Source organism: Heloderma suspectum, chromosome 3 (genome assembly GCF_057233095.1).
Source record: "Heloderma suspectum isolate Gila_16-S chromosome 3, 16-S_ref, whole genome shotgun sequence".
Lineage (NCBI taxonomy): Eukaryota > Metazoa > Chordata > Lepidosauria > Squamata > Helodermatidae > Heloderma > Heloderma suspectum.
In genome coordinates this window covers 78472526-79622500 of record NC_139460.1, presented here as the reverse complement: position 1 = coordinate 79622500, position 1149975 = coordinate 78472526, and the positions used below count along the sequence as shown (strand labels likewise).

The 1149975-nt window shown below is 45.1% G+C and overlaps 1 protein-coding gene across 1 annotated transcript; it reads right to left on the bottom strand.

The window, feature by feature from the left end:
• Nucleotides 1-187048: 187048 nt before the first annotated feature.
• Nucleotides 187049-659609, bottom strand: NCAM2 (neural cell adhesion molecule 2). Its single transcript, XM_084843540.1, has 18 exons — nt 659215-659609; nt 413545-413616; nt 405595-405801; nt 404434-404577; nt 400923-401060; nt 370193-370310; nt 367389-367549; nt 361758-361903; nt 338372-338522; nt 300117-300304; nt 299197-299293; nt 291571-291744; nt 265325-265444; nt 260067-260188; nt 253380-253560; nt 194817-195021; nt 191750-191869; nt 187049-187564 (listed from the first exon to the last, which is right to left on the bottom strand). Exons 1-18 carry the CDS (start codon nt 659264-659266, stop codon nt 187453-187455), a joined length of 2508 nt encoding a protein of 835 aa, XP_084699666.1. The 5' UTR covers nt 659267-659609; the 3' UTR covers nt 187049-187452.
• Between the last annotated feature and the right edge of the window lie 490366 nt (nt 659610-1149975).

The following is a 1149975-nucleotide window of genomic DNA, read 5'->3' as shown; positions in this document are numbered from 1 at the left end:
TTTCAGCACTGGGAGACAGAGGTGAAGATTAGGGGTGGCCGAGTCAGATCTGCAAGTGAACGGTTGCTGAGTGGACAGTGTTCTGGCATGGGCTGTGGCACCCACACACCCATCTCCACAGTGGTGTCAAAAGGTAAGGGTCAGAAGCCTGAGGGGAGGGTTGTTCTTTCTTCCTTTTTTTGATTCATTTACTGATCATCTAGTTCTTGGTGTACTTTATCAGGTAATTATCATCATATATTTGAATATATAGGATATATATAGGAGAATATATAGGAGTTCCCTTTATGTTCATGAGCAGGGCATACATGAATCACCATTAATTATCAAACAATCTAAATCTAAATACAGCAGCAATGTTTTTATTGTATGCAGTTGTATTTTAGATATACCTCCAGAAATATATCTCCACAATATGATATATTGCTATACAGTACATGGTTATGTCCTTTGATTTCAGTAGGACCTAAAAGCACTTAACTGTGCACTGGATTATGACTATTATTACATTTTTAGGCTGAACTGTCTGAAAAACAGCTTGGGCCCAGGATATCTGAAGAACTGCCTCCTCCCGTATGAGCCTGCCCATAATCTGAGATCTTCATCACAGGTCCTGCTGTGTGAGTCCCACCACCACGCAGTTAGATTGTCAGGAACACAAGACAGAGCTTTTTCTGTAGCAGCATCTCAATTCAATTGTGGAACTCCCTCCTATGGAAGGTCAGGCTCCATCCCTTTTAACATGTAGACGGGCAGTAAAAACTGCATTAATTTTCTAGGCCTTTGGCTTTGAAAATTGTTGGCTGATCTGTTTTTAAAGAATGCCCTAGGTTTTGTGTTTGCTTTCATGTTTATGTTGTTGTGTGATTTTATTGGATTTTGTTCATTGCTTTGAGGTCCTGGTGGGCAGAAAAGCAATACACAAATATTTTTAATAAATAAAAGTATATTCTATCCAAGTATAACTCTTTGGAAAGTTTTTTTTTAATTAAAACTTTAAGAATGGAAGCAGTTCACAGCAAGAACCAGCTGCACCACCATAACAATGCCTGAATGCACCTAAGGACAACTTAGACAAGTGAACCTTTTAACAAGTGAACCTACCTTTCCATCTTTCCACACTGTCCTAGGAAATGCCTAGAGTGGCCTACCTATTTCCATAACAACTATTTGTGATAGTGGAAACAGAGGATTACAGCAACAAATCTTCTTGGTACAAACCCACAGGAAGAGAAGATAGCTGTTGGGGAGAATGCTTAATGAACATTTATCTGCAGTAATTAGCCACTCTGGGAGAAAGATAGCCATGAACGCACAATAGGCAACTTGGCATGTATTTTAATAACATGAATCTACTAATGAATTTAGTTTGAAAAGGGTTCTGAAAATAAATCTAAACCACAAACTCCTCAGTGGAATCATATTTAAAAGAACAGCAACATGTAGACATAGTACAACAATCTGGATTAATCGATTGATGGAATCAGACATTAGAATGGGAATACTGGAATGCTGCTGTAATACAGGCAATGCCTGCATTGCACAACTTCCTATATTTCCCTGGCCTGGTATCATGAGAGATCCCACATAGATCTTTTGCCTTTCTTTTTGTAAAGTGGCACAACTGGCAATAATAAATCTGTTGAGGAATTCTCTTGAGAAAGTCAGGGTTTTATACTGATAATATGCAATATCTTTTCTTGAAATCTTGACCGATAAAATATGAGACCATCATATAGATTATTAATAGGTCTTTCCTATTTTCTGGACTGCTTTTATGTGTCTGCACATGTAATAAATATGTTCCCATTGAATAGGATGATTTAATATGTACTCACTGTAATGGTCAACCCTAGTTCATTAAAGAATTTTTAATTAAAGATTGTCTGTATCCCATGTAATGGACCGCCAGCCAAAAAGATTTTGGAGTAAGTTGATTAGCCCAAACCTCTTATGCAAAATATTAATTTTATATATATATATATATATATATATATATATGTTAAAAAACTTGAGTGGAACTCATATTTTTGGAATGCCTGAGAATAAATAATACTTCTGGTGGTAGAAGCAGCAAAAATCCATTCTGATCTTCAAGCCTTTGGGGGCCTTTGACACCACTGATCTTAATAAATCAAGATTTTCAACTAGTAAATTTTCTATTGCTCTTCACATTTCAAGTAGCCGGTAGCTGTTTAACCTTCAGACAGTAGAATGTACATATATTTCTGAAATCAAATTACAGCCCATAGGGCAGGTTGAAGCAGTTAATAAGAACATAAAATTGCCTTGCTGGATCAAACTAAAGGTCCATCTAGTCTAGTATTCTTTCATCTCTCTTGCCTCTAGGAAGCTCACAAGCAAGGCATGATGGCAGTAACCATCCTCTCTGTTTAGTTGTGCCCAGTGTCTGGTATTCAGAACATATGTAAGCTATGTACTTCTAGCTATTTAGGTCAGCCTTCCCCAACCTGGTGCCCTCCAGATGCTTTGAACTACAGTTCCCTCAGCCCTAACTAGGGATGTCCATCAGATTTGGCCAAAACCTGAAGCCTGAGTAGAATTAGGGCTCTTTGAACTATTTTTGGTGCTTCCGGAGGTGAATTAGTCTTCCCTCCAAAGTGTCCAGAGCCAAAGCTGGACGCTGCATGAGGTTTTGTTCACAATTTGGTTTCAGAAAGGCAGAAATCCTGTCTCCAAAAAATAGCATCTTTTGCTTTCATTTTGCTAAACACTGATGGGGAGAGGGAGGGAGGGAGGGAGGGAGGGAGGGAGGGAGGGAGGGGGGTTAAGTGACTGATAAGGTCCTCTTTCTAATCATAGGGCACTTTTTACCAGGGGATCTCCAATCACTGTGATTTAGGGGAGAGCAAGGACTGGATCATGGAGGAATTCCTCCAATGTTACCAGGCTTCATTATGAAAAAAAGCCTTAAACTGGTTTTCAAGCATCATAACTCCTTGGCCAGGAGTTATGAAGGCACCTAGCCTTCTGAAACTTTGCAGTCTCTTGCCTAGAGATGCCTCTATGATGTGTGCAATTTTCATATAAATGCCCAAAAGAACATCAGGGGGAGGGAAAGGGGAGCAAATCACTCACCCAAATTCTCAGGCAAAACTTCCAAGAAATTTCTAGGAAAGCCAAAAAAGTTTTTATTAAAACTAGTGACATTTCTTGGGAGGGGTTCTCACACTCCCAACATGTTAAGGGATATCACATAAAGTGAAATTTAAGGTGAAATTGGAGATTCCTCCTGAGGTGAATTGTCTTAGGAATTTCAAGTAATGCCAAAAGATTTTCAATAAGACAAGCAACATTTCCCAGAGAATGTTTGCACATTCATAGATTCAACTCATAATCATCATAAAACATCTCTATGGGATTTTGTTTGTTTCCTAGTTTAAATGATATTCCAAGATAATTTAAATAGTTCTGGAAAATGTTGGTGGTTTTTTCAAATGAACAAGTCAATTACTACATTTTCTCATCTACTAGTGGTGCTATTTACTGCATGCAAAATTTCTTCATCATAAACACTACTCTATTATCTATCACACATCTGAGAATGCATAATCCAACAGAATGATCACACATACGATGTCACAAAGATCAGATGTGTTTCATTAATAAAGCAGAAGCAAAAATGGAAATCAAAGTTACAAATCATTACATTTATGTTCAGTCTGGGTTTGATAGCCTTCTTGACACATTATCAGGAGAAGATGAATAACTAGCTGAGTTATATTTAGACAATGGGGACTTTAAAAAAAAATCCACTGGCCATCTAGTTGTGAAAATGGGTTCAACATTGAGGAAAATCAATGAGTAAACTAGAAGTTGGGGGTGGGGGAACAGCTGGTAACACATAGGCAGTTTTTAATAATGTATGATTGGTAATTGCACTGATGTGATACATCATTTGAGATTATGACCAGATTTTTTCTTAACTGTTCACAGCTAATTGCAACAACTGAATGAAAATTTAAAGCTCACAAGAAGACTGAAGAATGCATTGGCGCTGAATATTTGATGAGAAGAAAAGAGTATCGGCCTTCAGCATACATTTTATTGCTTAAGATGATAGCAGTTAAACAAATGGGAGTTGCAGTTATTTGACATTCTATTCCCCTTCAATTGACATACTATAGCTGTCATTTTTTCTTAACTATGAAATTCTGGAGCTGTCAAGTGTGATATCGGAAATACAGATCCAATTGGTTGTTCTTCATTACCAGTCTTGAGGGACTGATTTCCATATACAATTTGTGAAGGCAAAGGAAATATTTAGAAGAGAAATTTTAGATTATATAATGCCTCAATTCTTAATTGATGCCAGACTCATGCTTACTTACTCACCCCCTATTAAATCAATAGAATTGGTGGTCTTACAAAGCCACAATTAAATATTTTAATCAGGGAGTTAACAACACTGCACATTTTTACTCCAATGCATTTGGTGATAATGGCGTAAATATGCAATAAAACAAAGAGCTACTTTATAGTGCTAAATGTGTGAAATAACAACACACCGTTCTACAGTTCATTTTAATAAGGAGTTTTTCATTAAGGATAGGACAACCACAACATACAGAATTGCATACATAAAGCTACAGTAAAAATGGTAAAGAAATTCACAGAGCCAAGCACTAAAGGTAAAGATTTCTCAGTCTTAAGGTTGCTTATGCATTGTTGATCTGAGAATGAGTATTTCAGTTGGACTGAAACATTTTGGCCACCTAATGCGAAGAGAAAACTCTCTGGAAAAGACCCTGATGCTGGGAAAGACTGAAGGCAAAAGGAGAAGGGGACGGCAGAGGATGAGAAGGCTAGATAGCATCACCGATGCAATGAATATGAACTTGAGCACGCTCCGGGAGAGAGTGCAGGACAGGAAGGCCTGGCGTGCTATGGTCCATGGGGTCACGAAGAGTCGGACACGACTGAACGACTGAACAACAACAACAACAAATGCATGTTTGCATGTATTATGTATGCATGTTGTGTAATTTTCTCATTCATCAACAATACATTGCATAACATGAGAAACCATATTAGCATACTTGGAATCTTTAGGCAGAGAAGTTATCTTAGCACTACGCTAATGAAATAACTAGATCCTCTTTTCTGAGGATCTTTTACCTGAACAGCAGTGTGATGCTAGAAAGCTATTGATATTTTCTGAATGTTGAGATCAGAAAAGTCATTCTAGGGATTTCTCAGATTTTTATCCAGGAATCAACTGCCCATTCCTGCCCCCCCTCCGGATTTTATGTGTGTCTGCTGCATTTGGATAGGTCACCCCCACATGGATGCTGGAGGTGGGGCCAAGATGCCAGCTCCATGCATATGGATCTTTCAAGTATCTTCCAAAGTAGTCCCATTCCTTGACTTCATTCTTTGAAATTTAGCAAATATATTATCTTCTACCCACTGCTCTCAACGTTGATTTTCCTCAACATTGAACCCATTTTTACAACTAGATGGCCAGTGGATTTTTTTTTTTTAAGACCCCATTGTCTAAATATAACTCAGCTAGTTATTCATCTTCTCCTGATAATGTGTCAAGAAGGCTATCCTTCTTGGATCCATGTACCCAGGCTGAACATAAATGTAATGATTTGCAACTTTGATTTCCATTTTTGCTGGTTTGCTTGATCACAGGGTGCTGGTCACATGCCAGCCAGATTTCAATAATTACCTTCGCCAGTGCAACTTCTCATGTCATCTGAACCCTGTGAGGGTGGCTTGTTGGGGTGGGTAACAAATCACCCAGAAGGTTGTTGTAGGGTTGTGGGGTGGTTTGTTTCCCTCTCCAAGAAGCCATTCTCACTAGGTTCGGATGACACAAGAAACCTGCATGGGCAAGGTTAACTATGCAAATCCAGCCAGCACGCAACCAGCACATGCAGGATGGTTAACAAGCCATGGTGGCTTGTTAACCACCCTGCATCATGCAAACCAGTCCAGTATATACCAACTTACCTTCTGGATGGTAAACTAATGTATGGCACAATCCTATGCAAGTTTAGACAGAAAAAAGTCCTACAACTCCCAGCATTTCCCAACCTAGCATGGCTGACTGGGGAATGCTGGGAGTTGTAGGACGTTTTTCCTGCCTTGCATAGCATGGTGCCCTTAATGATTAAATCCTCCTAGCCATGTATTTAAGTTTAGTTTTTAATAACCAGACATCTATCTTAATAATAGGCCTCTAGCTTCTACTGGCCTATTCCAAATTGTCTTCTAATAGCCTTTTTCCTCATCAATGAATAAAGTGGTTTTGCCACCTTTTGGATTTTCATATTTGTATTGTCCAAATAAGGACAATAAGAACATTTACAAGATAATTTCCACTGAAATTATGGGAAGGGAAAGCTGAATTTGGATTGGAGTTCTGTTCTGTCACTTCCAAATTATAATCTGTATATGCTAGCAAAGATCCCAACAGTGACAGCTCAAGACACTTTGCTGCCAGAGGTGGAAAATTCAAAATCTAACTCTGTCACCACAGCATAAATGTAATGGACAATTTGCTATCATTTAATAGTTTCCAAAATCCTTCTGATATGATCACCTCACTCTTTACCTGGTAGTACTGAGTCCTGCATTCCAAAATCCATCATACTTTTGCTGAATTCACAAGTCATGCTTATATTAACGAGCATACAGATTTTCTAGAAAGGAAAACACATGTACAGCACAAGCTATCCGCATTTTCACACTGTAATCCCTGTGTACTAAATAATTTTTATTCTAACCCCCCAAAACACATGAATTTGCAAGAATAAAATTCTGAGCATGTAACCTTAAGTGAAGACTACAAACATCCATGATGGAGCATGACTATGAACAAAATATGAAGGTTTGGATCAAGAGTAGGAATTATGTTTCCACTGTCACGTTTCCACACACAAACAGAATTCTGCTAGCAAAATGGGACTTCCTCCCTCTCTTCTCCCCACTGCCACCAACTGTTAGGGATATATAAGAAATTCTAGGGATGGCGGAGAATTTCTCCCCGAAACTTCGGGGGGCCGAGCGCTAACGTGTTCGGCCCCCCGAACAAGTTTCGGGGAGAAATTCTCCGCACCCCCCCCGCACCCCGCACCCCCCCGGGATGGGACTTACCTTTGCCGAATGTCCCTCCTGGCAGCGGGTCCGCCCGGCGGTTCAGCGGGTGTTCATCCGGGGCAGGAGCGGCAGCCGGTCTTTCGACCGGCTGCCGCCACCGCCATTGCAATAAAAGAAAAAAAAACGCCCCCGTGATAGGCTACGTGACGATTAACGTAGCCTATCACGGCTAGATCTGCAAAGTCAGCCATGATAGGCTACGTAAATCGTCACGTAGCCGATCACGGGTGACTTTAAAAAAAAAAAAAGCACGTACGGATAATGGCGGCCACCATAGGGAGCCACCATTCCTGTTCCTTATTTGGTCGCTCTAGTCTACGTAAAGATTTACGTAGACTACAGTGACCAAATAAGGAATGCGAATGGCGGCTCCCTATGGGGGCCACCATTTGCGTATGCGCTTTTTTTTTTTTTTAAAGTCACCCGTGATAGGCTACGTGACGATTAACATAGCCTATCACAGCTGACTTTGCAGATCTAGCCGTGATAGGCTACGTTAATCGTCACATAGCCTATCACGGGGGCGTTTTTTTTTTAAAAAAAAAACTTTTGAGTTCGCGGCCAGGCCAGGCCAGGCACCTCCTCCCTGGCCTGAATTTCGGCCGGGCGAGGCGGGAAGCCTCCCCCCCGGCCTGAATTTCGGCCGGGCGAGGCGGGAAGCCTCCCCCCCGGCCTGAACTTCACGGGGGGAGCAGCGAAGCGCCTCCCCCCCACCGTGAACAAGCTTCGAAGACAGGTAAGTGACTTTCGTCCACCCCTAAGAAATTCATTACAGTTAGATTGAATATACCCAGTTCTTACCTCCCAGAACTGAACATGGATCCAAATACAATCTGCTGTCAAAGTCCATACATGTGATTTGCAGAACAAAGAAAAAATGTGTTTGACAAATGTATATATTTGAAAATGTGGAGGGAAAAATCCCTACTTTTGAAAAATGTGCACAGTCTTTAATCAACAGGACACACATGCAGACATTTCAGAAATGCGCACAGTGGATGCGTACATTTGGGGAAATATTTATTTTATTTACTTATTTTATTTGTACCCTGCCTTCCTACCAAGAAAATGGCAGTCAAGGCAGCTTACAACCATAGGAATTATTTAAAAAACAAAAGCTTCATTAAAACAATAATAAAAACAAATACATTAAAAACAAAATAATAACAGAATAAGAAGAGTACCCAACCCAACAGACCAGCTTACATGCCAGAGGCCTGCTTGAACAAAAATGTCTTTGCCGGCTAGCAGAAGGACAGCAGAGAGTCAGTGAACCTAGCCTCCCTTGGCAGGGAGTTCCATAGCCTAGGAGCAGCCACTGAAAAGGCCCTCTTTCTAGGGATGTCAGAGAATTCCACCACGGATCTCAGTGAAGCCAAATGCCAGTGCATTCGGCCCCCCTAAATCAGTGGCGGAATGGCCTGCCACCCCTCGCCCCCTGAGGATCCCCCCCAGGACGAGACGTACCTGGGGCAGATGTTCTGGGTGGCAGCAACTCCACTGGGTGGCAGCAACTCTTCCGACCGGCTGCCGCCACCGCCATTTGCAGTCTGGAGGTGTGTTTTTTTTTTTTTTTTTTACAGGGACATGATAGGCTACATAAAGATTTACGTAGCCTATCATGGCTGGGTTAAAAAAAAACACCGCATACGCAAATGGCGGCGGCTACGGCCGCCGCCATTTGTGTTCCTTATTTCTTGCCATCTCAATCTACATAAATATTTACGTAGACTTATGGCGAAAATAAAGGGGAACGCAAATAGCGTAGCGGGCGCTATTTGTATTCCTTTTTGATTCGCCGTTTTAGCCTACATAAATATTTACATAGGCTAAAACGGCGAATCAAAAAGGGACGCAAATAGCACCCGCTACGCTATTTGCGTTCCCCTTTATTTTCGCCGTAATAGTCTATGTAAATATTTACGTAGACTAAGACGGCGAAAAATAAGGAATGCAAATGGCGGCAGCCGTAGCCGCCGCCATTTGCGTACATGGTTTTTTGTTGTTGTTTTTTATCCAGAGCCCTCTGCGGCCGGAAATCCGGCTGCGGACAGCTCTGCCCTGGGCTGGGCCTGGCCGGCTGCTCCACGGAGCCACTGCGGAGCACAGCCGGCTGTCGAGGATTCCAGGGAGGAGGAACGGATCACCTCCCCCCTGTTGAGGATTCCGGTGGGAGGGATGGAACGCCTCCCCCCCACCATAAACATAATCCACAGAAAGGTAAGTGACTTTCGTACATCCCTACCTCTTTCACATCGCCACCAAAAGCACTTCTGAAGGCAGCAATACCCAAAGAAGGGCCTCTCCTGATGATCTTAAAACCTGGCAAGGCTTTAATAGTATGCATGAAATGAAAACAAACATCAAAGCTCACAATCTGATACAAACACAAGTCAAAACAACATTCAATATGGAATTCGGAGAACCTCAAAGAGTTCAAGCTTTGCTGATTCACACATCACTGCCCTCTGTGCCACCTGAAAATCTGGCCTGGTGGGTTTCCCAGCCTCATTTTGAGGTTGTGCTGGGGCTACAGAGAAAGATGGGGTATTGCTCCTCCCCTGGTTCCTCCGCTTCCATTAGCGGAATCGCAGAATTGGATACAACCCTAAGGGAGCAATCCTATGTGCACTAGACACTGTCTAGAGGGCCATAGGATGTTTTGGTTTCTGGGATCCAAGGCTGGAACCAAGGCTCTGACCTCGGAGATCAGAAACCATGCTCCCCCCACCCCCTCATAGCTGGCGCAATTCTCTCTGTGGCGGCTATGTCTCCATGCTCAGAAACGGAGCACAGAGATATGGAAAAAGGGGCGGTCCTGGGGCCAAGGAGGGGAGGAGACCAGAGAAGCCACGTTATACTTCTGTGGTCTCCTTCCCTCCCCCCTCCTTCCCTCTCCCTCTCTGAAGCCACAGCTAGACAGGCAAAATCACCTGTCTAGCCAAAAATGCAGGAAAGCCAGAGCATGGAGGTGAGGATCGCCTCCATGCTCCAGCCATCCTGCATGGATTCTTGGTAGGGATGTATGAAAGTCACTTACCTGGTCTCGCAGCTTGCTTCGCAGTGGGGGGGAGGCGCTTTGCTTCTTCCCCCGAAGTTCAGGCCAGGGGGGGAGGCTTCCCGCCTCGCCTGAACGAAATTCAGGCCGGGGAGAAGTGCCCCATCTCCCCGGCCATGAACTTCAAAAGAAAAAAAAAAAAGCCCCGTGATAGGCTACGTAACGATTTACATAGCCTATCACGGCTAGATCTGCAAAGTCAAAAAAAAAGCACGTACGCAAATGGCGGCCCCCATAGGGAGCCGCCATTCACGTTCCTTATTTGGTCCCTGTAGTCTACGTAAAGATTTACGTAGACTACGGCAAAAATAAGGGCAACGCTATTTGTGTTGCCCTTATTTTCTCCATAGTCTACGTAAATCTTTACGTAGACTAGACGTGCCAAAATAAGGAACGCAAATGGTGGTGCCTATGGGCCGCCGCCATTAGCGTACGTGCTTTTTTTTTTTTAAGTCACCCGTGATAGGCTACGTGACGATTAACGTAGCCTATCACGGCTGACTTTGCAGATCTAGCCGTGATAGGCTATGTTAATTGTTACGTAGCCTATCACAGGGGCATTTTTGTTTTTATTACTTTTCTTGTAATGGCGGTGGCGGCAGCCAGTCAAAAGACCGGCTGCCGCCCCCGCCCCTGACGAAGACCTGCCAAACTGCCGCCGGGACCCACCGCCGGGAGCGACATTCGTGAAAGGTAAGTCCCATCCCGGGGGGGGGGGTTGGCGGGGGGGTGGCGGAGAATTTCTCCCCGAACCTTCGGAGGACCGAATGCATTGGCACTCGGCCCCCCGAAGTTTCGGGGAGAAATTCTCCCCCATCCCTATTTCTTGGCAGCCTCTGACTCTGGAGGCTGCCTATCTCAATAGGATGGCCAGTTCCCTCTGAAAACAATGAGACTTGTCATGATTAATTCAGCCCAATAATTTCAATGGGATCTATGTTCATCTTAGTCTGGATCAATCCAAAATAACTAGGGGGTGTTAACTGAAGCAGACCATCAATCTTATTAAAGGAACGGTGGCATAAACAGCCTGGCCAAAATTCAAACAAGCAGATGGATTTTCAGCAGAAGTCTGCTGCTTGCCGCTTTCTACTTTTGGAACAGAACAGGGAATTCTGCATGAGGTTTGCACAAACCTACCAAAATATTTATGTAAATAATCTCAAATTCCATTTTGTTCTGTCCTTGCAGTTCCAGATTAAATTGAGATACAAAGATACTGGAACAGGAGACAACAGTCAGATACTTTCCATACTGATTATTTCTAATGCAATGTCACAGTGTAAGCAGGTTTGGTCTTACTAGACCAGAAAACTCCAATTTTCTCACTTTGAATTTGCTAGAGTGATGTTTAGCAGCACAGAAACTTTTTTTTTATTTATTTATTTTCAATCTGATATACTAGATTCAGGAAGCATATCCAGGATGAGAGATAATAGTTTAGAAAGCCAAATACATATCATTAAATATCACAAAATCCTTAACATAATCTTTAATTTAACCTTAATAGAATTGTATGTAGCTGTGATGCAAATAGTTCACTTACTAATAATGAATATTTCAGTTCTGCTTACTTGACAGTTGCCCATACTCTAGCATTCTTCCAGATTCCCACCCATCCACCCCAAACAAAGCAAAGCCCACAGCCAAAATGTCATCCTTACAGAACTGGCAATAATACTGTGACCCAATTAAAAATAATTCTGGTGAATTGCCCCTGCGTTTGTCAATTTTGTGGGCTCGGTATATTCTACCAAACCCCACTGCTTCTGTTTCAGCAAGACCCAAGTCTTCTGAAATAGCTTTGGCCTTTTCCCAGTCTTCTATTTGTATCTGTAAACATAAAATGCCTGTTTAGTCTATTTATTTAAAATATTTCAACTCTTCAAGGACAAAATAGGCCTGACAGCACTCCACTCTTAGTATTCCACAAACTGTACATGGAAATAAATTTCTCAAGTATGATAATAAAGAACAACCAGATGGATCTATATTTGATATCATGCTTTATGTCTCCAGAGTTCCAGAGCTAATAAGAACACAATTAAACTTGGTTGGAGTTGGGGCGTCAATGCAAAACATAGAGTTGTTTTTGTTTGGGAAGACATACTAAGCTTCGTTCTCCTCACCCCCTCCTATTATTTTGTATCTGGAGCCGCAGCGGCCACCACAAGGCTTTGCATACTCAGAAGCATTGACTGTAGCCTTTAACAACTCCACAGCAGTCATTCATTTATCTTACTCTCTGTCCCCTGCCATTCTCCACCCACTTCACTACTCAGCATCATGGCTGGCCTCTATCATTCTCATGTCCCTGTTGTATGTTTGCCAGTTCTTATTTCTTTTAATACAGCTACATTAACTTTCATAGACATAGGCATAGAACCATAGGGTTGGAAGGGGCCTACAAGACCATCGAGTCCAGCCCCCTGCTCAATGCAGGAAGCCTGTTTTCTCTTTGTTGATATCTTTGTCCTCCCCAATGCCTATAGATATAATTGGTGTCCAGTGCTTTAGAATCTTTTTAGTTAATAGAATCTGTCCTACTTTACAACTACGCTGCCAGACAATAGTGAGAACTTGAAGAGTACTATTAAGCTTCACTTTTAATGTTTTGCTTTTTATTTCTGTGAATGCCATTCAGGCCTTTAGAATGCTTTTTGAGGGTCATTTAACATAAGGAATGGACTGCAAGAAGATTAGAACACAAATTTCAGAATGGGGAAAAATGTGATTGTCATAGTTTTATGCAAAAATTGAAGACATTTAGTCTTCGGGGGGAAATAGTTCCCTTTATAAACTTCACACCACATCATTTTTCTCATAAACACAACATTAGAGTATGCGGTTAGTAAACCTTGTGGTATAATAAGGGGCAATAAAAAATATGGATGGCATTAAACATTTTAAAGGATTGGAATGCTCAGGTCAAAGAGCAAGATACTTTTTTCTCAATTTAAGCTGCAGGTCCCTGCCTTCTTTAAATTTATAGAGCTTAATGAAACCAAACACAATGCCTATGTCAGCCACAGTGTCATCAGTCAGAATAGTAGCCAGGAAGGAATAATATCTGAAGCTCCTCGATTCAGAATTCCTGTCATGTCCATTTTCCACAGTGTGCAATGCATGCTGATGCCTAGACGGATGAGAAAAATAACATGATAAACTGATGATTTATTTCCTTTGAGAGCAACAGAATGTAGAATACTGTGACAAATGGGGGATCTAGTGGGACTGGGAAACATTATATTAAAAAGTAGGAGACCTGATTACTGTATTGTCGGTAATTTATCACTCTTTTCCTCAGTGACTTACCCCTGCAAGGCTATTTATGTGTGAAAATTCCTGCAATTGCTCTTTGTAAAGCTGAAGTGGGCCATATCACATATAAGGACATTCCAGAATTTTAGGAAAGATAGTAGAAATGTTAAAAGCGATAATGACAACAGTTTTCCTTTAGATGCCTCTCCAAGTTCCAAGTACATAAGGCTTAGCACTAAGGGTGTGATGCAGTCAGGCCTTTGGGGACATTTCCAGAGCCTGACTGATATGCAGGGCTGGCTCTAGGATAAATATCACCCTGGGGGAGGAGTGCCTTTGGTCCCTCACACCTCCGTGGTCAGATTTACAATCCACCCAGAGGGTTTTTGCGGCTTGGTGCTGGTGTGTTGTTGGGAGTCCTGCTACCACCCCCTACAAGGACCCATGCATATGTATACAAAGCTGGGGGCCACATATGAGAGTTACTGCATGCATGAACTACACCGTAGCTCCTCCTTTTCCTGGGATCAATGATATATGTGCTTTGTTTTTCCTTACATAGAGATAAGGGAATAGGGATCGGGTTGTTCTTCTCCTCTAAATTCCAAACCCCTTCTGGAACAGCTTCTTTCTGCTTCCTGGGGCTCAGTCTCACAGGTCTTCTGGTTGTGCCTGCTGCTGGCCTTCTCCACTACTCCACTACTTAAGGGATTCCTCCCTTAAGGCCTGGCCTCACACCACTTCTATGTTTTTTGTTGTTGTTGTTGTTGTTGTTGTTGTTATTATTATTATTATTTAGTGCTTATAGTGTTTACAGTATTGAAATGGTAAGTGCTTGGTAACATTGCCTCAAAGTAAAGTAATGATTTCAGCTGTGGCACCCCAGCTGTGGAATTATGAGCTCCATAGTGAGGTTCGCCTGGCACCTACATTGTATTCTTTCCGGCGCCAGGTGAAGACCTTTTTATTTTCCCAGTCATTTTAGCATTTTAGCTCTTTAGACTTTTAGCTTTGCTGTTTTAAATCTGTATTTTAAATCCCTGCACTGCTGCTAGGTTTTATTCTGGTTTTATTCTGGTTGTATTGTTTACTGTGGTTTTAATGTTTTATATATTTTGTATTGTTTTATTGTGTGCTCTTTTGTTTCAATCTTTGTGAGGAGAGCTTTGGCTATTGGGTGGTATAGAAATGAAATAAAATTAATAAATAAAGCAATGTTCCACTAATTTTACCTAGTGCAAATGACATCAACAGGGAAATTGAAAAATAAACATACTTTAAAGTTAGTACCCAAACAACCTGTCGAACCTTGAAAAAAAAGTTTACAGACACTTGCTTTTTGCCACCCTAGCTCACTGCAGATAGCACATTCAAAAAACGGTGTCTAAGCTCAGCTTGGCACCCACCCATCTCAGCTCAGCTTGGTGCCCCCCTCAGCTTGGCACCCAGCTACCCTTAGACTGGCCCTTCAGATATGATCCTGCTTTCCATTGGGGTTTCAGATTCTGAAGCAACTTATTTTTGTCATCCCTGCCCCACCACCTAAAGACTATTACAGCAGTATCACTTCTTGGTTTGAATAGCAGCATGACTTCCTGGCATTTCTGCCACTTTCTCTTTCATAAGGGACAAAGGTCAAGCACAGGAAGAGAGGTTTGAGGAAATAGAGGTACACCTTTTCTTTGTTCAGCAAGGAAGGGGAAGAAAAAACACATCACATGTTTGTGGGCTAGCTTCAAAATTGGGCACCTATGGTCATATGCAGGCCTACGTTGTGCTTGTTCAACAGCTCTTGACTCCTTTCGTTGTTGTTGTTCAGTCGTTCAGTCGTGTCCGACTTTTCGTGACCCCATGGACCATAGCACGCCAGGCCTTCCTGTCCTGCGCTCTCTCCCGGAGCGTGCTCAAGTTCATATTCATTGCATCCGTGATGCTATCTAGCCATCTCATCCTCTGCCGTCCCCTTCTCCTTTTGCCTTCAGTCTTTCCCAGCATCAGGGTCTTTTCCAGGGAGTTTTCTCTTCGCATTAGGTGGCCAAAATATTGGAGCTTCAGCTTCATTATCTGTCCTTCCAATGAGCACTCAGGGTTGATTTCCTTTAGGATGGACTGATTTGACCTCCTTGCAGTCCAGGGCACTCGTAAGAGTCTTCTCCAGCACCACAGTTCGAAAGCATCAATTCTTCGGCGCTCAGCCTTCCTTATAGTCCAGCTCTCACAGCCATACATTACTACTGGGAAAACCATAGCTTTGATTAGACGGACCTTTGTCGGCAAGGTGATGTCTCTGCTTCTTACTATGCTGTCTAGGTTGGCCATAGCTTTCCTCCCAAGGAGCAAGCGTCTTTTAATTTCATGGCTACAGTCACCATCTGCGGTGATCTTGGAGCCCAAGAAAGTAAAATCTGTCACTGCTTCCATTTCTTCCCCTTCTATATGCCAGGAAGTGATGGGGCCAGATGCCATGATCTTAGTTTTTTTAATGTTGAGTTTCAAACCAGCTTTTGCACTCTCCGCTTTCACCCTCAACAAGAGGCTCTTTAGATCCTCTTCGCTTTATGCCATTAGGGTGGTATCGTCTGCATATCGGAGGTTGTTGATAATTCTCCCAGCAATCTTAATTCCGACCTCTAATTCATCCAACCCAGCATTTCTCATGATGTACTCTGCATATAAGTTAAATAAGCAGGGTGATAATATGCGGCCTTGTCGTACTTCTTTCCCAATTTTGAACCAATCGGTTGTTCCATGTCTGGTTCTTACTGTTGCTTCTTGACCCTCGTACAGGTTTCTCAGGAGACAGGTAAGGTGGTCTGGTACTCCCATCACTTTAAGAATTTGCCACAGTTTGTTGTGATCCACACAATCAAAGGCTTTAGCGTAGTCAATGAAGCAGAAATAGACGTTTTTCTGGAATTCGCTTGCTTTCTCCATGATGCAGCGAATGTTGGCGATTTGATCTCTAGTTCCTCTGCCTCTTCAAAATCCAGCTTGTACTTCCGGTAGTTCTCGGTTCGCATACTGCTGAAGCCTAGCTTGTAGGATTTTGAGCATCACCTTGCTGGCATGTGAAATGAGCGCAATGGTGCGGTAGTTTGAACACTCTTTGGCGTTGCCCTTCTTTGGAATTGGAATGTAAACTGACCTTTTCCAGTCTTGTGGCCACTGTTGAGTGTTCCAGATTTGTTGGCATATTGAATGCAGCACTTTAACAGCATCATCTTTTAGGATTTTAAATAGCTCGGCTGGAATACTGTCATCTCTGCTAGCTTTGTTGTTATTAATGCTTCCTAAGGCCCACTTGACTTCACTCTCTAGGATGTCCGGCTCAAGTTCAGTGAGCGCACTATCATGGCTATCAGGGACATTCAGATCTTTCCTGTATAGTTCTTCTGTGTATTCTTGCCACCTCTTCTTAATCTCATCTGCTTCTGTTAGGTCCCTGCCTTCTTTGTCCTTTATCATGCCCGTCTTTGCACAAAACGTTCCCTTGAGATCTCCAATTTCCTTGAAGAGATCTCTAGTCTTTCCCATTCTGTTGTTTTCCTCGATTTCTTTGCATTGTTCATTTAAGAAGGCCTTCTTGTCTCTCCTTGCTATTCTCTGGAACTCTGCATTCAGTTGGGTATATCTTTCCCTTTCTCCCTTGCTTTTCGCTTCCCTTCTTTCGTGAGCTACTTGTAAAGCCTCATCAGACAGCCACTTGGCTTTCTTGCATTTCTTTTTCTTTGGGATGGATTTCATTGCTGCCTCCTGAACAATGTTACGGACGTCCGTCCATAGTTCCTCAGGCACTCTGTCTATCAGGTCTAATCCCTGAAATCTATTCCTCACCTCCAGTGTATATTCATCAGGGATATGATTTAGGTCATACCTGAACGGTTTAGTGGTTTTCCCGACGTTCTTCAATTTAAGCCGAAATTTTGCAAGAAGCAGCTCATGATCTGAGCCACAGTCAGCTCCAGGTCTTGTTTTTACTGACTGTATGGAGCTTCTCCATCTTTGGCTGCAAAGGACATAATCAATCTGATTTCGATATTGACCATCTGGTGACGTCCATGTGTAGAGTCGCCTCTTGTGCTGTTGGAAAAGAGTGTTTGCTATGATCAGCGTGTTCTCTTGGCAAAACTCTATTAGCTTTTGTCCTGCTTCATTTTGTACACCAAGGCCATGCCTGCCTGTTATCCCGGTGATTTCTTGACTTCCTACTTTAGCATTCCAATCCCCTATGATGAAGAGGACATCTTTTTTTGGTGTTAGTTCTAGAAGGTGTTGTAGGTCTTCATAGAACCCATCAACCTCAGCTTCTTCGGCCTCAGTGGTTGGGGCATAGACTTGAATTACTGTGATGTTGAATGGTTTGCCTTGGATTCGTACTGAGATCATTCTATCATTTTTAAGATTGTACCCCAGTTTTCATCAGCCCTGAAAACAGTATACACTCATACCTGAAAGGATAGCAAAAGCTAGAATTATTGTGCTGTGAACTATAAGGGAGAAAGTTCTAGAAAAAATAATTATGGCTGTTATTGGTTAAAACTAGTTTATTGGTTTGTTTTTTTTTTACACAAATCTGGAGTATCACAAATTTATTCACTCAACATAATTCTCCATTCCTCTACATCAGATGTAAATTTGTTTTGCATCTATGTGCTTGGAATACAACTATCAACATTATATACCAAGTTTCATAAACTCTTCTTTATTCCATGCAATCTGGTGTAACACTGTTCAGTCATTATGCAATGGTAATTCAGGGCTAGAGGCGTATTCCTATGCAAATGAGTAGCAGGATGTATTATAACACCCATTAAATAATGTTTAAGACAGAAGACTGATTTGGAGTTCAGTGTTAAGGATAGGAATTCTGGATAAAGCCCCACTGAGTTTAATAGGATTAATTCCTAGTAAACATGTTTTATTTGGGATTGCAGCCTGAATCTTGAGGGCTACTTGTGTTGCACAACTGCAAAGTAGAATCATCATATCTGAAATGTAAGAAGCAGGCAACCCCCCTTTATGTTCTAGGACAAATGGCACAATGCGAGCAATACCAAACCAGCTGAAGAATGTGTTCTTAACATCAGACCTATTTTCCATTATAAGACTTAATGTATAGTCACTGGTGGTAACGTTACAAAAAGGTACTGTAGAAAAAACTACACTACCATACACATACACCCTCGTTTACACATTCCTTTCCCACCTTCACAACACCCATTCTCAGAGACTACCATGGGTTGTCCCAATGGGATGGGACCTAGGGAATATGAACACACAGGGAATAGTGCAGTGTATCCACTATTCTAATAGTGAGATTCTAATGCACATCAATGTTTAGCTACAAGACTAAGCACAAGCCCAACCCACTTTTCCATCATGCCCCACATAACTCCCAGGAGTGAGCAACTTGCAAACCTATGGCTGCATGTGGCCCTCAGTCCTCAACAAAATTTCAAAAGGCCTCTGCATGCAATCAGTTCAGCTGTAAGAGCAATATGTCCCTCTCCTGGCAGCCTGCTACATGGGAAGGAAGAGAGAGACAGAGAAGGGGAGGGGGAGAAACAGTGAGAGGAAGGGGAGTGGCAGAAAGAGAAAAGGGGTGATCCATCCACTTTTGACCCTGACCCTGCCAACCACTGGCTTTGGCCTTGCCCAGGGCTGACATGCAGCCTCCGACAGATTACCAATGAGGGAATGTGGCCCTTGACAGCAAAATGGCTGCCCATCCCTGCTGTGCTCCTAACTTCCTCCATGCCTTGCAGATGGGGCACAGACAAATATATGTTTGGCCAGTTAGACATGAGCCCCTTCAGAAATATGCAAATTTCTGTAAATATCTTTTTTCAAAACCTTCATTATACACACACGACCAGAACCTCAGGTGTATGCATTCGTACCAAATAAAATTATTTCAATTTAAAACAATCATAACTTTATTCAAATGTATTTATATTGCAGATATACAATATTGCAATCCTCCTGCTAAGTACACAGCAAAAGTTCAGATAGCTCTGGCCATTAGGATTTGTTCAAAATACTGCACTTTATTACAATACTAAAACTGTTTACATCATATTAAAGAATGTGGCTACTATTTTTTCCCTCTGGTGTGTATCTATCCATGTAGTCACATTTTTATGTCATCTCAGAGTAAAATACTTTTTCTAGTTACTGGCTTTTATAATGAGAAATTTTAAGGTTCAGTAGCAAGCATGCTTGATGAAGCAACTAGATTTCTTAATGTTTGCTTTTTATGCTAGCAAATAGATTGAATGAATTCCAGCTCACAATTCATAGCAGCAGATAAGAAGGTCTGATAGTCTCCCACAAATAACTCTAGAGGTCACAGCTCTAAAACTGTAAAGCTTCATCCAGAGTAATATAATACTCTCTAACCATTAATTTAGTGAACTAGCATATTTATGATTTTTATATTTCAATTTTTTATATTCTCCCCAAGAAAGTTTTAAATATTATCTTTATACCCCTTCTACTTGGTTTCCTCTCAACAGATAAACTTATTTAGATACTCTTTCAGTCATTCAACCTTCCAGTTTGCCTTTTAAGATTATTTCATCTTCATCTATAAAAGACCCTAAATGACCAAAACTATTGTACAGCTTCTCTCTCTCTAGGGTTGGATCCATATTTAGGTGCGTGCAGTGAGGCTGGTGGAAGCAGAATTCCCCACCCCTCCTAACCATGACAGCCCATCCATCCCCCTGAAAAAGGCTACACAGTGGGTCAGGGGACCCTGCTGTGTGGTGGACAGATTCCCAAAAATCAGGCACAGGCACCTTCCACAAGTAGAGCTCTACTCACTGAAGGGGCTTCCATTTAATATTCAGGGATCCTCTTTCCCCTCAGTAGATTGTTTTTTACCTAGTTCTTTGTAATAAGATTTGAGAAAAAAGTTGGGCAAATACGTTATTGAACTTTTAGGGCTATGTTAATCTTGGCCCATGTTCTTATTTGTTAGTTTATGTCAGGGGTGCACAATTTTTGCAGCCTTGAGGGTCTCATGCGATGCCAGCTCAGGGTTGAGGGACCATGCACAGAGAGAGAAAGAGAAGCTCACACACAGGTGCACACATCCCAGCTATCTGTATGAGGATCTCTGGGGGATGGAGTAAAGAGCCTTCTCTTCACCCCCGCTCCCAGTGATCCTGATACAGATCACTCTTTTCTCGCCGCTAGTAGCAGTGGTGGGAAAAGAGTGATCTATATGAGGATCTCTGAGGGAGGGAGTAGAGAGTACAGATGGTACAAGTAGTAGGGAATTTAGCAGTTGGACACCCTTAGGGAAGCAACATCTGCCACCTAGGCTGCAGATTGTGCACCCCTGATCTATCTGTTGCTCTTATTGTTCTATCTGGACTTCTTATAAAAGCTGAAGACAATATTGATGTTGATGTTATTATTATAACTAGAAATATCAATGAAACTCTTTAAGTCTGGGCTCAGCTGCATTAGGAGTCCAAAATCTTCTCTAGCTTGGATTAAAAGCCAAACAGCAGAAGAATTTCTGGTTTGGGCTGCAACTCACCAGCCTCAAACCTGCTCCCCACAGTCCTTTCCAGTTAGGCCACAGTGTTAGCAGCAGTGGGGCTCTGACCATGAGGAGAGGGATGGTAGAACTAAGGTCTCTCCTTCCCTCCCTGCTCTGATGCCTGGAGTGCTGATATTCAGAACATCAGGACCCAAGAGATCCCATTAGTAAAATAGTCCTTGTATGACTTTTCCAAGGGTCACTGGGACCTTGTGTCCTGACATGCAAGATTTTGACTGAGGGCAATGAAATAGCTTTTGTTGACCTCTCTCCATGGTATACAATTCACCAAGGAAACTACTGTTTTACAGATGTTGTCTATTATCTTCACATCCTTGCTTGAAGCTTAACTCTGTACAACAGCCCTTGGGTTAATAAAAACTAGTTTTCTCACGGGCTGGTGTCAGAAATCATTAGGAAATATGTTCATACTCTTTTTGTGAACACAGATACTCTTCTTTCCATGGATAGCAGTGGCCAGCTTCAAGGTTGTGCAAATCCTAAGAATATCACAACCAGTTTTGGGTGTTCAAGAGAGCTTTGAACTTGTGTTTCTCAGCAGCCCCTTCTTTGTGATATGGTATGGGGTGGATAGTCAGCTATTCAAAGGGAAGGGGAAATTAAAAAAAAATTGCACTGGTTCTGTCTACTCCATTGGCTCACTTAAAATAGCTCTTTGGATTCCAGCCATTGACTGCTGACTTTCCAATTTATTTCAACCTATTTTACAAATAACAAGGACAACAAAATGACTTCTTTTATCTCTACTTCTGAGAAATATTTATAGTTTGGGGTCTTTTACAGGACTATGCAAGTGATTTGGACCTCAGCTCTGTACACACTTACCTGGGAGTAAGTCTCAATGAACACAGGGAGACTTACTTTTGAGTAAACATGTATGGGAGTTCCCTTTTAATGTTCATTTTCTTAAAAATAATATCTTCATACTATTGTCAAACATTTCCAGTCCATTCCACTTGAGAGAACAAGTAAGAGTTTTTAACAGAATATGGATTGCAGTTTAATTTATATCAATGTAATGAGCAATTTCAAGAGACAATCTTTTTTTTTTCAAGGTATAGATATGATCCACTCAGGTACACACAGTGGTACATAACAGCACACAGTTTGGCTGCTCCAGTTCTAGTGACTTCACTGACATTTAAGCAACCTAACTCTGCATGGGATTGCAACTGTAAAAAATAAATGGCATTCTTAGAACCACCTTGCTGAGTAACAGAAGCAGAGCTGAGGAGCTCTTAGTGCCCACTCTGAAATGGCTTGCATTCATAGCCAACCCTGAGTCCCAGCTGTATACATGGAGGTTACTGAAACAGGTATGTTGTAAACATTTAAAACTACATTTTTTAAAAAAAAATGAAGCTTTCTCCAGGTTCTGAGCCACAAAGAAATCTTCTTTACAAATCAGTTTGTCTGTAGCCCAGGGCTGGGCAATATGTAACTCTGTAGGTAAAACTCCCATCAGCCAGAGTCAGTATAGCCAATGGTGGGATATGATGGGAGTTTTAGGCCATATACTTCTGAAGGGCCACAAATATCCCACCCCCATATAGGCCTATTCATTGATTCTCCCTCACACTTTCCACATTGGAAGAGATCTACTACTTTGCTGGCTGCACTCTTTCCAACCTGCTTTCAACAGTGTGTCCCTCCAGCCCTCCATACACTGGGGATGAATTTCCTGAGTGGGGTGTGTGTGTGTGCTATATTCATATAAGCTCTGTATGATTTAGAACCCTGTACGACAAAGCTTCTAAATTCCTCAGAGTCCCTGCTGAAGACATTCAGCACCAATGCTTGGAGGTCTGCAGGAACAGGCCACCGGGAAAATGAGGGAGGGGCCACTGTGAAGGGGAACAATTGAATAGGGCTTATATCTGCAAAAAAACCCATGCTTAACTTTAAAAAAAAACTTTGAGAGGCAGTAACTTATAAAATAAAAAGTATATCCACACTAAAATATTTGTGCTGCTCTATAATACCATCAAAACATGACTCCTGTAAGTGCTACGTCTGATAAAGTTTGACGTAGCTACGTCTCCCAACCGCTGGGACCCGCTGCCCAGAGGAACATTCGCTGAAGGTAAGTCCCATCCCGGGGGGGGGGCGGGGGGCCGGCGGAGAATTTCCCAAACAACTTCGGGGGGCCGAATGTGTCGGCGCTCGGCCTCCCGAAGATTCGGGGAGAAATTCGCCGCCATCCTTAGCTCTATCCAAAGTGTTTACTTGGTGCTGCAGCTAGTCTTAGGATTGAGGTGTTAGTTAATGATCAAATAATGAAATAATAATAGTGATGATTTTATTTATTTATTTTTAAAAACTCTTGGCCGCCTTTCAGGGCAGAAGCCCTCCCAACGTGGCTTACAGCAATAAAGTACGTAAAAACACTTAAAATATTAAAAACGATAAAAACATAAACACAGTAAAATAGCACTAGAAGCAACAATAAAAGCTGAGAATACAACCAGCAGAAGCAACAGCAGCAATAACAGCAACAACAGGAATATAGCTGAATTGATCACAATAACTGGGCAGCAGTTCACAACAACTCACAAAAAAATTCACAAGTCACAAAAAAAATACAAGACTACAACATTGTAAACATCATAATACATAATTTTGATAAAACATTGTCTAACAAATTAAGGTACAAAAATTAAAACAATTTGGAGTGCATTCCTATGCAATTTTATACAGAAAAAAGTCCCACAAATCCCAGCATTATCCAGTCAATATGGTTGGCTGGGGAATGCTAGGAATTGTAGGACCCCCCTCTGTCCAAACATGCATGGGACTGTGTCCTTAAATATCTAAAAATAGCTATTACTATTTATTATGTAATTTTTTCTTTATTACTTAATTAGTATTTAGTTATTATTTAACTATTATTTAGTTATTCTTATTTAGTTATCAGTTTATTAACAATATTTATATTGAATAAAAATGTAAACCACCGAGACAGCTTTGGCTAAGGAACAGTATAGCAATGTAATAAATTATTATTATTATTATTATTATTATTATTATTATAAACTGTATTTATACTGTATTTTCAGATTTGGAGCACAATCCAAACACCTGGCAGTGCTAGAGCTCCACATTTTCTTCTGCATGTGGCAATCTGAAGGCAAAGCAATTTGTTTTCAATAAATCAAAGGATGAGAGAACGTTTTTCTTGTAACACATATAGCAGCTTTCCATTTATTCAATTTATTCAATAGCAGCAAATTTATTCAAGAAAACAGAGTACAGAAAAGTGTTAAAGCCTCTCTCCCCAGTTTTATAGTTCTGATTCCGGGGCGGGGGGCTCATGCAGCACAGCAGCAGGCCTTCTAGAAACACTTTTAGAAACTATGTGATCTGCATCCTGTCTAGTTTTCCCTAATGTTAATGAGACCCCATGAATGATCTGTGCCACAGCATTACTGAAATGGGCTGATTTGAGCCTTCCCTGGTCAGTAATCTGGAGATGGAAGACTGAAGCACCATGTAAAAGCATGATAGACATATATTAAATAAACATTAATCTGGCATCCAAAGACTTCTACAACTAGATTTATGTACTCATGAGACTTTGTCCTTGCGTTTCTCAAACAGCAACACACACCCCAGCTGTAGCCCCCTTCATGCTGTCCCCACTAACACAGCCCCCCCTGGTCCCTGCTATGACATCCATACATTAGGTGTGAACATCTAGGGATGTCAGAGGATTCTGGTTGGGGTTTAGAGCTCGGTGAGTTTACACCAGCTCAGCCCCCTGGACTTTGACACTTTGTGTGCCAAGTCGGGCAAGCTCACAGTTTTCCGCCTTATTATTTGCGCAAATCGCAATTTGCGCAAAATTGTGGGTATGAATATTTATAGAAATTGTTATTTGCACAAAATCCCACCCATAAACAGCACAATTTGCACAACATTTCAGGCATAAATGGTCATTTACACCTGCAATTTTGTACAAAATGTGCTATTTATGGCCGCAATTTTGCACAAATCGAGATTTATGTAAATATCCATACCTGCAATTTTGCACGAATCACAACTCACAGATTTAAAAAGGGCAGAAATGTTCCCAAGTTTTGGGAACTAACCCTCTGCTCAGCTCACAAATGCTTGCTGAGTCGAGGACACAGCAGAATCCGTCAAGCCAAACGTGAACAGGATTTCCCTGCGACAGCTATCCCTGTAGACACCAGGAGTGGGGGTACCATGCACTATTGAGGGTGGCTTCAACAGACAGGCCCCATTGCCCCTTTAATTGCAGGAAGGGAGTCAGGTTGCAGCATAGCAAACTGTTTAATGAAACAGAGGGCATATTTCAAAAGCATTGTGATGTGAAGCAGGAGTCTGCCATTCAGGGGGGAAACAGTCAAAAATCCAAAGACAGCGGTGGACAACTTGTGGTCCTACCGATATTGTTGGACTCCAACACCCATCATCCTTCATGCTGGCTAGGGCTGATGGAAGCTGCAGCCCAACAATATTCGCAAGGCCACAAATTCCCCAGCTGTGTCCTAGGAAATATGTCCAAGCCTTTGGGTGTACCCTAAAGTAGCTCTTTTATTCCTGGCTAAAATGTAGATCACAGCTACTATATTGTCATATAGTTTAAATGGAAATGTAATAGAACCAGTCTTAAAATCAGCATTACCACTTTATTCATGACAAGAGTAATGCATCATAGATCTCACAGTTCTTTAGACTGAGGAGGATTAGCTGCTTCAGAAGCAATTTTCTTAAGAGCATTAGATCAGAAACAAAGGGGGAACACAAGACAGCATTTTTGTTTGCAGAAAATAAAATCTTGGTTCCAGTCACAACTAGCAAGTTAAAACAACTCTTAGTTTGATTGTTACAAGGCAAAACATTGCTTTGGTTTCTACACAAATCATTTCATATAGATGGATTTGAAATAAAGCTGTCCTCCTGTGCATACCCTGGTCAAAGAATGTTCTGGTAAATATAAATGATTGTTCTGATCTTTCTCAGAAGCTTTGATTCAATTCCTGAGGAATATTTTCCACATGTTAATTCTGAAATAACTTTGCATCTTACTATGCAAGATGACAGAAGAGCCTTATCTTCTGACATAAATAGAGTGGGTATGGGTAGTTATGATAGTGACATTGTTCCTACCTCACTCTGATATTTCATAGACCAAGAAAAAAAGGAAAAAAACACAAGCTAACTTGCTTGAGCACTCTTAAAAGTCAAGGAAGAGGAGAGAGTTTTGTGGAGAAAAATGTCTGTTTATTCTATTTTCCAAATTCCTCATTGCAGGCTCTTCCCCTAGTCCAGTGGTTATTAAACTTTGTTGTTAATGACTATCATGATGTTTGCTTTTTCTTTGCAGGCTGCTACATTTTTTTTTTTTTTACTCTTATAGCTAACACCTGAAAGGCTTCTGAATTACAATATATCCCCGGCACCAGCTTGTCTGGCCGAAAGGAGGGGGCCATTGTGGGCGGGTGGGGTGGCAAGACATAGGGGCCTCTGATTGGTGCATCCCTGTGGCACCACCATGCAAGGAGGGGCAGGGTGAGTTGCCTTAAACTCAGCCTCCCTCCCAATCTCAGCTCTCTGGCTCGACGCAGCTAGAGAGAACTACAGCTCCGCCGAGAAACAACTAGGGGTGCATGAAAGCCACTTACCTGGTCTCGCAGCTTTTCACGGTGGGGGGGAGGCGCTTTGCTGCTCTCCCCGCGAAGTTCAGGCCGGGGGGGAGGCTTCCCGCCTCGCCCGGCCAAAATTCAGGCCGGGGAGGAGGCTTTCCGCCTCACCCGGCCGCGAAATAAAAAGTTTTTTTAAAAATGCCCCCGTGATAGGCTATGTGACGATTAACGTAGCCTATCACGGCTAGATCTGCAAAGTCAGCCGTGATAGGCTACGTAAATCGTCACGTAGCCTATCACGGGTGACTTTGAAGAAAAAAAAAGCGCGTACGCAAATGGCGGCCCCCATAGGGAGCCGCCATTCGCGTTCCTTATTTGGTCTCTGTAGTCTATGTAAATCTTTACGTAGACTACGGCGAAAATAAAGGCAACGCAAATAGCATTGCCCTTATTTTCACCGTAGTCTACATAATCTTTACGTAGACTACAGCGACCAAATAAGGAAGGTGAATGGCGGCTCCCTATGGGGGCTGCCATTAGCCGTACGCGCTTTTTTTTTTAAAGTCACCCGTGATAGGCTACGTGACGATTTACGTACCCTATCACGGATGACTTTGCAAATCTAGCCGTGATAGGCTACGTTAATCGTCACGTAGCCTATCACGGGGGCGCTTTTTTTTTTTTTTTTACTTTTATTGGTATGGCAGCAGCGGCAGCCAGTCGAAAGACCGGCTGCCGCTCCCGCCCCTGACGAAGACCCGACGAACCACCGCCGGGAGGGACATTTGGGAAAGGTAAGTCCCGTCCCGGGGAGGGTGCGGGGGGCGGGGTGTGTGGAGAATTTCTCCCCGAAACTTCTTCGGGGGGCCGAACATGTTGGCGCTTGGCTCCCCGAAGTTTCGGGGAGAAATTCTCCGCCATCCCTAGAAACAACGAAGGACAACTGCCTGCTGGAAACCTGCATCGTCGTTGTTCCAGCCGCTTGAACTCCGCATGCTATCAGCGCGCAAGGCCTCACTGCCACACCGGTCCTTGCCGCGGCTCCGAGAGTGCTGGCGGTTGCGGCAGGCTGCGCGCGCTCCAGCGCGCCTCCCTCATGGCCGGTGCCTGCCCTGCCGGCGGGAACACCAGCGTTTCTGGCGGAGGACAGTGAGGGCTCTGACGCTTGCGGCGGCAGCGCGCCTGCCCCCTCCTTCTCCTCGGTTCCCACCGTGGCTCGGCGCACCTGCTGCGGCTCCGGGTTTCCCGGCGCTCGTGGCGCGGGTGCACGTGCTCGGACGCCGCCTCCTCCTCTACCCCCCTGCCCCCCTTCATCTTCCTCCCGGGGGTCAGCGTGCCCGCCGCGGCTCCGGCTTTGCTGGCGCCCACAGCGGAGGCGCACGTGTTCTATCGCTGCCCCCTCCACGGCCGGCGCTCATTGCGCTGGCAGTTGCACCGGTGCAGTCACCTGGGTGAGGCGCCTGTTGCCCCCTCCCCCCCGGCCAAGACTCACCCTCGGAGCGGCCGCCCCCGCTCTTTTCACCTCCTTGGGCGGTTGCCACGTGCCTGCGCCATCGCTGGGTTGGCAGCGGTCGCAGCAGGGGCGCATGTGTGTGGGCGCCGCCCCCGCGGCCAGCGCTTGCCGCCCGACGGGGGCGCCAGCAGCGGTGACGACGGGCGCCCAGGCGCGGCGCCTCCTAGTGCGCTCCCTGCTGTGGTGCCCGCGCTCCTGGCGGCCGTGCGCCCGCCCCCCGCTCGCTTCCTCGGGAGATCGGCGCACACCTACACCGCCGCAGCCCCGGGGTTGCTGGCACTCGAGGCAGGGGTGCGTGTGCGCGAGCACCACCCTGTCAGCCGGCCCTTGCCGCCCATCGGGAGCTCCAGTGGCTGTGCGGGTGCGCGCCCAGGCGCGGTGCCTCCTATTGTGCTCCCCTGTTGGGGTGCCTGCGCTCCTGGAGGCCATGCGCCCGCCCCCCCGCTCGCCTCCTTGGGAGGATTGCTGCGTGCCCCTGTTGGAGCACCTGCGTTATCGGCGGCCGGGTGCCTGCCCCCGCCACTGGGGGTCGCAGCTCTGTGTGGGGAGCACTGGCTTTGATCCCCGGCAGCTCCTGGCAGGGCTAGGAAAGAATCCTGCCAGGACTGCCATCGTTGATGTTCAGTATTGACACTTGAGCTGGATGGAGCAATGGGCTGTCCCAGCATAAGGCAGCTTCCAACGTTCAACCAAAAACAACAACAACAACAACAACAACAACAACTTTGAGAGGTGCCGGAGCTTGCGGTGGCGGCGACATGCCCCCCCCTGCTTTTGTCCTCGATGGCGGTCACATGGGCCTGGGCGCTGAGCAAATCGGCGCCGGCTCTCACTGCCTCCCGTGAGCGTGGGGCGCTCGCGGCGGCAGCAGCACGTGCATCCCCCCCTAAAAAATACACAAACAAACATGAAAATAAACAAAACAAAACCAAAACAAAATAACCACCTGGGGGTGCCTGCCCTCAGGAGCAGCTCCCGTGGCCGTGGGCTCTTGCTGCGCCTCTTGGGCGCCGGGCTCGCAGCAGGCGGCAACTGCGCCCCCTTCAAAGCCACTGTGTTGGAGTGGCTAGAGTGTTGGACTGGGACTTGAGACACCCAGGTTCTAGACTCCTTTCCAGGGGCATCATTTAATGGCTGGAGCCCCTGCTGGGCATGCAGATTGTCCCATGTCCAGTCCCTGGCATTTCCTGGTAGGGCTAGAAAACCCCTATCTGAACTCCTGCAGAGCCATTGGGAGAGCCACAGATTCTCGACCCTTGCCCTATAAGCTAATAAGGTTAATGGCTAGACACACGGTGTCTTAAATATGAACACATAGAGACATACAGAGAGAGGATCTATGTTTTTGAGCTCACCTCTCTAGCCACTGCCAGACACTGAGGGTGCCCCCCCCATCTGGCGGTAGCGGCGGTGCTGCTGCCTGTTGCCTAGGGGTGCCCAGTGACTAGCCCACTGGAACCTCCTGCTAGGTGCTCTGACCCCTGCCGCATTTACTTTTAGGGGTGGTGGTTGGTGTGTTGGTCTGGGTCCAGGCACCCGGACCCTTGTTTCTTCTTGCCAATGTCGTGCCAAGCTTACCTCACTTTCTACATCATGTCAAGACCTTCCCCCTTCCCCGGCCAGACCTAAGTAACCCCCGGTGGTCCAGCCTAAGCGAATGCGACAGCATACCCAATGCTTGCTACTTCTTTCTATTTCAGCTCGTCTCTGGGTTCAGGGCACCCGGACGCCATTGAGGCCTCCATCTCACCTTCGCAGGTTCACCATGGCAGCACCCCACCACTGCAGTCAGTCCACCTTCCTGCGGCATCTCCGTCAGCAGTGATCCAAGCAACATCCTCCTCTTTGGGGTTTCGCCCAGGTGACACACCACAGCTGGAGGCGGTCCGCCCTTATGTGGCATCTCCATCAGGAGCACTGCAAGTGGCATCGCCTTCTTTGCTCCCGGGGACCCGGACACGGCTGCCCTGGATATGGGTGAGATGACTGCACCTCACCCCAGTTGTCCAGACGGGTGACCTTCAGGGCCGTGGGGTTGCCGCCTTAGCTTACCTCCCTGGGGTGGCTGTCCCTCCCAATGTCATCTCCCTATATGACGCCCGGACCGCTTGCAGCTCCGTCAGTCACACCCCGGTAACCCCAGCCGCTTAACGCAGCATCTTACAGGGTTTTGCTGGATTAATTTAGGATCCCTCGCCTGCCCCCGCCCACTCGGGCATCCATGTAAGGGGCGTATCAGATCCCTACGCTAATCTGGCAAGTTGTACTGTCACCAGGGCTACTCTTTCTCGTAATGTCTTTCACTTGAGGAGGTGTGTGAATGGCTTATGTTGAGGCCTCTTGCAGGAGGGCCACCATTGCCCTTCTCTGCACAAGGACCTGTTGGACCAGGACCTTCCGCTCCAATTTTGACTCCTTCCCGGCCGGGTTCGGCAACAGATCTGGCAGTGGCCACATTCACCAGGCGGTCTCCCACACTGGCCCTCGGCCTATAGCGGGTCCGCTTCTTCAGCACTGCTATCTGTGCCAGGAATAAAGCCCCAAGGGCACATACTCCCAGGACACGTGCAGTTTCCGTCATGAGTGCTCCCTTGTAGCAGTCAGCACTCATGCACCTCTTGTCCAATGCCCGGTGATGGTAGGGTCCCCCTTGGAAAGCCGAGGCAGTAGGAAGCTCTGGATGGCCCATGCCTAGTAAGGTTGGCGCCGATACTCTGGCTTTAAGACACTACCCCAACTGGGGGAACGCGTCTTAACTTGGGACACGGTTTATGCTAGGTTCTAGCCCCCCCCTTTTTCTCTAGGTCAACATAGGCCATCCTTACATCGTAAGCAACATTTCTCCTCACCAGGCGTTGACAAGTTCAGGAGAGGTTAACAAGGCAATACTGGCAGAAGGGTTTTAGCCCCCCCTTTTTTCCACACCCCGTTAGCTACTCTAGGGATCTCCCTTCTCAAAATGGTGCCCAGGAAATCCTCTAGGGAGTTTATCCTGATTCGTAACCTCTCTTCCCTGAGGGCCAGTCAGTTAATCACGAGATCCCTGATCATGTCTGCTCAGTGCAACACACCTCTTCGATGAGGTAGCTGTCTTGGTCTGGGATTCCGGCCACGGGTCCCTGATGGGCATGTGCTACAAAGAGTCCAAAGACGGTAGTCAATGTTCTGACCTAACGCAAGTACTGCCCCCCTTTCCTGTTACTTCGGTGCCCCTTAGCTCACAAAGGCTGAGGGCCTGTCTCCCACAGCAACATTCGGGAAAGCCAATCCGATACCCTTAGGTGTTATTCTCGCCTCCCTCAGGACAATTTTCAGGTCCTTTAGGCACAGCTCCAAGCAGTTATGCATCAGGCATGGCTTCAACTAGGGATGGACAAAAGGGACTTACCTCATCCCACAGCTTGCTTCGCGGTGGGGGGGAGGTGCTTCGCTTCTCCCCCCGAAGTTCAGGTGAGGTGGGGAGGCGCCCCACCTCGCCCGGCCGAAATTCAGGCCGAGTAGGAGCGCCCCGTCTACCCGGCCGTGAAAAAAAAAGTAAAAACACACACACACACACGTGATAGGCTACGTAACGATTTACGTAGCCTATCACGGCTAGATTTCCAAAGTCAGCCGTGATAGGCTATGTAATCGTCACGTAGCCTATCACGGGTGACTTTGAAAAAAAAAAGCGCGTACACAAATGGCAGCTCCCATGGGGACCGCCATTTGTGTTCCTTATTTTGGCACGTCTAGTCTACATAAAGACTTACGTAGACAACGGCGAAAATAAGGGCAACGCAAGTAGCGTGCCCTTATTTTCGCCGTAGTCTACATAAATCTTTACGTAGACTCGACGTGCCAAAATAAGGAACGCAAATGGCGGTCCCCATGGGAGCCGCCATTTGCGTACACGCTTTTTTTTTGCCTATGCGCTTTTTTTTTCCCCGAAAGCCAGCTGTGATAGGCTACGTGATGATTTACGTAGCCTATCACGGCTGACTTTGGAAATCTAGCCGTGATAGGCTACGTAAATCGTTATGTAGCCTATCACGGGTGTGTTTTTTTTTTTTACTTTACTTTTTTCTTTTGCAATGGTGGCGGCGGCAGCCGGTCGGGAGACTGGTGCTGCCCCCGCCAAAACGCCGCCGAACCACCGCCGGGACCCGCCGCCGAGAGGGACATTCGCCGAAGGTAAGTCCCATCTCGGGGGGGCAGGGGGCCAGCGGAGAATTTCCCCAACACTTTCGGTGGGCCGAATGCGTCGGCACTTGGCCTCCCAAAGATTCGTGGAGAAATTCTCCACCAACCCTAGCTTCAACTTAATAGGGCTTTAATGGCACCTCCTTCCGGAAGTGTGAACCGCTCCTCAAAGCCGGACTGCGGACTCACATGGTTCCGCCGCTACCCCAAGGGGTTTCAGATTCTTAGGGCAGGTCCGATCGTGCTGTGAGTAGTGGCCTGTAGAGTGGAGGCTGCTGCCCCCGCCAAGCACATTGTGGGATAACTTTATAGCCAAGTCAGTAACCCCCCCCCATTCGGTATGACAACATGACCATGTTATTCATTCTCCATTCTCTTGAAATTGGAAGGTCATGTCATGTGTCAGTATGTTCACGCTCCAGAGTCAGTGTTACAACATCTGGTTCTGGGTCCACCATGTGCTGGGTTAGGCAAACCCAATTGTCGATGCCTTGTCATGAAATTAGGTCAACGTCTTCCGGGCCTTAGCCCCATGGGTGCTCCATTCCCAGATCCCATCCTTGCAGTACTATGGGCGACTGGGATACTGAAGCCAGGCATGCCAGCCTGCATTCCAGGGCTCTCCGTACAGGAGCCACCTGAGACAAAGCAGGTGGGGTGTGGCGCGCATTAGGCAAAGCTTCAGCATTAGGATTCATGACCCTTATCTATAGATCAGTAGCCACATTTCACTCCTCCTTAAGGAACAACAGACTATTTGGGACCATAAGTCGCAAGCTGGCCATTTAGCCTTCTGGCCCACAACGGTGGGATTCACTGACTCCATGTCAGATTTTAGGGTCCAGCGGGCAAGATAGTGTTGGGCACAGATGTTGCCTGCATTAGTAATTTAACACCCTCTCTCTCCGGATACCCCCTTTCAGGCTCCGGGGGTAATGGCCCTCCATTTGAGCTTTCCTATAAGACGTTTCCCTGTTCCACGTAGCAGCCTTAACGGAATGCAGGGTTGGTCTGGGCTCACAAGGCCGACTTGTCCCGGAAGGCCTTGATTTGCTTCAAGGTACAGGTCTGGCCCAATGTAACCCATTTACATATTTGGTGATCAAACTGATCGGTATGGTGGCAAGGGCACGGCAGTGGCCCATGGCCAAACGCAAGTCAACAGATTATGCTCTGTCGGCAGCTTATGGGTTTTATGGAATGTCACGGTTCTGAGGAGGGGCCTCTGCTTTTATCACTTCAATGGTTTACTGTTGACTTAAGGGCAATTGGGCAGTTTCTACATTAGCTTTACCCCGCTAGCCCTAGGTAATTTGCTGTTCAGAACCCACTGTTGTTACATTGAAGCAGTCGCCATGGTAGCCGCTGGAGGTTCCTCTCTCAGGCATGTTATGGCATTTTGAAAATGGGGCTTCACAGCGTTTCGACCTGTGTTCACGAGTTGTATGCTTCTTTCTGACACAATTTTCGCTTTGCTTGCCCTAATGTGCTTATTCCTGAGACCAGCAGACTCGTCGTACGCCGGTACGGGTGCTCTTACATGGGCACGTTATGATGTCTGGAGCTGCTTGAAGGGCTTGTATGTCATCTTCAGACTTCAGCTTCTGTCACCCTGTCACATTAAGATCCAGTGGTGCCATAGATGTGGCATACGGTGGGAGTCCCCTCCTCACTCTGTCCCACCAAACTTTGTCAGTCTTCCTCCGCAGGTCCAGGTGCTGCACATTGAAAGGAATGACTTCGGCTGTAAGCCAGGCAAGGACCTGATCAAACAGGCCTTGGTTGAGATGCAGGTGGTCTGACATGCCTGGCTGGAAGTAGCCTATTGCATCCCTCACTGCTCCCATGGATCAATGGGAAGGAATGGAATGGCATTGCCAGTAGCCGGGCACATCTGAAAGTGCATGGAGAAATGGCTTATGGCCATGTGAATGAGGTGATGGATGCACCACCCGCCAGGGAATTCTGTGGACATGGAAGGAGCGTTACAGGTAGGACAGTGTCCACCTGTCTCAATTAGTGAATAACATATGTCTGTCTGATCTGCAAAGGGGCCTGTGTGAAGTTCTTCTGCGCAGGTGGGGGGAGTTCACAAGCTCTAGGCTTGTGACTCCTGTGGCGGCTAGGACGGGCAAAACAGGAAAGTAGGGATGGTGTGCATGCAGAGGCACCTTATGGTGACAGGTGACGCCTGAGTCCCCCCGAACGGGTTGTGCAGCTCGGCGGGGGGATAAGGGTTTCCTGGGAGACCAACCCTACTCACTCACCCAGGTGTTGTGCAGCACCGGGTTGGGGGTGACACCAGAAGGTCTACCTCCCCCAGAAGGGGCAGTCCGGAGGGATGGCGAGATCACCGCCACCCCTCAGGCTGGGTAGGTTTTCACCCAAGAAGTGCCAGCTAGCCGCTGACACAGTTAGATGCCCGTCCTAGTTACCCCTTTGCAGCTATTTCAATAAATGTGGCCCAATTTTCAACCCAAGCTTGTTGTCTGCATCTTTAACCCATCTCCACTCGCAATTGTCCTTTCTAGCTCTAGTACAACAAAGGAATATGCAAGCATGAGAGAGAAAGTATATGCACCCAGCAGGGTGGGTTTGTCAGAGTTTCCATGACAGCAGCTTACACAGTAAGCAGCTTGCAATGGTCATGACCATTGGGACATTCTATAGGAGTGAAGGGCACTCATTGCAGCCCCGCTGCTACTCGATACAGCAGCAAAGCTTTGATTTTGTTTATTAAAAGAACTTCAAAACTATCTGCCGCATAGGGATGTGCGAATGTCACTTACCTTTGCGAAGGGGGTGATTCACGGTGGGAGGGAGGCGCTCTGCACCTCCCCTCAAAATCCTAATCCAGCCAGCTCTGCTCCTCGGCAACACCACGGAGCTGCTGGCCAGGTGCATTCGCAGTCATGTGGAACCTGTGGATGCAAATAGCGGTGGCTATGGCGGCCGCCATTTGCATTCCTGTTTTTTGCCATGATAGGCTACGTAAATATTTAAGTATATTTAATAAATATTTATTAAATATTTACGTGGCCTATCACGGCAAAAAAAAACAGGGGTGCAAATGTCGTAGTGGCCGCCATTTGCGCCCCTGTCTTTCGCTGTGATAGGCTATGTAAATACTTACGTAGCCTATTACAGCAAAAGACAGGAATGCAAATGGCGGCCGCTGTAGCTGCCGTAGGGATGGCGGAGAATTTCTCCCCGAATCTTTGGGAGGCCGAGCGCCAATGCATTCAGCCCCCCGAAGTTGTTTGGGAAATTCTTTGCTGGCCCCCCTGCCCCCCCCCGGGATGGGACTTACCTTCGGCGAATGTCCCTCTCGGCAGCGGGTCCCGGCGGTGGGTCCTGGCGGCGGTTCGGCGGCGGTTCGTTGCGGGCGGGGGTGGCGGCCGGTCTCCCGACCGGCTGCCGCCGCCACCACCATTGTAAAAAAAAAACACCCCTAAAGTAAAAAAAAAAAAAAACACCTGTGATAGGCTACGTAACGATTTATGTAGCCTATCACGGCTAGATTTCCAAAGTCAGCCGTGATTTACATGACGTAAATCGTCATGTAGCCTATCACGGGTGACTTTGAAAAAAAAAAAGCGTGTACGCTATTTGCGTTGCCCTTATTTTCGCCATAGTCTACGTAAATCTTTAGATAGACTAGACATGCCAAAATAAGGAACGCAAACTTTTTTCTTTTTTTTTACTTTTTGTTTCGCGGCCGGGGAGACGGGGCACTTCTCCCCAGCCTGAATTTCGGCAGGGCGAGGCGGGGCACCTCCCCCCCTTGCCTGAACTTCGGAGGGAGAAGCGAAGGGGGCACCTCCCCCCCACCATGAAGCCAAGCTGCGAAAAGGTAAGTGACTTTCGTACATCCCTAAGCCGCCGCCATTTGCGTTCCCTTTTTTTGCCATGATAGGCTACGTAAATATTTATGTAGCCTATCACTGCGAATGACAGGGGCACAAATGGCGTCCCTACATTAGCCATGATAGGCTACGTAAGTATTTACATAGCCTATCACGGCAAAAATGGGGAAGCGAATGGTGGCTGCAGACGCGGCTGCCATTCGCAAAGCAGTGCAAATGGCACCAGGTAAGTGCTCCGTTTTGCACACCTTTTGCAGGGTGGGGGGAGGGGGGCTTTGTTCAGCCACAGATTTCGGGGGGCCGAATGCACTGGCATTCGGCCTCACTGAGATCCGTGGCGGAATTCTCTGACATCCCTACTGCCACGTCATCTTAATGGTAAGCTCCCCAGCCGCCAGCAAAAGGTACTAGAATTTGGCATCCTTCTCATGAAAATCACTGAAAATACCTCCCACATCAGTGGTAGAGGGATAATTTCAGCCTGTCGCTTGCTCAAACCCCATCAGTGTCCAAACAAAGTTAGGATTGTCTGCCCCAGTGTGCATCACTTTGCATTTATTTACATTGAACCACACTTACCATTTTGTTGCCCATTCACCCAGTTTGGAGAGGTTCTTTTACAATCCATTTTAATTTTTATTACCCTAAATAATTTGTTGTCCTCTGAAAACATGGCCGCCTCACTGCTCACCCCTAACTCCACATCATTTAGGAAAAAGTTAATCCAGCATGAGTCTTCTTATGTTCTTCTGTCTCCTTTCCAGTCCTGAGGTACAAAGGCTGATCTTGGGGCTAAATTGCATTTGGGGGAGGGGGGACACTTTCACATTTGAGTTCATTAAGAACTTTTGTGTGGATATCACCAGATCTAGGGATTTGTACATTTTTAGTCACTCAGTAAGGCCTAGAACTTTATCTCTTATGAAAAATTTAGTTCAGGCATGGATGTCTGCCCTATACCTTCCACAGTGAAGACAGGTGTAAAGAATTAATTCAGCTTTTCTGTTATTCCTTTATTGACCTTTAGCATACATTTAACTCCCTTCCTTCCTAGCCAGTTTTCTGCTTCTGACATATTTAAGGAATAGTTTTATTGTTGGTCTTCATGTTTTTAACAATAAAATTATTTTTCTATTCCATTATTGGCTGCTTCCATTTCTTTTGCAAAGTTTGTGTTCCTTTTTATTCTTCTCATTTGGGCAATTCTGTATGTTTTCTGTATTCTTCTGTTTTCTGAGGGAAGCCTTCTTGTTTCTCATAGTTTTCTTTATTCTGTTCATTAACCATGCTAGCATTTTCTTGGGCTTGGTGGTACTTCCTAGCTGAACTATTATTGTAAGTTTTAATATCCCCCAAGTATTATCTCTTGATTTTTCCTTTACAATTCCTTTTTACAAGTCCCCTCATTTTTATAGGTTTCGTCTTTTGAAGTCAAATGTGACTGTACTGGAGTTTCTTGGCAATTTTCCACTTATATATATATGTTGAATTTGATAGCATTGTAGTCACTCTTTCCAATTGGTTCAGCAACACTTACCTCTCACACCAGGTCTTGGGCTCTGCTTAGGAGTAAGCTCAGGATCATGTCCAAAGGTCCATCTTCAACTGAACTTCATCTTGCTTCCACAGCTATTCATATAACAACAATGATCTCAAGAATGGAAAGGAACTTAAAATAAATGTTATGGCTTGGAGAGGTAAAGTAAAATGCTGATTACAGAATATCTATTGTCTGCTGCTCAACCTTTCAGCCAAGAATCAAGCAAGCAGCCTTTTCTCCTCAAAGCTCAAAGATGAAGACTGACTTTTACAAAGGTTAATAAATCCCAGAGGCACACCCTCTACTTCATTTACAGAAATGAGACTGAGTAGCTGTGAAGGAAAAAGAGTAGGGCAGGATATAGACACCCAGGGGTAATGTATGCTCTTCCATCACTTTGATGAAAACTTGCTTCTAGACTGTCTGAGCAAGTTTGACAGGTGTTTAATAATGGATTGAAGCACCACTGAAGCATTGTAACAAGAAGTATCCTGTAGCCTAGCCCCATGCATCTTTACTCAGATCCCTCAATATGTTCAATGAGTCTTAATCCCAAGTAGATGTGCACAGAACTGCAGTCTTAAGAGGCAGGCTGCTAGTTGAAAAGTTATTAATCTAATGTGGGAGGCTAAAGGGTCAGACCAAAGTAAAATCCACATTCTTCTCATCACTATGATATAGTTATGTTTTATGTCCTTCTGTTTCACTCCTTCAGAATTCCCACCAGTTCCTCTTTAAATACCTCAGTCTTGTGGATTGGCATAAGCTATGTCAGTACAAGTAGTGACTTGAACAGTTGTCACTCTATCAGCTTTATATGTTTGGGGAGTTGGCCTGGGCAAACTGCCTTTTTTTTCTGTTTTACAGAAATACAGTTTTGTTCACTTCCTTTTAAGAATGTCTAGCATGGACTTAATACTGGACTTATTTATTTATGATTAATTTTAAATATTTTTATACCACATTTCCACAGAACTTACTAAGGTGGTGTACAACAAATCAAAATAAATCAATAGTAATACCATGAACAGATAAAAATCAGCAATGAAATCATGCTGAAACATTACGACAACCTTAAAATCACTTATCTGCTGGACCACGAAAGAGGACAAGACGGGCTTTGCTATAATTGTGTCCTGTGGGGCCTGGGAGCAGGGGCCATACCAACCATCTAGGCCAAAGTGGTGGCAGGGCCCTCATGACATGCTGTATTCTCATTCCAGTGCTATATACAGTCTTTACACTCGATCCAGTGAGCCATTGCATCATCAGCATAGCAGCAAGTGGGACTGCATCGCTGATGCTAACTTGGTCAGTTATAGAAACTAAAGCCCTATACTTTCAGTCTGTGGCTCTATTGAAAGTAGAAGTCAGGAGGAGGTGGGAAAAACTGATGCATATCATCCCCATTGTTATACATGCAGTGTATTGCCTGAAGGCACAAATACCTTTCTAGGCCTAACCTTTACAATTTGAATAATTCACAAGTGTGGTCAACTGATCTATGGACATTACCAAAGCAAACTGTATTTCTAAGTCTTTCTTTACATGACTGTGTTTATACTTTATGTTCACAAACACTTAAGCATGATCACTGGCTACATTAAATGAGAAGCTACCTGTCTACATTCTCTCTCCTTGATTATTTTCTCTCTTCTTGATTCTTTCCTCACTCTTTCATTTTTGAAAATTTGGTGCCAGATTATAATTTGCAAACATGGCATCTAAATCAATACGCACCAAGGTTCTAATTCAATCAGTAATTTTTATAGGCAATAAAACTGCTTCACAGCGTTGCTATGACTGTAATTTTGGAGAACATTACAAAGATTAGTTTTCTCATAATAAGCCTCTTCAAATACCATTGCATTATGATATTGTCTTATCTCATCTGTTTAAACGGTGGCATATATATTGAGCCAAAACATACTCAAATATTCCCCATAGCGGCTACCATTCAATGTACCATTTTTCAGCAGCCAGCCTTTCCTGCAAAATGGGTTTGGGGCGGAGCAGAAACAGAAGGCTTCTCCACATGGTGATTTGCTGCAGATGAACTCCTCACTACAGGCAGCCAATTGTCCTGGGGAGAAATGTACAGCAGTATCTATGGGAATATTTGTTCGAGCGCATTAGCCCTGAATTTTCCATTGGATGTTAAACATTCACCAATGTTCGAAGAAAGAAGTCAAGATCTACTGTCAACAGACAGGACACAGTTGTTACTATCATGAATAGTAATTTTTATCACAATTTAATAGTAGTAGTAGTAGTAGTAGTAGTAGTGTACTGGTTAATATAATAAAATCTCTAAGCAGTTTACATACAAATGTTAAAAGTTGCTGTTAAAAATACATATATATGTATTTATACAATGTAACATGAAACAATTTCAACACGCAACAAAAAATAAGATAAAAGAAACAATAAAAAGAAAGAGTAAAATAGATGGCTGTGATGATTATCAATTATAAGCCAAGGGAAGCTTGTGGGAGCAAGTATGTTTTCAGGAGGCATTTAAAGCTGACCATATTTTCTGCCTCCCAAAACTTATGGGGGAGGGTGTCCCAGAGGATAGGCACTACTATTGAGAAGGTCCACTTTCGAGATGTTACATGGCACCATTCCATTGGTCACAGAAAGGCCATCAAGGTCTTCTCTGAAGATCTTAGACGTCAGCTGGATGTATACAGGGTAAGGCAGTCCACTATGTATCCTGGTTGTGAGTTATTTAGGGCATTGCATATGATATGAACAACAGAATCCTGAATATGGCACTGTACCTAATAGGCAGCCAGTACCGTTCTTTAACGCAGGTGAGATGGTGTCAGGATGAGAGAACCTTGGTGTTGCTCTTGCTCAGGCTAAATGTTAGAAAAAGTTACATACAACAACAACAATGGTTTCTCAGATTAAAAAAGTACAATGACTGTTACAACTCAAAGAGTAGCCTGAGATAGGGATGGCAGAGAATTCCGCTACAGATCTCGGGGAGGCCGAATGCCAGTGCATTCAGCCCCCTGAAATCTGTGGCAGAACAGCCTGCCACCCCCCCACGGATCCCCCCGGGACGAGACTTGCCTGGGGCAGATCTTCCAGGCGGTGGCAGCTCAGGTAGCGGCTGCGGCGGCAGCTGGTCTTCCGACCAGCTGCCACCACTGCCATTTGCAGTTTTTTGTGTGTTTTTTTTACACACAATTGATAGGCTACGTAAGTTTTTATGTAGCCTAAAATGTCTGGGTAAAAAAAAAAAAAAAGCGTACACAAATGGCGGTGGCTATGGTCGCTGCCATTTGCGTTCCTTATTTTGGGCCGTCTTAGTCTACGTAAATAATTTTGATGTCTTAATCTACATAAATATTTACATAGACTAAGACGGCAAAAATAAGGGAAACGCAAATAGCATCCGCTACACTATTTGTGTTCCCCCTATTTTCGCCGTCTTAGTCTACGTAAATATTTACGTAGATTAAGACATCAAAAATAAGGAACGCAAATGGCGGCGGCCATAGCCACTGCCATTTGCGTATGCGGGTTTGTTTGTTTGTTTTCCCAGAGCCCTCCGCGGCCGGAAATCCAGCTGCGGATGGCTCTGGCCTGGCTGGGCCTGGCCGGCTGCTCCGCGGAACTGCCATGGAGCACAGCCGGCCGCGGAGGATTCCGGGGGGGAGGAACAGAGTGCCTCCCCCCCCAACCAGGATTCCGGGGGGAGGGACAGAATGCCTCCCCCCCCCACCATAAACATAATCCATGAACAGGTAAGTGATTTTCGTACATCCCTATCCTGAGATTAACTTTTCAATATTAGCATTATTCTCAGCTAGTGACTGTTCAAAACAGTACATCTAGCTAGGGATGTATGAAATGACTTACCTGTTTCATTTCGTACATCCGTGGGGGGAGAGGTGCTTCATCCCTTCCCCTGAAATCCTCAACGGCCAGCTCCGCTCCGTGGCGACTCCATGGCTCTGCCGGCCGGGGCAGCCCGCAGCGACATCCGGCCACTGCTGGGCTGTGCAGGGACGCAAATGGCAGCCACCATAGCCACTGCCATTTGTGTCTCTCTTTTTTTGCCATGATAGGCTATGTAAATATTTACGTAGCCTATCATGGCGAAAAAGAGAACGCAAATGGTGGCCACCATAGCTGCCGCCATTTGCGTTCCTTTTTTTTTTTTTTTTTGCCGTGATAGGCTACATAAATATTTACGTAGGCTATCACCGCCTCCACAGGGATGTAAATGGCGTACCTGCGTTAGCCGTGATAGGCTACGTAAGTATTTATGTAGCCTATCGCGGCTAAAATGGTGAAGCGAATGGCGGCCGCAGATGCAGACGCCATTTGCAGAGTGGCACGAACGGCAGCAGGTGAGTGCTCCATTTCGCATGCCTTTCATGGGGTGGGGGGCAGGGGGCTTCCTTCCGCCATGGGTTTTGGGGGGCCAAATGCGCTGGCATTTGGCCTCACCAAGAACTGTGGTGGAATTCTCCGCAATCCCTACATCTAGGAGATGTACTAGATGATTCTTGAAGTGGGTATATGTATGTCATACTTCAGATAGACCCACCCTCTCTTCTGCAGCAGAATGCAACTGCGAGTATCTGGTCCGCAGGCCCGAGGTTCAACACCCCTGATGTAACACGTAATAAATCAAGTCAACAACAAATGCATTGATCAGATAATCTATCTAGCCAAGCTTTGAGTTAGGCCAACCTTCCCTGAAATGATGCCCTCCAGATGTGTTGGACTACAACTCCCGCCACCCTCAGCCCAATGGCCAAGCCAGTTGGGGATGATGGGCAGTGTAGTCCAACATAACTGGAGGCACTAGGTTGGAGAATGCTGTTCTAGGCCTTTGACAATTGCCACTGGCACTGAGGCCAACCCAATATTTAGAAAGTTCCAAGATCTGCTCAGGTTTGCACCAGTTCCTATGACAAGCTGTTGGGCTTGCTGCAGTATTCACCAATAAAGTGCACTGATGAATTACCAAGGGGGCCACCTGCTATAAGTAAATTTTAGTTCCCTGGCAACAAATATAAATTCTGTATTTTCAGTTTCCTTAGAATGCATTGCCCATCAAATAAAATGGCAAAGAATATTGCCATTGCAGTGTTTAGGTTATGCCAATGAGAAGATATCCAGATGACATGAACAATATCTTTAATCAACAAGTGAAAAACATTATGCTGAATGTAACATTTGTGAATAATTTTACATTAAATATTATTACTACTATTATTTCTAAGATCTGATAATGAGCACTGATTATATAGTGTACAATACAAGAACTATTTTCCTGGCCCCAAGTAATGTACTACCATGAATAGGGAAATGCACATTCAGGGCTGGGCTGGGGCACAACAATAATTTCTCACTATATATGCCCCTAGGGGAATCAGTTCTTATCTTCCTTACTAATGAAGAGTAGCAATAATATTAAAGCAGAAATTCATCTATATTTTCTCAAGGCTATTGCACTCATTGGTTGGAGAATTTTGCATTTAGAAATAACCTTTAGAGTTTTGGATTTGTTCCTGATTATAATTTATTACAGTCTATATTTTTCCATTTATTTTTCTTGATGATGTTTTATTTGGAAAAAACAAATAATTTAATAAGGTCACCCTACCAGCTCAGCATCCCCCCACCCCTTTCACAACATGTAAAGTGTCTTTAAAAATAAATGGCCAATCTGATCCTATAGTGTATTTTCAGCTGTTTTGGACAAGCAGGGCAGAACTATGAGGCCATTGTTGGTTCTTACTATAAATTAGCAGACTGGCATTACATCAGTACTGAAGGGTGCTTAAGGTTCAGTGGGTTAAACAAAGCACACAAAACTAGGGATGGCGGAGAATTTCTCCCCGAAACTTCGGGGGCCGAGCGCCAACGGGTTCGGCCCACCAAACAAGTTTTGGGGAGAAATCCTCCGAACCCCCCCACACCCCGCACCCCCCCCGGGACAGGACTTACCTTCACCGAATGTCCCTCCCGGTGGCGGGTCCGGCCGGCGGTTCGGCGGGTGTTCGAGCGGGACCAGCTGCCGCCACCGCCACTGCAATCAAAGGAAAAAAAAAACGCCCCCTGATAGGCTATGTGACGATTCACGTAGCCTATCACGGCTAGATTTGCAAAGTCAGCCGTGATAGGCTACGTCAATCGTCATGTAGCCTATCACGGGTGACTTTAAAAAAAAAGCGCGTATGGATAATGGCGGCCCCCATAGGGAGCCGCCATTCCCGTTCCTTATTTGGTCGCTGTAGTCTACGTAAATGTTTACGTAGACTACGGCGAAAATAAGGGCAACGCTATTTGCGTTGCCCTTATTTTTGCTGTAGTCTACGTAAACATTTACGTAGACTACAGCGACTAAATAAGGAACGCGAATGGCGGCTCCCTATGGGGGCCGCCATTAGCGTACACGTTTTTTGTTTTTTGTTTTAAAGTCACCCGTGATAGGCTACGTGACAATTGACGTAGCCTATCACGGCTGACTTTGCAGATCTAGCCGTGATAGGCTACGTGAATCGTCACGTAGCCTATCAGGGGACTTTTTTTTTTTTTTTTTACTTTCGCGTTCGCGGCCGGGCGAGGTGGGAAGCCTCCTCCCCGGCCTGAATTTCGGCCAGGGCGAGGTGGGAAGCCTCCCCCCCCGGCCTGAACTTCGCGGGTAGAGCAGCGAAGCGCCTCCCCCCCACCGCGAACGTCCTTCGACGACAGGTAAGGGACTTTCGTCCACCCCTACACAAAACCCCTATTCAGATGATCACAGAGAATGCATGAGTGGGGCTGTGGGGTCACATACAGGTATGTCCCCATCCCTGGTAGAGACCTTCACATGTTCAGCGTGAAGGTACCTTACATGGGATTCTAAGCACTTTCAGGTGAGCAACCTTAGAATCTTCCCTGTGATCAGGAACTCAGATAGCACAGGGTTTCCAGTTACAGGGAGGATTCTAAGCACATTCAACTGAGCACACTTGGAGCTTCTCCACTTGGGGCTTTTATCCTGCAGTTGAGATTGGTTACTCATGGGAATTTGCAGGTCCTTTACATGACATCATCAACCTCCAGGGCATCTCCTGCACTAAATGACCTTTATCCCATTTTTTTTAAGATTTTTTTTAAGATTTTTTAAGAGATAGTGAGCTATCAAATTACAGCGCATTAGGTTCCCTCATGAAAAGAGGAAATCTCGCAATAAGAGGAGGTAGATCACAGTTAGGGTTGGCGGAGAATTTCTCCCTGAAACTTCGGGGGGCCAAGGACCAACGTATTCGGCCCCCTGAAGAAGTTTCAGGGAGAAATTCTCTGCACCCCCCCACCCCCCGCACCCCGCCGGGACGGGACTTACCTTTCCCGAATGTCCCTCCCGGCGGCGGGTCCCGGCGGCGGTTCGTCGGGTCTTCATCAGGGGCAGGGGCAGCAGCCGATCTTTTGACCGGCTGCCGCCGCCGCCATTCCAAGAAAAGTTAAAAAAAAAACGCCCCCATGATAGGCTACATGATGATTAACGTAGCCTATCACGGCTAGATCTGCAAAGTCAGCCGTGATAGGCTACGTAAATCATCACGTGGCCTATCACGGGTGACTTAAAAAAAAAAAAAAAGCGCGTACGGATAATGGCGGCCCCCATAGGGAGCCGCGATTCACGTTCCTTATTTGGTCGCTGTAGTCTACGTAAAGATTACATAGACTACAGCAACCAAATAAGGAAGGCGAATGGTGACTCCCTATGGGGGCCGCCATTTGCATACGCGCTTTTTTTTTTTAAGTCACCCGTGATTGGCTATGTGATGATTTACGTAGCCTATCATGGCTGACTTTGCAGATCTAGCCGTGATAGGCTACATTAATTGTCACGTAGCCTATCACGGGGCGTGTTTTTTTTTAACTTTTTATTTCGCGGCCGGGCGAGGCGAGGCGCCTCCTCCCCGGCCTGAATTTTGGCCGGGCGAGGCGGGAAGCCTCCCCCCCCGGCCTGAACTTCAGGGGGAGAGCAGCGAAGCGCCTCCCCCCACCGCGAAAAGTTGCGAGACCAGGTAAGTGGCTTTCGTGCACTCCTAATCACAGTGCCATCTAGCAGCTGTATAATGAAACATATAGAACGACACAGATAAAGGAGGAAAAGGTTCCACATGTAAGGGAAGCAGATGTAAAGGGAAGCACATGTAAAGGGAACCCGCCATGATCCAGCATTTAAAATGGAAGCAGAAAGCCCCAGTAAAGTTGTGGGATTTTTGTAGGGATATCAGAGAATTCTGCCACAGACTGAAATGGGATCAAATTCCCTTCAGTCTGTGCCACGGAATCCTCTGCAGAACGGCACCACAAGGTCCTGCGGAGCCAGCAGTCATGCGGCTTTTTTTTGGTCATCCGCGCAGAGTCGCAAAATTTTCGTAAATAAAAACGCAAGGTAGTATATTTCAATAATAAATATGTAAGTTTTTTAAAAAAAGAATTGTGCTCACTGCCTTGTTTGTGGGTGTTCTTTTTCAATTGAAATCCTCCATCTCCGTTTACTTTCAGGCAAAACACTTCCTCCTCCTTGGGGCTTCCGAAAACAAGGCTGCCCTAGATGTGCCTGAGTGATACACTCTTTGTTTAAAGCAACACTGTTGAAAGAAAGAAAGAAAGAAAGAAAGAGAGAGAGAGAGAGAGAGAGAGAGAGAGAAAGAAAGAAAGAAAGAAAGAAAGAACCTTTTAAAATGACCATGCCGGTCCCTCCTCCCGAAATTGTCTCTGGCTGGCTCCACTCTGCAGACATTCTGCGTAGCCGCCTGCCGGGGCTGCCCGCAGCCAGACATCTGGCTGCTTGGGCAGCCTGCAGGGATGCAAATGGCGGCTGCCGTAGCCGCCGCCATTTGTGTCCCTGTATTTTGCCGTATTAGGGATGGGGGAGAATTTCTCCCCGAAACTTCGGGGGGTCGAGTGCCAACGCATTCGGTCCTCTGAAGGTTCGGGGAGAAATTCTCTGGCACCCCCCCGCCACCCCCCGGGATGGGACTTACCTTTTACAAATGTCGCTCCCAGCAGCGGGTCCCGGCGGCAGTTCAGCAGGTCTTCGTCAGGGGCAGGGGTGGCAGCCGGTCTTTTGACCGGCTGCCGCCGCCACCATTACAAGAAAAGTAAAAAAAAAAAACACGCCCCTGTGATAGGCTACGTAACGATTAACGTAGCCTATCATGGTTAGATTTGCAAAGTCAGCCGTGATAGGCTACATTAATCGTCACGTAGCCTATCACGGGTGCCTTAAAAAAAAAAAAAACCCATACGGCTAATGGTGGCCCCCATAGGGAGCCGCCATTCGTGTTCCTTATTTGGTCCCTGTAGTCTACATAAAGATTTATGTAGACTACAGGGACCAAATAAGGAACGCGAATGGCGGCTCCCTATGGGGGCCGCCATTTGCGTACGCGCTTTTTTTTTTTTTAAGTCACCCATGATAGGCTACATGACAATTAACGTAGCCTATCACGGCTGACTTTGCAGATCTAGCCGTGATAGGCTACGTAAATCGTTACGTAGCCTATCATGGGGCTTTTTTTTTTTTTTACTTTTCTTTTGAAGTTCGCAGCTGGGGAGACGGGGCACTTCTCCCCGGCCTGAATTTCGGCCGGGCGAGGCGGGAAGCCTCCCCCCCAGCTTGAATTTCGGCCGGGCGAGGTGGGAAGACACCCCCCCTCGCATGAACTTTGGGGGGAGAAGCGAAGCGCCTCCCCCCCACCGCAAAAAATGCTGCGAGACCAGGTGAGTGACTTTCGTACATCCCTAGCCATGATAGGCTACGTAAATATTTACGTAGGCTATTACGGCAAAAAAAAGGGGGGAATACAAATGGTGTAGTGGCTGCCATTTGCGTTCCTTTATTTTTTTTTGCCATAATAGCGTATGTAAATATTTGAGTAGGCTAAAACAGCCAAAAAAAAGGGAATGCAAATGGCGGCCGCCATAGCCACCGCCAGTTGCGTTCCCTTAGTTAAGCCATGATAGGCTACGTAAATACTTACGTAGCCTATCACAGCTTCCACAGGGATGGAAATGTCATCCCTGTGTTAGCTGTGATAGGCTACGTAAGTATTACGTAGCCTATTGTCACGGTGGACACTGAGCCCATAGAATCCCAGAGTAGTTCTGATTCAGAGGAAGAGCAGTCACTCCTGGGAGAGGAGCGCGCCCCTTTTTCCCAGGGCCCGCAGCTGACAGAGATTCCTCCCACCAACATTCCTAGATTAGAAAGCAGTCCAGGGACTGACCCAGCACCGATAGCAAACTGGTTGGATGCGCGGTGCAGATGCAGAGAGCGGCACCAAATGGAGAGCGCGGAAAGGAGGCGTAGCACCCGGTTGGCGCTCAAAGAACGGTTGCGCCCAGAGGATCCAAGGAAAAAGGGGAGGGATTCTCCCTAGTCCTTATATTCAGGGGTCTGCCAGTAATTGCCTTTCAAACGGGGACCAACTGTTCCAACTTAGGGAATAGGGATGCTGCTGCTCAGATCTAGTTGCTACTTGTAGAGTTATTAAGTTGTAAAAGAAGAATAAAGCTTTGAAAAGAATCCCTTTGTCTGTTTCTGGACTTGGCTACTGGATTAGACTGAGAGAGCCCTCTAAGGAGCCCTTGACACCTACCATGGCTATATGGAAGAAGTGAATGGCGGCCGCAGGCAGGGCTGCCATTCACAAGTCAGCATGGACGGCAGCAGGTAGGTGCTCCATTATGGGCCCATTTTGCGGGATGGGGGGTGGGGAGGCTTCATTCCGCCATGGATTTCGGGGGGTCGAATGCATTGGCATTCGGCCTCACGGAGATCCATGGTGGAATTCTCTGACATCCCTAATTCGAACTAGGGATGTACGAAAGTCACTTACCTGTTCATGGATTATATTGATGGTGGGGGGGAGGCATTCTGTCCCTCCCCCCGGAATCCTCGCCTGGGGGGTAGGCACTCCGTTCCTCCCCCCCCCCGGAATCCTGGCCGGCTGGCTGTGCTCCGCAGTGATTCTGTGGAGCCGCCGGCCGGCTCCGCCAGCAGCCGGACATCCGGCCGCTGGCTAGCAGGGACGCAAATGGTGGCGGCCATAGCTGACGTCGTTTGCATCCCTGCAGTCAGCCATGATAGGCTATGTAAACATTTACGTAGCCTATTACGGCTGATTTTTTAAAAAAACCATGCTCGTATGCAAATGGAAGCAGCCATGGCCGCCGCCATTTGTGTTCCTTATTTTGGCACGTCTTAGTCTACGTAAATATTTACGTAGGCTAAGAAGGCGAAAATAAGGGGAACGTGAATAGTGTAGCATCTACTCTATTTGCGTTCCCCTTATTTTCGCCATCTTAGTCTACGTAAATGGTTACATAGACTAAGATCTGCCAAAATAAGGAACGCAAATGGCGGCGGCCATGGCCGCCGCCATTTGCGTATGCGCGTTGTTTTGTTTTAAGTCGGCCGTGATAGGCTACGTAAACATTTATGTAGCCAATCACGGTGTTTTTTTAAAATTTAGCCATGATAGGCTACGTAAATCTTTACGTAGCCTATAACGTTTTTTTGTTTGTTTGTTTGTTTTAACCTGGAAATGGCGGCAGCGGCAGCTGGTCGGAAGACCAGCCGCTGGAGACGCTGCCGGAGCCGCCGCCACCAGGAAGATCCGCCCAAGGTAAGTCCCGTCCCGGGGGGGCAGGGGGCGGGCCGTTCCGCCACCAATTTTGGGGGGCTGAATGCACTGGCATTCAGCCTCCCCGAGATCCGTGGCGGAACTTTCGTACATCCCTAATTCGAACCCGATGAGGTACACAGTTGGGGTGGCTTCTGAACCATGCCACAACCCCTACAACAACCATGGGTTGTGGGGTGTTTTAGAAGTGACTCCTATTGCACACCTTGCTGGGTTCAGGCAGCACAACAACCCACATTGAGGGTAATTAATCAAATGGCGGGCACGTGAGCAGCACGGGCCACAGTGGCTTCTTTTCCATGGTGATCATCTGAACCCAGTCTTTGTGTATATGTGAATGAACCTTCACAGAACAATCACGATTGACTCACATACTTTTCAGTGGAGGCACTTCAACATTCAGCTAAGAATCATCAATTAGCCAAGTGATGATAAAGTTTATAAACTGATAAACTGATGCTTGTCTGAATCAGTCCTTTTCATTTGGCACTGAGTAATAAAAAGCAAAATAAAACACTGAGACACCCATTGATGTGTAAGCATTCATGAAGTAGTTGTTAGTTACTCATGAAAAGGCTGAAATAATTGTGGTCATAAGGTCTTGACTTTGTAGCCATTTCCACATTTTAACAGCCCATGGTCCCCAAAGCTTTTAGAGAAGAAAAGAGTTTCACATGCTCATTTGGATTTAATTCTAAGGAAGTCACACATTTGACTGTCGAACTACTTAATATAAAATATATTTGAAAGACTGAAGAAGACAGGCATAGTATATTTTAAATATGTACTGGCCAGCATTCAGCATGCTACGTTACTCAGTTTATTCACTCCAAGATTTAACTCGCATGACTACCTTCACGGAATATTTCTAAACTTGGCAGATTTCCCAGGACCTTATATTTTGGAAAGAGATTTAAGTTAAGTTGTTAATTCTGTGCTGTATAAATCCTCGTCCATCTCTAGAGACAGAAGAGTAGAAGATACTCTTATGGATAAGATCGGTAAAATAATCCATCCCTTTCTAGGAAAATTGAGGTTAATTGATCTATGGAGAGTCTTAAAGAATTTATCTTTTACTCTCTAATATAATCCACCAAAGGATAGCTCAGTTTGAGGGGGCCTCTGGTGCTATTTTTTTTCCTCCAGAGTCTCAAAGATAGATTCTTTAAGGATATTTATTCCAACTTTAAACATTTACAATGAAATAATTCTTTTGAAAAGGTCCAAGATTCAAGTACAACCTCCTTTCCCTTTCCTTTAGTAAAAGGAAGCATAGTAGCAGGTATAAAAGACCAAACTCATACAACTTACAAATGAGGATAGGGTTGAGCAAAAGCTAAGCAAGCATTTACAAGTCCTATTGATTTCATTGAGGGACAAATGTTTCCCATGAAATCAATGGAACTTAAAGTTGCTGAATTTTTGCTAGATTATGCTCTTAGTATCCTGTGGAAAGAAGCCCTTGAGGGGAACACACCAAAAGTAAAGTGAAGGGGTTGGGGGCAAGAACTTCTGAATCATTTCAATTGCTCACCAAACAATGCAAGCTAGAGATGGATCAATACTTTCTCCAGTATTCATTTCTTAAAAATCTTTAGTAAATCTTCCATATAAAGACATTTGAGCATTTTGATAAATTCTAATCAAACAATGAACAGAAACAAAACTCTTACCCATGTGTACTGGTCAATACTTCAGCTATTCCCAGCATGGAGAGGACCATGATACCTGCCTGTCATATAGCTTTTAGAGATGAGGATTCTGCCAGAAAAAAAGAGGTGACCACCACAAACATGATGGAATCCATGGAATTCAAACCCAGACTCTTTACAAGCTAAGCACTCAAAGCCCTGGACCAAGGTGGACAAATTTGGGTTCTCCTATATTCATTTCTTTTTTTTTTAGTCTCAAGTTTTTTCTGTCCATTATGAAATGTGTGAATTTTGGTGAGTTGTTATCAAACCCCAAACTTAATGAAATTCTCATCCATCCATCCCTAATATAAACTGGCGCTGACTAGCTGGGTGGAATCAGCCTTATAACAGCATCGAAAGTGATCAGATACTGTAAGCAGAAGATGTAGGTAAAAAAAGATTCTCTTCACTGCATTCTCTTTGTTCCAAGGTGAAGTTGTTATGGCACAATTGAGCAACCTTAGGAGAACCCTTATTTCTTTAGGAGTGCATAAACACACTTTCTGTCTGTAAAAAGTCATCAGATTAGAACATAAATATTCTAAATCAGTTTCTTATTGGTACTGTCAAAAAATCCAAGGGTCTGCCCACCATAAGAAAATGACTTAAAAAACAAACAAACAAACAAAACAATAATTCTCCAGAGAAAAGGGAACAAACAGCCAAACATAATGAAACTTAGTGCATATAAATATGAACTAAAATCTTAACCGACAAGGTTAATGCTTTGGGGCATCCAATCTATCTTTTAAATATGCATTGTCAGACAAGCCCGAGACAGTACCAAAATATGTTTCCTTCACAGTAAATCTCCATCAAAATTGCCATTATTGATCAGTAGAGTCAGTAACTGAATCTATCCATGGGATTCAACACCATCTGTCTTCGTATTATATAGCCCCTTCCTCCTGCCAGAGCCCATTAAACTGTCACCTCTGGACTTTACATCATTTTTATTTGAGGGTCCTAGTGAAAGTTTGCAGTCTTTACTTGTCATAGCATTGCTCTAAAGGATTGCATCCTGAAAATTCCATTTCACGTCCCTTGCTTTGTTCCTTGTTATCTTTTGTGGAGAAAGAAGGGCAAATTTAATAGGTTTTAAGCAGCAGGATATCACAAAGACCAAGCAATAGAAATATTTAAATTAGACATTTGATATATAATTCCTCAGACCCCACCAAATGTCGTTGAGCTTTTGTTGCACTCTTCTACTTACAGAAGTATGTGAGTCACGTTTGTTTTGTTAAGGTGCTCTCTTTGATGTGCAAATAAATGACAAAGTTCAGATAAGAAAATTCAATATGTTTGCTGTGTACTTTAAGCCTTTGAATGAAACAGATGAAGTTCAGTTATGTTGGGGGGATGGGGTTGGTTGGTTGTATAAAATGTCACCAGAAAAATGTTAAATTAAATTTAATAATTGCTGAAAAATGTATTTTAATGGGATATTTCAACAATCAAAGTATGCCTATGACGGAGTAAAAAACAAAACACGTCCCTATTTTCTCCACAGAAACAGTCATCATTCTGAAGTGGAACTGAAAGTCTGCATGTCTAGCACCTTAATATGAAACACATCACTAAACAGCCATTCCTCTTTATTTCAGCTGAACATACTTCCATGGAATATGTTTAAGATGGAAGTGTCAGGCTATCTTTCACATACTTATCAGTAAGGCACACTGAAGTCAATGGTATTTACATCCAAGTAAATGGCCCAAATCATAGCTCCCTCTCCTTTTAAAAAAAAAAGCTGACAATTGCTGAATGGCTCTTTGATGAGGGAAGGAATAGCTGACATGTTTAGGAATAATGATCTACATCATACATGCATGTATTCAGGCACATAAGCAGCTCAAACACTAAACTGCAATCCCGAAAGTCAGCAAAGTGGAATATATACGTATATTTCTTCCTTTCCTTCCCCTCCGCCCCCCCTCCAATATCCCACAGGACAACACTGCCACATATGGATAAGCACTCCTGCAATGCTGATTGCTATGTGTAATGTGGATGGGAATTAAAACCTAGGATAACACCAAGGGATATATTCAACACTGTAAGTAGACTGATATGTGTGTTTTAGATGGACATCAGGGTATTTTCAAAGCACCTCTAGCAAGCTTGTTGATCAGTGTGGAGTTCAACATTGCATGGTCAGATAGGGGTGTATGAACCCCACTTACCAGTCCACTTAGGGGTCCGCTGGGGGGAGGCGATCTGTCCCTCCCCCCAGAATCCTTCCCGGCCATTTCTGTTCCATGGCAAGTCTGTGGAGCCGCCAGCCAGGGCAGTCCGCAGCCGGACTTCCAGCCGCTGCCAGGCTGCAGCCACAAATGGTGTCCGACGTAGGGGACACCATTTGCGTCCCTGCCCTTTGCCGTGATTGGCTACATAAACAGGCCCGGCTGGCAGCTCTGCGGACTCACCACAGAGCAGAGCCAACTGGGGAGGATTCCGGGGGGAGAAACGGATCGCCTCCCCCCCACACGGACCCCTTCAGAGGACGGGTAAGTAGGTTTCATACACCCTTATTCCAGAGTTGGGTCCTTTCCCAGTTGCCACCCACCAATCCTTTGAAGGTAAGACTGCATTCCTATTTAAGACATAGCGGGAACATATAATTAAGGTTCAAAATCTAGGGTTGTATCAAATGGTGTTATTCCGCTAGCATAAATGACATTCCACTATTGGAAACCAAGTTCTAAACTATGCACAAGGGGAGAATCCAACTAATGTTCCACTTGTGCAACTGCTTGCACAATTGCTTGCAAATCTTAGGTTCACAAAGTGGTCCACTAGTGCTTGCACAACTGCTTGCACATGGGGAAATGCAGTGGATATCTGCTAGTGCAGCGATTTCTTCCACTAATGGTGCACTGGACCTAGGCCCTAATACCTACAATTATATATACATATAAGACCATAAGTAAAATCCTGCTGTATCAGACCAAAAGCCTGTGTAGTCCATCATCCTATTTCTTACTATGGCCAACCAATCATCTCTGAGAGGACCTCATTCTAGTGCTGTGCCAAAATCTGTCCTCCAGTTTCCAAAAAGTTTTCTGCCTCCACAAAAGAGGCCAACATTTTTCTGCATCACCCTTAGGGTGTTTTAGAATTGCTTTACACTTGGGGGGGGGGGTGAGCTTACCTTATTGTTGAAAGGTGGCCAAGGCAAGGGTGCTTTCTGTGTGCTGTTCTTTCTGTTACACATCTTTCCATCACTCCGCAGTTGTTGTTCAGAGATCAGGGGCAATGAGGCCAGGAGAAACAGTGTAGATCCTGGCATGGCTCATCTCATCCAAGTTTCTTGTTTTATACATTTGTTACATATTTTCCATAACCTAAAAGTTAAACACTATAAACCAGTGTGGTGAAGAGATTTCCCTGAAGCTGCATGTCACACAGAATCCAAGCCTGCACTGGATTCTTAATTCAGCATCTATTGTCCTCCCTAAACCTAGAAGGGGAATATTTGTCCTTTCCCCCAATCTACAGATGTGCTGGAGCTGAAATAATTCAAAACAGCTTGATCCACACACTTTGCCATGTACTGCAAGCCAATGGTGCATTTTCATTTTGTGGAAAGATGGTTGTTGTTGGCTAGTTGATGTTAAGCCTCCTTGGGCTAGCTAGCACAGCATCACTTTGAACAGTCACATCAAGCAAGGGAAGAAATTCTCTGTCCAATTTATCCTCATGTTTCCCCAAATGAAAAAAAGAAGAAGTGAAATTAGAGAGAGGCAATATAATCTTCAACCACATGCTGCTGTGTAATTTGCAAGGAGGCAACTGTCAGCTCAGGAACACATCAGCTGTTGTTTGTAATATAGAGCAGCAGTGAAAAATATGTGTGGAGGGTAAAGTGCCAACTATTATGATCAATTCTGCCTATTGTCATTCAAATGCACAATGCATTTTGACCCAGTACAACTGGGTCAGATCCAGATATACCAACCAAAATACTGCTCAGCATCAGAAAACAAATATACCTTTAAAATGAGATTGGCTCTGTAAATGGTGAAATAGTAATCTGTCTTGTACCTCACATATCCTAGCTTTTTAAACCTTACATTGCACATTTAGGTGACAATCCTATACATATTTATCTGGGAGTAAGTTCCCTTGAATTCAGTGGTCCCTACTTCTGAGTAGACATGCATAGGACTGTACAGTTAGGGTTCTATCAAACTCAAAGATTGCAATCTCAGTTGCTCATAATGAAGAGCTGGAAAAAAGGGGCCTTTTTCAGTGTGCATTTCTATGGCAAATAAAAGTGCATATGGTGCTACAATGCAATCACATTTTTAAGCAATAATTATCCAATCTGTTTTCAATTTGTTCAACTTTGTAAGACATCAAGACAAACCTTTTTGAATATTCCAAGTCCAATTATAGAAAAGCCTGAAGAGGTGTTGAGCAACATTGAAGAGCATAAAATGGCTGTAATAAAGAGAAAGGGAGGAGGGTGCCGGAAGATAATGGCCATCATACACGATATGCTCCCTTTCATTACAAACTGAAGCAGGATTCATAAAACTGTGGGTGAAGGCAGCCATTCTAGACTATGGAGCCAGTGGTTTGCACACACATTCTCTGCCCTGAACACAATTGCCTCAAGCCGCTTTGAAATGTTCAAATTGACATTTCTGTGTTGTGGGGGGGGGGGGATTGTTATGGTATGTTCCGCCCTGACACATATGAGCATTTGGCAGTTTGAAATGGCCTACATATGTAGAGTTCTACACACACATGAATAGCTCCCTCTGAACAATCCGGAATCTTAGGTAGGGTTCTGGATTCAAAAACAGTCATATATGCTGCTGGAGCTGTCTTTGGCTGTTCAATGAATGCATGTAGATCATGGTGGAGACTGCTGCACCTATTGCAATCCAATTCCCCCATCCACATGCATTCACTGGACACCTAACAGAAACAATGGGCACTATAAAGTGGAAAAGCAGGATATAAATTCCCCTATAAATAAATAGGGATTGAAGTGTTTCAAGAATGTGTATTTAACACTACCACCACATTTAATATGTATGTTATATCTGCTTTCACCCAATGTGACTCTTTCTTCTTAATTCTGTCATTAAGAATGAAACAACACATTATGCAAGTCATGTAGCTGAGGATTGTCTTTGGCTGGATCTACACTTACCACCTTTTTTCACTTCCAATGAGGTTTCACCACCCGCCTTTCACACTATGCAGTACCCGCCTCGAATTGGAACCGGAATTTCCCACTTCCATGCTCCCGCTTTCAATACCCTAATATCCCAGTATTTCCCCTTAATGTGCTCTGATTTTCTGCCTTTGCTACCATATCCAGTTGTAGTCCCCTCCCCCACCTGTCCATATGCGGTGGTGTTTGTATTTCCCTCCTGTCCAATACAGCTCTTGACAGCCCCATGTCTTCTTCCAGCTACTGATCGCATAGCTTACTCAGCAGCCCCCGTTTCCTCAGCAACAAGCAAAGGGCTGGATGTGTGCGCATTTGTCTGATCTTGGAAGCTAAGCGGGGTCAGCCCTGGTCAGTAGTTGGATGGGCAACCACCTGGGTAGCAGGCTTCCTGCACTGAGCAGGGCGTTGTTCTATCGCTTCAAATGAGACTAAGTTTTACCCCCTCTTATCCCCCGCTCCGGATTTTTTTAAAAAAATTAAGGCGTTATCCTCGCAGAATTGGGGCTTCTCTGCTATGTTTTCCCCTGCGAAGCTTCACAGCTTCAAATCTTCAAAGATCATGCCTGAATTAGAAAAAAAACCCATCGTGGAGAAGCCCCGATTCTGTGAGGATAACGCCTTAATTTTTTAAAAAAAACATTAGCATCCCGCTTAGCATCTGAGATCAGACAAGCGCGTGCAGGAAAACAACAGGAAAACAGCACAGCACTCAAGTGTGAACCGAGCTTGCGGATTCGATGAAGCACTGCAATGGGGAAAATGGGTGAGTGTGAATAATCACATTTTAATGTGATAGTATTTAACCCAACAGGACACCGAATTCATTGCGATGGTGGGCGCAATGTAGATCGGCCCTTTGTCTTTGTTTTTGTTTTATTCTAGTGTAAGCATGTGCAGCCCCAATTGAACTCAAGACCACTACAATCTGGGATGGCCTCCAGTGTAGGCCTTTGATGCCAGTAGAGACTTTCTTTCTTATTTTAAACCCACATGAGAGGTGGTGTTGGGGGGGGGGAAAGCAGGGAGAACATTTAACTCTCTCCTTCCAGAGTGTGGTGGTCCCAATAGAAATTATGGCTGCACACACATTAATGTGAAAAAAGAAGACAAGCCTCACCTACATGTTACATGATTAGGGTACTGTGTAATTTCGCTCTAAGAGCCAATCTGGATGTTATGGCAAAATGGGAAGAACAGCAAGAACAACTGCCTTGCATTTCTCTATGCATTTTAAATTCCATTTGGGATAAAAAAAAAATGGTTTGAATAGTTTTCCAAATGTTAACAAGGATGTGTAACTGTGAACCTCAAGTGAAACTGGGCATGGGAGGAGACAATGGAAGATTAGGAAACAAGGACAAAACAGATCCTCTTGATGGTTCTCTGAAGATGGCAAATGCATAGGAGAGCTGGTCCCTAAGCAGCACCTTCCCAAAGCTAACTGAAATCCACTGTAGTTTCCACAAATTGATGTGATTATATGGTCCCAATGGCCACACCTCTTAAGAGGTGGGCCTCTGTGTTCTGTACCAGGAGTGGCTTTGAAAAGAGTTTTTTAAATGGGCTTTTTCAGTTTGATGTCTAACAACAAGCAGTCTCATTCATTCTTTCATTTATTATATTTCTATACCACCCCATAGCTGAAGCTCTCTGGGTAGTTCACAAAGTCTACATATATAACTACATGGTAAAAACAAGTCACCATTTGAATCGCGCCTTGTTGTTGTTTTCCAGCGCAATTGTATTTTTCAAAAGCAAGTTCAGCAAATCAATGTTCTTTTGGGCAAGGCTCAGGAGACATTTTGGACTATCTAATACAGGTCATAATGGCGGACTGCATTGCAGGTTGACAGCAACATATATCACTGCAATGGCTGATGTAGTAATTTGGTTCACTTTGCAGGGCTGCATTGTTTGAGGAGCAGCAGCATTTGGGTAGAATCCTGATTAATTGTTCAACACATGCTGTTGTCCTATTGAGGTTAAGTCATTTTTCAATGGAAGTGTGTGGGTGAAAACTGAAGGAAGACCTTCCACATAATGGGATTTAGATTGGTCCATTAGATTTATTTCTCTGGGAAGGTTTTATTTCAACTCAATATACATCTTGTGTTGGATTTATCTGGCTTCAGAGTTAAATGTAAATTTCTGACATTTAGCTTGAGGAACTTCAACTTACAAGCAAGCATAAGGTTTCAGCCTGCTTTCTTTCAGGCTTATAAAAATATATGAAAATTCAGCATCTGTCCTGCATAGTCTCTGATGGAATCCACCCAAGGTCTAAAAATATCATTCAAGGAACAATATTTATTTTAAATTCGGTTGCCCAAGCTTCTGTGAGTTATTCTCAACAATGAAACTTAATTTGCTTTTATTTATTTTAGTACTTGAAGTAGTACATATTTAGGTCCTGTTGATACTACTTTCAAGTACAGAATAGTGGAAAAATATATATCATTAAAGCTGTGCTCATGAAACAACTTGCTCTGGACTAATGACATTGAACTCAGTGGAAATTTCCAGGATCTGTGTAGCTGGAAAGTTGCATTATACAATCTGATTAAATCAATATCACCAACAGGGTTTATGTCATGTTGAGGCTGCAATCCTACACTCACTTACTTGGGAGTAAGCTGCATTGCACTCAGTGGGTCTTAAGTCTGAGTAGACATGCAGAATATGGCAATGTGAATTGTTCAAATTAGGCATTCATTCTAATCTCCTGGCTGTCTCATTAAATGCTAACACTAATGCAACATTTATAGGGTTATTGTTTTCCTGGAACACCAGGTTCCTTTATAGTTCTCTTTTCACTTTACATTTATTCCAGTGCAAAATTTGCCATCACTCAACCCCCAACACAAAAAGAGAGATGACAAAGTTTCAAATAATATTTACAATTTTACTGAAGAAAATAGTTAATAGGAAAAGGCTTTAAAATCTAGGCATTGTGGAGAATTCTGCCACGGATCTCAGTGAGGCCGAATGCCAGTGCATTTGGCGCCCCGAAATCCATGGCGGAACAAAGCCCCCCCACCCCCCACCCCACGAAATGGGCCCGGAACGGAGCACCTATCTGCTGCCGTCCGTGCTGCATAGCAAATGGGGGCCACGGCCGCAGCCGCCATTCGCTTCTTCATATAGCCGTGATAGGCTACGTAAATACTTATGTAGCCTATCACGGCTAACGCAGGGACACCATTTGCGTCCCTGCGGAAGCCATGATAGGCTACGTAAGTATTTACATAGCCTATCATGGCAAAACTAAGGGAACACAAATGGCGGCGGCAATGGCGGCTGCCATTTGCGTTCCCTCTTTTTTCTGCCATGATAGGCTACGTAAATATTTAGATAGCCTATCATGGCAAAACAGAGGGGTGCAAATGGCATAGTGGCCGTCATTTGCACCCCTCTGTTTTGCCATGAGAGGCTATGTAAATATTTACGTAGCCTATCACGAAAAACAAAACAAAACAGTGAACGCAAATGGCGGCCGCCATAGCTGCTGCCATTTGCATTCGCTGTTTTGTTTTGTTTTTCATGATAGGCTACGTAAATATTTACATAGCCTATCACGGGCTGGCGTAGGGACGCAAATGGCGTCCCCTACACAGGATGCCATTTGCGTCTGCACCGGCCCGGCAGTGGCTGGAGGCCCCGCTATGGGTTGGCCTGGCCGGTGGCTCCACAGCCTGGCTGCGGAGCGGAGCCAGCCAGGCAGGATTCCAGGGGGGAGGAACGGATCACCTCCCCCCCATTGAGGATTCTGGGGGGAGGAATGGATCGCCTCCCCCCACCTGCAGAAACCAGCGGAGCCAAGTAAGTGGGGTTTCATACACCCCTATTAAAATCACACATTCCTGACTCATCCCCCCCCAAAAAAGAGCAATAGGGTAGTAAACAACCAGGGATATATATTAGGGATGTATGAAAGTAACTTACCTTTTCACAGGGGTGCTTCGCGGTGGGGGGGAGGCACTTCGCTTCTCCCCCCGAAGTTCAGGTGAGGGGGGGAGCCGTCCCGCCTCGCCCGGCCGAAATTCAGGCCGGGGGGGAGGCTTCCCACCTCGCCCGGCCGAAATTCAGGCCGGGAAGAAGCACCCCGTCTCCCCGGCCACGAAACAAAGTGTAAAAAAAAACAAAAACCCCATCATAGGCTACGTAACGATTGACGTAGCCTATCACGCCTAGATTTCCAAAGTCAGCCGTGATAGGCTACATTAATCATTACGTAGCCTATCACCGGTGACTTTGGAAAAAAAAAAAGCGCGTACACAAATGGCGGCGGCCTATGGGCACCGCCATTTGCGTTCCTTATTTGGTCCCGGTAGTCTACGTAAAGATTTATGTAGCCTATCACGGCTGACTTTGGAAATCTAGCCATGATAGGTTATGTTAATCGTTACGTAGCCTATCACGGGGTGTTTTTTTTTTTTTTTACACTTTGTAATGGCAGCGGCGGCAGCCGGTCAGAAGACCAGTTGCCGCCCCCGCCCCCGACGAAAGGCCGCCGACCCGCTGCCAGGACCCACCGCCGGGAGGGACATTCGCCAAAGGTAAGTCCCATCCCGGGGGGGGGAGAATTTCACCGCCGATTTCGGGGGGCCGAATGCGTTGGCGCTCGGCCCCCTGAAGATTCAGGGAGAAATTCTCCACCATCCCTAATATATATGCATCCAGATAATCTAACTAGACTGTGTCCCTGTTTTATACAGGTCCCTTATCCAAGCAATATTTATTGCCATTGATCCAGAACTCTCAACCACTTCTCCAGTTCCAGCATCTCCAACTCTTTCTTTCCTCTAGGACCCTGGCTTTCTTTCCTTCTCTCTCTCTCTCTCTCTGTCTCTGTCTCTCTCTTCTCTCTGCCTTGGCCTTTTACCTCTTCAAATTATTATTTTCTCTCCCCAACTCCAATCTGTCAGGAGGATAGTGTCTTGTTTATTTCTGCAAACTAAGTTTCTGTTTCCCAAGATGATTCTCTCTCTCTCTCTCTCTCTCTCTCTCAGTTCCTCTGACTTTCTGTTGAACATCTCCTGGCTTCCTGAGCAAACTTCCAGACCTCTACATTCTAAATAAACTTTTGACCTCTGACTATTAATCTTTTGGCTGAAATTGACTAGCTCACACACAACCAATTGAAGCCCATTATGTCCTAGAACCACATTAAACACAAATATTAAGGACAGTTCTGTTCCATCACAGGGGTAAATTCAGCAGGCAAAGCTTCGGCTATTGGGCACTATAGAAATGAAATAAATAAAATAAAATCCCACTCCCCACTCCCTGCATTTAACCTATATACAGAGGAAATGAACTTCCCAGGTCTCTGGACCCCAGCCCATATATATATATATATATAGAAGGAATAAACAATACCTTTCTAACTGATGCGATCTGTATACATAGATAAATGCATGTAGTTGCCCAAGACAGACGCAAGGAAAGAGAAAGAAATTCGAATGAGTGAGAAACGTATTCATTTCATGATGTTGAATACAGGCATGCTATAATAAAATCCTTGATGAAAGTGTGTAGTCTGTGTAAGTAGGGGTATGTCTGTTTTGAATCAAACAAAAGCAATGTTATAAAAATGTTATGCACCCATTTTATTAAATTGGAAAGCTTTTGACATTCTTTGGGGGGGCTGGAGTGAAATTTGGTGAAAATCTACCTATATCTGAATGAGAAAAATGTACCAATTTCTGTCACTCTAGGGCTGCAGTCTTATACACACTTACCTAAGAGTAAGTCCCATTAAATGCAATATAGCTTAGCTCTGGGTGTATAGAATTATGCTGTAGATTATTTAAAAGATGGTTAGGATATGGGTGTACCTTCATGTTTCATGCATGATTCATTTTCTATATAAGTTATACTCAGATACTCATAGGTGAAAAAATGTATCATTACATAGTCTAATACAATTTCAAAAATGAGGTATTTTAATTTTGTACACACTTTTCCAACATCCTTCAAGAAATAAATTGAAAGTTAAGTCAGATATTTCCTAAAGTAAATGGTTCCAGGGTTGTACAGTTCCAAATTCTGAAGTATCCTTCTAACATCAAATACATGTTCAAGAAGTTGCATGTATAATATCACTTCCTTTTAAAACTATTTGAAAGATTTATTGTAAAGTCATCATTAAAACACATCTCCAGAGAGCTATATAAAATAATCATAATATTAGCAATGGCTCAGTGTGAAGTCTCGCAAGTGAAATCTGCCAAGAGTCTCAAGAAATGTGACTCAAATTAATTTAGGGTTATCTTAAATATATTTCACAGCAGAAGTCACCGTTTAAGAGCTTGGCTGAAAAAGCTCTCTTAGTGTCAAATTATTAGAATTACCTTGCCTATAAAGTGAAAGCTACCTTCACAATGATACACATAGTGAATAGGTTTATTTGGCCATACCTTTGAATGACATCTGTTGTTGTTGTTGTTTTGAAGAATGCGAATAATCATCTTAACATCATTAGCAATATCATGGAGCCCTGTATTTAGCTAATAGCCATTTGTTGTTTCATTCAACAGTCTTAGACATTTTGACATCTAAAATTAACTTATACTGGAACTAGGGATGTCAGAGAATTTTGCCACTAATCTCGGGGAGGCTGAATGCCAGTGCATTCGGGCCCCCCGAAATTGGTGGCGAAATGGTCTTCCCCCCCGCCCCCACCCCAGGACGGGACTTACCTTGTGCGAATGTCCATGGCGGCTGTGGCTCCGGCAGCGGTTCGGCGGCGGTTTGGCAGCGGCGGCTGTGGCGGCTGTGGCGGCCGGTCTTTCAACCGGCTGCCACCATCGCCATTTCCAAGTTAAAAAAAAAAGTTATAGGCTACCTAAAGATTTACATATCATGGCTGAGTTAAAAAAAACCCAAAAAACGTGCGTACGCAAATAGAGGCACCCATGGGCGCCGCCATTTGCGTTCCTTATTTTGGCACGTGTAGTCTACGTAAACATTTATGTAGACTACGGTGAAAATAAGGGGAACGCAAATAATGTTCCCCTTATTTTCGCCGTAGTCTACGTAAATGTTTACATAGAGTACACGTGCCAAAATAAGGAACGCAAATGGCGGCACCCATGGGCGCCGCCATTTGCATACACGTGGGGTTTTTATTTCTTTCACTCAGCCATGATAGGCTACGTAAACATTTACGTAGCCTATCATGTCTGACTGCAGGGACGCAAACGGTGGCGGCTACGGCCGTCGCCCTTTGCGTCCCAGCCGGCCAGGATTCGCGGCGGGAGGGACAGGGTGCCTCCCCCCCAGCCAGAATTTGGGGGGGAGGGACGGGGTGCCTCCCCCCGGCCAGAATTTTGGGGGTTAGGGACGGGGCGCCTCCCTCCCAGCCAGAATTTCAGGGGGGGACAGAGCGCCTCCCCCCCACTGCAAATCAAGTTTTGTGAAAGGTAAAGGACTTTCTTACATCCCTAACTGGAACCCTTTCCAGTATCAAACCTTCCAGTAGATCTCTTTCTCTAGTGTAGGAGACATATTTATGGAGAACAAGACATAACCATTCATTTACCATGTCATAACTTTCCATGTTGGGCAAGTATCATCTTAGCATCAACCCACGTGGTGAGAATTTTACCATGCCCCTGCTTCTCTGAATGATAAGCTGCAAATGTGTGGTAAAATTATCATCATGTGAGCAGATACTAAAGATGAGCAGCTATCCATGTCATTTTATGCTCAGCATATTAATTTATATTTAGTTCATATCATATATTCATCTTTCCAGAGCTTTCTAGAATGTTCCAAAATTATTCTATGAAATGCCTCAGTCCCAAATGTGTCATTGCACAGAGAACCCCTGGAACAAGAACTGTTATATATGAGCAACCAAATTTTGAGGAAAATTCTGAGAGTGCCTTGGACTGCAAGAAGATCGAACCAGTCCATACTCCAGGAAATAAAGCCATACTGCTCACTTGAGGGAAGGATATTAAAGGCAAAACTGAAGTACTTTGGCCACATAATGAGAAGACAGGATACAAGGGATGTACGAAAGTCATTTACCTTTCCACAGATTATGTTTATGGTGGGGGCAGAGGCGTTCCATCCCTCCCCCCGGAATCCTCAATGAGGGGGAGGCGATCCATTCCTCCTCCCCGGTATCCTTGAATGGCTGGCTGTGCTCCGCGGCGGCTCCGCAGAGCAGCTGGCCAGGCCCAGGCCAGAGCCATCCGCAGCCGGATTTCTGGCCGCAGAGGGCTCTGGGTAAAAAAAACAAAAATAAACTGCTATGGCCGCCGCCATTTGCGTTCCTTATTCTTGGCCGTCTTAGTCTATGTAAATATTTATGTTTACGGCAAAAATAAAGGGGAACGCAAATAGCGCCCGCTACTGTACTTGCGTTCCCCTTTATTTTTGCCGTAATAGTCTACGTAAATATTTACGTAGACTAAGACAGCCAAAAATCAGGAACACAAATGGCGGCAGCCATAGCCGCCATTTGCGTATGTGTGGTTTTTTTTTTAACCCAGCCATGATAGGCTATGTAAATCTTTACATAGCCTATCACGTCTCCGTTAAAAAAAAAAAAACCTCCTGACTGCAAATGGCGGCGGCGGCAGCCAGTCAGAAGACCAGCCACCGCTGCCGGAGCCGCCGCCTGGAACATCCACCCCAGGGAAGTCTCGTCCCGGGGGGGATCCGCAGGGGGGTGGGGGGGCAGGCTGTTCCGCCACAGATTTCAGGGGGCCAAATGTACTGGCATTCGGCCTCACCAAGATCCGTGGAGGAATTCTCTGACATCCCTACAGGATACCCTGGAGAAGATGCTGATGCTAATGAAAGCAGAAGGCAAAAGGAAGAGGGGCCAACCAAGGGCAAAGTGGATGGATGATATTCTGGAGGTGACGGACTCAACCTTGGGGGAGTTGGAGGTGGCGACGGCCGACAGGAAACTCTGGCTGGTCCATGAAGTCACGAAGAGTCGGAAGCAACTGACTGAATAAACAACAAACAACAATTATCCATCCCTCTTGCTCCTTCTCTAAATCATTTGAACAGGGTTTCTTCTTTTACGTGGGCTGAGGGCTGGTAATGCTCTTAGAATATAAGTAAGTCTTGAAACTATAATCATTTTAGGGTGTTAAGTTTGCGGGGGCTCATATTTAAGGATATCCTGTAATCAAGATCAGCTGAATTTGATTAAGCATTTTTCCAAATTAAACTTAACTACAGTCCTGATTGCCCTAGGGCTTGCTAGTCCTTAATATTGAATGGAGGAGGAGATAAATTTAAACTGCCAGTCATATCACATTTTTATAGATATTTGTTTTTCTTTTATAAGTATAGCCTGTCTTGAACTTTAGCTAAAACAGGGAGTAAAAAGCTTAAAAAAAATTATACTGATGTGTTTTCACATGCCAGAGAAATTTGGCTGTCTTGCTTCATGTTTACTAACATAAAAAGAGCCCTACTGGATCACTCCAAAGACAGATCTAGTCCCCCAGTATCCTGTTCCCACAGTGGTCAACTAGCCACCTTTTGGATAGCCCACAAAGAGGACATGATAAGGAAATAGTGTTCTCCCACTATTGTTCTCCAGAAATTGGCATTCAGAGATTTGGCATACTTCTGATTCTGTTGCACAAAGAAACCTGTGTAGCTGGGACGTTTGCACTTTTGTTTTTGTTTGAATTTGCAGAAATTGCCTTGAAAAAAATGTGAAATTACTATCCTGATACAGTATCTGCCTGACTTCAACCAGAAAGTCATGCATCGGGGGGGGGGGGCTTTAAGAGTGGGTTGAAACATCAGTGCCTTGCAGCATTTCCCATCCCCTCAGCCAAGTTGATTCCTTTTCTAATGAGGCCTTGGAATACATGGAATGTGCCTTTTATTCACAGCAGCTGCACACTGGGTTGACTTGACATTATCATCAAACTGTCAACCATAAGCTCAAGATCTCTGTCTTGGTCAGTCACAAGCATATCAGTGAAGTTTGGATTTTCCTCCCCAATGTACAGCACTTTCCACTTGTTTATGTAGAACTGCATTTGCCATTTTGATGTCCATTTTTATACTATGGAGTGATCCTTTTGGAGCTCACCCACCTTGCTACTTAGTCCTAGTTCCAGATCATTTATTACTATTATTACTACTACTACTACTATTACATTTGTGATTATTACATTTATATCCTACCCCTTTTCCTCTTTCAGGTAACCCAAGGCAGCTTACATGGGCATTCTCCTCCATTTCATCCTTACAACAACCGTGTAAGGTAGGTTAGGCTCAGAGTCAATGAGTAGCCCAAAACCATCCAGTGACCTTTATGGGTGAGTGGGGACTAGAACTCAGATCTCCCAGGTTCGAGTCCAACACTCTAACCACTACACCACACTGTCTTTATGAACAAGTTGAAAAGCATTGGTCCCAATACAGATCCCTGCTACCTAAAAAGCTATCTAAATGCTCAATATGTCTGAAAATATATTTTAAAACTTAAGCAGAAAATCAGTGAATACCCTTTTAAGTTGTTAAACAAATGAAATCATGCCACATGAGTGTCAGGAGCACCCTAGCTGCCTCTTGCAGTCCCCACCAATAGACAACTCAGGACACAGACAACGAGGAATTCTTTCCGAGACTTTATTCCTTTATTACTTTATGACTCCTTCAGATACTAATCACTAGTGACAAAGCAAGGAACAGCACTGGGGAAAGACAGAGTAGCTGAGGCTCCAGGTAAGGCAGTTGGTCCCCGTTTGAAGGAGAACCACAGGAAGACCCTGAACTTATGGCTAGGGAGAGATCCTCCCTCTTTCCCTTGGGTCCTCGGGACGCGACCATTGTTTGAGCGCCGAACGAGTGCTACGCCTCCTTTCCGCGCCCTCCATCTGTCGTCACTCCCTGCGTCTGCGCCAAGTGTCTAGCAAGCCCCCCTCCAGTGCTCTCTCACTGCCAGGGTCACTATCTATCCCAGGAATGCTGGCAGGAGGAATCTCTGCCAGCTGCTGTGCTTGTGAGAGATGAGAGAGCTCCTCTCCCATGGATTGCTGTTCCTCCTCAGAATCAGAACTGCTCTGGGGCTCTATTGGCTCAGTTTCCACCCTGACAATGAGAAGTCTTAAGATTTGAATGGTTTATAAATAAAATTAAATGCAGAAGAACATCATATACAGAAGTAAAATGTGAAACATGCAATGATTACAAAAAAAATACATGTATACACTATGCAAAATACACTACAGTTTAATTCTCGCTAAGGCCTATTAAAAAAAATGTTAGTAAACCTAGTAGGCCCCATGTTATTAGGCCCCAAACACTGTTAGTAGGCCAAAATTAGCCCAGCAGCAGTTTCAATTGTACTTAGCTGTACTTAAAACTTCCACAAATCCAAACTAGTTAAATGCAGTGTTTGAAGTGTTCAGCTATATAACAGTATGGTCCAAGCTTTCAGAGAAAATGAAGAGAAGGGGGGGGGGTGTTTAAAAGGAATGTATAGCTACCTCTGCAAATCCCAAGCAGAGATCAGAAGACCAAGCTTTTGTGGATCCAGAGGAAGGTTGAAAGAGACCTCTCCTAGAATCCAGAGTTTAGAACTCAGCAAAGTTGAGGTAGGGAAAATTAATCCAGGTAGAGAGTGAAGACAATATTTTTGATTGAAAAGTACTGTGAAGCCCATGCTTCACCAGTGAGCAAAATAAAATAGCAGGCAAAAACTACACCAAGCTGCTCAGGCACCAGGTGCCTGGCTCAGAGAAATGGGCTTGGGTAAAGATAGCCCAAAATAGTCTCAAAGCCAAGAGAAAACATGTTCAAAAAGAGAAAAGAGGACGCCTCCCAAAAGGGAGGCAAGATCCAAAAAAAGCTCTCAAAACAAATAAAAATGTAGGGATGTACGAAACTCACTTTTTCATGGAATCTTTCGCAGTGGGGGGGAGGCTTTCTGCCCCTTCCCCCAGAATCCTCGATGTGGGGGGAGGCGATCCGGACCTTCCCCCCCGGAATCCTCGACGGCCGGCGCCAGGCCATCCACAGCCGGATTTCCGGCCACGGACGGGCTGCTGCGGACACAAATGGCAGCTGCCATAGCGGCCACCATTTGTGTCCAGCCAGGCAGCCGTGGTAGGCTCCATAAGAATTTACATAGCCTATCACAGCTAGCCCTCCCCCCAAAAACCAGCGCACACAAATGGTGGTGGCTACAGCGGTTGCCATTTGCATTCCCTATTTTTTGCCGATTTATCTTACGTAAATATTTACATAAGATAAAACGGCGAAAAAAGGGGAACGCAAATAGCGTAGTGAGTGCTATATGCGTTCCTTTATTTTTCGTCGTTCTAGACTTAGTTTTTGCTGATTTATCTTACGTAAATATTTACGTAGGCTAGAACGGCGAAAAATAAAGGAATGCAAAAAGCGCCTACTACGCTATTTGCATTCCCCTTTTTTTTGCCGTTTTATCTTTACTTACCTGCTTCACTTACCTGCTGCCATCCGCGCTGACTTGTGAATGGCAGCCACATCTGCGGCCGCCATTCGCTTCCTCTTTATAGCCATGGTAGGCTATGTAAATAATTATGTAGCCTATCACGGCTAACGCAGGGATGCCATTTGTGTCCCTGCGGAGGCCGTGATAGGCTACATAAGTATTTACTTAAGTAAGTATTTACGTAGCCTATCACGGCAAAACCCCCCCCACAAAAAAACAGCGTGGTGGCCGCCATTTGTGTTCCCTTTTTTTTCCCCACTGTAATAGCCTACGTAAATATTTATGTAGGCTAAAACGGCAAAAAAAAGGGAACGCAAATGGCGGCTGCCGTAGCCACCACCATTTGCATCTGCTGTTGTTGTTGGGTTTTTTGCGGTGATAGGCTACGTAAATATTTATGTAGCCTATCACGGCAAAATAAAGGGACGCAAATGGCAGCGGCTATGGCAGCTGCCATTTGCATCCCTGCAGGCTGCCCAGCGGTCAGATGTCCGGCTGCAGACGGCCCCAGCCTGCGACTCTGCAGCATCTCCGCGGAGCAGAGCTGGCCGGAGAGAAATAGAGCGCCTCCCCCCCACCACGAATGTCACCCTTCAAAAAGTTAAGTGACTTCCGTACATCCCTAGTGACACAAACGATTAAGGGGAAACTGGGGAGTAGAGGAAGAAGGGAAATGGCTGTGAGTGCAGACCAGTAAACACACATAAGCAGTGAGGTCTGTTCACGCTGAGGGAACTACTTGTCTGTGTACACGCACAGGACTAGGGATGGACGAAAGTCCCTACCTGGTCCTGCAGCTTGCTTCGCGGTGGGGGGGGGCGCTTCGGTTCTCCCCCCAAAGTTCAGGCCGGGGGGGAGGCGCCCCGCCTTGCCCGGCCGAAATTCAGGCCGGGGAGAAGCGCCCCATCTCCCTGGCTGCAGAATGCAGAAGTAAAGTTAAAAAAAAAACACAGATGTGATAGGCTACGTAGTACGTAACGATTTAAACACTAAAAAAACACTATTTGCGTTGCCCTTATTTTCGCCTTAGTCTACGTAAATCTTTACGTAGACTACCCGGGCCCAAATAAGGAACGCAAACGGCGGCGCCCATGGGCGCCGCCATTTGCGTACGCGCTTTTTTTTTTTTTTGCGTTGGCATTCGGCCTCCCCGAGATTTGTGGAGAAATTCTCCGCCATCCCTACACATGACCCAGAAACTCAGTTAGCTGCTGCTGCTGCTTTTTCTCTTCACAGCAGCTATTCCCCTTCTCCCCTCAACATCCTGAGTGCCGCCTTATGAAATCTCATAGGGATTCAATATACCAATAACAATTATTTAAAAAATAATAAATTGATTTTTTTTTAAAAGAAACCCCATTCTACCAACTACAATAATAGGAAAACATACATGGTTTTCATATATAGCTTCCATGTAGCTATACATATTATCCATGTACATATATATCCATGTAGCTATATTAGGGATGTCAGAGTATTCCGCCACGGATCTTGGCGAGGCCGAATGCCAGCGCATTCGGCCCCCTGAAACCTGTGGCAGAATGGCCTGCACCCTGCCCCCCCCCCGCGGATCCCCCTGGGATGAGACTTACCTGGGGTGGATCTTCTGGGTGGCGGCGGCTCCGGTGGCGGCTCTGGTGGCGGTTCGTCCGCTACGCTATTTGCGTTCCCCTTATTTTCGCCATCTTGGTCTATGTAAATATTTACGTAGACTAAGATGTGCCAAAATAAGGAACGTACGCACGTGTTGTTGTTTTTTTAAAAGTCAGACGTGATAGGCTACATAAAGATTTAAGTAGCCTATCACGGCTGACTACAGGGACTCAAACAGTGGTGGCTACAGCCGCCGCCATTTGCGTCCCTGCTAGCCAGCGGCTGGATGTCCGGCTGCTGGCGGAGCCGGCCGGCGGCTCCGCAGAATCCCTGCGGAGCACAGCCAGCCGACCAGGATTCCATGGGGGAGGCGCAGAGCGCCTCCCCCCTGGCAAGAATTCTGGGGGGAGGAATGGAGCACCTCCCCCCCACCATCAACATAATCCGCGAAAGATAAGTCATTTTCGTACGTCCCTACCGCCAAGCGGAGCTACGAAGAAATCACGTCAGACTTTGAAGCTTTGGGAAGGAAACTCAAGAACTTTGGGGCCCAGATAGTTTTCTCATCCATCCTTCCAGTAGTTTGAAGAGCGATAGAAAGGGAACGAAAAATACTGCGGGTGAATGACTGGCTACGAAGGTGGTGCCAATGAGAGAGATTTGGATTCTGGGACCATGGGCTATATTTCCTGGAAGATGGGCTGTTGGCAAGGGACGGGTTGCATCTCACAAAGAAAGGGAAAAATGTGTTTGGCCACAGCATGAAGAACTTCATCAGGAGGGCTTTAAACTGAATCCTACGGGGAAGGGAGATGTAATGTTGGGGTTAACAATGGACGCAGGCGCATACACTGCAATGGAGAGAACAGCTCTGATAGCGCCCAATAATAGTCTTCAGACACATGTAGGAAGAAAGCCAGACTATGAAGCACATGGTCTTTGATGTCTATATACCAACGCCCAGAGTATGGGAAACAAACAGAACGAATGTGAACTCTTAATACAGGAGGGAAATTATGACTTGATAGGTATAACTGAGACTTGGTGGGATGAGTCTCATGACTGGAATACAGCAATTGAAGGATATTTGTTCAAAAAGATTCATGGTGGGGGGAAGCACTCTGTCCCTCTCCCTGAAATTCTGGCCAGTGGGGGAGGCGCTCCGTTCCTCCCCCCTGAAATTCTGGCCGGGGGAGGGAGGCGTAAATGTTTAGGTAGCCTATCATGGCTGAGTGAAAAAAAAAACGCACATACACAAATGGCGGCGCCCATGGGCACCGCCATTTCCGTTCCTTATTTTGGCATGTCTAGTCTACGTAAACATTTACGTAGACTACGGCGAAAATAAGGGGAACGCAAATAACGTAGCGTCTACGCTAGTTGCGTTCCCCTTATTTTCGCCGTAGTCTACGTAAATGTTTACGTAGACTAGACATGCCAAAATAAGGAACGCAAATGGCGGTGCCCATGGGCGCCGCCATTTGCGTACGCATGATTTTTTTTTTTCACTCAGCTGTGATAGGCTACGTAAACATTTATGTAGCCTATCATGGTATTTTTTAAAAATCTAGCCGTGATAGGCTATGTAAATCTTTACGTAGCCCATCACTTTTTTTGTGTGTTTTTTTTTTTACTGGAAATGGTGGCGGCAACCGGTCGGAAGACTGGCCGCCGCCGCTGCCACGCCGCCGCCGGAGTCACCGCCGGAGCCGCCGCCGCCAGGAAGATCCACCTAAGGTAAGTCCCGTCCCGGGGGGGACAGGGGGGCAGACCGTTTCACCACCAATTTCGGGGGGCCAAATGCACTGACATTCGGCCTCCCTGAGATTCGTGGTGAAATTCTCTGACATCCCTAATGATAACAGATGACAAAGAAAAGGCAGAGGTGCTCAATTCCTACTTTGGCTCATTCTTCTCCCAAAAGGCCTACAGCCATGCAAAGGTGAGGGTGAAAAATTTAGTGGCATCCATGCAGGCTGGGGAGAAAGTCATTTGATTTTTAGCTATGGGGGTTGCTTAGTAAACTAAGCATACATTTATTAGATGGTCCATGGGCTTTTTTTGTTCAACTTTTTTTAAAGGTGAAGACCCGTGGTATACCTGATTGGGCAGCTGTAAATCAATAAACTGATTTGACCTGTCCCTTAGAAATTAGAAGCTTAAAATCTCCTTGAATCTGAGGTAGAAATGTATTCTGCTTTAAATTAAAGTATTCAACAAAAGAAATAAAAAGTGGGTTCTTTTTATTTTAAATATGCTGCTTTTATTATATATAAAAAGAGCAATTCATTATTAATAATCAGTGGTACCCCCTGGTAGTCCTTTACTTTAAACCCATTAGTCAATAGAAACACAAACAGTTTTAAAGCTGGCAAGAAGAAATTCATCTCGGAAGAATGCATACTGTTTTCTGTTGAATCATGTGGTGTGTGTGTCTTTTTAACACCCCTGTCACAGGTTAGCCCACCCTTTCAGTCTCCCAGGAAACTGGCTTATTAGGAAAGGAAGGTTCTGAGAGGCTCATCTCCTGTCATTTTTTTAAAGCACCCCTACACTTGCTGGAACCCAGGACTCTTCTCCAGCCAGGAGTTCTTCCTGAATGCCTCTTGAAGAGGCGAGGTCGCATGGTCTCCTGGGAGTTCAGAAATAACTGCCGGTGGGCTGGGGCTCCTGCAAGTTCAGGAGGTGTTTACAAAACAATAAAAATTGACAGAAGACCCCTCAAGAATTGCCTACACTTAAAAAGGTATGTGGAAACCCTGTCCCCTTCCCCAAGGAGAAAATTCTCACCTCTCCTAGTGTCTTTCACAAGAGTTTTCATTTTCCTCCCACCACTACATCCCACAAAATGGTGAAAATGGAAAAATCATTTTTTTTTTTGTCACAGGACTTGTTAAAATTATGCATCAGAAAGTGGAAGCAGATGGGAGCCAGTATGCTCGCACCTGCTCACAAACAACCCATAGTTTGTTAGCCATGGGCTTTTTGATAACGCAAACAGTAGGGATGTCAGAGAATTTCTCCATGAATCTCTAGGAGGCCGAATGCCAACGCATTCGGCCCCCAGAAATTGCTGGAGAAACGGTCCGCCACCCCCCCGCCACCGCCCCGGGATGGCACTTACCTTGGTCGAATGTCCCTGTTGGCGGCGGCTTCCGGCAGCCATTTGCAAGTGTAAAAAAACAAAACAACAACAAATGTGATAGGCTACGTAAAGATTTACATAGCCTATCATGGCTGACTTTGGGGGGGGAAGCGCGTATGCAAATGGTGGCGCCCATGGGTGCCGCCATTTGCATATGCGCTTTTATTTTGTTTTTTGTTTAATCAGCCGTGATAGGCTACGTAAACATTTACGTAGCCTATCACGGCTGACTGCAGGGACGCAAACGGTGGCAGCTACAGCCGCTGCCATTTGCGTCCCTGCTAGCCAGCAGCCGGATGTCCGGCTGCTGGCGGAGCCGGCCGGCGGCTCCGCAGAATCCCTGTGGAGCAGAGCCGGCCGGCCAGGATTCTGGGGGTGAGGAACGGAGCGCCTCCCCGCCCGGCCAGGATTCCGGGGGGAGGGATGGAATGCCTCCCCCCCAGCATCAGCATAATCTGCGGAAAGGTAAGTACTTTTCGTACTTCTCTAGTTAGGCCTCTTCTGGAGTACTGTGTCCAGTTTTGGGCACCACACTTTAAGAAGGATGCAGACAAACTGGAGAGGGTTCAGAGGAGGGCAACAAAGATGATCAGAGGACTGGAAACAAAGCCCTATGAGGAGAGACTGAAAGAATTGGGCATGTTTAGCCTTGAGAAGAGAAGACTGAGGGGAGATATGATAGCATTCTTCAAGTACTTGAAATGTTGTCACAGAGAGGAAGGCCAGGATGTCTTCTTGAACATCCCAGAGTGCAGGACATGGAATAATAGGCTCAAGTAAGAGGAAGCCAGATTCCGGCTGAACATCAGGAAAACTTCCTGACTAGTTTTAGAGCAATACGACAATGGAACCAATGACCTAGGGAGGTGGTGGGCTCTCCCACACTGGAGGCATTCAAGACGAGGCTGGACAGCCATCTGTCAGCAATGCTCTGTCTTGGATTCCTTCATTGAGCAGGGGGTTGGACTCGATGGCCTTGTAGGCCCCTTCCAACCCTACTATTCTATGACTCTATGATTCTATGACTCTATGTTCCATATATATTCTTCCATTATGTGTGTCTGTGTGGGTGGAATCTCCCTCAATCCAGCTGTTCCCTGGAACCCCCCCCCCATTCACCCAAGGGTCTTCTGAGATAACTAACAGGAGGTTTGATAATGAACTGGATGTGGAAATACAAAGCTGAGTGGAGAGGAGAACCAACTCTGTTCATGTCTACTCAGAAGTAAGTCTTACTGAGTTCAATGCAACTTACTCCTACACATGTTAGCACCCCACGTGCCCCCAGGTCAGCTTTGTATTTCGACATCCAGCTGGATTGAGGGAGATTCCCCACACACACACACACACACACATAATGGAAGAATACAGTTCTTTATATTCGCTGGTATGTTTATTCCTCATTTTGTCCATTCCCTGAGCATGTGCAGAGTGTGCTTTTTATTCAAACAAAGAGAAGGTTGCTGATCTTTCCCTTCATGCTGCATTTGTACAAGTGTGACCTCTTCTAGGGAGGTACGAAAGGGACTTAACTTTCCGCGGATTATGTTGATGGGGGGGGAGGCGTTCCGTCTCTCCCCCCGGAATCCTCGACTGGGGGGAGGCGATCCGTTCCTCCCCCCTGTAATCCTCGACGACCGGCTGTGCTCCCAGGCCCAGCCCAGCCTAGAGCCATCTGCAGCCGGATTTCCAGCCACGGAGGGTTCTGGGGGGGGGAAACAACTGCGTACACAAATGGTGGTGGCTACGGCCGTCGCCATTTTCGTTCCTTATTTTTGGCCATCTGAATCTACGTAAATATTTACATAGACTATGGCAGCGAAAACAAAGAGGAACGCAAATAGCATAGCGGGCGCTATTTGCATCCCTTTTTGATTCCCCGTTTTAGCCTACATAAATCTTTACGTAGGCTAAAACGCGGAATCAAAAAGGGACGCAAATAGCACCCACTACGCTATTTGCGTTCCCCTTTATTTTCGCCGTCATAGTCTACGTAAATATTTACGTAGACTAAGATGGCAAAAAATAAGGAATGCAAATGGCGGCGGCGGCAGCTGGTCAGAATACCAGCCGTCGGAGCCACCGCCGCCAAAGCCCCCTCCTGGAAGATCCGCCCCGGGAGGATCCGCAGGGGGGCGGGGGAGCAGGCCGTTCCGCCATGTAGTTCGGCCTCACCGAGATCCGTGGCGGAATTCTCTGCCATCCCTAACTGCTTCAGAAAGAACTTTCCATTATACTGTCTCTTTTTCTTCAAGAGTTTCATATAACAGAAGTATGATGTAGTGGTTAGAGTCCAGCCCAAAGTCACCCAGTGAGATAACTAACAGGTAGGGGTGTACATAACCACGCTTACCTGGCTCCGCCGGGTTCCGCTGGGGGGGAGGCGCTCCGTCCCTCCCCCCGGAATCCTTGATGGGGAGAGGCGCTCCATGCCTCCCCCGGAATCCTGGTTGGCTGGATCCGCTCTGCTGCCAAGCTGTGGAGCCGCCGGCCACTTCTGGCCACCCGTAGCTGTAGGGGTGTATGAAACCCCGCTTACCTGGCTCCGCCGGGTTCCACTGGGGGGGGGAGGCATTCCATCCCTCCCCCCGGAATCCTCACCAGGGGGGAGGCGATCCAGTCCTCCCCCCCGGAATCCTCGAAAGCCAGCTGTGCTCCATGGTGGCTCCACGGAGTAGCCGGCCAGGCCAAGGCCAGAGCCGTCCGCAGCCGGATTCCAGCTGCGGGGGGCTCTGGGTAAGGAAAAAAAAACGTGTTCGCAAATGGCGGCGGCTATGGCTGCCGCCATTTGCATTCCTTATTTTTCTTCGTCTTAGTCTATGTAAATATTATGTAGATTAAGATGAAGAAAAATAAGGAATGCAAATGGCAGCAGCTCTAACCGCCGCCATTTGCATACGCCTTTTTTTTTTTTTTTTTACCCAGACATTTTAGGCTACATAAAAACTTACGTAGCCTATCACATCTGGGTTAAAAAAAAAAAAAAAACCCATACGCAAATGGCCATTTGTGTTCCTTATTTTTCTTTGTCTTTTTTTTTTTACAGAGACATGATAGGCTATGTAAAAACTTACGTAGCCTATCACATCTATGTAAAAAAAAAAGACAAAAAAGACAAGACTGCAAATGGTGGTGGCAGAAGCCGGTCAGAAGACCAGCCGCCGGAGCCGCCGCCCGGAACAGCCGCCCCAGGTAAGTCTCGTCCCTGGGGGGATCCGCAGGGGGGCAGGCCATTCCACCACGGAGTTCGGGGGGCTGAATGCACTGGCATTCAGCCTCACCGAGATCTGTGGTGGAATTCTCTGACATCCCTACGGAGCCGGACATCTGGCCTCTGGGCAGCCCTGCAGGGACACAAATGGCAGCTGTTGTAGCCGCCGTCATTTGCATCCCTTTCTTTTGCCATGTTAGGCTATGTCAATACTTATGTAGCCTATCACGGCGGGGGGGGGGGAACCCAGCGTACGCAAATGGCAGTAGCTGCCGCCATTTGCGTATGCTGGGGTTCCCCCCCCCCGCCGTGACGCAGGGACTATTTAAGTATTTACGTAGCCTATCATGGCTGAAGAGGAGCAAGTGAATGGCAGCCGCAGGACGGCTGCCATTCGCACAGCAGCACTGACGGGAGCAGGTAAGTGCTCCATTTCGCGCGCCTTTCGTGGGGTGGGGGCGGCGGGCACTTCGTCCCGCAACGGTTTTTTGGGGGGCTGAATGCACTGGCATTCGGCCTCACCGAGATCCGTCGCAGAATTCTCTGACATCCCTACTAACAGGAGGTTTGCTAATGAGCTGGATGTGGAAATACAAAGCTGAGCTGGGGGCAAGTGGGGTGCTGACATGTGTAGGAGTAAGTCGCATTGAACTCAGTAAGACTTACTTCTGAGTAGACATGCACAGAGTTGGTTCTCCTCTCCATTTTAGCCTCACCATGTCACCAAAAAGGCTGGATGTGGAAATAGAAAGCCTAGCAGGGGGAATAATACTCGTGCAGGGCTCCAGACCGGCATGGTCATTTTAAAAGGTTCTTTCTTTCTTTCTTTCTTTCTTTCTTTCTTTCTTTCTTTCTTTCAACAGCATTGCTTTAAACAAAGAGTGCATCGCTAAGGCACAGCTAGGGCAGCCTTGTTTTGGGAAGCCCCAAGGAGGAGGAAGTGTTTTTGGTGAAAGTAATTACTGCACGTCTCAGGGCAGGGGAAAAAATACGTAAATATCTATGAAAAATAGCCTTTCTTACGGAAGTTATGCAGAATTACAGCTGTCGGTACGGATTTATCTTTGTAATTCTTGGAGTTGAAAAAAAAGGGGAGAATTCCGGGGGCTTGCGAACAACGTATGTAGCACTGACCGCAAACTGCGGAAGTCAAGCGGCACATTAAGGTACACAATTCATACATCCCTAATAATGAAGAACCTTTCTCTGTATACGAAATGGGTGAATGGGACAATTAAGTAGGTTCAGATGAATCTGTCAGTTTTGCTTTAAACTGCATATAAACGTTCTAAATCTTAAGTTCTTTCTGTCACAAATATGAAAGCATTTGCAAATTTTGTTAAATTCATATCAAAAATTAACTGAAACAAAAAAGAGATGGCTAGCAGCCAGGGTGTGCCCCGTGGCATCTGTCTTTGACAGCTGGCCAGGCAGGAGAAAGAGGAGGCGGAGCCTTGCCCACTACTATATCCCACTCATGAGCAAGAGACGGCCAGCGGCTGGGGTGTTCCCCACGCCTCTTCCTGCTGCTTCCCAGTTGGCTGTCTTTGACAGCCAACCAGGCAGGAAGAAGAGGAGGTGAGGTGGCAACCCATTGCAGGCACCCTCCTGGACACTCCCCACACTCACCCGGGCCCCATCCAGCGAGCACCAGCTGACTTGTTGTTTTTTTAATTTCAGTTCATTGTTGTTTTTTTTAATAAAAAGGGGAGCTCAAAGAAACTGCACATATTTAAATGTGTGCATTCTTTAAGCTCCGTTTTTTTCATAAAAAAGAAAAGGAGGCAAAATGGCAGGTGCTCACCAGATGGGCCTGGGGTGAGTGCAGGCAACTCGCTGAGCTCCTGGGGCCTCAAGTGCAGGTCCCGGGGGGGGGGGGTGGATGGAGGCGGCGCTTCAGCAGGTGTTGTTTGTTTCTTTACACATGAGAATTCATGCACATTTTCATGCACACATCAATTGTGAACATTTGTGAAATGTATGCATTTATTCTCCCATTGATTAAAATGCGTTCATATGGATTTTTCAAATATACACATCTTTCCATATGTCTTATTCAAATGTACACATTTTCGAGCACATTTTTTAAATTCTGCAAATTACATCACACCCTTGAAAATGTACGGGCCTCAACCACAGATTGTGTTTAGGTACACATTTGGTTACAAGTAGGGATGCTGGAGAAATTCGAGATGGATTAAAATGAGCTCAGATTTCTAAGAACCTGACCTGTGGAATCTGCTGCGGAGTGACCCCCTCAGGCTGCGCAGAGTCCGTGGACTTTCCCATGATTTTTTTTTACTTTTCCCAAAATTTACACATATACGTTCGTAGGAAAAGATGCAAGTTTCTGCTGAGGAAACATTGAATGGAAGGTGGGGGGTACACTAAATGTTACGTACTGAGATAAATTATCTAAATACTTATGTAAATACTTCCCTAAATATTTACATAATTTTTTCCGTATTTTTCCACACGATGAAAAAAAAATTCGCATCCATCTGAAGGCGGAAAACGGAACAAAAGGCATCTGACAATCTGCGAAACACAGATGGAGTGGATTTTACACAGTCCGTACATCCCCAGTTACAGGATGTGCAAACTAGGTAAATTCTGGTCAAAAGTGAACTGACATAAATTTCTCATCATCCCTATTAACCGCCCAGAGAGCTTTGACTATTAGGTGGTATAGAAATGTAATAAATAAATAAGTAAAATATTGGGAGCCAGTACATTTCTTTTAGTAAAGGTTAAGAGCTAGCTGTCAAGAGGAAGCCCCTCTTAGGAGCCTTGCATCTGTATTCAGTACCACATACAGCTTTTGGACCAAGTCCAAGGGTAGCCCTACATAGACCACATTAAAATAATCCAGGTTATCAATGCCTGAACCACTGGAGCCAAGCTTAGGGATGTCAGAAAATTCCGCCACAGACTCCAGTGGGGCCGGATTCTTTAGAATCTGCCCCCCCCGGAATCCGTGGTGGAGCAGCCTCTCCCCCCCGCCACCCTGCAGTATCCCCCCAGAACGGATCTTACCTGGCAGCAGATGCGGTGGCAGCGGAGGATGCGGCAGTGGCTCCGGCTGGTGTCCCAGCTGCTGCCGGGTTGCTGTGGCTGCAAATGGCGGCCGTCATAGCGGCTGCCATTTCCGTGGCTTCCTTTTGCCGTGATAGGCTATGTAAGTATTTACGTAGCCTATCACGGCTTGGCAGCAATGCAAATGTAGCCTATCATGGCAAATGTAGCCTATCACGTAGCCTATCACGGCAATGAGCAGGGGCGCAAATGGCATAGTGGCCGCCATTAGCATGGCTGCCTTTTGCCGTGATAGGCTACGTAAATACTTACATAGCCTAGGGATGTCAGAGAATTTCATCATGGATCTCGGTGAGGCCAAATGCCAGTGCGTTCGGCCCCCTGAAATCCGTGGCAGAATGAAGCCCCCCTGCCCCCCACCCCACGAAATGGGCCTGGAACAGAGCACCTACCTGCTGCTGTCCATGCTGACTTGTGAATGGCGGCCGCAGACGCTTCTTCCATGTAGCCGTGATAGGCTATGTAAATACGTAGCCCATCATGGCTAACGCAGGGACGCCATTTGCATCCCTGCAGAGGCCATGATAGGCTACGTAAGTACTTACGTTGCCTATCACTAAAAAAAACAAACAAACAAACAACAAACACAAATGGCGGCGGCTATGGTGGCCGCCATTTGCTTTCCCTTTTTTTGCCATTTTAGCCTATGTAAATATTTACGTAGGCTATTACGGCGGGGAAAAAAAGGGAACGCAAACGGCGGCTGCTACACCATTTGCATTCCTTTTTTTTTTTTTTGCTGTTTTAGCCTATGTAAATATTTACATAGGCTAAAACAGCAAAAAAAGGGGAACGCAAATGGCGGCCGCTGTAGCCGCCGCCATTTGCATCCGTTGTTGTTGTTGTTGTTTGCCATGATAGGCTACGTAAATATGCAAAATACAGGGACGCAAATGGCAGCGGCTACAGCAGCCGCCATTTGTGTCCCTGCAGGCTGCCCAGCAGCTGGATGTCCAGCTGTGGGTGGCCCCGGCCAGCGGCTCTGTGGAATCCCCGTGGAGCGGAGCCAGCTGAAGAGAATTTCCGGGGGAGGGACGGAGCGCCTCCCCCCCACCGCGAATGTCACCCTTCGAAAAGATAAGTGAGTTTCGTACATCCCTAATGTAGCCTATCACGGCTTGGCAGCCACACAAATGGTGGCTGGCATAGCGGCCGCCATTTGCGGCCAGAATTCAGGCTGTAGCTGGCCCTGGCTGGTGGCTCTGCAGAGTTGCCGTGGAGCAGAGCTGGCCAGGGAGGATTCTGGGGTGAGGGATGGAGCGCCTTCCCCGCCGATGCCCAGGAACGGATGTTTGAATGGGATTCGTACATCCCTAGCCAAGCTATCACAGGCTTTTAACTGGTTACCAGCTGAAGCTGGTAAAAGACACTCCTAGCCATTGTTTGCCACTAGGAATGTATGAAACTGACTTACATTTTTGCGGATTCTGTTCATGGTGTGGGGGGGAGGCGTTCCGTCCCTCCCCCTGGAATCCTCGATGGGGGGGGAGGCGATCCAGTCCTCCTCCCCCGAAATCCTCGACGGCCGGCTGTGCTCCACGGCGGCTCCGCGGAACAGCCGGCCAGGCCCAGGCCAGGGCCGTCCACAGCCAGATTTCCAGCCGCGGAGGACTCTGGGTAACAAAAAAAAAAGCGTATGCAAATGGTGGCGGCTATGGCCGCCGCCATTTGCATTCCTTATTTTTCGCCGTCTTAGTCTACATTAATATTTACATAGACTAAGATGAAGAAAAGAAAGGGGAATGCAAATAGCGCCCACTACGCTATTTGCGTTCCCCTTTCTTTTCTTCTTCTTAGTCTACGTAAATATTGACGTAGACTAAGACGGCGAAAAATAAGGAACACAAATGGCGGCAGCTGTAGCTGCCGCCATTTGCGTACACGTTGTTTTGTTTTTTAAACCCAGACATGATAGCCTATGTAAGTCTTTACGTAGCCTATCATGTCTATGGGGGGGGGGGAGACCCAGACTGCAAATGGCTGCGGAGGCAGCCATTTGGAAGACCAGCTGCTGCCGCCGCCGAAGCCGCCGCTGGAGCCGCCACCGTCCGGAACATCCGCCCCAGGTAAGTCTCATTCCGGGGGGGGGAACTGCGGGGGGTGGGGGGTGGCAGGCGTAGTCCCTGTAGTCAGCCATGATAGGCTACGTAAAGACTTACATAGCCTATCACGTCTGGCTTTTAAAAAAAAACGCGCATATGCAAATGGTGGTGGCTACAGCCGCCGCCATTTGCGTTCCTTATTTTTGGCCATCTTAGTCTACATAAATATTTATGTAGACTAAGACGGCGAAAATGAGGGGGAACACAAATAGCGTCCGCTACGCTATTTGGGTTCCCCTTATTTTTGCCGCCTCAGTCTACGTAAATATTTATGTAGACTAAGACGGCCAAAAATAAGGAACGCAAATGGTGGCAGCCGTAGCTGCCGCCATTTGCGTACAAGCGTTTTTGTTTTTGTTTAAGCCAGACGTGATAGGCTACGTAAGTCTTTACGTAGCCTATCACGTCTTGTAAAAAAAAAAAAAACGACAAGACTGCAAATGGCGGCGGCGGCAGCCGGTCGGAAGACCAGCCGCTGCAGCTGCCGCCGGAGCCACTGCCACCCAGAAGATCTGCCCCAGGTAAGTCTCGTCCCGGGGGGGGATCTGTGGGGGGGCGGGGGGGCAGGCCGTTCTGCCACAGATTTCGGGGGGCCGAATGCACTGGCATTCGGCCTCACCAAGATCCGTGGCGGAATTCTCTGCCATCCCTACCTATATGTCAATCACTTATTTTTTGTTCTATGTGACTCCGTTATTTTGTGTCCATATTAATACTGATCTGTAGCCATGTGTTTATAAGCATCTGGTGAAATGCCTACTCGCTTTCTCAGGCAGTCTCTGTAGGTCCAAAGGGCATAATATTGCAGGGGTACTCCAAAGATGTCCCGTGGCAAGGTGTCTGTTCTGAGATGTCCTGATTTTCAAGTATGAATGGGCTTTCCTCCAGGTACAGAATGAACAACGGATACATTCATCTCCCACAATCTTTTCAAAACCACCAGAGGTAAAGGAGCCTGTGATTCTTTTTCTTTGCAAAATTTTACAACTCCATTGTGCTCTTTATCAAGAACTCCAGCTAGCTCTGAAGAACACATTTCCCCATTTAAGTATCACTGAGGCTGCAATCGTATATCTACGTGCCTGGAAGGCCCCATTGAATTCATAGATCTGCACTATAAGAGTATTGCTTCTTTGAATGAATCTTCCCACACAAGCACATGGGTGATGCACTGCAGAGACTCTGGGCCTCTTCACATAAAGGTTTTTATCCTGCTACTGAGATCACAGACGTTTGCGGGTCCTTTTCATGATACCATCAACCTCCAGGGCACCTCCAGAGGTCCTGGTTATTCCATGTTAAATAGATCCAGAAATAACCAAGTATTAAAATATGTTGGATTGTTGTCCTATTAAAATAGCCACTAGATGATGCTGTTTCATTGAGTTCTATGGGAGGTTGAAAATTAAAACCTTCCCTTCTCAGCAATCATGTGGTCGCTGTCTGGGAGCCAGCTATAAACACAGAAAGGCTCCACAACGGTAGAACTGTGGGTTTTTTCTTTAATGTAAAGGCAGCCTCTAGATCCCTGATTTGCAATCGGTTTTGCCAAAAAGCCATGTTATTGAAAGGGCGAAGTCTCTTCCCCTTCACTAATGGCATGATGCCACAGATGCCTTTTAACACAAAGACCAGTCTTCCACACCCGCCTTTTCTTTTATAGTGATAAATGTGCAACAAGAACTGGCCTGGAACCTCCAGTTGCTTAACTGTACTCCAGGCTCTCTCGGGGTCAAACTACATGTTATGTTAATTGTAACCAAGACTCATCTCTTCCCTCCTTCCTTTTCTTTTAAACTTTAGAGTAAGTGTGTGCCGCCCCAATTTACATCAGAACCACTGCACACCAGAAGGGGAGGATTAAACCTTTCTCTCATAGTTTGCTTCCCAAAATACTGCCCCCCATGCTTGGGGGGGGGGGAGGCTTCCATTGACACCAATGCAGAGGGTATTTTTTTTTAACCCCTGCAGTGGTGGGTGTTCAGAAAGCAACCAGTGGGAAGGGGAAGAGGTACTCCTCCCCTCCTACTGCATGGAAGTCCCTCTGTGCACACTTGCTCTGGAGTTTGTTTGTTTTTTTTTAAAAAAAAAACCTCAGTTACATGCTATGCAATTAACATAACATGTAGTTTGACCCTGAGATACGTTGTCTTCCACCCTTAGTCTACAAACTCTGGGATACCAAGAGCCACAAATTGGCATCTGTCGATACACCAGGACATTTGGGGCTCCCCTTCACCTCAGCAGCAACCAGTGATGCCCAAAGCCACCTCTCTGGTACAGCATGAGAAGCAGAAACTGACAGAAGCAAAAAAAATGGCAAAGCCCTGCACATGCACTTGAAGTAGTAGTGCACAAGGACTCTTTGGGTACTAGTCACTACTTTCTAGAATTTCCACTGTGCATGGAGGACAAAACCCAATGTTGCCCATGAGCAACTGATTTATTATTTACATCAAAGAAACAGCATCCTATATAAGTCTACTCAGAAGTAGATCTCATTACATTCAATGGGAATTACTCTTAGGTAAGTAGGTATAGGATTACAGCCTATGGCTGCCATCCTGTACACAATTATTAGGGAATAACCCCTATTAAAATCAGTGGGACATGCTTCTGAGTAATCAGTAAGCAAATATTAATTAATGGCTCTTTTGCCATGTCAAAAAGAAACATAAGAATTGGGTTTTGGAAAGCAGAAGGCAGGGAGGGAGGAATTGGCAGCTTCATTTCAATTTGCATGTGCTAGAGCAAAAAGTTCCAGGTTCATTCCCAGACATCTCCAGGTAGGGCTGAGAAAACTCCAGGCTGAAACCTTGAAGAGCCCCTGACAGTCAGTGTAGACCAGGGTGGGCAGAAGGTAGATCTCCAGATGTTTGGGACTTCAATTGCCAGAAGCCTATGCCAGTATGGCTGATGGCCAAGAATGCTAGGAGTTGAAGTTCAAAACATCTGGAGATCTACTGTCTGCCCACCCCTGGTGTAACTGTAACTATACTGAGCTGGATGGACCAATGTTCCGCCTTGGTAACAGGCAGCTTCCTGTGTTCTAGTTAAAGATTATTAGGTTGCTACTGTACTAGTACAAGCAAACCTCCTCGCATGCAGCACAAACCAAAACAAACAAACACAAACAGCCCGATTTAAATTATTGTCAGGGCTGTCAGGTCTTCACCTCTAAATTTTCCAAAACTCAGAGACAGGATGCAGCCACTATTCCTCCTGCCCCATTACTTCATGGCCACTTGCCCACTTACTCCCCACACTTTCAATGTCACTCAGGACACAGCAGCGGGCAGCAAATGCGGTCACTAGAGGTTAAAGCATCACCTCCAGATTATGACACACAGCCCTACTCCCTTCTTAGTTGTGTACTCTCAAACCAGCTTAGTCTGCAATCAGGAATCAATCACATTCACAATTACCCCTGGCTTGGCAGTGTATATGTAGCAGGCGCAGCACCTTGCTGTAAAACAGATAAATTTCACTGAAGTTTTTGACCCCATTTTCCTGGCCAGCAGTCTTTGCTCTAAATCCTGATAGGGTTTTACACTAGAATTTTTGCTCTTCTGGGTAGCACTCTCCATCAGTGTTAATGAATATTTTTACAACATCACTTCCACAAAAGTGCTGCAATCCATTAAGTTAGACAAGCGAGACTTTTACCATCATCTTGAAGCAGAGATGCCTCAGCTGTTTCTAATCTCAAAATGGAACCTTTCAATGCATACAATTGAGAGAGATATAAATAAATAAATAAAATCACGGCTTCTTTTGAAGCCACTCTTCTACAAGTTGTGATTTACCTTCTGGAAAAAATGTTATCTTTACCAATGGAAGTAATTTTCCTTCTTTTACACAAATTGGCAGTCCTACCCCATGGTCAGAAGCCTGATAATCCCAAACACTACATAAAGAAAATCACAATTCTGCTATTTAAATATACATTATGTACACCTGTCTACACTTCACAATTTCATTCTTTATTCTGGACAAGCAATGTGGAGTTTGGAGGTAGGGGGTATGGCAGAAACTAGCGATGGGAGAACTCCCTCCAGTTTCATTTGGAATTGACTCCCTTTTTACAGAAACATTCACAGCAACCACTGGGCAATAGCTTTTCTTTCCCAAGAGTTCTCTTCTGGCTCTTAATGTTGCCGCCATCTTTTACTTTAGCATTCACTTCTGTTCTTGCCCCCCACACACACACACACAAAAGTTTCAACACTTGCGTGGGACACACATCTCTAGAAACCTCTGAAACCTGCTTTGCTGTGATTAAGTGATAAGTTCTTCTGGAATGCAAATGACAGGGAAGAAATTACTCTGGTGCTATGATAATCTGTTCTATCAAAACTGGCTTAGTCTGCCAGAGGACAGGCTGCTGTCAGTCAGACAGAGATGGCCCAGAAATTAACATGTTTAAATATACAGGAGCACAGCATAAATAACCTCAGGAATTTTAGTCTAGATAGCAGATAGCCCTCATGAGGTAGGTCTAGATAGCCCTCATGAGGTACCCAAGAGGGAGTAACAGGAAGGTCATAGCTTTTCCAAAACAGGTGGTTTTATTGAAAACAATTAAAATAAAAGGCAAAGCACAAGGCACCCATGCCAAGGCTTCCAGGAGTGGGTCAGGCAGTCTAGTTGCCTGCAAGACCATTGTCAGGAAACTGGTACATGTCCAGAGAAGGGGGCACAGCAGGCTACTTGGCTGGGACTGTGAGGGGAAAAGGAGAGAAAGAAAATGGCACTCAAGGGGGCTTACAAACATAATTAAAATTGATTAAAATAATAACATACATTAAAATACAATAAAAGCAACAGGTACAGAATAAAATATAAAAAACAAAAAAACAGTACCCAACCCAACAGACCCACTTACAGGCCAAAGGCCTTCTTGAATAAAGCAGTCTTTGCCTGCCTGCAGAAGGACAGCAGAGAGGGAGCAAACGTAGCCTCCCTTAGCAGAGAGTTCCACAGCAGAGACTCTCTTTTGGGGTCACTACCAAACGTGCATCTGAAGATGGCAGTCTTGGAAGAAGGGTTTCTCCAGAAGGTCTTAAGAACCAGGCAGGCTTGTATGGGAGAAGGCAGTCTTTCAGGTAGCCCAGTCACAAGCCGTTGGGGGCTTTAAAAGTTATAAACAGCACTTTGAATTCTTCTGGGAAACAAAGCAGTAGCCAGTGAAGCTGTAACAAGGGAGTATTCTGCTCCCTCTAACCAGCCTCAGTCAACAATCTGGCCATAGCATTCTGGACCAGCTAAAAAGAGTCAAAGGGCTTCCCCACATCAGGCTTTTTATCCAGCAACTTACCAGGGCTTCTGATTCTGATTCTTTGCAGGATTTAAATTGGTTCTTTACACAGCTGGTTTTTCTTTTACTGCATAATGCTACCTGCCATTTACACTGATGGGGGGACCCTGGCAGGATATTATCGGATGTCAGCAGCATTGTGCGCCCACTGTCCACTCCATTTGGGGTAGCCCCTCCCCCCGCTCAGCTTGAACTTTTCCATTTCAACTTCCTCGCCTCCCCTTTTCACTTCCGCTGCCTCTGATCCCTACGTCGGCAATGTCTATATTCAATCCACAGTATGTTCGCAACTTCAGAAGTCCGCTCTCCCCACTCCCCCCCCCACATGCGCAAGTCAGTATTACCCTTGTAAAAGCAAGCAGTAACACTTTTCTCATTTGTGTATACACTAGGAGAGGGGATTAAGTGAAATGGGATTGCAATATTGCCGGTGTTTGGAGGAGCAGTAGTCTCTGCCAAGCTGTACTAGTGAAATGCTGATATATACTGCACTTCCAAAGTTCCCAGTGTTGTTCCCAGGAGTGGAATGGCAAAGGGGCTGGAGGTCAAGGGAGGCGCAGGAGGGTGACACACCCACCTGATTGTCACCACTAGATGATGTCAACACCGCACTGTCCAACACCTGCCTGCACAAAGCATGTCATAGCACTATTTCAGCAATATATGGGCAGATGTATTGCATGGCTGCAATAATACCACATTTACCATGTACAGAACTATCATGGGGAAAACAGAGAAGGTGTGGGACAGCTGGTGGAGGAGAAAAACATCATGTATTGTACATGGAAAAAACTGTAAATGAAGATTGACAATCGCACACACACAAAAAACCACCCCATATGAAGGAGCCCAAAATTGGAGGGGGATCTCTATGCTTTTCTGAATAGAAGAATGACTTGACTCTAGATGGGTGCATTCTATACAAGATGGTTAGAAAGCAATCCTATGGTCCTTGGGACACTAACCCAGGGACCATAAGTTGGCTTAGAAAAGCCCTTCCGACGTCAGAGAAACTGCTCTGACCTCAGAAGGAGGAGTTGGAGATTCAACCCCCTGACCCTCACAGCCGATATGGAGAGAACCGTACCGGCTGCCTCTCCAACATCAGAAAATCAACGGGGGGGGGGAGGGATGGGATGTTCTGGTGAGTAGGGATAGCAGGAGACTGGAGAGGGCAGGATATGATTTATTCTGAACCTCCTCCAGCTACCTTCTCCCCACCCTGAAGTGCCCTTGCTAGAAAAGCCTGTCTAGCTTAATCAGCATAGAACAGAGGACAAGGAGTCTCTTCCGCTCCTCTTCCCCGCCAGCTTCAGCCCAGCAGGGCATAGGAATCTCAGAAGCCTCTGAGTTCAAGGGCTTCCAAGCAGCGAGGGCACAGTCCATAGGATTGCACCCTAAGTCCCACAAGAACTCAAGGCTGTCAATAGCCAATAAACAAATGGTAAGGGGTTGTCTTGATTGCACTAGGAAACAGGGCTTCTCCCCATCCTAGAGCTCCTTGACCTGAGCTGAGACACAGAGATCCAGAGATTCCAGAGTGTCCTTTTCACTTTATCAATAGAGGGTGCTCCTGCAAACACACACTGTTTTGGTTTGTCCATTCTTGCTAGCTAAAAATTATATTACAGACAGGATGAGCCTTCAGCAATTCATCTGGAGCCTTGGAAGGCAGTCTTAAACACAGTCTTTTGGGGGCTTTTGCATAGTTCTGTCTCAGCTGTAATTAATGTCAAGGACTTGGAGGAAAAAAAGATGAAAATGTGAGGGGCAGTTGAAAACATGGAGACTGCACATTTTATTATTATTCATTGCTTTTCTATACTGCCTTTCTGAGACCAACCAAGACTGTTTTAAAAACATTAATTGGTCATCATTTTACATTCTGAGCTGGAGAAAACTTTGAGAAAATGATCAGAGATTCATAACAAATAGCACATTGCATAATATATTTTGTATCTTAGTTACTGAAGCTCTGAAAACTATTCTGGATCATTTTTGCATTTCTCACTGATAAACTGTTCTAATACACATAACAAGAAAGTTATGAAAAACACATTCTCGGGAACTCAAGATTACTGTGAAATGTACATATTGTTGAATCATTTTCAAAACATCAGTAAAATACATGTCAATTATGACTGTGTGTTAATTTTTTCATTGTGCCCCCAAACCCCTTGGTACACTGTAGTGACACAATCAAGTTTGAATTAAGCATATATTTTCTGTGGTCCTGATTACTCAGCTGTTGCATTTTCAGTTGGTTAAATTAGGGATGTGGAAATCAGCAAAACCTGAGCTCATCAAGATTCTCTGATTTCCACCTCAAAGTTCATTCCAACTTGTGTCCATATCGAATTGCCAATGTATGCTTCAATTCTGTGCATTTCTGAAATGTATGCATTTTTCTCCCATTGATTAAAGTGTGTTTGTGCACATTTTTCAAATGTTTGCATTTTTGTTGTTGCGTGAATTGCCTTGCAAGCTCAGAAATATACAGACTTCGGGCCACAAATTGGGATCGGATCTGCGTCCGATTGCAAGAAGTGTGAATTGGGTAAATTGTGGTCAAAAAGAACAGAAACTAATATTTCTCCCATCCCTAGGTTAAATGGGAATAAAACAGAGAAACCATTTAGTATTATATCACTTGCTTTGGCTGAATGAATGTACTATACAGTGCATTTGCTCTACTGATGCTGAGAGTGATTTACCTTTATTTATTAAAAGATGTCCAGCTGAGCAGCAGCTGCTACAGCTCTCCAGACCCTTCAGTGGTCTCCAAGAAGATACTGTGAAATCAAGTTCATCAAGAAGTTGTAAACCTGTACATCAACAGGAAAATCATGGGACCAAATGAATAGCATAGCTAGAACAGTCTTCGTGGATCATCAAGTCTAATCTCCAGCCAGAATCGAACCTCACATAACACAACCCCATCAACCATTGATGGACATAGGAGGTAGACAAGATCTTAAAAAGTCTCCACACTCTTCTCTTCTCATGTCTCAAGCTCTGAAGATAATTCGACCAAAAACTGCCCTAAAAGATCTCCCCTCCCAGTTGAGTGTCAGTGTGGTGGCAAGGACCATCAGCATTGTCCCCATGCACAAGGTTTAGTATAGGTTTTAGCTTTCTATACTTTGCATGAGCATGGAAAAGCAGCACCTGCATTGCTGCTGCAGTAGCATATGGAAGGGCCCACAGCTGATATTGCATTCCAAAAGGCACTTGGTAAGTCTCTGAAAGTGCCAGTCACACTCGTGGCAGAACTCAACAGCTGTTTTGAAACCCACTAGAAAATGGTGATAGGAGGCAATTCACCATTCATGCTCAACTTTGAATGAATGTGAGTGTCCACATCATGTAACCAAAGAGAGCAATACTAGATGACAGTCAAAAGGGCGAGCCTTTGATCAGTGTGTTCTCGATATGTTCCCCATTACACTGATGTACAGCCACAGCACTGCCCTCACAATCATGTCATGCTTTCAGGCATAATTGGATACCATCTCAGTAAAACTACAGTCATCTTGCTAGGCAGAAGCAAAGGGTTGGATGCGCCTGATCTCGGCAGTTAAGCAAGGTCAACCCTGGTTAGTACTTGGATGGGAGACTGCCTGGGAATTAGGCTTCCTGCACTGGGCAGGGGGTTGGACTCGATGATCTTGTAAGCCCCTTCCAACCTGATTCTATGATTCAGATGAATAGCTGAGCTAGGGACAGATGTGGTAAGATGATCACAAGCTTTTTTGTTAAAGTGTCTGTAGTGTTAATCTGAATATCCCATCATTTCACAGATACATAGATCATAGATCTATCATAGATCTACCATAGATAGATGGATGGATGGAGGGATGGATGGATGGATGGATGGATGGATAGTGGGATCCTGGTTTGAGCCAACTGCAATTTTGCCAAATACCTTTGAGAGGTCAGACTATTATTTCCAAGCAAAAGCTTGTTTCCATGGGCACAAGATGATGCATCGTTGTAGTGTCTTTCATAAATTGAATTAAAGCACAGTGATTTTTAATCTGCTTGTTAGTCCCTTATGTGAGGAACGTTGCTCTTTTCATTGTTGTTAGACAAGCATACATTGCTTGCCTTTTTGAGAAAAGAAGACAAAGGCAAAAGTAGAAAAACAATGAAAACAACAGAGTACCTGTGGGAGACAAGACGTGATAAGATTGCTCAGCAATTTGCCCTTTCATTGCCTTCTCTCCTGGGTTTAGTAAGCATCAGAAATGAGGCTTGTAAGGAATGCAAGCAGTGAGAGGCGAGGCGTGTGCTATGATTTCCACTTTAAGGGCACAATCCTATGCATGTTTAGCCTAGGGATGTACGAAAGTCACTTACCTTTTTGCAGGGGTGATTTGCGGTGGGGGGGAGGTGCTTCGCTTCTCCCCCTGAAGTTCAGGCGAGGGGGGGAGGCGCCCCGCCTCGCCAGGCCGAAATTCAGGCCGGGGAGAAGTGCCCCGTCTCCCCGGCCGCGAAAGAAAAAGTAAAAAAAACACAAACAAAAAACCCTGTGATAGGCTATGTAACGATTAACGTAGCCTATCACAGCTAGATTTCCAAAGTCAGCCGTGATATTTGGAAATAGCCGTGATTTCCAAAGTCAGCTATTTGCGTTGCCCTTATTTTCACCATAGTCTACTTAAATTTTTACGTAGACTAGACGTGCCAAACTAAGGAATGCAAATGGCGGCGCCCATGGGCCGCCGCCATTTGCGTATGCGCTTTTTTTTTCCCCAAAAAGTCACCCGTGTTAGGCTACGTGATGAGTTACGTAGCCTATCATGGCTGACTTTGGAAATCTAGCCATGATAGGCTACGTAAATCGTCACGTAGCCTATCACGGGTGTGTGTGTGTGTGTTTTTACTTTTTAATTTTGTAATGGCGGCAGCGGCAGCCAGTCGGGAGACCGGCCGCCGCCCCCGCCCCCGACGAAACGCCGCCGAACCGCTGCCGGGACCCGCCGCCGGGAGGGACTAGGGATGGGGGAGAATTTCTCCCCGAAACTTCGGGGGGCCGAGCACCAACGTGTTCGGCCCCCCGAACAAGTTTCAGGGAGAAATCCTCCGAACCCCCCCCCCGCACCCCCCCCGGGACGGGACTTACCTTCGCCGAATGTCCCTCCTGGCGGCGGGTCCGGCCGGCGGTTTGGCGGGTGTTCGAGCGGGGCGGTAGCGGCAGCCGGTCTTTCGACTGGCTGCCGCCGCCGCCATTACAATAAAAGGAAAAAAAAGCCCCCTGATAGGCTACGTGATGATTAATGTAGCCTATCACGGCTAGATTTGCAAAGTTAGCCATGATAGGCTACGTCAATCGTCACGTAGCCTATCACGGGTGACTTTAAAAAAAAAAAAAAGCGCATATGCTAACGGCGGCCCCCATAGGGAGCCGCCATTCCCGTTCCTTATTTGGTCGCTGTAGTCTACGTAAAGATTTACGTAGACTACAGCGACCAAATAAGGAACGGGAATGGCGGCTCCCTATGGGGGCCGCCATTAGCGTACACGCTTTTTTTTTTAAAGTCACCCGCGATAGGCTACGTGACGATTGACGTAGCCTATCACGGCTGACTTTGCAGATCTAGCCGTGATAGGCTACGTTAATCGTCACGTAGCCTATCAGGGGGCGTTTTTTAAAAAAACAAAAACTTTTGCGTTCGCGGCCGGGCGAGGCGGGAAGCCTCCTCCCCGGCCTGAATTTCGGCCGGGGTGAGGCGGGAAGCCTCCCCCCTGGCCTGAATTTCGGCCGGGGTGAGGCGGGAAGCCTCCCCCCCGGCCTGAACTTCGCGGGGGGAGCAGCGAAGCGCCTCCCCCCCACCGCGAACGTCCTTCGAGGACAGGTAAGGGACTTTCGTCCACCCCTAGGAGGGACATTCGCTGAAGGTAAGTCCTATTCCAGGGAGGGCGGGGGGCCGGCAGAGAATTTCCCCAACACTTTCGGGGGGCTGAATGCCTTGGCGCTCGACCTCCTGAAGATTTGTGGAGAAATTCTCCACCATCCCTAGTTTAGCCAGAGCAATGCTGGCTGAGGCATGCTGGGAGCTGTAGGCCTTTTCTCTGGCTAAACATGCATAAGATTGTGCTGTAAGTGCACATTAATTCACTCTGGTTATTATTAAGAAATGACAGAATGAATAACTTAGTGAGCAAACTGTGCTTGACCACTGTGTACAGGCTGGGTAGCAATTTCCTCCCCTCTCCTAGCCCTTCAAGTCACCATCATCCTTTATGAAAATTGCAGCTCACTTGCAAAAGGAGGTGCCTTAACAGCAGCTCAACAGGAGCTCTAGACCAGGTGGAATACCACCCTCTCTATGCTTGAATAACTCTCTCTGTGAGAAAGTCATTAATCAGGATGGTGATGGGAGTTAAGGGGGCACTTAAATGTCTGACACCTGCTCAGATGAGTCTTGCGTTTAGAGTGTTTATATCCGGAGACCTTTTGAGGAGGTTAACAGAAGTAGCAAAAAGCAATTATGTTAATTTCAGCTTCAGCCGGGTGAAAAGTTTTGCTTGTCAAGTAGAAAGGCAAACAGTTCTTTGCGATAAACTGTTTGTGAAATAGAAAATTGGATAGACTAGCCATACTCTATGCAAACTCCTCATTGGTTCATTTAGAACATGGAGGGAAAGCTCACTGTTAAGCTACATATTCAGTTATATTCTATTAGTTTTAGCACTGTATTTATCAGTATAATTGGACCAAAAATTACAGCATAGGAATCTAACAGGACATGCCATAGCAGACCTTAAAGTTGCCATATGTGTTTTTGATTTTTAAGATATTCATTAGCAAAATGGACACGGCGGGAGTTGGTTTGATATATTTTTTATTTATTTACAATGTTTATTTTAGGGATGTATGAAAGCCACTTACCTGTTCAAGGATTATGTTGATGGGGGGGCGTTCCTTCCCTCCCCCCGGAATCCTCGCCGGGGGGAGGCACTCCGTTCCTCCCACCCGGAATTCTCCGAGGCTGGCTGTGCTCTGCGGCAGCTCTGCAGAGCAGCCGGCCAGGCCCGGCCAGGCCAGAGCAGTCTGCAGCCGGATTTCTGGCCGCGGAGGGCTCTGGGTAAACAAAAAACAAAAAAAATGCATACGCAAATGGTGGCGGCTATGGCCGCCGCCATTTGCGTTCCTTATTTTTGCCCTCTTAATCTACGTAAATATTTACGTAGACTATGACGGCGAAAGTCAAGGGGAACGCAAATAGCGTAGCGGGTGCTATTTGCATCCCTTTTTGATTCCCCGTTTTAGCCTATGTTAATATTTACGTAGGCTAAAACGGGGAATCAAAAAGGGACGCAAATAGCGCCCGCTATGCTATTTATTTATTTTATTTATTACATTTATATCCTGCCTTTTTTTTCCTCCAAGGAACTCAAGGCGGTGTACATACTCCTCCTCCTCTCCATTTTATCCTCACAACAACAACCCTGTGAGGTGGGTTGGGCTGAGAGTCTGTGACTGGCCCAAAGTCACCCAGTGAGCTTCCATGGCCGAGTGGGGACTAGAACCCGGATCTCCCAACTCCCAGTCCAGCACTCTAGCCACTGCATTCCCCTTGATTTTCGCCGTCATAGTCTACATAAATATTTACGTAGATTAAGAGGGCAAAAATAAGGAACGCAAATGGCAGTGGCCATAGCCACCGCCATTTGCGTACGCGTTTGTTTTTTTTTAACGCACCCAGCCATGATAGGCTATGTAAAGATTTACGTAGCCTATCATGTCTTTTTTTTTTTTTTTTTTTACACACAAGCCTGGAAATGGCAGAGGCGGCAGCCGGTTGGAAGACCGGCCACCGCCGGAGCCGCCGCCGGAGCTGCCGCCGCCCAGAAGATCCGCCCCAGTTGAGTCTTGTCCCGGGGGGGATCTGTGGGGGGTGGGGGGTGGCAGGCCGTTCCGCCACGGAGTGATCCATGGTGGAATTCTCTCCCATCCCTAGTTTATTTACTGCTCCACATCTAGTCACATTCCAGATTTAAAACCAATACTGGGAATGGCTGTCTCACTAAGGGCACAATCCTATGTCTGCTGGTCAGTGGCTAGACGGCCATAGGATTGTTCGGTTACCAGGAACTGACCCTGGATCAGCCCCATGCTCCACACTCAGAAGAGCAGTGCAGATCAGCGAAAACAGGGCATTTCCAGGGGCGGGGGGGGTGAGGTTGGAAATGCTGGTACGACACGTCTTATGTGTTGTCTGGCTGCCGCTTCCAATGCTACAAGGTCCTGCAGCTAGACAGCTGAAATCATCTGTCTAGCCATGAAAGCTGGTTGGGGGGGCGAGGAAGAGATCCGCTCCTCACCACTCCTCCTGCCCTGGTTGGAGGTGACCGTTGATCATGATAGGAGTGCTCCCTAAAGAAAGTGAAGTACTAGTTCCCCTCTACTCAGCACTGGTTAGGCCTCATCTGGAGTACTCTGTCCAGTTCTGGGCACCACACTTTAAGAAGGATGCAGACAACCTGGAGAGGTTCATAGGAGGGCAACAAAGATGATCAGGGGACTGGAAACAAAGCCCCATGAGGAGAGACTGAAAGAACTGGGCATTCTTTCAGAGATGAAGAGAAGACTGAGAGGAGATATGACACTGCTCTTCATGGACTTGAAAGGCTGTCACAGAGAGGAAAGCCAGGATCTCTTCTCGATCATCCCAGAGTGCAGGACATGGAATAATGGGCTCAAGTTACAGGAAGCCAGATTCTGGCTGAACATCAGGAAAAACTTCATGATTGTTAGAGCAATATGGCAATGGAACCAATTACCTAGCAAGGTAGTGGGCTCTCCCACACTGGAGGCATTCAAGATGAAGCTGGACAGCCATCTGTCAGGGATGCTCTGACTTGGATTCCTGCATTGAGCAGGGTGGTGGACTCGATAGTCTTATAGGCCCCTTCCAACCCTACTATTCTATGATTCTAAGTATTTGTCCCTAGGTGTCCCAAATGATGGATATTACTATAGCCTATTCATCCCTGATTGGGAGTAGCAATGGACAAGCTCTCCCTCGGCTCACTGTATGTAGAGTTCCACTTCTCTGAGAGTTCTCCGAGTATTATTGGTAATGAAACAAAAACCTCTTGCAGCCAGCCGCGGGGGGGGGGGGGTACAATAAGGATGGTTAATTGGATGGCTCCTGGGCAATTAGGCATAGCATGGGATAACTTTGATTACAGATTTAAAAGTGTTTTTCCTTAGGGTAAAAACAGTTCTGTATTCAAAAGACCCTGATGCTGGGAAAGACTGAAGGCAAAAGGAGAAGGGGACGGCAGAGGATGAGATGGCTAGATAGCATCACCGATGCAATGAATATGGACTTGACCATGCTCCGGGAGAGAGCGCAGGACAGGAAGGCCTGGCATGCTATGGTCCATGGGGTCATGAAGAGTTGGACACGACTGGATGACTGAACAACAACAACAACAACTCATATCACACACAGGAGATTTGGTCTGGGGCTCTGGCACTGGGGATGGGGAGCATAAAGCTTAAGGGAGCATAAATTCCCCAACTTAAATCCCACCCTGAAGCTGCTATTGAGTGTGGAAAAGTGTGTGTGTGTGTGGGGAGGTCAGGTACAATATACAAATAGCTGCTTGAGGAGGGACTTAAAACACCCTTTCCACAGTACCTCAGTCTTCATCAAAATTTTCCCCGCAGTGGCTGATTACAACCAAAGCACAGACCTCCCACTTCACATCTAGTTTGGCCATCATGTGGATTAAACCTGGATTCATACCATAATGCAAGTTCTGAAGCCAAATGAATTATCCTTTCCACTTAAGAAACTTCCTGTCTCAACAGCCTTTCCTAGCATTTCATGTATATCCCAGAGCTTAACTTTAGTAGCAAAATGTAGAAGTTTAACTTCCTTTGCAGCCCACAAACAGCTTCTAGTGATGACTCATTTGTCATTTCCCCATAAGGTATTAAATGAAGGAGCAGAGTCAAGCAGATTCTTGAGCAGAACCCTCCTGAGAAGCAGTTAGGGCAGCAAAACACACAGGAAATAAAACTTTCCGACATAAGAAGCCAAATGGGAAACTCTGGAAATTAAGTCAATAAGTCTGAATGGAACGGTTCCATTTTTCATACAGAAATTAATATAAGACTAGACTCTACTTTAAAGTGGTAGGTGCAGATTTGGACTCTGTTGGTGTCTGTTGATGTATTTTAGGTATTGCATTATTATTTCATGGGTTTTATTTTAATGTGTGGCCACAAATGACACCTAGCATTTTTTAAAAGGAGCCTACAATAGGGTTCTAAACTCTGCCATGGTTGGGCACTAGCGTTTCTAAGGTGGTGCTGGCCCGATGTCAGAATTAAAGCTATACAATGAGTAGGCAATGTGATCCTAAACTGTACCACTTCAGACTGTAGGTTAAGGGCAGAATGTTTGAATACTCTCCCTACATACTTTCAGCACATAAAAAAGTAATATGTCAGGCTGGGTTAGCCTAACTTTCTTCCTGGCATACTAGTTTTGAATGGGCAGAGAGTCTGATTTTCTTGATATGAGGAAATATTCAAATATTGGAATCCTGCTAGTACCTGCAGTCTGAAGTGATAAAGCCCAGCAACAAAGATATCCTATGTGTTTGTCTCAAAATAATGAAACGTTCCACAAGCTCCCCTCCATTTCTAGCCTCAGTTTCAGGTGTAAGTGAAGAACCTCTCTTAACTTATTTCACAGCACTGATTAGTTTTCATTTGCTCATATGAGGATGAAGTGTGTTTCCTCCTATAATTTATATCAATAGCTGTTTGTGGGCTTCTCATTTCATTTCCAGAATGCCATAACAGTATGTTATTTTCCAGCACTTTTCCTTTTTAAATTGCTGATGAATAGCCTGAACTACAATGCATACTAGACATACATACACTGTATTTTTGTAAATCCACTTGGTTACAACCATGGTTTTTATGCTTTCAACTGCATAGCTGTATCTGCTGTCCAAATATTAGTGCCTGCATTTCTTCTGCTGGGGGGGGGGGACACTTCTACAAGATTTTCTTGGTTAGGGGATTTGAAACGGAATAGAACTAAATCAATGTGATAATGACTCCTTTTACTGGACCAGTTTCAGAGCTCCTCTCTTATTGATAATCTGAATCAAAGTAATTTTAGCCTACATACAACATGAACAATGATAAATGTAAGTATTCACTAACTCAGGGGTGTTGAACCTCTTTCAACACAAGGATTGAATTCCATTTTGGAAAAACTCCCAGGGGCCACATTCCAGGGGTGGGCCAAAGTATCAAAAATACCATCTTAAAGCCCTTACTGCCACTAACTAAGCCTTAGGTGAGGCATTTCAATCTTTTAGAATTTTTTTTTTTGGTGGGAGGGCATAGAACAAAAGCCAGGAAACCACCAAACAAATGGTGATTGGGGAAAAGGGGATGGAGATAAAAGAAGGGTCTGTAGCTATTTGCAGAACCCTTGAGAGCTGCATTGGGGCCCTAGGCAGGCCAGATTTGGCCCCCAAGCTTCAGGTTGTGCACCCTACTCTAACCCTTTCAACCAATGTCATAATTCTGATATTCTAAGTATTTGACTATCCTATACACCAGCTATCCCAACCTGCCCCCAGATGTTTTGGACTTCAGCTCCCATCATCCCCAGCCAGCATGGCCAATGGTGAGAAATGCTGGGAGATGTAGTTCAAAATATCTGGAAGGCAGCAGGTTGAGCAAGGCTCCTAAACAGTAACAGCAAACAGAGTGCGGGTCCTTATGAATCCACACATCAGAGGGAAGGATCAGCAAGTTTGTGAGTTGGGACACCAAGGTTTGCACATGTTCACAAAATCTGGGGGGGGGAATGTAAATGGCTCGGTGGACAAAATAGCCTAATGAGGTATGAGAATGCTCAGTGGCCCTGGAATGATGGCTGAGTCTGTGAGTGGGAATGGAAAACAACAGAGAGAGAAAATGGAATGGTACATCCTAGAAAAGGGGCTGGCTGGCTGGCATCCTGAACAGGGGCATTTTGCCCCATTTTGTTACAGGTCTCACTTATAACATCATGCTGCTGGTGGAAAATGAATTCATTTTAATCATCTTATGTTGTGGCAACTTTTTATGAGACCTAGGAACTGAATTAATCTCTCTTGAATTGGAGTCCCAAAATATCTATCATTCAGTATCAATTTGATCCTGGACATGTGACAGATTATTCAGGTCCAAAAACCTCCTATTACATCCAGCACCAAGGATTACCCATGCATGACCCATACTGGATGGGATCCATGCGCAGGGATGTCAGAGAAATCCGCCACAGACCCCAGTGAGGCCAGGTTCAATAGAATCCAGCCTCCAGAGTCCATGGCGGAATGACACAACTCACCTCCGCCTCCCTCCAGAACTGTCCGGGGCTGGATCCTCCTCGTGGCGATTCCGCAGAGCCGTCAGCCAGCTCCATAGTGCCAGCAATACAGCTGCCATTGCCGTCCCGTATCACTGGCTGAGGGCTCACTCTGGACGCAAATGGCTAGCCTATCGCAGGAAAAAACACAGATGCAAATAGCGTAGTGCACGCCATTTGCGGCTGTAAAGCTCTTAGTTTAAGCTAAACGTAGCCATTTACGGCTGCATTTGGCTTAATCTAAGCCAAATCTAAGAGCTTTAATCTAAGAGCTTTACGGCCGCAAATGGTGTAGTGGACGCCATTTGTGTACGGAGTGAGCCCTCCGCCAGCGATACAGCATGGCAATGGTGGCCGTATTGCTGGCGCTACGGAGCCGGCTGGCAGCTCCGCAGAATCGCCACAAAGCGGAGCTGGCCAAAGAGGATCCCGGGGGGAGGACTGGATCACCTCCCCCCACAGGCAGATTCCCACCCGGAGCAGCAGGTAGGGAATCCACCCATCCCTATCCATGTGTATGAGAGCTGAACAGTTCATCAGCTTTGACTGTACGAAGGATGAGGAAGAAATTCATAATTTTCTATTTTCGAACAATATGCAAACTGAACCTCAATTTGCACTTCTCTAAGTTTTACAATGGAGCTCTCCCCGCCCCCGCCCCCCAATGCATACATTCATTTATTAGTAGCAAGTGCACACAGAAATGTGCATATTAGCGAAAATAACATAACATGCATTATATTAGGAAAAATGTGTACCTTAGGCAAAATTGCGTACAAAAATTGGTGTATTAGCAGAAATGTGTAGAAACAGGTATACAAATTTTCACGCATTTTTTTTAATAAAAAAAATCTCAAACTGAGAGAAAATGAGATTGACAATGGACAGATTTGTCCCTCCCTTCATCCCCTGATTGACGAGGGTGGAAGGAATGTAACCAGGTGCCTCATCTGCTTTATCTCCTCTCCCTCCAACACTGTTTGCCTGTCAGAGTTGACCACGTCAGCAGGTGCACATGCATAGTTGCTTGACATGCAGCCCGTTGCTTCACGGGCGTTTCTGGATTGAAGCCACTACATTTATTATTCAAACATCTGCTATAACAAGGAACTCCTTTGCAATGAACACAGCAAAGATAATTGGCAATAAACAGCCTCTGCATTATAGAAACAGAACAAATAGTTTGGGAGCACATAAAACATGATACAAAGATGTAGAGACTGAGAGTTAAATGAAGTGACTTTCCCAGAGCCACACAGAAGATAAATGGTGCAGCCAGGAACAGAACCCAGGTCTGCCCATTACTAGACAAATTCTGGCTTTATATCAGATAAACACTTCCAGATGTTAATTGGATACAAGCAAAATTCCTTTGAATTATCCTATAAAAACCTTCATTTGGGAGGACTCCATGCCAGATAAGTCAATTTCTCTGTAACAAGGTGGGACAGCCACATTAGAATCTCATTTAAACTTTTTTTTTCCTCCTTAAAACTGATCTTTCCATCAATCTGTTCATGGGTAAGTGGTAATTTTTAATTCATCTCAAGTAGATGGCAAGTGTGCAGGTGTTATTTTGCACGCATATCTCTGTTGCCTGCCAAAATGGGATCAGAAAAGCACAAATCATGTCTAATATCACCTAACAGGCCCTTATCTGAACTCATTTTTACATACCTTTGAAGTGTATGTGCTGAGCTTTGATGTCAACATAACAGCTGCTAGTTCACCCACATTCCAATTTCCCCCCCTAATTAAGCTTTGTATTGATTTTCAAGTTAAATTTGCAGCACTTCAGAGAGAGACAGAGAACATTTTTAATGTCTTGAAGGAATATTATTTACCAGTATGATATTGGAGAAGGGAATTTTTCCTGAAGCTTTAGCTTTACAAAAACTAACCCATGGACATGCACAGCTAAATAAGACCGGATTTGTGGGGGTGGGTGGGGAGGGAGTAAATCATTATATCAGAAATATTCCTATTCAGGAAGATTTTGATTTAGTGTGGCATTTTAAGGCTGGGGGAAAAAAAACCTGGTTGATAAAAATGGCTTAATAAACCTACAGTTCTTCCAGTGCTAAACTGTGGAAGATTATCAAAATAAGAGAAATGTTATAAGAGAAATGTTATATAAGAGAGAGAAATAAGAGAAATGTTATATTCCTTGTTTGGATATTGAATGTAACATGTAAATATATGTATTATTTAGGGAGCAATCCTAATTCCACTAGACAGCAGCTAGGCGGCCATAGGATATTTGGTTTTCCTGGAACCAACCTCCCCACACTTCCGTGCTGCCTCAGAGGCAGCGCGGAACAACCCCGTCCTCTGCACTCGCAAGAGGAGAGTGGAGCGGCTGGAAAGGGGAGTGTCTGGGGGCATTCCGGGGCAGGGAGCAAGGAAATGCCTGTACGACACATCCAGCCTCCTTCCCTGCTCCGCCCTCCCACAGCTAGACAGCCGTAATTGGCTGTCTAGCCAGAAGTGCAGGGCAGGAGAAGCACAGAGGGAATGATCCCCTCCGTACTTCTCCTGCCCTGCTTTGGATAGGCAGTTGCCTCTGAGTTCGGAGGCGGCCACCTATCTGAATAGGATTGCACCCTTATAAGCCATGCTGCTCCTGAATGGGCTCCATAAAATCAAAGCTCTTCCTACTTTATTATTAATTATTACATTTATGACTATTTATATTCTGCCTTTTTTCCTCTTGCAAGGAACCCAAGATGGCTCACGTGGTCCTCCTCCTCTCCATTTTATCCTCACAACAATTCTGTGAGGTAGGTTAGACTGAGAGTCATTGACTGGCTCAAACTTATCCAGTGAGCTTCATGACTCTCAGATGATCACTGTTAGAAAACTAGAGTGCCCTGGAGAATAAAGAAGTTAGCCATACCTACCAAAGATGAACGGACAGCACAAACCAATTCTATTGACCAAGGCTGCTTCTGGCATCAGGGTACCAGCCTCCCTCATTATCCCTAATAAAGAATCATACCAGGGTCAATTTCAGTTACCTAGTTATTCTGTTTCTTGCTCGTAATATAACAAGGAATCTTGTGGCACCTTAATGCTAACAAATTTATTGTGTTATAAGCTTTCATAGACTACAGTTTATTTTGTCAGATACATGAAGTGGTACAACAAATGAAGCAGACATGAAAGCGTATACCAAAACAAATCTCTTAGTCTTTAAGGTGTCACAAGAATCTCTACTTTTTTTTCTTCGAAAGGCTAATACAGCTTTCCCTTTGGAAGTCACTCATAAAAAGACACTTCAAAGTAATTATTTCACCATTTTTTTGACAAGATAAAGCAACCCATTTTAGGTACAAGATCACTAAGGGAGCAATCCTACCAGGATAGGCGTCCGCCTCCGAACTCAGAGGCGACCGCCTATCCAGTGCAGGGCAGGGGAAGCACAGAGGGGTTCGTCCCCTCCGCTCTTCAGTCACCCGGCATTTGTGGCTAGACAGCCAATTTCAGCTCTCTAGCCATGGGAAGGCAGAGCAGGGGAAGTGGCTGCCAGATGACACGTTGGATGTGTCGTACTGGCATTTCTGCCTTTCCCACCCCGGAATGCCCCATTTTCGCCACTCCACACTCCTCTTCTGAGCACAGAGCACAGGGCCATTCCACGCTGCCTATGAGGCAGCACAGGAGCGGGGAGGAAGGTTGGTTCTCAGGGAAATGACCTTGCAGAGTGGGCTCCGAGGTCGGTTCCTGGAAACCAACATATCCTATGGCCATCTAGCCGCTGACTAGCGGCCATAGGATTGCACCCTAAAGGTATAAAGGATTAGACTATCTTCTCTTCTGATACGTCTCATTCTCTTTAAAAGAAAGCAATGTTTTCTGAGCCATAATCACTCATGTGAAGCTCTTTAAGTAACACTGGAAGTTAATCATAGTTTTTGTCTACGAAGGTAGCCAGCACTAATCACATTTAGTTTTCCTTTGGGCTGCCACATGCAATACCTAATTGTTGTTCCTAAAAATGATTGACACTAATTCTATATCATCACTTCTGGGAGGAAGCATTCTTTTCAACCAACTCCTATTGGCACACACACAAAATTGTCCTTGCTCAGCCTTATTTGATGGCTGTAGTTTAGAGAATAGAAAACAAAGTAAATAATTAAGGATCAGGTGGGTGATCCTGGATGTTTTAAAACATCCACTTTGTTCTGAAAATTGCCAAAGCACACATGGCTTCTTTATCTGTTTTAGACATACATCTTCCTAAAATGTTTGCCTGTAACTATTTGGAAATCCCAGAGGCAAGTACATAGTCTCAATTAGGCAAAAGTCCAGAGTAACAAAGAATGGATGCGTAACCAGGTCAGGAAGAGTTCGATAGGGATGTATGAAAGTCACTTAACTTTTCGCGGATTGATTCACAGTGGGGGGGAGGTGCTCCGTCCCTCCCCCCAGAATCCTCGACGGGGGGTGAGGCGATCCAGTCCTCCCCCTCGGAATCCTGCTGTGCCGGCTCCACTCCATGGTGGCTCCTCAGAGCGGCCAGCCAGGGCTGTCCACAGCCGGAGTTCCGGCTGTGGACTGGCTGCTGTGGACGCAAATGGCGGCCACCGTACTGGCCACCATTTGCATCTGCTGTTTGCCATGATAGGCTACATAAGTATTTACATAGTCTATCGCAGCAGGCAAAAACAACAACAACAGTGTACGCAAATGGCGGCGGCTATGGCAGCCGCCATTTGCATTCCCTATTTTTAGCCGTTTTAGCCTATGTAAATATTTACGTAGGCTATTACGGCGAAAAAAAGGGGAATGCAAATAGCGTAGTGGGCGCTATTTGTGTTCCTTTTTTTTCTTGCCATAATAGCCTACATAAATATTTACGTAGGCTAAAATGGCGAAAAATAGGAAATGCAAATGGCGGCCACCGTAGCCACCACCATTTGCGTACACTGTTTGGTGTTTTTTTTACTTGCCGTGATAGGCTACGTAAATACGTACGTAGCCTATCACGGCAAACAGCAGATGCAAATGGCGGCTGCGGCAGCAGGTTGAAAGACCAGCTGCTGCTGCTGCCGCTGGAACATCCGCCCTAAGTAAGCTTCATCCCGGGGGGAATCCGCAGGGGGGCGGGGGGTGGGAGGCCGTTCCGCCACAGATTTCGGGGGACCGAATGCCAGTGCATTCGGCCTCACTGAAATCCGTGGCAGAATTCTCCGCCATCCCTAGAGTTCAAAGTCCAGAGCACCAAACAACCCAGTACTAGTCAAGATTAGGCAGATGATCAGATTCTAAGAGTGACAGTGCAGCAGAAGGGAAGCAAGGCCCAGCCATTTCTACAATACGTACTTTCTGTGGAAGCTACTCAGACTGAAGAAGCAAGCCAGAGGCAAAACTCATATAAGACCAACCAGACCACTATTGGCTCCACAAATCATGTGGTGCAGCTCAGCTAATGAACTTCAGTGCCCCCTTGTGTGGCACTGTGGCACCCATTATCTGGGTGGTGACAGTAGAGAACAGCAAAAATAAATAACTCCACCTGCCTGAGGCTACACTGGTAGTACAGAGCATAAGTTACCTGAGCTTCATGCTGTGCCAAAAATTTCACCTATTTTTTTAGTCAATATGATAGAAAATAGCTTTCTAAAAGAAATTTAAAGGAGAAGAAAACTCTGGAGAAATTCTCATGGGTTGAGTTTGGGGTTCTTGTGCTTACTTTACTTATGACGTCGCCAAGAAATGTGTGTGATTGTTCTGCCTTTTCATTCATCATCTCTCCCACAGCCTGCAGCTTCCTCAGCTTCCAACACTTCACTTAAAAGCTCAGGGGAAGACATCATGAGGTAATACCTCTCATAGGGCTTTTTTTTTTTCCAGATCAGAAACGTAGGCTGCCTTAAAGGCTGCAGAGAACAATGGAGAGATAGGAAGATGAAACACACACCTCAGCCAAGCTGCAGTGATTAGGTGAGCTCAAAAACATTACCAAAAGAAATAGAAGATAAATTATAAAATGCCTTGAGAATGAGGCAGAAAAATGGAGGACATTTTCATGGGGGAAGAAAATGTTCAGGAAATTGGAGGGCAGATTTTGGCACAACTCTTCCCTTGATCTAGACACAATACTGCCCCGTCACACCTGCTACAGGGCTTTCAGGGAAGTAGCAGTATTATAAACATCTGCATTAGAGACAAGATGTATCCATAATCACCCCAAAGAAACTTAATGTTTGGAAGGCCCTGGGGAAGCTGAACTCTGAAGAATTACAACCAGAGCTGACCTCAAATTGCTCAGGACACATTTTTCTCAGAAAAGTTCTGAGTTTTTCCTTTTCTTACTCCCCCCACCCCCTAGATATAAAAGACCACTTCACAGAATTGTCTTCAAATTTTCTTCACCTTTCTGGGGGTATGGTGGCTGCCTTCCTTTTCCTCCCCGCAATGACCTGGAATGATGCTAGTTATCGGGGCATTGTGGAGGATGCAGAACTGAGGCCAGGCTGCCAACCCAGCTGTTGCCACTTGCAGTGGCAGTACAAGAAACCAAAAACCCTTAGGAAAAAAGAAAGAAACTGTGCTACAACTTTGCCAACGGTGAGCCCTACTGCTGGAGAAATTCTCCTCCCCTTGGAGAAATTTGGTGAAATTGTTCCCCCAATTTCTCTGCTTACAAATAGGGTGGTGTATTTTGAGAGGCCATTTGCGCACAGCTCTACTGGCTTGAGTACCAGATTCCCTTGTCCGTGTTCCCCAGGACACGACACATATAGGATTGTATTGCTTTAAAGCCCTTGTCCAGAGTTACTCCCATACAGCAACCAAGGATAAGAAACACACAAGGGTTTAAGTACTGTGTACATACTGTGTACTATGTATGGGTACATTCAACTAGGGATGGCAGAGAAATCCACCACAGACTCCAATGAGGCCGGATTCTTTAGAATCCAACTCCTCGTAGTCTGTGGCAGAATGGACTGCTCCCCCCCGCCACCCCGCGAAGGCCCGTTGGGATGGACCCTACCTGGCACCGGCCGGTCCGGGTCTGTCGTCTTGGTTCTGCAGCCATCCACTGCTGGTCTGCGGCCACAAATGGTGTCCAGCGTAGCGGATGCCATTTGCGTCCCTACCCTTGGCTGTGATAGGCTACATAAATATTTACATAGCCTATCACGGCCAAGGGCAGGGAAGCAAATGGCAGCGGACTGAAGTCCGGCTGCGGATGGGCATGCCATGGAGTGGAGCCAGCTGGGGAGGATTCCGGGGGAAGGGACGGATTGCCTCTCCCCCCCACAGACCCCTTCAGCGGACTGGTAAGTGGGTTTCGTACACCCCTACATTCAACTTAAGTGTAATTCAAGAAATGATACTGGGGTAGAAGGGTACTTCCTGTCCTATGATCATACCATCAATTTGGCATTCTCAAAACAACACTGGCACCTTTTCTATAGCAATTGAATGGCTTTAAAAGGGGATTGGACTAGGGATGTCAGAGAATTCAGTGACGAATCTCAGTGAAGCCGAATGTCAGTGCATTTGGCCCCCCGAAACCCATCACAGAATGAAGCCCCTGCCCCCCCACCCCACGAAAGACACATGGGACGAAGTGCCCCCCACCCCCACCCCATGAAAGGCATGCGAAACGGAGCACTTACCTGCTCCCATCTGCGCTGCTGTGCGAATGGTGGCCGTCATGCAGCCGCCATTCACTTCCTCCTTCTTCAGCCGTGATAGGCTACATAAATACTTGTGTAGCCTATCATGGCTAATGCAGGGATGCCATTTGCGTCCCTGCAGAGGCCATGATAGGCTACGTAAGTATTTACGTAGCCTATCACGGCGGGGGGGGGAACCCCAGCATACACAAATGGCGGCAGCTACCACCATTTGCGTATGCTGGTGTTTCCCCCCCCCCGCCATGATAGGCTACGTAAATATTTACGTAGCCTATCACGGCAGGGGGGGAAAAAACCAGCATATGCAAATGGTGGCGGCTACCGCCATTTGCGTACGCTGGGGTTTTCCCCCTGCTGTGATAGGCTACGTAAATTTTTACATAGCCTATCATGGCGAAAGAAAGGGATGCAAATGACGGCGGCTATGACAGCCACCATTTGTGTCCCTGCAGGGCTGCCCAGTGGCCGGATGTTTGGCTGCGGGTGGCCGGAGCCGGCTGGCGGCGGCTCCGCGGCTTGGCCGCGGAGCGGAGCCAGCCGGCCAGGATTCCGGGGGGGAGGATTCCAGGGGGAGGGACGGAGTGCCTCCCCTCACCTGCGGAGCCCGGCAGAGCCAGGTAAGCGGGGTTTCGTACACCCCTAGATTGGACAAATTAATGGAGGATAGGGCTATCAATGGCTACTAGTCCTGATGGCTATGTGCTACCTCAGGTATCAGAATCAGTATGCCTGTGTGTACACCAGTCACTGGGGAACATGGGCGGGAGGGAGCTTTTGCACTCATGTCCTGCTTGTGTGTTTCCCATAGGCCTCTGTGTGAACAGAATGCTGGACTAGATTGACCCTTGGTCTGATCCAGCAGGGCTTTTCTTACGTTCTTATGAGGCACCATTGAGAGATTTCAATCTGAGCACAGCGGTTTCAACAAGTTTTGGTGGCAGATGGGAAGCGTTGTATTCCAATACATCCAGGGAACACCAGGTTGGGGAAAGCTGCTGTAAACAAACCAACATGTGTTCTAACTCCACAGTAACTTTGGAATTTTCATGTATTTAGCAACTGTGTACTTTCACTGAAATAGGGGTGTAAATTATTTTAATAACCAACAAAACATTGAACTAAATGGGGCTCACTGTTACATTTTCATTCATCATAACACAAATGCCAAGAGTAACAAATAGATACAAACCATGTCCATTTTATTCTCACACTCATCACTCATTTGGGGATGGTGAAGCTTACCTATCTGCAGAGGAAATTTCCCTGATGACTGCCATTTTATTTTACTAGAATACTCTAGAAGTTGCATCCTCCTGGGGCATCCTGGGAAAATAAAATAGCAGCCACTACAAAAAAGGCATCTGCAAACTCAATTCCACTGCTGCCCCGTAGGTGCCAGCAAAAACAAAAGTAGAAAACAAAGAAAACAAAAGCAAATGTGAGCAACAAAAAAGGAAAGTTATGAAGTTGAATGTGATTTAAGAAATGAATGATGAAACAAATTATGTCTTTAAAGGAATGAAATTATGTTGGGGTGGGGATTCTAGCACACCCCTGCTTTTCAGATTTCATTGCAATTGTCTCAAGTGATGAATCTCTAAGAAGATAGTCTGCATTTGATTTGTAGAAATGTTGCTAGTGGTAGTGATAAGGAAGATGCATCTTGTTTGGCTTCAATTATATGAACATATTTTTAAAAAAAGAATACAAGAGCTCAACGGTGCCTTGATTTTCAATTGATTTGTAGTTACTACTGCAATATAAATAATACATCATAATGTTAATTATTAATGTTAATTATTGTAGTTGATTGCAGCATATTGATATTCATTCAGAAAGAAGAGTAATCATGCCACTACAGTAGTTGAATGCTTTCCGAATGGCTTTCTTTCTGTCATCTTTTAATTCAAAGGGCACAGACATCACCTAATAGTTTGTGGGGTAGGATAGAATGGGGTGGGGGGAGAAACTAAAATGAATGACAAGAATGTCTATTGAAAACAATGGGAGCTGTCTGGAAATAATACAAGCCAATACCAATTGACATGGCAGAGCTCCATTCCATTCTTAGGTCAAACATTTCAGTTTCTCAAAGGCCCCATCTACACAAGCCTTTTACTCCAGGGCAGCTATGAGTCAAGGTCCCTCAGGATAGATGACACAATTGCCACTTTGTAGCTATCCATGGTTTTCTTCTGGAAAATGCAGATTTCCAAGGAGGCATTTTGCTGCATTTTTTGTTTGCTGCGGGTTTCCCTGTGGTTGCGAGCCATCTGTCCCTTCCCCAAACTGATGTCACATTTTGCAGTGGGTGTGTTGTAGGCGTGCGTACTGCTTGCATCACTCTGTGATGCCCCTTTACTCCCCCCATCCCTTTGCAGCTGCACAGTTACAGATGCACAGAGAAGCATTTTCATTTATTTAATCACGCTTTTGCACATTTTTTCAGCTTCATATCTTTGCAATGGTTGCTTTTAGACTCAGTGCCCAAGGGCTGGGGGGTCTTGGGAGAGGACCAGTTTTGCTCCGACCACCATTTTGGAGTGATGGGTAGGCATGTACCACTCATACTTGTGAGTGCGAACCATCGCGAGAGTCTCAGGCTGGGGAACTGACAAACAGATGGCATGGAAATGAAGGAGCACAGATCACCCACTTTTTACCTAACGAAGGATGGACAGACACAACAGAACCCCTAAAATACAAAACAGCCACTGAAGTGTCACACCCCCATGCTCATGGGACCGCATTAAAATACAATGGCAAAAAAACGGGCATGGAGTCTGTTAGGGAAGCCCACAGTAAATCGTGAGTGTATCCCAGCAGAAGCTAATTTGAAGCTGAAATGCTGTACAGTTGTGACGGAGTGAAGGGTGAAAGCAGTGCCATGTAGACAGGGCCAAAGTTGTCATTGCTATTCCCCACCACTTCTCCCTGTCTCCCTTGTTAATGTGGTTACTGTGATCTATCCCTGTGACCCTTATCAGGATCCATTCCTTTCTCTCTTTCTTTCTTTCTTTTTTTTTTTTAAGTCACCCGTGATAGGCTACGTGACGATTTACGTAGCCTATCACGGCTGACTTTGCAGATCTAGCCGTGATAGGCTACGTTAATCATCACGTAGCCTATCACGGGGGCGTTTTTTGTTTTTTTTACTTTTTAGTTCGCGGCCAGGCGAGGCGAGGCGTCTCCTCCCTGGCCTGAATTTCGGCCGGGGGAGGCGGGAAGCCTCCCCCCCGGCCTGAATTTCGGCCGGGCGAGGCGGGAAGCCTCCCCCCCCAGCCTGAACTTCATGGGGGGAGCAGCGAAGCGCCTCCCCCCCACCGCGAAAAGCTTCGAGGACAGGTAAGGGACTTTAGTGCACCCCTAATTTTACCCTTTATGTCTTCCAGAAAATGAGCATCTGGTAAAATCTTGCAAAGAGGTGAAACTAATAGTAGGGTGCTATGGCTCAATCCCCATAGATTTATACTTTAAATAAGTGTGCTCACCTTCCTTATATGGAAATCCTACCCAAGGGATGCAACTTCAAGCAAAGGAAATATGTATGATTGCACCAGTCTCAGTTTGCCCTAATGTCTAAAAATGCAGTGCTATTATGAGATTAAATGTATGAGAAAATATTTAATGCAAACAGATTGAATGACTTTTTAATGATTAGCTATTAAATATTTAAGCATAATCTTGTAGCATTTTGGATTGTTATTATTCTCAGTATGAAGTTCAAAACATAACAGAAATTTCCAGGTAAGAGGGTTATTATGCATAATAACCAGCAACTGTTTCTCTTCACAATGCTGCCAATAATTTTATTATTGCTAGGAACTTAATAAGTAAAATAGTAAGCTTAAGAAACGAATGTTTTCTTAGTGCTCCAACTCTGATTGTGATTTGGTTCTGCCACTTAATCTATTATCTTTCCCAGCAGCAATTACAACTGCCAAATTATAGGATGGTAGATGGATCCACCTATGCGATATGCCAACGTAGTTGTTTGCTTTATGTTAAAATAGCTTGCCATGTCTTGATCTTACATAAACTCTTTTAGCTTCCATGGATACTAGTGTGAGGTTTCATTTAAAGAGAAAACTCTAAATTATGTTCAGCTTTTTTCTTTAGGCAAAATCAGGAAGAATCTGTGCATTAACACAGTCAAAAATATATGAAGGTTTTCACAAACCTTACACAAACTCCCCAGATGTTTTCTCTGATGAGGAACTGCCCTTCCCAATTTTGCTTCAAATTTCATTTTAGGCAAAATGTGTAGCTATTTAAGTGATAGGCACACCCAAATATGAGAGTTAGTTGGAGTGAAGGAAGAAAGGGGGTTGCCCAAACTCCCTGGAGTGTAGTCAGGAACAATAAATTACCCAGTAGTCTCCCCACCCCCACTTACATTCACCTCAGCCTGATGCAGGGGATTTTTTCAGACCTTTCAGGACACACTTGGAAGGAAGAAAAAAGGGTCCATGCAAGTGCCCTCTACTTCAAGCCCCCGAGCCTGAAATATTGCACAGTAGCAATTAGGCGAAGCAGAAGGTTCTGAATTTAGTACTGAGGTTTACCTGGAAGGAAGCACTCACACAGCTCCAGAGGTAGAGATAAAGTTTATTTACATAAGGGATAGGGATTTTTAAAAGTATACAAGGATCAAATAGAACCTTCAGAACAATACTCCAGGCAAAATAACAAAGCAATACCTAAGCCTATCCTACACATCACCTAAGCATGGGTCTCCCAATAGGACAGGGCCCAATACAGGATCCAAGAACTCACAAGCCCCAAAACAAGTTGGCACAAGTAAGTGGAGACAACTGGGCAGCTCCCAGCCTCCTTCTTTTATGCTCAAAGCCTTGGCAACTCAAGGAAGATCTCATTAAGCCAGTCACAGACTCCAGCAACGTTCCCAAATCCTGTGAGGGAGGGGAGAATTTCCACAGAAATGCAGCTGAGATCATTCAGACCAATTAACTGAGTCTCACTCTGGCCTTGAAAGCCAGGGCTATCCCAAGATAACTGACCACAGGTGGTTGCATCACTATGTGCTGTTTCAGATTGGCCAGATGGAGTGGTAACATAGAGCACAGAAAGAAAATGAAGTTGCGAGCGGAGATGGGTTAAAGAAGATGCAGACAACAAGCTTGGGTTGAAAATTGGGCCACATTTATTGAAATACCTGCAAAGGGGTAACTAGGACGGGCATCTAACTGTGACAGCGGCTAGCTGGCACTTCTTGGGCGAAAACATACCCAGCCTGAGGGGTGGCGGTGATCTCGCCATCCCTCCGGACTGCCCCTTCTGGGGGAGGTAGACCTTCCAGTGTCATCCCCAACCCGGTGCCGCACAACACCTGGGTGAGTGAGTAGGGTTGGTCTCCCAGGCAACCCTTATCCCCCCGCTGAGCCGCACAACCCGTTTGGGGGGCCTCAGGCATCACCTGTCACCATAAGGTGCCTCTGCATGCACACTATCCCTACTTTCCTGTTTTGCCTGTCCTAGCCGCCACAGGAGTCACAAGCCTATTGCTTGTGAAACTCCCCCCACCTGCACAGAAGAACTTCCCGCAGGCCCCTTTGCAGATCAGACAGAAATACGTTATTCACTACATGAGACAGGCGGACATGGTCCTTCCTGTAACACTCCCTCCATGTCCACAGAATTTCCCGGCAGATGGTGCGTCCATCACCACATTCGCATAGGCCATAAGCCATTTCTCTGTGCACGTTTGGATGTGCCCTGCCACTGGCAACATTATTCCATGCCTTCCCATTGATCCATGGGAGCAGTGAGGACTGCAATAGGCTACTTCTGGCCAGGTATGCCGGACCACCTGCATCTCAACCAAGGCCTGTTCGATCAGGTCCTTGCCTGGCTTACAGCCGAAGTCATTCCTCTCAATGTGCAGCACCTGTACCTGCGGAGGAAGACTGACAAAGTTTGGTGGGACAGAGTGAGGAGGGGACTCCCTCCGTATGCCTCGTCTGTGAAGCCACTGGATCTCCATGTCGGAGTGACAGAAGCTGAAGCCCGATGACAACATACAATCCCTTCATGCAGCTCAAGACATCATAACGTGCCCATGTAAGAGCACCCGTTCCAGCGTACGACGAGTCTGCTGGTCTAAGGAGTAAACACATTAGGGCAAGCAAAGTGAGAATAGTGTCACGAAGAAGCAGACAACTCATGAACACAGTCCAGAACGCTGTGAAGCCCCATTTTCAAACTGCTGTAAAGTGCCTATGAGAGAAACCTCCAGTGGCATAACCCATTGACTTCTGTTTGGCCGTGGGCCCCTGCCGTGCCCTTGCCATACCGATCAGTTTGAACACCAAATACCTAAGTGTGTTACATTGGGCCAGACCTGTACCGTGAAGTATCTCAAGGCCCTCCAGAACAAACAGACTTGAGATCGTGAAGTATCTCAAGGCCCTCTGGAACAAAACGGACTTGAGATCCCAGACCAACCCTGAATTCCTAAGGGGGGGGGGGCTTGCAGACGGCCATTAAGGTTGCTGTGTGGAACAGGGAAACGTCTTACTGAAAAGGACAAATGGAGGGCCATGACCCCCGTAGCCCAAAAGGGAGGTATCTGGGGAGATAGGGTGGCTAAATTTACTAAAACAAGCGACAACTGTGCCCAACCATATTGCACTCCGAACCCTAAAATCTGACATGGGAGACAGTAATTCCCAGCGTTGTGGGCCAGAAGGCTAAATGGCCATCTTGCGATTTATGGTCCCAGATATTCTGTTGTTCCTTAAGGAGGCGCGAAATTGTGGCCAATGATCTATAGGTACGGGCCATGATTCCTGTTGCCGAAGCTTTTCCTATTGCGCGGCACGCCATACCTGCTCTGTCGCAGGCGGCTCGTGTACTGAGAGCCATGGAATGCAGGATGGCATGCTTGGCTTCTGTATCCCAGTCTCCCATAGTACTGTAGTATGGGATCTGGGAATGTACGCACCAGCGGGGCTAAGGCCTAGAAGTCATTGACCTAATTTCGTGACAAAGTATCGACAATTGGGTTTGCCTAACCCAGCAAATGGTGGACCCAGGACCAGATGTTGTAACACCGACGCTGGAGCGTGAACACACTGACGACTGACATGACCCTCTGGTTTCAGGAGGATGGGAAATAATGTCATCAGGTTGTCATACCAGGGGGGTGGGGTTACTGATTTGGCTATGAGGTCAAATCAGAATGTGTTTGGCGGCAGCAACCCCCACTCTACAGGGCAATACCCACAGAGCGATCGGACCTGCCCCATGAGTCTGAACCCCCCCCCCCGGAGTAGCAGCGGAATCCTGTGAATCTGCAGGCCGGCTTTGAGGGACAGCTCACGCCTCCGGAAGGAGGTGCCATTGAAGCCCTATTAAGTTGAATCCCTGCCCATGGATACGTGCACACAGCAGAAGTGACCCTGGGTCAATGATGCGGCAGCCACAGTCCCTGCACTGCCCAAACTGAGCCGGTGCGAGACAGTACGGCCAGGGGCCGCTACTCTAACTGTGAAAAGAAGATGCCCAACCGTATCTTTCATGGTCCACCATGGGAAACCCTAGGAAGATGTATAATTGCTTGGAGCTGTGCCCAAACGACCTGAATGTTGTCTTCAGGGAGACGAGAATAATGCCTCAGGGTATCAGATTGGCTTCACTGAATGTTGATGTGGGAGATGGGCCCTCAGCCTTTTGTGAGCTAAGGGACCCTGAGATACAAGGGGAAGCAATGTTTGCATTAGGTCAGAACATTGACCACCATCTTTGGACTCCATGTAGCATATGCCAACAGGAACCCGTGGCCGGGATCCCAAACCAAGACATCTGCCACATCGACGAGGTGTATCGCACTGAACACAGATGATCAGGGATCTTGTGCTTAACAAACAGGCCCTCAGGGAAGATAGGTTACAAATCGGGATAAACCCCTTAGAGGATTTCCTGGGCACCGTTTGGAGAAGGGAAATCCCTAGCGTAGATATCGGGGTGTTGAAAAACGGGGGGGGGGCTATAACCCTTCTGCCAGTATTGCCTTAAAACCTCTCACAAACATGTCGATGCCTGGCAAGGGGAAATGTTGCTTACTAAGTAAGGATGGCTTATGTTGACCTAGAAAAAAGGGGGAGGGGTCCTAGAACCTAGAATGAAATTGTGTTCCAAGTTAAAACGTGTTCCCCTAGTTGGGGTAGCATCTTAAAGCCGGAGTAGTGGGGCCAACCTGAAACAGGCCTGGGCCCACCGGAGGGAGCTGTAGCCCGCCTCCCCGGCTTTCTACTGCCTCGGCCTTTCCAAGGGGGACCCTACAGTCCCCAGGCATTGGACAAGAGGTGCACGAGTGCTGACTGCAACAAGGCAGCACTCATGACAGAAAGGCACAGGTTCTGTGGAGTATGTGCCCGGGGGCTGTATTCCCATTACAGACAGTGGTGCTGAAGCAGCGGACCTGACAAAGGCTGAGGGCCAGTGTAGGAGACAGTCTGGGGAATGTGGACTATGTCAGATCCGTCGCCAAAACACAGCCGGGAAGGAGTCAAAGTGGAGCGAAAAAGTCCTGGTCCATCAGGTCCCTGCGCAGAGAAGGGTCAATGGCGGCCCTCCTGTGGAAGGCCTCGACATAAGCCAGCCGCACACCTCCTCAGGTGAAAGCCATTACAAGAAGGAGTAGCGCCAGTGGCCTGTCAACTCGCCAGATTAGCATAGGGATCTGATATGCCACTTACATGGATGCCCGAGCAGGCGGGACTGAATCCATTGTGGCCATGTTCTGATCCCCGACTGGAAAATGGATGTTGCTTGTACTCGGGGAAGAGGAGGCCGAAGAATGGAGGAGCTCCACCGAAGGCGGTGAGCCATCTGGAAGCCGAGGAAGAGGAGATGGAGGCTTCAACTAGGGATGTACGAAAGTCACTTACCTTTTCGCAGCTTGGCTTCGCAGTGGGGGGGAGGCGCTTCGCTTTCCCCCTGAAGTTCAGGCGAAGGGGGGGAGGCTTTCCGTCTCCCCGGCCGCGAAACAAAAAGTAAAAAAAAAAAAAGTTGCCGTGATAGGCTACGTGACGATTTAAGTAGCCTATCACGGCTAGATTTCCAAAGTCAGCCGTGATAGGCTACATAAATCATCACGTAGCCTATCACGGGTGACTTTGAAAAAAAAAAAAAAGCGTGTACGCAAATGGCGGCGGCCCATGGGCAACGCCATTTGCGTTCCTTATTTTGGCACGTCTAGTCTACGTAAAGATTTACGTAGACTACGGCGAAAATAAGGGCAACGCAAATAGCGTGCCCTTATTTTCGCCGTACTCTATGTAAATCTTGACATAGACTAGACGTGCCAAAATAAGGAACGCAAATGGCGGCGCCCATGGCCGCCGCCATTTGCGTACGCGCTTTTTTTTTTCCTCAAAGTCACCCGTGATAGGCTATGTGACGATATAACGGCAAGTGCCGGCTGAGGGGGGGGGCCGGCGCCCACACACAAGTGGCCCACCACGAGGGCCAGCAAACCTGGGGCCACGGTGGCGCAGGCACGCTGCAGCCGGAGAGGGAGGGGCGGGCGCTCGGCCTCCGCGACTGCCGGCGTCCCCAACAGGGGAGGGAAAGACGGTGCGGCAACCGGGCACACGCCTGCACAGTCGCCGGCGCGCCCGCCCAGGCGGCAAGCGCCGGTTGAGGGGTGGTGGCGCCTACACACAAGCGCCCCGCCGGAAAGGGCCTGCAACCCTGGGGCTGCGGTGGCACAGGCACGCCACAGCCAGGGAGAGGGAGGGGCGGGCGAATGATAGCACGGCACACGGGCGCGCTGGCACAGCTGCCGGCTGAGGGCAAGCGCCGGTTGACGAAGGGCGGCGCCAACACACATGCGCCCCACCATGAGGGCCGGCAACCCAGGGGCCATGGCGGCACGGGCATGTCACAACCGGCGAGAGGGAGGGGCGGGCACTCGGCCTCCGTGAGTGCCTGCGCCCTTCAGGAGAGAGGAACGACGGCACTGCTCAGATGCACGCCGGCACAGCCGCAGGCGCTCCGACCAGGGTGGCAAGCGCTGGCCGAGGAAGGGGGGGCAGGCGCGCTGCAGCCTCAACCGCCGAGGCCCATAGGCGCAGCACCCCAACATGCTCCGTCACCAACGCCGGCGCCTCTGCTGGCAGGGGAGGCACTGGCCACGATGGAGCCGCGCCAGAGCACGCGCGCCCCGCCGCAATGTACTAGTACCCCTCTACTCAGCACTGGTTAGGCCTCAACGTCAGCGAGGCTTTGGGCGCACAGATTGCACGCTGAGTTCATGTGGCTGGGAAGACGACGAAGCCGGTCTCCAGCAGGCAGGTGTCCTTCGTTGTTTCTCGGCAAACTTGTAGTTCTCTCTAGTTGCATCGAGCCTGAGAACTGAGATTGGGAGGAGGGCTGAGTTTAAGGCAACTCAGCCTGACTCCTCCTTCATGGTGGTGCCACTGGGATGCACCAATCAGAGGCCCCTACGTGTTGTCACCCCACCCGCCCTCAATGCCCCCCCCTTTCAGCCAGACGAGCTGGCGTCGGGTAGGGCATTTCTTGACAGTTGGTGCATTTAGAATGTGGGTTATGCTATTCCCTTACATTAAGAGCCACCTTTCATTTTAAACTATTTCCCCTTATTGCAGATCATCACAGTAAAATACTACCAATGTCTGTCATTTGATGAACATGCTCCATACCACCAGTGTGTCCCTTATCTTTTTATTTTGACAAGTAAATCATAAATCTGAAAATTCATACCTAAGCCAAAAAATTATAGGCTTTATCAAGTTAGCCTTGTTCCAATAACCTATGAGTGTCTGGTGCACTTGGCACAATTATAGACTCAAAAGTAGCATGGATGCGCTGTGAAACTGGAATTCTACTAAATGGATTTGCATATCAAATACATCTTATTTGTATGGAGGGATGAAAGAACCCAGCAAAGAATGAAGAGATGGTTTATTTAGATCAGCATTCTTGACCTAAGACATGACCCAGCACTTTTAAGGCTTATTGCTTTAATGTGAGATATTTAAGCAGCCTGAAGTTGCAGTCCTATTCACACCCCTATTCACACTCTGCTAGGAGTAAGCTCCACTGAATGCAAGCCCTGTTCAGTCATTTTAAAACATACAGTTTTGACATGTGAGGAAGGGGAGCAGCGTTGTCCATGCTAGTCTCGCACCCTCTCTTGTCATTCTTGTTGCACTCTTCCACGTGGAGAGAGGGACTGGGCCAGTTTGCACTATCGAACAGGCCACTGTGGCTTAAATAAGTTGTGGTGGCTTGTCTGATCATGCGAACTAGCTGGCACACACCACCAATTTAAACTAGCCATGGTGGCTTCTTTAAATTGGCAACGAGTGCTGGTTGCCATTACCTGCCCAGGCACACTTGTCGTGTTATCCAAACCCAGACAGCATGGCTTGCTTGAAGGGGAAACAACCGCAAATAACCCAACAACAGGCCATGGGTTATTTGAGGGTTGTTCCCCCTCAAACATGCCATGCTGCCTAGGTTTGGATGACACAATAAACTGTGCCTGGGGAGGTAATTAGGCTAATTGTGCCTGGCACGCACCCCTGATTTAAACAAGGCACCGTGGCTTAAGTAAGCCAACTTGGCTTGTTTTGATCATGCAGACTGCGTCACAATCTTCCTCAATTGGTGTAGCCCCTCTAATGGATGTCCAACTGTGGAGAACTTCCACAGATAGAGGAAGCTCTCCACCACAGACAGTCACCCTCTACACATGGAGGGTGACCAGAATGATGACTGAAGGGGTGGGGATAACATGTTCATCCCCACTCCCCTTCCTTGTGTGCAGTCTAACAAGACTGAACAGGACTATAGTGAAACGTATTTCTGGGTAAACATGCATAGGATTATGCTGTAACTATGACATTGAAATCTATGGCCCATAGATTGTTCTGGGTAAGTGGTCATAAAATGTGCAAGTCTTACCTAGATGGAAACATGCTAGATAAATCATCCAATTTATGAAGGCAATGAAGACAGAAATAGTAACCCTTTACCTAAAATAACAATGATGATCATTTAAAAGTCAACAGTTTGTTAGTGAGCCCTGTCCCCGCCGCAGCAGCTGTTTGCTATGGGACTCCACAACTAGAACTCCATTTCAGTTCAGAAATCACCTGTGTTGAATTGTGGCAATAAATTACCTTTTTAGTAGAGAATTCGAGGGTATAGGATTTGTCTGAAAGCAGAGATCACCATAAAAGATTTTTTTAATATCATAAACATATCATTTACCAAATTCATATGTAAGCCAAGAACTTTCAAGTTAAATTTTAATTAGATGATCCGGTTGCCTAAGCCTACAGGAAACTAATTTGATAAAAGAAACATATTATCTCCGCTATGGCATGCCCTTATGAGTGATCTGGGCACATGAAACTATTTCTTGTCTCCAGAAAGTTCCAATTAATGTCTTACAACTTCCATAAACAATCATATTAAACTCTGCTTGACATGCTAAAATCACAATGTCTTTTTCTCACTCCTTTAGGCGATAGATGAACTTAGCACTTGTACCTGCCATATTTCTATTACACAAGAAATAAACCTCATGCAGAACTCAGTAGGAATTTTAATTGAATTTCTTTATTGAAATCAATATTGTACAGATGTTCTGTATCATCTTACTTTCTGTGAATGTGCCTTTTTGGCCACTTTTTGTGGCAAAAATGTGCCTTTTCCAATTTTATGCTATGCATAAAAACAACACACATCATTATGGAAGCTTTAAAGTAGTGAACATTCACCATCCTCACATATAAGGCAAAACTGACTACTGTGCTAAAGTTTTACCTTGAACATTGGGGTGAGGTAGGGGGACCAAAATGTGTGCTTTTGATGGGGCTGAAATGTTTTTCCCCAAATCTTCCTACCATAGCATTTTGGGAAGGAGTGTCCCACCCTGTTGCAGACTGATCTGCCATTTCTTCAGCGGAACAATTTTTCTCTTTTGTTTGACATTCGTCCTCATTAGCAACAAGATCCCAGCTAGGGATGGCCGAACATGTTATGTTCAAGTAGGGATGGGCAGATTCCAGTCCGGGGCGTCCGCAGTGGGGGGACAAATTCACATTATTGGAAGTACAAACTTGTGCACGTATGCATTTTTGAAATGGCCCCAACTGGAATGGAAGAATAGATCCCTTATTATTATTATTATTATTATTATTATTATTATTAATTTCATTTCTATACTGCCCAATAGCCGAAGCTCTCTGGGCGGTTCACAAAAATTAAAACCAAACAACACACAATAAAACAATTTAAAATATATAGAACATTAAAACCACAATATAACAATACAACCACAATAAAACCTAGCAGCAGTGCAGGAGTTTAAAATACAGATTTAAAACAGCAAAGATAAAAATTTAGAAAGCTAAAATGCTAAAATGCCTGGGAAAATAAAAAGGTGTTTACCTGGCGCCGAAAGGAATACAATGTAGGCGCCAGGTGAACCTCACTAGGGAGCTCATTCCAGAGCCGGGGTGCCACAGCAGAAAAAGCCCTCCTCCTAGTAGCCACCCGCCTTACTTCCTTTGGCAGGTGCTCACAGAGAAGGGTCGCTGATGATGATCTTAAGGTCCAGGCAGGCACATATGGGAGGAGGCGATCCTTCAGGTAACCTGGCCCCAAGCCGTTAAGGGCTTTGAATGTTAACACCAGCTACATCGGGCCCGGAAATGGACTGGCAGACAGTGCAGCTGGAAAAGTACTGGCGTAATATGAGCTCGCAGGCCAGTCCCTGTTAACAATCTTGCTGCCCTATTTTGGACCAGCTGAAGTTTCCGGACCATTTTCAAAGGCAGCCCCATGTATAACACATCACAATAATCCAGACGAGAAGTTATCAGAGCGTGGATAACTGTAGCTAGGCTATCTCTATCCAGATAAAGGCGTAGTTGGTATACCAGGCTAAGCTGATAAAAAGTGCTCTGTGCCACTGAGTTCACCTGTGCCTCAAGTGGTAGTTCTGGATCCAAGAGCACCCCCAAACTATGAACCATATCCTTTAGGGGGAGTGCAACCCCCTCCGGAAAAGGTTGAATATCACCTAGCCGGGCAGACGAACACCCACTAACAGTACCTCCGTCTTGTCTGGATTGAGTTTCAGTTTATTAGCCCTCATCCAGTCCATTACCATGCCCAGGCACTGATTCAGAACAGCCACTGCCTCACCTGGGTTTGATGATAAAGAGAGGTAGAGCTGGGTGTCATCTGCATATTGATGGCACCTCAGCCCACACCTCCGGATAACCTCCTCCAGTGGTTTCATGTAGATGTTAAACAGCATGGGGGATAAAATAGAGCCCTGTGGAACCCCATGGCACAATTGCCATGGCACAGAGCAATAATCCCCCAGCACCACCTTCTGAAATCGGCCATCCAAGTAGGAGCAGAACCACTGTAGTGCAGTGCCTCCAACTCCTAACCCAGACAACCTATCCAGAAGGATACCATGGTTGATGGTATCGAAAGCCACTGAGAGGTCTAGGAGAATCAACAGGGTCACACTCCCCCTGTCCCTCTCCCGGCAGAGGTCATCCCACGGGTAGGGATGGGGGAGAATTTATCCGCCCCCCCTGCCCCCCTCCCCCCCTGGGATGGGATTTACCTTCACGAATGTCACTTCCGGTGGCGGGTCCTGGCGGCGGTTCGGCAGGTCTTCGTCAGGGGCGGGAGTGGCAGCCGGTCTTTCGACCGGCTGCCGCCACCGCCATTACAAGAAAAGTTAAAAAAAAAAAGCCCCTGTGATAGGCTACGTAACGATTAACGTAGCCCATCACGGCTAGATTTGCAAAGTCAGCCGTGATAGGCTACGTTAATCGTCACGTAGCCTATCACGGGTGACTTTAAAAAAAAAAGCATGTACGCTAATGGCAGCCCCCATAGGGAGCCGCCATTTGCGTTCCTTATTTGGTCCCTGTAGTCTACGTAAAGATATATGGCGAAAATAAGGGCAACACAAATAACCGCCCTATGGGGGCCGCCATTTGCGTACACGCTTTTTTTTTTTTAAGTCACCCGTGATAGGCTACGTGACAATTAACGTAGCCTATCACGGCTGACTTTGCAGATCTAGCCGTGATAGGCTACGTAAATCATTACGTAGCCTATCACGGGGCTTTTTTTTTTACTTTTATTTTGAAGTTCGTGGCCGGGGAGACGGGGCGCTTCTCCCTGGCCTGAATTTCGACCAGGCGAGGCGGGAAGCCTCCCCCCCAGCCTGAATTTCGGCTGGGTGAGGCGGGAAGCCTCCCCCCCCGGCCTGAACTTCGGGGGGAGAAGCGAAGCGCCTCCCCCCCACCGCGAAGCAAGCTTCGAGACCAGGTAAGTGACTTTCGTACATCCCTACCCACAGGGCGACCAAGGCAGTTTCCATTCCAAAACCAGGCCTGGAGCCTGACTGAAATGGATCTAGATAATCTGTTTCATTCAACAGTGCCTGGAGCTGTCCTACAACCACCCGCTCAAGCACCTTGCCCAGGAAGGGGATGTTGGCCACTGGCCTATAATTGTTAACATCCTCTGGGTCCAGGTTAGGCTTTTTCAGGAGTGGTCTAATTACTGCCTCTTTTAAAGCAGCAGGCACCACTCCCTCTCTCAAGGAGGAATTTACAACCTCCTGGACCCAGCCGGACAACCCCTCCTTGTTTGATTTAATAAGCCATGGAGGGCAAGGGTGAAGCACACAAGTGGTCGATCGCACTTGGCCAAGCACCTTGTCCGCAATCCCTAATGTCATTCACCATCTTTAAAATCCCACTGGTACAGACTGTAGGGACAACTGTATCCCCCAACCAGAAACTATTATTTCACAGCACCACCTAGACGTTATGTAGTGAAAGGTACAGAAAGTTAGGAAAGGCAAACACCTGTGTGTAGAAATCTGATCTTAATCCTGCTAGGGATGGATGGACTCACCTGCACCCACCAAGCACAGGCACTCAACAAGTTGCTACTGCTGCCAGCCCCCACTTCATTCATTTCATTTCATTTATTACATTTCTATATCGCCCCATAGCCAAAGCTCTCTGGGTGGTTCACTTGCTGGGCTGTGTGAGCCCTGGAGGGTTTGGTGACCCTTTACACCTCTAATCTTGCGGAGATCCCCCTGTATGGCTGCCATTGTGTGTAATGTTAAATATACAAAAATTACGGAGCCCCCATCTTGTGTAAAAATGGCAGCTCAGAGAGAGGAGTGGGTGGCTGCAGAGTGCTCCTGGACCATGCAGCATTTGATGAGTGTGCACCTGAGTAGGGTCTGAGGGGCTGGGGACAGGGGACTCTGCCAAACTCCTGGACGCACTGAGGCACTTGCGACATCCCTAAGTCCTGCAAAGTATCCTGAAGCAGATGTTAAAAAGCCTTGTCTAGAAAAGCTCCCAATCAGGTTACCAACCAATGTTATTGTTAGCTAGAATCAATGGCAAGACAACACCTGGCTTTGGTGACAGAGGGACTAGAGCAAGTGCCCTTCTCTATGAATATAGTCTATCCAGTTGTTAAACTTCCTCTGAGGTACATAGATCAGGGATCAATGCTGAGAAATAAAATCCACATTCCAGGTATGCTGTAAAGAGAGAGAAACAAAACACTTTCCCAATGTACCTTCCCTAGTGCTTTTAAAAAATGTACTGAGAATTTTCTCCAAGGCTACTTTTTTGTTATGCTGGGAAAGACTGGAGGCAAAAGGAGAAGGGGACGGCAGAGGATGAGATGGCTAGATAGCATCACGGATGCAATGAATATGAACTTGAGCACGCTCCGGGAGAGAGCGCAGGACAGGAAGGCCTGGCGTGCTATGGTCCATGGGGTCACGAAGAGTCGGACACGACTGAACGACTGAACAACAACAACAACAACTTTTTTGTTAGCAGAAAAAATATTGCAAGTCTTAAAAGGAGGTTCAACATATGACCCAACAAGGCCTGTAAGCTTTGAAGCAAATAATCCCCTATCACTGCTCTAACTCTGAACTCTAACTTTATACGTTCTTTTCCATAGCGTCTATTGTTAATATTAATTATGTATATTATGCATATTAGGGTTTTTAAAATATGTGCTTCATATGAAACTATTTCAGCTGCCATACACCAGGGTGAGAAACCTGTAGTCCATGGGCCTAATCCAACCCTCTGAGGCTCCCCATCTGGCCCATGGAGGCTTAAGTGTGGGCCTCGCCGTCTGGTCTGGAAGCCACCTGGAGGTTGGGGATAAGGTGGGGAGGGGAATCTCCTTCTGTGATTGAAGATAACAAGGTGTTTCCAATTGAGAGGGGGTGGCACACTTGGTCAGGGCTTGTAGGAGCTCCTGCAAGTACCAGCTGAGCACTTCCTTCTGCAGGCCATTCTGATTGGGATGGCAAACAGCATGGAAAGGGACTTGGATGGCACTTGCAGGAGCTCCTTCAAGGGGTATGTGCCAGCTGAGTCCCTTCCCGTCATGTGCCATTTGCCTCTCCAATTGGGACAGCGAGTGGTGTGTGAAGGAGGTGCCTGGTTCTGGGTGGCTTGGCTTCTCCTGCCCTGCACCCTCACCCAGTGGGAGAAGGCATGGGGCAAGTTCTCATTCCTGTATTCCAATGTTTCCTCCTATCTACTGTCTTATCATGCTGTTTTGCAATGATAATGCTAAAAGTAAACAGTGATGCAAAACCAGGAGCATCAGCACAATTATCCTAGCAATGAGTTGAAATCTTCTCTCATTCCAGATTCTTTTTCAAGCCCTTTGAACCTCACCTTGTTCATGAAAATTGCCCACTCCATTTTGATTCAATTCTAGCAAAGTTATTAAACTTAAATTCAGCCTCTTTCCACTAGAAAATAAAATAGGTTCTCAAAATAATGGAACTGATCTTGCTCCAGTCAAAAGCAGGGAAGTAAATAGCATCCAGGATTGCTGAATCCAGCAATAATAATGCAGTAACAAATTACCACTGGATACTTCAAGTTCCTGATATGCTGGAAGGCTCTTGGTATATATATGTAAGTGGCTTTAGCTGCTGTTTGTCCTTTGAGTATCTACATTTCACAGCTCTGAGGACTGAAATACAAAATATAAGGAACTGAAGCTTGGTATTAGGTAACATTGTAAAGGAAGTAGCTATCACCTGGGTCTAACTTTTCTTTAATTCACGCAACAGATTCTTGTAGAATCTGGTTCTGGAGAATGGTAATTAGGGATGTGCAAACCCACTCCCATTCAGGTTCTCTGGCACCCACCCAGCCCCTGCACCCACTCACTAGTCCCTGGACCACACTCATGCCCCTCCTGTGCTCAGGGAGCAGTGTGCACTCACCTTGCCAGCCTTGGTGAGCTCCGCAGTTGCCATGGCCATTGCAAAGTGTGCGTATTTGCTAGGGATGGCAGAGAATTTCTCCCCGAAAATAGCGTTACCCTTATTTTCGCCGTAGTCTACGTAAACATTTACGTAGACTACAGCAACTAAATAAGGAACGTGAATGGCGGCTCCCTATGGGGGCCGCCATTCGCGTACGCGCTTTTTTTTTTTAAAGTTACCCGTGATAGGCTACGTGATGATTCACGTAGCCTATCACGGCTGACTTTCCAGATCTAGCCGTGATAGGCTACGTGAATCGTAACGTAGCCTATCAGGGGACTTTTTTTTTTTACTTTCGTGTTCGTGGCCGGGCAAGGTGGGAAGCCTCCCCCCCCGGCCTGAATTTCGGCCGGGCGAGGCGGGAAGCCTCCCCCCCCGGCCTGAATTTCGGCCGGGTGAGGCGGGAAGCCTCCCCCCCCTGGCCTGAACTTCGCGGGGGGAGCAGCGAAGCGCTCCCCCCCACGGCGAACAAGCTGCAAGAAAAGGTAAGTGACTTTTGTCCACCCCTAGTATTTGCGCATGTGTGAAAATGTGCATTTTGTGAGTATGCCCCCAAAATGTGCATTTCTGCAAATGTGCATATTCGCACATGCACAAAATGCACATTTTCACAAAAATGTGCATTTCATGCATATACGGATAAGTGCATTTGAAGAAATGCACATTTTTGTGCAAATGGAAATATGAGCATTTTTGCGACTGCTGTTTTATTTTTTAAAAAATGACAACCGCGGAGCTTGATGAGGTCACCAGGGTGAATGTGGGCCGCTCGCCGAGTGCAGACAGGGGGCAAGTAGGGGCAGGGGCTCAGCGAGTGGGGCTTGGGGGTGCAGGTGGGGGTTTCTGCCAGATTTCTGGATGGAATCAGGTGACCGCACCATTCCTAATGGTAATGTGCACAGCAACCTTAAGCATGTTTACTCAGACTTAGGGAGCAATGATAATTTTGTTTTTGCTTGCAAAACATGCAATCTTGCCCTGTTCAAAGCCCTGAATGTGAGTGCAAGCACGTCTCCACCAAACATGTTCGCAAATCATCAAACTCGTGCTCACGTTTGTCTCATTCCTGATTCCAAGTTCGAGTCACGCAAATTTCCTCATTTGCTGAAATTTCCCCAGTAGATTAAATCAGCCCCACTTTAGTCTATGGAAGAAATTTGTGCAATTTAGGAAATGTGTGCAGATTTTGAGAGATTTGCGTAAATGTCCTATTTGATTGCTGCTTGATTTGCACAAATCTCCCATTTGCACAAAATGAGCAGTGATAGCAAACATGGACAGGAATCAAGCATGAGGTGAGTGGGGAGATGATGTCTGGAGAATTCTAGCAATCTTGAACATTGCTCGTTCACCCATCCCTATTCAGACTTAAGCCCAGTGAGCTCAATGTGAATTACTACATAGTGATGCTGGGAAAGACTGAAGGCAAAAGGAGAAGGGGACGGCAGAGGATGAGATGGCTAGATAGCATCACCGATGTAATGAATATGAACTTGAGCACGCTCTGGGAGAGAGCGCAGGACAGGAAGGCCTGGCGTGCTATGGTCCATGGGGTCACGAAGAGTCGGACACAACTGAACGACTGAACAACAACAATTACATATAGAATTATAGTCATGCAGTACAATCTTATGTATATTTAGTTGATAGTTAGGGATGTCAGAGAATTCCACTACAGACTGAAATGGGATCGAATTCCCTTTAGTCCGTGCCACGAGGAACAGCACCACGAGGTCCTGCGGAACCAGCAGTCATGCGGCTTTTTTTGGTCATCTGCACAGGATTGCAAAATTTTCATAAATAAAAATTCAAGGTAGGATATTCCGATAATAAATACGTAACTTTTTAAAAAAAAAAAATGAATTCTGCTCACCGCCTTGTTTGTGGGTGTTCTTTTTCAATTGAAATCCTCCATCTCCGTTTACTTTCAGTCAAAACACTTCCTCCTCCTCGGGGCTTCCCAGAACAAGGCTGTCCTAGGTGTGCCTGAGCGATGCACTCTTTGTTTAAAGCAACGCTGTTTGAAAGAAAGAAAAAACCTGTTAAAATGACCATGCCGGTCTGGAGCCCTGCACGAGGTATTTTAGGGATGGCGGAGAATTTCTCCACGAATCTTCAGGAGGCCGAGTGCCAAGGCATTCGGCCCCCCGAAAGTGTTGGGGAAATTCTCCGCCGGCCCCCTGCCCCCCCCCGGGATGGGACATACCGTGGCCCTCTCGGCGGCGGGTCCCGGCAGCGTTTCGGCGGCGTTTCTGCGGGGGCGGCGGCCAGTCTCCTGACCAGCTGCCGCCGCCGCCATTACAAAATAAAAAAGTAAAACACACACACACACCCGTGATAGGCTACGTGATGATTTACGTAGCCTATCACGGCTAGATTTCCAAAATCAGCCGTGATAGGCTACGTAAATCATCATGTAGCCTATCACGGGTGACTTTGGGGGAAAAAAAAAAGCATGTACGCAAATGGCGGCGGCCCATGGGCGCCGCCATTTGCGTTCCTTATTTTGGCATGTCTAGTCTACGTAAAGATTTACATAGACTACGGCGAAAATAAGGGCAACGCAAATAGTGTGCCCTTATTTTCGCCATAATCTACATAAATCTTTATGTAGACTAGACGTGCCAAAATAAGGAACGCAAATGGCGGTGCCCCATGGGCGCCGCCATTTGCGTATGCACTTTTTTTTCCCCCAAAGTCACCCATGATAGGCTACGTGACGATTAACGTAGCCTATCACAGCTGACTTTGGAAATCTAGCCGTGATAGGCTACGTTAATCATTACGTAGCCTATCACGGTTTTTTTTCCCCCACTTTTTCTTTCGCGGCTGGGGAGATGGGGCGCTTCTCCCCGGCCTGAATTTCGGCCGGGCGAGGCAGAACGCCTCCCCCCCCGGCCTGAATTTCAGCCGGGCGAGGCGGGGTTTCTCCCCCCCTCTCCTGAACTTTGGGGGGAGAAGCGAAGCACCTCCCCCCCACCGCGAATCACCCCTGCGAAAAGGTAAGTGACTTTCGTACATCCCTAGGTATTATTCTCCCTGCTAAGCTTTATATTTCCACATCCAGCGTTGTTGTTGATGTTGTGAGGCTAAAATCCAGAGGAGAACCAACTCTGTTCATGTCTACTCAGAAGTAAGTCTTACTGAGTTCAATGCGACTTACTCCTACACATGTCAGCACCCCACTTGCCCCCAGCTCAGCTTTGTATTTCCACATCCAGCTCATTAGCAAACCTGTTAGTTATCTCACTGGGTGACTTTGGGTTGGACTCTAACCACTACACCATACTTCTGTTATGAAACTCATGAAGAAAAAGAGACAGTATAATGGAAAGTTCTTTCTGAAGTAGTCACACTTGTACAAATGCAGCATGAAGGGAAAGATCAGGAACCTTCTCTTTGTTTGAATAAAAAGCACACTCTGCACATGCTCAGGGAATGGACAAAATGAGGGATAAACATACCAGGGAATATAAAGAACTATATTCTTCCATTATGTGTGTGTGGGGGGAATCTCCTTCAATCCAGCTGTTCCCTGGAACCCCCCCCCCATTCACCCAAGGGTCTTCTGAGATAACTAACAGAAGGTTTGATAATGAACTGGATGTGGAAATACAAAGCTGAGTGGAGAGGAGAACCAACTCTGTGCATGTCTACTCAGAAGTAGGTCTTACTAATTCAATGCGACTTACTCCTACACATGTCAACACCCCACTTGCCGCCGGAGCCGCTGCCGCCGAAGCCCCAGGTAAGTTTTGTTCTGGAGGGATTCCGCAGGGTGGCGGGGGGTGGGAGGCCGTTCCGCCATGGATTTCGGGGGGCCGAATGCCAGTGCATTCAGCCTCACTGAAATCCGTGGCGGAATTCTCCGCCATCCCTACTTTAAACAAAGAGTGCATCGCTCAGGCACACCTAGGACAGCCTTCTTTTGGGAAGCCCCAAGGAGGAGGAAGTGTTTTGGCTGAAAGTAATTACTGCACGTCTCGGGACAGGGGAAAAAATACGTAAATATTTACGAAAAATAGGCTTTCTTACGGAAGTTATGCAGACTCACGGAGATGGCTGGGCACCGGAATTACAGCTCTCAGTACAGACTTATCATCGTAACTTTCGGAGCGGAAAAAAAAAGAGGATTCTGGGGGCTTGTGAACGACGGTATGGAGCAATGGCCGCAAACTGTGGGAGTCAAGTGGCACAGAAGGTACACAATTCGTACATCCCCATGATAGTAGGTTCCACTACTACCACCTAAATGGGGCTTACTACCTTGTAAATGGGTTTAGAACTGTAGAGTTTTACCCAGTTGTGTCCATCTGCCAGCAGAAGAGATATCACTGTATGCCCTGCTCTTCCCAGCACCTGCGCCTGCCAAAGCTGTTCCTGCCCATGGCAACCCCACCAGCCCCCTGAAAATGCTACCCAGAGAGTCAGGAGATCCTGTGAGGTGTGTGTGGGATCCCCCCAAAACAGGAGGAGGTACCTTCCACAAGCAGAGTCCTTGCTCTTGTGGGTTGCAGATCCTGGATCCAACCCAACGTATATATAGAGAGAAAAAACTGGGACTATAAATAAAAACAAATTGGTAAAACTTCACCTCCCATTTCTTGGGCTGGCTCACACATTGCTTTCTGCCACTTTCTTCATTGATGGAAGTGATCAGCTTGCAAGAGTAGTGGGCACTTTTGAGATTGCAAATATTTCAATGGCTTAGACCTGAAAGCTCCTGATTCACGTTACACTGCTCACACACGTAGCCCCAAACAGTGTCCTTGTTCTGCTACATCTGAAGGGTGATTCTTACATTACTGTTATGGCATGGTTTCTATTTCCATGGGTTCCATGCTCCATCAATAAAGTTTGGAATAAGGAACTATCTGTGGGATGCATGGATGACATAGTTACTCTCCATACCAGGAAGTGTAGCCTGGTGAGTTAAGTAACCACATCATGTACCCACCCATACCATATTTCCTATTTAAAATACTGCCAGTGCTGCACAGGAACTGACAGAACAGAAACAGCAACCACATACCACTGTAACAAAACAAAACAAAACAAAACATGAATTTATTTCATCATATACCCTCTCTTCCCCCCCCCCTTCAGATTAAACAGTAAATACCGGGTAAACACACTAAGGGTTGCAAATTTCTATGAATATTTCTGTTGTATTTGGCCAAATTGCAAAATGTGTTTACTTCACAGCCTGTCCCCTATAGTCTCTCCCTGAGATGTTTCCTCATAATTTAGATTCCTGGCTTTAGCCACTGACTGTAGTAGACATCAAAATTTACATATAAAGTGCAGCCCCCAGAGCTCTTACAGAGCATGTCCTGATCAAAGCATTTTATTTTGCTATTGATTCCCATGTGAAATGACTTGGCACCTCTGCTCTCAGTAGGTGAGCATTTGGTTCTGTTTCATATCACGTGCATTCAGTCCCCTCAAGCAATACTAGACTACTCACAAATTTCATTTGCCCAAGTCCTGATCTTATTGAGTGTGGCAGGTATAGAATAAGTGACCCAAGGTGGAATGATTGAAAATGAGGGAGGAAATTGTTTTGGTGTTTTTTCCCTGAAACACTTGCATACAATATTTTTGTAGGTAGTCCTATCAATCACAGCACAGTTCCCTATACAGTACTGGAAGGTTTTGTAGTGGAATGGATAATTTAGTTTGATTGGTATAACAACTTTGTAGTACAGTATTTATAAAATGCTGTATACAATTAATTAAAAAAAAACATTGTAAATATGCCATAAGAGTTTGTTAAGATAACTCTCAGAGAGGTAGCCATGCTAGTCTAGTTAGCAGCAAAAACAACAAAAAGACTAACACATTTAGGGTGCAATCCTATGGGGATAGGCAGCCGCTTCCGAACTCGGAGGAGACCGCCTAACCAATGCAGGGCAGGAGAAGCACCTAGGGGATCATCCCCTCTGTGCTTCTCCTGCCCTGCATTTGTGGCTGGATAGCTGACTTTGGCTGTCTAGCCATGGGAAGGCGGAGTGTGGGAGAAGGCTGCTGGACAACACATAGGATGTGTCGTATCAGCATTTCTGCCTTCCCCGCCCTGGAATGCCCCCCTGGAACACCCCATTTTGGCCACTCCACGCTCCTCTTCCAAGTACTGAGCACAGGGCAGTGGGGAAGGTAGGTTCTCCAGGAACTGACCTCGGAGCGCAGGCTCTGAGGTTGGTTCCCGGAAAACCACATATCCTATGGCTGTCTAGCTGCTGACTAGCAGCCATGGGATTGCTCCCTTACTGTTGTATAAGCTTTTGTGGACTAGACTCCACTTCATCAGATGTATGAATTGTTATCCTCACTTGACAGGTATACAAACATGTGAAGGAAATGTTAAAAAAAAAAAAAAGCAAAACCCAGAGGTAAACAGCAAGAAAATGTAAAAAGTATAGCTGCTAACAATTAAATTATAACTTCAGGCAGCAATCCAATACCCACTTATCTAGCAGAAACCAATGAATTGAATGGGTTTTTTTCCAAGTAGACATGGATAGGATTGCACTGTAAATATATGCAAAACAAGCACAGCTCATTCACAATAGGTGATAAGTTATCAGCATAGCTAATTAAATCAACATCTGTAGTGAGACAGGAAAGTATTGCTTCTATTCAGACCAAAATGAATAGAATCAAACTTCATTATGAATTCTAATTCATTTATGTCACACTGAAATAACTCTCCTTGAAATTCTTCTGACATAAGAAATGGCAACATTCAAAAGCTAGTAGAAGAACATGTCAGTCTTCCAGGACACTCCGGTGCTGACCTGCAACTTTACATTCTTCAGAAAGGGAATTTCACAGTTAGTTTCCTGACGTCTAGATTTTAATTTTTTTTAATGGTAATTCTAAATTATAGGTAGAAATGTGAATCAATATATTTCTTTATCAGTCACATTTGTATCCTACCTATCCTCTAAGGAGGCCGAGGCAACTGACAGGAGATTATCTCATAACAATTCTGGGAGGCAGGTTATTAGATTGCAACACTGTGAATTGTCCAAAGAACACCCAGTAAGTTACATGGATGAGTGGGGAGATGAACTGAAGTACTTCCTGGTCTATTGGTCTAGTCTCTTAGGACCAAAGCTGATAACATATCAGCCATGTGATGTGATCAGAGAGCCATGATCAGATCTTCCCTTTCTTTCTTTCTTTCTTTCTTTCTTTCTAAAGCAGTCAGAAGGAGGGAAAGTTGCATTCAGTAAGGATTGTTCACTGCAGGAAGGTGGGCATTAAACTTCCTCCCAAAACTGCTATTTGTTGCATTAAAGAAAACATACAGGTACCCTCCACACTTCCTTTGAAAAACAAATAAATAAGGAAATACACAGTCCCATCACAGATTTCCATTTTGTCTAGTTTGGCCCTTAAACAGCCGGAGAAGGAAGGAAGTATATAAGCCCAGCTGTAGCCCCTTGACTGAGGCTTCAGCAACTGGTTTGATTCACTGACATTCCCAATCACACATGCAAGCCCAAGATACAGTCATAGGCAACAGAAAGGCACTATAGCTAGCAGCATGAATCAGCAGATGAAGATTCACAATCCCGTCCACACATTGTAGTAGCATTTCCCCCGCCTCAATGCAAATGTGCATCCTCATTTGATCAATGTGTGCAGTTCCTAATCTAACAAGATGATCCATACGCAGAAGCCCAATAATCCTACACAGCCATTTCCTTGTCTGGATCTGGGCAACTGTATTTTAAGGGTTAAAAGATTCATATTGAACTTCACAAAATCAAGGAAACAAAACTGGAGTAAAAAATGTTTCTGGCATCTGCCTGGCTAATGCCAATGTTCATTTCATTTCAGAGTTTTAAGAGATGGTTGTAACCTTGCTACAAAATGCAGACTTCTACTTAAGAATGTGAAAAGTTTCAGGCAACCACATCAGATTTATAAGAGGTTTCTTTACAAACACTCTTGCCCACAGACTGATTGCGCTTTCAAATGTGAACACTGTCAGATCATCAACTTTATTTGCAATCTCCATAAAACTCACCTTGCAGGGTGCTACTGAAATCACACATCTGTGCCACCATTTATTTATTTGTTTGTTTGTTTGTTTATTTATTTTTGCAGGGGTGGGGTGGAGGATACTTCAGAGAGTTTTGAGATCTTCTATAGCTTATGGCAAGATGCCATCATACAAAATCTGCTTTATGAAGATTACAAAGTAAGGTGAGCAGCTTTTACAAGAAAAAAGTGTGTTGATTGGTGCTTACTTATTTATTTGCTTTATGCAGGCACTTTTTCATCTGCATGATAGAGGTGCTGCTGGGTCTTAAAGGGAAATGATGATGTGCCCTGCATTGTGCATTCAGTGAGATAAAATGAAAATGATAACCTTGGTTGGTTCTCTTAAAGTAATCTGAAACCTGCTATGTTAGTTTTAAAAGCTATTTGGATTGCCAGAGCAATTCTTCTCTTCTCCCATTTTGGGCTTTTCTAAAGCCTTGGAAACTCTGGCTATCAAAATGCTCCTGAGTATTAGTCCCACTTCCATCACCACTGAAGATGTGCTGGCTCTGTCACTACACCCACTGGAAACAATTTACAGGACAGAAGCTTCAGGCAGTGGGCATAATATGCCAGAGTTTTCCATTTTGGGCTGCCCATTTTCTAAAGAACCTCCATTGCAGTGGCCAAGAGCATGCATGGTCACCAGGTCTCCTTTTATCATATTTACAAAACCAAGGCAATCCACATGATGAATGATTTTCATATCACAACTGCTACATAGTTCAGTTCAGTTTGTGTGTTATGAAAACTAGAACCTTGTCTCACAGCAACAGGTACATGGAACCACCATGGGGAAATACTCTAGCAGCCTGGCAGCCATAACATGAGAATCAGGCTTAAACCTACTTTAGCACAAACATCAATATGTATTATGTATTCATAGTAGTATCCATATTTCCTTAATGGATTGGGACTCTCACTGTCCTGATAGATGTGTCATAGTGAATGGCTAACGATGTGGACCAGAGAATGGCCTGAAGAAACCTGATGACCTATAAACCTGAAATTAAGCATGTCTGGCCCACTAAACTGCCTGGATGAGACCATTCAGAATGATCTCCCAATCAGCTGGGTAAGGAGACAAGGCACACAATTTAAAGGTGAGGATGGCATGCAGGTATGACTCATTGTGTGCCATCCTCCCAATGAAAATTGCATTCTCCCAGTCTGCCACATGCCTGTGATCGTGATGGGGAGCACGGCATGTAGGAATGGCTCTCCCATGCTGTCCTCTTCATTTCAACCATAGGAACATAGGAAGCTGCCTTCTACTGAATCACACCATTGGCCCTTCTAGCCCAGTAGTGTCAACACTGGCTGGCAGCAGCTCTCCAGGTTTCAGGCAGGAGTCTTTCCAGCCCTACGTGGAGATGCTGAGGATTGATCCTGGGACCTTCGGCATGCAAAGCAGGTGCTGTGGCCCCTCCCCTGATTCTTTCCCAGCCAACCAAATAACCAGTTGGCAGGCAGGGGGAGTGTGATTTAAATGGCAAGGATGGCAATTGGGGAGAGTCATCCCCACCCACTATCTTCCCCATTTGCCTCCCCACCCCCCAGGTAATTGGTGATGGGAAAATTTGGGAACTGCAGTGATTGGCATCCTCCGCAGCTGCTCTCTGCACCAATCAGCTGGGCAGCAGGTAGGGGATAGGTGCAATGAGATTTCAGCCAGCAGGGAGGGGAAGTTTAAACCTTCCAATTCCCACACACTGAGATTAGAGGAGAGTGGGGAAAGGGACATGTGTGTGTTGAGGGGGAGGCTGTGTGCATGTTTGTGAGTGTGAGAAAGTGAGTGGGGGAAGATTCTCTGTATGTATTTGTGAGGGGGGAGGGGGATTGAAGGGGATGTGGGCCCTGGCCAGGCCCATGCCCACACCCACACCCATGGCCAGCCCAGGACCTACCTATCACAGCCTTCGACCTTGCCCACCACTGGCATGTAGCTGTCGACCCAGCACTCATTGATGCATGCAGCTCACAGGGGCAAAAATGTTGCCCACTGCTCTAGGCTTTTTTATACAGTGGGAGCCATTTCAGTATGGTGCAGTCCTGTGCTGCAGGGGCATGTATTTTCAGGGGGGGGCGCTTTTGTGCTATGTTCTGGGGTGTCCTGGGAAGCTTATCAAAGGTTCTTCAATGAGGGAAACCTCTCCTCCCATTTATGGCCATATAGTAGTAGGGGTGTACAGGCTGTGTGAAATCCATTCCATCTGTGTTTCATGGATTGTCAGGAGCCTTTTGTTCTGTTGTCCATTCACAGATGGATGTGAATATTTTTTTTCCTCATGCAGAAAAATATGCAAATAATTACATAAGAGCTTTCTTAAGAATTTACACAATGTACCTTAGTACGTAACATTGAGCACATTGTCCCCTATTCCATTCAACTTTTCCTCAGCAGAAACTTGAATATTTTCCTACTAATAAATATGTGTAAATTTCAGGAAAGTTTTAAAAAAGCACCTGAAAGTCCACAGACTCTACACAGGCTGAGGGCGTTGCTACGCAGCAGATTCCACAGGTCGGATTCTTAGAAATCTGAGCTCATTTTAGTTTGTCTCAAATTTCTCCAGCATCCCTATATAGTTAGGGATGTACGAATCCCACTCACCCGTCCATTCCGGGGCATCCGCAGTGGGGGGGAGGCCCCCCAGAATCCTCCCCGGCCAGCTCCGCTCCATGGTGACTCCATGGAGCCGCCAGCCAGGGCCGGCTGCAGCTGGATTTCCAGCTGCTGCCAGGCTGCTGCGGCCGCAAATGGCGGCCGCTATGCTGGCCGCCATTTGTGTAGCTGCCTTTTGCCATGATAGGCTACATAAATACTTAGGTAGCCTATCACAGCAAAGAGCAGGGGTGCAAAGGGCGGCCGCAGCAGCCAGACAGCGGCCAGGAGACCAGCCAGATCCACCGCCTCCACCACCGCCTCCGCCTCCACATCTGCCGCCGCCACATCTGCCGCCAGGTAAGCTCCGTCCCAGGAGGATTCCGCAGGGTGGCAGGGGGGGGGGAGGCCGTTCTGCCATGGATTCCGGGGGCTGGATTCTAAAGAATCTGGCCTCACTGGAGTCCATGGAGGAATTCTCTGACATCCCTATATATAGTACAGATGTACAAGCAACCAAAATAAACTTGCTGAGGCTGCAGTCCCATTCACATTGCTTTCTGCTTCTCATTGCCCTTTCTCAGTCAGAACCAGTCAGAACTCTAAAGGAATTCTAAAGGTGCTTCCACACCTTGGATAGCTCCTTTAGAGTTCTGACTCGTTGTGACTGAAACCCAGAGTGGATTCTCCACCCCACTGACATCAGAGCCACCAGCCTCCAATGGCATGGATCTTACATTGAAAAAAGAATGCACATTTTTAGAGATTTTAAGGGCTTTAAAGTTCAGCAGGTTCTTTAAAATACAGATAGCTGTATGCCATGCTAGGTCCTTGATATGTCAGGAATCTGATACTGCTTTCTACCACCCACAATACCACAGTACCATAAATGTCAATGGATTCAGGCTTTTACTGTCTTTGATTTAGCCCCAACCATTTGAGATTCAAACATCATCAATACAAATGTCCCATCAGCCAGGACAGCTAGACTGGTGGGGACGAGGGAGAGGGCCTTTTCTGTGGTGGCCCCCACTCTGTGGAACTCCCTCCCTAGGGAACTCCGTCATGCCCCCTCTTTAATGAGCTTCCGTCGTGCATTAAAAACGTGGTTGTTCAGGCAGGCATTTGGGGTGGGTTAGGGTATTTTAAAAAAAAAATTATGGTAGAATTTTATTGTTTTAAATTGTTTTATGGTGTGTTGTACATCACCCAGAGTGGCGATTAATAAATTTAATAAATAAATAAAAATGAGTTTTTCAACCCTTTCTTCTGCTGAAGCTCTTTCTTCTGATATTGCTCACGTTTACCAGATGACAGAGTGAGTGTGTCAAAAAGGGAAGTTTGCCAACAGATGTACAGAGTTTAGAAGGCAAACTTGCAAACAGTTAGCAGAAGGAGAATGTGACTGCCTGAGTATAATGAGGATTCAGGCAGGGAAATGTGACAGGATTGATGGATGGCAGATGGAGAGAGCTTTTCATATTTATGGCAAAAAATATTTCTAAATATTGATGTGTGTGAACTTCTAATATAACTTTCAGAGTTCTGTATAGGGATGAAGTCAGCCACTGTTTGTCTTTTCACAGTCTAAGGCTGCAAACTTAGTTTACACACTTAAATGTGAATAAGGCCCATTTAACTCAATTGAACTAATGTGAGTAACATATTGTAACATACAGTAAGGCCCTCGACAAGAATACACATATAATAATACCAGTACTCTCAATGGAATCTCCTCCTCAATATTTTTCCAGTTCTGTTCTGGGTGCTGTACTGTGTATTTCTGTGAGAGATGCATCTTGCCTTGGTGAGAGCTCCATGTGTTCATTTGGACAGCTCAGTCTGAACACATGTGTGCAGGAACATGACAGCCAGCAGATAAGATGTTTGACTTGATATAAAAGGCCCAGATTCAAATTTCTGCTCAACCATGAACTCACCAGATGGTCTTGAGACAGTCATGATAGTGACTGCATGACCATTTATTTATGATGTAGTTGCTTAGAAACACCATACTGGAGATGGACAAGCTCTACAGCTTGCCCTGAAAACCAACTGGGCCCCACAGATGTGAATGCTCACAATTCTGATGAGCATTTGCTCACAAGGCCCCCAAGGATAAAGCGTGCACACACACACACACACACACACACACCAGAAAAGTTAAGGTCGTGCATTCATTTTAGAACAAATGGAAAATGGAAAAGAATGGGCCCCAATTGTAATTCATTATATACCAAATGCAGTGAGCAATGGATAGAAATTGGCACATTTTTCATTACTCACATTCTTACATTAGAGGTGAGAGGTGGGCTCACCATTGTCGGGTAGCAGTGGCACTAATTTTGGCCACCACTCCTGGCAGCTGCCATTTTATTTCTTCAGAATGCGCTAGAACGATGCAGCAACTGGGATAATGAAAAAGTAAGCAGCCAAGAGCAGTTACCGAAATTAGTTCTGCTGCTGCCACCATAATGAATGGTGGGCAACAATGGTGTATTGGAGCCAGGGCTCACAGGGATGTAGCACCGGCACTTTTTTATTAGCAGGGGTGCGGTCATCATCTGCTACCCCCAATCCCTACCCACAGAATTCCCTGTTCCCTCTAAGCTTAGCTGCAATTTGGGAGAAATGAATTTTCCCAAGAGCCCTATATTGTTCTTTGTTGTAACGCAAAGTATTTTGTGGTGGCTTGGTCTTGGGTGGGTAATTAAGACCCATTAGCTTTACAAAACACCTGCTCCTGGTGGAGATAAAACTGCTAGAACTGGTGTGTTGATGTGGATCAAGTCAGCTGTCCAGTTTTGAACTCTGCCTGGGGACATGGCTATAGGACTGTCATGATGAGAGCTTGCATGTCAACATTTACCACTACACCACTGGTGAGCAAAACACACAGTTAAGAAAAGAAAATGGCCACAAGTAACAAAACCAGAATTAAATGCTGACTAACCAAATGAATGTCACTGTTATGAATGAATAGCAAAACCAATGACATTTTCAATCACAAAAACAAGTAAGAGTAATGAAATGGAAAAAAAGGAATCTTGCACAACCCAAGGAGAAGGCAGTAGCAAGCAGCATTTGCACTCCTCTGCAGAAAGGGAAAGCCTGGGGCAGAAAAGATCCACACACGTAGCATCTCTTCCTAACAGGAATGATGGGACTGAAATACAAGTGTAGTTATAATCAATGAGAAATTGCATTCTGAACTTGCAATTTCATTTTTTCCATAGCTCAGGTCTGCAAGTGAAAGGTACACTTGGATTGATCACAACAGGGTGTCTTTATATTTTTCTACTGCTGCAAAATGTTACATCTTTCTTCATCCAAAAATATTAACTGGCATGGCACTAGGTTTAATTCTAGCACACAGAACTATTTTTTTTAAAATAGTTATTTTTTCTGAGATCACACTTGCTAGCAATAATAGGCTTAAAAAATACATTAATCTACTCAGTGTTTCATTTGGATGTAAAATCTTAACTACTGTATAGAGTTTCATTACTACAGAGTAAAAAAAAAAGTGGAGGTGAGGGATATGTGCCATTTCCAAATGTTAAAAAGCCAAGTTATAAGAATGAAATTATTCCAAGCTTATCAGCAAGAAGAGATATTATCTTCATCATTTATGAGACCCAGAGAACCATCTGTGTCTTTGTTTCCAGTCATTAGCTATAATCGGAAAGGTGCAAAAAGCACTGCCCACAGGTGTCCTTCTAAGCCTTTTCAGCAGCCCCCCAAGACCTGCAGCATCTGCCACAACCAATATATAAAGGAGTAAGGGGCTAAGGGCCCATTTCCCAGTGTCTTTCTGCTTCCAGGGACACTCCAGGAATCAGACATCTATGGCCAGAGCTATTGAGCCCTCTTAGGCTGTCTTCCAGGTCATCTCCGAGAAGACAATATGCCTCATATGGACTTGTTGCTTGCTGCTGCCAGGGGACTGAGCCAAGCAGCCTTTTTCTACAAAAAAGTAAGAAATGGGAGTGGGGAGGGCATGAAGTGAAAAAATATAATTTTGTTTATAAAAAAGGATGGGATAAAATAAATAAAAGGAACAACAAATATATGAGAAAAATAGATGGGATGGGATGAAATTAAATTTATGTTGGGGGAAGAATGTGTATGTGGGGGTGAAGAGTATCTGTGCACGCAGGGGGAAGTGTGTGTGTGAGTGCATGTACATTAACGTGTGTGGCCCCGGTCCTACATCCAACACTGGATGCGGCCCTCGGGCCAAAAGGTTGTGTTCCCTGGTATTATGCATATGCTCTGCACTGCCGTTGGCAGTGAATCATACATTTTGTAATATCTTTTAAAATGGGTGGGCAGCTTGTGGCCCTCCAGATGTTTTGGCCTGCAATGCCCTTCAGCCGTACCCAGTATAGCCAATGTTAAGAGATAATGAGTAGGCCCAAATATCTGGAGGCCCCAAGTTTCTCATTTGTGGTTTAAAAAAACCTGCAGCACAGGTATCAGCACGAATGGTTAACAGAGGAAAATGCTGCTTTCATGGAAGGCTTGGTGGTCACAGTAGTCAGGAACTAGACAAGAGCTGTATTGTCCCAATCATGTGAAAGGAGCCCTAGGTGCATAAAGCTGCATGGGTGTAAGCTGCATGCCTAGACATAATAAAATACATGTTGAGCTGAATGTGCATAGGTCAGAGTCCTGCTGCTGTGATTCTCCATACACAATTTGAACATCTTCAAGGGTAGAGATGGTGTGGGCGCCTGATTCAGTCCAGGAATCCAGCAGAACCGCCCCTGCCCACACCCCCGAGCCCCACTCACTGAGCTTCTGCCCCTGATCGCTCCCTGCCCACACTCGGCAAATGGCCTGCACTCACCCTGGTGGCCTTGTCGAGCTTTGCTTTCACCATTGTTTTGAGAAATAAAATGGCAATTGCAAAAATGCGCATATTTGCGCATGTCCAAAAATGCACATTTTTGTGATCACCATTTTATTTTTCAAAACAATGGTGACTGTGGAGCTTGACAAGGCTGCTGGGGTGAATGTGGGCTGCTCGCCAAGTGTGGGAGGGGCTTGAGCACAGTCCAGGGACCAGCAGGGGCTGGGTGGGCATCCGGAGAACCAGACAGGGGTGAGTTTGCACATCCCTATATAGGGCTTTGAGACAAAGACAGATATATTGTTTTATTAAATGTTTAATAGAAGACAGTATCATACACTCTCTCTCTCTCTCTCTCTCACACACACACACACACACAGACACACACAGACAATGGTAAATAAATAGACTAAAACATACCCTGGTTAGTGTCTCTTTGCCAGGGCAGGCACATGCTACTTGCCTGGTTTTGTACCAAGGCTGACAGGAAGTACCAACAGAACAAGAGAAAGAAAGAAAGAAAGAAAGAAAGAAAGAAAGAAAGAAAGAAAGAAAGAAAACACGACATGCTTCTGTTTAGTGTTTATTAGAAAATCCCATGCAATTTGAACCAAAAAAAGAGAGAGGCTCTTCTTTTGAGGAATGACTTGAATACCATTAACTGTTAACTCAAGTGTTCTTCATCACAATCCAAAGTGAGCGGTGTGCAGATACACAGTCACACACACTGAAATCTCTCCTATTGAAATTCTGTTCACTTCACTCCATTCAAAAATCCTTGGATGCTTTGTCTAAGAAGGGACCCCCAATTATACCCTGGAATTTCAACTCTGCCGAGATACTCTCTTCAATACTACTTTTTAAACTTTTATATCTAGGTGTGCTTATACCCTAGAATTGGAAATCAGCCATTTTGCATTGCATCTTTTCTATTGCTCTGTGTCATTTAATAATTAGTAATATTAAGTACAGTGAAATCATAGGCTTTTTTTATTGTTCCAAACTGGATCAGGGCTAGGGTGCTGGTGGAAGGGGGGGGGGTTGATCCTGTTGTATAGGTAGAGCGAATGACTGTAAGAATCAGCAGGCCTCAGACACAACGGTTCTTTATTGATGATCACACACAGAAGTGTGTGTGCAATAAAGAAGCTCCACCCACTGTTGCTACTCCCAACTCTATAGGAGCTGCCAAGGTTCAAAACAATAACTAAGCCACAGTACCACCATCACCAGTATGCCCCAGCTGTGGGCAGCTGATACGCCAGATCCAGGTTAACTTACAAGGAGACTGTACTGAGTACTTAGAGTGCACAGGTGTATCCAATGGTTGGATCAGACAGTTTTTCTGAACCCAGAGCCAAGGGGTAAATAGGGATGTCAGAGAATTCCGCGATGGATCTCAGTGAGGCCGAATGCCAGTGCATTCGGCCCTCCGAAATCCATTGCGGAACGAAGCCCCTGTACCCCCAAACCAAGAAAGCGCACGGGACGAAGTCCCCGCCACCCCCACCCCACGAAAGGCACGTGAAACAGAGCACTTACCTGCTCCCGTCCGCACTGCTTTGCGAATGGCGGCCGTCCTGGCCACCATTCACTTCCTCCTCTTCCTAGCCATGATAGGCTACGTAAATACTTATGCAGCCTATCACGGCTAACGCAGGAACACCATTTGTGTCCCTGCGGAGGCCATGATAGGCCACGTAAGTATTTACGTAGCCTATCACGGCAGGGGGGAAAAAACCCAGCGTACGCAAATGGTGGTGGCTACCGCCTATGTAAATTAGGGATGTCAGAGAATTCCACCACAGATCTCGAGGAGGCCGAATGCCAGTGCATTTGGTCCCCGAAATTGGTGGCGGAACGGCCTGCCCCCCCCCCGGAAGAGACTTACCTGGGGCAGATCTTCTGGGCGGCGGCGGATCCGGCGGCGGATCCGGCGGCGGTTCGGCAGCGGCGGCAGCCGGTCTTCTGACCAGCTGCCGCCACCGCCATTTTCAGTTAAAAAAAAAAAAGACATGATAGGCTATGTAAAGATTTACGTAGCCTATCACGGCTAGGTTTTTTTTAAAAAAAACCGTGATAGGCTACTTAAATGTTTACGTAGCCTATCATGTCTGAGTTTAAAAAAAAAGACCGCATGTACACAAATGGCGGTGGCTACAGCCGCCACCATTTGCATTCCTTATTTTGGCACGTCTTAGTCTACGTCAAGATTTACATAGACTAAGACGGCGAAAATAAGGGGAACACAAATAGCGTAGCGTCTGCTATGCTATTTGCGTTCCCCTTATTTTCGCCGTCTTAGTCTACGTAAATCTTGACATAGACTAAGACGTGCCAAAATAAGGAACGCAAATGGTGGCAGCCGTGGCCACCACCATTTGCGTATGCACGTTTTGTTTTGTTTTTAAGTCAGACGTGATAGGCTACGTAAACATTTACGTAGCCTATCACGGCTGACTGCAGGGACGCAAACTGCGGAGGCTACAGCCAACGCCATTTGCGTCTCTGCTAGCCAGCGGCCGGATGTCCGGCTGCTGGCGGAGCTGGCTGGCAGCTCCGCAGAATCCCTGTGGAGCGGAGCCGGCCGGCCAGGATTCCAGGGGGAGGGTTGGAACACCTCCCCCCCACCATCAACATAATCCGCGAACAGGTAAGTGACTTTCGTACATCCCTAACGTAAATATTTACATAGCCTATCACGGCTCAATACAGGGACGCAAATGGTGGCAGCTACAACAGCCGCCATTTGCATCCCTGCAGGGCTGCCCAACGGCCGGATGTCTGGCTGTGGGCGGCCGGAGTTGGCCGGCGGCTCCGCAGCTTGGCTGCAGAGCAGAGCCGGCCAGGCAGGATTCCAGGGCGAGGGATGAAGCGCCTCTCCCCCCCGTCGAGGATTCCGGTGGGAGGGACGGAGCACCTCCCCCACACCGCGGATGCCCCTGCGTGGAGCCAGGTAAGGGATTCATACATCCCTAGGGATAAAATGTTATATGTTAGCAGTGAGGCTGCATGACAGCAGCAAATGCTAATTAGTGTTCATGTGCAACTTTCCCAGCATAGACTAACAGTGCTTGTTCAGGTGGAAAACAATCAGAACTTTCCCAACACAGACACCTGTAAACATAGCAAAAACAGAGCCTCACTTCTCAGGCACATCCTAAGATCTGATAAGATAAAAGGTAGCTCGTTAGTATGGCATGTGCTGAGGTGGCAATATCGACCTTTGATTCATCTCACAAGCCAAGGGGCCCACTAGCAAGAGAACTGCACTAATAATAATGCCTAAAGAGAGCATTATGGATCTCTAGACCCCTCTAAAACTACTGGTGACTTGGTTACAGGCCTGGGGCCATTACACCACCCCAGGTTACACAATAGATCCTGCCCCATTTTCCAGATCCAAATTCATCCCTATCCTCATGCTGCTATTTTCCCACAGAGGAAAATCATGCCATCACTCACGTATTTTACCCAGTGAAGCATGTAGCAGCAGGACAGGGACAATTTGCGTTGGAAAAACAGTATGAGAGCAAAAAGTTAAAACTCCTTCCCTCAGTTCTATTGTTCCACAATTCACTTTAAGTTACCCAACTTTTTCTTTTCAAAAAAGAAATAAGAGAAAGATTGGCAGATCCAACCATAGGTTTCCCATATCTTATCGAATTTGGCCCAAACTTTTTTCTTTCAAGGTGAGCAGTTTAAGTATATACCTGAACTCTCACCTTGAAATCAATGTGCATTGTTTAAAAAATACAATTACTGTGTCACTGTTAAAGGAGGAAAACATTTAGTATAATTTTAGAGATCGGTCCATTTTATACAAGCCAATAATAATTTTAACTTCTGTTCTGCCCTTTTCAAACACCCCCATCTTAGATAAGGTCTAATTAATTTTCTCAGGCTTTTATAATTGCTCTATTTTTACTATCTTCTCTGAGGGTGTATCATTCTGGAAATTAGAAATGTCTTCTTCATACTTCCTGCATTATCTCAAAAGATTTAATTTCATATAATTAGATTTTAAACACATCATGTCTTTAGTTACATTTCCACGACTCAGAAGGAGTCTCTTTTGTAATACAACCTGTGCTTCCAATTTAAGATTCTTGAAATTTATTCATCTTTGTGAGTTAACAAAACGTCACAGTGCATTATTCACATAGTAAAGTGCTGAGAATATACTGAAGAAGTTTATAGATTTGAAACTGAAGAACCTATAGAGCTGGATCCAGATTTAAGATGGATCAACTACAGATTTCCTTGCCTCCTCTTTCCCGCTGCAGCCTCTCAGGCCCCCTGAAAATGCGACACAGAGCATCAGGAAATCCTGCTGAATGGTGTGTATGTGGTGTGTATGTGGGAGGGGGGAATCCTCAAAATTCAGTTGGAGGGACCTTTTGAAAGCAGAGCCATTCCTCAAGAGGAAGTGAGATCCTGGATACAGCTCATATATTTGTTTTCCTAACAACCAAATATCTCCACAATTTGGTGCCAATATCTGATGGAAAGACAGAAAACTCCAAGAAACATTACTTACTTTCTTACAACATTTATATCCCACCCTATATCATTAAGATCTCAGGGTAGGGTACAGACATCCAAACATCCAAACTAAGATCCATGGCACACACTTAATCTCCAATCTCTACATGTCTCACAAGAGGATTTTTCAGTAAACAACATACTTTACTGAAAGCCTGTTAGTGCAAACTTTTATTTTCCTTTTCAAATATGTTTGCTTCTATAGCAGTGCTGGTATTGCCCCAACTTGTTTTTGATACAGTGAAAATTTTCATACTGTTGAGAGGACAAATATTGGCTAATCTAAACAGTTACTATGAGAACCATTCAGTCTCCACTCTAGCTTTATGATCTACAGGACTGCCTAGGCCGGTAAATTAGGGATGTCAGAGAATTTTGCCACGAATCTTGGGGAGGCCAAATGCCAGCGCATTCGGCCCCCTGAAATTGGTGGCGAAATGGTCTGCCCCCCCCACCCCCCCACCCCGGGATGGGACTTACCTTGGGCGAATCTCCCTGGTGGCGGTGGCTCCGGCGGCAGCTCCGGCAGTGGTTCGGCGGCGGTTCGGCAGCGGCAGCTGCGGCGGCCGGTCTTCTGACTGGCTGCCACCGCCGCCATTTCCAAGTTAAAAAAAAAAAATGTGACAGGCTATGTAAAGATTTACGTAGCCTATCACGGCTAGATTTTTAAAAAATACCGTGACAGGCTACGTAAATCTTTACGTAGCCTATCACGGCTGAGTTAGAAAAAAAAACCGTGCATACGCAAATGGCGGCGCCCATGGGCGCCACCATTTGCATATGCGCAGTTTTTTGTTTAACTCAGCCGTGATAGGCTATGTAAACATTTACGTAGCCTATCATGGCTGACTGCAGGGATGCAAACGGCAGCAGCTATGGCTGCTGCCATTTGCAGTCCCGGCCGGCCAGGATTTGCGGTGGGAGGGACGGGGCGCCTCCCCCCTGGCCAGAATTTCAGGGGGGAGGGATGGGGTGCCTCCCCCCTGGCCAGAATTTCAGGAGGGAGGGACAGAACACCTCCCCCCCACCGCGAATCAAATTTTGTCACAGGTAAGTGACTTTCGTACATCCCTACCGTAAATGCAAGGATCTCTCTCTCAACAAGTATTTAAGCTTGGTGTTTATGCATGATTAAATCACACTATGGCCCTTTAGCTCTACTGAGGAATTGGTCTCTCACATTCATCTGGAAGCAGAATTATAACTATTGTCCCATATGGCATTTAATATACTTCTGTCTTCTCTATTTCAGTCCCGTAATGCCCAATTCTATGGCAAAGACAAAAGTACATGGTCATTACTGGCCCCACAGGGAGACTGTAAGTTTTAAGTATGTTTATTCAGAAGTAATCCCATTCAGTGCAATGCGACTTAATTCTTGGAAAGTGTGTTTAGGATTGCAAACTTGTCTCGGCAACTGGAATTACTGAAACTAACCCCCCTTCCTTTTTTTACTCTTAATTGCTCCAGTCATTATTACTACTACTAGTAGTACTACGACGACGAATACTACTACTGTACAGCAACTGAAGATGATTTCAATAACTACTACCTGGAAAAACATTCTGAAATATGGTGTATAATTGACATAGATAGATAGATGGATGGATGGATGGATGGATGGATGGATGGATAGACAGACAGACAGACAGACAGACAGACAGACAGACAGACAGACAGTAGATAGATGATAGGACAACACAGAAGACACTGGAGTGTAACAGGCTGGCAGTGATGATGTCTGGATTCTCAGTAATAACCAAATGAGCAATGGAACGATACCATATCAGTGGGAGAAACATACAAACCAGCATTATATTAAGGAAACATTCTTGCAAAAATGTAGTATAATGAATTGTGAAAGCATCTGTGCAACAGTTTATACAATGGCTTGAGCAAGTGGAATAAAAGTATTGGATTGGATACGTATAGAAGGGTTTCCAGAAGTGGTAGAAGTTGCCAGAATAACACTGTTGGATACAGGCCTACAGCCATGCAAAGGTGAGGGTGGAAAATTTAGTGACATGCAGGCTGGGGAGAAAGTCATTTGATTTTCAGCTATGGGGGTTGCTTTGTAAAATAAGCATACATTTATTAGATGGTCCATGGGCTTTTTTTGTTCAACTTTTTTTAAAGGTGAAGACCCGTGGTATACCTGATTGGGCAGCTGTAAATCAATAAACTGATTTGACCTGTCCCTTAGAAATTAGAAGCTTAAAATCTCCTTGAATCTGAGGTAGAAATGTATTCTGCTTTAAATTATTCAACAAAAGAAATAAAAAGTGGGTTCTTTTTATTTTAAATATGCTGCTTTTATTATATATAAAAAGAGCAATTCATTATTAATAATCAGTGGTACCCCCTGGTAGTCCTTTACTTTAAACCCATTAGTCAATAGAAACACAAACAGTTTTAAAGCCGGCAAGAAGAAATTCATCTCGGAAAAATGCATACTGTTTTCTGTTGAATCATGTGGTGTGTGTGTCTTTTTAACACCCCTGTCACAGGTTAGCCCACCCTTTCAGTCTCCCAGGAAACTGGCTTATTAGGAAAGGAAGGTTCTGAGAGGCTCATCTCCTGTCAATTTTTTTAAAGCACCCCTACACTTGCTGGAACCCAGGACTCTTCTCCAGCCAGGAGTTCTTCCTGAATGCCTCTTGAAGAGGCGAGGTCGTATGGTCTCCTGGGAGTTCAGAAATAACTGCCGGTGGGCTGGGGCTCCTGCAAGTGCAGGAGGTGTTTACAAAACAATAAAAATTGAAAGAAGACCCCTCAAGAATTGCCTACACTTAAAAAGGTATGTGGAAACCCTGTCCCCTTCCCCAAGGAGAAAATTCTCACCTCTCCTAGTGTCTTTCTCAAGAGTTTTCATTTTGCCCCTACCACTACACCCCACAAAATGGCAAAAATGGAAAAATCATTTTTTTTTGTCACAGGACTTGTTAAAATTATGGATCAGAAAGTGGAAGCAGATGGGAGCCAGTAAGCTCGCACCTGCTCACAAACAACCCATAGTTTGTTAACCATGGGCTTTTTGATAATGCAAACAGTAGGGATGTCAGAGAATTTCTCCATGAATCTCCGGGAGGCCGAATGCCAACACATTCGGCCCCCCGAAATTGGTGGAGAAATGGTCCGCCACCCCCCCGCCACCCCCCCCCCGGGATGGGACTTACCTTGGTCGAATGTCCCTGGTGGTGGCGGCTCCCGGCGGTGGTTCGGCGGCGGTGGCCGGTCTTCCAACCGGCTGCCACCGCCGCCATTTCCAAGTGTAAAAAAACAAAACAACAACAAACGTGATAGGCTATGTAAAGATTTACATAGCCTATCATGGCTGACTTTGGGTGGGGGGGAAGCGCGTATGCAAATGGTGGCGCCCATTGGCGCCGCCATTTGCGTACGTGCTTTTTTCCCCCCCAAAGTCAGCCATGATAGGCTACGTAAACATTTACGTAGCCTATCACGGCTGACTGCAGGGACGCAAACGGCGGTAGCTACGGCCGCCGCCATTTGCGACCCGGCAGAAGAGGATTCACGGCCGGAGGGACGGGGCACCTCCCCCCCGCCCAGAATTTTAGGGGAAGGGACAGAGCGCCTCCCACGAAGCAAACTGCGGGACCAGGTAAGGGACTTCCGTCCATCCCTAGCAAACAGTGACCATATGTAGTCACAAGCATTGTTTCTGGAGACATTGCACAGAAAAAAAAGTTGGCTGCCTTTTCTCCTGCATAATTTCCTGGGAGGTGGGGTTGCACTGTATGTGAAAAATAAATATCGCTGCACAGAAATACAAGAGGATGAGCTTGGTAGCCCCATCGAGAGCATCTGGATCAAAATAAATGGAGCAAAGAATAAAAGGAACCTGGTGGTTGGAGTCTACTACCAGCCACCCAATCAAGGAGAAGATGAGGATGAAACTTTTGAAAAGCAAATAGCCAATGTTTCAAGGAAGCATGACATAGTAGTAATGGGGGGCTTCAATTTCCACAATATTTGTTGGGAGACAAATTCTGCAAAACATGGTCTCTCCAGGAAATTCCTGACTTGTGTGGTGGATAACTTCCTCCTACAGAAAGTAGAGGAAGGAACTAGAGGATTGGCTATCTTTGACTTGATCCTAACCAACAGGGATGACTTAGTGGATAAAGTAGCAGTTACAGGAACTCTGGGGGAAAGCGACCATGTTATACTTGAGTTCTTGGTTCTACGGGAAGCAAAAGCCGAGTGTAGTCAAACACGTATTTTAGGAAAGCTGATTTTAATAAACTCAGAACAATGATCAGTAAGGTCCCATGGCAAGCGACTCTAACGAGAAAAGGAGTCCAAGATGGGTGGGAGCTTTTAAAAAAGGAAATTCTCAAGGCACAATTACAAGCAATTCCAACAAGAGGAAAAGGTGAAAGACAACAGACGAAGACAATGTAGCTTCACAAAAAGCTTAGAGATGACCTGAAAAGAAAAAAGGACACATATATAGGAAGTGGAGAGAAGACCAAGCAACAAAGGAAGAGTACAGGCAGGTAGCACAGAATTGCAGGGATGGCGTCAGGAAAGGTAAAGCTGAGAACGAGCTGAGGTTAGCAAGGGATGCGAAAAGCAACAAAAAGGCTTTCTTCAGCTACGTGCATAGTAAAAGAAAGAGGAAAGAAATGGTGGTTCAGCTAATAAATAAGGATGACAAAATGATAACAGAGGACAAAGAAAAGGCAGAGGTGCTCAATTTCTACTTTGGCTCAGTCTTCTCCCAAAAGAGGTTTTATGACCCCCCCCCCCCGTGGCAAAGGTGAAGTACAGGCTGAAGAAGCAGGATTGCAGCTTGAGATCGATAGGCATATGGTCAAGGAACACCTAATTACTTTGAATGAGTTCAAATCTCCAGGGCCAGATGAACTGCATCCTAGAGTAATAAAGGAACTGGCAGAAGAACTCTCAGAACCACTGCCTATTCTCTTTGAGAAATCATGGAGGACGGACGGGTGAAGTGCTAGAAGACTGGAGGGGGGCTAATGTGGTCCCTATCTTCAAAAAGGGTAAAAAGGAGGAACCTGGGAACTACAGACCAGTCAGTCTGACATCAATCCTAGGGATGGACGAAAGTCCTTACCTGGTCCCGCAGCTTGCTTCGCAGTGGGGGGGAGGTGCTCCGTCCCTCCCCCCGAAATTCTGGCTGAGGGAGAGGCGCCCCATCCCTCCGGCCGAAATTCTGGCCGGGGGGAGGCGCCCCGTCCCTCCGGCCGCGAAACCTCTTCTCCTGCCGAGACGCAAATGGCGGCAACCATAGCCACCACCATTTGCGTCCCTGCAGTCAGCCGTGATAGGCTACGTAAATGTTTACGTAGCCTATCACGGCTGACTTTTGGGGGGGAAAAAAGGCACGTACGCAAATGGCGGCGCCCATGGGCGCCACCATTTGCGTTCCTTATTTGGGCACGTGTAGTCTACATAGACATTTATGTAGACTATGGTGAAAATAAGGGAAACGCAAATAGCCACCATTTGCATACGCGCTTTTCCCCCCCCCCAAAGTCAGCCGTGATAGGCTACGTAACGATTTACGTAGCCTATAACGTTTGTTGTTGTTGTTGTTGTTTTACTTGGAAATGGCGGCAGCAGCGGCCGGTCAGAACACCGGCCGCCGCCGAACCACCACCGGGAGCCGCCGCCACCAGGGACATTCGACCAAGGTAAGTCCCATCCCGGGTGGGGGGCAGACCGTTTCTCCACCAATTTTGGGGGGCTGAATGCATTGGAATTCAGCTTCCCGGAGATTCATGGAGAAATTCTCCAACATCCCTAACCCTGGGAAAATTCTGGAGAGGATGATAAAGCAATCAGTTGGTAAGTACCTTGAACACTATGCAGTGATTACTCAAAGCCAACATCGATTTGTCAAGAACAAATCCTGCCAGACGAATCTGATCTCATTTTTTGATCAAGTAACCTCCCTTGTGGACTGTGGGAATGCTGTAGACATAATATACCTTGACTTCAGCAAAGCTTTTGACAAAGTGCCCCATGATAACCTGATGAGCAAACTAGCTCAAAGTGGGCTAGATGAAACAATGATCCGGTGGATCCACATTTGGCTACAGAATTGGACTGACAGAGTGCTTATCAATGGGATCTTCTCAAACTGGGGAGAGGTAACGAGCGGGGCTCAGTCCTGGGCCCAGTGGTCTTCAACATTTTTATTAATGACTTGGAGGAGAAGGTGCAGGGAATGCTGATCAAATTTGCAGTTGACGCAAAATTGGCAGGATAGCTAATACTTTGGAAGACAGAAACAAAATTCAAAGTGATCTGGATAGACTGGAGCGCTGGGCAGAAAACAACAGAATGACATTTAATCGGGATACATGCCAAGTTCTGCGCCTAGGAAAAAGAAACCAAATGCACAGTTACAAGATGGGGGATATGTGGCTCAACAACACTACAAGCGAGAAGGATCTTGGAATTGTGGTAGATCACAAGCTGAATATGAGCCAAGAATGTGATGTGGCTGCAAAAAAGGCCAATGCTCTTTTGGGCTGCATAAATGGAAGCATAGCTTCCAAATCCCGGGAAGTACTAGTTCCCCTCTACTCAGCACTGGTTAGGCCTCATCTGGAGTACTGTGTCTAGTTCTGGGCACCACTAGGGATGGCGGAGAATTTCTCCCCGAAACTTCGGGGGGCCAAGCGCCAACGTGTTCGGCCCCCCAAACAAGTTTCGGGGAGAAATCCTCCGAACCCCCCCCGCCCCCCGCACCCCCCCCGGGACGGGACTTACCTTCACCGAATGTCCCTCCCGGTGGTGGGTCCGGCCTGCGGTTCGGCGGGTGTTCGAGCGGGGCGGGAGCGGCAGCCGGTCTTTCGACCGGCTGCCGCCGCTGCCATTGCAATCAAAGAAAAAAAAAAAGCGCCCCCTGATAGGCTACGTGACGATTGACGTAGCCTATCACGGCTAGATTTGCAAAGTCAGCCATGATAGGCTACGTCAATCGTCACGTAGCCTATCACGGGTGACTTTAAAAAAAAAAAAAAAGCGCATACGGATAATGGCGGCCCCCATAGGGAGCCGCCATTCCCATTCCTTATTTGGTCGCTGTAGTCTACGTAAATGTTTACGTAGACTATGGTGAAAATAAGGGCAACGCTATTTGCGTTGCCCTTATTTTCACCGTAATCTATGTAAACATTTACGTAGACTACAGCGACTAAATAAGGAACGTGAATGGCAGCTCCCTATGGGGGCCGCCATTAGCGTACGTGCTTTTTTTTTTTTTAAGTCACCCGTAATAGGCTACGTGACGATTGACGTAGCCTATCACGGCTGACTTTGCAGATCTAGCCGTGATAGGCTACGTCAATCGTCACGTAGCCTATCAGGGGGCATTTAAAAAAAAAAAAAAACTTTCGCGTTCGCGGCCAGGCGAGGCGGGAAGCCTCCTCCCCGGCCTGAATTTCGGCCGGGGCGAGGTGGAAAGCCTCCCCCCCGGCCTGAATTTCGGCCGGGGCGAGGCGGGAAGCCTCCCCCCCCACCCTGAACTTCGTTGGGGGAGCAACGAAGCGCCTCCCCCCCACCGCGAACGTCCTTCGACGACAGGTAAGGGACTTTCGTCCACCCCTAGGCACCACATTTTAAGAAGGATGCAGGCAAACTGGAGAGGGTTCAGAGGAGGGCAACAAAGATGATCAGGGGACTGGAAACAAAGCCCTGTGAAGAGAAATGGAAAGAACTGGGCATGTTTAGCCTTGAGAAGAAAAGACTGAGGGGAGATATGATAGTGCTCTTCAAGTACTTGCCAGGTTGTCACAGGGAGGGCAGTATCTCTTCTCGATCATGCCAGAGTGCAGGACATGGAATAATGGGTTCTAGTTACAGGAAGCCAGATTCCGGCTGAACATCAGGAAAAACTTCCTGACTGTTAGAGCAATACGACAATGGAACCAATTACCTAGGGAGGTGGTGGGCTCTCCCAGACTGGAGGCATTCAAGATGAGGCTGGACAGCCATCTGTCAGGGATAGTCTGACCTGGATTCCTGCATTGAGCAGGGGGTTGGGCTCAATGGTCTTGTAGGCCCCTTCCAACCCTACTATTCTATCATTCTATTCTATGAAACAATGTGATGTTCCTGGGGGCTGGAAATAATTTCCAGCTCCATAATTTCTGGCCACATTTAGAAAATGTGAGGCAGCAGGAGCCATACTTCCTGGCCATTTGATGTGGCTTTTACCTTTAAATATATATTTTAAAGAAAATATTGAGGAAGATACCTCAGAATACCTCATATTCATGTAAGCTTATGAGTACCCCTCACCCCAAAGTCCCCCCCCCACACACACACACACTCTTCTTTCTGAAACTGCCAAACATTCCACTGTGGGGACATCCAGATGAGCCCTAAAAGAAACACGGGATCAAAATTTGATAATAAAAAATAATTAAAGACCCTTCTGGCCTCAGGCATGTGGTGAGCTTGCACAATTAGCATTCATGGTTTTGTAATCCTGAGGTTAGGTTACTGAAATGAACTCTATATGGGACTTCTCTTGATGACTGTTCAGAAACTTTGACTCGTACAGAATGAATCAGTCTGCTTTTTACTGGCTGTAAGTCACCAGATGCTTATAAAACTAGCTCTCCTGTCTCTATAATATGTGTTCCACACACGATAGATGGTGGTGATTTTCGGACAATGTAACTAAGAGATCACTCCTAGCATTTTCTAAGGACTAAAGTGGTAGCGACTAAAACATCACGCCTGCAGGCACAAGCGTTTTCACCACTTCACCAGAACTGTGAAATTCCCTTTCCTTTCAGAGCTCCCAAATCCTTAGACAGAACACTTTTGAAGCATTGTTAAATAAATATGTTGGGCTGGCTTTTGGTGGCTTATGATTAAACTTGTTGGTATGTTTCTTGCTGTATTTTAAGCAATGTGCATGTGTGTTAAAAATTATTCCCCAATGCCCTAAGGTTTTGGGATAGAGAAGGCTAACACATTTAAATAAAGGGGGAAGGGGAAGTGATGACTGTTATGAAAGGTAGCTACAATCTCCTGGGAAGATTTGACACTGAAAGCTCAAGGCAAAGAATATATCAGTTTAGACTAATCCATTCTATCTGAAAAGAATTAGCTATGGAATATTTTCCCACAGCTATTTGCATGCAGTGTTTTGACACTCCACTTCCCTTCCCTCTTTGATAGAGAATGAATATCATAATACCTCAGTTCTAAGCCTCTTTAGTCGGAAAACAGACCTGCATATTTAAATGGGCTTACTTTTGGGTAAGAATGCCTAGGATTGTAATCTAAGGCTGCAATCTGACACACAGACTGCTTAAATCCTAGCATAGTCAATGGAATTTAAAATAAACACAACAAAGATAGTAACTTTGGTCCATGACTGAAAACTCCGAAATCCACAGCTAAGCAATACCTTTGTTAGGGCCAACCAAAATGCCACAAAAGAGGGTAGAAGCTTTCACGTTCTCCAGAACTCTTTATCAGGGCAGATGGCACAAGGTTCAGGGAAAAGGCTGTAGTTCAGTGGTTGGTAGATCATGTGCTTTGCATGTAGAAGGTTCCAGGTTCATTTTCTGGTATCTCCAGCTAGGGCTGGGGGGGGGGGAACTCCGCCTGAACCCTTGGAAAGCCGCTGCCCATTAGTGTTGACAATAATGGGCCAGCTGGACCAATGATGTGATTCAGTATAAAGCAGCTTCCTATGTTCCTACAAGAAGCAGCTGATAAGGGAAGAAAGAGAAAAATCTGAAAATTAGGCCAGATGCTTTAAGCATGAGGTCTACAGTTATAGTCTTAAAATGGAGATTGCGGAAGGAGTTTATTAGTCACTGGTAGGTGCTGCAAGAATCAGATGATACACCTACCATTCCCGGAGAAAATGTAATGTCAGGCTCCCTGCTTCTGAAAATATAAAGGCTGGCTGTAACAGGATTTAAGCATCTTAACTGTGTACAGGATTTAAGCCTCCATATTCTAAAAGTTAGAAAGACAAATCAGTAACTCCATGGATTAAAGCAGTCAGTGCCATACTATTACCATATGAATTTGTCGTTCAGAAATAAGGCAGGCACATTGTTGATTCTTTGGGGGGGAGAGAGAGAGAGAGAGAGAGAAGAGAGAAGACCATCTCTAGAATTTGGCAAATCTTGACTAACAGATGTGCATGGGATGCAGAGCTGTCTCGGGGACAATTGATAACATAAGGATAAACGGAGGGAAATGTGGATTAAAATATAAATAAATAATATGCAGAGTGGAGTGCAGTGACCCAGGAGAGATAAATGACAGAATATTCTATTTAGAAGGAGCATATGATCAGGATGGCTGATCAGACAATTAAGCTTTTGGGAATGATGGCTGGATTCCGAGTGCTTCTAGCCATGTCAACACATTGTTTCTGGTGTGGATGGGCTCAGAGCCAGATCTTGATCATTCCCCAGCACTTCTTCCTGTGAAAGGGCGCAAATCAGAGACATCTGCTAGGATCACTGAGTACCTTGTTTACTAAAGGCTTCAAGGGGCAAAGCTACGGTAGTTCATCTGTTCTTGTGCTATCATAATTGGGAAACAATATTTGATTTCACGGGACACAAAGAAAACACGAACAGCATGGAATATAAAAACAGAGCCCCCTTAATAAAGGCCAGTGTCTGTGCTGTTTAGCTTTGGAAAGGTAGAAAGTAATGCAAAGGCTTATCTGAAACCTTTTATTTAAATTACCGCTTGGTATGTCTGTACCTAAAAGGTGTAACGTTTTCTTGTAATATGCCTGTAAATTGCTTGCCCCCACTGTAGTGGGAGTTTTCTTTTGAATAGGGATGGGGGAGAATTTCTCCCCGAAACTTCGGGGGGCCGAGCGCCAACGCATTCGGGCCCCCGAAATTGGCGGTGAAATTCTCCGCCACCCCCCCACCACCCCCTGAGATGGGACTTACCTTTCACGAATGTCCCTCCTGGTGGCGGGTCCCGGCGGCGGTTCGTCGGGTCTTCGTCAGGGGCGGGGGTGGCAGCCGGTCTTTCGACCGGCTGCCACTGCCGCCATTACATGGAAAGTTAAAAAAAAAAAACCATCCCCATGATAGGCTACGTAACGATTAACGTGGCCTATCACGGCTAGATTTGCAAAGTCAGCCATGATAGGCTACGTTAATCGTTACGTTAGCCTATCACGGGGGTGGTTTTTTGTTTGTTTGTTTTTCGCAGCCGGGTAGACGGGGCACTTCTACCCGGCCTGACATTCGCCGGCGAGGGATGGGGTGCCTCCCACCCGGCCTGAATTTTGGCCGGGCGAGGCGGGAAGCCTCCCCCCCCCTCGCATGAACTTCGGGGGAGAAGCGAAGAGCCTCCCCCCCACCGCGAAAAAAGCTGCGGGACAAGGTAATTCCCTTTCGTACATCCCTACTTTTGAATTATTCTTAAACATACTGGTTTATTTGAACTTAAGTATTCAGACAGGGGTTAGATTGAGACTAGGTGGCAAGATCATATCGCCTACACTAAAATGTGGGTTCTGCCATATCAACCTACACATTGGCTGGGTTCACACAACACGCTAATCCACACTCAGTGGATGAGTGTGGGTTGTTCATTGAACTGTGGGTTAGTGTGTTGTCCAAACCCAAGGCATTTTCTGCAGGGTGGCTTGCAGTGTGGCTTATTTTTCTTGAACAAGCCTCCTTGAGAACCCATGGGATGTTGCTTAGTTGTTCAGGGTGGTTAACAAGTAGCGTTGGATAGGAGTCCCCCTGCCCGATTTTGTGGGTGTCTGCCCAGCCCCTGTCTCTGCTTGTGCACCCCACAGACCCACACTTGCCCCCCCACACACACTTGCTGAGCTGCCTGCACTCACCTGGGATCAGTCAGCAAGCACTGCAAGTGCCATTTTAAGTAAAAATGGCACTCATGAAATATGTGCATTTTTGCAATCACTTTAAACGGCAATCGCGAAAACGCATATTTGTATATATGCAAAAGGGGGCTATGAATAGCCCATATACACAAGATTACAGGCATTTACACCTGTAATCTTGTGTATATGGGCTACACAGCATCCAGCCATCCTGCTGGCTGCCGAGGACGATGGCAATCAAGCCCTTGCGCACACAAGGGTTTGACTGCTGGGGTTGGGGTGCATGACCCAGCCACTTGCTGTCTCCTCAACATGAGCAGGAGATGGCTAGCAGCTAGGGTGCCAGCCGAGGTCCTGTCCTGCCTGGTCAGCTGTCAAGGAAGCTTCCTTGACAGCTGACCGGGCAGGAGGACGAGGCGCCATGCACACCCTGGCTGCTCTTGCCATCGGAGCATGCATGGCGACAAGTTCGAGATGTTCCCAGCCACTCGCCGAGCTCCAGGGCACTCGTCGGCCTGGTTCGTCAGCAGCCTGGAACTTGGTGAGTGGGGTCGGGGGGGGGGCTGAGCATGGGGGATTTTGCCAGCCTCCCAGACTAAGTCGGGCACTCATGACATCCCTGTTAACAAGCCACAGTGCATGGTTAACAAGCCAACCTGTGGAAAACATCCTACGTTTGGACAACATGCTAATCCATGGTTCAACAAAAAACCCATTGTTCAACAACAATCCACACTCAACCACTGAGCATGGGTTAGCATGTGCTGTGAACCCACCCACCCACTGAGATCTACAGATCAGGGCCGTATGGTTGTCCCATCCCCTCCTCAGGTGCATCTGAACATAGGGATGGCACAGGAGTCCAAGGAGGGGAGGGGAGTCTGATGGACTCCCCTCCCACCCAGACTCCCAGACCCTAGTTGCCAGGCTACATGGGGATCACTTTCCCACTCGACCAGAGGGAAGCACTGTAGAGCCAGCTGGCCCCTTACCAAGCTGTGACTGTGTGCACAATTGCGGCTCGGTTACTTCCACATATGTAAAGTTGAGTCTATGGCTGCCTTAAAGGGGCAACAACTCAAGATTAAAACATAAAGGGCCCTTTACGCCTGTAATCTTGAGTCATTGCCCCTTTAAGGCAGCAATATACTCAAATTTACTTATGTAAATATGTAACCCGAGCTGTGATTTATGTGCACAGTAGGAGCTCCAAAAGGGGATGGATGGCCCTGCAGCACTTCTCGGGTGATCGCCAAGTCGTCCTGCAGTTCCCATAATGCAGCTCGCATGGGCGGACAGTGAGGACAGCTTATCTACTGCCCAAAGGAAGTGGATGGGGGTGCGTCCATCCATCTTTATCTGAAAGCAACCAAGGGGAGGGGGAGTTGTGTTCTTTTTCTGTAGTGGCACCTTGCCTTTAGAATTCTCTCTCCCTTGCAGAGTGACAGACACCATTCTTGATGCTGTTAAGGAGCCTGTTTGAAACTGAAAATATTATATTTTAAGGTTTTGATTTTTGTGAACCAGCCAGAGAACTTTGGCTATTGAGCAGTATAGAAATGTAATAAATAAATAAATGTTTGTATACCGAGCATCTGCTGATTTTAATACCTGGCTTGGTAGAGTATCTTTGTTGTTGCATTTATCTTTAGGGCCTATGTTGATGTTGTTTCTATGCCAGGAAAGTTCAGGTTTTTAAAATTTTCTAGACTTTTAAAGATTTTAAGCAGATGATGGTAGAATGTTTTATTTGCTGTGCTTTCAAGGGTAGGACTGCTAGGTTTTACTGCTGTTCTTAAGTTATTATTGTTGACAACTTTTTTTAATGTCAACCACCTTGAGATTACTTCTGTGTTGAAAGTATGGGATACAAACGAAAGTAAAAATAAATACATCAGTGTATTAAAACATACAAGGCAGTTCCCATGAAAAGCTACACTTGAGACAGGCTGAAAACCCTTAACATCACTTCTTTTTAAGGATGGATGAAAGTCCCTTACCGGGTCCCGCAGCTTGCTTCGCAGTGGGGGGGAGGCGCTCCGTTTCTCCCCCCGATATTCTTGGTGGGGGGGGAGGCGCCCCGCCCCTCCCGGCTGAAATTCAGGCCGAGGGGGAGGTGCCCCATCCCTCACTGCCAAAATTCAGGCCGGGGGGGAGCGCCCCATCTCCCCGGCTGCGAAATAAAAAAAGTAAATTGGAAAAAAAAAAGTGATAGGCTACGTAACGATTTACATAGCCTATCACGGCTAGATTTTCAAAGTCAGCCGTGATAGGCTACATAAAGCTTTACGTAGCCTATCTCGGCTGACTTTGAAAAAAAAAAAAGCGCGTATGCAAATGGCGGCGCCCATGGAAACCGCCATTCGTGTACGCGCTTTTTTTTTTTCAAAGTCAGCCGTGATAGGCTACGTAAAGATTTACGTAGCCTATCACTTTTTTTTTTTACTTTACGGGGAAATGGCGGCGGCGGTAGCCGGTCGGAAGACCGGCCGCCGCCACCGCCACCGCCGAACCGCCGCCGGGACCCGCCACCAAGAGTGACATTCGACAGAGGTAAGTCCCATCCCAGGGGGGGCGTAGGGGCGGAGAATTTCACCACCAATTTCAGGGGGCCGAATGCATTGGCATTCGGCCTCCCGGAGATTCGTGGAGAAATTCTCCGCCATCCCTACTTCTTTTACACAGGCCATATAAAATGTCTGAGACCACTGAGACCATCTCCCTTGGGGATGGGGCAAGCAGATACACAAGCACTTTCACCAGTGTTTCATAAAAGGAAATATTTTAGCTCCTTGTTATTGGGGAGGGAGGAAGACAACCATAGATGTTTTATACTACCCTTTGGTAAGCTAGGAGAAGCAAAACCTGGGATCTCAGTAACATCTCCAGCTCCACCATGAGTTAGCAAGAAAAATAGCTCTCATTCTAATACTTGTGGGCCTCACTTTCCTATCCTCTAAAATTTTCTCTGCTTATGTGTTCAAAGCTGATGCTATTCAGAGGATAGATTACAAGTGTTTGACCATATTTTCTACTCTTCCTCCTCTTTGTAGTTTGATTAATATACATATTAGCAAGGTTCCCTCTACCAGTAACAGAGACCATAAGGCCTTGAGAAGAGTACTTAAGATCAATGTGTTCTAGCTTCAGGCTATTGGAAAAGTCCTGATAGCTGATCCAGTCCCACATTCACTAGCGGTAGAGTTTGAGAGGATGCAGTGAAATCTGCTGGGCCCCTTTATATATTGTGTATCCCCTCTATTAGAACCCTGAGTTCTAAGGCCTAGAGGAGGGTTGGCAACTTGTGACCTTCCAGATGTTTTGGCCTACAAGTCCCAACAGTCCCTAGCCTGCATAGCCAGTGGTGAGAGATGATGGGAGTTTTAACCCAAAATATGTGGAAGCCTCAACATTTCCCACCTCTGGTCTTCTTTCTGCTAATTCTACTGGTTCAAACACCGATCTAGGAAATCTAGGACCCTAAGTTATGTGCCTGGGTAAATGTTTCCATAAGCATACACTGACAAAATAATTAAATCCATATACTTATTCAAATATAAAGAAAGAAACAATAACATGAGAAACCAGCTGTCCTTCTGAATGCAAAACAATGACGTTCCTAAAGTCCAATGAAACTTTTCTCAAATACCAGTGGTGGCAGCTTCTTTAGAAGTCAGCTCAGGTATTTGACCATTAAAGACGGCAGTGGCAGGTTCTATGAGTTAGCGTACCATCCTTTAGAAGATTTTCTGACCACAAGTCTTGCAAAACCTCCAAACAACAGATACAATTCTAGATAGCCGCATCTAAGACCATTCCTCCCTCCCTGTCACACAAATTATTTCCTTTCATCCCCAAATTTACACAATAAAATTCAAGGCAAAGGTGAGTCATGCCAGTACAATGGACATTTGCCTTTTCCAATCAGCCACAAGTATTAGAAAATAATTGTGGCCTTAATGATTTACTGGTTGTTCTTCTCTTTCTAAAATCTTTGCAAATATACATGTACATGAACCCTTTCATCTGGGAGTCTGGATGGAAGCCTAAGTGAACACAGTGGAACTCAGCTCTGAGTAAACCTGAACTGTAAGGCTGAATCTACACATAGCAGTTATACCGCTAACATTCTGCAGTGATAACTATTGGTGCCAATTGGTGTCATGTGCAACAATAGTTATCATTGCAGTATGATAATGATAAAACCGCTGTGCGTAGATTCAGCCTAAGTGTCCTTTCCGTCGGTCCTGTGGGCAGAGCTTGCTTCCCACAATTTAAATTGGATTATACAGTTTTAAGGCCTAGCCCGAGACTGAGAGGCAGGCTGGCAGCAGCAGGTGTAGGAATCTGACCTTTACAGAGAAAGGCTACTGCAGCAGCCACCGTCATCACTTAGCCCAAAATATTATACATCAGATGGCAGCATAGTGATGACGACCAAATAAAATGAGAGGAAGACATATGTCAGGGGGAAATGTAGGGAAAAGGAAGAGAAGGAGAGTCCTTCCTTTTTATGTCCTTCGGTTCCATCCATGAGTAGGGATCATGGTCCTACCCATACTTACTTGGAGTAAGCACCACTGAATTTAGTAGTACATAATTCTGTATAAACTTATTTGGGATTGCAGTGTAAAGTGTTTTTTTTTCTCCTTATAGCATTATAACACACTTTACATTTTGTTCCTTTATTAATAATGCACATAACAATAACCCCCTGTTCGAGAATCATCAAAGTGCCTCATCACTTTGAATGAATTAAACTTGGCAGTGTTCCTATAAAATTAATTAAGTAGAATTCACTTGTTACAGGCATTATTTATTCCCTCAGAACTGTCCAGGTGGATTGATTTAGATCAAGGTAATTTAAATCAGTGATTTAAATCAGCAAGAAAGAAGTCTATTGATTCAAATCAAGTATCACACGGATATTTTTTTCCATATATTTCCTATACAGTGGGACAAATCTGACACTTACCTGGCAGTAAGCCTCATTGATACCAATGGGACTTCCTTCTCAGTAGATATGAATAGGACTGTGCTGAAAATTTACACTGTTCTTTCGTTCTTACAACCAGAGTTCATGCTGTATACATTTTGCATGCAGTCCTTGTTTGTTTATTTTTACCTGTAGAGGGAATGTCCTTAAAATATTCCCATATTATAGGGTCTTCCTCATAATCAGGAGCTATGACAGATTGTGACATTTAATATGAGAATATAGTAATCTGCTCACTGGGTTCAGTCTGCCTTCACCCAGCCCCACCCTCACGGCCTCACCAAAAAAGTAGCAAACAAAAATGAAATGCCTGTGACCGATAGGTCGAAGCAAGGGCTTATAGTTGCTAGGCGGACAAGAGAGGTTTATTTTCATGAGGTGAAAATGAAATGCCTATTTGGCAGGTAACATAAATATTCGTATTTCAGGAATAATCAGACTGGCTATTTACATAAAAAGGCCTTGTTTAATTCAATGTATCTGTTTAGAGGCATAGATTCACTACAGAAATTAACCATAGGTCTAACATGCTTATATCCAGCTTATTTAATATTCATCTAGTTATTGTGTGAGAGAAATTTACTGTTTAGATTTTTTAAATTTTAAACAAATCCAGTTTAAATTTTAAAATATCTGATTTAAATTTTAAAATTCTGACCTTTTTTTAAAGTCTATTTTTATTCAGCCTAGAATTGTCATAGAAGTGCCTCTTCTTTAAACAATGTGCCCCTGGACATGTGCAGAGCATGTTTTCTTTATACAAGGAATGCTGCACATATGCTGTGGAATTTGGTATCATGCAGCTCACCCAGAACCTGCCAGTTGTTCTACTGGCTGTTAAACAGCTTAGGATGAGACACAGTCGCTCAACTCAAGGAAGAGGCTTGGCTTCTGCTCTGGGCTAGTTGCATGATTTATACAGTGGTCAGGAGCAGGGATGGGCAAACAAGCGATGTTTGTGATCGCTGGGATGCTCTGAACATTGTCTTGCTGCTCATCTTGTGCTCAGTTCCTGTTTGTGTTTGGGATTGCTGCTCACTGCATGAACAGGAAACTTCTCCCAAGATTTGCACAAATCTCTCCAAATTTGTGCACATTTCCTCCGCTAAAGTGGAGCTGATTCAGTCTAATGAGAAAGTTGAGCAAATCGAACTGGGAGTCAGGAACAAGACAAATGTGAGCACGTGTTCAACAATTTGTGAATATTTCCGGCAGACACATCCTTGCGCTCGTGTTCGGGGCTTCAAATGGGGCCTGCTCACATGTTTTGTGAGCAAAAATGAATTCCCACACAGCCCTAGCCCGAAGACTCTCATATGTTGACTGCAGTCTTCCCAAGTGCACCCTGAAAAATGGCACTAACTGTGTAATTCTTATTAATTTAAGGGTCACAACAGTGCATATGGCATTCACACGCATGCACCCTACTCTTAAAATGTAATAATGCTTCATGTAATCTCATTGCCCCTCATAATGTCTCATGTGTGCTAAGAAGCACATGTAGATCTAATCACAAAAAAAGGCTACCGGAACAATGTAGTCTTGAATCCTTCAATATGGATAAGCAACCAATATAACACAATTCAAACCCTGTCAAACTCTGGCTAGCTGGCAATTGCTGTGGCTAGTGTGGTGGGCCTTGACACAGAAAACCCAAGTTCAAAAGTCTCTCCTCAGTTGCAGTCATGAAGGAAACCAGCCCTAGGTATGCTTTCAATTTGCAAATTCAAGTATTGGTTCTAGAACTTTGACTTGATTTATGAAATACTCCATTTTCAGTTGTGGTGTCCCATCATTGAAATGCATTCCCAAAGGATATGAAACTGGCACCAAATATGATTAATTTTAAACACTGGCAGAAACTCAATTTAATTTCTTCAGACTTTTTAACATTTAATCTCGTGCTGCTGCTTTTCAAACTTTTAATGTTTATGTGCAAATTTTATCTGCTTCTTCTATTACTTTATTTGTGTTTTTGATATCATTTTACTACCTTATTCTGTTGTGATCTAACTTGAAAATTCTTAGTATTAAAAGGCAGAACAGACATGTAAAGAAAATAGATAGTTCTAAAATATATGCATCTGCAGCTGATTCTGTGATGTGCACAATCCAAAACAGCATTAGTCTCTGTTGCCGTGTATCCTTGTTCATACAAACATGTAATTGCCATGTATACATATGTAACAGCCAACTCAGATCTAAGGGGGCCTTTAATCAGAGAACTGATGCACGCACAGTGAGTGTATGCATTTTGCTTGTACAATGGGGAATGGCTACTTCTGAATGGGGAAATTAGCTCAAACACTCATTAAAGTCCAAAAGCATAGACTTGTGTTGTTGATGTTGTTTTACGGCTTTAGGTTCTCAAAGCACACATGCACATTAGTTAGAGAAGAAAAAATGGCTTGTTTATTATAAACACCCCCAGAGCATGGGCCAGTATACTAGTTTTGATTTGAAAAAAATAGAGAAAGACAAAGACTGGGTGAATTGGTGTTTGCCAAATAAGGTGGGGAAGGTGGTGATATGGAAATAGCAGAGGATTAGAAGTTTATGCTACCAAGAGATCTTGGATGGGGGTGAAATTGATATATTTAGGAGGAAAGGCAAAAAAAATTGCTTGAGCAACTATAATTGCTCAATTATACTCAAACTATAAGCTTGAACTTCAGAGGAAGGGGAACCCTTTCTGGGTGGTTGGCAAAAGTTAGGAAAATGATATGAGCACAGACTACCCTCAGGTTGCTCAGCTTAGTTCCAAATTTAAAAAATGGGGCAAATGCTTTAAGCCACTTTGGCCTCATTGACAATGAGTTGCAGCACATTGTCCACAGGAATCCAAAGGAAAGGCTTTAGGATGGGTGAAGATATAGACACCAGATGGAGATGAAGCCATTACTAGGGATCCAGAGCAATTTAGTTAAAAATAGATTTAGATGGAAAGAATTGCCAATGGGTCTTCTCCTTTTTGTTCCAAATAAAATTTAGAGAGTGTGCATTCTGCTCTAGTTTTTTTGATGGCCACTTCTCAATACCCTAAGTTCACTTCTTGATCACCACCACTGGACTCAAAGGCAGCAACTCACATGGAGGTTTCAGACTATCTATGCGGCCCATCAAGTCAAACTGTATTCCTGCACATATGGAACCTGGCTTTGGGACACTCAATGGGCACTTTACTAGGATTGGTAACACTTTCTGTGTACAATGTAAGCAGATCTATCTGGGCTATTAGGATGTACAGCTCAACAAAACGTGAGCTCATCAAGGTTCTTCTAATTCCACCTCGAAACTTATTCTGACTTATGTCCAAATTGGATTTCAAAGTTCGTGTGTGTGTGTGTGTGGGGGGGGTGTCTTATGACATTTGTGTACATTCTTGTACACATTTTCCAAAATGTATGTATCAATTGTGCACATTTTAAAATGTACGCAACTTCTCCCATTGACTACAGCATGTTTTTGCGAATTTTTTCAGATGTACAGTTTTTTATGTGTATTTTTTAAATGTATGCATTTTTGTCGCATTTTTCATTGTTGCATGAATCATGTTGCAAGCTTTGCAATGTATAGCCATCAGGCCACAGAGTGTGTATGGGTCTGCGTTTGATTCTGGAAGGTGCAAATTAAACAAATTCTGGTGAAAAACAAACTGAAACATGCCCTGTTCAATGTCCTAAATGTGATCGTTGCCAGGTCTGCCAAAAATATTTGCAAATTGCCTGACATGTGTTTGCATTCAATTTGCACAAATTTCCTAATTTGTACAAATTTCCCTGTAGACTGAATCAGCCTTGCTTTGGTCTATGGAGGAAATTTGAGGAAATTACGATAGTTGAGCAAATTTGGGGAGATGTGGGCAGATTTCATGCTTGATCGCTACTTAATTTGCACGATTTTCCTGTTCGATCACAAAGGCAAACAGGAAGCGGGCATGAGATGAGTGGTGAGCCTATGTTTAGAGAATACTAATTATCTCAAATAGTTCTGTGCCAAAAACTTTGACTCTTCCATTTTTGGCATGTTGTGGGGGGTGGGGAAATGAAAACTCTGCAGAAAGAGGCTGAGAGAGGTGAGAATTTTAGATAATTCCCTCTTGGGGAGGAGAACAGGGTTTCCACATACTTGTTTAATCATAGGCATTTCTTGAGGGGTCTTCCTTCTATTTTTTATTTTTGTAAAAACACCCCTGCACTTTCAGGAGCCCAGGCATCTTCTCCAGCCTGGCAGTTCGTTCTGAACTTCCAGGAGACCATGTGCCCTCTCCTTCTCCAATAGGCATTCACAAAGAACTCCCAGCTGGTGAAGAGGCCTCAGGTCCTGGAAGTGCAGGGGGCATTTTTTAAAAAGTAAAAAATAGACAGAAGACCCCTCAAGAATCACCTACACTTTAAAAAAAAGGTACAGTCAGGGCCAGAAATATAGGGGTGTATGAAACCCCACTTACCTGGCTCTGCTGGGGCCTGCAGGTGGGGGGAGGTGATCCATTCCTCCCCCCAGAATCCTCGACGGGGGGGAGAGGCGATCTGTTCCTCCCCCCCTGGAATCCTGCCCGGCCGGCTCTACTCCACGGCCAGTCCACGGAGCCGCCGGCCGGGCAAATCCGCAGCAGGGCCTCCACCCACTGCCGGGCTGCTGCAGATGCAAATGGCGTCCTGCGTAGGGGACGCCATTTGCATCCCTATGCTAGCCCGTGATAGGCTACGTAAATATTTACGTAGCCTATCACGGGCAAGTGTAGGGATGCAAATGGCAGCTGCTACAACGGCCACCATTTGCGGCCGCAGCAGCCTGGCAGCGGCTGGCTGGGAGACCAGCCAGAGCCTCTGCCGGAGCCGTTGCCACTGCCACATCCGCCACCAGGTAAGCTCCGTCCCAGGGGGATTCCAAGGAGGGGGGAGGCCATTCCGCCATGGATTCCAGGGGGGTGGATTCTTTAGAATATTCTAAATAATCTTTACAATCTGGCCTCACTGGAGTCCGTGGTGGAATTCTCTGACATCCCTATAGAAATATTGGAAAAAAGGATAACTGTTTTGGCAGTTATCTGTACACCACCACATTGGTAGTGTACACCACTCTGTGTACCACCACACTGAAATTGAAAGGAAGCACACCCAGATGGGATTGAAGTCAGGACTTTCAGCTGCATTATTTAAGGGGGTTGACAAAAGTGGGGCACTACCCATTTAGGAAGGACAGCCAGTGGCATACACACAACCCCATCGTTGGTGGCTCATAAGTAATGGAACAAACCAACATCATTTCAAACTTAAGGATTGCCTTTAATACCTGGATGAAAATCCTTTGCAGTCAATGACTGCCTGAAGTCTGGAACCCATGGACATGACCAAATGTTGAGTTTCCTCCCTCGAGACGCTTTGCCAGGCCTTTACTGTAACTGCCTTCAGCTGCTGCTTGTTTGTGGGTCTTTCTGTCTTCAGTCTTGTCTTCAGTAAGTGAAAAGAATGCTCTATTGGGTTGAGATCAGGTGACTGACTTGGCCATTGCAGAACATCCCACTTCTTTGCCTTGAGAAACTCTTGGGTAGCTTTGGCTGTATGTTTTGGGTCATTATCCATCTGCAATATGAAGTGGCATCTTATCAGTTTGGCAGCATTCAGCTGAATCTGAGCAGAAAGTATAGCCCTATACACTTCAGAATTCATCCTGCTGCTTTGATCAGCAGTGAGGTCATCAAGAAACACCAGGGACCCAGTTCCATTGGCGGCTATACATGCCCATGCCATAACGCTGCCTCCACCATGTTTGACAGATGATGTGGTATGCTTTGGATCATGAGCTGTTCCTTTCCTTCTCCATACTTTTCTCTTCCCATCATTCTGGTACAAGTTAATCTTGGTTTCATCAGTCCAAAGAATCTTATTCCAGAACTGGGCAGGCTTTTTTAGGTGTTTGCTTGCAAGGGCTAATCTGACCTATCTGTTCTTGAGCGTTACCAGTGGTTTGCACCTTGTTGTGAAGCCTCTGTCTTTACATTCATAAAGCCGTCTCTTGACTGCAGATATTGACAATGACATGCCTACCTCTTCAAGAGCATTCTTGACCTGGCAAGATGTTGTGAAAGGGTTCCTCTTCACCATGAGCGGAATTCTGCGGTCATCCACTTTAGTTGTCTTCCGTGGTCTGTCAGGCCTTTTGCTGTTGCTGACCTTAGGGATGTATGAAACCACTTACCTGTTTCATAAGTGGCATCCATGGTGGGGGGGGAGGCGCTCTGTCCCTCCCCCCAGAATTCTGCCCGGCTGGCTCTGCTCCGCGGCGACTCTGCCGAGCTGCCGGCCAGGTGCATCCGCAGCTGGACATCCGGCTGCAGCAGGTCTGCGGACGCAAATGGCAGCTCAAACATTTGTGTCCCTTTTCTGAGCCATGATAGGCTACGTAAATATTTACGTAGCCTATCATGGCAAAGAGCAGGGATGCAAATGTCTTTGCTCTCTCTCTGATGGGTTTATGTTGTTTCCTCAGCCTAACGATGGCCTCCTTCATTCGCATGGACACCTCTTTGGACCTCATGTTGGGAGTTCCAGTGAACAGCTACCAAATGCAAATGTAACATGCGGAACCACCTCCAGGCCTTTTATCTGCTTGATTGGTCATGAAACAGGTCACACCTGGCCATGCAGCTGCTTGTCAGCCATTCGTTCCATTCCTTATGAGCCACCAATGATGAGGGTGTGTGTATGCCACAGTTATCCTTGTTCCAATATTTTTGGCCCTGACTGTATGTGGAATCCCTGTCCCCCTCCCCAAGGTGAACATTCCCCAAAATTCTCCGCCTCCCTGAGAAAGAGTAAAAAAAACCACTTCTTTTGCAGGGAGAGAAAAAGTTCCCAAAAATAGGGGGCAGGTTTCGGCACAGCACTAATCTCAAACATTGCTCATTCGCCTATCCCTAACTGGCTGTGCAGAGCCATAGTGGCCCAGTGCTGAAAACAAAAGGTCTCATCAAGGGTGCTTAGGTAGTGTTTGATCATAGTGATGCATCTGGGAGATGGGGATGCTTCAGGATCTGGCTGATCTTCCTGTCAAGGGATTGGTCACTTTAAAGGCATCCTCATGGGTTAGTCAGCAGGGCTGTGGCATGGTAATCTGGCAGGAATTTGCATATTCCACACTTATAGGAAACAACTGCCTTCAATCTAATCAAGGAGAAAGCATACATACTCTATGGCTGGGGCATGTAATGTGGTACGCATGGACAGCAGTGCACCCTCAGACACCTTTCTTGGTGCTCCCCAAGGTATGATACCCCTCCCACTTTTTTAATTCACTTTTTAATTCAAAAATTTAATTAATTTTTAATTTAAAAAAAATGTAATTACTGACAGCTGGAATTGCTGTGAAATAGGTTTTGGCTGGTGCTGAAAACTGTGGATTCAAAGGAGTTGTTTAATGTGCTGGAGTTTAGACACCACCTCTGTACTCAGTCTTTTGGGTAGTTTACTTGACCTTGCCATACCTTGCAAAGCAGCCATTTTGTGGTGGTTGCCAGGACAGTTTCCTCAAATTGCTAAAAGTGCCCACACTCCAGAAAGGTTGCCTACCCATGCTCTTCTGTACCTCTGCAATGGTTCAGAGCTTTAATGGCATTCCTGGCAGGATTTTAGGCTGGACATCTAGAAACAAAAGTGATTCTTGAACCAATGTGTCAGAGTAATGTGCATCAAATACATAGCACATAATACACATGTCAGAGAGACAGTATTTCTGAAGGCCCCTGTAACAGCTACAGCTCCCATTTCAGCCAACTGCAATAAATAGAGTTTGAGACTGCAACAGTAAACACATACTCAGTGGGTTTTACTTCCAAGTAAGTATGCATAGGTTTTTGCCGCATGCATGCTTAAATCTATATTACACAGTGGCCAGAATGAAAAGTAAGTGAATGGTTGAACACTGCAAAAGTATTTTGACAGTTTGACACATGCATTACATTTGACAACAACTGAAAGCCTAACTGTTTAGCAGCGTGTGTGTGTGTGTGTGTGTGTGTGTGTGAAAGTAATCATATTAACCACTTAAGCACCAATACTGATTGCCCAGTGCAAGCACAAATCCCTAACCTTGCAATATTTGTCACATAATTTGTGAGCAAGTTACAAACCCAGTATTATTTTCAGAAGCAATTTGCTATAGGTTTTTGAATTCTAAACACTCAGTCATAAAACAGGAAGAGAACATTCACCAAATGAATTATTCATTGCTGTTTAGTCACCCAAACGCACTCTAAGAACAAATGGCATTTCACTCCTTTTTCATGTTTCTGCTATGTGTCCATGCAACATGTTAAGCATTGCTGAAGGCCTTTTTCATTTTATGCAAAAGTGCCAGATCCTGTGCCTCTCTGTGCTTGGATTTTTTTAAAGGCAAAAGCCACCCAAGAGGTAGAGAGGCCAGTAGATTATTTTCCATATTATTAAAATGGACTATATATTCCACACACACCCTCTCAAAAGAAAAGAATAAGAATGGCAGGATGGACTATAAACAGGTCTTGGTCCAGCTCTCATATATTACTGGTAGACCTGGGTGGGAATGTGCATCCTTATTCAAGCCAGTTCAGTGGGTTCTGGATAAGCATTGTAATGTGGATGCTCATTCAGATGCACATTTTCATCCACATTGCGCTGCAATGATCTCCTTGCGTGACTGGCCGAAAGGCCTATCTGTAATACACTTAGGGCACAATCCTATGAAGACAGTCGTCAGCCTATCCACTGACACCTTTCCAATTCAGTGTGGACAGAGCACCTAGGGGATCCTCTCCTCCATGTTCCAGCTGCACTTGTGGATAGATGCATGTTTTCGTGCGTCTAGCCCCGGCTTCGGGGGGGGGGGAAGGGGCCTGGAGAACCAATAGGAAGTTGTCTAAACCAGCTTCCCTGGTCTCATCCCCTCTGGTCTCATCCCCTCTTTTGCCGTAGGCAAAAGCACCCCCTTTTCACCTTCCCCACACTCCGTTTGCAAGCACGGAGACAGTGGTGAGGCAGGAAATAACCGTGCTGGCTACGAGGGGATGAGGGCGGGGAGTGTGGTTTCTGGAAACTGGGGTCAAATGATCTCAGTTCCCAGAAACTGAAACATCCTATGGCTGTCTAGACAGTGTCTAGTGGCCATAGGATTGCTCTCTTAGCTTTCTACTAATGAAATTGTTGTTGCTTACCCTAGAGTCTCCTGGGAATTATAGTTTGGTAGGAGTGCTATATCATCAGAACTCCCCACCATCCTACAGATAATTAGTTTCTTGTGTTCCTTGGGATAACACAAGGGAATTACTTTTATCCCATTGTAGTCTATAGTACTACTGGGAAATATTGGTTCATTTATTTGCCGTAGGCATAAGTGTGGTGGCTGTGTATATCAGCCTTCATATCAGCAGTCTAGTACATGTAGAGTTAAGTGAAACAAATGTTCTTAGTTTAAGCAGTGCATCACTGACACTTGTACACCTACCCTTAAACAATTATGTATGATCTATACATAGCACTGGCATTAGACATAATTAGAAATGTAGTAACATGCAGCTTGGATTACTGAAATGCAGTCTGTTCATGATGGCCTTTGAAGAGTGTTCTAAACCCTCAATTGGTCCAAAATGCAGCTGCCAGGATTTTTAGTGGCACAAGGAACACAGAATGTAAAACTCCAATCTTATTTCATCACATTGGTTGCTGATTTGTTTCCAAGTCCAGTTCAAACTACTGGCTTTTTAAATTCACTTTAAATCCCCAAATGGCTTGTGGGATAGGATATTTAAAGATTGTCTCTGTCCTACTGATAGACAGATCTGTGTCATTTTCACAACTGTTTATTTTTGAATTAATCTGTGGGTTTATTTCTTATGAATGTACAAACATTCATACATACATATTATATAAAAATGCATTTTTCAATGTATTCTCACAGAATATACATTTCTAATATTACTGTATCTCAAAGTACACATTTCTAGATGCACTTTTTCCTAAAATGCTCATTTTATTCATATTTTTATTTCAAGAATATCATCACATAATTCAGATAAGTCAAAGTCTGATGGAAAACTACGTTCTGATCCACACATTCATTGACAAACTGAGGATCTGTCTGACGGGTTCACTTTGAACTGTGAACTGAACAAAATCTTGGAGCATTAAAACAGCTCCCATACGTACCTACCTGTGTTCTCTTTTCAATATCAGAGCTCTGGTGGATTGGGACACAAGATAGTTATTTCAATTGCTCAAGTGTGGAACACCTTGCACAAGGAAACTCACCTGATACAAAACCTGGCTAAAACGTGGCTTTTGCGGATGCTGCTTTCTGGTGGTTGGGCAGGTGCAGAAAGACTTTCACCTTCTGAAATGTATTTTTGGGCCTGTTTCTTCTTTGTCTTTGATTTTTGTACTTGATTTTATGTGTGTGCTCTCATATTTGTTGTTAACTGCATGGAATACCAAAGCTGATAAATAATTTTCAATGAAGAAATCAATACCCCCTCAACCCCTACACAACAAACACAGAAAATCCACAAGATGTCATTCAGAGTCAGTAACCAGGGCTGTACTAACTGAGGCTGCAATCGTACACACACTTACCTGGGAAGAAGTCCCATTAGACTCAGTGGGCCTTACTTCTGAGAAGACTGGTATAAGGTTGAAGTTAAAGACACTTCCCAATGTATTTGTAAAGTTAAGAATAACGGAGCTCTCTCACATATTACTACAGGGTCAGATCTCTAATACAATTCTGTCTATTAATGGAAAGAAGCTGAATTATGTTGTACATGTTTATGTATTGACTCATTTCTCTTTGAAACCACAGAGCTATGTTTTAAATTTGTTTGGCAAAGATCTTCAAGAGGGCATAATATTCTGATGAACAACATTTGCTTCTAGGATATTATTATTTTCTAATTATGGCACATCTGTGTTTATTCATATCCAACTGTGGTTTTTCTGGCTGGAGAAATGAAACAGAAGATGCATTATGTCTTGCAAAACAATATTCAGGGAAATACATTTCATTTCAGTGGCATACTCGTTATTAAAACCTAAGTCTCCCAATAACACACCGCTATGCTGCCTAAGCACATATTAACACTGAACTGATACACATAAATGTATTAATTACCATGTCTTTGAGGCCAAAACCAGTGCTTTAATTATTGTGTCACTTTCATTTCAAACCAACCAGGAAGAATAATTACAATTCATACAATATGACATTCACTGACATACAAAGAAAAGCAATAAGTAAAAGTAAGGCCGTATCAAAGCTTTTACTATTTCAATTTAATTTCATTCTTTTTCCAACACTGCAATGTGTTTTCAATTATTTTTGCTTCAGATTTTTTTAAAAATATGGCAATGTTTTGCCATTTGAAAAATGTTACACTAGGAATATGTGAAACCCCCTTCTAAAAAGTCTTGGCCTTGGTGTTATATAGAGCTACCCTAGAAATTCTTGAGATGTTTCACCTGAGGATGAGCTTCTGAATTTGCCTCACGTTATTTTAAATAAAATCTGATGAACTGTATGGAAACTCTCCATCATCCCAAGAAATTTCATCAGACTTCTCAAAATGCTTTCAGTTTCCCCCCAAATTACTCTGAAGTTCTACAAGAAGAGGAATTTTCACATTTGCTTTAGGTTAGGTGAAATTTTAGTGGCATTTCTACTGTTCAAACAAATGCTATGTTGCCATTGTGCAATGGGATCTCTGGGCTTGCTTTATGTATTTATTTATAACATTTGTATCCCAACCTCTATCATAGTATCATTAAGATCTCATGATGGATGGATGGATGGATGGATGGATGGATGGATGGATAAGAAGGACCAATTTCTAGGGAAGTTGAAGCTAAACAGCTGCTGAATGTCAACAGAAAACAGCCCCATTCAGAAGTTATCCCTCCACATGTAAGGCTAATCCATGGAGGGGTGGAAAAGGGCTGTGTGCACAGGCCCACATCCAACTTCACCCATCCTGCTCCACCCCTCAGCTCTGCCCCTCCCAACCTTTGTTCTTACTCCATGTGTTGGCACTATGTGTATGTGGGAGCATCACTTCTGAATAGGGCTTATAAAACCCTGGAATTCTGCAGGACAGCCCAGGATTAAATAGAAAACAGAGAATGGAGCAGGAGAGGAATTATAGATTTTGTTAAGAAGTACTTACAGTGCAGTCTCTTAATGTGGAGGAGAACCAAGCTGTGAGGAAGAGCTAGACAATGGGGAATGACCATTTCTGTGGCAAGAATGGATCCAGAAATGACATAACATTTAACCAAATTAGGCTGCAATCCTATGAATGTTTAGACAGAAAAAATACGTACAACTCCCAGCATTCCCCAGCCAGCGTTGGGAGTTGTAGGGTGTTTTTCTGTCTAATCATGCATAGCACTGCACCCTTAGTTTCAAGGGAGCAATAAAAGAAGGCATATAATGTGCCAACCCTCTGAATCTAGGGAAATCTGGATGGGAGACCACCTCGAGAAACCTATCCATGCCATCTTGGGTTCTATCATGGAAAAAGGGTGGGCTATACATTTAATGAATACATTTTTAAAGTTGAATTTGGGAATATTAAGTAAAGGTTCCAGATTTGTCTTGTAAAGCTCCATATTTTGTATAACCTACAAATGTTACTTCCTTTACTTAACTAATCTTTGTTGAGAGCTGAAACAGCACCATCAATATTCTGTTTCTCATCTTCTTTAGTGATTCTGTGATGTTTTTATTTTGTTGATCTCCTCCTGCTCCTCCTCCTCGTGTTGGTTTACATGCTTTTGTTCTTAGTTTTCTTTAATATGTCTTCATTTTTCATCTTCCTAATGATACTTATTGTGCTTTCATTATTTTTTCTTCTTAACTCAGTCTATCGGAGTTCCTCAGGTTTCTGCTTTAGGCCCTTTGCTTTTATTCTTTACACTCATATGCTGGTTTTCCTTATTACAGATTAAGTCTGTGCTGAAGATAATTGCTGCCTATAAATACAGATGGATGTGTGAGATTGGGGTTAGGCCCAGAAAGTGTGATCCCATTCATCCCTCCTCCATGTGTCCATTCTACATAGATGAACATGTGAACAAGCCTTCCGGCACATGCGTATCTTGAATCTTTGATTTCTCTATATTGTCTTCACCAGTCTTTGCTGTCTCCCATTTCTGTTTTGGTTGTCAAACTCTCTTTTTCATCTTCTATACATGTTTTGGGGAAAGTGCTCGACACAATCTAGCCAAAAGTTCAATTAAAAGAATCCCATCTTACAGTTCATTTAAGCTTCCTTTTAAGAAAATTATGCTCAAAGGAGGCATACTAAAGGGTTCAATCCATCCCTGTTTACTTTAGCCTTTCTCATCATGTACATGTAATTATGGGCACTCTTTTTATAATGTACTATTCAGTGAGCTAGATTTATTTACCTTTGTTTTTGAGATGTGGTTCCACAGTTCTTTCACAAATATGTATACAGTTCTCCCAATATATGTAAGAAATATTTTATTGTCTTGGAGAATATATCAACCCAGTGTGCAGCAGCTGTGAAAAAGGCAAATTCCATGTTAGGGATTATTTATTTATTTATTTATTTATTTCTATACCGCCCAATAGCCGAAGCTCTCTTTTAAAAAAAGTGATTGACAGTAAAACTGCCAATATCATAATGCCTTTTTTCCAAACTGTGTGACCCCACCTGGAGTAAGTTGTACAGTTCTGGTTGCAAGATCTCAAAAAAGGTATTGTTCAGCTGGAAAAGGGGAGCAACTCTCCTACAAGGAAAGTTTACAGCATTGGGGGTTATTTAGTTTAGATAAAAGTCGAGTAAGGGCATCATAAAATTATGATAGAGGTGTATAAATTATGCATGGTGTGAGGAAAATGGTTGGAGAGTTTTTCTCCTTCTCTTATAATACAAGAATCCAAGATCCATGAAGATGAATGATGGGAAATTCAAGAAAGACAAATGGAAGTACTTCTTCACACAGCATATAGTTAAATTATGGAATATGCTTCCATAAGATGTGGTGATGGCACCAAACTAAATGGCTTTAAAAGGGGATTAGACAAATTCATGGAGGAAAAGGCTATCAAGGCTAATGGTCATGATGACAATATAATAAGACATCCTATCACTAGTGAACAATGCCAGGACAGGGCTATTGCTCTCATGTTCTATCTGTGGGCTCCCTTTAAGCAGCTGGTTGACCACTGAGGGAAACAAGATGCTGGATCAGATAGGCGGCCTATGGTCTGATCCAGCAGGCTCTTAAGTAATATTCTAAACCATATTTCTTTCAATTTAACATAATTAATGTCCAGAATAATTAAACTATATAAATTAGTATAGGTTGTTGTCCTTACCTGCCAGTGGAGATCTAAACTTGCATGTTCTTGTTTAACTAACCTCACTGAATTATCCATAATGTTAGCAACAATGTATTTGGAGAACTGAAGGCTTTGATTATATTTTTTAGGATCCCATCCCATATATCTTATTTATAATGGTAGTATATTTGAAGACTTGCCAGAAAGTGCTATATGTATGAATCACAATAGATTGGACTGTAGCGGGAATATACAGTTTTTCTCAGTTTTGATAGCATACAATGTTTTGAGAGTATTCTGAAAAATCTTCTAAGGAAACAACATTTGGAACAGTGAATGCTCTTAGGTTAATACCCTTCCCAAATCAGGCTATTCCTAGCAGACAGACAGTATATAAAACATAAATGTGAAATACAACATTTCGTTAAAGTAAAAGTCTCTTTACTATTAATATACAAATGGTGGAGAGTGACAAATAATTGATATAACTGTAATCCATACTTTCAATGTCTTCCATAAATACAAAACTTCAGCATTTGCAGTATCTTTTTTTTTTTTTTTTTTTTACAGTTCAGATATATATATATACAGCATTTCATAGGGACATAAAATTTTGAAACAATAAACAAATGCACTCTAGTTGTAGCTAACTCAGCAGTAGCTCACTCAGGTGGCAGATACCATATATGGACTGTTGAAACAACATGTTGATGAACAACAAATCGGCATGTCTTAATCATACTGTACATAGAATCCAAAATACATACCAAATGGTCATTGTAGCAGGAAAGCTATCTTTGTCTAAGTAGGCTATATATCTGGAGGGTTAAAAATGCTTTGTCTCTTTTATTATCCATTTATATACATTCAGAGGTTCTTGGGATTGTAACCTAATTAAGCTGCATGATTTAAAGTAAAGCTTCAGTGAATAAGTCTCCTTAAACTCTCTCTTCACAACATATACAGGGCTTTATTTTATTTATTTGTATTGTCTTCAATAAAATGTCTTCATGGCTTCATGTTAGCTGCTCTGCAGCTTATTCCCTTCATTTTTTGCTACCATGTCATCTGCTGTTCTCTTTGGCTTACACCTTAGTCTTTTACACCTATCTTAACATTTATTTTGCCAATTCTCTTTTTCACAGACTACAGTACTCTTAATTTCATTGGATAAATAGAATTTCACATTGCTGAGTTTTGGCTGGATTGTGACCATTTCATTTCCAGAAACTAGGAAGGGCCTATATCCAAATTTGAAATTTAAATAGAATAGGGCACACGATGACTTTTGAAAGGAGAACAGTAGCTGACAAAGTATAATTGATTCAATGACAGCTGTGAAGGTGGCCAGTTCACTCATTTGTACATGGATGTTGGAAATATTGCAATTCTGTAACCTACAGTTGTTTTACATTAGCAGCCTGTTTCATAATGTGACTTTTTACAGTTCAAATTGTTCGAAAGCAGTTTATGATGTATAAAGGAACCTAAAATGTTAAAGTATATAAATGTTGCTCTCAGCCATGACTTTTTCCCACTGTAGTCACTCACCTGCGCAAAAATGAACTTGAAGCAAGTTAATATTCAGACAAAAATACATATGTCTTGTATCTTTAAATAAAGGTCATAAAATTACCATGAGTTGTTCAGAGAAAAATCTCTATTGTAACTTGCAAAATATATCAAGATTTAGATTCAATCTGATAAGCATGGTAACACTTAACAATGACATTTTCTCATATGCAAAAGGATAGTGGCTAAAGAGTATGATTATGAAAGACAGCAATTCCTACCGAACTCCTAAAGACCTGCCGGGATTTATTGAAGTAAAATTGTTTTGTGAAAGATGCTACAGTTGTCTCATAAAGAGACTGTGTGACTGTGGTAGCCAGTGGTTTTAACTGATTCATAGATAGATCAAACTTGTGAATACTCCATGCATAGAAAGAATTGAACTGCATGCTGTAGTAAGAGCTCCAGGTAAATTCTTGTGACAACTAAAGCAGAGGCAGTGAATTCAGTACTAGCAACACTATTACTGGTTTTATTTTTCATTGAAAATTGAGGAGAAATATGCTGCAGCTCACTCGTTTAAAAAACAACTAAACACCCAGAATTAAATGTTAAGAGTTAGGGGGATTATTAATAACTTTGAAATCTGTTTACTCATAAGTTGAGGATTTAGTCAAATAAGGAAATCCTTTAAAAGCATATGAGTATGGGGCTTCTGTTTCTCTCACTAACTTCAAAAGAGTTATTCACTAAAAAAAACCCCTCTCCTGTCTGAAACTTGAACACAGAATTCTATACACATATAAGCACATTTAACAACAAATGCAAACAAAATGGCTGCTTTACCACATCTTAGGTAGGTTTGGGTTTTTAATGGTTAATGTGGCTGGATGACATGCTATTTGTATTTCGGAGAAGGAAATCTGAGGCTTTGTAGCTGTGTATTAATTGAAACTAACAGTAGTATCCCAGACAGTAATATTTCCCATACGCTAGTGGAACAGAGCTGTAGTGCAGCAGGAGCTAGCAGTTCTCAAAAAAGCCAGAAATGAGCAGCGACACTCGTTTCCAAAATGGGGCAGGTCAGTGGAGCTCACAGAAGGAAGTTCCACTGATCTGCCCTGTTCTAGAAATGAGTTTTTCCACTAGTTTCTGTGCATATTTTAGGAACTGCTGCTTACCATTGCCCTAGCAGCCCATTCCATTAGCACAACGGAACAAGCGGTGATGCAGTGGTAGCATCGGATAGGTTTTTGTTTTGCTTTACTAAAGCAGAGTGGCATGCTACCCAAAGGCACAAATACATTTTAATTAACTAAGGAAAAAATGACTCACTGTTTGGCAATTAAGGGAGCAATCCTATGTCCACTAGACACCGTCTAGAGGGCCATAGGATATGCTCATTTCCAGGAACCGACCTCAGAGCCCATGTTCCAAGGTCGATTCCCAGAAAATTGCCTGCCCCCCTCATCTGTGCTCCCTCAGAGGCAGCGCAGAGAAGCCCTGTCCTCCATGCTTGGAAGAGGAGTGCAGAGTGGGTGAAAAGGGGCGGGGATGGGGGCGTTCTGGGGTGGAGAGAGTGGAGCTGCGTGGATGACCCATCTAATGTGTCGTACGGCAGCTTCCTCTTCCAGAAAAATAGCAAGGCAGGAGAGGTACGGAGGGAACAATCCCTCCCCCATGCCTCTCCTGCCTTGCTTTGGATAGGCGATCACCTCCAAGGTTGGAGGTGGCCGCCTGTCTAGTTAGGATTGCGCTCTAAATGACTTATTTCACAGTCATAAGAAAAACAACTATTTTCTGATACACAGTCAATTCAAAACCTGGAAATATTCAGGGGAATTCATTGTACGGTTAGATGTTGTTGAAAAAGTCAATTGAAGTATTTTATTTTATTCAGAACTAAAGCTGTATATACCTATGGAATGATATAAACTAAACCCTATTCGTATGAATTGTTTTATGATGGATCCTTACATACTCTATATGATGAGATTTTTTTTTTGTTGGTTCAGCACTAAGCTTATTTAGTGCTATAAATATTTCTTACAGGCATTTCTTACATTTCGGGCATCCCATATACTAATAGCAATCTTATTCTCTGTGTATGGATCCTTATGTAGCAACATGGGAAGTATCAGCATGCTCAAAACCCCAAGGTTTCCAGAAGGAGAAAAATAACTGTTAAGCAGCAGGAAGGGGCAAAATAGCAGAATGAGGACTGAGGTCAGAGGGCATGAGATGTTAACTGCTGGGAGGGGGGGGAACAGAAAATCAGCAATGGAAATGGAGTGGCTATTCTGAAAAAGGGCAAGAATGGAACTCTGAACAAGAATACTCCACATTGCAATATTTGTTGGGGTCCTGCAGCTCCTAGCCTATAGAAAGCTAAAGTATTGTAATGATCTGTAAAAAGAATTATCCACTATCCTCTAAAAGGCATTTAGAAAAAGGGAAATTAATATTCAAGTAAGGAACATCTGGCCATCACACATCACACCCCGTTACCAAACTATACATAACATTACTTTTGTCACATCTAACACGAGTGTCAAAGATCAATCCACATTTCTGCCCCTATTATTTAAATTACCCTCCATCATATATTATATTGTAGGTTGTACATTAATATAACAGGAAGAAATCAAAGCTGTTATGGAAGATCCCAATTAAACTTCTAGAATATATTGCCTTTGTTATGTTGCTCCCATATCAGTAATTTCTATATCAGCTGTTGTGCATGACAGGGGAATGGAATGATTCATTTAGGCACTGCTGAATGGAAACCTCAGAGGAGCAGAGATGCAGGCCAAGAATACCATCAGCCCCTGCTGGATGCTACAAGAATGTCTCAAGGCACAGAGTTGATGTAATCCTATATAACCCCACCCCGCTCAGCCCTGTTCCATTCTGTTAATAGCCTTTTCCCCCTTGTGTTTACTCAACAGCAGCAGCTGGTAACGCATCCAATCTTTCCTCATGCAGTCCCACTCTTCCATATATTTTGTCAAAGAAATCAAATACTGAAGGGATTCGGAGGCCTCAAATTAATATACTTCAACTAATTTTACTTTTATTGATAGGTATACTCTCATTATTTTTCTGACATTTCCTGTGAACACAGTTAGATAGCAAAATGTGACATTTATATTGAAGAGGCATGGGATGTCATGATTTCTGTCTAAAAAGTAAAACAAAAATAAAGTAGCTATGTTATTCAAGACCCTTCATTTTTCTTATGGATTACTACATGCTGTCCTTCATTTGGAAACACTATTTTGCTATATAGACGTGTTCTGGGAAATTCTGTTTTGTATTTGCTTTACTGTTGCTCTGCCCAATTCCAAGTCATTATGCCTGTACAGACTAATTGAAATGTACCTGTCTGTAAGGCTGAAATCCTATACCCATCTACCAGGGAGTAATGGCCAATAGTTTGAATGGGTCTTTTGATTAGACATGCACAAGATCGCACTGTAAGAGCATGCTCTACTCTAAATTGCTCTACTACTGCTCTCCATTGCCACTGCCACTGAGGTATCTACACTCCAGCAAACCCCAGGCATGTCTAGGGTTGGGAGACTTCAATTCATCCTTATATCTTTAATTGGAGTTATATGCATCTGAAAGTCATATGGCGCATTCATCCAGAGATTAGAAAATGTATTGGTGTGGAAAATGTAGAATTGTATATAAACAGAAACAGCAGTGAAATAATCAACCAATTTCTTGGCTCTCCTACCTTCTATTATTTAAATATAGGTGACTGAACATTTATGTATTTACATATTTATTTATTTTTTCATTTTGTTTCATTTCTATACCACCCAATAGCTGAAGCTGTCTGGGCTGTTCAGTTCTGTCCCTCCCACAAGCAGTTGTTCATATAAAATTCCTCATAGTGGAACAGAAATAGTTATCAGAAAAGCCACAGATATTTTGAGCTTTTCTACATGAGGCTGTTATATCTACTGTATCTGCTTTTGGTTTCCTTGCAAAATTGAGCTCTGAGCTCTACACAAGCATTCAAAATGATGGGCTCAGAATATAGAAGTGACAGGGTAGTGCAGACATGTAACAGCTCCGAGCTGCAAACAAACAATTCAAACAACTCAAACAAGGCAACAGGGAAGAACTGCCAGGCTCCTAAGACAGCGACAAGCAGGAAGTGTGCAAATAAGTTAAAGAAGAGCAAAAATATTAAAACTGCAAAATAGTGTACGGTATTAAAAAAGGATTTTAACACACTTTTTAACCTCTCTGAGGATAGAGCTAATGTGAAATCTGTTTAGAAACCTTGAAAGAAGACTAAGAACAAAGATAAGAATGGTGCTAGTGTCAAGCCCCCAAAGAGGGCGAGTGTTTCATCTGGTCAATTACTATCCTTCTCTAATCAGATGCTAGTCTTGGATGTGGAGCCAAAAAAACACAGAGGACCTCTCTTCGGATCATCCATACCCGTCCATTGACCAGGTGCAAATTTTTGACAGTCAGGATCCTTGGACGATGGTACAATTCCATAGAACACCCCCCTCCCCCCAAGGAGTTTGGAAATGTGAATAGCTGGAACCTTGTTCTGATCTGACACAAGTTGGTCCTTTCTAACTATCCCAAACCTAAAGGAGTTCTACACCAAAATGACCACAAGTTTCATCTTATACAAATATTAGGTCAGGCCTATCCTAACCTTTTTACCATGAATGATATAATTTCACATCGAATATTTATATTTTAAACATAATAATGCTCAGGCTGTGATTACTTTTAAAGATTGGAGCTTGGCCACTTTGCTACTCAGCTGTAAGGCAGAACTTACATATTATGGAATAATAGTCCCAAGCTCTTTGAAAATCATGTGCCCCCATTGGTCATAAGGGGTCATGTGCTAAAACACCCAGAACTTTGTGAATGGAAAAGGGTTGACAGGTAGGGATATACCGACTGTGTAAAATCTGCTCCGTCATGTTTCATGGACTGTCAGGCACCTTTTGTTCCATCATCCGCCCACATACGGATACGAATATTTTTTTCATCATGCGGAAAAATACGGAAACAATTATGTAAATATTTATGTAAGTATTTACGTAAGTATTTAGATAATTTATCTCAGTACGTAACATTTAGTGTATTGTCCTCCATTTCATTCAATGTTTCCTTGGCAGAAACTTAAGTATTTTTCTACGGATTTATATGCGTAAATTTCGGGAAAGTAAAATAATCATCCAGAAGTCCTTGAAGTTCACACGGACTGAGGGGGTCATTCCGCAGCAGATTCTGCAGGTCAGATTCTTAGAAATCTGAGCTAATTTTAATCCATCTTGAATTTCTCCAGCATCCCTACTGACAGGTCATATAACCTGATTAATTTAACGGATGAAGAAGAGGACCATGAAATGCCCATCTCTGGCTTGACATATAGAATAGCTCCAACTGTAAAAGCCAACCTAATCAAAAGTCACCAGCTCTACATGAGGAGCTTTTCCTTTCCTGCTTTTCTGCTACATAACCTATGTGGCACTGCGGTATAACAGAATAACACAATTACACATAGGGGTGTATGAAACCCCACTTACCTGGCTCCGCTGGGGTCCGCAGGTGAGGGGAGGCGATCCGTTCTTCCCCTGTAATCCTCGACGAGGGGGGAGGTGATCCGTTCCTCCCCCCTGGAATCCTGCCTGGCCGGCTCTGCTCCATGGCCAGTCTGCAGAGCCGCTGGCCAGACTGATCCGCAGCGGGGTATCCACCTGCTGCCAGGCTGCTGCGGATGCAAATGGCATCCTGTGTAGGGGATGGAATTTGCGTAGGGATGGCGGAGAATTCCGCCACGGATTCCAGTGAGGCCGTATTCTTTAGAATCCAGCCCCCCGGAATCCGTGGTGGAACGGCCTCCTGCCCCCCCCACGGAATCCCCCCGGGACAGCACTTACCTGGGGAGGATGCGGCGGATGCGGCAGCGGCGGTTCCTGCGGTGGTGGCTCCGGCGGCTAGTCTCCTGGCCAGCCACGGCAGGGCTGCCGCCGCTGCCACCATTGCTGTCCTTGGACCATGATAGACTACATAAGAATTTACGTAGCCTATCACAGCTAACCTAAAACAAAAAACAGAAAACCACGCAGCGTACGCAAATGGTGGCGGCTACGGCGGCCGCCATTTGCGTTCCCTATTTTTCGCTGCTTTATCTTATGTAAATATTTACGTAAGATAAAATGGCGAAAAAAAAGGGGAATGCAAATAGCGTAGTGGATGCTATTTGCATTCCTTTATTTTTTGCCGTTCTAGCTTACGTAAATATTTACGTAAGATAAATTGGCGAAAAATAGGGAACGCAAATGGCAGCAGCCATAGCCGCCACCATTTGCATACGCTGCGTGTTTTGTTTTGTTTTTTGAGGTTAGCTGTGATAGGCTATGTAAATTCTTATGTAGCCTATCACGGCTATCAGGCTGGACACAAATGGCGGCTGCTATGGCGGCTGCCATTTGCATTCGCACCAGGCTGTCCACGGCCAGAAATCCAGCTGCGGACAGCCCTTCCCAGCTGCTCCGCGGCCTGGCCGCGGAGCGGAGCCAGCCGTCGGGGATTCCGGGGGGGAGGAGCAGATTGCCTCCCCCCCGTTGAGGATTCCAGGGGGAGGGACGGAGCGCCTCCCCCTCACCACGAAAGATTCCGTGAAAAGGTAAGTGACTTTCGTACATCCCTACATTTGAATCACTGTGCTAGCCCGTGATAGGCTACGTAAATATTTACGTAGCGTATCACAGCTAAAGCAGGGACACAAATGGTGTCCCCTACGCCATTTGCGTCCACGCTTTAGTCGTGATAGGCTATGTAAATATATACATAGCCTATCACGGGCAAGCCTACAAATGTATCAAATGGCGTGATACATAGCCTATCACGCCATTTGCAGCCGCAGCAGCCCGGCAGCGGCTGCTGCTTCATCTGCTGCAGCCGCTGGAGCTGCCACCGCATCCACCACCAGGTAGGTCCATCCTGGGGGGATTCTGCGGGGTGGCTGGAGTCCGTGGCAGAATTCTCTTACATCCCGAATTACACAAGTGGGGTAATGCATTTTGTTTCGCACATTCTCTTAAAATCAGAATTGACCCTGAAGTGTCACAACATCATCTAAAGAACCTGTAAACAACCATGAGTGAGGAATGACAGGTGCACAATAAATGCCTCATGTAGAAAAGCTCATGGACTTGGTATGAGTAGCTTTTTTATGAATATAGCCCATTACAACGCATCAAGGAGATTTCTGATAAATATTCAGTCCCAGAAATAAATACGTAAGGAAGTGGATAAACCTCGTGGTGGCTTGCTAATTATTGTGTTTGGGTCATTGAAGCAAAAGCTGAAACAAATTTGTTAAAAAGCCATTTTGGTCAGATCAAGAATCTCCACACTTAAGGGTGCAATCCCATGCATGTTTAGGCAGAAAAAAAGGTCCTACAACTTCCCAGCATTCTCCAGCCAGCAATTCTGGCTGGAGATGGCTGGGAGTTGTACGATATCTTTCTGTCTATACATGCATTGGATTGCACCTTAAGAGTTTTAAGTGACAGACCTTCAGAAAACCAATACATTCTGATTTCCTAAAGCACATACCTCTAGACCTGCCCCTTGATTTAGTTTTTGATATCCTAAATGCCCGTAACTTGCCCTCACTTTTTGTCAAGCTAATACTGCTGCTGTTTGGAAGAGTGAATATGCTAAATAAGTTGGGTACCTGTGAATTCACATGCTGAAGTTATTTATATCATTTTCCTAACAATTGAATTGAAGTCTATATTTTCCTGATAACTGTTTCCAATATCAATTATGTGTTATTGTTATTATTAATCCTAAAGTATAAACAGAGAAAAGTGTGGAGATTAGGAAAAAATGCTTCACAGTTTACTAACTCCCTGTACTGTAAGGCAAACATCTTCTAAAACTGAGTATTTTTAAAAATGCTTTGTGATATGTGGCGGAGGAGAGAGCCTACTGCCCACACAGGGAGGAAAAAAAAAAAAAATGAAAATCACATCGGGTATGACCAAGCCCAAAGTAGCTGTTTGGATCTTGGCCTTTGGGTTTAGAGAAATACTTTTTTGTTATATTAAAACAATGTGATTTATTTTTGTACTAAATGAATGAAAGCAAAGAATTCACAATATTTTGTTTTATAAATATATTGAGGCAACTCAGCTGAGCTTGTATTTATTGTTGTAAGATTTCCTTTGAAGCTGAGCGCTATGATCATAAGACAGGATTCTTATTTTTACACAAAATCAGTTTTGCCGTGTGTGACTTACACACAACCTTCCAAACATAAATACAAAACATCTGAAGCACTGAAATTTCTGTAGATTTTGATAGTTAGGATGTGATCAATATCTTCATCAAAATAGTTCACAACTTTGATAAAATCTGTACATCAAATCTATGAACCCGTGATTGTATTTAAGGACTGCTGTGAAGTGCAGGGCTATCATCATGAGGAAGTTCAGCCTATTCTTGTGTCAAAGGTCAACTGCAGCTGAGGTCACCGTTTAGCCTTTTCCAGCCACATATATCTAATTTCTAACTGAGACTGATATATTATATATATATATTTATATTTATATATATTTATATTTTTTTTCTTTTAAAGGCAACCAAAATCTTTTAAAATTGCAAATACAAACAAATATAAATGTATATGGCACTTTCTCTCATGGGTTTAATTTCCATTATAGGTGGTACAGCTGTCTCATTTACAGTCTGTGGCTAAGGGGGTATCTTGATGTTTTATAAATAGATTTCTTCAGCAATAAAATAAATTACAGTATTTATATTGGCTGATTTGCCAAACTGACACCGCGGGACTGATGTCAGACAGGACTACAGACTAAAACTATTGAAATAAAATGAAAACCGACAGTTGACAGAAGTAGTTTGAACTGCTTCTATGAATGATTCCATCTTAAGTTGCCCAGCGAAGGTCAGATGTAAAGTTTTGGTCACAGAATCCAAATGCCTTTTTTCCCCTCTAGACAGCTATAGTTGTTGTATTATGCTTTGCTATCATCTTCTTTTGACTGGATGATGTCATTAGAAACTTTGATTTCTATAGTATCTGAATTTAAAACTTCTTTTCCATTTTCTTCTTTTAATGGCAGTTTCCTATGAAAAAGTGAGAAGAACCAAAATGTTACAATTACAAACTGTGCTTTCAATCATCATCATCATCTTGGTTCTTTGAGAGCATTCTTTCTTGCAATATAAGTGTAGTTTTCATTTATTTGTTACATTTATATCTCCCTTTCCTCCAAATGCTCCCTATCTAAGTTTTTCTCTGGATTTTGGAGTTCCAAATTATCTGGTCTGGTTTCTAAAACTGAACTGACAAATTAGGAATCTTCCATTCTTCAATGTTTGTTTTCTAAATTTTGTGGAGACTGGAGACCATTGTGCATGTGTAGTTTGTAGTACAGCTTTAATTTGCATGTCTTCCTTTCTGTCCTTCCTGATACATTAATGATGTGCAGGCATATACTGATAAATAGGGATGTTCTGGGCGCTGAGCTCAGTCTTGGAGTCTGACAGACTCCTCCCACGCTCATGTCCCCCCATGCTCACCAAGGTGCCTTCACCTACCCTGAGCTGTCACCAAGTGCCATTCCCATGGTCGCCATTTTGTGGAAAAAAATGGCACCTCAGGAACTTCCCTAAATGTAATATTGTGCACATAGGACAGTAAAGATCCATCTGTGCAAAATTAAAGGCAGTGGAGGGGCTCCATTTCAAAGGGCTCCTTGCAAAAATTGGGGTTGGGTCCCTGGGTCCATTCACTTAGATTTTCAAGGTGCTCCTTGGGAAAATCGGGAGGGGGGGATTAGATCTCTCTCCCCAAAAGGCGTTTTCTGCCTGCCCAGCTCAAAGATCCCTCTCCCCCCACCTGCCTTTTAAAAGGCAAGTGGCTAGAAGGACCCTCCACCTGGCTGTGGGGGAAATGCCTTTTTTGGGGAGAAGGCAGTGTGTGGTGGGGGAGAGGATGCCCCAGTGGTAGGGGCCCCTTTGGGTGTCCCCCAAACCCACTCCACCCACCCCCTGCTTTTCATATTTTTTTAATGTCTTGGTTCTGTTCTTGCTCAAGAATGAAATGAAGACATTAAAAAATTGCTGCTCCCCAAGTCCCCATTTCTTCTGAGGAAGCAAGGGTGCCAGCCACAGGGAGAGGTGAGGGGTGTTACAATGAAATGGTGTTACATTTCGTCTGAGCCTTGAAAACATCCACATTCACATGTACACTCCTATACGTATTTTAGATGTTGTTCAAACCAGTCATTATGCCAGTGATACTTTCCACACAAAAGGCTGTTCGCATGTATCAGTCTTCTTAGCTAGATTAGGGCATAAAAAGTGAACAATTACTTGGCCATAAAGCATCCTAGATAGATTATGGCAACATTTCTTATGTACTGTACATTGTAGTTTAAAGTCTATATAAAGAAGATTTTCTCCTCAGTGAGATAAAAATGGTCACAACATAAAATTGTTTGTGTCATGTCTGAAAAATAATAAATGTTTTTCTATTGCTCTGTGTCATTTGGAGATGAAATCTTTGAGTTTCTGTGTAAACACTTCAATAAAATTTGTAGCAATCAATGCACCTTGAAAACCAGATATTCTCATAAATATTTGACAACAGTAATTTCACTGCACATTAAGTTGATCTATTCTAACTTTTCAAGCTCCAAAATAGAATTAGAAATTATCATTTATTTTTATTGTTATATTTTGAAATTCAATACATTTGACAGATTCAAATCATTTTATTGGCTGATGCTCCTGCTGCCTTCCAGGAGAGAGAATGGTTTCATAACTCAAATTATCTGGAACCAAGAGTTAAAGACCTGGTTTTCATGACACGACAACCCACCATGGGTATATCAGCCATGGTGGGTTGTTGTGTCATGCAGACCTGGCACAGTTCCTGCAGGGTGGCTTATATTTCACAAACAAGCCACCCTGAGAACCCATGGCTTGTTTTAGGGCTGTTGATATCCATGGTGGCTTGTCATGTTGTCTGAATCCAGTGGGACGCTTTAGCCGGGAATGGCTAGAGAGCCACCTGATCAGAGCAGCAAAAACCCTGCCGCTCCTCATGATCTCACTTGGGCCACTGCCATCCTATCTCATTCATTCTCAGCGCCCTCTGCCCTGTGCCCCTAAAAATCAGGAAGAAGGGTCAATTTTCCCCTCAGTATTACTGTTGCTATGACACTGTGTATGTTTACCAGTCCCACTCACTGTTCTGTAACCCATATCAAGATGTGACAGCTATGAAGCTATCACAGCTATGTAACATATCAAGATAGTGACAAGCTGGAAGGGGCAGTGGAGGGGGGAGCCGAACGTAGCTGGCAGCTGCAGGAGAAGGTGCTTTGGGAGTGGGTGTGCTTACTTTAGTGTAACTTGAAGCAGGGTTTGTTTTTTTAAAGGTTTTGCTAGCTAGTAATGGAAACACGGAAGTGGAAGAGGGGAATATGAGGATATTTGGCTAAATATCAGAGAGGTCGAGGCGCTCTTGGAGTGCATGTGCTTACTTTAGTGTAATGTGAGGCAGCCTTTAAAAAGTGTTCACTAGCTAGCAATGCAGGCACGGAAGTAGAAAATACAGGGATGCTTGGCTAAATATCAGAGAGGCGGAGTTGTGCTCTTGCGCAATAGCGAAAGTCCCTGAAAATTAAAATTAGAAAAGCTGCCAAACACATTCCCACATTTATAAGGCCTCATAAAATTAATTCCATTTGGCGAGCTGATGTGTGTGTGTGTGTGGGGGGGCGTCCCTCGGTAGTCAACAACCCTAGAGAACCAATGGCGAAAGGGGTGCTGACATAGGGACTGAGGTGATGAGCAGTTCTGCCACAAAGGATACGTACTTGAGCTGGCGGGAGGATGGAGGGGGAATGAAGTGGGGAAGAAGCTGATAGTTTGTTGGGAAGAGTACCGCGGGTTGCTCAGCAAGCAACCAACCCATGGTGGCTTATTTACAGGGTGGCTTAGCATGATGTGCAAACCTGCCCAAAGTTTCACATGGTTGTTCCTATTATCAATTTCACACTCAGATGCCCCTCACATGGAAGGTGTATGTACTACACTGTGGGTATAGTAATGCAGTAGTCAGTGAAGTATATTATGAAGGCTAGATGTCTGTACAGGAGCTGCTGTTATAACTCCCATTCTGAGTAGGGAGATAGTAAATACTAGAACAGCAACAGAATTGGTATATATTTCTCTATCTTTGATTTCCTTATTCAGTTAAATTAGTTGTGCTTATGTCACACTGAAATCAATGGAATAAGGGCACAATCCTATCCAGATAGACTGCTGCCCCCTATCTTGGAGGCGACCCCTATCCAATGCAGGGCAGGAGAAGCACAGAGGGGATCGTTCTGTCCACGCTTCTCTTGCCCTACATTTTTGGCTAGACAGTTGATTGAGGCTGCCTAGCCACAGGAGGGCTGAGTGGGGGAGGAGGCTGCTGTATGACACATTGGATGCTTCGTACAGACATTTCCGCCCTCCCCGCCCCAGACATGCCCATTTTTGGCCGCTCCGCACTCCTCGTGCGAGTGCAGAGGATGGGGCGGTTCCACATTGCCTCTGAGGCAGCGTGGAAGTCAGGGGAGGTCAGTTCTCTGGGCGGGAACTGACCTCAGAGTGTGGGCTCTGAGGTCGGTTCCTAGTGGAAAACAAGATATCCTATGGCCGTCTAGCTACTGTCTAGTGGCCATAGGATTGCTCCCTCTGTTAGTTTGACTAAATTCAGCTTTTTTTGGTTTCAAGGAAATGTAAGTTTAACTAACTTTACTTGGACTACAACAAATTTCTTTAAGAGCAGGCAAGAGCTAGAAAAGATGTTTTATATGTTGAAAGGAACAAATGAATTATATTAAACATGTAAATTATGTTGGAAGATGATGTGATCTCTTCCAAAAATTCAGGAGATATGTCATAATTATTTATTATTTATTTTGAGGTATTATGATCTACTCGAGTTTTACATACTTTTCAGTTCATACAGCCCATGTCATACACACAGTGGGAAAGGTAGGCCACTATCCACCTTTGAATATGTACAGTGTTCTCAGAGTTAAGATATTAAGTTAAGATATACGATGGCCTTGTAGGCCCCTTCCAACCCTACTATACTATTCTATGATATTACTGATATTAATTATAGTGATCTATCACATTGACTAATATATATCACATCTTCACTGTTGTAATTTTCCAACTGCAAATGAAACATACGTATTGTGATTAATAGCTGTAAGATTATTAAAATGTCAGGTTACATACTCTGGTTCTGTTAATGGTGTTGTTTCATTGGGCTCATTTACTGGGCTTCCATCTTCATGATTAGTAATTCTTTCATCCTCTGTTCTCATTTCAACTATTGGTTCTTTTGATCCATCTTTCCTAAAAAATATTAAAAGATACTTAACCTCACTTACACACTGATCAAAATACAGAGGGGTAGTTGTGTTACTGGACTCAAGTCCATGGAAACTTATGTCAGAATAAAATTGTTAGTCTTTAAGGTTCCACAAAAAATATTTGTTGTGTTTGGTCAAAATACATTAAACTTTATAATTGCCAGAACTTTGCTTTCAAAACACTGCAAAGAAGTTAAAGCCAATTATAAAGTGATAACAAATTTCACCATTATTACCACCTTCATTTTTCCCTTGTTCAAAGCATGTTGGAAGTACTCATATTGGAGAGATTTGTTCCATTAACATACATTTTAACAAAAAGTAATATTTAAAAATAAACGTTAAGGCTAAATAATAAGGTTACAGAATAATCCTATGGTCCCCAGACAGCATTAAGTGGGCCATAGGATTTTTGGGATTCCTGGATCCAAGGTTGGAGACAGTGCTCTGACCTCAGATCCAGGAGTCCCAGCTCCCTACCCACTCTCCCTCACCCTCGCAACTGGCACAGAGAGAACCGTGCCGGTTGCCTCTCAGAGGTTGCAAAAGCAACCTCTGAGAGAAGGAAAAGGGGTTCTGTGGGCAGGGAGGGGAGGGGACTGGGGAGGCTGGCTTACAAAGAAGCCTCTGGCCTCCCCAGCCTCCTTCCTTCCCATATGGAGAGCACCAGCTTGACAGACAAAAAAGCTTATCTAGCAAAAATTCAGAGCAGGAGGAATGTGGAGGTTGACAGGCAGCCCAAGAGAATTACACCCTCACTTTCTTGTCTGCCTCACTTTCCTGGTAGTAAGCCTCACTGAGTTCAATGGGACTTACTTCTGAGGAGATGTGTATAGTGTCAGTGGTGCAGCTAGATATGGACCACAGGGCAGAAGTCCAAGAACCCCGCACCCCAGGGGCCCCGAAATGCCAAGTGATAGGGACAGCAGCAAACAGGCCCAACATTAGTACCTGGACTGGCATGGGCATGCCAGAGCCCACTGGGGCTGAATACTGCTCTCCATAACATCCTTTCTCTCTTCTAATTTTTGAAAAACATTTTATGGTCAGGGGGCAGCTGGCCAGGCATGTACGTGGTTGCAGAGGGATGGCATAGAATTCTGCCGCGGACTCAAATGAGGCCAGATTCCAAAGAATCCATTTATAGCTGCAATGAGGTAAAAAACAGTGCTTTACAGCCACAAGTGGCATCCACTACGTCATTGGCAGCTGTATTCCTCACAGAGAAACGGTAATGGTGGCCGCCATAGCGGTATCACCAGTGCAACGGAGCCGGAGTGTGGCTCCGTGAAATCCTCCGGATGTGGAACGGCTCCGGAGGATTCCAGAGGTGGGGGGGGGGAGGAATGGATCACCTCCCCCTCCAGTGGAAGAGACCACAGAACGGGCGGTGAGTAATTTGTCCATCCCTAGCAGGTGCTCATTTTGTTATTCTACAACAAAATGATGCTTATTCCCAAATAGCAACATGGCAGCAGAAGCAAATCCAGTTTTATCCCTATATTCATAGTGCTATGACTTAACTGAGTTTAAAAAGTGAAATTGCTCATTCTCAGAGTATTTCTTCTTTTAATGGGGTGTGAAAACAGTCTTGTTTTGTTTTGCCTTGCTCTAACATAGCAGGGATATAGGATATAGATGGCAGTGGAATGGTGGGGGGAGAAGAGAAATGTTAGTTGTGTGTTTCACAACTGAAGTAATACAACATGGCCATCTAAAGTGGGGAGTATAAGACAATTCAGTCCAGAGTTTAAAAGTACCTAGCTGCATCATTGCAATATCACAACAGAACTGTGCTATTAGGAGTCTTAGTAAAAAGAAAAAAAGAAAAATCCAAGCTGACATTGAGGTAAACAAATGCAAACTTCATATCTGATCTGTTCAGCATGACAAATGACAGTACCCATATAGTTTCAACTTATATGGATAAATTAAGATGCTCTTCCCTAATACCTCATATATTTTCATATAAACTGATGGTAAGACCTTCAAAGCAGTAGCTAAATGCCTGAACAGACAAGACATTCCATTTCTATGATGTGTCAGGTTGGAAGGGCCTCCTCCTTTTGATTGTAGCAGCATCAAACAGGAAAATTTGGGCTGAGCCATAAGGCTAATTAGCCCCCTCCCTCCCTTGCTCCCCCCCCCAGGTGTCTGCCTTAGGAAGCTGCCTTATACCGAGTCAGACCAGTGGCCCATCTAACTTAATACTGTCTATGCTGATTGGTAGCAACTCTCCATAGTTTCAGAGAGGAGTCTTTCCCATTCCTACCTGGAGATGTCAGGAGATTGAACCTGGTACCTTTTGAATGCAAAGCATGTGTTCTATCACTGAGCTATGGCCCCTCCTCACACTGAAGCATCCATGCAAAAGAAAAGGAAAAGTCTGTAAAAAAGCACAGAACTAGATGTGATGCTTACTTCTGCTCTTACTTGGGAGCAGGCCCACGTATATTATTGACACTTAGACTGCAATTACCTACTTACCTGAGAGACAGCCCCATTGAATTTACTTCTGAGTAGACATGTATAGGATTGTGCCATTAGTTTACTATTAAACCCCCCTCCCCCCAGGAGCGGGCTCTATTGCTGCACTCTTAAGCATGTTTACTTGGGAATAAGTCCTATTGGGTTCTGTGGGATTTACTTCCAGGTTCTGAAGGGGATTTAACTGCAAAGATGACGAAGACATCAGTGGATGTTGCTGGAGACAATTTGTGCCAATTCCACCTGTTGACAGTTTACAAAAAACCCTGTCACCCCTTTAAATTATAACAATGCTGTAACTAAATGATCTAAAGATTTTTTCCCCTTCAATAAGAATTGTTGCATGGTAAACTCCACTTCATACTATTTAATGGCAGTTTCCTAAGGATTTGCAATTTACATATGCTTGCCATTTTTCTCTAAATATTGTGACTGATACTCACAGATAGGCAGCCTTTCCCTCCTCTAGCTCTTTACTCTTCCCACTGGAGCCACTCTTCTTTCCACAGATCCTTCTGGTGATGCACATTAGCAATCCACATTGCCGTACAAAGAAACAGCTGACATCAGTCACAACAAGGATTAATAAAAGAGCAGCAACACCCAGTCCAATGACTGCACCAAGTCCAAGACCATTAAAAAGTGTGTCTAGAAAACAAACAAAATAAACAAAGGTGATCCAGTGAATCCTCTGTGAAGAATTCACAAGAGCTTACATGAATTGATGACAGGTATAATTTTACACCATAAATGTTGGGGAGAGCAATCCTATGGTCCCTACTCCCTAGACAGCCTCTGGGGGGCGGCATTTCTATGATCAGCATAGAAATCTGCAGATCACCTCATCCCCACTCCTAGACAGAGCTATGGGGATGGGAGATCTGACTGTGGATCTTCCATCGCCCCATCACCTTCCCCTTCCGAGCTGCTGCAGAAAGCTTCTCTTAGGAGGTTGTAACTGTGACCTCATTCAAGAAGTTGGAGAGGGAGAAAAGGGTGTGTACTGGTGGATGGGGAGAGGCCATGATACACTATAGCCTATGGCCTCTCCAGTCCCCTCCCCACCTGCCAAAAGGTAAGTCAGCTAGGACAACCATCTAGCTGCTTTTTTGCATTTTAAATGAAGGAATGGAAACAAAATTGCCTCTGACCTCTTCTCTTCCTTCCTGGCTCTTGCCAGAAGGGCATATGATAGATGCAGGGCTCCAAACAAAGGAGCCCTCAGTCTGTTGGGTGCACAACCCATAGGATTGGACCCCTAAAGTACTTAAGATGTTTCTAGTGAAGTATTTCCCCCCCCCTACTGTATGCATTAGTACTGTTAACTTTAAAAAGTGGTGGTTACATGCAAATTAGAAAGAGTGGTTATTCCTATGGAACTGATCAGAAAACGTAGCTACAAAATTTAAATGTTTTTGTACAAACATTTGTACAAAAATGTTAGATGTTGTACATCTCATGTACAATAGAGATGAGGAAACATTATAGCTCAAACTTTTTTTTTAAATGTACTATTTGATTGATGGTTTGTCAGGTCCCATCATTCCACAGTTGAATGAAATGGGAAGATTATATGCATCTACTTTTTAAAATAGTACTGTAAATACAAATAGACACTTTTCAAAGTTTATTGTGAAGCTAGTAGTTCACACATTATGAATGCCAAATATATTTTATACTTTTTGCAACATAAATGCACAGAACTGCATTGTGTTTATTTTGAGTTAATGTAGAATACAAATTGGTTAAAAACTTTTCTTCAAAGTGCACATTCATACAATTTGCTTTCAGCAGAAAAAAAGCACAAGTGATGCATAGGGGGGTCCTGTTTGAAGGTATATATAAAAAAATTGTTTAAAAATCAATTCCTTTCAAAATTAAATTCTGTCAATCCCCATTCAGCTAAGGGTCCAACTGAGCAACAAAACACCTGGTGTGGTACAGTCACTGACTTCACTAAAACCAGAATCAGAATGAACACTAGTGTCAGGCTTTGTTTCCAGACACCCCAGTACTATTCTGCTGTTTTTGACATAGAGAAGGCGGCTTCATTCCTACTTAAGAAAGGACAGGAGATGTCTACAATCATAAAAGCCGGGCTTGACACGCAAAGCAGAACATGTACATGATACAAAGCCAACTTCTCTTTGGTATGACCATTGTTTTCCAAATTTAATCCCTTGATTTCTTCTTGTCCTTGGAATATCACTTCCAAATTTGCCATTAGCTTCTAGGTGCCAGCCCAGAAGGCTCAACAGATAGATGCATTCAGTAGCCTTTTAAAGTTTACCTTCCTGCTTAAGTTGGGGGGTGGGGGGAGAGGAAATATTGTCAATCTAGTTTATCCCCCAACTATCACACATTTTAGTTTTGATAGGCCAGTAGAGACAGGTGAGGGGGGGCATGGTTTGAGTTTTGATAATTAAACCCAAACTTGGGCAACATAGGCAGCATTCTGACAACCCAAAATCGAGGAATCTTTTGACACAAAAAGCCTCACTCTTGAGAAACTATACCTTTGCCTTCTCTTCCCCTTTCTCTCTGTTGCTGAATTGGCACCCCATTGCCTCCAACTTCATCACACCCCGTAAACCAGTGCAGATATGAAAAAATATCTGTGAAAAAATACTATGTATATAACTGTTGTTGTTCTCTAAATATCATGTGTGGCCTCTGAGAGGCTACAATGTATCTATGTAGGCCTAAGGCCTAGAATCAGACTAAAGAGAATAGGGAAGACCCACAGATCAGTTAAATATGAGCTCACTAATATTTCTAATGAATATGCAGTGGAGGTGAAGACTAGATTTAAGGGACTAAATTTAGTAGATAGGTCCCGGAAGAACTATGGACAGAAGCTCGCAACATTGTTCAGGAGGCAGCAACAACAAACGTCCCAAAGAAAAAGAAAACCAAGAAGGCAAGATGGCTGTCTGCTGAGACACTGGAAGTGTTGCAGAACCCAGAGTCAGAGAGACCACGGAGTGAAGGAAAAAGAGTTTCTTTATTTAACGCGCGGGCTTAAGGCTGGAATCATTTCCAAAGAGCCAGAAGCCCCGATTTACATCAGCACATTGTTTTTATAGATATTGTGACACATAGGAAACGGCTCCTCCTCTCCCTCCCATGTGGGGTTGCAGTCCTCAACATTTCTTCTCCTAGCACCATTGTTTATAATACAAGAACTGGGTTATAGGGTAGCCGTGATAAGCAGAGAACAGAAGAGAACAGCAGAGAACAAGATATACAATTGTATGACCTTTGACAAGATAAGGAATTCCTGTGTCTCGTCAGCTTACAACAATATATTCAAGGGAGAAAGAGCTCAGCAAGAACATGAAGCATGAGACTGCATGAGGCTACTTAGTCTGACCCCCAATATGGCTGCTACATTCCCCCCTTAAATGCATAATTTCATTACAATTATAGCATTTCATTACACAAATAGACATTCTGGTTTGTGAAGCATAACACAGGACTCTTATAGCAACCTTCTTACTTAATATCTTGTTGAGCTATTAGAGCATAGCGGGCGGCAGTTTTACTAGCCGAGACATAAAACAGATTGGTTAAACAGCGCTTAAGACAAGGAATGCAAAGGCATAACAGTATCTCTATGAACAACACTGGTAGAATTAGGATGAACAATGCTTTTAAGCTAGCTAAGATCTGGAAGCCAAGGGGTTAACCAATTTAGCCAATTGTTTTCTTATTGTTATGTCAGCCACTATATTATGCATGCAGATTATTGATTTGAACATCTACAGCATTACTATTATTAGTCAAATTAAATGATGGGGGAGAAAAAGATAAAAAAACCTGTTTGCAGGTATATCTCTTGGCAAACAAAAATGTTTTACTCTAGTGATGTTAGCCAGGTGAAGCCAGTAATTATCAGTGAATTGCTGGGACATACTTTCCTTTCTAGGGGCAAACCCCCCTTTTTCACACCTTATTAAGGAAACACAATGCAACACTACTAACACTACAACACGTATATTTGATCTTTTTTGGGATCTGACCATACGCTGGGCAGCTATTCACCTGGCAAGCTGCAGTAGGGTCTAGTCCCCTTCTTCAATTCTCTAGTTGCAGGTCTGACCATATGCAGGGTGGACAGTCTCCTGGGGTGCCCACAGTAAGGTCTAGCCTGAGTCTTCTTACTGCTTTTTCAGAATGATTTTTAAAGGATTTTCAGCTACAGTCCACTCCCCCCCTCTCACTTTCTTGACTCGTGTCCAATGTATCCAGGGTTTAACTCCAGCTACTTTTATAGCTGTGGGGGTGGAAAGTATAACAGTTTTCGGTCTTCTCCACTTGGGAGTTAAAGGGTTATTTTTCCTCTTTAACTCATACTTTAACTCTTGGTTGGAAAGGATGAACTTCTGTGATGGGAATTGGGGGCTTATTTTCTAAGACAAAGCGACGCTGGGCTTGAAGAACTTTGCTCAGTGTTTGGACTTCTTGTTTAAGGCTAACGTTTGCTTGCTCTTGATGCCACTCCAGTGTCAATCATGAAGTCAATGTCACGGCTCCTCACAGTCAATGTCACGGCCCCTCTCAAGCTGTCTTCTCTTTCGCCTGTTCTGGCTCCTTTGGTTTTCTCTTTTGTATTTGATTTATTTTCTTTGGGCATTCATGCCACTAATGTCCATCTTGTTTATACTGGGCACACTGGTTCTTTCTTAAGAATCTTTTGCCTCTGCTGGGTCTTCTTTTCCTCGCCCACGTCTTCTTGGGCCTTTGGGTCGAGGGGGATATACTGGCGATAGGCATCTAAAAGACGCTCCAAGTACACTCTGGGGCCTTGGTGGCACTTTGCAGCACTTTAGACACTTTGGTCATATTAACTGACTTCTTTATACCTGCCTTCATGGCTTCTAACAGCAGGGTTTGATACTGGGTGAGGCGCTCTAGCCCCACTTGTGTTTTGGGATTTCAGCGGGGGGGGGGAGTTTACTTACAAGGAGACTTTATTGGGTTACTTACAGCACACAGGCGTACCTAATGGTTGGATCAGACAGCTTCTCTGAACCACGAGCTATTGGGCTAAATGGATTTTATACCATACATGTTACCCATGAGGCAGCATAACACTAGCAAGCATTTTCAGCATAGGCTAGAAGTGTTTGGTTCTCAGGCACAGCTTCCTGTAAACAACTTCGCTTCCCAAAGTGCTTGATAACACTTTCATTTAATAGTATGGGAACAGAAATCTCTCTCTCTTTCTTTTGCTTTCTTTTTCTTGCTGATCTGCCTGTATTGCAGATCATGTTTCAAACTTTTTACATAAAACTTTCTGCTCCATGCACCAGCCTTGTCTCTTTGTCTTTTTCAAGTTAAACTCACTTACTTAAACCTTTCTGCCTTAAACTAGTCCCAATGACACACATTTGGGATAGGCTCTTCTTCTCCTTCTAGTTACATTTTTTCCTCTTAAAGTACTATTACATTATTGTGGCTACTTTACCCCAGGTAATAAGCTCCAGGCACAATCAGCTGCTTCTAATTCACCCTGGGGGCAACTATGGCCACGCTTCTTCTTTACAAATGTTTTTTCTTTTTGCTTCTTGCCTCTTCTTTCTTCTTTTTTCTCCCTTCTCTATCTGTCTGCCACTTTCTCTATTTCTGTCTTTTCTACTTGCCTCTGTCTTTCTCTACTTGACTTTGTCTTTTCTCCTTGTCATCCATTGGGAACCACACACTCGGTATCATTTGGAGTTGCAACTAACACTAATCTGCAAATATCACATATATTTTATGATATCTAAGAAATCATAAAATATACACAACAAACTTTTTCTGCAATTTAACACAATGAATGGAAAGCACTTCTAGCATGGTAAGGCATGATGGAGCAGATCCAGCAATTAGCGGGGAAAGCTCTCAGGGCTATCTATCACTAGGCAAGCTAGCCAGGGATTTACAATATCACACACACACACACACACACACACTTTTCTTCTCTTCCCCTTCAACTTGGTATACGAAAGCAAAGTGCCGAAACTCAGGACGCTGGGGGGTGATGGGCATCGCCTTATACTTGCATTTTTCAGGCAGCCATTAATCTTCGGGGAGGCGGAGGGGTGATTTGCAGGACTTCAAAGGCAAGCTTCTCAGTTTGTTTGTATTTGTAAATCCCAAGCTTAAAACAGGACACGATGAGGTACAGGGCAGCTAAATCTTTGCTTTGGCATGGGAAACAAATAACTCAGGTCAGCTTTCTTCGCTGGGGTCTCAAACAGGAAAACAGTCTTAATTTAAAAGTTGTAACATCACTGACAGCGTCAGCCAGCCAGCTACACAAATCTCACTGTTTTTTAAGACAGTTACTCCAATATCTTCTTTTCTTCTCAATCAGGTTGGGTCTTCCAGCTTACACAGTTTATTGCAGCTTCCAGGAGCATGGTAGTAGCGTGATTTTGGCTTGGCCAGGAACATGCTGTCTGGTTTCTCGGTCTCTTCAGCACACACACTTAGGCAGTCCAACACTGGACACTTAAATTAGTGAGATTTCTTCATTGCAGGGAATCCCACGGCAAAAGCTTAACGGTTACACTCTTCAGAAATCATATAGCTGATGGTCAGTAGCTACAGGCTCTATGCAATTTTAACACAGTTCAAAGCTAAACACAGTTACCTTGACAGAGATCTTCAACGTGGTCTCTCCGCTTCACTCTGCCTTGGGACCATCCTATGGCACACTTTCCATTCGAAGAGGGGTCTAGCTTGTGCTCTGGGGGCTGATTCTTCACCTTTATTCTCCATTTTGCTCCTTCATCTTCTGGGTCTTCATTTTCAGTTTCCATTTCTTAGGGATTTCATCCCAATTAGGCGAGGTGATGATGTTGCACAACTCAGAACGTTGTGGGCAATTTTCCTGCCCCCCTCTTGGCGCGCTAGGCTAACAGCTACTTCTTCGGCCTTACACTCTCACGCTCCTACGCTTTGTTAAAAGCCAGGCTGTCCTGCAACATTTCTCTAATTAACAGCCTCAGATCTTGTTCTTTTTTCTCTCTCAGCTCGACCTTGAGCTTTTTGCTGTTTTCTCTCTCTATTCTGAATCTTTAAAAAAAAACAAAAAAAACACCTTTTTCCTTTTTTTTTTTGGACATACATCTTAAGGAGGTGCAAGTCTTGAGCAGTAGACGATGACTGATGAGCAGTAGACGAACTCGCCTCCTCTTTTTTGTGAGAACACATCTTTTTAAGAGTCACTGCCAATTTTATTAAATCTTCTGCCCAACACTTCAATTCTTCAGTTTCTTTTATTAATGCTGATTGAGGTGTAAGAGGGGAACCTCCCGATCCCGTAGAGATGGAAGTCTCGGCAGACAATATCTGGGAGTTGAGGACCGTAGCTGAAATCGGCGAATTACTGCTGGTGGGGCTTGAAACTGATGGCGACAGTTTTAAGTTAAAGCGAGGGGCAATGCCTCTGCAGGGGGGATGGCGGGGGCTCAGGAGCCACCGGATCTGGATCTCGACGGGGCGGTCTTACAGTAACATGGGCCCATGGTGGAAGCGGGGCATAAGCAGGTGGAAACGCCGTTAGCTCTGCCAGATCTTCACACGGGGTTTCTAACACTGGTTGTAATTTTTTGGCCAATTTTTCTTTTCTGAGCACCAAAACTTTTGCCTGGGATTCTAGGCATTTCTTTAGCCATGGAGGAGAAGCACGGACTATGGAATCCCATGAGTTTATGTAGGGAAATTGGTCGGGGTGCCCAGGTCTCCCAACCACAATGGCATATACACGGCTGATTTTGCTGGGCTCCAAAGAGCCTTTAGTAGGCCATCCTGCACCAAAAGACGGCCACTCTATTTCACACAAAGTCTGCAGCCGTTGAGGATTCATGGGGGGGTCCCCATAATCTCTACTAAAACCTTTCTTAAAATTTGCTAGCATACATCCCAAGGGGGTGCAAGGTTTGCTTCCCCCACCACCCATAGCCTCCCTCCTAAATTGAAGACAGACACAATTAGGGAATGGGAATTGGTCAGTGAGTAAGGGGTCTCACTGGCCGACACAAGAGGATTTTACACACCACGCACTTTGCTACTGGCCTGGGCACCTGGATGGTCAACGGTATGCGTCAGAAACCGCAGTAGCCACTCACACAATCATCAATCTCTCCACTGCATCCATATATCCCTGCCACCCACTTTTCCCACTTTTTTTACCAGAGCGGAAAGCGGCTTCCCCAGCTTCCTCAGCTTCCTACTGAGTACTGGCCGTGCTGAGTACTGGCGCCCACTCGGGGGTGTGATCAGGCCCCCCTTCTACCCGCAAGGAGTAGATTCTTTTTGTATACATATACCAACACTGACCTTCTTCATAAGGCGGGGCCCTCTTTTTTTCTGCCCAGTGGCCTTTCTCCCTAAAGGCGGGGCCCTCTTTTTCCCATATACTTGCCTTTCTCCTGAAGGCTTCCAATGTGGGTTTCAACTCAATTGCAGCTGCGATACAGGCAGGGCTCAAGTTCCTTTCTCCACTTCCCAAGGTTCTCTTGCTGCTCACTGCCGTTTGGGTGATCCCGGTGCAGGCTTTCTCCCATTCACTCGACAAAAAGGTCAGTGGCACCAAGAAAGGGAGGCATGCGCCGAGCTCGTCTTCCCGGTGTGGCGATCAAGAGCAGGCAAATGCCACCTGTCTGGCTCAGAGCCTGCCACATCCGAGTCACGGCACCATTTATGTTGCAGAACCCAGAGTCAGAGAGACCACGGAGTGAAGGAAAAAGAGTTTCTTTATTTAACGCGCGGGCTTAAGGCTGGAATCATTTCCAAAGAGCCAGAAGCCCCGATTTACATCAGCACATTGTTTTTATAGATATTGTGACACATAGGAAACGGCTCCTCCTCTCCCTCCCATGTGAGGTTGCAGTCCTCAACATTTCTTCTCCTAGCACCATTGTTTATAATACAAGAACTGGGTTATAGGGTAGCCGTGATAAGCAGAGAACAGAAGAGAACAGCAGAGAACAAGATATACAATTGTATGACCTTTGACAAGATAAGGAATTCCTGTGTCTCGTCAGCTTACAACAATATATTCAAGGGAGAAAGAGCTCAGCAAGAACATGAAGCATGAGACTGCATGAGGCTACTTAGTCTGACCCCCGATATGGCTGCTACAGAAGCAGCCCAAGAAAGAAGGAAAGCAAAAGGCAACAGTGATAGGCGGAGATATGCCCAATTAAATGCAAAATTCCAGAGGTTAGCCAGAAGAGATAAGGAATTATTTTTAAACTAGCAATGTGCGGAAGCAGAAGAAGATAATAGAATAGGAAGGACAAGAGACTTCTTCCAGAAAATTAGAAACATCGGAGGTAAATTCCAGGCAAAAATGGGTATGATCAAAAACAAAGATGGCAAGGACCTAACAGAAGCAGAAGAGAGCAAGAAAAGGTGGCAAGAATATATGGAAGATCTGTATAGGAAGGATAATAATATCGGGGATAGATTTGACAGTGTGGTCAGTGAGTTAGAGCCAGACATCCTGAAGAGGGAGGTTGAATGGGCCTTAAGAAGCATTGCTAATAACAAGGCAGCAGGAGATGACGTATCCCAGCCGAACTGTTTAAAATCTTGCTGTCAAGGTGATGCATGCCATATGCCAGCAAATTTGGAAAACACAAGAATGGCCAACAGATTGGAAAAAAATCAACTTATATCCCCATACCAAAAAAGGGAAGCACCAAAGAATGTTCAAACTATCCAACAGTGGCAGTTATTTCACATGCCAGTAAGGTAATGCTCAAGATCTTGCAAGGTAGACTCCAGAAATTCATGGAACGAGAATTGCCAGATGTACAAGCTGGGTTTAGAAAAGGCAGAGAAACTAGAGACCAAATTGCCAATATCCGCTGGATAATGGAGAAAGCCAGGGAGTTTCAGAAAAACATCTATTTCTGTTTTATTGACTATTCTAAAGCCTTTGACTGTGTGGATCATCACAAATGTGGCAAGTTCTTGGTGGGATGGGGATACCAATTCATCTTGTCTGCCTCTTGAGGAATCTGTATAACGACCAAGGAGCAACGGTAAGAACAGACCATGGAACAACGGACTGGTTTAAGATTGGGAAAGGAGTACGGCAGGGTTGTATACTCTCACCCTACCTATTCAACCTGTATGCAGAACACATCATGCGACGTGCTGGGCTTGATGAAGCCAAGGCTGGAGTTAAAATTGCTGGAAGAAACATTAACAATCTCAGATATGCAGACCACTTTGATGGCTGAAAGTGAGGAGGAGCTGAGGAACCTTATGACGAAGGTGAAAGAAGAAAGCGCAAAAACTGGGTTGCAGTTAAACCTCAAAAAAAACCAAGATTATGGCAACCAGCTTGATTGATAACTCGCAAATAGAGGGAGAAAATGTGGAGGCAGTGACAGACTTCGTCTTTCTAGGTGCAAAGATTACTGCAGACGCTGACTGCAGCCAGGAAATCAGAAGACGTTTACTTCTTGGGAGGACAGCAATGACAAATCTTGATAAAATAGTGAAGAGCAGAGACATCACACTGACAACAAAGGTCCACACAGTTAAAGCAAAGGTCCGTCTAATCAAAGCTATGGTTTTCCCAGTAGTAATGTATGGCTGTGAGAGCTGGACTATAAGGAAGGCTGAGCGCCGAAGAATTGATGCTTTCGAACTGTGGTGCTGGAGAAGACTCTTACGAGTGCCCTGGACTGCAAGGAGGTCAAATCAGTCCATCCTAAAGGAAATCAACCCTGAGTGCTCATTGGAAGGACAGATACTGAAGCTGAAGCTCCAATATTTTGGCCACCTAATGCGAAGAGAAAACTCCCTGGAAAAGACCCTGATGCTGGGAAAGACTGAAGGCAAAAGGAGAAGGGGACGGCAGAGGATGAGATGGCTAGATAGCATCACGGATGCAATGAATATGAACTTGAGCACGCTCCGGGAGAGAGCGCAGGACAGGAAGGCCTGGCGTGCTATGGTCCATGGGGTCATGAAGAGTCGGACACGACTGAACGACTGAACAACAACAACATTCCACACAGTAACCTATGGCTGCGAGCGCTGGACCATAAGGAAGGCTGAGCGAAGGAAGATAGATGCTTTTGAACTGTGGTGCTGGAGGAAAATTCTGAGAGTGCCTTGGACTGCAAGAAGATCAAACCAGTCCATACTCCAGGAAATGAAGCCAGACTGCTCACTTGAAGGAAGGATATTCAAGGCAAAACTGAAGTACTTTGTAGGGATGGGGGAGAATTTCTCCCTGAAACTTCGGGGGGCCGAGTGCCAACGTATTCGGCCCCCCGAAGTAGTTTCGGGGAGAAATTGTCTGCCCCCCCTGCCCCCGCCCCCCCCCGGGATGGGACTTACCTTTCCCGAATGTCCCTCCCGGTGGCGGGTCCTGGCGGCAGTTCAGCAGGTCTTCGACAGGGGCAGAGGCGGCAGCCAGTCTTTCGACCGGCCGCCACCGCCGCCATTCCAATAAAAGTAAAAAAACAACAACATGCCCCCGTGATAGGCTACTTGACGATTAACGTAGCCTATCATGGCTAGATTTGCAAAGTCAGCCGTGATAGGCTACGTAAATCGTCACATAGCCTATCACGGGTGACTTAAAAAAAAAAAAAAGCACGTACGGCTAATGGCCCCCATAGGGAGCCGCCATTCACGTTCCTTATTTGGTCGCTGTAGTCTACGTAAAGATTTACGTAGACTACGGCGAAAATAAGGGCAACGCTATTTGCGTTGCCCTTATTTTCGCCGTAGTCTACGTAAATCTTTACGTAGACTACAGCGACCAAATAAGGAACGCGAATGGTGGCTTCCTATGGGGGCTGCCATTTGCGTACGCGCTTTTTTTTTTTTTTTTAAAGTCACCCATGATAGGCTATGTGACGATTAACGTAGCCTATCACGGCTGACTTTGCAGATCTAGCCGTGATAGGCTATGTTAATCGTCACGTAGCCTATCATGGGGGCGTTTTTTTTTTTAACTTTTTATTTCGCGGCCGGGTGAGGCGAGGCGCCTCCCCCCCGGCCTGAATTTCGGCTGGGCGAGGCAGGAAGCCTCCCCCCCAGCCTGAATTTCGGCCGGGCGAGGAGGGAAGCCTCCCCCCCCGGCCTGAACTTTGGGGGGAGCAGCGAAGCGCCTTCCCCCACTGCGAAGCAAGCTGCAAGACCAGGTAAGTGGCTTTCGTGCACCCCTAGTACTTTGCCCACATAATGAGAAGACAGGATACCCTGGAGAAGATGCTGATGCTAGGGAAAGTGGAAGGCAAAAGGAAGAGGGGCCGACCAAGGGCAAGATGGATGGATGATATTCTGGAGGTGATGGACTCGACCTTGGGGGAGCTGGGGGTGGCAATGGCTGGCAGGAAGCTCTGGCGTGGGCTGGTCCATGACGTCACGAAGAATCGGAAGTGACTGACTGAATAAACAACAACACAAGGCCTAAGGCCTAGTGTTGTTACTGTGTTGAAGGCCTGTTTTGGTATTAGCTGCTTGGTGATGTTCTGAAGGGGGAGAGAGAGGTGATGGCTTGTAATATTTTTAGATCGGGCCTGGATCAGGTAAATTCAATTTTGATTGGCTAGGGATTCCAGCTAGGTGGAAAAGAGTTGTTGGTAAATGACAGCTGATGGTCAACTGTTGGGGATTCAGTCAGTGTGCTGTTAGAATCAGGGAGAAGGTCAGTTGGCTGGTGTGTGGTGCTACTGAAGGACTAGGAAAAAGGTGAGGAGAAAGTGAATAGCTAAGGCCCAAAGATTAAGCTATTCCTTTTCTGTGAAATAACCCTATGTGGCTGGAAAAGATCAGAAGTTGGGAACAGGTGGCTGCATTATACCCTAAGTTCTTGCCAGAAGAAGGTTACATAAACAAGCATTAAAACCCAGATAAACAGCCCAAGCAGCCAGTAATACAATAGGAGAAGCTTTGGGAGTCAAAGGAAGACTGTACTCAAGAGCTGGATCTGGTTTTGAGTGTATTTGGCTGGAGTGGAGGTTTAGGAAATTTGGCCTGAGTTAAAAGAAGTCAGTAAGAGGCTTCTAACAGCAGCAGTGTCTCCTGAGTCCTTAAGAGATGTCAGCAAGCATTCTTTTGAAAACCCCAAAGTAAATAGTAGTATTCCTTAAGTAAAAATCCATTTAATAAGTATACTCAGAATAGAATCGAATCATAGGGTTGGAAGGGGCCTACAAGACCATCTACTCCAACTTGCTGCTCAGTGCAGCCAAGCCTGATTCCAGGTGGAATCCCATCCAAGTACTAACCAGGGCTGACCCTGCTTAGCTTCCGAGATCAGACGACAACAGGCACATCCAGCTCTTTTTTGCTCCTCTTGTCTGTAGTAGAATTGGTGGCAGTGGAAAAGGGTCAGTTTGTGGAACTCTTGAGTTATAGTAAAAGAGAGTTCCTGAGGTTCATTTGCTAAAATTAAGAAAGCCCATAGGTGGGATTGCCCAATGAAGGGGCAGTTTCCCCACAGGTGGTGGCAGCACAGGAGAGAAAATCCCCCATACCCTCCTTTATTAACATCTCCCCAGGAAGTCTATTAGCTTGTCAGACACCCTTCATTATGCCCATTTCCTTCATTATGCTCACTTTTCTGGGGAACCCAGCCAGCTTTTCCATGCAGCTTTTTCTAGCTCTTCCCCAGGCTTGTGTTGTTGTGTGTCTGCAGGGAGGTAAGCAGCTTGCTGGATACCTCTCTCTTTTGCCCACAAGTTCAGCTGGGCCCTTACCAGAATCGTTCTCCTTCCCTGCCATTCTCTATTTCCATTTCCCTCTTCCTTGTCACCATTGCCAGGACTTCTCCCCCTTCCCTCCCCTCACCCAAACTTCTAGTCAAGTACACTAAACCATTGCTTTTAATGTGTGTGTTTTAATAATTTGAACCATTTGACTCTGTGAATGAAATGTAACTACAAATGCCTATTGGCTTAATCTGATCTTTTAAAAGTATGTTTCAATTCTTATCAATAAATTCCCCCTTGGTTAAGCAACTGTGTCTTTAATCGCCAAATACCCTTAACCTTTAAGATGCAAAGCTTTGGGACTCAGTGTGTGATCTCAAAGGATCCCTCCAGGTATCAAGGTTGCATGTCTGAAGGTGTACACTCAGGCATACATCTGTGTAAAAAGGACACTTAGTAACAGCTTCTATATTCTGTTCTCTTCAAGGGACAGACCTGGAAAGCACTGGGCAGCAATTGGACTGGAAGCCTGCTTCACCTTCACCATGGGGGTCAACATACAAGTTTCATTAAGGAATATCAGGGGAATCCATTTCGGGGGTGGAACTCAATGAGCTTTCATTAGTTCAACCTCCCGGACTTCAGTCTGTTTCTACTAACTGGCCTGACTTGGTCTTGGGCCACTTAGCAGATTTTCCATGTTTTTTAATTTGTGCAAATTACAGCTGAATTTTGCGCATATTTGCATAATTTACACAAATTGTGCAAAATAAGAACTGCAAGAATTTAACGAGAGTAGGGGATTATCACTTATAATGTATACTGAGCACTGATACCATCTTGTTGTTCCCATTGTCTCCTGCAAAGTAAGTAGCATGGGTCCAAAAGGGCTAGGCATGTGAGTAGGGCTGATCTGTGGGCTAGGTAAAACACTAACTCAACTCCAGAATCCAGATTAAAAGAAAAGGTTTATTTAAATTAAGTATAATATAAGAGGATAAGATTAGCAAAATAAAATAAAACAGCTCTGTACAATACTACCCTTAGCTTAAATGGAGATAGATAGATAGATAGATAGAGCATTCAACATTGTATTGACCTGAAGCTAGGAACTCCTCTGGGTTTGCATTGAAGAACACAGTTATAACCCCCCCCCCATTTTTATGCTGTGGGGACAGTTGGGTCTTGACTGACAGATGGGGAAAAGCATCCAATCAGATAGGATCCTGGAACTTGCCAGGTTCAATGTGCATGCACGGATAATAATACTTAGCACCTTGCTTAGCCTGTGGAAATAGTTTTGGAAGGTGTAAAGCTGATGTGTTTCGCTTGCTTTCTTATAATTGAAGGAAGAGGGGGTGGGTTGGTGGGCAGATGGAAGTTGTTACGGAAACATGCAGAGTCTGCTTAATTCAGTGAGTCACCTCCATGTTTAAAGACAGTCTGGGGCTGTACACCATAATTTTGGTTACCACTATTGGTTGTAGGATGGTGGCATTTCCTCACAATTTTGCATATAGCAAAAATAAAGGTTGACTTGAAAGATCCTAATTAGGCAGAACATCTGTAGAAATCTTGAGGAAAGAATTTCTAGAAGAAATTTCTCAGGGTCAGGAAAGGTGCAGTTAACTTATTTCTGTTCCAGACAATAATTATATGAATCACAAGACAGAATAGAGGACTTTAATGAAATGGGGATGGTTTTGCTGCTTTCTTAATGCACAGTCTCAGAACAGTAAGGCACCACTGTCAAGTGAGCAATGGGGAACTACTGTAATTTTATAGAATTTTTCAATACTAGGACACTGTTCACTACCTTATACGTACATTTAGGAGATCTAAACACCTAAATGTATTACTTCTATATTTTGATTAATGACTCTGTCTAGTTGCCTAAATAACTGGAATGGCTACCTGTGAAACATTTGGGTTTTATTTGAGATAATTGGGTAACCTTATCCAGGTTTGAATTGCTCCTGTAATTCTCCGTATTCCACAAGGAAATATTAAGGTGATATTATCTTTACTTAGTGAAATTCAACCCTTTCTTACAGATGGTGCCCATTTTGCTAATTAACAAACATGATGCCAAAACTTAAGCTAACACAACACAGTATTTACGGTTTAAATAACAGTTCCCCAACATAACCTAATTTTATGTATTCGAATGTGTACTATTTTACACATTAGTACTGTGTTCCACTGGATAATCAGCCTTGCATAACTTGTTTGATTTAAGCTTTCTTAAAAGAAAACAACCACAGGTTTAGCTTTCTAAGGAAGACAGCACATTTAGGCTTCAATCCCATGTTGACTTACATGAGAGTAAGCTTCATTGCACACAGTGGGATTTCTTTCTGAGTAGACATGCATATGAATGGGCTGCATCATTATTCCAGTTCTGTTAAATCCATTGAATCAGGGATGACATCATTCAGGGATCCCTGCAAAGTCTAGTCACATATTCAAACATTGTGCTAAATCATAGTTTTTAGTGTGATGTGAACAAACCAAAATGAGCCGCGGCGAACCTCAGGCTCTTGCACTCCCCCGCTCCCCACTTTTGAAACTGGCTTGTTTTAAATAAACAACAGTTAACTTTAACTAAAGTTTGTCAGTTTGAATGAAACACAAAACACAGTTAAGCACAAGCAAAAGCTTTTGAACTACTCCTTTTGGACATGCAGGAGGAGAAAGGGGAGGGAGTGAGGGGGAACCTGTGAGCCTGACGCTTGTTTTACAGCTTATTCCAGCTCATTCACACATCTTGCTAAATTATGGTTTAGTTCTGAGGTCTCCAACATGGTGCCATGCATGGGTACCAATTCTCTTGAAGTCCACCAGGCTCCCTGTCCCTCCTGATTTTTATTTTATTTCTTAAGTGTTTTTTTTTTTTTTTTTAAACTGGGATGCTGGCATACTGCAAAGGAAAGTGCTGCCTTCCAGTGCCATCTTTATTTGGATTCAAAGGATTTTGTATTTTGGAGTTCAGACCCCACCTCTGCTTTATACATAGTTTCTTGGGCAAGTTACTTTTCTTTTAGACTCACAAGTTTGCCTTCTAGGAAATGAGCATTTTGTGACTGGCTATGCCCACCATGACAATTATTTTATTAATGGGCAGCCCCCCATGGCAGCCAGTTTGTGAGAGCACCCACAACACTCTCTCAAATTTCCAAATATGTCCACCAAACCCCAAAAGGTGGGTCCTGGTTTCGTTTAACACAATTTGTCCAATGGGGCTTCCAGATCCATTGCAAAAAATGTTTAGACTGATGATAGTGGGCACTACTAATCCCAGGCATTGAAAGACACCAAGGAAGAGGACAAGGTGGCAGGAGTGGAAGAGTCAAGATTATCATGAGGTGAAGGATAGCAGTAAGGCCACAGGGAAAAGCAATAAAAGGCAAATAGGGATACGATGAGAAGTTACCTGAAGAAAGCCAGTCATGGTGGGTAGAGAAAAATAACAGCCACTGCCCATTATACCATGCTTTCTACACTCAGGAAATCTCTCTCTCTCTCTCTCTCTCTCTCCATTATACCATGCTTTCTACACTCAGGAAATCTCTCTCTCTCTCTCTCATCTCTGACTCCATGCAACTTTGTATTCTCTCGCTCTGAAACGACGTATCATCATATTGTTTGTGGAATAGCATTATCTGGTATTTATTTTTGCTGCTATAAGCTAGTCCACACTAACAATTCTTCCAGTGAGCTGGTACATATCTCCGTGTTCATGACTTACTTCCAGCAGCCACAACCATATAGGTATTCTATTTCTGTTCTATGCATGCATTCATGAAGGTGTGTATCTGCTTATCTGATTAGAAGCATCTAGCAGTGTGAATTAGCATGAAATGTTTTAAGTATTATTGTTGCATGGCACTATGTCGCATTAGTGACATAGCTGCACAATGTCTTTAAGAGACATTGATTGTGTAGTGTTCATATGTCAAGCTACACCATGCACAAACCCTAACAACTCTTGGGCTCCTGCACTCCCCCATGCTCTCCTCCTTTGCATGGCTGGAAAAAGGAATTTGGAAGCTTTTGTTTCAACTTTTAGTTAACCACAGCTTCCTATGTTGTCCAAACCAGGAACTGTGGTTAGCACTAATAATAGTTTAAACAAACCAGTTTCCGAAACCACGGTTTGAAAGTGGCTTGTACATCCTATATTTTGTGTTAACAATACTTTGTTGCTCCAGATGACACAACAAGTCATTGTTAACTAAAAGTGGAAGAAAAGGCTTTTCACCTTGTCCTCTTGGCTGCACAGGAGAAGAGAGGAGTGCATGAGTCCAAGGTTCTCATTGTGCTAAACCATAGTTTAGTGTGATGTGAGAACATGGGCCATTGGGAATCATGAGCTATAATTAGTACAACATCTTATACCCATTTTCTTCAACTATATTATGGCATATTTACTTTGTGATAATGGATAGTGTGCTGGACTTGATTCTGGATATGTCAGTTTGAATTTCCATTCAGCCAAAAAAGCATACTTGGTCACATTTGGCCAGTTAGTATTTTGCAGCTAAAGCTAGCTAATGAAAACTGCACATTTCTTTCAGGAAAGGTAGGAAACAAATGCAATGAGAAAATCAGTGAACTATTTTATTACACCACTAAACATACAAAGAATGCCACTTTTAGTTCTGAAGAATGAAATTCCAGTATAGCACAGAACGCTAATTGAAATATGTATCTCTTGATTCTATTATTATTATTATTATTATTATTATTCCAAATAATGCATAAATATAATCCATAATGGTTGACTAGTTCACAAATACATGAAATTGCTTGATTACTTAATATGTCAAATGGTTCCATTGAAAAGCATGGTGCGTCAAGTGATACAAAGTTATGCGAAAGTTCTGACTGTGATGTTTGATTTGTGATGGTAGATTCACACATGTAAGTCATCACTTTATGGTGCAGTCATCCAGCGGTGAAGATGAATGTGTGCACTGGTGCTATGTGTAAGATATAAATTGCTGCATATGTCATCTATTGCTTCAAAGCTAGCATTTTTATTCATGCTATACCTTAAATGCTTGATAATTAGACATGATAATTGGAATTTTTTCTTGATACAGAACATGGTAAATTTAACTTTGTCTTGTCCTTTGTTTGCTATGTATTATGGTTGATTGACTAATAAATCTTGATTGAATGATGTATTGATATTTAAAAGCATATAAAAAGTTTGTACTGAGATGGTATTGCCAAACTGAGACCAAGGCTTCATTTTATTCAAGTCGGCCACCTCTTCTGCAGGACACTGGTGGCCTTGCTTAAAACCAAATGGCCAACCTTTATTAACACCAGCCCAGTAAGACTTTTCATGCTTAAAAAACACTTTGGAAGGGGAAAATAGAGTCATGAATTGGAGGGGGAAGGGAGCACTCCCCCCCTCCCCCGGCCATTATTTTTCTGTTTGATAGGGCTCCATCCCCAAGCTAATTTTCTGTCTGTGGTCTGGTGTCATCGATGCATGTTTGTATGTAATGTGTAGTTTGGCTTTAAGTTATATTCGATAGAGGATAGTGGTCAGTTATGATTGAGCATGTGGGAACTATAAGCCAAATGCATTTCATCCCATTCATATGAACAAGTTTCATGAGGATTTCACCAAGCTGGGTTTTCATTTCAGGGCATGTGAATTCACTCTTAGATCTATTATTTCACTCTCTTTGAGTCTAACCTATCTCACGGAGTTGCCTTGAGGAGAAAATGGGTAACAAACCACAAGTTCTTTGGAGGAAGAATGAGCTACAAATGTAGTAGGTAAATAGATAAAGTTCTGTTTATTAGTGTTGCTGGATCTCAGCCACAGTGTTTAAATTATAGTGAGTTATTTTGAAAGTGCAATGCTTATTGTTTCACACAGCCCTGTTTTAAAAAATTGGCCTGGTGGAAATCCAATATAAGCAGCGGAGTACAGAAGTGGAGTGGTATATATGTAAATTCTTACATGCTTAAATGTGACTCACATAATCCTTCCACCACACAACAGGTCAGACAACAATACATAAGTGACCAATGAAGGCTATCTATAACAATTATTACGTGATGTTGCATCTTCTAACTCACTTTGGAAAGCTACTAAAACTAGAAAGCCCAATTTAATTTTTTTAATACCTACTGAGATTACTGCATTCGTTTATAGTTTCATCATAACTGTTTTTTTAAAAAAATGTGATGAATTAATTTATTGAATTTCATGGTCAAGGCAAACAAGTATGCTCTGATTAATTAAGAGGAAGAAACAAGAGGGGTGACAACCTCAACAGGTGCTAAACTGAGTCTAAATTAGTCTAAGAAACAGCATAACTAATGTTATATTGCAGCCAATTTAAATAAATTGAATTGCTCCTAAAGAACAAGTTATAGCCAAAATATGCTGAGCTACATTTCTTTATCATAAATTGCTTCAAAGCACTTGCTGAAGTTCTTTTCTCTCCTGTTTCTGCTGCTCTAGTGTTGCTCTTAATTTCCTCTTTGTTCCGCCCACCCCTCCAATCCATCAAGGAAAATGTGCATACAAACATGTGGATTGCCCTTCTGGCTGCAATACCATATTCACAAACAATTGCTCTCCGGAGGAATAAATTCAGAACTCTCTACTCACTTGATTTGGAGACAAATTCCAAATACCAAGTTCTCAGCTAAAGTAACCAGCTTGCAAAGGGGAACACCCTCAAGAACTAGCACACCACACTATGCCCCACATCATGTGCACAACTGCGCAGACAGATGATGCCCGAGAGTTCTGAGAGTGTTAAACAACTGTTTTGGCAACAAGCAAACTGATTCCAGGCATCCCTTACAACCATCAGAGAGGTAGTCAATGCTGTTAGAGCTTAACAATATGATCGGTGGGGAAGATCCTCATGAGGAGTGTTGTGTGTAGCTTGCTGTTGGACAAGAGGATCATGGAACTTGAGTTATTGCAGTAAATGTTTCTATGTAAAAATATGCATATAAGAAAAGCTGATAACAGCTGGATAGTTATGCAAAGCTTGCCAATTTAATTAAAATAGACCTCAAATCCTAAGGAGGAAAAAAATGAAATATTATATTCGATTGGCAACTCTCTGCATACTTAATGAACATTTCAATATATCACATTTATATTTAATTTGCGTATATTGAGCGTGAGCATTTAGATTGAAAAGCTTATTTAATGTCATGCTTTGCAAGCTAACAACAGCTTTTAGAGTGGTGGGCTGTGTACAAATGTGCTAATTTTGGCTCTTCTGTGGAGTTTGATTGACATTTGTCAAATCCATACTAGTTTTACTATAGTATTATATGCTTTCAAGTATGAATATCTCATCATAAAATGCCTTATCTACATCACTGTCATATTAATGGAACAAACACCTGTCATGTCATCTCTATACCTGGTTACACAAATCAGTTCAATAAGAGTTTCTCAAATAAATTTCGAATGACTGACTAAACCCTAGCCTTTGAAGTACAGATATGTAGTTATTGGGTTGAATTCAGTATAGCAGTTAGTGGAGTTGCGCTTGCACCTTGCAGTGGAGGGAGGGAGGGAGGGAGGGAGGGAGGCAGTCTTTGTGAGTCTTCCTTTCTCCTGCATAATCCTTTGCCTCCTGAAAAGCTGCTCTAGAGGGAGGGCGAACCTTCTGGAGCAGGATGAGAGGCAACACAAGGGGCTGTAGGGCACGGGGAAATCAGTGAAGATCACCTCCCCACCCTCTTTCTCCAGATGGGAGCCTCCACCAGATCTTGGCTTGCTGCCTTCCATGAATGGAAGGAGCCCTTATGTTCCCAGAATGGCCAATCTGGACCTAACTCTATTAGAATTCAGTTCAGAAAGTATTGCACCAATGCAAGACCAGACAAAAGAGATATTAGATTATTAGTATTAGTAGTACCCAGCGGTAGACAGAATTTTAGAAAATCTATGGTTCTGACCTAGCACTTGGTGCAGGAAACTAGGTGTGCCTACTTGGAGTCCAAATGGAAATCTGCATCCAGCCAGTTCAACTGAGCCTCAGTGGGCATCATGGTATACATGGGAATACACACATGTCTCAACTATGCATGGAAATAGAAGTTCCAAATGCCAAGTACCATAGTTGGACTGGGGTATATGACTCTCACAATCGATATTTACTAGGTATTGCAACATATTTAATTAATGCAATGCATTTGAGACCCAGTGTAGTATACTGATCAGAGTGTAGGACTAGGACTAGAGAGGAGACCTGGGTTCAAATTCTCACAGCCTTGATGCTCACTGGGTGACTTTAGATCAGTCATGCTCTGTCAGCCAAAATTTAGTAATATTAGGGAGGCATATTTATATCCTGACAGAAACACCCAGGAAAGCTTAGCTTCCGAGATCAGGTGAGATCGGGTGCATCCAGCCCTTCTATTCTTAATATTACTTTTCTGATAAAACAATGTTGGCCTTTGGCATTTTTATGCTGCTATGAATTCTATACAATTATGCTGTGATGTGAAAAGTGTGGAAAAAAATACTGCTAAAGGAATGTTACATCACTTTTATTTATTACAAAAATGGAGCAAAGATTACATAAAATAAAACAGGCACTAAACAAGTAATGAAAGACGTGCATAAGGTTACATATGTTTTTGACGTTACACTCAGGAAGATATGTGGAACATTACATTTACAATGTGCACACTTGTTGTTTTGAGGAAAATATATGACACATGACACTAATCATCAGTGTGTACTAAAAGCCATTGAGACATAATGTCAATGGGACAAAGGTGGAATGGATAAAAAATTACACAATGCTTTGTGAGCTACTTTAAAACTATATATCTCATTATTTCTACATTTAGAGAGGGTTCCCCCTACCCTTAAATAGCATTTCAGAGAAGGTATTTCATGCGTACAGTATCTCTCTCTCTCTCTCTCTCTCTCTTTCTCTCTCTCTCTCTCTCACACACACACACACACACGGTGACCTGGTTCAAACTTCATCTAAACCATAGTTTATTGGGAACAAGCTGCAGCAAGTCTTGAGTATGCACAACTCCTCTCCTCTTTGTGCATGTGAGAGGACAATGAAAGCTCATGTTTCTTCTTTAAAACAAAGGCTTCCAGATTCCATCTGATCTTAGGGAATTATGATTTGTTCTAAGCAAAGTCAGTTAAAACAAAACAGGGTCAAACTGTGATTTAGGTGATCATTTTAACCAGGCCAGTAGATGCCCTTAAATGAACCGGACTTTCACTTCAACAGATTTACTTTGCTTGTGTTCCAATTTAAATAAGATAAATATCTAAAAATAAAAATAAGACCAACTTTATGCTAAAGCAAAGCAATTATTGTCCAACATCCAGAAATATCTTCCTATTAAAATAAATATTTTATATCAAGGGAGAGCAACACATTTTTGTATAAAGAATTCTTTAATTTTAGAAAATGGAAGGCTGTTAAGCAAATGCATTTTAAGGAGTGTTAAACATCATTATTTTTACTGGTGACTTGAAGTTTTTAACTTTGTGAGTTAGTGGATGTAAGAGTAGTGGTATTGCTTTCTAGATGATTCAGGTGTGCCTGGTGTGATACTTGTCACATTTTTCAATCCTCCAACAATTTGTACAGTTGAAATTAGGGGTGAACGAAAGTCACTTACCTTTTCTCGCAGCTTTTTCGCGGTGGGGGGGAGCGCTTCGCTGCTCCCCCCGCGAAGTTCAGGCCGGGGGGGGGAGGCTTCCCGCCTCACCTGGCCGAAATTCAGGCCGGGGGGGAGGCTTCCCGCCTCGCCCGGCCGAAATTCAGGACGGGGAGGAGGCTTCCCGCCTCGCCCGGCCGCGAACACGAAAGTAAAAAAAAAAAAGTCCCCTGATAGGCTACGTGACGATTCACGTAGCCTATCACGGCTAGATCTGGAAAGTCAGCCGTGATAGGCTACGTGAATCATCACGTAGCCTATCACGGGTGACTTAAAAAAAAAAAAAGCGCGTACGCGAATTGCGGCCCCCATAGGGAGCCGCCATTCGCGTTCCTTATTTAGTTGCTGTAGTCTACGTCAATGTTTACGTAGACTACGGCGAAAATAAGGGCAACGCAAATAGCGTTGCCCTTATTTTCGCCGTAGTCTATGTAAACATTGACGTAGACTACAGCGACCAAATAAGGAACGGGAATGGCGGCTCCCTATGGGGGCCGCCATTATCCGTACACACTTTTTTTTTTTTTTTAAAGTCACCCGTGATAGGCTACGTGACGATTCACGTAGCCTATCACGGCTGACTTTGCAAATCTTGCCGTGATAGGCTACGTGAATCGTCACGTAGCCTATCAGGGGACGTGTTTTTTTTTTCTTTCATTGCAATGGCGGGGGCGGCAGCCGCTCGAAAGACCGGCTGCCGCTCCCGCCCCGCTCGAACACCGGACGAGCCGCCAGCCGGACCCGCCGCCGGGAGGGACATTCAGGGAAGGTAAGTCCCATTCCGGGGGGGGGGGGGGCGGAGGGCGGGGGAGGATTTCTCCCCGAAACTTGTTCGGGGGGCCGAACACGTTGGCGCTCGGCCCCCCGAAGTTTCAGGGAGAAATTCTCCGCCATCCCTAGTTGAAATTAATGCACATTGCAACAGTTACATAAACCAGGCATAGCAATCTAGCCTACACTACATTTCAATCCTTTGCCTACCCTCATTCAATAAGTTAATACTATAAAAATATAGTGCAACAGCTAGGGATGTAAGAAACTCACTTACCTGTTCACAGATGTGATTCGTGGGGGGGGAGGCGCTCTGTCACATCCCCCGGAATCCTTGATGGGGGGAGGCAATCCGGTCCTCCCCCCCAGAATCCTGCCTGGCTGGCTCCGCTGTGCAGCAGCTCCGCGGAGCATCCGGCCAGGGCTGTCCGCAGCCAGATTTCCAGCCACAGACGGGCTGGTGCGGACGCAAATGGCGGCCGCCATAGCGGCCGCCATTTCCGTCCAGCCAGGCTGCCGTGATAGGCTATGTAAGAATTTATGTGGCCTATCACGGCTAATCCCCCCCCCAAAACCCAGCGTACGCAAATGGCAGCGGCTACGTAGTGGGCGCTATTTGCATTCCTTTTTTTCCCGTCGCAATAGCCTATGTAAATATTTATGTAGGCTAGAATGGCGAAAAATAGGGAATGCAAATGGCGGCCACCATAGCCGCCGCCATGTGCATACACTGGGTTTTTTTTGGGGGGGGGCGGAGGTTAGCTGTGATAGGCTATGTAAATTCTTACGTAGCCTATCACAGCTGCAAGAACAGCAATGGTGGCTGCAGCAGCCCAGCCACGGCCGGCTAGACCAGCCGCCGGAGCCGCCGCCGCCGCTGCTGCCGGAACCGCCACCGCATCCGATGCATCTGCCCCAGGTAAGTGCCTGTCAAGGGCTCCTTGGAGGCGTCTCTCAGTCTAATCCAGTAGCCAAGTCCAGACACAGACAAATGGATTCTTTTCAAAGCTTTATTCCTCTTTTACAACTTAACAATTCTACCGTTAGCAACTAGATATGAGCAGCAGAGTACCTATGCCCTAAGTTGGAACAGTTGGTCCCCATTTGAAAGGGAATTACTGGCAGAACCCTGAACTTAAGGACTAGGGAGAGTCCCTCCCCTTTTCCCTTGGATCCTCTGGGCGCAGCCGTTGTTTGCGTGCCTACCGGGCACTACGCCTCCTTTCTGCGCCCTCCATTTGGCGCCGCTCTCTGCATCGGCATCGCGCGTCCATCAAGTCTGCTTCCTGCGCTCTGTCACTCCCTGGACTGCTATCTAAGCTAGGAATGCTGGTGGGAGGAATCTTCATCAGCTGTTGGCCCTGGGAAAGAGGAGCGCTCTCCTCTCCCAGGAGCGACTTCCTCAGAATCAGAACTACTCTGGGATTTTATGGGCTCAGTGTCCACCCTGACAGTGCCGTCCCAGGGGATTCTGCAGGAGGCCGTTCCGCCACGGATTCTGGGGGGGCCAGATTCTAAAGAATCCAGCCTCACTGGAATCAGTGGCGGAATTCTCTGCCATCCCTAGGGATGTCCGAAAGTCACTTACCTTTCCGCAGATTCTGTTCATGGTGGGGAGGGAGGCGTTCTGTCCCTCCCCCCGGAATCCTCGATGGCCGGCTGTGCTCTGCGGCGGCTCCACAGAGTAGCCGTCCAGGCCCAGGCCAGGGCCGTCCACAGCCGGATTTCCGGCCACGGAGGGCTCTGGGTAAAAAAAAAAAAAGTGTACGCAAATGGCGGCGGCTACGGCCACCGCCATTTGTGCTCCTTATTTTTCGCCGTCTTAGTCTACGTAAATATTTACGTAGGCTAAAACGGCAAATCAAAAAGGGACGCAAATAGTGCCCACTACGCTATTTACGTTCCTCTTTATTTTCACCGTAATAGTCTATGTAAATATTTACGTAGACTAAGACGGCGAAAAATAAGGGACGCAAATGGCAGCCTTAGCCGCTGCCATTTGCGTATGCATTTGCTTTTTTTAAAACTGGGATGTGATAGGCTATGTAAGTCTTTATGTAGCTTATCATGTCTCTGTAAAAAAAAAACAAAAAAAACACCAGGCTGCAAATGGTGGCAGTGGCGGCAGCCGGTTGGAAGACAAGCCACTGCTGAAGCCACTGCCGCCGGAGCCGCCGCCAGAGCTGCCACCGGAGCCACCGCCAACCGGCCGGAATATCTGCCCAGGTAAGTCTCGTCCCTGGGGAGATCCGCGGGGGGACAGGGGGTGGCAAGCCGTTCCGCCACAGAATTTGGGGGGCCGAATGCACTGGCATTCGGCCTCACTGAGATCCGTGGCAGAATTCTCTGACATCCCTAGCCATCCCTAGCAACAGCAGAAATTAGATAATTACTCAGTCATATAGCACCTACTAGTTAAAAGCCCATGAAATTTCATTGGTGGCAGAGCTTTGGGAGGTAATATTAGGGAAAGAACTCCTACATTGGCACCTTCCATCTCTCTTCTCCAGTCCTCTCCCAACTCTCATGCTTTATCACCTCTGCATTCAGCCTCCCCACTCCACGTCGCTCCCTCTCCCATTCAGCACCCTCACTCCCAGGGATGTCTGAGAATTCCACCACGGATCTCGGTGAGGCCGAATGTCAGTGCATTCGGCCCCCCGAACTCTGTGGCGGAATGGCCTGCCACCCCCCGCCCCCCGCGGATCCCCCCCGGGACGAGACTTACCTGGGGTGGATGTTCTGGATGGCAGCGGCTCCAGCAGCGGCTTCGGCGGCTGGTCTTCCCGACCGGCTGCCACCGCCATTTGCAGTCTTCCCCCCCCCATTCTTGATAGGCTACGTAAAGACTTACGTAGCCTATCACGTCTGGGTTAAAAAAAAAATGCATATGCAAATGGCGGCGGCTATGGCCGCCACCATTTGCGTTCCCTATTTTTGGTTGTCTTAGTCTACGTAAATATTTACATAGACTAAGATGGCGAAACTAAGGGGGAACGCAAATAGCGTAGCTGAATACAGGGACACAAACGGCGGTGGCTATGGCTGCCGCCATTTGCGTCCCTGCTAGCCAGCGGCCGGATGTCCGGCTGCTGGCGGAGCCGGCCGGTGGCTCCGTGGAATCCCTGCAGAGTGGAGCCGGCTGGCCAGGATTCTGGGGGGAGGCGCGGAGTGCCTCCCCCCAGCGAGGATTCCGGGGGGAGGGACGGAGTGCCTCCCCCCTCAGCGGAACCCGGCGGAGCCAGGTAAGGGGGGTTTCGTACATCCCTACTCACTCCCTAACTTCACCCTCTCAGCCAATACAACATAGATATTTTTTGCCATAGATAATGCAAAGGCTGGTGCAGCCAATACTGCACCAGCCCATTGGAGCCTTCCTTTCCAAAGTAGCATGTGCGCGCACACACACACACAGAGGTTCCCAGTGTTGCCTCTTTGATAGGAAAAAGTCAGGCAGAAGCTATCCTGCTATCGGCTATTTCCCAATGAAGGAGGAAGCCATTTCATCCTTTGAGGACAATGGGGAGAAATTCAGACCTGAGCCCTATTGAAAACAAATGTGCAGTGGTAAAGACATGGTTGGAAAGCTACTTTACAACTTTGGTGGCAAGCAAATGTTTAAGATTGCTGTGCTGCTTCTAGCAGATGGGCTGAGAAACTAGGGAAGTACGAAAGTCACTTACCTTTTCGAAGGGTGACATTCGCGGTGGGGGGGAGGCGCTCCATCCCCCCCCCCGAAATTCTCTCCGGCCGGCTCTGCTCCGTGCAGATTCCGCAGAGCCGCTGGCCGGGGCTGCCTGCAGCCAGACATCCAGCCGCTGGGCCACCTGCAGGGATGCAAATGGTGGTGGCCATAGCCGCCATTTGCGTCCCTGTATTTTGCTGTGATAGGCTATGTAAATATTTACATAGCCTATCACGGCAAAAAAAAAAAGCGAACGCAGATGGCAGTGGCTACGGTGGCTGCCATTTGAGTTCCCTTTTGTTTTTTTTGCCATTTTAGCCTACGTAAATATTTATGTAGGCTATTATGGCAAAAAAAATAAGAAAAAAAGGGGAACGCAAATGGCGTAGTAGCTGCCATTTGTGTTCCCCCCCTTTTTTTGTCATAATAACCTACGTAAATATTTACGTAGGCTAAAACGGCAAAAAAAAAGGTAACGCAAATGGCGGCCGCCATAGCCGCCACCATCTGTGTTCGCTTTTTTTTTTTTTGCTGTGATAGGTGTCCCTGCATTAGCCATGATAGGCTACATAATTATTTACGTAGCCTATCATGGCTATAATGAGGAAGCAAATGGCTGCTGCAGATGTGGCCGCCATTTGCAAAGCAGCACAAACGGCAGCAGGTAAGTGCTCCATTTCACACGCCTTTCATGGGGTGGGGGGGCAGGGAGCTTCGTTCTGCCACGGATTTCGGGGGGCCAAATGCACTGGCATTTGGCCTCACCGAGATCCGTGGTGGAATTCTCTGACATCCTGAGAAACACTTGGGCAGATGAAAGATAAAAAAAACCTTTTATATGGGATCACATTATTGCTGTCGGAAGATAACATTCCCTCACTGCTGGAAGCCCAGCTAAGAGTCAAATCCAGTAGAGTGATCAGAAGTGGAAGCAGACAGGGCAGGGCACATTTTCAATAGGTGCACTTTTGTTCTATGTGTAGCGAGTGCCCACGTGCATTGACCCTATGCAGAGCCAAGCTGAGTGGAATCTTAAAGAAGGAAAGAAAGAGAAAGCAGCAAGTTCTGCCTCAAATCCCATGTCCTGCAGTCCAGCAACATGCAGTTGTTCCCACTCATTAATATTCATAGACAGATCATTAGCTGTAGCAAGGAGGGGACAATGAAGGTAAGGCACACTTGGTAGCAGACCCTCTCGTTCTTCTTATATATTCTAGATTAATATCATGATGGTAGCTCACTACTTCATTGGGCCTAGCTCTTTGTTGCTTGAATGAAGACATGTGGCTCCTAGATTCAACAGTGCTGTGGGAGCCATCTTGACTGTACAAATTATTTGGATGAAATGTAGACAACCGATATGTTTCTGAAAGTTTATATGTTCCATTTAAGCTATTAATACTATATTCTTTAGGATCCGTAATAGGTATGCATCTTAATGTTAGGCAGATCATATATGGAAAGAGGTAATGGAAATGTGAAGAAAACAGTACTAACTCCAAAGCCTGTCAACCTCAAATCTAAAGGATTATTACTGAATAGATATGATAAACCAATTAAACTGAAAGACTTCAGTCCATCAGTATATTTAGGCAAATGCGACTGAAACATGAGCACTAGCAGAGAGGGTATGTACATGGTTAAGATTAAGAATTTTCAGGATATCTGCTCGATTCTACTGTTCCTACCGTATTATTTTATACATCACTAAAGGTTTTAGAAAAGAAGAAAACTTATATATGATAGCAGATCAGCTGTAGCATATTATGTTTCAACATTGCAAATAATTCCTATTATGAATTATGTTTTATTAACCCTAAATTGGCAAGTGGGGCTTTGAGTCTGAAAAGACAGTTAAACAGGTAGATCTGCAGCCAGCATTCAATTCTCTTAAAGCAACAGTTACAAACCACAAAGTGCTCTAAGAGTCTTTATAATTTGCATAGAAACCATACTCCCTATTGAGTCCCTGATTAACAAATTCAAATGTCTTTATCATCTCTTGTTCTGCAATCTCACATTCCAAGTGAACCTCTGAATTCAATTTCAATTTAGGTAGAACTCTCAGAGATATAAAATGGAGCACCCCTATGCTAGCTTATAGGCAGCCTCCTAACCTGAAGCAATTGTTGACCAGGGACAAAACTTCATCACTGGACTCAGAGCAAGGTACCAGACCTTGCAATAAACCTAAATGCCAACTGTGCTAATTAATAAATACCAGTGATAATGTAAGTGGACCCAATGGGGCCATCATCCACTGCACCCAGAACAAATATGCCTATACATCATCAAATGTTGTGTATTTGATCTCCTGCATCAAGTGCTCAAAAAGCCACTGACATCAGCCAAACAGGACTAACTTTAAGACAAAGGTTAAATGGGCACAAATAAGACATCAAGCATAAGAATATCAATAAGCCTATCAGTGAACACTTTAACCTCCCTGGACCTACCATGAAGGACCTCAGGGTGATGGTTCAAAAGAAATTGAAATCAGAGGCTTTCTTGGAACATGAGGTTGCAGAAAAAGAGATAAGGAAATTTGATTGTGTTAATCAGGGACTCAGTAGGGACTATGGTTTCTATGCACATTATAAAGACTCTTAGGGCATTTTGTGGTTTGTAACTGTTGCTTTAAGAGAATGGAATGCTTGCTCAGATCTACCTGTTTAACTGTCTTTTCACTTCATCCACTTATAACATCTGATGAAGTGGGTTATAACCCATGAAAGTTAATGCTGATTTATTAAAATATCTGAACAACTGATCCAGTTAGTTTATATGTGTGCTACACTTAACATTTGATTTGTAAACAGAAGGCTAACACGGCTATACTATAATATGAAATAGTTACTTTGCTAAATACAAAGCAAAAGTTGATATCACTGACAAGTTTCAGTTTCATGCTCCATATTTGAAACACAGATTTAATGTCAAGTTCATTACAATCCCAGAATTACATGTATTTACTCTTCTAGTTCATCATGTAAATTAACCTATTTTTCTTCGTCTATTTAGAAAAAAACCCTTCTATAACCCCCCTCCAATCAGAAGACCCCCTACATCAGAATACACCTGCTTAATTATGAAACATAATTTCCTATTACATGTCCAAAGCTGACTAGTGAAAATAATCTGGCAACATAGTGAGAATGTAAAACTGATTACCTGAACAGTTTAATATTTAAAGTGATTGAAGAGATCACTTCTTCTCAAGATAGGGGCCTATGGCTGATGCAAGAAAGACTGAATAACTGGACAAATTTGTGAGCTGGCTAAGTATACTTGGAAACTTGCACAGGGAATTGAACAGAGATGTTATTTGTTGCACTAGCATCCTCCATTAGGTAGAAGATACAAGTGAAAGGAATGATAAATGGTCAGACCCATACGATATCAGTATTCTCATATGATATTGTGTTTTTCCTTTCAGAATGGGAAACGCCAATCCCAGTAGCCCTTTGGAAGATGGAAAACATTAGCAGAAACCTCTGGTTTTACTATTATTCATGATAATTCAGAACAATATGTTATCAATTTAATAACTGAGAACCAAGAGGAGATTAGATCAAAGAAAATGTTGGAGATACTTGAAAGTAGTCTTTCGTCTAATAAATCATTCCCCAACAAAGCATATCAAGAGATTTAAAAGAATAGATGAGATGTGGATTATTTTGGATGATAGCTCAGAATGGCAGTCCTTCAAAAAAAAAGTTCTTTCTTTCAATCATTGCCAATATTTAATTGTCCCACAAACATTAATGACAGACTAAAATAAATAGTTTTTAAAATAAGGCTTAACGAAAGAGTTATGGTTAAAAAAAAATCAGAGCTTATACTGCTACCTTAAGAAGGATGGATTGGAATCACCTCTTTCTTATTAGTTTTATTCTTGCCAGTTTAAGGATTTATCCAAAAGCATCATGAGAAGAAATGGAACAATGTGAGGCTATAATTTATTACAACCTTCAGAAATAACTCATACACAGTAATTATGCTCAGAGTAAGGTCAAAATAGAGGGAGGAGGAAATCTCCCCAATTTGTCCACTAGGTGCTTTCAGATTTTGTCCATTATAATTTCACCAAGTAATATTTTATGGGGTGGGATGTTCTAGCCATGAACCATTTTATTAATAGTGTTAAGAAGTTAGGATATGTCCGCTGGCTAATTCAGTTCTCCACCATATTGATTTCTATAATATTTGCAAACTATTACAAGGATTAAAATAATGTCTCTCTCAAGGTATATGGAGTCAGAAAATATGCTTTCCAAAGAAGCTTGGAGTTAACTGCTTTGATGAAGAGGAAGTCTAATTTTTTCCTAATCAATTTTGGACAAAAGGGAATGTAGCATACCATAATTACCAGCACATAATAAAAGTAAATACTTTCCAGAGCACTGGTATCCTCACGGGAGCATTAATAGACTACAAGATTGTAAAGTAACCTTTAAATTTTGTGAAGGCAATACAAACTCTCCTTCTTCCTTAATCTAGTATTTCAGAAGGGATGTAATGCAGGTAAAATGAAGCATATAGATATTTCAGTTCAATTCTGATGCTTTGTAGTGCATCAAGATTAGTGACACAACTGCACCTATATGCATCTTTGTGGCCTTACGTATACTTTTAGAATTAGGTTATTAATTTGAAATATAGTTAAAATTTTCTTTGGTAGTTTAAAAGCATGAGATATTCTAATTATTTCTGTTTCCAGAGGTAAAGTGCACTGTAGTCCATGAAAGCTTTGCCATAATAAATTTGTTAGTCTTTAAGGCACCACAAGACTCGTTGTTGTAATTACTTCTGATTTGTGATCTTTATTTCAATATGTCTACCTCTCTATCCATGTCTTGATATGAAATTAGCTGGGACAGAACATATTAACATTCCTATTTATTTATGCGAAATAACATATTTTATATTTAATTTGTAAAAAGAATGGTAGTTGCCATCTGAAGCATGAATAAGGTCAATGATATGAAATATTGCCTTTTGATTCCACTAATGGATTGCAAATCATTTCATCAATAACTAAATTAGCGGGCACCCTGAAAAGTAACATTTGGGGGTAAAATAAAAACAATAGTGTCTGTCTCATAGTGGCAGGGTGGGTGGAGATGTTTTTGTGAAAAGGGTTAAGGCAGGAATAGCTATATTTTACTTATAAGAAACAATACATATCAGTTTTGGGACAATATTCAGGGGGAGGTTTTAGTTAGCTGAAGAACTGTGGTAAAAAGGAAAAGCAAAAGAGGAATCACTAGGGGAATTTACAAAATCTGCAGAGGTCCGAAATGGTTGCTTGCTTAAAAAATACATAAATCTAAACTACTTTATATATATATATACACACACACACACACACACACACACACACACACATATATACACAGTACTGTGCAAAAGTCTTAGGCCACCACCAGCTTTGTTTTAGTAAAGTTTTAATGACCATCCATAATTATTTTTCGGTCTCTGTATTAAGATACAAACAGAAAATACAGGAAATAAGTACAGGCAAAAGTCAGTATCGAGTCAATGTGACTTCCCTTGGCTCTAAGCACATCTTGAACTCTTTTGGGGAGACTATCCTGAAGTTTTCTGAAGTAATCTTCTGGTATATTATACCAGGCTACTTTCAGCACTTCCCAGAGTTCTTCTTTAGATGTAGGTAGGGATGCACGAATCCCTTACCTTGCTCTGCTGAGGGGTATCCGCGGTGGGGGGGAGGTGCTCTGTCCCTCACCCCAGAATCCTCAAAGCGGGGGGAGACACTCCGTCCCTCCCCCCGGAATCCTGCCCGGCCAGCTCCGCTCCGTGGCCAAGCCGCAGAGCCACCAGCCGGCTCCAGCTGCTCGCAGCCGGACATCTGGCCCCTAGCCAGCCCTGCAGGGATGCAAATGGCGGCTGTCATAGCTGCCACCATTTGCATCACTGTATTGAGCCGTGATAGGCTATGTAAATATTTACGTAGCCTATCACAACAGGGGGAAAAACCCCAGCGTATGCAAATGGTGGCGGCTACCGCCATTTGCGTACGCTGGCTTTTCCCCCCCTCTGCCATGATCGGCTGCGTAAATATTTATGTAGCCTATCACGGCTCAATACAGGGACGCAAATGGCGGTGACTACGACAGCCGCCATTTGCATCCCTGCAGGGCTGCCCAGCGGCCGGATGTCCCCAGCAGATGCCCCCAGGATGGGATGTCCCCATCCCCAGTGGCCGGATGGCATCCCTGCATTAGCCGTGATAGGCTACATAAATATTTACGTAGCCTATCATGGCTTGAAGAGGAGGAAGAGAATGGCGGCCGCAGGACGGCTGCCATTTGTAAAGCAGCACGGACGGGAGCAGGTAAGTGTTCTGTTTCGCGTGCCTTTCGTGGGGTGGGAGCAGCGGGAACTTCGTCCCGCGTGCCTTTCGTGGGGTGGGGGGGTGGAGGCTTCGTTCCGCGATAGATTTTGGGGGGCCGAATGCACTGGCATTCGGCCTCACTGAGATCTGTCGCGGAATTCTCTGACATCCCTAGATGTAAGTTGTCTTTTATTTCTTTCTCTGTCCAGGTGATCCCATACTGCCTCTATAATATTCAGGTCTGGACTCTGTGGAGGCCAGTCCATGACTGTCAGTGTTTTATTAGCTGTTTTCCTCGCTAAATATGATTTCATTGCATTAGCAGTGTGCTTGGGATCGTTATCGTGCTGAAAAATGAAACCATTCCCAATCAGGCGCTTTCCAGAACGAATGGCATGATGAATTAAAACCTGTCCGTACTTTTCAGCATTCATGATCCCAGCAATACAGGCAAGATCGTCAACACCACTGGCAGAAATGCAGCCCCAAACCAGACAGACCCTCCACCATGTTTCATTGAAGGTAGGCTGCAAGCACTCATTCGTCCATCTCTCTCTTCTCACATATTGTCAAGCATTGGACCCCAAAATTTCAAACTTGGATTCATCACTCCATAATACTCTTTTCCACTGATCCTCATTCCAATCTTTGTGAGCTTCAGCATATCTTAGCCTTTTCACCCTGTTCCCCCCTTCCGCAAAAGTGGTTTCTTGGTTGCTACCCTTCCACGAAGACCATTCCTGGCCAGGCGCCTGTTGTTACTCTAGTGTAAGGGGAGGTCACACTAAATACTTGCCACTTTAGCCTATGGAAAGTTTTTTTCTGTTTTTTTTTTCTATTGTTGATGCAAGTTTCCTGTATTTTCTGGTTGTATTCTAATGAAGAGACTGAGAGATAATTATATATGGTCATTATACCATTGCTAAAACAACAAATCTAATGGTCGCCTAAGACTTTTGCACAGTACTGTATATATAATGCTAAAATGGTCCAGTCCAAGTGCAGGCTACCCCACTGACTTTAATGTCAGAGAAAACTTTATATATGTTACAGGGATGCACATATAGGCTCTCCCTGACACCACGATGAACAAAGAAACCCTTGTGGGACCATAAAAGCAATTTTTATGGGTATTAGAATTCCCATCATATTTAAGGGCCCCTTAGAGTAGGCTGAACTTCCATAGTTTGTAAAAAAAAATATATAACACCATAAGAACAAAGACCATATGTACATCTCAATAAAGGCACAGTAATATGCATAGTGGTATATATGGAACTAAAATGTTCTAATAAGATGGCTCAAGTCAGATACTAAAAATGATCTACAGGTGAACCCAGAAACCCATGAATAACTATGCAATTATCTGCAAAGAAACATAGTTTAGACAGGATGACAACATTTTACTCCAAACCATGCTACAAGCAGCTAATCATAAGTTGTATGTTTGCCAAGATCAACATTGTTTCCACAAGTGACACTAAGAAAGCATTTTAGTCCGGAAGGTATGACTTCTATGTTGTAAACTGAATCCACTTCTAGACAATGAAGCTTTTACAAAAAATTCAAATTACAGATGCAGGAAATGCAAAACATGGTTTAAGCCTCACTTGTGAAAACGGTCTTAAGATTTCTTCAATAAAAAAACCACTTGTAAGGAATATTCATGCATAGTTTCTTCAGTTGCTTTCATGTTGGTGTAATATAACAAATGCTTTAAAGGAGCTCCAGAAAGTCCAATATTATCCAAGTCTGTTATTTTCCCTTTAATAAAAACTTTACAGAAAAAACAACGCACCACATTCTGTTTGGTTCACCACCAATATCAAAACGCACACAATAGACTCATGATTATAAGGAAAACAAAACCAGCAGCATTCAGCTGCCGTGACTGGCTTCCATTTCCACCTTTACGGGCTTCGCAGCAGGTATCTGCTTTGATGAAGATTGATTTAAATCAGGTGTAAGAAAAAATTGACAAAAAATGAAAAAAATATTTTAAGGTATGTGGAAAAAATTAAAAAGAAATAGTGAGAGTGAGAAAGAAAAAAAAGAGAAAAAATAATTAATGCAATATTTACACAATGCCAAAGTCAATTACTTAAACCAATCACTTCAATACAAAATGTTGAAAATGTAGATAAATGAAGGGCTTTTTAAAGAGGTGAAACAAACATCATTTGAAGTAGCAGGAATTACCAAGTTAAGACACTTTGAGACATGTCAAAAGTAACCTAACTTCAGTCCATGAGCCATAGGCCCAGCAAATATGCATGTAAGATGGGAACAGACCACTAACAGACCAGTGTCTGGTGCCTTCTAGTTTCATTGTTAGACTAGCCAGGACATCATGTTAACACAGCACTGTGGGTCAGCGTTGCTCAACTTTGCAACTCAGATGTAATTGAACCTGGTCACAACTTCACATGCTTGGCACAGAGCATGATGGTAAAACTGCAAAATGGTCTCCAAGTCACTTGCAATCTTGCACTGAATACCTTGCCAACTGGAGGCTAGTGTCAGGGTGGACACTGAGCCCATAGAATCCCAGAGTAGTTCTGATTCGGAGGAAGAGCAGTCGCTCCTGGGAGAGGAGCGCGCCCCTATTTCCCAGGGCCCGCAGCTGACAGAAATTCCTCCCACCAACATTCCTAGATTAGAAAGCAGTCCAGGGAGTGACCCAGCACCGATAGCAGACTGGTTGGATGCGCGGCGCAGACGCAGAGAGCGGCGCCAAATGGACAGCGCGGAAAGGAGGCGTAGCGCCCGGTTGGCGCTCAAAGAACGGTTGCGCCCAGAGGATCCAAGGGAAAAGGGGAGGGATTCTCCCTAGTCCTTATATTCAGGGGTCTGCCAGTAATTGCTTTTCAAACGGGGACCAACTGTTCCAACTTAGGGCATAGGGATGCTGCTGCTCAGATCTGGTTGCTACCTGTAGAGTTGTAAGTTGTAAAAGAAGAATAAAGCTTTGAAAAGAATCCCTTTGTCTGCATCTGGACTTGGCTACTGGATTAGACTGAGAGAGCCCTCCAAGGAGCCCTTGAAAGCTAGGGCTGAATCTACACATAGCAGTTATACCGTTATCATAACTATTGGTACCCATGACATCAATGGGCACCAATACAGTCAGGGCCAGAAATATTGGAACAAGGATAACTGTTTTGGCAGTTGGCCTCTGTACACCACCACATTGAAGTTGAAAGGAAACACACCCAGATGGCAGCGAAGTCAGGACTTTCAGCTGTAATTCAAGAGGTTTGACAATAGTGGGGCACTACCCATTCAGGAAGGACAGCCAGTGGCATACACATGCACCCATCGTTGGTGGCTCATAAGTAATAGAACAAACCAACATCATCTCAAACTTAAGGATCGCCTTTAATACCTGGATGAAAATCCTTTGCAGTCAATGACTGTTCCAAAGTCTGGAACCCATGGACATGACCAAATGTTGAGTTTCCTCCCTCGAGATGCATTGCCAGGTCTTTACTGCAACTGCCTTCAGCTGCTGCTTGTTTGTGGGTCTTTCTGCCTTCAGTTCTGTCTTCAGGAAGTGAAAAGCATGCTCTATTGGGTTGAGATCAGGTGACTGACTTGGCCATTGAAGAACATCCCACTTTGTTGCCTTGAGAAACTCTTGGGTAGCTTTGGCTGTATGTTCTGGGTCATTATCCATCTGCAATATGAAGCGGGGTCCTATCAGTTTGGCAGCATTCAGCTGAATCTGAGCAGAAAGGATAACTCTATACACTTCAGAATTCATCCTGCTGCTTTTATCAGCAGTCAGATCATCAATAAACACCAGTGACCTGGTTCCATTGGCAGCCATACATACCCATGCCATAACACTGCCTCCACCATGTTTGACAGATGATGTGGTATGCGTTGGATCATGAGCTGTTCCTTTCCTTCTCCATACTTTTCTCTTCCCATCATTCTGGTACAAGTTAATCTTGATTTCATCACTCCAAACAATCTTATTCCAGAACTGGGCAGGCGTTTTTAGGTGTTTGCTGGCAAAGGCTAATCTGGCCTTTCGGTTCTTGAACGTTACCAGTGGTTTGCACCTTGTTGTGAAGCCTCTGTATTTACATTCATAAAGCCGTCTCTTGACTGTAGATTTTGACAATGACATGCCTACCTCCGCAAGAGCGTTCTTGACCTGGCTAGATGTTGTGAAAGGGTTCCTCTTCACCATGAGCAGAATTCTGTGGTCATCCACTTTTAAGGATGTACGAAAGTCACTTACCTTTTCGAAGGGTGACATTTGCGGTGGGGGGGAGGTGCTCCGTCCCTCCCCCCCAAATTCTCTCCGGCCGGCTACGCTCCATGGAGATTCCGCGGAGCCACCAGCCGGGGCCGCCTGCAGCCAGACATCTGGCCGCTGGGCAGCCTGCAGGGATGCAAATGGCAGCTGCCGTAGCCGCCGCCATTTGTGTCCCTGTATTTTGCCGTGATAGGCTACGTAAATATTTATGTAGCCTATCACGGCAAAACAAAAACAAAAAACAGCGAACGCAAATGGAGGCAGCTATGGTGGCCGCCATTTGCGTTCCCTTTTTTTCCCGTTTTAGCCTACATAAATATTTACATAGGCTATTACGGCAGGAAAAAAAAAGGAACCCAAATGGTGGCTGTTTCGCCATTTGTGTTCCTTTTTTTCCCCCCCCATAATAGCCTACGTAAATATTTACGTAGGCTAAAATGGCCAAAAAAAAGGGAGCACAAATGGCGGCCGCCGTAGCCGCCGCCATTTGCGTTCCCTTAGTTTTGCTGTGATAGGCTATGTAAATACTTACGTAGCCTATCACAGCTTCCACAGGGACGCAAATGGCGTCCCTGCATTAGCCGTGATAGGCTATGCAAGTATTTACGTAGCCTGTCACGGCTACATGGAAGAAGCGAATGGCGGCCGCAGATGTGGCCGCCATTCGCAAGTCAGCATGGATGGCAGCAGGTAGGTGCTCTGTTCTGGGCCCATTTCGTGGGGGGGAGCTTCATTCTGCCACGGATTTCACGGGGCCGAATGCACTAGCATTCAGCCTCACTGAGATCTGTGGTGGAATTCTCTGACATCCCTATCCACTTTAGTTGTCTTCCATGGTCTTCTAGGTCTTTTGCTGTTGCTTAGCTTGCCATTAATTCCTTCTTTTCAGAATGTTCCAAACTGCGGTATTGGCCACTCCCAATGTTTTTGCTATCTATCGGGTTTATTTTGTTTCCTCAGCCTAATGATGGCCTCCCTCACTTGCATGGACACCTCTTTGGACCTCATGTTGGGAGTTCCAGTGAACAGCTACCAAATGCAAATGTAACACTCAGAACCACCTCCAGGCCTTTTATCTGCTTGATTGGTCATGGGGTACCCAGGAAACAGGCCACACCTGGCCATGCAGCTGCTTGTCAGCCATTCGTTCCATTACTTATGAGCCACCAAGGATGGGTGTGTATGTATGCCACTGGCTGTACTTCCTGAATGGTTAGTGCCCCACTTTTGTCAAACCCCTTGAATTACAGCTGGAAGTCCTGACTTCGCTGCCATCTGGGTGTGTTTCCTTTCAACTTCAATGTGGTGGTGTACAGAGGCCAACTGCCAAAACAGTTATCCTTGTTCCAATATTTCTGGCCCTGACTGTAGTTATGATAACAGTATGATAACGGTATAACTGCTATGTGTAGATTCAGCCAAGAATGTTGTGATTTATTATGTTGCCTCCAGTTAATCTGTTGTACAAACTAATTAGTATGAGTGCTTTCTGATCACCTGCTTGGAATTACTGTGGGACACTTCAGAAATCATTCTGCTGGTACAAACTAGTGAAGAAGTAAGTGATCTATGAATCAGTTTGGCATATCTGTCTATATGTGTATGCCATATGTATGGGTGGTTGTGACATGTATACAATCCAACACGACACGAGTGGAATTACCGAAGGGTAACAGCCCAATCCTATGCATATTGACTCAGAAACAAATTGCACTGGATTTAGAGGAGCTTTCTTCTAAGACATGTACACAGGATTTCAGCCTAAATGTGTGCTCTGGCAATTCTCTGACTGCTACTAAATAACTTCTTTGAGATACACTACTGCATCTAGCGGACTTCCCCAACCTGGTGCTGTCCAGATGATTTGGATGACAACTCTCATATCCTTGATCATTGGCTATGCTGGCTGGGCGTGGGACTTATGGGAGTTAAAGTCCAAAACATCTGGAGGGCAGCAAGTTTGAGTGGAAGAAAACATCTGGCAGACTGGCTTTTCTTTCTATTGTATACAGAAGAGTGAAGCTTTCAGCTAATAAACCATATTATCTCTCTTCTAAATATTGTCTCTCTTTTAAAATACATCAATACATAGGGAATACAAATAATAGAATTGTGTAAACTACTATCATAAGAAATGTCAAGATTTCTAAGCAATTCACGTTGGAATTCAGAGTTGGTTTTGCTGTTGCAAGAGTGTCTCGCTTGGAAAACAGTTTTTCATGGGCCAATGGCTGTGTGTGATCATCACTTCAGCCCTCCCACAGCTCCTTGGAGAGACACCCCAGATGCCTCTGTGTCAGTAAGAATGACATGCTGCCAGCAGTTCAGAAGTGGAAATTCCCAGCAGGTACACTCCATTTCACTTGAGCTATGCTGCTTCTCATGAATAGCTTTTTCCAGCACCAGAATGGAAATAAGTCCCAGAGGCTGCTATGCTGATACAGAAGCTTCTGCAGCATCTCTCCAAGAAACACTGGGAGGGGTGAGATTAGGGATGGCAGAGAATTTCTCCCTGAAACTTCGGGGGGCCGAGCGCCAATGTGTTCGGCCCCCCGAACAAGTTTTGGGGAGAAATCCTCTGCACCCCCCCGCACCCCGCAACCCCCCCCCCCGGGATGGGACTTACCTTTGCCGAATGTCCCTCCCAGCGGCGGGTCCGGCTGGCGGTTCGTCAGGTGTTCGTGCGGGGCGGGAGCGGCAGCCGGTCTTTTGACCGGCTGCCGCCGCCGCCATTCCAATGAAAGAAAAAAAAAAAAAACCCTGATAGGCTACGTGACGATTAACGTAGCCTATCATGGCTAGATTTGCAAAGTCAGCCGTGATAGGCTACGTCAATCGTCATGTAGCCTATCACGGGTGACTTAAAAAAAAAAAAAAGCGGGTACGGATAATGGCGGCCCCCATAGGGAGCCGCCATTCCCATTCCTTATTTGGTCGCTGTAGTCTACGTAAAGGTTTACGTAGACTACGGTGAAAATAAGGGCAACGCAAATTGACGGCTGACTTTGCAAATCTAGCCATGATAGGCTACGTTAATCGTCACGTAGCCTATCAGGGGGCGTTTTTTTTTTTTTTTTAACTTTCGAGTTCGCGGCCGGGCGAGGCGGGAAGCCTTCCCCCTGGCCTGAATTTCGGCCGGGGCGAGGCGGGAAGCCTCCTCCCCCGGCCTGAACTTCGTGGGGGGAGCAGTGAAGCGCCTCCCGCCCACCGTGAACAACCTTCGAGGACAGGTAAGGGACTTTCGTCCACCCCTAGGTGAGATACTAGCAGTTGGTTCTACAATGGCACTTCATGGACACCTGTTGGCCCAAGTCAGCTCGAAACAGTGCTAGTGAAGGCTAACAATAGATACTCCTGAGGTGGCAGATACTCCTTTCTGAGGAAGAGGGAGGATTCCCCAGAGCATGCGTCCTTTGGGACATGCCCTATCTTTGCATTGAGAGAGGTGCTTTCCGACTTCATCAGTAGGGGATATCCTCCCTGGCCAGGCTGCTCCAGACAGGGTGGGGGTGGGGCTTGTTCCCAGCCCATGAACAGCTTACTAGGGAGGGTCTGATCTCTTCAGCCAAGGAAGTCTGCATCAGCAACATTTGCATGGGAAGAAAGTTAGAAACCATGTAATTTGCCTCACCTATGTCATTCTCACATTCAGATGATAGCAGAGTGAAGCTGGAAGCAGCCCACAGCAATGTGGTTTCCACACTGAGGATGTCATAATGGGTTGGTTTGCATGATCGCCACAGTTCACCATGGAATATTTAAGCCACAGTGGGTTGTGGTGTATGCTGGCTGCCCTTTTGAATATTGAAGCCGCAGCACACGTTTGGTGTGGCGAGGGTGGTTTATGTGAGGCTTTAAAAACCCTTGCATTCCCCATGGACTATTTTAGGGTTATGCCAGGGTTGTTTAACCCTCACATAAGCCACCCTTGCAGGTTCACATGACACAATAAACCACTCGCCACTGTGGCTTGAATGTTAAAAATGGCCGCCGGCATGCACCCCAACCCACCTTGGCTTAAGCCATGGCGGGCTGTAGTGATTGTGCGAACCCAGTCAGTGTGTTAGGGAGCCTTAGGAGTGGGGAGAAAGGAGCAGGGCTGACAGTGAGGTGAGTGAAAACAGGCTGCAACTTTATCAAGCAAGTTTTTGTTGTCTCAATGCTACTTATGTGTCTTTTGTTGACACATGATATGAGCTTCTCACCCCAGGCTTGTGGCCTGCTGAGGTTATTAGATGGAGAGGAAGCAGCAATTAGGCACCATTCACCATGCCTGGATATAGCTCCAGCTGAGAGCCACGCTTGCGTCCTGCAACCAGCTGCCACTTCTGAGGCCATCGGAAGGGAGGAAACAGCAGCCCTTCTATTGTACTTAGCTCCAACTCCATGACCTGCTGAACTTTGTCAATAAGGATCTAAGAGCCTGAAAGTTCTTTTTTCCTCCTCTCTCTCAATCCCTTTTCTCTTTTGTTCCATGCTTTGTAAGCTGCTCCTTTTTGCCTGAAGAGCAGGGGTAAAAATGTTCTAAAATAAATAAATACATACAGTTTGGATTCATTTATCTCATAGACAACTATCACCTCTACTATGTTCTTGTTGGACAAAAAAAAGTGGGGGAGTGAGGGAGCGTGACTGAGGGATAGCAGAAAAAACAGATAAAACAAAGTCAGGAACACATGCTTAAGATAATATGCTGGTTGACATTGCTGCATTATTGGAGATCAGGACAAACATGGCAACAAATAATAAAATATTTTAGAAGCTAAGTATAGTGGCGACTCAAGGCGACTTACAACAAAATTAAAAAAGGAGAACATACAAAAATTTAAAGCCATTTAAAACTGCTAAAAACAATTATCAGTAAAATACCACAATCCCATACCCAAGGGAATGGACATGCCCAAACTGACATTTTCATTTGAATACCAGTCTCCCACACCATACTATCAACAGCTTTTGGAACACCCCTTGGATTCCAAACACAGTAGCATGCAACATGGAAAGCTTTTGTTTGTGAGAGACAAGGTCAGGGCACACCCAACACTATTTAGTTTGCATGGATCTTTTCTTTTTTTAATTTAGGTCATAGGACTAATGGGTTCCTCTTTGTCAGTGTATTTGCATGGGACAAGTCATACCCTGACAAGAAACTTCAGTTTGTTTTGAGTCAAAACTGGAAAGATTTCTCAATGTATCCAGTAAATGCACTGGATAGAGAGAAATTCAGGGAAGGAGTGGACTGCAGGTAATTTCGAGGAGAAGAGTGAATTCTAAAGTGAGAACTTTTGCCAGGGCTGAATGCTACTTTTTCTCCACAGAATGCTCTGGAACAATGCTACATCTAGGGCATTTGGTGGTCATGGGAAAGACATGAGGGAGGATGCTGTTACTGTGCTCTAGGGTTGGTGGAGAATTTCTCCACGAATCTTCGGGAGAAGATTTTTAAAAAGTTTTAAAAGTCTAATTTTAAACTACAACCCAGCAAAGTTAGGATTGCTTTACACCCATTTGGTTGGATTGTGAACTGTGTAGTTACACTTTTTTTGTTAAAAATGCGTGTGTGGGGTGGTGGTGGTATTGTTTTGCAAATTTTGGTGCTATTTTTCAATGGGATATTTTTAACAGTACCTATAAAAAATGTAGCACACAAGGAAAAAAATGCCACTATAAGATGAGGAAACATGCAATGCAGGGAAAAGCACTTTGGAAATTGTAAAAATGTCCTGGGAGCTAAAAATGCAAATAAACCATCAATATATGAGTTATATTTTGTGAACCGCTTAGAGGGCTTCGGCTATTGGGCAGTATAGAAATGTTTATATGTTCAATGAACAAAGCAAAGGCACATTCTTGACATGATGTTATAGTCTCAATATTTGCAAAAAGCTACGGAATATGTAGATCTGAACCAAATAGTCATACATTAATCAATTGTTCAAATAATTAAATTCACAAATTAAAATATTCATAAACTTCACAGTTATAACCATTTTATTATTGTTCTATAGTGTAGAAAAAAAAGTGGCAAATGCAGTTCCTTTTGTTACTGGTTATATTTCTATTTCAGGATTGGGGCTTATTTTTTTCTGTTTATTTCAGCCTACATTTGAAAACAATGTGCACAATATTTTAATTCCACAAAGGTCAATTATTTAGGGCAATATTTTACTTAAATATAAAATTATATATTCACTTACTTTGTTCCTAAGGAGCTAATTAATGTTCAAAAAGCGCTCAGTTGTTAAAAATAGTGCTCAGTTGATCCAGAAACTTCAGTTAGTTAGTCTGGAAACTTCAGTTAGTACAAAATACGGTAGCGAGGGTACTTACTGGAACTGGCCATTATGACCATATTATGCCAGTACTGTACTATCACCCCTGGCCTCCTGTTTGTTTTCAGGCACAGTAAAGTCTTGGTGTTCACCTATAAACTCTTTCACAGCTTCAGGCCACAGAATCTGAAGGACCACCACTTATCATGTGTTCCTTCTGCCTGTGCCCTGAAATCTCCATCTGAGGCCCTGGTCTGAGCACCTCCACATACTAGGGATGGCAGAGAATTCCACCACGAATTCCAGTGAGTCCAGATTCTTTAGAATCCGCCCCCCAGAATCCGTGGCAGAACGGCCTCCTGTCCCCCCGCCCCCCCGTGGAATCCCCCGGGATGGAACTTACCTGGGGCAGATGCAGCGGATTTGGCGGCTCTGGCTGGTCTCCTGGCCGGCCGCAGCTGGGCTGTTGCGGCCGCCATTGCCGTCCTTCAAGCTGTGATAAGCTACGTAAGAATTTATGCAGCCTATGGCTAACCCCTAACCCCCCCCAAACCCCAGCGTAAGCAAATGGTGGCGGGCCGGCGGCTACAGCAGCCGCCATTTGTGTTCTCTATTTTTCGCTGTTCTAGCCTACGTAAATATTTACGTAGGCAATTACGGTGAAAACAAGGGAACCGCAAATAGCTTAGTGGGCGCTATTTGCGTTCTTTTTTTCCCGCCGTTCTAGCCTACGTAAATATTTTTTACGCCGCCATTTGCGTACGCTGGTGTGTTTTTTTTAAAGGGGTGGCTACGTAAATTCTTATGTAGCCTATCACGGCTGCCTGGCTGGATGCAAATGGCGGCCACTGTGGTGGCCACCATTTGCATCCGCAGCAGCCCGTCCGTGGCTGGAAATCCAGCTGTGGACAGCCCTGGCCAGCTGCTCCGCGGCCTGGCCACAGAGCGGAGCCGGCCGTCGAGGATCCCAGGGGGAAGACCGGATCGCCTCCCCCCCCATTGAGGATTCTGGGGGGAAGGATGGAGCGCCCCCCCATGAACAGAATCCACAAACAGGTAAGTCACTTTCGTACATAGCCCCCAAATTGTGGAATGCCTTCCCCTACTTCATTGGCTTTGGGATTCCAGGTGAACCACTTCTTATTCATCCAGGCCTTTAAAAAGAATTGTTAACTGCTGTTTGTTTTATTTTTAGTGATATGTTTAAATCTGCAGTTTAAAATTGTCCTTTTCCATGCTTTATTGCTTTAATATTTATCTTTCCTTTTTGAAATTATATTTACATTATTGCTGTTGTTGTTCTTAAATTTCTTTTACATTCTTTTTGTTATGTGTTTTATTTTTTGTTTTTATTCTGTATGCCGCCCTAAGAGATTTGGCTATAGGTCAACTCATAAAATGAAATATTAATATTAATATCAATATTAATATTCTTATTAATAATAACAGTTTAGCTTTAATATGGATAACATGACCTAGAGTGGAATCCTGTGCATATTTACTCTGAAGTAAATCTCTCTGTGTTCAAACAAGCCTTACTCGTATGAAAATGTGCCTAGGGCTGATGGCTTATTAACCTCTTTTCTTGGGGGAAGGGGCAGCAGGCCTAGAGGAGGGACTTGCAAAGAATTGGTGCAGAATGCTGTCTGGCCCTCTGCGTGAAGTTCCCAAGTTTCAACCAGCCAGCCTTCACACAATCATGAAATACAAAAACTGCACAAACCCCAAACTTGTTTTTTGGCTGGGTCCTCGAGGCAGTCACACACAAGGCACTATGCATATGCATCTCACAGCTTCTAGAGCTCTAAGCAGGACCAGAGGTGCTTCTTTGACTGAAGGGTTTCTGCCTAGTGAATATGTGCTGAAAGGCAAGATGGGTACCTTTCTGCTCATTGCTCAGTTCTTCCTAACCCTCACCAAGGAAGAAGCTACCTCTCTCCTGAAGTATTGCATTGTTTGTTTTATTTTTAGTGATATGTTGAAATCTGCAGTTTAAAATCATCCTTTTCCATGCTTTATTGCTTTAAAAAAGCAACAAAGGCTAGGCCTTGCACATGTCTACTGCATCCAAGCTCCGTCTTTTAGGTGTTGTAATGTTGTGAAAAAAAAGTTAGGAGGATGTGATTATGGAATAAATGGAAGTTGGACACCATCTTCAGGTAGTGGTCCATGTCTGGCTGAAGCACCAAAAAAGGGAGGATCATGCCATAATACCCCACTAAACCTTGGATTATGATTATGATTTATATCTGCTGGATTTGCCCTTTCTGAAAGTATCTTCAACAAATTGCCTTTCAGATTGAGCATCAGATGTTTCACCAAGCCTAGGGGTCAGAATACAAGGGACTAGCAGAACTGGTCTAATGCCTCTAGAATGGGCTTCATCATCAATACTGAATTACCTGTGCTCTGCTAGGTCTCAGAGGAGGAGTTCTGTCTTATCTTGCAAAGTTAAAACCAGAACAGAAGGGAGCAGGAGATTCAGGGTCATTCATTTAAAAGTTTAGAGCTCAAATGTTTATCAGAGTTTGATTCTTTCCCGCTTCTTTCATCCTAAGCTGGCATTCTTTTCTTCAGATCTGTAGCTGTTGAGCAGTAAGTTGGGTTGTTCTTGGAGCACCTGCTGATCCTGAAGCCATTTCTGAACTAATTTGCCCTTTGTCTTTAGCTAAAGTGACATGAGATTCTGGGAGGCATTCAGAAGCCAGGCAGGAACTACCATTTGCCTGTTCTCTCCTTCTGTCATAATTACTGAATTCAGTAAGTACAAAAGCACATAAATGAGAAATGAATAACTTTTAATTAAAAAAAAAGACAGGAGGTTGTGTCATTGCAATTGGCTTGGCTTCAGTTTCCAGTGAAAGCTCAACTTGTAATTCCTGTTTACCTGCCACAAGCTCTGTGTAAACTATCATATCATCTTCCCTCTTAACAAATAATTAGCTACAGAGGAGAGGTCACTAGTACGTCACTCTGGAGTGAGTCTTTACCACTCACTTCCCTAATTGCCATTTACCCTCTGCTGGTTAATAGGCAGAGTCCTTCAGAGATTTCATTTGCTCTGTAGGGCATTATGGGGTCATCCCCTCAGTGGAATCCGTACAGTTCACTGGTAGATGGTGCAACTGCTCCTATGCAGTGGGAAGACCAGCTGGCTCAGGGAAGTCCAGTTCAGCATCTCTTGTTGAACTATGAAATTGTTCTAGGCATGAGTGTAGATCTTGTTGATCTGTGTATATAACCTAGTCTATGGGTGCACCATTTGCTTGACTGTACCTCTTTCAGCCCATGTATCTGAAGTGTAATTTCTCCAGCAGAGTGGGCCATGTGATCTCAGCAATGGATGGTCCCAGGCCCATTTGCCAAAAGGATTTTTTTTTGCTTCTCCCTTTGTTTCTTTTACTTTCCTTATGGACACATTTCTACAGATTTTCAGGAGGATGTCATTAATTGGTATAATATGATCCCTCATTCCATTAGCAACAGCACTGGGGATAAATCACATTCCAGGGGTGTACTTCAATAAGACAGTAATGTTCATATGTATCTTCCCCACAATAATAGATTTTTTCATCAGATTTTTAACTGTTTCTATGCATCTTTCAACTACACACAATTGTGGGTAATGTAACTATTAGTGCTGTCATTAAAGCATCAGTCCACAACAAACTGTCAAACTCAGCACTGGAAAGCTGAAGCTGACCATTGCCGACTGATCATTCATTTGGAATGCCATGCGTTGAGAAGACTAACTTCAGTCCAGCCATCACTGATATGCTATGCACAGATATATGGATACAGAAGGAGGAAACAGCAACATTAAATATATCTTATAATTCCAAGTAAATAAATCCATGTGTACCTTTGAATATGGCATTTGTGGCACTTGGTGAGAATTTAGTGCTCTTCTTGTGGCTTTGCTTGTAATTTCAAGCAGGTATAAATAGCTCCCTACTGTATCAGCAATGTCCTGATTGATCTGTAACCATGTTGTTGTTGTTCAGTCGTTAGATCGTGTCTGACTCTTCGTGACCCCATGGACCATAGCACACCAGGCCTTCCTGTCCTCCGCTCTCTCCCGGAGCGTGCTCAAGTTCATCTTCATTGCATTGGTGATGCTATCCAGCCATCTCATCCTCTGCCATCCCCTTCTCCTTTTGCCTTCAATCTTTCCCAGCATCAGGGTCTTTTCCAGGGAGTTTTCTCTTCGCATTAGGTGGCCAAAATATTTGAGCTTCAGCTTCAGTATCTGTCCTTCCAATGAGCACTCAGGGTTGATTTCCTTTAGGATTGACTGATTTGACCTCCTTGCAGTTGATCTTTTACACCTGAATTCCTGCAATCCTCATGATTTTGTTTTTGCATATCCTTTCTGAAGATCCTTGTACTATAATTGCACTGGCTTACAAAATTATCCCATCAATTACTAAAACCTCTTCTCTGTAATCCTAGTAGTCTATTACACAGAGGCCACTGCTGTCTTTGTTTTGTGGCCATTCTTAAATGATTACTTTCGTTAGAATTCTCGATAAGGAATCTTTTTTTTCTGTTTCCACTTGAATGTCTTCTGTTGTGTTGTCTGTTACACGCAATGATTTGACAAGTAGGTCTACATGGGCCTGCACCTCAAGCTCAGAGGTCATTTCTGCTTTCAAAGTAGAGTTTGTAATTCTGGAAACAGCATACACAGTAAACACACATTTACATGGAGTATAGGCAACAACCATATCTTGGCAGCTTTCATTTGTTGAAACCTATATGTAGTATAAGGAGCTTGTCTATTTCCTCCTGAACTGCATGGCCAAATATATATTTAATACAATAAACAAACAAGGTTCCAAACTACTATTTATTGATTTGTGCATGACTTCTTTGTGTAGTAGTCACTGATTTATTATTTATTTTTAAGAAGATTTATACACCATCTTTTGATCAAATGATTTCCGAGGCAGCTTATAAGTGATTGCAATACAAAATAAAAATAAAAAATCCTTCCACTAGTTCTGCAGTACCCAGGTGACAGTTGAAGCCGAGTTCTTTCTGGCAGGGTAGAGGGAAGTAATATCCCTGCAGCTGCTTCTTTTCAGGTGATGGACAGAGCCAGGATATTTCCTTTGTTGCGATGTTCTTCCTGGAAGGTAGTCTCCCAGTAGTTCTTGTTCCTCTGGTTGGTGGTAGAAGCTAGAATGTCCTTCTCCTTGGTTCTGCACTCCCAGTTCTAGATTTGTATGTCACATGTTGTGAGCAGAGAGCGTATTTCTGCCAACTGTGCTTCTAATCCAGACTGCGCTGTATCCAATTAACATTTTGATGGACCTACTTTGTGCATAAAATGCCATTACTATCTCTTGAAGAAGCAGGCTTTGACAGCAACTCAGTGCCACCGGCTGCATATCCCACAACCATTAATTCTATGAAGTGCCGCTTTTGTGGATACGTTGTGTGTACATTTCCCCAAGTAATTTTAACATTCCCAGAAAATCCTGAATTTCTTTGTTTAACTTGGGCCATGGCATCATTTCAATAGCCTGAGCTTCCTTCTTGCCAGGCTTACCTCCTTTAGTAGAGATATCTTCCATAAAAGTCAACTCAGTAATGCCCAACACACTTTTGTTCATTAAGATTTATATCTTCAGTCTCTCTCTTTACATAAAAATATAAAAAGAACCATGCTGGATCAGGCCAAGGGTCCATCTAGTCCGGCATTTTGTTCACACAGTGGCCAACCACAGTGGTAAACCAGTAGGAGTTCCTTGCAGTTGAAACAATAGGGGATTTCATGGTTTGGGTCAACTTTATTCAGCCCTTCCTTCCTGTATAGTTAATTATTCAGACTTGCCAGTGAATTCAGCTCCTGGGCCTGTGCCTTTACTGTTTTTGTCATCCTGCAGATCACAGTGCTTTTTCCAGCTTCAAGTCTTCTTCATGAGGCAGCTTCTTGCATTTGCACATAATGCTAAAGTATGGTTTAGCATGACAAGGATGAACCACAGCAGACCTCAAGCTCATGTGCTTCCCTCACCAGTACAGCCATGAGGAGGAGCTCAGAAGCTTTTGCTTCCATTTTAGATTAACCTCAGTTTAGTATTGCATTTGAACCCTAAATCGTGGTTAACCTTAAGTATAGTTTGTTAAAACAACCCAGCTTTATAAAGCATGGTTTTTTGAAGTTGGTGTGTTTCAACCATCAATAAGATTATGTCTGGGTTGGGACATAATTGCAAGATGTGATTAATCTAAAACAGAAGCAAAAGCTTCCAAAAGCCTCCTTGCAGCCATGCTGGATAGAGAAGGGAGGTGCATGAATCCAAGGCTCCCTGTGGCTCCTCCATGTAAAGCATTAGGCATGAACAAGGCCATTGTCTATAATACCATAAATAAATCTATTACTAAGTAGGGATGCTGTAAATGGATTCAGCACCTTTTTTGATGCTTGTAAAAATTGTCTTCTCCCCCTCTCCCGCCACCAGACTTGGACTTACATAAGGCTCCCCAGTCTCACACCAGACACAGACACATGTCCTGGTCACCCTGGCAACCAGACAAACAGGTCCCTCCCAGCTGAAATGATCAGCAATACTATAGCTTGTTCTAGTTACCACAGCAACCAAGCAGCAAACTTTGACCTTCAGCCAACTTGAAATTGCTATAAACATCCAAAACCTCTTCCCCCACAACATGCAAGAAAACTGATGATTCTTTACTTTTCTCCTCTGTCCCTGTTGCTGCTAGATACAATTCAAACTTTTCCCTGAGTGTTTGCCAGTTCTTTGCAATGTTTCCTGACAACAGCAAGCTAGATGAAAGCCATGGCACATCTGTATTTAACTCTCCAGGCCTCTAAACTAGTCAAACAATGACCGTAAATCTAGAGCACTGTAGGCTTGATTAGAGATTATGGGGGATATTGCTGATGAATCTCCCAGTATCATCATCTTATTTTGAAAGCAGCCATGACCAACACAATTTGGATAGAAGGGTTTAAACCTTTGCCTCAGGATCCACAGTCCAGGTCAAAATTGTTGTTTCCTGGTATTGTGCCTGAATGTTTCCCCCTCTGTGGCTAATGGTGGCTTGGGGATGGGGGTGGGGGTGCGGTTGTACTGGATCCAGTGTGTGTGTGTGTGAAGAATTAGAGCCCTCTCACCCTTAACCAAATTGGGGGCTCCCACAGCTGCTTTTAGAAGAAGAAAATTATGTTGGGAGACCCAGTTATGTATTTTCCACATAAAGTCTAGTTAGCCCCTTACGGAGGCTATTGTCCTGTGTGTAGGCAACATGAACTTCTAATTTCCAGGTTCTTGTCCAAAAGAAGATTTACAGACTCAGGTCAGACTAGTTTACTCATTTTGCACTTCTGACACTATAACATAATTGTTGTGTTCAGTAAGAACAAACACATTAATAATATAAGAAAATAACATTTTTAATAAAAAGAGGAGGTTCTAACATAGCTCAGCTACTCTCAGTTCCCAGTGAGGGCTCATCTTTTAATTACTATTTACAGTCTTCCTGCCACAAAACTCTATAAATGGAGTTTCTCTAAATTGTAGTTATTGTCACACCACCCACAATAGAGCTCTTTGCTCTCAAAAGGGCCAGTCCTGGAAGAGATCAGTCCTTATAGGCCTGATTTAATAGCTTCCAGTTCACCTCTCAGAGAAGAGGAATTGTTTCTACATGTGGTCTGGACCTGCAACAAAATGTTGCAGTGTGGAATGATCTTAGTGTTCCAGCCTATCAGCCATGCCTTCTTTCAGGATACACCACTGCCCCTCTCCAGTTTTCAACCCCCTCTCCCCACCAATAGATAGCATTCTTTGCCCACTGAGCATGCTCAGTACTCATTGGGTTGTTTGCGGGTTGTTGTTTTGCCCCCTTAGGATTTTTCCTCCCCTAAGGATTTTGTGTACTTCTGCAACCCTCAGAGTTTCCCTGAGCATGCTGATAGTCCCTCTTGTTCATGGGTGGGGCCATTTTGGCTACATAAGTATAGGCATTCGGAGAATTGAGATCGCAATACATGTAGATGATGAATTGTAATTGTTGCTGTTTTAGGTGTTTTAAACTCTTTTTACATTTTGTATGTTAAAGTTTTTTTATATTATATTTTGAGATTTTTGTGAACCACCCAGATCGCTTTGGTTATTGGGCAGTATAGAAATGAAATAAAATGAATTAATGAATTGTTGGCTTTAGAGTGAACACTAATGTAAACAAGGGAGCCATGGTGCACCTCTCATCATCATATTGACCTCCTCAGCACTATCACTTTTTGAAGGTTCCTTCCATGTCATGCTCCACCACAGTCTGTGTGGATGAGAAAGAAGAGAAAATAATATGGAAATAAAATGAAATGCTGAGAGGCTTAAACACAATATAGTGGAAAGACCTGCATGCAAACAGGCATTCAATTAGTGGAAAGGTGAATCCACATGGTGGTGGAAAGATAAATTTATGTGAGGCACTCACTCTATCATTCAACATCTGTTCGGAAAACAGGCGGAAAACTCAGTAAATAATTTTCTCTTTCTCCAAGCCCTGGCCATGCTTTGAAAATGCAGGTCAGATCTGTTCATTCAAAGTGCTCTGCAGTCCATCCTCAGCTGGTGGGCAGCGCAGGCCATGTGTTCCCTACCACTGCTGTAACTTTAGACATTTTAGAAATAATTTAGAAACTGTTTTAGAAATAACCCAGCTCTTTATGCTTAGAATTGGCATGCACTGGCTGAGAAGTTATACTTATACCTAATATTAAATGGGGGCTTTTGTTCTGCTTACATCTTGCAAATAGCCATAAACACTGAGCCCTGAAGTCTGCCATGGGCTCAACTCCATTGTAGGAACGTTAACTCTTCCCCCTCCAGTTACTGGCAAGATGTGTGGTGTAGCAAGTAGCTTAGTAATTTTGAAAATTGTTAGAAAAAGTTAGTTCCAGCCACTCATTCATTCATTCCATTTCTATATTGCCCCATAGCTGAAGCTCTCTAGGCGGTTTACAAAGGTTAAAACATTAAAAGTACAGTATGCAAAATTTAAAATATAAAAACCCCACATAGACAGTATACACAAAGACAACATATACCTTAATCAAATCCGTGCTAAGCTATAAAGTTGATTGGTGACTTTGGGAGAGTCACTCTCTTTCTTAGCCAAATATATTGCAAAGGTTTGTTGAGAGGTTAAATCAGGGGGAGGGCATGTATACACTTACACTGAGGTCTTTGGATGAAATGTGGAAAAAGCATATAACCAACTGATGAATAAATACACTTACATATTGTCTGTATGCTGTGTTGCTGTACTGGCAAGTTGGGAAGTAGATCTTTCCCCTGATTCTATTCCACATCCCGACTGCAGTAACCTCCTATCCACCCACTTCCACAATGGTGCAGAGCATCTCAGGTTTAATTTCAGCCAGCGCACAAACCTGTTTTCATTTTCAGTTCTTAGCCCTGGGACATGTGGCCAATTGAGTGCCCCTCTGAGCATAAGCAGAATAAATTTCTTGCTAAAGTGAGAACAACCAGTCCACACACACCAGGTGTTAAAGAGACTGGCTTTCAGGGCACTTCCTTTAACTTTCCGGAGTGTCTGAGATCCAACTTTCTTTTTCTCTTTTACGTTTAATTTGAATTCAGGAAAACTTATAAGGGTGAGTTCAAAGCACCTTACTATAGCTATGGAATCAGATAGTAGAGTACTTTGACATAAGAAAATGTGACTCTAGAGAGGCTTGGACCTCAGAATATCTTCATCTTGAAATTAATGCACCTCACCATTACAGGAAACAATGAAACAAGAAAGAAACTGTATTTGCAAAACAAAACAAGGCAGTTCTGTACACCCCAGTGCGTACGCACTCCTGTATGTCGGGTTCAACATAGCACTGTTGCATTCATCATTAAAGCTTCTAACATGAAAGTATTGTTATACTTAAATAAAAATAAATGTTTCTAGTTTATTTTGCAGGAAACCTTCTCCAGATGAACATTTAACCCTCACAATGCTGTCGTTTTGAGTCAATACTGAAAATATAAATGACCCGTTTAGCCTGATGAACACTGACATTTTTGCAAATATATGGCACAACATGATCAGAGAAAATATCACATTAAATAGATTATCCATCATCTCTGCCTATGACTAAATAGGTTTCGTCAGGAAGAGTGATGATGCTTTAGTACAAGTGACAGCACTTTGTTCAAAAGGGTATGCAAGACATACCAGTCAGGGACAGCAAAGGTCATGATGTTTGTGGAATCTGAACAGTCCTAAGTGTAATGACTGATAGCTGTGTTCCCGTGGTATCATTGTATTAAGAACACAAGAAAACATTGCTGTTTAAGCTGAAGTATTCTGTCTGGAAACAGTGGCATCCATCCAAAACATCAACAAATAAATACTCCCTGCAGATAAACACTGCCAGTTAAAGCATTTTAAAGAAATTGAAAAAAAAGACTTAAGTTCTGAATTACTGTATAAAAGTCAAAATCAAGGAAGGGCAGGAGGGTTCCTGGCAGCCTCCAACCGCATCCAGAGTTCCCAAAGCTAGCTACCATCCTGATGAAGATGGCTGAAACAAGTTATCATCCTCTACCTTTAGATCACCTTGATACTAAGAGGTTTCTAGATTCCTGTTAGTTTGGTCTGGATACTAAATTGATCATGAAGTATTCATGATCCAACTGTGAGGCCTAGACTGTGTCTCCACGACAAAGGAAGGAGAAGTGAATGGAGGAGTACTGGATTTTTTTTTAAAGGAATCAACTTTGCTGCACTTTGGTCCATGCAGGGCTCCATGAGCAAGTGCTCCATACCAGTAAAAATGGGTTCACAGAACATACTTCCTGGTGAGGGTGGGAGTTGGAGTGTATTCATCTGACTGGCAGGGGCTGCTCAACCAATAAGAGAGGCTCCCCCCCTCTCTCCCTCCCCCTTTATCCTTTCCCCTGAAACTCCAGATGCAGCTGCATTTCAGGAGCGTCACTGAGCTCAATGGGAGTTACTTCTGAGTAGATACACATATGCTTGTGCTAGGAAAGGGGGGGACACAGGGATGGGAAACCAGCCCCCTTTCTAACTGCAGGATCTCTATAATGAAGGGGTGAAGTAGTTACTTCCTAAGGCAACAAACCAAGCCACGCGGGTTCAGTAAAGCACTTTACAGGCTTCAGGGAACTGGTGCTCTAAACTGTCAACTGGGGAGGATATCTGTAAATTCTGATGTGGGCATTTAGGGCACAAGCCTCATTCAGCACAATAGGAGTTACTTCTGAGGAGACACTAATGGGTTCATTCTGGGAAAGAGAGCATTAAACACAGGGATGGAGAACCAGCCCCCCACTGTTACCCAATGCATTATCACATTGTGGCTTATTTTCCTGGACCTTAACTGACAATAAGCCAGGTTTCTTTAGTTCAGGTGTAACTCTGGCTCACACAATGATCTTGGACACACACCAACACTGGCACATAACAGGAGGAGAAGTGGTATGGGGAAGTAGTGTCGAGTCACGGCTATATGAAGCCTTGGATGATCAGCTGAACACAGCAAATATCTATCTTTCCAACAATTGTCCCATCCCTTCTCCTTTCATTTTACCTTATTTTTTCTTTCAATAAAAGATTTTTAAATGATTTTGTGGAAATAATCTATTAATCATAGACACCTCTCCAATTTCTGTTTGTAATGTATTTTACCTAGGGTGGTTGTTTCTGATCGTATATAGCTTCTTTGCGATTCTGCCTCAAAATTTCCCTGCCTTTTTTTTTTTTTCTGTTGATCGGGTGTGGGAAATACCATATTGAAGTTATTTATGTGTGTATAGGTGTATGCAAACTTGCACACCAATTCAAATGTGGGTATTAATTTAGCATTATCTTAGTGGGGAATTACAAACCTAAGGCTCAAATCCCAACAGGAGGAAGTGCATATGTACGGCAAACATACCAAGTTGAATGGAACAACAATGGGAGACAAATATTTCTGGCACTACTTTCCTCCTCTGTCAGGGGCTGTCTTACCCCTCAATACATCTGACACTATGTGGGAAAGTGCTGCCAAAAAACTGTTTAAAGGAACCATCCTCTGCATATTGGCTCAGGAATGGTGCGAATTGTAGGACTTTTTCAGTCTAAACATGCATAGGATTGTGCCCTTAAACAAGCAAGAAAGGGAGGAAAGTTTTAAAAAGAAAAATCCTCTGACAGACTGTGCTACTGTTTGAGTGCTAAAAATGTAAGTCCCACAACTGAGAAAGTCATCTGAATTTATTTAGCCCATCCTCAAACATACAGAAAGTAGAAAAGAGGACAGGACTTAAATAGTTGTACAGAAGAGGGAATGGGGCTGAGAAGGTGGGGAGGCACTTTCTGAGCAGTGCTTTTTTTGGTACTATCACTTCTCTAGCAGTGATAAGCATGAGCATCATCAGCAACATCCCAACGTGAACTGTGTTAGATGCACTGATTCAGTTTTCCAATATCATTGCAGAAGTCTTGATCTGAAAGTGGTCTTCAAAATCACTTCCTTCCATATGTTCTATTAAGACCTTTTAAGCTCAAACAAAAGTAATCACTACAAACACATACAGAATGTTCTCAGTGGCTGCCCTACACCTATAATGTGGGATTCCCTTGCCTTAAATGCTGAGAGTTCATTGAGCATTTTCCAATTGCATGGTAAGATTCATATTTTTTCATTCATGTTTGGTTTTTCATGGCCAGGGTTAAGCAGATACAGACACATTTTATAAAGAGTACTTTATACTGTAGCTTTTACTAAAGTGATACTTTAATATTATCTGATCCCTGAGACCTTGGCTTGCAGTGGGATAGAAGATGAAAGGATTAGATCAATGTTTTCTTCCAGTGTCTAAACAAGGGATAGGCAATGTGGTACTCACAGGCACCAATGTGCCCCCGAAACCTTTGGTGCCCACTGAGACACCTTACTCCTCTCAACTTTTTTTTTTTTTTTTAATGGCTTACTGGCAGCTGGGATTGCTTCAAAGTGAAATGGGAACCTCTAGCTGCTGCCATCTTAATTTCCCATGAATGCCTCTGGGCAGGTTACTTGTTCTTTGTGACTAGCCATGCCCACCCATGGCAGCCATTTTATGGTTGTGCCCAGGAAAGTTTCTCAAATTTCCAATTATGCCCATAGGCCTATATGGTTGCCTACCCCTGATCCAGACTGATGGCATTCATTATGCAGTATCATTAAAACAGCTTTGGGGCTCTTGCGAATGTTGCCAAACGGTAGTGTGTGGAACCTGTCCCTTTATTTACATGGGCTTTTCCACAGTTCTACCCTATAGTGTTGGCTGTTGGTGGAAATTCCTGACATAATAATAGGATACTGAAAACTAACCATTTAAACTATTCTCCCAAAGCAGGGGTCAATATATGTTGAAGTTGAGTTGCAATGTATGTGGCTGAATATAAAAAAGGGCCTAAATATCTAGGCCACTATAGCTGTTAGCTGAAAGTAACTTTTGACAAAACTTCACAGTGAATGTAACATACCCAAGCCTTTTTTTTTTTTTTTTTACAAGCTGGTAAGTAGGCAAAAAAGACACAAATACTATTTGGCAGATTTCTAATGAAACCTCATGTCAGTCACTGTTGGACAGCCTAATCCTACGCTACTGTTTCATGCAATCATGGTACAGAAGCTTATGCCAAAGTGGCTGCAACTAGACCAGCATCCTATGCAATGCAAGTGGGACAGAGCATGTCTGACCCACATGCATTCAGAAAAACCTAGTGCACTCTTCTTTTCTACAGTACTTGTGATCTAAGGCAGACATTGTTTCTCCACAAAACTGTAATATTCTTTGTGATGTGCTGTTGGCAACTGCACTTCCATCTCCTTCAGTCTCACCCTCTGGTCTTATCCTATACATTTGTACCATGCAGAATGTTCTAAGTGTGGATGCAACAAGACTGATCGCTATTGATTGGATAATATAACTACCTAACTGTAGACTGTTTAAACCTTGATGTTGCAGAAGTATGGCAAATGCTTTCTTTTCATTATTTATCTCTCAGTACAAGCCAGCACATAAAATGCAATAAAGAATTGTAAGCCTTATGTCTGGTAATTCTACTAATCATAAGGAAGTAATCCTACCAATCATAGGTAACTAAGTTTTATAGTGAGGGTAGTGATTTTTTTTAAAGATATTGAGACAATTTAGCAAGTCTTTGAGCCCTACTAATATCAAAATAAGAGCAGATATCATTGCTAGATAGGATATTAGAATTATCTTACCTGTAATAATATTGGGCTTTGGTGGCATAATGAACTCATATGAAGTTGGTTCTGAATATCCCAGCCTGTTGACAGCAGTAATTTGCACTTCGTAGCCCATTGTCCACTGCAAATGTTCTAGAATAATGTGGTCTTTATTGCCTTGAACCTTTTTCTCTTGCCATTGTTCTTCCTTATCTTTCTGTAAAAAAAATGCAAATAATAGTTTAAATTGTGATGAATTGAGTCCTTAAGCTGAGTATTGTCAGAAATGAGTCCCAACTGATCTGAAGAGCTTTTCTAAATGAGGCATTTATTGTGCACTCGTGATTCCTTACTTATGGTTGTTTATGGGCTCTTTAAATGACATCATGATCCTCCAGTTTCATTTCTGTTTTTTCAGAGCACTTTCCCGGGTTTTCTTAGAATGGGGAAAATTGGGTATTATTTTTGACTTCACTGTTTTTCTTGTGTATTTGAACTATTCTGCTATAGCACACCTCCACCTAGAGGTTACGTAGTGAAAAAGCAGGAAAGGAAAAGCTCTTGGTGTAGAGCTCAGAGCTCAATTCTGCAACAAAACTGAAAGTAGATCCAGTGATTAACAGCCTTGTGTAGAAAAGCTCAGAGTTAGGCATCTAATATATGATTGTACTTTCCTACTGAGCATACAAGATGCTACTGGTTTGAAATCCTCACCAACTTCAGTCAGATTTGCGATAAAAACGTATAAAATTCTTGTATTAACTATTTAATTTAGGAGCATAATGTGGCTGGGGTAGCATAGTGTGATCCAGGAATGCTGTGAGCCAGGAAATTCCTGATTCAAATATTACCTCAGCTACAAACTCACCAGGTTGCCTTTGTAGGCTGCTATTCTCTCAGCCTTAGCCCTCCATATGGAATGTGGGGATAATACTGGTTTATATTACAGAGCTGAATGTGGAGATAATGTATGTGAAGTGTTAATGCACCATATGAATGCTATCCTATAATCCTACAGAAGGATCTGATACCTAATACCTTTTTCCATTTTCGGAATGCTTCAACACTGAATCCAGCAGCTGACTACTATTCCCTCATGTCTGGCTATTTAAATTTTAGTTGCCATCTGTAGTTCAATGTCATCATTATGTTAATGTCAGAATCTACTACCTTCCTTCAGATAACTCTTTAAATTCAAGTAGGATGTGACCTGTCTTTACTGCAGTTTCCTCTATACTCAACTGGAAATTAATATGAAATGCAGTTATAGTCTTCATTAATATGATCAAAATGTGCTACTGGAGTCCAGTTTTACCTCTTATTACTACAAGCTCTGATTCATATAAATAGGCATTTAAAATTTGAGGAACACCAGCACATCATAAACTAAAAAAGAATACATTCAAATTATATTCAGGAACAGTAGTAACATTGTACAAACCACTGTGATTGCAGTGGGATTGCAGGGGGATCTAGACAGCCTCTTGTACAAGTAGAAGGCTGTCACCAGGCTTCCACCAGGGAGGGAGGTTCTATGGTTTACACTCATTCTTCCATGGCGCTGTAGCCCCTCCCCCCATGCAGCATCCCATGCCATTCTGGTGGATCCCCCAACCCCGAAGAATAGCCTGTAGTGGGTAGGGTGCAGGTACAAAAACGGTGTAGTGACAAAGAGAAGGCAGGAAAGCAATTCTCTGGATCCCTTTCATAAAATGGAAGGAGGTGGGGAACTATGAAAGCACACCATGCAAGAGCACCATGCATTTGTGAGGGTGGCTGTGAATTAGAGAAGAAGCATTAAAGGAGTTAGTAAAATACCACAAATTAACAGAGAAATTAATTTAAACTGACAATACTCAATTAAAGATACTCTCATATGGTGATGCCATCATGGATAATTATTTGTGGAAGATTCTAAGTGATTTTTAAAAAATAATATAACGACCATGAACCAATGGATGAGATGAGTGTAGACAAAACAGGGTTCTTGCTGATGGCTGTGGTCAGGGAAAGAGTATAGGAGGTTCAGCCCTACTATGCATGGTAAAGAGATCTCTTTGTATACACAGGGTTCTTGACTGTTGTCGTGGTGTAGTGGCTAGAGTGTTGGACTGGGAGCCGGGAGATCTGGGTTCCAGTCCCCACTTGGCCATGGAAGCTCACTGGGTGACTTTGGGCCAGTCACAGACTCTCAGCCCAACCTACCTCACAGGGTTGTTGTTGTGAGGATAAAATGGAGAGGAGGAGGATAATGTATGCCACCTTGGGCTCCTTAAAGAGGAAAAAAGGCGGAATATAAATGTAATAAATAAATAAAAATAAAATAAATAAATGTTCCTGCTCTAAAAATCCTTGAATGCAGTAGTGGGCTGCACACTCATAGCTATGCACAAAGATCTGCCATACTGAATAAAGCACTACACTCACGTTGTTGGGTAGTAGATAGTAGTTGGATGTTTTGTTTTTGTTTTTAATCCCCATGCAGAACACTTGCGTGTTCAGGACTACATTATGCACAGACGCTCATTTCTATGTGTGGATCATCCTGCCTAGATCAGGGAGCAGATACATTTCACAATGATGTAAATCCCATGGTTATCATTTTAAGTCTGAAGGGAAATGTTTATTTAGGATAAATTTTCTTTGAAGAAAAGGAGATGCACCTTTGTGTAATCAAGAATTAGTAGGCTAAAATTACAAGAGTTGGGTTTATTGCTTCTTCAGAAGCACATATATGCTATGGGAAGTTTTTGTATCTGGTAGGGGTCTGCATAACGCATGGCAAATTGAAATGAGTGGGGCACGTTTGTTTCATTTGCCACTATTGAAGCAACAAATCCCAGAATTCCAAAATTGTTCTGAATGTCATATATTAATTCAGAAATCATTTATAGCCATTTTAGCATCCATTTTCTGCTAGCAGCCAGAATATAACAGATGGACAATACAAGGAGGGGGAGAGAACGGAAAGGATGTTTGACTTTGTAATAAGCTGTGCAATTTTCAACTTAAAACACATTTTGGCAAAAGTGACTGAAAACCTGATAGGTCTTCTTTCCACACAGAATGTGGCAAGGAAAATGGTTTGTGGAAAACTATAAAAGGAGATGAAAGCTTCTTTTTTGCCTGAATTCTTTTTCCTTGTAACCTGAATTCCTTAAAATGAATTATTTCTCCTTGTAAACTGAGGATTTATAGGTTCCTTCTTTGGTCTGTTCTTTGCTTTTATGAAAAAAACAAAAACAAAACAGCCCTCTGTCATGTTTCAAGTTTTATTTACTATTAGTTTAGATAGTTCTAATTACATAGCAGTTAGTTTCTACTAATTAATTACTATTAGTTAGGCTGTGTTTGTGTGCTCTCTTTAAAAATGCCTATAACAGAGGAACCCCATCTGAATTTCGATAGGGCTAATTCCTTCAAGGGGTAATGGAATGTAATGCCCAGAATTGGTTGAAAAATACAATATTTGCAGGCAGGAAAATAGCAGTTGGGTCTCCCACTGAAAGCAAATAAAAATGAGTGGGGATACTGGAAACAAATTAAATATTATAGTATGACTGATATTAAATAAATAAACAAAAACATTTTCTTTCACTTTCCTAGTATCTAAAGTCCACCGGTCCAATATTCTGAGGAAATATAAAGTGTGCAAAAGACTTGGGAAGAGTAGTAACTGTTATTCTTTCTGTATGATCAAGAGCCACCAAATAAAGAAATGTAATGATTAGTCCCAACAAAGCATTTTAAACTAAACCATAGTTTCTTTCTAAAGTAATATTATATTGGATAAAATAGTATCTGCTATTTGTACTGTATAGCTGTTTACTAAACGTTTCATGGAGAGAAAGCAAAACAAGTCTATATCCACTGTGTTGTTTTGCTTTCTCTCTTTGAACATCTAGTAAACAGCTATACTGGATATAAAAAAAAAGTAATTTGAGAAAGCAATGATAACTGTAAAGTCCAAGAAGGGAGAAATATAACGATATAAGGCTTATTAGTGGACCCTGGTCATCTTTATTTTTGAAAGGCAAAAAATGGGAAGTAATGGAAGATAGTCACTAAGTTAATAGCATTTTTTGAGAGAAGAACAGAACACTCTCTAGATTCACAATGACAGATGGAGATTGCATTATACATCAACAGGTTGCCAATAGTGATCTACAATTGAATATTGTTGCTTAAAATATCCCCATCTTTTTGAGATTCTCTCACATATTCCAAGATCTAGAAAGATGGTGTGAAACAAAAAGGAAGTGGGATACTTAAAAATATATATATATTAAGGAATGTAATACTAATTTAATACTAAGGAATAAGGATCTGGAAATTTAGGTAAGGAAAAATATCTGAAGCTCAGTCACTCAAGTTCCTATGGATTTATTCCTATTAGAAAGGTAATGTTATAATGGCCTATCTAGATCTATGCACCCTCTTTCCTCTTGATTTTTATATATGGAGAGGTGGAGATATGGAAAGTGAGGAAAATTCATAGGTAAAGCCCAGAGCTGGGTAACTACAAAAATGCATTTCAAAATTACCAGAAAGCAACAGTTTGTATATACTTTCTCCTATGGAAATTGTGGTGATGGATTGACCCAACTCAGAGGATTACTATAATGGTTGAAATTAACATTTTCTATGTGGGGAGCATTGTCTCTTTAAGAAAATACAATTGTCAAAATGTGGGTGTTAGCAATTAGCATGACTTCTTTATAACACAGATGAAGAGTAGGACTGGGCAAAAAAGACTTTGACTTTTATTGACTTTTATTATTCTATTCTTTGTCATATTTCTCCTGTAAAATTTCCTGAGGAGATTTGAGACAAAAAGCACTCTGAAATCAATAATGAAAGGCAGTATAAAAATGTGTCAAAGAACTGTGCATACAACCTGTGCACAGTGATAAAAATAAGTAGAACATAGAAAGGTTTGTTCAATTCATGACAGAATTAATTTTAAACATGTTATACAATAATTTCTGGCACAGAATAGAAAAAAGCTCTTACTTGATGTTGCAACATTGTTCTTAAATGAAACATGATTAAAGTTCCTGTATGTTCTTTTCATGCTCCGGTCACATTGGACCAAAGTGTTAATTTTTAATGGGATTATTTTCACAATGTCCATTTTTTACTTACCTTGCCACCAATGCTGCTATAACAGTTAGCTGGAAATTTTGTCCTGAAATGCCATCTGCTTATTTTTAGTTTCTCAACCCTTGACTATTGCTTGCCTCTTCTATGTCCATTGCAATTCTTTATAATGTGGTGGAATAATTTATCACCCACCTGTTTGTTTGAGATGAGATGCAAAACCCCTCAGGAAACAAAGTATGAAGCAACACCTGTTTCTCCCCTACCAAACCCTATATGCTACCAATGCAACATTCTTTAGTAGAGTCAGAAATACCAATATGAAGCTAGCAAAACTGCATATTCTGATCTCATGAGAGATGCAGCTCCACTAGAACTTTAGTTGTCTTCAATCTCAGCTGCACCATGGAACTATCTCAGTTTTCGCAGCTTCACATGGACAGAGGAGGTAGCTGTGACAGCTCCGAAACACTCTTTCGGGCACTAAAAATAGCACTGTATTTTTGGCGGGATACAACTGTAATAAATAAATAAGTAAGTAAGTAAGTAAGTAAATAAATAAATAAAATGTTATATGAGAGAGAAGGAGGAGAATGGGACTGAATCTATAGGCAGTAGTGGTGGGAAACCAGTGAAAGGGAAAGGCCAATGGACAGGGAGGAGGGTAATTTCCAGACAGCTTCGGCTATTGGACAGTATAGAAATGAAATAAATAAATAAAATAAATAACTTCTCAGCCACTTTTTGCAAGATTGAAAAATGCTTAAATGAAGACCTGGAGGGAGGCACAGTTTGGCCTCTGGTACTGGCCGGATGCTTAAGGTCACTGGGAGCCTATACCCTCTGCCTCACAGGAAGAAAATCAGGACAAGGGGGAGACAAGCTCCCTGCAGGAGCAGGGGCAGGGAGCTTGTTTCCCCCGTCCCTCCCTGCCAGAAAGTATACTGGGCACCTCCAACTGCCAGTTGCCCTGAGACTGCAGAGCTTAAAGGAGTAATATTCTGGCCTCTGTCACCAGCCAGGAGACACCGGGTAAAATATTTTGGCAAATGAAATCATTAGCTATTAAATATGAATACCATAACGTATGTTGTTTGTCAGTATGTTTTATATAAATGGTTTTTAAACTTTGTACATTGTATTTTAATGTTTTAACTTTTGTAAACCGTCCAGAAAGCTTTGGCAACAACAACAACAACAACAACAACAACTGCATCAAGCAGGGAGCTGAACATTATGGCGTACAAGGCCCCCTCCAGCTCTATGAGTTGTCCAGATTTAGTCATGGAATTATGGGAGTTGTGGTCCAACAAATCTGCAGGGCACCAGCCAGGTTGGGAAAGGCTAACATAGAAATGCTAACTATCCCTTTATCACACCAGTAACTCCCCCAATATCAGATCTGATGAGAAAATCTGAATTCCTTATTTGTAGACACTTATTTTAGACGGGCAATTTTCTTAGTGTGTTGCAGAAAATACAACAAACAACTTCTGGCACCTTAAACACTAACACAGCTATTGTGGCACAAGCTTTCCTATGATTTTCCATAATCCTATCTGTAAGTTCAAACTGCAAAAACACATAACAAAGGCATCTTATTGTAATCAATGAAATACTTACACTTCTGTATTTTATGATATATTCCAAAATAGGTGCTCCTCCATCATCTTGTTTTGTTATGCTAAGTTTAAAGCTTTTCCCACTACCTGGCTGTCCATGAATAGATGGGGGACTTGGTTCACCTAAAATGTGAAACGAAGAGATATGCAGTAATTCTATGATTTATTCTACATATGGGAATTGATGTCAATCAAAATAACAAAATTATGCATTACTTTCTAAGAGTGCTGGTCTTAAGCACCATTTACTTGGAAATGGATATGATTGAAATCCAATTATGAATTTTGGAGTGGGAGACTCAAGACAGCTTTCAGGAAGAAACTGAGGCCAGAGTGACAGTGGGCCACAGTGGACTTGAAGCAGTAACAGTTGCTGGACCAGACTGAAGACTGCAGGTGAAGTCCTGGGAGAAGCTGGAGAAGTACCTGAGTGCAGTGAAGTCTAACCAGACTAGAGAGATCTGCAATGAGAGACCTCTGAACCAGTCAGTGAGTTAAACTAGGGTGGAATTTGGTAGAGAAAGGTTTTGGGTAGTGAGTGCAAGTACAGCCATCATATAGCTAGCTTTTTAAAGTGACAGTAATACTATTATTATTTATGTTTATGAAACATTTCTTTAAAGGAATAGTAACAAATGGTAACTAATAGTAATATTAAACTTTATAATAGACCTTGCTAAGAAGACATACTCTGATTATATATTCTATCTTTGTTTTACTTAAATACAAAAATCTAGTCTGTTTTGTCCTATGCCTATTCCCAGCTATTGCAAGGATTAAGGACAACAAGTAAAACAAAAAGGTTCATATTTTATTGTGGCAGCAGAAATAGACAAAGAATAAATGACACATATTTTTACAATCACATTTTTTATTTGATTTATTTATTTGATTTATTAGCCACCCATTTGGCCAGCTACCCAGCCACTCTAGGCAGCATACAATAGTAACAATACTAATAATAAATTTACATAATCAACTGAACAAACAAACATAACAAAAGAACACTGCTCTAAAAAAACCTAACCCACTTCAAATCCCTGCCGGAACAGCATTTTTAAATCCCAGTGGAAGCTCATCAAATAATTTTTTAAGAATGGTGGTTGGATAGTAAACACACCCTCAGGAGTTGAGTCTCCACATGGCTAATAGTTTGTAACACAGCCTCTTTCCCTTCTCTATAACAATAGGCCTTGGACGAACCAGGTGATAGGACTGTCTCGGAAAGGGGCTGCTCTTAGAGATGGTGCGGGCGCCCGATTCAGTCTAGGAATCCGGCAGAACCACCCCTGCCCACACCTCTGAGCCCCGCTTGCCAAGCCCTTGCCCTTGCTTGCCCATTGCCCATGCTCGGCAAATGGCCTGCACTCTCCACAGTGGCCTCGTCGAGCTTCGTGGTTGAGAAATAAAATGGCCATCGCAAAAATGCCCGTATTTGCGCACATTTGCAAAATGCGCATTTTGCGAATGCGCATATTCACATATGCGTGAAAATGCGCATTTTTTTAAAATGCACTTTTGCACACACACAATTATGCACCTTCACAAAAATGAGCATTTCACACATGACAATATGCACATTCGCAAAATGCACATTTCTGTGCATACAAAGATATGCACACTTTTGCAATCGCCATTTTATTTTATTTTTAAAATGGTGACTGTGGAACTTGATGAGGCTGCTGGGGTGAGTGCGGGCTGCTTGCTGAGTATAGGAGGAGCTCAAGTGTGGCCTGGGGACTGGCGAGCAGGGGCAGGGGCTGGGCGGGCATCAGGAGAACCTAGATGGGGGTGAGTCTTTGCACATCCCTAGCTCTAGATGGCTGTTGTGGATTTGGGAGAGGGTCATAGATGGCTGAGGGAAACATGCCTGTCAGAATCAAAGGCTAGGAAGGAGATTAGCTCCCTCCCTGACTCAAGACAGGTTGTGGTTGTGTTTGGGCTTTTTTTTCTCATGGGAAGCTATCTTATAACCATTACTAGGGATGTCACAGGCATCCGGTTGGGGCTCAAGGCTTGGCACTTCCTCACTGGCTGTTGGCCCCCTGGATGCCAGTCTGTAGACCCCTGCACTTCCCCAATTCGGCCCAGACTGAGTTGGGCAAATGCGGCGGTCCCTGCTGCTCCGCCAAGTCACCATTTTGCAGAAAATGGAAGCTTGCCCTTTTATGTAAAGGGCTGTTTTTGGCAAACAGCGGCCATAAACAGGTCCATTTACACAAAATTACAGTCGTAAATTGTCTAAATAAACCATTTACACCTGTAATTTTGCTTAGTTATGGCCACTGTATGTGCAAAAGAGCCCTTTACATAAAAGGACGAGCCGCCATTTCCCACAAAATGGCACCTCAGTGGAGCAGGACACCTCTCACCACTTGCCAGGCACCCGAAGACCACCTGGTGGCTTGCCACACATGGCAAACAGGGTCAGGCAGCCAGCAGGGGTCTGGTGAGTGGTGCAGGCAGGGGTGAGTTCAGCCATCCCTACTATTTACACTATTTAACCATTTTGCCTAGTATTGCTCTCCAGTACTGCTCAGGCAGAAAGGGATCTTTACCATTACCTGATCCTTCTAGTTGAACCTAATATATGCAAAGCATGTGCACTATCTAGTAGCGATGTGTGAGGAATTAGTTCACACCTCCTGGAACCAAACATGTACATGAGCGCAATCTGAGGTCAAAGTCCATACATTTCTGAGCTTATGAAGAACAAAAAAATGCATTTGAAAAATGCATATGAAAATATGTCTACTTTTGAAAAAAGCACACAAATGCTTAAAAAAATGTACATTTTAAAAATGCGCACAATTGATGTGGACATTTCAAAAAATGAACGCAATACACATGAATTTTTGTACAGAAAGAAAAAAAAAGCTAAGGTTATAATTGGATGCAGACATGAGTTGGGATGAGCTTCATGGTAGAATTTGGAGACCCTTGATGAACTTGGGTTTTGCTGATTCACATATCTCTAATCACAAGCTGTGATCCCTCCTGGTTATATAATAATTTATGAAAATAAACCATGTATTCAAATTACTTAAATGCTAGATTCTGCTGTTTGTAATTAATTATATGGAGGATTTAGCAATAATCGATACATAATAACTAATGATTGCTGAACTTACCCCAATATAAATTGTAATTTGCTTGCCAGGTTCTGAATCCCTCTGTCCAGTCTCAGATGTAAGTTCTCCATCATTCCGAGTTTTCATTTTGTATATATGAACTGCTACATAAGCACAAATCTCCTCTTCCCTGCCAGCCACCCACCCCAGGCTGCATTACTCCCCTCCTGACCTCCTCTTCCTTGAAACGGTGTATGCACATGCTCATACTAAGCATGGCTGTCTTCAGAGAAGCATTTCATCCAGACAGCACTTCCTGGAATGCCCATGTGATTCCCGCCCCCATGATGCATCCTGGCGTGGTCACAAGGCCATTCCAGGAAGTTTCTGTTAGGCTGAAATGTTACCTATGAAGAAAACTGTGCTTCTGCAAGCACGAAAAGTGGCTTTCTGAAGTATTAAGAACTTTATAAAAGCTTCTGGCTGAAAGGACTGCAGAACATGCAGGTGCTTGCAGTCAATCTCGCGTTGAATAACAAAGTTCATTGGATAGCCATCCAAGCTCAGTACACCTACGGGCATTACAACCATAGCAGATTTGACTTACAACCCACCTAATTCTGAATTTCACTAGCATCTCTAATAATACCACTACGATATCAGTCTTTGAAAAGAAATCCATACTATTTCTCATAGTGTTCTATGCTGGAAGAAATTAATCAGGTCATATTTCCTCAGTCAGGAGCTTAACGTTATATCTATATAGCCTTAATTTAGTAGGCACTATACTTTCATTCCTTCTTCCATTAAATGTGAACATATTGTTTCTGAGTGACTTTCTCCTGCAATCAGCAAGCATAGAACTAAATTGTTCTAAAATTGTTAGAGATTGCATACTTGGTAACAGTTGACTTTTATTGGAGAGATTTGTCAACTCTAATATATTTTGAGATTACTACTGATGCCTTGTGACCCTTGTTAAAGACATAATATTCATATTTGATAATATTCATATTTGAGAGCCAGTGTAGTGTAGTGGTGAGAGTGACGGACTGGGAGCCGGGAGATCCGGGTTCTAGTCCCCACTTGGCCATGGAAGCTCACCGGGTGACTTTGGGCCAGTCACAGACTCTCAGCCCAACCTACCTCACAGGGTTGTTGTTGTGAGGATACAACGGTGAGGAGGAGGATAATGTAAGCCGCCTTGAGTTCCTTGCGAGAGGGAGAAAGGCGGGGTATAAATGCAATAAATAATAATAATAAATAATTTCATGTCAGCAACTACAATAATAAGGGGTGGGAACTAAGATCCAGAACATAATAAATAACCTGAAATTCTCAACAGATGTTATAAGAGATAACCTGGGGATGCCTTCTGATGTACCCAGGAATCCTGTCTTCACAATTGTTCCTGACTTGGGAAAAATGCACCATACGCTTACAGTGATGGTTTTGCAAGGGGCTCAGTCACAGTGTAACACCTGTAATGTGTGCAGTCCCTCATTACATATGCTTCAAAAGACTGTTTTGAGCTGATTACAGTGTTAGCTCTTTACAGAGTGTAAAAGAAGTGCATGTGGTTTATGGCAAGAAAATATTCCTTGACAAAATGTAGCTACTTCTTTCTAAAATTGATTGTTCCATAATTTTACTCTTTACTATTTCAGGGTGAAGTACCTGCAATAACCATTACAATGTGCATACTTTATTGTTACTTGGAAGTTCCAATATGTGTAGAATGCCTTAGTCCTACCAAATTAACTGTCTAGGTAAGGTATTAGTATCTCCAGAGTGGGATCCATTTCTTAAATTTGTAAGGTTTAGTATTTGAAGAGGATAAATCCAAGGATCTATTCTCAAAATTAGGGATGGGTGAGATGGCTAGGTTCTCCTCCAAAATGTTTTTGGCTTTCAAAACCCTGGGTTGGATTACAGAATCTAGAATAGAGCCCTTCAGAGCAGTGAGGGGGTCAATGCTATCACTGACCCTCTTTGTGCTGGAGGGCTACCACCAGTAATGCAAGAGGGAGACTCAGAGGTGTCCCTGGGCTGTGCTAGGCCTTGCTTCTTATACCTGAAGACCACTGGTATGCCAAAGGATAGGAGTGTCATCAGCAAACAAACCCCACACTTAACACCTACAGTTGATTTTTCAACAAATATACAAAAGAGCCATGAGATTACTTACGGACTGGTAAAGTCTGAAATATCTCTATTTTGCTGTATTCTCCTTGCCCTTTTCCATTTACAGCAGCAACCTTGAGTTCATATGTCATATTTGGTTCCAGATTGCTGAGAACAACCATTGCTAAAAGGGAAAAAGAAAAAAATGTGTTTAAAAACAATAGCTGACAATATAGTACAGGAATGCCCCAGTCTTTATGTTCTGAGGGTGAGGCTTCCCTTACCATACCACAGCCTACTGATGTTTGCTTGGCCATTATGTGGAGGGCCTTCTCCACTGTGGCACCCACTATGTGAAATGATCTCCCCACTGAGATCAGGAGAGGTCCTACTGTGGAGTGTTTCTGCCAAGAACTTAAAACACATGTGCTTGCCTGGGCAGTTTCTTGACTGCTAGCATTGCCAGATTTCCTTGGTTATTTTCATGAGATATTGTATTGCTTAATTGATTGGTTTAAAAACTATTTTATCATTATTTTATTTTGTGAACTGCTTTAGGATTTTTTTTTTTAAAAAAAGCAGTATAAAAATATTCTGAAATAAATATTTACAGCACACTTGCATACATGTTCAGTCAGAATAAGTCTCACTGAGTGAAATGTACTTTAGTCCAGGCAAGAACCCAGCCTTCATCAACAGGTGAATTTGGGTGAAATTCAACATCATGAGAATGGACTTAGAATTGCACAATGGGACGTTTCCCTTGTTGTCTCCTCCTTATAGTTCCCTGCATCCCCCCTAAAATCTGATCTAGAGGTCCTCCCACCCTCCAGAGTAGTTTTTGAGAGTTTCTGGGGGCTGCAAGAGGGAGGGGAAATTGGTCTGTTCCCTTTTCCACTGATGGAAGCTGTTCTATCAGTGGGTGGGGTTAACTGGATATAACCATTGGTATTTTGCTTGTGCAAGAATGTTGTTATGACAGTAAAAACAATGTTGTCTGTAGTTATTAATGAAAACATAGAAACATGTAAAAGTGAACATGACAGTATCTCTGTGTTTTTAGATTTGTGCACACATAGATGCTGCAAAATGGGGAGGGGGGAACCATACAGGAAAAAATGAAAAGTACATGAAATTGTCTTGATATTACCCTCATTAGTGTTCACTATTTAAGGAATGTGAAGCTGTGCTGGAAAACTGTGTATGCCCATATCCAGTGTAGAGATATATGTTAATATGTTTGGTTTCTAGAACAAAAAAACACAGCAATGTAGAAGAAAATTTCCCGGCTTCTATGAATTCAGTAGAAAGAATAGATATACTTCAAAAGGTTACAAAGAAAAGTGTCTTTACAAATCAAATTCCTTTCATTCGGCCAACCATCATTATCATCGTCATCTTTGTCATCTTGGGCAAGTGTTTTCTGTCCATTGAACTACTGTTGTCTAATGTCTATGAGGCATTTATTTGTGTTACAACAGCTTCACTGGCTACCAGTCTGTTTCCAGACACAGTTCAAAGTGTTGGTTATGACCGACAAAGCCTTACATAACTTGGAACCAGTCTATCTGGAAGACTGCATTCTCCCATATAAATCTTCCCCAGTTTTAAGATTTATTTTATTTATTAGTATTTATTTATTATTAAATTTATTAATCGCCCATCTGGCTGGTCACCCAGCCACTCTGGGCGATGTACAGCATACAATAAAACAGTTTAAAACAATAAAATTCTACAATAAAAACATTTTCTAAAATACCCTAACCCACCCCAAATGCCTGCCTGAACAGCCACGTTTTTAATGCACGACGGAAGCTCATTAAAGAGGGGGCATGACAGAGTTCCCTAGGGAGGGAGTTCCACAGAGTGGAGGCCACCACAGAAAAAGCCCTCCCCCTCGTCCCCACCAGTCTAGCTGTCCTGGCTGATGGGACAGAGAGAAGGCCATCCGAGGCTGATCTTGTTAAGCGGCCTGTCTGGTGCTGCTGGAGGCGCTCCTTAAGATAGGCTGGGCCGGAACCATATAGGGTTTTAAAGGTCAAAACCAACACCTTGAATTTGGCCCGGAAAACAACTGGTAACCAGTGCAACTCCTTCAGCACTGGAGTGATGTGATCTCGCCGGCGGCTGCCTTTAATCAGGCGAGCCGCCGCGTTCTGTACCAGCTGCAGCTTCCGAACCGTCTTCAAGGGTAGGGATGTACGAAAGGGACTTACCTTGTCCCGCAGCTTTTTTCGCGGTGGGGGGGAGGCGCTTCGCTTCTCCTCCCGAAGTTCATGCAAGGGGGGGTGTCTTCCCGCCTTGCCCAGCCGAAATTCAGGCCGGGGAGAAGCGCCCCGTCTCCCCGGCCGCGAACTTCAAAAGAAAAGTAAAAAAAAAAGCCCCATGATAGGCTACGTAATGATTTACGTAGCCTATCATGGCTAGATCTGCAAAGTCAGCCGTAATAGGCTACGTTAATCGTCACGTAGCCTATCACGGGTGACTTAAAAAAAAAAAAAAGCGCGTACGCAAATGGCGGCCCCCATAGGGAGTTGCCATTCGCGTTCCTTATTTGGTCCCTGTAGTCTACATAAAGATTTACGTAGACTACGGCGAAAATAAGGGCAACGCAAATAGCGGGATAGCTATTTAGCTATTTCCGCCGTAGTCTACGTAAATCTTTACGTAGACTACAGGGACCAAATAAGGAATGCAAATGGCGGCTCCCTATGGGGGCCGCCATTTGCGTACGTGTTTTTTTTTTTTTCAAAGTCACCCGTGATAGGCTACGTGATGATTAACGTAGCCTATCACGGCAGACTTTGCAAATCTAGCCGTGATAGGCCACGTTAATCATTACATAGCCTATCACGGGGGTGGGTTTTTTTTAAACTTTCCTTGTAATGGCGGCGGTGGCAGCCGGTCAAAAGACCGGCTGCCGCCCCTGCCCCTGACGAAGACCCGACGAACCGCCACCGGGACCCGCCACTGGGAGGGACATTCGTGAAAGGTAAGTCCCATCTTGGGGGGTGGCGGGGGGGTGGCAGAGAATTTCACCGCCGATTTCGGGGGGCCAAATGCGTTGGCGCTCGGCCCCCCGAAGTTTCGGGGAGAAATTCTCCCCCATCCCTAGATGCACTTGAGAAGTGAGGCTATGTTTATGCTAAGGTACAGGTTTCTGCGCTGGGAAAGTTCTGATTGTTTTCCTTCTGACCAAGCAACTGTTTAGCCTATGCTGGGAATGAACGCTAATTAACACTTGCTGCTGTCATGCTGCCTCACTGCTGACATGTATGGTATAAAACCCATTACCCCATGGCTCTAGGTTCAGAGAAGCTGTCTGATCCAACCATTGGGTACACCTGTGTGCTGTAAGTACTCAATAAAGTCTCCTTGTAAGCAAACCTGGATCTGGCTTATCATTATCTCAGCACCTCCAAACCTTAGCAGCTCATGACCAGGGCATACAAACCCATGGCCTGTTTTAGGGTTGCTGGGTGGTTTGTTAACTATCCCAACCACGCACTCACCAGGTTTGGATGTAACAACAAGCTGCATCATTGAAGGGTAATTATGTAAATCCAGACATGTGCAAGGTGGTTATGTTATGTAACCACCAGCATGTGTAGGATGGTTAGCAAGCCGCGGCTTGTTAACCACCCTGTGGTTATACGAACCAGGTCTATGTGTGCTACCAATTACCACCTACTACCAGACAGCTGAAAGAAGAGAACCCTACCCTTACACAGCCTCTCAGTTACAAATGAACAAGCCTCCCTATTTTCTTCAGGTAAGAATGAAGTATGTAAAGGTATGATCAGAGGCTAAAGAAGTACCATGTCTGGTGCCTTTTCTAATCGTTATTTTACTCAAGTACTTAAATTTTGGAAATAAATTATGGGCCCATCATTGGGCAACAGCTTGGACCTATATTTTGTGGAATGGGAAGAGCCAAACTACACTGGCTTTAGTCATGTGTTTAAACGAATATGCTTATCCTGACCAGGTGCTAGGGTTTTTTCAGGGGGAAAAGCAGTGGTGGGACACCGATCTGGATTGTGCTCCCAATCTAGATTGGAACCCTACCCTATTTTTCTGCTGAAAATCACCTCCTGCCTGGCTGCTATTTGTTTCTGAGCATGCTGTTTGAAGTAAATAGCACATTCAGGGGCAAAAATTAGCCAGGAATGAATGATATTCAGCAGGAAACCAGCACAGAGCACAATCTGGATTGAGTGAGAAGTGAGAACACAAAATTCGGGTCTACCTAAGGATATTTTTTTCTCCATACTGAAAGCAGCCAGGTTAAATACACATGTTTAAACAAATGATTAACATCACGTTTAGTTTTGTCCTACGGTTGGCTCTTAAAGACAGCATAAAAACTCATAAACTGATTAATGCCACAATTGTTAGTCTCAAGTAAGTTTTCCTGTGTTTAATGGGGCTTGCTCCCTAGTAAATGTGTTCAGAATGCAACCCAAATCTTTATCTTATATATGAATAATTTCATGATCTTCATAATAATGGCAATGATTTTTTGCTATAGCAAATCAACATCCTCACTTCATAGTTTTTATTCCGAAAGTACTAACAACGTCTTGGATCCGAGTTTAAATAGAGCCCTACAAGTAGAGAATCATTTATTTCTGTTGCTTTCCAATACATACATCACACTCAGTTAGGGAGAGGGAATGCAATGGGAAGGAGGTGGAAAAATCCTCTTAAGTGAGTGCAATGTTGCTTGCGGCACTTAGGATGCAAGCTGTTGACTTGAATTTCTGGCAATTTTATTTTCAGTCTTCAACAAAGCCTAGATAGGGATGTCAGAGAATTTCTCCATGAATCTCGGGGATGCCGAATGCCAGCGCATTCAGCCCCCCGAAATTGGTGGAGAAATGGTCTGCCCCCCCGCCCCCCCGGATGGGACTTACCTTGTGCGAATGTCCCTGGTGGCGGTGGCTCCAGCGGCGGTGCGGCAGCGGCGGCTGCGGCAGCCGGTGTTCCGACCGGCTGCCGCCACCGCCATTTCCAAGTTAAAAAAAACAAAAACAAATGCAAAAGGCTACGTAAAGATTTACGTAGCCTATCACAGCTAGATTTTTAAAAAACACTGTGATAGGCTACGTAAATGTTTACGTAGCCTATCACGGCTGAGTGAAAAGAAAAAAAAAACTGCGCGTACGCAAATGGCGGCGCCCATGGACGCCGCCATTTCTGTTCCTTATTTCGGCACATGTAGTCTAAGTAAACATTTACGTAGACTACGGCGAAAATAAGGAGAACGCAAATAGCGTTCCCCTTATTTTCGCCGTACTCTACGTAAATGTTTACGTAGACTACACGTGCCCAAATAAGGAACTCAAATGGTGGCGCCCATGGGTGCCACCATTTGCGTACACACAGTTGTTGTTTTTTTTTCAGTCAGCCATGATAGGCTACGTAAACATTTATGTAGCCAATCACGGCTGACTGAAGGGACGCAAACGGCGGCGGCTATGGCCGCCGCCATTTGCGTCCCGGCAGGAAAGGATTCGCGGCCGGAGGGATGGGGCGCCTCCCCCCCGGCCAGAATGTTGGGGGGGAGGGATGGGGCACCTCCCCCCGGCCAGAATTTCAGGGGGGGATGGAGTTCCTCCCCCCCAGCCAGAATTTCGGGGGGAGGGACGGAGCGCCTCCCCCCCACCGCGAATCAACTTTCGGGTTCAGGTAAGTGACTTTTGTACATCCCTACTAGCAGACATATAAAAGGTATGTAACTCAGAAATATTTTGATTAATTCACCCTGGTGGTTTTATTTTATAACAGAGTATCACATTGCTTTGAAATACCATACCATTCATGTCTATGCTGTATCATGTTTTACTTTGGATTTCTTTGCATCATCATAACTTTGGATAACTGTTTCATTAAAAGTATAATTAAATAACCCCCACTACCAACTTAACAATTTTATACCCTGAAATATGTATATTAATAGAAATTGCAAAAGAAGTCAATTTTTACAATTCAAAATGGAAGAAAATAAACCATGAACTAATTAGCTGCAATGTTTTATTTCTTTTCAGTCACTATTCATATTCACTCTGAATTTTACTGCACTTAAAATGAAGACATAAAAGATAATCCTGCATGTGTTCTGAAAATTAAAACCAGTGATTAAGACCCTTGCATACAGCACTTCCATACCAGTAGAAGTAGTTTCATGATGTGAAAACTAAAGGAATGTAAGTCCCTACACAATGATACTATATTAGTTGTTGATTAACACAGACTTTTTAACATTGGAGAAGTTGGTCACTAAAACACTACTGAGAAAAAAGAAGTGCGTGGATTTGATATCTACAGAAACACTACTGCGATAAGAAATTTATTAGTACAGCCATCGTTCTTCCAATTTCTATGGAATGAAATAGTAGAATCCTTCAGTTGTATCCAAAAGTTCCCATCCTCTGGCACAATTCCTTCCATGGAAGAACGCTCCTTCTGTCCGAGGCAGGTACCTCTGAATACAACCTGAAGTCTACAAAATGTAAAATATGTACTAAGCCATGGTCTAATTCAAATTATATCTTACATATGATCTCACATATAACCCAGTATGGTAACAAGGTTTTAGAAGTCTCATCATACTATAGTGTCTTAGTTTGCTGTCTAATTGATGAATAGGTTGATCGCTGTGGTAAAGCAGAGGTGGGCAATGTGTGGCCCTCCAGAAGTTGTTGAATTGCAACTCTCATCAGCCCCAGTCAGCATAATAAATTATGAGGAATGATGGGAGTTGTACTCCAATAGCATCTGGAGAGCCACAAGTTGTCCACCTTTGTCTTAAAGCAATGGCTGATCAAAGTCTAGGATATGAAGAAGAATGTTAGTTGATGGCTCTAGATAAGAGCTGATTATTTGGAAATAGTTGGCAGTCTGTCTGACAGTACAATGCTATACCCGTCTACCCAGAAGTACCACTGAGTTCAGTGTAAGGATGGACAGACTAAGTTCATTCCCTGCCCCATTTCCTTGCAGATTAAGAGGCAGGCTACCAGGACATTGTATGGGGGAAAAGATGGCTGACCCCATAGGTACATGGTAACAAGCCATCATATTTCCCATACACTTACCCAGGAAGCAACAGCATGTCATAACACCTTTTCCTAGTCATTTTTTTAGAAATATATATTTATCCTGTCTGGCAGCTACCATGCTTTGTAGCAGCTGTAAGCTGCTTTTAGCCGCAAGAAAGGGGCGATGGTGGTGGTGGGGTTACAGGAAAGAAGCACAGAGCTATTGGACCAACTTGTAAACTGCAATAGAAGTTCTGTGGCATGGTGGAATATGGTGCAGAACAGTTCATAAAAATACAGAATAATCCATATATCTACTTTCTGTTCCAAAGACAGGACAGGAGGGGATAATTTTCAAAGGATCACATAAAGGGTCTCCACCATACTAATTCAATGGGATTTACTCCCAGCTAAGTGTGTACAGGATTACAAGATGGTTTAAATGAGATTATCTGACCTTGAAAAGTGACATATCTCATCCCACCGAATGGAAGAGGGTTTATGTAAACTGTGTGTGTGTGTGTTTGTAACCAGAGTCACATGTAACCAGACATGATTTTCTGACCACTCAAGATAATGCCACAATGTAAGAAAAGCTCGGGACAAAAACGACATGGCCCACTGCTGAAAGTGGTTGTGCACAAACAGAACTTACTTTAGCTGGATTATCCCCTTGTGCATAGACTGGAATACACAGTTTGGAACATTGCAGTAGCGTAACTACTCAGTTGGATACTGCCCAATGAAAACAACCTATTAAGCAGCACTTCCTATTTCTTGCAGGGGACACTGTCAATTGCCAGACATGACATGTTTTGACTGTACAGTCTTCTTTTTCAGTGGTAGGTTATTTAAGTCCTCAGAAGTTGCTATGTTTAGCGACTGAAAAATACTTGGTTGTATATTGTATTTTCTTATGAGTCTGTATATATTTTATATTATTATTGTGTTTATTCTTTATTGGTATAAGATTTTTGAGTGAAAATGTGTAGTTTTTCTCTGAGCTTTTTAACAGTGTGTATGTATATGTGTGTGTGTGCTTGTGTGTGCGTGTGCATATGTGTATATATATGTATTTGTTATATTTATCCTACCTTTTCCTCTAAGGTGCCCAAGGTATCCAATCTCCTCCTCTCAAGTTTATCCTCACAATAACCCTGTGAAGTAGGTCATGCTGAGAGCCAGTTACTGGTCCAAAGTCACCCAGTGAGCCTCATAGATAAGTGGGGACTAAAACCCAGGTCTCGCCAGTCCTAGTTCAACCCTCTAACTACTACACCACACAAAGATGGGGAGAAGGGAACGCTGAAATCAAGAGGTCTGAGCTGAAGGCTGAAAAATGTTGGGATTCAGGGTGCCTCTCTCTGGAGATCTGATGTAAGATAGTGGATCTGCAGCCTGGTAGAACCAGAAGATATTTCTTCCCTCCGTTTATGGTCTACTTATATACTTTTAAATACATACTAAATATTACAAAAACACCACAAGCATCCAGTGCTCTCACATTCTCCAAAACCAAAACCTGGGTAGCACTGTCCCTCGAATTTCTCAGTGCTTGGGGAACTGAAGAACATGCAAATATATTTTTGCTTCATGCCATAAGCAAAAATTGAATACTTAAATATTTTTAAAAAATAGAATGCAAATATTAATTTTTTCTATTGTTGGTGCTAAAACACTCTCTCCCACACCCTTTTTCTTTAAAGGCACTATATTGACTTGATTTTTATGCAGGAACTGTCTCACTGACCCAATTACATCTGTGTGCAATAGCCAAATAACAACTCAATTCATAAATGGCAAATCAAGCATCTGGTTATAAATGTCACAAACAGCTAAATGCCAATTTGCTTTACACAATAAAGATATTTCAGTCTGAATGCTGCTAGAAGGTAATACATAAATGCTAACATAAATAAGCATTGTATTCTACTTTCTTTTAAATCAACTATAAAGCTCAGAAGGTACAGGAACAAAAAATGCTGGGGAGCATTATTAGCCCACCACCCCCGCTTTTTTTCTAAAAAATACTAAGAAATTCTGAAATTAAGCAATGACATTTAAAAGTTGGGATGATGCAATCTAAATTCAATTTTGTAACAATGCATAACTCTGACCTTTCCAGAATTGTCAGGCAAGCTTCTTTTAGAGAAGGGGTGGGGAATCTGTAGCCCTCCACATGTTGTTGGACTCAAACTCCCATCAGCCCCAGCCAGAATAGCCCACCCCTGTTTTAGAGGGAACCACAAAGGTGGGGAGAGAAGGCAACAAAACAATCTCAGTAGCAATTAAAATGAATGTTCAATTCTGGTCCCTCTTTGAATTAAGCATCTCTTTTATGCCACTCTTACTGTCCAGTTCCCATCCCCACCCTTTTAAAAGACAAAGTGAAAACACACACATATACAATTAGAAAAGGATAGGGCAAACAGGAAATGGGAAAAGAGGCTAGGGAGTGGGAGAGGGAAATGAGAGAGGGTATGAAGAGGACAAGGTTTTGCCTTAATGCCAATGTGCATACTAACCACCAGTTGTTCAATTTAGTGTTACATCCATATAATCCTGCACTGAAACTCCATTTCTTTGGAATAACAACTTTCCAATCGCAAAGCCAACACTTAGACCATTTCCTTGAGCTCAGAACCATTCAGAGAAAACCTTTCCAGCTCTGCTTAAGCAATAGAACATCCACCTCTGTGGGAAACATCAAGTGGAAGGAAATCAAGTGTAGATTTCATATGGTCCTATTATGGTCTCTGCTGCAATAAACCCATTTTTAACTCTTTCTTACCAGACCCATTCTCTAGTCAAGCTGCAAAATGGTGGCTGTAATGAATGCACAACCCAGAGTTTGACCATAAAATATGCAAGATATCCCTTCTCCTCATTAAATGACAGCTCTCAGCTTCAGACTGTTCAGAGTTGAAGGAGAAATATAACTATTTTGCTGGAGAAATACGAAAGCCAAAATAAGATAATATAAAGTGCTCAAAAACTCAAACTGTTGCCCATCCTATGCTATCAGATGAGGGATCAGGAGCCTCTCTGAAATGTTACTGTTCATAGTTCCAGGACTCACAGTACTGTTTCAAATGTTGTAGTCATGTGATAACAAGAGATATTGAGTTGATGTTGTTATAGCAATTGTGTTTCAATGCACATTTTCTATGTTCTTCCCATTGTTCAATGGAAGTCTTTCAAACCAGTTAAATGCACCATCCTAAATTTTACACAATTAATCTTACAAGACGTATACTATACAAAAACACATTTTTCATTCTGAAGCTAAACACTATGTAGGATGGACTTCTATTAATAAGATTTAAATAATTCATTCTGCTTCTTCTATTATTTTCTTCTGTAGCTTTCATCCGTTCAGTAAAAAAGAAAAAGTTATAATTATCAAGTGAAGGACCAGCTCCAAAAAAGTACTAGACATTGCAGTTATAATTAAATGCATGTTATATAAATAGGTGTGCAACTAGCATAAAGTTTAAAATTTTACATCTGTTCTCGGAAATTTAGCCTCTGGGTGTAGAAAATGAGATTATTCATTACAATGATTCAGCGAATGTTTCTGCCAGATAACCATTAGAAATCATATTATTAATTTCTTCATTTTACTATTTCTTTTAGGGATATGCATTTTATTTCTGATACTACTCATTCTTCAAAGCACTTCAGTGTCACATATTCCATTTAATGCTCCTATATTGTAATAAATCAAGCCAAAACCTAGCACCACACAGTTACAGTATAACATAAGAATGTATAAGAATCTCCTAAAATGTCTCAGGGATGACAGGCTAAACTGAGATACTGATTAAAAACAAATACCTTGCCTTCGTGTAACCTTCCTTTGTACATAAACAATCTATCACATCCTATGGGATAGCCCCCATGTTCAAAATGAACTGGCCTCATATAAACACGATACACGAGTGTTTCCCCTGGGCACCTAGTATCACCTTTATTTTCTTTTTAATTTTCAAGAACAGTTTCAATAATAAAATATGAAATAAATAACTAAATTGCAATATGTAACTATAAATGTCCCCCTTCATGGATCACTGCCTTGTTGTGGCGAAGGGGCTTGCGTAACTCAGTGAAGCCATAAGCTATGCCGTGCAGGGCCACCCAAGATGGACAGGTCATGGTGGAGAGTTCTGACAAAATGTGGTCCACTAGAGAAGGAAATGGCAACCCACTCCAGTATTCTTGCCAAGAAAACCCCATGGAACATATCACAAGGCTAAAAGATATGACGCTGGAAGATGAGCCCCTCAGGTCGGAAGGTGTCCAATATACTACTGGGGAAGAGCAGAGGGTATTTCCAAGTAGCGCCAGAAAGAGTGAAGCGGCTGGGCCAAACCCGAAAGGACACTCAGCTGTGCATGTGTCTGGTGGTGAAAAGGAAGTCCAATGCTGTAAAGAACTATATTGTTTAGGAACCTGGAACGCAAGATCAATGAATCAAGGTAAGCTGGAGGTGGTCAAACATGAGATAGCAACATTGAACATCGACATCTTGGGAATCAGCGAAATAAAATGGACAAGCATGGGCGAATTTAATTCAGGTGACCATCATATCTACTACTGTGGGCAAGAATCTCTTAGAAGAAATGGAGTAGCACATAGTCAACAAAAGGGTGGGAAAAACAGTACTGGGGTACAATCTCAAAAATGATAGAATGATCTCAGTACGAATCCAAGGCAAACCATTCAACATCACAGTAATTCAAGTCTATGCCCTAACCACTGATGCCAAAGCAGCTGAGGTTGATTGGTTCTATGAAGACCTACAACAGCTTCTAGAACTAACACCAAAAAAAGATGTCCTCTTCATCATAGGGGATTGGAATGCTAAAGTAGGAAGTCAAGAAATAACCAGGATAACAGGCAAGCATGGCCTTGGTGTACAAAATGAAGAAGGACAAAGGCTAATACAGTTTTGTCAAGAGAACACGCTGATCACAGCAAACACTCTTCTTGGAATTGTTGTCGATCACAAGCTGAATATGAATTAATCTTGGAATTGTTGTCGATCACAATTCCAAGAATTAATCTTGGAATTGTTGTTGATCACAAGCTGAATATGAGCCAACAATGTGATGTGGCTGCAAAAAAGGCAAATGCTATTTTGGGCTGCATTCATAGAAGCATCGCTTCCAAATCCCAGGAAGTACTAGTTCCCCTCTACTCAGCACTGGTTAGGCCTCATCTGGAGTACTGTGTCCAGTTCTGGGCACCATACTTTAAGAAGGATGCAGACAAACTGGAGAGGGTTCAGAGGAGGGCAACAAAGATGATCAGGGGACTGGAAACAAAGCCCTATGAAGAGAGACTGAAAGAACTGGGCATGTTTAGCCTTGAGAAGAGAAGACTGAGGGGAGATATGATCGCGCTCTTCAAGTACTTGAAAGGTTGTCACAGAGAAGAAGGCCAGGATCTCTTCTTGATCATCCCAGAGTGCAGGACACAGAATAATGGGCTCAAGTTACAGGAAGCCAGATTCCGGCTGAACATCAGGAAAAACGTCCTGACTGTAAGAGCAATACGACAATGGAACCAATTACCTGGGGAGGTAGTGGGCTCTCCCACACTGGAGGCCTTCAAGACAAGGCTGGACAGCCATTTGTCAGGGATGCTCTGACTTGGATTCCTGCATTGAGCAGGGGGTTGGACTCGATGGCCTTGTAGGCCCCTTCCAACCCTACTATTCTATGATTCTATGATTCTTTTCCACCAGCACAAGAGGCGACTCTACACATGGACATCACCAGATGGTCAATATCGAAATCAGATTGATTATGTACTTTGCAGTCAAAGATGGAGAAGCTCTATACAGTCAGTCAAAACAAGACCTGGAGCTGACTGTGGCTCAGATCATGAGCTTCTTGTTGCAAAATTTCGGCTTAAATTGAAGAACATAGGGAAAACCACTAAACCATTCAGGTATGACCTAAATCATATCCCTTATGAATATACAGTGGAGGTGAGGAATAGATTTCAGGGATTAGACCTGATAAACAGAGCGCCTGAGGAACTATGGACGGAGGTCTGTAACATTGTTCAGGAGGCAGCAACTCAATCCATCCCCAAGAAAAAGAAATGCAAGAAAGCAAAGTGGCTGTCTGATGAGGCTTTACAAGTAGCTGAGGAAAGAAGGGAAGCGGGAAAAAAAAGCAAGGGAAAAAGGGGAAGATATACCCAACTGAATGCAGATTTCCAGAGAATAGCAAGGGGAGACAAGAAGGCCTTCTTAATTGAACAATGCAAAGAAATCGAGGAAAACAATAGAATGGGAAAGACTAGAGATATCTTCAAGAAAATTGGAGATCTCAAGGGAATGTTTTGTGCAAAGACAGGCATGATAAAGGACAAAGAAGGCAGGGACCTAACAGAAGCAGATGAGATTAAGAAGAGGTGGGAAGTATACACAGAAGAACTATACAAGAAAGATCTTAATGTCCCTGATAGCCCTGATAGTGCTAGGGATGTACGAAAGTCACTTACCTTTTCACGGAACTGATTTGTGGTGTGGGGGGAGGTGCTCTGTCCCTCCCCCCAGAATCCTCGATGGGGGGAGGCAATCCGGTCCTCCCCCCCAGAATCCTGCCTGGCCAGCTCCGTTCTGTGGCAGGTCCACAGAGCAGCTAGCCAGGGCTGTCTGCAGCTGCAGTTCTGGCCACGGATGGGCTCCTGTGGCCGCCACAGTGGCCACCATTTGCATCCAGCCAGGCTGCTGTGATAGGCTACGTAAGTATTTACGTAGCCTAGCACGGCAAGCCAAGCCAAGCCAAGCCAAGCCAAACCAAAAAAAACCACAGCGTACGCAAATGGCAGCAGCTGCGGCAGCCGCCATTTGCGTTCCCTATTTTTCACCGTTTTATCTTAGGTAAATATTTATGTAGGCTATTATGGCAAAAAAAAGGGGAACGCAAATAGCATAGTGGGTGCTATATGCGTTCCTTTGTTTTTCGCCGTAATAGCTTCCGTAAATATTTACGTAGGCTAAAACTGCGGGGTGTGTGTGTGTGTGTGTGTGAAAGGAACACAAATAGTGCCCACTACGCTATTTGCGTTCCCTTTTTTTTTTGCCGTAATAGCCTACGCAAATATTTACGTAGGCTAAAACAGTGAAAAATACGGAACGCAAATGGCGGCCGCCGTAGCTGCCACCATTTGCGTACACTGTTTTATTTTTTGCTTTGGCTTGGCTTGTCGTGATAGGTACGTAAATACTTACATAGCCTATCACAGCAGCCTGGCTGGACGCAAATGGTGGCCACTACGGCGGCCATTATTTGTGTCCGCAGGAGCCCGTCCGTGGCCAGAACTCCGGCTGCAGATGGCCCTGGCCAGCTGCTCCGTGGAGCTGCCGCAGAGCGGAGCCGGCTGGGCAAGATTCCGGGGGGGGGGGGCTGGATCGCCTCCCCCCATCAAGGATTCCGGGGGGAGGGACACAGCGCCTCCCTCCCACCTTGAATCAATTCTGCGAAACGGTAAGTGACTTTTGTACATCCCTAGCACTATCAGGGCTGTCAGGGACATTAAGATGCTGCCATTTGCGTACGCCGTTTTTTTTTTTTTTTGCTTGGCTTGCCATGTAAATTTGCTACGTAAATACTTACGTAGCCTATCACAGCAAAGACCAGGATGCAAATGGCAGCCACAGCAGCCAGTCGAAAAACCAGCCGCCGCTGCTGCCGGAGCTGCAGCCGTCCGGAACAACCACCCCAGGTAAGCCTCGCCCCAGGGGGAATCCGCGGGGGGGGGCAGGCTGTTCCGCCATGGATTTCAGGGGGCCGAATGCCCAGCCTGAATCTATTTACGTAGATTAAGATGGTAAAAAGAAGGAACGCAAATGCCGCCATTTGCGTACGCGTTTTTTAAAAAAAAAAAACCCACCCCCAACCATGATAGGCTGCGTAAAGATTTACGTAGCCTATCACGTCTTTTTTGTCTTTATTTCAATTCACATAATCAAGTCTCCACCCTAGTTTACACATAATAAAATGCCTAATCTGTTAGTATCAATTAAATCTATGTTACTGATGTGTACTTTTACATTAAAACAACAACAAAGCAATCTTGATATGAATGTATATATAGTTCATCAAGATTGGTAAAACACCATCCAGAAACAGTGAGCAGGAATAAATGTGATATTGATAAAACAATGCAAAAATAAGAAAATAGAAATGTGTACACACACTCCTGGGGCCTGTTTCCACGAGCAATTTACTCTGAACTGGCTGCATGTGGAGGTTGTTAGGGATACATGATGTTGTGGCCATCCAGCAGCCATATTGGAGCTTATCACGGAAAAACTGGATTCCCTGAGACTGCTTATAGTTAGATTCTTTTCCTTAATTCACCTCGTCTGTGCTTCTGTTGTGGTGTACACCAACTAGGGATGTCAGAGAATTCCGCCACGGATCTCGGGGAGGCCGAATGCCAGCGCATTTGGCCCCCCTGAAATTGGTGGCAGAACGGTCTGCCCCCCGCCCCCCCGGGATGGGACTTACCTTGGGTGGATCTTCCTGGCGGCGGCGGCTGCGGCCGGTCTTCTGACTGGCCGCCGCAATTTCCAGTTAAAAAAACAAAAAACAAAAAAAGTGATAGGCTACATAAAGATTTACGTAGGGATGGGGGAGAATTTCTCCCTGAAACTTCGGGGGACCGAGTGCCAATGCATTCAGTCCTCCGATGGTTCGAGGAGAAATTCTCCCCCCCGCCCGCCTGGGATGGGACTTACCTTTTACGAATGTCGCTCCCGGCGGCGGGTCCCGGCGGCGGTTCGGCAGGTCTTCGTCAGGGGCGGGGGCAGCAGCCGGTCTTTCGACTGGCTGCCGCCGCCGCTATTACAAGAAAAGTAAAAAAAAACCCAAAACCCCCCTGTGATAGGCTACATAACGATTAACATAGCCTATCACGTCTAGATTTGCAAAGTCAGCCGTGATAGGCTATGTTAATCGTCACGTAGCCTATCAAGGGTGACTTTGAACAAAAAAAAAAAGCGCGTATGCAAATGGCGGCCCCCATAGGTAGCCGCCATTCGCGTTCCTTATTTGGACCCTGTTGTCTACGTAAAGATTTACGTAGACTACAGCGAAAATAAGGGCAACGCAAATAGCGTTGCCCTTATTTTCACCATAGTCTACGTAAATCTTTACGTAGACTACAGGGACCAAATAAGGAACGCGAATGGCGGCTACCTATGGGGGCCGCCATTAGCGTACGCGCTTTTTTTTAAAAAAAGTCACCCATGATAGGCTATGTGACGATTAACAGAGCCTATCACGGTTGACTTTGCAGATCTAGCCGTGATAGGCTACGTAAATCGTTACGTAGCCTATCACGGGGCTTTTTTTTTTTAACTTTTCTTTTGAAGTTCGTGGCCGGGGAGATGGGGCGCTTCTCCCCGGCCTGAATTTCAGCTGGGCAAGGCGGGAAGACACCCCCCCTTGCATGAACTTCGGGGGGAGAAGTGAAGCGCCTCCCCCCCACCACAAAAAAAGCTGCAGGACAAGGTTAACTCCCTTTCGTACATCCCTAGATTTACGTAGCCTATCACGGCTAGATTTTTTAAAAACACCATGATAGGCTACGTAAATGTTTACGTAGCCTATCACAGCTGATTTAAAAGAAAAAAAACCCCGCACATACGCAAATAGCAGCGCCCATGGGCGCTGCCATTTGTGTTACTTATTTTGGCACGTCTTAGTCTACATAAACATTTACGTAGACTAAGACGGCGAAAATAAGGGGAATGCAAACATCATAGACGCTACGCTATTTGCGTTCCCCTTATTTTCGCCATCTTAGTCTACGTAAATGTTTACCTAGACTAAGATGTGCCAAAATAAGGAATGCAAATGGCGGCACCCATGGGCGCCGCCATTTGCATATGTGCGTTTTTTTCTTTTAAATCAGCCATGATAGGCTACGTAAACATTTACATAGCCGATCATGGCTGACTGCAAGGACGCAAACGGCGGTGGCTACGGCCGCAGCCATTTGCATCTCTGCTAGCCAGCGACTGGATGTCTGGCCAGTGGTGGAGCCGGCCGGTGGCTCCGCAGAATCCCTGCGGAGCGGAGCCAGCCGGCCAGGATTCGGGGGGGGAGGGACGGAGCGCCTCCCCACCCGGCCAGAATTTCAGAGGGAGGGACGGAGCGCCTCTCCCCCACCGCAAATGTCACCCTTTGAAAAGGTAAGTGACTTTCGTACATCCCTAACACCAACCCTCCTCATTTACTCCAGTATGGAGTCCTGCCCAGAGGTGTGCCTTTCACAGTGCCCTTGGTCAAGTGGTGTTTCCCCAGTGTTTTCCCTGCCTGTGTTTTTCTGATGTTTCCACCATTTCCTGGCCGATGACCAGACTTTTTTTTTTTTTAAGTAAAGAATTAAACCAAAACAGCGCTCTAGCATAACATCGGAAACCTGAAGCACTCCACATTCACCAGCAGTAGCTGTGTGTGGACTGTGAACTGTACATGTAAAGTCATTACTCTGTCAGGGGCTAAGGCTTACAACACTACTAAAAGCACTGTGGGGTGGCATGTACATGTATAAGTTCCCAGCCAGACAGCAGTTCCAGAAGTAGTTACTGCAGAATCCTCAGTTGCGCATTTAGAAAGCATCACCATAATGCGATAGTGAAAAAGCCCCAGTCTCCACTCCAGCGCACTTCTACCCCCCCTTCTCGCTATCTCATTATGACACTATTTCACATTTCTGCTGGAATACGCATACCCCCTATGTCAGTATCTCGCTTTTACTGTATAACTCCATCTCGAAAGAACACTATCATGTATTTGCGCTATCACGATAGCACATTAGTTCAGGGGTTCTTGCTAACTCCCGCTGTGGTCAATGAGGCTTGTTCCTGAAATTGCACTGGCACACATTTATGTTATTGCGTGACAGCCCTATTGCACAATAGCACATTTATTCAGGGGTGCCTGCAAATGCAGAAGCCCCATTTTTGGAGGGAACAGGGAAAAAAAGAGTGGAATGGAGCATAGGTCAGGGAGGTCTACTCCTGTTGCGGTTGATGAGGCTTGTTCCTGAAGTTACTGAGATTGCCATTAAGCCAAAAACACTAAGTAGACCCAGGGTATATCATGTATTCATTGGGTGAAAGGCATAGTAACTCTCCTAAAGGCTGTGAAGTGCTATTTCCAAAGCTGTGTATCTCTGCTGTTTGGTTCAAGGCTTTTGGGGAGTAATTAATGCCAGCTTCAATCCTTTGCATCATCACCTAACCGGAGCTTCAGGGGGCAGGAGAAAGGGGAGTAGAGCCTGGAGCAGAGAGCCTCTCTTATTGGTTGAGCAGCCCTGCCAGTTTGATGATGTTCACTTCCAATCCCCCCACCCCACCTGGAAGTAAGGATGGACGAAAGTCCCTTACCTGGTCCCGCAGCTGTGTTCGGGGGGGAGGCGCTCCGTTTCTCCCCCCAAAATTCTTGGTGGGGGGGAGGCGCCCCGCCCCTCCCAGCCAAAATGCAGGCCGGGGGGAGGCGCCCCATCTCCCCAGCCGCGAAATAAAAAAGTAAGTTGAAAAAAAAAAAACACGTGATAGGCTACGTAACGATTTATGTAGCCTATCATGGCTAGATTTTCAAAGTCAGCCATGATAGGCTACGTAAATCTTTATGTAGCCTATCATGGCTGACTTTGAAAAAAAAAAAAGCGTGTACTCAAATGGCGGCGCCCATGGGCGCCGCCATTTGCGTTCCTTATTTGGGCATGGTTAGTCTACGTAAAGATTTACGTAGACTACGGAGAAAATAAGGGCAACGCTATTTTATTAATAGCTATTTGTGTTGCCCTTATTTTCGCCGTAGTCTACGTAAATCTTTGCGTAGACTACCCGTACCCAAATAAGGAACACAAATGGCAGCGCCCATGGGCGCTGCCATTTGTGTACATGCTTTTTTTTCCCCAAAGTCAGCCATGATAGGCTACGTAAAGATTTACGTAGCCTATCACGGCTGACTTTGAAAATCTAGCCGTGATAGGCTACGTAAATCATTACGTAGCCTATCACTTTTTTTCTTTTTTTTTTTACTTTACGGGGTAATGGCGGCGGCGGCAGCCGGTCGAAGACCGGCTGCCGCCCCCGAAATGCCGCCGGGACCCGCCGTCGAGAGGGACATTCAACAGAGGTAAGTCTCATCCCGGGGGGGCGGGGGTGTCGGAGAATTTCACCACCAATTTCGGGGGGCCGAATGCATTGGCATTCGGCCTCCCGGAGATTCGTAGAGAAATTCTCCGCCATCGAAGTATGTTTCTGTCAGCAACTTATAATGGTGCAGTGCACTCCTTCGTGGAGTCCTGTGCAGAGCTGTGCTGATTCCATGAAAAATCCAGTATTCCTCCATTTGCTTCACCCTTCCATTGTCATGGAAACATGGCCCTGAACATTGGTAAAACACTTCTTGTGGTGTTTTATCATTGTGCACATGGGTGTCAGTAATGTGACAGGTAGTTAGACATGAAAGGAAGGAACTGAAAGTTGCATCAAAATGCACATGCACGGTGCCCAGAACAAAATTCAGAAATAGAGACCATAACAAGCTTAATGCAATTTCTAATGCATTAGGTGATTTCGAATACATCTGTTTCACTTTAGAAAAAAGACCAGGTAACTGAAGCAAAAAGAAAATCCAATGAGAAATTTGGATTAGAGAATTTTGGGAGCAGCCCTAAGTAATTGCTTTTTGCTTTGGACAGATAATTGGGCAGAATGTCATTTTCATAGGCAACATCCCTCATACTGTATCTCCACTACAATTCTTTATATATCATTAGTTTATTCCCATCTGAAATGGAAGTGAAATCCATACAAAACTGATTTTGCTACTGAGCTGAATACAGTAAGTGGCTGGGGCAAAAATCGAGGTTAGAAAGTTATAGTATAAAGGACTGTTATAACACGCCCCACCCCCCACCCCCACTCCAGTGGATGGTGAAATATATGTGAGCAGGGGACTGAGTGTGTTGGGTCCGTAGGAGATCTACTACGTTGTATGAGTGAATGAATATGGAACTGGTCAAACTGTAGAGCCTTTGGGGACAGCAATCTTTAATATTAATATTTAATCACTAAAAATGTGCAGGCCCTGGCTTGAACCCTGCTCACTGCTGACATGCAGCCCCTGAGAGATTACCCATGATAGGAACCTAGCCCACGGTAGAAAAAAGGTTGCCTCCCTCCTGCAGGAGAACAATGCTCAAAAGAACTATCACACCTTTTGAAAAACACTTTAAATCTCTGTTAATGGGATTTGGTGGAACAAAATTACAAATAATATAAAATTATCTTGCCAGACAATTGCTTAGTTTTTAGTTTCTTAAGCTGCATAAATGGTTTATTGTTTATCTTTCTTTTTTTAGGTGTGTTGAAAAGAATTCCTCTTTGTCAGTGTCATATGATTCACAGTAGCAGAGAAGATACTATTTCACACTTAAAACTCATATTTGCTCTCTAAGAGTCTCGTGAAGTGTTCTGTTTAGTTGTAACTTGTCATATAATGTGTAGTATAAATTAGCTCATGGCTCTAATAAGAAAGACCAGATAATGTTCACACATTTATTTATTTATTTAACAAAGAACCTCTCCTCGTCACCACCAAAATGTGTGGTACATGCAGGACTTAAAGCCCTGTTCAGGTATTTATTTATTTTATTGCATTTATATCTCACCTTTTCCCCTCTTGCAAGGAGCCCAAGGTGGCTTACATTATCCTCCTCCTCCTCTCCATTATCCTCACAACAACAACCCTGTGAGGTAGGTTGGGCTGGGAGTCTGTGACTGGCATTATTAATTTGAAACCATGGAGGGCATATGGGAACACATATACTGGCCCCACCCTTCCCATGTTGACGGGAAATGACTGAGGAGAGGCTGTAACCATGTTCGGCAGAAAATGGTTACGACCCTCCATGTGACCAGGAACCCTGTGCAATCAACGATCCCAGCCGTACAAATCACTGCAACCGCATTCATTTCTACGCGGTTGCAGCCTCTCTTCAGATCTTCCTCATCAACATGGGGTGGGGCAGGGTGGAGACGGGAGCTGGCACAGGGGTTCCCATGTCCCGTCCATATTTTCAATTTCCAAACACCTGAATTGGGCTTTAGTTTATGACAGATCCGATGTGTATTTACAGAGAAGTCACAGAGTTCAATGTAACTAAGCTTACCTCATGCTCTCCTCTCACTAGAAGGAAAAATGAGGAGGAGGAGGAGGAGGAACTACTGTGTCTTCTCATCTCTCATCAATCTGTTGTCTTCAGTGACTGTGGTTTTCTTTGCGATTAAGCTATTCGTTGTTTGCTTGGCTACACCTGTTCTCAAGGAGGCTGCTGGTGGTGCAAACAACAAACAGCTGCAGGTTTCAATCCGTATCACTGTTTAAATGCTCTGAGACATTGAATCATTACTTACCTTTTGTTAGATGATATTTTAATTTTTATGCATAATACTATTGAATTTAAAGTGATGATTTCATAACTACAAACTGAAGTAGATAACAAAAATGGGGATTTATTGACTGGACTTATTTGAAAAAGAAGGAATGCTGTTATGGATGGATTTGCCCCCCTGAGGTCTATATTTAAAACTGGAGTTAATGACTTAGGTTTGAAGGTGGAATGTGGCACATCTTCCAGGGTACTGAACAACTCAACTATTGTAAGAAAATCCTTTAAAAACCTTATCAATCAGGTCGGGCCCCTGAAAACCATGTTAATCAAAATTATGAGATACTTTCCCAAATGTAGTTGACTTTTATCACATTGAAATATATTTGTGAATAAACTCTACTGCAGTCACTCTGATACTGTGCTGTTGCTGCAATCCTAAACACACTGAACGTAGTGGGACTTACTTCTGAGTAAACATGTATAGGCTCCAGCTGTGAGACAAAGACTTGTATTCTCAGGGTACCAGAACTGTCTTGCAGACTGTGACGCTGTTATGAATAGGGATCAGAGAATTGTCAAGGTGCTCCAGTTTGAAGTTCCTTCTGCCTAGTTCCCATACCCAATTGTGAGCTTGTTGTTTGAATGACAAAAGTGAGCACTTAAGTGCTTTTTTTTTTAAGCGCACACTGACATGTAGACTTTCTCCCTATTGACTGAAGTGTGAAGCTTTTTTTTTTCTACTTGCATTTTTCTAATGAATGCATTTTGCAAATGTGACTGCAAGTTCAGGAATATGCAACCTTTGCCCAAAAAATGCACTCGTGTTCTCCTTTGAGGATGGAAATAGGGCAAGTTCTACTCTTAAACAATGCATACGAAATTGTCATACATCCCTATCTATGAACTCCCTAATGAACGTGGAGTGGTATGCCGTTATGCGTACTTGTCCAAGTTTTGCCACTTTGACCATGATAATGTAGCTTAAGGCTCTGTAGAGCAGTCCCAGGAAGAGAGGGTTTGTCAGGAAGTTACTGATACCAGAACAAGCAAGGGGGGCATGTTGACATCAGCAAGCCAGAGCAGGTTGAGTGAAGGCAACAGCCTACAAGGCCTGGAACTGGAGAAGAATGTGAACCAGGTCCTGTTTGACCTGTACAAGCTGGAAACAGAGAAGGGAGTTCCTCATCTTTGTGACTTCCTGGAGTCTAAATTCCTGGAGTAATAATTCAGTGCCATTCAGACTAAATATCCTGAAGTACCTGGAAGTGCCCCGAATGTCATAAGAAAGTATCTGTTCGCAGGTGAATTACACACTGAAAACTTGTGCAGTGTGTGTTGATGGAGAAATGTTAAAATATTGTCATTTTCTAGGGTGTTTCCTTGATAGCTGTTGTTGATGAGTTGTTTTGCTGTCTGATTTAGTTTGGATATTTGATTCTAAATTATTAAAATGCATGAATACATACATTAGAGGCCCCTCCTATTTAAATTCACTCCTATTTAAAAACACACACACAAAACCATGGAAAAAGCAGGGTTCTAAATCTCTTGGGGAGAGTCACAAGTTGAAAAGGCTTCTTGCTGCAGACTTTTGCATCCAACTCATGAAAGGTGATGGGGTGGTGATGGAGCGGGTGAGGCTAGAGTGCATATCTTCACTCTCCCAACCCCCGTGTGTGTTGATTGTAAGCTTTTCTACACAAGGCTGTTCATCTGCTGTATCTACTTCGGTTTTGTCACAAAATCCGAGCTCTACACGAACAGCTTTTCCTTTCTTCCTTTTCCTCTATATAAACTCTAGGTAGTCTGTGCTATAGCAGAATAGTGCAAATGCACAAATAGGAAACTACCTTTTCTTTCACTTTCAGAAATAATACCCCATTTTTCCTACTCTAAAAAGACGGAGGGAAGTGCCCTTAAAAAACAGAAGTGAAACTGGAGGATCACAACATCATCTAAAGAACCTGTAAACAACCATGAGTAAGGAATCACAAGTGCACAATAAATGCCTCATGTAGGAAAGCTATGGATGGATGGACTCGCCCAAGTCCATGGTCAGCAGGCACTCGAGGAGCCATCGCTGCCACCCACCCGTGCACGTCCCTAGAGGGCGCAGCAAGCAGTCCCGCTCCTCCACATGAGCTGCCATTTTAATGCAGGATGGGAGCTCTAGAGTTTCACATATCTAATGTTGCACACAATGGTGGCCATAAAGGGCCATTTCTGCAACATTAGAAGCTTCTAATGTTGTGGAAATGGCCCTTTACAGCCACCGTTGTGTGTAACATTAGATATATGAAAAACTAGACCCCCCATCTTGTGTTAAAATGGAGGCTTGCATGGAGGACGGGTGGCTCCTGGGCATGAGCAGACAGGTCTGGAAAGTCCCAGCTGCTTGCACAGCTCAGTGGGGACAGGTGGCGGCTTGCCAAGCCAGGTTCGGGGGGGGTGAGCGGGGAGAATCTGATGTACCCCTCGATGCAGTCAGGCACCCGCAACATCCATAAGAAAAGCTCTGTATTCAGAGGAATGCCTGAATAGAAATAACAACAAAGAGCCTTGTGGCATTTTAAAGGTTAACAAATTTATTATGGCATAAGCTTTCCTGGACTGTAGACCACTTCATCAGGCTCATGGAGTGTTTCAGGTTTATATACAGTACATATGTTGTGCAGGGATGTTAGAAGGAAATCAAATGCAAAATGTGACAAAGGATAAAGGATTTTTAAAATCACACTGTGTATGTTAATTGGCTTACCTAATTCCAGAGTGTTTGTGTTATCAGCAACAACTGCACTGTGAATGACCACTGTTAATAATATAATATGATTGTCACTGTTTGCATTTAATTTCCTTCTGACCTCACTGTTTACAATTCTTCCCACCACCACATGTACTGCATATAAACCTGAAACTCTCCATAATACTCCATGTATCTGATGAAGTGGGCTATATTCCACAAAGCTTATGCCATAATAAATTTGTTAGGTGCCACAATACTCTTTGTCATTTTTGCTGTAATAGACTAACATGGCTACCATCTAGATATAAATAGGGATAGTGTGTGATACTTTATGGACTTTTTTCAAAGGAAATCATTCCTTTGAAAAGGAATCACATGGGAGCAGCTAAATATAGTGATTCCATGTATGCTGCTTTTTATACAGGCCAATAGTAATACAGACTAACAATGAATAATAATTAGATAAGAAATGACATCATCATAAAAAACAATGATTAAACATCAAAACATAAAATAAAATTTAGAGCATGGTTTAAACATTTGTTTAAAACAGAAACATAAGATCATATACTATAAATGTATGAAATGTATTGAGGGTCTCTATTTAAATTAAAAGATGTGTGTCAGAGAGTTGAACATCTTGCTTTTTGACAGCACAGTAAAACTCACTGACGTCGAGCTTTTCCTGTGCTCTAAAATTACCAGGGTTCCATTTGTTGTTTTTTGTTGTTTTTGCAGTGCCTATGAAATGCATTATAACTGCAACAGAAACCATTACAAAAGCCTGGTCCTACCACGTTGCCAGAATGAAATCATATTAAGTGGATTTACTACCAGGTAAACACAGAAACATAAGTTCTGTGGATTAGTGAAATAAATGATTAAAGAAATGGGATATTCAGAATACAATCTCCCCCAAGTTGGAAATCCCATGGTCATTACAAGAGAAGCCAAGGCAGCCAGCTCCCATCATTTCTTAAATGAGACATAAACTCTAATTAAATGTAAATTAATATACCTTCCTTCATTTTCAAACATGATCCTAAAAACACAGAGAAATAATATATACTTCAGTCCTGAGAGCTGCCTGTGTTTCCAGCCTAACATCACATTGTGTGTAATACAGTTTTCTATCCCAAGTATACTGTACCAGTTTTCTTGTTAGCCTTTCTACCTAGATTAGGTATAGATTACCATCTGTGATTTCAATGGACATTGAAGTTTGTCCACAAATAGATAAGAGGGTATACAGTGGTCACATATAGCTTTAAGTAGGATCTCTGCTTCTGGGATGGCATTGTAAGTTGTTGCACAATACTGCAAAGCCCTTGTCTTATATTTGCTAATGCTGTGAAAAGGGATGTTGGAGGAATCCATCGGGGGGGGGTCAAGACTGCTGACCTTTGGGTGGCTCAGCCCCCCCCCACATCTGCTCACTTGTCCACGAGTTGGCCCAACTTGACCTGCTCTGAGTCAGGCCAGCTTGTGGACTTTCGCTACAGCCAGCACCATTGCTGGCTGCTCTGCACAATTCTCTCACTCGAGTTGTGCAGAGTGGCCAGCAGGTGACAGCGGCAGCAACGACAGGCAGCAGGCAATTCCAGCACTGGTCGTTGTGAACAAAAGTCTCCCTTCTTCCTGCTCGTTGCCCCAGCAGGGAGAAGGGAGACTTACTGGAGAGTCCGCAAGTTCCGGTGGGGAGCCCGTGGCTCAGCTTGTGAACACAAGCTGAGCCGGGGACTCCGCAGAAATCTGTTATGAAGTACCATGTAATTGATGGTACTGTATTAGTAACAATGGCTGTGATTTTAGTATGAATACTTTTGATTAATTATGATTTTGTTGAGAATCTGATATTATTCTATCTATGAGATCAAGACTATTAGAACTGATTGTTGACCTTTGTAATTATTACAGAGAGACTGAAAATTAGGTATTTTATATTTGTACATTCTCTGAAATATCTTTTTTCACCTTTAGAGAATGTGGCCTTACTGACATAAATAGTAAATGGCAAGTTAACAAATATTTCTCCTGTTACGTTCTTTCTATGAATTATCCTTATTTTTCTCTTTGCAGACTCACTCTGAACTCCATGGGAAAGAACAACTTTCCATGTTTCTGAAGTGACTTCTTTCACATCCACTTGGTAATGATGAATTGGGACACCTCCGTGTGAATCTGGTTTATTGAATGATACCGAAGCAATAGTCTGTGATATCTCTATAACTTTCACGCCATGTGGACTGGATGGTACATCTAGAGAAGAGCAATGAAGAACTGAATTAGAAAACAGTATCCAGACAATATTCTACTTAACAATAAACTCATATTTTGTTTAGCCTCTTGGGAGGAAAACCTTAATAAGATATGGAAATGCTGCTGAATTTATGTGTGTTAAACAGTTGAAACTGCACTGCAGTAACACAACGTTATACTATATTGGCAATGTAACAGCAAACGTATGCTACGAAGTTTAAATTTTCACTCAACTCTTTTTCCTCCATCATCTGGCTGGCCAAGCAACTTTACTAACTATCTAGGTCCACACCAATTCTAACAAGCTCAGGAACCTATGTTGCTGAGGCTATACTAAACCATCTTCTCATTCATATTCCACTCAGAATATTGCCTCCTTCTTCAACAGGAAAATCACAAACCTGTCCTTCCTTTTCCTAAACTTCCTCTTCCAATCTTTTCATCTTGTTGTAATATCTTTTGGTGAAATGATCAAGTCAATGTCTTTGTTTGACCCCTTAATCCTATCCCCCCTAAACTGCTATCCCACGATTCAGTAAAAAGTTGTTCCTATGGGTGTATATACGCTTTGCATAAATCCTGAATATCAAACCAAAGTGGCCAGCTTCAGAGGTATTCGAACTGATTCCAATGCAAAGTGGCTCTTGTCCAAAAGCATTCCAAAATGAAGAGGGCTATATTCCAGAAGCTTTTGACCTACTCAGAAGGTGGTTAGTTTCCATTTGGTGTAAGCCCAAAACTGATGCAATCTTCAGCCTCCCACAGGGTCCTTTCTCCATAAAAAAAAAGATGTCAGGAAGGGGAGGGAGAGGTGGATGTGTAATTTTGTGGCTGACAGATCTAGGTTCCAGTTGGGAAATGACATTACCAGGACTCTTCAAGTACAATGCTTTTTGGAAGAATACTGAAGTATCATATCAGAAGTTCTTCCAGTGTTTCCAGTGCTCTTCACAAGTTGAACCCCTGCACCTATTCTTCTGAAGGTCACAGAGAACTTACCTGGGACACCTCTACATTGTTTCTCACATACATGCAACATGTTCACAAAATAGAGCATCCTTTTTTTTTCTTTTTTAATATAAAAATCAACACAAATGTTAAAGGCTCCTTGAAGAAAATCCCCTGCATGTAATTGTCTGAACTCTGTCAGGCTTCATCCCTTAAAAGGGGCTATTACGCCTGCTAATTCCAGTCAATCCTGCCAAAAAATAAGTTATTATAGCAACTTGTTGAATTCCCCATTCTAAACAATGGGGAAGATGTCCAAAGCTTTGGAAAAGGAATTGAAATAAGGCTCTGCTTCAAATCCGAACTGAAGTCAGATGTCAGTGAAGCAACACACTATCTGAATTTAGGGATGTACAAAAGTCACTTACCTGTTCATGGATTATGTTGATGGTGGTGGGGGCATTCCGTCCCTCCCCCCGGAATCCTCGCCGGGGGGGGAGGCACTCCGTACCTCCCCCCCGGAATTCTCTGAGGCCGGCTGTGCTCTGTGGAGCAGCCGGCCAGGCCAGGCCCGGCCAGGCCAGAGCCGTCCGCAGCCGGATTTCCGGCCGCGGAGGCCTCTGGGTAAAAAAAAACAAAAAACCCCGTGTACACAAATGGCGACGGCTATGGCTGCCGCCACTTGCGTTCCTTATTTTTGCCCTCTTAATCTACGTAAATATTTACGTAGACTATGACAGCGAAAATCAAGGGGAACGCAAATAGCGTAGCGGGCGCTATTTGCGTCCCTTTTTGATTTGCCGTTTTAGCCTACGTAAATATTTACATAGGCTAAGACGGGGAATCAAAAAGGGACGCAAATAGCGCCCGCTATGCTATTTGCATTCCCCTTGATTTTCGCCGTCATAGTCTACATAAATATTTACGTAGATTAAGAGGGCAAAAATAAGGAACGCAAATGGCGGCGGCCGTAGCCACCGCCATTTGCATACACTTTTTTTTTTTTTAACCCACCCAGCCATGATAGGCTACGTAAAGATTTATGTAGCCTATCACGTCGTGGTTTTTTTTTTTTTGAAACCTAGTCATGATAGGCTACGTAAATCTTTACGTAGCCTATCATGTCTTTCTTTTTCTTTCTTTTTTTTTTCTTTTACAAGAGTGGAAATGGCAGCGTCGCCAGCCGGTCAGCCGTTCTGCCACGGAAGCCGGCCATTCCGCCACGGAGTTCAGGGGGCCAAATGCACCGGCATTCGGCCTCACCGTGATCCGTGGCGGAATTCTCTGCCATCCCTATCTGAATTGCTGAAGCAATCCAAATTGCTGAACTGACTTCTGAACCAATTTTTTGGTGCACATCCCTGTTACCAGTTACCTTTTACAATGAGGATTAGTACTCATCCAGTATTTAATTCTTTCCATCTTATAAATGTGTGAGTTGTTGTGAATGGCACATGGAAAAATATTACAAGCATAGAGAGAACACGAAACCAGGAAACAGGGATGTGCATTGCATTTAAGCAAAGTCTGAGCAGAATTGGGGCACTTTCGTCAGTATCTCTGGGTCCCAAGGCAAAGTGGGCTTTTCTCTGAAGGCACCACACAGAATGAGGCTTTGTTACTGATTCATGTTTCAGATACATGCCTGCAGACATTATGTCTCCAAATAGTGCTTTTTCATTTTGTTTCTCTAAATCAGAGTTGGGGAGCCCCATTGGCCACATATGTGGTCGTAGCAGACTCCCAATGTGTCCCCCATTGTGCCACTGAATGTGATGGTAGCAACAACAAAAAAAGAAAGAAAAAATGTTGTCTCTAGTGCTACAGAGCATTCTGGATGATTTTTTTCTATGTTTGTTTGTTTGTTTGTTTGTTTGTAAGCTAAATTTGACTATTTTAGTGCTCAGTAGCCACTACAGAGAGCTACTAGGGTCAGGTTTAGCTTGCAAAGAAGCTAAATCTAATCCTTGTAGTGCTGCAGAGCAATTTCCTATCAAATTTGAGTGGCAAACTACCAACCTTTTGAAGTTAAAAATGGGGGGAGGTGACCCCCAGATCTCCTGCAGTTACCCCTACTTTAAATGCTACGGGGGGAGGGAAGGTAGGCAGGCCTATCTTCTAATCCTAGGGGATGTTTTACCATAGGCTCCAATCACTGTTTTGCCGGACAGCAAGGATGGGATTGTGACATGGTCCTTTCTTCCAATACTACCACGCTTCACAATGAAAAAGTGTTAAACTGGTTTTCAAGTATCATAGCTCCCTAGCCCCTGCACCAATCCTTCTGAAACTTTGCAGGTTTCTTACTTAGGGTCACCTCTAGGCTGCCTGTAATTTTCAGAAAAATGGTCCACGGGGATCAGAGGGGGATAAGTGTGTCTACTTTTGGATACCCTCAAAATGTCAAGGCTGCTCTTGCACAAACCCTCCTGTGGCTATCATTCTGATATTCCGCAGGCTTGATCCCCTCAAAAGGGGCAACTATCTTGGCAATTTTCATCTAATTCTGCCAATATTTTTTTTAAGTATCAACAGAAGAGGCTCTAACACTTGTGAAATATTTGGTTGACAAACAGTTTTTACTTTTTGCTTTGAGAAAATCTATTGAGCTGCATATCCTGGTACTTCTTCAAACAAAAATGATTGCTCTGCAACAAAAACACTCCTTTTCTTCCCTTTTTAAACTCCTATTTTAAAGAATGTATTCAGGGTCATTCTCATAAAACTGATAAAGAAAATGTTAATTGCTTATAAAGGAGCCACAGTGACATTTGACCAGCATAATCAACCTTTAAGAATTGCAAAATAATTGGAGTAAATGAAGTCAGAGAGCAAAGCTGCGTAACCATTACTTTGCAACAGCTCAGCTTTCTAACAGAACTTATGCCTTTGATTCACATCCTCAGCTGGTGCAAATTAATACAGTTCCACTACTACCCAGTTTACACCAGCTGAAAACTGGATTTATGTGCTGTTGTAGAACACATGGCTAAAATAAGCCATTACACAAGTAGTAGCTTTTGCCAATGCTGGCATATTGTTGATCATGGTTGGGAATAGAAAACTGTATTTTAAGTATGTCATTTGCTAGTTAACCACTTTGATTTCTCTTTGACAAAGAAGAACAACACAAATGTAATAACCTAAAATAAATAGCTAATCTAAAGAGGTAGTACTTTAAGACAGGATTAAATAGGTTATAAGAAGGGGGCCTTTGGGACATCCCCCTCATTCTGCAATTCACTTTCTAGAGAAGCCTATCAGCCTCGCCTCCCCTCTTCCATAGGGCTCCTTCTCACTGGGCATTTATCCTGCGGTTGAGATTGCTCCTTCACGGGAATTTGCAGGCTCTTTACATGACGCTCTGACCCTGCTGTGACCCTCCTGCACTAAATGCCCTTTGTTCCATTTTTAAATAGATCATAGATAATGAGCTATCAAATCACCCCCTTGTGTTCTGCTTCAGTTTCCTCTGTGAAAAGAGTTAAAGTGGAAAACTCAGATATGGGGTGCGGGGGGGGGGCATGTAAAGGCAGTCAGTGGTGATCCTGCATTTAAAATGGAAGCAGAAAGCCCCACTTTAAATAAATGCAGGATTCTTGGCTGGTGTAGAAATGCCCATGATGTTCAGAAAGCAGAATACTTCTTTTTTTAATAGGTATGCATCACCAGCTTAATTGTCCTATGCTTGTGATAAAAAACATTTCAGTAATCAGATACTGATGTCAAATAAGATCCTATTCGTCATTATTTAAAACAAACTTAAGGCTGTAACCCTGGGAGTAAGGATAATTGAACTCAATGGGACTTACTTCTGGGTGGACACGCACAGGATTGCACTGTACCAGCATGGTTATATGCTCATCCATTGAGAAGTAAGCCCCATTGAGTTCTATGGTACATACTCACAGTTGAGTGTGTATACAACTGCATTCTACATGTGTTTGACAAAGACTTAACATGGAGGGAGCAGTCCTATGGCTACCAGACACTGTCAGTTTTTCAGTTTCTGAGAGAACTTAGGTCAGAAACAGGACTCCGACTTTGGTTCCCAGAAACTGCGCTCCCCAACCCCTCATAGCCAGTGTGGTTCTCTCCGTGCTAGCTATGTCTCTGCACTCAGAAATGATGTGCAGAGATGGGGAAAAGGGGGATTCTCAGAGGGGAGGGGAGGGGAGGGGAGGGGAGGGGAGAAGACTGTGGAAGTCACATTAAGCAGCTTCCTATACACTGCGTGGCCTTCTTTCCTCTCCCTCCCTGAAGCCATGGCTAGACAGCCAAAATTGGCCATCTAGCTAGGGATGTATGAAACACTTACCTGGTTTCGTCCAGGGACACCCGCGGTAGGGAGGAGGTGCTCCGTCCCTCCCCACAAAACTCTCCCCGGTCAGCTCCGTGGTGACTCTGCGGAGCTGCCAGCCGGGGCCGCCCGCAGCCGGACATCTGGCCGCTGGGCTGTGCAGGGCCGCAAATGGTGGTCGCCATAGCGGCCACCATTTGCGTCCCTGTCTTTTGCCATGATAGGCTATGTATATATTTACGTAGCCTATCACGGCAAAAAAAAAAAAAAAAAGGAATCCAAATGGCGGCAGCTATGGTGGCCGCCATTTGCGTTACAGTTTTTTTGCCATGATAGGCTATGTAAATATTGACGTAGCCTATCACGGCGAAAGACAGGGGCACAAATGGCGTAGCAGCCGCCATTTGCATTACATTTTTTTTTGCCGTGATAGGCTATGTAAATATATACGTAGCCTATCATGGCCTCCTCAGGGACGCAAATGGTATCCCTGCATTAGCTGTGATAGGCTATGTAAGTATTTACATAGCCTATCACGGCAATAATGAAGAAGCGAATGGCGGCTGCAGACGCAGCTGCCATTCGCAAAGCAGTGCGAACGGCACCAGGTAAATGCTCCATTTCGCGCGCCTTTCGTGGGGTGGTGGGGCGGGGGGCTTCTTTCCGCCACGGATTTTGGGGGGCCGAATGCACTGGCATTCGGCCTCACTGAGATCCGTGGCGGAATTCTCTGACATCCCTACATCTAGCCAAAAAATGCAGGGCGGCTGGAGCACAAAGGTGAGGATCGCCTTCACCTCCATGCTCTGGCTACCATGCACTGGATACTCGGCAGCCTCTGACTTTGGAGGATTGTGTCCTTAATAAAGGGAATTTTCCATCAGCTCAAAGCCTCTTGGTGGTATTAAAAATACTAAATAATTACACCTCCCTATTTTGGGGCTACCCTGCCCCTCAATTTTACATCCCCCATTTGCTGGCCATGAAAGAGGAGTGATTGTGGGTTTTAGGGGCAGGATATGAAATTCAGCGTGTGGTTTGTGAAACTAACCACTGACGTTCCTCCTATCATACCTCTTGGTGGTCAGTTATGACCTCAAAACACAAGAAGGTTACAGTGATCTTGCTAAAGCTGTTGGTGTGTACTAGGGATGGCAGAGAATTCCGCCACCGATTCCAGTGAGGCCGTATTCTAAAGAATCCCCAGAATCCGTGGTGGAATGGCCTCCTGCCCCCCGCCCCCCCACGGAATCCCCCCAGGACGGCACTTACCTGGGGCGGATGCGGCGGATTCGGCGGTGGCAGTTCTGGCGGCGGCGGCTGGTCTCCTGGCCGGCTGTGGCAGGACTGCTGCTGCCGCCATTGCCATCCTTGCAGCCGTGATAGGCTACGTAAGAATTTACGTAGCCTATCATGGCTAACCTCAAAAAACAAAAACAAAAAACCGCAACGTACACAAATGGCGGCGGCTACGGTGGCCACCATTTGCGTTCCCTATTTTTCGCTGATTTATCTTACGTAAATATTTATGTAAGATAAAATGGTGAAAAGAAAGGGGAATGCAAATAGCGTAGTGGACGCTATTTGCATTCCTTTATTTTTCGCTGTTCTAGCCTATGTAAATATTTACGTAAGATAAATCGGCGAAAAATAGGGAATGCAAATGGCGGCCGCCGTAGCCGCCGCCATTTGCGTACGCTGCATTTTTTTTTTTTTGAGGTTAGCCGTGATAGGCTATGTAAATTCTTACATAGCCTATCACGGCTGTCTGGCTGGACACAAATGGTGGCCGCTATGGCGGCCGCCATTTGCATCCGCACCAGCCCGTCTGCGGCTGGAAATCCGTCTGCGGACAGCCCTGGCCAGCTGCTCTGTGGCCTGGCTGCGGAGCGGAGCCGGCCATCGAGGATTCCGGGGGGGAGGACCGGATCGCCTTCCCCCCGTCAAGGATTCTGGGGGGAGGGACGGAGCGCCTCCCCTCCCACCGCGAAAAATTCCGCAAAAAGGTAAGTGAGTTTTGTACATCCCTAGTGTGTACGATCTTAGCTATGTGCTTTATATGATGTGTCTTTTTGTTCTTATAGTTTTTCCATTATTCTTGGATTTCTTGAGATTTTCTTGAGATTTTGTACATTAACTTGTGATATACATTAAGAAAGAAAGAAAGAAAGAAAGAAAGAAAGAAAGAAAACATATTTACTTACCTGCCAAGGCAAGGATATATTCTTGATATCGTGTTCCTATTCTGTTTGTGGCTGTGCAGTTGTACCGTCCAAAATCATTGTCAGATGTAGGAGCAATCTGTGGGGAGGTGGAGAGAGAGAGATACAAATTTGTATCAGTCTGTATATGAAAACAAAAACATACAGCCAACCCAACTGCAGGCACAGTGCCTAGATGTAAAAGATGTTGTATGTATTCCTGCTAATCTATGGTTTTTGGTACACATTTCACATACAGTATGCATTAGACAATGTCTCTCAGCCTTGTGACCTCCAGATGCTTTGGACCACACTCCCAGCATTCCTGACCATTGGTCATGCTGGCTGGGTGTGTTGGGAGTTGAAGTGCAAAACATCTGGAGGGCAACAGGTTGGGGAAGGCTGTATTGGAAGTACTGCTAACAAAAACGCACACATTCGCTAACAAAAATACACACATCTGCAAAGATACATACAAAAACGCACACAGAAATGTAGGCATTTATATATGTATGCATGTTAGATCAGAGAACACCAATGCAAAAGTCAGAGAGGTGTGAAAAAACAACAACAAAAGAATAATTGCACTCCACGTCTTAGTTCAGGAAGTGCAAATTAGGTCAGTTCATACTAAAGGCAGACCAAATTAATTTATTCCCCATGAAGTCTTATAGGAATCTCTGCCACCCACTCTGAGTCTGCACTCACAGAGGATTATTCATACTGTGAAAGACTTGACAAATATAAGCAAAAGAATGGTTAATTATAAATTTATCTCAAATTAATGGCAATTCAGAAAAATAATCCCAGAATTTGTTAGTACATACTCTTAGTCAGATTTGCTATGCATTTGTAGTGGTGAAGAAATTATAGCTCTCTAATAAAGGAATATATACGTTGCTAACCTTCCTTCAAAATCTTACCTCCAATATGAGTTTGCTTCCATAACTGTGAGCCTTTAAATGAGTTGTGTTTCTCACAGGTAAAACCAATTTTCCTCGTCTCCACTGAATAGATGCTGATGGATTAGATAGAACATCACAGCTTATATTGATGGGATTTCCTTCCCAAGAATAATATATTGTTTGATTTGACACAAAGATTGGGGCATCTGCAAAACAAGGACGTATTATAAAAGCATGCTATTGCTTTTTCTTCATTCAGCCCTATGCTACACAAGTTATTATAGAAATTTCAATGTACAGGTCTATCAGAGCATAATATTTTATTATATTAAGTATTCTATTGAAATGCTTGAAATATTATTACTGTCCCTGCTTTATTTCACTACTAAATACATTCTGCTACTAAATGCACTGTGAAAATGTGATCCTGGTTACAACAGAAATTAACTTCACATGCTGGCCAAAATCCTACACATAATTAAAGATACTTATTGAAATCAATGGTAATTAGAGCACTTAATTATGCACTGGACTGAGGCCAATTCCTATGATTCAGAGAACCATGTAACTAATTCCATGTGCACAGCAGCACCTCAGATTTAAAAACACAGACAAAAACATCCATCCCCATCCCAGTCCCACACTTGCTGCATAAGCATAACTACAGCTTGCAATGTGGGTTTTTCAGTTCCTGTAGTTTAGTTCATGGGTCTGCCATTTTATATTCAAAGAGTTTCACTAGACATAGAAAGTTTGCCAAAGGTGTCCCAGTCCAATATTCAGGGATCCCCACTTCCCGCTCAGCCTCCCACGCCACAGCCCACCCCATTCAGCAGAGGCTTTTCAGGGGATTCGAGAGGCCACCAGGGGGAAGAGGGGGCACATCTAGCGGAAATGCAGAAGACCATTGTATATTGAGGAGTTAGTGGTGCACAGAATTCCCCAGCCCATATCTAGAGTGCCATTTGGGCCTGTTTATGGAGCTGGGTAGTTATGTTGGTTCCCTGGACTAATTCTGTTGATGCTGTAACAGCTCGAGGCTGGTAGATAAACCTTTGGCATAACCTCAAGGTTAACTGCTTGTTGTCAGCCAGGGTAACAGAGATGAGAGTTATCTTCTGGGCTGGCTGGCTGCCAATTTTCTTTGAGGCCAGTGTTTTTCCAGTCTGAAACACTCTTGAAGGATTAGACTGTGTCAGAAAGGGAGGGATAAAGTATACGATTCCATGGGACTCTTGCAACGGGCTCACCACAGGCCAGGCTGGGGAGGTGCTGCAGAACCAGGCTGTTTTGAGGTCATGTTCGCTGCTGTTCTTGATAAGATGCTGGGATTCCAAGTAGCAGAAGGGATGTACACTTCATGATTTTGCTTTATAATTTCTTTTTGTGCTATTTTACATTATTTTGTTTAATTCCTTAATTAGCTTGCTCTTGCTAATAAATCACTCACTGCACTGGTGTGCTTATGCCTCTGAATATCCTAAAAAGAACCATTGCCTATTGGCAAAACAGCACAAAAGTCAGCTTCTACCAGCTTCCTTTGAAAGCTGAGAATGGATGCACTGAAAGCTGAGAAGTCTCAAAACTATGTAACTAAGGTATTTAAAAAGCCTAAAGGTAATTGGGTGTAACATGAGATAAATTCAGATTCTGGCTGATTTCAAGTAGTAAAACCAAAAGATGCTGAAATCATTGAACCAACAGCTAAAGTGACAGTGTGCAATTAACTGGAAGGTCTAAGCCAAGCAACAAATTGAATTACTACAATTTTGGCATGTAAAACATTATTATGACAGTTAAATTGCAGTGTTGTCAATAGCGTCTTATATGACAGCTAGTTCAAAATGGAGCCAATACACAAGTTCAATGTTTCATACATTTCAGAATTATAGCCACATCAATACTATTTCATCATATTTATTTTTATTCCACATTTTCAAATTAAGTTCAAAGTGACTCACAAGAAGAAGCCTCAATTTTGATAAAATCTTAGTAAGATTTACTTGGATTATAATTTTCTAGTCGTAGCATCATTAAGAACCTTTGCACAGTATCCAACAGGACGTTGTGCCCCCACCGATTCCATTCTGCAAGCAAGACCCACCGCTTGTGCAACAAAGATCTTGCACTTCCGGGAGCAACCGGAAATGAGTGGAAATGCTAGTTTCTGGTATGGGGCAGGTCAGCAGAGCTTGCATAAAGGAGCTCTGCCAACCTGTCCTGATCCAGAAATAACTACTTCTGCTCATTTCAGGGCTTCCTATAAGAAGCATGAAATCTCCATTGGGCAAGTGGTGAGCCCCTTTATGCAATGGAAGTAGTGGGAAGGGCTGCTTGCGCAATGGCTGCCCTTTAGGTTCTAAGGGGTGTGTTGTTGTAGAGCTTCTGATGAAAGATATTTGAAGGACCACATGGTCTTGCTGTACAAATATCTATTCCCTTAATAATATTTAATGCTTAGGTAGTGCATCTTTGCAGAGATACTATAAGAACAGAAAGGGCACAGGGAACAGTGCAATTCAGCCATTTGAACCTGCAGTCATCTCGAGCAGACACTGGAGGTTGTAGGGGGCTCGAGGGGAAAATGGGATTGCTTCCCTTCCTGAGCTGCTAATAGAAGGCATTCTGTTGGTAAGAGGAGCTAATGGGGCACAATTTTATTTATTATATATATTCTTAAGTCACACAAAAACAAAATGTTGGGTGGATAACAACACTTTGCTTCAAACAATATTTTGCCATGGTGTTTAGCTGTTGCATGTTGAGTTCAAATAAAGCTATGGCGTGTTTTAGACCTTAACCCAAGTTCAACAATACATAACACTTTTGTGCATTCTCAGAAGTTGTCTGTACATCTTTGATGAAACATTGCAACATGAAATGTTTAGGGGTGAAGACATATTTATCTATATTTATTTATTAAACTTATTTATAATCCCACCCCCAAGTGCCAAATGCTATAGAAAACAACATGAAAACAGTGTTTAAAAATACAACAATAATTTAAAAAAAAACCAGAATAAAAGCAGCAATTAAAACAATTCTACCACAATTTCAAAACTAAAAGACTGGAAATCAAGAAGACCTTTGTGCCAGAAAAACAACAGAATTCTTGGGAAGAGCATTCTATAAACAGGGCCCCACAACGGACACTATCTCTATGTGCCACCTGCTTCACCTCAGACAGCAGGCTCACTCATGGGAGGCGGAGATGCCTTGAACAAGCTCATGCTGGAGCAGGCAACCCAGGTCCAAGCCATGTAGGGATGTAAAGGTAAATAGGGATGTACGAAAGTCACTTACTTTTCGCGGATTATGTTGATGGTGGGGGGGGGAGGTGCTCCGTCCCTCCCCCCGGAATCCTGGATGGGAGGGGAGGCACTCCGTAACTCCCCCCCTGGAATCCAGGCCGGCCGGCTATGCTCTGCAGGGATTCTGCGGAGCTGCCGGCCGGCTCTGCCAGCAGCCGGACATCCGGCCGCTGGGCATCAGGGACGCAAATGGTGGCGGCAGTAGCCGCTGCCGTTTGCGTCCCTGCAGTCAGCCATGATAGGCTACGTAAATGTTTACGTAGCCTATCATGGCTGACTTAAAAAACAACAAGTGTACGCAAATGGCGGCGGCCACGGCCGCCGCCATTTGTGTTCCTTATTTTGGCACGTCTTAGTCTATGTCAAGATTTACGTAGACTAAGATGGCAAAAAAAAGGGGAACGCAAATAGCGTAGCACCCATGGGTGCCGCCATTTGCGTACGTGCTTTTTTTTTTTTCAAAGTCATCCGTGATAGGCTACATAAAGATTTACATAGCCTATCATGGCTGACTTTGAAAATCTAGCCGTGACAGGCTACGTAAATCTTTACGTAGCCTATCATGTTTTTGTTTTGTTTTTTTGTTTTACTTGGAAATGGTGGCGGCAGGAGCTGCCGCCGCACTGCCGCCAGGACCCGCCGCCACGAGGGACATTCGCACGAGGTAAGTCCCATCTGGGGGGGGCGGGGGGGTGTCGGAGAGTTTCCCACCAATTTCAGGCCGAATGCGTTGGTATTCAGCGTCCTGGAGATTCGTGGAGAAATTCTCTGACATCCCTAATTGGAAACACAGAATTGTTGCATGTGTATATTGGTTAAATAGTTGTCCAAGGTGGAACTTCAGCATGGTATTTGCTGTGGTTATCAGGTAGTTCGAGAAAATGTTTTGAAAATCCAAAATGAGGTGTACAATCATGTGAAGGTGAAAACAAAACACCAGAAAGAGAAAGAAGGAATGTGCACAACGAAAACACTGGGAAATTCAGTCGTACTGATTTTGGGGGGATTTTTTTTAATGATACTCAGTGTTTTGGAACTTCTCTATTCATCAGAATTTTATATTTCCCGACTTTTGCAGTGAAACTAATTATATTCTCTCTCAGCTTCTTTTTCTTTTCTAAATTAGACATGGCGAGCTTTTAATCTCCACCTATAAGATAAATTCCTACTTTTTGTAATAATTGTTTTTTAACTTAATGCAGTAATAAATAATACAGTTTATTATACATAAACATACATATTATTATAAAATAATTCACTTGCAAAAAAATGACTCGGTATCCAGATGCAGCTCCATTAATTTATTGCACAAAGCTATCAAACTTTTCTCATATCTACAAACCTCACCTTAAAGTATTCAAAAACAGAATTTACCTTCTTTGCACTTCCTTCGCTGTTAGTTTGTATAATTTTGAGTTCTGATATTCTTGGAATTAAAAAAAAAGGAAAAACTATATCCTGCTTTTAAAAAAAGAGAGAACTCAAAGCAGGTTTCGTTATCACTCTTACCTACAACCTGTCCTCACTAGACTGAAGCAATAGTGTTCTCAATAAATTGCACTAGGATGCATTACTTATTGTAAGTTGTTTTGTGAGGAAAAACAGGTTAAAATTATTCTAATAAACATGATAATGTACTGTCCAGCCCCTCTTAATCCTGAAAATATATTGGATGTTAATCAGGGTGAAGTTTCTCTTCAGGAAGAATAAAAAAAACATCTTCAAAGCTGTTAAGGAGAGTAACTTCAAGACAGACATAGATGAAATTCTTTGAGACTAAAACGGTGCATTGAGGAGTTTCTTTTGGAGGTAATTTGGCATGCAGAAGGAAGAATACTGAGAAGAAACATATGACAATTGCTAAGAATGTAATTAAAGAGAAGGCATATATCATAGCTGGGCCTTTAAATAAAGCTACCTGGATGTTAGGAAAATGTTCGGAACTGAATATAAAATAACTCATTCTTCTTGTTCCTTTCAGAGGAAAAAAAAAACCCTCTTAGGTCATCATTACAACTATAAGAAGTGGCTGTGCATAAAATCAATAAAGAAATTATGCAAAGCAGCAAACCCTTGGCTGGAACTGTCTCCATACATTTGAATATTTCCATTATGTGTAATGCCTCAGAAACGGTTAGGAACATAATGGATAATACATCACTTGTCACATCCAGCAGGTAATTCGATTAATGATTTCCTAGATCCAATTCTAGTATACGTTCATAGTTGTATGCAAAATAGGATATGGACATTTACTTGATTCAGCATATGTGCCTATGGAGCTATAATGGCAAAGTAGTAAACTGAAGCTTTAGTTTGTCTGTTTTTCCTTGCTAACCCAATAGCCAAAGGTTTTCAAACTTTACAGTGCAATTTTATGCATGTCTTCTCAGATGTAAGCCCCACTGAGTTGAATGGGACTTTCTCCCAGATAGGTGCACAAAGTATTACAGCTTAAGCCTACAATCATTAGCACAATTATTTGGGGATAAGTCTCAAGGATCTTGATGGGATTTACTTCTGAGTAGATATAGGATTGCACTGTTAGAAAATTATTTTTCCCACGAAGAAGAAAAAAGATGTGGTGTGGCTTATACAAAGTTCACATTCATACTCAAACAGCTTCTCTCTTAACTTCTATAATGCTGGTGCCTTCTTTACTGACTTTCCACCAAATGAGGAGAACTTCCTTTGAGAAAGGACCTTGGCCTTTGCTCTTGCATTTTTCTGGTCCTCTTTAACATAATATATATTTAACATGAAATATGAAACCACTCCCCTTCATGGATCACTGCCTTGTTGTGGCGAAGGGGCTTGCGTAACTCAGTGAAGCCATAAGCTATGCCGTGCAGGGCCACCCAAGATGGACAGTCATGGCGGAGAGTTCTGACAAAATGTGGTCCACTGGAGAAGGAAATGGCAACCCACTCCAGTATTCTTGCCAAGAAAACCCCATGGAACGTATCACAAGGCTAAAAGATATGATGCCGGAAGATGAGCCCCACAGGTTGGAAGGTGTCCAATATATTACTGGGGAAGAGCTAGGGATGTATGAAAGTCATTTACCTTTTTGCAGAATTGATTCACAGTGGGGGGGGAGGTGCTCCGTCCCTCCCCCTGGAATTCTCAATGGGGGGGAGGCGATCCGGTCCTCCCCCTCGGAATCCTGCCCGCCCGGCTCTGCTCTGCAGCAGCTTCGCGGAGCAGCCGGCCAGGGCCGTCCGCAGCCGGACTTCCAGCCGGGGAAGGGCTGCTGCGGCCGCTATTTGCGTCCAGTCAGGCTGCCATGATAGGCTACGTAAGTATTTACGTAGCCTATCACGGCTGGGCAAAAAAACAACAACAACAACAAAAGGTGTACGCAAATGGCGGCAAAGAAATCGAGGAAAACAATAGAATGGGAAAGACTAGAGATCTTTTCAACAAAATCGGAGATATCAAGGGAATGTTTTGTGGAAAGATGGGCATGATAAAGGACAAAGAAGGCAGGGACCTAACAGAAGCAGATGAGATTAAGAAGAGGTGGAAAGAATACACAGAAGAACTATACAGGAAAGATATGAATGTCCCTGATAGCCATGATAGTGCCGTCACTGAATTTGAGCTGGACATCCTAGACAGTGAAGTCAAGTGGGCCTTAGGAAGCATTACTAACAACAAAGCTAGAGGAGATGACAGTATTCCAGCTGAGATCCTAAAAGATGATGCTGTTAAAGTGCTGCACTCAATATGCCAACAAATTTGGCACACTCAACAGTGGCCACAAGTCTGGAAACGATCAGTTTACATTCCAATTAGGGGTGTACGAAAGTCACTTAACTGTCGTCGAAGGCCGTTCGCGGTGGGGGGGAGGCGCTTCGCTGCTCCCCCTGTGAAGTTCAGGCCGGGGGGGGAGGCTTCCCGCCTCGCCCGGCCGAAATTCAGGCCGGGGGGAGGCGCCTCGCCTCGCCCTGCCGCGAACGCGAAAGTTAAAAAAAACCCAAAAAACTCCCCCTGATAGGCTACGTGACGATTCACGTAGCCTATCACGGCTAGATCTGCAAAGTCAGCCGTGATAGGCTACGTGAATCGTCACGTAGCCTATCACGGGTGACTTTAAAAAAAAAAAAAGCGCGTACGCGAATGGCGGCCCCCATAGGGAGCCGCCATTCGCGTTCCTTATTTAGTCGCTGTAGTCTACGTAAATGTTTGCGTAGACTACGGCGAAAATAAGGGCAACGCAAATAGCGTTGCCCTTATTTTCGCCATAGTCTACGTAAACATTTACGTAGACTACAGCGACCAAATAAGGAACGGGAATGGCGGCTCCCTATGCGGGCCGCCATTATCCGTACACTCTTTTTTTTTAAAGTCACCCGTCATAGGCTACATGACGATTGACGTAGCCTATCACGGCTGACTTTGCAGATCTAGCCGTGATAGGCTATGTGAATCGTCACGTAGCCTATCAGGGGGCGTTTTTTTTTTCCTTTCATTGCAATGGCGGCAGTGGCAGCCGGTCGAAAGACCGGCTGCCACTTCCGCCTCGCTCGAACACCCGCCGAACCGCCGGCCGGACCCGCCGCCGGGAGGGACGTTCGGTGAAGGTAAGTCCCGTCCCGGGGGGGGGGTGCGGGGGGCGGGGGGGGCAGAGGATTTCTCCCCGAAACTTGTTTGAACAAAACAACGAAACTTGTTTGAAACTTGAACAATTTTCGGGGAGAAATTCTCCGCCATCCCTAATTCCAATTCCAAAGAAGGGCAATGCCAAAGAGTGTTCAAACTATCGTACAATTGCACTCATTTCACATGCCAGCAAGGTTATGCTCAAAATCCTACAAGCTAGGCTTCAGCAGTATGCGAACCGAGAACTACCAGAAGTACAAGCTGGGTTTCGAAGAGGCTAGGGATGGCGGAGAATTTCTCCCCGAAACTTCAGGGGGCCGAGCACCAACGTGTTCGGCCCCCCGAACAAGTTTTGGGGAGAAATTCTCCACGCCCCCCCGCACCCCCCCTGGACGGGACTTACCTTTGCCGAATGTCCCTCCCGGCGGCGGGTCCGGCCGGAGGTTCGGCGGGTGTTTGTGCGGGGCGGGAGCGGTGGCCGGTCTTTCGACCGGCTGCCGCCGCCGCCATTCCAATCAAAGAAAACAAAAAACGCCCCCGTGATAGGCTATGTGACGATTAACGTAGCCTATCACGGCTAGATTTGCAAAGTCAGCCGTGATAGGCTACGTAAATCATCACGTAGCCTATCACGGGTGACTTAAAAAAAAAAAAAGTGCGTACGCAAATGGCGGCCCCCATAGGGAGCCGCCATTCGCGTTCCTTATTTGGTCGCCGTAGTCTACGTAAATCTTTACGTAGACTACAGCGACCAAATAAGGAACGGGAATGGCAGCTCCCTATAGGGGCCTCCATTATCCGTACGCGCTTTTTTTTTTTTAAAGTCACCCGTGATAGGCTACGTGATGATTTACGTAGCCTATCACGGCTGACTTTGCAAATCTAGCCGTGATAGGCTACGTTAATCATCACGTAGCCTACCACGGGGGCGTTTTTTTTTTCTTTGATTGGAATGGCGGCGGCGGCAGCCGGTCGAAAGACCGGCCGCCGCTTCTGCCCCGGATGAACACCCGCCGAACCGCTGGCCGGACCCGCCGCCGGGAGGGACATTCGGCAAAGGTAAGTCCCGTCCCGGGGGGGGTGCGGAGAATTTCTCCCCGAAACTTGTTCGGGGGGCTGAACGCGTTGGCGCTCAGCCCCCCGAAGTTTCGGGGAGAAATTCTCCGCCATCCCTATTTCTGCTTCACTGACTATGCTAAAGCCTTTGATTGTGTGGATCACAACAAACTGTGGCAAATTCTTAAAGAGATGGGAGTACCAGACCACCTTACCTGTCTCCTGAGAAACCTGTACGAGGGTCAAGAAGCAACAGGAAGAACCGGACATGGAACAACCGAGTGGTTCAAAATTGGGAAAGGAGTACGACAAGGCTGTATATTGTTGCCCTGCTTATTTAATTTATATGCAGAGTACATCATGAGAAACACCGGGTTGGATGAATCACAGGTCGGAATTAAGATTGCTGGGAGAATTATCAACAACCTCAGATACGCAGATGATACCACCCTAATGGCAGAACGTGAAGCGCATCTAAAGAGCCTCTTGTTGAGGGTGAAAGTGGAGAGTGCAAAAGCTGGTTTGAAACTCAACATTAAAAAAACGAAGATCATGGCATCTGGCCCCATCACTTTCTGGCATATAGAAGGGGAAGAAATGGAAGCAGTGACAGATTTTATTTTCTTGGGCTCCAAGATCACTGCAGATGGTGACTGCACCCATGAAATTAAAAGATGCTTGCTCCTTGGGAGAAAAGCTATGGCAAACCTAGACAGCATAGTAAGAAGCAGAGACATCACCTTGCCGACAAAGATTCATATAATCAAAGCTATGGTTTTCCCAGTAGCAACGTATGGCTGTGAGAGCTGGACTATAAGGAAGGCTGAGAGCTGAAGAATCAATGCTTTCAAACTGTGGTGCTGGAGAAGACTCTTACGAGACCCCTGGACTGCAAGGAGGTCAATCAGTCCATCCTAAAGGAAATCAACCCTGACTGCTCATTGGAAGGACAGATACTGAAGCTGAAGCTCAAATATTTTGGCCACCTAATGCAAAGAGAAAACAACTCGCTGGAAAAGACTCCGATCTGATGCTGGGAAAGATTGAAGGCAAAAGGAGAAGGGGACGGCAGAGGATTAGATGGCTAGATAGCATCACGATGCAACAAATATGAATTTGAGCAAACTCCAGGAGAGAGCACAGGACAGGAAGGCCTGGCGTGCTATGTTCCATGGGGTCACAAACAGTCGGACACGACTTAACGACTAAATAACAACAACAACATGAAACCACTGGGAGAGATTATCTGGAACTTGGGATTTCAGTGACACCAGTGCACTGATGACATCCAACTCTCTCTCTCCTTTCCATCTAAATCCAGGGAAGCTGTTCTGGTTCTAAATCAGTGCCTGATGTTGGTAATGCCTTGGATGAGGGTGAACAAAGTAAACCTTAATCCAAACAAGACAGAAGTGCTCTGGTTAGTTGAAAGGCAGGTCAGAGCATGTGAGTGTCCAACTATAAATGGAATACAATGAGGCTATGCAGATAGGAGCAGACTCCATTCTCTCATGACTTCCATTAAGTCATATAAGACAAAATAAAGTGGTTAGATATGGAAAGAAACTGTTGGAAAAGGGGCAAAGCTCTCCTCCAAATTCTACAAGATAAGAAACAAGGCCATTTCATTGCTGGAAGACTAGCTCCATTTTGCTGCTCTCTCCCTCAACTGTCACCTGGCAGCAGCCATTCCATTAGGTTGCAGCAGATGGAGAGCTGGGAAACACGGTTACACCATTAGCTCTGCTATGAGACAGGTTGGCTGGTGTTCATCCTCAACCATTTCCATTCCAGTTGGTCATCATAAGAACAACTATTTAACTTAAGAATGGCTGCCTGGGTTTTAGGGTAGCCATGTGTCCTCTTTTACACAGGACAGTCCTCTATTTGAAGGGCTGCAGAAGGACTGTCCTCTATTTTGAGGCATCTTGTATTTGAAGGGCTGCTGAGTCCAAGTCTGGTTTGAACATAAAGAACCATCAGAAGGAAGAGCTGGACCTTGAAGTTGCACATCAATGGCACTTGGGTAGCAGAGTTAGCAAGGCACACAGGTCACTATCTTCCACATTATAGTGACATGTACTGTATTTGTATTTAAATTAAATTATTTATAAATTTACATATACACACATAAAGGTAAAGGTAAAGGTGTCCCCAAACAGTCGTGTCCGACTCTAGGGTGCGGTGCTCATCCCCGTTTCTAAGCCGAAGAGCCAGCGCTGTCCGAAGACGCTTCCGTGGTCATGTGGCCGGCATGACTGAACACCGAGGTGCACGGAACGCTGTTACCTTTCCCGCCGAGGCGGTACCTATTTATCTACTTGCAATTTCTTGCTTTCGAACTGCTAGGTTGGCAGAAGCTGGGACTGAAGACAGGAGCTCACTCCGTCACGCAGCACTCGGGTCTCAAACTGCTGACCTGCCAACCTTCCAGTCTGCAGTTCAGCGTCTTAACCACTAAGCCACCACGGCCCCTATACACACATACATATATGTAAATTTTATGCAGATCAGTATTATCTTTTGTGCTCTTCTTTCTTGTTTTCTTCTTTCTTCCTCATGCTTCCTTGTCCCCTTTTGTGCCATGTCTGTTAGATTGTAAGCCTGCAGGCAGAGACTATTTTGCTTTCATTAATCATATATAAGCCCATCTTTTTTGGAAGTATTTTTTTGCTGAAGAGCAGGGCAAAAATGCTGTAAATAAATAGACAAATAAACTGATTTAGCCACCATCCCAATGGTATATCCAAGTAACCCCTTACGTCTTTGATATAGGTGAAGGTTGTCATTCATTTCTATGGAAAATGTAAAGAACTGCACATGGGAACACTGCAGCACTGAAAGCAAACCTGACTTTTTCCCTGACATTGGATGGTCAGCCTCCCTCCACCCCTTGAGGGATGCAGTATACGTGTACGCACTCACTGTGCCTACCTTGGTTAGAATGATTTGTATTAGCCATTACCATGGGCATTTTGGTAGTATTGAACAAGAATGATTGCATACCTGTTTATTCTGCTGTTAAAATCCTAAACAAGATATATACTTCCAGGTTTTTTATTCTCCTTTGATTTAGACAAGGGAGAAGGACCCTACAGACTCCTGGGAACTCTAACAGCCCTTGATAGAATAGCTAACAAGATATTGCTTTCATCTTATCTTGAAAAACTGCAATGGAACTCTTTAAGGGGACTCGTGTGAAACCTCTTAAAGCATTACTTTGATCTGAAAACAGTCAGTTTAAGCCTTTACATGCTGTTAAACATTCATGAGGTGGAAGCAGAGTTCAAAGAACTTGAATTTATTTTAAAACACTACTGTTAAATGCTTGTGTACTTTCAATAAGTATTTTGTATTTTTAGACGCGGTGGCTTAGTGGTTAAGACGCTGAACTGCAGACTGGAAGGTCGGCAGGTCAGCAGTTCGAGACCCGAGTGCTGCGTGACGGAGTGAGCTCCCGTCTTCAGTCCCAGCTCCTGCCAACCTAGCAGTTCGAAAGCAAGAAATTGCAAGTAGATAAATAGGTACCGCCTCGGCGGGAAAGGTAACAGCGTTCCGTGCGCCTTGGTGTTCAGTCATGCCGGCCACATGACCACGGAAGTGTCTTCGGACAGTGCTGGCTCTTTGGCTTAGAAATGGGGATGAGCACTGCACCCTAGAGTCGGACACGACTGGTTGGGGACACCTTTACCTTTACCTTTTATTTTTAGACTACAACCCTAGGTATTTTGAGAATATATATTTCCACAACTTTGGAAAGTCTGGGGGAATCTGGATAATAATTAACTTACAAAGACAAATTCAAAAGGGGTAGTTGCATTGGTTTGTTGTAGCAGAAACAACAGATAGTCTTGTGGCACTTTAAAGACTAACAGATTTATTGTGGCATAAACATATGCTACAATAAATCTGTTTGTTGTTAAGGTGCCACAAGAGTCTTTGCTGTTTATACAGATAGTGAGATTTCTTAGAAAGTGAACATACCTCACACATCTAAACTTTCCTAATCTCTGCAGCAGAAGTTACCTCTAGCTTCAGTGTTCAAGATGCCAAATGCATGCTGTCCACTATTTTCACTATAATATAGAAGGAGATACTTTCTCATTTTCTAAATGTATTCTGTTCTTAAAATGGAATATCATTGAGCAAAATATGATTTATGAAAGGATGATGAAGTTGATATTTGTTTATTTTACCTGGTAAATGTAATTCTAGCCAAGTCTATTTGCAAACACTAATTTTCAGAGTAACTAGGAAAAAATATCTGTAGATTTCAACAAGATGTTCATAACCCTACTCTGGAGAGTAATGTGTTTCTGTTTGGGTTAGCTTACTGAGTATGTATAGAGCCATAACAACTTCATTTAATCCTAAATGGAAGATCTATCATCAAGACCTTTCTGTCTAGCTTCCCAGCTGGATATGATGCCAAGAATATGTAGGTCACCTTAGTGGGTTGTTTGTATCTAGAATATATTGGTTGGTTTTGACACTCTCTACCAATAAATATTGTTACAGTATCTAGAACATCTTGTTCTAGTGAAAAGTCCCAGTTTAGCCTGGCTCGGCTTATTTCCTTCTAAGTGTTTGCAAAGAGTCTTGGGTAAAAGTTGCTTAGCTGGTAGCTATCTTTTGGGATTCCATGAGGTCAGTTATTAATATTATCCATGAGGCCCAGTCTTATTAATATCTATATGAAGTTGCTCTAGGCACTCCAAAGGTCATCAATATGCTAACGACACCCTTTAATTTATTGTATTTATATACTACCCTTCAGTACCTAAGTGCTCTCAGCATAGCTCATAACTGCTGAGACACAATACAATAGCATAAAATATTATAAGACAATAAAAACAGATGAGATAAAAACAGCAGATAAAAACACAGCAGACAAAAAAAATCAACAACAGAAGAGCTTAAAATGTCTGGGGGGGGGAAATGTCTTTGGTGCTTAAACAACATCAGAACAGGTGCCAGAAACATCTTCCTGGAGAGTGCATTCCACAAGTCAGCCACCATAAATCTCAGAAGGTCAGGTCACCTAGATGTCAGCCACAGGGCTAAACTAGAGTAGGGGTGGACGAAAGTCCCTTACCTTTCGCCGAAGCTTGTTCGCGGTGGGGGGGAGGCGCTTCGCTGCTCCCCCCGCCAAGTTCAGACCGGGGGGGAGGCTTCCTGCCTCGCCCCGGCTGAAATTCAGGCCGGGGGGGAGGCTTCCCGCCTCGCCCGGCTGCGAACTCGAAAGTTAAAAAAAAAACAAAAAACGCCCCCGTGATAGGCTACGTGACGATTAACGTAGCCTATCACGGCTAGATCTGCAAAGTCAGCCATGATAGGCTACGTAAATCGTCACGTAGCCTATCACGGGTGACTTAAAAAAAAAAAAAAGCACGTACGCAAATGGCGGCCCCCATAGGGAGCCGCCATTCGCGTTCCTTATTTGGTCGCCGTAGTATACGTAAATCTTTACGTAGACTACAGCAACCAAATAAGGAACGGGAATGGCAGCTCCCTATGGGGGCCGCCATTATCCGTACGCAATTTTTTTTTTTTTAAAGTCACCCGTGATAGGCTACGTGACGATTGACGTAGCCTATCATGGCTGACTTTGCAAATCTAGCCATGATAGGCTACGTTAATTGTCACATAGCCTATCAGGGGGCGTTTTTTTCTTTTCCTTTCTTGGAATGGTGGCGGCGGCAGCCGGTCTAAAGACCGGCTGCCGCTCCCGCCCCGCACGAACAGCCGCCGAACCGCCGGCCGGACCCGCCGCCAGGAGGGACATTCGGTGAAGGTAAGTCCCGTCCCGGTGGGTGTGGGGGGCGGGGGTGTGTGCAGAAGATTTCTCTCCGAAACTTTCGAAAGTTTCGGGGAGAAATTCTCCGCCATCCCTAAACTAGAGGAGACACAATTCACACAACTAGCAATTGTGTGAGTGGTATCTCATCTAGTTTGGCCTTCATATGATGACCTCAGTGTTCAGACAGACTCTTGTCAGGGAGACATTCCAACAAGCACCTGAGTCCTAAGTCATGCAGGGGCTTTAAAGGAGAGCAACAGCACTTTGGATTTGGCTCAGGAAAAGAAAACTTTAAATATAGCTGAGATGTGATCCCAACACCTTGTCCAAGTTAGCATCCTAGCAGCTGCATTTCTGGACTAACTACAATTACTGAGCTATCTTCAAAGGCAGCCTTATATGCAACATATTACATTAGTCCGACCCAGAAGTAGGGATGGAGGTGAAATTCATTTGATAGGAATTTTTGTATGAACATACCCAATTCACACCTCACAAACTTATATGTGAATTGGAATGCGTTTACACATCAAAATCACTTTCAGAATTTTGTGATGCAATTCACAACTCAAAAAATGTACACAGGAATGCATATATTAAGGAAAAGTGTGAAGAAAATGCATATATTCAGGAAAATATGCACAAAACATATTAATTGGGGGAAAAACTGGTTGCAAAAAGTGTAAGAGTACAAATTTTCATAGACTTTTTTTTGCCAAATTTGCAAACTAATGTGGAAACAGACTGAAATGAACTTACACCAGGAAATGAGAAACTAATGAACTTCCATCAGGAAATGAGAAATGAGAAACCAAGTGACACTGGAATTGATAGATTTGCCGATTCCTAACTTGAGGTTACCAGAGCATGGATAACCATAGTCAGGCTCTTCCTTTCTAAAATTAACCATTGAGAAGCAGTGTTTGGAACAAATTGTTAAGCGGATATGGAGAAATAGATAGAATTGAATCTAGACAGGATGGAAATATTGTTAGTGAAGAATTCAGACATTCTAAAAAAAAGAACATCTGTGGTTGATGGAGTCTCTCCTGCTTTGCCAAATCAGGTGCACAGATGGGGCTGGAGGTCCTCCTTTACCTGACACTGCTACTGGAAAAGGAGGGAGTGGCTGTGGGCCAAGGTTTGTTTTATCAGTTATGTATAATAAGCTGGCTGTGTCTTCTCATACATAGTAAGGATTTAGTCCCATTGACCGCCTTGTGTGAGCAGCTTCACACTGCCACAGCCCACCTCTCCGCATGTGCAAAGGTGGAAATATGTTCAAGTGGTATTGTAAGAAAAGGGGCTTACAGGTTTAAACTACTGACCCACAGTAGTTGTGGTGGCAGAAGCAGTGGTTTAAAAGCATTGCATAAAATTATGTGCTTCATAGTGTTTTCTCAACATTAGCAAGCCCATTGCCATGTCTCCTTTGGGGACTAATTTCTGACCCTGAGCTTCTTTTGAAAAAACAACAACCCTGGTTTGCTGTTCTGATATTTTGAGCTGACAGAATTATATTAATTATTAATTGTGGGAATACATGCTGATTGTGGGGATACATATGGAGAGTTACTCTGTGAGGTATGAAGGTCTCAGATTGTGAAGGCTTTTCAAGATCAGCAGCACCAACACTTTGAATAAATCTGGAAAATAACCAGCAGCTAAAGCAATTTTCCTTTTCTTGTTCATCATTCCTTCATGCACTTTTCTGTTTCACTGTCTTCCTTGCTTTTCTAAGAAGTTTATCTGTAATTTCCTTCCTTTCATTTTTCAAAACTTTCCACAAAGTATTTATACATAGCTCTTTATTTATGTTCTCCAGATCTTAAACTGATTCTGACACTCGATATAACAATTATTGCTTTCTCGATTAGACTCAGAAATTCATAGTGTTTGAGGATTGCTAGTATTGGCTTGCATGTATATTATTTTTTTCTATTTTAAAGTTTTTGTTTTTGCAACAACCAGATCTGTCCCCGATTTTCTTGCCTGTAGATATGAACACCTAATACATATTACATGACATGTCATTTCACTTGTATGAATAATGTATTTAATTTTAAACATCTAAGATATCAGTCTTCCTCAGATATACCAGTACTCACCATCATCATTTTCACTTTTGGTTTTCTAAACTTTTTCCATATGGTTTCTCACTATCTTTGCAATCCAATCACTTTTGCCATGATTGTGCCTGTTTATCAAATCACTGGATTTCAGATTCTCCGTTCCTGCTCCAAAGGCTCATGTATGTCACAGCTTTTATATGCTTTTTGCTACTCATACGGAAGTAGTTTATTGTATACTGACATCAGTAGCTCACATGCTGATAGCAAAATTAGTTTGAAAAGATTAAATGCTAAAACCATTTTAAGTTTAAACAATTTTCAGCCAGCTTTAAGTACCTCTATTTGGAAGCTGTTTATAGCTCATGCTAAAACAGTTTCAAGTCAAATTTGAAAAGTTAAAGTAGCCTACTATTAGACAAAGCTAAATAAAACCAGTTAAAATCACTGACAACCAGGAAATAATATTCAAAACACTCTTCCAATAGATAATGTGTCCTGCTTCTTTCCAAAAATTATTTTATTCTTGATTAGAGAAAATCACCAAACACAAACCATTCAATATTACTATCAAACAAAACAAAGCAACTCTGTGAACACAATCCAGCCAGTTTTGAGCAGTTTTAACCCCCACTGAAATTTATAGAAATTCAAATTGTTCATATTTTTGCAGCATGGGGACTTGGGACAGCCCCAGAAACAAGTACTAAAATGAGTTATTCCAAGCTTTAGTCCACAAATATTGCAGGAAAATTGTTACTGATAATTAATAACACATCTGAAGAGCTTGATCATGCGATTATCAAGCACACAAACTTGTACTTTTATTTAGACTTCCACGATGCAGATCCCCTGTTCTATGTTTATGAAAGGAAACACCTACAACAATCAGCACAGCAGCATGGTTGTTTGTTTTACTGAACAACCACGCTGTTCTCAAATTAGGGTTGTTCGGATGAAGCAGCCTGCTTCAGAAATATTCGGAATGCTTCTGATCCAAATTGATTCAGGTCTGAGCCAATCTAAACTGACATGGGCAGGTCCTGATGCTTCAGAACCACTTCAGAGCCCTGGAATGTTGTCCAGAGGAAAGGAGAAGTACAGGCCATGACATGTAAGAAGCCTAATAGGGGAGGTGAATGGAATTCAGTCATGTAATTGTACTGTACAATGGCTAGGACCCATTTGTCCATTGTGATGTATTACCATGCATCAAAGAACCTGCTTAAACAGGTGCCATTGACGGGTTAGTCAGTACCCTCAGGTCCTGTAGGTCAAAGACAATGCCTCTGTCCATCACCCAGTTTCCAATGCATTTGTGGTCTGTATCAAGTGGAAGGGAAGGATCGTTTGGACTGCTGGGATCCACCCTTTTGAAAGGAGAGATCAGTAGAAAAATAGGCTGGTTGATGCCAGCATTGAGCCCTATTCCAGGTCCTAGCATGCAAATTGCAAGGTTGTTGTGCTACACCAACACCCATCTTCTTCAATGAGATCTTTATATTATAGATGTCATGTAAAGTATCATCTGCCATTGAGCTAAACAGACCCTGTTCATCAAAGGGCATATCTTCTTCTATACGGGATCACGTTTCCTTGGTGAGGCCTGCCAATCATAGCCACGTGTGTCTCCACAGAGTGATGAGTCCCGCCATAGGTTTCATCCCACAATCTACTATTTGCTTAGCTGTGTTAGCCCGTTGTTTGGCTAAAACGATGGCTTCATTCTTAAAGAGACAAGCAATTTCTTTCTTGTCTTCTGGTAGATATTCAAATAAAGAGGCCATCTTCTGCCAGAAGAAGAACTGGTATCAGGCCATGCAAACTTGGTAGTTTGCAATGTGGAAAGTCAGGTTGCTTACCTGTAACTGGAGTAGGGATGGGAGAGAATTTCTCCCCGAAACTTCGGGGGGCCGAGCGCCAACGCATTCGGCCCTCTGAAGGTTGTTCGGGGAGAACTTCTCCGCCCCCCCGCCGCCCGCCCCCCCCCCCGGGATGGGACTTACCTTTCACGAATGTCCCTCCCGGCGGCGGGTCCCGGCGGCGGTTCGGCAGGTCTTCATCAGGGGTGGGGGCGGCAGCCGGTCTTTCGACTGGCTGCCACCGCCTAGGGGTGCACGAAAGTCACTTACCTGGTTTCGCAGCTTGCTTCGCGGTGGGGGAGAGGCGCTTCGCTGCTCCCCCTGAAATTCAGGCCGAGGGGGGGAAGCTTCCCTCCTCGCCTGGCCAAAATTCAGGCCAGGGGGGAGGCTTCCCGCCTCGCCTGGCCGAAATTCAGGCCAGGGAGGAAGCGCCTTGCCGCGAAATAAAAAGTTAAAAAAAAACTCCCCCGTGATAGGCTACGTGACGAATAACGTAGCCTATCACGGCTGACTTTGCAGATCTAGCCGTGATAGGCTACGTAAATCGTCATGTAGCCCATCACGGGGGCGTTTTTTTTTTTTACTTTTCTTGGAATGGCGGTGGTGGCAGCCGGTCAAAAGACCGGCTGCCGCCCCTGCCGAAGCCCTGCCGAACCACCGCTGCGACCCGCCACCAGGAGCGACATTCGGGTAAGGTAAGTCCCATCCCGGGGGGGGGGCGGGGGGGTACGGACAATTTCTCCCCGAAACTACTTCGGGGGGCCGAATACGTTGGCACTCGGCCCCCCGAAGTTTCAGGGAGAAATTCTCCCCCATCCCTACTGCTGCCGCCATTACAAGCAAAGTAAAAAACAACAACACGCCCCTGTGATAGGCTACGTAACGATTAACGTAGCCTATCACGGCTAGATTTGCAAAGTCAGCCGTGATAGGCTACGTTAATTGTAACGTAGCCTATCACGGGTGACTTTGAAAAAAAAACTTCGGGGGGAGAAACGAAGCGCCTCCCCCCTACCGCGAAGCAGGCTTCGAGAACAGGTAAGGGACTTTCGTCCATCCCTAGGCTATCATCAGGAGGTTTGGGGTGCAGTGACACCAATAGGCAGATGACATACAACTGTACCTCTCATTTAAATCCTCACCAGAGTTGGCTGTAGAAACCCTGTCCAAGTGCCTCGGTGAGTAGCTTGATGGGAAGGAATAAGCTGAAACTGAACCCTGACAAAACCGAAGCACTTTTGGTGGGAGACAAGGGGAGGTTGGGGGAGGTTGACCTGGTGCTGAATGGGGTGCAGCTGCCTCTGAAGGGCCAGGTCCACAGTCTGGGGGTCATTGTAGACTACCAGCTGTCCATGGAGGCTCAGGTGTCAGCCGTGAGCCAGGCGATGCTGTACCAACTCCATCTGATAGAGCGGCTGCACCCCTATCTCCCTAACCATCTGTTCCCATCAATAGTTCATGCCCTGTTCTCCTCTAGGGATGGCAGAGAATTCTGCCACGGATTTTACTGAGGCCGAATGCCCCCCGAAATCCATGGCGGAACAGCCTGCCCCCCCGTGGATTCCCCCCAGGACGAGGCTTACCTGAGGGGGATGTTGTAGACGGCAGCGGCTCCAGTGGCTGGTCTTTCGACCAGCTGCCACGGCCGCCATTGCCATCTGCCCTTTGCCGTGATAGGCTATGTAATTATTTATGTAGCCTATCACGGCAAGCCAAGAAAAAACAAACAAACCTGCTTACGCAAATGGCGGTGGCTATGGTGGCCGCCATTTGCGTTCCCTTTTTTTCGCAGTTTTAGCCTACATAAATATTTGCCTAAGCTATTACGGCGAAAAAAAGGGCAACGCAAATAGCATAGTGGGCACTATTTGCGTTCCTTTCCCCCCCCCGCCGTAATAGCTTACGTAAATATTTACATAGGCTAAAATGGCAGGGAAAAAAGGAGCGCAAATGGTGCCCACTACGCCATTTGCGTTGTCCTTTTTTCCGCCATAATAGCTTATGTAAATATTTACGTAGGCTAAAACTGCGAAAAAAAGGGAATGCAAATGGCGGCCGCTGTAGCCACTGCCATTTGTGTATGCGGGTGTTTTTTTTTTCTTCAGGAAGGAAGGCTGCCCAGCGGCCGGATTTCCGGCTGTGGGCAGCCCCGGCCGGCGGCTCCACAGAATCTCCGTGGAGCGGATCCGGCCGGAGAAGGATTTCGGGGGAAAGTGCGGAGCACCTCCCCCCCACCGCAAATCGCCTCGTCGATAAGGTAAGTGACTTCCGTACATCCCTAGTTTCCTCTTGCCTTGTAATGTGCTCTGTGTGGGGTTACCCCTTCAAGACATTTGCGAAGCTGCAGCTGGTGCAGAAGAACACGGTGGCTTGCCTGATTAAATTTATTGTGGTTGTATTGTTATATTGTGGTTTTAATGTTCTATATATTTTAAATTGTTTTATTGTGTGTTTGGTTTTAATTTTTGTGAACTGCCCAGAGAGCTTCGGCTATTGGGCAGTATAGAAATGAAATAAATAAATAAATAAATAAATAAAAGGCAGCCGTTGGCGAGTCCGCATCACTCCTGTGCTGAAGGAGATGCACTGGTTACCAGTTTGTTTTCCAGGCCCAATTTAAGGTGTTGGTAGCGACCTTTAAAACCCTATACATTTCCAGCCCAGTCAAACTTAAGGAGTGCCTCCAGCAATACCAGGGATGCCGCTCAATGAGATTGGCTTCATCTGTCCCATCAGCCAGGACAGCTAGGCTGGTGAGGACTAGGGAGAGGGCCTTCTCTGTAGTGGCCCCCACTCTGTGGAATTCCCTCCCTAGTGAACGCTGCCATGCCCCCTCTTTGATGACCTTCTGCTGGGCTTTGAAAACCTGGCTGATCAGGTGGGTGTTTGGGGTGGGTTAGGGTTTTTTAGAGCAATGTTGTTTTGTTTAGTTGATCATGCAAATTTGTTGTATTTTGTGTTGTTATTTGTACTGCACGCCACCTAGAGTGGCTGAGTAGCTGGCAGATGGTCAGCTAATAAATCTAATAAATAATACATACATACATGACATTGAGACCAAAGTGGGGATGGTGGGTGGGTTGTGTGAATTCATAGGTGACCACTTGAAGAACTCCAGTTACAGGTAAGCAACCTGACTTTCTTCTTTGTGGTCCCTGTGCATCATACATATGGACGAATAACAAGCTTACGTACCAGGAGGTGGGTTGGTGTCATCATCAAAGAACCTCAGACAACACTGTCCAGCCAAATGAGCAGTCTCTCCTGGCTTGAACATCGATAATGCATTAATTTTTGTGAACTGCCCAGAGAGTTTCAGCTATTGGGCAGTATAGATATTAAATAAATAAATAAATAAATAAATAATTATTGATGAAGGTGGAAGGGGTCGACCAACTTGCAACCCAACAGACATCTGGTGTCGACACCCCCCTTTCAAATGCCACTGACGTTGCTATCACTCTGGTTAGTGGCATAGTGCACTTCCAGTGAACCACACAACTCCAAGCCCTGTAGTTCATAAGACAGTTTAAATTGCTTGGACTACCCAAGATATTAGGCACTGGGAGGAGATGGGAAGACCTTTCTTGGATCTCCCATGACAGATAAACAAATGCCGGGATTGATAAAATGATTCCGTCCTAGCTTTGTAGAACGCCAAAACCCTGCAAACGTCTAAGGTGTACGGTGTCTTTTCAATTACTGTCGAGGGTGAGGCGAAAAAGGCACGAAGAACAATATCCTGACCCAATGAAAACTCAAAATCACCTTGGGCCGGAAAGCGATGTCAGGACGAAGTACAACTTTGTCCCTATGAAAGTGTAAGTATGGATTGTCCACTCGAAGGGCACATAACTCTCCATTGTGTTGTGCCGATGTAATGGCTACTAAAAACACTACTTTTAGTGAGAGAAGATGAAAATCCATTGTAGCAAGTGTAGGGATGGACGAAAGGGACTTACCTTGTCCCGCAGCTTTTTTCGCGGTGGGGGGGAGGCGCTTCGGTTCTCCCCCCGAAGTTCAGGCGAGGGGGGGGAGGTGCCCTGCCTCACCCAGCCGAAATTCAGGCCGGGGGGGTAGGCGCCCCATCCCTCGCCAGCGAAATTCAGGCCGGGGAGGAGCGCCCCGTCTCCCCGGCCGTGAAAAAAAAAGTAAACAAACAAACAAACACACACACCTATGATAGGCTACGTAACGATTTGCGTAGCCTATCACGGCTAGATTTCCAAAGTCAGCTGTGATAAGCTACGTAAATCGTCACATAGCCTATCACGGGTGACTTTGGAAAAAAAAAAAAAAAGCACGTACGCAAATGGTGGCGCCCCATGGGCACGTCCCATGGACAGGGGTAGTCTACGTAAAGATTTACGTAGACTACGGCGAAAATAAGGGCAACGCAAATAGCGTTCCCTTATTTTCGCCATAGTCTACGTAAATCTTTATGTAGACTACACCTGTCCAAATAAGGAATGCAAATGGTGGTGCCCATGGGGCGCCGCCATTTGCATACGCGTTTTTTTTTCCAAAGTCACCCGTGATAGGCTATGTGACGATTTATGTAGCCTATCATGGCTGACTTTGGAAATCTAGCCGTGATAGGCTACGTAAATCGTCACGTAGCCTATCACGGGTGTGTGTTGTTGTTTTTTACTGTACTTTTTTATTTTGTAATGGCGGCAGTGGCGGCCGGTCGGGAGACCGGCCGCCACCCCCGCCCCCGCCGAACTGCCGCTGAACCACCACTGGGACCCGCCGCTGAGAGGGACATTCGCCAAAGGTAAGTCCCATACCGGGGGGGGGGCGGGGGGCCGGCGGAGAATTTCCCCAACACTTTCGGGGGGCTGAATGCGTCGGCACTCGGCCTCCCGAAGATTCGTGGAGAAATTCTCTGCCATCCCTAAGTGGCTCAATTTTTTTTGGTAAGCACATGCAGCACTACAGATTTGCTCCATGGAGGACGAGCAAGATTTCTAACTCCCCTCAAAAACTGATGGATCAGAGGATGTGAGGAAACTAGGGATGTACGAATCCCTTACCTGGCTCCGTGCAGGGGCATCCACGGTGGGGGGGCAGGCACTCCGTCCCTCCCCCCAGAATCCTCCCTGGCCAGCTTCACTCCATGGTGGCTCCACAGAGCCACCAGCCAGGGCTGGCCACAGCCAGAGTTCCGGCCATGGCCGGGCTGCTGCAGCTGCAAATGACGGCTGTCGTAGCAGCTGCCATTTGCATCCTTGCTAGCAGCCATAATAGGCTACGTAAGTATTTACGTAGCCTATCACAGTAAAGGCAGCCACGCAAATGGCGGCCGCTACGTGTTGCTATTTGCATCCCTGTTCTTTGCCATGATAGGCTACGTAAATACTTACATAGCCTATCACGGCTGCAAGGTCGCAAATAGCAGCCACAGCAGCCCGGCCATGGCCGGCCAGGAGACCAGCCGCCGCCGCATCTGCCCCAGGTAAGTTCTGGATTCCAGGGGGCCGGATTCTAAAGAATCACTGGAATCCGTGGCGGAATTCTCTGCCATCCCTAGAGGAACCTGAGGAGACAACGACTCCATTATAAGCAGGACGGTCTTCTTCAGATGTATTTTTGATTGAGCAACTAGAAGCCAGTCATCGATGTAAGGATAGATCTGGACTCCTCAAAGTCTGAGATGGACACACACCATGGCCATGCATTTTGTGAAGACTCATGAAGCTGGAGCAAGCCCGAAAGGCAGCACCTTGAACTGGTAAGCAAAACTGTTGATCGTGCATCGGAGAAAATGTTGGCTGAACTCCTCTATTGCAATATGGAAATATGCATCCCTCAGATCGATGGTTGCAAACCAATCTCCTCTCTGCAGTTAAGGGTGGGGTCAAAGTCAAAGTAGTCATTCTGAACTTTTGGGGTGGAATGAACACATTGACCCCTCTGAGATCCAGGATTGGTTGAAGTCTGCTGTCCTTTTTGGCCATCACGAAATAATGGGAATACCCCCTCCCCGGTGCATCTCCAAGGGAAAAACCTGTCTTATTGCACCCTTTCAAAGAAGCTTGTCCACTTCTTGTAGGAGCAGTGGGGGGATGAAGTCGACTCTGCGATGCCTGAAAAAGGTGGAAGAGTGTTGAACTCAATTTTGTAATCCGGACGAACAATAGCAAGACCCAGGAGTCCGTTGTTATTTACTGCCAAGCTGGAAAAAAAGGCTGCGAGACAGGAACCAAAAAGAGGAAAGTGGTCCAGGAGATGAGGTACTGTACTGAAAACAGACAGTCAAAGGCGTTGTTTCTTCATATAGTCCATTCTCCTGCACGATGATCGAATGTGTGACAGTGAGGGAAATTGATGTTTTTGTTGAAAGGCTGGCTGCTGGCATGTCTGCCGATCTGGTTGAGGTCAAGGCTGGTTGAAAGATGATTGATGGTACCAGTGGCATTGTCGAAAGACTGCTTGAGCCTGTGACAGTCCCATTTTGTGTGCTGTGGTCTTTGTCTTATGGATAATATCCATGGCCTTATTGGTCCTGGGGTTAAAAAAACCTCTGCTGTCAAATGGAAGGTCTTCAATTCAGGAGCACACCTCTTCTGTGAGGCCTGCCAACTGCAACCACGTGTGCCATCGAAGCGCTGCAGCTCCCACCATCACCTTGGCATCACAATCAAGTTGGTCCCAAGCAGTGTTAAGCTGTTGCCTGGCACTGAAGCTCAGACTTTTCAGCTCAGACTGAAAAACACATGCCAACTCACACTGATCATCTGGAACATAGTCACACAGGGAGCCAAACTTCTCCCACAAAAAGAGCTGGTACCTCACCATGGCTGCTTGGTAGTTTGTGACCCTCAAACCAAGGGAAGCAGAAGAATATATACACCTCCCCATTAAGGCCAATCTCCTATCCTCCTTGTCTACTGGAGAAAAATGGACTCGATTAGTTCTTCCCTGGATGACTCTACAATAGGGACGTTAAGAGAATTCTGCCACGGATCCCAGGGAGGCCGAATTCCATTGAATTCACCCCCCCAGAATCTGTGGCAGAACAGAGCAACCCACCCCACCACCCTGCGAAAGCCCCGCGAAACGGAGCCTACCTGGCTGTGGCTCCGGCAGCAGTGGTGGCTCCAGCGGCAGTGGCAGCTCCAGCCACTAAGTCGGCTGCCATTTGCATCCCTGGCAAGCCATGATAGGCTATGTAAGTATCTATGTAGCCTATCACGATTCAGGGCAGGGATGCAAATGGCGTAGCTGCCGCCATTTGTGTTCGTGTCTTTAGCCATGACAGGCTACATATATATTTACGTAGCCTATCACGGCAAAAGACAGGGGCACAAATGGCATAGCCCACTTGTGCCTGTCTTTTGCTGTGATAGGCTATGTAAATATATACATAGCCTATCACGGCAATAGGAAGGAACGCAAATGGCAGCTGCCGTAGCCACCACCATATGCGTCTGTGTCTTTAGCTGTGATAGGCTACGTATATATTTACGTAGCCTATCACAGCTAAAGATACGGATGCAAATGGTGGTGGCTACGGCAGCCACCATTTGCGTCCCTGTGCAGCCCAGCAGCTGGATGTCCAGCTGTGGGTGGCCCTGGCCGGCGGCTCTGCGGAGTCGCCGTGGAGCGGAGCTGGCTGGGGAGGATTCTGGGGGGAGGGATGGAATGCCTCCCCCCCACTGCGGATTGCCCGGTACGGAGCCAAGTAGGTGTTCTACAATAACCAAGTTGGGTGGACGATGAGTAAATAAAAATCTCACATCTTCCTCCTGAATCCTATACATGGTCTCTAGTCTTTCTGAGGTCAGAGTCATGCAGGAGGGTGCTTTCCAGGAAAGCTGCACTGTCTGGAGTAAGGTCGGCAAAAAGGGAATTTCCACCGGAGCACTAGAGTTAGTGTTAGGGACATCGAATACCAGATCTTTGACTCTCTCCACCAGTTGTTGGGTTTCACGGCCTAGTGATTGGGCCATTTGGGAGACCTGTTCAGAAAAATGTCCCATGTCCTCTGAAGGAGAGGATGGGTCCTGGGAGCCCACTGCACCATCAGGCGATAGAAGTGATAATGGAATGGACGAAACTGGGTCAGAGTCAGATTGGTAATCCTCCCTTGGGGAACAAGAGGAGCCCCTCTGAACCTATCTCTCATCATCCCTAGAAGATTCTGCTTGAGGAAGCAGAGAAGCTACTCTGAGCTCATCAGCTTTGAGCATCTTGGACGGCCTGGGAGCCAATGACTGAGGAGGGAGTGGAGGAAACTGAGGAACAGGTAGCTGCAATACAGGAGAAGGTGCCCTCACCACTGGAGGAGTAGGTGGTGGTGGCATAAAAACTTCTGCACCTGATGGTCGAGCTGGAGAAGAGTGCTCCTGGTGCTGCCATGACGCTCCCTGATAGGGATAATGACCATATGGATGGGGAAGGTGATGTTAGTAATTCCAGTCATCCCATTCATGGTGATGTCTCCGGAGAAAGGACCAATCCGATCCTCGATCCCAGCTGGAGTGAGGAGATCATGATCTCTCTCTAAAATACATTCGTTTGGGGGCAGGTGCACCTTCGCTTTCATGAGAATAAGCTGAGCAGACCAACTATGGGGATAACCCATGGTTCTGCTCCCATACTGGAGCCCTCTCAACATCCCCTCGATCCTGAGTCAGTGTTGAATCTCTTATGGAAACCATAAGCATGGGTACCGATGTTGACACCGAAGGCACTGAAACCAGTGGAATTGGCAAATAGGGATGGCGGAGAATTCCGCCACGGATTCCAGTGAGGCCGGATTCTTTAGAAACCGCCTCCCCGGAATCCATGGCGGAACGGCCTCCTGCCCCCCTCCCCCCCGTGGAATCCCCCCAGGATGGCACTTACCTGGGGTGGATGCGGTGGATTCGGCAGTGGCAGCGGTGGTTCCGGTGGCGGGGGCTCCGGCGGTGGGGTCTCTGGCAGCTGGTCTCCTGGCCGGCCATGGCAGGGCTGCTGCCGCCGCCATTGCCATCCTTGCAGCTGTGATAGGCTACATAAGAATTTACGTAGCCTATCACGGCTAACCTCAAAAAAAACCAAAAAAAACCCGCAGCGTACGCAAATGGAGGCGGCTACGGCGGCCACCATTTGCGTTCCCTATTTTTCGCCGATTTATCTTACGTAAATATTTACGTAGGCTAGAATGGAGAAAAATAAAGGAACGCAAATAGCGTCCACTACGCTATTTGTGTTTCCCTTTTTTTCGCTGTTTTATCTTATGTAAATATTTACGTAAGATAAATCAGCAAAAAATAGGGAATGCAAATGGCAGCCACCGTAGCCGCCGCCATTTGCGTATGCTGCGTTGTTGTTGTTGTTGTTGTTGTTGTTTTTGAGGTTAGCTGTGATAGGCTACATAAATTCTCATGTAGCCTATCACGGCTGTCTGGCTGGACGCAAATGGTGGCTGCTATGGAAATCCGGCTGCGGAAGGCCCTGGCTGGCTGCTCCACGGCCCGGCCGTGGAGCGCAGCCAGCCATCAAGGATTCCGGGGGGAGGGACGGAGCGCCTCCCCCCCCACCGCGAAAGATTCCACAAAAAGGTAAGTGAGTTTCATACATCCCTACTGGCAAATCCAATATTGGAGGAGGAGTGGGCAAACAAACTGGCGACTGAGCTGGAGAGGTGACTTTTTTAGACTCTTTCCTCTTTTTCTTTTTTGCTTCTGAAGAATGGGAAGACCTTGCCTTTTTGATATTTTCTTTGCTAGAGAGACTGCCAAAGATCGACCCGGGGCTGGCGGTCAGAGTGGCCCATGGCTAGAGCGGAGGTGACTGAGAATGTGAAGTTGCTGACTTCTCACCAAGTTTATCTGTGGTCTTAGTCACGCTTAATGACCAATCTGTCCCTGAAGTCATAGGTTTCTTAGGGGCATCTGCTGCTTTTAAAGCCCTCTCCCAAAGAATCGCCTTGAGCCTGTTGGCACAGTTTTTTCTAGACTGCTTGCTAAATAACGTGCAATGGTGACAGGCCTCCACAATATGCCCTTCACCTAGACAAAGTAGGCACAGTGAGTTGTCTCCATGGGAGACAGTTTAGCCCCACAACGAACGCACTTTCAAAAAGGGGCCTTAACGGCCATACTCCCGAAGGCGATGAATGATCAAACCATCGCTTATAAACGAAACAAAATTAGATTAACTTCAAATGGATAATTGTAAAGACAGAGGTAACTAGGAGAGAAAGGAGAGAAAGTAGGAAACATTTTTTTAAAAAAAATACTGAAATCCTCTCACAGTCCAACGACCATGAAGGCCCTTTAGTCAAGTACTAACACAATGGTGGTCGACAAAGAACTGAAGGTTTGACTGGGAAGTAGGGATGGGAGGATTCCCCACCTTCCGTCCTGGTGGGGAATCTGCCTGGGGGGGAGGCAATCCATCCCTCCCCCTGGAATCCTCTTCTGCCGGATCTGCTCCTTGCTGATCCCAGCGCGGAGATTGTCCATGCTTTTGGACATTGGCCAGGCAGAGGAAGGCTTCTTAGGATTCCTTTGCTGCTCTGGTAATGTGACAAGTAGAGTAATTTTGGTCTGGATAAAATCCATTACTGGGTTGTTGACTGGGGTATCCATTCATTGGATGTCCAGTCCTAAAGATGTAGCCATATGGATTAGTTATTACATATAGGGGCAATTATCCTCTGTGGCTGATGGTGGTGTGTGTTCTCCAACTACTTTGTCCAAAGATGATTCTAAGGGAGGAGCTGACTCTGATTCAGATAAATCCAACGGATAGTCATTGATTCTAGTTGTGTTGGTGGAACTAGTGGAGGAGTCATGGCTGGAGGGGCAGGAGCTGTTTGAGGAACAGGCGTTGAGCCAGGAATAGTTATGCTCCAAGTGGCAGGAACTGAAGTTTGTGATCCCTCAAGAACTGCATGTACTAGCAGTCCAGTCAGGAGTGCAGTGGTTGAAACTGCTGGGGCCTAAGGACTGACAATATTGTTTCTGATATCAGAGGCCTGGATAGAGTTGCCATGATGGAGTGGGGTCATGTGCAACTGCTGGTCTATGTCATGGAGGCAAAACCCATCAGGCCCAAAGGGGCAGGGGTACTACAGGTGCTCTGTACATTGTCTCAGTGGGGAATCTCTCCTTGGTGACCCCCTATCCCAAGTGCGGGTTGGAGAGCAAGAGTATCGATTGTCATAAGACTCTCACCAGAAAGACACCCATCCCCTTCTTTCCAAGTAGAATTGGTCAGAAAGCCTTGGGCAGTATGAGTCCAGCAGCAAGTCCCTTCTGGAGTCTGGCAAGCTACTGTACCATGGTGACTGTAATCTCCCTTTCTGATGTAGAACCAGCAATGTGAATCAACACCACTGGACAAAATCACTGTGGGGGATTTTGCAGGATGAGGATGGGAGAAAGCAAAAAGCAGTAGTGGGTGTGGCTGAAGTGGTTCCTGCTGGAGAATGGTAGCATCACCCTGTGAAACAGGGGAAGGCATGGGTGTCAGTTACCATACATCCCTGTCTATCACCTTTGACTTCTTCTTCGGCTCAGCTGCTGAATCAATGGCTAAGGACTTCTTCAGTATAGAGCAGCCCAGAACTGGTGTTGGGTCTTGAGGAGCAGGTACTGATTGTGATATGGCTGATGGGGCAGTCAGAACGGGAATAAGGAGGATGGTACTGAGGCAGATGCCAGAACCTCATGAGAGATGGCTTAGATCCAGGTTGTATTGAGTGTTATCTGAACTGCCTTACGGGGTCCACTGTTTGTTGAGCACTTTCCCATAAGACTGCACACAGAGAAGGGAAGAGCAGTTCCAGCATGCTTGTTCAGTAAATACTTGGCAATGTGTTCTGCATGAACTTCACTCAAGCAGAACAGGTAAGACTGTGGCCATCTGTTGGTGGTAGCTTACTTCCATAGTCCACACATTTACAGAAATGGGCCTGAAGGGCCACAGGCTATTGAGAGTGGAGACAGCAGGGGTGGTAACATGCTATGAGAAAGAAAAACACTAAAAGGTTGTAAAGAGAGAAGATAACAAAATAAAGAGAGAGAAAGGAAGAAGAAAAAACAATGCAGTAGTAGAACAAGCTCTGTTCAGTCTCCAGAAGATAGGCAAGTTAGTTGAAGAAGGCCCTCAATGATGCTGCTCCTGTGGCAGTTGAAGAGAAACTGAGGGGAAAGGCAGGAGCACTGCCCCTAGGCATGCGCTGGAGGGAGGGCAGGACTCCACCTAAAAGTCTTAGCTCTAGAAAGTTCTGCACAGGCACAGAACCCATATGTGTGCTACACAGAGACCACAAAGAACAATAAAGAGTCCCAGGACCTTTTTAAAAACCTATCATATGATGCAGGAGGGCCTCAGATGATGGGCATAGTACTATACCAATACTGTACAATGTAGTAACTGCATTGAGGAATCAGGTTGCGAGTGCAATTTTATGGCTCCCTAGACAACATTCAAAGAGCCATAGGATGCAGTAGATCTCCCAATCTGAGGCTGGAGACAGAGCTTCAGCCTTGGAGGAGATATGACTGTGGCTCTTGTCCGCTGCCTGATACTACGAAAAATTCTGTGATGACCCCTTCTCCTGAGGTGAGAACTCCAACCTCAGGAAGGAAAGACATGGGAGTATCTGGGGTATGCCAGTGGGTGAGGAAGGGAGACGATGTCAATCCACTGGAACCAATGGCCTCTCAGCCCATCACTGCCTCCAGCACAGAGGAAGACTTAGATGGGCTCTGAGGTCTGTCTAACAAAAATTATCATCTTGGGGGAATGGGAGGCAAAAAAAAGTCTCTGCCATTCCTCTCATTCTTCCAGCAAGAGCCAGGCAGGGCTTTGGATGTAAGGACAGCTCTGACATCGGGGTGCTCCATCACTTGGTCTCGCAGCCATGGGACTCTAAACCTACTACAGAAGTTGAGAAACCATCCTTGAATAACAGTGTTTTGTTATTATAAATAAAAGAGTACCAAAACCAGACTATAGTAGGAAAACAAATGATTTCATATAATAAAAAGAAATGCATGCATATGACTACATTGTTTTGAATAGTAGTGAACTGAAACTGGAGTGAAGAGGGGTGTCTCCTTGAAATATGAACCTTCAGGCCTTTGGGGTGATTTCTGGTACCACTTTTGGAAAGTCTGTAAAACTGTATCCAAGAAGGCAGGTGCTGGGGGAAAGAGAAATGTATCCTGCCCAGTTACTAAGACAATGATCCATCTTTTTCCACTTACAGTTAATTTACTAAGGCTGCAATCCTATACACACTTACCTGCGAGTACATTCCACTGAACTCAAGGGCTTTATTTCTGAGTAGACACATATTAGGGATGCACGAAAGTCACTTACCTGGTCTTGCAGCTTGCTTCGCGGTGGGGGGGAGGCGCTTCGCTGCTCCCTCCGAAGTTCAGGCCGGGGGGGAGGCTTCCCGCCTTGCCCGGCCGAAATTCAGGCCGGGGAGAAGCGCCCCGTCTCCCCGGCTGCGAACTTCAAAAACAAAACAAAACAAAACAAAACAACGCCCCTGTGATAGGCTACGTAACGATTTACGTAGCCTATTATGGCTAGATCTGCAAAGTCAGCCATGATAGGCTACGTTAATCGTCACGTAGCCTATCACGGGTGACTTTGAAAAAAAAAAAAAAGCGCGTACGCAAATGGTGGCCCCCATAGGGAGTCGCCATTCGCGTTCCTTATTTGGTCGCCGTAGTCTACGTAAAGATTACGTAGACTACGGCGAAAATAAGGGCAATGCTATTTGCGTTGCCCTTATTTTCGCCGTAGTCTACGTAAAGATTTACGTAGACTACAGCGACCAAATAAGGAACGCGAATGGCGGCTCCCAATGGGGGCCGCCATTTGCGTACGCGTTTTTTTTTTTTAAGTCACCCGTGATAGGCTACATGATGATTTACGTAGCCTATCATGGCTGACTTTGCAGATCTAGCCGTGATAGGCTACGTTAATCGTCACGTAGCCTATCACGGGGGCGTTTTTTTTTTAACTTTTTATTTCGCGGCCGGGCGAGGCGCCTCCTCCCCGGCCTGAATTTCGGCCGGGTGAGGCAGGAAGCCTCCCCCCCGGCCTGAATTTCGGCCGGGCGAGGCGGGAAGCCTCCCCCCCCGGCTTGAACTTTGCGGGGGGAGCAGCGAAGCACCTCCCCCCCACCGCAAAAAGCTGCGAGACCAGGTAAGTGACTTTCGTGCACCCCTAGCTGAGCAGCAGGTCAGTTCCCGAAACTCAGGAACTTTGCCAGCTTTTTTAAAAAAATGGTGAATCTTGATTTGTGCAAGATCACAGCTGTAAATATTTACAGAAATCGCGATTTGAGCAAAATCGCAGCCGTACGTAGTGAAAATTGCACAAATTACACAATTTATGGCCATGAAATCAGGGTTTCCGTAAATATTTACAGCTGCCATTTTGCATAAATTGTGATTTGCGCAAATAAAAGCCCCCCAAACCCACAAGCTAGCCCAACTTGTCATGTGACAAGTCAGGCCAGCTTGCAAATGAGTGAGAGGGAATCTGGGGGGCCAAGCTGGCAAAAACTCACTGAGCTCTACCCCCCGCCCAACAGATTCCTCTGACATGACATCCCTAATTCATGGTGGGCAGTGAAACTACCAGTGAAGTGTGGCAAAACATAAAACATCAATCCAGTTGCCTGGGCAATGGGGATATGTTCCCTCTCCCTCCCTTCCTTAAGCAGCATAGACTAGAGACAATGGCTGAGAACAGGCACAGAAAATGTGCAAAAGCATAGAAGGTAGGGAGGGTTTGCAAACTTTCCCACTCACTAAAATGGCAACTTTCACAGCAGCAATAAAATCTCCCCCCAAACTGAGACTGGACTAGGGACATACAAGAGATTTATTTCACTTTGTTTTAGACCAGAATTTACCCACCTGAACTTGAACTAGAATGCAAACCGCAGTCAAAGTCTGTACATTTCCAAGCTGTACACAGCCCTCCCCATGTGTTCGAAAATGCATACATTTGAAAAATACACATGGAGAAATGTGTACTTTTGAAAATGCACACTAATACGCTTTCTCAATGGGAGAAACTCTCTCAATGGGAGAAAAAAACATTACTTTTCTGTGAGCACTGAAACATGCATGAATGTTTGTGTGAACACCCCTACCCCAAGCTCTCAGTCTCATATGGACATGAGTCAGAACAAACTTCCAGGTGGTATTTGAAGAATCCTGACAAGCTCATGTTTTGCTGATTTGTATATCCCTACAAAGGGCTAGTGTTTAATTCAGTTTTCTGGGCTGGACACCATCTCAACTATACCAAACTAAACACCTTTGAAAGACTTTGAGATAAAATATCATAAAGCCAAAATATTTGCATAATCTCCAACAGAATGCAGTTTACTAACATTAAAAAAACCTCAAAAGAGTTTAAAGTCTACCCTGCCTTGAATCTGAAGTCCTTAATTACATTTATATTGGCACTTTGAGAGACAGAAAAATGTAATATTTTCAAATAAATAAAACCTTAAACCTTTACAAAAATCTTAGGCTGCAATCCTACATACACTTACCTGGGAGTAAATCCCATTGAATTCAATAGGGCTTACTTCTGGGTAGACATGCAAAAGCTTGTACCATTGAGAAACAATAGAACTTCCAATAAGGTGCATACGGAGCACATCATATGGAAGCTCTACAGATGCTGAAGAATCCCAGCTGTAGGTAATATTTTATTTATTTATTTATTATTAAATTTATTAATCGCCCATCTGGCTGGTCACCCAGCCACTCTGGGCGATGTACAGCATACAATAAAACAGTTTAAAACAATAAAATTCTACAATAAAAACATTTTCTAAAATACCCTAACCCACCCCAAATGCCTGCCTGAAGAACCACGTTTTTAATGCATGATGGAAGCTCATTAAAGAGGGGGCATGGCAGAGTTCCCTAGGGAGGGAGTTCCACAGAGTGGGGGCCACCACAGAAAAGGCTCTCTCCCTCATCCCCACCAGTCTAGCTGTCCTGGCTGATGGGACAGAGAGAAGGCCATCCGAGGCTGATCTTGTTAAGCGGCCTGTCTGGTGCTGCTGGACGTGCTCCTTAAGATAGGCTGGGCCAGAACCATATAGGGTTTTAAAGGTCAAAACCAACACCTTGAATTTGGCCCGGAAAACAACTGGTAACCAGTGCAACTCCTTCAGCACTGGAGTGATGTGATCTCGCCGGAGGCTGCCTTTAATCAGGCGAGCCGCCGCATTCTGTACCAGCTGCAGCTTCCGAACTGTCTTCAAGGGTAACCCCAGGTAGAGCGCATTATAGTAGTCTAAACAAGAGGAGACCAGGGCATGTACTACCGATGGGAGCAGTTGGTCAGGAAGGAAGGGACGCAGCCGCCGTATCAGATGGAGTTGATACAGCGCTGTACGGCTCACAGCTGACACCTGAGCCTCCATGGACATCTGGGAGTCCAAAATGACCCCAGGCTGCAGACCTGGTCTTTCAAGGGTAGCCATACCCCATTCAACACCAGGTCAACATCCCCCAGCCTCCTCTTGTCTCCCACCAAAAGTACCTCGGTCTTGTCAGGGTTCAGCTTCAGCTTATTCCTCCCCATCCAGACACTCACGGTCTCCAGACATTTGGACAGGGATTCTACGGCCAACCTTGGTGAAGATTTGAATGAGAGGTAGAGCTGCGTGTCATCCGCATATTGATGACACTGCACCCCAAACCTCCTGATGATAGCCCCCAGCGGCTTCACATAGATATTAAATAGGATCGGGGAGAGGATGGAACCCTGTGGCACCCCACAAGTGAGTGGCCATGGGTCCGAAACCTCCTCTCCCAGTGCTACCCTCTGGTACCTGATGGAGAGGAAGGACCGGAACCACTGCAATACGATGACTCCAATGCCCAACCCCTCCAGGTGGTCCAGGAGGATACCGTGGTCAATGGTATCAAAAGCCGCTGAGAGGTCGAGGAGAACAAGGAAGAAGCATTCACCCCTATCCAGAGCCCTCCTCATATCATCTACCAAGGCGACCAAGGCCGTTTCTGTCCCATGCCCAAGCCTGAAGCCCAACTGAAATGGGTCTAGATAATCAGTTTCTTCCAAGTGTGCCTTCAACTGCATCGCCACCGCCCGCTCAATCACCTTGCCCCAAAATGGCAGATTTGAGACTGGGCGAAAGTTGTTTAGAACTTGAGGATCCAAGGAGGGCTTCTTTAAGAGCGGTCTTATCACTGCCTCCTTGAGGGCTGATGGCATCACTCCCTCCTCAAGGGAGGCGTTCACCACCGCCCTGATCCCCTCACCCAGTCTCTAGGGGTGGACGAAAGTCACTTACCTGTTGTCGAAGCTTGTTCGCGGTGGGGGGGAGGCGCTTTGCTGCTCCCCCCGTGAAGTTCAGGCCGAGAGGGGAGGCTTCCCGCCTCGCCCGGCCGAAATTCAGGCCGGGGGGGAAGCTTCCCGCCTCGCCCGGCCGAAATTCAGGCCGGAGAGGAGGCTTCCCGCCTTGCCAGGCCGCGAACTCCAAAGTTTTTTTTTTTTAAAAAAAAAACGCCCCCGTGATAGGCTACGTGATGATTAACATAGCCTATCACAGCTAGATCTGCAAAGTCAGCCGTGATAGGCTACGTTAATCGTCACGTAGCCTATCACGGGTGACTTAAAAAAAAAAAAAAGCGCGTACACTAATGGCGGCCCCCATAGGGATCCGCCATTCGCGTTCCTTATTTGGTCACTGTAGTCTACGTAAATCTTTACGTAGACTACAGCGACCAAATAAGGAACGGGAATGGCAGCTCCCTATGGGGGCCGCCATTACCCGTACGCGCTTTTTTTTTTTAAAGTCACCCGTGATAGGCTACGTGTCGATTACGTAGCCTATCACGGCTGACTTTGCAAATCTAGCCGTGATAGGCTACGTTAATCGTCACGTAGCCTATCACGGGGGCGTTTTTTTTTTTTCTTTGATTGGAATGGCGGCGGCAGCAGCCGGTCAAAAGACCGGCTGCCGCTCCCGCCCTGCACTAACACCCGCCGAACCGCCGGCTGGACCCGCCGCCGGGAGGGACATTCGCCAAAGGTAAGTCCCGTCCCGGGGGGGGGTGCGGAGAATTTCTCCCCGAAACTTGTCCGGGGGGCCGAACACGTTGGCGCCCGGCCCCCCGAAGTTTCGGGGAGAAATTCTCTGCCATCCCTACCAGTCTCTCTCTGCAGCCCATAATGAGCCAAGATGGGCAAGGATCAAGTAAGCGGGTGGTCGGCCTTACAGATGAAAGCACCTTGTCCACTTCATCAGGAGGAAGAAGCTGGAACCGATCCCACAAAACCGGTTTGCCACAGGCCGCCTCTTGCTCACTAACTGTATCCACAGCGTGCAGAGTAACACACCTAATCTAATCAATTTTATCTGCAAAGTGCCTTGCCAAGGCCTCACAGGAGGCCTTAGAATGCTCCAGTGGTTCAGGAGCCACAGGACTGACCAGGCTCCGGACCACTTGGATTAATATTAGCCATATATGTCTACTGTAATGCAGAACCTGGATGTATCGGGACAGCATTTCTTCCCCTCCTGCATTAAGAACCCAACCAGCTTTTGGATCTGCTTTTGTTGGGGAGGGGGAATCCTTGGCAGGGGAGCATGCACTGAGAGAGAACAAACTGCTCACTGGGGGTCTTCAGTATACCATGTTGTATATCATGACCCTGAGGGAGAAGGAAAGAGTCAGGAGCTAGAAGTAAATGGTTAAAGTAGATAGGACTCCTGGAGACTGCTTGCAAATTATGACTATTTCTTTATTATTCCTACTTCCATAGTGGGATGCATTACATTCAAATCTTATTTTTGTTCTGGCAACACTAATTTGGTTAACCCCTGTCCCATTGTAGATTGAAATGTGGTACCGTACTTTAAAAAATATTGAGCCATTGTTGTCCCCAAACTCTCATTGTTCATCCTTGCCATCACTTCGAAATTTCACATTGCTTTGTTTATGAAGTGTATATATTGCTTCAAGTGAGCATGTAATAACTAGAAGTAAAAAACAAACTATGCCATTTAAGTTTCTAAAAATCTAGTTATAAGTCCCTGGCTGCCTTATCCACTCGAGTAAGGTAGAGCATTTCCAGTACTGTCAGCTGTAGTTCCGAAGTTCTCATCCATGATTGGTCACCATACCTATCTTCCTGTGTGAAATTCCAGTTTTGTTTGTGTGTCTATAGTTCTGCCACAGGTTGTTCTTGTTCAGAATATAAGACCAATATGCATCAATTTCTGTGCATATATTACATTTTATGGCATCCGGTGACATGAGTTTTGGTTATATTTTCATTTTTGTCTGCTAAAAGCAACAGTAAGATTTTGGCTTTATCTACTCATAAACAGTTTTTCAACATCTGTCTTCTGGCTGCCTGGGCAAAACAACATATGATTTTAAAATGACTCTCTTCAGCAAAATATCCATCTGAAGTGAATCATTCTGGATTAAAATATATAGTTGATAGAGTGGAAAGTTATATATTTAGCAATTGAAATTATAACAACAAATAAAACATACTTTTCACAATGCATTTAAAGAAAAGGGAACAAAGAAGAACTCACATTCAATATCAAGGTACATGCTCTTTTGGTGCCCACCAATTCTACTTGCAGCTTCACAGTCATATCTCCCTGAATCTGACAATTTCACATCCTTAATGTGCAGTGTTGACCTTCCATGCTGCCCTTTGACTTCTATACGACCATCTGGACTCTGTTTGTAGACATTCAGGGGGGGAGAAGTATTTATTTAATTTATTTTGACTTAATTTCTTTTGTATTACATGCTAATTGCATCTGAATGCATGGTACCTGTTTTGAAAACATCATTTAATTTCAAAACATATTGGAGATATTGGTAAAGCATATTAGGTGTTTTTTTAAAAAAAATAATATAATGATATTACAGGAATTTAAAACCAGGATACATAAAAATAGAATAACGCAGATTGTTCCTCTGACATAAATATCACAAATATATTACGAAATAAAAAACCTCGAGATTATTTGCATTCTGGTAAGAACACCAGATTATGTTGAAGATGTCCATGAAAAAGCAGATGCCACACGTATAGAAGAATCATGTCAACCTGTGTGGACCAAAAGCCAGTGCAAACTACAAAAGCCAGTGCAAAGTCCATTAACACTACAAAATCTAGAGCGGGGGGGGGGGGCGGCAATTTGGCCCCGAGATTTTTTTATCTACACCTCCTATCAGCCCTAGACAGCAAAACCAATAGTGAGGGATCATGGAAGTTGTAGGCCAAAACATCTGAAGGGCCAGAAGTTGCCCACCCCTACTCTAGATTTTGTAGTGTTACTGGACTTGCATCAAAAAAGTTTGGAATAAAGGAAAGGGAACATGCACACATTTCATTTTATCTTGCAAGCGCAGGATGTTGTAAATTAAAATGGTTGCTGTAATTAAATAATTGGCAATGAATAAAATCTAGAGAAAGGCACACTAAGGTCCCACTGAAACTAATGGTACTATTAAGCTCTTAAATCAGCTGATTTCAACTGTATTTAAACATGCCATTTTTTTTCCAATTTGTACCCACTGACAATTCTATATTCGCAGATAAATGTAGTATATAGGCATCCATACAAGTTTGGAAATATGAGCTCCTCAGTTGACAACCCCATCTCAGCAGTGGCATTCACATGACCTTCTGTTCTGTTTCAAGAGTCAATTCCCCTCCAAGACTTACTTCTTATACTACAAAACATACACCATGCAAAACAGAGACAGAAGAGCTTGGAGTATTGTTTGCAATTCTTTAAATTGCAATAAATAATCAATGATTCTGAACAATTGCTGATAGCAATCTTGTCTTCTGCTTTTGTTCAAACAAGTGTTTGAAGAATTGTGCCTAAAAATTTAACACAATCCTCACATGCTAGAAACTGATACATAAAGCACAAGCAAACTATATAACAGTATGTCAAAAATCTTTACATGGTCATACTAATACAACAGAAAAAAAACATGTATCAAGACTATATATTACAAGCACATATTGTAATATTATGCATCATAGACACATATGTATAATATTATAAACACATGGACAAGACATAATAATCAATAAATATTTAAGTCTGCAATCCTATGCACACTAACCTGGCAGAAAGCCCTACTGAATTCAGTGGGCCTTACTTCTGAGTAAACATACAAAGGACAGGGCTGTTAGTTGATAGTGTAATTGTTTTTTCTAACCAAATTCAACCAACTAGAAACATAATTCTACAGCCATCAAAAGCACCATAATACACAACTAGCTGTACTACGGTATAGTACCTTTTAACACTTTCAGTATCAAATACACCCAACAAATAGTGAACTTTTAATTACAGCTGTGCAAAAATGGCCTTTCAAAATTCTCCGCCTTATTTGTGGGCAGAGAAATTTGGAAGACATTTTCGCTGAATTTCTCCAGGGAAAGGAGAAATTCTCAACAGTTTCTCACAGGTAGGGCTCCCCATTGGCAGGGCTTGTAGCACAGCATCTTTCATTTTTGGTAAGGGTTTGGGGTTTTTCGTGTTGCAACAACATCAACTGTATTGGCAGGATGGCCCCTATTATGCATCAACCACAAAGCAGGTGTACATGTGGGGGGTGGGGGCAGTGTCTAGCTCCAGGGATGAGGTGGAGTTAATTGCTCTGCCAAAATTGGTCCTCCAATTTCCTGAAAGTTTCTTCCCCATGAAGGGGGCTTCCATTGTTCTGCCTCAATCTTGGGGTGTTTTTTTATCATTTATTTTTGTGGTGTTCTTGAGCTTACATAATCACAGCTAGCCTCCCAGGCTGCCTGCACTTCATGATCTGAAGAAGCACCATGGGAGGAATAACCTCATGGTGCCTTAAACTGGGCTTGAACTGAAGTGTAGGAAACTGAGGAGGCTACAGGCTGCCAGAGAGATGACTGAACAATGAAAAACAGGACATTTGTGCTCATTCCTTGGCCACCTCCTAAATACAGTAAGCCCAAGAAACCCAAACCCAACCCATGATAATTTCTCTGAAATTTCTTCACCACTGAATTTCTTTTAAAAAACAATTGAATGAGAATGGTTGAAAGCTGAATGAGAATGGTTGAAAAAAAATGAGAGACATTTTCCACACAACACTACTTTTAAAACAACAATGTCTTACTTCAGGTATTGGCATGGTTGCTCTTTAAGAAAAAATAAGGTATGTTAAGTGCACAGGATAGGAGAGCTGAATTTAAAAACCTGACTGCCTGTCAAAAATAGAAAAATAGAAAAAGCCTCACACTATTTTCACTTAAACCAGTCTATTTATACCAGTACTTGACATGAAGTTTTATGAAATTCTAAATAATAATCTCAACAGAAGATTTTTTTTTTTTTAAATGAGTGGGGTAAGACTTTAGAGCAGAATTGTGGAACATCTTTCAGCCTGAGAGCCAAATACAATTTCTGAGAGCTCTCAGGGGCTGTGTTCCAGTGGGGGAAGACCAAAGCTAAAAGGTCTGGGCTCAAAATATCAGCATATTTTAGCTTAAAGCTCTTCCTACCAGTAACTGACCATTTTTAGAATGGGAAAAAAATGAGAGAAAGCCAGGAAACTGCCAAACAATCATTAATTGGGGGTAAGGAGGCATGGCCAGGGGAAGGGTGTGTGGTCACATACCAGATTGGGACCAAATGCAGGCCACATTTGGCCTGTAGGCATGAAGTTCAACATCCCTGGTCTAGAGTGAAACTCATAAACTAAAATGAAAAGCTCAAATGTTATCTTTGTATGAATTTAAAACAAAAACCAAAAAACCAAAACAGAACAGTTGGTTCCCTACTCCCTCAGAAATGTAGTTGGAGGAAAACCATTGGTTCAGAGTGCAATTTCAAAACCTATTGAAGAAGGGATGATATGTATGGTTCAAGTCAGAGATGGGTGAGTTCTAATAAACTCCTCTTGGAAACTCTAGTAAACTGGGGACCCAAAGAGCTGGGCTCTCCACTCCTTCACTGGGAATTTGCCCCTCCAGCACTTTCTGCTTCTTCCATAGGACTCAAGGGAAAATGAAGGGCATTCTCATCAGGGTCAAATCGAGATCCAAGCCAGAAGAAAACTTGGGGGCTTGTTATGGTATAGCCAGAAGGGCAAGTGCCAGACCTCAGTGGGCTCTTGGCAAAGTGCTCCCAATGGACTCCTGGCTTGCACACCAGACCAGGCCCACCACTACCATGCCAGCCAACCCCCTCCCTCCTTTTTTAAAACCTGGTGGCAGCTATGTAACACCAGCTCCTTCAGTCCTCCTCCTCCTCCTCTTCCTAGGCCAGCCAGCAATGCTGACAAAAGGAGGCACTCCTGCTGGCTGGGTGGGCCTGCTGGCCCCCTAGCATACCATTTAAAAATAACTTTTCCTGTTACATTTTGCGCAGCAGTGATCTGAAGGGCATGGTTCCAGGGCATTGCCTGGAAGCCCACCTTGCTGAAGTTAAGCAGATCTGGGTCTGGTCAGTGCTTAGAGGGGAGACCACCTAGGAACCACATGTAGCCACCTTGAGTTCCATGATGGAAGAAAGGTGGGGTATAAATGTAATAAATAATAATAAATCTGAACCAACCAGACACTGCATTTGGGGGGACATGGCCAATGAGTGTACCGGAGTGACAAAGATACGGTCTTTACATCACTCCTTTGCCTTCATTGGCTGTGTCTCCCTGCCCAAGGCTAGCCAGGCTTGGAGGAGAAGAAAGAGGAATGGAAAAGAGGAAGAGGGGAAAGAGTTGCTGCCAGTATTGCTCAGCCGCCACTAGGTTAAAAAAGAGAAAAGAAAAAAGGAGGTCTGGCTGGGTGGCAGGGAAGCAGGGTCAGGGCACTCAGCAGCTACCTGACCATACCAACCCCTGATGCAGGCCTGATAACTAGTCTCAGTTTCATTCTTGAGCCTGGCCCAGGGGAACTTCCCCTACATCCCTATGCCAGGTTTCCCCTTATGACCTGGACCCCCTGAACAACTTCTTAAAGATCTCTTGCCTCCTTAAGAGTCCCACTTTCCTTCTTTTACCTTCCCCTTTCCAATAACATGAGGTTTAGGCTGTAGGTGTGGGGTAATTGATACTCTATACACAGGACATAACCACAACAGTTCACTGGTAAATTAAAGCAAGAAAATCACAACTAAAGATATTTACACAATAGAGCTGAGTGATACAAAATGAATTTAAGAGAAAATAAAAGTTGCAAAACACAAGTTCCTTTACCCTAGCCGTACTTAGACTTCTCCGGGCTACTTCTTCCCTGCCGACCTGCTTCCTCTTCAGGCTCTGGTCTCCCCGACTCTTCTCTCACTGCTCTGGTCTTTCTGACTCTCTCTTTATATACCCTCCTCCCTCAAAACCAAAAGTACTGCTTCAGCCCTGAAGATATGAAACTTAAATGGGGAAATGAAACGAAACCTTAACCGGAGAAATGAAACTACTCCTTTTAGGGATACCCCCTCCCAACAATTATTATTATTAATTATTATTATTAAATTTATTAATTGCCCATCTGGCTGGTCACCCAGCCACTCTGGGCGATGTACAACATACAATAAAACAGTTTAAAACAATAAAATTCTACAATAAAAACATTTTCTAAAATACCCTAACCCACCCCAAATGCCTGCCTGAACAACCATGTTTTTAATGCACGACGGAAGCTCATTAAAGAGGGGGCATGACGGAGTTCCCTAGGGAGGGAGTTCCACAGAGTAGGGGCCACCACAGAAAAGGCCCTCTCCCTCGTCCCCACCAGTCTAGCTGTCCTGGCTGATGGGACAGAGGGAAGGCCATCCGAGGCTGATCTTGTTAAGCGGCCTGTCTGGTGCTGCTGGAGGCGCTCCTTAAGATAGGCTGGGCCGGAACCATATAGGGTTTTAAAGGTCAAAACCAACACCTTAAATTTGGCCCAGAAAACAACTAGTAACCAGTGCAACTCCTTCAGCACTGGAGTGATGTGATCTCGCCGGAGGCTGCCTTTAATCAGGCGAGCCGCCACGTTCTGTACCAGCTGCAGTTTCCGAACCATCTTCAAGGGTAACCCCAGGTAGAGCGCATTACAGTAGTCTAAACGAGAGGAGACCAGGGCATGTACTACCGATGGGAGCAGATGGTCGGGAAGGAAGGGGCGCATACAGTGTTGATACAGTGCTGTCCGGCTCACAGCTGACACCTGAGCCTCCATGGACAGCTGGGAGTCCAAAATGAACCCCAGGCTGCGGACCTGGTCCTTCAAGGGTAGCCATACCCCATTCAACACCAGGTCAACATCCCCCAACCTCCTCTTGTCTCCCACCAAAAGTACCTCGGTCTTGTCAGGGTTCAGCTTATTCCTCCCCATCCAGCCACTCACCATCTCCAGACATTTGGACAGGGATTCTACAGCCAACCTTGGTGAAGATTTGAATGAGAGGTAGAGCTGCGTGTCATCCGCATATTGATGACACTGCACCCCAAACCTCCTGATGATAGCCCCCAGGGGCTTCACATAGATGTTAAATAGCATCGGGGAGAGGATGGAACCCTGTGGCACCCCACAAGTAAGTGGCCATGGGTCTGAAACCTCCTCTCCCAGTGCTACCCTCTGGTACCTGCCGGAGAGGAAGGACCGGAACCACCGTAATACGGTGTCTCCAATGTCCAACCCCTCCAGGCGGTCCAGGAGGATACCGTGGTCAACGGTATCAAAAGCCGCTGAGAGGTCGAGGAGAACAAGGAAGGAGCATTCACCCCTATCCAACAAAAAACTCCAGGCCTCTAAGCCTGACTCCCCCCCCCCCCCGCCTTTGCCTCTGTAGGCATCAAACCTTCACACCCTACTTCCTGTTTCTTCGCATTCAGAAATAATTCAGGGTTATCCCACTCTTCAGAGGTTTTCCACTGTTGAAGATTTGGTAGATCTACATTCCAGTCCAAATATATTATTTTATAATAAGTTTTACAGATTTCAAATGGGAGTTACTTCCATATGAATTGATTAGGATCAGGTGTTTTTTCCCCCTTCTTGCTGCCCAAAACATTATAATAAAATGGCAAATTAGTAAAATATCTGGTAAGTCACTACTTGGCAAGAACTGTCACACACTTCACAGATATCTTGAGCGTAATGAGGAAAATTGGGAATAATTCTCATTGACTTCAGTAGGGGATTGCTAAGGCTTCTGACTCTTGAAAGACAACATTCTGATACAAAGGGGTGATGGGATGGGCTACAGCTGGGGATGGATGGACACCCCACACCCGCTCACTGAGCCACCCGCACTTACCCGGGTCCTGTCCTCCTCTTCTGCGATCACCATGTTGATCTCCACCAAAAACATGGTGATCACAAAAATACGCTCATAGACTTATACACAAAATGGTGCTGTGTATCGCCCATATATGCAAGATTGCATAAATGGGCTATTTATGGATCAGATCCCAGTGATAAAAGGGCAGGGCCTGGTGCATCAAAGAATAAAGACAGTAAAGAGTGGAATTCAAGGTACCGGGGGTAGAACCATCAGTAGGAATGCATGGATCAGTCTATTTCCAGTCCTTCTCACTTTGGCACAATCATTAAGTCCACATTTAATATGCAATTTCCCCTAACTTACACATTTTTGTATGCATCTTTGAGTTGAGAACTGCATATCAAAATTCAGAGACATGCAGTCTAAAGGATAACTGCTTTCTGATCTGCATCTTAGTCTGAAGTGCAAATTAGGTTGACTTGGTTAAAAGATATGGACCAAACAAAAAACTCCCTCATTCCTAGCCATCATTAAAGTGCATAGGCACAGCTCATTATATTTTGGGGCAGACTAAATACTGAAGGGGTGGAGACACAGAAAATGCTCTGTTCATCTACATATAGCTACTGCATATGCCTAGAAATCCCCTGCTACCAAGCAGTAGAGTTCTAATGTATGATGAGGATACAGCAGATCAACCTCACATAATCCATCCTATGGAACTATGTGTCACAACACACACAAGCACAAAACTAGAACTAAATGAGCATGAAGAGGAGATATGCCCAACTGCAGACTATAATCTGCATCTAGTCACACACATATACCCATTTTACAGATGGGTAGCATTGAGACTGAAAGTGTCTTGAGTCCAAGGACAAAGTGAATCTATGGCAACAATGTAAAAACACACAGACAACAGATCACTCAAGGGCAAGAGCAAACCTTAGAGATTAACTAAAAAAAAGAATATATAACCAATTCCACATTTAGCCAGGCATATTCACACAGCTCTCTTTCATATACCCTCACAGTACACTGACAGCACCCCCCTGCCCAATTTAAAATCTTGTGGTGACCCATTGGGGTGTTCCCCTTCTAGTACATCCCATCCCAAGTCAGCAGGACCACATTTTCATAGAAATGTGAAATCCCCCCCCTTCCCCCTTTTAACTGGTGTTCTATTAAAGCCAGGATTTTCTCTATGACAAGCAGAGTCTTTTCCAGCTAGATCCAGTTGTTTTCCGCTCTTCCCCCTTTTCCAGTAGCCAAGCTGGATTTTGACAGCTCCTCTGACAGCTGTGAAAATCCTGCACAGCTAATAGAACACCAGTGAAAAAAAAAAAGGGGGGGATGTACTTTTCTATGAAAATGTTGTCCTGCCAACTCGGGTAGCCTTGAGAGTTGCCTTGTATAAGGGAGCAGGCAAGGCAAGCCCCTATACTTTTGGATATCCGAAGCTGTGGAAGTGTGCAACTGTGAACAACCAAAAGTGCACACCCTCCCCCCACAAAGGAAGTAAAAGAGCCACTTGCATACATACTCTGGGGCTGGGAAAATGTGAAAAAAAATACCCAGCCCCATTTTTGCACAAAAAAACTAAAAAGAAATTAAAAACGAGGGCTCCAACTGCAATTGGGATCATGGTTGGAGCGGGGACAGGGGCTTTGCAGCAGACCACATGGGTTCTGCCGCCAAGTCCCCTGGGATGCCAGGCAGAGCTGGCTGGAGGACAGAGGGGGAAAAAAACAATGCATTGTGGGTGGTGTGCCCAATTGTGTGGCAGGTGCACCATCCACGCACTATGGGTTGTTCACAAAACAACCCATAGTGCATAGCTAGTTACCCACAATGGGTTGGCGTGTTGTGCAAATGCGCCCAGTATTTGCTTTCCAAGGTTCTGCAAATATAAATGAGCAAGTCCGTAAGAAATAATTAATGAAAACAAAATAAATTCAGTATTTATTTAAAAAAAAATGTATTAGGATAATCAGAAAGTACCTTACTATGTCTGAAATCATGTTTTCTACATTGATAATGCCTATAGAGTAAAGACGTGAAACTGAAAATGTCACAGAAGGAGAGGAGAATGAAATTATCAAGCTAGCAATGAGAGTACATATTCACAGACTGTCCCATAACAAAAGTATCTCTGGGTAGCCAGGATCTCTGGGTAGCCAGGATCTCTGGCTTTGATGGGAAAAGGATGTGGAAGTACTGAGAATTTTCTTGCATCTAAAACTGCGAAGACATTTCAAATCCTATTTTTAATAATCTGATAAATCTTTTTTCTGGTTCAAAGCTGCTTAACCACACTTGACTCCACAATCCTAACACTTTTTTCCCCATGAAGCATCTCTAATGTAGTTGACAATTTCATTTTATTTATTTTCATTTCAATAAAAGGTGTAAATTACATTTAAAAACCTCCCATTATTCATTATTAATATTAGGTTTAGTCCCCTTTTCAGGACGTGTAGATTGAAAGAGCAGAGCATCCAATGTCATCCTAGCAGGACCAGGAGTCCGCTAGTGCAATGGGCATTCCCTCTCTTCTCTCTCCCTGCAGCCCTTGATGCCACTTAAAAATCTGCTCTGGAGGGTTTCCCAACTGGGGGCATGGGAGAGGGGAAGAGAGGGAATCTGCTCATCCTGGTTCCACTGATGGACCTGCTTCAATCAGTAGATTGAAATCTTGTGTAAATGGCCACTTTACAGCCACCATTTGCATAAAAGGCCTTTTACATAAAACGAGCCACCCTTTTTATGCAAAACAGAGGCTTGCCAAGGGGTCAGATGGCTGCTTGCCACTTGCTGGGCACCTGCAGACTGCCCAGCAGCTCCTCCAGGATGTCAAACGGGGGGGGGGGGTAAGTGGCGATGATCTGCAGACTGGAGTCTGGGAGGACAGGAGCAGTGGGGGGGGAGTCTGACAGATTCCACACACACCCCTCGGACACCTGCAACATCTCAAAGTACAAATTAAATCAAATCAGTCAATAAACTCAATAAGAACATAAGAAAATAAGAACCACCACCATGCTGGATCAGACCAAAGGCCTATCTAGTCCAGTATTCTGTTCACACAGTAGCCCAACAGTTGCCTGTGGGTAGGGATGTTGGAGGGATCCATTCAGGGGGGTGGAGCTTGCTGAACTTTCATCAGCTCAGCCCCCTCCCCACTCATTTCCCTGCAAGCTGGCCTGACTTTTCCGGGGGGTGGGGGGTCTTCATAAAAAGAAATTTGCACAAATTGCAATTGCAATTTGCATAACTTATGTAATTTTGGCCGCAATTTGCACAGATTTCTTTTTATGCAAATAATTCCTGGTTTTTGGGGAAAGCTGTGCGGCTTGGCACACAAATGCAAGCCAAGTCTGGTGCTCAGTGGGAGTTCACTCACCCCCCCACCCACCCAAGACCAGATTTCACAGCAATGGACATCCTTACTAGAGATGGGTGAACTCACCATAGTCCAGGTCCACTCGTCGGACCCCCACTAACTGCCTGCCAGCCCCTGCTTGCCATGCAGGGCTAGCTGCTGGGTGGTCTGCCGGCACCCGGCACATGGCCACTAGGGATAGGCGGATTCCCTACCTGTCATTCCGGCTGGGAATCTGCCCTTGGGGGGAGGCGACCTGTCCCTCCCCCCAGAATCCTAGCTGGCCGGTTCTACTCCACGGCTAGCCTATCGCGTGAAAAACCACAGACGCAAATGGCATCCGCTACACCATTTGCAGCCATAAAGCCCTTAGTTTAAGCTAAATGCAGCCAATTACAGCTGCATTTAGCTTAATCTAAGACCTTTACAGCCACAGATGGTGTAGCATTTGCATCCGGAGACAGTCAGCCTCAGCCAGTGATATGGCAATGGCGGCCGTATCGCTGGTGCTCTGGAGCCGGCAGCGGGGAGGATCCGGCTGGTGAGGACTTCGTGGGTTGGTGGAGGTAAGCGATCCATTCATCCATGGACTCTGGAGGCTGGATTCTTTTGAATCCAGCCTCACTGGGGTCCGTGGAGGAATTCTCTGATGTCCTTAATGGCCACCCAATCCTTTGGCAAGCGCCATTTTATGTAAAAATGGAGGCTTGGCCTTTTTTATACATGCCCATGTGTGCAAAAGCAGCCATTTGCGCAAAATTACAGGCATAAATGGTCCAGTCAGGCATGTGCGGGGGTCTGTAGACCGCAGTCTGGGGGGCTGAGCGGGGGGATGTCCACTGGACTCCACTCCTTTCCCAGACTCCTGTGACATCCCTAATCCCTACCTGTGGGAAACCCACAAGTAGGACATGAGTGCAATTGCACCCTCCTGGTTGTGTTCCCCAGCAACTGGTGTACATAGGCATACTGCCTCTGATACTGGAAGCAGCATATAGTCACCAGGAATAGTAGCCACTGATAGCCTTGTCCTCCATGAATTTTGTCTAATCCTCTTTTAAAGCTCTCCAAATTGGTGGCCACCACTGTGTCTTAATTTCGTAGTTTAACTATGTGCTGTGTGATGAAGTAATTCCTTTTATCTGTCCTAAATCTACCACTGATCAGCTTTATGGGATGGCCCTGGGTTCTAGTATTATGAGAGAGGGAGAAAAATGTCTCCTTTGCCACTTTTTCCACACCATGTAGTGACACATCTGAGCTGATATGCATAAAATTGCATTTTAATGCGTTAAAGAAAATGAACACTGATGATGTGTACAGGAGTCAGTAAAACAGCATTATATGCATAGCAACAGCAGCATAGTCAGTCAGCTCTACATCACTTGCCATAACCCCACCTCACAAATTTACTGCCAAATGTCCAACCAAAGGGCTGCATTATAATCTGTGGCAGCTTCAAAAGGCTCTTGGGACATTATGTAAGAGGTTATTATTGCTCTGCCCTCTCCACATTTCCTTATTAAAAATGCATACATCCTTTACACCGGGGTGGGCAGAAGGAAAAAGTTTTCCCCATGTTTTGGTTTTCAACTCCCATAATCCCTGGTGGCATAGCCAATGGGCAGGAATGCTGGGAGTTGAGATCTGGAGATCTACTTTCTGCCCTCCTTTACACAGGGTGCAATCAGAAACTGTGGAACAGGTTCTGATCAGATCCCAGCTTCTAAGTGAGATGATCGTGTTATCCTCTTATGGATTCCTTATTATATCCAGTCCTAAGAGCTTAGTGTTGCCACTGCAGCTCATAAAATTGGGTTATAATAAACAAGTGATATTCATTATACAGTTAAGACCAGAATTAATAGTTAACTGAATTTAAAATAAAAATAATGTTCAATAGCAAGCAAAGTCAGATTCCATTCTTATATCCTACACTTCAGTGTAGTATTTAATATTGTAATTAATGTGTAATATTTAAAACAACTGAGGACATGGGGTTGGATTCAGTTTAGGTGTGCACAACTGGGCTGGAGGAAGCAGACTTCCCCACCCTGTCCCCCCAACAGCAGTCGCTCTAGTCCCCTGCAAATGCTACACAGAGGATCAGGGTCCCTGCTGAATGGGGTGAGCTGTGGTATGGGGGATCTCTAAAAATCAGGCAGAGACACCTTCCATGAGCGGAACCGTTCCATTCTACGGATGTCAGAGAATTCCGCCACGGATCTCGGTGAGGCCGAATGCCAGTGCATTCGGCCCCCCGAAATCTGTGGTGGAACGAAGCCCCCCGCCCCCCCACCCCACGCAAGGCACGCGCAACGGAGCACTTACCTGCTGCCGTCCGTGCTGACTTGCGAATGGCGTCTGCGTCTACGGCCACCATTCGCTTCCTCATTATAGCTGTGATAGGCTACGTAAATAATTATGTAGCCTATCACGGCTAACGCAGGGATGCCATTTGCGTCCCTGAGGAGGCCGTGATAGGCTACGTAAGTATTTAAGTAGCCTATCACGGCAAAAAAAGAGAAAAAAACAGCGGATGCAAATGGCAGCAGCTATGGCGGCTGCCATTTGCATTCCCCCCTTTTTTTGCCGTTTTAGCCTACATAAATATTTACGTAGGCTAAAATGGCAAAAAAAGGGAACGCAAATGGCGGCCGCCGTAGCCGCCGCCATTTGCGTCCACTGTTTTTTTCTCTTTTTTTTGCCATGATAGGCTATGTAAATATTTACGTAGCCTATCACAGCAAAATACAGGGACGAAAATGGCGGCGGCTAGGGCGGCCGCCATTTGCATCCTTGCAGGCTGCCCAGCGGCCAGATGTCCGGCTGCTGGTGGCCCCAGCTGGTGGCTCCGCGGAATTTCTGCGGAGCAGAGCTGGCCGGAGAGAATTTCGGGGGGAGGGACGGAGCGCCTCCCCCCCACCGCGAATGTCACCCTTCGAAAAGGTAAGTGACTTTCGTACATCCCTATTCCATTCATGGAAGGCAGATCCTAGATCCAGCACTTGATAATTTGGTCTTTACGATTGCGGAACCAATTACTTCTGTTGAAATCTGCTTACAATAATATTGTTTAAGGAACTTTAGATTTGATTACCTGATATTTTTCTGTTGTTCTCAGCAAATACTTTCCTGATAGGTTTTTGCAATTAAAAAATGTCTGCCTGTTGCAATTTGTTAGTGTTTCCACAATAATTTCCACTTATCCTCAAAGCATAGTGGGTTTGATGAATAAATAACACAAATATTTCCAAGAGCAGAAAGATCCTGTGGGATAGTCAGAAACCAACTTGGAATTTATTAATCAGAACTTTCTGACACTGATATGAGAAAAAGTGGCCCCATTCCAGTATAGGTGTATGGCTTCTTGTTTTAGTTTTTGTGGGTCGCCTGTATGTAATGAGGTCCTACACTGGTATAACTGTTCATAGCCATGATGCAGTTTCAAATGCATTTCTCTGTTCTTACATCATGTTCACTTGGTTTAGATCTAAAGAATGCCATGTGTCACCAGCTATAATGACAGGAAACGAAGCTCCAGTTTGTATAATACTGCCATTTCTCAAATGTATGATGCATGCTGTAGTATTGGTTCCTTGACAACCCACCCCACACAAAAAAGGCAGTGTTTCTTGTTGACAGTAATCAAAGAATTGAGCAGCTAAATAATTGCCATAAGTATAGATGGTAGGAGAGCCAAAGCAAGATGATGCCTTAACTATATACTTAGTTCTTCACTGCTACTATTTATTTCAGTTGCTGTTTAGTTCAGCAGGCAAAAGGTAACTAGCTGTGGAAGTCAAGTATGTGGTCTATTCATGTTTTCAGGATGACATCTCAGTGAATTTCAAAAGGATCCAGACTCCTGATTAAACACCATTGTCTTTGAAGTTCATGAAATATATCAATTTGTCAAGAAATATACTGCATGATGGATGGTTTTCGAACTAGCATCCACAGGAGAGATAAACAAATCAGCACAGACACTTGCAAGTCAGCGAGGCTTCAATGTCAGACATCAGGCAGATCAACTTGAGCAGTTAGCTAGTTCCTCAAGTAGCAGAAAAACAATGTAGATAAAAAGTGCTATCTGAATCGAAGGCATTATGAAAATTCCAGAAGATGAAACTGATGGCCAAGACTTCCTAGGCTGAAAAGCTACCTTTGATGAGCAAGGGCTGTTATTCACAACAGCCACCAATGTGAAGAAGCTGATGGAAGCTCCCTTCTGGGTTATGGATGCAACATTCAAAACATTCCCCACATTCTTCAGGTAAATGTACTCTATCCATGCACCTGTTGGAAACAGCAGAAAATTCCAGAGTATTGCCATGTGTATATTCCTTAGTGTCCACTGATTCAGTCATGTTACACCTGAGTCTTGCACTTGATGTGTGTGTTTTTTAATGGAAGACCTTGAATGGAGTCTACAAGACAAGTGCAGTTCATTTTTCAGTTTCACACAGGTACTAATCATTGCAACATGCTACAATTTCCTTAATGGGTTGGTAAGTTTTCTGCCCCTCAGGGGAAGAAATTATTTGCAGTAGCCCATTTAAGAGTTGTTCAGTATTTAAGTACACAAAAACTAACCCTGAAGTAAAGATATTTTGTTGCTTTGGCTTTCTGTCCATCTGTTGACATAGCAGCTAATTTTAAAGATTTCAAAGCGGAAATGACTCTTTGTATGTACTGAAAATTACCTGATAATTATCATTACATACAGGTACAATAAATAAATTCTTGAGGACATCAGACATAATTTAAGAAATGGTAGCAATATGAGACATGATTAATCACTGCTTTATGCTGGTGTTTTCATGCAACATTTTTGTTGGTTATATAAAGAGGTGACACAGGGCATTGTACATACCAAAACCAATACTACTTCTTCTGTTCTTGAAAGGGCCGGCATTGGTGTGCCTGGTAGGAAGGCAAAAAAAAAAAAAAAAGGAAAATAATGAAGATAAAAGATGCTTTAAATTCTATCATCAATTATCTTGAAATAGCCTAGAAATCAGAGAAGAATTTTTAAATCTCTAATTAAAAAATTAGCACCACTAATGATTCTAGAATGGAAAAATACATGCAACTTTGGTGGTAAAAGAAAATTGAACAGCTGCTCTTAAATTACACTTCCCATTACATATTCTAACTAAGATGGTAAATAATTCACTATGTAACCAGAAGACAGGCAATGGCACCATCACATGTCTTCTTCTGAATCAGCAAGAGCAACCACTGCTGTCCACCACTGCAGTCATGTAACACCATGTGTAAGAGCCTGTACAATGATGGAGGCAGAAAAATGACATTCTCAAATGCCTGTTGGATCAGCTCAGAATCACCCTTTCTGGTCCTCTCCTCCTGTTGGTCACAGAAACAGGTTCATTTGTCACTTCTGATCAGTCTATTTTGGTTATGGCTTTAATTTTACAATTGTAAGGTCTGTAAAGAAATGTCTGTATATTCTGTCTGTATATTCTAAATGTTGTGAATGTTGGAGACTCCAGTTCAGAAGTATCTAAAAATAAATTACATAACATTCTAGTCTCAGAATTTGGCATTATACTTTTTCTTTCTTTTTTTAATGATTAGAGATGTATTTCCACTTGACTGGAGTCCCCAAAGCAGCTCACAACTTTCATGAAATACACATTTGCAAAGATCAGTATAATCAGAATATCAGAGCAACTACGCTTTCTATAGGTTACTACAGAATTCAAATATTTTGCCAACACATTTTGTTGTTATTTCTATGTTGGAGGGTTAGCATTTGGAGTATACTGTGGGAGACGAAACATGAAGAAAAAAAGGCAGAAGAACTGGATGCCACAGTGCAAGACTTCTCCAAACCAATTAAAAAGTGCAAAGTATGGAATATTATACATATTAATCACAGAGCTGGAAAAACGAAAACATATCCATAGAAGGAACAACTATAAGAACCACTGGATGATGAGAAGCCATAAGATCCACCAGATGATGAGAAGCTATATTTGTGATACAATTACAGCCACAGACATTCTTCATATTACATTATTTGAAAAAGTGTTTGTTAGTTCCACTGATCACATTGTTACAGTTGCAAGAATCATAAAATAGTATATACTTATGCAACACCACCTTTTAAAATACAAACAAATCAACACTGAATTTTAGTTGGTAAGCAAGCTAAATGGGCTCAGAGGGAGGATGGTGATGCTGTGAAAGCTTCTGCCATCCCTCCTGCCCTGCATAGCTCTTGCTAGCAGGGCACTGGATGGGTGGAGGGCTTTGATCTTGAAGCCCCCCATTTGAAGGACTGCAATACTTCTGCAATGCACAGTAAATGTGTTAAGTATATTTCCCATACTTACATTCATTTCATGCCTCATCTAGGTGAGAACCTAGATGAAAATCATGTGTACATTGTTATTGCCAACCACACCAACTGTAGAGTACCTGTGGTTATTTTTTAATGCAAGAATTACACTTGCTCATTTACTGATATCCTAATACCTTCTGTTGCTAGTTAATATCTTCTCAGTGTGACAGCACTTGTACAGCACTTACACAAAAATAGAAATTATCATTGTCAATCATTTAAAAGAGTCCAGTTCAAAACTCAAATTATAATGATGTACCAGGGCTGGAACTGAATTTAAGAGAATATCAGCAGTCAGAAATTTGTACCACCACACTTCCCATTGGAATTATATCTCATACTCAGGCCTTAAAAATGGACAGGCCTTTCAATATTATAATCAATATTGCACATCTCACCTTCATTTATTTCCCATTCTCCCAGGTTGCGACCCCTCCTCCTCCCTTTTGAATGATGTCCTTGTATAACAATTTCATTAATTTCACCTAATGAAATGAACAACATTTGAGGGGAAGAACCCTATTAAATCCCAGAAAAGTAGAAGGGTAGGACTCACACTGTGAACATAGATTACAATTCCACTCTTACCACACTATAGTGTCACCAGTTATTTCACAATATATCTTCTATGGGGTTTAACGGGGCAGAGGGGGGAATATAGATTGCCTGTATAACACGTTGTGGTACATTAGAGTCAAGTGGTATAAACTAAGGTGTACTGCATGCTATTAATTTCCCCACAGATTTGACATGTTAGTCATAACCTTACAATTATTTACACAGTGCAGAGGAGAGAACCAGAAACCTATTGAATAAGATGAACAATCTTGCCAGGTCATTTATGTGAGCATCTTGATAATATTTTAAAGTTATTCTTGGCTCTCTCACAGTAAAAATATACTAGCTACTTCAATCTCATTCTAAAAGTTACTAAACAACAACAACAACAACCAGGAGAGGGAAACACAAATAGAGATTTCCTCCAGCCTGGTCAGTCTGTTACTCTGGTCAAGCCATTATTCTGACTTATTTTAAAGTAAGTTGAAAACTGTCAACATCTGCCTACCGAAACCTTAGGTAGATTACATATATGCAGCTCTATTATCCATTCCTTAAATGATTCAATGTCTTTCGGAATGCTGTATTCTATCAGTGGAAATAAACTAAAATCTTTACTCAGAAACTAGATTAAACAGAAAAGCTGGGGAAAGGAAAATAAAAATTCCAAGAACCGTGAATAAAAAGAAATGTAGTAAACAAAGCACCTGGGATGGAATGGCCACATGCAAAAAATAGGATGACAAGACAACATGTCTTGAAAAACCTTACCGCACACCTCTACTGTACCGTATTTCTTGTGGTCCAAGGACAGAGTCAACATGAGTAGTGATGAGGGAAGCAAAGAATGCCCAATACTAAAGGTCATCCTCTCTCACATATGCATGTGAGTGGTATATAGCATGGGGTAAGCGACCCATGTGAGATTGTAGCTCACAGGAGGGAAAGGGCAAAGTAATTGCAATTTTATTAGGGATGTCAGAGAATTCAGCCACGGACTCCAGTGAGGCCGGATTCTTTAGAATGGCCTCCCCCCTGCCACCCCGCGGAATCCCCCTGGGACAGACCTATCTGGTGGCGGATGCGGCAGCGGCTCCGGCTGCTGCTGCGGCCGCAAATGGTGGCCGTTGTAGCGGCTGCCATTTGCGTCCGCAGCAGCCCGGTTGCGGTTGGAGGCCCCGCTGCGGATCGGCCTGGGGGGGAGGATTCCAGGGGGAGGGACGGATCGCCTCCCCCCACCCGCGGACCCCAGCGGAGCCAGGTAAGTGGGGTTTTGTACACCCCTAATTTTTTTCAGTTCGTCGAAGGTTAGCTTGCATCTGTGGCTCCGACTTCACATTTCTTATACAAGTAGAGCATTTGCATAAACAAGAATGTATGCAAGTGGAGCCGCCTTTAATCATGTTAACAGACTAGAAGACTGAATAGTCCATGCAACCAAGAATGTAAATACTTCTAAGTCCCAATTCTGATGCAGAATAGCTGCAAATAGAGCAAGCAAGTAGATCTACAATGAGAGGAGGTAGATCTACAATGGTGGCTGGGGCATCTGACTTTGCAAGCACCAGGAGCAGGCGAGCAGCACCAGCAGTGAGATTGTACTCCATCCTGCACTGTGTACTGCAAGCCTTATTTACTGCCATTCAGTACCATGTCTGGTGATTGTCTTCCAGCTAGAAGCAAGATTGGCTATGAAAGGTCTAGGGATGCATGAGAATTTATTTTCAATTCGGTTTTGACAAGAATGTACCAAAATTTGAAATGTTCCCCGTATTCAGGACAAAAAGATTCAAAACAGTCAAATATGGGAGAAACCAGAACTGACTAGGGGTGCACGAAAGCCACTTACCTGGTCTCGCAGCTTGCTTCGCGGTGGGGGGGAGGCGCTTCGCTGCTCCCCCCGAAGTTCAGGCCGGGGGGGGAGGCTTCCCGCCTCGCCTGGCCGAAATTCAGGCCTGGGGGGAGGCGCCTCGCCTCGCCGCGAAATAAAAAGTTAAAAAAAAAAACGCCCCCGTGATAGGCTACGTGACGATTTACGTAGCCTATCACGGCTAGATCTGCAAAGACAGCCGTGATAGGCTACGTTAATCGTCACATAGCCTATCACGGGTGACTTTGAAAATCTAGCCATGATAGGCTACGTTAATCATCACGTAGCCTATCACAGGGGCGTTGTTTTTTTTTAAATTTTATTGGAATGGTGGCGGCGGCAGCCGGTCGAAAGACCGGCTGCCGCCCCTGCCCCTGACGAAGACCTGCCGAAACGCCGCCGGGACCCGCCGCCGGGAGGGACATTCGGGAAAGGTAAGTCCCATCCCAGGGGGGGTGTGGGGGGGGCGGAGAATTTCTCCCCGAAACTACTTCGGGGGGCCGAATACATTGGCACTCGGCCCCCCGAAGTTTTGGGGAGAAATTCTCCCCCATCCCTAGAACTGACAGATTTACCCATCTGGTCCAGGGCTTTGAGTGTGTAACTCTTAAAAGTCTGGGTTTGAATCACTGTGTATTCAACCATGTGAGTGCTTAATTAGGTTGCCCCCTCTTTTTTCTGAGGTTCCTCATCTTTAACAGCTATATGACCAAGAGGTACTTCAAGGTCCTCTCCATGCTGATGTCAGGAGAGTTTCTGAGTGCAGGGAGTGGGATAGTAGTTCAGATTCTGAAGAAGGACCGCCAGACATGGGGGAGGTATTTTCTCAGGCTAGTCCAGATATGGCTAGGCAGGCTCCTCAGGTTGCAAAGGTCCAGCTGAAGGAGGAGGGTCCCTCTTCACACACACTCCCCATGAGAGATAGTGAACAGGGAGAGGCGGGGTTTGGGGTGTCTGAATTAATAGATGCCAGGCGCAGACGCAGAGCAAAGAGGGAGAAGGGCGGGGCGGAACTTAGACGGTCTACCTGACTGGCCCTGCATGAACAGCTGTGCCTAGAAACCTCATGAGAGAGACAGAGACCTCCCCGCACCCCTTAAGTTAGGCTAGTGAGACCGCCTTCCTTTCAAATGGCGAGAAACATTTATAGCTACCTTTTGAACCCCTTGAAGGCATTCCCTCGTAGACTAAGAGTCACTGAGAATTTGGATCTGTATGACCTTTTAAAGTAATGGATTAAAAGCTGTAGAGTGAAGTCTTGTCTGTGTTTGATTTGGCATTTGAAGGTCAGTGAGGTAGGGATGTCAGAGAATTCCGCCACAGATCTCGGTGAGGCCGAATGCCAGTGCATTCGGCCCCCCGAACTCCGTGGTGGAACGGCCTGCCATCCCCCCACCCCCCGCGGATCCCCCCCGGGACAAGACTTACCTGGGGCGGATGTTCCGGACGGCAGCGGCTCTGGCGGTGGCTTCGGCGGCTGGTCTTCTGACTGGCTGCCGCCACCGCCATTTGCAGTCTTCCCCCCCCCATTCATGATGGGCTACATAAAGACTTACGTAGCCTATCACGTCTGGGTTAAAACAACAACAACAACAAACGCGTACGCAAGTGGCGGTGGCTATGGCTGCTGCCATTTGCGTTCCCTATTTTTGGTTGTCTTAGTCTACGTAAATATTTACGTAGACTAAGATGGCGAAACTAAGGGGGAATGCAAATAGCGTAGCGGACGCTATTTGCGTTCCCCTTTATTTTCACCGTCTTAGTCTACGTAAATATTTTTATATTTTATTTGTGCACGCGTTTTTTTTTTTTTTTAACCCAGACGTGATAGGCTACCTAAGTCTTTATGTAGCCTATCATAGCTGAATACAGGGACACAAATGGCGGCGGCTATGGCCGCCGCTATTTGCATCCCTGCTAGCCAGCGGCCAGGTGTCCGGCTGCTGGCAGAGCCAGCCGGCGGCTCCGCGGAATCCCCGCCGAGTGGAGCCGGCCGGCCTTGATTCCGGCGGAGCGCCTCCCCACCCGGCGAGGATTCCGGGGGGTGGGACGGAGCGCCTCCCCCCCAGCGGAACCCGGCAGAGCCAGATAAGGGGGGTTTCATACATCCCTACAGTGAGGGCAAAAGGAATCCTGACAGCTGGGAATTACAGACGATGTAAAATTCACTCCATTTGTGTTTCTCAGATTGTCAGGTGCCTTTTGTTCTGTCATCTGCTCACAGACAGATGCGAACTTTTTTCCCGTCATGTGGAAAAATACGCAAATAATTATGTAAGAAGTTTCATAAGCATTTACATAATTTAGCTTAGTACATAATATTTCACATATTGTCCTCTATTCCATTCAACTTTTCCTCAGCAGAAACTTGTGTATTTCCTATGAATAAATATGCGTAAATTTCAGGAAAGTAAAACAAAAAAAATTAAATCCGGAAGTCCACGGACTCCACACAGCCTGAGGGGGTCACTCAGCAGGGCTTAAGATTCTTAATGAGAGCTCATTTTAGTCCATCCCGAAGTTCTCCAGCATCCCTACTGGGAATACCTATAACTATTGAATTTGGCCAGTGCAGATGGATGAAAATTTAGTTTCAGTTCCATTCTGATAAGAATTTATCAACAATTTACATAGAAAGAACATGAGATTTTAAAAAATCGAAGGGAGAAACTCCAACTGACAGATTTGCCCACTGATAGGAAGGTGAATATCACTAGTCTTTTCCCATGCAGAACCATTAAGTGCAATCCTATGCATGTCTACTCAGAAGTAAATCACATTGCATTCAACAGGTCTTATTCCCAGGTAAATGTATTTAAGATTGCAGCCTTAATGGTTAATAATGGTTTATAAAGCCAGTGTGGTGTAGTGGTGAGTGCGTTGGACTGGGACTCAGGAGATCCAGGTTCTAGGCCCCACTCGGCCATGGAAGCTCACTGGGTGACTTTGGGCCAGTCACAGACTCTCAGCCCAACCCACCTCACAGGGTTGTTGTTGTGAGGATAAAATGGAGAGGAGGAGGATAATGTAAGCCACCTTGGGTTCCTTGCAAGAGGAAAAAAGGCGGGATATAAATGCAATCAGTCAATCAAATGTTTATGGTTATCCTCCCTACTGGGCCTGAGGCCTCATGACTTGATATGAGATATAGAACAAAAAAGCCATGTCATGAGTGTGTGTTACATCCCCAGAGAACCACTGTCAGTCTTACACATTTTCTGGGACCTTCCAGTAGGAAACACTTATCTGCACAAGACAAGATTGCACTATAATAGTTGACCTAATAAAAATAATATGTGATATTTTAGATTCTTAGAGTTCATCATCAGCAGAAATGATAATGGGATATTTGATCTTACCACAAGGTTAACAGAACTGAAAAAGTGTAACAGGAGGTAGAGAATGTTAGTGTTTATATCCAACCTAATTAACTTTTCTTTACGTTCTCTAAGTAGGTTACAGTATAAAAAGTAAAAACAAGTAATAAAAAAACCTCAATCTATCCATCAGAATGTATTAGTCAACAGATCATACATAACAAAGGACAAGTAATAAAATATGATAAACACATAAAACCAACTAAAAACCTCAACAAAACATGTACACAAAAAAGTTACCAGCAGCTGAACAAGCAGAAATTTTTTTTAAAAAGTGCTGTGGGGATAGATAGGGGAGGAAAAGCTGGGACTAGATTTCACAGAAATGTTTACAGAGTTGTGAAGACTAGGTTCCACATTTACCACTGAAAGTCTTTCCCCAGACTCCCTTCTATCCACTTTCTCTTGTGTCAGAAACTCTAATCATTTCAATATTACCTTTATAGTTAGAAATGTTATGACCCTGCTCTTCCTTAAACAGAATGCTTCCAGTATCAAGAATCTGATAAACGTGCCAAAACAATATCCCAAATACCCTCAACGACAATGAGAATTCAGTGTAGTCACAAAACTAGATATTTATGTGTTATAATAATTTGTTACAAAATCTGAGACTAGCATCCACAAACAAACTTAATGCAAATAATCTCCATAGACTTTAAGAGGAACACTTCTCTTTGCAGTTGGTCTGGATTGCACTTTGAGGAACCAAAATAAGGGAGCAATCTGGGGGGGGGGGAAATCCCCATGTTCCAGATAAGAGGAAAGATGGAGACAAATGTGCTATCAAATTTCAAAAGGAAATTTTCTAGGCATTAACAACACAATCTCCTACACATCTGTTCAGACACAAATCCCACTTAATTCAGTGGGACATACCCACAGGTAAGTGTGTATAGGCTTGCAGCCTAAAGTTGCATTCTTCAAATGTACTCCCTTATGCATAGTAACTTTCTCTTCATATTACCTCTTATCTGTAATGATTTTCATGCTATTGTATAAATAAATACCTTGTTAACAAAATATGCCTTTCAACGTAAAGTCATATTTATATTTAAGTCTCTCCTCCACTTCGTTTTACTACTAAGAAGACTTTATTCAATATAATCCTGATCCTTGCAGAAATTCAAGTCATATCATTTTACCTTGTCACCTTCAGAGAATGTTATTCCATCAATGGCTCTTTTCCAAGTAATTTCGGGGACTGGTTCACCTTCTGCCTCACATATGAGGGTAGCTTGACCATTTTCAAAGGTGGTTTCATTTTTAAGTTGTATTATTTGAGGCTGTACTGTTAGAAATATAAATTATATTACTCATTCTTGATTTGAGCAAATATAAACAACATAACAATAACACAAACAATATTTATATATTTGAATATATGTTTTGATGGTATAAGAAAGATAGCCACCATCTTTGAAAGCTGGTTTAGCCTGTTTCAAGAATTTGGATTTTGTAAGGCTGCCCCTGACAAAAAAGCTCTAGGTTCCAAAACATTTTGGGTTAAATAAACATATTTTCCATTGGCACCTTTCAGAATACATTCTTTTTTCACATTCTGTTTTGGTGCTTCTCTTCCAGTTTTTGTTTGCTATGGCTGCGCCAAATTTTTGGGCGTAAAAAAGTACAGGGCAAAAGTGGGTTATTTCTTATTTGGGAGAATCTGAATTGCCCTTTGGCAGAAAAAATCCCAAATGTGTCTTTCTAGTGATGGTGCTGACATTCATAATTAACTGGTTTGATATACAAATTTGTCCAATTTGTTATGTATTATGAACTGAGTACCATTTCCTCATGAGGTTCTCTAATCCGGAATGTTAGTGTGGTCAGTTTTCAGCTCACCAGGCACCCAAAGCCAGCTGATTTTAGGTGCATATATACTAAATTCTTTAATATCAGCCTCATGCTCTCAACGAAAGTATCTTTGATTGCTGTGAAACCACACAAACTATTTGAAATGGTTCCATAATTTATAAAACAGTGGAATTCCACCTAGCCAAATAAACTGATCACATTCACACATTTGGTGCCATTATCCATTTGAAAATACCATATACAAGGCATGTATATGGTATTTATGACAAAATACTTTGAGACTGTAATCCAGCACACACTAACCTGAGAGTAAGTCTCACTGAATTCACTGGGACTTACTTCTGAGTAGACATGAATAGGATTGTACTGTAACTCAATCTTCACAACTTGTAATTTTTAGATCCTGTTTCACCATTTTCATGTTGTTCTGAAAATTACTGCAACAAGACTGGTCAGATTCAGTACTCCTGTTACATGCACCCAAGGATCCATCAGTGAGAGAAAGCATAGCTCCCCCCTTACCTGGGGAGCCAAAATGGACCCAGCGGTTTTGGAGGAAGACTGGAATAAGTGGCTGCTTGGTCAGGGTACTGATTCCTTTCTGGGGGTGGGGCTGGGAGGTCCACTATGACAATCCGGACTCCAACTGGTGCTACAGGGTGGGGCTACAGGGCAGACCAAATGGAGAACTTTCTCCCTCTGGTCCACCTAAGGCCTGTATAAACAGGCCTCCACCACAGCTTCGAGATTGCTGTTGCCAACTTCCCCACCCAGCAACTCCAGGTAGCAATGTGACTTGCACTGGACAGAAGATAGTTGCCAGTTGACAGAGCTGGGAAGGGATTTTGGCTGCAAGTGCATACCAATTGGCAATATGGTTTTTGCTTTCCCTACTGCAAGACTATTTTTGTTGTAGTTGATAGTTGATTTCTACTATATTATGAACCCAATGTGTATGCTTCATTCACTAATGTCACAACTGTGTGGTGTGAAGGTACTGGCCGGGATCTATTTGTGAGGGGAAATGGGTTTGGGCTTCCTGCTCCCCAATGGTGGAGATCCCCTTAAGGGATCTTGGGGATGTGGCACAGGACAGAGGGTGCAAGCTTGCCACATCCAGGGTGGTAGAAAGAGCTCACAAAAGACCTCATAAGCTATAAACTATAGCTTATGAAGTCAGGAAATTTTTTTAGCATAACTATTGTTTATGAAATTACTGTCAAAATGCCCATCACTATGACATGTAGGCTCTGACTAAAGAATGAATATGATTACTGCATAGATACTTAGGGGGTATCTAATGTAACTCTGTGTGCTCTGCCAGGACATCCACACCTGACTGGTGAGTTCGGCATTGCCTAGTACATCACTTTATTTTCCCCACAGGTGTGAATGGAAGTAATTCATTTTTATATATAAAATAAAGGGATACACTACATGGGCTAAATCTTTAATAACTTCAGTTTCAGGGTGAGGGTCAGGTTTTTCTTCATTCTTTCCTGTGCCCCAAATTCCAGCTCATTTACTTAGTCCCTAACTTTTCGCACTCCTCACCACTTAAATGCCTCCATCACCAGCTCTTTCTACAAGCTAGTTCTAAGGAAGTGGACTGCAGAATTCCTCAGTTGTATTGTATTGTATTTATTTATGAGCATTCATAAACCACTTACATCTAAAGACTTCAAAGCATTGTAAACAATTCATAAATACATAAAAATAATGTCCAATACACAGAATACATAATTCCTACATAGGATGATAGGCTACACTACACAGGGTAGACTTACATAAGCATATAGGTCTTCAACATCAACCTAAAAATAAAAAGTGTTTGTGTATGTCTAATCTCAGGAAGAGATTATTATTCCACATAGTGGACACCACAACACTAAATGCCCTGCTCCAAGCAATTGTGGAGTGGACCTTAAAAGTGTGTGACCCCACCAGGAGAGCCTCACCAAATGACCTCAAGGACTGAATGGATCTATAGGGGAGAAAGTGATTTCTCCAGTAACCAATCTTGAGTTGTTTTGGACTTTATATACTAATAACAAAACTTGAAATCTGGCTCTGTAGCAAATAGGTAGCCAGCACTGTTCCTTCAGCACAGGTGAAATATGCTGTTGATAGGTCACACCACTTTAATCTGCTATAGGCAAGAACATGGACGAAGCAGTCTTTCCTCAGATCTCTCCGGCCTAACCCCTGTGTCCTCCCCCAACTCCAGGACCAAATAACCTGCAAGGCCAGTCAGAGACACAGGGTCACTGACTGCAGTGGGCATGGGCAGCACAACCAGCAAAAGTACTGCTGCACTACCTTAGGCTGACTGTCTGTTTTCTTCCTACCCCACCAGGCCCCACTTTGTCCCTCACTACAGGCTGGGAGCAACATTATCCCTTGACATGCTCCAACATTCCTGAATGTTACAAAAGCCTGTAATGCAGGAAGTATTAATGGAAGTTGTAGTTTTACTAAGTCAAACGTTACAGGTAGCAATGTTGGTTTCATTTTTAAATATATTTCATAGGGATCAAATTCAAGTAATGAAATACTGAGCAAGGAAGTTCCCAGAACTCTTCTTCAGGCTAAATGTTTAGTTATTTTTGAAAAAGGGAAGGGGAGGAGCAGAGATATTTCAAGCCAAGATGGAAAAATATTGAGGTCTGATGTCTGTAATAATCTCAAGATGGAGCACATAAGATGTTATGCAGGCTTGAGGCATAATCCTATTTTTGTTTATACAGAGAAAAGTCCTACAACTCTCAGAATTCTGGGAGTTGCAATACCTTTTTCTGTCTAAACATGTGTAGGGTTGTGCGCCCTTAATTAGGTTAGATTGAGCAAGGAATGAACAGGTATCTGATTTCATGAAGGGCTATGGGATAATAAATATGCATGGATAGGTGAGAATTTTATTTCAGTCCGGTTTTGATAAACATTTATCAAAATTCACAAAATTCTGCATATTCAGGACAAAAAGAACTTGAGGTTTTTTTAAAAAAATAAAATATGGGAAAAACCAGAAATGAGAGATTCTTCAATCCAGGCCTAGGGCTTTGAGTGCTTTGAAGCCCTGTGAATTCAGCCAAGTTAGTGCTTAATTGGGACTGCCACCACTTTTTTTCTGACAAATTCCATTTTTAATAGTTATATGATGGGCAAGTACATTATGGTCCTTTCCATACTGAGAATAGCTTTATCTATTTAATTTATCCAGTGCAGATGGGTGAGAATTACTTTTCAGTTTGTTAAGAATTTACCAAAATTCACAAAGTTCTTCATATTCAGGAGAGAAAGAACTTAAGATTTTAAATCTCTGCAACTGCTGCTAAGTTTTATGCTGGTTGTACTTTTATGCTTTAGTTTTTTAATGCTTTTATATTTTATATTGTTTTTATGCTGTACTTATGGTTTGGCTATCGGGCAGTATAGAAATGTAATAAATAAATACTAAATAAATAAAAACTGCAAAATGAAACTGACAGATATGCCCATCCATAGATAGATGGTCTCCCTTTGAAAATGTAACATCAAGCAATACAACAGATCTACTTGAAGCACAAAGAGAAGAAATACACCCCCTTGTAAGGCAGAGGCTGCTTCCAAATAGATGTTTAATGTGGAATTCACTCACTTTGTATGGGGGTCTCCCTTTGAAAATGTAACATCAAGCAATACAACAGATCTACTTGAAGCACAAAGAGAAGAAATACACCCCCTTGTAATTGTAAGGCAGAGGCTGCTTCCAAATAGATGCTTAATGTGGAATTCACTCACTTTGTATGGGGGCAGCCACAAAATACCAATCATGGTCATCCTGTATTTTCCCTGTGGTTCTTGTAGGAATGGCGGATAATTTCTCCACCAATCTCGGGGAGGCCAAATGCGGGGAGGCCGAAATTGGCGGTGAAATTCTCCGCCCCCCCGCCCCCCCCGGGATGGGACTTACCTCCCTCGAATGTCCCTCTCGGCCGTGGGTCCCGGCGGCGGTTCGGCGGCGGTTTGGCAGGGGCGGCGGCCGGTCTTCTGACCGGCTGCCGCCGCTGCCATTACAAAGTGAATTTAAAAACACACACACACACACCCATGATAGGCTACGTAACGATTTACGTAGCCTATCACGGCTGACTTTGGAAATCTAGCCGTGATAGGCTACGTAAATTGTTACGTAGCCTATCACGGGTGTGTGTGTGTGTGTGTTTTAAAATTCACTTTTGTATTTCGCGGCCGGGGAGACGGGGCGATTCTCCCCGGCCTGAATTTCGGCCGGGCGAGGCGGGGCGCCTCCCCCCCCCAGCCTGAACTTCGGGAACTGAACTTCGAGAACTGAAGCGCCTTCCCCCCACTGCGACGCAAGCTGCGAGACCAGGTAAGTGACTTTCGTACATCCCTAGGTTCTTGCATCTTTTATTAGATGGCAGAGAGGCCAGCATTTATTTTTACAAAAGCTAAAGAGTAGTGCAATCTCCACAGGTGTAGGTGCCTTTAATGCGATTCTTCCATCTTTTTTTTTTTTTTAAAGCATGGACTTTTGATATGTGCAGGTGAAATCACAATTCAGCACACATTCACTATAACCTTTATGATGGGTCCCATTTTATGACGGGGGGGATTTTAATCAATCTTTTAATGAGAATTAAAAACAATTTTAAGGCTATTGTTTTGTTTTTTAAAAGTGAAAGACAGCCATGGTGCTTTAGAACTCTTTTGAAATTACTCAAACTTCTGTTAGTATTTTATTTTTAAAAAAAAATTAGGTGAAATGTGATGGCAGCTTGGATGCATGTGACCCTCCCCTCGAAGAAGAGTAGGGACCTTCACATTTTACTAAAATGTTGGTTTAAGTGAAATTCAGTGGCAATTTTAATAATAAGACATGAATCATGCTATGTACACTAACTTTGACATAAGGTTCAAAAATAAAAAAAAAAGTAGATATATCAAACAATACTTACCAAAAACTTGCAGGAATGTCTGATTCGTCACCTTTCCTGCTTTATTTCTTGCTTCACAAATATAAGGACCAGCATCAATATTTTTTATATCTCTGATTATCAGTTCTGTATTGCTTCCTCTTAATACATATTTTTCATTTTCCTCAATACGTTTTCCTTTCCTAAAGAATAAAAAGGATTTATAATCACAAAGCATACTTTCTAATCTGAAAGGTCATCTTCCATCCTCTGATCTGGAAGTGCCAAGCACTTCAATGTTATTTCTACTAGGGATGTCGGGGAATTTCTCCATGAATCTCCGGAAGGCCGAACGCCAATGCATTCGGCCCTAAGGATGGACAAAAGTCCCTTACCTGGTCCCGCAGCTTGCTTCGGGGTGGGGGGGAGGTGCTTTGGTTCTCCCCCCGAAATTCTTGGCGGGGGGAGGCGCCCTGCCCCTCCCAGCTGAAATTCAGGCCAGGGGGGCCGCCCCATCCCTCGCCGATGAAATTCTGGGCGGGGGGGCACCCCGTCTCCCCAGCCGCAAAATAAAAAATTTATGGGGGGGATAAAAACACGTGATAGGCTACGTAACGATTTATGTAGCCTATCACGGCTAGATTTTCAAAGTCAGCTGTGATAGGCTACGTAAATCATTACGTAGCCTATCACTGCTGACTTTGGGGGGAAAAAGTGTGTACGCAAATGGCGGCACCCATGGGCACCGCCATTTGCGTTCCTTATTTGGGCACGGGTAGTCTACGTAAAGATTTACGTAGTCTATGGCGAAAATAAGGGCAACGCTATTTGCGTTTTAAATTTTAGACTACCTGTGCCCAAATAAGGAATTTGCGTACGTGCTTTTTTTTTTCAAAGTCAGCAGTGATAGGCTATGTAATGATTTACGTAGCCTATCATGGCTGACTTTGAAAATCTAGCCGTGAAAGGCTACGTAAATCGTTACGTAGCCTATCACAGGGGCGTTTATTTTTTTTTTTACTTTTCTTGTAATGGCGGCAGCGGCAGCTGGTCAAAAGACCGGCTGCCGCCCCTGCCCCTGACGAAGACCTGCCGAACCGCCGCCGGGACCCACCACCGGGAGGGACATTCATGAAAGGTAAGTCCCATCCCGGGGGGTGGGGCGGGGGTGGGGGGGTGGAGAATTTCTCCCCGAACAACCTTCGGAGGACCGAATGCGTTGGCACTCGGCCCCCCGAAGTTTCGGGGAGAAATTCTCCCCCATCCCTAGCCCTGGTCTCCTTTCGTTTAGACTACTGTAATGTGCTCTACGTGGGGTTACTCTTGAAGACAGTTTGGAAGTTGCAGCGGGTACAGAACGCAGCGGCTCGCCTGATTAAAGGCAGCTGCCGGCAAGATCACATCACTCCAGTGCTGAAGGAGCTGTACTGTCTACCAGTTGTTTTCCGGGCCAAATTCAAGGTGTTGGTTTTGACCTTTAAAACCCTATATGGTTCTGCCCCAGCCTATCTCAAGCCTATCTCAAGGAGCACCTCCAGCAACACCAGACAGCAACTCAACAAGGTCATCCTTGGATGGCCTTCTCTCTGTCCCATCAGCCAGGACAGCTAGGCTGGTGAGGATGAGGGAGAGGGCCTTCTCCGTGGTGGCCCCCACTCTGTGGAACTCCCTCCCTAGCGAACTCTGCCATGCCCCCTTTAATGAGCTTCCGCCACGCATTAAAAACGTGGTTTGTCAGGCAGGAATTTGGGGTGGACTAGGGTAATTTTAGAAATGTGATGTTTTTAATGTTGAATTTTATTGTATGAACTGTTTTTATTGTTGTACATCACCCAGAGTGGCTGGGTGACCAGCCAGATGGGCGATTAATAAATTTAATAAATAAATAAGTAAAAATAAACAAACCCCTGCTATGAGAAGAACAACATCTCATCCAGTAATCCACTAACTCAGGAGTACTCCCAATATGGGAGCCTGCGATGAGGCCTGTGCTGTTGGTGTGTGCACAAGTCTTCTTCTTCAATTATTTTCATTGCTGTGAATGCTTCCTTCCTGACTGAGCACTGGAATCACTTATTTCTTCTTCAAAATGTATGTACTTATGTACAAACTGATCACAGATTATATAATATGTATTTTTATTATATAAATAAAAAGGTTTGGTAAAATAGTTTCCCTTGTGAGATCAGCAGCCCTGGTTACATTTACAATAACTAATTGCTTTTTTTATGCAATGTAACTGGTATTTGGGTCCAACTTCTAATGTTCAAAATTGTTGAAGATAATTTGGGGCAGATAATTTCTGGTTTCCCTTTGAGCAACACAATCTGAGCTATATGTACTGATAGAAGAATTCAAATTTTGTTCATCTTTAACTTTAAATGCCTCTTAAGTTGTTATAAACACATGCTTCTGAGAGAATTGAGAGTCTCTAGGAATGCAATTGGAATAACTTCTGAGGGGACCCACTTTGGACTGCACTTTGTGAGAAAATCTGAACTCAAATCTCTCCCCAGCCTCAGTGACACACTATCCACTATGCCAGCGGAGCTCAGAAATAAACAAAAAGATTGACATTTTATGATCGGTGTCTCTTTCTTGTATTTACAGAATTCAGTCACTGTCCCATGTTAATTTAGATGGTCTGATTCTGCAAGATAATATTTAGAAACATGTCTATCCGGAATCAAATCAGGCAGATAGTTTGAAAGGAGAAGAAAAAATCCTACTCAGTTGAGCACTCCTTCTATTTTTAAATATATTCAAAAGTTAATATAATCTCACTATTTAATAATATTCATGTCCACTGCATTTTAAATATATCTGATGTATATATTTGAATTTACCTATACCAGCTGATTTCAGGTTCAGGAGAACCGGTGGCTCTACAGAATAAAGTAATTGCCTCTCCCCGATCTGCTGTCGCATTGAAGGACTTCTGGAGCAATGTAATAGCTGGAGGAACTGGACAAAATGTGAAAAATACAGTGAGGTTAGGTAATAGAAAACACACAGGTTTCTCTTGCTACCTAAAACAATCTCTCTATAAGAATTTTATTTTTAAATAGGCATAAAACCTGGAGGATGGTGGGCAAGGTGGATACAGTTGAAGTGTTAATTAAAACCACGTTCTTTACCTTCCTGAAAACATTTAATGATAATACCTTATTTTACTGACATCAAGAATAGAAGCAATTAACAACTTATAGTTGTAGTTTCAGACTTTTATTTGTTACCTTATTTTCTCGCAGTACTGATGATATACCAAACATTCCTGCAGAATGTAAGTGTATGTTTTAAAGTTATTTTTGAAACAATTTCACTTTTGTTGAGAGAACTTGCAACTGACAGTTCATTCCTTTACATCATTTGGGGGTAAAGCTTTAAATGTTTGTTGAAATATATTATTTCTGGAACTTATGCATTAGTAGCTTAATGCATCTGTTGCATTTTTAGGGCTTGGTAATGGAGTTTATGGGGAGAAATGAGTCATACTTGCATGATTTCCATTTTTTAAACACTTCTAAAATGCACAATGTCTTTTTTCTCCAGAAGCCCACTAAGCAAAGTAACCCTGCTTCTTTTGGAAAGGACACTCATCCATCCAAACCGCCAAAAGTCAATTATCTGAGCAAGGCTAGTTGCCCTTCCTAACACCAAACATGAAGGTGAAGGCAAGCCACCATCCATGCACGATTCAAATTGCAAAACCCTGCCTCTTGTGGGATGCTGACTGCATATCCAAGCACCAAAAATCACAGCCTTACAGTGTCTGAGGCCCGACACCCAAGAAAACCTCAAAAGTCAACCATGTCCTTCAATAAGGGAAAGTATTCATCTAAACCTCTAAGCACTATGCTCCAATATATTATATAACTGAAGCCACCCATCCAAACAGCAAGTTACTCCACATATTTTGGAGAGAAGTATCACCCATCCAAACCCCCGAAGTCATCTGTCTACTTTAGGGATGTTGGAGAAATTCACCACGGACTTCCAAAGAATCCGGCCTCTGGAATCCGCGGCAGAACAGCCCCACTTACCTCCGAGTCTGGAGGATTCCCTCTGGAACAGCACTCTGGCTCTGCAGTGTTTGCGATACAGTAATGGCATCCGCCATTACCATATTCCTTGGGTTAATACAGCTGCAAATGGCGTAGTGGACGCCACTTGCGGCTGTAAAGCGCTGGTTTTTATGTAAACAGAGCTGTAAATGGCTGCAATTAGAGTAAACTCGGAGCTTTATGGCCACAAGTGGTGTCCACTAATGGGTCGCCAGCTCTGCAGAGCCGGAGTGCGGCTCCACAAAATCCTCCAAATGCAGAGCAGCCCTGGAGGATTCCAGGGGAGAGGAACGGATTGCCCCCCCCCACAGACACTGTGGCAGAATGGACAATGAGTGATTGTCAGGGTGGACACTGAGCCCATAGAATCCCAGAGTAGTTCTGATTCTGAGGAAGAGCAGTCGCTCCTCTTTCCCAGGACCAACAGCTGACGGAGATTCCTCCCACCAGCATTCCTAGTTTAGTTAGCAGTCCAGGGAGTGACCAAGCACAGATAGCAGACTTGGTGGATGCGCGACGCAGACACAGAGAGCGGCGCCAGATGGAGGGCGCGGAAAGGAGGCGAAGTGCCAGGTTGGCGCACAAACAACGGCTGCGCCCAGAGGCTCCAAGGGAAAAGGGGAGGGACTCTCCCTAGTCCTTAAGTTCAGGGGTCTGCCAGTAATTCCCTTTCAAACGGGGACCAACTGTTCCAACTTACGGCATAGGTACTGTGCTGCTCAGATCTAGTTGCAATCGGTATAGTTGTTAAGTTGTAAAAGAAGAATAAAGTTTTGAAAGGAATTCCTTTGTCTGTGTCTGGACGTGGCTACTGGTTTAGACAGAGAGAGACCTCCAAGGAGCCCTTGACAGCGATCCGCCCACCCCTAGTCTACTTTGAAGAAGACCAGCTACCTGTGTAACGCCCAAATGTCACCTCGTTTGATTGGCTAAGCCTGGATGCTGTCTGAATTTAAGAACCTGTTTGTAATGCTCCAAAATAATATGAGAAACATTTCCCTCCAAGTTCTTTTACAGGCAGAATGCGAAACAAGCTTCTCCACATATACATAGAGTAGTTTTTAGCAGAGTATTTTAGATCATGTCCTGGGCACAGATTACTCACATAGTGCAAAGCAAACGTCCTTTATGGTAATTTTAAGGCCTTAATAATTGGTGGGCAATCCTAGCAACACTCCCAGGATGCAAGAAAGAAGCTTTGCATCCCCAGAGAGTATCTATCCAATTTCTGGGGAAGCTTACAAAGCCAGGTGAATACAGAAGCAGGGGATTTTTATTGCAAGTTCTGCTAGCTCTTCTTCGGGTTATGTTCACTTGATCTCTTTATATTATGATGGGAATTCTGAAATGGCCTCCATCCCCTTCCTCCCAAATGCCTTGGGTGTTCAATTAAAATTACTCCATAAAAAGGAACAAAAGCAAGTATATCATTCTGGTACTCCTAAGAACAACAACAACGAAATAAAAACTGAATGCTATTGACTTGGCTGGAGATCGAGATTCCCTCTCTAACGCCTGAACTCATTTAGGATGGGAAACACAACTGAACATTGCTTCCTGTAACACAGGTGTCTTGGCAGCACAGAAGGAAGGGGAACAAACAGTGTAGTTGGTGTGCATGTGTATGTGTATGTGTGCGCCTGCATGAGTGTAGATAAATATATACAGTCAGGGCCAGAAATATTGGAACAAGGATAACTGTTTTGGCAGTTGGCCTCTGTACACCACCACATTGAAGTTGAAAGGAAACACACCCAGATGGGAGTGAAGTCAGGACTTTCAGCTGTAATTCAAGGGGTTTGGCAAAGGTGGGGCACTAACCATTCAGGAAGTACAGCCAGTGGCATACACACACCCCCATCCTTGGTGGCTCATAAGTAATGGAACAAACCAACATCATTTCAAACTTAAGGATCGCCTTTAATACCTGGATGAAAATCCTTTGCAGTCAGTGGCTGCCTGAAGTCTGGAACCCGTGGACATGACCAAATGCTGAGTGTCCTCCCTTGAGATGCTTTGCCAGGCCTTTACTGCAGCTGCCTTCAGCTGCTGCAGGTTTGTGGGTCTTTCTGCCTTCAGTTCTGTCTTCAGTAAGTGAAAAACATGCTCTATTGGGTGGAGATCAGGTGACTGACTTGGGCATTGAAGAACATCCCACTTCTTTGCCTTCAGAGACTCTTGGGTAGCTTTTGCTGTATGTTTTGGGTCATTCTGTTGTTGTTCAGTCGTTCAGTCGTGTCCGACACTTCGTGACCCCATGGACCATAGCACACCAGGCCTTCCTGTCCTGCGCTCTCTCCCGGAGCATGCTCAAGTTCATATTCATTGTATCAGTGACGCTATCTAGCCATCTCATCCTCTGCCATCCCCTTCTCCTTTTGCCTTCAGTCTTTCCCAGCATCAGGGTCTTTTCCAGAGAGTTTTCTCTTCACATTAGGTGGCCAAAATATTTCAGCTTCAGTATCTGTCCTTCCAATGAGCACTCAGGGTTGATTTCCTTTAGGATGGACTGATTTGACCTCCTTGCAGTCCAGGGGACTCGTAAGAGTCTTCTCCAGCACCACAGTTTGAAAGCATCAATTCTTCGGCGCTCAGCCTTCCTTATAGTCCAGCTCTCACAGCCATACATTACTACTGGGAAAACCATAGCTTTGATTAGACGGACCTTTGTTGGCAAGGTGATGTCTCTGCTTCTTACTATGCTGTCTAGGTTTGCCATAGCTTTCCTCCCAAGGAGCAAGCGTCTTTTAATTTCATGGCTACAGTCACTGTCTGCGGTGATCTTGGAGCCCAAGAAAGTAAAATCTGTCACTGCTTCCATTTCTTCCCCTTCCATATGCCAGGAAGTGATGGGGCCAGATGCCATGATCTTAGTTTTTTTAATATTGAGTTTCAAACCAGCTTTTGCACTCTCCTCTAGGGATGGGGGAGAATTTTTCCCCGAAACTTTGGGGGGCCGAGTGCCAATGCATTTGGTCCTCCGAAGGTTCGGGGAGAAATTCTCCGCCCCCCCACCCCCCCCCCCCGGAATGGGACTTACCTTTTACGAATGTCGCTCCCGGCGGCGGTTCGGCAGGTCTTCGTCAGGGGCAGTGGGAGGGCCACCGCCATTACAAGAAAAGTAAAAAAAAAAAAAAAAAACGCCCCTGTGATAGGCTATGTAACGATTAACGTAGCCTACCACGGCTAGATTTGCAAAGTCAGCCATGATAGGCTACGTTAATCGTCACGTAGCCTATCATGGGTGACTTTAAAAAAAAAAAAAAGTGCTTACGCTAATGGCGGCCCCCATAGGGAGCCGCCATTCGCGTTCCTTATTTGGTCCCTGTAGTCTACGTAAATCTTTATGGGGGCCGCCATTTGCGTACATGCTTTTTTTTTTTAAAGTCACCCGTGATAGGCTACGTGACGATTAACATAGCCTATCACGGCTGACTTAGCCATGATAGGGTACGTAAATCGTTACGTAGCCTATCACGGGGCTTTTTTTTTTTCTTTTGAAGTTCGCGGCTGGGGAGACGGGGCGCTTCTCCCCGGCCTGAATTTCGGCCGGGCGAGGCGGGAAGCCTCCCCCCCGGCCTGAATTTCGGCCGGGCAAGGCGGGAAGCCTCCCCCCCGGCCTGAACTTCGGGGGGAGAAGCAAAGCGCCTCCCCCCCACCGCGAAGCAAGCTGCGAGACCAGGTAAGTGACTTTTGTACATCCCTACTCTCCTCTTTCACCCTCAACAAGAGGCTCTTTAGATCCTCTTTTCTGCCATTAGGGTGGTATCGTCTGCATATCAGAGGTTGTTGATAATTCTCCCAGCAATCTTAATTCCGACCTGTGATTCATCCAACCCGGCATTTCTCATGATGTACTCTGCATATAAGTTAAATAAACAGGGTGACAATATGCAGCCTTTTCGTACTCCTTTCCCAATTTTGAACCAATCGGTTGTTCCATCTCTGGTTCTTACTGTTGCTTCTTGACCCTCGTACAGGTTTCTCAGGAGACAGGTAAGGTGGTCTGGTACTCCCATCACTTTAAGAATTTGCCACAGTTTGTTGTGATCCACACAATCATAGGCTTTAGCGTAGTCAATGAAGCAGAAATAGACGTTTTTCTGGAATTCTCTTGCTTTTTCCATGATCCAACGAATGTTGGCAATTAGTTCCTCTGCCTCTTCGAAACCCAGCTTGTACTTCCGGTAGTTCTCGGTTCACATACTGCTGAAGCCTAGCTTGTAGGATTTTGAGCATCACCTTGTTGGCATGTGAAATGAGCGCAATTGTGCGGTAGTTTGAACACTCTTTGGCGTTGCCCTTCTTTGGAATTGGAATGTAAACTGATCTTTTCCAGTCTTGTGACCACTGTTGAGTGTTCCAAATTTGTTGGCATATTGAATGCAGCACTTTAACAGCATCATCTTTTAGGATTTTAAATAGCTCAGCTGGAAGACTGTCATCTCCGCTAGCTTTGTTGTTACTAATGCTTCCTAAGGCCCACTTGACTTCACTCTCGAGGATGTCCGGCTCAAGTTCAGTGATATCATGGCTATCAGGGACATTAAGATCTTTCCTGTATAGTTCTTCTGTGTATTCTTTCCACCTCTTCTTAATCTTATCTGCTTCTGTTAGGTCCCTGCCTTCTTTGTCCTTTATCATGACCGTCTTTGCACAAAACGTTCCCTTGAGATCTCCAGTTTTCTTGAAGAGATCTCTAGTCTTTCCCATTCTGTTGTTTTCCTCGATTTCTTTGCATTGCTCATTTAAGAAGGCCTTCTTGTCTCTCCTTGCTATTCTCTGGAAATCTGCATTCAGTTGGATATATCTTCCCCTTTCTTTCTTGCTTTTCGCTTCCCTTCTTTCCTCAGCTACTTGTAAAGCCTCATGGCTTTCTTGCATTTCTTGTTCTTTGGGATGGATTGAGTTGCTGCCTCCTGAACAACGTTACGGACCTCGGTCCATAGTTCTTCAGGCACTCTGTCTATCAGGTCTAATCCCTGAAATCTATTCCTCACCTCCACTGTATATTCATAAGGGATATGATTGAGGTCATACCTGAACGGTTTAGTGGTTTTCCATACGTTCTTCAATTTAAGCCGAAATTTTGCAACAAGAACCTAATGATCTGAGCCACAGTCAGCTCCAGGTCTTGTTTTGACTGACTGTGTAGAGCTTCTCCATCTTTGGCTGCAAAGGATATAATCAATCTGGTTTCAATATTGACCATCTGGTGATGTCCATGTGTAGAGTCGCCTCTTGTGCTGTTGGAAAAGAGTGTTTGCTATGTTCAGCGTGTTCTCTTGGCAAAACTCTATTAGCTTTTGTCCTGCTTCATTTTGTACACCAAGGCCATGCCTGCCTGGTATCCCAGTGATTTCTTGACTTCCTACTTTAGCATTACAATCCCCTATGATGAAGAGGACATCTTTTTTTGGTGTTAGTTCTAGAAGGTGTTGTAGGTCTTCATAGAACCGATCAACCTCAGCTTCTTCAGCATCAGTGGTTGGGGCATAGACTTGAATTACTGTGATGTTGAATGGTTTGCCTTGGATTCGTACTGAGATCATTCTATCGTTTTTCAGATTGTACCCCAATACTGCTTTTCCCACCCTTTTGTTGACTATGAGTGCTATTCCATTTATTCTAAGGGATTCTTGCCCACAGTAGTAGATATGATGGTCACCTGAATTCAATTCGCCCATGCCTGTCCATTTTAGTTCGCTGATTCCCAAGATGTCGATGTTCAATCTTGCCATCTCATGTTTGACCACCTCCAGCTTACCTTGATTCATTGATCTGACATTCCAGGTTCCTAAACAATATTGTTCTTTACAGCATCGGATTTTCTTTTCGCCACCAGACACATCCACAGCTGAGTGTCCTTTCGGCTTTGGCCCAGCCGCTTCACTCTTTCTGGCGCTACTTGGAAATACCCTCTGCTCTTCCCCAGTAGTATATTGGACACCTTCTGACCTGAGGGGCTCATATCTTTTAGCCTTGTGATATGTTCCATGGGGTTTTCTTGGCAAGAATACTGGAGTGGGTTGCCATTTCCTTCTCCAGTGGACCACATTTTGTCAGAACTCTCTGCCATGACCTGTCCATCTTGGGTGGCCCTGCACGGCATAGCTTATGGCTTCACTGAGTTACACAAGCCCCTTCGCCACAACAAGGCAGTGATCCATTATCCATCTGCAATATGAAGTGGCGTCCTTTCAGTTTGGCAGCATTCGGCTGAATCTGAGCAGAAAGTATAGCCCTATACACTTCAGATTTCATCCTTCTGCCTTTATCAGCAGTTAGGTCATCAATAAACACCAGTGACCTGCTTCCACTGGCAGCCATACATGCCCATGCCATAACACTGCCTCCACCATGTTTGACAAATGATGTGGTATGCTTTGGATCATGAGCCGTTCCTTGCCTTCTCCATACTTTTCTCTTCCCATCATTCTGGTACAAGTTAATCTTGGTTTCAGCAGACCAAAGAATATTATTCTAGAACTGGGCAGGCTGTTTTAGGTGTTTGCTGGCAAAGGCTAATCTGGCCTTTCTGTTCTTGAGCGTTACCAGTTCACTTCTTGTGAAGCCTCTGTATTTACATTCATAAAGCCATCTTTTGACTGTAGATGTTGACAAGGACATGCCTACCTCCGCAAGAGCGTTCTTGACCTGGCTAGATGTTGTGAAAGGGTTCCTCTTCACCATGAGCAGAATTCTGCGGTCATCCACTTTAGATGTCTTCTGTGGTCTTCCAGGCCTTTTGCTGTTGCTGAGCTTGCCAGTTAATTCCTTCTTTTTCAGGCTGATCCAAACTGTTGTGTTGGCCACTCCCACTGTTTTTGCTATCTCTCTGATGGGTTTATTTTGTTTCCTCAGCCTAATGATGGCCTCCTTCACTCACATGGACACCACTTTGGACCTCATGTTGGGAGTTCCAGTGAACAGCTACCAAATGCAAATGTAACACTCAGAACCACCTCCAGGCCTTTTATCTGCTTGATTGGTCATGGGGTACCCAGGAAACAGGCCACACCTGGCCATGCAGCTGCTTGTCAGCCATTCGTTCCATTCCTTATGAGCCACCAACGATGGTGGTGGGGGGGTGTATGCTGCTGGCTGTACTATCTGAATGGTTAGTGCCCCACTTTTGTCACACCCCTTGAATTATAGCTGAAAGTCCTGACTTCACTCCCATCTGGATGCGTTTCCTTTCAACTTCAGTGTGGTGGTGTACAGAGGCCAAGTGCCAAAACAGTTATCCTTGTTCCAATATTTCTGGCCCTGACTGTGTAGATACATACCATCCAGCCATGAAAACTGGTATATCACTGAGGATGTCAACAAAAAGTCAACTCTGAACCCTTCAGACCTAGCTAAATGTGTCTATGTAAAATATAATTAAGGAATGGAACACACACCCTGAAAACTAAAAGAGCGTTTGGTTATAAAAAACCTCAACAACATCCAGTGATGTGAAGTGGAAACAGGGATGGACAGGTCCCCTCACCCCTGTCCGGGTTCTCTGGACGACCATCCAGCCCCTGCCTCCGCTTGCATACACCTGGACCCGTGCTCGAGCTCCTGCCACTTAGAAAACCACCTGTACTCGCCTGGGTGGCCTTGTTGAGCTTCGTGATCACCGGGGGGGGGGGAATTGTGAAAATGCACATATTTACATATACGCAAAATGGGGCCATAAATCTCCCATATGTACAAGATTACAGGGTCTTGCTTGCCTGTAATCTTGCGTATATGGGCCACTCATGGCCCCATTTTGCATATACACGGATATGTGCAATTTCACAAATATGCATATTCACACATATGCAAATATGCACATTTTTGCAAATGTGCACATAGGCGCATATGCAAATATGAAGATTTTTGCAAATGTGCACATTTGTGTATATGCAAAATGGGGCCATGAATAGCCCATATGTGAAAGATTACAGGCAAACAAGTCCCTGTAATCTTTTTGTTCAGTCGTTACGTCGTGTCTGACTCTTCATGACCCCATGGACAAGAGCACGCCAGGCCTTCCTGTCCTCTGCTCTCTCCCGGAGTGTGCTCAAGTTCATATTCATTGCACTGGTGATGCTATCTAGCCACCTCATCTTCTGCCGTCCCCTTCTCCTTTTGCCTTCAATCTTTCCCAGCATCAGGGTCTTTTCCAGTGACTTTTCTCTTCACATTAGGTGGCCAGAATATTTGAGCTTCAGCTTCAGGATCTGTCCTTCCAATGAGCACTCAGGGTTGATTTCTTTTAGGATGGACTAATTTGACCTCTTTGCAGTCCAGGGGACTCGTAAGAGTCTTCTCCAGCACCACAGTTTGAAAGCATCAATTCTTCAGCGCTCAGCCTTCCTTATAGTCCCGCTCTCACAGCCATACATTACTACTGGGAAAACCATAGCTTTGATTATGTGGATCTTTGTCGGCAAGGTGATGTCTCTGCTTTTTACTATGCTCTCTAGGTTTGCCATAGCTTTCCTCCCAAGGAGCAAGAGTCTTTTAATTTCATGGCTACAGTCACCATCTGCGGTGAACTTGGAGCCCAAGAAAATAAAATCTGTCACTGCTTCCATTTCTTCCCCTTCTATATGCCAGGAAGTGATGGGGCCAGATGCCATGATCTTAGTTTTTTAAATGTTGAGTTTCAAACCAGCTTTTGCACTCTCCACTTTCACCCTCAACAAGAGGCTCTTTAGATCCTCTTCGCTTTCTGCCATTAGGGTGGTATCGTCTGCGTATCTGAGGTTGTTGATAATTCTCCTGGCAATCTTAATTCCTACCTGTGATTCATCCAACCCGGCGTTTCTCATGATGTACTCTGCATATAAGTTAAAACAGCAGGGCGACACTATGCAGCCTTGTCGTAGTCCTTTCCCAATTTTGAACCAATCGGTTGTTCCATGTCTGGTTCTTACTGTTGCTTCTTGACCCTCGTACAGGTTTCTCAGGAGACAGGTAAGGTGGTCTGGTACTCCCATCTCTTTAAGAATTTGCCACAGTTTGTTGTGATTCACACAATCATAGGCTTTAGCGTAGTCAATGAAGCAGAAATAGACGTTTTTCTGGAATTCTCTTGCTTTTTCCATGATCCAGCGAATGTTGGCAATTAGTTCCTCTGCCTCTTCGAAACCCAGCTTGTACTTCCGGTAGTTCTCGGTTCGCATACTGCTGAAGCCTAGCTTGTAGGATTTTGAGCATCACCTTGCTGGCATGTGAAATGAGCGCAATTATGCGGTAGTTTGAACACTCTTTGGCATTGCCCTTCTTTGGAATTGGAATGTAAACTGACCTTTTCCAGTCTTGTGGCAACTGCTGAGTGTTCCAAATTTGTTGGCATATTGAGTGCAGCACTTTAACAGCATCATCTTTTAGGATTTTAAACAGCTCAGCTGGAAGACTGTCATCTCCGCTAGCTTTGTTGTTACTAATGCTTCCTAAGGCCCACTTGACTTCACTCTCGAGGATGTCCGGCTCAAGTTCAGTGACCGCACTATCATGGCTATCAGGGACATTCAGATCTTTCCTGTATAGTTTTTCTGTGTATTCTTGCCACCTCTTCTTAATCTCATCTGCTTCTGTTAGGTCCCTGCCTTCTTTGTCCTTTATCATGACCATCTTTGCACAAAACGTTTCCTTGAGATATTCGATTTTCTTGAAAAGATCTCTAGTCTTTCCCATTCTATTGTTTTCCTCGATTTATTTTCATTGTTCATTTAAGAGTGCCTTCTTGTCTGTCCTTGCTATTCTCTGGAACTCTGCATTCAGTTGGATATATCTTCCCCTTTCTCCCTTGCTTTTCGCTTCCCTTCTTTCCTCAGCTGCTTGTAAAGCCTCATCAGACAGCCACTTGGCTTTCTTGCATTTCTTGTTCTTTGGGATGGATTGAGTTGCTGCCTCCTGAACAACGTTACGGACCTCGGTCCATAGTTCTTCAGGCACTCTGTCTATCAGGTCTAATCCCTTAAATCTATTCCTCACCTCCACTGTATATTCATAAGGGATATGATTTAGATCATACCTGAATGGTTTAGTGGTTTTCCCTACGTTCTTCAATTTAATCCGAAATTTTGCAAGAAGCAGCTCATGATCTGAGCAACAGTCAGCTCCAGATCTTGTTTTTACTGACTGTATAGAGCTTCTCCATCTTTGGCTGCAAAGTACGTAATCAATCTGGTTTCAATATTGACCATCTGGTGATGTCCATGTGTAGAGTCGCCTCTTGTGCTGTTGGAAAAGAGTGTTTGCTATGATCAGCGTGTTCTCTTGACAAAACTCTATTAGCCTTTGTCCTGCTTCATTTTGTACACCAAGGCCATGCTTGCCTGTTATCCCGGTGATTTCTTGACTTCCTACTTTAGCATTCCAATCCTCTATGATGAAGAGGACATCTTGTTTTGGTGTTAATTGTAGAAGGTGTTGTAGGTCTTCATACAACCGATCAACCTCAGCTTCTTCGGCCTCAGTGGTTGGGGCATAGACTTGAATTACTGTGATGTTGAATGGTTTGCCTTGGGTTCATACTGAGATCATTCTATTGTTGTTGAGATTGTACCCCAGGACTTCTTTTCCCACCCTTTTATTGACTATGGGTGCTACTCCAGTTCTTCTAAGGGATTCTTGCCCACAGTATAGATATAATGGTCACCTGAATTAAATTCGCCCATGCTTGTCCATTTTAGTTCGCTGATTCCCAAGATGTCGATGTTCAATCTTGCCATCTCATGTTTGACCACCTCCAGCTTACCTTGATTCATTGATCTGACATTCCAGGTTCCTAAACAATATTGTTCTTTACAGCATCGGATTTTCTTTTCGCCACCAGACACATCCACAGCTGAGTGTCCTTTCGGCTTTGGCCCAGCCGCTTCACTCTTTCTGGCGCTACTTGGAAATACCCTCTGCTCTTCCCCAGTAGTATATTGGACACCTTCCGACCTGAGGGGCTCATATCTTTTAGCCTTGTGATATGTTCCATGGGGTTTTCTTGGCAAGAATACTGGAGTGGGTTGCCATTTCCTTCTCCAGTGGACCACATTTTGTCAGAACTCTCCACCATGACCTGTCCGTCTCTTAAAATCTTCCATTTCAAAATTTTCCAGAAAACCCACATCACTGCCAATATCTACAAAAAAAAATGCTTCTTAAAATACAAATAATCATAATGCCCTCAAAGCTCTTATAATGGACTGGTTGATGCAACTCACATAATTCAGGCACCAGGATGCTTAAATTAATACAATTTGAAAGCAAATAAAATTGGAGCTTTCTTGTACACATCAATGTAAAGATTCTGATTCATGTTAAATCACCTACTTTAAATGAAATTGTATCCTAACACAAATCCCTGACACAGTAATACAGATGAACTGCAACTGTGCATTGATGTGAGACAGCAGTTTCAAATTAGCTGTCAAGTAGTAATGTTCTTTTTTCAATAAATGTACTTAATTTCTCTAAACAAAGTACCGTTCATTTTCAGTGTTTGAACTGTACCAGCTTAAACCTCAGTGGAAAAGTTTGACTTCTGCAGTTCATTTCTAAAACTACTCTTTTGGAATCTGTCTCCCATATGATGCAAACAATGGTGCAAAATAGTCAAGGGACTGAATCCTGAGTGGAAGGAAAATGGCTACTAGCACAGTTCCACAGGCAATGCTCCACAGCACTATAGTAGGTAGGTTCTATAGCAGTTCTCAAAGCTTTCGCTTGTGCAAGAAGATGCACGAGTTCTTCTACAAGTTCTTACATAAGTGGAAGTTCATCTTTGGATTTAGTTTCAATTCTCTCATGCAACTTTATTCTAATATGAGGTGAAAAATAGCTAGGGATTATACCTCTAATATTGTGCTTATTTAGCTTTCCTAGCTCCAAACTGCGCATATTTAAATATGCACATTTTTAACTTCCTGTTTTACGTAGAAATCAAAGGCGCAAAAGTGGCGGGTGCTCACCAAATGGGATCGCGGTGAGCCCAGGGAACTCACTGAGCTCGTGGGCGGCCCAAGCACGGGTCCCGGGGGGTGCGAGTGGGGGCGCCGCTTTGGCGAGCACCCGGAGAAACCCGAGCTAGGGAGAGTTCTTACATCCCTAGAAATAGCCCTTCTATAAGCAGAAGATGCCTGGCACATGTAGAAGTACAGCTTTCAATAAAAGCCAGTGAGTCCTATATCACTTTAAACATTAACCAGTTTAGTCTCAACTAGGAATGCTGTAGAAATTTGAGATAGACTATAATGAGCTCCAGTTTCTAAGAATCTGACCTGTGCAATCTGCTGTGGAGCACCCCCCCCCCCCCCGTGGAGTCCATGGACTTTTGGATTTTTTTAAACCTTTCAGGAATTTATGCATATTTATGCATAGGAAAGTGCACACATTTCTGCTGAGGAAAAGTTGAATGGAATGGAGGACAATACACTAAAGGTTACGTACCCAGGTAAATTATGTAAAGTGTTACGAAACCTCTTACGTAATTATTTGTGCATTTTTCTGCATGATGGAAAAAAATGCATCCATCTGTAAGCGGAAGATGGAACAAAAGGTGCCTGACAATCCATGCAACACAGATGGAGTGGATTTTACACAGACCGTACATCCCTAGCCTCAGCCAATGTGAATTCTGTCAGAGGCACAAAGTGGCTCTAGTCTAGAGTCTTGGGTACACATATATTCTTTCATAAAATCTTTATTTGCTTAAAATGAAAGATCATCACAAAACAAGAGAGAAGAAGGGTGGGGGAACAAATCCACAATAAATGGTCAAATCAGATAATCTCCATCACTAATAAATATGATTGTACATATTCTAATTTTAAAAGCAGCCATAACAAATGATGAAACCTATGTAACTTATTTGTTCTGATTACACAAAAGCATACAAATTTTCTCAAAATCTGACATCTCAGGGGGCAAGAAAGAAAACTAGATAAAATCTCTCTCTTGGCACTCTCTAAAATGGGCAGTGCAGTATAGGTATTTTCTTCCATGCTGGAAATATATCAATGATACCAAAGGAAGTACCCAGAGAAATTCCACTAGAACTTCAGTGACTTCCTAGGGATGTCAGAGAATTCCGCCATGGATCTCGGTGAGGCCGAATGCCAGTGCATTCGGCCCCCCGGAATCTGTGTCAGAACGGCCTGCCACCCCCCTGCCCCGCTGAGGATCCCCCCTGGGATGAAACTTACCTGGGGCAGATGTTCCGGGCAGTGGCAGCTCTGGCAGCGGCGGCTTCAGTGGCTGGTCTTCCGACCGGCTGCCACCGCCGCCGCCATTTGCAGTCTGACGTTTGGTTTTTTTTTACAGAGATGTGATAGGCTACGTAAAGACTTAGGTAGCCTATCACATCCTGGTTAAAAAAAAAACAACGCGTATGCAAATGGTGGCAGCTACAGCCGCCGCCATTTGCGTTCCTTATTTTTCGCCGTCTTAGTCTACGTAAATATTTACGTAGACTATTATGGCAAAAATAAAGGGGAACGTAAATAGCGTAGTGGGTGCTATTTGCGTCCCTTTTTGATTCGCCGTTTTAGCCTACGTAAATATTTATGCAGGCTAAAACGCCGAATCAAAAAGGGACGCAAATAGCGCCCACTACACTATTTGCATTCCCCTTTATTTTCGCCATAATAGTCTACGTAAATATTTACGTAGACTAAGACGGCGAAAAATAAGGAACGCAAATGGTGGCAGCCGTAGCCGCTGCCATTTGCGTACGCCGTTTTTTTACCCAGCAGCCACCACAGCTGGAAATCCGGCTGCAGATGGCCCTGGCCTGGCCAGCTGCTCTGCGGAGCCTCCGTGGAGCAGAGCCGGCCGTCGAGGATTCTGGGGGGGAGGACCGGATTGTCTCCCCCCCATCAAGGATTCCGGGGGGAGGGATGGAATGCCTCCCCCCCCCACCATGAAAAGAATCCGCAGAAAGGTAAGTGACTTTTGTACATCCTTATGACTTCCCCTACTGTTAACCTGAACCTTGGCTAGTTCATACCACAAATTTACTTTGTGGACACTACAGTGCTACTATGACAGCCTTCCCCCACCTATTTGTGTCCTCTGTGTGTTTTCAGCTACAGCTCTCAGGATTCATTTTCATTGTCCATGCTGGTTCAGGCTGATCAAAAAAAATGAAGTCCAAAACATCTGGAGGACTGAACTATTAGATGACTATATACAGTGGCAAGAAAAAGTTTATGAAGCACTTAAGATTGTCACATATTTCCAACCAAAAATGTTATTAGATCTTAATCTAACTCCATAATCCTAGATAAAGAACAACAGATAACCTGATTAAACAAATGACACACAAACATGTTTTTTTCAACATTTATCCACAACTGATTCAACATTCAATATACATGTGTGAAAAAGTATGTGAGGCTTTAGATTTAGTATCTGGTGGCACTCCCTTGAGAAGCAGTGACTCCAAGTAAGCATTTCCGTTAACTGTTGATCAGTCTCTCACATCGGTTTTGAGGAATTTTGGCCCATTCCTCTTTACAGAACAGTTTCAGCTCAGTACCATTTCAGGGCTTCCTTGCATGAACAGCTCGGTTCAGGTCCTGCCAAAACATTTTGATGGGGTTTAGGTCCAGACTTTGACTAGGCCATTCTAAAACACAGAATTTCTTCTTCCACAGCCATTCTTTTGTAGATCTGCTTGCATGTTTAGGATCATTGTCTTGTTGCATGACCCAATTTCAGTTCAGCTTCAGCTCACGGACAGATGGGCTGATATTCTCTTCTAGAATCTCCTGATACACTGCAAAATTCATGGTTGTGTCAATGATAGCATGCCATCCAGGTTGTGAGGAAGCAAAGCAGGCCCAAATGCCCTCACCCGGCGCCAGCTTGTCTGGCTAAAAGGGAGGGGGCATTGAGGGCGGGTGGGGTGACATGACGCAGGGGCCTTTGATTGGTGCACCCCAGTGGCACCACCATGCAAGGAGGGGTTGCCTTAAACTCAGCCCCCTTCTCAAACTCAGCTCTCTGGCTCAACGCAGCCAGAGAGAACTACAGCTCCGCCAGAAACGATGAAGGACACCGGCCTGCTGGAGACCGGTGTCGTCACGCACGCTGAGGGCCCCGGCTCTTGAGGCTGCAGTGCGCCCGCCCCCTCCTTTCTCCTCGGTCACGACGAGGGACTCTGGCCTGCTGGAGAACGGCTTCGTCCTCGTTCCAGCCGCCTGGACCCAGCGTGCTTCTGCGCGCCAAAATCTTCGCTTGGTGATATTGTTCGCCTCCCTCCCTCCTCCGCCGGCTCCTTTCCTCTCGCCCGCCCGTCTGCTCGGTCTCCTCGTGTACTCACTCTCCTGCCCGCTCACCCGCCCACCTGCGTGCTCGCTCAACCCGCCCGCCAGCCCGCTCACCCGCCCGCTCGCTCGCCCTGCCCGCACGCACGCCCGGTTGCCTGATGTGCCTGCCGGCCACCGGGACAGCTCACGGCCCGCCTGCCGGCCTGTCTACCCAGCCGCCGGCCTTGCCGGCCTCTTCCTCCTCGCCTTGCCGGCCTCCCTGAGGTGTTGCTCCTGGTGGGAGGCGTCGGCGGGCGGGTGAGCACGGCGAGCCTGCCTGTTGGAGGGGCGCCTGGCTGCTGAGCCGAGTCGGGGTGTGTATATCACAGCCCGATTGGTCGCCTCCCATGGGCTTGGGACGTCTCCCCCTCCCACCCAATAAATAAATAAATAAGTAAATAAATAAAATAATAATAAAAAAATAGGAAGACCTGCGGCTCAGTGGTAGAGCACATGCTTGGCATGCGGAAGGCCCCAGGTTTAATCCCCAGCGTCTCCAGGTAGGGCTATGAAAGAATCCTGCCTGAAACTTTGGAGATCTGCTGCTGCCAGTCAGTGTCAACAATTCTGTGCTAGATGGACCCAGGGTCTGACTCAGTATAAGGCAGCTTCCTATGTTGGTATGAAAAGAAAGCTTTAATTAAATAAATAATAATATTAATATTAATAATAATAAAAATTCATTAAATTACGATTATTAAATATTTAATTAATAAAATTGCGTAACAGCGGCGACTGCCTGTTTGGTGCCTCCCGTGACAGGGTGCCCTCGGCTGTGGGCGCCCATGCTCAAACGCAGCTCCATCACCTTTGGCCCCTGGCTGCGCCTCTTGAAAATCTGATTTTCTATCTAAACGGTAGTGCAGCGCTCCCATCTTCATCCCCAGGCCTCTCTGTCTCGGTCTGGAACTCATACCCACAGATCTTAAGACTGTGGGGTGGCTGCCTATTGTCTGGGGTGCCCAGTGGCTTTATTAACTCTTTGATGGTGTCAAGAGCTCCTTAGAGGGCTCTCTCAGTCTAATCCAGTAGCCAAGTCCAGACACAGACAAAGGGATTCTTTTCAAAGATTTATTCTTCCTTTGCAACTTAACAACTCTACAGGTATCAACTAGATCTGAGCAGCAGCATCCCTATGCCCTAAGTTGGAACAGTTGGTCCCCGTTTGAAAAGCAATTACTGGCAGACCCCTGAATATAAGGACTAGGGAGAATCCCTCCCCTTTTCCCTTGGATCCTCGGGGCGCAGCCGTTGAGTGCGCGCCTTCACTAAGTCTGCTATGTGTGCTCGGTCACTCCCTTGACTGCTAACTAAAACTAGGAATGTGGGGGGGAGGAAACTCCGTCAGCTGTTGGTCCTGGGAAAGAGGAGTGCGCTCCTCTCCCAGGAGCGACTGCTCTACCTCAGCATTAGAACTACTCTGGGATTCTATGGGCTCAGTGTCCACCCTGACAGATAGCTTGCTTAATTCACCTCCTGCATCATGCCTCCTAAGAAGGGCCAGGGTGGTAAGAAAGGGAATGGGAGGGCCCCTCCCCCCCCTCCCCAAAGTCCGCTGCCAAGGCCCGATTCTGACTCTGATGTGGACGCAGACCCGGTACTGGCATCAATTTTTTCTCGTTTGGAAGCTGCTGAGCGTTCCTTGGGGATCCCTCCTCCTCCAGGGCCAGGCACAAAAAATCCTCAGTGGTCCAGCACAAGCGAACACGACAGCAGACCCAACGCTCATTGCTCCTTTCTATTTCAGATCGCCTGGACGCTATTGAGGCATCCACCTCCTCTTCATCGGCTCTTCCAGAAGGCTCACCACCTTCAGCGGAGCTCCTCCCTTCTGCTGCCTCATCTTCCCTGGGCGCACAAGCAACCTCGTTTTTTTTTTTTCCCACCTGGGGATCAGAGTGTGCCCATGAGTGGTACAGCTCATCTCTGGGTTCAGGGCACCCGGACGCCACTGAGGCCTCCATCTCGCCTTCGCAGGTTCACCATGGCAGCACCCCACCACTGTAGGCATTCCACCTTCCTGCGGCATCTCCGTCAGCAGTGATCCAAACAACATCCTCCTCCTTGGGGTTTCGCCCAGGCGACACAGCACACCTGAAGGCGGTCCGCCCTCATGAGGCATCTCCATCAGGAGCAATGCAAGTGGTATCGCCTCCCTTGCTCCTGGGCACCCAGACACGGCTGCCCTGGATATGGGTGAGATGATTGCACCTCACCCCAGTTGTTCAGACGGGTGACCCTTAGGGCTGTGCGGTTGCTGCCTTAGCTTACCTACCTGGGGGCGGCTGTCTCTCCCACTGTCATCTCCCTATATGACGCTCGGGCTGCCTGCAGCTCCATCAGTCACACCCCAGTAACCCCAGCCGCTTAATGCATCATCTTACAGGGTTTTTTCCCTGGATTAAGTAGGATCCCTCGCCTGCCCCCGCCCGTTTTGGACATCCATGTAAGGGGCATATCAGATCCCTATGCTAATCTGGCGAGTTGTATTGTCACCAGGGCTACTCCTTCTCGTAATGTCTTTCGCCCGAGGAGGTGTGCGAATGGCTTGTTTAGGCCTCTCGCAGGAGGGCCGCCATTGCCCTTCTCTGCGTAAGGACCTGTTTGACCAGGACCTTTCACTCCCATTTTGACTCCTTCCCAGCTGGGGTCGGCAACAGATCTGGCAGTGGCCACATTCACCAGGTGGTCTCCCGCACTGGCCCTCGGCCGATGGCGGGTCCTCTGCTTCAGCACTGCTATCTGTGCTGGGAGTAAAGCTCCAATGGGCACATGCTCCCAGGACACGTGCAGTTTTCATCGTGAATGCGCCCTTGTAGCAGTCAGCACTCTTGCACCTCTTGTCCAATGCTCGGGGAGGGGAGGGTCCCCTTGGAAAAGCCGAGGCAGTAGGAAGCTCTGGATGGCCAATGCCTAGTAAGGCTGGCGCTGATACTCCGGCTTTAAGACACTACCCAACTGGGGGAACGCGTCTTAACTTGGAACACGGTTTATGCTAGGTTCTAGGGCCCCCTAGCATTTTTTCTTTAGGTCAACATAGACCATCCCTACCTCATAAGCAACATTTCTCCTCGCTACGTGTCGACAGGTTCAGGAGAGGTTAACAATGCAGTACTGGCAGAAGGGTTTTAGCCCCCCCCCTTTTTTCCACACGCCATTAGCTATTCTAGGGATCTCCCTTCTCGAAATGGTGCCCAGGAAATCCTCTAGGGAGTTTATCCTGATTCGTAACCTCTCTTTCCTGAGGGCCAGTCAATTATCACGAGATCCCTGATCATCTCTGCTCAGTGTGTCACACCTCTTCGATGAGGCAGCTGTCTTTGTCTGGGATCCCGGCCACGGGTCCCTGATGGGCATGTGCTACATGGAGTCCAAAGATGGTGGTCATTGTTCTGACCTAACGCAAGTATTGCTTCCCCTTTTCTGTTACTTCGGTGCCCCTTAGCTCACAAAGGCTGAGGGCCTGTCTCCCACAGCAACATTCGGTGAAGCCAATCCGATACCCTTAGGTGTTATTCTCACCTCCCTCAGGACAATTTTCAGGTCTGTTAGGCACAGCTCCAATTAGTTACACATCAGGCATGGCTTCAACTTAGTAGGGCTTTAATGGCACCTCCTTTAGGAAACGTGAGCCTCTCCTCAAAGCCGGATTGCGGACTCACGTGGTTCCGCCCCTACCCCAAGGGGTTTCAGATTCTTAGGGCAGGTCCAATCGTGCAGTGGGTAAAGGCCTGTAGAGTGGAGGCTGCCGCCCCCGCCAAGCACATTGAGGGATAACCTTATAGCCAAGTCAGTAACCCCCCCCTTCGCTATGACAACATGACCACATTATTCACTCTTCGTCCTCCCGAAATTGGAGGGTCATGTCATGTGTCAGTGTGTTCGCGCTCCAGAGTCAGTATTACAACATCTGGTTCTGGGTCCACCATGTGCTGGGTTAGGCAAACCCAATTGTCGATGCCTTGTCATGAAATTAGGTCAACACCTTCCGGGCCTTAGCCCCATGGGTGCTCCATTCCCAGATCCCATCCTTGCAGTACTATGGGAGATCGGGATACTGAAGCCAGGCATGCCAGCCTGCATTCCATGGCTCTCCGTACAGGAGCCGCCTGTGACAGCAGGGTGTGTGTGCCGCGCATTAGGCAAAACCTCAGCGATAGGATTCATGGCCCTTATCTATAGATCATTGGCCACAATTTCATGCCTCCGTAAGGAACAACAGACTATTTGGGACCATAAGTTGCAAGCTGGCCATTTAGCCTTCCAGCCCACAAAGGTGGGTTTCACTGACTCCATGTCAGAATTTAGGTTTCGGTGTGCAAGATAGTGTTGGGCACAGATGTTTGCCTGCATTAGTAAATTAACCACCCTCTCTCTCCGGATACCCCTTTTGGGCTCCGGGGGTAATGGCCCTCCATTTGAGCTTTCCAATAAGACGTTTCCCTGTTACACGTAGCAGCCCTAACGGAATGCAGGGTTGGTCTGGGCTCACAAGGCCGACTTGTCCCGGAGGGCCTTGATTTGCTGCAAGGTACAGGTCTGGCCCAAAGTAATCCATTTACATATTTGGTGATCAAACTGATCGGCATGGCAAGAGCACGGCAGTGGCCCACGGCCAAACGCAAGTCAACGGATTATGCTCTGGCGGCACCTTATGGGTTTTATGGCATGCCACGGGTCTGAGGAGGGGCCTCCGTTTTTATCACTTCAACGGTTTGCTGTTGACTTAAGGGCAATTGTGTAGTTTCCCTTAATGTGCTTCTTCCTTAGACTAGCAGACTCATTGTACGCCGGTACGGGTGCTCTTACATGGGCACGTTTTGATGTCTGGAGCTGCATGAAGAGCTTGTATGTCTTCTTCAGAATTCAGCTTCTGTCACCCTGTCACATTAAGATCCAGTGGCTCCATAGACGTGGCATACGGTGGGAGTCCCCTCCTCACTCTGTCCCACCAAGTTTGTCAGTCTTCCTCCGCAGGTCCAGGTGCTGCACATTGGAGGGAATGACTTTGGCTGTAAGCCAGGTGAGGACCTGATGGAACAGGCCTTGGTTGAGATACAGGTGGTCCGGCATACCTGGCCGGAAGTAGCCTATTGCAGCCCTCACTGCTCCCATGGATCAATGGGAAGGAATGGAATGACGTTGCCAGTGGCAGGGCACGTTGGAAAGTGCACAGAGAAATGGCTTATTGCCAAGTGTATGAGGTGATGGATGCACCACCCGCCAGGGAATTCTGTGGACATGGAGGGAGCGTTACAGGTAGGACGGTGTCCACCTGTCTCATTTAGTGAATAACATATGTCTGTCTGATCTGCAAAGGGGCCTGCAGGAAGTTCTTCTGCGCAGGTGGGGGGAGTTTCACAAGCTCTAGGCTTGTGACTCCTGTGGCGGCTAGGATGGGCAAAACAGGAAAGTAGGGATGGTGTGCATGCAGAGGCACCTTATGGTGACAGGTGACGCCTGAGGGCCCCCCGAACGGGTTGTGCGGCTTGACGGGGGGATAAGGGTTGCCTGGGAGACCAACCCTACTCACTCACCCAGGTGTTTTGCGGCACAGGGTTGGGGGTGACACCGGAAGGTCTACCTCCCCCAGAAGGGGCAGTCCGGAGGGATGGCGAGATCACCGCCACCCCTCAGGCTGGGTATGTTTTCGCCCAAGAAGTGCCAGCTAGCCGCTGACACAGTTAGATGCCCATCCTAGTTACCCCTTTGCAGCTATTTCAATAAATGTGGCCCAATTTTCAACCCAAGCTTGTTGTCTGCGTCTTCTTTAACCCATCTCCGCTCGCAAACCATCACGTTCCCAGCCCTATGCTTGATGGTTGGGATGAGGTTCTTCTGTTCAAACTCAGTGTTTGTTTTTTTGCCAAACATTTGTCAGTGAGGCCAAAAATTTCTACCTTTTACTGTCTAGAGAACATTGTTCCAGAAGTCTTGAAGCTCATTTATGTAATCGTTAGCGAACTTCAGAGAGGCAGCAATGTTCTTTTTAGAGAGTAGTGGTTTCCTCCTGGCTATCCTCCCATGAACACCATTCTTGTTCAGTCTTTTTCTGACCATTGAGTCATGAACACTCACATTAGCCAGACCAAGAGTGGCCTACAAATCCTTGAATGTTACTCTGGGATTCTTTTGGACTTCTTGGATGATGCACCGGTTTGTTCTTGGAGAGACTTTGATAGGATGACTGCTCATGGGTAGGGTGACTGTGGTCTTGAACCTTCTCTATTTGCAGACTATCTGTCTGACAGTCGATTGGTGGAGTCCCAAATCGGCTGAGATGTTTTTGTAACCCTTTCTAGACTGATGAGCAGCAATAGCTGCTTTTCTGAGGTCCTCAGAGATGTCTTTTGATCATTTCCGCACAACCGTATGGTGAAGACCAAACTCACAAAGTTTCTGATCGTTTTATAGAGTGGGGCCTCCCAAACTCACTCCTGAACATCTACCTAATTACTTAAACACCTGACTCTAATTATTCCCTTGAAGTGAGCTGATGCATCCAGGGGTTTATTTATTTTATTTATTGCATTTATATCCCGCCTTTTTTCCTCTTGCAAGGAACCCAAGGCGGCTTACATTATCCTCCTCCTCTCCATTTTATCCTCACAACAACAACCCTGTGAGGTGGGTTGGGCTGAGAGTCTGTGACTGGCCCAAAGTCACCCAGTGAGCTTCCATGGCTGAGTGGGGACTAGAACCCAGATCTCCCAGCTCCTAGTCCAACACTCTTGCCACTACACCACACTGGCTCTCATCACTCTCATCACCCATCAAAAAGGGTTCACTTTTTTGCTGACTCTAACTGACTCTTAAGTACTCATTGTTTGCATATTTTATACATTGTTTTATTTCACAAGTCATGGAATTGGTTAATATGACCCCTATTGGATATTTAGAAAAGGTTTTGATTCACAAAGGCTATGATGGTAACACTATGGATTTCTGTACATATCATTAGGGTTCACAAACACTTCTCACCACTACAATAACTAGGGATGGGCAGATTCCCTACCTGTTCCTCCGCTTGGGAATCTGCCCAGGGAGGGAGGAGGCAATCCATCCCTCCCCCGGAATCCTCTCTGGCCAACTCTGCTCCAATTCTGCAGAGCCACCAGCCATCTCCGGAGTGCCAGAGATACAGCCGCCATTGCCATATCGCTGGCTGGGCTGACTGACTCCAGATGCAAATGGTGTAGCAGACACCATTTGCGGCTGGAAAGGAATTATATTAAGCTAAATGCAGCTGTAAATAGCTGCATTTAGCTTAAACTAAGGGCTTTCCAGCTGCAAATGGCATAGTGGATGCCATTTGCGTCCAGAGTCAGTCAGCCCAGCCAGCGATACGGCAATGGCGGCTGTATCACTGGTGCTCTGGAGCCAGCCAGTTAGGAGGATCCGGCCAGGGAGGATTCCTCAGGGAGGCGGAGGTAAGCGATCCATTCCTCCACGGACTCCAGAGGCCAGATTCTTTTGAATCCGGCCTCACTGGGGTCTATGGAGGAATTCTCCGCCATCCCTAATAATAACCACTTTATGAACATGAGACTTGCCTCCTTCCTTCTACCCTTCACCAGAGCCCTCCACGGAATTTTTGTACAAAGTCATTCTTTACAATTTAACAAAACTTTCTCAGTCTCTAAGGCAGGGACATGCTCTCTGAAGTATTAATAGTAGATACAGTGTGAAGGAAACCATAGCCAATCTGCGTAATAACCTGCTGCACATAAATGGCTCACCACACGAAGCAGCCCACACACTGAAGCAATTGTAAGCAGCCTTCAAATTACAGCTATTTTAAGTGAAATGAGCCAAACTGTATGAAGAACTAGTGTACAATAAACCTTTAAATGTTAGGCTCTAAACTGTTCACTTTCAGCATTTGTAATGGCAATTTAAACTTTATGACGCACTGTGAATTTTTTGACATGACTCCATTATGCATTTCCAACACGGCCTTTAAAAGTCCCTGAAACTACAATACAAATGCTTTAAGCACGATTGTTCCTGGGAATGGGGAAAACATCTTCACTAGAGCATTCGAGATTGAAATACATAATCCTTTTATATTAACTGCAATTAATTGCTAACTAAATATCACACACACATTTGTATACATTAAAACTCAAAATGAAACATATTGAGCCTGTACAGATGCACAATGGGGAAGGGTGGCTAGGCTAACCATGGTGCATGGTGGTTATCGCTAACCACTGTGAGTGCCACTGCCAGATGGGCAACGAACCATGCTCTGCAATGCAGTTAGACTAATCATTCTCTAACCACCCTCCCTTGCACATGGGAGGCCAGGCATCCTAGCAACCTTTGTGCTGGTGCTGGCCATTTTGGTGCTTGGTGTTGGTACAGCCAGTTTGGTGCTTGGTGCTGGTGGCAGTCATTTCTAAGGATGGACGAAAGTCCCTTACCTGGTCCCGCAGCTTACTTTGCGGTGGGGGGGAGGTGCTTCGGTTCTCCCCCCGAAGTTCAGGCTGTGGGGGGAGGCGCCCCGCCTCGCCCGGCTGAAATTCAGGCCGGGGGGGAGGCGCCCCATCCCTCACTGCCGAAATTCAGGCCAGGGAGAAGCACCCCGTCTCCCCAGCCGCGAAAGAAAAAAGTAAAAACAAAACAAAACACACACACACGTGATAGGCTACGTAACGATTTACGTAGCCTATCACGGCTAGATTTCCAAAGTCAGCTGTGACAGGCTATGTAAATCGTTACGTAGCCTATCACGGGTGACTTTGAAAAAAAAAAAGCGCGTACGCAAATGGCGGCACCCATGGGCGCCGCCATTTGCGTTCCTTATTTGGGCCCAGGTAGTCTATGTAAAGATTTACGTAGACTACGGCGAAAATAAGGGGAACGAAATAGCGTTGCCCTTATTTTCGCCGTAGTCTACGTAAATTTTTACGTAGACTACCCGGGCCCAAATAAGGAACGCAAATGGCGGCGCCCATGGGCGCCGCCATTTGCGTACGTGCTTTTTTTTTTTCAAAGTCACCCGTGATAGGCTACGTAACGATTTACGTAGCCTGTCACAGCTGACTTTGGAAATCTATCCGTGATAGGCTACGTAAATCGTTACGTAGCCTATCATGTGTGTGTGTTTTGTTTTTTACATTTACTTTGTAATGGCGGCGGCGGCAGCCGGTCGGAAGACCGGCCGCCGCCCCCGCCCCAGCTGAACCACTGCCGAACTGCCGCCGGGACCCGCCACCGAGAGGGACATTCGAGGGAGGTAAGTCCCATCCTGGGGGGGGGGGCGGGGGGCGGAGAATTTCACCGCCAATTTTGGGGGGCCGAATGCGTTGGCATTCGGCCTCCTTGAGATTCGTGGAGAAATTCTCCGACATCCCTAGTCATTTCTGTTTCACAAACAGCTTTTTAATGAGTGCGCTTCTCTGCTGATGGAGATGGGGCTGCTGCCAGGGCACATTGTATGGGCAGGCTCACAGCGGCCTTGTCATGTGTTACTGGGCAGATCTTGGCCGGAGATCTGCCGGTGGCAGGGATGCACCACTGCCATTTCCTGCCACATTCTGCGGATCCCCAATCACAGTCAGAAGGCATGCCATTCGCAGGACAAAGAGTGTGCCCACTACAGTGGCAGTTCAGGGCACGGGCGGATGTGAGCTTCAGCTCTAAGGGTGCTTCTCTGCTGGCATGGATGGGGACCATCTCAGCCATGTAAGGTGTTGCTAGGCAGATTTCGACCATAGAGATCTGCTGCTCAGGCTAGACCAGCTACTCCTTCTTTGGCTGCTCTTGCCATGGAGCTCTATCATAGCTGCAAATTAATCATGGAGGCTATTCAGATGTCAGACTACACCCTGGTAGAGCCCACTAACCATCTTGCAGCAAGTGGTTAATGAGCGTGGTTAGTCTGTGGTTAATAAACCACCATGGCTGGGTCTGACCCCTGTTCAGATGTCATGCTAAGCAACCATGGTTAGATTAGAACTCCAAACCATCATGGCTTAGCGTGACATCTGAACAGGGTCATTGCCTTTTAATTGTTTGTTTCATATACTCCTCATCCCCACTGTACATCCCCCAATAAAATTGATCCCAAGAGTTGTGAGAACCCCCTGAATACACAGGATACTGTATGTGGGGAGGGTGGGGTGCTTACTCATGCAGGGTACCTTTGGATCCAAGCCTCTATTCTCCTCTATCAGTATAACTCTCCTGAAGTGAAGATAACAACGTTCATAAAATTTAGATCCGATATATTCTTTTCCTGGCTGGAGTCTCATGGAATGAAATTGTCTCAAGGTGCAGTAACAACATGCCAATGAATTACGCTCATTATTGTAGCACTTTTATGACTAGGCATAGGAAAGAATTCCCATGGCAATGAAGCTACAGTTTCATATTAATAGTCTGGATATACATCAGCACAATACCTTTCTAGTGGAAGCACTACATTTATTTGCACAAATGAGATGAAAAGACTTTATTGCCTATATGGAGTTTGAGGCCAAAGCTATTAGAAAAGAACCTTGGGATGGCAAAATCCAGCATTAGGTATTCTAAAGCATCCTGTTTTGAAACAAAAAAGGTCCTGTGCTAAACCATTCCAAATTACTCATGGTTTCAGGACCAATCTTTGGGGCAGAAGTCCAGAGCCCCACTAAACACAATGAGCAGGACCACCCTCCAGCCCAATACAGCTGGTGAAGTGAAATAATGCACATCTGAAGTCAGGAGCATTAAGACCATTAAGTCTAAAGTTACCCAATTTTTCTAGTATCCCATGTATAGGTTCAGAATCTTCATAAATGTCACCTCTTTTCCTCCTTAAAAGTTTGGGACATGTGGAAAAAATTCCCTATACATGACTCATGAGGCAAGGAGTTGAATAGGATAGGATTGGCTTGCCATATGGAGACAGCCATCCTAAACCTAAAGTGGCTTCCATGTACTAGCTGTTTTGAGTACAACAACAGCCTAGGGGTGGACGAAAGTCACTTACCTTTCGTCGAAGCTTGTTCGCGGTGGGGGGGAGGCGCTTCGCTGCTCCCCCCACGAAGTTCAGGCCGGGTGGGAGGCTTTCCGCCTCGCCCCGGCCGAAATTCAGGCCAGGGAGGAGGCTTCCCGCCTCGCCCGGCCGCGAACTCGAAAGTTTAAAAAAAAAAAAATGCCCCCGTGATAGGCTACGTGACGATTAACGTAGCCTATCACGGCTAGATCTGCAAAGTCAGCCGTGATAGGCTACGTTAATCGTCACATAGCCTATCACGGGTGACTTTAAAAAAAAAAAAGTGCGTACGCTAATGGCGGCCCCCATAGGAAGCCACCATTCGCGTTCCTTATTTGGTCGCTGTAGTCTACGTAAATCTTTACGTAGACTACGGCAACCAAATAAGGAACGCGAATGGCGGCTCCCTATGGGGGCCACCATTATCCGTACACGCTTTTTTTTTTTTTTTAAAGTCACCCGTGATAGGCTACGTGACGATGGACGTAGCCTATCACGGCTGACTTTGCAAATCTAGCCATGATAGGCTACGTTAATCGTCACGTAGCCTATCACAGGGGCGTTTTTGTTTTTTTCTTTTATTGGAATGGCGGCGGCGGCAGCCGGTCAAAAGACCGGCTGCCGCTCCCGCCCCGCACGAACAGCCGCCGAACCGCCGGCCGGACCCGCCACCGGGAGGGACATTCGGCGAAGGTAAGTCCCGTCCCGGGGGGGGCGGGGGGCAGAGGATTTCTCCCCGAAACTTGTTCGGGGGGCCGAACACGTTGGCGCTCGCCCCCCCGAAGTTTCAGGGAGAAATTCTCCGCCATCCCTACAACAGTCCTGACAGCAGCTTCTGAGGAAAAGCATCTAACCTGATCTTAGTGGCAGTTAAACAGTATGCCTTCTCCAACATCTGGTCACTCCAAGGGTTAGTAGCTAGAATTGGCTTTCAATATTGCCTATAATAAAGTTAATTGGGGGTCTTCCTGAAGCAAAATATATCTAACAATTTCAACTTTAACAAATCATAACAAATCATGAAACTTCTCAGGGAGGATAGGTTGTACACCTTGAAGAAGGTTTCGGATACCTTTCCAGAAACCCATCCCTCCCACCATCCCCATTTTCAGTGATTCCATTTGCTCTCTCCCTGTCCACATGTTCTACATGAATCTCTTTCTCCAATTTACTTCCTTATTAAAATATTTTGTTTTCTAATGACTACGGACATCTGTGTTAATTTCATTTTTTTCAAGTGTAATAATTTATTTTAACAGAAATAAAGAATGTGCAAGTGTTACTGTGAACTGATGCCCACTTCCCCAGTTCCTAAATTCCCACGTTTATCTATCTACCTACCTGACATTTCCTGAGACAAAGATCACAAGAAAATGGATTAAGAACCTGCTTTCCAGAGACAATCTATACAACCTCCACATGAACAAAGTACTGGACATAGTAAAATTACAATAGTCTGAACACCAGAGTGAGTCCCTATATTAATTATATATCATCTTTCAATCTACAACAGAAGCAGCAGCAGCAATTAAATACTTGTGGAACTTGGCCACAGAGGTGGGTATGCTAGTCAATAGTATTGAAAGATTTGGATGTTGTTATACATATGGTTCCAGCCAGGAAATAATTTTTTTGCATTGTGAGAAGTCACCTTATTCAGTGGAAGGACAGCAAACTACGTGCCATCTACACTACCGGCAAAGATCTCCCTACAGCTGTTTAAAATTCCAGAGCAGTGTAGCAACATATTCACTGTGCATGTCTATGTGATAGTACAGGTTTAACTATTGTTGATATTTATTTAAAAAACACAGTATTTCTTCCTAGTTTGCTTTCTGTTTACCAGCTCGTACACTGAACTATGAAAAGGCACTCTATGTAAGTTTCAGAAATACATAAATAATTGAACCAATGTCTAGTAGTTGAATCCAAACTTGCTCTCAACATAGTTCTGTGAATGCTGGAAGAATGGGAGGAGGCGATGATTTTCACCGATTCCTCCTTCCCACTGCAAGGAGTCCCCAGGAATATTGCGCCATTTTTGTGTGTGTGTGTGGGGGGGGGGGTTGCCTCTGGAACCACACAGAAGGTGGCGTGGCGCTGAGAACTGCATGAAGAAGGGAGGATCAGCGAAAATCACTGTTCTGCCCCCTTCTGGCTGGATCCCAGTTCCCCTTACAGATAGAAGGAGCACTTCCATTTACAGAGGGGCACATTGGGATCCAACCCATTTTCTCTACACAAATTATTTATGTAGAAGAACACCTTCATTTTCCACTTAAAAACCCTACAGTTTGCTCTGGTGCAAGAAAGAAGCAAAACAAGAATAAAAAGGGACAGCTTTGCAGCATTCCCTCTTTCCGTTCTTATGACCGCTGGCACAATCACTGGAAGAAGATAAGCTATAGAAATAATAGGAAACTTTCAAATAGACACTCTTGTCCTGGACCTTATCTTTGTTTTCAAGGTTCTGCTTTACTGAACTAGCATTGACTTTAAAATGCAAGGTCAATCTGTGAATATTTAAAAGTAATATTTAAAACTATTCCATACATATTGCTGATATTGACATTTACAACATTTATAACATCAACTTAAACATGACAGGCTATACAGGTTACTAGCTAATTCAACTGTTGATAGCTTTTTAAAGAAAATATTGAAGACAATTCAGGAAACACAATGTAGTGTGACTGAATATTTATAGCTCATGAGAGAGGATGGAAATTTATGCAAACAAAATAAATTGAATCACTGATTGTTCTTAGTTCTATAAGTGAAGGTTTTCTGAAATCTCAAAAGGGCATAATCATTTCTGTAGTACCTATCTCAATTCTGCACTGCCATGAGCCCACTTATTCAATATTAACACTGATATTATATGCTTATGAAGTTTGATATTATACATGACAATTATTACAGCTTAAACATTTACACACAAACTTAGAATGATCTACTGTGCTTTTTGTGCTGATACCAAGGTTAGAGGAAACATTGCAGTGACTGATTGACCATACACATATTATTTTTAGTGATTATGTGTTAGTGCTCAGTGGATGTACACATCATTTTGTCTGGTACTAAGTGGCATATTCTTGTGTATTTTCCTCTGTGTTTAAAGAAGTCTGCAGTAGTAATGGAATGGTTGTATACTACAGTTAATTCCCCACTACTGATTTACATTATTCTTAGACGCCAAAACAAGACAACAGTAGCATAGTATAGTTTTGCTCCTTACCATTTACAATTACAATGATATCCCGAAAGTCAATTTCCCCTCTGGCTTCTACTCTTCCTTCACATCTGTAAACTCCTTCATCACTTTTATTGATCTTAAGAATTTGAAGATTATTGTTTGGCAACATGGCAAATCTATCTGGAAATGCATGTTAACAGAGAAAATAATATCAGTAAGTGAAGGCACCACTATGAACATGGTTTTGAATTTAAACAGTTAAACACTTCTCTTACAGTAACAAAGTGTGCATCAACAAAACACATTTCAATTCACATGTTAAATATAATCCTAGTTCAGTCCTCCTACCTCAGATGCTTTACATCTTGCTTTTCTAACATTTAAATGTGTTACATTTTTACAAATGTACATAATGTAATCAACAGCCCATCTCATCCAGCCTAAGCCACAACTTAGAAAGCAGTAAGGGGTTGGTTAACCCTGAACCAATGGAAATACATGAGCTTCTGTACCAAAATGTCTGCCAAATAAAAGTGTCAGTTTCAGGAGGCTCTCTCCTATTATAAGATACCTTCCCCACATGCGGAGCTCCAGGATTACCACATCCCTGCACTGCTAGATATTAGAATGGCAAGGCTTCCGGGTTTAGAATCACAGAATCATAGAATAGAAGGGTTGGAAGGGGCCTACAAGGCCATCGAGTCCAATCCCTTGCTCAATGCAGGAAGCCTGATGCCCAAACAGTCTCCCATCCCAGTACTAACCAGGGCAGACCCTGCTTAGCTTCGAGATCAGACAAGATCAGGAGCCTCCAGGTCCTTGAGGTTATCAACGTCTTTCCTACCAATGAAGCTTGTTAAACCCACAATGTATCCTATTTCAGAAGATCCCATAAGGAACTAATATAACCAAATGAGAAATTGTATAGCAAATGCTACGCTTTATGCCAAATATCAATAACCTTAGGGAAGCACCAATACATAATTATGTCTTTTGTTAAAATTTAGTCAGGTTTTCTTGAAGTTTAATTTGGTTGATGTTCACTAGAGACTTGCTTCAGAATTACTAGGGTAATATGGAAATTAAAGTAGAACCTAAAGTTATGTGTAGGAAAATATGGTCATGATGTTCTAGTCCAAAGCCTAGGGGTGGACGAAAGTCACTTACCTTTCGTCGAAGCTTGTTCGCGGTGGGGGGGAGGTGCTTCGCTGCTCCCCCCGCAAAGTTCAGGCTGGGGGGGAGGCTTCCCACCTTGCCCCGGCCGAAATTCAGGCCGGGGGGGAGGCTTCCTGCCTCGCCCCGGCCAAAATTCAGGCCGGGGAGGAGGCTTCCCGCCTCGCCCGGCCGCGAACTCGAAAGTTTTTTTTTTTTTTTTTAAACGCCCCCGTGATAGGCTATGTGACGATTAACGTAGCCTATCACGGCTAGATCTGCAAAGTCAGCCGTGATAGGCTACGTTATTCGTCACGTAGCCTATCACGGGTGACTTTAAAAAAAAAAAAGCGCGTATGCTAATGGCGGCCCCCATAGGGAGCCGCCATTCGCGTTCCTTATTTGGTCGCTGTAGTCTACGTAAATCTTTACGTAGACTACGGCGAAAATAAGGGCAACGTTAATCGTCACATAGCCTATCACGGGGGTGTTTTTTTTTTCTTTTATTGGAATGGCGGCGGCGGCAGCCGGTCAAAAGACCGGCTGCCGCTCCTGCCCCGCATGAACACCCGCCGAACCGCCGGCCGGACCCGCCGCCGGGAGGGACATTCGGCAAAGGTAAGTCCCGTCCCGGGGGGGGTGCGGGGGGGTGCGGAGGATTTCTCCCCGAAACTTGTTCGGGGGGCCGAACACGTTGGCGCTCGGCCCCCCGAAGTTTTGGGGAGAAATTCTCCGCCATCCCTACCAAAGCCCAAACAAATAGGATTGACATGAATGTTCCTGAAGTCAAGGCCCTCCATGTTTAACCTAATTGACAATAAGACTGAAAAGCAAAAGAAAACAATCCACAGTGGTTGAACAGATCAATATATTTTTTGTATCTGGGAAGCGTAAAAGTTATATCTTCAGAGTTACTTAAGAAGAAAGTACCAATCATGGCAAATATAATGGAGAAATTACATGTTTTTTCCACTGAAAACTAAGAATTCAAAGTTGCTATACTTTTTTTGTAACAGTCAATGGGATTAAAGCCAGGCTATGGATAATGGTTAAAAACACAGAAAACGAAACCTTAAACAGTGGCCATAATGAGATGTAAGGGTTATGAATAAACAATCTCAAATGGTATGAAATATGAATTAAAAATTTTATTCTGCTCAGTATCCAGGCTTTTATTCTACCTAGTCAGACTATTAAATTGGTAATCAGAGTAGCAATTCAAATGTAAATTTAGATTATGAATTCTGGCACAATTCAGCACAAAAAGGTTGTAGTCGGCACCCAAAGATGTGGCTACTAAGTTCCATTTAATATTCAGCCCTCTCCACCTCTTGGATGTACCAATCCAACCAGGTGGGTGTTGAGCCAGTGGAGAGCGTTTTAAGTTGGAATGACTAAGAAATGTTGGCTTTCCCACTCGATCCAGAAACTGCTGGAATTTGGAGAAAGGAATAGACATAAAGACCTATTGCTATTAAACAAAATCTAGTGAGACCCATCGAACTGGAGGAGGTTTCTGTAGAGTTCAGTAGTAAAGATGTGGCATCAGCAACCATCAGATCCCAGACTGAGTCTTTCTTTGTTTGCCCGACAAAAACCTTCATGCCCCTACTTTTTCCTGATGCATAGTGGGCTCCCTTCTGCAAACAACATCTTCTTTTTAGAAGATTTTTCACTTGGCCAAGGATGCACTCCATATCCTGGTTAACACCTCCATCTGAGCCCTTTGTCTTTGCTTTCCCTAACACTGGTGCGTGTGTGTGTGTGTGTGTGTGTGTGCACGAGAGAGAGAGGGAGAGAGAGAGAGAGAGAGAGAGAACCTGGTGATTCAGCTTTCAGTAACAGCCGTAGCTTGGCAACACAAGTAGCTTGGCAACACAAGGGAGGTTATCATAATTCAGAAGCTTCCAAGTCTTCTATGCCAGGCCCAGGCTTGACAGAGATCATGAGCAGTGGAAGGGTCAAAGAGTACAGAGGTCAGACAGAGAGTCCTGTGGCCACAACCAACCAACCCCACCTCCACTATGAGAACTCTCTTTCACCTCTAAGCAGTCAAGTAGGGGGCCAAGAGAGGCACCACTTTTTTGGTGAATTGTAATGCGGTGGCTGCCAACTGCTGATCCCTAAGCTACTGTTTCCCTATATATGTAATGGAAAATAAATCTTCACAGAGACAGAATAATCCAGAAGAGGACTATCTAGGGAAATTTAATACTAAAATTAATTGTAGTCCCTGTCACTGTCAATTTAACTGCCTCATTGACCATAACATTACTCATTTGTTTGTCCACCCTACATAACAGGTGTTTCAGTTTTATATCAGAACATTAATATATGTGTCTTTAATCCGGCTGAATGTAGAATAAAAACATATAATTTAAAGAGTTACCAAAATACTAACTGTCAGCAATATTTGAGACTTCCTCATTTTGATACAACCAGCTGACAATAGGTGCAGGTGAACTAGTAACACGACAAATGACTTGTACATCTTCTCCCTGTACAAATTCTTGTGGTGATGAGATATCTTGGAAAGTGAGCTTTTCTAAGAAAGAAGGAAACACAGTTTAATAGCTTCTCCTGTCTTTTGCTGAGAATTCATAAATAGGAATTAGAATTTATTTAGCACTTTAAGGGCGCAATCCTATGTATGTTTAGAGAGAAAAAAGTCCTACAACTCCCACCATTCCCCAGCCAGCATTGCATATAATCCTGTAAGATAGATGAGTATTATTGTTTTATTAATCTGTTGCAACAAAAAGAACTGAAAATACTTTGAAACTTCAAAAGATTAACAGCTTTATTTTATTTTATTCTAGCATCAGCTTTGACAGGGACGAGCATCCTTTGTAAAATTCTTCCGGTGCAATACACGCTAGTCTACAAAAGACCATGCCACATAAATGTATTGGTGTTTAAGGTTCCAGATGTCTCTTCCTAACAAGCCTCTTTGGGCATTCAGCATCATGAATTCATGAACAGGGTAGCCCTGCCCATTCATTCATTCATTCATTCATTCAGTTATTAAAGTTATTAGACACCTTTCTCTAAAAAAAATACTCAAGGTGTCTTACAGCAAGGGTTAAAATATGCAAAAACTTAAAACAATTACAACAGCTAAAAACTATTTAGACATGTGCTTCGGCCATGCCACCCAACCACTGTGCAATTAGCATGCATGAGTCGAAAGGAGGCCTACACGCATATGGATGTGCACATATGTAGAACACCCTCCATGGGAATGGCAAACCTGGTCAGTCAGAGTTATTGCTGAAGAATTTTGGAGTAAATTTGGTTCTGTTATGTTGTTTCTTTTCAAGAAAGCACTGTGTATATACAAGGATCATATTTTAAGCAGGTGAAATGGATTTGGGGATATTTGGATGTCAAATTCTATTAAAGCCTCTTTCTATGTACATACTTCCCAACAAATAACAACCTGGAAAATCAATTAATTCTAAAATTAAGTTTACCAAAGACTTATACTCATTATTTTCTGTATGACATATAGAAAGAGAAAGTCTCACCATTTTATTTATAATCCCCTTTGCATTTAACTTACGGTAAATTTCCAAAACAACAGTAGCTTCTTGAGTTAGTCCTCCGGAATCTGTTGCTTGACACCTGTATATTCCAGCATCTTCCACATTGGCATAGTAGATGGTTAGCCGTGATCTGACACCTTCTTTCTGTACCACCACTCTTTGATTAGACACAATCTTCTCTCCTTGTGGGTTGTACCACTCTATATTCTCAGGTTCCCCAATTACTAAAAAAGAATTAATGGACAAAAATGTACATAACAAATGTTTGACTAGGTAGCATATATATAATTATTTTTCTATAATCAAACTTTCCTACCTGTAAGTATATTTTAGAGCAAATTAAGCATTTTTTTTTTTAAAAAAAGCTCAAGTACACCACGTTGATTCAATATTTTGGGGCAATAATAAGAACCAACAGTATGTCCAGTAGGGCACTTCTAGAAGTTGGCTTTTGTGAGTGATATCCGTAATTCACACCGTGACAATGCCAATGCCCATGTGGACACATTTAAATGAACTATCCGGATCAGTGCACAATTGTGTGCAAACAACAGTGTTATGGAACTCATGCATGAACATTAGTGGTACTGTCCACTCTTCTGAGAATATTTATCTTTGATTGCAGTGCAACTTGTCTTTCTGTTTTGTAGTCTCATGGAGGAATTTGTTTGCCCTGAGAACACTGACTGAAAAGGCACTCTGTTAAGTGGTTTTAAATGTTAGGTTGGATTAGTAGGCCTATTTTTTCTCCTCTGCTTCACCACATGGTCACACTTAAAAAAAAACCCCTGTCATTCTACAGCCGCTTGAAAAATATTGTTTTAGAGGAGACAAAGATCATGGGTCCTTAAAGAGAGAGCCATAGTTATAAAGAATATATGTATGCTGCTAAATCATGAGGGACCTGGTAGGGGGAAAATGCAAAGAGCAAAAAAATAGCAAACAGACAACCTTTGGTTTCTGAGGATCACATTTCTTTTAGTGTTCTTCCATGAAGAACAATGCAAATGAAGACATCATAGGAGAAAACTGCTATATAAGCTATCTCCCTGTTGATTTCCTGCTCATGAACATGCAAAGGAGGCCTACACCAAATATTTTTCAGAACATTTGGATGATCCCACAGAACATCCAAATTAGTGAAGAAAGAACAATACAAACTTTCAGTCTTTTGAAGCATATCTATAACTTCCTCTATCGCTTCCATACTAGATCATGCAGAGTTTTAGATGCATGAACATGAAAACATAAGTGTTCTTCTTTGTCTATTTCCACTGTTTTCATAACATTCAAAAGTGGGATTGCTCTGGATGCAGAAACAGAATGGCATATCTATTCCACTCAAGTTTCTTTCCAAACACTGTAGGAACCATGAAGAGTGAGAAAAATAGAATTACTTGTCCCATCTTCTCCTGCGAGCAGGTATCATGACAATCCTATACATGTTGAGTTCAATGGGATTTACTCTCAGTTAGTGGGTGTAGGACTGCAGTCTTACTATCTCACAGTAACTCATGGAGTAACAGTTGCTGGAAATTAGCTCTGTGTGTGAGCACCCCGCCCCGAACACACACACACACATTTTCTGTCATCATGTGATTACTGACAACAATGACTCACATGTGTGTCACTCATTTAAATGCCTTCAAATGTGTATCTCAAAAGAAAGAAGAAACAGCTTTTAAGAAAGAAGCTCTTAAATCTAAACTGAATATAACAAACTCTCTAGCTTCTATCTGAATAATAATAATAATAATTGTACTGTATAACACTTCACGACCAAATTATTCTTTGGTGGTTGACATCTGATTATTTGGAATTTTGTTTCTATTTCTTTTTTGGGGTGCAGGAAGTCATCTTTAATTATCTGACATTAACTCAAAATTCATTGGTTAGAATGAGTGTTCATAAAATGATTATATGGAAACATGTAATAGTATCTAGTGGCCTCATGGTTTATAGACTTCAAAAAGTATACATAAAATCTAATGGGACATCTCCCATTAGCCATAGTCTCTCTCTCTGAGGCTAAAATCCCACAACTTTACCAGGACTTCTGTTTCTGGATTCCTTGTGGGATTACGATTGTCTCCTTTCCATGAAGTGTTTTCCTTTTATTTTCCTTATGGGCAAGTTCTATATGTTTCATTATAAAGCCACTAGATGGTGTTGTGCTACTGCTGTGATAAAGCACTATTTCTAGGGATGGGGGAGAATTTCTTCCCGAAACTTCGGGGGGCCGAGTGCCAATGCATTCGGTCCTCCGAAGGTTCGGGGAGAAATTCTCCGCCACCCCCCCCGCCACCCCCCCGGGATGGGACTTACCTTTCACGAATGTCGCTCCCGGCGGCGGGTCCCGGCGGCGGTTCGGCAGGTCTTCGTCAGGGGCAGGGGCGGCAGCCGGTCTTTTGACCGGCTGCCGCTGCCGCCATTACAAGAAAAGTAAAAAAAAAAAACAAACCGCCCCTGTGATAGGCTATGTAACGATTAACGTAGCCTATCATGGCTAGATCTGCAAAGTCAGCCGTGATAGGCTACGTTAATCGTCACGTAGCCTATCACGGGTGACTTTAAAAAAAAAAAAGCGCGTACGCTAATGGTGGCCCCCGTAGGGAGCCGCCATTCGCGTTCCTTATTTGGTCCCTGTAGTCTACGTAAAGATTTACGTAGACTACGGCGAAAATAAGGGCAACGCAAATAGCGTTGCCCTTATTTTCGCCATAGTCTATGTAAATCTTTACGTAGACTACAGGGACCAAATAAGGAACGTGAATGGCGGCTCCCTATGGGGGCTACCATTTGCGTACGCGCTTTTTTTTTTAAAGTCACCCGTGATAGGCTACGTGACGATTAACGTAGCCTATCACGGCTGACTTTGCAGATCTAGCCGTGATAGGCTACGTAAATCGTTACGTAGCCTATCACGGGGCTTTTTTTTTTTTCTTTTGAAGTTCGCGGCTGGGGAGATGGGGCACTTCTCCCCGGCCTGAATTTCGGCCGGGCGAGGCGGGAAGCCTCCCCTCCCGGCCTGAACTTCGGGGGGAGAAGCGAAGCACCTCCCCCCCACCGCGAAGCAAGCTGCGAGACCAGGTAAGTGACTTTCGTACATCCCTAACTATTTCATCAGTAAGGATGGCACAGGCACTCAGCTGAACCCTGGAGCCTGATGGACTCCTCCCCGCTTGTGCCTCCAGGTTGTGCCCACTGAGCTGCTGCCCTTGCTTGACCCCATGCCTCATTCATCAAGCCGCTGGCACCTACCTGGATCCATTCTCAGGCACCTGTTGTTCCCGCGGTCACTTCCCCCCCCCCCGAAAAATAGCAGCTTGAGAACTTCCATAAATGTAGTATCGCTCACACAGCGGCCGTAAAGGCCCCATCTATGCAACATTACAGGCATTAATGGGCCATTATGCCGGTGAGTATGGGTGTGTGTGCTCGAGCAGGTCCAGGGTAGGGTTGGCGGAGAATTTCTCCCCGAAACTTCGGGGGGCTGAGCGCCAACGTGTTCGGCCCCCCGAACAAGTTTTGGGGAGAAATTATCTCCCCCCCCGCCCCCCGCACCCCCCCCGGGACGGAACTTACCTTTGCCGAATGTCCCTCCCGGCGGCAGGTCCGGCCGGCGGTTCGTCGGGTCTTCGTCCGGGTCGGGAGCGGCAGCCGGTCTTTTGACCGGCTGCCGCCACCGCCATTCCATTCAAAGAAAAAAAAACAAAAACGCCCCCGTGATAGGCTACGTGACGATTAACGTAGCCTATCACGGCTAGATTTGCAAAGTCAGCCGTGAGAGGCTACGTAAATCGTCACGTAGCCTATCACGGGTGACTTTAAAAAAAAAAAAAGTGCGTACGGATAATGGCGGCCCCCATAGGGAGCCGCCATTCCCGTTCCTTATTTGGTCGCTGTAGTCTACATAAAGATTTACGTAGACTACAGCGACCAAATAAGGAACGCGAATGGCGGCTCCCTATGGGGGCCGCCATTTGCGTGCGCGCTTTTTTTTTTTAAGTCACCTGTGATAGGCTACGTGACGATTTACGTAGCCTATCACGGTTGTCTTTGCAGATCTAGCTGTGATAGGCTACGTTAATCGTCATGTAGCCTATCATGGGGGCGTTTTTGTTTTTTTGAAAAACATTTTAGTTCGCGGCCGGGCGAGGCGAGGCGCCTCCTCCCCGGCCTGAATTTCGGCCGGGCAAGGCGGGAAGCCTCCCCCCCGGCCTGAAATTTGGCCGGGTGAGACGGGAAGCCTCCCCCCCTGCCTGAACTTCACAGGGGGAGCAGCGAAGCGCCTCCCCCCCACCGCGAAAAGCTTCGAGGGCAGGTAAGTGACTTTCGTCCATCCCTAGTCCAGGGGTGCATGAGCAGGGGTAGCAGCTGGGTGGATGCCTGGAGAACCCAGACTGGGGGGCATCCGTCCATCCCTATTCATCAATACACCATAGTGAGAGGACAGAAAATGCTGCACTTTCGTCATCATGAAAACACACACACACACAGTAAAGTTTGCAAAAGCAGGAGGTGCCCTGGGGGATGACAATGTTGTGTATAGGACCTGTGAACTTCTGTGAGTGAACAATCATGAGTGCACAATAAATCCCTCTTGTAGAAATGGCCATAGTCTCCTGGCTAAGATATGATACTCCTTTCAATCAACTCCTTTCAAATCTCACTTGGAAGCACATTGCTAGGAAACAAGTACAGGGGTAGTGTGATTTCGGAGGTCAAAGTTTAGAAGACAGCAAATCCAGGCAATGCTCATTAACAGAAACTCCACACTGTCCAGATTGATTCGTTTTTTCAGTGGCTACTAAATATTTTAATAACTGTCAACATTTCTGTAAATTAAGTCTTTATAAAACTAATGGTGTATGAATCTGTCAGTTTCACTTTATCCTGCATTCATATTTTAAAAAATCTCAGAAGTCGTTCTGTCCTTAACATGAAGAAATAGGTGAATTTTGGTACATTTTAATAAATGAACTAAAAGGATTTTTTCTCGCATTTGCATCAGCCAAATTCAATAGGTACAGCTATTCCCAGCATGGAAAGGACCATGTCTTTCCTGCCTGCCATATAGCTGTTAAAAAAGAGGTGGCAACCCTAATTCAACACTAACATGGTTGTATACGTCTGTACAGTTGCACAGGAGGGAGAATTTCATCAGTTGTCTTTTTTCACATTGTGTTGCTGAGTGCAGGAAAGTCCATATTTCAAATAAAACACATGTCACAATAGACAATGATATAAAAGTAAAACCAAAATTAGGGCTGGGGAATGTAAACTGAGTCTGCAAACCATTCAAAGAATGGGGACCATATACTACTAAAAATCTCAATCATATGCTATGGTTTTTGAAAAATGCCAAGCCAGGCATGAATCTCAAATGGAGTAGTTGTTTTCCAGTACCTAAAAATAATTTACTTGACTGCTATGAAAGGTCTGCGGAGTCGGGCTGCCTGTAAATCAGTTAGTGCTTATACTGATATTATATAATCCAGAATAGTATGAAGAAATAGAAAATGTATACAGTATTAAGAATCCACACTGGCATGCTGGAAAGCACTAGTCCACCACCACCAGATGCTGCCAACATATAGCAACTGCAGAATATGTATGTTAAAGTTGTTCCCTTTTTCATATACCTCCAGCATGCACTTGACTCCATGACACCACACTAAAACAGACAAGAAGCAAGCAATAAGCCCTATATTTATTTTTTAGCTCAATAATGCATAAATAGATGTCTAAAGTTTGTAATAGTAATATTTGAGTGAGGCACTGAGGGCAGTATCCAATGATATCATTCCATGAACTCAAATTCAGCTCTGCTGAATCTTTCTGTTGCACAAGCGGTTGTGCATTATACGTGTGCAACCCTTTGTGCAACAGGTTGCACAACAGGTTGAACAAGTGTAATGTGCAATGGATTGTGGAAGTGTAATGCACAACTGCTGGCACAACAGGTTGCGCAAGTGTAATGCACAAGCGGTTGTGCAACCGCTTACATAACCACACTTTCACAAATGTAACTATAGTTGGATTCTCCTCTTGTGCATAGTTCAGAAACTAACATCACACTGTACTAAAAAAAATGAGAATTATTTTTTGACTATCATTATGCCTTTACCAAAGAAAGCTGCATTGAAATGAATCCCCCCTGCCCTCTCCCCCAACAAACAGAAATACAGCAGGCACCAGGTGTATGGTTTGTCACCTGACCTAGCTGCCACATGTAGGGGAAAGCAACCCTTTTTGATGCAGTAGACGGAAATCAAGCAGAATATTTAGCAGGTTCATAAGGCCAACTAATTTCTTTATCCCGCCCAACATATACTTCAGAATAAAATAATAATAATAATAATAATAATAATAATAATAGATTGACCTGCCATATGCAGGATAGAATTTATACATAATGAAGTTCGTGTGTGCATGAATGGTTCAAAGTTATGCATTTTGGCAAGTTTCTTCTGTTTCCACCTGGCAGATTTTTATTTTTTATATGACACTTAAAGATACAGGAGCACATCATAGTTTTGACTTTGCAAACGTACACCGCCTTGACCTCCTAGACCACAGCATGTGAAATATCCTTCCTCATCCATTTCCTTCCCACCATCTGCTCATAGCTTCTCCTGTCATTTCTCCATCTAAGATTTTGCCCTGACCAAGTTAAATTAAATTCCAAGCCTTCACCATTCACTGTTTCTTCAGGCTTCTGCTACTCAGTCTGTGTTACATTGTACTAGGGAAGGGCGAATTTCTCAAGTTCAATTCAGTCAGATTCTCATTGCTAAGTTTATTCCAACCTATTTCCGGATCGGATGGTGTCTTTTTTTAGTCTGCTTGAGAGTTTGTACATATTTGGGGTGCATTTTTCAGAATATATGCAATTTATGCAAGAGCTTCGGCTACTGGGCGGTATAGAAATAAATAAATAAATAAATTTGTGTACACACATTTTCAAACTGTGTGCACTTTTTCAAATATCTATATATTTTTATAAATGTTTGTCACTTCCTGTCTCTCAGCCAGCTGCCCTGTCTGCTCATAACGTTTATCTCCCTGCTTTCTTTCCTGCCAACAGCATATATTCTCCTGATATGGCTGACTTGCTAAGATGATAAAACAGAAACTAAAGAAGAAAAGATGGAGAGTTTTCAGTTCAGTGGTTGCTGGGACATCTTCCTCCATATGTCCTCATCTTGGCTTCCTTCTCCTTAGCTTTTTGATCTCCTGGCTGGAACCTCTTCCCACCAAGCCTTTGAATCCTCACTCTCCCTACATTTCCACACAGCTATCCTTGACCCTGTAGGAAATACTATTTACTGTAGGATCATGATCTGTAGGAAATACTATTTACTTCAGTTCACAAAGCTGGAGTGAATGATGCAAAAAGCCAACAATTTTCCTCAGCAGATGAAATGGCTAGCATCATTTCAAGACATCACAACAGGTCTGCCAATAACAGCCAATGGGTTCACCACCACCACAACAGCCATAACTGCCACAAAATTACCTAGCATGTTACATAGATTATTTGTGTATTCTATATTGCCCAGCACACATAATTGATCTAAGGAAAAATCCATAACCAATATCATTTACACTTTTGGATATAAGACTTTGGATAAGCTACCACAGTATTAGCAGTAGGAAATTCTCATTACATAGCTTCAACTCATTTCAAATTGACTTCTGTCAGAAAATTTCATGGTAGATCATGCTATTAGTCCTTTGATCTTTACGAGGAGTCTTTTGGTTTAAAAGTATGAGACTTTACAATACAATCAGATCTCACCCTCACACAATTCCCAGTCATTTTAGTAAGTCTTCTAACAGGGCCAGCATGATGCAGATTTTTTTCAGGTAAATCTGGGCTGGTTCTTTACCATTGATGGACAATGAAGCAACACATTTTCAGCCAATACAGATAAGTGTTGAAAGTATGCAGATATACATACCTGTGCAAGTGAAGAATTTGGATACACCCACACTGACTTCTACCTTGCTGAGGGAAATTGACACTTGAAGTGCTGTAAAACACAAAATAAATAAATTAAAAGTAGAGTTTTGCACATGCCTACTTAGATAAACATTAAAACCATGCATATATTCTTTCCTCCTCAAATAGAATTCCTATTTGAAAGCAAATATTCAAATCCCAAACTACTCCTGGAATAGTTTGAAGTAAAAATACCATTGTTTGAAGCAGTACCATAAACCACAATTCAGCGCAAAAGTCAGAGATGAGGGATCCACTCACTCATTTAACCAAGAGAACTGAGCTCTTTGTTCTCTTCTTTCTAGACCCAAACCACCTTAGCGTATCCAGCTATGTATATTCTCACATAATTATCAAGTTCTGTCTAAAAGCTCATGCAAAACCACTTACATATGTATGCTTCTCATAAACCAAGCCAGTGTGGGATGACACAACTGCATGGACAGACAGTTCTCTGTGACATGGTTTAGCATTACCATGTCCACCATTCAGTTGTGCAAATGAGGTACCAGTGTACTCTTAGCATCATGTAGAAAGCCAGGCTATGCTTAAAATCCTCCACCTCTTTGCCTCCCCCAAGTTCCAGTTCCTATGTGGCATGTTGCTGCTGACTTTATTCTGGTAGAATCATGTGATCATATTTCCCTCCCCATTACATCTCCATATTATAGGAAGACATGGGCACTAGCATTCTTAAATACAAAATATGCAACTATGGTGGAACAACTGCTAATCGAAGAATAAATTTGATATTTTAAATCAGCAAGTGTAAGATCTGCTCAGACCCTAAGATCGTCTTTAGAGACCTTCCTCCGGGGGGGGGGGGGAGGCTGTCAATGATGTGAGGCAGGTGGCTATTAAGAAGAGGGCCTTTTTCATAGTGGCAGCCTGGTTGTGGAATGATCTCCCCACAAAGAGGCTAGCCTGGTGTCTTTTTGGCACCAGGTGGAGAGCTTCTTATTCTTTCAGGCATTTTAGTCCTTCAGTTTCTGTTGTTTTTAAATCCATTTTGGATTTTTAAATCTTTAAACTACTGCTGGTTTTTTGTTTGTTTGTTTTACTTTTGGGGTTTATACTGTAGTTTTAAGCTTTTAAACATGTTAGATTGTTTTATTGTGTTGTATGTTTGGTTTTAATTGTTGTGAACCACCCAGAGAGTGTCAGCTATTGGGTGGTATAAAGATGTAATGAATGAATGAATGAATGAACGAATCACATATGACAACAATCAAAATGTATGCTTCTTAATAAGGACAAAAGTTCTGCTGGTGCACACTTGAGGAGATTTAGGAAGCAATCCTAAATTCCCAGAGAAGGCAGCTGAGAGGTCATAGGATACTGCAGACTTTCCTCTCCTCCATCAGAGGTCTCCTCAGTGCAATGGTGGAAAGCTCTGTTGCCATCACTGATCCACCAGTACTTCTGTGCCAACAGAGGGCCACTGACCAGGTATTCCAGGACTGTGTCAAGAGAGGGTGTGGATCCACAGGATTCAAAGCCTCCTCATTCCTTGTACATACCCCCAAACAGCCTAAAAATATCTTCAGCTGTGGAACTGGCACACTTAATTCCCAAAGCAGGAAGAGCCACCATCACCACCCCATCTCCTGCCCTAGCTGATGCTAGATTGCAGGGCTGTGGACACAATGGTGGCTGCACCACAATACTCTGCAGTCCTGAAAGGCAGGATTGCTCTGCCCATGGTACTCCTGTACATATTCACTCAGACATAAACTCTTATGACTTCGCTGAGACTTCTACCAGATAAGCGTATATAGGACAGGGCTGATCTAGAAGTGCCTCCCCACCTTTGAAGCTCCATTCCCAGGCTGTGAAGATGTGGGGAACACTTTCTGTGTTCTAGGGCAGCGGACTTACATTTTTAGAAGTTAGGTGTTTGTAGAGGCTTCTCTTTCTTTTAACCATTTTTTTAAAAAATTTTTGCATCGCTCCTTGGATGCATTGTGGGGAAAGATGTTCTCAAATCTCAATGAGCGCTGCCACTGCTTTCTCAATGTGAGCTGCTTTACCCCCAAATACCTCACATCTTGAGAAGTTCACCACTGAGCTATTTTTTCATCCCTCTTTTCAACCTAACCCCAATGAATTTACAAAAAAAGTTGCTGTTACCACACACAGCACAGCCCTTGAATAGGATTGCAGCCTAAAAAACCATTTACAGAATAGGCACAGGGAAGGTTATATAAGGTTCTAGGCTGTTTCATATTGACGTTGTTATGTCTGTATATTTTTATTGGTATTTTATTGTAAGGGGTGTTAAATAACTGAATGTTTAAGCTGAATGCACTATGTATATTATGGTTTGATACTGTAGTGCTTGTTCAATATCATTTATTAAAGTGGACGTATTCTTTATAGAATTTTCCCATGACAGTTTTCTCAAAACACGTTGGGAACCATATCATTGAGTGCAGCTGTAGTTATTGTCTTGATTCCATTTTCCCTCTATCCACCCTTCAAAACAAATGACTCCACCAAAAACAGTATTTTATAAGTTGCACTTTGCAAAGTCTGCAAAAGAGCTAGCAGAAACAAAGAAACCATGAAGCAAAACTTCAGTTACCCTTAATGTAAGGCTGTTTTATACTAATATTCAAAGGGCCTGGCACAAAACTGACACAGAGGCACATGCCTTGTCAACCACGTCTACCACTCTATCCACTATACTACACTGTTCCTTAGACATAAAAAGAAATATGTTCCTTTTTAATGGAAATAAAGGAGACATCTTTTTAAACAGAAAATTAGATAACATTTTAAGTACATCATAGTGTCTATTGATTTTTAGTTTAAACACTTTAGGTTAGATCCAGACTTAGTTAGCTGCACTTCCAATTGAACTTAATGAGACCTAGAGGCCACCTCCAAACTCAGAGGCGACTGCCTATCCAATGCAGGGCAGGAGGGCAGGAAAAGTACGGAGGGGATCATTCCCTTTGTGCTTCTCCTGCCCTGCATTTTTGGCTAGACAGCTGATTGTGGCTGTCTAACTGCAGGAGGGCAGAGCAGGGGAGGAGGTTGCTGTATGACACATTGGATGTGTCGTACAGGCATTTCTGCCCTCCCCGCCCTAGAATGCCCTCCGGGAATGCCCCTTTGCGAGCATAGAGGATGTCGATGTTTTGCGCTGCCTCTGAGGCAGCGTGGAAGTGGGGGGAGGTTGGTTCTCCAGGAACTGACCTTGGAGCATGGGCTCCAAGGTCGGTTCCTGGAAAACCAGATATCTTATGGCCGTCTAGCCACTGTCTAATGGCCATAGGATTGCTCCCTTAAGTCATAATTAACCTGTTCCATTGATTTCAATGGGACCTAAGTTCTAAGTCTACTCTCATTTTCCTGGGAATAAGCCCTTCTGACCTCTAACTTACCTCTGAGTAGACATATTTAAAACTATGCTGTTAGCCTGGATCCAATCCATTAGATAGAAATATTGAATTTTAAAGTATTTTACTTACATGTTTATTCAAACACTTTTTCAAGCTCAGCATTGCTCAGAATTCAAAGTTCATATATTAATTGCCCTTTTAAAACTAAAAATCCATATTTTAAAGAAAATGTGCTTTAATGCTGATTAAGATATGAGATTTCCTGTGTATCACTGTGAACAGGCCAAGCAACTCAGAGTTTTCACATGTTTACTTTGTAAAGCTAACATGGGAGTAGGAAGGCATAGGCAGAGAGAATGAGGGATTGCTTAATTAGCTCCTTGCCTGCAGATCTCTTCTACAACCCCTCTTCAACAATTGTTTCATCCCCCTGTGCCCTTAGATGATCTCTGATTTGGAAATAAGCTTAACTGTAGGAAAAATGGAATGGGAAAGGGTTTGCATGGGAAAAATGAGAGGCAGGAAAAGGGTGAGCTTAGGTCACTGTTCCCATATCTGTGTTATATCAAACATGAGTTTAGTATTTGCTGAGGTAACATGCAGTTTGCCTTCCTTACAAAACACAAATACATAAGAGAGTGGTACTTCCACATAGGCTATCACAAAACATGTACCTGTTAATACCAAAATAAATATGTTTAGGATCAGTCATGCTTACTCAGAAGTTAAGTCCCACTGAGTTCAATGGGATTTACTTCAACATATTCACTTGACTACAACAAGCTTGTGTACACTGAACACAGTGGAACTTACTTATGAATAAACATGCATAGGATTGTGGTGCGTTAGTTCCTTACAAAGCGTACTCCAAACTTAGTTTAACATGCATTCTATAAACTTCACTACATATACTTACTCATCACCTGTGTTTATACAACACAGTTATACATCAAATGTGTGGGTGTTGTCAATTTTATGGGGTTGGGATATCACAAATTATTAAAAAAAAAACACCCCACACACAAACTCAACAGTTCAGTTGTGTTTGGTAGCATGCGTGCATGTCTGTTAGAACTGTTTGTCTTTTTTGCTGTTAATTCTTTTAAAAGTGAAAACAAATTAACATCCAAAAAGGCTGGGCTGTTGCCTTTGCTACTGAAAGACCAGTTTAATAGTTTATACGGAACAACTAGGGATGCTGGAGAAATTCCAGACAGACTAAAATGTGTTCGGATTTCTAAGAATCTGACTTGTGGAATCTTGCTACGGACCAGCTTCCTCAGGTCGCATGGAGTCCATGGACTTTCAGATCCTTTTTTTCACTTTCCCAAAATTTATGTAAATTTGTAGGAAAATATGCAGGTTTCTGCTGAGACATATGCCATCCTGGGGAAAAGTTGAATGGAATGGGGGATAATACGCTAAATGTTACATACTAATGTAAATTACGTAAATGCTTGCAAACCCTGTTACGGAATTATTTGCATATTCTTCTGCATAACAGAAAAAAAAATTGAATCTACCTGTGAACAGATGCCAGAACAAACACCACCACACAATCCACAAAACACACATGGGGCAGATTTCACAAAATCCAGATATCCCTGGGCACAACATTGTTTAGTAAATATTCACTGACAGAGAAACTGATCAAACCAAAAGTCAGGAAATCACATTTGAATACAGGACACCTAAAATAATCCATCTTTTCTCCAAAGTGCTTGGAGTATACAAGCTGAAGCCTGTCTTTCAGTTTCTCAGTCCTTTCAAAGACTAAAATTTTGGAGGACAGCTGACAATTATCAAACTAGCAACACCAAATCCCAGCAGACTTCATTCTTCTGGCTACAAAGAACACACAGTTCAGAGTCCCAATCCACAACTAAGGCCAGGTTGTTAGCAGAAAGCAGTTCCTGGCTGTGTCTGAAACATTTCTATCAGCCAGTTGAGGCCTAGCTACTGGTCACAAATGCTCAAAAGGAAATGTACTGGAGGATGCAGCCAACTGTAGTTTTCACCCTTTTCCAACCATTGGAGATTTCTCTCACAAAACAGTTAGAATGGATTATTCCCCTCCCCACCACCCCTTTCTCACTGCTCATAATGGAGCTGGTTTAAACTCCAGATGCCACAGATCAAGCAATGGGGAGGAAGGGAGAGAGAGAGAAAAGAGAGATGTATTTAGAAGCTGCCTAAGAAGGAAATATCCATTTTCATGATGCCCTATATAGTTCTTAATTTAAAACATACAAAAAAGAAACCCCATGTTATTCTAAAAACAGTGATTTATATTGGATGAGAGTTATGACTTTTAAAGTGCTTGTGTTTCTAATTGGTTATTCTTGTAATATTTGTGATAGATCCACTCTCTGATTCACATGAGTATTTTAGAATACTTTGGGCAGAATCCAATGCTGTCCTGGCATGCGCAGCCAGCCGCGCCACTTCCGGTCTGCAAATGGCCCGTACTGCTTGCGGAATGGCAATTTTTAGCACTTCTGGAGGCAAGCGAAAAGGAGTGGAAATGCTTGTTTCTTGAAGGGAGAAGGTTGGCGACGCTTGCATAAGGGAGCTCTGCCAACCTGCCCCCTTCTAGAAATGAGCATTTCCACTCATGTTGGGGCTTGCCTCCAGAAGCGCGAAATTATCACTCTGCAAGCAGTAGGGGGTGCTTGTGGACCACAAGTGGCAGGGCTGGCCAAGCGCAGACCAGAATCAGTGGGCAGCTCTGCTAGCATATGGGCAGCATTAGATTCTGCCCTTTGTGTTAATCACAGATCAGCCCACCCCAAGATTTATACTAAACTGGCCGGGTAAATGAGATTTTGGAAGGAAGACAAGCAGTCTGCTTGTGGCTGTATGCAGGAAAGGAACTATAAAAATAAAACTATGCATCTCTTAAGTTTAGGGCGGGGGTTAAGAGTCCCAGGCCTCTGAACACAACACTGGTGACAAAAATGATTGAGAACCCAAATACAGAGGAAAAACAGAAAAAAGGATGGGATGAGGTAAGGGCAGAAACTGAGTTATTCATACAATCAAGTATTGTGTGTATATACATGTGGTATTTGTAACAGAATTCAGCAATTTTCCCCCAAAGGGATCAAATTCTGTTATAAGAAAAATAAATAAATCTTACTCACCCCTACTAGCAGAACTACCATTAGGGTTCTTTACAAAAGCATTTCAGGTCCAGTTTGCCAGCACACAAAAGCAGAATTTCCTTTCAGCTCAACTATTTGTATTTCTTTTCACAAAGATTCCATATTAGACTGTCCATTCATTTCAAGTACACCAGCCATCTTACATACTATGTAAGAATATTCTTGCATAAAGAGGAATGGCAGCAGCCATTTTGAGTATTTTCTGTCCATAGACCTTCAGTCAGAGGTGTATAATATCCTAATTCTTCACAACAATTCTGCCAGTTTGTGACCCTGTCTTCAACATGTTCCTTATCTTTTCTGAATTTCCTTTACATGAGTCTCACTGTACATTGGGTCCAAGATGGGAACATTGATGTGAACTGTTGGGAAATTCATTTATTCTGATGAAAGAAGATGACCCTACCACCAAATGAGCAACCTTATTACATTTTGCATGCAGTAAAGTACACTAAATTTTCAAAACTTTCCCTGAGACAGTAATGACTGTGGAAAAGTAAAGCTAACACTAAGGAATTAATTTAAACCATACTAAAGCATAGATTTTGAACAGTATACATTTCAGCAAGCACAGCAAATGGAAGGAGAAAGTACTGATGAATAACATATCTTTTTATGCCACCTTGCAAACACAGTTCACAAGATAAAGGCAAAAATAATATTCTTCAGCCAAACTGTGGAGGCAAATTTTACGAGAACCCTATATGACCCTCACCAAAATACGGGACACTGTTCAAACAAATGAAATGTCAGACAGGCATGTCCAGCTAACAAAGCAAGGAAACCTTCATACACAAATAGAAACAGCAAATGCATTTCAGAAGTGTTTCAGGGAGAACAATCTGACACATCTTCAAGGAGACACACAAACCTGAAGCACAGCACAAGTAACTTGCTACAACTGTCGAGGAGGACCCTATCCCCACAGAGCCAACTGCCCTGCTAGTGGCACAATTTGCCACAACTGTGGAAAAAGAAAGCACTATGCAAGTATTTGCCCCAAATATTTACATCAAAGGCCAAAGCCAAGTAAAGGCTTCTTCAAGAGGAAGCTAGCTCATGTGTTTACAGTGTTTTCCATACAAACAAATGCTTCCAAACTGAATTGCCTGGCACTTTGCCACCTTTTCATACAATGATGTAAAAACTCACGTAGTAATTGGTACATGGTACATCTGGGAATGTGATGACTGTTTGCATATGTTGCCTTCTCTCAGAAGTCATTGCTGCAGAGAACACAGCAGTAAGGATACATATCTATAGAATGCCAGTACCATTATCAGCATGTGGCATGTTCAGAACCACACTAATACTATTCACAGTTACAGACATGGGCCTTGTTCAGAACCTCCAGCCTTTCCTTGCTGCACCAGATCAGATCACAATGATAAATGGCACAATTGTCACTGCACAGAGTGGGCCCCATAAAGTTAAAACAAATGTGTATCCCATCAAACCACAGTATCTGAGTCAAAGATCAGACGACAATAATGACAACAGAGAGAATGCCAGTATTGTCCCATCCACTGCTCCCAGTGCATTAAATCTAGCAGGTCCATGTGCTCTAGAGGCTAATTGTCAGTATTACTTGGCAAGGACCAGCTGCTGTGTTCCCTCCAAGCTATTTGCAGGACCATTTAATGTTGTTTGTGAACCGTCAACCAATTATTGCTTTATTTGTACAGTTTTGTTTATAAGTAGCCATACGTTTTAGCACTTGTGTAAGGCAGAACACCAGATTCTCACTGAGCACCCCCTACATGCTTCAGCCCTCTGTGCCATATCACATACAGTTCTGGAGGGTTCCCCAACACTCAAAAGCAGCTTGGGGGGAAACTGCATTGGGTAGAGGGAAAAGCAAAAATTGGGTGTCCTGCCTTGTGTGTGATGAAGCGCTTTCCAAAGCCACCATTGGATACAAGCCTATATAATCAGCAACCAATGTTCTATTGTTGCTTTTTATGCCTATCTAGCTAAAGAATAGAGGGGGAAGGAAACATGAAAAAAATAAATTTCTGCTACCGTAGATTGCTTAATCAGTATGATAGGTAATAGAATTCTGAGAGTGCAAGTTAGTGGTAGCAGAAATCCTGAACCACAGTTATAATTCTAAGCACAACTCTAGTAAGAGATCTATAGGGAGGCTAATAATATCTACATATTTCTTACATGTTTCTTTAATATTTACAAAACAAGGGGAAAAAACAGACCATATGCCCTCTTTGCCCAACCCACCCAGAAGGAGAATCAACATTTATGGCAAGTCTTTATGTAAATAGCGGGAGAGGGGAAAAACACATTCCCTGATGCAAATGAAAATCAGAAAGTATTTCCTTAGTGACTAGTATAGAAATCTGTGCTTATACGGTAGTCAGACAAACTCCATTACTGGCTTATGGCATGTTATCTAATCAGTTACTTGAAGTATGGCATTTAATTAAAATGAAAATATTCTGAAGAGATAGCACTGTTCAAAAAAAGTTTAACATCTTATGAAGATTATTTCTGCAGAAGCTACTAAGCATGAATGGAAGCTGTTAGATGACCTGATAAAGCTAGTGTATGGAAGGTAGGTAGTATCTCAATTTACACATTATTTTTCAAGTCACTGGAATAGTGTTTGGGAGATGTTAATTTGTTTTTTGCTGATACCTATTTATTCTTATTTCTTAACAATATCTCTGTGTTGTACATTAGTAGCAGGTGCTGTACAGATCATATGTCAGTCAATTAGGTGATCAACAAAAGGCTCCAAGTTCAGAGCCAGAGCCAAGAGCCAGGCAGAGCAAGAGGAGGACAGAGTCAATTTCACCTCCATTGCTCCATTTAAAATGTAAAAAGGACCTAGATGGGCCTCTGAGCTCTCCTCTCCGACCAGCATGGCCTGTTTCTCCCTCTTCATCATAAGAGAAGCTTTCCATGGTGGCTAGGAAGAGGGGAGGAAATAGGATGATCCATAGTCGGACCTCCTCCTCCATGTTCTTTGCTCTCTCTGTGGGTGTGGAGAAGATCCATACCATCCTATGGTCTCCCAGATGCCGTCTAGGGGTCAAAAGACTACTCCCTTAGTCATCTTTAATTATGATTTTCAGTTTTCACTAAACAGTTTTGAAAGGGGGGGGGGAAACACCAAAAAGAACATCAAGACTACAAATGCACTGAACATTTTATTTCTATATTTATCAGATCATGAAAACTGAAAAGGCAAAGCTATATAGAAGCATAAAGAAGCATCAAAACCAGAACTGACACTTGTCAACAAAGAATGGCTTTGCCATCTCCTTGTTCCTGTACAGAGAGGAAATATAACGACTTTCCATACTTATTTAGCATTAAGTCCCATTGAATTCATTGGCCTTTAGTTTAGAGCTTCGGCTATTGGGCAGTATAGAAAAGAAATAGATAGATAGATAGATAGATAGATAGATCAATCGATCGATCGATCGATCTGAGTAAGCATGCACAGATCACAACTATGCAGGGGGGTTATTTTCACATGACACCTACACAGTTGTTCTCATACATTGCCTCTTACACACTGTGTGAATGGACTGTGTTGTTAATGCAGAGTAGAAAGGGGAAGAGAAGCATTTCTAATTTGAAATAGGTTTCAATTTTGCAAAGCATACCAATTTAGACAAAATAAAATCCACATTTTAATAACCTTGCAAACTATTATATACAGCAAAAGAATACTTATCTTTATATGATAAAGGACACCCCCCCGAATATTTAAACTGCGATCCTGTATCCTGACACTTTCCTAGGTCTAAGACTCATTTAACTCAATGGGATGCCTGAGTAGTCGTGTGCAGGATTACACTGTTATCAGTTGAAACACAATATTTTAATTGCTGGAAAAGTGTCCATAATGTATTGTACATGTTTGATTCCTAAACATTTTTTGTCTAAAACTGTTTCAGATTATAACTACTTAAAATAGCTGATGTCTTCCTTGATTAATACTGTCCCAGACTTTATTATCTGGCAGTCACTGTCTGCTTAATTTTACAGCATATAAACTATTGTATACATTGTGATTTGGGGAACTTTTATAGGTGAGGCGGAGGAGCAATTGCAGTGAGCAGTGCAATTTGTTATGATGTACTCTTGAATAGTTACTAAAGAAATCCAATACAGATTGATCAGGGGACTGACTTTAAAAAAATAGTGTCTTGAGTCTGATACTGAAAATTCACATTGTTCAGGGTCAAGCTGATATATTGCATAACAGTTGTTTTCCTATTGTTTAATGAATATTAACCAATTAAAACAAAATGTTAGTCCATTCCATTATCAGAATATGTTATGGATTATTACAAAGTGGTATGCAACATCAAATAATCAATTCAGATATTAATGTGGATACATCTATATATCTCTGTCTGTCCATCTGTCTGTCTGTCTGTCTGTCTGTCTGTCTATCTATCTATCTATCTATCTATCTAGATATTGATATATATCATATGTCTGAGTCTATAAATGTGAAGAAATATGAGTAGGGACTCATATTCCTTTGATTTTTGAGATGGAGAAGCATGAGTCATTCATACTCCAGCTACCCATTCTATATTTGCATTCCCCCTGGAAATCGTCTGGCATGTCAAACATAAGTTCCACCACATGCACTTACTACACGAACAGGCTCAATGACATCAAAAGTTTCCAGATCTGGTCTAGGAGGTGCTCAAAGTGTGCTATGCTCATATAGATATTCTCCCATATTCAAGTCAATTTACTTAAGTGGCTTGTAAAAAAATCAAGATCCCGTAGAGACCTGCTGCCAGATAGAAGAATTTCTAAATTCCTATGATGACAATAATGTGAGAACTGAGTCTCAGACAAGTACTATGTGATCGTGCAGAATACAGTGAATAAATCTTTCCTGTTAGAACGTGGGAAATACTATCCAGTGAAGGCATTCCAAATGAAGAATGCCCTTAAGAGCACACATGTCTTTCTGGCCTGCTATAATAAATGTGTCATATATATATTCAATAAACTTTGAAGGTGAACTCAATAATTTGGGTATACTTTATCCTTCATCAAAGACAGAATGTGACCCCCTGGACACTCAGCCTTGCTTCTTTGGGTACATTCGAATTAGTAAACATCAGTTTACTCAGAAAATGCAGTTGTGTGGTGAATCAATCATTTAGATTTACTTAGACCTTACGGCCTACACACATTTACATAGGTAAGTAGAAAATGTAGACAACATTATATCAAAATATTCTTCAGGATTTGGCAGGGAATGGGGGAGACTGTGGTATAGTTAAGTAATCATTTATATGGTAAATAATGATATCCCCCAGTAGCTTATGTAACAATATAAATTTCCCATCTGAACTAATGATAACTTCTTCTGTCCTTCCATGTACCTATGTGGAATCAGCTTCTGACAGTTTAGAGTGTGCAAATGTCCACAGGTCCTATAAGATTACACCTACTAGTTTCTACAAACAAAACTTTAAACTCTATTGAGGCTGTTCAGTTTTTCCACCTCACATATTTGACAAACAGGATTCTCCAGAGTCCTAAGTTAATAAGGCATGTTTGTTGCATTTTAATTGCTTGACATTAAGTTTCATGAGTAATTAAGAATGGGAAAACTTTTCAACTATTGTCTTATGTTTAATTGCATGTGTTTAGTGTTTGGGATTTATTGGCCTCTTCATTAATTGTGTGTGTCTGGGATTTATCAGCATAAATTGAAATCAAGATGATTTATTTTTAACAGTGATTCTAATCTGTTTACCTCTTCTTTTTCTTCTTCTTCTTCTCCTCTGTACTGATGTTTTATGTTCTAGTCTGCCTGCATGTTATAGTCACCTTTGTTTCATCCTTTACATCAGGCAAAGTAAACTTAGGTCTCCCCTTACGGGACTGAACTAGAAGTCATACAAAGTTCATTCCACCCATGGGATATTAAGGATGTTTCTAATGTGAGAAGAGTGATGCAAGACTTTCATCCTTCAGTGTCTAAAATAAAGATTACAAAGAGGGCTGGTTTGCACTGCACATCACCTGGTGTTGAATGGGGTACAGCTACCCTTGAAAGACCAGGTCTGTAGCCTGGGAGTCATTTTAGACTCCCAGCTGTCCATGGAGGCTCAGGCGTCAGCTGTGAGCCGGACAGCACTGTACCAACTCTGTCTGATACAGCGGCTACACCCTCACCTTCCCGACAATCTGCTCCCATCGGTAGTACATGCCCTGGTCTCCTCTCATCTAGACTACTGTAATGCACTCTACATGGGGCTACCTTTGAAGATAGTTCAGAAGCTGCAGCTGGTGCAGAATGCGGTGGCTCGCCTGAATAAAGGCAGCCGCCGGCATGATCGCATAACTCCAGTGTTGAAGGAGTTGCACTGGCTACCAGTTGTTTTCTGGGCCAAATTCAAGGTGTTGGTTTTGACCTTTAAAACCCTATACAGCTCTGGCCCAGCCTATCTCAAGGAGCACCTCCAGCAACACCAGACAGGCCACTCAACAAGATCAGCCTCGGATGGGCTTCTCTCTCTCCCATCAGCCAGGACAGCTAGGCTGGTGAGGACGAGGGAGAGGGCGTTCTCTGTGGTGGCCCCCACTCTGTGGAACTCCCTTCCTAGGGAACTCCACCATGCCCCCTCTTTAATGAGTTTCTGCCACGCACTGAAAACTTGGTTGTTCAGGCAGGCATTTGGGGTAGGTTAGGGTATTTTTAGACAATGTTTTCATGTGTAATTTTACTGTTTTAAATTGTATTGTTGTACATCGCCCAGAGTGGCTGGATGACTGGCCGGATGGGGCATTAATAAATTTAATAAATAAATAAATACAATCACAATAAGTCACCCTGAAAATAAACCATGGCAGGTTGGTTGTTCACTTGCTAACCCACATTACTCCAGACAGATGATCAGGTGCTAAAGTAGTTACTGTGCTTTAGTGGATTTATATAGTAATGTTACATTTGCACAAATCTTCCTGAAAGTGAAAAAAAAAGTCACTGTCTAGGGAGGTGACATAGCGAAGGAGTAAACTGACTAGCATAATTTCAAGATGTAACAGAGAAGGGATGCTGTTAGCGACATCACCAGGAGTGGCCAGCAGGGTTTTTTTCAATGCTCTTGCCACTTCCCTTGCCATTTTAAATAACTCACACTGAAGCAACTCTATCGGGTTCGTACATCACAACTCTGAGAACAAGCCACCCTAAACAACCCTACTACAAGCCATGGGCTCTCAGGGTGGCTTGTTTGTGAAAAACAACCCATGATCACAAAGTCCACACTAGGTTTAGATGCCACACTAAGCCACCCTGCAACCACCCATGGTGACATCCCATCGTGGCTTAGCGTGATGTGTGAACCAGATCAGGGTCTTGTGGCACTTAAAAGACTAACACATTTATTCTGGCATAACCTTTCATGGACACTGTCCTCTTCAACAGATGCATGAAGTATTAACCTTAAATTGGCAGATTTATATACACATGCTGGGGTGGGGAGAGGAATGTAAACTTTATTGTCAGAGAGAACTGAAATGCACATATGGTGATAATTACCTTAACCCTTGCCATTCACAAGTGATAAGGGTTGTTGGGTGATAACACAGATATCATTGCAATGCTGTGCCAATTCACATATGTTATGTGATTAATAAAACCCTTTGTCCTCATTCAAACTACAGGAAATAGAGTTGAATCTCTTAATGAATTGTACTTCAGTAATTTCGTATTGGTATCTGTCTTTGAAATTCCTTTGTTCAAGATTGGCCACCTAAAAGTCATTGACAGAATATTCTGGAAAGTAGAAATGTCCCTCCATTAGTTTCTGAACATTGACATTCCTGATGTCAGACTTCTGTCCATTTATTCATCTGTGTAGAGACTGACCTGTTTGTCCTATGTAGAATGCAATAGGGCAGTGCTGGCAAATGATGGCATATAGATGAGCAGGTGTAAGAATCCCTGATGTTGTGGATGGCTTTAGTCGGTTCTGTAGTAGTGTTGCCAGAGCAGATATGGGAACAGAGTTGGCATCTGTGTCAAAGCTCACAATCCGATATGAACACAAGTTGGACCAAGTTTCGGGTGGAACTTGGAAAACCTTGATGAGCTTCAGTTCTGCCTATTTCCACATCCCTAGTTATCACCAACCAACAGTTCTGAGAATGGCTAAGGTAATTATGACTGCCTGTACTTTTTGCATTTCAATTCTGATGAAGTGGACATGAAAATGTATGCCAGAATACATTTGTTAGAATTTAAGGTGCCATAAGGCACTTTGTTGTTTTTGCTGTAAGACTAACATGGTTACCCGTCTGGAAAGTATTAAAATAAAGATATGGATGCAACCTCCAGCAAAGGAGATCATTACCTTGTCATGGTGCTGGAGCTTGAGCACCTCAATGATGTCATGAGCTAAACCGTGAAGGGACACCCAAGACAGGAAGGTCATGGCAGAGAGGTCAGACTAAATACGATCCCTGGGGAAGGTAACGGCAACCCACCCCAATATCCTTGCCGTGAAAACTAAATGGATCAGTACAACCAGATATATGTCAGTATACCATCGGAAGATGGGACTCCCAGGTTGGAAGATGGTCAAACTGCTACTCGGGAGGAACAGAGGATAAGTTCAACTAGCCCCAGATGTGATGATGCAGCTAGCTCAAAGCCAAAAGGATGGCTAGCGGCCGATGGTGCTGGTGGTGAACGACGAATCCGATGTTCTAAAGATCAACACACCATAGGAACCTGGAATGTGGGGATGTCGGAGAATTTCTCCATGAACCTCCAGGAGGCCGAATGCCAACGCATTTGGCCCCCCAAAATTGGTGGGGAAATTCTCCGTCCCCCGCCCCCCCCCCAGGATGGGACTTACCTCGTGCGAATGTCCCTCTCGGCGGCGGGTCCGGGCGGCGGCCGGTCTTCCAACCGGCTGCCGCCGCCACCATTACAAAGTAAAAAAAAAAAATGTGATAGGCTACGTAAAGATTTACGTAGCCTATCACAGCTAGATTTTCAAAGTCAGCCGTGATAGCCTACGTAAATCTTTACATAGCCTATCACGGCTGACTTTGAAAAAAAAAAAGTGCATACGCAAATGGCGGTTCCCATGGGCGCCGCCATTTGCGTACGCGCTCCCCCCCCAAGTCAGCTGTGATAGGCTACGTAAAGATTTACGTAGCCTTTCACGGCTGACTTTGAAAATCTAGCTGTGATAGACTACGTAAATCTTTACGTAGCCTATCAGGTTTTTTTTTTTTTTTTACTTTACTTCTTTATTTCGCGGCCGGAGAGGCGGGGCGCTCCCCTCTGGCCAGAATTTTGGTGGGGAGGGATGGGGCGCCTCCCCCCCAGCCAGAATTTCGCTGGGGAGAGACAGGGCGCCTCCTCACCCCCACCGAAAAAAGCTGCGGGACCAGGTAAGGGACTTTCGTCCATCCCTACTGGAATGTAAGATCTATGAGCCAGGGCAAATTGGATGTGGGTATTGGGGAGATGTCAAGCTTAAATATAGACATTTTGGGTGTCAGTGAACTGAAATGGACTGGAATGGGCCACTTCACATCAGATGACCACCAGATCTACTACTGTGGACAAGAGGACCACAGAATGGTGTAGCCTTCATAATTAATAATAAAGTGGCTAAAGCAGTGCTTTGATACAATCCAAAAAATGATAGAATGATCTCAATTCGAATTCAGGGTAAGCCATTTAACATCACAGTGATCCAAATATACGCCCCCACCACAGATGCTGAAGAAGCAGAAGTAGATCAGTTCTATGAGGATCTGCAGGACCTACTGGATAATATGCCAATTATATGCCATTTGCGACCATAATACGCCATTTGCGTCCCTGCAGAAGCTACGGCAGCCGCCATTTGCCTTCCCTTTTTTTTCCGCCGGGATAGGCTATGTAAATATTTACGTAGCCTATCATGGGCCAACGTAGGGACACAAATGGCATCCCCTACACAGGATGCCATTTGCGTCCGCACCAGCCCGGCAGCGGCTGGAGGCCCTGCTGCGGGTTGGCCCGGCCGGCGACTCTGTGGCCTGGTCACGGAGCGGAGCCAGCCGGGCAGGATTCCAGGGGGAAGGAACGGATTGCCTCCCCCCCGTTGAGGATTCCGGGGGGAGGAACGGATCGCCTCCCCCCACCTGTGGAACCCAGTGGAGCCAGGTAAGCGGGGTTTCGTACATCCCTATAATTAAAGGCAAAACTGAAGTACTTTGGCCACATCATGAGAAGACAGGATACCCTGGAAAGTGGAAGGCAAAAGGAAGAGGGGACGACCAAGGGCAAGATGGATGGATGATATTCTGAAGGTGACGGACTCGACCTTGGGGGACCTGGGGGTGGCAACAGCCGACAGGAAGCTCTGGCATGGGCTGGTCCATGAAGTCACGAAGAGTCGGAAGCGACTGACTGAATAAACAACAAATGGATGCAACAACCCAGACAAAATTTGGGACATTCCAATTCCATTGTAATCACTAGGCTTTAAACAATTATGGAACTATTCAGCCAAAGTTAAGAAATAAAGTCCAATTTACTCCAATAAGGAAGTTAAACATATGCTTAACTCCCCACTATTGAAATAAATGACACATAAGTATGCTTAATTTGGGCTGGATGATGCCTTAAGTATGCACTGAGCATCTTCTATTTTCAAAGACACAACCTGAGCAGTTGCTACTCACAGATACAGCCTGAACAGTTGCTATGATAATACTGTGTTAGGGATGGGGGAGAATTTCTCCCCGAAACTTTGGGGGGCCGAGTGCCAACGCATTCGGTCCTCCGAAGGTTCAGGGAGAAATTCTCCGCCCCCCCCGCCCCCCCCCGGGATGGGACTTACCTTTCACGATTGTCGCTCCCAGCGGCGGCGCAAATAGCGTTGCCCTTATTTTCGCCGTAGTCTACGTAAATCTTTACGTAGACTACAGGGACCAAATAAGGAACGCGAATGGCGGCTCCCTATGGGGGCCGCCATTTGCGTACGCGGTTTTTTGTTTTTTTTTAAGTCACCCGTGATAGGTAGGGGTGGACGAAACTCACCTGTCCTCGAAGTTTTTCGCGGTGGGGGAGAGGCGCTTCGCTGCTCCCCCTGAGAAGTTCAGGCCGGGGGGGGAGGCTTCCCGCCTCGCCCGGCCGAAATTCAGGCCGGGGGGGAGGCTTCCCGCCTCGACCAGCTGAAATTCAGGCCGGGGAGGAGGCGCCTCGCCTAGCCCAGCCACGAACTCAAAAGTTTTTTTAAAAAAACATAATGCCCCTGTGATAGGAGAAATTCTCCGCACCCCCCCGCACCCCCCCGCACCCCCCCCCCCGGGACGGGACTTACCTTTGCCGAATGTTCCTCCTGGCGCTTTTTTTTTTTTTTAAAGTCACCCGTGATAGGCTACGTGATGATTAACGTAGCCTATCACGGCTGACTTTGCAAATCTAGCTGTGATAGGCTACGGTAATCATCACGTAGCCTATCACGGGGGCGTTTTTGTTTTTTTTTCTTTGATTGGAATGGCGGTGGCGGCAGCCGGCCGAAAGACCGGCTGCCGCTCCCGCCCCGGACTAACACCCGCCGAACCACCGGCCGGACCCGCCGCCGGGAGGGACATTCGGCAAAGGTAAGTCCCGTCCTGGGGGGGGTGCGGGGGGGGTGCGGAGAATTTCTCCCCGAAACTTGTTCGGGGGGCCAAACACGTTGGCCTTAGTTTCGCTGTAGTCTACGTAAATCTTTACGTAGACTACAGGGACCAAATAAGGAACGTGAAGTACATCTGGCACTTCCCCCGTCCTCCATGATTTCTCAAAGAGAATAGACAGTGGTTCTGAGAGTTCTTCTGCCAGTTTCTTTATCACTCTAGGATGCAGTTCATCTGCCCTGAAGATTTGAACTCATTCAAAGTAATTAGATGTTCCTTGACCATATGCCTATCGATCTCAAGCTGCAATTCTGCCCCTTCAGCCTGCACTTCGCCTTTGCCAGGGGGGTCTTAGACCCTCTTTTGGGAGAAGACTGAGCCAAAGTAGGAATTGAGCACCTCTGCCTTTTCTTTGTCATCTGTTATCGTTTTGCCATCCTTATTTAATAGCTGAAGAACCAGCTCTCTTAAAAATATGGACTCTTATTAGATAAGAAGCCAACTCTTATCTAGAATTATACTGCAGAATCCCTAGGGTAGAATCAGTGCAACTATACTATGCAACTATACTATGCAACTATACTAACAGTGTAATTCTATATATGTCTATTCAGAAGTAAGTTCCACTGAATTCAGTGGGGCTTACTTTCATGTAAATGGGGACAGAATTGCAGTCTAAAAGTAATTAATTTGAGGTCAAAAGCCTATAAAGAAAAATGAAGTGCTTAGGTATTTCCTGGGAAGAAAAGGTGAACAGAAGCAACATCCTTTGTATCAGAGAAGAGTAACACTACATGTAGTTGATTGGATCCAGAGGACTGGAAAGCTGTTGGATAATGGAGAGGTTGAGGAGAACTCTCAACAGAAGAATTCTATTTAACGTTTCTGAAACTTTATATCCACCATAGTGAGAACTCCCTAAAGTAACTTATGAAAGAAAGAAAGAAAGAAAGAAAGAAAGAAAGAAAGAAGAATGAAATAAAGGAAGGGAGGAAAAATAAATAAAAGTACCTATTTAAGAAGGCTGGAATTACATAAAGATTTTAGCACTGAAAATCTTAGTATGATTTCCTGGACCCATCGGTATGCTTTAGCTATACTGGAAAAAGCAGTCACTCACTTTGGCATTTGCAAGCTGGAGCGCAATACTGTTTGAAACTGGGTGGAGCTTCGTGATTCTATATCGCTTGCCAGGAAATTTGCTTCCCTGTTATTGCCCTTCACATGGGCCAGCACACAATGGTACTAACTTCCATCATGGATTTTTATGAGTTTAAAAGCTTATGAGATTCTGCATAAGGGTTCAGAGAACCTGCCCTTCTGTGCTTCATAACGGTGCCCTTGCATAACATGCATGTGCCATGCCAAGCGCCGTGGGCAACCAGAAGTGCAGGAGCAATTACGGTTGTTCATTTACAGCAGCCCTACCATCTAGTAGAGTACTAGCTATAAATTGGCTTGTGTTTGGAAAGGAAAATACTAACCTGTGTTTCATTTTGTTTTGTTTTGTAGTCCCTGTCCACCCTTAGAAGGAAAAATTGACTGCTTCCTCACAACTGCACCTTGGAGCCTTTATGATACTTCCGCCATGCATTAAAAACGTGGTTGTTCAGGCAGGCATTTGGGGTGGGTTAGGGTATTTTAGAAAATGTTTTTATTGTAGAATTGTATTGTTTTAAATTTTTATTATATACTTTGTACATCACCCAGAGTGGCTGGGTGACCAGCCAGATGGGTGATTAATAAATTGAATGAATGAATGAATGAATGAATGAATGAATGTCTGATGGGGAGCAGCCCCTTGACTGTAGATTCTGCCCTCAAACTGCCTCCTTCTCCCCTGCCAAGAGAACCAGGTAAGCCTATCTCTTTCTCTGCCCTACTCCCACGCAGTCCTCTCTAAATTGCTTAGCAAAGTAATCCAATGCCACTGCCCACATAGTAGTACCAACATCTCAGATGAGGCTTTGGTAGGATAGTCTGGGGACTGCTGCCCCCTACAGTCCACATCTGGAACTGCTACCCCATATCAGGGTCTTCTTCACATACACTCCTGCACATCTTAAAGTTAAGAGCTGATTCTGATGGTCGCTAGAAGTAAATGTGAATTTTCACTATGGAATTATTTTCAAACAGCCCAAGGAGATGCCAGACAGCTCTGTGTAAGCAACATATTATAATAATTTATCTTGAACATTGATGGAAGATAACTTTCCAGGGATTAAGGAATTGTTTTGCAAAGCAGCAGCATACTGTATTTGAACAGTAGGCAATTGTGTAAAGTCTGAAGGAGTTAGGACTCCAATATAGGGTGGAAAAGCTTAAAATTAGTTATCTACTATGCTGAAACTGAAAGATATTTTTATGCTCCAAAGTTTTCATTTGAACTCCTATTATTTCCAAATTAGCACTGAACAATTTGTTTCAAGACACAATATTGGAATGGAATATCATTTTTGTTGAAACTGCTTTAAAGAAAGTATGTCTTTGTTAAAAAAAAAAGAATTTTCAAAACAGAAACATGCACAGTCTGACATTTATTCTTTACATTAAATTATTTGCAGTGAAGATTGTGTATGATTCCCTTTATTAGTAAAGCTTAGAAGGAGAAAAGACAGATTGGCCCCTTAAGCATCCATCCACAGCTACTGTAGTGGAAAGAAAGAATGAATGCTAGCGTTATCAGCCATCCTTATCCCTAACCCCAACACTGCAAGAGCTTCCTGTATAGCATAGCTCTGTCGCACAGATGATTCGATTAGGTTCCTGACTGTGCAAGGAAAGCAGTGTCACCCTTCTGCCAAGACTGTGATCTGATAAACTGCTACACATTCACCATGACTCATAGGAATAGCTGATACAAATAAACAGAATCGGAGAAATTACAGGCTATGAGTTGCAATTAACTTGAACAACTATACTCCTGGATGATATTAAAGCTCAGATCCCTAGAGATTTAGTGGTGGTGGTAAGTTATATGTTAATAGATGCAAGGACTGTCCTAGCAAAAGCATGGTGATCAACATACATACTGGGCTTTTCTACACAAGGCATTTATCATGCACTCATCATTCCCTACTCATGATTGTTCAGAAGTTCGTTAGATGACATAATGACACTCCAGTTTTGCTTCTGTATCTAACCAGCAATCTTGATTGGCTGAGGATTCTGGCTAGATGGAAAGAGCAGTTGGGAAATGACAGTTAAGGTATGATAGTTGACAGTTAGGAGTTGAGTCAGAGGTTAGCCTGTGGAGAGAAAGGGAGAAGGTCTGCTGGTTTGTGTGTGATTTTTGAGAAGGACTGAGAGAAAGCTGAGGGAAAGGGAATAGCTATTCCTTCTCTGGGATAACTTTGAGCAGCTGGTGAAGATCTGGGGAGAAGGTGGCTGTGTTATGCCAAAAGGCTGCCCTGAGATCTTGCCAGTGGAAGGTTATGCAGACAGGCAGTAAAAACCCAGATAAACCTTCCAAGCAGCCAGCATTACAGTGGGAGAGGCTTGGGTGTCACAGGAAGACTGTACCCAGAAGTTGGACTTGGTTGTAAGGGTATTTGATGTGGGTGGAGGTTTAGAGAATTTGGTCTGAGGTAAAAGAAGTCCTAAGAGGGTTGTAACAGCAACAGTGTCTCTTGAGTCCTAAAGAATTGTCACTAAGCAGTCTTTTGAAAACCCCAAAATAAATATTAGTAATCCCTTATGTACAAAATACTCCTGTAATAAATTACTTGTTTAATAGTTCAACTTGTCTCTAGTGTTGGTGCCCATCTCACGCCTCTTATATTATACCAGCTACTAGGAGGTTTTAAAGTATTCTAACAGAATTGGTGACAGTGGGAAAGAGACAGCTTGTGGAACTCTGAGTTATAGTGGAAGAGAGTTCTTTAGGCTCATAAATATAAGCATTTGCTATAAATAAGAAACCCGATAGATGGGGCTGCCCAGTGAGGGAGCAGTTTCCCCATTGGTGGTGGCAGTAGTGGGGAGAGGAAATCCTCCATACAGTGACTGGTCCAAGGTCAAACACTGAACTTGATCGATAAGTTTGAACTTGAGTCTCCTGACTCCTAGTTCAGCAGTATAACCATTGGACCACACTGTACCTTTAGGAGTCTTCAGGTTAAAGCCAGCACTTTGGATTGTGTTTGGAAACAAACTGGTAGTCAATTCAGATCTTTAAGCACTGAACCGATATAATGAAATCTATAAATGCTGGTTAATTTTCACCATTTTAATTCCTCTGAAATATCAGAAGTAGCTGCTACTGTACATGCGGCAGATTTTTGTTAAGGGGTAACATTTCTTTATCTTGCAAAGGTTCAACTGATTTCTTTGGTTTGTTTGTGAAGGTCTAAAAATTGTCCATGTGTTTGGTGTTAAGAAGCAATTTTATTTCAGGTTACATTAGCAGGTTGAGTAGGAACTTCAATGAAAGTTAATTGAAGTCCAATATGACGTGTGATATTTCACAGGGGAATTTCACATATTTCTATTAGTTTATCATCCCTTTTATTATTAAATCACACCATTTTTGCTACTGCAAGGTGCTGCTAAATTAATGCTTGCACATATCTGCATTGACTTTATATGTGATGGAAATGGTTGCAGTCTCTGGATCTTTCACACAGACTGCTTAAATTCTATTGCAGCCATTGCTAGTAGGTAAAAGCACTCTTCCTTCATTTTCTGCATACAGAGGGATTCATGCATACAAGGTGAGCTGAGCCATGCTGCCGACACTGCCCCTGATGTCACTCGACTCTGTGGGCCTGTCTGATCTGACATCCATGCATTTAGCACAGAATCTGAGCAGGGAAGCAGCCTATGTGCAGGGAGTTCTATGTACATAGGCTTCCATGTGATCTAGAATTGCAATCATGCAGGGTTACAGATAATCTGGAAGCCTACACATCCAGAGCTCTATACAAGTAGGCTCTATTCAGAGTTTCATGTGCAACATGTGTAAGTTAGGGACTGGGTGTGTAGAGCTACGCAACATCAGGTATACAGAGAGTAGTACCATCCCACTGCCTCTTCTACATTTATAAAATGTCTGATGGATGCTACAAAGACTACTTACTACTCTGGTACTTCTACCACTCCAAGTCCTACTGGAAGTTCTAGAACAGCCCTATTCAGGCATTCTGAAAATGGTTAAAGTAAATGCTTGAGGATAGGGAGTGTTATTTCCAATGTTCTCAGTCATTCGGAGAGCCACCAAGGATACAAGAGGATGCGGGCAAGTCATCCTCCATGTGTACAGAGTGATGAAAACATGCAAAAAGGAGACAGGACTACTGAACTCCCTCTCCTCTTGTGTTTACTTTAACCACTGTCAGAAGAACACCTACAGTGAGAGTGAGAAGTAGAGAGAAAAGCCACAATGAAATGCATAGGTGAAACACCTCTAAGGAAAAGAAAAACATATTTCTCCAATCAAGCAGGGGTCCCAAATCGACTGGTTAGCAAAACAGTGAGGATGGAAGGGAGTACGTGGCCTGATAACATTTATTTATTCAGTACATTTCTAATGTACTAAATAGTACATTAGTACAAAGTTATTGGTACTAATTCACCCAGTAACTAATGTTCTCTGACAATTGCTTAACCTTCCTGCCTAAGTTTCCAGGGATCACATACATACATGGGGCTGCTTGTACAAACTAGCTTTCTTCACATAGCATTAAATCCTTAGGCTGTGGACCCTGAAATGCAACCTTAATGTGTCACATGTTTATTCCTGGTAACGCTTGTGAATATTGGGTACAAATGTATTACAAATCAAATGGGAAATGTTTTTAAAAACACATTTCCATCTGCTTTCTCCACATATATAAGATGTTTTCATACCTTACATACAAAGAAGAAAAAGGATACCCTCCCATAATTTTACTGCAATGTTTTTTACAGGTTTAGGAATCATTTTCACGGCCTCTCAACTGATAATTTTCACAGGAGAATGTATAAAGGCCCATAGGGACTCACTATGACTCAAAATTATATTCTATAAGAAGTTTGACAAATGAAGAGGATTAAAGAATTAGGTAGTCATGCTTATTAGGAGTTATATTATTTTAGTCCATTTCTCTGCAGAATAAAGCACACATGCTTGAAGAAAAATTGGATTACAAATAAAGCATGAACTAATAAAAGAAAAATGTATGATGGAGTGAAGTAGTCTGCATTTAGCAGAATATTACTGGCTTTTGTTGCTTTTGAATAACAACAACAACAACAACAGATCTATCTTTTTCCAAGGTCTCAGGTGGAATTGTTTCCTAGTTTTGCTACATGAGATTGTTTAAATGGAAATGAGCTGGGGGCCCTTCTATGGATACCTTCATTTTTTAGTATAAGGAAGAAATCAAAAGGAAGCTGTAATAAAGAACAGAGTAAGTTAGTAAGAGCACGTTCCTATTGGATCCACCCTGGGTACTAGTGAGCCTCTGAATTTGGAGGCTTACAAGTATCCAATGAAGAATGGGAGGTGCGTTGCAGCTCCCGCTTAGCATCTTGGCTAAACTGGCATTTTCGCTTGTTTAGTGGAACCTTTGGGGAGGGGCAGGGATGGAAGCTGGGGATAGCTTGATTCCCTGCATCCCCAGTCTCCTCCCCTCCCCTCCCCTCCCCTCCCCTCCCACCAACACACGTTCTTTCACCCCTCGATGAGCTTGCGTTTACGAGCTCATAGAAGCAGACGGTGCAGTTCTCTCAGCACCAGCTGCAAGGGGGTGGTGGGGAGCTCTGTTTCCTGGCTCTGAGGTTAGAGCACTGTCTATGGCCTCGGATCCAGGAATCGGAAATATCCTCTGTCCCCCAGATGCTGTCCATAGGAGACCATACGATTGCTCTCTAAGCGACAAAAGTAAATTGCATCTCAGTGTTTTGTTGAAAAGAAATAACCAGAAGAAGTCATCACCTACTGTAGAATGAGGTATAGAATAATGGCCAAAAGATTGAGCTACAGAAAGTCCCTGATTAAAATTTGTCCAATCTTAAGTTTGTTCGTAAACTTTGAGAATTTTTTTAAAAAAATGTTTGCATGAAAATTTGGAGAAGAGCACATTTTGAACGATAACGGAATTTCAGTTTGTATATTGGTTCAAAAGTATGAAATCGAGTAAGATCACATTAAAATGTGAACTGAAACAAATTCTACCCCACTTTCCTACCATGAATTCACCATATAATCTTAGGTAAGTCACCACAGTCCCCATCTGGAATATGAGAATAATACATTCCTACCTTCAAGGGTGGTTATTTATTCATCTGAAAGATTTCTAAACTACTTTTCTATTAAAACAATATAAATAGTTTATAATCTATAAAACAAGCAGAAAAAAATGATAATACTTAAAAACTTAAGTAAAGGAGACTAGCAAAACTCAAATAAAACCAAAACAGCAGTTAAAACTATGAAAGCCATTAAAAGCCTTGGTGATCTGAAAGGTCTTAACCTGTCTTCAAAAAGGTAACAATACTGCTGCTTTCCTTATCTGTTTGGGAAGGCCATTCCATTCCACAGATGGGTGCCACCAATGAGAAGGCCTTTCCCTTGGTCACCACCCCTCTAACCTAGGGACTCCTTAAGGAAGGCATACAGATCTTAGGTTTGAGGCAGATTCATACAGGAAGAAGTGATCCCTTAAGTACTCTGATACAAAGCAGTTTAGGATTTTACAGTTTAAGACCAGCACCTAGAATTGAGTCCAGAAATTCACTGGAAGTCAGTATGAAAACAAATGCAATAGGTCCAGAATGAGGAGTTCCAATCAGCAGTCTGATAGCAGTACTCTGAACTGGCTGAAGATTCCAAACAAGAACAGCTCGGCATTAATGCACTGCAGTAATCTAGCCCGGATATTATAAAAATATGGATAACTGTAGAAAGGCTATCCTTGCCTAGCAGGGGCATAACTAGTACACCAGACTAAGTTGGTGCTTTATGTTACAGATGACATATGAGCATCTAAAGTCAGGCCTGAATCTTTCAGCACCTGAGCTGGTGTAAGCACCTGGCATCCTTGAAATGCAGCCAGGGTCCCAATGTCCTGGCAGAGTCTACTGTTGATGCCTGCTCTCGACCCTCCTTGATTCCCCCACCCCTCCAGTGGTTGGATCTAGCTAAAACTTCTCACAATTATTGAAGTTAACGTGATTCTGAAGCATTGTGGTGGCTAGACTCAGCTGCTCACTGTTGCTCAGAACACTGCTACTGAAACCAAATAATCCATCCAGATCCCACTGACCAAGATAGAGCCTAACTACAAACCTATTCCTTAAGAGGGACTGTGTCATGCCCTGACTGGAGGAGTCTTTCACAGAGGAGGAGCTAGAGGCCCCAGAAGCACAGGATACCCCAGACCAGGGACTGCCACCAGACCCACAGGAGCCTGGACCCTCGGGGGAAGTGGCTTAGGGCAATCCTTGTCAAGAGAGAAGGACTCTGCCTCTGAGGCAAAAGGCTGAGCCACCCCCTGATCCCCGGGAGCATCGTCGCTTCAAGCAACAGGCTAGCAGGGCTCTTGTGCAAAGGAGTGCTTGCCTCTAGAAGAGGTCTCCTCAGGAGCAGGCTCTGGAACAGGAGCTCAGATTGCTACAGCTGAGCTTTGGGTAGGTCTGGCTGGCTTTGGGCTTAAAAGCCTTCATTGGAAACCCAGCCAGCATTGGAACAACTTGGTCCTTCCAGCCTCTGCCATGTACCTTTCCTCCTGAATCGTGCCCTGTGGCTGATGCTCTGTTTTCTGTAGGGATGGCGGAGAAATCCGCCACGGACTCCAATGAGGCCAGATTCTTTAGAATCTTTAGAATCTGGCCCCCCAGAGTCTGTGGCGAAATGGGCTGCTCCCCCCCCCGCCACCTTGTGAACTAAGGTCAGGACGGACCCTACCTGGTGCCAGCTGGTCCGGGTCCATCCTCTTCATTCCGCAGCCATCCGCTGCCGGGTTGCTGATGCAAATGGCATCCGGCATAGCAGATGCCATTTGCGTCCCTGCCCTTTGCCATTATTGGCTACGTAAATATTTACGTAGCCTATCATGGCAAAGGGCATGGACGCAAATGGCGTCCCCTACGCCAGGCGTCATTTGCGGCCACAGCTCGGCAGCAGATGGAAGTCCGTCTCTGGATGGCCCCAGACAGCGGCTCCGCAGACTCGCCGTGGAGCAGAACTGGCCAAGGAGGATTCCAGGGGGAGGGACGGATCACCTCCCCCCCAGCAGACCCCGGAGCAGACGGGTAAGTGGGGTTCATACACCCCTAGTTTCCTGACCTTTTGAACTGCTCAACAACCCTGCTTCTGGACTGTGTAACGTACCTGACTGTTTTACTGTGTCTGACCTCTTGCTTTGTGATCTTGACTGCTCCTGATGCTGCCTGATCCTTGTTGCTTGACTGACTGCCAGTGATCTGACCTCTGCCTAGGGATGGTGGAGAATTCCACCACAGATTTCAGTGAGGCTGAATGCACTGGCATTCGGCCCCCCAAAACCCGTGGTGGAACGGCCTCCCACCCCCCGCCACCCCGCGGATTCCCCCCCAGGGCGAAGCTTACCTGGGGCAGATGTTCTGCCAGCAGCGGTGGAGGCGGCGGAGGCGGCAGCTGATCTTTCAACCAGCTGCTTCAGCCGCCATTTGCATCTGCTGTTTGCCGTGATAAGCTACGTAAGTATTTACGTAGCCTATCACGGCAAGCAAAACAAACAAACAAACGCGGCCTCCATTTGCATTCCCTTTTTTTCGCTGTTTTGGCCTACGTAAATATTTACGTAAGCTATTACGGCAAAAAAAAGGGGGGGTGCAAGTAGCATAGTGGGAGCTATTTGCATTCCTTTTTTTCACCGTAATAGCCTACATAAATATTTACGTAGGCTAAAACGGCGGCGGAGGGGGGAAAGGAACGCAAATGGCGCCCACTACGCTATTTGCATTCCCTTTTTTTCCCGCCATAATAGCCTACGTAAATATTTACGTAGGATAAAACAGCGAAAAATAGGGAACGCAAATGGCGGCCGCCATAACCACCGCCATGTGCGTACGCTGGTGTGTGGTTTTTTTGCCTGCCATGATAGGCTACATAAATACTTACATAGCCTATCATGGCAGCCTGGCTGGACGCAAATGGCAGCCACTACGGTGGCTGCCATTTGCGTCCGCAGCAGCCTGTCCGTGGCCGGAACTCCAGCTGCGGACGGCCCTGGCCGGCTGCTCCATGGAGCCAGCCGGGCAGGATTCCGGGAGGGAGGACCGGATTGCCTCCCCCCCGTCGAGGATTCTGGGGGGAGGGATGGCGTGCCTCCCCCCCACCGCGAATCACATCCGCGAAAAGCTAAGTGACTTTCGTACATCCCTACCTCTGCTTGGATTTCGACCACTCCTGCCTTAGCTTAGAACTCCTTGGACTGGAACCTGTGTACTTGACCATTTGCTTGCCAATTTGACTACTCTATTGCTTCACTCCCTCTACATGCTTGCAGACAGCCAAGCCTTGCTCTAGAGCAGGACAGACAGTAACCCTCTCCAGCACCTCCATCTTGTCTGGATTGAGCTTCAGTTTATTAGCTCTCATTCAGAATTGTAGTAAACAAGTAATAAAAAAAGAAAATAGCACTGTGAACACTCTGCCATGCTTCATAAATGCTAAGTAGTAGTATTAATGCAGTCACCAACAATACAACTTTTTAAAAGGCTAATAAACATTGGCCCTCATCTAAAACACAGTGAAGTTCCACTGATGTTTTTAAAAGCATACTTACAGAGCAATCGTATGAACCCTGGGATATAGCAGATTTCCCTTCCCAAGGCCATAGACACTGATATGCCCTCAGGAGGGGAAATCCAAATGGGGTTGCTGTTGCAATCTCAGAAGAGGGGCAGAAGTTGGTAGGGAAGGAAGGGAACAGAGGAGATTTGGGCCTGCAGGATTCACAAGACTCTCTGTTTGTGGTCATGTCTCCAGGTAAGCCAGCAAGCTGGATGGCCTCAATTCTCAGAGGCCAGCTGACAAGAGAAACTGGAGGCATTTTAGCCTCTGTTGTTCCTTCTGCCCTGCCTGGCTGGGCACAGGGTGGACAGGGTCTCCGATCTCAATGCCCTCTGTCTACAGAGTGTCAAGCTCTTAAGATTGCACTCTAAAAATATCCTGGTCAGTGACCACTGCCCCCAGAGATATCTGACTGGAAGGATGCAAGACCAAAGACTAAATCATGCATAGATGCAGCAGCCAGCCTCTCCTACAGGCAAGCTCAAAGGAAAGATTGGTTTCATTAATAATTAACTGATTGATTTCTGAGGGCCCACTAGAAGTCCTCTCAGTCAACTATATAGGAATTATTCCTCTCAACTCTTCCAGCTGAAACACACATTGGATGAGTCTATGTAAAATCTAAAAGAGACATAAAGTACTTAGGGCACAATGCTGGCTGGGGAGTGCTGAGAGTTATAGGACTTTTCCCCATCAAAACATGCATAGAATTGTGTTCTTAAAACTGAATGCATATATTCCAATAAAGGAGATACATGGGGAAATGAATTTGGAGATTGTTGATTTAAAATTCTCACTGTATGTATGAAGTGAAAAGCACTGTGCTCCTTCCTATTTCTATAGACTGTGCCCAGGAGCCATGCTTGGTGAATGGCCAGGTGCTAGTATCTAGGCCCTGCCTTGAAAGGGGGGAAACAACACTCATATTGTTTTGGAATGAGTTGGCTCTTTCTTTCTAGGCTGTTCCTAGAACTTCCAGAAAAGGCTAAGACTTTTCCCCAAGAATTCATAATCAGTAAATCATTCTCAGTACAATAGGGATTTGACATCACTGGTCATTATATAACAACTTAATTCAGAATGCAAAACCAAATGAGATGATGATGATGATGATGATGATGATGAATGGTAGATAAACTCACTGTAAATTCATCAGTCTTAATACACAGCTTAATAGATTCATCAATAATTCATTCTCAATGCAATTGTTGTGCTTAATATGTTCATCAACAATCCACTCCTAATGACAAAAAAAATCACTAGCTCATTTGCAATTCATTCTTCATGCCTTTGCTCAAAAAAGAAGAAATTCAATCATTACATGATAACTCCTGCAGCATTTATACAATCCCTTTAACTCATTCCATGAAGCTGCATGTCTAGCAAATAAGTCCTTGTGGCTCCTTAATTCCTACTCAAGCAGCTGTATTGTTCCATTACAAAGCAACTAGGTGAAGAAGAAAAGCATTTAAACTTGACAAAGTTCCCATATGGTTAGCAATCCAAACAATCAGACTCTGCCATCCCCTAATGGTCTAACTAGAGGGCTGACCCCCTTACTGAGTCCCCTTGTGTGTGCCAACAGCACATGCAGGCGGCACAGCGACCAGCTGCTCTGTCTGTTTTTTTATGCAGGCTTCCACAGGTGGGGTGTTGTTGCCTGCAACTCAGTCTAGGCAGGAAAAGCTCCCAAATCCTCTTCTCTCCCTGTCTATCCCAATGGATAGAAGTGCTCTCTCAAGCACACTTGGAACCCACGTTGGGAGAAGTCCAGAGGGTGAGGCATTCTGGAGCCTTGATGGGTCTTGTCCCCTTTGCCCTAATTCTATGCTGATCTGCTCACTGACTGCCCTGTCAGTTCTGTTATTGAGGCTTCCCGGGGGTGGGGGGTGTCTCTGCAACTCTGTTCCAAAGCTTAGATTTCTTGAAAGAGTCAGATTGCATCCATTTTCAATGGACACATGATATGCTTATTCTCCTTTAAAATACAGTCATGTAGGTACTTGAATTTTTAGGATGCTGCTATGAAACCTCCCAGAACTTATGAATTATTAGATATCCTTGATCAAAACCTTATTTTTCAGAGTGCAGAAAGTGTCCAGAATTTTCGGTGTCCAGAGTGCAGGACATAGAATAATGGGCCCAAGTTACAGGAAGCCAGATTCCGGCTGAACATCAGGAAAAACTTCCTGACTGTTAGAGCAATATGACAGTGGAACCAATGACCTAGGGAGGTAGTGGGCTCTCCCACACTGGAGGCATTCAAGACGAGGCTGGACAGCCATCTGTCAGGGATGCTCTGACTTGGATTCCTGCATTGAACAGAGGCCTTATAGGCCCCTTCCAACCCTACTATTCTATAATTCTATGATTTCTAGCTGCCAAATAGATACTCTCCTCCCAGGCTGATTTTCCCACAGATGAACTGCAACATCAAGCCAACCATTTGCTCACCCTTAATTATATTTCCAAGGTGGTATAGCTCAAGGAAATGAGAACTTACTGGCACTGTAAGCTATACAGGTGTTACATGTCCATACATACAGGTCCTCAGGGAAATCTCATAAAAGGCCACCATTTTTTTAGGGATGTACGAAAATCACTTACCTTTCGGGGATTATGCTAATGGTTGGGGGGAGGCGTTCTGTCCCTCGCATTGTTACGAGGGACTCGTATGCGCATTGTTGTTTTTTTAAAAAAAATCAGCCGTGAAAGGCTACGTAATCATTTACGTAGCCTATCACGGTGTTTTTTAAAAATCTAGCCATGATAGGCTACTTAAATCTTTACGTAGCCTATTACGTTTTTTTGTTTTGTTTTTTACTGTAAATGGCGGCAGCGGCAGCTGGTCAGAAGACCGGCCGCCGCCGGAGCTGCTGCCGCCGCCAGGAAGATCCGCCCAAGGTAAGTCCCGTCCCAGGGGGGTGGCAGACCGTTCCGCCACCGATTTCGGGGGGCTGAATGCGCTGGTATTCGGCCTCCCCAAGATCCGTGGCAGAATTCTTTGACATCCCTACATTTTTTTATGAAATTGTGTGGCAAATGTTGCAAAAAAAGAAGAGTTCTCCTGTTATTACAGTGTTTATAGTACAAGTTGCTCTGTTCAACTGTACATCTATAAGTAGCAATTTGTTTCTTTGCACATCCATGAACAGCAATACTCTAATCTCCAATTCTCTAATTTTGCATTGCATTGTATTTTATTCTTTTAAATATGTGTATGTATTTTATTTTTTAAAATGTTTCTGTGGCATTTAGTCTTTTAACTGTTTGAAATCCTCCCAGAGAACATTGGTTATCTGGCAGATTAGAAATGTAATTACATACATTAAAGAAAGAATAAAGAATAGCACAGGGAAGCTTTTGGGGTGCAGAATAGAAGGGATTTTCCCCAATGTGTGCACTTTCACCTTGAGAAGCTAAAATCCCTGGTTCTCCAGTGTAGCGTCTGAAGGCTCCCCTTGAGAGCACCCTCCGTCCACACACACAATTTCACCCCAGTCCAGCAAGCTGTTGGGGAGTTATTGCTTACACACACACACACAACCTTTCTCCTTCTCTGGGCACTTTCTCCCTGCCTGCCATGACAGGCTCCTGAGACCTTGCCAGATCAGAGAAGTGACTTTACATAACATCAAAAAATAACTTTACACAATATTAGAGACATGGTTTAAAACAACAATGGAGAAGTGAAGTAATGCAAACATCAGAGAAGTGCATCATCACGGAGGCTAATTACTGACAAAATGGGAGTGCACGTCAATTCTGAAGGCTGGAAAGACTCAGTGAGGTCACAGCCCAGTGAAAGACACACTTCTAGGCAGGGCTATCATGCCGAAGTAAATGCAGACAACACCATTTTAAAGAACTAAAACAAAGTAAAAGTAGTCTCAGAAAATCCAGCTTTTCAACCAGAAATCTCTGGGTGGCTGCAGATTGGCTATGCCATCATCTGCCGCCAAAGCCTTGAAATGCTCCCAATTCACAGCAAATCCCTTGTGAGGGCAGCCCTCTGGAGCACAAAGAGAAAACCACATGCAGACCTTTGGATTCCAGCCAATTTAAAGGCCTGTTCCCCCCATACAGCATTTTCACAAAAAAAGTGAATATTTAGTTTCTTGTTTGAAGCACCAAATCGTTTCCAACTACAATAATACATGGGAACTATGCCCTTTCCAGCTTTATAAATTATCTACCCTTTCTTCACTGCGTTTGTATGACATTTCGTCCTCTTTTTTTCAGCTTAACTTTTACCAAAAACATTGTAAACTCTAACATATTTGCAAACCCTCCCAGTGCTACCCTATACAATTAAAATAAATACTTAATTCCATTAGAACCTGCATGTCTTCTTCAATTTAAAGAAAGATAGTTTTCCTCTGGATATATCCTATCAACAGGAATTGAGCATGCATCATTGTGTTCTGCACTGCAGTACATTTGCTTATATTATTGGTGGGTTGTTGTTTTTTATTTTAGGGCACAATTCTACGGTTCCTGGAGAGTGTCCAAGGATCATAGGACTTTTCAGATTCTCCCTCTGGAAGCCGTAGACACTGCTATGACTTCAGGAGGGGGACTCCAAGATTCAATCCTCCCCCTGTCCCATCCCCCTTGAAGTTGCTGCATAAAGAACCACAGTGCCTACTTTACAAGGTCGCAAAGGTGGCCTTGAATGACCTCATAGAGGTGGGTGGGGAGGGGACATAAGAGGCCAGGATAAAATCCTGTGGCCTCTCCAGCCCTACTCGTGCCCCTAGCAGCATGCCTGAACAACTCACTTGAACCCATAGTTTTCAGTACCAACAGAAATCAGTTTCACAGCATTCCCAGCTCCTAATAAGAAAATGCATTAATTTAAAAAATGGGAGGAGTAGGACTCCAAGAAAGGTGTCTGAGGATGCATTGGTGCCCACAGGCACCACATTGACAACCCCTGGTTTAGAGGGAGTGCAACCCTAACCAGAACACATTGAACACCACCTCCCTGGTCATACAAACTACCAAACAGTAGGAACTACATCTTATTCAGATTCTCCTTCAGTCTACTGGCCCTTATCTAGTCCTTGGCTGCTTCCAGATACCAATTCAGCGCCTCCACCACATCATCTAAATCTGATGAAAGGGAGAAATAAATTGTCTACTGATGGCTCCTCATTCCAAAACTCTGGATTACCTCACTCAGTGGTTTCATGTAGATGTCAAATACTGTGGGAAACACAATGAAATCCTGTGGGTCTGTAGAATAAATGCCATGGAGCTGAGTAATCTCTAAGCACCACCTTCTGGAATCAGTCATCCATGTAGGACTAGACCCCCTGAAGTGCAGCATGTCCCAAATCCCCACCCAGACATCCAGGAGAATTAGCAGGAATTCCCTGGCATAGGGTGATACAAGGTCATTTATGTGCCAAAACCTGATCAAAATAAATCCAGATAAATAATCAGCTCCATCCATGAGTGACAGGAACTTCCCCAAAACACCTTGCTCAAACACCTTGCCAAAGAAGGGGATATTTACGACTGGCCCATTTTTGTTGCAATCTTTGGGGTACAAGAGCCTCGTGTGGCACAGAGTGGTAGGTGGCAGTATTGCAACCTAAACTCCCCATGACCTGAGTTCGATCCCAGCACAAGCTGGGTCTCAGGTAGCTGGCTCAGGTCGACTCAGCCCTCCATCCTTCCGAGGTCAGTAAATTGAGTACCCAGCTTGCTGGGGGAAAGGTAGTCATGACTGGGGAAGGCAGTGGCAAACCACCCTGCTATAGTCTGCCATGAAAATGCCAGCGTAAGCAGGCGTCCCTCTACGGTGCCTGAACAGGAGAAACCTTTCCTTTTGGGGGGGTACAAGGAGGTTTATTTAGGAGCAGTCTCACAACTGCCCTCTTTACGTAGCTGGGATCACTCCTTCTCTTAGGCCTGTCTGGTTAATCCCCTCTTTTACAAGTAATAAACTATGAAAGGCAAGGGTTGAGCAAATAATAAGTGGCAAGCAGCAAGCCATCAAGCTTCATGTCAACATTTTCAGGCTACAATGAAGAAATGTGAGAGTCTTCTGCCTTTTCCACAAAACCTGGATATCACTGGGCATGACTCAGAGAACTTTACAACTACTAACCCCAGATATACTAGCGGTTCTTCAACAATATGTGCTAGTTAGAAAATTCTTTCTGTAAATTAGAATACTTTCAATTGCACATTATAATATAGCACACACTCCTTGTCTTCAAAGGAAAAAGTAAAAAACACCATGAGGCATCCACAATCCAATGAATTAACTAGGGATGGCGGAGAATTTCTCCCCGAAACTTCGGGGGGCCGAGCGCCAACGTGTTCAGCCCCCCAAACAAGTTTCGGGGAGAAATCCTCCGCCCCCCCGCCCCCCGCCCCCCCCCCCCGGGACGGGACTTACCTTCCCTGAATGTCCCTCCCGGCGGTGGGTCCGGCTGGCGGTTCGTCCGGTGTTCGAGCGGGGCGGGAGCGGCAGCCGGTCTTTCGACCGGCTGCCGCCCCCGCCATTGCAATGAAAGAAAAAAAAAAAAATAGTCCCCTGATAGGCTACGTGACGATTCACGTAGCCTATCACGGCAAGATTTGCAAAGTCAGCCGTGATAGGCTACGTGAATCGTCACGTAGCCTATCACGGGTGACTTAAAAAAAAAAAAAAAAGTGTGTACGGATAATGGCGGCCCCCATAGGGAGCCGCCATTCCCCTTCCTTATTTGGTCACTGTAGTCTACGTCAATGTTTACATAGACTACGGCGAAAATAAGGGCAACGCTATTTGCGTTGCCCTTATTTTCGCCGTAGTCTACGTAAACATTGACGTAGACTACAGCAACTAAATAAGGAATGCGAATGGCGGCTCCCTATGGGGGCCGCCATTCGCGTACGCGCTTTTTTTTTTATTTTTTTTAAAGTCACCCGTGATAGGCTACGTGACGATTCACGTAGCCTATCACGGCTGACTTTCCAGATCTAGCCATGATAGGCTACGTGAATCGTCACGTAGCCTATCAGGGGACTTTTTTTTTTTTTTACTTTCGTGTTCGCGGCCGGGCGAGGCGGGAAGCCTCCTCCCCGGCCTGAATTTCGGCCGGGCGAGGCGGGAAGCCTCCCCCCCCGGCCTTAATTTCGGCCGGGCGAGGCGGGAAGCCTCCCCCCCCCGGCCTGAACTTCGCGGGGGGAGCAGCGAAGCGCTCCCCCCCACCGCGAAAAAGCTGCGAGAAAATGTAAGTGACTTTCGTTCACCCCTAGAATTAACATGCCTTCAAAGTTGCTCTTTAAATTCCAGCCAATATTTCTAGCAGTGCAATCCTAGGCATATCTACTTGGAAGTAAGTCCCATTTATTCCAGTGGGTCTTGTGACACTGAGCACCCTTTGGTGTCCATTTCTCTAAAGCCATAAGTATATTTCTAGCTATGCATAGAGGCACCTATATCCCACTTGGAATAATGTATGTCTTGTGAACCACTGAGAGATTTTATTATGGTCAGCGGTATATAAGTGTGGCAAGGTTTGCCTTATGACCTGGACCCCCTGAGCAACACCTTAATGATTTCTTGCCTCCTTAAGAGTCACACTTTCCTTCTTTTACCTTTCCCTTTCCAAATGTGGGGTTTAGGCTGTAGGCATGGGGTGACTGACACTCTAGACACAGGGTTTAACCACAACAGTTTACTGGTAAATTAAAACAAGCAAATCACAGCTAAAGGCATTTACACAATAGAGCTGAGTGATACAAAAGGCATTAAGAGAAAATAAAAGTTGCAAATGCAAGTTCTTTTACCCTAGCTGTACTTAGACTTCTCCAGGCTGCTTCTTCCTGCTCCCTCTTCAGGCTCTGGTCTCCCCAACTCTGCTCTTACTGTTTTCTCACACTCTATATATCCTCCTCCCTCAAAACCAAAAGTTCTGTTTCAAACCTGAAGAAATGAAACTTAACTGGGGAAATGAAACTGAAACTTAACCGGGGAAATGAAACTACTCCTTTCAGGGATATCTCCTCCCAACAACAACAAAAACCTCCAGGCCTTTAGGCCTGACCTTTTCCCCCTTTGCCTCTGTAGGCCTCAAAACTTCACATGTCACAAATAAATAATAAATCTCTTTCCTAGGGCTTCCAGATCCACAAAACAGGGGTCCCTTTGATGTATTCAAGACATCCAGGGCTAGCTAAAGCCATCTCCTTTTTAATTAACATTTCCCTAGTCTATCTCCTATACCAGGGATTCTTAAACCTTCTACTCCCAGTGTCTGCTTCAGACAGCTGAAAATGACTGAAGCCCACTAGTTACAAAATTGTGACAGATGGAGGTGGCATAATCAGCTGGGAATTACTGATATCGTTTTATACTTATATCTGATCCCTCTTGTAAATTGCTAAATTCTTTGCCACAGCTATTTCCTTGTAGCAGGGAGTACTATAATTCAGCTTTCCTAAAATTAAGTACAGACATTGGCTCTGGAAGTATCATTACTCAGCTTCACCATATGGGGAAGAATTTGCTGATCCAGAGGCTCTAATTCTGGGATTCCAACATCGCACCTGTTGTTTGGTGAAAAGTTGGTGAGTTTTGGTTGACAGTGGGAGGAGAGGTTTTGTTTGTTTGTTTGTTTTCTCCAGAGGCTTTGGGTTTTTTTTTTCCAGGTTGCTCGTGAAAAGGAACCAAAGAAAAGGACTTTAATGGACTGTTTCTTGTTTCATTAAATTATAACATTTCCTTCCAGCATTAACACTACCCACAGCACTGTTGAGCCAAGTACCATGCTCCATGTTAAAAACAGGAGGGAGCAGGGAGGGCGGAGAGGTGGCGGAACCGCCCCATGGTTTTATTTGTTTAAACTCAGTGTTAAGGGTTTGCAGCTTCTCCACACATTGTAGGTTGCCTGGTTGGTGCGTGCGAATGTATGGAATGGTGTGAGGCTATCCTATCGCGGAGAAAAACACAGACACAAATGGCGCAGTGGACACCACTTGCGACTGAAAAGCCCTTAGTTTAACCTAATTACAGCCATTTACAGCTGCATTTAGGTTAAACCGAGGGGCTTTATGGCCACAAGTGGTGCCCACTATGCCACTTGCGGCTGTATCCATTTGCCAGGCCAGTGATACGGAGCCGGCTGCGGAATCCCCGTGGAGAGCAGCCAGCTCATGAGGATTCTAGGGGGAGGAATGGATCGCCTCTCCCTGCGGGTGGATTCCCCATGGAACAGCAGGTAGGGAATCCACCCATCCCTAATTGTAGGTTGCCTGGTGGGTGAGAATGTATGGAACAGTGTGAGTGGCTGAGCACCTGGTCAGTGAGAATGCTGTGTGTGATCGGTCAGTGAGAATGCTGATAGGAGGGCGGTGCTGGATTGAGTTAAAAGAAGCAGTTTGAAGAGAGATAGAGATTTGATCACTTCGATAAAACATATCCTGGGGATGGGGTGTGGTGGCTAGTGGTTTTAGGCCTTAGTTTAGCTTAAGAAGATAACATATAAAGTAACCAAGAAAAAGAACATCATATTCAAGAACTTTTTAAAAGTTCAAACTTTATAATAATCTAAAGAAATTATTTTAATTCTTTTACATTAAGTCTGTGTTTTAGTCTTCATCACGCTATTTATACTTAACCTAGGTGGAAGTTTAAATAGGGCACAAGGCACACACACAATTATACTTTAAGAAAAAAGGAATAAAAGAAAGGTGGTTAAAAGAGGAAACATGAGTTGGGTTGGAACAACAATCTATTTCAGTTGGGCTTCAGGCCTGGGCATGGGACAGAAACGGCCTTGGTCGCCTTGGTGGATGATATGAGGAGGGCTCTGGATAGGGGCGAATGCTCCTTCCTTGTTTTCCTTGACCTCTCAGCAGCTTTTGATACCGTTGACCATGGTATCCTCCTGGACTGCCTGGAGGGGTTGGCCATTGGAGACACCGTACTACAGTGGTTCCAGTCCTTCCTCTCCGGCAGGTACCAGAGGGTAGCACTGGGAGAGGAGGTTTCAGACCCGTGGCTGCTCACTTGTGGGGTACCACAGAGTTCCATCCTCTCCCCGATGCTATTTAACATCTATGTGAAGCCGCTGGGGGCTATCATCAGGAGGTTTAGGGTGTGGTGTCATCAGTATGTGGATGACACGCAGCTCTACCTCTCATTTAAATCTTTGCCAAGTTTGGCCATAGAATCCCTGTCCAAATGTCTGCAGACGATGAGTGGCTGGATGGGGAGGAATAAGCTGAAGCTGAACCCTGACAAGACCAAGGTACTTTTGGTGGGAGACAAGAGGAGGTTGGGGGCTGTTGACCTGGTGTTGAATGGGGTACGGTTACCCTTGAAAGACTAGGTCCGCAGCCTGGGGTCATTTTAGACTCCTAGCTCTCCAGGGAGGCTCAGGTGTCAGCTGTGAGCGAGACAGTGTTGTACCAACTCCATCTGATAACGGTGGCTGTGCCCCTACCTTCCTGACCATCTGCTCCCATCGGTAGTACATGCCCTGGTCTCTTCTCATTTAGACTACTGTAATGCGCTCTATGTGGGGTTACCCTGGAAGATAGTTCGGAAGCTGCAGCTGGTACAGAACGCAGCGGCTCGCCTGATTAAAGGCAGCCACCGGCGAGATCACATCACTCCAGTGCTGAAGGACCTGCACTGGTTACCAGTTGTTTTCCAGGCCATATTCAAGGTGTTGGTTTTGACCTTTAAAACCCTATATAGTTCTGGCCCAGCCTATCTTAAGGAGCGCCTCCAGCAACACCAGACAGGCCGCTTAACAAGATCAGCCTTGGATGGCCTTCTCTCTGTCCCATCAGCCAGGACAGCTAGAGGGTGTCCTCTAGGACGAGGGAGAGGGCCTTCTCTGTGGTGGCCCCCACTCTGTGGAACTCCCTCCCTAGGGAACTCTGCCATGCCCCCTCTTCAATGAACTTCCACCATGCATTAAAAACGTGGTTGTTCAGGCAGGCATTTGAAGTGGGTTAGGGTATTTTTAGAAATATGTTGTTAATGTAGGATTTTTTTTGTTTTAAACTGTTCTATTATTGTACATTGCCCAGAGTGGCTGGGTGACCAGCCAGATGGGCAATTAATAACTTTAATAAATAAATAAATAAATAAGTTTCTGATAATTTCAAGATAGGCTTTTCTTTCACTATCTGTCTGGTCATTGATTCACCTGTCAGTGTTTACTTATTTTCGCCTAAGGGGAAGTAAGAAGAAAGCAAACCGCTTGCTCATGGCCAGGAGGTCTGAGCTTTGGGCTACTTCATCCTAGGCAGATAGCTACTTGTAGCTCCAGGGCCCCTTTACTCTGGGTTAGAGAAAAAAGGAGGTAGTGGAGGCATCCTACTGATCAGAGGGCAGCATCAGCAGCTTCTTTTTTCTAATATTTTATTTTTCTTTTTGTCGCCATCTGTCATGGTGGTGGTGGTGCTACTTGCAGTAACCTTCAGTAATTCTCCCCTAGAAAGGTCATTAAAAAAACCCATCTTCAAATCTCTCCCAGGTTCAGGTACCCAAACTTTAAACCCTCAAGTAATTCACTCAGCAGTACAAATCTCAGATTTCTATTATTTGTCCTGTTTTAGGCTTTCATACATCTTTATGGTGTTCCTTGGTTCTGGTCACAGTTTCTCTAGAAAAGGATTAGCCTTTTCCCCCAGTAGAACGGTGATTTTGAGACTGAAATTCTTGCAGACACAAGGTAAAACCATGGGAATCAATAAACACCCCGAAAGGCAGTATTATTTACAGTTGTGTAACTCTAATGTCCTAAAAGTTTGCCCTAGGTAAAATCCTCACGGAACCTTCGTTAGTGTAGGCACACCTAATCAGTATGTTTAAGCCCCTGCCCCTGGCTGCTCACCAATGCGTGGCATATGAATGAGGACATGAGGGTTTTTTATTATTTTCATGGCACATCGCTTTAAAAATGGACAGAATGAAAGCATGCAAGGAAAATAATAGTACTAATTTACCAGAACTCTTTAGAGCTCGTTCATATGATTAAATGCTGAAACTCTGCTTCATCAATTGAAGCTTAAACAACGTACCCCATGCCATGCACTTTTCATACCTTTGGCTGAATGCATAGAGGCAGGGGCGTAACACCTGCTCACACTTCCATATATTCAATTTATGCAAGAAAAACATCTGGAACTATAGTCAACTTCTGGGCATACCCTACATGAACTACTTCCCCCCATTCTAAAGACTGGGTAGACTGAGAGTGTCCAAATGCTCGTGTAATTACTAAATTTGTGTGTGTGGTGGGGTAGCATATTCACTGTTAGTGAGAAAGGGGCCCCATGTGTATACATCTGCAGGTATGAAGGGCTCCTCCACACTTTTGGGAATTTTGGCCAATCGTGGTTCCTGTTTACATGAGTCCTGTGCACTTATCTTTGTGTGTTCAATGCCTTCACACTGACACCAGATGAGTAGCTCCTGGACAGATGCGACTGACACACCTGTTGGCATCAGGGGTGGGAAAAGCAGGGCACACAATGTTGGGTGTGGGTTTAGGTGGCATATACGTAGACAGGGCTTGCATGAGATATCCTATTATAACTCTGCTGATGAATACTTGAACGGCTCTTTTTTTTTTCTTTGCAAACTGTGTCATCATCATCTAGTAAGCATATGTTGATTTGCATGCAATAAATGCTTTTATTTTGTGACCTTGCTCATCCTTGGAATGGGAAACAATAGACTCTACAGCTACAAGCTGTAGTACCTCCATCAGAATCTTGACCAGGCAATGTTCCAGATGATTTAGCAAAGAAAAGGCAGCCCATCACATAAATTAGCTGCACCTGTGCATTACTTAACTGATCTCCAAAATTATATGTGGCTTTCAAGCTTGGAAGTCAGAAACAAAGCAAACTGAACATTAAGATTAAAGGTTAAAAAAGGTCATTTTTTCACATTGCAACTACAATACTTTTGATTGATATAGAATTCCTAGCAAAATACCTCTAGAACACTGTGATGATCCCAGAGCTGAGAACCACTAACTCATAGCACCTCCATCTTGTCATGATTCAGTTTTTTGGCCCTCATCCAGCCCATCACTGCCTCCAGACACTGGCCCAGCACCTGCACAGCCTCTCCTAATTCAGATGGAATAGAGAGACAGAGCTTGGTGTCCTCTGAATATTGATCGCCCCCAAATCTCTGGATGATAGGTTGCTTCCCTTTCTCTACAGCAATCATGGGTTTTCATGCCACAAACACCGGATTTTTGCAAAGTCGGATTTTCCTGTCGCACTGCCTTCAGTGCAGTTTGGGAGTCTGTATCACGATCTCAGCTAGCAAATTAGTGCCAGCTGGGGGGAACAGCACTGATAGGAGGAAGGGAAAATTGTATCATCTGCACCTATCCAGAGGAGCGATGCTTCACCTAAGGTTAGTGACTTCAAAAGGTGCCTTGCTTTTCCCCAAATGAGGCTAAAAGTCGGCATGTTGCTCTGGGATGACTGTTAGGGATGGACAGGCACCCCCCCATCCAGGTTCTCCAGGCACCTGCCACTCGCCTGCCCCCACTGGGACCTGCGCTGAATCTCCCCCTGCTCAATGAGCTGCCCACACTTGCTCTGGGCCCGTCCAGCGATCTCTGTGTCTGCCACTTTGCATTAAAAAAAATGGTGGGCGGGGATATCCAGTCAGTCTGACGTCAATCCCAGGGAAAATTCTGGAGCAGATCATAAAGCAATCCATCTGGAAACACCTTGAAAACAATGCCGTGATTACTCAAAGCCAACATGGATTTGTCAAAAACAAGTCCTGCCAGACAAATCTGATCTCATTTTTTGATCAAGTAACCTCCCTTGTAGACCATGGGAATGCTATGGACATCATATACCTCGACTTCAGCAAAACTTTCGACAAAGTGCCCCATGATCTCCTGATGAGCAAACTAGCTCAAAGTGGGCTAGATGAAACAACGATCCGGTGGATCCACAGTTGGCTACAGAATCGGAATCAAAGAGTGCTTATCAATGGGACCTTCTCAAACTGGGGAGAGATAACGAGTGGGGTACCACAGGGCTCAGTCCTGGGCCCAGTGCTCTTCAACATTTTTATGAATGACTTGGAGGAGGAGGTGCAGGGAATGCTGATCAAATTTGCAGATGACACAAAATTGGGCGGGATAGCTAATACTTTGGAAGACAGAAACAAAATTCAAAGTGATCTGGACAGACTGGAGCGCTGGGCAGAAAACAACAGAATGACATTTAATAGGGATAAATGCCAAGTTCTGCACCTAGGAAAAAGAAACCAAATGCACAGTTACAAGATGGGGGATATGTGGCTCAACAACACTACAAGCGAGAAGGATCTTGGAATTGTTGTTGATCACAAGCTGAATATGAGCCAACAATGTGATGTGGCTGCAAAAAGGCAAATGCTCTTTTGGGCTGCATAAATAGACGCATAGCTTCCAAATCCCAGGAAGTACTAGTTCCCCTCTACTCAGCACTGGTTAGGCCTATCTGGAGTACTGTGTCCAGTTCTGTGCACCACACTTTAAGAAGGATGCAGACAAACTGGAGAGGGTTCAGAGGAGGGCAACAAAGATGATCAGAGGACTGGAAACAAAGCCCTATGAAGAGAGACTGAAAGAACTGGGCATGTTTAGCCTTGAGAAGAGAAGACTGAGGGGAGATATGATAGCACTCTTCAAGTACTTGAAAGGTTGTCACAGAGAAGAAGGCCAGGATCTCTTCTTGATCATCCCAGAGTGCAGGACATGGAATAATGGGCTAAAGTTACAGGAAGCCAGATTCTGGCTGAATATCAGGAAAAACTTCCTGACTGTTAGAGCAATACGACAATGGAACCAATTACCTAGGGAGGTGATGGGCTCTCCCACACTGGAGGCCTTCAAGACGAGGCTGGACAGCCATCTGTCAGGGATGCTCTGACTTGGATTCCTGCACTGAGCAGGGGGTTGGACTCGATGGCCTTGTAGGCCCCTTCCAACCCTACTATTCTATGATTCTATGATTCTATGATTCTATATGCACAAATTTTCTCTTCCTCAAAATGGCACTGTGAATGGTAGGAATGTCAGAGAATTCCGCCACGGATCTCGGTGAGACCGAATGCCAGTGCATTCGGGGCCCCAAAATCTGAGGCGGAACAGCCTGCCCCCCCGCCCCCCCACGGATCCCCCCCAGAATGAGACTTACCTGGGGCGGATCTTCTGGGCAGCGGCGGCTCTGGCGAAGGCGGCGAATCCAGCAAAGGTGGCGGCGACGGCACCTACTGGCTTCCTACCGGCTGCCACCACCACCGCCATTTCCAGGTTTGTGTGTGGGGGGGGAAAGACGTGATAGGCTATGTAAATCTTTACGTAGCCTATCATGGTTGGGGGTGGGTTTTTAAAAAAAAAACCGCGTACGCAAATAGTGGCGACTACGGCCGCCGCCATTTGCGTTCCTTCTTTTTGGCCATCTTAATCTACATAAATATTTACGTAGACTATGATGGCAAAAATCAAGGAGTATGTAAATAGTAGGGATGGGGGAGAATTTCTCCCCGAAACTTCGGGGGACCGAGTGCCAACGCATTCAGTCCTCCGAAGGTTGTTCGGGGAGAAATTCACCGCCCCCCTGCCCCCTGCCCCCCCCCGGGATGGGACTTACCTTTCACAAATGTCCCTCCCGGCGGCGGGTCCCGGCGGCAGTTCGGCAGGTCTTCGTCAGGGGCAGGGGCGGGGGCGGCAGCCGATCTTTCGACCGGCTGCCGCCGCCGCCATTACAAGAAAAGTAAAAAAACACAAAAAAACGCCCCTGTGATAGGCTACGTAATGATTTATGTAGCCTATCACGGCTAGATTTGCAAAGTCAGCCGTGATAGGCTACGTTAATCGTCACGTAGCCTATCACGGGTGACTTTGAAAAAAAAAAAAGCGCGTACGGCTAATGGCGGCCCCCATAGGGAGCCGCCATTCGCGTTCCTTATTTGGTCCCTGTAGTCTACGTAAATCTTTACGTAGACTACAGGAACCAAATAAGGAATGCGAATGGCGGCTCACTATGGGGGCCGCCATTTGCGTACGCATTTTTTTTTTCAAAGTCACCTGTGATAGGCTACGTGATGATTAACGTAGCCTATCACGGCTGACTTTGCAGATCTAGCCATGATAGGCTACGTAAATCGTTACGTAGCCTATCACAGGGGCGTTTTTTTTCTTTTCTTTTGAAGTTCGCGGCCGGGCGAGGCGGGAAGCCTCCCCCCCGGCCTGAACTTTGGGGGGAGCAGCGAAGCGCCTCCTCCCCACCGCAAAGCAAGCTGCGAGACCAGGTAAGTGACTTTCGTGCATCCCTAGTAAATAGCGTTGTTGTTGTTCAGTTGTTCAGTTGTGTCCGATTCTTCGTGACCCCATGGACCATAGCATGCCAGGCCTTCCTGTCCTGCGCTCTCTCCCGAAGCGTGCTCAAATTCATATTCATTGCATCGGTGATGCTATCTAGCCATCTCATCCTCTGCTGCCCCTTCTCCTTTTGCCTTCAGTCTTTCCCAGCATCAGGGTCTTTTCCAGAGAGTTTTCTCTTTGCATTAGGTGGTCAAAATATTTGAGCTTCAGCTTCAGTATCTGTCCTTCCAATGAGCAGTCAGGGTTGATTTCCTTTAGGATGGACTGATCTGACCTCCTTGCAGTCCAGGGGACTCATAAGAGTCTTCTCCAGCACCACAGTTCGAAAGCATCAATTCTTCGGCGCTCAGCCTTCCTTATAGTCCAGCTCTCACAGCCATACATTACTACTGGGAAAACCATAGCTTTGATTAGACGGACCTTTGTCAGCAAGGTGATGTCTCTGCTTCTTACTATGCTGTCTAGGTTTGCCATAGCTTTCCTCCCAAGGAGCAAGCGTCTTTTAATTTCATGGCTACAGTCACCATCTGCCGTGATCTTGGAGCCCAAGAAAGTAAAATCTGTCACTGCTTCCATTTCTTCCCCTTCTATATGCCAGGAAGTGATAGGGCCAGATGCCATGATCTTAGTTTTTTTAATGTTGAGTTTCAAACCAGCTTTTGCACTCTCCTCTTTCACCCTCAACAAGAGGCTCTCTAGATCCTCTTCGCTTTCTGCCATTAGGGTGGTATCGTCTGCATATCAGAGGTTGTTGATAATTTTCCCAGCAATCTTAATTCCGACCTGTGATTCATCCAACCCGGCGTTTCTCATGATGTACTCTGCATATAAGTTAAATAAGCAGGGTGACAATATGCAGCCTTGTCGTACTCCTTTCCCAATTTTGAACCAATCGGTTGTTCCATGTCTGGTTCTTACTGTTGCTTCTTGACCCTCGTACAGGTTTCTCAGGAGACAGGTAAGGTGGTCTGGTACTCCCATCACTTCAAGAATTTGCCACAGTTTGTTGTGATCCACACAATCAAAGGCTTTAGCGTAGTCAATGAAGCAGAAATAGATGTTTTTCTGGAATTCTCTTGCTTTCTCCATGATGCAGCGAATGTTGGCGATTTGATCTCTAGTTCCTCTGCCTCTTCGAAACCCAGCTTGTACTTCCAGTAGTTCTTGGTTTGCATACTGCTGAAGCCTAGCTTGTAGGATTTTGAGCATCACCTTGCTGGCATGTGAAATGAGCACAATTGTGCGGTAGTCTGAACACTCTTTGGCATTGCCTTCTTTGGAATTGGAATGTAAACTGACCTTTTCCAGTCTTGCGGTCATTGTTGAGTGTTCCAAATTTGTTGGCATATTGAATGCAGCACTCTAACAGCATCATCTTTTAGGATTTTAAATAGCTCAGCTGGGATACTGTCATCTCCACTAGCTTTGTTGTTAGTAATGCTTCCTAAGGCCCACTTGACTTCACTCTTGAGAATGTCGGGCTCAAGTTCAGTGACCGCACTATCATGGCTATCAGGGACATTCAGATCTTTCCTGTATAGTTCTTCTGTGTATTCTTTCCACCTCTTCTTAATCTCATCTGGATCTGTTAGGTCCCTGCCTTCCTTGTACTTTATCATGCCCGTCTTTGCACAAAACGTTCCCTTGAGATCTCCGATTTTCTTGAAGAGATCTCTAGTCTTTCCCATTCTGTTGTTTTCCTTGATTTCTTTGCATTGTTCATTTAAGAAGGCCTTCTTGTCTCTGCTTGCTATTCTCTGGAACTCTGCATTCAGTTCAATATATCTTCCCCTTTCTCCCTTGCTTTTCGCTTCCCTTCTTTCCTCAGCTACTTGTAAAGCCTCCTCAGACAGCCACTTGGCTTTCTTGCATTTCTTTTTCTTTGGGATGGATTGAGTTGCTGCCTCCTGAACAATGTTACGGACCTCGGTCCATAGTTCTTCAGGCACTCTGTCTATCAGGTCTAATCCCTGAAATCTATTCCTCACCTCCACTGTATATTCATAAGGGATATGATTTAGGTCATACCTGAATGGTTTAGTGGTTTTCCCTACGTTCTTCAATTTAAGCTGAAATTTTGCAACAAGAAGCTCATGATCTGAGCCACAGTCAGCTCCAGGTCTTGTTTTGACTGACTGTATCAAATCAGTCCATCTTCTCCATCTTTGGCTGCAAAGGACATAATCAATCTGATTTCGATACTGACCATGTGGTGATGTCCATGTGTAGAGTCACCTCTTGTGCTGTTGGAAAAGAGTGTTTGCTATGATCAGCGTGTTCTCTTGGCAAAACTCTATTGGCTTTTGTCCTGCTTCATTTTGTACACCAAGGGCATGCCTGCCTGTTATCCCAGTGATTTCTTGACTTCCTACTTTAGCATTCCTATCCCCTATGATGAAGAGGACATCTTTTTTTGGTGTTAGTTCTAGAAGATGTTGTAGGTCTTCATAGAACCGATCAACCTCAGCTTCTTCGGCCTCAGTGTTTGGGGCATAGACTTGAATTACTCTGATGTTGAATGGTTTGCCTTGGATTCGTACTGAGATAATTCTATCATTTTTAAGATTGTACCCCAGTACTGCTTTTCCCTCCCTTTTGTTGACTATGAGTGCTACTCCATTTCTTCTAAGGGATTCTTGCCCACAGTAGTAGATATGATGGTCACCTGAATTCAATTTGCCCATGACTGTCCATTTTAGTTCACTGATTCCCAAGATGTCGATGTTCAATTTTGCCATCTCATGTTTGACCACCTCCAGCTTACCTTGATTCATTGATCTGACATTCCAGGTTCCTAAACAATATTGTTCTTTACAGCATCGGATTTTCTTTTCACCACCAGACACATCCACAGCTGAGTGTCCTTTCGGCTTTGGCCCAGCCGCTTCACTCTTTCTGGCGCTACTTGGAAATACCCTCTGCTCTTCCCCAGTAGTATATTGGACACCTTCCGACCTGAGGGGCTCTTCTTCCGGCATCATATCTTTTAGCCTTGTGATACGTTTCATGGGGTTTTCTTGGCAAGAATACTGGAGTGGGTTGCCATTTCCTTCTCCAGTGGACCACATTTTGTCAGAACTCTCTGCCATAACCTGTCTGTCTTGGGTGGCCCTGCATGGCATAGCTTATGGCTTCACTGAGTTACGCAAGCCCCTTCGCCACAACAAGGCAGTGCTCCATGAAGGGGACGTAAATAGCGTAGCGGGCGCTATTTGCGTCCCTTTTTCATTCACCGTTTTAGCCTACATAAATCTTTACGTAGGCTAAAACGGGGAATCAAAAGGGGACCCAAATGGCACCCGCTACGCTATTTGCGTTCCCCTTGATTTTTGCCATCATAGTCTACGTAAATATTTACATAGATTAAGATGGTAAAAAGAAGGAACGCAAATGGCGGCGGCCGTAGCCGCTGCCATTTGCGTACGCGTTTTTTTTTTTTTAACCCAGAGCCCTCCGCGGCCGGAAATCCGGCTGCGGATGGCTTTGGCCTGGCTGGGCTGGGCCTGGCCGGCTGCTCCGTGGAGCTGCCGTGGAGCACAGGCAGCTGTTCGAGGATTCCAGGGGGGAGGAACGGAGCGCCTCCCCCCCAGCCAGGATTCCGGGGGGAGGGACGGAACGTCTCCCCCCCCACCATCAACATAATCCATGAAAGGTAAGTCACTTTTGTACATCCCTAGTGAATGGCCAATATACGCAAGCTTACAGGTTGGGATGTACGCCGCCATTTGCGTCCCTGCAGTCAGCCATGATAGGCTACGTAAAGATTTACATAGCCCATCACGGTGTTTTTTGAAAATCTAGCGGTGATAGGCAACGTAAATCTTTACGTAGCCTATCACGTTTATCTTTTTTTTTAATTGGAAATGGCGGCGGCAGCAGCAGCTAGTCGGAAGACCATCCGCCACCGCACCGCCGCCGGAGCCGCCGCCGCCAGGAAGATCCGCCCAAGGTAAGTCCCATCCTGTGGGGGGCGAGGGGGGCAGGCCTCCCGAGATCCGTGGCCGAACTTTCGTACATCCCTATGTAAATGGGGCATTGATGCTTGTAAACCTCTGTAAACCTTGCATATATCAGCCATTCATGGTGCTATTTTGCAGAAGAGCAAATGTGCTCATATCAACACCTGCCTCTTTTCCCCTCAAAAAAATGGTGGGCGCAGAGTTCATTGGATGTGTCCAGGGTGAGCATGGGCAGCTCACAAGCAGAGAGGTAGGTCGGGCAGGGCAGGGGGCTCAGTAGGCATAGCTTGGGGCAGTGGGCGGGGTGGTGGTCTGCCAGATTCCCAGACCCAATCAGATGCCTACACCATCTTAATGACTGTAGTTCTTTTGAAATCTCCACTTCTGCCATGAGAACACCCTGCTAAACATGTCTACTCATTTTCCCATTGATTTGCACTGCCTTTCTCATCATGGAACAGACAGAAGGGTGGAAAACTCTATTATTTTAAATATGGGTTATCTGGAGGAATGCACCTTCACATAAGGTTAATCATTTATTTAGTTTTTTAAAAAAGAAGCTTGTTGATGCCACAAGACTCCATGTACATATGCCCAAACATAATGCTGTTTTGCTTGCAGTCTCCCATGCAAAAGCGTGTTGTTGTTTGGGTCACTTTAATTGACTGTGAGTGCCACCGGAGGAGCAAATCCAATTTCCTGAAAAAATACAGTTTTAAACTGAATGATGTTGGAAATAGGGATGGTCGAAAGTCCCTTACCTGGTCCCGCAGCTTGCTTCGCGGTGGGGGGGAGGCGCTTCGGTTCTCCCCCCAAAGTTCAGGCTAGGGGGGGAGGCGCCTCGCCCGGCCGAAATTCAGGCCGGGAGGGAGGCACCCCATCCCTCGCTGCCGAAATTCAGGCCGGGGAGAAGCACCCAGTCCCCCCGGCCGCGAAAGAAAAAAGTAAAAAAAACCCAACACACACACGTGATAGGCTATGTAACGATTTACGTAGCCTATCATGGCTAGATTTCCAAATTCAGCCATGATAGGCTACGTAAATCATTACGTAGCCTATCACGTGTGTGTGTGTGTTTACATTTAATTTACTTTGTAATGGCGGCGGCGGCAGCCAGTTGGAAGACCGGCCGCCGCCCAGGCCGAACCGCCGCCGAACCGCTGCCGGGACCCGCAGCCAAGAGGGACATTCGAGGGAGGTAAGTCCCATCCCGGGGGGGCGGGCGGGAGGGCGGAGAATGCGTTGGCATTCGGCCTCCCTGAGATTCGTGGAGAAATTCTCTGCCATCCCTAGTTGGAAAGCATCTCCGTGTAGATTACCCGCAGACCTTTAGACCTGCATTGTGAGCAAGCACATTCATTTTCAAAGATGGTGAAGGATTGGGTTGCCTCATTTCTTCGTATCAGTTTTGAAGCAAGCTTTGTGTTTGAGTGATTTGAAACCAGCTCCTTTCTGTATCTTGTAATTTTCCTTGCAATTTTTCTTTTGAAATAGGTTTTCCAAAGGGCTGTGCACCACTTCAGTCCAAAGCCTGAATAATGAGTCACAGCGGGCTGCTTCTGGGTTGCCTCTGCATGATATGAGGTGGAAGAGAATAGCAACAAGGTGCCCTGAAGCAAAGCAGGTTGTATACGAAGTACCTCATCCAACTTGGTGATTTGTTCTGAGCAACTCAGACAGGCTGGTGCCAAAAGTATCAACTTGAGAAAGTTCAGTGAGGGGTGGAGGAGGAGGGGGGGAGCTTTGGCAAATGCAAACTGTAGTTGCCAAATCAAGGCTGAACGTAACCCAGCAATCTCCAATCAGTGACAGTGGTGGTGGAGGAGGGAACACTGAATAACTGGAGAAAAACAGCTGTGTTTCAGAGACAGAGATCATTCTGGTGGTGTTACTTAGGGATGTGAGAACCCATCCCCATCTGAGTTCTCCGGATGCCCCCCCACTCCACTTGCTTGTCCATCCACCAAGATTGCCATGTTTTTAAAAAACATGATGATTGGAAGTCTATTGCAAAAAGTGCCATGAATGTTGAGTCTATGGGGAATTCACAGCACTTCTACATCCCTGCCACTCGTTAGCTGACTCCTCCTTATGAGCAGGAGATGGCCAGCAGTTGTTAGGTGTGTTTCCACCAGTGATTTACCGAAGGGGTAATTGAAGGAATTGACAAGGCACAGTGCGATCTCCCCGATTCTCCTTTGTTTGGTTTATTGCCTTAGGAAGAAACTGTGACCCTTCATTATAGAGATCTTGTGGGTTAAAATGGGGGCTGATTTCTGTCTTTGTGTTTACTGCTCTCTTTCTCACAGCAAACCCATTTGTGTCTCCTCAGAAATAACTCCCATTGTGGTCAGTGAGGCTTGCTCCTGAAATGCAGCTACACCTGGACTTTCAGGGGAAAGGAGAAAGGGAGGTGGGGGGAAGCCTCTCTTCTTGTTTGAGCAGCCCCTGCCAGTCAGGTGATGTTCACTCCAACTCCCATCCTCACCAGGAAGTATATTCTGTGAAGCAAATTTTACTGCTGGTGGAGCCCTGCATGGACTAAATTGCAGCAAAGCTGATTCCTTAAAAAAAAATAAAAATCCAGCACTCCTCCATTAGCTTCTTCTTCTGTTATCAAGGAAACATGGCCACAGATTGCCAAGCAGGCCAGAGGTGGTGGTGGCAGCACAGAACTGAGAGGTATTGCTCTTTATTTTCAGAGTTTTGCGGAAACAAATCAAGTTTCAGCTGCACCTAGCACAAAAAGTACTGGGCCAAACTGTCTGGAATTTGGCAGGTGGGATCCCGTCCATGACAACAAAGAGGCCCCCAAGTTTCATGTATTTATCATGAAAACTAAAAATGTTATGACCATTTGTGTTTTCCCATGCAAGTCAATGGGAGAACACCCAAATTGAGTGATCCAGATATCTGAATCTTACTTCGGATCCAGAACCGAGTCAAAGCGGAAGGGGTCCGAATTGGTTTGAGTCAAAGCAGGGCTGATTTGGAGGGCCTGAAGCGGCATCTGAAGTGAAGCGGTGGGGGGGTGTCCATGAACAGCCCTAGTTTTCCTCCCTGTATGGTGTCTCTAAGTTTGTGTATAGAATTCCTTTTTCCTCCCAGATTTTGTATTGCTTGTATTTATCACTGAACTCTGGATGATCCAAAAAAAGGGGATAAATGGGGATACAGGAGGAGCAAGAATTCTGTTCCCGGAGGCTCACACTCACAATGCATTTTTTTAAAGAAATGTCATGACTATCTGAATTTTTCCTGTTTAGGCTTCCTGTAATTTCTCTTTTACTAGTTAATAATCTGTATACCGTTACACTTCCTGTTTGTTTATATTTGCTCTCTAATTTTTCTATATCATCCAATAAAGTGGTGTTGGCTTTGGCTGACTGTTTCTTTAAGTTACTTGCCTCAGTTATACATATACTCCAAACCACTGCTTTTATAGTATCCCTTCTTACTGCTTTCTTCATACCGGGATAATTGTTTTTGGGGAAATAATGTATTATTTCTTCCCTTATCTTCTCTGTTATCTCTGTTTTGCTAATGAAATCTGCATTAAGCCTCCATGTAGGGGTATGACTTGTTGTTCCACAAGGGTTATCCTACGACTGACTAGAGCACAATCTGATACTGTTATGTTGCCAATGTCTGCTCCAGTGACCACTGGCAACACAGCTTTGGAAGTCAGTTCTAGAATATGTTCTGTGCTGAGCCAAATAAAAAGTGGGAAAAAAAAGATCTGTCCCTTTCCAGCTCCTGCAAAAATCTATCAAGTCATTTCTTATATTAGCTCCTTCCTATCTCTATAGAGTATGCACAGGAGCCATGCTTGGTAGATGTCCAGACTAGAGATGGCGGAGAATTGGAGAAGCTGGAATTCTGGGAACTGTCATTAAAAAATCCTGTTCAAGAGGAGTGAAAAACTATTTTTCAGAAATGGCAAAAAAAAGCTTGAAGCATGCTCAAAAATCTTCCTTAAAGAGTGAGGACACTCAGTTTGACTCTTGGAACTGTAGAGTTTATTTTTTATTCCTCTTAGTTAATGAGTCAAGAGGAATAAAAACCTAGACTACTCAGAGTTCACATCAACAGTGAAAGTACAACTTAGAAAAGCCCTCAGATTTAGCCTTGGCTCGGCTGTCATTTACCTTCCACCCCAGAGCTTGACAAGTGACAACATCCCTTTGCTTGGTTGGAGAATAATTAGAATAACCCCCACAAACCAATAGCTATGTTTCTGTGATACAAGCAAAATAGAGGATATTGAGCTTTATTGTCTTGCTTATAGAGATCTCAGGGAAAGATTCTTGAAATATTTGTTAAAACAATGGGATTATTTTCCTAATATCGTTAAACTTTGTCTGCTATTTAGAGATGACAATCTTATGTTACAACGTATATGGCAAATTTTGCTCTTGCTGCTAGAAAAGCTTAGGGGTGCATGGAAAATGAGAGTAATTCTGGAATTTGTTTTGTTAAGTTTTGTTTTTTATTTTGTAAGGGGGCAATGTTTGTATAATGTCTTGTCTTGGCAAGGGAGAACATGTGGAAAAGAGGCATGGAACTCGCACGAAAGAAACTGGCAGATGAGAGGGCTGGTGCCAAGCCATTATGAATCAAGGTGAAATGTTTAGCAGGAAGGAGAAAATCTGACATGTCCTTTCTAATTTGCTACCAAGGGGTGTTTTCGCTGAGGGAAGAAGCAAAGGAAGAAGAGCAGTGAAGAGGTAGGTGAAAGTGTGGTGTGAGTTAATGGAGAAGAGCAAAGTTTGCAACTCCTCTAAAATCTCCTCTTTCAGCAGCCTAGGACATGGCCAGTAAAATCCCTAGGACCATTTCTGTCAACCCACCAGCCTCATTGCCACTATTCTTCCCATTATGCTGTTAGTGATAATTAAACATGGTCATATTAGCCTTTTGCAGTTTATGGGAGGGGTAGATGTTTTGCTGTATATATTCCTGTTGTTCCAATTAAGTTGTAATGTCATATGACTAAAAACAATAAAAACTGATTGGTATAATTTGTAGAAACATACCATTTCAGATTTAAATTCAGACCTTGCTTACTCTTTAAAGAATATAGGATTGATTTCCGGTTGGAGCCAATGTCGCCCTTGCGGCATTCCACGGAACCTCTGTGGGACGCTATCTCAAACAGCTTTTTAAAAGGTTGAATAACCTTTTCATCTCTCCCCTGGAATGAAAAGGGGAGGCAGGAGCAGCTCTGGATGAAGTTTTGGAAGAATAGCTCTCACTGTGTAGAAGCACAGGGGCTAGACTCTGGGGCTAGTCTGCCAGAGCTTAATCATTGCTCAAAGCTGTGTTGAACCTCCTATCTCATTAGGAGAAATTAGAGCTGACGTGCTCCATTGTAGTGTATGGATTAAGAAATATCAATAATATCTGAGGACCTGCAAGATCTGTTTGAAGAGAAGGATGACTACACCAAGGCAAAAAAAAGGATCTCTGCTGACTCCCCCCACACATCCCTTAGTGAAGACTCCGAGAAGCAAAAATACAGAAGAGTTACTTGTAAGGATGGACAAAAGTCCCTTACCTGGTCCCGCAGCTTGCTTCACGGTGGGGGGGAGGCGCTTCGGTTCTCCCCCCGAAGTTCTTGGCGGGGGGGAGGCGCCCTGCCCCGCCCGGCCAAAATTCAGGCCGGGGGGGAGACGCCCCATCCCTCGCCGCCGAAATTCAGGCTGGGGGGGAGCGCCCCATCTCCCCGGCTGCGAAATAAAAAAAAAGTAAAGTAAAAAAAACACACACACACGATAGGCTACGTAACGATTTACGTAGCCTATCACGGCTAGATTTTCAAAGTCAGCTGTGATAGGCTACGTAAATCTTAACGTAGCCTATCATGGGTGACTTTGAAAAAAAAAAGCACGTACGCAAATGGCGGCGCCCATGGTCACAGCCATTTGCATTCCTTGTTTGGGCAGGGGTAGTCTACGTAAAGATTTACGTAGCCCTTATTTTTGCCGTAGTCTACGTAAATCTTTATGTAGACTACCCCTGCCCAAATAGGGAACACATTTGCTTACGCGTTTTTTTTTTCTAAAGTCACCCGTGATAAGCTACGTAAAGATTTATGTAGCCTACCATGGCTGACTTTGAAAATCTAGCCGTGATAGGCTACGTAAATCGTTACGTAGCCTATCACATGTGTTGTTGTTTTTTTTTACTTTACTTTGTAATGGCGGCGGCGGCAGCCGGTCGGAAGACTGGCCGCCGCCCCCGCCGAAACACCGCCGGGACCTGCCGCTGAGAGGGACATTCAAAGGAGGTAAGTCCCATCCCGGGGGGGGGGCCGGGGGGGAGAATTTCACCACCAATTTCGGGGGGCCAAATGCGTTGGCATTCGGCCTCCCGGAGATTCGTGGAAAAATTCTCCGCCATCCCTAGTTACTTGCTCTGATAAAATCAATTTTCAATTTGCTGAACAGGCTAAGAGGTTGGATACAATCCAAAATTCCATCTCTGCCCTGCAAGGGGCTGTGGATTTAATCAACACTTTTTGTTAAAAAATGGAGGCGAAGGTTAACGAGCTGCAAGATCGGGTGGCAGGGAATGAGACTACGTCACAAGCTTTTTTCAACAATTTTTCTGTTAGAATTTCTCAACTGGAGGCTTTTGCTTACAGGACAAATGTACATATCATTGGTATTAAAGATTTACCTACTGATGTAAATTTGTCTACTTTTGTAGATAAGCTCCTGCATAAGATACTCCCTGTGCCATCTGATTATTCATTTGATATTGAATTATTATTCTGATTATTCATTTCATACAGACATTCCGTGTGTCAAATGCCAAAGGGACTGGTTATACAATTATAGTCCAATTTGCAAGAATCTCCACAAAGAATTATATCCTGAATTTGGCAAGAGAGGCTGGAAGCCTTTTTTGAAAAAAGTTATGCTATTTCCAGATTACACCAAAGAAGTTGCTGATAAAAGAAGGCAATTTACCAAGGCGAAAAATATGGCAAAACAAATGAACTTACAATATCACTTAAAATATCCTGCTACATTTTGCATTTTTTGTGAAGGTCAGATGAAGAAGTTTCTAAATCATGAAATGGCGGAGGCGTGGCTAAATGGAAAATTGTGTGAGATTTGTGTTCCAGCACCATGAACTGGAATTTACAAATACCTTTTGCTAACTAGCTATGTTTAGTCTGGAAGATTAAGGCTAGGCCAGAGATGATTTTTTTTTCTCTTTCTCTCTTTTCTTTAAATCCTTTCTTTTTAAAATGGATATGTTATACTGTACTTAAATTTACTGCCTGAGGGTGTACAGAAATATGCACACTCATTTATATATCTAGTACAAAATATATTAATGATTGTTGTGAGGTTGATTTTAAGCTTTATTATTATATAACGTTATAACAGAACAACAACAACAATTATATAACATTATAACATTTATTAGTGATTTGTTATTCTTCTTCTTTATCCTTTTAATTTTTTTTCCTTTTTATTATTATTACATCATTATTGGTTAGTAAGATTTTTGGCTGGTTAAATTGTTATGTTTTACTGTTATATGTTAGCTGAAGGGCAATATATGGTTACTGGAAATGAATTGTAGGCTTGCTGAAGTTGTTGGAGAATTCCGCCATGGACTCCAGTGAGGCTGGATTCTTTAGAAGAGGCCAGATTCTTTAGAATCTGTGGTGGAACAGCCTCGCCCCCCCACCCCCCCACAATCCCCCCCAGAACACACCTACCTGGTGGCGGATGCGGCGGCAGCGGCTCCAGGTTGTCTTCTGGGATGCTGTGGCAGCCGCCATTTGTGTGCCTGTCTTTTGCCGTGATAGGCTACGTAAATATCTACATCGCCTATCACGGGCTAGCATAGGGATGCAAATGGCATCCCCTACGCAGGATGCCATTTGTGTCCACAGCAGCCTGGCAGCGGATGGGGCCCCCGCTGTGGATCGGCCCGGCCAGTGGCTCTGCGGACTGGCCGCAGAGCGGAGCCAGCCGGGCAGGATTCCGGGGGGGGGAATGGATAGCCTCCCCCCCCATCAAGGATTCCGGGGGGAGGACCGGATCACCTCGCCCCTGCTGCAGAACCCAGCAGAGCTAGGTAAGTGGGGTTTCATACACCCCTGAGGCCTGCTTCCTTGCTATAAGACTGATATGATATTGAAATGTAAGGTTGATTATTTATGGTGTATTGAATTGTAATATTGCCAATGTTATAGGTATAATTTTTAAGCAGAATGGGATTTGAAGTTTCTGTGTAATGGAGTTTAAATTTAATCCTTTCAAATAACATTTTATATTTTTTCATGTTTTTTTTCTTCCTTCTTCTGTTTTCTTTCTTTTTCTTTCTTTTTCCCCTTTTTCTCTTTTGTTATTGCTGTGTCCTCTTAAGAATACTGTATTGTTGGGAAATTGTAGTTATTAATAACTACAATTTCCCAACAATACAGTATTCCTAAGAGGTTGTAGGTTGTAGGTATTGCTTATTTCATTTATAAAGATAAAAAATAGAATAAAAATATTTTTTTAAAAAATAAAATAAAGAATATAGGACTACCAGCGCTAACAGGATTTGTGCACATATACCATAGATAAATTCTTGGGCAGAGCAACTGAGGGTACAATCCTATGGCCTTTAGTCAGCATCTAGACGGCAAATCAGCAACAGGATTATTTGGTTTCTGAGAACTGAGCTCTAAGCCAGTGCTCTGAGCTCAGTTCCCAGAAACCCAACTCCCCGCCCCCTCCCTCGCCACCTCATACTAGGCATGGTTTGTCTGTCCTCATAAGAGCAATGTGGAATGGCCAAAAAGGGGGCATTCCTGGGGGGGGTGGGGGGGTGGGGACTGAGGAAGTGCCATTATAATGCTTCCTATGTGCTGTTCAGCTTCCCCCCACACTCCGATGTGCCCCCGTTAGACAGCCGAAATCAACCATCCAGCTACAAATGCAGGGCAGCTGGACCGTGGTGGAGAAGATCCCCTCTGCGCTCCACCCACCCTGCATTTGATAGTCAGCTGCCTCCAAGTTCAGAGGCAGCCAACTAGCCCCATAGGAGTGTGTTCTGAATGTGTTTCCATTGCATTGGTCATTACGATTAGGCAAAAAAGTAAACAACAACAACAACAACAACACACACACAGCAGCAGCAACCATTTTTGTTGACTTCTGAAAACCAGCTTTGAAAAGGTACTTTCTGAAGTGAATATGATGTGGCTTAAAAATAATGTGTTCATTTCTTCAAGAATTCTGTAGAGGATTTAATCTCTCAACATAATTGCAAACACAAAACTATGAAAATGAAATGTTTCAAGAGCTCAAACTTAGAGTGGGTAATAGAAAGTTTGCATAATTCATAAACCCAGCATATTTCTTTAAATAACTAATGTCTATTTCATAATCAGATGTATAAAGTTTCTTAAACATTGTACTAACAACAACTTTACTGCATTACTACTGCCAGTAATGACTGATGCCTTCCCTCTCACACTTTGGAATATCTTAACCTTGCCTGACCAAGTTCTCTTTTCTTCAGTCAAGACACTTCTGGAATCTAAAGGAGCACAGAGAGGCTGCCACAGTGAAGACACGAAGTGGGAATAACTATGGACAGTGCAACTAACATCAGCCTTCTTGCCAGAGGAATATCCAAGAGATAACATATCTCACAGTAACAAAGTTAGTTAAGTAAACCTTTTGTTGGATTTGGTTTTTCTCTGCAAACTATATTCATGGGTAATCAACTAGTCATATTACAATTACTAGCTCTCTACAGAAAGCGATGCATTGAAAGGGTGGGGCAACTAGCACTGACAGCTCTCCCTATGCACACTCTCCCCCCCACACACACACACCACACCCCACCCCAATAACTTTGCTGTATTGGGGATATTGTCCTACAATGGCTGGATCAGGCTCAGGTTAAACTAACAGGTAACCCAAACACAAGTCAATCAGCAGGCGATAGTCAAAAGCAGAGCTTTATCAGACAAGAAGAAGCAATCCAAAGGAGAGCTCTGAGGAGCAGCCAAGGACAAAAAAACAGATAAACAATCAGATACAATACACAATCCAAGAAGCAGGAGTCCAAGGTCAATAGCACTAAGGTTCAATCACAAGGTCAGGGAAACAGGAAACAAGGCAGCGGAAACTAATAAAGACATTGTTTCCAGCACTAGCTAAGCAGACACTACAGGCTTTTGACACTAAAGCCTGCTGAGCCCCACCCAGGACTCAGCTGCAGTACATAAGAGGTCTCTAGTCAGACTCTTACTTATGAGGAGTCCCTTTCTTCTGAGAAGTCCTTCTTTGCAAGCAAGCCCTCCTTCCTACTGGCCTGTTGCATGAGGCGATGATGCTCCTGGGGGCTGGGGGGTTGCTCAGCATCCACCTCAGAGGCAGAGTCCCCTCCCTCTGACAGGGATGGATCTACAGCCATCTCCTCCATGCACCCAGGCTCCTCCTGCTCTGGTGCAAGCAACTCGTCTGGGGAGCTCTAGATCTTCCTCTGTGGAGGATTCCTCCAGGGGGGGCAAGGCAGATATCCAAAGGATGAACACATTTTCAACAAAAATGTCATAAATCAGAAAGCTTGTACCTATTAGTGCCATCAACAGACCATTGTGGCTATTAACCTATATTCCTCATTCCTTTATATGCATAATAAAGGAATGAGGGAAAAATCCATATATACTCATACATGTTTAGAAACATACACCTGAAAGATGTCATTTAAAAGTGATTTTGGCCCCAAATGCCAAATCACATATTTCCCCCCAAAAGCACAACAAAATATTCATTTCACAGAAGGAAAACTGGTGAAGCTCAGAGAACATACACACAGGCAGAAGACACACATCACATTATAAATATAAGGGAAAACACACACCACACCAAAACAAACAAGCCAATATACCAGTTAACACGCATATCACATGAAAACAGACAACCCCATGCACATGCACACACAGCACAGCCAAAACACTCCATCACTCCTCATCACCCAGGACAATCCCTATCATCCCAGATGATGTTTTTATTTTATTTTTCTAAGCAGCTGGACACACTTCAATACAAAGCACTGGGCTGCAAGCACCAACAATTTTACTGAAGCCCAGAGGCATTCTTGGAAATAAACATGGTGTGGCACTGAAAGCTGGCAAGTCACTCTGCACCATGCAGTTATTTCTTTTAATTAAAAAAATTAAATTATTTTTTAAAAAAACCAAACAGAAAAACAGGATGCGCAGAGAAGTGTCCCTCAGGCAGGGAGCTGAGAGAAGTGTCTGTGGACACCTGGGTACCAAGGGTATCATGCTGGGACCTCAGGAGGAGTACATTTCCAGAGCAATAAAATATTGTAGCACCTGGAAGGCATGATACTTCTACAGCAGAAGGAGTGCCTTGGGAAAGGTACCTTACTTGTCAGGATTTCCCACATCTGTTCAATGAGAATATGGCAAAATGCACACTTAACTGTGTGTTCTCTCAAAATTAGGGATGTTCGAAAGTGACTCACCTGTTCGCGGATTCTGTTCGCGGAGGGGGGGGCGCTCCGTCCCTCCCCTCGGAATCCTCGATGGGGGGGAGGTGATCCAGTCCTTCCCCCCCGGAATCCTGCCCGGACTTCCAGCTGCGGACGGGCTGCTGTGGATGCAAATGGTGGCCGCCATGGCGGCCGCCATTTTAATCCTTTCAGGCTGCCGTGATAGGCTACATAAGTCTTTTTACATAGCCTATCATGGCATGCCCCCCCAAAAAAGGTGTACGCAAATAGAGGCAGCTGCGGCGGCTGCCATTTGCGTTCCCTATTTTTTGCCCTTCTAGCCTAAGTAAATATTTACATAGGCAATTACAGCGAAAAAAAGGGAACCGCAAATAGTGTAGTGGGCGCTATTTGCGTTTCTTTCTTTTTTTTGCCATAAAAGCCTACGTAAATATTTACGTAGGATAAAACGGCAAATCATAGGGAACGCAAATGGCAGCCGCCATAGCCGCCGCCATTTGCGTACGCTGTTTTTTTAAATTTTTATTGGCTTGCCGTGATAGGCTATGTAAAGACTTATGTAGCCTATCACGGCAAAGACCAGAATGCAAATGGTGGCTGCATAAGCCAGCCGAAAGACCAGCTGCTGCTGAAGCCGCCGCCGGAGCCGCCGCCATCCGGAACATCCGCCCCAGGTAAGTCTCATCCCAGGGGGAATCTGCAGGGGGGGGGGGAGGCAATTCCGCCATGGATTTCGGATTTTGTTTTGTTTTTGGAATCCATTAATTTTATTTGTTTATTTATTACATGTTTATACTGTCCAATAACCAAAGCTCCCTGGGTGGTTAACAAGACTTAAAGCCATAAAATACAATAACATAGCAAAATGTAATATAAACATCTTAAGTTTAAAACAGAATAAAACCCAAAAAATAATAAAATAAAAGACAGCAACAGTGCAAAGATCTAAAAACAAACAACCCTATCATCACCAAATTTTACACTTCTTTGACTGTTGCAATCCAGTTCTTAGACATTTAAACACACTAAAAATATATGTGTATTTTGTAGGAATGGTGGAGAATTTCTCCACGAATCTTCGGGAGGCCGAATGCCAATGCATTCAGCCCCCCGAAATTGGTGGGGAAATTATCTGCCGGCCCCCTGCCCCCCCCCCCCGGGATGGGACTTACCGTGGCCAAATGTCCCTCTCAGCAGCGGGTCCTGGCGGCATTTCGGCGGCGTTTCGTCGAGGGTTGGGGCGGTGGCCGGTCTCCCGACCGGCTGCTGCCGCCGCCATTGCAAAAAAAAAAAGTAAATTAAAAAAAAAACACACCCGTGATAGGCTACGTAACGATTTACGTAGCCTATCACGGCTAGATTTCCAAAGTCAGCCGTGATAGGCTACGTAAATCGTCACATAGCCTATCACGGGTGACTTTGGGGGGAAAAAAGCGCGTACGCAAATGGCAGCGGCCCATGGGCGCTGCGATTTGCGTTCCTTATTTTGGCACGTCTAGTCTACATCACTTCCTGGCATATAGAAGGGGAAGAAATGGAAGCAGTGACAGATTTTACTTTCTTGGGCTCCAAGATCACTGCAGACGGTGACTGTAGCCATGAAATTAAAAGACGCTTGCTCCTTGGGAGGAAAGCTATGGCAAACCTAGACAGCATAGTAAGAAGCAGAGACATCACCTTGCCGACAAAGGTCCATCTAATCAAAGCTATGGTTTTCCCAGTAGTAACGTATGGCTGTGAGAGCTGGACTATAAGGAAGGCTGAGCGCCGAAGAATTGATGCTTTCGAACTGTGGTGCTGGAGAAGACTCTTACGAGTCCCCTGGACAGCAAGGAGGTCAAATCAGTCAATCCTAAAGGAAATCAACCCTGAGTGCTCATTGGAAGGACAGTTCCTGAAGCTGAAGCTCCAATATTTTGGCCACCTAATGCGAAGAGAAAACTCTCTGGAAAAGACCCTGATGCTGGGAAAGACCGAAGGCAAAAGGAGAAGGGGACGGCAGAGGATGAGATGGCTAGATAGCATCACCGATGCAATGAATATGAACTTGAGCATACTCCGGGAGAGAGCACAGGACAGGAAGGCCTGGCATGCTATGGTCCATGGGGTCACGAAGAGTCGGACACGACTGAACGACTGAACAACAACAACAAGTCTACATAAAGATTTACGTAGACTACGGCGAAAATAAGAGAACGCTATTTGCATTGCCCTTATTTTCACCGGAGTCTACATAAATCTTTATGTAGACTAGACGTGTCAAAATAAGGAATGCAAATGGCGGTCCCCATGGGAGCCGCCATTTGCGTATGTGCTTTTTTTTTTTCAAAGTCACCCGTGATAGGCTACATGACGATTTACGTAGCCTATCACGGATGACTTTGGAAATCTAGCCGTGATAGGCTACGTAAATCGTTCCGTAGCCTATCACGGGTGTGTGTGTGTGTGTTATTTTTTTTTTACTTTTTTTTTGCAGTCGGGTAGACGGGGTGCTCCTACCCGGACTGAATTTCGCTGGCGAGAGATAGGGCGCCTCCCCCCCAGCCTGAATTTCGGCCAGGTGAGGCGGGGCGCCTCCCCCCCTCGCCTGAACTTCGGGGGGAGAACCGAAGCGCCTCCTCCCCACCGCGAAGCAAGCTTCGAGAACAGGTAAGGGACTTTCATCCATCCCTAGTATTTTGAGTAGGGATGGTGGAGAATTCTGCCATGGATTTCAGTCAGGCCGAATGCACTAGCACTTTTGCCCACTGGCAGGTTGGGCAGAAGGCAACATAGGTCTTGATGTACCGACACACACGAGGCCACCAAAAATCCCGTGTCACTCCATGCAGTCTTGGCGATGCCAAAATACCCAGCTGTGGGGGAGTCGTGGCACTGATGGAGGACCTTCTCGCGGAAGGGTCTAGAAGGCACATAGACCCGGCCAGAATGGTAAAGCAGGCCACCTCGCAAAGAGAAGGGGGTGGGGGGGGACAGAGGCTAGCCCCAATTCCTCCACCTTTGTGCGAACAAAAGCATCCTGAGCCTGTGCAGAGCGAAGGAGCTCCTCCCAAGAGCGAGGTACCACAGCTGCCGCCAGGCTCTGGGGGGGAAGAATCAGAGGGGGGGGGATTTCCCTCACCCCCTGGCTGGAGGTCCGGCTTACAAGAAAGAGCATCTGCTTGTAGGTTGTCGGAGGCCTTCACATGGCAAATCTTAAGGTGGAACCGGGAAAAAAAAAAAAAACACCTAATCTGCCTCTGGTTTAAGGCATGGGCTGTCTGAAGATTTTTGAGGTTCTGATGGTCAGTTTTAACTTCGACTGGGTGCTGTGCCCCCTCTAGAAGGTGACGCCAGGTCTCCAAAGCAGACTTGACGGCCAACAGTTCCTTTTCCCAGGTGGTATAATTCCTCTCAGACATGTTCAGCTTCCTGGAGTGGTAGGACCCACTGCCCGCCCGATTTGGTTGAAAAAGCACCGCCCCTCCACAAAGTCAGAGGTATCAGTTTGCACTACAAAAGGTCTCCTCAGGTCGGGATGTAACAGGATTGGCTCAGAAATGAAAAGCTTAAGTTCCTCGAAAGCCTGTTGGGCAGATGCCATCCAATGAAAAGATTTCCTGCCCTTATGGAGGTCCATAGAGGAGATGTCAGCCTAGCAAAGTTGGGCAGGAACTTTCTGTAAAAATTTGCAAAACCCAGGAAACGTTGCAAGTCCTTCTTGGTGGATGGAGCCTGCCAAGAGAGGACAGCCTGGACTGTGCAGGATCCATCCAGATTCCATCAGCTGAGATAATGTATCCAAGAAAGTCCAAAGAGGTTAGGTCAAACACACATTTCTCCAGCTTGGCAGACAGATGGTTCTCGTGGAGGCGCTGGAGGATGGCGGAGACATGATGCTGATGGGCATGGGGGTCCTCAGAAAATATAACTAAATCATCAACATACACAATGAGGGAAGTGTCCAAATAGTCCCGGAAGATGGCATTCATAAAATGCGAAAACGTGTGTGGGGGGGGTGCAGGCGAGCCAAACGGCATCACTAGGTATTCATACGCTCCATACCAGGTTCTGAAAGAGGTCTTCTACTCATCCCCCTCCCGGATGCGAATCAGATTGTAGGCGCCACGCAGGTCCAACTTTGTGAAAATTTTGGCTCACCCCAGGCGCTCCAGCATCTCAGGTATGAGGGGAAGGGGGCACTTGTCAGGGATGGAGACCAAATTTAGGGCTCTATAGTCGTGCACCGGGCAGAGTTCTCCAGATCGTTTGGCAACAAAAAAGGTATGGGCACAGGCGGGGGAGGAGGAAGGGCGAATGAAGCCACGTTTGAGATTTGTGTCCAAAAACTCGTGCAGAGCTCGAAGTTCTGGCTCCGACATCGAATACAGCCGGCCAGCGGGGATGGTCGCCCCTGTAATGAGGTTAATGGCAGTCAAAAGGGCAGTGTGCGGGTGAGCTGGTCAGCCTCCTTCTTGTCAAAAACATCCCGAAAAGCCGCATACTTCTTTGGGAGGATGACGGTAGCTGAAGAACTGCCAGAAACAGATGAGTAGGGAGAGGAAAGTGTTAAGGCCTGGACTGGGGCAATGCTCACGGCAGTAGGGAGACGCAAACTCCACCTGCTGAAGCCCTCAAGAAATCTGAGGATTATGCTTAGAGTAGGCGTGCACGAAAGTCACTTACCTGGTCTCGCAGTTTTTCGCGGTGGGGGGGAGGCGCTTTGCTGATCTCCCCCCGAAGTTCAGGCCGGGGGGGGAGGCTTCCCACTTCGCCTGGCCGAAATTCAGGCCGGGGGGGAGGCTTCCTGCCTCGCCTGGCCGAAATTCAGGCCGGGGAGGAGCCGCCTCGCCTCGCCCGGCCGCAAAATTAAAAGTTAAAAAAAAAAATGACCCTGTGATAGACTACGTGACGATTAACATAGGCTATCACGGCTAGATCTGCAAAGTCAGCCGTGATAGGCTACATAAATCGTCACGTAGCCTATCACGGGTGACTTAAAAAAAAAAAAAAGCACGTACGCAAATGGCGGCCCCCATAGGGAGCCGCCATTCGCGTTCCTTATTTGGTCGCTGTAGTCTACGTAAATCTTTACGTAGACTACGGCGAAAATAAGGGCAATGCAAATAGCATTGCCCTTATTTTCACCGTAGTCTACGTAATCTTTATGTAGACTACAGCGACCAAATAAGGAATGTGAATGGCTGCTCCCTATGGGGGCCGCCATTATCCGAACGCGTTTTTTTTTTTTAAAGTCACCCGTGATAGGCTACATGACGATTAACGTAGCCTATCACGGCTGACTTTGCAAATCTAGCCATGGTAGGCTACATTAATCATCACGTAGCCTATCACGGGGGCATTTTTTTTAATTTACTTTTATTGGAATGGCGGCAGCAGCAGCCGGTTGAAAGATCGGCTGCCGCCCCCGCCCCTGACAAAGACCTGACGAACCGCCGCCGGGACCCGCCGCCGGGAGGGACATTCGGGAAAGGTACATCCCGTCCCGGGGGGGGCGGGGGGCGGGGGGGCAGAGAATTTCTCCCCGAAACTTTTTCGGGTGGCCAAACACGTTGGCGCTTGGCCCCCTGAAGTTTTGGGGAGAAATTCTCCACCAACCCTAGCTTAGAGAGCCAGGAAACACCCAGCACGATTGGGTATAGGGGAACCTTGGCCAAGTGAAACTGCATCTGCTCAACGTGGGACTGGGCACGCAGAGTGAGTGGAGTTGTAATATGGGTCACTATGCCCGAAGAGAGAGGACGCCCATCAATGGTCTCCACTGCCAGGGGGGCAGGAAGGGGCAGGGTAGGAATCTTGTGGAATAGAGTGAACGTTTCATCCATGAAACTGGTTGTAGCTCCAGAGTCCACTAAAGCCAGGGCTTCCACCCCACCCCACTGGGAGGAGCGTAGGTGAACTGGCAATAGCAGATGGGAGGGTGGGTGGGGGTTGCAGAAGGCACCCACCCAGTGGGGAACTGACCGCCACACTGGAGGCCCCCAACAGGCTTGGGGGGCAGACTAGTCAGGCCTCGGGATGAGGAGGAGGAGGAGGGAGAGGCAGAGGAGCTACGGATCTAACGCAGCAGGTCTTGGCGAAATGGCCCAGTTTTCCACATCGAAAGCAGTGGCGCTCAGCTTGCCAGCGCTCAAGCTCCTCTGGCAGCAGTGGGGCTCAGGTAGCTCCCAGCTACATCGAGGTCTCCTCCGCCCGCACCGCAGGGGCAGGGGGCAGGAAACGTGGGGGAATGGGAGGAGGGAAATCTCGGCCCCCGGCGCCCCACCGGGTCTGCCGGCACCCCTCCAGCCAACTATCTATCTGGAGGCAGGTCTGGATGAGGTCCTCCAAAGTCGGCAGGCTGGGCGTGCGCGCCAACTCATCCAAGATCTCGTCATTTAAACCATGCAAAAACTGAGCCACCAGCGCGGCATCATTCCACTGTAAATTCTGCATCAGCAAGCGAAAACTTGTTGCATAGCTGGAAACTGAGTCCTTGCCCTGCCTGAGGCGGCGAATCTCCCAAGAAGCCGTCTGCGTACGCAGGGGGTCACCAAAAAAATGGGCCATCGCTGTCATGAAACCTTGATAGTCCTCGAGCAGGGGGTCTTTAGCGAGAAGGAGTCCCGAAGCCCATTTAGCGGCCACGTCGGAAAGTAGGTTAATGATGAAGCCCACACGAACCTGTTCCATCAAGAAATCCTCAAGTCGAGGGCGCATGTACAACTCCAATTGGGCCCTGAAAATCTGAAGAAGTCCCTTCTCCCCAGAAAACTTCTCTGGCAAGGCCACCGGGCACTTGCGATGGGGGGGAAATCGGAGGTGGCAGAGGTTGAACCGCAGCTTGTAGATTCTGCATGGCAGCCGTCAATTGAGCCATTTGATCACGGAGAATCTGGTTCTCTTGTGCCAGAGCCTGCACCATCGGGTCTCTGGCACCCTCCATTTGGCAGTAGGAGGAGAGAGAGAGAGAGAGAGAGAAAAAGAGGAACGGGGACCAAGCTGTCAGGGGGCCCTAGCCAGCCTCTTTCAGTCTACTCCAGTAGCCAACTCCAGACACAGACAAAGGATTCTTTTCAAGGCTTTATTCCTTTTACAACTTAATAACTCTATCACCAGTGACTAAGCTATGAACGGCAGAGTAACCTATGCCCCTGGGTTGGAAACAGTTGGTCCCCATTTGAACGAGAATCACTTGCAGACCCTGAACTTATGGGCTAGGGAGAGGCCCTCCCCTTTTCCCTTGGGTCCTCTGGATGCGACCGTTGCTTGCGCGCCAAATGGGAACTATGCCTCCTTTCCACACCCTCCATAGCTTGTCGCTTTCTGCATCTGTGTCGAGCATCCAGCCAGACCTCCTCCCGCGCTCTTTCAATCCCAGGACTGCTATCTCTGTCTGGAATGCTGGGAGGAGGAATCTCTGCCAGCTGCAAGGCCTGGGAGGGATGAGCACGCTCCTCTCCCATGGACAGCTGTTCCTCCTCAGAATCAGAACTGCTCTGAGGTTCTATGGGCTCAGTGTCCACCCTGACACCAGCCTGTGGAATGAAATGGCGGCCGTTGTAGCGGCCGCCATTTGCGTCCCTGCGCATGGCTGTGATTGGCTACGTAAGTATTTACATAGCCTATCACGGCAAAGAGCAGGGATGCAAATGGCGCCCATTACGCCATCTGTGTCCCTGCTCTTTTTGTGATAGGCTATGTACCTATCACGAAAAGAGCAGGGATGCAAATGGTGTAAAGGGCACCATTTGCATCCCTGCTCTTTGCTGTGATAGGCTACATAAATACCTACATAGCCTATCATGGCCCAAGGCAGGGATGCAAATGGTGGCAGGCATAGCGGCTGCCATTTGAGTCCACAGCACGGAAGCAGCAGCTGGAAGTCCAGCTGCGGCTGGGGAGCATTCCAGGGGGGAGGGACGGATTGCCTCCCCCCGCCCAGCAGATGCCCCAACCAGAACCAGGTAAGGAATTCGTACATCCCTAGTACGGACTGTGTAAAATCCACTCTGTCTGTGTTTCATGGATTGCCAGGTGCCTTTCGTTCCATCATCTGCCCAAAGACAATATTTTTTTCCATCATGCAGGAAAATACGGAAATAATTATGTAAATATTTATGTACGTATTTATGTAAGTATTTACATAGTTTACCTTAGTATGTAACATTTAGTGTATTGTCCCTCATTCCATTCAATGTTTCTTAGCAGAAACGTATGTATTTTTCTATGGATTTATATGTCTACATTTTGGGAAAGTAAAAAAATCATCCGAAAGCCCACGGAGACTGCATGGCCTGAGGGGGGCACTCCGCAGTAGATTCCATAGGTCAGATTCTTAGAAATCCGAGCTCATTTTAATCCATCTCGAATTTCACAGCATCCCTACCTGTAATGCATACTGCTAGTCACTAGGGGTGGATGAAAGTCACTTACCTGTCATCGAAGCTTGTTCACGGTGGGGGGGAGGCGCTTCGCTGCTCCCCCCGCGAAGTTCAGGCCGGGGGGGGAGGCTGCCCGCCTCGCCTGGCCGAAATTCAGGCCGGGGAGGAGGCTTCCCGCCTCGCCCGGCCGCGAACTCCAAAGTTTTTAAAAAAACAAAATAACGCCCCCGTGATAGGCTACGTGACGATTAACGTAGCCTATCACGGCTAGATCTGCAAAGTCAGCCGTGATAGGCTACGTTAATCGTCACGTAGCCTATCACAGGTGACTTTAAAAAAAAAAAAAGCACGTACGCTAATGGCGGCCCCCATAGGGAGCCGCCATTCCCGTTCCTTATTTGGTTGCTGTAGTCTACGTAAAGATTTACGTAGACTACGGTGAAAATAAGGGCAACGCAAATAGCATTGCCCTTATTTTCGCCGTAGTCTACGTAAATCTTTACGTAGACTACAGCGACCAAATAAGGAACGGGAATGGTGGCTCCCTATGGGGGCCACCATTACCCATACGTGCTTTTTTTTTTTTTAAAGTCACCCGTGATAGGCTACATGTCGATTTACATAGCCTATCACGGCTGACTTTGCAGATCTAGCCGTAATAGGCTACGTTAATCGTCACGTAGCCTATCACGGGGGCGTTTTTTTTTCTTTTATTGCAATGGCGATGGCGGCAGCTGGTTGAAAGACTGGCTGCCGCTCCCGCCCCGCACGAACACCCGCTGAACCGCCGGCTGGACCCGCCGCCGGGAGGGACATTCGGCAAAGGTAAGTCCCGTCCCGGGGGGGGTGCGGGGTGCGCGGAGAATTTCTCCCCGAAACTTGTTCCGAGGGCCGAACACGTTGGCGCTCGGCCCCCCGAAGTTTCGGGGAGAAATTCTCCGCCATCCCTACTAGTCACTCTCCAAGCACAAAGCCTACACTGCAAAGCACCAGCCTATAGTCCCCTCCAATACGGGAAAGGGCCCCTTCCCACCCTCTCTTGGTTCACAGTGGCAATTGCCAGGTGCTGCATTCAGTCCATCCACTGTACCTTATGCATCGTTTCAGCTAGGCTTGCACATTCGAAGCCTGGAAATTGTGGCATAGTGACAGCCAGGTTAGAATTTCAGAATCAGACTTTGGGAGACCTGAGTTCTAGAGTTTTGCTAGAGTTATTTTGTAAATTCTTTTACTTGCACTTCTTTCCCTTGTTGTTCACTTCTTCTGTGTTTTAAAACTCAAGTAAGCCTCGATTTCACACTCTTTTCTTCTCATTTGGATGCTTCAAATATTTTGTTGTTGTTCAGTCGTTCAGTCGTGTCCGACTCTTCGTGACCCCATGGACCAGTGCAAAAAGAATCATCAGGAGCTTTTTCAGAGTCAGTGACAAGCAGTTGACTGCATTCCCCAATAAACAGCCCTAACTGGACGGATTGTTTCTCACTGAATCTTAGCTGCTTCAGCAGGTATTTTGTTGATTTACAGAAATGGGGATTACATGTTGCCACTGAAAATAAATTATATAATTTTCATTACCTCATTTTTATTCCATTACAAAGAAGAAAAATATACATGCTCCTAGCTGCTGTATGCCTTGATGAATATAAATTGTTTACATGTAGGGCAGTATCCAACTGTGGCATTCTGCTAGTGCAAATGACATCACACTAGTGGAAACTTGGTTTCAAACTATGCACAAGTGGAGAATCCAACTAAAGTTATGGAATGGCACCATGGGATACTTTCTGCTGTTTTTTTTTTTTTTTTAAGAAAAATACATTAGGTATACAACCTCTTTTGGACAGAGTTGCAGTTTCCCTGAAGGAACAGGTGTGCATCTTGATTCTAATAGTATTACTTGAGACCTAAGTAATTTTGGTGGCTTAGAACACCTTTTATCAGCTTCAGCTGATTCATCAGCTGCAGCCTTTCCTGGATAGGGATAGTATGGCTTCAGTGATCCATGCTCTGTTAACATCCAGACTAGGTCACCCGTGATAGGCTACGTGACGATGGCGGAGAATTTCTCCCTGAATCTTCAGGGGGCCGAGCGCAATCGCATTCGGCCCCCTGAAAACGGCGGTGAAATTCTCCGCCCCCCCGCCCCCCCGGGATGGAACTTAAATTTAGTGAATGTCCCTCCCGGCAGCAGGTCCCGGCAGCGGTTCATCGGCCTTTCGTCGGGGGCGGGGGCCGCAGCTGGTCTTCCGACTGGCTGCCGCCGCCGCCATTACAAAGTATATATATATATATAAAAAAACCCGTGATAGGCTACGTAACGATTAACGTAGCCTATCATGGCTAGATTTCCAAAGTCAGCCGTGATAGGCTACGTTAATCGTTACATAGCCTATCACGGGTGACTTTGAAAAAAAAAAAACCCCATAGGGCACCGCCATTTGCGTTCCTTATTTGGTCCCGGTAGTCTAAGTAAAGATTTACGTAGACTACAGCGTAGTCTACGTAAATCATTACGTAGACTACCGGGACCAAATAAGGAACGCAAATGGCGGCTACGTTAATTGTTACGTAGCCTATCACGGGTTTTTTTGTGTTTTTTTTACACTTTGTTTCGCGGCCGGGGAGATGGGGCGCTTCTCCCCAGCCTGAATTTCGGCCGGGCGAGGCGGGACGGCTCCCCGCCTCGCCTGAACTTCGGGGCGAGAAGCGAAGCGCCTCCCCCCCACCGCGAAGCACCCCTGCGAAAAGGTAGGTGACTTTCATACATCCCTACTCCAGACTGGTTTTCTGTAAAGTAGGGATGTCAGAGAATTTCTCCACAAATCTCGGGGAGGCTGAATGCCAGTGCATTCGGCCCCCCGAAATTGGTGGAGAAACGGTCTGCCCCCCCGCCCCCCCCCCCGGGACGGGACTTACCTTGTTCGAATGTCCCTGGCGGCGGCGGCAGCGGTTCTGCAGCGGCGGCTGCAGCGGCCAGTCTTCCGACCGGCTGCCACCACCGCCATTTCCAAGTAAACAAACAAACAAACAAACATGATAGGCTACGTAAAGATTTACGTAGCCTATCACGGCTGACAGCAAGGACACAAACGGCGGTGGCTACAGCCACTGCCATTTGCGTCCCGGCAGGAGAGGAGTTTTCGCGGCCGGAATTTGGGGGGAGGGACGGAGCTGCAGGATCAGGTAAGGGACTTTCGTCCATCCCTAGTAATGTGTTATATATGGGGCTGCCATTGAAAATGGTTTGGATGCTTCAACAAGTACAGAATCTGATTGTGAGAATTTTGGCTGGTTTGCCTAGGTAGACCATATTACATATGTTCTGAAGGAGCTACATTATTTTTAGCTATTTTCAATTGTTTTAAACTTTTTGTATATTTTAATCCCTGTTTTAAGACACCTTGAGCCTTTTTCTGAGAAGGATGTCTAATGCATCATCATCATCATCATCATCATCATCATCATCATACTACACTGGATGCATATTTGCTACTGAGCCAAATTCAAAGTGCTGGTGTGTATCCTTAAAGCGCTAAACAACTTGGGACCCAAATATCTAAAGTAGTGCCTCCTCCCATATCATCCTACCAGGCATTAAGATCAGAGGAGGAGGTCTCTGTATGCCTTCTATAAGAGATGTATATTTATCATTTACAAAAGAGAGGGCCTTCTTTGTGGTGGCACTCCAACTCTGGAATGCTGTTCTGTAGGAGGTATGTCTGGTACCACCACTGTACTCATTTTGGTGCCAGGTAAAAACCTTTGTATTTGCTCATGCATTTTACATATAACCTTTTTTTAGCTGGTTAAACTAGTTTTTATTAGAGATGTCAGAGAATTCTGCCACGGATCTCGGTGAGGCCGAATGCCAGTGCATTCAGCCCCCCGAACTCCGTGACGGAACGGCCTGCCCCCCCGCACCCCCACGGATCCCCACCAGGACGAGACTTACCTGGGGCGGATGTTCCGGGCGGCGGTGGCTCCAGTGGTGGCTTCGGTGGCGGTAGCTGGTCTTCCGACCAGCTGCCGCCACTGCTGCCACCATTTGCAGTCTGTCCCCCCCCCCATTCATGATATGTGTCAGGGTGGACACTGAGCCCATAGAATCCCAGAGTAGTTCTGATGCTGAGGAAGAGCAGTCGCTCCTTCGGGAGAGGAGCACGCTCCTTTTTTCCCAGGACCAACAGCTGATGGAGATTCCTCCCACCCACATTGCTAGTTTAGAAAGCAGTCCAGGGAGTGACTCAGCACAAATAGCAGACTGGGGGGGATGCGCGGCGCAGACGCAGAGAGCAGCGCCAAATGGTTCGCGCTCAAAGAACGGTTGCTCCCAGAGGATCCAAGGGAAAAGGGGAGGGATTCTCCCTAGTCCTTATATTCAGGGGTCTGCCAGTAATTGCCCTTCAAACGGGGACCAACTGTTCTAACTTAGGGCATAGGGATGCTGCTGCTCAGATCTAGTTGTTACCTGTAGAGCTGTTAAGTTGTAAAAGAAGAATAAAGCTTTGAAAAGAATCCCTTTGTCTATGTCTGGACTTGGCTACTAGATTAGACTGAGAGCCTTCCAAGGAGCCCTTGACAGCTTGGTCCCCGTTCCTCTTTTTTTTTTTTTCCTCTCCTCTCTCTCTCTCTCTCTCTCCGATTGCCTTATGGAGGGTGCTGGGGACCCAGCGCTGCAAGCTCTGCTGCATGAGAACCAGTTGCTCCGTGATCAGATAGCTCAACTGTCGGCGGCCGTGCAAGATCTACAGGCTAGTTTTCAACCCCCCCCCACCCCCGCTTCCCCCACACCGTAAATGCCCGGTGGCGTTGCCAGAGAAGTTTTCTGGTGAGAAAGAACTTTTTCAGACTTTCAGGGTCCAATCAGAGCTGTACATGCGCCTTCGACCTGAAGATTTCCAGACGGAACAGGTTCATGTGGGTTTCGTCATTAGCCTGCTGTCGGGCATGACAGCTAAATGGGCTTCGGGACTTCTTCTTGCTAATGACCCCCTGCTCGGGGACTATCAAGGTTTCATGACAGCCATGGCCTGTTTTTTTGGTGACCCCCTGTGCACGCAGATGGCTTCTCGGGAGATTCGCCGCCTCCGGCAGGGTAAGGACTCAGTTTCCAGCTACGCGACTTCTTTTCGCTTGCTGATGCAGGATTTACAGTGGAATGATGCTGCGCTACTGGCTCAGTTTTTGGATGGTTTGAATGACGAGATTTTGGATGAGTTGGCACGTGCGCCCAGCCCGCCTACTTTGGAGGAGCTCATCTACACCTGCCTTCAGATAGATAGTCGACTGGGGGGGCGCCGGCAGTCCCAGTGGGGAGCCAGGGGCCGGTATTTCCCTCCTCCCATTTCCCCACGTTTCCTGCCTCCTCCCCCACCCCCCGCTCCGAGGCCGGGGGCAGAGGAGACCCCGATACAGCTGGGAGCTACTCGCGCCTCACTGCCGCCAGAGGAGTTTAAGCGCCGCCGTGCTGAGCGCCGATGTTTTCGATGTGGAAAGCTGGGGCATTTCGCCAAGACCTGCCGAGTGACATCCACTGCTCTGCTGCCTCCTCCTCCTCCTCTCCTTCCCCCTCCTCCTCGTCCCCAGGCCTGACTAGGCTGCCCCCCAAGCCTGTTGGGGGCCTCAGTTGTGGGGGTCAGTTCCCCACCGGGTGGGTGCTTTCCCCAACCCCCCCACCCTCCCATCTACTGTTGCATGTTCACCTCTGCTCCTCTCAGGGGGGGGTGTGGAGGCCCTGGCTAGGAGTGCACGAAAGCCACTTACCTGGTCTCGCAGATTTTCACAGTGGGGGGGAGGCGCTTCGCTGCTCTCCCCCCGAAGTTCAGGCCGGGGGGGGAGGCTTCCCGCCTCGCCCGGCCGAAATTCAGGCCGGAGGGGAGGCTTCCCGCCTCGCCCGGCCGAAATTCAGGCCGGGGAGGAGGCGCCTTGCCTCGCCCGGCCGCGAAATAAAAAGTAAAAAAAAAAACGAAAAACGCCCCCGTGATAGGCTACGTGACGATTAACGTAGCCTATCATGGCTAGATCTGCAAAGTCAGCCGTGATAGGCTACGTAAATCGTCACGTAGCCTATTACGGGTGACTTAAAAAAAAAAAAGCACGTACGCAAATGGCGGCCCCCATAGGGAGCCGCCATTCGCGTTCCTTAAATCTTTACGTAGACTACAGCGACCAAATAAGGAACGTGAATGGTGGCTCCCTATGGGGGCCGCCATTAGCCGTACACGCTTTTTTTTTTAAGTCACCCGTGATAGGCTACGTGACGATTGACGTAGCCTATCACGGCTGACTTTGCAGATCTAGCCATAATAGGCTACGTTAATCGTCACGTAGCCTATCACGGGGGCGTTTGTTTTTTTTTTACTTTTATTGGAATGGCAGCGGCGGCAGCCGGTCGAAAGATCGGCTGCCGCCCCGCCCCTGACGAAGACCCGACGAACCGCTGCCGGGACCCGCCGCCAGGAGGGACATTCGGGAGAGGTAAGTCCCGTCCCGGAGGGGATATGGGGGCCGGGGGGGTTTGGAGAATTTATCCCCAAAACTTCTTCGGGGGGCCGAACACGTTGGCGCTCGGCCCCCCGAAGTTTTGGGGAGAAATTCTCCGCCAACCCTAGCCCTGGCTTTAGTGGACTCGGGGGCGACGACCAGTTTCATGGATGAGACCTTCGCCCTTTTCCACAAGATTCCTACCCTGCCCCTTCTTGCCCCCTTGGCAGTGGAGACCATTGATGGGCGTCCTCTCTCTTCGGACGCGGTGACCCGGATTACAGTTCCGCTCGCTATGTGCACCCAGTCCCACGTTGAGCAGATTCAGTTTCACTTAGCCAAGGTTCCCTTATGCCCAATTGTGCTGGGTATTTCCTGGCTCTCTAAGCACAACCCTCAGATTTCTTTGGGACTTCAGCAAGTGGAGTTTGTGTCTCCCTACTGCCGGGAGCATTGCCTCCCGGAGGAGGCGCCAGTCCCGGCCCAGGCCTTAACCCTTTCCTCCCCCTCCTTGTCTGCTTCTGGCAGTCCTTCAGCTACCGTCATCCTCCCGGAGAAGTATGCAGCTTTTCGGGATGTGTTTGACAAGAAAGAGGCTGACCGGCTTCCCTCCCACCGCCCTTTTGACTGTGCCATTAACCTCATTCCGGGGGCGACCATCCCTGCTGGCCGGCTGTATCCGATGTCGGAGCTGGAACTTCGAGCTCTGCGGGAGTTTTTGGACACAAATCTCAAACGCGGTTTCATTCACCCCTCCTCCTCCCCCACCTGCGCCCCTACCTTCTTTGTGGCCAAGAGGTCTGGAGAACTCAGGCCGGTGCACGATTTCCAAAACCTAAATTCCATCTCCATCCCTGACAGGTACCCCCTCCCCCTCATACCAGAGATGCTGGAGCGCCTGGGGCAAGCCAAGATTTTCACAATGTTGAGCCTGCGTAATGCATATAATCTCATTCGCATCTGGGAGAGGGATGAGTGGAAGACCAGTTTTGGGACCCGGTATGGAGCGTATGAATACCTAGTAATGCCTTTTGAGTTAGCCTGTGCCCCTCCCACTTTTTCACGTTTTATGAATGCCATCTTCAGGGACTATTTGGACACTTTCCTCATTGTGTATCTCGATGATTTACTTATATTTTCTGAGGCCCATCAACGCCATGTCTCAGCCATACTCCAGCACCTCCGCAAGAACCATCTTTATGCCAAGCTAGAGAACTGTGCGTTTGACATAACCTCTTTGGACTTTCTTGGCTACATTATTTCACCTGACGGTATCAGGATGGATCCTGCAAAGGTCCAGGCTGTCCTCTCCTGGCAGGCTCCGTCCACCAAGAAGGACTTGCAACGTTTTCTGGGGTTTGCTAATTTTTACAGAAAGTTCCTGCCCAGTTTTGCTCAGCTCACTTCTCCTCTCACGGACCTCCTTAAGGGCAAGAAATCTCCTTTTCATTGGACAGCATCTGCCCAACAGGCTTTCAAGGAACTTAAGAAGCTTTTCAGTTCTGAGCCGATCCTGTTACATCCCGACCCGAGGAAGCCTTTTGTAGTGCAAACTGATGCCTCTGACTTCGCGGTGGGGGCGGTGCTCTTTCAGCCTCTTCAGGAGGGCGGAGGGCTACAACCCTGTGCCTACCACTCCCGGAAACTGACCATGTCTGAGAGGAATTATACCATCTGGGAGAAGGAACTGTTGGCCATCAAGTCTTCTTTGGAGACCTGGCGTCATCTCCTGGAGGGGGCAAAACACCCAGTTCAAGTTAGAATTGACCATCGCAACCTCGAACATCTTCAGACAGCCCGTGCCTTAAACCAGCGGCAGATTAGGTGGTCGCTTTTTTTTTCTCGGTTCCACCTTAAGATTTGCCATGTGAAGGCCTCAGACAACCTACAAGTGGATGCTCTTTCTCGTAAACCTGAACTCCAGCCAGGGAGTGAGGAGACTTCCCCCCCTCTCTGATTCTTCCCCCTCAAGGCCTGGCGGCAGCTGCAGTGCCTCATTCTTGGGACAGGCCTGATGAGCGATCCTGGGATCCCGCAAAAAATGGGCATGCTCCGTTGCTCCTGAGGAGCTTCCACCAGCTGTACCCCTACAAACCTGGGATCCCAGGGGAGGAGCAGGAGGGAGGGACTCATGGGAGCGGGGTTGATGTCAGGGTGGACACTGAGCTAGGGATGGGGGAGAATTTCTCCCGGAATCTTCGGGGGGCCGAGTGTCAACGCATTCGGTCCTCCGAAGGTTCAGGGAGAAATTCTCTGCCACCCCCCCACCACCCCCAGGATGGGACTTACCTTTCACGAATGTCCCTTCCGGCGGCGGGTCCCGGCAGCGGTTTGGCAGGTCTTCATCAGGGGCAGGGGCGGCAGCCGGTCACCGCCGCCATTACAAGAAAAAAAAAAAAAACCGCCCCTGTGATAGGCTACGTAACGATTAACGTAGCCTATCACGGCTAGATTTGCAAAGTCAGCCGTGATAGGCGACGTTAATCATCATGTAGCCTATCACGGGTGACTTTAAAAAAAAAAAAAAGCGCATACGCAAATGGCGGCCCCCATAGGGAGCCGCCATTCTCGTTCCTTATTTGGTCCCTGTAGTCTACGTAAATCTTTACGTAGACTACAGGGACCAAATAAGGAACGCGAATGGCGGCTCCCTATGGGGGCCGCCATTAGCGTACGCGCTTTTTTTTTTTAAGTCACCCGTGATAGGCTACGTGACGATTGACGTAGCCTATCACGGCTGACTTTGCAAATCTAGCCGTGATAGGCTACATTAATCGTTACGTAGCCTATCACGGGGCTTTTTTTTTTTTTTTTACTTTTCTTTTGAAGTTCGCGGCCGGGGAGACGGTTCGCTTCTCCCCGGCCTGAATTTCGGCCGGGCGAGGCGGGAAGCCTCCCCCCCCGGCCTGAATTTCGGCCGGGCGAGGCGGGAAGCCTCCCCCCCCGGCCTGAACTTTGGGGGGAGAAGCGAAGTGCCTCCCCCCACCGCGAAGCAAGCTGCGAGACCAGGTAAGTGACTTTCATACATCCCTACACTGAGCCCATAGAATCCCAGAGTAGTTCTGATGCTGAGGAAGAACAGTCGCTCCTTCGGGAGAGGAGCGCGCTCCTTTTTTCCCAGGACCAACAGCTGACGGACATTCCTCCCACCCACATTCCTAGTTTAGAAAGCAGTCCAGGGAGTGACTCAGCACAGATAGCAGACGGGGGGGGATGCGCGGCGCAGACGCAGAGAGCAGCGCCAAATGGTTCGCGCTCAAAGAAGGGTTGTGCCCAGAGGATCCAAGGGAAAAGGGGAGGGATTCTCCCTAGGCCTTATATTCAGGGGTCTGCCAGTAATTGCCCTTCAAACGGGGACCAACTGTTCTAACTTAGGGCATAGGGATGCTGCTGCTCAGATCTAGTTGCTACCTGTAGAGCTGTTAAGTTGTAAAAGAAGAATAAAGCTTTGAAAAGAATCCCTTTGTCTGTATCTGGACTTGGCTACTGGATTAGACTGAGAGCCCTCCAAGGAGCCCTTGACAGCAGGCCACGTAAAGACTTACATAGCCTATCATGTCTGGGTTAAAAAAAAAATGTGTATGCAAATGGCAGCAGCTATGGCCGCCGCCATTTGCGTTCCTTATTTTTTGCCATCTTAGTCTACGTAAATATTTACGTAGACTAAGACAGCGAAAATAAAGGGGAACGCAAATAGCGTAGTGGACGCTATTTGCGTTCCCCCTTATTTTCACCATCTTAGTCTACGTAAATGTTTATGTAGAGTAAGACAGTGAAAACAAAGGGGAATGCAAATAGCGTCTGCTACGCTAATTGTGTTGCCCTTTCTTGTCTTCATCTTAGTCTACGTAAATATTTATGTAGACTAAGATGGCCAAAAATAAGGAACGCAAATGGCGGCTGTAGCTGCCGCCATTTGCGTACTTTTTTTTTTTTTACCCAGACGTGATAAGCTACATAAGTCTTTACGTAGCCTATCATGGCTGAATTCAGGGACTCAAACAGCGGCAGCTATGGCTGCCACCATTTGCGTCCCTTGCTAGCCAGCGGCTGGATGTCCAGCTGCTGGCAGAGCTGGCCGGCGGCTCCGTGGAATCCCCGCGGAGCGGAGCCAGCTGGCCAGGATTCCGGGGGGAGGTGTGGAGCACCTCCCCCCCGGCGAGGATTCCGGGGGGAGGGACAGAGCACCTCTCCCACCCTAGCAGAACCCGGCGGAGCCAGGTAAGCGGGGTTTCGTACATCCCTAGTTTTTATGCCTCTCAATTTTTTTCTACTGATGTTTACATTTTATGCTTTTTTATTGTATTGAATGTTTGAGCTTTATGTACACCATCCTAAGATTTAAAATAAATAAATAATTGAAAAATGCATAAATTCTCCAGTACATCAACTCCATTTTCTCCTTCTCAACCCCTTCCCCCTTCCTCAACAAAAAGACATAGTATGCCATAAACTTAACACAATAGTTCACTGTACTAACATGAGAGGGAACTTGATTCATAGGTTCATATAAAAGACCATATGTCCTCACCCATGTTGTAATATTGAATAACTTTTGTTCATCAGTTTGTCTGGTTGGTGCCTTGTGCCAACCCATCCATCCTTGTACTGAGGTCATTTGAATGTGGAGCATCTGCTATCGATAAGCACTATTGTGTAGCCTATGAAAAGTGAACAATGCTCAACTTCATGCTCAGCATTCATATAGCAAGGTTTCTAACAATTAGTAACAATAAACAAAACTACTTTGCTGCTTTCAGTAACTTTCCGCAGTTTTTAAATTACACTTAAATAAATAAATATTAAGCTTGCACTGCCCTCCCCTGTCCCAGGAAAAGATGTTTGTCGTAGAGAATGATTTGGAGTGGAGGAGGTTTTGAACATGATCCTCAGCTACTTTTTTCTCCTGAGGGGTGCAATTGCATGATTTTCCTGGTTTGGAGAGGAGAACATAGCAGATGGGGACAGGGTTAAATACTCACTACTTTTACATTCTGAATACCTGCCTGCCCAAGTAGTTTTCTGGGGGTGGGGGGCACAAGATTTAATTGTATGCATTTGAATGAAATGTATACTTATTGATTGATTTGTTTGTATTTGTTTAGTTGTTTGTAATCTGTCTGTTTTGTAAGCCACTTTGAATACATCTGGTAGAAAGGTGAGATCCTTTAAATAATCTCTTAGACTGCTGATAAAGCAATGCTTATAGTACTGAGTAAAACCAATTGACACATTAAAACTAAACTCATTTTTACTTGTTGTGAAGAACTATCATTCTTAAATATTCTGAGGAACACTGTTCACTACTGAACAGGTAAGGGGACTGGGCCTTCTGCCCCCTCCCCAGACTATAATTCAAATACAGATCTAGTCCCTGTCATACTGTCTGCAAAGAGTAGCAGTGATACTGACAAGCTTGAGTAAAAAAGGGAGAAAAAGTACCTCATTTAAAAATAAAACTGACAAGGAGTTTTGCTCTGTCTATTTCACTTCTGCAGTGAAAGAATTACTCTGGCTCACTGCAGAGGTGGAGAGAAATCATTGTTCTGTGGCTTGGAATCAAGTTTTGAGGGCTTGCAATGCGCATCTAAAAAAAGAGATGGGCATAAGGGTCTCTGCACCTTTCTCTGGCTTGAGAAGAATTCCTGGCTTACCCTCTTCTGACCTATACAAACCCCAAAGCTCGCTCCAACCTATCCAGCCATCCAGGATCGCAAACCCTTCTCCATGTCCTTTAAACCCTATTATTTGTAGGGCTGCAGCAGTTTCCCTCCCAAACTCCAGCCATATGGAGAGAGAATGGGGAAGATATCTCCTTCCTTTGTTTGGTATCCGACATGCTATAAAAGCATAAGATCAGACTGAAGAAGATCAGGTCCAGCATCCCATTTCACAAAGTGGCAAACTAAATACCTGCTATGCAGCAGTGTGTCAGGAAAAGTTCTTGGTGGCTCTTTGGAATAGAAATGTAGTTTTTCCAGTGTTAGTAGTGGGGCCGCTTGTAGCTTACTGTATTCTGTGAGTCAACCCTTTCTCCCCCAAAAGTGTAGAGGATAAAGGTCGTAGGCAAACTTTTTTTTCAAGACTCTGCTTGTTGCCTTTTCTATCTGGGTATAAAATATCACTGAAAACAAGCTGTCCTGAAATTATGCTGTAAACTCTTTGGAATTACTCATGTTTTACTTGACCCAGTCCTTTCAATGGCAAAGCTTTTAATCCAGGACAACATTGGTATTGGTGGGATATGAAATCACTAGTGGAAAAAAGATCTGGTCATACATAAGAAAATAAAATGCCAGCATGAGTCATATTTCTACGACACCTAAGGTAAAAGTACTATGAACTAGGCAGGGGCCACCTGGTAGTATGGTAAGATGAGTAATACCTACTGGCACCCCTAGAACTCAGCTCATGCTTCTCATAGCCCAGAACACTTTCTCTTTGCAAAGATATTGTTTTTCATTCTCCTAAACACTAGAACCCGGGGACATACCATGAAGCTGACTGGTGGGAGATTCAGGACAGATAAAAGGAAGTACTTCTTCACACAGTGCATAATTAAACTATGGAATTCGCTACCACAGGATGTAGTGATGGCCACCAATTTGGATGGCTTTAAAAGGGGATTGGACAAATTCCTGGAGGAGAAGGCTATCAATGGCTACTTGTCTTGATGGCTATGTGCTACCTCCAGTACCAGAGGCATTGAGCCTATGTACACCAGTTGCTGGGGAACATGGGTGGGAGGGTGTTGTTGCCCTTGAATTTGTGTAGTCATTTTCAAAAAGTTATCTAATATTCCACATACTGGTCAGAAAAAAATGAGATAACAATTGAACATACATGATACATCACAGGCCAGATCTAGAAAAGTATCACCCTTCTGGAATTTTCTGTCTTGTACACATTCAGATGGGGTAAAATGTGTTTCTGTGTTTTTATTTCATTTTATTTTTTTCAAAATGTATTCAGTTTTTGGCATGTCATGTTATTTGTAGATTAACACTTCTGTTGCTGTTGTTGATTCTCTTAAGACCCTTTCATATAATGCTTTCATATATTTCATTTTATAATGATGCTGTCTCATAGTAACAGCTGTACATCAATCAGTTTGATGGCAAGTGTCCATTTAGCGAGAGAGACAGAGAGACACAGACAGAAACCTAATAATAATGTATCCATAGTTTGGGGCAGTCTTTTGTAAGTCAGCAAAAATAGAATTCATAGCACTTTTCTGCTTCCCCTTTGAGTTTTGTGCTCATCAACCTTTAACGCCAGGCCAAAAGCTATTATGTTTGTATTTGTAAACTCATGTTCAGCATAAAGGTTACATAAACCTGAGCTATCTAGTCACATTTCAGTTCTTTTACAGCTTTGCAGCAGCGGTTTCTCTGGTATACAAGGGAATGTGGAAAGTCTTTTGGTAGCAGTTGAATTCATAAGACAGTTCCTGTTGTTCATATCTCAAACCCTTGAAAATGAGGTTGCATGCAGAATTCTGCAGGCATGGAATTCATATTATTTTTGAAGCACAATGTTTCCCTGATAAATTAAAATATTCTTGAGGGGCCTAGTGAGTTATCTCCTGTGTTCTCACAGTAGTCTATGCAGATAAAACAAAAACGAAAAACTAAGCATAGGATGTAAGGAAATATATGAGTAAATAATAGCCCCACCCTATGCATGGTTATGCAACTGGAGTATGTCCCATTGAAGTTAGGAGGGCTTACTTCAAAATAAGCATACAGAGGATATCAGCGTAAGGATATGAAGTATAGAAAAATGGAATGGAATGGTTCATTCATCCCATTTAGAAACATGAAATGATTAGCTGCATTCTACCTCACTCTTTTCCTGCCCCGCCTAACTTCCAGGGACAAACTTTTCAAATATCCTCAACTGGTCAGAGCACTATGGTTTGAAGATTTCAGTTCTCTGATTGTTCTATTGCACCAAATAGCCCTGGTTTGGGTCAGTTTTGATTATTGCTTCAGGTTAAACAGCAGTATTTTCATCCTCATTTGCCTCTCTCCTTCTTAGCTTTGCATCATCAAAGCTACTTTGCTTCCCCTAGGGATGTCAGAGAAATCCGCTGCGGATTCAAATGAGGCCGGATTCCAAAGAATCCGGCCTCAGGAATCTGCAGCAGATCGGGACCACTTACCTCCACTCCAGGAGGACTGAAGGAGGAACGGCACTCAGCTGCTTCTTGCAGCCAGAGCCGTTCATCTCCTCCCTGTCCCTGCCAATTGCCATGTCTTTTTTTTTTTTTTTTTTTTAAAGGCGATTGGCAGGATGTGCCCATAGACTTAGACTAAAATAGAGTCATGAATCTTGCATCTAAGTCTATGTGTCCATAGGCTTATATGCAAGATTCACAGCTCTATTTTGCGTATAAGTCTATGGGCACATCCTGCTGATCGCTTTTTTTTTTTTTTAAGAAAAGACATGGCAATTGGCAGGGACAGGGAGGAGGCGAATGGCTCTGGCTGGCAGGAGGGAAGGTAAGTGGACTCCCAAGCTGGTTTCCCCCACTGAATCCTCGTGGAGCGGAGCCACTCCCGAGGATTCTGGGGGGAGAAACGGATCACCTCCCCCACACACATGGATTCCCCACCGGAACAGACGGTGGGGAATCCATACACCCCTAGCTTCCCCTAAAAAGAGAGTAATTCGGGAGTCAGAAGATACAACAATTTAATTATAGAACATTCACTTGCTTTGTTTAAAAGAAGATGATTAAATAAGCAACACTTCACTTACTAAGACTTTTTTCACCACGGGTACCAAACATATTAGACTTTTAGAAGCGCCACTGTCAGCATTCCCCAAAGGTTACATTTACAGGAATTCAGCACACTGCCTTTAAAAGCAGGCAAGGAATCAAAGATTTAGTTGAATGGTTGGTTTTGCCTACACAAGCAATCCATTATTGTCAAATAGACAGAAGACACTAACAGAGGATTTTTCTGTTTTTCTTAACACTTTCAGTTTAGAACCACCAAAAGATACTAGCAGGAAGATATAGCTTGAAGCAAAGGAATACCAATCAGGATTAGTCTAATTAATTTTATGCAGCTAAAATGGTTTATCATTTATTATACTGCGTCAGAAAAAAATATCTATACAGAATTGGGGAAATGGTACAAGTAATTAATATTTATCTGAATCATGTTTTCTTTATTGTTGGGGTTGTGCATGGTAAAATATAGTAGTAATCAAGTTTACCTGATTTAAATGTCCTGGTCTTTTGTTTTGTTTTTGCCTGGTGGTGCATTATCAGCAAGTACAAATCCCTGTGATTTAAAATACTCTCTCTTTTGTTTCTGCTGAATCATGCTCAAAAACCTAAGTGTACTAGGGCGCAATCCTATGGCTGCTAAACAGTGTCTAGATGGCCATCGGATTTTTTGGTTTCTGGGAACTGAGCTTGGACCCAGCGCTTCAAGCTCAGTTCCCAGAAAACCTACTACCCGCCCCTGCCTCCACCACCTCGTAGGCAATGCGGTTAGTCCCCATCTCTGCACTCATAAGAGCAGCATGGAGCAGGTGAAATGGGGGTGTTCCCAGGGGTGGGGAGGGGAGGAGACTGTGGAAGCAATGTTAAGATGCATCCTATGCTCTGTCCAGCCTCCTTCCCCCCACTCCAACGCACCCCCACTAGACAGCCAAAATCGCAAATGCAGGGCGGCTGGAATGCGCAGGAGAGGATCCCCTCTGTGCTCTGCCCACCCTGCATTGGATAGTCGTCTGCCTCTGAGTTCGGAGGTGGGTGACTATCCCCACAGGATTGTGCCCTTAGGGCGTAATCCTATTGGATCTGCTGCTGATACTCATAAGCCTCTGAACTTGAAGCCTTATGAGTACTCAGTGTAGAGCAAGAGCTGCGGCGGAGGCACTCCTCACCTCTGCTGCACCTCCTGCTTTGCATTTTAGCCAGATGGGCTTTTTTGCCCTTCTAGATGAGGCATCAGGGAGGGGGAGAGCAGGAGGCAGGAGGATTCCTCATACAGCAGCCTCCCCGGTCTCCTCTGCTCCCTCCCCATGGGAGTGGCACTTTCCCTTCTCTCCAAAGTCACTTTTGCTTTTGCAACCTTGGAGAGGCAGCCAGTGTGGTTCTGTCCACACCAGCTGTGAGGGAAAAGGGTGGGGAGCTCAGACTCCTGGGTCCGAGGTTGGAGCAGTGTTTTCAGCCTTGGATCAAGGAATCAGAGCTATCCTAAAGCCCCCTCCCCCAACTCTGTCTAGGAACCATAGGGTTGCTCTCTTATATGTTTTTTAAAAACCTATTAAGCATCCCTGCTTCCCTCTTTCCTGCCAGCCTCCACAAGCCAAAAAGCGTGACCTTAGGGAAGGAGCTGTCTTTGACATAGAAGAGTTCTCACAAGGTGTTTCCTTAAATTTAGACATTAGGAACATCCATTACTCCTCGGGATTGTGGGGCTTGTAGCTTGAATACATTTCCCTAGTGAGTGCACACAACTGGAGCCAGTGTTTTAAAATAGGCATGGATGGTCTTGAAAACAGAGATGAGAGTCTCTTGAAAACAGAGCCAATAAGCTCCCCCTGGCTCATATCAGATTGGCTTGGAAATAAGCCGGGCTGTTCCTTCCCACGCCACCCCACCCCACCCACAAACTGGGAAATAGTTTGACTAATGTTCAAACCAATCCAAATTGGCTAAACATTTTCCAGGCAGCACTCACTCTAAATCTCCCTAGTGAAATGAATGAAGCTCATACATCTCTATCAGTTTGCATAGAGGCTTCTTTGAAGGGCTGTAGTCAGGAAAACTATTGCAAGGGTGCAAAAGTGCTGCCCATATGTGCATATCTTATCTTCCCTTCCCAGTGCCCATTGTGATTGGGTGAGATTTTTGCCCGCACCAGCATTTTCCCCATCTACAGCCTTTCTATGAACCTATATGAAAACTGATGGAGATGAGAGTGTCATAGGGATGTACGAAAGTCATTTACCTTTTAGCGAAATTGATTTGAGGTGGGGGAGAAGCGCTCTGTCCCTCCCCCCCAAAATTCGGGCCGGCCAGCTTCGCTCCACAGGGATTCTGCAGAGCTGCCGGCCGGCTCCGCCACCTGCCGGATATCCGGCCGCTGGCTAGCAGGGATGAGAATGGCGGCGGCCGTAGCTGCCGCCATTTGCGTCCCTGCAGTCAGCTGTGATAGGCTACGTAAATGTTTACGAAGCCTATCACAGCTGATTTAAAAGAAAAAAAATGCGCGTACACAAATGGCGGCGCCCATGGGCACCGCCATTTGCGTTCCTTATTTTGGCACGTCTTAGTCTACGTAAACATTTACATAGACAAAGACGGCGAAAATAAGGGGAACGCAAATAGTGTAGCGTCTACGCTATTTGCATTCCCCTTATTTTCACCGTCTTAGTCTATGTAAATGTTTATGTAGACTAAGACGTGCTAAAATAAGGAACACAAATGGCGGCGCCCATGGGCGCCGCCATTTGCGTACGCGCGTTTTTTTTCTTTTAAATCAGCCGTGATAGGCTACGTAAACATTTACGTAGCCTATCACGGTGTTTTTTAAAAATCTAGCCATGATAGGCTACGTAAATCTTTAAGTAGCCTATCACTTTTTATTTTTTTTTAACTGGAAATGGCAGCGGTGGCAGCCAGTCGGAAGACCGGCCGCCACAGCTGCCACCGCCGAACCGCCACCGGAGCCGCCGCCAGGAAGATCCGCCCAAGGTAAGTCCCGTCCCGGGGTGGCGGGGGGGTGGCAGACCATTCCGCCACCGATTTCGGTGCGCTGGCATTCGGCCTCCCCGTGATTTGTGGTGAAATTCTCTGACATCCCTAGAGTGTCAATTAGGGGTGAACGAAAGTCACTTACCTTTTCTCGCAGCTTTTTCGCGGTGGGGGGGAGCGCTTCGCTGCTCCCCCCGCGAAGTTCAGGCCAGGGGGGGAGGCTTCCCGCCTCGCCCGGCCGAAATTCAGGCCGGGAGGGGAGGCTTCCCGCCTCGCCCGGCCGAAATTCAGGCCGGGGAGGAGGCTTCCCGCCTCGCCCGGCCGCGAACACGAAAGTAAAAAAAAAAAAAAAAAAGTCCCCTGATAGGCTACGTGATGATTCACGTAGCCTATCACGGCTAGATCTGGAAAGTCAGCCGTGATAGGCTACGTGAATCGTCACGTAGCCTATCACGGGTGACTTAAAAAATTTTGGCTCTGGGAGGTGTGGATCAGGTAAATCAGTCAAAAAAACCTCAACAGAGTAAATTTCTCACTCTCATCCTATTTTCAAAGGTTCTCTCTCAAACCTTTTATCTCCTAAGAGTCTGTACATGAAAATAAGAGATATGGAAGGGAAAACAGCCATAATGTCACAAGATCTTCAGACCTGGGCATGGGACAGAAACGGCCTTGGTCGCCTTGGTGGATGATATGAGGATGGCTCTGGATAGGGGCAAATGCTCCTTCCTTGTTCTCCTTGACCTCTCAGTGGTTTTGATACTGTTGATCATGGTATCCTCCTGGACTGCCTGGAGGGGTTGGGCACTGGAGATACCATATTACAGTGGTTCTGGTCCTTCCTCTCTGGCAGGTACCAGAGGGTAGCACTGGGAGAGGAGGTTTTGGACCCATGGCCGCTCACTTGTGGGGTGCCACAGGGTTCCATTCTCTCCCCAATGCTATTTAAAATCTATGTGAAGCCACTGGGGGCTATCATCAGGAGGTTTGGGGTGCAGTGTCATCAATATGCAGATGACACGCAGCTCTACCTCTCATTCAAATCTTCACCAAGGTTGGCTGTAGAATCCCTGTCCAAACATCTGGAGACAATGAGTGGCTGGATGGGGAGGAATAAGATGAACCCTGACGTGACTGAGGTACTTTTGGTGGGAGACAAGAGGAGGTTGGGGGATGTTGACCTGGTGTTGAATGGGGTACGGTTACCCTTGAAAGACCAGGTCCGCAGCTTGGGGGTCATCTTAGACTCCCAGCTGTCCATGGAGGCTCAGGTGTCAGCTGTGAGCTGGACAGCACTGTACCAACTCCATCTGATACAGCGGCTGTGCCCTTACCTTCCCAACCATCTGCTCCCATCGGTAGTACATGCCCTGGTCTCCTTTCGTCTAGACTACTGTAATGCATTCTATGTGGGGCTCCGTGGGGGCCCTGATTAAAGGCAGCCACCGGAGAGATCACATCACTCCAGTGCTGAAGGAGCTGCACTGGTTACCAGTTGTTTTCCAGGCCAAATTCAAGGAGTTGGTTTTGACCTTTAAAACTAGGGATGGCGGAGAATTCCGCCATGGATCTCGGTGAGGCCGAATGCCAGTGCATTCGGCCCCCCGAAATGGTGGAACGAAGCCCCCACGCCCCCACCCCACGAAATGGGCCCGGAATAGAGCCCCCAACCCACTAAACACGCGTGAAATGGAGCACTTACCTGCTGCTGTCCATGCCGACTAACGAATGGCAGCCGCCATTCGCTTCCTCTTCATAGACGTGATAGGCTACGTAAATACTTTACGTAAATAAGATGCCTTTTGCATCCCTGTGGAGGCCGTGATTGGCTACGTAAGTATTTATGTAGCCAATCATGGCAAGGTAAAAAAAAAAAACACATACACAAATGGCGGCAGCTACGGTGGCCGCCATTTGCATTCCTTTTTTTCGCCGTTTTAGCCTACATAAATATTTATGTAAGCTATTACGGTGAAAAAAAGGGGAACTCAAATAGCATCCACTACGCTATTTGCGTTCCCCCTTTTTTTCCGCCATAATAGCTTACGCAAATGTTTAGACTAAAACGGCGGAAAAAAGGAACACAAATAGCAGCTACCGTAACCGCCGCCATTTGCATACGCATTTTTTTTTTTTACTTTGTCGTGATAGGCTATGTAAATATTTATGGCAGCCACCATTTGCATCCCTGCTGCCCAGCGGGTGGATGTCCGGCTGTGGGCGGAGCCGGCCAGCGGCTCCACAGAATCCCCGCAGAGCAGAGCCGGCCGGGCAGGACTCTGGGGGGAGGGACGGAGCGCCTTCCCCCCCACCATGAAGCAGATCCGCGAATCAGTAAGTGACTTTCGTACATCCCTATTTAAAACCTTATACCATTCCGGCCCAGCCTATCTCAAAGAGCGCCTCCAGAACACCAGACAGGTTGCTCAACAAGATCAGCCTTGGATGGCCTTCTCTCTGTCCCATCAGCCAGGACAGCTAGACTGGTGAGGACGAGGGAGAGGGCCTTCTCTGTGGTGGCCCCCCCTCTGTGGAACTCCCTCCCTAGGGATCTCTGCCATGCCCCCTCCTTAATGTGTGGCTTCCACCACACATTAAAAATATGGTTGTTCAGGCAGGCATTTGGGGTGGGTTAGGGTAATTTTAGACATAAGATGTTTTTAATGTAGAATTTTAATTTTTTAAACTGTTTTTATTGTATATCGCCCAGAGTTGCTGGGTGACCAGCCAGATGGGCGAATAATAAAATGAATGAAGGAATGAAGGACAAAACTAGAACTTTTAACAGTTGGTGGGCTTTGTAATGCAATCGATGGTGTTGTTTTATAATGTAACATTGTTGGTGTTTTCTTGCCATAAAATCAGGTGCACACTGCAGAGAATGTAACATTCATCAAAACATACAAACTTAACAGTTCAGGATGATAGAATACGGGTTTATTTAACATTGGAAGCAAGAACATGAACTAACGTAATGTTTATTTTTTACATTTATTTGAGCGTTATGAATGGCTTTTTTTACAAAGAGCCTTTCAGTAAGGTTATGGTCCTAGGATTTGCTGCTGCATTTTATTGCCAAGCAGAAGCTATTCAAAATTAGATGAACCCAGTATGTTCCCTTGGCTGAATTTAGATTTATTAATCGGAACCACTGAAATTTGTCTGAAGTGCAAATTAAAATGTCCTGTATTTCTACCTAGCCCCCTCTATTTTACCTATCATTAAACCAATTCAAGGTTATAATGCTTGTCCAGAAGTATGTACGAGGCTTTCATTTGCTTGCCTTTTATGTATCTGAAGCACACCTTAGAAAATACAGTACTGCAACTATGTTTAATTAACTTCAAAGGGACTTGTTAGGATCTACTTTACTACTGTTATTAATTTGGGTGAGTAAGTTAGTAGTGGAAAGATCTAATAAATATTTAAGGTAGAATTATTTCAAAATTCCTAAGCACATGACTTTTGCAAAAAAAAAAAAACAGAAAAAAGTGTGAAAGCCACACATTTATGAGGAGCTAATGAATAATGTAGTAAATATGGCTTATTATTGCTATTTCTTTCATAGACTGTTTAAATATAAGGGTGGGGGGATCAAGAAAGAATGTTTTCCATATCAGAAATTTGTACTTAAGTATGCAAATTACATCCCAGCAGGAGTCAGCACAAAGCAAATGCTGAATGTTGCATTAATGGGATGCATTCATTCATTTTTGCTTAGAGCTTTTTCAAGCCAGTAGGAAGATACATGGCTGCTTGCCAATATAAGAAGAAATGCCAGTACAACACATCCTATGTGTCATCCGGCAGCCGCCTCCCGCACTCCGCCTTCCCACGGCTAGACAGCCAAAATTGGCCACAAATACATAGCAGCTGAAGCACGGAGGGGATGATCCCCTCCACACTTCTCCTGGCCTGCATTGGATAGGCGGTCACCTCCGAGTTCAGAGCCAGCCACCTACCCTGGAAGGATTGCACCCTTAAAGTCCTAAATGGGCTGGTACCTGAACGACTGCTTTCTCTTGCATATTCCTGTATGGACCTGCCCAAGTTCTAATATTGTCCACAGAGGCCCCTCTTCAATTCCCCCTCCCTTGTGAGGAGAGGTGAGTGGTTGGAAGGCCATTCTCTTTTGTGCTTTATTTGAGCCTTTACATTTATTTTTTAGATATGTATTTATGCTTCACTTCTTAATGAGACGTGATGCTGTTTTTAAATTACCAGTGCTAAATATATTTTTAAATTGTACACCGCTCTGAAAGTCTGCAGACTGCAGAACAGCTTATAATTATTTGTAATAAAAATAAAATAATAAAACTCCATCGTGACTGAAATGCCAATGATATCTCTCCACTATTTTTGCTATCTCCCACCCTTTTGCTATCACATGGTCCTACAGATTATTTTTTTAAAATTTTCAGCAAAATCAATGAGAATATACAGATTGTATAATCATCATCATCTTCATCATGCCATAGATGTGCTCTTTGTTACTGACTATGTAATGGTAGGACAGAATCTCCCAGAGTCCCAGTTGGTCACAGCCTTGAGGTTACCAGGAGTACTGATGTACGAATCCCCCACTGTCCAGTCTGGGGGGGGTTCATGCAGGGGCTATTCATGCCACTCAGGGCCCCTTGAAATCCTCCTTGAAATCCTCCAGAGCTGCTCTGCATCCACCGCAGTTCACAGAGCAGCTCTCCGGCTCTGTATGCGATGCAATACGCTAATGGCAGCTGCCATTAGCCTATTGCAGGAAAAAAATGCAGACACAAATGGCATATCGGATGCCACTTGCAGCTGTAAAGCCCTGACTTTGACCTAAATTGTAACTGTTTATGGTTCTTTTGAAACCTTACTTCCATGGTTTGGTTTTTCTTAGGTAAAGAGTTTTGGAATTATGTTTAAGAACTGAGGGAGAGAAGAGCCATGTTTGCTTTTTTCACAAGGTATAAATGAATTGCTAACATCAGAACTTTCTTCCAGATATGTTTAGGATGGGGACAGGTCTGTCTAGATAGAGGGACAACATTTCTTTCCAAAATCCAACCAACAATATTAATACTTAATGACCCATGTAGTGCAAATACTTCTCCTTAAACCACTTTAAAATGGGTTAATGCAGGCCACCAGGAAAACCGGCCAGCCTGCTATAATGGTGCTTTTCAAATTATTTCCTATTGGCAACTAATAAGTGTCAAAAAGGACATAAGCTTTCATACATTTATATATTCAGCTCCTTCTTGCTATCCCAAGGCAAGTCTCTACATGTCTCTTTCCAGAACAGTTATCTGGAAAGTGCTTCAATATTATCATCTTTCCACCAAGTCTCTATGGGGTTTTGAAATCCTCTATACCCTTTTAGCTTTTGCATGTTCCTGGAAAGTTCTAAACTCTGGAATTTAAAATGCTATTGTGAAGATAGATTATGGATCCTTCTGACCACATAGTTGTATCTATAATTATAATGGACTATGAATGTAATTACTGCCAAAAGTTACTTATGACTATTGCAATATTGTTTGCTGCATGAATTAGACTTTTACTGTATCAATACAACACCCTTTCAATACCACTATGGCTGGTGACCCCAGTTTTGGGAGGGGGCATGATTAGGGATGGGCAGATTCCCTACCTGTTCTTCCACTTGGGAATCTGCCCATGGGGGGAGGTGATCCGTTCCTCCCCTGGAATCCTCCTTGGCCAGCTCTGCTCCAAGGCAATTCCACAGAGCCACCAGCCAGCTCCAAAGTGCCAGCAATACAGCCACCATGCCGTATCACTGGCTGAGGGGGATTGACTGCAGATGCAAATGGTGTCCAGTATGCCATTTGCAGCCATAAAGGTCTTAGTTTAAGGTAAATGCAGCTGTAAACCATAAGACCTTTATGGCTGCAAATAGCGTACTGGATGCCATTTGCGTCTGCAGTCAATCCCCCTCAGCCAGCGATACGGCATGGCGGCCGTATCGTTGGCGCTCCAGAGCAGGAGGATCCAGCTGAAGAGGATTCTGCAAGGAGGTGGACATAAGTGCTCCATTCTGCCACAGACTCTGGGGGGGGGCAGACTCTTTAGAATCCAGCCTTATTGGGGTCTGTGGCGGAATTCTCCGCCATCCCTAGCTGCAGTTCCATTCAGGGTTTTAGTTACCACCAGCCAAAAAGCTAACTGTGCTTTCCAAGGTGCTCAAAGGTGCTATCCAAGGTGCTGAACCCCAAATGGATTCAGCACTTTGGAAAGCACTGGCAGAGTTGTGACTGGTGGTAACTCAAACCCTGAATAGAATCATAGCCCCTCCAGAACTGGAGTCATCAGCCACCACTAGGTATGATCCCCAAATTGCCCTTTATTCTTAAATAACTTGGTATCTGCCCATTTGCTGCACTGTAGCGAAAGAGGATATTAGTGCCTCCAACTGAAAAAAGAAATCTGTTTATGAGAATCAACAGAGGACTTGGCCGTTGCCCACTCACATCACATAAAACTTTTATTAGCTTTAGTTCAGACTTAGATGTGCCATTTCTTAGAGCAGGAAAATAATGGAAAGGATTGTAAAGCTAAGGGAAGACTCAGATTTTTAATTCTGTAAATACTTAAATACCCAAACACCCGAATGAGCTTCTGGATAGTATTTTCTTCACTAGTTCTCTAGCCTATAGCACTGCTGAGCAGAGGACCATAAAGCTGAACCTTTTGTAATAAAGTAAGGAATCCAACAAGCTTTGAATATCCATCAGCGTCCATTTTAAATCCCTAGAAAATTGAATGTTACAATCACTTCGTCCCTCCCCACCTGAAACCTTACTTGATTTACAATAATAATAGAACAAAGGGAAAAAATCAATTAATTCTGATATTTCGCTTCTGTAAATAATCGCACTCTCTCTTGGTTACTATCAAGACCATTCCATAAAAGGTGGGATTTCTACACTGACCTTTTCATGTATTGCAACAATGCATTGTGGGCTATTTAATTTATTATTTATTTAAAATATTTATATCCTACCCTATATTAGGGATGTGCAAACCAATCCCCATCCGGGTTCTCCAGACGCCTGCTGAGCCCCTGCCCCTGCTCACTGGTCCCAACAGGCTCTTCACCACTTGAAACAATTCTGCTGGGTGACATTTTGAGGATGAGATAATGGAGGTGTAATAAGATCTTTTTCCATCCCCACTGCCACATAATAGGCACAGCGTCTTTGCTAATATTTAATTGTACTCACTATGAGACCTGCGGCACCTGTACTCTAGCTGTTGTCTGGCCTGTTTCATTACCTGTAGATTTTCTGTAAACCAAGGTGAATTACAGGCTCCACAACACTGGAGTGGGCACTTGGGAGAGATCGTATCTATGGCATTCAAAAGCAGCACCAACAGATCAGAGGGTGGGCTGATAGGGCAACCTAGATTTTGAGGTATGGGGGAAGGACCAAAAGATTGGACAGATTTCAAATATCTGTCCTGTCTTTCTCTTACCTGACATGTCCAACCCCCAATGCCAAACCTCCCTCTGCCCAAAATTACTCCAATAGGGCCACTCCATTCCCCCCTCCCTTGGGGTTCCCCTGAACACATATACAACTTTAAAATTATATAAAACTAATAACAGAAGGCCAGTACAGCCAGACAAACAAACCAGGACAGTAAAAGATGGTAGCAACAACCTAAAATTAAAATAGGCCTACTATACCTCCCCTTTCAAGCACTCCACATTTATACACTCTCATAAGGCTGTCATACTGGCTATCGATAGCCTCTCACCCTAGCTAATTGCCCCCACCCTTCAGCCCTCACCTAAGCGATGGTTGGATCTCAGCCTTTCCAGCTATCCCATGCTCTCACCCTGGGATAACTCACTCACCCAGAACATTCACACACACACAGTTGCTCGAGAAGTGGGTGGTGCCTTCACCAACATCACTCCCTGAAGGAGCAACCCAAAGGGGTGCACCCCCTTTGCAGTCACCCCCTTTGGTGGCATATTGACATTTTCAAGAAGAGATTTGCAATTTTCTTCCACCTGTTGCCGATAAAGTTGAGTGGGGAGGAAGAAAGTAGGGAGAAAGAGAGAGAGCGCGCAAGAAAGAAAGAAAGAAAGAAAGAAAGAAAGAAAGAAAGAAAGAAAGAAGTGGGGGGGGATAGAACATAGAAAAATAAAAGGAAAGCAAAACAGTAAAATGATGAGAACAGAAAAATTTTGAAGAGTACAGGGTAGGGGTGCACAAAAGCCACTTACCTGGTCTCGCAGCTTTTCTCAGTGGGGGAGAGGTGCTTCGCTGCTCTCCACCCGAAGTTCAGGCTGGGGGGGAGGCTTCCCGCCTTGCCCGGCTGAAATTCAGGCCGGGAGGGAGGCTTCCCGCCTTGCCCGGCCGAAATTCAGGCTGGGGAGGAGGCGCCTCGCCTCGCCCGGCCGCGAACTCCAAAGTTTTTTTTTTTTTTTTTTAAAAACGCCCCCGTGATAGGCTACGTGACGATTAACGTAGCCTATCACGGCTAGATCTGCAAAGTCAGCCGTGATAGGCTACGTTAATCGTCACGTAGCCTATCACAGGTGACCTTTAAAAAAAAAAGCGCGTACGCTAATGGCGGCCCCCATAGGGAGCCGCCATTCGCGTTCCTTATTTTGTCGCTGTAGTCTACGTAAAGATTTACGTAGACTACGGCGAAAATAAGGGCAACGCTATTTGCGTTGCCCTTATTTTCGCCATAGTCTACGTAAATCTTTACGTAGACTACAGCGACCAAATAAGGAACGGGAATGGCGGCTCCCTATGCGGGCCGCCATTATCCGTACGCGCTTTTTTTTTAAAAAAAGTCACCCGTGATAGGCTACGTGACGATTTACGTAGCCTATCACGGCTGACTTTGCAAATCTAGCCGTGATAGGCTACGTTAATCGTCACGTAGCCTATCACGGGGGCGTTTTTTTTTCTTCTTTTATTGGAATGGCGGCGGCAGCAGCCAGTCGAAAGACTGGCTGCCGCTCCTGCCCCGCACGAACACTTGCTGAACCGCCGGCTGGACCCGCCACCGGGAGGGACATTTGGCAAAGGTAAGTCCCGTCCGGGGGGGGTGTGGGGTGCGGGGGGGTGCGGAGGATTTCTCCCCGAAACTTGTTCGGGGGGCCGAACACGTTGGCGCTCGACCCCCCGAAGTTTCGGGGAGAAATTCTCCGCCACCCCTAGTTTTATTGGAATGGCGGCAGCGGCAGCTGGTTGAAAGATCGGCTGCCGCCCCCGCCCCCGACGAAGACCCGACGAACCGCCGCCACGACCCGCCGCCGGGAGGGACATTTGGGAAAGGTAAGTCCCGTCCCGGGGGGGTGCGTGGTGTGGGGGGGGGTGCAGAGAATTTCTCCCCAAAACTTCTTTGGGGGGCCGAACACGTTGGCGCTCGGCCCCCTGAAGTTTCGGGGAGAAATTCTCCGCCAACCCTAAGTACAGGTGAGTTAACCCAATTGAGTCTGTGGCTTCAATTGCCACTGCATGGCCCAATCAGTGTTATTGAAAAGGCACCAAAAGGAGTAAGACGACAACGGCATACAAGAGAGAAACATGAAAAGGCCTGCATTAATTAACTTTAAAGGGCATGGTAGATTCTCAAAGTAGAAGGATGATGAAAGGAAAAAAGAAAATTTCAACCAATAGAGTGGAAAATCCTTGTAGTCAGTTCAGATCCAGGTATTCCATATCTGTGGTCTCTCCGAAAGAGTGACAACAGCAATCAGTCAAGTCCACCAGGGTGCAGAACAGGCAGGCTGGTCATGCTCGGCCTACAAAAAAACATCCATTTCTTTCTGCAGTGGAGCTCAGAGAACAGTAGCAATTCAGTGAACAGGAGTCACAGGGTAGTTAAAAAAGCTTCAGCTGGAGATTGGAATCTGGTGATCTTATTGCCCTTTTTCACACAGAAGACTGCTGAATGAAAAAACTGAAAAAAGCAGCTGAAACAAAGGCTTCAGCTGCTTTTTTCTTGGGCTAGGGCCCTGGCATGCTGTGGAGATTCACCATCTCCTTGGTGAATTTCCAAGAGGAAAATCTGTGTTTGATCAGGGACCCACTTCAGCCAGCCTCTCTCTCTGGCCTGTCTCAGGAGATCCTCTTTCATGGCAAAGTTTAGTACGTGAGAGATCAGCTGGTATCAGGAGCCGTCAGGGCTAGAACCATGATCCTGAAGATTTCTGTAGTGCTGCCGCTTGTGATAAGTTGCCCAAGGATACAGACTGAAAGTTTCCAGAGCTATGACATCCTACCAGCATCCAAGAGCCTGCTGGAACAGACAGCCTGCTAGTTTCCCATGACTTGGTAGGGCTATAAAAGCTTCCAGATCAACCTTTGACTTTTCCTAGACAATCAACCTTGATTTTGCCCTTCAGAATGCTATATCTGGATCTTGCTCAAGTTGGTGCTTGTTCCTTTCCCTGTCTGTTGGATTCCCTAGGTCCTCCTGGACCTGGTGATTCAAGCCTCCTTCTTCCCACCCTACTAGCTGTCTAGGCAGCTTAGGACACAAGATTCCAACAGAAGAACTATGAGTACACATTTCCCACTTATTTCCCTAAACTACATGAACCTGGATTTGATTGACCAATAAAGTTGCTAAGCACCAGCCATTAAAGTGATTCTGTGCCTTTAATATCAATGATAAAAATATATGTTTACCAAGCTTCTCTAATTGCAGTAATACCCAACCTTTAGTAAGACTGACTTGACCACATACCAAACTGAAAACACAATGGATAACTCTGACCAAGTGGTTACTCAATATACAGTCAGGGCCAGAAATACTGGAACAAGGATAACTGTTTTGGCAGTTGGCCTCTGTACACCACCACATTGAAGTTGAAAGGAAACACACCCAGATGGGGGCGAAGTCAGGACTTTCAGCTGTAATTCAAGGGGTGTGACAAAAGTGGGGCTCTAACCATTCAGGAAGGACAGCCAGTGGCATACACACAACCCCATCGCTGGTGGCTCATAAGTAATGGAACAAACCAACATCATTTCAAACTTAAGGATTGCCTTTAATACCTGGATGAAACTCCTTTGCAGTCAATGACTGTTCCAAAGTCTGGAACCCATGAACATGACCAAATGCTGAGTTTCCTCCCTCGAGATGCTTTGCCAGATCTTTACTGCAACTGCCTTCAACTGCTGCTTGTTTGTGGGTCTTTCTACCTTCAGTCTTGTCTTCAGTAAGTGAAAAGCATGCTCTATTGGGTGGAGATCAGGTGACTGACTTGGCCATTGAAGAAGGTCCCACTTCTTTGCCTGGAGAAACTCTTGGGTAGCTTTTGCTGTATGTTTTTGGGTCATTATCCATCTGCAATATGAAGCGTCGTCCTATCAGTGTGGCAGCATTTGGCTGAATCTGAGCAGAAAGTACAGCCCTATACACTTCAGAATTCATCCTGCTGCTTTTATCAGCAGTCAGGTCATCAATAAACACCAGTGACCCAGTTTCATTGGCAGCCATACATGCCCATGCCATAACACTGCCTCCACCATGTTTGACAGATGATGTGGTATGCTTTGGATCATGAGCTGTTCCTTTCCTTCTCCGTACTTTTCTCTTCCCATCATTCTGGTACAAGTTAATCTTGGTTTCATCAGTCCAGAGAATCTTATTCCTGAACTGGGCAGGCTTTTTTAGGTGTTTGCTGGCAAAGGCTAATCTGGCCTATCTGTTCTTGAGTGTTACCAGTGGTTTGCACCTTGTTGTGAAGCCTCTGTATTTATATTCATAAAGCCGTCTCTTGACTGTAGATGTTGACAATGACATGCCTACCTCCGCAAGAGCATTCTTGACCTGGCTAGATGTTGTGAAAGGGTTCCTCTTCACCATGAGCAGAATTCTGCGGTCATCCACTTTAGTTATCTTCCGTGGTCTTCCAGGCCTTTTGCTGTTGCTGAGCTTGCCAGTTAATTCCTTCTTTTCAGGATGTTCCAAACTGTTGTGTTGGCCACTCCCAATGTTTTTGCTATCTCTCTGATGGGTTTATTTCATTTCCTCAGCCTAATGATGGCCTCCCTCACTCACATGGACACCTCTTTGGACCTCATGTTGGGAGTTCCAGTGAACCGCTACCAAATGCAAATGTAACACTCAGAACCACCTCCAGGCCTTTTATCTGCTTGATTGGTCATGGGGTACCCAGGAAACAGGCCACACCTGGCCATGCAGCTGCTTGTCAGCCATTCGTTCCAATACTTATGAGCCACCAACGAAGGGGTGTGTGTGTATGCCACTGGCTGCACTTCCTGAATGGTTAGTGCCCCACTTTTGCCAATCCCTTTGAATTACAGCTGGAAGTCCTGACTTCTCTCCCATCTGGGTGTTCCTTTCACATTCCTTTCAACTTCAGTGTGGTGGTGTACAGAGACCAACTGCCAAAACAGTTATCCTTGTTCCAAAATTTCTGGTCCTGACTGTATAACAACCAAAACGGCCTTAGAGAAAATGTATATAAATTAAATTTTACTTCATGCAGTCACATCTTTCCCCCATCTAGTGTCCCCTTAATGGCACAGTCGTTCTGACACATACAGACTGAGTTCAGACAGAATGCTAACTATAGTTTAGTATTACAAGCATGAGCCTGCCTGAGCCTTGGGTGTGAGCTCTCCCCAGCATGGCCATGAGGAGACTGCAATCATTCACTTGCTGTTTTAAACTAGGCATGTATGAAAAATTTATTTCATTTTGGTTTTGACCCAGTTTACCCAGTTCGAACTCTCCAGAATTGAACATAGATCCAAACACAATCTGCGGTCAAAGTCTGTACGTTTCTGAGCTGGCAATGGAATTCACAGGAAAAAAAATCTGTTGAAAAATGCTTACATTTGAAATGAATTGGAAAATATGCATAGAAAATGTGTACTTTTGAAAAATGCATACAAACACACTTTAATCAATGGGAAGAAAATGCATGCATTTAAAAAATGTGAACTGATGTGTACATTTGGAAAAATGTGCAAGAAAATACATATGCATTTTCATGTGAAACTACCACTACCACCACAGCTCACAATCTGATACAGACATGTGCCAGAACAAACTTCAAGGTGTAAGTTGGGGAACTTGACAAGCTCAAGTTTTGCAAATTCACAAATCCCTACTTTAAACTAACCACTTTCTCATTACGTTCAAACCAGACCAAACTGTGGTTAGTTTTAACTATGGTTTAGTGAAACAAGGCAAGATTCAAACAGTGGTTTGGGATTTTGGCTTGTTTCAAAAGGTTCCTAGTTTGTTATGTCCAAACTGGGCCACGGTATGCTTCTTCAATGTACTATGTAGAGCTCTGATGTAGATACAGCAACTGTTTGCTGTGTGAAGTGTGGAGCTGCCTTTAATGTACACACATAAAGACCAAGAGACAAAACTGTGTTCAGCAGCAGAATTCCAAAGCAAGATCTCATGCATTTTCAAGAGATTGATTTATGGAACTCTTGATTTATAGCTGACATAAGAAGCTGTCCCTTTTAACTTTGCTAGAAATGGTCTAGCAATAAAAAAGTGGATATTGATGAAAGACTGCAGAACAACTTTGTTCTTACAAAAATACACTTTAAAGATGACCACTTTTTTTCCCCTTTTAGATATATAGATTCTAAATGCACATTTTTCATTTTAACTGTGACTTCATAAAAGAGAATGTTATATTTGTATTTCATGATCATCTCAGCACTGGAGGGCTGCATTAGCTTGCTACACTGGGAAAATTAAGCCATTTTGATTCTAGATGAGCAGTTAATACTTCAGGTTTCACCACGTTCAATCCACATTTTTGAAAACTGTTGACTATCATTTATCTATAATAGTAGAAGAGGATGTGTGTCTATCTGTCAGCACCATAGCTCCAAGCCTGTTAAGCCTAAACACCTAAAACTTGGCATGTTTTAAAACAGGGGACCTTAGGGGTGTGTACCTTGGGATTATTTGCTTGCTAAAATGCATTAATTCATTTTAATTAGCTTGAATGTGTGTTCTCTGTGTTGGAAGCTTGCAGTACCATCTTCAGTCACTAGGTGGCAGTTCCCTAAATCAGCACGTTGCTTTGCAGTCCATACAGTTTGAAGTCAGGCAGAAGTAATCCAAGGGACAGAGTTATACAGCTGCTTCTTCCCCCGGAAGTGGGGCAGACCCCTCAGGAGAATGGAGTTGGCAGCCCCCTCCCTCAGGGGCACATGATGGCAGGGGGGCCATGCCTAGGGGTGCCAGCAGTTGTGGCTTCACTTACATATATGGGTGGGCACAATGTGCCCAGATCTGATGCTGTGTAACATTGCTTGAAGGATTTGTTGTATCAAACAAAGGCCTATTCCAACCTGCATGAAACCAGGAACATTCACAGTTCAGAATGAAAGTTACAGGCCACCATCATAAGCAATGTAATTATTTATGTTACCAGTGCTATAAGCATGACTACATTAACATGGCACTATTGTAATAATAATTTAACTACCTTTGGCCTTGAACCATCCATAATTAACCTTAACAATTTTAAGTGGAACATACGTATATAAGCACATTTTCATTTGGCCCACTGAAATCAAGGAGACTTAAAACTGCTTAATTTGGTTGTAGTGTGTCTTTTATTTCTAGTTTTATAAGAATGTTAAGCTTCTGGTGTCTCAGTTCAACCACAGGTATTAGTTATTTTAAAGATGTTTCTAGATATGAATCTTCTAGGACATGGAAAGACATAGCTTAACTCTCAACTTTCTTAATCAACTCCAGCCATAAGGGTACTCGTAAAATGCCTTCCTCCAATTTCCAAGAGATTTCACCAGTTTTCGGAGATGGGGCAAAAATAATCAAATCAGTTTGGGGTGCGGGAAGGTCCATGTGTTGGTTTGTTTGTTTACATTTTTATATGTAGTGTATGTATGTAGTGAGCAACGGTGCTCTTCCTTTCCCTCCTTCCTTGTCTGTGTATGTGGGGAAGGAATGTACTTAGCTGGCTAGCCAATTGGGAGGCATGTCTGCTAAGGCTTCCAGGTAGGGCAAGAAAATAGTGGGTGCAGGTAAAGAAAGAGATAATGTGCAGTCTTCCCTCCCTCCAAGCCAACAATTCAATTATTTTCACCCATCTCCCATGATCATATATGCATACCCTGTTTCAGAGGGATTAGGTTTGCCAGGGACCACCAACCATTTGGGCCTGGGGACGTATTTAGCATTTTAAAAAGGTGTTGTGGGAGCAACCAGAAAATGGCTGTGAAGGGAAGTATGGCTAGTCATAAATGTCAGGAGCACCTGCACACAAACTCCCTCCCTCCCTGCCTCCTTCCATCTCCCTGTCTCTCTCTCTCTCTGTCTCTCTCCCTCTCCCTTTCTCTCGGTGTGTGTTTTCTCTCTATGTATGTTTTCTCTCACACACAGATAACAGAAAACACACACACTGAGAGAAAGTAAGAGAACAGAGAGTAAAAGAACAGAGAGAGGACACACTAACAGAACACCCCACCCCACATAAAAGTGAATGCAGAGGTTTTTCCATTCATCTGAATGGTGGGGTGAGAAGCTGCACAGCCAAAAAATGGCAGGGGAGGGAGAAACCCAGCCCTTCCACCCACAAAGGACCAGTGGTATAGTGGTAAATTTGTAAGCACAGGTGCTCATCGTGACAGGCCCCATAGCCACGTCTTCAAGGAGAGTCCAACATTGCAGGCAGTTGTGTCGATCCATATCAACAAACAAGTTCTTGGAATTTTCATCTTCAAGGAGCAGGTCTTTTGAAAAGCAAATGGGTCTTAAGTGCCCTTTCAAGACGAAGCCACCCCCAAATACTTTACATTACAACAAGGAACAATATATTGTTGGTGGAGAAAATGCATTTGTAGCTAAGCTCAGAGAGAACAGGAAATCCTGACGGAAGTGGCAGATTCTGTTAGCATCCCTGCTAATAAAAAAGTGCTGGTACTACATTCCTGTGAGTCCTGGCTCCACTACACCACCATCAAGAATCCTGTGGCCCCAAAAATCCTTTGTGGGGGAAGGAGTTTCCCCTGAGCCATTTGCTTCAGTCACTTGCATAGGACCAAGAATGTGGGGCTACTGTGTGACAGAGTAGCAGATTATCTGTTTGGTAACATATGGAAAAGGGCCTTTTGAAAACTGCTGATAGTTGGTAGCTGCCTCTGTGTTTGTATTACTTGTATCTGTATTAACTTTAGTGATGGGACAACCAGGGATGTTCGAGCTCACCAAAATTCCCTGAATGCCACTTCAAAGCTCATTTTAGCTTGCTCCCATTTTCATTTGGGAGGACCTGTTTTTCAGTTCATTCCAATGGGGAAGTGCACATTTTCAATGGGAAAAAATGTGCATTTCTGTGTACATTTTTCAAAAGTGCATAGTTTGCCCCCATTGATTAAAGTGTGAAAATGTGTTTGTTTTTGAAAAAAAAAATCGAGTTTGGAAATGGGCATTTTTTGAAAAATATACATTTTTCAACTGTGAGCACAAATTCAGGACTGTGTTTTTGAAAAAAAAAAAAAGTGCTCCCATGCATATTCAGGGCTGCGAAAGGAGCACGTTTGGATGATTTGCAAACTAAAATGAAATTCTCGTACATACCTACCTCACTCTTTGGGAGACTCACCTGGAGTGGGCATAATTAGAAAAAGGAAAGCAGGTAGTATCATCTCCTATGAATCAATCCAAAGTTACAGCTGGAACAAAGGAAGGAGAAGGAGAAGGAGAAGGAGAAGGAGAAGGAGAAGAACTGAAGGATTTCCCTGCTGATGAAGAGAGACAAGTTTGCCCTTCTGAAAAAGGGGAAATAAATAATCAAAGCTGTGGTGATAAAGAAATGTTTGCTTTAGCAAGGCTGGATTTCCTCTGTAACTGGAAGTATTACTTTTGTTCTGTTCTTTGTGTACAGTGTTAGACAAGTTGCAGAATGTTCTCAGTAAAGTATGTGATGTTTGAAACCTGAAAAAAAAAAACAGTCCTTAAAGGGGTGGGACTACTTGCCTGGACAATGTTGTAACATTTTTGCATCAGGAGTTGGATCTACTGTTCGTAGCTGAGATGTGACTGCTTAACCTGTTGAATAGCATGCTGAGAGAATTGGTTTTAGGGGGTCAAATGAAATCTCGCCTTCTTGCAACAATACTCAGCAAACCTCTTATGCCCATCTAAATGATGTCTTACAAGTAAGAGAGGAGTAGGAGGAAAGAGTTAGAGGCACTCTTTCTCTCCCCCCTACCTTATATATTTGAAGGGCTACTAAAGGAGAAAAGCAAAGCATTTTCAAATCAAACTGAAGAGTAGAGAGAGTTGCTAAATGGCAGAGCCAGGCAAGATGAGACTAATTTCAATTAGTCTTGCTCTAAGGTGAGTAGCTATAGCCCATTGCTTAAGGAATTAGCTCAAGAACACAAATTGCTAGCACAACTCTTCTCCTTCTCCTCCTCCTCCTCCTTCCTATGATGTAAATCAGGGTCTTTAAAGGGAGGTCTTTCACTGCTTATATTAAAGATAGCCCATGAAGCCCATTCCCATACCACATTCACAAGAGCAGAATGCTACCACTCATGTTCAGAGTGATTTGTGTTAGTAATTTGTGGCTATGTGATCTAATACCTTGAAGGTGGTGCACCAAGGACTGCTGTGTGTGTCTCTGTGTGTCAAAACATGTGTATTCATCCTCTGCATGGTTGCTATGGCATACACTGCCATGGGTGCCTCTGCAGTGGGCTTCAATGGACAATGATTGGGTGGCTATAATGGGTATTGGTCTTCAAAATATTAGTTAGTTTTCATGAGCTGTGAGCATGAACATCATTACTTTTTTGTTTAAACCTTTGTATTTGATGAAACTGGGACAATTAATTTTTTATTAACTCTTTTCATCAGCTCTGGGGACTGCATAAATACCAACCTCAGTGTGAACATATTTAGACAGTACATATATAAGCTGTAAATATTTGAAATATTATTAATAAGGGTGGAAACTGGGAGATAGCAATAATTTAGTCCACTCCTTCACACTCAGATGCTTCCCACCTCCTTGCCCAAGTAAAAATGTTACCTTACTCGGGTGTGTGTGTTAACAGGCAATAAAAAACTCAATGTACTGCTACTAGGGATGTACAAATCCCTTACCTGGTTCCGGTCCGGGGCTTCCGCGGTGGAATCCTCCCTGGCCAGCTCTGCTCCGCGGTGAGTCCACAGAGCTGCTGTCCGGGGCTGCCCGCAGCCAGACCTCCGTCAGCTGCCGGGCTGTGGCCACAAATGGCAGCTGCCATAGCGGCCGTCATTTGCATCCCTGCATTAGCCGTGATAGGCTACGTATATATTTACGTAGCCTATCACGAAAAGAGCAGCGACACAAATGGCGTAGCAGCTGCCATTTGCGTCCCTGCATTAGCCATGATAGGCTACGTAAATTTATACGTAGCCTATCACGGCTAACGCAGGGACGCAAATGGCGGCTGCAGACCAGGGCAGCCATCCGCAGTCACAGACCAGGGGCAGCGGATGGACTGGACAGCCGACACAAGGTAAGATCCGTCCTGGGGGAGTTTTGCGGGGTGGCGGGGGGAATTGCTCTGTTCCGCCATGGACTCCAGGGACTCTTTAGAATCCGGCCTCACTGGAGTCTGTGGCGGAATTCTCTAACATTCCTAACTGCTACTAGCAAAACAAAGTGAGGATTCACAAATACACTTTCAAATTATTCTGCTTTCGTTGGGAGGCTTGACCCACATCATTATTTCATACAAAAGAGTCTATTAATAAATGAAACATTATATAAAATAAAATAAAGTCTGGAAGCAGACTGATAAAGGCTTAACATGCAATACAATGGAAGACATCAATTGTACCCATAGTTATCAGTCTGACCTTTACTGATACAGCAGATCCTTCATATTTCATGGCATTTCCCTGAGTGAATTATTTCATAGAGTGAAATATCAGCGGTAAAGACTCTTAAAAAAACAGCCGAATATAAAGATACATATGGCATGATCATCTGGAGCGATATTAAAAAGGGAGCAATTTGTCTACTAGTAAAATAAATAAAAACATCATTTTATACCTGCTCAGTAATTCTAGTTCAGTTATGTTTTAAATTATTTTTTTTAACATGTAGATACCTGCCATGAAATAGCAGGCTGCATTTCTCATGAGACAAACAGCAGGAGTGAGAAGAGGAACAGCTTGCAAGGAAGATGCTCCACAGTAAGTTGTCAATTAAATACTTTAAATATATTGATGTATGTGCACTGCAGCCTGACTTTAAGGATATATAAAAGAAAACAGCATCTATTTATTAAAAGGAAAAAAGAGAAGCAAATGTCAAAGATGCAGAATTGTACATACTAAAAAAGATGGTGATAAAGCCATGTCTACATTCAAGCCATATTACACCAGCTACGCTGGCTACCTATTAACTGTCAGGCCCAGTTCAAAGTTCTGGTATTGACCTATAAAGCCCTTAATGGTTGGGTCCAAGTTACTACAATGATGAGAACCTGCCAGAGAACTGAGTTCAATTATGCCCACCAGGAAGGAGGTTAAACTGGTGAGAATGAGAGACAGGGCCTTTTCAGTAGTTTATTGTTTGTTTGTTTGTTTATTTATCCATTTATTTAATTTATTAATCGCCCATCTGGCTGGTCACCCAGCCACTCTGGGCGATGTATAACATATAATAAAACAGTTTAAAACAATAAAATTCTACAATAAAAACATTTTCTAAAATACCCTAACCCACCCCAAATGCCTGCCTGAACAACCATGTACGTAATGCATAATGGAAGCTCATTAAAGAGGGGGCATGGCAGAGTTCCCTATTTTTGGTTTTCTCTGGAATCACTGGAGCATTCTAAGGCCTCCTGTGAGGCCTTGGCAAGGCACTTTGCAGAAAAAATTGATCGGATAAGGAGTGTTACTCCGCATGCTGTGGATACAGTTAGTGAGCAGCTTATGGGTTCAGCTTATTCCTCCCCATCCAGCCACTCATCGTCTCCAGACATTTGGACAGGGATTCTACAATCAACCTTGGTGAAGATTTGAATGAGAGGTAGAGCTGCGTGCCATCCACATACTGATGACACTGCACCCCAAACCTCCTGATGATAGCCCCCAGCGGCTTCACATAGATGTTAAATAGCATCGGGGAGAGGATGGAACCCTGTGGCACCCCACAAGTGAGTGGCAACGGGTCCGAAACCTCCTCTCCCAGTGCTATCCTCTGGTACCTGCCGGAGAGGAAGGACCGGAACCACCGTAATACAGTGTCTCCAATGCCCAACCCCTCCAGGTGGTCCAGGAGGATACCGTGGTCAACGGTATCAAAAGTCGCTGAGAGGTCGAGGAGAACAAGGAAGGAGCATTCACCCCTGGCCAGAGCCCTCCTCATATCATCCACCAAGGTGACCAAGGCCATTTCTGTCCCATGCCCAAGCCTGAAGCCCAACTGAAATGGGTCTAGATAATCGGTTTCTTCCAAGTGTGCCTTCAACTGCATCGCCACCACCCGCTCAATCACCTTGCCCAAAAATGGCAGATTTGAGTCTGGGCGAAAGTTGTTCACAACTTGGGGATCAAAGGAGGGCTTCTTTAAGAGTGGTCTTATCACTGCCTCCTTGAGGGCTGATGGCATCACTCCCTCCTCAAGGGAGGCATTCACCACTGCCCTGATCCCTTCACCCAGTCTCCCTCTGCAGCCCATAATGAGCCAAGATGGGCAAGGATCAAGTAAGCAGGTGGTCGGCCTTACAGATGAAAGCACCTTGTCCACTTCATCAGAAGGAAGAAGCTGGAACCAATCCCACAAAACCGGTTTGCCACAGGCCATCTTTTCCTCACTAACTGTATCCACAGCATGCGGAGTAACACTCCTTATCCGATCAATTTTATCTGCAAAGTGCCTTGCCAAGGCCTCACAGGAGGCCTTAGAATGCTCCAGTGGTTCCGGAGACAACCAAAAATAGGGAACGCAAATGGCGGCGGCCATAGCCGCCGCCATTTGCGTATGCGTTGGGTTTTTGTTTTTTTTAACCCAGATGTGATAGGCTACGTAAGTCTTTACGTAGCCTATCACGAATGGGGGAGAAAAAAAAAAGACTGCAAATGGCGGCGGCAGTGGAGGCAGCCGGTCGGAAGACCAGCCGCCGCCACCGCTGAAGCTGCCGCCGGAGCTGCCGCCGTCCGGAACATCCACCCCAGGTAAGTCTCATCCCGGGGGGGGGGGATCTGCAGGGGGCGAGAGGGTGGCAGGCCATTCCGCCACGTAGTTTGGGGGGCCGAATGCACTGGCATTCGGCCTAACCGAGATCCGTGGCGGAATTCTCTGACATCCCTACCGGAGCCACAGCACCGACCAGGCTCCGGACCACTTGGAACAGCCTCCTGAGACAGCACTCTGCAGACTCAATAGAGGCAGCATAATATTCCTTTTTTGCTGCCTTCACTGCCACGTGATAGGCTGAAGATAGAGCTCTAGCCCATGTCTGATCATCTTTGGAGTGAGACTTCCCCCACCGGCGCTCTAGCCATCTCACCTCCTGTTTCAGAGCTCGTAACTGTGGATTGAACCATGGTGCAGCTCGAGCCCTGTTCAGGGGGAGAGGGCATTTCGGAGCCACCCGATCTAATGCTCCAGTGATTGCGGCATTCCAGCCACCCACCAGGGTCTTGACCGAGTGGCCGTTGGCATGCTCCAGAGAATCGCCAAGCGAGTTCAGGAATCCAATCGGATCCATAAGACGTCTGGGGCGGACCATTTTAATGGGTCCTCCACCCCTGCGGAGGGGTTGTGGAACCGAGAAGTCTACCATCACCAGATAGTGACCTGACTATGACAAGGGGGTGGTGGATATACCCCCGACTTCCAGATCACTCCCCGCTTCTCCAGAAACAAACACAAGGTCTAGTACATGACCGGTAGGGATGTCAGAGAATTTCTAAACGAATCTCGGGGAGGCCGAATGCCAGCGCATTTGGCCCCCCAAAATTGGTGGAGAAATGGTCTGCCACCCCACCGCCCCCCCGGGCCAGGACTTACCTTGCTCGAATGTCCCTGGCGGCGGCGGCTCCAGTGGCGGTTCGGCAGTGGTTCAGCAGTGGTGCAGCGGCCGTGCGGTGGCGGCGGTGGCGGCGGCCGGTCTTCTGACCGGCCGCCGCCACCACCATTTCCAAGTAAAACAAACAAACAGACAAACAAACCTGATAGGTGATCTAAAGATTTACGTAGCCTATCACGGCTAGATTTTTAAAAAACACCGTGTTAGGCTACGTAAATGTTTACATAGACTATTCTGGCTAGATTTTTAAAAAACTAGGGATGGCGGAGAATTTCTCCCCGAATCTTAGGGGGGCCGAGCTCCAACACATTTGGCCCCCCAAAATCGGTGGTGAAATTTTCTGCCCCCCCGGGATGGGGCTTACCTTTGGCGAATGTTAGGGATGGATGAAAGTCCCTTACCTGTCCTCGAAGCTTGCTTTGCGGAGGGGGGGAGGCACTTCGCTTCTCCCCCCGAAGTTCATGCAAGGGGGGGGAGGCGCCCTGCCTCGCCCGGCCAAAATTCAGGCTGGGCGGGAGGCGCCCCATCCCTCGCCGGCAAAATTCAGGCCGGGTAGAAGCGCCCCGTCTACCTGGCCACGAAAAAAAAAAACCACCCCCGTGATAGGCTACGTAACGATTAACGTAGCCTATCATAGCTAGATTTCCAAAGTCAGCCGTGATAGGCTACTTAAATCGTCACGTAGCCTATCATGGGTGACTTTGGGGGGAAAAAAAGCGCGTACGCAAATGGCGGCCCCCATAGGGAGCCACCATTTGCGTTCCTTATTTGGTCCCTGTAGTCTACGTAAAGATTTACGTAGACTACGGCGAAAATAAGGGCAACGCAAATAGCCCTTATTTCACCGTCGATTTCGGGGGGCCGAATGCGTTGGCACTTCGCCCCCTGAAGTTTCGGGGAGAAATTCTCCCCCATCCCTAGCAAATGTCCCTCCCGGTGGCGGGTCCCGGCAGCGGTTCGGCAGGTCTTCGTCAGGGGCGGGGGCGGCAGCCGGTCTTTCGACCGGCTGCCATCGCCGCCATTACAACAAAAGTAAAAAAAACACGCCCCTGTAATAGGCTACGTAATGATTAACGTAGCCTATCACGGCTAGATTTGCAAAGTCAGACGTGATAAGCTACGTTAATCGTCACGTAGCCTATCTATCATGGGTGACTTTAAAAAAAAAAAAGCGCGTACGGCTAATGGCGGCCCCCATAGGGAGCCGCCATTCGCGTTCCTTATTTGGTCACTGTAGTCTACGTAAAGATTTACGTAGACTACGGTGAAAATAAGGGCAACGCAAATAGCATTGCCCTTATTTTCGCTGTAGTCTACATAAATCTTTACGTAGACTACCGGGACCAAATAAGGAAAGCAAATGGCGGCGCCCATAGGGCACCGCCATTTGCGTACGCGCTTTATTTTTTTTTCCAAAGTCACCCGTGATAGGCTACGTAACGATTTACGTCGCCTATCATGGCTGACTTTGGAAATCTAGCCGTGATAGGCTACGTTAATCGTTTTGTAGCCTATCACGGTTTTTTTTGTTTTTTTACACTTTTTGTTTCGCGGCCGGGGAGACGGGGCGCTTCTCCCCGGCCTGAATTTCGGCCGGGTGAGGCTGGGCGCCTCCCCCCCGGCCTGAATTTCAGCCGGGTGAGGCGGGATGCCTCCCCCCTCATCTGAACTTCGGGGGGAGAAGCGAAGCGCCTCCCCCCCACTGCGAAGCACCCCTGCGAAAAGGTAAGTGACTTTCGTACACCCCTATAAAAAACACGGTGATAGGCTACGTAAATGTTTACGTATGCTATCACAGCTGACTTTGAAAAAAAAAAAAGCATGTTCGCAAATGGTGGCGCCCATGGGCGCCGCCATTTGCGTTCCTTATCTTGGCACGTGTAGTCTACGTAAACATTTACGTAGACTACGGCGAAAATAAGGGCAATGCAAATAGCATTGTCCTTATTTTCGCCGTAGCCTACGTAAAGGTTTACGTAGACTACACGTGCCCAAATAAGGAACGCAAATGGCGGCACCCATGGGCGCCGCCATTTGCGTACGCCCTTTTTTTTTTTCCCCCAAAGTCAGCCGTGATAGGCTATGTAAACATTTACGTAGCCTATCATGGCTGACTGCAGGGATGCAAACGGCGGTGGCTATGGCCGCTGACGTTTGCGTCCCGGCAGGAGACGAGGTTTTGCGGTCGGAGGGACGGGGTGCCCCCCCCGGCCAGAATTTCGGCGGGGAGGGATGGGGCGCCTCCCCCCCGCCAGAATTTCGGCTGGAAGGGGCGGGGTGCCTCCCCCCCACTGTGAAGCAAGCTTCGGGATCAGGTAAGGGACTTTCATCCATCCCTAAGATTTTTAGACAGGCCCTAAACATTTTTTTAAAAAAGAAATCTGGCTGTTTTTAATTGAGAGGGTAGTAGGGATGTACGAAATTGCCCTTACCTGTCTCCGCCAGGTTCCGCTGGGGGGGAGGCGCTCCGTCCCTCCCCCCGGAATCCTCACCGGCTGGCTCCGCTCTGTGGGGATTCTGCGGAGCCGCCGGCCGGCTCCGCCAGCAGCCAGACATCCGGCCGCTGGCAAGCAGGGACGCAAATGGCGGTGGCCGTAGCCTCCACCGTTTGCGTCCCTGTAGTCAGCCGTGATAGGCTACGTAAATCTTTACATAGCCTATCACATCTGACTTAAAAAAAAAAACACGCGCATACGCTATTTGCGTTCCCCCTTATTTTCGCCGTCTTAGTCTACGTAAATATTTACGTAGACTAAGACGGGCCAAAATAAGGAACGCAAATGGCGGCAGCCGTAGCCACCGCCTTTTGCGTATCCGCGTGTGTGTTTTTTAAATTTTTATTTATTACATTACATTTCTATACCACCCCATAGCCAAAGCTCTCTGGGCAGTTTAGAAGAATTAAACACATTAAAATACGGTAGACAGAGATTAAAAGCCATTTACAAAAAAAACCCATAGACAATATATACAAGGGAACATATATCTAAAACACTTCAAACAAACAACCTCAAGCAAACAACCACCAATATAGGACAATCCAGATGAATTAAAACTTCTCATATGCTCCTGAAAGCCTGAGAAAAGAGAAAGGCTTTAACTTGGCACCGAAAAGGTAACAACGTTGGCACAGGGCGGGCCTCATCAGGGAGATCATGCCACAATGGGGGGGCCACCACCGAGAAGGCCCTCTCCCTTGTTGCTGTCTTCCAAGCTTCCCTTGGAGTAGGCAGCTGGTGGAGGACCTTAGATGTTGAGCGTAGCGTACAGGTCATTTCATGTCAGGAGAGGTGCTCTGTCAGGTGGTGTGGTCCCAAGCCGTGTAAGACTTTAGCAGTTAAAGCCAGCACCTGGAATTGGGCCCAGAAAGATACAGGCTGCCAGGGCAAGTGGGCCAAAGTGATCTTATATGTTTGGACCTTCTGGGCCCCGTTATCAATCTGGCATGAGCTGCAGCTTCTGAACCGTCTTCAAAGGCAACCCCACATACAGTGCACTGTAGTAATCTAACTGGGGGATTACCAGAGCATAGACAGCTGAAGTCAGACTACCCCTGTCCAGGTAGGGGCATAGTTGGGCCACCAACCGAAGTTGGTCAAAGGCACTCCGTGCCACTGAGGGTGCCAGCAGCCGCTCTTCCTGGTCTTCAGGCCATTTTTAGGGACACAGGAAGCTACCTGCGCCCGAGTCAGACCCTTGGTCCATCTAGCCCAGTACTGTTGACATGGACTGGGCAGCAGCTTGCCAGGGTTTCGGGCAGGACTCTTTCCTAGGTCTACCTGGAGAAGCCGGGGATCTGCATGCTCAGCGGGGGCTCTACCACTGAGCTAAGGACCCTCTGCTAAAACACTGGATAAAATGTGCACAATCATTGGCTATGATGGTAAAACGCTCCACCAAACATAAGGTTCACAAAATGGGTGGATCCTGGAAGGTTCTTCACCACTTCATTTAAAAAAACACCTGGTGGACTGCTCTAGCGTTCAAGAGCGGCACTCACTTTCGGAAAACCGCAGCTTCCCTCATTGGGAACTGCCCATGAAAACTGATCTCTCGCATTCCATTTATTGGACTTCAAGGGTAGATAAATGGGAGAACTTCTTCACACAGCGCAGAGTTAAACTATGGAGTTTTCCACCACAGGATGTGGTGATGGCTGCCGATTTGGATGGCTTTAAAAGGGGATTAGATAATTTCCTGGAGAAGAAGTCTATCAGTGGCTACTAGTCCTGATGGCTATGTGCTCCCTCCAACATCAGAGGCAGTATACTTCCATACGCCAGTTGCTGGGGAACATGGGTGGGAGGGTGCTGTTGCGCTCATGCCCTGCTTATGGGTTTCCCACAGGAAACTAGTTGGCCACTGAGTGAAAAGAATGCTGGATGGAATGTGCCCTTGGTCTGATCCAGTGCGGCTCTTCTTATGTTCTTAAGGTGCCACATGATTCTTTGTTGCTGTTGCCAAAGATTTAAGCTGGTTCTGGTTCTTTATACAGAATCCTTCAAATGGATTCGAAGATGTGAAGTGAGAGCTGTAGTCTCACTGAAGCACTTTATACACTCCAGATATTTCTATACTTTTCCTGCTGTGTGTGTCCTTTGATGGGCGCTCAGACCTGATCTCTGAGAAAAACTCTTTCCACATTCAAAACATTTAAATGGTTTCTCTCCTGTGTGAACTTTCAGATGTACGGTAAGGTTTTAAGTCAGACGTGATAAGCTACGTAAAGATTTACGTAGCCTCTCACGTCGTGTGTGTGGTTTTTTTTTACCTAGCCATGATAGGCTACGTAAATCTTTATGTAGCCTATCACTTTTTTTTTTTTTAACACTGGAAATGGTGGCGGCGGCAGCCAGTCGGAAGACCAGCCGCCACAGCTGCTGCCACCGCCGCTGCCACCACAGCCACCGCCCAGAAGATCCGCCCCAGGTAAGTCTGGTCCTGGGGGGGATCCGCGTGGGGGTGGGGCGGTGGCAGGCCATTCTGACACAGAGTTCGGGGGGCCGAATGCACTGGCATTCGGCCTCACCGAGATCCGTGGCGGAATTCTCTGCCATCCCTAGAGGGTAGATTACTTTTGTATTTCTTCTTAGTGGCCCTGTTTTTAGAACATAGCTGTCTGAGACAGAATTAAATGGATGCAGTAGTCTGATTGTATTGTGTTTCTGCTCATAATTGTTGTGTTTTATGTATCTTAAATTATTTTTATATGTTTTAAATTGATGTTACTATACATTGTATGCCAGCTTGGGAAAATATTGCATTTTGAAAGGTAGCTAAAAATAAATGTATAATAAATACACGTAACTCAATTATTTTGACATAAGACATTTGAGTTAATATAGTTAATATAATTATATAATTAATCAGACTTAGTAGACCCATTGGAAAACAATGCAACTAACTTAAGTCCCAGTGACTGCAATGGATCTATTCTAAGCATGACTACAAATGAATCCAACTCACTGTTTATTTGTGCCTCTCCTTCTCTCTCTCTCTCTCACACACACACACACACACACACACAAACACACAGTAAACCTTTACAAGCAGGAAGGGCAAAGGGTTTAATATTTTCTATTTCCATATTTTTAAATGTTCTTTTTCAATACCTGTCCTTTAAATTGTGACACTGATTTGTCACATAATGGATTTATTTTAACCTTTGAATGGTGCTGCCAAGTCAACCCATCTAGAACAGCTTTCAATAAAGACAGCTTTATGACAAAGCCTCTCACCAGTGGGCCAAATTACATGATCTTCAAGTCACACAAAAGGAGAGTTACGCGAGATTGGCTTATTTACCTCAAAGTAAGTCTGTGCAGCCCCAATTTGGATTGAAACCATTGTGCCCTGGGGTGTGGAAGTGGGGAGCTTTCCCTCTCCTGTTTTCATCTTGATCTTCCACACACACCTTCCTATGGGGGGTGGGAGTTAAAAAAAAGAAAGAAACATCTCCACTGGAATCCAATGAACATGTTTTGTTCTTTTTTCACCCCCCTGCAGGATGCGTGTATGGAATTTCGGAACAAAAATGGGAGGGAGAAAGCTAAAATCCTCCCTCTCAGAGTGCCATACATCTGAATCAGGACTGTGTGCATTTACACTGAGGTAAATTAGAAATTTGAAGAATGTGTAGTTTAGCACTAAGATTCATGAAGAAACTTAGTAGTCATGGAATAAGAGGAGAAATCGCTGCTTAAAGAACAGAAAGCAGAGTGTAGGAATAAATGGACATTTCTCACAATTGAGTAGGGATGTCAGAGAAATCCACAAGGAATCAAATGAGTTTGAATTTCTATGAATCCATTCTGTGAATTCTTCAGAGGACAAGCTTTTCCAGAGTGGATTCCACGGACTTGTGGACCATTTTTGTTTGTCTGTTTATTTGTTTTACTTTCTGGAATTTTATGTGAATTTAGTTGTAGAAAACTACTTAAAAAAAACAAAACACCAGCCCAAAATGCACATTTCCCCCATTGGCTAAAGCATGAAAAACTACACTGGGGGGTGGTATTTGCAAATTTGGGGACTTGTGTATGTTTGCAAGTGTGAATTTGTGCAAATTCAAATGTGCAGCAATGCAAATTTGCTGAAATTCAGGAAATTGGAAAAAAATCCGATTCCATTAATGAGTGGATGATGGAATAAAAGGCACCTGACAATCAGTGAATTGCAGATGGAACAGGTTTTACAAAATTAGTACATTCCCACAATTGAGGAATGTAAACAGTATAGTGCCCCCTTCCCCCAAATATGATGTGACCATGAAGTGAGGTATCCAAGTTTGCTGGCAACATTAAATTATTTCAGGTGATTAAAACAAAAAGGGATAGCAAAGAGCTTCAAAATGATCTCTTCAGACTGAGGAAATGGGCATTAAAATGACAAATACTGATCAATAAAACAAGTGTAAAGTGATACAAATTGGAGCAAATATCCTAACTTCACATATACATTGGTAGGGTCTGAGCTGGCAGATTTTAGGATTGTGGTGGATAGTTCAGTGAAAATGTCAATCCAGTGTGCAGCTGCTGTGAAAAAGGATTTAAAAATAAAAGATTTGAAAATAAAAGGAATTGAAAATAAAACTGCCAGTATAAGAATGCCTTTATATACACATCTATGGTGTGACCACACCTGAAATATTGTGTACAGTTCTGGTCATTGCACCTCAAAAAGAATATCGTAGAGTTAGAAAAGTTACAAAAAATGGCAATTTGGGGCTTTTTAGTTGGAAAAAGGGTGAGTAGTGGAGGGGGGCATGATAGACATATATAAAATTATGTATGGTGTTGGTGTGGAGAAAGTGGATGGGGTACCATGGCTGTGAGTAGCTGGTGCTAGCGTGAATGATACTAGTGGATATGGAGGATGTTACAGGCATGTTAGGAAGAGATGGGCAATAGGCACACACAAAATATGACTGTGAGTCCCATTAATGGGATCTACACATGGGGATATACTGATATAAAGCACATACACTTTCCACTGTTATCTGTAGAGGCCATATTTATTTACTAAATATATATACCAAAACAATACACTTTATTTTCAAAGTAATTATTTCCAACAGCCCTCCCCAATGTGGTACCATCCAGAAATTTTGGATTACTGTCATCAGCCCCAAGTGAAAAGGCCAATAGTCAATTCATATGCATGTGTCTACACATTTTTCCTTATATACACATTTTTGCCTAATAAACGTATTTTTTTCTTTGCAACCAGTTTTCCATTATATAATGTGCTTTTTTTCTGGTATGTTCCTTTCACTAATATATGCATTTCTATGTGAATAATAAAGGACAACTGTGTTCCAGTTCACGTACTGATTCAGGTAGTGCAAATGTGTTGATTTCATATCAAAATGTCAACTGAACAAAATATTCCCCCATACCCAACACAGTCGCACACACTTTTCAGACAATGCATCCGCATGGTAAAATGCTATGCTCTCTCGCCACCTGAGCGGGGAGAAAACATGTGCTGACACTGAGCCTTGGCTCCACTTCCCTTTACAACATTGTGCTTCCCTTCCCTTTACCATGATGCATGCCCTCCTTCCCTTGTTGCATGCCTTCCCCATCCCATTCCACTCTCCTCATCATGTGCCCTCCTAAACCCGTTCTCTTTACCTCATTGCCCTCCCTTTCGCTGCCACCACCATTGCATCTGCTGTCTGGAGAGGCTGCCCCCTCACTGTCCAGCTCTTGCTGAGAGGATTCTCAGTATGAGCCAGAAAGAGGGTGGCTCAGAGCCCGTCAGATCAAAACAGAAGGTAGGTGGCTACTGGCCACTATTGCACTGCAGCATTTGCCACAGCAAGGGAGTGGTACTGGCAGGGCTCTCCAGAGCACGTCCTAGTGTCAACATGTTTCAGGAATGAATCTGAGCATGTGGAGATAGCTAGCAGCTCAGGTTCAGAATGGGAACAGCCAGAACATGGGGAGGCTCCCTCCCTAGTGAGTTCAGATATGGCAAGACCTTCTTCTCAAGACCTTGGCACCCAGATAGCTCAGGCTGGAGGGGCCCCCCATTCCTCCTCCATGAGAACCCAGGTATCGGGAGAGGAGGAGAGTGAGGGGAATGACTTGAGGGATGCTAGGGTCCATCACAGAGTGAAGTGGGAAAAGTTAGAGGCGGAGCTCAGATGCTCGTCCAGGTTGGCAATGCGTGACAGCCTACATAGAAAGGAGCAACTGTAAGGGAAGGACATCCCCCCTAAGCTAGTCTGGCCAGGAAGTTCTTGTTCAAACTGCCGGCAACTTCTTTAACTTCCATTTCAGCTCCTCTATTGGTATTTGTAATTGTGTGGAGTAGGTGTTTCCTTTGTAGCCTGAGAGTTTCCTAAAATTTGCATTTGTAGGGAAGCTGGTTGTTAACTAATACAATAGTGAGCCTGAAGCCTGGTATATTGGAGAGTGTTGATTGGGAAGGGAGAGGATGAAGGAACGTGACACCAAGCAAGAGGCTGCTCCAGAGAGCCCAACCCAGCTCACTCTGCTGCTGTGACAAATGCGACAGTGGGAGAGCAGCTGTTGGGGCTCTACACAACATCCCCTGGAGGAGGAGGCAGCCCATCCTGGCAGGGGCAGGGCATGGGGGGAGCCCTGCAATTCACTTTTCTGACTCATGAGAGGGTCGGCCCTGTTAAACAGATTGCTTGCATGTATGAAATAGCTATAATGGACAGTGTGTTGCCCCGGCCGTGGGCGTTGAACTCTTAGGTTAGAGATGCCAAGATAGTGGTAAGTGAGACTCAAAGGTTTACTTACAAGGAGTATTTTATTGGGTAACTTACAGCACACAGGCATACCCAATGGTTGGATCAGACAGCTTCTCTGAACCACGAGCCATGGGGTACAATGGGTCTTATACTCTACATGTGAGCAACAAGGCAGCATAACAGCAGCAAGCGCCCCTAGAGTCCATTCCCAGCATAGCTACCTGCAGCTTACACAAACATACTTCGCTTCCCAGGCACAAGATACTTTACTCAGCAGTATGGAATGTAAAGTGAGCTGTTATCGGCTTTTGTCTCATTTCACATGCTCAGAGGCTTACAATGAGCCTAAACAAAGCATTATGGATCTCTAGGCCCCTCTAACACTACAAATGACTTGGCTATGCTCCCGGGGCCAATACAGACAGAAGAAACATGTGATGGAATTTTGAAAGGCCTGCCTCCCTATCAAGCTATAGTTCTCACCATGTGAAAAAGTGGGGGTGGGGTGGGGAATTCTGCAGATTTCTTCTGTCCAAATTATGTTTCTCTCCTCCCACCCCTCAAAGAGAAACAGTTATGTAATGTTATTTCTTTACATCCTTTCTTTGCCAAATATACACCCACCAGAAACCCATTCCTGAATAACTGCATAATGATGCTCTTTCAAAATGTGATGCATCACTTAAGCAGAATACAAAATAAAAGTCACTTAAGGATATAGTATTCCATACTAAGAAATCTATGTCATTAGATTTCCCAGAAAGGGTAAAACATGAAGCACAGTGGGATATAGATTTGCTGCACTTGAATTCTAAATGTATTTTACGTGACCTATATATCTATCTTTAACAAACACATAATTATTTCTGTGCTGAGGAGTGCTTACTGCATGGCTGGGTTTAACAGATTTCCCTATAGTTTTTCATGTCATTATTTAAAAACAGAACAAGTTAGGTTTTTTTAGAATACATTTACCTCATAAATTCAAATCTGTATGCCAAACATTTAGCATTAGGTAGGTGGTGTGTTCTTTATTATAAAGACATTTCAAAGAAGACAGCTTGGAAATGAAACAGAAATAGTAAAGGAACTAGCCTAGGGATGGTGCAGGGCCCCGACTGGGTCCGGGAGTCTGGTGGACTCCGCCCTGCCCATGCCTCCGAGCCACGTGCACCAAGCCCCTGCCCCTCCTTGACATCCCTCCCCGCATTTGCTGAGCCACCCTCACTTGCCCAGGACCCGTCCACGAGTGCCATTTTGCAAAAAAATGGCAATTGCGAAATATGCACACATCTAGCCTTACACAAAATGGTGCCATGAATGGCCTGTATGCGCAAGATTACAGGCATAAATGGGCCATTTACGCCTCTAATCTTGTCTATATGGGCCATTCACAGTGCCTTTTTGCATAAGACTAGATATGCACATATTTTGGGATTGCCTTTTTTTTCTTTTTTGAGTAAATTCAAGTAATTGCATGAGATTATGTATTAATCAGTTATCCCTTCCCTCATTTCTCCACCTTCACAAGAACACATAAAGATATGTCCATTATCGACAGTAGCCCCATTTAAACAGCCAGCCGTCATGCCATTCCAACTTTATGATGGTAAGACTGGGCTAGACTTCTTTGCCCCACCCCATGTCACGTTCTCACCAGTCATGCACCTCTGCCAGCTACACATTCAGGATGAAGGTTTGAAGCAGTGAGGCAGCTCTGTCCACAAAGACTCCCTGTGAGATGTAATCCTGATTGCTCAGGTTTCAAAATCATGCAGGGAGCCTACATGCATAAAGCACACGCCTTGCTTCAGTCCTTCTTCCACTTGAATGAGTGGATGATGGGCTGGCAGTAAGGATGCAATGATGGGTTTGGGGCCAGTGAGAGCAACCCTCCTCTTCCCCTCACATGATTTTAACTGCATAAGAGGTAAACACCCGACTAGGACTAATATCAATTCAACAATACTTCTCCCCCCATCACCAACTTTAAGGTCAATCAATTCAGGGCCTTTTCTGAGGCAGCACCCTGGTTATGGATGCCCTTCCAAAAGAAGTCAGACTAGGCCCATCCCTGATATCTTTTAGGTGGAGAGAAAATATGTTTTTATTTCAACTGGCTTTCAGTGGTGTTTAATTCTGATATATACATTTATTATTTCTGCACCCGCCTATGTTTTTAAATCTCTGTTCTAGTTCTGTTTAAAAAGTTTAAACCTGTTTTAGTGATGTTACTGTTTTGAATGTATTGTAAACTGCTTTGGCGGTCCTTGTTTGGGCCAAAAGGTGGTCCAGAAATGCTAAGTAAGTAACAAAGAAGTTATGGGATCCGATCACAGGTTTCCCATATCACGCCTGTTTTGGCTCTTAACATTCAGTGGTTAGAGGATCAAAATGCTGACCTCTGAGGGCAACATTAGATGTCTTAGTTCTTTATTTTGAGCCAAGAAGAAAATGTTGCTGAGGAAAATTTCACAAAGAACCTAAAGACAGGCAATTACATGCTATTTGACAGGAATGTGGGGTCATGCCTCATTATAGAAGTGGCTGAAGGAAGAGGAGCCAGGAGGAAGAGAAGCATCAGGATGTGTTGTTGAGGCACAAAGCTGAAAAAAGTACGCACAATGAGGAATGAAGTTGGGAAAAATCTCACATAAAGCCTAGAGGCTTTGTGCTGTTGTCACATAGGAACAAACAAGCAAAAGTATTTTAAAGTTGGGAGACTGTAGTCCATAGAGTTAAAGAGAAAGGATTTTGTGGTAGACTGAATTTCACGTATCATCAATTTGAGCTAACTAATCTTTGGCTGCAAGTCTCTAACTTTAAGCACAGTTAGGGATAATGAAATCATCAAGTACTGCTGGCATCCTTTCTGATCATATATCTAACGTCTGTCTGCCTTGCAATGAGCTGGAAGAAAAGTTATGTCTATGTCCCATTAAGGCTATAGAGGAGGAAAATGTCTTTAGTAGAACTGGGTTGACTTCCAACTTATTTCTATTTTCTTAAAAGTGAAAAATGGAAAAGATGCAGATTTTGCATGAAGGTGTGAGATGATCTGAAAAATTTAGGACCACAAGTTTGAGAAATACTCAAATGGTTCATCTAGTTCATGATTACATGCATGTATGTATGTACACACACACCTTGGCATCAACAGAACTGTGCAGTCTCTAGCTTGTCTGACCACACCTGGGGAAGCTCTCACGCGATTGAGTTAAAGTTTTAACAGACAGCCAAACTAAACGTTCCACTAGCAAAGCTATGCATGGTTGGCTTACTTACCTCCATATAAGCATGTGGGGCCCAATTTGGACTGACCATGGCGATTGGGGTGTGTGTGTTAAGCTCCCCGCTCCAATTTTTGACCTGAAATTCCCCCGCCCCTGTGGGTGCGTGGGTGGGTGGGGCGTTATAAAAAGAAGAAGAAAAAAAGTCTCCATTGGAATCCAGAATGTTTAGCAGAATGTTTAGTTTGGCTGAGAGTCCCTTTGTATATTCTTTGTAAGACTTGTTCCCTGCCAACATGACTGTAGTTAGGGCTGGAGTCGGGGCTTATAGAAGATAAAAAGACTCCTATGATTCCATGTTCTTGACTGTTTTTGACAATGGAACCAATTATCTGGAGTGAGATATGGCCTTTCCTTCACTGGAGGTCTCTGAGCAGTGCCTGGACATCCATCTGTTGGGGATGCTCTAGATCCAGATTTCTTGTATCAAGGGGGCTGGACTAGAGGAACTACAAGGCCCCCTCCAACTCTATGATTCTATGACTAAATTCCAACTCATTTGGGTCTGGGAGCTTCCTGAAGCCCCAGGGATTGCACAATACTCTTTACCCCAGATCCCTGAGCTGTGTCCTGTGGGATAGTTCAGTGTAGTTCCTGGGTTACAGCCTTCAGGAGCTTTTGTATACTTACTTCTAGGTGTCCAGAACTTGGACACACACACAAAAAAAACCCCAAGACATAATACCAAGGGCAGGAGCAAGAGTCTAAAATCCACCAAAAGACATAGGTTCTTTTCTGCAGTTATGACAATAAGAATGTTTAAGCTCAGCTATGCAAAACCGTTTGCCATTCAGGAGCATGCTGCATGACATGGAAGGAGAATTCTGACGGATATACTACTGAAGTCTGATAGAATGAGAAACAGAGAGAGACAGACAGTCGGACACTAAGAACATGTAAGTTAAAGGGCAGCTTTCTCTGGTCAGTTTACTTTGGACAACAGAGAGAGCACCAGAAACGTATACTGATTCTTACTAATAAATATATAGGCTGAGGGGGAAGCAAGCAGATAGTGCCAATTACAAAACTGAGTTACTCCCAAACCAACTGCAGCAACTCTGAAGCACCAAGACTACTCTGCCTGCCAGTTGCAAATTATTACGACTGTGTTTCTGCTTCCTCTGGTCAAAATTCAAGAACAGTTTTTTTATCTCCTTGATCACACACTATGTTCAAGGGGGGGGGGAGGGAACAAATTAAAAAATGGCCTATGGGCCCCACTTACACATCATTAAAAAAAAGGGAAACATATCACCAAAGGAGGAGAAAGGGGAATGCAGATTTGCATAAAATTTGCATATGCTAATGCACATTTTAGGAATAATTACTATAATTTAAAGAGAAATACAGTACATCTTACCATAGCAGGGAAGATTGTGACCAGGTGACCTGTGTGCCTGCTCAGTCTGCTATACAGGTGCTTATTGCTAATGGGAAACTTCAAGGCCCCTGCTCTCCCTTCTTAGGGTTCTTTATCTTTAAACTCATCTTCAACTGAAGTAGGGGTGCACGAAAGCCACTTACCTGGTCTCGCAGCTTGCTTCGCGGTGGGGGGGAGGCGCTTCGCTGCTCCCCCCGAAGTTCAGGCTGGGGGGGGAGGCTTCCCGCCTCGCCCGGCCGAAATTCAGGCCGGGGGGGAGGCTTCCCGCCTCGCCCGGCCGAAATTCAGGCCAGGGAGGAGGTGCCTCGCCTCGCCCGGCCGCGAAATAAAAAGTTAAAAAAAAACCAAAAACACCCCCGTGATAGGCTACGTGACGATTAACATAGCCTATCACGACTAGATCTGCAAAGTCAGCCATGATAGGCTACGTTAATCATCACGTAGCCTATCACGGGTGACTTAAAAAAAAAAAAAGCACGTACGCAAATGGCGGCCCCATAGGGAGCCGCCATTCGCGTTCCTTATTTGGTCACTGTAGTCTACGTAAATCTTTACGTAGACTACGGCGAAAATAAGGGCAACGCAAATAACATTGCCCTTATTTTCGCCGTAGTCTACGTAATCTTTACGTAGACTACAGCGACCAAATAAGGAACGTGAATGGCGGCTCCCTATGGGGGCCGCCATTAGCCGTATGCGCTTTTTTTTTTTAAGTCACCCGTGATAGGCTACGTGACGATTTACGTAGCCTATCACGGCTGACTTTGCAAATCTAGCCGTGATAGGCTACGTTAATCGTCACGTAGCCTATCATGGGGGCGTTTTTGTTTTTTTTTTAACTTTTATTGGAATGGCGGCAGCGGCAGCCGGTCAAAAGACCGGCTGCCGCCTCTGCCCCTGTTGAAGACCTGACGAACCGCCGCCGGGACCCGCCACTGGGAGGGACATTCGGGAAAGGTAAGTCCCGTCCCGGGGGGGTGCAGGGGGCGGGGGGGCCAGAGAATTTCTCCCTGAAACTACTTCGGGGGGCCGAACACGTTGGCACTCGGCCCCCCGAAGTTTCGGGGAGAAATTCTCCCCCATCCCTAAACTGAACAGCCCTTCACATAGAGGACTGTCCTCTGTGAAGCTGGATGCATGACAATTCTACTATAATTTTTATGGAGAACAAAAAAATTGTCATAGGAGATTAAAATTATATGTCTACAACAGGAAATGCCCTCACCCGGCGCCAGCTTGTCTGGCTAAAAGGGGGGGGCACTGCGGGTGGGTGGGGTGACATGACGCAGGGGCCTTTGATTGGTGCACCCCAGTGGCACCACCATGCAAGGAGGGGCAGGCTGGGTTGCCTTAAACTCAGCCCCCTTCTCAAACTCAGCTCTCTGGCTCAACGCAGCTAGAGAGAACTACAGCTCCGCCAGAAACGACGAAGGACACCGGCCTGCTGGAGACTGGTGTCGTCGCGCACGCTGAGAGCCCCGGCTCTTGAGGCTGCAGTGCGCCCGCCCCCTCCTTTCTCCTCGGTCACGACGAGGGACTTTGGCCTGCTGGGAACAGCTTCGACCTCGTTCCAGCCGCCTGGACCCAGCATGCTTCTGCACGCCAAAATCTTCGCTTGGTGATATTGTTCGCCTCCCTCCCTCCTTCGCCGGCTCCTTTCCTCTTGCCCGCCCGTCCGTTCGGTCTCCTCGTGTACTCGCTCTCCTGCCCACTCGCTCGCCTGCCCGCCTGCGCGCTCGCTCAACCCGCCCGCCCGCTCGCTCACTCGCCCTGCCCGCACGCCCGCACGCTTGCCTGACGGGCCGCCAGCCGCCGGGCCGGCTCACGGCCCGCCTGACGGCCGGCCTGTCTACCCAGCCGCCGGCCTTGCCGGCCTCTTCCTTCTCGCCTTGCCGGCCTCCCTGAGGTGTTGCTCCTGGTGGGAGGCGTCGGCGGGCGGGTGAGCCTGGCGCTGGTGTTTGCCGGTGGCAGCGCTCCAAGCGACGGTCTGACTGCCCCCCCACTTGTCAGCTGAGCCTGCCTGTTGGAGGGGCGCCTGGCTGCTGAGCCGAGTCGAGGCGTGTATATCACAGCCCGATTGGTCGCCTCCCATGGGCTTGGGACGTCTCCCCCTCCCACCCACCCAAAAACAAACAAACAAATAAAATAGGAAGAGCTGCGGCTCAGTGGTAGAGCACATGCTTGGCATGTGGAAGGCCCCAGATTTAATCCCCAGTGTCTCCAGGTAGGGCTACGAAAGAATCCTGCCTGAAACTTTGGAGATCTGCTGCTGCCAGTCAGTGTCAACAATTCTGTGCTAGATGGACCCAGGGTCTGACTCAGTATAAGGCAGCTTCCTATGTTTGTATGAAAAGAAAGCTTTAATTAAATAAATAATATTAATATTAATAATAATAATAATAAAAATTAATTAAATTACGATTATTAAATATTTAATTAATAAAATTGCATAACAGCGGCGACTGCCTGTTTGGCGCCTCCCATGACAGGGTGCCCTCGGCTGTGGGCGCCCACGCTCAAATGCAGCTCCATCACCTTTGGCCCCTGGCTGCGCCTCTTGAAAATCTGATTTTCTACCTAAACGGTAGTGCAGCGCTCCCATCTTCATCCCCAGGCCTCTCTGTCTCAGTCTGGAACTCATACCCACAGATCTTAAGACTGTGGGGTGGCTGCCTATTGTCTGGGGTGCCCAGCGGCTTTATTAACTCTTTGATGGTGTCAAGGGCTCCTTAGAGGGCTCTCTCAGTCTAATCCAGTAGCCAAGTCCAGACACAGACAAAGGGATTCTTTTCAAAGATTTATTCTTCCTTTGCAACTTAACAACTCTACAGGTATCAACTAGATCTGAGCAGCAGCATCCCTATGCCCTAAGTTGGATCAGTTGGTCCCCATTTAAAAAGCAATTACTGGCAGACTCCTGAATATAAGGACTAGGGAGAATCCCTCCCCTTTTCCCTTGGATCCTCGGGGCGCAGCCGTTGAGTGCGCGCCTTCGCTAAGTCTGCTACGTCTGCTCGGTCACTCCCTTGACTGCTAACTAAAACTAGGAATGTGGGGGGGAGGAAACTCCGTCAGCTGTTGGTCCTGGGAAAGAGGAGCGTGCTCCTCTCCTAGGAGCGACTGCTCTTCCTCAGAATTAGAACTACTCTGGGATTCTATGGGCTCAGTGTCCACCCTGACAGATAGCTTGCTTAATTCACCTCCTGCATCATGCCTCCTAAGAAGGGCCAGGGTGGTAAGAAAGGGAATGGGAGGGCCCCTCCCCCCCCTCCCCAAAAGTCCGCTGCCAAGGCCCGATTCTGACTCTGATGTCGACGCAGACCCGGTACTGGCATCAATTTTCTTTTCTCGTTTGGAAGCTGCTGAGCGTTCCTCAGGGATCCCTCCTCCTCCCCTGGCCAGCCACAAAAAAATCCTCAGTGGTCCAGCACAAGCGAACACGACAGCAGACCCAACGCTCGTTGCTTCTTTCTATTTCAGATCGCCTGGACGCTATTGAGGCATCCTCCTCCTCTTCATCGACTCTTCCAGAAGGCTCACCACCTTCAGCGGAGCTCCTCCCTTCTGCTGCCTCATCTTCCCTGGGCGCACAAGCAACAACCTCGGTTTTTTCCAGCTGGGGATCAGAGTGTGCCCACGAGTGGTACAGCTCATCTCTGGGTTCAGGGCACCCAAACGCCACTGAGGCCTCCACCTCGCCTTCGCAGGTTCACCATGGCAGCACTCCACCACTGTAGGCAGTCCACCTTCCTGCGGCATCTCCGTCAGCAGTGATCCAAGCAACATCCTCCTCCTTGGGGTTTTGCCCAGGCGACACAGCACACCTGAAGGCGGTCCGCCCTCATGAGGCATCTCCATCAGGAGCAATGCAAGTGGTATCGCCTCCCTTGCTCCCGGGGACCCAGACACGGCTGCCCTGAATATGGGTGAGATGACTGCACCTCACCCCAGTTGTTCAGACGGGTGACCCTTAGGGCTGTGGGGTTGCTGCCTTAGCTTACCTACCTGGGGGCGGCTGCCCCTCCCAATGTCATCTCCCTATATGACGCTCGGGCCGCCTGCAGCTCCATCAGTCACACCCCAGTAACCCCAGCCGCTTAATGCATCATCTTACAGGGTTTTTTCCTGGATTAAGTAGGATCCCTCGCCTGCCCCCGCCCATTTTGGACATCCACATAAGGGGCATATCAGATCCCTACACTAATCTGGCGAGTTGTATTGTCACCAGGGCTACTCCTTCTCATAATGTCTTTCGCCCAAGGAGGTGTGCAAATGGCTTGTTTAGGCCTCTTGCAGGAGGGCCGCCATTGCCCTTCTCTGTGTAAGGACCTGTTTGACCAGGACCTTTCACTCCCATTTTGACTCCTTCCCAGCTGGGGTCAGCAACAGATCTGGCAGTGGCCACATTCACCAGGTGGTCTCCCGCACTGGCCCTCGGCCTATGGCGGGTCCGCTGCTTCAGCACTGCTATCTGTGCTGGGAGTAAAGCCCCAGTGGGCACATGCTCCCAGGACACGTGCAGTTTTCATCGTGAAGGCTCCCTTGTAGCAGTCAGCACTCATGCACCTCTTGTCCAATGCTCGGGGAGGGGAGGGTCCCCTTGGAAAAGCCGAGGCAGTAGGAAGCTCTGGATGGCCAATGCCTAGTAAGGTTGGCTCCAGCTTTAAGACACTACCCAACTGGGGGAATGCGTATTAACTTGGAACACGGTTTATGCTAGGTTCTAAGGGTCCCTAGTATTTTTTCTTTAGGTCAACATAGACCATCCCTACCTCGTAAGCAACATTTCTCCTCGCTAGGTGTCGACAGGTTCAGGGAAGGTTAACAATGCAGTACTGGCAGAAGGGTTTTAGCCCCCCCTTTTTTCCACACCCCATTAGCTATTCTAGGGATCTCCCTTCTCGAAATGGTGCCCAGGAAATCCTCTAGGGAGTTAATCCTGATTCGTAACCTCTCTTTCCTGAGGGCCAGTCAATTATCACGAGATCCCTGATCATCTCTGCTCAGTGTGTCACACCTCTTCGATGAGGCAGCTGTCTTTGTCTGGGATCCTGGCCACGGGTCCCTGATGGGCATGTGCTACATGGAGTCCAAAGATGGTGGTCATTGTTCTGACCTAACGCAAGTATTGCTTCCCCTTTTCTGTTACTTCGGTGCCCCTTAGCTCACAAAGGCTGAGGGCCTGTCTCCCACAGCAACACTCGGTGAAGCCAATCCGATACCGTTAGGTGTTATTCTCACCTCCCTCAGGACAATTTTCAGGTCCGTTAGGCACAGCTCCAAGTAGTTATACATCAGGCATGGCTTCAACTTAGTAGGGCTTTAATGGCACCTCCTTTCGGAAGCGTGAGCCTCTCCTCAAAGCCGGACTGCGGACTCACATGGTTTCACCGCTACCCCAAGGGGTTTCAGATTCTTAGGGCAGGTCCAATCGTGCAGTGGGTAAAGGCCTATAGAGTGGAGGCTGCCGCCCCCGCCAAGCATATTGAGGGATAACCTTATAGCCAAGTCAGTAACCCCCCCCCTTCGCTATGACAACATGACCACGTTATTCATTCTCCGTCCTCCCGAAATTGGAGGGTCATGTCATGTGTCAGTGTGTTTGCGCTCCAGAGTCAGTATTACAACATCTGGTTCTGGGTCCATCATGTGCCGGGTTAGGCAAACCCAATTGTCGATGCTCTGTCATGAAATTAGGTCAACATCTTCCGGGCCTTAGCCCCATGGGTGCTCAATTCCCAGATCACATCCTTGCAGTACTATGGGAGATCGGGATACTGAAGCCAGGCATGCCAGCCTGCATTCCATGGCTCTCCGTACAGGAGCCGCCTGCGACAGAGCAGGGTGTGTGTGCTGCGCATTAGGCAAAACCTCAGTGATAGGATTCATGGCCCTTATCTATAGATCATTGGCCACAATTTCATGCCTCCGTAAGGAACAACAGACTATTTGGGACCATAAGTCGCAAGCTGGCCATTTAGCCTTCCGGCCCACAAAGGTGGGTTTCCCTGACTCCATGTCAGAATTTAGGTTTCGGCGTGCAAGATAGTGTTGGGCACAAATGTTTGCTTGCATTAGTAAATTAACCACCCTCTCTCTCCGGATACCCCTTTCGGGCTCCGGGGGTAATGGCCCTCCATTTGAGCTTTCCAATAAGACGTTTCCCTGTTCCACGTAGCAGCCTTAACGGAATGCAGGGTTGGTCTGGGCTCACAAGGCCAACTTGTCCTGGAGGGCCTTGTTTTGCTGCAAGGTACAGGTCTGGCCCAAAGTAATCCATTTACATATTTGGTGATCAAATTGATCGGCATGGCAAGGGCACGGCAGTGGCCCATGGCCAAACGCAAGTCAACGGATTATCCTCTGGCGGCACCTTATGGGTTTTATGGCATGCCACGGGTCTGAGGAGGGGCCTCCTTTTTTTTATCACTTCAACGGTTTGCTGTTGACTTAAGGGCAATTGTGTAGTTTCCCTTAATGTGCTTCGTCCTGAGACCAGCAGACTCGTTGTACGCCGGTACGGGTGCTCTTACATGGGCACGTTTTGATGTCTGGAGATGCATGAAGAGCTTGTATGTCTTCTTCAGAATTCAGCTTCTGTCACCCTGTCACATTAAGATCCAGTGGCTCCACAGACGTGGCATACAGTGGGAGTCCCCTCCTCACTCTGTCCCACCAAGTTTGTCAGTCTTCCTCCGCAGGTCCAGGTGCTGCACATTGGAGGGAATGACTTCGGCTGTAAGCCAGGTGAGGACCTGATGGAACAGGCCTTGGTTGAGATACAGGTGGTCCGGCATACCTGGCCGGAAGTAGCCTATTGCAGCCCTCACTGCTCCCATGGATCAATGGGAAGGAATGGAATGACGTTGCCAATGGCAGGGCACGTTGGAAAGTGCACAGAGAAATGGCTTATTGCCAGGTGAATGAGGTGATGGATGCACCACCCGCCAGGGAATTCTGTGGACATGGAGGGAGCATTACAGGTAGGACGGTGTCCGCCTGTCTCATTTAGTGAATAACATATGTCTGTCTGATCTGCAAAGGGGCCTGCGGGAAGTTCTTCTGCGCAGGTGGGGGGAGTTTCACAAGCTCTAGGCTTATGACTCCTGTGGCGGCTAGGACGGGCAAAACAGGGAAGTAGGGATGGTGTGCATGCAGAGGCACCTTATGGTGACAGGTGACACCTGAGGGCCCCCCAAACGGGTTGTGCGGCTCAGCGGGGGGATAAGGGTTGCCTGGGAGACCAACCCTACTCACTCACCCAGGTGTTTCGCGGCACCGGGTTGGGGGTGACACCGGAAGGTCTACCTCCCCCAGAAGGGGCAGTCCGGAGGAATGGCGAGATCACCGCCACCCCTCAGGCTGGGTATGTTTTCGCCCAAGAAGTGCCAGCTAGCCGCTGACACAGTTAGATACCCGTCCTAGTTACCCCTTTGCAGCTATTTCAATAAATGTTGCCCAATTTTCAACCCAAGCTTGTTGTCTGTGTCTTCTTTAACCCATCTCCGCTCGCAAACTATTCCCAAGATTTCTATCTCTTTTCTTTATCACATGTGTATCCGAGGCGTTCAGGGAAATGCACATGGGTTATGTCTTATCTTCGCAACAACCCTGTGAGATAAGATAGGCTGGAATATACTAATTTATTTAGAGCTCCAGAAAGCACTTCCATACTGAGCAGAAATTTGAACCCAGGCTTCTTGGTTTCCCCAATCCAAGTCCAACAGTCCAATCTACTAGACCACAGCTTACCCAAAAGAATCTAAGAAAATTTTAAAGTACATGGAACAGAACATTGAGAAGAGGTTCCAAACCTTATTTTCCCTCTTCTTTTAATCAGAAGCTCTTCTAGTGGATTAGTTCCGCAGTAGGACACTTCTAAAATTGTGTTCCTCATTTCAAGTGCAATATAGATTCTTATGCCATTAAATGAGACAGGCAATCAGAGACAGGAAGTTATTGCAAAGACAAAGTATCTTTAAAAAAGAAAAGAAAATCTATCCAAGGATTTTATGGTAAAGTGTGTGACAGACTCATAGATCTTATTTATCTATGACAAGCTTCAGAAGCGTGGGATATACATAACAACTTTTTTTCCCTACACAAACTTAATTCTTTTATTTTCAGAACTTGCCGTAGAATTGTCTGACTTTTACAAAAATAACCTCCCTCAAGCTGAAGACAAAAGCCTTCTTCAGGCACTGCATGTCATGTGATTACAGTTGGCATGAGCAGGGTCACACTTGTTGGCCATGCCCCCACTGTCACATCCTAATGGCCTGGCCTGGCCCTGCCTCCTTCCATACACTGCAGGGGCAATACTGAAGTGGTGGGGGAAACTGCTCTCCACAGGTTCCAAATCACGAAGGGTTCTTGTTGTATAGGTAGAGGGAATGTCTGTAAGACTCAGCAAGCCTCAAATACAACTGTCCTTTATTTATCACATGAAGAACTGCAGAACTTATCCGAAGCTCCACCCACTGCTGCTACTCCCAACTCTATGGGAGCTGCCGAGGTTCAAAACAATAACTAGCCAACAGTACCTGCCCTGGAATACATAACAGTTCAATCGCACAGCCCTTCACCCTCCAATGAGTACAGACCAGCAATGACAGGTGATAGGGGCAGGGCCAGCAAAGATGGGCCCACTCTTCCCCCTTGCGTGAGTATAACCGCAAGAAGGGAAAGCCTGAACAGGGCTAAATAACGGGTTTAATGTATACACTTATTTAGTTGCTAAATAACCAGCTATACCGAAGGTAAATAATTTAACAGTAACAGAACCCTGCAAACAAGTTACATTTAGGCCTCATGAATATGGCTCAGGAGTCAGTGCAAGAATACTAAGCTCTTTGGTTGTAGCTGTTTCAAGGAAAACAAAATAGTGTAGGCATACTGGCTTAATTCTGGAAATATATTTGTTTGTTATCTTGGTTGCCAAATGATCATGAATTACTACAGGTTTAAATCCTGAAAGAGGATTATGAAAAATTCCCTTACTTTTAAAATTAACCGTAGAAAACTATTTTTAAGGCATATTTATTATATTATTGTTGTTGGCTACAGAAGCTAAGCTGAACTTTTGTGTATACCACACATTCTAAATACTCTGTTAAAGTCCAGTTGTATTACAGCCAGCTTATCTCCATCATTACAAAAAGATGCCAATAAGGTGTAAGGCTCTTGGCCTATTTATATATATAAAAAAAGGAAATTCAGAAAATTTCTGAGTAGACGTTTATAAGATTTACCCGTTAGTCTGGATTAGGGGAGAAAACCTTTTCCTGTGATTAATTGTTTAATATGAACTTGTTGTTGCTTAAAAAAACACCTTCACAATATATATATATATATATATATATATATATATATATAAAAGTCACGTTGACTTACCTATTTTCAGTATATCAGAATATATTCCATTTCAAAAAGTGCAAAGATGTGTTTTATTCCATTAGGGAAAGCAAATCCAGGTCATGTGGTTGCATGCAAAAGCAAAGCAAACAGGAAAGAAAGAAAAAAAGAAAGAAAGCCCTTTAGTTTGGATTTTCATAGTTTGGATTTAATAAACACATAACATATTTTGCAGTATAATTATGCTACCTCTGTGCACTTCTGCTTTGTTGTAATCTTCTATGGAAAAGAATGAAGCCAAATTATCAGTGACTGATAATGTTAAATCTAATTACTTCAGTATTCTAGAGAGCCATCACTCAAGTCTGTGCTGAAAAACAAGACTTTTTAGTAGTGCTGTGCCAAAAAGTATCTTCTGCATTTATTTATTTTTACCACTCTCATTCAATTCAATGGAGAATAAAATGCTTTCACGGGGAAAAAAATCAAAGAAGAAAATTTTAGTGAAATTCTCATAGGTGGGGTGCAGAGTTCTTATACTTTCCTTAGCTACTAATAGAGCTGAGTAAGAAATTCACTCCATCAAGGGGTGTGTGTGTGTGTATTTATACAATTCATACCTCCTGAGCCTTCCAGTGAGCTGAGAGAGGGTTACGTATCAAAATCTGAATTTTTGCTAGCTTTCTGATGCAGCTTGTCTTAGAAAAGCTGTACACAAAAATGTGCACATTAGGGGAAAGTGTACATAAAATGTGTATATTTGAGAAAAGTGAACAAAAACTTAAATTCACCAATGTAAACTACTTGGAAAAAATGTGTACATTTTAGAAATGCACACAAGATGTGTACATTAGGAAAAGAGCACACAAAACAAGTATGAATTTCTGTACAGGTCTTTTTGTTTTTTAAAAAATTGCAAGGTCATGCAGAAACAGGATGGAATGAACTTGACCTCTAAAAACTGACAAACACAGCAAGACTGACATTGACAGTTCTCTGCATCCCTAGTTACAAGGTAGCCAAGGGGTGCATGAGTGACCTTTCTTTCATTGTACAATACTCTCTCCAATGGTCTGCAGCCTCCCAGGTGCCCAAGCTTCAATTAAAGCCTAGGGGAAGAAGATGTCATGAGATAACTCCTCCTATGGGCCTTTTTTTGGATCAGGAAGCATGGGTAGCTGGGAAAACTTCAGAGTGATGGAGAGATGTAAAGAAAAGCACACACAGCATCCTCAGCCACCTCTTAACTGTAAGATAAGCTCAAAGATACCACAAAAAGAAATGTTAAAGCGCCCTGTGAACAAGGTAGAAAAATGAAAGCCTCTTTCACAAGGCAAGGACGATCTGGGGAAACTGAGAGGACAGATTTACTCTAATTTGGTGGTGATCTGCACAACATGGGTTTGCACCTATACTATGCAAACATTTCATTAGGTATGAGGCCATTAGGCACGATCATAAAAATATCTGCAAAGTGTTTGAAATTCTGCTCACAGCCACCTTTAGATTAAATATTAGCTCTTTCCCTTTCATTCCTCTCTTCTGTTTGGGAACCAACTGTCTCTTATATGAATAGTTTCCTCAGTTGAAATGGGGCCACCTACATAAACAAGGATTTTGTCAGTGAAGTCCTCATTTCCATTTTTTTTCGAATAACTGTTATACAGAAAAATCAAACACAACACAGGGAGTAAAATAAAACTGCAGTATGTGGCTGGGTTTGATCCAAATCAGTAGTTTCCTGATACCAAATGCTCAGTCTTCATGAACGTGCGAAGGTGGATTGTTCTGTTGGTAATCAATATTTTCTCCTTGTTTGTAAATGATCATTTAGTGGCAATAAAACACTAAACAACATAATAAAACAGCATACATATTTTAGTACATTTTCACTGAAAGGTTCTCAAACTATGGAAACTAAATTTTATTTTGAAACTAAGACAGAAATCAGTTTATCTGGCAATTAAATTGCAGGGAAGGATGGAAATGGGGCATGACAGCCTAGGTATTCAGCTAGGGTACTGAATAAACAAGGTTGCAAATTGGGATGAATTTAACAAATGTCAAGTAATTCACTTGACACTTTCTCTTAATAGTGATGATTGCACTATCATACTTTGGGCAGTATCCAATACTGCCCGTTAGCGAGCAGGGCTCACTGCCTTGCCTGTTCCATGAGTAGTCAGCCATGCCAATTCTGTTGCATAAGCAGTGCCCACCACTTGCACAATGGAGATTTAGCTCTTCCAGGGGAAAGACCAGAAACAAGCGGAAACACTCATTTTGGGAATGGGGAAAGTCAGTGGAGTTCCCTTAAGCAAGCTTCACTGACCTGCCCCGTTCCAGAAATGAGCATTTCCACATGTTTTGGGTTGCCAAAGAGCAACTAAACCCATTTAGAGCACTAAATCTCTGTTGCACAAACAGTGGGACTCACTTGTGCAAGGAAAGTGGCAAGGCTGGTGGCTTGTGGGTGGTCACCACTGGATACTGCCCATTGTGCCCAGTCCTCCTTATACATGTCTCCAGTGGCAGAATTCCACTACCCATCAGGCTTTTAGTAGTGTGGGGAAAACTGTGGAGAACCAACAGGGAATGAGAACCACCCCCGCCCAAAGGATGAGGTCAATGTATTTGAAATCATACTTTATTACCAAAACGTGTATACATGGGTAGCTTGCAAAGGAACTATAATTTGGGAACAGGTTACATGGGTTTTTAAAGGAAAATAAAGTACATAGTAAAAATATGAAGAGAAACACTTTAGCCAATTAAAAGCTTACATATGTTATCGATATCCAATCACATTAGGGTTGGGGGTGCTCATGTATGCATCAGTGCTCCCTAACCGTGAATATACCCTAAACACAGCTGGGGCACAATGGTCTGCAAATTCCTCCTGCCAGGCAGTACCTTAACTCAGCAGGGAATGGAGTTTTTTTTCCTGCTCATTGCCCACGAGATAGGAGTTGGAGCCTGCTTTCTCTGTGTACAGGAATGTTTATTCTACCCTCTTACTCAGCTCTTTGTGTCTTGTTTTCCTCAGCTACTCCCTTACAATATTCTCTGTATTTTTCCCTCTTGGATACTTTGGTTCAGGCCCTATACAGGCTTTTTCTCCCACAGTAGTTGCTTGCTTGCTTGCTTGCTTTATTTATTTATTTATAAGATAATGACCAACATTTTCTTAAAAATAGTCCAAGGATAACAACATCAATCAGAAAACAAAAACAAAAAAAATGAATAACTAGAATGCAAAATGTGCCACAATAAAGCAGCAAGATAAAATGTAGTTATAAAAATAGCAGCACAAAACCAAAGACTGCCAACATCAATTAGCAACTTATAGCAACAGCATACAACAATATCCATAAAACTGCTAGCAAATAAAAAAAAAAGAACAAGATGTTAAGAAAGGTATTTGCTGCCTGATGAGCTATCATAAGGGAGGGGACAAGATGAGGAAGTTCCAGAGCTGGGGCACAACTACAGAGGCCTTCTCCCAAGTCCCAGCCAAACAGACCTCAAGGACAGGATAGTTAAAACATATGAGAGAGCCTCTTGTGATGATGACCTTCATAAGTGGGGCGGTTCACACAGGCCTTCAGATATCCTCACCCTCAATTATACAGGGCTTTAAAGGCCACGGCTAGCACTTTGAATTGGGCCCAGAAACACTCTAGGAGTCAGTCCAACTGTTTCAACAGGGAAGCAACATACTCCCAGTAAGCAGCTCTGGTTAACAAACTGCCTGTCATTCTAGACCAACTGGAGTTTCCAGACACTTTTACAAGACAGTGCCACATACAACACATTGCAGCAGTCCTGACATGATCTAACTAAGGTATTACTGTGGTCAGATCTGCAGTCTCCAGACCCTGTTTTGGGGGGGTCAGTTAAATCATCCAGTTAATTCATTCCACCAACAGGAAAGATTTTGGGGACATATGAGGGCTGCAAAGAGGAGGAAAGGAAGGGAAAGTCCCATTGCACAAGTGGAAGCCCACTCACGCAAGTTTGGATTTTCCCCTTCTAACACAGCCCTCCTCCTCTCATGCACATACATACAATCTCATGAGTTGCATAAGGGAAGTTTCTATTTTAATTCTGAAATTACATCTTTTCTTTCTTACTTTTTTTACAGATCTGAAATTACACCATGGCCCACACATGGCCTGGGCCAGCAAGTCACTGTTCAGAATGTGTCTTGCTCTGCTCTAACACTGCTTCAGATTAGCATTAGCACATTTCACAAGAACTAGGCAACACGTACACAAAATAGGTTTCCTTAAATATCTTCAAACATGATCTACAATTTAGACTCCGGGTCTTCCCTCATTGTAATGGCGCTGCAGCCTAGGCTGTCCCTTCCTGGCTTTCCAAGCCCCAGGGAGGTGTACCCTTCCCCCACCCTCTGTTTGGGTATAGCTGGCGCATCAGCCTAAACTAGGGAAAGACACAGCTGGCCACAGTCATCACCTGGACATTCAGGGTTCAAGCTGGATCCAGAAGCACGCCCAGAATATGAACCTGTTTTTTGTCACCCCATCCAACAAGGTTGAAGCTCTACTCATGGGTTGTCAGCTCTACTGACCAGGAGCACCTCTGTCTTGTCTGGAGTAAGCTTCGGTTAATCCAGCCAAATTCATTAATGTCCCCCAGCCACCATTCAGAACCATAACGGCCTCCCTGGGTTTTGATGGAAAAGAGAGATAGAGCTCAGTGCCATCTGCATATCAACAACACTATACTCCAAATCCCTAAGTGACCTCTCCCAGCAGTTTCATGTAGATGTTAAATAACGTGGAAGGCAGGATGGAATTCGTAGGCACACCAAAGCTGTCAAACCCCTAAAGGTGGCCTAGAAATAGTTTTAGATGGATGGATGGATAGATCCAACAGAAAATCAGGGTGGGGGGTGATGAAACATGACTGAATAGAGATAGGCCATCCATCCACTGAGTTGCATTGGTCTGGAAATAAGCCAAGCCATTTCCCAAAATATCAGAAAAAGCCTCAGCTGATTTCCAAACTAATCATAATTCAAACACACACACACACACACACAGAGAGAGAGAGAGAGAGAGAGAGGGAGGGAGGGGGAGAGAGAGAGAGAGAGAGAGAGAGAAGTTTTGTCCAGATAGAAGAGAGGACAGTCCTTCCTGTGCAAAGCATTGGCTGGCAGCCTAGGACCATGAGAGACATCAATGTCTCTATCGCTTTTCATGGTGGGAAAGAAAGGCTGTACTCTAAAAAATGCCTGGTGGAGAGCAAAAGCCCACACACTGCCAAAAACACTTGTGGCAAGACCACACTTGGAGAGTATGTGTCCCCAACTAGCAGGTTTTTTGTGGGGCAGCCTCTTTTCATTCCCCTGTTCTGTTTTATTTCTTCTTTTTCTTCTTCAACCAGCCTTTATCCAAAGAAATCAGGGTGGTGCACAAAAAAGACCCCTAAATGGTCATATTCTTACAGCTTACACCAACAATTTAAAGGACAGGAAGGGGGGTTAGTGGGATGGGGAAGAAAATGGGGAAGGGGCGCTATGTGAGTGGGAGTTGGGGAAGCCAGGAATTTTATTAATATTGGATTTTAATCAAAGCTGGAGAAGAATTCTAGAGCTCATAATACTTGCCCTTTGTTTGAGACAAGCACTGCAAACCCCTGAAGTTTGTATCCAGGCTCAAGCTCACCAAAGTTGACCAGCTGTTCTAGTGAATACCATGTGTTGAAGTTAGTTGGACTAGCACTGAGGTTAAGTTGAAAACAGACCCACCCTAAAGATAGTTGGGAAAACACCCTCCCTCTCTAAAATCACCATCAGTTTTGTCCTCATTCACTGGAAGAATTAAGTCACTAAGGGCACAATCCTATACATGTTTAAACAGAAAAAAGTCCTATAACTCCCAGCATCCCTCAGGCCAGCCATGCTGGCTGGGGCATGCTGGGAGTTGTAAGACTTTTTTCTGTCTAAACTTGCATAGGATTGTGCCTTAAGACACTGAAGAAAAGAAAGCAGGGCCCATCTTGCTAAAAATGTTTTTATGGTGGAATAGGAGGCATTTTCACCTCTGTCATTTGTTCCACTTGTTCTGCTTGCAGGGCTTTGGATGGACATAGGGCTCCAATTTTCTATTGGATTATACTCTAACACTGGAAACATGAGAACCTGAGAAAAAAGAAATTGACAATTTTGTACATCAGTAGCTACAGGTTCCAGTAAACCTGAGCAGAAAAACCCTTGGAAGTGCTGGAGTTTGGAGAATAAAGTTGGATCTGAACCCTGAAAAGCAGGAGTGTCTTCTCAAGGCTCCCACTTTTCAATGGAGGGCGCAATCCTATGGGGATAGTCAGCTGCCTCCAAACTCAGAGGCAGCCAACTATCCAATGCAGGGCGGGTGGAACGTAGGGGGATCTTCTCCTCTGTGCTCCAGCCGCCCTGCATTTGCAGCTAGACAGCCAATTTCAGCTTTCTAGTCAGGGCACATCGGAGTGGGGGTGGGGAGGCCAGACAGCGCATAGAAAGCATCATAATGGCACTGCCACAGTCCCCTCCCCACCCCCAGGAATGCCCCCTTTTCGGCCACTGTACGCTGCTCTGCAGAGCTGAGGACGAACCATGCCTCCTGCAAGGGGGAGAGTAAGGGGAGCCCAGTTTCTGGGAATTCAGCTCCGAGCACTGGCTCTGAGCTCAATTGCCAGAAACTGAAAAATCCTATGGTCATCTAGACATTGTCTAGAAGCCGTAGGATTGCACCCTTAGGCTCTTTTGCTGGGATTAGGGTATGGAATTTTGGGAAAGTGCTTGCAGATTCAGATGGCTAGCTATATTGTTTGCATGATAACATGGTTATCTCTCCATCCCCATTATGATCTGTCCCCACCATTGTTCTTCAGTCGTTAAGTCGTGTCCGACTCTTTGTGACCCCATCGTCCATAGCACGCCAGGCCTTCCTGTCCTCTGCTCTCTCCCGGAGTGTGCTCAAGTTCATATTCATTGCATCGGTGATGCTATCTAGCCATCTCATCCTCTGCCGTCCCCTTCCCCTTTTGCCTTCAATTTTTTTTCCCAGAATCAGGGTCTTTTCCAGAGAGTTTTCTCTTCGCATTAGGTGGCCAAAATATTTCAGCTTCAGCTTCAGGATCTGTCCTTCCAATGAGCACTCAGGGTTGATTTCCTTTAGGATTGACTGATTTCACCTCCTTGCTGTCCAGGGAACTCGTAAGAGTCTTCTCCAGCATCACATTTCGAAAGCATCAATTCTTCGGTGCTCAGCCTTCCTTATAGTCCAGCTCTCACAGCCATACATTACTACTGGGAAAACCATAGCTTTGATTAGATGGACGTCGGCAAGGTGATGTCTCTGCTTCTTACTATGCTGTCTAGGTTTGCCATAGCTTTCCTCCCAAGGAGCAAGCGTCTTTTAATTTCATGGCTACAGTCACCGTCTGTGGTGATTTTGGAGCCCAAGAAAATAAAATCTGTCAGTGCTTCCATTTCTTCCCCTTCTATATGCCAGGAAGTGATGGGGCCAGATGCCATGATCTTAGTTTTTTGAATGTTGAGTTTCAAAACAGCTTTTGCACTCTCCACTTTCACCCTCAACAAGAGGCTCTTTAGATCCTCTTCGCTTTCTGCCATTAGGGTGGTATCGTCTGCGTATCTGAGGTTGTTGATACTTCTCCCAGCAATCTTAATTCCGACCTGTGATTCATCATCCAACCCGGCATTTCTCATGATGTACTCTGCATATAAGTTAAAACAGCAGGGCGACAATATGCAGCCTTGTCGTACTCCCTTCCCAATTTTCCCCACCATATGTAACAGTAATTATCAATGGAAGGAAGCTCACACATACTGAGATAACTTCATATATGAACTATTAATTGATCATATAAATTCTCTCATCAAGACACAATATGAGAAGAGACAGAATGTGAGTGCTGACACACTTCTTCTCTCCCCCACATTCTCAAAGCCAGTACCCCAATTTATGTTTGTCTATAAAGGTCATGGAATACCCTTCTGATTCTTTTGTTGCTGCTTCATGAGTGTGGTTTTTATTATCTACTATACAGTATGTGTATATGTCTGAGTGCATGATTATTGTTCTCCGCTTTGAGTATTTTTAAAAGAGAAAAGTGGAATAAAGGTGTCAATAAATAAATAAAAGCCTATAGACCTTTAAACCTTATGATTTAGCTTGAGCCTGGAAAATATACTTGTTCTATATACTTTTTCCCAGTCCAGGAAATGTATCCTAGCTTGGATATCTCTCTCCTAGCTTGGATCTCTGTCTCTATTTCTGTCTCTCTCTGAGTGTCTCAGAAGACCTTTTTACATTTACATTTTTTCTGAGCAAGATATTTTCCTCTAACATTTAATCCAGCTTTTCAAAACCTCATAATCCTATTACTTTTTCCTTATTTATTTGCTAAATTAAAAACATATAGTCCCTATACATTTTAAAACATTTCCACTAGCATATCTAGACCATTATCTCTTTTCCCTCTTTTGTAGGACAATCATGCATGATTCTGTTCTTTATTCTCCTAAATCTTCTTTCTTTCAGAATGACTGTCATTTGAGTTACTCTCTGCTGAATTTGGATTTGTTTTGTTATGTTCTTGTCTAACTAACAAGAACTTCAAGTAAGGCCTAGTCGGTGCTAAAAGGAACACCTTGATTTCTTCACTCATTTTGTGACTCAAGCAATCTAAAACGCCATGTATATGCATGCCACTGTTGGTTTGAAATGCATTAAAATTTAAAAACATTCATCAGAACTCTGAAAAGTGTTATTTCCATAAAGAGATGTGGGGATGGCAAAATGTGTTGCATACAAATTGGTATCTTGGGCATGCAAAATCCAGTCTTATGTCTACCAATTGAAAGTAATAGTCAGTATCTTTAAAATCCTACTGGCTCAGGGCTACGATGTCTAAAGGACTTCTTCCTCCCATATGAGCCTCTCTGCTTAGATCACTAAGAGTCAAATTGGATGTGAGGTTAAACACATCTTTATATTTAATGTCCAAGTTTTTTCAAAGGCCAGCTTTATCAGCTGGGCTGCCAAGTGTCATGACTCTGGCAGGTATAGTGAGGGAATTTAACCCCTTTGTCCCCTCCTGCGGTTCTGAAGAAAACCCTTCCTCTGAAACTGCAGAGGAAGGATTTTTTTCTTAGGAACTTAGCAGGACAGAAAAGGGTTAACCATCCCCAACACCCCTGCTGCAATCCTGATAATTATCAGTCATTTCAGATGATGGTAGGTGACTTTGAACAAACCTACATGTTAAATACATAGACAAACATCCTATGCATGTTTAGACAGAAAGAAAAAAAAATCCTACAATTCTCAGCATTCCCCAGCTATACTGGATATTGTAGGACTTTTCTCTGTCTAAACACACATAGGATTGTATAAGGAGTGCCCTAGCTGCCTCTTACAGTCACCCCCAATAGCCAACTCAAGACACAGACAAAAAGGATTCTTTTCAAGGCTTTATTCCTTTTACAACCTAATGACTCTTTCAGATGCTAATCACCAGCGACTAAGCAAGGAACAGCCCTGGGGAAAGATAGCAGAGTAGCCTAAGCTCCAGGTAAGGCAGTTGGTCCCCATTTGAAGGAGAATCACAGGAAGACCCTGAACTTATGGGCTAGGGAGAGATTCCTCCCTCTTTCCCTTGGGTCCTCGGGACGCGACCATTGCTTGCGCGCCAAACGAGCGCTACGCCTCCTTTCCGCACCCTCAATCTGTCGTCACTCCCTGCATCAGCGCTGAGCGTCCAGCAAGCCCCCCTCCAGCGCTCTCTCGCTGCCAGGGTCACTATCTATCCCAGGAATGCTGGCAGGAGGAATCTCTGCCAGCTGCTGTGCTTGTGAGAGATGAGCAAGCTCCTCTCCCATGGATTGCTCTTCCTCCTCAGAATCAGAACTGCTCTGGGGTCCTATTGGCTCAGTTGCCACCCCTGACATCTTGCACCCTTAATCTCTCATCTAATTTTATTTATTTATTTAAAATACGGTCTTCCAGAGAAGGCATTTCTCGCATCCCTTCAACATCTGAACTGCATTTGACTAGGGGTCAAAACAGGTATTATTTTAAATCTGTGTCTAGCAGCTATGTCTCCCACACACACACACTTTTTTCCCCTCTAGTGTAGGTGCAGGTGTCTAATCTGGTTTGGGACCCTAGTATAGGGGGCTTTTAAGATCCATATTAGATCCCCTGTGCCTTCTCCAGAGTAAAGAAAAAAAATGCAGCTGCTGGATATAGATTTAAGGTATTGCTGGTTTTGGACCTAGGAGATGGGAGAGTGTCTTCTTTGTGGCCACTACCAGACTGCGGAACTCCTTGCCTAGGGAGGTTCACCTTGTCCCCTCCTTGATGGTCTTTTTGTAAATATATTTATCTGCCCATCTTTGAGTCTTGTTTGATTTTAGTACATGTTCTGCTGACTGTTTTAATTCTTATGTTAGATGTGTATTGGGGGGGTGTCTTGTTTTTAACAGAAAGGCAGAATATAAATGTTCTTAATGAAGAAAGAAATATGTTTCCTTGTGTCCTGATATTTATGTATAGGAAGAAGAGGAAGAGGAAGCAGCAGCAGCAGCCAGTCCCTCCTATCCTACAAATAAATAAATCCCAGCCTTTTTTTAGATAACACATTCCATACAGATGATGTTTTTCCTTTGATTTCTGTCACATCCTGCTGGGTTATCTGGGTTATTATCTGGGGCAAATAATCTGCATCTGAGTTGTCAGATTACACTGTAATATTTGTAAATCTTTGTTACGTAATACCACAGGCAGTAATCAGTATTCAACAGCTAATTATCATACATGTATGACATTAAAAAAAATTAAGTGATGTAATGTTGACATTGACACTGCTATCACTGATTATGCCAAGTACAATTTGTCCTGTTACCATTCATTCTGGAGGGAAACCCTATCTGAAAACTCCTCACATTCCTAAAATGGAACCAATGTAGAGCCATCGATCCTATATACAGCCTCTTCTTTTTCCCCTGCCAGCCTCTAATCATCTCAGCTGACTACTGATGATATGGCAAATACAAAATATAAAGATTTCTTTTGAAGAACCTCCTTCTCAATGGGTAGCTGTCAAAGACTGTCATGAACTCAAAACAGCTACAAATTTTCCAAGTGTTTTTAAATGGCTGAAATGTGTTCATCATCCTCAAATAATTTTAAAGGTTTTAATGTATATCATGGTAAATTTTAGAAATTCAGTCAGGTACCGAACAACAACAACAACAACTCCACCACCATCCTCCGCCTCCTCCACCCTCCTTATGGCCAAACCAGATGTTACAGAAAAAAAAGTATACCACCAAAAATAGCAACCATATCTACTCCTTTTGTAAAATCTAGTCTTACTCATGTTGAGACCTCATGATATTCTGTTTCCCCAATCCCCACTCGCACTCACATCATTGTTTTACTGGATTCATTGATCTATGGGACAATGCAATATAAGGCAAATTCTGCTAGGACTGGGAGGGGAAGAAGAATTAGCCATGTTTCAGGGGTCTGGTCCTTATTTTCATACATGTTAACTACCACATCATCAGTAGTGTGCCCATACTCTCAACAATACACACTTCTTCAATACACTGACAAGATGAATGTTAAGACTTTTTAAAAAAATACCTTCATCTCTCACTGTCTAAACACACATTTTCATCTGCGCTAGTTTTATTGCCAACATGAAACTAAGCTCATTTGGGGGCCCAATTCAAGGTGTTAACATATAAAGCCCATCTTGGTTTGGTATCTGAAGGACAGAGCACCTCTTCTCATATGTTCCTTTCCTTGCCATGAGGCCTTGCTCTGAGTGTCTCCACTTACTGTGGTTGTCCCCAAAATTATTAATAGGGATGTCGGAGAATTTCTCCACGAATCTCCGGGAGATTCCCCCGAAATTGTTGGAGAAATTCTCCAACACCCCCCCGCCCCCCTCCCCGGGATGGGACTTACCTCGTGCGAATGTTCCTCTTGGCAGCGGGTCCCGGCAGCGGGGTGGCGGCGCAGCGGAGGGGCGGCAGCGGGGCGGCGGAGGCAGCCGGTCTTCCGACTGGCTGCCAGCCTGCTGCTGCCGCCATTTCACAGTAAAGGTTTTTTTTTTTTAAACGTGATAGGCTACGTAAATCTTTACGTAGCCTATCACAGCTGACTTTGGGGGGGGAAGCGCGTACACAAATGGCGGCACCCATGGATGCCGCCATTTGCATTCCTTATTTGGGCACGGGTAGTCTACGTAAAGATTTACGTAGACTACAGCGAAAATAAGGGCAACGCTATTCGCGTTGCCCTTATTTTCGCCGTAGTCTACATAAATCTTTACGTAGACTACCCGTGTGCAAATAAGGAACGCAAATGGCGGCGCCCATGGGCGCCGCCATTTGCGTACGAGCTTTTCCCCCCCCAAAGTCAGCCGTGATAGGCTACATAAAGATTTATGTAGCCTATCATGGCTGACTTTGAAAATCTAGCTGTGATAGGCTACGTAAATCTTTACGTAGCCTATCACGTTTTTGTTTTGTTTTTACATAACTTTTTTCTTTCGTGGCTGGAGAGGCGGGGCGCTCCCCCCCGGCCAGAATTTCTCTGGGGAGGGACTGGGTGCCTTCCCACCCACCAAGAATTTCAGGGGGAGAAACGGAGCGCCTCCCCCCCCGAAAACAGCTACGGGACCAGGTAAGGGACTTTCGTCCATCCCTAAAATTATAGAATGCCCTCCATAGAGTGGTTTACTTGGCACTTTGTTGACTTTTACACACTAGGCAAAGACCGTTTTTAAATAATTCCAAGCCTTGATTAAAAAAAAAAACAACAACAACGGCTGCTTTTAATATTTAATACATTTAAACCTGCATTTTAAAATAATCCTTAACTATGTTTTAGCTGCTTTGATATTTATCTCTCATTTTAAAACTATTTTAAATGATATGGGTTGAATCTACACATAGCAGTTATCCTGTTATCATACCGTTATCATAACTATTGGTACACATGACACCAATGGGCAGCAATAGTTATGATAATGGTATGATGACGGTATAATTGTTATGTGTAGATTCATCCTGTTTCTGCTTTTAGATTTTTGCAATGTGTTTTACCATTGCTTTTATTGTATTTGTTTTTGTTACGTATGTTGCCTTGAGAGTGTTGGCTACAGGGTGGGTGACTCATAAACTGAGATAACAACAAACAATAACAACCTGATAACAACCAGTCTGAGACTGGTTCCGTCAATTTGAAATGCATATTGTATTCTATAAGTAAAAAGAAGAATATGATAGACATTTCTCTGAGAGTCAATGAGAAAGGTACTAGTCATGATGACCAGGAAATCCTAGGTAGAAGGCCTATTTTCCTTCTAGCCACTATCTCTCGACCTGCCAACTAGTCCTTCATAAGTATATTATAACATCACTGGACACAGCCCAGACTGGCCATTATCCCTATGGTCCTGACTTGCTGGCTGTCCTTTCTATGCCCATTAGTAGAGCTGTTCACTGCTTTGGCTCTGGAGCCAAATTCTGAGCCAAAGTGGGGTGCTTCAGGCCACACCTGTGGGTTGGGATCCAAGCGAAGCAACCCAAAGTGGATTTGGTCGCTCTGAAGCGCTTCAGTGTGCTTTGGAGTGATCCAGAAGCTCAGGTGCCCAGCCACCCTCCACCCAGCCACACACATACACCCCCCACCCCAGCCATGAGCCTCCTGCTCCATACCTAGACCCTTGGAAAGTGCACTGGCAGCTGCCGGCCTCTTTGAGGGAGTCAAAATTGCGACTTCCTCTATTCGCGGAAATTGTATCTTGTGCAAATGCCATTTGCGCAGGATTCAATTTCCGGGAATAGAGGCCAATGGTGAGCATCCCAAGGATTGAGATAAGGAGCAGGGCGCTCGCACGTCGCATTGGAGGTATTGGGGAGAGAGCCCGCTTCAGCCTCGCAGCCCAAAGCAGGTGAGGTTTGATCCAAAGTAGCCAGAAGCAGGCTGCCCTTGAGGCAGGTCTGGGGGTCCCTGCACAGCCCTATCTATTAGTACAGTCATCCCTAATCCCATAAAATGGAAACAACACATCTTATATCGCTATGCCGTCTGGATATGGATAGTAAAAGTGACAGTTGGGGCTGTTTATTTACGAAATATATACTTTACCCCCTTACCAATGGGACCCATCACCGGGCAGATTACTATGAATGTGTGAAACTATAATGCTATCACAGTAATTAAAACTAACCATCAACTGACCATCAGAAGAAGCAACCAAACAAGCCAAAACAGCAGCCAGAACAACAAACCATTGAAATCAAAGTTACCAAGCTTTTCCATAAAATGCATGCCTAAACAAAACTGTCTTGGTCTGCCACAAAAGGCATGCAACAATGAGCTGATAACCCAGGCCTCCCAAGGCAGAATGATCCACAGTCAGGGTGCCATTGATGAGAAGGCCCTATCCCGCATCCCCACCCTCTGCAGTTCTGATTGGTGAAAAATGCAGCAGCTGGTGCATAGCACTGTGATCATGTCACCTCAATACTGAAAGATCTGCACTGGTTGCCAATTGTTTTCTGGGCTCAATTCAAGGTGTTGGTTTTAACCTTTAAGGCCCTAAACACCTTAGGGCCTGGCTATCGCCTACCTTGGTATAAACCTGCTCGATTATTAAGATCAGCAGGAGAGGCCCTTTTGAAGACATCCGGTCCCACCCTCCCCACGCTGCCCTTGCTTGTTGAAAGGTGTTGCTCCCAAACTCTGGAATGCCATCCCTTTGGAGCTGTGACTGGTTCCACAGTGTCTGTATTCAAGAAGGGGGTCAAGACACATCTTTTTAACTGGGCTTTTTGAAATTGTTATTATGGTTTTTAAGATGCTTTTAATGCTTTACTATGTTTTTATTAAATTACTGTTTTATCTTCTGAATTTTTTGCAAACTGTCTCGGTTGGCTTCAGAAAGGTGGTATAGAAATGCTATAAATAAATAAACAAACAAATCTCATAGAGTGGAGGGGCAGAGAGCAGCCTCTCTCCTGATAACCAGAGGGTACTGACAGGTTAATTAGGGTAGCAGGTGTCCTCTTTTCTACAAGATCATCCAGTATTTCAAGCCCTGACTAGGAAAATGTCCAGTTTCCGTATGTCTACTACTGGACATACAGGAGAATAGGCAAGGTGGTGGCTGGCAGCTCCAGTCCCAGCACTGCTGTTGGGTTGTTATTTCTACTCCCATCTAGTCTATTTCTCTATGGATTAAGAAGCAAAGGAGGCCATTGTGGTTTGAGCTAGTATTAGGGATGTCAGAGAATTTCGCTATTTGCGTTGCCCTTATTTTCGCCACAGTCTATGTAAATCTTTACGTAGACTAGACGTGCCAAAATAAGGAACGCAAATGGCAGCACCCATGGGCCGCCGCCATTTGCATACGCGCTTTTTTTTTTTCAAAGTCACCCGTGATAGGCTACGTGACGATTTACGTATCCTATCACGGCTGACTTTGGAAATCTAGCCGTGATAGGCTACGTAAATCGTCACGTAGCCTATCACGGGGTCTTCTTTTTTTTTTACTTTTTGTTTCGCGACCGGGGAGACGGGGCGCTTCTCCCTGTCCTGAATTTCGGCTGGGCGAGGCGGGAAGCCTCCCCCCCGGCCTGAATTTTGGCTGGGTGAGGCGGGAAGCCTCCCCCCCTTCACCTGAACTTCAGGGGGGAAAGCGAAGCACCTCCCCCCCACCGCGAAGCCAAGCTGCGAAAAGGTAAGTGACTTTCGTACATCCCTAATCATGTGCTTTCCAGCATATGTGAAACATCACTCAATGGTGTATTGCATTGTAGGGCTGTGCATGGATCCCCACTTTGCTTCAGATGCTGCTTTGGACCCTCCAAATCAGACCCACTTTGCTTCAGATGCTGCTTTGGACCCTCCAAATCAGCCCCACTTTGACTTGGACCAGTTCAGACCCCTCCACTTCGACCTGGTTCCAGATCTGAATTGAGAATCAGATATCCAGATCACTTGGTTTGGGCATTTTCCCATTGACTTGCATGGGGAAGCACAAATGGCCATAACCTTTTCAGTTTTCATGATAAATACACAAAACTTTGGATCCTCTCTGTCGACATGGAGGGGATCCCATCTGCTAAATTTCAGACACTTTGGCCCAGTACTTTTTGTGCTAGGTGCAGCTGAAATCTGATTCCCCCCCCCCACACACACACAAACTCTCAAAGCAAAGAGCAATACCTCTCAGTTCCATGCCACGCCACCTCCTCCTCCTACCTGATCGGTTGTCTATGACCATGTTTCCATGACAATGGAAGAAGAAGCTAATGGAGGAGTACCAGATTTTTTTCTAAAAGGAATCAGCTTTGCTGCAATGTGATCCATGCAGGGCTCCACAAGCAGGTTCTCCAGAGCAGTAAAACTTGCTTCACAGAACATATTTCCTGGTGGGGGTGGGGTGAACATCATCTGATTGGCAGGGGCTGCTCAACCAATAAGAGAGGCTTCCCCCCTCTCCCCCCTTTTTTTCTTTTCTCCTGAAAGTCCAGATGCACCTGCATTTCAGGAGCAAGCCTCACTGACCACAATGGGAGTTACTTCTGAGTAGACACATATGCTTGTGCTGGGAAAGAGAGCAGTAAACACAAAGATGGAAACCAGTCCCCATTTCAGCCCAGAGGATCTCTATAACGAAGGGTGGAAGTAGTTTCATCCTGATGCAATACACCAAACAAAGGATAATTGGAGCCTTGAGATCACGCTTTACCGCACTTAGGGAATTTGGGCTTTAAAACTGTGCCATGTCAATTGAGGGTGATCTCTGTAAATTCTGTGGGCATTAAGAGGGCAAGCCTCAATGACCACAATGGAAGTTACTTCTGAGGAGACACGAATGGGTTTGTTGTGGGAAAGAGAGCAGTAAAGACAAAGAGGGAAACCAGCCCCTATTTTAACCTGTAGGATCTCTATAACATTTTAACCTGTAGGATCTCTATAACATTTTAACCTGTAGGATCTCTATAACAAAGAGCTGAAATCCCTTCCTAAGGTAGGGATGGACGAAAGTCCCTTACCTGGTCCCGCAGCTTTTTTCGGGGGGGGGGGAGGTGCTCCGTTTCTCCCCCCGAAATCCTTGGCGGGTGGGGAGGCGCCCTGTCCCTCCCCGCCAAAATTCTGGCTGGGGGGGAGGCGCCCCATCCCTCCCTGCCAAAATTCTGGCCGGGGGAGCACCCCGCCTCTCCGGCCATGAAAGAAAAAAGTAAAGTAAAAAAACAAAACAAAAACGTGATAGGCTATGTAAAGATTTACGTAGCCTACCACGGCTAGATTTTCAAAAAACACCATGATAGGCTATGTAAATCTTTACGTAGCCTATCACGGCTGACTTTGGGAAAAAAAAAAAAGCACGTACGCAAATGGCGGCGCCCATGGGACTTAGGAACTAATCCTATATATTTATGTGACATTAAATCCATCTTGTTCAATATTTTCTTTTTGAAAGAGTGGCCAGCCAAAAGATGTGGTCATGATACCCTAGTATCAGGGACGGACTAAAGGCACCTTCAATGTGCTCTGCAAAATCAGGGATCACAGAATCATAGAATAGTAGGGTTGGAAGGGGCCTACAAGGCCATCGAGTCCAACCCCTGCTCAATGCAGGAATCCAAGTCAGAGCATCCCTGACAGATGGCTGTCCAGCTTCATCTTGAATGCCTCCAGTGTGGGACAGCCCACTACCTCCTTAGGTAATTGGTTCCATTATCATATTGCTCTAACAATCAAGAAGTTTTTCCTGATGTTCAGCCGGAATCTGGCTTCCTGTAACTTGAGCCCATTATTCTGCGTCCTGCACTCTGGGATGATTGAGAAGAGATCCTGGCCTTCCTCTCTGTGACAACCTTTCAAGTACTTGAAGAGTGCTATCCTCCATTACAACTCAGAAGAGAATGTGAAATGTCCCTGCAGTTGCATTTAGCTTCATGGGCCACAAGTTGTGCAGGTATGATAATAGGTCTATCTAAAATTCATCTGCCTCCACTGTGTCCTTTAATTCATCATAACATTGCTTCCTAACTGACATGGGGAGGGCGGGGGGCTTGTGGGCTAAAGTTGTCACATAAAATCTGTAGCCTCAAGTGTCACAGAACATGGTTGGATATTGGAGTTTTCCAGACTTGCCAAAAGATAGTTGTGTGATGCATTCAGAGAGAGCGAGTCAATTTCACACATCACAAAACAAACCTACAGAGGCTTCATATTAAGCCAGTTTTCCACTCAGTTCTATGATATTTCAAAGTACTTAGAGATAAAGTACTCTTACAATTGAGGTATGAGGTTTTTTAAAGGAAAATGCTGTGTGACTTGGACTACTATCTTCCACTGATGCTCTTCAAAGTACTCTGAATCTGAAATTTTCCATAAAAATCTACAAGGAAATTCCATTTCTATGCTGGCTTGGTCCTGAGAATTCTCAGCAACATCAAGCACACATAATGATATATAATTGCTTTCTCAGTTTTGTTACACAGAATTTTGCCTACGGGGACGCAGCTTATTTCATGTTTCTCATCAGACTGAATACTTCAAATTGCAATATGAATTAGGGTAAAATTGAATGATTTATCCAAGTCATAATTCTCTTAAGTTCCTTTTGTATAGGCCAAAACGTCTAAATTTAACTCTGCTCTAGTAATATAAATGTTGTTGTTGGAAAATTAGACACAGAGCCACTCTGAAACAGGAGAAAACATACGGTTGTTAAATTAGTATCATTAAATCATATTTCTTTCCCTTTCTGTAGATAAGAAATGAGACATTACAACTAATGCAAAAGATTTATTTTTGAAGGGTCTTTTGAGTAACAGAAATAACTAACACAAGAAACAGCAAGGAGATGCATACAGGCCCACCCTAAGCAAAACATGCTTGGGAAGGAAAAACCATTGAATAAAGTGGGACTTACGTCTGAGTAAACATGCTCAGAACTGTGCTGCTATCCTAATCTCTGGATGGTCCAACACTTATACACTGGCATTGCATCTTCCACCTCTATGGTTCTCTTCTCTGCCTTCCTTTCCCTCCCTCCCCCTTCTCCTCCCTCTCATTTGTTCTTATTTAGCAACAACACAGAAAAGTGATAGAATGTATAGGCTGCAGAATTGACGTTCTGAGAAAGTCAACTTCCATTTAAAAAAAAGCTTTGTAGTCCTTATGTTAGCGAAGATGCTTTTCAAAGGATGTGGCAATTCCTGCTGAAATGGTATCTAGAGTAGTTGCTGAATAAGATTTCCAGTTCTCAGAAGTAGGGATGTACGAAAGTCACTTACCTTGAACGAAATTTGATTCACGGTGGGGGGGAGGCGCTCCATCCCTCCCGCCAAAATTCTGGCTGGACGGAGAGGCGCTCCGTCCCTCCCCCCCAAAATTCTGGCCGGGGGGGGAGATGCTCCGTCCCTCCACCTCCAAATTTTGGCCGGCCGGGCCGCAAATGGCGGCGGCCATAGCCGCCGCCATTTGCGTCCCTGCAGTCAGCCGTGATAGGCTACGAAAATGTTTATGTAGCCTATCACGGCTGAGTAAAAACAAAAAACAAAAAAATGCCCATGGGGCATTTGCGTACGCATGGTTTTGTTTTTTGTTTTTTTTACTCAGCCATGATAGGCTACGTAAACATTTACGTAGCCTATCACGGTATTTTTTAAAAATCTAGCCGTGATAGGCTATGTAAATCTTTACGTAGCCTATCACTTTTTTTGTTGTTGTTTTTTTACTGGAAATGGTGGCGGCGGCGGCCGGTCAGAAGACCGGCCACCGCCGCACCGCCGTCGGAGCCGCTGCCGCCGGGAGGATTTGCCCAAGGTAAGTCCCATCCCGGGGGGGCAGGGGGGCAGACTGTTTCGCCACCAATTTCGGGGGGCTGAATGTGCTTGCATTCGGCCTCCCTGAGATTCGTGGTGAAATTCTCTGACATCCCTACTCAGAAGGGGAGCTCAGATGTTCTATACAAGATTTTGCCCTGTATAGTTCTTTGCCCATCTTCTTGACTAGCAAATGCTAAAAAGTAATACAAAATCCAGAATAAAACTGAAGAATACCACTTTTCTTGTCACATTATTTGGGTTATGTTGGCACAGAATTTTTATTATTTTAAGCCTCAAGTACTATAGCTTTTACCAGCAAAAATGAGAATGAATAAGCATTGTAGCTACTTAATACACTGGCATGGCTGATTCAAAAAACCTCTTACATGTACACACTGGGGCTTCTCACTTTTAGCCTCTAACACCAATGCTTGAGAAGCAATCACAGATTTCCTGGACTGGGTTTGAATTTGATAAGCCCAGATCCTACACAAGTGAAATGATATAAAAGTTGCAACTTTGTTCAAACCACCAATTGTGCATGTGGATCCCTTTACCTTTCATCAGACCACATCAGTCCATTTGTCGATGTCTACTTTGCCTAATACTCAGATGGCATTTATATCATATGTCCTTGCTACAAACGCTTGTTATTGTTAGCTCTGTCGCATAATACTCCCTTTGCTTCTCCCGTTATCCTCCTATTAGGGATGGCGGAGAATTTCTCCCCGAAACTTCGGGGGGCCGAGCGCCAATGTGTTCAGCCCCCCGAACAAGTTTCGGGGAGAAATCCTCCGGACCCCTCCGCCCCCCGCCCCCCCCGGGACGGGACTTACCTTCGCCGAATGTCCCTCCCGGCGGCGGGTCCGGCCGGCGGTTTGGCGGGTGTTCGAGCGGGGCGGGAGCGGCAGCTGGTCTTTCGACCGGCTGCCACCGCCGCCATTGCAATAAAAGAAAAAAAAAAAGTCCCCTGATAGGCTACGTGACGATTCACGTAGCCTATCACGGCTAGATTTGCAAAGTCAGCCGTGATAGGCTACGTGAATCGTCACGTAGCCTATCACGGGTGACTTAAAAAAAAAAAAAAGTGTGTACGGATAATGGCGGCCGCCATAGGGAGCCGCCATTCCCGTTCCTTATTTGGTCGCTGTAGTCTACGTAAATGTTTACGTAGACTACGGCGACTAAATAAGGAACGCGAATGGCGGCTCCCTATGGGGGCCGCCATTAGCGTACGCTTTTTTTTTTTTTAAAGTCACCCGTGATAGGCTACGTGATGATTCACGTAGCCTATCATGGCTGACTTTGCAGATCTAGCCGTGATAGGCTACGTGAATCATCACGTAGCCTATCAGGGGGCGTTTCTTTTCTTTTTTTAAACTTTCGCGTTCGCGGCCGGGCGAGGCGGGAAGCCTCCCCCCCGGCCTGAATTTCGGCCGGGCGAGGCGGGAAGCCTCCCCCCCCCGGCCTGAACTTCGCGGGGGGAGCAGCGAAGCGCCTCCCCCCCACCGCGAACAAGCTTCGAGAAAAGGTAAGTGACTTTCGTCCACCCCTACCTCCTATTTCCTTTATTATGATGCTGGCCATGCATTTTTCCTTGGTATACAAGCCTGTTCTCAGCCTCTGGATCATGTTTCTTGACAAATACTGATTCAGAGCTATCAGTTATGGCAGATAGGATACACAAACTGAATAATGCAGTCATCAAGCAATAGCCGTTGGTGCTCTTCATTACAAGCCTTAGTTTTGTGAATGTATGTCCTAATTTGGATCTTGATTTTAATATCTGGATGATGGTTACACAAGGTTGTTCAGTTTGCCAGCAACACATGCATGCACTGATACACTCTATTATAGTATTCCCAATTGGTACACTCTATTATAGTATTCCAAGTTCTATTCTGGCTTCCCCTTGTACACAATAAAAAATGATCATGAACTTTGCTTGGGCTGACAAGTAATCCTAAAAATGGAGGCTGCTCAAAACAGGAGCTCAACAGCATACTTTTTGCCTCCCTCTCTCTTGCTCATTGTGTTATTCAACAACTTGGCATATTTAGGGATACTTACTTGAGGAATTCAATCTTTGCAAATTCCTATAACACATTACCTGATCCGCACCTCTCAGCCTAGATGCAGATTGGATCTTAGCTATTCACTGGATTTTGTACTTTTCTGAATAGTACAACACAGTTGTTTATAGAAACAACTAGGGATTAAACTCACCCCTGCTACTACATTATTATGAATGGAGAGTAACTAATTCAAAATTCTCTAGAAACAACCCAGTTATCCAGTATAGCAGTAGAGAAGGCTCCCTATGAGAATAGCCCACCACCCCAATTTTACCCCTTCCAGCAAACTGTTGCAGAGTTATAGCTTCCACCACCACTCCTTCTCCTTCTCTGGGGACTTTCTCCCTGCTCGCAATGACAGGCTCCCGTAATCCTGAGACCTTGCCAGATCGCCACTCTGATAAAGCTCTTATGCATCAGAGAAGCGACTTTATACAACATCGGGGAAGCATTTAACACAATATCGGGGAAGCAAAGTAACACAAGCATCAGGGAAGTGCATAATCACTGAGGCTAATTACTCCCACTGGTGAAATGGGAGTGCACAGTGATTCTGAAGGCTCGAAAGAGCACTCTAGGGCTTTGATGTGTTGGAAAGGCAGGTGAGTTACTTTAACTACCCAGGTTACAGAGGGCATGGCCAGGTGAAAGACACACCCCTAGGAACGCTCCAATCATACCAAATTTAAAGTGGAGGGATGGACATACAGCAGCTGAACCACAGGGGAGCTGAATTAAAGAAAAACAACAGAATAAAAGTACTCTGCAAAAATGCAGCTTCCCCACAGGTAAACCTGGGGTGGTTGTAGAGTGACCACGACATCATGTGTCCCTAACAACTTTAAGCCACAGCAGCATCAAAGAAAACCTTCCATAGAGATGGGCCCCCTGATTTATAATTTTGCAGATATCTGAGGGTGGAACAACACCATATAAAAAACAGAGGGCCAAACCCCCTCTCCCCCACCATAAATACACTAAAATGTTTCAGGTTATTACTGGCGAGTCATGTGCACTGAGACTAGGGAAGCACACAGTATAAAGAAGTCAGAATGTAAGACAAGTTGTATTACACATTATGGAAAGGGGAATGGCTCAACATGGACCTGACATTTTTTTGCAGCAGATCCACATTTCTTATAATGGTTAGTTCCACTCTTATCCTATATCCCAGCTAGCAGTTATCTTTTTTAGGACATCCAAGTCATCCAAGAGAATTGACTTCAGGTTTCAGCTGCTAGGATCTCTAATAATGTTCCCTCAACTACCACACCCACCAACACACACACACACACACACATGTTGTAGATGATTATGATTATGATGAATTTCATTTCTATACCACTCAGTAGCCAAACCTCTCTGTCCAGTTTGCATAGGTTAGTATTAATTGTTCATACCCTCACTTATCTTAATGATGCTACTTGAGGGCAATCCAAGACACCCACTATGGCTGAAGGGGGACAATGCTTTCCTGAGCTGCATCTTAGATGTATATGCTACACATTAGTAGGGTTCATCAGAAATAGATAGTAGCATTGGATAGGAATTAAACCAGCTGTAAAACAATTGCTACTGCAGGGGTTCAACAGCTGCAGCCCAGTTTTGTGGAAAAACTACATGAATATCCATGATTAATTTTCCTGAACCACACATTCACTGTGGTGGAAAAGTTTTCTGAACAGTCAGTAGCTTTGAGAAGCTACTATTATGACTTCATTGAGAATTAAATCATTTATGTGCTACTGAATGGATAGCATTCATATACAATGAAATGAATTGTGGGTAATAAATATGCATGTGATAAGCAGCAGTGATTCACCCCCTTTCCAATATACTGTGAAAACTACTCATCAGCTGCATTTGGGGATATGTATCCCAAGAGATACATATCTCCAGCTGACAGAAAGACAAGAAATGTCCATGGAAATCAAGAATTTTATAAAAATAATAAAAATGGTTATATGCAAAAGAAATCAAGGCACAGATTTCACACACCCTTGCTTTTTAGGCTAGGCAAGAAGGGCTAAGGTCTGGAAACTAAGTACAAAGGTAAAACTCAAATCCTTCCATACCAGGGCCACATAAAATAGTGAGTTGAAGTCTTTTTTTAGGTTATCACACAGAACTACAGCTTTCAGTTAAATTACAAACCACTGCTACATTACAAACCTGGAGATTTCCTTGGAGCAATCTAGTTTTCATGAATTTAATGCAATTCATGGGAAGCTGTTGTTATTGGGAGTCAATAAAAATCTAAATGGCTGGTTTTTGGTGATGTTCCCTTATACTGGAATTTATTGTGGAACAAGGATTAAGTACAACAAACATATGAAATTCTATACAATACCCATATCACAAAATATTGCCTTTGTCTTTATGATGATTCATTCATTTCAGACACAATCAGAAACAAAGCATCACTGATAACAATACTAGGAGGATCTGTGCTTATAAGAGTACAACGAAGAGGTACTATAATGCTTTTCTAGACTAGTTCATGAACCTGGTAATATCAAGTGATGCCTCTTACTAAAATAAATTTAGAGTCACAATTCATGTTTTCAAATACACAAAAAAGATAATGCAACATCATTTATTTTTTAATTCCCAGTCTAATAAATATGTTAAATAAAGGAAGAACACCATAAGCGTACAGTAAAAAACATTTTGTTGGAACCACTAAGCACCTCAGGTTTGCTACATCTGCCAATAATTGTTTCTATCACTTCAGAAATTATTTGCGTTTTCGGTAAAAATAAAATAAAATATGGATTCCTCCATGGGCTCCTTCTCAAAAAATCTGTCTAAAATAGCTGTTTTATACTGGATCCAATCCTTCCTGATACTGCCCACATAATTGCAGATGGCACTTTAATTATTATCAAAACCAATTATTAGACATGAGCCAAGATCAAAGCTTGGTGTAAAGTTTAGAAGTTACAACATTCATGCATATATATACATGGTGCGGAGGAGGAGTTCCATGTCCACAGCTGCCACTCCCTCTACAAGGAAAGGGGTATGTTTGTCTCAAGTAATGGCTGGTGTGTGTGTGTGACAGGGAGAAATAAAAGAGAATGCAAGCTTTTCTACATGAGGCTGTTAATTGGCAATTAATCTGCTGTATCTAGTTTCTGGTTTTGTCACAGAACTGAGATCTGAGCACTACATGAAAAGCATTTCCTTTTTGGCTTTTCCACTACATAACCTCTAGGTGGCACTGTGGTATAGCAGAATATCACAAATACACAAGAGGATATCATGCTTCTTTCACTCTCACATTTAAATGTAACATTTTCCCTGCTCTTAAGAAACTCGCCAAAAGCTTCTAAGACACAGAAGTGAAACTGAAGGGTCATGATGTTAAAGAACCTGTAAACAACCATAAGTAGGGAACGATGAGCACATGATAAATGCCTCATGTAGAAAAGCCCTCCATGGGGGCCTTATCCAGGCCTATGATTTCTCTGCACAGCTATTTGAAGTTTCTCCTCCTCTGGTTGGTTTCACATTTATGAAATTGTGTTGGCCTGAGGCAAGATCTGGAAGGCCTGGGCTGGATCCAAGCTAGTACTCCATTACTAGATTTGACAACTTAATATTTAGGGAGAGAAGAATCAGGTCCCATGCATGTACATGTCAAGGGCTCCTTGGAGGTCTCTCTCAGTCTAATCCTGTAACCAAGTCCAGACACAGACAAAGGGATTCCTTTCAAAGCTTTATTCTTCTTTTACAACTTAACAACTCTACAGGTAGCAACTAGATCTGAGCAGCAGAGTACCTATGCCCTAAGTTGAAACAGTTGGTCCCCGTTTGAAAGGGAGTTACTGGCAGACCCCTGAACTTAAGGACTAGGGAGAGTCCCTCCCCTTTTCCCTTGGATCCTCGGGGCGCAGCCGTTGTTTGCACGCCAACCGGGCACTGCGCCTCCTTTCCGCGCCCTCCATCTGGCGCCGCTCTCTGCGTCTGCGTCGTGCATCCACCAAGTCTGCTATCTCTGCTCGGTCACTCCCTGGACTGCTTTCTAATCTAGGAATGCTGGTGGGAGGAATCTCTGTCAGCTGTGGGCCCTGAGAAAGAGGAGCGCGCTCCTCTCCCAGGAGCGACTGCTCTTCCTCAGAATCAGAACTACTCTGGGATTCTATGGGCTCAGTGTCCACCCTAACAGTACAAAAATATCTACAAAAACCTTGATGCTCTTGTAAATACGATGGGTTGGATCCAGTTGTGCACTTTTGCAAACAGAAGTCCTTCCATTTGCAGAAGAGTCTGCGATCTAGCACTAACTAACCCATTTCCCCTTCCTCCTATAGCCTGCCATGTCATCCCTGCAACCTCCCACTGCCCACATCACCTTCTACACTGTTCTGGAGCAGATTTGGGAGGGGGCTGAGATTGCTGCAGTGGGGATGGGGGGATCCAAAAGAAAAAGATTAAGGAGATGAGGTTTATTGATTAGTTGAAACCTGATATTAATGTGAAGGATGAGATGAAACAAACGATGATGTTTATTAATGCAGCTCAACAGGTTGTTCGACACAGGTGATGATTGCAAACTCTTCGACATTTGGTATGTTCCTGATTGGTTCTGTTTGTAAGTGGTATTCCACAATACTCTCATTTGTGATTGAAGCTGGTGTTTTATGCCAAAATGTTTCACATTTTGTTTTGCTTATTTTAAAAAAAATCTTTTAAAATTTATAAACTTATAAACTGGATGTGTGATTGCTGGTTGTTTCTTGTGGGTTGGAATGAAACAATGGGCAATGCAGTGGTTTTAATTTGGTTACAAGACCAGGTAATTTGGAACAAAATCTGGGGATAAAAACATTTTGAAAGCAGGCATACTTTACTTGATCTGCTTTTCATGTACCAGAAAGAATTAGCAATTGGTTAACACCAAATGAGCAACAAAGGTCATTTTCAGCATTAAACATGGTTGTGTGTTTTTAGCTGTGCAAATACCACTGTTCAGATCTACACAAATAAATTACTCCCATTTCACTCCTGGATAGAAGAGTGAAAACTGATGCCAAAGTATTATTTATAGCTTCACATACCCTCTGAAATGGCTGACAATTATGCCCTCACTTAATGACAACTTTTTGGAGATTGTGGACATTTAAAATTTACAGCCTCAAAACAACTCATTTGTCACTGCCATAATTTTGCAGTTTAACATTAATATTCTACATTGAGCATACAGTTTTTCCATTAGAGGTGCTAATGGTTATTTACAGGTAGAGAACTCACATTTTTTGTAATACCAACCATAGTATAAAATATAATAATTTGTTTCTGGGATAATCATCCTTAAGAAATTGGGTGAGAAGAGAAGAGAAAAAGCTACTGAATTAAAATAATTTTTTAGGTAAATAAAACTGTTTTCTTAATCTGCTTCCAGGGCCCCGTCTACATGGCACTGCTTTCACCCTTCACTCCATTGCTATTGCACAGCATTTCACCTTCAAATTAGCTTCTGCTGGGATACACTCGCGAGTTACTGCGGGCTTCCCTAAAAGACTCCACCATGCCCTTTTTTGCCATTATATTTTAATGTGCAGCTGTGCAGCCGCGTGAGCATGGGGGTGCAATACTTCAGTGGCTATTTTGCATTTTAGGTATTCTGCTGTGTCTGTCTGTCCCTCGTTAGGTAAAAAGTGGGTGTTCTGTGCTCCTTCATTTCTACATCAACTGTTCATCAGTTCCCCAGCCTGAGACTCTCATGATGGTTCGCACTCACAAGGCGTGAGTGGTACGTGCCTACTCATCACCCCAAATGGTGGCCAGAGCAAAGCTGGTCCTCCCCCAAGCACTACGCATGCCTACAACATGCCCACTGCAAAATGCGAAGTCAGTCTGGAGAAGGGACAGACAGCTCGCAACCATGGGAAACCCGCAACAAACAAAAAACACCGCAGCAAAAAGCCTCCTTGGAAATCTGCATTTTCTGGGAGGAAACCACAGATGGCTGTGAAATGGCGACTGTGTTGTCTGTCCCAAAGGACCTCGACTCGCAGCCGCCCCAGAGTAGGGATGTACGAAAGTCACTTACCTTTTCGCAGCTTGGATTCGCGGTGGGGGAGAGGAGCTCCGTCCCTCCCCGCGGAATCCTCGCTGGGCCGGCTCTGCTCCACGGCGGCTCCATGGAGCCACTGGCCAGGGCCGTCCACAGCCGGAGTTCCAGCCACGGCCAGCTGCTGTGGACACAAATGGCGGCCACCATAGCAGCCGCCATTTGCGTCCGGCCAGACTGCCGTGATAGGCTACGTAAGTATTTACATAGCCTATTATGGCAAAGAGCAGAGGCGCAAACGGTGGCCGCTACGCTGTTTGCACCGCTGCTCTTTCCGTGATAGGCTATGTAAGTATTTACGTAGCCTATCACAGCAAAGGCAGCCACGCAAATGGCAGCCACGCCATTTGCGTAGCTGCCTTTGCTGTGATAGGCTACGTAAATACTTACGTAGCCTACCACGAAAAGAGCAGCGGCGCAAACATCCAAGAGACCAGCTGCCACCGCTGGAGCCACTGCCAGAGCCGCCGCCGCTGGAACATCCGCCCCAGGTAAGCTTCGTCCTGGGGGGGATTCCGCAGGGGGTGGGAGGCCGTTCCGCCACGGGTTTCGGGGGGCTGAATGCCAGTGCATTCGGCCTCACTGAAATCCATGGCAGAATTCTCCGCCATCCCTACCCCAGAGTAAAAGGCTCATGTAGATGGGGCCCAGTTTATTGATCAGTGAAACCTGATATTGATGTGAAGTATGAGATGAACATTGTTGGATACTGCCGAGAGATGACTGGTTACTTGGCTGAATGGTGAACTGACATGGAAGAAATCAGGTGACAATGTCATCCATTCCCTGTTGGGCAGCTCTTTTTAAAACCTTGGGCTATTATGGAGGATGTTTTACCTAAGGACAAAAGAAAAAAAAGAGTTCTAGGATCTCATAGATCTCATAGAATCATAGGGTCAGAAGGGGCCTAGAAGACCATCGAGTCCAATCCCTTGCTCAGCCTGATTCCCAGGCGATCTCCCATCCAAGAACTAACCAGGGCTGACCCTGCTTAGCTTACAAGATCAGATGAGATCAGGCACATCCAGCCCTTTGTGCAAAATACCTAAGCTGAATTGGCCCTATACCATTGGTGCACTGGGAATTCCATGTGCAAAACAGTATGTGTGTTCCACGCCACCCTGGGTGCTATGTGTGCACATTAGGTGAAGTTTCCTATTCATAATGGGTGTAAACTACTGGTAATGTGTTTACCGGTATTGGTGGTGCTTCATAAATGCTGCATTTTTCCCACCAGGGCTCTGGATTGGCCAATTCAGAGTTTACCTTGGTTAGCTTGGCTAGAGTCATGACTCAGCAATCGGAGAGACATTTATGAGGTCTGGAGTTCCTGTGCTTTGTATACCAGGAAAGGTTGCTCTTAGTGAATCAATTATGTTAGACAGAGGTCAAAAATTGTAAACAACAGATTTCTTGCCCTGGTTGAACCTAACACTTTAGCTAGCCTTGCAGAACAAAATGTAGATTCTAGAGTCTGGTACGTCCCAAAATGATGATGTAGCTGAGGCTCCTTGGTTACAGTGTGCAACCATCAACTGGCCTCCTGAAAAGCTCTCAACATTTGGGGAAGTTCATAGAGCAGATATTCCAATTGATGTTTTGTTACTATTTAAAATGTTTGGTTTAAATACCAAACAGCAGTGCTTCACTGTTAATTAAAAATTAAAGTACAAGAACATAGGACTTCCTCCCTAGTCAGTGAGCTCTGCTGGGGGTGGGGGATGGGGGCAATCAGCAGTATGTTTACTCAGAAGTAAGTCCTACTAAGTTCAGTTAAATGGAATTTACTCTCCAATAGGTCAGGTGTGTTTAGGATTGTAGCCTGAGAGTTTCCCCTTTGCTCCTACCAAGCTAAGCCAGTTCCAAGCAGTTCTCTAAATGCTTAACCCATCTTCACAAGTAATCCCGTCCCCCACAAGCTCATTCTGTAATTTTTCATTCATCTACAGATTTATAACTTAATGTTATGTCCATTTTATTATTAAAGTGGATTGAACACTATTGAAATAAGAAGCTAACCTTATGGATGTATTGCTGACCTTATCCTCACCATGTAAAACGTTTTAAAAGCATAATGAAGTTACAGGGCATAAATATTTCACCAGTGCATCCTTTCAGTGTCCTTGTGATAGAGGCAATTGCAAGCAGCATAATTTAGATGGAGCCTATAACATCTTGTTTTCTCCGCTGAAAGGCCAAGTCCTCTCTTGCATGTGCAATTTTTGATCTTAAAAGTCATGACAGCTTTGGCAGCTGACAGGAGATATACGCAGTGTCCTTTTCTAAGGCACCTAAGCTTTGATTAAGGAACTTGGATACATCTATCAATCCATCCTAGGGATGGGTGAGAAATTCATTTCAGTTTGTTTTTGATCAGAAATTTATCCAGTTTGCACCTCCTGGAACTGAATGTGGACTTGAACCCAATCTGCAGTCTGATGCATATATTTCCAAACTTTCTATGCAAGTCACACAACAACAAAAGTGTGTTCAAAAATGTGCACATTTGAAAAATACATAAGAAAAACACATACATTTAAAAAATGTGCACAAACACACTTTAATAGGAGAGAAATGTGTACATTTTAGGTCTACATCTGGAAATATGTGCATGAAAATATGCAGAAATCTTTCAGAGAGAGAGAGAGAGAGAGATTGCAATGTGGTATGGAGTATGGACATGAGCAGGAACAGGCTTTGAGATGGAAATCAGAGAACCTTGACAACTTCAAGTTTTTATGATACACAAGTCCCTAATTTTATCAATATAGATACTGACCTGCCTTTCAAAAATACATTTGAAATAAAATTGGTGGAGTCAAGCCTATTCCTAAAATGTTCCTTGTCTTTGGAGTATGCTAACTTCATTTTATGCCAGAGATACTGGTTAATTGTTTCTGTGGTGGAGCTTGACCTTTGAATTTGAAATTGAATGAAATGTTTAATTGTGCATTCATTCTAAAAGACTTTTGCATTGCTTGTCAGATAAAATAACATTGGTGCTATGCCATAATCTTTTCTGTAATCCACTAGTCCAATCCTGTTTCCCATGTTTGTGAGCGAGTCTCTATATTAGACCATCCAAGACATATTATTGGGTAACCAACATCTATGTTTCTTTGGCAGTGGCAACATAAGTTGCCAACCCACATCAGATTTGATAAGATTTGTGCAGACTAAGTAATGGCCTATTGCTCCAAGAACTGGTACTGACATCTTCGCCAAAAGGAAACTCTGGATAACAGATGTGTACTAGCGCTGTACCGAAAATTACGATTCTTCCATTTTCTGCATTTTGTAGGAGAGGTAGGAAATGAAAATTCTGGAGAAAGAGGCTGGGAGAGGTGAGAATGTTGGAGAATTTTCGCCTTGGGGAGTGGGACAGGGCTTCCACATACCTTTTTAAATATAGGCAATTCTTGCGGGGTCTTCTATTTTTAAAAAAACACCCCCTACACTTGCAGTAGCCTAGGACTCTTCTCCAGCTGTGAGTTCTTCCTGAATGCCTATTGGAGAGGGTGAGGTCACATGGTCACCTGAGAGTTCAGAAAAAACTGCCAGACTGGAGTCCTGGGCTCCTGCAAGTGTAGGGTTAAAAAAAGAGAAAAAGATAGAAAGAAGGCCCCTCAAGAACTGCCCACACTTAAAAAGGGTATGTGGAAATAGGGATGGACAGACCCATCTCCATCCAGGGCACAGAGGAGCTCGAAGAGCTGCTGCCCCCCACCCAGCTTGCGCGGCCCAGACCCACTTGGTAAGCCTGCTCACCCTGCCTGCCTGCCAAGCCATATAAGTTGCCCCTCCTCTCTGCACCAAGGGCTCTGGCAGTCACGCCCTTGTGCTTTATGCACACAAGGGCTTGACTGCTGAACCCTCAACGTGGCTAGCCCCCAGTGCTCTTGTGCTGGTCTCCTCCCAAGGAGGCCTGGGTAAGAGTTCTGGGGTGCCACTGAGGCCCTTCCTCCCTGTGCCAGGTGTCAAGGGCCTCCTTAACAGTGGCAGAGTCAGGAAAAGTCCCAGCACAGCCAACCCCCAGATCTCTCACCCTGGCCTCCACAAGAGGAGGTCAGGGTGAGAGTGCTGGGGTGCCACTGAGGCCCTTCCTCCCCATGCTGGCTGTCAAGGAAGGCCTTGAGAGCTGGTGGACACAGGACGGGTCCCAACATGGCCAGCCACCAGCACTCTCACACTGGCCTCCTCTCAAGGAGGCCTGGGCAAGAGCATGGAGGCACCACGGCACTTGGTGGCCGGGTCCATCAGCACCCAGGTCTTGGTGAACAGGGTCCAGGAGGCTGGGGGGGGCAGTCCATCAGACTCCAGCCCCTTTTCTGACTCCCACACTATCCTGCTGTGGAAACTCTGTCCCCCTTCCCAAGGAGAAAATTTTCTGAAATTCTCCCCCTCCCCACAAAAGAGGCAGTAAAAACAATGCCTCTTTCACAGGGAGAGAAAAAGCTCCGCAGAATAGGGGGCAGGGTTCAGCACAGCGCTAATCTGTAGGGTAGGTGCCACTTCTTTGCCTAGGCTCTTCACAAATTCCATTTCATCAGAAAGAATGGCAAATGTATTTCTGACTCTAACACTGTGTGTCAAGCATAACATGTGTTATAAGCACGGCTGGCGTCAGCCTCCAGTGAGCCCTTGGCAAAGTGCTGTTGATGGGCTCTTTGCTCACACAGCGCCACCACCACCTGGTACCAGCCAGCCCTCCCTCGTTGTTGTTTTTAACCAGGTGGTGGTGGCTCCTCCTTCCCCCTCCTCCTCCTCCTCGCTCAGCTGGCCCCATCCAAAGGGGTGATCTTTTCACAACTCTTCTGCCCTCATTAGCCACACACCCCCAAAGGCAGTGTCTGATTGGTTAAGATTGCTGCTTCTCAAAATGTAAGGTAAAAGAAGTTGTGTTTTGAAATGGAGCAGCATGGGCCCTACAGGCTCGCATGGCTGGCTGCCATGGTGCTTCCTTTTGCCACAGGGCTGCCTGGGCAAGGAGATTGAGAGAGGAGCAGCAGTTTAGCCCCAATGGCAGCTGTGGCAGGGCCAGGGATGGACCCTTTTGAGACTTTGGGCCCTTGACAGCTGCCTGCCCATGCTGATCCCTGAAGCCTGGCCTGGTTATAAGATATCCATTCTAGGGAAGTGTGGGCACTCGGGCAAGTCCAGGAGTCTGGTGTACTTCCCCACACACACACCTGCGCCTCCAAGTTTCATCCGCAGAGCTGCTGCACTCACTCGTGCCCCCCCCCATGCTCGCCAAGCTACCTCCACCTGCCTGGGGCCATTCCCGAGCACCTGATGTTCCCGTGGTCACCATTTTGGGAAAAAATGGTGCCTCAGGAACTTCCGTAAATTGAATATTGCACACATAGCAGCAGTAAAGGCCACATATATGCAATATTACAGGCTGAAATGGCCATCCCTAATCCATGCTGGCTATATTACAGGTGCCCATCCATCACTAATTCATGCTGGCATAAACAGATACCAAGAAGACATTAACTGAAAAAGTAGTTCATAATTTTCACTGTCAAAGTATTGCTTTTCAGACATGGCATGGGGCAACAAACAGATATTGCTTGATTGGACATTCTGAACACCTCCACACAATACGGAGGAAGTAATCTCTCACCTAGTGAGTCCCCAAACAAATACAAGCACTCTTCCCAATAACAAGTTGCAGAAGCAATACAGCCTATTTCAGCCACTTCCTTCAAGCAAATCGGTGCTGAGAAGTAGCTCCAGCAGTATTCATCAAGGCACCAGGTCAAATGTTTCTTCCTGAACCCAGCTGCATCTGCAGGGCTGTTCAGCATGGATGAGCTTTAATGACTGAACAGAAAACAGAAGCCTGATTGTGAGGTTATTTTGTCTTATGTTATAGACATCTTAGGCTCAAAAGGACCACACTAGCAGAGGATCATCCCTACTAGGACTTCTGCTAACATTTTCATATATTAAATCCTAGGGCACTCAGGTTTCTTTTTTTCCAGCCCTCAAAGTCACAAATAGTGTTTTGAAAATGTGCCTGTGTTGAATGCTCAGGGCCATTATTATGAGTTGCAGCCTGACTGCCCTGCCTCCCAAGTGACAATTATTGCTCGCCTCCCTGTTACACCCCCACCTACACCCTATCTCCATTTGCACTGCTACCCATTTCCCATGCCCCCTCTTTTTAATTTTTTGTCACCTTAATCCTTGAGCACATATCTTCAAAGCCCAACTGCTCTAAATATCTGATCATGGGGAAAGAATATTTTTGCAAAGTGAGCAACACTATGCAAATATACTTGATCTGCATAATTCATTCCAAAATAGCACTTGAGCTTCCTTGGAATGGAATCTGGATTCCTTTGGTATAGATTACATTCAACCTTTGTTACAGCCCAGGGATATATCTGAATTGCACTCACAGCAATCGTTGCATTGATTTTGTCGTGCTGATCATCTTGTTATTATTTTGTATGCAGTGACACTTCATATGCAATAATTACGCTGAATTATAAATGATAGAAGATAATCACAAAAATAAAACTTACTCTGCATTGGGTTTTATTAACATGTGATTTGTAACAACAGGTGAATTGGTAAAGATGTTCACTCCATTTTTAAAATGAAAAAGATGAAGGATTTTTCTGCTCATGCTTCAGTTCTAGAACAAATGGCTAATACTGGTAAATATTAAATATGGGAAAAAAAACACTGAAATGTTATACGAAAAAGTTATGCTAACAGAATATGTCCCAATAAATGCAATATTATTGGAAATATTGAAAGATATAACAACTCAATAGCAATATATAGCATACACTTGCATTACAGTGTTTAGATTTCAAGAAATATTTTTTAAGGCACTGAAAATGATTAACCTACTAATTTTGGCTTGTGTGGAGAGTTGTAAGTATATGTGCTGCCTAGGACTACTAACCTTTAAAAATAAGTTTATTCCAGCTTTCATGTTAGATTTGACTAGTATTGTATCCATGCCAGTTCCCTATTTGTCTTGTGTTAATTAATTATGTTACTAATTAACTTTATGTAATACTACATTTGTAAAGGCTGAACATTTTCTGTGTAAAACCCCATATCGTTGCCTACAATCCTTGGAATCTAAGTACTTGAGTAAATGCTTATTCCCAGACCAACCTCCCTATTCCCAAATGAGCAGGTGGGTGTTGTTGCACTCATGTCCTGCTTGTGGGCTTCCCCTGGGAAGCTGGTTGGCCACTCTGTGAACAGAATGCTGGACTAGATGGACCCTTGGTCTGATCCAGCATGGCTCTTCTTATGTTCTAATCTGTCCATAAACTTGATGTATGGAAACCTTCCTCCATGTGCCTCTGCCATGTGAATGAGACAGGAGATGACTAAGAAGAGTCTCCGTTGTGGCACTTGATCTTTATAACGTTTTTTGCTGTGATGTTTATCTAGAGCCTAACCTACTCTAGTGGGTTTTTTTAGTGGCAGGTTAAAACGTCAGCCTTTTTAATCCTCATTGTATTGTATTCTGTTTAACAGCACAGTCCTGTGCATGTTTATTCGGAAGTAAGATCAACTGTATTCAAAGGGGCTTCAAAAACTGTTTTATGCAGTTAAGTTTTTGCTGTTTCAATTGTTGTTTAATTTTCTTATTTATTTTATTGCTTCGTATTCAAACTGTGTAAGCCACCATACAAATACGGCTGATTGAAGAGTGGAATACAAATGCCTAAAGGAATAAACAAACAAATGCTAAAACTGAGACTACATTCATACAGTAAGGCTGTGCACAGATGGGCCTTTTTACTGCAAGAGTGGTTTGAGTCCCAGGCCAGATTCAGTAGCTGGATGACCACATATAATTAAGGGGAGCAGATGCCTTGGTTCAGGGAGGTACACTCTCCTCCACATCTTCTACCAAAGATGTTTATTTCTTTAAAGAAAACCAGAGGATGTTGACTCTGTTGGCTGGAAAGGGAACACATTGACTCAATTTCCACAACTAAACATCCCATGGTTAACAAAGAAACAAACTATGCATTGTTTGTGAGCACGCAGGAGTGAGCAAGCATACTGGTTCCTCACCCACTTCTGCTCTTCTAAACAATACAGGAACACCCCGCTCCTGGATTGTTATTGTTACATCTGAACCCAGAAACTCTGGGTTGTTAATGGGTTAAACAACTAAAAGTTAACCCATAGTTTGCTGTTGGGTTAACTTTGGATTATTTAACCCCTAAACCACCAACCGTTTAGGGATTCAAATGTAATGATAATAACCAGAGTGTCCTTGAGTTGTTTAGGAAAGCAGAACTGGGTTGTTTGGAAAAGCCTTCGCTTGCTGCCACATCGCTACAACTGACTTCAAGTTAAACAACCCATAGTTAGCCAGTGTGTGCAAACTCTGTCACTGTGTTCAGTGAAAAAATGGGCAGCTTTGTGTTTTTCTTCTCCTTTCTTTTAAATGTATTTAAAACTTAACAGTTGAAAAACTTCTATAGGGATTTGTGATGTCTCTCTGACTGGGACTTGACTCCATTGTCATTGACCCTCACCAGATAGGTGCTCCCAAAACAACTGCATACTTATCTGTGGAATAAGCCCTTTGACATCAGTGTTAAGAGAAACATCTTACTTTCCCAGGTTCAGCCATATGCGACAAAGCTCTGTAAAACCATTTAGGGCATAATCCTATGCATGCTTAGAGAGAAAAAAAGTCCTACAATTCCCAGCATGCCCCAGCCAGCATGGGTGGCTGGGGCATGCTGGGAGTTGTAAGATATTTTTCTGTCTAAACATGCATAGGATTGTGCCCTTAGTTTACAAAGGCTGTCTCATTTTATTTATTTATTTATTTACAACATTTATGTACCACTCCACATCTAAACAGATTCTGAAGTGGTGAACAATTTGAAAGACTACTAGTCTGTTTTTACTTTCACTGGACAAGAGTAGATGACACATACATGTCATGGGCCTGATTCAAGGAATACAGGCCTATGACATACATGTGTTATGTACTCTTGTCCAATGAAATACTTCTACCTTGCAATTGGACTTTAATTTTTTAAAAGCTGTGATAAGTGGCATTGTTATAATTTTCTCTTAAATATATAAAAAACCCTTCTAGTTTGTGTTTTGTGGATTCTCAGGCATCTTTCATCCTCTCACTGATGGAATGAATTTTTTCTCCACTTCCCATGTGCATTGGAAAGCATACACTTGCACAAATCTCACCCCGCATCTGCAAATCCCTAGTCCCCCAAATCCACATTTTCACACTTTAGCCTATGAGGGAAAATGCACATTTTTGGTCGGGTTTTTCCCCCATATTTTTGGACAACTAAATTTGCACACCATTTCAAAAAGTAAAAAACTCATCTGCAAGTCAGCGGCATCTGCATGACTTGGAAAAAGCCACTGTGGAATGTGCAGGTCAGATTAACAGAAATCTGATTCTGAACTCATTTGAATCCATTGCAGATTTCTCCGACATCCCTAATCATAATAAAAAAATGAAGGGGGGCATATCAATAAAAATGAGTCAATCTAGCAAAGGAATTTCTTCCTTTGAGAAACCTCCTGAATAGCCTGTCCCCACCACCACTACCTCCACCTCCCCAAAATCATAGTGAATGTATCATCTGTCAGCTGAAGGCTCTATGTAGGCATCACATAGTCTGAGTGAAATCCAGTAGGCCTGGCAACAAATAAGCAATTTGGCTTTCAATGAAATTCAAACAAACAAACAAACCAAACAATGTTCTCATTTCTAGTATGGTGTAAGAGGTTATTATTACCACTCTGGTTTAACCTATAAAGTGACACAATCCAATTTAGAAAGTAAAACAAACAAATTCTTTATAAAAATGCTAAATGATTATCACATCAGAATGACACTTGATTTCATTCTGCTTGCTGAAGTATTTGATGATGGAGAACAGCTAATGTGCCACCCAATCCCATGGGGGCTGGAGCTACAGAAATGTAATCTTCCCACGTCTGCAATGTAATTCCTTTTACATGAATAAAGGGAGAATGAGATTGCCTTTGCAAACTTTTCTTTTGAAGTCATTACTGGGAAAAGCACTACAATATTATGGCTTTAAGTCTACTGAAATAAATAAGAGCCTCCATACAAAATAGGTATACGAATGCTTTTGTTCAACCCATTGTCAGTAAAATGTGCAAGTTCAGTTGCACATAAACCTTTGAGAAGCAAAATTAGAAGGTAGACATCTTTCAGCGATTTAGCAACCATAGTTACTCCTGTAAATATCTTTGTTGTTTTCAGGTAGATGACCCCATATGTTCATGGTAAGCTTTAGATGAAGCTAAAGAAATAACTATGCTTTAAACCATCACATTGCTAATACGAGAGTGGGGGGGGGGGCTACAATTCTATACCCACTTACCTGGGAATAACCCCTATTGGACCCAATGTGACTCAGTTCTGAGTGGATACATCTAAAATTGCACTATAAGGATTTTTCTTTGTATGGTTTGTTTGTGCTCCCATAAGGGATCTGTATCTACAGCTGCACAGAATTGAGGATGAAAAAGTTCTGAGAAGGTAGAAGCAGACTAGAGACTGAATAATGGACAGCGAGACTGACAACCATTAGTGCCAAGCAAAATAACCGTGGAAGAATATACAAAAATGGGGCTTGGCTGGTAGACAAAGGTGGAGAAATGGCTGTCATTTGGAACGTATTTGCCTCAAATCATCATTTAGTACTGACTGGAACTGAAGGTTATTCCCTGTAGCAAAATTGAGCTGACCACAAGCTTGTGTTCAAAGGTCTTTCATTCCATGAACTGTGAATTGCATCCAAAGAGATAAAAACACAAGCTCCTTAAGATTTTAAAGAACAGCAACTTTATTTAAATTTAAGGGATCTGCAAAGGGAAAATTTCCTGACATAAGTGTCTCCCCACTCCAGTTCAGGTGTCTTATCAGACTGTACTAGAGGAGGCTTCTTCTTTCTACCTCAGTCTTTTCGGTAGGGTTTTTCAGGCTCAGGGATGATGGATAGCCTTTTGCCATGTTTACAACCCAATCCACAATCATTATACAGATATATGGGGTTGGATTTAGAATCTGTCTTCCATGGATAGAAGGGATCCCTTCACTGAAGGTGCCTCCACCTAATTTTCAGGGATCCCTACTTCTCCCCCACACCACAGTTCCCCCTGACACTTGGGGGGGGGGGCTGACAGGTCACCATGGGGAGAAGTGGGCAGAGAAGTCTGCTTCTGCTGGACCACTTGCACACACCTAAATCTGGATCCAACCCACAGCAGTGTAGTCCAATGGACATGTAATTCTAAGTACTGACACACAATATCATTTCCCATCACAGTTTTTTTATGGACACTCACTGATAAAGTCCATTAAAAATCCCCAAAAACTTTAATAATAACTGTCTTGTGTAAGTTTCATCTTCACATTTAACCAGCTTTATCAAAACACAGGCTTACTATTATACTAGAGCTTTTGGTCTCAAGGTGTAAACTGTAAACAAAGATTTCAGTTTGGCATCACTAATACAATTGCCTGATAGCATATATAATACATTGATTATCGGCCTATGAAGTTCCAAACTGTAAGCATTGAGGAGTTATGGAGCTGGCCTCATCCTCTCACCCGCCCCCCCTCCAGTGTTGACTGGGAAGGACTGAGGGGAGATTGTAAACATATTTGGCTGCACACACTTACAGTCCTCTGTGCTGTTGGGGACTCAGTTGCACAGAGGATGTAACTGTCTAGCTAAATAGTCACATATACCCTTCAGACATTCCTGCTCAGTACAGAGAGATCAGGGGGCAAAGCCATTGCCCACAGCTCCTCCACACTAACAATTTTGAAAGCCTGCAAACTCAGAATGGAGCCAGGTTATCTGCAGCCTGCCCTTGCAATTAAATAGACAAGAATTCAGCTTGGATTATTTGCTTCAGCACTTTATATTGAACCTGTACTAGAAATAAACTTACTGAAATATTTATTTAATGGTACTTTTAAATAGGTGATTCGAAAATTCTCTCCAACTAATTGTGTAGTCCAAAAATACATTCTACAAATGCCTCAAAGAGTGTTGCTTTTCTAACTGTTATTCCTGCAAAGTCATCCTATAAATCACATTAGCAACAATCTCTGTTAACTGACAGATATTTGATAGAATTTCAGGCATGCTAATTTTACTTCAGATTTCACAGCTTCAATGCTTCAAAATAGGAAATGGATACATTACAATACCATAATGTAACAGGAAATGAGAGGAAGAAAACCTCATTTTTTTATTCAGTTATTCAGTAATTCCCTCCTCACTCCTCGAAATAGGACTATACTGCAGACCCAAGATTATTGAATCCCACTGAGCTATCCATGTGTCTGTTCAGTTCATCCATAAGGATATATTTGGGTGTTACAAATCCAAGAGAAAACACAACTGTCAGATAATTCCTGTGTAATTAAGGATGTTGTGAGAGACTGCAGGGGTGGGAGGTTGAGTCCGACAGACTCCCACTCACCTGCTCTCATGGACCCTGCTTGCTGAACCGTGGGATACTCATGGACCCACTCAGCGAGCACCCCATGGCTCAGCAAGCACCCGGCAGCGGCCTGGCCTTCCTAGAGAGCCACCATTGTGCACAACAATGGTGACTCGGGCACGTCTAGATAGGTAGTGTTGTGTACTTGGCAGCTGTAAAGGCTCCATTTATGCAACATTACAGGCATGAATGGAGCATTGACGCCTGTACTGTTGAGTAAAAGCCACCACCAAATACACACCATTACCTACCCAGAAGCACTTGAGCCATCATTGTTGCACACAGTGGTGGCTCACTAGGGAGGACGGGTGGCCCTGAGGCTTCATGGGGTGCTTGCCAGGCTGTGACAAAGTTTGCGCAACACCACAAGCAGGGGTGGGCAGTGGCAGCAGGTCAGTGAGCTCCTGACGAAGCCAGGTACAGGTGAGTCCATCCATCCCTCTGTGTAATATCTAGGAATTTATGAAGAATTTGTTACAGTTTGTTTTTGATCAGAATTTACCCAGGCCAGTTCATACCTCCCAGATCCGAATGTGGACCCAGCTGAATGTAATCTGCAGTCAAAGTCTGCATGTTTACGAGCTTGCAGTTTTATTACCTGAACAACAACAACAAAATGTGCATGAAAAAATTGTACATTTGAAAAATGCATGCAAACTTATGTTGATCAATGGGAGAAAAATGCATACATTTCAACAATGTGCACAACTGATGCTACATGTGGAAAATGTGAACAAAAGTACGCATGAATTTTCATGTGAAAAGGCGGGGGGAAGCAAAGCTCATAATCTGATACAGACACGAATTGGAACAAGCGTCCAGGTGGAATTTGCATCGCACCAAAGGAGAACTATACTAGCTCCTGCTTCATATATTTTCTACAGTGACAAGAATAATAGGAAAAGGAACCACAAGTAACCATTCTTCTCCCTCCCACACAACATTTTACCAAGTGCAATGTTGGTAAACTCTACACTTGTGCTGGGGAAAACCTGCTCTTTAACCTCAAGCATGCCTGACATAGATGGTTCCCAACAAGAGGGCAATTTACAGCCCAGATATAACACAATAAACACAACTGGAAGTTTGCATAATCAGTTTTTAATAGGAAAAATATGTCCATTGGCAATATCTGCTCATAGTTATAAATATACCACTATGCCTTGTAATAGAGATGCAATCACATGAAATTCTTTCATTTAAAATTAACAGTGGTTCCATACATGTTTCTCTATTTAATGATGTGGAGGCATATTCAAAGGCATATCTTAACAATGGAGGTAACAATGGAGGTACCACAAATCTGTTTGGGAAACCTCTCCTGTGAACAAGTGATTTAAAATGACTTTGAGTACATCCTAAGCTCTGGAATGAAGCTCTACCGGCTGTCAGAGCAAGATCCTCATTGTGTTAAATAGTTATGAGGTCATCTCTTTGCCTAGTTGGTTGAGAATGTCCAGCATGTAAACTATCATTTGAGTGCTATTGGGCTATGGGAAAATACTCCAGGTAGTGGTGGAAAGTACTGCTGGACAATGTAAAGTGCTTGCTTCTCCCACAGGATTCTCATCTTTGACCCGTTTGCTTGTGAATGGCCCACCATGGGATGTATGTGTGGCTCCCTCCCTGACTGTTTTTAAAGACCTAGATGTTCCAATCCACTTTTAAATGAATGAATTTCCAATTTACTTTAAAACTTGGAATGTACTATTGCTATTTTTAAGTAAATAAAATAAAATATTCTGTCCCTCTTCCTGGTGGTGGTGGTTATTGAGAATGTGTGTGTGTGTGTGTGTGTGTGTGTGGGTACATACGTAAATATTTCAACCCCACCCAGATCCCCATTACTTGGATGCAATCCTATGCATACTTAACTGAGAGTAGAATCCTGTGGATGTAAAGGTTTCCATCCAGACTTAGTCATGCTTAGAGTAATCTGACTGAAATCAATAGTTTTACTCTCAGTATGACTAAATTTGGATCCAGTCCAAACAGACTCACTTCTGAGTAAACATTCATATGGTTTATGAATGTTTACTCATATGCAGCAAAGATGACAAAAAGTCTTATGGCACCTTAAAGACTATTCCAGCATAAGATTTTGTGGACAACATCTGATGGTTGCGTCTGATGAAGTGGTGGACCTGTCCAAGAAAGCTTATGCTATAAGAAATGTGTTAGTCTTCAAGGTGCCACAAGACTCTTTGCTATTCATAGCATTGCACTTTCAGTATATAAAATGATAGTGCTGCTACTCAAATAAAAGCAAGAATAAAAACAGGTATACAGTGTAAAGTGCAGTGAAAGGTTTGACTTTGAATTCTCTGCCTTAAAAACAGATGCCTTGGAATGCAGGTAATATTTGTTCATATTCACCACCCTTTACAATGTCTGACTTCACTGCAAGGTTCCCTGACCTGGATTCCCTTTTTTTCTGAGCCCAGATGGGTTTGGTCTCATTGTACCTCTACTCAGCGATGCTGGTAGTGCACTCTCAACCTGATTAGATACAGTTTCTTCTTGGTTATCACTTGGTTATTCACATAATGCAAGGCAAGAACTGACATTAAATAAGGGTTCAGGGGATCAGTCTGGTAAGCCCTGGCACAACTGAAACTCTGTACAATCTGTTTTTACCTGCCAGGTGATGACACCAATGCACTCTTGCGTCCTGGGAAATGCATCAAGCCAATTGTTAAACCATTTAAGAACTGCTCCCAAATCTTCCAATAAGGCAGCAAAATAGCAGGATTGAAGATATAGTTACACTATGGAATTCAGTCACACTGCCCTAAGATGTGGTGGCTTTAAAAGGGCATTAGACAAGTTCCTGGAAAGATGAAGCTATCAGTGGCTACTAGTTATGCTGTCTATTACCTCCAGCATCAGAGGCAGCATGCCTCTCAATACCAGTTGCAAAGGAAAAACAGTGGGAGAAAGATATTGCTCTCAGGTCCTGCTGCTGGGCTTCCTATGAGCATCTGGTTGGATACTGTAGGAAATAGGATGCTGGATTATACAGTATAGGCCTTTGGTCTAATATGCAGTTTTGAGCGTTTATGCTCAGTTGCCATTTATCTCTATCTCCCAATATTTCTTTTGAAACCTCTCCCAGTGATGGTTAAAATGATAATCTCCTCAAGGATTTATGGATAGATCTATCATCAATGCTAATAGAGGTTATGGATTTGAATCCCAATACAGAAAAGCAAGAAAACTTTTCCAAATACATAAATGGATATCCTAGAATATTCTGAATTACAATTTCCAAGTACAACCTTCCTTTCTGTTGTCCAAATTCTATAATATGCTGTGTATACTCAACACTGAAGGGTCCCAAACTCTATAATATCTATAACTCTGTAATATAATATAATATAATATAATATAATATAATATAATATAATATAATATACAATGTAGCTGAAACTATGTCAAGAACAGCTGGATTTTGAATGTACTACACAAATTATGAATTTGCAAATGTCTGCTCATTTCCCACCATTTATTCTGCCTCTACCAGTCACTGTGATGAAACTATACATTATTATATTATTATTATGTTTATTTATATCCCGCCTTTTTCCCAATACTGGGACTCAAGGTGGCCTTACAACGTTAAAACTGCTACAATTAAAACCTATAAATAGAAATATAAATACAACTGTATAAAAGTTAAAGATATAATTAAATCATCAATATTAAAATTGTAAAGATATTAAAACATTAAAAGACAACCAGAATGACAAAAATGGTATCCATTTTCCCAGGTCCAGACTAGTTATCCCCAAAGGCCTGCTGGAACAAAAAAGTTTTTGCATGCCTGCGAAAACATATCAAGGAGGGTGCCACTCTCGCCTCCCTGGGAAGGGAGTTCCAGAGCCTTGGGACAGCCACCGAGAAGGCCCTCTCCCGCATTCCCACCAGGCGTGCCTGTGATGATGGCAGGATGGCGAGAAGGGCTTCCCCTGAAGATCTCAGGGCACGAGTAGGCTCATAAGGGAGAATATGGTCTTTCATAGGACTGAAGCCCCATCAATTCACTGCTCAGATCCTGACTAGATTTTGAAATTTCATCAGACATTTGCCATAACATTTACAAAAATGGAAATGGCATGCAAAAATGAAATAATACAATTTGCGTAACCTTTTGATGATTAGGTCATCATAAAAATATCTGCTCTTTTCTGCTAGTTAATCATATCTATGCTCTCACACAGGTACAAAAATAGCAAAAGGTTACATTTCCCCCCATTTCTTACCTCAAAGTGTGGGACAGTATATAAAAAGTCAAACTCTATGAGCCACTTTTGTGCTAATGAACTTTCCATATGCTAACACTATTAATTTCAAAGTATCAGAGATTCTGAGAATTAAAAGCTACTTGTAAAAGATTCCCATGACATCTAAAAGCTTTCTGGATGTCACCAACACAAGGTTAATTAAGAAACCTAGACATTGCTGATATATCCAAGGGCACAATCCTATGGCTGCTAGTAGACCGCCATGGGATTTTTTGTTTCCTGGGAACCAAACTCGGAGCCAATGCTCCGAGATCAGTTCCCAGAAAACCGCCTCCCCACTCCCACTGCCTCATGGTGGTGGGGTTTGTTCCCCGCTCCATGCTCGTAAGAGCAGCATGGAGCAGGGGAAAGGGTGGCATTCCTGGGGGCAGGGAGGGGAGGGGAGGGGGCAGCGGAAGCACCAGTATGATGCTTCCTATGCACCTGGCCTCCCCTCCCACCCCTGAGCTGTCCCAGCTAGACAGCCAAAATCGACTGTCTAGCCACAAATGCAGGGCAGCTGGAGCGTGGAGAAGATCCCTCCACACTCTGCTCACCCTGCATTGGATAGTAGGTCACCTCCATGTTCAGAGGTGGCTGACTATCCCCATAGGACTGCGCCCTAAAAGTGTAATCCTATGCATGTTAAGACAGTAAAAAGTCCTACAACTCCAGGATTCCCCAACCAGTTATGAGCATCTGGGAATGCTGAGAGATGTAGGACTTTTTTTTCCTATCTAAACATGCACAGGATTGCACCCTAAGAATGTCATTATTTTGGCTTAGTAATTGCAATATTAAAGTTAATTTACTCATCATTTGTTCATGCCCACACACTGCTATTGTTTATTCATGCTCGTTTTTTCAAAAGCCATGAAGGCTAGAAACGTACCGCCCTCTGCTCATGCTTCTGTGGGAGGGTGACCAGCAAGGGCAGAGACTGCAGCTCTGCATGTGCTGGAGATGAATTCAGACAATTTCCATCATCTGAAAACAACTGGAAATATTCATCATTTTACTGAAGATCTTCAGTTAAAGAAGAAAAAGCTCATTGACCTCAGGATAACTTAAAACAGCCTTATTCAGCCTGGTGTGCTCCAGATGTGTTGGACTAAAACTCCCATGGTCATGCTGGCAGGGTATGATGGGAGTTGTAGTCCAACACAACTGGAGAGCACCAGGTTGGGGAAGGCTGTCTTAAGTTTTCTAATTGAAACTTTAAAATCATAGATCCCACTTGTTCCACATGGGTTTTAGACATGGACCCTTCAAGAAGATTTCAGCCTAGATAAAAATTACTTACTCTGTGTAATGGCACTGATGCCCTGAAACTTGATAAGGACCAATAATCCTCTAGGTACATCTCCTATTTTATATACATGTATCTCTGCCTCTATTCTATCCAAAGTTTAATGCCTTTAGTATATCCTCATGCACCATATATTGATTCAGATTACATAGGGAGAAAACCGAGGGTTGATGCACATGGATCAATGGTCAGACATTACTATAAATTCCTATGGCTGCCTCTGGAGGTTGTTCCACGTACAGTTCTGTCTATCTGTGTCACCAGAGCCTTCTCCAGGCCACCAACAACAACTAAATTAAAAAAGAGTTTGCAGATCATTGAAGCCAGGCAACAAACTATCGTACACTAACAACTTGTTACTCTACATAAGGATTCCACAAAGCCGAGGGCCACCCTGTTCCACCATCCGCATGCCCCAGATTCCCCCCCTTTTTTTGGCTCCCTGAACTTATGTAAATAATTCTGTAAGTACACATTACTTCAGAAGCAATTAAGGGTGCAATCCTATGCATGTTGAGACAGAAAAATGTCCTACAGCTCCCAGCACCCCTACAGCTAGCCATGCTGGCTGGGGCATGCTGGGTATTGTAGGACTTTTTTTGTGACTATATGCTGCTAGGGATGTACAGGTCCCCACCATCCATTCCAGTGGGGAATCTGCGGGGGGGGGGGAAGCAATCCATTCCTCCACCTGGAATCCTAGCGGAGCAGCTCCGCTCCGTGAAGATTCCACAAAGCCGAGGGCCACCCTGTTCCGCCGTCTGCATGCCCCAGATTCCCTCATATTTTTTTTTGGCTCCCCGAACTTACATAAATAATAGGGATGTCAGAGAATTCCGCCACGGACTCCAGTGAGGCCGGAATCCCCCTGGGACGGAGCATACCTTGCAGCAAAAGTGGCGGCTCCGGCGGCGGTGGATGCGGCAGTGGTGGCAGCTCCTGCTGGTCTCCTGGCCACTGCCAGGCTGCTGTGGCTGCAAATGGCGTCCATTTGCGTGGCTGCCTTTCTTCATGATAGGCTATATAAATACTTACGTAGCCTATGAGAGCAAAGAGCAGGGGTGCAAATGGCGGCCCCTACACCATTTGTGCCCCTGCTCTTTGCCGTAATAGGCTATGTAAGTATTTATGTAGCCTATCATGGCTTGGCGGCCACGCAAATGGTGTAGCAGCCGCCATTTGCATGGCTGCCTTTTGTCGTGATAGGCTACATAAATACTTATGCAGCCTATCACAGCTTGGCAGACACGGAAATGGCGGCCGGAGTAGCAGCAGCCATTTGTGGCCAAAGCAGCCGGGCAGTGGCTGGAAGTCCAGCTGCAGCTGGCCCCAGAGCGGAGCCGGCCGGGGAGGATTCCGGGGGGAGGGACAGAGTGCCTCCTGCCGACCACGGATGCCCCAGAATGGAGCCAGGTAAGTGTTTCATACATCCGTACAATAAACAGAAAAGATGGAAGGTTTCTGTGGACTTCGCAACTCAGCCCCAGCAAAAGAAAGCCTCGGGTCACAGGGAAAATGCCTCGTAAAAAGGGTAAAGCCATTCGTGTTCTTCTTCCTCCATTTCTGATTTACGGATTTGTTTTCATGATTATTTTCATAAAATCCACCGTTCAGCAGACAAAATATAAAGGGTCCGCATGAGCTCCGGTCTGGGTCGACCGGGCCGCCCTGTTCCGAGGAGGATTCTGCAGACCGGATTTGTCAGAATTCGATCCCATTTAAAATTTGTGCGGAATTCTCTGACATCTCTAATGGTTGCTAGTGCATATTTATTTTCCCCTTTAAGGAAAACTATATCATCAAACAAATAATCTTAAGCATCTGTATGGAGGATCATTTTTGAAATTAGGTTTAGTAATGTGATGGTAAGATGATATAAAAAGTACACAGTTTGATTGATGATGAGTCCTCATAAACTCAGGCAAAAGAGGTCATGCTCAACCATCCTTAAAAAAACCCTCCCATGATAAATAAGGAAAATTCAGTATCTGTGGTACATTTAGGTTTTCGGAGAATATTTGACATCAGAGATTAATGGCCAAATTAAACAACCACAACACAGATAGTAACATAGCATTCTGAATATAAAGCCATTTTTAGAGAGCAGCAGAGAAAAAGAAACACTTTCAAGCTCTGAAACTGGGAGGCAGTTACAATTATACATCTGAAGGAGGCAATACCAAGTGTGATTTTGCCCATCATGGTGGATTTGGTGGATAAGGTGGATGGTGCATGGTGGATATCTGGTGACATTCTCTCTTCTTTCTCTGAAAAGGAGTCCTCCTAGGTTCTGGACCTGGCAACACTATGTAGAGTGCAGAAGATATAAATACATTGCCCCATGTGCCTTAGAATGTTACCTTGCACAAGCTAATGAGGTTAACATTTGGACTAGAGTATGGTAAGAATTCCAGTTCCCTTGAGCCTAGGGATGTACGAAAGTCACTTACCTTTTCGAAGGGTGACATTCGCGGGGGGGGGGGAGGTGCTCCATCCCTCCCCCCGAAATTCTCTCCAGCCAGCTCCGCTCCATGGAGATTACACAGAGCCGCTGGCCAGGGATCCGCTGACCAGACATCCGGCCGCTGGGCAGCCTGCAGGGATGCAAATGGCAGCCGCCATAGCCGCTGCCATTTGCATCTCTGTATTTTGTCGTGATAGGCTACGTAAGTATTTACATAGGCTAAAATGGCAAAAAAAAGGGAATGCAAATGGCGGCCACCGTAGCCGCCGCCATTTGCGTTCTCTGTTTTGTGTGTGGGGGGGGGTTGCCGTGATAGGCTACGTAAATACTTACATAGCCTATCACGGCCTCCACAGGGACGCAAATGGTGTCCCTGCGTTAGCCGTGATAGGCCACGTAATTATTTACGTAGCCTATCACGGCTATAATGAGGAAGTGAATGGTGGCCGCAGACGTGGCCGCCATTCGCAAGTCAGCGTGGACGGCAGCAGGTAAGTGCTCCGTTTTGTGCGCCTTTCGTGGGGGGGGCAGGGGGCTTCATTCCGCCACGGATTTCGGGGGGCCGAACGCACTGGCATTCGGTCTCACCGAGATCCGTGGCGGAATTCTCTGACATCCCTACTTGAGCCATGGTTCCAAAATGGAGAGACCCTACGGGGGCTTCCTTAAAGTTTTTGCTTCTAAGCTTTTCAGAGACAACAACCTGCCCCAGCAGTAAGAACTAAATTTGTGCTGAGCCTGTTTATGTGTGCTCAGACCCAGCATTACTTGTGTACTGGGCAAAAAACAGATGAAAAGGGGGAATGAGACTGTGCTGCTCATGTGTGGATGTCCCTTTGCAGTTATCCATGCTTAGGGATGGCACAGGCCCCCAATTCCATCTGGAAATCTGGCGGAACCACCCCTTCCTGAACCCCTGAGCCCCGCTAGCTCAACAGAACAGTCTAAACAGTTCTTCCACTTCTGCAAACCACAAGATTGCCCCAAGCCTGCTCATACCTCCCTCTTGTGCATGGTGCTACCATTTTGGCTACAGAAGAACTGGCACTCACAGCCCGAACACTGGAAAGACAGGAAATGATAAATTCCCCCCACCCTTTCTAAAGGTTGAATCAAATGGCAACTATTATCCTCACACATACTAAGTGTGAAGAGAACCATGTCAAATAAAAAACAAAATTTTAAGAATTAGGGAGGATTTGTGCAAGAAATAGACCAATTCCTTTGTTGAAAGGGTCGGTCTTTTCAGAAATATATGTGAGTTAAGACAATATTTAGCAGGGAGGTTCTTCAAAACATGATTCAAGGTGGCAACAGTATTGTTATGCCAAAGGCTTGTAGCATAGCTGTATAAAGTTAACAGTTCCTGAAAACTGATTTGATTGATGCAATAAAAATCAAGTTATAATTAATAGGTCTTAACCAATGTATAGCTTTTTTTAGGCCAGCTTAACTGAAGGTAAAAGTGAATTTATATTCCATGGGGCCATGAACCACTAACAAGTAACAACTCTGCAATGAAAAAATGAATAAATGATTGATGTTTTTGGAGGACAAGATATATCCTCACTTTTGGCCATATCACACAGATTGAAGTAAAACCTCTACTAAAGATCACTGGAAAAATGGCAAATCAAGATAGCAGGCTGAGGCTCCCTAGCATTTAACCCATGATACGATGCACTTTAGCAGCAGCCAAACTTCAGATCTGCAGCACGCAGAGTATAGGACAAAAAGTATATATAGGCCATTGCATCTGAGGAATCCAATCTTTTGTTTTCATTTTAATTGTATTTTATATATTTAAAAATTCTGCCTATTACCAGAGAATACTGTGTCACCGATCAACCAATAAGAGTACAATAAAACACCAGAGTAAAACCAATTAAAATGGATCACCATAAGTAATCTGAGAGAGGGGGAGGCAGCAGAGAAGGCTACAGAGTAAAACCGTTTGCAGAGCCCTGGGAAGTAACACAATGTGGGAGTGGGGAATGGCAAGGAGAGGTCCTTCTATGGGCTAATTATTCAATCCAGTTTGGAATGGATGGGAATTGGGACCCCAAGGGATTTGGTGTCACATCTAAAACTAGGACAGACATCCCCAGTTACTAGCAGTGGTGGTTCTGAGCATGACCTGGTAGCTGAAGATTGGCTCACATACAGTATATATGGCACAGGACTATATTCACAAGGTGTGTCAAGGAAGTCAAGTGAATCACTTCTTTTCTCACCACCAGGACCCAAGCATGGGAGTGGGAAAGGGTACATTTTACCAAGGCCTGGAGATCTGGGCCAGGCCAAAACTGCAACCCCAAAACTACAACTGCATATATTGTGAGATTTGCTGGAGCCAATCAGAACCAATGTTATAGCAAAACAAACAACATTGATTTGTAGAGATGTACGGAAATTTTGTTCCTGTCTGCAAATCATGCAGACAAGTTCCATTCACAACCCTGAATATGAGAAGGAACACAGTTTTCAGGAAATTTTCACAATTTCCTAAACTTGCATTTGTGAAAGTGCACACTTGCACAAGTGCACACTTCCAAAAATGTGGATTTGCACATATGTGCACACATGTACAAATTCTACTCACCCCACCTCAAATCTACATCTTCACACTTAGCCTATGGGGGAAATGTGCATTTTTGATTGGGAAAAAGGCACATTTTAAAAAATGTACTTTTGAATCTGTTTAGTTTGGGTCCTGGCTGGATCAGGCCCCAGGTTTAAGACAGCAGTTAAATTAGGAGATGCAGACTGAGAAACGAGAGAAATTTGTGCTTCCTTATGTGACATGCTCTCTCAAGAACTACTAATCCCAGAGTTCTTTGTGCATAGGCAGGGCAAGGAATAGGGACAGTTGGTGGGTGGGACAAACCACCATAATAATCAGGTTCCAGGGAATAGCTGTTGGACTGTTGCAGCAAAAGCTACAAGAAGTCTTGTGGCACCTTAAAGGCTAACAGATTTATTACAGCATAAGCTCACATAGACTACAGTCCACACACACACACGCACACACACAGCCATACACAAAATCACATCAGATTTCCATGTTTAGGGCCTGGTAGAAAAGCCCCAGTGTGGATCATGCGTAACTTCAGAAATGTAGAAAATAATTTCAGAATAATAATTTCAGAATTAAAATAGAAAGGTTTCTTTCATAACTCATGAGATTGAGTGCATGCGATGCAATCATGAGTATGGGAAGGGGGCCATCTTAAAAAATTCTTCTGCCCCCCCATGCTTGGGCCCTGCTCATCATCTACCTTAGGTGCTTCCAGAGTGCTACTTCTAGGTTGCCAATTGCCATTACAAGTCAGCACAGAACCATGCCATGCAAATCTTTCTGTCCCTGATTTGAGGGAGGGGGTTGCAGAGCTATCAGATGTGCCAGAACCAGCCTCTTCACAATGTTTTGCCATTTAGTCTCTTTTAAACTAAAACAGGATATGATTTTTTTAAAAGTGGAAGCGCATTCATTTACTCATTTCACAGCACATGCACATGCTGTGAAAAGTGCCTAAGTTAAAGGCTTAATTACTAGATTCTATTTGATTTTGAGGATTTTGTTGCTTTGGGAAACAAGAAATGCATCTGAATGTAAGTGCTACTTTAAAATATTAAGTTGGGATGAGTATGCCTAAGTCTCGCTTTGCTCATCCTTCACTGTTTGAAAACTGGATACGTACTTAACAATATTCCAGGTTTGCAAGCTCACAAATAGAAGGGGGTTGGGTATTACTATCCATATGCATTTATGCTTTTTCTCTGAAAGCTAAAATGCATCACCCCTTTTTAAATTAACAAGCTGTGAAGATGAGAACATGTAACCCAGAAAAAGCTTTGAAGAGTGTGAGGGGAAGTTCCCATTCAAATCTTGTCTCTGCCATGAACACCCTTTAAACCCACCAGGATTGTCTCCAAGATTCAGTCCTCCATGCTCAGTATGGGCAGAATAATAACACTGACATTTTACAGCAGGCCTCCCCAAGCTGGTACCCTCCAGATATGTTGGACTGTAGTTTCCATCATTCCCAGCCACTACCTCTATGGGAAGGGCCCTAGCTCAGTGGTAAAGTGCACTGTTTGCATACATAAGGTCCTCCTCAGCATTGCTAAGTAGTACTGGAAATAACTCCTGTCTGAAATCCTGGACAGCTGCTCTCAGTGCAGATGATGGGTGGGGTTCCTTTTTGCTATGAAGGCCATTGACCCATTGTTGTTGTGTATTTGTTCAGTTGCTTCGAACTCTTCGTGACTTCATGGACCAGCCCACGCCAGAGCTTCCTGTCAGCCGTCGCCACCCCCAGCTCCCCCAAGGTCGCATCCATCACCTCCAGAATACCATCCATCCATCTGGCCCTTGGTCGGGCCCTCTTCCATTTGCCATCCACTTTCCCTACCATCAACATCTTCTCCAGGGTATCCTGTCTTCTCATTATGTGGCCAAAGTACTTCAGTTTTGCCTTTAATATAGGGAGGGACGAAAGGGACTTACCTTGTCCTGCAGCTTGCTTCGTGGTGGGGGGGAGGCACTTCGGTTCTCCCCCCGAAGTTCAGGCGAGGGGGGGAGGCGCCCCGCCTCACCAAAATTCAGGCCGGGGGGGAGGCGCCCCATCCCTCGCCGGCAAAATTCAAGCCGGGGAGGAGCGCCCCATCTCCCTGGCCATGAAAAAAAAGTAAAAAACAAAACAAAACCACACACCCGTGATAGACTACGTAACGATTTGCGTAGCCTATCATGGCTAGATTTCCAAAGTCAGCCGTGATAGGCTACGTAAATCGTCACGTAGCCTATCACGGGTGACTTTGGAAAAAAAAAAGTGCGTACACAAATGGCGGCGCCCCATGGGCGCCGCCATTTGCGTTCCTTATTTTGGCACGTCTAGTCTACGTAAAGATTTACGTAGACTAGGGCGAAAATAAGGGCAACGCAAATAGCGTTCCCTTATTTTCGCCGAAGTCTACGTAAATCTTTACGTAGACTACCCCTGTCCAAATAAGGAACGCAAATGGCGGCGCCCATGGGGCGCCGCCATTTTCGTATGCGCTTTTTTCCCCCCAAAGTCACCCGTGATAGGCTACGTGACGATTTACGTAGCCTATCACAGCTAACTTTGGAAATCTAGCCGTGATAGGCTACGTAAATTGTCACGTAGCCTATTACGGGTGGTTTGTTTTTTTTTTTACTGTACTTTTTTATTTTGTAATGTTGGCAGTGGCAGCCAGTCGGGAGACCGGCCGCCGCCCCTGCCCCCGCCGAAACGCCGCCAAAACGCCGCCGAGAGGGACATTCACCCAAGGTAAGTCCCATCCCGGGGGGGGCAGGGGGCCGGCGGAGAATTTCCCCAACACTTTCGGGGGGCCGAATGCGTCGGCACTTGGCCTCCCGAAGATTCGTGGAGAAATTCTCCGCCTTCCCTACAGTTTAATATCATTCCCTCAAGTGAGTAGTCTGGCTTGATTTCCTGGAGTATGGACTGATTTGATCTTCTTGCAGTCCAAGGCACTCTCAGAATTTTCCTCCAGCACCACAGTTCAAAAGCATCTATCTTCCTTCGCTCAGCCTTCCTTATGGTCCAGCTTTCGCAGCCATAGGTTACTATGGGAAATACCATTGCTTTAACTATGCAGACCTTTGGTGCCAGTGTGATGTCTCTGCTCTTCACTATTTTTATCAAGATTTGTCATTGCTCTCCTCCCAAGAAGTAAACGTCTTCTAATTCCCTGGCTGCAGTCAGCGTCTGCAGTAATCTTTGCACTTAGAAAGACAAAGTCTGTCACTGCCTCCACGTTTTCTCCCTCTATTTGCCAGTTCTCAATCAAGCTGGTTGCCATAATCTTGGTTTTTTTGAGGTTGAACTGCAACCCAGCTTTTGCACTTTCTTCTTTCACCTTCATCATAAGGTTCCTCAGCTCCTCCTCGCTTTCAGGCATCAAAGTGGTATCATCTGCATATCGGAGATTGTTAATGTTTCTTCCAGTGATTTTAACTCCAGCCTTGGCTTCATCAAGCCCAGCATGTCGCATGATGTGTTCTGCGTACAGGTTGAATAGGTAGGGTTTGAGTATACAACCCTGCCGTACTCCTTTCCCAATCTTAAACCAGTCCGTTGTTCCATGGTCTGTTCTTACCATTGCTACTTGGTCGTTATACAGATTCCTCAGGAGGCAGACAAGATGACTTGGTATCCCCATACCACCAATAACTTGCCACAATTTGTTATAAACCAAACAGTCAAAGGCTTTAGAATAGTCAATAAAACAGAAATAGTTCTGAAACTCCCTGGCTTTCTCCATTATCCAGCGGATATTGGCAATTTGGTCTCTAGTTCCTCTGCCTTTTCTAAACCCAGCTTGTACATCTACTTTACTTGTACATGGAATTCTCGTTCCGTGAATTGCTGGAGTCTACTTTGCAAGATCTTGAGCATTACCTTACTGACATGTGAAATAAGTGCCACTGTTCAATAGTTTGAACATTCTTTGGTGCTTCCCTTTTTTGGTATGGGGATATAAGTTGATTTTTTCCAATCTGGTGGCCATTCTTGTGTTTTCCAAATTTGCTGGCATATGGCATGTATCACCATGACAGCATCATCTTGCAAGATTTTAAACAGTTCAGCTGGGATACCATCGTCTCCTGCTGCCTTGTTATTAGCAATGCTTCTTAAGGCCCATTCCACCTCACTCTTCAGGATGTCTGGCTCTAGCTCACTAACCACACTGTCAAATCTATCCCTGATATTATTATCCTTTCTATACAGATCTTCCGTATATTCTTGCCACCTTTTCTTGATCTCCTCTGCTTCTGTTAGATCCTTGCCATCTTTGTTTTTGATCATACCCATTTTTGCCTGGAATTTACCTCCAATGTTTCTAATTTTCTGGAAGAAGTCTCTTGTCCTTCCTATTCTATTATCTTCTTCCACTTCCGCACATTGCTTGTTTAAAAATAATTCCTTATCTCTTCTGGCTAACTTCTGGAATTTTGCATTTAATTGGGCATATCTCCCCCTATCACTGTTGCCTTTTGCTTTCCTTCTTTCTTGGGCTGCTTCCAGCGTCTCAGCAGACAGCCATCTTGCCTTCTTGGTTCTCTTTTTCTTTGGGACGTTTTTTGTTGCCGCCTCCTGAACAACGTTGTGAACTTCTGTCCATAGTTCTTCTGGGACCCTATCTACTAAATCTAGTCCCTTAAATCTATTCTTCACCTCCACTGCATATTCATTAGGAATATTAGTGAGCTCATACCTAACTGATCTGTGGGTCTTCCCTATTCTCTTTAGTCTGATTCTAAATTGTGCAATAAGAAGTTGGTGATCTGAACTACAGTCAGCTCCAGGTCTTCTTTTTACCGACTGTATAGATGTCTGCCACCTTTGGCTACAAAGGATGTAGTCAATCTGATTTCGGTGTCCACCGTCTGGTGAAGTCCATGTATAAAGTCGTCTCTTAGGTTGTTGGAAGAGAGTGTTTGTTATGCACAGTGAGTTGTCTTGGCAAAATTCTATCAGCCTATGTCCCGCTTCATTTTGTTCTCCCAGACCATGCTTGCCTGTAATTCCAGGTGTCGTTTGACTACCCACCTTAGCATTCCAGTCTCCTGTAACAAAAATAACATCTCTTTTTGGCGTATTATCCAGTAGGTGCTGCAGATCCTCATAGAACTGATCTACTTCTGCTTCTTCAGCATCTGTGGTTGGGGCGTATATTTGGATCACTGTGATGTTGAATGGCTTACCCTGAATTCGAATTGAGATCATTCTATCATTTTTTGGATTGTATCCAAGCACTGCTTCAGCCACTTTATTATTAATTAGGAAGGCTACTCCAATTTTTCTGTGGTCCTCTTGTCCACAGTAGTAGATCTGGTGGTCATCTGATGTGAAGTGGCCCATTCCAGTCCATTTCAGTTCACTGACACCCAAAATGTCTATATTTAATCTTGACATCTCCCCAATAACCACATCCAATTTGCCCTGGCTCATAGACCTTACATTCCAGGTTCCTATGGTGTGTTGATCTTTGGAACATCGGATTCGTCGTTCACCACCAGCACCGTCAGCCGCTAGCTGTCGTTTTGGCTTTGAGCTAGCTGTGTCATCACATCTGGGGCTAGTTGAACTTATCCTCTGTTCCTCCCCAGTAGCATTTTGACCATCTTCCGACCTGGGAGTCCCATCTTCCGATGGTATACTCACATATCTCTGGTTGTACTGATCCATTTAGTTTTCATGGCAAGAATACTGGGGTGGGTTGCCATTACCTTCCCCAGAGACTGTATTTAATCTGACCTCTCTGCCATGACCTTCCCGTCTTGGGTGTCCCACAGTTTAGCTCATGGCATCATTGAGGTGCTCAAGCTCCAGCACCATGACAAGGTAACGATCTCCTTTGCTGGAGCCATTGACCCTTGGGAAGAGTCAGTTGGGGGCAACCACAACTGATGATAGGTGGAGCCAGAGCTAATGGTGGGTGGTGCTAAAGTCGGGATGGATGAGTCTGTCAGTTTTGGATTACCTGAGTTTTTCATTTTTCTAGTCTTAAGTTTGGGTTGTCCCAAATTTTGAGGATTTTTTAAAGCTTGCATGCAAATTTCTATGCATTTTTGCCTAATATACACATTTTTGCAAGTAATTTTCCAAATATAAATGCACTGTTGAATACTTCCACTAAAGTATGCATATACATCCTTAGAAATTCACACTTCTCCAAGTTTTGCAATGGAGTTATCAAAACAAAAATGCGCCCCAAAATGTGTATTTTGCAAACTCCATTGCAGACCTCAGAGACATGAACTTTTCTAAGGATAACTGTATTTTAGTTGATGTATTGGATAGAAAGTATGCAAATTCACATTAAAATATGAACCAAATTATTTTTCCCTTCATCACTAAGCCTGAGTCCAAAGTGGGCAGAATTTACAAGATAGCAGGACTGCATAGCTCTTCTTCCCTCTGTATCACATCATCCCTAAGTACACATATACCAAAAGCAGACATGAAGCAGAAAAGGAAGCATGTCCCAGAGGAAGCAAAAGTGGGCCTGAAATGTCTGGAGAGTTTGATGATGCTGAGGGATGCAGGAAATTAGGCTGAGCAGGGCTGCAGGTTCCCTACCCCAAGGTGTAGACAATACTGAGCTGGATGGATGAATAGCGTAACTCAGTATAAGGCAGCTTTCTAGTTACTGTGTACTGTAGAGATTTCCCCCAGAAATCTTGTACTGTTAGCAATGGACCCTAGTAGGACTTCTAAGAAAGTGTTATTATTTATATGTAATTACCAAAATAATTATCAAATGAAAGCATTCCATAATGCACCCCAGTTGTTACTTCAAAGATTAATCTGTCTCAGCATCAGATAAAATGAAAGTTTCTTGTATCTGTCACCAATTTATAGAATGAAAAATCCATGCCTCAAGAAAGATAATATTCCATCAAAATATATGGGTACACTGGTTATGCTAATTTATCATGATCTGTTGTTTTTTCCTGTAACACTCCAGCAGATATGGAGAAAAAAAGATGAAAAATATTTGCACTCTGGGACTTAAACATGTGTATTGTTCAAGGAGATCTTATCTACTGAAATGGACTGGTAATAACTTCTAGTACTTCAGCTTCATTCACAGTCAGATACTCCTTTTCAAGAACCAATTTCTTTAAATCAATTGAGTTGGATTCAGATTTAGTCATGCTTAGAGTAGACCCATTGAAATCAATGGCAAAAGTTAGTCATGATGAAGTTAAGTCCTATTAATTTAAGTGGGTTTATTCTAAACATGACTGAGCCTGGATCCAACCCAATAAATACTTCTAAAATAATTACTAAGAATGGCTCTGGACATGATGAAAAAATTGCAGCTAGCATATGCACAGGGTTATGCTCATACATTATTTTCTCCATGAGATTTGGTAAGAGAGATGCTCTGCACCAAGACGTTTTGAACATATGGATGGGAGTGGGAATTCCAGTGAAGACATGCACCTGTATAAACGAAGACAGAATAGCAGCGTGTAGTGTACCCGTGTATAAGGATGTATGAGAATGTCGTTTCAGTACAGAAATCACTTGAAAATGCCCCATTCACAGACACGAATAAATGGGAGCACATTTTCTCCAAAAATGTTCACAAATTCCCAAACTTGTATTCACAAAATGTGTACTTGAAAAATGCACAGCTTTCTCAAGATGTGCACCTTGTACAAAGTTGGGAATTTTCCTGCAAAGTTAATGTTCCATAGCTGTTTGTTTTGCACACTTTTCTCATTTACACAAAACAAACAGAGATTGCAAATGAAAGCACAGATCAAGGAGTCACGTGCAGCAAGCTGATGCTCAGAAAATCTTGGCAAACTCGAATATTGCTTGTTCGCTCATCCCTAGTCATCCATTATCTACACAAAAAACCCAGCTATTTTTCTTTTTTGCTGTTATTCCAATAAACATATGACACAAACAAATATGTTCACGAAATGTCATTTTTGTTATTTCCCCAGTTTTCAGAAGTGAGATGGAAATGGAGGTCACAAATTGGTGTATACTAATGTAGAAGTCAGTCCTAAGCACTTTACTTGCAATGGTACACAGGCCTGCTGAAATAATAAAAATTATAGGAGGGCTGATGAAAGTGGTTCACCGAAGTAGAGATTACTCAGTGCTTGGGACCCACAGCGTCCAGCAAACCATAGGAGTTCAGCAAAGTGAATTATACAAAGACCATTAGAGTTCACTCTTGCTCATGAAGACCAGTGCTCCACTGTAATTTAGTGTACATTTTGAGTTTCAAAAGGCACTTTCAATGATATATCTATCATATGCATAAAAAAAAAATACTATTATAAATCACTCAGCCAAACAAAGTTTGTATAGGAATTGCATGCATACTCTCCAACAAGTATATTTATATCAATTATTTCTGGAGTAAAGTGTTCAAAGCTGAGAACTAAGTAATTCCATTCCAAGTATATCTCTTGGCATAAATAAAGGCCCATATTACTGAATAGACACTATAACTTGAATAAATCACAATCTGTTTTCTAAAGATGCAACGCAACTTTAAGTTTAATATAAAAGAAACTTTTGCATGCTGAAACAGAACCTTTAAGTACAATTTAGTTAGGTAGACTAATTTAGAAAATACATGTTATTTATATCTGTGTAAATAGGAACTTTAAGTATTGGCTAAGTACCATTAGAGTGACTCAACACCGAAACTCTTTGTGCACTTAACATTCTTACAATGCAGTCCTTTACACCTCTATTCAGAAGTCCTACTGAGCTCAATGGGGCTCACACCCAGCTAACTGGCTATAGGATTGCAGCCTTATTTATTTATGTATATCTTTCAGATGTTTCATTCTGAGGACTTAGGGAAGGTAACAATACAGTAGGAAATCAAAATCAAGATAAAAATGGGGAAAAGGGAAATTCTATAAAGCACTTTGGATATGAGAATATAGCAGCCAGATTACTTTGGAGTATTTTCTATATATGCTGCAAAGATTTGGGAATGTAGGAATAAAGATTAATTATTTTGAGATGGCACGGTAGCAGTTAAGTGCAGTATATGACAAAACACATCTATATCAGAATTAATGTAGTTGCCAAGATACATCTGAAAAGCATGGAATACCTGTTTCCCAAGACTTCCAGTTTCCTTCTATCTGCATAACTATTCTGCCTGGAAGCATGGGCTGCTAAATATCATGCAGTATTCATAAACTGAGATGTCAGTTTGAGTTTTCCCATACTAGATCTCACTTCATCCAAGATGATAACTTCAGTTGCCAAGGTTCCTAGAATTTAAGTCCATTATTTTCAGCAAAGAATCAAATGGGTGGGGTGGGGTGTCATATATAAAATCCTGTGTTTTTCAAACATCATGAAAACAAAATTAAAATGTCCTAGGAAGCGGTAGAAAGGGGGACTATGATTCCTCTTCCACTATGTTCTTGGACAACAATCCTATTTGTTACTTGTTAGATGCCTAGGACTTTTATCTTCCCATTCCTCCTCTCAAGGATTAGCATGCAAAGGTTTTATTACTACATTTTAGCACTCATTTCACCGTTGCTTTCTACAAAGAAGTATTTTTACTGTATCACTTCAATAAGTGTGTAATGGATTTTTTAGCCAGTCTGCTATGTTTTTAACAGCTGCCTGTTGGGCAGAAATTCATTAGGTGAGGCGTGGAGATCAGAAAAAGCTTTACCTGCTGTTATGGTCACAGTAGGAAAATATGTAAGACGGTTTATTGCAGGAAGGCTGTACCACATAACATAAAAGTGGAGATGAGGGACATCATTTTCATGTGAGTTCTCTCTAAGGTTTATAAAATAATGTTGATGTATTTTTTTTAATATTAATACTGTTTCCATTTCTTGTTTCATTAACTTAAAGAATAAAGATATCCAACTATCTTAACAGGCATATATTATTTATGCAGTTGTCAAAAAGTACCAAAAATATGAAGAGGTTTGTTTAAAACAAAGTATGCTATAATAAAACAAGCCACCTATATCCACTCTATGTGCTTTTCTGTGAAGCTTTTAAGCATTACAAAAATAATCAGGAAACACATTTGAAGTGCAATCCTATACATGTCCAATGAGAATTAAGTCCCATTGAGTTAAATGGGGCTTACGCCCAAGTAAGTAGGTATAGGGTTGCAGGCTTAGACACATTAGAGTTGAGAAGAAATCTTTCTCTAACCAAAATGTGATGGTAAGCTAATTTCTCTTCTTTCTCATAGTATAGGGTTCCTGCAGCAACCACTCCCACTGCCAATGGCAGTGCTGATAATATCAACAGGAGAAAAATCAGGTTAAGCAGTGACCACAATACCAGATTAGGGCTGGTAAAACCAGGTGATGCTGTCTTTTTTCTTTACTTTTCCTGCAACAGAGATTCAGCCTGGTGCTATCCATTCTTTATTCCCAAGATAAAATTGCACATTTGCTGTTACAGATAAGTTAACTGGTATAGTGGTGGAATAGCAGGGGCCCCCACAAACAGCCTTGACAAACATCTTATTACTGGATTTCACTAGTTACAGATTCACTAGTTATGAAATCAGCTGCCTACATAAATAGTGAAATCCCAGGATTAAGGCATTTGTCAAGGCTGTTCATTGGCCCCTTCATCTACACCTTCACCTGTGTGTTAATATGCAAATACCAAAGCATTTTCAAGTGTTACAAGCACGTAGGGTACTCACATGCGGTGGTGTAATGGAGCCATGGCCCATAGGGTTGCAGCACCAACACTTTTTGAGTAGCAGGGATGCTGACATCATCCCCCCACCCCGAATTCTCAATTCCCTCTGTGCTGACCTGCAATCCTCACAGAAGCTGGGGAGGTGGGGGCAGGGTATGTGGGGGGATGAATTTTCCCAGCAACAATATATTGTTCCCTGTTGCAATGCAAAGTAATTTGGGGAACAGTAGCTTGGTTGAATGGCCAATTCAGACCCATTAGCTTTACAAAAGACCTGTTACTGGAGGAGATGAAAACTACTTGAACTGGTTTGTTGATTTAGATCAACACAGCTGCCTGAATTTTTGGACTCTCCTTGGGGCTGTGACTATGAAGACTCTCATGATGAGCACCTACTCTTCAAAATGTGCCACTTCACATGTTGAAGCAGGACTTGGACTATGCTGCTGGCCCCACAACTGATTTCACATGTCTGGTCTAGTCTTGCCTCTGACGTATGCACATTGAGCGTGGATGTCTGTAAAGGAACCTCTATGCAGCAGGTATGAATACTGCTAATCTAATATGGCTCATCAATTATTTCCATTTATTGAATCAAACCCAGAAAAGATCAATAAAACCCGCAAAAAGCCTCTGCTTTTTTAACTTGATATTTATGGATCAAATGATTCAGTATAAAACACTGACCTATACTTAAGCAGTTGGCTCTAAACAAAGCCTGCTCATCTGCCAATAAGTGAATTGTGAAACAATTGTGAAACAATTAAAACAAACATATTTCTGAGCAGTTATTGCCAATCCCTGAAAATAATACCCTACCCCCCAAAATTGACTTGCTGCAGAACATATCTCACATTTAAGCCTACTGGATATGATAGATTCTTCTTTTATATGGAATGATACATAATTAAGACTGCAATCTTTTCCCTACTTACTTAGCAGTAAGCCCCATTGAAGAGGAGTATACATGCATAGGACTGCAGTGTAAGACTGCATTCCATGTACACTTATTCGGGAGCATGTCAGTTTAGTGAATTTAGTGTGACTTACCTCTAAGCATGAGGGAAGGGAGCATGCCACTTCCTCTCACACTGTCCTGCTTTGACTGCAGCAGATTCTGAGTGCAGGACTAACACAGAAGCAATACAATGTAGCCAGCAAATGTTCAAGCATACAAGTTTCTATCCATTGGTGTTCAGGCTTAATACAGGAGTAGGGATGTCGCGAGATTCCACCGGGGGGGGAGTTTAATGGACTCCCCCTCACTCACCCAGACCCCATTTGCTGAGCTATGGGGCACTCACAGACCCACTCAGTGAGCACCCTACACCTTGTCAAGTGCCCAACAGCCATTCGCCCTTGTAGCAAGCCGCCATTTTCCTCAACAATAGCAGCTCGGGCTCTGCTGGGAAAGTAATGTTGCATAATTGGCAGCTGTGAAGAGGTTATCTACACAATACTATGCAACATGGAGCATTCACACCTGTAATGCTACGTAAATGGCCCCTTCGTGGCCACCAGTTGTGCAACATTACCTTCCCAGAAGAGCCCGAGCCACCATTGTTGCAAAATCGCAGCTTGCTACAAGGGTGGATGGCCGCACAGCTTCAGCAGGCACCCACCAGGCCATCCAGAAGCTCATGCGGCACTGCAAACAGAGGTGGGCAGCAGAGGCTCGGCGAGCATCCGACGAAGCCAGACACAAGTAAGTCCATCCATCCCTACATAGGAGTGATCCAATATAGGGGTTAAAACACAGGCAACCAGTCAGATATGTTATGAAGTCCAGAGGCAGAGTCAATAGGCAGTCCAAAGGTCAGTAACATGGAGCATCAGTCACAAGGAAAGGTCCAGGGGGCAAGGGGTATGGCACAGGAGTTGGAAGATAGTGTTGTTCCAACACTGACTAGGAATACAGTGAAGGCTTTTAAGCCCAAAGCCTGCTGAGTTCCACCCAGAGCTCAGCTTCAGAAATCAAAGCTCCCTGTGCAGAGCCCTACTCCTGAGGAGTTGCTTTCTCCTGAGGAGTCCTCCTCTGCAAGAGAACACTCCTTCTCACAAGGGCCCTACTAGCCTGTTGCTTGAAGCGGCAACACCCCTGGGTGCCAGGGGGTGTTTAGCCTCTGCCTCAGAGGTAGAATCCCCTTCACCTGACAGGGGTGGACCTGCAACCATCACCCCTGAGGTCCCAGGCTCCTACTTGTCTGGTGACTGTACCTGACTTGAGGTGTCCTGGGTTTCTGGGGGCTCCAGCTCCTCCCCTGAGAAGTACTCCTCCAGTGTTGTTGTTGTTAACATTTTTAAAATAAGGAAATGGACATGCATATAGCCAGCCCAACCACCCTCACATACACACACACACACACACACACATTCATATTCTAAGAAAATAGAACACAAGAAGAACAAAGGTAGGCAGTGCTGACGTGAAAAGGAAAAAATGCAAAAAAGAAAAGAGGGTATTAAGCATGCATTGAATGTGGATATACACATATATCAACAATCACCTCCTTTTATTCTTTGTTCAACCTGGAACAACTAACAACCGTGATAGAGAGGCAATCCTTCCACATTCCAATTTTGGGAGAACCTGAATTGGCCTGTAGCCTTAGGAGCTCCAGAATATCCCTGCCTTGGGAACAAATGAAAACAAGAGGCATGAAACGTGAACCGCAGTTCCAAAATCTAGGGATGTACGAAAGTCACCTTTTCAAAGGGTGACATTCGCGGTGTGGGGGGGAGGTGCTCCGTCCCTCCCCATGAAATTCTCTCCTGCCAGCTCCACTCAGCAGCGACTCTGCGAAGCTGCCAGCCAGGGCCTCCCACAGCCGGACAGTCTTCAGGGGCGCAAATGGCAGCTGCTGTAGCCACGGCCATTTGGGTCCCTGTATTTTGCCATGATAGGCCATGTAAATATTTACATAGCCTATCACGTCAAAAAAAACACACCAAAACAGCGAACGCAAATGGCGGCGGCTATGGCGGCCACCATTTCGTTCCCTTTGGGGGGGGCGTTATTTTTTGGCAAATGATGGACACTACGCCCTTCTCTTTTGCCGTAATAGGTTACGTAAGTATTTACGTAGCCTATCATGACCAACAAAAAAAGGGAACGCAAATGGCGGCCACTATAGCTGCCGCCATTTGCGTTCCCTTTTTTTTTGCCATGATAGGCTACGTAAATACTTACGTAAATACTTATGTAGCCTATCACGGCAGCCTGGAAGGATGCAAATGGCGGCCGCTATGACGGCCGCCATTTGTGGCCGCAGCAGCTGGCTGAGAGACCAGCCGCCACCGCCGGAGCCGCCGCCGGAGCCTCCGCCCCAGGTAAGCTTCATCCCGGGGGGATTCTGCAGGGTGGCGGGGGGTTGGAGGCTGTTCCGCCATGGGTTTTGGAAGGCCGAATGCCAGTGCATTCGGCCTCACTGAAATCCGTGGCAGAATTCTCCGCCATCCCTAGCTAGGGATGGACGAAAGGGACTTACCTTGTCCCGCAGCTTGCTTCGCGGTGGGGGGGGAGGCGGTCTGGTTCTCCCCCCGAAGTTCAGGCGAGGGGGGAAGGCACCCCGCCTCGCCTGGCCGAAATTCAGGCCGGGGAGGAGCGCCCCATCTCCCCGGCCGCGAAAAAAAAAGTAAAAAACAAAAACAAAAACACACAACTGTGATAGGCTACGTAACGATTTGTGTAGCCTATCACGGCTAGATTTCCAAAGTCAGCCGTGATAGGCTACGTAAATCGTCACGTAGCCTATCACGGGTGACTTTGGAAAAAACAAACAAACAGCGCATACACAAATGGCGGCGCCCCATGGGTGCCGCCATTTGCGTTCCTTATTTTGGCACGTCTAGTCTACGTAAAGATTTACGTAGACTATGGCAAAAATAAGGGCAACACAAATAGCGGTCCCTTATTTTCGCCGTAGTCTATGTAAATCTTTACGTAGACTACCCATGTCCAAATAAGGAACACAAATGGCGGTGCCCATGGGGCGCCGCCATTTGCGTATGCGCTTTTTTTCCCCCCCAAAGTCACCCGTGATAGGCTATGTGACGATTTACGTAGCCTATCACGGCTGACTTTGGAAATCTAGCCGTGATAGGCTACGTAAATCGTCACGTAGCCTATTACGGGTGTGTGTGTTTTTTCTGCACTTTTTTATTTTGTAATGGCGGTGGCGGCAGCCGGTCGGGAGACCAGCCGCCGCCCCCGCCCCCGCTGAAACGCCGCTGAAACGCCTCCGAGCGGGACATTCACCAAAGGTAAGTCCCATCCCGGGGGGGGGCGGGGGGCCAGCGGAGAATTTCCCCAACACTTTTGGGGGGCCGAATGCATCGGCACTCAGCCTCCCGAAGATTCGTGGAGAAATTCTCCGCCATCCCTGCCAAAATCTCACTTGAAATATTATTACCATAGCAGCAGCTGGGAGTTTTCCTTCCCCTGTCTTACTTGTTGCTCAGTCTTAGGGATGGCAGAGAATTCCGCCACGGATCTCAATGAGGCCGAATGCCAGTGCATTCGGCCCCCCAAAATCCATGGCAGAACGAAGTCCCCCCTGCTCCACCACCCCGTGAAAGGCGCACGAAACGGACCACCTACCTGGTGCCGTTCGTGCTGCTTTGCGAATGGTGGCGGCTATGGCAGCCACCATTTGCATCCCTTTTTTTTCCCGTGATAGGCTACATAAATACTTACGTAGCCTATCACGGCTAACGCAGGGATGCCATTTGTGTCCCTGCAGAGGCCGTGATAGGCTACGTAAATATTTACGTAGCCTATCACAGGGAAAAAAGGGAACACAAATGGCGGCTGCCATAGCCGCCACCATTCGCGTTCCCCATTTTTTGCCGTGATAGGCTACCTATCAGGGCGAAAAAAAGTGACGCAAATGGCGGTGGCTACAGCAGCCGCCATTTGCGTCCCTGCGCAGCCCAGCAGCTGCTGGATGTCGCTGTGGGCGGCCCTGGACAGCAGCTCTGCAGAGTTGCCATGGCGCGGAGCCGGCCAGTGAGGATTTCGTGGGGAGGGACGGAGCACCTCCCAGCCACCGCGGATGTCACGAAACAAAACAGGTGAGTGATTTAGTATATCCCTACTCAGTCTCATCCATACTTCTTTATCTTCCTTATTGGGTAGAATGCTACAAGAAGAATACATGAGGAAGGGGTTTGGCCCCTTTGCTGACACACCACTTAGTACTTCCTTCCTGGCAGTGACTGAAGGAAACCATCTGACTGGCTACAGTTGAAGCAAAAGGTACCAAATAGGTCATCCACAAAAGACCTGAACATTTTGCTTCATAAACTATTTGTAATGTCCTCCCCAGTCCTTGGTTGTTTGAGTTGTTTGCCTGAGTTGTTTGTTGAATATTAACTATCGAGCCAATTACCACACAGGTACTGGAAATATAAAAGGATTATACATAGCTACCTGGAAGAACTTTATAAACACAGACCACCAGCAGATTTTCACATAGTCCAAAAGAAGAAAAGAATGAGGGGGTCTATAGGCTGGGTTGTACTTAAGGGAATGGTATACAGTTCATTCACCATGTCTAGCACTGAAACAAAATGTAGTCAGCAGGCATGATGAGTAGCATGGTATCATTCTTGATAGTGCTACATCATATCTATCTAACAAACTTTATACTTATTCACAATTACTTCAGCTTTGGAAAAAACATGTATCTTCAGATCAATGACACTGCCATGGGTACTAGCATGGCACCTCTGTATGTCAAATTTCCACAGATGACTTAGAATGCTTTCTCAGCTCTTGTTCCCAAAAGCTTTTCTTCTACCCAAGACTGATAATGACATCTCCACCTTCTAAATCAATGAAGAGGGGGCAGTTGAGAAGTTCTTCCAGGACTTCAACACTCCACCACTGATCTGAGCCTAGAACAGTCCCTATAGCAGACCTCTGTGCAACTACATAATGGACACATAAGCAATCTTATATCTGAGGCCCACTGACTGCTACACATATCTACATGCTTCCACCTTCCACCTAGAACACACCACAAGATCCATTGCTTACAGCCAAGCCAATCATATGAGGTGGCTATACATGTAGCGAAGAGAGCTTTTTATTCTACACGTATTGCATCTGCAAACTCATACCCACAGACCATTTACAAACTTCAGGGTGGTTAGGGAGCTGAGTCACACACACACACCCCACACACACACACACAGAATCTGATCTTAGTCATGCTTCTCATCTAAGAAGCCAATTTTCATCGTGCCACGGGGATGGAAGAAAATGCTCTGGGGTGCTCCCGGATTTTCCTTTGATGTAGAGACTCCCAGGATAAACAAGTCAGTATCTATGCAAAAGAATGGACACAAATCTAACTTCAGAAATGACAATGTTCAAAAACAATGGGGGAACATTTCAGCCTCTCAGGACACTAAACAACTGCCCTTTAGATTTATTTATTCATTATTATTAGCATTAATATGCCATCTTATCTGCTAAGAAGCCATCAAGGTGGCCTACAACCATTTAAGACAGTTCATCAGGAAGTCCAGTTCTGTCACTTAGGGATTGAACAGGTATAATGGTTTTTAATAACACTTCATGGGTTAATATATCAGGATGTTTGTATTTTCATCAACCCTGTGAACAGTCACCATTAAGCTTTAACCTAATTGTCATGGTATGTACATTTTGCATTTCATTTCCCTCTGACCTCACTGCTTATAATTCTCCCCACCAACCATGTGTGCACATGTGTCCGTGCATGCATTCAAGCATCTGATGAAGTGGATACTAGTCTATGAAACCTTATGCCATAAATTTGCTAGTTTACAATCCTAACCCCCTGATGTTACATGGTGAAGGGCATTAGGACATGGCTTGAGAGTGACACAAAAATATTTAAGACTTCTGAATTATCCTTCACCAATGCATTGGTTACATATTGTTATGAGTTTGGTTGTCTTGATTATCATGGGCTAACATCTCTATGGTTTTGTCTGATGGGTGAGCAGGGCTTTACAAACTAAATGTCTGGGATTTCTTTCTTGATTTTGGAATTTCACACCCTTCAGAGTTTGGGTTAGGCTGAGTATTTCTCCTTCTTTGATTTGTAGTTGTTGTTGTTGCTTGTTTTTAGCTAAAGGGTTAGATTTTCCTAGTGTGGAGATATACAGTGATGGGAAACTCTTCACAAATATGATGAAGTGTATACATTTTCTTGAGTGCTGGACTACTGGAAAGATAACCAAGAGAACAATCCTACACACATCTACTCAAAAGTAAGCTTCGCTGAGTTCAATGTGGCTTGCTTCCAGGTAAGCAGGTATAGGACTGCAGCCTAAGACACACACTTTGAAAATATATAAATACATTAAAATTATCATGCAGTTGTTTAAGAAACATGAGTTCTGCAAGTTACCACTTTCAACCTGACCTATAAATCTATTTATGTGGATATAAGAAATGTAAAACACACCCTCTCTACTACCCTCAAAAAGAAGTGATACAGAAATGTTGGCCAATAGTTTGACTTTTGGTACTTAGAAGTCATTCATTACACCTTTGCAGATGTTGCAGAGCTGTACTGAAGTCAAGGAACTGAGCAAAAGCACCCTCTATACAGTATGATTGAATAAGGTATATATAGGATCTCATAATACTATCTATATTATTAATGCAGCACTAAAGTTTAGCCTTTATTTTACTCTTTTGTGAATACCAATCAAATGCCTGCTTTTGAAGCCAAAGGCTTATAGAAATAAAAAATAATTTAAGGTTCTGGTGTATTATTTATGCAACACAAGTGATGTACATTCAGGGCAATTAATGTACATTAAGCTGTATCCAGACAAAGAACAACCAATTTAAATAACTAAGGGAGCAATCCTATGGCCACTTGACACTCTCTAGAGGGCCATAGGATATGCTGTTTTCCGGGAACCGACCTCAGAGTCCGTGCTCCGATGTCGGTTCCTGGAAAACCTACCTCTCCCCATGTCTGCGCTGCCTCGGAGGCAGCACGGAGAACCCTGTCCTCCGTGCTCAGAAGAGGTGCGTAGAGCAACTGAAAAGGGGTTCCGGGGCTGGGAGAGTGGAGCTGCATGTACGACACATCCTATGTCAGCCCCACCTCAGCTAGACAGCCGAAAACAGCTGTTTAGCAGAAAATAACAGGGCATGAGAGGTGCGGAGGGAACAATCTCATGCCTCTCCTGCCTTGCTTTGGATAGGCAGTCGTCTCTGAGTTTGGAAGCAGCCACCTATCTTGATAGGATTGCGTCCTAAACTAAGAAATAACTAAGCCTAGAATTCTAATTTTATTTTATTTGGACGTAAATGGAATTGAAACCAATGGGGTTTATTTCCAAGGAAATATGTGTAGGACCAGGAAACAAACAGAGATGTTGTATTGGGAACCTACTGGAAGATGAATTGTACCTCGAGGAGTTAGGTGTAACCTGTCACAGCTTCCCTTCATGCCTTTACTCCCGAGGAAAAAGCTTGGACACAGCAGCTCCTAGAACCAGCCAAGCTATAAGGCTACTTGCTATGAACAACCATGGGAATATCCCTTTAAGAAGAGACTGCTAGGACTGGATGGTGATGCTCCATTTCCCACAAGTGTAGGCAATCAGCACAGGTGGGATGGATTAAGCCTACAGGACAGACTGCTTGCAAGGTCCTGCTGGTGGACTATAAAAGACAGCTGGAGAAACAGGAAGGGAGGTTGTCAGCAGATGCTTGGTGTAAGAGTCCACTACCAAAAGCTGCTGACTTCCTTGCTACCTCCCACTTTCTTGTCTCTGGGATTCCAGACCACTGAAGCTGGAGAGGTGCTGTGGCTACAACCTGGGAAGAGACCCAGTCCACCAAAGGAAAGAAGGTATCACACCTTTGCCTGGGGGACACACCATAGTTTGGGATCAGTTGAATGAATTACTAGCGTTCATATATATATGCAATGGATAAAACCCAGTATGTCTATTTTGTAATATTTATGTTGGCCATAAAGCCTTAGGACAGCTGCCTGCCTTGATCTGCCTTATGTTGGGTAAAATCAAGAACCAAATCACTTTGGCAATATAGAAGTTTGTTTTGTATAGAATCATAGAACAGTAGGGTTGGAAGGGGCCTACAAGACCATCGAGCCCAACCCCCTGCTCAGTGCAGGAATCCAAGTGAGAGCATCCCTAACAGGTGGCTGCCCAGCCTCATCTTGAATGCTTCCAGTGTGGGACTGCCCACTACAGTGTGAGCGAGCCCACACATCTGATCCATTGTGTTTGTAAAGGTGAACAACATGAGAGTAAGATTCCCCACCATCCAGTATGAATCTGCCCTGCACTTTCTTTGCCCATCCATTTGTTGTTGTTGTGGGGGGGGGGGTTAGTGACGAGCAGTTAAAACAGAAACAGTCTTGTGGTGCAGTTTCTATTTTTGAATCTGATATAGGATTAGCAGTTGTACTGACTGCTGTAGCAGTGTGCCTGGCTGCACTCTGCTCTGCTTGTGGCTAGGGGTGGACGAAAGTCACTTACCTGTCGTCGAAGGCCGTTCGCGGTGGGCGGGAGGCGCTTCGCTGGTCCCCCCGCAAAGTTCAGGCCGGGGGGGAGGCTTCCCGCCTCGCCCGGCCGAAATTCAGGCCGGGGGGGAGGCTTCCCGCCTCGCCCGGCCGAAATTCAGGCCGGGGGGGAGGCTTCCCGCCTCGCCCGGCCGAAATTCAGGCCGGGGGGGAGGCTTCCCGCCTCGCCCGGCCGAAATTCAGGCCGGGGGGGAGGCGCCTCGCCTCGCCCGGCCGCGAACGCGAAAGTAAAAAAACAAAAACAAAAACGCCCCCTGATAGGCTACGTGACGATTCACGTAGCCTATCACGGCTAGATCTGCAAAGTCACCCGTGATAGGCTACGTGAATTGTCACGTAGCCTATCACGGGTGACTTAAAAAAAAAAAAGCGCGTACGCGAATGGCGGCCCCCATAGGGAGCCGCCATTCGCGTTCCTTATTTAGTCGCTGTAGTCTACGTAAACATTTACGTAGATTACAGCGACCAAATAAGGAATGGGAATGGCGGCTCCCTATGGGGGCCGCCATTTTCCGTACACTTTTTTTTTTTTTAAAGTCACCCGTGATAGGCTACGTGACAATTCACGTAGCCTATCACGGCTGACTTTGCAAATCTAGCCGTGATAGGCTACGTGAATCGTCACGTAGCCTATCAGGGGGCGTTTTTGTTTTTTCCTTTCATTGCAATGGCGGCGGCGGCAGCCGGTCAAAAGACCGGCTGCCACTCCTGCCTCGCTCGAACACCCGCCGAACCACCGGCCGGACCAGCCACCGGGAGGGACATTCAGTGAAGGTAAGTCCCGTCCCGGGGGGGGGGGTGCGGGGGGGGGAGGTGTGGAGGATTTCTCCCCGAAACTTGTTCGGGGGGCCGAACACGTTGGCGCTCGGCCCCCCGAAGTTTCGGGGAGAAATTCTCCGCCATCCCTACTTGTGGCTTTGTAAATAAAGCGATATTTGAAAGACACCAGCAGTATCCAGGGCTCTCTGTGTCATTACAAAGAAGCAGACCCAGTAAAGATAAGCTACCTGCAGTTAACTTTCCACTGCTCATAAGCTGGGCCCCTTTTTGATAACAACATAAATCAGCAGCAAAACTCATTTAATGGCACCTCTTCTTTTTTCTTTAGGATGCTATTACCATTCCAAGATGAATACAATATTTGTAAAATCATTCCTGAGGACTGAATGTATTGTTACTACCTGGATGAATCATTTCTGAAATAGAAAATCTTTAAATGTAATGATACAGAAAAATGATACCATCTTAAAACAGAATGAAACTTTGGGATTTGTAATTAAGAAATAACATCCCAGGCATCTTTATATATAACAGATTAATTCTGTGGAACATTTTTCAATTTTAGCTAATCTTGTTTGCAAAAGCTTCATCAACCAAACAGATGGATATTGTTATTATTAGAAGCCAAGTATTAAATACAGGTTATTGGAAGGTCCAATATTTGAAAAAATGATAATGTGTTAAAACAGCAGACAAGGAAAATCCTTTTGTCCTTTTGTGAAAATCCTGATGGAGATATAAAATAAAAATTAGATGACACTCTTGGGGGAAGTGAGAAGCAAAATAAAGTAGCAGATATGACAATTTCAGAGAACTCCAAAGCTTCTCTTTCAAAATGTCATGTACTCTTAAGGAAGCTTGAAGTATGAGGGTGATCATGTTTGCAAAAAACAGTTGTCCCCACATGCAAATAAAGACATAAAGCAATATATGGGATGAATGGGGCCACAACTCTATTTAGGGCATAATCCTATGTATGTTTAGACTGAAAAAAGTCTTACAGATCCCAGCTGTCCCCAGCCAGCATGGGGCTGGCTCAGGAATGCTGGTGGTTGTAGGACTTCTTTCTGTCTAAATATGCATGGGATTGCAACCTAATACAACTTATTTGCAACAGGAACAAACACCTTACAGTGCAGATAGTGTGTTTTAAGGTGATGGCTAGGATGGCTACATCCTCTCCTCATCTTTGTCAGATGATCCACCCTAGCTCCTGAGCTGACATCAACCACTGTCTTCCCAGTTCTTCTTCATAGCCAGTCCATTCAAGGAGTTGAGGAAAGTACAGGCAGCACCATCAACCTCATCATCCTTAGTTTGAAGTCAATGAGGCTGCCCATGCCCTGGGGAGGGCCCATCCTTGTACCCCATGCTGGTCACCTTGAGGATTAGTCAGTGCATTCCTCCCTTCACCACAATGGTGCCTCAGGGTGATCACCAGCAGCATCTTGTCACTTTCCTCCCTACCCGCACTGTGCTTGCCAGTTGTGAGCAACTCTTGTGGCTATAGCAACTATCTCGACCGTACCCCTGACCAACAATGCAAAGGGTGTGTGTGTGTGTGTGTGTGTGTGTGTGTGTGTAGCCCAAACATGGCCAATTAGTTAGGAACAAAAAAAATCTACTTGGTCCCCATTAAGGACAACTAGCTAATCCCCCACTGTTAATCTCAAGGGTGATTCTGCTTTGCCTCACACAGAGGAAGATGGAGGAGTAGCCATTTGAAAGGCTTCCCCCCCCCCTGCTCACCCACCCAACATTTTGGGACCCCAGTACAAACTTTTAACATGGGCCCCCTTCCACATAAATATCACATTCCAGTTCCATATCCCTCCCACCAGCTGTCCTTCCATCCTGCCTGTCCACAAGAAACTTTGAGAAAGCATGTCTCATAGGGAAGCACAAATATCCCAAACTACAAGTCCTTGTTTAACTGTGCAAACACCTCTCCCTGTGCTTGTGAAGGCCAGCAACTCTCTGCTCAGAATGTTGCCCATGCTGCTATAACACTGCTTCTGATGGGCTCCAGCGGCAATAGGCACATAGATACAGGGAAATAAATTTCTATAAATATACTCAAGCATGATCTTTGCCTTGTTTTTTTTCCCTATGGTAATGAGGTTGCAGCCTGGGCTACCGCCCCCCTGTGCTGGATCTCTAGTACCAAGTAAACAGTACCCCTCTTGCCATGCTTGGGCTCTAAGTCTCACCCAGCAAACTGGCCGGCCACTCTGTTCATGGAGTGTCTGAGCTCCTGTCAGTCTTGTGCTTTCTCCCCTAAGGGATGGGGCAAAGTTACTCCTACCACCAACAACAACCAGGAGGATTACAAAGATGTTATTTTATCTTTAAAAGAACAACAACAATTCAGGTGCTCCGATATAGGAAGAGGCAGAGCCAGAAATATGGTATTCAGTCCTTGAATAAATGGAGGAAGTCCTCAAAGGTACCATGGCGCTAATATAAATATTTCCTGGCTCTAATGTTTTTTGGGGAAACTCTGAGTACTATCCAATGTGGGCTTTATGTGGATGGCCCAGGATGGCCAGTGGTGGCATGTGAGTGGCCCCTACCACTGGCAGTTGCAATGTAGTGCTTCCAGTGGGAAGCGCTGCAATGAGCGGAAATACTAGTTTCTGGAAGGGGTGCACCCTGCCACTCCCAGAAAAGAGCATTTTTGCTCATTTCAGCAATTCCCCCCAGAAGCACTACATCATGGCCTCCAGCAGTAGAGGCTGCCTGTGTGCTGCTGGCGGCAAGGCGACACATGCCACCACCATGCACCCAGGGCTGCCCATGCAAGGTCTGCACTGGATACTACCCTATAGAGATCAGGGCAGAGGTAGACTACAAGGCCTGCCATGGTGAATGTATAGTGCCCATTCTCCCTCCTACATGGCAGTAGGGATGTCGGAGAATTTCTCCACGAATCTCTGGGAGGCTGAATGCCAACGCATTCAGCCCCCCGAAATTGGTAGAGAAACGGTCTGCCACCCCCCGGGATGGGACTTACCTTTGTCGAATGTCCCTGGTGGTAGCGGCTCCCGGTGGCGGTGGCCGGTCTTCCGACAGGCTGCCGCCGTCGCCATTTCCAAGTAAAACAACAACAACAAACGTGATAGGCTTAGGGATGGATGAAAGTCACTTACCTGTCCTCGAAGCTTGTTCGCGGTGGGGGGAGGCACTTCGCTGCTCCCCCCACGAAGTTCGGGCTGGGGGGGGGAGGCTTCCTGCCTCGCCCGGCCGAAATTCAGGCCGGGGGGAGGCTTCCCGCCTCGCCCGGCCGAAATTCAGGCCGGGGAGGAGGCGCCTCGCCTCGCCCAGCCGCGAACACGAAAGTTTTTTTTTTTTTTTTTAAACGCCCCCGTGATAGGCTACATGATGATTAACGTAGCCTATCACGGCTAGATCTGCAAAGTCAGCCGTGATAGGCAACGTTAATCATCACGTAGCCTATCACGGGTGACTTTAAAAAAAAAAAAACGCGTACGCAAATGGCGGCCCCCATAGGGAGCCGCCATTCGCGTTCCTTATTTGATCGCTGTAGTCTACGTAAATCTTTACATAGACTACGGCGAAAATAAGGGCAACGCAAATAGCGTTGCCCTTATTTTCGCCATAGTCTACGTAAATCTTTACGTAGACTACAGCGACCAAATAAGGAATGGGAATGGCGGCTCCCTATGGGGGCCGCCATTATCCGTATGCGCTTTTTTTTTTTAAGTCACCCGTGATAGGCTACGTGACGATTTACGTAGCCTATCACGGCTGACTTTACAGATCTAGCCGTGATAGGCTACGTTAATCATCACGTAGCCTATCACGGGGGCGTTTTTTTTTTCTTTTATTGCAATGGCGGCGGCGGCGGCAGCCGGTCAAAAGACCGGCTGCCACTCCCGCCCCTGACTAACACCCGCCGAACCGATGGCCGGACCCGCCGCCGGGAGGGACATTCAGCAAAGGTAAGTCCCATCCCGGGGGGGGCGGGGGGGCGAAGAATTTCTCCCCGAAACTTGTTCGGGGGGCCAAACACGTTGGCGCTCAGCCCCCCGAAGTTTCGGGGAGAAATTCTCCGCCATCCCTAGTAGGCTACGTAAATGTTTACATAGCCTATCATGGCTAGATTTTCAAAAAAGACCGTGATAGGCTACGTAAATGTTTAGGTAGCCTATCATGGCTGACTTTGGGGGGGGGGAAAGCGCATACGCAAATGGTGGCGCCCGTGGGTGCCGCCATTTGCGTTCCTTATTTGGGCACGTGTAGTCTATGTAAACATTTAACATAGGCTGACTGCAGGGACGCAAACAGCGGCGGCTACGGCCGCCGCCATTTGGGTCCTGGCAGGAGACGAGATTCGCGGCCAGAGGGACGGGGCACCTCCCCCCCGGCCAGAATTTCAGCGGGGAGGGATGGGGCGCCTCCCACCCCACCCAGAATTTCAGGGGGAGGGATGGAGCGCCTCCCCCCCACCGCGAAGCAAGCTGTGGGACCAGGTAAGGGACTTTCGTCCATCCCTACACAGCAGAGCATTTTAAAAGGGAATCTTTGAACTACACAGTGGTACAGTATGTGATCATAACGCATACTAACACACTTGTGCATTTTCCTTGTGGTGCGTATACATGCTTCGTTGCTTCAAGTCACTTTGCATGTTATTTCAAAGCCTGAGAACTGGGACAGAGCTCATGCAGAAGAGTGTTAGATTTAAGCTTTGCAGAAGAGGCATCATCAACTCCAACATAACTTTTCTGGAATGAGGGTTCCTAATGCATTTCCAATGTTGGGAAGTGCCTGACTTTATTTCTGTTTGTATGCACGTGCACATTTGTGTGTGTATTTCTGCAAATGTATGCATTTTTTAAAAAGCAATTTCCCAATAAATTGTTGTGTGCATTTTTTAAATCAATGTTTTTTGTGGGCATTTTTTTGTGAACTGCATTGTAAAGTTGTATGTGTTTAGGTTCTGCCTCATGTTTAGGTTCAGGAAGTGTGATTTGGTTCGTTTGCGTTAATATGCAAACCCAAGTAATTGCTCACTTATCCCTCGTGCTAAGTAGGTCCTTGGGGTACAGTAACATGTTCCCTGTGGATGTGGCCTGCTCCACCACCCCAGTATGTGGACTGTGCAGCAGAGCAGGAAGGTAATTGTTGAGAACCAACCTCTATTAAAAACCTGTCCATAACAGAAAACTCAAATGGGAAAGAGTTAAAAGAAGATTCCAGTAATCAAGTGCCTGGCAGACTGCCCAAGAACTGTGTTGCTTGTGGCCACCCCCTCCCAAGGTTCTCATTGCTGCACACCACTGCCACATGCTTCCACTCTCTGACTCCAACCCTTCTCAACATGATTGCTTGAATTGCTCACGGTGGCACAACGATGAGAACCAACAGTAGCGCAGCATCCTAATCATCTGCACTTGCAGGAAGTTATACTGTGCTGCTGTAGACTAGTCACACTGCTGCCTGCAAAAGCCGACTTGGTTACATTGTTACCAGATGGTCAGACATTGGCAGCACTGTGGAGCTGTGCTTGCCAATTATTGGAGCCAGAGTCTCTCATTCTTGGGGCCACTTGTAAGGCCTAGGGGTGAACGAAAGTCACTTACCTTTTCTCGCAGCTTTTTCGCGGTGGGGGGGAGCGCTTCGCTGCTCCCCCCGTGAAGTTCAGGCCGGGGGGGGAGGCTTCCCGCCTCGCCTGGCCGAAATTCAGGCCGGGGGGGGAGGCTTCCCGCCTCGCCCGGCCGAAATTCAGGCCGGGGAGGAGGCTTCCCGCCTCGCCCGGCCGCGAACATGAAAGTAAAAAAAAAAAAAAGTCCCCAGATAGGCTACGTGATGATTCACGTAGCCTATCACAGCTAGATCTGGAAAGTCAGCCGTGATAGGCTACGTGAATCGTCACGTAGCCTATCACGGGTGACTTTAAAAAAAAAAAACGCGTACGCGAATGGCGGCCCCCATAGGGAGCCGCCATTCGCGTTCCTTATTTAGTTGCTGTAGTCTACGTCAATATTTACGTAGACTACGGCGAAAATAAGGGCAACGCAAATAGCGTTGCCCTTATTTTCGCCGTAGTCTATGTAAACATTGACGTAGACTACAGCGACCAAATAAGGAAGGGGAATGGCGGCTCCCTATGGGGGCCGCCATTATCCGTACATGCTTTTTTTTTTTTTTTTAAGTCACCCGTGATAGGCTACGTGACGATTCATGTAGCCTATCACGGCTGACTTTGCAAATCTTGCCGTGATAGGCTACGTGAATCGTCACGTAGCCTATCAGGGGACGTGTTTTTTTTTTTTCTTTCATTGCAATGGCGGGGGCGGCAGCCGGTCGAAAGACCGGCTGCCGCTCCCGCCCCGCTCGAACACCGGACGAACCGCCAGCCGGACCCGCCGCCGGGAGGGACATTCAGGGAAGGTAAGTCCCGTCCCGGGGGGGCGCGGGGGGGTGGAGGATTTCTCCCCGAAACTTGTTCGGGGGGCCGAACACGTTGGCGCTCGGCCCCCCGAAGTTTCGGGGAGAAATTCTCTGCCATCTCTAGTAAGGCCTGAGGCCTGAACCAAGCTATCAGTAGTTTTAGAGGAGCTTAGATGATCCATAATGCTCTCTGGATTTGGTTCAGTTGGCTGCTGTTTTCCCCAACAGGCCTCTTGATTTAACAGGATGAGTCAAAGGTTGATAGCGTGGTGTCAGCACATACCATGCTAATGAAGGTTAGTATCTTATCAGGGCCTAGGATGTGCCTGAGAAGTGAGGCTATATTTATGCCGAGTTACAGGTGGCTGAGCTAGGAAAGTTGTGATTGTTTTCCTTCTGAACAAGCACTGTTAGTCTATGCTGGGAATCAATGCTAATTAATGCTTGCTGAAGTCATGCTGCCTGACTGCTAACATGCATGGTATAAAACCCATTTTATCCCATGGCTCTGGGTTCAGAAAAGCCGTCTGATCCAACCATTAGGTATGCCTATGTGCTGATGGTACTCAGTAAAGTACTCCTTGTAAGTAAACCTGGATCTCATTTATCACTATCTTGGCACCTCTACATTAAGAGGCCTGCTGCAGGGGCAATACACCATGCACCACTGGCCCCAGGAGATATACGTCCCTGCTTGGGTGAAGATGGCATTTCTAATGAATGGGTCATCATGGTGTAAGTTAGTAGAGCCTCCAGAGCCTCTTTCAATAGATTTGGAGGATCCCATAGGGATACAAAAAGCTACCCATTAAACATATGTCCCCAAATTGGAACCCCCGTCTCTGAAACCCTCTGAGGGGCCTGGACTTCATGAGTTTAAAGGGGGTAGAAGACTACAATCATCATTCAGCCAACTGACTTTCCGCTTCTGCTTGCTAAATAGGCTAAATTTTACTCCTGTCAGAATACTCACTTCTTTCTATTTCTAATATTCAGTAATGGACTGTGTAGACTGTTTTCCACCCGCAATAGTATACATTTTGTTAGGATGAACAAAAACATTATGAAATAGTGAACAAGCATTCACATTCCCTAGAACTGTTCTTCAAGCTCAATTTTCAATAAAAATAACTAAAGGTATGGTATTTTAGGGCATGACAGAAAAAGCCCTCTAATCTACAGTGTGTAAGAGCCTTATATTAAATCCTATACATATCTACTCAGATGTAAACCGCATTGACTTCAATGGGTCTTACTATCAGTTAAGTGTGTATAGGACTGCAACCTTAATATAGAGTATAGAAAGTGATATGTAAAGGATTAAGTTAGAAACCAATCTAGGGGAAATTCCACCAGAAATTTACTCCAAGCTGGCTGCATGTTGAGGTTGTTAGGGATACATGACGTCGTGGCCATCCAGCAGCCACCCCGCCCCGGAGCTTATCAGGGCTAGGGATGTATGAAAGTCACTTACCTTTTCGAAGGGTGACATTCGCAGTGGGGGGGAGGTGCTCCGTCCCTCCCCCCAAAATCTGTCCGGCTGGCTCCGCTCCACGGACATTCTGCGGAGCTGCCGGCCGGTGCTGCCTGCAGCTGGACATGCGGCCGCTGGGCAGCCTGCAGGGACACAAATGGCAGCTGCCGTAGCCGCCGCCGTCCCTGTATTTTACCATGATAAGCGTTGTAAATATTTATGTAGCCTATCACGGCAAGCAAAAAACAACAGCAGGCGCAAACAGTGGCGGCTATGGCAGCCGCCATTTGCATTCCTTTTTTTCACTGTTTTAGCCTACGTAAATATTTACGTAGGCTATTATGGCAAAAAAAAAGGGAACGCAAATGGCGTAGTGGGCGCCATTTGCGTTCCTTTCTTCCCCCACCATTTTAGCCTACGTAAATATTTATGTAGGCTATTACGGCGAAAAAAAAGGAACGCAAATAGCGTCCACTACGCCATTTGCGTACCCCTTTTTTTTTTCACCGTAATAGCCTACGTAAATATTTACTTAGGCTAAAACAGTGGGAAAAAGGGGAACGCAAATGGCGGCTGCCGTAGCCGCCACCATTTGCGTCTGCTGTTTGGGGTTTTTTGCTTGCCGTGATAGGCTACGTAAATACTTATGTAGCCTATCATGGCCTCCGCAGGGACGCAAATGGCATCCCTGCATTAGCCGCGATAGGCTTAGGGGTGCACGAAAGCCACTTACCTGGTCTCGCAGCTTGCTTCGTGGTGGGGGGGAGGTGCTTCGCTGCTCCCCCCGAAGTTCAGGCTGGGGGGGGAGGCTTCCCGCCTCGCCCGGCCGAAATTCAGGCCGGGGCGGAGGCACCTCGCCTTGCCCGGCCGCGAAATAAAAAGTTAAAAAAAACACCCCCCCGTGATAGGCTACGTTAATCGTCACGTAGCCTATCACGGGGGCATGTGGTTTTTTTTTTTACTTTTATTGGAATGGCGGCGGCGGCAGCTGGTCGAAAAACCGGCTGCCGCCTCTGCCCCTGTTGAAGACCTGACGAACCCCCGCCGGGACCCGCCGCCAGGAGGGACATTCGGAAAAGGTAAGTCCCATCCTGGGGGGGGGGGGCGGGGGGCGGAGAATTTCTCCCTAAAACTACTTCGGGGGGCCGAACACGTTGGCACTCGGCCCCCCGAAGTTTCGGGGAGAAATTCTCCCCCATCCCTAGATAGGCTACGTAATTATTTATGTAGTCTATCACGGCTATGATGAAGAAGCGAATGGCAGCCGCAGATGCGGCCGCCATTCGCAAGTCAGCGCGGACGGCAGCAGGTAAGTGCTCTGTTTCACACACCTTTCATGGGGGTGGGGGCTTCGTTCCACCATGGATTTCAGAGGGCTGAATGCACTGGCATTCGGCCTCATGGAGATCTGTGGCGGAATTCTCTGACATCCCTAGGAAAAACCAGATTTCCTGAGACTGTTTAAAGTCTGATTCTTTTCCTTAATTTGTGTTCTCCCAGGTATAGTTGGGATATGCCCCAAACCCCGCATTTAGCTCAGGTATGCTAACCCTGCCCAGGGGTGTGCCTTTCACCCTGACCCCAGTCAAGGGGTATTTCCTCCCACTGTGCTGAGTGAGGTTTGCCCTCTTAATGACCACAGAAATAACAGCGAAGCCCCTCAACTGACACAGCGCATATCAAAGCCCAATTCCTTAAATGTGATTAAACGCAATCTCGAAGCACCAATTCATTGCCTAGGACATAACTCCTTCCTTATAGAGAACCTGTGCAATAAAATGGGGGCTGGTTTCAGTCTCTTTCCCACAACAAACCCATTTGTGTCTCCTCAGAAGTAACTCCCATTGCAGTCAATGAGGCTTGCCTTTGAATGCCCACATCAGAACTTACAGAGATTCCCCCTCAATTGAAATGGCACACTTTAAAGCCCAATTCTTTAAGTGTGATTAAGTGATCAAGCACTATCTTGAGGCTCCAATTCATTGCCATAGGAAGTAACTACTTCACAGCTTCATTATAGATATCCTGTGGGTTACAATGGGGGCTGGTTTCTGTCTTTGTGTTTACTGGTCTCTTTCCCACAACAAACCCATTACTGTCTTCTCAAAATTAACTTCTACTGTGGTCAATGAGGTCCTGTGGGTTAAAATGGGGGCTGGTTTCCATCTTTGTGATCTCCTGCCCCCTTTCCCAGCACAAGCATATGTATGTCTACTTGGAAGTAACTCCCGTTGTAGGGATGGGGGAGAATTCTGCCAAGGAATCCAATTAAGTTATCTTCAAAGAATTGTGGCTTCTCTGCGATTATTTTTTTCTAATTCAGGCATGATCTTCAAAGATTCGAAAATTCGAAGATTCGAAAATTTGAAGATTTACGACTGCATGGTGGCTGTATCGCTTTCTTTAGAATCCGGCCGCCTGGAGTCCGTGGCGGAACGGAAGACTTACCCTCACCTCCGGGTGGAATCCTCTTCAGCCGGATCCTCCAGCTCCAGATTGCCAGCGATACGGTCACCATGCCGTAACGCTGGCTGAAGGTAACTGACTGCGGATGCAAATCGCGTCCGGGATGCCATTTGCGGCCATAAAGGCTTTAGTTCAAGGTAAATGTAGCCGGAAATGCAGCTGGAAATCTTCAAATGTTCGAATCTTTGAAGATCATGCCTGAATTCATGATGAATTCGGACACCGAATTCATCATGATGGTTGGCGCAATGTAGATTGGTCCTCAGTCCAGGATCAAAAATTACCCAGCTACACCACTGCATGCACCTTGACTTGGGGTGGGGCATTTACTGCTCCACCTAGGCAGAAAAATATCTTACACTAGTCCAAATGAGAACCCTGGCCCTTGACAGACTGTGCAGAGCAACATTTGCTCAAACACATATTTTCTCTTTTCTGCACATTTACAGCAGGTACAGTTTATTTGAAATGATGAAGTAAGTCTGTATGAAGCCAGTAAGCCCAATAAGTGCCTTGACACTCTATCCACTCACAAAGCAAGTCATGAATGACTTTTTTAAACGTATGTTTTATTTGTGGAAAGTTACAAAGATATTCAGTGGGGCAACGGTGCATACATTTTGCTCAACAATGTATTGTTAGTCTAGTCGTGTGCTTCTGAGTATGAGTTAATACTTTACCCAAGCCATTATAATTTTAATATGTCCATTACATAGTACTTTCTCTCTACTCATGCTCTCAGATAACATTATTGTAATCACTCTAGCTAAGGGTTTTAGCCTTCTTACATGAATGAAAGGGAAAGGTTTAAATCAAAAAGCTTGGAATAATAATGCACTGCACTTTCTTTAAAGAGCACCTGAAAATTACCACAATTTTATAGTTTACCTTTAGCAGTCAATGATCCAGCCACTGTAATTTCAAGAACTACTCAAAGAATCTCCTTAAGAATTATTCTAGTTAGACTCAAAAAGGGGTGGTCATTTCTTGCACATTTTTTAAACAATTTGAATCTTCTCGGGAAAGCAAAAATATACAGGAGTACTGTTTTAAGGAAAACATTCCTTTTCTTATGTAGCTTTCAAGCAGTTGCATTTGTACAGATAAAAAAATCCTTCAAAGTTAATTGCTGACATACATTTGGCAGCTACCCCATACAGATAAAAGGGATATATGGATTAAAACTACTTAGCATTCTGGTCAGCAGTACACAGCAGCAACATGACAACAAAGATTTTTCTAATTAGAAAGGCCCCTTTTCAGTGGATTCCATGGAATCCTGGAAGAAGCCCACCTTTCCGAAACAAAAGGTTTCAGAAAAATCCACAATGAACTCAGAAGATATAAGATATATACTGTAAGTGGCCAATAAAAACAAAACAAAAACTTCTATGTTCAGGTCCTCCTGCACTTTTCCAGCAAACTATTTTATACATAAAAGAGGTATACTTTGAAGGATTTGAGGACTCAAGCTCATGATAATTTGGGACAGTGTTGGCCAAATTCTGTATTATTAACAGGGATGGGTAAATATGTCTATTTCTGGTCTGTGTTGCTTTCCCATGTGTTTACCCATAAATCCATTTTGTCTATTTTCTGCAGTACTCTGGGATGTATTTATTTTTAAATCTGGACAAAGATTTGCATTTAAAGACATATTTTAAACATATTTTCTCTAAAAATATCAATTTCTTAACATGTTTTGATAAGGTTTTTTTTTACCTGCATCAGAACATTCAGGAAGTATGAAAAACAGTGGGTAACTAAGTTCTGATCTGCATGTTAGTCTGTGATGGTCAATTCTTACTGGAATTCTGAAAAACTGAATTCCTTAGAAAGAATGCATGAGAAATCTGTTTCAGTTCATTTTTTATCAGGATTTATTTACCCAGTTCACAGCTTCTGGACTGAACGCAGACTCAAACACAATCTGTGGTTCAAATCTGTATGTTCCTAAGCTTGTGGTTTGTGGACAAAAAAAGAGAATGCTTGACAGCATAAATACATTTGAAACATGCACATGAAAAATGCTTGTTTTTGAAAAATGCACTTTATCAGTGGGAGAAGAAAGCATACATTTCAAAGGTGCATACAACTGATGCATACATTTGGTAAAATATGCATGAAAATACACCTGCATTATCATGTGAAAAGAAAAAACCTGATTGCAATCTGATATGGACATGACATGAGACAGAATAAGCTTCCAGATGGAGAACTTCGATGAACCTGAGTTTTGCTTATGCACAAATCCCTGCTCCTCAAGCATCCCTAATTATGATTGGGCCATATGTGCTCCAGATGCTAGTTCACAGGTTGGACATTAAGTCACTCATGGATGATCACGCTCTATATTAAAGTTGGCATCAACTAGCAGTAAGGACCAGATAAGTATAAAGCACTGAAGAATGAATGTGCTTCTTGAAATAGGCCTTCTAAGGGCAAATTAGGAGTGGCCAGGGTCCCCTTTTGCCTCCCTTACAACACCAACCAATAGTCAGCATATGAACAATTGCTAACCATCACTGATTGGTATATGAGGGGTGGGGAGGAAGAACTCAATTTGGCCAGGATTTTCAGGAACTGTCTCCTGCAAGAATCAGCTGAGTCCTTTTCTCCATGCAGAGGGAGACACAGAGCTCTGTGCCATTCTCTGCCTGGATATTTTTTAAATGGAAAAATGGGTGGGGCTTTGGGCATGGGGCTTTGGGGTGGAACCCCTGGTGGGGTAATCTGGCCCCCAGACCAAATGTGGTTGCCCTCCTTTGGTCCAGATAAAGCTGCCTTGAGAGTTGGGTGTTAGATCTATGCTGAGGACCACCATCTGGCCACCTCTAGTTTAGCATATAAATCCTTAAGCAGCCCCCCCATCTTATTTTCTACCTCATATTCAGAAACTGAAAAACACACGCATGACCTAGAGATAGAAATCCATTGCTTTGTTTTCATAGGTCTTTTTAACAATGGCCAGTGGTCCCCCAGGCTACTACCAATTGCACAATACAGCTGGTTTTATTGGGGCAAGCCCAAGACATTTTGCTGCCTGAGGTGAAAGACAATATGCTCCCCTATTTGACATACAGAACAACAGCTGGATCTTCTTTCAACACTTGTGATGGGACAGTATCCTGTACTGCACCTGAAACTGAATGCAGCTGGCTAGGGCACAAACAGCTCTGTCCTCCACCTCCAACACCTCACTGTTGTTTGCTCGCCACTCTGCTTAGGTTCTACTTACTGCCCACTTAAACCCAGCAGTGCACCAGTGGTGGCACCAGCATGTGTCACATGAACAGAGCAATGCACCTACATGCCTGATGTGTTGCATAACATAGGCAGGCAGCTGTACTGCCTACTTACTCAGTCAGGGGCTTTCCCAACAGTCTTATCTATGACGAATTTGGAGGAGGAATCTAGGTGAGACAGACAGCTCAGGCCAGCAACAAACAAACATTGCAGCAGGGGGCCAACCCAGAGGAAACAGCTGGGTTCGTGCCTAATGGCAGGGACAGCCTTGTTTTAATGTAAAGGACTGTAAGTGTGTGTGAATCGGAATCCTCTATGCCTGAGCAATTTCATAAACAAGTCCTCTCACCTAATAGCTATAAAACAAAGCATACTACAGCACATGCAGTAGATGGGATTCCACCCACCATCGCCAATGTGCCTTCCAGATTGTGCTGGGAGTTGCGCAGCATGGTGTGATCCCATATTGGTGGGGTATGCATGTAGATAAAACAACCATGTGGTGGGACCAACTGTGTGGGATCTTCCTACAAAAGCAGCACCCTTTGGGGACACTGATTATTTGAAAAAGACCTACCATGATCACCTCATCCACATGGTCACATTATTCTTATACATAATGTGGGGTTGCACATGCTACAGCAGTCCTGACACTGATAGATGTGCATGTGAAGGAGATCCAACAGGTATAAGAAAGCAGACACCCCTATTGTCTGCTCAAATGTATAATCCACCAAGTCAAGCACAATCCCATCAGCTGTGTATTGTGGCATGCCTGATGTTTGACAGCCCCAGATCACAGCCAGGCAGCAAAAAACTGAAGAGTCACTGAGCTCATATTGGGCCACTATACACACTGGGTAAACTGCATTTGGCTATGTGGGTCACAAGATGTAGTGGGCTAGAGAGACACAGTCCAGCAGAGCCTCTATGGAAAATTTAGTTCACTTGTGGGGGCCTATATATGTTGAGATTGTGGAAGGCTAAACGCAGTTTCAGTCTATGCTTCTGAAAGATTATGATTTTATTTCTGAACTTACCTAATTTACACAGGTATTTTGAAAATGCAGCCATACAAGATTAAGGTGTGCCAGTATGTGGTGTAGTGGTGAGAGTGTTGGACTGGGAGCTGGGAGATCCGGGTTCTAGTCCCCACTCAGCCATGGAAGCTCACTGGGTGACTTTGGGCCAGTCACGGACTCTCAGCCCAACCTACATCACAGGGTTGTTGTTGTGAGGATAAAATGGAGAGGAGGAAGAGGATAATGTAAGCTGCCTTGGGTTCCTTGCAAGAGGAAAAAAGACAGGATATAAATGCAATAAATAAATAAATGTAAAAATACTTAAAACTATCCTTAACAACGTTAGACACCCTTCCTTTGTAAACAACATTTACTGATATGATTAACATCAGCATTGCACATCTCATCCCATCTGCCGGATTATCTCTCGTTGGTAACACACCTGATTAAAAAGGAGCCAAGATTCTCTTTTCTGTACATGAATGGGAAACTGTTTCATGTAGCTAGACATCAGCATCAGTTTGTCAGGATCTTTTATCAGCATTTTAGGTGCCAAGACTGCACAGAGCAGAGAATGATGAAGACAAATGCTATAACTCTGCTACTGAAGCTAAGCACATCTAGCCCTCTGAATTGCTTTAATGAAACACTGTCCAGAAACCATATGTAAGCTGGTCTGAATTTTACAAAAGAGGAGTATATGAGACAAAAATGTATTTAAATTCCTTTGGAGCAGGCTGCCTGAAGTATCTGGGCAAGCAGATGCCTGAAATTTATCAGCCTGATCCTTGGTCCTTCATACGATTCTCTCCCCCACCTCTACCTCCAACATATACACTCAAAGGCTAACAGGAGTGCATTCTTCAGGCAGTTAAGGTTGTGGTAAGTTCCTTACCTAGACACTGGATCATTAGACATTAGATGGAGCCAGTAAGGCATTAGGTGAGCCCAAAAGGCTGCAAAGGATAGAGTTCAGTTTATTTCCCTGTTCCATTTTGTCGTTGATCCCACAGAAGTTTCAGTGTCATTACATGCCAGAAAGAACAACCAAGTGAAGTATAGAAGCAAGAAATAATGAAGCAGGGGAGAAAAAGGAAATAAATTCAGCCAGTACCCTTAAAGACAGAAATTGTGTCAAACTAGGGAAGAATCCAAGAGTTGGTCAAGATGGGGTGCACACAAAGGCACATTTAAGAATGTGGACGTTTTTTCTTTGGGGGGGGGAGTTCGGATTTGCTTGCCCCACCCTGTATTTGTGCAGGCACTCAACCAATGTAGTGAAACCTACATATGACTATTTACTAAAATAAACCCTAACCTAAAGAAATAGATCCAAAATGGTGGTGGGGAGGGAGCAATGAAGAGGAGTGCAAACTCCCAGATGTGCCAGAGCCTGGACACATAGGCAAATACCACTAGAAGACTTATATTAAAGTTACTTTTTTTTGCAGGGAGGGGGGGATTAGCTTATGCCATCATGTGCTTGGGTGGGCCCCCAATGAAGTGCAACCTTCATGAATGTATAAATATCTTCCCAATTATCTTTCAATTGTATTATTTATTAATTAAATGTATATCTCACCTTTCTGCCCAAAATGGTGTTCAAGGCAGCTAACAACAGAACATAAGAAGAGCCACGCTGGATCAGACCAAATGTCTATCTAGTCCAGCATTCTGTTCACAGTGGCCAACTGGCTGTGGGAAACCCACAAGTAGGACATGAGTGCAATTGCACCCAATAATAAAATACAGATTAAAACAGAAGGTTGATTAAAACTTAACATAAACAGAAATCAATTAAAAACACACACAACAATAACAGAAACACACAGTGACCAACCAGTTAAAACTTCCTTCAGCAACAAACCAGCTTACACACCAAAGGCCTGCCTGAATAAAAACATATTTGACTGCCAGAAGGACAACAACAAGGAAGCCAACTTGACTTCCCTTGGCAGGGAGTTCCAGAGTCTGTGAGCCGCCACTGAGAAGGCCCTTTCTTGGGTTCCCACCAAACATGCCTCAAATGTTGTTGAGCCTACCATGGTGACTAGGAGTCGATCTACACTTATGGGTTTTTTCGCTTCCAATGAGGTTTCACTGCCTGTTTTTCACACTACGCAGAACTGGCCTCGAATTGGAACCGGAATGTCCCGCTTCCGTGTTTCCGCTTTCAATACCCTGATATCCCGGTATTTCCACTTAATGTGCTCTGATTTTCCACCTTCGCTACCATATCCGGTCGTAGTCCCCTCCCCTGCCTGTCCATATATGGCGGTGTTTGTATTTCCCTCCTGTCCAATCACAGCTCTCGAAGGCTCCATGTCCTCTTCCAGCTACTGATTGCATAGCTTCCTCAGCACTCAATGTTTCCTCAGCAACAAGCAAAGGGCTGGATGTGCACGTGCTTGTCTGATCTTGAAAGCTAAGCAGGGTCGGCCCCAGTCAGTAGTTGGATGGGCGACCACCTGGGAATCAGGCTTCCTGCATTGAGCAGGGGGTTGTTCTATCCCTTCAAATGAGACTAAGATTTGCGCCCTTCTATCCCCCACTTCAGCTTTTTTTTTTTTTAAATTAAGGTGTTATCTTCGAAGAATCGTGGCTTCTCCGTGGTTTTTTTTTTCTAATTCAGGCATGTGAAGCTTCAAATCTTCAAATCTTCAAAGATCATGCCTGAATTAGAAAAAAAAAAAAAATCACAGAGAAGCCACGATTCTTTGAAGATAACGCTTTTTTTTTTTTTTAAAGCTGAAGTTGGGGATAGAAGGGGGTAAAACTTATTTTCATTTGAAGGAAGAGAGCAACCCCCTACAGGAAGCCTGATTCCCAGGTGGTTGCCCATCCAACTACTGACTGGGCCAACGTGAAGTTTTGAATCTTCGAAGATGCCAGCAGCCCCCCCAAAAAACATGAGCGCTTGGTGCCGCTGCCACTGGCCCTCTTCCTAGCACTGGCTGTCAAGGTCTGGCGTGGGGAAAAGAGCATTGGCAGACACCCCCCAGCCGCTCGCCCTGACCTCCAGCAGGTGTGGGGGAGAAGAGGATAGGTGCCTCCTCCTTTCCTCCACCCCCACCTGCTACAGCGGTGGTGGCAAGGGACAAGCTGGTCATTTTCCCCAAGGCCAGGAAAATATGCAGAAAACTACAAGCTCTCCCACACCACTGCCACATGGTGGGCGTGGAATCAGAAGAAACAGGAAGAGTTTCTGATCCTCCAATGAGAGTGAGTGTAGATAATCACATTTTAATGCGACAGCATTTAACCCGACAGAACACTGAATTCGTTGCGATGGCACACGCAATGTAGATTGCTAGTACTAGGCTAGTACTTGTATCTATGGGGAGCAGTGACAGTGGTAGCAGAGAGTAATTCAGCATGACACCCATGTAGTGACAGTTAAATAAAATAACTAGAATGTAGGATTCATTTTGACAAAGGAAATCCAAGGTGCTGTCATTTTTCCTGTATTTTATTATTAGCCACCTTTAGCAATATGTAAATGGAAAGATTGGATATATATTTCATAAATAAATACATCTCATTTTACTAGAGGCCCGAAAAATCAAAACGGGCTCACTCATAGCTGCATCTACAGGCAGCAGTGCTGGGGGGCAGTAGCCAGCAAAGGGGTCACTTTGCATGACACCGAGGCAGTAGTGATGAAAATAATAATACAGGACTCTCTACTACAGGCCTTGAAAATTGAAATTACATTACAGTTTGACTTTACAGTTCAACAAGGATCTCTTGGGGGACAACTCGAGTGCCCACCATGTGGTATGCTACATTTGTTGGATAATCATAAAGTTCATAGTGATATCTGTTATCCTGGCACCAGGAAGGCTGGCAGACAGACAGACAGACAGAGAGGCAGACAGTGGTGTTGATGGAGGAGGAGGAGGTGGCAGGCAGACAGAGAGGAGAGGCAGCAAGGAGTGCCAGATGTAAGATGCCTTAGGCCCATGAGGTGCCGTAGGGACACCCACTGAGACCAACTACTTCATCCTGGCACTAAGCAGACAGGCAGGGGAGGGGGGGAGGCAGGGAGAGACAGGAAGCTAGCTAACTGGAACACCTTTGCCAGGTGGCACAGGCAGACCCTGTGTTAGCACAGAGGCACCATGGTAGAGTGGCAAAGGGTACACTACAAATTGCACTCCATCACAGCCGCTTGGATGCTAGTTTGGCGGAGCAGTTGGTGTTTCAAAAAATCAACCTTCTGCTTCTTGACTTCCCCACCCTGAACACCTCTGAGTGAGCACTACCCTCACTCTACTGCTACCGCTTTCTTCATCTTCCTCCTCCATTCTGTTCAGTTTTTAAATTTGATTGTCCTTTGTGTTTCTCCAGTGCAGTACCTCAACTTTGATTGAAATGATTTTTGTGCTTTTCCTTCAGTGGAGCAACTCCGTCTGAGCTTAGACAACACTTCCTGATGTTAATACATGGTGTCCATGTGCCAATACAGAGTCTGTGCCCACCTGGCAGGGTTGTTAGTTACTTAGCTGTCTGCCGCTCTCCCTTTGCTTGCCAGTTCACAGGTCTGAGGCGTTTTTGCATCTCTCTCTCTCATTCATCACTGCCTCCTCACTCTGCCAGCCTCCACCACCACCTGCCTCAACACTATGCCATCCTGGCAGCCACCTGTTACCCACCTTGCTGTACACCTGGACTGTCAGAGAGGGACATGGGTTGCTGGGAAGAGCTTCTGCTCTGGGAAGGAGTGTGCCTCACTTCCTCCTCCCCTCTGCCTGAACATCTGTCATATTGATCTCCTAACTCATGCTGGTGTTTGGGCCACAAAGACTACTCTTAACTCTAGGGTCACATATGATGGCCAACATGGACACCTGTTCCTGGCACAAAAGATCCAAATATTCTATTATGCCTTCCCTCTGTTGCTAGATTGGAATAGTTATGTCTCGAACTGTTTAGCTTAGAAAAAAGGTGAGCATGGGGAGACATTATACAGATGTACAAAATGTATGTATGTATTTATTTATTTCATGTATATCCCATCTTTCTTCCATCGTGGAACTCAAGGAAGCTACATGTGGTTCCCAGGTGGTCTCCCCTCCAAGCACTGACTAGACCCAAACCTGCTTAGCTTCAGCAAGGTGGCTGCCTCATGTGCCTTCAGACTATGCCCGGGGATAAGTAGAAGGCAAAAGTATTCATGGTGTGGAGAAAGTAGGGGTGTATGAAACCCCGCTTACCTGGCTCCACTGGGTTCTGCAGGGGGGGGGAGGCGATCCATTCCTCCCCCCCGGACTCCTGCCCGGCTGGCTCCGCTCCACGGCCAGGCCACAGAACCACCGGCCAGGCCAACCCACAGCGGGGCCTCCAGCCTCTGCCAGGCTGGTGCAGACACAAATGGCGTCCTGTGTAGGGGATGCCATTTGCGTCCCTACGCCGGCCCGTGATAGGCTACGTAAATATTTATGTAGCCTATTACGGCGGAAAAAAAAGGGAACGCAAATGGCGGCCGCCATAGCCACCGTCATTTGCGTTCCCTTAGTTTTGCCGTGATAGGCTACATATATACTTACATAGCCTATCACGGCTTCCGCAGGGACGCAAATGGTGTAATGGCCGCTATGGCGCCCCTCTGTTTTGCTGTAATAGGCTATGTAAAGTATTTACATAGCCTATCACAGCTATATGGAAGAAGTGAATGGCGGCTGCAGACACAGCCGCCATTCGCAATGCAGTGCGGATGGCAGCAGGTAGGTGCTCCGTTCTGGGCCCATTTCGCAGGGTCGGGGGATGGGGGGCTTCGTTCCACCATGGATTTCAGGGGGCCGAATGTGCTGGCATTTGGCCTCACCGAGATCCGTGGCGGAATTGTCTGCCATGCCTAGGAGAAAGTGGATAGGGAGAAGTTTTCTCTCTGTCCCATAATACTAGAACCTTCAAGGGTCATCCCCTGAAGCTGAATTGTGGGAGATTCAGAACAGATAAAAGGACATAGCTAAACTATAGAATTTTCTACCACAAGATGCAGTGACACTGACAGCCACTAGGTCAGATGGTTTTGAAACCTCTATTGGTGCCAGCTGAGTTCTTTTTCTTTCTTTTTTGTCCCTGGGTTGAGGATGGATTTAGGGGGAAAAGTAGCTGGGTTGGAAGATTTAAACCCTTCCTACCTGTGCATGGTGGTCCCAATCCAGATTGTGGCCACCTATCCTTACTTGAAGATAAAGAAGAATGTGAGGATGTGAGGCAGCAGGTGCTGGGGGTGGGAGCCGGGAGTAGGGATGGGTTGAATTTCATTTAAGTTCATTTTTTATAAGAATTAACCAAAAATTGCAAAATTCTTCATATTCAGGACAAAAATAACTTGATATTTTTAAAAACTGGAATGTGTGAGAAACCAAAACTGACAGATTCGTCCATTCAGGCCCAGGGCTTTGAGTGCTTGGCTCTTAAAAGTCCAGGTCTGGATCCCTATATATTCTATTATGTTAGTGCTGAATTAGGGTTGCCACCTCTTTTTTTCATGTTTTACAAGCAAACCCAAAATTCTCATACATCTCTATGCCATCATCAGTGTCAACATAAGATTCAACTGTGCATGGATTTGGGGACGTCATCTTGTATTTTGCCTCTGGCAGCAAAATGTACTGGGCCAGCCTTACATCCAGCCCATGGGCTAAAAGTTCCTCACCCATGTTATAGACTATGTAGACTTTATATAAGGGTCCACTGATATTCATCTGTGAGTCGAGAAAAAGCTTTGGATATATTTCATTAATGCTTTTCAGCATTAATGTCTTAAAAAACTAATGTGTCCATTAATTAAATAAAAAAAGCTCAGCTTATGTTTATTGCTCAAGCCACATGTTTCATAAGCACATACAATTATCCATGAAAAGGCATGGGTCAAGCAACACTGGGGATATGACAACATATGATTAAAATAAAAACCCATATAAATGTTGGACAGTGGGAGTAAAAAAACAATGAAACAATGCATGATTCAAACTCAGTTATATCAAAACTGATTTATTTTAAAAGCTTCCATTTTTCTAGCAGCACGGTACATGCAAACAGAGCTAGAAGAGTTAAAATTGGGTTATACCAACAGCATTTTATTAACAATCCTGTAAAAATACCACAGTTTAAAAACAAATATAATTTTGCACCATGATCCGAGAAGTACAGAGAACATGTGAGCAAAAACAGCTACAGAAATCAAATGCAAATCTATGGTAAGATCCATCCAAGCGCTTAGCAGTTGTTGGAATCAGAGCCCGGAACTGCCATAAATGGCACAAAGCCATTTAATATGCAATCACCTAGCCCAAATGCTTCAATGACTAGCAACATGATTTGAATACTGAACATCTTGAAACCATTTTAAACTGTATTATTAAACTATAAACTAAGCCACAAAACCCACATGATACGTCCAAATTCCCTTTCCCTAAAATGCATATCCTTGGCATCAACAAATCCAGATTACAAATGACTGAATGTGAAAAGCTAAGATCGGATGTTCCCAGAAACAAGTGCAGCATTAGCATATCTGTCTTTAGCACTTTACAGATCCGTTTTGGTTTGATTCTACATGCACAGAGGAAAAATGCATTTAATATAGTCAATAATGACTAAAAGCCTACAGACAAAGAATGATCTGGTTCTTTCTAATCACAAAATGTGGTGTTCAGCTCTACCACCATCATGGCTTCTTGACCCATGCTGTTCCCTAAAAATTGCCTGGTCACAATCCTGCAGTGGCAGTAGAAGCTGTCTGTGTCAGAATTCCCTGTTAAGGTCTAAACCAGCCTTCCCAACCTGCTGTCCCCGAGCTGTGTTGAAGTACAACTCCTATCATCCCAGCCAGTATTACCAGTAGTCCTTGGTAGCCATGCTGAGAGCCACTGGCCCAAACAAGTGGCCATAATGGTTGGGGATGATAGGAGTTCTAGTCAAACAAATCTGGAAGGCACCAGGTTGGGAAAGGCTGATCAAGACTCTAAAGCTCCCTCTATCCCCTTGGCCTGTACAATTATATGCCCCCTTGGCTGTAATACTGCAATACAGTCATTTCTGTCTCTCCATGCTATCTAAATTTGGCCCTCATCCTTTCTGTAGTTGTTGATTCCTGTTGTCTTCAACAACATGTCTCCCCTACCCATTGTTTCCTTGGGTCCTGCTTTTAAGCAACTGCCTATTTTATCCCACTTACTTTTATTGCTATGGCTTGGATCCAAAGATAAGTTAACGTAAGGAAGTTCACAGAAGGAAAGTGTGTTGTTTCTTTCTTCTCTCTGCAGCCACCTGCAATCCCCCAAAAGTTCCTCTGGGGGATCAGGGGACCTTCTGAATAATGTGGGATGGAACATGGTGATCTGCTGTGGGGAAGTTCTTCTGTGAACATCCCAAAGTTAACCAATCTTAGAATCGAAGCCCAATTTTGTATGATTCCCCACTCCCATAGTAGCACCCCTTGCCCATCTCACATTGTTCAGGACTCTCCCCCACCAACCCCCCAAAGAGCCCTACATGGGAGCTACAGGGTGGCTATAGGGAAACTACAGGAGAGAGGAGCTTCCAGTAGCTTCCTCTTCATTCGCTTCCTTTTCCAGTAACTTATATTATGACCCAAACCTATGTCTTGACCACCCTGCTGAGCATTCCTCTCTCCTCCCTCCCTTAACATACAGATCACACTGCTCGGCAAAATTTCTTCAGAATCTGCTCTCTCATGAATCCTTTCTTCCTTCGGTTCTTTATCCAGTCTGCTCTTTTCCTCAAGACTCATTCTCCACTTACCCCTCCTTCAAATTCTTGTTTCATGGTCCATTGCCTATTCTGGATCTGTCTTCAGCCTCACTGCCTTGTCTAGGTTTCCTTTTCTTTAGCGTCTCTGCATGTTTTTCCCAGTACTCAGCCACCCCTGTGTTAAAATTCCAGCAAAGCAGAGAATGTCTCCTCTCCGTCCTTCACTCAAGATGGGCTTTAAACTGGCCATCAAATCAACTTGGCCACTCAGTGTCACAGGCTTCATAAGCACAGTACAATTAAATAAAGTATACAGCTTCAAAAGTGGTTGTATGGGTATGCCATGATAAATTTATGATGCCATAATAAAAATGTGTATGCCATGATGAAATTTATGGGCATGCCATGATAAAAATGGCATCACAAGACTCTTCGTTGTATAGTCAAGGTCTCTAGATTTATAATGCTTGAAAAACGTATTTATATAAAGCAAAGCAAAGAAAGATGATTCATCCTATCTGTCTGACATGGATAATATACTTGGTGTGTGTGTGTAATCTGCCCCATATGAACAAACAAATGAATAAAAGCCCAAGTCTGATTATAGCTTCTAAACTGCTTATAGATTTTATATTAAGTGATATGTAAGTATTATAAATAAGTAATAAATGCTGAGATATAGCAGTTTAAAGATTTTACATTGAAGCTGTTGTTCGATATTATGACTGAAAAAATCAGCAATATTTCAGGGGTCTTCCTTTGTGCTGGTATATTAAATCTGTTGGTTATTACAAAAAATTATATGGTTTCCAAATCCCCATATTGTCGGAGATATATAATAAATATGTATGCTGATGATATAATTTTATTTCTCACAAACTCAAGGGCAGTATTACCACAGATAAAAAAGATTATCAACTCTTTCAGATTTTATTCTGACCTAAAAATAAATTGTGCAAAGTCATAAATGAACAGTATAAAATTAAGAACTTAATTGATTTACCTCTGTTTTTCTAGTCTTAAATACTTGGGAATTATATTAACAAAAGATTTGAAAGAGTTATTGTACAGAAATTATGATCCATTAATTAAATGGATAAAAAACAAGATGAGTGAATGGAAAATCCTTAACTTATCAATACTAGGCAAAATTGCTGCATTCAAGGCACATATACTTTCCAGATTCTTTTTTTTTTGTCTCCAAACAATTCCATTATATCCAGGACAATCAAAAACGAAGATCTGGCAACAGATTCTAGAAAACTTTGTTACTAAACAACAACAAAAATGATGATTTCTAGCAAATATTTGATATTCACATACTAAAAAAGGAGGAGTAGCTGTCCCAAGGTTGGACATGTATTTTGCTTCATACCAAATAAAAAATATGATACATTTTATTAGAGAGGATGATACAGCAAAATGGGTATCTATGGAAGTCAATGGTATTTGTCCACATTATAATACGTTGCCCTTTTTACCTTGGAAAGCCAAAGGAATTCGGAAAATTAATCATCCATTTCTATTATGCACTTTGAAAACCTGGGACCAATGGGTAAAAATATTAGCCTCACAGCCATCACCTTTAATTCCAATTCTCTTACATCCAGATTTTTCCTTTCCAGATGAATTTGATTAATTTGCATAACAGAAAGACAGGAGAATGTAGGTTAACAGATCTGTTTGTTAATGGGAAGCCCTTAACTATAGAGCAACTTGATAATAAACTAGGGAATTTAGGGGCCTCATGGCACCAAAAATACCAAATTATTTTATTTGGTAAAAAACTTTATCAAACTAATGGATCATTAAGGCTCTATTTGTGAAAACTATTGTGTCACCACTACTAATATTACTAGAGGCCAAGTCTCTGGCATATATAATTGGTTAATCGAAGCTAAATTTGGGATACCACGCGGTTCTAAACTTGCATGGGAATCAGATTTAGATATAAATATTCTGGAGGAGAAATGGAACAAGATCTGGACCTCTGTTCCATATAGATCCATATCAGCTTTGACAAAGGAAAATGTGCTGAAGGTGACACATTGATGGCACTTATGCCCTGTCCAACTCTCACGCTTCTGTAAAAATATATCCACGACTTGCTGGAGGGGGTGCAGTGAAAGAGGGTCACTTAAACATACGTGACTAGAGTGCCCAATAGTGAAATCCTTTTGGGAACAAGTGATCTCTTTCCTATCACGAATAACGAATCAGACAATACATTTCCAGGGCGAGCTATTATTATTGACCATATTTTCTGGACAAAATGATCAATTAAGACATAAAGATTGGATTGGATTCCTCCTTTCTGCAGCTAGATCTGAAATTGCTCAAAGATGGAAAAAATTAAATGGTCTTATGGAGTGTAATTGGTTAAACAGAATCTGGATAACAGCTTTATTAGAAAAAACTGACAAGTAAAATATGTAAAAGGAGAAAGATATATGGACAATTTTGAAGAAATCCGGTTCTCCTTTATCTTATTTATAAACACAAAAAACTCCTTATATAATCCTCCAGAGCATCAAGTTGAAGTACTGGAAAGACATATTGACAGATTTGTCATCAGAGAAGTAGTAAATACAAAATTAATAGATTTTATTTTGATATTTATATAGCCTAAATGGCAATGATTCCTGATGTAGCCTATTATTTAATGTTGCAACAGATACTAAGAAGCTTCCTGTGCATATCTTAGGATTTTTGTGATTTTGTTCTCCTCCTTTTTCCCTTTTTTACTTTTTGTTTCTGTTTTTGTTGTTATTGCTGTTGTTGCTGTTATGGGTGTTTGTTGTATGTAATTTGCATCACTGAAATTAAAATAAAATTTTAAAAATTTCCATGTTTGTTTGTTTTCAAACAGGAGATGATCTACTGGGAAGTATTTCAAAGCCTGTCAGATAGGGCTTTTGAGGAAAAAGGAAATGCTTTTATATTAGCCAATATAGCTAATGTGATTGGCAGATTTATTCTGGGAGGCTGCTTTCCAAAAGGAAAATGGCTGTTTGCATACTGGGTAGACTTAACCAATAGAAGCACATAGGTGGGGGGAAGATCTGTATATTACTGGATGTCTTTCTCTAGGTCTCTGCATGGATCTCTCTCTTTCTTTCGATCTGTGGGTCTCTCTCTGTGATTTGTATATGTCATTCTCTCTGTGTGTCAGACTGTGGGGCTCTCTATGTGTCAGTCTTTGAGTCTGCTGGTATCTTTATGTTGGTCTCTCTATTTTATATTTTTATATTTGTGGGTCATTCTGTAACTGTGGGTCTCCCTTTGCACCTGTCAATCTCTCTGGAAGTTTGTCTCTATACTTGTAGTCACTGGCTCTCTTAATCTGCAAGTTTTCTATTTAAGTTCCCCTGTGAGTCTTCGAAGCTTTCTTCTGCTGTATATTTGTATCTCTGCATGACCTGTTCTCTATGCAGATCTTTGCTATGGCTTCATTTGTTCTAGTGTGTAGCAACAGTGGACTATATTCCAAGGCTGTCATAAGCCAGCGTGCTGTCTTGACACACATACCTTTGAAATACTACAAGGATCACACACAACTGCACTGTATGCCTAGTACGGTCCTGAACCACTGGATGAACTAATAATAAAAACAGGGATATGGCAATCATACTAAAAATGTCCTGCCTTACAGGGTTGGTAGAACGTTTATTGAGATGATATATGGTATATGATATCTCAGTAGCCACTGGGAAAACTACATTTCCCAGAGGAAACTTTCTCTCTTCCACTTTCTTTCCCGTAACAGCCAGATAAATAGGCTGAGAGAACAAAAACTGTGAGTAGTGGGCTCAGAAATTCGTTCATATTGGCCTGAAAATAAACGCAGCTGTTTCTTGACCTGGAGGGGAAAGGCACAATTCAGTCCTATACCAGAAGTCAATCCCTTATTCTGTTGTGAGTTTTATTTGAGTATACCTGCATCTTGATTCCCGTGAGGCTCTTAAGCATTTATTATTCCACTTTATCATAGCTATATAACTGTGATCAGTATGGTACACAACAACCAAACTGTAAATAAAACTCCCTTTGACTTCAGATTTTATGGGAACACATTCATGGAAACTGCACTTGTTGTTGTTCAGTAGTCGTTCAGTCGTGTCCGACTCTTCGTGACCCCATGGACCATAGCACGCCAGGCCTCCTGTCCTCCGCTCTCTCCCGGAGTGTGCTCAAGTTCATATTCATTGCATCGGTGATGCTATCGAGCCATCTCATCCTCTGCCGTCCCCTTCTCCTTTTGCCTTCAGTCTTTCCCAGCATCAGGGTCTTTTCCAGGGAGTTTTCTCTTCACATTAGGGGGCCAAAACATTTGAGCTTCAGCTTCAGTATCTGTCCTTCCAATGAGCAGTCAGGGTTGATTTCCTTTAGGATGGACTGATTTGACCTCCTTGCAGTCCAGGGGACTCGTAAGAGTCTTCTCCAGCACCACAGTTCGAAAGCATCAATTCTTCGGCGCTCAGCCTTCCTTATAGTCCAGCTCTCACAGCCATACATTACTACTGGGAAAACCATAGCTTTGATTAGATGGACCTTTGTCGGCAAGGTGATATCTCTGCTTCTTACTATGCTGTCTAGGTTTGCCATAGCTTTCCTCCCAAGGAGCAAGCGTCTTTTAATTTCATGGCTACAGTCACTGTCTGCGGTGATCTTGGAGCCCAAGAAAGTAAAATCTGTCACTGCTTCCATTTCTTCCCCTTCTATATGCCAGGAAGTGATGGGGCCAGATGCCATGATCTTCGTTTTTTTAATGTTGAGTTTCAAACCAGCTTTTGCACTCTCCTCTTTCACCCTCAACAAGAGGCTCTTGAGATCCTCTTCGCTTTCTGCCATTAGGGTGGTATCGTCTGCATATCGGAGGTTGTTGATAATTCTCCCGGCAATCTTAATTCCGACCTCTGATTCATCCAACCCGGCGTTTCTCATGATGTACTCTGCATATAAGTTAAATAAGCAGTGTGACGATATGCAGCCTTGTCGTACTCCTTTCCCAATTTTGAACCAATCGGTTGTTCCATGTCCGGTTCTTACTGTTGCTTCTTGACCCTCGTACGGGTTTCTCAGGAGACAGGTAAGGTGGTCTGGTACTCCTATCACTTTCAGAATTTGCCACAGTTTGTTGTGATCCACACAATCAAAGGCTTTAGCGTAGTCAATGAAGCAGAAATAGACGTTTTTCTGGAATTCTCTTGCTTTCTTCATGATCCAGCGAACGTTGGCGATTTGATCTCTAGTTCTTCTGCCTCTTCGAAACCCAGCTTGTACTTCCGGTAGTTCTCGGTTCGCATACTGCTGAAGCCTAGCTTGTAGGATTTTGAGCATCACCTTGCTGGCATGTGAAATGAGCGCAATTGTGCGGTAGTTTGAACACTCTTTGGCGTTGCCCTTCTTTGGAATTGGAATGTAAACTGACCTTTTCCAGTCTTGTGACCACTGTTGAGTGTTCCAGATTTCTTGGCATATTGAGTGCAGCACTTTAGCAGCAGCATCTTTTAGGATTTTAAATAGCTCAGCTGGAATGCTGTCATCTCCGCTAGCTTTGTTGTTACTAATGCTTCCTAAGGCCCACTTGACTTCACTCTCGAGGATGTCCGGCTCAAGTTCAGTGACCGCACTATCACGGCTATCAGGGACATTAAGATCTTTCCTGTAAAGTTCTTCTGTGTATTCTTGCCACCTCTTCTTAATCTCATCTGCTTCTGTTAGGTCCCTGCCTTCTTTGTCCTTTATCATGCCCGTCTTCGCACAAAACATTCCCTTGAGATCTCCAATTTTCTTGAAAAGATCTCTATTCTTTCCCATTCTGTTGTTTTCCTCAATTTCTTTACATTGTTCATTTAAGAAGGCCTTCTTGTCTCTCCTTGCTGTTCTCTGGAACTCTGCATTCAGTTGGATATATTTTCCCCTTTCTCCCTTGCTTTTTGCTTGCTTTCTTTCTTTCAGCTACTTGTAAAGCCTCATCAGACAGCCACTTGGCTTTCTTGCATTTCTTTTTCGTTGGGATGGATTGAGTTGCTGCCTCCTGAACAATGTTACGGACCTCCGTCCGTAGTTCCTCAGGCACTCTGTCTATCAGGTCTAATCCCTTAAATATATTCCTCACCTCCACTGTATATTCATAAGGGATATGATTGAGGTCATACCTGAATGGTTTAGTGGTTTTCCATACGTTCTTCAATTTAAGCTGAAATTTTGCAACAAGAAGCTCATGATCTGAGCCACAGTCAGCTCCAGGTCTTGTTTTTCCTGACTGTATAGAGCTTCTCCATCTTTGACTGCAAAGGACATAATCAATCCGATTTCGATATTGACCATCTGGTGATGTCCATGTGTAGAGTCGTCTCTTGTGCTGTTGGAAAAGAGTGTTTGCTATGATCAGCGTGTTCTCTTGGCAAAACTCTATTAGCTTTTGTCCTGCTTCATTTTGTACAACAAGGCCATGCTTGCCTGATATCCCGGTGATTTCTTGACTTCCTACTTTAGCATTCCAATCCCCTATGATGAAGAGGACATCTTTTTTTGGTGTTAGTTCTAGAAGGTGTTGTAGGTCTTCATAGAACCCATCAACCTCAGCTTCTTCGGCATCAGTGGTTGGGGCATAGACTTGAATTACTGTGATGTTGAATGGTTTGCCTTGGATTCGTACTGAGATCATTCTATCGTTTTTCAGATTATAGAATCATAGAATAGTAGGGTTGGAAGGGGCCTACAAGGCCGTCGAGTCCAACCCCCTGCTCAATGCAGGAATCCAAGTCAGAGCATCCCTGACAAATGGCTGTCCAGCCTCGTCTTGAAGGCCTCCAGTGTGGGAGAGCCCACCACCTCCCCAGGTAATTGGTTCCATTGCCGTATTGCTCTGACACTCAGGAAGTTTTTCCTGATGTTCAGTCGGAATCTGGCTTCCTGTAACTTGAGCCCATTATTCCGTGTCCTGCACTCTGGGATGATCAAGAAGAGATCCTGGCCTTCTTCTCTGTGACAACCTTTCAAGTACTTGAAGAGTGCTATCATATCTCCCCTCAGTCTTCTCTTCTCAAGGCTAAACATGCCCAGTTCTTTCAGTCTCTCTTCATAGGGCTTTGTTTCCAGTCCCCTGATCATCTTTGTTGCCCTCCTCTTAACCCTCTCCAGCTTGTCTGCATCCTTCTTAAAGTGTGGTGCCCAGAACTGGACACAGTACTCCAGATGAGGCCTAACCAGTGCTGAGTAGAGGGAAACTAGTACTTCCCGGGATTTGGAAGCGATGCTTCTATGAATGCAGCCCAAAATAGCATTTGCCTTTTTTGCAGCCACATCACATTCTTGGCTCATATTCAGCTTGTGATCGACGACAATTCCAAGATCCTTCTCGCTCGTAGTGTGGTTGAGCCACGTATCCCCCATCTTGTAACTGTGCATTTGGTTTCTTTTTCCTAGGTGCAGAACTTGGCATTTGTCCCTATTAAATGCCATTCTGTTGTTTTCTGCCCAGCACTCCAGTCTATCCAGATGACTTTGAATTTTGTTTATGTCTTCCAAAGTATTAGCTATCCCTCCCAATTTTGTGTCATCTGCAAATTTGATCAGCATTCCCTGCACCTCCTCCTCCAAGTCATTAATAAAAATATTGAAGAGCACTGGGCCCAGGACTGAGCCCTGCGGTACCCCACTCGTTACCTCTCCCCAGCTTGAGAAGGTCCCATTGATAAGTACTCTTTGAGTCCGATTCTGTAGCCAACTGTGGATCCACATGATCGTTGTTTCATCTAGCCCACTTCGAGCTAGTTTGCTCATCAGGATATCATGGGGCACTTTGTCGAAAGCTTTGCTGAAGTCGAGGTATATGATGTCTACAGCATTCCCACGGTCTACAAGGGAGGTGACTTGATCAAAAAATGAGATCAGATTTGTCTGGCAGGACTTGTACCCCAGTACTGCTTTTCCCACCCTTTTGTTGACTATGAGTGCTACTCCAGTTCTTCTAAGGGATTCTTGCCCACAGTAGTAGATATGATGGTCACCTGAATTAAATTCTCCCATGCCTGTCCATTTTAGTTCGCTGATTCCCAAGATGTCGATGTTCAATCTTGCCATCTCATGTTTGACCACCTCCAGCTTACCTTGATTCATTGATCTGACATTCCAGGTTCCTAAACAATATTGTTCTTTACAGCATCGGATTTTCTTTTCACCACCGAACACATCCACAGCTGAGTGTCCTTTCGGCTTTGGCCCAGCCGCTTCACTCTTTCTGGCGCTACTTGGAAATACCCTCTGCTCTTCCCCAGTAGTATATTGGACATCTTCCGACCTGAGGGGCTCATCTTCCGGTGTCATCTTTTAGCCTTGTGATACGTTCCATGGGGTTTTCTTGGCAAGAATACTGGAGTGGGTTGCCATTTCCTTCTCCAGTGGACCACATTTTGTCAGAACTCTCTGCCATGACCTTTCAGTCTTGGGTGGCCCTGCACGGCATAGCTTATGGCTTCACTGAGTTATGCAAGCCTCTTCGCCACAACAAGGCAGTGATCCACACAGGTGCATATTAATAGTGTGGCTGGTACATCATCACATAAGCCACTATCGCCACTGCTACCACCAGCAATATTATACTGCTACTACTACTGCTGCTACTGCCGCTATTGCTACTACTACTATTCATACAGTATAATGCTGTTAAAGGCAACCTCGCAAGATTAGAACTTCAGATGCCAAACAAGTATTAAGTTCACGAGACTGTATTTCCTAGATGTATTTTTTACGCAGTATGTATTCTATTCTGATGAATTAGAAATATGGTCTGTTTATGCTGCAAACTTTTACTGGGTTATTTAATTAACATGGCATCTATGAAAGAATACAAATTATTGTAATTTGGTGAGGTGCCAACAATTCTGATAGAAATCCATAGTTCACTCTGTCCCATACACACACACACACCCCTAGAATTCCCAGAGTTCCCCAAGAAGAGGGAGTATAGTTAAACTCATTTAAATCTGTAGTGTAGCTAGGAAGATGCTAGCTCGATGTACCTAATTCCCAAGTACCTAATGGCTGCAAAAGTCATGCAGCAATTAAATGCAATACAGTTATGCTGGAACTCTAATGAGACTTCAGAGAAAAAGAGTCCCATAAATTTGAAGCAGCTGCTGTTTGCCCTTAATTTAACATTTGGTACAAAAATGTTAATGTAAAGAGGATGCCTTTGATCTTAAAGCTCAAATATTGTACAACTGCAGTCAGTAACAGGCATTGCGATCTCAGTGTAGCTGTCAGACCTTCATTCTAGGACTAGAACATCATGTGTCAATACCAGGGCCAGCACAGCACACCTCAATAAGTATAGCTTTGCAGGACTTCTCCCAGGCTCCTGAGTTACAGCTGTTTTGCCATTTTGCCCCATAAAAGGAATGAAGCATAGTATCAAACTTTGTGAGCCATATCTGCCATTACTAGCACTAAATAAGATTTTCCTGGAAAGGGGAAAAGGGCCAGCTGGTTCTCTCCCATTTCTCTGGCACTTGGTTCATAATTATGTTATAGGATGCCAAGCTATTACTTGCATCATCAGTTTAAGAAAATCCACAGGACCAAGCTCTCAGATATAATGGGGGGACTGAGAAAAGGTGACCTCTACATTATGTATGGTCCAATCCATATTTAGCTTTACTGATAATAACCAATCAGTGCACTGAAATGTGTTAAGTTTGTATTTACATTTATGTTTGGAACTTGGTGCAGGAAGAGATTTGAGGTGTGTCTTGTGTTTAAAGCAGGAGACTAAAGGCATGTGAGTTTGTATTGCTCACTGACATATCTAAAAATAAATAGAAGTACAGTTTTCAGAAGAAAAACAATTTCCCATTATGATTTTTTTCTTAGAATCATAGAATAGTAGGGCTGGAGGGGCCATCGAGTCCAACCCCCTGCTCAATGCAGGAATCCAAGTCAAAACATCTCGTTATTCTTGTTGAAGAATAATTATTTGAATGCTGAAATATACAGAAAAAGATAGCTGCAAGTGATTGTAGGTATAATGACTTTATAATTTTTATTTAGAGACCTTTGAAGATAGCTTTGGGTAAAATCCAACATAAATCATACTTAGAGTAGACCCACTGAAATGAATGGGACTTAAGTGACTCATGACTAATGTAAGTCCTATGGGTCTACTCTAAGTAGGACTTATATTGGATTTTACCCTTTATTTTCAAACGTTTGCACTGAGGTATGCAGAGTTAGAGATGGAGGAGCAACTGAAGGCATGGATGCTTCTTTTTCTCTGGTATAGTCCAAATGAATTATGGCTGAATGTACGGTAACTTTCACAGAAGATCATTCCATGCTATCAAATTAAGACGTCAAACAACTTTTTGAAAACACTTGCATTATTAACAGTGGAAAAGATATAATTAGGATTATGACAAATTACACTATATACAACTAAAAACAGACAACGAAGGAAGGATTGCAAACTAATGTACTGCATTTCTAGTTGTGCCTTGCAAGAGACTAATTGGCAAAAGTATTACAGAAAAGATATCACTTCTCATACAATTATTGTATGAAACCTGTGTGTATATGAAGTACAGTGTACAATACATGAATAATCCAGCAGTTGATAATATAAACAACTGTGTATTGGCCAGTCAGGGAATAATGAGCAGGGTCCCGGCACAAGTCCTTCCACTGCTGCTCTTCCTCTTTGTCCTAGTGCTGTGCTGAAAATTTGTCCCACATTTTTTTCGACCATTCTCATTCAATTTGATAGAAAGGAAATTGCTTTCGAAAAGAAATTCAAAGGAGGAGAAATTTTGGAGAAATTCTCATGGTTTGGCTTTGCGGTTCTTGTGCCTACCATACTTATGAGGTGGCTGAGGCGTGTGTGCAAGTGGCCTGTCTGTCATCGTACAGTCATTTCTCTGGCAGCCTGTAGCCTCCTCGGCTTCCTGCACTTCAGTTAATGCCATCATGAGGAAGACATCGTGAGGCAATTCCTCCCATGGGGCTTTTTCAGTTAAGAAAGTACAGGGAGGCTGCAGGCCAATGGAAAGATGTGTAATAGAGGGAGAAAACACACACAGCACCCTCAGCCACCTCTCAGTGATTAGGCAAGCTCAAAAATACCACCAAAAGAAATTCAAAATTCTGCCTCAGAAAACAGTTGATGCTGTTGCCACCTATAGAAGCAGTGCAATAAATCAAAAACCCTTAGGAAAAAAAGAAAGAACCTGTGCTGCAACCCCTGCCAGTAGTGAGCCCTATCTGTGAGAAACTGTTGGAGAACGTCTCCTCCTCTAGGAGAAATTCGGTGAAATTCCCCCCCCCCCATTTCTCTGCCCACAAATATGCTGGAGAATCTTGAGAGGCCACTTGTGCACAGCTCTATTTTGTCCTCCAGTTTCTGGGATATCTGAGGTAACTGGAACACAACACCACTGCAGTGAAACCAGGCCTTTATGTTACCTTTCTGAGAGGTTCCTTCCTGAGATCTTTCTGAAAGCAAAATGCATTCTTCTATAAGATGCACATGCACAAAAATGATGAACAACTATCAGTACCAAATAACCGTATCTAGAACATTGCATAGCTGAGTTTGTCATGAAGTGCTTTATTTTGCATCATTTGTAGAAAGGAAGAAATAAACTGGGTTGCATGAAAGAAAAAAAAAATCCATTAAGATCAAGGACCTGATTACTAGAACAGAGTTCAGTGTACCTGTACTTCAAAATGTACAGCCCTAATGTTCAGCACAGAGGCTGCACCATGAACTTCTAGATTTTTCTCCACTTCAGAATAGAGAAGGAGATTAGAAAGCAATTATCAAACTTCCAGAACAAATGCTTTTGTTGAATTCATCCTATTCAGATGAGTACCTATTCAGATGCATGTATGTGTGTGTGTGTGTGTGTGTGTGTAGAGAGGGGAGGAGGAGAAAAGAAAAATAGGTAAGTTAAAAAAGTAACTATTGAAAGCTGTTGAACAAATGCCACTAGTTTTAGGTTCTTGAAAAGGGTGAATGTGTTGAAATGGGTAAAAAAATGGCATTGTTGAATCTGCTTCACTTTTTTAAAAAAAAAATCTGAAGAAAGACGCTAATGCTGAGTTCTGTTCTATTCTGTCATTGAAAATTAGGTACACAAAAACCAAAACATGTTTTGAGGAGAAAGTATGTTGCATTCGGTTGGCATCCCACTGTTGCATCTAAAATAGCAGATACTACTGACAAGTTAATACGAAAGACATCTTCTAAATCTCCCTGTCTGATTGCAGCAGCTAAAACGTAACTGGGCATGGTAGGAGCGGTTCATAGATCAGTGAAGAAGGGATGGTTGTCCAGAAAATTGGGTGTCTCTGCAAAATGGAGGTGGAAACGTCTCTGATCCCAAATCTTCTCTGCAAGTATATGTAGAGATTCTGATATGACAGCTGAATTAGTCCAATTTAGGCCTACTTGAACACTTTTTTGCACATTCTCCAAACAAGAATTCCTGTCCACGCCCAGGTATCCACTCACATGGACAATGTACTGTGTAAACTGAACAATGATTAACAATTATTAATACAGGCAACACCAGCTCTCACAGAAACTGCTGCCAAATACTTCTTTGTACATGCAAGTGCGTGCACAAGAAGATTTAGGACTGTTTGCCACTACAGAAAACCTACTGTGTGTACTGGCTCTGACTTTTACATAAAGCTGAGTACATTGCCCAAGATGTAGTATTTATTATTTTTTGTTCTTATTGTTAATTGTGGCTTTATGGCTTTACTATGTTCTAAACCACTCAGAAAGCTTGGTATGGAATGGATAAAAACTAGATAAATAATAAATAAAATGAATAAAACTGTGCCTTAAAGAAAGATTCAACCTGCAACTTGACATTAATTCTGTAGGAGATTTATTCTCATACCAAGCATGTTTATCCATTCACTAACAGAGTCCTAAAAATTCCATACAGGTTCCCATCAAAACCAACCAAAACAGAATTAACATTCTAACATCTCCCTTGGCACTATAAGCAAGCATTTTAAGCTGATGTGTATGGTTTGAAGCCAACTTTTTTATTTATTTATTGCATTTCTATACTGCCCAATAGCCAAAGCTCTTTAGTATTCATTCCCATTGACTAAACTGTAAAACTCTACACTAATACTTTTCTTTTTTTAGTAAAGAAAGTCCTCTTTTTTTGAAATACAACTTTCTCCTACTGATTGTAATTATTCTTTATCCTCCTTCAAGCACACAGTAAACACTTCCATATATATATACATACATAAACGGGGGCATAATGTTCTTATTTTCAGCCAACAGAGTACTCTTAACTTGGCACTAACATCCTCCATAATTACCTTCCAGCATCAACCCAATTCTCTTTTCAGGAAGGAGTGTAGGAGGTGACTCGCCTATGCTGTGCTGTTGTTTTAGAGAAATATAATGAGGAGGAATAAAAGACCTGACAAGTTATCAGACGGTATCTCTGTGTTTTGCCAATCAGTTGTTCATCAAAGTAAAAGCAGCTGGAGTAGCTACCATTTTTTGAGCGGCCGGAGATTAGGGAGGCAATCTGTGTGAAATTTAAGTAACTACTGGTGATGTTATCAACACTGTTATTTCTAGACAAGACCATTCTTTTGTTCAATCAGAGAGAGACAGAGACAGAATTCCATTTTCAAAGTGGCTTCCTACAATTTCTCAATCTTATTCTAACATTACAGGCTGACAATTGTCCAGCCTCTTTTTAAGAGATGTTGCTGATTGGTTGTGAACCGCCTGCAAACAAGTGCTGTATGTCAGGAGGTGGTGGTGATGGAAGTATCAGAGAAGAGCTACACTATACATAGGTACATTTTACAAAATAACTTCTTTGTCTCATATCATAGTGTACAGCAGGAAGTTCAAAATGTGGGGCACTAGTACTTCATCCACTGTACAGAACCTATGTCCTTATCCCATCATAAAACTATGCATAGTGTAAAATTCCAAATAATCATTAAAATTAAACACCATGAGATCCTGAGGTGCATTCCCAGTTCCTCTGTAAATCAGTACACCTGTTTATATTGATGAAATAGGTTAAACTTCTGCTCTCAATGCAAGTTTTGCACACATGGTATAAGAGCAACTTAAGTAGTGCAAATCAACTATTTCAGAGCTTTGGGATAGATGTTGGCATTTCCACAAGGACTTTAATTATCTAGACAGTTTTCAAGCATTACCAGAAACAACAACAACACCTCAAATGGCTGTAGAACATACTTTTGGATACATTTAATGTCCATATATTTATGGATATTGCTTGTAGAATGAAATTTCTTAATCTCTGATGAAACTTAAGAGTGGGAATGTTGGGGCCTTCTTATCTAATTGGGACACTGACAAGCACTTAGGTTTGTCCATTTTTCTCTTCTGTCATTTTGAGCACCTCGCTGGAGAAGCTCAAATATTTTCATGGCTTAAAAAGAAATACGCTATCCTTTCACTAGTCTTAACAATACGATGCTTCCCAAAGCAATACGCTTCAATCATGGTTCATAAAATCCACAACAACTATATTGCCAGCATAAAACCTGAACCTTGGGGGTTTGTATATTGAAAGCAAATGACCCCAGTGATTACTGCCTATTTTATCTGTGCCTCCCATATGCTCCCACTTCTTTCAGATATTGAGAGAGAGAGAGAGAAGGGATTCTAAAATTCTGGATAAGTGTACATAGCAGTCTTTCTGCCAAAGCTAATAACTCTCCTAAATAATTCTTATATTTTTCTAAAGGAAATTGCTCCAAATTGCCTCCCAGTTCTTCTCAGTTATTTTCTTTTGCCCAAGATTATTATGTTTCAAATTAATGAACAATGTTTCTCTCCTTCCTTCTTGCCTTTAATTATCTGAGGAAGGTTGTTAAACAACAGTTCTTACTGCCCACCACCTTTTTAACAGCACAGCTGTTCAGGAACTTATCTAGCTGTAGGTAACTTATCACTGCCACTAAGCTGCTTGAATACTGCACAATAGAAAGTCAATTTGTGTATGTAGGTATGGGTGAGATGGATTACTCCAAACAGAGATGTATATTTACACAGATTTAAAAGGGCTGTATGGTGTGGCAGATAACAATAATGTTGCATTTGGACCTAGAAAATCACGGTTCAGATCCCTAATTTGATCCAGTTAGCTTGGGTAAGTTTCTATTTTGCATGATTGCTGTGTGGATATGGGATGCAAGAACAGTGTAAAGCACAGTGCATGCAGAAAAGACCTTCAGAGATGAACGAACATACAACTTATCTTGACAGTTCTTCCTTGCAAATGTCACCATCATGGAATACAATCTGACCCAAGGAATCGGTCTTGCCCTGGATATGAGACCACCTGGGAACCATTCTGGGCTCTCCAGAAGAATAGCGAGCAATGCGTATGATAATAAATAATATGGTGTTCCCAATGATGCCATTTTTAGGATACATAATCTTCCCCGATCAGCCAAAGAACAATAACAATTTGTAAACTTGTATGCTTTTATTTCTTAATCCTCAAAAACTATCTTATTAAGTGGACATGAAGGCTGAAGGCTACTCTCCTCCAATGCCCCTTCTCTCAGCTCTATCTGTTGCTCTGTTGAAAATCCTCAAGGCTGTACTGAATTCCTAATTGCAGTTGCTCCAGAGCGCACCCAGAGATAGCAAAAACACACCCCTGTATTTCTGGATAAGGCAATAGCGTCTAGTGCCTTACATTCCAAGGACTTCAGATGTGGAAGAATTCTGTGGAATACAATTCTGAATGCCCCTTATATTGTTGGCTTGAAATGTGCAACAGTTTGCACACATGCATTTTATGAGCCTGCTATATTAATTACTGCAGCTCTTAATTCCTAACGTGTGATGGAACAGAAGAGAAGCAAGCGAATGGCCTGCGTGATCTTATTTGCATAATATGGCATGGGTTTAGCTCCTTAGGTGCAGGGGGGTAGGGGGATGGGGACGGAGATGAAAACAGAAAATTGAAAAAGTCACATCCAAAATGTCAAGCTGTGCTTGAAGAATGATAGAAGACAGATTCACTGTCTTTCTGTCTTATTCTCAACTCAGAGCAAAATTAACAAACTTAGTCATTTCAGTAGATCTCTATCACCCCCTGCTGGACAAAACAACTCAGTAAAAAGAGCAACCTAGAAAATGCATTCAAGCCTAGTCGACTGGATCCCACCCCCACCACCCTTTAAAATATGTGTTTTTATATATATATATATATATATATATATATATATATATATGTTGCCATGTTCCTCTCCTCTGCACTTCCTTTTATCCTGGTTTTAAAAATATCTAAACTTCAGCCTAGTGAGAGTTGCAATGAAATCCGTCAGTCCTTCTACTGGGAGGGCAAAGCCAGTTAAGCCACCTCCTCTAGCAATTTAGCTCAGTCTAAGTCATGCCAAAAACTTGTCTGAACAGTTTGAAACGCTGCAGTTAATTTGCACAAAGAGGTTCTGTTTGTGTGTCACATTCACACAGTTCAGCGCTCCCTCCTCCTGACCAAAAGTAGTGGAATCCTGAAGTAACCTAGGAGTAAGCAGCACATAACAGGCACAGTCGAATCTGTTTGAAGAGAAGCGCTGCTAGAATATACATTTAAACACACACGCACACACTACACCTCACACACACACACACACAGAGACGAAAACCAGGGGCACACACAGGTGTAACCTGTCTCTTCAGCTATTTCTTGCCATATGACTGCCATTCATTTCAAGGCTGTATAGATGCTATGCACCGCCTTGCATCAGAACTGCTGCGTGCATACCCAGAGATACACAGATGTGGCATATCCGACACAGCACCCAATATCTGCTGACAACAAATTCGGAAGCCAACAGAAAGAAGCTCTCCTTATAGAATCGCAGGAGGAGAGGAAAAATGCTCCCCAACTGACAGGAGGGCTCCAAAATATCTCACCGACAGTAGCTGCCCTCGCCCTTATTATTTTATTTGTTTGTTTGTTGTAAAATCAAGTTGAATTAATGAACATATTCAGAAAGACTTAACATTCATTCCCATGCCTTTTACTGCATTAAAAAAAAAAAAAATCCGCTGCGAAGAAACAAGGGCAATCATTGTTCTGAATAAGAGGGCAGGAAAAAGATAAGCTCCCAAGGAAACTGCAGTTAACATCTCTCTTTCTTTCTCTTCTTCGTCCTTTCCTGCACCCCCTTTAAATATATATATATATATATATATATATTTAAAAAAATGATTACAAATTGACGGCCTTCCCTCCGAGAAATAGATTTAAGAGGGGGCCCAATGCAAAGATAATGAACTGATATTGCAAGTGTTAATTTGCTGGTGCTCTGTTTGATCAGCGTGAGAAAGACGACGAAGATCTGGAGGAAGATCTGGAGGGTGGCTGAAACAAGAAAAGAAAAGAGGGGGAAACCTTCCTACCTTGCCCGCTACCGAGGAACAATCCGAGCAGGTAGAGAGCCTGGAGGTTCATTTTCGGGCGCCGGCGCTGGTGGACAGTTCCCAAGTTCGAGGCTGGGAAAAGCTGAGCACAGGGAAAGCCCGCTCTGGCTCCGTACTTTGCCGTCGCTGCTGCTGCTGCCGCCGCCGCCGCCGCCGCCGCGGCGCCTCCTCCTCGCTCCGAAGTCTCGCCCTTCAGTCAACCCAACACACACACACGCTCACAGCGCGAGACAAACTCCAGCCCCGAAGCCCGACCAGCGCCGCTCACCAAGCGACTGCAAGCGCCTCTTCGCGCGCGCCTATATCAAGGCGGCGGCGGCAGAGGAGGAGCCGCTCCACACATGAAGGGATGGCGAGTATCCCTCCGCGAGCGCGCACGCACGTTCTGACAGGAGCCGGCCCAGCTCGACAAGCGCGAAGAGGCGGCGGCGGCGGCGGCGGCGGCGGGAGTGAAGGACTGGGGGGATTCTTCCGCCGCTTCGCTCTCAGTCAGTTGCCGCCGGCCGCGGACACTCTCCGTGCCTTTCCGCCGGCGTGGGTGCCCCAGAACGGCTCCTCTGGCTTGGAGCAGGTTTCGAAGGCTCTGCCGTGGGGAAGGCGAGCGGGCTGCGGCTCTCTGGCCGCGCGCGGAGGTGCGGGAGAAGCCCCCCGCTCGGGGAGAGGGAGCAACGGACAGGTGCTGAGGCGAGGAGGAGGAGAGGAGAGGAGAGGAGCGGGAGAGAGGAAGTTTGCAGGAGCTGGGCGCCGAGGCGCGCGCGCGTATGCGGGTGGGGGGGGAGCATGGGGGAGCGTCCATGCATATGCAGCGCGACAGGTTGTAGCGAGGGCGGCTGGGGAAGGAGGGAGACGGCTTCGGAAGGGGCTGCATGCGTGGGCTGGCGTCTGTGGCAGGAGAGACGCTGCAAAGGGGGCGTGTGTGTGTGTGGGTGGGTTGGGGGGGTACCGGGGTGTCAGTTCTTTCCAGATGCGGAGTGTTGCTTGCCAAGGCTGGGAGTGGCTGCATAGATAGGTTCCTGCTGCGGATGTGTGTGTGTGTGTGGGGGGGGGGTGCTAAAATGAATAGGAGGAAACAAAACGGCTGGGGGCGGTGGGGGGGGCAGAAAGGAGAGGGATGAAGCATCTCGCGGTGGGGGGGGCAGAAAGGAGAGGGATGAAGCATCTCGCGGTGGGGGGGGCAGAAAGGAGAGGGATGAAGCATCTCGCGGTGGGGGGGGCAGAAAGGAGAGGGATGAAGCATCTCGCGGTGGGGGGGCAGAAAGGAGAGGGATGAAGCATCTCGCGGTGGGGGGGGGCAGAAAGGAGAGGGATGAAGCATCTCGCGGTGGGGGGGGCAGAAAGGAGAGGGATGAAGCATCTCGCGGTGGGGGGGGCAGAAAGGAGAGGGATGAAGCATCTCGCGGTGGGGGGGGCAGAAAGGAGAGGGATGAAGCATCTCGCGGTGGGGGGGGCAGAAAGGAGAGGGATGAAGCATCTGGCGTGCCACCTGAGACCAGCGTCTGTGGAAAATGACCAACGTGATGATAAGAGGTCCAAAGAGAATGCCAGGGTTGAATTGGAATTCTGATCGGGAACATTGCGTGTAGGGATGAAAGGTAGAGCAGGAGACAAGATAAACAACTCCAGAGAGGGAGGGTCACACAATCTTCAACTCATCATCATCATCGCTAGACATGGTTGAAAGTGCTGGGCCTGGGAAAAGTGGAAAGAATGGCCAAGACTGGCGAGACACACCACAAATAAAGGTTCTTTTTCCAAGGCTGCACAGGAGGTCTTGACCACACAGTCAGGCTCCTGTGTGGTCAAGGTAACCAATGTGGATGCATATTAACATCTCCATGTTCATTATTCCATGTATACCCCACCTTTCCTCCAAGGAGTTGAAGACTGCTTATATTGTTCCTGCCACCACCTCCCTTTATCACCACAGCAAGGCTTGTGAGTTATGTTAGGCTGGAAGGAAGTTAGTGAATAGTCCACAGTCACCCATTGAGCTTCATAGCTTATTGGGGATTGAACCGGGGCACCCCAATTCTGGTCCAACACTCTAACCAGTACACCACACACTGGCTCTTCAGTGTTTACCCACATCACAATCCATGCATCGTTGAAGTGGCAGCCTGCCCTACTTGATATAAATGGGGATGTGTATCCCCATACAAGACACCTGGTTGGAATAATAGTTGGAGGGAGTCCAGTGGAGGCTAGTGGCTCCCATGTCAGTGGGGTGGTGAATCCACCCTGGTTTTCAGTCAGAACCAGTCAAAACTTTGAAGGAGCTATCCAAGGCACCTTAGATAGCTCCTTTAGCTTTAGAGTTCTGACAGGTTTTGACTGAAACCCGGAGGGGATTCACTGGCCCACTGACATTGGAGCCACCAACCTCCACTGACGGAGCCTGTAGTCCATTTGTTCCACCCCTGCTCAACTCAGGAAACCCAGAACTAAAGCATACCCAGCAGATGGCTGTTCAGCCTCTGCTTGAAGACGTCTAGTGAGGGAGAGTCCACCCCCTAAGTAACTGGTTCCATTGTCAAAGTGTTCATAGTCAAGAAGTTTCCTCTGATGTTTAACCAAACTCTACCTCCAGTAATGTAAGGCTATCTAGCCCTACCCTGTGGGAAGTCTTTGCAGTCTTTTATGTAACAGCTCTTCAGATATATTTGGAGAGTGCAGTTATCCCCCTCCAGTCTTCCTTTCTCCAGGCTAAACAGATCCATTTCTTTCAGTCTTTCCTCATAGTTGTGCTGAATTAGGGCTGGATTGGGTGCATATCTTTGGGTCAGCTCTAGGAACCTCAGACAGCTTTTTGATCAAATCCAGAAGAAAATAAATTAGAAACCTGACGTTCAGTACAGACCTCATTAAAAACCATCTGACAATGTTCTAAACTTGGGGGCAGGAAGTATACCCCCCAAAGAGTTACTTCTCATTAGCACGAGCTTGAAAGCTGTCATTTGGTACACACATTAGACACAAATCCCAATTACTTGAAATCTCTGATGACTGTCTATTTTTGAAATGATTCACACTAAAAAATAAAAAATGGGAGGGGGCTTAAGTGCACCCTGTAATAGTTAACATACCTCCACCTTGGTTATAAAGCTGAAATTGGGAACACACATGATACTCTGAAAATGTTATATTGAATAGTCACATAATCTTGATGTTTACCTTACAATAGAGAGCAGACCTTCCACGTGGAACAAGCTAAGTGAAAATAAGACAAGAATGTTGGTCTGTGGGAGTTCTAGTGATTCTTCACACATACTTGAATTAACTTTTGGGAGATATCTCAATAGCAGCTCAAAACATACATCTATGTTTTCAAAATGAATTTTACTAGTATATGGGGAGGAGAGGCAAGAGATCATGCATCCGTGTCCAATCTTGCCAGCATGCCATCTGTATGCTCTAAGAACAAAGATGGTCATGTTAATGGGATGACAGTTGAGACTTGAAGGGAGGAAGGTAAAACAACAACAACAATATTACCAAGGAAATACAAAAACTTTTGAGCTAAGTATTGCTATCTTTGTTTCCAATATGGGCCTGTTACTCATGTAGGGATGTACGGATTCCCCACCATCTGTTCCTGTGGGGAATCTGCGGGGGGGGGGAGGCAGTCCATTCCTCCCCCCTGGAATCCGCGCAGAGCAGCTCCACTCCGCGAGGATTCCGCAGAGCCAAGGGCTGCCCCGTTCCACCGTCCGCATGCCCCGGATTCCCCCATTTTTTTTCCGGCTCCCAACACTTGCAAAAATAATTCTGTAAGTATACTGAAAAATCCTTTTCACATGCCTGCCATCAGTCTCTGTAAGGGTAAATTCTTCGTGGGGATTCCCCACATAACTTCCGGTCACCTGTCCTGTCCTGACCTTACCAGACTTGTCCTGACCTCACCTGACCTCACCTCATCACCTCCACAGACAATAAACAGAAAAGATGGAGGATTTCCATGGACTTCATGACTCAGCCCCAGCGAAAGAAAGCCTCGCGTCACAGGGAAAATGCCTATTGTAAAAAGGGTAAAGCTGTTCACGTTCTTCCATTTCTGATTTATGGATTTCTTTTCGTGATTATTTTTGTAAAATCCGCCATTCGGCGGACAAAAAAAAAGGGTCTGCGTGAGCTCTGGTCCAGGTCGACCAGGCCATCCCATTCCAAGGAGGATTCCGCAGATTGGATTTGTCAGAATTCGATCCCTTTTAAAACTTGTGTGGAATTCTCTGACATCCCTACTCATCGGTACCAGGCAGAATGGGAAAATAACATGTGGATTTATAATGATGTCACATGAAGAGGAAGGCAAAATGATGATCTGGACTGTGGAACAGCAAGAGAACTGTCATGGGAATTTAATTGCAAAGGGAGCCTATGGGAACAGGGGAATGACGAGGATGAGGATAAGGAAAAGGGGGAGAATTATACTAAGATAATGGAAGGAAGTACTTATTAGAAGAGAGTCTGCAATCAAGGAAGGGACAAATATACTGCTTGAGATGGGACAGAACTAGTGATTATTCAGACCAGGCAGAAGAATAAGACCAAGGTCGAGTTAAGGATAGGAGGAAGGCTGATTTAGATAAAGTTTCCCATACATACTTCTTCATATATTTCCTAAACAATGTTGCGATCACTAAACCATGCAAATTTGCTATTAAGTAGAATATTATTTACCCGACTTCATTTTTACAACCAGACTTTGCATCTCTTTGTCACATTGTATATAGTTTGGTTCCAGTGTTGCTCCTTCCACTTCACTCTGCTTTGGCCTCGCCCCATCCTCACAAACACGAAGTAAATATTCATATTTGAGAAATTATCAGATTAGTCCTTCATTTACATAGAAAAGCCTCCTTTAAGTCAACGTATCCGGCAGAAGCATTGATTCAGTTTAGAGATTAACTTTAGGGCTACCATATTTATATCTAGATTAGGGATGGGGGAGAATTTCTCCCTGAAACTTTGGGGGGCCGAGTGCCAACGTGTTCGGCCCCCCAAAGTAGTTTCGGGGAGAAATTCTCCACACGCCCCCTGCCCCCCGCACCCCCCCCCCGGACGGGACTTACCTTTCCCGAATGTCCCTCCCGGCGACAGGTCCCGGCGGCGGTTCGTCAGGTCTTCGACAGGGGCAGAGGCGGCAGCCGGTCTTTCGACCAGCTGCCGCCGCCGCCATTCCAATAAAAGTTAAAAAAAAACCACGCCCTCATGATAGGCTACATGACGATTAACGTAGCCTATCACGGCTAGATTTGCAAAGTCAGCCGTGATAGGCTACGTAAATCATCACGTAGCCTATCATGGGTGACTTTAAAAAAAAAAAAAGCGCGTACGGCTAATGGCGGCCCCCATAGGGAGCCGCCACTCACGTTCCTTATTTGGTCACTGTAGTCTACATAAAGATTACGCAGACTACGGCGAAAATAAGGGCAACGCTATTTGCGTTGCCCTTATTTTCGCCGTAGTCTACGTAAAGATTTACGTAGACTACAGCGACCAAATAAGGAACGCGAATGGCAGCTCCCTATGGGGGCCGCCATTTGCGTACGCGCTTTTTTTTTTAAAGTCACCCATGATAGGCTACGTGACGATTAACATAGCCTATCACGGCTGACTTTGCAGATCTAGCCGTGATAGGCTACGTTAATCGTCATGTAGCCTATCACGGGGGCGTTTTTTTTTTTTACTTTTTATTTCGCGGCCGGGCGAGGCGGGAAGCCTCCCCCCCAGCCTGAATTTCGGCCGGGCGAGGCGGGAAGCCTCCCCCCCCCAGCCTGAACTTTGGGGGGAGCAGCAAAGCGCCTTCCCCCCCCACTGCGAACAAGCTGCGAGACCAGGTAAGTGGCTTTCGTGCACCCCTAATCTAGATTATTTAATATCAACCAACTATTTTGGATACATTTAGTATTTACATTTCAATTTTTTTAATATCTAATTTAAATTTTAAAAATATGCTTTAGATTTTTAAAAACCATTTCTATTGTTATTATTTTTAAGACTTTTTATCTGTACAGAATGTTAGTAGAAGAACGTCTTGGAGACTGTGAATAATTACTGTAATAGTCAAGATGGCATAAGAAAAAGAGATCCATGATGGCTGATATTCCTTATTATGCTGATGGGATCTGACCGTCAGCTCAGATCCCATCAGCATATACATAAACTTCAGATTGTTCCAGTGTCCATCCCTTTACAGGTACTTACATTGAACCACAATTGCCATTTTAATGCCCATTCCCATAATTTGGAGATATTATTTTGGAGCTCTTTGCTGTATGTTTTTGCTTGGGGGTTCAGTAAGTAAAGCACCTGATTTGCATGCAGAAGATTCTAGGTTTGATCCCCGGCATCTCCAAGTAGGGCTGGAAAAAATCCTGCTTGAAAACCTGGAGAGCCACTGTCAGTCAGTGTCAACAGTACTGGGCTGGATTGCCCAAGGGTCTGACTCAGTAGAAGGCAGTTTCCTATGTTCATATGTTTTAAACATCCTAAGTAATAATTTTGTGTTGTCAGCAAACTTGGTCACCCCCACTGCTCTCTCCTAACTCCTGATTTCAAATCATTTACGAACAAGCTTAAAAGCACAGATCCTAATACAGATTAGGGATGTCAGAGAATTTCGCCATGAATCTCGGGGAGGCTGAATGCCAGCGCATTCGGCCACCTGAAATCGGTGGCGGAATGGTCTGCCCCCCCCACCCCCCCGGGACGGGACTTACCTTGTGCGAATCTTCCTGGCAGCGGTGGCTCCGGAGGTGGTGCAGCGGCGGCAGCAGCTGTGGTGGCCGGTCTTCCAACCGGCTGCCGCTGCCGCCATTTCCAGTAGAAAAAAACAAAACAAAAAGAAAAAAAACGTGATAGGCTATGTAAAGATTTACGTAGCCTATCACGGCTAGATTTTTAAAAAACATCATGATAGGCTACGTAAATGTTTACTTAGCCTATCACGGCTGATTTAAAAGGAAAAAGAAAACCGCGCGTACGCAAATGGCGGCGCCCATGGGCGCCGCCATTTGCGTTCCTTATTTTGGCACGTCTTAGTCTACGTAAACATTTACGTAGACTAAGACGGCGAAAATAAGGGGAACACAAATAGTGTAGACACTACGCTATTTGCGTTCCCCTTATTTTCGCCGTCTTAGTCTACGTAAATGTTTACGTAGACTAAGATGTGCCAAAATAAGGAACGCAAATGGCGGCGCCCATGGGTGCCGCCATTTGCGTATGCGCATTTTTTTTTCCTTTTAAATCAGCCATGATAGGCTACGTAAACATTTACGTAGCCTATCACGGCTGACTGCAGGGACGCAAATGGCGGCGGCTACAGCCGCCACCATTTGCGGAGCCGGCCGGCCAGGATTTGGGGGGGGGAGAGACAGAGCGCCTCCCCCCCGGCCAGAATTTCGGGGGTAAGCGACGGAGCACCTCCCCCCCACCAGAATTTGGGGGGGAGGGACGGAGCACCTCCCCCCCGCCCAGAATTTCAGGGGGAGGGACGGAGCGCCTCCCCCCCACCGCGAATGTCACCCTTCGAAAAGGTAAGTGACTTTTGTACATCCCTAATTGGAGGATCCCACCATTTACATCCCTCCATTGCAAGAACTGACCTAATCTTTGTTTTTCACTGTTTCACTGGTTTAACATTTGGCACAACCCTATACAACCCCAAGTGCTCTAATAGTGCTGCCATCTTTCCTGGCCTAATTCTGTCTATGTCTGACACATCAATCCTGCCTAAGGTTCTATATGCAGAATTGTCAGCAAAATATTGCATTAGATACTGGGGGAGGGACCAGAGGTCAGTGGCAGAGTACCTGGTTTACATGCAGAATGTCTTGGGTTCAATCCCTGATATCGGCAGTTAAAAGGATCAGTTACATGATAGTGTGGAAGAATTTTTTCCTGAGACCCCGGAGAGCTGTTGTCTGTCACAGTACTGGGCTACATGGACAAATAAGTATGACCTGGTATAAGAGAGCTTCTTCTCTTTGTCATTATTTGGGCATTCTCCCATGGTCTTCTGCCTGTCCTTTTATTGATCTTTATAGCTCCCTACTGGCATGCTTCACTGAATCCATTGAGACAGGCGGACATCTCAGTGACCCCAGTGTAAGTGTGACCAGCATTTCACATTTATTGATGTAAGGCTCTCTGCTTCTTGCGCAGGTCCGCTGACACCTATTATTATTTGGTTTTCTCCCCATAGTTTTCAGTTGTGTTTGCATTAGATGCCATGGTTTCCACTTTCCAGTGAGTGTTTTTATGAGTTGGAAATACGTTTGGAAAGCCTGTGCTCCCTGCTCCCTTGAACTGGTGTTTGGTATTCAATTTGCTGGCTGCTACTAGTGCTCAGGAGAGCTAACATTCACCAATGAGCTCATATTTCTAAGCTACTGGATTCTAGCCAGATTCTGTCTGAATTGAACAATAAAGACTTTGGTGAAGAAGTTATGCATTAGTTGGATTTGATTGCAGGACTTTACATGCCCACCCCCACCATTTATTTATTTTTTTTGCACAATATTTTTTTATTCTCTTTCTCTTGCCAGTCTTTTCATGTGATAAATATTTCAATAATATTAGGAAAGAGGACATTCGGGAGCCTTCCTTATGTTTTGAAAGTGTCACAAATCCTTACACCTATTCATTTACTTTTCTAGGAAATTGCTGGTTTTTGCTTCTTTATCAGCACAGAGAGAGAGAGAGAGGGAGAGAGAGCCCTCTTCCTTTTCTATGAATACACATTTTCTGAGGTGAAATCAGTGCAATTTTACAAAGGACCTTTATTCAGAAAAATGGCACCATAAAATGCATGGCTTTTTATAACAAGCATAACGAAGGAAGTTTGCATTCTCTCTTTTGCCATTAAAATGTGGTCAAAAAATATGAGTCAATATTTCACATTTCCAGTAGCTGGTAATGAAGCTAGATCTCCTAGAGTGGAGAGCCTCATGTTTAGTTCAAATCACAAATGCAGCTCCTGTAAAGGAATGTGCATGCAGATCTAATCTGCACCTTGCATTGATAGCAATGGGGAAACCCAACTAATGAGGCTGTGTATGCACACTGATAGTATGCACTTTATGAAAAATTAGAATGGTAACAAAATTTTATATGGCTTTTAGTTATATTAAAAATATTGCACATGGAAAGAGCAGGAAAAGTGAGATCAGCATCTCCACACATTGAATGTGTTATGCTCTATCTCCTACCATCTTTTTAGCTCTGACTGCTATTTAGCCCGGCCTTTTTATCTACATCTTTGTAGCTATGCGGGTGGTGGAGATTGCTTGACTAGGGCTCCTAGGTTTACTGCATTCTCTGTTCTCTTTGATTTTCACTTCTCCATAGAAATCTTACAGGCATGTCTACTCATCACTGGCCTCTTCAAATATTTATCCTGTTCTTCTAGTCTCTCTTTATATACCTACCTATTCTCCAAGATTCCTAGACAGCTTTTCAACACCCTGCAGCAGTGTACAAGCTAGAATCTGCCCAATGTCTACTGGACTCCATTGCACTTCATCCCCTATTTTCATTTGTACACATCTGCAGCTGTCCCTGTAATGGGGCTGCCATCATACTGATCTTAGACCCACACTTGATGTAATGGACTGTAAGATGCTGTGTCAGTGGTTGCTGTTTCTGAGGTAACTAGAGCTTTCCATCAGTGGTATTACCAGTCACACCTACAAGATGGGGATCAGTAGCTGTAATGGATGGCTATTCATCCTCACTGAAGAACTAAAAATTAGGGATGTACGAAAGTCACTTACCTTTTCGAAGGGTGACATTCGCGGTGGGGGGGAGGCGCTCTGTCCCTCCCCCCCAAATTCTCCCCGGCCGGCTCCACTCTGCAGCGACTCCGCGGAGCTGCCAGCCGGGGCTGCCTGCAGACAGACATCCGGCCGCTGGGCAGGCTGCACAGGGACGCAAATGGCGGCCACCATAGCCGCCACCATTTGCGTCCCTGTATTTTGCCATGATAGGCTATGTAAATATTTACGTAGCCTATCACGGCAAAAAGAAAAGGGAATGCAAATGGCGGCAGCTACAGCAGCCACCATTTGCGTTCCCTTTTTTTTTTTGCCGTGATAGGCTACGTAAATATTATGGGAAAAGACAGGGCGCAAATGGCGCACCCCTGTCTTTTGCCGTAATAGGCTACGTAAATATTTACGTAGCCTATCACAGCAGAAAAAAAGAGAACGCAAATGGTGGCCGCCGCAGCTGCCACCATTTGTGTTCTCTTTTTTTTTTTTTGCTGTGATAGGCTATGTAAATACTTAAGTAGCCTATCACGGCCTCTGCAGGGACGCAAATGGCATCCCTGCATTAGCCATGATAGGCTACGTAAGTATTTACATAGCCTATCATGGCTATAATGAAGAAGCGAATGGCCGCAGACGCGGCCCCCATTTGCAAAGCAGCGCGAACGGCAGCAGGTAGGTGCTCCGTTTCGCGCGCCTTTCGCGGGGTGGGGGGCGGGGGGCTTCATTCCGCCATGGATTTCGGGGGGCTGAATGCACTGGCATTTGGCCTCACTGAGATCCATGGCAGAATTTTCTGACATCCCTACTAAAAATGTAGCAATAGTCAAAATTCAATTATATTGCCCATATTGTCCATTGTGCATATGCCAGCTACAATCCTTTGGGGACTTTGTGTGTAGGCATACAGTTCACTATCATCACAGGGCCAAACTAGACAAGACACTATTCATGAAATTAGCAATTGCATGAATGACTTTTTAAAAAAGTAAATTGCAGGCACAGGTAGCTCCCATTCACTCCAGTGGGAGCTTTTGCGCACAATGCAAATTGCTGGCACATCCCCCCACCCATATGGATTTGGGGCTCATTGTGGGGTAAAGGATTAAAGCCCACCTAACCCCATGCAAGGGCCTCAGTCAAGATCAGGCTCCCTCTGCCTGCAATTTACTTTCTAAAAGTCATTCATGTATTTCCTAATTAGGTGAATGGCAGTGAATCTCGTTTGGCCCACAGTATGGTAATTATATAGGACTATATGTCACTTGCCTTGTAAGCTTGTGAAGTCACAACTCCTCTGAAGAGACACCTGAATGATATCACTGGCTGGATGCATCAGAACTAACTTGTATTCACTCTTGGAAAGACTAGTGATATCGTTAGGAATGAGCTGCTGATGTGAATATATCCCAAGGCCTTCATGAAATACAAAAAGAGATAGAAGTCTCTCTTCAGGATAAAAGCCAAATGTTATAGAGTTCTTTTCCTCTCTATATGTCATTAAATTGGGTGGGTTTGTGTAGGAGAAATGATTTGTACTACTGCCTAATTGCTTAAATGTGTTCAGGAATAAGGGTAAACTCAAGGATATGATGAAGTGTTTCTCTAAATCATGACTGAAGGCCTTAACTAAAAGCCCAATAAAGTCAATAGTCTACTTTGATTTCAGAAGGAGACATGCTATGTGTATGACTGGCTTGCATTAGTATCATTCTTTTTATATTCAGTCAGAGCAGTGATGTGGGGTAGAAATTTTAAGAAAGTGAGGAATTGCAAGGGGTTTCATAGAATCTGTCTATCATATAGTGACAGTATAAATGTCTCCTTTTCAGGTACAAAAATCTGATGCAGGTTCTGTCAGGGCCAGGGGTTTTTTTTTTTGGGGGGGGGATTGTGATTGTATATGTAACGTATAGTGAATGTTGACATTGCGTCATGTGAAGGTTGGGAATCTCAGATGAATTTTGTGAAGGTCCAACAGCTTAGAGATGCAATGACAACTATTGACCGTCCCCCAAATGTACTTGTCAGCCTTCTGTAACTTAAATTTAACACGTGGGGAAATATATATTTATTTGGGGGTATTCTCAATACCAAGAAGATGTGCCTAAAAATAACCAGATTTTGGAATAGCACTATTTAGAAACTTATGAGAACAGAATAAAAGACCCAAGCGAAATAGTGTTATATAATCATTGTGATTTTAATGCAGTTTGGTGTTTAATGAGCAGGTGTCTAGATGTAATGCCAAACCACAGTGTGAGACTAACATGCAGTGGCTCCACCCTCCCTAGGCACCCTTCCTGATGTCTGCTTTCGTGGCAAACCATATTTGGTGGTTACATCTAAACTAGGGATGTACGAAAGTTCTGCCATGGATCTCGGGGAGACCGAATGCCAGCACATTTGGCCCCCCAAAATCGGTGGCGGAATGGCCCGCCCCCCCCGCCACCCCCCCCCGGGATGGGACTTACCTTGGGCGGATCTTCCTGGCGGCGGCGGCAGCTCCGGCGGCGGTTCGGTGGCGGAGGCTGCGGCAGCCGGTCTTCCAACCGACTGCTGCCGCTGCCATTTCCAGGTTAAAAAAAAAACGTGATAGGCTACGTAAAGATTTACGTAGCCTATCACGGCTAGATTTAAAAAAAAAACACCATGATAGGCTACGTAAATGTTTACGTAGCCTATCACAGCTGACTTAAACAACAACAACAACGCGCATACGCAAATGGCGGCAGCCATGGCCACCGCCATTTGCGTTCCTTATTTTGTCACATCTTAGTCTACGTAAACATTTACGTAGACTAAGACGGCGAAAATAAGGGGAACGCAAATAACGTAGACACTACGCTATTTGCGTTCCCCTTATTTTCGCCATCTTAGTCTACGTAAATGTTTACGTAGACTAAGACGTGCCAAAATAAGGAACACAAATGGCGGTGGCCATGGCCGCTGCCATTTGCGTACAAGCTTTTTTTTTTTTTTTAATCAGCTGTGATAGGCTACGTAAACATTTACGTAGCCTATCATGGCTGACTGCAGGGACGCAAACGGCGGCAGCTATGGCTGCCGCCATTTGCGTCCCTGCTAACCAGCCGGCAGCTCCGTAGAATCACTGCGGAGCACAGCCGGCCGGCCAGGATTCCGGGGGGGGGGGAGGAACGGAGCACCTCCCCCCCCGGCGAGGATTCCGGCAGGAGGGACGGAACACCTCCCCCCACACCATCAGCATAATCCCCGAAAGGTAAGTGATTTTCGTACATCCCTAATCTAAACTGATCCAACTATGGTTTTTGCAAACTAGAATGAGAAACCGTGATCAAACTTTGGTTTCCAGTTCTGGTTTGCACTGCAGGCAAAATGTGGTTTGCAAAAAACATAGTTTGCACAGTTCAGATGTAAAATCAAACTTTAGTTTCCCATGTAGTCAGAAGTCAGGAACAGAATCATAGCATTTGAAAGTAGGAGGGAGAGGGAAGAAGAGGAAGCAGTATGTGAATTGGAGGGTTAGGGAGCAATCCTGACCTGATGTTGAATGGGGTATGGCTACCCTTGAAAGACCAGGTCCGCAGCCTGGGGGTGCCATTTTAGACTCCCAGCTGTCCATGGAGGCTCAGGTCTCATCTGTGAGATGGACAGCGCTGTACCAACTCCACCTGATATGGCGGCTGCACCCCTACCTTCCTGACCATCTGCTCCCATCGGTAGTACATGCCCTGGTCTCCTCTCATCTAGACTACTGTAATGCGCTCTACATGGGGTTACCCTTGAAGACGGTTCAGAAGCCACAGCTGGTACAGAACGCGGCAGCTCGCCTGATTAAAGGCAGCTGCCGGTGAGATCACATCACTGCAGTGATGAAGGAGCTGCACTGGTTACCAGTTGTTTTCCAGGCCAAATTCAAGGTGTTGGTTTTGACCTTTAAAACCCTATACGGTTCCAGTCCAGCCTACTTCAAGGAGCGCCTCCAGCAACACCAGACAGGCTGCTCAACAATATCAGCCACAGATGGCCTTCTCTCTGTCCCATCAGCCAGGACAGCTAGGCTGGTGAGGACGAGGGAGAGGGCCTTCTCTGTGGTGGCCCCCACTCTGTGGAACTCCTTCCCCAGGGAACTCCACCATGCCCCCTCTTTAATGAGCACCACGCACTGAAAACATGGTTGTTCAGGCAGGCATTTGGGGTGGGTTAGGGTATTTTTAGAAATGTGATGTTTTTAATGTAGTATTTTATTGTTTTAAATTCTTCTTGTTGTACATCGCCCAGAGTGCCTGAGTGACCAGCCAGATGGGAGATTAATAAATTTAATCAATCAATCAATAAAAAATCCTATGGCTGCTAGACAGCAGCTAGGCAGCCATAGGATATCTGGTTTTCCAGGAACCAACCTTGGAGCCTGTGCTTCAAGGTCGGTTCCTGGAGAACTGACTTCCCCCCACTTCTGCACTGCTTCAGAGGCAGTGCGGAACAGCCCCGTGCTCCACACTTGCAAGAGGAGCATGGAGTGGCTGAAAGGGGGCATTCCCGGAGGCATTCTGGGGTGGGGAGGGCGGAAATGCCTGTACGACACATCCAATGTGTCATACAGCAGCCTCCTCCCCTGCTCTGCCCTCCATGGCTAGACAGCCACAATCGGGTGCAGGGCAGGAGAAGTGCGGAGAAAACGATCCCCTCCATGCTTCTCCTGCCCAGCATTGGATAGGCAGTCACCTCCAAGTTCAGAGGTGGCTGCCTATCTGAATAGGATTGCGCCCTTATTCTTGCAATGCCAAGCCATGGCTTGGCATTATATCTGAAACAAAATGGAGAGATTCATCACTTGCATCTTAAAGAATAAATTCATATTAATGGTTGACTGTACAGCTTAAACTTCCATGAAATTGTTTGGTGTGTACAGAAGCCTTTTTAGCATTTAGTACTTGCATTGTTGTAATGATGGTTTTTAAAAAATGTGAAATTACTTACAGGGCCAAACCTGTGTCCTTGGAAATCCTGGATGAAAAGAGAAAAACTTCTTGTGTGAGATCACAGAGAATTAGGAACAAACCAGGACTTATTTTCACACAATAAGCAAAAACAACTAAGCTGTCATCTTCAAACATTTTGAATGTATGTTGATGAGCCAAAGTGAGTAATCATTCCAAATGGGATGCTTTTTTACAAACAATTAAACATACAAATGAGTAAGCACTAATAAGGATTAGTCAACAGTGAGCAACAGCTTTACAATGGTGTAGCAAAGATGCACAGTATGAACAAAAGACAAATGTTGGCACTTCTCCTGTTTTAACAGTATCTCATAGTTAGGGATGTACGAAAGTCACTTACCTTTTTGCAGGGGTGCTTCACGGTGGGGGGGAGGCGCTTCGCTTCTCCCCCCGAAGTTCAGGCGAGGGGGGGAGGCGTCCCGCCTCGCCCGGCCGAAATTCAGGCCGGGGGGGGAGGCTTCCCGCCTCGCCCAGCTGCAATTCAGGCCGGGGAGAAGCGCCCCGTCTCCCCGGCCGTGAAACAAAGTGTAAAAAACAAAACACACACACGTGACAGGCTACGTAACGATTAATGTAGCCTATCATGGCTAGATTTCCAAATTCAGCCATGATAGGCTACGTAAATCGTTACGTAGCCTATCACAGGTGACTTTGGGGGGGGGGGGAAAAGCACATATGCAAATGGCGGCGCCCTATGGGCGCCGCCATTTGCGTTCCTTATTTGGTCCCGGTAGTCTACATAAAGATTTACCCATAGGGCGCCGCCATTTGTGTATGCGGGTTTTTTTTTTTTTCAAAGTCACCCGTGATAGGCTACGTGACGATTTACATAGCCTATCATGGCTGACTTTGGAAATCTAGCCGTGATAGGCTACGTTAATCGTTACGTAGCCTATCACGGGGTTTGTTTGTTTTTTTTACACTTTGGAATGGCGGCGGCGGCAGCCGGTCAGAAGACCGGCTGCCGCCCCTGCCCCCGACGAAAGGCCGACGAACCACTGCCGGGACCCGCCGCCAGGAGGGACATTCGCCAAAGGTAAGTCCCATCCTGGGGGGGGCGGGGGGCGGAGAATTTCACCGCCGATTTCGGGGGGCTGAATGCATTGGCGCTCGGCCCCCCGAAGATTTGGGGAGAAATTCTCCGCCATCCCTACGCATAGTAGGTTGCTTAAAATATTTAAATTTCTCCCATTTACTTTAAATTTTGAAGAAAATTTTCATATGAAAGCCCTTTTTTCACCACCCTAAAAGTTTCTTTAGGCTGCAATCCTAAAGCCACTTACCTGGGAGTAAGTCCCACTGAACTCAATAGGACTTACTTCTGAGTAGACATGAACTGAATTGCATGTTAAATAGCTTTCAGTTCAATGTAAATTAAATTGGGAGTTATCTAGGAGAGATTTTCTCTTGACACGGATGTTTGTTGGGATTATTTGTTTTCACTGTTGAACTACTAAAAAAGGAAATGAATATATTTTGGATACTTGCATTTATTTCAAATATATGTAGTTATCCTTGACTGTTTTAAATTTATTGTATCAGAAGTAGAAACTGATACTGCAGTAGAAACAAGATACTTTTATTAATATATTACAATAGTGAAACTCTTCCAGATCTAGGGATGTACGAAAGGTACCTTTCTGCGGATTATGCTGATGCTGGGGGGGAGGTGTTCCATCCCTCCCACCAGAATCCTGGCCGGGGGGGGAGGCGCTCCTTTCCTCCCCCCCGGAATCCTGGCCAGCCGGCTCCGCTCTGCAGGGATTCTGCGGAGCCACCAGCCAGCTCTGCCAGCAGCCAGACATCTTGCCGCTGGCTAGCAGGGACGCAAATGGTGGCGGCTGTAGCCGCCGCCATTTGCGTCCCTGCAGTCAGCCGTGATAGGCTACGTAAATGTTTACATAGCCTATCATGGCTGATTAAAAAAAACAAAAACAAAAACGCGCGTATGCCAATGGCGGCGCCCATGGGCGCCGCCATTTGCGTATACGCGTTTTTTAGTTTTTTTTGTTTCAGCTATCACATAGCTGTGATAGGCTATGTAAACATTTACGTAGCCTATCGCGGTGTTTTTTTAAAATCTAGCCATGATAGGCTACGTAAATCTTTATGTAGCCTATAACTTCTTTTGTTTTACCTGGAAATGGCGGCGGTGGCAGCCGGTCGGGTCGGAAGACCGTCCGCCACCGCCGCCAGAGCCACTGCCGCCAGGAAGATCCGCCTAAGGTAAGTCCCGTCCCGGGGGGGGCCGTTCCGCCACAGATTTTGGGGGACCGAATGCGCTGGCATTTGGCCTCCCCGAGATCCGTGGCGGAACTTTTGTACATCCCTATCCAGATCTTGCAGTTTGTCCAATGTAGCTCAAACAGTCAAACTGTATTCCTCATTATAAGTGTGGGCTAGTTGTTGCTATTTCAGGTAGCCTGGTCCCAAGCTGTATAGGTCAAAACCAGCACTTTGATTCTAACTGGAAACTAGGGATGTCAGAGAATTCCACCACGGATCTCGGTGAGGCCGAATGCCAGTGCATTCAGCCCCCCGAAATCCATGGCGGAAAGGCCTTCCACCCCCCCTGCCCCCCACGGATCCCCCCCAGGACGAGACTTACCTGTGGCAGATGTTCCGGACGGCGGCGGCTCCAGCGGCGGCTTCGGTGGCGGCGGCTGGTTTTCCAAGCGGCCACCACTAGGAGTGCACAAAAGCCACTTACCTGGTCTTGCAGCTTTTCGCGGTGAGGGGGAGGCGTTTCGCTGCTCTCCCCCCGAAGTTCAGGCTGGGGGGGGGAGGCTTTCCGCCTCGCCTGGCCGAAATTCGGGCCGGGGGGGAGGCTTCCCGACTCGCCCGGCCGAAATTCAGGCCGGGGAGGAGGCGCCTCACCTCGCCCGGCCGTGAAATAAAAAGTTAAAAAAAAAAAACGCCCCCGTGATAGGCTATGTGACAATTAACATAGCCTATCACGGCTAGATCTGCAAAGTCAGCCATGATAGGCTACGTAAATCATTACGTAGCCTATCACGGGTGACTTAAAAAAAAAAAACCGCGTACACAAATGACGGCAAATAGCGTTGCCCTTATTTTCGCTGTAGTCTACGTAATCTTTACTACAGCGGACTACAGCGACCAAATAAGGAACGTGAATGGCGGCTCCCTATGGGGGCCGCCATTAGCCGTACGTGCTTTTTTTTTTTTTTTAAGTCACCCATGATAGGCTACATGACAATTTACGTAGCCTATCACGGCTGACTTTGCAAATCTAGCCGTGATAGGCTACGTTAATCATCACGTAGCCTATCACGGGGGCGTGTTGTTTTTTTTTTACTTTTATTGGAGTAAAAGTGGCGGCGGCAGTCGGTCGAAAGATCGGCTCGAAAGACCGCCCCCGCCCCTGACGAAGACCCGACAAACCGCCACCGGGACCCGCCGCCGGGAGGGACATTCGGGAAAGGTAAGTCCCGTCCCGGGAGGGGGTGCGGGGGGCGGGGGGGTGGAGAATTTTCTCCCCGAAACTTTATTATGGTTTATTATGGGAAAGAGACCAACACTAGCCCCCATTTTAACACAGAGAGTCTCTATTTGGAAGCTGTGAATGAGTTACGTCCTAAGGCAATGGACCAAAGCCTCAAGATCATGCATTTAAGGAATTGGGCTTAAAAGTGTGCCATTTCAATTGAGGGGGAATCTCTGTAAGTTCTGATGTAGGCATTCAAAGGCAAGCTTCATTCAGCACAATGGGAGTTACTTCTGAGGAGACACTAATGGGTTTGTTGTGGGAAAGAGAGTAGTAGACGGAATCCAGCCCCCATTGTAACCCACAGAATAGCTATAATGAATGCAGAGTACTTTCTCCCTAAGGCAATTCATTGGAGCCTCACTTGGTCGCTTAAACACATTGGGCTTTAATGTGTGCCATTTCAATTGAGGGGATTCTCAGCCTCATCCACCGCAATGGGAGTTACTTCTGAGGAGACACTAATGGGTTTGTTGTGGGAAAGAGAGTGAAAGGTTGGAGTAAATTGCTGGTGGAAACATAGCCCAAGCTAAATGCGAATACCAGCTATATATTGTAACCAACTAGGTGCTTGAAAAACACCTGCTTTTGCAGTCCCAGACAGGCAGCAAAACCAATATTTTTTATTAAGTTCTTGCTAGACTTCCATACATGCTGGTAGCCTGCGTTATTTGGCTTGGTGGGTCAAAAATTGTGCAGGCCTGATGCATGGTAAGCATTGCCTGTGCTAGGAAATGAAATGTGTACAATAGTGCTGAGCTGCAGGGCAACCATGTGTATGTTAAACACATGCTTGCCCCATTCATATATGAAGTGTGAGTGGTTGAGGTATCCTGGTTGCCAAAAAAACAAAGTGTGTGGGGAAGGGAGGAGGAATATGGGTCCTATACCTTGCCTCATATTGCTTCCCTGTACCTTATTGCTTCCTTTTAAACCATTTTTGGAATCCCAACTCTGATAGCAGAAGTGATCAGGGCAGGAGAACAAATGCTTAAAGCTACAGAGTGCAGAAATATAAGGGAGGGGAAGGTTTTGCTCCCCTCTCCTACATGCTCCATTTTGTGTAAACACAACTCCCACCTCTATTTTATATATGTGAATGGGGCAAAGCATGCCTTTAATTTTAATTGTAAACCACCTTGGCGGCCCTGTTAGGGCCAAAAAATGTCTCATAGATTTATCATTAATAAAGTAATAATTAACATACATTTGGTTGTCCCTCAGCCTAGTTTGCCTGGCCAGTCAGAACTTCCTCAGGGAGTGCCCTATGCATGATCAGAAAATTCAGTATTGGGATGAAAAATGAATATTATTAATTGAAAGAAATAGGAAACACTTTTAAGTAATCTTCTAATTTTATGGTGATCCATATGATCCACCAATGTGATTGTGACCAAATTTTAAAGATTGACCTGACCCCCGACCCCTTGATGACAGCACAGGTGGGAGCAAGCTGAAGCTTAAATACAGCTGGGAGGCTAGATTTCAGCTTTTGCTGAAGTGGTTTTAAAGTTCTATATATTTTAAGTTGTTTTATTGTGTGCTTTTTGGTTTTAATTTTTGTGAACCACCCAGAGAGCTTCAGCTATTGGGCAGTATAGAAATAAATAAATAAATAAATAAATAAATAAATAAATTGCTCTGAGCTTGTGCTAGTGTCACTGCTTCTGACAAACATATTATCCAAAAATGCCAGCTTTTCAGCCTGGAGCTTGTATAATTATCAGTGCTGTTGCAACAAGTAATATATATTTAAGCTTTGGGCTGGTTTGCAGCCTGCCAACAGCAACCATGTCCATGAGAAGGGATGTGCCCCATCGTTGGGTCCTCCACACACTCACTGTTGTGTGGAGACAATCTGGTATGGATCGACCATCTTGGCATGTTATGTGTGTATATCAAAGGTCACAGTCAAATAGCAGATCTAGACTGATATATTGATATATATATATATATATATATATATATATATATATATATATATTATTACTCTACCCCCTTCCCCCCATGTCTAGGTTATAAACTGGTCTGTGATTAACTAGAGAAAGGGAGTTATTTGACTTAGCTTGTGGCTCATGCTAGCTGGCTGAAATCAAGCACAGCTGAGGCAGATAATGGTAAGGCTGGGAAAGGAACAGAGTCCAAACAGCGGGGGAGGGGGGATGTCAACTATATAAACTCCACAGAACCTGGAAGATGGGAGAGAAAAGGAAAATGATAAAGAAAGAAAGAAGAGTTAGCAAGGAAGTATTAAACAAACTTTTTGACTCAAGTGTAATAATTAATAGGTCTATGCACCACTTTCTCCCAAAGCTGGAGTGGGGCACTTTGGGCAGCTTCCAAGGCAAAGGCAGAGGGGGCACAAAGCAACACGAAGTGGTTTGGGTTGCTCCAAAGTGCTTCAGTGGCACTTTGGAGTGATCTGGAAGCCCAGTCACACCACCGCTGCCACTGCCCAGCCCCCAGTTCCTTACCTGGGCCCTCAGAACGCGCATTGGCAGCTGTCTCCCTGTTCCAGGAAGTCACCATTTTTAAAATGGCAACTCACTGTATTTCTGGAAATAGATCCTGTACAAATGGCCCACCTCAGAACCTCTGAAGCAGCTGCCAAGGCAGATTGGGGGCGGGGCGGGGGATCCCTGCACCGCCCTGATAATTAAGTGTTTTTTGTAAGTGGGACGAATTGTCAGTTCTCAACCCTCTCCTATGATGAGCTGAGGTTCCTAGGTCCAAGTCAGAACTGAGACCTGGAGTGGTTCCAAGCCCTATCCTTTGGCATAAGAGCGAGTTAAGAACACTCTGAGGGACCAACATCTTAGGGAGATTCTCACAAGGTCATGCATATTAAAATATGTTATGTTCAAGTTACTCATGCAAGAGAATGGGAATGAGCACACCAGGTCTTCCCCTCTTTGTGGCCATTCTCAGCACCCTTCAGTTGGAAGCAAACTTCTGCAGGGGGAGCCTTCTCTACTTGTGGAGGCTCACTGCATAATTTAGAACCCATGAGTAATTTGAATGCTCAGCAGAGCTATAATATTAGCTCCTGGCAGTTCAATGACAGACCATAATCTGGCTGTAGCCATGTCAGCTAGTTCCATATCCATACAGCAATGTTAACACTTCTAAACTATTTATTATACTGTCATTAGAAACTGATCTGAAATGTGAGTTTTAAACCACTCCTACAAAGGAAGGAATATATCCCTGCTCCACTTTTCCCAGAAACTGTATCACTCAAGAATCACTTTTGTGTCCCAAGTAATCTTGGCTAGCATGTTTTATTTTGGGTTAGCTTTGTTTTATGTTTGTCTTCCCTTGCAGCATGTTGGCTTGGCCACTTAGTCAAGCCATCTGGATTATTGTGCTAAATTATTTCTTGAATCATGCAATAACTCCAGCACAGGGATACTTGTTTGTTCTCTGCTTGTGGCAAAAAAAAATGATGTGGTGATACCACATGTGATGAGGATGTGGGTAGAACTCCCCCTGTCCCTCTCCCAATAATCAACCAGATCCCTACAAGGACTGTTATTCTATGTTCCTACTTGACATCACTATGCATTTTGCCACCTGTTACATCTCACAGCAAGAAGAGGAACTGGATCCTTTTCTCCAACTATATGATCCCCACAAAGAACAAGAGCCTCAGAGAGTTGAGAATACCAATGACCTTCTGATTAGGGATGGCGGAGAATTTCTCCCCGAAACTTCGGGGGGGCGAGCGCCAACGTGTTCGGCCCCCCGAACAAGTTTCGGGGAGAAATCCTCCGCACTCCCCCCGTACCCCGCACCCCCCCCGGGACGGGACTTACCTTCACCGAATGTCCCTCCCGGTGGCGGGTCCGGCCGGCGGTTCGGCGGGTGTTCGAGCGGGGCGGGAGTGGCAGCTGGTCTTTCGACCGGCTGCTGCCGCCACCATTGCAATCAAAGAAAAAAAACAAATGCCCCCTGATAGGCTACATGACGATTCACGGGTGACTTTAAAAAAAAAAGAAAAAAAAAGCGCGTACGGATAATGGCGGCCCCCATAGGGAGCCGCCATTCCCGTTCCTTATTTGGTTGCCGTAGTCTACGTAAACATTTACGTAGACTACAGCGACTAAATAAGGAACGCGAATGGCGGCTCCCTATGGGGGCCGCCATTAGCGTACGCGCTTTTTTTTTTTTTAAGTCACCCGTGATAGGCTACGTGACGATTGACGTAGCCTATCACGGCTGACTTTGCAGATCTAGCCGTGATAGGCTACGTGAATCGTCACGTAGCCTATCGGGGCGGTTTTTTTTTTTTTGTAAAACTTTCGCGTTCGAGGCCGGGCGAGGCGGGAAGCCTCCTCCCTGGCCTGAATTTCGGCCGGGGCAAGGCGGGAAGCCTCCCCCCCAGCCTGAATTTCGGCCGGGACGAGGCGGGAAGCCTCCCCCCCCGGCCTGAACTTCGCGGGGGGACCAGCGAAGCGCCTCTCCCCCACCACGAACGTCCTTCGACGACAGGTAAGGGACTTTCGTCCACCCCTACTTCTGATAGGTATGTCCAGCACAGGGAAATCCAGCCCTCTTGGGACTCATCAGATTTTCCCCGAGCTCCCAGCTCAGCTGGCTTTAGCAAGCTGAGTCATGGGCTCCCTGCTGGAGCTGGAACTCGCAGGTGCTGTGAGCAAATTACTGCTTCTCCCCCTCCTGGGTGGCAGGTGGCAGTGGTGGGGACTCCTGTCGTAGCCACCTTGTGCAACCCCTTCATGCTCTCCTTGCCGACACATGAGGAAAGCATGAGGGGTTTGCACATGGCAGCGGACAGGTGGTGGCACTGCTGCTGCAGTGCACAAACCCCTCACACTCTCCTTTCTGACATGTGAGGAAAGCACAAGGGGTTTGCACTCAGTGGTGGTGGAGTCCCTGCCACTACCACCACCACACACAAATGGCTTCTTCTCCCCCTCCAGGGACCTGGGAGGGGGAGAGGCAGCGATTTGTGCACAGCAAGATCAATGTACGTGAATCTCTCCTCCTCCTCCAGTGTGGGCCAAGTCAGTCCAGCTGGCAGATGTCGGAACAGAGTCCGGGGGGGGGGGTCGAGCTGGTGAAAACTCACTGAGTTCAACTGCCAAAACGGATTCCTCTGACATCTCTGTCCTCGATTATTTTCTCCTTCCCCATGCTTGGCTGGTTCCTGAAGTTGTGGTTAGACCTGATCCCTAGTCCAAACCAATTATACAACTCCCACCTATCTCTTATATCTAGGTACATTGGGCATATAGACACCTGGGATGCCCAGGTATGGCTGTATCCACACATGTCACACTCAGGTTGCTCATTAGACTCCTCTGATTGCGATAAGCATGACTCTATGTTACTGTTACCAGAATTTCACACATCCATGTTCCATGATTGGCATTTTGACTTCCTGAGGCAGGGCTAGGAAACCTGTGGCTCTCCAGTTCCCATTAGCCTCAGCCAGCATGGCCAGTGGTCAAGAATGATGGGTGCTGAACTACAACAACATCTGCTTTCCAACCCTGTCCTAGTACTTTTCCAGTTACTGCCCCAGGTTACTTTTGTATTGGGTTCCTTGGCTACTGGCACAGTCAAGGTTGTCCTATCTTGTTCTCAGCCATTTCACCTATATATCCTGTAGCTAACCCCAAGGGCCAAGGGAGTCTCCTTCCCTCCATGCAGCCATTTAGCCCCTGCATCTCACTTCTATATCCACATACATTAAAGCTCCAACTCTTTGTACGTATGGAAGCTTACTATGCTTGTATTTTGGTTTTTAGCTGTCGCTGCATAACATAACTTATCCATGACAGTACCTTAGCAAATAAAAGGAAACTCAAATTTCTTCCACACCTCAACAATATCTTTCCCCATCCCCCCACCACCATTTTCTCCATCTCCATGGGGTTTTCAATGAAACAAAAGCTTTACTCGTTTAAACTGAAAACTCTGACACAAATTAACCTTGGTCCCATAGTTTTCATCGTGTGTGTGTGTGTGTGTGTGTGTGTGTACAGATTTGTGTACAGATTTGTTGTAAACATAGAGTGGGTTAAGCACTCCAGTACCTTCTTTTTCACAGTTCCTTTGATACCATCTTGCTTTGCAAGACCTTGAAGGATTGTTGTAATATGGTTAGAGTGCAATCCTATGCATGATTAGATAGAAAAAAAGCAATGCTGTCTGGGGCATGCTGGGAATTGTAGGACTTTTTGTCTGTCTAAATATGCATAGGATTACACCATTATTACTTGCGGGTTGGCATACATAAATCCTACTTTGTATGCTGTTTTTAAAGGCCAGTTTACTTTTTACTCTACAAATGACACATTAAAGAAATACTATTCAGGAGTTTACACGACAGAAAGGTTGCTACTAATGCAAGCCAGTCACAACATAGCATGTCTCCTTCTGAAATCAAAGGAAGTAAACAATTGGCTTTATTGGGTTTTCAGTCAAGGCTTTCAGTCATGATGTAGAGAAAAACTTTATTATATCCTTGACTTTACCCTTATTCCTGAAAAACATTTAAGCAATTAGGCAGCAGTACAAATAATTTGTCCTACACAAACCCACCCAATTTAATGACACAGACAGGGGAAGAGAACTCTGTAATACTTTGCTTTTCACCCTGAAGACAGACCTTCATGTCTTTTTGTCTTTTCTTCATCAGTCTGTAACAACATCACTTCAGACTTCCCCAAAGTGAGTGCAAGTTAGCTTGATGCATCCAGCCAATAATAGAATTCAGGTATCTGTTCAGAGGAGAGTCATACCATCCAGTGTTTACAAAGGAAGTGCCATATAATTTACATACTGAGGGCCAAACTACACTTTGCACTGTTTGTGTAGTTTGCAATTGGTGAATGGCTTTTTAAAAAGTAATATTTTAATTTTTTTATTACATTTCAATACCACCCGATAGCCAAAGCACTTCGGGAGGTTCACAACAATTAAAACCATAAAATGCATCATAAAATACAATACGAAATATAAAAGCTTAAAACCACAGTATGAAAGTACAAAACAAAATGAAACCTAGCAGCAATGCAGAGATTTAAATTGCAGATGGGAAGACCCCAATCTGGATTAGGAATCCAGTAAGGACATTTTGGCAGCCTCCACATGATGTTCATCACATCTAAATCAGCCCTCAGTCATTACCAAATACATCACTCATTCACTAATTTCCTTTTTATAGATGTCTTTAGGTTTCAATTTGTCCACTGCAATTTAGGGTCATGATTTGGACAAGAGAGACATGTTTTGTTCACCAAACATATACTGGTGCTTATCTTTTATAGTTATGACAGTTAGTGACTGACAAACAGACAAGATAGTTGTCATAAGCAACAAAACATTAAGGGCACAATCCTATGCATGTTTAGACAGAATAGATACTATATGTTTTGCCTCTTTTAAGATGCAAGCCTATTCATGTTTAGACAGAAAAAAGGCCTACAATTCCCAGCATTCCCTACCTTGCCACATTAGCTGGGACATGCTGGGAGTTGTGGGCCTTTTTTCTGTCTAAACATGAATAGGATTGCATCTTACAAAATACAAAATACATAGTGTCTATTCTGTCTGTGAATAATGTGTTCCATGATTTCAAAATACTTTAGCATGCTTAAACTTAGATGGAATGAGGTCATTAAAAAATATGGTGGGGGGGGCACAACAACACAAACAAGGAGAAATACAAGGCCAACTGCCTTGTGAATAAAGTTATGCACAATATAACTATTTGTTAGAAAGATGTAAGAAAATATATGAATTATTGCCCAGTGTTACAATTTAGTCCATAGATCTAAGGCATTTCAGTTCCACTGGAGTTAAATGTACTTACAGCACAACCCCATTTATGGCTATTCAGCAGTAAGCCCTATTAAGTGCAGTGGCTTAGTTCCAGATAAATATGGATAGAATTTACACTTGAATTTGAATCTAAAATCCAAATCCTCTGATTTTACTACATTTTGATTTACAAGTCTGCAAGAACAGCAAGAAACGTACTATAAAATTAAATCCATCTGTATTGCCACTGAAATCTGTAGAAATTTTAGCAAAGGCTATAGCAGCAGCATTTGGTACCTTCAGAATTACTTAATGAAACTTGATTAGTATAGGTCTGTTTGAAATTCATAGAACTTCAACAACTGGTTAATGTATGCAGTAGTCTCTGTGCTGGCAAGGTGTTAAAAGGTTGTCTGGGTACAAAAGATATGTGCCAGTGCCACTTGTTCTTGTATAGATTTTAATTTACAAAACATAATATTTCCTCTGAAGCTTGAAGCAGAGACAGTGACATGATGCTGTCCATCAAAATTATGGCTGGCAAAGTAATGTGATTATTTCTTGAGCAACTTGTGAAGTAAATTTTCTTAATATTTGGCCAGAAATATGGCAAGAAATATATATTACTTAGGGTAGCATAGTTTGTTTCTTGTCTTGCCTTATGATTAGGTATGTAGGACAAGCCAGAGTAGGGGCAATGTTCCATTGATTGAATTATGCTTGGACATTAATCTAGATGAGGAATTAGATCAGGGGTCCCCAATGCAGTGCCCACTGCGAGGAGGCCCCAATGTGATGTCTATAGGAACCCAAGTATTTTTTGTCCATTTTTTAAATATACATACATGGATTTCTATGAAATGCATACAACTTTCTAGCAATTATACATAGGCTTCAACAAAAGTTGACCAAATATCCAAATAAGTATCCATCTGAAGGTAGTATCTATATGCCACCTGTTCAAATATTGAAAGCATTGTAAGGTGAGTGTTTATCCTTCTAGTGTTGTAATATCAGTCTTTTAGTTGTCAAAAGGGCACAGACTGTCTGTTTACACTGACTGTGCATTTGTTAATTTCCATGAAGCAGGTAAGTAATTTAAAAGAGCATGTACATCAGTGAATATTAAAGACTGTTCCAGTACAAAATTTATTTGTGTAATAACTTTCTCTGCCCAAAGAACCAACTATTGGACATTGCCAAAACATATGTTTAAAAGAAGCATTAGCTGTATTGCACCACCAGCAATTAACTGAATTAGATTATCCCAGAGAGAGAGAGAGAGAGAGAGAGAGATCTTAACAAAACAAATCGTGAAAAGAGAAAAAAAACACCAAGAAATTACATGCATAAAATTATCAGTATTTCATCAAGTACAACATTCTAGAAAAAGACAGGAGATTATGCATAAGCTTCAACAAAAGCAGACCAAATATCCATATATTTGTCCATTCACGAGTGGCGCCTATATACCACCCGTTCAAATGTTGATAGCATAGTTATGTCCTCAATCCATTGCATTATAGGAGGTGAGTATTTGTTATTCCAATGTTGTAATATCATTCTTTTGGCTGTCATAAGGGCTCAGAAAATCCATTTGCGCTGACCGTACATTAACTTCCAAGAAACCGGCAAATAGTTTAGGAGGACATGTACATCATTCAGTATTAAAGAGTGTTCTAATATGAAGTTTATCCATATTCCTCCCAAAAGGAGGTGACTATTTGTTGTTCAGTCGTTCAGTCGTGTCCGACTCTTCGTGACCCCATGGACCATAGCACGCCAGGCCTTCCTGTCCTGCGCTCTCTCCCGGAGCGTGCTCAAGTCCATATTCATTGCATCCGTGATGCTATCTAGCCATCTCATCCTCTGCCGTCCCCTTCTCCTTTTGCCCTCAGTCTTTCCCAGCATCAGGGTCTTTTCCAGGGAGTTTTCTCTTCGCATTAGGTGGCCAAAATATTGGAGCTTCAGCTTCATTATCTGTCCTTCCAATGAGCACTCAGGGTTGATTTCCTTTAGGATGGACTGATTTGACCTCCTTGCAGTCCAGGGCACTCGTAAGAGTCTTCTCCAGCACCACAGTTCGAAAGCATCAATTCTTCGGCGCTCAGCCTTCCTTATAGTCCAGCTCTCACAGCCATACATTACTACTGGGAAAACCATAGCTTTGATTAGACGGACCTTTGTCGGAAAGGTGATGTCTCTGCTTCTTACTATGCTGTCTAGGTTGGCCATAGCTTTCCTCCCAAGGAGCAAGCGTCTTTTAATTTCATGGCTACAGTCACCGTCTGCGGTGATCTTAGAGCCCAAGAAAGTAAAATCTGTCACTGCTTCCATTTCTTCCCCTTCTATATGCCAGGAAGTGATAGGGCCAGATGCCATGATCTTAGTTTTTTTAATGTTGAGTTTCAAACCAGCTTTTGCACTCTCCTCTTTCACCCTCAACAAGAGGCTCTTGAGATCCTCTTCGCTTTCTGCCATTAGGGTGGTATCGTCTGCATATCGGAGGTTGTTGATAATTCTCCCGGCAATCTTAATTCCGACCTCTGATTCATCCAACCCGGCATTTCTCATGATGTACTCTGCATATAAGTTAAATAAGCAGGGTGACAATATGCAGCCTTGTCGTACTCCTTTCCCAATTTTGAACCAATCGGTTGTTCCATGTCTGGTTCTTACTGTTGCTTCTTGACCCTCGTACAGGTTTCTCAGGAGACAGGTAAGGTGGTCTGGTACTCCCATCACTTTAAGAATTTGCCACAGTTTGTTGTGATCCACACAATCAAAGGCTTTAGCGTAGTCAATGAAGCAGAAATAGACGTTTTTCTGGAATTCTCTTGCTTTCTCCATGATGCAGCGAATGTTGGCGATTTGATCTCTAGTTCCTCTGCCTCTTCGAAACCCAGCTTGTACTTCCGGTAGTTCTCGGTTCGCATACTGCTGAAGCCTAGCTTGTAGGATTTTGAGCATCACCTTGCTGGCATGTGAAATGAGCGCAATTGTGCGGTAGTTTGAACACTCTTTGGCGTTGCCCTTCTTTGGAATTGGAATGTAAACTGACCTTTTCCAGTCTTGTGGCCACTGTTGAGTGTTCCAGATTTGTTGGCATATTGAATGCAGCACTTTAACAGCATCATCTTTTAGGATTTTAAATAGCTCAGCTGGAATACTGTCATCTCCGCTAGCTGTGTTGTTACTAATGCTTCCTAAGGCCCACTTGACTTCACTCTCTAGGATGTCCGGCTCAAGTTCAGTGACCGCACTATCATGGCTATCAGGGACATTCAGATCTTTCCTGTATAGTTCTTCTGTGTATTCTTGCCACCTCTTCTTAATCTTATCGGCTTCTGTTAGGTCCCTGCCTTCTTTGTCCTTTATCATGCCCGTCTTTGCACAAAACGTTCCCTTGAGATCTCCAATGTTCTTGAAGAGATCTCTAGTCTTTCCCATTCTGTTGTTTTCCTCGATTTCTTTGCATTGTTCATTTAAGAAGGCCTTCTTGTCTCTCCTTGCTATTCTCTGGAACTCTGCATTCAGTTGCATATATCTTCCCCTTTCTCCCTTGCTTTTCGCTTCCCTTCTTTCCTCAGCTACTTGTAAAGCCTCATCAGACAGCCACTTGGCTTTCTTGCATTTCTTTTTCTTTGGGACGGATTTCGTTGCTGCCTCCTGAACAATGTTACGGACCTCCGTCCATAGTTCCTCAGGCACTCTGTCTATCAGGTCTAATCCCTGAAATCTATTCCTCACCTCCACTGTATATTCATCAGGGATATGATTTAGGTCATACCTGAACGGTTTAGTGGTTTTCCCGACGTTCTTCAATTTAAGCCGAAATTTTGCAAGAAGAAGCTCATGATCTGAGCCACAGTCAGCTCCAGGTCTTGTTTTTACTGACTGTATGGAGCTTCTCCATCTTTGGCTGCAAAGGACATAATCAATCTGATTTCGATATTGACCATCTGGTGACGTCCATGTATAGAGTCGCCTCTTGTGCTGTTGGAAAAGAGTGTTTGCTATGATCAGCATGTTCTCTTGGCAAAACTCTATTAGCTTTTGTCCTGCTTCATTTTGTACACCAAGGCCATGCCTGCCTGTTATCCCGGTGATTTCTTGACTTCCTACTTTAGCATTCCAATCCCCTATGATGAAGAGGACATCTTTTTTTGGTGTTAGTTCTAGAAGGTGTTGTAGGTCTTCATAGAACCGATCAACCTCAGCTTCTTCGGCCTCAGTGGTTGGGGCATAGACTTGAATTACTGTGATGTTGAATGGTTTGCCTTGGATTCATACTGAGATCATTCTATCATTTTTGAGATTGTACCCCAGGACTGCTTTTCCCACCCTTTTGTTGACTATGAGTGCTACTCCATTTCTTCTAAGGGATTCTTGCCCACAGTAGTAGATATGATGGTCACCTGAATTAAATTCGCCCATGCCTGTCCATTTTATTTCGCTGATTCCCAAGATGTCGATGTTCAATCTTGCCATCTCATGTTTGACCACCTCCAGCTTACCTTGATTCAAGAGATGGTTGAAAGAAGTGCTGGGTGTATTACATCTCCAACAATTATGCAAATTAGACAATCCCTTATTAAAGAGATGTCGTGGTGTCCAATAGACATGAAACCAACATTTTTGCTGAATAAGACACAGCCTAAGATCCACAGATGCGACAGGCAGATGCCACTGAATAGGCATTTTGTGGTGGTGCCCACCATTTCTCAAATTCCCAAATGTGCCCACATGACCAAAAAGGTTGGGGACCCCTGAATAGATGGATGGATAGACAGACAAACAAATAGACAGATAGAGACTGCCGCAAAATGTTGCAGGGTTAACTGCAGATCCTAGTAGGTGTGTGTCTGTTCAACTCTTCAGCCAGCCTAGAGCAGAAGCTTTGTAGCACTGTTTGGGGTTTGCAGGTTGTGGGAGTTTTTCAGAAGGGGGAACAAGAAAAAGGATTCTGTTTTTCCCCTACCCTACTGAAGCCTTTCTCTATAGTGCTAAATAACTTGGGTTCTGGTGTGATATAGCCTTTATTGCTGTACACTGAAGAAGAATTGTTACTGGAGGGTGGGAAAATGGAAAGATGTCTCTTTTCATTTCCTCCCTTCTGAAACCTGCCCATCTTGTATAAGGAGGGGACAGTTTCTTTTAACCTCATGGTGTGCATGTCCTGACCCTAATCCCCACCTCCAGGATACTACAACCTGCTAGGAGCTTAGGCAGGCCAATTCCTTCTATTCTCCCACTCTTTTTCAACAGACACCTCAAGTTTCTGTAGCTCCCAGAGACCACTAAGCATGCTCAGTCATTATCAGGGTGTTCTCCTCTTCCCCCATTTAGTTTACAATCTAATATATTTCTGCATAATGGAAGCATCCTCCAAGTATGCAGAAACCATTATATGGTCTGAGGATAGCCCCAGTTTGCTTCCAGTTGGATAAGCATGGGACCATCTAGGGTTAAGTTTAGGTAGATATGTCATTTTATAAGATGTGTGATCCTTAATCCTTCTATTAGTCATATTAGGCTAATAAATGTGTAATGTGTGGGTAATGCCCAATGGTATAGGTAATGTCCAATTGTCCATATCTTTAACCTGCCTTCTGTGGAAAATTTTGGTAGATTGCATTGGTGTGAGCTTCTGTTATGTCCAGGAAACTCAACTGAGACATTATCTCATTTACTTCTTGCAGTAGTATTTGTGCTTTCTCATGCTAAGTAGAAAAAATCACTTTCACTAAACAAAAAGAACCATCTGAATAGCTGCAGATCTAGAAATATACCATGCTTTAATTATAATTGCTCCTCAGTAGTAACAAGGACATAATAGACATGTTTTGTTTTGTTTTTAAATAAATAACACATTTCCCCCCTTTTGTAAACGAAAGTCCTGGCAACCAAGGCAGCTGTTGTTTCTTTGTCAGTGGTATTGATTTTAGATTTACTGCTACTTGAGTCTTCTTATTTCCTTCTTTGTGCTACTGAAGAAATTACACTGTGGGTCTGGCAAGTGTTGTGAACATTGATGCTAGCATCAAGGGCCTTTCCAAATAATTTGTTAAACACCTACACACATTTCTCTTCTTAGCACCACACTTCTTCTAGTGGGGATTCAGTTTCAGTCAGGTGATAGAACAATAAGTCGTGTGTTTCCTTAAAGACTAACACATTTATTTATGGCATAAGCTTTTGGGAACTGGAGGTCATTTTAGCAGATGCAGTCTGCTTGCATCTGATGGAGTGGCCTGTAGTCCTTGAAAACTTATGCTGTAATAAATGTGTTAGTCTAAGGTGCCCCAAGACTGTTGTTCTTAGTCAGGTCATTTTCGATGGACATTAGCATTAACACAGTCAGCCTCCTCTTCAACAAATGTAAAGATACCATGCCAAACATTAAAGCTCTGCAGCAGTCTATGTGTCCAGAGAAATCTAGACAGATGGTCTTCGTCCTTGAAATATCTCCTAGCCTAGGACAACACTTTTGTTCTAGGCAACTAACAGGATATGTTGATGTCTAATTCTCTAACCCTCTTTTTTTGCAATAAGCCAGAATGAGATTTGTTATTACTATGGTTAACTAACAGTAAAAGAAGAATGGGGGAGGGCATTCCTGTTCCTTACTGTTGTCATTGTTCCAAAATAATTTTCTAAAGTGTTACCCCTTTTCAGTCTGGAGCTTTTTATTCAGAACCTCTGAATGATCCATTTTTGCAAGTTCAAAGTGTGAGGTTCAATTTGGAATCTGGGAGGAAGAATCTCACAGAAGAACTATTGGCATTTTCAAAAGTGTTTTAATCTGTTTTATGTTTCCACATTTTGTAGGATGATTTTTTTTTTTTTTAAAGTCTGGTGCATGGCCTAATCTCATCTAGCCAATAGCATCAGGAGTAGGGAATGAAGACTCAACTCAAGCTCATTGAGATTCTCCAATGCTCAGTGCACCACTGCACCTCATTTCTGTTCCTAATTGTGAGCTTCTTTTTTTGCTGTTGTTCAAATGGAAAAAGTGCACATTTGGGTGCACATTTTTTTTAAATGCATACTTTCCCCCACCATAGACTAAAACATGAAAATGTGCATTTCTAAAGTGCACCACAGTTCAAACAAGCATTGCAAACTCAGGAATGTGAAAATGTGTTCATGTTTGCAGGTGGAGATAGAGTACATTTTGGTCACAAATGAACCATAACAAAGTTCTTGTATATCCTGAATCAGGGGAGATTGGCGCATGGCTGTGTCCTGCTTTGGCTGGCTCGGACTCAGGAATAAGGCAGATACAGGGGAAAATCCAAAGGCAGGTCAATAAACAGGCAAAGGTCAAGCATAGAGGTATCAGGGAAGAGGGAGAGTTCCAAGAGAGAGGTCTAAGGCAGGGCCAAAGTCCAAACACAGATAAGCAATCAGATATAATATACAGTCCAAGAAGCAGAGTCAGTCAGTAGCACAAAGGTTCAGTCATGGAGCAAGGTAAGAGATACACAGCATTAAAGCTGTAGTAAGATGGTGTTCCAGCAGCTCTCAGCTGGAAGCTAGAGCCCCACCCAAAGGCTCAGCTGCAAGTCCTCTGTGTTTTGGTAGGAGTCTTACTCATGAGATGTACCCTTACTCCTGAGAAGACCTTTACTCAGGAGGAGCCTGGTTGTTTGGGGTCTTGGGGTGTACATTTCACCTCCAAGCCACAGCCTGTGTCTGCACCTTCTGATGTTGGCACGCTCTCTGGCTAGGTGGTTGCTCAGCCTCTTCTTCTGACATAACAGGTGAGGTGCCTTCTTCAGGGCCCCTGACCACAGGTTCCTTATTGTCCACCACTGTTGAAAGGCCTGGTGTAGATTCCCTACATATAATGGGGCCTGGGGAAGCACTAGCATCAGGGGGTTCCATGTGGTCTTCAGGCTTTACAATCTCAGGCTATTCTACTGAAGAGTCATCCTGGCCTTGGTCTGGACTGCATCACACATGACCAGCTGTGATTCCATCTTTTCCTGGGAAGGCTGCTATGCTGTTTCACTCATCATCTCTGGGCTGCAGATAAGACAGGGAAGGAGGGAGCAGTTCAGAAGGAAGTGCAGCCAGACTGCCAAGCACTGCACCACTCCAAGAATCCATATTTTGCTATGCTGGAGCTTGTCCCCAAACCTTCCTCCTCACGAAGACAAAAGAGCCAGGGAAAGTTTCTTTTATATACTGGCCACCCAACCAGACAGAGGTCACCTGCTATGAACTGTCATTGGGGCAGTGTCCCCCTCTGCTTAATCACTTCCATGTTGCATACCCAGTAGCTGTTGCCTGCCCACTTGATCAGCTCAGAACTGCCTGTTGCCACTTTACCGCATGGAACATGTTCTCTCCCCCTTGCCTTTTGCTGGAAAAGACCCCTGCTGGAAGTAGGTGGTGCACCTTCTTCCTCTTAATAAACATGAAAGCTGTAGGGCAAGGCTGGCCTGCTCAGGTAATGCAGTATTTTGGCTTCCTTGCCCAGCCTGACAATGGAGTAGGGATGTATAAGGATGGCAGAGAATTCCGCCACGGATCTCGGGGAGGCCGAATGCCAGCGCATTCGGCCCCCCGAAATCTGTGGCGGAATGGCCTGCCACCCCCCCGCCACCCCCCGCAGATTCCCCCGGGACAAGACTTACCTGGGGAGGATCTTCCAGGCGGCAGCGGCTCCGGTGGTGGGCTCGGCAGTGGTGCGGCGGCGGCGGCCGGTCTTCCGACCAACTGCCACCACCGCCATTTCCCGTGTAAAAAAAAAAAAAGATGTGATATCACGGCTAGGTTACAAAAAATAAAAAGTGATAGGCTACGTAAATCTTTACGTAGCCTATCACGTCTGACTTTTTTTAAAAAAACACGCGCGTACGCAAATGGCGGTGGCTACGGCCGCTGCCATTTGCGTTCTTTATTTTGGCCCGACTTAGTCTATGTAAATATTTATGTAGACTAAGACAGCGAAAATAAGGGGAACGCAAATAGCATCCGCTACGCTATTTACGTTCCCCTTATTTTCGCCGTCTTAGTCTACGTAAATATTTACGTAGACTAAGATGGGCCAAAATAAGGAACGCAAATGTCGGCGGTCGTAGCCGCTGCCATTTGCATATGCTGTGTTTTTTTTGCTTGCCTTGCCATGATAGGCTACATAAATACCTATGTAGCTCATCATGGCAAAGACCAGGATGCAAATGGCAGCCGCAGCAGCCGGTCGAAAAACCAGCCGCCGCCAGACCTGCCGCCGGAGCCGCCACCGTCCGGAACATCCACCCCAGGTAAGCCTCGTCCCGGGGGTAATCCGTGGGGGGGGGGGCAGGGGGGCAGGCCATTCTGCCACGGATTTCGGGGGGCCGAATGCCAGTGCATACAGCCTCACTGAAATCTGTGGCGGAATTCTCCTCCATCCCTACAATGGAGAAACTAGAATGAGCAGCAACCCACTTGTGGTGTTGGCCGAGGATTCAGATTTTTATGCTCCACATTTGCTCATGGGCTGAAAAAAGTGGATGATAGGGGTGGACGAAAGTCCCTTACCTGTCGTCGAAGGACGTTCGCGGTGGGGGGGAGGCACTTTGCTGCTCCCCCCGTGAAGTTCAGGCTGGGGGGGGAGGCTTCCCGCCTCGCCCTGGCTGAAATTCATGCCAGGGGGGAGGCTTCCCGCCTCACCCGGCCGCAAACGCAGAAGTTTTTTTTTTTTTAAAAAAAACGCCCCCTGATAGGCTACGTGACGATTCACGTAGCCTATCACGGCTAGATCTGCAAAGTCAGCCATGATAGGCTACGTCAATCATCACGTAGCCTATCACGGGTGACTTAAAAAAACAAAAACGCATACGCTAATGGTGGCCCCCATAGGGAGCCGCCATTCGCGTTCCTTATTTGGTCGCTGTAGTCTACGTAAATGTTTACGTAGACTACGGCAAAAATAAGGGCAACGCAAATAGTGTTGCCCTTATTTTCGCCGTAGTCTACGTAAACATTTACATAGACTACAGCGACCAAATAAGGAACGGGAATGGCGGCTCCCTATGGGGGCCGCCATTATCCGTACGCACTTTTTTTTTTTTTAAAGTCACCCGTGATAGGCTACGTGACGATTGACGTAGCCTATCACGGCTGACTTTGCAAATCTAGCCGTGATAGGCTACGTGAATCATCACGTAGCCTATCAGGGGGTGTTTTTTTTTTCTTTGATTGCAATGGCGGCGGTGGCAGCCGGTCAAAAGACCGGCTGCCGCTCCCGCCCCGCTCGAACACCCGCCGAACTGCCGGCCAGACCCGCCACCGGGAGGGACATTCGGTGAAGGTAAGTCCTGTCCCGGGGGGGGTGCGGGGGGTGGGGGGGGTTCGGAGGATTTCTCCCCGAAACTTGTTCGGGGGGCCGAACATGTTGGCGCTCGGCCCCCCGAAGTTTCGGGGAGAAATTCTCCGCCATCCCTATGATACAGAGAGAAAAGGGTGTGTGGGTGGGGGGGTGGATCCACCCATTTTTGTGTCTGGCTCCAGCCCCTGAGTGACTTTTCCCATGGCTCAGTGGCCCTTCATTAGATTCTGTTTTAAGTCACAGATCAACTTGCTTGGGTGAATTCTGATTCATTCAGGCTTCAAACTTACAACAATTTAATAGGAAGGCTGACCACAGCAAAAGGAGCATACAGGCCGGCTTCTAAGTTCTAACATTATGTTGAAGAGGACATTTTTGCAGGTGCAATGCTGAAAGGATGGGAACAAACCAAATCAATTCTGACTTTTAAGAAAGGCACTGCCATGCCTCCCTGTGTGTAAAATTTGTTACAAGTAAGCAAGTATGGTGGCACATGCCTCATGGCTAAAAATGGCATACTGCTATCTTGGCTAGTTCAAAGTTTTATTCATGAGTTCATACCACTGAACCTTGAAGTTTTAGAGACACCAATACTCCTTGTAATTTCTGCATAGGCATTACAGGGGACCTCTAAAGATCTCACATGGCCTACATACAGGGTAGCTCAGAGAACACCTTCTCCCATGAGACTCTCCCCAATCTGAATGGCAGGGGAGCTTCAGGGCTGGCATCAGCACCTGGCATCCTCAGGCAGCTGCCAAGGTCTAGCACCCTCACAAGACTCACCTTTGAGGACTGTTCTGGAAACCCCTTTTCTGTTACCACAATGAGTGCTGGGACCACTTGGACCCACCACTTAAATTTCTGGCAATGCTTCAAAGTGTGCCAGATATACTGTTGCTCCAGGGCATTGTGGCAAATTGAAATGGTGGCCTCTAGTGGGCTGCCATTTAAATTTCCCACAATGCCTTGGAGGGGGCACCCTGGGACACTGCAGGAAATGTAAATGGTAGATCCAAGCTGTCCTAGCACTTGCAGAAGTACCACTGCTACAGGCCACTGGACTCACTGCCAGGTAAGTCCACAGGGCTAATAGTCACCCCCAAAAAACTGATATAGGAGTGGCCCCACGAAACAGCACAATGCGAAGAGCCCCCTGAAAGCTGAAACTAACCAATGGGATAATTTGTTCCAGATGCCATTCCTAAATGGGAAATATTAGCTGGTGCATGGGGTAAGGCAGGGCCAGGGAATGTGTGGCCCTCCCGATGTTGTTGGACTACAATACCTATCAGCCCTAGACAGCATAGCCAATGATGAGGCTGATGGGAGTTGCAATCCAACAAACATGGAAAGCCACCCTTTTCCTGTGGTAGGGCCTGTTCAGTTATGGCTCCCATTTGTGCAACAGCCTTGCTAGGGATGCCTAGCTATCAGCGTCCATATATGCTTTTCAACTACTAACTAAAAGCTATTTTAAGTGATCATCTATTAATTCATTTTTCACTACTGCCAGCAGCCCAAGATAGCTTTTTCCTATGTTTCATTTTAAAAATGCATTTATTAATATATGAAAAGGGCTTAGGTTCTCAGATAGAAAGTCCCAATGAAATGTAGACTGCTATTATAATATAAAACACTTCAAGCATGGAAAAGGATGTAGAAGTATGGAATGAAGCTAAAGTAATGCAAAGACAATTTCAAGGGAAGCTGAAGCAGAGAACGGGATTTATATTAAAGCCAGGTATGTGTACAGAGGGAAAAGGTCACCAAGAAGTGGCTAAACCCTTCTAAGTGCTAGCATGGTGATTGTTGGAAGCATCAGACATTGCATTATACTTTAGCAAAATAGGCAATGAAGAAAGTTGATAACATATGTTTTCCAGGAAACAAAACAAACAAAAATCTCAGGAAAAAATAGCATTGTGGGCTCTTCTACATGAGGTTGCTAATCCACTGTATTTACTTTCAGTTTTGTTGCAGAACTGAGATCCGAGCACTACAGAAAGAAGGTTTCCTTTCCTGCTTTTGTGTCACATAACCTCTAGGTGGTACTGTGGTATATTTTATTTATTTATTTATTTAAAACATTTGTATCCCGCCCTATATCATTAAGATCTCAGGGCAGCGTACAGATAAAATCAATTTAAACAGTATAAAACAAATAATTTAAACCGGTAAAAACTTATCAGACCATTAAACAATGGTCCAAGGGGGACAGGAACTTCAATGCAAAGTGTCCTCGAGGCTCAAGCCACCTGCCATCTTCATTTCCCCAGAATACCTCTGAGCCTACATGGGATCTAGAGGCAGTCTTTGGGAAATGAAGATAGCGGGTAGCTCACTGGCTCTTCACTTTGAAGTGTACCTGATGATCCAGTGCTAGAAAGAAAGAAAGCCATCTGGTGAGCTTTGAGGGGGTGGGAATGTGGAGAAAGGGGGAGAATGGAGTGAGCACAGGGTGGCAGGGTGAAAGGTGTCATGGACTGGGGGCTATGCAGCAACTTGGAAGGCCAGGGAGATGAAAACAAAGTAGCCAGAGGGGAGAAGGTGGGGTGGCATGGTTGTCAATGGGCATGGGTGACGGGGAGAGAAGGCACAAAGAAAGAGTGTGGAAGGCAAAGTGTGCATGCATCCACACAGGTAAAAGTTGGATCCAGTAAAAGGGATCCTCTTGAATTTGCATGATTTTTCCATGGCATCCTCCCAAACCCAATATCAAATCGTTGATAACATGGACTGAACGGTAAATATCATGGATCCAGAGCTTTTCAGCACTGCCATGAGGCAAAAACAAAACAAAACATGGATCTGAGGCTCAGATCCTTATAAATCCTCATGATTATTACCACAGATGTGATTTGATAGTGCTTTCATTGGCATCCCATGTAAAAATCATGATGACCCACATGGATTTGTGCCTTGGATCAAAGTTTTTGCACTGGACCTGTGATGTATACTGTGCAGTATATAGATGCCGATGTTAGCTTTCATTTGATGGTGATGGAGGGGTCCCATTTACAAATCATGCAGAGTTTATTAGATCTGACTGGCCATGCCCCATGGCAGCCATTTTGTGTTTGTGTCCACAATCCTTTTTCAAATGTGTCCACAGGCCCAAAAGAGTTTGGGACTCCTGCATTTGAGGTTCAGTTCCCCTCTCTTAGGGGAAAGCAGTGCAGACCTAACGGCTCACACAGAGGTCTGACTGAATTCTCCTGAATATATTTTACACTTATAGCCCACTATTCCTTTGAGGAGCTCAAGAAAACTTATGTTATTGTCCCAACCCATCTCCTATCTAGATACCTTATTGGTATAGACCTGTATGACAAAATCACAATGCTTGCCATGTGGAGCTTATATTGATGTTTATATGTGTTTGTTGTTAAATAGAACCAGTTAAATTAGGGTTAACTGTTTGGGCAGTGTGTGTGTGTGTGTGTGTGAAGAGACTGAGTTTATAAAAGGCAGGAGGAGACAGTTGGTTAGATTAGGGCCTTAGTGTTTGATTGTTTATTGTATTTATTTACAATATTTATATACCGCTCGTCCGCTCCACATCAGAAGTTTTCAGAGCGGTGAACAAAAAAGGTAAAAGAATAAAACACCAGGTTAAAACATTTTGTTTTTAAAGAAGACAAATTCCAATAAGGTTGAATTTAATAAAATGGTCATGCAAGGAAGGCCTCTTGAAATAGCAGCATCTTCAGGAGCCGCCGGAAGGAACATAACAGTGCCTGCCTGACCTCCAAAGCCAGGGAATTCCACAAGAAGGGGACCACCACACTGAAGGCTCTTTCTAAGCTACATCTAGATGGTAGCATTGTGGGAATCGGAGAAGGGAGAGCAGACAGTATAAGACCCTGAACTGAGTGATTAATTACAAGATATAACATCTCTTGTATTAAACTTTAATTTGTTTTTAAATTATAAAATCCCATGTCTTCTTTCTGCACTACCAATAGTGTTCATATTTCCTCTGTACTTCTCCTGGTTGAGTGAAGGGAACCAGTTAGGCATATTGGGTGTCATTTTACTTGGTGAATTTAGGGGCTGATGCTTGTGGAACAGTGAGGACAGCGTTCCCAAAGCAGAGGCAGATGGACCTAGGGATGTTAGAGAATTCTGCCACGGATCCCAGAGGGTCCGAATTCCAGTGAATTTGCCCCCCCCCAGAATCCGTGGTGGAATGGAGCCCCCCGCCCCTCCACCCTGCAAAAGCCCCACGAAACGGAGCCTACCTGGCTGTGGCTCTGGTGGCGGCAGCTCCGGCTGCTGCCGGGCTGCTGCGGACGCAAATGGCATCCTGAGTAGGGGACGCCATTTGTGTCCCTATGGTAGCCCGTGATAGGCTACGTAAATACTTACGCAGCCTATCACGGCTAAAACAGGGATGCAAATGGCAGCCCGGCAGCAGCTGGAGGCCCCGCTGCAGGTTGGCCTGGCCGGCGGAACCGCCCAGGCAGGATTCTGGGGGGGAGGAATGGATCGCCTCCCCCCCACCTGCGGAACCCGGCGGAGCCAGGTAAGCAGGGTTTCGTACACCCCTATATGGACCTGGGGGAGGGTTACATCACAGTCTGTTTATAAGTTTATAATATTAGTTATCTATACCTAGATGATAGATATAGATGGATAGAAAGAGAAAGAAAGAAAGACAACATCATAAACATCTACTTAATCCTACAGACTGTTTTCATTTTTTAAAAAATTGGATCTCACAAACTATGAGGACTATAGTTTGTGAGATCACACCAGAACCTTTTTTTCCCTTTAAACAGTACAAAGTACTGACAGCGAGAAGCTGTAGACAGGATTTACGTATCGCAGAAAAATTCCTTGACCGCACAACAAGTGACATTCTACAAAGTCAGCAAGCATCGTAAGGGCTCTGAGGTGCTTATATGGATAAAGAACTGTCTTGAAGAATGAAGACAAATGGTATCTGTGAGACAAAACACTCCAAGATGGATAGAAGTGACAAGTGCAATGCTGCAAGCCTTCGTATTAGTCCACTTTGTGTTAACTCTATACATCAGTAACTGGAAAGAAATAACACCTACACTAGCACCATACAAAAGATACCTGTGTAAGAGAACATAGCTAAGGGCAGGAGTGGGACGATTTGTGTTGATACATGGCCTTCTTGTCCCTTGCATCATTGAACTCACCGAAATCCCTAGGGAAATGATGTTTCAACAAACCCAACAATTCTCTGACAGAAGAGAAATAAATAATCATGACTGATCTGAATGTCCATCACCCCCAAATTTCTCTACCTTGTGAGGTGAACCTCAAAGATTAAGGGAGGACTTTTGAGTGGGCATGATTTACACTTTAAAGGAGCTGGCAGGGACTTCTTTTATAGTTTAAAAACTCAGCCACAGCTTAGCAGCACCAGGCAGCAGGGCTGGCTGGTGTATCCTTTGGAAATGGTGTCACTAATGCCCTTACTAAAGACACTACATCAGCCTTCTCCAACCTGGTGCCTTTACAGATGGGTTGAACTGCAACATCCATAATTTCTATCCAGTATCAAGAGGTTGCACTACATCATCATGTAATGTTTTCCTGGAGTTAGGTGTTAGTGGCTCTATTTCCAAAATGGACACTAGCCAGCACATGCGTGCACACGTGTGTGTGTGTGTGTATGTGTATGTGTGTCTGTCTGTATGGTATGCACCAACCACAAGATTCAGTACAGACCATGATTTGGTGATTCCAGAAACAGCCCCATTCTGCTTGGACTGATTCAGAGGCTGCCAGCTTTGATTCCAATCTTGATTTGGAAATCCTAATCTTCTAGGGATGTCAGAGAATTCTGCCACGGATCTCAGTGAGACCGAATGCCAGTGCATTCAGCCTCCCAAAATCCGTGGCAGAATGAAGCCCCCCTGCCCCCTGGCCCCGCAAAAGGCATGCAAAACAGGACACCTACTGCTGCTATTCGCGCTGAATTGAGAATGGTGGCCACGTCCGCGGTCGCCATTCGCTTTATCACTATAGCCATGATAGGCTACGTAAATACTTGCATAGCCTATCACAGCTAACAGGGATGCCATTTGCATCCCTGCGGAAGCTGTGATAGGCTGAGTAAGTATTTAGGTAGCCTATCACGGCAAAAAAAAGGGAACGCAAATGGCGGCAGCTATGGTGGCTGCCATTTGCGTTCCCTTTTTTTTTTGCCGTAATAGCCTACGTAAATATTTACATAGGCTATTACGGCAAAAGAGGGGCACAAATGGCATAGTGGCCGCCATTTGCGTTCCCTTTTTTTCCTGCCGTAATAGGCTACGTAAATATTTACGTAACCTATCACGGCAAAAGGGCGGCCACCATAGCCGCCATTTGTGTTCGCTGTTGTTGTTTTTTTTCCGTGAAAAAATACTTACTAAATACTTACATAGCCTATCACGGCTGCAAGGCCGCAAATGGCCGCAGCAGCCCGGCTGCGGCTGGCCGGGACACCAGCCGCCAGAGTCGCCACTGCCACTGCTGCATCTGCCCCAGGTAAGTTCCGTCGCAGGAGGATTTTGCACGGGGGGCGGGAGGCCGTTCTGCCACAGATTCCGGGGGGCCAGATTCTAATGAATCCGGCCTCACTAGAATCTGTGGCAGAATTCTCTGACATCCCTACCTCCAGGGCATCTCCTGCAATAAATGCCCTTTGTTCCGTTTTTAAATAGATCGTAGATAATGAGCTATCAAATTACCCCGTTGTGTTCTGCTTCAGTTTTCTCTGTGAAAAGAGTTAAAGCTGCAAGAAAAGGAGCGAGATCAATGAAAGACAATGGAAGACTCAGATACAGGGAGAAGGGGGGAGGAAGAGAAAGAGGGGAATGGAGGTGCATGTAAAGGGAGTCAGTTATGATCCTGCATTTAAAATGGAAGCAGAAAGCCCCATTTTAAATGCAGGATTTGGGGCTGGTGTAGAGATGCCCTGTGTCTCTGTTAGGGATGTATGAAAGTCACTTACCTTTTCGCAGCTTTGATTCGCGGTGGGGGGGAGGCGCTCCATCCCTCCCCCCGGAATCCTCCCTGAGCCAGCTCTACTCCGCAGCAGCTCCACACAGCCACCGCCAGCTGCCGTGGCCATAGCGGCCGCCATTTGTGTCCAGCCAGGCTGCCGTGATAGGCTATGTAAGTATTTATGTAGCCTATCACGGCAAAGAGCAGGGGTGCAAACGGCGGCCGCTACGCCGTTTGCGCCGCTGCTCTTTCTGTGATAGGCTACATAAGTATTTACGTAGCCTATCACGGTAAAGGCAGCTACGCAAATGGCATGGTGGCCGCCATTTGCGTGGCTGCCTTTGCCGTGATAGGCTATGTAAATACTTATGTAGCCTATCATGGCAGCCTGGCAGGACACAAATGGCGGCTGCTACGGCAGCCGCCATTTGCGGCCGCAGCAGCCGGCCAACAGACCAGCTGCCGCTGCCGGAGCCACCACTGGAACATCCACCCCAGGTAAGCTTCATCCCAGGGGGGATTCTGTGGGGTGACGGGGGTGGGAGGCCATTCCACCACGGGTTTTGGGGGGCCGAATGCCAGTGCATTCGGCCTCACTGAAATCCGTGGCGGAATTCTCCGCCATCCCTAGTCACTGTGTTCCTCTAGATCATGAATCAGGAGTGTTCAGATTCAGACCACTTTGGAGGATCTCCACTTCAATTTGGATATCTCCTGAATCTGCCCAAATCAGCCTGATTTGGTTTGGGATTCAGCCATACCTAAAGCAATTGGCAAAACAGGGATAAATATATATTCTTTAATTCCCACATATAAATACACACACGAGATGAGTGGATTTACAGTTCTGCTCCACTCATCCTCCAGTGGGAATTTCAGATATTCAAGACTATGTGTGTGCACCATCATAGTGTAAAATAAAAATGTGTTTTAAAAATCCTGAATAATTTCCCGGAAGAACAAAAACAAAACAAGGTCTTGCTGCAAAAACACAATTGTGATCCTGCTGGTAGACAAAAAAAATAAAAATAAAATCCCAGGTATTGGCATTTATAAAACAGAACAGGGCATGGGGAGGAGGATAATGTAATTGTACCTTTATTCTGGTTTAAAATAGCCTTCCTTTCCAGCTCCTTTTTTAAAATATCCATTTAACATCCATTTCTTCCTGTTGTACAATAGGAAGAAAAAATAGAATAAAAAAGAGTAAACTAGTCTATATACCATTTACTTATTATTTTTAAAGACCCACAATCCTGCAGTTCAACAGCTGTGCTCCTGTGGAATTTCACAGCTGCAGAATTATTTTAAAATACTAAGGGCACAATCCTATGCATGTTTAGACAGAAAGAAGTCCTACTTTTTTCCCAGCATGTCCCAGCCAGCATGGCTGGTTAGAGGGCTGCTGGGACTTGTAGGACTTTTTCTGTCTAAATATGCATAGGATTGCACTCTAACAGTGTGATCCTGTGCATGTCTACTCAGAAGCAACTCCCATTGAGTTAAGTGGGGCTGACTGCCAGGTATGTGGATATAGGATTACAGCCTAAATGCTGTAGAATAAGGTTTGTTTGTCTTTACTAGCCAATATCAGATTATTTATTCTTATTTACTATTTCTATTAATTTCTTGTAACATTCTCAAAATTTACCACTGGAAATATACCTCCAGGATCTGGAAGAACTGATACTGATTCATTCTTTTCTGGTAAAGTCTTCCAGTAAAGCAGAACCCAAATACTTGGGGTGAAATCATTCCCATTGACAGCTATTATCACACACTAAAGTACTTTTATGCAATAGTTTGATCTTCTCCATCCCAGAAGTAAAAAGAAGAAAAGAAAAATATTTGCACTAGTGTCTGTGTGTTTGTGGATGCCAACTGCATAGATATCCATTGCTCAGAGACAGCTTATCATGAGACAACAGTCTCTAGCTAGAATGATTGAAAGAGGCATCCAAATGAAGGCTGGCACTCAGAGGTAAGTTCCTAAAAACAGAAGGAAGCTCTTTCCTCCTAGAAAGAGGAACGCTATTTAGAAATACTCTTTCCCTCCAAGAAAGAGAAATATTGGATGTGCTAAGATATACCTGCTTTATGCCTCTTTTATTGTACAATCAATTAAATAAACTTAGTTATTTGAATAGGCAACTGGCTTGAAAAACATTAACATCAGCAGTAGTTGCACTGTTATGTTTCTGCAAAGTTCTTAATGCCACAAAGACTGGAATAGGCCCTCTGCTGGCTAATTAGGGTATAAATGAAGGCACACAATATCAAAACCCAGGAACCAGTTGAATTCTGGTCAGTAGCTCATTCTGATCTAAATTATTCACATATTTGATTAACAACATCATTTTCTTCTAGTGAATTCAATAAACTAGGTATAATTGATATACAATTTTAGCGTTTTGCTCCCTTCGTTTTTGGTAGGGAAGTCATGTGCAAAAGTCACTTACCTTTTCAAAGGGGGTGATTTGCGGTGGGGGGGAGGCGCTCCGCACCTCCCCCCAAAATCCTAACCCAGCTGGCTCCACTCCGTGGCAACTCTGCGGAGCCACTTGCCGGGTGCATTCACAGGTGTGCGGAGCCTGCGGACACAAATGGCAGCGGCTACGGCAGCCGCCATTTGCATTCCTGTTTTTTTGCCATGATAGGCTACGTAAATATTTACATAGCCTATCACGGCAAAAAAACGGGCGCAAATGGCATAGCGGCTGCCATTTGCGTTCCCTGTTTTTGCTGTGATAGGCTACGTAAATATTTACGTAGCCTATCACGGCCTCTGCAGGGACACAAATGTCGTCCCTGAGTTAGCCATGATAAGCTATGTAAGTATTTACGTAGCCCATCATGGCAAAAACGGGGAAGCGAATGGCGGCCCCAGACGTGGCCGCCATTTGCAAAGCAGCACAAACGGCACCAGGTAAGTGCTCCGTTTCGTGCGCCTTTCGTGGGGTGGGGGATCTTCGTTCTGCCATGGATTTCGGGGGGCCAAATGCACTGGCATTCGGCCTCACTGAGATCCATGGCAGAATCCTCTGACATCCCTAGTTTTTGGTCATGTCATCAAAAGGAGCAAGACACATTTGAAATGCCCCAGGCTATGTAGTACAAGAGTCACCACTGATATAAGAGAGGCTCCCAAAAGATATAAGAAAATGAATTGCTTGAATTATGACCATTTAAACATAACAAACAATCGCATTAATGACTGATGATATGCTGGACAGATATATATATAAAAAAAAACATATTGCCAAACTCTTAAGTCATTTTTTATATTGTGTGATTTATTATTTGTATGAGGTAATCAATGTGCATGTTAGTATGAAAACTTCAGATTCCAAAAGTGTATATTCTTGCAGACTAAGGAATATTGTACAAACCAAAGGAAGTGGTGCTTTGTCCCAGTCACAGCCTGCCAATATCAGAAGATAAACAAATACATCAGTTTCTACATGTCAGAAGTATTGCTTCATAGACATAATGGATACAACACAATATATTGGCAATCTGTCAGATGGTGAGACTTCTGTCTTGTTGTCAGATTAGAAATGGGTGGGTGTCAGCATTTTCTCATTGCATGTTAGATTTTATTTGCCCCCTCACGTTATTGTAAACACTTGATACAAATATTCCTAATTTCACAATGCCTAAAATATCAGGGCATATCTGCAGAGAAGCATCCGCCCTTCAGTTTTATTGATAATCCAGAACCATGAGAAAGTTCCTAAAAAGCAGGAACGTTGGATCCTGTAAGAACCTTTTTCACCTGCAGCACCTTTTGGGAAGTGAGATGGAGGGGACAGTAAGCACCCACATTCGGATTTAAAATGGCCACAGACTTTTAGTCGTTACACCTTACATAATTTTGGCATTGAATAGGGCAAGATCCTGTCTTCAGGCAGCCTGACTACTAGCCTGTTTTTCAGCCCGCCTGACTACTAGCCTGTTTTTCAGCCCATCCTATATACTGGGGAAATGTAGAAAGTGGCAGGAATTTTGGGTCTACCATGGTGTGGACCAATTGCGTAGGCCCCTTCTGTTACCTGCTTATGCAAATGTCATGCCAGGATCTAAGCTGGGCTGGAGTCTTGAAGACCTGCCCAATACCCTTTATGGGCCTCACCTTTGGAGGGGCCAGAGAGCAACAATCAGCACTTACCCCTGAAGTGGATCTAGCCCAATGCCTCCAGCTCCTATGAAAAAAAGTTATGACAAATATAATGCAATTAGGGGTGAACGAAAGTCACTTACCTTTTCTCGCAGCTTTTTCGCGGTGGGGGGGAGCACTTCGCTGCTCCCCCCACGAAGTTCAGGCCGGGGGGGGGAGGCTTCCCGCCTCGCCCGGCCGAAATTCAGGCCGGGGGGGGAGGCTTCCCGCCTCGCCCGGCCGAAATTCAGGCCAGGGAGGAGGCTTCCCGCCTCGCCCGGCCGCGAACACGGAAGTAAAAAAAAAAAAAAAAAAGTCCCCTGATAGGCTACGTGACGATTCACGTAGCCTATCATGGCTAGATCTGGAAAGTCAGCCGTGATAGGCTACGTGAATCGTCACGTAGCCTATCACGGGTGACTTTAAAAAAAAAAAACGCGTACGCGAATGGCGGCCCCCATAGGGAGCCGCCATTCGCGTTCCTTATTTAGTTGCTGTAGTCTACGTCAATGTTTACGTAGACTACGGCGAAAATAAGGGCAACGCAAATAGTGTTGCCCTTATTTTCGCCGTAGTCTATGTAAACATTGACGTAGACTACAGCGACCAAATAAGGAACGGGAATGGCAGCTCCCTATGGGGGCCACCATTATCCGTACACACTATTTTTTTTTTTTAAGTCACCCGTGATAGGCTACGTGACGATTCACGTAGCCTATCACGGCTGACTTTGCAAATCTTGCCGTGATAGGCTACGTGAATCGTCACGTAGCCTATCAGGGGACGTTTTTTTTTTCTTTGATTGCAATGGCGGCGGCAGCAGCCGGTCGAAAGACCGGCTGCCGCTCCCGCCCCGCTCGAACACCGGACGAACTGCCAGCCGGACCCGCCGCCAGGAGGGACATTCAGGGAAGGTAAGTCCCGTCCCGGGGGGGGGGCGTAGGATTTCTCCCCGAAACTTGTTCGGGGGGCCGAACACGTTGGCGCTCGGCCCCCCGAAGTTTCGGGGAGAAATTCTCCGCCATCCCTAAATGCAATATGTATATACAACAAATGATGGTGTTGCAATCAGGAAAGCACACTACTCATGCAGGTGAGTAAAATTCCTTCTTGCCACATTAACTGGCATCTAACCTCCACCCACAGCAATAAAGAATCCCAAAAATGGGAGAGTAGGTGGGGATTTCAGCAATAGCAATGGCCAAGCCACACATAGGGTCTTTTTTATGGCTCAGTGAGAAACCTGGACTGTCTAGTGGGTGAAGCAATTGTACTCAAAGTTCTAAGGGATTTTTGGAAATTCCTGCAACAACATGAGTGGTATACCTGAAATTAGGCATGAATTTGGTGTACTTTATCAACTTCTGTGGGTCTCCAGAAAAACTAGTCTGGATTCCTAAAATATTTTCCAGTTTCCACTCACCACACCTAACATCTGTATGAGGGTTCTCAGCTTTACTTGACATACTCGGCCACCTCACTCAGGTAGCCACTAATGCTTGCCAAAGAACAACGTACTATAGGCAAAGGTTAAGCTGACAACATCCCACATTGACCCTTCTTCTCAATGGTTGCTGAGCCCAAGCCAATCTATGTGCCCCAAAAGCAATCCTGTAAGTCATTATCAGGACTCTTATGAGGTGAACAAAAGGTAACAGGAACACTGTCCTGATATGCTGTGCATAAACTAACAGGGCGTTGCACTGGATGGATGGAGTTTGAAAATACTGCAGCTCTAGCATCCTACCCTCATGATGTGGTGAGCATCATGATTTAATCCTAAGTGGTATCACCCAGGACCTAGTACAGCATGTAATTGTTGTTGAACCAATTGGAAACAGTAACCACAGTGCTATCAGATTGTGTATGTGTGTGTGTGTGTGTGTGTGTGTGTGTAAAATTGTCCAGGAAGTCCAACACAGTCACATTTGACTTCAAAAGAAGAAACTTCTCTAAAATGAGGGCACCGGTGAAAAGGACGTTAAAAGGGAGAGTCAAGAGGATTAAATCCCTTGAGAATGCTAGGAGATTACTAGGGATGGGGGAGAATTTCTCCCCGAAACTTCGGGGGGCCGAGTGCCAATGCATTCGGTCCTCCGAAGGTTGTTCGGGGAGAAATTCTCCGCCCCCCCCGCCCCCGCCCCCCCCCAGGATGGGACTTACCTTTCACGAATGTTCCTCCCGGCGGCGGGTCCTGGCGGCGGTTCGGCAGGTCTTCGTCAGGGGCAGGGGCGGGGGCGGCAGCCGGTCTTTTGACCAGCTGCCGCCGCCGCCATTACAAGAAAAGTAAACAAAACAAAAACAAAAACACCCCTGTGATAGGCTACGTAACAATTAATGTAGCCTATCAAGGCTAGATTTGCAAAGTCAGCCGTGATAGGCTACGTTAATCGTCACGTAGCCTATCACAGGTGACTTAAAAAAAAAAAAAGCGCGTACGGCTAATGGCAGCCCCCATAGGGAGCCACCATTCGCGTTCCTTATTTGGTCCCTGTAGTCTACGTAAAGATTTACGTAGACTACGGCGAAAATAAGGGCAACGCTATTTGCGTGACGATTAACGTAGCCTATGACGGCTGATTTTGCAGATCTAGCCGTGATAGGCTACGTTAATCATTACGTAGCCTATCACAGGGGTGTTTTTTTTCTTTTTTCTTTTGAAGTTCGTGGCCAGGGAGACAGGGCGCTTCTCCCCAGCCTGAATTTCGGCTGGGCGAGGCAGGAAGCCTCCCCCCCGGCCTGAATTTCAGCCGGGCGAGGAGGGAAGCCTCCCCCCCAGCCTGAACTTCAGGGGGAGAAGCGAAGCGCCTCCCCCCCCACCGCGAAGCAAGCTGTGAGACCAGGTAAGTGACTTTCGTGCATCCCTAGAGATTACTCAAAACAACAATAATAGAAGCCCAGCTAAAATGTATACCACAGGTTAGGAAAGGTAGCACTGAGTCCAAGAGGTTGCCGGCATGGTTAACGAGCAATGCTAAGGGGGCTATTGGAGAAAAGAGAGCTTCCTTCAGAAAATGGAAGTCTTGCCCAAGTGAGGAAAACAAAAAGCAGCCAAGCTTGAGCAAAGGCGATGCAAGCAGATAATAGATGCAAAAAGCATTTTGAAGAGCATATTGCTAACAATATCAAGGCCAACAATAAAGACTTTGTTAAAAATATCAGAAGCAATATATATGGTAATATATCATATACCAGCTAGGGAGGCACTAGATGACAATGGAATTAAAGTAGTACTGAAGGAGGACAAGGAGATTGCAGAGAAGCTGAATTAATTCTTTCATCTTTAAATTACAGGCCAGTTAGCTTAATGCCTGTTCCGGGTAAAATGGTTGAAGGCATTACTAAAAATAAAATTAGTAAGCATATAGAAGGACAAGCCCTGCTTAAAAAGAATCAACACAGCTTCTGCAGAAGTAAGTCCTTTCTCACTAACCTTTTAGAGTCCTTTGAGAGTGTCAACAAACATGTAGACAGGGGTGAACTAGTAGACATTGTTTACTTGGACTTCGATAAGGCTTTTGACAAACTCCCTCACCAAAGACTCCTGAGCAAACTTAGCAGTCATGGAATAAGAGGACAGGTGCTGTTATGGAGCAGGAACTGGTTAAAGAACAGAAAGCAGAGAGTAGGAATAAATGGTAAATTCTCCCAATGGAGGGAAGTGAATAGTGGGTTCCCACAGGGATCTGTACTAGGACCAATGCTTGTCAACCTGTTCATAATGATCTGGAATTCGGAGTGAGCAGTGAAGTGGCCAAGTTTGCCAGTGACACCAACTTATTTAGGGTGATTAAAATTGTGACAAGCTCCAAAAGGATCTCTCCAAACTGAGAGAATGGGCATGTAAATGGCAAATGCAGTTCAACGTAAGCAAGTGTACAGTGATGCACACTGGGGCAAAAGATCCCAACTTCACGTTTAAGCTGATGGGATTTGAGCTAGTGGTGACTGACTAAGAAAGAGATCTTGTGGTGGACAGCCAAATGAAAGTGTCAACCCAGTGTGCAGCCACTGTAAATAAAGGCAAACTCCATGTTAGGCATAATTAGAAAAGTAATTGAGAATAAAATAAGGGCCAATGTCATACTGCCCTTATACAAAACTATGGTGTGACTACACTTGGAATACTGTGTACAGTTCTGCTCACCACACCTCAAGAAAGATATTGTAGAGCTGGAAAAAGTGCAGAAAAGGGCAACTAAAATGATCAAGGGGCTGGAGCATCTCCCCTATGAGAGAAGGTGACAACAGTTGGGATTGTTTAGTTTGGAAAAAAAGGCGGGTAAGGGGAGACATGATAGAGGTAGGGATGTACAGAAGTTCTGCCACGGATCTCGGGGAGACCGAATGCCAGTGCCTTCGGCCCCCCGAAATCGGTGGCAGAATGGCCCGCCACTCCCCCCGGGACGGGACTTACCTGGGGCAGATCTTCCTGGCAGCGGCGGCTCTGGAGGTGGCTCTGGCGGTGGCTGCGGCGGCGATTCGGCAGCGGCGGCTGTGGCGGCTGCGGCGGCCGGTCTTCCGACCGGCTGCCGCTGCCGCCATTTCCAGGTTTAAAAAAACAACAACAACAAAAACGTGATAGGCTACGTAAAGATTTATGTAACCTATCACGGCTAGATTTTTAAAAAACACCGTGATAGGCTATGCAAATCTTTACGTAGCCTATCACAGCTGACTTAAAAAAAAAAAAAGCGCATACGCAAATGGTGGCGGCCAAGGCCGCCGCCATTTGCGTTCTTTATTTTGGCACGTCTTAGTCTACGTAAACATTTACGTAGACTAAGACGGCGAAAATAAGGGGAACGCAAATAGCATAGCATCTACGCTATTTGCGTTCCCCTTATTTTCTCGTCTTAGTCTACATAAATGTTTACGTAGACTAAGACGTGCCAAAATAAGGAATGCAAATGGCGGTGGCCATGGCCGCCGCCATTTGCGTACACTAGGGTTGGCGGAGAATTTCTCCCCGAAACTTCGGGGGGCTGAGCGCCAATGTGTTCGGCCCCCCGAAGAAGTTTCGGGGAGAAATTCTCTGCAGCCCCCCGCCCTCCGCACCCCCCCGGATGGGACTTATCTTTCCCGAATGTCCCTCCCGACGGCGGGTCCCGGCGGCGGTTCGTCGGGTCTTCATCAGGGGCGGGGGCGGCAGCCGATCTTTCGACCGGCTGCTGCCGCCGCCATTCCAATAAAAGTAAAAAAAAAACAAAATGCCCCCATGATAGCTACGTGACGATTAACGTAGCCTATCACAGCTAGATTTGCAAAGTCAGCCGTGATAGGCTACGTAAATCGTCACGTAGCCTATCACGGGTGACTTAAAAAAAAAAAGCGCGTACGGATAATGGCGGCCCCCATAGGGAGCCGCCATTCACGTTCCTTATTTGGTCGCTGTAGTCTATGTAAAGATTACGTAGACTACGGCAAAAATAAGGGCAACGCTATTTGCATTGCCCTTATTTTCGCCATAGTCTACGTAAATCTTTATATAGACTACAGGGACCAAATAAGGAACGTGAATGGTGGCTCCCTATGGGGGCCACCATTTGCGTACGCGCTTTTTTTTTTTTTAAAGTCACCCGTGATAGGCTACGTGACGATTGACGTAGCCTATCACGGCTGACTTTGCAGATCTAGCCGTGATAGGCTACGTTAATCGTCACGTAGCCTATCACGGGGGCGTTTTTTTTTTTAACTTTTTATTTTGCGGCCGGGCAAGGCGAGGCGCCTCCTCCCCGGCCTGAATTTCGGCCGGGCGAGGCGGGATGCCTCCCCCCCGGCCTGAATTTCGGCCGGGCGAGGCGGAAAGCCTCCCCCCCTGCCTGAACTTCGGGGGGAGAGCAGCGAAGCGCCTCCCCCCACCGCGAAAAGCTGCGAGACCAAGTAAGTGGCTTTCGTGCACTCCTAGTGTACATGTGTGTGTGTGTGTTTAAGTCAGCCGTGATAGGCTATGTAAATCTTTACATAGCCTATCACGTTTTTTTTTTAACCTGGAAATGGTGGTGGCAGCAGCCGGTCAGAAGACCGGCCGCCGCAGCCGCCGCCGCCAAACCGCCGCCGCAGCCGCCGCCGCAGCCGCCGCCTCCTCCTGGAAGATCCGCCCAAGGTAAGTCTCATCCCGGGGGGGCAGGGGGGGGCCATTCCTCCACCGATTTCAGGGGGCCGAATGCGCTGGCATTCGTCCTCCCCGAGATCCGTGGCAGAACTTTCGTACATCCCTAAATTTTTTCCTCCTAAAATGCAGTACATAAATCTGTAAAATAAAATACCATAACCCCAATCAAGGCACCACAAGTCTCTCAGCATCTTTTCCAGCTCTCTGGAGGCCTCTGGTGTTAATGGTCTGGTGAATGGTCTACATTCATTGATGCAGGTTAACTGGAAATGAGAAAGCACATATGTTAGGTCATTGTTAATACCTGGCATGTGCTCTTGACCTTCGTGATTGGAGAAGGGCAAAGCTGAAATACCCTCTTGCTTGCCCTCTCTCATCTTGAGCCAAATGCAGCACGTTTGGGGAGAATCCTGGCCATCCAACCATGCATGTATGGCAGGACACATCTCATTCAAATGCCCCACTAGGGGTCTACACTTCTCCTATGCTGACAGTAGGCAGGACAGAGATATGCCAGCCATGCCTAAAGTTGTTCAGATCATGCCACCCTCACCTCCCCCTCACCCTGCAGACCATATTTGAATTCCAAGAAGGCTGGGGGTCTACCAGGAAGGTCATGCAGAAGATGGAGCAGGCTTGTTCTCTGTTTCTTTAGAGGGCAAGACTAGAACTACCAGGATGGATCCAGGGCCTGCCTTCCATAGCCAGAAATGCTCCACTCATGGAAGATGTGCTGCCTGATTTTGGGGGATTCCTCCACATTGTATCTGCACCACAGCTCATCCCATGTGGCATGGGTCCTCCAGCCCTCAGTGTAGCATTTTCATAGTGGTGGGGGTGGGGGATGCTTCAGTTGGGAGGAGGGGCAGGGAAACACACTTCTGCCAGACCAGTTGCATGCACCTAAATCCAGATACAACCCAATGGGTGGAAATTGCAGGGAAGCCAATTTCAGCTCAACTTCAACAGAAATTCCTAATGGGGAGAGCTGTTTGAGAGTGGAGCAGACTGACTCAGGAAGTTTGGGCTCTACTTTGTTGGAGGTTTTAAAGCAGAGGATGGGTGGCCATCTGTGAGGGATGTCATAGCTGGCTTGCATCCTCCATTGTAGATCCAGCATTGAGCGGGGGAGGGGGGAATAGAAGACCTCCAGCATCCCTCTCAACTCTGAAATTCTATAACTAGGTGCCAAACAAAGGCACCTTGTGGTTTACAGAGAGGAGAAGAGCTGCCCACAAGTGCCCCAAGCAGATTTGTCTTTAGTTACAATTGCTTGCAACAACACTGGCAGCATCTCTGGGATGTATGAATAGTTCAACTCCAAGACTGGCTCACAAATCTTGCCTTCTGCAGATGCTTCTGTTGATGCAAAAAATGTCTCTAAGTGTGTAATCCTATGCATGTTAAAACAGAAAAATGTCCCACAACTCTCAGCATTCCCCAGCCAACTTTCTCCTCTACCTCATAACTATTTATGCTCAACATCTCCTATTCATTTCTTGTCACTGTGATTTCCCTATTATTGCTCCCTCTAATATCAAACTCAGACAATTACTTGGCTTGCATGATCACAGGGTGGTTAATAAGTCACGGAGGCTGATTCACCACCCTGCATGCACCAGTCACATGCTGGGGGGATTAGCATAATTATCCTTGGCAGTGCAGTTTGTCATGTCATGTGTGGTTAACAAGCCACCCAGAATCCATGGCTTATTTTCCAAGCCACAATCATGTGAACCGGGCCAGTGAGTACCAACAACTATGTAGCCAAAACAGGGCAACTGAAAAACAAGAGGGAAATAGCATGCTGGGGGGAACTCCAGGGTTTTAAAAAAATCTTTTAAAAATGAAGGTTATCTAAGATGATAACCTGCTCCACCTCAGTGAGGACCAAGTATGAGCAATAGTCATAGAATGTTAGTGTCAGTTTAAAAAAGAAAGGGAAATGTAGTGGGAATGGGCTATCCTGGAGGATGCCATGGTTGTCTGGAAGGAATCCTGGACAGGAGTGCTGCAACATTTTGTTTCAGGTCCTCCTCCTCCACTACCACCACTAGCACCACCATAGGGTTGGCAGTTCCCTACCCCAAGGAGCTTACAATTTAAACATAGACACAAAGGAAGCAATTACATATTTTTCTCCTGATTAGCCCTGCGTCCATTTCCCTCTCCTTTCTCTGGTGTCTGGGAGGTAGTTCCAGGCGTAAAGAACAAAGGAATGGGTGGAGTTGTTTCAGGGAGCTTTTAGACTTCCTGTGAAATCACACAGGGTTATCTCCAGCTGGGGTCCCCCCACAGATGAAAGGCTCTTTGATCCAGAAGAGGCTTCCATCAGAGTAATGGGGAGGGAGATGATTTTTGGTGATTCCCCCTTTCTACTATAGCCCTTTGTGACACCTCCCATGCTGTTTAGAAGGATCCCCCAAATTTCAGAGCAGATTTGGGGTGTGTGTGTAGGGGGCTTCAGAAAGGAAGGAGAATTGCCAGAAAACACCTTCCTTCCTGTTCCACTGATGGAAGCCCCTGTTGGATCCAAGAGCCTTCCATCAGTGGCAGACACCAAATGGATACAACCCATGCACTTAAAAACAAATGTTAGTTTAAAAGAATCCTCCATAAAGTCCCATTCTCTGCCTGTTCCATGAGCTGAAATGGCTGGACGCTTCATATTACAGTGAACTGCCTTTGTGTGTATGTATGTGTTTAGTATTTTAAATACCTCCACCCTAATACAGAATAGATTTCCTTTCCTCATCTTCTCAGTATCACTTTGGTTACAAGGATAATTGACCCTTATTGAACTTATCAGGATTTAAAGGCTGACAAAAAATGCCCCACTGCTCAAAACCCAAGATTTGTATATAAAAATTATATAGTTGTGACTTGTGCTAAGTAAAAAAAATTGCTCAATGATTGAACAAATCTATGAAGATAGATTTCACTTAAGTAATTGGCTCTCTTTCTATTGCTTCTGGTCCATTAAATTTGTCAGTAAAATGCATGAGCACATAAGGTCAATGATCAAAGAATGTTTACAGGTGTAATCAGTTTAAAATGGGATAATTAGCCACATTATCACAGTTAACTGAATTGCAGAAAATAGAAATGGAAAAAGCCTGTTAGGTCACTTTGTCAATCTCTCAAACCAAGCTGACTTGTTTTCTAGATTGCTACGTAACCGGTGGTTTTTAAAGGCAGGGCTCTTCTTGGAATACATTCTTGAGGCAGGAGGAATGATGGTGAGTAGCGTTACTCAAAAAAAATTAAGATGAAAGAGAAGCACAGATGTGATGGATGAAAGCAGCAATCCATGGGAAAAGCATAGGTGGACCTCTTGTAGAGGTTGCTGAGTGGAGGTGGAGAGAGAGAGAGAGAGAGAGAGAGAGACAGACAGACAGACAGACAGACAGACAGACAGACGCAAAGCATTCTGTGAAGCATCATTGTGGATTGCACCTGGATAAATTGTAGTTAATGTAGCAACTTTGCAACATTGTGCTGGCTGATGGGGAAAAAAATACTTCCCCAAGTAACATTGTAAACACTGCGAATATCTTTTTTTCTTGACTTGTTGCCTTTTCTCCCTGTTCTTTCTGTGTTTCATGGATTGTCAGACATCTTTTGTTTTGTTGTCTGCTGATTAAAAAATCTGATTCTGTCAATAAGAATTTCATTCTACTTGTGCTTATTCATATTAGCACTAACGTGCACTTGTGTTAATGCGCAAGTATGCATCTGCGCTAGCGCAAAGTGGGAAAGTGCATACTAGTGCTAATACACACTTTCAGTAGGGATGTCAGAGAATTCCACCACGGATCTCGGTGAGGTTGAATGCCAGTGCATTCGGCCCCCCGAAATCTGTGGCAGAATGGCCTGCCACCCCTCGCCCCCCACGGATCCACCCTGGGATGGGACTTACCTGGGGCAGATGTTCCGGGTGGCGGCGGCTCTGGCAGCGGCTCTGGCGGCAGTGGTGGCTGTGGCGGCTGTGGCGGCTGTGGCAGCTGGTCTTCCAACCGGCTGCCGCCGCTGCCATTTGCAGACTGGAGGTGTTTTTTTTTTGTTTTTTTTTACAGAGACGTGATAGGCTACGTAAAGACATGTAGCCTATCACATCCCAGTTAAAAAACTGTCCATTTTAGCCTACGTAAATTCGCTGTAAATATTTACGTAGACTAAAACGGCAAATCAAAAAGGGATGCAAATAGTGCCCACTACGCTATTTGTGTTCCCCTTTATTTTCGCCGTAATAGTCTACGTAAATATTTACATAGACTAAGATGGCAAAAAATTAGGAACGCAAATGGCGGTGGCCGTAGCCACCGCCATTTGCATACACAGTTGTTTTTTTTTACCCAGAGCCCCCTGCGGCCGGAAATCAGGCTGCGGACGGCCCTGGCCTGGGCCTGGCTGGCTGCTCCGCGGAGCTGCGGTGGAACACAGCCGGCCATTGAGGATTCCAGGGGGGAGGACCGGATCACCTCCCCCCCATCAAGGATTCCGGAGGGAGGGATGGAACGCCTCCCCCCCCCATGAACATAATCCGCGGAAAGGTAAGTGACTTCCCTACATCTCTAACTTTCAGTAATGTGCTAACGTGCACTTGTACAGATGCAAAATAGTGCAAATCCTCGCCCCAAGTGAAAAAGTGGTTTGCAAGTCTGCAAAATCTGTGTGACTTGGAAAAAGCCTATCCTCTGTGCAATCTGCAGGCTGGGTTCACAGAAATCTGATCTCATTTAAATCTGTTGCAAATTTCTCAGACATCCCTAATGTATGTATGTGTGTGCACACACGTGTAGGCCCCACTATCTCAGCAGACACCTGATGCAGCCCTCTAGGCCGAAAAGGCTGTGCATCTGTGCTGCATGGTCTTTCAGTGCCTGTATCCTACAGTGTCTTAGACAGGCATGCACACCTCCAGTGTTCGTGATACTGTAGGGATATATTACCTTGTCAGATTTCCAAAGAAAGAATTAACTATGCAGAAGTGTATAGTTAATTAACTAAGCAGAAGAAACTATTTACCAGTTTCTTGGAACTTAAAGTATGGTCAACGCAAATGGATTTTCTAAGCCCTCTTGACAGCCAAAAGACTGATATTGCAACACTGGAAGGATAAATGTTCACCTCCTATAATGCAACAGCGTGATGACCTAACAACACTATCAACATTTGAATGGGTGGGGGGTATATAGGCGTTACTTGAGAATGGATAAATATAAGAATATTTGGTCTGCTTTTCTCAAAGCTTATGCATAATCACTTTTTAGGTTTTTCTGGAATGTTGTATTTAATGGAATATTGATATTTCTATGCATGCAATTTCTTGTCTTTCCCCCCTTTTTTCTGCATGATTTGTTTTTGTTTTGTTTTAATAAAATCACAATAAAAAGATTAATATTAAAAAACTATGCAGAAGCTGCTTAAATAAATACATTAAACACCTACCATATGTAATATTACAATATTACCCGAGATTCTATCTCTTACTATGTACAGAAGCGATTAATTATTTCAGGGATGGGGAACACGTGGCCCTCCAGATACTGCAACTCCTATCATTCCTCACCATTGACTGTGATGGCTAGGGTGATGAGAGTTGCAATCTGGCAACATCTGGAAGGCCACACTTTCCCCACCCCGATCATGCAGTAATAAGCCCATTGGTATGATTACTTGCAGCCAATTGGAAATTTAGAAGAAATGTGGTTGTTGAGGCTGTAATGCTGAGCTTACTGCATGGCCAGGAAGCTCCAGACCATTGCCTTTCCATGTGCTAAGAGTGGCAATGTAATATATTTTAAATTATCCCCACATGGTCAGCAATCTACCCTAAAGCTTGTGACACCAAAAGGTTGAAAGTAGGGATGTTAGAGAATTCCACCATGGATCCCAGGGTGGCTGAATTCCAGGGAATTCGGCCCCCCAGAATCCATGGCGGAACAGAGCCCCATGCCCCTCCACCCCGTGAAAGCCCCGCGAAACAGAGCCTACCTGGCTGCGGCTCCAGCGGCAGCTTTGGCTCTGGAGGCAGTGGCTCTGGCTGCTGCTGGGCTGCTGCAGCAGCATATGGCGGCCATTGTAGCAGCTGCCATTTGCGTCCCTACGCCAACCCCGTGATAGGCTACATATATATTTACGTAGCCTATCATGGCTAAAGCAGGGACGCAAATGGCGTCCCCTACGCCATTTGCGTTCCTGTTTTAGCCGTGATAGGCTACATAAATATTTATGTAGGGGATGCCATTTGCATTCCCGCTTTAGCCGTGATAGGCTACGTAAATATTTATGTAGCCTATCACTGCAAAAATGGGAATGCAAATGGCTTAGGGGACACCATTTGCATCCCTGCTTTAGCCTAGGGATGGACGAAAGTCCCTTACCTGTCCTCGAAGCTTGCTTTGCGGTGGGGGGGAGGCACTTCGCTTCTCCCCCCAAAGTTCATGTGAGGGGGGGAGGCGCCCCGCCTCACCCAGCCGAAATTCAGGCCGGGTGGGAGGCGCCCCATCCCTCACCGGCGAAATTCAGGCCGGGTAGAAGCGCCCCGTCTATCCGGCTGCAAAAAAAAACACAAAAAACCCCCACCCCCGTGATAGGCTACGTAACGATTAACATAGCCTATCACGGCTAGATTTCCAAAGTCAGCCGTGATAGGCTACATAAATCGTTACGTAGCCTATCACGGGTGACTTTGGGGGAAAAAAAAGTGTGTACACAAATGGCGGCCCCCATAGGGAGCCGCCATTTGCGTTCCTTATTTGGTCCCTGTAGTCTACGTAAAGATTTACGTAGACTACGGCGAAAATAAGGGCAATACAAATAGCGTTCCCTTATTTTCGCCGTAATCTACGTAAATCTTTACGTAGACTACAGGGACCAAATAAGGAACGCAAATGGTGGATCCGTATGGGGGCCGCCATTTGCGTACGCGCTTTTTTTTTTTCCCCCTAAAGTCACCCGTGATAGGCTACGTGACGATTAACGTAGCCTATCACGGCTGACTTTGGAGATCTAGCCGTGATAGGCTACGTTAATCGTTACGTAGCCTATCACGGGTTTTTTTGTTTGTTTTTACTTTCCTTGTAATGGCGGCGGCAGCAGCCGGTCAAAAGACTGGCTGTCGCCCCCGCCCCTGACGAAGACCCGACGAACTGCCGCCGGGACCCACCACCAGGAGGGACATTCATGAAAGGTAAGTCCCATCCCGGGGGGGGGGGGGGTGGCGGAGAATTTCACCGCCAATTTCGGGGGGCCGAATGCGTCGGCACTTGGCCCCCTGAAGTTTCATGGAGAAATTCTCCCCCATCCCTACTTTAGCCATGATAGGCTATGCAAATATTTACGTAGCCTATCACGTAGGGATGTATGAAAGTCACTTATCTTTTCAACGGGGTGATTCACAGTGGGGGGGAGGTGCTCCGCACTTACCCCCAACATCCTAATCCGGCTGGCTCTGCTCTGCGGAAATTCCGTGGAGCCGCCAGCTGGGGCCACCCGCAGCCGGACATCCGGCCGCTGGGCAGCCTTCCGGGAAAAAAAAACTGTGTACGCAAATGGCGGCGGCTATGGCGGCCACCAGTTGCATTCCCTTTTTTCCACTGTTTTAGCCTACATAAATATTTACGTAAGCTATTACGGCGAAAAAAAAGGAAATAATGCCCACTACGCTATTTGCGTTCCCCTTTTTTTCACCGTAATAGCTTATGTAAATATTTACGTAGGCTAAAACAGTGAAAAAAAGGGAAAGCAACTGGTGGCCCCCATAGCTGCCGCCATTTGCGTACGCAGTTTGTTTTTGTTTTTTTAGCTTGCCGTGATAGGCTACGTAAATATTTACATAGCCTATCATGGTAAAGGCAGCTACGCAAATGGCGTAGTGGCCCCCATTTGCGTGGCTGCCTTTGCCATGATAGGCTATCTAAATACTTACGTAGCCTATCATGGCAGCCAGGCTGGACGCAAATGGCGGCTGCAATGGCGGCCGCCATTTGAGTCTGCAGCAGCCGGCCGAAAGAGCAGCTGCCGCTGCCGCCACTGCTTCTGGAACATCCGCCCCAGGTAAGTTTCATCCCGGGGGGGGGGGGAATTCCGCGGGGTGGGAGGCTGTTCTGCCACGGGTTTTGGTGGGCTGAATGCCAGTGCATTCAGCCTCACTGAAATCTGTGGCGGAATTCTCTGCCATCTCTACTATCATGGCTAAAACGGGAATGCAAATGGCATAGGGGACGCGATTTGTGTCCCTGCTTTAGCCGTGATAGGCTACGCAAATATTTATGTAGCCTATCATGGGCTACCATAGGGACGCAAATGGCGTCCCCTACTCAGGACACAATTTGCGTCTGCACCAGCCCAGTAGCAGATATTTATGTAATATTTACGTAGCCTATCATGGCTAAAGCAGGGACGCAAATGGCGTCCCCTACGCCATTTGCGTTCCTGTTTTAGCCATGATAGGCTACGTAAATATTTACATAGCCTATCACGTAGGGATGTATGAATGTCACTTACCTTTTCAACGGGGTGATTTATGGTGGGGGGGAGGCGCTTCACGCCTCCCCCCGAAATCCTAATCTGGCTGGCTCTGCTCTGCGGAGATTCCGTGGAGCCGCCGGCCGGGGCCACCTGCAGCCGGACATCCAGCCGCTGGGCAGCCTTCCGGAAAAAAACCCCCATGTACGCAAATGGCGGTGGCTACAGCTGCCGCCATTTGCGTTCCCTTTTTTCGCTGTTTTAGCCTACGTAAATATTTACGTAAGCTAATACGGCGGGGGGGGGGAAGGAACGCAAATAGCGCCCAATATGCTATTTGCGTTCCCCTTTTTTTCACCCTAATAGCTTACGTAAATATTTACGTAGGCTAAAACAGTGAAAAAAAGGGAATGCAACTGGTGGCTGCCTTAGCCGCCACCATTTGCATATGCGGTTTTGTTTTGTTTTTAGCTTGCTGTGATAGGCTACATAAGTATTTACATAGCCTATCACGGCAAAGGCAGCTACGCAAATGGCGTGGTGGCTGCCATTTGCGTGGCTGCCTTTGCCATGATAGGCTACGTAAATACTTATGTAGCCTATCATGGCAGCCTGGCTGGAGGCAAGTGGCAGCCACTACGGTGGCCACCATTTGAGTCTGTAGCAGCTGGCCGAGAGACCAACTGCTACCGCCGCCACCGGAGCTGCCGCTACTGGAACATCTGCTCCAGGTAAGCTTCATCCCGAAGGGGGATTCCACAGGGGGGCGGGGAGTGGGTGGCCTCACTGAAATCCGTGGCAGAATTCTCTGCCATCCCTACTATCACAGCTAAAACGGGAATGCAAATGGTGTAGGGGATGCCATTTGCATCCCTGCTTTAGCCGTGATAGGCTACGCAAATATTTACATAGCTTATCATGGGCTACCATAGGGATGCAAATGGCATCCCCTACTCAGGACACCATTTGCATCTGCACCAGCCCAGCAGCGGCTGGAGGCCCCGCTGCGGGTTGGCCTGGCCGGCGGCTCTATGGCCTGGCCGCAGAGCGGAGCCAGCCGGGCAGGATTCCGGGGAGAGGAACGGATCACCTCCCCCCACCTGCGGAACCTGGCAGAGCCAGGTAAGCAAGGTTTCGTACACTCCTAGTTGAAAGAGCCAATGTGATCCCGTCTGCAGGGTGATCCTTGTACCTGCTTATGCTAATTTAAGATTCTTACTGCTACTGGTATTTGTTCTCTTAATTTATTGCTTCTACAATATGTGTTTGTGTTTATGGTCAGGTTGTACACTGCTTTGGCCTGAGCTTCGAGTCAAAGCACTTTGGGTCACTTCCAAGGTGAGGCAGAAGGGGCATGAAGCGGCATGAAGCAGGTCGGGTCACTTTGAAGCACTTTGAAGGTGGTGGCAGCTCCTGCAGCAACAATGGTGGCTCTTGCAGCTCCCGCCATGGGGGCTCCCATGGCGGTGGCTCCCCCTGCATGGAAAAAGTTGGCTGGCAGAACAAGGGTCCAGGTACGGAGTTGGCTAGGTGGTGCATCTGGGGGGGCTGAAGTGGGATTTGGATATCTGAATCCTACTTTGGCTCCATAGGCTGAAGCAGATTGAGGCCCCCCAAATCAGCCTGAAGTGAATCAGGCCCACCTCAGAAGGCCCAAAGTGGCCTCTGAGGTTGATCGAGGAGGGGGTCCATGCACAGCCCTAGTTTATGGTTGTTGGTTTTTTATGGTGATCGTTATTGCCTGGAAAAGGGGGGATATAAATATTTTAATAACTCAACAAAATAAACAGAGACTTGATTCCGGTTTTACATCTGCCATAGAGTAGTCAAGGCAAATCTCTCAACCTCTGTTCATTCCACTGCCCTGTGTGTGAAATGGGAAGAGTGACCTATGCCACTAGATTTTAATGAGGATAAACAATATCAAAGTGGTAAACACTTTGCAGATGAAAAGAGCTATGTATGTATTAGGGATGTTGGAGAATTCTGCCACGGGCTCCAGTGAAGCCAGATTCTAAAGAATCCCCCTGGAGTCCATGGTGGAACAACTACCCCCCCCAAATCCCTGGAATGGACCTACCTGGCGCTGGCGGCGGTTCTGGGTCGTCTTCTGGGCTGCTGAGGCTGCAAATGGCGTCCTCCGTAGGGGACGCCATTTGCGTCCCTATGCTAGGCCGTGATAGGCTACGTACATATTTATGTAGCCAATCACGGCTAAAGCGGGGATGCAAATGGTGGCTGCTATGCCATTTGCATCCCTACTTTTGCCATGATAGGCTATGTAAATATTTACCTAGCCTATCACAGCTAAAGCAGGGATGCAAATGGTGTAGCGGCCACCATTTGCGTCCCTGCTTTAGCCGTGATAGGTTACATAAATATATACGTAGCCTATAATGGCTTAGCATAGGGATGCAAATGGCATCCCCTACACAGGACGCCATTTGCATCTGCAGCAGCCCAGCAGCGGATGGAGGCCCCACTGCGGATCAGCCTGGCTGGCGGCTCTGCAGACTGGCCACGGAGCGGAGCTGGCAGGGCAGGATTCTGGGGGGGTGAACTGGATCGCCTCCCCCGCCCCATCGAGGATTCCAGGGGGAGGACCGGATCACCTCCCCCCACCGCGGAACCCAGCGGAGCCAAGTAAGTGGGGTTTCGTACACCCCTAGTATGTATGAACATCTCTGTATGAAAGCCAGGTTCCAAAATTCCATCACACTCAGGAATTACAAGAAATATAACCTAGGACATGCCTGAAATGGGGCTAAGACTGTGCATTATTTTTGTGAACCACCCAGAGAGCTTCAGCTATGGGGCGGTATAGAAATGTAATAAATAAATAAATTATCCCAGTAACCGGGGTCCCCAAGGACAGGACATTCCCCTCTATAAGTCTGTGTTTCCTATTCACTACTGCTGGGAAAAACAGAAGAGAGCACCTGGGGATACTAATGTAATTGGGCAAACGTTGTCCCCAACCTTTCAATTGGGTATGCCAATTCATCTGCACTGCACTGAGAGGAATCCTGCAGGGCAGTGCAAAATGTGTCTGAAGAGTATAGAATTGACAGTGGTGCACTATGCCCCCTGCCACAGATCCTTACAATTAGGACTGTTCAGGGACTAAGGATGTTGGAGAAATCTGCCACGGACTCCAGGGAGGCTGGATTCTTTAGAATCTGCCCCCTTGGAGTCCGTGACGGAACGGACTCCTCCCCCCCGCCACTCCCAGAAATCCCCCCCAGGATGGATCTACCTGGCGGCGGCGGCTGCACAGCAGCTGCAGTGGCAGCTCCAGGTCGTCTTCCAGCCACTGCGGCCGCAAATGGCAGCCGTCGTAGTGGCCGCCATTTGCGTGCCTGCATTAGGCCGTGATAGGCTACGTAAGTATTTACATAGCCTATCACGGCAAAAGGCAGGGACGCAAATGGCGGCCGCTATGCCATTTGCGTGCCTGCCTTTTGCCATGATAGGCTACGTAAATACTTAGGTAGCCTATCACGGCCTAATGCAGGCACGCAAATGGCGGCCGCTATGATGGCCAACATTTGCGGCCACAGCAGCCCGGCAGCAGCAGGAAGTCCAGCTGCAGCCAGCCATGCTGGCAGCTCCACACCCTTGCTGTAGAGCAGAGCTGGCTAGGGAGGATTCCGGGGGGGAGGGACAGAACACCTCCCCCCCAGTGGACCCCGGCAGCAGACTGGTAAGTGGGATTTGTATATCCCTATCAGGGACCCTCCCAACCCAGTCTGCCTCAGAGGCTGCTTCAGGGCTTCCAAGGTGGGCCTGATTAGCTTCAGGCTGATTCAGTGGGCCCCCGACTTGCTTCGGCTTCTGGAGCCAAAGCAGGATTCGGATGGCTAAATCCTGTTCCCCCAATCCCGCTGCACCATGCAAGCCCCCAGCTCCTTACCTGGGCCCTCCTTACCTGGGCCCTTGGAATGTGTGCCAGTAGCCGTCTTCTTGGTCCAGGGAGTCACTGTCACTGCCATTTGTGCAGAATCTATTTCCGGAAATACAGGGAGTTGCCATTTTAAAAATGGCGACTCCTTGGAACAAGAAGACGACCTCTGGTGCATGTCACCAAGGGCCCAGATAAGGAGCTGGGGGATGTGCGGTGGCAGCAGCTGTGCTTCTGGATTGCACCAAAGCACTTTGGAGTGACCCGACCCACTTTGTGTCCCCTCTTCTTTGCCTCAGAAACACAGCCCAAAGTGTCCTGCTTCATCTCAGTGTTCAGGGTCCAGGTCGAAGTGGCGCACAGCCCTACGTACAATTTATAACCCGGGTTGTTGAACCTTAGGCCTGTGGGCAAAGTTTGGTCCCCCTAGGCCCCCAGTCCGGCCCTCTGAATTCCCCAGATAGCCAATTACCTTCCCTCAGCCCCTTTCCCCTGACAGTCAATTGGTTTCCCAGCTTTTGCATGCTTTTAACCCATTCTGAAAGGTTGAAATGCTTCTCCTAAGGCTTAATTTCTGGCAGCAAGAGCTCGAAGCTAAAGTATGTTAGTATTTGGGTCCACCCTGTTTGCCCTGCCTAACCACTGGAATACAGCTCTCAAGAACTTCTTCAAACCCGAATTTGGCTTTTGGGCTAAAAGAAGTTTGATATCTCATCCCTTCCTCCATATGAACACACTGACCCACCACCTACCATGAATTTGGATACTTACTTGATAGTAACAAACATAAGAAGAGGTTTATAATGAAGAATATCCACCTGCCGCGGACTATTGAAAGTGTGCAAGTCTGTGGATTTTAAAATAAACAATTCATCTGATGTGAATCTATTTTCTTAAAGTGCAATCCTATGCATATTTACACAGAACCAGGTCCTAGAGCTCCCAGTATTCCCCAGTCAGCCATGTTGATATCTGACATGAACCACCATTCTACATCCCATTATCAACCACCAGTTCTACTCTCTTAAATACAAGTCTATTATACAAGAGATGAGACTCAACATTTCTGTCTAAACATATATAGGATTGCACTCTTAGACATTTTACTATAAAGCTGACATTAGGGATAGTTAAGAAATTTACTCCCTCTAGGTTTTTTTAATGGACTTACCTGGGCTGTACCACCCAGAACCAAATATGAGATACATATGAATTTCTGTGTGTCTGTGTGTGTGTGTGTGTGTGTGTGTGTGTGTGTGTTGGGGGGGAACCCATGTGGAACTGGGACGGAATGAGCTTGGTGGTAGAAGAACAACAACCTCAATGGGATCAAGCTTGGCAATGCTGCCTATCTGTCATGCCCTACCTGGAGGAAGAGTCATCTGAGGGAGAAGAGCCACCACAATAGGCCCCAGCCAGAGCTAAGCAAGGAACAGGAGGCCTTGGCTGACAGTCCTCTCCTGGAAACACTACAGAAACAACTTGGCCCCACTTGAGCAGTTCCTGAATTTCCCCAAATGATGGAAGCAGAGCCTGAGGTGATCCATCCCTCTGAATGGTGTAGAATCAGAAGTGAGCAGCAAAAGAACAAAAGGAAGTCCCAGAATGGGGCCTCCCTTAAAAGCAACATGCTGAACTAATTAGCCAGCTGTGCTAATTAATGCCAGCTATAGATCAGCCAGCTCTCTGCTGCAAACAACAGCACCTTAACCTCGGCACTGCATTTCAAGTAGGGATGTATGAAACATCTACCTGGCTCCGCCCCGGGCAATCCGCAGTGGGGTGGGAGGAGCTCCGTCCCTCCCCCTGGAATCCTCAATGGGGGTGAGGCAATCCGGTCCTCCCCCCTGGAATCCTGTCTGGCCGCCCACAGCTGGACATCTGGCCGCTGGGCAGCCCTGCAGGGACGCAAATGGTGGCTGTCGTAGCCGCCATTTGCGTCCCTGTATTGAGCCGTGATAGGCTACGTAAATACTTATGTAGCCTATCACGGCTTCCTCAGGGATGCAAATGGCGTCCTTGCATTAGCCGTGATAGGCTACATAAGTATTTACGCAGTCTATCACAGCTAGGAAGACGAAGTGAATGGCGGCTGCAGGAGGGCCGCCATTCGCAAAGCAGCATGGATGGGAGCAGGTAAGTGCTCTGTTTCATGTGCCTTTCGTGGGGTGGGGGGGCGGGGGCTTCGTTCCATGACAGATTTTGGGGGGCCGAATGCACCGGCATTTGGCCTCACTGAGATCCATCGTGGAATTCTCTGACATCCCTAATTTCAAGGCACCAGACCTGACAGGCTCCTAGACCTTCAGCTACCCACCTGCACGACACTTTTGGACTAGGGATGGCAGAGAATTCTGCCATGGATTCCAGTGAGGCTGGATTCTTTAGAATCCGGCCCCCCAGAATCCATGGCAGAATGGCCTCCTGCCCCCCCGCTCCCCTGCGGAATCCCCCTGGGACGGAACTTACCTGGGGTGGATGCGGCAGATTCGGCGGTGGCTCCGCCGGTGGCTGCAGTGGTGGCGGTGGCAGCGGAGGTGGCTGGTCTCCTGGCCAGCCGCAGCAGGGCTGCTGCTGCCGCCATTGGCAACCTTGCAACTGTGATAAGCTACGTAAGTATTTATGTAGCCTATCACAGCTAACTCCCCCAACCCAGCGTACGCAAATGGTGGCGGCTACGGTGGCCGCCATTTGCATTCCCTATTTTTCACTGTTCTAGCCTACATAAATATTTACGTAGGCTAGAACGGCAAAAAAAAGGAATGCAAATAGCACCCACTACGCTATTTGCGTTCCCTTTTTTTCGCCGTAATAGCCTACGTAAATAGTTACGTAGGCTAGAACGGCGAAAAATAGGGAATGCAAATGGCGGCCGCCGTAGCCGCCGCCATTTGCGTAAGCTGATTTTTTGTTTTTTTGGGGAGGGGTTAGCCGTGATAGGCTACGTAAATGCTTACGTAGCCTATCACGGCAGCCTGGCTGGACACAAATGGCGGCCGCACCAGCCCATCCGCAGCCAGAAATCTGGCTGCGGATGGCCCTGGCCAGCAGCTCCATGGAGCCACCATGGAGCAAAGCCGGCCAGGCAGGATTCCAGGGGGGAGGACCGGATCGCCTCCCCCCCACCGCAAATCAGTCCGCGAAAAAGTAAGTGATTTTCGTATATCCCTATTTTGGACACCCCCTGATAGGCCTTGACCCTTGATAAAACTGATGCTTGTGAACTGACCTTTGGACTGCTTTGACCTCATCTCTGCCTGCGCCTGTAAAACCTCCTTGGAATTCCTGTGCATGAACCTTGACTGAATTGGTTGCTCTCTTGCTGCTACTCCTGGGACTATTTGCACCTTGCCCAAGGCCCTTGCCAGTGTTGAAACTAGGGATGTCAGAAAATTCCGCCACTGATCTCGGTAAGGCCAAATGCCAGTGTATTTGGCCCCCTGAAATCCATGGCGGAACGAAGCCCCCGCCCCCCCAACCCACGAAAGGTGTGTAGAATGGAGCACTTACCTGCTGCCATCCGCGCTGACTTGCAAATGGCGGCCGCCGTGCAGCCACCATTTGCTTCTTCATCATAGCCATGATAGGCTATGTAAGTATTTATGTAGCCTATCACTGCAAGCCAAAAAAAAAAAGTATGCAAATGGCGGTGGCTACGGCGGCCGCCATTTGCATCCCCTATTTTTTGCTGTTTTAGCCTACGTAAATATTTACGTAAGCTATTGCGGCCAAAAAAAGGAACGCAAATAGCGCCCACTACACTATTTGCGTTCCCCTTTTTGTTGCCGTAATAGCCTATGTAAATATTTAGTAGGCTAAAACGGCAAAAAATAGGGAATGCAAATGTCGGCCATTTTAGCCACCGCCACTTGCGTATGCTCTTGTTGTTGTTGTTGTTTTTGGCTTGCCGTGATAGGCTACGTAAGTATTTATGTATCTTATCACGGCAGCTTTGCTGGACGCAAATGGTGGCCGCTACAGCGGCCACCATTTGTGTCCGCAGCAGCCCGTCCACGGCTGGAACTCCGGCTGCAGATGGCCCCGGCCAGCGGCTCTGCGGAGCTGCAGCAGAGCGCAGCTGGCCCAGCAAGGATTCCAGGGGGGAGGGATGGAGCGCCTCCCCCCCACCGTGAATCCAAGCTGCGAAAAGGTAAGTGACTTTTGTACATCCCTAGTTGAAACAGGACACTATCCCTTGTTGTCATTTGTTTGCTGTATATGCACAATAACTGGAATAGATCCTGTGACCTATCCTTGCAATGATTTCAGTTTTTCTGTTCATCTAAGGATGAATAAAAGAGTCCTGAGATCCTCCATTTTATCAAACTCTCCAGTCTTTGGTTCAATTATATATTGCTTCAGCCTGACTCTTTTTTGCTTGCTTTTTGAATGTTTCCCCAAAGTACTTAAATAGACTGAACGAAGCTCTTAACAGACAATCCAGCAGTTTTAAAGAAAAGTATTTTCCCATTCTACTCATAACCAAGTTTAAGTCAAGTCTCAGCTCTCTGCATAATAGACTTTCAGGGAGTAGAACTCGTGGTTGATAATGGGGTAAAGTATGGTGGTTCAGATCTCAACATGAATTGGAACAGAGCTGAAGTCATTATAAGCTGAAAGTTGCTTGGGTGGACTCTGGAATGAATTGGTCACTCCCCAGAAGATGGAATAACTGATCAAAGGACAAGCACCTTCCCAAACTGGCAGGAGTTTAGGGAGCTATTTTTATGGCATATTACTTTAGCACCAACAAGATTCTGTTATGGTTTTTTCCCCAAAACAGAAGATAAGACCTCTTAGAGAACCGAACCTCACACTGAATCTTCTCTTTCAAAGTGGCCATTTCTTTCAAGATAAGAAACATATTCACAGATGAAGCTGGAATAATCTTTTGCACTTTCAATGTTTTTAAATGGAAGAGGCCTCTCTAGCACTGTCAATCTGCCATTTCTCATAAGAGTCCTTTGCACTACTTTTTCTTTTTCTTCTTCTTCTTCCCCTCAAGCCTGTTCCCCCTGCTGAATTAAATCAACTTCTACTGGAGCCTAGGGTATTTGGAAGGCTTTTAACAACAGACTCTCCAGGGAGAGAAATGCTGTAGATCAAGCTTGAAGGTTGAAACAGAGGATTTCAGCACACTTATCCACTCTAATCATAGTTATCTTGATCATGCAGTTTAGATCCCCAGTGGCTAGCCAGAGCTGTATACTACTGTGAAAGTTGGCCTAGAAGAGAGACACACTGCCTCTTAAGATCTTCTCTGCAGTTGTTTTTCATGCGGCCCTGCTTTTGTCAAACAAAATGGCTAGGAGTTTGTTTTTGTTATAACCTCATGCAAAATCACCCACCTTAACCTGTAGCCTTTGCAGCCACAACATCCCTGGCTCTGGTGTTATATTCTTTTGTGTTTTAAGACTAATGGTATATTCCAGAAGGAGTTCACATGCTATCTGGGCTAAATCAGCCTGTGCATTTGTTTGACTTAATGTACATAGGGTTGTCTGAACAAAATGCAGGTGAATGGTAAGGCAAATGAGTGTGGTGGGGGGCTCATGCTTCTGCCGCTGTGCCTGAGCTAACAAAGTCCCATCTTTCCTCTCTCCTTCAAAATCCCATTCTTTCTGCCCTACACATACTAGTATCCATATTTACAATTTCTTGGGCAGTATCCAATGGGGCACTGTACTTCTGCCGATTCCATTGCACCCACTGATTCCATTCTGCAAGGGGTGCCCACCACTTTCACAATGGCGCATTAGCACTTATGGGAGCAACTGGCAATGAGCATAAACTCTTGTTTCTGGAACGGGCAGGTTAGTGGGGCTCACAGAAGGGAGCTCTGCCAACCCGTCCAGATCCAGAAGCAAGCATTTCCACTCATTTTGAGGTTCCCACTTGCGCAATGGAATCAGCAGGAGAGTGTTTGCGGAACTGAATTGATGGGGGCATAACAGAATCAGTGGAAGGTGCAGCACCCCATTGGATTCTGCCCCTTGTTAGTCGTGTGTGTGTGTGTGTGTGTGTGTGTCTGTCTGCGTGTAAGTAAAACTGTGTTTTGGTAAGTACATAGCAAATAGAAATTCCTTTGTGCTGTAAAAACAAACAAGCATCAAATGGAGGTTCTAAATCTCCATTCATAATAACATTTAAGCTGCAATCATATGCCTGCTCACTTTGGAGTAAGCCCCACTTACTTCTGAGATGCTATGCATAAGATTGTGCTGTTACTTAGCATGCTGCTGCTGGGCTAAATGGGAGCAATGCAGCGGTAGAACCTTCCATGTTATAGGCATTTAGGGCAGCCAAAAGCCCTGGCTAGACATGTGAGTAGTATAACATGGAAGGACATGGGGCCATGCAAGCAGACCCCACTCCACACCTCCCAGTGTGTGACATCCCACCCCCCTCAGTTCTGACCTTGCCATGTGGAGTGGCAAGATCTGAATGAGAATTCTACTCCAGATCACTTCAACATGAGGAGACTTCTCCAGTGTGATTGGGGACCTTGCCGCCCAACACAGCAAGGTCTGAACTGAGCGGGAGGGCCAAGTGTGCACTGGGACATAGGGGGAGGGGCCTGCACACACAGCCCCATGCCCTACTTGTGCGTCTAGCTCAACACCTAAAAGGGGTTTTAGAAATATACTATCTTACAGCACAGTCTTAGGCATGTTTAGTCAGAAGCAAGTTCTATGAATTCAGTAGGGCTTACTCCCAAGTAAGTATGCTTAGGATTACAGCCTTAGCCATTTGTGATAAATGTTGGCCTTTCCCTCCCACTTTTTTAAAAACCACCTTCCAGTTTGCAAAAGCTTCTGTACCTGATTTCTTGGCATGTGTTTTGATTCAGATGAGTGACTAATTACATGCTTAATTTGGAAGTTACAAAGCATACAGCTACACTGCCAAATTGTTCATAATACTGAGGCCTTACTGTATTGAAGGACCCATGAAATTCTATGCTAAAATGAGAACTGCATCTCAAAACCCCATAGCCATAGGAGTGTGTTTACAATTCACATTGTAATACATTGTGCGACTGCACCTAACATCAGTGTGCCTCATATTGAAAGCCTTTGGGATACAGACAGATTGAAAGTCTTTGGAATATAGAGGGCTGACTTATAGCAGAGTCAGACTATTTGTTCATTGGGTTCAGTGTTGTCTGCTCTGACTAGCAGTCAGGGAGAGGACTTCTACATTCCCTACACATGATCCTTTTCACTGGAGATAGCACGAATTGAACCTGGTATTTTCCACATGCAAGGCTTGTGCTTTACCACTGAGCTATGGTCTCACATTGGGGCTTAGCAATTCGAAGATGAAAGTAATGATTGCTGAACTGACCAGTAACTGAATATGAAGACTTCCAAACATAATAGGGAAACCTCAACATCAGTGATATTCAACACTTTTTGTACTTTAGATCCACATCATTATTTTTTCCTCATCTGTTTCCCTCCCCCCTTCCTGCTCTAGAAATAAAATATTCTTTCTCATCATGTACTTAGAAAAGCAAAGTATTGCTAAATGATAATAACCATAAATAGAGAACAAAATTACAATACAATTTATCTGTCCATCCAGTATTTCAGAACCATGGGTCAGATACTAGATTCTTCAAATCTAGTCATGTTCAAACAGCTTTGGTGTTCTGAAATGTGAAGATATTGCATATTCTTCTTGGTAATAAGTCTGCTATTTTACATCTACATGCTTTTAGTTGGATAGAATTCCAGTTTTCAATGTAATGGATTTTTGTGAAATATATATATTCTAAGTCCCAAACAGCTTTGTGTTGTATCAATCTGGCACTCTGGGCTGATCCTGCTCACCCAGCTTTGGGCTCAAGTAAGACTATGGCCATTTTAACTACTCTGCTGCAGCATCTTCCTTGCTGGTAGTATAGAGCCTTAGGAAGAATCAAGTGGAGGGATCAATTTTGATTTATAATTATAGACACTGGTGATGGTTTTGGTTGGGACCAATACAGGGAGGTATGGAAGATGTGGACCTCCTTGGAGTGTGCACTGAGGCATCTTCCCTAGAGAAGAATAGGCATTCTTAGCACAACAGCAATGGACTTGAGCAGTTAAGAGGTGGCTGGTAGAGGACCTTAGGGCTAACCAGGCCTTAAAATTCAGAGCTGTTTATTGGCCTGGGCTGAAAGAATTCAAGCTCTTTCATTACTGCCATTCACAATGGGGTTTGAACAAGTAGAAATTAGTGTGGTTGTGCTCTTTCCTCTTAGTCAAGACAAGATTCCTCATATGGAAGGACTATGGGTGCCAGAATCAGTTCTCTTCCCTGCCTGAGAAAAAGGTGTGTTGATCGGGTTTAGCTTCCCTCCACATAAGACATAACAGATTTTATCCTTATTGATTAAATTGGAGCCTGGTCACACCCCATTTGCTTTCTGCTGTCTTTCTTCAAGAATATGAGATGCATATTTCAGAATGCTGTGCTTAAATAAAATTATCATCTGGATATCACATGCCTAAGGTCTTTATTAATCAAGAATATGCTATGCAAAATTGCAACATGTCTCTTTGTTATACATATTATTTATTCCCTGGCAGTTTCCAGAACATCTGTTACGTGTTGCAGGATAAAGCCAAGAACGCATCATACAGGGTGATACCAGAGGGTAACCCTCTATTTTGCTATCTGTTAAAATCTTTGCTGCATTCAGAAATGACATTGGTAAAGAAAGCCCCTTCACTAGCACAAGGAAAGCAAAAGGGCAGTGAGTTAGCATAACTATTGTATGCAAAGAGCACACAGGTCTTCAAACATCTTGATGCCACGTGTCAGAGCTTTATTTATAGGCCAGTTCTGGGGGGGGGGGGATTCATTCAAAATAGAAAAGGAAAAGTGTAGAGTATTTGACAGTAGTATCATCAAAGAAAAATCTCCCAGTATTGAGAGATGTAGTTGATGGTGAATGCAATACCTACAGCATATCAAGACCATGCTGATTTTAATGTATATTTATTAGAAAAATTTGGTTCGGAGTGGAAAAGTGAGTGTAATGGCAAGCCCAAACTGGTTTCTCACTGATGTAGAAAGTATAATAGAACTGCAGACAAATATATACTTGATGATGAGAAGAGTTGGTATCCAAAGTCTAGAAAAGTCAGTTCTATACTGGATTAAGAAAGCCCAGTTCTGCATTGCCTACTATCTCTGAACTTGGCATTCCCATAATGAACTATTTAGCTGGTAGAGAAAGAACTGAACATTGCCCCCTTCTTTTGCTTCATCTTGCCAATCAGATGGGCATGGACAAGGAAGGCATTACTACCTACATGCTCCATACATGTATGAACATCATTCCCATGGAAACAAAGGAGAGATGGAAATGCAATTACACTCTGAGGCATGTACATTATATACACAAGGCTGTGATCCTGTGACAAGGAACCACTGAAAAAGTCATGTCTCCTGAGCTTGTTTATAAGATTGTAATCCATCCTTCAACTAAGGAGCTGAGGGCCCACCCTCCACATACTATCCTCACAAAAACTTGGTGAGATTTGTTAGGTTAAGGGATCCTGACTGGCATAACTGAATGTGGATTGGAGCTTGGGCCTCTCTGTCCAAAGCTCAAGTCTCACACTCTATTCACAATAGCTAAGTTAGGGATGGACGGAACACTTACCTTCCATTCTGTTCTGTTTCCGCAGTGGGGGGGAGGTGCTCCGTCTCTCCCCCCAGAATCCTCGACGGGGGGAGGTGATCTGGTCCTCCTGCCCGGAATCCTGCCCAGCCAGCACGGGCCACCCCGCAGCTGGACATCTGGCCACTGGGCAGCCCTGCAGGGCCGCAAATGGCGGTTGTTGTAGCCGCCGCCATTTGTATCCCTGTATTTAGCCGTGATAGGCTATGTGAGTATTTACGTAGCCTATCACGGCAGGGGGAAAAAACCCCAGTGTATGCAAATGGCAGTAGCTGCTGCCATTTGTGTACGCTGGGTTTTTGCCCCCCTGCCGTGATAGGCTACATAAATACTTATGCAGCCTATCACAACAGGGGGGGAAAAAACCCAGCGTACGCAAATGGCAGCAGCTACCACCATTTGCGTACGCTGGGTTTTTTTCCCCCTGCAGTGATAGGCTACGTAAATACTTATGCAGCCTATCACAGCGGGGGGGGGGGGGAGAAACCCAGCGTATGCAAATGGCGGCAGCTACCACCATTTGCATATGCTGGGTTTTTTCCCCCCTGCTGTGATAGGCTACGTAAATACTCACGTAGCCTATCATGGCCTCTGCAGGGACGCAAATGGCGGTCTCAGGACGGCCGCCATTCGCAAAGCAGCGTGGACAGGAGCACGTAAGTGCTCCATTTCGCACGCCTTTTGTGGGTTGGGGGGGTGGGGGCTTCATTCCGCGATGGATTTCGGGGGGCCGAATGTGCTGGAATTCGGCCTCACTGAGATCCATCATGGAAGTCTCTGACATCCCTAAGCTAGGTATGTCAGAGGAATCCATCCGGGCGGAGGGTGAAGTTCACCAAGCTTTCATCAGCTCCCCTTCCAGACTTTGAGTCACTTACCGGCGAGCTGGCCCACCCCGATTCAGCTCACGATTTTCTGGTGTTTTTTTTCTTGAAGTGACATTTATGCAAATTGCACCTGAAATGTGCACAATTTGTGCAAATTGCCGCAAATTGGGGGTGTGATATGCTTAATTTGTGCAAATTGCACCCATGATTTGCCAAATTACAGCTGCATTTTGGGCAAATTAAACATATTACTGCTGCAATTTGTGGAAATTAAGCAAATCACCTCTGAATTTTGCACGATCTGCACAAATTGCATCCACAATTTGTGTAAATATCCCTTTAAGAAAAAAAAATCTGAGGAGAGTTCCAGGATTCCTGGAAAAATCCTGCAACTTGGCTTTTGCAAATGCAAGACAAGCTAAGGCTCTGGGGAAATCCAGTGAGCCTAAGAAGAGCTGGATTTCCCCACAATGGCCGTCCCTAATTATAGCACGCTGGCTTTCACTGGAGTTTAGTTTTGTGCATTTCTGTTAGAATATTGAGAACCTGCCTATACCTCTTCCCACAAGAATCAATTTTATAGGATGTCCAAGTGTCCTACTTTACAGTCCTCTATTTGAAGGTATCTTCTATTTCAGGGATGGGAAACTTGTATCCCTACAGATGTTTTGGCATACAACTACCATGCTGGCTACAGCTGATGAGAATTGTAGGCCAAATCATCTGGAGAGACACAGGTTGGCCACCCCTGCTCTATTTGAAGAGGCATCCAGTCCAAGTCTGATTTAAACCAAAGAATCATAAGGAAGGAAAGCAAGGACCTTGAAGTTGCACATAACAGACTTGTAGTAAATTACTCGCACTGAGCGATACGCAGCAGCTAGTGTTAGTTATTAAATAGTCCAAGGTCAAGAAGCCAAGAGTATCAGTCTGAAGCCAAGGAAAATAAAATTAGATATAGGGATGCACTGAGAAATAGTCAGTCATTCTGGGTTCGACAATAATCAGAGTTGGGTCCAGGAGCTGGCAGAAATATTTTCTGCTATTGATGAGCATCAACAATTGCTTCCAGCACCTGAACTAGATTTGAAACTTGTCTTTTATGCAGAGGCTGATTGATAAGTGAGGCCAGCTGGGTCAGGCTGCAGATGTCTTCCACCGGCCCATGTGCTGGGCCCCTCCCCAAGCACTCTCAGGCGTTCTGTGCCATCCCCCATCCCAAACAGAGGCACAACAAGACTGAGCAGCAAATACACAGGTCATCTGGTCAGCTTTCCCCACTGTGGTGAGATGAATTGAATTTCTTTTTAAATTATAGCTATTATTTATACATCTGTCACCTATTCATACATAAATGTTATGCAAACTGGTGTCCTCTTTTGTGGTGATGTATTTCCTCTTTTTAGGCAATACATAAGTGGCCACCCTAATTCTATTTTTTTTTTTGACATGGGCAGTAGACTAAATTGTTTATGAAACCCTGGCCCTCCCTCTCCTTCATCCTGCAGGAGCCCCATTTCCAGCTCATTACTTCCCATCACCACTCTCCCAACCCACCTGTTCCTAGGGATGTCAGAGAATTCCACCATGGATCTCGGTGAGGCTGAATGCCAGTGCATTCGGCCCCCCGAAATCCATGGCAGAACGAAGCCCCCCCCGCTCCCCCACCCCGCAAAATGGGCCCGGAACGGAGCACCTACCTGCTGCCATCCGTGCTTCTTCCATATAGCTGTGATAGGCTACGTAAATACTTATGTAGCCTATCACGGCTAACGCAGGGATGCCATTTGCATCCCCGCAGAAGCCGCGATAGGCTACGTAAGTATTTACGTAGCCTATCATGGCAAATCTAAGGGAACGCAAATGACGGTGGCTACGGCGGCCGCCATTTGCGTTCCCTTTTTTTTTTTTGCCGTTTTAGCCTACGTAAATATTTAAGTAGGCTATTATGGCAAAAAAAAAAAAGAGAATGCAAATGGCGGTGGCCGTAGCCACAGCCATTTGTGTTCGCTGTTTTTTTTTGTTTTTGTTTTTGCTGTGATAGGCTACGTAAATATTTTTTACTATCACGGCAAAATACAGGGATGCAAATGGTGGCAGCTAAGGCAGCCGCCATTTGCGTCCCTGCAGGCTGCCCAGCGGCTGGATATCTGGCTGCGGGCAGCCCTGGCCAGCAGCTCCATGGAATCTCCACGGAGCGGAGCCGGACGGAGAGAATTTTGGGGGGAGGGACGGAGCGCCTCCCCCCCACCGCGAATGTCACCCTTCGAAAAGGTAAGTGACTTTCGTACATCCCTACCTGTTCCCACTTCCTATAAAAACAACACCACAACATTTGGAAATTCTTTTTCTCCCTATTCCTGAACATGAACATGCATTCACAGACATGCACATGAGAGACAGCAGAAGAGGTAGTGAAGATTATTTCACACATGACATTTTTTCCCCTTTTCCATCTTGTTTCTTCTTTTCCTTCTCCCTTGTCTTTTGGGAACAAAGAATGAGTCTATTTTCCTTCAAGTACATCACACGCATTGCCTTTCCAGCACACATGTTTGGGGTGTTTTACATTCTTTACCCATGAGTGAACATATTCTGTGTCTTTTCCCCTGCAGTAATCTTCAAATAGGAAATATGCAATGTAAAAGCTTGGTCAGAGATTGTGTGTGTGTGTGTGTGTGAGAGAGAGAGAGAGAGAGAGAGAGGTGAACATTGTTCTGTGGAGAAACCAACACTGGGAATGAACCTCATCATCATTGTCCTACCACAAGCTTGCTGGGGCTCTGACTATGACCATCACCACACACAAATGTTAAATAAAGAGGAAATTAGGCAGATGGTATGAGCAAAGTGATATGTACATGAATGGGAAAGAGGTAGCACAAATATGAGCATTTATTTCATGTAGGAGTATAGGGATGGGAAATCTTTTTGCTGTCAAGGCCTACATTACCTTATTTGAAATTTGTAGGGGTCTGCATTCTGGCAGTGGCCACAGCCCAAAGCAGGCAGAGTTATGGATGTGATTCTTACCTTTGTTTGGTATGCAGCAGCAGCAGCAGCAGCAACATTTTCAACCAGGCATTCATCTTCCTTAATATGTGCATGGTTCCCTCCAATAGCTTTGTAATTAGAGTACAGAGTGGGTGGAGTAAATAATGTTAATAACCTGGAGCATGGCTGGGTGAAATTATAGCCTGGGTATTGGGTACATGGCCTGGGGAGAGCCTAGAGGACTGGATTTAAAAGCCTGGAGGCCTGTACTTAGCCCATATACTAGAAATCACCCAACATTGCAGTAGGAATTTGGGGAAGGCCACCATCACATTGGGAGAGTGCATGCATCCGAGGTTCAGCCTCTGCCATCTCCAGTGAAAAAGAAGCAGGGCCTAAGATCCTGGACATTTTCTGCCATCATAAGAGTAGAAAATACTGGGCTAACAGTACAAGGCAGCTTCATGCAGTTTGAATACTCAAAGCAGGGCTTATGTCAAAGATAGGCATGTTTGGGCACCTGCTGAGGGCCCACACCTTAGCAGGGGCCCACTAAAAAGAACTCCCTGGAGTTCCTCCTCTTCACCCTTGCAACCTGCTTGTTCACCTGCATCTCACTCTGGCTTATAGACAATGGTGGTGCTGAGAAAGAGGAGCAGCGGATGCCACTGCCTACTTGCTCACTGGTTCTCTGTCTGTTGAGCAAGCACATGGTATCAATGATGAGAAAGAGGATGAGGAGCAATAGTAGCTGGTGAATGCCTGCAGGAAGGTAGACTCACTGAGGGAAATGGCCCATTGAGGGTGTCTTTCCCAAGGGCTCTCAAAACTTGGAGACGGTACTGATTCACAGACTTTGTCATCAGTAATTCAGGTATGAATTATAATGTTTCAGGCCATGGAGTTGAATTTTGAGTCCTTTGGGTTTCCTTCAACTGAGATGTCTGCATCATTTGTACATCCTCTGTTAGCGTTTCTTTAGGGGTGTACGAAACTAGAGATGGTGGAGAATTTCTCCACGAATCTCCAGGAGGCCGAATGCCAACGCATTAGGCCCCCTGAAATTGGTGGTGAAATTCTCCCCCCCCCGGGATGGGACTTACCTCCTTCGAATCTCCCTCTCAGCGGCGGGTCCCGGTGGCGTTTCGGTGGCATTTCGGGGAGGGCGGGGGTGGCGGCCGGTCTTCCGACTGGCTGCCACCGCCGCCATTACAAAGTAAAGTAAAAAACAAACAAACCACGTGATAGGAGACGTAATGATTTACGTAGCCTATCACGGCTAGATTTTCAAAGTCAGCCGTGATAGGCTACGTAAATCTTTACGTAGCCTATCACGGGTGACTTTGAAAATCTAGCCATGATAGGCTACGTAAATTGTTACGTAGCCAATCACGTTTTTTTTTTTTAATTTACTTTTTTTTATTGCTGCCGGGCTGCTGTGGAATAGGGGTGTACGAAACCCCGCTTACTTGGCTCCGCCGGGTTCCACTGGGGGGAGGCACTCCGTCCCCCCTCCCGGAATCCTCGCCAGCAGGGGGAGGCACTCCATGCCTCCCTGCAGAATCCTGGCCTAGTAAACGGAGACGGAGGATTTCAATTGAAAAACAACACCCACAAACAAGGCGGTGAGCACAATTCATTTTTTTTACAAAAAACTTACGTATTTCTTATCGGAATATACTACCTTGCGTTATTATTTACGAAAATTTCATGACTCTGTGTGGATGACAAAAAAAAAGCCGCATGACTGCTGGCTCCGCAGGACCTCGTGGTGCCGTTCAGCAGAGGATTCCATGGCACAGACTGAAGGGAATTCACTTCCATTTCAGTCCATGGCGGAATTCTCTGACATCCCTAGATTTTCTAAGCCTCAAAGTGCACATTACTTTGAAGCTGCTTGCTCAATTTTTTTTCTTTTCTGCTCTAAAGTAAGTAATCTGAACTGGATTGGGACCATAAAATGGTTGGTAGAGGCCCTTCAACTCTTTTCCCTGACTGTGGTCCCAATCTAGATTGGGTCCCCAGTGCCTGCAATTTATATTGCCAAATAGTGATGTATTAAAGCGAAGGGATCACTATTTGGCAATATAAATTACACGTGTGGGCTGCCCAATCTGGACTGGAACCACACCAGGAGAGGAAGGATTAAAGCCCCCCCCCATCAGACTAGTTTCCCAATCAGGATCAAGCTCCCTGCACTTATTCTAGAGTAGAAGAAAAAAAAAAAAGGGAGGGGGACAGCTGCTTGCTACAGTTTTAAAGTAACATGTGCTTTGCATTTAATTTTACAATAAATTAAGAGACTCTCAATCTTGGCAAATGAAAGAGCACAAAAAGTTACTTACACAACATTACAATTCTGACAAAAGCACCACTGTGCAGAAATAAAATGCTAACACACCGACACAATATCCTCTACTTATGAAAATAGCTAGTTATAGATTTTTTGTAACAATCAGTCCATCCGTTAAGTTTACATTTACATAAGTAGCCCTCTGTTGGAGCATATTGCACAATCAATAGAAAAAAACAAAAACAAAGTTAAGTTAGAGTACATTCTGAATTGCAAGCATTTAATACTGCATTTTTATTTTAAAGTTAGCTTTAAAAAACAGGCCAGGATTTGGAAGCTAAGTGACACTACATTGATTAATGAAGACCTGCATGAGGGACAACCTCTACTTTTCCCCTCTACTCAGCACTGGTTAGGCCTCATCTGGAGTACTGTGTCCAGTTCTGGGCACCACACTTTAAGAAGGATGCAGACAAACTGGAGAGGGTTCAAAGGAGGGCAACAAAGATGATCAGGGGACTGGAAACAAAGCCCTATGAAGAGAGACTTTAAAGAACTGGGCATGTTTAGCCTTGAGAAGAGAAGACTGAGGGGAGATATGATAGCACTCTTCAAGTACTTGAAAGGTTGTCACAGAGAAGAAGGCCAGGATCTCTTCTTGATCATCCCAGAGTGCAGGACACAGAGTAATGGGCTCAAGTTACAGGAAGCCAGATTCCGGCTGAACATCAGGAACAACTTCCTGAGTGTCAGAGCAATACGACAATGGAACCAATTACCTGGGGAGGTGGTAGGCTCTCCCACACTGGAGGCCTTCAAGACGAGGCTGGACAGCCATTTGTCAAGGATGCTCTAACTTGGATTCCTGCATTGAGCAGGGGGTTGGACTCGATGGCCTTGTAGGCCCCTTCCAACCCTACTATTCTATGATTCTAACCTATACGAAACAAGTTCACATAGGATCGATATCAAACAGAATTATATTATGATCAAATCCATAGATCAGGGCCAGGGACAGACAGCTTGGCTGGGTTATGGACAGAAATCAAAGGATATTTCTTCTTAAAGTGCATATTAATAGCTTTTGAAGGGAGAATTTTCTTAGAAGTAAATTCAAACATTGGAGCACACACTCATTTTGTGTTGTGAAAGGCAGAAGGTTCTCATGTTGTAGGTCAGATTCAGATGGAGGGGAAATGAACTGGTTATGAATTCACTTTTGTGGTTCAAAATGCAGCTAAATGTCAGGTATGCTTGGAACAGTGCCTATTTAAATCCGGTGTAGACAGGTTTTAATTTGGATTAGGTTTCCACTTTCCAGGCCCAACGCAAATAGCGTTGCCCTTATTTTCGCCGTAGTCTACGTAAATCTTTACGTGGACTATAGCAACCAAATAAGGAACGGGAATGGCAGCTCCCTATGGGGGCCACCATTATCCGTACATGCTTTTTTTTTTTTTTTTAAAGTCACCTGTGATAGGCTACGTGACGATTGACGTAGCCTATCACGGCTGACTTTGCAAATCTAGCCGTGATAGGCTACGTTAATCGTCATGTAGCCTATTACGGGGGCGTTTTTTTTTTCTTTTATTGCAATGGCGGCGGTGGCAGCCGGTCGAAAGATCGGCTGCTGCCCCCGCTCAGGACGAACACCCGCCGAACCGCCAGCCGGACCCGCCGCCGGGAGGGACATTCGCCAAAGGTAAGTCCCGTCCCGGGGAGGTGCGGGGTGTGGGGCGGGTGCGGAGAATTTCTCCCCGAAACTTGTTCGGGGGGCCGAACACATTGGCGCTCGGCCCCCCGAAGTTTCGGGGAGAAATTCTCCGCCATCCCTAACCGCATCTGGCAGTTTGATGCCCATTTTCCCAGTTTGGAGAGATCCTTTTGGAGCTCTTCACATTCCTTTATTTTATTTATTTTAATCACCCTAAATAAGTTAGTGGCATTGGAAACTTGGCCACTTCACTGCTCACTGCTAATTCCAGATCATTTATGAACAGGTTGAAAAACACTGGTCATAACACAGATCCCTGTGAAACCCCCACTATTTACTTCCCTCCATTGGGAGAATTTACCATTTATTCTTACTCTCTGCTTTCTGTTCTGTAACCAGTTACTGATCCATAAGAGGACCTGCCCACTTATTCCATGCTCAGGAGTCTTTGGTGAGGGAGTTTGGCAAAAGCATTTTGGAAGACCAAGTAAACAAGGTCTACTGGATCACCCCTATCTACATGCTTACTGACACTCTCAAAGGACTCTAAAAGGTTAGTGAGACAGGACTTACCTTTGCAGAAGCCATTATTCTTCTTTAGCAGGGCTTGTCCTTCTATATGCTTACTAATTTTATCTTTACTAATGCCTTCAACAAATTTTCCCAGAACAGATGTTAAGCTAACTGGCCTTCAATTTCCCAGATCCACCCTGGATCCCTTTTTAAATACTGATGTTACATTGGGCATTCTCCAGTCCTCTGGTATAGAGACTGATCTTAGGATCATGTTATATATTTTTATTAGAAGATCAGCACTATCGTATTTGAGTTCTTTAAGAACTCTAGGATGGATATCATCTGGGCCCGGTGATTTATTAACTTTCAATTTATCAATAAGGTTGAGAACCATCTTTTGCCACCAGTTTTTGCCCCCGATCCTCAGACTCCCTTCCTGAAAACATCAGTTCAGGCAGAGGTATCTATCCTATAGCTTCTGCAGTGAAGACAGTTGAAAATAATTCATTCAGCTTCTCCACAATCTCCTTATCCTCCTTTTACTCCATTATCATCCAACAATTGCCTCCCTGGTAGGGATGTCAGAGAATTCCGCCACGGATCCCAGGGAGGCTGAATTCCAGTGAATTTGACCCCCCGGAATCTGTGGCAGAGCAAAGCAACCCCCCCGCCACCCCATGAAATGGGCCTGGAATGGAGCCTACCTTGTGTCAGCCGTCCGGTGCTCCGCGAATGGCGGCCGCGTCTGTGGCCGCCATTCGCATTCCGTTGAATGGCCATGATAGGCTACGTAAGTATGTAGTCTATCACAGCTAACGCAGGGAGGCCATTTGCGTCCCTGCGGAGGCTGTGATAGGCTACATAAATATATATGTAGCCTATCATGGCAATAGGCAGGAACGCAAATGGCAGCAACCGTAGCTGCCGCCACTTGCGTCCCTGTCTTTTGCCGTGATAGGCTACGTATATATTTATGTAGTCTATCACGGCAAAAGACAGGGGTGCAAATGGCAGCTGCTACGCCATTTGTGCCCCTGTCTTTTGCCGTGATAGGCTACGTATATATTTACGTAGCCTATCATGGCAAAAGACAGGGGCACAAATGGCGGCGACTACGGCGGCCGCCATTTGCGTCCCTGCGCAGCCCAGCGGCTGGATGTCTGGCTTTCGGGGGGAGGAATGGAGCGCCTCCCCCTCACCACAAATGACCCCATGTGGAACGAGGTAAGGGATTCGTACATCCCTACTCCCTGGTTTCCTGCTTCTGATATATTTAAATAATTCTTTATTGTTGGCCTTAATGTTGTTAGCAATATACTCCCAAAACTTCTCTTTTTTTGGTTTGGTTTTTGTTTGCATCTCTTATTGTCTGCTTGCATCACCTTTATGCAAGCTTGGGCTCCTTTTAGTTTCATCATTTGGGTGAGCTTTCCATTTTCTGAAGGAAGCCTTCTCGTCTCTAATAGCTTCCTTGACATGGCTAGTGCCCTCTTGGATTTGGTGCTACCTTTGCTAACCTGTGGTATATATTCAAGCTGAGCTTCTGATATTGTGGTTTTGAGTAACCTCCAAGCATTTTGATCAGAGAAACAGAGAGAACAAAGCAAGCTCTAACCAACTTGTTATAGGTTACAGCTCCACCTACTGTTGAAGAAGACTGATTGCACCATTAGTCAGTATACATTCAACTAATTGCATTCATACAGTATTACTTTTCCAACCAAATGTCCCTGGAGCCTTAGGCAATTATTGCTTTTTATCCCCCCTCTCCACCAGCCATATAACAGCTATTCTGCTTGGGCAATTTCTACTATATATTAATATGATTAAGAATAAATGACATTATGGAGGTCCCTTATAGCCATAGGGTAAGAAGTGTTGCTGTACCAGCAAATAAACACTTGGAATAGGAAGGCTGTACAGGCTGCTGTGTCAGCAGAATGCTTCAGATCCATGGTGTTATTCTGGCATTGCAAGGCATTACTCCTGCATCACAAGAAGATTTGCCAGTGCAAATATCTAGCATCACAGTTGCCAAGATCCAGTGTTTAATTCTTGATATATCTGCAGTAATTAGTACTTGACATCTTGTTTCTAGCCTCTGATACCCGATCTCTATCTCTTGAAATGTCCCCTCCTATGAATTAGTTGGATGGCTTCCACCTGTCTGGAGACCTGGGCGCTTTAATCTTTCATCCCCTAGATTGATAATCAGTACTTTGTGAAGCAGCAGTGTGTAATTACATCCTGATTCAGCATACAGTTAACCAAAACTACTGTGACTTGTAGATTAAAACACATCTGCTGTCTCTTTCCACCCTTGTGGAAGGAACTTGCAAAAGATACGTTTCTGGGCATCATAAGTGTGTATCACCTACTGCTACATTAACATGATTTTAATTGATGTTGATGTCAGTTCTAAGGGACTTCTTGAGAGAACAAAGAAGCGTATCTTGGTCAAATATGGGTTATACAAGAACAGCTGCATTAAATCATATATAAAAGCCAAATCGTCCCTAGTTTAATTTGCATTGTTATTGTTATTGTTATTATTATTTTGGATTGCACTGAAAGCAGCTTTGCAAAGTTTTTAAAATATGATTTGCCAATACTTCTGTAAGTTACTAGGAGACAGAATCACCTTTTCATATCTACAAAGTGTAATTATGACTTAAAGTGTATAATTAACAATAACATAATTAAATATATGTACCTAACAAGCACTGTAGCAGTTTGCTTTCTTAGACCCCCCACCTCCATTAATAGAGATGATTTTTTATATACATATACCAGAAAAAATACTGTGATGGGATTTGAGACTCAAACTACAAGTTTGAAGATGTAGCTAGCACATATGTCTGTCTGTCTGTCTGTCTTATTCTAAAGTAAGTGCAGGGTGACCAATCTGGATCCTAACATGCGGTAAAAGGGTGACACCTGTGGATCAGGGAACTGATACCTGTGGTTTTCACTGCCAAAAACTGAATCATTAAAAGAAATATATCCCTTTTGGCAATGACAGTTACAAGGATCAGGACCACAGCAAAGGCAAAGGGTTAAAGTCCTGCCACCCCGCTAGGTGCTGCAGCTGGCCCCTGTACTTCCAGTTCATCCTTGTCTTGCAGAGGAATACTCAGTGTTACCAAATATACATCTCACTGGAATGAGCTGACCATATATCTGAAGTTAGTGCCTGATAAACTAAGAGGTAAATAGATATGGGTTATACGATATAGCTAAACAAGCTAACAAAACTTGTAGCTCAGTTTTCAAGAAGTTTTTTCCTTAGCAAAATTCTAAGCACACATGCTAAAGAATGAATCTGACTGAACTCAGTGGGATTTACTTCTGAGTAGGTATGCTTAGAATTGCACTGAATTTATTGGAAGGAACCATGGCAGAGGACCTGCTTTGCATACAAAAGGTCACTGGTTCAGTTCCTGATATCTCCAGTTAAAAAGAGGTTCTGGTTGAAGGTGACTGGAAAGACATCTGCCTCAGATCCTGGAGAGAATCTGTTGCTCAAAGTAGACAAAGGGTCTCCAACCTTTTTGGGATGTTGGGCCCATTTGGGCACATTTGAAATGTTAAGAAATGTCATTTAGAATTTCAAGAAGATATCATGGATGCCATATTCTGCTCTTCAGGGGTTGTTGATGGACAACTTCAAGGCCCCTGCACTTCCTTCTTGTGGTCCTTTGACTTTAAATGATACTTTGAATATACAACCCATCAAATAGAGGACATCTTCAAACAGAGGGCTGTCTTTTGCCAGCTCTCCAAAATAGAGGACTGACCTCTGTCAAGGAGGTCACCTCACCACCCACAGTGCTCTCTCATATTCAGGACCACCCTCCAAGTGCTCTCTCTCTCTCTCTCTCTCCCGATCCATACTCCCAGCATATAAAATCCATTCATGCCACACTTCCAGCACACAAGATGCACTCACCCCATCACTCATTTCTCTCTTTCTGTTTGGATAACCCAAAGATGAGGGGAAGATTGGCTTTGCCACATATGAGAGGTCCATAGTCCAGGGTGCTTAAAGATTAGGAGATTCCATTTCTATTTCAGTGAAGCATGGAGGCTAGTCAGTCTTGTCCTTGGCTGCCAGTCCTTCCCACCATGTTTAGCCTTGAGAAGAGAGGACTGAGGGGAGATAGTGCTCTTCAAGTACTTAAAAGGTTGTCACAGAGAGGAAGGCCAGGATCTCCTCTTGATCCTTCCAGGCAGGACACGGAATAATGGGCTCAAGTGACAGGAAGCCAGATTCTGGCTGAAGATCAGGAAAAATTTCCTGACTGTTAGAGCAGTATGACAGTGGAATCAACTCCCTAAGGAGGTAGTGGGCTCTCCCACACTGGAGGCATTCAAGATGAGGCTGGATAGCCGTCTGTCAGGGATGCTCTAACTTGGATTCCTGCATTGAGCTGGGGGTTGGACTCGATGGTCTTGTAGGCCCCTTCCAACCCTACTATTCTATGATTCTATAGCATCTATTGAGAGAAAAGGTGGAAGCTAAGAGACAGAATAAAGGGTATCTGGCAACATGGAGGAGGAGGTGGCGGCGGCCAGCTGGCTGTACATGTGTAGCACCATATATTACCCCTTACACCTAGCAATGTAGAGTAGGTACAACCATGAACTACTCTTGGGGGTCTCTAGATTAAGTCAATTACCAATAAACTAATGTGGGTCATTGTGTAAATAAATTTTGGTGTTTAGAAAGGAAATGTTTCCTTCCATTTACTTGAATGTATAATACCAAGACTTGAGGAATAAAAGTATGAAGATGGCTTTGAATGTTTGAAACAAGTTGGAGGAATGGAAGGAAAGAAAGGAAGGAAGTACAAGTGGGCTGTGGTTCCTCTCCCATTTTTTAAAATACCCAAAGCGTAGCCCACAGTGAGAGATGTGAATGCAGCTTCTAAACATGGGGCACACAGATCTTCCTGTACTGAGCATGAGTGCACATGTGTGTGACATACACTCAAAACAAGGATCAGATGAATACCCTCCACATCTGAAACTGTTCAGTGTTAAAGCTACTTAAAGCATGTTGGGGCAAAAAATCCCAACTTCAGGTATAAGCTGATGAGATCTGAGCTAGCAGTGACTGACCAAGAGAGAGATACGTTGAGGTTGTGGAGGACAGCTCGATGAAAATGTCAAACCGGTGTGTGGCAGCTGTGAAAAAGGTAAATTCCATGTTGGGCATAATTAGGAAAGGAACTGAAAATAAAACCACCAAGATCATATTCCCCTCTATCTATGGTGCAACCACACTTTGAATACTGCATACAGTTCTGATGGTACAGACTACCTCCCATATCAGAGGCAGGCAGTATGCCTGTGTACACCAGTTGCTGGGGTAGATGGGCAGGGGGCTGCTGTTGCATTCATGTCTTGCTTGTGGGTTTCCATGGGCAGCTCGTTAGCCACTATGTGAACAGAATGCTGGACAAGATGGATCCAGCATGGCTCTTCTTATGTTATGTACTTACTTTAAAAACAGTAACTTGGTAGATTAAAAATAACAACCTAAAGCATAGCTTAAAGAGAATTTTTATTGCTTCTCTTACTTAGCTCACCTGTGCCATTGCTGGAACTATTTGTAAATGAAACCCAGCATGTGGTGGTGTGGCAAAAATCTGTCCAGGGATTGCAGCAGAATCTGTTTAGAAACAGACTGTGTTTCAAAACAGCTGATTATTATTTATGGGGAGAAATTTAATAGTTGGAATTTTGGCTGGCAGTCAGAGAGATATCTGTGCCCAAAACAAGGGAAAAATACAAAGCAAAACAAAAGCATGCAGGCAGTAAATGAGGAGGTATTGCGTGGCATGGTGCTGCCTCAGTTTTGGCTGAAGATTAAATGCTGTAGTAAAGACATGCTGTAGATCCTTAGTGAGTTTACATGAGGGATATTGTGATGCAGAAGGTTTGTGTGCCACTCATACTTTCTCTTTTTCAACAGGTGATTTATGCTTGAAGAATATCCACTCTGTTAAAGCAAGGCTGGTACACACACAGAGCTGCAATGATACAGATTTGTAGAGTGTTTCTCCATAAATATTTGGTTGATTGGAGCCCAAACATGGCAGAGTTTCAACTAGGATGTGCACTGCTTTGGGTCAGAATCCCAAATAACGAGGCAAAGTGGGCTGCTTTGGAGCTGCCTCAGCGTGATTGGAAGTGGATCAGAACAGCACCAAGGTGCCCCAAAGTGAAGCAGCTCATTGACAAGGCACCTTGGTCTGCCTGGGAGATTCAGAGTTATTCTGATGCCTCCTGAGCAACCCAGAAAGGCTGGCTCCAACTGTATCAACTTGAGAGAGATCTTGGAGGGGGAGAACAGGAGGAGGGCAGGAGCTTTGGCAAATGGCCACACCTAATGCCAAATTACAGCTGAATGTAACCCAGCAGTCCCCAATCAGTGGGGGGCAGGGGAATATTGGATAAAGCTGGAGAAACCACTGTGTTTGCTTGCTCATTGTGAGAGAGGTGGTGTTACTGGAGAGGGCTGTGTCTGAAGTTATTTGGCTAGAGGTATGTGTGTGTGTTGTACTAGTGCTCTCTTCTGCCTTCCCAATTGAACTTTCTTTCTTTTGTAGATTCTTTATTTTAAAAACCAAATACGTTCAGTACTTACCTTGAGTTTCCTCCCTGGGTCTTAGACTCCTCCCACCCTTCTGTAATAGGTTTTACCTATTCATTATTCTTGTCTGTTCATTTAAAAAAAACAGAAAATTTTGCCTCATTCTGTAGCTCCCGCCCCCAAGTTCTCAATTCTCCCTCAACCATTAGTTTGCCCTTACTTTGATTCTGTCAAAAGGAGTGGGGGGGTGCATGCGTGAGCGCGTGCACTGTGTGGACAAGCAAACAGTGTGTGGCAAAGCACAACACAGTACACATTTCCATAAACAGTGGACAAAGCACTATACACGCACATTAAGTTAACAACAGCTGTTATTTAAACATACAGTCAGGGCCAGAAATATTGGAACAAGGATAACTGTTTTGGCAGTTAGCCTTCATGCACCACCACATTGAAGCTGAAAGGAAACACACCCAGATGGGTGTGAAGTCAGGACTTTCAGCTGTAATTCAAGGGGTTTGACAAAATTGGAGCACTAAGCATTCAGGAAGTATAGCCAGTGGCGTACACACACACCCCTTCATTGGTGGCTCATAAGTAATGAAACAAATGGCTGACAAGCAGCTGCATGGCCAGGTGTGGCCTGTTCCCTGGGTACCCCATGACCAATCATTCAGATAAAAGGCCTGCAGGTGGTTCTGAGTGTTACATTTGCATTTGGTAGCTGTTCACTGGAACTCCCAACATGAGGTCCAAAGTGGTGTCCATGTGAGTGAAGGAGGCCATCATTAGGCTGAGAAAACAAAATAAACCCATCAGAGAGATAGCAAAAACAGTGGGAGTGGCCAATACAACAGTTTAGAACATCCTGAAAAAGAAGGAATTAACTGGCAAGCTCAGCAACAGCAAAAGGCCTGGAAGACCACGGAAGACAACTAAAGTGGATGACCGCAGAATTCTGCTCATGGTGAAGAGGAACCCTTTCACAACATCCAGCCAGGTCAAGAACACTCTTGTGGAGGTAGGCATGTCATTGTCAACATCTACAGTCAAGAGACAGCTTTATGAATGTGAATACAGAGGCTTCACAACAAGGTGCAAACCACTGGTAACGCTCAAGAACAGACAGGCCAGATTAGCCTTTGCCAGCAAACACCTAAAAAAGCCTGCCCAGTTCAGGAATAAGATTCTCTGGACTGATGAAACCAAGATTAACTTGTACCAGAATGATGGGAAGAGAAAAGTATGGAGAAGGAAAGGAACAGCTCATGATCCAAAGCATACCACATCATCTGTCAAACATGGTGGAGGCAGTATTATGGCATGGGCATGTATGGCTGCCAATGGAACTGGGCCACTGGTGTTTATTGATGACCTGACTGCTGATAAAAGCAGCAGGATGAATTCTGAAGTGTATAGGGCTATACTTTCTGTTCAGATTCAGCCAAATGCTGCCAAACCGATAGGATGCTGTGTCATATTGCAGATGGATAATGACCCAAACCATACAGCCAAAGCTACCCAAGAGTTTATCCGGGCAAAGAAGTGGAATGTTCTTCAATGGCCAAGTCAGTCACCTGATCTCCACCCAATAGAGCATGCTTTCACTTACTGAAGACAAGACTGAAGGCACAAAGACCCACAAACAAGCAGCAGCTGAAGGCAGCTGCAGTAAATGCCTGGCAAAGCATCTCGAGGGAGGAAACTCAGCATTTGGTCATGTCCATGGGTTCCAGACTTTGGAACAGTCATTGACTGCAAAGGATTTTCATCCAGGTATTAAAGGCGATCCTTAAGTTTGAAATGATGTTGGTTTGTTCCGTTACTTATGAGCCACCAACAATGGGTGTGTGGGCATGACACTGGCTGTACTTCCTGAATGGTTAGTGCCCAACTTTTGTCAAACCCCTTGAATTACAGCTGAAAGTCCTGACTTCGCTCCCATCTGGGTGTGTTTCCTTTCAACTTCGATGTGGTTGAAACGATGTGGTTGAAAGCTGGTACAGAGGCCAACTGCCAAAACAGTTATCCTTGTTCCAATAATTCTGGCCCTGACTGTAACACTACGCTGTGTGGCAAAGAAAGCAAGCCCAATATGAAGTATCTGCAGGGTGTTGTTGGCAGCGGCAGAGGTGGGTGAGGTGCCGCTACTGGCAGGCAAGTTGTCTCTCCCCCAGTCCGGTTAGTACATCTGGGTATAGTAGGGCAGCAGAGTGTGGAGCCAAGTGGCAGTGCCCAGAGGTCACTGTTTGAGGAGGCTGGTGCAGGCAGCAGCAGTACCACTCTTGCCAAAGGAGCACCATGTTCTTGTGTAGTGGAAGAGTGGAATTTGCATTGCCCTTATTTTCGCCGTAGTCTACGTAAACATTTACGTAGACTACAGCGACTAAATAAGGAACGCGAATGGCGGCTCCCTATGGGGGCTGCCATTAGCGTACGCGCTTTTTTTTTTTTTTAAAGTCACCCGTGATAGGCTACGTAAGGATTGATGTAGCCTATCACGGCTGACTTTGCAGATCTAGCCATGATAGGCTACGTGAATCGTCACGTAGCCTATCAGGGGGCGTTTTTTTTTTTTTTTTTAACTTTCACGTTCGCAGCCGGGCGAGGCGGGAAGCCTTCTCCCCAGCCTGAATTTCTGCCGGGCCGAGGCGGGAAGCCTCCCCCCCGGCCTGAATTTCTGCCGGGCCGAGGCGGGAAGCCTCCCCCCCGGCCTGAACTTCGCGGGGGGACCAGCGAAGCGCCTCTCCCCCACTGCGAATGTCCTTCGAGGACAGGAAGTGACTTTCGTCCACCCCTAACCGCTCCCACCCCATGAAAGGCGAGTGAAACGGAGCACTTACCTGCTCCCGTCCACACTGCTTTGTGAATGGCGGCTGTCCTGCGGCCAACATTTGCTTCCTCCTCTTCATAGCCATGATAGGCTACATAAATACTTACGTAGCTTATCACGGCAAACGCAGGGATGCCATTTGCGTTCCTGCAGAGGCCATGATAGGCTATGTAAGTATTTACGTAGCCTATCATGGTGGGGGAGGGAACCCAGCGTATGCAAATGGCGGTGGCTACCGCCATTTGCATACGCTAGGGTTTTTCCCCCTGCTGTGATAGACTATGTAAATATTTACGTAGCCGATCACAGCTCAATACAGGGACGCAAATGGTGGCGGCTACGACAGCCACCATTTGCATCCCTGCAGGGCTGCCCAGTGGCTGAATGTCTGGCTGCGGGCGGCCGGAGCCAGCTGGCGGCTCCGCAGCTTGGCCGCAGAGCGGAGCCGGCAGGGCAGGATTCCAGGGGAGGGACAGAGCGCCTCCTCCCCATTGAGGATTCCAGGGGGAGGGACAGAGCACCTGCCCCCCACCGCGGATTGCCCGGTGCAGAGCCTGGTAGGTGTTTTGTACATCCCTAGTCTCTGAGCAGGGGGAAAACAACCAGGGCAGTACACCAGCAGCAGCCTGTTCCTCCATCTAGGGATGTCAGAGAATTTTGCCACAGATCTCGGTGAGGCCGAATGCCAGTGCATTCGGGCCCCCGAAATCTGTGGCAGAACGAAGCCCCCGCCCCCCCCACGAAAGGCATGCAAAATAGAGCACTTACCCGCTGCCATCTGCACTGACTTGCGAATGGTGGCTGCGCTGCAGCCACCATTCACTTCCTCGTCATAGCTGTAGGGATGGCAGAGAATTCTGCCACGGATTTCAATGAGGCCGAAACCCATTCAGTGAGCCCTGAAACCCATGGCGGAATGGCCTCCCACCCCCCGCCCCCCATGGAATCCCCCGCCAGGATGAAAGCTTACCTGGGGCAGATGTTCCAGTGGTGGTGGCTTCGGTGGCGGTTCTGGCGGTGGCGGCAGCAGTGGCAGCTGGTGTCTCGGCTGGCTGCTGGAGACTCAAATGGCAGCCACCATGCCATTTGTGTAGCTGCCTTTGCCATGATAGGCTACATAAATATGTAGCCTATCACGGCAAGCAAAAAACAAACAAACCATGTACGCAAATGGCAGCAGCTATTTATTTATGTCGAAAAAAGGGGAATGCAAATAGCGTAGTGGGTGCTTTTTGTGTTCCTTCCCCCCCCCACACCATAATAGCTTACGTAAATATTTACGTAGGCTAAAACTGCGGGAAAAAAAGGAACGCAAATGGCAGCTGCCATAGCCACCACCATTTGCATACGTGCGTGGTTTTTTTTGGAAGGCTGCCCAGCGGCCGGATGTCCTGCTGCAGGCTGCCCCAGGTGGCGGCTCTGCGGAATCTCCGCGGAGCAGAGCCGACTGGATCAGGATTTCAGGGGGAGGTGCAGAGCACCTCCCCCCCACTGCGAATCACCCCGTTGAAAAGGTAAGTGACTTTCGTACATCCCTACCTCCATCTAACGAGGCAGTACTAATCGGTCTTGCTCAGGGAAGAGGCAGCTCCAACTGGCAGTTCCTTGGGACTGCAGACTCTGGCCTCATCCATCGGCTAGAGAACCGAGGGCCACTGCGGGGCTGCACCTCCTGCCTCCCAGGATGAACATCATCACAGGAGGGAGACCAACCTGGCCCTCTACATCTGTCATTGGTGTATTTGCCCGCCTTCCCTCCTTCCTCCCAATCCCTTTTCCTTTTCTGTCATGTCTTTTAGATTGTAAGCCTGAGGGCAGGGACTGTCTTAATATTCATTTTTATAAGCCACTCTGAGAGCCTTTTTTGTCTGAAGAGTGGGGTAAAAACACCCTAAATAAATAAATAAAGAGGCCCCCATGTCCCAGGAGGGAGGTGGCCGGGGCAAGTAGAACTCCTGCAAGCTCTCCATTTCTCACCCCCAAGAGGCTTAGGCAGGCCACCATGGAGGAGATGGGGTGGGGGAAGTATGGGCCCACAAGGTGGAGATTTCCAGCACCTGACCAGATCACCAACTGCATATATAAAGGGTAATGATATGCACTTTGCTTAGGGATGGCGGAGAATTTCTCCACGAATCTTCAGGAGGCCGAGCGCCGAGGCATTTGGCCCCCAAAAGTGTTGGGGAAATTCTCTGCCGCCCCCCCGGGATGGGACTTACCATGGCCGAATGTCCCTCCCGGCGGCGGGTCCCGGCGGCGGTTTGGCGGCGTTTCGTCGGGGGCGGTGGCGGTGGCTGGTCTCCTGACTGGCTGCCGCCACCGCCGCCATTACAAAATAAAAAAGTAAAAACACACACACACACACCCATGATAGGCTATGTGATGATTTACGTAGCCTATCACGGCTAGATTTCCGGCAGCCCACGGGCGGCGCCATTTGCGTTCCTTATTTTGGCACAGGTAGTCTACGTAAAGATTTACATAGACTATGGCGAAAATAAGGGCAATGCAAATAGCGTTCCCTTATTTTCGCCATAGTCTACGTAAATCTTTACGTAGACTAGACGTGCCAAAATAAGGAACACAAATGGTGGCGCCCATGGGCCATCGCCATTTGCGTATGCGCTTTTTTTCCCCCCCAAAGTCACCCGTGATAGGCTACGTGACGATTAACGTAGCCTATCACGGCTGACCTTGGAAATCTAGCCGTGATAGGCTACATTAATCGTTACGTAGCCTATCACGGCTTCCCCCCCCCCACTTTTTTTTTCGCGGCCGGGGAGACGGGGCGCTTCTCCCCGGCCTGAATTTCAGCCAGGCGAGGCAGAGCGCCTCCCCCCCTCGCCTGAACTTTGGGGGGAGAAGCGAAGTGCCTCCCCCCCACCGCGAAGCAAGCTGTGGGGCAAGGTAAGTCCCTTTCGTACATCCCTACTTTGCTACAGTCTCAATTCCTTTGGTTCACTTGTATCATTTTTTTCAAATAACAACTGTCTGAAATTTGGCAGGTGTGGTGTGGCTAATTTTTTGTTATTAAAATATAAAATAAATATAAAATATTCATTTTGTGTGTGCTAAAAAAAAAGCAGTGCATTAGCACAAAAAGTACTCCAGCCTGTTTTCCCAGGTACTGTGTATTCCAAATTCAGCAAAAGAGAGCCTGAGGTCATCCACTGTGAAGCTGAATGGAAAAGGGGAGGGGGCACTGAATTTCAAAGAAACTTACAGCAGAGATTAGGGATAGTGACCTCCTCCTAATCAGCGCTTAGACATCTAACTTCTCTGATTAACCCTTTATGAACTTTGGTCTGAGTTTCGGAGAACAGCACATTTTGCCTGTGCCTAGCACAAAAACTACTGGGCCAAACTGTCTGACATTTAGCAGGTGGAATACCCTCCATGGCAGCTCAGAGATCCTCAAACATCATGTATTTTGCATGAAAATTGAAAATGTTATGGCCATTTCTATTTCCCAATGCAAGTCAATGGGAAAACGTCATATCAGAATGATTCGGATATCCGAATCTCACTTTGGATCTGAATCCAAAGAGAAGCGGATGGGTCCAAAGCAAAGCAGGGCCAAAGCAGCATCCAAAGCAAAGGTCTGTGCATAGCCCTAGTTTCAACCAACATGTTTTTAATTTGGATTATTGGATTTGTGGTGTACATGTCCAATTCATCTAAACAGGGTGTTATTGCAGGACTAATTCACACTTTTAAATTGTGAAAGATATATGCAGAGGTGAAAGATATTCACACATGAGGCCCACAGATATGGGCACGAATCAGTTTAAAATGAACTGCTCACACTATTATTATATTCTATCCACACCAAAATGTATTTTATTTGACAATATGACTAATTCATAACTGAAAATTAAATCCTTTATCTTAAATAAAATGTCATATAGAAATGTTTCATTTCCTTAAAAAGAGATACCTCGGGGCTTAACAATGAGCAAAAGCTACATCCAAAATTGGGGCGCCACCACCCTTTCTCCAATAGCTGCCCCATTATTTATTTATTTATTTTAGTGCACAAATTTGCATACCACTTTTGAATACCGTTATCAAAGCAGTTAACATAATAACATAACAATACAACCATCAGTGCTCGACAATAAAAACAGAACCATGCTGCCTGCATGAAGAGGTAGGTCTTAAGCGGGCTTCTAAAGATCAAAACAGTAGACCCCTTCCTAATGTCAGTGGGGAGCATATTCCAGAGGGCTGGTGCTGCAACACTAAATACGCTCTGCTACAAGAACTCCTGAGGTGAGCCTCAGGAGTAGGGGTGAACGAAAGTCACTTACCTTTCCTCGCAGCTTTTTTGCGGTGGGGGGGAGCGCTTCGCAGCTCCCCCCGCGAAGTTCAGGCCGGGGGGGGAGGCTTCCCGCCTCGCCCGGCCGAAATTCAGGCTGGGGGGGGGAGGCTTCCCGCCTCGCCCGGCCGAAATTCAGGCCGGGGAGGAGGCTTCCCGCCTCGCCCGGCCACGAACACGAAAGTAAAAAAAAAAACAAAAAAACGTCCCCTGATAGGCTACGTGACGATTCACGTAGCCTATCACGGCTAGATCTGGAAAGTCAGCCGTGATAGGCTACGTGAATCGTCACGTAGCCTATCACGGGTGACTTTAAAAAAAAAAAAAAAAGCGCGTATGCGAATGGCGGCCCCCATAGGGAGCCGCCATTCGCGTTCCTTATTTAGTTGCTGTAGTCTACGTCAATGTTTACGTAGACTACGGCGAAAATAAGGGCAACGCAAATAGCGTTGCCCTTATTTTCGCCGTAGTCTATGTAAACATTGACGTAGACTACAGCAACTAAATAAGGAACGCGAATGGCGGCTCCCTATGGGGGCCGCCATTCGCGTACGCGCTTTTTTTTGTTTTTTTTTAAAGTCACCCGTGATAGGCTACGTGACGATTCACGTAGCCTATCACGGCTGACTTTGCAAATCTTGCTGTGATAGGCTATGTGAATCGTCACGTAGCCTATCAGGGGACGTTTTTTTTTTTTCTTTCATTGCAATGGCGGGGGCGGCAGCCGGTTGAAAGACCGGCTGCCGCTCCCCCCCCGCTCGAACACCGGACGAACCGCCAGCCGGACCCGCCGCCAGGAGGGACATTCAGGGAAGGTAAGTCCCGTCCCGGGGGGGGCGGGGGCGGGGGGGGTGGAGGATTTCTCCCCGAAACTTGTTCGGGGGGCCGAACACGTTGGCGCTCGGCCCCCCGAAGTTTCGGGGAGAAACTCTCCGCCATCCCTACTCAGGAGCATGCAGCATCCTCAGGATGTGCTCTTTCTGAGGGTTGCAAAGACTAGGGGCATAAGGGGTTAGGCAACCCTTGAGGTAACCTAGCCCCAAGTTGTTAAGGGCTTTATCTGTTAACAACAAAAACCTTAAACCTAGCTTATTGGCAGCCACTGCAGTTTTTGTAGCTGAGGTGTAGTATGTTGTCGAAGAGGTAGCTTTGCTAGTAGCCTCATGGCTACAGTCTTCACCAGCTGCAGCTTCCAGACCAAGCCCAAGGGTAGCCCCACACAGAGTGCATTATAATAATCTAGTCTTGAGGTTACCAGTGCCTCAAACACTATCACGGTCTGGGAATGCCCATAGCTGGCATACCAGCTGAGCTGGTAAAAGACACTCCTAGACACTGAGGCCACCTGAGCCTCCAGTAACAACAATGGATCTAGGAGCAGCTCCAAACTATGCATCTGTTCCTTGGAGGGAGTGCAACCCCATCCAAAACAGGCAACTGACCTATTTCAAATACCTGTGTGATCCATGTACCCACAGTGCTTCTGCCTTACCAGGATTCAGACTCAGTTTATTGGCCCTCATCCAGTTCCCCACTGTTTTAAAATGCTGGTCCAGAACATGCACAGCCACACCTAATTTAGATGTTATAGAGTAACAGAGCTGGGTGTCATCTGAATATGGATGACATTTGCTCCAAATCCCTGGATGATTGCTCCGAACAGCTTCATATAGATGTTAAACAGCATTGGGGATAAAATAATGCCCTGTGGCACCACACAGAATAGGTGCCAATGAGCCAAAGCACACTCCCACAACACAAACAAATTCTTGTTTACACATCAGTGAAAAGAAAATGAATGTTTTTATGCTTCTTGAATTTTGCCCTGCTTCTCAAGTTCCTGAATCCAATTCACCTATGGAACAAACCATTTAGTTTAAATTTCTGAACTAGAAAGTTGGATAAGAGAGCCAGTGTAGTGTAGTGGTGAGAGTGACAGACTGGGAGCTGGGAGATCTGGGTTCTAGTCCCCACTTGGCCATGGAAGCTCACTGGGCGACTTTGGGCCAGTCACAGACTCTCAGCCCAACCTACCTCACAGGGTTGTTGTTGTGAGGATACAACGGAGAGGAGGAGGATAATGTAAGTTGCCTTGGGTTCCTTGCAAGAGGAAAAAAGGTGGGATATAAATGCAATAATAAATAAATAAATAAATAAAATAATGATCTGCTTTGTATAGGTGTACATTCCCCTGCTGTAACTGAGTGGGTTTTCTGTCCATGACTTTTCATTAGTGCTACAGTTCAATATAATATCCAGCTGGATGTTCTGATAAAAAAGTTTGAGATAAACCACCAATTTTTCAGATCAACAAAACAAGTCACATTGATATGATGGATCTGAATATGGTTTGGATGACTCATTCATCAGGCACCTGGCCGATTGCTATTCCAAAGACGTGTTGTACATTTTCCCACCGGCAAAGGCAGTTAGGAAACTTGCTTTTAACTTGCAAATACTGCATCTGGGATCAATTTAAGAGAGACATCTAGTACCTTGGGAAGGCAGTGGTTTGAAACTGGGCACATATATTCTAAGACTCTGCAGTACATGTTCAGCAGAGTTGATGGATGTTTTGGCAATGAAGTAACAGATTTGTGCATACAGAAAGAGATCCAGGCCTGAAGATCTAGAGGGTAAAAGGAATCAAGCCCACTGGCCCTGGCCCATAGGGATGTTCTCTTTTTCACATAAAACCCAAAATGTTTTGGAAGAGGTGGTGGTGGAAAGTATGAGTCCTGATTCGTATTTCCCTTAACAGTGTGGGAGTCACCTGGCGCGGCTGCCTCCCATGCCATTGCAGTGACCACATGAGGAGTTTATGTATTTTATTCAAAAACATTTATACACCACATTTCCTCCTGAAGAGGAGCCTGGACATGTGAGGCAATTTGTGGTGGGGCTTGCATATGCACCCTTACCACTTCCTCACTTTTGCCCTCAACATGTTCAGGCTAATGCAGGAATAGGGGTAAAGGAAAAGGTTAAACTAAAACATAGATCATGTTCTTCTATACTTGCACTGCAACCCTATCTGGACAGGATGGACCTTGCTCAATTACCCATGCACTAGTGATATCTGGACTACAAAAATCTAGGGATGTCAGAGAATTTTGCCACGAATCTCGGGGAGGCCGAATGCCAGTGCATTCGGCCCCCCGAAATCGGCGGCGGAACGGTCTGCCACCCCCCTGCCACCCTCGGGACAGGACTTACCTTGGGCGGATCTTCCTGGCAGCAGTGGTTCCGGCGGCGATTCAGCGGTGGTTCGGCAGCGGCTGCGGCGGTTCGGCGGCGGCTGCGGCGGCCGGTCTTCCGACCAGTTGCTGCTGCCGCCATTTCCAGTTAAAAAAAAAACATGATAGGCTACGTAAAGATTTACGTAGCCTATCACAGCTAGATTTTTAAAAAACACCATGATAGGCTACGTAAATCTTTATGTAGCCTATCATGGCTGATTTAAAAGAAAAAAAAATGCGCATACACAAATGACTCATTCATCAGGCACCTGGCCGATTGCGTTCATTCATCAGGCACCTGGCCGATTGCGTTCCTTATTTTGGCACGTCTTAGTCATTTACATTTACAAAAAGTAAACATTTATGTAGACTTAGGGATGGACGAAAGGGACTTACCTGGTCCCGCAGCTTGCTTTGCGGTGGGGGGAAGGTGCTTCGGTTCTCACCCCGAAGTTCAGGCAAGGGGGGGGAGGCGCCCTGCCTTGCCTGGCTGAAATTCAGGCTGGGGGGGAGGCGCCCCATCCCTTGCCGCCGAAATTCAGGCCGGGGAGGAGTGCCCCGTCTACCTGGTCGCGAAAAAAAAAGTAAAGTAAAACACACCCACACACACACACACATGATAGGCTACGTAACAATTAACGTAGCCTATCACGGCTAGATTTCCGAAGTCAGCCATGATAGGGTATGTAAATCGTCACGTAGCCTATCTAGGGATGGCGGAGAATTTCTCCCCGAAACTTCGGGGGGCCGAGCGCCAACGTGTTCGGCCCCCCGAACAAGTTTCGGGGAGAAATCCTCCGCACCCCCCCGCCCCCCGCACCCCCCCCGGGACGGGACTTACCTTTGGCGAATGTCCCTCCCGGCAGCGGGTCCGGCTGGCGGTTCGTCCGGTGTTCGAGCGGGGCGGGAGCCTTTCGACCGGCTGCCGCCCCCGCCATTGCAATGAAAGAAAAAAAAAAAAACCCGTCCCCTGATAGGCTACGTGACGATTCACGTAGCCTATCATGGCTGACTTTCCAGATCTAGCCGTGATAGGCTACGTGAATCGTCACGTAGCCTATCAGGGGACTTTTTTTTTTTTTTTCCCCCCACTGCGAAAAAGCTGCGAGAAAAGGTAAGTGACTTTCGTTCACCCCTAAGCCTATCACGGGTGACTTTGAAAAAAAAAAAGAGCGTACGCAAATGGTGGCGCCCATGGGGCGCCGCCATTTCCGTTCCTTAGTTTGGCACATCTAGTCTACGTAAAGATTTACGTAGACTACGGCGAAAATAAGGGAACGCTATTTGCGTTGCCCTTATTTTCGCCATCGTCTACGTAAATCTTTACATAGACTAGACGTGCCAAACTAAGGAATGCAAATGGTGGCGCCCCATGGGCGCCGCCATTTACGTACATGCTTTTCCCCCCCCCAAAGTCACCCGTGATAGGCTACATGACGATTTACGTAGCCTATCACGGCTGACTTTGGAAATCTAGCCGTGATAGGCTACGTAAATCGTTACGTAGCCTATCACGGGTGTGTGTGTATTTTTTTACTTTCCTTTTTTATTTTGCAATGGCCGGCGGCAGCAGCCGGTCAGAAGACCGGCCGCCACCCCCGCCGCAGCGCTGCCGCAATGCTGCCGCAACGCCGCCGGGACCCGCTGCCGAGAGGGACATTCGCACGAGGTAAGTCCCATCCAGGGGGGGCCGGGGGGCCGGTGGAGAATTTCACCACCAATTTTGGGGGGCCAAATGCGTTGGCATTCGGCCTCCTGGAGATTCGTGGAGAAATTCTCCGCCATCCCTACGTAGACTAAGACGGCGAAAATAAGGGGAACGCAATTAGCGTAGACACTACACTATTTGCGTTCCCCTTATTTTCGCCGTCTTAGTCTACATAAATGTTTACGTGGACTAAGACATGCCAAAACAAGGAACACAAATGGCAGCGCCCATGGGTGCCGCCATTTGCGTACGCGCGTTTTTTTTCTTTTAAATCAGCCGTGATAGGCTATGTAAACATTTACGTAGCCTATCACGGCTGACTGCAGGGATGCAAATGGCGGCGGCTATGGCCGCCACCATTTGCATCCCTGCTAGCCAGTGGCCGGATGTCCGGCTGCTGGCGGAGCCGGCTGGCAGCTCCGCAGAATCCCTGTGGAGCGGAGCCGGCCGGCCAGAATTTTGGGGGGGAGGGACGGAGCGCCTCCCCCCCGGCCAGAATTTCGGGGGGAGGGACGGAGTGCCTCCTCCCCACCACGAATTTCACCCTTCGAAAAGGTAAGTGACTTTTGTACATCCCTACCAAAATGGGATCTACGTGGGTCTGCCTTGAAAGATGGGTTAGAAACTTCAGCTGGTGCAAAATGCGGCTGCCTGGGTATTGGCTGGTGCCTGGCAGTCAGAATATGTGACACTTACATTGTATTACTCTGATTGCCACTGGGTTTCTGGGTTCAATTTAAAATGCTGGAACTGATTTTTTTTTAAGCCCTAAACCAGGGGTGAGTGTCCTTTTTCAGCACAAGGGCCAGATTCAATTTCGGAGAAGCTCTCAGGGGCCACATTCAAGTGGTGTGTGGGGACAGGGCAAAAGGGTTGTGGCCAAAAATGGAAGAAAAAAATACCAGCATATTGTAGGTTAAAGCTCTTCCTGCCAGTATCAAAGCCGTAGGAGAGGCATTTCAAACTCATACAATGGGGAAAAGCTGTACTAATGCTGAGAAACTACCAAATCATTGGTGGTTGGGGGAAAAGGAGGTGGGGCCAGTGAAAGGGGATGTGGCCATCTGAGGAACCCTGGTGGGCCAGATTTGGCCCCCATGCCTGTGGTACCTGACCTCTGCCCCAAATGGTTTGGAACGAAGTTATTTGAAAGACCCCCTTGACATGTATCAGCCTGCCCATACATTCAGATCTGCTTCAGAGGCCCAGCTTGTGCACCTGTCCATGAAAGAGGTGGGTGGGCACAAGGAAGAGGGCTTTTTTGACACTGCCCCCACCTTTGGGGATCTCTTTTTCAAATTGGGGTTCAACAGGCTCCATCATTACATTCCTTGTGGGGGTATGGGATGGGAGAACCAGCGACATTCAAGCTCGACAGAATTCTCCAAGCTTCTCTTTGAACCTCAGTTCAGCTTGCACCCATCTTCATTTGTGATCTGTTTTTCAGTTTGTCTGAATGGGAAAACTGTGCATTTTGAATGGGAAAAGTGTGCATTCCTGTTCACATTTTTCAAAAGTGTGTACTCCGACCTCCATTGACTAATGCATGGAAATGTGTATGTTTTAGAAAATGCATATTTTAAGATGTTGCATTTTTTTAAGCATTTTACAAACATGATCATGAGTTTAGGAGTGTGTAAATAGTTTTTGAAAAAATGCACTCCCATTCATTCATGTGCAGGCTTGTGAACAGTACACGTTCAGATGATTTGTGAACTCAAGTGAAATTCTTGTACATCCCTAAAGTAGACATTTAAATAAACGTATTTATTTACATTTTACAGCAGCCTTTCCATAATGTTAAGGCTTTTACTTGGGCTGCTGCTATTATTGTATTTTGTGATCCGTTGTTTTAATGTTGTCACTGGCTGGCCCTGTTTAATTTTATTATGATCCTGTGTTTTTAGTTTTAACTATAGTTTTTATATTGTTTAACTGATATTTTAAGACACCCTTGAAGAAAAAAAATCTAAAAGCTAAGATAACAAACTTTAATTACTGGGTGTCTGATTTTGTAAAAAAAACCTATGATTTGTTCTTTTCAATATCAGTACAAATCAGTATTCATTCTGAATATAACATTGTTTTGTCCAAAGCATTACAGCACTGATCTTTGATAAGCTTAGGCAACAGTTCTTGAAGGATAGGATAGCCAGGTTATAGTCTACTGCAGAAAAATAATCATCAGTTTTGTTGCACCTTAAATCCTAATAAGTTTATTGTGGCTGGCAACAGGCATTGTTGGCAAGAAAGATGCACTTTATCAGAGATGTGAAGTGGTCAGATTAAGCATGTTTGAGAATTTAGTTTCACTTTGGTTTTGATCTGAATGTACCCAAATTTGCAAAGTTTTCCATCTTTGGGACAAACATAATTTGAGAATTAAAATAATAATAATAATATGGGAGAAACTAAAGCTGAAAGATTTGTCCATCCAGACCCAGGGTATTGAGTGCTTAGCTCTTAAAAGTCTGGAGTTGAATCCCGGTGTATTCAACCATGTTATTGCTTAACTAGGGTTGCCACCTCTTTTTCCAACTGGTTCCTCATCTTTAACAGGTACAGGTATATTTAAGAGCTTTGGCTATTAGGCGGTATAGAAATAAATAAATAAATAAATAAATAAATAAATAAATGAATGGGAGGCAGGTACACTGACAGATTTTCCCATCCATAGGTCATGTTTGTGCCTCTAAAAAAAGATGCCACAAGAAATCTTGGTCTTTCAGAGAAATCCTGTCCTTGGGGAGGGGAAATTCTGTGGTGATGCAACTGCCACTTCCATCACTGTGTTAGAAACAGGGCAGGAGGTGGGGGAGCAGGATTTTTCATTTCTTCCCCCATCAACCCCAGACTCGCACAGTTTTGGGCATATTGGGGCAGCCATGGCTGCCCCAATGCATCCCCAGAATGCTTCATTTTACACCCTATCATTAGAAGAACATTGCTGGTGGACATCTGCACTGGCACAGCTTTCTACAGGAGAACTGGGGGAGGTGGGGCTCCAGCAGCACAGATGTTATTTCCAATAGGGCTGTGCACTACCTTGGTCCAAAGCCCAAATAATGAGGTGAAGCGGGCTGATTTGGAGGTGTGTGATACGAGGCAGATCAGAGCACCAAGATGCCCCAAAACAAAGAGGGTCATCTACAAAGTGCTTCAGCCCTCCTCATATATTCGGAGCTCTTCTGATGTGTTCTGAGCAGCCCAGACATGCTGGCTTCAAAATGTATCAATGTGTGAAAAATCAGGGAAGCGGGAGGAGGGAGTGAGCTTGGGCGAATGGCCAAATTAGGGCTGAACTTAACCCAGGAGCGTCCAATCAATGACAGTGGTGGAGGAGGGGGATATTTTGGTGAAAGCCTGTGTTTGTTCATTGCCTGAGAGTGAGGGGGTTGATTGGGTTAGAGCTGCGTTTGTTTCTTAAGTTTGGTTAGGTGTGTATATGTGTGTGCGTGTATGCAACATGTTCTTATTCTTTCCTACCCATTCCTTCTCCATTCAGCTCTTCCTCCTTTTCTAGATGATTAACTGGAAAACAAACACTTACTGCATTAGTTAGCTTCTCACCAACTGCATATATAAATATAAACCAGATAATCGTGTCCACTTGCTACACTCTCAGTTCCATCAGTTCACTTGAATATTTTTTTTAAAATTAAAAACTGTCTGGAATTTGGCAGGTGTGGTGTGGCTAAAAAAGAATTTCTTAAAATATAATAGAAATATAAAATATTCATTTTGTGTGTGCTAGGAAAAAAAAGCCCATTACTCCAAAAACAAACTGCTCTGCCAGCCTGCCAGGTAATGTGTGTATTCAGCCAAAGAGAGCTGGAGCCTGTGATTCTTCTGAATAGGGAGGAAGTACTAGGGGAAAGGGGTGGTTTGCACTTCAAAGAAACCTACAGCAGAGATTAGGGATAGTGACCTCCTCCACTTCAACACACCTGACCTAACTTCTTATCGCTTTTGAATCTGGTTTGAGTTTCTGAGAACAGCACATTGCATCTGTCATGTCATGCACTTCTGTTCAAGCAGTGAAAAGTTAACAGCTCTTTGCTTTGAGAGTTTTTGTGGAATAAATCCAATTTCCCCTGCAGCTAGCACAAAAATTGCTGGGCCAAATTGCCTGACATTTGGCATGTGGACATCCCTCCATGGGGGCTGAGAGGTCCCCAAATTTCATGTATGTATCATGAAAACTGAAAAAGATATGATTGTTTGTGTTTTCCCATGTAAGTCAATGGGGAAACATCAAAAATGACTGATTCGGATGTCCAAATCTCTCTTCGGATCCGGGTCTGAATCAGTCCAAACTGATGTGGGGCCACTTCAAGAAGGTCCAAAGCAGCATCTGAAGTGGGGACCATGCACAGCTCTAATTTCCAACGAGTTCACCTCCCTTTCCACTAATGGAGTAGTGCTTACACCATTTTCCATGGGCCTTCAGCCAGCCTCCTAGTGAAGATAGGATTGTCCCATTCAAGTGCCATAGACCCAGGCAGGGTTTTCAACATTAAAGTTTCAGTCTTGACCTTGCATTCCATATCCCTGTAATATACCACACAGAATTTCATTCTGATTTAGTTTTGCCTGAGTATAGAGGGCTACATGAGATCTTCATTATTAACCTCAAAGCTTAGTCATCAGGGCTTCTTATATGAGGCAGTCAAAAATGAGCAGCATGTCCAATGTGGGGGTTTAGAACAAACAACTCCTATTCAGGTACATAAAGAAGGCCATATAGATATGGACAAAATAAATTAGCTAACAAACCACATTTTTATTTTAGAGGAGCATATATACAGTGTTGACAGGTATATGTAGAAGCAAAACTATGAAATAAATAAGGCTTTATCCATTTATTATTAATATCAGTTATGTCAGCCAAAACCTGAATTACAAAGATTAAAACACAAATTAGGTATGACATTCAAATGTGTGTGTGGGAGGGGAGAGAATCAAGAGCTAAACATAAAAATATGTGTTTTATTATTATCTGAAGGTCACTAGACTTGGTTTCTGTTAAGGCTGCCAAGGGAAGCAAATTTCAAAAGTGCTATCTCAATGGAATGTTCAAACCCAGTTATAGACCAAATGTCTTCCAGCTTATCTCTATTACCATGGAAGAGTTTCTACCAAGGGCTCTAAAGGTCACAGAAAACATTCTGAATTCATCCAAACAATGTAAGTTGACAAAGTAGATTTAAAATTAGTTATAGAATTCTAACTTTCCTCAGGAAAGACTTGTCTACCCATTCACAACCTAATAGACCTTTTAGGCTGCAATTCTAAAGTCACGTATTAGGAAGTAAGCCTCATTAAACAAAATGGCACCTAATGTGAGTAAACTTGCATAGCATTGTGCTGTCAGCTTCCAAACTGAGGAATGTAAAGAAATCTTTAGTGGATGGAATTAAATCTGACAAAAAAAGATCCATGCAGATAACACTGTATAGCAATATATGTAGGTAGCTGGCTATTACGAGCGGAGATGGGTCAAAGAAGACGCAGACAACAAGCTTGGGTTGAAAATTGGGCCACATTTATTGAAATACTTGCAAAGGGGTAACTAGGTCAGGCATCTAACTGTGTCAGTGGCTAGCTGGCACTTCTTGGGCGAAAACATACCCAGCCTGAGGGGTGGCGGTGATCTCGTCATCCCTCTGGACTGCCCCTTCTGGGGGAGGTAGACCTTCCGGTGTCACCCCCAACCTGGTGCCGCACAACACCTGGCTGAGTGAGTAGAGTTGGTCTCCCAGGCAACCCTTATCCCCCTGCCGAGCCACACAACCCATTCGGGGGGCCTCAGGCATCACCTGTCACCATAAGGTGCCTCTGCATGCACACCATCCCTACTCCCTTTCCTGTTTTGCCCGTCCTAGCCGCCACAGGAGTCACAAGCCTATTGCTTGTGAAACTACCCCCACCTGCTCAGAAGAACTTCCCGCCGGCCCCTTTGCAGATCGGACAAAAATATGTCGTTCCCTATGTCTGACAGGTGGATGCCGTCCTGCCTGTAAAGCTCCGTCCTAGTCCACCGGATTCCCTGGTGGTTGATGCATCCGTCACCATGTTCTGACAACCCACATGCCAGTTCTCTGTTCACCTTGCGCCAGGCCCGTTCCATGGCAGCATTGCCCTGCGCCCTCCACATGATTCTCAGGAGCATTGAGGACCATAATATGGTCACCCCCGGCCAGCGATGTCGGATCGTCTGCAAATCGACTGACGCCTGCTCGATCAAGCCCTTTCCAGGCTTGCAGCCCAGGTCGTTCCCTCCTAGGTGCAACACTAGGACCTGTGGAGGGAAACTGACCAAACCTCAATGAAAGAGTGTGGGAAGAAGAGCGTCCCATCGCATACCATGCCGGCCGAGCCATTGTATCGCCACCTGTTGGGGAAACTGCAGCCGGGATCTGAAGGCCGACGTAGAAGCTCTGCGAGCAGCCCAAAAAAACATACTGTGCCCACAAATGAGCACCCGTACCAGTGTAGGTCAAATCCCATCTAAATAAAACATTGGGGAAGGCAAAGAGAAGCATCATGAAGCATCTGGCAACTTGCAAATGTAAGAATGGAAGGCCCTGGAGCGCCATCTCCCTACAGCCTTCAATTGTTTCGATGAAAAACCTATGGCAGCTGCCGTAGAGGTCGCCCCAGTGCGGAAAGAGTGGGTCCCAAAACGATAATGCCCCAAACCCAGTGTGGACAAGGCTAACTTAGTGACTGCCCAGAATTGGAACTTTGTCAGTGGTGAACTGTCAACATGGCAAAATAGGGGACCCTCCCTCGCCCCGCAGTGCCCAAGGAAAGCCTGCAAGGCCCTGACAGGGCAAAACTCCTCGGCCTGGGCCCGGCTAAGGGCCACCAATGCTCCCTTGCCTGACTGGTCAGTTTTCGACCGTCGAATATGGAGGTGAATCAGGTTGGGATGGATCTGGATATCGGAGTACCTCAAGGCCCTCCCGGTGGTGTCAGATTTGGAAGCCCAGACCAGTTCTGAAATCCTAAGGGCCCCCCAAAAAGGCTGTTAAAGCTGCAGCGTGAAAGAGAGAGGCTTCGTATGGAGAAGAGCAAATGGAGGGCCACAATCCCCGGAGCCCTATAAGAATAACTGGAGACAAAGGATGCCTGGATTCTGGCGGGGCGGGAAAGATCCGCGCCCAGCCTTGCGCAGCCCTCCTAACTTGGAAATCTGAGGTGGAGTCCTCCACCCCTCACACTTTGGCCCAGAAGGCCAAAGAGGCGAGCCTCCCCGAAATGGTCCTAGCAGACAGTCCCTTGTTATGCAGATAGCGGACAGTCCCTTGTATGCAGAATTGTAACAAGTGGTCCACAGGTAAGGGCCACAAGTCCTGCAACTGAAGTCCGCACCTGAAGGCACAAAACTCCCTACCTGCTCTCTTGTAGGCAGCTCTAGTGCTGGGGGCTATAGAGTTCAGGATAGCATGTTCGACTTGAGAGCGCCAATCTCCCACAATTTGGCTGGCATGGGGTCTGGTAGCGGACGTGCCCACGGAGCCAATGCATGGAACCTGTCGATCTGATTTCATGACAAAGCATCAGCAACAGGGTTCCCCAGACCCGGCACATGGCGGGCGTGGAACCATATGTTGTGGCGTAGGCATTGGAGGGTAAATGCTCTAACCAAATCCATGACCCTTTGGTTCTGGAGGATAATGTATTAATGACATGCACAACGGCCATGTTGTCGCACCAAAAAAGGGCAACAGCCACGTCAATGGGGAAAAATTCCGGGAAGGTGAGGTCCTGATAAATACTGCTGGCAGCCCAGCTCTCTGGCCACTGGCCCAGGCACCACTGCTCTCGCCAAATTGGACCAAAACCAAAGGTGCCAGCAGCGTCTGAATGGATATGCAGGTCGGCTCGTAGAAGTAACTCGTGCCTCCAGAAGGAGATGGCATTAAAATCCCTCAGGAATTTAAGCCATACCTGCAGGTCCATGTGCATAGCAGAGGTGACTCTGGTGCAATGATGCGGGAGTTGAAGACCCCGCATTGCCCAGCAGAGCCATCGCAGGAAGGTGCGGCCGGGGGCCACAACCCTACAAGCAAAGTTCAAATGCCCAACGACTTCTTGGAGGGCTCTAAGGGAGACTTTAGGAAGGTGCAAGATGGACTGGAGCTTATTCTTAAGTACCAGCAATTTATCGTGAGGGAGACGAGAACACTGTGCGAGGGTATCGAGCTCAATCCCTAAGAATGTCAAAATAACAGATGGGCCCTCTGTCTTCTCGTGTGCCAAAGGGACACCCAAGTCTGAGGAAAGGGATATGAATGCCCTAATTAGGTCAGAGCATTGACTGCCACCCCAGGGTCCAGCAAACAGGAAGTCATCCAAATAATGGACCACATCACCGCAGCCCATCTTATCCCGTATGGCCCATTCCAGAAAGGAACTGAACTTTTCAAACATAGCGCAAGAGATGGAGCATCCCATGGGGAGGACGCAGTCAATGTAAAACTTGTCCTGGAAGGAGAATCCCAGCAAATCAAAATCCAGAGGACTGACAGGCAAAATACGAAAAGCAGATTTGATATCACACTTTCCCATCAATGCCCTGCAGCCCAGAGCTCTTATCATGGCTACCTCAGTATCAGAGGAGGTATAACGCACGGAACATAGGGAATCTAGGATTTCATCATTAACCGACTGGCCCTTGGGGAAAGAGAGGTCATGAATTAACCTGAACTCACCGGACGATTTCTTGGGGACAATTCCCAAAGGGGAAATCTGCAGGTTGGGCAACAGGGACGAGGAAAAGGGGCCGATGACCCGACCTGACTGAACTTCTTTATTAATTTTATCTTGAACCAAGCACTGCATGCTAAGAAAAGACCGATCGTTACCGGTCAATACGGCTTGCGCGGACCACTGAAGGGGATCTTGAAACCCAGTGTGAAGCTGTGTTCCAAGTAGATCGCTGCCCGCCGATTTGGGTAACGAAAGTCACCTGATCCCGAAGCTTGCTTTGCATTGGGGGGGAGGCTCTCCGTCCCTCCTCCAGAAATTCTGGCCGAGGGGGAGGTGCCCCGTCCCTCTGGCCACGAAACCTCGTCTCCTGCCGGGACGCAAATGGCGGCAGCTGTAGCCGCCGCCGTGTGCGTCCCTGCAGTCAGCTGTGATAGGCTACGTAAATGTTTACGTAGCCTATCATGGCTGACTTAAAAAAAAAGAGCGCGTACGCAAATGGCGGCGCCCATTGGTGCCGCCATTTGCATTCCTTATTTTGGCATGTGTAGTCTACGTAAACATTTATGTAGACTACGGCGAAAATAAGGGCAACGCTATTTGCGTTCCCCTTATTTTCGCCGTAGTCTACGTAAATGTTTACGTAGATTACACGTTCCAAAATAAGGAACGCAAATGGCAGCTCCCATGGGTGCTGCCATTTGTGTATGCACTTTTTTTTTTTCAAAGTCAGCCGTGATGGGTTACGTAACGATATACGTAGCCTATCATGGTGTTTTTTTAAAAATCTAGCCGTGATTAGGGATGGGCGAAAGTCCCTTACCTGTCCTCGAAGCTTGCTTCGCGGTGGGGGGGAGACGCTTCGCTTCTCCCCCTGAAGTTCATGCGAGGGGGGGGAGGTGCCCTGCCTCGCCCGGCCGAAATTCAGGCCGATTAGAAGCACCCCGTCTACCCGGCTGCGAAAAAAAAAGGAAAACACACACACACAAACCCCCGTGATAAGCTACGTAACAATTTACGTAGCCTATTACGGCTAGATTTCCAAAGTCAGCTGTGATAGGCTATGTAAATCGTCACGTAGCCTATCACGGCTGACTTTGAAAAAAAAAAAAGCGCGTACGCAAATGGTGGCGGCCCATGGGCGCTGCCATTTGCGTTTCTTATTTGGGCAGGGGTAGTCTACGTCAAGATTTACGTAGATTACGGCGAAAATAAGGGCAATGCAAATAGCGTTCCCTTATTTTCGCCGTGGTCTATGTAAATCTTTACGTAGACTAGATGTGCCAAAATAAGGAATGCAAATGGCGGCACCCATGGGCCGCTGCCATTTGCGTACGCGCTTTTTTTTTTTTTCAAAGTCACCCGTGGTAGGCTATGTGACGATTTACGTAGCCTCTCACGGCTGACTTTGGAAATCTAGCCATGATAGGCTACGTAAATTCTTACGTAGCCTATCATGGGGGTGTTTGTTTGTTTTTTACTTTACTTTGTTTTGTTGCAATGGCGGCGGCTGCCCCCACCCCCGACGAACCGCTGCTGAACCGCCGCCAGGACCCGCCGCCAAGAGGGACATTCGGCCACGGTAAGTCCCATCCCGGGGGGGGGCGGGGGGCCAGCGGAGAATTTCCCCACCAATTTCGGGGGGCCAAATGTGTTGGCACTCGGCCCCCTGAAGTTTCGGGGAGAAATTCTCGGCCATCCCTAGGCGTGATAGGCTACGTAAATCTTTACGTAGCCTATCACGTTTGTTTGTGTATGTGTGTTTTTTACTTGGAAATGGTGGCGGTGGCAGCCGCTCAGAAGACCGGCCGCTGCTGCCGCCGCCGCACCACCGCCGCACCACCTCCAGAGCCGCCGCCAACAGGGACATTCGAACAAAGTAAGTCGTATCCCAGGGGGGCGGGGGGGCAGTCCGTTTCTCCACCAATTTCGGGGGGCCGAATGCGCTGGCATTCGGCTTCCCCGAGATTCATGGAGAAATTCTCTGACATCCCTAGGTAATGCCCTAGGAATTGAAGGAGCGGAAGAATCTTAACTGGGCTGGGGCCCTTTGGGAAGGGGAGGATGCCCACCGCCCTGTTTTCTGCCACCACGGCCATCCCTTGGAGGACCTCTCCAACCTCTGGCTCTTGGGCAAGAGGCACAAGAGTGTTGACCTCTGCAAATGGAGCATTCATGCCGAAAGCGGCATGGGTTTCGGGAGCAGGAACCTTTGGAGCTGAACTCCCAGCACAGCCAGCGGTGTTGAACCCCTGGACCCGCAATAGGCCTGGCGGCCATTGCGGGCGATAGCTTGGCAAGGATGTGGCCACTGTCGGACCTGTCGCCGAAGCCCGGCCTGGAAGGAGTCATAAATTGGAGCCAAAGGTCCTGGTCCTGCAGATCCCAGTGCATGGAAGGGTCAATGGCGGCCCTCCATTGGAAGGCCTCATCGTAGGCCAGCCATGCACTCCCTTCATATTCAGTGTAAGCCCTGTATATTATGTCAAGATACTTAGTGAGGACCCAAGCCCTCTTGGGGAATCTCTGTTGGAGGATGCCAGCATAAATTAAGAAGCCTGGCAACCAGTTCGCCCAGGTGCGCAGCACCTTGTGAGCTTTGCTCCGCTCAGGATCCTGGTCACAGTTCTTATCCTTGTCACTGGGTTCGGGCTCATGAAAGAGCAGGGCAAAGACATCGGTAAATTCTCCCTGCAAAATCCTTTCTCTGGTGGCAATAGTCAAGTGAAAGCCAATAGGGGAAGAAGTAGAACCTGTGGGTATGGATCCTCATTCCAGGTTGGCACATGGGTCAGCCAAGCACATCTGTGGGGCTGGCAGAGGAGGTGGTAGGGGAGACAGGGGGTCCCAAACCAAACCAGTGGGCCCCTTCCAAACACTGGCGCAGGCAGCGTTAAGCAGATGAGGCTGGAATAGTGGCGGGGCTGATGTGGAGGCGTCTCCTGCCGGTAGCAGTAAGGGGAATGAGGCGCCAGGCCCCAATGAACTGGGTGGGCTGGCCACCTGAGTAGTTGAACTAGGAGTTGAAACCGAGGCCACGGGATGAGGAGTACTAACTGCGGGGGCTGGAGTAACTGGAGGAAGTGGGAGAGGGGGGACTGGGCCGCCCTGAAGGGTAAACCACGGTATCCAACCCCAGGGGTTGACCTGCCCAATGCCTGGCCAGGCGAATTGAGCTGCCAAAGTAGTCTCACCTGAATCCAGTGTGGGCGTGCTCTGATCCCTAACTGGAAAAACAGATGATGTTGCTTGTGCACCTGGGGAAGATGAGGCCACAGAAGGGAGGAGTTCCACCGTGGGAGGTGAGAAATCCGGAAGAGCCGAGGAAGAGGAGGTGGATGCCTCAAAAGCGTCCAGGAGAGCTGAAATAGAAAGGAGCAGCGAGCGTTGGGTCTGCTGTTGCGTTCGCTTGGGCTGGACCGCCGAGGGTTTTTTAGGCCTGGCCGGGGGAGGGGGAGGGATCCCTGAGGAATGCTCAGCAGCTTCCAGACGAGAAAGAATGGATGCCAATACCGGGTCTGCTTCCTCATCAGACTTAGGGGTGGACGAAAGGCACTTACCTGTCCTCGAAGCTTGCTCACGGTGGGGGGGAGGCGCTTCGCTGCTCCCTCCGCGAAGTTCAGGCTGGGGGGGGAGGCTTCCTGCCTTGCCCGGCCGAAATTCAGGCCGGGGAGGAGGCGCCTCGCCTTGCCCGGCCACGAACTCCAATTTTTTTTTTTTTTAAAAAAAACGCCCCCGTGATAGGCTACGTGAGGATTAACGTAGCCTATCACGGTTAGATCTGAAAAGTCAGCCGTAATAGGCTATGTTAATCGTCACATAGCCTATCACGGGTGACTTTAAAAAAAAAAAAAAAGCACATACGCAAATGGCGGCCCCCATAGGGAGCCGCCATTCGCGTTTCTTATTTGGTCGCTGTAGTCTACGTAAAGATTTACGTAGACTACGGCGAAAATAAGGGCAACGCAAATAGCGTTGCCCTTATTTTCACCGTAGTCTACGTAAATCTTTACGTAGACTACAGTGACCAAATAAGGAACGCGAATGGCGGCTCCCTATGAGGGCCGCCATTATCCGTACGCGCTTTTTTTTTTTTTAAGTCACCCGTGATAGGCTACGTGACAATTTATGTAGCCTATCACGGCTGACTTTGCAGATCTAGCCGTGATAGGCTACGTTAATAGTCACGTAGCCTATCACGGGGGCGTTTTTTTTTTCTTTTATTGGAATGGTGGGGGCGGCAGCCGGTCGAAAGACCGGCTGCCGCTCCCGCCCCGGACGAACACCCGCCGAACCGCCGGCCGGACCCGCCGCCGGGAGGGACATTCGGCAAAGGTAAGTCCCGTCCCGGGGGGGGGGTGCGGGGGGCGGGGGGGTGCAGAGAATTTCTCCTCGAAACTTGTTCAGGGGGCTGAACACATTGGCGCTCAGCCCCCCAAAGTTTCGGGGAGAAATTCTCCACCATCCCTAATCAGACTCAGAATCGGGCCTTGGCAGCGGTCTCTTGGGGAGGGGAGGTGGGGCCCTCCCCTTCCCTTTCTTTCCACCCTGGCCCTTCTTGGGGGGCATGATGCAGAAAGTTAGTTAAGCTTGGCTGATATCGGCAAGAAATAAGTGAGGGCCTGGGTCCCAGGACCCAGTCAAACTCCAACCACCACCCCAGGGGTAAAAGCGGTGAGGTCAGAGCCCACAGCAGGAGGTTCCAGTGGGCAACTGGGCACCCCGGGCAACAGGCAGCACCCCCCAGGCCTCGAGATCTGCGAATCTGAGTTCAAGGCCGAGACAGAGAGGCCTGGGGCTGGGAAGAGAGGAGCGCCGCCGCTACTGCTTAGATGGGAGGGGATCGGTGCTCAAGAGGTGCAGCAAGGGGCCAGCAGTGACGGAGCCGCGCCTAAGCATGGGCGCCCTCAGCTGAGGGAGCCCCTGACCCGGGAATGGAGGCAGGCACCCAATAGGGACCCGCAGCCACTCCTTTATTTAATTAATTAAATAATTAATTTGGGGGGGACGTCCCACGCCCCCAGGAGGCGACGAGATCTGAAGCAGACGTCTGCTGGAGGAAGGAGCGGGGGGGCAGGCACGCCGCCACTGAGAGTGCCGGCGCCCAAAAGGGGGAGTCAGCACCAGCAATCACCGGTGACGCACTCAAATGTGCGCCGCTGCCACGAATGCTGGCGTTCCCGCCGACACGGACAATCAACGGGGCCGCGGTGGCACAAGTGCACAGCTGCGGCCACTGGAGGCCGGTGGGAAGGTGGGGAGGAAGGAAGGCAGGTGGGCAGGGAGAAAGGAAGGCAGGCGGCCCTCCGGGCAGGCTGTCCGGCGGGTGGGCTGGCGAGCCGTCCGGGCATCCAGCTGACCGGCGGGCGGGCGGGTGGGGGACCAAGCGAGCGGGCAGGCAAGGAGACGAGCGAGCGGGCGGGCTAGGGAGCGAGGGAGCGGGCGGGCGAGGGAGCGAGAGAGTGGGCAAGCGGGCGTGCACCACACCCGCCCGCACCCCCACAGGTGAGGATGACAACGAGCGCCGCACCTGGGCACACACCCGGGCCCGCCACCAGCGCTCCCGCCGAGGAAGCAAATGTAGGCTGAGGGGGGGCTCCCACGCACGTGTGCCACCTCCGCCGGCAAATCCGGAGTCATGGCAGGCACGCCGAGTGAGCGGCGGGAAGGAAAGAGCTGGCGAGGGGGGCGGGCACAATACCGTTGCGAGCACCGGAGCCCCAGAGGCAGTGAGCGCTGGCAGCGACAGGCACTGCGTCACTCCATGCACCGCCACCAATGCTGGTACTCCCGCCGGCCAGCAGGTGCCGGCCCAGAAGGAGCCGCACCAGAGCGCGTGAGACCCGCCGTGAGCGTCAGCAACCCAAGAGAAGCTTTTGGGCGTGCAGAAGCATGCTGAGTCCAGGTGGCTGGAATGACGACAAAGCCGGTGCTGGTCTCCAGCAGGCAGGAGTCCCTCGTTGATTCCAGGTGAGTCTTTAGATCTCAGAGAGCTGAGATAGGGAGGGGGGTCGAGTTTAAGTCAACGCAGCCTCCCCTCCCTGACTGATGGTGCGACTGGGGTGCACCAATCAGAGGCCCTTATGTCTTATCACCCCACCTGCCCACAATGCCCCCCCCTTTCAGCCAGACAAGCTGGCGCCGGGTTAGGGCATTACTGAAAATGTGACACATTAAGAGCAAATGAGATGATAATTTACTGCAGGAATTACAGTGCAACACCAAGAACCACTGGCTGGAATGGGATGATTCAGAGATGCGCCTCTACCATCAGGGGAACACCTTCATGCTGGGGCCACGCATATGCCTGTGGAAGGTTCCATGGGCATAAGCCTACCACTGATGGTGTTCCAGGGTGGGTGGTCTGCTGAATCCAAGGCTAGCCCCTGCTCTCCCTCTTTACAGTGTATTATTACACCAGATGTGGCCTGGGCAATGTCAAGGGCTCCGTGGAGGCCCCTCTCAGTCTAATCCAGTAGCCAAGTCCAGACACAGACAAAGGGATTCTCTTCAAAGCTTTATTCCTCTTTTACAACTTAACAACTCTACTATTAGCAACTAGATATGAGCAGCAGAGTACCTATGCCCTACGTTGGAACAGTTGGTCCCCGTTTGAAAGGGAATTACTGGCAGACCCCTGAACTTAAGGACTAGGGAGAGTCCCTCCCCTTTTCACTTGGATCCTCTGGGCGCAGCCATTGTTTGCGTGCCAACTGGGCACTACGCCTCCTTTCTGCGCCCTCCATTTGGCGCCACTGTCTGCGTCACGCGTCCATCAAGTCTGCTTCCCACACTCTGTCACTCCCAGGACTTCTATCTAAGCTAGGAATGTGGGTGGGAGGAATCTCTGTCAGCTGTTGGCCCTGGGAAAGAGGAGCGTGCTCCTCTCCCAGGAGTGACTCCTTTTCCTCAGAATCAGAACTACTCTGGGATTCTATGGTCTCAGTGTCCACCCTGACAGACAACTGTTCTAACAGAGGAATGTCCCCTATAAAGTAGGATACATGGCTACCCGAGGGATGGCTGTCCAGCAAAGCTGACAGTACTGAACTAGGTGGGCAAAAAGTCTGACCTGGTGTAAGGCGGCTTCCTATGTAACACCTTTACAGTCCGCAATCCTATGCACACTTCCTTGGAAGTTAGTCCCATTGAATTCAAGGCATATATGCATAGCAGGGGTGGGCAATTTCAGGAGCTCCAGGGGACAATTTCTACCTCCTCCCACAGGCCACATCCCCCTTCATGAGTGTCAAAGACAGGTGGAAAATGGAAAAACAAAACAGCATCTGGAGTGGCTATGGAACACCAGAAGGGTCAAAATCAGCTTGCTTGCAAGCTAATTTGACACTTTTGGTGCCCCATAGTAGCTCTCAATGCCTTTTTGTTTGCAAAAAAGGGCTTTTAATATTTGGGGGGGTCCTCATGAATGTGTGTGTGGTTGGTAGGGCACTGCAGGGACTGCATGTTGCCACACCACTGATGTACAGGAATGTACTGCACATCTATGAGAAACCATTCCTGTGCGCACATCAAATTTTTATGTTAACTCACACAACATTATGAGAGTTGAGATTTATACAGGACATCTGTGAAATGTATTGTTATCTGTATTTCAGTTATAATTGGGTGTTTAAAAAATCTAATTCAAACAGTGGAAGCAATTTGTCAACGTTTACCTATGTATTCGGCCTCCTTCTTCTGAGTGCTGGATGATTTCCCTAGTTTACTCTTGCCTCAGGCCTTGTCCCATCTGCTCCAAAAGTAAAAAGAGCTCAGCAGACAGAGAAATGAATATCAGTTGTGTTCAGAATACACCATGGGAAAAAGCAGAAAACTTATTATTGTTCTCCTACAGAACTTCTGTTGGGACTTGCACAAATTCATAAAAGGGGGTTATATAAACACAGTGTATAGCAGCCACCCCTTTTTTTTTTCAGGCCAATTTCCACCTTCCAGACTAGGGATAGGGAAATCTGTCAAGTTCGCTTTTGTTTAGTTGGTGAATTTTGTTTTTAAAGGCCTGCACAAAAATGTGTACAGGTTTTGTGTTCATTACTCCCAATATACACATTTTGGTACACACTTTTCAAATGTATGCATTGCCGCCGATAGGATACAGAGGTTCTGTATGCACTTTCCCCTATTATGTGCATTTGGGGCACATTTCCTAATACACACATTTTTGATGAACAAACTTGATAACAATGTTTGAAAATGTGTGGATTTTGGACTGTGTTTATATACTTCCTGTGTAAGTCTGAGAAGTGTGAATTAGGTAAGCTCACATTAAAATGTGAACTGAATGAAATTCTCACCCATCCCTCACCCAAACACATGGGACAACATTGCCTGTCAGGAATGTAAATGAAATTTTGCATGCTGCTGTTTGCCATTCATAGGGATGGGCGAAAGTCCCTTACCTGTCCTCGAAGCTTGCTTCGCGGTGGGGGGGAGGCGCTTCGCTTCTCCCCCCGAAGTTCATGCGAGGGGGAGGAGGCGCCCTGCCTTGCCTGGCCGAAATTCAGGCTGGGGGGGAGGCGCCCCATCCCTCGACGGCGAAATTCAGGCTGGGTAGAAGCGCCCCGTCTACCCGGCCGCGAAAAAAAAGTAACCCCCCCAAAAAAACCCTATTTGCGTTGCCTTTATTTATTGCGTTGCCAACACTATTTGCGTTGCCTTTATTTTTGCCGTAGTCTACGTAAATCTTTATGTATACTACAGGGACCAAATAAGGAACGCAAATGGCGGCGCCCCATGGGGGCCGCCATTTGCGTACGCGCTTTTTTTTTTTTTCAAAGTCACCCATGATAGGCTACGTGACGATTAACGTAGCCTATCACGGCTGATTTTGGAGATCTAGCTGTGATAGGCTACGTTAATCGTTATGTAGCCTATCACGTTTTTTTTTTTTTTACTTCACTTTTAAAGGTGGTGGCGGCAGCCGGTTGAAAGACCGGCTGCCGTCCCCACCCCTGATGAAAACCCGCCGAACTGCCGCTGGGGCCCGCCGCTGGGAGGGACATTCGTGAAAGGTAAGTCCCATCCCAGGGGGGGGCGGGGGGGGTGGAGAATTTCACCACCGATTTCGGGGGACTGAATGCGTTGGCACTCGGCCCCCCGAAGTTTCGGGGAGAAATTCTCCCCCATCCCTAGCCATTCACATGCCAAACCGTGGCTTAGGCTTGTCATGGGAATTGCGGCCACCCTTTTCACCACCACATCAACAGCATCATCCTGGCTCTGCAAGTAACCTTCTGTGGTGCACTTGTTTTCAGCTTGTGGCAAAGTGCAGTCTGTGACATCATATCAAGCAGTAGCAGCGGAGCCTCATCGGCTCTCGTTCATGTACCGGTTGCACCAAGGCACATCAAAAAACAAAGCAGAGCGGGGGGACAGAAACTTCGATGTCATGTTGACACCAAGGGGCAATCTGGACAGTGACAGAATTAACAGGAGTGTGGAACAAGAGAAAAAGCAGGACTAGGTTGAGCACAGAAGCAGGAATTTGGCTCAAGGCAACAGCAAAGGCAGGAACATGGACCCATACTTAAACAGTAGCCAACTTCAAAGTAATCCAGTATTGTGTTCATGGTAAAGACTTTCTTTTGCTTCCTAGAAGTCAGAATTTTGACAGCTACAGAGGCAATTAGTTCATTTAAATCACCTGAGATCTGGGTGGCTAGGTATGAACTACGGAATAAGGGGAGTTGTTAGCCCTAGTGTTTGACCCCTCATTGATATAAAGTTAAAAAGGGAGCCAGGGTCTCCCTTCAGTGGAGGTACCCTTTCACCAGCAGGCCAAGTGCCTGGACAGTGAGCACCACTGTATGCATCAGGAGCAGGGGGTGAGACTGTCCTGTATTGGTTGCAGCAGACTCAGTGAAGGGGCTAACCACAAAGCAAGGTAATAAAACAGGAAAAGGTCAAAGCACAGGCAGGTAGGCAGATATGTGGGGAAGGCTGAGGCAGGAGCAATCAGGATAACAGTCAAAGGTCAAAACACAGGCAGTCAGATACAGTGCACAGTCCAGAAGAAGAGTCAAGCAGGAGTCTAAGGTCAGTAGCACAGAGGTTCAATCATAAAGCAAAGTCGGGAACCCAGCATGCTCTGCCGTAGAGGCTGATAAGACATTGTTTTCAGCACTCACTAACCAGACACTGAAGGCTTTTGTCACCAGAGCTTCCTGAGCCCTACCCAGGCTCAGCTGCAGCAGGCTCAGCCAGAGCCCTACTAATGAGGAGTCACTTTCTCTTCAGGAGTCCTTTTGCAAGCAGGCTCTCCTTTGCCTGGCCATGGTCTGAGTCTGTACTTTCAGGCACCATCATTCTTGCATGGGTGGCAGCTCAGCATCCCCCTCGGACTCAGAAGCAGAACTTACTATCTTTCAACAGGGATGGTCTGAAGTCCTTTCTCTTGAAGGCCCAGAACCTTCTTGATCAGCCCAGGGATCCCCTGAAGCATCTTGTTCTCCAAAGTAATTTGGCTCAGAAAGCTCTAGATCATCATTTGAAGAGGATTACTACAGAGGGGACATGACAGAGGCTGGTCCAAGCAGCCTTGTTCCCCCTCACACATTATGGGGGTGTGTGCATCTCAATCACTCTGAAGACTCAGACACAGTAGGTAACAGGGGTAGATCCTTTAGGCTGCAATCGTATAACCACTATCTGGATGTAAGGTGAAATGAACTCAGTGGGACTTACTTCTGAATAGATATGTATAGAATTCCACAGTTAACCTTATTTATTTATTTATTTATTTCATTTCTATACCGCCCAATAGCCAAAGCTTCACAAAAATTAAAACCAAAAAGCTCAGGGTAAAACAATATAAAATATAAAAGCATTAAAACCACAATATAACAATACAACCAGAACAAAACCAGAATAAAACCTAGCAGCAATGCAGAGATTTAAAACACAGATTTAGGGCACAATCCTGTGGCTGCTACTCAGTGGCTAGATGGCCCAAGTTGGTTCCTGGGAAGCAACTTCGGAGCCCGTGCTCCGAGGTCAGTTCCTGGAGGACCCCCACCCCCTCCCGTGCTGCCTCGTGGCAGTGCAGATTGGCCCCATGCTCCACGTTCATAAGAGCAGTGCGGAGCGGCAAAAACAGGGCATTCCAAGGGGTGGGCTGAGCTGGGGAAGTTGGAAATCTCGTATGACACATCCCATGTGTCATCCAGCCACCGCTTCCCATGCTCCAATTCATTTCCCACAGCTAGGCAGCCAAAATTGGCTGTCTAGTCATGAAAGCAGAGCTGGGGGAGGTGAGGAGGAGATCCACTCCTCACCACTCCTCCTGCCCTGCACTAGATAGGCAGTTGCCCCCAGGTTCAGAGGCGGCCGTCGATCTTGATAGGATTGCTCCCTTAAAACACCAAAGCTAAAAGTCTAGAAAGCTAAAAAAAGGTAGTAAAAGTGAGAGATACTGTTCCCAAGTTGGAACACTGTAGAAAGCATTTCAGGGAATTTTTTTTTTTTTAAAGTACACTGATGTGGAATCGGGCCAAAATGAGCATATCAGAAAAATAAGAAACTGCATGGCCTTGAAATTGGAAGATCCAAGCATCCCTAGACCCTAATAAAGAGCAGTGACTATCTGAAGGGTTGTACTCACAGTGAGTCAGAATTCTTGATCTAGCAGTAGAAATGACATGCATGGCCTTGGAACCTGGAATTATGCACACAACACATGTTTTTGTGTATGTATTTTTTGCAATACAGCGAGGAATATAGAAGTGCAAGCACTAATGGATTGGGGGAGGGATTTTTATTGTATTCAACTCATTGCAAATGAGTTGTTATTAACATCTGGAATTATTAGCAGCTGGAAGTCATAGATCACCCATTAAAGTTAGCATGTGGTGCAAAGTCAGATTAAGGTTGCAGCTGTCAAACCATTTACTCAGAATAATCCCTTTTAACCTGAACAAGCTACTTTGGATGAACAGTTTTATGATCTTTTATTTTTGTTTATGGATATAAATATTGTACATTATTTTATAGCAACTGAATGGTAAGAATATAAACCAAAATGAACCCCAACTTTTTATAACATAAAACATAGATACATTTGGTCTGTACAGCAACATGATGTGAATATTAGTGAATTGATTGCTATCAGGCATTGTATAGTTTTTATCCCGCTATGTAAAGTATACACAAATATCACAAACATCAAGTTGTTATTTGCTATATTTACACAATGTGTTTTCCTGTTATTTTTTAAAATTGATATTTAGTATTACAAAGCATTCTGATGGCTGCACTGTGGCATGCCTACTTTTAAAGAAGTGTTTAGCGTGAAATAAAAGAACATATTATAATAGTTTTTTAAGTTTCTGTGTGGGCACACTGCACACATTTCTGACAGCTGTGCTATAGGTAGCCCTCAACGTAAACCTTTCATTTTGAAACTTTTTACAATTCATTCAAATGAGTAAGCCCTATATCTCCTCCCACCATGATGCCAAAGGAGGCATGTAAATGTGCATGAAAATTCTGCATTGACTATGTCAAAATATATAAATAACATAGGGACAAGTTGGGTTAGAAATTAATGGCTTCCTCAACCATATTTCTCTCAGCACTTTAAAAGCAGTACTGACTCATGAATAAGACCAACAATAGAAATGTTCTTTGCTAGAATTTGGCCTGGAGCATCATTGGCAGTATTTCTGAGTATAACATTCTAATAGCCAGCTTATATCTTGGTGGCCCCCACACAATTAACTTTGTAGTGCGAGCTTAGGGATGTACAGTCTATGTAAAATCTGTTCTGTGCTTTGTGGATTGTCAGGCGCTTTTTCTTCCATTGTCCATTCACAGGTTGTTGTAATTAGTGTGTAACACTGAACGTATTGTCCCCCATTCCATTCCACTTTTCCTGAGCAGAAACTTGCATATTTTCCTATGGATAAATATGCATAAATATTGTGAAAGGTTTTTTTGTTTTGTTTTTAACATCCACAAGTCCATGGACTCTGCATGGCCTGAGGGGGTCACTCCGCAGCAGATTCCTCAGGATTCCTCAGATTCTTAGAAATCCAAGCTCATTTTAGTAGGGGTGCACGATAGTCACTTACCTGGTCTCGCAGCTTGCTTCGCGGTGGGGGGGAGGTGCTTTGTTGCTCCCCCCGAAGTTCAGGCCGGGGGGGGAGGCTTCCCGCTTCGCCCGGCCGAAATTCAGGCCGGGGAGAAGCTCCCCGTCTCCCCGGCCACAAACTTCAAAAGAAAAAAAAAATGCCCCTGTGATAGGCTACGTAACGATTAACGTAGCCTATCACGGCTAGATCTGCAAAGTCAGCCGTGATAGGCTACGTTAATCGTCACGTAGCCTATCACAGGTGACTTTGAAAAAAAAAAAAAGCGCGTATGCAAATGGTGGCCCCCATAGGGAGCCGCCATTCGCGTTCCTTATTTGGTCCCTGTAGTCTACATAAAGATTTAGGTAGACTATGGCGAAAATAAGGGCAACGCTATTTGTGTTGTCCTTATTTTCACCGTAGTCTACGTAAATCTTTATGTAGACTACAGGGACCAAATAAGGAACGCGAATGGCGGATCCCTATGGGGGCCGCCTTTAGCTGTATGCGCTTTTTTTTTTTTTTAAGTCACCCGTGATAGGCTACGTGACGATTAATGTAGCCTATCATGGCTGACTTTGCAGATCTAGCCATGATAGGCTACATTAATCGTTACGTAGCCTATCACAGGGGCATTTTTTTTTTTTACTTTGCTTGTAATGGCAGTGGTGGCAGCTGGTCAAAAGACCGGCTGCCGCCCCCGCCCCTGACGAAGACCTGCCGAACCGCCGCCGGGACCTGCCGCCGGGAGGGACATTCGTGAAAGGTAAGTCCCATCCCGGGGGGGGGGGAAATTTCTCCCCAAACAACCTTCGGAGGACCAAATGCATTGGCGCTCAGCCCCCCGAAGTTTCGGGGAGAAATTCTCCCTCATACCTACATTTTAGTTGGTCTCGAATTTCTCCAGCATCCCTATGTGACCTTCTGTTTGGTTGAAGGCTGGATTGTGCTTCCATGAAGGTACAATGTATGTTCTGTAACCACATAATTGCAAATCCACTAGGTTAGATGGCAGATTAGACAAATGCATAAAGGAAGTCTATCAATACTAGTCAAAATAGGAGTATGCTGTTGGAATAGCTGTGGCAGGGGATCACACCAAATAAAGGTGTGATTTGTTTTTGGGTGGGCTTTTTCTTAAAGCAAGTAGTGGGTGCAGTGGCTGGGGTCATCTAGGGTGCAGAGATAATTAACAGCTCTGGATCCATCAGAGAGCCTTGAGCACAAACAGGGCTCTCAGCCTCAGGGAGGGAATGTTGCCCAGCAGCCAGGTGTTGAGCCAGGTAAGTTTCCTCTTTAGCCTGGGTTTCTTATGCATATACAAAAGACCAGCATGCTCACTGCATGTTGTGGTTTCATTCTGTTAAGCCGGGCTTGATTTGCTCTGCTGCTTTAAAGTTTTCACTGCTTAGCCAGAGAGCTACCTGTTTATGAGTCAGAAACATTTTCTAAGCCCCTTGCTTTCTGGATTCAGTCGGCTTTATTTAGCCCCTTGCTGGTGTTGCCATCTGGTCAATTTCAAATTAGTTAATTTTGTTTGTTTCATTTATATTCCACCTTTTACCCCAAGAAGCCCAAGGCAGTGTACACGATCCTCTTCTCTATTTTATTCTCACAACAACCCTGTGAGGTAGGTTAGGCTGAGAGTCAGTGACTGATCCAAAATCACCCAGTGAGCTTTATGGCCAAGTGGGAACTTGAAGCCAGATGTCCTTAGGCCTAGTCCAACACTCTAACCACCATACTGCACTGCACTAACTTTCCTGAACCAAACAAAAAGAGGTTCTACACCTTTACTGTGTGCATAAAGGTTGTCAAATAGTTTAGGAAAACTATAAGTTCATTTGTTTCAATTAACTGAGAATTAAATACCTTCAAGACCCAATCCTGAAGGAATCCGTATTCGTTCGCAAATGTCAGGGCCAGGCTGGCCTTATGAGCTGCCATTACTGGGACCAGGTTTGGAGCTAGTGACTGGCATTCTAGGATTACTGAAGGAAACCTCTCTGAGGCAGGGGCCGTAGTCTGCTGTTTTGACCAGGCAAGAACAGAAGGCTGGGCTCCTTCATTTATACCAGGCTTGGCCAGGCCAGACACGACACCTCTTACTGCCTGTCTCTCTCATGTGTCGGTGGGGTTTCCGCATTCATTTGGGGCCTTCCCTCAGTTAAATCTATGTCTCAGGCTCCCAGAATTCCTGGCATGAAAGGCTTTTGAATTCCTCACTGTAAAAGTTTTGAGGTGAGAATATGCTTCACAACTTATGATATTTAGTGATAACAGAGAGAAGAGAATTCTGAAAGACAAAACAGCATTCCACGTTATTTAACAGATCAGTTATTTTATTGAGCAGAACACTTTATAGAGCAGCAATATGGCCTCTCTTTGACAGACTGGGTGTCTCCATTTAGAATGTAATCCTGCTTAATGTGCATGCATAATAAGATCTCTAAAATACAGCCGGCCTGTTTCATTGAATCTAGCCTTTAACAATATTTGTTTTATCGCTCAGCAGCAGTTTACAATGATCACGTTCCTGTTGTATCTGGGGAAAGTAGTGAGCCTAAAGAATGTCATGGCAACCTATTCTCTTCAGTTAAGAAACAGAGGCAAAAAATATTGAATCTAACCATATTTTATAAAACCCAATAAATTCCCCAAACACTCAGGCTATTTTTTTAAAACAAGGAGCACTTAAATAGGGCTTTGCATTTCCTGGCTCAGTAATTCAGATATAAAAACTACACTAGCTAGAATGTTAAAAAAAATCAATGTACATTTTTAAATGGTCTTTCCTTCCTTCCTATAATACATTAAGGGCACAATCCTATGGCTGCTAGTCAGTGGCTAGATGGCCATAGGATAGGTCGGTTCCCGGGAACCGAGCTTAGAGCCTGTGCTCCGAGGTCAGTTCCCTGAGAACTGACCTCCACCCCTACTGTGCTGCCTCATTAGAGTAGGGATGGCGGAGAATTTCTCCCCGAAACTTCGGGGGGCCGAGCGCCAACGTGTTCGGCCCCCCGAACAAGTTTCAGGGAGAAATCCTCCGCACCCCCCTGCCCCTCGCACCCCCCCCGGGATGGGACTTACCTTCCCTGAATGTCCCTCCCAGCGGCGGGTCCGGCTGGCAGTTCGTCCGGTGTTCGAGCGGGGCGGGAGCGGCAGCCGGTCTTTCTTGCCGCCGCCGCCATGGCAATGAAAGAAAAAATAAAAAAGTCCCCTGATAGGCTACGTGACGATTCACGTAGCCTATCACGGCTAGATTTGCAAAGTCAGCCATGATAGGCTACGTGAATCGTCACGTAGCCTATCACGGGTGACTTAAAAAAAAAAAGTGTGTACGGATAATGGTGGCCCCCATAGGGAGCCGCCATTCCCGTTCCTTATTTGGTCGCTGTAGTCTACGTAAATGTTTACGTAGACTACGGCGAAAATAAGGGCAACGCAAATAGCGTTGCCCTTATTTTCGCCGTAGTCTATGTAAACATTGACGTAGACTACAGCGACCAAATAAGGAACGGGAATGGCGGCTCCCTATGGGGGCCGCCATTTGCGTACGCGCTTTTTTTTTTTTTAAGTCACCCGTGATAGGCTACGTGACGATTCACGTAGCCTACCACGGCTGACTTTCCAGATCTAGCCGTGATAGGCTACGTGAATCGTCACATAGCCTATCAGGGGACGTTTTTTTTTGTTTTTTTTTTAACTTTCGTGTTCGCGGCCGGGCGAGGCAGGAAGCCTCCTCCCCGGCCTGAATTTCGGCCGGGCGAGGCGGGAAGCCTCCCCCCCGGCCTGAATTTCGGCTGGGCGAGGCGGGAAGCCTCCCCCCGGCCTGAACTTCGCGGGGGGAGCAGCGAAGCGCTCCCCCCCACCGCGAACAAGCTGCAAGAAAAGGTAAGTGACTTTCGTCCACCCCTACATTAGAGCAGCTAGGGATGTACAAAAGTCACTTACCTTTCTGCGGATTCTGTTCATGGTGGGGGGGAGGCGTGGGGGGGAGGCATCCTCCCCCCAGAATCCTCAATGGCCGGCTGTGCTCCGCGGCGGCTCCGTGGAGCAGCCGGCCAGGCCCAGGCCAGGGCCATCCGCAGCCGGATTTCCGGCCACAGAGGGCTCTGGGTAAAAACAAACAAACAATGTGTTTGCAAATGGCGGTGGCTACGGCCGCTGCCATATGTGTTCCTTATTTTTCGCCGTCTTAGTCTACGTAAATATTTATGTAGACTAAAACAAAGAAAAGAAAGGGGAATGCAAATAGCGTACTGGGCGCTATTTGTGTTCCCCTTTATTTTCACCGTCTTAGTCTACGTAAATATTTACGTAGACTAAGATGACCAAAAATAAGGAACACAATTGGCGGCGGCTGTAGCCGCTGCCATTTGCGTACGCGGGTTTTTTTTTTGTTTTTTTAGCCAGATGTGATAGGCTATGTAAGTCTTTACATAGGCTATCATGTCTATGGGGAAAAAAAAGAAAAAAACACAGACTGCAAATGGTGGCGGCGGCGGCAGCCAGTCGGAAGACCAGCCGCTGCCACCGCTGCCGAAGCCGCCGCTGGAGCTGCCGCCATCTGAAACATCTACCCCAAGTAAGTCTCATCCCAGGGGGATCCGTGGGGGGCGGAGGGGGTGGCAGGCCATTCTGCGATGGATTTCAGGGGACCATCACCGAGATCCATTGCGGAATTTTCTGACATCCCTAAGAGCAGCATGAAGCAGAGAAAATTGGGCTTTCCTGGGGGCGGGGCAAGAAGGGCAGAAGTGCCTTTCCAACACTTCCTATGAGTCGTCTGGCCTCCGCTCCCCCCCCCCGCTCTGATTTCCCACAGCTAGAGGCGAATGCAGGGCAGCTGAAGCATGGAGGGGACCATCCCCTCTGCACTGCTCCTGCCCTCCATTGGATAGGTGGTCACCTCCGAGTTTGGAGGAGGCTGCCCTCCATCTGCAATCCTATACTCAATCCATCAAACAATGAGGCTTACTTCTGAGTAGACATGCATGGGATTGTACTGTTAGACATTCTATGGATGAAGGCTATAGCCCTAGACATACTTATTTAGAACCTTAAGTCCTAATGTAATGGGATTTACTTCTAAGTCAATCTATTTTGGATCAAGGCATAAGGTATTTGTGGTGTCACTTGTGGTGGATCCAGAAAAAAAATCCTAAAATCACATTTGGGATCTTAATTATTTGTAGAAACATTGCTTGGCTAAGTTCAAATAAAATGGAAAGCTTGGTTTAAGTATGTGGTTCAGCTGAAACAGAGAAGCTAATACCTGAAGTGAGAGGCAGGGCAACTAGTAAAGAATCAGATGCAGCCAGAAGTAGATGAATTTAAAAAGTCAGGTTTAATCTGGAATTTAAAGGGCACACCTAGCAGGTGAGAATAATAGTAGGTAATACTATAATGGGTACTTAGCAGCCACTTAGCTTTAAACTCTGCTAAAATATCAAGAAAAGCTACATTGACATGCAAGTTCAGGGACGGTTTTGCCACAAGCACGCTAACAATTGACGCTTCTTTTGTCCTTGTTCTTGACCTCCTGTATCATGAGGCCTCACATATATTTAAATCAAAATTATATTGATGCCAACAACACTAGCTGTCTCCTTACCTTCAGGTGCTAAATACCTTTATACCCTCAAATGTCTTTCTCCTACACACCACAGAAACAGCCTCATTGTCTATGATCTGCTAAGCATACATTTTTGGTGCTGCTATGTATATAAGGAGAGGTGTCAATGAAGTCCAGAAATGTCCTTTAAAAAAGAAAAAAAATACTACTTATAGATGGATTGCATCTGCTAGGTCTAACTCTGGACTAAAGTAGTCTGGATTTTATATATTCCAATATATTTTATATATTTTATATATTTGCGTCCCGGCAGGAGAGGAGGTTTCGTGGCCGGAGGGCGCCCATGGGCGCCCATAAGTGGTCCCCTTATTTTTGCCGCAGTCTATGTAAATGTTTACATAGACTACACGTGCCAAAATAAGGAACGCAAATGGCGGCGCCCATGGGCACCACCATTTGCGTACGCGCTTTTTTTTTTTTCAAAGTCAGCCATGATAGGCTACATAAACATTTACGTAGCCTATCATGGCTGACTGCAGGGACACAAACGGCGGCAGCTACAGCCGCCGCCATTTGTGTCCCAGCAGGAGAAGAGGTTTCGCGGCCAGAGGGAGGGGGCGCCTCCCCCCGGCCAGAATTTCAGGGGGAGGGATGGAGTGCCTCCCCCCCACCGTGAAGCAAGCTTTGGGATCAGGTAAGGGACTTTTGTCCATCCCTAGTTACTAAATACTTACATAGCCTATCACAGCTAACGCAGGGATGCCATTTATGTCCCTGCTTTAGCCGTGATAGGCTACGTAAGTATTTACGTAGCCTATCACAAAAAAACAACAGCGAACGCAAATGGCAGAGGCTATGGCAGCCGCCATTTGCGTTCCCTTTTTTTCCGCCGTGATAGGCTACGTAAATATTTACATAGCCTATCACGGCAAAACAGAGGGGCGCAAATGGCATAGTGGCCGCTATTTGCGCCCCTCTGTTTTGCTGTAATAGGCTATGTAAATATTTACGTAGCCTATCACGGCGGAACAAAAAGGGAACGCAAATGGCGGCCACTGTAGCTGCCGCCATTTGCGTTGGCTGTTTTTTTTGTGATAGGCTACGTAAATATTTACGTAGCCTACCACGGCTAAAGCAGGGACACAAATGACATCCTCTACACAGGACACCATTTGCGTCTGCACCAGCCCAGCAGCAGCTGGAGGCCCCGCTGCGGGTTGGCCTGGCCGGCGGCTTCGCAGCCTGGCCGCGGAGCGGAGCCAGGCAGGCAGGATTCCAGGGGGAGGAACGGATCGCCTCCCCCCACCTGCGGAACCCGGCGGAGCCAGGTAAGTGGGGTTTCATACACCCCATTGATTAGGTTCATGTTACATGCTGTGGCTTGTCATCAGTTAGCTCATGACAAGCTGTGGAGCCTACAGGTGCCAAATTGCATATGCAACCCCTGATCGAGGGTTGTTGTGTCATGCAAACCCAGCAACCATAGGTTATGTGAGGGTTAAACAACCTTTGCAGAACCCTAAAACAGACCATGGTTATTTAAGCTTCACCAGGTTTCCACGACATCACAACCCTCAAGCAGGGGTTGCATATTCAAAATGATGGCTGCACATGTCCCTCATGCACCTCAGCCTCACCGTAGGTTATATAGCCCACAGTGGACTGTTATGTCATGCAAACAGCCCTGATATCTTACTGTCATTAGTGTCTCTCCACCATTTCTCCAGTTCCAGCAGCTCTGACTCTTTCTTTTCTCTAGGACTGTGGCCTTCCTTCCTTCCTTCCTTCCTTCCTTCCTTCCTTCCTTCCTTCCTTCCTTCTCTCTCTTTCTCCTTCTCTGTCTCCTACTTTTAAATTGTCTCTCCAAGTACAATAAATCAGGAGGGTAGTTTCTCGTTCATTTCTGCCAGCTATGTTTCTACCCATCCAATGCTGCCCATGGACCAGCGGGACCCACTGCTGGTACAATGGGAAGCTACAGCTTCCCAAAGCAACTGGAAATGAGAAAAAGGTCGGCAGAGCTCACCAAAGGGAGCTCCACTGATCTATCCCATTCCAGAAATGAGAATTCCTAGGGTGGCTCTAGGAAGGTTTATCTTCCTGTTGCACCAGCAATGGGTCTCACTGGCACAACATAATCAGTGGCAGCACATTGGGAGCATTAGATACTGCCCTTTAGATTTAATTTCCTGAATTAAAGCTTCTCTCTCTCTCTCCTTCAATAGATCTTTATAATCTCCTGCTTCCTGAGCAAAACCTTTCTGACCTTTATATTCTAACTAAATCTTTGACCTCTAAACCATTAACCTTTTGACTGTAACTGATTAGCATATACACAAAAGATTTAACCCAATCCTACAAGCACACTAAATGCCAAAAAAAATGGAGAACCCCCAGAACATCCCATTTCGTCTGCTTTTGCTGATGGACATCTACACCACCAGCATCCTGTGTGAGAAAGGTGGGTAACTTGTAGCCCTCTAAGTGTTTTGGCCTACAGCTCTCATGATCCCTTCCTTTAGTTATTCTGGCTAGGAGCTGATAGAATTGTAGGCTTAAACATCTGGAGAACCACAAGTTGTCCACCTTGCTGTAGGCCTCTAGTGGTGCAAGTGTTGGCCTGCTGGTGGACCTCTTTGGCACTTACGCTGCTTCCTATGGCCACACTTCCACATTTCTGGATTGACTAAAAAAATAAAATAAAATCAGGACCACTGGTGGGTTGTTGACAGAAATAAATTGCAGCGTGCAGCTGAAAGCAACTCAAAGGGAGCAAGATTGATGGTATTAAAAAGGCATTGTGAAGACTAAGAACCTCGGCTATGTCTATTTGTGTTTTTAAAATATGCTAGCAAAACAAGCAAAGTGCAATTTAGGTTTAAATATCTCTGCAGGACTAATGACTTATTTGCCTTTTGCTGACTACAATGTGTCATTGTGATATCATCACATTCAGAATAATTAGTATCAAGTGCTGTTACAAATGCACACCACTCATACTTGTAAAACGCAATGGGATCCTTCTGTTAAAACAGCAACATTTATGGACAGTGCTATTTATAAGGCAACAGTGAGATCAGAAAGATGCATATCTGCAGGTATGTTTTCAGAAAGGCACTTAGGGAATTAAACAAATGACTCTTGTTACTTTGTAATGCGCTAAATGTGGATATTACTGATAATTTTCTTTCTATCAGAGCAATGCGGACATAATGGATAGGCATTGCCTCTTCTCTATTATGAATCCCTATGAAAATGTAATGGGCATGACCCTACTGATTCTATGATGTACTAATATGTGGTACTGTTCTTGTTAACGGGGAAAATACACACAGCATTGAGAGAGAGAGAGAGAGAGAGAGAGAGAGAATGGTGTCTGTGTAAATTGACCAGGATTTGATAACATTACTTTTGCCCCCAAGTAGATGATATAAAAATAGTGCTTTCAAAATCGTTTGTTCAAAACCAAACTGTCCTTCCTATCAGTTTCAAAAACCACAACTAATGCTCCATGAATTTGAGTTTGTTCAACTCCAGGAAGCGGTCAGAGAAAGACAGAATGTTCTCCCTTGGGTAAAAATATAATAAGAGGAGACAGGATAAATGGCAGAAAAATACAACAGGTATAGACAAGAAAATACATCACAAGGAAAGAGGAATTTTGTGAGGATGTCTTTCAAAAAAATTGAACAGGACAATAACCCTTTGGCCCTGACTCAGAACCTGAAGAGTTCTGAAGCCTAGTCTTATTTCTACTGGGGTTCCCTTTTTCCTCTCCCACAAGTTACAGGCAATCCTTGTGCATATTATTTTATTATACTGACCATGGATTATAAATTTTAGATTCAAATCTCAAAACCTGTTCAGTAACTTAGGCTGGTCCAGAATGCTGCAGCCAGACTGTTAACTGGGGCTAGTTACAGGGAGCACGTGACTCCCTTGTTACAGCAACTCCATTGGCTAGCCGTCTGTTTTCAAGCAGGATTCAAAGTGCTCGTAATGGCCTATAAAGCCCTATAAAGCTTGGAACAGGGCTACCAGAAAGACAGCCTTCTCCCATACAACCCTGCCCAGTCCTCGAGATCTTCTGCAGAGGCTCTTCTTTTGGACCACCACTTTCAGAGGCACATTTGGTAGTGACCCAGGAGAGGAGCTTTTTGGTGGCCACTCTCAGGCTGTGGAACTCCCTCACAAGGGAGGCTAGGTTCGCTCCCTCTCTGCTATCCTTCCAACAGCAGACAGACTGTTTTATTCAAGAAGGCTTTTGGCCTGCAATGGATCTGATGGGTTGGGTGCTGCTTTTTATTTTTTAATTCATAATCATACAATGTTTTATTGTATTTCAATGTGTTTTTTAATCAATTTTAATTTTGTCTGTAAGCTGCAGAGTGCCATTTTTTGGTAGGTGGGGGCACAAATAAAATAAGTAAAGATCCCGGCAGTCTGCCTTAGAATTGAACCACTGGTCAGAAGTCACCCCTCTGTAATATTAGAGTTAGGGGTGTACAAAACACTTACCTTATTCCACTGGGGCCATCCGCGGTGGGGGGGAGGTACTCCATCCCCCACCCCCGGAATCCTCCCTGGCCAGCTCTGCTCCACAGCGACTCTGCGGAGCCGCCGGCTGGGGCCGCCCGCAGCTGGACCTCTGTCTGCTGCTGGGCTGTGGCCGCCATTTGTGTCCCTGCCGTACCTATGATAGGCTATGTATATATTTATGTAGCCTATCATGGCAAAAGGCAGGGATGCAAATGGCGGCTGCTACGCCATTTGTGTCCCTCCCTTTCTCCATGATTGGTATGTAAATATATACGTAGCCTATCACGGCTACGGCAGGGACACAAATGGCAGCCACTATGCCATTTGCGTCCGTGCGTTAGCTGTGATAGGCTATGTATATATTTACGTAGCCTATCACGGCAAAAGACAGGGGTGCAAATGGCACAGATACTTATGTAGCCTATCACAGCTTGGCAGGGACGCAAATGGCGGCCAGCGTAGCAGCCGCCATTTGCAGCTGCAGCCCAGCAGCAGCCAGAAGACCACCTGGAGCTGCCACTGCCGCAGCCACCACTGGAGCCACCGCTGGAGCCGCCACTGCCACCAGGTAGGCTCCATCCCAGGGGGATTCCATGGGGTGGCGGGGGGGATTGCCTCAGATTCTAAAGAATCTGGCCTCACTGGAGTCCGTGGTGGAATTCTCCAACATCCCTAATTAGAGTAGCTAAACCAAAGGCAGGCAGATGTTGACTGTCCTTCCCTGCCAATATAGTTCACCTCATGCCATTAAAGCAGATCCACTAATGAGATTGGAAGATGGAGAAGACAAAGAGATCAGATGCTGAGAAAGTGAGAGTGAAGAAGAAGACACAAAGTTTGACAACACTGAACTCAGCTTCAGTTGGGAACAATGCTTTATAAGATCCTAGGATAAGCTTGGATATTGAAGATAGACTGGGTTTGGATGTCACGATAACCAATGATGGGTTAAATAAGCCACCATGGCTTATTTAACCCATCATGGGTTATTGTGCTGTCTGTCGGGAATTTTTTTATCCACAATGGCTTATTTGGCCAAAATAAGCCCCTCTGATAATCCACTGTCTGCAGGAAGGGTTATTTAACCATGGGTTATCGTGTCATCTGGTGCTCAGTGTGGCTTATTCCAATCGCCTACAGAGTCGCCTGGCAAAAGCAGCCAAAATGGCTGTGGCCACTCTGCTCCAGCCTGCAAAGCCCTTTTTCTGAGATCTGACAAGCAGCCCAGGGGCAACTGCAGCTAAACAAGGAGAGTCTTCCCTGATAGCACATGACAGTTACAAAATGACAGCTTTCCTCAAGTACAATGACAGCCTCATGCTATCACACTACCGCGAAGTCACCATGATAGCTCTACCAGCAACAGGGAAATTCTAGCTTGCAAAACATAAAATAAAATAATGCAAGTAGGGCACTTGTAAACAAACAGTTATTTCTTTGGACTGGCCAATTGCACTAAGTATAACGTATGAAACCTGTATTCACATATTCTAGACTTGGGTTTCTTAAACTATTCTTCTTCAGTGCTTCTTTAATGTAAGCAAATTATGTAATTTTTAAAAACCTGTTTAATGGGAGACCCAAGAGGTGTCTTGTGCAGATGACATCTGAAAAACATGATGACCTTTCAAACCACAGAAATATGTCGCTGAAATTGGCCTAATAAATAACACTTTCAGTAGAGCTTCATAGCTGAAATGCAGCAGCTATAATTTACCCATCTCTTCTAGGGATGTACGAAAGTTCTGCCATGGATCTCGGGGAGGCCGAATGCCAGCACATTTGCCCCCCCGAAATCGATGGCAGAACGGCCCGCCCCCCACCCCCCCTGGGACGAGACTTACCTTGGGCGGATCTTCCTGGTGGCAGCGGCTCCGGCGGCGGCTCCAGTGGCAGTTCAGCAGCGGTTTGGCAGCGGTGGCTGCGGCGGCCGGTCTTCCGACCGGCTGCCGCTGCTGCCATTTCCAGGTTAAAACAAAAACAAAAACAAAAAAACATGATAGGCTACGTAAAGATTTACGTAGCCTATCATGATTAGATTTTAAAAAAACACCATGATAGGCTATGTAAATCTTTACATAGCCTATCACAGCTGACTTAAAAAAACCAACAACACGTGCGTATGCAAATGGCGGCGGCCATGGCCGCCGCCATTTGTGTTCCTTATTTTGGCACGTCTTAGTCTACGTAAACATTTACGTAGACTAAGACGGCCAAAATAAGGAGAACGCAAATAGCGTAGATGCTACGCTATTTGCATTCCCCTTATTTTCGCCGTCTTAGTCTACGTAAATGTTTACGTAGACTAAGACGTGCCAAAATAAAGAATGCAAATGGCGGAGGCCATGGCTGCCGCCATTTGCGTATGTGTGTTTGTTTGTTTTTTTAATCAGCCGTGATAAGCTACGTAAACATTTACGTAGCCTATCACGGCTGACTGCAGGGATGGAAATGGCGGTGGCTACGGCCGCTGCCATTTGTGTCCCTGCTAGCCAGCGGCCGGATGTCTGGCTGCTGGCGGAGCCGGCTGGCGGGTCTGCAGAATCACTGCAGAGCACAGCCGGCCAGCCAGGATTCCGGGGGGGAGGAACGGAGTGCCTCTTCCCCCGGCCAGGATTCCAGGGGGAGGGACGGAATGCCTCCCCCCCACCATCAACATAATCCGTGGAAAGGTAAGTCACTTTTGTACATCCCTAATCTCTTCTCATTAGAGCTTGCTGTGCTTTTCTTTTCTATTAATGTCTTCAGGAAACATCTAATGCTAAAAAGAGAGAGACCATAATATGATGTCATAATGAGTGGAAGATGGATGTCCATGCTGAAAAAGACTGGTAAGAAACCAAGGAGATCCGTTACTTGTCATCTGATAACTTAACAAAGCAATCCTACCATTCAGTGTGGAGATCTCTCAAGTCAGAGCATCACAGGAATGCAAAGACTTACCTGCTAGGGATGGGGGAGAAATACAATGGTTTCATAAATTTACATGAGCTTCCCCAATTTACCCAGAACAGAATGAGGACCCAAATGCAATTTGCAATCAGAAATCTATATATTTACAAGCTTGTGACGTGATTCGCACCCCCCCAAAAAATGGTTTTCAAAAATGTTTACATTTGAAAAATGTGCATGCAAAAATGCATACAGTGTGCATTGTAATTTCCCATGCACACACACACACCTTAGTTAATGGGAGAAAAATGTGTATAATGTAAAAATACACACCGCAAATGTGTACATTTAGAACAAATAAACATGGAAATACATACAAATTTCCATGAAAAAAACAAAAGACCCCCCCCCATCACAAACTGATATGGATCCAAGTCAGAATGAGGACTGAGGTGGAGACCCTTGATGAGCTTGGGTTTTGCTGATTCACACATCTCCACTGCCTGCACAAGCCCAGCAGTGTAGAGGTAAATATCTTTTCCTTGTTCCTTCTTCATTAAACAGTTTCCCTCCCATTAAACCAATTGCTTGCAAAGACATTTTGAAATTAGGTTGAGGGCCTTATTCAGCTCAAAGACCACTAGTTGCCTTCTCCTGGTTTAAAGCTATTTCATCCGTGTTTTCTTTTCTTCAGCTTTCCTTTGGCGTTAGTATTTTTTTCTATTTAGAAGAGGATGCCATTAGCCCAAATTAATAATAAAACTGTCACCCCCACACACTACAAGTTTTCAATTTTAAAAAAAATTAACACGTGATGGAAATGCCCTAGGAAATATTGCATGCCATTATCTTCTGGGGGAAAAAAATGAAAAGGCTCAAAATAGAAACCATATCTTGCAACACAATCAGTGTGTCAGCCACGCACATACGAGAGATCTATCTTTATCATCAAAGTTGCACCTTTGTCAGTTCACTTTTTCTGTGCTTTTGTTATTCAATTATTTCCATGTTCTTTTAGGTCCCTCAAGTGCATTTCTCTTGAATGCACTGGATTCTCTTTGCCTGCCAGCCTCTGGTAAACTTGGTTAAAAAATAGGGATGTACGAAAGTCATTTACCTTTTTGAAGGGTGACATTTGCGATGGGGGGGAGGCACTCCATCCCTCCCCCCGAAATTCTGGCTGGGGGGGGAGGTGCTCCATCCCTCCCCCCCGAGTCCTGGCCGGCCGGCTCCACAAATGGCGGTGGCTGTAGCCGCCACCGTTTGCGTCCCTGCAGTCAGCTGTGATAGGCTACATAAATGTTTACGTAGCCTATCACGGCTGATTTAAACAAAAAAAAAACAACGCGCGTACGCAAATGGCGGTGCCCATGGGCGCCACCATTTGCATTCCTTATTTTGACATGTCTTAGTCTACGTAAACGTTTACGTAGACGAAGACGGCGAAAATAAGGGGAACGCAAATAGCATAGTGTCTACGCTATTTGCGATCCCCTTATTTTCACCGTCTTAGTCTACGTAAATGTTGACGTAGACTAAGACGTGCCAAAATAAGGAACGCAACTGGCGGTGCCCATGGGCGCCGCCATTTGCGTATGTGCGTTTTTTTTCTCTTTTAAATCAGACATGATAGGCTATGTAAATCTTTACGTAGCCTATCACTTTTTTTTTTTTTTTACTGGAAAAGGCGGCGGCGGCAGCCAGTCGGAAGACCGGCCGCCGTAGCCACCGAACCGCCACCGGACTGCCGCCGTAGCCACCGCTGCCAGGAAGATTCGCCCAAGGTAAGTCCCGTCGGGGGGGGCGGGGGGGCAGACCGTTCCGTCACTGATTTTGGGGGGCTGAATGTGCTGGCATTTGGCTTCCCCGAGATTCGTGGCGAAATTCTCTGACATCCCTATTAAAAAATAAGTAAATAGATAATCAAGAGTTGTATAGCGGGCAGAACACTTGGATGTGAGACTCTAGAGGTTCAGTTGGGAAATCACCAACTTTCAGTGTAATATGTTTCAGGGGTTGTTATGTATTAATTTATTTTATTATTACATGTATATCCCGCCTTTTTTTCCTCTTGCAAGGAACCATGCTGGTTTCTTGGCCCTCCTCCTCTCCATTTTTATCCTCACAAGAACCCTGTCAGGTAGGTTAGGCTGAGAGTCAGTGACTGTCCCAAAGTCACCCAATGAGCTTCATGGCCGAGTGGGGACTATCTCCCGAGTCCCAGTCCAATGCTCTAACCAATATACCACACTGGATTGGTATGAGGATTAATTGAGACAAAGGTGAAACTGTAATATTGTTGACACACATGATTCAGGCAGTTGAAACAGAAAGTCATTATTAACTTCCAAAACAGAACGGGGAATCTTGTGGGTGTTTTACTGGGTTCACTGCCTAAACTCTACTAGGGGTGTACGAAACCCCGCTTACCTGGCTCTGCCGGGTTCTGCTGGGGGGGGTAGGTGCTCCATCCCTCCCCCCGGAATCCTGGCCGGCTGGCTCCGCTCTGCGGCCAAGCCACAGAGCCGCCGGCTGGCTCCAGCCGCCCGCAGCCGGACATCCGGCCGCTGGGCAGCCATGCATGGACGCAAATGGTGGCTGTCGTAGCCGCCGTCATTTGCGTCCCTTTCTTTTGCCACGATAGGCTACGTAAAAATTTATGTAGCCTATCATGGCAGGGGGAAAACCTGAGCGTACGCAAATGGCGGTAGCCGCCACCATTTGCGTATGCTGGGTTTTTTTCCCCCTGCCGTGATAGGCTACGTAAATACTTACGTAGCCTATCACGGCAGGGGGAAAAAAATCCCAGCATACACAAATAGCAGCGGCTACCGCCATTTGCGTATGCTCAGGTTTCCCCCCACCCACCGTGATAGGCTATGTAAATACTTACGTAGCCTATCACAGCCTCCACAGGGATGCAAATGGTGTCCCTGCATTAGCCATGATAGGCTATGTAAGTATTTACGTAGCCTATCACAGCTGAAGAGGAGCAAGCGAATGGCGACCACAGGACGGCTGCCATTCGCACAGCAGCATGGACGGGAGCAGGTAAGTGCTCCATTTCGCATGCCTTTCGTGGGGTGGGGGCAGCGGGCACTTCGTCCCGTGCACCTTTTGTGGGTTGGGGGGGCGGGGGCTTCATTCCGTGACGGGTTCCGAGGGGCCGAATGCACTGGCATTCGGCCTCACCGAGATCCGTCACGGAATTCTCTGACATCCCTAAACTCTACAGAACAGCAAGAGGGACAAACTGCTGACAATAACAGAAACCCACTATGGTTGTTCTTATACTCTGCATCATGACACATTGGAACAGATAAAACCATCATTATCCTGGATCAATTATTGGATGCTGATGATGAGTTTTTACTATTTTCAACCTTGCAAGATAAATTTGATTTGCCTTCTACAGCAGAATGGCATTATTTTCACCTGAAACATTTGTTAGAATCCAGATTCTGTCCTGCTTCTTTTACTGCCTTGGAGTCTCCTTTGCTATTGGAAACACTTATTGGAGCTGACTAGATATATTGACCAACGATTCATGTTTATAAATACTTATTATCAATGAATAAATATGATACACATGGTCTACAGGAGGAATGGAACAGGGAATTGTAATGTCCCATTTTGTCTAATCAATGGACTGCTGGTTTGGCATTTGTATTGGATATGTCTATGGATCTTCGGTTACACCTTATTGTCAGGGTGGAAACTGAGCCGATAGAACCCCAGAGCAGTTCTGATTCTGAGGAGGAACAGCAATCTGTGGGAGAGGAGCTTGATCATCTCTCACAGGCACAGCAGCTGGCAGAGATTCCTCCTGCCAGCATTCCTGGGAGAGATAGTGACCCTGGCAGTGAGAGAGCACTGGAGGGGGGCTTGCTGGATGCTTGACAACAGATGGAGGGCACAGAAAAGAGGCGTAGTGCTCATTTGGCGTGCAAACAACGGCTGCGTCCTGAGGACCCAAGGCAAAGAGGGAGGATCTCTCCTTAGCCCATAATTTCAGGGTCTTCCCATGATTCTCCTTCAAACGGGGACCAACTGCCTCACCTGGAGCATAGGCTACTCTGCTATCTTTCCCCAGTGCTGTTCCTTGTTTAGTCGCTGGTGATCAGCATCTGAAAGAGTCATTAAGTTGTAAAAGGATTAAAACCTTGAAAAGAATCCTTTCGTCTGTTTCTTGAGTTGGCTATTGGAGGTGACTGTAAGAGGCAGCTAAGGTGCTCCTGACAGTTATTCAACAAAAACTTTTGTTTTGGATCTATTGGACGCCACAATGTCTCTTTAATAAAGATTTGTCAAACTTGGCTAGTTGTTGGGGGTGTAATGCAGTTAACACTTATCTTGTTCACATGTTTTGGAAATGCCCAATAGTTGCCTCCTTTTGTGAGGAAGTTATTATACGGATAAATTTTGTCTTTAACGTCTTTAATATTTACTGATGTAAATGCTCACTTAAATTATTTATCTGCTTTTCGGGATCTTATCTTACATGGTCAATGTAAATGGATCTTTCACGCCCTTTTGGTTGCAAAAAGACTGATACTACAATACTTGAAATATAAAAGCTCACCACCTATAATGCAATGGTAGGGATGGGTGGATTCCCTACCTGTCGTTCAGCAGGGGAATCTGCCCGTGGGGGGAGGCGATCCATCCCTCCCCCTGGAATCTGTCCAGGCCTGCTTTGCTCCACATCGATCCTGTGGAGCTGGCTGCCAGTTCTGCTTCGCTGGCAAATTTCGTCGATACGGGCGGCCGGTAGCCATTGCCATTTATGGCTGCATTTAAGCTAATCTACCAGCTTTATGGCCACAAATGGCACCCACTATGCCATTTGTGTCCAGAGACTTACTTATACAGAGATACGGCACGGCAATGGCTGCCGGCCATATCGATTTTCGCCAGTGATGTGGAGCAGGCGGCTGGCTCCGTAGGATTGCCGTTGAGAGGGATCTGACCCATACAGATTCCATGGGGAGGTGGAGGTGAGTGGTCTGTTCTGCCACGGACTCCGGGGGGCCGGATTCTTTAGAATCCAGATGTCAGGGTGGAAACTGAGCCGATAGAACCCCAGAGCAGTTCTGATTCTGAGGAGGATCAGCAATCCGTGGGAGAGGAGACAGCTCATTACTCACAGGTACAGCAGCTGGCAGAGATTCCTTCTGCCGGCATTCCTGAGATACATAGTGATCCTAGCAGTGAGAAAGTGCAGGAGGGGGGCTTGCTAGATGCTCAACGCAGACGTAGGGAGCGACGAGTGATGGAGGGCGCGGAAAGGAGGTGTAGCGCCTGTTTGGCACACAAGCGACGGCCGCCTCCCGTGGACCCAAGGGAAAGAGAGAGGATCTCTCCCTAGCCCATAAGTTCAGGGTCTTCAAGTGATTCTCCTTTAAACGGGGATCAACTGCCTACTTGGAGCATAGGCTACTCTGCTGTTCATTGCTTAGTCGCTGGTGATTAGCAACTGAAAGAGTCATTAAGTTGTAAAAGGATTAAAGCTTTGAAAAGAATCCTTTTGTCTGTGTCTTGAGTTGGCTATTGGAGTGTACTGAAAGAGGCCGCTAGGGCGCTCCTGACACCACCAGCCTCATTGGAGTCTGTGGCGGAATTGTCCTCCATCCCTATGCAAGAGATTGAAGACTTAACAATGCTAGAAACATTTGAAAGAGTGGCATATAGGCGTAACTTGCAAATGGACTTATATTTCGATATCTGGTCTGCTTTTACTGAAGCTTATGTGTACCCTATTCTCTTCCTCTTTTTTTTCTCCCTAGAATATTGTAATATTTGAAACTGAGGATTTTAGAATATGTTGTTATATTTTTAGTTTTTTTGTTTTGTTATGTTTTTGTTTGTTTCTTTTGTTAAAACTCACACTAAAAATTGATTAAAAATGACATACTGCAACAGTAACTCTATACTCTAGAACTATCTATAGTACAGACTTAAGCTAGTTTAACATTCATTTCCTATTCCTAGGTAAACCTAGAAATAGTAATTTAGGGGTTTCACTAGGGAATCTTTAAAGATTTTTTTTGTGTGTGTCTTCTGATACATCCTTTGTTGAACTAAACAGGGCTTACAATGGCTAGGTTTCAGAAATGCTGCTTAAATCAGTTGTAACTGGCCAGGGAGCAGCTCTGACTCCTACACTGATGGGCAAAGGCTACACTTGTGTTTTTGATCCAGTGTGAACTGCAACCTATTCATTTTGGAGAATAGCATGGTGAGAAATGTGTATTATCTGATGTAATACAGAGTCAGAGGTTTTTATTGTTATCTGACCCCATGAGTTTGGACAAACAGGGCTATGAGTAAATACTCAGACAGAAGACAGATTTGTTGTGTTCTGTATTATAGCCATATCCAGCACAAGCCCTTGCATTTTAAAGCAGCATGTCAAAGTTCCTGTTTATTATCAACGTGAATAGTACGAGCCAAGCGTGTTTATGTAGCTGGGGGTGGGGGTCTCAATAATGACGGATTGGCCTGTACTTTTAAACTGAATGTTTTCCCTTTGTACATTTCAGAATTGTCTGTAATTATATTTTACTACACTGCAAGTTCTGCACAACTGAGATAATATATTTTGAATGTATTTTGAAGCCGCTGAGCATGTTGTGAAGGCTACCACAATGTTAAAAACCTGATTCACAAATGACACAAACAGCAAGAAGCCAGTGGAAAATGATGCATTATATTCATGATAATTTTCTATATACAACAAATATGTTTGTGACAAAAGAATACACTTGTTAGCAGCAACGTACTGAGTGAAATTGGTAGAAAGGGAAGCATGCAGTTCATTTATTCTGTTCTTATTAATAGAAGCAATTCATGAGAAATAATGAAATATTCCTAGGGATACTGTTAAAGTAGATTAATGCTTCTAGGAAAGTGAATGTATTTCTACATTCTTATTTCATTAAAAGGCCCTACTCTGACATGCACAGTTCATTACAGTCAGCTGAATAGTTGTTACTTACTAGGGCTGTGCATGGACCCCCCAATCTGACTCGGAAGATGCTTTGGGGCTTCCGACGTGGGCCTGATTTGGCTTGGGCTGATTCGTCCCCACCGACCCACCTTGGCCTATGAAGCCGAAGCAAGATTCGGACATCTGAATCCCCCTTCAGCCCTTCCAACATGCTGCCCAGCCCCCCAGCTCCTAATGGCCCTTGTTCCATGGTGAGGGGTCGCTGCTGCCAGATGAGCTGCCACTGGGGAGCTGCTGCCGGCGCTGCTGGGGAAGGCGCTGCCAGAGAAACTGCTGCCCATCACAGCCTGCCAACTGCTGACAGGCATGAGGGCAGGAGTCGCCCTCCAACTGCTCTCTCTCCCTTCCTTGGAAGGAGGGCAGGACACCAGATTGGAAGCCAGCTCCTGCCTCTGCTCAAGCCTTCAAAAGTTCCTTACTTGCGAGGAGTCCATGAAGGCTTGAGTCAGGCAGCAGAGGCAGGAGTAGCCCTCTGACTGCGCTCTCTCCCTTTCTTGGAAGGAGGGGAGGATGCCCGGTTGGAGGCCGAATCCTGCCTCTGCTCAAGCCTTCACAGGTTTCTTGCTTGTGAGGAGCCTGTGAAGGCTTGAGTGAGGCCAACAGTGGCAGCTTGCAATGAGGGTGGACTGCCGCTGCTGCCACCACCAGCTCCTAGGCCCTCTGGACACGCGCTGGCAGCCGTCTTGTTCCGGGGAATGGGGAGGGCCATTTTTCCTGGTTTTATGCTGCAGCTGTGCCCATGAGTGGCAGATCCATGATTTTTCTGTTTCAGTCCATAGAGGCAGATGTGGTTGGATGGTGGTTTTGTGGGTCTCCCCTTTAAAAATCATATGAAATCACGAGGATCCCTTTTTGGTTTTATAGATCCTCATTTTAGCCAGTCCCCATAGCACATGCTTTCTTCTCGGCTTCGTTCTGCCAAAGTGGAGTGGGAAGGGTTAAGGCTTCCTCTGCTAGGACTGGAGCGGAGAGAGAAATGCCATGGAGCTTCCCTCTCAGCTCCCATCCTGCTGCCGCCACCACCATCATTGCACACAATGGCAGCTTGTCAGGGCAGCAGATAGCTGGTCAATTATCAGGCAGCTCATGCACCCCAATGGATCGGCTTCTGCAACCCCCCTTGGGGTGCATGACCTCACTTTGGAGACCACTGCTCTAGCCAACTAACATTCAGAGAGCCTTCTCCTTTCCAGTAACACCACCTCTCTCACAATGAGCAAATGGAGCCTGACTCACTGCAAAGCTCCCACGTTCCTCCTCTTCCCTCTCCTCTCCTCTCCTCCTGCCTCTCCCGGTGGCTGGATCTCTCCCAAACTGATGCATTTGGCACTTCCATGTCCTCTCACCTTCCCCTCTCCCTCTTCCTCCGCCTGCCCCTCCATGTGATTTTTCAGAAGTTGATACATTTTGGAGACAGCCGGTCTGGGCTGCTCAGAAGGCATAAGAAGAGCTCTGAATATATGAGGCGGGTGAGGCACTTTGTAGAGGAGCCGCTTGGCTTCGGGGCACCTCGGTGCTGGTCTGATCTGCTTTGAATCATGACGAGGCACCTTCAAATGAGCTGGCTTCAACTCGTGGTTCAGGCTTTGCACCGAAGTGGTGCACAGCCCTATTAGTTACCCACACATCCTATGAGTCAGCCTAGCTACACTACTATACCGAGATAGAAGATAATGCAATTAAAAAGGTGCTGGTTTCTACCTGTAAAGCTCTAATCAGCTAGAGACTGGGATAGCCTTCTTCCCTATGTTGCCTCCTGTGCCCTTTAGTTAACAGCAAAGGACCTGTTCCATGTTTCTCCACTGACTGAGTTTCGGTGGGTGAATACAAGTTGCAATCTCCCCTGAAAAAACAAGAATGCAGTTCGGGAGTACTCCTTGATACAACATTGTCACTGGAGTCTGAGGTGACCTCAGTAGCACTGAGCACCATGCATAAAGTTTGGCTGGTTTGCCAGCTGTGACTGTTCCTGGGCAGGCTCTAGTAACTGTCTGATTGGATTAGCACATTGTGTAACTACACCTTGAAGATTATCCAGAAGCTTCAAGTAGTTCAGAATTCTGACTTCTTGAGCTAGGTGAAGCTATATTACACCAGTTCTTAAAGAATTACATAAACTGCCTGCCTATTTCTTTCTTAGCCCACCTCAAGTTGCTGGTGTTTTAAGCCCTGAACATCTTGGAACCTGAAAACTTGAAGGACACCTCCTCCCGTACCATTCTTTCTGTGTATTAAGATCTTCAGATGAAGCTCTTCTATGAATGCCATCAAGTTGCGAAGTATATCATGTCTGTACAAAAGACAGGGCTTTTTCTGTTGTGGCATGGTGACTTTGAAAATCTTGTAAATCTTGTACTGGTGGCAACATTGCAATCATTGTGGCACCAGATCAAAAAAATACACATTTGATTAGGCATTTTAAATGGGTTCTGTTGCTATGGGAAGCCCACAAGCAGGACATGAGCTCAGTAGCATCCCCCCACTTGTACTCCCAAACAACTAATGTCTAGAGGCCTCTGATCCTGGAAGTCATGATGACTTGTAGCCAACTTGCATCCATTTCATCAGCTGAAAAGCAGGTATCATCACTGAGTAACTCATAATTCTCTTAATACATTATTTAAAATAGCCATTCCCAACCTGGTGCCCTCCAGATGTTCTGGACTACAACTCCCAGCATTCTTGACCATTAGCTAAGCTTCTTGGGGATGATGGGAGTTGAAGTCAAACATATCTGGAGGACACCCAGTTGGGTGCACCTGCATTAAATCTAGGGCTGTGCACCACTTTGGCCCAAGACCCGAATCGAAGCACTCAATATGCCAACAAATTTGGAACACTCAACAGTGGCCACAAGACTGGAGAAGGTCAGTTTACATTCCAGTTCCAAAGAAGGGCAATGCCAAAGAGTGTTCAAACTACTGTACAATTGTGCTCATTTCACATGCCAGCAAGGTTATGCTCAAAATCCTACAAGCTAGGCTTCAGCAGTATGCAAACTGAGAACTACCAGAAGTACAAGCTGGGTTTCAAAGAGGCAGAGGAACTACAGATCAAATCGCCAACATTAGCTGGATCATGGAGAAAGCAAGAGAATTCCAGAAAAATGTCTATTTCTGCTTCATTGACTACGCTAAAGCCTTTGATTGTGTGGATCACAACAAACTGTGGCAAATTCTGAAAGAGATGGCAGTACCAGACCACCTTACCTGTCTCCTGAGAAACCTGTACGAGGGTCAAGAAGCAACAGTAAGAACCAGACATGGAACAACTGAGTGGTTCAAAATTGGGAAAGGAGTACAACAAGGCTGCATATTGTTGCCCTGCTTATTTAACTTATATGCAGAGTACATCATGAGAAACGTCGGGTTGGATGAATCACAGGTCAGAATTAAGATTGCCAGGAGAATTATCAACAACCTCAGATACGCAGATGATACCACCCTAATGGCAGAAAGCGAAGAGGATCTAAAGAGCCTCTTGTTGAGGGTGAAAGTGGAGAGTGCAAAAGCTGGTTTGAAACTCAACATTAAAAAAACGAAGATCATGGCATCTGGCCCCATCACCTCTTGGCATATAGAAGTGGAAGAAATGGAAGCAGTGACAGATTTTATTTTCTTGGGCTCCAAGATCACCGCAGACAGTGACTGTAGTCATGAAATTAAAAGACACTTGCTCCTTGGGAGGAAAGCTATGGCAAACCTAGACAGCATAGTAAGAAGCAGAGATATCACCTTGCCAACAAAGGTCCATATAATCAAAGCAATGGTTTTCCCAGTAGTAATGTATGGCTGTGAGAGCTGGACTATAAGGAAGGCTGAGCGCAGGAGAATTGATGCTTTCGAACTGTGGTGCTGGAGAAGACTCTTACGAGTCCCCTGGACTGCCAAGAGGTCAAATCAGTCAATCCTAAAGGAAATCAACCCTGAGTGCTCATTGGAAGGACAGATACTGAAGCTGAAGCTCAAATATTTTGGCCACCTAATGCAAAGAGAAAAATCCCTGAAAAAGACCCTGATGCTGGGAAAGATTGAAGGCAAAAGGAGAAGGGGATGGCAGTGGATGAGATGGCTAGATAGCATCACCGATGCAATGAATATGAACTTGAGCACACTCTGGGAGAGAGCGGAGGACAGGAAGACCTGGTGTACTATGGTCCATGGGGTCATGAAGAGTCGGACACAACTTAACGACTGAACAACTATCATTAAAATGCACAACAGAGTCCAATAAAGTGTATTATATACTTCTTGTTTCCTATTTTAATTTGTCCCAGTGGGACATGTGTATCAGTCTGATAAAATTTGTTTCCCTCATATCTTTTATTTGAAAATGGAGAATTCGACACAATGGTTGCCACAGACTTTTGAACTATGTGAAGCATATGGTATCCCCAAACAGATACTTCATATGTTTACTAAGGTTCTATGAACAGCACAGCATGGCATGTAATTTTGAAACAGTATTAATCTTGCAGTTCAAAATGATGCTTTAGCAACAATGAGCTAGATGTGCCTGATGATCTGTTACCGATATACTGGCTCCTTGACACATATATTGTGTGCTATGGATTTCATTGACATTACCCTGAGACATTGGCTCAAGACTCCATTTTGTTCCAGAAGGCATAGCCTGAGAGCTGCCAGCAGCACTGTTGAAGCTCTGGAACTGCTGCAGAAGCAAAGGTGCCATAGAATGTATTTGCCTTCTCCTTGATTAAATTAAAAAAGGGTTGTTCCCTGGGTCTGGGGAAACATGTAATTTCCTGCCTGGTTGCCATACCCAGCTGACTGACTCACAAGGGTGCTTGTGACTTAGCCAGTCAAAAGACCTGATGGGGGATCCAATCCTGAAGTGTCCATACCTTGTAGAGCCAATCTATATTACAACTTTAAATTGGTTTCAAACTGGTTTATCTAAAGGGATCCTGCAGTTTCATGAGGGTACTGAGAATTCTTTGCTAGAGACCCCTGCCCCCTGCCCAAGAGGCCCCTCTTCCTAGAGCTACAATTCCCAGAATTCCTGTATTTGGTAGCTGTAATCACTAAAAACAGGTTTGAAAACAGTTTAAAGTTGTAATTTAGATTGCCCCTTAGATAGGACAGCCAGGTCAAGCACTATCTGAGCCTTAACAACTTAACAACACCTTTTTGTTTTGAATATGGTGCTATGCTACTGTGTATAGCCAGCTACATGAAAAACTGATCAAGTGGCAATCTATTCCTGCAGCTTCTATTCAGTTGTCAGGACCAAACTATTGCTCCCTTTGTTGTACCCCATCCTGGATTCAGCCTCTGAGCTCTGTGTTCCTTTTGTTTAGAACCTTTGTTAATTCTTTCTGCCTGGGCATCCCTCACATTGGTATGTCTCAGCTCTGAGAATAAATTGACTTCTAATATCATTCCTTGTGACCCTTTCCCAGCACATTTCTTGACTCTAGTCCAGTGCCCATTCCACATTCCCAGGGCTAGAGTTCCCCATTCTCCTGTTCCTTTTGCCCCGGATAAATGGGTGTGTCTAATAGATACCCAGAGAAAAAGTATTGAGTCTAAAATAGGGATGCATGAGAAATGTGTTTCAGTTTGGTTTTGACCAAGATTTACCCAGTTCGCACCTTCCAGACCAAACATGGACTTGGACACAACCAACAGTCCAAGTCTGTAGTTCTCTGAGCTTGCAGTGGAATTTGCAGACTGAAAGAAATTGTGTTCGACAGCATGCGTACCTTGGAAAAATGCACATGAAAAAATCGCACTTCTGAAAAATGTGCACAAATGCTTTAATCAATGGGAGAAGAATGCATACATTTCAAAGATGTGCATAGTTGATGCATACATTTGGAAAAAATGCATGGAAATACACATGGATTTTCATGTGAAAAGAAGACGAAAAAAAGCTCATGATCTGATATGGGCTCAAGTCAGAATGAGCTTCCAGATGGAATCCAAAGGTCTTTGGCAAGCTCAGCTTTTGCTGTTTTGGACATTCCTAGTCCGAAGTCTGGTTGCACACATGACACAGACGGGCAGCTGTACAGTGCTTGGCTGGGGACTGTGTCCTATGTGTGAGTTGTCAGTTCTCTGGCCCCAGTATCCCTAATAATAGCTTAGCCTCTGTTTGGTCTCCCCATCATTGTTTTTCATATAACTGTATGTGAAAGCAAAGCACCCCCACCCCCACCCCACCCCATCTAAAACAAAGTTCAAAACAGGTACTCTAATTCTTCTAGGCTGTTTAACTGAGCTATGTTGTTCAGTTGTTAAGTCGTGTCCGACTCTTCGCGACCCCATCCAATAAATTATTCTTGCAAAATCTTAGAGTTCAGCTATATATTGGCTCTACTTAGTGACCTTTATCATATGGGACAAAATCCATAAGCTTGCTATGTAAATGGGCATCTTGCTTGGCAACTATGCTGATCTCTGAGAAGGGGGCTTCCCATACTCGGTGCTCAGCATGGAACAGCTTCCTTGGGGAGGTCTGCAGGGGACTCTGCAGCCATGCCCCTTTTCCTTGTTTTTCAACTGTTTACCACAGATCAGCTGAGCAGCAGAGAAGGGGAGATGGCAGGATGGATAGGTTAATGACCCCTCAACCCCCACTCAGTTGATCAGGAAACAATTGATCTGTGGGGAAAATGGGGCCCTGGGGCCAAGGAGAGTGTGGACGACATAAGAGGAGAGACTGGATGTGGAGGCCAGGTGTGCACATCTGACATGTGGGTTGCCAGTTATCCACCCATGGTTTTGTAGTGCTTATTAAGGCCTAAGATATGGGTTTGCTAAATTAAAGCAATGCAGCATTGCTCAGAGGTATTCTATATATTACTTTTGCTGTGGGGACTGGCAACCCTGCAGTGAATTTCCACTACCCTGACACCAACATTGTGAAGCAAGCTACACATCCCAGAGTGGCTGAGGAGTGATGTGATATCACTTTGCATCATGTGGCTCTAAAGCCATTCTAGTAACTACAGCAGCAGAGAGCATCTCCCACCACTGTGAACAGTGCATGACCCTGGTTTTAAAGTTTAAAAGAGAGCAAAAAACAAAACAAAACAAAAAAACACCGCCTCATATGTTTAAGGCATGTGGCATCTCTGGACCCCACAAAATATTTCAGGGAAATCATCCTTCCTGAGAAAATAAAACAAGGATTTCAAAAATATACATACATAAATATATGTACATACATAAATATATAAGGAAATATACATGCATAAATATACAAGGGCTTTCCTCCCTGGGAAAATAAAAGAAGGGTTTTAGTCCTGAACTAGTTTTGATGTGCTGAAGCTATCATGAATATTTGGTGTGACTGCTCCAATGTGTTGCAGATATGTTTCTATATCTCCAGCAAAACCTCTGAGATAGGAGCTGAGGTAGGAAGGAGTAAGCTGAGATCTGAGCATCTGTCAGAGATGTCAAAGCATTCACACAATTGGTTAACAAGGTGGAAAAAAATACTTCATAGCAGCTTCAATCTGCGGCTGGCACCTCAAAACGTATGTGCGGTTCCACACAGAAGAATGTTTTGATTTGCAGAGATAAAGTAAAGAATTCAGTTCAGCAGAGTTCACTGTTGCATTCTGTGATGCTCAACACAAGCTTGTAAAATGCGCAGTGCTCGGCCGTCCCTTTTAACACCCGTGGGTCAATTTTTCCAGAGTTCAAAAAGTCATCACATTAGCTTTTTATATTAATTTGCCCAATTATTTTGGAGCCAAAAGGCTGAGATTTTGTCAGAAAATCCATCTGAAAACTCAGAGGCAGCACAGCAGCACCGGTGACAAGCAATTAATACTCTGGTGTTTTTGTGTTGCCATTTTTATACTAAAGAAAACTCAAGATTGGAGCCCTGCTGCAGTTGTCTGATCGTGAGGCCATAGAGTGTAGGAGAAGTGGTGAAAGCTAGTTTCCTCTTCACAGGCTAAACAGAAAAGAAGCCAATGACACTGTTAAAGACTGGCCGACAGCCATGGTTATCTGTACAGCTGGGTAAGTGACATTTATTTTTCCTTCTTAATAGTTATAAAGAGGTCTTTAAGAAGAAAACAATGATGGTGAAATTATGTTCCCATGTTCTGTTGTTCATCTGTTGTAATCTTATTCCGTCTTCTTTCCCCTTGCCCCTTTTATCAGTTATGTTTGATCATGTAGCTGTTGGCAACTTAGCATCAGATGCTTTGTCTCTTATTTTAGCAAACTTGTATTTACTTCAATGACGAAAATAATTGACCTGTCTGAGGGACCCAGCTTGGTTATTATCATGTTGTGAGATGCTGTTATTGTACAAAGATACTGTGGTCCAGCATCCCCAGTAATTGACACTAGTCTGAGAACATACAGTTAACAAAGGAAATATATTAATTTGAATACAAATGTAAAATTATGCCTGGGGCACTGAATCTCAGATTGTCATATTTCTCATTAAATGCCACTGGCTCAGGTTAATTGTTAGCCCTCAATAATGGCCAGTGGCTTTATTGTTCTAACACAATAAATGGGAAATGTAGAGGCCTGTATTACAGATGCTGAAAATATCCCTGATTTTCTTTTCCTACAGCAAAAATCACACATTTGCTAGTGCAAATAAGTGTCTGGAACAGGTTTGAGAATATTATTGTCAGATATAGGGGGAAAGTAGCATTGTCTCACAATGCAATCCTATGGATGTTTGCTCAGAAGTAAGTCCTACTGCATTCAATGGAGCTTACTCTTAGAAAAGTATGCCTTGGACTGCAGCCATAATTGTTGATCCTGCAGCAATAAGAACAAAAATGTTATAAACAGACCATGTACTAGAGAGCTAGAGAGACAGCTAGAGAGCATCTCTCACCTCTTGCTGTTCCCCTTTTGTGCTTCATGTACAGGAACAATTCAACAGGACCTTCCTAGATGAATACTTCAATAAATGTGCAGTTGTTTATTATGTATGATCAATCCAGACCTCTTTTCCAGAGATAGCTAGGGATGGCGGAGAATTTCTCCCCGAAACTTCGGGGGGCCGAGCACCAACGTGTTCGGCCCCCCGAACAAGTTTCGGGGAGAAATTCTCCGCACCCCCCCGCGCCCCGCATACCCCCCGGGACGGGACTTACCTTTCCCGAATGTCCCTCCCGGCGGCGGGTCCGGCCGGCGGTTCGGCGGGTGTTTGTCCGGGGCGGGAGTGGCAGCCGGTCTTTCGACCGGCTGCCGCCGCCGCCATTCCAATCAAAGAAAAAACAAACGCCCCCATGATAGGCTACGTGACAATTAACGTAGCCTATCATGGCTAGATTTGCAAAGTCAGCCATGATAGGCTATGTAAATCGTCACGTAGCCTATCACGGGTGACTTTAAAAAAAAAAAAGTGCGTATGGATAATGGCGGCCCCCATAGGGAGCCGCCATTCGCGTTCCTTATTTGGTCGCTGTAGTCTACGTAAAGATTTACGTAGACTACGGCGAAAATAAGGGCAACGTTGCGTTGCCCTTATTTTCGCTGTAGTCTAAGTAAATCTTTACGTAGACTACAGCGACCAAATAAGGAACACGAATGGCGGCTCCCTATGGCGGCCGCCATTTGCGTACGCGTTTTTTTTTTTTTTTAAAGTCACCCGTGATAGGCTACGTGACGATTAACGTAGCCTATCACGACTGACTTTGCAGATCTAGCCGTGATAGGCTACGTTAATCGTCACATAGCCTATCACGGGGGCATTTAAAAAAAAAAAAAAACTTTTGAGTTTGCAGTTGGGCGAGGCGAGGCGCCTCCCCCCCGGCCTGAATTTCGGCCGGGCGAGGCGGGAAGCCTCCCCCCCCGGCCTGAATTTCGGCCGGGCGAGGCGGGAAGCCTCCCCCCCCGGCCTGAACTTTGCGGGGGGAGCAGCGAAGCGCCTCCCCCCCACCGAGAACAAGCTTCGAGGACAGGTAAGTGACTTTCGTCCACCCCTAGAGATAGCTCAATATTTTTGTTGTTACGATACCATATAGCCCCAAATTCAAATGACAATTTATTGTCACTGTGCCATGACCAGCAAGCATGTTGATTGCAATTCAGAATGTTGCATGGAATACAGCCACACTAATGTCATTCTGATCTGTTGGACACTGTTTGTGCTCTTGGTCTGAAGTACGAAAGTCACTTACCTTTTCGCGGATTCTGTTCATGGGGGGGGAGGAGTTCCATCCCTCCCCCTGGAATCCTCAATGGGGGGGGAGGCGATCCGTTCCTCCCCCCTGGAATCCTCAATGGCTGGCTGTGCTCCGCGGCAGCTCCGCGGAGCAGCCGGCCAGGCCCAGGCCAGGGCCATCCGCAGCCAGGTTTCCAGCTGCAGAGGGCTCTGGGTAAACAAAAAAACAAAAAATGCCTACGCAAATGGCGGCAGCTATGGCTGCCTCCATTTGCGTTCCTTATTTTTGGCTGTCTTAGTTTACGTAAATATTTACGTAGATTAAGATGAAGAAAAGAAAGGGGAATGCAAATAGCATACTGGGTGCTATTTGTGTTCCCCTTTCTTGTCTTTGTCTTAGTCTACGTAAATATTTACGTAAACTAAGATGGCCAAAAATAAGGAATGCAAATGGCGGCAGCCATAGCCTCCACCATTTGTGTACGCATTTTTTTTTTAACCCAGACGTGATAGGCTACGTATGTCTTTACGTAGCCTATCACGTCTATGGGGGGGGGGACACAGACTGCAAATGGTGGCGGCGGCAGCTGGTCGGAAGGCCAGCTGCCGCTGCTGCCACCGCCGAAGCCGCCACTGGAGCCACCGCCATGTGAAACATCTGCCCCAGGTAAGTCTCGTCCCGGGGGGGGATCCGTGGGGGACGGGGGGGGCAAGCCATTCCGCAATGGATTTCGGGGGGCCAAATGCACTGGCATTCGGCCTCACCAAGATCCATCGCGGAATTCTCTGACATCCCTAGTCTGAAGAGGACTCCTCACTTTTTGTTGGTGTAGCAGATCTTGATATAAAGCAAGGATGATACATTTTGTTACTCACTACTAAAAAACATTTATTTATTTATTTATTTCATTCCTATATCACCCAATAGCCAAAGCTCTCTGGGCACCTCACAAACAATGCAAGCCACAAATGCAAGATAATAAAAACATAATATAAAAACTTTAACATACAACATTTAAAAACAATGTAAAACAGCTAAAAGCAGTTAAAGTAAGATACTGGACCTGATAAAGACAACTTACATAAATGCCCCATCATCTGTCATCAATTACCTGGGAGTAGAGGACAGTCTTAACCTGGCATCAAAAAGATGACAATGATGCTGCCTGGCAGACCTTGGGGCGGGGGGTTGGGGGGAGAGAATTGGGAAGCCACTACCAAGAAGGCCTTTTCCCTTCTTGCCACCTTCTGAACTTCCCTTGGAGGAGGCAGTTGGAGGAAGGCCTCAGATGATGATCGTAGTGTCTGGGTAGATCCATGTTGGGTGACATATTGCATCAGGTATTGCAGTCCCAAGGCTTTATAGGTTAAAACCAGCACCTTCAGTTGAGCTCAGAAACATACATGCAAGTGGGCCAGAATTGGCTTAGACCTTCTAGTCCCTGTTCTTTTCTCCCCCCACCCCATTTTTTATTGTGAGTTTTAACAAACCAGACAAAACCAAAAACATAACAAAACCAAAATAAAAATAAAAATACAGCAACATATTCTCAAATCCTCAGTTTCAAATATTACAATAATCAAGAAAGAAAGAAGGGGGAAAGGGGGAAAATAGGTTACACATATACTTCAGTAAAAGCAGACCAAATATCCACACTTAAGTCCATCTGCCCATGAGTTACACCTATATACCACTCTTTCAAATGTTGCTAGCGTGGTTAGGTCTTTAGTCCATTGCATTATAAGTGGTGGGCTTTTATCCTTCCAGTATCGTAATATCAGTCTTTTATCAACCAAAGGGGCGCAAAAAATCCATTTACGCTGACTGTGTGTTACATTCCAAGAAGCAAGTAAATAATTCAAAAGAACATTTACATCAGTAAATATTAAAGAGCTTTCCAATACATGTATCCATATAATAACTTCCTCCCCAAAGGAGGCAACCATTGGGCATTTCCAGAACATATGAATAAGAGAAGCACTGATCTCATTACACCTCCAACAATTAGCTGAATTTGACAAGCCTTTATTAAAAAGACATTGTAGCATCCAACAGACCCAAAACAAGTTTTTGCTGAATAAGGCGTAACCAAAGATCCATTGAAATGTCTGATACAGACACCAAGATAGCAGTCCATTGATTAAACAAAATAGGGCATTCCAATTCCCTGTTCCAGTCCTGCTGGAAACCACTTGTATCATATTTATTCATTGATAATAAATGTTTGTAAACATGAATTGTAGGTCAATATATCCGATCAGCTTCTTCAATAAGTTTTTCCAATAGTGAAGGAGACTCCGAAGCATTAAAAGCAGAAGAAACCAATCTAGATACCAGCAAATATTTCAATTGCAAATGCTGCCATTCTGCTGTAGCAGGCAAATCAAATTGATCTCACAGAGTTAAAATGAACAAAAAACTCATCATCAACCCCCACTAACTGATCCAGGGTAAAGATCACTGTATCTGTCCAGGTCCTCCATAAAAACATTTTCTTACCAATTCTTAAATCTGGATTTCCCCATAAAGTCAGTTTAGCATAGTGATGGTACAGGCAAATTGTAGCAGGCAAATTGAATCCCAGATTGGATTCAATCTGGGAATCCAGTGGAACCACCCCTGCCCACACCCCCAAGCCCCATTTGCCGAGCTCCTGCCCCTGCTTGCCCCTTTCCCACACTCGACAAATGGCCTGCGCTCACCCTGGTGGACTCTTTGAGCTCGTGGTCTCCATTTTTTGAGAAATAAAATGGTGATCGCAAAAATACGCATGTTTGCGCACACAAGAAAATGTGCATTTTACAAATGGGCATATTTGTGTATTGATGAAAACGCACATTTTTTTCAAAACATACACATTTTTGAACACGCACAAATATGCACCTTCACAAAAATGCACATTTCACACATGAGAATATGCGCATTTGCAAAATGCACAAAAATGTGCATTTTTGCTAATGCCATTTTATTTTTTGAAAAAATGGTGACTGTAGAGCTCGACGAGGCCACTGGGGTGAGTGCAGGCTGCTCACTGAGTGTGGGAGGAGCTCTAGTGTGGTTGGGGACCGGCGACCAGGGACAGGGGCTGGGCAGGTGTCCAGAGAACCCGGATGGAGGTGAGTTCACACATCCCTAGTTTAGCATGAGAAAATGGATCAAACTGTAATGGATGTGACATTATACGCCAAACTTCTCTAACTGCTAGGGATGGACGGAACACTTACCTTCCGTTCCGTTCTGTTTCTGCGGTGGGGGGGAGGTGCTCCATCCCTCCCCCCAGAATCCTTGATGGGGGGGAGGCGATCCGGTCCTCCCCCCTGGAATCCTGCCTGGCCGGCTCCACTCCACAGCCAAGCTGCAGAGCCGCCAGCCGACTCCGGCCGCCTGCAGCTGGACATCCGGCTGCTGGGCAGCCCTGCAGGGATGCAAATGGCAGCTGTCGTAGCCACCACCATTTGAGTCCCTGTATTTAGCCGTAATAGGCTACGTAAATATTTACGCAGCCTATCATGGCAGGGGGAAAGAAAACCCAGCGTACGCAAATGGCGGCGGCTAAAGAGAGGCTCCAGACAAGAAGATTCCAATACTGACCATGGAGCAAAATCTAATCTGAGTGGAAAAGACCAAAATTTAGTAGAGGTCAGCAAATAGGCCCAATGGTACATAGTTAGATCTGGAAAACTGAACCCGCCTTCATTAATTGGAAGTTGCATCCTTTTTAAAGATATTCTTGGTGGAGAGGAACCCCAGAAGAATTTACGAAACAAAGCATTAACGTTTTTGGAAATATTTGCCAGGAGAAGTATAGGGATTCCCATGTATAACATAAATAATTCAAGGTATAGTATTCATCTTTAGTGGATTCACCTTACCCCATAAACTCAACTTTAAAGATGCCCATCTATCTATATCTTGTGAAATATCATTGATCAACTTGTTTAAATTTAGCCTAATCATTTGAGATATATCTCTAGGAATAATTATTCCCTGGTAAGTAACAGACTCTGGGCACCATCAAAATTGCCAATTGGCTGATACACTAGAGTATACCCTATCTCCGATTGGCATTATTTCTGACTTTGACCAATTAATTGAATAGCTGGACAATTCACCAAAGGTATTAACCAATTTCATCAAAGGTGGAACCAATGACTGGAGTCTCAAGATAAACAGCAAAAGATCATCAGCATAAAGGCTAATTTTAAATTCTAAACTAAAATGGACAAATCCATGAATACTATTATTTTGTCTAATAGCTCACGCTATTCCAAACATAAATTGAATATCAATGGGGAAAGTGGGCAACCTTGTCTGGTACCCCACCAAAGTAAAAAGAAAAGCTGAGAATAAACTGTTAGTCATTACTCTTGCTCTAGGAGCTGAGTATAAAATTTTAACCTATTTCAAAAATTCTATTAGGATAAACCCAAATTAATCAATGTAGTAAAAATATTTTTTTTGACAAAATAAATGAATATTGTCAAAGGCCTTTTCAGCATCCAAGGAAATGATGGCCACCTGATCAGTTCTTTCAGAGTTTAAAGCAACTAAATCAACAAATAATCTAAGATTATCAGCCCCCTGTCTATTTTTAATAAATCCCACCTGGTCTGGTATAACCAATACAGTCATGACTTGTTGTAATCTATCGGCCAAGATTTCTGTTAATATTTTGATATCTACATTAATTAATGCTTTAAGTCGATAGTTAGCACAACAGATATAGTCCTTTCCTGGCTTAGGAATCACAGTAATATAAGCATCATTTAACGATGAAGAAAGGGAGCCTGCTTCAAAAATATGATTATAGAGGCAATACAACTTTGGGGCTAAGAAACTAGAGAATGTTTTATACCATTCAGTTGGGAATACATCCGGTCCAGGTGATTTCCCGGCATTCATTTTCATTATTGCACTCATAATTTCCTCTAAATGCAGAGGAGCTAAAAGGGGCTGTTGTTGTGAAAAATCTAAATGTGGAAGATTAATCTGAGGGGAAAAAGCTTCCATAACTTGCTCTGATATCGTATTACTGGTACTACAAAGATCAAAATAAAATTTTAAAAATTGTGAATTTGTATCTGTAGGAGAAGTATATATGTACTTTGCCACTTTCATCTTTAATAGCTGAAATGAAATTCTGATGTTGATGCTAGTTAAGACAATGTGCAAGGATCTTACTAGGACATTCACCACTTCCCCAATATTTCTTTCGTAGACAGGTCAGAGCAAATTCTACCTGTTGTGAAGGAATAATATTCAACTCATGCTTAGTATTCTGTAGCTCTTGATAAAGCTGTGCTGTGGGGGAAGTGGCAAATTGAGTTATAGGAGATTTCAGCTTCTTGTTTAAGTACGTCTGCTGAGTTGCAGTGGTGGCGGCGGATTCGGCGGAGGGTGTGGCGGCGGGTCAAGTGGTGAGTGCGGCATCGAGTGCTGAGGCAGGGCGGTCGGGTGGGTGCGGCAGCGGCAAGTGCAGCGGGTGCAGCAGCGGGTGTGGCGGGGCGGCAGTGGTGAGTGTGGCGGCGGCGGGTGCGGCGGCGGGTATGGTGGCTAGTCTCCTGGCTGGCTGCGGCCGGGCGCAGCATATGCAAATGGCAGCAGCTACGGCAGCTGCCATTTGCGTTCGCTATTTTTAACCGTTCTAGCCTACGTAAATATTTACATAGGCTAGAATGGCGAAAAATAGCGAACGCAAATGGCGGCCGCCGTAGCCACCATTTGCGTACGCTTTCTTTTACTTTGCCATGATAGGCTATGTAAATATTTTAGGGATGTACGAAAGTCTCTTACCTGGCTCCGCTGGGTTCTGCTGGGGGGGGAGGCGCTCCATCCCTTCCCCCGGAATCCTCGCTGGCTGGCTTCGCTCCATGGGGATTCCGCGGAGCCACTGGCCAGCTCCGCCAGCAGCCAGACATCCGGCCGCTGGCTAGCAGGGATGCAAATGGCAGCGGCCAAAGCTGCCACCATTTGCGTCCCTGTAGTCAGCCGTAATAGGCTACATAAAGACTTACATAGCCTATCACGTCTGGTTTAAAAAAAAAACGTGTACGCAAATGGCAGCGGCTACAGCCACCACCATTTGCGTTCCTTATTTTTGTCTGTCTTAGTCTACGTAAATATTTACGTAGACTAAGAGAGCCAAAAATAAGGAACGCAAATGGTGGTGGCTGTAGCCGCTGCCATTTGTGTACACGTGTTTTTTTTTAAACCAGACGTGATAGGCTACGTAAGTCTTTACGTAGCCTATCACGTCTTGTAAAAAAACAAACAAACAAAGCAACAAGACTGCAAATGGGGCAGCGACAGCCGTAAGTCTCGTCCCGAGGGAGATCCGCAGGGGGGCAGGGGGTGGCAGGCCGTTCTGCCACAGATTTCGGGGGGCCGAATGCACTGGCATTTGGCCTCACTGAGATCCATGGTGGAATTCTCTGCCATTCCTGAAATATTTACGTAGCCTATCACGGTTAAGTACAGGGACGCAAATGGCAGCGGCTATGGCTGCCGCCATTGGCATCCCTGCTGCCCAGCGGCCGGATGTCCAGCTGCAGGTGGAGCCAGCCGGTGGCTCCATGGAATCCCCATGGAGCGGAGCCGGCCAGGCAGGATTCCAGGGGGAGGGATGGAGTGCCTGCCCCCGTCGAGGATTCTGGGGGGAGGGACGGAGCGGCTCCCCCCCTCATCGCAAAGCAGATCTGCAAAATGGTAAGTGACTTTAGTACATCCCTAGTTTCCACAGTAGTGCATGAAATTTGGGGACCTCTGGGCCCCATGGACAGGATTCCACTTACCGAATTTTAGACAGTTTGGCCCAGTATTTGTTGTGCTAGACGGAGTTCAACAAAAACTCTCAAAGCAAAGAGCTATAACTTTTCACCATTTCCACAGAAGCGCATGAAATCTGTGCACCTAGCCCATGGAGGTGACTGAGCCTGCCAAACATCAGACAGTTTCGCCCAGTAGTTTTTGTGCTAGCCACAGGTAAAATGTGCTGTTCTCAGAAACTCAGACCAAATCATAAAGGGATAATCAAAGAATTTGGCTGATTAGGAGGAGGTCGCTATCCCTAATCTCTGCTGTAGGTTTCTTTGAAATGCAAACCCCTATCCCCTAGTCCTACTTTCCTATTCGGCTTCACATTGACTTGAACTGCCAACAATGACAGTGGTCTTGTCTGACGGAGGTAGGAGGCAAGCCCAGCAACCCTGCCAGGTGGGCACATTGACTTGAATGGAGAGCAGTGACGGTTGTCTGCAGGACTGACAGAGGCAATCTGCTGCCCTACACCAGGACGCATTATCTGGACTGGGGGCACCCAGCTTGGCAACTGGTGATTGCCACCAGTACCTCGCCCACTCCACCCCTGCCAAGGCCCTGAAGATGCCTGATATTGGGCTTGCTTTGCTACACAGTGTGGTATAAAATTTAAATAATACATGTTGTGTAGTGCTTTGTCCACTGTTTTTTGAAATGTGGACTGTGCAGTGCATTTCCACACACCGTTTGTTTGTCTACAACATGCACGTGCACATACACACACACATGTGCACGTGCGGGAGCAAAAGAAAAGCAAACACTGAACTACCTACAAGCAAGCGGGGGGAGGACTATCTATAATCCTAACAGAAGAGAAAGGGTTTTAAAAAATTTATTTATTTATTTGTTTAGGGAAAAGAGATCAAAAATGGGAAGGGAATGAATACAGGAATTGAGAAGGGTGAGGGGTAGAAGGGAGCCAAGAACAAGGAAAGGAAAGTACCATCTATATCTATATCTAATCTAGACAGAGAGTAAGGGAAAACTAATGGTTGATAACTGAGAAGGTGCGGGAGCTAAAGAACAAGGCAAGATAAGGCAAACGGAAGTGCTTTTTACATTTTTTTTTTGTTTTTTTAAATAAGCAAGAAAAGAATGAAAGGTAAAAGCTATTACAGAAGGGAGGGAGGGAGAGAGAGAGAGAGAGAGAGAGAGAGAGAGAGAACCAGGCAAAGAAAGGAAGAAACTCAAACTAAGTACTTTTTAAATGTTTGGTTTTTTAAATAAAGAATCTACAAAAGAAAGAGAGTAGTTGAATTGGGAAGGAAGAAGAAAGACGATGCTACAGTACAAACACACACACATACCACACAGATCTAGCCAACTAACTAAACACTAGCTCTCTCCAGTAACCAGCTCTCTCACACAGAATGAAAGCAGGCTGATCTCTCAAATATATCCAGTATCTCCCCCAGTCACACACACACACACACACACACAAACATACACACACACACACACACACACACACACACACACCTGTCACTCACTGGAGACTGCTAGGTTAAGTTCAGCCCTAATTTGGCAACTAGAGGTGCCATTTGGCTATTGGGTGGTATAGAAATCAATCAATCCACCAAGGCTCACCATTTTCCCCCTCCCTCCTCCCCCCCCCGTTCTCCTCCTGACCCTCTTCCTAATCTGTCGCAAGTTGATACATTGAGCGACAGGCTGTCTGGGAATGGCTTCAGAAGCTCCAAAGTGTACCAAGGTGCCTTGGTGATGGGCCACTTTGCTTTGGGGCACCTTGATGCTGTTCTGATCCACTTTGGATCATGCCAAGCTACCTCCAAAGCAGTCCGCTTCACTTCAGTATTCAGTATTTGGACTGAAGTGATGCACAGCCCTAGTATCAACTTAAATAATCTCCCAAATTGGGTGACCTCCTTCTTACTACATACATATTCTTAAAACTTTACATTGGCCCATGTCACATTATAGGTCATCCTGTCCCCAGAGAATCTATCCTTTTGTCCCCAAAGCTACTTCTGTCCTTGAAATAAGGTGTTGACTACAAAACATGTGTAAGTTCTCCTTTTATGTGGCCCACAGCTCCTTTTTTCTTCCCTATATCTCCAGACAGGGGAATCCCAAACCGCAATATGTTCTTATCCATGATCCCTTACTTTTTACCCAGTTTCTTAAGGAAGACACAACTGATAAGGTTGGAAATTTATCAAAACATCTCTTATCAGCATCTAGCAAGCTTCTAATACAGTGGATCTTGCTCCCCTACTTGCCCCATTAAACATTAAAGCATTAACCTCCCTATAAGCACCATCTCTTACCCCTTAAACTCTAACCCCCCCCATACCCCATATTGTACCCAAATGTAAATTGCAAGGCCCAAGAAAAAATCAGTACACTGCCACCAGTCTAAACCTCAACAGGAGGTGATCTGACCATGTCAAAGGGACTGATTCACATTCCCTCACCTTCAGTTCCTCATTCCCATGACCATCTGGAAAAAACAAGACTAGAGTGTGCCCTTCTACATGTGTTGGGCTGATGACATGTTGGGACAGTCCCATGGTTGTCATGGAGGCCATGAAATCCTGAGCTGCCCCAGAAAGGTGCCCTTGGTATGAATGATGATGTCCCCTGAAATCAGCAGCCTGCAGGACTTCGACATCACAGCTGAGACCACCTCTGTCAGTTCAGGTAGGGTAACTGGTAGGGATTGGGATGGGTGGTACACTAGCAGATTCCCAATCTGTCCTGCTGGCCCAACACAACATGCAAAATCTCAAATGAACAGGGAGCCTGGAGAAATAAATAGAATTCTTATAGACCATGGTAAGCCACCTTCCTCGGCCCTCATGTCCACCCTGATGCTGAACCAAGTACCCAGTGAGCACAACTGGGAGAGACCAACTGTTCCCTGTTTGCCCACCCAGGTCTCAGTTATAAATGCTAGACTGGTCGCTACATTCACTATTAGATCATGGATTTGTTCAGTCGTTCAGTCGTGTCCGACTCTTCATGACCCTATGGACCATAGCACGCCAGGCCTTCCTGTCTATCATGGGTAGAGGGAGATATGGTGTTGGGAGGAGGGTTAGCCAGGTAAGGGGATCATGGCCCAGACAATTAATGGCTGTGCTATGTTCTGGGGCTCCCCTGCCTTGCAGGTTTGGTGGTTGCCCTATCAGCCTGCCCTTGGGTCTAGGGATGCTGCTTTTAAATGCCAGATTGTGCATAATTAGATCTTCCTAATCCATGATCTTTTAGAATGTATCACAAGGCTAAAAGGTCATGGATTAGGAAGATCTAATTATGCACAATCTGGCATTTAAAAGCAGCATCCCTAGACCCAAGGGCAGGCTGATTGGGCAACCGCCACCAAACCTGCAAGGCGGGGGAGCCCCAGAACATAGCACAGCCATTAATTGTCTGGGCTATGATCCCCTTACCTGGCTAACCCTCCTCCCAACACCATATCTCCCTCTACCCATCATTACATTGATTGCCCCTTCCAGGTCCCCCCATTTGGCCCCATATCCTGTCTCCCAGGCACATAATCAGGCCCTAAGAACATAACCGATCCCCTGCCAAAGACTCTAAACAACCAAATCGTTAGATGGGTTGCCCTTCCCTTGCACTTCCTGAAGTGGCTGAGGAAATAAAGCCCTTTCCCCAGAGTCAAGCACAGCTGGCTCACCTTCTCAACAAACCTGGATGAGGTTTTCTCCTCTTGCTGGCTATGCCACCTTCTCCTGATTTGCAGGAGCAACAGTCCAAGACACAGCAAGCAACTATGTACAGTGAGGGCCTGGCAGATGTTATGGTAAGAAAAAGCTTGCCTTCTCTGCAGAGTGTCCCAGTTGCCACACTGCAGAGTGTGGCTTCAGGTCTTGTGAGATAATGCACAATTTAATACCACTCTCATTTATAAGGAATAGACAACTTTTAAGATTCTGTGTTTTGTTCCTATTGCACCTAAAGCCAAAATAAGGAACCTCAAAAATGAAGGAGTGCCTTCTTAACTCACAGCCTCAGTAACAAAACTGGTCCATACTACTGTTATAAAGCTTGTAGCCCTAATTTTTAGTCCTTTAAAATATATTGATGTGCAGTGTGTGTGTGTGTGTGTATGTGTATATGTATATATATATATATATATATATATATATATATATACACACACACACACACACACACTGTGTGTGTGTGCACATGCACGCATGCTCACTCTCTCTCTCTCTCTCTCTCTTTCTCTCTCTCTCTCTCTCTCTCACACACACACACACACACACACAGAGTGAACCTAGATATGTGGATTGTTTAAAAACTGTTGTGTTTGTGGAATATTTTATATTAATAAAATAGCTGGGGGCAGGGTTAGTCAAGGATGTTCTGCTTCCGAGAGAGAGAGACTGACCCACTGACATGACAGCCCACTGTGGCTGCAGGGGCTCTTGCGTTGTGCCAGATGTCCGCAATCTATGACTTGCTGTAATTTGTCATGTGAACTCAGGCAGCAGGGGTGCTTTGAGGGTTAGAGAACCCGCAAATAACCCATAGCTTGTTTTAGGTTATTTGAGGGTTATTTAACAAGCAAAGGGCTGGATGCACCTGATATTGTCTGATCTTGGAAGCTAAGCAGGGTCAGCCCTGGTTAGTACTTGGATGGGAGACCACCTGGGAATCAGGCATCCTGCATTGAGCAGGGGGTTGGACTCGATGGTCTTGTAGGCCTCTTTCAACCCTACGATTCTATGAGATCTATGAACTCAATGTGAAATCAAACCCTCAAACAGCCCCTGCCGCATGGTTCTGCATGACATGATAAATTGGGCGCCTGTGGGTGCCATGCAAAAATGGTACCTCAGGATGCCTGGCACAACACAACAACCCCCTGGGTAAATTAAGCCCTGGTGGGCTGTTGTGATGTGAAAAGAGGTCCACTGAATAATGTTTAGGGTATTGTTGGAGAACCTGAACAAATCAAGATGATTTGTTGTTGTTGTTGTTGTTGTTGTTATTATTATTATAAAGGAACACCAATACCTAGGGGAAAAACCCTGGAAGGAAAGTATCTACTTTAGCCACACCTCATCTAGATCTTCACATGAAAGACATTTCTCACTGCAATATCTTGTTTAATGCTTCCAGCCTTTCTTATTGGGGCCTCAATCAGCAAGTGCAGGAGCGATAATGAAAAGTAGAAAGGTGAGAATGAGAAGTGAGATTAAAAGAGAAATGCTTGAGCAATAAAGAAACATATGTAAGAGAGACAGGTGGGATTGCAGTAGTTAAGGATCTGTCAAGCCTTTCATTACTGCAGCAATGGAGCCCTAACTGAATGTTAATATAAGTGAAGACATAGCCTGCCTAGAAAAGTCTCAAGAAACAGTTGAGAAAATGAGACAGGCTAAAAATACATGAGAAATAGACAAGATATAAGGAGGGGGGAAAGGGAGATAAGCTCTGCTTGAATGGCAAGAGCAAGAAACAGGCCTATATAACAGAAACAGGAGAAGAAAGAGAGCAGAGTAATGCATTTATCTCATCTATTTCTCCTGTAGTGTCTCAGCAATAAAACAGACATAAATAAAACAGTCAATAACTCCTACCTTTGAAAAGGGTGTGTGTGTGTGTGTGTGTGTGTGTGTGTGTGTGTACTTCCCAGTTTGGGTTCAAACATTATTTTCAGTCTGATTTCTATTCCAAGCACCACTACCCTCCTTCTGGAAATGAGAGGGTAAATCCAGTAAGAGGCTAGAGCTAGACTACAATCCTATATAGTATGTACATTTACCTTCAAGTAAGCTCTGTTGGACATGGGGACTTACTTCCAAGTAAACATACATAGGATGTTTGCCCCAAAGTATAAAATAGATATTAAAATGTGCATTTTTGAGAGAAAATGCAATTATGTATTTATTTTTAGATGCCTAGATTGCGCAGTTATTGCACAATCCTATGCAGATTTAGACAGAAAAAGTCCTTCAACTCCCAGCATTCCCAGCTGGCTGGGGAATGCTGGGAGTTGTAGGATTTTTTTCTGTCTAAATCTGCATAGAATTGCACCCTTAATGTCCCATTGATTTCCTTGGAGAGATTTGAGCATGTTCTTAACTCTTTCTTTGAAATTATTAAAGATATTAAAAAGTGCCTAACTATGGCTGAATTGTGCTAAAGATATATAACGGGGCAGAGTTATAATTATGATGGCTTCTGATGAGGGTTACTCTTTGTAATCCTTTCAAATTCTGATAGCAATTGAGACAATGAGGTGTGGTTAACAATTTAATATATTTCATTCAATTACAAATTAAATATTGATTCTGTATGGCACAACATGAAACATCCAGGGTTTTACAGGGTTGTTGTTTCTGTTGTGTAAATGGTTGGCTGCAGTGGCTTGTCATCACTGGGATTTTGTAGGTACTCAGGCGTATGGATGCTTAAATAATTCGATCTTTGTAAACTCTGGTACAAACTATCCTGATCCTGGATTAATGAACATTTTGAAACAGAGCTATCCACTGAATTTTGCACTTCCCTGAATGTTGCAACACAGTTCTCAGCACCCAAAAGTATAAAATAGATATTAAAATGTGCATTTTTGAGAGAAAATGCAATTGAAATATGTATTTAGTTTTAGATGCCTATATAATCTTAATTTTTGTGTGGATGTTTTTGCAGATCAATCTGGAAATGGGATGAAATGGACCGATAGATAAAGTCATGTGAATGTGACACATACTGGATATAGGCTGATCTGTCCCTTCTTATTCAAAGGTGCTGTTCATGCCAGCTGGTCCCTGGAAAACATGTGTCACTTACACAAAACCCATGCTAATCCCTGTTATTCTATATGGCAAATCAACAAAAATAAGTCTAGTGGCTCATGTGCAGGAATGTTGCTCAAAAAGAAGGCTACGGTAAAATTTAGTTTTTGAAAGTGGTGGCGGCGGGGAATTTCTCCACAATTTCGATGTGTGTGTGTGTTGCTGTTTACTTTATTTAACCTTACAGGGTGGCTGAGGTTTTTCCATTTTTTCAAACTTAAAATGAAGTCCTGCTTCTCACACAGCAGTGCAAAGCTCTCTCAGCAGCTGCTGGCCACAGTTCTCGGAATGCCCTGGGAGCAACACCACAGCAAGAGCTTCTCTACACAGAGGCTTGTTATCCTGCAACTTCACCATAGGGATGGTGGAGAATTCCGCCACGGATTCCAGTGAGGCCAGATTCTTTAGAATCCAGCCCCCCCGGATCCAGTGGTGGAACGGACTGCTCCTCTGGCCACCTTGCAAAGTCCCCGCAGACCGGATCCTACCTGCCTCCGGCGGGTCTGGATCTGGCCACTGCAGTCTCCTGCTGCGGTGTGCGGCCGCGAATGGCATCCTGCGTAGGGGACGCCATTTGCGTCCCTCCTTTAGCCATGATAGACTACGCAAATATTTACACGTAGCAAAGAGCGAGGATGCAAATGGCGGCCGCTATGCCATTTGCGTCCCAGCTTTAGCCTTGATAGGCTATGTAAGTATTTACGTAGCCTATCACGGCTATGGGGGGTATGCAGGACGCCATTTGCGGCCACAGCAGCCCGGCAGGGGCCGGAGGTCCAGCTGCAGATGGGCCAAGCCGGTGGCTCCGTGGAATTGCCGCGAAGCAGTGCCAGCTGTGGAGGATTCTGGGGGGGGGGGGAGGAATGGATCGCCTCCTCCGCCGGCGGACTCCCCACGGACGCAGGGGAGTGGGGTTTCATACATCCCTACTTCACTGGGGCTTCTGCTTCTGTATTCTTTGCAGGATTAAGATTACCCCTTTTCATGCACTTCCGCTTCCCACCCCCTTGGGAGTTCCTTTATCTGCAAGCACTATATGTTTTATTATACAACCACTAGATGGTGCTGTGTTATAGTGCCACTTTCTTTTTTCATGAAGAGTTCAACCTGGCATATTTAAATAGCTCATTATCTGTGGTCTTAAAAAAGCAGGATAAAGGTCAGAAAGCACGGCAGAGGCCCTGGAGCTTGATGATGTCATGTAAAGGGCCTGCAAACTTCCATGAGTAACCAATCTCAATCACAGGATAAAAGCCCCTTGTAGAGAAGCCCTATGTCATGTTGCATTGCATAGCTCCCATGGCATCCCAAGAAGTGTGGCTGGCCAGAAACAGTATGGGTATTTCTCCACAGCTTCCTTCTGGCTACACTTTCTGAAATGCCTTGAGAGCATTCAGAGAGAGAGCCTTGTGTCTCTTTTAGCAGAACAGGGCTTTAAAGAAAAAGTTTAAAAAGCAAGGAAAAAGTGCAAAATACATCAGCCACCTTGTAAGGTTCAGTAAGGTAAGTGGTGACCCCCCACACACACCCTACCCCAAGAAATCAGTAGAATATCAGCGCCTGTTTTCTCAGGAGAAGAATACTCTTTGGAAATTGGAGGTGGGCTTTTTGGCCCAGCCTGTGGCTTTCTGCACATGGAGCTTTTATCCTGTGATTGAGATGGCTCCTTCATGGACGTTTGAGGGCTCTCTACATAATACCGTGTCCCTCCAGGGTGTCTCCCACACTAAATGCCCTTTGTTCCATTTTTATATAGATCGCGGACAATGAGCTATCAAATGACCCCACTGTGTACAACTTGAGTTTCCTCTGTGAAAAGAGGAAAAACGGAGTGAGATCAATGAAAGATAAAGGAAGTCTCAGATAAGGGGAGAAGGAGGGGGGAAAGGAAGCAGGTGAAAAAGGGAGTTGTGATCCTGCATTTAAAACAGAAGCAGAAAGCCCTGTTTTAAATGCAGGATTTTAGGCTGGTGTAGAGATGCCCTTTAAATCCCGCAAACCATTTTCTAGATCTGAGAGCGCAACATCTGGTTTAGTATTAAAAATGACAAACTAGCAGTTCAGAACATGCCTGTCACGACATTCCTTGTTCACCATGAATAATCCATGCTTCTTCTTTTGAGGATGTTTTCCATCCCAAATGGGCTGAGCTTAAATGGCCCATGAATGGGAGGGGGGGGGGAATTTGTCAAAGGGATTTTTGGGATGGTGGTAAAATTGTGTGTGAGAACAATGGCTCCCCATTCGTAGCAGTGGTGGCTCTTCCTTCCTTTTTTTTGTTCACCACTGTGTGTGGCAGCAGCAGCGGCAGCAGCAAGAGTCAAACCCTTTCTTCAATGGCCTGGATACTATTTTATTTTTCCCATATTACCTATATCTATATCTAAGCGCACTTGCATAGGTTGTAGGTTATTCAATGGGATTTACATATATATAAGTGTAATATCCTTAGGATTCTGATGTTAGTATTTTAATTAGTACTTCCTTTATGGGTTTTGTTGGAGTTTGCTTTTAGTGTGCCTGTGTTCATGATGGTGCAGGCTACAAATCAAACTCTCTCTCCATGTATATTTAAAAGGCCTGTATTGATGTCTGTATCTTTCCAGTTAGGTAGCACATTTCTGGATTGTTGTTGTTGTTCAGTCCTTAAGTCGTGTCTGACCCTTTGTGACCCCATGGACCATAGCATGCCAGGCCTTCCTGTCCTCCGCTCTCTCCCAGAGTGTGCTCAACTTCATATTCATTGCATTTGTGATGCTATCTAGCCATCTCATCCTCTGCCGTCCCCTTCTCCTTTTGCCTTCAATCTTTCCCAGCATCAGGGTCTTTTCCAGGGAGTTTTCTCTTCGCATTAAGTGGCCAAAGTATTTGAGCTTCAGCTTCAGTATCTGTCCTTCCAATAAGCAGTCAGGGTTGATTTCCTTTAGGATGGACTGATTTGACCTCCTTGCAGTCCGGGGGACTAGTAAGAGTCTTCTCCAGCACCACAGTTCGAAAGCATCAATTCTTCGGCGCTCAGCCTTCCTTATAGTCCAGCTCTCACAGCCATATGTTGCTAGTGGGAAAACCATAGCTTTGATTATATGGACCTTTGTCGGCAAGGTGATGTCTCTGCTTCTTACTATGCTGTCTAGGTTTGCCATAGCTTTCCTCCCAAGGAGCAAGCGTCTTTTAATTTCATGGCTGCAGTCACCGTCTGCGGTGATCTTGGAGCCCAATAAAATAAAATCTGTCACTGCTTCCATTTCTTCCCCTTCTATATGCCAGGAAGTGATGGGGCCAGATGCATATGTGAGGTTATTCATAATTCTCTCGGCAATCTTAATTCCGACCTGTGATTCATCCAACCCGGCGTTTCTCATGATGTACTCTGCATATAAGTTAAATAAGCAGGGCAACAATATACGGCCTTTTGTCGTACTCCTTTCCCAATTTTGAACCAATCGGTTGTTCCATGTCCGGTTCTTCCTGTTGCTTCTTGACCCTCCTCGTAGGTTTCTCAGGAGTCAGGTAAGGTGGTCTGGTACTCCCATCTCTTTAAGAATTTGCCACAGTTTGTTGTGATCCTCACAATCAAAGGCTTTAGTGTAGTCAATGAAGCAGAAATAGACGTTTTTCTGGAATTCTCTTGCTTTCTCCATGATCCAGTGAACGTTGGTGATTTGATCTCTAGTTCCTCTGCCTCTTCGAAACCCAGCTTATACTTCCGGTAGTTTTCAGTTCACATACTGTAGGATTTTGAGCATAACCTTGCTGGCATGTGAAATGAGCGCAATTGTATGTAAGGATGTCAGAGAATTCCGCCACGGATCTCAGTGAGGCTGAATGCCAGTGCATTTGGCCCCCCGAACTCCGTGGCGGAATGGCCTGCCCCCCCTGCCCCCCCGCAGATCTCCCCCGTGACGAGACTTACCTGGGGCAGATCTTCCAGGCGGCGGTGGCTCCGGCGGCAGCTCCGGCGGTGGCTCCGGTGGCGGTGGCGGCGGCCAGTCTTCCGACCGGCTGCCGCTACCACCATTTCCAGGCTTGCCTTGTGTAAAAAAAAAAAAAAAGACATGATAGGCTACGTAAAGATTTACGTAGCCTATCATGGCTAGGTTTTTTTAAAAAAAGATGTGATAGGCTACTGGGTGGGTAAAAAACAAGAACAACCTGCGTACGCAAATGGTGGCGGCTATGGCCGCCGCCGTTTGCGTTCCTTCTTTTTACCATCTTAATCTACATAAATATTTACATAGACTATGACAGCGAAAATAAAGGGGAACGCAAATGGCGTAGCAGGCGATTTACGTAGGCTAAAACGTAGGCTAAAAAAAAGATTTACGTAGGCTAAAACGGTGAATCAAAAAGGGATGCAAATAGCGCCCGCTACGCTATTTGCATTCTCCTTTATTTTTGCCGTCATAGTCTATGTAAATATTTACATAGATTAAGAAGGTAAAAAGAAGGAACGCAAATGGCGGCGGCCATAGCCGCCGCCATTTGCGTACGCGGTTTTTTTGTTTTTTACCCAGAGCCCTCCGCAGCCAGAAATCCGGCTGTGGATGGCTCTGGCCTGGCTGGGCCTGGCTGGCTGCTCCACAGAGCTGCCGCGGAGCACAGCTGGCCGTTCGAGGATTCCGGGGGGAGGAACGGAGCGCCTCGCCCTCTGGCCAGGATTCCGGGGGGAGGGACGGAACGCCTCCCCCCCACCATCAACATAATCCGCAAAAGGTAAGTCACTTTCGTACATCCCTAATTGTACGGTAGTTTGAACACATTTCTGGATGCTGCACATTAATCTCATATGAGATGGTTGTCGCCAATCCATTCAGCTGTAAATGGTGAACTGATTCATTGGGTTTGGAAAGTCAATGGTGGCTGAATATCTCCTTGCTGATCCTTTGATTTCTCTGAAACTTAATTCCATGTGGTTAAAACCACAGCCATATGGCTTGATCTAGATGGATGAGAAATTTTTTGGATATACATTTTGACGCAGATTTAAGCAATTTGCATGTCTTGAACCTAAACCCAAATGAGTATGCAGTTTACCATCAAAATGCATGCATTTCCAAAGTTTGCAATTCAGTTTGCAAAACAAACACATACACAAAACCCCATTGCTTTAAAATGCATATGCTTGCAAAAGGGAGTCCAAAATGTGCACATTTTTAAAATGCATTAAAATGCCCAGAAAAATCCATACACATTTTCATGTGTATAAAAAAAATAAATCTGATGTAGATATGAGACAGAACCAACATAAAAGTGTGTGTGTGTGTGTGTGTGAGAGAGAGAGAATATGAGTTTGATATATTTGTTCATCCTTAGTCTGATCGTATCAATTCACAGAAGCTTTGTATGTACAAATTGAACTTGCACTGTCACAGCTTAAATACTATTCCAACCATGGCAAACTCGATGAAGCTATTTAACTCTACCATACCTCCCCTCTGTCTTGACTGGCTGGTGGATAGTACTGGGGAGTGTGGAAGAGTCAGTGGTTGGGGTGCATGTCAGAACCAATGACATGGGAAAATGTAGTTATGTGGTTGGTTCTGGAGGCAAAATTAATGTTGCTAGGTTAGAAGTTGAAATCCAGGACCTCTAAGGTAGCTTGCTCTGAAATGCTACCATGCCACATAAAGGGCCAGCTAGGCAAGTGAAGCTTTACGGTCTGTATGTGGAAGATGCATATGAGATTGTGGTGTCAGGAGGAGGGACTTGGATTTGTTCATCATCATGTGGATTGTCATTGTGGAAGCCTAGTTCACAGGGGTTGAATCTACATATAGCAGTTATACCATTATCATACTGCAGTGACAACTATTGGTGTCCATTGGTGTCATGTGCACCGATAGTTATCATTGCAGTATCATAGTAAAACTGCTATGTGTAGATTCAGCCAGGGTATGATGAACAGAAAAGTGGGATGCCTGAAATAAGAAACCATGTAAAGCTTAGAGGTAAGTAACTGTGGAAGATAAAAACATTGCCATAATACTAGGGAATCCAGATTAGAGAGAGAAAGATATATTACACTTTTCTGTCTGTACTTAATGGCACAGTATTTGTCCACATCAAGCTTTTCAACTTTTCACTGCTTAGTTTTTAGACAAATCTCATCAGCCCCTTTGAAAAAAATTAGACCAAATATTCATTAAAAACTATAGATAAAATAGATTTATATCTGCCTTTATGCTATATTTCAGGGAACCTAAGCTTTTATAGCGCAATTTCAGTGGTTAGTCTCAGAGAAATGCCTGAATCATTCATTAGGAATAATTTCAGAATTTGCCACCCGTATTATTAGTTTTCATCTGAGAAGTGATATCTTTCCGATGGCTGACATAATATTCATAGTTACGCACTTAGTAGAATTTGAGTTCCCATCAGTTAACATAGTGGAAATTTAATAATGTGTTTTGCAGGCTCAGAAAATATTAGCTGAATATTGCAAGTCGACACAATGTTTCTGTTTCATTTGTTCTGACAATGAGTCATCATTTCTTGCTGGATGCAGATTTGGATCACTGCAGCCTGAATGTAGAATGAGAATTCTCGAGGCAAGTCTTCATTAAGATGTACAGGATAGAATAGGTTATCTATAAAGTTACAACTACATGCAGGGGGGTGGGGGGACAAGATGCCTGTGTCAGGTTTGTTTATTTGTTTTTAATAGGGATGTATGAAAGTCACTTACCGTTTCGCAGATCTGCTTCACGGTGGGGGGGAGGCACTCTGTCCCTCCCCCTGGAATCCTCGATGGGAGGGGAGGTGCTCCGTCCCTCCCCCTGGAGTCCTGCCTGGCCGGCTCCGCTCCGTGGGGATTCCACAGAGCTGCCAGCTGGCCCTGCCCGCGGCTGGACATCCGGCCGCTGGGCAACAGGGATGCAAAAGGCAGCGGCCGTAGCCACTGCCGTTTGCGTCCCTGTACTTAACCGTGATAGGCTACGTAAATATTTACGTAGCCTATCACGGCAAAGTAAAAAAAAATGCATACGCAAATGGCGGTGGCTATGGCAGCTGCCATTTGTGTTCGCTATTTTTCACCGTTCTAGCCTACATAAATATTTACGTAGGCTAGAACGGTGAAAAATAGTGAACGCAAATGGCGGCCGCCATAGCTGCTGCCATTTGCGTACGCTGCGCCCAGCCGCAGCCAGCCAGGAGACCAGCTGCCACCCCTGCCACCACCGCACTTGCCGCTGCCTTGCCACTCCTGCTGCCGCCGCCCTGCCGCTGTCCCACCGCCACTGCACCTGCCGCTGCCGCACCCGCTGCTGCACCTGGTGCCACAGCCTCCTCCGCCCCGCTGCACCTGCCACTGCCGCACCTGCCGCCTCCGCACCCGCGGCCGCTGAGATGGCTTTAAAATGTGACAGCCAGCCAGTATAATTCTATTGATGGCTATCAGTTATGACAGTTTTGTGACTTTCATATTGAGACTATGTCTCTGAGAAGTCTGGAAACACTGCTGGAAACACAAGTGGGAGGGTGCCACTGCACTTCTGTTGCCTTCCCATAGGCATCTGGTTGGCCACTGTGGAAACAGAATGGTAGACTAGATAGGCCTTTAGTCTGGTCCAGGAAGGCTCTTCTTATATTCTTATCTCAACTGGCAGGCTGGTTAATGCAGGAGGAGAGATGTACCACAGGATATAGTGGTGGCCACCAATTTGGATGGCTTTAAAAGGTGTTGGACAAATTCCTAGAGGAAAAGGCTATCAATGGCTACTAGTCCTGATGGCTATGTGCTGCCTCCAGTACCAGATGCAGTGAGCCTATGTATGCCAGCTGCTAGGGAACATGAGTTGGAGGGTGCTGTTATGATGTTCATGCCCTGCTTGTGGGTTCCTGGTCAACAGCTGTTTGGCCAGTGTGTGAACAGAATGCTGGACTAGATGGACGCTTGGTCTGATCCAGCATGGCTCTTCTTATGTTCTTACCAATCCCTCAATCCCAGCATTGTGGCTATCACTGTGGGGGGTGATGGTGGTCATGCCCAGAAAGCGACCTGAAAGTTTAGGCTAATATATCATCTGTCTTACCCTAGGGCTGAATCTGTTAGTGATGGTATAATGGCTCACCTGTGTTCAGTACACTTGATGCTCCTGTCAAAATGGTGCAGCAGTGTGAGTGGAGATGGGGAAGTGCAATATTAAGTTCTCATTCTGCTTCCTCCTTGACCTCCCTGAGACTTTGAGTTGCTTGGGGTGAAGGCCACTGCTACATGGACAGGGGCTTTCGTATGGGTTGCTTAGAGTCACGCTCAGGCTTTGAGCACTTCAGCACCTTCTTGGATTGGGCACTCTCAGAGTCAGAGCGTGGAGCAGAAAGTCAACAGGGAATTTAATGTAGCTACGAGCAGGGTATTGGGTGCTTACATGCCCCACCCAGGAATTAGGTTTGAGCAGAAGAAGCTATACAGGGACCATGGGATCCATCCTTCCAAATGGGAAATGACATTTGTCTCAGATATGCCACAGGGCCTGAAGAGCTGTCTTCTGGTCATTGTGGGCAAAAGGGAGTAAACACAGAGGCTTGACCCTTTGTGGTGGCAGGACAGGAAAAGATGAACACCAAGAGCCAATGGGGAATGTCCTGAGGCACCTTTATGACTGGGGATTGCTTAGGCTAGCCCCTCTGGGCTGTGGGACCTGTGGAGTGGGAAATGGGCCACCTAAAGATGTTGGGCTTGGGAGGGGGTTATGGGACCCTCCCTCAACACCGGGCAGACAAAAGAACAGGCGATGTACTGGCTGTGGATCTAGACTCACTGGCTGCATCCATTTCCCACCTCAGCCATTTCCTGCACTATTGATTTTCTGCAGATTTCTTGTTAATAATTTAACAAGTGTGGACCTAGTTAGCCAACACTTGTGTCATGCCTCTTTCTGTTTTGTGTGTGTGTGTGTGTGTGTGTGTGTGCAACCTACCTCACAGGGATGGTTTGAGGATAAAACTAGGGGAGGTTTTGCACTGCCTTGAGCACCTTGGAAGAAAGGCTTTTATTGCACTTATAAATGTACTCAATAATAATATGTTAGCATTTTTGACCTTATACTCCATCATCCATCCCCTGCCGAACTGTGTTTTTAAAGTATGCATGCTCCAAGGTCTTTGGATGTGGAGTGGTGTACAAACACTATAAATAAATAAATAAATATATGCCATAATTTGACAGTTCCATGTTGTGAATCCAACATATCCCATGATGCAATGTAATATGCAAAATAAAGTATAACGGATCTGTTGTATTCCAGAGCAGGTCTGAAATTTCCATTCCATGGTTTTGAGTCAGTATAATTCTCAGTATATTGAAGCAACTAGTAGGTACACAACTTGTAGACAAGTTGCAGGCAATTTGTAAATATTTTCAGTAACAACTTGTTGTCACTTGTTGTAACTCACTTCAGTATTTGGACAGTGGAAGAGAACCTGACCTGATACAAAAAGTACACAGTAGCTCTCTCCATTCTTGACTCATATTTGTGTTTGGATTGATTGACTGACTACATTCTATTGCCTTAGTTATATATTTGTGATTTCAGAGTTATGACTTTAATATTGTTTCTGTGGTATTCTGTGTTTTATATAGGTTGTTAGCTGCCCTGGACTCTTTGTGAGGAAGGGTGGGAAATTTATGTATGTATTTATTTACAATATTTGTATACCACTTCATATCTAGAACAGATTTTGGAGAAGTGAACATACAAGGTAAAATAATAAAAGGATAAAAAGATTCAAATGCCATATTAAAATTATTCTTTTTTAAACAGTGTGGAAGGTGCTTTGAGGAGAGCCTCTCAAGGAGATCTTAAGACATTTCACAAGTTTCATTTCACAAACAGCTTTATAGCATAACCAAACTAGGATACCTACTATTACTACTACTACTGAAACTTCATTTCCCCCATATGCCCAACCACAAGAGAACTAGAAAGGCGGAAGACAACATGATTGTAACTGGTTCCACCAACAGGTGAAATAGAACAAGGCTTTCATTTTTCCAGACACTGGTTGTGCTTTGGGAATCTCTTTGAGCCACAGCAGATTGAAGCTGATGTTAAAGCATGACACAGCCTTGCTGCTTTGATGTTTTTTTTTTTTTACCAGGGAGGGATGAAAGCTGTGAATGCACACTATCAATCTTTTGAGCTTGCCCATGTTAAAAGCAGGCTAAAGATATTCCTGATAATGGTAGTTTGGATGGCAACCAGGAATAGCAGTCTAGCTTACACTGCATTTCAAATACACTTTTGTTGAATTACAGCATCACTCACAATTCAGTATATGGTCAAGGTTATGAGCACTTCTGAGCTCCCTAAGCCCTCATTAATACTACAGAGTTGTTGCTACTTAGAGCTCTGACAGGTACATTTACCATCACACCCTCTCCACTGATTTCTATGGCCAATGTGTCATAGAACAATAAATGATCTCGTAATCATTCTACATTTTCTCCTTCTTACTCATTAGTAACATAAGAGATGGAGGAAGAAAGTAAGGGGGCATGTGCACATTGGAAAGAACACATGGTACTGCAGATCAATAACTAGAAAGTGCATCTATAGTTAGACAGTGGGGGGTTGAAATAAGAAGAGGAGAGAAGTATTATTTTGCTTTAGTTGCTGTTGTTTCTGATATGTGTTTTATTTATTTTTACTTGAGTATTGTTTCATTGCTTTTTATTGCAATGATTGTTCTTGTTGGGAGCTATTTTGTTTCTTTCTTATTTTGGTAAAAAACAAACAAAAAAACAAAAAAACAAGAGAAACAAACAAATAAATCTATGTGCCAAGATGTATGGGGAGAGTTTGTGAAAGATCTGGTTTTACCTTGCTGTATAAAAGGACTTTACAAGGACTTTTGATCCACTACCATATCTGAAGACTCCCAATGAGCGCACCCCACCTGTGCAATTTTGCCCCATTCCAGCAAATTGTCTGGGACTTATAGCTCCATCCCCTTTTTCTTTCTCAGCAGGTCACTTTTCTATGAAGAAGCAAAATGACAATGGGGTATACTACTGCACTTTTGTGAAATATCGCTTTTGCACAATCGCACCTTTGCACAATTTTGCTATAGTGCTAAAGCACTACGGCTAACAGAAGCGGCTCCGCCAGAAATATCTGGGAGGGGGGATAAAATGTGCAAATCTACTTTATCGTCATCAGTTTTGATGACAATAAAGAAATTTGTGCCAGCAATGGCTATGGGGGGAAATGCGCAATTGAGAGTTTTGTCCTGATCCTCCAAACCCCCAAGGATTTATTAGTGATACCCCCTTTTTGGTGCACCTGGGATTTTCCATCTTCTGCGCTAATTGCACAGGGGTTTGGTGGTCAGGTCAGGTGCCTCCTGGCTCAGAAAGGGTGCATGTGAAGTGTGGTCCCAATCCTGCAAACCTTCAAGCTGTTATAACCATGCCCACCCCCTTTTTGGAGCACTCAGGATTTTCACTTCTATCAGTTCTATGGAATAATTGAACAGGATTTTGATGTTGGACTGGGTGCCTCCCAATTATGAGAGGCTGTGTGTGAAGGTTTGTCCTGATCCTGCAAACCTCAAGGTTTGATAGCCGCCACCCCCTTTTGGGTGCATTCAGGATTTTCGTTCCTTGGTGAGCAGTTATGCAGGATTTTGATGTTGGATCGGCACCTCCCGACTTTCTTTAGAGATGAAGTAGCACCACTACTTGGGCAGGAGGACTGCAGCAGGACAGGGTGTGTGGGGGTGAGTCAAATTCTACACAGTAGCTTAATGAGCTACTCACAGTAGCTTATTAGCCCATTTGTGTGGTGGGAGATCATGGACTATTTAAAAAATAAGCTACTGTGCATAGCGTATTAACCCATCATGGGTTATTGTGACTTCCAGACACACCTAATAGCTTGTAAACCATACAAAGAAGGCTGTTCTTAAACCCAGTTCAAGGAAACAGAGCTATCCATATTCCATACTGTACATGATGATGATGATTATGACTGATTGATGGGTTATATAGTACCCTGCTTAATATTAATGTTATTCAATATTCTGTGACCTCACAGACTGTACAAATCTGTTCCTTCATATACTTCCAGCTAAGGGGATCCTATTACTTTCTTCAACTTAGAAGGGCTAACATTAATTAGCCCTTTCCCTTGCCTACTCAGGGTTGTTCCTCTAAAGACCCTTGCTGTATATGGAAGAAGGGTGCTCAGGCATGTCTGCTGTACCTGTGTTTGGTCTCTGGGGATGTTCCCTGTATGGATGCAACAAGATGAGTTGTATCCTTTCACTACTACTGGGGCTGATGTGCCGGATCCTACAAGCTACTCCTTCATGTAGTAATTAATTCACAGGACTAAGCTGTAAATCCATCAGAGCCCCACTGAAAATATAATACTGTGGGCCACCCTGGGGTCCAATCAGCATATCCCCGCTCCCATCCATTGGCAAAAATGCTGAAAGAGGTCAAATCCAAGCTGCACCAGTGTAGCATGTGCAAATGTTCTTGCTATCTGGTCTGCCAATCAGCTGAGAGGTGGTGTGTGGAGGAAAGTGGGCAGGGCCATCAAACCTCAAGAGCAGCTTGGAAGCTTGGAGCAGGAGGAGGGGAACAGAGGGGGGACAGAGAAGCAGAGCAGTGTGCAGGATGGAAGATGGAAGGTGTCACAGAAGCAGAGGGTGAAAGACCAGGTGAAGGACGCATGGAAGGCAAAGAAGCCAGAGCCAAAGGAGAGGCAGTCAAAGGAGGCTTGGAAGTAGCTATGGTCTTAAATAAGATAAGCCTTCTCTACCCAAGGGAGGCACCATAGTTAAGTTAAACTCATCCTCTTGCAGGTTCCAAGTATGCCAGTGCAAAGGTAGAGGGTGGGCTGAAGTGGTTCCCACAGTGGTGTCCTGGGAAGAAAAAGTTTCATTCCCCCAAGATAACCTAACCAGAGTGTCCTGGTGGGACCCGAGGGCATTAGAAGACACTAATTCTGGTAATACTTCACCCTGAAGAGCTGCAAATGCTCCTAGAGCTGCCAGGCCTGATTTAACTTACTATTTATCAGTATCCTCTGTCAGCCTAGGACCCAGAAATCAGTGTACCCCATGGAAGAGTGTGGAAGCAGTCCACCAGTCCACCAGGGACCAGTGAACTGGAAGAAAAGTACAAGTGGGAATCTTCTGATAAGAGAACAACAGCCCTCAAACTGATTCCTCATTCTCCATTGGGCTTGCCATCCTGGGATGGATCATTACCTAAAGGAACATGCATTATTCCAGAAGACTTTGTGTACTGGGACATGAATAAGCGCAAGTATGCATCATTTTTATTAGTATCTCCCATTTGTCCAGGGGCTTGCACATGGAAGGGGTGGGGTTTGAGGTGACGCTCCCACCTGAAGCCATGACAAATACTTTCAAGACACCTACAGTGCATTATTCTTGTGGCAGTGAAGCCTCTGTTGCTATTTGGCTGAGCTGAACATTCCAGCTACTCGTTGGGAACAAAGTGTGTAGACTGTCTGCAGGCCAGCTACTCTGAGGGAAAGGAAATGTGTCTGCTTGGAGAGAATTAAAACTACACACAAATCCTAGGCACAAGAGATGTGTGATGGCTTGGATTGATTTGGAAGAGGTTCCAGAAAGTAGATGGGGGTAGCATGAAGTCCAGAAGCAAGGTGGTGGAAAAAAGAAAGCAAGGGGGCAACTGACTGACAAACAGGAACCTGAAGGAGGGGTAGGTGAAGGAGAAGGAGGCTTGGGAGAAAGGACAAAGGAAACAGGGAACTGAGGCAAGAAGGGGCTAATGTGGGAGTAGGGAGGTAAAGCAGCATTGGGTTGCCAGTCTAGAATCTAGGTCTTTATGGAGCTGCTTTTACATTCAGATTTGCATAGAAGAGGAAGTCTGCGTGTTGTGATTTCTATTGTCACTGAATCATCCTGACCTGGCAACCCTAAGTGACAATGAGGGCCAAAAAGCTGTGAGGGGGAAGCTGTATTTACATACAGATTTGAACTAACTAGCCAGTTCTACAGGCTGATTTTAGTGTGATTGGTCTCAAATAACTGGTTCAAGAGTGCTGTTACCTGTAAATGCAACAACTTCTCTTTCTTCCTCATGTCAGGTATTATTTCACCGGCATTTTAAGAAAAAGAGGTTTTATGCAGAATACAGATTTAGGCAAGAACCAAGTGCATAAAACTTCCAACTGCTGATTTAGTAGGTTATGAGGTACTGAAACTAGGAAGTAATAAAATCATAGACAAAGTAAACTGGGATCTTGGGGCTAGTTATGTGTACTTAAGTCCCACTGAAATAAAATTGCTACCATAGTTCCTACATTGCAAATATGACAATTATTACTTCTAAATATGACAGTGGCAGTTGTTATTTTTCCACTAACAGAAACTTTTATACAGAGATTTCAAAGTTACTGGTTATGAATTTTTACGTAGATTTCCCTTTCTGCATTATAATAAGTGGAATACAATATTAAATATTAATACATTCTGGAAAAAAAGAACAAAGCTTCTCCCATACCATTTTATTTTTATGTTACATTTGTGTTCTATCCCTCCTCCAAAGGCTTTCAATGAATTTACTCCTGGGCAAGTGGGTGTAGGCTTGCAGACTAAGGCTGCGATCCTGGACACACTTACCTGGGATTAAGCTCCATTGATTTCAATGGGACTTACTCCTGAATAGCCATGTATAGGACTGCACTGTAAATGCAAATACTTTATGTTGTAATTTATTTCTCGATATTAATGTTGCAGTAACTCAGCATTAATAATTATAGTAATCTATGAAGGGTCAAATCTTGATAGATACACAAAACTAGACTAAAATATATTCAAATATCCAGCAATTTTTCAACGTTTGTGTCTTGGACCAACACCATCCTGTTCTGTGAGTGGAAGAGAAAACAAGCAAAATAGTGTGCTCCACTCCTTTTCACCCTTCTCTTTCTGTGTTTTTTTGTTTTCTGCTGCCACCAGATGGAATTTTTTTCCCCTCTGACTTTTTCCCCTTTCCGCCAAACTGGCCTTAAAAAACTCTCTGTGTCTCAGTTATCTGCTTTAGGTAGCGTGGAGGTTGGGGTGCATAAAAGAGACCACAAAGTTTGAAACAGTAAGTTTTAAAATTGTACTGAAGAGAAATGTGAATAGGAAAAAGTTGTAAAATCTGAATGAACTCATGCATACAACACACAAAAACCATATAAGCAACAGGGTAATAAAATGAAGAGGGATAAATGCACCCAGCTAACCTAAGTAAATGGTGTCCTTAATCCAGGTTCCTTATCCAAGCAATATCTTACCGTCACTGGCTCAGAACTCTCTCCACTAGTTCTCCAGTGTTGGCAACTCGGACTCTTTCTTTCCTCTAGGATTGGCCTTTATTCCTCCTCCCCTCCTCCTCCTCCTCCTGCTCCTCTGTCTGTTTCTCTGCCTCCTTCTTCCTTTCCACCATAGGCATTTATATCTTAAAATTAGTTTTTCCATCCCCAGCTCCAACCAGTCAGGAGGATGGCTTCTTGTTCATTTCTGCAACGTAACGGTCTATTTCCTAAGTTCTTCCTGTGACCTTCTGTTGAACCTCCTGCAAACTTTATAATTTCCTGATGTCCTGAGCAAACTTCCTGCCTTCTACATTCAAGCTAAACCTTTAGGGTGCAATCCTACTGGACTCAGAGGAATCCAATCACCCAAGGCAGGAGGAGCAGTGGAGGCACTCTTTGTCTCCCATCCTCCTGCCCTGAAGATTTTGCTAGATGGGCTTTTTGGTCCATCTAGTGAGAGCGCTTCGAAGGGAGAGGGAAGAAGGCTGGCAGTGGCTCAGGATAGCTTGTATCCTGGCCTCTCTGGTCTCCTCCATTTCCCATTCAACAGAATGTCCCCTTTCCTCCATCTCTGAAGTTGAGTTTCTGACCTTGGAGAGGAAAGCAGTACAGTTCTTTCCATGCCACCTGGGAGGGTCAGGGGAGGGGGTCAGAACTCTGATTCCCCCTTCCTCAGAGCGGATAATATAACCTATCTTACAGTTGCTGGATGCTTGCTTAGGGACCACAGGATTGCTCTCTCTATCTTTTGGCTGAAACTCACCACGCGCGTGCGTGCGCACACACACAGAGAGAGAGAGATTTAACCCCATAATATCCAAAACCCAAACTAAATTCAAAATTGGAGGGCAATTCTGTTTCTTCACAGTTTGAGATGTGAATTTTCATGTTTTTATGTAAAACATTGACAACTGATCGAGGACAAAATTTTAAAAGTGTCAAAATGTAAATGCAAGAAAATTTGTGACAACTTTTTTTTCCTTCCAAATTATGTTTAGCTCTACTTGAAAGTTGAAATCTGACTACAATACATGGCAGACACTCATCACTCTTTCAATATTGGGTTAAGAGATATGGTTGCCAGAATAAGAGGATAAAATAAGAGAATGGGAGAACTAAGGGGAATGGCCATCATTAAGTGGTAGCACACATATTTTGCATTCAGAAAGACTCAGAATCCCTGATCTCTCCAGGTAAGGCTAGACAAAAATCCTATATAAAACCCTGGAGAACTTCTGCCAATCAGACAATATAAAATGAGCGGGAGAAATGTTCTGATTCAGCATAAAGCAGGTTCCTCTGACACACTGTACAGTAATGTCTGTATTATAGCACGGCTGTTCTATGGAGTTGAAAAGAGGTGTCAACATTATGAAATAAGTGTAATTGGTTCATTCTATGTAATTCTAAAAGAAAGAAAAGGGAGCTTTCCCATTTCATAAGGGAAAGCTCTTGAAGTAAGAGGCATGTGGCAACCGTACTGGGATTTCCACAGCATTTGCATTCTCTCCTTTTCTTGGACGATCAAGTGATGTGCTCAGTCTACACATTGTTACAACTTATCTTTGCTAAACATAGGCCCCCTAGGGATCAAAGTATTCCTGAGTGGGTTAACAGTTTCTCATGCACACTGCACTGCTGAACAAGGCATTCCCTCTAAAGGTGGCTGTAAAGAAATTCTTTCATCGTTCTAATATAACAAAGAATGGCTGTTCTAGGCCTCACACTGTTGACGGAAGTGCAGCGTATCAGCCAGGCCTGCAGTGACTTGTGAAATCACACCAGCAGCACATAACACAGTGAAGGGTTGTTGTTGTTGTTGTTTTATAATTGCCTAAAGAAAGGAGTGTTTCTGATCATGAGCAGAGTGCCCTTCCAGCACATTCAGACAGAGGGTCCTGCAAAGCTTTGAGCCCCAGCACCACTGACATTATGTCAGTTTCTTTGACATCCAACACCCCATCCAGAGAAATAAACCAAGATAGCTCCTCTCCTCTCTAAAAAAAAGAGAGCCTCCTACTGTGGAGACAACAGACCTCTTCACTGAGAAAGTAAAATGCCACAGAGGTGAATGACGAAGACTTAATGACCACTTTCTTCAAACTTTCTCAATCCCTCTCAGACAAAACAAAATGTCAACAACAGCATGGAGAACGTTTGGATCAGCCCTAATTTAAATATGTATTCTCAAATGTATGTTCTCTCAAAGTACACATTTTTTACCCATTGATACATTTATTTTGAGCAAGAACTGTCTTGCAAAATCTGGAGAAGTGCAAAATCCAATGGATACCTATGTTCTGATCCACACATGCACCACAGAGGTGCAGATTAGGTCAGTTCATAACAGAATCCATAAAGATTTAATCCTTCAAACATCCGTAGCTACAAGACATGGTGATAGCTATTAGATTAGATAGCTTCCAAAAAGGGGGGAAAAAATAGACAAGTTCATGGAGGAGAGGGCTTTTGGTGACTTTTAACTATGACAGATGAATATATGATTCTGAGAGGCAGGAGACAAACAGCAGGGAGAGGCCATCACTTTGGCCATCGCCAGTTGCCGGACACCAAAAATGGAAAGCTACGCTAGATGGATGATGACTGATGATTCAGCAAAGTAACCCTCACTTTCACAAAGAAACATAAAAAGAGCCAACTTGTGTGTCCTTCTCAGCTCCATTGTAGGAAGCTGCCTTGATGTAAACACTGTTACGTATAGCTACCTCCAAAACCAAAATGCCTCTTACTGAATTTTTCTTATTGCATTTAAGCAATAAATGCAATAAACAATAAATAAACAATAAATAAACAATAAACAATAAATGCAATAAATTGAAGCTTTTCTGTTTTGATCTGTGCATAGCTTTGGACAGCCCTATGAAATTAATTAAGGCCAGCATTTGGGGGAGGAAGAATTTACAACACTTCTGGCCATGTTTGTGCATCACTTATCTTTAGATATTGAATTTACTTTTCCTATTTGTTACACTAAATTAGAACGAGTTAGTCAGTCAGTCAGTCAGTTAAAAAAACCACAAAAAACACACACACCATGCCTTGATCTCTAAAAGGCTGTCAAGGTGGTGTACATAAAATGACACCCCTCCTCCCCATACAATAAAAAGAACCTAAATACAATACAATAAAAAGCAACCAGAAATCTAAACATCAAATCATAAAATCAAAAGGCATAGGACTATTTCAACTCGCTAAAAAGATACGAAATTGTATCAAAAATGGAACTTTTTGAAAATATGTTATAAAATCCCTGTGCAAATACAAAGGTTTAAACCTGGTGCCCAAAAGGGTAAAGTGTTGGTGCCAGGCATATCTCTTGTGACAGGGCATTCCAAGAGCTTCATATGATGCTGATCTATGAACTGGGACTTCAGTTCAAATATGTCAGTAACATTGGCTTGTTTGAAATGTAACAATTGAAGTATAATAAATACTATTCCATCCTCACCCTCACCCCTCCTCTTCCCTCCTGTCCTTAGATGCTTGGCTTTTGGTGCTTCTATTGCAATTTCTTAAGCCTCAGTTTCCTGTTACATCTGAACCAAGAGCCTCAAGAGTTCAATGGCTTTTGCAAGCTCCTTTTCCTATATGTCCTGCAAAAATCTGCAATGAGCCCATTTTGCCTTTCTCTGAGGGGTAGGGGACTCTGATTGCTTCTCTCTCTCTTGTGGGGGTGGCATTGAGCAATCACATGTAATTCCTCATCCGCACTACTTACTGTCTTTGGTTTTTCTGTCCAGAAACAGATCCCTTGTTGACTCTGCTGCATGACATTCTTGAGTGTTAGGTCAGGGGTTCACAGCAGCTTCCCTCTTAACCTCTCATCTGTAACTCTGAAAACAATTGTATCCCTTATCATCTTGCTCATCAGGGAACTGAACTCACAGCTATTTGTGTTCACTTTTTGTTCCATGAAGAATTGTGCCATGATATCGCTCCGAGGCATACAGTGATTGGAGAATGTGCATTTCGTAAATGCAGACTTCTATATGGTCTAAAGTCCACATTTTGTGACTGCCTCATCTGTGGCTTCTGCTCTCTCATCTTTGTTCAGAGTTAAAATATCAGATACACCCAGGAGTATACTCTTTCCCCCAAGAGTGCAATGTTGCCATCTGTGTTTTCATGGGGTTTGGTTTAGTCTTATTCTACACAGAGCTTCAAATGTTGCTCCATGCATGTGTTTAATTCTCTGCCAGTTTTCCATGATGTGTGCCTTAGAAAAATCAATGTGAAAGGCCATAGACCAAGTAATAAGCCATGTAGAAGCTTATAAGATAATATCTCTCTGCATTCAGGGGATAGATGATTCAGGTCTAGGAGAGATCTTTCATGGATGGCACAGCATCCCATTCCATCTGCCCTGCAAGTTAGTACAGAATCCAGCCTAGTTCTGGTGAACCTGTGTCTCAGCTGTTCCACTTTAGACTGCAGGTGCAGGCATATGATTATTGCTGTTCTGCAGTCCCACAACATTCCCTGCACATAGAGAACTATATGTGGGTGCTGTTCAACTGCATGAGTGCTTTGCTTTTCATAACTTCAAGCAGTCTAGCATGTCATGATCGCAGCCCTCAAACCTTCCAGTGTGCATCAGAGGATTCTGGTGAGGATGAGGCACAGGCCTATCCCTACTTCTTCAGGAGGATAGTCAGTGCTTTATTCAGACCCCTCCAGAGGACACAAATCTGGTATCATTCTACAGCTCAAAGGATCAGTCTCTGGCAGAACTTCCAACTCCCTAGCCTCAAAGAAGACTCAGGCTACAAAATCAGGTGAGGGCCAGTCAGCTCCTCGAGGAGGGGGAGAGCTGACCACATTACAGGTCAGCTTCTTTTGGCTTTAGCTCCCTGCTGAGACAATATCCTTCTTTGTTGTAGAAGGAGAAAGTTCCAACCAGCAGGACCCACTTGCAGCCAGTGTCCTGTTTTCTTCTTGTCTTGGTCTGTCTGACTGCCATTGGGTGCCAGCAGCTTCCCTTGCAAGCTTCAAGGGACCAAAGAATGGGGCATAGTGGAGGTATGTGTTGCACGCTGGTGTACATCTCTGAAATTTAAAGGCTACTCTTGGTAATAGCATGGACTGAAATAGCTAGGCTCAGGCATATGTTGTTGGGTTGGTCCTGCTAGGCCAAGGGACCAATGGATGCTGCAGGTTCTAAAGCAGACATGATGGATTGAGATGGGTGCCACTGTGCAAAGATTTGCCAGGCATTAGGGTCCTGGTTGCATTCTCCCATCTACCATATGATGGATGTCCATGATCTATGTCAGGGGTGGGTGGGAGGAAAGTAGAACTCCAGACGTTTTGCACTTCAATACCCAGAAGACCCTGCCAGCATGGCCAATGGTCAGGAATGCTGGGAGTTGAAATCTAAAGTATCCCAGGATCTACTTTCTGCCCACCCCTTATCTGTGTTCATGTCTACTTGCATAGTTATACATAAAACTGACATTAAAGAACAAAACTAGTCTTGTTGTGATCACTGCATAAAGATGCTTTGGCATACATATTTTTGGTGTTGCTGTTGTTGCCATTACAACTGTCATTACTGCTGCTGCTGCTTCCATCCACCTCTGCTCTGGGACAGCTGGGTTGGAGACATGTGGATCCTTTACCCCACTATGCAGGCTAGGTAAATATGGCTTTTTACAAATTCTCTAGGAATGCTTTCTTAACATACAAACACCCCTCCAAAAACACTAGATGGACAGGAAGGAGAAAGGAGAAAGAATCCAGACCCTCAGTTGGGTTAGAGCTACTTTGATTGATTACTCTGTCATTAATTGATTGCTTTGGTAATGTCATTCTAAAACCATTCTTATGCAATGCTTAAACCATTTATATTTTTGATGTTTTATTGATTGCTTTTTTATGTGATGTTCTAATACAAATTTGTAATATTGTGTTCTATATGAAGGTCATATCATTTTCAGGCCTGTATCCATAAATTAAAGTCTTGGGTCTGTGGCCTTTTTCACTGGTTATGCTTTACCCTCTGACCCACTGGATTACAAAGGTATACATTTGAAATCAGATTAGATTACTGAATTAACACATGTTAACCTTCAGTTTCCCAAATCTATTCAGTGTACTGTGAGTACACTGGGACTAGCTGGCCCATTCAGCCCCTAGGGCAGAAACCAATGGGGCACTTATAACCCTGCCGATTCCCTTCTGCAAGTGATGGGTCCTGCTGATCCTGTTGCACAAGCAGGACCCACCAGGGAGATTTAGCTCTTCCTAGGGAAAGCCCTGAATAAAGGAGAAACCAGGTCCCTTATGTGAGATGTGCCAACCTGCCTCCTTCCAGAAACAAGCATTTCTGCTCATTTTGGGTTGCACTGGAAACTAGGGATGTACGGATTTCCTACCATCCGTTCCGGTGGGGAATCTGTGGAGGGGGGAGGCAATCCGTTCCTCCCCCCCGGAATCCTCGCGGAGTAGCTCCGCTCCATGAGGATTCCGCAGAGCCGAAGGTCATCCCGTTCCGCCATCCACATGCCCCGGATTCCCCCATATTTTTCTGTCTCCCCAAACTTATGAAAATAATTCTGTATCACCAAAAAATCCTTTTCGCGCGCCCGCTGTCGGTCTCCGTAAGGGGAAAGCCCTTCGCAGGGATTCCCCATGTAACTTCCAGTCACCTGTCCTGACCTCACTGGACCTGACCTCACCAGACCTGACCTCACCGGACCAGACCTCACCTTACTTGACCTCACCTCCACAGACAATAAACAGAAAAGATGGAGGATTTCTGTGGACTTCGCATCTCAGCATTCACAGGGAAAATGACTATCATAAAAAGGGTAAAGCTGTTTGCGTTCTTCTTCCATTTCTGATTTACAGATTTCTTTTTGTGATTATTTTCATAAAATCCATCGTTTGGCGGAAAAAAAGAAAATGGGTCCGTGTGAGCTCCGGTCCGGGTCAACCGGGCTGCCCCGTTCCAAGGAGGATTCCGTGGACTGGATTTGTCAGAATTCGATCCCATTTAAAATTTGTGCGGAATTCTCTGACATCTGTACTGGAAGCACTAAATCAACATTGTGCAAGCAGTGGGAGACCACTTGTTAGGGATGTACGAAAGGCACGTACCTTTCACGGATTATGTTGATGGTGGGGGGGGAGGCGCTCTGACCTTCCCCCCGGAATCCTGGATGGGGGGGAAGTGCTCCGTTCCTCCCCCCAAGAATCCTGGCTGGCCGGCTGTGCTCCGCAGGGATTCTGCGGAGCCGCCGGCCAGCTCCGCCAGCAGCCAGACATCCGGCCACTGGCTAGCAGGGACGCAAATGGCGGTGGCCGTAGCCGCCGCCATTTGCATCCCTGCAGTCAGCCGTGATAGGCTACGTAAATGTTTACATAGCCTATCACGGCTGACTTTAAAAAAACAACAACAATGCACGTACACAAATGGCAGAGGCCACGGACGCTACGCTATTTCCGTTCCCCTTATTTTCGCTGTCTTAGTCTACGTAAATCTTGACGTAGACTAAGACGTGCTAAAATAAGGAATGCAAATGGTGGCGGGTGGCTGCCGCCATTTGCATAAGTGCGTTGTTGTTGTTGTTTTAAGTCAGCCGTGATAGCTGACAGGTTTTTTTTTTTAACTTAGCCGTGATAGGCTATGTAAATCTTTACGTAGCCTATCACTTTTTTTTTTTTTAACTGGAAATGGCGGCGGTGGCAGCCAGTCAGAAGACCGGCCGCTGCAGCCACCACCACCAAACCGTCGCTGGAGCTGCTGCCGGAGCTGCCGCCGCCAGGCAGATCCACCCCAGCTAAGTCTCGTCCCAGGGGGGCGGGGGGGCACACCGTTCCGCCACCGATTTTGTGGGGCCGAATGCACTGGCATTTGTCCTCCCTGAGATCCATGGCGGAATTCTCTGACATCCCTACCACTTGTGCAACAGAATTGGTGGGGCATAAGAGAATCAACAGAGATGAGGTGGCATTGCCGTGTCCATTCCTGGATCTGAACCTGGATGACTTTGCCTGTATAGATAGGAGGTGATAAAGTGGGTGCCTTTGGAGATTGCTCACACTGAATTTTTTTAAAAAATTAACTGTTCTTTATTTCATTTCCATTGTACTACATGTACATTATCTCTCTGTACAACTTTGTTCAACAAATGCATAATAAATTGTACAACAATTTACAGGTATCCATGTTACTCTATTAACAATAATAAGGTGTACATGTTATACTCTTAAGAACAAATATATAAGCTAAACTAAACTTTTGCTGCATTTTTTAATGTTTGAAAATATGCATTACAATTGGTTTATACATATACCTTCTTATTTGTTATTTTAATCATGTATAGTACTTTCTGTGTTCTATGATAACCAAAGAGTTTTGTAGTGAGAGGGAGCACTCTGTCGTTTCTCTGCATTGGTATAAACAATAAAATGTACCATTCTTCCCTAAAACTCTTGTTTTTTCCTTGTCCTTTTGTTAATTTAATATTAATAATTTAATATTATTTGTCAATTTTTCTAATAACACGATCTGCCATACTCTGTTGTGCGATTCTTTACATGAGATTCCTTTTAGATATTTCCATTTGCTGGCTATCAACCATCTAGCTGCAGTGGTTAGAAATCTTATAAGTATTTTATGTAATAAATTCTTGTTATTACCTTGAAATATTCCCAGTAATGCTAATTCTGGTGTTTTTAATATGCTTTGTCCTGTTATTTTACTAATTTCTAGAAAAACAAAGTCCTATATTTTCTTCACTTTCCCACATTCCCACCACATGTGTGGTGCCTAGTTCTTTACATCCCCTCTAGCAAAATTTATTGTTGTAAGATAAGTGCACTGGAGTGAGGTACCAGCCTTGTATCATTTTAATAGTTTGTTCCCTGGTTTTAGAGGATAATGTTTTAATTGGAAATCTCTGCCAGATTTTATTCCATTCTTCAGTAATTTTAATTTTTCAGTTTAGTTCCCAAACTGAGCATTGAGCAGGGGGTTGGACTTGATGGCTTTGTAGGCCCCATCCAACCCTACTATTCTATGATTCTATGAACTCAGCACAGGTTTCCAGATGTTCCCATATCTGTTTCTAATAATATTTTATACATTTTAGAGATAACTCCCTTAGTTTGGGATGTTTGAGTATTATATTCTCAAAACTGGATAATGGTCTAGTAGCTTGTTCCATTATTGCTTTGTTTCTAATAAAGTTTCCCAGTTGGTACCAGGAGTACCAATTTGCATGTTTTGCAACTTTTCTTCCCAATATTTTCATTCTGTTGGTCTTGAATTGATATAAAAGTCTCTTACATAGTCAAAAACTTGTTCTGAATACCCTTTCATATTAATGTTACTTGTTTTGAGATCTGGATGACAGGTTATTGGTAGTATTGGTGATATTTGTGGAAAAAGCTTTCCTTTTCTGTTTTTTATTATCCAAATCAATCCGCTTAACGTAGATGTGTTCAGAAGTTCACATTTCTGTAATTCTTTTTTAATTAACAGAATAGTATTCAAATTGTTGATGTTCAGCCAATTACTTTCTATTTGTATCCAACGTTTTTCCCGCCTTCCCCCCCGCCTAATCTTGAAAGTGCATGGCTAAGTTGAAATGCCTCATAATATAAAGTTAGGTTAGGAATGCCCCATCCACCATTCATACATTGCCTATATCTCAAATTCTTAGCTATTCTGGATAGCTTGGAGTTAAATATAAAGTATTCCAATTTACTTTGCCACTGTTTTAGCACTGATTTAGGGACTTCAATAGGTAAAATATAAAATAAATATGTAAATTTGGGCAGAAGAATCATTTTTGTTGCTGAAATTTGACTAGAAAGTGATAAATTTAATTTATTCTATTTTTATTTTCTGTTTAATGTCAGTCCAAATTTTCCCATAATTAATGAGAAATAATTTAATAGGATTTTTTGCTATATTTATTCCAAGATATCTGAAATGTTTATTTACTAGGGAGATTCCAAGCTGTTGGTAGATTAAAAGTTAATTTTGGGGGATATGTTTAAATTCATTAATTCTGATTTATCATAATTATTTTGCAAGCCTCATACATTTTTAAAGTTATCTAATTCATTCTGTAAGAATGAGGCTGCTTTTATCAGAACTTGTAAGTTTTAAAGCATATCATGTGCATAAAGATGGATTAGGTGTTGTGTTTTTCCTATTGCGATTCCTTTTATATTATCATTATTTCTTAAATAGTTAGCTTAACATTCTATAACAAGAGTAAATAAACTTGAGGAAAGGGGGCAGCCTTGTTTAGTTCCACTTCCCACTTCAAAGTATTCTGAGTCTGAGTTATTTATTTTTATACAGGCCTATGATGGGGAATGTGTGGCACCAATGGCACTAGAAAATTTGGGCCCAAATTTATAAACTTTCAGTGCATTTTTTTTAAAAATCCCAACTAATGCTGCCAAAAATTTTATATATACCCAGTGCCACCAGAGCCAGAGGTAGTCTGTTTTGTTTACAATAACCCATCAAGCTAAAAACCCTTCTAACTGGATCAGAAATAAGTCTGCTTCGCATAAAGAAATGATCTGCATTTATTAATTTTTCTATATAATTTTTAATTCAACATTATTCAACACTGAGGCAAAGATTTTGTAATCTGTGTTTAATAAGCAGTAGGGCTGTGCAGGGACACCCCGATCTGACTGGGAAGCCTCTTTGCAGCTTCTGAGGTGGCCCCAATCCGGCTCGGGAAGATTCAGGGGGCCCCCAACCTGCCTCAGCCCCGAACCCAAAGCGGGGTTTGGATGGCGAACCCCGCTTCAGGTCCCCCCTGACTCCCAGGCGCAACCCCCCAGCTCCTTACCTGGGCCTCCTCCTCCTCTGCTGCCGCTGCAGCTATCACCCCCTCTGCCGCCATGCCACCACCACTTTCTCCGTTCTGCCACCTTCACTGCTGCCACTGTCTTTGCCACCTCCGCCTTTGCTGTTTTCGCTGCTGCCAGCCGCCGCCATCTCCTGAGGCCTGGACACGTGGCGACTCGTCTTCTTCCAGGGAGTCACCATTTTAAACATGGTGACTCCCTGCAAGAAGAGTCAGCACATGTCCAGGCCTCAGGAGCTCGTGGCAGCAAAGGCACTTTTGAGTTAAAAGTAAAACTATAGTCATTTGGATTCCATTCTCTGCACACTTCCCTTAGCCTATTCTGAAATACCCTGAAAGCTTTCTTTTCATTTTCTTGTTTTACAAGTTTTCTTGATGAATTTAGTGTATCTTTTTCCTTATTCTCCAGGTTTCTGGGATCTGCCGTTTTCCAATTCGAATTTGAGATTCCAATTCAGGGCTCCCCCTCCTATAGTTGTCACAGTAGAAAACTTTCTCAGATTGTTAGGTGTGTTGTTTGTAAAGTTAAGGGAGCAATCCTATGGCTGCTAGACGTGGCTAGATGGCTATAGGATATGTGCTTTTCCGGGAACCGTCCTCGGAGCCCGCACTCCAAGGCCAGTTCCCAGTTTTCTGCGAGGCAGTGCAGAAAAGCCCTATGCACCGCGCTTGCAAAATGAGCATGAAGCGGCCAAAATGGGGCATTCCTGCGGGAGTTCCAGGGTGGAAATGCCTGTGCGACACATCCAGTGTGTCATACACCAGCCTCCTCCACCGCTCTGCCCCTCCCCCCACAGCTAGATAGCCACAATCGGCTGTCTAGCTGAAAATGCAGGGTAGGAGAAGTGTGGAGGGAACAATCCCCTCCATGCTTCTCCTGCCCTGCATTGGATAGGTGGTTGCCTCTGAGTTAGGAGGCAGCCGCCTATCTGCATAGGATTGCACCCTAAGTTGCCCAGCATTTGGTGCATATATTGAAGCTAAAGTATATATTCTATTCTGGTTCAGTTTCCCTTCTATGAAGATACAGCAACCTCTGGTGTCTCTTTGAATTTATTTGTAATTGAAAATCAATATCAGATCGGATTAAAATAGCTACGCCCCATGCCTTATTAGTTCCTGGTGCATAGAAATGTTTATCCCGTTTTCCTGTAGGCATGAAAATGTCTCTAACCATTATTTTATGTGTTTCTTGTAAGAAAATAATATTTCTGTTGGTCTCTTTTAGTAATTTCTATAACTTATGTCATTTTATTATTGTCCCTCCTCCTTTGATATGCAAGGTACTTATTTGTAATTTACTTATATTATCATTTATATCTCTAATATATATATTTGACCATCAAATGTAGATTCTTTTGCAGCTTAAACAACAGCAGAACCGTTGAGAGAACAATCCTAAAAACTCCCCCCCCCACCCCCAGATCCTTCTGCAGGCTGCAGCACATTTCTCCAACATGTGCTGCTAGACCCCATAGGAATAGCTTTTCCCCTGAATCTCCTGTTTTAACACAGGAGAGTTCATCCTGGGTAATTATATCTCACCCAGGTTTTCTCTTTATTAAGCTTACCCGAGCTTACAGTGAGCAAGATATATAATGCAATTAGATATTAACAGTGATTATATCCGAGTCTTTTGTGAGACATCCTTGATTTTTAAAATATAAAGTTTCATAACAAATGACTTTTCTCTCTTCTTTCTCATCTAAACCTGATTGCATTTCTATGCATGGTGTTACTTACAGTCCCCCTGCTAGTACACAGTCCTCTTACACTTCTTTAGGAGTTTATTTCTTCTTATACTGAATTGTTCTTTGTAGTCTCGCTGGTAGTAACTCCTCTCCTCTATCAGGTTCTGTTGGTTTTCTTCTCAGTGGTTTCTATTAGGGATGGCGGAGAATTCCGCCACGGATCTCGGTGAGGCCGAATGCCAGTGCATTCGGCCCCCTGAAATCCATGGCGGAATGAAGCCCCCCCCACCCCACCCTGCGAACTGGTCCCAGAATGGGGCCCCCAACCCACTACACACGCGCAAAACAGAGCACTTACCTGCTGCTGTCCACGCCAACTAGCGAATGGCAGCCGCCTCCGCGGCTGCCATTCGCTTCCTCTTCATAGACGTGATAGGCTACGTAAGTATTTACATAGCCTATCACGTCTATGAAGAGGAAGCGAATGGCGGCCGCGGAGGTGGCTGCCATTCGCTAGTTGGCGCGGACAGCAGCAGGTAAGTGCTCCGTTTCGCATGTGTGTAGTGGGTTGGGGGCTCCGTATTTACGTAGCCTATCACGTATTTACGTAGCCTATCACGGCTAACGCAGGGACACCTTTTGCGTCCCTGCAGAGGCCATGATAGGCTACGTAAGTATGTATGTAGCTTATCAGGCAGGGTAAAAAAAATAACCACATACGCAAATGGCGGCAGCCACGGCAGCCGCCATTTCCGTTCCTTTTTTTCGCCGTTTTAGCCTACGTAAATATTTACGTAGGCTAAAACGGCAAAAAAAAGGAACGCAAATGGCGGCCGCTGTAGCCGCCGCCATTTGCATACGTGTTTTTTTTTTTTACTTTGCCATGATAGGCTACGTAAATATTTATGTAGCCTATCACGGGTAAATACAGGGACGCAAACGGTGGCGGCTACAGCAGCCGCCATTTGCGTCCCTGCTGCCCAGAGGCCGGATGTCCGGCTGCAGGCGGAGCCGGCCGGTGGCTCCGCAGAATCCCCACAGAGCAGAGCCGGCCAGGCAGGACTCCGGGGGGAGGGACGGAGTGCCTCCCCCCCTTGAGGATTCCAGGGGGAGGGAGGGAGCACCTCCCCCCCCAGCGCAAAGCAGATCTGCAAAATGGTAAGTGACTTTCATACATCCCTAGTTTCTATCTTTGAACTAACTCCCATTCCTCATGTACCGTACTCCTCTCCTGCTTCCTCCTTTCAGGATTCTTTCTGATGCAAATTCTATAGGTAAGTCTATTTTCAGAGCTTTGAATGTGTTGGGCCATTTCTTTTAAAGTCGTTGCCACATAATCGCCACCATTATGATTAACTGTAATGCTGAAAGGAAAGCCCACCAATAGTGAATATCAGCTTCTTGTAGCTTTAGTAAATGGGTGAAAGTCCTGTCGCTTTTAAAAAGTGTCTGGAGCAAGGTGTGACAAGATTCAGACAGGCATTCCATTAAATTGTATGTCTTTTACAGCTTTAGCTTTTCTATAAATTCCTCCTTCTTTGTTAATCTTGCAAAGCAAATTATTATATCATAAGGTCTATCAGCATTTACACTTTTTTAGTCTTAATGCTCTGTGTGCTCTTTCAAATTCTTCTGCTTTTATTTGAAAGTCTGGTAGTAATGATGACATCCATTGTGCTAAAAAAGGATTTTAGTTCCCCAGTTTCTGCTGATTCTATCAGTCCTCATATTCTCACATTAATATGTCTGCTCCGATTTTTTGCTTGTTCTAATTTCAGCTTAATCTGAATATTTTCTTGTTGTAATTGTTCAGTTTTCTTCTTTGCTGTAACTACAAGGTTCTTTTATTTATTCTTCTGCTAGGTCTGCTTCTTTATCTTTGATTTTAAAGAAGTCCAGTAATGTTTTTCCTCTAAGTTCAGCTGTACTTGCCAGTTCGCTGTTTAAGCCTTGTATTTGTGTTAAGTTTAGATTTAGAAATCTAATTCTTAGTCATGCTGTTGTTTATTGTTGAGGACTCAACCCATGTCTTTCTTCTTGCTCACATGCTCCCCCCCCCCCGATTTATGATTAGGAAGTTCGACATTACACTTAAGACACATATACACCTTGGCAGATTCTGGAATAATGTGTGACCTAATTAACTTTGGGCTTCTAATAATAGTTTATGACCTAATTTACTTTCCATCTGCTCTTTGGACTAGGTATCCAAACACTTCTGATTTCTTTAAAAATCAACTGGGCTGTTGTGTGTGAATAGGGCAGTCCCCATCACAGTTTCGCAGTGGGGTACTCTTTGTTGTGTAGAATGAGCTGTGCTAAACTTGTTACAACAAGTTTAGATTCTTGACAAACTTGCATTGAGGATAAGACTAATTGTTATGGTAAATGTGTGGTATCCATAAAAACCAGTGGTATTATTACTACTACTACTACTACTACTACTACTACTGCTAACAACAACAACAACAACAACAACAACAACAACAACTTATAATTATAATTATTAAGTGGAAGCTTCTCTTCCAGGGCTAATCATAGCTTAGGGGTGACTTTGGTCTCATTTAACTCAAGGAGTCTTCAGTGTGTGTTTAACATTATTCAGGATTTTAGCCCTTATCATTTCAGCTTTTTCAAATCAGCCATATACAATACAATACAATACAATATACGTAGCTGGTATTGGCCAATGCTTAGAGTGTTGGACAAGAACTAGGTAGACCCAGAGATTCCCGCTAAGTCATGGAGCTCACTGGGTGACCTTGGGCCATTCACTGAGGGTGTTTGGACAATCACGGGGGGGGGGGAAATAAACCATTGTGGCTTCTTCTCCTGCCCTGCACTGCAGTGCGAGTTGGCGTGTTGTCCGAACCCAGCATGCAGCTCAGTGGGGATGGCTTTGTACTCACCCCACAACCCCTGCTGCAAGTCATGGGTTGTAGGGTGGGTACGAAGCCATCCCTACTATGCTGTGCACCATATTCGGATGATACACCAACCCACACTGTAGCATGGGAAATTATGCAAATGGTGTGCATGGCACATGAAGGGGAGGGGGGAGAAGCCACAATAGCTTCTTTTACCCCCATGATTGTCCAAACCAGGACTCTGTGTCGCAGTTTAATCTACGTCATAGGGTTATTGTGATGATAAAATGGGTTGTGGTGGTGCAGAACCTTGTGAGATCCATGGAAGAAAGTTGAGATAAAAAAATGTAATATTAACTATTATATCTCTCCACCCCTAATAACTCAGTGAGTCACTAAACTTACCTATTTAGAATCTTCTTTCTGCATCAAGGTATGGATGACAGGGACTTTGTCATGGCATGCTCCTCCCCAATGATATTTTATGATCTGCCAGTAATATTTGATTTTAAGTTCTGCTAGTAATGTCTCACTCCAGGTGCCACAGCCTAGGGAGATTCCAATCTAATAGGAGCAGGGCCTTTTCTATGGTGGCCCAGGAGTTATGGAATGGACTCCACCTAGAAGTCTGTAAGTATTCTTTCCAGCTCCCTTTTTGGAGAAGGGTGAAGACTCTTTTATTCTGTATTTGAGAACTCGTTAGATATTTTCACTTTTACTTTTATATAGATTCAGATAATACTGTTTTAACTGGAATTATTTTAAGCTTGTATATTTTATTTCTTCTGTAAAGGACTATATGAACATTTTTGTGTAAGAGTGGTCTAGAAATACTGTTAATAAATGCAAAATAAACTCATTTTTATGTTATTATAAAAGCTCACTCCAAGTTTTCTATGTATATAGAGACATTTAGAGAACAGAGTATGCTTCAAATATATATGTAATGGTAAAGGGGTTCGTATGTCAAATGCAGTGAACTGAATTATGCCGCTCTGAGCTCCTTGGAGGAAGAGTAGGATAGAAATGTAATAAATAAATTAAAATCCAAAAGCACATGGAAGCTAGGCAGTGATGATGTGGTATAATTTAGCAAAAGTCATCTATGGATATTGAAATTCCATTTCTGATATCACCCAGGTTCCCTTTAGTATTCAGGTCATTTGCCCCGGACTCCTCAGACCCCACTGTGACATCAGAGCAGATCAACCAATCAGTGTGTTGGATTTAGGGACAGGCAATCACCTGGGATGCCAGACTAGGGGAAGACCATGCTTTGGGTGTATTTGGGTTGGACAGTGCAGCTGTCACATGCTCTCCGCTCAACTATCCACTGAATAAAATAATACAAATAGTTCATCACTTATAACATTGGCAACACTGACCTGCATTGTTTCTCTCTCTCTCTCTCTGTTTAATTTGTAGGAATTTTTACAATGTCTTACACAGCAGGGATAATAAATCACGCATTCAAATGGTGCACCGGAGTTGTGAAATGGACTACAAAAGCCAAACAAAGGAGGGGGACCACTGAAGGCCCTCCTCACTTGGGATGACATTTTGGTTTAGAGGTGGACCTGTGGCCAATAGCATTGGCAGGAAACTTGGAAAGGACAGAGGAGTGCAACAATGAAGAGGTCAAAGCATAAGAAAAAAATATTTTATGAGAGAATAAAATACAGCCCATTGTATTGGCAGGCCCTTAGCTAGTAATAATGGCACTATAAAGGTAAGTTATGAATTCACTGGGGAATGCTTTTTGGTTGTGACAACCCTTTGGAAGATATACATCCAAATACATAACAACATCATAGGAAAGGAATACTGAACAAATTAGTCAATTATTTTGCTCTATTATTCTGCTGCGACCTAGCAACAAAGGAAATGTCATCAAAAGGCTTGTGATTACCAGCTTGACACATATTCCCTAGCCTTCTTTGTTATTCTCAGCAGCACTGAACATAATATTCAAGCTAAAAAAGGAAGGGAAAGAAATCAACTATCTTGTCCCCCTGCCCCCACTGCCATTAGCCTGAAGAGAGAGAAAATCAGTGATACACTTGCAAGATATGTTTATCTACGCAAATGTACCTGTCTTCAGTGTCTACCATACATACATTCACCCAGACAATCAGTTAAGAGTTCAGGAATTCACATCCTGCTCATCAGCAGCTGGCCTAAACAAGCCATCATTCTATCTTACGTAAAAACGAAAGAAGAGCTGTGCTGGATTAGACCAAAGGCCTTTTGAGTCCAGCACTCTGCTCCCAGGCTGGCCAACCAGATGTTCCCAGGGTATCCAACCAGATGCTTAACACCCATAAGCAGGATATTAATGAAATAGTACCCTTCTACTTGTGTTCCCCAGCAACTGGTATTCAGAGAGATAGAAGCTGTGATAGTGGTGGGAATATATAGACATTATGACTAGTAGCCACTTCCTTGCCAGCTGATATTCAGCAGTAAAAAAGGTCAAGGTTGGTTTTATTCTGGCTTTACTCTACAGATTTTCGATTTTGGCTGCTGCAAATGTCCTAGGCCTACTGGCCCTTGAGTTGCATTTACCTTTGCCCTTGACTGTTCCTGCCCTGCTTCCTGGGTCAGTTCTGACCCTGTGCTGACCTCTCCTATTCCTGTGTCTGTCTTAGTCCTCTTTCTACAGAATCCTTAGAATCAGTATCTTTTTCTTATTGGGCCATGTGTGTCCATGCATTTGGCCTACTCCTGCAAAAAGATATGCCCCTTTGGCCTTGAGTGTGTGGAGGCAACAATCCCAACAAATAAAACAATATTGAGTTCCTAACCAAGGACTAGGTTGAGCAAAAATAGCCTCCTGAAAGTCTCCATCATATTTGCAAGCAGAAAAATTGGGGCACTGGACATTTCACATAAGGGTTAATTATGTACATAATTCTCCAACAGTTAAAAAAAAATAAAAATCAGATTTCCCCCCCCTCCAGAAAATTCTCCTCTGAGACATTCAACACAATTAATACCAAATGAAGCTATATTAGCATATTGTTGTGGATGGAAGAAGCAAGGACTGGAAGAAGTAGAGACCAAGCCTGTTGTTTTCTTCAACCCAATATATTGGGTTGGATCCACAGCTGAGTGTGAAATTCTCCACTAAATAAGTGGGTGGTGAAATTGGGGAGGGGAACATTGTGCTGAATATTTTCATTTTGCTGATTTTTCCCCAGTAGTTCATGGGGAAGCCAAAACAGAAAATTCTGAGAATTTCCCAGGACATTTTTAAGAATCTTTAAAAAATATTTATACCATTTTCTTTATTCTCTAGATAGGTTTTTAGAATAATTCCTGTGGATGCATGCATACTCATGAAAACAGTACATAAGAATGAATTTCCCATCCAAAACGCTTCTGTGAGCTATCAAGGATTTGAGTTGAGTTCACTAGCTCGTACCTGAATAAGTAATAATATTCCACACCAAAAAAGTGTGTATGTATTCATAGGGATCACTATAAAGCCAGTTTGTAAGATGCAGACAGTTTTGTTGCAGATGCCTTTATTTTATACAAATACTTAAGGGAAATATTGACCAGCTTCTCCAACAACTGCAAGAGGATACAATGGCATGCAAAATATAAAGGGTAGAAAAAAAGAGCAATGTCTGTGCTGTTTGCTATAAGCTAATTGATTTTGCTAAGGAAAATAGGTGTGTTGACCTTCTAACTCAAGTCTTCAGGGCATAGAGGCCTTTGATGTATGTATGCATTTCTCCAAGCACATCTCCTTTATCTATATGGTTAGCATTGAATATTTGGGTCAAAGGGTTGTTAGACAGACAGGAATAAGCTTTTTAACCATATTATTGTTATCATCATCATCTTCATTTCTAGACCATCCAATAGCTGAAGCTCTCTGAGCAATTCACAATTCAGACACAGAACAAAAAATACAAACTACAATCTTAAAACATTATATAGCATTACAACATTATAATAAAACATAGTCTAAAAACTGTTGAACATACAAAATTTAAAAACAGTTTGAAGAGCTAAAACCAGTTTCAATAACAGACCTGTTCAACACAACTAACATAAGTGCCCCATCATATGCCATTAAATGCCTGGGAGCAGAAGGCATTCTTAACTTGGCATGGAAAAGATAACAGTAATGGCACCAGGTGAGCCTTACTGGGGAGCTAATTCCAAGTTGGGGGGACCACCACTGAGAAGGCCCTCTCCCTTGTTGCAAGCTTCTGAGCCTCCCTTGGAGGAGGCACTTGGAGGAAGGCCCCAGATATTGATCGTAGCATCCACATAAGTTCATGTCTTGCAGCAGATCAGTGATTCTATATGTGCACATTTCAAACAAAGAGTCCAGAGCTTTACACAGATGATGGAGTGCATTTTTCAAAAAAGAGAAATGACATTTGGCTGACTGCAATCTGGTCTAGTGGAGATCCTGAAGCTTTCATTAGTTTGGTAGTGGACTAAAGAAAGCTAAGGCAGCATTCCTCCAGTGACGTGTGGATATTTGTAGGGACCATAGTTCAGGAGGAGAAGCGGGAGTGGATTCCCTGTAAACCCCAAATGGGAGGCCCTATTTAGCCACCCAGGACAGTCCCCTAGAGCAACCAGCTTCCAGCCTCATTCCTAAATTGGTGGCTACGAGCACAGCATGAGCAATTAATTCTGTCCACTCTTTTAGGCCACTCTTCTTCTCTAGGTTACCCAGAAATGTCCAGCATCAGGAGGTGGAGTGTCAGCCTATTTTGTGCCAATTTCATGGCAGTTGAAAGCAATTTAAGCTGCAATCCTATACCCACTTAACTGGAAATAAGCCCCATTGGACTCGGTATGATTTACTTCCGACATGTACAGGACTGCACTGTTACATCCCGCCCTTCAATAAAATTCCTCAAGCAGCTTACATTTAACAACACAGTAAAAACAAAATTCAAATATACACATTTAAAATATGTAAACTAAAAACAGTAAACATTCTTAGGAGCAGCATAATAGCAAAGACCTCTGTCAAGATAAAACAGGCCAAATAAAATTAAAAGCACTGAGGAAATAGAAAAGGGTTTTACTTGGCACCAAATGACACCAGTGTAGGTGCCAGGTGAGCCACTCTGGGGAGAGCATTCCACAGTCAGGACACCACCACTGAGAAGGCCCGGTCCCTGACAGCCATCCACAATACCTCAGTGGTGGAAACCTGGTGGAGGGCCTCTAGTGAGGATCTTAGTATTTCAACCCTATTTCAACCCATCTGTTTTCCATTTTTCTCTCTCCTCACGGCTCTCTGTTGTAGGCACAATGGTTTCTGTTACATGAATTCATGATCCTGTGTGCATATTTATGTGTACACAGAATTCCTGCTTATGTGATCTTCTTCAATCTTTTTAACAGAGCAAGAAGTTCCATATGTTTGGTTTTGCTTTTGTGCATGTGGAGTTTTCCCCTCATTTGAAGTAAATGCAGACATTCTTGTGTGTAGTAGCAGGAGGGGGGAGTTTGGTGGCCATGTCACACAGCCCCCTTGAAAAGCAGGAAACTCGCCACTGGATTGGGGCTGTCTATATAGATTTTCAGATTTCTATACAGAGCAATCTAAGGAGCATGTAGAGAATTTTGATTTTCATAAAATCTAGGTTTGATAGTAGGACTCTAACGTATAACATGATTCTTAAAGTAGACAACTGTTGATATTATTCTTCATTGTCCAAGAAGAACCTGAATGAGACATTGACCTGAGTTCCTGATGTACATGGATTTTACCATCTTTCTTTGTTTAAATTTTGAATAGGGATGTCAGAGAATTCCGCAACAGAGCTCGGTGAGGCCGAATGCCAGTGCATTCGGCCCCCAGAAATCCATCACGGAACGGCCTGCCTCCCCCCGCCCCCCGCGGATCCCCCCAGGATGAGACTTACCTGGGGTAGATGTTCCGGACGGCGGCGGCTCCAGCGGCAGCTTCAGCAGTGACGGTGGTGGCGGCTGGTCTTACGACTGGCTGCTGCCGCCGCCATTTGCAGTCTGTGTTTGTTTTTCTTTTTCCCCATAGACGTGATAGGCTATGTAAAGACTTACGTAGCCTATCACATCTGGGTAAAAAATAGGGATGGGGGAGAATTTCTCTCCAAAACTTTGGGGGGCCGAGTGCCAATGTATTCGGCCCCCTGAAGTAGTTTTGGGGAGAAATTCTCCGCCCCCCCCCCCGGGATGGGACTTACCTTTCCCGAATGTCCCTCCCGGTGGCGGGTCCCGGCGGCAGTTCGGCAGGTCTTTGACAGGGGCAGAGGCAGCAGCCGGTCTTTCGACCGGCTGCCTCCGCCGCCATTCCTATAAAAGTAAAAAAAAAAAAAAATGCCCCCGTGATAGGCTACGTGACAATTAACGTAGCCTATCACGGCTAGATTTGCAAAGTCAGCCATGATAGGCTACGTGACGATTAACGTAGCCTATCATGGCTGACTTTGCAGATCTAGCCATGATAGGCTACGTTAATTGTCACGTAGCCTATCACGGGGGGATTTTTTTTTAACTTTTTATTTCGCGGCTGGGCGAGGTGAGGCGCCTCCTCCCCGGCCTGAATTTCAGCTGGGCGAGGCGGGAAGCCTCCCCACCCGGCCTGAATTTCGGCTGGGTGAGGAGGGAAGCCTCCCCCCCAGCCTGAACTTCGGGGGGAGCAGCGAAGCACCTCCCCCCCACCACGAAGCAAGCTGCGAGACCAGGTAAGTGGCTTTCGTGCACCCCTAGTAAAAAAAAAAAACCACGTACGCAAATGGCGGTGGCTACGGCCGCCGCCATTTGCGTTCCTTATTTTTCTTTATTTATTTATTTATTTATTTATTATTAAATTTATTAATCGCCCATCTGGCTGGTCACCCAGCCACTCTGGGCGATGTACAACACACCATAAAACAATTTAAAACAATAAAATTCTACCATATTTTTTTTAAAAAAATACCCTAACCCACCCCAAATGCCTGCCTGAACAACCATGTTTTTAATGCACGATGGAAGCTCATTAAAGAGGGGGCATGACAGAGTTCCCTAGGGAGGGAGTTCCACAGAGTGGGGGCCACCACAGAAAAGGCCCTCTCCCTCGTCCCCACCAGTCCAGCTGTCCTGGCTGATGGGACAGAGAGAAGGCCATCTGAGGCTGATCTTGTTAAGCGGCCTGTCTGGTGTTGCTGGAGGCGCTCCTTAAGATAGGCTGGGCCGGAACCATATAGGGTTTTAAAGGTCAAAACCAACACCTTGAATTTGGCCCGGAAAACAACTGGTAACTAGTGCAACTCCTTCAGCACTGGAGTGATGTGATCTCGCCGGCGGCTGCCTTTAATCAGGCGAGCCGCCGCGTTCTGTACCAGCTGCAGCTTCCGAACAGTCTTCAAGGGTAACCCCACGTAGAGCGCATTACAGTAGTCTAAACGAGAGGAGACCAGAGCATGTACTACCGATGGGAGCAGATGGTCGGGAAGGAAGGGGCGCAGCCGCCGTATCAGATGGAGTTGATACAGCGCTATCCGGCTCACAGCTGACACCTGAGCCTCCATGGACAGCTGGGAGTCCAAAATGACCCCTAGACTGCGGACCTGGTCTTTCAAGGGTAGCCGTAGCCCATTCAACACCAGGTCAACATCCCCTAGCCTCCTCTTGTCTCCCACCAAAAGTACCTCGGTCTTGTCAGGGTTCAGCTTCAGCTTATTCCTCCCCATCCAGCCACTCACCATCTCCAGACATTTGGACAGGGATTCTACGGCCAACCTTGGTGAAGATTTGAATGAGAGGTAGAGCTGCGTGTCATCCGCATATTGATGACACTGCACCGCAAACCTCCTGATGATAGCCCCCAGCGGCTTCACATAGATGTTAAATAGCATCGGGGAGAGGATGGAACCCTGTGGCACCCCACAAGTAAATGGCCACGGGTCCGAAACCTCCTCTCCCAGTGCTACCCTCTGGTACCTGCCGGAGAGGAAGGACCGGAACCACCGCAATACAGTGTCTCCAATGCCCAACCCCTCCAGGCGGTCCAGGAGGATACCGTGGTCAATGGTATCAAAAGCCACTGAGAGGTCGAGAAGAACAAGGAAGGAGCATTCACCCCTATCCAGAGCCCTCCTCATATCATCCACCAAGGCGACCAAGGCCATTTCTGTCCCATGCCCAAGCCTGAAGCCCGACTGAAATGGGTCTCGATAATCGGTTTCTTCCAAGTGTGCCTTCAACTGCACCGCCACCACCTGCTCAATCACCTTGCCCAAAAATGGCACATTTGAGACTGGGCGAAAGTTGTTCAGAACTTGAGGATCCAAGGAGGGCTTCTTTAAGAGCGGTCTTATCACTGTCTCCTTGAGGGCTGATGGCATCACTCCCTCCTCAAGGGAGGCGTTCACCACCATCTTGATCCCGTCACCCAGTCTCTCTCTGCAGCTCATAATGAGCCAAGATGGGCAAGGATCAAGTAAGCAGGTGGTCGGCCTTACAGATGAAAGCACCTTGTCCACTTCATCAGGAGGAAGAAGCTGGAACTGATCCCACAAAACCGGTTTGCCACAGGCTGCCTCTTGCTCACTAACTGTATCCACAGTGTGCAGAGTAACACACCTAATCTGATCAATTTTATCTGCAAAGTGCCTTGCCAAAGCCTCACAGGAGGCCTGTGAGTTCCAGTGGTTCATCTTAGTCTACGTAAATATTTATGTACGCCTTTTTTTTTTTCTTTACCCAGACGTTTTAGACTATGTAAAAAATTACGTAGCCTATCACGTCTGGGTAAAAAACCCCAAAAAACGCATATGCAAATGGCGGCGGCTACAGCCGCCGCCATTTGCGTTCCTTATTTTTCTTCGTCTTTTTTTTTTTTTTTTACAGAGACATGATAGGCTATGTAAAAACTTGGAAGACCAAGTCTTGGAAGACTTGGTTGGAAGACCAGCCGCTGCTGCCGCCACCGAAGCTGCCGCCGGAGCCTCCGCCAGAGCTGCCACCACCCGGAACATCTGCCCCAGGTAAGTTTCATCCCAGGGGGGATCCTCGGGGGGGGTGGGGGGGCAGGCCATTCCGCCACAGAGTTTGGGGGGCCAAATGCACTGGCATTTAGCCTCACCGAGATCCATGGTGGAAATCTCTGACATCCCTAGATTGCACCCTTAAGCTATAAAAGTGCAAAAGCCAGAAAAGGCATTGGCATAGCTAATATAATCCTAACACCCTGTCTTTGTCAATATAGGACATGGCTAATACGAAGAGTACAATACAAGCAAGCTAATTCAATAAAATCTTCTTCAAGCCTTAGGCTGCAACCTTCAATCACTTCACTGCAGCATTATTTTGTTAATGTCAAGAAATTAACCCCCCTGAGATCTTAATGATATAGGGCAGGATACAAATGTTTTAAATAAAAAATAAAATAAATAAATCAGTCATGGAATATGTCCATAGTAGCCATCAGGCAGATACAGCAAATTTAACAAGTCGCAGAACAATGCAGAGTATAAAATGTTTATGATGTTCGCTATTGCACTACTTCTAAAGTAGAACAAGGAAATTTAGATCACCAACTTTTTTTTTCTTTGGAATAAGAAGTAGAGAAGCATATATACTGTTGTTTCTTTTTGAATATCACAATGCTTTTGCTGAGGAGGGTATGAGCACTGATTCTCACAGCACTTAGAAGACATCTGAATAATAATTGATAGTCTTGTACTATAACACTATGATTTTCTCCTAGTAAACATACGTTGAATAGATTTAATGAATAGATTAATAACTACAATGTGTGGATTTTTGCACCCTATTCATAGGACTTCATATTCCATCACAAATGATTATTGGCACCATCATATTACCATCTCAAACAAATAATATTTTCCTAGCTTGGGTATTATTTCAGGCAATAAATCATCCCTTTCTTAAAACTCATTAGGCTGCAATGCCATACCCACTTTGATGGCGTAAGTCACATTGACTCTCTCTATCACATACACACACGCACATATAAATGTCCTTATGCCCCCTGAACTTCTGGGAGCCTTTCACACATGCCCAAATTCCCCCAGAAGCAGCAAATGAAAAGTTGGGCTGGATTTTCATTCTAGCCCTATAATATATGCCCCAAACAAATAGTCCTTTGAATCTGCTTTCATAATAGTCCCTGTAGTTTAAATCCTGGGGGAAATTAAGAGATTACACTAGCACAAATGCTTTTAAGGGCGTAATCCTATTGAGATAGGTGGCCGCCTCTGAACTCGGAGGCGACTGCCTATCCTAAGCAGGGCAGGAGAAGCACAGAGGGAATTGTGCCCCCCATGCTTCCCCTGCCCTGCTTTTTGGGCTAGACAGCTGATTGTGGCTGTCTAGCTGTGGGAGCACGGAGTGGGGAAGGAAGCTGCTGTACGACACACAGGATGTGTCGTAGATGCAGCTACAATCTCCTTGCCCCAGAACGCCCCCAGCCACACCCCTTTTCAGCCCCTCCATGCTCATCTTGCAAGTGTGGAGGATGGAGCTGTTCTGCGCTGACTTCTGAGGCAGTGTGGTTTGGGGGGAAGTCGGTTTTCTGGGAACCAACCTTGGAGCATGGGCTCTGAGGTCGGTTCCTGGAAAACAGCATATCCTGTGGCCATCTAGCCACTGTCTAGCGGCCATAGGATTGCTCCCTGACTTACTCTTGAAATTGGGTCCTTCCATTTTCTAGTACTAGGGATTAATTCCTTGTTCTGAAATATTATGCTTTGAAAAATCCCATTGATTTCAAAACATGGCTCCAGTACATGGGTTTAGGATTTCAGTTTTGCTTAGGGAGATAAGCTGATGTTTAAGCAGCTTAAAAGAAGAGACATTCAAGAAAGGGTGATCTGGGAAGTAAAGGTTCAAGTCTAGTTTATGATACAGAATTTCAAAGACTTCTTTCTGTAATATTCAACCTACAGCTCACTCAGTGACAGTAGGTCAGAACCTTTAGAGAAGGATCAAGCAATAGAATGGTGGTTGGTGGGGAGTACATTGTTTTAAATTCATGGCTGCTTCTTAGATCTAGAATATGCAGGTAAAATAAGGCATGAGTTATATTTTTAAGATGAAGTTCTATAAATATTTTACGCAAGCTATAGATTGTTCCCATGCAGTGCACTAGATAACTTACTGTGTTGAATGATTTGACACCATAGCAAATATTTTATGCAAGTCACAGATTATCGATAGAATACTACATGTACATTCGCTTGTATATAAAATGAGACTCAACAGCACAAAATCTGGGAAGAATACAGACTGTTAAAAGTCTTATGCATTGTATAGTTAAATATAGCAATGCTAGGCTGATAACATTTTGTGCCCAGTCAGTTGACTGCCTAAATTCTTCCAAGCATGCAAAGGCAAAAAAATATAAAATGAGATTTCTTCTTGGCAAAGAACAGAGAGATCCCATTTGGTGGTGGTGGTGGTGGTGTCACCTTTAAAATTCAGCCTTGTGTGCTTGTGCCACCTTTCCATAAAAGATAATGATGACAATTAAAAAAAAAAATATTGGGTCCCAATTTCTTTTTATATTAGCCCTTTGTTAAAAGAAAAAAACACCAAACCCATCCCCGCAGTGCAAGTCTTGGCAAAGTCTGAAATATTTATAAAGCATAAATATCTAGTATGCTAGAGTAAGCATAGTTATACAGCGCTTATTCCAAAATCATAATTAAACTACAGGAAATGCCTTTCATTGGATACACTGGACTTAACAATCCAAACTAACATTTGTTCACAATAAATTAATCATATCCAAACATTTATTAAATTGTAAAACAAAATGGTATGTTCATGACAAACATGGATTGGCTTGGATCCTAGTAGCTCCATTCTATACATATCAACTGCCAGCTGGAACCAATGTCGCCCTTGAAGCAGCCTCTGTGGGACGCTATCTCAAACAGCTTTTTAAAAGGTTGAAAAACCTTTTCATCTCTCCTCTGGAATTAAAAGGTAGGGCAAGGCAGCACCTGGATGAGATCTTGGAGAAAAGTACTCTCCATGAAGAAGCAGGGTGGCTGGATTCTAGGGGTGAACGAAAGTCACTTACCTTTTCTCGCAGCTTTTTCGCGGTGGGGGGGAGCACTTCGCTGCTCCCCCCGCGAAGTTCAGGCCGGGGGGGGGAGGCTTCCCGCCTCGCCCGGCCGCGAACACGAAAGTAAAAAAAAACAAAAAAAAAGTCCCCTGATAGGCTACGTGACGATTCACGTAGCCTATCACGGCTAGATCTGGAAAGTCAGCCGTGATAGGCTACGTGAATCGTCACGTAGCCTATCACGGGTGACTTAAAAAAAAAAAAAAAGCACGTACGCGAATGGCGGCCCCCATAGGGAGCCGCCATTCGCGTTCCTTATTTAGTTGCTGTAGTCTACGTCAATGTTTACGTAGACTACGGCGAAAATAAGGGCAACGCAAATAGCGTTGCCCTTATTTTCGCCGTAGTCTACGTAAACATTGACGTAGACTACAGGGACCAAATAAGGAACGCGAATGGCGGCTCCCTATGGGGGCCGCCATTCGCGTACGCGCTTTTTTTTTTTTTTTTTAAAGTCACCCGTGATAGGCTACGTGACGATTCACGTAGCCTATCACGGCTGACTTTGCAAATCTTGCCGTGATAGGCTACGTGAATCGTCACGTAGCCTATCAGGGGACTTTTTTTCTTTTTTTCTTTCATTGCAATGGCGGGGGCAGCAGCCGGTCGAAAGACCGGCTGCCGCTCCCGCCCCGCTCGAACACCGGACGAACCGCCAGCCAGACCCGCCACCGGGAGGGACATTCAGCGAAGGTAAGTCCCGTCCCGGGGGGGAGCAGGGAGCGGGGGGGCGGAGGATTTCTCCCCGAAACTTGTTCGGGGGGCCGAACACGTTGGCGCTCGGCCCCCCGAAGTTTCGGGGAGAAATTCTCCGCCATCCCTACTGGATTCTGAGACTACCCTCCCAGAGCAGAAACATCACAAAAAGCTGTTTTGAAACTCCTATCTAATAGGAGACAACAGGGCTGATGTGTTCCATTGCAATATATGGATTAAGAAATACCAACAACATCTGATGGATGGTTTAAGAAATATCAACAATATATGAGAATATCTGAGGACCTGCAAGATTTGTTTGAAAGGAAACATGGCTACTGCGAGGAGAACGAAAGGAACTGCATCACTGCCCACTCCCCCTGTACCTCCACTGGCTAAGGCTCCAAGAACCGAAGATATTACTTTGATAAAAACTTTATCTTCGCAATTTGCTAGCAATCTAAGAGGTTGGATTCAATCCAAAATTCCATCAACACCCTGCAAGGAGCTGTGGATTTAATTATCACTTCTTGGCAAAAAATGGAGATGAAGATTAACGAGCTGCAAGATAGGCTGACAATGAACAAAACTATGACATGAGCTTTGTTCAAAAATTTATCTGCCAGAATTTCCCAACTGGAGGCCTTCATGCGCAGATCCAATGTACATATTATTGGTATTAAAAATCTGCCTAGAGATGTAAATTTGCCTACCTTTGTAGACATGTTTTTGCATGAGATACTCCCTGTGCCATCTGATTATTTATTTGATATTGAGCAGGCATTTCGTGTGCCAAATGCTAAAGTGACGGGCTATATGATTATAGTCCAATTTGCAAGAATCTCCACAAAGAATTATATCCTGCGTTTGGCAAGAGAGGGTGGAAATCTTTTTTGGAAACAAGATAAAGTTATGTTATTTCCAGATTACATCAAAGAGGTGGCTGATAAAAGAAGGCAATTAATCAAGGTGAAAAATATGGCAAAACAAATGAACTTACAATATCACTTAACATATCCTGCTACATTTTGCATTGTTTCTGAAGGTCAGATGAAGAAGTTCCTAAATCATGAAATGGCAGAGGCGTGGCTGAACGTAAAAATGTGTGAGACTTCTGTTCCAGCCCCATGAACTGGAATCTTTAAACAAGTTTTGTTAATTGTTTATGTTTAGTCTGCATGATTCAGGCTAGGTCAGAGATAACTGATTATACATACATTCGTTTGCTCTCTTTCATTCTTCTTTTTAATTTTTTCTTTAAATTCTCATTATGATATGCTGTATTTAAATATATTGTTTGAGGGTGTATTGTGCACACTCATTTATATATCTAGTATACAATACGAATATTACTGACTGTTGTAAGGTTGCTTTCAAGTTTTATTATTATGTAACATTATAATTTCATCTCTTTTTTTGCTGTTATTATTATTATTATTATTATTATTACTATTATTATCATTACTACAAGACTACTAAGTAAGATTTTTCATTGGTTAAACTGTTAAGCTTTATTATTACTATTATATTCTAACTTAAGGGCAATATATGGTTGCTGGGAATGAATTGTAGGCCTGCTTCCTTGCTATAAGACTGATGATATGATATTGAAATGTAAGGTTGATTATTAAATTGTAATATTGCTAATGTTATAGGTATAGTTTCTAAATTAGAATGGGATCTGAAGCCCGTGTGTATTGGAGTTTAAATTTAACCCTTTAAAAAAGAAGGGAGAACATTTTCTTTCTTTTCTTTTCTTTTCTTTTTCCTTTCTTTTTTCCCCCTTTCTTCTTCTTTTCAGTAGTGTTGTGTCCTCCTAAGAATATTGTACTGTTAGGAAACTGTAGTTATGGATCAGGTTGTTGGTATTGTTTATTTCATTTATAAAGACAAAAATAAATAAAAAGTATTCTAAAAAAACCCCCTATACATATCAACTTAGAAGTAAGTCCCACTGAGTTCAATGGAACTTTCTACCAAGTATTTTCTCCCAAGGACTGTGACAGTGTGGGGCATCTTTGCTGTTCTCAGGCACATCATCTTCCCCATTTGGATCTGGATCTGAATCTGAAAGTCCAAGGAAATGTGTGAGGGCATGGAGGGTAAGTTGTAAGCAAGCTCCATTTGTGACATTGCAAAACATCATAACTGATCACAGGACACATCAGTTAAGCCATCATCACCCTTAGCTTCGAATTTCCTGGCTTTGTGGAGCTTGAGTCAACATGAGAGAGCCTGAACTCTGGTCTGAAATATATATAAAATAAACCAGTCCCCCTCAATTAAACTCAACACTAGTTTCAGTGCCAGTTCTCACATCCACTATTCTGAATCTGATTACAGTTTTCCCGCATTTTGCCAATTATGCAGGATCCTAAATTAGCCTTCTGTGAATGAAAAGGCGTCATCAATTCATGGAAGGCTTTTAATACAGTAGAAGATCCTTCTAGCAGGATCTTTACTGATTTCCCTCTTCTCCTGCAGCTCCCCTGTTCTGGAAGGTCCCCACCCCCCAACCCTGTATAGCAAATATTTTGGAGGAAGCAAAAGGTTGCAGGAGGAAGAGGGGATTTGCAAAAGTCATTTTCCCTCCCTCCACCAGTAGGACATTCTGTGAGCATATTTCCACATAGGGGACACTCCTGCCAGCAAGAGCAAATTCAGGATCTGAGCCCATTAAAAACAAGAACTTCTGTATTTATGATTACTTGTAATCTAATTTATGATAATCTTAAGCATGCTCTGGGAGAGAGTGGAGGACAGGAAGGCCTGGTGTGCTGTGGTCCATGGGGTCACGAAGAGTAGGACACAACGACTGAACAACAAATTTATGATAATAGATTCCAAATACTCTTGTGCTCATCATTGCCCTGGAACTATTAAATGGAATACTTTCTCATGAGAAATTCCTTCTCTACATATGATTTCTGTACTTTCTGCACTAAATGAGGTTTCAGTTTTCCATTGTATTAGGATACTGTACTTGATCCACAGCAAAAGTTATTTCCTTTGAAATGCTTTCCATGTCAGAGATCACACGCAGTCATTGAAATCTATCTAAAACAAAGTGGGATTTAATCTTAATCTTGTACATCTTTTTCTTTGCCGAATCATTTAATGTTAGTAAAACCTTAAAAAAAAGGTAAAGGTGTCCCCAACCAGTCGTGTCCGACTCTAGGGTGAGGTGCTCATCCCCGTTTCTAAGCTGAAGAGCCAGCGCTGTCCGAAGACGCTTCCATGGTCATGTGGCCGGCATGACTGAACACCGAGGTGCACGGAATGCTGTTACCTTTCCCGCCAAGGCAGTACCTATTTATCTACTTGCAAGTTTTTGCTTTCGAACTGCTAGGTTGGCAGAAGCTGGGACTGAAGACGGGAGCTCACTCCGTCATGCAGCACTCGGGTCTCGAACTGCTGACCTGCCGACGTTCCAGTCTGCAGTTCAGCGTCTTAACCACTAAGCCACCACGGCCCAGTAAAACCTTACAACAGTGTAAATGTGCAATCCAGAAATGCATTTTGAACATCATACTGCTTCAGAGCAAGACACCAAGTACTAAGAATAAAAACTCAGCTACATTTAAAGCTATACTCTGATTAATCTTTGGGGAAGAAACTGAATGTCACTGAAAGTGTGTATGTGTTTCAAGACTGAGGCCCCAGGTATAAACTTAAACAGCCTTTTTAAGACAACATGGTTGCTACCCTCTCCTTGGCAACCCTCACCACATTATAGGAATGTACTCCTAGAACTCGATCTCCAGGCTCCTCACTATATTTGTCACCCCCCTCTGGACATATTCCAGTTTGTAAATAAGTTCCTTAAACTGTAGTGCCTAGAACTGGACCCAGAGGTATGACCAAAACAGAATAGAATGGAACCAGAATAGATTCTCCTATTCTTCTAGGCTGCATCACTGCTATTGATGCAGCCTAGAATTGCACTAGTCTTTTTGCACTGCTGACTGAGGCTTAGCTTGCGGTTTACTAAAATCCCTAGATCCTTTTCACATATACTTCTGTCAAACCAGGTGTTGCCCATCCTGTATTTGTGTACCTGAGTTTTCCTACATAAATGTAGAATATTACATTGATTTATCTCTGTTGAAATTCATTCTGTTAAGATCATATTGATTCCTCCCAGTTTGGTCATCTGCAAATTCAATGAGCATCCCCTTTACTCCTTCATCCAAGTCATTTATACAGATTTTGAGCAAGACTAGGTCCAGGACAGAACCCTCTGGCATCCCACCTGCCACTTCTCCCCACTTTGACAAGGCACCATCAATGAGCACTCTTTGGGTATGGTCCATCAGTGAGGCACAGATCAACCTAATGGTGGAACTGTCTAACTCACATTTTACCAGTTTATCAACAAGAATATCATAGGAGACTTTGTCAAAAGCCTTGCTGAAATCAAGGTTTACTCATTTCAGCATCTCCTTGATCTACCAAGCTAGTAACTCTATCAAAAAAGAGATAAAGTTAATTTGGCATGGCTTGTTCTTGAGCAAACCTTGCTAGTTCTTTGTGATCATGACACTTCTTTCTAAATGCTCACAGACTAGCTGCTTATTGAACTGTTCTAGAAGCTTTCCGGGGTATTGGCATCAAGCTGATTGGGCAGTAGTTGCCTGGATCCTCCCTCCTGCTCCCCCTTTCTGAAGATTTGTAACATTTTCCTGCCTCTAGTCTCACAGCATTTCTGTTGTTCACCAAGGATTTCCAAAAATTATAGACAGAGACCCTGAAGTTACATCAAGTTCTTTAAGGATGAAATTCAGCTGGCCCAGAAGACTTCAATGCATTTAGAGTGGCTAGGTGCTCCTCTACCACATCTTTATCTATCTTGGGCTGTAACTCTTTCCATTCATCATTTGATCTATTCTGGCTAGGTTGAGCAGTTTTCCTTGTGGGAGAGGAGTGAGGCAAAGAGGGAAATGAGCAGTTCTAAATGACTCATTCACTCCTAAGAGAAAATGCATTAATGAAAGTTATTGCTATAGGGCATTGTATAGATTGTATGACTATTGGATTGGATCCAGCATTTACTTCCTGTGGACAGAAGGCCTCCTTCAAGCTGTGGAAGCCTTCTGATCCAGTGAAGCAATTCTGGTGGTGGAATGCAGGAGGAAGTGATGTTCATCAATTTCCCCTCTCACTAAAATACTCTATGTTCCACCAAAATCTACTCTAGAGGATTGGGGGAACCTCTGGAACAGCAAGGAACGTGGTCCTGCAGTGGACTGCAGGAGGAGGGGGAAATAGCCTCTCCCTGGGGAAAAGTGGGATGACACTGGTGTCATGGGCCTCAGCTTACACTTGTCATGCGAGCTTCTACATGTGCAATGAGCCTCTGAACAAGTGTGTTTAACATAGAGATAGATGATTCAGTCTATTTCCAGTACATGTCACTTTCAGATTATGCACTCATAAGTCTATTCTATCCAATTTCCACATTAATCTGGAATTAAAAACAAAAACCAGTGCAAAAATGTGAATTTAAATACTACTTAAATACATTTTAATGTATTTTCTCTTAAAATACACATTTTTAAATGCATGCTGATACATTTTTTGAGCTGAGGACTGTGTCACAACATTGAAAGAAGTGCAAAATTCAGTACATAGCTTTGTTCCCATCTGCACTTTGTGAGGTCAGTTCACACCAAAATTCGTAATGACTGTATTCCTCAAACATCCCTTGCATAGGATTGGAGTGATAGCTTCAGTTGTGTTAAAAGACGTATTTTCAGTTAACCTGTGTTGGACAAATGAAGATGAGCTGAAGAATCTTCTTCACCATTGAGTACAGTAACAAATTAATATTTTCTTCAGTTGAATTTACTATGTGCACAATTTCCATGAATATTCTTGTATATCCTAAAGAAGGGAAGAAAATGGGATAAGAACAATGAACATGAACAATTTTATTCTGGGAAGGAATAGGCATCTCCAAAATGTGAAAAGGCCTTTCAAGCCATAAGTAAATGTGAAATGTATTAGAAAATAAGGTTTAATTACATTTGTAATTTTTTTTTTAGCCATTGGGCACTATTGTACTAAATGTGGAGAACAATCATTTGTGATAATGATGCTACAGGGAAGTAAAATGAGACTTAAAATAATAAAGCAAGTTGTATAAACACTTTCAGATATTGTAAATCACTTCAGAGTTTTGCTCTGTACCAAGTTAACCATGCAAATAGAAATGGAAGTTCAATCAGACAGAGGCAAAAAATCACACCCACATTTTATCTGCAAAATGCTGAAGTGGCTAGCTGCTGATTATAAAAGTAGCATGGACAATTTCCTACAATCTTTTACATAAAACATTCTTACTGGTACTGTCACAACTGATTTGCACATGTTGGACAGACTAAAGCAACCTATTTAGCTGTAATTCCAATCAATCAGTTTTGTAGACACTTTCCTAGACATTTCAAATGAATTTCAGTTCTGCATACTGTGGGCTTATCTAAAAAATGTAAACATCTTTCTAAATTCTATGTCTTTTAGGCTGCCGTAATAAAGGGGAGGGGGTTATTTAATGTCTTGGTAGCATGAATTGGATTCTTAAAGAATCCATCTGTCGGAATGGTGAGATTGACCTTAGATGCTAGAATCAACACAGCAGTAGCAACAATGTTTATGAGCCCACCTGAGAAGGACTTTTATTTCTATTATATATTGCATGGACTGAATAAATTATTTATTGTTGAAAAAGAAACCTGGAAAATTAGGTCTACAATAGATGTATTTTAAGTTTCGTATGCAATTTGAATAGGCCTCATGGGAAGCAAAGAGAAGTGTTGTCATTATAAGTAACTTGCCACTGACAGAATGACAGTTAGATTCTAATAGTTATCCTGTGGCAAGCAGTATGGCTGTTCTATAGCAAAGATAATGCATAAAGGTACACCCAGCTGTTATTGGGAATGTATAAATCAGCAATATTTGAGCCCATCAACATTCTCCAAATTCCACTTTGAAGCTTGTTCCCGTTTGTATCTGTATCAGATTGTGGCGGTGGTGGTGGTGGTGGTGGATGTTCAATGCACATTTTCCCAAATATACGGATCAATTGTGCACATTCTTGGAAAGAACACATTTTTGTCCCATTGATTAAAGCATGTTCGGGTGCATTGTTCAAAAGTGCACACTTTTTCTTGTGTATTTTTCAAATGTTCACATTTTTAAACGTATTTTTCTTTGGTCCGTGAACTGCATTGCAAGCTTGGAAATGTATGAACTCAACCACAGATTGTGTTCAGGTCCATATTGAGTCTGGAAAGTGCAAACTGGGCAAATTCTGGTCTAAAACAAACTGAAATGAATTTCTCATACATAACAGTTGCCAACAGATCTGGAGTGACAGCATTAAGAAAAAACACATGGTACTTTAGGCAAGCTCAGGGGAAGTGCATTTGTTTGTTTCCTGCTTTGCTTCCAACACTGTAACTCTCTAGAAGGAGATTTCTGTTTAACAGAGGGACATACGAGTGTGAGTATAACTGATGGGTTCGTTAATGAAAATCGATTATTTTGTTTATTAGATTTTGGCTAAAGCCCTATCTATACTTACCAGGAAGAAGTTGCACTGAACACACTAGGAATTACTTCTGAGTAAACATGCACAGAATTAGGCTGTAAAACTTGTAGCTCCATAGCTTTATATGATATGCTAGCCACATAGACTACAAGGGTGATTTTGTGTTGTTTTGTGGTCTGCATTTCACAGGCATTTTGCAGCAAGGGCATGCGTGCAGCCGAAGTGGCATGCCACATATTCCCCAAAACTGTAACCTGTGGGTTAGATCAGGGTGCCTCAGATTACAACAAATTATTGACCCAATTTTCTCCTCTACTACTTTCAAGGTGAAGTCGCTCGCTGTAAGCAGTAAGTGCATCACCATGCATGATTAAATTGTTGAGTTTATGCATTTTAAATGTGAAAAGGAAAGTTAAGACAAATATATGTGTGTGTGTGTCCATCAGATAATAATAAATGGAAACAACTGCAATAAAGAAATCAAAGTGGAAAAAGCAGGACAAATTTGGGTAGAGAAGCAAGTAGAAAGAGTAGGAAATTACCTGTGCTGTTAAATATTCAATGCAATTAGTGTTGAATAGAAAATAATGTCATGTCCTACTCTATATTTAATTTATCAATATTATCTTGTACAAGGTCAAATAAATGGCTGAAAGATAATGAATTTTTCAGAACTTCAGGCAATTCACAGAAAGAATCCCAGCACTTTAAAAACATGGAGTGCTTAGAATCAATAAGAAAGCAGTTGATATGATGGATGTTTAATTTGTGTCTGAAGGAACAGAACTGTCTTCCATTTTTTACATTTCATTTGTTTGTAGGATATTATCGGGTTAAATCTTTTCTTGAGCTAATCTAAATGGATGCATTTTCTGACACTGATGTAATTTAAAAAAACACATCTTGAATTTGCATTTACTTCTCCCATGGCACGTAGCCAGTTAATGTGGTGTAGCCTTGGTATAAATCCTGCTTTCGTGAGGCAAATGTAATCTTAAACCACATTAATTTGGCTATATGTAGGCAGAATCTCATGACATCAATGTGAAGTTTCCCCTCTATCTTTTGTGTATGTGTGCATCTGTTAAGCTTATGCACACCTTTAATGGTGCAAAGGAGTGGAGATTTTTTTTAAAAAGTCACTCACAGCTCCTCATGCCACCAACAAAAAATCATGGAGGTGAAGTGGGAGAGGAGAGAAGATGGGGAGGCTGTGGTGCTGCTGCTGCCTGCTGCCCTCCTCCCACAGGCTGACTCCCCCCATTTCCCTCCCCCAAATGCAATTCCTAATTCCCAAAAGCCAATGCACCCCACTCTCCCGTGCTGAGTTTCCCAGGAGTAAGCACCACTGAAGACAATGTGATTTACTTCTGAGCAGACATATATATGGCACTTTTTTCAGCTAGTTCCTTGAGGCAAGGAACTACAAAGGACAAAAGAGAGAATTGGGAAGGCTTGAAAGACATTCCAAATTTCTTCTTTTCAAAAGCAGTGGGAGGGGAAACAGCACTGCATTCACTCTTCAGTTCAGAAGAAGAAGAGGAGGATGAAGAGAAGCTGCTGGTGCAGGGAGGGAGAGGGGAAAGCAATTGAAGGCTGATGGGGCTTCTCTCCTCCTCAAAGCTGCTCCTGTTTTGCCAAGGCTGCCCATGCTAAGGAGAAAAGCCATGAGCAGCCTTCCTCACCCAGCACTTGGAGCAACATTAGATGTGTGTGTTACTCACAGATTCACACCTCTGCATGTGCGCATTAGCAAATACTGTTTAAAAAAGAGGAAAAGCCCCATCTTGGTCCCGACGCCTGAAGACAGCCATACAGGGCACTTCCTCCTTGCGTGCCACCCCACTGAAGCCACTCCACCTCCCCACCCCACCCCACCCCTGAGCAGTACTGCAAATTTAGCACTTGCTTGAGTCCCGAAATGCAGGGAAGTCACAGTAAAAGCAAAATCCATTGCAAAAGGACTTTGCAAAAATTTGTTTTTTATGGTGAGAATATCTGGAGTTGAAACAGATTGGGGGCAGCGTCGTGTGTCATGCCAGTGTGTGTGGTACAGTAGTGCTGCATTTAATTCTCCCATGTAGATTAGCCCCTTGTGTGTGCCGGTCAGTTTCATCCATAAGGTTAACAGTTGGGAGGTTAAAAGTTTAGTTAGGATGTAGAAGTCAGGATGTATCATGGGGTCAAGTTATTTAGGGCTTCCCTGACTGCTCATTGGAAGGACAGATACTGAAGCTGAAGCTCAAATATTTTGGCCACCTAATGCGAAGAGAAAACTCCCTGGAAAAGACCCTGATGCTGGGAAAGATTGAAGGCGAAAGGAGAAGGGGATGGCAGAGGATGAGATGGCTAGATAGCATCACTCCGGGACAGAGCGGAGGACAGGAAGGCCTGGCGTGCTATGGTCCATGGGGTCACGAAGAGTTTGACATGACTGAACGACTGAACAACGATGTCAACAACAACCCTTGAACATGGTTCAGCAGTTCATATGCAGCCAGTTCCTTTAACACAGGTGTAATATATATATATATATATATATATATATATATATACACACACACACACACACACACACACACATATACAGAGACACACACACACACACACACACACTATATATATATATATATATATATAGAGAGAGAGAGAGAGAGAGAGAGAGTGAGCTGGGTACTCCACTGAGAATCCTAGCTGCAGCACTCTACATTAGCTTTGGCATTCTGCATTAGCTGCAGTTTCTAAACTAAGAGCAAGGGCAAGCCCACATAGAGTGCATTACAGTAGTCTAATTATGAGGTTACCAGTGCATGGAGCATTGTGACTAGACTATCCCTATCCAGGAACAGGCATAGTTAGCACACCAACTGAAGCTGATAATGGACACTTCAGGCCACTGAGGTCACCTGAGCTTGCAGTGACAAAGACGGCTCTGGGAGCACCTCCAAATGATGCACCTGCTCCTTCAGAGGGAGTATCAATTGATGGGGAACAACAGTAGGAGACAGCTATTGTCCTGAAGCCCTGTCTGCAAGTTTCCTGGAGGCACTTGCTTGGTCACCATGAGAAGCAGGATGCTAGATTAGATCAAAGTTTGGTTTGATCCAGCAGAATTTTCTAAAGCAGGGGTAGGCAGCCTGTGACCCTCTAAATGCTGGATTGCAACTTCCATCACTCCTAGCCAGCATAGCCAATAGTGAGAGGGCTGATGGGAGTTGTAGTCCATCAACTTCTGGAGGGCCACAAGTTGCCCACCCTTGTTCTAAAGTCTGGTCCCATTCCAAGTTGGGTCCAGCTCCCTTTCTAAGGCCTTAAATGAAATGGGGTTCCTTCACACCTTGCCTGTGCCACTACTGTAGTTTGAAAACTACAAGCCCCATGATCTCTGGCAGGAAAGAATGTTCCACATAGGGATGTCAGAGAATTCTGCCACGGATCTCGGTGATGCTGAATGCCAGTGCATTCGGCCCCCTGAAATCTGTGGTGGAATGGCCTGCCCCTCCGCCCCCCCCCCCCGTGGATCCCCCCGGGATGAGACTTACCTGGAGTGGATGTTCCGGGTGGCGGCAGCTCCGGCGGTGGCTTCGGCGGCAGCGGAGGCTGGTCTTCTGACTGGCTGCCGCTGCCACCATTTGCAGTCTGCCTCGTTTGGTTTTTTTTTTTTTTTTTTTACACAGACGTGATAGGCTACGTAAAGACTTGCGTAGCCTATCACATCCCGTTTTTTTTTTAAAAAAAACACGTACGTAAATGGCGGCAGCTATGGCCGCCACCATTTGCGTTCCTTATTTTTCGCCGTCTTAGTCTATGTAAATATTTACGTAGACTATTATGGCGAAAATAAAAGGGAATGCAAATAGCGTAGTGGTGCTATTTGCGTCCCTTTTTGATTTGCCGTTTTAGCCTACGTAAATATTTACGTAGGCTAAAACGGCGAATCAAAAAGGGATGCAAATAGCACCCACTATGCTATTTGCGTTCCCCTTTATTTTCACCATAATTGTCTACGTAAATATTTACGTAGACTTAAGATGGTGAAAAATAAAGAACACAAATGGTGGCGGCCATAGCCGCTGCCATTTGTGTATGCGTTTTTGTTGTTGTTGTTGTTTTACCCAGAGCCCTCCACGGCCAGAAATCCGGCTGCAGACAGCCCTGGCCTGGCCTTGGCCTGGCCAGCTGCTCCGCGGAGCCGCCACAAAGCACAGCCAGCCGTTGATTCCGGGGGGGGAGGACTGGATCGCCTCTCCCCCCATCGAGGATTCTGGGGGGAGGGACGGAACACCTCCCCCCCACCATGAACATAATCCGCGGAAAGGTAAGTGACTTTCGTACATCCCTAGTTCCTCACATCAGTTCTTGCTAAGAAGAGGCCTTGCCCTTTCCTGTGTGGCTTTCCACCTTCTTTTGCCCCTCCTCATTCACCAAGATATATTTTTTTAAATTGCTTGGGAAAGGCTGGGGAGAATGGCAAGGAAGCTTCAGTTCAACCATTTGGCCTTTTTGGATATTACCCTACCAACTATTTTAAAATCTTCTTGAAGGGTATGTTCTGTTTTTTTTTAGAAGTCAACAGAAATACTTGAAAAGCCTGAATGATTGTCCAGATGACCTGAAGTGTTTTTGTACATTGTATCAATCGCTACTGGTCATGATGGCTATCTGCTACTTCCAGTATCAGAGGCAGTATGCCTATGTACACCAGTTACTGGGGAACATGGGCAGGAGAGTGTTGTTGCACTCATGTCCTGCTTGTGGAATTCCCGTGGACAGCTGCTTGGCCACTGTGTGAACAAAATGCTAGGCTAGATGGATCCTTGGTCTGATCCAGCATGGCTCTTCTTTTGTTATAATTCCTATCCTGACTTTTAATATAGCAGTGTGAATCTGATTCATCAAGAATCTAAATCAGTGTTTAGAAATAGGCAACCGTTTCTAAACAGTGTTTAGAAACAGGGAACATGCTGGATCAGACCAAGAGTCCATCTAATCCAGCATGTTTAGAAACATGCTGGACTAGATGGATCCTTGGTCTGAACAATCATGGCTTTTTTAATGATCTTATGTAACACATTAAAAAAAAATAAGTACCAATATAGCTTCTTGGTTGAATGCCCAGATGTCAAAGGTTGAATCAAGCACTTTGCATTATGTTAACGGTGGGAAACCTGTGGCCCTCCAGATGCTGGAATACAACTCCTATCATCCTTTGGAATTGGCCATGCTATCTGGGCCTGATGGGATTTGGGGTTCAATAACATCTGGAAGGCCACAGGTTCTCCACTCCTACATTATATAGTCATTTCCCAGCCTTAACCAGAGTGTTCGGATCTAGTAGTCTGATAACAGTAGTTTCAGGCAAGTTCACCAGACATTCATTTTAATGTTAATTTTAAAAATCAGCTTTGTTATAAGTATGGATGGGTGAGAATTTGACTTTAGCTTAGTTTTGATAAGAGTTTCCCAAAATTCACAATGTTCTCCATATTTGGGACAAAAAGAACTTATGATTGAAAAAGTTCAAATACAGGAGTAACCGAAATTGACAGATTCATCCATCGAGGCCCAGGGCTTTGAGTGCTTTCCTCTTAAAAGCTTGGGGTTGAATCCCTTTGTTAGTGCTTAGTTAGGGCTGCCACCACTTTTTTTTCTGACAAGCTCTTCATTCATAACAGCTATGTGGCTGGAGGGGCTTCATGTTCCTCTCCATGCTGGAAACACCAGTACCCACTGAATTTGGCTGATGCATATTGATGAGAATTTAGTTTCAGTTCATTTTTTATAAGAATTTACCAAAATTTGCACTGTTCTGTGCATTTGGAAGAGAGTTGTAAAACAATGGATTCAGGAGAAGGCAAAGCTGACAGATTTGCCTATCCCTAGTTATAAGAGAGACTAGTGCTATTCTAACAGTCTTGGTATCCTAGCCAAAAATGAGAACAGCCTGATCTGTTGCCCTATGATGGGATCTCTGTGATGGGATGCAATGTGCAGAGGACTTGTGCGAAGCGGCAGGGTCACTTCACACTGGGCAAACACGAAAGATCAGAGGCAGCATGCAGACACATGGGGTAGTAGCCAAGGTTAGTCCTACTTAGAGTAGACCCATTGAAATAAATGAGACTTAAGTTAGTCATGACTAACATAAGTCCAATTCATTTCAATGGGTCTACTCTATGTAGGACTAACATTGGATACTACTGAGGAGCTCCTTCTGATCTCCCAGACACCTTGTGCTAGGTGATAATGATGACACACTAGGCAGGGCAAGCCTCTTATAAGCTTCAGTTCCCTTTCTTTTGCTAGATTCTACACACCTCTGATAACAGCTATGATTAGAGTGGTACTCAGTTCATAGTGACTTCCCTTTAGAGAGTTCTAGAGAAATGAGGAATGAGAGGAGTAAAGAGCCCTGTTTCCCCTATGACTATAGCCCTATTCAGGTACAGCATACAGGCACAGCATACACCTAAGCAGAGGAAGTGCTCCAGCCCCACCTCCTCCATTGTTGCATCTGCCGCCCTCTACTCATGGATTTTCCAGCATTCTGGCTCATGTGGAGAGTCTCCACAGATAGAAGAAGCTCTCTTTTTCAGACAGTCACCCTCCTCCACAAGTAGAGGGCGAGAGATGTGATGAAGGAGAGGGGCAACTCTAGTGTCCTCCCTCTCATTGTGTGTTTACCCTGTTCAGGTGCACTCAATAGCATTAGAAAACAGAACTGTATTGCTTACTCTAACAGCCAAGCAATATGTTACCTTTAATATATAGCATGCAGCTTCATCTGTTTTTTTTCCCCCTTACTCAAAATAAACATGGAGAAACCCAATCTGGACTGTAACCCTAATGAGGATTTAATGCTTTTCCCACTGCTGTGGTCTTGATACAGGTCAGAGAGTCCATGTCTGCAATTTGCATAGGAGGCGGGGGAGCCTCCACTGAAGTGCATGGAGGCTGTTTTTCCCTATACAAATTGCAGGCACAGCAGACTTGATCTGGACTGGGACCACAGCAGGAGGCAAAGACTTAAATCCTCCTAACACCCATGCTAGCATCCTGATCTGGGTTGGGTCCCCAGTGCTTATTTTAACAACAACAACAGACATAGCTGCATGCTACGAGTTAAAGGTAATGTTTATTTTGGACTTCAGTCTAACAGCAACGCAACCACTATGCCAGGTCTCTCAAGCAGTGGTCTTCCCCAGACCTGGAACCGATAACCCTTTAATTTGAGATGCTGGGGATTGAACCTGTTTTATAGATGGAGAGCACCTTTGGTTTATTTCCCTTATATCCATGTTGATTTCATTTCAGTTTCATCAACCACATAGGAGTTTGGTCACCTGGCTTCCCAGACACTGACATAAAACTAACTTAATACAACTAGTAATTAAAAAATGACACTGACACAAACCTCATGATGTGGTGCTATCTAAAGCAGTCCACTGAACACAAGAGAAGCAGTGACAATGACTGGACATAAAGTGAGGTTCTAGAAGCCAGAGTGGAAGTTGGAGATTTGCAGGAGACTGATTTCTTCAAGATGTAATACTTTTTTTATAGATTGAACTCCCCTGCCCCCTGAATCTCTCAGGTCAACTCAGAGCATTAGCCAACTTGAGATCCAGTTGTAACTGATCGTGCAACATTTATATATACATGTAGGTAGAACCACATTAATGTTGTGTATCTAGGTAAGGCTTCCACAAAATTATTGTGGAGATATTGTTGCCCCATAATTGCATGTTTTCAATATGCTTTCCATATAACGTATTTCCATTTCTTAACAGATGGAATGCACTTGTACGGCTATTATCTTAATATATTTAGTGTGTATTTGTAGTTTCTTCCTTTAAAAGAATCGACATTAATTATAAAGTGTGGAAGTAATTTAATATGTCAGCATAGAATCTTACAGCTTGAAACAGCTCATCCTTCAATAATTAAGTCAATAAAGTTAACTTAATTTAATTTAAAATGTGCTGTCTTTTTTAGGCCTTCTGGAGTGATTACAATTAGTAATTCATAATTAGTATTTTATTGATGTCCATACACCGGATTGCCAGGGATCATCAAGATACAGTGATGATTGGAGGTAATTTGATAAACATTCAGAACTGTTGCATTAATGACATGCCTCCCAATTATGTCTAGAGTTAATGAATACATTTAAATATTATGGAGATGAATTTAAAGGACAGCTCAACCTTAATTATTATACAGTTTTTCCCTCCAACATTCTAATTAGAACTCTTCTGGTTATAACCCTTTTGTATGAAAAAAGAAGGAAAATTGAGGAAGAGACTTAGAGTTGATTATGAAGTTTGTGTGTATGTGTGTGAGTGAATGGCGATGGGCCAGATTGGACAACCCTGTCCTCAAAACCAGCCTATTGTATGAAGGGCAGCTGGAGCAAGGACTGTTTTCTCTGCCCTAGGAATGGTGGAGAATTTCTCCCCGAATCTCCAGGAGGCCAAATGCCAACACATTCGCCCCCCCGAAATCGTTGGTGAAATTCTCCACCCCCCGCCCCCCCCCGGGATGGGACTTACCTCCTGCGAATGTCCCTCCCGGCAGCGGGTCCTGGTGGTGTTTCGGCGGGGGCGGCGGCTGGTCTTCCGATCAGCTGCCGCTGCCGCCATTACAAAATAAAGTAAAAAAAACCAAACAAACACCCGTGATAGGCTACGTAACGATTAACGTAGCCTATCACGGCTAGATTTCCAAAGTCAGCCGTGATAGTTTACGTTAATTGTTACGTAGCCTATCACGGGTGACTTTGAAAAAAAAAAAGCACGTACGCAAATGGCGGCGCCCATGGGCGCCGCCATTTGTGTTCCTTATTTGGTCCCAGTAGTCTATGTAAAGATTTACGTAGACTACAGCGAAAATAAGGGCAATGCAAATAGCGTTAAAAAAAAGATAATGGAAAAGATTCCATGCCTATCATGGAAAAGGCAGCCACACAAATGGCGGTCACTACTCCATTTGCGTAGCTGCTTGGGATGGCAGAGAATTCCGCCACGGATTTCAGTGAGGCTGAATGCCAGTGCATCCGAAATCTGTGGCGGAATGGCCTGCCACCCCCCTGCTCCCCCTCAGATCCTCCCCGGGACGAGACGTACCTGAGGCAGATGTTCCGGATGGTGACAGCTCCAGCGGTGGCTGTGGCGGCAGCGGCAGCTGGTCTTCCAACCAGCTTCTGCAACCATCCTTTGCATTCTGGCCTTTGCCGTGATAGGCTACGTAAGTATTTGCATAGCCTATCATGGTAAAGGCGGCCATGCAAATGACACAGTGGCTTGGAGTGTGCACAGCTTCACAGTCATTATCTTGTAATCCTTACAACACCATATGACATTAGTTCAATAGAAAAAGTGGCCCATGCTGGTATAATACTACATCTAGTCCTTACTGTGATACAGTTTGACTTGAGATTTTTGATGGAAACAGGAAGAGGTAGTGAGTGAATGGTTGTGCATCTGTAATGGTAAAATAAAAAGTGAGAAGGTAAAAGTCCAAGGTGCTCAGTGGCGAGTTTTCATAGTTGTTAAGCAGCAATAGCCTCAGGTTACAGCCAGTGACAGACCAGGAGGCAGATCCCAGGTGGTAATCTCTAAAGCCTGTGCAGCTCTCTCTTGTACTTGCTAGAGCTGAAATGTCAGTGTTGATAGCTAATGATAACTCTGCTGCTCAACAGGCAGAATGGACAGCTTATGAAGAATGCCAGTAACTGCAGGAAACACTACCAAATCTACAGTCTGCTTGCTAAAACTATTACATTATATGAATGCATCACTTTGCTCTGGAATGTTGCTAAACTGTAGTCTTCCCTGTTTCATCTGTAAAGCTGTACTGAGATTAGGACTAATAATTGAAATCTACCTGGGTGTACTGAGTTCATGGTTTAGACACTCGGATCATTTGCCAGAGAAAGCATTTTAAACAAGCACCCAAGAAGTCACGGGGTGGGGTTGTGGGGAAGTTGGAGTGTGTATCTCCTCGCTGTTTTTAAGAGAAAATGTCAACAAGCTTCAGAACCGAATGTATTTGCTTTAGGTCACATTGGATGAGAAAGTCTTTGGGTAATTAAAAAAATAAAAATGTCAACAAGACTAAGTGTTGATGTTTTATTTGTTCAAACCTGATTAAAATGCATTCGGTGTGCGTGTGTTGCAAAACCGTTTTATGTTGACTGGTTCTAACTTCTCTTATTGCATTATAGTGTGTGTACCCCTGCCCTCTTCTGGATGGTTTCAGAACTATTCAAATCAAATCCATATAAACTGGATTGGGGGGGGGGGGACTGTTTTCTTGTTCTTAATTCAGAGGTGCTTGAGTCAGGGTTTGATCATTATTAAATGAATAATAGCTTTAATATTGATAATTTGACCTGGAGTTCACTCATTCAGATCTACTGGCTTCATATGTGTGCATATTTTAATGGATTTTAAAAAGGAACAATGAGCAACTCTGAATCAACTACTGACATTTTTTAGAGAAGACCATTTAAATTTGCTGTGAAAATCAAGTGACATTCTAAATCATGGCCTTTAAAATAGCAGCTTAGGCCAATTATAGCTGCTCCACAGTTTTCTCTGGGGGCTCAGAAGGATCTAAGGCAAACCTCTTCCTGAAGTGTTAGGAGTTGTGCCTGTGGTACAAGTGTGTCGAGAAGTCTAATTTAAATTGGTCCATGTGACAGCTATAATTGCCAAAGGATGTGCAAATCAGCAAAAATGGAGCTTGTTGAAGTTTTCCAAATTCCACCTCAAAACTCATTCCAACATGTGTCCATATCAGATCGTGAGCTTTCTTTTTCTTTTCACATGAAAATGCATGTCTATTTTCATGTGCATTTCCCCACTTTTATGCATCAATTGTGCACATTTTAAAATGTAGGTATTTTTCTCCCACTGATTAACATGTGTTTCTGTGCATTTTTCAGAAGTATACGTTTTTATACACATTTCTCAAATGTACACATTTTTCAACTGAGTTCTTGGGGGCTTCCACAGATCTTATTGCAAGCTTAGAAATATATAGACTTCAACTGCAGTTTACATTCAGGTCTGTGTTCAGTTGTAGCAGGTACAAACTGGATAAATTCTAGTCAAAAACAAACCAAATTTCTCATAATCCCTATCATTGCATCATAAAATGTATGCAGTGGCTTTGGAGAAATTACCTAATCTGCATAGTGGATTGCTCCACACATATCACTTACAATTTGGTCAGATCTGCCACGTAGATCAATTAAAATGGCTTCAATGTGGTGGCTATAATATGTAAAGCACCATTATATTTTTGGTAGCTAGGGTTTAACTGGTATTGTGAAACTTTAGTTAGGATTTAAATCCTATTTGGATTTCATAGGGTTTTATCTGAAATATTCTTACATATATTGGCCCTGTATTTAATGTTCATATTGGCTTTTTATTATGTGTCTGCTTTAATATGTTGTGATTGGTTCTGAGCCCCAGGATAGTGTGAGATAATAAAAAAAGAATAATTTTTCACATGTAGATTTGAGAGAAGTGAATGCACACGTGTGCATGATAGGGATGTATGAAAATCACTTACCTGTTCGCGGATTTATTTTTTTTTACCCAGACGTTTTAGGCTATGTAAAAACTTATGTAGCCTATCACGTGTGTGTAAAAAAAACTGAACAAACTGCAAATGGCGGCGGCGGCAGCCAGTCGGAAGACCAGCCACCGCTGCAGCCGCTGCCGCAGCCGCCACCGCCCGGAAGATCCGCCCCAGGTATGTCTCGTCCCGGGGGGATCCGCAGGGGGGGTGGCAGGCCGTTCCGCCACAGATTTCGGGGGGCCAAATACACTGGCATTCGGCCTCCCCGAGATCCGTGGCGGAATTCTCTGCCATCCCTAGTGCATGAACACACACATGTATAAGTTTGGTGGGGGGAAATGCATAATGAGCCATTGTGGTGGAGAGTGTTAGACTGGGAGCTGGGAGATCCAGGTTCTAGTCCCCACTCTGCCATGGAAGCTTACTGGGTGACTTTGGGTCAGTCACAGACCCTCAGCCCAACCTACCTCACAGGGTTGTTGTTGTGAGGATAAAATGGAGAGGAGGAGGATTATGTACACTGCCTTGGATTCCTTGGAGGAAAAAAAGGTGGGATATAAATGCAAATAATAATGAGAATAATAATAATAATAATAATAATAATAATAATAACAATAATAACAATGGGCTGATGATTTTTGGTGGAAAATCAATGGAAAAATGCACAAAGGGCTTGGCACTTGAATACACCAAAGGCTAGAATACCCCTTTGCAGCTTTAGAGGTAGTTGAAAACCAAGCTGTATTAGCAAGCTCCATAGGCAAGTTGTACATATCTCTACTCCCTGAAGCTACTGTACGTAACTTTACAGTCAGACAGTACACTATCAATAAATGACAGTTTTGGTACAAATAATGTGTATAGTTAGGGCTTTGTATAAGGGGAATAAAATGTATCATTTCACAGTAGGGGTTTGTGTGACAGCTCAGCACGCTAAAAGACTAGAAAGCTAGTGGATGGAGATCCGTGCACTGAAGGGTGTAGTTATTGTATATTTCTGCTCTATCATATCATGAACGAAACTCCACTGAGTAGGCTGGAGAAATGAACTTGAAAGGAAGTTGCTTCTAAGCTCATATGTACCAGTAGAGAATCTGGAAAGCTTTACAGCATGCCAAGATTAAAGGTGAGGAGCTGGTTTTGCAGAGTATGTCAGCGTTTTTATTCCAGTGACAACAAATGACCCAAACAGCCCCCTTTCCCCCTGTGATTGTAGCTTAGGGATGGACGGATGGATGGATTTGTCAGTCTCAGTCTCACCAAGATGGTCAGGTTTTGAGGTCAAATTCTTTATTTTTTCCACATGAGCTTGCGATGAAACAGACAAAAATTGTACAGAAATTTGTACACATTTTTCATGTCTGCATTAATGAATTTTTGGATGCTTCTTCAAACATACGTATTTTGGACACATGGAGCCATGAACTGTCTGTGTGCATTTTGGAAATGTATGCATTTTTCTTTGCACTTTTTTCAAATGTGCATATGTTATTGGAATCACTTTGTTTTGTTTTGTGGAACACATCAAAAGCTTGGAAATGTACTGATTTCCAATGGCAGATTGTGTTTGGGGGCTGCTGCATTCAGATCTAGGAGGCGTGAATTGGATACATCTGCTTGTTGTTGTTTTAAACTCGATGCAGAGAATTTCTGTCTACTGTAGATGCACAGGAGACAGAAATTCAACAGGTAAGACTTTTCTCAGCGTGGATATGCAGTGATAGTAAGTATTTTACCTATGTCCTTCTAGGGATGTACGAAAGTGACTTACCTTTCGCAGATTATGTTGATGGTGGGGGGGAGGCATTCCGTCCCTCCCCCCGGAATCCTGGCCGGGGGGGAGGTGCTCCGTTCCTCCCCCCGGAATCCTCGAATGGCCGGCTGTGCTCCGCGGCAGCTCCGCGGAGCAGCTGGCCAGGCCTGGCCTAGCCAGGCCAGAGCCGTCCGCAGCCGGATTTCCGGCCGCGGAGAGCTCTGGGTAAAAAACAAAACAAAACAAAACCGTGTTTGCATTCCTTCTTTTTACTGTCTTAATCTATGTAAATCTTTACACAGGCTAAAACAGCGAATCAAAAGGCGATGCAAATAGTGCCCGCTACGCTATTTGCGTTCCCCTTTATTTTTTCCGTCACAGTCTACGTAAATATTTACGTAGATTAAGACAGTAAAAAGAAGGAATGCAAATGGCGGTGGCTGTAGCCGCCGCCATTTGCGTACATGGGTTTTTTTTTTTAAACCCACCCAACCATGATAGGCTACGTAAAGATTTACGTAGCCTATCACGTCTTTTTTTTTTTAAACCTAGCCATGATAGACTACATAAATCTTTATGTAGCCTATCACATCTTTTTTTTTTTTTTTTTTACACAAGCCTGGAAATGGCGGCGGCAGCAGCCAGTCGGAAGACCGGCTGCCGCTGCCACTGGAGCCACCGCCAGAGCCGCCACCGGAGCCGCCGCTGCCCGAAAGATCCGCCCCAGGTGAGTCTCATCCCGGGGGGGATCTGTGGGGGGGTGGGGGTGGCAGGCCGTTCCGCCACGGAATTCGGGGGGCTGAATGCACTGGCATTCGGCCTTACCAAGATCCATGGCGGAATTCTCTGACATCCCTATGTCCTTCTGCTTTCAACAGTGTGAATCCTTACAGGTAATATATATGGGTAGCATCTACATTTTAGTCACACTTACAGTAGTCCCACTGAAATAAATTGAACTTGTTAGTCATGCCTAGTTTAAATCATATAGATTTCAGTGGGTCTACTCTATGTATGTCTAAATCTGGATCCAACTAAGATATATGTGTGTTTCTCTCTCTCTCTCTCTCTCTATATATATATATATATATATAGAGAGAGAGAGAGAGAGAGAGGTGGGGGCAGAGGGAGAGGGAGAAGGTTAGGGAGAGGGAGAGAATGGTTTGTGCAAACAATGCTGATACAGAATTGGCTTCCATAAAGCTCAGATCAGTATGAGCTATATCCAGACTTTGTGAAAGCACAATTATTTTTCATATGCCATGCAAACAGACATGTACACTGCCATCATGCATGATACAGACAGATTCCTTTAAAAAGAAGAATACATTAGGCTAGTGCCATCATGCAATTAAAGATTTTATAGAATGTCATTCTACTCAGAAGCAAGCCCCATTGAATTCAATGATACTTAATTCCAGGGAAATGTTCACAGACTGCAGCCTTAGATGATCAATGATTTCTGTTCATTGATGGATTGACTGAAGTTTAAATAAATATACATACTATAAATCAATGTTTCATTTTGAGTTATTGAAGATTCCACATAACTTGATAAACAAAAGCAATCACTGTGTTAGAACGAAGCCTGTTTAATATTGTTTAATTCCCTATTAGAGCAAGACCCCAAATCCAACAGAGATTTTAAAAATTGCTGTGACCTTAGCTTGATTAAAATCCATCTTTAAGAATTAATTTATCAACTAAGATTTTACTTGTCAATACTACCTAGTCCTTACATCTCTAAATAAAACCAAACACAGTTCCCCCAACTAAATATTTTTATAATATATTTCTCCTAGGATTGGGCGAATCTGTTAAGCTCGATTTTGCTCAGGTTCTCAGAGCTAAATTCATTCTGTCCTGATTCTGCATCAGATTATGATTTGGGGGGCTTACATTTTTAACACATTTTGTGCACATTTTTCCAAATATATGCTTTCCCCCCTATTTTTGTGTGCATTTTGGCTGATATTTGTGTTGGTTGGGAGTGATTGTTGGATGAGTGGAGTGTATGTGTTGAATGGCTGATTGTATATTTGAATGGCTGTTGAATGGTATTTTTACAGTGGTAAGGATGTGCCTAGGAGACTCTGATCCAGGGACCCATGGAGGGGGCACCACTATTCCAGTGACTTGGGGCAGAAGGAGATACGGCAAGAGGAGGGGGTTGGGACTTCATAGTAGAATGGGCCACAGGTGTTTATACACTGTTCCCCTTCTACTCCCCTCCTCTAGTTCTCATGTACATGGTAGCAGTTCCACTGTGCCCTCCTGTCTTGCGGTGCTGCTATTTAATGCCAGATCGGTCTGCAATAAGACCTAGGGATGGTGGAGAATTCTGCCACAGATTTCAGTGCAGCTGAATGCACTGGCATTCGGCCCCCCAAAATCCGTGGCGGAATGGCCTGCCACCTCCTGCACCCCTGCAGATTCCCCTCAAGATGAGGCTTACCTGGGGAGGATGTTCTGGATGACGGCAGCTCCGGCGGCAGCGGGGGCAGCTGGTCTTTCAACCGGCTGCCGCGGCCACCATTTGCATCCTGGTCTTTGCCATGATAGGCTACATAAGTATTTACATAGCCTATCATGGCAAGCCAAGCAAAAAAAAAAAAAAAAAGGTCTATGCAAATGGCAGCAGCTACGGCAGCCACCATTTGTGCTCCCTATTTTTCGCTGTTTTAGTCTACGTAAATATATACGTAGGCTATTACGGCGAAAAAAAAGGGGAACACAAATAGCGCCCACTACACTATTTGCATTCCCCTTTTTTTCCTGCTGTAATAACCTACATAAATATTTACATAGGCTAAAATGGCGAAAAATAGGGAATGAAAATGGTGGCCGCCGTAGCTGCCGCTATTTAGGTACACTGGTTGTTTTTTTTGGGGGGGGGGTTGCCATGATAGGCTACGTAAATACCTACATAACCTATCACGGCAGCCTGGCTGGACGCAAATGGCGGCCGCCACGGTGGCCGCCATTTGCATCTGCAGCAGCCTATCCGTGGCTGGAAATCCGGCTGCGGATGGCCCTGGCTGGCTGCTCCACGGAGCCACCACGGAGCGGAGCCGGCCGGGCAGGATTCCAGGGGGGAGGACCGGATCGCCTTCCCCCCCATTGAGGATTTCAGGGGACGGACGGAGCTCCTCCCCCCCACCGTGAAAAATTCTGCGAAAAGGTAAGTGAGTTTCGTACATCCCTAATAAGTCCGCACTCATTCATGATTTAATCGTGGATGAGAAGGCCGACCTAGCGTGTATTACTGAGACTTGGGTGGGTGAGCTGGGTGGAGTCAACCTGACTCAGCTCTGCCCAGCTGGGTACTCAGTGCAGCACAAACATAGGTTAGAGGGCTGGGGGGGGGAGTTGCTATGGTTCATAGAACCTCCATCTCTATCACCAGGAGACCACTCCACCTTGGAGCAGACCTTGAGGGATGGCACCTGGTGTTGGGCGCGATTATGCACTCTAGGGCGTGCTCTGTTGTCTTCATTTCGAGTCTTGTGCCATTTGCACTCTAGCCGACATCCAGCCTGTTTCACTGACCGCAGCTCCCCAGTATACCAGGGAGCAGAATGGGCTCTACAGTGCCAGAGAGGGCACTCAGATGCAATCAAGTCGATGGCTGAATCAGCCTTCGTCGCCCTGATGAATGACCTTTATCAAGAGAGGGACAGGGGGAGCACAATCCTGTTAATTCTGCTCAATCTCTCATCGGCTTTTGATGCAATGGACCATGGTATCCTCCTGGATCGATTCTGTGGGATGGGTATTGGAGGCACTGTGTTACAGTGGTTCCGGTCCTACCTACGGGGCTGATTTCAGAGATTAACATTGGGTGACTGATCCTTGGCCTCTTGGAAATTGAGCTATGGGGTGCCACAGGGTACCATCTTGTCCCCAATGTTGTTTAACATCTATATGAAGTAGGGATGTATGAAAGTGACATACCTTTTGCGGATTATGTTGATGGGGGGGGAGGTGTTTTGTCCCTCCCCCCGGAATCCTGGCCGAGGGGGGAGGCGCTCCATTCCTCCCCCCGGAATCCTCAAATGGCTGGCTGTGGTCCGTGGCAGCTCTGCAGAGCAGCCGGCCAGGCCCGGCCAGGCCAGAGCCGTCCGCAGCCGGATTTCTGGCCGCAGAGGGCTCTGGGTAAAAAAAACACACACAAAAAAACCAAAAAACCCCACACAACTGTGTACACAAATGGCAGCGGCTATGGCTGCCGCCATTTGCGTTCCTTCTTTTTGGCCGTCTTAATCTACGTAAATATTTACATAGACTATGATGGCGAAAATCAAGGGGAACGCAAATAGCGTAGCGGGAGCTATTTCTGTCCCTTTTTCATTCAGAGCAGCACAGCTGGCTCTGTACCTGGGGGCCTGGTCCTGGGGGCCTACAGGACCAGGCCCCTAGGTACAGAGCCAGCTGTGCTGCTCCACCTGCCCCTCCCTGGAGGGGCTACATAAGCTGGCTGGCTGAGGTGGCCTGGGAGAGCCAGGGCCTGCAGGAGAGGCCACCACCACCACCAGGGAAGAGGCATGCCTGTTGCTGCTGGGCCTGCTGCTGGGCCTGCTGCTGCTGCTGCTGCTGCCGCCGCCGCCGCTGCCGCCGCCACCACCTCCACTACCACCACCAGGCCTTCCCTGTAGACTTCTGCCTGGCAGACCACTAGTCCCTGCAGGACCAGGCCCCCAGGTACCCAGCCAGCTGTGCTGCTCTACCTGCCCCTCCCTGGAGGGGCTACATAAGCTGGCTGGCTGAGGTGGCCTGGGAGAGCCAGGGCCTTCAGGAGAGGCTACCACCACCCCCGGGGAAGAGGCGGGCCTGCTGCTGCTGGGCCTGCTGCTGCTGCCGCCGCTGCCGCCACCACCACCACCACCACCAGGCCTTCCCTGTAGACTTCTGCCTGGCAGACTGCCAGTCCCTGCAGGACCAGGCTCCCAGGTACAGAGCCAGCTGTGCTGGTCAACCTGCCCCTCCCTGGAGGGGCTACATAAGCTGGCTGGCTGAGGTGGCCTGGGAGAGCCAGGGCCTGCAGGAGAGGCCACCACCACCAGGCCTTCCCTGTGGACTCCAGCCTGGCATTATTTTTAAGGGGATTTTTAATTGTTTTTTTGTTTGTTTTTCTGGGGGATTTTGTTGCATTTTTAGGGGTGGGTAGCCTGCCTGATAGGCGGGGGCAAGGGGGCATGTGTCCACCTGATGGAGGCAGTAGGGGGAGTGTTGGGGGCCAGAACATACCGAGGCTGGGCGGCAGGCGCTGGTGGAGCGCTAGGGGCAGGCCATGCCAGGTAAGGGGAACAAGGGAGAGATGTGTAATATCTGTCCCCTGCTCCGGCCCTGTCCAGAGCCAAAGGATGGCTGGGGGAGGCGTGACCCCATCTTCTGGCCTTCGTTTGCTGCTCTGCAATGCCAGGTCTGTTACCCAGAAAACCTCCCTCATCCATGACATGATTCTGGATGAGGGTGCAGACCTGGCATGTATTACGGAGACTTGGCTGGCCGAGGCTGCTGCTCCAACCCTTGCAGCCATGTGTCCAGCTGGATTTTCATATGCACAGCAGCCGAGGGCTGGGGATCGGGGAGGGGGAGTGGCTGTTATCTACCGAGAGTCCTTGGTCTTCACCAGGCCCCCTCTCCGGGAGACCAAGATTGCTGAGTGCATGTACTGGAGGTTGGGCCCGAAGGGCAGTCTGGGGATTCTGCTCATGTACCGTCCACCCCGTTGCACGACTGACTCCCTGGCCGAGGTGCTGGAGGTGGTCTCTGATGTGCGTGTACAGTCCCCTAGCTTATTGGTGTTGGGGGACTTCAACATACATTCGGGGGCCATCCTCACAGGAGCACATCGGGACTTCATGGAGACTATGGCCTCCTGGGAGCTGCACCATATTCTAACTGGGCCCACCCATGTAGCCAGTCATGCATTAGACCTTGTGTTTGTTTCTGGAGAAGTGGGGAGTGATCTGGAAGTCGGGGGTATATCCACCACCCCCTTGTAATGGTCAGATCACTATCTGGTGATGTTGGACTTCTCGGTTCCACAACCCCTCCGCAGGGGTGGAGGACCCATTAAAATGGTCCGCCCCAGGCGTCTTATGGATCCAAATGGATTCCTGAACGCGCTTGGGGATTCTCTGGGGCACGCCAACGGCCACTCAGTCGAGACCCTGGTGGGTGGCTGGAATGCCGCAATCACCGGGGCATTAGATCAGGTGGCTCCGAAACGCCCTCTCCCCCTGAACAGGGCTTGGACTGCACCATGGTTCAATCCACGGTTACGAGCTCTGAAACAGGAGGTGAGACGGCTAGAGCCGTCTAGCCACCATTATTGTGGTTTTAATGTTCTTATTGTGGTTTTAATGTTCTATATATTTTAAATTGTTTTATTGTGTGTTGTTTGGTTTTAATTTTTGTGAACCGCCCAGAGAGCTTCGGCTATTGGGCGGTATAGAAATGAAATGAATAAATAAATAAATAAATAGAGCGCCGGTGGTGGAAGTCTCGCTCCAAAGACGATCAGACACAGGCTAGAGCTGTATCTTCAGCCTACCACGTGGCGGTGAAGGCAGCAAAAAAGGAATATTATGCTGCCTCCATTGCATCTGCAGAGTGCTGTCCCAGGAGGCTGTTCCAAGTGGTCCGGAGCCTGGTCGGTCCTGTGGCTCCGGAACCACTGGATCATTCTAAGGCCTCCTGTGAGGCCTTGGCAAGGCACTTTGCAGATAAAATTGATCAGATTAGGTGTGTTACTCTGCACGCTGTGGATACAGTTAGTGAGCAAGAGGCGGCCTGTGGCAAACTGGTTTTGTGGGATCGGTTCCAGCTTCTTCCTCCTGAAGAAGTGGACAAGGTGCTTTCATCTGTAAGGCCGACCACCTGCTTACTTGATCCTTGCCCATCTTGGCTCATTATGAGCTGCAGAGAGAGACTGGGTGATGGGATCAAGATGGTGGTGAACGCCTCCCTTGAGGAGGGAGTGATGCCATCAGCCCTCAAGGAGACAGTGATAAGACCGCTCTTAAAGAAGCCCTCCTTGAATCCTCAAGTTCTGAACAACTTTCGCCCAGTCTCAAATGTGCCATTTTTGGGCAAGGTGATTGAGCGGGTGGTGGCGGTGCAGTTGAAGGAACACTTGGAAGAAACTGATTATCTAGACCCATAACCGAGGTACTTTTGGTGGGAGACAAGAGGAGGCTAGGGGATGTTGACCTGGTGTTGAATGGGGTACGGCTACCCTTGAAAGACCAGGTCCGCAGCCTGGGGGTCATTTTGGACTCCCAGCTGTCCATGGAGGCTCAGGTGTCTGCTGTGAGCCGGACAGTGCTGTATCAACTCCATCTGATATGGCGGCTGCGCCCCTTCCTTCCCGACCATCTGCTCCCATTGGTAGTACATAGGATTGGCGGAGAATTTCTCCCCGAAACTTTGGGGGGCCGAGCGCCAACGTGTTTGGCCCCCCAAACAAGTTTCGGGGAGAAATCCTCCGAACCCCCCCCACCCCCCGCACTCCCCCCGGGACGGGACTTACCTTCACCGAATGTCCCTCCCGGTGGCTGGTCCGGCCGGCGGTTTGGCAGGTGTTTGAGCGAGGCGGGAGCGGCAGCCGGTCTTTCGACCGGCTGCCGCCGCCGCCATTGCAATGAAAGAAAAAAAACAACAACGCCCCCTGATAGGCTACGTGACGATTCACGTAGCCTATCACGGCTAGATTTGCAAAGTCAGCCATGATAGGCTACGTCAATCGTCACGTAGCCTATCATGGGTGACTTAAAAAAAAAAAAGTGTGTACGGATAATGGCGGCCCCCATAGGGAGCCGCCATTCCCGTTCCTTATTTGGTCGCTGTAGTCTACGTAAAGATTTACGTAGACTACAGCGAAAATAAGGGCAACGCTATTTGCGTTGCCCTTATTTTCGCCGTAGTCTACGTAAACATTTACGTAGACTACAGCGACTAAATAAGGAACGCGAATGGCGGCTCCCTATGGGGGCCACCATTCGCGTACGCGCTTTTTTTGTTGTTTTTTAACTTTCGCGTTTGCGGCCGGGCGAGGCGGGAAGCCTCCTCCCCGGCCTGAATTTCGGCCAGGGCAAGGCAGGAAGCCTCCCCCCGGCCTGAATTTCGGCCGGGCCGAGGCGGGAAGCCTCCCCCCTGGACGGAACTTCGCGGGGGGACCAGCGAAGCGCCTCCCCCCCACCGCGAACGTCCTTCGAGGAAAGGTAAGTGACTTTCATCCACCCCTAGTAATACATGCCCTGGTCTCCTCTCGTTTAGACTACTGTAATGCGCTCTACATGGGGTTACCTTTGAAGGTGGTTCAGAAGCTGCAGCTGGTACAGAATGCGGCGGCTCGCCTGATTAAAAGCAGCTGCTGGCGAGATCACATCACTCCAGTGCTGAAGGAGTTGCACTGGTTACCAGTTGTTTTCCGGGCCAAATTCAAGGTGTTGGTTTTGACCTTTAAAACCCTATATGGTTGCAGCCCAGCCTATCTTAAGGAGCGCCTCCAGCAGCACCAGACAGGCCACTTAACAAGATCAGCCTCGGATGGCCTTCTCTCTGTCCCATCAGCCAGGACAGCTAGACTGGTGGGGATGAGGGAGAGGGCCTTTTCTGTAGAGGCCCCCACTCTGTGGAACTCCCTCCCTAGGGAACTCCGTCATGCCCCCTCTTTAATGAGCTTCCATCGTGCGTTAAAAACGTGGCTGTTCAGGCAGGCATTTAGGGTGGGTTAGGGTATTTTAGAAAATGTTTTTATTGTAGAATTTTATTGTTTTATTGTATGTTGTACATCGCCCAGAGTTAAATAAATAAATAAAATTTATTTAGAGTTAAATAAAAATAAAAAATAAATTCACCGTTTTAGCCTACGTAAATCTTTACGTAGGCTAAAACGGCGAATCAAAAGGGGACATAAATAGCGCCCGCTATGCTATTTGTGTTCCCCTTGATTTTTGCCACCATAGTCTATGTAAATATTTACGTAGATTAAGACGGTAAAAAGAAGCAACGCAAATGGCGGCGGCCATAGCCGCTGCCATTTGCGTACGTGTTTTTTTTTTTTAAACCCACCCAACCATGATAGGCTATGTAAAGATTTACATAGCCTATCACGTCTTTTTTTTTTTTTTAAACCTAGCCATGATAGGCTACGTAAATCTGTACGTAGCCTATCACGTGCTTTTTTTTTCACAAGCCTGGAAATGGCGGCGGCGGCGGCAGCCAGTCGGAAGACCAGCCGCCGGAGCCGCTGGTGGAGCCACCGCCAGAGCCGCTGCCGGAGCCGCCGCCGCCTGGAAGAGCCGCCCCAGGTAAGTCTCGTCCCGGGGGGGATACGTGGGGGGATGGCAGGCTGTTCTGCCACAGATTTCAGGGGGCTGAATGCACTGGCATTCAGCCTCACTGAGATCCGTGGCGGAATTCTCTGACATCCCTAATATGAAGCCGCTGGGAGCGGTCATTAGGGAATTTGGAGCTAAATGCCATCAGTATGCTGATGACACACAGCTCTATCTCCCTGTGACATCTGAATCAGGAGAGGCTGTGCAAGTCCTGGATCAGTGCCTAGACTCAGTGATGGGTTGGATAAGGGCCAATAAACTGAAGTCGGGAGCCCTGTGGGTGAGTGATTCCAGGATCCGGGAGGTAGGCTCATTGCCTGTTCTGGATGGGGTTGCACTCCCTCTGAAAGATCAGGTCTGTAGTCCTGGGGTACTACTAGATCATCATTGTCACTGGAGGCCCAAGTGGTCACGGAGGCTCAGAATGCCTTTTACCAGCTTTGGCTGTTTCACCAGCTACAGCCATTCCTGGACATGGATAACTTGACCACAGTAGTACAGGCATTAGTAACCTCAAGACTGGATTACTGCAATGTGCTCTATGTGGGGCTGCCGTTAAGGCTGGTCTGGAAGCTGGAGCTAGTGCAGAATGCAGCAGCTCAGCTGTTGTCGGGAGCTGCCCCTTTTCAGTGTGTAACTCCTTTGCTGAGGGAACTGCACTGGCTGCCTATTCACTACTGGGCCAGGTTTAAGGTTTTAGTACTAGTGTACAAAGTCCTAAACAACTTGGGGCCAGGATACCTGAGAGAACGCCTCCTTCTTTACCAACCTGCCCAGTCACTGAGGTCATCAGAGGGCATGTTCCTGGTGGTTCCACATGGACCCATGGCCCAGTTGGCATCCACCAGGAAAAGAGCCTTCAGCCTCGTGGCCCGCTTCCTGTGGAATTCTCTACCTTTAGAGGTCAGGCAGTCACCAACATTGTGTTCCTTCTGGCGCCTCCTGAAGACGTTGCTATTTCAAGAGGCCTTCCTTGCATGACCAGCTGTGGTTTGTTAAATTCCATTTTACTGGGGTTTGTCTTTTTAAAAAATGTTTTAACTCTTTTAACCTGCTGTTTAGTCTTTTACCGTGTTGTTCACCACTCTGAAATCTTCTGATGTGGAGTGGTTTATAAATATTGTAAATAAATGACATAAATAAATATATAGGTGGGGGGCTGTGCTCATTCTTTTGAAATATAGGCTAGTAATGCCATCTATTAAATGCATTTTAAATCTCTTGCATAGCAGTGCTTAATTTTTACTGTGAACATCCTGAGCTCAATTTACCAGCAGGTAGAACTAGAACTGCCAGAACATTTTTATCTGCCCCTGTCTTCCTGGATAAAATATACACCAAGAGAAGTAAGGTTGTGACACTGTCAACACATGTGAGATAGCTTTAAAAAAATGCAAGGAGCTCAACAAGTAAAGGCTAGTAAAATCTCATCACATATCTGCACTGGTTGTTCCTTTCCAGTGGAAAGCTTTAGTCATTGCTGGGGGTATGTTGCCATAATTATTATGTATAAATAAATAATGTTCTATGTTTCATGGCAGAAAAACAGCTGCAGTGCTTTTTAGATCTGAAATTGCCTTCTCAATCAAACTTTCCACTATGCTGAACTTTTGCAGGAAATTATAAAAGCCTTTTGGCAGCCACTATAAACCTTGCATCTCAACTCACTATAAATCAACAGCACTCTTCATTGTTACTTCCCTAGGTTCTGATTGAAATTACCAGAAAAAAAAAAATCTAACTATTTAGAATTTGTGTCATTTGCGTCCCTGTTAGCCAGTGGCCAGATGTCCGGCTGCTGGCGGAGCCAGCCGGCGGCTCTGCAGAATCGCTGCGGAGTACAGCTGGCCATCCAGGATTCCGGGGGGGGGGAGGAACGGAGCGCCTCCCCCCCCAGTGAGGATTCCAGGGTGAGGGATGGAACGCCTCCCCCCCCGCCATCAGCATAATCACTGAAAGGTAAGTGATTTTCGTACATCCCTAATTCATCCTGGACATTTCTTTTTTCTTTTCTTCTTTCAGTGAGCAAGCTGGAATTATATTTGTTCAAAGAAACAAACGTATAATTTCACTTCCAAATCTGAAAAGTACTACTCATAATATACAGAGCTGATAAAAATTTAATCAGCCTTTATTATGACATGTCGCTGCCACAAGCAGGAAAAGGAAGCACATTCAAGCAAGCATTACCAGTGGACAGGCTGGGCTATTTGTGCAATTTTGCTTTTACCAAAACAAAAATAATCTTGAGAGATGCTGAACACGTGCAAACTAAAGAACATGGATTACAGTATAAATTGGTCCTTTGGAGTAAACCTGAAACATTTAAATCTGTGAAGCATTTCTTCAAGCTGAATGATTGATTGTTCTATCTCACATTTGACTCTTCACTACAACATCTCAGGAGGCTGTATTCCAGTCTAGATTTTAGTTTCTCAATCTGGAACTTGCCATTCAAGGCAGCACATTACAACTATTGTCCCAAAGGTCAAGGATCACTTAATTGGATTTCTGACAGTGATGAATGAAGACATGAGAACTCTTAGTAAAACAAGCTTTCTTTAGGCCCTGGACATACTGGTGCTGTAAACTTCATTATCATTGCTAGCCTAAGGGCTGAAGTTTCCATGTGTGACCAGAGAACTTGTAAATAGTGATGACAGCCATTGAACTTCTTAGCTACAAAATCTTAGCCATAACCCATGCAGTTAGCTCCATTCATCAGAGTGGGGTGTATTCCTTGTATAGCAACTTACTACTACCTGCACTTTTTCTCCCTCTCTCATAACACTGGAACCCAGGGGTATCCACTAAAGCTGAATGATGGGAGGTTCAGGACAGATAAAAGGAAGTGCTTCTTGACACAGTGCATAACTAAACTATGGAATTCACTACCACAATATATAGTAATGGCCACAAACATGGATGACTTTAAAAGGGAATTAGACAAATTCATGGAGAATAAGGCTATCAATTGTTACTAGGCATGATGGCTAGATATTAGGGCTGTGCATGCCCCCCCCGATCTGTCTCGGAGGCCGCTTCAGTGCTTCTGAGGAGGGCCCAATTTGCTGCGGGCTGATTTTGCGGGGGGGGGGGCTCCCGGCCCACTTCAGCCTCTAGAGCAAAAGTGGGATTTAGACATCTGAATTCTGCACCCCCACCCTGCCCCCATCCACAGCTCCTTACCTGGGCCCTCTGGACACGTACCACGAGCCGTGTTTTTGTTCCGGGCAGGGGGGGAGTTATGGTTAGTCTGGCCAGCCCAAAACGTGCTGGATTCCCTGGCGATGCACATCCCTAGATGTAGCCATGCCGGAGCTATTAGTTCTATACACATTGTGGAAATGCCCAACTGCAGAGATGCCACCAGGGTTGAGGGGCCCCTGGGCAAGGTGCTTCTGCCGCCCCCACCTCCATGGCCAGCTTCTCCTTGCTACCCTGCTCTTTTCTTTTTTACATTGTGGTGCAGTGGCAATAGTAGGATTAGCAGCAGCAGCAGTGGTATCTCCTCCTGCTGCCACTGTCAAAGGAACGTGCTGTGGCTGCTGGTTGTGGCTGCAGCCCTACAGGGTACCATTTTAAATTAGATAATTTATTTCCTAAGTTTGTGTAGCAGTTGAACAAACTAGATGTTGCCTCCATGCAGGCAATGAAAGCAATGGAGCAGTGAAAGGGTACTCCAGTAGGGTGCTTCTCCCTGCTTCAGTAGTTTATTGGTTGCAATCCCCATGGCAGTGTCTCATTGGTTCAGCTCACTGTTACCAAAACTTAGGAAAGAAAATACTTTAATTTAAAAATGTGGCTGTGACTAGGGATGGCAGAGAATTCCGCCACGGATTCCAGTGAGGCTGGATTCTTTAGAATCCGCCCCCCAGAATCCATGGTGGAATGGCCTCCTGCCCCCCCCCGCCCCCCTGAGGAATCCCCTGGGACGGCACTTACCTGGGGCGGATGCGGTGGATTCAGCGACGGCAGTTCCGGCGGCAGTGGCGGCTGGTCTCCTGGCTGGCCGCGACTGGGCTACTGCGGCCGCCATTGGTGTCTTTGCAGCTGTGATAGGCTACGTAAGAATTTACCTAGCCTATCACAGCTAACCCCACCCCAAAAAAACCAGCGTACGCAAATGACGGTGGCTACAGCTGCCACCATTTGCGTTCCCTATTTTTCGCCGTTTTATCCTATGTAAATATTTACGTAGGTGATTACGGCGGAAAAAAAGGGAACCACAAATAACGTAGTGGGTGCTATTTGCATTCTTTTTTCTTTTCGCTGTTTTATCCTATGTAAATATTTATGTAGGCTTTTACGGCAACAACAAAAAAATGCAAATAGCGCCCACTACGCTATTTGCGGTTCCCTTTTTTTGCCATAATTGCCTATGTAAATATTTACATAGGATAAAACAGCGAAAAATTGGGAACGTAAATGGCGGCCGCCGTAGCTGCCGCCATTTGCGTACACCGTTTTTTGGAGGGGGGGTTGGGCATGCCATGATAGGCTATGTAAATACTTACGTAGCCTATCACGGCAGCCTGGAAGGACGCAAATGGCGGCCGCTATGGCGGTCGCCAATTGTGTCCACAGCAGCCCATCCGCGGACAGAAGTCTGGCTGCGGATGGCCCTGGCTGGCTGCTCCACGGAGCCACCGTGGAGCAGAGCCGGCCAGGCAGGATTCCGATGGGGAGGATCGGATCGCCTCCCCACCTGTTGAGGATTCTGGGGGGAGGGACGGAGCGCCTTCCCCCCCAGCAGATGCCCTGACCGGAACCAGGTAAGGGATTTGTGCATCCCTAGCTGTGACAAGCCAGCTGTCACAACACTTGCCTTCATGCAGCACCACACAACTTCACTGGCTGGTCTCTCAAGGGGTTATTTGGGCTCCCCTGAACCACAGGGCCCTGGATCTGTGGTCTGTGATCCAGCCGTAGTGGCACTGGCACCACTGCCCAACTGACTGGAAGGCAAGGCCAGCTTGCAACACCCAAAACTTACCGCCTTTACCTCTTGATTCACCCTAACTCCTGAGTGAAGGAGGCAGCAAGAACTGCAGATTGATTTTCCTCCTTGGAAGGGTCAACCATGAGCTAACTCCTCACTCACCACTGAGTGAATTCCCCTTACCTCCCCTTGATCAAAGCATACAGTGTGAAAGTGTGTTCTGGCAAGTAGGGAAAAGCATACAGTGTGAAAGTGTGTTCTGGCACACAGGGAAAAGACCCTTGCATTGTCAAGACTATATAGTCAATCGCAGAAGCTATATTGAGATTTAAGAAGCTATATTGAGATTAGGGATGGAGCTAAAAGGGATGAGGAAAACAGATAGGCTGCATCAGAAGGAAACAAAACAGATTACTCTCTAAATAAATTACATTATTTAAAGTCTTTCAAGAGGAATTTCAAACTTGTGAGAGGCAAATATCACCCATGATGTTCACTAGATGACGTTGTTGGGAAGAATCCCAGTTTTTGTTAACCCTGTGGCATCTGGGAAGGGGTTTGATGGGGAAAGGAGTGTCCCCTGATCAGGTATGACCATGTGGGCACAAGCACACCTGTAGGGACAGATGTATGACACTTGGGATATGGCATGTCCAACACATAGACAAATCAGTGCCTGGGGAGATGGGCACTAACAGCTTTCAACAACCCAGGAAGGTGGAAGTAAAAACTGAGAGCTGGGAGAGATTTCCAATTCCAGACTGTGTGCATGGATGATGCTTGAAACATGACAGGTAGGTTGCTAAGTAATGGGGAAGCTAGGACATTGTACCAAATACACTGGATTTTTCAAGAGGCAGGCATTTTATTCTCAGGCCTTTCCCCATGGTTTTGTTTAGCACATTTTCTCTAGGTTTGTGGCATGCTGGTGTGGCAGGTTGGTGAATAGATGGTCCTCCTTTTGCATCCAATTGTTGATTTATATGAAAGGAAAGGAGGGCAGAAAAACTACAAAAATCAGTCCAGAAAAGAAACACGCAAGCCTCAAACTGAAAATGAGAAAATAGAAATGTATTGTTGTGGGTAATATGACCCATGGGTTTTGAATAGTTGTCCTCTCAAAGGTAAAGAAAAATCTCACACAATCTTATTTCAACATGATACAACATGCTATAAGTGTTGAAATTGCTGCAATCAGACGGTAGAATAATATTGTGTACGATTTTCTTGCCTGTGAAGAAGACTAGTCAAAACATGTCGGTCATATTGGACATTACTGTAAATTTCTATTTGCTGGATGTGGTGACCTTTCACTTTTCTCTATCCCTGTAAACTACTTTAAATGTGATAGCACTGGTGTGTCTGCTCATGTGCTGACTTCTGTGAGTACATGCTGGCTGGCAGAGCATGCCAGCATGTAATCCTTTCACATACATATGCTGTAAACCAGGGTTGGGAGTTACATGGCTCACTGGCCAGATGCAGCCTCCACCACCCATGCCACAGCAAAAAAGGTGTTTTTTTCCCCTTAACAAACAAATTGGTCATGGTTCAAACCAAAGTAAATTTGGCCTGTTTTGCATTCTGTAGCACTAACATGGCCTTTTTATATTATTATGTACTGACATGGGTACTTGTTTTTTCTGCCAGTATCCAAGTGGTGGTTGTTACATTTTGATCGGTGAAATTATTTTAAAAGCCAAAATTACCTGTTCAACATTTTGAACACTCATCAAAGCAAAAATAAAAGCTCTAGTTATTTATAGACAACTAGTACATTTGTGAGAAAGGTTCTAGATTAGCAATCTTCCTGGCATACTATTTTTCTACCAGTTGCAAAGTTATTGAATGCAAGGATACCGAAAAACGAGACTCCATCTGCAGTGTGAAGTAGTATAGTCTGAGAAGGCCTCTGCCAGGTTATTTTGTTGAACATGTACAGATCAGCCCTTCTTCAGGACTTGCCCTTCCATGAGGGTCTCTCTTTGGGAGAGGGCTCAGAGCGAGAGATCATGTGTGTGGGCACTCTGGTGGGGCCACCTGCCTGATCTCTAATTGGGGCGAGGGGGGCAGATCAGCACACATCCTCCTGCTTCAGCTGGCAGGACATCTTGCAACACCACGGCCCTTCTGAAATGGCTACAAGAAGATTTTGGCATGAAATCCTAAGAATAGTGATCCACTGTTTGTTGCTTTGCTTGTTTATTAAATGTCTATACTGCCCAATAGCCAAAGCTAGGGATCGCGGAGAATTCCGCCATGGATTTCAGTGAGGCCGAATGCACTGGCATTTGGCCCCCTGAAATCCGTGGCGGAACGGGCTGCCCCCCCCCGTGGATTTCCCCCAGGATGAGGCTTACCTCGAGCGGATGTTCTGGATGGCGGCGGCTCCAGCGGCGGCTCCAGCGGCTGGTCTTTCGACCGGCTGCCACGGCCGCCATTGCCATCTGCCCTGTGCCGTGATAAGTTACGTAAGTATTTATGTAGTCTATCATGGCAAGCCAAGAAAAAAACAAACCTGCATACGCAAATGGCGGCAGCTATGGCGGCCGCCATTTGTGTTCTCTTTTTTTCGCAGTTTTAACCTATGAAAATATTTACATAAGCTATTACGGCAAAAAAAAGGGCAACGCAAATAGTGTAGTGGGCGCTATTTGCGTTCCTTTTTTCCCCGCCATAATAGCTTACATAAATATTTACGTACGCTAAAACTGCGAAAAAAAGGGAACGCAAACGGCGGCCTCCATAGCCGCCGCCATTTGCGTACGTGGTTTGTTTGTTTTTCTTCCAGAAGGAAGGCTGCCCAGCGGCCGGATTTCTGGCTGCGGGCAGTCCCGGCTGGCAGCTCCGTGGAACCTCAGCAGAGCGGAGCCAGCCAGAGAAGATGCAGAGCATCTCCCCCCACCGCATATCTCCACGTCGAAAAGGTAAATGACTTTCATACATCCCTAGCCAAAGCTCTCTTTGGGCCTAATCACATGTTGTGTACAAATGTGCATAACTGATGGGCCTTTATTTCAGGAAATGCCACTTCAGAGGATGAATTCTAGGGATCTGCACGGATGTCCCAATCCACTTCGGATGCCCCTTCGGATCATTTGAAGCGACCCCAATCCACCTCGGACCAATTCGGACCCCCTCTGATCCCATGCGGATCTGAATCCGAAGCAAGATTCAGATATCCGGATCATGTGGTTTTGGCATTTCCCCATTGACTTGCATGGGAAAACACAAATGGTCATAACCTTTCCAGTTTTTAGGATACAAGCATGCAATTTGGGGACCTTAACTAGGGATGGGTGGATTACTTACCCTGTTCCAGGTGGGGGCATCCACTGGAGGGAGGAGGCGATCCATCCCTCCCCCCAGAACCCTCCTCAGCCAGTTCCACTCTGCGGTGAGTCTGCAGAACTGCCAGCTGGGCCCGCCCTCAGCCAGACTTCCATCTGCTGCCGGGCTGTGGCCGCAAATGGCATCCGGCATAGTGCCCGCTATGCCATTGCATCCCTGCTCTTTTCATCATAGGCTACATAAATATATACTTAACCTATCACGGCTAATGCAGGGATGTAAATGGCGTAGCCGCCACCATTTGCAACCCTGCGTTAGCCGTGATAGGCTTAGGGATGTACGAAAGGGATTTACCTTGTCCCGCAGCTTTTTTTGCGGTGGGGGGGAGGCACTTCGCTTCTCCCCCCAAAGTTCATGCGAAGGGGGGGTGTCTTCCCGCCTCGCCCGGCCGAAATTCAGGCCGGGGGGGAGGCTTCCCGCCTCGCCCGGCCGAAATTCAGGCTGGGGGGAGGCTTCCCGCCTCGCCCGGCCGAAATTCAGGCTGGGGAGAAGAGCCCCGTCTCCCCGGCCGCGAACTTCAAAAGAAAAGAAAAAAAAAAGCCCCGTGATAGGCTACGTAATGATTTACGTAGCCTATCATGGCTAGATCTGCAAAGTCAGCCGTGATAGGCTACGTTAATCGTCACGTAGCCTATCACGGGTGACTTAAAAAAAAAAAAAGCATGTACGCTAATGGCGGCCCCCATAGGGAGCCGCCATTTGCGTTCCTTATTTGGTCCCTGTAGTCTACGTAAAGATTTACGTAGACTACGGCGAAAATAAGGGCAACACTTATTTATAATAACGGCGGAGCCGCCGTTGCCAGGAAGATCCGCCCCAGGTAAGTCTCATCCCGGGGGGCGGGGGGGGCAGACCATTCCGCCAACAATTTTGGGGGGCCAAACGTGCTGGCATTTGGCCTCCCCGAGTTCCGTGGCAGAAATCTCTGACATCCCTAATCACGGCTGACTTAAAAAACAACAACAACAATGCGCGTACGCAAATGGCGGCGGCCATGGCCGCCGCCATTTGCGTTCCTCATTTTGGCACGTTTTAGTCTACGTAAGCATTTACGTAGACTAAGATGGCGAAAATAAGGGGAACGTAAATAGCGTAGCGTCCGCTACGTTATTTGTGTTCCCCTTATTTTCGCCGTCTTAGTCTACGTAAATGTTTACGTAGACTAAGATGTGCCAAAATAAGGAATGCAAATGGCGGCGGCCGTAGCTGCCACCATTTGCGTACGCACGTTGTTGTTGTTTTTAAGTCAGCCGTGATAGTCTACGTAAACATTTGCGTAGCCTATCACGGCTGACTGCAGGGACGCAAACGGCGGCGGCTACGGCCCCCGCCATTTGCGTCCCTGCTAGCCAGCAGCCGGATGTCTGGCTGCTGGAGGAGCCGGCCGGTGGCTTCACAGAATCCCTGAGAAGCACAGCCGGCTGGCCAGGATTCCGGGGGGGGGGGAGGAACGGAGCACCTCCCCCCCCGGTGAGGATTCCGGGGGGAGGGACAGAACGCCTCCCTCCCAACCATAAACAGAATCTGCGAAAGGTAAGTGTCTTTCATACATCCTTATCCCTAAGTGGAGAAAAAGTGGTGGAAAATACAGGTTAAACATGCCTGCCACCACTGCTTCTTCATTCCAAATGAAGAAGCAGTGCCTTCTCCCAAAGCAGATTTTCCTGGGGAAACAATGGCTATTAGCTTCGGATACACACATTTCTGTATTATGTATTCTATATTATCCTTTGTATAAGGTGTGAATGTTTGTGTATGCTTTGCCTTCCTAGATGTATGGATCCACTGTAAGGGTGAAATATACTGTCCTTTTGTTCTTTTCCAAATCACATTTCCCAAAATCTATTAAAATTCATTCTGCATTGTTTGCTGGCTAAGATCACTACAGTTCTTAAATTCAGTAAATTAAAATGTTTTACAACTTTTAACTACTACCTCGGTGTCCTAACCATACATTATTAATTTAATATTCTTCCTAATGCTCTGGTTTTTCATTGATCCATACAGCACTATATATATTGCAGATACCATTTGCTCTTCACCTCACAGTAATTCAAGGGGTAGTAAAGCAGCAGTAAAATAAGGTGTTAATAATTATTGCCAAAGTGAATCATGGAAGAAACACAAAGAAGGTTAAAGAGAAGACATTAATATATGAGTACAGATTCTTAAAAGGAAAGGGCTCATGTATTTAACAGCCAATATGGCTGCTGTGACCTTCACTTCTGATAAAATGTGGAAAAATCCAGAGATGTCCTAGGTCCTAAAATGCTCTTCTCATTCTCTCTTTTCTGCTATGGGATAGGAGATTAGTAAAACCAAAAAAGGCAAAAATGTGCTGAAGCTGTATGCCACTGCATAACAATCCTTATGGTTACACATCTCACCAAGATGTTCAGTTCCAGAAGAGAAAAGTTATGGATATGAACTAGCAACTTCATGAAATTTCTGTAGAAGTACTGAGCATCTTTAGCTTTCACTGAATCCTTAGCTTTCACAGAACAAAATGGATTGTATTCATTTTCCACCCAAATAGGTTCACAAGAAAACCTACAATAATAAAACACCACCTGGTAATATAAAAGCAATAATAAATACATAAAGAAAGAAGATGAATGGATTTCAGAGTTAAAAACAATTTAAAACAAGGAAAGAAAGAGCAACAGTTGATATTATCCTCCAAAGGTCTGCTGACTGAGAAATGCCTTAGTATTGTTCTAGGAAGCTAGCAAAGAGCTAACCCTATAGACATTTCAGAGGACAGTATTCAATAACGGAAGCATTTGGGGGCACTGGGTGAGGGAATGCAAGATAAACATGGCATAAAGGAATCAGGAGTTAAGTCTTAGAACTGAAATAGAAATATTTGGCATAGAAATTAAATAGAAGAATACAGGGGATGGGAGTGGCGTTATTGTGCACATTTGTTTCCCATCCGCAAGGATGGGCATAAGGTGTATCTCCTTTTGTGCTCATAGCAATCCTCTAGGGAAGTAATCCTATGGCTGCTAGTCAGTGGCTAGACAGCCATACGACAGCTCAGTTGCTGGGAACCGACCCCTGAGAACTGACCTTCCCCCCCTCCCGCGCTGCTTCATAGGCAGCTTGGAACAGCCCTGCACTCCGTGCTCAGAAGAGGAGCATGGAGCAGTGAAAATGGGGCATTCCGGGCCGGGGAAGGCAGAAATGTCAGTACGACACATCTGACGTGTCGTCTGGCAGCCACTTCCCCCACTCCGCCTTCCTGCGGCTAGACAAGCAAAATCGGCTGTCTAGCTGCAAATGCAGGGCAGCTGAAGCACAGAGGGGACAATCCCCCACACACTTCTCCTGCCTTGCATTCGATATCCCCATAGGATTGCACTTTAAATTGCTTAGTCTGAGAGTAGGGATGTCAGAGAATTCCGCCACCGATCTCGGTGAGGCCAAATGCCAGTGCATTCAGCCCCCTGAAATCCATGGTAGAACGAAGCCCCCGCCCCCCCAACCCACGAAAGGTGCGCAAAACGGAGCACTTACCTGCTGCCGTCCACGCTGACTTGCGAATGGCGGCTGCCCTGCGGCCACCATTCGCTTCCTCATCATAGCTGTGATAGGCTATGTAAGTAATTACGTAGCCTATCACGGCTAACGCAGGGACGCCTTTTGCGTCCCTGTGGAAGCCGTGATAGGCTACGTAAGTATTTACTTAGCCTATCATGGCAAGCCAAAAAAACCACACCCCAGCGTACACAAATGGTGGCAGCTATGGCGGCCACCATTTGCAATCCCTATTTTTCACCGTTTCAGCTGACGTAAATATTTACGTAGGCTATTACGGCAAAAAAAGGGGAACACAAATAGTGTAGTGGGAGCTATTTGCGTTCCTTTTTTCCCCGCTGTTAACAGCCTACGTAAATAATTAAAGGTAAAGGTGTCCCCAACCAGTCATGTCCGACTCTAGGGTGCAGTGCTCATCCCCGTTTCTAAGCCAAAGAGCCAGCGCTGTCCGAAGACGCTTCCGTGGTCATGTCGCTGGCATGACTGAACACCGAGGTGCACGGAATGCTGTTACCTTTCCCGCCGAAGCGGTACCTATTTATTTACTTGCAATTTCTTGCTTTCGAACTGCTAGGTTGGCAAAAGCTGGGACTGAAGATGGGAGCTCACTCCATCACGCAGCACTCGGGTCTCGAACTGCTGACCTGCCGACCTTCCAGTCTGCAGTTCAGAGTCTTAACCACTAAGCCACTGCGGCCCCTGTACGTAAATAATTACGTAGGCTAAAATGGCTAAAAATAGGGAACGCAAATGGTGGCTGCTGTAGCTGCCACCATTGGTGTATGCTGTTTTGTTTTTTTGGCTTGCTGTGCTGGGCTACATAAATACTTACGTAGCCTATCATGGCAGCATCGTGAGATACAAATGGCAGCTGCTACAGCAGCCGCCATTTGCGTCCGCAGCAGCCTGTCCGTGGCTGGAACTCTGGCTGCGGACGGCCCTGGCTGGTGGCTCCACAGAGCTGTCGTGGAGCAGAGCTGGCCAGGGAGGATTCTGGGGGGAGGGACGGAGCACCTCCCCCCCCACCGCGAATCACATCTGCGAAGAGATAAGTGACTTTCGTACATCCCTATCTGAGAGTGCAGGCCAACGACCACACAACGAGTGTCATAAGTTACCCATGGAACCCATGGCCCCAATCAAACACTCTTTTCATCTACAGCATCCCATGGTAAAAACTGGAAGAAGAGAAAGGAGCAGGATGAGTTCCTTGCACTGAAGGAAGTGAAACAATGGAGAAGAGAAAAGGAAGTTAGTGATAATTTTTTTATAAGCATTTGAATTCTACTTTATTAACTATATAAACTAGAATTTGCATAGCACATTCTCACTGTGCTGCCTCCACACCTATATGCCCCCTGCATATAGACACTTTTCAGCCAGTTTAACTCATGCCTCTCTTGAATCCAACAAACAATTCTTTATTTAACAGTCTTTTTCAATGGAACAACAAAGAAATAATAACTTAGAGTCCACATGAAATAAGGAGGTTGTCACAAATGAGGGCTAGGTAGGGTTGTACAAAATGACTTACCTGGGTCCCTTCCTCTGAAATCCTCAATGGCCAGCTCCGCTCTGCGGCAACTCCATGGATCCACCGGCCGGGGCAGCCCACAGAGACATCTGGCTGCTGTTGGGCTGCACAGGGACACAAATAGTGGCCGCTGTAGCTGCCGCCATTTGCGTTCCCTTTTTTTTTTTGCCATGATAGGCTATGTAAATATTTACATAGCCTATCACTGCCTCCACAGGGATGCAAATGGCGTCCCTGCGTTAGCCGTGATAGGTTACGTAAGTATTTACACAGCCTGTTGTTGTTGTTGTTAAGTCGTTAAGTTGTTCAGTCGTTAAGTCATGTCCAACTCTTCGTGACCCCATGGACCATAGCATGCCAGGCCTTCCTGTCCTCCGCTCTCACCCGGAGTGTGCAAAAATTCATATTCATTGCATTGGTGATGCTATCTAGCCATCTCATCCTCTGCCGTCCCCTTCTCCTTTTGCCTTCAATCTTTCCCATCATCAGGGTCTTTTCCATGGAGTTTTCTCTTCGCATTATCTGTCACTGCTTCCATTTCTTCCCCTTCTATATGCCAAGAAGTGATGGGGCCAGATGCCATGATCTTCGTTTTTTTAATGTTGAGTTTCAAACTAGCTTTTGCACTCTCCACTTTCACCCTCAACAAGAGGCTCTTTAGATCCTCTTCGCTTTCTGCCATTAGGGCAGTATCATCTGCATATCTGAGGTTGTTGATAATTCTCCCGGCAATCTTAATTCCAACCTGTGATTCATCCAACCTGGCGTTTCACATGATGTACTTTACATATAAATTAAATAAGCAGGGTGACAATATACAGCCTTTTCTGTACTCCTTTCCAGTACTCCTTTCCCAATTTTGAACCAATCAGTTGTTCCATGTCCGGTTCTTACTGTTGCTTCTTGACCATCGTACAGGTTTCTCAGGAGACAGGTAAGGTGGTCTGGTACTCCCATCTCTTTCAGAATCGGCCACAGTTTGTTGTGATCCACACAATCAAAGGCTTCAGTATAGTCAATGAAGCAGAAATAGGCATTTTTCTGGAATTCTCTTGCTTTCTCCATGATCCAGCAAACGTTGGCAATTTGATCTCTAGTTCCTCTGCCTCTTCGAAACCCAGCTTGTACTTCCGGTAGTTCTCGGTTCACATACTGCTGAAGCTTAGCTTGTAGGATTTTGAGCATAACCTTGCTGGCATATGAAATGACTGCAATTGTACGGTAGTTTGAACATTCGTTGGCATTGCCCTTCTTTGGAATTGGAATGTAAACAGACCTTTTCCAGTAAACTGACTATTCCAGTCTTGTGGCCACTGTTGAGTGTTCCAAATGTGCTGGCATACTGAGTGCAGCACTTTAACAGCATCATCTTTTAGGATCTTAAATAGCTCAGCTGGAATACTGTCATCTCTGCTAGCTTTGTTGTTACTAATGCTTCCTAAGGCCCACTTGACTTCACTCTCGAGGATGTCCGGCTCAAGTTCAGTGACCGCACTATCATGTCTATCAGGGACATTCAGATCTTTCCTGTATAGTTCTTCTGTGTATTCTTGCCACCTCTTCTTAATCTCATCTGCTTCTGTTAGGTCCCTGCCTTCTTTCTCCTTTATCATGCCCGTCTTTGCACAAAACGTCCCCTTGATATCTCCGATTTTCTTGAAAAGACCTCTAGTCTTTCCCATTCTATTGTTTTCCTCGATTTCTTTGCATTGTTCATTTAAGAAGGCCTTCTTGTCTCTCCTTGCTATTCTCTGGAACTCTGCATTCAGTTGGTTATATCTTCCACTTGCTCCTTTGCTTTTCACTTCCCTTCTTTCCTCAGCTACTTGTAAAGCCCCATCAGACAGCCACTTTGCTTTCTTGCATTTCTTACGGGTGTACGAAACCCCACTTACCTGGCTCCGTGGGTTCTGCTGGGGGGGGGAGGTGCTCCATCCCTCCCCCCGGAATCCTGGCCAGCTGGCTTTGCTCCATGGGTATTCTGCAGAGCCGCCAGCCAGCTCCGCCAGCAGCCGGACATCCGGCCGCTGACTAGCAGGGATGCAAATGGTGGCTGCCATAGCCGCCACCGTTGGTGTCCCTGTATTCAGCTGTGATAGGCTATGTAAAGACTTACATAGCCTATCACGTCTGGGTTAAAAAACAAAACAAAAAGCGTACGCAAATGGCGGCAGCTACGGCTGCCGCCATTTGCGTTCCTTATTTTTGGCTGTCTTAGTCCACGTAAATATTTACGTAGACTAAGATGGTGAAAATAAGGGGAACACAAATAGCGTAGCGGAAGCTATTTATTTATTTATTTATTTATTAATCGCATTTATACCCCGCCTTTTTTCCTCTTGCAAGGAACCCAAGGCGGCTCACATTATCCTCCTCCTCTCCATTTTATCCTCACAACAACAACCCTGTGAGGTGGGTTGGGCTGAGAGTTTGTGACTGGCCCAAAGTCACCCAATGAACTTCCATGGCTGAGTGGGGACTAGAACCCAGATATCCCAGCTCCTAGTCCAACACTCTTGCCACTACAGCACACTGGCTATTTGCGTTCCCCTTTATTTTCACCATCTTAGTCTACATAAATATTTACGTAGACTAAGATGCCAAAAATAAGGAACACAAATGGTGATGGCCGTAGCCGCCGCCATTTGCGTATGCGTATGCATTTTTGTTTTTGTTTTAAACCCAGACGTGATAGGCATTAAGTCTTTACGTAGCCTATCACGAGTGCGGGGGGGGGGGAAACAGACTGCAAATGGCAGTGGCAGCGGCGGCCGTTTGGAAGACCAGCCGCCACTGCCTCCGCCACCACTGCTGGAACCGCCACTGTCCAGAACATCCGCCCCAGGTAAGTCTTGTCCCGGGGGGATCCGCGGGAGGTGGGGGGTGGTAGGCCGTTCCGCCATGGAGTTCGGGGGGCTGAATGCACTGGCATTCGGCCTCACCAAGATCCATGGCAGAATTCTCTGACATCCCTAGCATTTCTTTTTCTTTGGGATGGATTGAGTTGCCAGCCAGCCAGCCAGCCAGGCGGCCGTGATAGGCTATGTAAGAATTTACTTAGCCTATCACCGCTACCCCCCCAAAAAAACCAGCATACGCAAATGGCGGTGGCTACGGCGGCCGCCATTTGCGTTCTCTATTTTTCACCGTTCTAGCCTACATAAATATTTACATAGGCAATTATGGCGGAAAAAAAGGGAACCACAAATAGCGCAGTGGGCGCTATTTGCGTCCCTTTTTTTTTTGCCATGTTATCCTACGTAAATATTTACATAGGCTAGAATGGCGAAAAATAGAAAACGCAAATGGCAGCTGCTGTAGCCGCCACCTAGGGATGTCAGAGAATTCTGCCATGGATCTCGGGGAGGCTGAATGCCAGCGCATTCGGCCCCCCGAAATAGGTGGCGGAATGGTCTGCCCCCCCACCCCCCTGGGACGAGACTTACCTGGGGCGGATCTTCCTGGCGGCGGCGGCCGGTCTTCTGACCTGCTGCCGCCGCCGCCATTTCCAGTTAAAACACACACACACAAAAACAAAAAAACATGATAGGCTACGTAAAGATTTATGTAGCCTATCACGGCTAAGTTAAAAAAAAAGTGATAGGCTACGTAAATCTTTATGTAGCCTATCACAGCTGACTTAAACAAACAAACAAACACACATACGCAAATGGCGGCGGCCATGGCCGCCACCATTTGCGTTCCTTCTTTTGGCACGTAGACTAGGATGGCGAAAATAAGGGGAACACAAATATCGTAGCATCCGCTATGCTATTTGCGTTCCCCTTATTTTCGCCGCCTTAGTCTACGTAAATCTTGACGTAGACTAAGACGTGCCAAAATAAGGAACGCAAATGGCAGCAGCCATGGCCACCGCCATTTGCGTACGCGCATTGTTGTGTTTTTTTTTAAGTCAGCTGTGATAGGCTATGTAAACATTTACGTAGCCTGTCACGGCTGACTGCAGGGACACAAAGGGCGGCGGCTATGGCTGGCACCATTTGCGTCCCTGCTAGCCAGCGGCTGGATGTCTGGCTGCTGGCGGAGCCGGCTGGCGGCTCCGCAGAATCCCTGTGGAGCACAGCCGGCCATCCAGGATTCCGGAGGGGGGGAGGAACGGAGCGCCTCTCCCCCATCCAGGATTTTGGGGTGAGGGACGGAGCGCCTCCCCCCCCATCAACACAATCCGCAAAAGGTAAGTGCCTTTCGTACATCCCTACCGCCACCATTTACGTATGCTGGGTTTTGGGGGGGGGGGGTTAGCCATGATAGGCTATGTAAATTCTTACGTAGCCTATCACAGCTTGAAGGATGGCCATGGCGGCCGCAGCAGCCTGGCCGCGGCCAGCCAGGAGACCAGCGGCCACCGCCAGAACCACTGCCGCCACCGCCGCATCCGCCACATCCACCCCAGGTAAGTGCCATCACAGGGGATTCTGCGGGGGCAGGATGCCATTCTGCCACGGATTCTGGGGGGCTTGATTCTACAGAATCCGGCCTCAAAGAATCCGTGGCAGAATTCTCCGCCATCCCTACAGGTTTCTGATTTCAGCTATGAGTCATCCTACTGGCCATCTTTCACTCTATTGGTCTCTCTCCCATTCACTCTGACTTCCTTCACCTTGGATTGGCTGGCCACTGTTTGTTCCCTCCCTTGGGATGTCAGGGAATTCTGCCATGGACTCCCCTGGAGTCCATGGTGGAATGGCCTCTCTGCCTCGCCACCCCACGGAATCCCCCTGGGATGGACCTACCTGGTTGCGGATGAGGCGGTGGCAGCTCCGGCGGTGGCGGGTGAAGCAGCAGCGGCAGCTTTTGCCGCTGCCAGGATGCTGTGGCCGCAAATGGTGGCTGACGTAGCTGCCGCCATTTGTGTTCCTATGCTTGCCTGTGATAGGCTATGTAAATATTTACGTAGCCTATCACAGCTAAAGCAGGGATGCAAATGGCATCTCCTACGCCATTTGCATCTCTGCTTTAGCTGTGATAGGCTATGTAAATATTTACATAGCCTATCACAGGCTGGCATAGGTACGCAAATCGCGTCCCCTACGCAGGACGCCATTTGTGTCCGCAGCAGCCCGGCAGTGAGTGGAGGCCCCGCTGTGGATTGGCCCGGCCGGTGGCTCCGTGGACTGGCCGTGGAGCAGAGCTGGCTGGCAGGATTCCGGGGGGGAGGAATGGATCATTTCCCCCCACCTGCGGATCCCAGTGGAGCCAGGTAAGTAGAGTTTTGTACAGCCCTATCCCTCTGCTTTACTCATGGTTTCTTTTCTGACTGTGCAGAGCATTTAGTTTCTCTCCCCTCTTCCTGCAATATCCAGCGAGCAAGCAAGTTAGTGTTAAATATCTTTACCCCTTTCAATGCCAGATGCATCTGTTAGTAGTGTGTGATTAACACTAATGTCAACTGTAGGGGTGGACGAAAGGCACTTACCTTTCGTCGAAGCTTGTTCGCGGTGGGGGGGAGCCGCTTTGCGGCTCCCCCCACGAAGTTCAGGCCGGGAGGGGGAGGCTTCCCGCCTTGCCCCAGCCGAAATTCAGGCCGGGGGAGAGGCTTCCTGCCTCGCCCGGCCGAAATTCAGGCCGGGGAGAAGCGCCCCGTCTCCCCAGCTGCAAAATTCAAAAGAAAAGAAAAGAAAAAAAAAGCCCCGTGATAGGCTACGTCACGATTTACGTAGCCTATCATGGCTAGATCTGCAAAGTCAGCCGTGATAGGCTACATTAATCGTCACGGGTGACTTAAAAAAATAAAATAAAAGCGCGTACGCTAATGGCGGCCCCCATAGGGAGCCGCCATTCGCGTTCCTTATTTAGTCACTGTAGTCTACGTAAATGTTTACTTAGACTACGGCGAAAATAAGGGCAACACAAATAGCGTTCCCCTTATTTTCGCTGTAGTCTACGTAAATCTTTACGTAGACTACAGCGACCAAATAAGGAATGGGAATGGCGGCTCCCTATGGGGGCCGCCATTATCCGTACGCGCTTTTTTTTTTTAAGTCACCCATGATAGGCTACGTGATGATTAACGTAGCCTATCACAGCTGACTTTGCAAATCTAGCTGTGATAGGCTACGTTAATCATCATGTAGCCTATCACGGGGGCGTTTTTTTTTCTTTTATTGGAATGGCGGCGGTGGCAGCCGGTTGAAAGACCGGCTACCACTCCTGCCCCACTCGAACACCCGCCGAACCGCCGGCCGGACCCGCCGCCGGGAGGGACATTCAGCGAAGGTAAGTCCCGTCCCGGGGGGGGGGGTGCGGGGGGCGGAGGATTTCTCCCCGAAACTTGTTCGGGGGGCCGAACACGTTGGCGCTCGGCCCCCTGAAGTTTCAGGGAGAAATTCTCCACCATCCCTAGTCAAATGTGGTGCAGTGTGTGCTCGCCTGTCTGAGGGGCTGGGATGACACAGTGGAGTATAGACTTGGGCCTTTTTTCATAAAAGAGTGAACTGGAGGGAATTGAGAAGGCAATTGCAAAATGAAGGGCAAAATAGCTGAGTTTTATGTGTAGCTGAATTGAAGATTTTTGGGTTTGTGTGTTTGTGGCTGGCTGCAGGGCCGTCTGTAAGACCGGGCATAAGGGGGAGCTGCCCTGGGCCTAATCACACTGCAGGGGCCAGTGAGCCCACTATTTGGGCCCTAGAGTTGCTGCTGCTTTTAGTTCACATTCTCACTTGCCAGAGTGTATGACGAGAGTCACTGGGTTACATTATTACTTTGTTTATAATTCCCCTTACTAACAAGTACACCCTCTCAATCATGGTTAGGGATGTACGAAAGTCACTTACCTGGTCTCGCAGCTTGCTTCGCGGTGGGGGGGAGGTGCTTCGCTTCTCCCCCCAAAGTTCAGGCGGGGGGGGGATGCTTCCCGCCTCGCCCGGCCGAAATTCAGGCCGGGGAGAAGCGCCCCATCTCCCCGGCCGCGAACTTCACAAGAAAAAAAAAAGAAGCCCCGTGATAGGCTACGTAACCATTTACGTAGCCTATCATGGCTAGATCTGCAAAGTCAGCTGCGATAGGCTACGTTAATCATCACGTAGCCTATCACGGGTGACTTTGAAAAAAAAAGCGCGTACGCAAATGGCGGCCCCCATAGCGAGCTGCCATTTGCGTTCCTTATTTGGTCCCTGTAGTCTACGTAAAGATTTACGTAGACTATGGCAAAAATAAGATTTACGTAAATACGGCTTATTTTCACTGTAGTCTACGTAAATCTTTACGTAGACTACAGGGACCAAATAAGGAACATGAATGGCAGCTCCCTATGGGGGCCCCCATTAGCGTATGTGCTTTTTTTTTTTTTAAGTCACCCGTGATAGGCTACGTGATGATTAACGTAGCCTATCACGGCTGACTTTGCAAATCTAGCCGTGATAGGCTACATTAATCGTTACGTAGCCTATCACAGGGACGTTTTTTTTTTTTTTTTTTACTTTTCTTGTAATGGCGGCATCGGCAGCAGCCGGTCGAAAGACCAGTTGCTGCCCCCGCCCCTGACGAAAACCTGCCGAACTGCCGCCGGGACCCGCCGCCGGGAGCGACATTCGTGAAAGGTAAGTCCCATCCCGGGGGGGGCGGGGGGGCGGAGAATTTCTCCCCGAACCTTTGGAGGACTGAATGCGTTGGCACTCAGCCCCCCAAAGTTTCAGGGAGAAATTCTCCCCCATCCCTAACATGGTACAGGCCAGGTTTCTGATTTCAGCTACCGGTCATCCTATTGGCCATCTTTCATTCTATTGGTCTCTCTTCCATTCACTCTGACTTCCTTCACCTTGGATTGGCTGGCTGCCATTTGTTCCCTCCCCTTTACTCATGGTTTCTTTTCTGACTGTGGAGAGCATTTAGTTTCTCTCCCCTGTTCCTGCAATATCCACGAAGGAGGCCTCTGTTGAACATTTTAATAGTGGTATGAGATTCAGTGTGGATTATATTGTAGTAGTGGTTACAGATTCAGTCTCTTGCATTTTTAGTAGTGTTTTTTATTCAATCTGCTCATTATAATTGTTGTGCTTTTTAAATCAAGTCTGGTGATTCAACATGACTCAAAAAAAAAAGAAACACATTTGACAAGTTTCCCCAAATGCAAAGATATCAAAACTACTTTCTAATATTTAACTTTAGGTCCATAGTTCTTGGCGCCGTCGCCATCATGTCGCCCATCATGCTGCTCGGGAATCTCCATGTTCTTCCCACGTACAGTTATAACTTCCAGAATTAGTTTGTAACAATAAACAAAAATGGTGTTGTGTCCTCTTTATAATAATTTTTTAAAAAAATAATAAGTAAACAAAATATCTCCTCAATTTTCCTTTTCACCCTTCTTATGGAGCCTTTCTGAGAAGCGTAAGCCTACCTTAATGTGTTTCTAACAAATAGTACCTATGACAAAATTACATCCTGGGCAACACTGGGTATATCAGCTAGTACTACAATATGATACAGAGCTGGGGAGAGCACACTGAGTGATCAAACGAATTCACATTTCTTATGCCAGAAAACCTTCTAACAACCCACAAGGTGGGTAAGTATTATTATCCCCATATTGAACTAGAGCTATCCAGTGAGCTCATGATAGAAGTAAAACTGGAGAAGGGCATTCCTGATTTATAAGAACATAAGAAAGGCCCTGCTGGATCAGACCAAAGGCCTACCTAGTCAAGTTCTGTTCCCACAGTGGCCTACCAGATGCTAATGGAAAAGCCCACAAAAGTGCAACTACACACTCCTACTCATATTCCCCAGCAACTGGTATTCAGATACCTCTGATCCTGGAGGGAATATATAGCCATTGTACTAGTATCCACTGATAGCCTTATCCTCCATGAATTTGTCTAATCTCCTTTTAAAGCTCCCTAATGTCAGGAGCTCCCTAGATTACTCTTAAAGTCCCCTCCAGTAGCCAAAACAAGACACAGACAACAGGGATTCTTTCCAAGGCTTTATTCCTTTACAACGTAATGACTCTTTCAGATGCTAATTGCCAGTGACTAAGCAAGGAACTGCAAAGGGTATCTTAGCAGGGTAACCTAAGCTCCATATACGCAGTTGGTCCCTGTTTGGAGGAGAAGGGTGGGAAAGCTCTGAAACATATGGGCTAGGATGGGAGGCTCCCCCCTTACCCGTGAGGCATTTGGGCACAGCCATTGCTGTAGCGCCAAGCGGGCTGAGCACCTCCTCTCGGCACCTTCCACCTCGCGCCTCTCTCTGCGCTGGCGCCTTGCATCTAGCAACAACCGACCTCCCACTCTTTCACTGCTAGGGTCGCTATCTCTCTCAGGAATGTGAGCAAGGGGGGCCTCTCCCTGCAGCTGTGCATCTGAGAGACGAGCAGGCTCCTTTCCCATGGGTTGTAGCTCTTCCTCAGAATCAGAGCTGCTTTGGGGCTCTATGGGCTCAGTTCCAACCCTGACACCTAAGTTGGCGGCCATCACTATATTTGGTGGCAGCAAATTCCATAGCTGAACTATGTGGTATAAGAAGTACTTTCTTTTATCTGTCCTGAATGTCCCACCATTCAGTTTCACTGGAGAACCAAAGTTTTGTCCACTTTCTCCACCCCATGCATAATTTTATACACCTCTATCATGACCTTCCATGTTAACCTTTTTTCTAAGCTTAAAAGCCCAGATCTCTTAGCCATCTTGCTGCTACCTTTCACACACACACACACACACACACACACACACACATATATATATATATATGAAGAAATGGAGTAGCACTCATAGTCAACAAAAGGGTGGGAAAAGCAGTACTGGGGTACAATCTTAAAAATGATAGAATGATCTCAGTACGAATCCAAGGCAAACCATTCAACATCACAGTAATTCAAGTCTATGCCCCAACCACTGAGGCCGAAGAAGCTGAGGTTGATCGGTTCTATGAAGACCTACAACACCTTCTAGAACTAACACCAAAAAAAGATGTCCTCTTCATCATAGGGGATTGGAATGCTAAAGTAGGAAGTCAAGAAATCACCGGGATAACAGGCAGGCATGGCCTTGGTGTACAAAATGAAGCAGGACAAAAGCTAATAGAGTTTTGCCAAGAGAACATGCTGATCATAGCAAACACTCTTTTCCAACAGCACAAGAGGCGACTCTACACATGGACGTCACCAGATGGTCAATATCGAAATCAGATTGATTATGTCCTTTGCAGCCAAAGATGGAGAAGCTCCATACAGTCAGTAAAAACAAGACCTGGAGCTGACTGTGGCTCAGATCATGAGCTGCTTCTTGCAAAATTTCGGCTTAAATTGAAGAACGTCGGGAAAACCACTAAACCGTTCAGGTATGACCTCAATCATATCCCTTATGAATATACAGTGGAGGTGAGGAATAGATTTCAGGGATTAGACCTGATAGACAGAGCGCCTGAGGAACTATGGACGGAGGTCCGTAACATTGTTCAGGAGGCAGCAACGAAATCCATCCCAAAGAAAAAGAAATGCAAGAAAGCCAAGTGGCTGTCTGATGAGGCTTTACAAGTAGCTGAGGAAAGAAGGGAAGCGAAAAGCAAGGGAGAAAGGGGAAGATATACTCAACTGAATGCAGAGTTCCAGAGAATAGCCAGGAGAGACAAGAAGGCCTTCTTAAATGAACAATGCAAAGAAATCGAGGAAAACAACAGAATGGGAAAGACTAGAGATCTCTTCAAGAAAATTGGAGATCTCAAGGGAACGTTTTGTGCAAAGACGGGCATGATAAAGGACAAAGAAGGCAGGGACCTAACAGAAGCAGATGAGATTAAGAAGAGGTGGCAAGAATACACAGAAGAACTATACAGGAAAGATCTGAATGTCCCTGATAGCCATGATAGTGCGGTCACTGACCTTGAGCCGGACATCCTAGAGAGTGAAGTCAAGTGGGCCTTAGGAAGCATTAGTAACAACAAAGCTAGCAGAGATGACAGTATTCCAGCTGAGCTATTCAAAATCCTAAAAGATGATGCTGTTAAAGTGCTGCATTCAATATGCCAACAAATCTGGAACACTCAACAGTGGCCACAAGACTGGAAAAGGTCAGTTTACATTCCAATTCCAAAGAAGGGCAACGCCAAAGAGTGTTCAAACTACCGCACCATTGCGCTCATTTCACATGCCAGCAAGGTGATGCTCAAAATCCTACAAGCTAGGCTTCAGCAGTATGCGAACCGAGAACTACCGGAAGTACAAGCTGGGTTTCGAAGAGGCAGAGGAACTAGAGATCAAATCGCCAACATTCACTGCATCATGGAGAAAGCAAGAGAATTCCAGAAAAACGTCTATTTCTGCTTCATTGACTACGCTAAAGCCTTTGATTGTGTGGATCACAACAAACTGTGGCAAATTCTTAAAGTGATGGGAGTACCAGACCACCTTACCTGTCTCCTGAGAAACCTGTACGAGGGTCAAGAAGCAACAGTAAGAACCAGACATGGAACAACCGATTGGTTCAAAATTGGGAAAGGAGTACGACAAGGCTGCATATTGTCACCCTGCTTATTTAACTTATATGCAGAGTACATCATGAGAAATGCCGGGTTGGATGAATCAGAGGTCGGAATTAAGATTGCCGGGAGAATTATCAACAACCTCCGATATGCAGACGATACCACCCTAATGGCAGAAAGCGAAGAGGATCTCAAGAGCCTCTTGTTGAGGGTGAAAGAGGAGAGTGCAAAAGCTGGTTTGAAACTCAACATTAAAAAAACTAAGATCATGGCATCTGGCCCCATCACTTCCTGGCATATAGAAGGGGAAGAAATGGAAGCAGTGACAGATTTTACTTTCTTGGGCTCCAAGATCACCTCAGACAGTGACTGTAGCCATGAAATTAAAAGATGCTTGCTCCTTGGGAGGAAAGCTATGGCCAACCTAGACAGCATAGTAAGAAGCAGAGACATCACCTTGCCGACAAAGGTCCGTCTAATCAAAGCTATGGTTTTCCCAGTAGTAATGTATGGCTGTGAGAGCTGGACTATAAGGAAGGCTGAGCGCCGAAGAATTGATGCTTTCGAACTGTGGTGCTGGAGAAGACTCTTACGAGTGCCCTGGACTGCAAGGAGGTCAAATCAGTCCATCCTAAAGGAAATCAACCCTGAGTGCTCATTGGAAGGACAGATAATGAAGCTGAAGCTCCAATATTTTGGCCACCTAATGCGAAGAGAAAACTCCCTGGAAAAGACCCTGATGCTGGGAAAGACTGAAGGCAAAAGGAGAAGGGGACGGCAGAGGATGAGATGGCTAGATAGCATCACGGATGCAATGAATATGAACTTGAGCACGCTCCGGGAGAGAGCGCAGGACAGGAAGGCCTGGCGTGCTATGGTCCATGGGGTCACGAAGAGTCGGACATGACTGAATGACTGAACAACAACAAATATATATGAAGAGCATACCCAGATGAGCAGAGCTTAATGTGATCATGGTTTATCAAGGCTGAGTGTATAAAACTTGTTTCCAATACCTGGGCCAAGCCCAGCATCACATGACTGACAGGCATGTAAAAAGCATTCCTTCCTGCCTGGATCTGGGCTTGTAGTTCAGAGGTGTGGTTTTTAAGCATGTTTGAGTATTGCAGAGAAGATGTGCACATGTTTATTGTCTCACTAGTATGGAAATCAGAAGAGTAATTTCCTTTTAAGTTGTATATTATCCTAGTCTTATTTGTGGGATTTTTTAGTATTTGGCAGCAGAAGAGTTGAATTCAGTCTCAGGGGAGCCCGTCAGAGTTGTCTTGTAAAAATATTCATTTTCACTGGAAGATTTTAGTTCTACTACATGTTTGTGCAATCAAATGCACGTATACAAATATGTCAATAATACTGATCCAAATACCTACATTCTACTCTTTGGCAGTACATACAGAACAAATGGCATTCACTTTGAAAGGACTGGAAAATGGAAGGCATTAAATAAACATGCAGTTGTTAAAATGCTACTTTCAAATCAGCAGAATTTCCTAAGGATACATGAGATATCCATATGGTTCATTTTTACTTCAAATCTGCTCCATTCACAACCCCAAACATGAATCCAAATGTAGTGCAATTTTCCAGAAAAGTTGATGTTCCTGAACTTGCGGTCACATTCCAAAAGTGCATACCCTCAAACACAAACCAGAGGAGAGCACAATTTTCTGGAAAGCATGCAAATGTCTGAACTTGAGGTCACATTCAACAAGTACTTTCATGCTTTAGTTTAGGGGGAAAGAAAGTGCATGTTTTGAGTGCACACTTCCATTTTTTTCAAATTAAAAAAATAACCCTTGCATTTGGGAATGAGAACAAGATGCACTGAGCTCAGAGGTGAAGATAACAGAAGAATCCTGATTAGCTCAGACCTCTCTGATTCTCCCATTTCTAGATTTCCCTCATCCAGTGAAATCGTAGTCTCCAAAAGCTTGTCAGCTGTCTAAAAGCAAAATATCTAACCTGACATTTGTATGGATTAGGTTACTGCACAGATGAATGTAAAGAGTGTTTTTATTGTGATACAATAAGAAATCCATTATGGGCAAAGCCCTACATTTAACAGTATTAAGGCTTTGACACAATGAGGAAAGTAAAAAAAAAAAAGATGAAAAAAGAAGTAAGTTAACACATGGGAATCTGAACGTTTTGATCTTGCTGTTTGCTTCAAGTTGTAACTTATTTGTTCTTTTATGTCTCACAATACACTTTTTATACATTAGCTAAAATCATGTTATACAGAAAATTGTAAATCGCTTAGCTTAACTTGTAAAAAGATTAATACATGTTTGTTTGGCTGCCTCACTGAGCAGAGTTTGGGTAGGGGTGACTGTGCCCATGGCAGGGAAATGGTGGTGAGACACACTGCAACATGGTGTGTGGATGCATGTCACATAGACACCAGTCAAGGATGGCGACACAGGGGCTTTATAAGTCCATACCACCCCTGGCCTAACTTACTTTCAGCTTTTTCAGAGCAGGAGGGTGAGATGAAGAGTAAGGCATCTGCTTATGCATCACCAAAAAAGAGGAAACACATCATCAAGAAAGAGGACAAAAGAGGACATAGATTTGCATATGCTATATGTATAGATGCAAATTTAGCAATAATTACTATATTATAGCCCTTACCATAGTAGGGGTAGATACTAGATAGTGAGCAGGAGATCTGTGTTAGGAGCAACCTAGAGGAGTCTAAGGACAGCTAGAGTAAAGGAACTTGCATTTTACAACTTCTATTTTCCTTTAAGGCCTTTTGTATCACTAGCTCTGTTGTGTAAACACCTTTAGTTGGATTTGCTAGCTTCAAATTTACCAGTAAACTGTTGTGGTTAAACCCCAAGTGTCTGGTGTGTCAATCAACCCACGTCTATAGCCTAAACCCCATGTTACTGGAAAGGTGAAGGTAAAAGAAGAAAGGTGGGACTCTTAAGGAGACAAGAGATCCTTAAGGAGTTGCTCAGGGGGTCTAGGTCATAAGGGGAACCCTGACACAAGTAGAGGAGTTTCACAGTTGCTATGGTCCTCTGGAGTGGATGTATCATAGTTGCTGTACTGTACCCTCTTTCAGTGATGTTGGATCAATGATAGCTCTTGGTTGAGCATAAGGGACTGATTACTTATCTGGACCATAGTAGCATCCTGCCCTTATAAAAACCATTTGTGAGCAGTCGACACTTCAATTCTCATGCCTGTCCTCTAAATTATTCTGATTTTTGTGGATCATAAATCACTGAGTAATTGTTCCGAAGGCAGTACCTAGGTCTTTTATGGTGCTCCAGTTTGACATTCAAAAATCTCTTTATGGAATTGTAATTGCAAACCATTTCCAATGAAATATTGTTTAGCAGACCCATAATATTTCAGGGCAATAATCCATATAGAAATTAATGGATTGTCCAATTCAGCTAATTTGACTGCCAAGGGTGGTTAGTATATTCCAACCACACAGTCTGTTCAGTAACATTTTTAAAAATCTCATAAGATTGTGGTTACTCTGAATGATATGCAATTTAAGGATTCAGTGTGAACCTTAGTGCAGGTCATTGTTGGAAGAACTCTCTGTTTTTAAAGAACTACTGAGGAGTTCACAGCTAATATATTTGGGAGGAAGCTTACATTTAACAGAGCATGAAAACTACAGTAAATTTTCTTCCTCTTTTCTTTGTTATTTTCCCATATATTCATTTCTTAAAAAAATAATTTGCTCCAGAGAGTCACACAATTAGTTGCTTTATGTAGCTTTCTTTGTAATGCGTAAAGCATCACAGGCTAAGCTTAGATAAAAATGAAGACCTTAACAGTCTGAGCTCTATCCATACAAAGCAAGTTTTTAAGACTATTGGACAAATAATGTGACACAATATTGAACAAATAATCATTAGGGCTGCCAGTCAATTAAAGTTTTTAGTCAGTCATGTAACTTCTAATTAATTATTAAATGTCAATAGATTTGCATATAATAACTTCTACATCCATGCATTTTCAATGAAATTGAAGGAACAACATAGTATTTCATGTGTACCATAATTAATAAATGAATAAGTTGCTAGTTATTATAAGACTGGAAAGCTGTAATTCTGTTTTGGAGCAATTAGAGAATCTATAATATTTAAATATTCATCATTGTAATTATATAGTCACTATATGATTGTAAAACTGATTATTTAAATATTCTAGATTCTGTATTATAGTGGAATCCATATGGCTTCATAAATGACCAAAAACAGGTCTAATCCTATCATATTGTGGAAGATCCATGTTTTAAAATGTGTTAATATTGTTTGCAACTGAGCATTTTCAGTTTCACCTACCTGAGAATGTCATTGCAGAAAGGAAAATGCCTCCATACTGTAGTCTGAAATCAAACATTTATCAAGGTATGAGGGCAGAAAAAGATGAGTCCAAACGTTTATTTCTGATTACCTAAATTAGATAGATAACTTGTAGTCCTATAATAAAAATGTATGGTACCCTCTCCCTATAACCTCGGACACTCTGCAATGTTAATAAATAACTAATTATACCTAAATGTCTGCTCAGATAGTACCACAGCCACCCACGCCCTATGTGGAGAAATGCTGTGTATACAACTGTTTATGTTTTGTTATATTTAAAAACGGTGTCCTCTGTGTGGCTATAGTGTACCTGAACAAGCAAGAGGCCTAGCTTTGTTATTGCATATGCAGCTGTAAACAGCTGTGGTTGCCCTGGTTATGGTGGCTTATGAAGGGAGACCTTAGGCTGTTTCAAATGTGTAAGGGGAGATACCTTTGTTTTTATTGGTCAGGTGGATCAACAAAACCAGTCTGAGACTGAGATAACTCTTCTGGAGGGCAACCTGGAATCCAGAGCTAGTGGTTGTGGAGAGCAGAAGACCAGGCTGTGAGATGGTATTTCAGGCGGCACAGGCTAGCACCAGCAGGATTCAATCAGAGGTGTCTGACCAGAAGGAACAGTATCACCAAAGCCAGACGCAACAGAAGGTGAGTAATTGGCTGTGGTGCAGTTTAGAGAAAATGGATTAGGAGAAAGCTGTTGAGAGCTTATTAGCAGGGAAGATTCTTTTATTAAGTACGGTAACAAATGATATTTAATTTCAGTATATGTAAGTATTTTCATCCTGTAATTTGAACAATACTCTATTCCCTTATGTACAAAATATCCTTTAATAAAACTCTTAGTTTAATAGAATCATAGAATAGTAGGGTTGGAAGGGGCCTACAAGGCCATTGAGTCCAATCCCCTGCTCAATGCAGGAATCCAAGTCAGAGCATCGAATAGTTCGAATTGTCTCTAGTGTTGGTGTCCATCTCACACCGAAACCTTTTATACTAAGCTATTACGAGGTTTTAAAGTTCAAAAATAATTTGTGGTAGCAGAAAAGTGTTGACTTGTGGAACTCTGAGTTATCATGGTTGAGCATTCCATACGCTCTGAAGTATAAACGTTGCTAAAAATATGAAACCTTATAGGTGGGATTGTTTTTGTGGCAGTGCTGGGAGCAAATTTCCCACAGGGGGTGGAGGGAAAACCCCTAAACACATATTTTTAAGGGAAAGGGGAACAGAAAAAAGTGATTTCCTCAGAGGTGGGATCAAATTCCCCATACCGTATTTGCATGTTTCCCTGGCTGGGTCCCAGCACCCTTGTTCTTTACAAATTCAGACACAATAAGCAGGGTTGAGGATAAGGTGTCAAGACGGAATGTTCACTAAGGTCTTTCCTATTTTAAATCCCACTTTTTGAAAGGGGAGCTCATATGATTTGTGTGCCTATTTCTGGTGAAAAACTGGGAGGAGGCTGAAGTTTAGAGGAGAAAACTAAAGATCTGAAAGTGAGAGGAAAGATTAATGGGAAACTGGGGGATCTGAGAAATATATGTACATATGTATAAAGGAAGAGAGAATTAGTTGAGCTGAAGGGGAGACGGAATGGTTTTGGATTTTTTTTAAACCCTATCTATTATTTTTCAGAGCAAAAGTGGATTTAAAGGTTGAATATGTCTTTCTGCTTTTTTGTATCATAAGTCATTGATTACCAAGTTGTATAATGGAATTCAATGCCAGAGCTTTAATATTAGCATATAATTGTTATGCAAAGTTCTCTCTGACATTTTGCCATGTCAAAGTAGTTAAGAGGGTCTGAAATACCTTGTTTCCATCAAGAATTCTTTCTCTTCAGTTGCTAGGCGAAAAGTTCATAATTGCAAAGACTTCCAATTTAATGTGGCAAAGCAAAATATATAAATCAATCTCTGGATTAGCTGAGTGTTCACTTTTCACTGCAGAGATTTCCCCCTTGGCAATTTTCAAAAGCTCCTTACCCAATGGACTTTACCTTTGTGCTTTCTCAATTACCTGAAGTGCACCTTTCTCCAAGTACTTTCAATTCTATATGCTGTTTTGAAAGACCCTATTGTTATCTTGGCCTTAAAAAAAATCTTTAGACCTACATCTGTAGCAAGTGCCTTTCCAAAGGAGATGCTCTGCAAAGCAAGAGGAAAAGAACTCTTTGTGAACAAGATAAACGAACTGCTTTCAAATCCTAACTCATGTACTATTATTGGCCTATTCCTCTTGGTAACTTTGGAGGCGGGGGCGGGGGCAGGGAGAAGCAACATTCATTATGGCTTTCCAACATAAAAAGAAAGAATTTTCTTAAATATAAAATATATTGTGATAAAAAATGGTTGTAAAACTTCCATCTTGAGAAAACTATATGCTGGATTTTCACATGGAAAGCATAACTCTACCTTGCTGTTGTTCAGTCGTTCAGTCGTATCTGACTCTTCGTGACCCCATGGACCATAGCACGCCAGGCCTTCCTGTCCTCCACTCTCTCCCGGAGTGTGCTCAAGTCCATATTCATTGCATCGGTGATGCTATCTAGCCATCTCATCCTCTGCCGTCCCCTTCTCTTTTTGCCTTCAATCTTTCCCAGCATCAGGGTCTTTTCCATGGAGTTTTCTCTTTGCATTAGGTGGCCAAAATATTTGAGCTTCAGCTTCAGTATCTGTCCTTCCAATGAGCACTCAGGGTTGATTTCCTTTAGGATTGACTGATTTGACCTCCTCGCAGTCCAGGGAACTCGTAAGAGTCTTCTCCAGCACCACGGTTCGAAAGCATCGATTCTTCGGCACTCAGCCTTCCTTAATTTATAGTCCAGCTCTCACAGCCATAAGTTGCTACTGGAAAACCATAGCTTTGATTATACGAACCTTTGTTGGCAAAGTGATGCTTCTGCTTCTTACTATGCTGTCTAGGTTGGCCATAGCTTTCCTTCCAAGGAGCAAGCGTCTTTTAATTTCATGGCTACAGTGATCTTGGAGCCCAAGAAAATAAAATCTGTCACTGCTTCCATTTCTTTCCCTTCTATATGCCAGGAAGTGATGGGGCCAGATGCCATGATCTTCGTTTTTTTAATGTTGAGTTTCAAACCAGCTTTTGTAGTCTCCACTTTCACCTGTATCGTCTGTATATCTGAGGCATCGTCTGTATATCTGAGGTTGTTGATAATTCTCCTGGCAATCTTAATTCCAACCTGTGATTCATCCAACCTGGCGTTTCTCATGATGTACTCTGCATATAAATTAAATAAGCAGGGTGACAATGTACAGCCTTGTCGTACTCCTTTCCCAATTTTGAACCAATCGGTTGTTCCATGTCCGGTTCTTACTGTTGCTTCTTGACCCTTGTACAGGTTTCTCAGGAGACAGGTAAGGTGATCTGGTACTCCCATCTCTTTAAGACTTGGCCACAGTTTCTTGTGATCCACTCAACAAAGGCTTCAGCATAGTCAATGAAGCAGAAATAGGTGTTTTTCTGGAATTCTCTCGCTTTCTCCATGATCCAGCAAATGTTGACGGTTTGATCTCTAGTTCCTCTGCCTCTTTGAAACCCAGCTTGTACTTCCGGTAGTTCTCGGTTCACATACTGCTGAAGCCTAGCTTGTAGGATTTTGAGCATCACCTTGCTGGCATGTGAAATGAGTGCAATTGTACGGTAGTTTGAACGCTCTTTGGCATTGCCCTTCTTTGGAATTGGAATGTAAACTGACCTTTTCCAGTCTTGTGGCCATTGCTGAGTGTTCCAAATGTGTTGGCATATTGAGTGCAGCACTTTAACAGCATCATCTTTTAGGATTTTAAATAGCTCGGCTGGAATACTGTCATCTCCGCTAGCTTTGTTGTTACTAATGCTTCCTAAGGCCCACTTGACTTCACTCTCTAGGATGTCCGGCTCAAGGTCAGTGACCGCACTATCATGGCTATCAGGGACATTCAGATCTTTCCTGTATTGTTCTTCTGTGTATTCTTGCCACCTCTTCTTAATCTCATCTGCTTCTGTTAGGTCACTGCCTTCTTTGTCCTTTATCATGCCCGGCTTTGCACAAAACATTCCCTTGATATCTCCAATTTTCTTGAAGAGATCTCTAGTCTTTCCCATTCTGTTGTTTTCCTTAATTTCTTTGCATTGTTCATTTAAGAAGGCCTTCTTGTCTCTCCTTGCTATTCTCTGGAACTCTGCATTCACTTGGATATATCTTCCCCTTTCTCCCTTGCTTTTCGCTTCCCTTCTTTCCTCAGCTACTTGTAAAGCCTCATCAGACAGCCACTTGGCTTTCTTGCATTTCTTTTTCTTTGGGATGGATTTCGTTGCTGCCTCCTGAACAATGTTATGGACCTCCGTCCATAGTTCCTCAGGCACTCTGTCTATCAGGTCTAATCCGTGAAATCTATTCCTCACCACCACTATTCATAAGGGATATGATTTAGGTCATACCTGAATGGTTTAGTGGTTTTCCCTACATTCTTCAATTTAAGCTGAAATTTTGCAACAAGAAGCTCATGATCTGAGTCACAGTCAGCTCCAGGTCTTGTTTTTACTGACTGTATAGAGCTTCTCCATCTTTGGCTGCAAAGGACATAAACAATCTGATTTCAGTATTGACAATCTGATGATGTCCATGTGTAGAGTCACCTCTTGTACTGTTGGAAAAGAGTGTTTGCTATGATCAGCGTGTTCTCTTGGCAAAACTATTAGCCTTTGTCCTGCTTCATTTTGTACACCAAGGCCATGCTTGCCTGTTATCCCAGTGATTTCTTGACTTCCTACTTTAGCATTCCAATCCCCTATGATGAAGAGGACATCTTTTTTTGGTGTGAGTTCTAGAAGGTGTTGTAGGTCTTCATAGAACTGATCAACCTCAGCTTCTTCAGCCTCAGTGGTTGGGGCATAGACCTGAATTACTGTGATGTTAAATGGTTTGCCTTGGATTCGTACTGAGATCATTCTATCGTTTTTGAGATTGTACCCCAGGACTGCTTTTCCTACACCACTTTGTTGAATATGAGTGCTACTCCATTTCTTCTAAGGGATTCTTGCCCGCAGTAGTAGATATAATGGTCACCTGAATTAAATTCGCCCATGCTTGTTCATTTTAGTTCGCTGATTCCCAAGATGTCGATGTTCAATCTTGTCATCTCATGTTTAACCACCTCCAGTTTACCTTGATTCATTGATCTTACATTCCAGGTTCCTAAAAAATATTGTTCTTTACAGCATTGGACTTTCTTTTCACCACCAGACATATCCACAGCTGAGTGTCCTTTCGGCTTTGGCCCAGCCGCTTCACTCTTTCTGGCAGTACTTGGAAATTCCCTCTGCTCTTCCCCAGTAGTATATTGGACACCTTCTGACCTTCTGAGGGGTTCATCTTCTGGCATCATATCTTTTAGCCTTGTGATACGTTCCATGGGGTTTTCTTGACAAGAATACTGGAGTGGGTTGCCAACTTGCCATTTCCTTCTCCAGTGGACCACATTTTGTCAGAACTCTCTGCCATGACCTGTCCGTCTTGGGTGGCCCTGCACAGCATAGCTTATGGCTTCACTGAGTTATGCAAGCCCCTTCGCCACAACAAGGCAGTGATCCTTGAAGGGGATAACTCTACCTAAAGACTTCCAAATAGGGATGGGGGAGAATTTCTCCCCGAAACTTCGGGGGGCCGAGTGCCAACGTGTTTGGCCCCCCGAAGTAGTTTTGGGGAGAAATTCTCTGCCCCCCCTGCCCCCTGTACCCCCCCCCCCGGGACGGGACTTACCTTTCCCGAATGTCCCTCCCGGCTATTTGCGTTGCCCTTATTTTCGCCGTAGTCTATGTAAAGATTTACGTACACTACAGTGACCAAATAAGGAACGCGAATGGCAGCTCCCTATGGGGGCCGCCATTAGCCGTACGTGCATTTTTTTTTTTTAAGTCACCCGTGATAGGCTACGTGAAGATTAACGTAGCCTATCACGGCTGACTTTGCAAATCTAGCCGTGATAGGCTACGTTAATCGTTACGTAGCCTATCACAGGGGCGTTTTTGTTTTTTTTTTAACTTTTCTTGTAATGGCGGCGGCGGCAGCCGGTCAAAAGACCGGCTGCCGCCCCCGCCCCTGACGAAGACCTGCCGAACTGCCACCGGGACCCGCCGCCGGGAGCGACATTTGTGAAAGGTAAGTCCCATCCCAGGGGGGGTGGCAGGGGGTGGCGGGGGGTGGAGAATTTCTCCCCGAACCTTCGGAGGACCGAATGCGTTGGCACTTGGCCCCCCGAAGTTTCGGGGAGAAATTCTCCCCCATCCCTAGGTACAGGAAATAGGAATGCATGAGAATTTTGTTTATGTTCGCAACATTGTATTGCACCCCAAATGCAAACGTGAACATGCACACATTTTCAGAGAGAATGCAAGCCTGTTCAAAAAATGTACATTTGTGTCATTTTCATACATTACTGAATGGTGAAAAGGTGGGCATTCTGGGTATGCGCTTCTAAAAATGTGCATTTTCCCCAATCAAAAATGCACCTTTTTCCCATTTAAAAAAAGAACGCTCACATTTGGAAGCACAAATGACGTGAGCCAAGCTTTAAGGGTTAATCTGGAGAACCTTGAGAAGCTTGAACGTCGTGTGTTCAGCCATCCCTAACAGGAAATGTTCCTTCTGCTGATCTTTCTTAAGGTAACCGTAGGCTCCAAGCCTGAATTTGTTTTTTACCCCCTTCTCCAAATGCCCCTGATGCCCCATCCAAGATTGTTCAGGAGAGTCCCAGCCCCTCCAGAGAGGCTTTGTAGGGGGTGTAGGTGGCAGCAGGGGAGAAGAGGGTATAGGAAACTTTCCTTCCATGAGCTTTCTTGAGTTAACTTAGGATCCAAGCCAATGTCACATACCATCAACACCCTGTTCTATAAATGGAAAACAAGGTTATATCTTCGAATCCAAGCCACCATGCCTTATTTTATTGATCTGTATATTTTCCTTTTCTATTTCACTTGTCTTTGCCGAGAACAATCACTGTTGCACATTTATTTCTTCCACTTTGTCCTTTTGTATCTGTTTTCACTGAATTGCTTTGATTACTGCTGAACTATAGATTCTGGCTTTTGCTCTAAGGATTTCCCCCCTCCACCCTGTACTTGACCAATATTCTCTTCCTTGACCTATATTCTCCTTTCCTTCAGAATTATCATCCCTGTTTTTCCCAGTGTGAATTCACTTCTTATATAGTAATTCCTTTAAAAAACAAAACGCTCGAAACTGCTTTGTGACTTTGACTTGATAAATGCAGGAGCTGCTTGAATGCATATCACTTGTACAGTGAAAATAAAGCCACAAATAAATAAAAATAGAATGTTTAAGTTGCTAGCCATTATGATCAAGGACAATATCTTGAAAAAACTTTCCCCAGTTACTTTCTCACTGTAAAACACCCCCCTCACGTCTGTCACATCCATCTGCACATTTGTGTTTTCTGTATGAGGAATGGTTGACACATCTTAGACAAGAAGCTCTCTTACACTGCAGAATGGTAAACAATTAACCATAGAACCCTAAACATGTCTGCTAAAAAGTTAGTCCAAGTGATTTCAATGGGGCTTAGTCCCAGGTAAGTGTGCGGCATGAAAGAATTTACCAATCTATTAAGAGACACTTGGGGCATGTTTCCACACTATCAGCTTCACTTTGTTTGCAACTTTGTTGCGATGTTTCCCCAATCACATTTCCTTTTCCTGTTTCCACAGCCCTTAAAGACCCAGCTTATCTCTGTAGCCTGGGGCTCTGTGCTGTTTCCACTGGGCTCTAAACAAATTATTTTCTTGATGGCTGGGTGGAGTCTGAGTGGAGTCTGGGTTGGGTCTGATTACCTCATCAGTGTTCCCGCCTCCTCGGCCATGTTTCCAGGACAGCAGAAGGAGAAGCTAATGGAAGAGTACTGGATTTTTAAAAAGGAATCAGCTTTGTTGTGAAGAGAGGCTTCACCCCTCTACCCCCCTTTCTCCTTTCCCCTTAAAGTCCAGATACACCTGCATTTCAGGAGCAAGCCTCATTGAGCACAATGGGAGTTACTTTTGGGTAGACACATATGCTTCTGCTGGGAAAGGTGGGGGAGAACACAAAGAGGGAAACCAGCCCCCATTTTAACACAGAGGACCTCACTGACCACAATGGAAGTTACTTCTGAGGAGACACTAATCGGTTTGTTGTGGGAAAGAGAGTAGTAAACACAAAGTCAGAAACCAGCCCCCATTGTAACCTGCAGGATCTATGTAACAAAGCTGTGAAGTACTTTCTTCCTAAGGCAATTCATCAGAGCCTTGAGGTACTGCCTAGTTGCTTAATCGTACTTAAGAAATTGGGCTTTAAAATGTGCCATTTCAATTGAGGGGGAATCTGTAAGTTCTAATGTGGGCATTCAAAGGCAAGCCTCATTCAGCAAAATAGGAGTTACTTCTGAGGAGACACTAATGGGTTTGTTGTGGGAAAGAGACCAAAACCAGCCCCCATTTTAATGCACAGGATCTCTATATGGAAGCTGTGAAGGAGTTACACTCTAAGGCAATGGACTGGAGCCTCAAGATCACACTTAATCACATTTAAGGAATTGGGCTTTGATATGTGCCATGTCAATGTCATTTGATGGGCTTCTCTGTTATTTCTGTGGTCATTGAGAGGGCAAGCCTCACTCAGCACAATAGGAGAAAACACCCCTTGACTGGGGTCATGGGCTGTGTTCTAGTGCTTATTTTCAATTATGTTTTAAAAGTTGGTCCCTGGCATCCTGCTCCAAAATGGCAATGAAACTTCTGGAAAACAGGGAGGGAAAGGGTTGGGTCACTGAGGTCAGAGTGACACACACACAAAGGCCGGGCTACACGCCCCATGGGCAGGACTATGATACCGAACCCAGTGCTTATGTCAGGGGTGCTTATGTGTGCATCTCTTCATCCCTGCCTGACTGCTCCCTCCAGTATCATCTCCCCCTCTCCTTCACATGCTGCTTCCGGTGAAGTCATGGGCAGGTGACCCACAAGGGCTGGGCTACATGCCCCATGGGCAGGACTATGATACTGAACCCAGTGCAGTTGTGGAAATAGGTCAGAAATGGAGCCGAAGTAAGCTGGAAAAGTCAGACTATAACCAGTCTCAGAAGAAGTGGTTTTTCCGTGATAAAATGTGGGGCTGGTGCTGAATGGCCATGATGTCATGGAAACACAGAGACCTCACCGCACAACCAGGTTGGAGTAAATCGCTGGTGGAAACACAGCCCTAGATTTCAATAGCTTCATATTGGGAATAGAATATTGCCCATCTTTTGTCCAATTTCTTTTTAGGATGTGGCTGTAATGTCAAAACTTGCCTATTATGTATGAGTTTGCCAGAATTACTTATATGATATAGTTTGTGCAGAAATGGATGACTTGTATAATGTTGGTTTGCCACGAAGGGTATTCTCAACAGGGAGCCACAACCAATCCAGGCTTCCTGATGTATGTACCAATACCTAGGTGATACATTTATTTATTCATGTTATTTAAATTGTTCTATCCCATCTTTCCATCTAATGGATCTAGAAAGCAGTTAACAGCAAACATTAAAATAAAAGTGAGACAAAACAAAATAGCAATGGCTTGAATCCGATAAGTTAACTTAAAGAAGATCATGGAAGGAACTCTTACCCCCTTAAGCCACTAGCATTTTTTGAAAAGCATCAGGGATGCTTTGACTTGGATTTCTGCATTGAGCAGGGGGTTGGACTCAATGGTCTTACAGGCCCCTTCCAACTCTAGTATTCTATGATTCTATGAAAAGGCTCCGTGGAGAGTTGGGTGGCATGGGGGGCTGCTGGGGATGGGGAGAATTACCCCACACTGAGAGGAGCTCTGGCTGATTGTGAGTGATCCCACCAACTTGAACAATGTCAACTTATCCTAGAATCCAAGCCATTATAAAACTTCCTCCAACACAAATTCAGATCAAAACAGCCAATAAAAAGTAGTAGACACCAGGAAAAAATAACCACCAGCAAGCAACAATGAAGATGTAGATTTCATACGCTCTCAAAATTATCTGAAAGAGAATTATGCTAAGTTAACAGCTGAAACTCAGCAAGAGGAAGGCAAAAGAACCTCTGGAGGGAATTCCACTATGTAGTGGAACTTGGTACCGTTACATAGAAGGCTAGAGCCATCAGTCAGTGGGGAAATATGAAACCTGTAACGATGTCCCAAGTACTCATGTCTGGAAACGTGGGTATGCCATTTTTACATGTTATATTTTCAGGACTTAAAACATTTTTGATGTACACTTAAAAAAAAATAATATATGAAGTGTGATTCACACTGAGCTCTTCTGGACTAATTCTGAGCCTAGGGGAAAATATCCATAATAACATAACTCAGGCACCGTTACTCTATTTTGTTTTTTTCATTCTTGTCTCTCTTTTGTTAGTTCAAAATGTGTCTTTCAGCCTAATGTATGCTGCTAGATCCAAAGCTCCTCCAGTGCCGCAGGATCTGGAGTAGTTAATTTTTCTCCCATTGGTTTCAGTGTGTGTGTGATTTTGGATAAATAAGATCACCAGGGGAAAAGGCAACTTAAGTACACCCTCCTCTCCTCCTCCCCTACTGACATGTGCCAATAGGGCCCTGGAAATCATGGAGGATCTGCAACTTAAAACCCCATCCCGTCCCCCGCCCCCTGCCACACACACAGGATTACACTCTAAGGTATCTTGAAGATTTAGGTTTAAATCATAAAGGCTTTTTAATTTACTTTGAGATATTAGCTGTTCTAAAAATGTTGCATAATCTTAAAGTATTCCTTCTATCACTATATTAGCTTTATTTTTATTTATGAAATCTGTTTACATAGAAAAAACTCTTCCTCCCGCTTCTGTGTAGTTTGGGTAGTCTTATTGTTGCATTGCACTTGGGGAAAAAAAAAAGTTCTTCAAAGCCTATGATACACAAGCTAATTATGCTAGAACTTTTGGATACAAGTATTAATAATACTAGTAGTGACGTACATATATGCTTAGACAGAAAGTGATGTACTATGATAAGAGCATGTTATATCAGGGCCTTGTGTAGGCTCTGTTTATATGTTACCTGTTGTGGTTTTATTTATTTATTATGTAGATTTATATACTACTTTCCAGTGGGCTATCAAAGCGGTTTACAGAAATGATAAAAACATAAAATATAGAAACAAAAATGTAGTGAAATACTCACTAGTCAGCTAAAATCATACTGGCTGGGTCACCCTTCAAGGAAAGCTTGCATGAAGAGATGGGTCTTGAGCAGATATCTACAGATCAAGACCAAAAACACCTGCCTAGTGTCGATGGGGAGTGTGTTCCAGAGGGCGGTGTCACAAGACTGAGCTCTCTATTGCACCTCAGGAGCATACTGCTCCTGAGGACTGCAATGGCTGGTTTGCTCTCACATTGTGGGAGCAAACTTTGTGATTCTGAAACGACACCACCCCAAGGAACATGTAAATGGTTCCTAAAGCACAGGACCCTTAAGTTCCAACAAGACTTATTACAACTAAAGCTTAAATAACAAATGCTGCATTGGTTTGAAAACAAGTGTAGTTCCCAGGCTGCCCTTCTTCTTCCTTCTGATAAGAGTGTCAGTTTGGCCTATGTTAAAAATCTTACTGATAATTTATTAATACTATCGAATACACTTGGAGGAAACATAGGTTGTTAAGCAATGCTTCGTAGTAAGATATATTTAGTTGATTGACCAGCCTACTAAGATCGGTTCTGAGATTGTCAATACTAGGATTGCTGAAGACCAGACTAGACACCCACATGTCAGGGAAATGCAGAAACAATCAAATCAATCATGGTACTGTTCTAGAATTGGCTTGGATGACTCACTGCAGTTGCTTTCAAGGTGAAATTATTCTTGATTAACAAAAGCAAAATGGATCAAGCAGTTCAATCTTTTAAGAAGAAAACATGACTTCCAAAGAGAATGCTCAATGCCAACAACCTTGCACTCATTAGCAACCCTTTCATAGTAAAAGGAATCTATGCAGGTGATGAATGAGTAAATAAAAGGCCTGGAAAAAGCAACATTCTTCTTTCAATTGCTTAAAGAGTTGGTTAAAGTCGTATGCTTGTTATAAAAAAAGAAACATATGAAGCATTTTCTAACTTGTCTTTTCTTTCAGTAAACCTTTAGGACACTTGGTGGTTTTTGTTTTTTTTTAGACAATAAAAAGTTGACTAGTAAAAAGCAGCACCATAAAAGGAAGCAGTATAACATTTATACCAACTAATTAGTGTGAATCTTAAAGAGAGGGGATATATTTTTATAGCATATAGTGTGCTGTAGCATCCAAAGTGCTTCATAATACTTGTCCCATTTTTTTTTCCTCATAGCAAGTGTGGTGGCCCAATACTATTCCCGGGTCCCAGGAGGGGGAGAAGCAGCCACTTGCACACAGAGGTGGGACCACTGTGTGAGAGTCTTTCCTTCTCCCTCCTGGGTCCGGGAGGGGGAAGAAAGTCTCATGTATAGCAGCCCTGCTGCTGTACATGAAAGCGCCGCTCCCCTCTCATCCTCCTGCCGCTTCTTCTGCCACCATCCACCACAGAAGCGGGGCCGGGAGGATGAGAAGGGAGCACCATTGCGAGCAGAGATGGGTCAAAGAAGATGCAAACAACAAGCTTGGATTGAAAATTGAGCCACATTTTATTGAAATATTTGCAAAGGGGTAACTAGGACGGGCATCTAACTGTGTCAGCGGCTAGCTGACACTTCATGGGCAAAAACATAACCAGCCTGAGGGGTGGCGGTGATCTCGCCATCCCTCTGGACTGCCCCATGTGGGGGAGGTAGACCTTCCAGTGTCACCCCCAACCCGGTGCCGCACAACACCTGGGTGAGTGAGTAGGGTTGGTCTCCCAGGCAACCCTTATCCCCCCGCCGAGCCACACAACCCGTTTGGGGGGACCTCAGGCGTCACCTGTCACCATAAGGTGCCTCTGCGTGCACACCATCCCTACTCCCTTCCCAGTTTTGCCCATCCTAGCCGCCACAGGAGTCACAGGCCTATTGCCTGTGAAACTCCCCCCACCTGCGCAGAAGAACTTCCCGCAGGCCCCTTTGCAGATCGGCCAAAAATAAATCATTGCCTATGTCTGACAGGTGGACGCCGTCCTGCCTGTAAAGCTCCCTCTTAGTCCAATGAATTCCTTGGTGGTTGATGCAACCGTCACAATGCTCTGACAATCCACGTGCCAGTTCTCTATTCACCTTGCGCTGGGCCCTTTCCATGGCCACATTGCTCTGCGCCCTCCACATGATTCTCAGGAGCATTGAGGACCATAATATGGTCACCCCCGGCCAGCGATGTCGGATCGTCTGCAGATCGGCCAACGCCTGCTCAATCAAGTCCTTTCCAGGCTTGTAGCCCAGGTCGTTCCCTCCTAGGTGCAGCACCAGGACCTGTGGAGGGAAACTGACCAAACCTCGTTGAAAGAGTGTGGGGAGAAGACCGTCCCATCGCATACCCCATCGGCCGAGCCATTGTATTGCCACCTGTTGGGGAAACTGCAGCCGGGATCCGAAGGCCGACGTAGAAGCTCTGCGGGCAGCCCAAAAAACCATACTGTGCCCACAAATGAGCACCCGTACCGGCGTCGGTCGAATCCCATCTAAATAAAACATTGGGGAAGGTGAAGAGAATCATCAAGAAGCATCAGGCAACTTGCAAATGTAAGAGCGGAAGGCCCTGGAGCGCCATCTCCCTACCGCTTTCACTTGCTTGGATGAAAAACCTATGGCAGCTGCCGTAGAGGCCGCCCCAATACGAAATGAGTGAGTCCTGAAACGGTAATGCCCCAGACCCAGTGTGGTCAAGGCTACCTTAGTGACTGCCCAAAATTGGAACTTTGTCAGTGGTGAACCATCCGCATGGCAAAATAGGGGACCCTCACTTGCCCCGCGGTGCTCAATGAAAGCCCGCAAGGCCCTGACGGGGCATAACTCATCGGCCTGGGCCTGGTTAAGGGTAACCAATGCTCCCTTGCCTGCCTGATCAGTTTTTGAACGTCGAATATGGAGGTGAATCAGGCTAAGCTGGATCTGGATATCTGAATACCTCAAGGCCCTCCCAGAGGTGTCGGATTTGGAGGCCCAGACCAGTTCTGAAATCCTGAGGGCCCCAAAAAAGGCTGTTAAAGCTGCAGCGTGAAAGAGGGAGGCTTCGTATGGAGAAGAGCAAAGGGAGGGCCACACTGTCTGAAGCCCTGTAAGAATAACTGGCAACAAAGGGTGCCTGGAGTCTGGCGGGGCAGGAAACATCCGTGCCCAGCCTTGCACAGCTCTTCTAATTCGGAAATCTGAGGTGGAGTCCTCTACCCCTCGCACTTTGGCCCAAAAGGCCAAAGAGGCGAGCTTCCCCGAAATGGTCCTAGCAGATAGTCCCTTGTTATGCAGATGTACAAAATTGTAACAAGTGGTCCACAGGTAAGGGCCACACATCCTGCAACTGAAGCCCACACCTGAAGGCGCCGAACTCCCTACCTGCTCTCTCGTAGGCAGCTCTAGTGCTGGGGGCTATAGAATTCAGGATCGCGGGTTCGACTTGAGAGTGCCGATCTCCCACAGTTCGTCTGGTATGGGGTCTGGCAGCGGATGGGCCCACGGAGCCAACGCACGGAACCTGTCGATCTGGTTTCGTGACAAAGCATCGGCTACAGGGTTCCCCAGACCCGGCACATGGCGGGCGCGGAACCATATGTTGTGGCATAGGCATTGGAGGGTAAATGCTCTAACTAAATCCATGACCCTTTGGTTTCTAGAGGATAATGTATTAATGACATGCACTATGGCCAAGTTGTTGCACCAAATAAGGGCGACAGAGTTGGCCATCAAGTCTGCCCAAATATGTACAGCCACGTAAATGGGGAAGAATTCCAGAAAGGTAGGTCCCAATTGATACCGCCGGCGGCCCAGGTCTCTGGTCACTGGCCCAGGCACCACCGGTCTCGCCAAATTAGCCCAAAACCAAAGGAGCCAGCCGCATCCGAATGGATCTGCATGTCGGCTCGTAGAAGTAATTCGCGTCTCCAAGAGGAGATGCCATTAAAGTCCCTCAGGAATTTAAGCCATACCCGCAGGTCCATGCGCATAGCAGAGATGACTCTGGTGCGATGATGCGGGAGTTGAATACCCCGCATTGCCCAGCAGATCCGTCGCAGGAATGCGCAGCCGGGGGCAACCACTCTACAAGCGAAGTTCAGATGGCCAACGATTTCCTGTAGTTCTCTAAGGGAGACTTTACAAAGGTGCAAGATGGACTGGAGCTTATTTTTAAGTATCACCAATTTATCATGGGGGAGACGAGAACACTGTGCGCGGGTATCAGGCTCGATCCCCAAGAACATCAAAGTAACAGTTGGGCCCTCTGTCTTCTCGTGTGCCAAAGGGACACCCAAGTCTGAGGAAAGGGATATGAATGCCCTAATCAGGTCAGAGCATTGACTGCCATCCCCGGGTCCAGCAAACAGGAAGTCATCCAAATAATGGACCACATCGCTGCAGCCTGTCTTGTCCCGTATGGCCCATTCCAGAAAGGTACTAAATGTCTCAAATATGGCGCAAGAGATGGAGCATCCCATAGGGAGGGTGCGGTCGATGTAAAATTTGTTCTGGAAGGAAAATCCCAGCAAATCAAAATCCAGAGGATTGATAGGCAAAATGCGAAAAGCGGATTTGATATCACACTTGCCCATCAATGCCCCGCGGCCCAGAGCTCTTATCATGGCTACCGCAGTGTCAAAGGATGTATAACGCACGGAACATAGGTAACCTGGAATTTCATCATTAACCGACTGGCCCTTGGGGAAAGAGAGGTCATGAATTAACCTGAATTCACCGGGCGATTTCTTGGGTGTAATTCCCAAAGGGGAAATCCTCAGGTTGGGTAGCGGGGGTGAGGAAAAGGGGCCCATGACTCGACCTGACTGAACTTCTTTGTTAATCTTATCTTGCACCAGGCGCCGCATGCTAAGAACAGACCAGTGGTTACCTGTCAAATATGGCCTGCGCAGGCCTGTAAAGGGAATCCTGAAACCCAATGTAAAGCCGCGTTCCAAGTAGATCGCTGCCCGCCGATTTGGGTAACGACCTAGAAGTTGAAGGAGTGGAACAATCTTATTGGGCTGGGGCCCTTTGGGAGGGGGAGGATACCCACCGCCCTGTTTTCTGCCACCCTGGCCATCCTTTGGGGGACCTCTCCAACCTCTGGCTCTCGGGCAAGAGGAGCAGGAGTGTTGACCGCCACAAAGGGAGCACTCGTGCCAGAAGTGGCATGGGTTATGGGAGCAGGAACCTTTGGAGTTGAACTCCCAGCAAAGCCAGCGGTGTTGAACCCCTGGACCCGCAAAAGTCTTGGTGGCTATTGTGGGTGACAGCTTGGCCAGGATATGGCCGCTGTCGGACCTATCGCCGAAGCCTGGCCTAGAAGGGGTCATGAATTGTAGCCAAAGGTCCTGGTCCTTCAGATCCCAGCGCATGGAGGGGTCGATGGCGGCCCTCCTTCGGAAGGCCTTGTCGTAAGCCAGCCATGTGCTCCCCTCATATTCGGAGTAAGCCCTGAATATTATTTCGAGGTACTTGGTGAGAACACAAGCCCTCTCAGGGAACCTCTGCTGGAGGATGCCAGCGTAAATTAAAAAGCCTGGCAACCAGTTCGCCCAGGTGCGAGGCACCTTGCGAGCTTTGCTCCGCTCAAGATCCCTGTCACGGGTCCTATCTTTGTCACTGGGTTCGGGCTCACGAAAGAGCAGGGCAAAGACATCGATAAATTCACCCCGCAATATCTTTTCTCTAGTAGCAGTGGTTAAGTGAAAACCAATAGGGGAGGACGTCGCACCAGTGGGCATAGATCCACGACTTAAGTTGGCGCATGGGTCAATCGAGGACAACTGTGGGGCTAGCAGGGAAGGAGGTAGGGAAGCTAGGGGGTCATTAACCGAACTGGCGGGCCCCTGCCAAACATTGGCGGAGGCGACGTTAAGCGGATGAGGCTGGACTAATGGCGGGGCAGGTGCAGTGGCGTCTCCTGCTGGTAGTAGTAAGGGGAATGAAGCGCCAGGCCCCAAAGAACTGGGAGGGCTGGCTGATGAAGCAGCTGAACTAGGAGTTGAGGCCGAGGCAACGGGCTGAGGAGTACTAGCTGCGGGGCCTGAAATAACTGAAGGAAGTGTACGAGGGGGGACTGGGCCGCCTTGAAAGGTAACCCACGGCGCCCAACCCAAGGGGTTGATTTGCCCCATACCCAGCCAGGCAAATTGAGGTGCCAAAGCGGTCTCACCTGTACCAATCGTGGGCATGCTCTGATCCCCAGCTGAAAAAAACCGAGGTTGTTGCTTGTGCGCCCAGGGAAGATGAGGCAGCAGAAGGGAGGAGCTCCACTGAAGGCGGTGAGCCTTCTGGAAGAGCCGAGGAAGAGGAGGTGGATGCCTCAATAGCGTCCAGGCGATCTGAAATAGAAAGGAGCAACGAGCGTTGGGTCTGTTGTCGCGTTCGCTTGTGCTGGACCACCGAGGATTTTTTGTGCCTGGCCCGGGGAGGAGGAGGGATCCCCGAGGAACGCTCAGCAGCTTCCAAACAAGAAAGAATTGATGCCAGTACTGGGTCTGCATCCTCATCAGAGTCAGAATGGGGCCTTGGCAGCGATCTTTTGGGGAGGGGGGGCGGGGCCCTCCCCTTCCCTTTCTTACCACCCTGACCCTTCTTGGGAGGCATGCTGCAGGAGGCGAATTAACCTAGTTGCTATCAAAGAGTTAAGAAAGCCGCTGGGCACCCCAGACAATAGGTAACCACCCTGCAGTCTTAAGATCTGCAGGTACGAGTTCCAGACCAAGACAGAGAGGCCTGGGGATGAAGATGGGAGCGCTGCACTACCGTTTTCTATCGTTTAGATAGAAAATCAGATTTCAAGAGGCACAGCCAGGGGCCCAAGGTGATGGAGCTGCATTTGAGCGCGGGCGCCCTCAGCCAAGGGCACCCTGTCTCGGGAGGCGCCAAACAGGCAGCTGCCGCTGTTACTCAATTTTATTAATTAAATATTTAATAATCGTAATTTAAGTATTTTTTTTTATTATTTATTTATTTATTTAATTTTGCAGGGGTGGGGGGGAGACGTACCAAGCCCTTGGGAGGCGACCAATCGGGGCTGTGATATACACGCTCCGACTCGGCTCAGCAGCCAGGCACCCCTCCCAACAGGCAGACTCAGCTGACGAGTGGGGGGGGGGCAGGCAGACCGCCGCTTGAAGCGCTGCCGCCAGCAAACACCGACACCGTGCACACCTGCCCGCCGGCGCTTCTCACCGGGACAACACCTAAGGCTGAGGTGGCACTGGCGGGAGGCCGGCAAAGCGAGGAGGAAGAGGCCAGCAAGGCCTGCGGCCAGGTAGACAGGCCGGCTGGCAGGCGGGCCATGAGCCAGCCCGGTGGCCGGTGGACTGGTCAGGCAAGCGGGCAGGCGGGCAAGCGAGCGAGCGAGCGAGTGGGCGGGCGGGCAATTGAGCAAACGGGCGGGTTGAGCGGGCGGGCGAGCGGGCAGGAGAGCGAGGAGAACGAACGGACAGGCGGGGGAAAGGAGCCGGCGAGGGAGGGAGGGAGGCGGAATGATATCACCAATAACTGCCCTGGAGGCAGGAACGTTGGCTCTCCCGATGGCCAGCAGCAAGTCAATAGCTGTAAAGCGAAGATTTTGGCGCGCAGAAGCACGCTGGGTCCAGGCGGCTGGAACGAGGACGAAGCCGTTCTCCAGAAGGCCAAAGTCCCTCGTCGTGTCTTTAGCTGCGTCGCGCCAAAGAGCTGAGATAAGGAGGGGGTCGAGTTTAAGACAACTCGGCCTGCTCCTCCCCGAATGGTGGTGCAACTGGGGTGCACCAATCAGAGGCCCATACGTCTTATCACCCCACCCGCCCGCAATGGCCCCCCCCCTTTCAGCCAGACAAGCTGGCGCCGGGTAGGGCATTTCTGGCTGTAACAAGAATCTAACAAGAATGTGGAGATGTAGGGATGTTGTTTATACTGTGAGCCAGTAGTTACTTTAAATAATACTAGTAGTGTGTTGAGCTTTTGACTGCAGTGAACAGGATCAAGTTTGACTCTGCCTTTAAAGCATTTTTGGCAGGCTAGTGGATTTCAAAATATACTGTAAGCTGGGACTAGGCAAAGTTGAGGTTTATTGGGTTTTTAATGTAAGATATTCAGACTTTGTTCTGATGCATCATTTGTCTTCACTTGTGAAAAGACCTTAGAACTCATCTGTGGCAATGTCGGTTGTGATGTATTAGTCTCTTCACTTGTGAAGATAAATGCCACATCAGGCCTAAGTTATCATGTCTTGCTTCCACATATAAATCCAGACACAAAGGGAAGAAGGGAAGAAGAGTGAATAAGAGGATATACTGTGGAGGTTTAGTAAAGGGATATCAAACCTTCTGTTGCAGAAATTGGACAGATACTTCAATAAATTCTGCTTGTACATTCCTCTTTTGACACATCCCTTCAGGCAGATGTCATTAAAACACTGAGACCCTTCCTTCAGACAACACATGGCTACTACATTCTGTGGTGGCCACTGGTGATTGGTAAAAACCCTCTCAAAATCCTAGAAGCCTTAAGATGAGGAAATAGTTTTGTGAGGGAGTCATTTTTCAGCTTTACAGAAGGACACTGTCCCCATTAAGAAATAAAACTTGAACACCACTTAAGTATATCTTCTGTTCTATTTCATGGCCTTTCATATATCATTCAGAGTTTAGAGGAGGGGGAAACTACATGGTGAGCCCAGAAGGAAAAAGAAGAAAAGATGACGACAACAGCAACAATCCAGGTTCAGAATTAAAGTCTTTACATTTCCTGAAGTTTATTTTTTCATGATAGTCTGGGTATGAAAAAATAACCAATCAGGTGAATGTAGCCTTTTGTTCTGATTCCTGGAACATTCCAGTTGTATGAGTTGTATGCAGCACACAATACCTGAAATTAAGTTAAGCCATGGTGTGAGAAGCTGAATTAGAATCAGCTTTTTGATGCAGTTCATGCCATAATGCTGATTCACAGGAAAGTCAAATGGGGTACTGGTGGTGTCATCACAATTTAAATCCCCATGAAACAGTATAACAGCTGGAGATGTGCGAGCTGTCAGAATACCTGCTTTATCAAACTGCTTTCAGGTAAACAAAACATCCTGTCCATAAGTATTGAATGTTCTTTGCTGTGCTCATAAAAGGTCTATGTGGCAAGCATATCTTATTAGCCTACATCGAGCTTGAAACACACACACCATTTTAAAGCTCATCTAGACTTGAGCACGATTCAGTAGGAGCTGGGAATCTTGCTCGATCTTTGACATCTGCATATGGCACTTTAAGATACTGGGTTGAATCCAGACTAAGCTAAGGTGGCTTTGCTGTGTGCAGGCTTTCCCTGGCTGCAGAAAGCTTGCATGCAGCAATGCTGGATACCTAGCTGAGGGACCAGACAGAAGTGCTCTTGCACCTAGCACCTCAGTTGAGGCAGCTGTACCCCCTGCACTTCCTCCCCAATGGGGGAAGGTGTGGGGCACGTAAAGCTAGAGGCCAGATGACATCAGGGGACATGGCTCCTACCCACTCATGCCATCTGGCCTGCAGAAGGCTGGGAGGTCATCCACCCCACTTCATTTAGGTTTCCCACCCTTGACGTAACAAATCTAATAAGGAATAGGTAACATCACCAGCCTGTCACTAGAACATTGGAATGCAAGGTAGGAATGTAGCACAGCCTGGAGCTGCAAAAGATCCCCTCCCCAGATCACATGCCCCAAGCCTCTAAGGAGTGGAGGGGGATAATAGGTTTCTCCCCTGCACTAGAGGTGCCTGAAACAAACCTACTGGGCTCACTCTGAAACTATTTTCATCCCACCAGCAGCTATGGTTCTTTGCTTAGTACCAGTGGGGTCACATCCCTGACCCTAATGTTGTCTATGAAATGAAACTACAGAATTAAATATTCAGTAGGAGCATACTCTTCTTCTTCACATCAGTAGGACTTGCTGACTCAGCTTGGGACTTGAGTTTGAAGTCCAAATTGTTAATTAATTTAATGAGTATTTTATTCTTCAGAGTCTGGATTCTGTTGTTTTTCTTTAGGGTTTTGTTTGGTATATGCTAACCCAGACTATTACTAAATGTGTTAGTGTGCAATCCTATGCATGTTTCAACAGAAGGAAGTCTTACAATTTGAAGCTGGCCCAAGACAGCTTGACCGGCTGAAGGGATGCTGGGAGTTGTAGGAGTTTTTTCTGTCCTAACATGCATAGGATTGCGCCCCTAGTTGCTGTTAAGAAATGGTTGTTAAGAACCTAGTCCTGTTCCCACTGCATTTCCTACCAAAAAGCAAAATATGCACTTGAAGCTTACATCAGGATTAGGCAAGGTCTAATTTAATATAGGTCTATATTTAAATTTAGTTTACTGAATAAGATTTCTAACCATGATTTTGAGAGGTTGCCTTACAGACTAAGTGTTGGATAACCTAATTTGGAAATACTGACTATAATAGTTCATCATAGGCTATTGTTTATTGTCAGTTTTTATCAGCCTTATCAAGTTAAGTGGAATGAACAAATACTTGGATTTAAAATATATTCCAGCAATTCATAGATTGCAGAGGAAGCAATGGTGGCAACTTATAGGAAGGATATAAATCGCAAAAAAACTGGTGATAGCTCAGTGTAGGGCTCAGCATAACAGGAAATTCAATTGGTTATTGTGTTATGAGAAAGTTTCTCTTCTATGTCAACTGCTTCTCTAGTTATAACTGTGGATCTATGTCCCTATCTGTAAAAGAAAACTCATGACACAATATACCAATAGTATCTATTATGCCAAAGTGCTCTTGCACTCTAGTCTAAAAGAGCCAATCAAGACTTATCGTGGTTTTTGAGGTTAAAAAAAACAAAAACTAAGGCCACAATCCTATGCATGTTGAGACAGACAGAAGTCCTACAACTCCCAGCATGCCCCAGCCAGTCTGGCTTGCTAGGGCATGCTGGGAGTTGTCGGACTTTTGACTGTCTAAACATGCATAGGATTGCACTCTTAAATTGTAATCCTACAGATCAGCCATTTGGCAGGGAAGGTGTATTCTGGTTTTTAAAAACAACAACAACAAAAACAGGTACATGCAGCTCCATCTGTTGCATTGGAGTGGATAATTATGTATCCTCTTGTTCATGCACATGACTCCCCATTGAGCTGTGGATATGACCACAGAAGCCTGCTTCAGCATATGTACAAGACCTGCTAAATCCTTATTCTGATTGGGGCATTTCCCAATTGGCTTCTTGCTGCTACAGAATAAAAATGGTGGAATTTTTATAGGTGAGTGATAGAACTAATATTCATATAAAGGCAATCTTGAGAGCACCCAGTTACTTGCCTGAGACACAACTTTATAGACGATGCTGCTGCTGCTGCTGCTGGTAGGACACTGATATGCTGACGAAGCTTGCAGTATCTCGGTTGAGAAACAAGCCTTATGATCCCATGAATTGGGCTTCAGCTATTGAGCATTATAGAAATGGAATGAATGAATGAATTCTTATTTGGCTTGGACTGAAATACCATCTGGAGAACAATTCCCCACTTCCTTCTTACCCTTCCTGCCAGTTTTCTGCAAACCCCAAAATGCCCTTAAAGAATTACTGTCCAGGTTTTGGGGTGTCTTCTATTTTGTCCTGATTAAGAGATTTGGGGCGAATCTCCGTGGCACTGCTTTTGTTCCACTCTCCAATTTCCTGAGCACTTCAAACCTTCTTGTTTGGTGATATACTACTGTAAATTATCCCATAGAGAGCGATACAAAACTGGTACAAAACTGGTGCCGTGGAGATTCTCCACAATGATCACATGGTGCTCGAATGCGCTTTTTTGTGCTGCTTCTGGGCTGCTTCTGGGTCAAGTGTCATCAGAGAACCTCCCCAGCCAGCCATGTATTCTGTTCCCTACTCTTCCCATACAGTTGCCCCCCACCGCACCCCATGCATCCTTCTGATAGTATGGTAGCATTGTTGGCTCACTGTGCTTTTTGTTTATTTTTTTATATCTTTCACTAAATCGCATCATCACTATAGCAATTTTCCTGTGCCCCATTAAAGTGCAAAACCTCTATGTTACATCCACAAATACAAGCGATGGCTTTACCCTGGGTACCACCTCCCCATTCAAAACCTCAACCCTATGTTATGTGTGGCATGTCAGTTTCACCTTGCCTAAGTGCTGTCAGAGTTTAAGGAAGGGGAGAGCCTTGTAAATGTGCTATTTTGAGTGAAGGACTCTCCTATGACCCCTCCCTCCTTACAATAATAGAGCAACATTTTGCTGTTGCACATTTTTGCTATCCCGCTTCATTGTTTTATGACCCAATTCAGCTTTTAGGAGCTAATGGAGGAGTCTCCTTCGACCCCTCCCTCCTGCCCACTATAGACACAGTTTGCTATAGTGCATTTTCTCTGTCCTGCATCCTTGTATTATGGACAAAATGAGCTTTTCAGAAGGGGGGGCTACAGGCTTTCTGCTTGCTAGTATAGAGGGTGCCCCTCCTCTCTCCCTCTGTCCACCAGGTGACATTTTGCTAGTTTATTTTTATTTATTACATTTATATCCCGCCTTTTTTCCTCTTGCAAGGAACCCAAGGCAGCTTACATGATCCTCCTTCTCTCCATTCTTCTTCCTCACAACAACAGCCCTGTGCGGTAGGTTGGACTGAGAGTCTGTGACTGGTCCAAAGTCACCCAGCGAGCTTCCATGGCCAAGTGGGGACTAGAACCCAGATCTCCCAGCTCCCAGTCCAGCACTCTTGCCACTACACCACACTGGCTCCATTTTTGCACACATTCCCTCTTGCAGTTGATTCCTTAACCACCACTCTGGTTGCTCCTTGGAATTGATTGGGGGGGGGATGTACGGTCATGACTTCACGTTTTAACACCATAGTGTTTTTAATGGTTTACCCAAAATAAATATTGCTCCCAAGCAGGGATGTGCAAACCCACCACTGTCCTGGTTCTCCGGGTGCCTGCCCAGCCCCTGCCCCTGTTCGTCACTCCCCAGACAGCACTCAAACCCCTCTCACAGTTGCTGAGCAGCCCGCAGTTACCTGGTGGCCTTGTCAAGCTCCGTGGTTGCCATTTTTTGAATAATAAAATGATGATCACAAAAATGCACATATTTGTGTATACAGAAATATGTATTTTTGCGAATGTGCATACTTGTGTATATGTGAAAATGTGCACTTTTGCAAAATGTGCATTTTCATGTATATGTACATATGTGCATTTTTGTGATCTCCATTTTATTTTTCAAAAAATGGCAACCATGGAGCTTGATGAGGCTGCTGGGGTGAGTACAGGCCACTGGCCAAGTGCGGGTAGGGGGCAAGCAGGGGCAGGGGCTCAGCATACGAGGTTCGGGGGTGCGGGCAGGGGGGGTTCTGCCAGATTCCCAGACAGAATCGGGTGCCTGCACTGTCCCTACTCCCAAGTGACTTCTGCAGATAATAGACATTAGATAAAGAGAGATATCTACTACCAGACTGACAAAGTGAATCAGTGTGAGCTCTGAACTCCAGTGTGCCTGGTTGAGAAATGGCATGAACCAATGGGGGAAAAATGGCAGAAACAATGGGGAAAAAATTGGGAGGGGAAAACACCCCTTGGGCAGGGCTCTCTTAGGGATGTACGAAAGTCACTTACCTTTCCACGGATTATGTTGATGGTGGGGGGGGAGGCATTCCATCCCTCCCCCCGGAATCCTCGACGGGGGAGAGGCAATCCATTCCTCCCCCCCGGAATCCTCCATGGCTGGCTGTGCTCTGTGGAGCAGCCAGCCAGGCCCAGCCAGGTCAGAGCCGTCTGCAGCCGGATTTCTGGCCATGGAGGGCTCGGGGGGGGGGGAAACGTGTACGCAAATGGCGGTGGCTATGGCCACCGCCATTCGCGTTCCTTATTTTTGGCCATCTTAGTCTACGTAAATATTTACATAGACTATGACAGCAAAAATAAAGGGGAACGCAAATAGTGTAGCGGGCGCTATTTGCGTCCCTTTTTGATTCACCATTTTAGCCTACGTAAATATTTATGTAGACTAAAACGGTGAATCAAAAAGGGACGCAAATAGTGCCCGCTACGCTATTTGCGTTCCCCTTTATTTTCGCCATCATAGTCTATGTAAATATTTACGTAGACAAGATGGCCAAAAATAAGGAATGCAAATGGCGGCGGCCATAGGCGCCGCCATTTGCATATGCGTTTTTTTTTTAAACCCAGCCATGATAGGCTTGTAAATCTTTACATAGCCTATCACGTCATTTTTGTTTTGTTTTGTTTTTTTACAAGACTGCAAATGGAGGCGGCGGAAGATCCACCCCAGGTAAGTCTTGTCCCAGGGGGATCCGCGGGGTGGCGGGGGGGTGGCAGGCCGTTCCGCCACGGAGTTCGGGGCGGGCAAATGCACTGGCATTTGGCCTCACCATCCATGGCAGAATTCTCTTGACATCCCTAGCTCTCATACTGAAACAAATGTGGGAGATGAGGCACACAGCACTAGAAGCATGGAGAAGCCGATTTAAAGGAATGAAACAGACTAAAAGTAGTATCAGGAACTCCAGCTTTTCATTACAAAAAACCTCTGAGGTAGATGTGGAATGGCCACAACATCATGCCCTCAAAACACTCCCAATTCATAGCAAATACCCTGTGAGAAACGCCCCTGGAGATCTTGAAAGTGTGTAAATTTTTTGAACTTCTGGTTGGCCTAATAAAGGTATTATACTAATATGGATTTTAGAATTTTGCTTATGGTCACCACGGCTACTTTTGTCCTGCCCCCTGCCATTTCATTTTAATATTTATATTTTGTGTTTATTTACAGGCTTCTGATGAAGATTTATTTTAAACAGAGATTTGAGCTGGCTAAAAAGTTTATATCTTGAAACTAAAATTTATGTCTTCAAACTAGTTTCAAGATAACAGAAGCATCTGTATCACAGATGTATACATATTAATATTATAATTTGTTTAAAGGATCTTAAAGTCCATCCAAAAAGATCCTTTGAACAAACTATAATATTAATATGTGTGCTGCTATGCAATGGAGAAGGATGAAGCTGGATCTATCTCTTTACCCTCTACCACTATGCTCTGGGAGGCAATAGACTCATGCTCCAAATATAAGATCAAATTGGAATTGTTTTTGGAAATAACTCACCTTATTTCTGAGCAAATCCAATTTAAGCATTTTATGGTCCCCTGAATGTCAGGAATAGAATGCTTAGTCTCCAAATTTTACAGCACAGTCTCTGGAAGATCTTCACAGTTGTTCTCCGTTGGGTCTTAGTCTCCTTTGGGGCTTAGTGTGTCTGTCTGTCTGTCTGTCTGTCTGTCTGTCTGTCCGTCCATCCATCCATCCACACATACATACATATGGCTCTGGAAATATCTGCAAGTCAGGTGCACTCACTCTTTAATTTATGGCAATGTGTCATTAGTGATCTACCAAACAGTGATCTTCGACATTATGGAAACTGCAAATCAAACTGATGTGTAAAGTATCAAATGATTTCCTGTATAACTTTTCTGATAGTTTTGCAGAGCAATTGCAGTTTAAAATTGTGCAATGGTATTAATAGAAAACTACTCACTGTCAGTTTGCATTGAAATCACTGTTAGAAAAATAATAATCATTTAGAAAGATACATGTTAAAAATGCAAAGTAAATTAAGGTTGTTAGCATTGGCTTATTTACCATTGTAATTTCTACACAATACACTTGTTTTGCATAGCATTTATGCCTTTCCCATTAACCACAATGCTCCACTGACATTTAAAGAAAGTCTGAGTAAGGAATAACTTTAAGACTGTAGTAAAGCTAATTACTTTGCCTTGGAAAATGTCAACAGTTTAATGACAACTGCTGTATGACACTACTGACACTGCAACACGGTGTGGGCCTGCTCACTTGCTCATAAATTTTTATGAGTATTAAATCAAATGGATACACTTCAGTGTTGCTAGACATGATTAATTAGTGCCAGCAAAACTATACAGCACTCCTAGTTTGGATCTGTTTGCACAAAACCATTTCTTATTACCATTTGATGGTAATTTGATTAAGTGAAAACATTGTAATTAGAGCTGTGCTGAAAGCGCCTTTCCACCTCTGCATCCCCCCAAATGTCCACGAAGTTCAGTTGCTTTGGGGATGGGGGGAGCAATTTTCAGGGGCTGGGGGACACATATCAAACCACTAGAGCAATTTGTCTATCCCCTCACCCCCTTTCCTTTTCGTGAAGTACTTTTTTGCTGCTGTGACACCTGACAGCAGCAGCACTCCTAGCAATGTCTGGCTGCCTTTTCCCCCAGAATGGTCCCATGGAAGGATGCTATGTAAGTACAGAGTGTCCTTCCAGGGCCATTCTCGGGGTGAGGGGTGACTGCCCCAGAGAGGCAGTGTGGGAAGCACCCAACAATGCTCCTGGAAATAAGCTAGATCATGATGTAATATCCTGTCCAGAAGCAGCTCTACATTTGGGGCAAATGGTGACCCTTTGCCTCTTCCCTACCCACTTGTGGCAAAGAAACCCGCAGCCAGATACATTTGCTCCAATGCAAGGCATGCAGCTTCCAATTGCCAAAGATAGTCTTCTCCTGCAGGGGTGTTGTTGGAACTGGCCTACCTAGGCACAGGCCCCAGATCTTTTTGAGTGGTCCTAATTGCAATTTTTTACATTTTCCCATTGACTTGCATTGGAAAATAGAAATTTTCCATAACTTTTTTATTTTGTATGATAAATAAATGATACTTGGAGACCTTGTAGCTCCCTTGGAGCTGATTGAATCTGCTAAGTGTCAGGAAGTTAGGTCCAGTGGTTTTCTTGCTAGTCACAGGTACATTTTGGAATTTTCAAGAAAATCTGTCAAAGCAAAGAGCTATAATTTTGTTGTGCTTCTACATAAGTGCATAGAGTCTGGGGACCTGGCAGCCCCTATACAGCTGACTGAATCTGTCAAATTACAGACAGTTTGGCCTAGTGGCTTTTGTGCTAGTCACAGGTAAAATTTGCTTTTTTCAAGAAAATCTGTCCAAGCAAAGAGCTATTTTTTGTTGTTGTTGTTCTTCCACATAAGTGCATGGAATTTGGGGACCTGGCAGCCTCTCTGGAGCTGACAGAACCTGCCAAATTTCAGACAGGTAGGTCTAGTGGCTTTTGTGCTAGCCATGCATAAATTTTCCTTTTCTCAAGGACTAAAACAAAAAGTAAAAATTGTCAAACCACACAGGGGATTAGAGATCTTAATCAGAAGGTGTTTAAGGTAACCATTGGGATGTCACTGTCCCTAATCTCTGGTGTAGAATTTTTAATTTTATTTTTTGAGGTGCAAAAAACCTCTCTCCCTCTACTTTTCTCCTTATATGCCCACTGTTGGGAGCTTGCTTACAATGGAATTTTGAAGAGGGAGATGGAGGGGAAGAAAGAGTTCCATGTGAAATACTGGTATTTCACACAGCATCTGACTTCACTGCCCCAAACTGGAGCCTTTGGATACTGCAAAAGTTTAGTAGCTTCAGTGCAGCAAAGGATCCAATCAGCCTCCAGAAACTTCTTTCTTCCCCCTCCACTTTAATTTCTCCTAAATAGCTGTAAGACTCAAATTATTCCAGAAGGAGGGTTAGGGCTGTGTGGCGTCATGATAGAGGAACTGCTGAGGCTTTTAAATAGGTTTGACAGTTTTATAAAAAGCTAGAAAAAGTCCTCAGCCACCTCACCTCATAAAGTTAATTTAAGTACATGCAATCCGTACAAACGCTCCACAGCCTCCTAAATCCCTCTGAAGTACTACCTTTCTGAAAGGAGCCACTTGGCTTAAGGAATTCTCTCTCTCCCCCCCCCCATTTCCGATCACCATTCTTCTTTTCTTCCCTCCCCTATCCTGTTCTTTCTCTCTCTTCTTTATTCCACCCAGAGCATATCTTGGGGAATTCTTAACAAGAATTTTCTTCCACAGTCAAGAGAAGTTCTGAATTGTATTTGACTTTATACAAACAGACAAGAGGGTTGGTTTTTCTCCTTCTCTCTCAAGCTTTTGAGAAACGTGGGTTCACATAGTTGCAGGGAAACAAATCTGGGTCTGTTTTGTTTGTCAGTTGCCATTATCCAGCAATAGGAAGGGCTGTAGCTCAGTGGCAGAGCACATGCTTGGCAGGCAGAAGGTCCCAGGTTCGATCCCCAGCATCCCCAGGTAGGGCTAGGAAAGAATCCTGCTGAAACTCTATACAGCAGCTGCTGCAGGTCAGTGTCAACAATAACGTACTAGATGGACCCAGGGTCTGACTCAGTATAAGGCAGCTTCCTCTGTTCCTATGAACAGAAAGCTTTAATAAAAAATAGGAGGTTTGGGTTTGTTTTTTAAGTGGAAGGGCAATAAATACTGGTCATTTATACAATCCTATGTATGCCTACTTAGAAGCCCCATTATGTTTAATGAGGCTTACCCTCAGGAAAGTGTGCATAGGGTTCCAGCACAAGTTACTTCTGCAGGGAGGCTTGCACCTTGATGTTCTGCATGTCTACTCACAAAAAAGTCCTGAGTTGTAAGCATGGTACTGCAAGCTTAATACAGTGCCTACCCAGTTCTGGCTAATGAATTGACTACCCTTTCAGTTCAGTGGTGAGGGAAAGGCACTTAGCACATGCTCAGAGTTTCTCCATAACTTAGCCCTAGTTTTGAAAACAGACTCATTGGCTGAATCCTGGTGAAGTCTTGGCACAAATGAAGTTATGGGGAGGAAGAGACAATGGGAGCTTGTGCACAACAAGAAAGAGATAGAGGGGAGTTGCACAAAAGAACTGTTTTTATGAAGAGTTGCTGGAGGATGGTAGGATAAAGAGGGATGGTTGCATGGAGGGGAACAGAATTGGTAGGGGGAGAATGTAAGTGCTCAGTGGTGAAAAAAAGCATTCTGCATATGCTCAGAGGCACTCTATATTTAAGAACATAAGAAGAGCCGTGCTGCATCAGACCAGGGTCGATCTAGTCCAGCATTCTGTTCACACAATGGCCAAAGAGATGCCCATGGGAAACTCACAAGCAGGATGTGAGTGCAATAGCACCTTCCCACCCATGTACCCCTGCTGCTAACATTGATGAAATGTAAATACATTCTAGTAATTCTAAATTTGCATGCATATATATCCTTCAGAAGAGTCGGAAGCGACTGACCGAATAAACAACAAATATCCTTCAGAAACTTTGCAGGTTTTTTGCCTGGGGGACACCTCTAATGACCTATTCATTTTCATACAAATTTACCCAAAAACTACTTGGGAGGGGGTGAAGGGAAGGGAAATCAAGTTACTCCCTCCCCCAAATTGGAGAACTCCCTTTCCACACGAACTGCTGCAGCTATCCTTCTGAAACTTTGCTGGTTTCTTACTTAGGGACACCTCTAGGCTGTCTGTAATTTTCAGAACAATGGTCCACAAGGAACATAGAGAGAGAAGTGTGTCCTCTTTTGGAGACCTCAAAATGTCAAGGCCACCCTTGCACAAAACTCTTTGTGGCTATCATTCTGAAATTTGGCAGCCATCATCTCCTCTGATGGGGCAATGAATCCTGAATTTCTTATCCAATTCTTCCAAGGAATAACAATGTTATTGGTAGTTCCCTTTAAAAAAAAAATCAAAATACAAACCCTGCACCTACTTTTTTGACACTAGGCAGGTCTAATCCCCTTCTAGAGGGCTACTATGCCTGAAATTATCATCCAGTTCTGACCAAAAGTTACAGTTATTTTTTTCTAATTTCCCATGGTAGTCAACAGGAAGCAGAAAGACTCATTTTTCCAAACCTTGACTCAGGTTTGGTGCTGAGCTGAAGTGGACTGACTAGAAATTGGCCTGAGCAGAAGCGGGATGTTTTTAAAACGCTGAATTGGGTCTGAGTTGAAGTGGGGAGGGGGGTCAGTGCGCACCTCTTACGTATGTATGTATCTATATGTAATCTATGCACACACATAAGCACACCACATGCACACCACACACACACACACACACACACACACACATATTAGAGGTCCACTTGGACTTGGAGATATATATCTATATATATAGATATAGATATGTGACTGTGTTATGGGCCTGTGCCCTGGATCTTTTAAAAACCTAGCAATGCACCTGTTCTCTTGTCTTCCTCCAGCAATCCCAGTAGAATACTGAGTATATCTGCTAGGGATGGTGGAGAATTCTGCCATGGATTCAAATGAGGCTGGATTCTTTGAATCTGGCCTCCGGAATCCACAGCAGAATGGCACCACTCACCTCCACCTCCCAAGGATTCCCCGCGGACCAGCACTCTGGCTCTGAATCCTTTGCAGTATGGTAGTAGCGGCCGCCATTACCATATTCCTTGGAGAAATACAGCCGCAAATGGTGTATTGGAGGCCACTTGCGGCCATAAAGCCCCGAGTTTAACCTAAATGCAGCCATTTACAGCTACATTTAGGTTAAACTCAGCAGCTGTATTTGAGGCTGTATTTCTCCAAGGAATACAGTAATGTCACCTGCCATTACCATATCATCAGCACTGCAGAGCTGGAGTGTGGCTTCGCGAAATCCTTCAGATGTGGAGCCGCTCCAGAGGATTCCAGGGTGGAGGAACGGTTTGCCTCCCCCCCCACGGACACCGCCCCCAGAACAGAAGGTAGGGGTTTCATACATCCCTAGTATCTGCAGTCCATCCCACCAGCTCCAATGTGCACCAGCCACCACGGAAACAAGGGGTGGGGGGATATCACTGAACTGTGCTAGGGGTGTCGCACCACTTTCCTGTAACATCCAATATTATTTCTCTAACAAAAGGAAAAGAAGGAAGGCAAAGCCACAGCTGGTGGTGGCTTGAAATGTAAGTGGCCCAGCCATTCCCTGCCATGTACAGGTTTTCTCCTGCCTGTTAAAGACTCCCCCCCCCCGCCTTCTTTTTCCTCCACCTTTCATCCCTCCAGCTTCCTTGAATATATATCACTGGAAAAGTTCCAGGTGGGATTTCCAAGAATTGCAATTGCCAAAGCTGGTACTATGAACTTGGCCAATAAGATAACTTGAGCTTCTAACATTGTTATGACTCCTCTTTCCAACTTACTCCTGTTTACTACTTGAGGTTCAAAGCTAAATGAAAACAATCTAACCTATGTGTTAACCCTCCTGTTACCTCCTCCGGCTTCTTACTTGAATATAAAAAGCTAAAGCATTACTAAGTTCCTCTAGGCATATGACGAACAGAAGTAGGAGTTAGAGTGAACAGAAAACCCAAGACCTGGAAATAATTCCATTTATCACCTCTGAAGATGGGATTCCAGATCCTCTCCTCAAATATAACCTCCAAGTCCCAAGCTTAGAAAGCACTCTAAGTCCCAAATTCAGAAAACACTCTAAGAAATAATTCTAAGTTCTACTTTCAGAAAATATCCTAAGTTCCAAAGTCTAAGAGTCTAAAGAGGTCCATAGTTACCTAAATTGATGGGTCTGGTGGCACGGCAGAAAGAGGGAAGCGGAGTAGCAGCAGCAGCAGGAAAAAGCACCACCCCGAAGCTCCCATTCCCTGGGCTTTTATACCCTTGCTCTGGTCAAAGGTGGGGCCTAAGGAACAATGAGACAATCAGCCTCCAATAGAAAATGGAGTGCCTGTGGTTAGAGCATTTGCTTACCAATCAGAAACAAGGTGTCCCATCTATCTCCCATAATTTCATGTGTCTGGGGAACATGTCTGGCACCATTACAAATGGGCTACTTTGAAATGTCCCAACATATGACCCAAAGTCTACCATCTGGGCATGTTATCTTGATTGACTCATTTCTCTTTGGTATATCTCCTTTGAACTCCTGGTTATCTTTGGCCATTTTTGGTCATATCTACCCAAACACCTCCTCCTGGTTGTTGCTCGTGCTCAGGGCTACACTTCTCCGCCCAACTAGCATCAAGTAAGGACATTCTCTTATCAGCAGGTATACACCACGAGATGTCAAAACAGTACTTTTCCTCCTCTCAGTAGGCATCTGAGCATGCTCAGTTCTGCTGTTCATCTCACTTAGACACTGTGCCAGCATGTCATGGCCTTGAGCAAGCTCTGTGAAGCTGCTTGTAAAGACAGCTGCATTTTTTTCCCTTTCTTCAAAGAGAGTCCTGATTGAAAAATCTCAGAGTCTCAATTAGTGAAATAATATAATTTAGGATAGAATCGAACTTCATGGTCTTCTTGTCCAGGGGTCAAGAGTGTGGAATATAAAGCTGGTTATGAATCTGGGGTCTTCTAGAGGCTCTTCTTGTAGGCCTCACCCAGATTAAATCAGCCATCTTTACTCTTTGTTAACCCTTTTAGTACCAGATTAACAGTATGTAATCACAAACATCAACAACTAGGTTGGGCAGGTTTATGGTCCACAAAACCAGTGCTGTGTTTCCACCAGCAATTTACTCCAACCTGGCTGTGTGGTGAGGTCTCTGTGTTTCCATGATGTTGTAGTCATTCAGCACCAGCCCCACATTTTATCGCGGAAAAACCACTTCTTCTGAGACTGGTTATAGTCTGACTTTTTTCCAGCTTACTTTGGCTCCATTACTGACCTATTTTCACAACCACACTGGGTTCAGTATCATAGTCCTGCCCATGGGGCGTGTAGCCCAGCCCTTGTGGGTCACCTGCCCATGACTTCACCAGAAGCAGCAAGTGAAGGAGAGGGGGAGATGATACTGGAGGGAGCAGTTAGGCAGGGATGAAGAGATGCACACATAAGCACCCCTAACGTACAAGTGCAGCGTCCACCCACCCTAGGAAGTTCCCAGTCAAGGTGGTGTCAGGGAAAGCAGGAGAGCTGCAAAGACAGCTTCACGGAGAGTCATTAAAGAGCCTCCCCAGTTTAGGGGAAGAAAGGGTTTAAAAGGTGGCAGGGTGTGTGTGTGTGTGCTGCACACAGGACTTTACTTTTTTGCTCCTTTGTTAAAGTGAAAGTGTGCTTTAAAACTTACTTTAATAAAGGAAAAAAATCAAAGGGCTTGGAAGGCAGGGAGGAGACTGGCCAGAGGGGGAAATTGGAACGGAACAGAAGTGGGTGAAGGAGGCAGAGATGAAGAGACACACAACTAGTATATCATCCACTGGTTCTCTTCACCATTTCCTCTCTGTGTATTTCCCCTTTAGCACTTTGTCCCGCTTTGTGTGGGGGTGTGCTAGGGGGTGTTACTTCTGAGTAAACTCATTGGCTGTAAGGCTTTCCTTACCTGGGAGTAAGTGCGACTGAAATCTCTGTGGCTTGCTTCTGAGTAGGCATGCATAGGATTATATTGTAAGTCTACTTACAGTAGCAGTCTTAACAACAACAACAACAACAACAACATGTGTGTGTGGGGAGACAGCCACTATCTCTTTTCCTAGTCCACCTTGCAGGGTCGTTGGGAAGCCAGGATAAGGGGGAAGAGCAACAATAGCGCTGAGGGGCGGGGAGCAAGCCTGGTCTAATGAAGAAGTTGTCCCCGTGAAGCGGTTGCCTGGGGGGCTGAGTGCGGGGTTAGGGATGAGGATGACTTTGCCTTTTCACTCCTTCATTAAAGTGCAATTGTGCTTTAAGTCCCTGTTTTAGGGGGCAGAGGATCTAAAAGGAGGGGGATGCTGCACACACGACTTTGCTTAAAGGAAAAAAACAAACAAAAGGACTTGAAAGGCAGGGAGGAGACTGGCCAGAGCAGGAAACTGGAGCGGAGCAGAAGGGGGTGAGGGAGGGGGGAATCAGCAAGAGGAGGAGGCTGGAACACTGATGAAGTAATCAGACCCAACCCAGACGCCACCCAAGCGCCACCCAGCCATCAAGAAAATAATTTGATTAGACCTCAGTGGAAACCGCACAGAGCCCCATGCTACAGCAATGATAAGCCAGGTCTTTAAGGGCTGTGGAAACAGGAAAAGGAGAAGATGTGATTGGGGAAACATTGCAACAAAGTTGCAAACAAAGTTAAGCCGACAGCATGGAAACATGCCCAATGATTTGTTCCCATGGCGAAAGTCTTAAATAAGTCTTACGCTCAGATTATGTGAAATCTGTAAACCAGAATTAGGAAAAGTGGGACAAAACATGCAATGTGATCAAGAGATTTGGCCCTTTATCTGAGACATACTCATTTTCATCTACTACTGTCATATGATGAAACATCTTGCAGTGAGTCATCTCTTTCAGTTGTATCCATCTGCAGTCAAACAAGTGATGAGCAATAAGAGAAAAAATTACGTATTTCTGAGCAGCATGCATCCTTGCTCCCTTCATTGAATCCAATTTATAGTGCAATGAACTCTGCTATATTACAGGGATGGAAATGTACTCTGGAAAGAATCCTCATGTATTAAAGAATCTTAGGGGAATGGAAGGTGATCATGGCTGATATTAATGCAGGCTGGAAGCCAGAGGGGGGAAAAAGTCATTCCTCCTGCGAAGAGTTTTAGACTATCATTACATATGTTACTTTTACCACAGGGCAAAACTATGCAAAAACGATCATGTGGCAGTAATTTTTGTAGCCCAGAGTGGGACCCAGGAGAACACTAGCTGTAGTTTGGTACAGAATCAGTAATTCTCAGCATGAAGAAAATCTTGACTGTTAATTTTACCCTGGTGATTTGAAACTTCATCTACAAAAATTGGAATAATAGATCTTTCCTACTCATTCAGATGAGGATGAAAAATGCTAAAGAGTTTGGGGTATTTAAGCTATGGCACCCATAGGTCCAATATAATTGCTGTAGGTAAACAGTGCCATGCATTGAGAAACCAAAAGAAATACATTTCTATTGAAGACTTCCATTGCACATGTTTTCATATGGGGGTGTGCCCCAACCACAAGTCTCAGTGTGGACTCTGATTTGGTCATTCAGAAAATAGCTTAATCTGCCTTGAACAATTCAGAGGCTGCCCAGTTCAACTTGGGGGAGAAACTTAATTTGGAAAGCCAAAGCTTTGTGCCTTCCATTGACTATCCCTAGAAATCAAGAAGCAGCTCTACTTTTTTTTTTTTTTTTTGCTGTTTGACAGAATTGGATGAAATTTGCAGGCTTAGTAGCCCTTTGTTAGAGGATGAAAATTACCAAGTGTCAGACAAATAGGTGTAGGGAGTTTTGTGCTAGGTGCTTTTACATTTTGATTCTTTAAAACAAAAAAAAGCAAACTGCCAGTAACTTTATTTTTTGGCAGAACTGGAAGAGGATTGTGGTAATAGCTTCCCCTTCTCAGGGAATCGAGCCCATCAAGTTTCAGGTGAATAAGCTCAGGGGGTTTTGTGCAAGAACAGCCCTTACAATTTGGCAGTTTGCAAAAGAAAAGAGAAGAAAAGAAAAGAAAAGGATATGCTAACCCCCTTATGTTCTTTACGAGCAATTCTTATGAAAATGGAACAAAGCAATGAGGTAGCCCTAGTTTAAAAACAAAATAGGGATGTCACAGAATTTCGCCACGAATCTCGGGGAGGCCGAATGCCAGCGCATTCGGCTCCCCGAAATCAGTAACGAAATGGTCTGCCCCCCCCCACCCCCGGGGATGGGACTTACCTTCGGCGAATCTTCCTGGTGGCGGCGGCTCTGCCGCCACCACCATTTCCAAGTTTAAAAAACAAAACAAAAAACGTGATAGGCTATGTAAAGATTTACATAGCCTATCACGGCTAAATTTTAAAAAACACCGTGATAGGCTACGTAAATCTTTATGTAGCCTATCACGGCTGAGTAAAAAACAAAACCCGCGCGTACGCAAATGGCGGCGCCCATGGGCGCCACCATTTGCATTCCTTATTTTGGCACGTCTTAGTCTACGTAAACATTTATGTAGACTATGGCAAAAATAAGGGGAATGCAAATAGCATAGCATCTATGCTATTTGCATTCCCCTTATTTTCGCCGTCTTAGTCTACGTAAATGTTTACATAGACTAAGACGTGTCAAAATAAGGAACACAAATGGCGGCGCCCATGGGCGCCGCCATTTGCGTACGCACGTTGTTTTTCTTTTACATCAGCCATGATAGGCTACGTAAACATTTATGTAGCCTATCATGGCTGACTGCTGGGACACAAACGGCGGCAGCTACGGCCACCGCCATTTGCAGACCCGGCCGGCCAGGATTCGGGGGGGGAGGGACGGAGCGCCTCCCCCCCGGCCAGAATTTTTTGGGGGAGGGACGGAGTGCCTCCCCCTCCAGCCAGAATTTCGGGGGGAGGGACGGAGCGCCTCCCCTCCACTGCAAATCAATTTCGTTAAAAGGTAAGTGACTTTTGTACATCCCTAAAACAAAACAAAACCTGGAAAGGTGTGGAAGTATAAGTGTAGCAGTTTTGTGGAGGCGAGTCTTCAAATTTGGGGGGTTGGAAGTGATTTGTTTCCCCTTCCCCTTTATGTTTTTTCTCCAATTTGTATGAAAATGGCATACATCATAGAGGTTTTTCTAGGAAGGAAATGTGCAAAATTTCAGAAGGATAGATGCATGGGCTAGGGAGTTATGACAAATGAAATGTAATTTAAGTGTTTTTAAAATTTATTTTCTACTCAATTGGCACCAAAGTGCCAGAAGTGCACAGGGGCAAGTATGAAGGAACAGAAATGTCCTCCATCTTGACATTTAGTTTGGTTTTGTGATACTGGAAAATGGGTTAAATCCTTTTTTGTGCTGATCTATTTCAGCCATAAGGTTAATAGTTAAGGGATCAAAAATGTTGTTAGGATGTAGATGTCTGGGAATTTAGCCCAGTAACCAGGATATTAAAACATTCAGTAAAGGTAAAAAAAAGAAGAAAAAAAAGCCAGTCAAGGAGGCAAGATGTTATAAAATTACACAGGAGTCAGGAAATAGAAACTTGGTTGTGGTGGAAGAAATTTTGCAGATGCAGAGTGACAGAAAGAAGGAAGAAAAGAGGCCAGCATCCAAGAGAAAAGAAAGAGTCAGAGCTGCTGGAACTGGAGAGGTGACTGAGAGAGATAGACCAAAGACAGTAAGATATTGCTTGGATAAAGGGAGCTGGATGAAACAGGGACACAGTATAGTTAGGTTGGCTGCTTGTGTTTATCCCTGGTTGTTTTATGACCCCACTGCTAATATGTGTGTGTGTGCATGTGTGTGTGTGTGTAGCCATTTCAATTTCAAGTATCTTTTTCTTGTTGACATTTATTCTACAGTAAATTAACATTTTTGACATTTTTTCCTACAGTAATCAAACCTTGTTGTTTGACATCTTGTGGTGTCTTTTTTTTAAAGTACCAACCCTAGGTCTAATAGCCAAACCCATACTACCTAAAGATAAAGCAGATACTTGAGACCTATAGAGTTTTAGGATACTTTGTTGGAGGCAGCCAGGGAATTAAAGACTTCCATCTGGTGGTAATGGAAAAAGCCACAGGAAGGGAAGATAAAAAGAAGTATGGACACACTATTTTGCCTGCTTTCTCTTTCACATCTGGAACAGGGTGTTTCTAGTCATGACAATGAAGATGGATGTGGATGATATAGTGGCAGAGGCAGAAGAACTTCAACATTCAGCCTTTTTTCAAGAAAGCACCCAATGATGCACCCTTCCAGGATCCACAGACTCCACCAAACCTCTTTTAATGTCCCAGCTCCTGGGAGAGAGAATTAGCAAAGAGCACTGATGAATACTGAAACAGTCCTATTATATTACTTTAAGGGAGCAATCCTATTCAGATAGTCATCTGCCTCTGAACTCAGAGGCGACCGCCTATCCAATGCAGGGCAGGAGAAGCACAGAGAGGATCATTCCCTCTGCGGTCCTCTTGCCCTGCATTTGCAGCTAGACAGCCAATTTTGCCTTTCTAGCTGCAGGAAGACGGAGCGCGGGAGAAGGCTGCTGTATGACACGTTGGATCTGTTGTACAGGCATTTCCACCCTCCCTGCCTCGGAATGCCCCCAGACATGCCCCTTTTCAGCCACTCCATGCTCCTCTTGCGAGCTCGCAGCCCAGGGCTGTTCTGCACGGGCTCCGAGGTTGGTTCCCAGAAAACCAGATGTCCTATGGCCATCTAGCCACTGTCTAGCAGCCATAGGATCGCTCCCTCCTAATACTATGCTAATTAAATTTATAGGAATTCATTAAACAGAGTAAGAGACCTCAGTGTATGGCAAAGAGAATAGGAAGTCTCTGTATACTACGGATGTACGAAACCCCGCTTACCTGGCTCCGCCGGGTTCCGCTGGGGGGGAAGCGCTCCGTCCCTCCCCCCGGAATCTTTGCTCTAGCCGCTGCTGTAGCTGCTGTAACCGCTGTAGCCGCCGCCATTTGTGTCCCTGAATTCAGCCATGATAGGCTACGTAAAGACTTACGTAGCCTATCACATCTGGGTTAAAAACAAAAAACAAAAGAACGCGTACGCAAATGGCGGTGGCTACGGCCACCACCATTTGCGTTCCTTATTTTTGGCCGTCTTAGTCTACATAAATATTTACGTAGACTAAGACAAAGACAAGAAAGGGGAACGCAAATAGCATAGCGGACGCTATTTGCGTTCCCCCTTATTTTCGCCGTCTTAGTCTATGTAAATATTTATATAGACTAAGACGGCCAAAAATAAGGAACACAAATGGCGGTGGCTGTAGCCGCCGCCATTTGCGTAAGCTTTTTTTTTTATTTAACCCAGACATGATAGGCTATGTAAGTCTTTACGTAGCCTATCATGAATGGGGGGGGGGGGACAAACAGACTGCAAATGGTGGCGGTGGTGGCAGGCAGTTGGAAGACCAGCCGCCGCCGTAGCTGCTGCTGGAGCCACTGCCGTATGGAACATCCGCCTCAGGTAAGTCTCGTCCCGGGGGGGATCCGTGGCGTGGCGGGGGGTGGCAGGCCATTCCGCCATGGAGTTTGGGGGGCCGAATGCACTGGCATTTGTCCTCACCGAGATCCATGGCGGAATTCTCTGACATCCCTACCGTATACTGGAATTCTAACAAGTGATGGGTGAGCAACTTATACTTTTAGTGATTTCCCCTCTGTTGTATTATAGTTGCCAGTACACTGTGGATTTTCCACATATTTATTGTTGACAGTTCCTTAGTTTACAGTCTTTCCATGTCCTTAAGGATTGGCTTTGAAAGACTACTCTGACGGGATTGCAGAGAACTGATAAGTAAAGTTGAAAAGGCCTGAGCTCACTGGTAGCACAAAATGTCTGGAAGACAGCAAATAACTATATAGGGAAGAATCCAAGCAATTCTGCAATGATTCCTCTGATGGCTACTCTTGTTCACTTGATCCTCAACTTCTTTGAGAAAGATTTTTACAAAGAGCCTTTAGGAAGCTGCCTTATACCTAGTCAAAGTATTTGTCCATCTAGCCCAATATTGACTATTCTGACAGACAACAGCTCTCCAAGGTCTCAGGTCTCCAAGGTCTTTCCCATGACCAGAGACCTAAGGCATGCAAAACATGTGCTCTACCTCTGAACCATAGTTCCTCTACAAAGCATTTGCTTAGCTTTGTTGCCTCATTAGTGCATACATACACCAAGATGTGTTGCGTCCACCAACTTGCTGCTCCAAGGGCATATACCTTGCTCACCAGCTAACTTCATACAATATGACACATGACCACACAGGTTACATAGGAAACAGAACACAAATAATACTACACAGACAAAGAAAGTGGCTAAACCACAGCCACTATTTACTCTTTTATGTGGTGCTCGCTCCCCACCTCACATACCTACACTTCATGTCCAAATGTACTATGCAGTCAGAAAAAGTGGCTGCATCCATGTTTGAAACCACCCCTCATGTGATTTTGTACACAGATTCCTCAATCAGATAAAATTGACCCAAGTTACACAATATGATGCCAAAATGGAGCTGATGGCTACATTCAATCAACAGCTCAGCAAGTGCAACAGTAAATTGGAAGTGTATGACCCTGGAGCATGGCAGATGCCTTAGCTTAAGATGTACTTGCTTGCTTCGGGCCTTGGTGCCACAGTTGCTGATACGTACTGTGTTGCTTTTGCTGATCCTATTAATCCCTTTGCACTAGTAGCAATCAGCACAGGGATCAGATTCAGAGAGTCCCTTCATGTCTTGAAGGTGTCAGGCATGCTGATTTAGGGCCTCTGACTATCACAAAGGCCTTTCTCTAGTAGCGCTTTTAGACACCTTGTGTGTGAGAGCTAACAGAGTCATTCTAATAGGAACAGCTGATCCTTGTCCATTGTATATCAGGCACAATGTAAGGCTGGGCAGAATGCAGTGCATATGAAAGCAACTGTAATTTACCAGTGGGTAGCCATGTTGGTCTCCTGCAGCAAAAAGGGAGCATTATTTGTGACACTTTAAAAACCAACACATTTATTTTGGCATAAGCTTTTGTGGACTAACATCTACTGCATCAGATACATGACTCATTAGGTGACAGGTACAATCAGGGTCAGAAATATTAGAACAAGGATAACTGTTTGGGCAGTTGGCCTCCGTACACCACCACATTGAAGTTGAAAGGAAACACACCCAGATGGGAGCAAAGTCAGGACTTTCAGCTGTAATTCAAGGGGTTTGACAAAAGTGGGGCACTAACCATTCAGGAAGTACAGCCAGTGGCATACACACACACCCATCGTTGGTGCGGCTCCAATATTTCTGGCCCTGACGGGGGTAGAGAGAGAACAAGTGTAAACAGTGAAGTCAGAGGGAAATGAAATGCAAAAACACACACACACATTATGACATATACATGGATGCTTATATGTATGTAAAATAGACAGAGAAATTATTCAGAAGCAATTGGATGATAACACAAACATCCTGGCATTTTTAAGCTAATTAATAGTAACACATGCTTAATAGTATATAAGCATAGAGTATGAAGTTGGAAGCCATGTGTATTTAGCATAATTTTGTTTGGTGCGGAGGATCCCAGCACCCAGATATTACTGAGGCAGCGTGGGAAGAAACCCCAGGAAAAGCTCTTGTCTGTCTTGGCCCAAGGCTCAGGGCAAGGACACTGCAGCATAGCCACTCACTGACTGTTTTAGGTCACTTCACATAGACTAGTATCACATCAGGTAAATGAAGTCACATAAGGTAGAGCAGAGTCAAAGCAGGTCAGGATCACAACAGACATCTTGCAGGACTTCAGATAGCAGACTGCAGACGGTGCTGTCTGGAATGTTCACCCCTAAGCAGAGCTGTTGTTCCAGCAAAATACTGCAGTCAACTGAGGCCTTAAGAAGGCTGGCAGAGCTTTTTTTCTGACTCCACCCCTGCTGGATGCTAAATGTTAAAGGGCTGTTTCTGCAGCCTCATGTTTCTACATGGCTGAGAGACAGGAGAAGCTTCAGGGGAGTTATCCTCAGTCAGATGTTGATGGGAGAGCTATGACTTCCAACCAGGAAGGTATAGAAGAGGGTACCGAAGACTACCCCTGAAGTGGGGTGACCTATAACCCATCTGAGTCCTCATCAGGGTAATGTGGAGCCTCAGAATCAGGGGACATGGCAGCTTTTACACCAGGCCCTACTTCAGGTAGCACAGGATGTAACAGACATAACTACGACCAACAAATTTCTGAATGGCTTGGTTCAAAAACCCCTTTCTCTGGACTTGGAGCTCCTGAAAATTAATGCAGTGTTAGAAACTAAACTGAACTGAAGGCCTCTATTGGAAAGTAGCCTTGAAATCTGTAAAACCATCTAACATGGCTACAGCTCATATAGGAAAAGATTGTATGTATGGCACATTGGTCACCAGAACAATTCAAATGCCTGGGCATCTCACAGGTTGATAAGTGCTGGAGGAGTAACAGTCCTCAGGCTAATCTAGTAGATATGCTTTGGAGTTGCCCCAAAGTGACACCTTTCTGGCTTGAGGTAGGGATGTACGAAAGTCACTTACCTTTCCGCGGATTATGTTTATGGTGGGGGGAAGGTGTTCCCTTGACGGGGGGGGGGAGGCAATCCATTCCTGCCCCCTGTAGGGATGGCAGAGAATTTCACCCGAAATTGGTGGTGAAATTCTCTGCCCCCCCGCCCCCCCCTGGGATGGGACTTACCTCCTTCGAATGTCCCTCTCGGCGGCGGGTCCCGGCGGCGTTTCGGCAGCATTTTGGCGGGGGCAGCGGCCAGTCTTCCGACCGGCTGCTGCCGCCATCATTACAAAGTAAAGTAAAAAAAACAAACACGTGATAGGCTACGTAATGATTTATGTAGCCTATCATGGCTAGATTTTCAAAGTCAGCCATGATAGGCTACGTAAATCTTTACGTAGCCTATCACGGGTGACTTTGAAAAAAAAAAGCACATACGCAAATGGCGGCACCCATGAGTGCCGCCATTTGCATTCCTTATTTGGGCAGGGGTAGTCTACGTAAAGATTTACATAGGCTACGGCAAAAATAAGGGCAACGCTATCTGCGTTGCCCTTATTTTCGCCGTAGTCTATGTAAATCTTTACGAAGACCACCCCTGCCCAAACAAGGAACGCAAATGGTGGTGCCCTTAGGCGCCGCCATTTCCGTATGTGCTTTTTTTTTTTTTTAAGTCACCCGTGATAGGCTACGTAAAGATTTACGTAGCCTATCACGGCTGACTTTGAAAATCTAGCCATGATAGGCTACGTAAATCATTATGTAGCCTATCACGTGTTTCCCCCCCCCCCAATTTACTTTTTTTATTTCGCAGCCGGGGATACGGGGTGCTCCCCCCCGGCCTGAATTTCGGCAGCGAGGGATGGGGTGCCTCCCCCCCGGCCTGAATTTCGGCCGGGAGGGGCGGGGCACCTCCCCTCCCAACAAGAACTTCGGGGGGAGAACCGAAGCGCCTCCCCCTCACCGCGAAGCAAGCTGCGGGACCAGGTAAGGGACTTTCATCCATCCTTAGTCCCCCAGAATCCTCGAATGGCTGGCTGTGCTTCACGGTGGCTCCACAGAGCAGCTGGCCAGGCCCAGGCCAGAGCCATCCGCAGCCGGATTTCCGGCCGCGGAGGGCTCTGGGTAAAAACAAACAAACAAACAAAAAACGTGTACGCAAATGGTGGCGGCTATGGCCGCCGCCATTTGCGTTCCTTATTTTTGGTCATCTTAGTCTACGTAATTATTTACGTAGACTATTACGGTGAAAATAAAGGGGAACACAAATAGCACACGCTATGCTATTTGCATTCCCCTTTATTTTCGCTGTAATAGTCTACGTAAATATTTACGTAGACTAAGACAGCCAAAAATAAGGAACGCAAATGGCGGCGGCTTTAGCTGCAGCCATTTGCGTACGTGGTGTTTTTTTTTAACCCAGCCGTGATAGGCTATGTAAATCTTTATGTAGCTTATCATGTCTCTGTAAACCCCCCCCCCCCAGACTGCAAATGGTGGCGGCGGCAGCCGGTCGGAAGACCAGCCGCCATAGCCGCCGCTGCCGGAGCCACCGCCGCCCGGAACATCCGCCCCAGGTAAGTCTTGTCCCAGGGGGGATCTGCGGGGGGGGGGGGGGCGGGGGGGCAGGCCGTTCCACCAAGATCCGTGGAGGAATTCACTGACATCCCTAGCTTGAGGTCAACATGGTCCTGGGAACTTCACTCAATGACCGGGTTTGGAGGACATGCAACAGCTCATTGTGGGTTATTAAATTAACCCACGATGAGTTGCTGGTTGAATATGCAACCACCACTTGGGATTGTCATGTTGTACAAACCTGGTGAGCATGAGTTACGTACAAACCCCTAAAACAGACCATGGGCTATGCAGGCATTGTTTAACCCTTGCATAATCCATGCTTTGGGGGTTTGCATGACATGACAACCCCTGAGCGGATGTTACATATTCAAAATGGCGGCCCACACACATTGCAGCCACACACATTGCAGCCTCACTGTGGGTTAAATAACCCACAGACATCTGTTGTATTGTGCTAATAGCCCCAAGGTATAAGATGTCCATGTCTTAGTGGGATACATGCCGGGCAAATGGGACTTGGCAGAGGGGCTTGTTGCATGGTTTAGTAAGACCACAGTAACACCAAAGCATATTTTTCTACAATACTGGAAATCAAATATATAAAGCCACAAATATAAATAACTGGATTTCATTTTCATTTATTGCATTTCTGTACTGCCCAAGAGTAAAATCTCTCTGGGCATGTTATAAAGATTAAAACATCAAAAATACAATATTGCACGTTATATAAAAACTGTTTGCATGCAAACATATAACACACAAACACCCCTCTAAATAATTTTAACAGTCAACAAAAATAAATCCCAGGACCCAATTAAAATGCTGCAAAATGCCTGAAAGTAGAGGAAGGTCTTAGACTTAGGGTTGGCGGAGAATTTCTCCCTGAAACTTCGGGGGGCCGAGCGCCAACATGTTCAGCCCCCCGAAAAAGTTTCGGGGAGAAATTCTCCACACACCCCCGCACCCCACAACCCCCCGGGATGGGACTTACCTTTCCCGAATGTCCCTACCGGCAGCGGGTCCCGGCGGCGGTTCGTCGGGTCTTCGTCAGGGGCGGGGGCGGCAACCGATCTTTCGACCGGCTGCCGCTGCCGCCATTCCAATAAAAGTAAATTAAAAAAAAAACGCCCCGTGATAGGCTACGTGACGATTAACGTAGCCTATCACGGCTAGATTTGCAAAGTCAGCCGTGATAGGCTACGTAAATCGTCACGTAGCCTATCACGGGTGACTTTAAAAAAAAAAAAAAGCGCGCACGCAAATGGCGGCCCCCATAGGGAGCTGCCGTTCACGTTCCTTATTTGGTCTCTGTAGTCTACGTAAAGATTACGCAGACTACGGCGAAAATAAGGGCAACGCTATTTGCGTTGCCCTTATTTTCGCCGTAGTCTACGTAAAGATTTACGTAGACTACAGCGACCAAATAAGGAACGCGAATGGCGGCTCCCTATGGGGGCCACCATTTGCGTGCGCGCTTTTTTTTTTTTTTTAAGTCACCTGTGATAGGCTATGTGACGATTTACGTAGCCTATCATGGCTGACTTTGCAGATCTAGCCATGATAGGCTACGTTAATCGTCACGTAGCCTATCACGGGGGCGTTTTTTTTTTTTTTAACTTTTAATTTCGTGGCCGGGCGAGGCGAGGCGCCTCCTCCTTGGCCTGAATTTTGGCCGGGCGAGGCGGGAAGCCTCCCCCCTGGCCTGAATTTCAGCCAGGCGAGGCGGGAAGCCTCCCCCCCCGGCCTGAACTTCGGGGGGAGAGCAGCGAAGCGCCTCCCCCCCACCGCAAAAAGCTGTGAGACCAGGTAAGTGACTTTCATGCACCCCTACTTAGACTGATGCCAAAAAGAACAATGTTAGCACCAGGCAGGCCTCGCCAGGGAGATCATTCCATAATCAAAAGCTATTGACCTTAGCCGCCCATGAAAAGTTTTATTACAACAATTACTAAAAGAAAGAAAAAATCCAGTTAATATGGGGAAATGTTCTTGAATTATATGAAGAGTGATATGATCCAGCACAAAACTAGTGCAGATCTGTAAAGAGATGTGCATGATACTAAACCATTTTATTTTAATGTAATGGTTAATTCATCCATTTTTGCGTAATTATTTTACTTCTATACATGAAACCTTTTCTGTTTAAATATAGGACAATATAAAGAGGGGAGGGGAAAACCTAAAGGGGATGGAAAGGTGGAATTTGTGTGTGTGTGTGGGGGGGCAGGATGGTTAATAACAACAACAAAAAGTAATCTCTATTTACTTCACTCTGGGGATTATTCCCAGGTAAGTGAGTCTAGTCTTGCTTTAGTATGTCCATGTATGTTGGAGTTCAAATCTTAAAAGTGATCCATATTGCATTAGAAACACCATCTTTTATATTTCAGTAAAATTATACAGTATTTCTATGCAATAAATGGACTGAAATTATATTAAATTTACAGCAGTATACCCCTTAACTATTCTGTATCTAACAGCAAGAACTATTCAAGCTTATTTATTTGTGCATATACAGTAATTACAATCATAATAATTACCAGCAGATCTATTACTGTTTACTTAGCCAACAAAGTGTGTGGCACTGTAACCATTAACCTTTCCTTCACAGCTAGAACCAGAAACTATAGCTGTGTTAATTATCTGCTTTCAGAACCCAAACTTACTTTCTTTCAATCCCTGGTGATTTTAAATCCTATAAAAAGAAATTACTGCAGTGATGATAAAGTAGCTAACAGAAATGCCCTCACCCCGGCGCCAGCTTGTCTGGCTGAAAGGGGGGGGGCATTGCGGGTGGGTGGGGTGACAAGACGTAGGGGCCTCTGATTGGTGCACCCCAGTGGCACCACCATGCAGGGAGGGGCAGGCTGAGCTGCCTTAAACTCAGCTCCCCCTCCCAATCTCAGCTCTCTGGCTCCACGCAGCTAGAGAGGAAACCACGGAAATGGAAAACACCTGCCTCCTGAAGACCGCCTTCATCGTTTGCCAGCCACCTGGACTCGGCTTGCAATCTACGTGCCAAAACCTACCTCTCCTGCTCCTCGCTTCTTCTTCAGGCAGTCGCTGCACGCCTCCGTGGCCCCGGAGTTGATGGCGCTTGTGGCGGAGGCGTGTGTGCATGGGCGCTGCCCCCTCGGCCAGCGCTTGCCACCCGATGGAGCGCCCGCAGCTGTGCCAGTGCATGGTCAGGGTGGTGGCCGAGCGCCTACCCAGATGCGGCCCCGGGGATACCAGCGGTCGCGGCGGGGGCGTGTGTGCGCGGGCGCCGCCCCCTCGGCCGGCGCTTGCCACCCGGCGGGGACGCCGACAGTTGTCCTGGTGTGCGCCCAAGTGCAGCGCCTCTTCCTTCGGCCTGTTGACCCGTGCCTGCCCCGCCGTGGTCCTGGGGTTGCCGGTGCTTCGGTGGGGCGCGGGTGCCGCCCCCCTTGGCTGACGCGTGCTGCCCGGCGGGGGGCGCCGATGCCTGTGCAGGCGTGTGCCCAGGCGCGGCGCCTCCTCCTTCATCCTGTTGCCGCGTGCCTGTGCCGCCGCTGCCCCGGTGTTGCCGGCGGTCGCGGTGAGGGTGGGGTCGCCGGTCCCTTGGCCAGCGCTTCGGCGGGGGCGCCGACAACTGTGCCAGCTCGCGCCCGGGTGCGGTGCCGGCTGTCCTGCTCCCCTGCGGGGGAGCCTGGACTCGCGGCAGCCGGGCACCCGCCCCCTCCTCCTTCTCACCTCAGGCGGGGGCCGCGCGGCCACCGCCTTGGGCTTCCTGGCGCTCGCGGCAGGAACGCATGTGCGTGGGAGTCACCCCCCCTCGGCCGGCGTTCGCCGCCCCTACGGGAGCGATGGCGGCTGCACGGGCACGCGCCCGTTTACAGCGTCTGTCGATCCACTCCCTCGCTGGGGCGGCGTCCAAGCACCCACGCCCCCCTTTTTTCAGCGTGCGCTCGAGCGGGCCGCCGGTGGCTGCGAGCAGTCAGCAGAGGGCTAGAGGTGCTAGCCCTTATCTGATCTGGGAAGTGAAGCTGGGTCAGCCCAGGTCAGAATTTTGGATGGGACACCGCAAGGGAATCAGGATTCTTGCACTGATCAGGGGCTTGTTCTCTCCCTTTTTGCTGGCTCTGAGGGGTGCCAGCGCTTGCGGCAACGGTGTGCCTGCCCCTCCACTTCTTTCCCCACTGGCGGTCTCGCAGGCTGGGGCGCCAAGCAGTTTGGCGCCGACTCTTGCCGCCTCCTGTGAGCGTGGGGCACTCACAGTGGAGGCATGTGCATCCCCCCAAATAAATAAATACATACATACAAACAAACAAACAAAACCACAGCCAAGGCTCCCCGTAGTCTGCCCACCGCGGCTCCCGGGTCGCAGGCGCTCTTGGCTGGGGATGCCCGCGCTCAGGACTGGCTCCCGTGGCCGCGGGCCCTTGCTGCGTCTCTAGGGCGTTGGGCTTGTGGCAGGCGGCAACCGCAGGACTGGGACGTTAGAGACCCAGGTTCTAGTCTCCTTTCCAGGGATATAGTTTAGGGCTGTGCCCCTGCTTGGCTTGCAGAAGATCCCAGGTCCAGTACCTGGCATCTCCAGGTAGGGCTTGAAACCCCTATCTGAACCCCTGGCAGAGCCAGTGGGGGGGGGGGACAGTTTCTCCACTCCTCCCCTATAAACTAATAAGGTTAACGGCTAGACACACAGTGTCTTACGTGTCAACACATAGAGCCATACAGAAAGAGGGTCTATGTTGTTGGCACTCAACTCTCTAGCCGCTGCCTGAAACGGAGGGTGCCCCTTCTGTCTGGCGGTAGTAGTGGCACTGCTGCCTGTTGCCTGGGGTGCCCAGTGAGTAGCCCATGGGAACCTCCTTCTATGTGCTTTGACCTCTGCCACATTACTTTTAATGAGTGGTGGTTGGTGTGTTGGACTGGGTCCGGGGTCCTGGGCCCTTGCTTCTTCTTTCCAATGTCGTGCCAAGCTTACCTCCCTTTCTATATCATACCCCCCAAGAAGGGCCAAGGTTGAAAGAACGGGAGGGGTAGGGCCTCGCCTCCCCTTCCCAACAGATCGCTGCCAAGGCCCGATTCCGAGTTTGTTGATGAAACGGACCCGGTTCTGGCATCAATTCTCACTCGTCTGGAAGCTGCTGAGCGTTCTTCAGGGATCCCTTCCCTGGCCAGGCCTAAGAAACCCCTGGAGGTCCAGCCTAAGTGAAAGCGACAGCAGACCCAACGTTCACTACTTCTTTCTATTTCAGCTCGTCTCTGGGTTCAGTACGCTTGGACGCCATGGAGGCCTTCCACCTCGCTTCGCAGGTTCACCATGGCAGCACTCCACCGCTGCAGGCAGTCCACCTTCCTGCGACATCTCTGTTAGCAATGATCCAAGCAGCATCCTCCTCCTTGTGGTTTCGCCCAGGCAACGCACCACAGCTGGAGGCGGTTCGCCCTCATAGGGCATCTACGTCAGGAGCACTGCAAGTGGCATCGTCTCCCTGGCTCCTGGATATGGGTGAGATGACTGCACTTTGCCCCACTTGTCCAGACAGGCGACCTTCAGGGCCGTGGGGTTGCCACCTTAGCTTACCTCCCTGGGGCGGCTGTCCCTCCCAATGTCATCTCCCTATACGATGCCCTTGCCGCCTACAGCTCCGTCAGTCACACCCCAGTAACCCCAGCTGCTTAACACAGCATCTTACAGGGTTTTGCTGGATTAATTTGGGATACCTTGCCTGTCCCCGCTCACTCGGGCATCCACTTACCTGCGGTAAGTGGCATATCAGATCCCTATGCTAAGTTGGTGAGTTGTAATGTTATCAGCGCTACTCCTTCTCGTAATGATTTTCACCTGAGGAGGTGTGGGACTGGCTTAAATTGAGGCCTTTCGCAGGAGGGCTGCCATTGCCCTTCTCAGTGCAGGGACCTGTTGGACCAGGACCTCTTGTTCCAATTTTGACTCCTTCCCGGCCGGGTTCGGCGACAGTTCTGGCAGTGGCCACATTCACCTGGCTGTCTCCAGCACTGGCCCTCGGCCTATGGCGGGTCCTCTGCTTCAGCACCGCTGTTTGTGCTGGGAATACAGCCCCAAGGGCACATGCTCCCAAGTCACGTACAGTTTCCATCGTGGGTGCTCCCTTGTAGTAGTCAGCCCTCATGCACCTCTTGTCCAATGCCCGGGGATGGTAGGGTCCCCCTTGGAAAGGCCAAGGCAGTGGGAAGCTCGGGTTGGCCATGCCTGGTTAGGTTGGCACCGCTACTCCGGCTTTAAGATGCTACCCCAACTGGAGGAACGCATCTGACCTTGGAACACGGTTTTATGCTAGGTTTTAGGACCCCTCCCCCCTTTCTTAGGTCAACATATGCCATCCTTACCTCGTAAGCAACATTTTCCTCGCCAGGCGTCGACAGGTTCATGAGAGGTTAACAAGGCAAGTAATGGTAGAAGGGTTATGCCACCCCCCTTTTTGCCACACCCGTTATCTAGGGATCTCCCTTTTTGAAATGGTGCCCAGGAAATCCTCTAGGGAGTTTATCCTAATTCGTAACCTCTCTTCCCTGAGTGTCAGTCAGTTAATCACGAGATCCTTGATATCTCTGTTCAGTGCGACACACCTCTTCGTTGAGGCAGCTGCCTTGGTCTGGGATCCCGGCCACGGGTCCCTGATGGGCATGTGCTACTGGGAGTCCAAAGATGGTGGTCAAGGTTCTGACCTAACGCAAGTATTGCTCCCCTTTCCTGTTACCTTAGCTCACAAAAGGCTGTGGGCCTGTCTCCCACATCAACATTCAGGGAAGTCAATCCGATACCCTTAGGCGTTATTCTCTCCTCCCTCAGGACAACTTTCAGGCCCTTAAGGCTCAGTTCCAAGCAGTTATACATCTTTCCAGGGTTTTTTCCTTTAAGGGGCCATACAAGATATGGTAGGACATCTTCTTTTCACTGTTAGGGTAGCGGCCCCTGACCGAGCCTTCTTGCGCCGGCTCAGTTTGAGCAGTGCAGGGACTGTGGCTGCCACACCATCGAACCAGGGTCACTTCTGCTGTGTGCATGTATCCATAGGCATGGCTTTAACTTAGTAAGGCTTTATGGCACCTCCTTCCAGAAGCGTGAGCCTCTACTCAAAGCCGGACTGCGGATTCACATGGTTCCGCCGCTACCATAAGGGGTTTCAGATTCTTGGGGCAGGTCCGATTGTTCTGTGGGTAATGGCCTGTAGAGTGGAGGCTGCTGCCGCCGCTAAGCACATTTTGGATGACCTTACAGCCAAGTAAGTAACACCCCCCCTTCAGTATGACAACATGAACTTGTTATTCATTCTCTGTCCTCCTGAAATTTGAAAGTCATGTCATGTGTCAGTGTGTTCGCGCTCCAGAGTTGGTGTTACAACATCTGGTTCGGGGTCCACCAGGTACCGGGTTAGGCAAACCAACTGTCAGAAAATTAGGTCAACGTCTTCCGGGCCTTAGCCTCGTGGGTGTTCCTTTCCCACATCCCATCCTTGCAGTACCATGGGAGTCCAGGATACTGAAGCTAGGCATGCCATCCTGCATTCCATGGCTCTCCGTACAGGAGCCGCCTGCGACACAGCAGGTAGGGGGTGCTGCACACTTGACAAAGCTTCAGCGATAGGACTCATGGCCCTTATCTATAGATCATTGGCCGCAATTTTGCGCCTCCTTAAGGAACAACAGACTATCTGGGTCCATAAGTCGCAAGCTGGCCATTTAGCCTTCCGGCCCATAATGGTGGGATTCACTGACAGGGCACAGATGTTGCCTGCTTTAGTAAATTAGCCACCCTTTCTCCCCAGATACCCCTTTCGGGCTCCGGGGGTAACAGCCCTCCATTTGAGCTTTACAGTAAAACATTTCCTTCAGAATTCAGGGTTGGTTTGGGCTCCCAAGGCCGACTTGTCCCGGAGGGCCTTCGATATGCTTCAAGATACAGGTCTGGACCAGTGTAACCCATTTACGTATTTGGTGATCAAACTGATCGGTATGGCAAGGGCACGGCAGTGGCCCATGGCCAAACACAAGGCAATGAGTTATGTCCAGTCAGCACCTTACAGGTTTTAGGGAATGCGGCGGGTCTGAGGAGGGGCCTACATTTTATCACTTCAACGGCTTACTGTTGACATAAAGGCAATTTGGGCAGATTCTATATTAGCTCTACCCCGCTAGGCCTAGGTAATTTACAGTCAGAACCCACTGTTACATCGAAGCAGTCTCCATGGTAACCGCTGGAGGTTTCTTTCAGGCATGTTATGGCAGTTAGAAAATGGGGCTTCACAGCTTTCCGGCCTGCGTTCACGAGTTGACAACTTCTTCCTGACACAATTTTCTCCTTGCTTGCCCTAATGTGCTTATTCCTTAGACCAGCAGACTCGTTGTATGCTGGTACGGGTGCTCTTACATGGGCACGTTATGATGTATGGAGCTGCATGAAGGGCTTGTATGTCATCTTCAGACTTCAGCTTTTGTCACCCCGTCACATTAAGATCCAGTGGCTTCACAGACATGGCATACGGTGGGAGTCCCCTCCTCACTCTTTTCCACCAAAGTTTGTCAGTATTCCTCCGCAGGTCCAGGTGCTGCACATTGAGAGGAATGACTTTGGCTGTAAGCCAGGTGAGGACCTGATCGAACAGGCCTTGGTTGCGATGCAGGTGGTCTGGCATACCTGGCCGGAAGTAGCCTATTGCAGCCCTCACTGCTCCCATGGATCAATGGGAAGGAATGGAATGATGTTGCCAGTGGCAGGGCATGTCTGAAAGTGCACAGAGAAATGGCTTATGGCCTATGCGAATGAGGTGATGGATGCACCACCCGCCAGGGAATTCTGTGGACATGGAGGGAGCGTTACAGGACGGACAGTGTCCGCCTGTCTCATGTAGTGTATAACATATTTCTGTCTGATCTGCAAAGGGGCCTGCGGGAAGTTCTTCTGCGCAGGTGGGGGGAGTTTCACAAGCTCTAGGCTTGTGACTCCTGTGGCGGCTAGGACGGGCAAAAGCAGAAAGGGATTAGGGATGGTGTGCATGCAGAGGCACCTTATGGTGACAGGTGATGCCTGAGGGCCCCCGAACGGGTTGTGCGGCTCGGCGGGGGGATAAGGGTTGCCTGGGAGACCAACCCTACTCACTCACCGAGGTGTTTCGCGGCACCGGGTTGGGGGTGACACTGGAAGGTCTACCTCCCCCAGAAGGGGCAGTCCGGAGGGATGGCGAGATCACTGCCACCCCTCAGGCTGGGTGTGTTTTCGCCCAAGAAGTGCCAGCTAGGCGCTGACACAGTTAGATGCCCGTCCTAGTTACCCCTTTGCAGCTATTTCAATAAATGTGGCCCAATTTTCAACCCAAGTTTGTTGTCTGCGTCTTCTTTAACCCATCTCCGCTCGCAAACGTATACATTTGTCAAGGAATTGCCATCAGAAGCATCCTTCTAGTGAAGGGCATGGAGAAATTCGAACTATAACTTCCAAAAGAAAAGAAAAATCTTCAAGTTGCATCATCAAGAATATTTTTGCATGATATCACAGTCTGACAGATATCTAGAGTTACTAATTCAAACTGCATAACTTGATGTGTTGATATGCCAGGCTTTATATTATTCATCTTGCTAAATATTTAATTTTATTAAATAAAAACAAATGAAATGCCTAAAATTATAACAAGTGGGATGCACTGTTATTTATTGTTCTCCGCATATCCCAGCTTCATTCTGTAATGGAACTCAAAGCAGCATATATAAGATTCTCAAACATCTCCCATCCAGACAGTGACCAGAGCCAGGCTCACTTAGCTTTAACAAGATTGCTGCAATGTGTGTGTTCAGACCATACCAAATGACTTTGTATGTGGAAGGACCCTTCAGGGGTACAATATGTCAGTGCATAGTGAAATATCACACCTTCCATGGGATTCCTGTTGGCTGAGCTTCTTGCTGTCAGAGGTCCAAGGCACATAACGCACATTACAACATTGCGCAATATGCAGCATTTTACTTTTCTTCTTAGAAGAAAGTAAATGGCAGCCTTTCATGTATATAGGAGAATATAAAGGGGTGCATGCAGGAATAATAATGAGTTGTTGGCTTAATCTGCCCTTGGTTTTCTATGAAGGGAGAAACAGATTTTTCTCCCTACCAGCTGTATGCCAGATTTCAACCTGTTTATGTTGTTCCATAGAATTCGAGAGGAGCCTATTACCTCTACATGTTGCTGCCAAATCTGGTTCGCCTAGATATGTGTGCAAACTTAAGATCTAGAAAAACATCCCTTCGTAAAAGGGCTCTTTTAAACATTAGCAACAATGTGCCTTTGGCAAAGACAATCCACATGCACATGAATTTATTCAAGCAATGGGAATTTGTTAAATACAAACAAGAATTTTCAGTGAGCTCCCGCCATTTTCCACCTTTTTTAATGAAAAAAAGGGTGCTTAAAAATGAGCACATTTAAATATGCACAGTTTGTTTCAGCTCCCTTTTTTCTTAAAAACCAAGTCAGCAAAATGGCTGGTGCTCGTTGGATCATGGATGGAGCCCGGGTAATTGTGGGGAGTGTCCAGGAGGGTACCTGCGATGGGTCGCCACCTCCTCTTCTTCCTTCCTGGTCGGCAGTCAAAGGCAGCCGCTCAGGCAGCAGCAGGAGAAGGTGCGGGGCACACCCCAGCAAACCCCAGCTGCTAGCCATCTCTTGCTCTCAAGCAGGAGATGGCTAGTGGATGAGGCACCACCTTCTCTTCCTCCTGCCTGGTAGACTGCCAAGGACAGCCAACTGGGCAGCCAAGTCTGAGCTATTCCCAGCCACTTGCCCAGCTCCAAGGCATTCATCAGCTGGGCCAGTCAGTGCCCTGGAGTTCAGTGAGTGGAGGCCAGGGGGCTGGGCATGAGGGATTTCACCAGCCTCCTGGACTAAGTTGGGCGCTCGCAACATCCCATAGTCACACCACCCTATGTATCAGCGAAGCTGTTTCTTGGTAGACTACCAACTGTAGGCCACTGACTTATGCAGTGTTTCCCTTAGGCTTCAGATAGAGATAAACTGCCAACCTTTTAACCTTATTCAGTTAACTATTCACAATCCAAATAGTTTTTTTAAAAGATAGCAACATTCTTATTTATAGATTTATACCATATTTGTGAAATTTTTGCTTCAGAATTTTACTGTTTCTCAACAAAGCCACTAGTAGGGTGTACATAATAGTCAGCCATATTGGATACCATAAGTTAGTGGTAGGGCCATGATTGTAAGGAGAAGGTCCCAAGTTCAGTCACAAGTTTCACATCTCATGTGAAAAGAATCCAGGAGTAGGTGATGGGAAAGACCTACGCCTGAGACCATGGAGAACTACTGCCATTTAGAGTAGACAATGCTGTGCTAAATGAACAAATGATCTGGTATAAGGCAGCTTCCTAAGTTTTAGTCTGTGTTTGATTCTGAACCCATACTCAGAAACGGTGCTCCATCATCCCCCCCCCAATTTTATCAATAACCAGAGTCTATTCAAACGTTATGTACATAATACAAGTGTCATCTGCACAAATGCAGAGTGGGATCTACTCCATCATAGTTGTCAGTGCAGGAGGAAAGATGCCATGTCAGTAAGCTAACAGGGTTTAGCAGATGGAACAAAATATAAAACAAGTGTCCGGCCATTCTTGGTATGTATTCTTCCTTTATACCTGAATTTGTATCCATTGTCTTAAAATCTGCAGTAATTTTAACTGTATGCATCCAGAATTGCTTCCATTCAGTATAGCTTAGAGCAAAGAAGGCAGCAAGGATAGAAATCTATTTTTGCAAATCTAGTTGAAGAATAATTGTGTCTCAATTATCTGGTTATATTAAGAAATCAAGTTGTATTTCAATACTCTTAACAATTTAATGCAAATAGGAACAAAATACAATAATCACCATGCTCAATTATACATTCTGCTGTTTATTGTAGGGTTTGCGGTGGGGGGGTGGATCTTCAAGGAAAAAGGGGAGATACTAATGGAAAGTCTACAAAGAAAGGACAAGAATTATTGGTTATATAGAGCAACCATTAACAATTGTTAGACCTTAGTAAAGAGTTCAGGGATGATTAAACACACATTTGTCTCTGAGAGACCAGCATACAGTAGAGCTTATTTGAAATGAATCAGTAAGTACAGTACTAAGAAGTTGATTTATTCCATATGTCAGAACCTTGCTGTACACAGTGACTGGCCTCACACATGAGATTACACTTGAAGATGTTCACTTACTTGCCCTCAGTGCGACCATAAAGCAAAAAGAAAGAAATAAGTTTGCCTTTACTACACTATGCACATTTATTGCATATTATAAATTTGTTTAATACAGCAGGGACCAACGAGGTTTCATTGTTATGAAGGATGGCAAAAAATGTGTACAAATCAGGCCAAGTACATGGATGAAAAGCATTCCTAGAACTGAAATGCTTCACAAATTTACCTTTATGTTTGCACAATGAATGAATGAAAGCTGGAAAGAAGATATGGCACTGAATCTCTTCAGTCAGTCTCCAATGAATCACTGAGTTTTAATTTTGTGATACTCATGGCATTCTGGAATCTTAAAGATGTTTATTAAGGTTGCAGTTAAGAGTGTATTGTATATATGGTACAGCAATAGTATTCTTTACATTAAGAATGAACTGTGCATAATTGAATGAAAGAACAATTTTAACTGCATTTTTTAAAAAAATCTATGCACCATTGTCTGCATGATTTCATCTAAGATTTTGCTTTATTTTCTTTTGTTCCAAACTCTTTTATAGAGATTAGGTAGACCTGATAAGTATCACCTAGCAAACATTTGTCATATGATACTACTCTTGTCAAACAAGGTCCTTGAAGACAATTGTGTAAGTGAATGCAGCTCATCGGTGTCATTCATATTGTTGTTGTTCATTCGTTCAGTCGTGTCCGACTCTTCGTGACCTCATGGACCATAGCACGCCAGGCCTTCCTGTCCTGCACTCTCTCCCAGAGTGTGCTCAAGTTCATATTCATTGCATTGGTGATGCTATCTAGCCATCTCATCCTCTGACTGTCATCCCCTTCTCCTTTTGCCTTCAGTCTTTCCCAGCATCAGGGTCTTTTCCAGAGAGTTTGCTCTTCGCATTAGGTGGCCAAAATATTTGAGCTTCAGCTTCAGTATCTGTCCTTCCAATGAGCACTCAGGGTTTATTTCCTTTAGGATTGACTGATTTGACCTCCTTGCAGTCCAGGGGACTCGTAAGAGTCTTCTCCAGCATTCATATAGGATGTCATTTTTGTTTCTCTTTTTCGGTGAAATCCATACATGTTTTGCACATCATGTGTCAAATTTGCTGAGGTCAATTGTATTTTCTTAGTACACATTCATGACCTACTTTTCAGCACAACAAGCACTATATGGTTTACAGTAGAACTGAACTTGATGTAAAACAAAAATTTTGACCCAAATCCTGTGCTTCACCCCCCTGGATGTAATGCAGAGACTGAGTTTAAGGCTGCAAATATAAGGATACTTGCTCATCAGAGGATTCTGCTGAACTTAATGGGGCTTGCTTCTTGGTTTTACTATGAAGAAACATCTCTTGGGTGTTTTGTTTTGGTAATTTGGAGACATCCCTACTAAGTTTGATATGGCCCCTTGGCAGCAAAGCAGTTGCACTTGTTTGGTGCTTGCTTCTGAGTAATCATGCTAGGATCAGACACTGGGTATAGAGTGGGTATGATGCCATGTCAATGTTGTGGCCATCAACAGAACATAACAGCAGCCATTATCATTACTATGCCAATGCCTGATCCATGTCACAAATGTAGAGGATAAGTACTAGAAACAGTACTTCTGTGGTACTGATGGAACACAGCAGAGTGTGCACCAGCAATGAGTACATGTGTACAACTTCGAAAATATTTTTGAATTGGCAGGGGATTTTATCATTGGCATAACCTTGTTTTCTCTTTTGCTTTGGGAAAGGGAGTGGTGTAAGGTGAAAGGATGTGTTATAAAGCAAAATTTAATAGCAAATGAGGTGGGCTGGATGGTAACAAGTTATAGAGGCAGTGCTATTTGCTCAGTTGTGGCTGCCTGCTGCCAGCCCACAAAGTGAATAACGTCAAGAACTCTTAAAAGGTAAAGGTAAAGGTGTCCCCAACCAGTAGTGTCTGACTCTAGGGTGCGGTGCTCATCGCCGTTTCTAAGCCGAAGAGCCAGTGTCCAAAGACACTTCCGTGGTCATGTGGCCGGCATGACTGAACACCAAGGTGCACGGAATGCTGTTCCCTTTCCCGCCGAGGCAGTACCTATTTATCTACTTGCAATTTCTTGCTTTCAAACTGCTAGGTTGGCAGGAGCTGGGACTGAAGATGGGAGCTCACTCCGTCACGCAGCACTCGGGTCTCGAACTGCTGACCTGACGACCTTCCAGTCTGCAGTTCAGCGTCTTAACCACTAAGCCACCGTGGCCCAAGAACTCTTACATCACTGCAATTATTATGGCTGCTTGTGGAAGAAGAAATGGTCTTCTCCAAGGCCTAATTCACATGTTACTTAGATGGAGTCAGTGCTACTTTCTTGTGGCTATATTCCACCCTGCAAATAAATTGAAGAACTCAGGTGGGAGAAGCAGATCACACTGTAAGTTCTCACCCTAGCATCCACCTGCAGTGAAATCCTTCATGTGGAAATGAAAGTTCCCACATGATTTTCTCATTGAGCCAGAGTGGCATGGGATATAGTCACAGGAAAAGTGAACCCATGCCACTCCGGTAAAATATAAGTCGAGTCTGAGTTGTTATATGAATAACAAGCAAAACATGATGATATCTACTGATGACATTCTTGAGGTCTTGATAACATTTAGTAAGGTACATAAAACCCAACTGAGGAGATCTCATGAACCCATCCTCTTTTAGCATCAGTCTGTTATTACCTGTGGCTCTATAGAGGAACCAGCATAGTCTTATTAGCTATCCAATAGTTCTCTCCCTGCCACCCCCAGTCACAGTGACAGCTTAGGATTCTAAAAGAATTGAGAAACTTTAGTTGGCAAGTCCAACTAGATTAAAGTAAGACACACCATGCAAGCTTAAGCGGCTTTGTCAAGCACTTGTGTCTCTCTGGTTAAGCACTGAAGCACTCGATGCTATACACATAAGCAGGTCCTCTGACCTAAAGCTCTATCATCCAAAGGTCACATTATTAGAAGTTCAAAGCAATACGACACAAAATAGCAACAAAGAGGTCAGTAGAACTGACTATGTATCAGAGAACTGGCACACATGAAAACTCTTTCTTAAGTAGAAGGTAGCTCTTTGCACAAAGAAGAATGAGTAAGGATGGCTACTTTGGGTTAAATCCAAATTGCTGAATTAAGTTTTACATTCCAATCCTCAACGGAGTTACTTTGATGTAAGACTGTTTGATTTAAATTGGCTTTGAAGGGGGCAAGTTGATGCAGGATCACAGCTGGAGTCACAATATGGAAATCTGTGTGTTAACAAGGGCTGTGGACTTGCAGTGAACTACATCTTCCAGGACTAGTTTACTAAAAATCTTCAATACGGATGAGTAACTTCTGAAGTTTTCCTCCTTTGAGATTACGGCTATTTAATTTTAGCACTTATAGTATGCTTTGAACTGTATTGAAAAGATTGACATGGCCCTCCTCCACCAGAATGCTTTCCATCTAACTGCCAATTTGTTCATTCCTTTCATATGTATATATTTGAGAACTCATGTGACTGATCTGTTTGAATAACTAGTGCAATAAAAGAGCTTGCATGCACCCATTTCATCTGGTAAGACAAATTCTGGAAAGGTTGAAATCTCAAGTTGTTACATCTCAGTTAATAGGATCTGCTTCTCCTCCATATCCTGTCTCTCTCCCAATTCAACCAAAAGACCAGTATTCTCACAGCCACCATTTAGCTAGGATGTCACAGAATTCTGCCATGGACTCTGGTGCGGCCTTTAGAATCTTTAGAATCTGCCCTCCCCCCTGGAATCCGTGGCAGAACAGCCTCCCCTCCACCACCCCGCGGAACCCCCCCAGGATAAAGCGTACCTGGCGGTGGATGTGGCGGCTCCGGTGGCGGTAGTGGATGCTGTGGTGGCAGCTCCGGCTGGTCTCCCGGCCGCTGCCAGGCTGCTGTGGCCGCAAATGGTGGCCATCATAGCAGCTGCCATTTGCATGGCTGCCTTTTGTGATAGGCTATGTAAATACTTACGTACCCTATCATGGCAAAGATCAGGGGTACAAATGGTGGCCGCTAAGCCATTTGCGCCCCTGCCCTTTGCCATAATAGTTTGCGTGGCTGCCTTTTGTCGTCATAGGCTACGTAAGTACTTACATAGCCTATCACGGCTTGGCAGCCCCACAAATGGCAGCCAGCATAGCAGCCGCCATTTGTGGCCGCAGCAGCCTGGCAGCAGCTGGAATTCTGGCTGCGTCCAGCCCTGGCACTCCTTCCCTTCCCCCACGGATGCCCCGGAATGGAGCAAGGTAAGTGTTTCATACATCCCTACATTTAGCACTGCTTAAATGGCCATGTATGATCAACATATTCTGTTATGGAGACTGCTACTTGGTGCCGTTCACACTGCTTTGCGAATGGCGACCACATCTGTGACTGCCAATCGCTTCTTCATTGTTGCTGTGATAGGCTACGTAAATACTTACATAGCCTATCACGGCTAACGCAGGAATGCCATTTGCGTCCCTGCAGAGGCCGTGATAGGCTACGTAAATATTTATGTAGCCTATCATGGCAAAAGACAGGGATGCACGGCGGCCATTTGCGTCCCGGTGCAGCCCAGCAGCTGGATGTCCAGCTGCAGGTGGCCCCAGCCGGCGGCTCCGCGGAGTCGCCGTGGAGCGGAGCAGGCCGGGGAGTATTTTGGGGGGAGGGACAGAGCGCCTGCCCCCTCCCCATGGATGTCCCTGGACAAAACCAGGTAAGTGTTTCGTATATCCCTAAGATTGCAGAACTGGTCTGGGGAAACATTTCTGGCCACATTCCCTAGTTAGAAACCTCCTTCCTTTTGTCACTTGCCATACATGTGCTGATCCCTTTGCCTAAGGTGCATTGTGGTTTGAAAGGGGGCTGGCGTTATGGTTGGAAAAATGATGTCCCAGCTTTTGTGAGTTCAGTTCCTCTATAACTCACAATTCACTGTAGGTTTCCCACTGATATTTATCATCAGGTATTTGAAATCAGTGCTGAAATGATCACTAATGGAACGGGCCCTCTTTTCGTTACAGCTAGACAAGGAAACACTTTGCAATATATAGAATAGCATACCTACAGCACAGTCCTATGCATGTTTACTTTGAAGTCCCATTGACTTAAATGAGACTTACTCCCAAGTAAATGGTTATAGCATTATAGCCTAAGGCTGCAATTTTATTCCCACTTAACTGGCAGTAGACTTTATTGGACTCAATGGGACTTCTGAACAGACAAATATAGGACTGTGCTGTTAATGTCTATTCCTGAACCCATCACTTGTCATATAATTTACAATTGAAATAATAGTTGCCATTTCCTATCTTTGATTGTGTAGAGACCTGGAATACATGAGTTCTTATATGGTACTGGGAACTGTATTGGGATATAAAAAGGAGACTCAAATAAGAGCCAGTTTAAAGGTTCATTTTATGTAATCTACTTTGTGGTTTTTATCCCCCTTCCCCCACTTTTTATTTTCCTGTATCTGTCTTTGTCTGCAATGTTAATCATTACAACTACAGTAAATTGTTTGAATTAAGGGAAATTTAATTAAATTGTGAAAGACTACATGCTTGCATCATTCTCTTTTTCTCTAGTCAAAGAATCACATCTTTAATTAACAGCCCAAACAGCTGCATTTGGAGTAAGTGAAAACTTCAAGCCTTGGAACCACCCTTCCTATTTACTAACGATATGCCCTATTACCTTGACAGGACACTTGGCACAGTCCCAATCAGATAATTAAAGAGGAAGAGGGACACAAGATCTAATCCTGTCTGTCTGGTTCCACTTCTGCTGCATCCACAGAGACTGACTCACTGTTACTGTCATTCCTGCTAATGTTCACAGTCTTCTTCCATCAATCTAAATATACTTAAGGCTGGTTCTTATATAAGGTTTTCCACCTTGGAATGATTTCCTGAGGGGTAATACAAAATTATATACAGTATCTATATCATTAGAATTAGAGATGGGTGGACTCTCGCCACCTCCTCCAATTGAGTCTTTTCAGTGACTTCTCAGGTTATATATAGAAAGACCTGGCCCATTCCAAAGCTTCCATGCCAGGACTCCACTATCTCCAGTGTTGCCACACCACTCCATTTCCATGTTGTGTCCCAGCACATTATCACCTTGGCAAAAAGCTCTCCATTTTGTATGGAAATGTTAACTGGCAAGGTCTCAGTTAGGAGAAAACACACAGTTCCCAAGGAACTCTAAAATCAGCCCACGAGTTGGTGTGGGCAGAGGGGGCTTTCACATTCACAACACTTACAAATGTCAGCATGTGATGTCACATTGTTGTCATGGGAGTAAGCATATGCCTCATGAAGACATCCACAATGCCCAGTTCTCTTCACCACATATATAGTGGCACTGCTGCTGTTCTCTGCTTATTCATCAGATTTTTCTTTTCCATTCATATTTTGGAGCTAGCATCCTTGTGAGATTGAGATGGCTACTGACAAATCCGCCAACAGTATAACTCTACCCCAAACACAGATCAAGGTGCTTTGCAAATAATCTATGATAAACATATGTCGGTATGAGTAAGGGTTCATTAGCTGAGTACTTTAAGCTACTGGGTAGAGCCTTTGTCAAGTCGTAATTTCTGTGTAAACAATATGTTTTTCAGCTTTCAAATGTTCTGCAATGTGATCTGCAACTTTTTTTTTTGAGGTTTCATGAATTTTGCCTCACTCATTTGCTAGTCTTTCTCAGGCTTTTCATTTTTTTAAAAAAATTTTATTTTGATGAAACGCATTGGAAGAGATTGAGACTCTATATTTACATGTAATGTATCTTTCAATATGTCATTGATCCAACAGCAATGTCAGCTTACATTCTTTGTGGGGTTTATTAATGGAAAAGTAGTATCATTATATGGTTATCTAGGCCTGCTGATAAAATACTCCCTATGTTTATTTCCCCTGATATTTATTTTAAGATACATGGTGAAATATCTCATTCTGTTTAATAGGATTCTGCTTTTCTATTTTCTTTTCAGTTTCTTGGAGGGAAGCGGTTTTGAATGGCATCAGTTCCCATTTCTCAGTAGAATATATATTTCTGTCACTTGGATGATAACTTTTGGCTGGTAGCTTGAACCTTGAAATGTCTTTTTTAACCTGGATTTTTTTGCAAATAAAACTACAATTATATTGCTCTTTTGCTTTCCATATTTCATGTAGTTTATACCTAAGCAATAACTAAATGGGTGTTTTTCTTTCCTACTTCATATGACAACTATGATTATGCTGCTGTTTCTCTTTTACTAATTCATTTAACCGTCATTAAAATAGGTTTCTTCTGAAATTCTGTTCACCTCATCTGTTTGGTGTGCTTTAGTGCCATACTCTGAAATTGATACTGGGTGACAAGATTTCACATTTGATTGATAAAAATGGGACACTGTATTATTATTATTTTTCAAATTGATGGCTGGCAGATGGCTTATTTGCTAATTTCATTTAAAGTGCAGTCCTAAATTGATTTTGGTCCATGTGATAGTTTTTGTTGTTGTTGTTGTTGTTGCTGTTTTGTTTTGCTGTACATTGTTTTGCTGGTAGCGCTGGACCATTTAAACATGATGGCTTAGATCTTGAGATGACTTAAAGAGGTTCACAGAAGGAAAGTTTCTTGTTCCTTTGAGTCCACTGCCCCTGAAAAGCCTCTTTGGAGGATCGAGGGGTCCTCCTGAATAATGTAGAATGTGGGAGGGTCTAACAGGGGAGGAGGGAATAGGAAACTTCCTTTTGTGAGCTTCCTTAAGGTAGTAACTTATGTTGGGATCCAAGTCCAATTGTGTGTGATTCACCTCTCCTCCAGTATCCTCCATCCTCCATTCCACATTGTTCATTCAGGAGGCCTCCTACCTTCTGGATAGGCCTTTCAGGGGGCTTATATGGCAGAAGGAAGGGAAGACATGACAAGAAACATTCCTTCCATGAATCTCCTTATATTAACTTATCTTAGGGCCCAAGCCAATGACTTTTCAAATGCATGGCCTGAGAACACACAAATTACATTCTGTTGAATGTAATATCTTATTAGCCTAGTAGCTAGAATGCTGTGTTTATTTTGTAATTGCCATGACCTTTGGGAATGATTAAGCATGCATTCTATATTATAAATTATTCTGTAACAAAAGAATACATTTGAATACATTCCAGCAAAATCTATTATGGCATAGTTCCTCCTTGTTTAAAGTTACAGAAAATAGACTGAAATCTTTTGAAAGCTTTTTCTCTTAAAGCATTGGAGAATGTCTCAACAAATTGACATAAAACAGACATATTTAATAGAAATTCCTAATAGTGCTCACAAGGTGACAATTTTGTTACACAGCCTCCTCTTTTGTTAAATGTTTCCTCCAATCTGAGAAGTAAATTGGGGTTAGAAAATTTGAACTAACTTCTCAAACATTTTACAATCAGCAGATTAATCCACACAAAGAATTATCCAGATGAAAATTTAAACACACACTCCTAAATGATAAGTGCATGGGGAAAACACTAATATAATTTGTGCAGCAAGTTGATGCATCATTTAGGGATATACGAAAGTGACTTACCTGTTGGTGGATGTGATTCATGGTGGGGGGAAGGTGCTCTGTCCCTCCCCCCGGAATCCTTGATGGGAGGGGGAGGCGATCCGGTCCTCCCCCCCCAGAATCCTGCCCGGCTGGCTCCGCTCCATGGCGGCTCTGCAGAGCAGCCAGCCAGGGCCGTCCGCAGCTGGAGTTCCGGCCGCGGACGGGTTGCTGTGGATGCAAATGGTGGCCGCCACAGTGGCCACCATTTGCATCCAGCCAAGGTGCCGTGATAGGCTACGTAAGTATTTACCTAGCCTGTCATGCCAAGCCAAAAACAAAAACAAAAAAAACACCAGCGTACGCAAATGGCGGCAGCTACGGCGGCTGCCATTTGTGTTCCCTTTTTTTTTGCCATTCTAGCCTATGTAAATATTTACGTAGGCTATTATGGTGAAAAAAGGGGAACGCAAATAGTGTAGTGGGCGCTATTTGCGTTTTTTTTTCCCACCGTAATAGCCTACGTAAATATTTACGTAGGCTAGAGCGGAGAAAAATAAGGAATGCAAATGGCGGCCGCCGTAGCTGCCACCATTTGTGTACGCTGGTTTTTTTGGTGGGGGGTAGGGGTGGACGAAAGTCACTTACCTTTTCTCGAAGCTTGTTCGCGGTGGGGGGGAGGCACTTCGCTGCTCCCCCCGCGAAGTTCAGGCCGGGGGGGAGGCTTCCCGCCTCGCCCGGCCAAAATTCAGGCCGGGGGGGAGGCTTCCCGCCTCGCCCCGGCCGAAATTCAGGCCGGGGAGGAGGCTTCCCGCCTCGCCCGGCCGCGAACGCGAAAGTTAAAAACAAAAAACAAAAAACGCCCCCTGATAGGCTACGTGATGATTCACGTAGCCTATCACGGCTAGATCTGCAAAGTCAGCCATGATAGGCTACGTCAATCGTCACGTAGCCTATCACGGGTGACTTTAAAAAAAAAAAAAGTGCGTACGCTAATGGCGGCCCCCATAGGGAGCCGCCATTCGCGTTCCTTATTTAGTCGCTGTAGTCTACGTAAATGTTTACGTAGACTACGGCGAAAATAAGGGCAACGCAAATAGCGTTGCCCTTATTTTCGCCGTAGTCTACGTAAACATTTACGTAGACTACAGCGACTAAATAAGGAACGCGAATGGCGGCTCCCTATGGGGGCTGCCATTATCCGTACACACTTTTTTTTTTTTTTTAAAGTCACCCGTGATAGGCTACGTGATGATTGACGTAGCCTATCACGGCTGACTTTGCAAATCTAGCCGTGATAGGCTACGTGAATCGTCACGTAGCCTATCAGGGGGGCGTTTTTTCTTTTTTCTTTTATTACAATGGCGGCGGCGGCAGCCGGTCGAAAGACCGGCTGCCGCTCCTGCCCCGCTCGAACACCCGCCGAACCGCCGGCCGGACCCGCCGCCGGGAGGGACATTCGGCAAAGGTAAGTCCCGTCCCGGGGGGAGTACGGGGGGCAGGAGGGGTGCGGAGGATTTCTCCCCGAAACTTGTTTGGGGGGCCGAACACGTTGGCGCTCGGCCCCCCGAAGTTTCGGGGAGAAATTCTCTGCCAACCCTAGTGGGGGGGTTAGCTGTGATAGGCTACATAAATACTTACGTAACCTATCACAGCTGCAAGGATGCCAATGGTGGCCACAACAGCCCAGCTGTGGCTGGCCAGGAGACCAGCCGCCGGAGCCACCGCCAGAGCTGCCGCCACCGGAACCGCTGCTGCATCCGCCGCATCCGTCCCAGGTAAGTTCCATCCCGAAGGGATTCTGCGGGGGGGGGCGGGGGGACAGGAGGCCATTCCGCCATGGATCCCAGGGAGCTGGATTCTAAAGAATCCGGCCTCACGGGAATCCATGACAGAATTCTCTGCCATCCCTACATTCCTTCTATTTCTGATGTCCATGGTTGAAGGGCAATACATATGTAACCAAAATGGCACCATCTCACAGATGAAGGAGGTATCACCATGCTCAGGAGAACCCTGAGATGTTCAGAAGTACAAAAAGTTTTTTTAAAAAAATATTAGGACCCTCCCCCCACACTGAGGAGTAATCAGGAGCAGGGGTGGACAGGGAAGCAGCAGGGAAAGAACACTGGTTCAACCATCCCTTCTCAGGTGAGGAGGCTTTCCTACTCTAGCCCAGGCATCTTCGCAGCCTGAGAAGAGGGCACTTTGAAGAGCCAACCTGAACCACACATTCAAGGGCTTCCTAGTGTTCCCCTACCCCCACCTCAGGGGAGGAAGCTGCCCAGCTCTGGGCAGCTTCCAGGGTTGGATTGGACTGGCTGAAAGCTGCCAGTCTGTATCTTAAAGGGATGCCTCCCAAAGCCCAGAGAGTCTGCCCAGAGTTGGGCAACCTCCTACCTGAGAAGGGAGAGCTTTGAAGGCTCTGTCTTGCACATGCACCCTCTCTTTTGCACTCCCCCCTCTCCATCCCACATACATACACGTGATGGAACATTTTGTTGCGGGCCCTCACTTCTTTTTCTCTCATGTGTTTATTTTGTAATGTCCTATGGGATTTTGTGCAGGTGGTAAAGCCTCTGGAAGTAATTGGCTCAGCGGAACTAACCTCACAGAGAGGCTAGCCTGCTCTGATTCTAAGGGTTCTTCTACTACCATTGGCTCAACCACACACAGATCCTAGACAGAGGCAGAACAGGTAGGTAAACTAGGAAGGGAAGGCAGACAAAGTATAGACTTGGGAAAGTAGGAGCCAGGTGCAGCAAACCAAGGGAACCATGAAGGATTAAGGAAATATGGGTACATAAGAACTTGGAAGTGAATAAGGGGGAAGAGAGAAAGGCAAAGAGGATGAAAACTAGAAGAAAGAATGGGAAAAGTGGAGAGGTACATATATCTTACAGCTGCAGAGATAAGAAATTCCATATTGCTGATTTGAGATAATCAGCCAGATCTTGGGCTGCTGTTGCAAGAAAACAGTTTAAAATATCCCTAAAGTAGCCCATTCTATAAATAATTATCAGGTTTTGATGAGCCTTTGGGCAGGCTGTCCTCAGAGGATTCCTTCCCTGAGTACCCCACCTTGTCCTTGGGACAGTTGCTGCTCACCAATGGCTTTCCCTGTCCCACCACCTAGGGAGAGAAGAAAGGTACGTAGAGGCTGATGAGGCTTTACAAGTAGCTGAGGAAAGAAGGGAAGCGAAAAGCAAGGGAGAAAGGGGAAGATATATCCAACTGAATGCAGAGTTCCAGAGAATAGCAAGGAGAGACAAGAAGGCCTTCTGAAATGAACAATGCAAAGAAATCGAGGAAAACAACAGAATGGGAAAGACTAGAGATCTCTTCAAGAAAATCGGAGATCTCAAGGGAACGTTTTGTGCAAAGACGGGCATGATAAAGGACAAAGAAGGCAGGGACCTAACAGATGCAGATGAGATTAAGAAGAGGTGGCAAGAATACACAGAAGAACTATACAGGAAAGATCTGAATGTCCCTGATAGCCATGATAGTGCGGTCACTGAACTTGAGCCGGACATCCTCGAGAGTGAAGTCAAGTGGGCCTTAGGAAGCATTACTAACAACAAAGCTAGCGGAGATGACAGTATTCCAGCTGAGCTATTTAAAATCCTAAAAGATGATGCTGTTAAAGTGCTGCATTCAATATGCCAACAAATTTGGAACACTCAACAATGGTCACAAGACTGGAAAAGGTCAGTTTACATTCCAATTCCAAAGAAGGGCAACGCCAAAGAGTGTTCAAACTACCGCACAATTGCGGTCATTTCACATGCCAGCAAGGTCATGCTCAAAATCCTACAAGCTAGGCTTCAGCAGTATGCGAACTGAGAACTACCGGAAGTACAAGCTGGGTTTCGAAGAGGCAGAGGAACTAGAGATCAAGTTGCCAACATTCGCTGCATCATGGCGAAAGCAAGAGAATTCCAGAAAAACGTCTATTTCTGCTTCATTGACTACGCTAAAGCCTTTGATTGTGTGGATCACAACAAACTGTGGCAAATTCTTGAAGTGATGGGAGTACCAGACCACCTTACCTGTCTCCTGAGAAATCTGTACGAGGGTCAAGAAGCAACAGTAAGAACCAGACATGGAACAACTGAGTGGTTAAAAATTGGGAAAGGAGTACAACAAGGCTGCATATTGTCACCCTGCTTATTTAACTTATATGCAGAGTACATCATGAGACATGCCGGGTTGGATGAATCACAAGTCGGAATTAAGATTGCTGGTAGAATTATCAACAACCTCCGATATGCAGACGATACCACCCTAATGGCAGAAAGCGAAGAGGATCTCAAGAGCCTCTTGTTGAGGGTGAAAGAGGAGAGTGCAAAAGCTGGTTTGAAACTCAACATTAAAAAAACTAAGATCATGGCATCTGGCCCTATCACTTCCTGGCATATAGAAGGGGAAGAAATGGAAGCAGTGACAGATTTTATTTTCTTGGGCTTCAAGATCACTGCAGATGGTGACTGTAGCCATGAAATTAAAAGACGCTTGCTCCTTGGGAGGAAAGCTATGGCAAACCTAGACAGCATAGTAAGAAGCAGAGATATCACCTTGCCGACAAAGGTCCATATAATCAAAGCAATGGTTTTCCCAGTAGTAATGTATGGCTGTGAGAGCTGGACTATAAGGAAGGCTGAGCGCCGAAGAATTGATGCTTTCGAACTGTGGTGCTGGAGAAGACTCTTACGAGTCCCCTGGACTGCAAGGAGGTCAAATCAGTCCATCCTAAAGGAAATCAACCCTGAGTGCTCATTGGAAGGACAGATACTGAAGCTGAAGCTCCAATATTTTGGCCACCTAATGCGAAGAGAAAACTCCCTGGAAAAGACCCTGATGCTGGGAAAGACTGAAGGCAAAAGGAGAAGGGGACAGCAGAGGATGAGATAGCTAGATAGCATCACCGATGCAATGAATATGAACTTGAGCACACTCCGGGAGAGAGCGCAGGACAGGAAGGCCTGGCGTGCTATGGTCCATGGGGTCACAAAGACTTGGACATGCCACTGGACTTGCCACTGTCCACCTGCTTAGAGATGGCAAGCAGCAATAGCAAAGCGGCAGGGTCAGGGGGCTCTGGGGCTTGGCAATGGGCCACCTGCCCAGCTCTGGTGACTCCTGATGTCAGCCCTCATAATTGTTCCTTCCCATCCAGGAAAAAAACAACATCCCACTGGTGGGAGATAAAAGGGATGGAACTAATGTGAAGCTTGTAAGCCCCCTGGGGGACCTTGTCCAAGTGACTCGGAGACAGCTTTCAAAATGTGTTTCTAGTCTTAGAGTATACATTTTAAAGAAGCTTTGAAAATAATGAATAAACAATGATGGAATATATATGTTTGCTTACTATATAAATAATAAATAGATAAACGTATTCTCTAGGCACTGAGCAGAGGCACAACATGGATATATGTTTTATCTAAGAATATAAGAACAGCACTGCTGGATTTGACCCAAGGCTCATCTGGTCAAGCATGCTAAGGCAGTTTGCATGAGATTACTATTTAATTGCACAAAGGATTGTAGTCTAAGGACCAAACTGAACATTCCTTTAAGCACACATAGTGGAATAAACTACTCTTATTTATTCTGCTGCAAGTGCACATGGCCCCAATCCAGATTGGGACTGTGGCGCTTTGGCAGAGAAGGGTTTAAGCGTACTCCCCCCCCCATACACACATTTTCATCCCAGAATTCCAACCCACACACACAAGGGGGGGGTAAAAAAAAGAAAACAAAACTACCTCCATTGATTTCAGTGGGGAGAAGCTTTACTATGTGTCCTTAAAGGAACTTTTAGCTTGGCCCTCAGGTTAAATACGTACTTTGTATTTTGAATGTGGGTATGGAAAAACGTGAACATTTAAATTATGAAACTGGATCTGCAGGAGAGGTCCTTTCAAGGACACCATTCTCCGCAGAGGCCCGTTTGTGAGGCACGTGTGATAGGGCTTTCTCCTGTGTTGCTCCCGAACTGTGAAATGTGTTCCCTCGAGAACTATCATTGGCCCCCATTCTCTTGGACTTTAAAAGGGGTATAAAGATGCGTCTTTTCAATTTAGCCTTTTAAATGATGTGGTTGTTTTAATGTCTTAATGTGTTACTGTCTTTAATTTTCTTGTTTTTCTTGTGTTTAGGTTTTATTGTTTAAAATTACTGTACGCTGCCTTGATGCTGTTTTATTAGCAAAGGTTGTGTTTCCCTGCAATAAACTCTGAGACGTGTGTGTGTTATCCATTATTGCTTAGAAATGGGCACACCCACCCCCTCCTGGCACACATTGGATTTGGCTTGAGAGAGATAAGATGGTCAGCTTGTTCACAGACCAGGAGTAGCTAAGCTTACAAGCCAAACCTGAATTTCCTCCCCATGCCATGAAAACCACTAAGCCCCCATTGCCCCAGCACTCACCCCCCCCTACACACACATATACTTGTCTCCAATCCCCTTCCATTTAGACTCCAGTTACCAGCAGTGGTGACGGCGGCAGAAGTAGTAGTAGTGGCAGCAGTGTTTTGGGTGCCCAGAGGGAGGTCACCCTCTCCCTTCCCTGGTCCTTTGCTTGGGGCATAGCTGTGCTCCAGGACAAAGGGCTCCAGTCGTCTTCAGGCACTGTCTTCCCAGGAACTACAGACACTGCAGTTGCCTATGGACCACTGAGGATTTTCTTGATCTGCTGCCATGCAGTCCATCACATGCCAAAGAGCAGGAGGAGAAGAGATCTCTCCTTTCCTCTCCTCAGGGGAAGAGTGTTGCCAGTGCTGCTGCTGCCACCATTCTGGTACCCACAATTTAAAGGTAGAGAGATTTATGGCTGGGTGGGAGGGAAGAAGAGAGTTTGGACATTGGGTGGGGAGTAGGCTAGAAATTCATCTCTGGCTCAGATTATAATCCAAACTGAAGAAGAATCTGGGGTTCATAATTTTTATTTATTTATTTATTTATTGCATTTATATCCTGCCTTTTTTCCTCTTGCAAGGAACCCAAGGTGGCTAACATTATCCTCCTCCTCTCCATTTTATCCTCACAACAACAACCCTGTGAGGTAGGTTGGGCTGAGAGTCTGTGACTGGCCCAAAGTCACCCAGTGAGCTTCCGTGGCCGAGTAGGGACTAGAACCCGGATCTCCCGGCTCCCAGTCCAACGCTCTCACCCCTTTGAGAGTAGCATTATGATCCCTAATCCTCAGTCATACAACCCCCAGATTGATGGGTTTCAGCTCCTTTTTTCAAATTCCTGAGAGCTGTTTGACTTGTTTGCAACCCATGTGAGCAACAGAGCTGCCACATGGGTGGTTTGTAAATATGCAGGAAACTAAATCACTGCTGGGGCCCACGCCACTGGAGATGCTTATGGGGACATTCCCCTTCCCTAGTGACTGGAGTTGTGTCTAGGGATGGGAGAATCAGTGAAGCTTGAGCTCATTGTGGCTCTCTGAGTTCCACCTCATCCCTGTTCCCCCACTCACCCTGTTCAAACAGGAAATGTATGCATTTGGGTGCACATTTTTTAAAGCGCACACCCAAATGCATACTCCCCCCCCACTGACTAATGCATGCCAATGCTTCCAATATGAGCATTTTAAAGTTTGCATTTTTGTATAGTACATATCTTGTGAATGAGCATCGCACATGCAGAAATGTGTGAGCTTTGCCCACAAAATGTGCTCATGTTCAGGTGTGGGACTGGGGAAAGTTCTGGTCTTAAACATATGGAAACAAAATTCTCATACAGCCCTAGCTGAGGCCACCATCTTTATTTCTTCATTGGAAATAAAGTGGCATGCACTGGAAGTTCCAATTCTGGTGTATTGTGGGTAAAGCAACGTAGCCAGTACCACAAAAATCATGGCCTAGATAGGAGCGGGCCCAGGATGTCACCCTGAAGAGGGTCCCAATGTCACCCTGGAACCAGCCCCAACAGCTATCATTGTAAAGATAAGTGCAAAGGATGCCATAGTTCCTTTACAGGCAGCTTACAATCAAAAGACCACAATCCTATGAACATTTATTTAAAAATACATCTCATTGAACCCACTGAAAGTGCATGGGATTGGTCTCTAAATTAGACAAAGTAAAAGGAAGCAGATAGTGTCCAATGGTGTAGCATTTATGAAGGCTCTTCCTAACCATATAAAGCTTCAGACAGGAACTTCCTGTATCACTATTTTTGTATTGTAGTTGCTTCTTTTTTTGTCCAGTTATGGCCCACTTGGAGAAGCACTCTTAACTTTGGGATCCATCTGTCAAAACCTATCTGAACACAAGAGAACTTTTCCGTGTTTTTTAATAGTTGCACAGTAGCATGCAGTTCAACTGCAGAAGCAGTGTCAAATCTGTCCCTGCTGTGAGTCTGAATAGCCTTGGTGTACTGGAGGGATGTCTTCACATCTTTGGAAAGGCATTTGTTTAGGACAGTTTCCTTAGAACAGTATTGCTTCCAAGTGCAGATGCGGTTATGGGCCTGCAGCCTCACACAGACTTTATACAGAGTTTTTGCTGTACCAGAACTTGATTCACATCTCCAAATTGCTACTTTTTACTTCCTGTTGTGTTTTATATCACCAGGAATCTGTTGATTGAACCAATTTGATAGAGCTAGAGTATTTTGGCCATCCTTTCTTCACATTTTCCAAGGGCAATGGAAATGACATTATGTTCTAGATGCTTTTAAAGATTCTTGTCAGAAAAGCAAGCTCGCATAAATGTGATTGGTTTCAACACTGTGATTTACAGATAGAATGGTATTCTCGCCTTGAATATCTTGGTGAGAGATCTTACGATTATAAAACTCATCTCATTTCAGAGTTCCCAGAAATCAATGGGATATGCTATGCAGGTAACAAAAACATTATTCTTGATAAGTCAGTCAACAGAACTAATGTCTTTGACCCTTTTGTATTGCTGCATGGAGTGCTCATTATAAAAATTGCCCAAGCTGCTGCCAGAGGCAGCTGATGATGGGGAATCTTAACACTATCATTTTGCCTTTCAGGTTACAGCTCTTAAGTATAGACCATTGTCTTTGCTGTGTCAAGGACTAAACATTTTCCCTGGAGAAGGTGAGGAAAGATGTAGCTACCTGACTCCCACAGACTTGTCTGACACAGATCAGTTTCACATGATCTGCCATTATATGAAATATAATTATTTGGTTTGGTGCAGATTATATATATATATATATATATATATATATATATATATATATATATCTTCTGTCAGAGGTATGAATGATGATTGATGACTTGACATAAGCTGAACTGGCCAACACGAGCAAGTAAGTGGATATCCTTAAAAATGAAAAAGAAACTGTCAAAAATGTAAATATATAAGCTCAGGTGTTCTGTGTGAGTGACATGCGGCCTAAGGAAGCTCTCTCCTGTCATATGCTGAGTTTACACTACTGTCAAAACATTGCATAGCAGAAAAAAAATGCTATCCATAATTATTATGCCTAGAGCTTTTCATTAGGCTTGAGCTGATAAATGTATACATGTTTCAATACTATAGAGCTTGTGTGCTTGGTTAAATTTCTTATAGAATGCAAGAAATGTTCACTCCTACCAAAACTTTGAGTCATAGTGGTAGAACTTTGCAATCCCCATATGAGATCTAGGATTGCTTTGGGGGTGTACGAACCCCACTCACTCATCTGGTCCGGGGTGTCCGCTGGCAGGGATGAGGTGATCCGTCCCTCCCCCCAGAATCCTTCCTGGCCGGCTCCGCTTTGCGGTGAGACCACGGAGCTACCGGCCGGGCCCGTCTGCAGCTGGGCTTCCATCCACTGCCACGCAAATGGCATCCAGCATAGCAGACACCATTTGCGTCCCTGCCCTTGGCTGTGATAGGCTACGTAAATATTTACGTAGCCTATCACGGCCAAGGGCAGGGACGCAAATGGCGTCTGCTACACCAGATGCCATTTGCATCCTCAGCCCGGCAGCAGATGGACCTGGACTGGCTGGCTCCAGGTAGGGTCCGTCCCTACCAGACTTCATGGGGTGGCAGGGGGGAGCAGTCCATTATGCCACGGACTCTAGGGGTTACTGACTGGAGTCCGTAGCAGATTTCTCCGCCATCCCTAATTGCTTTACTACAACTTTGCATGTGACCCTAGACACTTGTGCAGTTGGGAACTTCTCTTTATAGCATTCTATCCAACTGTAATTTGTGTATGGGCAGCAGCTGGACTATGCATACATAGCCTTGTCAGCAGGGGAAAGAGATTAAATCAGCATCCATTCCTATCTGAACAGCTGATGGACACTATCATCACTTCTCTGACAGACTGATGTACATGTGTGCTGCCTCACCAGATGAATTAAGTGGGGGAATGACACAATAGCACCCCTTTGTGCATGGGGTTCTTCATCTGGTATGGGAAGTCCGCAATCAGGGTTTGCCCTCTTGTTAGGCATGGGCATCCACAGGATGAAGGCCTTTGGGTGTAGACTTTTCTTCTGCACATTTCCCCTAGTGTGTGGTAGGGATGGTGGAGAATTTCTCCACGAATCTTCGGGAGGCTGAGTGCCGATGCATTCGGCCCCCGAAAGTGTTGGGGAAATTCTCCACCAGCCCCCCGCCCCCCCCCGGGATGGGACTTACCTTCGGCGAATGTCCCTCTCAGCGGCGGGTCCCGGCGGCGTTTCGGCGGCATTTCAGTGGGGGCGGGGGAGGTGGCCAGTCTCCCGACCGGCTGCCGCCTCCGCCGTTACAAAATAAAAAAGTACAGAAAAAAAAACCCCACACCCGTGATAGGCTACGTGACAATTTACGTAGCCTATCACGGCTAGATTTTCAAAGTCAGCCGTGATAGGCTATGTTAATCGTCACGTAGCCTATCACGGGTGACTTTGGAAAAAAAAAAAAGCGTGTATGCAAATGGCAGCGCCCCATGGGCACTGCCATTTGCGTTCCTTATTTTGGCATGTCTAGTCTACGTAAAGATTTATGTAGACTACGGCGAAAATAAGGGCAACACAAATAGCGTTCCCTTATTTTCGCCGTAGTCTATGTAAATCTTTACGTAGACTAGATGTGCCAAAGTAAGGAATGCAAATGGCAGTGCCCATGGGGCACCGCCATTTGCGTACGTGCTTTTTTTTTTTTTCCACAGTCACCCGTGACGATTTACGTAGCCTATCACGGCTGACTGTGGAAATCTAGCCGTGATAGGCTACACAAATCATTATGTAGCCTATCATGGGTGTGTGTGTGTGTTTTTTTCCTTTTTTTTTCGTGGCCGGGGAGACGGGGCGCTCCTCCCCAGCCTGAATTTCGCCGGCGAGGGATGGGGTGTCTCCCCCCCTGGCCTGAATTTTGGCCGGGCGAGGCGGGGCGCCTCCCCCCCTTGCCTGAACTTTGGGGGGAGAACCGAAGCGCCTCCCCCCCACCGCGAAACAAGCTGCGGGACAAGGTAAGCCCCTTTCGTCCATCCCTAGTGTGTGGACATCAGAGGCATGGCTGGGGCAAGCTGCATGGCAGTGGGATGGTGTCAAGGGTAAGCATGGTTGAGCACCTGTCAAGGGCCCACAACTCAGCAGGGACTAGGGATGTACGAAAGTCACTTACCTTTTCAATGGGGTGATTTGCAGTAGGGGGGAGGCACTCCGCACCTCCCCCCGAAATCCTAATCCGGCTGGCTCCTCTCCGCGGACATTCCATGGAGCCGCCAGCCGGGGCTGCCCACAGCCGGACATCCGGCCGCTGGGCAGCCTTCCAGAAAAAAACAAAAATCTGCGTACGCAAATGGCAGCAGCTATGGCGGCCGCCATTTGCATTCCCTTTTTTTCACTGTTTTAGCTTACGTAAATATTTACGTAAGCTATTATGGTGAAAAAAAGGGGAATGCAAATAGTGTAGTGGGCACTATTTGCGTTTCTTCCCCCCCCCCCCGTTTTAGCCTACATAAATATTTACGTAAGCTATTACGGCGGGAAAAAAAGGAATGCAAATAGCGCCCACTACGCTATTTGCATTCCCCTTTTTTTTGCCGTAAAACCTTACGTAAATATTTATGTAGGCTAAAACAGCGAAAAAAAGGGAACGCAAATGGCGGCTGCTGTAGCTGCCGCCATTTACATATGCGGTTTTGTTTTTTTCGCTTGCCGTGATAGGCTACGTAAGTATTTACGTAGCCTATCATGGCAAAGGCAGCTATGCAAATAGCGTGGTGGCCGCTATTTGCGTGGCTGCCTTTGTTTGCTGTGATAGGCTATGTAAATACTTACGTAGCCTATCACGGCAGCCTGGCCGGATGCAAATGGCGGCCGCTATGGCGGCCACCATTTGAGTCCACAGCAGCCGGCTGAGAGACCAGCTGCCGCCGCCAGAGTCACCGCCGGAGCTGCCGCCGCTGGAACTTCTGGCCCAGGTAAGCTTCATCCTGGGGGGGATTCCACGGGGGGGTGGGGGGGCAGGCCATTCTGCCACGGGTTTCGGGGGGCCGAATGCCAGTGCATTTGGCCTCACTGAAATCCGTGGCAGAATTCTCCGCCATCCCTAGCAGGGACTCACTGACAAGAGCCTGCTGGAGTTGCTCCTCCTTTTTACCATTGCAACCTGCTTGTTCTCAGCGGCGATGGTGGCAAGGGGAAGTAGATGCCACTGGCTACTTGCTCAGTGACTCTCTGAAAGTGAGGCAAGCAAAGGATAGAAATGATGAGAAGCTAGTACAATGGTGGTGAAAAGGCAGACTCACCGAGGTAGGGGCCCATTGAGAGTGTTTTTGTCCAAGGGCCCCAAAACCATAGAGCTTGCAGACATTTGGGTTTGGTTGTTTTTAACATTGACATTATTTCCTCCTGCTAATAACTGGTTTTGATTGCATGCCTTTGATTTTATATTATAAAGACATTGATTGAAGTATTTTAATTAGTGCTGTAACGAAAATTTCTCCCACATTTTTTCAACCATTCTCATTCAATTTGATAGAAAAGAAATTGCTTTCAATAATAAATTCAAAAGAGGAGACATTTCTGAAAAATTCTCATGGGTTGGGTTTGGGGTTCTTGTGTTTACCTTACTAATGAGGTGGCTGAGGAGTGTGTGCGACTGTCCTGCCTGTCATTGTGTCATCTCTGTGACAGCCTGTATCCTCCTTGGCTTCCCGCACTTCAGTTAAAGCCTCATGAGAAAGTTATCATGAAGCAATTCCTCCCATGGGGCTTTTTCAGTATAGAAAGTGCAGGTGGCCTGGGAGGCTGCAGAGAAATGGGAAGATGTGTAACAGAGAGAAAACACACACAGTACCCTTGGCCACCTCTCAGTGATTAGGCAAGCTCAAAAATTCCAAAAATACCAATTCTGAAGAAATTCAAAATTCTGCCTTAGAAAAGTGGAAGCCTCAAAACAGTTGATATTGTTGCCACCTACAGAAGCAATGCAATAAACCAAAAACCCTTAGGAAAAAAGAAAGAAGCTGTGCTACAAGCCCTGCCAATAGTGAGCCCTATCTGTGCGAAACTGTTGGAGAATGTCTCCTCCTTTAGAAGAAATTCATTGAAATTGTCCCCCCAATTTCTCTGCCCACAAATAGGCTGGAGAATTTTGAGAGGCCCTTTGTGCACAGTTCTAATTTTAATGTTGATGGTTTTCTTTGGTATGACTGGGGATGGATGGACCCATCTCCATCTGGGATGTGGGGGAGCTTGAAGAGCTGCCCCTGCAGCTCACGTGGCCTGGACCTGCTTGGCAAGCCTCCTTGCTTGCTCTGCCCACCCACCAGGCAAACTGCCCCTCCTCTCCACACCAAGGACTCTGGAAGTCAAGCCCTCGGTGCGGCCAGCCCCCAGTGATCATGCCCTGGCTTCTTCTTGAGCAGAGCATGGCAAGAGTACTGGGGTGCCTCCAAGGCCCTTCCTGCCTGCACCAGCTATCAAGGGCTTCTGACAGCTGGTGGAGGCAGGACGGGTCCTGGCATGGCCAGCTCCCAGCTTCTTTGACAGTCGGCAGAGGCAGGAGAGATCCTGGTGCAGCCAGCCCCCAGAACTCTCACCCTGGCCTCCGCTTGAGGAGGCCAGGGTAAGAGCGCTGGGGTGCCACCAAGGCCATTCCTGTGCACGTTGGCTATCAAGGGCTTCGGACAGCTGGCGGAGGCAGAATGGGTCCCGGTGTGGCCAGCCTCCAGCGCTCTTGCCCTGGTCTCCTCTTAAACAGGCCAGGGGTGCTGCCGTGGCCCTTTCTTCCTGTGGTGGCTGTCAAGGGCTTCCTTAACAGCTGGTGTGGGGAGGACAGGTCCCAGTGTGGCCAGTCCCCAGTGCTCTTGCCCTGGCCTCCTCCCAAACTGCTCACCAAGCTCCGGAGTACTTAGCGGCCGCCTCCATCAGCACCCCAGGGCTCAGTGAGTGGGGACTGGAGGCCAGATGCGGGGGGAGACCATTGGACTCCACCCCCTTTTCGGACTCCCGCACCATCCCTAGGTATGACCCACCTTGATTTCATTTTGGGAAATATATCAGGGCTCCCCTAGCTTTTGGGGTCAGTTGGCACATCTAGAATTTTGAGAGTGTTGTGGGCACTCTCACAAAATTGCTGCCATGGCAGGGCTTATTCAGAAAATGACTGCCATGATGGGCATGCCTGGTTACAAAACATTCATTTCCCAGAAGGCAAACTGGTGAGACCACAAGAAAAGTAACTTGCCCAAACATCTAAGGACCAAAGTAGCATGCAACATGGTAGCCCTGATTTGCATTGGGACCACAGGTCTCTGGGAGGGAGGAGTTAAACCTTTCCACCCACCCATTTTTTTCATGCAATTCCAAATACACACACCCTGCAGATGGGGTTGGGGGGAGAGTTAAAAAGAAAGAAGGAAAGAAGGCTCCATGAAGCCTTTTTTTAAACCCCTCCCTATGTGTTAGGGGGAGGGGTGGAATTCTGCAACAACAACAACAACAACAACAAAAATGGGTAGTGTGGGAAAGTTTAACCACTCCCCCTTTCAGAATGGCATGATCCCAATCTGAATCAGGGCTGTGCATAGTCACACAAAGGTAATGAAACAATCATGCGTAACTCCACAATGTGTGCTAGACAGAACATTAAGTTTGGCCCTTCGTGCAAGGTAGATGTGGGGTGACCACAAAACCACTCTTCTGAACCCATGTAAAGATGGTGCATGTAAAGAACTTTGCTTTGCAGCATGTCAACCTCCCAGTTAATTTTTAAAAAAATTCTTAAGACATAAAATAAAACCCAGGAAGGGCAGGGAGCCTGATGGTTGCCAAGAGAGGTATCAGTGTGCATACGGGCACACATGGACACCATGTTGAAGACCCCAGGCATCAGGGCCAGCCCTGTCATTAGGCAGTGTGAAGCAGTTGCCTCAGGTGGCAGATGCTGAGAGGTAGCAGCAAAGTATTCAATGAAAGAGCTGTGTGCCCTCTCTTAAGTTAGCCTGCTGCCTTCAGGTTCAGTGGAGGACATTGTCCCATCATCAGTGTTGCAGACGGATTCATCAGCCAATCCACTCAGTTTTTGTACATGGAGGGGGAACCATCTTGTCCTTCCAATTGTCTTGGGCCAGCCCTGCCAGGCATACATTGTAACAATAAATGGATAATAAATAGCAAACCCTTACCACCCACACTCTAGGGGGAAGAAGAGTCCCTGCATAGATTTAGAAGATATGAAGAGGCAAATTTGTCATCTAGACAAGTTCTGTCCTTCAGGCAAGACATGCTACTTATTTGCAAGAACAATCAGAAAACAATCATCTTTAATCGATTAGGACAGCCTGTATAATTGAAAGATTAATGCATGAAGGAATGCAAAGCTACATGGTAGGAAGTCGTGAAATTGGTTGAATGGCATGGAACCATAGATATGGGTATTTAAGGACCAGGAGTTAGGGGAGAACATGCTCTCTTCCTTCAAAGCACTTCAGGATTTCAGGGCTGCATGGAAGTCAACATTTAGTTATTTACAGCAATTTTACAGGACTTACTCTTTGATACATTCAAAATTAACCACGAGTTGCACATTTTAAGAGTGTTTGTTTATATTGCTGTTTTTTACCTCATAATAAACTGAGGTAAAGTGCTTCTCAGCAATACATCACATGTGGTATGAAGCACAGGGTGGTGCGTGTATCCCCCCATTCTCCTTCAGTAGCACCCCTGTCCCGGAACACCATTTCATATTATGCAGTTCTCTATGTGATTTGTTTGTTCACAATACACATTATTTACAATATTTATATGCTGCCCAATAATGAAGTTCTCTGGCAGCTTACAATAATGATAAACATCAACTTAAAATACAACTACGGACTGTAAAAACCAAACCAGAATGGAGCATAGAATTCAGCAGCAGAGAATAACATAAATAAAACAAAGCTCTCAGCCTCTCACACAACACCAAACATATTTGAACAGATTTTAGAAGGTTTAAAAGGCCTAGGGAATGAAAAGTTCTTCACATTGGAAAGACCACAAAGTGGGTTCCAGGCAAGCATATCTAGGAAAAGGGTATATCCCCAAAAGCCACCCACTCTATCTCACTTGGCAGGGGCATGGAAAGAAGGGCCTCCAAGGATGATCTCAAGGCCTGATTCTGAATAGCTACATGTAGGGATGGCAGAGAATTCTGTCACGGACTCCAATGAGGCCAGATTCTAAAGAATCCGGCCCTCTGAGTCGGTGGCGGAATGGAACATTTACCTTCGCTTCCCTGTGGAATCCTCTTCATCCAGATCCTCCGGCTCCAGGGTGCCAGCGATATGGCTGCCATGCCATATCGCTAGCTGAAGGGGATTGACTGCAGACGCAAATGGCGTCCAGGACACCATTTGCAGCTGTAAAGGTCTTAGTTTAAGGTAGATGCAGCTTAGTTTAGGGTAAATGCACGGCTATGCAAATATTTGCATATCCTATGCGTGAAACAAAAGCAGGGACACAAATGGCACCCAGGATGCCATTTGCGGCCATAAAGGTCTTAGTTTAAGCTAAATGCAGCCATTTACAGCTGTATTTACCTTAAACTAAGACCTTTATGGCTGCAAATGGCTTCCTGGATGCCATTTGCATCTGCAGTCAATACCCCTCAGCCAGTGATACGGCATGGCGGCCGTATTGCTGGTGCTTCAGAGCCTGCCGGCAGCTCCGCGGAATTGCTGCAGAATTTGAGCTGGCTGAAGAGGATTCCAGAGGGAGGAATGTATCGCCTCCCCCCTATGGGCGGATTCCCCACGGACTGGCAGATAGGGAATCTGCCCATCCCTAGCTACATGTGGGAAGTAGGGATGTATGAAAGGCACTTACCTGGTCCCGCAGCTTGCTTCGCGGTGGGGGAGAGGCGCTTCAGTTCTCCCCCCGAAGTTCAGGCCGGGGGGGAGGCACCCCACCTTGCCCGGCCAAAATTCAGGCCGGGGGGGGAGGCGCCCCGCCTCGCCCAGCCGAAATTCAGGCCGGGGAGAAGTGCCCCATCTCCCCGGCCACAAAATAAAAAAGTGAAAAAAAAACAACACTCGTGATAGGCTACATAATGATTTATGTAGCCTATCACGGCTAGATTTCCAAAGTCAGCAGTGATAGGCTACGTAAATCGTTACGTAGCCTTAGGGATGTATGAAAGTCACTTACCTTTTCGCAGGGGTGCTTCGCGGTGGGGGGAAGGCGCTTTGCTTCTCCCCCCGAAGTTCAGGCGAGGGGGGGAGCCATCCCGCCTCGCCCGGCCGAAATTCAGGCCGGGGAGAAGCGCCCCGTCTCCCCGGCCGCGAAACAAAGTCTAAAAAAAAAACACACCACCCCGTGATAGGCTATGTAACGATTAACGTAGCCTATCAGAGCTAGATTTCCAAAGTCAACCGTGATAGGCTACGTAAATCATTACGTAGCCTATCACGGGTGACTTTGAAAAAAAAAGAGTGCGTACGCAAATGGCGGCGGCGTATGGGCGCCGCCATTTGCATTCCTTATTTGGTCCCGGTAGTCTACGTAAAGATTTACGTAGACTACAGCGTAGTCTACGTAAATCTTTACGTAGACTACCGGGACCAAATAAGGAATGCAAATGGCGGTGCCCTATGGCACCGCCATTTGCATACGCACTTTTTTCCCCCCCAAAGTCACCCGTGATAGGCTACGTAATGATTTACATAGCCTATCACGGCTGACTTTGGAAATCTAGCTGTGATAGGCTACGTTAATCGTTACGTAGCCTATCACGGGGTGTGTTTGTTTTTTTACACTTTGTAATGGCGGTGGCGGCAGCCGGTCGGAAGACCGGCTGCCACCCCCGCCCCCGATGAAAGGCCGATGAACCGCCGCCGGGACCCGCCGCCGGGAGGGACAGTCACCAAAGGTAAGTCCCATCCCGGGGGGGGCGGAGAATTTCACCGCCGATTTCGGGTGGCTGAATGCGTTGGCGCTCGGCCCCCCAAAGATTCGGGGAGAAATTCTCCGCCATCCCTAGAAGAGGCAATCCTATCACGGGTGTTGTTGTTTTTTTTACATTTTGTAATGGCGGCAGCGGCAGCCGGTCAGAAGACCAGCCGCCGCCCCCGCCCCCGCCGAACTGCCGCCGAACTCCCGCCGGGACCCGCCGCCGAGAGAGACAATCGAGGGACGTAAGTCCCATCCTGGGGGGGGGGGCGGAGAATTTCACTGCCAATTTCGGGGGGCCGAATGCGTTGGCATTTGGCCTCCCCAAGATTCGTGGAGAAATTCTCCGCCATCCCTAGAAGAGGCAATCCTTCAGGTAAGTGGTTGTAAGCTCTTTAGGACTTGAAAGGTCAACACCAGTACTTTGAACAGGGCCCAAAACTGAATGGAAGCCTAGACGTGGAAGCAATTTGCCAGGATGTAACAGTATGACAGAACTGCTGGCTTCAGCCTGAGTGGGTTGGGATTCCTGGGAGGAACGAGGAAGTAGTTAAGGGCAACACCCACCACTGCTGGCCTGAGGAGAGAGAGGCCAAAGCCTGAGACAGCTCAGTGGAAAGGCTTTGTCTGAATAAAACATGTAAGTTTGTTTGGGAGGCAGAGTCTTTGGGGTGCAGCCCAGTCCACCAATTTTGAAACAAGGGTGAACTAGTCACAATTAGTCTCAGCTTGTTAGCTGGATTGGATTGTCCCAGAGGCCTCTACTTCCTCCATTTTCTATTACCTGAAGATTTTTAAAAAATGTGATCATAGAATAGAATAGTAGGGTTGGAAGGGGAGGCCATGATTTAGTGCTCTTTCATAGGGGTGTGTGGAGGGAAGTCTAGCCATTGCCTAGCTACTTCCATAAGCTGAGCATGTGCACAGAGCCTATGTTTTTAACAGTTTGTACTTCTATAGGGTCTACACATGGTAGACTGATGATAGAAAAGTAATGAATGGGGTTTGACAATCTAATCCCACCCCACCACACATCAGTTACCTTTCATTTGTCTTCTGAAAAGGGTTTATGTGATGTTACCACCAATTAAGAGAGCAATCCTATACAGCATCTGGAGGAGATTGGATTTTTTAGTTTCTCAACTCTGAGCTCATAGACAGCACTATGAGCTCGTAGCCAGGAAACCGTGCTCCCCGCCCCCTCCCCCTTGTCACTGGGGCAGAAAGAACCTTGGCAGCTGCCCCTCCATGCCTGTCCATGTGCATAACACGAAGCACAGACAGGGTGAAAAGGGGGCATTCCCAGGGGCGGGGAGAAGAAGAAACCACAGAAGCTGTTTTAGACAACTTCCTATGTGGTCTCCAACCCCGTTCCTGCCCCCTCCCTGAAGCTGTATTTAGATGCTCCAAATCGGGCATCTAAAACAAACTACAGGGCAGCCAGAGCATGGAAAGCATCCTCTCCTCCATTCAGCTGCCCTACATTGGATAAGCAGTTGCCTCCGATGTCAGAAGAAGTTGGAGGCAACCGTCTATCTCAATAGGATTTTGCCTTAAGTGCTGCAGCTTTGACAGTAAGTTGTGTCTTCTCCAGTCACTTGCGATTTTTTAATGAGTCCTGACATGTTTCTTCAAAGGAAATGAATGTAGATCTGGCTGTAATAATATAGTCACTAAAAGAATACAATCTGATTAAAATTAAGGACTTCCATGAAACTTCACATTCACAGCCACAAGTTCAATTTTTCTGTTTCCCAGGGGCAGGGAGGGGCGGGGAGTGCAGAAGAGCCAGTATAACGCTTCCTATGTGTTGTCTGGCCTTCCCCCAGCTCTGAAGTCCCATGGCTAGACAGCCAAAATCAGCTGTCTAGCCATGAATGCAGGTCGGCCAGAGGACAGAGGAGAAGATCCCATCTGCGCTTCGCCTACCTTGCATTGGATAAGTGGCCGCCTCCAAATTCGGAGGCTGCTGCATATCCCCATAGGATTAGTCCCTTATTTTATTTTTCATTCATTTACTTGTTGATATTCCTTCCCTACCAATGGAAGCTTCCCTTCTGGGGCCAATAGCAGCTGGGGGTATTTTTGTGGGATCAGCATGGGGGGAAAGACAAATCCCTCTCCGCATATGCTATGGCCTCTATCCTGTTCAGATCCTGAAGCTGCTATTGTTGAAGAAAAAGCAAACATGTTAAATGCATTAATGCCTTTAGGGCACAACCCTGTGTGGATTACTGGCAGCCTCCAAACTTGGAGGCCGCTGAGTATCCAGTGCAGGATGGGAGGACAGTGGGATGGGAGGACAGCCTGTTTGGGCCATTGCCTCAGAGGGGGAGGGATGGAGGCTTGAGCAGCCATAGGATGTGTCGTATCACAGCTGCCCTAGTCCCCTCCCCTCCTCGCCCCCAGGAATGCCCTTTCTCTCCCCACCATCTCCACACTCCATTTTCTGAGAGGTTGCCAGCATGGTTCTCTCCATGCCAGCTATGAGGGAGAAGCAGGCATGGAGTGCAGTTTTCTGGCTCCAAGGTCAGAACGAGAAAACTGAACTATCCTATGCACCCTCAGATGCGGGGGGGGGGAGGGGCATAGAATCACTTCCGTAATATCATGTCTGTTTTCGCCTTGATTAAGGATGGATGGACTCCCCACTGTCTGGGTTCCCTTGGCGTCCAACAAACTGCCATCCCCACTTGCACGCCCCACCCTGGATCCGCTCATCAAGCCACCTTGCTTGCCCAGACCCAGGTGCCGAGTGCCTGCATACCTGATGAGCAGGTCCGGTGGCTGCCTGCTTCCTCCCCAAACCATCATGTTGTGTAAAAATGGTGGCTCGGGTATTTCCATAAATCTAAAGTTGCAGAAATAGTGGCAATAACAGGGCTCCCTTCTTCTCCTCCCATCTTGTTTACCACAGTGGCAGCAGCATTGGCAGGGCAGGAGGAGGATGAGAGGGAATCCCCTTTCATCCTCCTCCTCCCCCACCCCTGCCTGTAATGTTGTGGAAATGGCCCTGGTACGGCCACCATTTCCACAGCATTAGATTTATGGAAATACCCTAGCCACCATTTCTACACCAAGTGGTGGTTTGGGGAGGAAGCGGGCAGCTGCCAGACCCATTCACAGACTGAGCCATGCTCACGGAGGGGACTGGAAAGTTGCAGTAGTTCTGTAAGCTGGGCCCAGGGGCTTAAAACCCACCATGCCAGGCATTCACAACATCCCTAGCTCTGATGTGAACTGTGAGAAGTTTTATTTTATTTATTTATTTACAATATTTGTATGCCACTCCATATCTAGAACAAATTTTGGAGCAGTGAACACAAGAGATAAAACAGTAAAAGGATAAAAAGACCAGATTAAAATTATGCTATTTTAAAAACAGAATACCAGTCAAAACCATGACTGGTCAATTAAGGAATGCCTCCTAGAACAGTGCTGTTTTCAGGAGGCAATGGAAACAGCACAGTGTTGGTGCCTGCCTGACCTCCAGGGAGAGGGAGTTCCAAAGAAAGGGGGCTGCCACACTGAAGGTTCTTCTCCTGGTGGACTCCAACCGTACATAGGTCCACGTGGAATGACCAGGAGCAAGCCCTGCAATGACCTCAGTGACTGGGCAGGTTGGTAAGGGAGAAGGCGCTCTCTCGGGTATCCTGGTCCCAAGTTGTTTAGGGCTTTGTACACTACTACTAAAACCTTGAACCTGACCCGGTAGCAGATAGGCAGCCAGTGCAGCTCCCTCAGCAAAGGAGTTACATGCTGAAAAGGGGCAGCTCCCGACAACAGCCGAGCTGCTGCATTCTGCACTAACTCCAGCACCAAAGCAGCCTTAAGGGCAGCACCACATATAGCACATTGCAGTAATCCAGTCTTGAGGTTACTAGCACCTGTACCACTGTGGCCAAGCTATCCCTGTCCAGGAAAGGCCATAGTTGGTGAACTAGCCAAAGCTGATAAAAGGCAGTCAGAGCTGTCATGGCCACTTGGGCTTCTAGCAACAGTGATGTTGGTAAGGGGACCACCCACCACTAGTTTTAATCTCTAAATCCCTACATGGCGAAGTTCCAGTACCTGATAGGCAATGTGCCCTGATCCATACAGGAATTTTTCATAGAATCATAGAATAGTAAGGTTGGAAGGGGCTTACAAGACCATCGAGTCCAACCCCCTGCTCAATGCAGGCATCCAAGTCAGAACATCCCTGACAGATGGCTGTCTAGCCTCATCTTGAATGCCTCCAGTGTGGGAGAGCCCACTACCTCCCTAGGTAATTGGTTCCATTGTTGTATTGCTCTAACAGTCAGGAAGTTTTTCCTGATATTCAGCCGGAATCCGGCTTCCTGTAACTTGTGCCCATTATTTCGTGTCCTGCACTCTGGGATGATCGAGAAGAGATCCTGGACTTCCTCTCCCTGACAACCTCTCAAGTGCTTGAAGAGCGCTATCATATCTCCCCTCAGTCTTCTCTTCTCAAGGCTAAACATGCCCAGGTCTTTAAGTCTCTCTTCATAGGGCTTCCAGTCCCCTGATCATCTTTGTTGCCCTCCTCTGAACCCTCTCCAGCTTGTCTGCATCCTTCTCAAAGTGTGGTGCCTAGAACTGGACACAGTACTCCAGATGAGGCCTAACCAATGATAAGTAGAGGGGAACTAGTACTTCCTGGGATTTGGAAGCTATGCTTCTATTAATGCAGCCCAAACGAGTATTGGGCTTTTTTGCAGCCACATCACATTGTTGGCTCATATTCAGCTTGTGATCGACAACAGTTCCAAGATCCTTCTCGCTTGTAATGTTGTTGAACCATGTATCCCCCATCTTGTAACTGTGCATTTGGTTTCTTTTTCCTAGGTGCAGAACTTGGCATTTATCCCTATTAAATGTAATTCTGTTGTTTTCTGCCCAGCGCTCCAGTCAATCAAGATCACTTTGAGTTTTGTTTCTGTCTTCCAAAGTATTAGCTATCCCGCCCGATTTTGTGTCATCTGCAAATTTGATCAGCATTCCCTGCACCTCCACCTCCAAGTCATTAATAAAAATGTTGAACAGCAGTGGGCCCAGGACTCAGCCCTGCAGTACCCTGCTCGTTACCTCTCCGCAGTTTGAGAAGATCCCATTGATAAACACTCTTTCAGTCCGATTCTGTAGCCAACTGTGGATCAACCAGATCGTTGTTTCATCTAGCCCACTTTGAGCTAGTTTGCTTATCAGGATATCATGGGGCACTTTGTTGAAAGCTTTGCTGTAGTCGAGGTATATTATGTCCACAGCATTCCCACAGTCCACAAGGGAGGTGACCTGATCAAAAAATGAGATCAGATTAGTCTGGCAGGATTTGTTCTTGAGAAATCCATGTTGGCTTCAAGTAATCACTGACTGCATTGTTTTCACGGTGCTTACAGATTGATTGCTTTATAATTTGCTCCAGAATTTTCCCAGGGATTGATGTCTGCAGTTCCCAGGTTCCTCCTTTTTGCCCCTTTTGAAGATTGGGGCAATGTTAGCCCTCCTCCAATCATCTGGCACTTCACCCGTCCTCCATGATTTCTCAAAGATAATAGACAGTGGTTCTGAGAGCTCTTCTGCCAGTTCCTTTATTACTCTAGGATGCAGTTCATCTGGCCCCGGAGATTTAGGTGTTCCTTGACCATATGCCTATTAATCTCAAGCTGCAATCCTGACTCCTGACTAAACTGTGCACAAACAGCCTCTTTAAATCCCCCATCCTATTTGTAGGCAGAGAAATTGGGGGGACGATTTCACTGCATTTCTCCAAGGGGGAAGAGAAATTCTTCAACAGTTTCTCACTGATAGAGCTCACCACTGACCAGGGTTGTAGCACAGCTTCTTTCTTTTTTCCTAAGGGTTTTGCAACTGATTTGGCAGATTGGCTCCTAATTTTCATCCTCTACAATACCCCATACCTAGCATTGTTCTGGGGCATTGTGGGGTGGGGGAGAGGGGAGTCAGCAGGTACCATTAAAAATGGTGGAGAAAGTTTGGAGAAAATTCCTGAAAATGGCATTTTATTTCTAGGGGGTGGGGGCAAGAAAAGAAAAATCTCAGAGCTTTTCTGTGAAAAAAAGTCTTCTGAGAGGACTTTTTATAATTTTGTTCAGTCGTTCAGTCGTGTCCGACTCTTCGTGACCCCATGGACCATAGCACGCCAGGCCTTCCTGTCCTGCGCTCTCTCCCGGAGCGTGCTCAAGTTCATATTCATTGCATCCGTGATGGTATCTAGCCATCTCATCCTCTGCCGTCCCCTTCTCCTTTTGCCTTCAGTCTTTCCCAGCAACAGGGTCTTTTCCAGAGAGTTTTCTCTTCGCATTAGGTGGCCAAAATATTTCAGCTTCAGCTTCAGTATCTGTCCTTCCAATGAGCACTCAGGGTTGATTTCTTTTAGGATTGATTGATTTGACCTCCTTGCAGTCCAGGGGACTCGTAAGAGTCTTCTCCAGCACCACAGTTCGAAACCATCAATTCTTCGGCGCTCAGCCTTCCTTATAGTCCAGCTCTCACAGCCATACATTACTACTGGGAAAACCATAGCTTTGATTAGACGGACCTTTGTCGGCAAGGTGATGTCTCTACTTCTGACTATGCTGTCTAGGTTTGCCATAGCTTTCCTCCCAAGGAGCAAGCGTCTTTTAATTTCATGGCTACAGTCACTGTCTGCAGTGATCTTGGAGCCCAAGAAAGTAAAATCTGTCACTGCTTCCATTTCTTCCCCTTCTATATGCCAGGAAGTGATAGGGCCAGATGCCATGATCTTAGTTTTTTTAATGTTGAGTTTCAAACCAGCTTTTGCACTCTCCACTTTCACCCTCAACAAGAGGCTCTTGAGATCCTCTTCGCTTTCTGCCATTAGGGTGGTGTCGTCTGCATATCGGAGGTTGTTGATAATTCTCCCGGCAATCTTAATTCCGACCTGTGATTCATCCAACCCGTCATTTCTCATGATGTACTCTGCATATAAGTATGCATATAAGTAAATTTATAATTTACTTGGATGTTAGTTTGGTAGCGTTTTTGAACTTACCACATCACTGTGAGGTAGCCAAGGGTGCTGTGTGTTCTTCCTCATCTGAAAAAGCTGTACAGGAGGAATGGCCTCATGATGTCTTCCCCTGGGCTTTAATTCATGTGTTGGAAGCCAAGGAGGCTGCCAGCTGCCAGAGAAATGACTGTACAATGAAATAGAGGACACTCACACACACACAGACACAGAGTCACCTCAAGCTGCAATCCTGCCCCTTCAGCCTATACTTCACCTTTGCCAGGGGGGTCATAAACCCTCTTTTGGGAGAAGATTGAGCCAAAGTAGGAATTGAGCACTTCTGCCTTTTCTTTGTCATCTGTTATCATTTTGCCATCCTTATTTAATAGTTGAACCACCATTTCTTTCCTCTGTCTTTTACCATGCATGTATCTGAAGAAAGCCTTTTTGTTGCTTTTTTAGCATCCCTCACTAACCTCAGCTCGTTCTCAGCTTTGCCTTCCTGATGCCATCCCTACAATCCTATGCTACCTGCCTGTACTCTTCCTTTGTAGCTTGTCCTTCCTTCCACTTCCTATATGTGTGCTTTTTTTGTTTTCAGGTCATCTCTAAGCTTTTTTGGAAGCCACATTGGTTTCTTCTGTTCTCTTCCACCTTCTTTTCTTGTTGGAATTGTTTGTAATTGTGCCTTTAGAATTTCCTTTTTTAAAAGCTCCCACTCATCTTGGACTCCTTTTCTCGTTAGAGTCGCTTGCCATGGGACCTTACTTATCATTGTTCTGAGTTTATTAAAATTGGCTTTCCTAGTAAAATCCAGGGTACATGTTTGGCTACACTCAGCTTTTGCTTCCTTTAGAACCAAGAACTCAAGTATAATATGGTCGCTTTCCCCCAGATTTCCCGTAACTGCTACTTTATCAACTAAGTCATCTCTGTTGGTTAGGATCAAGTCAAGGATAGCCGATCCTCTAGCTCCTTCCTCTACTTTCTGTAGGAGGAAGTTATCCGCCTCACAAGTCAGGAATTTCTGTAGGAGGGTAATTTCCTTTGTAGGAGGAAGTTATCCACCACAACAACTCAGGAATTTCCTGGAGGGGCCATGTTTTGCAGAATTTGTCTCCCAACAAATATCGAGGGAATTGAAGTCCCCCAGTACTACTACATCATGCTTCCTTGAAACATTGGCTATTTGCTTTTCAAGAGTTTCATCCTCGTCTTCTCCTTGATTGGGTGGCTGGTAGTAGACTCTGACCACCATGTTCCTTTTATTCTTTGCTCCATTTATTTTCACCCAGATGCTTTTGGTGTGGCTACCAAGCTCATCCTCCTATATTTCTGTGCAGAGATACGTATTTTTCACACATAGTGCAACTCCACATCCCTTTCTGTTCCTTCTGTTCTTTTTGAACAAGTTATATCTTTCAATTGCTGTATTCCAGTCATGAGAGTCATTCTACCAAGTCTCAGTTACACCTATCAAGTCATAATTTCCCTCCTGTATTAACAGTTCAAGTTCGTTCTGTTTGTTTCCCATACTCTGGGCATTAGTATAGACAATGAAGATCATGTGCTTCATAGTCTGGTTTTCTTCCTACATGTTTGTGAAGACTATTGTTGGGCACTATTAGAGCTGTTCTCTCTATTGCGGTGCATGAGCCTTCATCCATTGTTACCCCCAACATTACATCTCCCTTTCCTGTAGGATTCAGTTTAAAGCCCTCCTGATAAAGTTCTTCATGCTGTGGCCAAACACATTCTTCCCAGCCTTTGTGAGGTTCAGCCCATCCCTTGCCATCTTCCAGGAAGTATAGCCTGTGGTCCCAGAATCCAAATCTCTGTCGTCGCCAGCAACGTCGTAGCTAGTCATTCACCCGGAGCGTTTTTCTTTCCCTTTCTATCCCTCTTCTAACTATTAGAAGGATGGATGAGAAAACTGTCTGGGTCCTGAATTTCTTGAGTTTCCTTCCCAAAGCTTCAAAGTCTGGCGCAATTTCTTTGTAGCTCCGCTTGGCAGTATCATTTGTTCCCACATGGATGAGAATAAATTTTGATACACTTGTTAGGAGCCAGAGCAGAGCATTTATGATGGTGACAACCTTTTTAGGTATTTCGTGAGGTCTGCCAAATCCCTTCTTCCTATGATTAGTTTCATTTACCAGAATGTATGAATGTGTGTATGACAGAAAATAGAAGCTTAGTGTTTTAACTAATAAGCACAATACAGAAACAAAATAGACATAGAAGAAACTCTTTGACTTTTACATTATCAAATAACATATTGCATTAAAATAAATTGCCTGCAGAGTGTACTGCTTTCCCTCCCCCCAGTCCCCATGGATGGAATTTTTTAAAAACCCAATTTTTCTTGTGATGTTTTTCCAATAGAAAGAGCCCTGTCTTAGAGCTGTTATTTGCCCTGTGGGGAAAACATCAGGATGAATGGACAATTTCTTTGGGAAAATGGTGCAGGGGAAATAGTTAACCCCTGCCCCCGCATCATGCCATTCCACCCTCCTGCCCCCCAGTTGCTTTTGCTATGAAAAATGTATTGGTCAGAGATTCAGTTATGTATCTACCATTACCTCGTTTAGTTTGGTGCATGGTGTGCACAGAATTGTAACTTCACTAGAAGTTACCCAATGCAACTTTGAAATTTTCTACATGAGGCTGTTAATCTGCTGTGTCTACTTTCAGTTTTGTCACAGAATTGAGTTCTGAGGTCTGCGCAAAGAGTTTTTTCTTTCCTGCTTTAATTTCCACTATGTAACTTCTAAATGGCACTGTACTATAGCTGAATAATGTGAACAATTTGTGAACAATTACACAAGTAGGAAAATACATTTTCTTTCACTTTCGTAAATAATACTCTTTTGTAAATAATATTTTCCCTGCTCTAAAACCTCTCGCAATAGTGCTTTTAAGAAACAGATGCAAAACTGGAGGGTCATGACATCATCTAAAGAACCCATAAACAACTGTGAATAAGGAATGAGTACACAATAAATCCCTCATGTAGAAAAGCTCTTAATTCCAGTTAATGTACATATGATCAGGCTGGCATTTTCTTATATGACTGAAGATAATATTTGCCAGAGAAGAAAATATTTTTTCTTTCTTTCAGGCCAAATTATGCTTACACTGTTCTCTGGAAATTAGTTTTCTAAACAGGCTACAAGTATATTTCATCCTTTCTGTGCTTTATGTATTTAATATCTAGCTGTTATGTTTTAGTTGCTTATACAGCCCTTTCTATAGTTTGTGCACACTGAAATCAATAGAAGTTAAAGATTATTCTGAAGATAGAGAATCTCGTGTGTTTTGTCTGTTTGTTTTTGTTTTAGCGTGGTTCTTTTTGAGTAGGAGGACAGTAAGAAACAGCTACTGTTCCCTCAAAATGTGTATTCATTCCCCCCCCCCCCGCCTTTAACTCATTAATGCAAATGCATCAATGAGACCTCCAGGGTAGGTTCAATGCGTGATGGTTTAGTAATACTATTACAGTATAATAATCTTATTTCTTTTCTGTAATCAATAGTAAATTGCAATGTTGCTTTCAGACTAAAAGATCAATACAGGTTAGGCAAAATTTTCACAAGGGAATGTTTGAGTGGGTTGTCTGCTTTAACAAAACACTGAGTTGAGGTTTTTAAAACTTAGTTTCCTTTTTTAAAGGACAAAAAGGAAAAGGTCAGATCACTTTAAATCCAGCCAAGTAGCAACCACTAGATTCTATTAAGTATGTGACTGGGGGTAATTGTGCTCAGTACTTGATCTTTCTTTTTTTATTATTTTGTCAGCTTCTTTCTGATGGATTCTGCATTAAACTGAAGCCATGCAAAAAGAGTGTCTGGCTTTGAGTTGAGCCTTATTATTTTTTGTTTTTAATTTAACTATCTTACAAGCTCTTTGGTGCATTACAGCTAATTACAGTGGCCAGATTACATTATATTATTAGCTAGGGCCTAAGCATCAATCTTTGGGCCAGTTACAAACTTGTCACATAGGCCCACTCCTGCACTCATACCATTCATACAATCTCATGAGTAATGAAAGAGCAGTTTCTATTTTAATTTAAAATTATATTTTCCACATGTAATGTCCTCACACGTTGCACTGTTAGCATGCCAATGCTAAATAAACATGTAATATCTGAAGCAACCTTTAAGTGGGACATATACATTTGCATGCTAATGGAACAAACAAACAAACAAACTGGGACACCCAGGCTTTCTTGTTCAGAAGGAGAAAAATTGCACCTCAGAAGCGGTGTTGTGAAGGGTGTATGGGGTATCTTTCCCCCCTTAAAAAACCAAACAATTGTGGCTTGTTTGTATGTAAGAATATTGTTTTGCTTTTTGAGTTTATGGCTCCTCTTTTAGGAAAGTTTACAGCAACCGTCTGTGGCCTCTTGCATTATACAAGCACATGGATTTTTGTGATATAAGCATAGTCTATTCTTTAGTTAAAAGCTGGGTGGGTGCCACACCCCCTCTGGAAGACTCCTCTTTGGAAGAAGAGCTGGAGGGCCTGGAACCACCCACCACCAGTAATGCCCAGGATCTGCCAGTAGACCAGGAGGAGCTTGGGCCCTCAGAGATGATTACCATGAGGGTATCACCTGTGGAGGACAAGGACTCTGCCTCAGAGGTGGAGGCAGCGAAACCCTAAGCCCTCATGAGAGACACTTCCTGAAAAGACAAGAACTCAGAAGGAATCCTAGACTGAGCCAGATGTCTCCTTGTGAGAAAAGGTTTATTTGCACATAGGAGGCTTACTCACAAGGTGGACTTTTTCATCTGCAGTCACAAATAGCTCACAGAATAGGCTTGGGTGTGGCTTTGACAACCTCTGCATAAGAACAGCAGTGTAAGGCTGAGGGAGTTGTTGGAAATAATGTTGGAAACAGCAAGAGGGGACAGCACTTACGTGTCACAAAACCGAAGAGAAAAAGAGCAGGTGCCTGAAAGAAAAAAAGGGGGCTTTTATCTTTCTTCAGATGTATTGAAAAGAATTCTTCCACTATTTCTTCTATCTTGAAATCAAAAAAGCATACTGAGCATTTCAAGCTAGAAGAAGTATTGGAAGGATTCTTTTTGATACATCTAAGAAAGACAACAGGCCTCGAGGAAGGAAATTTCCGAAACGCGTTGGTCAGTGTGTGTGTGCGTGTATGTGTGTATTTGCGAGCGGAGATGGGTTAAAGAAGATGCAGACAACAAGCTTGGGTTGAAAATTGGGTCATATTTATTGAAATAGCTGCAAAGGGGTAACTAGGACGGGCATCTAACTGTGTCAGCGGCTAGCTGGCACTTCTTGGGAGAAAACATACCCAGCCTGAGGGGTGGCGGTGATCTCGCCATCCCTCCGGACTGCCCCTTCTGGGGGAGGTAGACCTTCCGGTGTCACCCCCGACCCGGTGCCGCACAACACCTGGGTGAGTGAGTAGGGTTGGTCTCCCAGGCAACCCTTATCCCCCCGGCGAGCTGCAGAACCCATTTGGGGGGCCCTCAGGCATCACCTGTCACCATAAGATGCCTCTGCATGCACACCATCCCTGCTTTCCTGTTTTTGCCCGTCCTAGCCGCCATAGGAGTCACAAGCCTAGAGCTTGTGAAACTCCCCCCACCTGCTCAGAAGAACTTCCCGCAGGCCCCTTTGCAGATCAGACAGAAATACGTTATACACTAAATGAGATAGGCAGTCACCGTCCATCCTGTAACGCTCCCTCCATGTCCATAGAATTCCCTGGCGGGTGGTGCATCCATCACCTCATTCATATGGCCATAAGCCATTTCTCTATGCACTTTCGGACATGCCCTGCCACTGGCAACGTCATTCCATTCCTTCCCATTGATCCATGGGAGCAGTGAGGGGTGTAATAGGCTACTTCCGGCCAGGTATGCTGGACCACCTGCATCTCAACCAAGGCCTGTTCGATCAGGTCCTCGCCTGGCTTACAGCCGACATCATTCCTCTCAATGTGCAGCACCTGGACCTGCGGAGGAAGACTGACAAACTTTTGTGGAACAGAGTGAGGAGGGGACTCCCACCGCCTGCCATGTCTGTGAAGCCACTGGATCCTAATGTGACAGGGTGACAGAAGCTGAAGTCTGAAGATGACATACAAGCCCTTCGTGCAGCTCCAGACATCATAACGTGCCCATGTAAGAGCACCTGTACTGGCGTACGACGAGTCTGCTGGTCTAAGGAATAAGCACATTAGGGCAAGCAAAGCGAAAATTGTGTCAGGAAGAAGCGGACAACTTGAGAACGCAGGCCGAAACGCTGTGAAGCCCCATTTTCAAAATGTCCTAACATGCCTGAGAGAGAAACCTCCAGCAGCTACCATGGAGACTGCTTCGATGTAACAACAGTGGGTTCTGAACTGCAAATTACCTAGGCCTAGTGAGGCAGAGCTAATGTAGAAACTGCCCAAATTGCCCTTAAGTCAACAGTAAGCTGTTGAAGTGATAAAACGGAGGCCCCTCCTCAGACCCGCGGCATTCCATAAAACCCATAAGGTGCCGACGGGGCCTAACCCATTGACTTGCATTTGGCCATGGGCCACTGAGGTGCCCTTGCCATACCGATCAGTTAGATCACCAAATACGTAAATGGGTTACATTGGGCCAGACCTGTACCTTGAAGCATATCAAGGCCCGCCGGGACCAGTCGGCCTTGGGAGCCCAGACCAACCCTGAATTCCTAAGGGGGGGGGGGTTGAAGAAGGCCGTTAAGGCTGCTGCGTGGGACAGGGAAACGTCTTACTGGAAAGCTGAAATGGAGGGCCATTACCCCCGGAGCCCGAAAGGGGTATCCGGAGAGAGAGGGTGGCTAATTTACTAAAGCAGGCAACATCTGTGCCCAACACTATATTGAACGCTGAACCCTAAAATCTGACATGGAGTCAGTGAATCCCATCATTGTGGGCCGGAAGGCCACTGCCTCCAGCTGTGGTGTGTCGCCTAGGTGAAACTCCAAGGAGGAGGATGTTGCTTGGATTACTGCTGACGGAGATGCCGCAGGAAGGTGGACTGCCTGCAGTGGTGGAGTGCTGCCCTGGTGAACCTGCGAAGGCGAGGTGGAGGCCTCAGTGTCGTCCAGGTGCACTGAACCCAGAGACGAGCTGAAATAGGAAGAAGTAGCGAGCGTTGGGTCTGCTGTCGCGTTCGCTTAGGCTGGACCCCCAGGGGTTTCTTAGGCCTGGCCGGGGAAGGGGGAAGAGATCCCCGAAGAACGCTCAGCAGCTTCCAGATGAGCAAGAATTGACGCCCGAACTGGGTCTGTTTCATCATCAGACTCGGAATCGGGCCTTGGCAGCGAACCGTTGGGAAGGGGAGGCGGGGCCCTACCCTTCCCGTTCTCTCAACCTTGGCCCTTCTTGGGGAGGCATGATGTAGAAAGTGAGGTAAGCTTGGCACGACATTGGCAAGAAGAAGCAGGGGCTCGGGTCCCAGGACCCAGTCCAACACACCAACCACCACTCCTAGAAGTAAATGCGGCAGGGGTCAGAGCACATAGCAGGAGGTTCCAGTGGGCTACTCACTGGGCACCCCAGACAACAGGCAGCAGTGCCGCCGCTACCACTAGACAGGAGGGGCACCCTCTGTGTCCGGTAGCGGCTAGAGAGGTGAGCGCAAAACATAGATCCTCTTTCTGTATGGCTCTGTGTGTTCACATTTAAGACACCGTGTGTCTAGCCATTAACCTTATTAGCTTATAGGGCAGGGATGGAGAATCTGTGGCCCCCCCAATGGCTCTGCAGGGGTTCAGATAGGGGTTTTCTAGCCCTACCAGGAAATGCCAGGGACTGGACATGGGACCTTCTGCATGCCCAGCAGGGGCTCCAGCCCTAACGATGCCCCTGGAAAGGAGTCTAGAACCTGGGTGTCTCAAGTCCCAGTCCAACACTCTAGCTACTACTACGCAGTGGCTTTGAAGAGGACGCAGTTGCCGCCCGCTGCAAGCCCGGCGCCCACGAGGCGCAGCAAGGGCCCGTGGCTACGGGAGCCACTCCTGAGCGCGGCGCCCCCGGGTGGTTATTTTTGTTTTGTTTTGTTTATTTTCGTGTGTTTTGTTTGTGTTTTTCAGGGGGGGATGCACGTGCTGCTGCTGCGAGCACCCCACGCTCACAGGAGGCAGCAAGAGCGTGCGACCGCCAGAGGAAAGAAGCGGGGGGGGCGGCATGTCGCCGCCGCAAGCACCGGCACCCCTCAAAGCCGGTAACTGCATGCAGCCACCGGCACCATGCATGAGCACACGCCAGAAAAAGGGAGGGGGCGGGCGCTCAGCCGATGTCCCGGCAGGGGAGCGGACCAATATGCACCGCACCTGGATGCGCACAGGCACAGCCGCCATTGCTCTCGCCGGGGCGGCAAGCACCAGCCAAGGGGCAGCGCACGCGCACATGTGCCCCCGCCGCGAGCGCCAGCAACCCCGGGGCTGCGGTGATGAAGGCGCGCAGCAACCGCCTGAAGAGGCAAGAAGTGGGGGCAGGCGCTCAGCCGCCGGGAGGGTGGGCACACCAGCAATGGAGCACACTAGAAAGCGTTGTGCCCGAGCGTGCGCCAGCACAACCGCCGGCGCTCCCGTCAGGCGGCAAGCACTGGCCAAGGTGGCGGCACCCACGCACACGCACCCCCGCCGCGACCACTGGCAACCCCAGGGCTGCGGCAGAGCAGGTGCTTGGCCGCCGGAAGCGTGGGCGCCCCAGCAGGGAAGCACGCTTGGAGGCGCTGTGCCCGGGCGTGTGCCGGCACAGCCGCTGGCACTCCCATTGGGTGGCAAGTGCCAGCCGAGGGGGTGGCGCCCGCGCACAACCACCCGAGGAGGCGAGAAAGGGGGGAGCGAGGGCAAGCCTCGTCTGGAGGGGCCGCGCATGAGGAACAGGGGCAACAGCCGCCACCCCTGGATGTGCGCTGCTGACGCAGCCACTGGCACCCCTGCTGGCGCGACAAGCGCCGGCCGTGGAGGAGGCGGCATCCGAGCACATGCGCCTCCGCCGCGGCTGCCGGCAAAGCCGGAGCCGCGGCAGGCATGTCGAGCCCTCGGGAGCGAGGAGAAGGAGGGGGCGGGTGCGCTGACACCGCAACCGCTGGGGCCCCCGCATGGGAGCAAACCAACGTGCGCCCCCGCCATGAGCTCCGGCAAACCCGGAGCCACAACAGGTGTGCCAAGCCAACGGTGAGCGCCGGCGTGGCAGTGAGGCTTTGGGCGTGCTGATAGCACGCGGAGTTCAAGTGGCTGGAACGACGACAAAGCTGGTCTTCAGCAGGCAGGTGTCTTTCGTTGTTTCTCAGCGGAGCTGTAGTTCTCTCTAGTTGCATCGAGCCAGAGAGCTGAGATTGGGAGGGGGAGCTGAGATTAAGGCAACTCAGCCTGCCCCTCCCTGCATGGTGGTGCCACTGGGGTGCACCAATCAGAGGCCCCTGCGTCTTGTCACCCCACCCGCCCACAATGGCCCCCTCCTTTCAACCAGACAAGCTGGCGCCGGGTTAGGGCATGTATCTGTGTATGTATGTGTATGTCTATCTATCTATCTATCTATCTATCTATCTATCTATCTATCTATCTATCTATCTATCTTTCTTTTCTGTTTCTTGGGAAATAATGCTGCCCATCCTGACTTCAGCTTCCCTTGCCTTGACTCTGGCCTGGTTCCTGGTGTACTTCTGGACTGAACTCTGACCCTCCTACTGCCTGTTGTTTGTTTGCTGTGTTGCCCCGGAACCTTGTTGTTTGTGACCTGGAGTGTTGAGACCTTGCCTTTTGCCTATTTGCGCTGACCACCTTGTAACTCTTGGACCTTTGAACCTGCAACTAGGGATGTATGGACCTCCCACTGTCCGGTCTGGGGGGGTCCATGGAGGAGCAATTCGGGCCACTCAGGGCCCTGTGGAATCCTCCAGAGCCCAGCCGCATCTGCCAGAGTTTGCAAAGTAGCTCTCTGGCTCCCTATAAGACACAATATGCTAATGGCAGCTGCCATTAGCCTATCGTGGGAAAAATACAGCCATAAATGGTGTATTGTACACCATTTGTGGACATAAAGCACTGACTGACCTAAATTGCAGTTGCTGACAGCTGTATTTAGGTCAAAGAAAGTGCTGTGTAGGGATGTACGAAACTCACTTACCTTTTCGCGGAATATTTCATGGGGGGGGGAGGCGCTCCGTCCCTCCCCCCGGAATCCTCGATGAGGGGGAGGTGATACGGTCCTCCCCCCTGGAATCCTGCCTGGCCGGCTCCGCTCCATGGCGGCTCTGCGGAGCAGCCGGCCAGGGCCATCCGCAGCCGGATTTCTGTCCGCGGACAGGCTGCTGTGGATGCAAATGGCGGCCGCCATAGTGGCCGCCATTTACGTCCAGCCAGGCTGCCGTGATAGGCTACATAAGTATTTACGTAGCCTATCGCGGCAACCCAACCCCCCCCCACAAAAAAACAGCGTATGCAAATGGCGGCCACTACGCCATTTTTTTACGGCTAAATAAAAGGAACACAAATAGCACCCACTATGCTATTTGCCTTCCCCTTTTTTTCACCATAATAGCCTATGTAAATATTTACGTAGGCTAGAACGGCGAAAAATAGGGAACGCAAATGGCGGCTGCTGTAGCCGCCGCCATTTGCGTATGCTGGGTTTTTTTGGGGGGGTTAGCTGTGATAGGCTACATAAATACTTACGTAGCCTATCACAGCTGCAAGGACGCCAATGGTGGCCACAGCAGCCCAGCCACGGCCGGCCAGGAGACCAGCTGCTGCCACCGCTGCTGGAGCCACTACCACTGAAATTGCCACTGCTGCATCCGCTGCATCCACCCCAGGTAAGTTCCATCCTGGGGGGATTCCGTGGGGGGGGCAGGGAGGCAGGAGGCCGTTCCACCACGGATTCCAGGGGGCCGGATTCTAAAGAATCCAGCCTCACCGGAATCCGTGGCAGAAATCTCTGCCATCCCTAATGCTGTGTCCAGTTCTGGGCACCACACTTTAAGAAGGATGCAGACAAACTGGAGAGGGTTCAGAGGAGGGCAACAAAGATGATCAGGGGACTGGAAACAAAGCCCTGTGAAGAGAGACTGAAAGAACTGGGCATGTTTAGCCTTGAGAAGAGAAGACTGAGGGGAGATATGATAGCACTCTTCAAGTACTTGAAAGGTTGTCACAGATAGGAAGGCCAGGATCTTTTCTCAATTATCCCAGAGTGCAGAACACAGAATAATGGGCTCAAGTTACAGGAAGCCAGATTCCAGCCGAACGTCAGGAAAAAACTTCCTGACTGTTAGAGCAATACGACAATGGAACCAATTACCTAGGGAGATGGTGGGCTCTCCCACACTGGAGGCATTCAAGACAAGGCTGGAAAGCCATCTGTTGGGGATGCTCTGACTTGGATTTCTGCATTGAGCAGGGGGTTGGACTTGATGGCCTTGTAAGCCCCTTCCAACCCTACTATTTTATGATTCCATGTTTCTATGATTCTGTGCCTTACAGCTGCAAATGGCATACAATATGCCACTTATGGCTGTAATTTTCCTGCAATAAGCTAATGGCAGCCGCCATTGGTGTATTGCATCTTATAGGGAACCAGAGAGCTGCCCCATGGGAACTCTTCTGGACCCGGAGGTAAGTGCAGCCACTCCACTGTGGACTCCAGAGGTTGGATTCTTTGGAATCCAGCCTCATTTGAGCCCACAGCAGAATTCTCCAGCATCTCTAGGGGTGTACGAAATACTCACCCCATTCTGGTTCGGGTGTCCGTGGGGTGGGGGGAGGCGATCCATCCCTCCCCCCCAGAATCCTCCCCGGCCGGCTTCACTCCATGGTTTGTCTGCGGAGCCACTGGCTCGGCTCGTCCGCAGCCAGACATCCATCCGCTGCTGGTCTGCAGATGCAAATGGCGTCTGGAGTAGCCGATGCCATTTGCGTCCCTGCTCTTTTCGGTGATAGGCTATGTAAATATTTACATCCCTACCTAAATATTTACGTCACGGCAAAGAGGAGGGATGCAAATGGCATAGTGAGCGGTTATGCTACTGTTTACGTAACGTAACGGACGTAGCGGACAGTTATGCTACCAATTGCGTCGCTACTCTTTTCATGATAGGCTACGTAAATATTTACATAGCCTATCACCGAAAAGAGCAGGGACGCAAATGGTGTCGGCTATGCCGGATGCCATTTGCATCTGCAGTCCGGGGCAGTGGATGGACCCAGACCGGCCAGCAGCAGGTAGGGTCCAACTTGGGAGAATTTCGGGGGGAGGAGTAATCCGTTCCACCATGGACTCCAGGGGGCTGGATTCTTTAGAATCTGGCCTCATTGGAGTCCGTGGCGGATTTCTCCACCATCCCTAAGCATCTCTACCTGCAACTGCTAGGTTCAGACTCTGGAAATGTAACAGTGGGTTCCTTTGTATTTTATACTGAAAGCTGAATGATTTCTACAAATCTAGGCTGAATTTCTAGCACTAAACAGGTGTTTCTGTGCCTTAATTAGTAATGATTTTGATTTCAGTTATTCAGAGTCTAAAACAAATGCTTAAATCTAGGACCATTAATCCATCTTAAGAATCTAAACTGGTGGCCTGTTACCCATGAGACTTTGGCACAGCAGTCAATATAAACTGTTGGTGACAAATGCAACATAAATGTTTTCTAAAACCTGTGATAACTAGGACTCCACCAAATTTTCCTATTAACATTTTTGGGGTAATGGGGAGCATTTAGGGGGCATAAAATGCTTCCTGAACCTCTTTCCCCAAGTTTATCATTTTCAAAGATGTTCACAATTTGCTACCCTTGTTTTCCCTCTGCTGCTTGGTGCAATTTACTTTTCTTGCCTTTCCACCCCAAACCCACCATTCCTGAATGATCCCACCTAACCAGGAATCATGTAGGAAACATGATGCTATTACTATTAGAGCCAGTGTGGTGTAGTGGCAAGAGTGTTGGACTGGGAGCTGGGAGATCCGGGTTCTAGTCCCCACTCAGCCATGGAAGCTCACTGGGTGACTTTGGGCCAGTCACACACTCTCAGCCCAACCCACCTCACAGGGTTGTTGTTGTGAGGATAAAATGGAGAGGAGGAGGATAATGTAAGCCGCCTTGGGTTCCTTGCAAGAGGAAAAAAGGCGGGGTATAAATGCAATAAATAAATAAATACGGTGCCTTCTAGCTAGGAATGGGGGAGAAGTTTGGTCCACATTTTAATGTGAACTTACTTAATTTTGCGCTTTCAAATCTACATGCAAACTGAAATTCCATCAAAACTCACATCTCTGAGTTTTGTGATGCAGATCTCCAAAAAGAGTACAAAAATGTATACATTAGTGAAACTGACATTATAAATGTATTATTTCAGTGTATTATTATGTATTATTGTATTATGTATTATTAATAAATAATAAATGTATTATTATCACTGCTGTACACTTGAAATACAATCTTCTGTACTTGCACAAACTATGTAGAAGGAAAATAAGCACTTGCAGTGGGTTCTTTTCTTTTGCAGAGTTATTTTCCAGTTGAAATAGTAAAAATTACTCATATTGAGAATGAATAAGGAATCTGAGATATCTATAATATTACTCTTTTCATTAGGCAAATGTTTAAAGTTTTAACTTCGGCATTATATCTAGATTCAAAATTATTCTTGAAGGGACCTCAGCCTCCTCAGAATACCAAAGATAGTTATTAGCCTATCTGTCATGAGTTTTTAAAACTGATCACTTTAAATAAATGGAACTATACTGTACAGGTCAGGTTGTACCTCTGACAAAAACTGGTAAAAGGTCACGTTATGCATGACTTTTAAGACTGTGTAGATTTAGACAACTTTCCTAGTCCCACATGGACTGGCATAGCAACATAAACAACTGAAACAACTGCTATTTTCAGTTGAATAGTACTCTAGTCATAGATAAATGTTAGGTCATCCAAGAATATTAAAAGATAATATATTCACAATTGTTCAAAACACTGATGCATCCCAGTATGTCAGTTGTCATTTACAGCATTGATGAACTAACATGACAATGGAGGAGTGGACACTTTTTTCAAACACATTCACACACTGAAATGAGGGTTCCTTTTTCAGTTGGTGTTTTTTGGGGGATGGGGGTGGGGGGAGGCTTCAAAGGGGCATGAATATGATCTTGAATTGGCTAGGATCATGTAGCAATTTCTGATAAGGTAGCATTTTCATACCAATGAAAGAGGTAATCAAGACGTTTCCCCCAACAGCATTTACAAGCCAAAAATATTTGCTTGTGAAAACTCAATGCAGACTAATTTTCAGATTCCCAATAAGATGGAAACAAGCAACCAAAGTTGCATTTAGGTACTCATATTCATACAATCTGACCCAACTTTGTAGTTATTAAGTTTTAGCGATTTAACTCATTTATAACAATATTGCCAATTCACTATTACTGTAATCAGTTCAATACAGTCTATTTTCTTTTGTATAACTTAATATGTTGTTGCTTTATTCATAGATTTATTCATAGTTAGATATGACTAACTTAAGATCCATTAATTTCAGTGGCTCTACTCCAAGTATGACAAAGTGTAGCTCCAACTCCTATTGTCCAAGAAGAAGAATCAAATTATACTTTCACTACTTTCATATCTGAAACACAAATTTCCACTTTAGAAGAGTGATATAACTGCAACTCCTTTGAATTTTACTGTTCATAAAATGAGATCCACTAGCTGAACCGAACTACTGTTGATAAAGATAGATCTGTCAAGAAGCCTAGAATTATAAGTACCTAGAACAGAGAAGGAAATCACAATTTGAGAATATGATGGGTATTATTATTATTATCATCATTATTAATAAAATAATTTCTATCCCAAATTTCCTTGAAGAAGCTCGAGGCATACATGCTTCCACCCCATTTTATCATCACAACAACCCTGTAAATAGTTAAGCTGAGAGAAAGGAACTGGCCCAACATTAGTGAGCTTCATGGCTATGGGGATTTGTACCTGAATCTTTCCAGTTCTACCTAGTCCAACGATCTAAGCACTACTAGTGATGTTGGTGAATGGTGGAATTAGGCAGCTCATAAATCAAACCTGTTACGTTCATAATGCGTGTTTACCAAACTTAGATGGCTATCCAACAAACTTCATTATTCAAACTGAGATTGATTACAAGTGCCTAAACTTCCTGGAATGCCATGTGACATGCCCTGACATGGTTAAATGGCTATTTCCACAAAGTGCCTGCTGGGCAGAAATGCTCTCCCTGAATACAGCCACACTGCTACAAGCACAAAATGAGCTTTTCTAAAATTCTTATTCCTTTAGAAAACTCGGAGGCTTTGAAACTGGCAACATGGGAGAGGGCTTTCTTCTTGGTGGTGGCCTACCAACTACCGAATGATCTTCCTGACAAGGGTTGCCTGGTGCCAACATTATTATCTTTTTGGTGCCAGGTTAAGTCCTTTTTTTTTTCTTATGCATTTGGCAGCATATTATGAGTTTTAATCAGGCCCTAGATTTGTTTTTATGGTTGATTGCTTAACGTTGTTTTTAGATATATGTATACGGTATGTTTGTGGTGTTTTACGTACATTTTTTTTTAAACTTTAAAGGGTGGGACGAGGGGGGACGAGTTTGCGGGGGAGAGGTGGATGAGGCGGCAGCGCCGTAAACAGCGTGCTCCTTCTCCCACGGGCCTCAGCATTCGCGGATGGGGAAGCAAGGAGGCAGTGCTATGAACGGGGCGTTCCTTCTCCCTAGGCCTCGGCCTTTGCGGGGGAGAAGCGGATGAGGTGGTGGTGCCTTAAAAGGTGCGCTCCTTGTCCCGCGGGCCTCTACATTCATGTGTGGGGGAGCAAGACGGCAGTGCCGTGAGGGGCGAAAAAAAGGGCTGTAGCCGCCGCCATTTGCGTACGCTGTTTTTTGTTGTTGTTGTTGCCGTGATAGGCTACGTAAGTATTTACTCACTCAGTACCTGTCATGTTTACTTAGGGATGTCAGAGAATTTCGCCACAAATCTCGGGGAGGCCGAATGCCAGTGCATTTGGCCCCCCAAAAATGGTGGTGAAACGGTCTGCCCCCCCGGGACGGGACTGACCTTGGGTGAATGTCCCTGGCGGCAGCGACTGCGGTGCGGCGGCGGCGGCGGTGGCCGGTCTTCCAACCGACTGCCGCCGCCTCCATTTCCAAGTTTTAAAAAAAAAAAAAGTGATAGGCTACGTAAAGATTTACGTAGCCTATCACGGCTAGATTTTTAAAAAATAACGTGATAGGCTACGTAAATGTTTACGTAGCCTATCACGGCTGAGTGAAAAAAAAAACCTGCGCGGACACAAATGGCGGCGCCCATGTTTACGTATTTATTACATAAATGTTTACGTAGACTAGACGTGCCAAAATAAGGAATGCAAATGGCGGCGCCCATGGGTGCCACCATTTGCGTAAGCACGGATTTTTTTTTCACTCTGCCGTGATAGGCTATGTAAACATTTACGTAGCCTATCATGGCTGACTGCAGGGACGCAAACGGCGGCAGCTACGGCCGCTGCCATTTGCGTTCCCGGCCAGCCAGGATTCGCAGTGGGAGGGACAGGGCACCTCCCCTCCGGCCAGAATTTCAAGGGGGAGGGACGGAGCGCCTCCACCCCGGCCAGAATTTCGGGGGGAAGGACGGAGCGCCTCCCCCCCACCGCAAATCAACTTTTGTTTAAGGTACATGACTTTCATACATCCCTATGTTTACTTGTTTTTCTATGTGCCCACCAGTGCTTCCTTCACAGATTGTAATATGTCAATAAATGTGGCCCAGTTTTATCCCAACTCTATTGGTGTCATCTCGTCATTTCTCCCCCCTATGCACCCGCAAGTCCCCTCACCCCGCATCTGGCTTGCCTGGCCGCAGGGGGGGCGATGTTGTGGGGGGGGAGGGCGGGACAAGGTCTAAGGCCATTGGCCCTTGCTCTCGACATCCCGGTGGGGCGGGGGGTGACCCAGCCAATATTTAGGCCGCGCTGCCCCCTCTACTCTTTCATTCCGGCTTTTCTGGCTCCCTCCCTCCCGCCCAACATGCAGTGTGGGTTGTACTGGTTGCCCCATTTGGGGCCAAGTAGGAATTTTTGCTCTTAGCCAGATTGGCCGGGCTATGGGGGTTTTGCCTACTTCATACTGCAGGTGGGATAGGGAGTAACGTAGGCTGATTGGTATCATCTGATGGCTATTCTCATCTGGTCACATAACTGTACTGGTGGTTCCGGGAGGGCACTCCACTGGGGGAGAGGACAGGTGAGCATTCATGGGCACCATTTCAGGTGACTGGTAAGGCCCGAAGCTTTTGGCTCTGGGTTTCGTGGCCCCAAGTTGGGAGATATGGCTTACCTCTGAGGCTGACCCTCCTCACCCACTCGGGTTCCGTGGCTCGAGGGGGGGTGACAGGGGAAGGTCTCCCAGCCCAGAATTATGTGGATTGATCTGCAGTGTGGCTATGGTGGACGCCATGCCTCAGACGACCAATGCCTCACTCAATACCTTTCATGATTACTTGTTTTTCTATGTGCCTGCTGGTGCTTCCTTCGCAGATTGTAATATGTCAATAAATGTGGCCCAGTTTTATCTCAAAATCTATTGGTGTCGTCTCGTCATTTCTCCCCCCTATGCACCCGCAATGTGTTTCAGCCTGGCAAACACCTCCTGGAATGGTCATGTGACCACACCAGGGTGTGTCACATGGGCATTCCAAGAAGTGCCTGCTGGCTGAAATGTTATCTGTGAAGTCAGTGGCACTTGCTGGGGGCACCCAGCTTTTCTGGGAAAGTGAGGTCAGGAGGGGAGTGATTCAGGTTGGGGTGGCTGGCTGCTGGGCAAGGAAGAAATCTGTGCATTTGTTTCAGTGCATATATACACAATGAGAACTTGGAATAATGGAGAATTTTTTAATCTGAGATTAGACAGCAGATATCAGAAACTTGCAAGCAAATAACTTTTGGGGTAAGTTAGCACATCACTAATCACTATACCACACTGGTTGTCTTATACCTGAAATGGTAAGTTTTCACAGACAAAGATAAGTTAAGATGGGAATGTGTCTATGCACACTTCCTTAGGAATAAAACCCAAAGCACAATCCTTTGCAAATTTACTCAGCTGTAAGCCCCACTATATTCAATGGGGCTTACTCTCCAGAAAATACAATTTTCTAGGATTCCAGCCACATTAAATAAATTGGGGACTTTTTTCAGAGTAAACATGTATAGCAGATATGGGCAACTTGTAGACCAAAACATCTGGAGAGCCACAACTCCCATCATCTCTCATCATTAGTTATGCTGGTTAGGGCTGATGGAATTGTAGGCCAAAACAACTGAAGGCCACAAGTTGCTCATCCCTGATGTAAGTGTTCACCACCAGCTGAGCGATCATGTATATTGGCCCTACTTTGGATGTTCACCCTTATACTGGGAATTATTCTGATGTCATTTGAGGAGACAAGTTCAAGATTAATTAATACACAACCATTACAGAAAGGACTAAAAATTATGAGCACAAAGCAGTTAAGTGCTTTTAGGGATAGACAGATCTGTCAATTTTGGTTTCTCTCACTTTCTTATTTTTCCAATCTTAAGTTTGGTTTGTCCTGCACATTAAGAATGTTGTTTTAAAGGTTTGCATAAACATTCATATGTATTTTTGTGTGCATTTCTCATTACATGCATTTTTGTTTGCAATCTTGCCAAATCACATTTTTGCAAGCAATATTCTGAATATAATGCATTTCAATGTTATTTTCACAAATACACACATTTTTTGTGTACACCTGCCCCTAAGGAGAGCTGCACTGCAAAATTTGGAGAAGTGTGAATTTTGAAGGATAACTGAACTTTGGTTCACATATTGGTTCATAAGTATGAAATTATGTAAGTCTGTATTACAATGTGAGCCAAATGGATTTCTCCCCATACCTACTCAAGACGCATCAATTTTAATTGGAAGCCAATAGTAAATCTTAGTTGGCTATGGAAGGGAGAGACGACCGCCAGCTTTACATAAGAAAATATTGGTGGCTGTGAGCTCACCAGGTGCTCCTAAGACCTCCAACTGAATTGGGGGTGGGGTGGCCTGAGTACTCCCAGCAGCTGTTTGGGCAGGAAGCTTTAGTCTGTTTCCCGCCTCCCAGCAGAGCAGAGCAGAGCAGAGCAGAGGAAGCTGCTCCAGCTGGTCCAGGGACTGCAGAAGCAAGCAAGCTCCCAGAGAGCATGTGACCAGAGAGAGCAAACAGGGGGAGCAAACAGGAGTTGGCCAGGGGAGTTGCACTGGTAGAAGAGACAAAGGAGACAGAGGCAAAGAGGTAAGTGGGCTGCAGGAAGCCCAGGGGGCTGTCCTTTATCCTTCTGAGTGGCTGTGAGCTCACCAGGTGGTAGAAGAGACACAGAGGTAAAGAGGTAAGTGGGCTGCAGGAAGCCCAGGGGGCTGTCCTTTATCCTTCTGAGTGGCTGTGAGCTCACCAGGTGGTAGAAGAGACACAGAGGTAAAGAGGTAAGTGGGCTGCAGGAAGCCCAGGGGGCTGTCCTTTATCCTTCTGAGTGGCCGTGAGCTCACCAAGTGCTCCTGAGAGATCCAATTGAACTGGGTGTGTGTGGCCTATGTACTCCTAGCAGTTTTGTGGGCAGGAAGCTTCGGTCTGTTTCCCGCCTCCCAGCAGAACAGAGCAGAGCAGAGCAGAGCAGAGGAAGCTGCTCCAGCTGGTCCAGGGATTACAGAAGCAAGCAAGCTCCCAGAGAGCGAGCGACCAGAGGAAGTGAACAGGGAGAGCGAACAGGAGTTGGCCAGGGGAGTTTGGCAGGGGAGGTCAAGGGGGGGGCACCATTTAAAAAAAATATATTTTTCTTGTAACACATACTTCCATACCAGTGGGACTCTGCTTTTAACCTCCAGTGAGTAGGACCAGGCACAGGCTAGTCTAGAACAATCAGAAAGCTAGACACAAAAAGGGGAAAGAGGCTATGAAGGACAAGACTCTCCAGTGGTGGTGACCTGCAAGGTGTGTGCAATGTTTGTTTTCTTGCTTGAGAACAACTTGGCCTACACCTTCAACAAATGCAAGTTGATCACACTGCTGGAAGAAAAATTAAGTGGACTGGAGTGGCAAATGTCAACCCTCCAGGGAATAAGAGAACACGAAGAGTTCTTGGACAGAATGGTGGAACTACAGCAGCAAAGTGAGGACCAGAAGCTTGAAGATCAACAGCAGACTGAGGCAGAAGTGGAAAATGCTGAGGTGAGGAAAAATGCAGTAGAGGATACTCCTTGGAAAAGGGTGACAGTTAGGAGAAGAAGAACTAGAAGCCACTCTGCACCAGTGGAAGCAGTGGAGCTCTGGAACCGATTCCAGGTACTTGAGGATGAGGCTGGAGGACAGCCTGCAGAGGAAGAATTACAGGGGAACCTGCATGAGAGTGAGCAAGAGGCTGAAGGTCAAGCAGAGGCGATGAAGTCCAGGCCTACAGCAACAAGAAGAGAAGAGTAGTAGTAGTGGGAGACTCCTTGCTGCATGGGATCTAAACCCAAGTATGTCACAAAGACCTGTGGACTCACCAGGTATGTTGTTTCCTGGGAGGATGGATTAGAGACATGACTGAAAGGTTGCCTGCACTCATAAAACCCACTGACAGGCATCCCTTTCTTCTCTTCCATGTGGGAACAAATTATACCGCCAAGTGGAGCTACGAAGAAATCACATCAGCTTTTAAGCTTTGGGAAGGAAACTCAAGAACTTTGGGGCCCAGATGGTTTTCTCATCCATCCTTCCAGTAGTTAGAAGAGGGATAGAAAGGGAAAGTAAAACGCTCCGGGTGAATGACTGGCTACAAAGGTGGTGCTGGCGTAAGAGATTTGGATTCTGGGACCACGGGCTATACTTCCTGGAAGATGGGCTGTTGGCAAGGGACAGGTTGCACCTCACAAAGGCTGGGAAGAAAGTGTTTGGCCACAGCATGAAGAACTTCATCAGGAGGGCTTTAAATGGAATCCTATGGGGAAGGGAGATGTAACGTTGGGGGTAACAATAGACAAAGGCTCATGCACCGCAATGGAGAGAACAGCTCCAATAGCACCCAATAATAGTCTTCAGACAAAGCCAGACTATGAAGCACATGATCTTCATTGTCAATATACTAATGCCCAGAGTATGGGAAACAAACAGAAGGAAGTTGAACTCTTAATACAAGAGGGAAATTTTGACTTGATAGGTATAACTGAGACTTGGTGAGATGACTCTCATGACTGGAATATAGCAATTGAAGGATATAACTTGTTCAAAAAGAACAGAAGGAGCAGAAAAGGAGGCGGGGTTGCACTATATGTGAAAAATACATGTCTCTTCACAGAAATATAGGAAGATGAGCTTGGTAGCCCCATCGAGAGCATCTGGGTGAACATAAATGGAGCTAAGAATAAAAAGAACATGGTGGTCGGAGTCTACTACCAGCCACCCAATCAAGGAGAAGACGAGGATGAAACTTTTGAAAAGCAAATAGTCAATGTTTCAAGGAATCATGATGTAGTAGTTATGGGGGACTTCAATTTCCCCAATATTTGTTGGGAGACAAATCCTGCAAAACAAAGCCCCTCCAGGAAATTCCTGACTTGTGTGGTGGATAACTTCCTCCTACAGAAAGTAGAGGAAGGAACTAGAGGATTGGCTATCCTTGACTTGATTGTAACTAGGGATGGGGGAGAATTTCTCCCCGAAACTTCGGGGGGCCGTGTGCCAAAGCATTCGGTCCTCCGAACGTTCGGGGAGAAATTCACCCCCCCCGCCCCCCCCCCCAGGATGGGACTTACCTTTCACGAATGTCGCTCCCGGCGGCGGGTCCCGGCGGCGGTTCGGCAGGTCTTCGTCAGGGGCAGGGGCTGCCGCTGCCATTACAAGAAAAGTAAAAAAAAAAAAGCCCCTGTGATAGGCTATGTAACGATTAACGTAGCCTATCATGGCTAGATTTGCAAAGTCAGCCGTGATAGGCTACATTAATCGTCACGTAGCCTATCACGGGTGACTTTAAAAAAATAATAATAAAGTGCATATGCTAATGGCGGCCCCCATAGGGAGCCGCCATACGCGTTCCTTATTTGGTCCCTGTAGTCTACATAAAGATTTATGTAGACTACAGCGAAAATAAGGGCAACGCAAATAGCGTTGCCCTTATTTTCACCGTAGTCTACATAAATCTTTACGTAGACTACAGGGACCAAATAAGGAACGCGAATGGCGGCTCCCTATGGGGGCCGCCATTTGCGTACGCGCTTTTCTTTTCTTTTTTAAAGTCACCCGTGATAGGCTACGTGACGATTAACGTAGCCTATCACGGCTGACTTTGCAGATCTAGCTGTGATAGGCTACGTAAATGGTTACGTAGCCTATCACGGGGCTTTTTTTTTTTTACTTTTCTTTTGAAGTTCGCGGCTGGGGAGACGGGGCGCTTCTCCCCGGCCTGAATTTCGGCCGGGCGAGGCGGGAAGCCTCCCCCCTGGCCTGAATTTCGGGGGGAGAAGCGAAGTGCCTCCCCCCCACCGCGAAGCAAGCTGCGAGACCAGGTAAGTGACTTTCGTACATCCCTAATTGTAACCAACAGAGATGACTTAGTGGATAAAGTAGCAGTTACAGGAGCTCTGGGGGAAAGCAACCATGTTATACTTGGGTTCTTGGTTCTAAGGGAAACAAAAGCCAAGTGTAGTCAAATGCGTACCCTGGATTTTAGTAGGAGTGTACTAAGTGCTTACCCCGTTCTGGTCCAGGGCATCCGCAGGCAGGGGGAGGCAATCCATTTTATTCTACAGCCCGGCAGCAGAACGAAGACGGAGACCCGGACCAGCCGCTGTCAGGTAGGTTCCATCCCGGGGCGGATTTTGGGGGTGGCAGGGGGTAGTCCGTTCCACCACGGACTCCGCAGGGCTGGATTCCAAAGAATCCGGCCTCATTGGAGTCCATGGCAGATTTCTCCACCATCCCTAGATTTTAGGAAAGCTGATTTTAATAAACTCAGAACTATGATCAGTAAGGTCCCATGGCAAGTGACTCTAACGAGAAAAGGAGTCCAAGATGGGTGGGAGCTTTTTAAAAAAGGAAATTCTCAAGGCACAATTACAAACAATTCCAAAAAGAAGAAAAGGTGGAAGGCAACGGAAGAAGCCAATGTGGCTTCACAAAAAGCTTAGAGATGACCTGAAAACAAAAAAGCACACACATATATAGGGATGTACGAATCCCTTACCTGGTTCCATTATGGGGCATCCGCAGTGGGGGGGAGGCGATCCCTCCCTCCCCCCGAAATCCTCCCCAGCCAGTTCCGCTCCATAGCAAGGCCACGAAGCCGCTGGCCGGGGCCTGCCGCAGCTGGACTTCTGGCTGCTGCCGGGCTGCTGAGGCCACAAATGGTGGCCATCATAGCAGCCACCATTTGCGTCCTTGCATTAGGCTGTGATAGGCTACGTAAGTATTTACGTAGCCTATCACGGCTTAATACAGGCACGCATATGGCGGCCGGAAGATGAGCTGGAGCTGCTGCATCCGCCGCCGCCGCCACATCTGCCGCCACGTAGGTCCACGCTGGGGGGGATTTCGGGGGTGGCAGTGGGGGGGAGACCGTTCCACCACAGACTCTGGGGGGCCGGATTCTAAAGAATCCTTTTTTCTAAAGAATCTGGCCTCACTGGTGTCCGTGGCGGAATTCTCCGCCATCCCTACATATATAGGAAGTGGAAGGAAGGACAAGCTACAAAGGAAGAATACAGGCAGTTAGCACAGAATTGCAGGGATGGCGTCAGGAAGGCTAAAGCTGAGAATGAGCTGAGGTTAGCGAGGGACGCTAAAAGCAACAAAAAGGCTTTCTTCAGCTACGTGTATAGTAAAAGACAGAGGAAAGAAATGGTGGTTCAGCTATTAAATAAGGATGGCAAAATGATAGCAGATGTGTCTGTTTGCTCTAGATAAAATATCTAGAGCAAACAGACACAGAACTAGTAATTTAATCACTGCTAATCAAAACAAAAGCAGAAGATGTTCTATTGCAAAACAATGAGAAAGGAATCTCCCTCCAATTAATGAAATCTCAGATCTACACACTATATTGATACTTCAGTATCGCTTACACCTAATCCTGTGTTACTCTTGGGCTGTCTGGATCAAGAATGTTTAGTATATCCAGGCTGTCCAGGTAGGGATGGCGGAGAATTTCTCCCCGAAACTTCGGGGGGCCGAGCGCCAGCGTGTTCGGCACCCCGAACAAGTTTCGGGGAGAAATTCTCTGCACCCCCCTGCCCCCCGCACCCCCCCCGGGACGGGACTTACCTTTGCCAAATGTCCCTCCCGGCGGCGGGTCCGGCCGGCGGTTCGGCGGATGTTCGTCCTGGGCGGGGGTGGCAGCTGATCTTTCAACTGGCTACTGCCTCCGCCATTGCAATAAAAGAAAAAAAAAACGCCCCCGTGATAGGCTACGTGACGATTAACGTAGCCTATCACGGCTAGATTTGCAAAGTCAGCCATGATAGGCTACATCAATCATCACGTAGCCTATCACGGGTGACTTAAAAAAAAAAAATCGCGTACGGATAATGGCGGCCCCCATAGGGAGCCGCCATTCCCGTTCCTTATTTGGTTGCTGTAGTCTACGTAAAGATTTACGTAGACTACGGCGAAAATAAGGGAAACGCTATTCGTCATGTAGCCTATCACGGGGGCGTTTTTTTTGTTTTTTAAACTTTCGAGTTCGCGGCAAGGCGAGGCGGGAAGCCTCCCCCCTGGCCTGAATTTCGGCCGGGCGAGGCGGGAAGCCTCCCCCCCGGCCTGAACTTCGCAGGGGGAGCAGCAAAGCGCCTCCCCCCCACCGCGAACAAGCTTCGACGACAGGTAAGTCACTTTTGTCCACCCCTATGTCCAGGTGATCCAGTGTCCACATCTACTTTATTTAGCTTAAATTTAAAAGGAGTTGAAAAACAATTTCAAAAAAAAAAAACAAGAGTTGAAAACAATTTCAACTACATTTATCTGGAAGAATAAACATAAGTAGTAAGGAAGGACCCTCATAAGAGCAATACAACATTCCCAAAGTCAATACAGCATATTTCAGTTGCCTGATTTAAAATGCATTGCATAGAAAGTATATTCTATATTCTGAACATTAACATTCTGATATTCACTTTACCATTTTTTTTGTATCTCCTTTCAAGATTTTCTCACTCCAGGATGTATGAATTTCAACTGTATAATGGAACATAGATTTTGTTCCTCAGTTAAAAATTGCAAGTACTTTTGATTTGTTATGGTAAAGACCTATGGTCATTTTTAACTATTAAATGTAGTTTTCATACTAATGGCTATCTATAACTGTAGTACTGACAAAGCAATATTACAATGTGTATGTTGTAACCCAATGCATATCAGGACATGAATTATGCTGTGATTTTAAATATGGATGGTTTATTCTCTGAAAAAAAGTATCATTGTGTATTATCTGCTGTTTGATATGAGTTTTCAGTCTTTTTATAATTTTTTTCATGCTGTTTCATAAAACGCTATTTGCGTTGCCCTGATTTTCACCGTAGTCTATGTAAAGATTTACGTAGACTACAGCGACCAAATAAGGAACGCGAATGGCGGCTCCCTATGGGGGCCGCCATTTGCGTACGTGCTTTTTTTTTTTTAAAGTCACCCGTGATAGGCTACGTGACGATTTACGTAGCCTATCATGGCTGACTTTGCAAATCTAGCCGTGATAGGCTACGTTAATCATCACGTAGCCTATCTCGGGGGCGTTTTTTTTTTTTTTTTACTTTTATTGGAATGGCAGCAGCGGCAGGTGGTCGAAAGACCGGCTGCCGCCTCTGCCCCTGTCAAAGACCTGATAAACCGCCGCTGGGACCCGCCGCCAGGAGGGACATTTGGGAAAGGTAAGTCCCATCCTGGGGGGGTGCGGGGTGCGGGGGGCGGAGAATTTCTCCCCAAAACTACTTCGGGAGGCCGAACACGTTGGCACTCGGCCCCCCGAAGTTTTGGGGAGAAATTCTCCCCCATCCCTAGTTCCTGGTCAGGCTGTGCATGGACCCCCCAATCTGACTCGGAAGCTGCTTTGGGGCTTCCGAGGTGGGCCCAATTCAGCTCAGGCTGATTCGGGGGGGGGAACCCACCTCAGCCTATGAAACTGAAGCAGGATTCAGACATCTGAATCCCACTTCACACACACACACACACACACACACACACACACACACCGCTAACACGCTGCCCAGGCCCTAGCTCCTTTTGGCCCTTGTTTGGGGGGGGCACCATGGGAGCTGCTGCTGCCACTGCTGCTGGTGCCACCAGGGAAGCCACTGCCAGAGAAAATGCTGCCCATCGCAACCCACCAACCATCGCCCTCCAACTGCGCTCTCTCCCTTCCTTTGAAGGAAGGGAGGGCACCCGGTTGGAGGCTGCCTCTGCTCAAACCTTTCTGGGTTCTTTGCTTGCGAGGAGCCTGTGAAGGCTTGAGAGGCAGCAGAGGCAGGAGTTGTCCTCCAACTGTGCTCTTGCCCTTCCTTGAAAGGAGGGGAGGCCACCTAGGTGGTAGCAGCAGGTGCGGCGGTGGCAGGTGTGGCGGTGGCAGGTACGGCAGCGGGTGCAGCAGGGTGGCGGCGGCAGTGAGTGCGGTGGTGGCAGGTGTGGTGGCGGCAGCTGTTCTCCTGGTACCAGCTGCACCCGCCTGGTCTCCTGGTCTCCTGGCACCTGCTGCCGCCCTGCCACCCCCGCCGCCACACAGCCGCCCCCGCTCCGCCCCCCGCCGCCCCCGCCCTGCCACACCTGCCGCCACACCCACCGCACCCGCTGCTGCTGCCCCACACCCGCCGCCGCACCTGCCCCCACCGCACCCACCACCCCCGCCGCACCCGCTGCACCTGCCGCACCTATCTTGTGCGGCCACTATCTTGGCACCTCTAACTTAAGAGTTCAACGCCCACTGCAGGGACAATATACCCTGCTCCTCCACCACAGCTACAGCAGCCTGTCTGGCCTTGGGAAGGGCTCATTATTGTTGGCTCCTGGAGCAGCTGAGGACCTGGTTCCCTGTTTCAATAGGCTGCTGCTATTGAATTGTCTCCTTGCCCCCGCCCAGAGTGAAAGATGAGAGGGGAGTGTTTGGCGTACATTCCAGGTGACAGATGGGACGTTGGGCTTGACTTTTATTCTACTGAATGCTGCTGGGTTTGATGTCTTTTTTGAGTCAAAGCCAGCATTATGTGTGCAGGGGAGCCAACAACAATGGTGGGAATATGGGGAGATATGGTGCTGGCAGAGCACAAATTTATAGGAGAAGGGAGGACAGGTATTTTACACCTATCCAGCCTTCTGGTTGCCCTGTCAGCCCAGGTACCTTGGGGAGTGGGCCAAGACACCTGCAGAATCTTTGCCTGCTCCTTTGCAATGCCAGGTCAGTCTGGAATAAGAGACATGGCTGGGGGAGATAAGTGGACCTGTATGGGCACAGCTTCTCCCGGTTGGGTACTCCATGGTAGAGCAGGTAAGGAGAAGCAGATGGGGAGGGGGCGTAGCAGTGGTCCACAAAGATAACATCCTCCTGACCAGACTCACTGTGAAGGAACTGGCTCATATACCTCGGCCTTGGGACTAGGGACAGATTGGAGATTCTGTTTAGGGATGTACGAAAGTCACTTACCTGGTCTCGCAGCTTGCTTCGCGGTGGGGGGGAGGCGCTTCGATTCTCCCCCCGAAGTTCAGGCCGGGGGGGAGGCTTCCCGCCTTGCCTGGCCGAAATTCAGGCTGGGGGGGAGGCTTCCCGCCTCGCCTGGCCGAAATTCAGGCCGGGGAGAAGCGCCCCGTCTCCCCGGCCGCGAACTTCAAAAGAAAAAAAAAAAGCCCTGTGATAGGCTATTTGTGTTGCCCTTATTTTCGCCGTAGTCTACGTAAATCTTTACGTAGACTACAGGGACCAAATAAGGAACGTGAATGGCAGCTCCCTATGGGGGCTGCCATTAGCGTACGCGCTTCTTTTTTTTTTAAGTCACCCGTGATAGGCTACGTGATGATTAACGTAGCCTATTACGGCTGACTTTGCAAATCTAGCCGTGATAGGCTACATTAATCATTACGTAGCCTATCACAGGGGCATTTTTTTTTTTTTTTACTTTTCTTGTAATGGCGGCGGCAGCAGCCGGTCGAAAGACCGGCTGCTGTCCCCGACCCTGACGAAGACATGCCGAACTGCCGCCAGGACCCGCCGCCGGGAGCAACATTCGTAAAAGGTAAGTCCTATCCCGGGGGGGTGGCGGGGGGTGGCGGGGTGGTGGTGGAGAATTTCTCCCTGAACCTTCAGAGGACCGAATGCGTTGGCACTCAGCCCCCCGAAGTTTCGGGGAGAAATTCTCCCCCATCCCTACTTCAGGGCAGGATATGGAGTTGAGACTGCCATGGTCACCTTAGTGGATGATCGTCACCTGGAAATCGATAGGGGGAGTGCATCCTTCTTGATTCCTTTCTCTCAGGACAGTTCCAGATGGCGTTGCCTGGGGATAGTTGTTCCTCGAAAAAGGAACTATTATGTGGAGTCCCTCAGGGCTCCATTCTATCCCAGATGCTATTCAATATCTACATGAAACCACAGGGAGAGATCATCAGGAGGTTTGGGGCTGAGTGTTATCAGTATGCTGAATCACTGCCTGAAATTGGTAATGGCCTTGATGAGGGAGAACAAGCTGAAGTTGAATCCAGGCAAGGCAGAGATGCTCAACATGAAGGGTCCTAATTCAGGTATTGAGGTATGCCAGCCAATTCTGAATGGGGTTGCACTCCCCCTGAAGGAGAAAGCTCATAGCTTGGGGGTGCTTTTTGATCCAACCTTGGTCCTGGCACCCCAGGTGGAGGCAACAGTGAGAAGTGCCTGTTATTATCAACTTCAGCTGATACGCCAGCTATGCCCATTCCTGGAACACATGGACCTGGTAACAGTGGTGCATGCGCTGGTAACCTCTAGGCTTGATTTCTGCAATGCGCTGTACTTGGGGCTGCCTTTATATTTCGTTTGGAAACTTCAACTGGTACACAATATGGCAGCCAGCTTGGACTCTGGGACATGCTGTGGAGACCATAATTAGGGATGTAAGAACTGAACTCACCCTAGCTCGGTTTGTCCGGGCGCTCACTGAAGCAGCGCCCCTGCTCGCACCCCCCCAGACCCACGCTCGAGCCACCCAGGAGCTTGGCGAGTTCCCCGGGCAATATTAGAGGGATTATACCTCTAATGTGCTTATTTAGCTTTCCCAGCTCAAAACTGCACATATTTAAATAAGTGCATGTTTCTAACTTCCTGTTTTACATAGCAATCAAAGGCATGAAAGTGGTGGGCACTCACCGAACGGGATCGCGGTGAGTCCTAGAGAGCGCGAACAGGCATGAGTGGGCGCGAGCGGGGGGGCAAGCAAGGACAGCGTCTTGTCAGGCGCAGTCTGGGTGTTTGTGGGCAGGGGGAGCCCGACGAATTCCCAGACCCAGTCGGGCACCCACAACATCCCTAACCATATCACACCAGTTTTAAAATCTTTACACCGGCTGCCAATTTGTTTCTGAGCAAAATATAAAGTTCTGGTTCTTACTATCAAAGCCTTACATGCTCTAGGTCCACGGTACCTTAAGGAGCACCTTCTCCCCTACATCCCAGGCCGCCACTAAGGTCCTCTAAGGGCTATCCGCTGAGGCTGCCTAATGCGAGACTGGCAGCTGCATGCAAGAGGACCTACTCCTTTGCCGCCCCTCAACTGTGGAATGATCTGCCTGTTGAAATGCACCTGCTGACCTCTTGAAGGTTTTTAAGCAGGCATTAAAGACACTGTTATTCCGGCAGGCCTTCGCTTTTTAGAACTTTTGTTCCTTTTGCTGACTTCTGTATATTATTTTTAAGCAGTGTTATTTGAAGCTGTGTTTTATTGTTGGATTATTTAAACAAATTATTTTTAGTTCAAAGTTGTTTTTAGTTATATGTTGTTTGTCCTATGTTTTATGTAAATGGTTTTTAAACTTTGCATATTGTATTTTAATATTTTAACTTTTGTAAACTGCCCAGAGAGCTTCAGCTATGGGGTGGTATAGAAATAAAATAAAATAAATAAATTGGGAAAGGGGGAGGGAAAGAAGTACATGTATTATTACTATTATCATTATTATATTTATTTATATCCCGCCTTTTTCCTAATACTGGGACTCAAGGCGGCTTTACAACATTAAAACTTGTGCAGTTAAAACCTGTAAATAGAAGTATACAAAAGTTAAAAATATAATTAAATCATCAATAATATTAAAATTGTATAAAATATCAAAATGTTAAAAGACAACAAGAAATATAACCATAGTATCCATCTGTCATATTCTCACAGTTCCAGACTAGCTATCCCCAAAGGCCTGCCAGAACAAAAACGTTTTTACATGCCTGCGAAAGCATATCAAGGAGGGTGCCACTCTCACCTCCCTAGGAAGTTCCAGAGCCTTGGGGCAGCCACTGAGAAGGCCCTCTCCCATGTTCCCACCAGACATGCCTGTGAGGGTGGTGGGACCGTGAGAAAGGCCTCCCCTGAAGATCTCAGGGCACGAGTAGGCTCATAGCAGAGAATACAGTCTTTCAGATAACCTGGTCCCAAGCTGTATAGGGCTTTATAGGACATGACTGTCAGGGGTGCCTCTGAGCATAGGCAGTGGCAGAGGAGCTCAGATTCCGAAGAGGAACTGCAAAACATGGAGGAGGAACTTTCCCAGTCTCTTCCAGACAGGGAGAGACAGACTCCTCAGGTTTCAATAGTCTAGCTGGATGGAGAGGGCCTCTCTTCACACACCCCTGTGAGAGATAGCGAACAGGGAGAGGTGGGGCTTGGAGACGCTGAATTCCTGGACTCCAGGTGCAGACGCAGAGCCAAGAGAGAGATGGGAGGAGCAGAACGTAGGCGATCTGCCTGACTGGCCCAGTGGGAACAGCTATGTGTAGAGACCTCACGAGATAGAGGGAGATCACCCCCACCCCTTAAGTTAGGAAAGCATGCCCACCTTTTCTCAAGGGTGGGCAACTTTCAACCTTCGTAGTTTCCCTTCGAACTCCCTGAAGACATTTACTATGTAGACTGTGAGTCATTGACAATTTGCATCTGTATGACCCATTGAAGTAAGAGGATTAAAGTAGGGATGGCGGAGAATTTCTCCCCGAAACTTCGGGGGGCGAAGCGCCAACATGTTCGGCCCCCCGAAGAAGTTTTCGGGAGAAATTCTCCGCACCCCCCCACCCCCTGCATCCCCCCCGGGACGGGACTTACCTTTCCCGAATGTCCCTCCCAGCGGCGGGTCCCGGCGGCGGTTCGGCAGGTCTTCGTCAGGGGCGGGGGCGGCAGCCGGTCTTTCGACCGGCCGCCGCCGCCGCCATTCCAATAAAAGTAAAAAAACAAACAAACGCCCCCGTGATAGGCTACGTGACGATTAACGTAGCCTATCATGGCTAGATTTGCAAAGTCAGCCGTGATAGGCTACGTAAATTGTCACGTAGCCTATCACGGGTGACTTAAAAAAAAAAAAAACAGCGCGTATGGCTAATGGCAGCCCCCATAGGGAGCCGCCATTCACATTCCTTATTTGGTCGCTGTAGTCTATGTAAAGATTATGTAGACTACGGCGAAAATAAGGGCAACGCTATTTGCATTGCCCTTATTTTCGCCGTAGTCTATGTATAGCGCTGTGTGTGTGTGTTTTAAAAATGAGCACATGTTTTCTAAAACAATTTCTGTTCCAACATTTCCCTTGCAATGCCTATCATAAAGAATTCTACCATTCATTAACATTTTTTTTTAAAAAAAAGCAATTTAATATTAAGTTATTTGAGTAATTAAGCAATATTTAGACTTGCCACTGACATTATGAACACATGACCGGAAATTCTCATTCAGGGCCAGCTATTATGGTTTCAAGTAATGAATAAACAATTTTAAGGACAATTGATGAAAGCACACTATATAATTCAACCATAGAACTCAAATCCAATTTATTTCCAGTTAAAATGCAGCCTAAGTTCAAGTGAAATCAGAAATTTTCTATACATACTGTCTAGACTGGCAGCAATGGAGAAAGTCAGTTTTCTTTACACATTTACATTTGTGGTTGTTCAGTCGTTCAGTCGTGTCCGACTCTTCATGACCCCATGGACTATAGCACGCCAGGCTTTCCTGTCCTGCGCTCTCTCCCGAAGTGTGCTCAAGTCCATATTCATTGCATCGGTGATGCTATCTAGCCATCTCATCCTCTGCCATCCCCTTCTCCTTTTGCCTTCAATCTTTCCAAGCATCAGGGTCTTTTCCAGTGAGTTTTCTCTTCGCATTAGGTGGCCAAAATATTTGAGCTTCAGCTTCAGTATCTGTCCTTCCAATGAGCAATCAGGGTTGATTTCCCTTAGGATTGACTGACTGGACCTCCTTGCAGTCCAGGGTAGGGATGGGGGAGAATTTCTCCCCGAAACTTCGGGGGGCCGAGTGCCAACGTGTTCGGCCCCCCGAAGTAGTTTCAGGGAGAAATTCTCCGCCCCCCGCCCCCCCCGGGATGGGACTTACCTTTCCCGAATGTCCCTCCCGGCGGCGGGTCCCGGCAGCGGTTTGTCAGGTCTTCGACAGGGGCAGAGGTGGCAGCCAGTCTTTCGACCGGCTGCTGCCGCCGCCATTCCAATAAAAGTAAAAAAAAAAACACGCCCCCATGATAGGCTATGTGACGATTAACGTAGCCTATCACGGCTAGATTTGCAAAGTCAGCCGTGGTAGGCTACGTAAATTGTCACGTAGCCTATCACGGGTGACTTAAAAAAAAAAAAAAGCTATTTGCGTTGCCCTTATTTTCACCATAGTCTACGTAAAGATTTACGTAGACTACAGAGACCAAATAAGGAACGCGAATGGCGGCTCCCTATGGGGGCTGCCATTTGCGTACGCGCTTTTTTTAAAAAGTCACCCGTGATAGGCTACGTCACGATTAACGTAGCCTATCACGGCTGACTTTGCAGATCTAGCCGTGATAGGCTACGTTAATCGTCACGTAGCCTATCACAGGGGCGGGTTTTCTTTATCTTTTTATTTCGCGGCCGGGCGAGGCGAGACGCCTCCTCCCCGGCCTGAATTTCGGCCGGGCAAGGTGGGAAGCCTCCCCGCCGGCCTGAATTTTGGCCGGGCGAGGCGGGAAGCCTCCCCCCCCGGCCTGAACTTCGGGGGGAGCAGCGAAGCACCTCCCCCCCACCGCGAAGCAAGCTGCGAGACCAGGTAAGTGGCTTTCATGCACCCCTAGTCCAGGGGACTCGTAAGAGTCTTCTCCAGCACCACAGTTTGAAACCATCAATTCTTCGGCGCTCAGCCTTCCTTATAGTCCAGCTCTCACAGTCATACATTGCTACTGGGAAAACCATAGCTTTGATTATACGAACCATTGTCAGCAAGGTGATGTCTCTGCTTCTTACTAGGCTGTCTAGGTTTGCCTTGCCATAGCTTTCCTCCCAAGGAGCAAGCGCCTTTTCATTTCATGGCTACAGTCACCGTCTGCGGTGATCTTGGAGCCCAAGAAAATAAAATCTGTCACTGCTTCCATTTCTCCCCCTTCTATATGCCAGAAAGTGATGGGGCCAGATGCCATGATCTTTGTTTTTTTAATGTTGAGTTTCAGACCAGCTTTTGCACTCTCCACTTTCACCCTCAATAAGAGGCTCTTTAGATCCTCTTCGCTTTCTGCCATTAGGGTGGTATTGTCTGCATATCTGAGGTTGTTGATAATTCTCCCAGCAATCTTAATTCCGACCTGTGATTCATCCAACGCAGTGTTTCTCATGATGTACTCTGCATATAAATTAAATAAGCAGGGCGACAATATACAGCCTTGTCGTACTCCTTTTCCAATTTTGAACCAATCGGTTGTTCCATGTCCGGTTCTTCCTGTTGCTTCTTGACCCTCGTACAGGTTTCTCAGGAGACAGGTAAGGTGGTCTGGTACTCCCATCTCTTTAAGAATTTGCCACAGTTTGTTGTGATCCACACAATCAAAGGCTTTAGTGTAGTCAATGAAGCAGAAATAGACGTTTTCCTGGAATTCTCTTGCTTTCTTCATGATCCAGAGAATGTTGGCTATTTGATCTCTAGTTCTTCTGCCTCTTCGAAACCCAGTTTGTACTTCCGGTAGTTCTCGGTTCACATACTGCTGAAGCCTAGCTTGTAGGATTTTGAGCATAACCTTGCTGGCATGTGAAATGAGCGCAATTGTACGGTAGTTTGAACACTCTTTGGCGTTGCCCTTCTTTGGAATTGGAATGTAAACTGACCTTTTCCAGTCTTGTGGCCATTGTTGAGCATTCCAAATTTGTTGGCATATTGAGTGCAGTACTTTAACAGCATCATCTTTTAGGATCTTATGTAGCTCAGCTGGAATACTTTCATCTCCACTAGCTTTGACGGAGCACCACCCCCCCTATCAAGGATTCCGAGGGGAGGGACAGAGCGCCTCCCCCCCACCATGAAGCAGATCCACGAAACAGTAAGTGACTTTTATACATCCCTAAGTAGTTGGGGCATAGACTTGAATTACTGTGATGTTGAATGGTTTGCCTTGGATTCGTACTGAGATCATTCTATCGTTTTTGAGATTGTACCCCAGGACTGCTTTTCCCACCCTTTTGTTGACTATGAGTGCTACTCCATTTCTTCTAAGGGATTCTTGCCCACAGTAGTAGATATGATGGTCACCTGAATTAAATTTGCCCATGCTTGTCCATTTTAGTTCGCTGATTCCCAAGATGTCGATGTTCAATCTTGCCATCTCATGTTTGACCACCTCCAGCTTACCTTGATTCATTGATCTTACATACCAGGTCCCTAAACAATATTGTTCTTTACAGCATCGGACTTTCTTTTCACCACCAGACACATCCACAGCTGAGTGTTCTTTCAGCTTTGGCCCAGCCGCTTCACTCTTTCTGGTGCTATTTGGAAATTCCCTCTGCTCTTCCCCAGTAGTATATTGGACACCTTCCGACCTGAGGGGCTCATCTTCCAGCGTCATATCTTTTAGCCTTTTGATACGTTCCATGGGGTTTTCTTGGCAAGAATACTGGAGTGGGTTGCCATTTCCTTCTTCAGTGGACCACATTTTGTCAGAACTCTCTGCCATGACCTGTCCGTCTTGGGTGGCCCTGCATGGCATAGCTTATGGCTTCACTGAGTTATGCAAGCCCCTTCGCCACAACAAGGCAGTGATCCATGAAGTGGACATTTACATTACAATGAAGTTAAAAGCAATTCAGAAATTGACTCTTGGACTAACTTTCCTTGTGCAAATGGAATAATGGAATCTGCCTATCAAAATGATGGAACAGAGGAAGCATTTGCTAAGTACATTATGCATAGCACTGAAATATCTATCATTAACTTGTACAGAATATTTTTGTTTAAAAAATCATCACTTCCCAATTTATTATGAAATACATAAAAATCAATGGATTCAAGCATAATTCATACGATTGTATAGATTCCCTTGATCTAAATATGGAAAATTCCTTTAACTGGAACCTAAAAATTGGAAAAGCACACTTATCTTCTATAAACTGAGATCAGACCTACATGTGTACAGTAGCTGCAAAACATATATGCAAAGAAGTCACTAGAATGTGTGCCCCTTTCACAACGTATGATAACGTCTAACTTTCAGATGGAAGTAAACAGGATCACAATAGTAAATCCAGCTGAATGGTAGAGAATTAAACCTTTTTCCAGCTTCTTTCAGCGCATAGAAGAAGACAATAGAAGTGAATACAGTAGGTATACTGTACCTACTCTCAACCTAAGTGAATTCTTTTGATAGTCAGAATACAAATATGTTTCTGACCTTTTTGGGGGCGGTCCTAATTGTTTGGGACAGAGCCCTACACATGCTCAGATGTGCACAGATAGGTTCTATCCCTAAGCCCTGTTCAGAAGTTCAGAGCCACACATATATCTGAGTTAGGCCACAGCAGCAATACCCATCCATGAGTACCATGTATCCTACTGCCACCCCTTCCCCTAATGTCTGTATATTGACATGGATGTCTGCACAGGGGACTCCTTCACATATACAGCTGTACACCTCAAGGTTTCCCTTTGTGCAGACAGTACCCTCAATGCCCAAACTCAGGGAGGGGGGCATGTGACACTGGAGGCAGGGCTCACTGGTATGGTTGCACTTCCTGCTCATACGTTGTTTATATGTGTGACCTACAACTTCGAAATAGAGGCCATTTTAAAGACAGCCCTGCTTGCAGCGGCCTGCTTGTCAGGCATGCTGGAAAGGGCTTTCTCCTGTGTCACTCCCAAACTCTGGAACCCACTGCCTCTGTAGCTGGGACTGGTCCTCTCTCTCTCTGTGTTCAAAAATGGAATCAAAATGCATCGTCTTAACTTGCCCTTTTAAATGGTTGTAATTTTTTTATGTTGCTTTTAATGTTATGTTTTTCCTGATTATTTTTTTGGAACATTTTATACGCAGCCTTGGTGAGTTTCAGAAAGGCAATATAGAAATAACTTAAATACATATAATAAATAAAATTTCAAATAAATGCATGTAGATAAAGGGTGAGGCCTGCTGCCATTAGGGATGTCAGAGAAATCCATTTGTGCGAGTGGAGCTCAAGGAGTTTTCCGAGGTTCCAGTTCCTGCTGCAGTGGCCGATTCACTCTGCAGCGAGTCAGGCCAGTTCACAGATTTTTCCAGGGAATGTTCTGCATTTTTTCAGGTTCTGCAATTTGCACAAATTTCTGAACAATTTGACCATAATTTGTGCAAATTGCTCAGAAATTTGCACAAATTGCAGGACCTGCAGGGAAAATGCACAAAAAAGTTCCCAGAGTTTGGGGAGCAGCCCATAGCTCGCCTTGCAAATGCAACTGACATACCTATTTGCCACTATACATGTTCCCCACTATACACATTCGCTCACTCTGGATCACTTGTTTGAAACAGCCCTTAGTGGTAAAGGCTGCACATACAATTCAGAAGTTAGCCTATGTGCCTTAAGCAGATTCAGGATAGGAGGAAATTCACCTTTGAAACTTTCCGCATCGCAGCATCTGTTTGCCTCATGCATTTCTTCTTGTCACACAGATCTTAAAGACACAGGAACTCAACAATTTGTGGGGGAAGAAATTCGCCTTGCTTTCTTTGCCATGCTTTTTCTGCACTGTGATTTCTTCATCATTGCCACATGTCTAATGTAGATACAATCTACATTCCAGACATGATGTGAAAATTCAGAGTCATGATTCTAAATAAATTCCATTTTGTTGACTGGCAGTCACATGAATAGAAAAAGGGAAAGCTTTTTAAAAATTAATGTTTGTGAAATTCCTGAAGGTACTAGAAATGTCAGTAGTGCCAACAACTAAGAAACATTTGTTTGCTTATATCTGGCTGGGAGATTACAACCAATATTGTGAAATATAGAGCAGGCTATATTGATTCATATTTTATTTTCCTCCAGCTTGATCACTGCAAAGTATAATATCTTGAAATTAACTTCTAAGCCATACTAATATTTGATCCTATCCCAGAATGAAGCATTGAACCTTAAGAACTGGAATCATAAAAACAGGATATGTTATTGCTCAGGTAATTCTGTAGTTCTCTAGTATATATCAAGTTCATAAATGGGGGTGGGGTGGGGATACTGAAAGACAGCAAAATATTTGTGCCACCATCTGTGACAGAAACATATCTGTTGAAGGCAGTAGGATGTGTACACATACCTTATTCTAGTTTTTTTTCAAATTCATATTTGGATTTCTTATCCAGGTTCTTCTGTATTCAGTGTGTGTGTGTGTGTGTGTGTGTGTGTAAAGAGTGAGAGAGATAAAGGGAAAAGGCACATAGGGGGTCCTAATTTGGCAGCTTAGTCTGATATGGTATGGCTAGCTCCTTTAATTAAACTGCAAAGCATTTGTTTACTTCACTTGAAAGCAACAAAATATCTGCCTGGCAATGTGGAAAATTGCACATTTTCCACATTGTGGAAAAATGCAAAACTGCAGTGGAATGTGGCTCATTGATTTTAAAATCTCAGTTGACTTTGTAAAGTCCATCCTTCTTTGTAGCCATGTCTTTTCTACTGACAGTGGAGAAAAAACAAATACAAACAAACACAAGGGCTCACTGCTAAAGACATACAAATGAAAACAGCGCTCCCCAAAACATGTTTTCATCATTAGCCATGAATATTTATTTATTTAATTATTTATTTGATTTATTAGCCACCCATCTGGCCAGCTACCCAGCCACTCTAGGCAGTATACAATACTAATAACAAATTTATATCATCAAATGGGGAAAAAAACATATCAAAACAACACTGCTCTAAAAAAACCCTAACCCACCCCAAATGCCCTCCTGAATACCAAGGTTTTTAAAGCCCGGCGGAAGCTCATCAAAGACAGTAGGGACATGGGGCAGTCAGATGTGAACTGCCCATGTGGTATTGCCCCCCCCAATTCATGATTTTGGGCACATCATATATTTCAAAACCCCAATCTGAGGTTTAAAAGGATTCTGGGTTCATCATAGTAATCATAGTTAATAACACTCAGACCTGGTGGTGGCGGGGAGTGACTCACATACAGAAATGGAAGGGTAGGGCAAGGTAACAGGTAGGGCAAGGGTAGGGCAAAGTAATAGGTAGTATTGTACCCATTTCTTAACAGATTAAATCTACCACCCCCTACTTTTTTGGAAGCATATGTCTTTTGATTTTGTATCTTCCATATGGCTTTATATTTTATATGGAAGCAGAGTGGATGTGCATTAGATCCACGCATCTTTGTTTCATGCTTCTTTTATGCAACATATGAAATTGCTCTTCAGATGTGCATATCCCCTCTGGAGAGAGGTGTATGCAGAAGATGTGTGTGTATCTCAATATGATCAATATAGATGCCACTCTTGTACGTTACTGGTTGTGCAAATCATACAAACATCTGGTATCACCACTAGAGATGTGCATTTGTTCCAATGAAAAACAGAATTGAAAACCATCCCATACATAACTCATTCAGTTCAGTTTTCATTAGTCATGAGTAATGTATAGGCAAGAATGGATTCATTTTCACTGTACCATAGAATCATAGAATCTTAGAATAGTAGGGTTGGAAGGGGCCTACAAAGCCATCGAATCCAACCCTCTGCTCAATGCAGGAATCCAAGTCAAAGCATCCCTGACAGATGGCTGTCCAGCCTTGTCTTGAACACCTCCAGTGTGGGAGAGCCCACTACCTCCCTAGGTAATTGGTTCCATTGCCACATTGCTCTAACAGTCAGGAAGTTTTTCCTGATGTTCAGCCGGAATCTGGCTTCCTGTAACTTGAGCCCATGATTCCGTGTCCTGCACTCTGGGATGATCAAGAAGAGATCCTGGCCTTCCTCTCTGTGACAACCTTTCAAGTACTTGAAGAGTGCTATCACATCTCCCCTCAGTCTTCTCTTCTCAAGGCTAAACATGCCCAGTTCTTTCAGTCTCTCTTCATAGGGCTTTGTTTCCAGTCCCCTGATGATCTTTGTTGTCCTCCTCTGAACCCTCTCCAGTTTGTCTGCATCCTTCTTAAAGTGTGGTGCCCAGAACTGGACACAGTACTCCAGAGGAGGCCTAACCAGTGCTGAGTAGAGGGGAACTAGTACTTCCCGGGATTTGGAAGCTATGCTTCTAATAATGCAGCCCCAAAGAGCACTGGCCTTTTTTTGCAGACACATCACATTGTTGGCTCATATTCAGCTTGTGATCGACAACAATTCCAAGATCCTTCTCGCTTGTAGTGTGGTTGAGCCACGTATCCCCCATCTTGTAACTGTGCATTTGGTTTCTTTTTCCTAGGTGCAGAACTTGGCATTTATCCCTATTAAATGTCATTCTGTTGTTTTCTGCTCAGCGCTCCAGTTTATCAAGATCACTTTGAATTTTGTTTCTGTATTCCGAAGTATTAGCTATTGTGCCCAATTTTGTGTCATCTGCAAATTTGATAAGCATTCCCTGTACCTCCTCCTCCAAGTCATTAATAAAAATGTTGAAGAGCACTGGGCCCAGGACTCAGCCCTGTGGTACCCTGCTCATTACCTCTCCCCAGTTTGAGAAGGTCCCATTGATAAGCACTCTTTGAGTCCGATTCTGTAGCCAACTGTGGATCCACCGGATCGTTGTTTCACCTAGCCCACTTTGAGCTAGTTTGTTCATCAGGATATCATGGGGCACTTTGTTGAAAGCCTTGCTGAAATCGAGGTATATTATGTCTACAGCATTCCCATGGTCCACAAGGGAGGTGACTTGATCAAAAACTGACCACATTAGCCCTCCTCAAGTCATCTGGCACTTCACCCGTCCTCCATGATTTCTCAAAGACAATAGACAGTGGTTCTGAGAGTTCTTCTGCCAGTTCCTTTACTGCTCTACTATGCAGTTCATCTGGAGATTTGAACTCATTCAAAGTAATTAGATATTCCTTGACCATATGCCTATTGATCTCAAGCTGCAATCCTGCCCCTTCAGGCTGTACTTCGCCTTTGCAAGGGAGGTCATAGACCCTCTTTTGGGAGAACATTGAGCCAAAGTAGGAATGGAGCACCTCTGCCTTTTCTTTGTCATCTGTTATCATTTTGCCATGCTTATTTAATAGCTGAACAACCATTTCTTTCCTCTGCCTTTTACTATCCATGTAGCTGAAGAAAGCCTTTTTGTTGTTTTTAGCATCCCTTGCTAACCTCAGCTCATTCTCAGCTTTAGCCTTCCTGACGCCATCCCTGCAATTCTGTGCTACCTGCCTGTACTCTTCCTTTGTTGCATGGCCTTCTTTCCACTTCCTATGTGTGTCCTTTTTTGTTTTCAGGTCATCTCTAAGATTTTTGTTAAGCCACATTGGCTTCTTCTTCTTCACATTGTCTTCCACCTTTTTTTCTTGTTGGAATGGTTTGTAATCGTGCCTTGAAAATTTCCTTTTTTAAAATCTCCCACCCATCTTGGACTCCTTTTCTCGCTAGTATGGCTTGCCATGGGATTTTACTGATCATTGTTCTGAGTTTATTAAAATAAGCTTTCCTAAAATCCAGGGTATGCATTTGATTACACTCAGCTTTTGCTTCCCTTAGAACCAAGAACTGAAGTACAACATGTTTGCTTTCCCCCAGAGTTCCTGTAACTGCTACTTTATCCACTAAGTCATCTCAAGTCAAGGATAGCCGATCCTCTAGCTCCTTCTTCTACTTTCTGTAGGAGGAAGTTATCTGCCACACAAGTCAGGAATTTCCTGGAGGGGCCATGTTTTGCAGAATTTGTCTCAAAACAAATATCGGGGAAATTGAAGTCCCCCATTACTACTACATCATGCTTCCTTAAAACATTGGCTATTTGTTTTCAAAAGTTTCATCATTGTCTTCTCCTTGATTGGGTGGCCAGTAGTAGACTCTGACCATCAGGTTCCTTTTATTCTTTGCTCCATTTATTTTGATCCAGATGCTCTCGATGGGACTACCAAGCTCATCCTCCTGTATTTCTGTGCAGAGATATGTATTTTTCACATATAGTGCAACCTCACCTCCCTTTCTGTTCTTCCTGTTCTTTTTGAAGAAGTTATATCCTTCAATTGCTGTATTCCAGTCATGAGAGTCATCCCACCAAGTCTCAGTTATACCTATCAAGTCATAATTTCCCTCTTGTATTAAAAGTTCAAGTTCATTCTGTTTGTTTCCCATACTCTGGGCATTAGTATATAGACATCGAAGACCATGTGTTTCATAGTCTGTCTTTCTTCCTACATGTGTCTGAAGACTATTATTGGGTAGTATTGGAGCTGTTCTCTCCATTGCAGTGCATGAGCCTCCATCCATTGTTACCCCCAACTTTACATCTCCCTTCCCTGTAGGATTCAGTTTAAAGCCCTCCTGATGAAGTTCTTCATGCTGTGGCCAAACACGTTCTTCCCAGCCTTTGTGAGGTGCAACCTGTCCCTTGCCAACAGCCCATCTTCCAGGAAGTATAGCCCGTGGTCCCAGAATCCAAATCTCTCACGCCAGCACCACCTTTGTAGCCAGTCATTCACCCAGAGTATTTTTTGTTCCCTTTCTATCTCTCTTCTAACTACTGGAAGTATGGATGAGAAAACTATCTGGGCCCCAAAGTTCTTGAGTTTCCTTCCCAAACCTTCAAAGTCTGATGTGATTTCTTCGTAGCTCCACTTGGCAGTATCATTTGTTCCTGCAAGGATGTGGAGAAAGGGATTGGGCTTTATGAGTGCAGGTAACCTTTCAATCACATCTCTAATCTGTCCTCTTGGGAGACAACATACCTGGCGAGTCCACGGGTCTTCTCGACATACTTGGGTCTCAATCCCATGCAGCAAGGAGTCTCCCGCCACCCCACCACCACCACCCCGGGACGAGACTTACCTGGGGCAGATCTTCCTGGCAGCGGCGGCTCCAGCGGTGGCTGCGGAGGCAGTGCGGCGGTGGCGGGGGCGGCTGGGCTTTTGACCGGCTGCCTCCGCCACCATTTCCAAGTTTAAAAAAACAAAAAAACAAAAAAACATGATAGGCTACGTAAAGATTTACGTAGCCTATCATGGCTAAATTTTAAAAAACACCGTGATAGGCTACATAAATCTTTATGTAGCCTATCACAGCTGATTAAACAAAAAACGAAAAAGCGCATACGCAAATGGTGGCCCCCATGGGCGCCACCATTTGCATTCCTTATTTTGGCCTGTCTTAGCCTACGTAAACATTTACGTAGACTACGGCGAAAATAAGGGGAACACAAATAGCGTAGATGCTATGCTATTTGAGTTCCCCTTATTTTCACCATAGTCTACATAAATGTTTACGTAGACTAGACGTGCCAAAATAAGGAATGCAAATGGCGGCGCCCATGGGGGCCGCCATTTGCGTATGCGCAGTGTTGTTTTTTTTTTACTCAGCCGTGATAGGCTACGTAAACATTTACGTAGCCTATCACAGTATTTTTTAAAAATCTAGCCGTGATAGTCTATGTAAATCTTTACATAGCCTATCACTTTGTTTGTTTGTTTGTTTGTTTGTTTACTGGAAATGGTGGCAGCGGAAATGGTGGCGGCCAAACCACCACTGAACTGCCGCCGGAGCCGCCACCGCCAGGAGGATTCGCCCAAGGTAAGTCCCGTCCCGGGGGGGCAGATCGGGGGGGCGGGGGTGAAATTCTCTGACATCCCTATTTGCTCCCCCTATTTGCTTGCTCTGGTCGCTCACTCTCTGGGAGCTTGCTTGCTTCTGTAGTCCCTATGAAGTGTCCTCTCGCTCTGCAGATGGATCTTGGAATGAACTAGGGATGTATGAAAGTTCCGCCACGGATCTCGGGGAGGCCGAATGCCAGCGCATTTGGCCCCCCGAAATCAGTTGCGGAATGGCCGGCCACCCCTGCCACCCCCCGGGATGGGATTTACCTGGGGCAGATCTTCCTGGCAGCAGTGGCTACGGCGGCTTCTGCGGCGGCAGTTTGGCGGCGGCGGCGGCTGCGGTGGCCGGTCTTCTGACCGGCTGTCGCTGCCGCCATTTCCAAGTTTAAAAAAACAAAAAACAAAAAAACATGATAGGCTATGTAAATCTTTACGTAGCACGGCTAAATTTTAAAAAAAACACCGTGATAGGCTACGTAAATCTTTACGTAGCCTATCACGGTTGATTAAACAAAAAACAAAAAAATGCACGTACCCAAATGGCGGCGCCCATGGGCACCGCCATGTGTGTTCCTTATTTTCGCATGACTTAGTCTACGTAAACATTTACGTAGACTAAGATGGCGAAAATAAGGGGAACGCAAATAGCATAGACACTACGCTATTTGCGTTCCCCTTATTTTCGCCGTCTTAGTCTACGTAAATGTTTACATAGTCTAGGGCTGCATGAAAGTCACTTACCTGGTCTTGCAGCTTGCTTCACGGTGGGGGGGAGCTGCTTTGCTGCTCCCCCCGAAGTTCAGGCCGGGGGGGGAGGCTTCCCTCCTTGCCCGGCCGAAATTCAGGCTGGGGGGGAGGCTTACCGCCTCGCCCGGCCGAAATTCAGGCCGGAGAGAAGCGCCACGTCTCCCCGGCCGTGAACTTCAAAAGAAAAAAACAACAAAAAAAATGCCCCTGTGATAGGCTACGTAACGATTAACGTAGCCTATCACGGCTAGATCTGCAAAGTCAGCCATGATAGGCTACGTTAATCGACACGTAGCCTATCATGGGTGACTTAGAGGAAAAAAAAAGCTTGTACGCAAATGGCGGCCCCCATAGGGAGCCGCCATTCGCTTTCCGTATTTGGTCCCTGTAGTCTACGTAAAGTTTTACGTAGACTACAGCAGAAATACGGGCAACGCTATTTGCGTTGTCCTTATTTTCGCCGTAGTCTACGTAAATCTTTACGTAGACTACAGGGACCAAATAAGGAACGCGAATGGCGGCTCCCTATGGGGGCTGCCATTAGCCGTACGCGCTTTTTTTTTTTTAAAGTCACCCGTGATAGGCTACGTGACGATTAACGTAGCCTATCACGGCTGACTTTGCAAATCTAGCCGTGATAGGCTAAGTTAATCATTATGTAGCCTATCACAGGGGCGTGGTTTTTTTTTTTTACTTTGCTTGTAATGGCAGCGGTGGCAGCCGGTTGAAAGACCAGCTGCTGCCCCCACCCCTGACGAAGACCTGCCGAACCGCCCCCGGGACCCGCCGCCGGGAGGGACATTCGTGAAAGGTATGTCCCATCCCGGGCGGGGGGCGGGGGGGCGGAGAATTTCTCCCCGAACATCCTTCGGAGGACCAAATGCGTTGGCGCTCGGCCCCTCCGAAGTTTCGGGGAGAAATTCTCCCCCATCCCTAACATAGACTAAGACGTGCCAAAATAAGGAACGCAAATGGCGGTGCCCATGGGCGCCACCATTTGCATATGCGTGTTGTGTTTTGTTTTTTTTAATCAGCCGTGATAGGCTATGTAAAGATTTACGTAGCGTATCACGGCTGACTGCAGGGACACAAACAGCGGCGGCTATGGCCACCACCATTTGTGTCCCTGCTAGCCAGCGGCCGGATGTTCGGCTGCTGGTGGATCCGGCTGGCGGCTCCGCAGAATCATTGCAAAGCACAGCTGGCTGGCCAGGATTCCGGGGGGGGGGGGGAGGAATGGAGCGCCTTCCCCACCGGCGAGGATTCCGGGGGGAGGGATGGAACGCCTCCCCCCGCACCATCAGCATAATCCCTGAAAGGTAAGTGATTTTTGTACATCCCTAGAATGAACCCTCTGAATTAGAGGAGAGGAACAGGACTACCTCCTCAGGCAATGAGGGGAGAAGCATCACTGATCCCTAGTCCCCTTACTGTGGGAGTCTCTGTTGTGGAATGACTCCTGAACCCAGTCTTCACCATCCTTTATATCAATGGGTGCCTCCTCTGATAGCAGGAAGTCTGGGTCCTGGGCTCTGGCATGAATCTTTATTTAGATGCTACATCTTTCCCTTTCTTTCCTGCTGAATGGCGGAGTTTTAGTCCAAAAATCACAGTAGAATACTGCTCCATTACTTGACAGAATGTATGAACCATTGGAATGAAATACAAAGAATCTAGCAAAATGAGATAGGGCAGAGGTTAAATGGATTAATTAAGAATGGGGGAATTGGCTAAGCCAGAACAATTGCAATGTCTTGGTATCATGTCTTCCTTTCATCAACTGGAGCAACTTGATTTTAAGCTGTGAACATCACCATACTACACTACACTATACTATAGTGAATATAGCATTGAAAGCAATCTACAGTTCCATTTATTGCAGTGTTGATGTGGTTATAACTGAGAACACATATCCCCAGGGTTGTGCTTGTAAGGTTAAAACCAACCTTAACACACTGGATTTTGTTAGTATAAAATTTGTGTTCAAAGCAGCAACCACACCGCTAGTGAAACCTATGGAGTGAGTCTTTTAAAACATCACCCAGTATTTTGAGTTTGGATGTCAATCAAAGTATTGCAAATTCAAGATTAAACTCAAATCTTAATTAACAAATGAAGCAGAAATAACTTCAAAGCAAGATGTCTCCTTTTTAGTGATTGTGCTACCTTGATGATTTTGCATTTCTGTGATAGGAATTTTTTGCTTGTTGTTGACAAAAATGTCACTTCATTTTTAGCCCATTGTTTTTCAAAGTTTATTACTTGATCAAGTGATGTTGGGATTCTCAGAGCATTGTTACACTAGCCTAAAATCCCGCATTTGAAATGGGGCTTAAAATGCTTTCGTTTGAAATGCAGAATCACAAAGGAGTCCCTTTACATGAGCTTCTTTTCCTACCCCCTTTCCCCCCTTTTCTCCCTTAACAAAGTCTTTGATATGTTTCATTATACAGCCACTAGATGGTGCTGTGGTCTAGCTCCTCCTGTTGTGGGTTTGCCTTTTTCACAAGGGAAAAGCGCAGTAATTTGATAGCTCATTATCTCTGATCTTTTAAAAAATGGAAAAAAGGTCATTCAGTGCAGAAGATGCCCTGGATGTTGATGATATCATCTAAAGGACCCACAAACTTCTGTGAGTAACCAATCTCAACAGCAGGATAAAAGCTTCATGTGGAGAAGCCCAAAGTCTTAAAAATCAGCTTCAGTTATAGTGGAACAACAAGGGCTGACTTCCCAGGTAACTAATTCCTGCTTTGGCACCATTATGACATTGTAGTTATCAGCTAACCTGTTTCCTGTGCTTCGTAGAGATTCATATGAAACCATGGAAGGGAAAAGGTGAGAGAATCTGCCTTACCTTCACCACTTGTGGTGAAATGGCCATTCTAGGCTACCCCTGTGTCACACAACAGCTTGGGCAGAGAGAAGCAACTATACAACAACATTGCTGAAGGTGATGAGATGGTGGCATCACACCCTAGCTGCAATAGGAATGGGAGGAGATTACCAAAGCTAGAACTCTTATGTTGGGTCTTATGAGCTGCTGCTTTAGAGACACAAGTTATAAGTGGGCCAAAAGCTGACAACACAGTGGAGATCCAGTGTGGTGTAGTGGTTTGAGTGTTGAACTGGGAGCCAGGAGACTGGGGTTCTAGTCCCTACTCAGCCATGGAAGCTCACTGGCTGACTTTGGGCCAGTCACACACTTTCAGCCCAACCTACCTCACAGGGTTGTTGTTGTGAGGATGAAATGGAGAGGAGGAGGATTAAGTATGCCACTTGGGGTTACTTGGAGGAAAAAAAGTGGGATCCAGTCAACAGAAAAAAAGCATCCAGTCAACAAGTTATAAGCAGAACTCATTCAATAAAAACAGGTGACAGACAACTGCAATAGACAGATAAATAATAATTATGTCAGTGGTGTTCTTACAGGGTGGGTATACTCATTAAATGCCTCTGTTCATGATATTTGTTTCCAAGTTTGTTGTTACTTACACACTTGCTAGAAGATTTAAGGGAAAATCCTGTAATGGTGCCTAACTTTTCTGCAGTTTTGTTTTTCCTGGAATACTGGAGCTCTGTGTCCCCAAAGTTTATGATAACATGCATCTTTCATCTTTTTTGTTAGCACAATGTGATGGAGGAGATAGTATTGGTGGCTACACAGTGCAAAGGTAAATGGAAAGTAGCTGTGGTCTACATGCATTTGTGGCTCTGGGTATCTGGATAATAGAGTACAGGGCTTAATGAAACCAAGACTCTACTGGCTAATGAGAAGCACCACTAGCAGAAAATCAACTGCACTACCACACACACACAACCTGGAAGAAGGTGAGAAATTAAATAGTGCTTGTGTCTCAACTAACAAAACCATGAGACACACTGGGTGAGTTTGCGTGATCGGGGAGGGAAAACAAGCCACTGTGGCTTACTTTCCCACCCTGCGCATGCCGGTTGGACACCGCCTAGTTACCATAGCTACCCTTGCTGGGTGCGGCTTGTTGTGATGTCTGAATCTGGACTAGGGTGGTCTACAAACCACCCCAGAACCCTAGAACAACAGGCCACAGGTTCTGGGGTGGTTTGTAAGCCATCCCAACCATCCACCCTCGCCAGGTTCAGACATCACAACAAAGGTAATTATGGTAATTAGGTGTTGCATGACTGGCACACCTGGGGTGGAAAAATAAACCACAGTGGCTTATCCCCCCGCAATTATGTGAACCTGGTTTGCACAATCATAGAAGGGGAAATAAGTCATGGTGGCTTATTTCCCTCTCCATGCATGCCAATCGCATTAGCACAGTTACCTTCGCCAGCACGGCTTGTTGTGTCATGTGAACCCAGGAAGGGTGACTTGCTGCCCTGGGTAACAGGCCATCAAGAACCCTACAACATCCCATGGGTTCTGGGTGGCTTGTCAACCACAGCAACAAGCAACCATGGCCAGCTGCACTGCAGAGAGTAATTATGCTCATCCCGCCAGCACACATGAAAGGGGAAATAAACCACAGTGGCTTATTTCCCCCTCCATGATCATGTGAACGTGGTCAATAACTTGAAAAAGGTTAACTTATTACAGCAAAAATGGTAGTATATTGAATCTGTTACTGAATGGCTCCATATTGGCTTATTTACTACTGGCCATTTATTTTTCACATTTTATAAATAAATATAACAACTACACAGGGAATTATCAGGCTCATGCCAGGAAGATTCATTGCCAGGCCCAGCTCAAACAATTCAGATCCCTTCTTCCCTAGCCAGGCTTCAAGTTATGAAGAATGCCCCAAATTGGCTTTTATATATTAAATAACTAATATAGATGAGATTAAGAAAGCAAAGGTCAATACAAAAGAATTAGTCAGTGGAAAGTAATTGACTGTGAAAACTGAATTAACATCTGGGTGTTTTACATGCAGAGGTGAGTATTATGGCATGAAATGCTTTGTGAACAGATGAAATTATTTTCTGAGAAGACTCATGATGTTTGTTAGGTGTTTAATACCAAAAATGAATTTCTTTCTTAATTAACTCTGCATCAGGAGACCATTAACAATAAGCCATTAGGTTTTGTTCATAGTCAGACAATCCTGATAAAGAAAAAAACTCAGTTGACTGACCTTGTCTCTTAGGAGAGAACTATTTGAGTGACTCTATATGATGACTGACAGGCTGGAAATAATCCTGGAGATAAAGCGTGGATTTTTAAGAGTTTAAGCATCACAGAATTAATAAATTTTGTTTTGCTGTAAAGGTGAGTGTGCTGGAAGGGCAACACTGTATAAAAATGTCATCTATATGATTTGTGGAATTACTAGTGCAAATATTAATGCCATATGAGTATGTAACTTCTTCTGCAACTAGAAGGTAATAGGTTGAAACTTGAGAACAATGATGGCCAACCATTTTGCGTAGGGTGTCACAAGTCAATCAGAAAACTGATTTTTGATTTGTAACAGTACTGGAGAGGGAGGAAAAAAGGAAGGTAAAATTAGCCAGGGCTGAAGCCCCAAGAAATGCTTTGACTCATGATACTGGCTTGTGCAGTGGAATTTTTTATTTGTTTAATTTCAATAGCTGCTCTATCATGCTGCATCCCAAATTAGTTTTCAAACTCCCTTCATTTTCAAAAGCAATTTGTCATGTGGCATAGGGGAGGGGCTGCAGCTCAAGAAAAAGAAAGTTTCACATACTCTTGGAATAATTAATGTCATGGTTCTTTGAATCCAGGCCAGGATTATTAGCAAATGCAGTCACTGAAGTCTTTATGGGTCACAGCTACTGTGAGCTCACTATAGCTCCGTGGTTCATGGATCTCATCCAGGCATCTCCCATTATTATCATTAATGGAAGGCTTTACTTTGAAGGTGGAATGATGTTGAATATCATATCCAAACCCAATATCATCATATCCAAACCCAAGACTTCACTAACAATGAACATTTACATAAGGCTTAATCACTGATGTCTTGGGAAAAGGAACTGCATATTGTTAGCTTGGAGCAAAACAAGGTGCTTTTTACAGAATGCTGAAGAAGCATTCCAGAGGTAAAGAATGTGTGTGAATAGATTTATTATACAGTGAGCAACTAAGGATAACCATGAAATTAATACATAACAGACACACGATGCTATTTAAAATCTGGTATTTTCTCACTTTTGGTATCCCTCTCCCCTGTAGTTAAGCGTACCTGCTCTTATTCAGAAAGCTGTATCCTGAGAAGGTTGAAGAGATAAAAAGGAATAGAATTCTAGAGATATGCATACAAACAAAGTGCAAGTGCATTGGTTCTTCAAATTCCATCCTCAAGTTCATTCCATCTTGTGACCATACTAGATTGTGATCTTGGTGTTTTTTTTCTCTTTGCAAGAAAATTCGTGCATATTCTCAGTCACATTTCCCCAAATATATGCATCCATTGTGCACATCTTTGAAATGTACACATTCTTTTCTCATTGATTAAAGCATGTTTATGCACATTTGTAAAATGTGCTGATTTTCCATGAACATTTTAAAAATGTACACATGCTATTGGACACATGTTTTTGGTCCACAAATCACATTGCAAGCTCGGAAATGTACGGACTTCAATTATAGATTGTGTTCATATCTGTATTCAGTCCAGAAGGTGCAAATTGGGAAAATCTTGATAAAAAATGAACTGAAATGCATTTCTTATACAGAATTCAAAATGATTCTGAGACTCTGTTGTTAACTCACAGTTTAGGAGTCTCACGTAGAAGCATTTTATCACTTGTTAGAATAAGGTTCCTTTGCTTACCGTCTTTCTCTGTGGTGGGCAAGTAGTCTTATATTTCTGTTAATTCTGAAGAACAAATGAAAGGGAATGCTATTTATAGAAATATACTGAATTGTTTCATGCACAGCTTTGGGGAAAATATATAACTGAGAATTTAAAGGAACACCCCCTCCCCATATACTGCTATAATGCAATGTTACCAAAAAGTGTGTATAATTTGAAAAGGATCAGAAATAATTAATGAAATAAGTTAATTATTTACTCAACTGCATTACTGTCTAATAAAATCTGTCAACTTAATCTAGTCTGTGCATGTTACTGGCATACTATCCCACGGGCAAGCGATTATAGATAGTAAATCATGTTATTGATTATACTGATCGTCCTGAAACAGCAGCCCTATGCAGATGTTAAACTTAGGAGTAAGCCCAACATCCAAGTGGGGATTAAGGCCATGTTGAGTCCACTCCGAACATCACACATGTGACATGCCAAGTAACCCCTCCCCCTGCCATTAGTGCTTACAGTGTGAACATCCACAGGGAGAGGGCCTTTCATGTATATGCTGCATGTGCGACCTTGAACTCCAACAGCACTGTTCCAGGTTGCACAGAAGTTTCATGCATACTTCCTCTACAAATGTTTGTGCTTTAAGCACAGACACCCAGGGGGCTACACAGCATACATGATGTCAGGGACAGAGCTACATGGGATGACCCCCACTCCCTGGTCACATATAGGACTTACTCCCAAGTAGAATGCCTGACTAGCATTAGTTCAAAGCTCAGATTTGCAAAGTGTGGAGCAGGCCTTTCCAAGGAGATATCAATTATTTCTAGGAGACTCTGGAATGAAGGCACACATATTGCCAATCTGACCCAGCTTCCAGACTGTTGTGGGTATCTTCACTATTCCACATGGATGTCCAAAGGTCTCATAACAGAATGTTTGGCTTGGTGGAGAGTGGGACAAATCCTAAGCAAATTTTGGGGATGGCAGCAATATTGGCGAAGGGTGAAACTCCCACTAGAGGTGTTTTTTTTTAAAAAAATAATAATCAAAGGGCCTGTCAAAGCAATAGTATGTCATCACTTTGGCAGCTGCTGAAAGAAGCTCTGGAAGCGTGTGGTGAGATCCCACTCCAATCCTCTCCGGTTCAGCCAGAATGCCCCCCATTTCACCACTGGCTCATCCCTGTATAATAAATGGACTTGGGGGTAAGCCTTATTGAGGAAAATGGAACTTTCTTTTGAATAAATGGCACACTTACAAATAAATTACAAATTATGCACTGTTAAGCCAGGTGTCCGTGCTTTCCAATGGGGAAAAATGCACAGTAAATCAGATGAAGAGGTGAAACAGTGAGGACCCCTCCATTGTCCTGTCAGGGACCTACTGCCATTTGGCTCTCTCTTCCCAGAACTGTCTATTTCAGTTACCATGACACCTGAATTTGCTTTTTCCTGCCCCTTTTTCCTTTTATATCCTGTCCACTTGTAACACATTATTTAAAACTGAGAACCTTCTTCAGTGATTTGGCAGAAAGGCAGTATAAAACTGTAGTAAATAAATACAATGGCTTGGATCCAGACTTAGTTGTATGCTAGTCATGACTAACTTCAGTCCCAATGATCTCAGTAGGTGTACTCAAAGTATGTCTAAGTCTGGTTCCAACCTAATAATCCTAGGACAAAAGACCTAATAAGTGAATTAATAGGCAAACTGAGATATTGTAAAATCCCAGCGTTGTGAAAACTCCTAGCCTTGCGAAAACTCCATATCTATTTTGCACATATGTCCCAAACATGCTGTGCCACTTTTCAACAAAGCAGAAATATCTGTCAAAATAACAGAAGATGGTATAATACTGTCTTAGCCCTACTCCTAAGTATATGCACAGTGCTTGAGGGTTTTTGATTTCTGGATTCACTTTTGGGAACTTTTAAGTACGCAGTGGGCCTGTTCGCATGATCAAACAGCCCACTCTGGCTTATTTAAGCCAAGATGGACTGCAACTTGTGCCAGCAACCATTTTGAATATTCAAGCTGCAACTGTGGCTTGTTGTGTCTTCTGAACCCAGTGGGGGTGGGTTGTTTGAGTGTTAAACAACCCTTGCAGAACTCAGAACTTGTTTAAGAGTCATATAAGGGTTGTTTAACCCTTACACAACCCACCTCCACTGCGTTCGGACGACACGACAAGCTACAGTTGCAGCTTGAATTTTCAGGATGGCGTCCATGGGTGTCATGGTTCATCATGGCTTAAATAAGCCATGAGAAGCCATGGTAATCATGCAAACCTGGTCACTGTGTATATGAGTGGCCCTTTCCCTTTTTGATTTTCCTTGGGGCTGTTCATGGGGTAAAGTCAACAATGCTGCCAGAATTGCCTGTCTCTCTCATCTTATATTGAGTTTCATTTCAAAACTTTTGTTCTGTAGATTTGAAATGCAGCCTTAGCTCTAAATTAGTGTTCTTAGTACCACAGCACTAGTTACACTTGAGAGGGTCTGAAAAAAGCTTTTTCTTGACCCAGTAAGACTCAGCAATACAGGGTCTGAGAACTCTGGTATTGGTATGACAGTCAATAGAGCTTATTATACATTAAAGATTACTGATGTAAGCAAGTGTTTGTAGAAATGGATTGCTAATGCAGAAATATATATATATATATATATATATATATATGGTGCTATTCACAGAAAGAACATGTTGCATTATGTTGTTGTGAAAGACACAGATGTTTCCACAATACATCTGTATGGACGTCAGAGATTAAAGAAAGTGAGTCACTTTTAAAACACTGTAATCCTTTATTTCGGCACTGCATGTTGTTTCCAAACCATGGTGCACTAAATATTTGATATAGCATTGGTACTCCCCATGGAGAAAAGCAGAAGCATTAGTGCCCTCAACATAGGCTTATTGCCACATGTTGCAAAGACCAACAGGTATTTTTAATACATCCTTGGCAGCATTGAGATGTGAAGTAATGTAAATTAAAGATGGTAAACACAACTTGGTTTGAGGTGTTTCATTTGTTCAATGAAATCCTGGGATGCAATGCCATTTTTAATATGAAAGGGAAGCTCTATTTCTGCCATTTCACAAAACAGCTCCACATAAAACAACAAATAAAAATTGACATCTATATTTTTGTGCCTTATTTGCATCTGTAATGGGGTGGGGGTTACTTTGTGAATTTTTGGAAAACTAATGTATGTGTTCCCTGAGTCAGCTAATACATTGTGCCTCAAAATCAAACAAAGCAGAAAGAGTGCTGAAGAACAGAATTACTGTTGCATCGTTAATGTGTTTGGTACCAGTGAGAATTTAGAATTTATTCATGACTCCCTTTTTGTCTTGTGACCTGTCACAAATAATGGATGTTGCCCTGGGCCTATTTTTAATCATGTTTCATTTGTTGTTCAGTCCTGCTTGGCTCAGAAAACTGACTCAGTTTTGATGGTTCACTTACAGTGGTGACAGGAGTATTGACCTTGTTTATTTATTTAGAACATATCATGCCCAGAAAATCTCAAGGCAATATACATAAAACATTTTATGTTTTATGGACATTTATATGTCCATTTATTTACATTTTTGAGATAAAAAACATTTATCTCAAGGCTGTTTCCCGCCTCCCAGCTGAGCAGAGCAGAGCAGAGCAAGCTGCTCCAGCTGGTCCAGGGACTACAGAAGCAGGCAAGCTCCCAGAGAGCGAGCGAACAGAGCGAGCGAACAGGGGGAGCAAACAGGAGTTGGCCAGGGGAGTTGCAGTGGTTGAAGAGACAAAGGAGACAAAGGAGACAGAGGCTAAGAGGTAAGTGGGTTGCAGGAAGCCCAGGGCGCTGCCCTTTATCCTTCTGACTGGCTGTGAGCTCACCAGGAGCTTCTGAGAGCTCCAACTGAATTGGAGGGGTGTGGCCTGAGTACTCCCAGCAGCTGACTGGGCGGGAAGCTTCAGTCTGTTTCCCGCCTCCCAGCTGAGCAGAGCAGAGCAGAGCAAGCTGCTCCAGCTGGTCCAGGGACTACAGAAGCAGGCAAGCTCCCAGAGAGCGAGCGAACAGAGCGAGTGAACAGGGGGAGCAAACAGGAGTTGGCCAGGGGAGTTCGGCAGGGGAGGTCAAGGGGGAGGCCCCTAACATTTTTTTTTTTTTTAACTAACTTTTTCCCATTTATTTGTCTTGTAACACACACTTCCACACCAGTGGGACTCTGCTTTTAACCTCTACTGAGTAGAGGAGCAGGCACAGGCTAGTCTAGAACAATCACAAAGCTAGACACAAAAAGGGAAAAGGGGCTATGGAAGGACAAGACTCTCCAGTGGTGGTGACCTGCAAGGTGTGTGCAATGTTTGTTTTCTTGCCTGAGAACAACATGGCCTACACCTGCAACAAGTGCAAGTTGATCACGCTGCTGGAGGAAAAAGTAAGTGGACTGGAGCGGCAACTGTCGACCCTCTGGGGAATAAGAGAACACGAAGAGTTCTTGGACAGAATGGGGGAACTACAGCAGCAAAGGGCAGACCAGAAGCTTGAAGAGCAACAGCAAGATGAGGCAGAAGTGGGAAATGCTGAGGAGAAGAAAAATGGAGTAGAGGATACTCCTTGGAAAACGGTGACAGTTAGGAGAAGAAGAACTAGACGCCACTCTGCACCAGTGGAAGCGGTGGAGCTGTGGAACCGATTCCAGGTACTTGCAGATGAGACTGGAGGACAGCCTGCAGAGGAAGAATCACAGGGGAACCTGCATGAGAGTGAGCAAGAGGCTAAAGGTCAGTCAAACAGAGGCGATGAAACCCAGGCCTACAAGAAGAAGAAGAGAAGAGTGGTAGTAGTGGGAGACTCCTTGCTGCGTGGGATCGAGACCCAAGTATGTCGCGAAGACCCGTGGACTCGCCAGGTATGTTGTCTCCCGGGAGGACAGATTAGAGACGTGACTGAAAGGTTGCCTGCACTCATAAAGCCCACTGACAGGTATCCCTTTCTTCTCATCCATGTGGGAACAAATGATACCGCCAAGCGGAGCTACGAAGAGATCACGTCAGACTTTGAAGCTTTGGGAAGGAAACTCAAGAACTTTGGGGCCCAGATAGTTTTCTCATCCATCCTTCCAGTAGTTAGAAGAGGGATAGAAAGGGAACGAAAAATACTCCGGGTGAATGACTGGCTACGAAGGTGGTGCCGACGAGAGAGATTTGGATTCTGGGACCACGGGCTATACTTCCTGGAAGATGGGCTGTTGGCTAGGGATGGGTTGCACCTCACAAAGGCTGGGAAGAATGTGTTTGGACACAGCATGAAGAACTTCATCAGGAGGGCTTTAAACTGAATCCTACGGGGAAGGGAGATGTAATGTTGGGGGTAACAATGGACGTAGGCGCATGCACTGCAATGGAGAGAACAGCGCTGATAGCGCCCAATAATAGTCTTCAGACACATGTAGGAAGAAAGCCAGACTATGAAGCACATGGTCTTCGATGTCTATATACTAATGCCCAGAGTATGGGAAACAAACAGAATGAACTTGAACTCTTAATACACGAGGGAAATTATGACTTGATAGGTATAACTGAGACTTGGTGGGATGACTCTCATGACTGGAATACAGCAGTTGAAGGATATAACTTGTTCAAAAAGAACAGGAGGAACAGAAAGGGAGGCGGGGTTGCACTGTATGTGAAAAATACATATCTCTGCACAGAAATACAGGAGGAGGAGCTTGGTAGCCCCATCGAGAGCATCTGGGTTGAAATAAATGGAGCAAAGAATAAAAGGAACCTGGTGGTCGGAGTCTACTACCGGCCACCCAATCAAGGAGAAGCCAAGGATGAAACTTTTGAAAAGCAAATAGCCAATGTTTTAAGGAAGCATGATGTAGTAGTAATGGGGGACTTCAATTTCCCCGATATTTGTTGGGAGACAAATTCTGCAAAACATGGCCCCTCCAGGAAATTCCTGACTTGTGTGGCGGATAACTTCCTCCTACAGAAAGTAGAGGAAGGAACTAGAGGATCGGCTATCCTTGACTTGATCCTAACCAACAGAGATGACTTAGTGGATAAAGTAGCAGTTACAGGAACTCTGGGGGAAAGCGACCATGTTGTACTTGAGATCTTGGTTCTAAGGGAAGCAAAAGCCGAGTGTACTCAAACGCGTACCCTGGATTTTAGGAAAGCTGATTTTAATAAACTCAGAACAATGATCAGTAAGGTCCCATGGCAAACAATGCTAGCAAGAAAAGGAGTCCAAGATGGGTGGGAACTTTTAAAAAAGGAAATTCTCAAGGCACAATCACAAACAATTCCAACAAGAAGAAAAGGTGGAAGACAACAGAAGAAGCCAATGTGGCTTCACAAAAAGCTTAGGGATGACCTGAAAACAAAAAAGGACACATATAAGAAGTGGAAAGAAGGCCAAGTAACAAAGGAAGAGTACAGGCAGGTAGCACAGAATTGCAGGGATGGCGTCAGGAAGGCTAAAGCGGAGAACGAGGTGAGGTTAGCGAGGGATGCTAAAAACAACAAAAAGGCTTTCTTCAGCTACGTGCATAGTAAAAGGCAGAGGAAAGAAATGGTTGTTCAGCTATTAAATAAGGATGGCAAAATGATAACAGATGACAAAGAAAAGGCAGAGGTGCTCAATTCCTACTTTGGCTCAGTCTTCTCCCAAAAGAGGGTCTATGACCCCCCTGGCAAAGGCGAAGTACAGGCTGAAGGGGCAGGATTGCAGCTTGAGATCGACAGGCATATGGTCAAGGAACACCTCATTACTTTGAATGAGTTCAAATCTCCAGGGCCAGATGAACTGCATCCTAGAGTAATAAAGGAACTGGCAGAAGAACTCTCAGAACCGCTGTCTATTCTCTTTGAGAAATCATGGAGGACCGGGGAAGTGCCAGATGACTGGAGGAGGGCTAACGTTGTCCCTATCTTCAAAAAGGGTAAAAAGGAGGAACCTGGGAACTACAGACCAGTCAGTCTGACATCAATCCCTGGGAAAATTCTGGAGCAGATCATAAAGCAATCCATCTGGAAGCACCTTGACAACAATGCCGTGATTACTCGAAGCCAACATGGATTTGTCAAAAACAAGTCCTGCCAGACAAATCTGATCTCATTTTTTGATCAAGTCACCTCCCTTGTAGACCGTGGGAATGCTGTAGACATCATATACCTCGACTTCAGCAAAGCTTTCGACAAAGTGCCCCATGATATCCTGATGAGCAAACTTGCTCGAAGTGGGCTAGATGAAACAACGATCATGTGGATCCACAGTTGGCTACAGAATCGGACTCAAAGAGTGCTTATCAATGGGACCTTCTCAAGCTGGGGAGAGGTAACGAGCGGGGTACCGCAGGGCTCAGTCCTGGGCCCAGTGCTCTTCAACATTTTTATTAATGACTTGGAGGAGGAGGTGCAGGGAATGCTGATCAAATTTGCAGATGACACAAAATTGGGAGGGATAGCTAATACTTTGGAAGACAGAAACAAAATTCAAAGTGATCTGGATAGACTGGAGTGCTGGGCAGAAAACAACAGAATGGCATTTAATAGGGACAAATGCCAAGTTCTGCACCTAGGAAAAAGAAACCAAATGCACAGTTACAAGATGGGGGATACGTGGCTCAACCACACTACGAGCGAGAAGGATCTTGGAATTGTCGTCGATCACAAGCTGAATATGAGCCAACAATGTGATGTGGCTGCAAAAAAGGCAAATGCTATTTTGGGCTGCATTCATAGAAGCATCGCTTCCAAATCCCGGGAAGTACTAGTTCCCCTCTACTCAGCACTGGTTAGGCCTCATCTGGAGTACTGTGTCCAGTTCTGGGCACCACACTTTAAGAAGGATGCAGACAAGCTGGAGAGGGTTCAAAGGAGGGCAACAAAGATGATCAGGGGACTGGAAACAAAGCCCTATGAAGAGAGACTGAAAGAACTGGGCATGTTTAGCCTTGAGAAGAGAAGACTGAGGGGAGACATGATAGCACTCTTCAAGTACTTGAAAGGTTGTCACAGAGAAGAAGGCCAGGATCTCTTCTTGATCACCCCAGAGTGCAGGACACGGAATAATGGGCTCAAGTTACAGGAAGCCAGATTCCGGCTGAACATCAGGAAAAACTTCCTGAGTGTCAGAGCAATACGGCAATGGAATCAATTACCTGGGGAGGTTTGTGGGCTCTCCCACACTGGAGGCCTTTAAGACGAGGCTGGACAGCCATTTGTCAGGGATGCTCTGACTTGGATTCCTGCATTGAGCAGGGGGTTGGACTCGATGGCCTTGTAGGCCCCTTCCAACCCTACTATTCTATGATTCTATGATTCTATGATTCTATGATTTCTATCACCATCCAAGAGGCAACATCAGTTGTCATCCTAAACACATTTACTGAAGAGGATATTGGGACTTGTGGATAATGGCCTGGATCCAAAGAAATGTGTAGTTCTCAGTATTGAAAGGGACCTTGCACTTGCCTTGCTCAAACAGCAGCTCCTATGGGCCATGTTATCCTGATTTTTAAAATTTGTTGTTAATAATAATAATAAATATTATTACATTTACATCCCACCTTTTTCTGCTTCCAAGGAAGCCCAAGTGTCTTACATGGTCCTCCTCCTCTCCATTTTATCCTCACAACAACCCAATGAGGTAGATTAGTTTGAGAGTGAGTGACTGGCCCAAAGTCACCCAGTCAGCTTTAGGGTCATGTGGGACAAAACCCGGGTCTCCCGAATCCCAGTCCAAAATTCTAATCACCACTCCACACTGGCTTTCTAAAATTATTTCTAAAAGTTTTAACACCAAAGATACTCCATAGGTTTCTGATGGCCAAACTGGTCATGATTAGGGATGCTGGAGAAATCCGCAATGGATTCAGATGAGTTCAGATTTCTTATGAATTCAACTTGTGGATTCTGTAGTGGACTGCCTTTTCCCATGTCACACAGATTCTGTAGACTTTGGATCAATTTTTTACTATTTGAGGAGAATTTGCAAAATGTTGTTCATTTGGAAATACATACTTGCACTAATGTGCGTTAGGGCAAGTGCAAATTTGCAAACAAAATTCTTGCACAAAAATTCCTATCCCATCAATGAGTGTCTAACAGAACAAAAGATGCCTGACAATGTGCAAAACACAGATGGAATAGTTTTAACAAAATCCATACATCCCTAGATGTGATGCTCAATGTGTCACTTCCAGTACCTCTGTTTCTTTAACTTATTAATACCTTTTATGGGACCATGGTAGGTGAGGATGGGGTCAACACTTTCTTACCCTGCTGTGGTCTCAAGGAAATGCATCCCTTGCTTCCACCATTGCTGTTAAGGGTATTTCCTTAGAAAGAAAGCTCCCTTAGCTTCAGATATGGGTCTTCCTGGAGATCAACTTAAATTCTGCTCCCACCTAGGGATGTCAGAGAAATCCACCGCGGATTCAAATAAGGCCGGATTCTCCAAAGATTCCAGCCTCAGGAATCCGCAGTACTTACCTCGTCTCCTGGAGGATTCTGCGCGAGACGGCACAGCTGCTTGTTGCACTGGGAGCCATTCGTCTCCACGCTGATTGCCATTAAAAAAAAAAAAGGTGATTGACAAGATGTCCCCATAGACTTATAAGCAAAATAGAGCTGTGAATCTTGCATATAAGTCTATGTGTCCATAAGCTTATACGCAAGATTTACGGCTCTATTTTGCATATAAGTCTATGGGGACATCCTGCCGATAGCCTTTTTTTTTTTTTTTAATGGCAATCGGCGTGGAGGCGCAGGGTTCCAGTTGATTTAGGACAGGTAAGCAGCAGCGGCCCTCAGCTCTGCGGAATCCTTGCAGAGCGGAGCTGCTCCACGAGGATTCCAGGAGGCAGTAATGGATCACCTTCCCCTCGCCCCACAGATTTCCCACCGGAATGAATGGTGGGGAATCTGTACATCCTTACTCCCACCTAAATCCAGGACCAGAGAAAGCCAAAGTCACACAGTTTTTTGACAGTCCTGAGTAGGGATGTCAGAGAATTCCGCCACGGATCTTGGTGAGGCCAAATGCCAGTGCATTCAGCCCCCCGAACTCCATGGCGGAACAGCCTGCCCCCCCGCTCCCCGGTGGATCCCCCCCAGGACGAAACTTACCTGGGGTGGATCTTCTGGGTGTTGGCGGCTCCGGTGGTGGCTGCAGCGGCTGCGGCGGCTGCGGCGGCTGTGGCGGCTGGTCTTCCGACCGGCTGCTGCCGCCACCGCCATTTGCAGTCTTGTAAAAAAAAAAAAATGACGTGATAGGCTACATAAAGATTTACATAGCCTATCATGGCTGAGTTTAAAAAACACACCCAAAAATGACGTGATAAGCTACATAAAGATTTACGTAGCCTATCATGGCTGGGTTTAAAAAAAAACCCGCGTACGCAAATGGCGGCAGCTACAGCCGCCACCATTTGCATTCCTTATTTTGGCCATCTTAGTCTACGTAAATATTTACGTAGACTATGATGGCAAAAATAAAGGGGAACGCAAATAGCGTAGTGCAAAAAATCCCTTTCTGATTCGCCGTTTTAGCCTAAGTAAAGATTTACGTAGGCTAAAATGGTGAATTAAAAGGGGACGCAAATAGCGCCCGCTACGTTATTTGCGTTCCCCTTTATTTTCACTGTCATAGTCTAAGTAAATATTTACGTAGATTCAGATGGCCAAAAATAAGGAACGCAAATGGCGTTGGCCATAGCTGCTGACATTTGCATACGCGGTTCCCCCCCCCGAGCCCTCCACGGCCGGAAATCTGGCTGCGGACGGCTCTGGCCTGGCTGGGCCTGGCTGGCTGTTCCGTGGAGCTGCCGCGGAGCACAGCCATCAGTGGAGGATTCCGGGGGGGAGGAACGGATCGCCTCCCCCCGTCTAGTGTTCCGGGGGGAGGGATGGAATGCCTCCCCCCCACCATCAACATAATCCACAGACATGTAAGTGACTTTCATACATCCCTAGTCCTGAGCCATCTCTAGAAATACACAGAGAACCTGGTGCAAGGAAGCTGAGGTTTAGCATCTCCCTCCTTGCCTCAGAGGACTTCAAATATGTAGGGATGTATGAAAGTGACTTACCTGTTGGCGGATTATGTTTATTGTGGGGGGGAAGGCATTCCATCCCTCCCCCCGGAAACCTGGATGGGGGAGGAGGCGCTCTGTTCCTCCCCCCCGGAATCCTCGAACGGCCGGCTGTGCTCCGCGGCAGCTCTGCGGAGCAGCCGGTCAGGCCTAGCCCAGCCCAGAGCCGTCTGCAGCCAGATTTCCGGCCACGGAGGGCTCTGGGTAAAAACAAACAAACCACACACCAGTTTACTAAATCTTTAAGTAGGCTAAAACGGCGAATCAAAAGGGGATGCAAATAGCGCCCGCTACGCTATTTGCATTGCCCTTTATTTTTGCTGTCATAGTCTACGTAAATATTTACATAGACTAAGATGGCCAAAAAGAAGGAACGCAAATGGCGGCGGCTGTAGCCACCACCATTTGCGTACGCGGGTTTTTTTTAAAAAAACCCACCCAGCCTTGATAGGCTACGTAAAGATTTACATAGCCTATCACGTCTTTTTTTTATTTTTTACCAACACTGGAAATGGCGGCAGTGGCAGCCGGTCGGAAGACCAGCCGCTGCAGCCGCCGCAACCTGGAAGATCCGCCCCAGGTAATTCTCGTCCCGGGGGGGATCCGCGGGGGGGCGGGCGGGTGGCAGGCCGTTCCGACACAGATTTCGGGGGGGCCGAATGCACTGGCATTCGGCCTCACCGAGATCCATGGCGGAATTCTCTGCCATCCCTACAAATATGTGAAGTAAGAGTGTAGCACACTGCCCCTAGTCTGGGACTAGACCCCCCTCCCCACATCTCAGAGACCTCCAATCCAGGCAAGGGCAGTTTGCCCTAGGATGCAATCACCCTGCAGCAGATGGCCTCTCTCAGAGCCCTCTCTTGTAACTGTCTGCCATCTGGCAGCACTGACACCCAGTGGAGGCTGGTAGCTCTGATTTTGGTGGGGTTGTGAATCCATTCTGGGTTTCAATCAGAACCAGGCAGAACTCTAAAAGAGCTATTCAAGGTGCTGAACCTTACCCCCAAAATAGGTTTGGCACCTTGGATAGCTCCTTTAGAGTTCTGGCTAGTTCTGACTGAAACCCAGAATGGATCCATGGTCCCACTGAAATTGGAGCCACCAGCCTCCACTGCTGACACCAGGAGACAAAGATGTTGGAAGGAGACATTTGGTCTGCCTCCTCTGCCCCCCCCAGCCCTGCCCACCCTCAGTCTTCTGGATGTTGTGGGTGCTGCACCTACACTGCTTCTGCAGATGCTCATTCCCACAGAAGAAGAAAGGGGAGAGGTGGACAGCTTGTGCTTTGTTCTCATCTTTAGAGATGTGAAGGATGGATTTGCTACTGTTAGAAGTTTAAAACTAATAAAATGCAATATTTTATACACTCTAAGCATCGTTGGCTCCTATGATAAATCTTAAATCTAGAATTTCATGTCCTGCAGTTATTGTAAGTTATTTTCATCAAATCCATATTGACATATCTAAAACTAGATAAGATAGAAGGATTTAATTCAAAATGAAGTTGGCCATGCTTTGGGCATTTTTATCTAGTTTCTATTGTATCTTTTTTGGCTATACTCTGAACAATTTTAAAATGTTTATTAGAAAGAACTGTGAGACCACCTGTTATAAAAATGAGCATTTGCATACAAGAAACAATTTTATCTTGTGGTACATTTTACAGTATTGTGAAAGAGAGGGGAACATATAAATATGCAATGAGTGAGAGGAATGCCTCTTGAGTTGTGCTGTATAAATGGATCACCACATAGAATGGCTGGGGAATGAGGCAGCTTAAAATAGGTGGATACTGTTTTATTTATTGCTGTGCTGAACCCTTCCCCCTGTTTTAGGGATTTTTTCCTCTCTCTGTGGAAGAGGCATTTTTTTTTGGCCTCTTTCACAGGAAAGGGGAGAATTTTGGAAAATTTTCTCCTTGGGGAGGGGGACAGGGTTTCCACATAATTTTTTTTTTTACTGTAGGTGATACTTGAGGGGTCTTCTATTTTTTACTTTTTTAAAAAACACCCCCTATATTTGCAGTAGCCTAGGACTTTTCTCCAGCCAGGAGTTCTTCCTGAATGCTTATTGGAGAGGGTGAGGTCAAGCGGTCTCCTGGGAGCTCCAAAAGAACTGCTAGGCTGGAGAAGAGGCCTGGGCCCTTGCAAGTGCAGGTTGTGTGTGTGTGTATAGGTTTAAGAAAAAGAAAGAACACCCCTCAAGAATTGCCTACATTTTAAAAGGTATGTGGAAACCCCGTCCTCTTCCCCAAAAGAAAATTATCTGAAATTCTCACCCCTCTCAGCCTCTTTCACTAGGCTGTTTTCATCCATGCCACAACCCCCATGAAATGCTGAAAATGGAAGAGTCAATGTTTTCAGCACAGTACTACATTTATTATTATTTGTGAATGGGATTAATTATTTCTATATTGTGTTTTTATCTTCTACAGTTCATTGTAGAGGGTAGGGATGTACGAAAGTCACTTACCTTTTCAAAGGGTGACATTCGTGGGCAGGGGGAGGCGCTCCATCCCTCCCCCCGAAATTCTCTCCAGCCGGCTCCACTCTGCGGAGATTCCATGGAGCCACCAGCCGGGGCTGCCCACAGCTGGACATCTGGCCGCTTGGCAGCCTGCAGGGATGCAAATGGCGGCTGCCATAGCCACCACCATTTGCATCCCTGTATTTTGCCATGATAGGCTATGTAAATATTTACTTGATAGGCTATGTAAATATTTACGTAGCCTATCACAGCAAAAAACAAAACAAAACAGCGGACGCAAATGGTGGCAGCTATGGCGGCCACCATTTGCGTTCCCTTTTTTTTGCTGTTTTAGCCTACGTAAATATTTACGTAGGCTATTACGGGGAAAAAAAAGGAATGCAAATGGCATAGTGGCCGCCATTTGCATTCCCTTTTTTTCACCGTAATAACCTACGTAAATATTTACGTAGGCTAAAACAGCCAAAAAAAGGGAACGCAAATGGCGGCCGCCGTAGCCGCCGCCATTTGTTTTCCTTTGGTTAAGCTGTGATAGGCTACGTATTTACGGCTATATGGAAGAAGTGAATGGCGGCCACAGATGTGGCCGCCATTCGCAATTCAGCACAGATGGCAGCAGGTAGGTGCTCCGTTCTAGGCCCATTTTGAGGGCGGTGGAGGGGCTTCATTCCGCCATGGATTTTGGGGGGCCGAATGCACTGGCATTCAGCCTCACCAAGATCTGTGGCAGAATTCTCTGACATCCCTAGTGGAGGGTAACCTATTTATACATTTGATTGCTGATTATATTATACTGTTTGTCTTGTTTGTTTATATTGTGGTGGCCTATGACTTGAAACAATACAGTTTTTTTAACATTATTATTTTACTTATTATAGAATCTATAAACTGCTTGTATAGAGAGACATCGGAGCAGTGTGCAATAAATGAAAACAAAAAAACACACAAAAAGTTACAGTAAAAACAAATAGATCAACAGTGCCTGAAATTTACTCATTAGTCAGAAAATGCTTGCCTCAAAACCAAAGTTTTCAGCAAATGTGAAAAACAAAGTAATGTAGGAGCCTGATCTCAGTTGGAAGGGCTGGGTGGCAGCCACCACACTAAAGGCCGTACTCTCCGGCTCATGTGGGACCACCAGGAGTGCCTCTTCAGAAGACCTCAGTGATTGGACAGGATGTTAAGGGAAAAGGCACACCCTCAAGTATCCTGGTCTCAAGTTGTTCAAGGCTTTATAGCAGGGGTGCAGAACCTCAAGACCAGGGGCCAAATCCAGTCTCCCCAGGGTCCCAATTTGGCCCTCCAGTGTTCCCCAGAAGTCCATGCCCCCTTCCCCGGGCCCCACTCCCTTTTCCCCAATCATCCAACATTTGGTGCAGTTTTTCCACCATTCTAAAAGCTTGAAAAGCCTCTCCTAAGACTCAGTTACTGGCAGTTAGAGCTTTAAGCTAAAATACTCTGGTCCTGGGGGCATTTTTGTTTGTTGGCCCCTCCCCTTTTTCCTTCAGCCCCACCCACCCTGGAATGCAGCCCCCAAAAGCTTCTCTGCAATGAAATTTGGCCCTTGGGCTGAAATAGGTTCTGCTGTCCTGCTTTATAGACTAGTACCAGAGCCTTGCAGCTAGCCTGGTAGCAGATGGACAGCCCTCAGCACACAGCCTTCAGCGGAGGCATTACATACTGATGTGGAGCTTGACAGCAGCCAGGCAGCCACTAGTTCTGCTGCACTAGTTACCGTTTCCAGACCAGAACCAGGGACAGCCCCACATGATCGTTTTTTGGCCGTGTGTATTTTTAAAATGTGGACTGTGCATTTTTGAAACCCTCGAAGAAGATCTCAAACCCTACTGAGAGATGCTACCTTATGCTATGTTACCGTTATGGAAGAGGCTAGAAACAGTTCCTGTGTTATTGCTTTTCCTCTCTTCCAGTGTACCATGTGGCACTAATCAGCATATGATCTCCTGACATGCTGTGGAGATCTTCTATGCCAGTCCTGGCTGCCTCAAGGAAAAGATTCACCAGCCCCCTCCAGGCATGGTCCTCCATACCATCATAGTTTTGTAGAAGAAGAGAGAACTGGCATGGCTAACCCCATCGCTGCTCCTGCCCCTTGCTGTCTACGTACTGGGGGAGGGGAGCCCGCTATAGAGCATAGATCAGAACCCTGATCATGCCAGGTGCTAAATCACAAGGGGAACATAGGCTATGCATTGCATATAGAGCAGGCTTCCCTTTTTAGATCTCCCTCTAGTGGACAGGGTGAGGAGGGCCTGGTGACAGCAAGGATGGCCCCACTCTCTTCCTCTGCATGATTATAACTACATGGAGGGAAATTCTTGAAGGGGGCTTCTGCGGCAAGGGGAAGCTTCTGGTGGTAACAATTGCATTGCATCTTACAATAGTGGTGTGGCAAAAGCCATCTCCGGCATCATGTGCATCATCAAAGTACTGTATAGACTGCTCTATATGAGCAGACATTGCTAACTTGTAAAGGCTTTCTTGAACTTATTCTTATGCTATTCACTTTCTATATCTAGTGAAATTAATGTCCACCTACTTGTAAATTAGTCTTATTGTGAGCACATGTGATTAGTTATAGTGAAGCATGTCCATACCTAAGTAGTTAAGGACAGTGTGTGTGTGAGTTTGGCAGAGGCATTACTTCTTTTTAAAAGTTCTCTGCATAGGGATGTCAGAGAATTCTGCCACGGATCTCGATGAGGCCGAATTCCAGTGCATTTGGCCCCCCGAACTCCATGGTGGAATGGCCTGCCCCCCCCGCCCCCCGCGGATCTCCCCCGGGACGAGACTTACCTGGGGCGGATGTTCCGGATGGCGGAGGCTCCAGCAGCGGCTTTGGTGGCGGCGGCAGCAGCGGTTGGTCTTCTGACCAGCTGCTGCCGCAGCCGCCATTTGCAGTCTGTTGTTGTTGGTTTTTTCCCCCATATGTGATAGGCTACATAAGTCTTTCGTGTCTGGGTTAAACAAAAAACAAAAAACGTGTACACAAATGGCGGCGGCTATGGCCGCCGCCATTTGCGTTCCTTATTTTTGGCCGTCTTAGTCTACGTAAATATTTACGTAGACTAAGATGGCCAAAAATAAGGAATGCAAATGGAGGCGGCCGTAGCCGCCGCCATTTGCGTACGCTTTTTTTTTTTTTTTACGTAGCCTATCACGGCTGAATACAGGGACACAAACGGCAACCGCTATGGTCGCCGCCATTTGTGTCCCTGCTAGCCAGCGGCCGGATGTCTGGCTGCTGGCGGAGCTGGCTGGTGGCTCTGCGGAATCCCCGCAGAGTGGAGCTGGCCAGCCAGGATTCCGCGGAGAGGCGCAGAGCTCCTCCCCCCCCAGCGAGGATTCCGGTGGGAGGGACAGAGCACCTCCCCCCCCAGTGGAACCCGGCGGAGCCAGGTAAGCATGGTTTCGTACACCCCTATCTCTGCATGACAGTGTAGCTGTCCCTTTCTTAAATGGATTTAAAGATATTTTTCTGAAGACTAGACTGATGCTGGGAAAGACTGAAGGCAAAAGGAGAAGGGGACGGCAGAGGATGAGATGGCTAGATAGCATCACGGATGCAATGAATATGAACTTGAGCATGCTCCGGGAGAGAGCGCAGGACAGGAAGGCCTGGCGTGCTATGGTCCATGGGGTCACGAAGAGTCGGACACGACTGAACGACTGAACAACAACAACAAGCTTAGTGTATACCACCTATGCAAGAAATGTTTGAAATGTCTTTATCTTTTCAAGTCAGTGCCATTCTGTGTTTAAAACTGAAAAAAATCAGCAAATACTAATTAAGCATAGGATTTATGCACTCCATGTGCATTTTATAAAATGGGAGAGATTGCTCTGAAAACACTTTTTTTTTTCCTGCCATAACTGTAATTTCTTTTACTTTACTAAATTGCCTAAATTAAATTGAATACAGCACTAGGGGGGAAATCCTAGATTGACAGCTATTCAAAAAGCAGCAACTGTATTCATAAAATTTACCACTTTGTTCCTTGTTAATGCTCAAAAATATAACATCTGGATTTTAATCTGTAGGCTAAAAGGATCGTAGATGTTTTCTGAGACAGGATTAAAACAAAACATGATTTTGATAAATTAGAGAAATGGGCAGAATTTTACAGTTGTAACCCAGAAAAAACATGAAATGTATGACATGAATGAGGCCTTAAATACAGTTTGTGGAATGCTTGTCTAGGCATTTAATTAACAAAGTAGTATCTGGTGCCAAAAGCAGAAGGTAAGTGCAACATAACAGTGGTTGCCTTTGATCTGCAAATCTGATTATTTCTCACTTTAAAAGGCAAGAACTTTAGCTAGATCAGCCCCAACTGTACACATGCTTTTTTTCAGGGATTTCCTTTGTCTGCAAGTTCTATATGTACAGCCACTAGATGGTGCTATCATATAGATGTGATATAGCAGAATTGCAGAAATGCACAAGCTTCAAAGCACCATTCAAATTAAATACTGCATTTTCTCTGTTAATAAAAAAGTTGCAATAATGGTCAGAAAGTACGGGAGAAGCCCTGGAGGTTGATGACATAATGTAAAGGACCAGCAAACTACCATGAGTGAACAATCATGAGTGCACAATAAAAGCCTCATGTAGAGAAGCCCTTGGTCATTCATGCCCCAGGCTAGATTATTGTAAAGACCTCTACATGTGCCTACCTCTATATGAACTTGCCCAAGCATTTGAGCCTGCCCATGTGCTTCCACTATGCTCTATTTTGGATGCCCTTCTTCAGGTCCCCCTGTAACTGAATGACCATGAGAAATAGGGCATCATTGGTTGCAGTATCTAGAACCTGGAATAGCCTCCCTAGATTGGTTTGCCTTTCTCCATTACTGCTCACTTCCCATTGGATAATGAAAAAAGTTTTATTCCCACTGGCATTTTCTGGTCATGTTTTAAAGGACTATTTAAATTATACTGTAGTTATTTTATATTGTTATAAAGCCAGTGTCAGGGAGTAGTTTATAGTGTCAGCCTAGGGCTCAGGCTAAAGTTTACAGGGTGATCTTGGGACAGTCATTCTCTCTCAGCCTGACCTACCTGGCAAGGTTGTTGTGAGGATAACATGGGGGGGGGGGAGACACAACTATGTACATTCCCCTGAAGAGCAGGACGCAAATGTAATAGATATATAAATTGTTGTATTTTAAAATTATTTCTCTATTGATTATTCTGTTGATTTTTTTTTTAAAAAAGAGTTAGAAATAAGGATGTATAAATAAATAAATACCCTCCCTGTTTTTTTAAGGAATAACATCTTTAAAAATAGCTTCCAAAGCAACTTGGATATTTATTACCTATTATCTCCCCAGTCAAGGAACTAAGGAAAAGGCAATGATAATCATGGATTTTTCTTATCTTTTGTTAAAGCCAGTAAGAGCTAGACAAGGCCTCATATAATTTATTTTTACAAAGACAGGGCATGAATAAGATGGACTCAGAAATAAAGCTGTTCTATTTTGTCAGTGTGGAAATGACGAAAAGGTAAACATCCTTAAATTTAGTTGAGAATAGTAATAACAGCACAGAAATTAGACTCCCTGACAATAAATGGACCAAAAAGCTGTATTATTGTAGAAGTTTCAATAGCTATGCTATTACTGAATTTCTCACCATATATTCTGTGGTAGATATAACATTGCAGAAATCATCACATTCTTTGAAAAATATATTTTATTTTATGGATGTTAATGTTAATGAGGGCCAGTCCTACTATTAGGCAGACTGAGACAGCTGCATGAGGCAGATGGTTTGGGGTCTTATGAAAGGCCAGCAATTTGTTTTAGTTATTATTTTAATTATTACTGTTATATTTCTACCGCTGTTAAAATAAATAACCCTAAAACAGCTCATGCCAACTACCCACCCTCGCTGGGTTTGTACGACATGATAACTTACAAATGAGTTTGGAGTTATGGAATGGGTGGCATATGCCAAAAACCATGCCACTGTGGCTGAAAATAATTGTGCAAATCCACCTCTGTGTAGCATTTTTAGGGGGTTGGAGGTGCTGCTGTAGGAAGGAAGGGGTGAGGAAATCCACTTCCATCAGCACAGCTGATCCATATTAAATCTGGATCCAGCCCCTTGAATCTATGTGCAAACTAGGGATGTATGAAAGTCACTTGCCTTTTCGCAGATGTGATTTGCAGTCGGGGGGAGGTGCTCCGTCCCTCCCCCTGGAATCCTCCCTGGCCAGCTCCGCTCCACAGCAGCTCCATGGAGCTGCTGGCTGGGGCCATCCGCAGCCACAGACGGGCTGCTGCAGACGCAAATGGCAGCTGCCATTTGCGTTCTGTGAGGCTGCCGTGACAGGCTATGTAAGTATTTATGTAGCCTATCATGGCAAAGAGCAGGGATGCAAACGGCGGCTGCTACGCCGTTTGCATCACTGCTCTTTCCGTGATAGGCTACGTAAGTATTTCCGTAGCCTATGACGGTAAAGGCAGCCACGCAAATGGCATAGTGGCCACCATTTGTGTAGTTGCCTTTACCATCATAGGCTACATAAATACTTACGTAGCCTATCACAGAAAGAGCAGCAGCACAAATGGCGTAGCGGCCGCCATTTGCGTCCCCACTCTTTGCTGTGAGAGGCTACATAAATACTTACGTAGCCTATCATGGCAGACTCGCAAGATGCAAATGGCGGCCGTGGCAGCTGGTCGAAAGACCAGCTGCGGCAACCAATTGAAAGACCAGCCGCCGCTGCTGTCGCCAGAGCCCCAGGTAAGCTTCGTCCCGGGGGGGATTCCATGGGGTGATGGGGGTTGGAGGCTGTTCCGCCACGGGTTTCAGGGGGCCGAATGCCAGTGCATTCGGCCTCACTGAAATCTGTGGCGGAATTCTCCGCCATCCCTAGTGCAAACCACCTCAGCCAACAAGATGTCTTGGGCCATCCCTGTAAAAAAATTATAGGAAATTCTATAAGTTTTGCTAAGTTTTCTTGAAGATTTATGTTAACAGATGCTGAGGGAAAAAAATTATAGAAATGAGCTTCATTTCAGAACCGTATAAGAAACTAACCCACATAGATCAGTCATCATAATATAGTTTTATGCCAAACTAATTGCAAAAGAAACCAAATCTGTCCTATTTAACTCACACAAGCATGCTATTGAACATATCAGAATCTAGGAGATTATAATTAGGAGAACCTTTCCAAAATTGGAGATTTAAAAGTTGGCTGCTGCTCAAATATGATCAAGCACTGAACTTTGGCAAATATATACAGAACTAGGATGTGCTTTGACAACATGCATCATTGCTTTCGACTTTTGATCATTTTAGCATTCAAGTGGCATAAAACATGTCATTTGATTAAAAACTTCCAAAACTATACAGTAATGTGCCTAGATATACTGATGAAAAATGATAATGAATATGAAAAACTCATGAATAACAAATCCAACAGGAGCTAGGCAACATGTTTGGATATACATTTAAGCTAGGGTTGCGATTAAATAACACTCCAATGACCTGGATCTTTTCCCCAGTGTTCAGACTGAATTGTAAGTACACTTGAATCTGAGTCAATGCTCTTGTAGAATGAGCCAACTTACAATATAATGCAAGTGTTCATGTAATTATGAACTATGAGGCTTGGGATAGTTTAGTGCTAAGGTGGCATTTGACTCATGCACTGCGATTACAAGTTACAACCAGCTGGAGTGTCAATTGTGCAGATAATTTGCTCATTGGATAGACAACCTGTCATCCCTGGTGCACCGTACAGATTTGGGAAGTTGCTCAGTTGCACGTATACATGCAGTGGTGTAATGGAGCCAGGGCTTCCAGGAATGCAGCACCACCCCTTTTTATCAGCATTGATTTGTTTTAATAAATATCTATCCTATTAGATAGGATGCCGATATCATTTGCCACCCCACTCAGACTTCCCTGTTCCCCCTGAGCTTGGCTGCACTCCTCACAGCAGCTGGAGGAAAATAAATGTTTCCAACAATATGTTCTTCCTTATTGTAATACTGAGTATTTGGGAGTGGCTTCATGGGCAATTCAGACCCATTCACTTTGCTAAAGACCTGCTCCAGGTGGGGATGAAAACTGCTAGGTTTGCTTTGTTGATATGGATCCGGACAGCTGCCTGCATTTTTGGACTTTCCTTGGCAGCATAGCTATGGGGATGGTTATGATGAGGACCTACCTTTCAACATATATCACTACACCACTGTATACATGACAAAAAGTTCATGTTTCCCATGGAAGTTCCATCAAACTAAGGGTTGTCACATATGTTTCCATTAGGGCTGGCTGGGGGAAAGTCCCCATGTGTGTGATTCACAGAATATATTGAGTAACTTTCAAGAGAAGCACCTAGTCCCCGCAAGTTCCTTGTGCTTTAGGCTATGACCATATCATGCAAGCACTCCCGCATCTATGCCAGCACAACGACACAGCCGAAGAGATGTATTTCTAAGTGACATTTCTAACATATGACAGCAGCAACTTATCTAGATATTATAGTCACTGGCTGCAGGTGGAAGGGGTCATATGTATGGATGCAGCTAAGGCTCAGCTTCATGATTTTGATACAGTTTCTCATAATGGGAAAGAGGCATAAGAACAACTGAACGAAACCTCTGCTGAATTGGACCAAAAGTCCATCTAGTTCAAACCTCTGACAGCTGTCTGCCAGATACTTTCAGCAAGTCAACGATCAGGGCATTAATAGGTCTCCCACTCTGATCTTCCAAAAACAACTGGTAGTCACGGGCATATTACCTCTGATCATAGAGGTTCAATGTTCCTGTCTTGGCCAATAGTCAATATCATCCAGGAGTATGCCTAACTTCCTTTTTAAGAGCACAATCCTGTCCAGATTTGCATGGAAACAATTCTCTGTGTTCATAATTAGGTATTGTATGAAGAGGTATGTCTGCCCTGAATTACTGCCAATCAATTTCATTAAGTAGAAACGCAACATTAAAAAAACTAAGATCATGGCATCTGGCCCCATCACTTCCCGGCATATAGAAGGGGAAGAAATGGAAGCAGTGAGAGATTTTACTTTCTTGGGCTCCAAGATCACCGCAGACGGTGACTGTAGCCATGAAATTAAAAGACACTTGCTCCTTGGGAGGAAAGCTGTGGCACACCTAGACAGCATAGTAAGAAGCAGAGACATCACTTTGCCGACAAAGGTCCGTCTAATCAAAGCTATGGTTTTCCCAGTAGTAATGTATGGCTGTGAGAGCTGGACTATAAGGAAGGCTGAGTGCCGAAGAATTGATGCTTTCGAACTGTGGTGCTAGAGAAGACTCTTACGAGTCCCCTGGACTGCAAGGTCAAATCAATCAATCAATCCTAAAGGAAATCAACCCTGAGTGCTCATTGGAAGGACAGATACTGAAGCTGAAGCTCAAATATTTTGGCCACCTAATGTGAAGAAAACTCTGTGGAAAAGCCCCTGATGCTAGGAAAGATTGAAGGCAAAAGGAGAAGGGGACGGCAGAGGATGAGATGGCTAGATAGCATCACCGATGCAATGAATATGAACTTGAGCATGCTCAGGGAGAGAGCGGAGGACAGAAAGGTAGGGATGTATGAAAGTCACTTACCTTTTCATGGATTCTGTTCATGGGGGGGGAGGCGTTCCGTCCCTCCCCCTGAAATCCTCGACGGGAGGGAGGCGATCTGGTCCTCCCCCCCGGAATCCTTGACGGCTGGCTGTGCTCTGCGGCGGCTCTGCGGAGCAGCCGGCCAGGCCCAGGCCAGGGCCGTCATCAGCCAGATTTCCGGCCGCGGAGGGCTCTGGGTTAAAAAAAACAAAAATGCATATGCAAATGGTGAATATTTATTTACAAATATTTATTTACAAATATTTACGTGGACTAAGATGAAGAAAAGAAAGGGGAATGCAAATAGCGTACTGGGTGCTATTTGCGTTCCCCTTTCTTGTCTTCATCTTAGTCTACGTAAATATTTACAGAGACTAAGATGGCGAAAAATAAGGAACACAAATGGCGGTGGCCATAGCCGCCATTTGCATACACTTTTTTTTTTTTTTACCCAGACGTGATAGTCTTTATGTAGCCTATCACGTCTATGGGGAAAAACAAAAAACAAAACACAGACTGCAAATGGCGGTGGCGGCAGCCAGTCGGAAGACCAGCTGCCGCCGCCACTGGAGCCGCCGCTGTCCGAAATATCCACCCCAGGTAAGTCTCATCCCGGAGGGGATCCATGGGGGGCGGGGGGTGGCAGGCCGTTCCGCGATGGATTTCGGGGGGCCAAATGCACTGGCATTCGGCCTCACCGAAATCTGTCGCGGAATTCTCTGACATCCCTACAGGAAGGCCTGGCGTGCTATGGTCCATGGGGTCATGAAGAGTCAGAAATGACTTAATGACTGAACAACAACAACAATCCCAAAATCTATTATTATGAGAGAAGATAAACACTCTGACTTTTCCCTCTAAGGTTAAACCATATGTTCCATATGTTCCTGCCTGACTGCTAAGAAAGTCTTCAGAGTCTCTTCTCTGAGTGCCACCACCCACAATGGTGTGATGCGTAGCTACCAGGGAAAGAGCCTTATCTGTAGTGGCCCCCCCATTTGTAGAATGCCCTTCCCATGGAGATCCTTCAAGTGTCTTCACTGTATACGTTTAGACTTCAGGTTAAGACCTTCCTCTTTGAACAGGCAAGCAGTGTTTAATCTGATATTAATTTTACCGTTGGCTTCTCAATATTTTTAACATTCTATATTATATTATTTTGATACTTATATTCTGGTATATTTGTTGTTGTTTGGTTTTATGCTTCTAAACTACACCAATGGCATTTGCAAGTTGGGTAATATACATAAATAAATACACATATAAATAAATATACCATCCATAATTGTGTGTGTATGTGTGTCCTTTAATCATATTTTCTTCCTCAACCTAAAAGCTCCCAAGTGTTAACCTTTACTTGCAGGGATGGTGCTTCAAGCTCTTAATTGTTTTGATTGTCGTTTTCTGCACCTCCTCCAGTTCTACAAGATCCTTTTTGAGATGGGATGACCAGAACTGTGCACAGTATTCTAAATGTTGCAACAGATTTATATAACAACACTATGATAAGTGAAGCTTTATTTCCAATCTCTATCCAAATAATCCCAAGCATAGCAGTTGCCTTTTTCACTACTGCCACACAGTGAGTTGGCATTTTCATTGTGTTATCCACCATGAGTCATATTCTAAATTATCAGATTATAAAAATCTAAAAAAATCTCTTTACATCTTACTCACCGCCAGTTTCTGTTTGATGAGTATATATGTCAAGTCAGGATTTATTTTTACTTTTTTGCCTCAATGTGCATCATTTTATATTAACTTACATTGAAACATTTTGTTGCACATTTTCCCAATTTGGATAAATTATTTTGGAGCTCTTTGCAATCTGTATGGATTTTTAACATCTTAAATATTTTAGATATCATTCACAAACGTGGCTACCACACTATTCACCACTGGTTCCTTATCATTTATGAATCTTACAAAACAATCACCCTATAACATCTTTGTCAACATCAACATACATTAGAATTGTCATTCTATTCTGTCTGTGAAGTAGGGATGGCAGAGAATTCCACCACGGATTCCAGTAAGGCCGGATTCTTTAGAAACTGGCCCCCTGGAATCCATGGCGGAACTGCTTCCTGCCCCCCGCCCCCCCGCAGTATCCCCCTGGAACGGCACTTACCCGGGGCGGATGCGGCAGATTCGGTGGTGGTGGCAGCTCTGGCGGCTGGTCTCCTGGCCGGCCACAGCCGGACTGCTGCCGCAGCCATTTCCATCCTTACAGCCATGATAGGCTATGTAAGAATTTACGTAGCCTAACATGGCTACCCCCCTGCCCACCCCCCAAAACACCCAGCGTACGTAAATGGCGGCAGCTACGGCAGCCGCCATTTGCCTTCCCCTATTTTTTGCCAATTTATCTTACATAAATATTTACGTAAGATAAAATGGTGAAAAAAAGGGGAATGCAAATAGTGTAGTGGGCGCTATTTGCATTCCTTTATTTTTCACCATTCTAGCCTATGTAAATATTTACGTAAGATAAATCAGCGAAAAATAGGGAATGCAAATGGCGGCTACCGTAGCCGCCGCCATTTTTGTACGCTGGGTTTTTTTTGGGGGGGGGTAGCCGTGATAGGCTATGTAAATTTTTACGTAGCCTATCATGGCTGCCTGGCTGGATGCAAATGGCGGCCAATATGGCGGCCGCCATTTGCATCTGCAGCAGCCCGTCCACGGCCGGAAATCCAGCTGTGAACGGCTCTGGCTGGCTGCTCTACGGCCTGGCCGCGGAGCAGAGCCAGCCATCAAGGATTCTGGGGGAAAGGACCGGATCGCCTCCCTCCCCTGTCGAGGATTCCGGGAGGAGGGACGGAGTGGATCCCCCCATCCCCCCCACCACAAAAGATTCTGCAAAAAGGTGAGTTTCGTACATCCCTACTGTGAAGGGGATAAAGTATGAGAAATGCTCTGGGAAATAATTTGATATACATTACCACCTTCTACTAATCAAGATATTGTTAGGAATAAGTTAATGCCACTAGCTATGGATTTTTCTGTTGTTTGGAGGGCATTGCAAATGTAGTTTCAGTTTCCACTAAGGATGTACGAAAGTCACTTACCTTTTCGAAGGGTGACATTTGTGGTGGGGGGGAGGCGCTCTGTCCCTCCCCCTGAAATTCTGGCCGGCTGGCTCCGCTCCATAAGGATTCTGCAGAGCCGCCGGCTGGCTCCGCCAGCGGCCGGACATCCGGCCACTGGCTAGCAGGGACACAAATGGTGGCGGCCATAGCCGCCGCCGTTTGCGTCCCTGCAGTCAGCCGTGATAGGCTACATAAATGTTTACGTAGCCTATCACAGCTGATTTAAAACAAAAAAACAAAAACCACGCATATGCGAATGGCGGCGCCCATGGGCGCTGCCATTTGCGTTCCTTATTTTGCCACGTCTTACTCTACGTAAACATTTACGTAAACTAAGACGGCGAAAATAAGGGGAACGCAAATAGCGTAGCGTCTACGCTATTTGCGTTCCCCTTATTTTCGCCGTCTTAGTCTACATAAATGTTTACGTAGACTAAGACATGCCAAAATAAGGAACGCAAATGGCGGCGCCCATGGGCACCGCCATTTACATACGCGTGTGTTTTTTTCTTTTAAATCAGCTGTGATAGGCTACGTAAACATTTACAAAGCCTATCACAGTGTTTTTTTTTAAATCTAGCCATGATAGGCTACGTAAATCTTTACGTAGCCTATCAGGTTTTTTTGTTTTTTTAATTGGAAATGGCAGCGGTGGCAGCCGGTCAGAAGACCGGCCGCCGGTGCCACCACCGCCGCTGCCAAACTGCTGCCGAACCGCTGCTGGAGCTGCCGCCGCCAGGAAGAACTGCCCAAGGTAAGTCCCATCCTGGGGGGGCGGGGGGGAGACCATTCTGCCACTGATTTCGGGGGGCCGAATGCGCTGGCATTTGGCCTCCCCGAGATTTGTGGCGAAATTCTCTGACAACCCTAGTTTCCACTGACCAAAATAAGTATTAGTTTTGTCATGTGATAAATACACTTTTAAGGAAAAAAACCTCTGTGTGTCCCCCATGGAAGTTGACATTTGAATTAATAATCCCAAATAACCCAGGTTCATATATTACCTGTATTGCATATATAATTTATATGCAGAAATATAAGTAATCATTTTATGGGATGACTGAATGAAATACTCATTTTGTAAAATGACTAAAAGCTGCAGTCACTGAGCAATGATGAGTTCTACATTATGATGAACAACTAGACAAGTTAAAATATAATGAAATGTAATGTAACACTGTATCAGTACATTATTAAGCCCATGAACTGATAAAAAAACTGATCACAAAGTGGACTGTGATATGTCCCATATTTATTCTGAAATATATCATTATGCAAGTAAAGTAAAGCTGATGGGCAATGAGTTAGATTCGGTAGCAATTAACTGTGGTTTGCCAAATGCATATGAGAAATGTGTTACTTTAATAGTGAAAAAATTAGTCTGAAGGTATTATAAGACATCCTTTAAAGTGCAAGTACTTAACTAACAGGGTTCATGGACGTCTGAATCTAGCCTTTATAGAGTTTCTGCTGTAAAGAACAAATTAATTAGATATCAAAATGTCACCTGCAGTGAATAAAGTCTCTCCGTACTTAAGTGGGAACAGTGCACTACTCGAGGAATTTAGAGGAAGTATTTCTTCTCCTCACCCTTTCTACTGTCATAAGGGTAGGTAGAAAAAGAGACTTCAGAAATGATAAAGACTTGAACTTGGAGGCAGCCGACTATCCAATGCAGGGTGGGCAGAGTGTGGAGGGGATCCTCTCTTCCACGCTCTGGCTGCCCTGCATTTGTGGCTGTTTAGCTAGGGTGCCCTGGAGTGAGGGGGGGAGTCCAGATGACACATAGGAAGGGTCATACCAGCGCTTCCGTAGTCCCCTCCCCACCCCCAGGAACACCCGCCTTTTGACTGGTATGTGCTGCTTTTACAAGCGGGGAGCTGGGGATGACCTGTGCCTCCTACAAGGCGGTAGGGGTGGGGAGACAGATTTCTGGGAACCGAGCTTGAAGCACTGGCTCTGTGCTCAGTTTCCATAAACCAAAAAATCCTATGGCCACCTAGACACTGTCTAGTGGTCATAGAATTGTGCCCTAAGGCTGCAATCCTATACTCACCTACCTGGGAGGAAGTCTCATCGAACTCTATGGGACTTCTGAGTAGACATGCATAGGATTGCTCTCTGACAGACATGAAAGGTGGTACATTTGACTGCTCTGGTGAGCACCCTGAGTATGGTAGCATCTCAACATATCTCTCACTGGTGACTGGCTCAAGAGGATGTGAGAAAGGGGCTCCAATTCTGCCAAGAAATAAAAAGTTATTGGCAGTTCCCTTTATAGATATAAATAGATTTTTTAAAAATAGAATTGGATTTTTTAAAAAGAATTGGATTACATTTGCAGGCACAGGGGACCCTTCTGAAGATATGAAGCCTGACAAATTTCAGACAAATGGGTATAGGGTTGTTTCTGTGCTAGGATCCTTTAAACATTATATATATTTCCAATTATAGTTAGGGATGGCGGAGAATTTCTCCCCGAAACTTCGGGGGGCCGAGCGCCAACGTGTTTGGCCCCCCGAACAACTTTCAGGGAGAAATTCTCCGCCCCCCCCGCCCTCCGCCCCCCCCGGGACGGGACTTACCTTTGGTGAATGTCCCTCCTGGTGGCGGGTCTGTCCGGCGGTTCGTCAGGTCTTCGTCCGGGGTGGGAGCGGCAGCTGGTCTTTCGACCGGCTACCGCTGCCGCCATTCCAATAAAAGAAAAAAAAAACAACGCCCCCGTGATAGGCTACGTGACGATTAACGTAGCCTATCACGGCTAGATTTGCAAAGTCAGCCATGATAGGCTACGTAAATCGTCACGTAGCCTATCACGGGTGACTTTAAAAAAAAAAAAAAGCGCGTACAGATAATGGCGGCCCCCATAGGGAGCCGCCATTCACGTTCCTTATTTGGTCGCTGTAGTCTACGTAAATCTTTATGTAGACTACGGCGAAAATAAGGGCAACGCTATTTGCGTTGCCCTTATTTTCACCGTAGTCTACGTAAAGATTTACGTAGACTACAGTGACCAAATAAGGAACGCGAATGGCGGCTCCCTATGGGGGCCGCCATTTGCATACGCGCTTTTTTTTTTTTTTTTTAAAGTCACCCGTGATAGGCTACGTGACGATTTACGTTGCCTATCATGGCTGACTTTGCAAATCTAGCCGTGATAGGCTACGTTAATCGTCACGTAGCCTATCACGGGGGCGTTGTTTTTTTTTTACTTTTAATTTCGCGGCCGGGCGAGGCAAGGCACCTCCTCCCCGGCCTGAATCTCGGCCGGGCGAGGTGGGAAGCCTCCCCCCTGGCCTGAATTTCGGCCGGGCGAGGCGGGAAGCCTCCCCCCTCCGGCCTGAAATTCGCGGGGAGAGCAGCGAAGCGCCTCCCCCCCACCGCGAAAAGCTGCGAGACCAGGTAAGTGACTTTCGTGCACCCCTAATTATAGTCAACAGGAGGCATGAATCTTTGGATTTCCAAGTCGAGTTGAATCATTTACCTAGCAGTTCGTGATTATAACTTACAAACTAGGGCTATTCACTCACCTGACCTGGAAGGCTTCAGGCAAGAATGAGTTTGTCTCCTGCTGCAGACGTACAGGATTGAGGCGAGACAACGGTTATGTTCGGCCGCACACCATATTGATACTGCAGGGTGTGCAGTTTAACAGCTTACTGAAGGCTACTCTACCTCATATCAGGCCTTTCTGTAGTTCCAGCAGCCACCCATCCTCTCTTGGCATCAGTGTGGAATAAGCAGATCACAACGTCGGAATTTTTTTCACATGCCCCCAGGTTAGTCATAAAATCAGCCCCCCCCCTTTTCTTTTCACATACTCTTCACTGATCTCTGGTGTGGATGTGGACACAGTAGTTTGGAGTGTTTTTTAACTGGGTTAATTTGGTCACATTATGGCAGGGATTTGCAGGCATGGATGAGGTTTAATGTGCACCCAGAGGCAATGTTATGGTGATGAGTGATTCCAGCAACTTACTGTCATTGCTGTAGGATCCATGGGTAGGGTCCGGATTGCTTTTGGGGCTAACCTGTGTCACTCATGCAGAGTTGGGGGGTTCCAGGAAGGGTGACTCAGGAAGGCCCCCCTATTTTCCTCATAGATGTGGCTTCAGGGGAGTGGTGGGGACAGACTGCCACTTCTCTTCATGGGCTCACCCATATAACTGAAGGAGTTTAGTTCCCCCACAGTCAGTTACCACTACAGATCCTGTTTTTAATTTAAATACATGCAGCTCTAGATCAATCCTTTCGCCTATGTCTCAACTCTTCATTTCCTGCTAGCATATCTGGAAGGGGCCAGGTGCTGTTCCAGATGAAATGACTTTCATCGACTTTCTGCAAACAACAAGCACAATCTGAAATGGTAAAATGTGGGTAGAGTATGTGGTCAAATTACATGCCAAAATTCATTAGTAACTAATCATTCACTTTCTGCTTAGCAAATGATTTTGCATCCTGTAGTAATGATTAAATCCCTATCCCTCCTCTCAGGCTTTGTATGATAATTCTCAGAGATGCCACCTTCTTTGAAGAGCCAGAGTCCTGTACATTTATTCTTCATATGAGATAGTTTAATGCAAACACATCCAACCAACCAGGAAGGAAAATGTTTGCACTTTTCCCCGCATCGACTTGATAATGTACGAAGTCACTTACCTTTTCACGGATGTGATTTGCGGGGGGGGGGGAGAGGCACTCCATCCTTCCCCTGGAATCCTTGATGGGGGGGAGGTGATCTGGTCCTCCCCCCCCGGAATCCTTCCCAGCCGGCTCTGCTCCGTGGTGGCTCTGCAAAGCAGCCGGCCAAGGCAGTCCGCAGCCAGAGTTCTGGCTGCGAATGGGTTGCTGCAAGTTGCCATTTGCATCCATCCAGGCTGCCATGATAGGCTACGTAAATACTTATGTAGCCTATCATGGCAGGCAAAAAAAAGGAGAAGAACAACGTACGCAAATGGCGGCGGCTACGGCGGCCGCCATTTGCGTTCCCTATTTTTTGCCGTTTTATCTTATGTAAATATTTACTTAGGCTATTACAGCGGGGGGGGGGCGAAAGGGAATGCAAATAGCGTAGTGGGCACTATTTGTGTTCCTTTTTTTCCCACCGTAATAGTCTACGTAAATATTTACATAGGATAAAATGGCGAAAAATAGGGAATGCAAATGGCGGCGGCTGTAGCCGCCGCAATTTGCGTACCCGTTGTCTTTTTTTTTTTGCTTGCCGTGATAGGCTACGTAAATACTTACGTAGCCTATCATGGCCTCTGTAGGGACGCAAAAGGTATCCCTGCATTACCTGTGATAGGCTACATAAGTATTTACGTAGCCTATCACTGCTATGACCAGGAAGCGAATGGCAGATGGCAGCAGGTAAGTGCTCCATTTCGCGCACCTTTCATGGGGTGGGGGCTCCATTCCACGCACCTTTCATGGGTTGGGGGAATGGGGGCTTTGTTCTGCCATGGATTTCGGGGGGTCGAATGCACTGGCATTCGGCCTCACCGAGATCCGTGGCAGAAGTCTCCGCCATCCCTACTTGATAAAGCAGTCAGGAGAGTCACAACAAGTAGGGGTGCACGAAAGTCACTTACCTGGTCTCGCAGCTTTTCGCGGTGGGGGGGAGGCGCTTCGCTGCTCTCCCCCCGAAGTTCAGGCTGGGGGGGAGGCTTCCCGCCTCGCCCGGCCGAAATTCAGGCCGGGGGGGAGGCTTCCCGCCTCGCCCAGACGAAATTCAAGCCGGGGAGGAGGCGCCTCGCCTCACCCGGCCGCAAAATTAAAAGTAAAAAAAAAAACGCCCCCGTGATAGGCTACGTTAATCGTCACGTAGCCTATCACGGCTAGATCTGCAAAGTCAGCCGTGATAGGCTACGTAAATCGTCACGTAGCCTATCACGGGTGACTTTGCAAATCTAGCCATGATAGGCTACGTTAATCGTCACGTAGCCTATCATGGAGGCATTTTTTTTTTCTTTTATTGGAATGGCGGCGGCGGCAGCCGGTCAAAAGACTGGCTGCCGCTCCCGCCCCAGATGAAGACCCGACGAACCGCCGGCCGGACCCGCCGCCGGGAGGGACATTCGGGAAAGGTAAGTCCCGTCCCGGGGGGCATGCGGGGGGTGGGGGTGGTGGAGAATTTCTCCCTGAAACTTCTTCGGGGGGCCAAACATGTTGGCGCTCGGCCCCCCGAAGTTTCGGGGAGAAATTCTCCGCCATCCCTAACAACAAGTACACGGGTGCACCTTTAAAGTGAGTTCAAATCTTAACTGTACAGTGTGCCCCCACCCCAATCACTTCTTATGAATCCTTTAGGCTGTTATAGGCAGAGGCAAAGTACAGACTGAATCAGGTACTGTGGGGAATTTGTAAGATGAAAGCCTAGGCTCTCAATATTATAATACTAGATTGTGCCGAGAACTAAATAGTTTAATTAAATAAAAGTACTGACTTATTTTTAGGGTGCACCATTCCATATCTGTTTTGCATAAAACTTTGCAGCATTTCCTGTGCCATGTTCAATGCCATCACTATGTGCATGCAGGTGCTGTGCAGTTTTAATTTGTTATAGCTTGATTGACATAATATACTCCCAAGCAGGGAAGGAATAATTCCACTGAGACAAGCCCTATGCAGATGTTCGAGTGAATGCATGAGTACGGCCCTCTTGGTGGCCATCCACACAATCCCTGCCCTGAACTGGCCAGGCCTTGAAGTTGCATGCCTCAGAGCGAGCAGGGAAACGTATCCCACCTCCCATGCCACAGATCTGGCTCAATGCCTTCTGTGCCCACTAGAAAATTGTGAAAGGATAAAGGACATTATTTATTTATTTCCTTTTATTTATTTCATTTCTATACTGCCCAATAGCCGAAGCTCTCTGGGCAGTTCACAAAAATTAAAACCAAACAGCACACAATAAAACAATTTAAAATATATAATGGAACAACCACATTAAGAGCTTTGAACCCCCCACTTCAGTAGGCGAACTCCTAGCCTACCTAGTCCTGTCAACTGGCAGCTAACATATATCCATAGCAAGGTGATGAGCACTGCATGACAAGGGCGTGAAGTCAGCACTTTTTAAGCCATGCCCTAGGCTTCCTTTTCTGGATGAGGAGCAAACCAAAAGAGACAAGATCCCATAAGAACATAAGAAGAGCCATGCTGGATCAGACCTAGGGTCCATCTAGTCCAGCATTCTGTTCACACAGTGGCCAACCAGCTGTCACCCATGAACACACAAGCAGGACATCTTCTATTAGTTCACTCCCAAGACCCACCCCCCCAAAGCCAGCCAGCACCTATGATTGGTCAGAGAATGAGCTGTGGTGAGGCCAAGCAGTTGTCAGGGTGGAAACTGAGCCGACAGAACCCCAGAGCAGTTCTGATTCTGAGGAGGAACAGCAATCCATGGGAGAGGAGCGCGCTCATCTCTCACAGGCACAGCAGCTGGCAGAGATTCCTCCTGCCAGCATTCCTGAGATAGATAGTGACCCTGGCAGTGAGAGAGCACTGGAGGGGGGTTTGCTGGACACTCGACGCTGACGCCGGGAGCAGAAAAGGAGGCGTAGTGCTCGTTTGGTGCGTAAGCAATGGTCGCGTCCCGAGGACCCAAGGGAAAGAGGGAGGAACTCTCCATAGCCCATAAGTTCGGGGTTTTCCTGTGATTCTCCTTCAAATGGGGACCAACTGCCTAACCTGGAGCATAGGCTACTCTGCTGTTCCTTGCTTAGTTGCTGGTGATTAGCATCTGAAAGAGTCATTAAGTTGTAAAAAGATTAAAGCATTGAAAAGAATATTTTTGTCTTTGTCTTGAGTTAGCTATGGGAGTAGACTGAAAGAGGCCGCCAGGGCGCTTCTGACAGCAGGAGGCCACTCCAGATCACTCTCTGCTTGTGTCAGGAGGACACTCCTCCTGCTCTCCCACCACTATTACCCAGTGTTGGGAGAAAATGGGGCTCTGGTAACCAGAGACCTGTAGCTTACATATGTATAACTTTCTCACTATTGCTTGGCAAACAGAAATATTGCAATATTTTTAGTCTCCCAAAATGCATAATCATTTCATCTTACAGTGTTCACATGTTTTAACTGAAATTGTTCACTCCCACCAAATACTTCAGCATTAAAAAAGGATCCCTTTCTTTTGACTATCTACCATAGCATCAAGTTTGTTTCATGATTTGCTATATGGATTATCCTGTTATTCATCTGCTTTCTCTGTTGTAAAGTCATATACTATGTTACATGTCTGAAGTCACTCAACCAGATTAAATGTCATTATATCAGCCCAAACTGGTAGATCAATGCTGTAAAAGCATCTAGCCTGATAACATTAATTCTTCACTCCTTTTGGTACCATGAGTTTGATTTCCCAGTGAGAATTTGAACTTGCAAAAGATGGCAATGAGAAGTGTAAATTTTCTGCTATACTGCCAGTGGAAATTCATTCTTAATATGTGAAATGAAAAATTGAAGATTGAAGTGTATTTCTATGCATGGATCACCCCTTGCCAGAGTAGTGTCTCTCTTTTAGTAGTTTGCAGTTTCAATCACATAGTAGAAATAGCATTAGACATTGTTTATTTAAGGGATGTGCAGATCTGTCCACCCACCCCATCCACAACAAAGAAGTTGTGCTAGGCTTAGGGATGGCAGAGAATTCCGCCACGGATCTCAGTGAGGCCGAATGCCAGTGCATTCGGCCCCCCGAACTCCGTGGCAGAATGGCCTGCCCCCCCCCCCGTGGATCACCCCCAGGATGAGACTTACCTGGGGCGGATCTTCCAGGCAGTGGCAGCTCCTGCGGCGGCGGTGGCTGGTCTTCCAACCGGCTGCCGCCGCCGCCATTTCCAGTCTTTTTTTAAAAAAAGACGTGATAGGCTATGAAAAGATTTACGTAGCCTATCATGGCTAGGTTTTTTTTTTTAAAAAAAACAAAAAACATCGTGATAGACTATATAAATCTTTACGTATCCAATCACGTCTGACTTTTTTAAAAAAACATGGCGCATACGCAAATGGCGGCTATGGCCACTGCCATTTGTGTTCCTTATTTTGGCCCATCTTAGTCTACGTAAATATTTATGTAGACTAAGATGGGCCAAAATGAGGAAAGCAAATGGCGGCGGCCATAGCCACCACCATTTGCGTATGCGTATGCGTGTTTTTGTTTTTGTTTTTAAAGTCAGACGTGATAGGCTACGTGACGATTTATGTAGCCTATCATGGCTGACTACAGGGATGCAAACGACAGCGGCTACGGCCGCCGCCATTTGCGTCCCTGCTAGCCAGCGGCCGGATGTCTGATTGCTGGCGGATAGGAGTGCACGAAAGCCACTTACCTGGTCTCGCAGCTTTTCGCGGTGGGGGGGAGGCGCTTCGCTGCTCTCCCCCTGAAGTTCAGGCCGGGGGGGGAGGCTTCCCGCCTCGCCCGGCTGAAATTCAGGCCGGGGAGGAGGCGCCTCGCCTCGCCCGGCCGCGAAATAAAAAGTTTTTTTTAAAAAAAACGCCCCCGTGATAGGCTACGTGACGATTAAGATAGCCTATCGTGGCTAGATCTGCAAAGTCAGCCGTGATAGGCTACGTAAATCATCATGTAGCCTATCACGGGTGACTTAAAAAAAAAAAGCGCGTACGCAAATGGCAGCCCCCATAGGGAGCTGCCATTCATGTTCCTTATTTGGTCGCTGTAGTCTACGTAAATCTTTACGTAGACTACGGTGAAAATAAGGGCAACGCAAATAGCGTCGCGCCTTATTTTCGCCGTAGTCTACGTAATCTTTACGTAGACTACAGTGACCAAATAAGGAAGGTGAATGGCGGCTCCCTATGGGGGCCGCCATTAGCCGTACGTGCTTTTTTTTTTTTTTAAGTCACCCGTGATAGGCTACATGACGATTTACGTAGCCTATCATGGCTGACTTTGCAAATCTAGCCGTGATAGGCTACGTTAATCGTCACGTAGCCTATCACGGGGGCTTTTTTTGTTTTTTTTACTTTTATTGGAATGGCGGCGGCGGCAGCAGCCAGTCAAAAGACCGGCTGCCGCCCCCGCCCCGGACGAAGACCCGACGAACCGCCGCCGGGACCCGCCTCCGGGAGGGAAATTCGGGAAAGGTAAATCCCGTCCCGGAGAGGGTGCGGGGGGCGGGGGATGCGGAGAATTTCTCCCCGAAAATTTCTCCCCGCTTGGCCCCCCGAAGTTTCGGGGAGAAATTCTCCGCCATCCCTACTGGCGGAGCCGGCCGGCGGCTCCGCGGAATCCCCGTGAAGTGGAGCTGGCCTGCCAGGATTCCTGGGGGGGAGGCGTGGAGCGCCTCCCCCCCATCGAGGATTCCGGGGGGAGGGACAGAGTGCCTCTTCCCCCCAGCGGAACCTGGTGGAGCCAGGTAAGGCCAATTTCGTACATCCCTAGCTAGGCTTATCAAAACTCTTTTTGCATTTCTCAAATATCCTTCAGATATTAATCATAAACCTTCAATTTGCAAATTTGCTTTACAATTTTAATTTGGGTGAAATTTGGGACAGCTCCTGCAATTTCTTACTGGCCACACCAACACTTTTTGGTTCCAGCAGTGTCTTCATTTGTTCACTCATGTAAGCAACTGCACTGGCTGCCTTTTAGCTACCATGCCAAGTTCCAGGCCTTGTTGCTGGCTTAGAAAGCTCTGAAGAAGTTGGAACCAGGTTATCTGGTGGATCTTCTTCCCCAATATAGATTGATGTGATCACTAATATCATTGGAGGAAGCCTTGCCACTGTACCGTGACCTGTGGATTTCCATCTGACAGTAACATGGAAGTCGGCATTGTCTGTGGTGGCACCCAATTAAAAACATGTCTTTTCACCCAAGCCTTCTCTGACTGATTGGGCTGCCCTGCTCATTGATGACTAGATTTTAAAAAATGTTTTAACTGAGGATGATTTGTAATTTAATCTTGTACCACTTTGAGAGTTCTTTTCAGATATGGTAAGCAGTCTATACATTGATTAAATAAATAATAACGATCTCCACATTTGCTTTGAAATTTGAGTTGAGGTGAAATTTGGTGGCACCATTCATTTAGACTAGGGCTGGGCGAGTTCTCTCACTCTCCATTCTTCACCCCATGTACTAGTGTTGAGTTGAGGGGTAGTTTGATAATTTGGGGGGATGAAACAAAACAATTTGCTTCATTACAGGTGTGGGACAAGCAGGCCCTTAAAAGGGCTTACCACAGTGATAGTGACAGGTCTTTTCTTATATAAAAATATCCCACAGAGGATCAAGGCATTGTGGAGGTGGAATGACAGCCTGACATCTGTTGCAGCTGCCAAGGTTTTTTTTTTTTTTAAAAAAGGAATAAAGCGAGGGAGGGAGGGAGCAAAAGCATGTTGCCCCCATAAGCAGTATTTTTACAATGAAAGAAAAGTGGGGGAGAGAAAAGTCTTGCTACCATTACCACAGTAAGCCTTCTTAAGCAACCTGCCCCTGAGATGAGGTGAACCATTTTGCCCCAGTCGAGAATTTTGTTTCAGTCCGCAAATGATCAGAATGTGCACCATTTGCAACCCTGAACACAAACTAGACCTCCTTGTTCTGAAAAAGCTCACGCATTCCCGAGCTTCTGATTGCATTTGAACAATGTATATATGCACACTTTTAAATGCACATTATAACTTTATCTACCTACCTACCTACCTATCTACACACACACACTTCCATGCTTTAGTCAGTGGGGAAAAGTCCACACTTTGAAAAATGTGCAGGGAAAAGTGCACTTTTCCCATTTGAACTAAAAGAAAAGTCACAAAGGGAAATGGGTGTGAGATGAACTGAGCTTTGAGGCAGAGTTTAGAGAATCTAGGTGAACTCAAGCATCTGTGATTCACTCATCCCTAGCCCCAGTCCCCTAAAAATCACACCTCAGGTGATTTGGGGGATGGGAAACCCCCCACCCTCAATTTGTGTGAGTCTTACTGAAGACTCATTACAGCTGTAATACACACACACACACACACACACACCATACAGCTGCACAAGTGCCTTGTGGTCTAGGGATGAGCAAACCTGCCAGTTTCAATTTCTGTTAGTTACTCATTTTTTTCGATCTTAAATTCAGTTTGTCTCAGACTTTTAGAATTTCTCCATTCTTAAGTTCAATTCATCTTCAACATCAAGAATTTTTTTTTTTTTAAGTTTGCATGAAAATTCATAAGAATTTTTGAGTGTATTTCTCCTAATGCATGCACTTTTGGATGAAGTCTGGCCTAGTATTTGCATCTTTTGCAAGCATTTTTCCAAATATAAAGGATTTTGAACATTATTTTCCCTAATATATGCACTTTGTATGCACTTTTTAACTGGAGAACTCCACTGCAATATTGAGAGAAATGCATATTTCAAAAGGTAACTGAGTTGCAGTTCGCGAAGTGGGTTGAAAGTGTGAAATGAAGTATGCATTAAAATGTGAAATGAATGAATATCTCCCCTATTTCTAGCCTTACCTTCTCTGTATAGTTGTATTAGATACAATAGAATGTCCAACAGATTGCAGCATGCAGCAGAACCAAATAGGGTGGCAGTTAACTTTTCTGTCAAATGAACTGTCCATGTTGTGTATTATACTTGACAGTCAGTCTCTCTCTCTCCCTCTCTCTCCCCCTCTCTCTCCCCCTCTCTCTCCCCCTCTCCCTCGCTGCCCCCTGCTCCATTTTTCAAAAAAGTAGCCTGGTACATAGAATTGGTCAAATTAATTTTTCATCCCAAAGTGGAAGGCTAATGAAACCAAAGCAACTCAGATCTGTAACAGCTCAATGTGCTTGATGGATTTTTTTTTTTTAAATGTCACACTACAGCATTATGGTTCACAGGAAACAAATATGGTACCTACTGCATTGTTTATCAATAATGAACTATCATAGCCAAACAGTATTAAGAAACTTACAGAAAACAAAGCAAGGGAAGCAGAAATAACTGTTTTAGAACAATTCTGTTATCTTGTTATTCCCAAGCATATGAAATATTGAATACTTTAGTACATTTCAGCAGTTCAGACAGAGATTAATAATGCAACATTGTTGTTGTTTTTTATATTACTAAATGTGCATGTATGAGGGAGAGACAGGTTGTCAAAACAGCAAGAAAATTATGGACTAACAAATTAAGGAACAAAATCATGAATCTACTCACAAAGGGAAGATGGTTTATGTTCTCAAATATATAGACTTGGTGGGTTGACTGTATCCAGAGATCTGTTGCCTCAATAGGAGGCTGGATAGGAGGGAAACTCTAATATGTAAAGTAGTGAGGAGTAAAAAGAAAAAAACCTAGGGATGGCGGAGAATTTCTCCACAAATCTCCGGGAGGCCGAATGCCAACGCATTTGGCCCCCCGAAATTGGTGGTGAAATTCTCTGCCCCCCCGCCCCCCCTGGGATGGGACTTACCTCCTTCGAATGTCCCTCTCGGCGGCAGGTCCCGGTGGCGTTTTGGCGGGGGCGGCGGCTGGTCTTCCGACAGGCTGCCGCCACCGCCGCCATTACAAAGTAAATAAATAAAAAAAAAAGTGATAGGCTACGTAACGATTTACGTAGCCTATCACGGCTAGATTTCCAAAGTCAGCTGTGATAGGCTATGTAAATGGTTATATAGCCTATCACGGCTCACTTTGAAAAAAATAAAAAAGCGTGTACGCAAATGGCGGCGCCCATGGGCGCCGCCATTTGCGTACACACTTTTTTATTTTTTTCAAAGTGAGCCGTGATAGGCTATGTAACGATTTACGTAGCCTATCATGGCTGACTTTGGAAATCTAGCCGTGATAGGCTACGTAAATCGTTACGTAGCCTATCACGTGTGTGTGTGTGTTTTAATTTACTTTTTTATTTTGTGGCCAGGGAGACGGGGCGCTCCTCCCCGGCCTGAATTTCGGCCAGGAGGGGCGGGGCACCTCTCCCCCCCAGCCTGAACTTCGGGGGGAGAACCGAAGTGCCTCCCCCCCACCGTGAAGCAAGCTGCGGGACCAGGTAAGGGACTTTCGTCCATCCTTAAAAAAACCCTGTCTCACCACTACCACCACCACCCTGAATACTGACGAACAGCCCAAGCAAGGATTGTGCATGTATGCTTCCCAGGGAACATTACTGCTAACAGAGGGCAGCAGCTAGGTACTAGCCTGTGACCTGCATTGGGTGGAGAATAGGGATGTCAGAGAATTCCATCACGGATCTCGGGGAGGCCAAATGCCAGTGCATTTGCCCCCCCGAAATCAGTAGCAGAATGGCCTCCCCCCCCCGGGATGAGACTTACCTGGGGTGGATCTTCCGGGTGGCGGCAGCTCCAGCGGTGGCTCCGGTAGCGGTTCGGCGGCTGCGGCGGTTGGTCTTCTGACCGGCTGCTGCCACCGCCATTTCCAGTTTTTTTTTAAAAAAAAGATGTGATAGGCTACGTAAAGATTTATGTAGCCTATCACACCTAGGTTTTTTTTAAAAAAAACCATGATAGGCTACGTAAATGTTTACGTAGCCTATCATGGCTGACTTTTTTTTTTAAAAAAAAAACACGCATACGCAAATAGTGGCGGCCACGGCCACCGCCATTTGAGTTCCTTATTTTGGTACGTCTTAGTCTACGTCAAGATTTACATAGACGAAGACAACGAAAATAAGGGGAACGCAAATAGCGTAGCATCCACTACGCTATTTGTGTTCCCCTTATTTTCGCCGTCTTAGTCTACGTAAATCTTGACGTAGACTAGGACGTGCCAAAATAGGGAATGCAAATGGCGGCTGCCGTGGCCGCCGCCATTTGCGTACGCATGTTTGTTTGTTTTTTAAGTCAGACATGGTAGGCTACGTAAACATTTTTTTTTAATGTTCCCCAACATTAAAAGGGATTTCCCAATCCCTTTCCCCAACATCACTTTAGTGAAGGGTGGATGGAGCACTCCTTTTACATCTGAAGCAACAGCAGGAGGGAAAGAAAATTTCTTATCTTGCATATACAGTTGCATGCAAGATCAAAGACAGGCAAGAGCGTCATGGTCTGCATTTTTTAGAAGCAAAAGGAGGAATGGGCTGGCTTGATCTGCCAAATTCATTTACATACAGTATTTCAGACAATTTACTTAATGCAGTTAACCATTTAAAAAAATTGCTTCCAGCCTAGTATACATACAAAAGGAAAAATGAATGGGCACTGGAAGAGGAAAAATGAGCAAATTCAGGTTTCAGCTCTTACGTAATGTTACATAATGGTTAGGAAATGAGCAGGTGCAATGGCCGTTGATGGGGCAAAGATTTACGAGGCAGTAGCAGTTGGTTCCAGTTGAGCTAATAGAAGGGGCCTCACCTCCCCCTTTATTGTTGCCAGGTGGAATTACATATTTCACATGCCTGCTATATTAAATTTCAATGTGTCTATAATGGCCTAAGTAGAAGAATATGGAGTATGATAGACACATGCACTTAATAACCATAATTATTAATATGGAAGATCACAAAGTAAAAAGAAAATCCAAGTGGAGAGATATATTTTAGTTTTTGCAAAAGCTTGACTTTTTAAATGAGATTCATTGTATTGGAAGATACTAGCTCTCTTTCTGAAATGATGGTGTGTCTATCTAAATGTTATGTTTGCAATTTTGGAGTTGTGGTGTCTATCTGCAGATAAGACAAATATAATTGTTGTCCACATCCTGGCGAAATGAGTAGCAAGTTATTGGGACCATGGTAAGAATTCTACTTGTATTATTCTGGAATAGGACCATTTCCTGAACTGACTGTACAGCTAATAGCAAAAGCTGTAACTGCACAGATTACACAGCCCGAGAACCTGTTCCATAAGGTCAAAAATGTGAAAGGTGTCACATCATGAAAGAAACAAACAGAGGTCAGTCTGTTCAGCAATTAGATAACTTGAACTCTATAGTAGAACCTGTAGAGTTGGTATGAGCTTTGCTCTTTTGTTCCCAATTATATTCATTGCCTTCGGAAAAGATCTTGACTTGTTCTTTCTGCTTTAAAATTGCCTAATAATATACAGTAAATAGTTCTGTTGACAATTCATATAAAGCAATTATAAACCTGACAAAACATCCCTAATTGGTTCACAGGGTCAGAATAAAAACCTAAATGGTGTACCATGTCCGATTTGTTGGTAAAATGTTTTCAGTATTCAATAAGAAATAGAAGCAGACACATTTAACCACCTTTGTAAGAAGAACTCTTGTCTTCAAATGAATTATGTTCTGTCAGTAGCTCATAAGCACAAAGTCCATTTTGTTATATAAGAAAAAGATTTTGACATTGTAGTCAAGGTTTTTACACTTCTTTTTTTAACCATGAAGACAAGATTGGCATGTTACAGAAAGAGAATATACAAACAATACATAAAAACTGTGCCTTTACTGTGGGGAGAAGGAGAATAAACTCTGTCTCCAGAATATATGAAAACAAGCCACAACAATAACTGCCCAAACTAAGAATTCAGTAAGTGTCAGTGGAATTCATGCTGCATTCTTCACATAATGGGAAACAGTAGGCCAGTAGGGTATAAGAAGTAGCTTATAACTTGCCACCCCTTCTGCCCCACTGCCATCAGAACCTCCACATAGCATGGCTGCTTCCCGCTGACACCATTAGTGTCCTGCTATGGCTGAATCAGACTCAGCATTAGAGCAAATTCTGGGGCATTCCAAAAGGCAAGGCAACAAAAACAGACAAATGATCATGCGCAAAAGCTCCAGTCCAGTATGGGATCAGGCAAAAACAGGAGGAGCCCAGATACAAGCAAAGACCAAAGCACAGTTCAGCAGTAAATTACCATACACGGTCCAGAAGCAGAGTCAAACGGAAGTCCAAGGCTCAGTAGCACAGAAGGTCAATCACAAAGCAAGGCCCAGAAAGCAAGGTACAAGGCCAGGAGCTGATTAAAAATGTTGTTTCAGCACTGGCTAGGCTAAAACTGAGGGATTATATAGCCAGGGCTCAGCTGGAGTGTGTTACAGGACCTCTGGCAAAAGACCTAGCAGGGAGGAGGGCCTTGCTCCCGAGAAATCCTCCTTTATAATCAAGCATTCCTTCCCAGAGGAGCCCTATTGGCCTGCCTCTTGGGGTGGCGACACTCTCAGGGGCTGGGTGCTTGCCCAGCCTTTGCCTCAGAGGTGGAACTCCCCTCCTACTTCAGGGATGGACTGGTGGTGGTCTCCTCTGAAGGCTCAGGCTCCCCCAGATCTCCTGACATGGGTGGCTCCTTGGCACTGTCTGTCTCTGGCAGCTCTAGTTCCTCCTGAGAGGATTCCTTCAGTAGGGGCATGACAATTAGTAATCACCTCACCACCTCTTTACCTGGTGGCAGTGGTGTTTATTACTGGAGGCAAAGTACTGCCTCAGGCAAAAAAGGATTCCGCCATGTTAAATGATAATCAGGGGGGTGGGTTATTCGAACCTGAATAAAATTGAAAGGGTTTACCAACCTTCCTAAATACTGCATGTGCTGGACAGAACTGTCTATTTTATATGACCTGAAAATTTGAGGGAGATTGGTTAAAGATTGAAGGAGAAAGGGCAGTTAACAGAAGAAATAAAATAAATACTCGATCACGCAGTTTTGGCAGATTTCATAATGCAGCACTCAGAATGTTGAGGGGAGAGGGGAATAACTGCTGTGTGGAGAAAAAGCAGCAGCTAACAGAGTCCCAGGGACCTCTGTGTGTCTGAACGCAGACAACCTATAACCTCAGCATGACCAGACCCCGCTGCTTGTCTTTACTGGTCTGACTCTCAACCATTTCCCTTCTTCCTCTGTTTTCCCCATCCGCTTAATCATTTGTGTTACTAAGGGCACAATCCTATGCATGTTTAGACAGAGAAAAGGCCTACAACTCCCAGCATTCTCTGTCTAAACATGCATAGAATTTAGGGAGGACGGAGAATTCCACCTAGAATTTCAGTGAGGCCAAATGCACTGGCATTCGCCTCCCCCAAAACCTGTGGCAGAACAGCCTCCCACCCCCTGCCACCTTGCAGAATAGCCCCAGAATGAAACTTATCTGGGGCTCCGGCGACGGCAGCTCGTCTTTCGACTGGCTGCCACAGCTGCCATTTACGACCTGCGAGGCTCCCTATCTAGGGATGTACGAAAGTCACTTACCTTTTCACAGCTTGGATTCATGTTGGGGGGGAGGCGCTCCGTCCCTCCCCCCGGAATCCTCCCTGGGCCGGCTCTGCTCTGCGGCGTATGCTCCCGGCCCTGCTCCGTGCCATAGCAGCTACCATTTGCATCCTGCAAAGCTGCTGTGATAGGCTACATAAGTATTTACGTAAATATTTACGTAGGCTATTACGGCGGGAAAAAAGGAACACAAATAGCGCCCACCACGCTATTTGCATTCCCCTTTTTTTTTGCCATAATAGCCTACGTAAATATTTATGTAGGCTAAAATGGCTAAAAATAGGGAACGCAAATGGCGGCCACCGTAGCCACTGCCATTTGCATACGCTTTTTTTGGGGGGGCTTGCCATGATAGGCTACGTAAATACTTACGTAGCCTATCACGGCCTCCGCAGGGATGCAAAAGGCATCCCTGCATTAGCCGTGATAGGCTATGTAAGTATTTATGTAGCTTATCACAGCTATGATGAAGAAGCAACTGGCGGCAGCAGGGCGGCCGCCATTTGCAAGTCAGTGCAGTCAGCAGCAGGTAAGTGCTCCATTTCATGCACCTTTCGTGGGGCGGGGGGGTGAGGGGCTTTGTTCCACCATGGATTTTGGGCAGCAGACCCAAAATTTATGTAGTCCGGGACAGCAGACGGACCGGACAGGCTGACGCCAGGTAGGGTCCGTCCCAGGAAAATTTTGCAGGGTGGCGGGTGGGAGTGCTCCATTCTGCCACGGACTCTGGGGGGCCAGATTCTAAAGAATCCAGCCTCACTGGATTTAAATTTGAAGATTTGAAGCTTCAAATCTTCAAAGATTCGAATCTTTGAAGATCATGCCTGAATTAGGAAAAAAAAAATCACGGAGAAGCCACGATTCTTCGAAGATAATACCTTAATTAAAAAACAAACAAACCACAATGTGGGGGAAAGGAGGGGGTAAAACTTAGTCTCCTTTGAAGGGATAGAACAACCCCCTGCTCAGTGCAGGAAGCCTGATTCCCAGGCACTTGACCATACAACTACTGACCGGGGCCAACCCTGCTTAGCTTCTGAGATCAGACAAGTGCGTGCACATCCAGCCCTTTGCTTGTTGCTGAGGAAACATTGAGTGCTGAGGAAGCTATGTGATCAGTAGCTGGAAGACGACATGGGGCCGTCAAGAGCTGTGAGCGTGGTGTGTGTGGAATCAGCAGAAACAGGAAGAGTTTCTGATCCTCCAGTGAGAGCCTCTATCTTTAAGAGCAGGAAAACAGCACAACGCTCAAGTGTGAACCGAGCTCACACATTCAATGAAGCACTCCAACGGGGAAAATGGGTGAGTGTGGATAATCACGTTTTAATGCAAGAGCATTTAACCCGACAGGACACCGAATTCATTGCGATGGCAGGCACAATGTAGATCAGCCCACTGTATCCGGACAGTAATTTCACATCTTCTCAGGGCAATTTCTGTGGATTCAAACAAAAAGAAAGTGCAAACTTCCCAGTTACACAGGATTCTTTGCAAAACAAAATCAGAAGTATGCCGTATCACGCACTCAGAAATTTTCATTATTTTTTTTTATCACAGAAGCTTCCATACTGCCAGTCACTTTTTTAAAACCACTTTTGAGTTCAAGAGATATAGATTAAAATTGTATGCAAGCCTATTTATTTATATATTTATTACATTTTGTTCTCCCCTTTAGCTCAAAAGTCTCCCAAGGTGACTTACAAAGATAGGAAATAAGACAGCCCCTGTCCACAGGCTTACATTCTAAAAGACATAACACAGAAAAAGAAAGGGGATTGGGAGGAGGAAACATAGAGCTAAGATGGAGAAGCCATGTGGTATAGCTGTTTCTCATTACACATTGCATGTTGCATACAAGAACACAATGCAAAAGGAGGATCTTCAAATCAAATTCAAATGTGCTATAAAGGCTTTGGACAACCCCCAAATCACATGCAGGTTGAGCCCAAATAAGCAGTAAGTGAAGACAATTCCTGCCTGCAGGCATACGATCTAAAACAAACATGATACATAAGGAAAAAGGAAATGGGAGGGATGAGGGGGTGAAATAGGATGCAATCCTAAGCACGTTTAGGCAGAAATATGTTCTACAACTCCCAGCATTCCTCAGCCAACCTTTCAGTAGGAAGGATGCTGCTTCTCCCTCTCATCTCCCTCAGCACAGCCTGTTGGACTGGAATGGAATTTTTAGACCATCTTTAAGGGTGGATCTTATGAGGGTAGAACTTACAAGATAAAGAAACAATACAAAAGTATACAAATGGACTAAAAAAAAATATTTTTGAAATAGATTATCTTTTTCTACAAGAAAATTCTGAAGTAAATGTGTTCAGCATCAGGACACCAGAAGCAAGCTCCATTTTATTTCTGCAATCATGGTTGTGATAATTTAATTGAGTTTAAAGTGTAAAGCTACACATGCTCAGAGAACTATTATTTTTTAATCAGAGTTGGCAAACAGTTCTACACCATGGATTGGTGAGGCAGGGGTACGAACTTGTTCCTGTATTCCAAAGCCTGCTTTTTTGTGTGATTCTGAGACTATAACATGTTATTTTAATTATCATCATCACTGATGTTATGGTCTGGGGTGTTTTTGTGTATGCGTGTGAAAAGTGCAGTGTGTGAAAAGAGCCAGTGTGGTGTAGTGGTTTGAGTGCTGCTGGACTAGGACTTGGGGGACCCTGGTTCTCCCAAGACCATGGAGACTTGGGGGACCCTTCCTACGGGGTCTCCCAAGGTCTTTGTGAGGTGCAAAGACCCTTTGCACCTCACAAAGGATGGGAAGAATGTGTTTGGCCACAGCATGAAGAACTTCATCAGGAGGGCTTTAAACTGAATCCTACGGGGAAGGGAGATGTAATGTTGGGGGTAACAATGGACATAGGCGCATGCAGTGCAATGGAGAGAACAGCTCTGATAGCGCCCAATAATAGTCTTCAGACACATGTAGGAAGAAAGCCAGACTATGAAGCACATGGTCTTCGATGTCTATATACTAATGCCCAGAGTATGGGAAACAAACAGAACGAACTTGAACTCTTAATACACGAGGGAAATTATGACTTGATAGGTATAACTGAGACTTGGTGGGATGACTCCCATGACTGGAATACAGCAATTGAAGGATATAACTTGTTCAAAAAGAACAGGAGGAACAGAAAGGGAGGTGGGGTTGCACTGTATGTGAAAAATACATATCACTGCACAGAAATACAGGAGGAGGAGCTTGGTAGCCCCATCGAGAGCATCTGGATCAAAATAAATGGAGCAAAGAATAAAAGGAACCTGGTGGTTGGAGTCTACTACCGGCCACCCAATCATGGAGAAGACAAGGATGAAACTTTTGAAAAGCAAATAGCCAATGTTTTAAGAAAGCATGATGTAGTAGTAATAGGGGACTTCAATTTCCCCGATGTTTGTTGGGAGACAAATTCTGCAAAACATGGCCCCTCCAGGAAATTCCTGACTTGTGTGGCGGATAACTTCCTCCTACAGAAAGTAGAGGAAGGAACTAGAGGATCGGCTATCTTTGACTTGATCCTAAGCAACAGAGATGACTTAGTGGATAAAGTAGCAGTTACAGGAACTCTGGGGGAAAGCGACCATGTTGTAATTGAGTTCTTAGTTCTAAGGGAAGCAAAAGCCGAGTGTAGTCAAACGCGTACCCTGGATTTTAGGAAAGCTGATTTTCATAAACTCAGAACAATGATCACTAAGGTCCCATGGCAAGTGATGCTAGCGAGAAAAAGAGTCCAAGATGGGTGGGAGCTTTTAAAAAAGGAAATTCTCAAGGCACAATCACAAGCAATTCCAACAAGAAGAAAAGGTGGAAGACAACAGAAGAAGCCAATGTGGCTTCACAAAAACCTTAGGGATGACCTGAAAACAAAAAAGGACACATATAGGAAGTGGAAAGAAGGCCAAGTAACAAAGGAAGAGTACAGGCAGATAGCACCGAATTGCAGGGGTGGTGTCAGGAAGGCTAAAGCTGAGAATGAGCTGAGGTGAGTGAGGGATGCAAAAAGCAACAAAAAGGCTTTCTTCAGCTACGTGCATAGTAAAAGGCAGAGGAAAGAAATGGTGGTTCAGCTATTAAATAAGGATGGCAAAATGATAACAGATGACAAAGAAAAGGCAGAGGTGCTCAATTCCTACTTTGGCTCAGTCTTCTCCCAAAAGAGGGTCTATGACCCCCCTGGCAAAGGCGAAGTACAGGCTGAAGGGGCAGGATTGCAGCTGGAGATCGATAGGCATATGGTCAAGGAACACCTCATTACTTTGAATGAGTTCAAATCTCCAGGGCCAGATGAACTGCATCCTAGAGTCATAAAGGAACTGGCAGAAGAACTCTCAGAACCGCTATCTATTCTCTTTGAGAAATCATGGAGGATGGGGGAAGTGCCAGATGACTGGATGAGGGCTAACGTTGTCCCTATCTTCAAAAAGGGTAAAAAGGAGGAACCTGGGAACTACAGACCAGTCAGTCTGACATCAATCCCTGGGAAAATTCTGGAGCAGATCATAAAGCAATCCATCTGGAAGCACCTTGACAACAATGCTGTGATTACTCGAAGCCAACATGGATTTGTCAAAAACAAGTCCTGCCAGACAAATCTGATCTCATTTTTTGATCAAGTAACCTCCCTTGTAGACCGTGGGAATGCTGTAGACATCATATACCTTGACTTCAGCAAAGCTTTTGACAAAGTGCCCCATGATATCCTGATGAGCAAACTAGCTCAAAGTGGGCTAGATGAAACAACGATCCAGTGGATCCACAGTTGGCGACAGAATTGGACTCAAAGAGTGCTTATCAATGGGACCTTCTCAAACTGGGGAGAGGTAACGAGTGGGGTACCACAGGGCTCAGTCCTGGGCTCAGTGCTCTTCAACATTTTTATTAATGACTTGGAGGAGGAGGTGCAGGGAATGCTGATCAAATTTTCAGATGACACAAAATTGGGCGGGATAACTAATACTTTGGAAGACAGAAACAACATTAAAAGTGATCTGGATAGACTGGAGCGCTGGGCAGAAAACAACAGAATGACATTTAATTGGGATACATGCCAAGTTCTGCACCTAGGAAAAAGAAACCAAATGCACAGTTACAAGATGGGGGATACGTGGCTCAACAACACTACAAGCGAGAAGGATCTTGGAATAGTTGTCGATCACAAGCTGAATATGAGCCAACAATGTGATGTGGTTGCAAAAAAGGCAAATGCTATTTTGGGCTGCATTCATAGAAGAATCGCTTCCAAATCCCGGGAAGTACTAGTTCCCCTCTACTCAGCACTGGTTAGGCCTCATCTGGAGTACTGTGTCCAGTTCTGGGCACCACACTTTAAGAAGGATGCAGACAAACTGGAGAGGGTTCAGAGGAGGGCAACAAAGATGATCAGGGGACTGGAAACAAAGCCCTATGAAGGGAGACTGAAAGAACTGGGCATGTTTAGCCTTGAGAAGAGAAGACTAAGGGGAGATATGATAGCACTCTTCAAGTACTTGAAAGGTTGTCACAGAGAAGAAGGCCAGGATCTCTTCTCGATCATCCCAGAGTGCAGGACACGGAATCATGGGCTCAAGTTACAGGAAGCCAGATTCCGGCTGAACATCAGGAAAAACGTCCTGACTGTAAGAGCAATACGACAATGGAACCAATTACCTGGGGAGGTGGTGGGCTCTCCCACACTGGAGGCCTTCAAGACGAGGCTGGACAGCCATTTGTCAGGGATGCTCTGACTTGGATTCCTGCCTTGAGCAGGGGGTTGGACTCGATGGCCTTGTAGGCCCCTTCCAACCCTACTATTCTATGATTCTAGACCCCACTTGGCCATGGAAGCTCACTGGGTGACTTTTGGCCAATAACATCCCAACCTACTCTCAGCCCAACCTACCTCACAGGGTTGTTGTTGTGAGGATAAAATGGAGAGGAGCATTATGTACATCACTTTGGGTTACTTGGAGGAAAAAAGGTGGGATATAAATGCAATAAATAAAGGTGGGAGGGGAGGTTGCAAAGGGTTCCTGCTGGTTTCCAAGGGATATAATCATCCTTACCATCACTACATACAAAGGGATGCCTATACTTTCTCCTGAGCAGTCCAGTCCTTACTTCTTACAAGAAATGTGGAATATTGTACTGCACTGCTTCTGAGTAGGCCTACCCTGGTGGATGCTTTGTGGTGGATTTTTGGATGCTTTTAGAACAAAAGCATGGATGTTGGGAGGCTTTCGGAACTTGTTTCTACGTTCTAAAGGTTGCTTTTCTATGTGGCTCTGAGAGTATAACATCTTATTTTAATTATTAACATTATCATTGTTATTATGGCTGTGTGGATTCTTTGCTCCCATTCATCATCTTAAAGTCACCTGATTCTTTCTGAACTGGATATTATTGCTGAAACAAGAGAATGTGGGTGCAAAGGAGTACTTTTATGTAGTTTATATGATTCCCCCCCCTTTGCATGTTTTGTGCCTCAGTTTTCTCCTTCTGTGGTATGGGTTGGGGATTCAAAGTCTACTCCTCACCCACTGATCCCCTTGGCTCCCCCTCTCATGACCCCTTGGCTATGGCTCTGCTAACTTGCCCTCTGTCCCACCATTCAGGCTGGCCACCGGCCTCTACTGCATGATAGTGGTGTTTTAAACTATGCATGGCTAGAGAAAGTGGATAGGGAGACATTTTTCTCCCTTCCTCATAATACTACAACCCAGGGTCACCCCATGAAGCTGATGGGTGGGAGATTCAGGGCAGGTAAAACAAAGTCCTTCTTCACACAGCACATAGTTAAACGATGGAATTTGCTGCCACAAGATGTAGTGATGGCCACTAATCTGGATGGCTTTAAAGGGGCATGGGACAAATTCATGGGGGATAAGGGTATCAAGAGCTACTAGTCATGATGGCTATAGCTATCTCCAGTATCAGAAGCAGTCTGCCTATTTACACCAGTTGCTGGGAAACATGGGCAGGAGGGTGCTGTTGCACTCATGCCCTGCTTGTGAGTTCTTCATGGGCACCTAGTTGGCCACCGTGTGAACAGAATGCTAGACCCTTGGTCTTATCCAGCATGGCTCTTCTTTTATTCATATTAGATATAGGACCTCAGTGTTCAGAAGCACTGTACCTCTGCAAAGACAGAGAGATTTAAAAAAAAGACAGAGACAGACAGACAGACAGAGTGGTGTGTGTGTGTGTGTGTGTGTGTGTGTGATTGCTTTGCACACATGCACACACTCCTTGGGGAGACATTTGCTTTTCAAAAGCCAAGGAAATTCAATCATCAAAAAACCTGCCGGTTTAAAAGACCAGACAATAATCTCATATTGGTCCAAACTCCACAAAGCCAGAAAATGCTTCATAAGGCACAGGACCAGGACAACATGGAGCATCTTTGCTGGTTCCAGGCACGCCATCCTCCAATCTGGATTTGGGACTGAAAGACCCAGGAAAGGTGTGGGTGCATGGAGGGTAAGTTGTGAGCAAGCACAACTTGTGACATTGCACAACATCATGACTGATCACGGGGCACATCAGATCAGCCTTAGCTTCCAATTGCCTGGCTTTGTGGAGTTTGGACAATGTGAGGTAGCCTTATTGTCTAGTCTTTTAAACCGGCAGGTCTTTTGATGATTGAATTATCTGCAATTGACTCCATTGCACATCAGCTGGCATATCCATTTGCCACTTTTTTCCCCACAGATCAGATAATAATCACCAAATGTGCTCAGAGAATGTGGCTTTCCACGGGAAATGAAAAGTCATGAATATTCAGTAGGGATGTACGAAAGTTCCACCACGGATCTCGGGGAGCCGAGAGCGGTGGCGGAACGGCCCCCCGCCCCCCCGGGACTTACCTGGGGTGGATCTTCCTGGTGGTGGTGGCGGCTCCGGAGGCAGCTCCGGCAGCAGTTCAGTGGCGGCGGCGGCCGGTCTTCCGACCGGCGGCCACTGCTGCCATTTCCAAGTTTAAAAAAAACCCAAAAAACAAAAAAAGTGATAGGCTACATAAAGATTTACGTAGCCTATCACGGCTAAATTTTAAAAACCACCATGATAGGCTACGTAAATGTTTATGTAGCCTATCATGGCTGATTAAAAAAAAACACGCGCGTATGCAAATGGCGGCGCCCATGGGCGCCGCCATTTGCATTCCTTATTTTGGCATGTCTTAGTCTACGTAAACATTTACGTAGACTATGGCGAAAATAAGGGGAACGCAAATAGCGTAGACGCTACGCTATTTGCGTTCCCCTTATTTTCACCGTAGTCTACATAAATGTTTACATAGACTAGACGTGCCAAAATAAGGAACGCAAATGGCGGCGCCCATGGGCGCAACCATTTGCGTATGCGTGCTTTTTTTTTTTTTTTTACTCAGCCGTGATAGGCTACGTAAACATTTACGTAGCCTATCATGGTATTTTTTTAAAAATCTAGCCGTGATAGGCTACGTAAATCTTTACGTAGCCTATCATGTTTTTTTTTTTTTACTGGAAATGGCGGCGGTGGCAGCTGGTCGGAAGACCGGCCGCCACAGCTGCCACCACCGAACCTCCGCCGAACCACCGCTGGAGCCGCCGCCGCCGCCAGGAGGATTCGCCCAAGGTAAGTCCTGTCCCGGGGGGCGGGGGGTGGCAGACCGTTTCGCCACCAATTTCAGGGGGCCGAATGCACTGGCATTCGGCCTCCCCGAGATTCATGGCGAAATTCTCTGACATCCCTAGCCATTTGCGTCCCTGCTAGCCAGCGGCCGGATGTCTGGCCGCTGGCGGAGCCGTCCAGCGGCTCCACAGAATCCCTGCAGAGCAGAGCCAGCCGGCCAGGATTCGGGGTGGGGGGACTGAGCACCTCCTCCCCCGGCCAGAATTTCAGGGGGAGGGACAGAGCACCTCCCCCCCAGCATCAGCATAATCCGTGAACAGGTAAGTGACTTTCGTACATCCCTATCACAGCATTTATAAAATTGTTTCAAAAGAACTGCTATCAGTTAGGAGGTAGGTCCTGTGAATGGACTCCCACAATCTCACAACAGCTTATCCTGTAACTGATCTAGCTACTTAGATTTTCAGGTGGATTTTAATGACCATAATGGGCTCACTGTTGTCTACAGAGAAAATGATACATGGTTTAAAAGCTTCCCCTGAAGGGTACAACACTTATTCAATATACTACAGAGGCTCTAATAATCTGCATTTTAAGAAGCTGCTAAATAATATTTATGTGAGATGAAATTCAGAATCTCTGTAAATAGCTAGAGGGGTTATTTGTATGTACCAGTCTGTAATACTTGCTTTTGAAAGCGATGCTGTTATTGCACAGATGTAGAGGGGAAAATATGTTAATTAAAATTGTTTTAACCTCATTATTTTGCTGGCATTCATCTCTTACCGTTCTTTTATATGCACAGTGTATATTAATATGGAATGTTTGGGGCTTGGTAGTTTAAGAAAATTGCTTCTATGGTAGTATACAAAAAGTCACAGTATGTTCACTGGGATTAAATTTTAAATGTGGAAAATCTGTTCCTCATACACTGTCAAAGAAACCTAATTAGGTGAACTTTTAATGCTGGAAATGAATTCAGCCTTTAGTTAAGAATCAGTGAGTCACAAAAGGTGCTTGGCTAGTTTAATACTTAAGAGGTTCCAGTTTAATAAATGCAACATGAACCAAAATATTCAGCCATGCCTGAATTTTGCAAAATTGCAACCAATGAACTGTTGGAAGCTGGGGTAGGGGAAAAATGAATATTAAGAAGTGAGTAGGAAAACAATACACTGGTCTCGCTCTCTCTCTTCTGAATTCAATAATATGGTTAAGAGACAGTATGAAGGTATTTCCCAGGGATAATGAGGAATAATGACTGACAATCCATTCTTCCTGTCCCTATTCTGGTCTAAGAATAAGGGGGTTTATTGCATTCACCCACTGCCACCTACTAAAAGAGGAATTGCTTCAGGCTGTTGCTCTTCAGGCTCATTCTTAGTGACCAAAGCATCCATCTACATACTTCCCAGTCAGAAAATCACCCACATATTCTCCTCCTCTAGCTATTTCTCCTGCCCTTTTACTTAGTAAGCAGACATCCCAAAAAGCGTGTAACTCCTATCCAGTAGACTTTTCATTTTCCTTACCGATTGGGATTCACTGCCTGAGGTAGGTGGCTCATACAGTGGATTGCTAACAGATTGTTACCTGCTTCTGGGACCAGTTATAGGTTTCAGGGGGCCCTGAACAACGTATCCTCTGGTGGGCTTTCTTGCTAGCAGTGGTAGCCACCGGTAGTGCTCTCAGCAGGGTGGGAGTTGCTATTTTAATTTCCCATAATGCTGCAGAGTGGTGCTAAACTCAGGCAATGGTGGGATATTAAAAGGGCAGTTAGATTCAGCTGATAGGTGCTTTTCAGAGTGCTAGGCCAGATAAATTGTTTTAAAAGATGCTCAGGGAAGGGTGCCCAGCAGCTGCCCAAGGATTAGTTTTACTTATTTTTGTATTTATTTATTTTAAATTATTTGTAGATTGCCTTTATGGGTGGAACCCTCTCAAGGATGCTCGGTGATGACACTGGCCTTACCATCTTCCTCTGCTGGGAGCTATTGCATGGAGGAGGACTGGTGCTCTCTTACTGGATGGCAGTGTGCAGTGCTTGGGAGCCACATGGACTTCTCCTTCAGTGTTGTGAAGGCACTGCGTAGCGTGGAACTAAACAAGTGGAACCACTAGGGACACCGTCTGAGATTCTGGATGACGAAAATAATTTCCTGTATGTTGTACAAAGAGTAAAATTCTAACCATGGTTTGACAACCAGCTATTGGATATCCTCAAGTTAAATGGCAAAACAGCAGTATATTTCATGAGAATTTCCTATGATAATTTAGTTATAATTTATGCAATACCACAGAGGTCAAACGTTTACCCTTGTTTTAAGCAAAGAAATGTGTGTCTTAGGCATGCATTCCTAGTATAAAGGCCTATGCCCTATGGAATTGTTTCTAACCAAGGTCACTTAATATTAGGGATGGGTGAGAACTTCCTGGGGTTCACATTTTAATGTGAGGTGACCCAATTTGCATCTCCTGAAGTGAACGCTGACGAGAACGCAATTTGTGGTCAGAAATACACATATCTCTGAATTTGTGACACTTTTTACTCAACAAAACAAAATATGTTCAACAAGATGCACATATGAAAATGCATATATTTCTAAAATGCAGACGAACACAGTGTAAATAACGTACACATTTTGAAAAATGTGCACAAAATATGTACACATTTCTGTGTGGGATAAAACACACATCTAACCAGGATGGAAAGGGCCTAGCAGTAAAAAACTGAGAACTTAATTACTTCTAACTTAACAGATTTGCCTTTTCCTACTCACTATTTTTGGGTTGGCCAAAAACATAGATTCCCTGAAGAATAATCACATGTGGCCTGAAACACCAGTTGATGTTGAACAGACCCTGCACTGCCCTCCATAAATTGCATTTCCACTTCTATTTATTAAGTTTTATTAACCTGCCATTCTGACGAGTACATAATGAAGGAAATATTAAAACATCATATCTTGTGCCACCTTTGTTAACCATCTTTTGTATCTGATTGCTTGCTGATGATCAGCTAAGGCTTTTTAAATGGCCCATTAAGGTTGCAGACTACCAGTAAGGTTGGGATGAGCATTCAGAGAGCTTGCAAACTACTAATGGACAAATTAAAAAGACAAAGATGGCCACAGGCTGCCAGGAGCAGGATCATTCCTCAGTTCTGCTTGCTAGAGCCCCAACCTTCCATCATCCCACCAGCAAAGGAATAAAAAAACCCCTTCTCAATTGGAGGGTGTGTGTGCTAGGCTTGAAGGCAATAGAGAGTTCCCTTTAAGAAGTTTGAGTCCCACTGGGCCTCTTCTTCTTACCCTGTTCGAAAAGTGGAGATGAAGGCAAAGTCTTTTCCTGCCAGGGATCATGAGAATTGAACTACAACATCCTGAGTTCTCCAGTAAACAATGATGCTGGCATTATCCACTGGAGGTCATGGAGGTTTGTAGTGCTCAGCCCTCTCACTACCAGCAGCCAAGATACTCCTAAGGGGTGAGATTACTCTTCTGCAGTATGTGTGTGTTGCAAAGAAAAATTGTCATTTGGGAGTTGGAGTTAGGCAGCAGGAGAGACATGACTGGCTTCTGCTGCTGGCTGGAAAGTAAGATATTTAGTATTTGGGGAAAGGGGTCCAAAGCTGCATTGTTTTCTTTGTGGAACTCAAGCTGCTTTATTGACTTGCCTAGTATGCATCTCCATGCTCGATGTGCATATTTGTAAATAAACAAAGTCAACATAAGTTGCCAATGCCCTTTCTTATCACACAGGAACAGACCCAGTGAAGAGGCCAACCCTAGAACTTCTTAACTGTTGGGAATGGGGGAGCCCCTTCCCTTTTTTTTTTTTTGTGTAACAAAACAGAAATCTTAGCTATTTAGTTGCTGTAAACATGGCTGACATTGACTGCTAGCATACTGATTGGTCTCAACTGAAACTATACTTTTCTAGTGGACAGTTGGACATTAGGAAATGGACAGACTTCACTTAGTTCACCTGGCACTTGAGTTTTAAGCTGAAGGAAACTAACGAATCCCTGTAGAGCTGGCAGGCCTAGTCATTGGCTCAATAAGAGGTGGCTAATTGGCCCAACTGGGACCAAATAAGGGCAACGCTAGGTAGTTGGCAAAAGAACTTTATAAATCTGCACTAGCAACTCTGGACAGAGACAAAGTTCAAGGGTGGGGGAGCTAGCCGGAGGGGTAAACTCAGGAATTCTAGGGTTCAGTTTGCTTCTCAGTGTTACAAGCTGTTTTTAATGGCTGGCTGGCAGTCTGTATTATATACATTAAAATTTTAGATCATTTTTGTTTTTTTACAGGAGGCTGGAAATTTAACATGAAGCACCTAAGTACTTTCCTAATGGACTCAGCTGATTATCTCCTGACTTTGATCCCTTTATCCAGACTAGGATTTCTGTTCATTTTTTCTTTCTTGAACAAATGTTTTAGTCTGATAATCACCTCCTCACACAGCCAGAAGTTCCTGCTGCTTCTGTATTTCTGCTAAAGCTAATCACCTGTGTGGTAGAATGACGGGGGGGGGGGAGATGTTTGGAAGCCTTCTCCGTAAAACAAACCTAGCCAATTTACCATGTTTTCTTCACACATAACACTTAAAGTGGGGCTTCATTTCAGTTGTAATATGAATGTAAACCTGAATGTTGGCCAGAAGGCTTGTTCATATAACTGTCTCACTTTTGCACCACATTAACACCAAATCCGATGTTGACATAAATACTATGAGAGAGACTCAAAGGCAATTTAAACCTCATGCATGAAATGCTCTTCATAGGAGGGGAAACAAGTTCTTTTGAGCACTCACGGGGAAAGCTCACAAAAAAATGAGTGGAAATCATAAGCTGGGGAGAGTTTGCTCATCACTACTTTGAAGTTAATCTACTGCTTCTGGTTCTAGAATGAAACTTTAATTCCCTTTCTCTCACAGTGGGCATCTTCCAGGTAGCCTTATGCATCACCAAAAAAAAAAAAAAAAAGGACATAAAAGGACACTAATGTGCATATGCAAATTTATATTATAGATTCACATGTATAAATAATCAATATAATTGAAATAGAAATACAATGGCCAGAATCCAGTTTGACACTAGCACTAACATGTTGTGCTAGTGTAAGCGACCTCTAGTGCAATGTCAGTAGAGTTGGTTGGCATGATGGGTTTCTATATTAGGCTTGTGCTAAAGGTCACTTATGCTAGTGCAACATAATTTGTTAGTGCTAGTGTAGAACTGAATACTGCCCAACAGATAGTGGGGGAGACTGGGGCCAGATGACCCAGTGTGCTGACCAGATGCTAATTGTTAATGGACATGGCTTCCATTCTCCCTTCATATTGTTCCTTATCTTTAAATCAGACTTAGACTAGACAGAACTTCAAATAAAGGACACTTTCAATAGAAGACTGTCCTCTGTAAAGTAGCATACATGGCTACCATAGCTTCTTCCCATCTGTAGACTTTGTCTTTAGATTAATGAATTGTGTTAATTTGGGGAAAACTAGGCTACTCTTATATTCCAAGATCACCGCAGACAGTGACTGTAGCCATGAAATTAAAAGACGCTTGCTCCTTGGGAGGAAAGCTATGGCCAACCTAGACAGCATAGTAAGAAGCAGAGACATCACCTTGCCGACAAAGGTCCGTCTAATCAAAGCTATGGTTTTCCCAGTAGTAATGTATGGCTGTGAGAGCTGGACTATAAGGAAGGCTGAGCGCCGAAGAATTGATGCTTTCGAACTGTGGTGCTGGAGAAGACTCTTACGAGTCCCCTGGACTGCAAGGAGGTCCAATCAGTCAATCCTAAAGGAAATCAACCCTGAGTGCTCATTGGAAGGACAGATAATGAAGCTGAAGCTCCAATATTTTGGCCACCTAATGCGAAGAGAAAACTCCCTGGAAAAGACCCTGATGCTGGGAAAGACTGAAGGCAAAAGGAGAAGGGGACGGCAGAGGATGAGATGGCTAGATAGCATCACGGATGCAATGAATATGAACTTGAGCATGCTCCGGGAGAGAGCGCAGGACAGGAAGGCCTGGCGTGCTATGGTCCATGGGGTCACGAAGAGTCGGACACGACTGAACGACTGAACAACAACAACAACTCATGTTAATTTCCCTGGGGAGTTTCTTCCAACTCAGTATGCTTTGAATTATAGCCTAATAGCATTCATTGTGGTGTGAATTTTCGAAAGTATCAGCCTACTACTACATCAAATACCTGAAGTGAACTAAACTATATCAACAGTGCAAAACTAGACACTGTTTTGCACCGTGCAAAGCAAGCAAGCCCTATTGAACACAGTAGAGCCCTGTTCAGGCATTTGCCTAAATGAGTGAGGACTTAAAGTGGATACAGGAGTTGGGACTGTGAACACTGGCCCCGTCCCCTACATTTCCAGGGGCACCAGCCCTGCCCCCTCAGTTCTGATCCTGCTGTGTTGAATCAGCAAGGTCTGAAGGGGAGCTCTGCTCATGTTTGCTTGAATGCAAGTAGAACTCTCCACATGATCGTGGACCTGCCGTATCAGGGTTCCTGATCACATGGAGAACATGACTAGAAATCCCTTCCACCCTTCCTGATTCAGCACAGAAAGGTCTGAAGTGAGGGGGTGGAGAGGGGGACAGCGGACCCTATTCCCACTTTAAGCCCTCATGTATTCAGGCAATTGCCTGTACAGGCCTCAGGATTGGCTTCCAGTTAAGTGTGTATAGGATTATTGCTTACATATATATATATAACATCTGATTTAGGGCTGAAAACATAATGAAGGATAAACCAAGTTGATCAGGGCAATGAGACCTGACACACATGTCTGAGCTCCTGAATGCATCATGAATAAATTAAATATAAACAAATGGGACACAATATTTTTTGTAGTAAGAAACCCACTCCATCCTAATCCTTCATCTTCAAAAATGCAATGTTGTCACTGGAGAATTCTGTTTCTATAGTATTCTGTTTTGAGCCTTAGAGTCCCAATGAATAAGTATAAAAATTGCAAACATTTTTCCAGTGTTTGAGTTGTAACATTTTTCTATTTATACATAGTTACCCTGAGGTCCAAGATAGCACCCAGGCATGTAATGCTTACTAACCAGCATATTACACCCAGATAGCCTAAATGCTATATTGCAGGTAGATGCAGGCTGAAATCTAATATAACTTCAAAAATAATAACCTGTGTTGTGTTTTTTGAGAAAAGTAAACCTATTCAGTGCAAATACAAAAATTCAGATTGCTTGCTGTGGTAGTTTTACCATGATAATCTCAGCTTCTAATTATAAATTTGGCATCCACTAATTGGATATGTTGTTATTGTTGTTGAGATTTCTTAGATCCATTTCTCAAGAGACTCAAGGAAACGTACAATAAAATTAAAAGATACAAAACTTAAAATAGCTAAAACTAAAATACAACCACCCCATAGAACAACTAAAATATCAGTCACAACCATAAGCAATTGATGAATTAAATAGTCCATCATGTGCCATCAAACGCCTGGGAATAGAGGAAAGTCTTAACCGGGTGCTGAAAAGATGACAGTCTTGGTGCCAGGTGGTCCTTGCTGGTATCAGTGGCAAAGATGACTGTATTCAAGAAACAAAACCCTATAATTTACAAAAATAGTTCAAGCGAAGCAATCTCTGTCACCTGCATGTATTACAACAATTGTAGCCTTCCCCAACCTGGTGTCCTCCAGATGTGTTGGACTACAACTCCCACTATTGCCAGCCAGAGGACTGGAGGAAGCTGCTCTTTCAAGAAGACAGACAGATGGCTCTAAGTTGTTCATCAACAGTTTTCTACAACCTCACAATCACATTCTCCATCCTGTTCACACAGTCTATGTGCTTTGGGAGAATGACAATTTCACTTGCATTTCCTGCCTCCTTAGGGGGGATATGGTTGGGGATCATGCAAGAGTCAGAGGAGGGGGTGGAGTCCGACAGGCTCCCCCCCTTCCAGCCTCCTGGACCCCATTCGCCAAGCCATGGGTGCTGATGGATCCGGTCCCTGAGTGCTTTGGAGCTCAGTGAGTGGCTGGGAGTGGCACCGCAGACTCGTCCTGCCTCTGCTGGCTGTCAAGGAAGCCCTTGACAACTGGCGGGGCAGGAGAGGCCTCGGCAGTGTCCAAGTGGTCTAGCCCTGAACTCCTCCACAGGAGAAGAAGGCTAGAACACTGGGGTGTGTGTGTGCTGTGCTGAGGACTTGTCCTGCCTCTGCTGGCTGTTGAGGTAGCCCTTGACAACTGGCAGGGGCAGGTGGCCAAGTGCTCTAGCCCTGCCCTCCTTGGGAGGAGGAGAAGGCTAGAGCACCTGGCGGGGGGTGCGTTGTGCCAAAGACTTGTCCTGCCTCCACTGGCTGCCAAGCCCTTGACAACCGGTGGGGCAGGAGGAGCCTCGGCAGTGTCCAAGCACTCTAGCTCTGTCCTTCTCAGGAGGAGAACAGGGCTAGAGCGCTGGGGCATGCATGGTGCTAAGAACTCCGTCAATCAAGCCTTTGTGCACATAAAGTACAAGGGCTTGACTGCCGGAGTCCTTGGCGCACAGAGGAGGGGGGGTTCAGTGGGCAGGGCGATCAGGGAGACTCGCTAAGTGGGTCCAGGCTGCACGAGTGTGTGTGTGGGGAGCTCATTGAGCTCCCCTGCACCCCGGACAAAGAATTTATGTATGTATGTATGTATGTATGTATGTATGTATTAAATTTATTAATCACCCATCTGGCTGCACACCCAGCCATTCTGGGCGATGTACAATAATAGAAACAGTTTAAAACAATAAAATTCTACAGTAAATCATCATATTTCTAAAAATACCCTGTAAAAGGTAAAGGCAAAGGTGTCCCCAACCAGTCGTGTCTGACTCTAGGGTGCGGTGCTCAAAAATACCCTAACCCACCCCAAATGCCTGCCTGAACAACCATGTTTTTAATGTGTGGCAGAAGCTCATTAAAGAGGGGGCATGGCAGAGTTCCCTAGGGAGGGAGTTCCACAAAGTGGGGGCCACCACAGAGAAGGCCCTCTCCCTCATCCTCACCAGTCTAGCTGTCCTGGCTGATGGGACAAAGAGAAGGCCGTCCAAGGCTGATTTTGTTAAGCGGCCTGTCTGGTGTTGCTGGAGGCGCTCCTTAAGATAGGCCAGGCTGGAACCATATAGGGCTTTAAAGGTCAAAACCAACACCTTGAATTTGGCCCGGAAAACAACTGGTAACTAGTGCAACTCCTTCAGCACTGGAGTGATGTGATCTCACCAGCAGCTGCCTTTAATCAGGCGAGCTGCTGCGTTCTGTACCAGCTGCAGCTTCTGAACCATCTTCAAGGGTAACCTCACATAGAGTGCATTACAGTAGTCTAAATGAGAGGAGACCAGGGCATGTACTACCAATGGGAGCAGATGGTCGGGAAGGTAGGGGTGCAGCTGCCATATCAGATGGAGTTGGGACAGTCCTGTCCAGCTCACAGCTGATACCTGAGCCTCCATGGACAGCTGGGAGTCTAAAATGATCACCAGGTTGAGGACTTGGTCTTTCAAGGGTAGCCATTGTACCCCATTCAATACCAGGTCAACATCCCCCAACCTCCTCTTGTCTCCCACCAAAAGTACCTCGGTCTTGTCAGGGTTCAGCTTATTCCTCCCCATCCAGCCACTCACCATCTCCAGACATTTGGACAGGGATTCTACGGCCAACCTTGGTGAAGATTTGAACGAGAGGTAGAGCTGCGTGTCATCTGCATATTGATGACACCGCACCCAAAACCTCCTGATGATAGCCCCCAGCAGCTTCACATAGATGTTAAATAGCACTGGGGAGAGGATGGAATCCTGTGGCACCCCACAAGTGAGCAGCCACGGGTCCGAAACCTCTCCCAGTGCTACCCTCTGGTACCTCCTGGACTGGAACCACCATAATACAGTGTCTTCAATGCCCAACCCCTCCAGGCAGTCCAGAAGGATACCGTGGTCAACAGTATCAAAAGCTACTGAGAGGTTGAGGAGAACAAGTAAGGAGCATTCACCCCTATCTAGAGCCCTCCTCATTAGGGATGTATGAAACTGTACCTTGCTCCTTTGGGAGGCATCCACGGTGCGGGGGAGGCGATCTGTCCCTCCTCCTGGAATCCTGCCTGGCCGGCTCTGCTCTGCAGCAAGGCCACAGAGCCGCCAGCTGGTGACGGCCGCAGCTGGACTTCTGGCTGCTGCTGGGCTGCAGCCACAAATGGCGGCTGCTATGCCAGCCGCCATTTGTGTCCCTTCCAAGCCATGATAGGCTATGTAAGTATCTATGTAGCCTATCATGGCAAAAGGCAGGGACGCAAATAGTGGCCGCTACGCCATTTGTGTCCCTGCTAGGGATGTACGAAAGGTACTTACCTTTCCGCGGATTATGCTGATGCTGGGGGGGAGGCGTTCCGTCCCTCCCCCCGGAATCCTGGCCAGGGTGGGAGGCGCTCCGTTCCTCCTCCCTGGAATCCTGGCCGGCCGGCTCCCCTCCAGCATCAGCATAATCCCTGGAAAGGTAAGTACCTTTCGTACATCCCTAATCACTGCCTCCTTGAGGGCTGATGGCATCACTTCCTCCTCAAGGGATGCATTCACCACCGCTCTGATCCCCTCATCCAATCTCTCTCTGCAGCCCATAATGAGCCAAGATGGGCAAGGATCAAGTAAGCAGGTGGTCAGCCTTACAGATGAAAGCACCTTGTCCACAGAAGATGAGTCCATCCATCCCTAGAAGTGGTGTTAAAGGCTTGCAAGCCTTAGCCTTTTTGGTTCTTGACTGAAAACTATATAGCCTTAACTTTTGTTATAAACTGTAGGTTTTTTTATTTATTGAATTTCATGGCTTTGTTTAAGAGAAGTATTAATTGCACATATTATTCAGTTGGCAGCCAAGCCACTCACAGCCTGGACCTTTCACCATGTCAACATCTAATATAAAATCAAAGCCATGGTAATGATTTCAAACCCATAAGTGAATAAATGGGCCCCAGAAGCTATGCTCTCTCTGATAATAAATACACCAAGGCTGAAATCCTATACCACTTACTTGGGACTATGTTCCATTGTGCTCAGTTGGGACTTACTTCTGAGTTGACACATATGATTGCATTGTAAATGGAAGTCCATTATAATCAATTGCAATTAGAAATGTATTATTGGGATACACAACAATAAAATAAAATATTAAATATTAATTAATAGCTTGCTGTTTTACTGTTTTAGATTGTAATTGGTATTAAATTGTTTAATAGTTTAATAGGTTTTTATCTGTTTAAATTATTTATTGTTTTATACACTTTAAATTAATTTTATATGTATGCCACCCTGAGATCTTAACTATGTAGGGCAGGAGGATACATATATTTTAAATGAATGAATAAATAAATTGATAATAAAATCATTAAAATATTTCCTTTACTATTTATTATTCCATTTTACCTCCAAGTGGAAAAGGTCTGCACCTATGCTTCAAGGATCACTGCTTTCCAAACTGCTAGCTTCCTTAAACCTTTCATTTAGGCTGCAGTCCAATACCTACTTACTTGCAAGTAAGCCCCATTGAACTCACTATTATTTACTTCATATATATATACACCCATATATATATATATATATATACATATCATTAATCTCCCCCTCTCCCAAACAGCTGTTTGTCTGAGTGGTCAGTGGTGGTGGTTGTGGGGCACTGAATTTGCCTGGAAACTGGCAGGTGAGGTGAGTTCATTTCATGCACCAGCTTCCCAGAATATTCAAAGCACCCTCCCCACCAGCCCACCAAACTGACTGTGCGTGTGTGTGTGTGTGTGTGTGTGAGAGAGAGAGAGACAGACAGACAGACAGAATCTGTTAGGAAACAAGTAGGAGTGTGCAAAGAATGCCTTTTCACTTTCTCATCCAAATTCTCAGCAATGTGAAACTATGCCCTATATTCATCACTTTGCTTGTAGGATCTTCTTTTTTTTTTTGGCAGAGTCTCAAGTTCTACTTCCCACAATCAGTTACAAAATGGTGAGTGGGGGGGAGTTGGAATACATCTCAAAATGATGGCTTGGGGGTGGTGGCAGTCACAAAATGGCAGATTGGGTGGAGCCAATCACAAATAGGCAGCTTCATCCCAGCATACACTGGAGTGGCCTTCCTCAATTGGTACACAATTTACTACAGATCAGAGATTCTAACAGCAAACCCTAGAAATAAAGAGCATTTCTGCATGAGGTATTTATTATGTGTTTGTCATTCCCTATTCATAGTTGTTTATGGGTTCTTTAGATGACATCATGACCCTGTAGTTTTGCTTCTGTTTTTAAACAGAACTTTTGGTAATTTTTTTTTTAAAGCAGTGAAAATGCAGTATTATTTGTGAAAGTGAAAGAAAATGCTTGTGTAATTGTGCTATTCTGCCAAAACACAGTGCCACCTAGAGGCTATGTAGGAGAAAAGCAGGAAAAGAAACACTCTTCATTCAGTGTTTGGATCTCAATTCTGTGATGAAACTGAAAGTATATGTAGAGGATTAACAGCCTCATACAGAAAAATACAAATACAGAAAGAGTGATGAAATGTTTTAATAGTGTTCTGTGCAAAAAAATATGAAATGAAATTACTTCCTAGGAAAGAGTAAGCATTTGCTTACATATTTGCTTACATAAAATAACAGGAACAGAGAAATTGGTGTTCAGTGCACTGCCAAGTTGCTTCAAGGACCTCAGCTGATCCATTGTTTCCTCTCCAAGGAAGAGGAAAGCAACAGAAAGAAGCTGGTGGTTGTGATTCTAATCAAGTCTTGTGGATACCTCCAAGGAGGAAAGTGATTTTAAAAAGTAACAACAACAGAAGCTATAGAAGATTGCATTAATACCTTGGCACAGTGCATTTAAACACTGCAGGAAATCCCAAGCTGAACTGACTAAAAGGTGGAGCCAAACTACTCTGGGAACACCTGCAAAAGGCAGCCCAATTTCCTTGGCACAGTACCCAGGAGGGCTGTCAACCTTATAGTACTACAACTTGGCTCCCTGGAATAGGCTGAACATGGAGCTTGATTGGAGAAAGATGTGGTGCATCATGCATGCATGAGATAGAAGAATTATATCCAAAGACATCTCTAGTTCCTACTGTTGTTTAAATCGGGTTTGCTTTCATTTCAAACTAAAGGGCGGCAACCTGCGAATTGTCCAGATTTGCCAATTAGCCATTAAGCATGTCAAGAACAAACAAGCAGCGGGGAGAGATGGGGGTTGACTGAAACAACAAAAACAATACGAACATAAGAAGAGCCATGCTGGATCAGACCAAGGGTCCATCTAGTCCATCATTCTGTTTACACAGGGGATAAACAGCTGTCAGCCAGGAACCCACAAGCTGGGCATTAGCACGACAGCACCCTCCCACCCATGTTCCCCAGCAACTGGTGTACATAGGCTCATTGCCTCTGGTACTGGAGGTAGCACATAGCCATCAAGACTAGTAGCCACTGATAGCCTTTTCCTCCAGGAATTTGTCTAACCCCTTTTTAAAGCCATCCAAACTGGTGGCCATCACAAGCTCACTTGGGGGAGGGGGCACCAGAGGAACTATGCTCTCATTCAAGGGCCCAGTTTATTGGAGAATTACTGGGGTAGGGAAAACTGAGGGAAGATCTCTAATTTAGAAAGTTGACATTGCTGCCAAATGATACATATGAAAGGAGACCCTTGCCCCTCTTCTCCAGGTGGAAAGGAGATTATGGAAGGGAAGCCAGTAAGGGTGTGTGTTCTTGGGAATATGTGATATTCCCAACCTTGTCTGCAAGTTGCTGGAAGAGGGGGGGTAGAAACCTGCAGGGACAGTTTCTCATTGTTTTAGGCAGCTGATCTTATTCTAGGCCTGACCAGGGACAGGGTACATGGGAACACTCTGGACTCGTGGAGCTGCTAGCTGCAGGGAGTAACAAATGTAACCTTTTCTCATACTGCTCTATTGTTAAGGATGGGCGGATGACTTACCCCGTTCCGTTCCGGGGCATCTGCAGTGGAGGGGATGCGATCTGTCCCTCCCCCTGGAATCCTCCCCGGCCGGCTCTGCTCTGTGGTGACTTCTGTCTGCTGCTGGGCTGTGGCCACAAATGGCATCTGGCAAAGCGGGTGCCATTTGTGTCCCTGCGTTAGCCATGATAGGCTATGGATATATTTACGTAGCCTATCACGGCAAAGAGCAGGGGCACAAATGGAGTAGCGGCTGCCATTTGCGTCCCTGCTCTTTGCCGTGATACACTACATAAATACTTATGTAGCCTATCACGGCTGCTTGCAAGGACGCAAATGACGGCCACTACGATGGCCGCCATTAGCGGCTGCAGCAACCCGGCCATAGCTGGAACTCCGGCTGCAGCCAGCCCTGGCAGGTGGCTCTGTGGAGCCGCCGCAGAGTGAAGCTGGCCGGGGAGGATTACGGGGGGAGGGATGGAGCGCCTCCCCTCACCGCGGATGCCCCAGCACAGAGCCAGGTAAGGAATTCGTACATCCCTACAGCAGATACACAAACCCCAGCACAAACCCTCCAAACAGCAGCATCTTCTCTTTCTCAGCCACTAATAATATGAAGTAAATGGCAGTTTCCCCCTCAATGTTCTATAGCAGCTCTGATGGAGAAGGGGGCGGGGAGAGAGAATTTCTGAGCATGCCTGGTCTTGTCATTAGTCCCACTGACTGTCATTACACATTAAAAAAAAGCTTATTTTAAAATTTTTGGAACTTTGAAGAAAAATGGTTTTCCACTGACTCCAATACTAGAAGAATAGAAAGCCATCAATGTTTTAGATTAGAACCCTTTCGTCTCTTCAGAAATTGTGACCTAAAAAGTTTGCCAAAACAGTTGTGAAAGTCACTTTTGACAAAGGGAGAGTTTTTACATTTCCTTAGGGCATTTCTACACCAGCCTAAAATCCTGCATTTAAAATGGGGCTTTCTGCTTCTGCTTTAAATGCAGAATCACAACTGACTCCCTTTACATGCACTCCCTTTTCCCCTCCCCCCCTCCTTCTCCACGTATCTGAGTCTTCCATTATCTTTTATTGATCTCACTCCTCTTCTCCCTGCTTTAACTCTTTTGATAGAGGAAACTGAAGCGGAACACAACGGGACAATTTGATAACTCATTATCTGCGATCTATTTAAAAATGGAACAAAGGGCATTTAGTGCAAGAGGAGCATGGCAGGGTCACTGCATCATGTAAAGAGCCTGTAAACTTCCATGAAGGAGCCATCTCAATAGCAGGATAAAAGCCCAGTGTGAAGGAGCCCTTAAACTAGTCTTCAAAAGATCACCTTCCTGAAATGTTCAAGGTATATAAACTGAACATTTTTTTTCTGGCACCTGAAAATTTCAGAAAGATTTATCAAACTTTTTTGATTTTAGAAAGATTAGAATGACCCACTCCCAATCACCCCGTAACGTGGTGGAATGTTCAGTTTACAGATGGGCCTTAAAATAGGTCCTACTACCGTGGCTCCTATATTTAGGGATGGCGGAGAATTCCGCCACAGATTTCAGTGAGGCCAAATGCACTGCCATTCGGTCCCCCAAAATCCATGGCAGAATAGCCTGCCACCCGCCCCCCCATGGGTTCCCCCCAGGACGAGGCTTACCTGGGGTGGATGTTCTGGACGGCGGCGGGTCTGGCGGTGGCTGGTCTGTCAATCGGCTGCTGTGGCCGCCATTTACATCCAGGTCTTTGCCATGATAGGCTACGTAAGTATTTACGTAGCCTATCATGGCAAGCCAAGCAAAAACCCCAAATAAACAGCGTATGCAAATAGCGGCGGCTGCGGTGGCCGCCATTTGCCTTCCCTATTTTTTGCCATTTTAGTCTATGTAAATATTTACGTAGGCTATTACGGCGAAAAAAAAGGAACACAAATAGCGCCCACTACGCTATTTGTGTTCCCCTTTTTTTCGCCATAATAGACTAAAACGGCGAAAAATAGGGAACGCAAGTGGCGGCTGCCCTGGCCGCCACCATTTGCGTACACCTTTAAAAAAATATATATATATTGGCTTGCTGTGATAGGCTACGTAAATGCTTAAGCAGCCTATCATGGCAGCCTGGCTGGATGCAAATGGTGGCTGCTACAGTGGCTGCCATTTGCGTTTGCACCAGCCAGTCCGTGGCCGGAACTTCGGCTGCAGATGGCCCTGGCTGGCTGCTCTGCGGAGCTGCCACGGAGCGGAGCTGGCTGGGCAGGATTCCGGGGGAGAGGGACGGAGCGCCTCCCCCCCACCACGAACACAGTCTGCGAAAAGGTAAGTGACTTTTGTACAACCCTACCTGTATTACACTTAAATGGGTAGACCAACTACTTACAGGTTGGCATTAAAACAGTTCTTGTTCACTATTCAACTGCACCAAAGTATCTATTTTTATGTTTTTATTTCATTACTGGTTAGCATCTGTTGTCTTTTGAAAACTCTTGCTTTCCTTGCAAGGGTGGATTTCAAAACATAATCATCATCATCTTCATTCCTGCTTCAATTCATCCTTCTTACCCTGCAGAGAGCAGCCTGCAGTTCCAGATCCTTGCATTTATTTTCAATTATGCTTTCGACAAACACATTTAGTTCACATCCGCAATTTCTCAGTGATGCTGTGCTATCTGAGCTGCCTGTTGCCTAGCATCTGCTCACAGGAAAACAGACAAAAGATGTCATAAGTAGCAGGAATTATTGTAGGATTCACCATCAGATCCAAACATACACACACATTCACACAATAAAGAGTCTAGATAGGCTTCTTCGTATGAGTGCTACACCTATTTTATAAAGATGCAAAAGGTTGAACTTCATTTTACATGCACACTCAACAAAGCTGTATGGCTTTTTCCTCCTAAAGAAAAAACAGCTTTGGGAGGGGGATTTGGGGCAGAGTAGCAGAAAGGAGAAGGTGCTTAACTTTTCCCCCACCAGCTGTCTGCTCTCAAATGCCCCAGGAAGAGGCAGCTGCTCTGCTCCCTCTCCCAAATGTGTGGAAAGGCGAAATATTTGGAGCCCTTTGGAGGAATATTACCTTACATCTGTATATAGTGGCTTCATCTCTCATTCCCCATTTTTACTCTAGAGTAAGCATGGGGAGGGGGGATGATCCAGATCTTAAAAGACCCCTAGTCCCCAGATCAGGCCCCCTGCACCTACTCTAGAGTAAATATGAAAAAGTATGTCACTCTTAGTACTGATTTAAGTAACGTCTGTTTAGCCCTCAGCCTTCTAGATAAGTGGTTGTAGGATTGCAGTCTCAGTTTATAAAGTTTTCCCTTTGCAAATGCACAGTGTAAAGTAATGAATAATTCTGATGATTAATACAGAGATCAAAGGTGTATTCTGAAGATCTCCATTGGCTGGAACTTTGTTAAATTTACATTTTATTTATTTGCCTTTTTGTTACCCTTTCTTACCCCTCCCCATATTAGATGAATGCATTTAAATACTATACAACTGATTTGCTGTCCTGAAACCTACTACATCAAATGTGATAAATGAAAGAGCCATATTTTTTTTTCTACAAGGTTTCTCCTTTAGATTTCCTTGTGATGCCAGAAGACAGAAGGAGGATTGAATCTTGGTCCCTTAGGATGTTTTACTGTTGTAATGGAATTAATAGACCTGATCAAATGAATGATTCATGAATGCAGTAGTACTTGACAAAGCTTCCCAGCTGACTTCAGCACAGACCAGGAACTTTGGGCAATTACAAGCATTAGCTGTTCCCTGATAAAACAAAAATAGAGAAAGAACAATTTGTAGAACATTTTACCAAACTTATAAAAGAACAAAAGCTAGAAGTTACTTTAAAGCATCTTGAAACATAGTTTTGTGCAAAATTTTCCATTAAAGATAAGGACTTACCTTCCACAGTCATTTGAAATATATACTAGGGAAAAACATGTGCATGTGGATCAAATCCAAATTTTCCGGAAGCCAAAGCTATTTGGTTTTGGTTTCTGGGTACAATAGCATGACTTTGCAGCCCACTTTATTCAAAAATAACTTCCACTTAATTCAGCAGAATTTACTTCCAAGCAACACACAGGATTGCAGCCCTATTTAGGGATGTACAAAAGTCACTTACCTGGTCTCTCAGCTTGCTTCGCGGTGGGGAGGAGGCGCTTCACTGCTCCCCCTGAAGTTCAGGCCGGGGGGGAGGCTTCCCGCCTCGCCCGGCCGAAATTCAGGCCGGGGAGAAGCGTCCCGTCTCCCCGGCTGCGAACTTCAAAAGAAAAAAAAAACGCCCCTGTGATAGGCTACGTAACGATTAACGTAGCCTATCACGGCTAGATCTGCAAAGTCAGCCGTGATGGGCTACGTTAATCGTCACGTAGCCTATCACGGGTGACTTTGAAAAAAAAAAAAAAACACGTAGGCAAATGATGGCCCCCATAGGGGTCACAAACGCTATTTGCGTTGCCCTTATTTTCGCCGTAGTCTACGTAAATCTTTACGTAGACTACAGGGACCAAATAAGGAACGCGAATGGCGGCTCCCTATGGGGGCCGCCATTAGCCATACGCGCTTTTTTTTTTTTTTAAGTCACCCGTGATAGGCTACGTGACGATTAACGTAGCCTATCATGGCTGACTTTGCAAATCTAGCCATGAAAGGCTATGTTAATCATTACGTAGCCTATCACAGGGGCGTTTTCTTGGAATGGCGGTGGCGGCAGCCGGTCGAAAGACTGGCTGCCGCCCCCGCCCCTGACGAAGACCTGCCGAACCACCGCCGGGACCCGCTGCTGGGAGGGACATTCGTGAAAGGTAAGTCCCATCCCGGGGGGGGGCAGGGGGCGGGGGGGCGGAGAATTTCTCCCCGAACAACCTTCGGAGGACCGAATGCGTTGGCACTCGGCCCCCCAAAGTTTCGGGGAGAAATTCTCCCCCATCCCTACTGCTGTAAGTCTCACTGAATGTAATGTAATGAGTAGACATAGAAACGTAGAATCATAGAACAGTAGGGTTGGAAGGGGCCTGCAAGGCCATCGAGTCCACCCCCTGCTCAATGCAGGAATCCAAGTCAGAGCATCCCTGACAGATGGCTGTCCAGCCTCGTCTTGAATGCCTCTAGTGTGGGAGAGCCCACCACCTCCCTAGGTAATTGGTTCCATTGTCGTATTGCTCTAACAGAAGGGATGGCGGAGAATTCCACCAAGGATTTCAGTGAGGCCGAATGCACTGGCATTCAGCCCCCCGAATTCCATGGTGGAACGGCCTGCCACCCCCCCCACGGATCCCCCCCGAGACGAGACTTACCTGGGGTGGATGTTCCGAAATGCGGCGGCTCCAGCGGTGGCTTTGGCAGCGGCGGCTGGTCTTCCGACTGGCTGCCGCTGCTGCGGCCATTTGCAGCCCGGTATTTTCTCTTTTTTTTACATAGACGTGATAGGCTACATAAAGACTTAAATAGCCTATCACATCTGGGTTATAAAAAACACACACACACACAAATGCGTACGCAAATGGTGGCAGCTACGGCAGCCGCCATTTGCGTACCTTATTTTTCGCCATCTTAGTCTACATAAATATTTACGTAGGCTAAAACAGCAAATCAAAAAGGAAAGCAAATATTGCCCACTACGCTATTTGCGTTCCCCTTAATTTTTGCCATAATAGTCTATGTAAATATTTCCGTAGACTAAGACAGCAAAAAATAAGATATGCAAATGGTGGCCGCTGTAGCCGCCGCCATTTGCGTACGCGTTTGTTTTTTTTTAATAACCCAGATGTGATAGGATACGTAAGTCTTTACGTAGCCTATCACGGTTGAATACAGGGATGCAAATGGCGGTGGCTATGGCAGCCGCCATTTGTGTCCCTGCTACCCAGTGGCCTGATGTCCGGCCGCTGGCGGAGCCGGCCGCTGGCTCCGTGGAATCACTGCGGAGCAGAGCCGACCAGGCAGGACTTTGGGGGGAGGGACGGAGCACCTCCCCCACCACTGCAAAGCAGATCTGCAAAATGGTAAGTAACTTTCGTACATCCCTATCTAACAGTCAGGAAGTTTTTCCTGATGTTCAGCCAGAATCTGGCTTCCTGTAACTTGAGCCCATGATTCCATGTCCTGCACTCTGGGATGATCGAGAAGAGATCCTGGCCTTCCTCTCTGTGACAACCTTTCAAGTCCTTGAAGCGCACTATCCTACCTCCCCTCAGTCTTCTCTTCTCAAGGCTAAACATGCCCAGTTCTTTCAGTCTCTCTTCATAGGGCTTTATTTCCAGTCCCCTGATCATCTTCGTTGCCCTCCTCTGAACCCTCTCCAGTTTGTCTGCATCCTTCTTGAGGTGTGTTGCCCAGAACTGGACACAGTACTCCAGATGAGGCCTAACCGGTGCTGAGTAGAGGAGAACATATATAAGATTGCATTTTATTTATTTATTTATTTATTACGTTTCTGTACCACCCAATCACTGAAGCTCTCTGTGTGGTTCACAACAATTAAAACCATAAAATGCAACACAATAAAGTACAATATAGAAGTTTAAAACTACAGTATTAAATACAAATTAAAACCAAAATAAAATCTAGTAACAGTGCAAAGATTTAAAATACAGTAACAGATTTAAAACAACAGAAACAGAATGATTAAAATGCCTGGGAAAATAAGAAAATCTTTAGCTGGCAGCTGGCGCAAAAAGAGCACAATGTACGTGCCAGGTGAGCAAAGTAAGTGAAGCTGATTGTTGGGAGATTCAGGACAGATAAAAGGAAGTCCTTCTTCACTCAGCACATAGGTAAACTATGGAATTTGCTACCACAAGATGTAGGGCTTCATCACACGGAGCTTTTATCCTGCGATTTGGATTGCTCCTCCATGGAAGTTTGAGGGCTCTTTACATGACGCTGTGACCCTCCTGCACTAAATGCCCTTTGTTCCATTTTTAAATAGATTGCATTTAAATAGATGAGCTATCAAATTACCCCACTGTGTTCCGCTTCAGTTTCCTCCGTGCAAAGAGTAAAAGCGGCAAGAAGAGGAGCAAGATCAATGAAAGATAATGGAAGACTCAGATATGGGAAGAAGGAGGGGGGAAGGGGGGGAGGAAGTGCATGTAAAGGGAGTCAGTTGTGATCCTGCATTCAAAATGGAAGCAGAAAGCCCCATTTTAAATCAGGATTTTAGGCTGGTATAGAAATGTCTATAGTGATGGCCACCAATGTCTTTAAAAGGGGGTTAGACAAAATCCTGGAGGAGAAGACTTTCAATGGCTACTAGTCTTGATGGCTATGTGCTACCTCCAGTATCAGGGGCAGTATTCCTATGTACACCAGTTGCTGGGGAACATGGGCAGGAGGGTTCTGTTACACTTGTATTCTGCTTGTGGGCTCCTGGTTGGCCCCTGTGTGAACAGAATGCTGGACTAGATGGATCCATGGTCTGATCCAGCATGGCTTTTCTTATGTTCTTATAAATGGGTACTCTGTCTGCCTGTCTGTCTGTTTAGAAGTATTGATAGAAACACTGAAGGGGGAGGAGTGAAGTGTAGGGGGTAAGCATGCCTGGAATGTAGCAAGTAGTTGAATAGATATAAGTACTTCTATTTATTTATAATAAATATCTATTCGATTTATATACTTACTTACTTACTTACTTACTTATTTATTTATTTATATACAAATACAACCTGCAGTTCTGGTGCTTACATACCACTCTTTAAAATGTGGTTAGGTGGGAACTATGGGAGCTTGGCATTGCTGATATTTAGGAGGAGCGTCCAACAAAACTGGAGAACATCCAAACTAACTGAATGGAAAAAAGAGCCAAAGTCCCAAGATGCAAAAAAAGGGAGTTTTATTCATCAAAGTATCCCATTGCATTTCAGCCCTGTGCCATATATTTGGGGCCTTTATCAGAGTTTAATTTCTTTAAAAAATTAGTCTGTGGAGATCCCTGAAAAGACCTCCAGGATTTATCTTGGAAATATATCTTTTCAAAGCCTCTCAAAATTCTCTACCCTGATTGTGGACTGAGAAATAGGGGAGATAATTCCACTGAATTTCTCCAGGGGGGATAGGAATCCTCTTATGAGGATTCTTGAAAGTGGGCCTCACTGTGACCTATTGGCAGTATCACAACCTCTTTCTTTTTTTCCTAAAGATTTTTTTTTTTTTGCTGCTAGTGCAACTGGCAGCAGCAATGGACCACCATTTTGCATCCTCCGCAATGCCCCAGACATAGTATTGTTCTGGGGCATTGTGGGTGGTAGGGGTGTGATGGCTGTCACATACACATGCACACACAAATCATAGAATCATAGAACAGTAGGGTTGGAAGGGGCCTACAAGGCCATCGAGTCCAACCCCCTGCTCAATGGAGGAATCCAAGTCAGAGAGCTTCCCTGACAGATGGCTGTCCAGCCTCATCTTGATCACCTCCGGTGTGGGAGAGCCCACCACCTCCCTAGGTAATTGGTTCCATTGTCGTATTGCTCTAACAGTCAGGAAGTTTTTCCTGAGGTGGAGAATATTCAGTAACATTTCTGCAAAGTGGTCTTATTTTTCCAGTAAGATTAGAAAAAGAAATAACTCAGAAATGTTCTCAGAAAAATACTGTATCTTCTGAGAAATTTCAGTTCAGGTATACTGTGCTCCCTGCCTTGTAGTTCTGATAGTTTATTTGAACAAAGAGATCTGCTCTCTTCCCAGTCCAATGAGGTTTAGATGCCCTCAAGCAAAGACCATTTATTTTGGTGTGCAAACAGCTGCATGCTTTCTCACTAGCAATGCTCCTGCTGTGTGAACCGGCAAGAAGAGAAATGGGATTTTCTCAGGACAGACTGGGCTCCTCAGAAAAGAATGGGCAGGGGAGGCTAGGCATGGCTCTGCTCCCTGTCATCTTCCCCCTGAGGCGAGCAGCCTGACTTGTCTAATCACAGGGCTGTTCCTGCAGCAGGCTCAGAAGCATCATTTTCAGCTAATCAGGCAGGCAGGTTTGTATATAAGCCATCCCCACTCCCCGTTTTTCCCCTGCCCTTCCTTAAAGCACATTTGTTTTGTTTTTGCTTGCGAAGGGGGGAGGAGAGGAGAGTTTGGGAACCAGTTGGGCTTTTGTGAGCATTCCTGTGTTGAACAGTCATAAACCCCCTCCATTTCCTTTCTTCTTTTTAGTATTCAACAGGAACACTTGTGAAATGCAGATGATTTCAAGGTGAGTGAAAGATACACAGGGAGGGGCACATATGTGGGGCGGGACCAATCTGTCCAGTTTGATTCTACTCCATTTTTCATTTTTCCTGCACTAAGTTTGTGCTGTCCACCTGTGGTGGACAGCTCAATGAAGATGTCAACCTGGTGTGCAGCCAAAGGCAAACTCCATATTGGGCATACTTAGAAAAGGAATTGAGAATAAAACTGCCAGTATCATACTGCTCTTATACAAATCTATGGTGCAACCACACTTGGAATATTGTGTACAGTTCTGGTCACTGCACCTAAAAAGATATTGTAGAGCTGGAAAAAGTGCAGGAAAGGGCAAATAATGATCAAGAGGGTGGAGCATCTCTCACCTATGAGGGAAATTTTGTTTAGCTTGGAAAAAAAGGAGGGTAAGGGGAGACATGATAGAGGTCTACAAAATTATGCATAGTGTGAAGAATGTGGATAGGGAGACATTTTTCTCCCTCTCTCAAAATACTAGAACCCAGAGTCATGAAGCTGATTGGTAGGAGATTCAGGACAGATAAAAGGAAGTACTTCTTCACACAGCTCTTAATTAAACTATAAAATATGTTACCATAGGATGTAGTGATGGCCACCAATTCGGAGGGCTTTAAAAGGGGGTGGGACAAATTCCTGAAGTAAAAGGCTATCAATGGCTGCTAGTCTTGATGGCTATGAGGCAGTGAGCCTATGTACTAGGGATGTACGATAGTCACTTACCCTTTAGCGAAATTGATTCGAGGTGGGGGGGAGGCGATCCATCCTTCCCCCCCCCCCGAAATTCTGGCCGGCCGGCTCCGGTCCGTAGGGATTCTGCGGAGCTACCGGTCGGCTCCGCCAGCGGCTGGACATCCGGCCGCTGGCTAGCAGGGACGCAAATGGCGGCGGCTGTAGCCGCCACCGTTTGCGTCCCTGCAGTTAGCCGTGATAGGCTATGTAAATGTTTATGTAGCCTATCACGGCTGACTTAAAAGAAAAAAAACGTGCGTACGCAAATGGCGGCGCCCATGGGCGCCGCCATTTGCATTCCTTATTTTTGCCGTCTTAGTCTACGTAAACATTTACGTAGACTAAGATGGCGAAAATAAGGGGAACGCAAATAGCATCTACACTATTTGCGTTCCCCTTATTTTCGCCATCTTAGTCTACGTAAATGTTTACGTAGACTAAGACGGCAAAAACAGGGAATGCAAATGGTGGCGCCCATAGGCGCCGCCATTTGCGTACGCGTGGTTTTTTTTTCTTTTAAATCAGCCGTGATAGGCTACGTAAACATTTACGTAGCCTATCATGGTGTTTTTTTAAACTCTAGCCATCATAGGCTATGTAAATCTTTACGTAGCCTATCACATTTTTTTGTTTGTTGTTGTTTTTTACAGGAAATGGCAGCAGCGGCAGCTGGTCAGAAGACTGGCCGCCACAGTCGCTGCCGCCAAACCACCGTCGAACCGCCGCCGGAGCCGCCGCCGCCAGGAAGATCCACCCAAGGTGAGTCCAGTCCTGTCCCAGGGGGGTGGGGGGGCAGACCGTTCCGCCACCTATTTCGGGGGGCCGAATGTGCTGGCATTTGGCCTCCCCGAGATTCGTGGTGAAATTCTCTGACATCCCTACTAGGGTTGGTGGAGAATTTCTCCCCGAAACTTCGGGGGGCCGAGCGCCAATGTGTTCGGCCCCCCGAACAAGTTTCAGGGAGAAATCCTCCGAACCCCCCCCTGCCCCCCCGCAACCCCCCTGGGACAGGACTTACCTTCGCCGAATGTCCCTCCCGGCGGCGGGTCCGGCTGGCGGTTCGGCGGGTGTTCGAGCGGGGCGGGAGCAGCAGCCGGTCTTTCGACCGGCTGCCGCCGCCGCCATTACAATAAAAGAAAAAACAAATACCCCCTGATAGGCTACGTAACGATTAACGTAGCCTATCACGGCTAGATTTGCAAAGTC

Bases quoted from the DNA above. Each gene is read 5' to 3' on its own strand.
- NCAM2 (XM_084843540.1), bottom strand. From the start codon at position 659,266: ATGAACCTCCAGGCTCTCTACCTGCTCGGATTGTTCCTCGGTAGCGGG. The intron at 370,311-400,922 runs GTAAGGAGCAAA...CATTTTGTCCAG, and splicing joins TATCATTGTAATTGTAAATG to TTCCTCCAGCTATTACATTG. The intron at 367,550-370,192 runs GTAAATTCAAAT...TTTATTCTTTAG, and splicing joins CCTGAAATCAGCTGGTATAG to GAAAGGAAAACGTATTGAGG.